Here is a 1,153,433-nt window from a genome sequence, read left to right on the forward strand (position 1 = left end):
TGGGGGAAAAGAGGGCCATGTCACCTGCTGCTTCATAATTTTCTTGAGAGCCCTCAGTGTGCGCCTCAACACTGCTCAGGCATTCCTATTTTGATGCAGTGTGGGCAAGCAGCAACCACAGTGTTGCCACAGAGACTGAAAATACAAAACCCTCGTCACCTTCCGTAGTCAGAAACCAGCAGCAAAAAGGAGTCCAGGTTTCTGATAACTAACTTCTTGTTACAGAAGAAACGTTTTGTTGAGTTCTCCTCGTTATTTCAGATTGAGGAGTAACTTTCTTCTTTAGGTCAGTGGGAAAGGTAAGAGAAAGGTGTTTCTTATACAGGCTCTTCCAGGAATAGATTAAACTAGCGGGTTCTACCTGGCCATGGAAAAGGATGTCTGAAGGAGGGCATGAGTGTAAAACAGGTTTTATTATCCTTACTAAAAAAATTGCTAGTCCCAGTGACCATTCATAACTTGTCGGGATAGTTAGTAAATCAGAGAGGTCAGTCTGGGCTCAGTAGCCAAAGGCACCCTAAGTGGATATAATCAGCAAGACCAAGGCCATTCACAGAACCATGAGTCTGGAGAACAGCTTGGTATCTCACTTGGTTTTGCTGATTCCCAGGCATACACAGCTCATTCCCATCTTTGTGCTTTGTGTATTTATTTATCTTGTTTACCCCATCAACAAGGTTGTCTCTCCTTTTCTAAAAGTCCTGGTATTTCTTTAAGACATAGTTATGAAGCTCTCTTTGACAGATTTTCTTCTCTTAAACCTCATTGTATGTAGTTAGCATTTCCTTTTAGCATTCATGCTTTTCCCCAGGCACTCAGTAGTCCCATGATGATTTACGGACTTTGAGAATAGTCATTTGTAGGTTTCTGAACCTTCCTGGGTGGAACATGGTAGGTTTGGCGAAACTCCACCTCTTAAAATTTTTAAAGAAGATGACCTTTGGTTCTCTGAAAGAGGCAGTTAATTGGAAATTCCAACTGCCTAGCCTTTAGATTTTCCAAGCCCACTTCCGTACTTGGTAGCAGCTGATTGGCTGTTACTAAAGTTAAGTGGACCATTAAACCAGTAAACTGAAAATTTGGACCCAGTCTTCTTTCTGAGCCTGAATGGAAGAAAGCTTGGGAAAACACAACAAAGAAACGGGCAAGTAATCAGGCATCTACTCTTAGAAGGCAGTCACGGTAAGAAATAGTAAAATGAGAGCCCCACTATAGTTCACACTGATAACGTAATCACTCTTCTATAACGGAGTGACTTAAAATGAATCAGATGGTGGAAAATGCAACTTCATTCTTTAGGACAATTCCCAGTGTTTATTTGGCACCGGAGAATAGAAAATACCCAGCTTTGTGACTTACATCTGACCATTAGATAAAGCTCATAATAGTTAGATGGGATTGAAAACTGGAGGTAATTTAAGGGCTGAAAGAGAGTCGGGAGTGGGATGAAGACAAAGAAATTGCTTCCGGACATCAAGACATGGATTCAGAGCTGGTGTTTATCCATTGTGTAGCCTGTGTAAAGCAGCTGCTGAAAGCCTAAAGTGCATCATTCATTCAGTTCTCACAACAACCCTGCGAAGTGGCTGTTATACCTGGTTTACTGAATTGAAGAAGTTAAGTAACTTTCCAAAGATCAGACATCCCAAACGGGCAGAGCCGATCTGAAGTCAACGTCAGTGCTTTTTCTGTAGCCATAAGATGGTGGTTGAAAGGAGGTAGGACTAAATTGAAGAAAGTTGTAATACTTAAGAAGGAGGAAAGGAGACTAATGAACGTATGGAACAGAATCTCGGTGGGCACATGTAGCAGTTTCAGTAAGAGGTCAAATCTAATCTTGTACTTAATAGCTTTCTGTTTTTAAAATCTCGTTTTGTGGCATCTCTGTGTGCTGACTAAATCTTTTGAATCAGGAGGTCTTGGTTCTATGCCCAACATGTTACTAGCTAGTAATGGGCTTTAGACATGAAACTTCGTGTCTCATATATTAACTCTAAAATACATTCCATCTCTAAGTGTAAAAAAGAATAAATATGGGCTGCATTACTAGCACAAGGGAACATGCAGCTACTAGCAAAGTCACGGAGGGCCCAGAGGTCCTTCCTTAGCTGTCTCTCTCTTCAATTATGCTCTCTTGGCTTTCCTTTCCTTAATGAAAGCACTTAAAAGCCTTTCAAAGTAGGTTTTTAGTTCTTTGGTCAAAGATAGATACAACCAAATCCACTCAAATGAAATTAGAGAACTTTTTTTTAAATTTTTTTTCAACGTTTATTTATTTTTGGGACAGAGAGAGACAGAGCATGAACGGGGGAGGGGCAGAGAGAGAGGGAGACACAGAATCGGAAACAGGCTCCAGGCTCCGAGCCATCAGCCCAGAGCCTGACGCGGGGCTCGAACTCACGGACCGCGAGATCGTGACCTGGCTGAAGTCGGACGCTTAACTGACTGCGCCACCCAGGCGCCCCTAGAGAACTTTTTATATATATTTGAGAGAACTGAACTGGGACAAGTCTGAGGATAACGTAATAACAGCATCTGTCTGGAGCCCTGGGGCATAATAGATTTCAGTCAGTTTTTTAAGGAGAAGAAAAACGAATGGGTTCTGGTACTGGTGTTATGTCATTTAATGTGAATATTGAGCAAAATAATACAAGATTTTCCTGGCAAAGGCACTATTTTCTTTTTCTTTCTTTTATTTATTTATTTTTTTGTTTATTTTTTTTTGAGAGAGAGAAAGAGAGAGAGAGCGGGAGGGGCAGAGGGAGAGGGAGAGGGAGAATCCCAAGCAATCTCCATGCTGTCAGTGTAGAGCCTGACACGGGGCTCAAACCCACGAACTGTGAGATCATGATCTGAGCTGAAACCAAGAGTGAGCCGCTGAAATGATGGAGCCGCCCAGGTGACCCTAAGGCACTACTTTCAAAGTGACTGTGATGACTTCTCCATTTAATGTTAAATTCATTCCTACACCAAAAATATAATGGCACATAGCACCATGCTGATACAGTTTCACCATGCTGAATAACTTTTCAGGGTTGTGTGAATTAGGCAACTGACTGTCCTAGATGCACTACATGATTAAAAAAAAATAATGTCCATAAGGAGTCAATATGTAGTTTAAGAGACAATCGGTGTGTGTCTTATATAAATGGTACATCTGTGGTTTTTAATCTGTGCTGGACTTCAAAACTGTGATCTACTGTTTTTGAATGCAACCTTGAGCTCCACCTCTGCAGGGTTTCTTCTGTGATTAAATTGATTATGGGGCGCCTGGGTGGTTCAGTTGGTTAAGTGTCTGACTTTGGCTCAGGTCATGATCTCACAGTCCATGAGTTTGAGCCCTGTATCGGGCTCTATGGTGACAGCTCAGAGCCTGGAGCTTGCTTCGGATTCTGTGTCTCCCTCTCTCTCTCTGCCCCTCCCCTGCTTGCTCTGTCTGTCTCAAAAATAAATGAATATTTAAAATTTTTAAAAAAGATTACAATTGTAAGCAAATTCAGAGCAACTGGGTATCTGAAAAGATTTTCTTTGGCTGGAGGTGAGCTGCACTAAAACTTAACAACAAAATGTTTCTGGACAAAGAGAGTGAGAGAAGAGAAACAGAAGGACACTAATTCATCTGTTTTGTGTCAGTTTGTGAAAACAAGTTGTTTTCTCAGATGACCAAAAAAAAAAAAAAAAAAAAACCACTTAAAAAAACCCACAGTTCTCCCCAACTGTGTGATAAAGATGATGAATTTAAAAATCCGATGAATGTTTGAATGTTATATTGTTGATTAAATGTATTGAATCAAGCAAACCAAATTTAAGGGAGGAAAAACATCAGTGAAATTTAATTTACTCAGCAGATGTCAGGAACCACACAGGATCTGGATTATGCTTTACCTGCATCTGGCAAGTCAGTCTGTTACTGTTTCTTGGATGCTGGCAAAAGACACAAGACTCCTAGGTCAGAGACAAAGGACTTCATCACTAACAGCAAAAGCAGTAGCCAGAGTGTCAGCATGATGTTCACTCCCAGTCTCCATGCCCCCCAAATCCCATGGAGTAGATATCCATCATGGAAGCTGTATTAGCATACTAAGGTTACAGTAACAAAATGCCACACACTAGTTGGCTTAAACAATAGAAGTGACTCACACTTCTGAAGGCTTAATGTCTTCATTAACTACATTAACCTTGAACTAACACCTTAGTTCAAGGTGTTAGCTGGGTTGGTTCCTTCTGAGGGCCAAGAAGGAAGGATCTGTTCCAGGCTTCTCTCCTTGGTCATCTTTTCCCTGTGTCTTCACATCATCTTCCCTTTGTGCATATCTGTGTCCAAATTTCCTCTTCTTATAAGGACACTAGTCACACTGGATCAGGGCCCACCCTAATGATTTCACTTTAACTTAATCACTCTTGTATAAAGACCCTCTCTCCAGCTACAACTGCATTCTGAAGCCCTAGGGGTTAGGGCTTCAACATGTAAGTTTTTAGGGGACACATTTCAGTCCATCACAGATGCTTGCTTACACACATAGTGGGGTATATTACAGGAGGAGAACACTGAGCCTGGGAGATTCACCATGGAAACAAGCCTGCTCTTGCCCAAGGGGGATGTTACCTTGTTCCTCAAGGATTCTTGCCACAAACACGACTCTGAGAAAAGGCCTGGGTAAAGAGGGGCCAGGGCTTTGCGGTGTTGGCACACGGGGGCAGGGGGATATACAGGGATGCTCAGGGCTCGTGTGCATTCTCTCTCTCAAGAGCAGTGCAGTCAAAATATCAGATAAGGTACAGCTCTGCCTTCTCAGAGTCTTTATCAAGTCAGGCTCTGTTTTATACAGCTGTAGAATTGATCACACCTCTCCAACAGTTAGCTACATTGAAGAAAAACCAGAGCCCCAGCTGTTTAGTTTGTGGTAATTATAAATATCTTTAATACCAACAAGGAAGTAAATGTAGAGCTTAGTCAACTGTTAACATTGTTTTGTCACATAAAGGGAAATATTTTTAACTTAAAAGGAATAGATGATTTCTTTACTATGTAGTTGTTTATAGAAAAAGGAACTAAAAATACGTTCAGAGCAACTGAATAGAAATAATTCTTATTTCTTTTGATAGATGGAATTGCCACTTTTATATATTATAATTTTACTTTTGACCATATTTGACCTTTCATCAGGAATAATATATAATAAAGGTAAGTTTCAGACTCTCTCACTCTCTATTTTCTCGTAGGAGTTTTCCTTTCCATCCCTTCCTCGTTAACAGTTAAAATACTTTCTTGGTACTTCTCTTTACCTTACCTCTCAGTTTTTTTCAGGTATTATTTGTTGTACTCTTGTCTAGCAATTTCTAATAATATTGTGAATCTATTGTTATTAAGTTGTGTACATAGAGACCTTTATTATAGTGTTTCATCATTTATAAGTCATAGAATATTAAAGTTTGAGGAGCACTTTATTTTTTTTTTAATTAAAAAAAATTTTTTTTAACGTTTATTTATTTTTGAGACAGAGAGAGACAGAGCATGAATGGGGGAGGGGCAGAGAGAGAGGGAGACACAGAATTGGAAGCAGGCTCCAGGCTCTGAGCCATCAGCCCAGAGCCCGACACGGGGCTGGAACTCACGGACGGCAAGATTGTGACCTGAGCTGAAGTCGGACCCTTAACTGACTGAGCTACCCAGGTGCCCCTATTTTTTTTTTTTTTATAAATTTTTTTTTTCAACGTTTATTTATTTTTGGGACAGAGAGAGACAGAGCATGAATGGGCGAGGGGCAGAGAGAGAGGGAGACACAGAATCTGAAACAGGCTCCAGGCTCTGAGCCATCAGCCCAGAGCCCGACGCGGGGCTCGAATTCACGGACTGTGAGATCGTGACCTGGCTGAAGTCGGACGCTTAACCGACTGCGCCACCCAGGCGCCCCTATTTTTTAATTAAAAACATTTTTTTAAGTTTATTTATTTATTCTGAGAGAGAGAGAGAGAGAGAGAGAGAGAACGAGCAGGGGAGGGACAGAGAGAGAGAGAGAATCCCAAGCAGGCTCTGCACTAACAGTGTGTAGCCTGATGCAGGGCTTGAACTCATGAACCAGTGAGATGACCTGAGCCAAGATAAGAGTCGGACGCTTAACCAACTGAGCTATCCAGGCGCCCCTAAGGAGCATTTTATATTTGAAAAATTGTTCATTATTTAAATAGATTTTTTTCATTCTTCCTACATGAACGGTTACCTGTGGTATGAATTATAAACTGCCTCATAAAGCGAACAGATTGAGACTGAAGATTATTTTCTGAAACTAATACATGGATTAAATCACTCAATAGGACTTTTATGGTGGAAATGCTTTGTAAAAGGAATGAAACAATCCACCTCCACTTGTGCAGATTGTTTAGATTCTCTAGCATTTTGGACTGGATCTGCTAGAACATAGTAGATGCTTGATTCAAAAAAAAAAAAAAAAAAAAAAAAATTGTTGACCAAACAATGAAGAGGGGGATTCAGTCTGTCTTCTGTTCACAGGTTTGTTGCAGAATTGCTTGAGTTCTAGGATGACCCAGTACCAGTTCCTAGGTTCTTCTGAAGAATATGTAACACACGTATGGGTATACTCTAAGACTGGAGAGTCACAAGCCAACTTCTAAGATTTCAGAGAAGGGAGAGTTGACTTCCACCTGAGTCGGGGGTGGTCAGGGAAGGCTTTGAACAAAAGAGAGAAATCAATTCAGGCCCCCAAAATGAGTAATCTCTATCTATGCATGCATGGGGAAGAGTATTTTACAAAGACAACATCAGGGTAAGTGATGGTAAAGTCATGGAGGTAGGTAATCATATAATGTGAGGGGAGAAGTGTGTAGTTTCGTTTGGCTAGAATGAAGGGTTAGAGAAAGTAAAATACTTTGGAAAGGTAGGAAATCGGCTCATGCCAATGAGATACTGGAATGCCAAGCTGGGATTTGGGCTTTAGTCTAAATTCCTTGTGATGGAGGTTGTCAGAATGGATAAAAACACATGATCCAACTCTGCTGTCTACAAGAGATTCATTTTATTATTTTTTTTCAATATATGAAATTTATTGTCAAATTGGTTTCCATACAACACCCAGTGCTCATCCCAAAAGGTGCCCTCCTCAATACCCATCACCCACCCTCCCATCCCTCCCACCCCCCATCAACCCTCAGTTTGTTCTCAGTTTTTAAGAGTCTCTTATGCTTTGGCTCTCTCCCACTCTAATCTCTTTTTTTTTTTTTTCCTTCCCCTCCTCCATGGGTTTCTGTTAAGTTTCTCAGGATCCACATAAGAGTGAAAACATATGGTATCTGTCTTTCAAAGAGATTCACTTTAGATCAAGATAAGGAGAAGGGATCTTCCTCCCACCCCCGCCCTTTTTGGGGGAGGAGTCACCTATCTGTGGCTCTCTATTAAAATACAAATTCTGCCTTCTGTCCCTTTTCTGTGCTCCCCAAAGACTTGAAGAGTCAAGAACTATTTAATATTTACATGGCAGATTTTCCAGCTTTGTTTTATTGTTGATCTTTACTTTTGTACCATTGTGGCTGGAAAATATGCTTGGTATGATTTCAGTCTTACTAGATTTGTAGTATGTGTGATGTCTCTTTTAGTGTGATTTAACCAGGGGATTCTTCTGTGTGTACTTGGGGATAATGTGTATTCTATTTTTCTTGGATTGAATGTTATATATAATATATATTATATATAACATATATATTAACATATGTGCATGTGTATATATATATCATATATTCTGAAGAGTGCTTCAAGTTATATATATATGCATGTGTGTGTGTACATATATGGTTTTTTATGTATTCTGAAGAATGCTTCAAGTAAAAAGTGTTCTTGTTGATTTTGCATCTGGATAATGAAATTTGTTGAAAATTTTAAAAATTAAAAAAAAAAACCAACCCTGGTTTTTGGCCACTTCTGAATTTAAAACATACAACTATAATTCTTACCCCCTTAAAATTATTTTGTCAGTTTAAAAAATACGATTCTTTTCATGGAAATCCTTCTATCAGCGACCTAAAGTATGTGTATTCTTGTTGTTATTTAGGTGATATAGAGAAACACTTTGCTTGTGCCAGTGAAGGGATCCCCCCAAAGAATGAAATAATCAAGCTGTACCTTTCTTCCAATGACTTGGTAAGATCCATTAATAATATGTGACAACCTCTCACATTCTTTTTAGCTCCACGTGTAAAACCACTAACACTGTACGTTTTCAAATACCTTCTACTATGTTCAGACTTGGGGAGGTAAAATTCTACGTAAATAATAATCTTTTCTATTCCATTCCATTTGTATCAAGTGAAATATTGCATTTAGCCATTGAACATCCTGGGTTGTTTTTTCTTTTTCTTTTTTTTTAAGATACCTTCTCCTTCCCTTTTTATTTTATTTTTTTAAGTTTATTTTGAGAGAGGGAGAGAGAGAGAAAGAGAGAAAACATGAGCAGGGGAGGGGCAGAGAGAGAGAGAGAGAGACATTCTCAAGCAGACTCTGCACCATTGGCACAGAGCCCAACTCGGGACTTGAACTCATGAACTGTTAGATCACAAGCTGACCCAAAATCAAAAGCTGGATGCTTAGCTGACTGAATGGCTCCCTCCTTCCCTTTTTAAAAGGTTGGCTGTAATGATTTTTATTTTTTATAGATCTGATTTGTTATTTTGAAGTTTGACAGATACAGCCTGTTAGAGAAATTTACTTCACATGACCTAGAGAAAGAATCTTTCTCTTTTAGAACAAGTACCACATTGCAGATGCCATTTGGGGTAAGGGATCATTTGATTTCTTCATTTCATATAATGGCATTTAAACACACACACACACACCAAAATAAGATAGCCATGCAGCAAATGCTAACAAAAACCTAAGTTAAGAAAAAATGTACAGATTGTTTGAAAGTCTATGATAAATATAACTCCCCACAAGGACAAATACATTTTTCCCAAAGTCTTTTTTGACTTAGTTCCCAGTTCTTTCCTGATATGCCAGACATATATTTAAGTCTTTTATTCACAACTGTTGCGAAGGGCATGCCCCCTTGAGTCAAAAATGCCTTTCCTCTTTGTGATTACTTATGGGGCAAAAAATGGATGTTAGAGGAAGAAAAACGTTCAGAGCTGGGGTCAAATCTTGGAGTTATACACAGACATACATGGTCTGTCATGCCCTGGAGCAGGTTACCTAACCCCTCTAATCCCTAGTTTTGTCCTCTTAAAAAAGAACTTATCACCTACTTTTTAGAGAGTTGTCATATAGTAGTTCTAGAATATATTAGTAGAAGTAAAACCTAACATTTATAAAATGTTTATATGTGTCAGGCATTTTTCAAAGCGTTTTATGTTCATTACAACCTTTAATCTTCTGTAAGATGAGTACTTAAGATAAGTAGAGGAGTACTGGACCTACCCTCTTAGGTTCTGTACCTGGGGCCTGTAAAATAAAGGGACAAAAGACAGATTAACAGGAGAAAAACCCAGACTTTACTGACACATGCAGTATGTATAGCCACAGGAGAACTCAGTGGTGAGTAATTCAAAAGGGTGGTTAGAATTTGGGGCTTATATGCCATCTTAACAAAGGGCAATAAATTGTAAATCAGTGACAAGACAGGGAAAAGGTGTTTGTCTTCATCTGTCTTCCAATCTCCATTAGAACCTAAGTTCCTTGAGAGCAGGGCTTTTTGTCTGTTTTGAGCAGTTCTGCTTCCCCAGCCCCTACAACACTGCCTGATTTGTGGTAAGAGCTCAGAAAACGTTTTTGGAATGAATATGTTTCCCGATTTTGTAGATAGGGAAACTGAAACTCAGGCAACTTGCCCAAAGTGGTCTTAACTATTAGGAGAACTAAATGAGGTGAAGTTGTTAGCATCTATCTCGTGTTGGTTTTCATTTGTGATTGCTGCATTTTCTTTTTTTATTATTATTATTATGTTATTTGACTTATTTTTGAGAGAGAGAGAGCAGGGGAGGGGCAGAGAAAAAGGGGACAATAGGATCCGAAGTGGGCTCCATGCTGACAGCAGAGAGCCTGATGCGGGGCTCGAACTCACAAACTGTGAGATCATGGCCTGAGCTGAAGTCAGATGCTTAACTGACTGAGCCACCCAGTGCCCCAGTTGCTGCATTTTCATATACCTTCTCAAAACTGAGAAACAGCAACAAAAATACACTAAAATGAGTTTTCCTTTATACATTTGCTCCTTGTAAAATTTAAACACAAAATAATGATTTTAATAAAACAGGGATTTCTACATGTGATGGGCATGTGGCTTTGATTCTATATTTATTAAATGTAATAACTTTATGTCCATTCTTTTTACGGAAAAGATTACCATATGGTTGAGGTTTCAACCTATTATGACACTAGTATGATAGGTTACTAAGTTCTAGAAGTGTGCTTTTTCAAAATAGATTTTTTTTTTCCTGGTTAGAGACGAAAATTACTACAGATAGACGTCTTTAGCAGCATAGACAATTCATAGATTACCTCTCATTTTTAAATTAATGTGGGAGATGCTTCTCACCATCAAATTGTCATTACTTTCCACCCCTTCTCTTTCCTACAGAAAATCCAGTGTTTTTTACTATCTGAAAGTGGGCATACTTCGCAGGAATTTCTAGGTGTGTTCACATCAGGAGGACTTGCTCCCAGCTTGGAAATTATAAATAGTACATATACAGGCATCTTCCACTTTAACTTAACTTTGGTAATGACACTTTATTTTATTCTTTATATTATTAATGAGAAGCATACTCTCTCTTGTAGGATGTGTTTTTTTTTAATTGCTAGCCCATAAGATCACATTTATATATGTTTTAAACCTAACAGTACAGTGTTACATGTTTTCCTTTAAACAATTTTTAAGAAATTAAAGAAAAAATACATTTTTTTTTTTTTTTACTATTTACCTATGTATTAATGATTTCCACCACTCTTCATTTTTTTGCAGAGATATAAGTTTGGGCTATTTCTTCAGCCCAAAGAATTATTATCATTTCTTTTCTTTAATATTTTATTTTATTTTATTAATTTTTTCAGAGAAAATGGTTTATTCCTTGTCTCATTCAAAATATTCATGCCAGCACTTTCCTTTGGGTAGCAAATAAATTTGTAAATTCTGGACATCCCTTCCCACATCATTATAAATATATTTGAAGTGTTTATTTATTTCTTTAATTTTTTAAAATTTAAATCCAAGTTAGTTAACATATAGTGTAATGATGATTTCAGGAATAGAATTTAGTGATTCATCACTTACATATAACATCCAGTGCTCCTCCCAACAAGTGCCCTTCTTTTTTTTTATTAAAATTTTTTTAATGTTTATTTTTTTTTGAGAGAGAAAGCGTACGAGCAGGGGAGGGGCAGAGAGAGAGGGAGACACAGGTTCTAGGCCCTGAGCTGTCAGGACAGAGCCTGAGGTGGGGCTCAAACTCACGAACTGCGAGATCATGACCTGAGCTGAAGTCAGAGGCTGAAATGACTGAGCCACCCAGGCACCCCATAAAAAGTGCCCTCCCTAATTCCCATCACCCATTTAGCCCCTCCCTGCACCCAACACCCCACCAGCAACCCTCAGTTTGTTCTCTGTAATTAAGAGTCTCTTATGGTTTGTCTCCCTCTCTGTTTTTATCTTATTTTTGCTTCCCTTCTTCTATATTCATCTATTTTGTTTCTTAAATTCCACATATGAGTGAAATCATATGATAGCTGTCTTTCTCTGACTGATTTATTTTGCCTAGCATAACACATTCTAGTTCCATCCACATTATTGCAAATAGCAAGATTTCATTCTTTTTTTATCGCCAAGTAATATTCCATCGGGTCTGTATACAACATCTTCTTTACCCATTCATCAGTCATGGGCATTTGGGCTCTTTCCATAATTTGGCTATTGTCAATTGTGCTGCTATAAACATTGGGGTGCACGTGCCCCTTCAAATCAGCATTTTGTTGCCTTTGGATAAATACCTAGTAGTGCAATTGCTGGGTCGTAGGGTAGTGGCTGCACCAGTTTGCATTCCCACCAGCCGTGCAAAAGGGCTCTCCTTCTCTGCATCCTTGCCAATATCTGTTGTTTCCTGAGTTGTTAATTTTAGCCACTCTGACCGTCGTGAGGTGATATCTCATTGTGGTTTTGATTTGTGTTTCCCTGATGATGAGTGATGTGTGTGTTAGCCATCTGGATGTCTTCTTTGGAAAAGTGTCTATTCATGTCTTCTGCTTGTCTCTTCACTAGATTATTTGCTTTTTGGGGAGTTGAGGCATCATTTCTTACAGTACAGGTCTATGGGCAGTGAATTCTCCGGGAGTTTCATCCCCTTGAAAATGTCTTCATTCCCCCTCATTTTTTCGGGGATAACAACTTTATTAAGATATAATTGCATACCATACAATTCACCTATTTAAAGTGCACAATTAATGGGGCGCCTGGGTGGCTCAGTCGGTTGAGCATCCGACTTCGGCTCAGGTCATAATCTCACAGTCTGTGGGTTCGAGCCCCGCGTCGGGCTCTGTACTGACAGCTCAGAACCTGGAGCCTGCTTCTGATTCTGTGTCTCCCTCTCTCTCTGCCCCTCCCCTGTTCATGCTCTGTCTCTCTCTGTCTCAAAAATAAATAAACATTAAAAAAAATTAAAAAAAAATAAAGTGCACAATTAAATGGTGTGTAGTATATTCAGAGAGTGTGCAAAAATCACTACTGTCTAATTTTATAACATCTTCATCACCACAGAAGGACAGCCCATCCCTGTGAACTCCCCAGCACACCCTCTGCTCTTCAGATGCAGGCAACCACTAAACTATACCCATCTGTTGTAGATTTCGCTTCTTCTGAACATCTCATGTAAACGAAATCATACAACATTTAGTTCTTTGTGACTGGCTTCTGTCAGTTAGTGTAACGTCTCCAAGCTTCATCCATGTGGTAGGATGTGTCCTACTTCATTTCTTTTTTAACTTAAATTCAAGTTAGTTAACAAACAGTGTAGTCTTGACTTCAGGAGTAGAACCTAGTGGTTCATCTCTTACATATGACACCCAGTGCTCATCCAGAAAAGTGCCCTCCTTAATGCCCATCACCCATTTAACCCACCCCCTCACCCACCTCCCCTCCAGCAACCCTCAGTTTGTTCTCTGTACTTAAGAGTCTCTTATGGTTGTCTTCCCTCTCTGTTTTTATCTTATTTTTCCTTCCCTTTCCCTATGTTCCACTGTTGAGTTTCTCAGATTCCACATAGGAGTGACATCATATGATATTTATCTTTCTCTGACTGACTTATTTCGCTTAGCATAATACCCTCTAGTTCCATCCACGTTGTTGCAAATGGCAAGATCTCATTCTTTTTCATCGCCCAGTAGTATTCCATTATGTGTATGTATATGTATATATATATGTATATATACATATATATGTATGTATGTGTACATGTATATACATATACATATATATGTATGTGCATATATGTATATGTATACATGCACATACATATATGTATATATACATATACACATATATGTATATACATATGTATATGTATGTATATTTACATGTATGTATGTATATATGTATATATACATATATGTATACATATATATGTATATATATATATGTATATATATATATACATATATATATATATATATACCACATCTTCTTTATTTGTCCCCTATATGTAATGTGTCATTTTTCTCTGGATGCTTTTAAGATTTTCTCTTTGTATTGACTCTGATTGGGTTTCTATGGGCTTCTTGGATTATAAATTTACCAAATTTGTGAAGTCTTCAGCTACTATTTCTCTGAAAAAATATGTTCTGCTCCTTTGTCTGTTTTCTTCATGAGATTCTAATTATGTGCATTATCTCACAGATATCTAAGGCTCTGTTCATTTTTCTCTAATCATTTCCCCCCTTTTTCAGAATGGATAATTTTAACTGCTGTATCTCTAAGTTTACTGATTCTTTCTTTTATCATCTCCAATCTGCTCATCTACTAAATATTTTATTTCAGTTATTATACTTTGCAGCCTCATTATTTCATCTGGTCTTATTGTTATATTTTTCACTCATGTGCTAGGATTCCCTATCCATTCTTTCACTAGGACATTTTCTTTAAGCCTATATACATTAAAAAATTTTTATGTTAGAGAGACAGCACTGGCAGGGGAGAAAGGCAGAGAGAGAGAAAAAGAGAAAGAGAGAGAGACAGAACCTTAAGCAGGCTTTATGCTCAGTGCGTAGCATGACATGAGACTCGATCCCACACCCGGGGTCATGACCTGAGGCAAAATCAAGAGTTGGATGCTTAACTGACTTAACCACTCAGGCACTTCTAGCCTATGTACATATTAGTAATAGCTGCTTTGAAGTCTTCATCTACTCTCTGGACTCACTCTGGGTCAGTTTGTCATCTAACTTTTTTTTTTTAATCAGTTAGATGTTTCTGTTTCTTTTCATGTCTTGTTATTTTGGTTGAAACTGGACATTTAAGATAATAAGCTGTAGCAGCTCTGGATTCTGTTATGTTCTTATGAGAATTTGCTGGGCTCTTTTGTTGTTGTTGTAGTGTAAAAGATTCTTTCTTGTCTGGACACAAACTGTAAACTGTCTTAGCTATGGTTTCAGCAGCTGCTATCTTTGCTCAGGTTTTAAGCTTCCATGGCTGACTTTTAAAAAATGTTATTTAATGTTTATTTATTTTTGAGAGAGAGAGAGGAACAGAGTGTGAGCTAGGGAGGGACAGAGAGAGAGAGAGAGACAGAATCTGAAGCAGGCTCCAGGCTCTGAGCTGTCAGCACAGAGCCCCGATGTGGGGCTCGAACCCATGAACCGTGAGATCATGACCTGGGCCGAAGTTGGATGCTTAACTGACTAAGCCACCCAGATTCCCCAGGGCTGATTATTTTAACAAGGACTTCATGAGTCTCCTCTGCACTTGTCTTGCCCCAGGGCGCAAGAAGAGTTTATATTTAACTCTTAGCTCACCACTCTTGCAGTTCCCTTGTTCATGGGATTTTCCTTTTCAATTTCCCAGTTCTCTTTTAACACCAAGTTCTGTCCTCTGACCCATCAAGCCAGTAATCCCCCGTGTTTTGTGCTACCTGAGCGTGGTTGCATGGTATTCCACTTTATGGCTATACTGTTTTACATCCCTATTAAGATTTTAGTTATTTCCAATCTATACTATTACAAGTAATGCCAAAAAATATCCTTGGATATATTTTATTTCACACATATGTGAGTATAATGTAGGAGAATTCCTAACAGTGAAATTGCTGAGTAAAAGGTATATGCATTAGATGCTCTTGTTTAATTTCATTTTTAAAGACAAGGTTGAATATGCAAAATAAGTATGGCCACGAACATTGTAAAACACTGTGTTCTGATGTCTTCTTTATTCAAGTTCAGTGATCGACTTTACTGGTTGATTGAAATTCCCAGAGAAAACATTACGAAAAATACAGGTAAGAGTGCTCTGAATTAATTCTTTTACTCATGGGTCTGGATTGCCAAATTTGGCAAATAAAAAATTATTTATTGTATTAAAAATTATTTGCTATTCCATATGATGTCTCATGTAGTATTTCAGACATACTTACTAAAAATTATTGTACTTTATCTAAAATTAAAATTTAACCTGGGTTCCTGTATTTTATCTGGCAATTCTATTATAGATAGATTGGTTTGACACACACAACATTTATATTGTTCTTCATTTAAATAAATTCATTTTCTAGAACTCAAAAACTATAGCATCAAGAAATTCATGTGCCAATAGGTTACCTGAAAATAGACTGCAATATGTAATGAATTATTCACTATGGAGTCTTCTATTAAATGTTACATGGCAGCATGAATAGCTTTATATCCTACTGCAAATACTCAGATGGAAAAGGAGGAAAGTATCTTGAGCTGGTAGACTGAGCTAGTAGATCTTGAGGCATGAGATACATTTAATGAGATAGATTAAAAACGATGGAGGGTAAATTGTTTTAATATGGCAGGGGAAAGAAGCAGAAACCAACTTGGCTTCACTGAAGGAAAAATAAGACATTTGTTTTCGTCATGGAACCAAATAAAAATGCAACCAGGTTACAGGAAGGAATTAGTACTAATAAATGGACAGTCATCAAGACCCCATAGACTGCTTTCCTCCTATTTCTCTTTTCTATATTTTCTGTAAATCTACATTCGTTTCTCTCTCTCTGTCTCTCTGCAGACTATCTTCCTAAACATGCCTCATTGCTAGTCAATTTTTTAAGTATATATTTCTTAGGGACCAACCCAATTCCAAATTCTCGGAGGAGTATCTTTAATCAACAATTGTTCCAGCATCCACCTGTGTATCAATCAAATAGTCATGAGGGACCAGGGCAATGGGAATCCTATAGGCCAACCCCTTTAGGTACAGGAGTAATTAAAGGACATATGAAATTGTGTGTCCTTCGGGGTAAAAGTGAGAGTTCATTAGGTAAATGATAGAAAAGATTCCAAATAGGGAAGTGTCAAAGCAAAAGTCTGTAAAAGAAGTCCCAGTGCTGTAACATCTGATATGGTTTATATCGGCATTTTTATCCTTTATTCATCTCAATTTTTTCCAAATTAATCTGTTGAAAGCTTGGTGGGTTTTTTTTTTTGTTTTTCAAGGAATTCATCCAGAAAATCATACTTTCTTTCTATTACTCTCATCAGTATAAGGATGGATCATTCTAGCTCCTTGGCATAATATTGATATTACTTTGAGAACTGAAAAAGTGAAGATCACTCGTTATTTTTGCTTCTTCTATTTACAAACTTTAGTTTCAGAAATGCAGTGATTCTAGGGTGACCCAGAGAGGAACAAAGGCAAGCTGAGAGCTTGAGTATTTTATGGAAAGACACCAAATGAGCTCTGCCACAACTCCCAGGACCGAGTAAAAGAAATATATTTGAGTGCATAATTTAATAGGAGAGGATGGTCTAATTAGTAATATGCTAGAAATTGGGGGAAAAAAGCATTCAGGGGAAAGGAGATCATACTTTCTCATTCATTTTTTTCTTCCTTAATCATATCTTATTTCCTGTCCTGCCATGAATTGGAGTATTATGTAAACATAACATCTCGGGAAGGGTAGTTGAGGTTACATCAACCACCAAGGTAGCAAAACAGTCATCATAGTAATGGTGGAGCTAGCAGGTAACATTGACTGAATCCTTGTATTTCATCACTACTGTAAACACTCTACTTATATTAACTCATTTATCCCTATATGGTAGGTCCCGTTATGATGTCCATCTTCAAATGATTTAACTGAGGCCCATGGAGCCGTAGGGAGATGTAGTGATAGCTAGAGAGTGCTGGAGGCAGCCTGAAGTTTGAACAGCGTATAACTATTGAAAGTCAAAAGAGTTGCTCTTTGATTTACACTTCATAATTTGTCCATTTTTTCCCTTTGAAAATGAGGTATAATTTACATTCAGTAATATGTACCCTCTTTAGCGTCCAGGTCTAGAAGTCTACACAAATGTATATAGTTGTGTAATCACTACAATCAAGATGCAGAACTGATCCATGACCCAGTAAAATTACCCCAGCTGTAGTCGACCTCTCCCTGTTGCCCAAGCCCCAGCAACCACAGATCTGTTTACCCTTCCTATCATTTTGCCTATTGTAGAGTCGTATAAATGGAATCACGGAATACGTAGCCTTTTGAATCTGGCTTCCTTCACTCAGCATAATTCATTTGAGATTCATCTGTGTTGCAATTTCTTCAAATTTCCTTACTGGATAGGATTCCATTGTATGGATGTACCATAGTTAATTTTATTGAAGGGCATTTGTATTTTTCCAGTTTGGGGCAATTTTGGGAAGAGCTGCTACAAGCATTCTCATACAAGTTCTCTTATGAACATAAACTTTTATTGCACTTAGCTAATATCGACTAGTAGGATCACCGTGTTATGTGGTAAATGTAAGTTGAACTTTATAAGAAATTGTCAAACTGTTTTCCAAAGTAGCTGTATCATTTTGCATTCTCACCAGCAGGTTCTCTGACTCCATATATAAGAGCGTGTGTGTGTGTATAATTTTATCCATTCTAATAGGTGTGTAGTGGCATTTAATAATAGTTTTAATTTGCATTTCCCTAATAATAATGACATTGAACATTTTTTGTGCTTATATTGCCATTTGAATTACCTATGCAGATGTTTTGCAAGTTTGTTATATATTTTGGATACAAATCCCTTACCAGATATATGACTTACAAATACTTTTTCCCAGGCTGTGGCTTATATTTTTCATCTCTTAAGAATATCTCTCAGGTCACCTGGGTAGCTCAGTTGGTTGAACATCCAACTTGATTTTGTCTTAGGTTGTGATCCTAGCATCATGGGATACAGCCCCACATCGGGCTCCCCACTGAGTATAGAGCCTGCTTGAGATTCTCTCTCTCTCTCTCTCTCTCTCTGCCCTTCTCTCCCCCACTCATGCTCACTCACTCTCTTTCTCTCGCTCAAAAAAAAAAAAAATATATATATATATATACACACGCACACATACATATATATAACTTTAAGATATATTATGTATATATACATATCTTTAAGATATATTAAATATCAGAGTTTTTAATTTTGGTGAAGTCTAATTTATCAGTTTTTTATTTTATGGATTGCACTTTTGGCATCACAGCTAAGTCAAATTCACAAAGATGTTCTCCTATGTTTACTTCTAGAGGTTTGTGGTTCCAGGTTTTGTATTGAGGTCTATGACTCAATTTGAGCTAATTTTTGTATGTTATATGGACTGAGGTTAATGGTGGGGGAATATGGATATCCAGTTATTCCGGCACCACTGTTGTAAAAACTCTTTGTCTCCATTGTATTACTATTTCTGGGTTCCCTGTCTTTTCACAAATACCAATTGTCTCGATTACTTCAGCTTTATAAATAATAAGCTTATAATAAGTAATATTAATCCTTCAACTTTGATCTTCTTTTTCAAAATTGTTTTGGTTAGTATACTTCTTTTATCTTTATAAATTTTAGAATAAACCTATTTAGTTCTATTTGAAAACTCCTGTGGTTTTAAAATGTTGGATAGCATTAAATCTATAGAGAGAATTGACATCTTACCAGTGGACACTGTATACGCTGTATCCATGAACACTGTATACCTCTCCATTTATTTATATCCTCTTCGAACTATTTCATCAGGGCTTTGTGGTTTTCAGCATAGAGATCTTACACATTAAAAAAATTATAACTAAATATTTCATGGCTTTGGTATAAGTGGTTATTTTTATTTTATTTTATTTATTTTATTATTTTTTAAATATGAAATTTATTGTCAAATTGGTTTCCATACAACACCCAGTGCTCATCCCAACAGGTGCCCTCCTCAATGCCCATCACCCCAAGGGGTTATTTTTAATATTTGAATTTCCAACTGTTGACTGCTGCTATGTAGAAATATGATTGATTTTGTAGACTGACCAAGTGCCTTGCAATCTTGTTAAAGTCACTTATTGGATCAAGTAGCCTTTTGTATATTCTTTGATTTTTCTATGTGGAAAAACAGATATAATTTTATTTCTTCCTTTCCAATATGTATTCATTTTATTTCTTTTTCTTTCCTTATTGTAAAGGCAGGACCTCCAGGACCATGTTGAATAAGAATGGTAAAAGGACATCTAGGCATTGTTTCCAACTTTAGGAGGGAAACATTCAATATCTCAACATTATGTATTATGTTAGGTATTTTGTAGATACCCTTTATCGTGTTAAGGAAGTTCTCTTCTTAATTTGCTGCGTTTTTGTGGTGAATTGGTGTTGCATTTTGTTAATGCTCTTCTGCATCTGTTGAGAAAATAAGGATTTTCTTGTTTAGCATGTTGATATGCTAGATTTCCTTGATTCATTTTTGAATTTTGCACTAGCCTTGTAATCCTAGGATAAACAACTCTTGGTCATGATGTATTATCCTTTTTATATATTGTTGGACTCATTTGGCTAGGAGGTTCTTGTGGTTATCAGTCTAGAGTTTTATTTTCTCCTAATGTCTTCATCTCCATTTGGTATCCAATAAAGCTATCACTATACAACGAATTGCTTTGTTGTTGTGGATGCTGCTGATGAACGCCAGGGTGGTGCTCAACTTTAAGTGAAAAAGGACAGACAATGCAAGGCTTTGGGGAAGAGTCTGGGTAGCCCAGCACAGCTGGTAACATTCAGGAGTTCTTATGGAGCCTCAGATGCTTTAGAGTCTTTATCACCCTGGGGAATGTCTTCATGAGGCCCTGCAGGATCAAGCTTTTTGGCTCTTGAGCCCCAGATATGGAACTAGAAACACACCTGCCCAGATGCTGTGTCTCCATCCCTCCATTCCTGATGACTTCAAGAATGTTTTTGACTGGGAAACCAGTGACCTTCCCAGGAAGCCCAAGCTCATGGTGGGTTGGAAAATATTTGCCAAGAGGCACAAGGTTTCCTAGCCACATTATTCTTCTTTCAAAGATATTTTCACTTTGGTCTCTGAATTAAAATGCTTTCTACTTAAGGATTTTCAGAAGGCTTAACTAAGGGGCCGTGATACCATTGCATTCCCCATAGATAAAAGAACCTGTCTAAATCATTTTATTGCATTGGAAGTCAAGCTTTCACTAGAAACCTGTTTCTGGATATTTCTTTGTTTATTTTATTTTTTTCTTGGTTTATTTTTAATAGTTGCCCTTTTGGTTCAAATTATACAGATTTTTAAAAATCCTTTTTATCCAGGAATCTGGGCAGAAAGGTTGGCTTTTAAGTTTTGATGCATGCTCTTTATTGGACAGCGTTTATGAATAGTGAACAGGTTCATTGTTGCTGGGTCAGACAGCAGTGCTGGGACCAGCAAGGGGCCCTGTGTCCAAATCCCCCCACCCCTCCCTCTCCGGATGGGCTCTGCTTGGCAACTTGGTGCAGCTGAGGTCATCTCCTGGACTTTAAGGGTGAAGATTCCCATGGAAACAGATGTAGAACAGTCAAGTCAGCAGGGGCAGGTGAGATTGCCAAGAAATTCCGCCTGGTCTTGAAGCCCTCTGTTAAATAAAGTAACTTTGGGGGCTATTGGTTGTAAAATTACCACAGCAATGGTGATACTATAACCAAGTTCTGAAAGCTTGGGTTTCTGGGTCTGCTTTTCAAGAGGGTGACTTCAAGGTTGAAAAAACACGCGCCTCATTCTAGAAACACGGCACTTTGCATAGAAGCTTCTTTGAAAGGGAGTCCTGGTTTAATTGCCAAAATGAAATGCAGGTGGTCACTGCCTGAAATCCCACAGTGCTGTGTGTTTGTTTGCTGGGGTTTTTGAAATCTCGGCCTGCAGGTAAACCTGGTGAGAAGCAAAAGTAAGTACATAGGCTGTTAGAACTAAATAACACTGAACATAAAGCTGACTTCTAAGAACAGAAATAAACAAATACATACACACATAAAATGAGGAAGAGTCTCTCCTATATTATGGAAGGAATTTTGTAGTATTGATATTCTCTTTTCATTAAATGTTTGGTGAGCTTCTCCAGGCCAGTGAAGATATCCGGGTCTGGAGTTTTCTTTGTGAGAAAGCTTTTAACCACAAATTCAGTTTCCTTAATAGATGTGGGAACATTCGCATCTTCTAGTTTTTCTCAAGTGTGTTTTGGCAGTTTGCATCTTTGTAGGAACTTTTCCATTTCATCTACGTTTTTGAATTTATGACACAGCGAGTAGAGTAGACAGTCCCCAGTGAGGTTCCCTATTTCACCTCTAATATGAGTTATTTGCACCTTTTTTTCTTCTTGATTAGTCTGGCAGTTTCCTCAATTTTATAGACCCTTGCAAATAAACATCTTTTGATTTCACTGATTGAGAATATTAGTTTTTTGGGGGTTTTGTTTTGTTTTATTTTTTTGGCCTTCATTTCATTGAACCTCACTCTTTATCTTATTCTTCTATTTGCTTTTGGTTTAATTTGCCCCCTTTTCCCTAGTTTCTTAATTTGGGAACCTTTAGATTAGGGGTCGGCAAACTACACTTTTGGCCCGCAGCCTGTTTGTACACAAAGTTTTATTGGTACACAGCCATGTTCGTCAATTTATGTGTTTGCTGGGGCTGCTTTTGTATTACCGTGGCAGAGTTAGTGTTGTGACAGAGACCATATGGCCCACAAAGCCCAAAATATTTACTATTTGACTCTGTATAAGGCCTTTACTGTCTTTCAACCCGAGCTTCAGATCATTGATTTGAGGTATTTCTTTTATCCAATATAAATATTTTACTGCTATATATTTCTCTCTAGCACTGCTTTCGCTGCGTCTCGTAAATTTTGATGTGGTGTGTTTTCATTTTCTCTCAGTTAGAAATACTTTCTCATTTGCCCTCCTGCTTTCTCTTTGACCTGTGATTATTTAAAAGTACATTGTAAGATGTCCAAATACTTGGAGATTTTCCAGATATCTTTCTGTTATCTATTTTTTCCAGATTAATTCTGTGTTCTGAGAACATATTTCATATGATAATTTGTTAAGATGTCCGGTATGGCTCGTTGGGGGAATCTTGCACGCACACGTGAAAAAAATCTTCTGCTATTCTCAGCTGGAATGCTCTATAAATGTTGGTTAGGTCAGTTGGTTTGATAGCATTCGGCTTTTCTATATTCGTACTGATTTTTGTCAGTTACTGAGAGAGGAGTTTTGAAATATCCAGGTATAATTGTGGATTTTTGGATTTCTTTTTTCAGTTTTATCAGCCTTTTATTCATGTACTTTGAAGCGCTTGTTAAGCATGTACACACTTGGAGTTGTTGCAGCTTTTTAGTGAATTGATCCCTTTATCATATGCATTGCTGCTCTTTATTCCTGATATTACCTTGATCTGAAATCATCTTTGTCAGGTATTGATATAGCCACTACAGCTGTCTGTGAATTAGTATTTGCATAATGTATCTTTCTTTTTTTCATTCTCTTGCCTGTTTTTCCCAAGGCAACCATTAGAACACATTGACCAACAGAATGAAAGCGCACAAATGAATTTTAAAATAAAATCAAGGCGTCAGTAAATAAGATCAAACACAAAAGTACTGATGCCTCCCACCGAGAATCCAATCAGATGGAGGAAGGCAGAAATTTAAATCAGAGAGCAGAGCATGTGAGGAGGGAATTAACCACAGCACAACAAGATAGGATGAAAAATTGCTCAGGTTACTAGTGTAATGGAGGAACTGGAGCTGTAGGAAGGACTCCATGGAAAACAACCAGCTAGTCTAGCAAAAATAAACATTCAAACACTGGAATAGCTATGGTGCTATCCCATAGCTATCCCACAGTGATGGGATACCATCCCCTTGGTCACTTATCTAGTGGACACATCTTCTTTACCCAAAGTAACTAGGGTTTTAACAGCCAGATATCCCTCTTTTCTATAACTCTTAATGCAGTTCTACTGTTGTTCTCACTGAATTCTTGAATAGCGTGTGAGACCCATGTGAGGGCACATCAACTACTTGACTAGGTTTGTGTGGAGCTTTGTCATTGAACCTCTTCAACTTCCAGTTCTGGATCTACCAGCTAACCCTGCATTGCATGGCTTCTTGGCTGTTTCATATACATCTTTCACTACATTAACCACATTGTAGGTGGGATTAATATTTCCTGTGTGTTTAGGATGAGCGGGATTAGTATTACCACCAGAAGCGTGTGCTGGTTAATAAACATGTGGGAAGAGATGCAGTTGCTATAAATCCAACCTAATTTGGGGGCGCCTGGGTGGCTCAGTCGGTTGAGCATCCGACTTCGCTCAGGTCACGATTTCACGGTCCGTGAGTTCAAGCCCCGCATCAGGCTCTGTGCTGACAGCTCAGAGCCTGGAGCCTGCTTCAGATTCTGTGTCTCCCTCTCTCTCTGGCCCTCCCCCCCCTCATGCTCTGTCTCTCTCTGTCTCAAAAATAAATAAATGTTAAAAAAAAATTAAAAAAAAATCCAACCTAATTTGATTTATAATAGATAATAATTGGATGTTACTGTTAATAAAGAATTAAATCCAGAGGCGCCTGGGTGGCTCAATCGGTTAAGCATCCAACTTCCGCTCAGGTCATGATCTCGCAGTTCCTGAGTTCCAGCCCCATGCAGGGCTCTGTGCTGACAGCTCAGAGGCTGGAGCCTGCTTCCAATTCTAGGTCTTCCTTTTTCTCTGCCTCTCCTCTGCTCTTGCTCTGCCTCTCTCTCTCTCTCTCTGCCTCTCTCTCTGTCTCTGTCTCTCTCTCTCTCTCAAAAATAAATAAACATTTACAAAAAATTTTAAAAAAAAGAATTAAATCCACACTTTTCCTTATATTCAATCACTCCATGTGCCATTATAGGAACCATACCATTTCTGTCTTTAGTCAGAACTTGTAAAGAGTTATCCAAGATGTGTGGATCCCCAGGGCTCTTCATATTTTAAAAGTCAAAGATGGTTATGTACATACCAACTCTGAACCAGTCCCACGGAGGGCCAGTTAAGTCATACATCCAAAGATTGACTTCTCTGGGTCAGCCAGTCATGTGGGAAGATCCTTTTGTAGAAACATACATGATGTTTTCTCACACCATTATCTTTCTCAAAGTCCAGGAATTGCTTGATGGAAAATAGTGACAGCAAGAAGCACAAATATCATCTGATCTATTTGGGCACACTAGCTACTTCAGCAGCCACTTCACAGACCCAACTAGATACCTGGGTGTACATGAAAACCCATTCAGCTGTCATTTGGGTCAGGCATGTTTTTCACGAGTGCACCCTGGTTTTAGCCTCAGCCTTGGCCCATGTCACAAGAGCTCCCAGGCTGAGTTCACCACCCATGGCTTCCCCATCAATGTTTTTATATTTATATTTTTATATATACTTTTATATTTAAAGTGGATATCTTATAGATAGCATATTCAGTCTTGATTTTTACATATTGTCTGGAAATCTTTTGACTGGTATTTTTAGATCATTTACGTTTAATGTAATTGTTGATATGGTTGTTTTGAAATTTATCATCAGGGTATTTTCTATTCCTTCTCTTCTGTTTTCTTTTTTCTCTCATGAACCAGTAAATTTTACTATTCGTTACTTAGTAGTTAATTTAATAATTAATATTTAATATTAGTTATTAATTTCACCCACTACAACAGAATCATAAGCCCTGTCCCCAGCTAAATCTGCCCCTACCACCCCCCTTTAAAAGATAAGCCCCTGGGATCTGGGCCCCAGTGGGGTAAGTGTCCCTCATGTGAGAGAAGTTGTAATTCTGAAGAAAATGACCACCAGAGTAGGAAGAGCTTTTAGCCCAAAGGGAAGCCAGAGGGCACACGTCCAGCTACCCTCAGGGACCAGGAGCCCGTCCCAGGCAGACAGAAATTTTTGCATGGGATGAGCCTCTGTGCTGAGCCTGAGGTGCTGGTGAATGGACTTGCCAGTGAGAACAGAAACTCAATAGTGAAAGCCACAGGGGGAAGAAGTGGCTGGCATTCGTGTGGCCAGTGTGTGACTCTGTCCCTCACCCCACAGGAGGAGGGGGCGGGTGTCTGTGGTGGCCAGACCCTGAGCTCGTGAGTGGCTCAGCAGCCAGGAAGGGAACCAAGAAAGGACCAGCGGGCAGGAAAGGGGGAAACAGGATGTGCAGACCACCAGCCGGGGGAAAGTGCACTGTGTGAGGCAGGAAGTTCCATCCCTGCCCCTCCACACTCCGTCCACGCTGACAGTGTGGAGCCTGATGTGGGGCTCAAACGCATGAACCATGAGATCATGACCTGAGCCAAAGTCAGACACTTAATTGACTAAGCCACCCAGACACCCCTCTTCTGTTCTACTTTTCTTTCTCTGTCTTCATTTATATTAATTATGTTTTATTCTATTTATCTCTACTATTGGCTTATTATTTATACCTTAAATTATTTTTTTGTGTGTTGTGTGTTGTATATATATATACATATATATACATATATATATAAAGTTTATTTTGAGAAAGAGCGAATTGGGGAGGGACAGAGAGAAAAAGGGAGAGAGAGAATCTCAAGCAGGCTCAGCACTGTCTGTGCAGAGCCCGACGCAGGGCTCAAACCCACAAACTGTGAAGTCATGACCTGAGCCAAAGTTGGATGCTTAACCAACCGAGCCACCCAGGTGCCCCTACACTATATATTTTAATTAATCATGGTCTGCTTAAAAATAATAGTATACCACTTCACATGAAGTGTCATCATTTGCTTTTTACCAAGCCACAACAGCTCTTATAGAAAAATTATGATCTAAAATATTATCTGGATTTATGGTTGTGGTAGTAAGACCATTTCATAATTCTTTTTTTTTTAATTTATTTAACCATCAAAATGTCTGTAGGAAAAGCATGGGAAACCTTATATTTAAATGCAGTCAAAGCGATTGGGAAATGAATCATAATGTTGTTGGTCGTGTGTATATAGCCTTAAATTTCACCAACTTGGCACACACAAAAAATAGCTAATTATTTGCCTTTTGTTTTCAAACAGATATTGCAGCTGTAGAAGAATGGTTAGTAAGGATCACATTACAACACGGATTACATATTTATACTACTGAAGGAACACTATTGGATAATGTCCGAGGTAAATGCCAACAGATAAAAGTAAAATGGCATTCATAATATTCTTTCAACAAATGTTGTAACCTACTATATGCCAGACTCCGTGCTAAGTTCTAGCGATAAAAAAGAGAGAGATGATCATTACCCTTGAGGGGCTCCCATTCTGATGAGGAAAACAAATAATTAAATACACCTCTAATGGTTAATAGAGGTCTGCAAAGAGTGCTATAGAAATATGGAAATATATCTTTTTTCTATAATCATATGGAGGTCATGATAAATAATGGCTTTATAAAGTTAGTTTTTGCACATTCTATGAACATGTTACAAAAGATAGTGTTCATTGCATTTCAGTTTCCTTTATGATGACCATCAGCAAAAATATTTGCTCATTCTTTGTAGGAACATTTACATTTTTTTCATGAAAAATTGGTTCTTTTAAGGTTATGAACACTGAGTGATATAACTGTCTAGGCTTCTCTTTTCCAGTTGTCTGACTTATAGTCCAATTTTTGATCATCCGTAGCATTAAATTGTATTTTTTTAAGTCCTCATTCCTGGATCTTATATTTATCTTTACTTTCCTCACCTTCCCTTTTCTAAAAAATTTAAATTGCAGTTATTTAACATACAGTGTAATATTAGTTTCAGGTGCTTTTTACTTTTATTCTTTACTCCCACTCTGATGGTGCTATGTAGAATGCAGAATAAAGATAAATAAATAATACATCTTATGGGAAAGTAGTAGCTTTAGGAGAGTGGGTAGCTTTAAGAAAAGTGATGATGTCCCACCCAACCTTATGTCAATTAAAATCTGACCTCTAAGGGTGCCTGGATAACTCAGTGGATTAAGCATCTGACTCTTGATTTTGGCTCAGGTCATGATCTCGTGGTTCATGGGTTCAAGCCCCACTTCAGGTTCTGTGATTACAGTGCAGAGCCTTCTTGGGATTCTTTCTCTCTCCCTCTCTCTCTGCCTCTCCCCCCCACCCCAAATAAATAAATAAACATAAAATAAAATAAAATCTGAGCTCTAGAAGTGGAGCCAGCCATCTGTAACTAAAAAAGAAAAAAAGAAAAAAAAAATCCCCCCAGGTGATTCTGACGTGCAGAGGATTGAGAACTGGTCTAGAACAAAGGTTGCATGTGTGCAAAAGACAGATCTATTTAATGTAGCATTATTTGTAATAGAAATGAGAAACAACTTAAATGTCCATCAGTAGGGGAAAAGACAGATACCTGTAGAATTTTCTGTTAAAATGAAGGAAATAGACCCATATATATCATCAAGAACAGAACTCAAAAGCATTGAATGAAAATTCAAGTTTCAGAATAGAATAGGAGAACATTTACTCAAAATTTAGAAAACACATAACAATGCTATGTACCATTCATGGGTACATATATATTGTAGTAAAAATGTAAAAACATGGGATTAGAATCCTACACAGCAATTTCATGATAGTGGTTGCATTTGGGGAAAATTTGGAAATGGGGCCACAAAGGGAGCAGAGATATCTTCAATCATTCTATATTCTTTTATTTCTTTAACCAAAATTAAAATACCTGAAAAATGACAAAATGTTGTGCTTTATTATTTTGTCATAGCATCCAGGTTTTTAAAAAATAGTCAATTATTGGGGCGCCTGGGTGGCTCAGTCGGTTAAGCGTCTGACTTTGGCTCAGGTCATGATCTCGTGGTTCTTGAGTTTGGGCCCCGTGTCAGGCTCCGTGCTGACAGTTCAGAGCCTGGAGCCTGCTTCAGATTCCGTGTCTCCCTCTCTCTCTGCCCCTCCCCCACTGACGCTCTGTCTCTCAAAAATAATAAACATTAAAAAAATTTTTTTTAATAGTTATTCAATAGTAATTGCAAGCCTTTGAGATGGATATTTTGAAGTCCTGTGCTAGCTACCTTTAAGTACTGAAGTAACAGTCCATAATTATTTCAGTTTTCAAAATATTTTTGAAATCTGAATCACAACACATTGAAATGCACCCAGGTTATTATCTACTGCATTTAAATGTTAGCATATACTTAATTTAGAATGTATAGAGGTAACGTGGTAGCAAAGAGTTCTACAAATGAGTTGTTCTTAAAGGTTCCAGATGCAGAAATGAGATTCATGTGTTTGAGGAACAGAAAGGAGGCCTGTGATGTGGAAGCAGAGTAAACGACAGGCAGAGTGGCTTATAATACGTTTGGAGAGGCCAGCAGGGAGCATGGTAATAAGTGCAGGTGTTATTCTAAGGAAGAGCCTTTGGAGCATTTGAAGCTGGAGAGTGATACATTCTGACTCATGCTTTCTAAGTGGGTCACCTTGGCTGCTGTGTGAAGACACTCAGAGAAGGATGGCAAAAAATGGCATAGAGGAGATTGGTTGACAGCTGTTGCCCTGGTCCACCTGGGAGGTGGTCCGGGGAACATGGGCCGGGGGGTGGAGATGGTGAGAAATAAGAATCTTTAGAATGTGTTTCAGAAGTAGAGCTGGTAGGAGTTCCTTCCTGGTGGATGAGGGATAAGGCAGACAGAGGAATCAGAATGAATCCTAGATTTCTTATTGAGCAATCAAATGGGTGATGGTCTCATTTACTGAAATGCTGGAGACATGGGGAGAAAGCATTGAGAAGGGGCAATTAAGAGTTAAAGTTAGGGTTACAGTAGGAACTCTTTATTCACTACTAACTCCAATCCACCCCCTAGACCCCTCCACTAACACTGTTCCTAATCACAATCCCTGGTTCCCTTTCATAAGGGTCCCTTTTCTGTCTCCTCCTTGACTTCTCAATAGTAGTCAAGACTTATAACCACTCCCTCATTCTTAAAACATTTAAAATACAGTATCTGACTCTAGGGAGCTTGTACATCGAGGTGTTTTCATTTTGATGTGATCATGTCCCAGCAACAAGGTCCAGTCTCTCTGTCCTGTAAGATCTGGTTATTAATTGCCTGCACAGACATGCTGTCACCCTGGAGAGTCAGCTGCCATACCCCAAATGCCTTTGAATTTCAGAGTGAATAACATTGGTTTATAAGTTCGATCTCTTTCTGGTCTAAGCTACACTGTATCAACCCACATGGAAATCTACCTCCATTTCTTGCTTTTGTAGGAAGTGAAAAATGTATCACTTAAAGTCTTTGGGCTTTGCCACAGATTTGAGGGAAATGGTAAAGATCTACATTGTAGAAATGTAAACAGCTAAAGAATCAATTATTAAATATCTCTTTATTTTATTTTTTTAATGTTTTTTTCATTTTTGACAGAGAGAGAGAGAGACAGAGCATGAGTGGGGGAGGGGCAGAGAGAGAGGGAGATACAGAATCCGAAGCAGGCTCCAGGCTCTGAGCTGTCAGCACAGAGCCCAACGCAGGGCTTGAACCCACAAACCGCGAGATCATGACCTGAGCCAAAGTCGGACACTCAACCGACTGAGCCACCCAGGCGCCCCTAGATACTTCTTTTTAAAAATCCCTTGGCTGTTTTTGAAATTCAGACAGCAGTATTCTGTCAAATTGCCCTGGCTTGTTTTTTGTACTCCCTTTTCTCATTTTTCAGAAGAAAAAAAAATTCCCCTATTTTCTTATCATTAAAATTTGACTTCATCCAGCCCCAATGCTTTGCATATCCAAGAATAGATTGCCAGGTTGAGGGGTGGAACCTGTACCCCTCTCATTGGTTTTTCCTTGTAATCCCAGCCCAGCTTCTGTGTCTCTTCGGGAAATCCCCCAGTGTCTCAGCCCCTAATGATACCTTTCCCCATCTACTGGTATTCTGGATTTATTCCCATTGTTCTATATCTGCTGCCGTTTCGGAGGAAGAGATCGGAGGAAGAGAACAAAAAGTAAATGTGTGGTGTGGGCTTTTGAAGCAGAAGCTGTTCTCCATCGTAAGTGTCCTATGACCCAGCAATTCCATTTCTAGGGAGAGATCCTGCGGCCAGTCCTCGTCCCCAAAGGTGACCAAAGCAGTGTCTGCCATCACACACGTTCTTCTGCAGTGTGACTGTGCCAGGCCCCCATGAAGGGCACTTAGCCTTCATTCCTTCTACTCTGGAAAATAAGAATCAACCTTTTTTTTTTTTTTTTTTTTAGCTAATGAAGGGTGAGGTAATACACCTGCTTTTTGGAAAATGAAATAGGCCCTCTACATAGTGCTTTAAAAATCCTTAAACGGGGCACTTGTGATGAGCACCAGGTGTTGTGTGTAGGTGTTGAATCGCTAAATTCTACACCTGAAACAAATATTACCCTGTTTGTTAACTAATTGGAATTTAAATAAAAACTTGGGGGAAATTAAAAATAAAAAAACCTTTAAAGGAAAGCAGTAACGTCCCTATTCAAGCCTGCAGCCACGATTTATAAACACCTAAATTTGATTTCCACAGAACCTATTCTTCAGGGAGATCTCGGGGCCATAATGACAAAAAATGATATCAGCAAAGTGTATCAGCACGTGATGGATCTCAAAGTGGCAAAATGCCCCTGTGCTAACGATGTAGCGTTACTTGGCTTCATTTTGAATGAAACCTACAACGGTAAGCCCGTTGGCTGTGTTGAAAGTTAGATGTGGGTTTTGTGTTTTAAAACAGCAGTGTTTAACTGGCAGTGCAAGTTAGACTCAACGGAGTCAAAACGTTTCCTAAAAATACCTGCGAATTTACTCTTTGTCACTTCCCCTTGTCAACTTGCAAGTGTGATCAACTACTTTTACTCTGTGACTTTTGGTCATGTTCATCGTGACTGTAGTGTCTCTCCTAATTTCACTTACCCCCTGATTTCTATTAATATGTTATTTCCTCTCAGAGGTGACTCCTTGTGTAAAATGGGAATCATGTTCTAAGGCATCATAACATTACTTCATTTATTATGTAGGTGCTTTTAGATTCCTACTGTAGTATTTAAAAGCATCCTACTCCGTTTCAACTTTTTTTTTAATGTTTATTTTTGAGAGAGAGAGAGAGAATGAGTGGGGAAAGGGCAGAAGGAGAGGGAGACACAGAATCCGAAGCAGGCTCTGAGCTGTCAGCACAGACCCTGACGTGGGGCTTGAACTCACGAGCTGTGAGATCATGACATGAGCTGAAGTCGGACACTTAACCGACTGAGCCACCCAGGCACCCCATCATTTCAACTTCTAATGTATTATGATAGTTGTTTTTCCTAGATCATCGGTGACCTTCTAGTCCCCAAACCCAATGAATGAAAAGGAAAATAAAAGAATTAAAAGAAACAAAATATTATTACTCACAAATAATATGGGCACCCTAAAATCCAAACTAAAATCCTCGAATCCAACTCACCATCCATGTGGATGACCGACGTAATACTCAACGGCCAGACGTCGTTTCCTCCAATGATCTTCCCCCATCGCACTTCTGTGGCCATATTCTGGACCTCATCATCTCCCCTAATGTTGGTACCTGTGGAGTCTCTACCATGAGCAACTCACACTGTCCACACCCCCTCCCCTCACGTTCTTACCACCTCTTCTAGTGCTCCCACTCTGGTGCTCCTTCGATTTCACTGAGACTTCAGTGTCTTGTCCCTACCACCTTCTCCACTTCCCAACACCCTTGGTTTTCTCTCTCCCCTCCCCCATAATTTGCATAGCCCACCCTTACAGATCCTTCTGTAGCTTCCCTGCCCTGCTCTGTCTTCCATTCCCCGAGCAGTGCCAACTCCGGTTAAAACCACCTCTAGTCCTGCCCTGAGACAGCAGAATGTTGCTAGAGAAGACACTGCACGCCAGTCTCCCTTTCGCATTCCACCGACCGCTCTCACTTTAAATTCCCGATCCCAAGTCTCAAGTGGGCCCTCAGCACCACCCAGAAACCCTGTCCCTCTTTGCTGGTATGTTTATTTTCCGATTCCGCCAAGTGGCCTTATCTCACACCCCTTCCCACACCTCAAACCCTCCACATCACCCCCTTCCCCTTTCCACTCTCAGCTGTGCCTTTATCTAATATTTCATATAGAAAACCAAGATCGACCACAAGGCACTCCTTCGTCGCTGCACCTGCAAACCTGCCGTTCTACCCGCATTGGTGCTTGTGAGCCTTGCCTTCTCGCCTGTTGCGTTGCGAGAAGCATCTCTGCCCAGATTCCACCTGTCGGAGGCCACCACCCCCAACCCTTGTGTTCTGGATCCCGTTCCCTGCGACCATCTGAAGCACCTTGCTCCTGCTGCCTCTCTGCTGCAAATGCCACCTTTCCCTCTGCATCGTCTGCTCTCTCTCCTTGCTGGATTGGGTCCATTGGCGTACAGACAAACCCTCCTTTGTTTGGGAGCATCCTAGCTGTTTTTCTGTTCTCCTTCAAAGCAAAATTTGGGCAAAGAACTTATTGTAGATGGTGCTCCGTTGTCCCACCTCCCGCTTTGTCTTCATTCCGCTAGAGATGAGTGTTTGGTACCCGCCAGTCTTGTGAAACGTTTCTTCCCAAGACCATTCCTGATTTCCATATTGTCAGTTCCAGCCACCCGTTCTTCTTCTTTTTTTTAATGTTTATTTTTTATTTTTACTTTTTTACATTTATTTATTTTTGAGAAACAGAGTGAGACAAAGTGTGAGCGGAGGAGGGGCAGAGAGAGAAGGAGACACAGAATCCAAAGCAGGCTCCAGGCTATGAGCTGTCAGCACAGAGCCTGACACGGGGCTCGAACCACAAACCGTGAGATCATGACCCGAGCCAAAGTCAGACGCTCAACCGACTGAGCCACCCAGGTGCCCCAATGTTTATTTATTTTTGAGAGAGAAAGAGAGTGCAAGCGGGGCTGACAGCACAGAGCTTGACACGGGGTTCAAACTCACGAGCCGTGAGATCATGGCCTGAGCTGAAGATGGACACTTAACCAACTGAGCCACCCAGGCGTCCCCAGCCGCCAATTCTTTATCCTCATTCTACTTTCCTTCCCAGCAGCACTGGACACAGCTGGCCACTCTGTCTTCAAAACACTTTATCCTCTTGGCTTTCTCGGTATCACCTTTGATTGCTTTTATCTGACCACATTGGTCATTCCTTAGTTTTCCAGACAGACTCCTCTTTGGTGTGTCCCCTCAAGTAGTTGTCAAACTCAGGGCTTTGTCCTTGACTCTCCTTCCTTAGGGAGCCACGTCTCTCTCTTTGAAAAACTTAACCCAGTCCTATGGTTTAAGTGCCGTCTCCAGGCCAGTGATTCTCAAACCTATATTTCTGGTGCTGAGCGCTCCGTGGAGACCAAACTCCTCTATGCAATTGTCTATAGTTTACATTTCCTCCTGATGTCTACTGAGCATCTCAAATACAGTAACTCTGATCCAGAACTCTTGACTCATCTCCCTCTGAAATCTGTTCTTCTCCAGTATTCCTTATCCCAATTCATGTGGAGTTGCTCCAAGCTAAAGTCTAGAACACATTCTTGACTGCCCTTACTCTCATGACATTCCAGGATGGTGCCGTACCCAGTGTGTATCCCCAGTGTGACCGCTTCTTTCCTCTGCTAAAGTCTTAAGTCAACGTTGGTTTTCCACGAGACTAATTCATAGCTTCTTAAGAGGTCTCCCTATTTGTATTCTTGCCCCAGTACAACCCATCTTCCATACAGCCACCAGAGTGGTCTTCTCAAGTATAAACCAAATCACATCACTTCCCTGCCTCAGACATGCAGAGGCTTCCCTTATGGCCAGTAGAATAAAATCCAAACTCTTCACAATGGTCCACATCAGCTTCTGTAACCCTGGAGTACAGTCGTGGTCGTTTGTTATACAGAGTGGCTTTGTAACTTAATTTGAGCCTCAAAGTATTAACCAGAACAAGACATTTGTTTTCCTACTTACCCTTCTATTGAATATTTCTAAACTTTGCAGGGCCCTGGTCATGTGATATCATACTGGACACCGATGATCATCCCTACTTAGAATATAGGATAGTGTTATCTGTGGAATGAGACTTAGAGCTCAGAATGGTAACACACGTCATTAGCTTTTTCTCTCTCTGGAAAAAGTATATGGTGACAACACTTCCTGCTACATCTTTCCCTACACAGAAAACAGCTGAGAGTGGAAATATACACTTCACCACATGAGTGGTCCTACATTCGTCTTTGGGAAACAGAGCACATGCATTAGATCATCAACCGTCTTCAGGCTCTCCCACCACCCTCAATAATTATGCCTGTTGACTAGATTTCAGGTTAATATTCCACATTTAAAGCAAAAGACTCTCAACACTCCTAGGTATGGCCAAAGAAAAGTGAGATCAAAGTATTTGCAGTGTGTTCTGTCTTCTTTTACGAGGTTATCATGAGGCATAAGCAAATACTTTTTCTATTTTTTTAAAAATCACAAATAGTAACGTAAATCAAACATAGTTTCTTCCTCTTGGAATTTTAACTTCCTTCTTGGAGTTGTAAAACTATTGACTAAGATTGTATTTCTGAACTAGGAATGTACTTATGCTTACAAAAATACCATCAGGGAAGAAAAAAACCCTCTTCCTCTACTCTCTTATGTCTAGTGAATGAGGGCTATGAATTAAATTAACAAAGGCAGATTATCAGGAAAAAAAGGCACACATTTTAAATTAATATTTGCACTCACAGGAGCACCTGGGTGGCTCAGTTGGTTAAGCAACCGACTTTGGCTCAGGTCATGATCTCGCGGTTCACAAGTTTGAGCCCCGTGTCGGGGGTCTGTGCTGACAACTCAGAGCCTGCAGCCTGCTTCAGATTCTGTTGTCTCCCTCTCTTTCTTCCCCTCCCCCCTCACACTCTGTCTGTCTCTTTCTCTCTCTCTCTCTCTCAAAAATAAACATTAAAAAATATTTACATCCACAGAGTTAACTTAAAAGCAGTGAAGCTCAAATAAGTGGTTAAACTTGGGGGCATATATACCATTTTAACGAAAGAAGGTTGGGCTTCAGGGGATGATAAAGTATGGGGAAGAGACTAGGAAAGATGTGAGGGGATTAATGAAAGAGAAGGGCTGTTCTGGTAAAGTATGTTTATGCAAACTTAGCATCGACTTCTCTTCCATCTCTGGTGAGAAGAGAGCTCTTCTCTTCCTGGCACAGGGGTGGGGAGGCATGTGTCCCAAAGCGAAAGTCATGCTCTGCTTGTAGCCGGGTAAGGGGAGGGCAGAGATCTCTTCCTGAATCTGTTGATTCTCAGTTGCCTGCAGCTCAAAGGAATCCTTAACCAGAGTGGCATATTTTGGGGGACGTATTCTGATCCCCTTCGATATAAAACAGAATCCTTAAAATTTAAATCAGACAGTTGGCTAAAATCCTATGTTAACCTGAAGTCGCTGCATCTTTCCAATGCTTAGGAAGTGAGATACTAGCTGAGGGGAGGCGAGTTGAGGCAGGGCAGAGATTGGTTTGGAAGGTGGGGCAGATGTCAGTTCTGGCTGCGGCAGTCTGGGAACCATAGAAGTGGGTTACTCTCTTCGTAACGTTATCTGAACTGAATCTTCCTTTTTTCTCCTGTTAGGTATTTACATAGGCCTCAGTTTTTCTGGATTTTGGAATTACAGTGATACCACGTGGTATAACCTGACAGATACGATCTATTCCCAAGTTGGAGAAGGTAATTCCTCTAATGGTGACTTCATCTTCAGGATCCCATATATAGCAATACTTGATCAGTATGAATGAAATGAAATGTCTGTGCTGAGGAGCTCACCTTTTCCTTCCTTTTTAACCTGGTGTGATTTCTCCCCTTAGAACACACAAAGCTTTCAGTGGTGGATATGGTTTTAACCAATCACTTTTTAGTTATCCTCACCTCTCTGGGTCTTTTTGTAAGTGGAGATCTCCGTTATCCATCATCCTCTGTCTTAACGGTATGTGAATTGCTTTTAAATACGTTCCTAGTTCGGGGCTCCTGGGTGGCTCAGTCGGTTGAGCGTCCTACTTTGGCTCAGATCATGATCTTGCGGTTTGTGAGTTTGAGCCCCACGTTGGGCTCTGTGCTGACAGCTCGCAGCTCGCAGCTCGGAGCCTGGAGCCTGCTTCGGATTCTGTGTCTCCTCCTCTCTCTGCCCCTCCCCTGCTCATGCTCTGTCTCTTAATAATAAATAAACGTTAAAAAAAATAAATAAATACATCCCTAGTTCAGAAATACAATCGTAGTCATTAATTTAAAAACTGTAAGAGGAAAATTAAAAATTCCAACTGGAAGAAACTATGTTTAATTTACTTTACCATTTGTGACTTAAAAAAAAATAATAGAAGAAGTATTTGCTAATGCCTCATGAGAACCTAGTAAAAGAAGATATAATACACTCCAAATACTTTGATCTCACCTTTTATCTACATAAAGTAGACATACTTGATACTTGAGCTATGTGTGGTGTGTCTTAGAATTTAAATGCTTCTTCCTTTTAGAAAATGTAAAAGCAGAATACAATGGCTTTTTCCCTTGCCTCATAGTGTTGACCATATCCTTTGGAAATGGTGCTAATTTTATTGCCACACAAGTTTATGTTTTAAACATGCACATATAGAAGATTATTTATCTATTTATAGCTATGTATGTTCCCCAAATACTTTATGGTAATTTATACAGCTAAATATAGTATTACAAATGAGCATGAGTCAAAAAGTTAGCACTGGGATTGAGTGGAGGGGCATATACATTTTGGTGAGGATACACAATACATATACCATGAAATTCTCAAACATGTCAATAAACATCTCTCAAAAACTACCACAACAGAAATAAGAGCAGTGATAGAGATTTTGAAACAGTGGAAAAAAAGATGAGAGAGTATAGAAGGGGTGATTGCTTTGGTTGAGAAGCAGGTATTTCTTACATGTGGGGATTATGAATATTCACAGCCTTCCCTCCTTCCTCACCATTTCTGAGGAAGTACCATTTGTTGCTCAAACAACCAACAGATCTGACCTTTTATGTGCTTACCATGGAATTGTTGGAGACTTGAAGAAGCCGGGCACAGTGACTTAACAGTCCAAAACATGGAGGATTGGGCACAGGTTGTACAGTGAGGGCTGGCCCTGGGTGAGGCAGGAGAAACAGGGGACCATGGAGAAAATAATATGTTAAGGGATTTCCTAATCCCAGTGGGTGGCAGATTTAGTACCTTTCTGTACCCTTCTAAACTCTTCCGTTTAAATCATTACGTGATTTAAAAAACAAAAACAGGGGCGCCTGGGTGGCGGAGTCGGTTAAGCGTCCGACTTCAGCTCAGGTCACGATCTTGCGGTCCGGGAGTTCGAGCCCCGCGTCGGGCTCTGGGCTGATGGCTCAGAGCCTGGAGCCTGCTTCCGATTCTGTGTCTCCTTCTCTCTCTGCCCCTCCCCACTTCATGCTCTGTCTCTCTCTGTCTCAAAAATAAATAAACGTTAAAAAAAAAATTAAAAAAAACAAAAACAAAAAAAAACTCAGATCCTTTCTGTAATTAAGTCCAAGTACAAATAAATCAATAAAACAGTGAAACAAAGCAAAGACCAGAGAGGAAATCTCCAGGATATTATTTAAACTATGTTAGAGGCTGGTTTTAATGGGTGACACTCCTAACTGCTGGGATACAAAAGCATCATTTCCTTTAGTATAATTCAAATTGCTGTGTTTTGTTATGCCTCCTGATACGCAAGCAAAAATTAAAGTGTTGTCCTTGTGTTTTTTTTTTTCTTGTAGTTTTCAAGGGCAGACTTTTGTGGTTTCGAAAGGGTAAGAAGCTTAAATTTTCCAGGGGTTGGTTAGAAGAGGAGTGTTTCCTTGATGGCCCGAGGGATGAGGCACAAGATTAAGAATTCACAACACAGATCATTCCTGTTACTATGATATTATTTCCAGTTTGAACTTAAAGAAACTTACTTCCAGCAGACATTAAGCAATGATCTCCTTCCCTTTCAAAGGAAGAAGTGTATCTGCTTGTTTCATTGGCCTCCCCTCCCCCACTTCTTCGCATGTTCTCTCCAGAACTGTTGTGGTTGTTCAGGTGTATTCTGCACAAGGGCACCCCCTTGAAAAGAGAGTTGGGGCTGAAATTTGGCTAACACTTTTCTCCCCAGTCCATCTACCCCCCCCCCCCGACCCCCTTGTGGGTCTCTGCCTGCCTGGAGAAAGGGGCACCTCCAATTTTCACAAAAGTGCCATTTAAGCCAGCCACAGCTCCGCTGCTGGCCTGTGAAGAGTGGGGTGGGGAAGGGATTCCATCCGTCTTTTCTCTCCTCTGTTACTACAAAGTCAAGTTTTGTGATTCAAGTAGGTCATTCCCATCAACATAAGCATGCTTGAGTTTGGAGCCCGCCACAAAATTATGAGGATTCCTAGCCTATTGCCATGGCCCGTCCCCCTTCCATCCTCATGCAGGCCTGTGGGCACACACCCAGCTGTGCACGCACACACGCATACACACACACACACACACACACTCACTTGCTCTCACCACCTAGAAGGAAGGAGCACTTATGTCTCGGGACGCAAATGCAACAGATTCCTGCCACACTAAGTGGAGGAAATGGAAAGCAGAGACCCAGGGAGGCCCGATGGGCAACACTGATGTACATTAGAAAGAACAGGGGAAGTACCTGCCAAAATAGAATTCCGTACCAGGCACAACTCTGTCACTCAAGAACGAGCTGGAAGGAAAGAAAGTTGCACAGATAAGACATTAGCGGAGCTTACTACCCAGAAACCCCCACGAAGGAGTGGAATACCAGAAATAGTGACAGACCTAAAACGTATGCTCTAAACTCTAACAGAGGAAGGAACTTCGTCTGTGAGCTCCACTCTGGGATCCGCGTCCAGCACGGTGCCTGCCACAAAGTAGGCACTTAGTAAATATTTGTTCCAAGAATGGAATTGGCGTAAAAAAAAAATTTACAGTTCCAAATTTTGTGTTTAATACTTGGGCGGAACCAAAACTCCAGATACTACAAGGAGGAAGGGAGATGATTTTCGGCGGATGACCAGCCTATTGTGAGACCCTCGTTTGGTGGGAGAATCAATATGGGGAATCATTTTGGAATTTGATAGAAAAACGTACTCAGTTCAACACAAACCATACAGTTTAAGGGATAATTACCCGAAAAGAAAAGGAAATATGGCCTAAAGCTTCCAACCCACCAGAAGAAGGGAAGAAGATGAAGGACTAATCCATCAGTTCCCACAAAAAGCAAGAAAAGAGCAAAACAGGTGCAAAGATAGAAGAATGGAAAACCAGCCATAAAGTGAGATGCTAGAAATCAATCCAAATATGTCAGCTGAAATTGAATCATACAAGAAGCAATAGAATAAAGAGACAGAGGGGACTATGCCCTGAGCTCTTTTCCTTACCCCTCGGCTCCCACTAACTTTCATCTCCAGTCCACCTGGCTGTCAACTCAGCAGTGTTGGGGATGCTGGACAGCTGGACTCAAAGCCTGAGCTCTGAGGAACCCCTCAAGCTTTGGGGAGCCCCACTGAGGAGGCCTGGCATGTCTTTCCTCTCATGGGTCAGGTGAGAACAAGGCATTTGGCGACTGCAGGCAGACGGCTAGAAGGTGGAGGCTCCTGGAGAGTGCTTGGCTTGCAGAAATCCAGGAGCCCCCAGAGAAGGTTTCAGTCAAACTTGTGAGAGTGGCTGGCCTCCTGGAGAAAAAAAGCCCAGTGGGAAGGCTGTTTTCTCCCTGTGCCTGAGGTGAGCAGGGTGAAGGAGATGGAAGCAGAGAAGCTTCTTTCTGGTTCTGAGGTGAGGGGGAAGGGCAGCCCAGAGGTGGAGAGACCACTTGGCCTTCTGTTACTTCACAGTCTGAAATGCTTCCCAAACCAGACTTGAGTGCTCCCTTCAAAATACGTCTAAGCCAGCTCAGCAGGCGGAGAGCACAAAAGATCATTAGAATCAGACCATACAGCAGAGTTGCTGATGGAGAAGGTGATAAATGAAGAAGAACAACAAAATGAATCGACTCATTTAACAATTATCCAATGAGCGTCTATTCTATGGCTACTGTTCTTGGCACTGAGATATTAGCGAGAAGAAAAGACCACCAACATCTATTAGCTTAGAGTTTCAAGTGCCACATGAAAGTAATTTCTGGGATTAAATACCACACTGCAATTAAAAAATAGGATGAATTGGGGCACCTGAGTGGCTCCTTTGGTTAAGCATCCGACTCTTGATTTTTGGCTCAAGTCATTAACTCACGGTTGGTGAGTTCAAGCCCCACCTTGGGCTCTGCACTGACAGCATGGAGCCTGCTTGGCATCCTCTCTCCCTCTGTCTCTGCTCCTTCTCTGCTTGTGCTCTCTCTCAAAATAAGTCAGTAAACATTGTTTTTTGTAGTGCAATAAATTGAAGGATAGAATAGCCACTGTTTAGATGCAGATAAGCAGTGCTGAAGATGAAGAGGAAGAAACTTCTCAAACCAGGGAAGATGGGTAAAAATCACGGGGCAAAGATAGGCCTTTGAGGATAATCCAAGTCTAAGAGGTGAGAGAAGTTTGGGGAGGAATAAAAAAGGAACAGATAGAAGACAGGCAATAATAACACAAATAGCAGAAGAAAATTACACCAAAATTAAGAAAGATCCAAGGCTATCTATTGAAAAAAACCACTATATCCTGGAAGAATTGAAAAAGATGTATGCTTGGGCATATCCTAATAATATTTCCGAATTTGACGATTAAGGGGAAAATACTACAACTTTCCAAACAGAAGAAACAAATGCAAAATATACCTCACTGGCATTAGAGTTCACTTATACAGCAGTAGAAGCTGGAAAAGAGTAAAATACACATCTACAGACTATCAAGACAGAGGGACCACAATTCAAAAATCCTTTTTCCAGCCAAGAGATTATTCATCTTTCCAATTAAGAAAGAATTTGGAAAGTGTATCACCCAGTTATTCCAGCTAAGGAAATACTCAGGAGAGAACTTTAACAAAATAAACCAATGAGCACAGATGTTGGGGAGATAAAGAGAACAGGAAACAATGATGAGCAGTGCTTAGCTGTTTCTCTCGTTTTACCTAATATCTATGTTTTCTGTCTGTGTAAATCAAAATGGAGTGCTTGACGAAGATCTTGAAACAGAGAGAACATGTTGCAAGGGAAATTAGAATTTCCAACATCTAAAAATGACTATTTTCAAACAGTAATACATTCCCATAATTAAAAACCAAAACAGTTACATAAAGATCTACATTAAAAAGTCCCATTTGCTCCTTGGTATATACTCTCCCTGCTTCTTCCTGTCCCCTACATCTTTTAGATTTTCAGTGACATTTATTTATTTATTTATTCATTTGTTTATTTTATTTAAAGATTTAATTTTTAAGTAATCTTTACCCCCAGTGTGGGGCTCGAACCTAACAACCGAGAGAGCAAAAGTCCCACACTCTACCAGCTGAGCCAGCCAGGTGCCCCCTCAGTGACTTTTAAATGTAAATTTAAATAATTATGAATACAAACTCTCCTCACTTGCTCCCACTATATCCTAAATACGAACATATCTGTTGTTTTCACTTAGCCACATGTCAGGGGGGAAATGCCATATTAGTACATGTACTAATTGTTGTTTCTTGCCCAGCCATTTCCTTTGTTGACATAGAATTTTTCTCCATGTATTTGCCTCACACTCCTGAGCTATCAAACTTTAGAAGTTTTCATTAGGTTTTTCTCTTTTTATATCTTAAGTCTCCCTACTGCCTAAATGATATTTTTATTTCTTCTTTTATGTAGGTTGACTATGTCAAAGGAAAATTGTGGTATAATGAAAAATGTTTTGCCAACAGAGAACACTTTGAAGGTAAATTGAGAAGAGATATTAACAGGCTTTTTTCAACATAGATGGCGTATAAAGATGAAATAAAATGACATAAGATAAAAATAGAATAAAACAGAAAAGTAGGTTTATTTTATATAAGTTAATGGCCTAAAACTGAGGGGGGAGGGAAATTAAATCTGAAAGAGGCAGGCCCTGTTATAAGTGAAAAAAAATATTGTATTTGAATGTACTTAATGATACATTTAAAACTGTAGATGCTGCTTTTAATTTCTGTACCTTTGTATTTTATAGTTGATTATGTTACTATCAGCTTTGAGAGAAACAGGACCCTGAGTGAGGTATGTTCTTAAATATTTTAAAAGGTAAGAAATTTTAGGGGTGCCTGGGTGGCTCAGTCGGTTGGGCGTCCAACTTCGGCTCAGGTCATGATCTCACGGTTCGTGGGTTTGAGCCGCGCATCGGGCTCTGTGCTAACAGCTCGGAGCCTGGAGCCTGGAGCCTGCTTCGGATTCTGTGTCTCCCTCTCTCTCTGCCCCGCCCCCACCTGTGCTTTGTCTCTCTATCAAAAATAAATAAAATGTAAAAAAAAAAAAATTATTTATCAAAAATAAATAAAATGTAAAAAAAAAAAAATTATTTATCAAAAATAAATAAAATGTAAAAAAAAAAAGGTAAGGAATTTTATTTCTTGGATTATTTCATGGATTGTTATTAATCTAAGAAAAACAGCAATTCTGCAGACTGAAGGACTTCATCCCTCTTCGTGCCCAGTTGTGTTTCTACTTGGGTTTAACGGTACTTACCTAGCTACGTTAAATCTGGAACTACACAGTAGTTCTCGAAAAACAATTCATGCCAGAAAGAGAGGCTTCACAGTGTTTTCTGGACTTCCCTCCCCCTGGAAGAGAAGCACAGACAGCAAAGATTTATCACTATTATTTGTGGTTGATCAGGAGAACACAGTGGCTCACTAGTGTATCTGCTTACGAGAACTAATGAGAACTTACATTTTAAAAATGGCATTAACTTTTCCTTTCTCTTTTTGTAGTCAAGCTCTTGTTTTTACAGCAAAGAACCACTCCGTCAATGGTTACCTTGCTTACCTCACATTTTAAAAGGAAGGAAAACTATCGCTTCAACTCTAGTAACGTTTCTTGTTGACCAAGAGCACAGTGCTGGAGTCTACCTCTTCTCCAACCAGGTAAGCGTTACGGCCCCGGGAGGTTACTCTTGATGACACAACAGTGAAAATTTACCCTTGCAAATTTATCTCCAAGTTCTTGTTATCTTTGGCAGTAGGAGTGGCTATAATTAACCACCACAAAATTATTTATGGTTGATAGTATAGTTTAAGGCACGTTAGGGGTTTCTTGCCTCTGCTTTACCGTTCAGTTTGATGAAAACAGAAAATACGATGGTGTCTGCATAGTGATTCTTCTTTACTTCTTCTCCAGGAGAATATAAGCTGAGCTTGGTCTATATAAGGTTAAGGTTCCATAAATTGGTTCGTTTAAATGAACAAAAACTGGGGCGCCTGGGTGGTTCAGTCAGTTAAGTGTCTGACCTCAGCGCAGGTCATGATCTTGGGGTTCATGAGTACGAGCCCCATGTCGGGCTCTGTGCTGGTAGCTCAGAGCCTGGAGCCTGCTCTGGATTCTGGGTCTCCCTCTCTCTCTGCCTCTCCCCCTACTCTCTCTCTCAAAAATAAATAAACAGTAAAAAAAAAAATTAAAATGAGCAAAAAATGGGACTAGCCCTACCCTTATAATTTTAGTGGAGAAAAAATAATTTTCTTCTACCCTCTTAAGTTCAGTTCTTGAGGCCCTGCAAATTAATCTGATAAAAGACAGATAACAGGAGAAGAGAAAACAATCGATTTATGCATGCAGTGTACATACATGTGGTTGAAAATCAGTGATGAGAAACTCAAAAAGGTGGTTCAAATTTGGGGATTATATACCATCTTAATAGTTTAAGGGGGCAGGAGAGAAAGGCGCTTAAGGGAAAACAAGTGAAAAGATAACAGGAGAACAAACAGGAGATAAGAAAGTTTGTGATAATATTTGCTCATACAGGTTTGAGTGGTTTTCCCATCTCCTCAGGGCCATAAAACTCCTCTGGAGGAGGGATTTGGGGTGGGTTTTATTTGTGTTCTCCCTTCTGGAAGTAGATCTGCTCTGAAGAGGAATTAATGATAGTTTTATTTCCCAGAAGTTGCTGCTTTTAATCAGAGAAGGGAAGGCTTTTTTTTCTGCATCTGTTGAATCTTAAATGTCTACAGCTTAACGATGATCTCTATACCACAGTGGCTTATCTTGGGGTACACTTTCTGACCCCCTTCAACGCCACGATCCAAGTAGAGTTGTAAGGTGACCCAGGCATCCCCGCTTTTAAAAGGTAGGGTGCCATGACAGTTGTAAGCATGGGCGTTGGAATCGGTCTATTTGAGCAATAGCTCTATAATAAACTTCCCCATGCCATTTATTATAGAAGCTTGGACAAATTATTTAATCTTCTAAACCTCATGCTCAACATCTATAAAATGGGCATATGAGGCAGGGAGAGGCAGAGCAAAGACACATCGATGGTTGGCACTCCTTTCAGTTCTCTTCTGTGCTAATGGATGTGTCCCTGTCTTAATCAAAATCCAAGTAACAGGAAACACAAAAAATTGTAACATCGTCTAGTAATATAAATGGTAAAATTCTTAGGATTTGTTCATGCTTAATCTATTTCTAGAAAACCACCACTGTCTCTGTGAGCACCCTAAAAAATAACAAACCAGGATTAAAACCAAAATTTCCACTTTTCGTCTTTCCTTCATCATTCTCGTCTCCTGTGGGAATGGTATTCCATCCGCGAAGCCATTTTCTGTATGCTTATGGTGATCAGGTGAGTACACATGACATTTCACGCTCTAGGGTAGGTGTAAATCATTCTCTTGTTCTATGCTGAGTGATTATACGTCAAGTAAAAAACAGCATCATCCTGATGATCAAGGAGCTAGAAGGCCCAATGAAGAGAAAATGAGAGCAGAGGAATTAGGAGAGTGAATACAAACAAATCCTTTGCAAAGTTTTGCTGAAAAGTAGAGCAGTAAAATGCAGCAATGGTAGCAGGAGGAAGGGAGGTCAAGAGAAGCGGGAGAGGGGCACCTGGGTGGCTCAGTTGGTTAAGCGTCCAACTTCGGCTCAGGTCATGATGTCACGGTTTGTTGGTTCGACCCCCACCCCCCGCCCCCAACCCGTCAGGCTCTATGCTGACAGCTCTGAGGCTGGAGCCTGCTTCAGATTCTTTGTCTCCCTCCCTCCGCCCCTCCCCTACTTGTGCTCTGTCTCTGTCTCTCAAAAATAAACATTAAAAAAAATTTAAAAAGAGTGAGAAGAGGAAGGGACAGAAGGAATTAGGCTATGCGGATGGGAATTATTCAGTAGAGAGGGAAAGACTGGTGATGCGGGTGAGAGAGGGAAAAGTTGCTGGAGCGACATGTCTAAATACAGTACCAGGAAGAAGGGAGGGCTTTTGGATTCCAGAGCCGGTAAGTGGGTAGATGTGGTAATGGAAGGGGGTGGAAATTTATCTTTTACTTTCTCCACAAAAACCAAAGTTATTGTTTGAGCGTGAGGGTGGAGGAGCGTTGGGGGTTTGAGGAAAGAGACAACAGAGAGAGATAGTTGCCTACGAGAGCGGGAGAGTGGATTGACGGATGAGAGAAGGCAGTACAATTGTTTGGGCTTTGTGCTCATGGATTCCAAGTGCGATCAGTTCAGCATTATTGTATGTTCTTCTCTGTGGTCAGTTGTGGGGGTCCACACACATCGGAGAAGACAGAGAGTTGTATTTAACCACAGTTGGAGTTTTATCAAGAGGTGATTAGGAAGTAAAAGAGTGTACAGAAGGAAATGCAGTGAGACAAAAAAAAAAAATTAAGAAATCAAAGGCATGAGTAATAAAATGTAAACAAACTATTTACTTGCAGAAGATCTGATTGCCTATGTTGAACACTTAAAAGGTACATACACATTATTAAAAAGAGGAAAAGAATTAAACAGTGGAAGGGAAAGTCAGTTTCATTTCTGCTCATGATCAGCAAATTTGAAAGCATAATTTTTTAAAGTTTATTTATTTTGAAAGAGAGAGAGAGTGAGCATGAGCAGGGAAGGGTAGACAGAGAGAGAGAGAGAGAGAGAGAGAGAGAGGGAATCCCAAGCAGGCTCCACACTGTTAGCACAGAGGTAGACGCAGGGCTCAAACTCACAAACCATGAGATCATGACCTGAGCCAAAATCCAGAGTTGGATGCTTAACTGCATTGAGCCACCCAGGCACCCCTGAAAGCATAATTTTTAAGACCTTATTTACAACAGCAAAAACAAAACAAAGCAAAACTACACACACACAAATTTTAAAGTTATGTAGGAATAAATCTAAGAAAAGATTTCTGAGACTTATATGTAGAAAATTATAAGCTTTATTGAAGGACATTTAAAACTTTAAGAAGAAACAGATAAAAACATACTTGTAAATAGGAAAACTTATAATATCATTTCTTCCTTAAATTAATCTGTAGATCTAATACAACTTTAATTAAAATCTCAAGGCTTGTTGTGGAGTTTAAGTTAATTCTAAAGCATGTATAGTGTATGTCAACTCTACCTCAGTATAAAAATTTTTTTTAAATAAAGCCCCCAAAAAAGTATATATGGAAAAACGAAAGACCAAGAATAACCAAGACACTTCTTTTTGTTTGTTTGTTTTTTGAGTTTATTTATTTATTTTGAGAGCAAGAGAGAGCCCAAGCAGGGGAAGGGCGGCGGAGGTGGGGGGGGGGGCACGCAGGGTGGGAGAGAGAGAGAAAATCCCAAGCAGGCTCTGCATTGTCAGGACAGAGCCTGAAGTGGGACTTGATCCCATGAACCATGAAATCATGAGCCCAAATCAAGAGTCAAACACTTAACCAACTGAGCCACCCAGGCACCCAAGATGCATCCAAAAAAGAATAAATATGAGGGATTTGTACTACCAGATATTAACAGTTTTTAAAAAGTTTTCATAATTATAATGTGTTTTGACCCAGGAACAGACCAACTGACCAATGGAATGAAATAGAAAGCAAATAGACCCATTCATATCTAGAATGTTGATCGAGGCCAAAAATAGCATCACAGCTGAGGGGAAAATAAAAGATTGCTTAAAATAGGGTGGGAAGCATTGGTTACATATGGAAAATGTTGCCACAGACATCAAGTCCAACTCCTGATGGATTAATAATTTAAATATAAAAACTTTTACAGGAAAATATAAGTAAATGCCTTTCTGACATCAGGATAGGGAAAGCATCTTAAAACAAGACATAAAAAACAGCGACCATTAAAAAAGATAGCATCACTTCCATTAAAAAGAATTCTGGTTCTGCAAGATGGCAGATTTAGAATCTTTGGGCCCTTGTTCTCCCATAGACACAGTGAGTTAGCTACAAAATACAGATCAGAGTACCTTTGCAAGAACTCTAGAGACCAGTTGATTAGCTACAGCACCCAGACCAACATAAAACCAAAAAGGGATTCTAACAAAAGCGGTAGGAAAATTTGCCCATCTGTGCCCCACCCCCAACCACCTTAGCATGGCACAACCAGGAGGAAACCTCCCACACAAGGGAGCTTCCCTTGGGATAAAAACAAAAGAGTGGGCCTTGCATCCAGCATTCTGGCTTGTCTGAGGGAGGCTCAAGGGACTGGTTTCAGTCTTGCCTAACCCAGAGCACTGATGGAACTGGCAGAATTTTTTGGAAACTGCTGTAAAGGAGGTGGAGTAGCATTGCCAAGATGGCGGAGCAGGAAGCATCAGACATCCCTTTCCCCCCAGAGACACCAATATAACAATATACAGACCACAATACCTTTGAAAGAACTCCAGAATCCATTTGAGAAGCTACAGCATCCAGACCAACCGAAAGCCCAAGAGATTCCAACAAAAGGGATAGGAAGACTTACAGCATTTTCCATATCCATCCATGACTCTCCTTCTATTTGACTTAATGCAGCACCACTTGGAGGAAGCCCCCCCCCTCCGGGGATCCTCCCTCAGGATGGAAACAAAATAATTAACTGTGTGTCCAACATTCTGGCCAGACTGGGGAATCTGTGTCACCTAACTCAGAGCACTGATGGAACTGGCAGCCTTGTTCGGAAACTGTTGAAAACAGATATGACCTCTGCAGCACTTTAAAGCTGCAGTTCTACAGGCACATGCCAGGAGCAGCAAGAGCTTATGGGTGTCTGGAAGGAGAGGGATAAACTGCTTAGGCAACTTGAAACAACTAAAAACACAGCACAAGCCAGAGAAAACACATCCTTGGAAGAGATTGCAGAAGTCCTAGAGCCTCTAGCTGGTCTAATTGGTAAAGGTCTGCATGAAGCCAGTCCATAAACAGTGGGAGAAGTGGTTGTGTAATCAAATGCCCAAGTCTCAAAACAATAGCATCACAAGGCATGCAAAGAAACAGGGAAACATGGCCCAATCAAAGGAACAGAATAAAACCCCAGGAAATGACCGTAAAGAAATGCAGACTTATGAGCTGCCTGACAAAGAATTTTAAACAACTGTCATAAAGATGTTCAACGAACTAGAAGTGAGCACGGCTAGACAACTAAAAGAAATAAAGAAAATAATGAACTAATGGAGAATATAAAAAATAGATAGGAACTACAAAAAAGGTCAAACAGAAGTTCTAGAGCTGCAACGTACAATAACTGAGCTGAAATACTCACTAGAGGAGTGGACGTTAGACTTACTATTTGAAATCATCAAGTCAGAGAAGCAAAAAGCAAAAAAGAATGAAGAAAAGTGAAGAGAGTCTCAGAGACTTACAAGGACTATCAAACAGACCTATCTATGCACTATGGGAATTACAGAAGGAGAAGAAAGAGAGGAAGAACTTATTTAAAGAAGTAATGACTGGAATTTTCCAAAGCTGAGGAAAAAAATGGATGTACAAATTAAAGAAGCTTAAAGAATTCCAATCGGGATAAATCCAAAAAGACCAACACTGAGACATAATCGAAATGTCAAAAGTCAACAAAGAATGTTGAAAGCAAGGAGAAAAAAGTGGCTCATTATATACATTGGAACTTCCGTAAGATTATCAGTGGATTTCTCAGCAGAATCCTTGCAAGCCAGAAGTGAGTGGGATAATACATTCAAAGTGCTGAGAGAAAAAAAATGTCAATCAAGAATACTACATTTGGCAAACTGTCATTCAAAATTGAAGGAGAAATTAAGATTTTCCAGGAAAACTAAAGATGAGGGAGTTCATTACAACTAGACCTGTCAGGAAGGAAGGAAGGAAGGAAGGAAGGAAGGAAGGAAGGAAGGAAGGAAGGAAGGAGGGAAAGAAATTACTGAAGAGCCTCCTTCAAGGTGAAAATAGAGGATGCTAGATAACATCAAGAAGTCACATGAAAATTTAAAAGTTTTCCAATAATGTGAATACATGGACAAATTTAGTACTTGCACTGTAATTTTGGTGCATAAATTCACTTTTAATTCTCGTATAGAACTTAAATGAGAAAATCATTTTTTAAAATTATAATCCTATGTTAATAAATATATAAAAAGATGTAATTTGTGACATCATTGACATAAAGTGGGAAGGCAGTGCTATGTAAGAGGAGCTTTTGCCCACAATGAAGTTAAGTTTTTATCAGATTTAAAAGAATGCTATAACTTTCAGATGTTTTATTGCAATGGTTACCACAAAGAAAAAAATGTATAGGATATATGCACAAGAAAATAAGGGAATCAAAGAATGTCACTACAGATAATCAGTGAAATGCTAAAGAAAGCAGTAAGAGAGGAAAAGAGGGGGAACAGAAGCTACAAGACGCACAAAAACACAAACCAAATGGCAATAGTAAGTCCTTCCGTATCAGTAATTACTTTAGGTGTAAATGGATTAAATTCCCCAGTCAAAAGACAAACATAAGCTGAATCTATAAAAACAAAAAACATTGAGAAAAACTCTCAGGATGCAACCATGTTCTGTCTACAAGAAAATCACTTTAGATCTAAGCACACCCATAACCTGAAGATAAAAGGATTGAAAAAAAATATTCCATCAAATAGTTACCAAAAGAGAGCAAGGTTGGCTATACTAATACCATACAAAATAAACTGTTAGTCAAAAAGTGTTGGAAGAGACAAAGAAGGACATTATATAAGAATAAAAGTTCAATTCACCAAGAAGATCTAACAATTATAAATATTTATGCCCCAAGCCATCAGAGCTCCTAAATATAATGAAGCAAACTCTAAAAGAATTGAAGGGAGAAACAGCAATGTAACAGTAGGAGCCTTCAATACCCCGCTTTCAATAATGGATAGAAAAACCAGACAGAAGATAAGTAAGAACACAGAAGACTTGAACCACACTGTAGACCAATTAGACCTAACAGACATAATCGGATGACTCCACCTGACAACAGCAGAATATAAATGCTTCTCAAAAGACACAGAGAACTCTTTAGGACAGAACATAAGCAAGGCCACAAAAAAAGTCTCAACACATTTAAAGTGACTGAAACTATACAGTGTTTTTTTCTGATCATAATGGAACAAAACCAGAAATCTAGAGTAGAAAGAAAACTAGAAAATCCACAAGTATATGGGAATTAAAACAGCACGTTTTTAAACAACCAGTGAGTCATAGATGTCGTCAGAAGGAAAATTAGAAAATATATTAAGAAAATTAAAATGAAGGAGCGCCTGGGTCGTGGTTAAGCATCCGACTTCGGCTCAGGTCATGACCTTTTGGTTCGTGAGTTCAAGCCCCACGTCGGGCTCTGTGCTGACAGCTCAGAGCCTGGAGCCTCCTTCAGATTCTGTCTGTCTGTCTCTCTCTCTCTGCCTCTCTCTCACTAGAACTCTCTCTCTCTCTCAAAAATAAATAAAAACATCTTAAAAAATGTTAAAATGAAAATGAAAACAAAACACACCAAATTTATGGGACGCCCCAATAGCAATACTAACAGGAAAGATTATAGCTACAAACACACACATTAATAAGGAAGAAAAATCTCAAATCAACAACCTGACTTTACATCTTAGGGAACTATAAAAAAGAGCAAATCAAACCCAAAGTCAATAGATGGAAGGAAATAATAAAAATTAGAACAGAGATAAAGGCAATAGAGAATACAAAAATAATAGGAAAAATCAACAAAACTAAGAGTTGGTTCTTTGAAAGTTGAAAGGCCAACAAAATTGATCAACCCTTAGCTATATTAACTAAGAAAAAAAGAGAGGAGTCTGGGAAGGGATAGAGGAGACCACAATTATCTAAGATAAGGTATAAAAGGAAAATTATTTGGACGGTGGTCAAAGAGACTTCAGCTGCATTTACAACATGTTAAATTTAAGAAAAGCCTATTTTCAGGTATAACTTGTCATTAAAATTCATTTTTAAGAAGAACTTTAAAAACCTGAAATCTTCATGTGAATAAGACTTAGGCTATTAAAAAAGGTACCAGGCAGGATTCGTCCAATACAGGATCTGATTTATCTTCAAGCAACCCGTAACTGAAAGATGAGGGGATAGAGACACTCACGTGCTATGGTGGAGTATAGGTGAGGATTTACCAAGGTCCCAGGACCACTCTTGCAAGTGTCCGGGGCCTCTTCCACACAAAACATGTTCACATCCAGATCGGCTGGATGCCTGGAACACGAAAGTCTCATGTCAGTATGAGGTGAGCTCGCTCCTTCCTGTCCAAGTACACCCAACATTTCATCCTTTTAGAATCAAAGGGACCCCACTTGGGAGATGACGGGATACCTTCATTCTCTTACACATTCACCACGCACACTGTGTAGACCTGTGACTCGGCCACATACACTGTCATCCAGGCCCTAGGAAAGAACCAGAGCGTTGATGAAGTGGGTAAGGAGTCTGTACGTATGTGCGTGCATGCGTGCGTGCGATGGATGCGTGGGAACATGGGGAAGGCCATGCTGTAGGACTCTGCTTACCTAGGAAGATAAGGCTGATAGGCGAATGCTGATGGTCAGATGGCAGCCTCTTCAGTGAGCTCGTATCTTTTTATTTCCTTAGGTATGGTTTTCGATCGACGGCGGCAACACTTTCGAATTTTTAGCAGACTTTCATGATGATATCATAAAGAACACTTACCATAGTTTTTATACTTCAGATATTACTTTTGTTTCCCAAAGTGGAAATGTTTACTTGACGAAAGCAGGTGAGGAATTCACTTTAATTGGCGTAAGCACTACATGTGTCAGGGATTAGAAGATACGTGAAAAAGTTCTGCCATTTTAATCAACTAATCTTAAGGTCTCAAACCTGTTAGGGGTGACGGATTTTTTAAAAAATATTTTTATTGTGGCAAAATACACATAACATGAAGTTGACCGTGTTGCTCACTTTTAAAGTATACAGTTTGATGGTATTAAGTACATTCAAAACGATCAGCCATCAGCATCGTCCATCTCCAGAACTCTTTCCATCTTATAAAACACTCTGTATCCCTTAAAAAATAAATCCTAATTTCCCCCTGCCCCCAGCCCAGCAACTCCCATTCTGCTTTCTGTGTCTATGATTTTGACTACTCTAGGCCCCTCATATAAGTGGAAGCTTCCAGTGTTTGCCCTTTTGTGACTGGCTTATTTCACTTAGTATAATGTCTTCAAGATTCATCCGTGTTGTAGCAGGTGTCAGAATTTTCTTCATTTGTCAGACTAAATAACATTCCACTGTATGTATATACCACATTTTGCCTATCTATTCATTCCATCAAGGGACCTTTGTGTTGCTTCCATGTTTTAGCTATTTTGAATAGCACTGCTATGAGCATAGGTATACAAATACCTCTTTGAAACCCTGCTTTCAATTCTTTTGGGTGTCCGCCCAGAAGTGGACTTGCTGAATCATATGGTAATTCTATTTTTAAGTTTTTGAGAAATTGCAATTCTCTTTTCCATAGTAGCTATGCCATTTTACATTCCCACTGCCAGCATAAAAGAGTTCTAATTCCTCTGCATCCTTGTCAACACTTGTTATTTTCTGTTGTTGTTGTTGTTGTTGTTGTTGTTGTTGTTGTTGATAGTGGTCATTCTAATGGGTGTAAGGTAGTATCTCATAGTTTTTATTTGCATTTTCCTAATGATTGATCATCTTTTCTTGTTCTTATTGGCCATTTATGTATCTTCTTGGGAGAAATTTCTATTAAAGTCCTTTGCCAATTTATTAATCAGATTACTTGTTTTTTATTGCTGAGTTGTAGAAGTTCTCCATATATTCTGGATATTAATCCCTTATGAAACATTTGCAAACATTTTTTCCCATTCTGTGGGTTGCCCTTAGTCTCCTTGGTTATGTTAATTCCTAAGGATTTTCTTCTTTTTTTATGATATTATAAATGGAATTTTTTTCCTAATTCCCTTTTCTGATTATTCATTGTTAGTATATTGAAATACAACTGATTTTTAGGTATTGATTTTATATTGTGCTACTTTGCTGAATTTGTTTATTATAACTTTTTTTTTGTAGAATTGTTGGGGGTTCAACATATAGGATCATATCACTGTGAACAGAGATCATTTTACTTCTTCCTTTGTGATTTAGATGCTTTGTATTTTTTTTTTTTTTCTGGCCTAATTGTTCTGGCTAGAACTTCTAGTACTGTGTTGAATAGAAGTGGTGAAAGCAGACATTCTTGTCTCATTCCTGATCTTAGAAGAAGAGCTTTCAGTCTTTCACTATTGAGTATCATGCTCACTGTGGATTTCTCATAAATGGCTTTTATTATATTGAGATAATCTTTTATTCCTAGTCTAAGTGTTTTTATCATGAAAAGATTGGAACACAGATCCCAATATTTGGAGGACAGGGATCTTTTTGCCCACCCTGGCTCCTATAAACTGCCCCAGGAATATGTGCACAGCTGCCTGCCAGGTGGCTTGAGTAGAGGATGGGTAAATACTGCCAAAGGCTGACATTAACCATAATTTACCATCCAAGCCTTACTCCGGAAGTTGCAAGCCTTCAATAGACTCCAGAATTCCAAAGTAATTACATCAGATATACTCTGCCAGTGCAATTGTTGTCGGCCGACAGATTCCTGGGACTTCCTACTCTACAGTCTTCCCAGAATCCTCCAGGGGGTGATAGAGTTTTAGGATCTACTAAAGTAGGACCCTATGAACAGCCCTAAAGAGGGGGACCCTGGAACATCATGCTAAGCTCTCATTTACAATTTCTGTGATGTTTTGCCTTCTCAATAGACAATAATATACTCCCACTTACTGAGCTACATTTGTCTTAGCACAAATGCTTAGCGTTTAACATTCACAGCGTCCCAGCTGACGTAGGTAATGTTAGCCTACTTTTTCAAATTGATGCAACTCAAATCACATGATATGTAAGAGGTGGCATTGTATAAATGGTATATGACTCTCAATCTACTTTAATTTTGTGATTTTGTTGACCAAGCTCACATAGCTCCTCTCTGTTTATTGTGCAGCAAAAGAAACAGTTATGGACAGATGCCCAATCTTTTCCAAATCAGTTGAATTTTGTTAACCAGTCTTGGAGCCTAGAATGATAAAGGAACATGGTTCTCTGTTCAGGTCTACATCTCTATGATCTGCATTCTCATTTTATTTTGTTATTCAATTACTAGGTCTTTGAGATCTTGTTTTGTTGAATCTATTAACTTATTAAGGTCTTTTGATGCAAAATATGGGGGATATTTTACCTTATCTTGAGACAGGCTTCGTCTCAACTGGATTCTTTATATCCTTTAAATGCTATAGTACCTTCCTTCTCTGCGTTTTCATTCCTCTTCCCCTCTGCTCTTCCTCACCTCCCTCTTTTCCCCTTTTCCCTCACTATGTCTTCTCCTCCTTCTATCTCCGATCCTCCTTTCTTTCTCTCTAATTCATCACAAAAGTGTGTAGCACCAGTCAGATCTTCTGTTTGCTCTAATATAATGTAGGTGAGTTATTCTTGAAACCTGTTTGCTTCACCTCATCAAGGTAGCACTTGAACTTGTTCTGCTAGGACAGTGCCTTGGAAGGTGGTAAACCTGGCTACACTCAAGAGGGTTTGATTTTTTCCTTTGAGAACCATCTTATCCATTGTCAACTTCTCTCTTGTTAGAATATTCCTGAAAGTCCTCAGGATTTTGTTGATTTATCTTCCTTCTCTCAATATTACCTAAAAGGGCTGGGTGTAGAGTGGTGTGACCTGTTACATCAGAATTTTCTTTCTTCCCTTAGCACTTTCTTTTGTATGTTTTGACATATCGTTCTTTTCCCTATTTTGATTGTTGCTGGTGGTTTAGTTTTTGTCTGTTACTTATTTTTGTGGCAAAATATACCTAGCACAAAATTTAGCATTTTAACCGTGTTAAATGAGCCACGTTCATCAATGAACTGACATCAAGTACATTCACGTTGTTGGGCACCATCAACACCATCCATCTCCCACCAGATCTTTTCCATCTTCCCGAACTAAAATCCTGTACCCACTAAACAATAACTCCCCATTTTTCCTTCCCCCAAGCCTCAGGCCACTACCTTTGTCCCTGTGAATTTGACTACTCTAGGGACCTCAGATAAGTGGAATCATACACTTTTTGTCCTTTTGTGACTGGCTTATTTCTCTTATCTTCAGGTCTTTTTTTTTTTAATATTTGTTTATTTTTGAATGAGAGAGCACACACACAAGTGAGGGAGAGGCAGAGAGAGGGAAGACAGAGGATCCAGAGCAGGCTCTGCACTGACAGAAGCAAGACTGATGTGGGGCTCAAACTTACAAACCCAGAGATCCTGACCTGAGCCGGAGCTGGGCAGTCAACCAACTGAGCCACGCAGGCATCCCCATGTCTTGAGGTTTTTACTCATGTTCTAGCAGGTTATTAGTGCTTTATTCCTCTTTATGATCGAATAATATTCCATTTTATGGATATGGCACATTTTGTTTATTAGGGCATTTGAGTTGATGGACATTTGATGTTTAAACACTTTTTAGCTCTTATGAATCATGCTTTTATGAACATTTATGTTCAAATTTTTGTGTAGAAACATGCTTTCAGTTCCCTTGGGTACGTGTGTAGGAGTCTAACAGCTGGGTCATACGGTAACTCTGTGTTTACAGTTTGAGGAGATGCCAAACTCTGTACTGTTTCACATTCCCACCAGCAATGCGTGAGATTTATTTTTCCACACCCACACCAACACTTATTATTTATTGTCTGTCTTATTTATTTTAATTACTTGAGTGAGAAAATGTATCTCATTGTGGTTTTGATTTGCGTTTCACTAATGACTAATGATGTTAAGCAGCTTTCCATGTTTTTGGTGGCCATTTGTACGTCTTTGGAGAAATGTCTGATCAAATCCTTTACCCATCTTAAAGGTGGGTTAATTGTCTTTTTATTGTTGAGTTGTAAGAGAACTTTATATATTTTGGATATTTGTCCCTTAACAGATACATGATTTGGATGCGTTTTCTCTCATTCTGGGTTATCTTTTTGACTTGTTGATGGTGCCTTTGATTCACAAACATTTTTAATTTTGATGAAGTTCAATTCGTCTATTTTTCCTTTTGTTGTTTGCACTTTAGGTGTCATCTCTAAGGAAACAACCATTGCCTAATCCGAGGTCATAAAGATTTACTCCCATGTTTTCTTTAAAGGGGATTATAGTTTTCATACATTCGTCTTGGTCCATTTTGTTAGGTGTTCATAAGATGATGAAGCTATCCATTGAATAAAAAATAAAACTGAAATTCAATCAATAACTTCATAGGCAAGGAGATTTGCCTTCAGAAATACAGTCTTCCCAAACAGTGCTCCAGTGGCACTTCTGTAGATTATTGGGTAAATTTGGAATTGGGGCTAAACTTAGAGATAACTGATCAGGTCTAACCACAGTGAGAAAAACATTGATTATTCCCAAGATAAGAGTGAGGCTGGATTCATAGTTGTTGTTTGTTTTTAACAAGTCAGCATTCTTTACTGTTTAGTTTCCAACCAGTTTCTTCTGGTCTCTGATACGATGTTAAGCAATAAGCCTTCTGAAGCTTTCTGCTATAACTTCAAAAAGCAAGGTTTCTTCGACCTCAGTATTGTGTCCTCAATGCACACCACCAGAATTCAGTGTCACCATCATAGAATCTCCTTATTGGTTCTTCCTTACTCAACGATGAGGAGAGACCACAGAATTCTGATTCTGTTTCTCCAGGACTACACCACTGCGTTTATGTATTCTATATCCAATTTTTTTCCAGCTCATTTTTGAACTTTTATTCAATTTCTGTTGGTATCAGGTTAATCTTCTTGGTGTATTTGCTGCTATATTCGTTGAGACATTAGTTGTGACATAGCATTTCAGAATCTAATGATCAGCCATCACAGGATTATGAAATAAACAAAAATGGCTATGAGTAATATTAGGAGGGGTTGGAAAGTAGAGTGAGATGTGGAATACTTCCAGTATTCCAGAAAGCTCCCTCACGCTACTTTCCCATCAGTATACCTTTAAGGGTTGCCATTATTCTGACTTCTAATACCATAGATTAGTTTTATCTGATTTTGAACTTCACATAAATACAATTATGCATATATATTTTTTTCTCAGTCAACATTATGACCGTGATATTCCTCCACACTGATGCAGCAATTTGTTCTTTTTCACCGCTGTGTAGTCTTCCACTGTCCGAATACCATATCTCTTCCACTTCTAGTAGGTATTTGAATTGTTTCCATTGGGTGCTGATTATAAATAGAGAAGCCATGAACATTTTTGTTTTAGTCTTTTTCTGGACAGAGCTTTCGTTTCTGTTTGGCATATACCTAGGAATAGAATTGCTGCACCGTAAAGTGTATGTTTATTTGGCTTTTTGTGGGAAAAAATGTTAAGTACTATCAACATTTCTCCAAAGTAATTGCATCAATCTATTATCCCATGAGCAACATGGAGGAATTCTCGTTGCTCCTCCTCCTCTCCAGCACTCAGGTTGTTAGTCTTTTAAACAGGAGGCCATTGTGATCAGTATATAACCATATCTGCTGAAGATTTGCTTTGCACGAGTAATAATGTTTAGCACATTTTCGTATGTTCATTGACCAATTTTTATATATTTTTGGTAAGTTATCTCAAGCTTCTTTGTAATCTAGTTTTATTGGAATGACCTTTTTGATTGATTGCTCTGAATTTTTAATGTATTATGGACATGAGTCCTCTTTTAGAAATATGACTTACAAACATCTTTTTCCAACCAATGGCTTATCTTTTCTCTTCTCTTTTTTCTTATTTTATTTTGTATTTTTTTAATGTTTATTTATTTTTGAGACAGAGCAGGAGCGGGGGAGACACAGAATCCGAAGCAGGCTCCAGGCTCTGAGCTGTCAGCACAGAGTCCGACACGGGGCTCAAACCCACGAACTGCGAGATCGTGACCTGAGCCGAAGTTGGACGCTTAACCAACTGAGCCACCCAGGCGCCCCTCTGTTCTCTTTATGGTGTCCTGTGAGGGGCAAAATTATTGGTTTTTAAAAGTTCAGCTTATCGGGGCACCTGGGTGGCTCAGTCAGTTAAGCATCCAACTGTGGCACAGGTCATGATCTCATGGTTCATAAGTTCGAGCCCCATGTCAGGCTCTGTGCTGACAGCTCGGAGCCTGGAGCCCGCTTCGGATTCTGTGTCTCCCTCTCTCTCTGTCCTTCCCCCACTCACGCTCTGTCTCTCTCAAAAATAAACATGAAAAAAAAAATTTTTTTTAAGTTCAGCTTATCCATCTTTTCTTGTATGGCAAGTACTTGTTCTTATATCCTGTTTGAGAAATCTTTGCCTATGCCAAAGTTATGAAGATCCCTTCCTGTTTCCTTCTAGCAGATTGTCCTAGGTTGGTTGTATAGGTCTACGTGACATTTCTGTTTTCGTGTGCGGTATGAAGTGAGGTTCTTTTCTCCCCATAAAGCTGTCAGGTTTTCTACTATGGCCTTGAGCTGAATACTCAAGGTCATGAGTTGTCGTTGTTGTTTGTAAGCTCTTTGGTATATCCATAAAGTCGTACCACCCTACCGTCTTCGTGAAAATCTTTGAAAAAATCTTCGTAGTTGTCATCGTTGTTAGGTACAGCAACCGCATTTGATCATTTAAAGTGCAGCCGTCCACAGACACGCCATCCCCTGCCACTACAGTAATACTTTGAGTAACTGTGATGCCCTCGCTTGCTGTGGATTGCCAGCGTCACAATAACTACTAGGCATAGAGGTCATCTGTGCATTCCTTGAATATGTGAGCGACTCCGTCCCAGAATCCAGCCTGGATATTCTATTTTCCATGGACATTTTTAGTAAAAATACTGTGCCACTTCTAGTCCTGGCAGCAAATATAATTCCACTCGAGTGTTTCACCTGAAGAGCCTTTATAAGGAGACGATTTTCAGAGCAGTGGACAGAGCTAAAGGAACCAACAATGACACTGAAGTACCCAGAGACTAGCAATGGGAGAAAACCATTACAGTCCTTGGATTTAAGAGGTAATGCAAATAGGGGCGCCTGTTAAGCATCCGACTCTTGATTTCAACTCATGTCATAAGATTGAGCCCCACAGTGGACTCTGCACTGACATCGGGGAACCTGCTTGGGATTCTCTCTCTCCCTCTCTCTCTGCCCCTCCCCGACCTGCGTGTGTGTGTGCACACTCGCTCTCTCTCTCCCTCTCTCTCTCAAAATAAACAAACATTTTGGGGCGCCTGGATGGCTCAGTTGGTGAAGCATCCGACTTCAACTCAGGTCATGATCTCACAACTGGTGAGTTTGAGCCCCATGTCAGGCTACATGCTGACAGCTCAGAGCCTGGAGCCTGCTTCGGATTCTGTGTCTCCCACTCTCTCTGCCCCTCCCCCACTCACGCTATTTCTCTCTCTCTCAAAAATAAATAAACATTTAAATAAACATTTTAAAACAGAGGTAATGCAAATAAATAGATGATAAATAGACAGATAGATAGTAGATAGGTAATAGCATCACCCAAGCCCAGTCAAAGCTGGGATGGAAGAGGGGCTGTCCTATAAGAGGAATAGTGTTGGAGGCTCAAAGCTACTGCCAGAACTGTATCACTGAAGTAGGGAGAAAGGCAGGGAAAAACTACCTAGACTTTTCTCTCCTTCCCTTGTTCTTCTCTCCTGCTAGTGCCAAACCCAATCAGAAGCCTTCTGGAAACAGAGCACAAGTATTGCAGTTCGTGGAGGTCAGCCTTCCAGTGTAGCAAACAGGGAAGAGGAAGTCTAAGGATGTATCTGGAGGAAAAGGCAAACAGAGAATCAACAGCGCATATTATGAAATAAAAATTGAAATAGGCTAAATAAGATTACTTTGCAAGCAGTAAAAATAACACCTAAGGAAATGGAACTAAATTGTCAATATAAATGATGAACTATGACAAAATATAGATAGAAACTAAAGAAACATGTCTTGGGAATGCAAGCTGGTGCAGCCACTCTGGAAAACAGTATGGAGGTTCCTCAAAAAACTAAAAATAGAACTACCCTACGACTCAGCAATTGCACTACTAGGCATTTATCCACGGGATACAGGTGTGCTGTTTCGAAGGGACACATGCACCCCCATGTTTATAGCAGCACTATCAACAATAGCCAAAGTATGGAAAGAGCCCAAATGTCCATCGGTGGATGAATGGTTAAAAAAGGTGTGGTATATATACAACGGAGTATTACTCGGCAATCAAAAAGAAAGAAGTCTTGCCATTTGCAACTACGTGGAGGGAGCTGGTGGGTATTATGATAAATGAAATTAGTCAGAGAAAGACAAAAATCATATGACCTCACTCACATGAGGACTTTAAGAGACAAAACAGATGAACATAAGGGAAAGGAAACAAAAATACTATGAAAACAGGGAGGGGGACAAAACAGAAAAGACTCAAAAATACGGAGAACAAACTGAGGGTTACTGGAGGGGTTGTGGGAGGAGGGATGGGCTAAGTGGGGAAGGGGCACTAAGGAATCTAGTCCTGAAATCATTGTTGCACTAGATGCTAACTCATTTGGATGTAAATTTTAAAAAATATAAATAAATAAATAAATAAATAAATAAATAAATAAAATAAAGAAACATGTCTACATGGAATTAAAAAAAATAAGTGGAAATAATCTAAAATAATAAATACAGATGCTTGAGAAACAAAGTTGTAGGAATTTCCAGTGAAGAACGGAGGCGGTGTCTCTGTTTCTCTATATCTACAGTTCCTGGCACATCCCCTCCGATACGAGTGGACAGATGGGTGAATGAATAAATACTGAAAATAGAAAACAATACAGGAAACCAAAAGTGACAATAAGATTTTTTTTTTAACTAAAAGCGAAACACTTCTGAATTATTTGAAATAGAAAATGTAAATCAACTTTAAAGGCACAGAAAAATCAAGTCAGCCTTGGATTTTTTTCTGCTGCCACGCTGAAAGGCACATATTCTTCTACAGAACTTTCAGAGAAAAATAATATTACCTAAGAATTTGGAGCCAACTAACTTCACCAGTAATTCACATGCAAAGCCAACAGAAGAATGTTGTAAAACCTATGTTGAGTCAAAGCTGGGGTTCATCAATCATAAGACGACTTTGTTCTGTTACCACAAAGAAAAACTTCCAATTAAACCTTAACACCCTGTTTTAACAGTGTTCCTGAGTGATGCTTGGATTACTGTGACGTTATTGCCTTACTTGGTATGTGATAGGGTAATCGTTTTGAGTGGTATTTCACTAGCGAAAGATAATGTAATGTCATCTCCTGTAGGATTCTTCCTTCCTTTTTTTTTTTTTTAAAGAATTTCTTTAATGTTTTGAGAGAGACAGAGACAGAGTCCAAGTGGGGGAGGGGCAGAGAGGGAGACACAGAATCCGGAGCAGGTTCAACACTCCAGCACCGGATGCGGGGCTCAAACGCATGGACCGCGAGGTCATGACCTGAGCCAAAGTCGGAGGCTTAACCGACTGAGCCACCCAGGTGCCCCGGATTCTTTCTTTCTTAGGCTCTATAAAACACTTGGTGTCGTACAAGAAAATGTGACATTGTGGTGATTCTTCCAGTGTCGCTTACTGATAAATATATACCCTGCTTTGTTTTCTTCTCTTACTGCGCCCATAACAATTTTGTTTCAGTGCCAAATTGTAATGTAATATTATTGAAGGCATCTTAAGCATCGGTAAAATTCAACAATATTATACCAGTGTTTCAGGAAACTTGAAGTGATGGGCAATATAAAAAGCTGGCACAAAGTACATGCCTGTGTGGTCAGATGACCACTGTACTTTGAGTGCCACCTGGTGGGAAATGATTGTAAGACACGGCAATTACGAAAGTGATCTCAATCAAAATGTTAAAATGTGAAGAAAGTGTATCTGATGTTTATAGATGAAATATGGCCTAGTGAACCTTAGCAACTGTAATATTTAATTTTGTGTCAACTTGACTGGGCTAAGGGGTGCTCATATTTTTTTTAATTATTTTTTAAATTCTTTATTTTTGAGAGAGAGAGAGACAGAGAGACAGAGAGAGAGAGGAGACACAGCATCCAAAGCAGGCTCCAGGCTCTGAGCTGTCAGCACAGAGCCTGAAGCGGGACTTGAACTCCCCAACTGTGAGATCATGACCTGAGCTGAAGTCGGACATTTAACCAACTAAGCCACCCAGGCACCCCAAGGAGTGCCCAGATTAAACTATGTCTGAATGTGACTGTGAGGGTGTTTCTCGAGGAGGTTAGCATTTGAACCAGCAGGCTCTATAAAGCAGACTGTCCTACCCAGTGTGGGTGGGTGGGCCTCATCCGATCCATTGCAGGCCTGAGTGGAACGAAAGGGTGAAGGAAAATGGAATCCCCTCCTTTGCTTCCTGCCTGCCTGTGAACTGGGACGTAAGCCTTCTCCTGTCCTTGGCCTGGGACTTAAACTAGGGGCCTCCCTGGTTTTCAGTCCCCATGTCTTTGTCCTCTGACTGGGAGTTATGCCATCTGATCCTCTGGTTCTCAGGCTCTTGCTTCTCTAGCTTACAGCCGATCACAGCAGTTCTCAGCCTCCAAAATTGTATGAGCTAATTCCTCAGTAAACCTCTACCCATATCATATCCACTTGTGCGGGGCGACAGAGGTGGAATTGGCGAGAAAAGGTTGGCTTCTATATGCATCTTGAGGCTAGAGTCAGTAGGATTTGCTGATGGCCTCGATACAGGCTGTGAGAGGGAGAGGAGAATTAAGAATGACACCACGGGAGGTGCCTGGGTGGCTCAGTTGATTAAGCGTCCGACTTCGGCTCAGGTCACGATCTCATGGTTTGTGGGTTTGAGCCCCGCATCGGGCTCTGTGCTGACAGCTCAGAGCCTGGAGCCTGCTTCGGATTCTGTGTCTCCCTCTCTCTCTGCCCCTCCCCTGCTCACACTCTGTCTCTCTGTGTCTCTCAATAATAAATACACGTTAAAACAAAAAAAAAAAAAAAAGAAAGAAAGAATGACACCACGGTTTCGGATTGAGCAAAAGGAGAACTGCAGTTGGTGTTATGGAGAGGAGGAAGGCTGAGGGTGGAGGAGTTCGCCTGGGGGTCGGGAGTCCAGTCTGGCATGAGTTTGGTTTGAGATGCCTGACCGCCATGGATCTGGAACGGTCGGTAGGCGGCCAGATATACAAACCTGGAGTTCAGGGAAGAGAATGGGATAAGAGGTTTACTTTTGGGAATCATCTGCAAAAAGATGGATTTAGTGGCACCTGGGTGGCTCGGTCAATTAAGTGTCCCACTCTTGCTCTCGGCTCAGGTCTTGATCTCAAGTTCTACGTCCCGTGTTGGGCTATGTGCTGGGTGTGAAGCCTACTTAAAAAAAAAAAAAAAAAAAGGATTTAAAATCCTAAAACTGGGTGAGATCTCCAGAGATAGAGAAGAGATCTAAAAATTGAGCCCTGGGGCACGCCAACATTCAGGGATTGTGGGAGGCAGCTCTCTCTCTCTCTCTCTCTCTGGACCAGTGTCCGTTCGGTTAGGTGAATGCTTTGCTACTACCAGATTACTGCCAGGACTGCCCATCATGTTTCTCTAAAGGCACAAGAGAAACACAGGACACCACATTTGGTTCAACCTATTCATCGCAGGATAGCTAATGACTCCGGGGTCTCTGCAGAGAATTCTCCTGGCATCAGGAAGAGGAACCACCACCAGGGGGAGCTCACTTCTCTTTCTCCAGATCTCTCCTGTGACCCTCACTCTGGCCTTCACCTACTTCGGGGAACAAGTTCTGTAATGAAATGGAGCCCCGAAAGGACTTTTGAGGGACTTAACCAAGACCAACATGTATTTTACTAATTGTGGAGTCTCAAAGCCTTACTTCCACCCCTTAGTTTAAGTGAAGGGTTTTTTAGTTTTTGGGGGTTTTTTTTTGTTTGTTTTTTACAAGGTATGGTATTAAAACGTCTCCAGTTGTATTATATCGACATCAAGAGACTTCTGTTTCTTTCCTCGTAGGATTAAGAAGATATAGTAAAATCGGATCTATTAATGACAATATCTTCACATTATACTATGACCACATGGGTTTCATACATAAACTGACTCCAGACCATTTTGAAGCTGGTGGGTCATTTGCAGCCTTTGGAAATTCTAAAGGTATTTTTGGACAGGTTAGTGATATAATGCATTGAAACTGTTCACCTTGCTTTAAGAATACATATACCACATTCCACACACAGAATTGTGGGAAAACAGGAAGGTATTTTCCTTGGGACAAACTCGTATTAATGCACTTTGCTCCGTTAGACTACAGGAAAAGCCTCCGGATAGCAGAGAACATCTCCAAACCCTTCTTCCCAGTCCCTTTCAGGGTTATATAGATTTAACTCCACCCAGACTATCTTCAGAGCAACATGACCAGATATTCTAAGCTTATTACTTAGACCTATTACTTCCAACCCAGGGTCACGATAGGTTTGGTTTTCTACCTCGCAAGAAATATGAGTTCCGTTTTTCCCAGTGGTTTACCTTTCCTCTTTCATATTAACCCTGCCCCTTCATTTTTTTTTCCTTTTCTGATGCTTATATAGGACTTCCTCACAGGTGACAGTGCAAAGAGTTGTTCTAATAATTTTAATGTATAATGTGCCACTTGTGATGGTGCATGTGCCTAAGAACTCATCACTGGGCACACGGTCATGAAATGAACTTTCCTGAGTGTATCAGCAAAGAACAAGGTTTTTGTGTTCACTGGGGCTTAACAAAACCTTCCCTTCGGCCTAAAGGAAATGGAATAAAGGCCGACTCTAGTTTCAACAGATCACTGCAAACTACCAGGCCAAGACTGGGGCCGAAAGGTTGTTGTCTTTGCTTTCCCTGTCCGAGATATTCCTAGAGAGGGCGGCGGGAACTTCCTTGTGACTGTAAAATGCCGCCATATGACTTTCTGTGTAGTTGCCAGTCTGCCGTGTGGGCTCTGCATAGACACAAATCAAATGACATGAGGGGAGGGTGGAACTTGCCAAAAAAGCAGATTCCACAATTTTTCACTAACTTCACAATTTGTAGGAAATGTCTTAGTTCTCTTATGTGAAAGTTTACATTCTTAAAATCAAAAGCCAATAAATAGGTTTCTTTTTTTTTTTTTTAACTCACCTCTCTCCCCCAGACAAGCTGTGCGTGCATCCTCCCGGGATAAAAATCACCACTGGCTTTTTCGTGGCTCTATGTCCCGAGCACTGCTCTGCTCTCTTAAATCTTTGTAACAGCTACTTATCCTCATTTTACTGATGAGGAAAATGAGGCAGAGCAAGGCTGAATAATCTACCCCAAATCACACACACCACTGACATCTACCCAGACAGCAGGTCCCAGACCCCGCGTGTTGCCTTTCATTGAACTTGTACACACTTTTCATAGGGTGGTCTTGTCACTCCCAGGCTAGAATGGCATTAGGAATTCTAAAATTGTTTTTAATCTTTATTTGTTTTTTTTGAGAGAGAGTTGGGGAGGGGAAGACAGAGAGAGAGGGAGACACAGAATGTGAAGCAGGCTCCAGGCTCCGAGCCATCAGGACAGAACCTGATGTAGGGCTTGAACTCACAAACTTCAGGATGACCTGAGCCAAAGTCAGATGCTTAACTGACTGAGCCACCCAGGCACCCCTTGGTGTTTGGAACTCTAAAGCACTCTCAGCCTTTTGAGAGCCCTTAAGACACTGATTCTGTCTCATGTCTATTCTCCTGGTGTCTGTTTCCCACTCTCTCCCCTCTTCAGTGGGTTCCCGAGTTTAAGACACTAGGGGGACAAGACATGACAGAAAATGGGTCTTGGAGGCACTGTTGAATGGCCGCACCCCCAACCAGTCTGCACTACCTACCACCCCCACTCCCCATGTCATAACAACGAGGTCAAACCACAACACCCCCTTCGAGATGGTCCTCAAAGTTCCCCAAGCTGGACAGGATCAGGATCAGAGTAGAGTGTGTTGGAAAGACACTACGGGTCAGAAATTGGGGCAGCGGTGCTGGCGTGGACTATAGGGAAAGGCTTGTGAAACAGAAGAAATGAGAAAGGCTATAGCCCAGGAGAGGGGGGGTTGTGGGGTCAGCCGTGGGGTCACTGGCATGCAGCGGTGGGAGCAGCGTCTTTCAAGTGAGGAGCCGTATGCCACAGCCCCCTCCTGTAAAAAAACAAAACAAAAACAAAAAACAACTCCAGTAAGAACCGAGCTCCAAAATCTGCCCCTCCAGACCCCTCACACACAATGGAAGACATGCCTCGGTGCATTCTTCCACTCCAGCTCCTGCCAAGGTCACAGGAATCCCAAACTGAATCTTACTCCCCAGAATTTGCCTCCGCACCAGGAGAAGATATTATCCCTCACACACGCGTGGATATTCAAACAGAACATGTTGAAATATTACTCCTACTGATGAACAAAAACGGTCCTGTTTTGACCTGAACTGGAAACAAATCTCATATTTGCATTTTGCCCTAATTGAAGTATAAAGTAGTTTAGACGCACTGTTTTCTTTTTTTCCTACTCCAGCCTCCTGACATGGGCTTCGAAACTGCACTCGCGCCACAGTTTATCACTTTAAAAGAAGTGGTTTTTTTTGCGTACGTCCCCACAAACGAACCTCAGGAAAGTAGATACACCAAGAAATTCAGCAACATCCACTTGGGAAAAGTGATACACTCCAGGTAGGGACTGATTTGCCTCACACGTATTTAGATTTCACACTGGTTTCTAAACGCTAAATTTTTTGAGTCGTGTTCTTAGCTGTACCAGATAGAGTGTATCTTTTTCCGATACCTCAGGAGCCCACATACGTTGGTAGATTCCAAGGTGCCTTGACTGAGGCCCCGAGTTCAGAAACACAGGATTGATCACGTCAGCACCTTCAGTATCAAAGATTTCGTCTTCGAGTAATCAACGATGTCCTGGGCTACACTGGATACTGCTTGTCTATACTGCTCACTTACCTGGCATTTCTCACATGTACTAAGGACAAACACATCTAGCAAAGCGAAGGTCATCTTGCACAAAATTCCGCACGGCAGGGTATGTGGTATTCTTAGCCACGCTTACTTCTAAGATAACAGCAAGAGCCCAGGACCTTTAAAGCTGCCTTTAGGGCTAAAAACCGTCTTTGAAGACCACTATGAATTTTACAACCCCCAAAATCTAACAACCAGAAAAGGAACAATTTCAGATGACCAGAAGAAACTCACCCTACTCCAAACAGGTGTCTCCACCAGATTGAAATCTGTTTACTATATTTGTATCGGGATATCGGTTTGCACCTTGTCGTGTAGCCAACAACTTCATGTGCCGTGGGGCAGCTCACACAGAGATGGAGGTAAAGACTGAAATTGGATAGGATGGAACAAATGCTGGTAGCAGTCCCCCTATCCCACACAAGGATGGTAGAACTTTCTGTGTCAAAGAAAAGTACCTGGGATTTTGTGTGTGTGACATTTCCAAGCCACTTAGTCTTTTTTTTTTTTTTTAGTGTGTGTGTGTGTGTGTGTGTGTGTGTGTGTGTGTGCATGTGTGTGTGTTTAGAGAGAGAGAGCATGCAAGAGCATGAGCAGGGGAGGGGCAGAGAGGAGAGGGAGACGCAGAATCTGAAGCAGGCTCCAGGCTCTGAGCTGTCCGCACAGAGCCCGACGCGGGGCTCAAACTCATGGGCTGCGAGATCATGACCTGAGCTGAAGTCGGACGCTTAACCAGCTGAGCCACCCAGGTGCCCACCACTTAGTGTACATAGGCACGTCCTTGTAGAAAACATACAGAATCACTTTTTAAAAGACTGACATATGATTAATATAATCTCAATGTTAATATTAGTGTTTTACATCCTAGTAATTTAAAAAAGCATATGATCCTCTTAAGGATCCAAATACAAGTTTCCCCTCACTATCCAAAAGTAGAGTGTTCCTGTGAAACTTTTTGGAAGCCAAACTGGCGTAAAGACGCAATTACCCTTAATTTTTATGGAAAAATTTCTGAGCATTCCCAGACCCCAAAAATAACCTCCGTTAGGCTTTTTCTGATGCCTTACGACATATCTTGCTAACGGATGCACAAAATGAATGGAGATAAACCACAGCTGCTCACACAGGTCAACCCTCTGGCATCTTGGTGCAGAGAATGCTGCGTGCGGTTCGAGGGGGAGGAGTTCGGCGGGACCTTCTTTCTGCTGGGCATGTGCGCTGCCCCTATGAGGGCTCAGCTCACTGCAAAACCAAAGCTGGATTCTGTTTTCACTTTTTGCCTCTTCTCGTGGAAGTGGGCATCCTCTTGGGATTTCTTTCAGTTAGGGAAAACAAGGGCTAATGTTGGTCTTTCCTAAAAGTGGAGCGGTGCAAGGTGAACTCTGGAAAAGTGAAGGTGCCTGTATTTAAAAATCAGAACAGCACATTCTGGGGTCAGATTCTAACTTTGCTCTACTGGTGCGGAAACGAGGGAATGGGCATCTCCAAGACAGGAAATGCGAGAAAAGAGCCAGGATCAGAGAACTAGAAGAAAGCCAAACTTCAGCTGGACTGGTCAAGGATTTGGGACCCAAGGTTCCAAAGTTAGCAATCGGTCAAGGCAGATTCTAGGTATTCAGGGGCTGGAGCAGGGTGAGCCCTTCATTCATTTTCCCACAAACAATTGCTTAAAACCTACTATGTGCAAGGCACTCTGGATACCATAGAGCAGTGAAGACGACATTCGAACCCACGCACATCTTGAACTCACGTCATTGACAGCAGAAGAGCATGGGCCATCAAGAGAGTGTTTTCCTGAGGGTTGAGTCCTTATTGGAGGATGTTGGAAGGTTGCTCGGGGGCGGTGATGCTTATGATGGGAACAGAAGAATGCGGATGAAGAGAGGGGTGGGGGGAAGTTTCCAGACTGAGAGGACAACACGTAGAAGGCCCCCAGGCCAATGGGAACATGGTGTGTGTTTGAGAAACCAAAGGAAAACCAGAGTGACTTCAGTGTGGTGAAAGGAGGAGAAAAGTCATTCAAGACCGTGGAGCCAGGTTGGGTGGGGCCTTCTGAGTCCCGCGGGGATGGGGTTGGGGGGTTAGATGTCATTCCAGGTGAAGGAGAGGCATTGAAGTCTTCTAATTATGTGAGTAACTGGATAGATAGATGTGAAATTTGCTCACTGCATAAGCTGGAGAGACCACCTTTAATTTTCCTCTTACTGTCCTTCAAGCCCCTCCGTGGACTTCCCTCCGTTCTATCTCTAGATGAATATCAGGCAAGTCCCATAGCTTTTCTCTTCGAGGGCAGGTGAATATTTCCTTGGTCTAAAAATGTCTAAGGCAGTCTAAGAATCACGTGACTCTCTTCTTGTCCAGTGTTTTAGGAGAGGTCAAATTCTTACCCAATTTAAATTTGTTTCCCAGCCCCTGTTTGGGCCTGACCTGGACTGGGGAGCTGGGGGAGGTGGGGTATTGCTCATTCTTACTATTTTTCAGCTTCTAGTATCTTCTTCCCTTGAAGCTTATGGTTTCTAGCCCTTCCAGAGTTCGGGGGAGAGAAAGCAGGTGAAATAAAGGGGGAAGAGGCCCTCCTGATGGAGAGGCCCTCCTCCAGAGTCCTTTGGAAGGGACAAGGCCACTACTCCACCTGTCCACCCTGCTGGTTCCCTCCACCCCTTGGGCAATCCCCCTGGGAAGGTCTCCTTTCTTCCCCACCCCAACACTAGGCCTGGTCCCCCAGAGATCAGCATCATCTTGATTTCTGCGTGAACATTGACACATGTTTTTCTTTATGGCTTTAACATGTACCCATGCATCAAAACATACTATTTAGTTTTGCTAAATGTATTATTCTTCTGTGACTTGCCTTTTCCATACAGCGATATGCTTTTCCATACAGCGATATGCTTTTTAAATTCCTCGGTATGGATGCATCTGTAATTCACTCACATTAATACACCACGATCTATTTGGCAACTCTCCTGTGTTTTTGTGTAATAGTCTTAGTTTGGCTTTTCATTTTTAAGTGTTTAGTCTATCTAGAACCAATGTGTGTCATGTGAAGTAGGAACTGATTTCTTTCTTTTTTTATATATATAACCAGCCATCTGTAGAAGTCACTCTTTCCCCCCACTGATGTGGGCTCCCCCCACCCTGCAACATGTGATGAGTCCTTGTGTGAGGGAGTCTGTTTCTGTCTCTCTTCTGCTTCACTGGAGTATTCATGTTCCCTTTGTCACAGTGACTAAAACTCTGTGTAACAACCCCTCCTGGTTTTTCTTGGCCTTTGTCCTTGCTTTAAAATTTTTTTTCAATGTTTATTTATTTTTGAGAGACAGAGAGTGAGTAAGGAAGGGGCAGAGAGAGAAAGGGAGACACAGAATTCAAAGCAGGCTCCAGGCTCTGAGCTGTCAGCACAGAGCCCGACACAGGGCTTGAACCCACGGACCGCGAGATCATGACCTGAGCCAAAGTCGGACGCCCAACCAACTGAGCCACCCAGGTGCCCCGTCCTTGCATTTAAATGTTACGTTCACCTTGTCAGGTTCCATTAAGGGAGGGGGAAAAAACCACCAAAAAACAATAATCTGTTAATAGAAATTACCTCTTGCAGCCAAATTCTGCCTGGTGTCTGAGATTCAATCTTGGGTGGAAATTTCCGGCTCTTCTCCTCACAGTGAGATAATGCTTTAAAATTTTTTTTTAATGTTTATTTTTGAGAAAGAGCATGTGCAAGCAGGGGAGGGACAGAGAGAGAGGGAGACACAGAATCCCAAGCAGGCTCTGTGCTGTCAGTGCAGAGCCCGATGTGGGGCTTGAACTCACAGACCACAAGACTGAGCCAAAGTCAGATGCTTAACCAACTGAGCCATCCAGGCGCCCCAAGAGACATTCATTTTATGGACAATCAATGTGACACTGGATAAGAATGCAAAAAGAACAGTCTAGTCTTTTCACTAAAAGGTGCTAAGACAGTGGCCTGAGCTGAAATCAAGAGTTGGATGCTTGACCACCTGTATCACCCAGGCACCCCTAGATAATTCTACCAGAACTATAGACACAAGACAGCTTCCTGACCCTCTATGATGGGTCGAGCGCTATTATTTTATACTTCTCTCATCCTGATGTGTCTTTGCCTGTGCCCCATGGCTTTTGCTTCCTGTCTCCCAGTAGCTTCAAGCTTTTGCTACATAGGGGGACAGAGGGAGGGGAGGAGGGAGGGAAGCAGGGCTTCAGTGCCAGCGCCCTCCAACCACCCCTCCCAGCACTGATCACTTCTTTGGAGGCCAGTGTGCAAAAGTGGTTAATATCTTGCTTCCCATGGCTTGAAGTTTTTGCTTCCTATGAAAGAAAGTTCAAGAAAGTGGGTGATGCTTGATGCCTGTTTCCTCCCATCCTCCATGCTGCCTGGACCACCACCAGGGGGTCTCTCTGGTCTATTGCCCTGCCCCTGTCTTTCTCATGAGCCTCTGGGAAAGCCCATGGGAAGGAAGTAACTTGTGAGTTCAAAGGGGACACCCCTTTGAAAGGTACCCTAACTTCTCCAAACTCATAATGCAAGCATATACTCGGGCTTCCTTTTCTTTTCTTTTTTTTTTTTTTAACAATTTTAGCCAATTCTTACTTGCTTGTGTTGTGTCCAACACTGGGTCTCTCCCTCCCAAGCTCTTCTTTTGGTAAGTCTCTTCCTGTGTTCAGACTCTCCTTGGAATGGCTTATTCCCCTGGATTTAATGTTAGTTGGTCATGTTAGTTGGTGACCTTAGTTCTCTAATGGACTTATGGAGAGTGATGACTTTGTGCTTTATTTCCTTTGTTTTCTTGTTGGATTGATCTTTCTTCCTCTAAAGCAAAATCAGAAGTCTTATAACTAGGGGTGCCTGAGTGACTCAGTTGATTGTGTGTCTGACTCTTGATTTCAGCTCAGGTCATGATCTCACAGGTTTGTGGGATCGAGCCCCACATTGGGTTCTGCTCTGAGTATGGAGCCTGCTTAAGATTCTCTCTCTAACTCTGCCCCCTCCCCTGCTCACATACTCCTTCCCTCCCTTTCTCTCTCTCTCTCTCAAAAAAAAAAAAAACCAAAAAAAAAAAAACCACTGATTTCTTACCTCTCCCAGAACAGTAGAGCTTAATTACCCCCAACAGCAAACCCTAGACACTTGAGTAAAAGAGACTCGAGTGGAGAAGGGGAGAAACAGCTTTGGTAGTCAAGGTGTCTGCCTGGCCATTGGTCATTGACTTCAGAGGCAACGAGGGTCATTTTTTCTCATTAAGAAACCTCTTTTTTTAAATTTTTTTAATGTTTTATTTATTTTCAAGACAGAGAGAGACAGAGCACGAGCGGGGATGGGGCAGAGAGAGAGGGAGACACAGAATCCGAAGCAGGATCCAGGCTCTGAGCTGTCAGCACAGAGTCCAATGCGGGGCTCGAACTTATAGACCATGAGATCATGACCTGAGCCGAAGTCAGAAGCTCAACCGACTGAGCCACATGGGAGCCCCTAAGAAACTTTACTCTTTAGAGAAGTTTTGGGTCCATAGCAAAACTGAACAGGAAGTACAGAGTTCTCATACATCCACCCTCCGTACCCACATACACAATCTTCCCCACTGTCAATGTCTTGCACTATGGTGGTACACTTATTACCTACATTGACATACCATCATCACCCAAAGTCCATAGTTTATATTATGGTTCACTCTCAGTGTTCTATATTCTGTGGGTTTTGACAAATGTATGACATGGACCCACCTTATAGTACCATACAGAGGAGTTTCACTGCCTTAAAAATCCCCTGTGCTCTGCCTATTCATCCCTCGCTCCCAGATAACCCCTAGCAATCACTGGTCTCTTCTCTGTCTTCATAGTCTCGTCTTTCCCAGAATGTCATACAGTTGGAGTCATTACAGTATGTTGGAATCATAAAATATACAGCCTTTTCTGGTTGGTTTCTTTCACTTAGTAAAAGGCATTTAACTTTCCTTTGTGTCTTTCTGTGCCTTGAGAGCTCATTTCTTCCTAGTGGTGAATAATATCGCATTGTCTGGATGCACCACAGTTTATTTATCCACTCACCTGCTGAAGGACATCTTGGTTGCTTCTAAGTTTTTGGCAATTATGAACAAAAGCTCTTATAAACATCCTTGTTTAGATTTTTGTGTGAGCTTAAGTTTTCAACTCACTTGGATCAATACCAAGAAATGTGATTGCTGGATCACTTGGTAAGAATATGTTTAGTTTTATAAGTAGCTGCCAAACTGTCTTCCAAAGTGTCAGTACCATTCGGCATTGCCCCCAGCGATGAATGAGAGTTCCTGTTGCTCCATGTTGTTGCAGGCATTCAGTGTTGTCACTGTTTTGTATATTGGCCATTCTAATAGGTGTGGTGGTATCTCATCATTGTTTTAATTTGGATTTCCTGATTATGTATGATGTGGAGCATCTTTTCATATGCTTATCTGCCATCTGTATATCTTCTTTGGTGAGGTGTCTGTTCAGTTCATTTGCCCATTTTTAAATTGGGTTGATTTTTTTATTACTGAGTTTTAAGAGTTCTTTATATTGTAGGAGATCAGAATGTGCCACCCCAAAATATTCCAGTTTGGCGTGAGGATTGTTCAGCTGAAGACAATTGAGAAGAAGCAGATACAAGAAAAAAAAAAAAAACTCTGACTTAAAACCCAAGTTGCCCCTTTAATAAAATGCACGTAAGGACACTGTGACTCGTAGGGATAGGCATTTCAAGGCATCACACAACTGATAAATGAAAGAGCTTTTATTTCTCCTCTGGTCTTCTAATGAAGAGCATAGATTTTTATCATTTTCCTGAATTCTCATCTTACAAAAAGAAAAAAGAAAAACAGTGCAGCAATTAAGCTCGTGCGTGTGCGCACAAACACACAAAGAAAAAAAAATCTCTGCCCTCTCCCTCCCCACCAGGAAAGGCAAGATGATTCCTAATCTCCAGAGACTCTTTTAAGCCCAGAGGCCAGAGTGGAATCTACATAACCAATCTTACTAAACAAGACTTCTCTTTCCTTAGTTTCCCTCAGAGGCATATTTACTTTTCAGTTTGGCACTCCTGAAAGCCTAAACCGCTTTTCCCTTGCCTTGTCACTTTTCAGAGAATTTACTGTTCTTTGTTAAAATGCTTTGTAAGCCTCAGGTTCTAACCACCCCTTTGAGTTCCTCATCACTGAAGTTTCTCTAGTGTATAAACATGACACACAGGTTAATAAACTCTATTTGTTGGACGCCCAGGTAGCTCAGTTGGTTGAGCATCCAACTCTTGGTTTCAGCTCAGGTCATGCTCTCACAGTTTGTGAAGCCCCTCGGCGGGGTCCGTGCTCACAGTGCAGAGCCTGCTTGGGATTCTCTCTCTCTCTCTCTCTCTCTCTCTCTCTCTCTCTCTCTCTCTCTCCCCCTCTGCCCCTCCCCCACTTGCTTTCTATCCCTCTCTAAATAAATAAATAGATAGATAAATAAATAAACATTAGAAAAATAAACTCTATTTGTTTTCTTCTTGTAATCTGTCTTTTGTCAGTTTAATTTCCAGGCCCTCAGGTTCAGAATTTAGGGAGGTAGAGGAAAAAAAAAAAAAAAAGAAAAAAAGGCTTTTTTCCTTCTCTACAGTTCATTTTGGGTAACAGTCCTTTATCAGGTGTGTCTTCTGCAATATTTTCCCCCGGTCTGTGGTTTGTCTTCTAATTCTCTTGACAGTGTCTTTCACAGAACAGATGTTTTTAATTTTAATAAAGTATGGCTTATCAATGTTTTCTTTCATGGATCATAACTTCAGTGTTATATCTAAAAAGTCATCCCCATACCCAAGGTCATGTAGATTTTTCTCCTATGTTAACCTTGTATGAGTTCTATGGTTTTGCATTTTATATTTAAGTCTGTGATCCATTTCAAGTTAATTTTTGCGAAGAGTGTAAAGTCTGTGTCTAGATTTTTTTTTTCTTTTGCATGTGGATGTTTCAAGTTAACATTTTTTAAATGGATTTTTTTCCTTGACTGTAAAGTACTTGCTCCTTGCAAATTTCTTAGGAGTCAGATAAACATGAAGAAGCAAATTAGGATCACAACTGTAAACATTTTGATGAGTTAGCAATTAATCCTTTTAAATATGCATTTTTAATTTTTTGCTTACCATTTTTCACCTTGCTTCTTTCATTTATTCTTTGTTTCTTTTCTTCCAAGATTTTATTTAAATTCAAGTTAGTTAACATCCAGTGTAGTATTGTTTTCAGGAATAGAATTTAGTGATTCATCGCTTACATACAACACCCAGTGCTCACCACAACAAGTGCTCCTTAATGCCCATCACCCATCTAGCCCATCTCCCCACCCACCTCCCTCCATCAACCATCAGTTGGGTCTCTACTGTTAAGAGTGTCTTATGGTTTGCCGCCCTCTCTGTTTTTATCTTATTTTATTTTTCCTTCCCTTCCCATATGTTCATCTGTTTTGTTTCTTAAGTTCCACGTACGAGTGAAATCACTCTGATGGACTTGTTTCATTTAGCATGATACCCTCTAGCTCCATCCATGCTGTTGCAAATGGCAAGATTTTATTCTTTTTGATGACTAATAGTTCACTGTATATGTATCCATATATCTATATCTATGTGTCTGTATCTACATCTATATCTGTATCATATCTTCTTTATCCATTCATCAGCTTTTGGACATTTGGGCTCTTTCCATCATTTGGCTATTGTTGATAATGCTGCTGTAAACACTGGGGTGCCTGTATCCCTTTGCATCAGTATTTTTGTATCCTTTAGATAAATACCTAGTAGTGTAATTGCTGGGTCATAGAGTAGTTCTATCTCTAACTTTCTGAGGAAAACCTCTAAACTGTTTTCCAGAGTGGCTGTACCAGTTTGCATTCCCATCAACAGTGCAAAAGTGTTCCCCTTTCTCCACATCCTTGCCAACATCTGTTGTTTCCTGAGTTGTTAATTTTAACTACTCCGCCTGGTGTGAGGTGGTATCTCGTTGTGGTTTTGATTTGTATTTCCCTGGTAATGAGTGATGTTGAGCATTTTTTTCATGTGTGTGTTAGCCACCTGGATGTCTTCTTTGGAAAAGTGTCTATTCATGTCTTCTGCCCATTTCTTAACTGGATTTGGCGGGGGGGTGGGGGGGGTGGGTGTTGAGTTTGGTAAGTTCTTTATAGATTTTGGATACTAGCCCTTTATCCAATATGTCATTTGCAAATACTTTCTCCCGTACCGTAGTCTGCCTTTTAGTTTTGTTGATTGTTGCCTTCTCTGTGCACATGGTTTTTATCTTCATGAAGTCCCAGTAGTTCATTTTTGCTTTTGTTTCCTTTGCCTCCGGAGATGTGTATAGTAAGAAGTTGCTGTGGCTGAGGTCAAAGAAGTTGCTGCCTGTGTTCTTCTCCAGGATTTTGATGGTTTCCTGTCTTACATTTAGGTCTTTCAACCATTTTGAATTTATGTTGTATATGGTGTACCAAAGTGATACAGTTTCATTCTTCTGCATGTCGCTGTCCTGTTTTCCCAACACCATTTTTTGAAGAGACTGTCTTTTTTCCACTGGATATTCTTTCCTGTTTTGTCAAAGATGAGTTGACCATACAGTTGTGGGTCCACTTCTCGGTCCTCTACTCTGTTCCATTGATCTATGTATCTGTTTTTGGGCCAGTACCATACTCTTGATGATTACAGCTTTGTAATACAGCTTGACGTTTGGAATTGTGATGACTCTCACTTTGCTTTTCTTTTTCAACATTAGTTTGGCTATTTGGAGTCTTTTGTGGTTCCATACAAATTTTAGGATTGTTCTATCTCTGAAAAAATGCTGGTGTTATTTTGATACAGGTTGCATTGAATGTGTAGACTGCTTTGGTTGTATAGACATTTTAACAATATTTGTTCTTCTGATCTGAAAGACTACACCAAAAAGATTGCTAGAATGATACATGAATTCAACCAAGTCGTAGGATATAAAAATCAACGTACAGAAATCTGTTGCATTTCTATGCACCAATAATGAAGCAGCGGAAAGAGAAATCACGGAATCAATCCCACTTATAATTGCACCAAAAGCAGTAAGATACCAAGGAATAAACCTGACCAAAGAAGTAAAAGATCTATACTCTGAAAACTTTAAAACACTTATGAAAGAAATCGAGGACACAAAGAAACGGAAAAACATTCCACGCTCACGGATCACATTACTTCTTTCATTTAGACATTAGAACATGACCACTTTCCTTATAGAAGGAAAAACACTTTCTAAATACGATTTTATTTTTTTTATTTTTTATTTTTTTAATTTTTTTTTCAACGTTTATTTATTTTTCAGACAGAGAGAGACAGAGCATGAACAGGGGAGGGGCAGAGAGAGAGAGGGAGACACAGAATCGGAAACAGGCTCCAGGCTCTGAGCCATCAGCCCAGAGCCTGATGCGGGGCTCGAACTCACGGACCGCAAGATCGTGACCTGGCTGAAGTCGGACGCTTAACCGACTGCGCCACCCAGGCGCCCCTCTAAATACGATTTTAATAGTTACATCTATTCTAACTAGATCATGTATTATCATTTACTTAATTCTCTGATTGTCGGTATTTCTTATTTCTAACTTTCATCATAATGCCATGATGAACATCTTTGTGTGGAAAGCTTTTTTTTCTTTTTCTGTGTTTCAAGTTATTGCCTTAGGATAGAGCCCTGTCAGTAGACTTATGGAATCATAGAGGGGAAATAATGATAGAGCCCTTCATGCACAATGTCAGTCTGCTTTCTGGGAAGCTTGTACCAATTTACAAACCATCAGTAGTGGATGAGTGCCTATCTCCACTCAATTCTGCCACTCCTGAACCCTGTCATTTAAAAATCTTTGCTGGGGCGCCTGGGTGGCTCAGACAGTTAAGCCTCCGACTTTAGCTCAGGTCATGATCTCCCGGTTTGTGAGTTCGAGGCCCGCGCGGGGCTCTGTGCCAACAGCTCGGAGCCTGGAGCCTGCTTAATTCTATGTCTTCTCCTGTCTCTGCCCCTCCCCCGCTCATGCTCTGTGTCTCTCTGTCTCTCAATAATAAACAAACATTAAATAAATAAATAAATAAATAAATAAAATCTTTGCTAATCTCTGATGGGTGAAAAACTGTATCTAGGGGCGCCTGGGTGGCGCAGTCGGTTAAGCGTCCGGCTTCAGCCAGGTCACGATCTCGCGGTCTGTGAGTTCGAGCCCCGCGTCAGGCTCTGGGCTGACGGCTCAGAGCCTGGAGCCTGTTTCCGATTCTGTGTCTCCCTCTCTCTCTGCCCCTCCCCCGTTCATGCTCTGTCTCTCTCTGTCCCAAAAATAAATAAACGTTGAAAAAAAAAAATTAAAAAAAAAAAAAAAAAAACTGTATCTAGTTGCAGTGGTTGAGATTTCATTGATTGCTAGTGAGGTTGAATAAATGATAATCAAATACTCATTTGTTAGCCATTTTTGATATATTTCTAAATCATATTTTCACACACTTGCTCATTTAAACCACTGTTTTATCCAGATGGGTTTGATATTTGTTGCTTTGGTCTTTAGGAAAACTGGAACAGCTTATATAAGAGAGATACTACAACATAACCTTACTGAAGGATTTTTGTCCTCTATTATTGTGGAAGTGATAGACCCTTTTGGAATAGAAGAAGTGAACGAGAGCTCTTGTTTGTCTAGTTCCCTTTCCATTACTCAAACTGGCAATGTCACCTATAAACTTACTCTTCAACCGCAAAGTAAGTGTAATAATATAGCACATCTCTGATAGCTTAAAAAAAAAAGATGAAGAATTATCTTTTTAGGAGGATTGTTCATGCTTACTTATAAAACAGTATATTTCAAAATTTTGTCCAGTTGACAATCTGCTGAAGTCTACATACTCAGGTTCCTGGAGGAAGTTTTGGTTTCTAATATAACAAACCCTAACTATAACTTCATTAATATTTCACCGATACTAGTGCCTGTCTTTTATGCCTGTAATGTTATTGATTTCATCATAAGCAGTATTCAGGAGAAGTAAAAAAAAAAAAAAAAAAAAAAAACGGAAATCCAAAAAAAAAATTGTTCATGTAGATTTTGCCCTACCTACTAAAATAATTTTAAATCACTGTTATGTAGGGTAATTCTTTTCAAAGGATTATACGTGATAGATACAAAGCCAAAGTTAGTATAGTTTACTGTAAGGGTTTGGATTTTATTGTGAGTAAATGGGGGAGCCATTGGAGGGTTTCATGCAGAAAGTAACACGACTGGACTTAGATTTTAACATGTTCACTTTGGTTCCCGTGTTGAGAATATACTGCGTAGGTGATGGAGAGAGGTTAAGAAGGAAAGGACAAGAGAAATCAGTTTCGAAGTTGAAGTGATCAGGTGAGAGATTATATTAAATTGAAGATGTCTGTTACTCATCCAAGTGGGGAAATGAGGTTCACATTTAGGAAGACAAATGTGGAGTTCAGGAAAGGCATCTGGACTGGAGAGAGAAATTTGAGCCATCAGTACATGTATGATAGTTGATGCTATGCGACCAGATGACGTCGCCCGCAAGATGAGTGTAAATACGGAAAGAAAAGGCCTAAGATGCAGTCCCTAACATTCCGACAAGTCAGGAAAGGAGACTGGACGGTCTGCTCAAAGAAGAACTAAGAGAAACTGTCTCTCAGAAGCCAGGTGAGGAAGGTCTTTCAAGAAGGAGGTCAGGTCAGAAGAGGAAGGAAAACTGACCAGCAGATCTGTATGAAAGTTACTGACAAAAGCTTTTGTTGGGTGGAGTAGGATAGATGAAAGTCTGGTTGGATTAGATTCTAAACATTAGGAAAGGAGAGGAATTGAAGACAGTGAATGCAGGCAACTGTCTCAAGGAAGTTTTTATAAGGGGAGGAGAGAGATTATGTGGCAGTTGAAAGAAAGCTGGGAAAGGATTTTTGTTGGTTTGTTTTAAGTGGGAGAAATTAGAGCATGTGTACATGATAAAGAGAGCTATGAGGGTCTCTTCTGACCGCTTTATTTTTTCAGAATGAGGAGAATATTGGTGGTGGTGGTATGTTTCATGACCTATCAAAGACATTTGATTGTGATGACTCCCCTTCCTTGAAACAGCCTTCTTTTGGCTCCCTGCACATCCTCTCTGATGGATTTTCTCCACTGATTTCTTCTTTATCTGCGTGGTGAAATCTTTCTCCCTTTCCATTCCTTATATGGTGGTGTTCCTCACGGTCCTTCCCTAAAGTCTAGTTTCTTTTAAATCTTCATGCTTTTTCTGAACAAGTACTCATCTACTCAGCAAATATTTGTTGAGCACCTTCTATGTAATAGGCACACCTTTAGGTGCTGGGGAATCACTGGCTATGTTATCCTTCTCTTGTGAAGATTCTAAATTATTAAGGTTCTTGGCATTTCTATAGTAATCAGCTTTTTTGTCACTACTTAGCCCTATGTGGGTATTTTTTTTTTCTGATAAGGATTTTATAGAACTAGTTTCATAATAAAGTATAGGTTTGTGCTTGACATATTTGTGATATACTTTCTACAAAATAATTTGAATTCTGACCTCAAAATCTGGCCAGCGTGTTCTCTGGTTAAGACCATAGTTTAAAAACTCAAATTGTGTTTTCATCAGTTACGTCCACCAGTGTGCTTGGAGAACATTTGCTATTTTATTTTATAATAAATGATTCCTGTTTTAGCCTCAGGTACCATTTCTTCATTTCAAGATCTGGATGTGGAGAAGACCGTGGTGATTCCTGGTTACAGCAGCTTCATGATCATAAGCATTTTAGATGATAAGAATGCCTTGGCTATTGCTACCATGCCTGCAAAAGTACTCAACAATATGACCGTCCCCAAAGACTCCTGGTTCTTATACAACTTTGGGCACAGGAATGGACGAATGTGGAAAATATATGCAAAACCATGTAATTACTGGTTTCAACAACATGATGATTCCCTATCCCTCAGTGTCCTGAAATACATTGATCTGGGGAAGTCTCATACTTTAAAAGTTAAGGTCATACCTAATACAAAAGGTAAGCTTATTTGTATTGGGAAACATCAAAAGGAGATGTTGTTGTTTTTCTGGAATATATATTCTTTGATATTATTTCCTTTATCTTTGGCTTATGTAGTAACTGGCATTCTGCTAATCACAGTATGAGCTGCTAATGACTGAATGCTTACTGTGTGTGAGGCTCTGTACTAAATTATTTTTGTGTATTTTTACTACTTACAACAACTCTAAAAGGCTAGATTTTAATTCTCATTTACAAATGAGGAAAGTGAGTTAAGTTACCAGCCCAAATTTACACAGGATTTTAGTATAGATTTTTGCTGTCCTCTGAAAAGAAAATCTTTTAGTTACTTTGGTGTTGTTGTAATTATTTCAAGTATTTATTTTAAGCCCCCAAAAGCCTTTTAAAATAGAATTCTATACTTTTCCCTATTTTTCCATGACATTTATTTATTATAAAAGTAATATTAAACTTCCTAAAGATGATGGGGAAATGGCATACTAGAAAAATAAAATAAAAATTTTAGTAAAAAGCTGAGCTAGAAAGAGAGGAGGAAAGATGGAAGGAAGGGAGCAAAAGAGAAAAAAATCTTGTCACCAGAAATGAAGAGGGAACTCAAAGCCAAATAAATTAGCTCCTTTGTGGCTCCCTGAAGGATGTGAGACTCAGATATAGGCCATATAGACAGAGGGATGGATTTTAATGCCCAAGCATTAGCAGAATATGCTTTGTGATAGGAGGTTGGAACCAAGACCATTAAGTAAAGCTAAGAGCTTAAATCATGAAGAGGGGATTGTGAAAACTTTACCAACAAACCAAAGAGGGAGCTCGGGAGGTTATCATCTCCACAAGACTCAAAGTGGAAAAAAAGGATCTCCTGTAAAAACCCCAACTCCTTAAAAACCCCAAACTCCAAGACTGTACAATCCCCAGAGACTACACACCAGTTGCAGGAATCCCAAGCTGAGAAATAATTATAAGACCTGGGCTCCAGCATAGGCGAGCTTCGTAGGAATACTTTCATGACCCGGGGCACACAGACTTCCGTGGAAAAATCAATATCCATTGAACATGAATTGAGGAAAAGAATCTTGTTTTATTTTCTTAATGTTTATCTTATTATTTATTTTGAGAGGGAGAGAGAATGTGCAGGAGAAGGGCAGAGAGAGGAGGAGAGAAAGAATTCCAAGCAGGACTCGATCCCACAACCGTGAGATCATGACCTGAACCACTTAACCCGCCCAGGCGTCCCAAGGACAAGAATTTTAAAACATGTAAGAAAATGACCTAAATGTAAAAGTCTGCAGGCTCTCTCCAAGAACTTGATATTTAGTCTCTAAGAAGTTGAGGTAATAGAAAAATCAGAAAGACACAATAAAACAAGTACATGTAAAACTCTCGAAGAGACAAAAGAAGACCTGAACCATGATGAAAGGACAAAACGCTACTTTTAAAAGGGCTCATTTTGAAAAGCAGAACCAAATACAATTTATACAAATGAAAATTACAGCCTTCGAAAAAAATGGAGGACATCTATTTCTGTTTCAATCAATATTGTGGACTTAAATTTTGTGGAAAGCTTCCTCTTGAAACCCTTAGAATCCTCTCATTGATTATATGACTCATTGTCCATATTTCCTTCAAGTAATTTTAGAGTTTTAATTTTATAGTTTTAACTTTCCAAGTCTTTAACTGATCTAGATTTTGCTTTGGTATATCGTAGGTGGTTAGCTAGTTGTTCGAATATCACTTCTTGAACAGTGTGTCCTTTCTTAACTGATTTCAAATACAACTTTATCTTGTAAACAATTTACCTATCACTTGGACCATTCTGGATATTTAAAACTCTGTTCCTTTGTTATCTCTTTGTATTCGGGCACAAATCCTACAGCGTTCTAATTATTGCAGCTTTAAAATATACCAAATTTGTTGTTGAATTATATAGTTTTACTTGTTCAGTTTGATGGAAGCCAATAGTAATCAGCAAATCAACTCAATTGCCTCTTTGTGAAGAAAAGCCTAGTGCATGCTATACAAAGTGTGGGTGTCTTGACGAGCCACATCAGCAGCATCTGGGTACTTTTACGAAGTACAGAGTCTTTTGTGGTTCCACACAAATTTTAGGGTTTTTTGTTCTATTTCTGTGAAAACCCCTATTTTGTCAAATGCTTTTTCTGCATTTATTGAGATGATCAATGATTTTACCCTTCATTCTGTTAATGTCATACATCACATTAAAGTCCCTGAATAGTAAAGCAGTCTTTGGAGAGAACAAAGCTAAGGGGCACCTGGGTGACTCAGTTAAGTGTCTGACTCTTTCGGCTCAGGTCATGATCTCACGGTTTATGGGTTCAAGCCCCATATCGGGCTCTTTACTGACAGCGTGGAGCATGCTTGGGACTCTCTCTCTGTCTCTCTCTCTCTCTGCCCTTCCCTTGCTCTCTCTCTCTCAAAATAAATAACAAACAATTTTTTTAAAAAAGAAAGAACAAAGCTGGAGGCATCACACTCCGTGATTTCAAACTACATTACAACACTATATTAATCAAAACATATGGTCCTGGCATAAAAGCAGACACATAGGCCAATGGAGAAGAATAGAAAGCCCAGAAATAAACCCATACATATATGGTTAACTAATCTTTGACAAGGGAGGCAAGAACACACAGTGGGATCTATCCTCTGATAGATCCAGTGTTGGGAAAACTGGATCATCATATCCAAAAGAATGAAACTGGACCCCTATCTTATACCCCTCACAAAAATTAATGAAATGGAATAAAGACTTAAATGTTAAGATCTGAAGCCATAAAACTCCAGAAGAAAAGATAGGGTGAAAGATCCTTGACATTGGTCTTGGCAATGACTTGGACATGACACAAAATTCAAGGGCAGCAAAAACAGCAGTAAACAAGTCGGACTACATCAAACTGAAAAGCTTCTGCACAGCAAAAGAAACCATAAGCGAAATGAAAAGACAACCTACAGAGTGGGTGAAAATATTTGCAAACCGTATGTGCAATAAGGGGTTGGGTAATACTTACAATACATAAGGAACTCATACAACTCAATAGCAAAAACAAACAAAACCCTACAAATAATGCAATTAAAAAAATAGGCAAAGAACCTGAATAGACATTTTTCAAGGAAGGCATATGAATGGCCAACAGATAACGTGAAAAGGTGCTCACCATCACAAATCATTAGGAAAATGCAAATCAAGACCACAGTGAGATATCACCTCTCACCTGTTAGAATGACTAGTATCATAACGCCAAGAGCTAGCAAGGACTGCCGAAGATACGGAGAAAAGGGAAAGCTCATGCACTGTTGGTGGGAATGTAAACTGGAACAGACACTATGGAAAACAGTATGGGAGTTCCTAAAAAATTAGAAATAGAACTATGATATGATCCAGCAATCGCACGTCTGGGTGTCTATCTGAAGGAGATGTAATCAGTATCTCAAAGAGATATCTGCAGTCCCATATTCATTGTGGCATTACAATAGCCAAGCTGCGGAAACAACCTGAGTGTCGGTTGACGGATGAATGGATAAAGAAAACGTGTGTGTGTGTGTGTGTGTGTGTGTGTGTATGATGAATATGTATGATATGCTAAGTGAAATCAGCCACATAGGGATAGACAAATGCTGTGTTATCTCACTCAGGTGTGGAGTCTAATTTAAAAAAATTTTTTTTTTCAACGTTCATTCATTTTTGGGACAGAGAGAGACAGAGCATGAACGGGGGAGGGGCAGAGAGAGAGGGAGACACAGAATCGGAAACAGGCTCCAGGCTCTGAGCCATCAGCCCAGAGCCCGACGCGGGGCTCGAACTCACGGACCGCGAGATCGTGACCTGGCTGAAGTCGGACGCTTAACCGACTGCGCCACCCAGGCGCCCCTAATTTTAAAAAGTCTAACTCACAGAAATTGAGAGTAGAATGCTGGTTGCCAGGGGTTCAGAAGTAAAAAGAAATGGACAGATGTCAGTAGATACTTCTCACTGTAAACTGAGTCATCGTAAAGTAAGTAAGTTCTGGGGATGTAATATATGACATGGTGACTATAGTTAATAGTACTGCATTATATCCTTGAAATTTTCTAAGAGTAGATCTCATATGTTCTCACCACACACACAAAGTAACTGTGAGGTGGTGGGTGTGTAATTAACTTATTGTGATGATCATTTGACAGTGTCTATGTATATGTACACACACACACACACACATATATACATGAAATCATCATATTATACGCTTTAAATATATCCAGTTTTCTTTGTCAGTTATACGTCAATAAAGCTGAGGGGGGTGCGGAACTTCAGTGCCCTCCACAGACCCCGCTAAATCAGAATCTGCGTGTTAACAGAATACCCGATGATAGTTTAGAAAGCACTGGCCAGATCGCTCTGGTTTAAGGGAAACTGTTGCAGATGAAACTTCAGGCTAATCATTTCCTACTTCTCAGCCCTTTCTGATTAGTAAGGATGGAAGTTAGACTACTTGCTCTGACAAATCTCTTTTTCTATTAAATTTCTCAGTATGGAGTGATGGCAAGGCAGAGACTGGCCTGACGATGTGCCGCGTTAACTGCCTAGTTTTGTCTTGGCAACGGTGGCCGACAGCTCTTTTAACTGAGCACGTATCCTTCAGTTTCTTCCCTGAGCCATCCAGTTCAGTGTGACCGGTACTGTCCAAGTGACCTTTCCATGCATTTGAGAACTTGGCTGAAGAACGAGAAGTGGAGGGGAGCAATATTTCTTTGAGAAGATATTTGCAAAGTTGATTTTTTCTAAGAACCATCAAAGTTAACTCTACATAAATTCCTAACTATATTTGTGGCCATTATGCATCCTTCATAACGGACTCTGCAGATGTTCTAGAATCCTGATTAGCCAGTCATTATGAAATTGTTTAAAATTTTCATGATTATGCAGCCCTTGGGTTGCTCAGTTGGTTAAGCGTCCAACTTTTGATTTCGGCTCAGGTCATGACCTCGCGGTTCATGAGTTAGAGCCTCACATGGGGCTCTGCACTGACAGTGCAGAGCCTGCTTGGGATTCATTCCCTCTCTCTCTCTCTCTCAATAAATATTTAAAAAAGTAAATAAAAAATAAATATTTCATGATTTAATTTTTTCTTTTTTATTAATTTCCAGAAGAATTTTACCTGGAGAGATAGATATAAATGTAGATACAGATATTTTAGTATAGTTGACACCCAGTGATTTAATTTTAACTAATTTTAAACTTTGGCCTTGTTTCCATAGGTGTTCGAACACTTGAAATACCACTACTGAATGTCATTGTTGGAAACCCAAATTTGTTAGAAGTTAAAACTGAAGGCTCTTTTGATGATACTGATAGTTATGTAATGAAAATTTCTGCAGCTAGCAAAGCTTTACGTCAAGTAAGATTTTAGTTACAAAAAAAAAATCTATTAATTATGGAAAACTTAGAGTATAAACTAAGAGAAAGAAGAGAAAATCACACATAACCCTATCTATCAAGAATGACTAAGCACTTTTAACATTTGGGAATTAACCAAAGGCATCGTAGCATTACAGAACAGAGGTTGAATGAGTTTTGGAGAAGACTGGCTGGTATAGATCTTCTGGTACTGTCTGTGAACTTGGGAAGGTCACTTTACCATGGCTCAGTATCCTCATCTAGAAAATGGAGATGGTAATGATAATACCTACCTCATAGGGTTGTTTTTGAGAATTAAATGTGATAATTCAAGTAGGACATCTAAAACAATGTCTAGGGGCACCTGGGTGGCTCAGTCGGTTGGACTTCTGTTCATGACCTCGTGGTTCACAAATTTGAGCCCCACATTGGGCTCTGTGCTGACAGCTCAGAGCCTGGAGCCTGCTTCGGATTCTGTGTCTCCCTCTCTCTCTCTGCCTGTCTCTCTCTCTCTCTCTCTCTGTCTCTCAGAAATAAACATTAAAAAAAATGTTTTTAAATAATGTCTGGCATGTAGAAAATCCTCAGTCACTATAAACGAACCGTATTTTTCTTTTCTTTTTTTCCCTAAAACTGGGAGAGCTTTGTACATACACTTTGAACATTGTGCCCCTTCCATTTAACTATATGCGTTAATCCTTTTGAGTTACTAAATATTTTTCTACATATTTCAAAGTTGTTTTTATCATGAAGGTTTTTGGATGCAGAAACAAGTAGAATTTCCATGTACTTAATACTCAAACAGTAGTCAAGACATTGCTACTTTTGTTTTATCATCACCCCTTCCCCCCGCTCTTTGGTTTTTGGTTTATCGTCTGAGATATTTCAGAATGAAAGCAAACATCATGCCATTCCACTTCTTACATGATTCAATACACGTGTATAAAAAATATGTGACTATCTCTCACATAACTATTATCATGCCATTGTTTTTCCTAAAACTTTTTAAACAATTTTTTGGCATCCTATAAAACCTAGTCCATAATCAAATTTCCCCAATTTTCTTAAAAATATCTTTATCATTGTTTTGTTTGAATTTGGATCCAAACAAGATTCACACAGCACGTAAGTATTTTTCTCTGAAGTGTCTTTTGTTTGAAGGTAGGTACCAGTCCATTTTCTTCCCTTGTCATTGAGTCGTAGAAATCAGATCAGTTGTGTTATAGAATGTCCAACATTTTGGATTTTTTTTTTGTTTGCTTCCTTGTCTCTTATTTAACTTGCATGTCTCCCAACCCTAACCATATTCTCTTTTTTTTTTTTTTTTTTTTTTTTATTTTTTTTTCAACGTTTTTTATTTATTTTTGGGACAGAGAGAGACAGAGCAATGAACGGGGGAGGGGCAGAGAGAGAGGGAGACACAGAATCGGAAACAGGCTCCAGGCTCTGAGCCGTCAGCCCAGAGCCCGATGCGGGGCTCGAACCCACGGACCGCGAGATCGTGACCTGGCTGAAGTCGGACGCTTAACCAACTGCGCCACCCAGGTGCCCCTAACCATATTCTCTTTAATGGTAGAACAAACCGTGTTTAGATTCTGGTCCAATGTATTTTGGTAAAACTTTTTAAAAATACATCATGTTTAATGGGTACAGAGTATGGGGACAGAGGTACAGTCTACAACATCACTACAGTTATTAGTATTTCTAGATTTTTAAAATTCCAAAAAGACTTTAAAATTTCAAACGGAATATAGCTAATTTTGTTGAATATTCAACAAAATGTGTTCAAACACACATTTTGTGCATAAATTCCTACTAAAAACATATCTTTGTGAGCTACAGCAATTGCTACATGTATATCTTCTTTTCAAAATGAATACCAGTGGAAGTTATTTTATTCACATCATCCAAGCAAATCTCCAGATGTTCATGAGGGAAGGGGGGGAAGCATCATCAGTCTGAGTAGGGTGTAATAATGGAGTTTATTTCATAAGCTTTCTCATTTCCAGTGTTGCCCACAGCTGTTAGATTGCAATGTACTTCTTCCTGGAAAAGAAAGCGTTTTCTGTCATGATTTATTCTCAAACAATCTTTATGGTCAAACATATCTCTCTATTTCTATTTTCACTCATTTCTTTTCAGATATTCTTAAATTTTTTTAATGTTTATTATTTTTGAGAGAGAGACCACAAGCAGGGAGGGGCAGAGAGAGAAAGAGATGGAGACACAGAATCTGAAACAGGCTCCAGGCTCTGAGCTGTCCGCACAGATCCCAATGCGAGGCTCAAATTCACAAACAGATCATTGACCTGAGCCCCAGTCAGACACTGAACGGACTGACCACCCAGGCGCCCCTCTCTTTGTATATTCTTTCATTGGTCACTGTGTTAGTTTACTTGGGTTGTCATAACAAAATACCACAGACTAGGAGTCTTAAACCACAGAAATTCATTTTCTCACGGGTGTGGGGGCTGGAATTCCCAGATCAAGATGTCAGCAGGGTTGGTTTCTTCTGAGGCCTCACGCCCTGGCTTGTAGACAGCCGTCTTTTCCTCGCGTCTTTACACTGTCTCACCTCTGCGTGTGTCTGTGTTCAAATTTCCTCTTGTTATAAAGACAGCCATTATATCAAATTAGGGTGCACCCTGATGATCTCAGTTTAACTTAATCCCCTCTGTGAAGGCCCTGTCTCTAAATAACAGCCACGTTCTGAGACACTGGGAGTTAGGGCTTCAACATACAAATTTTGAGTGAACACACTTGAGCCTGTAACAGTTACTTTAAGTAATCTTCATTTACTTGGATATTTCCAGGGTTCAACCTCATTGGCGTTAGTTGTCTGGGGAGCATCTACTGAGTGCTTTGTCACAACAGTCGTGCCAACATTGAAAAACAGCTGTAGTTATCTCAAATCCATGCATCATATTCCGAGTAAACCTATCCCACTGGAAGACTGGACTAGCGGCATTCACAAAGACAGTCAGGGGTTCAATATGATCAAAACTTTGCCGGTAAGAAACCCAAGCACATTGTCGTAAGGGTGCCCATGACACACTACTTTTGTGTGATTGGCTGGCCATCGTGTCTGAACGTTTCTTTCCTAAGATACTCAAAACACTGGTTATTTTTCAAACTTCTTGTCATTTTGAGGATGTGATGATTATTTATTTCTAAAATATAAGAACTTCCTGAAATAATGATTTTTCTTGGTAACTCAGTGCCACCATTTTAAAAATCACTTTATGCTATATTATGGTGGCATAATCTCGGGGATTTTGTAATATACAGTGATTTGTCATTATGTTGAACTGTCCCGGGCTGATAGTTTACTGGTTCCATTGTGATGTAGTTATAGTTTTCATTTGTGCCTTGTCAGTATCTGTGACACCTTAAAAAAAAAAAAAAAAAAAAAATATATATATATATATATATATATATATATTATTCTTTGCTAACTATTACTTTTAATTTTCTCTGTGACAAAAAAGCAAATAACCAAACTTGAAGGTTTATTTACTAAAGACATCACTAAGACTTTTTATAAAGTGTTGAAACTTTATTGCATTTGCTTCATGGTAGCTATTTTATCTACTAACATTTTTTTCACCTATTTACAAGTTGCAAACATTTCTATTACCATGGGTTGAGGTTGTCGAAATTCCAGAAGAATAAGGTGTAAGGAGTGCAGGGGAAGTAGAAATGGACTCTAATACCTGGAACTAAAAATTAAAAAAAAAAAATTGCTTTGAATGTTTTTATGGAAAAGCAAGATTTTTAAGTTAAAGACTTAGTAAATAACAATGAATTACCTGTTTTCTTTGCTTGGTCACTTACAGGTCAACTACCGGCCTCCATCTAATATGGGGATTGCCATTCCCCTCACAGATAATTTTTACCATGCAGACCCTAGCAAACCCATACCGAGAAATCTATTTCCTAAGTCAAAGGTAAATAATTTTTCACATTTAAACCAGTACTTATTTGAATTCGAGAAATCATTCAGTGAAATTACAGATGGCCCTAGCTGCAGGGATTAAATGAGAAGGTGTATTCTAAACAATGTTCTACCTGCCCTGATATGTCAGCACTGTTATTATTACTACGACTCCTGCCCTCTTCCTCTTCCTCCTCCTTTAGCCCCGTCTCCTCTCACTGCTATTTCTAGAGGTTGTTTTGGAGCCAAGAAGTCTAAGTGGACCCCTTTCTGCTGACTGTTCCCTGGTTCCCATCTGGATTTCCAAGGGGATACGTGGCGTGAGAGTTTCTTTTCTCAAAGGAAAGGAGCCCCAGGCCCATTTCATGTCCAGCCTAGTGAAGTGAAGGGTTGTCCTTGAGGAAAGAAGACTGTTTGGTCCAACACAGGCACACTTAAAGTGCTGCCAAGGTTCTTCCTAGAGAACAACCACACTCTCTGGAGTGTGGACTGAACACGGTGGGAAGAACAGAGAGAAACCAATAGGTTCCGAGGAAGAGTACGTGATGGGTAACGCACCTACCTGCCTGTAGACGTGCACAGACATCCACATCCATTCCATATCCGCACGCACTGTGTATGTGCACGCACACGTACACAAAGACATAAAATGGTTCTTTCTCTTGTTCAGAACTCTCTCTTGTCACCCCATGTCATTGGGAGTAAAAGCCAAATTCTCACAGAGGTCTATCAGGTCCTTCATGATTTGGCCTTGGCATTGCGTCTGACCTGATTTCCCCCAGGGTTAATCTGCTCTAGCCACACTGGCCTCCACGTGGTTCTTCAGATATGCCAGACATATTTCCAACTCAGGGCCTTTGCAGCTGAAAAAATTCCTGTCTGGGATGCTCTTCTGCCAGAGAGCACACGGCACACTCTGTCACTGTCCTCAGGTCTTTGCTTCAATGCCACCATCATTGTGAGGCCTGCCTTGACCATTCTATTTAGAATTGGAAACTCCACTTCCGTTGTCACCCACTCCTTGTCCCCCTTCTCTCCCTTATTGTTCTTCATTGCACTTATTATAATTTTACGGATTTTGCTCATTTGTTTTAGTTATCATGATTCATAAAAAGATAAGCTGGATAAGTCAGGGTTGTTGCTGTTGATTTGAAATCTTCTCCTCTGCTGCCTCTTTAGTTCCCAGAACAGTGCCAGACGTAAAGAGTGCTTTAAGACTGTTGGACAAACTAATAATACACACTTGTGCAAATATTGTTACACACGTAACACAGGGGGAGGTTGACTTTTGGTTGAATCTTGCATTTTGGTGTAAGAAGCTCCATTCCAGGCAATGACCAGCTATAATACTGAGTTCTGCTTTGATTCCCCCTTTTTTTCCCCAAAGATAAACCCTGTTGTGTCACTAGAACCAAGCTTCCACTACTGAAATATGATTTTACTACACTTACGTGGAAATCCTTAATTTGTTTGGATTTTCAAGATTCTCTTGGGAGTTGAATAGTAACTGTATCTAATTTACAGCTAAGTCAGTACTTTTTTAGTGTACTTTTTATGCAGTCGACACATGTTAATTTCTTTTTTTTTTTTAATTTTTTTTTAACGTTTATTTATTTTTGAGACCGAGAGAGACAGAGCATGAACGGGGGAGGGGCAGAGAGAGAGGGAGACACAGAATCGGAAGGAGGGTCCAGGCTCCGAGCCATCAGCCCAGAGCCCGACGCGGGGCTCGAACTCACGGACCGCGAGATCGTGACCTGAGCCAAAGTCGGACGCTTAACCGACTGAGCCACCCAGGCGCCCCAACACACACACATGTTAATTTCAACATTTCTAGTGCTATCAACTACTGTACAAACAGATGTTCTCTGAGGATACAGCAACAAACAAGACAAACAGATACCTTTATAGATCTTTCCTGTAATGGGGGAGGATAGGAGTTAAACAAAAAAGTTGTACAAATTAAATACTGTTTCTCTATGTATGGCCGTGCATAACCCGAAGCAGAATTATCTAGGCATATTTCTGCAATGCAGCTTTCTCAATTGTCCCTCGCAGCTACTGAATCAGAAACTATGGGTGCAGTCCTGAAATGTGCATTAAAAAAACCTCTCCTAGTTAATCCTTACCCTTACATTTAAGACAGCCAAGTAGTAGAAATAGACACAAAACACACGATGACTGTGGATCAGGGGCATATAATCTAGTCCAAGGGAGTCAGACTGAAAGAGGAGTAGGGGTGAGCCAACAAAGGAAGAGCAAGGCAGGGTGTAGAAGAGGGTAAGGGAGAGACAGAGAGCATCCCAGGAGAGGCGGTGTTGTCACAAGGGCAGTCATGGCAAAGAGCTCCATGAGTCAGGAGAACCGGGAGGCACGGAGCGCAGTGAGTGTGTCTGTGTAAAACAGAGAATACACATTCCGTTCAGTCTGCGTGGAACATTCATACAAAGTGATGGCTTATTTTGTAATAAAGTCTCAACGAATTCCAAAAAGGCTTAATATGGTCCGCATTCTATAACTTTAATTCAAATTAAAGAAATGCAAAACAATGCAAAAAGAAAATAGTACGTGCAGACACACATATATCTTTAATTCACTCACCCCTAAATCTGTCTAGTGTGACTTGTGAAAAATCCTAAGTAAAATATTACCAGCAAGTCAAATGCAGGAATACACTAACACCATAGTGTATCAGGAGACTGTAGAGTTTCTCCAGTGTGAGCAAGTTTGAGCGTAGGAAAACATTAAAATAACATACTGTATAAATGGATTGAAGTAAAACTAATCTCAACAGAAGCCATAAAACATATTTGATACAATGTAACATTCATTTCTGAATAAGTTTATGTAAACCAGAAATAGAAGTGATACCACCCAATGCAATAAAATCGGTGAGAAGTCCTTAGCAAACATATAAAATTCAATATTAAAGCATGAATGCTTCAATGCTTCTATTTTATTTTGTTCTGTAGGGTCAACCTAAGCCAACACAACAAAAAATAAATAAAGTGTAAATATTGTAAAGAGACAAAACTCACCATTTCCACATATAATTACTTACTTAGAAATATGGAAGAAACCACTGGCAAACTATTAAAATGAATAATAATTATCACTAATGTAGTCCAATGGATATCAGATCACAAAGAAAAATCAGTAATGTTCCTATATATCTGTACTAATTAATTGGAAGTAATAATGAAAAACAACCCACACTTCATCTGCATACAATAAAAGATGTAGAATTTAATCTAAAATTATGTGTAAGGCAGGTATGAAAAACATTGTATGATTTAGGTGAAGCACATAAAAAACACCTAATAAATTGAGAGAAGTCTCATGTTCTTGATGGGAAGGTTCACCATTAAAAGCTCAGTTCTCTCCAGGGTAATTGCACTGCATTCAGTGCAAATACAATCAAAACCCACCAGGGTATGTTTGAGGGAACACGGTGGGCTTATTCTAAAGCTCATAGTGAAAAGAAAATTTGTATTAATAAATAATCTGAAGGGGCTCCTGGGTGGCTCTGTCGGGTAAGTGTCCAACTGCAGCTCTGGTCATGATCTTGTAGTTCGTGGGTTCAAGCCCCGTGTGAGGCTCTGGGCTGTCAGCTCAGAGCCTGGAGCCTGCTTTGGATTCTGTGTCTCCCTCTCTCTTTGCCCCTTCCTCACTCATGCTTGCTCTCTCTCTCTCCCTCTTTCTCTCTCTCCAAAATAAACATTAAAAATAAAATAATAGGGGCGTCTGGGTGGCGCAGTCGGTTAAGCGTCCGGCTTCAGCCAGGTCACGATCTCGCGGTCCGTGAGTTCGAACCCCGCGTCAGGCTCTGGGCTGATGGCTCGGAGCCTGGAGCCTGTTTCCGATTCTGTGTCTCCCTCTCTCTCTGCCCCTCCCCCGTTCATGCTCTGTCTCTCTCTGTCCCAAAAATAAATAAAAACGTTGAAAAAAAAATTAAAAAAAAAATAATAAAATAATAATAATAATCTGAAGAACAGAAAATGGATTTGTCTTCCTCTATATAAAAAGTAATTAAAATAATATAGTATTACTCAAAGTAAGCAGATAGAAGGAAGTAGTAAAGATTAGAGTGGAGGTGAATAAAAAAGAGAATTGAAGAAAGGTGGAGAGAATCAACTTTTACTTCATTATTAATGGATATTTTTGCCCTCTTAACTTCTCAGGGATTTTATGCATTCAGGGAACAAATATTTATTGAACATTTACTCAGTTGGCAGAAAGCCTGCCACAAAAAAACCAAGTCAACCTGTATTCTATTTGCAGAAATCTGGTAAATTCAAACAGTGTGCTAATGCGTCTACTCGGGAAGAGTGTAATTGCACAAATGATCAGAAATTTTCACATGCTGTTGCTTTCTCAGACTGCAGAGAAAAGGTAAGCTAATTTTTAATTACCCAAAGACAAAATACTTTCATATCAATAAAGATTTTGAAATGTGCAGTTTGATTAAACCTGAGTGTTAAGACAAAGAAACATCTCATTGTGACACAGAATTAAATAGGACACAGAGCTAGAAAAATCTGGATTTAAATGTGCCTAAACCAGTTAATTAACCACTCTACAAGATAGAAGAATACCCGCCCTACCCCGTCCATTTCACAAGATTCTTACGAAGATACGCACACAGGCACGTATCTGTATGAAAACAATTTGTGACCTGTCCTACGCTACACTAGATTATGGTGAACATTGATTCACTAAAAAAAAAAATGTGTACATGAGTGTCAGTGCTGGGAATATGGGAGATCAAGTCCTTGTAATCAAGGAGTTTGGTCTGGTAGCAGCCACAAAATAGAAGACAGTATAGTATATTGGTTAAGAGAAGGGTTCTGTGTCAAATGTTTTATTCTGTTAGCCTCAAGACATCCAAGAGTGTATCAAATGGATATTGATGTTTGCAATAGGTGAGTTAAATGTCCACTTAGTATAGCTTTCAAGTAGATCTATTTCAAGGCCTTGTAAGACTATATAATAGCATTATAGACTCTCCATCTCTGTCTTCTATCTATCTATCTATCTATCTATAGCATTATATTAAATGATTTGATTTTTATAAAATCTTTGATATAAAGATAAAATCACTGAATACCATGTTGGGCGTAGACTTAGCGTTCAGTGAATTGTGAGGAGTGTCACATATACCCCTGCAACTCTCCCCTCACTGAATTACAATGTATCTCTTGAACATTTGCTGACTGCCAAACGCTGCTCTACGCATTCTTGGTGATTTGTCTCCAATTCAGGGCACTGACAAGCCAGGTAATTTGCCAAAGATCACCTTGCTGATACATGAAAGAGTTAGATTTCAGCTCTGACTCCAGAGCCTGAGCTTAAAGAGTGTGGCTGAAAGATCATGGCTGGCTGGGAGAGAGGTGTGAGAGAGGTGGCCAAGAGCCACCTCATGCAGTGCCGTTTGAGATGTGGGTTAGCCAAAAAGGTTTGAATACTATCATAGAAAATTTCTGAAAAAGACCAATAGAAAGTCATGAATTTTGTTACCACAATGTTTGTGTATTACTTTTGGAGTTCACGTTAATTCTGCTGTAAGACACCGTGTTTTTCACGCCCTGAGAAGGCAGAAGCCCTGAGGCACATGTCCCTTAGAATGGCCAAGCTCTTGGAGAATGTATCTATTCACTCTTTACCAGGAAATGAAATTAGTCCTGAATTGTCCAAATTGACATTCATTCTCGCAATTTGCATTTTAGGTTCCTCGTTTTAAGTTTCCAGTTACACAATATCCAATTTCTTTGGAAATTTACAGTGAGGATGGACATATCCCAGTGGAAATGCCGTATCTGGTTACCGTGACTGAAGTGAACAGGAGGGAAAATTGGAAACTAAGTAGGATTTGCTTTCTTCTATAATTATTTTGTCTTATAAGTAATGTTGTTATTACCTAGGTAAGCGGCTTATAAAACCAGTTTACAACAACCAATAGTTCTTTGGAAAAGAATTTGAGTCCGTTGGCAACTTGCGGTTTACTGTCCTCCTTGTCTCCCACGTATTTCATTATTACTTTTGGTGCCCTGGATTTCGTGGCATAACAGCATTTTTGAAGAATTTGAACTGTAAAACATTTGAAAGCCATTTTGTAGATGAGTAGCAAAAACGATTGATTGAATTTGTGCTACACGTTGGTCTAGTGTCTCTTTCGAATGGTTTCGCTGTGTTACAGAGAAGGTTCTAAAAGATGTGGCCAGATAGCCTATAGAATCTACTCTCTAATATGAGCAAAGTTTTTTCAAAATTCTATGGTAAAATAATTTAAAAGATGCAGAAATTTTTTTAAACAAGAAAAATCAGGGGCACCTGGCTGGCTTAGTCAGTAGGGCACGCAACTCTTGATCTCAGGGTTGTAAGTTTAAGCCCCATGTTGGGTGTAGAGATTACTTGAAAGTAAAATTGTAAAAAAATAAAATTAAATTAAAATTAAATTTACCACAATTCAATGTTACCTCGAATATACAACTTTTTCCTGCACATTTTGTTTATAAATACTTTGAGGCAATCTCCCACTCGATCAGTAAGTAGACAGACAGATTGATAGATAGAATTAAATGAAATTTTGGCCAGTTATTAATGTTACCAAATATCCAGACACTGGGTGTTCAGTGAGTCTTACTCTGCCCAGTATATGCATTCTTGAAATGAAAAATCTAGCAAAGAAAACTACTATTTCACTTTACTAACATCCCCATTTTCTGTGGTATGCTGGAGTCTAATGTTGCCAGCTTTTGAGCATCAATTGTTAAATATTCAAGCGTTTTGTGTACTGGTTGTTAAGCCATTAGTAGCTGGAGATTAGCCATGGTGAGGCTATTTATACCATGGAAATTGGCAAATGCTGCTATCAAAGCTTTCTCCTCCCTTAGATCCCATGTACCATTATACCACTGCAATTTCTAATCCCCACACCATATATCTGGTTTTAGAAAGAATTACAAGAAAAGCAAGAACACCTGATCGTTTCTTTTAGAAAAGATTAAGTGATCCTATTGTGAAAGTTTTCTGCCACCTTATCGAAAATCATTTATCAACCACTAAGGTTGCATTATCTCATTGCCAAAGATATAAAGTATGTACAGGTTAGAACTTGTCATAAGCATGTGGTTGGAAGAAAAGGGCAGCCTGAATGAAGTGGTCAAAGGGCTTGTCCTTCTTGACAATGTCCTTGAGAAGATGCATTGTTGGCCTCATTTCCCTAAGTACATTTTCTATAAAGTCAAGCAGAACTGAAAGTCTGGGATAACTTAGCCATGTTACGGAGTAAATTCCTTCATTGTACCTTGATGTACGTAGTAAATTTTATGCAAAATGTGCAAACAGCATAATGTGCTTAAAATATACCTCATGTACTTTTAGAACACAGTGTACCAGAGAATGTAAAAAAATTGAAAGATTACTTAGAACCACGTCTTGATGCTCCAGTGTATAATCCTTTAGGCCTCAACTTAAGTATAAAGGTGAGTTGACAGCATTTTTGTTTTTCCTGTTTTGAGTTCACAAAGAACATGTGTCTAAACTAAGATTGGTTTACGTTTTAAAGTATAGCTGTCCGTCAGTAGCAGAAACTGTATCTTTAAGATATACGGAAAAGTGTTTATTTTTCCTCCATTTCTCTTGACATCAGTATTTCAAAAGGTATCTGAAAGTTAAATTGAACACTTGACTAGTTTTTGAGCTGATAGGCAACACTAATAGGTTATTTTTCAAGGTAGAGCAGAAACGTTATTTCCAAAATTTAGGAGGTAAATGAGTTTTCTTGTGTGTACGTTTGGATGTATACAGGTATGTCTTCATAGCCGCCCATGAGAACACATGAAATTGATATAATCTAGGTAATTATAAAAGTCAGTAACAATTAGTGAACGTATCAAAACCATGAATATGATGATTAGCCCAAATTACTCGTCAAGTCCGTGTTAGGTTTTGTGTCTCTGTTTCTTCATTCTAAAAAGAGGTATCACCTATTTGTCCTTCTCCCTCCGTTCTAATTTTGATACATGAAGTAGATGTGCAAAAGCCTTAGGAAGGGGATCGGATTTTTCTATGCATCATCTGTAGGGAAAGTGGCCACAGTGTGTATTTTAGCTTGAAGGAATATACGTGTCCATGCTGCTAATGACCAGGTGTGTTTTTTCCACAGGGCTCTGAACTTTTTCACTTCAGAGTGTCTGTTGTTCCGGGCGTCACTTTTTGCAACTTAGTTGAAGAATTTCAGGTATAGTAAATGCACAAGGTACTCATGGGACGATGGCTGGGGAAGTAACATGACAAATGTCAGTGCAAGAGACACTAAAGAGAAAAAAAACAAACAGCATAATTTGTGTGATACACAAGGCTTGGAGACCAGAGATCCTGAAGAATGGGGATGACATTGTCAGTAATGGTGAAGGCAGAGTGCATGACAGGTATAGGACCCAGCAATGCTGGGAAAATTTTAATAAGTGCTTGTATTTGTTTTTATTCTCTCTCCATCTTCCATATTTAACTCAGTTTTCAGACTTTTACCGCACCTCCTCTCACGGCATCTCCCCAGAGGAACACAGGTCTATAACACTCAAGTTTCCATTATGATCTTCCCTTTGATTATCATTGTTGTGATGATAGTCTTAATACGCCTAAAGCTGTCAGGATCCAAAAGTATTTGGAACCAAAATCAGTGCCCCTTAGGGGGCAGGGAATGAGAATTTGAGTTAATTGATTAATGACTCATTCATTATCGAATAGTGATACCACATTATCAAAAATAAAATCTCTCTCTCTCTCTCTCTCCCTCTTTCCCCACCCCTCTCCTTTTTCTTTTTTTTTTTCAATATATGAAATTTATTGTCAAATTGGTTTCCATACAACACCCAGTGCTCATCCCAAAAGGTGCCTTCCTCAATACCCATCACCCACCCTCCCCTCCCTCCCACCCCCCATCAACCCTCAGTTTATTCTCACTTTTTAAGAGTCTCTTATGCTTTGGCTCTCTCCCACTCTAACCTCTTTTTTTTTTTTTTTTCTGTCCCCTCCCCCATGGGTTTCTGTTAAGTTTCTCAGGATCCACATAAGAGTGAAAACATATGGTATCTGTATTTCTCTGTATGGCTTATTTCACTTAGCATCACACTCTCCAGTTCCATCCACGTTGCTACAAAGGGCCATATTTCGTTCTTTCTCATTGCCATGTAGTACTCCATTGTGTATATAAACCACAATTTCTTTATCCATTCATCAGTTGATGGACATTTAGGCTCTTTCCATAATTTGGCTATTGTTGAGAGTGCTGCTATAAATATTGGGGTACAAGTGCCCCTATGCATCAGTACTCCTGTATCCCTTGGGTAAATTCCTAGCAGTGCTATTGCTGGGTCATAGGGTAGGTCTATTTTTAATCTTCTGAGGAACCTCCACACTGTTTTCCAGAGTGGCTGCACCAATTTGCATTCCCACCAACAGTGCAAGAGGGTTCCGTTTCTCCACATCCTCTCCAGCATCTATAGTCTCCTGATTTGTTCATTTTGGCCACTCTGACTGGCGTGAGGTGATATCTGAGTGTGGTTTTGATTTGTATTTCTCTGATAAGGAGCGACGTTGAGCATCTTTTCATGTGCCTGTTGGCCATCCGGATGTCTTCTTTAGAGAAGTGTCTATTCATGTTTTCTGCCCATTTCTTCACTGGGTTATTTGTTTTTCGGGTGTGGAGTTTGGTGAACTCTTTATAGATTTTGGATACTAGCCCTTTGTCCAATATGTCATTTGCAAATATCTTTTCCCATTCCGTTGGTTGCCTTTTAGTTTTGTTGGTTGTTTCCTTTGCTGTGCAGAAGCTTTTTATCTTCATAAGGTCCCAGTAATTCATTTTTGCTTTTAATTCCCTTGCCTTTGGGGATGTGTCAAGTAAGAGATTGCTACGGCTGAGGTCAGAGAGGTCTTTTCCTGCTTTCTCCTCTAGGGTTTTGATGGTTTCCTGTCTCACATTCAGGTCCTTTATCCATTTTGAGTTTATTTTTGTGAATGGTGTGAGAAAGTGGTCTAGTTTCAACCTTCTGCATGTTGCTGTCCAGTTTTCCCAGCACCATTTGTTAAAGAGACTGTCTTTTTTCCATTGGATGTTCTTTCCTGCTTTGTCAAAGATGAGTTGGCCATACATTTGTGGGTCTAGTTCTGGGGTTTCTATTCTATTCCATTGGTCTATGTGTCTGTTTTTGTGCCAATACCATGCTGTCTTGATGATTATAGCTTTGTAGTAGAGGCTAAAGTCTGGGATTGTGATGCCTCCTGCTTTGGTCTTCTTCTTCAAAATTACTTTGGCTATTCGGGGCCTTTTGTGGTTCCATATGAATTTTAGGATTGCTTGTTCTAGTTTCGAGAAGAATGCTGGTGCAATTTTGATTGGGATTGCATTGAATGTGGAAATAGCTTTGGGTAGTATTGACCTTTTGACAATATTTATTCTTCCAATCCATGAGCAGGGAATGTCTTTCCATTTCTTTATATCTTCTTCAATTACCTTCATAAGCTTTCTATAGTTTTCCCTCTCCTTTTTCTATCCTGACCCTGCCCTAAGGCCAGCCCCAGTAATGAGTCCACACTGCTGCAGATGTATGTTAACTGACTATAATTTAAATAAAACCTTAAGAACTCAAATAAAATAAAATTGGCAAAAATACAGTAATTCAAAGCAAAAAAATAGAAGCATAGCAAAGGCTTCAAAATAAAAATGCAATATACACACCACCTAAGTTCTAGAGTAACCCCTGAGCAACATAGAAACCAGGAACACATACTAGCATAGCAAAGGTTTTGAGAACTAAACTGACAATGGAGCCACCACAGAAAGTAAAGCGGAACCTGGGGTCTGAACTCGACCAGTGTGTCCAAATACTAAAACAAACAAAACACCCAACAGTTGGTTGGGTGGCTCAGTTGGTTAAGCGGCTGACTCTTGATTTTGGCTCAGGTCATGATCTCACTTGTGAGTTCAAGCCCCTCATCAGACTCTGTGTTGACAGTGCAGAGGCTGCTTAAGATTCTCTCTCTCCCTCTTTCTCTGCCCCTCCCCTGTTCACGCTGTCTCTCGAAATAAATAAACTTAAAAAAAAACACTTTCCAAAGAATTTTTAACAGGACTCAGAGTCTCACAATATAACTATATGTTTTTCATATTTATTTTGAGAGAGAGAGAGACAGACAGACAGAGCACAAGCAGGGGAGGGGCAGAAAGAGAGAAAAACACAGAATCTGAAGTAGGCTCCAGGCTCTGAGCTGTTAGCACAGAGCCTGACGCGGGACTCAAACCCACAAACCATGAGACCATGACCTGAGCTGAAGTCAGCTGCTTAACCGACCAAGCCACCCAGTTGTCTCCCACCAAATAACTATCTTAAATGTCCAGGATAAAATCTAAAATTACTCACTATGCCAATAACTAAGAAAATATAATCCTCAAAAGACAATCAGCACTGGACAGCAAAATAAAATAATTACACGTTATTATTTTTTTAAGTTTATTTATTTATTTTTGAGAGAGAGAGGGAGAGAGGGAGGGGCAGAGAGAGAGGGAGAGGGAGAATCCAAAGCAATCTCCATGCTGTCAGCATAGAGCCTGACATGGGGCTCAAACCCATGAACTGTGAGATCACGATCTGAGCCAACACCAAGAGTCAGACGCTTAACTGACTGAGCTACCCAGGCGCCCCCAGACAGATGTTTTAAACCAGCCATGATAACCAGCTCCCATGGGGTAAAGGTAAACACTTGAAATGGCTGAAAAGGGAATGGAAGAAATTCTCAGTAGAGAAATGGAAGCTATAAAAAAGAACCACATGGAAATTTTAGAACTGAAAAATACAGTATTTAAAACTTAAAAATCACTTGATAGACTCAGTAGCAGAACAAATATGGCAGAGAAAAAAAAATCAGTGAATTTGAAAATAAATCAGTAGAAATCCACCCTGAAGAAAAAAGACTTCACAAAGAATGGCCTCCTTTCTGCCCATGAACCCCACTGAGGAAGCATTGTGAAAGTCTCCCTCCCACTGCCATCATGTCTAAGCCAGAGTCTCCCAAAAAGCCTGAGCAGCTATGGAAGCTTTTCATCAGATCTTTGAGCTTTGAAACAACCGATGAGAGTCTGAAGAGCCATTTTGAGCAATGGGGATGCTCACAGACTCTGTAGGGATGAGAGCTCCCAACACCAAGTGCTCCAGAGGCTTTGCGTTTGTCACGTAAGCCACTGTGGAAGTCGTGGATGCAGCCATGAAAGCAGGGCCACACAAGATGGGCGAAGTGTTGTGGAACCAAGAGGGCAGTCTCCAGGGAAGATTCTCAAAGACCTGGTGCCCACTTACCTGTCAAAAAGATTTGTGTCGGTGGCCTTGAAGAAGACACTGAAGAACATCATCTAAGAGATTCCTTCGAACAGTATGGGGAAATGGAAGTGATTGAAATCATGACAGACCGAGGCAGTGGCAAAAAGAGAGGCTTTCCTTTTGTCCCGTTTGATGACATAACTCTGTAGACCAGATCGTCATTCAAAAATACCATGTTGTGAGTGCGAAGTAAGGAGAGCCCTATCTGAGCAACAGACAGTGAACGCTTCATCCGGCCAAAGAGATCCAAGTGGTTCCGGAAACTTTGGTGGCGGTCGTGGAGGTGGTTTTGGTGGGAATGACAACTTTGGTGTTGACGGATTTGTGAGCTCAGCCACGCACAGCATGGCAGGGCCTAGCTGCTACAGAGAAGACATGTTTTAGACAATACTCATGTGTATGGGCCGAAAACTTGAGGCCTGTGTTTGTGATTAATTGTATCACAGGTTCTTTTATTTTTGGTTCTGTGGAAAGTGTAAAGCATCCCAACAAAGGGTTTTTATGTCGATTTTTTTTTTTTTTGCACCCATGCTGTTGATTGCTAAATGTAATAGTCTGATCATTATGCTGAATAATGTGTCTTTAAAAAAAAAAAAAAAAAAGAATGGCCTCGGGAACCTATGTGATGACATCAAAAGGTGTGACCTTTATGTCACCACAGTCAGTGAAGGATGGGAAAAAGGGATTGATTCAGGAAAAGAAGAAAGAGGAGAAGCAGGGGGAGGGGAGGAGGGGGGAGGAGGAGGAGGAGGAGGAGGAGGAGGAGGAGGAGGAGAAATAAAGCCTGAAAATGTCCCAAATTTGGTGGAGACACAAATTTATATATTCAAGAAGCTTAATGAATCCAGACCAAAAGAGATCCTGTCTAAACACGTCATAATCAAACTACTAAAAATCAAAGACAAAGAAAAAAAATCTTGAAAGCAGCCAAACAAACAAACAAACAGAAAACATGTAAGTGGACAATAATTTGAATTACTGCTGATTTTTTTTCGGAAACCTTAGAAGCTAGAAGAAAGTTGTCCAACATCTTTAATGTATGGGGGACAGGGGTAGTTTGGGAAGGAAGGGCTGCCAATCCAGAATTCTATATCTAGTCCTTCAGGAATGAAAGAAACACAAAAGCATTCCCAGATGAAGGAAAATTAGGATAAGCCACTGTCAGCAGAAACTCTCTTTAAAAAAAAAAATGTATAAAGTTCTTCAGACTGGAAAGAAATGTCAACAGAAGGAAACAAAGCTTCAGGAATGAAAGAGGGACCAAAAAAAAAAAAATGAATGAAAGAAAAAGAGGGGGGTGCCTGGGTGTCTCAGTTAAGCATCCAACTTCAGCTCAGGTCACGATCTCACGGTTTGTGGGTTCGAGCCCCACATTGGGATCTGTGCTGACAGCTTGGAGCCTGGAGCCTGCTTCAGATTCTGTCTCCCTCTCTCTCTGCCTCTCCCCCACTCACACTCTGTCTCTCTCTCTCTCTCTCACTCAAACAATAAACAGTAAAAAAAAAATTTTTTTTAAGAAAAAGAGGAAATGATTGCATAGTTAATAAAAAGAATCAGGGCACCTTGGTGGCTCTGTTGCTTAAGTGTCCGATTCTTGATTTGGGCTCAGGTCATGATCGCAGGGTTGTGGCATTGAGCCCTGTATCAGGCTCTGTCGTGAGTGTAGAGCCTGCTTAAGATTCTCTCTCTCTCCCTCTGCCCCTCCCCTGCTTGTGTTCTCTCTCTCTTTCTCCCTCTCCCTCTCAAAATAAAATAAAGAAAGAGAATCATTAAGAAATAGAAAAAAAGAGTGTAAAATTTCTTGGGACTGTTGAAACCTGCTTTTCAAGTATCCCGAAGCAACGGATTTTTGTGCACCATAAAGGACATATTATTGGGAGAACTGAAAAAATCTGAACATCTGTAGATTAGATAACAGCATTGTCTCAGTGTTAATTCCTTGATTTTGGTAATTACAATGTGGCCATTTAAGTGAAGTCTTTGTGTTTAAGAAATGCAAATTGAAGTATTTTGGCAGTAAAGAGACATTGTGTCCAGAATATACTCCTTTATGATTCTGGGGCTTAACCTTTTTTGAGACATGGTGTGGAATATTTGGATAGTCAAAGAAGATTGGAAGGGAAACATTTGAGGAAAAACTGTTTTCAAGAACTTTAGAGGAGGCGGTTTTGCTGGAGAATACAGAATTCAGAGGTGACACAGGTGCCTAGTCTCAAAAAATAATGGATGGCTTAACTGAACAAGTGAAATTTTTATAGTGTCTGGCGAGGTGACTCAAATTTTATTTTAGGTAAAAATGGAAGGGATTCTGGGTAGAGGGGACAGCAGCCTCAAAGACAGATAAGGGAACGTATAAAACTTACCTCTTGAATAACTTATAGCCATTTGGCTGGAACTCAAGGTTATGTATAAGAACATGGGTAGGTTAGGGTCAAATTGTGGGAGACCTCAAATGTCGTAAAGAGAGCTTTAGAACATTCCTATTAGCAATAAGCTATTAAACATTTTCGAAGAAAGGTGTTTGGGGATGGACACAAGGTCTATAGGAGCCCAGTCAGAGTCAGAGTGAATCAAGGTTTACAGCAGCCCAGTCAGAGTGAATCACAGGATTTTTGTTCCAAGCGCTGGGACATGTATTTGCTCTTTCTTGATGATATTGAACAAAAAACTTGTAGCCCCAGGAGCTGCTGCTGTCACCCATGAGGGCTGTGGGGACTAGGAGGGGAGATACCCAACACCGAGGAAGCAGAACAGAAAGATGGAAACAAACCCCAAACGGACTATGATTATAGTAACTTATATCCTCTGGCTCTAACTTCTGCATAGAAAAGAAAATTCACTTTTGCAATTACAGGTAGCGTATAAACTGTCTCTCTCATTGGCCACAAACATATTAGATCTCTCTTTTTTTTTTTTTTTTTTGAATGGAAAATTGAGGGTTCTTTTTTTTCTAAGTTTATTCCGTGAGAGAGAAAGCACATGAGCCTATGAGCTGTGTAGCAGCAGAGAGAGAGAGAGGGAGAGGGAGAATCCCAAGCAGGCTCCATGCTGTCAGCACAGAGCCCAACCCAGGGCTCTATCCCATGAACCATGAGATGACAATCTGAACCAAAATCAAGAGTCAGACGCCCAACCAACTGAGGCACGCAGGCACCCCAGATTAGATCTTTCTTTTTTCAACTTTTTATTTTTTTTATTTTTTTTTTATTTTTGGGACAGAGAGAGACAGAGCATGAACGGGGGAGGGGCAGAGAGAGAGGGAGACACAGAATCGGAAACAGGCTCCAGGCTCCGAGCCATCAGCCCAGAGCCTGACGCGGGGCTCGAACTCACGGACCGCGAGATCGTGACCTGGCTGAAATCGGACGCTTAACCGACTGCGCCACCCAGGCGCCCCTAGATTAGATCTTTCTTAACAAAGCTAATTATCCAAACTCTTCTGATGGTCCAGCTTAAAAGGAAGATTTTGGTTTTTAATTTTTTTTAATGTTCATTTATTTTTGAGACAGAGAGAGACAGAGCATGAGCAGGGGAGGGGCAGAGAGAGAGGGAGACACAGAATCCGAGGCAGGCTCCAGGCTCCGGGCCATCAGCACAGAGCCCAACGCGGGGCTCAATCTCATCAACCGCGAGATCATGACCTGAGCTGAAGTCGGATGCTCAACCGACTGAGCCACCCAGGCGCCCCTAAAAGGAAGATTTTTGCTTTCTTACAGTACCGTTTGGAAGACCACAAGTAGAATATCCATTCAGCATCTAACATTTTCTACCAAATTCCCAATAATTCCAGTACCAACCGAACACACACCATTGGCTCTAAAGTACAACAGGAGATGGTTAGGCCAGCTGATCCATTATTGCAAGGATAAGTATCTGCCCAGATGGGAAAGAATGGTTTCTCGCTGCTCTCCACACCACTCAGCCGGGTCCACCTTTTAAATTCTGCAGCTTACAACATCCCACTTCCAGTAACAGTTCCCTATGGTCAAACTTCTTTTGGTTGCAAATAAAGCAACTTCACTTAAAAAAAATAAAAGTGTTTTATGGACAGATTGGTGTCCTACCAAGATGAATCCGGTGATGTTATTATGTCAACCTGGATTGACAGGGTGGAAAGGAGGCTAAGTGGTTGGTTTGTACAAGGTGAGTCAATAGAGCTCACAATAGCAGGATCGAAAATGGAATGGAATAAGTGAAAAATAAATAAATAAATACATAAATAAGAAGGGGCGCCTGGGTGGCTCAGTCGGTTAGGCGGCCGACTTCGGCTCAGGTCATGATCTCGAGGTCTGTGAGCTCGAGCCCCATGTCAGGCTCTGTGCTGACAGCTCGGAGCCTGGAGCCTGTTTCAGATTCTGTGTCTCCCTCTCTCTGACCCTCCCCTGTTCATGCTCTGTCTCTCCCTGTCTCAAAAATAAGTAAAACATTAAAAAAAAAGGAATGGAATAAGTGAAGCTGAGAGAAATTGTAAAAGAATTGATGGCATACGAGGGCTGTTTCTAAGGAAAGGCATACCTCCTTAGGTCACTAGGAGGGAGGTGGTAGTAACTTTAATTTGAGCTGTATCCTAAAACAGCGTATTGATCCTTTTTCTTATCCTTGGCATTTTCCCACGTTTGCCACTGTCTCACTTCCACTCATCCCTTCTTTACCTCAAAATATGATCTTGCTTCCTGCCTCACAGACAAAACCCAAGTCATCGGGCTCAAACCACCTCACTCTCTGTCCCCACTTCTACATTTAACATAAACGGTGCCCATTCTTGACTCAAGTCCCAGAGAAGAAGATGCCTCTGTGTCTCTCTGTTAACAATCCTGTCTCTCTTCTAGGAACTTATTTTTATTAGTTATCCATTCAGGCGTAGGAAGCATTTTGAATATACGGAAGTTTCCCTATGTTAACACCTAGAGGATTTTCTAAAGAGATGATGGCTTGAAGGAGCACATACTGATTCCCCTCCTGGGATGCCCATTCTTCTTCTCCTCTTCTGTGGACCCAATTATTCTTCAAGATCCAGCTCAGGAAGCTCCATCCCTAGTCACCCTAGGCAGTTAGTCATTCCCTACCTGTTTTCCCAAAGCACGCTGTCCATTCCTCTATAACTGAACACAGAACTTTGCCCCGCCGCATCCTGCCTACCGCCGCCATTAAAGACCGATGATAAAGGTATAGGATGGTAAATACAATTCTTATCCTGTATTGTGTGCAAATCATTTCTTGCCAGATTGTCAAGTGACTGTCTCTGGGCTTTGTGGATGCCGAATATCTGCATGTAGCTGAGCAGAAGCTTGCTAAATTGGTTAATGATACCTCTGCTGTTGGGGAAATCATATGAAGTTCAGTGTTTCGAATGGCTAGATTCAGAAAGCTAACGGACTTTGCTTTTTCCATTGCAGATTTATGTTGATGAAGTACCATTGCCATTTCCAGGACACACACTTATTGCTGTGGCCACAGCTGTAGTGCTGGGGGCATTGATTTTTATAACATTTATGCTTCAAATACGTAACATCCACCCAGGTGATATGTTCCAAAACTTTATGACAACAAACAAAGTGAACTTATCAAATCTCAGCATCAATCAGCTGCCTTATAGATGAAAATCTGAATAGTGAGCAAACAATAATCACAATTCTCTATTTCCTGTTTTTATTAGACAATTCCTAGAACAATATGTTTAAATGTGAATATAAAAATGAGATAAAATGCTGTTACCATTCAACTCATTATAACTCAAATTGCTATTTGTCAGTGTGTTTACCATTCTGTTTTCCTATTTTAAATACATGAAAATGTATTTCTTTATTTATTTGTTTATTTATTTATTTAATTTAATCCTTACACCCAATGTAAGGCTCAAGCTCACAACCCCAAGATCAAGAGTCACATGCTCTTCTGCCTGAGCCAGCCAGGTGCCCCTACATATACGGAAAATTTCTTTTTTTATTTTTTAACGTTTATTGATTTTTTAAGAGACAGAGAGAGACAGAGCACTAGTGGGGTAGGGGCAGAAAGAGAGGGAAACACAGAATCTGAAGCAGGCTCCAGGCTCTGAGCTGTCAGCACAGAGCCCGACGCGGGGCTCCAACTCACAGACCGTGAGATCATGACCTGAGCCAAAGTCGGACACTCAACCGACTGAGCCACCCAGGTGCCCCCACAAATTTCTTATGTTAACCCTTACATAGAAGACTTTCCTTGAGGTTTTTAGAAAACTGTAAAATGACAACCATCTCTGTGTGGAATGAGTTTTCCATATGTTTTAGCTTTTATTGACCGGAGCCCATTCTGTGGGAGCAGAACGCCTGCGCCTTGCTCTGTTCACAAAAGAGTATAAGCAGAACGCAGTCCTGCCAGGGAAAAGCAGGTGCAGAGGACACCCATCCACAGGTGTACTATCAGAACCTCCTAGGAATTAAAGATGAAGCCATTTGAAGCAACTTCAAAACCAGACGGTAGTACCTAAAAAGAGGGAGATGTGACCCCCATTATGGGGGTGTTGGAAGAACACTGTGTGTGCAAGGTATTGGTTTACAAACCCACGTGCAGAAATCCAAGAGATGTACCTCTGCGTGCTCTCTCAGAGCACCTGCTCCCAAATAGTCAGAAGATGGCCAATACGTTCTGAGATCAGGCTACACTCTCTTGGAAAAGCTCAGGAGAGGCAGCACACTGCTCTGACAACGTAAGGAAAAGGTAAACATCTGGTTCAGGATAGCCCAGCTCTGAGAGCTATAAACTGTGGCCGTGCCTGTATATCAGGAAAGGTCTCTTGAGGTGGCAGTGAGCAAGGTGGCTCCAAGGATCAGACTCAGGAGCCAGGCATCCAGGATTGCCACTTCCTCGATTTGTGACCTGGGCAAGTTACTTCCTTGTGTCTGAGTTTCTTCACCTGTAAAAAGGAAATAGTCTTAATACTCACCTGATAGGTAGATAATTAATAGGCAGGTTATTGTGAGGGCCGAATGAATAGTTGCATGTAAAGTACTTAGAACAGCGCCTGGCTCCATGAATACTATAATTGTTAGCTGTTGCTGTTTGGTGGCACATAATAGAAAGTGATCGTGTCTAATTGTAATAAAAAGGGAAATTTATTGGAAGAATACTATAGAAAGATAATCCAAGCAAAATCTGGACAATCGATTCTTGTTCTGGGGACCTAGGAAACAAGAGTTTTTCAACTCTTCAGAGCATCCATTGGGCCAAAGGTCTAGAGATAAAACATGGCACCGTGGCTAAAAGTGTAAGTTCCAGAGTCTAACAGCCTGGTTTTTTTTTTTCTTTTAATAAATGTTTACAAATTTTAGAATAGTTTTAGATTTATAGGAAAGTTGTGAAGATAGTATGTAGGGTTCCCATATAACCCACACTCAGTTGCCACTGATATTAACATCGTATGGCCTGGTTTTTATCTCCCTCCATCACTTACTAGCCATATGGCCATTGGTAAGTTATTTAACCTAAGATTCTATACTATGGTCTATAGATGCACACGTGTGTCTTCCTGTACATTCAAAGATGCTCCTGCTAAGATAATCCAACTATTGTACATGCACCCCACAAATTCATTCACCTCTTCCCCCCCAAAAAGACAATTCAAAGCCTACTTGCTATCAGTTTCTCTTAGTTTCTTCTTGAAAAGGGGGGAAATGGTGATAATTACAATGCTTTCACAGAAAACAAGAAATGTGAATAGAGTTTATGACCCTTGTTTCTGTAACACATATTAAAGCTGATATTAGATTCCTCTCCACTCTACATTCCATGTGCTCCCTTGCCTTTGAACCTCAGCAGCTCAGCTGACTAGGATCCTTTGCCCAAGAGAATGAACTATCTTCATTTCCCGAGGGTCTGAGTCTTTGGTAAACCTACCCTTTGGTTGTCGGGTGTCTGTTACTTTCCGTTGGTCATTATCCTTGGGTATTTTTGGTAATAAACCTTTGTGGCCCAGGATCCACCCAGGTTAATGTTGGTCCTCATTGTGTTACAGCATCTCTACTTTTCCTCAGTAAGATCAATTATTCTCCCTCTGCCTGTTTTCCTAATATACTAGGAACCAAAAAAGGCTACATGGCAATCTTGGTTTCCAAGTTAGTGGAATCAATATCGTGTTCACTGCTGGAAGCATTTCTATACTAGCTGGAGAGATGACTTGATTGTCAGAGCCCAAAGTTCAGGGCGCAGAGAGCAAAGTCTCAGGAGTATTTTATTAAGTGAAATATTAAAAAGAACCATTCATTCTCCATCCTTGTTTCCCAAATGAATGTGTTATAGCTATAAGGAATAACCCTGTTTACTGGGAATTATGGCATAGAACATACATTTTATCCAACCAGGGAAATTGCCAGTGTCCAAGGGGCCATTGTGCACAGACTTTCAGTAGACTTTCTCCTTATCATAAGATCACCTATTTCTGGGTGACAGAGTAACAATAATGCAGTAAATTCCAGAACATCAACCCATTGCTTCACTTGTTTTTGTGCAGTTGAGGATAAGGTCACAGGCAAATCATGAGGGGCTGAAACTAATAAAGTCGCAAAGTACTGAAAAGAATATCATGTCTCCCCATTCGTAACTAAAAAAAAAAAAAAATTTTGACCTAATACAAAACTTCAATGTATGTGGAAACGAGAATAACCTGTTTCTAGATTTTTCTGATTGGAAAATTCTGAATACATTCAACAGGGCTTTACTATTCTCATGGTGGTGGGGGGGGGGAGGGGGGGAGTGCAGGGATTGCCCCATTCCTCATGTTGGAATATAAAGTGGCAGGGATGGAAGAACACCATGGCAGCATATAAGGCATTCAAAGCAAATGGGCAGGCACAATCACTGTGTAATAAAGATCAATGTCTTTTTCAAGAGCCAAAGGCAGCATGCTTACTGCCTGTTATCAAAGAGTCAAATTCCCTAAGTTCAGGGTTCCTTTCACATAACGTAACTCATTACATGGGTAGATGTCACCCCACCCTCTTTGTGTTACCCTGAGACTCAGGTGAAAAATGTGGTGCCCAAACGCTGATAATCTGGCTAATGCTATTGCTGAAGGTGATAAATAGTCCTTTGTTCTGTCCCGGGAGTCTTGTATCTTCACCCAGCACCCAGAACTACCTTGTAAGTTTGCAAGTGGGATAAAACCTCAGAGCCTTCAAAGTGATTGACACAAACAGGACTTAAATTTGTTTGTAGGTTTGCTAGATCATGAGAATAGAGTAACCAGATCTGTACTGCAGCTTGTATTGGGCTAGACGCCACTCAAAACTGTCCACTTTTTGAACCAAAATGAATTAGAGCAGAATATTCTAAACATTATGTGTTATGTGCTGCCTCACATTTCCCAAGTGACCTACCAGGCACTGTTTGCCCTCCTTAGTGGTGGGGTTGGAAGGTGCCCTCGCCTGCCCTTTACCTTGGATTGAGAGGCCCCCACAGGCTCCAGAATACTGAATTAGCCCAGACTTTGCTGAAGCGTATTCTTGTTGAGTTTGATTTTCTTCTCCATCACACATGTATCCTATCAAGATATCTTAAGAACTTGCTTCTACATGCCTCTCAGGGCCATGAAACATAATATTCTATAGCCTAGTGAGGTGGCCCACTCACTCCCCACTAGCCTGGGGAGCAGAGTCAAAGGGGGCAGAACAGTAAAGGTATATTGCTGCCCTGCCAGGGGGAAGGCCTGCACTTGAAATAGAGCAATATTCCAAGTACCAGGCCCTTCACTGGTTGTCTCTGTACCGTGATTACTGTGCCTACTCTGCTGTCATTGTAATGACCATGCAGGACATGGTCATCTAGCACCTCCCATCTCCACCAATACCAGGATCCAGCTCTCACTGCAGCACCACCCACCCCCATCCAATCCTATACAATATGGCGGGTAAGAGCTTGGGCTCCAGAGCAGGAACATCTGGGTGGGAATGCTGTCTTTACCACTTTCTAGCTGCGTCCTCTTGAGGAAACTATTTCTGTGTCTTGGTTTCTTTGTCAGTGTGATAATGTTACTTACCTCATTGGATTATTTGGGAATTAAAGGAGATAATACACAAAGTGTATTAGAACAGAGCCTGGCACCTAGGAAGTGCTGTGGACGTGTTAGCTACCCAAAGAGAAGGTCAGGGAGCATGCCTTGAAAGATTCAAATACCTTCCTTATCAATCCACTCCTAATGACACCAAAAAGAAAAAAAAAAAAAAAAAGGAGAGAGACTTCCAGGTGTCATCAGTCTGAATTCCTCTCCACGGGCCAGGAGCTCTATAGCCTTTTAGTGTCCTGACATAATGCAGATAGTGGGTCAGATTTGCATTAGTTCATCCAGTCCCTTAGAAGCCCAGCTAGCAGCCTCAGCTAGCTTACTGACTACAGTATCGCTATGACAATAACTTGAGAATAATCAGTACTATATTCTTCAGTCTTTGGTTGAACATCTCCAAACTCTTGGCCCGTAAACATTTCCCTAGAGTTTTGACAATAAAATCAGCACATTTCTATACCTGCAATTCCGTGATGTAACTCTTCTGTTGAACACCGTCCTGTTTATTTTGAGTCAGAACCCAGCATTCAATAAAGAGTCGGGCACAAGAAAGATTTTGAGATTCAGCCTACAAGAGAGGCCCATCTGGAAGCCACAAAGGTTTCACTGAAGGAAGAATTTAGACAGTATTTGGTTGGCTGAGCATATTGGATTCTAAAGGAGCAGCGACCCTCACACCTCAGCTCTCCATGGTTCATGACAACAAACATGTATTTCTTGCTCACTGGTCTGTGGATAGGCTGTGGTGCTTCGCCTCAAAGCAGGTCTGCCCTGCATATCTGTGGTTCTGGAACACAGGCTAAAGGGCAAGGGCCAACCTGCCAGCTCTTCTCACAGCACAGGACCAGACACAAGAGACCAGCCAACCCATCTAAACTACTTAAAACAAGAAGTACGCATTATGTTTGCTCACATTCTGTTAGCCAGATCAGACCACGTGGCCAAGCCCAACAAGACAGGCATGTCCATTACTTTCATTCTAAACATCAAGTTTTAAGATCCCTCTCTTATCTGATTGCTGCTTTTATCTATTGCTGTGCAACCAACTCCACAGTTTAGTGACTTAAAACAATAACCATTACATTTGCTCAAGATGGTGTCGTCCGAACTGGACTTAGTTGAATTGTTGTGCTGGTCTTGCCAGTGGTGATGTCTGAGCTGCTTTCTCTCTCCGTGGAGTCTCAGGGCCTCTCCTTTTCAAGAGACCTGTCCACATGGCCTCTCTTTGTGGATTCTCTACCAGGATAGCCAGACCTCTTTTGTGGCAGCCCGGGGCTCCTAAAGGTGCAAAAGGAGAAGCTTGGGCCACCTACTGGCACAACATCATCCATGTTCTTTAAATTTTTTTTTTTTCAACGTTTATTTACTTTTGGGACAGAGAGAGACAGAGCATGAACGGGCGAGGGGCAGAGAGAGAGGGAGACACAGAATCGGAAACAGGCTCCAGGCTCTGAGCCGTCAGCCCAGAGCCCGACGCGGGGCTCGAACTCACGGACCGCGAGATCGTGACCTGGCTGAAGTCAGACGCTCAACCGACTGCGCCACCCAGGCGCCCCCTACATCATCCATGTTCTATTGGCTAAAGAAAGTCACCAGGCTAGCCCAGATTCAAGGGAAGAGGCCTATGCCCGATCATGAATATTGAGAGATGAGGTTTTTTGAAGGCCACCAATGAAACAGACCACCAGAAACCACCCTCCTTAACAAGTCTAGGCTCCTTCATGTGCTGGGAGTGAAACATCTAAGATGGCTTCCTAACTCACATGCCTGGCTCTTCAGGTGGTCTTGCCAGAACAGCTAGAAGCTGGCCAGGCACCTGCCTCTCCACATGGCCTCTCCATGGAGCTAGCTTAGGCTTACTCACACACTTGTGGAATCGTGGTAGTTGGATTTCTTGCATGGCAGCTGGCTTCCCCCCAGAATACAAAAGTAGGAGCTACCAGATTTTCTTCAATACTTGGACTTCAAAGTCTCACAAGGTCACTTCTGCTTCATTTTAATGGTCAAGGTAGTCCCATGGCCATCCCAGATTCAAAGGGAGGAAGAATAGACTCCACCTCTTTTGTGTGGCAACACGGCATGGCCAAGAGCCTGTGCGTCTGGTGGGATTGTTGCAGTCGTCTTTGGAAATATAAGATGCCATTTTGATGTTCATCAAAGAAATATACCTGGTCTCTGAACACAACTGGAAATCCCTAAACTCATTTCTGAACCAGGTTTTCATCACCTCAGCTTTTGACCATGTGTAATGAGAGCTTCATTCAGAAGGGTCACAAAGCAGTCTGGCCAAGACTATCTTACATATACCACTACTTTTGGGATAGTCTCTCTGTACTGTCAGAAGCAACCATCCATTCCTCTTTCAGTAAGTCAGCGAGTATCAGGGCACCTGGGTGGCACAGTCAGTTAAGCGTCCGACTTTGGCTCAGGTCATGATCTCATGGCTCATGGGTTCCAACCCCACGTTGGGCTCTGTGCTGAGAGCTCAGAGCCTGGAGTCTGCTTCAGATGCTGTGTCTCCCTCTTTCTCTGCCCCTCCCCTGTTTGCACTTTGTCTCTCTCTCAAAAATAAATAAACATTAAACAAATTTTTAAAAAGCAAGTCAGCTAATATCTATCCTGCTCCCCCAGAATGGCGGTGTGACACCCCCATCTCATGTCACACCCAGGGGACTCAGGACCCTGCACTGACCCAGGCAGCTTCAGGTTACAGCAGCAGGGGGTTCCTGGTGAGAACTTTTCACACACTGCTGTTGTGTGACTAAGCTCCCACACATCGAGCCACACACAACTACAACTTCTATCTCAGGTCTCCAATTCAAGTAAAAAATCCTTGGCAGGAATCAGGCTAAAGGAGTCTCAATGAGATGGTTATCCCAAGATCAACCAGCTGTGGTCACGTGACAGGGACATGAAACTCAGCCTAGCCCTTCTGTTCACTGGGGTCATCCCAAGAAGACAAAAATTATTATTACATAACTTTGTCTCATTTAATGTATTTTGTCTGGAACTCAAACTTGTGGAATTTTATTTTGATTTCTCCTCTTTTTTTTTAAGTTTAGAGAAACATGTATTTATATGCAAGTTAAATTCATCCTTTTTGGTATACAGCTCTAAGAATTTTGACAAATGTATGTGAACATTCATGTAAACACAATCACAATCAAGATCTAGGGCGCCTGGGTGGGCTTGCTGTTGTCAGCACCGGGCCTGCCTCTGTTTCCCTCTCTCTCTGCCCCTCCCCCGCTCAGGCACGGTCTCTCAAAAATAAATGGTAAAAAAAAAAAAAAGAGAGAGATCCAGAACTTTCCCATCACTCCAAAAAATTTTCTCCTGACCTTTTGTAGATAACACCTCTCCCACTCTTACTGCCTGGGAGCTGTGGGTCTGTTTTTGGCTCTACAGTTTTTTCTTTTCCAGAATGTCATATAAGTGGAATCATCTGGTATATAACCTTATAAGTTTGGCTTCTTTCTCATAGCAAAATGCAGTTGGAATTTGTCTATATGGTGTATATCACTACTTTGTTTCTTTTTATTTCGGAGTGGCATTCTATTGTATGGATGAACCACAGTTTGTTAAACTGTTTACCGATGAGAGCATATTTTGGTCGATTCTAGTTCTTGGCAAATAGGAATAAATGTGCAACGAACATTTGTATACAGGGTTTGGTATGATTTCAACAAAAAATATGGGATTTTGATTGAGATTGTGTTGAGTCAATAGTTAGATTAGGGGAGAATTAATTTTTTTTTTTTTTTTTTTTTGAGAGAAAGAAAGCATGTGTATACACTGGAGCAGGAGCGGAGTAGAGGGAGAGGGAGAGAGAAGATTCCAAGCAGGTTCCATGCTCAGCACAGAACCTGACACTGGGCTCTATCTCACAACCCTGATATCATGACCTGAGCCAAAATCAAGAGACAGACACTTAACTGACTCTGCCACCCAGATGCCCCCAGAGGAATTGAAATCTTAACCATACTGAGTGATTCACCTCCTGAATGTGCTACCTCTCTCCATTTATTTATATCTTCCTTCATTTCTCTTATCGGCCTTTTGTAGTTTTCAGCATATAGGACTTGCATACAATTTAAGAGACTAAGTATATCATGGTTTTGGTGCCATTGTAAAAGGTACTATTGTTTTAGTTTCAATTTCTATTCTCTATGAGAAGAAGAAATATATATAAACCAGTCAAAAAATATACAGGATCCATATGCTGACAATTATAAACAATGATGAAATAAGTCAAAGAAGATCTAAGTAAACAGAACAGATATAGTGTGTTAAATCTATGAATTAAAAACTCAATATTGTTATGATGTCAGCTCTCCCCAATTTGATCAGCAGGTTAAATGCAGTTCCAATCATAACCCCACAAATTTTTTATAGATATAGACAAGCTGATTCTAAAATTTATATGGAAAGGCAAAGGAACTAGATTAGCCAGAACGATTCTAACAAGAAGGACAAATTCGGATGTTCGTGCTGTCGGATTCCAAGACTTGCTATGATTCTACAGTCTTTGAAGGAAGGTGGTGTTGGGGAAAAGATAGATATATCAATTAAGGGAACAGAATGGAAAGCCTTTCCAGTAAATGGTGCTTGGACAACTAGATGTCCATATGCAAAAAAAACCCTCAACACATACTCCCAAACTTATACAAAAATTAACTCAAAATTATCATAGAAAAAAACTTCTGGAAAAAAAAGTAGGAGAAAATTTGCATGACCTTGAGTCTGCTGATGAGTTTTTAGATACGATACAAATGCACCATCTATAAAAAAATAAATAATGACCTGTGCTTTTTGAAATTAGTTAACTATTGCACCGCAAAAGACATTATTAAGAAAATGAAAAGACAGGGGCGCCTGGGTGGCTCAGTCGGTTAGGCGGCCGACTTTGGCTCAGGTCATGATCTCATGGTCTGTGAGTTTGAGCCCCGCGTCGGGCTCTGTGCTGACAGCTCAGAGCCTGGAGCCTGTTTCGGAGTCTGTGTCTCCCTCTCTCTGACCCTCCCCCATTCATGCTCTGTCTCCCTCTGTCTCAAAAATAAATAAACGTTAAAAAAAAAATTAAAAAAAAAAAAAAGAAAATAAAAAGACAAACCAGACTGGAAGAAAATATTTGCAAGTCACATATCCAGTGAATGCAGAGGGGTGTCTGGGTGGCTTAGTGGGTTAAGCATCCAGCTCTTGGTTTCAGCTCAGGTCATGATCTCACAGTTTTTGAGTTCAAGCCCTGCATCAGGCTCTGTGCTGGCAGCGTGGAGCTTGCTTGGAATTCCCTCTCTCCCTCTCTCTCTGCCCCTCCCCTGCTCTCTTTCTCTGTCTCTCTCTCAAAATAAATAAACTTAAAAGAAAAAACTTGTATGCAGAATACATAAAGAACTCTTTAAACAAGAAGAAAATGAGCAGCCTCTAAAATGGGCGAAAGATCAGAATAGACACTTGCCAGAAGAAGTTATACATATGGCAAATAAACATTAATAGAATGTTGTGGGGCACGTGGGTGGCTCAGCTGGTTAAGCATCTGACTCTTAATTTTGGCTCAGGTCATGATCTCACTGTTCGTGAGTTTGAGCCCAGTATCAGGGTCTGTGATGACAAGTGCAGAGTCCGCTTGGGATTGTCTCTCTCTCTTTCCTTTTCTCTCTTCTCTCCACTCGTGCTCACATGTTCACTTGCTCTCCTTCTCAAAATAAAGAAATAAACATTAAACAACAACAAAAAAAAAGAATTTGGCAGTTGAGCGGCAGAGGAGGAAGCACCGTGATGATGTCAAATACTGGTGTGGTTGCAAAGTCATGGTAACTCTTAATCATTGCTGGTGGGAATGCAGAACAGTACAGCCACTTTGGAAAACAATTTGTTAGTTTTACTAAAGGTAAACATACACATACCCTTTGACCCAGTAATCCCACTCCTAGAAATTAATCCAAGTAAGTTGAAGGCTTGTGTTCACACAAAACCTGAATGTAAATGTTTATAACAGCCTTATTCATGATTCCCAAAAGTAGATTCAACCAAGCTATCCTTCAGCTGGTGTACTGATAAACAACCTGTTTAGAGAATGCTATTCACTGATAAAAAGGAATAGACTGAGTTTTGTTTGTTTTTTTAGAGAGAGAGAGAGAGAGAGAGCATGAGCAGTGGAGAGGGGCAGAGGGACAGAGAGAGAGAATCTTAAGCAGGTTCCACATTCAGCATGGATCCCGACACAGGGTTTGATCCTACCACCCTAGGATCATGACCTGAGCCAAAATCAAGAGCCATATGCTCAACTGACAGAGCCACCCAGGTGCCCCCGAAGGAAAGGACTGTTAATTGGGGTGCCAAGGTGGCTCAGTGAATTAAGCGTCCAACTCTGGATTTTGGTTTAGGTCATGATCTCATGGTTCCTTGGGTTTGAGTCCCGCATCCAGCTCTGCACTGACAGTGCAGAACCTGCTGGGGATTCTCTCTCTCCCTCTTGCTTTGCTCCTCCCCCCCTCAAAATAAATAAGTAAATTAAAAAAAAAAAAAAAGGAATGGACTGTTAATTGATGCAACAACATAGAGGAATCTTACATGTATTTGGCTAAGTAAAAGAACCCAAACCCAAAAGACTATATTGGCACTTTCATATGATTCTACTTCCACAACATTCTGGAAAAGGCAAAACTATGGGAGCAGAAAACAGATTGGTGGCTGCCAGACATTGGGGGAAGTTGGAGAGGTAGACCACAAAGGTGTCATAGTTGGATTTGTTTAGCATCGTGGAACTGTCTATGGTCCTGTTGTGATGGATACATGACTCTACATTTATCAAAATTCTTGGAAATGTATATACCACGAAGAGTGAAGTTGACTCTATGCCATTAAAAAAAAAAAATCATCCAGGAGGTTGAGACATCTCAGAATGGAATGCACTTTGTAACAAATGAATCTAACTGTATTGCAAATGTCTGATATGACCTTAATGAGATGGGTGAAGGAAAAGGAGGTGACCTGAGTAATTTGGGAAAAGAAGCGTCTTGACTAGGTACTGTAAGGCTAAAGACAACATGAACAGGAGGTACTGTACTTTAGTTGTTAAATTTGTTTCTTAAAGGGGTACAGATTGGAAATTCTGAAACTACTTAATGCATATTCTAGGGTGGAGCAAATAAGTAAATAAAGTGTAGACTATAGGCTCCAGGTTTCTCACTGTGAGAGAAAGAAATTGCGAAGAAATAAAGGAGGAGCCCCTGGGTGGCTCAATCCATTAAGCCTCTGACTCTCGATTTCAGCACTGGTCATGATCTCAGGGTTGGTGAGATCGAGCCCCGTGCTGGGCTGCATGCTGGGCATGAGGCCTGCTTAAGATTCTCTCTCTTCTCTCCCTCTGCCCCTGCCCCATTCATGTTCTCTCTCCAAAAAAATAAAAATAAAAAATAAAAACAAAGAAGCAAAGGGAGAGAAGCTAGAATGAGCCCTGTGATGCTAGATTAAAGTGAGAGACACTAGTATAAACTCAGGTTTTTTTCTTTTAATTTCATTTAGTTTGAATTCCAAGATAGTTAACATACAGTGTTATATTAGTTTCAGGTGTACAACATAGTGATTCAACAATTTTATACGTACATACTCTGTGCTCATCATAAGTGTGCTCTTCACCCCCTCACCTGTTTCCCCCATCCCCCACCCACCACCCCTCTGGTAACCATCAGTTTGTTCTCTATAGTTAAGAGTCTGATTCTTGGGGGCGCCTGGGTGGCTCAGTCGGTTAACCCACCAGACTCTTGATTTCAGCTCAGGTCATGATCTCACGGTTTGTGCATTTAAGCCCCACATCGGGCTCTGCACTGACAGTGTGGAGCCTGCTTGGGATTCTCTCTCCCCACCCCTCCCCCACTATTTTTTTCTCAAAATAAATAAATAAACTTTAAAAAATTAAAAAAAGAAAAAAATCCATATTACTACTAGCTATAGACAACTAGTTTTAACTTAACATATGCAGTATGTGCGTATACGCATTTGACTTAAATGGTATTATGGTGCAAATCTCATTCTGTTTCTTTCTTTATCACTCAAGATTTTGTTTGGACTAGTCTGTTGCTTCTAACTGGTGCATAAGAATTCGTATTTTAAATGTGCATTCACCACATTCTAGGTATCCATTCCCTTAATGATCAAACCTAGATTTGCCTCCAACTTCGCAATCCATAAACACCACCACAGCAAGCATCCCATTATATGCCACCTTAAGGGCAGAGGGGGTATCTGTCCCACCCCCAGACACACACATCTGGACGCTGATTCCTCTTTGCTGAGTCAACGGGAATTTGCATTCTTAATCCACTATGTACCTCCAAATGATTATTTCTAGAATGTCCTAACCAGTTTCTACTTGCATCAAAACTTCCAGAGTTCCCCTGTACCCGAACACGTAGTAGCATACATCTATTTTATTTTTGTCCTTCTGGTGTAACATAGTTTTAAAATGTATTTGCCAGATTACTAATAAGTTTGAGCACCTCTTCATATAGTTGCTAGCCATTCACTGCCTTTTGGTGTACTTTGCTCAATTTTCTGTTGAGTATCATTATTTTCTCTGCGATTTGCTTGAGCAGATATCAAGTGGTTTTCACGACTTTGATCATAATCAACAGGAAGAATATATTTAATACTATAACCAATGCATATATATTATCTATAATATATATCATATTAGTATATGTAAAGATTATATATGAATATATTAATTATAATATGTATTGATTATATGAACAATATGTAATTGTATATTAAGTCTATGTAAGTAATTTTGATTAATTATATGTTACTATGCATTAATATATATGTATATGTAAATATTATATTCTCCATACACACTATGTATATATATGTATATATTTTATTTATTTTTTATTTTTTTAATGTTTATTTATTTTTGAGAGGGAGACAGAGCATGAGCTGGGAGGGGCAAAGAGAGAGGGAGACACAGAATCTGAAACAGGCTCCAGGCTCTGAGCTGTCAGCACAGAGCCCAACATGGGGCTCAAACCCACAAACCGTGAGATCATGACCTGAGCTGAAGTTGGCCACTTAACCGACTGAGACACCCAGGTGCCCCAGTGTATATATGTATATTTTAATTTGCATTTTATTTACATAATCTAAAAAAGTTGATGAGTATATTCCCCTAATACTTACTATGATCTCTGATATTTTCCATTCCATTCTACTTTATTTTTTTTTCAACTTTTTTTTTATTTATTTATTTTTGGGACAGAGAGAGGCAGAGCATGAACAGGGGAGGGGCAGAGAGAGAGGGAGACACAGAATCGGAAACAGGCTCCAGGCTCCGAGCCATCAGCCTAGAGCCTGACGCGGGGCTCGAACTCACAGACCGTGAGATCGTGACCTGGCTGAAGTCGGACGCTTAACCGACTGCGCCACCCAGGCGCCCCAAATTCTACTTTATTTTTAAAAAAAATTTTAAGTTTATTTAGTTTGAAAGACAGTGAGCAAGCTGGGGAGGGGCAAGAGAGGGAGAGAGAGACAATCCCAAGCAGGGTCCACACTGCCAGTATGGAGTCCGATGTGGTGCTTGGGCTCACAAACCAGGAGATCATGACCTGAGCCGAAATCTAGAGTTGAACGCTTAACTGAACCACCAGGTGCTCCTCTACTTCATTTAAAAACAAACAAACAATGTTTGTTTGTTTATTTATTTATTTATAATTTTTTTTTAATTTACATCCAAGTTAGTTAGCATATAGTGCAACAATGATTTCAGGAGGAGATTCCTTAATGCCCCTTACCCATTTAGCCCATCCCCTCTTCCACATCCCCTCCAGTAACCCTCTGTTTGTTCTCTATATTTAAGAGTCTCTTATGGTTTGTCTCTGTCTCTGTTTTTATATTATTTTTGCTTCCCTTCCCTTATGTTCATCTGTTTTGTATCTTAAATTCCTTATATGAGTGAAGTAATGATATTTGTCTTTCTCTAATTTCACTTAGCATAACACATTCTAGTTCCATCCACGTAGTTGCAAATGGCAAGATTTCATTCTTTTTGATTGCCGAGTAATACTCCATTGCATATATATATATATATATATATATATATATATATGCAATATATATATATATATATATATATGCAATATATATATATATATATATATATATATATATATATATATATATTACCACATCTTCTTTATTCATTCATCCATCAATAGACGTTTGGGCTCTTTCCATGCTTTGGCTATTGTTGATAGTGCTGCTATAAACATGGGGGTGCATGTGTCCCTTCGAAACAGTACACCTGTATCCCTTGGATAAATGCCTAGTAATGCAATTGCTGGGTCATAGGGTAGTTCTATTTTCAGTTTTTTGAGGAACTTCCATACTGTTTTCCAGAGTGACTGCACCAGCTTGCATTCCCACCAACAATGCAAAAGAGATCCTCTTTCTCCACATCCTCACCAACATCTGTTGTTGCCTGAGTTGCTCATGTTAGCCATTCTGACAGGTGTGAGGTTGTATCTCATTGTGGTTTTGATTTGTATTTCCCTGATGATGAGTGATGTTGAGCGTTTTTTCATGTGTCGGTTGGCCATCGGGATGTCTTCCTTGGAAAAGTGTCTATTCATGTCTTTTGCCCATGTCTTCACTGGATTATTTGTTTTTTTGGTGTTGAGTTTGATAAGTTCTTTATAGATGTTGGATACTAACCCTTTATCTGATATGTCATTTGCAGATATCTTCTCCCATTCTGTTGGTTGCCTTTTAGTTTTTCTGATTGTTTCCTTCGCTGTGCAGAGGCTTTTTATTTTGATGAGGTCCCAGTAGTTCATTTTTGCTTTTGTTTCCCTTGCCTCCGGAGATGTGTTGAGTAAGAAGTTGCTGCGGCCAAGATCAAGGAGGTTTTTGCCTGCTTTCTCCTCGAGGATTTTGATGGCTTCCTGTCTTACATTTAGGTCTTTCATCCATTTTGAGTTTATTTTTGTGTATGGGGTAAGAAAGTGGTCCAGGTTCATTCTTCTGCATGTTGCTGTCCAGTTTTCCCAGCACCACTTGGTGAAGAGACTGTCTTTATTCCATTGGATATCCTTTCCTGCTTTGTCAAAGATTAGTTGGCCATACGTTTGTGGGTCCATTTCTGGGTTCTCTATTCTGTTCCATTGATCTAAGTGTCTGTTTTTGTGCCAGGGCCATTCTGTCTTGATGGTTACCGCTTTGTAATACAGCTTGAAGTCCGGGATTGTGATGAGTCCAGCTTTGGTTTTCTTTTTCAGGATTGCTTTGGCTATTCGGGGTCTTTTCTGGTTCCATACAAATTTTAGGATTGTTTGTTCTAGCTCTGTGAAGAATGCTGGTGTTATCTTGATAGGGATTGCAATGTTTATTTACTTTTGAGAATGAGAGAGAGACAGAGACAGAGTACGAGCAGGGGAGGGGTAGAGAGAGAGAGGGAGACAAAGAATCTGAAGCAGGCTCCAGGCTCTGAGCTGTCAGCACAGAGCCCAATGTGGTGCTCGAAACCTTGAGATCATGACCTGGGCTGAAGTCAGAGGCTTAAGCCACCCAGGTGCCCCTACCTCATTGTTTTTAATGCTGATTGCAATCACTACACTGAATTTATCACCCAATAATGGTCTACAAATGATCAATTGATGTAATTCCTACTCAGTCTGTCATGTCTCTGTTTTGCCAATGGGTACATTGTTTATCAGAGAGTTTTAATTTTGATGGACTCAAATTCGTCCATTATTTGAGTCTTGGTTAGGAAGTTTCCCTCCACTTCTAGTTCACATAGATATTTTCTTACATTTTCTTCAATTTGCTTTATAATTTTAACTTTTGAATTTAGGATTTCAGTCTGAGACACCCCCCCTTTGTTTAATAAAAAATGGAGACTTAACTTTATTTTCTTTATTTTTCTCCATGGAGTGAGCTAATTTCCCCAATACCATCAATTAAACAAAAAAATTTTTTGCCGCTCTTTTGTGGCACCTTATTTATCATAGCAGGGTGTTTTTGTCTTTAGACTTTTGTAAGGAGGAGTAAACAAGTTGCAGATGGGGTGATTTATAGTTGGGCTTGTTTTTCAAGCATGAGAAGTTTCAGTCAGTTACATGAACAGGAAATGTTTTTCTCTGTGGTTAGTTAGTTTCAGGGGACAGCTTTGATCTTAGCAAATCAATCATGAGACAAAGAATGGGGAATTGGAGGATCAGTGTCTGGCCTTGTCAGCAGGTTCAGGCAAAGGGGAAAGGTCTGTGTTTGGCCTTGTCAGTGCCCCCTCTTGTGCAAGAAAGACATCATTTGTCTCAGAACACTCTTAGGGGTTAGAGTCATTTCTGTGGGGTCTTGGTCAAGGCTCAGTGAAACTGTCCATGGAGTCAGCAGTTCCTTGTTGGCGCTCTCCTTGGAGCACTGGCTGAACCATCTGTTGAGCTCTGATGGTGGTCCAGAGCTGAGAAGGGGTTTTGGAAGCAAGGCATTTAGTTGGGAATATAATTGTAGGAAAGAGGAGACAAGTGACGGAAGCTGTGTTAAGAAGCACAACGAGGACTCGAAGCCAGTGGGAACCCATCTAGTGGATTCAGACAAATTGGTGTGAGAGGTCCTTTGATAATGGGTCAGGACCATGGTTGCCATGCAAAGACATTTCTTGGTTAGCATCTTAAGTGTCCTTGCTTATGATGTGGAGGTCAGAGAGGTTGAGGGGGAACAAATGTGCAACACCGGGGGACTTGAGTCTTTATGGGTAGATGAGGAGTAGAGAAAGAAATGGCAAGGAGGGCTGAACTGAAAAGGAAAGGGAAGGCATGACTCACGGAAGTCCTGGAACTAATGGGGGATAGACAAATGGAAGAATAATGAGAAGGAGATGAAGGAGGAATATGAAGGAGACCAGATCGGAGGGTCTGAGGTACTCATGTTCCAGAGTCATGGGCAGAAGCTGGCCCCACTGTGATGTCGTCTACTTGTTCCAAAGCTAGTGGGAAAGTAGTCTGTCTCCTGTCATTATCTGCTTCTGACAGCTCTCAAAAGAGCCTCAGTTTAAGGTCTCCTGTTGGGGTGAATTTCCCCAACTTCAAAATAAGACTGGTGTGGTTTTTAAAATTTTTGTAAATATTTATTTACTTTTGAGAGAGAGAGAGAGAGAGAGAGAGAGAGAGAGAGAGAGAACGAGTGGGGGAGGGGCAGAGAGAGAGGGAGACACAGAATCTGAAGCAGGTTCCAGGCTCTGAGCTGGCAGCCCAGAGCCCAATGCGGGGCTCGAACTCACCGCGAGATCGTGACCTGAGCTGAAGTTGGACGCTTAACCGACTGAGCCACCTAGGTGCCCCTAGAATGATGTTTTTTAAATTGTGAAACATGAACCCAAAGTTGTACTCCTTACAGTTTTACAGAAGTCAGTGGTTAGGAAGGCAGTACGGTTGACACAGGTTTGAACTGTGCAGGTCCTCTTACACAGATTTTTTTCAACAAATACAGTCCAGTACTTCAAATGTATTTTCTCTTCATTATGATTTGCTTAATAACAGTTTCTTTAGCTTTCTTTATTGTAAGTATACAGTATATAATACATATAACATACAAAATATGTATTAATTGGCTATATTATCAGTAAGACTTCTGGTCAATATTAGGCTATTAGTCATTAAGTTATTTGGGAATCAAAAGTTCCCCCAAGGATTTCTGACAGTGCAGGGGGTCAAGGCCCATACCCTCTGCATTGTTCATGAGTCAACTGTATTGGTCTTCCTAAGATTGGGTTCAACATTGGTCTTTTGGTGATATTTCTTCCAGAAACCCTTTAACCTAAAGATAAGGGCTGAAGTCAGATGTCTGGGGGAAAGACAGACTTGAACTACTGGTAATAAATAAGAGTATATTGAGTAAGACCTTGGCAGTATTTGAGATTATCAGATTGGGGGTGCCTGGGTGGCTTAGTCAGTTAAGTGTCCGACTTTGGCTCAGGTCATGATCTCACATTTCGTGAGTTCAAGTGCTGTGGACAGCTTGGAGCCTGGAGACTGCTTTGAATTCTGTGTCTCCCTCTCTCTGCCCCTCCCCTGCTCTCTCTCTCTCTCTCTCTCTCTCTCTCAAATATAAACAAACATTTAAAAAATTTTAAAGAATATCAGATTGGATCAGATTTGAATCTTCTATGGTACAAAAAAAGTAAGGAATCTTCACTGGCTTTCCTGTAATTATTTCATAAAAGGATAATCAGTGTTGAGAGGAGAATGAAAATCAAAGGGTCAACAAGGTTGATGGCAAGACCTTGGGCTAAGTCAGGTTGAGTTCTTCAGAGTTGGACTGGTTTAAGTGTAAGAGCACCATTGGCCCATTCTGGTTTTGGTGGATTGAAGGTGATACGGACCATGCAATTTTTGTAAGATGGAAGAACACATTGAGTATCTTGAATAACTTGAGCAATGAGATGAGTCCCTCTATCTCTGGAGAGGAACAAAAGGATTCCCCAAGTGGGGAAAATCCTTTCTAGCAGTGAGTTAGCTAGAGCTGTGGCAGTAGCCTATTTGCAGGGAAAAGCTTCCAACCATCCTTTTTCAAATGCAGACTATAGTTAGAACATATTTGTATCCATGAGACTTGGGGAGTTTAATCAATTCCATTTTCCAGTGGAGAAAGGGACCTGGGGAGCTGGCTATCATCCTTGCTCTACCTTTACATTTTTACCAGGACTATGGTTCTGGAAGATGGGACAAATTAAGTAAGGTTCCCTGTTCAATATGAGGGCTGAAGTGTCCTCATCATTTTTGGAGGAGACCCATTTGTAGAGGAGACCCTTAAGATTTCCACTATCACAATATACGATATTATGAAGGGTGTGGACCAGTATGGAAACTGTTCATGAATAAGAGGAAAGTACCTGACCACTGGGTCTAAAATGAGGTTAAAGAGCCAAAAAGGCTGATAGCTTGTTGTGTGCTTCAGTGAGGATGCTTTCATGTTTGTAAATAGAATAGGATAATGAGTTTTAATTTTAAGTGGTAGTGAAATAAAGCAGAGCTTCAGTCAACCCCTGAAGTATGACAGTCCATGGGTATTGGTGATCTGTACATGTGAAGGTAAAAAAAAAAAAAAATTGTACTTGGGGTGAAGAGGTATATTGGAAAAAGCAGAATATAAGTCAGTGACTATGAAATGAGTAGTGTGTGGGATAGAGGCCAGAACAGTGTGGAATTAGCAGCTGGAGGAAACCTGATTCTGTTTCTTGTTCATGAGTCTCATGGGGTCCAGTATCTCTTGGCAGTAAGTCTCTTTACTGGGAGTATAGAGGTATTACAGGGACGGCCTTAAATTATAAGTTGAAAACCATGGAAGGATTCTGCTTTTAGAGGATCTTACTGTAATCTTGGAAGTAGCATGGGCTGGTTTATTTCTACTTTGAGAGATTCAGCCTCCCGGATTTGGCCTATAAGTGCAGGGAGCAAGTTCAAGGGGAGTCAGGTATCTTAGTTAACATAGCTAGTACTTGTCTTAGTCTATTCAGGCTGCTATAACAGTATCAGGCACTGGGTGGCTTATAAACAGCAGAAGTTTATTTCTCATAGTTCTGGAGGCTAAGTGCAAGAACCACTTCACTTGGCACCACTTCAACAGCCATCATGATGGCAAGGGTCAAGAGAGCTCTTCTGCAGTCTCTTCTATTAGGGCACTAATCCCATTCAAAAAGGCCCCACCCTCATGACCTAGTCACCTCCCAAACACCCCACCTCCTAACACCATCACATTGGGAGTTAGTTTTCAACACATGAATCTGTGTGGGACAGAAGCATTCAGCCTGTAGCATCACTTAAGGGAATCCAAAGGGGTTTGACTCGAACAAGAAGTTATATGATGCATGAGAGTCATTGAAAGGCAAGGATAATAGGCATGGAGTCAGGGACTTGAGGGTGAGGTCATAGAGAGGGCAAAGACTGATATTCCAATTGGAGAGTAAATATCTTCTCAGAAGGTTTACTGGGCAGTGGGCTAAGCAGAAGGCTGTGCTGTAGTGAGGGGTCTTTGTGAGACAGAGAGATGCTTAAATAAAGGCAAATCATGTGGCAGATTATCTAGTCTTGCCTCAGGTATGGCTTGTATACTCCAGGGGATGGTGGTGGGGAAAAAAGAGATGCTGGTTGTGGAATGTGTTGTTCCTGTGCCCACTGGGAAGGTGGTGGGATCATTATTTCCCCTTCCACACTGAGAGTCACTTGTGGAGACAAGGGGGAGGGTCTCTCAGGGAAAAGTCACTCTTCTATTTGTTTTAAGGTCAGGTGACTCAAGTCTGAGATCCCCCCTTTTTTTAAATAAGATTTACAAGTATCCCTATGTGTGGTTGCTGTGGAAGGAATAGATCGCCCTGGTTTCTTTCTCTTTCAGTTGTGAAGCAACAAAACCAAACAGAAAGAGAATTCAAACCAAGAATCAAAATCAAACCCTAATAAAGATCAAATGTATATCAAAATTAAAAGTACAGTGACATATCATGGTACTTTTAGTTTTTTTAATTAAATTTTTGATTTTAATTCCAATATAATTAACAGGGTTATATTAGTTTCAGGTGTACAAAATAAGTGATTCAACAAAAACTCTATGCATTGCTCAGTATTCATCACAACAGGTGCACTCCTTAATCCTTATCACCCCCCCATTTTACCTATCCCCCCCCTCACCTCCCTTGTGGAAACCATCGGTTTGTTCTCAAGAGTCTGTTTCTTGGTTTGTCTCTCTTTTTTTCCTTTGTTTGTTTTGTTTCTTAAGTTCCACAAATGAGCAAAATAATATTTGTCTTTCTCTGACTTAGCATTATACTCTCTATGTCTATCTATGTTATTGCAAATGGAAAGATTACATTTTTATGGCTGAATAATATTCCATTGTATATATATACCACATCTTCTTTATCCCATTCATCTAGTGATGGATACTTGGGCTGCATCCATAATTTGGCTATTGTAAATAATGCTGCAATAAATATAGGAGTGCATGTACCCTTTCAAATTAGTGTTTTTGTATTTGGGGGGTAAATCACACCCAGCAGTGCAATTATTAGATCATAGGGTTCTATTTTTAATTTTTTGAGAAACCTCCATGCTTTCTTCCACAGTGGCTGCACCAGTTTGCATTCCCACCCACAGCGCATGAGGCTTCTCTCTTCCCCGCATCCTCGCCAACACCTGTTGTTCCACTATACAACCATTAGAATGGCTCCGTTTCAAGACTGATCATACCACGTGTTGGAGGTACAGGTCATACAGTGGTTGTACAGCCACTTTGGAAGACAGTTTTATCATTTCTTAGAAAGTTAAACTTCTGCTGACCATATTCCTATGTACTTTCCCAAGAGAAATGAAAGTACATGTCCATACAAAGACTTCTATCCAAATGTTCATGGCAACTTTACTTAGACTAGCCCAAAACTAGAAACAACACAAATATCCATCAATAAGTGAATGGATAAACAAATTGGGCTATGACCACACAATGGAATACTGCTCAGCAAGAAAAGGGAATGAACTATGGGTACAACCACAACAGGGATGAACCCCAAATCATTATGCTGAGCAAAAGAAACCAAAGAGAATACACATTGTATACAAACCAATCTATTGCAACAGAAAGCAGATCAGTGGTTGGCTGGGGGTGGGGTGAAGCAGTGGGAGGGGCATTGGGGACACTTTAGCAGGGGATGGATATTTTCATTATCTTGATTGTGGTGATGTTTTTTACTGGCATACACATTTGTCAAAAATTACCAAATTATAGGGGCGCCTGGGTGGCGCAGTCAGTTAAGCGTCCGACTTCAGCCAGGTCACGATCTCGCGCTCCGTGAGTTCGAGCCCCGCGTCAGGCTCTGGGCTGATGGCTCAGAGCCTGGAGCCTGTTTCCGATTCTGTGTCTCCCTCTCTCTCTGCCCCTCCCCTGTTCATGCTCTGTCTCTCTCTGTCCCAAAAATAAATAAACATTGAAAAAAAAAATAAAGTTGCAATTAAAAAAAAAATTACCAAATTATACACTTTATATATGTGTCTTTTATTATATTTCAATTACATCTCAATAAAGCTAATAAAAATTAAAAATGGAAACATGAAGACAATATAACCACAAATCCTGGCAAGATTAAAAGATGTATGATATCTCCAAGGACAACAGAACAGAAAAAGCAAATTTAAAAAGCTGGAAGAGGGGCACCTGGGTGGCTCAGTCGGTTGAGTGTTCGACTTAGGCTCAGGTCATGATCTCACAGTTTGTGAGTTTGAGCCCCACGTTGGGCTCTATGCTGACAGCTCAGAACCTGGAGCCTGCTTGGGATTCTGTGTCTCCCTCTCTCTCTGCCCCTCCCCCACTCAGGCTCTGTGTCTCTCTCTCTCTCAAAAAATAAACATTTTTTTAAAAAAGGAAAAAAGAAAACAAAATAAAAACCTGGAAGAATGCATTCTTCCCTAACAAATTCTAAGTTACCAAAATGAACCTAAGAAGTGATGGAAACTTTGCATAAACCAATTATCATTAAAGAGACTGGAAAAGGTATTAAGCAACTGCCACTGAAATAAAACCAGAATCAGATTAACAGCTGAGATTTGTCACCTACACAGAATAGATCATTCCAATAGTATTTGAATGTTTCCTTGCCATAAAAAAAAGTGGAAACTCCCCCAATTATTTTTCTTTTTTTTTTTCATTTTTTTAACGTTTATTTATTTTTGAGACAGAGAGAGACAGAGCATGAACAGGGGAGGGTCAGAGAGAGAGGGAGACACAGAATCTGAAACAGGCTCCAGGCTCTGAGCTGTCATCACAGAGCCCGACGCGGGGCTCCAACCCATGGACCGCGAGATCATGACCTGAGCCGAAGTCGGACGCTTAACCGACTGAGCCACCCAGGCGCGCCCCCCAATTCTTTTTCTAAAGTTTATGTACCTTTAATGGTAAAAATGATCAGTGATTCCAAATAAAATATTAGTGAATCGAATCCAGCAGTGCAGTTAAGTGCACAATACAGCATGACCAAGTCGTATAGTCCAAGGGTGCAAGGACAATTCAGGGTCAGGAAGCTAAGCAACATAGTTCATTTCAAATGCATCAGTAAGTTAAAAGAGAAAAATTAAATAATCATATAATTTAATCCTTAAAAGGTACTTGATAAAATTTGGTAGCTCTTCTTTTTATAACATAGGTATAGTTACAAAAACATCAATAGCAAATGATATCTTTAAGTGACAAAACACTGAAGCGACATCAGTGAAAATCAAGAACATGACCAAACATTTGTGGAACAAAGGTACCCCAAGTCCCCTTCCATGGTACCCCTTCTTGAATGTACACGTCATGTGTCTAGGGATTTTGCTTTATCCCCCCAGGTATCCTCAGCCCCTAGGACACTTGGGCTTGACTCTCAGCAAACGTTCAATGAACATTGGTCAAATGATCAAAACCATTAGGAACAAGGCAGGACAACCTGCTACTATAACATTCCACGTCGTCTTGGAAGTTATAACAGGAACACTAGGACCAAGAAATAAGGTACTGGCATAACACTGGAAAAGGAAAGATAAAAACCATCTATTTGTTGCTGGCATTATTTTATAGCCAGGAAGGCCAAGAGATTCTCATGAGAAGAATGCATTAGAACCAATAAAATTCCTTGGGGCGCCTGGGTGGCTCAGTCGGTTATGCATCCCAACTTCAGCTCAGGTCATAATCTTGCAGCTCAGGAGTTCGAGCCCCACATCAGGCTCTGTGCTGACGGCTCGGAGCCTGGAGCCTACTTTGGATTCTGTGTTTCCCTCTCTCTTCCCCTCCCCCCTCGTGCTCTGTCTGTCTCTCTCTCTCTCTCTGATAAATAAACATTAACAAAATTTGTAAAAAAATCAATAAAATTCATGAAGTTCATAAAATGGCTTATAAGTTAAATGTACAAAATAACCATTCTCTATGTTAATTTCCTAGAAAAATAAATGGGGGCATTTTTCCCATTCATAATAGCAACAAAATCTGTTAAGTACTTGGAAGTAAACGTAACAAGATTAGAACCTATATGAAGAACACTATAAAAATCTTTTTGAAAGCCATAAAATAAGATTTGAGCAAAAGGAAAGACACATCATGTTCTTGACTGGGAAAAAATACAAAATGTCAATCCTTTAACCCGTCATTAGAATAGATAAATAGATCAGTAAAATGTATTGTCCCTAATATGAATATAGTAGTATTCATATTGACAAAGGTATTATTTCAAATATGTGGAAAATAGTGGATTTTTTAATTAAATGGTGCTGGCACAATGGGCTAGTCGCCTGGATGAAAATACAGTTGAAGGCCTATCTCAGCACCGTATATAAAAATAAATTCCAGGGGCGCCTGGGTGGCGCAGTCGGTTAAACGTCCGACTTCAGCCAGGTCACGATCTCGCGGTCCGTGAGTTCGAGCCCCGCGTCGGGCTCTGGGCTGATGGCTCAGAGCCTGGAGCCTGTTTCCGATTCTGTGTCTCCCTCTCTCTCTGCCCCTCCCCCGTTCATGCTCTGTCTCTCTCTGTCCCAAAAATAAATAAACGTTGAAAAAAATTTTTTTAAAAATAAAAAATAAAAATAAAATAAAATAAAAATAAATTCTAGAGGCACCTGACTGGCTGAGTCAGTTAATCGTCTGACTCTTGATCCCGGCACAGGTCATAATCCACAGTTCATGAGACTGAGCCCTGCATCAGGCTCTGCACTGACAACACAGAACCTGCTTGAGATTCTCTCTCCATCTCTCTCTCTCTCTCTCTCTCTGCCCCTCTCCCGCTCATGCACTCTCTCTCAAAATAAATAAACAAACTTAAAAAAATAAATTCTATATGGATTGAAGCATAAACATCTTTCAAGAAAATATAAAATATCACATGTATAATCTAGGACAGGGAAGACTGTGGACAAAACTGGAAATCCAAGAGCTATAAAGGAAAGGTGAGCATTTGGACTACATAGAAATTAAAATCACGTTTTGGAAAAAATACTATAATCGAAGTCTGTATATTATAACAACTTTAGAATCATCAGGGAAACACAGATCAAAACTCCAATGAGCTACCACCTCACACCTGTCAGAATGGCTAAAAGCGACAATACAAAAAACAACAGGTGTTGGCAAGGATGTGGAGAAAGGGGACCCTCTTGCCCTGCTGGTGGGAATGGAAGCTGGTGCAGCCACTCTGGAAAACAGTGTGGAAGCTCCTCATAAAAGCTAAAAATAGAACTGCTCTACAATCCAGCAATTGCACTACTAGATACGTATCCAAAGAAGACAAAATACTAATTCAAAGGGATACACACACCTCAATGTTTATAGCAGCATTATCTTCAAGCCAAATGACGAAAACGTCCCAAGTGTCTATCAACTGATGAGTGGATAAAGAAGTGGCATATATATATGAATGTGCATGCCAGAACCTTGCCATCCATTCTTTGGATGGAGCTAGAAAATATTATGCTAAGTGAAACAAGTTAGAAAGACACATACCATATGATTTCACTCGTATGTGGAATTTAAGAAACAAAACAAGCAAAGGGGGAAAAAGAGAGAGGCAAACCAAGAAATAGACTCTTAGCCATAGAGAACAAACTGATGGTTACCAGAGGGGAGGTGGGTGGGAGGATGTGTGAAATAGGGGATGGGGAGTAAGGAGGGCACTTGTGATGAGCACCAGGTGTCGTAGGGAAGTATTGAATCACTATTTGTACACCTGAAACTAATATTACACTGTACGTTCACTAACTGGAATGTACATAAAAACTTTTAAAAAATAACAAACTTAGAAGATATTTTAAAAACAGAGAACAAATTATTTATGATCCCTAAATATAGAAAGAGCTCTTACATTTCAGCAAAAAATGGATTAGGTAGCCCAATGAAAAAGTAGATTGTTCACAGACAGGCAAATCCCAAAGACAACAAACACGAAAAACTGCTCCAATTTGATGATACTCAGGGAAATTCAAATTAAGATAACAATGAAATGATCCTTTTACTAGTGGCCTGGTAGCATCTATTCCTTATAGGGATATCAGAATATTCTCAGATATTTCTGGTACAAATGTTAGCATCAGACTTTCTGGAAAATGATCTGACAGAAGCCACCAGTCCCTTTCCTGGGGACCTAGCCCATAGAAATAAGAGAGAATATATATTCTATGAACTTTATTGTAGCATTGTTTATACTAGCAAAAATAAGTACAAAGTGAATGTTTACCAATAGAAAATAGATACATGCCCCAAACCATGGAGTATTATACAGCCTTTATAAAGACTGAATTAGGGATATACTGGGTGACTTGGATGAACTTCCATGAGATATAAAAAGCAAGACGGAGATAAGGGTGTTTAATTCTACTTTTATAAGACAATATATGTTTGTGGATATATGTTTATTTTGTATGTGATTAAACATGAGGAAAAGACAAGATGATATCAATTAAGTCATTTACATAAATTCCCCTGGTGCATGGTATGAAAGTAGGGAAGGATGTAAAGGAGAAGAAGGAGAATGAGAAGGGAAACAACCAAAAAGCTAAAGAAAAAACACTGCATCAAAAAAAAAAAGTATATATGTATTTTTGTAAAATTATAAGTGGGTGTTTTTGCAGTTTTACGTACGGTTGATTCTTCTTTCTTGCAGATTCTATATTTTCCAGTTTGCCTATTTACTAAAATTTATTTGTAACTCCAAATCAATCAACAGAAACACACATTAAAACAAGGTTATGGTCAGTTGACAAAAATGTGGTGACCAGAGGCTCACAGGAACCTAAGCCTGTGTTTCATTAGAAGCGATGATGCACTATTCACTAATTCAGGGTTTGCAGTGACCTTGGAGAATGTAACTACCACATATAATGAGAACTGACTGTGTTTAGTACCCATTTTTTAAAAGATGAGGTAAGGGAGAAATTATCTTATATTTTCCATGCTAAAATACTTGAGTGTTCTTAACTGTATTTATCTTATTCACATTAAATCTTACTAAATCTGATTAGTTCTGGGAGTTTGCTGATTTCTTTGCTAATTTCTGAGTTCCTTGATTTCATACAATGATGTCACATTTTAGTCTCATCATTTCCAATAAGTACTTCTTTGTACTTTCTAATGTCTTTATATATTGTCAATGCCTTTCAAACAACAGAAAAAAGGGTGAAAAATGAGGTTCCTTGTAATATCGCTGAGTTAAAAAAGAATAACTTTGGAGCGCAGGTCACAAACTCAATGTCTGTGGGGCCAGGCATGTCATTTTGCACAATCAAGTGTCCCAGAAGCACCCCCTTGTGGAAGCTTCATTACAAACATTGCAATTTTCAGTGTTTGCAACTAATTCAGAATTTTTTAATACAGTGTGTGAGCCAGATACAGTCGAAAGTCTGCCAGTTTATGGCATCTTTGACTTTTTAAAAAAGTTTTTAAATGTTTCTGAATGTTAATAACTCTGTTCCACAGCAGCTGCTGGTATATTGTATTTACCATTTATTCAAGTGTTAGTGGGAAATCTAAATGTGCTTAAAATAAAAATGACAAATTATACGGATGATACTGATAAGCTACACAGTAGAAATAATAGCCTCTAGTAAGCTCCACCATTAGAAGCATGTCTGCTTGATTCACAACCCAATATTGAAAAGAAAAAAATTATTAATCACTTTAGAAAGAAAAAAATGGCTTTGGTAAAGATCTTAGATTACTTTGATTAAATAATCTAAGTTCTAATCTAATGTTCTTAGCAAAAGAAAAACACGTTAGATAAACAAATGAATTAAGGAATTTCAAAAGGGATATAAAACAACACCACCTAGAGGAATTTTCATCCTTTTTAATTAAGTCTGCTGAATTTCTGGAACTTCTTTTTCTTGGGAACAAATGTTTTTAAACTGCTCTACTGACTCATCTGCATATGGTTACCTATTGTAGCTACAAGGCACTTACTGATTCTTCTAATAGTCAGAAACTTAAGGGCTTACAGGGGCCAGGCACGGATAAAAAAGCAGGACAAGTGAGCACTGACAGGTGTGTATGCTCTCTCTAGATGTAGTTTCTACTCTGTGTCACCTACCCGTTGTTGTCCCACGGTAATGTGAGCAATGTGGCCAGATTTCCCAATCCCTGAAGAGAAGTCAGAAGTCCAGATTTTTTATGTAAAATTTCCCAATTTTTAAACTATGCAGGCAAGTGTCGTAGGTCAGCGAACTGGATCTAACCCTTAGATTAGTAGTTTGCAACCCCTGGTTAAAGGATCAAAAGGTTAAGCAGGCAGAAATCAGAAGCATGTTGATTATTAGAATTTTGACTGACAACTGGTGGCCCCGTAGGGCATTGGACCATAATCTCTGTTCTTTATCTCCTTCTCCTCCCTTTAGAAATGTAAAGATATTTTGAATTTCAAAGCTCTTTGCCAAGCATTCTCACATATAGTTTATCAAAAGAGCCAACACGCTCTTGATGTTTGTTCTATTATTTAATGTTTTAAAACTCAAGAAGTCAATTCCAGGGGCGCCTGGGTGGCGCAGTTGGTTAAGCGTCCGACTTCAGCCAGGTCACGATCTCGCGGTCCGTGAGTTCGAGCCCCGCGTCAGGCTCTGGGCTGATGGCTCGGAGCCTGGAGCCTGTTTCCGATTCTGTGTCTCCCTCTCTCTCTGCCCCTCCCCCGTTCATGCTCTGTCTCTCTCTGTCCCAAAAATAAATAAATGTTGAAGAAGTCAATTCCATTAGGAAATATCAAAAAGCTGACTCCCAAATTCAAAAAGATCATGTTGAACTTCTGGGTCAAAAGAGTTGGTGGAGGGTATAAAGGATGACCACTCTAATAAGAAACATCTCCACCTTCCGGCTCCTAGACGAAATGCAACAGAAAATAGTATTGGGAGCCAGTTAGTGCCTAACTGGTTACACGAAAAGTTCTGAGTCGGGCCGCCCTGGGTGGCTCAGTCAGTTGGGCCTCTGACTTCGACTCAGGTCACGATCTGGTGATGTGCGGGTTTGAGCCCCGTGTCGGGCTCTGTGCTGACAGCTCAGAGCCTACAGCCTGCTTTGGATTCTGTGTCTCCCTCTCTCTGCTGCTCCCCTGCTCATGCTCTGTCTCTCTCTGTCTCTCAAAAATAAATAAGCATGAAAAAAAAAAAAAAGTTCTGAGGACAGCCACAAACATTTGAGTTGCTCTGGCAACCTATTATGCAGGAGGCTTGTCAGTGTATCCTGAATGGGATCCAGTTCTGGAGTGATCATTGCTAGAGTTTCAGAGATAACATGCCCGGTTTCCGTGCAACTTTATTTCTGTACGGAAAACATAGTGTACCTGTAATGACTCTCTAGACATAGTTTTTGGTAACTGGATATGATAGGAAGATATATCAGTCAGGGTTTAAGAAGACACTTAGGGAAGGTGGAAGGATGAGGAAAGTATAAAGAATAACTAAGTCACTTTACAATTTTTTTTAATGTTTATTTATCTTTGAGAGAGAGAGAGGGAGAGAGAGAATCCCAAGCAGGCTCTGCACTGTCAGTGCAGAGCCCAATGTGGGGCTCGAACTCACAGTTCGTGAGATCATGTCCTGAGCCGAAATCAAGAGTCGGGTGCTTAACCGACTGAGCCACCCAGGCGCCCCAAGACACTTTACAATTTGACTAGAGCAGCCCTGATCATGTCATGCAAATTATCTTGTAAATCTTTTAAGCATGTCTTTCATTAGTTCCCAACTCTGTTAAAAAGACAGAAGATAAAGGATAAAGGATACCCAAGTACTAGTGCATGCTTGCAATCCTATAAATTTTTTTCAGTGTAACCTGCATTCTTCAGGACAATTTGAGAGGTTTTGGTTTGAAGATTATCTAGTTCAGGCCACCTGGGTGGCTCAGTCGGTTAAGCGTCTGACTTCGGTTCGGGTCATGATGTGGCAGTTTGTTGGGCTCTGTGCTGACAGCTTAGAGCCTGGAGCCTCCCTCTCTCTGCCCCTCCCCCACTCACACTCTGTCTCTGTCTCTCTCTCAAAAATAAACATTAAAATAAAATAAAATAATCTAGGTCAAGTAGAATCCCAATAGTGAATACCTGGTAGGTAATGACACTGTCATACTGGGTCCATATTCTGTTTAAAAAGTAAATCTGTTGCTAAACCATATGGGAGGGTGATACAAACTTTTTTTTTTAACCTTTATAATAAAGACTTGACATTCCCTCTATACATCATGTTAACAAGCAATTTTAAACCATGGTTTTTAAAAAAAATAATGGGGAATGGGGGCCTCTGGGTGGCTCAGTCAGCTAAGCATCTGACTTCGGCTCAGGTCATGATCTCGCCACTCGTGAGTTCGAGCCCTGTGTCGGGCTCTCTGTGGTCAGCACAGAGGCTGCTTCGTTCCTTTCCCCCTCTCTCTCTCCTCCTCCCCAGTTCATGTTTTCAGCCTTAAAAATAAATAGAAACATGAAAAAAAACTAAAAAAAACAGGATATACTTAACACTCCTCGATATATTATCATATGCTCTTAATAAAAGGGACTCTTTAGAAGTATTGTATCCGTTATTTGAAGAGGAAAAACAATACATCCTTTTGATGAATAGCTTCCTGTGGTAGAAAGAACATTGAATTCAGGGTCCAGAGCCCCACCTTCAAGCTTTAAGCTTCAAACTCCATCTTCTCTCTTGCCAGCTATGAGAAGCTTGGGTGAGTCCTAATTCTCGCAACCTCATTTTTCTCCTCACTAAAATGAGAGGCTTGGATTTCATGATTTCTGGAGTTCAATCCCACTGCAACCACCTTTAATCGCATTTATTTTTATTCTGAAGAGTGCTTCCTAGATATTGTTTGGCTAATTGATGAAAACTGTAAAATAAAATACCAATCATTTTTTAGCAGAAGACACATAGGATATGAAATTGTGAAAACCCCTTTAAATACAGAATTATCCTATGAACCATCATATCCCCAGAAAAGTTAAAGTACGATACTCTTAGGAGGAATCCCGTGCTTTACATACAATTTAAATTCCTCTTCAGAAGCCACAAAATATTCAAAACTTTTTTTTTAAGGTTTGTTTATTTCATTTTGGGAGGGGGGTGGGGGGCAGAGAGAGGGAGAGAGAGAATCCCAAACAGGCTCAGTCCGAGCTATCAGCCAGGAGTCTAAGACAGGGCTCAAACTCACCCACTGTGAGATCATGACCTACCTGAGCCAAAAACAAGAGTTGGCCTCTTAACTGACTAAGCCACCCAGACACTCCAGAAATTACAATATTTTCAGATAATCTTGCCAGATGCAAAATTTAAAATTAAATATGGGAAATACAGCCTTCCAGTTATAGAACAGTAAGTCACGGGAATAAAAGGCACGGGTTGGGAATACAGTCAATGATCCTGTAATAGTGTTGTATGATGGCAGATGGTAGCCACACTTGTGAGCAGAGCATAACATACAGATTGAATCACTATGTTGTACACCTGCAGCTAATAGAACGTTTGGTGTCAACTACAATTTATTTTGCTCAGGCAAGGGTTTTTTTTTTTTTTTTTCAACGTTTTTTATTTATTTTTGGGACAGAGAGAGACAGAGCATGAACGGGGGAGGGGCAGAGAGAGAGGGAGACACAGAATCGGAAACAGGCTCCAGGCTCTGAGCCATCAGCCCAGAGCCCGACGCGGGGCTCGAACCCACGGACCGCGAGATCGTGACCTGGCTGAAGTCGGACGCTTAACCGACTGCGCCACCCAGGCGCCCCAAGGGTTTTTTTTTTTTTTTTTTTTTTTTAATATGCGATCTTACAAAATACGCCAACCAAGAAGCAAGAACATGCAAAATAAAGATCAGGATTAGGTACAGCTGTGAGTAACAGCAACTTCAAGTAACCATGACTTAAACAACAGGGAAACTTGTCTTTCACATAAAAGCCTATAATTAGCAGTCTAGGGCCAGTAGGGTGGCTTGACTCTCTGATGTTCTTAGAGATCCAGGCTTTCCGTAATTCTTTTTCTCCCTAGCTTTAACGAGGTATACTTGACAAATAAAATTTTCTATATTCAAAGTACACAACTCAGTGACTGATACATTGTGAAATGACAACCACGATCAAGTTAATTAATGCATTCATCGTCTTACAGTTACTTTTGGGGGGGGGATATTGAGAACACTTGATATCTACTTTCTTAGTGAATTTCAAGTATATAATACATTATTATTAACTATACTTACTTTGTTGTGCATTAGATCCTCAGAACTTACTCATAAGTGTAAGTTTGCACCTTTGGACCCATATCTCTCCCAGCCCCTGGTAATCACCATTCTATTCCCTTCTATGAGTTTGACTTAAAAAAAAAAAAAAGTGGAATATACTATATTTGTCTTTGTCTGGCTTTGTTTGGTTGTTTGGTTTTGTATTTATTTGTTTGTTTATTTTTCCAAATTTTTATTTAAATTCTAGTTTAACATACAGTGCAATATTGGTTTCAGGAGTAGAATTTAGTGATTTAGCACTTACATATAACACCCAGTGCTCAACACAAGTGTTCTCTTTAATACCTGTCACCCATTTAGCCCATCCCCCCCACCTCCCCTCCAGCAACCCTCAGCTTGTTCTCTGTAGGTAAGAGTCTTCTATGGTTTACTTCCCTTTATCCTCCTTCCCCTATGTTCATCTGCTTTGTTTCCAAAATTCCACATATAAGTGAAATCATATGGTATCTGTCTTTCTCTGACTGACTTCCTCTGCTTAGCATTTTACTCTTTTGTTCCATCTACGTCCTTGCAAATGGCAAGATTTCATTATTTTTGAAGACTGAGTAATATTCCCTCATATATATACCACATAACTGTATTTCAATTTTTTGAAGAATTCAACTTAAAATTTATTTAAAAAATTTTTAAGTTAAACTAAATATGAAAATGTTCAAATATGCAAACAGTTGCTGAATGTAAATTCCTATCATTCGTAGGCTACTGAAAGGATGACAACTTCTGAACACATTTGTTCTCTCTACACATGTTAGGTTTCTCATTTAGGTTGGTCAGTGAGTTGGTGTTTGCATAGTGTGGCTGTAGAATTTAAATTGCCGAATGACATGCTGATATTTTAACAAACTGTATTTATAAAATGGGGTTTATAGAGACAGCAGTTAATGTTAGCATGCAAATTCCAGTTAATCAGTATTTTGTTTGATCTTAACAGTCTGCTCATGTTTAGCACGTAACATCCTTTTTCCTAAAAAAAGAGAATGACTTCATCTTTTTCATTAGAAATAGTTCAAAAGACAGCCTTACAGTAAAAATCTTTTATATTGAACTTTCTGCTCTTTAGTTGGCATTAAATGTAGTGTATTAGGACTTTTTCCCAGGGTTCAACATCAGGTGATGGTATCACCTGCATGCTTTGTACCAACAGGTGTCTGAAACTTGCAAGGATCTTTAGTTCCACTAAAACTTTGTATTTCATTTTCAGGTATTCTGTTCCTTTAAATGATTGGGATAGTGGAGCACACCAAGACTCTAATGGTTTCAACATAACAACCACACTGCTGATAGGAATTTAAGTAAATTAGAGTCAAGTAAACAATGTGTATTAGTGATGTAAATACCAGGCCATTCTAATCTAGTTCCTTTCTTTTGAGATGCTTAAAATGCTCTATGACTATTTTCTGTATTATATATTACATATATATTATTATATATTATATGTTATATATTAATGTACTATTATTAGAGAGACTACATGTTTATATTTATATTATATTTATATTATATTTATTTATATCTATCTATATCTATATCTATATCTATATCTATATCTATATCTATCATCTATATATCTATATTTATATTTATATTTATAGACAGAGGGAAAGAGACAGACTTTGTAAGACGTTCAATTTAGCCAGGCAGAAATAATGATAAAACGGGCATCCAGGTGGCTCAGTCGGTTAAGCATCTGACTTCGGCTCAGGTCATGATCTCGTGGTCTGTGAGTTTGAGCCCTGCATTGGTCTCTGTGTTGACAGCTCAGAGCCTGGAGCCTGCTTTGGATTCTGTGTTTCCCCCTCTCTCTGCCCCTCCCATGCTCATGCTCTGTCTCTCTCTGTCTCTCAATAATAAATAAATGTTAAAAAAAAATGATAAAACAATATTCAAATGAACTTTCTAATGACTATTATACATTTTAACAAGATGTTACCACCCAAATAGCTATACCTAATTTTATTTCCCACCATATCACCTGTAATGGGTTCAATGGTGGTCCTTAAAAAGATATATCCATGTCCTAATCCCTGGAACCTGTGAATGTTCCTTTACTTGGAAAAGAAGCCCACAGATGTAGTTCAGTTAAGGGTTCTGAGATGGGAAGATTATCCCAGGTTATCTGAATGAGACTTAAATGCCATCACAAGTGTCTTTGTAAGAAGCAGAGGGAGATCTGATGCATACAGAAGAGGAGGAAGCAATGTGACCATGGCGGCAGAGGTTGGAGTAATGTGGCCACGAGCCAAGGAACACCTGCAGCCACCAGAAGCTAGAAAAGGCAAACAACAGATTCTCTCCCCTAGTGCCTCTGGAAGGGAGCACCACTCTGCTGGCACCGTGATTTTGGACTTCTCGCCTCCAGAACTGTAAGAGACGGATTTCTGGTTTAAGCCTGTTTGTAGTGATTTGTTATGGCAGTTTCAAGAAACTAATACCTTACATTAATTACACTACTTTCAGATGTGTTTCTAGGATGTCAACTGCTTTTCAATTTTCTAATCTTCCATAGTTGCTTATGTCTATATGTCTTAATGATAGAAATTTAAAAGAACATTGAAGAAAGGACTATTATATTCTGGGTTCAATGATTATTTAATCTGTGACAACAAATTGTAATATTTCAGACCTTACCAAATGAGGTTTCAAGTATGCATTGTTCCTTCAGATCCCTTTATTTAACTATGTAGAATGTGGTAGCTATTGAGAATTTTGTATCTACTAAGAAAAAAAAGATACCATATGTCATCCTATCATGGAAAGCTGATTTATTTGGTGAAAATAACTAAAATTGGTGAGTAAACATCTGTAAATATCTTAACACAACCTGTGATAATACAGTCAGAAATTATAAGGCCAAAAGTGAAGAGAACCCAATTCCCCAGGAGAGAAGGACGGAATCAAAGTCCAGGACATTAGGAGGAAGCCTTATTGGAGAAGACAGACCAGAAGTAGAACACCCCTCACAGAACTATAGCCAGTGTTCAAGTCACCTGGTTTGGCAAAGGTATTTTAGCCTTAAACTTGCTTTAACACGATTCTTAATTGGTAGTGACCCAGGGACCTGGCAAAGGCAAATGAAACTCTTCTTTGAAGTAAAGTACCTCCATTCTTGGCCTCGAGTTATATCTACAAATAATTTTCTTTTTTTTTTTTTCTTTCTTTCTTTTTTTCTTTTCTTTTTTTTTTTGGAGAATTTATTTATTTATTGATTGATTGATTTTATATGAAATTTATTGTCAAGTTGGTTTCCATACAACACCCAGTGCTCATCCCAACAGGTGCCCTCCTCAATGCCCATCACCCACGTTCCCCTCCCTCCCACCCGCCATCAACCCTCAGTTTATTCTCACTTTTTAAGAGTCTCTTATGGTTTGGCTCCCTCCCTCTCTAACTTTCTTTTTTTCTTCCCTTCCCCTCCCCCATGGTCTTCTGTTAAGTTGCTCAGGATCCACATAAGAGTGAAAATATATGGTATCTGTGTTTCTCTGTATGACTTATTTCACTTAGCATAACACTCTCCAGTTCCATCCACATTGCTACAAAAGGGCATATTTCATTCTTTCTCATTGCCAAGTAGTATTCCATTGTGTATATAAACCACAACTTCTTTATCCATTCATCAGTTGATGGCCATTTAGGCTCTTTCCATAATTTGGCTATTGTTGAAAGTGCTGCTATAAACATTGGGGTACAAGTGCCCCTAAGCATCATCACTCCTGTATCCCTTGGGTAAATTCCTAGCAGTGCTATTGCTGGATCATAGGGTAGATCTATTTTAAATTTTTTGATGAACCTCCACACTGTTTTCCAGAGTGGCTGCAGCCACTCTGGAATACAAATAATTTTCAAATACAGTGCCCAAACGGTAGCCCAAGAATATCAGGAACCCCCAGAAATCAGACTCTGAGCAAGAGAGGGCAGAAAGAGACCTGCAAACCCTTCAGGCTTTGAAGTCATCAGGCACAGGCTATGAGACAGCTGTGCAAGCTAAGTTTACATAAATAAGAACCAAGGTTGGAAATATTTCTAGGGAAAGAGAGGGTTAGTTAACTGGATCACAGGTTGTTATAACAAAACAATCCAGATAAAAAGTAAAGGATGTCAGGGCACCCAGTTGGCTCAGTCAGTTAAGCGTCTGACTCATTAAATGAGCTCATAAAATGATCATGACCTGAGCCTGGTTTCGGCTCAGGTCATGATCTCACAGTTCGTGAGTTCGAGCCCTGTGTTGGGCTCTACACTGACAGCTCAGAGCCCGCTTGGGATTCTCTCTCTCCTTTTCTCTCTCTTCCCCTCCCACCACTCACCGTGTCTCTCTCTCAAAATAAATAAATAAACTTAGGAAAAATAACAAAGGATGTCAGACTAGATTCGAGAAAAAAACTGTGGAAAATACAAAAGATAGGGTAGATTTAGAAGAGACAGTAAGAGACCGTCAGATGGAGTCCCCCAAAGGGAGGATAGGAGGGCAGGGGTGACTCTTAATTTTGGCTCAGGTCGTGATCCCAGGGTCGTGGGATGGAGTCTTGCATTGGGCTCTGTGCTAAGTGTGGAGCCTGCTTGAGATTCTCTCTCTCCCTCGCTCTCCCTATCTCTCTCTCCCTTTCTCCTTCTGCCCCTCTCCAGCTCGTGCTCTCTCTCACTCTAAAATTTAAAAAAAAGAGGGTAGAAGGCAATACTTGAAGAATGATGGTTGAGAATGTCATACAGGTGATGAAAAACAGCGTGTTAGCCAACTGTATATGGTGGTTACACTGGTTGTTTGCTTCATACTAATAGTTTTATTTATTAAAATGTTTGAGATAATTAGAGCTTCACATGCAGTTGTAAGAAATAATACAGAGGAATCCAGCATAACTTTGAATCCACTTTCCTCCAAGGAGATAACTAGCAAACTATATATGGTATAATATTCCAATCAGGATACTAGCATGGATACAGTCAAGATACACAAAGACAATGTTTCCATCACCACCAGGATACCTGCTGTTGTTATTTTATAACCACACCCACCTCCTTAAGCCCTGGCAACCACGAATCTATTTTCCATTTCAATCACTTTATCATTTCAAGAATGGTCCATAAATGAGATCCTAGAGTATGCAACCTTTTGGGATTGGCTTTTTTCACCCAGCATAGTTCTCTGGCTATTCATCCAGGTTGGTGCATTGCTTTTTATTGATGAATGCCATTCCATGGTGTGGATGTCCGGTATCTTGTTTTACCATTCACCCATAAAAGAACATCAGGGTTGTTTCTAGTTTAGGGCTATTACAAAGAAATTGCTATAAATATTTGTGTACAGGTTTTTATGTGAATGGAAGTCTTCAGTCTCTACAATAGATGTCCAGGAGTGCAATTGCTGGGGCTCATAATTCGTTTTCCTTTAAGAAAATAACAAACTGTTCTCCACTGGTATTATGAGTGGTCCAATTTCTCTGCATCTTTACCAGCATTTGGTGTTGTCACTACTGTTTCATTTTAGCTATTAAGTGTATAGAGACATCTGATTGTAGATTTAATGTGCATTTCCCTAATGGCTAATGATGGTGACCATCTCGTGTGTATTTCCCGTCTGTACATCCTCTTTGGTAAAATGTCTGCTCATATCTTTGGTCATTTTCTAATTGGATTGTGTGTGGGTTTTTTTGTTGTTGTTTTGTTTTGTTGTTTTGAATGTTCTTTTTATGAAAAAATATTTTGTCTGACATTATGGTTTGCAAGTAAATTCTCCTAGTCTCTATCTTTTCATCTAGAATCTATCATCAAGGAAGTTTCTATTTTTGATGAAGTCCTTTTTATCAACTTTTTTGATAAAATTGGAGTCCAAGAATTTTTTCCTTCTTCTAGTTCCCAAGGAATTTCTCTCTCTCTCTCTTTTTTTTTTTTTTTTTTTTTTTTTTTTTTTGGTAAATGGGTTATAGTTTTACATTTTACATTTAAAGGCAAGGTCCAGGGGCGCCTGGGTGGCTCAGTCGGTTAAGTGTCCGTCTTCGGCTCGGGTCATGATCTTGCGGTCCGTGAGTTTGAGCCCCGCATCGGGCTCTGTGCTGACAGCTCAGAGCCTGGAGCCTGCTTCGGATTCTGTGTCTCCCTCTCTCTCTCTGACCCTCCCCTGTTCATGCTCTGTCTCTCTCTGTCTCAAAAATAAATAAAAACATTAAAAAAAATTTAAAAAATAAAATAAAAAATAAAAAATAAATAAAAATAAAGGCAAGGTCCATTTTTAGTTAATGTTGTATAAGGTGTAAAAATTAGATCAAGTTTCTTTTGTGTATGTGTGTGCCTATGGATGTCCTAATGCTCCAGCATCATTTGTTGCAAAGGTTCTCTTGCCTCCATCAAATTATTTTTTGCACTTCTGTAAAAAAAAAAAAAAAAAATTCAGTTGGACATGTTTACATAGGTCTATTTTCTGCGTTTATATTCTGATTAATCTCTATGTGTATCCCTTTACCAATACCAATCTTGATTACTGGGGCTGAATGTAGTAGGCTGAATGGTGGCTCCCAAAAAGACATGATCACATCCTAACCCCCAGAACCCACGAATATCCCCTTATAAAGCAAAAGGGTAATATTACATTATATGACAAAAGAGGTCATTAAGTTAAGGATCTTGACAGGAAGTTTCCAGTGAAACATCTGGGCCTGAAGATTTCTTTCGGGGGAGATTTTTAATTACAAATGCATAGGGTTAACAACGCTAGGGCTATTCAAATGATCTATTTTATATTAGGTAAGTTGGGGTAGTTTGTGTTTTTCAAGGAATTGGTCTATTTCATCTCAGCTGTCAGATTTATGTGTATAGAGCAGTTGATAGTATTCCCTTCTTACCCTTTTGATGCCTGCAGGGTCTGTAATGATATCCCATTTCATTCCTCACGTGGACCATTTGTCTTTTTTCTCCTTTGTCAGTCTTTGTAGAGGTTTGTCAATTTTATTGATCTTTTCAAAGAATCGTCTCTTTTTTTAATTGACTTCCTCTATTATTTTGCTTCCAATTTCATTGATTTCTGCTCTAACCTCTATTCCTTCCTCTTTCCTGTATGCTGTGGATCTATTTTGCTCTTCTTTTCCTAGGTCTTGAGGTGAAAGGTTAGGTGATTATCTGAGAATTTTCCTCTTTTCTAACCAATGCATAACTATAAATTTTCCCTCCACTCTGCCTTAGCTGTGTCCTACAAATTATAACATGCTATTAAAATTTGTATTTTAGTTTTCAGTCAGCTCATTTTTATTGTTGTTAAAATAATGTATTTTTATTGTTCTTCAGTTAATTTTTTTTTTTTAATTTCCCTTGAGACTTCCTCTTTAATACATGGGCTATATATACGTATGTTGTCTAGTCTCACATACCTGTTCTCTTTTTGCTACAGATTTCTAGTTTGAGTCTATTGTGATTGCAGAACACACTCTGAGTGATTTCTATTCTTTTATTTTTTAAAAATGTTTGTTTACTTTTTTATAATTTTGTTTTTATTATTACATTTCTTTATTTTTTTTTTAATTTTTTTTTCCAACGTTTATTTATTTTTGGGACAGAGAGAGACAGAGCATGAACGGGGGAGGGGCAGAGAGAGAGGGAGACACAGAATCGGAAACAGGCTCCAGGTTCTGAGCCATCAGCCCAGAGCCTGACGCAGGGCTCGAACTCACGGACCGCGAGATCGTGACCTGGCTGAAGTCGGACGCTTAACCGACTGCGCCACCCAGGCGCCCCTACATTTCTTTATTTTTGAGAGGCAGAGAGAGACAGAGCATGAGTGGGGGAGGGGAAGAGAGAGAGGGAGACACAGAATCTGAAGCAGGCTCCAGGCTCTAAGCCATCAGCCCAGAGCCCGATGCGGGGCTCAAACCCACGAACTGCGAGATCATGACCTGAGCTGAAGTTGGATCCTTAACCACCTCAGCCACCCAGGCGCCCTGATTTCTATTCTTTTAAATTTATTGAGGTTTGTTTTAGGGCCCAGGATATGATCTACCTAGGTATATTTTGTGGGCACTTGAAAAGAAAGTTTATTGTGCTTTGTTGGGTGGAATTCTATAAATGTTGATTGGATCCTGTGGTTGATGCTGTTGTTGAAGTTCCTCGACAACGTTGCTGATTTTCTGTCCACTTGCTCTATCAATTTTGAGAGGGTGTTGAAGTTTCCAGCTGTAGTTGTGGAACTGTTTATTTTTCCTTTCAGTTCTATCCACACATTCTGAAGCTCTGTTGTTTGGGTCATATACATTTAGGATTACTATGTCTTCTTGATGGATTGACCCTTTTATTATTAAATCAAGTCCTTCTCTGTGTCTGGAAATTTTCTTTGTTCTGAGTCGTCTTTTTCTGATCTATAGCTCTGCAGCTTTCTTGTGGTTGTCTGCATGATACTTTTTTTTTTCTATCCTTTTACTCTGTCTACATTAAAAAAATTTTTTTTAAATGTTTATTTATTTTTTAGAGAGAGACAGAGCGTGAGTGGGGAAGGAGCAGAGACAGAAGGAGATACAGATTCTGAAGCAGGCTCCAGGCTCTGAGCTGTCAGCACAGAGCCTGTTGCAGGGCTCGAACTCATGAACCATGAGATCATGACCTGAGCTGAAGTCGGACGCTTACCGACCGAGCCACCCAGGAACCCAACATTGTTATATTTAAAGGGAGTTTCTTGTAAATGACATATGCTTGGGCTGTTTTTAACCCACTCTGCCAATCCGTGTCTTTTAATTGGTGTATTTAGACCATTTATATTTTATAATTATTGGTATGTTGGGGCTTAAGTCTGCTATTTCATTTTTGGTGCTTAGCTGTTTTCTTTTTCCCACTATTCTATGGGGTTACTTGAGTAGTTTTTAGAATTCCATTTTGATTTATCTGTAGTGTTTTAAGTGTGTTTCTTTGTATGGCTTTTTAGTGTCTGCTCTGTGTGTTTGTGTGTGTGTATATGTATATACATACACAAGAATGTGTGTGCATATATATGTACATATGCAAGTATGTATATACATAAATATAAATAAATTTTATGTATATATATATATATATATATATATATATATATATATATATATGTAGTCTTATCATAGTTGACCAATGTCATCATTTTACCAGTTCAAGAAAAGTGTGGAAAGTTTGCCTATATCCCTTTACCCTGTTGCATATATTTATGTTAGGTATTTCTTCCTTATACATTAAGATACACATCAGACAGTGTTATGATCTTTTTTTCAACAACCAAATGTACTTTAGAAAACTCAGTATGAGAAGGGAAGCCAGTTGTATTTATCCATATTTTTGCTTACCACGTTCTTTTTTTCTGATGTTCCAAGATTTCTTTTATTGTTTCCTTTTTCCTTGGAGAATCTCATTTAGTCATTTTCTTAAGGTAATTTTCCACCAACAGATTGCCTCTGTGTTCCTTCACCTGGGAATGCTTTGATTTCTCCTTCACTCATGAGGAATACTTCCCCTGGGTATAGGATTCTGGATTAACAATTCTTTCAGCACGTGAAAAATGTTGTGCCATTTCCCTCTGGCCTCTTTGGTTTCTGATGAGACATTTGCTGTCATTCAAATTGTTTCCCCCTATAGTTAAGGTGCTTCTCCCTGCTTTCAATACTTCTTTAGTTTTCAGAAGCTTGACTATAATGCAAATGGTGCTGTTTCTCTAGGTTTACTGTGTTTGGAGTAGACTCAGTTTTTTGAATCTGTAGGTTTATGGATTTTGCCATATTGCAGGAGTTTTCAGCCATTATTTCCTTGGGTACTTTTTCAGCCCGGTCTTCTTTCTACCTGTCTTTTGAGTCTCCAATAACATGAATGTTGGATCTTCGTGAAGACCCACAGGTCTCTGAGGCTCTGCTCATTTTTTTTTTTCCAGCCTATTCTCTCTATTGCTCAGATTGAGTAATTTCTATTGTTCTGTCTCCAAGGTCATGGATTCTCTCCTCTGTCTCCTAGATGCTGCTACTGGGCTCATCCATTGAGTTTTTCATTTTAGTTTTTCACTATATTTTTTTATTTCTCAAAATTTCTAATTGCTTCTTCTTCTATTTCTTTGCTGAGACTTTCTGTTTTTTCACTTGTTTCAAGTGTATTCATAGTTGCTAGTTGAAACATTTTTATGATGAATGCTTCATAATCTCTGCCAGTTAACTCTAACATCTCTGCCATCTCAGTGTTGGCAACTGTTGAGTGTATTTTTTCATTCTATTTGGGCTCTGCCTGGTTCTTGATAGGACAATGATTTTTTAATGGAATCAGGACATTTTAGATAATATGTTATGAGACTCTGGATCTTACTTAAACCCTGTATGGCTTTTTCTGACCCCACTCCAGCCAGGGAAGGGAGTGCTGCCTCATTACTGCCAGGTGGGGGTGAAAGTGCAGGTTTGCACTTGGCCTTCTTGACTTCCAAGCTGAGACGCTCCTCATGACTGCTGGGAGAGAATGGGAGTTCCAGCACCCCCACTGATAACTTCCCTGTTTGGGAAAGAAAAGAGTAACTGAAATCCACTCCTACCCCTCTCTACTCACTGACACTGCCTTAAATTCAAGAATTTGTCATTTCTTGCCTAACTTGGGACGGTTAATTTATAAATGGACCCTTCTGCTTTGATGTCACTTCTCTTTAATTCTTCCTCCACAATGCTTCCGGAGGGATCTTGAAAAAGCATAAATCCAGTTATCACATTCCCCTACTTTTAAAATACTTTCATGGGGTACCTGGGCAGCTCAGGCGGTTAAGTGTCAGACTCTTGATCTCAGCTCAGGTCACGATCTCATGGTTCATGAGTTCAAGCCTCACATCAGGTTCCTTCTGATGGCATGGAGACTGCTTGGGATTCTATCTCTCCTTCTGTCTCTCTCTCTCTCAAAATAAATAGATAAAAAAAATCCTTTCATGAATCCCTGTACCCTCCAGAATAAAATCCAAAACAAAGAGAAGCCTTCAGGATGTGGTCCCCACCAAATTCTAGCACCATCTCGCTCTACTATAGCCCCCTGCACCCCAGCCACATCAAACTACTTGTCCCTGACAGAACTGAAGGAAAAAGAGGACAAAAGAAAAAATACCACAATCACTTTCTCCTCTTATTTCTTCCCTCAATAATCTCCTGCCATTCCTCCTACTGACTGAACCCAACCGGAAACAATGAGCCACAGGGCAAGAGAGTCTGGGTGAAACCCTCCATGGGGATCAGTACCAAGCCACAGACCCAGGGAAGGCAGTCAGGTGAAGAATAACTAGCACATTTGACTTCAAGCCAAGGTAAGTCCTAGAGTGGCTATAAACCAAAGATTTTATCTTGCCAAATGCCATTCTCATCCCATGAGATCCTGAAATTTTCTGACAAGCGTTCATCAGTGTGTGAGTACCAGCATCCCAGACCTCAATTCAAATAATATTAAATGTGTTCTACAAAATTCCATTTTTATTTTATGGTTAGAGCCATGGACAGAGTGCTTTGCTCTCTATGGTTTCAAAATTCTTCATAGTTCAAAAAGGAATTAGATAATTATACCCAGGGTCAGAATCTGGTGAGTGGTATAATACAGATGGTTAAATACATGCCCAACTATTCTCACTGACCAAAACATCTTTTCATCCCACTTACAATAGCCATTTCTTAGGATGTGAAATGTTTTTATGATTTTCAGGCGGAAAAAAGAGTTCTTTTTTAGCAGAATGACTTAAATCTACCCAATGGGTTTTAAACAAATTGATATGTTTGCCATTATGTATAGTTATAAGCTTCATAATTGCTGCTAGAATCTGTAAGCAGAGGAACTTGTACTATATGCTTTGGATACCATTAAGCAAATATAAAAAATAGATTTTAAAAATAACTTTTAATATTTAAAAAGAATATGAAGTATTTACACTCTCAATAAATTCGAAAGCCAGATTTTTAGACCGGATTCACCCAGGTGTGACCTAATAGCCTCCACAGTTGTGTGTCACGTGCTTTTCTCCCTTCCCTCCCCAGGGCCTCTCCAGTGCTGTAGCGTGGGGGTGCCATGAGAAACCACTCCAAGTCCAACCGTGCATAACTCAGAAGTGAACACGGTTGGCGAACTTTTGACTAGGGACATGGGAGCTATGGATAAATGCCCCATTTCACCCCCCAGATTAATGGTTCGTGGAACCAAAGAAATCTTCATCCGCGGCGGTGGCGATGTTTGGGGAACACCTCCCCATATTGGTGCCTCCTGCCTTTTACCCCTCTTCCTTGCTTTTCTTCACATTCTCCAGCCGAATGCTGATTTTCAAGTCTTTGTCTCAGGCTCTGCTTTCTGAAGTACCTTAGCCAGGACACCTCAACTTCAACCATGCTTCAGTTTTCTCCTTTCCCACATTAATCTGGCAAGCTTGTGTTGTTTTAATCAGTCCTGCTCAGAGCTTGTGAAAGGAACACTGACCTTTAACTGTCTCTCGCAGAAAACCCAGTGTTCTCGTAGTCACTGATAGAAAGAAGGTTCTGCCCTCATTTTTTATCATCATCTCCCCCTTCTTTTTTCCCCCTTTGATCCAACTTCAGATAGAAAGAATAAGTGAAAGTTAAGTTTAATGAAACAAAATTTTCAAGGCCAGTTTTGTAAAATAAAATAAAATAAAAAACACCAAAACAGAGATTTTCAGTATTATAAAATATCCATACAGTTCCTATAAGGTTGATTTAATAAGATCTGATCTATATTTCCCAAATCAAATTTTGGAACCAGAGTCAGATATTTGAATCTAGACTGTGTCCTTGTATCTGCTTAAGAGTTCTACAAGGAACCTATCAGAAGAAAGGTTTTTAAAAATGCAAAACAATTTAAATTCCATCTATTCCACCCCTGGAAAGTGTACTGCTACATTTCTTTGTGATTAGAATAAATTACCCAAGCAAACCTATGCTCTTGTTACTACTGCTATGTAACAAAATGACCTAATGCTATGTAACAAATGACCTCAGTGGCTTACTGTGGCCATTTTATTTTGCTCTCGATTTTACACGTCGGGAATTGGGGAAGGGTTTAGCTGGGTAGTTCTCGTCTGAAGGTTGCTGTGTGGTTGTAGTCAGATGGTTGTGCCGCTGTCATCCAAGAGCTCAACGGGGCCATGGCTGTCTAAGATGAAGCATTCACAAGGCTAGCAGCAGTTGACATTGTCTGTCAACTGGGAGCTCAGCCAAGACTGTCTACCAGAGCGGCGACATTCAGCCTAGTAGGAGAGGGGAGCTTCTCACCTGATGGCACAGAAAGCATTCCGAGAAAACCAGGCAGAAAGCACTCCAGAAAACCGTTGCCCCGCCTCCAACGTCACACAGCGTCGCTTCTGCTTCGTTTTACTGATTACAAACAGGTCACCAAGACCAGCCCAGATTTTAAAGGAGGAGACAAAGACTCCATCTCTAGTGGGGAAAAATGTCAAAGAACTTGAGGGCAAGTTTTTAAACGATGTTAGATGATGTTTACTCGTGAAGTTCTAAGGAAAGAGATTGCATTCATGACCAATCATACAAGGGAAGTTTCAGAGGCCAAGATAGGGTATAGATGAAAGGACTGGTTCATCTCTCTTCTTAATAGACCTCAGAACCTCAAAAGACCTGGGCACTGCATTCCAGGATGCTTCTCCCAACCTTCTCTCCCTCTTACTTCGCTCAGGATTAGACGCATGCCTCTCCCAGCCATTCTGGCTATTTCCTTTCAAATAGGTGTTTCCTCGAATAAAATCCTTACATGTTAATGAGTTATGAGTTAATGAGTTGAGTTGAGATGAGATGTGTTCTCTTTTTGAAAAAAGAGAATCTCTTTTTGTATTGCAAACCTACAGACAGAAATCAGAATTCTTAAGAAAGATCAGAGAAAGAACAAAGTGAAAGTTGTATTTAAAACCTTCTCATCCTGGGGGGCGCCTGGGTGGCTCAGTAGATGAAACATCCGATTTCGGCTCGGGTCATGGTCTTGCATTTTGTGGGTTCAAGTCCTACAACGGGCTCTCTGCTGTCAGCACGAAGTCCACTTCAGATCCTCTGTCCCCCTCTCTCTCTGCCCCTCCCCTGCTCAAGCACACACTCTTTCTCTCTCTCAAAAATACACATTAAAAAAAACCAAACCTCATTCTGTAGAAAAGCTTTAGCAAAGATTATAAAAGTCAAATACATTAAGTACATATCAACTCTCAATATATAATTCAGCAGGCCTCAACATAATCATAAGTAAATTTTTGTTTTCTCATTCCTAGTTAAAATCTCGTATTGTGGATAAATCAAGACTTATCCCTTTTACATTTAAAGACTTACTGCATCTAAGAGCTGAATTTAGCACTAGTCTGGGTCCTCCAAAAAGCACACACCAAGAGCAGATTAACATGTAAGGATTTTACTTGAGGAAACACCTATTTGAAAGGAAATAGAGAGACAGAATGGCTGGGAGAGGCATCTAATCCTGAGTGAAGTAAGAGGGAGAGAAGGTTGGGAGAAGCATCCTGGAATGTTGTGCACCCTAAGGAAGGTTTGGCAAAGCTGGTCAGGGAGTCCTTGAGCCAAAGTCAGCCTATAGAAGAGATGTCTCCCAGGACAACTGCCTTAGTATCCTGCTGCATCCAGTCAGTGGTGGGGAGCACCCTGTGGGAGGTATGCTGTACCTAAGCACCGTGATAAATTTCAGAGTGCAGCAGCTGGGGTCTTTGGTGAATTTTGTTCCTTGTAAAAAGAGGTCTGCAAAGGCATGTTCTCGTGACTGCCACATTGGCCATCACCTGAATAATGCACACAGCTAGAGCTATTCAAACACCTAGCAAGCAGCAGAAAGGGGCTGTCCATTTGTAAGCACACAAAGCATTTCCCCTGAGGGAAATGTACAAAACTAAGAAAGCATGTGTGCACTGAAATTCCCCATGGTTAATTCCAATACCCATCTCCTCTTTCTCTTTATTGCTCTAAATATTTCCTTTGACCATTCCTTAGGAATCCTTGCTTTTACTTCTGGGTGCTTGGGCTGTCATGCATGAGGGCTTGGGAGACAAGTGGGAGACTGTGCAGCATGCGCACTGAAAGAAGTCTCTGGGTTCTCCGTTGCCCTGCAAACTAATATAAATGCTGATGCTAATTAACGCTGCTACTTTCTGCTAGTGCCTGGGAGTGTTTTTCACAGGGCTCTGAGCAGTTGAATATCAACAATTTCTGGACTTACTTTGTGTAACTTAGTTGGAAAATTTCAGGTGCAACAAATCCTAGGGTGATGACCAAGGAAATAAAATAGCAGAATCAAATCCAGGGGATATGAAAGAGAAGTAAGTTAGCAGGCCCTGGTGAGGGACTCCGTACAAAGGTGAAAAAAACGTGAAAATGACTCACATTTTTACCTGAAGTATTAGAAAATGGTTGTGGACTAAATTGTTGCAGACAGCTCATTTCAAATCTTCATTAAGTACCTATGCATCTCAACCAAAGAAAGCACTCTTTGACACCAGTCTCGAAAAAGGTGAGAGAGGAGACTTATTTGTCAGAAGTGGTAGAGAAAAAGGAAAGGATACATGGGCATCAGTCACCTCCCCACCTCCCCAACCTGATTTCCCTCCCCTAGATCGAAAGCAGTTTCAGGAACTGGGTTGTCTCTCTCAAGACAGATATGCCTGGTGAGAGACAGGACGCTAATGGCCCATTTCAGACCATGATTTAGTCATTGTAGACCTGTTTTCAGGTGCTGGGCTTGTTCTTAGCTGGGAAGTTGGCTTGGCTACAAAAGAATCCACTTAAGGAGCACATTGTATGCCACAGCAGCACCCACCTCCTGAGTAGAGACACCAATGTTAGTTACCCTGTTGCGTTCCACAGGTCACCTCCCAGTAACACCTACCCATTATGGCAAGGTCTGATTTTCACTGGTGCCCTCAGAAGGGAGAGGAGCTTTCTTTCAACGGCTCAAGTTCTTTCTCTTAACCTAGAATGGGGAAAAATACAAATAGTAGAAATAAAAACATATTGGCTGGCTAGATTGTACTTAACTCGGACAAATCACCACCAGTTATAATATACAGCATGTTTTAGGAGGGAGGTGAGAGTGAAGGCAGTGAGACCAGCTGATTTTCCCACAAATTATTTCATGTTTGGTTTGAGGATCGAGTAAATAATAATACAAATACATGTAATGACGTCTTACTGCATCCAAAGTGGACAAAATTGCTGTCATGCCCTGATGCTTGAAATTACAGCATTTTACATTTTAGAGAAAACTGCCTTGTTTTTATCATTTTCCACTTTTGTTTGCAAATAAAAGTCTGCAGCTGTTCTTTGTAAGCGTGTCTTTGTATTTGACTGGGAGGTGGGAGGGAGGAAAGGTCCCAACTTCTGATTTAAAATTTTTTTTTTCAACGTTTATTTATTTTTGGGACAGAGAGAGACAGAGCATGAACGGGGGAGGGGCAGAGAGAGAGGGAGACACAGAATCGGAAACAGGCTCCAGGCTCTGAGCCATCAGCCCAGAGCCTGACGCGGGGCTCGAACTCACGGCCCGCGAGATCGTGACCTGGCTGAAGTCGGACGCTTAACCGACTGCGCCACCCAGGCGCCCCCAACTTCTGATTTTAAAACAGAAAATCCCACATCCTGGGGAACTCCTCAGCACTGGTCATGCTGTCAGGGCCTCTTTCTGAATGTAGATGGGTGTAACACGAACTGCATTGCAGGTCTGAGATGAGATTATTGGTGATGTAAGCACCTGAACCTGCGTTAACAGTGGCCACTAGACACAGGTGGCTACTGAGCACTTAAAACGTGGCTTACCCGGGAATGAGGAACTGAATTTTAAGCTTTATTTCATTTTAATTGAATTTTACATTTAAAAATTGATAGTTGTTTTTGGAAAATCATTTTTGAAATAACTTGAGCATGTGAATCTACTTTTTCAGTTGTAAATTTAATGAACGTTAAATACAGATTAGGTATTTGCGATGAAAATTTGCCTTCCAAGTAGACATTTACACCATGAGCAAGCCACACCTCGCATCTTGAACTTAGTTCGGAAAAAAAAAGGTAAAATGTCTTGAATTTCGTATGAGTATTTTGAAGAGACTGCATTCAATAAAACACATTAAAATAAATTTCAGCAGTTTCTTTGTACTTTTTCAAAAAGCGGCTGCTGTAAAATTTTAAATTACAAGGGGTTCATTTTATTTCTAGTGGACAGCAATGACCTAGACGGCCTGGCAAATAGGAAAAGCCCCCCAAACGGCGGCTTTTACTATCATGAGCGTAAGAATTTGGAACGAGAATCTGATTCCTTTGTGAAGATTAGCAGTGTTTAACACCTAACGTTGGGAGTTACTCATCCCGATTACATTGTATCGTATCCGTATCTGGTTTCGTAAACCCTTCACGATCTTTTTTTTTTTTTTTCTTGGCAACATGGAGGACTAGAAAAGAACAGTTCTGATGAAGACTAAAGGAATGGCGGGAGTAGTGGCAATGTAAGGGGAGGTTTTAGACTTGTCACTTCGGGTCTGGCGCCAGCCGTCCCGTTTCTGGATTAGCCAAACCAGTGCGTGCCCCATGGCGGCTCCCAACACCTGCGACTGACCTCGCCGTGCAAACCTGCGGCCTTTCCCGGAAGCTTTTCAGCTTCTCCCCAAAGGAGAAACGCCTGGAGTCCGCGAGGCTCCGGCGCCTCCCGGACCCTGCGCTCCGGGAGCCGAGGCCGGGAGAGGACACTCGCGGAGGCGGACACGCCGCGACGGGGCCCCGGGGCGACGCGGCCCGGCGCCTGCCTGCAGGCCAGGCAGGGACAGCAGCTGCCGGACGGTGAGCCACCGCGGAAGGCGGCCGCACTCGGAGCCCGAGACGCCAGGCGCGCGGCGGGCACACAGCGGGCAGGCGCGCCGAGGCCGGAGGCGAGTTCCACGCCCCTTTCGAATCCCCGAGCGGGGCTGATGACGAACACAGGGCGCGACGGCGCACACACCGCCCCGCGCTCGCACGACGGTGCGTGCAGGGAGCGCGAGGGAGCCCCGGGCCGTCACCGGCGCGACCAGCGTTCCGCCTCCTCCGCTCCCTGCGCTCCCGCCACCTCGGCAACTCGGCGCCCGCCTCCCGCCTCCGTCCGCGGCCTCCGCCGCAGCGAGGCTCCCGGCCTCGCTCCTGTCTCTTTAAATGGTGGGGCCAACGGGCCGCCCCTGCAGCTGCTGCCTGGGTGGCCCCGCGCGCCGCTATTGAGGGGCGAACCAAGATGGCGGCGGCTTTGGCTTCGTGAGGAAGACGGAAGAGGCGGTGGCAGCGGCGAAGGGAGAGGGACTTCCAGGAGCCAGGAGCGCTCGTGCGCTTGGGGCCTCTCGCAGTCTCCCGCGCAGTGGTAGCAGTTGTAACAGGAGCAGGCAACCCTCGGCTGGGGACATCTGAAGCAGGGGAGCGGAGCGGAGCCACTGGCTGCGGTGGCAGGGCCAGGTATAAGGAAGGAAAACATGGCGGCGGCGGCCTGAGGAGGCGGCGGCGGCGCGGGAAGCGGCTTCGCGGAGATCATGGCGGAGGCGGGAGCAGGGCAGTGACCGGCGCCTCGAGTTCCTATCGCATCGGGGCGGGAGGCTGCGAAGCGCTGCGCGCCCCTGTCGGGGCGGCCGGGCTCGCCGGGCCTGGACAATAGCGCCGAGGAGTCGGAGGCGAGGAAAGGCCGGGGCCCAGAGCTCGGGCCCGGGAGCGGGCCATGCGGGCGGCCCCGCGGCCCCGCAGCGGCCAGCGGCGGCAGTGAGGCTCGGGCGTCCTCCGCTTGCGGGCGTCCTCCTGCCTTGGCTCCCGCCTGTCCCGGCCCCCCTTCCTGGGCGACGCCAGCGGGGCCTCTGCCCCGGCCCCCGGGCGGCACGATGACCGACACCCGGCGGCGGGTGAAGGTTTACACGCTCAACGAGGACCGGCAGTGGGACGACCGGGGCACCGGGCATGTTTCGTCGGGCTACGTGGAGCGGCTGAAGGGCATGTCCCTGCTTGTCAGGGCCGAGAGCGATGGTAAGTGAAGCCCTTTGCGGCGGGACCCTTGCTTCCCCTCCCTCACCCCACCCCGGCCCTGGGCCACCTCCCTGGTTGGTTGGGGCTAATGCGAGAACGGAGGGGGCGACTGGGGCTGGGGGCGGCTGCCGCCCTCGGGGAGGACGGGCCACCAGCACCCCAGTCCTCCCGGAGCTAGCTGCACGGGGAGCGCTCGAAATGTCTTTTTCCTCCCAGCGCTTGGTAGCACTTGCGGGGACGAGGGGAGCCCAGCATGCTTGAACTGTGCTGCCTGGGCGTGTGGAGAGGTCGGGGGCCTAAGATCGGGAGCCCGGACTGTTCTTTTGCACTAGAGTGACCTTGAGAAAGGCACTGATTAATCCGATCTTCTGCCTTAGTTCACTCATCTGTAAAGCAGGCGTGAAACTTTCTCGGAGCGAAGAAAGTTCTTAGGTGTTTCAGTCTTTGGAGAACGTTTTGCTGTGCCCTTTTTTTTTTTTTTTTAAACTTTTCCTGCTACAGTTTTTTGATCGTGTTGCACGTTGGCAACACTGGTTCATGAATCTGGCAACTCTGCATTCGGCAGAGAAAATGCTGCTTTGCCGTGAGAAGATCGATTTGTGTTCCCCCAGTGTTGTCTTTTCCACAAATACAGATTTTTGTGTATTGTTTGTGTAAACTTCTTGTAAGCTTGGAATAATTTTATACGAGCTGTTTTTGTTTTTGATTGCTTAAATGTATATTCATTATTTGGTTCAATTAACAGGTGGGGAGAAATTGGCCAGTAACTTTAAAACCTTTTGAATCTGCCTTAGTGCCTGTGCTTCACATGTTTTGAAATAGCCCTCCAGGTCCCAGTTGTTTGAAAATAAGTGTTTCACCTTTTTCAAGACTTACTTTATTTAGGGATTGCCACTTCTCTCTGTGGCATAGCTTGGGTTTCACTTAAAATGTTCACGTCAGGTGAAAGTGTTTTCAAATTGTTTCTCCCGAATTTGAAAACTTGTTACATTAGTCTATAATTTCACTCTAGCTATTTATTAGGATTGTAGTTGTTCTGTATCAGAATTATTACAAACGCGTTTCAAGGAATTTTAATTGGACTTTCAACCCTGAACTCCCCATGCCATGAAAAACAAACAAGACTCACCCTTCTGTAATTGAACACTCAAGGGACATCGATTTTCAATTTGATTTGAAAAATTGTAATTTGGAGTTATATTGGCCACAGGTTATCTTTATAAGGCTACCCAGAATAGCCTAATTGGAGAGATTATTTCCTTTGGGAGGGATTTAAAGGATTTTGAATACATTGGGCATATTTTTCTGAGGCCTCTTATTTGCCTCTTAAAAATACAAGTTTGAATGTGTTAGCATGCTTTTGTGTGACTATCACATAGTCACCACTACTCAAACATCTCCTCCTTTGCATGTTTGGAAAACTTTTTACATAATGAGTTGAATGAATGGGCTTTGTAGGTTCAGTTAACTTCCAAATGAAACTGTGGGTAGATTTGAGGTCAATTCTTTGAAATCTCATAACTTAAAATAACATGTTTAACATTCACATCATGTATTTAATTGGACTCATTATGCAGAGTGTTTTGTTTAAAGTATTAAGTGTTTTTTTTTTTTTTTAATTTTTTTTCAACGTTTATTTATTTTTGGGACAGAGAGAGACAGAGCATGAATGGGGGAGGGGCAGAGAGAGAGGGAGACACAGAATCAGAAACAGGCTCCAGGCTCTGAGCCATCAGCCCAGAGCCTGACGCGGGGCTCAAACTCACGGACTGCGAGATCTTGACCTGGCTGAAGTCGGACGCTTAACCGACTGCGCCACCCAGGCGCCCCTTAAGTGTTATGTTTTAATGTCCTAATCCTAGGGAATCCTCCTGTTCTAATGTACTGATGTAGGGATCTGGTTGTTTCCCATTTTTATTTTTACCTCTTTGGAAATAGCCCCTAAACTCCCTTCCTCCCTTTGGAAAGCTTGGAACTCTGCAATAAAACAGGTTGAATGGCAAAAACAAAATGGTTTTAATTTTTATCCATTAGTTTTATTTATTTTTATTTATTGATAGAGAAAAAGCTGAACTAAATATAACTGATGTGCCTTTGTTAAATTTAAGATAAAGGAAAACTAAATCCAAAGAGTGGGTTTAGAAAATTCCAGCACACTTATGGAATAATGTCGTAAATAATCTCTAGTTTGGGGGCACCTGGGTGGTTCAGTCAGTTAAGCATCCCACTCTTGATTTCGGCTCAGGTCATGATGTCACAGTTTGTGGGATCGAGCCTTGCACCAGGCTTTGCACTGATAGTGCTGAGCCTGTTTGGGATTCTCTGTCTCCCTCTCTGCCCTCCCCAACTTGCACGTGCTCTATCTCAAAAATAAATAAATATTTAAAAAAAAAATTTAAATAATCCCTAGTTTGGTTAATGTTTTTTCTAATAGGAAAACTCCAAATAGGATTCAGAGTAAAAATTTATTGAGTACCTGCTATGTGCCAGAGACTGTTTACTTGTGTCATCTGGTGTAGGTACTATTATTAGCTATATTTTGCAGATGGGGAAACTGAGGCTCAGACAGCTAGCCTGTGGCTTGAGACTGTTATTATTTAATTATCATTAACTGTTTATAGTGTGTTTTAAATTCCCATTATTGCTGTCTACTTGCATTTGCTGCTTTATACTTACAGACTCAAAGCTTATTTCAAAGAACATAAAAAAAATTTTTAGCCTAAAGATATTTAAAACTATAGTTTATCTTCACGCCAGATGGAAGTTTTTATATGGACTGCTAATTTGGGTCATCCATTATTGTGTGCTTCTCCCATTCTCCATTATAGGATAATTGAGAATCTCTGTATTTATTGTGGTGAACAAAATGGAAAGTATTTCTGATTTTCCATAAAATGAGCCTTTTATCTTGTTAGAGGCCTTTATACACTACACCGAAAATCAGGAAGGCCACTTCTGAATGGAAGTACTTGTGGCCTCTCTGTTGACAGGGTGCATCTTTGTGTGTAAGTATGTGCCTTTCCCCTCTGAACTGAGTGGCTTGGCAAATCTGTAGGCCACCTTGCCTTGGAGGAAGGGATGTCCTGCAAGCTATCGAGCCCATTTTTTTAGGGGTTCCTTATTCGTTAGTTCATACTGGTAAAATACTTTGTACGAACACAACCCTTTCTTTAATGAAGATAGATTACTTCATTTCTCAGGTACCTGCAAAATTCCATCTAACAATAAAAATTACTTGGTATTGTGTTTTTTTTTCTTCTTTCAACTTCTGCTGTACCTGTTAAGTTGCTTGAAGTGAAGGTTAATAATGTCATCCCTTACCTTGCCCTCTCAGTTTATTATTTCAGATCATTCTAACGTCTTATTGTGGCTTTTACCACTTCCATCTTCCAATTTTAGAATTGATAAAAGAATTTGGAATTTCTCCACACAGTGAAGGATGTCTTTTTTACATAAAATCATATCCATGTTCTTTTTTTCTGGATTACTTGCCAAGCATCAAGAATAGTGTTCTTACATTTGGTTTTTACCTTAAGTTATATTAAGTAATTTTTACATCTCAAAATAGTTTCCCCTATTGTCTGACTTACCTATTTCAGAGTTTAGAAGGTTAAATTTTCAGTATTACTTGGGGCATGAAGAAAATGAGACGGGGAAGTGTTTTTGTCGAGGCAGAACTGCTACTGTGGCGAAAACTAGAATCCTGTACGTCTGCCTCTTGTAGAACGTGGTAGTAGGTAGTGGCTCACCCCCACTATAATTAGAAAAGGAGGTCAGAACACTTTAGGTGGAAAGCCTGTTTTGTTTTGTTTGGGCTGTTGTGGTGATTTGAACAGAGATAGTAACAGCATTTTTTTTTTCTCTCATAAATTAGTAAGTAGTATAGAATCTTGTGTACAGTTGGCATTCCAGATTTAGCTGCTAAGGAGAGCTCGGTATCAGTAGTGGGAGAAAGATTTCACTTTGAAAAGTCCATTTAAAGCCCCCTGTTTTTTTTTTTTTATGTAGACCTACTTTTGTAGAAAATCAGTAGGCCTAGGGTGAGCAAACCCTTATTTATCATCTGTTGTGGGTGGTAACTTCGACAGTTTGAAGTCCATCAGCTAGGTCGGGTATAGGTGATCGGGCTGGAGTGTAGTGAAAGTTTGACATAGGCGTGGAACCTCTTAATGTAATGCCACTATTTTTTCCCCCAGGCTTCATTTCAGTTTTTAAACGTCGTGTGTAACTTGAGCCACAAAATCAGGAGAGAGGGACTTGGAACACAGAATTGCTATAGGTTTAAAGTGTATGCTGCTGTCCTGTCTAGATGATATTTTGGACTTGAAATAACTCATTTTTGATGGTGTTTTATTTGCTCTAATGAAGCACAGTATTTAAGCTCCTGCCCTTAGTTTTGAGCATTAAGGACAGTATACCAGAGATGAGTAGATGTTAAACTGCTTACCGTGGAGTGACAGCTGGACCTGTTCATTCTGAAATCTTGAATTTATCCAAATCTAAACTGTTTCTTTTCTTTTCTTTTTTAAAATTTTTTTAATGTTTATTTATTTTTGAGAGAGACAGAGACAGAATGCGAGGTGGTTAGGGGCAGAGAGAGGGAGACACAGAATCCGAAGCAGGCTCCAGGCTCTGAGCTGTCAGCACAGAGCCCGACGCGGGGCTCGAACTCACGAGCTGTGAGATCATGACCTGAGCCAAAGTTGGACGCTCAACCGACTGAGCCACCCAGGCGCCCCTAAACTGTTTAACAACCTGAACTTGATTCGTTGGTTGATACTGAAAATAGAACCATAAAAGTTATAGAAACTGTAACATCTCATTTCTCCAGTGAAAGGAAATGCTATCTTCTAATCAAGTGAACTTTCTAGCTAAATAACACTGTATCAGAAGATTAAAAATCTTAACAGTTTTCTTGGAGTGTTTTCTAAGTATTATTTGCTACAGTATTTTTCTTAAGCAATGTAAACCTGTTGATTAATCTTTCATTGTAATATGTTTCTGGATCATTGTTATTACTAATTTTTCTGCTATTCAGCAGCACAGTGATGCCAGTGAAATGATATTTTGACCATGCTTTAAAAAAAACAAGTACTGAGTGCTGGTTATGTAGTAGATGCTGGGGTTGGCACTTGAAATTTTTGGTTAATACAACAACCCTAGGGATATCATTTTTTCTAACCATAAGTCTTGCTCTAGTGACTCTTTGATTAAATAGTTTAGTTCTGTGGTCTTTTTTTCCTGCACTCAGCCAGAAATCTAGATTTTTTTTTTTAATGTAAAGTCTTTGCATTTTAAAACATTTTCATGAATTCAGTGTATGACTGTGTGTTAGACTACAACCCAAACAGGCTGTCTGCTGGCTGGATCCAGGCGGCAGGCACTAGTTGTAGGTTCTCTGATTCAGACACTTTTGGAATGATGCTTCACTGGTGTGCTACCAACTACTTCTCATCCCACTCCCTGGAGGTATTTGTTTTGATTGAGGTGTGTTGGGAATTGGCAGCAGGATACAAGAATAGATTCAAGGATACATTTCATTTTACAGGAGGAACAAAGATGTATGAAGCAGGGAGGTAAAGTTTTTAATGACCTCAAATCATCTATACTCATTGTTGTACTAAATGTTTTATTGTCCATCATTCTTGCTTATCTATGTTTGACAACTTCTACTTACAGTTGTCTTGGTGATGTTCTGAGTGGCATTTTCCCTCCTATACCATTGTTCCCCCGTTTCCTGAGTGTACAGACCTCCTTTTTGTCTATATATTTAGGGCATCTATGTTAAGATACACAGATCTGTCATCTAAAAGCATAGTAAATCATTGTATATGTTTAATTCCTGCAAGTATACTGTTGCTGGCATAGAGTAGCATTTCTGTAACTTTCTTCCCCAGGAGATCTTTATACTGTTAGAACTTGGGATCCCCCAAAACTTTTGTTTTATGTGGGTTGTATCTACTGATATTTGCCATATTAGAATTTAAAACTAAGACTTTAAAAAGCTTTTCTTAAGTCAGAATTTAGTGAGAAGAGTGTCCCTTGTTTCGTAGTTTTACAGATCTCTTTAGTGTCTGGTTTAATTTCTTAACCTGCTTCTGCATTCAATCTTTTGCAATATCAGTGTCAACACTGAGAAAAATAAGGGTGAAAAAGGTAAATAATATTTTAGTCATGTTATGAAAATAGTTTTGATTTTCCAGACTCCTTGAGGTCCCCCACTTTGAGGACAGCTGGCATACAGATTGTTTCTAGGTTTTTACCATTACGGATGCTGCTAGTGACCCATTTGTTCGTATACTTGGCACTGTGTGAACATGTAGGCTAATTTCCAGAACTGTTAGACCAAAGAGTAGTATGTGTTTAAAAGTCTTTTAGATACAGATAAAGTGACCCTCCCCAAAAGTTGTGCTGGTTGTCAGTCTTGGTATTAGTAAAAAAAGAATTTTTTTTTTTTTTTTTAAGAAGTCTGTGTGCAAATATGGACTCGTAGGCCTATCAGAGCTTCTTTGACATAGACTCCGACAAGCATTTGCTGTGTAGGAATACACTTTAGCTCACCTGAGGGTGTTTGATTTTGCTACTGGTCTGAATGATAGATTCTGCAGTGACAAATTGAATTCCATGTATTGATGCATTCCTTTTAGTTTGATCATGGTCTTGATTTTTCTTTGTGTCCAGTATATCCTTGCCAACTGGCTTTTCTCAAGTCTTTGATATTGGGGTTTGCTGTGTAGGCTTGTCTTTCTCTAGTCTGTGTGACAGAGTGTCTTTGTCAGACGAGGAGGAGGTGTCATGGAGAGGGTGAGAGTGAATTCTTCTTGGGGGATAAGGCATCTTTTATTGGAGAGGATGGGTATGTTTCTCAAATGAAGTTTGGGTGGGGACTCTTGTGCATATGTGCTTCAGTTATTAAGCTAACATTGGACCTACCTGGTATCAAAAGCATGTGTTCTCCTTAATGAGAACCAACTCTACCTCCTGCAATGTTGCTTGAGGTCTGCTGCTACGGATCATCTTCCTCATTTCTCCCCTGTTGTCTCTGCTACCATGATAAATGCCTCTCACCTACAGTTGAACTCTATATCCCCAGCCATACCCATATATTACTAGGATGAAATGGCTATTCCGGGTACTGTAGCTATAGCAACTGAGACAAGTAAACTTGGGAGAAAGGATTGTGTTAATGCGTATTAACACTCGACTGGTTCTTTTTCAGTTAATTGGAGAAGTGCTCATAACTTGATCTAGTAGAAACTAAGAGATAGGGGAAGGGAACCTACCTAATAGATAGCCTAGATATAAAACTAGAAATATGTCTTTGTTATTATCTTAGCCCCCAAACTAAAAGGCAGTTTCCATGCTTCACCCTCTGCAGCCTACTTACTGCTTTCTTAGGGAGCATGGTATTTGGGGACCAGAGGTGGACTTCCTAAGGTGGTATATTAGGTCAAAGCCATGGGATGTGACTGAAAATGTGTTTCAGAAGATACTTCCCTTGAACATCTTGAGCGGCCCAGAAAAAAGAAAAACTTGCCAACATCAGAAGCTTCTAGTTATGTGCTTATTCTTGCTTTAGCTAGGGCTTTTAGAGGGAACACTTGAATTTGTGGTTTTTCCTTTCTAATTACCCATAACCCTGTAATTTTATGGAGAGAGAGTTTTGAAGCAAATGCAAAAGGAGTTGGTACCTGAAAAATAATAGTTGTACCACTACCACTTTTTGTTCTTAGAGCGGCCAGGTCAGGTGTGTGTTTTTCTTTCTTTCTTTCTCTCTTTCTCTCTTTCTCTCTTTCTCTCTTTCTCTCTTTCTCTCTCTCTCTCTCTCTCTCTCTCTCTTTCTCTCTCTCTTTCTCTCTTTCTCTCTCTCTCTCTTTCTCTCTCTCTCTCTTTCTCTCTCTCTTTCTCTCTCTCTCTCTCTCTTTCTCTCTCTCCCTTTCTCTCTCTCCCTTTCTCTCTCTCTCTCTTTCTTTCTATTGAAGTATAGTTGACACACTGTTACAGGTGTGGTTTTCGAAAGCACAATTTGAAGTGATAACTCCACCCCTCTGTTTACCCCTACTCTTGAACCTTTTAAAAAACTTTTCAAGTGTAATACATCAAAAAGGCACATAGATCGTAAGTATTCCGCCTGATGAATTTTTGCAAAATAACCAGCACTCTGGAAGCCTGTCCCTTCTCAGTCACTATCTCCACCTGTGTATGAACACCACAGGTTAATTTTTGCTAGTTTTTAAATTTTATGTAAATAGAATTATATGGTAGATATTTATAAGATTGACATATTTGGTTCACTCATTAACACTGCTGTGTGGTATTCTACCAAATGAGTATTTACACTTTTTCAAAAACATTGTTCACATGCCATATAATTCATCCATTCAGAGTGTATAATTCAGTATTTTTCAGTATATTCACAGTATTATGCAACCATCACCACAATCTAATTTTAGAATATTTTGTCCTCTCTGAAAGAAATCGTGTAACCATTAGAAGTCACTACCTATTCACTTCCCTTTCCTCCCCAGCCCTAAACAATCACTAACCTACACCTCTTTCTCTGATTTGTACACTCTGTACATTTCATATAAATACAGTCATAGAATATAGGCCTTTATGATTGGCTTCTTTCACTTGTAATGTTTTCAGGTTTTATCCATGTTATGGCGTTTTTGTTTTTGTTTTTTTTTTTTGTATAGCTGAATAGTATTTATGCATTAGTTTTTGGACATTTGGATTGTTTCCACTTTTTTGCTGTTATGAAAAAGTGCTGCTAAGAAACTACATGTACACATATTTGTGTGACCATACATATGTTTTCATTTCTCTTGGGTATATACCTAGGAGTGGAATTGCTGGTAACTCTAGCAATTGAGGAACTGCCAAACTGTTTTACAAACTGGATGCCTTTTTACATACCTCAAGCAAAATGTATGAGGGATCCAATTTCTCCACATGGTTGGCAACACTGTCTTTGATTATAGGCATCCTAGCAGGTGTTAAATGGTCTTATTTGTGGTTTTTATTTGCATCTCTTTAATGACTAATGATGTTGAGTATCTTATGTTCATGGTCCGTTTGTATATCTTTGGAGAAATGTCAGTTCAGATTTATTGACCAAAATTGGGTTGTCTTTTTATTATTTAAGTTGTCAGAGTTCTGTATAAAAATCCCTTAATCAGATATATGATTTCAATGATTTTTCCCCACTCTATGGGTTGTCTTTTCACATTCTTGATGGTGTTATTTGTAGCACAGATTTTGATTTTGATCCTATCCAATTATCATTGATCAATGATGTCCAATTTTTTCTTTTGGGTAGATCATGCTTTTATTGCAGCTTAACTTTTTTTTTTTTTTTTTTTTTTTGGTTCATTTATTTTGAGAGAGAGTCCACATGAAAGTAGGGGAGGGGCAGAGAGAGAGAGAATCCCAAGCAGTTCCTGTATCGTCAGCAGAGCTTGACACGGGGCTCAAGCCCACGAACCATGAAATCAAGACCTGAGCTAAATTTGGACACTTAATGACTGAGCCACTGGCGCCCCTGTGCAGTTTAACATTTATTCATTCATTCATGTAAAGGTTTGTTTATTTTGAAAGAGAGAGAGAGACACAGAATCCAAAGTAGGCTCTGAGTCAGCACAGAGCCTGATGCAGGACTTGAACCCATGGACCGCGAGATCATGACCTGAGCCAAAAAGTCAGACGCTTAACCAACAGTACCACCCAGGCGCCCCTAATTTTAAAGAGGCATTACTTATTTTGGTTGTAAGACACAAGACCTCTTGGATCTTTAATCCAGTTTCAGTCTGTTATTTATGTAGTTTTTTGAAGATGGATTGTTTTTGAGGATGTGATAGGTATTTCAAGTAGGTTTTGGGAATGTATTTTCTGCTAGAAACCACGTTTTGAGTATAATTGTATGCCACAACTCATCTATAAAAAGTTAAGTTTGATCCATAATGTACCTGAATACTCTGATTTCACTGGGAAACGACAGATTGCAATTTCTGTTCTAGTATTTACAGGAAACAGTGGAGGAATATTTACAAAGATAGTTGAAGGCTTTTAATAATGTTGACTCTAGACATTCATGTCCTTGCTGCTTTTTCGTGTTATGAATGCAACACTAGACAACTTCTAATTACACAATTTAAAAGTCCAATAATTGTGCATAAAGAAAATTGAAGCACGGGGAAATTTATCAAAGTTTATTTTTTAAGGGGGGTCTGGGTGGCTCAGTCGGTTAAGTGTCTGGAGCCTACTTCGGATTCAGTGTGTCCCTGTCTCTCTTCCCCTCCCCTACTCATTCTCTCTCTCTCTCTCTCTCTCTCTCTCTCTCTCAAAAATAAATATTTTTTTTTTTAAGTTTACTTCTGAGATAGAGTGTGCAGAGAGCAGGGGACAAACAGAGAGAGAAAGAATCCTCGACAGGCAGCACAGAGCCCGACGTGGGCTCGAACCCACGAACCGTGAGATCATTACCTGAGCTGAAGTCAGACACTCAACCGACTGAGCCACCCAGGCGCCCCAACAAAGTACTAGTTATTTCCTGAATATCGCAAGTCTTATGATATGGCCAGGGGGAAAAATACAGAAATGTGCAAATTAAAATTAGTTTACTATCAGAAAACAATTGATTATTTGAAGATGGAGAAGTCTGGCAATTCTGGAACAGAAGTAAGAGACTTTCTGAAGGTGAAGCATAATGTGGGGATGTACTGGGGAAATGGATCGTATCCAAGTCCTGTTGTGTTTCAGAGATTTAAACCCAGGTCATCCTGCTACGTGCTGTGCCATGTCACTACTCTGTGCTGCCCGTAAGGTGTTAGATTTCTTTTACCACCCATTCCTCACTCTTGAGATAATTGTGTTCTTCTTGTTAAAAGTAAACATAATATATCAAGTATTTGTTGGGTTACAAGTTTTATTATATTTAAAATTGTTTTTAAAACACCGTTTCCTTAACTGAAGTTACATTTGTATCAAGTGTTCAGGAAAGGAAATGTGTGTGTATGTGATGGAATGTAATTGTGCTGCTTTGCAATCACATAATGGAATGTTTTGTTTTGTTTTTCTTTTGTTTCCCAGGTTCTCTGCTTTTAGAGTCCAAAATAAATCCTAACACCGCATATCAGAAACAACAGGTAAAAATGTGAAGATGTTATGTTTTACCTTGTATGTTATCCTCTCAGTTTGGTGATTAAATGAAAATTTACCATTACTTGCAATGAGAAATTCAAAACAGGTTACAACATACTTTCCTAGTCTAATTCTAAAATGTGATTTCAACCAATCTCTGTATAAAGCAATCATTTTATTTTAAATTAAAAAAAATACTTCAAGTTAAACTTAGTTTATATTTCAGATATTCTAGCAACTAAGATTTAATTCTCAAAAGTTAAAACTAAAACAGTATAGTTTTCTGGTTTCTCCCTAAAGAAAAAAGTGGCTACTGATATAATCAGCTATTAACACAACGAAATGGTAGAAACTGCTTTCTTTGCTGTTGTAGATGCTAGTGCAGAAGGGATATTTCTGTCCCTATACAGCAATCCAGTGTAGGTAAGAGTCTGATTTCTTACATAGCCTGAATAGGACCTTATGGTAGTATAACAGTGATGCAGTTTGTTAAGACAACTTTGAGTTTCAGTATGCTCTTTCTTGTATCCTTCAGAGAGCAAGTGATACCTGAAAGTAAATCTTTCTCTATTTGGTACCTAGTAGCACTGTCGTCAAAGGGTATTTATTCAGAACACACACACACACACACACACCCACTGAGTGCTGTACAAAGCCAGTAAAAGCAGTATCAGTCCCCGCATTACCCTGAAGGTATAGATATAAAATAATTTAGACTAAAGGCTATTACCAATGCATTCATATGTGTATATTACTTTATAAATATATTAATCTATAAATAAATTGTAAAGTGCTTTGCTTCATCACTGACCATTAAAATACTACTAGAGGAAAGTTAGTGTTGGCTTTACTTTGCACATTAGATCCCTAAAGATTGTGACTTGGTTGAGGTCACACAGAGAGTATATGGGAAAGCTGATATTAACTCCTAAATCTGTTTAGTGGTGATGTATTTGTCCAACAAACATTTGGTACAATTGAAATATTTTCTTGATAGTCTAATGTTCTGCTAACACTGTTGCATTTAGTGATCTTAAGAAAACCATTAAGATTGGTTGATTGGAGTGGCTGGAGACTAGAGTATTTGCCATTGCTATTCTATCCCTAAATACATAAATTAGTGTTTTGAGGTTTTAGTTGAAGAGTAAAAGTCATCTGAGGAAAAAGGAAAGATCAAGTCTATTTTGAGGATGAATGAAGAGCTCCGTATGTCTTAACCTATAGGTTAATGTTGGATGATAAAAAAGATGATTTTAGGCTCTTTAAGGAAAACAGAAGAGCAATTCCTAAAAATTTTCAAACTTCTAAATTTGTCAAATGGACAGTTAAGAGCATATGTCTAACTGTGCACTGATATTTTTTGAAGGTTATTTCTGTATTTTTATTTAACTTTATTTTTTATTTTTTAAAATTTACATCCAAATTAGTATATAGTGAAGCAATGATTTCAGTAGATTCCTTAATGCCCCTTACCCATTTAGCCCATCCCCCCTCCCACAACCCCTCCAGCAGCCCTCAGTTTGTTCTCCATATTTATGAGTCTCTTTTGTTTTGTCCTGTTTTGTCTCTTAAAGTCCTCATATGAGTGAAGTCATATGATTTTTGTCTTTCTCTGACTAATTTCACTTAACATAATACCCTCCAGTTCCATCCACGTGGTTGCAAATGGCTAGCTGTGCACTGATTTAAGCCTGTAGATGAATCTGAATTTACATTGTACCAGAGTAATTGCTTATGGTTGTATTAAATCTGTCTTATTACTAATGTGATCATTGGTTTTAGGTTTGTTCCAGTAGGTGTTATATTATCAGCAGTTTTCATAACAGTATGTATTCTACCTATTTTAAAGATGAAGCAGACTCTAGGGGGTTTCCCAACTGACTAATTTCTGGTGTGTTGATCTTACAATGTTAATATAAATTATTTTGAGTTTGAACTGCTGCTCAGTCACTGTGGAACAGATGCGTGCCTGGTATCTATGATCTCTAGAAGTTCTTGAGGACAGTAAAAAGGAGTCTTTGAGCTGTTTTTTAAAATTTTGAATAAAAATTGTGGATTTATTCTATTAGTAATACTGCACAGCCTATTCAGATGATCATTTATTTACTTCTGGTTGGCATCACTGTAGTTCAGCGAGAGACTGCTGGTCCTCATGATGGACAGTTACATAATTGACTGAAAGGAATTAATATGCCAGTTAGGAGACAAATTTTTAATCAGGGGATCCTTCTGTGTACAATAAGGGGTATCTTTGATAGGGAAAAGTATTAGAAGCTTCCTCCATGTAGACATATCTTTTAAGTTACCTTAAAGATGGACTAGCCATGTTTCCTTCTTAATACAGGAACCTTTTATCCTTCTGGTAGATGCTCACCTAGCCTTTGCTTGGCTCCTTGCCGTTATTTCTTAGATTGAATTGTGTTTTCTTTATGTTGTACTCACATCCTCCTAATTCTGACTTCTCCTAATTCTTTTCTTTGGACCAGCCTGAAAAAAATGCTATATGGTAGCTGTTCCATTAGGCTTCTTTTTGAATGTAATTCTCCTTGGTACCATTCAAAATTTCATATATGGGTCACAAACCTCTCTCAGTTGGAGGGCTTATTTTTGAAATAGTTGATGACTCCGGAACAGTGTATATGCGTATTACTGTCAGTAAGTTTGAAAAGATATCTTAGACCCTGTAAACATTTTTACTATTCATTAAACTTATTACCATTAAATAAAAGCCTGTCCAAGTAGGAGCAAAGGAGTTGTGGGTGGTAGGAGCATCTTGCTTTTTGAACTACAGCACTTCGGTGAAGGTTAAAAAACTTTCTGCCCAGATAAGTGCTCACATATTACAGATTTAGCCAGTAATTTCATGGGCTTCAGGTGCCCCAGGTAAAGAACATCCAATGTTGACAACAGAGAGATGAGAGAAGGAATTTTATTAATCCCATCCTCCTAACGTGCCCTAATTAATGAATGCTCAGGCTTCCTGTCTGGGCATTGTGACTAGAGCATAAAATGTAACTAGTGTGCAGGCAAAGGATTGATACAGTGTTTAGGTATGTATCTTTTAGTACATTTAGATTGGTCGCTTTGTAGTACTTTTTATTTATTTGTTAACTTCTCCTTAAGGAAAACATTGTTTTCATTTTATAGGCAGGTATACAGAGGCTTGGCAATTACCAGTATGGATGTTGCTGAGTACTGTTCACACGCATTTCCTTGTTGCTTTGTTTATTTAAGCCTTATACTTTAAAGTAGTTTGTGATAATTGATACTAACCAGACTTTTTTTTTTCTCTCAAGGATACTTTGATTGTGTGGTCTGAAGCAGAAAATTATGACTTGGCCCTTAGCTTTCAAGAAAAAGCTGGATGTGATGAAATTTGGGAGAAAATATGTCAGGTAATTTTAGGAAACTAGAAAGTTAACATGCTCTCTGAGTATATTGTTTTTTGCTGCGCTTTTAGCTAATGCCCAAGATTTTAAATAGCATTTCATATTTCTTAAATTCACTGTTGTCTGTGAAAAGCTTGATTTACAGGCAAGTGCAATTTATCTACCTCAATCTGTGCTGAACTCCACACTTTCATATCCAGCTCTTTGAGAGCTCCTCCATGAGTGTTCACTAGTGTCTCATTTAATAGTTCAGAACCGAACATAATCTCATCTGAATCTGTTCATTCTCCCATTTCCCTCATCTCAGTAAATGCCATCCAGTTGCTGAAACCAGAAACTTGTGGGTCATATTTATCCTTCCTTCATCACTTAACATCCATTCAGTCCTTCAATTACAAATTTTAAATTCGTTCACTTTATTTTCACTGCTAATCACAATTTACTAAGCCACTGTCATTTCTTGCCTTGTTTATTGCTTTCACCCTGACTGGTGGTCGCAAATCCATACCACAGCTAGAAGGATCTTTTTAAAAATGCCAATCTGATCTCACTTTGTTCAGTAACTTCTAGTAGTTCTTGACTATCTGTTCCACCTCATCTTGCGTGTTCTCAGTTGATTCTGGAATTTCCTAGTGACTCTGGTACCTCTGGTCACATGATCTCCACCGTCTTGTCGGGTATGCATTTGTCATGCACTCTGTTTTGCATTTATTATATGCTAAAGCCACTGGCTCTTGTTATAGACTCATTTAAACGATTGCATCCTAAGGACAGTTTCTCAGTCTCCACATTTATTTTAATTGGAGAATAATCTTTAGCAGGTTCTTTAATTTATTGGTTCTCAAAGTGTGGTCGTCAGACCAGCAGCATGACCTGAGAACAGATAGAAATGCAAATTCTGAGACCCCCCACCCTGAGACCTACTGAATCGGAAGTTCTGTGAGTAGGTCCTAGTAATTGTATTTGAATTACATTTGAACAAGCCTTCCAGGTCACATTTTTCTCTGTAAAGGGCGGGATAGTAAATATTTCAGGCCTTGTTGGCCATGCAGTTTAACAGCCATTCAACTCTCCTGTTGTAAAATGAAAGTAGCCACACGTGATGCATACCTAACGAGCGTGGTTCTCTGATAATAAGATTTATTTACAAAAATTGGTGGTGGGCCATGTTTGGCTATCATTTGTCAGTTCCTGTTTTAGGTGATTCTCAATGCCCCCTGAAGTTTGAGAGCCATCGCTTTAATAAAACTGCAGTGTCCTTGAGGCACAGTGTTTCCTTATTTGCAGAATTTATTTCTGCTTGATCGCCTATTCAGCTGTGTTCTTCACATATTAACGTGACCAACAAACTGTCCCTTTTTGCTAATGTGTGAAAGACTGACATTTATATCTGAATTCCTTTTTCTTCATTCTTGTTCTTTGCTTTCTTTCCCATATGTTTGTTTTCATAGCACTTGCCTCCAGATTTTGTCCTGTGTGTAGTAGCTCTCCCATAGAGAGAGGAGATTGAAGAGCTCGGTATACTAAGGGCACCCATTGCTCAGACAGACCTTGTTCTCCTTCACTTTTCTGAGTTGAACAAGCTCACCCTGGACACAGTCTATTAGGGCCAATACTCACGCCTGGGACTCCATGTGTTGCTGTCATGACAGGCTTTCATAAATTTAATAAATTGCCTTTAATAAATTGTCACATCCTCACTATATGTATCCTTAGGCTGTAATTCTTCATTTACACTTGGGCCATAGGTAGTAGTATTTGTATTCTTTGTCTCTAGTAACTTTCCTAGGACCCACTGGCTATTTTATGATTTTCTGATCTTCCCCTTCAACTTGTGCATACTTTAGATTCAAATTGTTGTTTCTCAGTCACAGTCTTTCATGATCCTGTCTGTACTTCTTAATTTCTAGATCCTAGCTCTAAGGAATGCATTACCTTTTGCTTTTTTGAGATCTTAGCATGTTTTTCTTACTCTTGAACTCTGCTCGTTTCTTGATCTAGAAACAGCAAAAAGTCTCCCCCATTTTCTAGTATCCTCCTTGATAGTAGATACTAGGTTTGTATATATCTCTTCTTCCTTACACTTTTCATGGCCTCCACATTCTCATTTTCATTTCATTTTTCATTTCATTTCATTTCATTTCATTTCATTTCATTTCATTTCATTTCTAAGACTTATCCTTTCTCTTAAGGAAGACTTGTAGCTTATTCTCCCTTTCTTCTGTTTTCATTCTTCATTACTTCTTCTCCGAAAGTAAGACTGAAACGTATTTGTCAAATCATTACAATTCTACCTTGATTCCCTGAGTAGATCAGATTCCAAGAAGATCCTAACCATGGGCCTTTTTGATTCCCTTCATATTTGCAGATAAACTCAAGATAGCATTGTCATTACAGTAAGGGTTTTTGTCCCTTTACATTTGGTTTTTTAATCCAATGCTACTGTATTTCTATAGGTAAAGGCATAGCCTGAGTATCAGGAATCTAAAGCTGTATTGAGAGTTTATGTAGTTAACAAATCCAAAGCCAACTTGAGACTATGGCTGGTACAATCCGTGAATGTGCCTAGTTGCCTTTCAGTGGTTGTTGCCCACTGGGTTAAGGTCAAAATGATATCAACTTGGAGCATAATTTCAAGACCTATTCCAGGCCTTCTCCCCTTCCAGTATCCATTAACAGTCTCTCTTAACCGTGCTAAGCAATTTCAGTTTCTTGGCCGTTTCATATAAGGTCTAAGTTTTCCATGCCTTTATCATTCAACTTGGCCTGTTGGGCTGCTAAATTTATGACAGTGTCTCAAATTATAGGGCTAAGATAGCAAAACTTATTTTATTTCAAAATAAGTCTATGCCCTTTGGTAAAAATATCCTTTTACCTTAAAATGTATTTAATTGTGAACCCTGAGAGCCCATATATTGACATTAAGTTGGGGCTTACAACACTTTTCGGGCTTCTTGGAAGGGATCATGAAACCTATAGATTTGGGTGAATAGAAAGGAAAACTTCCATGGTTTGGTTACTTTTAGTAGATAATCTTGGGGACTCTTCTTTACTGTGCTCTACTACGTGTATGTTACAGTTGCTTTTTATAAATAGTTTCACTTTTGTGTAAATATGCTTGTTTCCCATAGTTTTTCTTAACTGATATTTTGGGGCCACCAACCTGCACTCATAGCATATCACTGACCCACTTTGGTCCAAAGCCAGTTTGCACATGTCATTGGCCCTTGCTTTCAGGAATTGATATTAAAATTTTCCTTGTAGCTTATAATTAATTACATGTTTTCTGTGATCACAACATTATGATGTTTGATATTTATTTGAATTTTACTTAAACTTTGGTGGCTCTCCTGGCACACAGTGCTAGGATTCTTAAAACATCTCTTGTATTCATCTAAGAATATCATTTAGATTTGCTTGATTATATTCTATGACAGCCATCGTAAATCTTATTTAATAGGTTCAAGGAAAGGACCCTTCAGTGGATATCACTCAGGATCTCGTAGATGAATCTGAAGAGGAGCGTTTTGATGATATGTCATCACCGGGTTTAGAATTGCCATCTTGTGAATTAAGTCGCCTTGAGGAAATTGCAGAACTTGTGGCATCATCTTTACCTTCCCCCCTGCGTCGTGAAAAACTTGCACTAGCACTGGAAAATGAGGGTTATATTAAAAAGCTCTTAGAGCTTTTTCATGTGTGTGAGGATTTGGAAAATATTGAAGGACTGCACCACTTGTATGAAATTATCAAAGGCATCTTCCTCTTGAATCGAACTGCTCTTTTCGAAGTTATGTTTTCTGAGGAATGTATAATGGACGTCATTGGATGCTTAGAATATGATCCTGCTTTATCACAACCACGAAAACACAGGGAATTTCTAACAAAAACAGCCAAGTTTAAGGAAGTGATTCCCATATCTGATCCTGAGCTGAAACAAAAAATTCATCAGACATACAGAGTTCAGTACATCCAAGATATGGTTCTACCTACCCCTTCAGTCTTTGAAGAAAATATGTTATCAACACTTCACTCCTTTATCTTTTTCAATAAGGTAGAAATTGTTGGTATGTTACAGGTGAGTTAGATCATTTTATTTTCCTACTTACAGAGATACTTCTTGATTGATACCGTTTAAACTGTTAATTGATTTAGCAGAAGTAATTTATTGTTCCTTGTAAATACCTAAATTGAGTTTTGATTTTTGTCTGAAGGTATGTATGTTGGTGTTATTAGAAGAGACTATAATATTTAATACTGTGGGACCAGAGGGGTGTTATGTTTACGTCAGGGAAGGTAAATGTGATAAAGAAGTCTAGCTTGAAGAAGTTAAGGGAATGGTCTTAATGAAATGGTTGAATGTAGAATTAACTGAAGAATATAAGTTCTGTAGAATTGGTAATGCTGCCAGGTAATTATATATAAAGGGACCCAGTTTTTAGGGTCAAGGGAATACAGATGTTGGCAAATTATAGTTGCGCGTCTCCTTAGCAAAGGGCATGCATGCTTCTTTATTAGACGAGTAGGGGGAAGTTGGATGTGGATATGAGTTACAGCTCCACCTGTCACTTAATAGCTATGTGACTTGGGCAACTTTCTTAACCTCCTGAAGCTTCGGTTTCCTGATCGGAAGGATGGTGATATTAGTATCTACCCTGTAAAGTCATGTGACGATAAAAGATCATGCATGAACGTGATGTAAGCCTTTTGAGCATTATTTTAAAGTATCTATTAATATTTGCCTTATTAAACCCCAAATTTTCTTTTTACAGTATCCCCAGTCTCTCAGGTCTGGTGTTTTAGGGGTGCTTGTATCAGAATTGCCTAGGGTGTAATGTTTCCTGGATTCTGCACAAAGCACAGAAATCAAAATCTATGAGAGCTAGCCAGCAATCCACATTTGTAACACCTTCAAGGTCCAAAAACTTCTCAGGATATTATCCTATAGTGTAGGAATTAGTCTAGTCTAACCGAGATAAATCTTTGCGCTACGCGCAAAGTTCTATGATTTGTGCACGTGCCATGTTTTTTGTTTCTTTGATGCCCATGATATTGTAAGAATAACAGACAGATGATATGACTTGAAAGATATAAGACTTTACCTCAGATCTACAAATAATTGAAACCTGGTTTTGTTAAAGGAGGCAAATAAATGTCGGTAAGAGCTGCTTGATAGGACATGTTATGAATAAAGTAGTGAGTTTAATTTTTATGGTTGTTCCTTTTTAGAATATTGATGTATTTTCAGGGTTCTTGCCTTTGTCACCTTAAAGAAACAAAACTATAAGTTCAAATAAAAAAGTCTTTTTTTTTTTTTTTCCATTTTTATTTATTTTTGAGAGACAGAGCACAAGTGGGGAGGGGCAGAGAGAGAAGGAGACAGAATCCAAAGTTTAGGCTCTAGGCTCTGAACTGTCCGCACAGAATCCGATGCGGGGCTCGAACTCACAAACTGTGAGATCATGACCTGAGCCAAAGTTGGACGCTTAACCGACTGAGCCACCCAGGCGCCCCAAATAGAAAAGTCATTTTACCAACAATGCTGTCCTGGAGCTGGGAATAATTCCAGTTCATGTTGACTGATTTGACTTGTTCTCCATTCTTTTTAAGAGAGACATTTAAACAAATAATACAGTCAATACAGTGAAGGACAATAGTAATCTCTGTACCGTGTATTGTGATTGATAAAGAACAGAGAGAAGGTTCCAGTACCAATTTCTATTTGTTCTTTGATAAGCATCTAGTTTTTACTGGAGCCTCTGTTCTGGTTTCCTTGATAGTCCTGAGTGCTTCTGGTCTTTTCCTTTAGCTCCATGTGATTCTCATTTTGTTATGCAGGGATTTGTCACTTCTGTGTTTTCTTGGTCTTCATACCTGTGAGATGCCAGTTTTACTCATGAAGTATGAGTAATTTGAAGTTATTGAGTCTGTTTCCCTACAGTATGCTTTGCAAAATCTTGGCTGCCAGTGCTGTAGTTTTGTTTCTCATGATGCGGGGCCACTTAGATCCAAAGTGCTGGTACGAAGGAAAGAATTTTATAAATTTTGAAAAGGGATGATTGAGATATAATTTAAACCAGGTTCTACCCACCTTATGTACACAATCATACTCTCCCCTTACTCTTAACTGCTCTGTGTAACATTATTAAATATTTAAAAAAAAATTTTTTTTTTTAACATTTATTCATTTTTGAGAGAGCATGAGCGGGGAAGGGGCAGAGAGAGGGAGACACAGAATCCGAAACGGGCTCCAGGCTCTGAGCTGTCAGCACGGAGCCCCGACGCAGGGCTCGAACTCACAAACTGCGAGATCCTGACCTGAGCCAAAGTCGGACGCTCAACCAACTGAGCCACCCAGGCACCCCATATTAAACATTTTTTTTTTTTTAAACATTCTTATTCTCTGAACTTCTGTATCCCCAAATAGAGCAATTCAGAGAATCTTTTTCAATCATTTGATTTCCACTTGATGGGATATGTTATATCTGGGATGTGTCTTGAATTTGGGTGCCACTTGAGGTATGGTCTGTTTGTATATTTTAGAAAAAGTAAAGGTAGGATTAACCAATTTAATATCACGGAAGATGTTTCCTGAGCACGTACAACAGAGACTATGGAGTTTATGATCTAGTGGGAGATTACATACACACATATGCATATATCTATACATACGTACCAAGTATATATTTTTAACTTAGGCCTGTCTGTAGGGCTGAAGTAGTGGTTGAATCTAACACTAGCTGAGGTAGTATGGAATTAAAGTATAACAAAAATTTTTATATCAATATAGATATTCTAAGTTTATTTTGAGGGAGACAGAGACAGCATGAGGGGTAGAGATAAAGAGAGAATCCCAAGCAGGCTCTGTGCTGCTAGCTATGGAGCCCAATGTGGGGCTCAAACCCACAAACCATGAGATCATGACCTGAGGTGAAACCAAGAATTGGACGCTTAACTGAGCCACCCCAGTGCCCCAAAGTATAATAAAATCTTAGTGAAAAATAGTGATGGAGGGGCGCCTGGGTGGCTCAGTCGGTTAAGCATCCAGCTTCGGCTCAGGTCATGATCTCGTGGTTTGTGGGTTCGAGCCCTGCATCAGGCTCTGTGCTGACAGCTCAGAGCCTGGAGCCTGCTTCGGATATTGTGTCTCCCTCTCTCTCACTGTTTTTCCCCTGCTCACAACACTGTCTCTCTCACAAAAATAAATAAAGCTTTAAAAAAATTTTGTTTTTAAAATACATTTTTAAAATGTTTTATTTTTGAGAGAGGAGCGAGCATGGGAGTGTGAGCAGGGGAGGGGCAAAGAGGGAGGGATAGGATCTGAAGTGGTCTCTGTGCTGACAGCAGAGAGCCGACATGGGCTTGAACCCACAGACCATAGGATCATGAGCTGAATGAAGATGGAATGCTCAACCACGTGAACCACCCAGGCACCCCAAAGGAAGCTTTTCTTAATTTTTACCTTCATTTGAGAGGTTGTAGAACCTTACCTTCTAAAGGTAAGGTTTTAAAATCCTATGTAAATGAGGGGGTTGCGAACTATAGCCCATATCCTTTTTTATAAGTCAAGTTTTATTTGAACACAGCCACGCTCATTTACATATTGTTTATGGCTGTTTCTTACTATAACAACAGAGTTAAATGATTGTGGCAGGGACCATATGGTCCACAAAGCCTAAAAATATGCACATGGTGGCCCTTAAATAGGCTTAGGAAATTAAAGCCTTGCCCAAATATAAAGAATAATTTTCCTTTTTAAATCCCCAGTTTCTCCTTTAATAGTTTGGTTTTTCCTCTTTAAAGAGTACCATTACCAATACCATCTTTCCTTTTTCCAGTTATTGAGTTTGTACCTTCTATAGTATCTGAAAATTATGTTTTAATATACTCTTACCATTAGCATAAATTTGTCCTTTGATTTAACAGGAAGATGAAAAATTTCTGACAGATTTGTTTGCACAACTAACAGATGAAGCAACAGATGAGGAAAAGAGACAGGAATTGGTAAGAAATTTGATACTTATGAAAGGCACAAAACTAAAACAACAGATCTTTTATATTCACTTGTCCTTTTCCTTCTTTTAGGTTAACTTTTTAAAAGAATTTTGTGCATTTTCCCAAACGCTTCAACCTCAAAACAGAGATGCTTTTTTCAAGACTTTGTCAAACATGGGCATATTACCAGCTTTAGAAGTCATCCTTGTAAGTTTGTTTCTGTTTGTATTTAATTTCCATTATATTTTTAATCCACAAAGATAATATATTTTTGTTACATGCAATTATTTGGTTATAGCCAAGGTTTAATATTAGCTGTGTATTATTACATACAGTAAAAACTATGAAATTCTAGTGTTAGAGAAGAGTCCTTAAACCTTATTGAAAGAATACCCAGGAATTTTCCATATTTTTAATAATAAATTGTTAAATTTGCAGCCCATTGAAATGTGACAGAAGAAAAGTAAACAGGAATAAAAGAAAGTATAACTTTATCCACAGAACAGGTTCTACGTGCCACATTACCTTGACCTCTTTCTTACTGCATTGTTTTCTTATAATTTGTTAGGTTTTGGGTTTACGTAGCTGTAAGTTCCATATTTTTATAATTCCAGGAGAAATAAGTGCTTTTTATCTGCAGGGCATGGATGATACACAGGTGCGAAGTGCTGCTACTGATATATTCTCATACTTGGTTGAATATAATCCATCCATGGTACGAGAGTTTGTCATGCAGGAGGCACAACAGAATGATGATGTAAGTAAGAAGTTAACAGAGCAAAAAATAACCAACAAGGTAAATATTATTTGCACTAACAGTAAGTATTTGTACATGGGGAGCTGTAACTGTATTTATTATTCATTTTTAAAGATTCAAATAGCTAATATTTGGGAAAAGTGTAGCCATAATACACATGGCTTTTTCTTCCCCTAAATTGGCTCCTTAGTTTAGAAATTGTGTCTTACAGCAATTATTTGTTAATGCTCACCTTAAGTTTCTTTTTAAATTTTTGAGATCACATTTCTTAATTCTGTCATTAACTTGATATGCTATCTTATTTGAATCATTAATCAATAAATTGTTCTTCTGTATGTGGAATTATAAGTAACTTCCCTAGGAAAACATTGGCTTTGTTAGGGATAGATTCTCAAAAACACCAGGAGTGAAGAAAGGAAGCACAGTCCCTTGGAAAAGTATTTAGGGTACTTTCTTTACTGCCTGACCATTAGGGAACGAGCTGTGGCCTTGTTTACTTGCTCTCTCATACACACACACACACACACACACACACACACACGTCAATTTTAAAGTGAGAGAATCCGTAGTGTGAAGCGTGCTCCTGGAGTGTGCTATATGGCGTATGCAGCAGCCCCAAATGTGTGTGCTCTTCTGTTTTATTCTTACATATTTGATCCAATGATTCTGAATTTTTTTTCTTCCTGCTCCCATAAAATTTTAGAAGTGACTTCTAAAAATAAACTAATATGTTTTGCCCTCAACTGCATCTTGAAAGGGGAGGGAGGCATTTAGGAAAAAAAAAATCTATGCAGAATTCTTGCATTTTTTCAAATTGAGAAAATAGATTTTACTTTTTTAAAAAGTCTTAAATAAAATGTCAGAATGAAGTGGAATGCCTAGTAATTTTCTGTATTTAAGGGTTGGTCTTTTTGTTTGTTTGTTTTTTAATCGTAGTACCAGGGTAAGTGTAGAAAAGTACCAGTTTGGACTGTTAAATGTTATGTCACATTTTTCTTTAATAAGTAGTCCTATCCAGAAAACCAAGATACCTGTATTATTAAAAATAAAGGCTATTCTTGTTGTCCCTGAAACTCACTAGTTGCACATACATTAATTTAGTATGTCACTTTCATGCAGTAGGCCTCTTAATTCCCAATTTCGATCTTTATGTCCATCCTACTGCTGAATATACAGGCAAGAGCAGAGATTTCCTCACTGAATCCCTCTCTGTTTTTATTTTACTCCTTGGGCTAGAACTGCAGTCATAGAGCTTCAGGAAAACTAGCAATCAGTTTTCATTGACATTGGGAATCATTATAATACATTTGTTCTCTATGCTGTCTAAATACCATAATCTTATTTTTTCTAACTTTACACATTTAGGTGCCAACTAAATTTACTTTTAATGGAAATTTTGTATCATTTCCATAAATGGAGAACACATACAGATATCATTTGCCATAAGTAGAAAGAATCTATAGAAATGCAGTGAAAATAGAACAATGCTGTAAATTCTAGCTAAATATTCTTACTATGAAACTGAAAGCCCATTAGCTTTCTTCAGAAGGGAAATTTTGTTATCAAGAAGTACAAAGCTCTACTGGCACCAAATGAACTTTGTGTTTGCCTTAATCAAAGGGATTTAAAGATCAGAGAGAAAGAAACTTTCTTTTCTGTACTACTTAGTGTAAATGTGCCTGTAGTGTGCTTGAGGGAAACACTGCCATATATCCTGTTAAAGAAGTTAGTCATTTCTTTTGTTTGCAGTTAACAAGGCAGCTAGTATAATGCTGTAACGTGTCATAGTGTGTGCTTTTACAGTCTCACTCATAGTAAGTGATCCTTATTGTATGTACTTTTCTCACCAGGATATTTTGCTCATCAACCTCATTATAGAACATATGATTTGTGATACAGACCCTGAACTTGGAGGAGCAGTCCAACTTATGGGCCTGCTTCGAACTTTAGTTGACCCAGAGAACATGTTAGCTACTGCCAATGTAAGCCACAGGCATTTTTCTCGTTTTCATACTAGTATATTGTTTATTGCTGGTAGGAACCAATGCCGTTAAAGTTCATGGAAGTGTTTTTGATTCCTTAGAAAACAGAGAAGACTGAGTTTCTGGGTTTCTTTTATAAGCACTGTATGCATGTCCTCACTGCTCCTTTACTGGCAAATACAACAGAAGACAAACCCAGCAAAGGTAAGATAATGCAGGTTGGTAGTGAAGTTCTTTGTTTTTGAATTCTGAAATTCAGAGTTGATGTAGAGTAATAGTCTTTAAAAGTTCAAGCCATTTGGATACATTTTCAAAAAAGGTGCTCAAGGTAAAATTTCTTTAAAAGTGCTGTAATTGAAGACAATAAAATGTAATAGGAGATAATTGTTGCTTTCAGAATTTTAAAAGTTTTTAAGGCAATATTCATATTTTTTTATTTTTATTTACATAGGTTAAAAAAATAGAAGGAAGTAATTATGAAAAAAGTAATTTTGTTATTTGCACTCCAGATGTGCAGAGCAAGGCTGTGCTCACTATTAAATTCTTTCTTTCCATTGGGGATTATTCATATACTGATGACTCATTATTTCTGCATTTCATTCCTTTAGCTTGCGTGTGTGTATTTCAGAGAGTAGGTTTTTTTAATTTTTTTTTTTAATGTTTGTTTATTTGTGAGAGAGAGACAGAGCATTGAGCAGGGGAGGGGCAGAGAGACAGGGAGACACAGAATTGGAAGCAGGCTCTAGGCTGTGAGCTGTCAGCACAGAGCCCGACGCGAGGCTCGAACCCACAAGCTGTGAGATCATGACCTGAGCCAAAGTCAGACACTCAACTGACTGAGCCACCCAGGTGCCCCCAGAGAGTAGTTTTAGGATGTTCAAGGGAAATCCTTTATTGATGTTTCGAGAAGATGATTTTGTTCTCGATGAATTATCACTACAATATAACTTACATACCACTTACAAAATAAATATTAAATTTAGTTTTTTGTGACTCTAGGATTAAGTCTGGGAACCATGATAATTCATTTTTCTGTCTACTTTATTTGTACTAGGTAAAGCTTAAGGCTTTTTTCCAAACACATTTATTTAGTTCTTTAAACATTTATTAAAAACCTGTTGTGTGGAAGGCACTGTGCTATATATAATCTTTAGGGGCTAAATGGGGGAAATGAAAAAAGTAAGTAAAATACTTCCAGAAGCTTTCTGCCTGGTGAGGAAGAAAGATAAGCCAATGATTATAACTCAGTGTGGATTCATCCTGTGTAATAAAGGAGCCACAAAACATAGTGGAATCATAGGAGCAGAGAGAATAATTCCACCAAAGACCAGATGGTATCTTTCAAGCCCTCCTGTGCCATGTGTACTGTCCATCTTATGAGGGATGTGTTAAGACACGGTAGAGCATTCTTGCACCTTGGAATAAAGCAGATCTAATAGATTCATGTCTCATCTCTGCCTTGCTGTTCATACTTGGGTTTTGTGAAACAAATTCCTCTTACAGTTGCTGAAGAAAATGTAAAGCACAGTTCTTGGCACATGGTAGGATAGGAATCCATTGTTTGTTCCCTTTTCCTTAACTTGAAATTTGGGGTTGGGGCACCTGGGTGGCTCAGTTGGTTAAGCATCTGACTTGATTTCAACTCAGATCACAATCTCAGCGGTTTGTGAGGTCAAGCCCCGTGTTGAGTTCTGCGCTGACAGCTGGAAGCCTGCTTGGGATTCTCTATCCACCCCCCCACCCCCCCCCCGCGCCAAGTAAATAAACATATAAAAAATACAATTTTGGATTGATAGGATTTTACTTGATTGGAATTTAGATACTTACATTTGGAAAGGAAAAGAATATTAGTCATTAAATATAATTGTGTTTTGTTTTTAGATGATTTTCAGACTGCCCAGTTGTTGGCACTTGTACTGGAGTTGTTAACATTTTGTGTGGAGCACCATACCTACCACATAAAGAACTACATTATTAATAAGGACATCCTCCGGAGAGTGCTAGTTCTTATGGCCTCAAAGCATGCTTTCTTGGCATTATGTAAGTGTTACTTCTGGTAGAATTATTTATTATTGATATATTACCATGTTGTTGGTACCTTTGGGTCTTAACTGCCTAAGAAAAGGTCATGGATTTCAGGTCAAGAGACCTACATTCTAACAGGAAACTACACTGATTATATAATTTCACCACATTTTGAGATGATTTTCCTCATTTGCATATTTCTCAGTTATATAAGCAAAGGGGTTGGTGTGCATCTACAAAATTAATATTAAAGTATTCCATTATTAAAATGGCACCTTAGATCATTTTACCTCCGTAACTTTTTTAGGACTGCATTACTAATTATAAATTAGGCGTTCCTGGGCCTCACACTAAATCATGAAGAATATTTTTGTAATTTGGAAATTTATAGCTAACAGCACTGACTTCCTAAAACACATTCCGAGTTACAAAATGCCCAGCACAAATGTCTGTAGATGGTCCATTCATTGACTGCACAAATACTTTTTTCTCGTGTTTATTTCTATTTGACAATATAACATTTTTTTGAACATATAATTTATTGTCAGATTAGCTAACATACAGTGTATATACCGTGATTCATCACTTTACATACAACAACCAGTGCCGGACAGTATAACATTTTATTACCTCTGACAATTCAGAGCAAGAGGGGCAGACTTCAGAGGTGACCAGATCCAGGCTGTGGTCTATTTTTGCACAACTTACAAGCTAAAAAGTGGTTTTCATGTTTTTTAAAGGGTTGTTAAAAAAAAAAAAAAACGCTACAGATGCCATACGGATGTGGCTTAATAAAGCCTAAAATGTGGACTTGTAAACCTTTATGGGAAAAGTTTGTCAGCTCTCTTAGAGCAACACATGGATTGTTCTTAGTTGTACACGTTTTTCAAAACTTAACTGTGTTAAGGCCCTATTTGTTGAAATAAAACATGTTTCAGAATTGCAAATAGGTTATTTGAGAATGTACTTGATCATGTAGCAGCCAGCCTTTGGTAAGTTGACAGACCAATGTGGGGGTACCTTAGAGGCTCGATAAAATATCTGCTGGTAATTTGTCTTTTGGTTTTTATGGGTAAGTTTGGTTGTTTTGTCATTGTTTAAAGGCATCACAGTCATTCACTAATTGAAGGCCTGAATATATGTATATACATGTATATCCATTTTTTGCTATTTTTTTTAACTTCTTTTACAGTTTTTTTACTTAATGGATTTTTTAAATATCCTTAACATTATAAGAACATTATTTTTATAAGGATGTGTCTGATGTTGATTTGCTCTACAATATTTTATCTTTAAAGTAGTAAGTAGAAGTAGATTTCCTTCTAAAAACATTAAACATTTTTATCAGGGTAACCGCTAGTTGACTTAGTTTTTCGGGCCAATGTACACACAGCAGTATGGACTGAGACTACACGTAGTCAGTATATTTTCATTTTCCAACTTTCAGATATTTAGTAAAATTAGTTTCTGTTGATTGTCCAGAAACTTTGATGCTACCCTTGGTAAACTTTTTCAGCCAAAAGTAACTCGGAGCATGTGTGGCATTAATCTAGACTGCTAAGAACAACAAAAAAATAAATGGGACAACAAAAAAAACAAATGCATTATCTCAGTCCTGCCTTACTAATGTACTATCCATGAGCTCAGCATTTGCAAAAGAAGGGCTTTTTAAACTCATTCACTTTCCTTCTATACCAACCACAGCAAAAGTGAGAGCCCCCTGACTGAATTGAGAGCGAATTCATAATGAACACTTCTTTCGTGTTAAAATAGAAGGTTTTGTTCAAGTGCGGGGAAAGGCAGTTTAGGACAGAATGGAAAAACTAAATAAATGAGTATGTTGATCATTTATTTCAATAAATGTATCAAGTACCTACTATCCTATTTTGTCAGTACTAAGCTCTGCATTTTAGACATTTATCATCTGTGAGATCAAGGTGAGTCTTAAAATTAATGGCATGTTGTTGTGAATGATAGTTTGGTTGGTTTGGTTTTCTTAGAGTAGAAAAAGTTTCTTGTAATCAGTGGCATCTTAGACTTGAAGTATGCTAAATACCTGGTACAAAGAAAATGAAGATGATTAAGACCTGGACTCAGCTGTCAAAGGGATCAGAGTTCATTAGGAGATAGTCCTGTAAAAATCAAAATACAATGCCCTAAGTACTATATTGAGGTGTGTTTGGAAGCATAGTGGAAAGAATTTATTCTCCACGAATGAGTCAGATCAGGAAAATTTTGCAAAAGAGGTAAACTGGGTTGTATTGGTCATGGGAGAATGTGACATGCTTGGTTGAATACACAGCTAATGTGCAGATGTGGGGAAAGTGTGACATGTTAATGGTTTGGTGTAGGTAGAACACGAGTCCAGTGGGAGAGTGGCAGGAGAGGGATAAAAAAGGCTTTTGGTTCGCAGTTCTTGATCTCATTATTTTGCTTGCAGTATCATCAAGAAAAGGTCTCAAAATTTAATGAGAACGATGAAGAGATTTCATTCAGGGAAGGTTTATATTGTAGGAAAACCTTAGTTATGCTTTATTCTTCGCATTTTCCGAACGGAGTTAGCATTAAACCTAACTCACTCTCAAATTATTCTCCGTGTGGCTGTCTTCCCAGATTGAGAACATGAGTAGTTTCTGGAAGAGGATGCCAGTCATAAGGAATAAGCACTCTAGGACTGGCTGTAGAGTATAGAGTAGGAGTTTTTGATCGAGGATTTCTTAAAGAACGAAGTATAAATTTGAGGAGATGTAGAACATTTTCAGTCTGCTAACATCACATTGAAAGAAAACGTTAGGTACAGTGTTCATTATAAGTGAATTTAGACGCCAGATTATAAGGACAGCAGGTAACGAATGAGTGGTTAAATGTAAACAAGTTGGGAACTTCACCGAACTTGCCTTTTTTTTTTTTTTTTTTTTAAATATCCGCTGCTTATTAGAAGGCTTTTATCCTAAAGCCAACAAATTGGTTCTGTAGGGGAGACCAGCAGTCCTTTCACAATGTACGCCTTTATAGGTTAGATATATACATAGAGCAGTTTTATCCGTCTTATTTCCTTGGTTTTTCAGGGTTCATGTCTAGTTTTTTTGTTAAAGATGTGGACATCTATAAAAGGAATGAAATAAAAATGTTACTGTAGATGCTTTATTTGGCCATCATTAGTTACATATGAGGCAAGAAGTCTCAACTTGTGACACGAAATCTCCCGTTGTGTGAGGTAAAGAGGAATGACTTTAGAGATGATTGAAACGAAGCACCAGAGATTCCTGGAATGTTGATAAAGTTTAGAGGGAAGCATGGAAGCAGAGTGCACTTTACATCGAAAGTCCTCCAGTTATGCTGCTGTGGCCTCTCCCAGAAGCTTTCTCTAATTTACTCTGAGCAACTTGACTTGATAGAACTCACTGGTAAATTTTTGAAAGCAACCTTTATTCAACAGCAAGTAGTGGTTGGATACTCTTGATGCAGGTTTGCTTTTGGGGAAGACTTTGAGTGGACGTGACCCACTTCTGGATATAAATAAATGAGGGCAAATGGAAAGGAGGAACAAAGCAAAGACCAGTAGAACCATCTTCCATCTACACCAGCAGTTTCTGGACAGAACTGCTCTTGAGGAAATAGTGGTCCCACTGCACGCCTCGGTCTTAGTGAATTCTAGGAAGGGAGTTTCTTACCAATTAGGAACCGCACGCAGACCACAGGGTGCAGCTAGTGTGTGTTATGGTAGGACACAAGTCTCCACAAAGCCTGCAGAGTTCAGAGTACTGATTCTTGAAACAATAGCTCGTGCCTTAATTACTAAAAACTGAACATCTGGCCTGAGCTCCAATGGATTGTTTTTTATTCTGACAGATGGAACTGCCTCACTAAGTTCCTTTGTCAAGTGACATCACAAAAAAACCAAACTCTAAAATCACTGTTTTGGGAAAATAAATCCTTATTAGGCTTGACTTAACACACAGGTGCCTCTTACTGTTTAAAATGTCTTAATTTCACCATACTTTTGTATTTGAAAATAATTCAGTAGTTGAAAAAAAATGCAATTACTCTTCTATACATTATTTTGAAATTCCCTGCCCAGAGTGTCACTTTAGAAAGAGACACTCTTCAATAAGTTGCATTGTTAAGGCAGTTTATAACCAGCTTGTACCTAAATGGGCATTCACTTGTGGACCTCTTTTCTGCCAACTAAAGAAAAATTGAGCTGCTTTACTCCTCTGCCTTCCCACCCAGAAACCGTGTCAGCATGGTTGCCTGGCTACCTGCTCATGAAGGACTTGATTAATAACAAATTGGCAATTTAACGAGCCACTTCCATGATCTCCAAAGAAACCAAAATACAAACACAATAATTAATCTTGCCAACCGAAGACGATGTGACTGCATGAAGTGAGTATGCTTTTTTGAACTGTTTACAATAACTGGGGCATTAACTTACTGATAAACTCCATTTAGGTAAAGAGGGTTTGTCTAGCTGTCTGAGTATATTTGGATCTTGATGAATGGTGACTTTAACTCCCCATACCTCAAGATGTAAATATACCTTTTAATCTGTAAGTTAAAGCCTAATTAATTGTAAAAAGGAAAATTAGGAAAAAAAGTTAAAAAGCATACTCGCTGCAATAAGCCTAGAGGACCACGTTTTAAAAGCAACATTCTCTAAATTTATTTCAAAATTATGGGAAGGCAAGTTACGGGTCATGCAGAGTTTTGTGGGTTTATAGTAGTGCTCCTGACACATTGACAGATCAGCCATCGTAAACCCAGAACTCTGATGCAGAATAGTAAGAGTGTCCAAAAATAATGAATATCAAATTATACGTGGATTGCCCTAATAAAACAATGGTTTTTCTGTTGTTTTCAAGGTGACTGTAGAAGGACATATTTAGAATTTTCTCATCTTTAGTATAAAGCTTAATTCATTTGTCAGCCCTGTTTTAGCTCTTATTTTAGATGTGAAGTACATTTTGGTCATTAGTAGGCTCCAGAATATTTCCACTCTCTGAGACTTGTGTTCTATCATGACATACACTATTTCCAGAATACATTTTTCTGGTAACCCTTTTGTGATCCCTGTTCCTTAGGTACATACTTCTGGAAGCGGTAACCTAACACTGCACGAAGAATTATTTATTACACAGGTTTTTTTGTTTTGTTTTTTTTTTAATCTAAAATATGGAAGTGGGGTATATAATTTGAACAACGATGCCTCTGTGTTTCAGGTGCTCTTCGTTTTAAGAGAAAGATTATTGGATTAAAAGATGAGTTTTACAACCGCTACATAATGAAAAGTTTTTTGTTCGAACCAGTTGTCAAAGCGTTTCTCAACAACGGATCCCGCTACAATCTGATGAACTCTGCCATTATAGAGATGTTTGAATTTATTAGAGTGGTAGGTTCTGTATTTTCCAGTTAGAATTTTGGTTTTAATTGAGAATACTGAATATGCATTACTGATATTGTGGCTTGAGATTATACTTGGAGAAAATTTTAAAAAGAAAACCCATGTAACCAGAAGCTTGTAAGGGATTCAGTTCAAAGTAATACAGTCTCTCAGCAGCTGTGAATCCTTTACAGGATAGTTTGACGACTGATTTAACACTGTCATGGTAATCATTTTAAGAAAGTAGAATTAACAAAAACCACATCAAAACTTTGAGGGCTTCTGAATTGTGACTTTTCCCTATATACTTTCAAAGAACAATTTCAGGGGTGCCTGGGTGTCTCAGTTGGTTAAGTGCCGACGTCAGCTCAGGTCATGATCTCACAGTTTGTGGGTTTGAGCCCCACGTCGGATTCTGTGCTGACAGCTCAGAGCCTGGGAGCCTGCTTCGGATTCTGTGTTTCCCTCCCTCTCTGCCCCTCATCCACTCGTGCTCTGTTTGTTTCTCAAAAATAAACGTTAAAAAAAATTTAAAGAATAATTTCATTACAGACTTCTGAATCTTTAGTAATAGAGTAGGCTAGTGGTTCTCAGTGTGTTAGAATTATCTGTGACATGCTTTAAAATTATGGTGAAACATACATAATGTGAATTTGCCTTTTTAAAAAAAATATTTGAGCATGGGTGCAGCTCATGACCTGAGTTGAAACCAAGTCAGGTGCTTGACCAACTGAGCTGCTCAGAAACCCCCAAAATTTGCCTTTTTAAAAAGTGTACAATTCATCGGCATTAAGTGCTCTCACACTGTTGCGCAACCATCACCACCATCTGTCTCTAGCACTTTTCTGTGATGTGCTGATCCCACCCCACACTTACTTAAATTTAAGAATCATCTGGGGTGGGACCTGGGCATTTACTTGGGGAAGACCCGTTAATTCTGAGATACACCAAAAATCAGAGACACTTTGGTACGTAGCATAGCCAATTATGCCCATTTTCAGAATTTGATTAAGACTGGCTTAAAATTTTATGAAGTTCATCTGTTTGGGGCAGGTTATTGAATTCTCTACAATTAAGCCTCCTCTCAGCAAAAGTAACATTTTCCTATTGTATGTTTTCATTATAATTCTTTTCTGTAGGAAGATATAAAATCATTAACTGCTCATGTAATTGAAAATTACTGGAAAGCGCTGGAAGACGTAGATTATGTACAGACATTTAAAGGATTAAAACTGAGATTTGAACAACAAAGAGAAAGGCAAGATAATCCCAAACTTGACAGGTAAATTACTACATTTTTTAATCTATTCATTCAAGTTTGACGGTGGTGCCTCTTTCTGGCCTGGCTGGGGGAGGGAGGGATGGGATAAGCAGGAGTTGTAGTTTTCTGCAATGGCCAACGCGAATGTTGTCCTGAAGGTGTAGGTGGATATTGGCTTGGTCTTGGACTCTTCTTTAGGCATTTATCAGACTAGATAGTGAAAAAGAAAACCCAACACTTATGTGGCAGTGGGGCTTCATTGATTTGCTTTGAATTACTTTGTTACCAGTTACTTAAGAAATCTCGTATATTTTTCTAAATGCCTGAATTCACATACTTACGGTAGATTTTAAAATCCATGAATTAGGATTAATTCCTGATGTTAACAAGTTTAATAACTGATCCATAATACTAGAGATGGTGGACTTTTTCAATCATATATGAAAAATCTGGTTGGGTAGAGTCTGGTTCTTCATTAGCCTGTGTATAAATCTGTTCTCTCCTTGCTCTGTTAAGACGGTCTAATTCGAAGCACCACTTTGAAGACTGTCTAAAGGAGTCTGTGGAGGAGTCGGTTTACTTTCTTCTCTTTACTCCTAGCATGCGGTCCATTTTGAGGAATCACAGGTATCGAAGAGACGCCAGAACACTAGAAGACGAAGAGGAGATGTGGTTTAACACTGATGAGGATGACATGGAAGATGGTGAAGCTGTCGTGTCTCCATCTGACAAAACTAAAAACGATGATGATATTATGGATCCAATAAGTAAATTCATGGAAAGGAAGAAATGTATGTTGAAAAGCTGGGCAAAAATGACAGCTTTCCCACCCTGGTTTCTTTCTTTCTTGAGAAAACGAGTATCTACTTTGTGTCGTGACCTAGATTTCAAAGACTTAGTTGCTTTACAGAATGTGACTTAATGGCTGGGGGTGAAAGCATGGACTAAATTTTCTTAATTTGACTTGACTTAGGAGAACTAGATTATTTCGGGAAGGGTGGAAACACTGGATACAGAAGGAAGGTTTCATCCCTTCTCAGTAGCGTGTTGAACATGTGTTTTCCCCCAGCAAAGGAGTAAGCTAGGAAATTGTGTTTAGTGCCACCTCATTTGGGGGGATTAAAAAAAGACAAGTATGGGTGACAACTATTGACAATATTCTTATTTTTAGTAAAAGAAAGTGAGGAAAAAGAGGTGCTTCTGAAAACGAATCTTTCTGGTCGGCAGAGCCCAAGTTTCAAGCTTTCCCTCTCTAGTGGAACAAAAACTAATCTCACCAGCCAGTCACCTGCAGCAAATCTGCCTGGTTCGCCGGGATCCCCGGGATCCCCAGGATCTCCAGGCTCTCCTGGATCTGTCCCTAAAAGTACATCTCAGACGGCAGCTATTACTACCAAGGTACATTTTGACTTCCAGGCCTTTCTCATTTAATCTGGTTCAACAGTAACTGTGACTGAGATTTCCTTTGGGTACTGTCTTTTGGAACTGATCAAACCTTTCTGAACTAGAGGGAATGAATAATCCTCCCACTACTACCTGAATGTATGCAGAACTTGAGCAATTTCTGAAAGTTTTTTATGACCAATACCAAAGTCTGAATAAATTATTTTGGTGGTTTGCGTTTTAGAACTCCGGTTCAGATTTGTTTCAAAACATACACAAAATTTTAAAGTTATTCTTTATCAACTTTCCCAATTAACACCCAGATAAAGACTTGTGTGGAAGAAAAATAAATACCTGGACATTCCCAATATAAAAAAGAATTAACCATCATCTCTTTTCATATAAGAAAGGATCAAAATTTTAACACCAAAAATGTGGACAAGACATAATCTTAGGATAAAAACCTATTCCCTGGGTCACCTTATGCTGCCCAGGACTAGCAGACTGGGCATTTGGAATTCGTTGATCTAAATCGGGAATACAGTGCCCCACCCACAGTTGTTTTTTCTTTGACAATTGCACGAGACCCCTAAGGGCTAAGAAGTGAATTTGAGAGATGCTGAAGTGAAGGGACCACAGAGCAGTGGGACTTCTTCCACAGCCTCCTAAATAGAGCTGCAGTGGTTTCTGGCGAAGGCACGGGTCTAAAAGGAAGCTGGAAGGAAAGGCAGACTCCCTTTCCTAACTTCTAATGGTCTGCCCTCCTGGTCTGTTGATCTTCTGTAGTTTGTTAATGCACTATTAAATTTTAAAACATTTTTTCAATTCAGTAATTACTGATTCCATCTCCTGGGTGATTTGTTAGGATTATAGACTAAAAATTTTATTACGGAAAATACAGTGAATTTCAGTTGCATCTAATCTCGCGTAACCACACAGTATATTGGGAGGGGGGAATCTGTATCCTTTATCTAGACTTAAAATATGTGCTGGAAATGTAGTTTAAAAAAAAAATAAACCTTATTTCTGAACAGGGAGGCCTCGTGGGTCTGGTAGATTATCCTGATGATGATGAAGACGATGATGAGGATGAAGACAAGGAAGACACGCTACTGTTGTCAAAGAAAGCAAAGTTTGAGTCCTAATAATGGCAACTGCCTCTGATCAGTACCTGTTGAGAAAACTGGTTCTCTACCCCTCCCCCCTACAAAATCCATAACAAAGCAGTGGTCTCTTGTGAATGACTGATCCAGATCAGCCTCCCACACTTGACTTCTGCTCATCAAGTGCCAATTCAATGGAGCAGGAGGAGGGGATATTATACATTTAGGGGAAAGACTTAAGCCTTTGAGCTCTCCAGCTTGGACCACACATTGCCCTTTTCTCAGGGAAGGAAATGGAAACAAAAAGCCAACAGGGCAGGGGTTTTGTAAGTGGAACTCTGGATTGACTGGTCAGTTGCTACAATCAGAATATGCTTTCTCGGACCACGTTTGAGACTCAGAAGAATAGGCTCTTGTGCCCTGATTCTTCACTAGTTAAGAATGCCAGCAGTTTCTTTGTATAAAGAGACCTGCCTTTAAAATCATACATTCTGAGCATTTTAGTCAAGCTACAACAGGTTTGGAAAACCTCTTTGGGGGAGGGGCGAATATAAAGTTTCCTCTTTTTTATCTGTTCCCTTTGCCCTTCAAACTGCAGATTTTTTTTTTTTTTTAAAGTGGGGATTTGTCCCTACTTGATTAAAGATTGAGTGGAATTCTAGATGTGGTCATTTGTGTCATAATTTTTTGGTTTCATTTTGTTTTTGATTTTTTTCTCCCCCGAGTGTATGCTTAGTTGTTGAGTATATATATTTGGGACCATTAAAACTTTTTTTGATGTAATATAACCTAACGTTGTGCTGGTACCTGTTTTACCATGTGTAATTTTTGTTCTACATCACAGTTCTTAATTTGTTTAGAGTTTTATGAAAGATGGTATAGTTTTTATTGACAAAAACAAAGTAATCTTACAACTATGTGCATACAAAAGCAATACTATTTTGTGACTAAATATTTTATATTAAAATTTACATCAGCAACTGTCTTGAGAATTCAGGGAAATAGAGTGGAATTTAAAATTTCAACCATTTTGTTAAACCTAGAAACGTGAAATTAGTATTCCAAAGAGATTCTGAAATTTCATATCTTGGGAAAATGACGGTACATTAAATCTAAATTGAGGCTGGATGATTTAAAAATAACATATTTGACTTTTGAATAATAAAAAAAGTGAAGAGTAAGAGAAATTGTATTAGTTGTATGTTTCTTTTCTTTTTTTTTTTTAACTACTCCCTTTGGAATACCAGCTGGAGTTGTAAGTGGTGGTCCCTAAATAAATACGTGGCCAAAGGACCATCAGCTATCACCTTAGTGCAACAGTATTTTTAAATAGGTTCCTTTTATTGTCGTAGGTGTTAAAATTCTTTTAAGGAAGTGAAAACATACCTTGACATCACATACCCTCACTTTTTTTTTTTAATAAGCTTTTAGAACTTAAGAATGGGTTTACAAATGTGAATAAAAATCCATATCCAGGAAATGATACTATTTTAAGTATCATTTTTAACTGAGTTAATCTAACAAGCACTGTGTGCTTCTACTCTTTTGCTTAGTCCTCAGTAAATTCTAACATGTGGTACCAAAAACAAGGTTATATTTAATAGTTGGAAAGAAGACCAGGAAGTGATAACTTGTTACAGTCATGAAACAAGTTTTATTGTTGGCTGTTTTTTTAAACAAATTTTGGGTGCATAATTAACTATAAGCATTTAAGTGTATTTCACTACAGTCTAGAGATACTTCTGAGACTCCAGTTCTGGCTATTAATAAAGTTAATCAAGTTACCTTATCAATAAAGCGAAGAAAGATCTTAAGTTTAATTATATTACGTCTTCCTTTGTTACCTAGCAAGTCCCATGTTTGTGCCTTAACCGTACAGTTTAAACTCACTGCTCGTTGGGCTCCTGGAACACAACTTGTCTTGGTGTTCTCACAGCTCCTGAGTAGAGGGGAGGAGCACCCCATGCTTTCATAAATTCTGGTCCAGTAGTTAAATTAACTATTGGCCCTTAACAGGTAAGAGATACCCCCTCATTGATGGATAGTTGCATTTTCTCAGTTATTAGCAATTACAGGTACTGAAGCAGAAAACTGACACCAACTGCTATAATAGAAATTAGTTCTAAAACAGCTGGTCACTTTGCAGAGAGAAACTTAGCAATAAATTGCTAGAAGGACAACATTTGAATTGACAGGTCCACCTGACTCAAAAGCCTGTACTGTTGAATAGATACGGTCTTGAAAACAGATGTAAATATAATGGTGTGAAGTTAGAAATCCTTATTTTCCATTTTAATGATACCTACTGGCTCTTTTGCTCATTTTGCAGTGCTTAAAATGAAAAACAAAAATTGCATTTCTGTGGTGTGATTTCCCAACAACTTCTGAAAAACACAATTACCTGCATGAAACACCTTGATATCCTGTCTGGTCCAGAAATGCCACCCTGGCTTTTTTTTTTTTTTTTTTTTTTTTTTTAAATAGAATTGAAGCCTGATAGTTTTTTCCCTGACTATACTCAAATCTTGCACATGATTTTCTCTGGAAGTCAGTTTTTGTGAATTTGGAAATGAAGGAGAGAACCATGGAACAGGGGACACATTCCTCCTACTTTTGTCCTTAAGCAGTAGTCTTTGTAAAGTTACCAAGATTAGAATAGCAAGCGGTTGATATTAGAAGATCTCTTTAAGTGGAAAACTTTTCCGTTTCTCAACAGAGTTTTGGTATTTATCATAACTGTTTAAACAGCACGGTCAAAATCACTTCTGGAGGAAAATTTAGGACCTTCAAAATTCTTATATACAAGGTTATATTAACTTTTTCTGCCATAATATCCATTTTGAGCAAGAGGATTATAAAAACAAATTTGTATGGGCTGGATTATTGTCTGCTGTTATACTGGGACACTCAGAGAACATGGGGAAATGGGGAAATAGTATATTGTGATACCCAGTATAAACTAGTAAGCCAGTTTGATTCCTTTCTCTGCCTTTCATCTTGGCTCCTGAGAATAATTCTGAAAGGAAACTGTAGAGCGCCTCTCTTCAGATAAATGTCTAGTGGAGTCAGATGTCTTGGTCCTTAAAATAGCTCTGGTTGGAGACAAGTTTACTTGACCTTTTTGCTGTCCTAGGTAAGTTCTTCCATCGACTCGTAGGGAACATGGATTTCTCCAACATGATGCTGAATGGGTTTTGATTTAAATTCTATTCCTACTCTTCCAAAGACACTGCTCTAGTGTAAGTCACATTCTACCTACAAATTTGGAGTGGACCCTTGTTCCATCCTTACGTATATTTTTTAAAGTTTATTTTGAGAGAGAGCGAGAGGGGCAGAGAGAGAATCCCAAGCAGGCTCCGCATTGTCAGTGCAGAGCCCCACGCCAGGCTCGATCTCACGAACCATGACATGACCTTAGCCGAAATCCAGAGTCGGACACTTAACTGACGGAGCCACCCAAGCACCCCCCGCCCCCATCCTTATGTTTCTTGACACTTCGGTCAAATCTTTAAGCACGTGGTGTTAATAGAGGCCAAGGTATGGAGAAGACCGTGGACAGTAGCAGATGCTCTCTTCCTTTGATAGCTCCCTTGTTTATCCCTTAAATGCTGGGATTCTCTACTGCCCCGTCTTGGGTGCTCATCTTCCCAAGCTCCAGCCAGGGCATGCTAATGTCCCTGTCCAATCATGCTGTGCCCTACAAGACTGCCTAATCTGTCATGTGCCCCTTTGAATGCTCTTCTTGCCTTGCCTGCTGATAAACTTACATTCATCTTTCAACCTTGGGAAGTGCGCCCCTGACACTACGCCTTCCTTGAGGAAGGGGTTATATCCTCTTCAACTTTGTTTCCATAGTACCTGGCAAGATACCCAGCCCACAGATGGCTCTCCAAAATGTTTACTGGGTGAATGAAAGATGGAGTAAGGTGCACACAGATTATACACACTGGGGAAGTCTTTTGGCTGATGCCCTTACGTAGTTAAGAGTTTGACTCCTTGACCATGAGATTCCCACTCTGTGGATATAAGGGGAAGACTCGAGACCTCTGTCCTGTCTCCTGTCCTGCCTCAGGTTAGAAATACCAACAAAGGGCTATCTCAAGTTCACAGAATTACCCTATATTGAGTTATTTCAGCAACTCCTAAAATTCTGTTTAGGCTTTCCTGGTCTGTTCATCCCTGGCTCCAGCACCTTTAACTCATTCTCTCTCTTACTGGTCTTTCGATCATAGATCTTTGCCTGTAAGTACAGACCCCTGCCTTTTATCACTGGACCAAGCCATGAGCTACCAACTCCAAACAACACTTGCCTATTGGGATGGAGTGTTTATTAAGCCTCATTCTATTAAACTTTTACATCTTGGCATATTTCCTGGAACATGAGATCCTAGAAGGCGGGCCCCAGATTTATGCGATTCTCTCTTGTGCAGCTATTAGAACACAGATGGTAGGTAGACGGCACATAGGTCAGGCAGATAGATTTCCTATGTAGGATTGATCAACTGATACTTCTCAGTAACTTGATGAAAGGGATTCCTTTTCTTTATTTCTTAAAGAATAATTCATTTTAGATAAAGAGCCTGAAAAATGTGATCAAAAATTGCAGCACTGAATTTTATCACCAAATATCTTTCTACAGGAATGTGTTTCTGTTGCCTTACAGAAAAAAAAGCAGATTAATTTTACTTTAATGTTACTGTAATTCGTGAATTGCTACCTCAGGTGTTCTCATTCTAACTTGTAAAGCACTACTCTAGAGGAACATAAGGAAATCATGAGACAGTTTATTAACCAGCCTCCAAGATGGTTCTGTCGGGTTTGTACTGTGAGGTAGGAGTTCCATCAAAACTAAGAGCCCAGAAAAATTTGGCCTTTAGAATTCCCAGGTGGCTTTCAAAAAGTTTAGGTAGGGAATGTGAGGAATTGCTATTAGTGAAAACCTTTCACTGAAGTCCACCCCCAAGCCCCTGACCCTGACCCCTTTTGAGACCTCAGGAAGAGGTCTGTCTATTCTGGAAGACCGCGATGGGGGTAGATAAAATAAAAGAGGCTGAAGGAGCGCTCAGGAAACCTCACAATATGTGCTCCATGCATACCGGGTGGTGACTGGATTCTAACAGCAGGTTTCCTGGTAGAAAGTGGTGAAAAGCCGAGGGCATGGACAAAGTACCTATGTGGCAACAGCATAGTCAGAAAGCTGTGGGTGTGAACAATCACGGTTATTCAGACCGTGGGCAAGTTCCTTGAACCTTGGTTTCCCCGTCTGTAATGGGAGTGACTTCACAAGCGTGAGGACGGCAGAGCTGATGTGTACACGGACAGCAACTCTCCCACTGGCAGCTTTTCCAGGGACAGCAGCCATTTAATATGGTGCACTAATACAGTCCCCACCTGGAGGGAGACAAGCTACGGTGCGGACCTTTTAAAACCTGAAACTGCCGGCTTTTAGAAGTCGCTCGTAGTCTCTGCAGTGTAGGGACCAGTATACAATATACTAGTTACGATTATACATCCAGGGATGGCCCGGGGTAAGGAGCCTGGCCGATCCTCCCTCAAAAAGCAATTTAAAAACGGCAAAATTGTTACAGTCAACCGTTTCAGGGCTTTCCAAATTAGCTGAAGACACGTAACAGACTGAAAAAAAGTTCATTCGAGAATCTTCAGACCGGTGAAGAGTCTGTGCCATTTGGACCTGTGGTGACTCATCCCCACCCCTGCTCCTCCCTCAGCTCAGTCTGCTAGAAGCTCTACCGATGCAGTTTCCTAACTGGAAGTGGCTCACTTGGAGTACAGGAAAACACACACGTGGTTGTTCACAGAAGCAGGAGCTTGACCAAGAGAAATGATTCCGATTATTCAATTCAGAAATGAGAGACATTTGGTTGGGGCCATCGTTATCCACCTTACAGAAAGAAAAAGAATTAGAAAGGAATATTATGATTAACTGATGCCAATACACTTCGGTAACTTAGGTAAGAATGGACCCAGTCCAAAAAGACACAAAACTACTGAAATTAAGTCAAGAAGAAACGGACAAAAATCTGAACAGACTGGTAATCAAAAACTTCCCAAGAGAAGTCTAGGACCAGATGGCCTCACTGGTGAATTCTAGCAAACATTTAAAGAAAAGTACCAATCCTCAAATTCTTCCACAAATTAGAAAAGGTGGGAACAACTCCCAAATTCATCATACAAGGCCAGCATTGCCCTGAAAGCAAAATCAGACAAGGATACCATAAGAAAAGAAAGTGACGAGCTAACATCCCTGAAGACCACGGATGCAAAAACTGTCAACAAAATATTATCAAACCAAATTCAACAATACATTAAAAGAATCATGCACCATGACGAACCTAGATTTATTCCAGGCATATAAGGGTTCAATATCCACAAATTCAATCAATGTGAGAAATCAATAAAATGAAGGAAAAAAATCATAGGATCAGCTCCGTGGATGCAGAAAAAGCATTTGACATAGTTCATCTAATTATGATAAAAACTCTCAGAAAAAAATCAGGCATATATATATATAAAGATATCCCAACATAATAAAGGTCATATATAACAGGCCTACAGCTAACATTCTTGATCAATGGTGAAAAGCTAAAAAAAAGCTTTTCCTCTAAAATCAGTAACAAGACAAGGATGCCCACTCTTGCCACTGTTGTTCAATACAGTATTGGATGTCCTAGCTGAAAAAAAAAAAAAAAAGCAAAAAGAAAAACACAAGACATCCAACTGGAAAGGAAGTAAAACTGTCACTATTTGCAGATGACATGATATTATATAGAAAAAAATGAAGGCTCCACCAAAAAGCTATTAGAAGTACTAAACAAAGTCAGTAAGGATGCAGGATACAAAATCAATATATAAAGCTCTCTTACATTTCTATACGCTAATAACAAACTATGAGAAACAGAAATCAGGCTCAGGACCAAGGCAGAGCAGGGAGATCCTGAGCTCACCTCCTCCCGCAGACATGCCAAATTCTATGACTACACACACACACAACCACCACCTCTGGGGAGGAACCCAAACCAGCAGAACAGATCACACCCAACCAAGGAGGTAAGGAAAAGCCACGTGACACACTGGAGGGGTGGAGACACGGTTTGGTGGGGACCCGCACTATAGGAACGTAGAGGCCCTCCCTAAGGAATGAGGGGTCTGGGCCCCACATCGGGCTCCACAGCCCGGGGACCTGCATTGGGAAGATGAGCCCCCAGGGTGCCTGGCTGTGAAAATGGAGGGGGCTTACTGTCCAGGAGAGGAAGAGCAGTGGGAAACCAAGACGCTGCTCTCGAAGGGCACGCCCACAGTCTCATCGCTGAGTTCCAGCAGAGGCAGCAGTCTGAAAAGCACCTGGGTTACATGTGAAGGAAACCCACGCGCTAAATGAGGGCACTGTCAAAGGGGCAGGGATCCGTTGGAATGCTTGCTCCCTGGCAGTGTGAGAAAAGTGGTGGGCGCCATTTTGTGTTTTGTTGTTCTGTTTTGGCACTTACCTCCCACCCAGAGGCCCAGTGCAGGCAGGCGCCTTTTCTGAATGTCACCATCTACTGTGCCACCACTGCTGGCCCCTCCCAGGTGCTCCCCTGAGGACGTGCTCTGTCAACCCACGGGACAGGCCTGGAGCCCCTCCCCAGTGGCTCCCTACCCCACCTCATGTGCTGGGCAGGCTCAGCCAGCCCTAGAGCCCTTCGAAGTGCTCTTACCCCACGGCAACGTGCCTGCGGCAGTGGTGGCCCGGCCTCTGAGCCAGACAGGCCAAGGCCACACTTGCACACTCGCACACCCATACCACGTGCAGCCGAGCCGCACAGGCAATCACTCTGGGGGACAGCCCCACACACGAGTGAGCCTGCGCCAATGCCACCCAGCCACGACAGGAGGGTGCTCGCAGCCCACACGGTAGACACTTCTATGGTGCCTGGTTTGGGTGACTGGGGCGGGGGGCAGGGGTTGTGTTACTGGGCCCCAAGAGACACCTTCTGCATAAAGCCACTCCTTCAAAACTGGGGGAAGTAACTGATGTAATACATAACAACACATAATAATAAGAGAACTGGGCAAAGTGAGGAGATGGAGAAAGATGTTCACGATGAAAGAACAAGACCAAACCTCAGGAAAAAAGAAAAGGAAACAGATAAGGATGTTCAATGGACTTGAGAGAACAACAGATGAACACAGTGAGAACTTCAAAAAACAGAAAATGGAGAGCCAACCAGAGCTGGAGAATATAATAACAAATAAAAAGAAAATACACTAGAGAGACTCAACGTCAGATAAGAGGATACAGAAGAAGAGATCAGTGATCTGGAAGGCAGGGTAGTGAAAATCATCCAGGCTAAACAACAATAAGAAAAAAGAATATTAAAACATGAGGCTAGGTTAAGGAACCACTGCAACAGCATCGAGCATACTAACATTCACATTACAGGGGGCCCAGAAAAAGAAGAGGGAAATGGGCAGAAAACTTAATTGAAGAAATAATAGCTGGAAAATTCCCCCAAACTGGGGAAGAAAAAACATCCAGGTCCAGGAAACATAGCCCCAAACAAGATAAGCCCAGGCAGGTCCACATCAAAACACACACAAAAACAGGACCCATCTGAATACTGCCTGCAAGAGATGCTTCAAACATAAAGTCCAATACAGACTGAAAGTGAAGGATGGGAAAAGATATTCCATGCAAATGCTAAACCTAGGTTAGCAATCCTTACATCAGAAAAAATAGACTTTAAAATAAAGATGATACCAAGAGACAATAAGGTTATGACAGAATGATAAAGTGATCAATCCAACAATAATACAGAAATTTAAGGTTTATGACCCCAACATAGGAACACCTAAATATATAAAGCAAATATTAACAGACATAATAAGGGAAACTCACTGTAATGCAATAAAAATAGGGGACTTTAACACCCCATTTACACCAATGGATAGATCATCCAACAGAAAAATCAATAAGTAAACAATGGTTTTGAGTGACACATGAGACCAAATAGACTTACCAGATATTTACAGAACATCCCATCCAAAAAACAGCAGGCCACATACCTTTTCAAGTGCACATGGAACATTCTCTAGGATTGAACACATGGCAGGCCACAAAACAACTCTCAATAAATGTGAGAAGACTGAAATCATACTAAGCATCATTTCTGACAACAGTGGGATGAAACTAGAAACCAACCATAAGGACAAACTGGAAAAACACAAACATGTGATGCTAAACAACATGCTATTAAACAACCATGCAATACATTAACAAAAAGGTAAAAACCATATGATCAGCTCAATAGATGTAGAGAAAGCATCTGACCATATTCAATATCCATTCATGATTAAAAAAATTATCAGAAAAGTGAGTATATAGGGAACACATCTCAGAATAAAGGCCATATAAAATAAATTATACCCAATAGTTAACATCATACTCAATGGTAAAAAGCTTAAAGCTTTTCTTCTAAAATCAGATATAAGACAAGGATGCTCACTCTTGCTACTTTTATTCAACAAAGTATTCGAAGTCTGAGCCACAGCAATCAGACAAGAAATAAAAGGCATCCAAAATGGAAAAGAAGTAAAACAGTCACTAATTGCAGATGACACGATGCTATATATGGAAAATCCTAAAGACTCCATTAAAAAGCACCAGAATAAACGAATTCAGTGAAGTTGAAGGATACAACATACAAAAATCTGTTCATTTCTAGACACTAGTAAAACTACCAGAAAGAGAAATTAAGAAAGCAATAACATTCACAACTGTATAAAAAAAAAAAAAAAAAAAAAAAAAAAAAAAAAAACACCCCACAAAGGGGCATCTGGGTGGCTCTGTCGGTTAAGTGTCTGACTTCAGTTCAGGTCATGATCTCATCTCTGGAGCGTGCTTTGGATTTTGTGTCTCCCTCACTCTCTGTCCCTCCCCAACTTGTGCGTGCACACGTGCTCTCTCTTGAAAACAAATAAACATTAAAAAAAAATTTAAAAACTCCACAAAACAACATAGGAATAAATTTAACCAAGGAGAAAGACTTGTAGTCTGAAAACTAGAAGACATTAATGAAAGAAACTGAAAAAGACACAAATAAATACAAAGATATACCATGCTCATGGACTGGAAGAATACTGTTAAAATGTCCACAATACCCAAATAATCTACAGATTCAATGCAATCTCCATGAAAATCATCATAGAAATGCAAATAAAAATCTCTTTGAGTTATCAACTCACACCTGTCAGAAAATGGCTAGTATCAAAAAGATAAGAAATAGTAAGTGTTGGTAAGGATGTGGAGAAAAGGGAACACTTATATACTATTGGTGGGGATACAAAATGGTACATTCACAATGAAAAACAGTATGGAGGTTCCACAAAAAATTAAACACAGAACTAGCATATGAACCAGGTATTATCCAAAGAAAACAAAAACACTAATTCAGAAAGATACACACACCCCTATGTTCACTGCAGTATTTACAAAGCCAAAATATGGAAACAACCTAAAGCGTCCTTCCATCAATAGATGGATGAAAAAGATATGGTGTGTGTACACACACACACACACACACACACACACACACACACACTGGAATATTACTCAGCCATAGAAAGTATGAAATCTTGCCATTTGCAATAACAAGGGTTGACCTAGAAGGTATTGTGCTAAATGAAATAAGTCAGACACAGAAAGGCAAGTCATACACACACAAAAAGATATGATTTTACTTCTATGTGGAACCAAAAAAGTAAAACAAATGAACAAACAAAAACAGACCAACTGATACAAAGGACAATCTGGTGGTTTCCAGACAGGAATAGGGTAGATGATGGGCAAGATTAAAAAGGCATTAAAAGGTACAAAATTCCAATTATAAAGTAACTAAGACATAGAGATACAATGTACAGCACAGGAAACAGTTAACAATATGTACCAACTTTTTATGGTGACAGATGGCAGCAAGATTTATCATGGTGATCACTTTTAATATACATTAACGTTGAATCACTATGTTGTACACATACAGTCTATATTCTATGTCAATCAAAATGAAAAAAAAAGAGAAATTAAGAAAACCATTCCATTCAGGACTGCGTCAAAAAGAAAACACCTAGAAATAAGTTTAACTAAGAAGGTGAACAACCTGTACGCTGAAAACTATAAGACACTGATGGAAGAAATTGAAGACACACATGGAAAAAGAAAGTATTCTGTGCTCATAAATTGGAAAAAATATTGTTAAAATGTCCACACTACACAATGCAATCCACAGATTCACTGTAATCCCTATCAAAATTCCAATGGCGTTTTTCACAGAAATAGAACAATCAATCCTAAAATTTGTATGGAACTACAAAAGACCTCGAGTACCCACAGCAATCCTGAGAAAGAAGAACAAAGTGGAAGGCATCACACTTCTGTTTCACATTGTATTACAAAGCTATAGTAATCAAAACAGTATGATATTAGCATCACAACAGAAACATAGATACCTGGAACAGAATAGAGAGCCCATAAATAGCAGGGAACAAAGGCTCTGGCAAACGCCATCTCCCTCTCCCATCCCCCAGCCGAAATCCCAAAGGGAACCAGTTCCCGACACCAAACTTGCTTGCACCACGCAAACACCCAATGCTGTGCTTCTGTGGATCCATCCCTCCAAAGGGTCGGCCTGCCTCCCTCCTGGTGCTGCAGGGCCCCTCCCACAGGGGACCACCTATGGCAAAGAGAGCTAAGCCTGCTCCTCCCGCCCCTGTGCACCTTGCGGATCCACCCGGCTAATACGCCAGATCCCATCAAAGCAGCACCACAAGCCTGGCAGTGTGCAAGTAGCCCAGACAGGGGCCACACCACTCCACAGTGAGTCCTGCCCCTGGGGAAGATAAGGTAGACACCAGTCTGACTGTGGCCCCAGCAGTGGGCTGGGGACAGACATCAGCTCTGACTGCAGCCCGCCCACCAACACAAGTTACTCCGGACCACAGGGGAAGTGCCCTGCGGTTCCGCTGCCCCAGGGACTATCCAAAATGACGAAACAGAAGAACTCTCCTCAAAAGAAACTCCAGGAGGTAGGGACAGTTAACCAAGTGATCAAAAACAATTTAAGCAATATAAAGGAACAAGAATTTATTTATTATTTTATTTTTTATTAAAAAAATTTTTTTAATTTTTTTTTTTTTTTGAGAGAGACAGAGTGTGAGCCGGAGAGGGGCAGAGAGAGAGAGACAGAATCTGAAGCAGTGTCCAGGCTCCAAGCTGTCAGCACAGAGCCTGACACAGGGCTCGAACCCATGAACCGTGAGATCATGACCTGAGCCGAAGTTGGATGCTTAACTGACTGAGCCACCCAGGCACCCCAAGAATTTAGAATAATAGTCATAAAATTAATCGCTGGGCTTGAAAAAAGCATAAAGGATAGCAGAGAATCTATTGCTACAGAGATCAAGGGACTAAGAAATAGTCATGAGGAGCTAAAAAATGCTACAAATGAGGTGCAAAATAAAATGGAGGCGGCCATAGCATGGATTGAAGAGGCAGAGGAAATAGGTGAATTAGAAGATAAAATTATGGAAAAAGAGGAAGCTGAGAAAAAGATAAAAAATCCAGGAGTATGAGGGGAGAATTAGAGAACTAAGTGATGCAATCAAATGGAACAATATCCGTATAGTAGGAATTCCAGAAGAGGAAGAGAGAGAGAAAGGGGCTGAAAGTGTACTTGAACAAATCATAGCTGAGAACTTCCCTGATCTGGGGAAGGAAACAGGCATTGAAATCCAAGAGGCACAGAGAACTCCCTTCAGACGTAACTTGAATCGATCTCCTGCACAACATATCATAGTGAAACTGGCAAAATACAAGGATAAAGAGAAAATTCTGAAATCAGCTAGGGATAAACATGCTCTAACATATAAAGGGAGACCCATAAGACTAGTGACAGACTTATCAACTGAAACTTGGCAGGCCAGAAAGGAATGTCAGGAAATCTTCAATGTGATGTACAGAAAAAATATGCAGCCAAGAATCCTTTATCCAGCAAGTCTGTCATTCAGAATAGAAGGAGAGATAAAGGTCTTCCCAAACAAAAACTGAAGGAATTCATCACCACTAAACCAGCCCTACAAGAGATCCTAAGGGGATTCTGTGAGTAAAATGTTGCAAGGACCACAAAGTACCAGAGACATCACTACAAGCATGAAACCTACAGACATCACAATGAGTCTAAACCCATATCTTTCAATAATAACACTGAATGTAAATGGACTAAATGCTCCAACCAAAAGATACAGGGTATCAGAATGGATAAAAAAACAAGACCCATCTGTTTTCTGTCTACAAGAGACTCATTTTAGACCTAAGGACACCTTCAGATTGAAAGTGAGGGGATGGAGATCTATCATGCTACTGGAAATCAAAAGAAAGCTGGAGTAGCCATACTTATATCAGACAAACTAGACTTTAAATTAAAGGCTGTAACAAGAGATGAAGAAGGGGATTATATAATAATTACAGGGTCTATCCATCAGGAAGAGCTAACAATTATAAATGTCTATGCGCCGAATACGAGAGCCCCCGAATATATAAAACAATCACAGACGTAAGCAACCTTATTGATAAGAACGTGGTAATTGCAGGGGACTTTAATACTCCACTTACAACAATGGATAGATCATCTAGACACAGGATCAACAAAGAAACAAGGGCCCTGAATGATACATTGGATCAGATGGACTTGACAGATACATTTAGAACTCTGCATCCCAAAGCAACAGAATATACTTTCTTCTAGAGTGCACATAGAACATTCTCCAAGATAGATCACATACTGGGTCACCAAACAGTCCTTCATAAGTATACACGAATTGAGATCACACCATGCATACTTTCGGACCACAATGCGATGAAGCTTGACATGAAGCATGACATGTGGTTCATGTGGTTGACATGAACCACAGGAAAAAGTCTGGAAAACCTCCAAAAGCATGGAGGTTAAAGAACACCCTACTAAAGAATGAATGGGTCAACCAGGCAATTAGAGAAGAAATTAAATGAAAACAAATGACAATGAAAATACAACAATCCAAATGCTTTGGGATGCAGCAAAGGCAGTCCTGAGAGGAAAATACATTACAATCTAGGCCTATCTCAAGAAACGAGAGCCCATAAATAAATCCACACATATATGCTCAATTAATTTACAACAGAAGCCATGAATATATAATGGAAAAAGGATAGTCTGTTTGATAAATGGTGCTGGGAAAACTGGACAGTCACGTGTGAACGAATAAAATGGGACCACTAACTTACACTATACACAAAAATTAACTCAAAATAGATTAAAGACTTGAACATAATACCTGAAGCCATAAAACTCCTAGAAGAAAACAGGAAGCTCATTCCTTGAGAGGAGTTTTGATGATTTTGGGGGGTCTGACAGAAAAAGGAAAGACAACAAAAGCAAAAATGAACAAGTGGGACTTTGGCACACAAAAATGCTTCTGCACAGCAAAGGAAACCATCAACAAAATGTAAAGGCAATCTACACCAATTGGGGGGAAATATTTGCAAATAACATCTAATTAAAGGATTAATATGCAAAATATACAAAGAATTCCTACAACTCAACACCAAAGGCTCATACAATCCAACTAAAAAGTAGGCAGAGGATCTGAATAGGCAGTTTTCCAAAAAAGACATACTGACTGCCACAGGCACTTGAAAAAGTGCTCAACATCACTAATCGCTGAGAAATGCAAATCAAAAACCAGAATGAGATCTTACCACACGCCTGTTAGAATAGCTATTATCAAAAAGAAATAACTAGTGTTGGTGAGGGTATGAGAAAAGGGAACCCTCGTACACTGACGATGTCAATATAAAACTGCCCCTGCCAAAAAAGTACGGAGTTTCCCCAAATTACAAATAGAACTATCGTATGATCTAACAATTCTATGTCTGAGAATTTATCTAAAAGAAATGAAAACATTAACTTGAAAGATACATGCACCAACACTGAATCTTCCACGTGGGACCACTCCCCTAGAGTAATCAGCCAGCTACCTGCTAGCAGGTTAACTACACTGCATGCTTCCATCACGGAAAGGCAGGATTCTTTTTCCTTGCTAGAATACACACATACTCTGGACACAGGTTTGTCTCCCCTGCATACATGCTTCTCCAAAAATCATCTGTGGACTTACAGAAAGCCTTATACACCATCACGGTGCTCCGCATCATTGCTTCTCATCAAGGAACTCACTTCACAGCCACCGAAATGCAGGCATGGACTTGTGCTTGTGGAATGCAGTGAGTGGTCTTCCCACATTCTTCACCACCGTGAAGCAGCTGGCTTCACAAAAGATGCTGGAATGGACTTTTGAACACATAGATACAGCATCAGCTAGGTGGCAATACCTTGCAGGTTGGTGCAAGTTTATTAGAAAACTCTATATGCTCTGAATCGGCGTCCAATATATGGTACTGTTTCTCCCATTGCCAGGACCCACAGATCCAGTAATCAAGGCTGAAAATGGGGGTGGCACCACTCATTATGACCCCTTGCGCTCCACGGGCAAAATTTCTGCTTCCTGTCCCTACAACCTGATGCTCTGCTGGCTTAGAGGCCTTAGTTCCAAAAGGAGAATCGCTTTTACCAAGATGATTTCATTAAACTGGAAGTTAAGGCTGCCACCCAGCCACTTGGAACTCTTTGTACCCTTGAATCAACAGACAAAAACGGAGTTCTGTGCTGGCTGGAGTGACTGATCTAGTCACCAAGGGGGAGGAAATGGGGCTGCTCCTCCACAATGGATGTAAGGAAGAGTATATATCTGGAATATAGGAGATCTCTTAGGGCATCTCTTAGTATCACCATGTCCTGTGATTAAAGTCAACGGAAAACTACCATTCAACTTATGCAGGACTCCCAGTGGCCCAGACCCTTCAGGAATGAAGGTTTGAGTCACGCCACCCAACTAATGAAGGTCAAGAGCCATGACCACGTCAGGTGTTTACTGAGAGCAAAGGGAATGTGGAGTGGCTAGTGGAAGAAGGAAGTTATAAATAACAGCTATGACCAAGTGATCAGTTACAAAAGTGAGGGCTGTAACTGTCATGAGTATATCTTCTTTATTTTGTTATGAATGTGTGTATCTCAAATATATTTTTTTGTCTCTCTTACCCTTTATCATCTTACCCTAAGGTAAGATGTCCTGACTTCATATATTGAAGTGTTGTTAATGACATCGGAGTATTTCAGTTATAGGACTTCAAGTACAACAGGTCATATCACACAGGTCTTTGTATTCTCTTCTAGGGAAAAGTTTGGCCCAATTTTAGTTGTGCACAGGACGAGTGTTACCATGTTAGGTGGAAACATAACCTTGTTATTGTCTTTTTTCAGAGATAGAGTGTGGTTTAAGAAGATGTGTTTGGGCACCAAACTGATTAAGTGGTAGATTTAATCAGTTCATTGCGATAGTTCATTTTATGTGCTTACTTAGCTAGGCCGCAGTACCCAGAGACTTCACGGAACATCTGAATATTGCTGTGAAGGCATTTTTTAGATGAGATTAACATTTAAATGGGTGGACTGTGAGTAAAGCAGATTTCCCTCCAGAGTGTAGGCGGGCTTCATCCAATCAGTTGAAGACACAAAGAAAATACTGAGGTCACTGGAGGAAGAGGCAATTCTGTCTCTGGACTGTCTTCAGACAAGAGCTCCAACATCATCTCCTCCCTGGGTCTCTAGGCTGCTGCCCTAAACCTGCAGATATGAACCTGTCAGCTCCCACAATTGCATGAAACATTTCCTTAAAATAAATCCCTCCCCCCATCCTCTCCCTCTCTCGATACACTGACATATACACACACACGTATGTATGTGTGTGTGTATGCACATATCAAATATAAATACACATACAAATATAGATACACACATCTTATTGGTTCTGTTTCCCTGGAGAACTCTGAGTGATACAGATGCCAAGCCAAGATCACATCATTCAACGGGGAAGAGTATTTTCTACAAATGGTACTGAAACAAGAGAGAGCCACATATCAAGAATGAAACTGCATCCTTACCTCATACAAAAACCAACTCATAGGGGCGCCAGGGTAGCTCAGTTGGTTAAACGGCCAATTTCGGCTCAGGTCTTGATCTCATGGTCTGTGAGTTCGAGCCCCACATCAGGATCTGTACTGACAGCTCTGAGCCTACAGCCCACTTCAGATTCTGTGGCTCCCTCTCTCTGCCCTTCCCCTGCACACGCGCGCGCACGCGCACACACACACACTCTCTCTCTCTCTCTCTCTCCCCTTCAAAAATAAATAAACATTAAAAAAAATCAACTCATAATGGATCAAAGCCCTAAGTGTAAGAGCTAAAACTATGGAATTCTTACAAGAAAACATAGGGGGTTCAGCATTTTGATCTCGGATTTGGCCATGAGCCAAAAATATGAGCAACAAGAGAAAATTATATAAACTGGTCTTGATCAAAATTTTAAGGTCTTGTACTTCAAAAGACAATGCCAAGAGAGTGAAAAGACAACTCACAGAATGGGAAAAATATTTTCAAATCATACACCTTATAAAAGACTTGTACCTGAAATATATAAAGAACACTTGCAACTCAAAAGCAAAAAGACAAATAATTAAAAAACAGCAAAGGATCTAACATTTAACCAAAAGATATACACAAATGGTTGATAAGCACATGAAAAGATGCTCAACATCATTAGCCCAGCCATCAGGGAAATGCAAATCAAAACCACAATGAGATGATATTTCACACCCACTAGGATGGCTGAAATCCAAAATGTCAGATAATAAGTGGTGGCAAGGATGTAGAGAAATCATACCCCTCATACATAACCGGTGGGAATATAAAATAGTGCACTTTGGAAGACAGTCTAGTAGCTCCTAAAATTAAATAAAGACAAAGTTACCACATCACCTAGCAATTCCATTCCTGGGCATACACCTTAGAGAAATGAAAACATAGGTCCATACAAAAACTTGTACGTGAATGTTTATAAGAACATTACTCTTCAGAGCTAAGAGGTAGAAATAACCCAATGCCCATTAACTGATGAATGGATAAATAAAAAGTGGTATGTCCATACAATAAAACATTCAACCAGAGTAAGGAATAAAGTACTAATACAAGTTACCACATGAAGGAACTTTGAAAATATTATGCTAAGTGAAAGAAGCTCAGAACAAAAAACTATACTATATGGTCCCACTTATATGAAATGTCCTGAATAGGCAAATCTAGACAGATAGAAGGTAGATTAGCGGTTGCTTAGGGCTGGGGGAAGAGAGGAATAAGGAGATGATAGCTGGTCCAAGATGGCAACATAGGAAGATTCTGAGCTCACATCCTCCATGAATTTACCAAATCTGTATCTACGTATAGAGCAATTTCTCCTGAACTAGAACTGAGGGCTGACTGAACGGCTTCTGCACAATAGAAGACAGAAGGACCACATGGAAAACAGGAGAGACAGAGACAGGGTAACAATAAGAACCACCCCCCACCAATGCTCTGAACTGCAGTGGGAAAGGATAGTACTGTGAGACTGGAAGCAGATTTATCTGTCCTGGGGCACAGAAATAAAAGTTGTGGTTTAAAAGGGCAACTGAAATACAAAGGAACTAACCTTCCTATTAGGTGGGGGAGCCTGCTGGAACAGGTCAGAGAGGCTCATGAGCGCCACTGTTTACACTGCCCCTCCACCATGAAGGTACAGACAGGAGCAGGATCTGGGCGCCCCAGTTGGCTTGCCACCTGAGCAAAGCTCCAGGCCCCTAGCCTATACCAGCCCAGCCTTTCCATCAAGGAGGCTCCAGCACAATGCACATGAGGACACCTCTGTGCAGTGTCCTCTACTGCTCCAGCCATCTTGCCAAGGCAACACAGGCATAAAGCACCTTGGGAAACCCCAGGCTCCTACCTGCTTCAGCTCCAGACTACTCACCAAGGTACCTGCTGCATGGAGCATCCTAGGACCTCCCAGCCCACACGCGGTTCAGCTCCAGCTTTCCTGCCAAGGCACCCGCTGCACACAGTGCCCGAAACCTGGGGCTCACAGCCTCCTCAGCTCCAGCTAGCCAGCAGGGCTGCCTCAGCTCAGAGCACTGGGACCCCCCCCCCCCCCGCAGCAGCTCCAGCCAGCCAGCCACAGCCACCAGGCACACACAGTGTACACAGGTAATGTCCCTAGGCAAAGCCATTACTTCAAGTTTAGGAGAAGTAGCTGTTCTGCTTAATTCATGGACACAAACACAAACAAAATGAGGAGACAGAGGGATATGCTCCAAATAAAAGAACAAGTCAAAATAGGAGAAAAACAAATAAATGAAACCGAATTAAGCGATCTACCTGATAAAGAGTTGAAAGTAATGGTCTTAAAGATGCTGACCAGACTGGAGAAAAGTGTGGATGAACTCAGTGAGAATTTTAACAAAAAGGCAGAAAATGTAAAAAGGAAAAAGAGTTAAAGAACACAGTAAGTGAAATGAAAAATACCCTAGAGCAATCAACAGCAGATGACAAGATATGGAAGAATGGATCAACAATCTGGAAGACAAGATAATGGAGAGCACCTAATTTGAACAGTAGTAAGAAAAAAGAATTCCTAAAAAAATGAGAGCAGGTTAAGGGAACTCTGGGACAACAGCAAGTATGTGAACATTCGCACTACAAGGAGTCCCAGAAAAAGGAGAAAAGAACAGAAAACTTACTTGAAGAAGTAACAGCTGAAAACATCCCTAACCTGAGAAAGAAGAGAGACATCCAGGTCCATGACATAGACGACCCCAAATAAGATGAAACCAGGAGGTCTACACCAAGGCACATAATAATTAAAATGTGAAAGATTTGGGGCACCTGGGTCACTCAGTCGGTTTAAGTGTCCAACTTTGGCTCAGGCCATTATCTCATGGTTCATGGGTTTGAGCCCCACATTGGGCTCTGTGCTGACAGTTCAGAGCCTGGAGCCTGCTTTGGATTCTGTGTCCCCTTCTCTTTCTGCCCGTCCCCTGCTCACTCTGTCTCTCAAAAATAAATAAACATTAAAAAAATTTGTTTTCAATGTGAAAGATTAAAGATAAAGAGAGAATCTTAAAGCCAACAAGAAAAAAACAACTATTTACAAATAAGGGAAACCCAATAAGGAAATCAGTTGACTTTTCAGCAGAGATGCTGCGGGCCAGAATGCAGTGGTAGGATATATTGAAAATGCTGAAAGGAAAAACCCTACAACCAAGAATACTTTACTCGGCAAAAATATCATACAAAATTGAAGGAGAAATAAAGAGTTCCCCCAGCAAACAAAAGTTAGAGAAGTTCATCACCACTAAACCAGCCTTATAAAAAATGTTAAAAAAGGGGCACCTGGCTGGCTCAGTCAGTAGAACACGTGCCTTGATCTCAGCATCGTGAGTTTGAGCCTCACATTGGGCATGGAGCCTACTTTAAGAAAAAAAAAAGATTTATTTAAGTGAAAAAAGGCCATAATTAAAGGAAAATTATGAAAGGAAAAAATTTCATGAAAAAGTAAATATATAAAGGTAGTAAATCCATCTTAAGGGGACTCACAAAATAAAAAGATATAAAAATGTGACAACATATACATAAAACATGGGGAAGGGGAAGCAAAATTGAAGTTCCTTTAGAATGCATTGGAACTTAAGTGACCATCAACAACACAGACTGCTATATATGTAGGATGTTATATACAAACCTCATGGTGACCACAAACCAAAAACATATAATAGATGCATGTAAAAAACAGAGAAAGGAATCCATCCACAACACTAAAGAAAGTCATCAATCACAAAGAGAGCAAGAGAAGAAGAAACAGAGAAGCACTACAGAAACAACCAGAAAACAATAAAATGACAATACATACCTATCAATAATTACTTTAAATGCAAATGGCCTAAATGCTCCAATGAAAAGACATAGGATAAATGAATGAATGAATAAAACAAGACCCATTTATATGCTGCCTCCAAGAGACACATTTAAGACCTAACGACAAATACAGACTGAAAGTGAAAGCATGGAAAAAGATATTCTCTGCAGATAAAAACGGGGGCAGGAAGCCAGGGTAGCAATACATCTGACAAAATAAACTTTATTTTTCTTTATTTTCTTTTTTAAAAAGTTTATTTATTTTGAGAGAGAGAGAATGTGTGCATGCATGTGTGGGAAGGGGAGAGAGACAGAGAGAGAGACAGAGAGAGAGATTCCCAAACAGGCTCCATGCTGTCAGTGTGCAGTCCAACATGGGGCTCAATCCCATGAACCATAAGATCACAACCTGAGCTGAAATCAAGAGTCAGACACTTAAATGATTGAGCCACCCAGGTACCCCAAGACAAAAATAACTTTAAAACAAAAGCTGTAACTAGAGACAGATCATTAAATAACAATAAAGGATCAATCCATCAGGAAAATATAATAATTGTAAATATCTATACACCCAAAAAAGAACCAAAATATTTAAGACAAATATTAGCAGACATAAAGGGAGAAACTGACATAACACAACAATAGCAGGGGAATTTTCACACTCATTTACATCAATGGATACATCATCTAGACAGAAAAACAATAAGGAGACAGTGTCTGAATGACACATTAGATCAACTGGACTGAACAGATGCATAATTCCATCCAAACACAGAATATATATTGTTTTCAGTGTACATGGAACATTCTCCAAGATAGATCACATGTTAAGCCACAAAACAAGTTTCAATAAAGTTAATCACACTGAAATCATATCAAGCACCTTTTCTGACCACAATGGTTTTAAATTGGAAAGCAACTACAAGAAAGAAAAACCTGGAAAGAACACAAACATGTGGATGCTAAACAATATACTACTAAACAACCAATGAGTCAACAAAATAATTAGTTTTAAAAAGAGAAAAAATATATGAAGACTAGTAAAAATGAAAACACAATGGTCCAAAATCATTGGGGTACAACAAAAGCAGTTCTTGGAAGTTTATAGCATTGCAGGCCTACCTCAAGAAGCAAGAAAAATCTCAAACACTAAGGTTACAGTTAAAAGAACTAGAAAAAGAAGAACAAGCAAAGTCCAAAGTCAGTAGAAACAAGCAAATAATCAAGATCAGAGTGGAAATAAGTAAAACAGAGACTAAAAAAACAATAGAAAAGCTCAATGAAACCAAGAGGTGGTTCTTTGAAAAGATAAATAGTGACAAACCTTTAGTCAATGCATCAAGAAAAAAAGAGAGGGGACACAAATTCAGAAATGAAAAAGGACAAGTAACAACAAACACTACAGAAATACAAAGGATTACAAAAGAGTACTACAAAAAATTGTAATACCGACATATTAGGCAACTTAGAAGAAATAGAGAAGTTCCTAGAAACATACAATCTTCCAAAAGTGAATCAGGAAGAAACAGAAAATCTGAACAGATCAATTACCAATAATGTAATTAAATCTATAGCCAAAAACACTCCCAACACACAGAAGTCCAGGATTAGACGGATTCACAGGTGAACTCTACAAAACATTCAAAGAGAAGCTAACTCCAATTCTCTTCAAACTATTCCAAAAAATAAAAGAAGAAAATTTCCAAATACATTCTATGATGTCAGTCTTGCCCTGACACCAAAACCAGACAAAGACACTATAAAAAAAGAAAACTCCAGGCCAATAACCCTGATGAACATAGATGAAAAAATCCTCCACAAAATATTAGCAAACTGAATTCAATAATGTATTAACAGGATCATTCACCATGATCGAATGAAATTTAGGGATGCAAGAATGGTCCAATCTATGATCAATCAACATGATATATCACATTAACAAAATGAAGGCTAAAAATCACATGATCACCTCAATAGACGCAGAAAAAGCATTTGACAAATTTTAACATCTGTTCATAACATAAACTCTTAACAAAGTGGATTGAGAGAGATATTTACTTTATAAAGGCCATACATGACAAACCCACAGCTAAAATCATAATTTAAGATCAGGAACAAGACAAGGATGCCCACTCTTAGCACTTTTATTCAATATAGTACTGGAAGTCCTAGCAATCAGACAAGAAATAAAAGGTATATCCAAATAGGTAAGGAGGGAGTAAAACTCACTATTTGCAGGTGACACTATCCTTTATATGGAAAACCCTAAAGACTCCATCAAAAAACTATTAAAACTAAAAACTCAGTAAAGTTGCAGGATACAAAATGTATAGAAATCGGTTGTAGTTTTATACAATAATGAAGTAGCAGGAAGAAAAATTAAGATAATTCCACTTTTAACTGTACCAAAAAAAAAAAAAACCCTAGAAATAAATTTAAGAAGGAAGTGAAAGACCCATACTCTGAAAATTATAAAACACTGAAAGAAACTGAAGAGGATAAATGGAAAGATATACCATGTTCATGAATTTGAAGAATTAATATTTTCAAAATGTCCATACTACCCAATAGAATCTACAGATTCAATGCAATCCCTAAGAAAATACCAAGAGTATTCTTCATAAAATCAGAACAAATACTAAAATCTGTATGAAACCACAAAAGACTCTGAATAACCAAAGCAAACTTAAGAAAAAAGAACAAAGCTGGAGGTATCACAAATCCAGGCTTCATGATACAGTGCAAAGCTATAGTAATCAAAACAGTATGATACTGGGACACATAGATTGATGGAACACCATAGAGCCCAGAAATAAACCAACACTAATCTGCTCAATTAGTATACCACAAATGAGAGGACAATATACAATGGGGAAATGTCAGCCTCAAAAGATTGTGCTGGGAAAACTGCACAACTACATGCAAAAGAATGAAACAGGACCACTTTCTTACACCATACACAAAAATAAACTTGAAATGGATAAAGATCTAAAAATAGGAGAACTGAAACCATAAAACTCCTTAAAACATAGGCAGTGATCTTTTTGACATCAGCCTTAACATTTTTCTAGATGAGTTGCCTCAAGCAAGGGAAACAAAATGAAAAATAAATGACCATGACTACACCAAGATTAAAAGCGTTTGAAGGAAACCATCAATAAAACAAAAAGGCAACCCACTGAATAGGAGAAAATACTTGCAAATGCTATAACTGACAAGGGGATAATATCCAAAACTCATAAAGAACTTATACAACTCAACACTATATACAAATAATCTGATTAAGAAATGAGCAGAAGACCTAAATGGACATTTCTCCAAAGACAACACACAGATAGCCAACAGAAATATGAAAAGATGCTCAACATCATTAATCATCCGGAAAATGCAAATCAAAACTGCAATGAGATATCACTTCATACTTGTCAGAAAGGCTAGTATCAAAAAGACAGGAAGTAAGTGTTGGTGAGGATGTGAAGAAAAGGGAACCCTTAGGCACTGTTGGCGGGAATGCAAATTGGTGCAACCATGGCAGAAAACTTTATGAAAGTTCCTCTAAAAATTAAAAATAGAAATACTGGGGCATCTGGGTGGCTCAGTCAGTTAAGCATCCAGCTATTGATCTCGGCTCAGGTCATGATCTCAGGGTGTCATGAGTTCAAGCTCTGCATTGGGCTCTGCACTAACAGAGCAGGCCTCCTTGGGATTCTCCCTTGCCCTCTCTCTATCCCTCTCCTATTCACGTGCTTGCGTGCTCTCTCTCTCAAGTTAAATAAATAAACTTAAAAAAAAAATACTATATGATCTAGTAATTTCACTATGGTATTTATCTCAAGATAAGCAAAAACACTAATTCAGAAAGATACATGCATCCCTAGGTTTACTGCATCATTATTTACACTAGCCAAGATAGTGAAGCAACTTGAGTCCACTGATAGATGAATGGATAAAGAAGATGTGGTATATTTACACAATGGAAAAAATATTCAGCCATAAAAAAACAATGGAGATCTTACCATTTGTGACAACATGGATGGACTTAAAGAATATTACGCTAAGTGAAGTTAGACAAAGACAAATATCATATGAGGTCACTTATATATGGCATCTAAAAACCAAAAGAAGAACCAAACAAAACACAAAACAGAATCATAAATATAGAGAACTGGTGGTTGCCAGAGAGGATTCTGGGGAGATGAGCAAAACAGGCGAAGGAAATTAAGAAATGCTAACCCACTTACATTGTAAATATTAAGTCACAGGGATGTAAGCAGAGCATAAAATATAGTCAATAATATTGAAATAACATTGTATGGTAACAGATGATAACTACACTTACAGTGATGAGCACAGCTCAATGCACAGAATTCTCCATTCACTATGTTGTACACGGGAAGCTAATGTAATATTGTATTTCAATTATATTTTAATAAACAAAAAGAAGGTGGTAGCAAAAGGATCCAGGGTCTCTTTCTGAGGGTAGGGAAAGTTCTAAAATTGTGGTGATTATTGTGAAGATCTGTGACTACACTGAGTTGTACACTTCAAATCGGTAAATGGTCTGGTATGATAATTCTGTCTCAATACACCTATTTTTAAAAATAAGAAAAAATATCTTAGCTAGAACATCTTAGATAGAAACAATGATCTAGCTTCCACTTTAAGAAACTAGACAAAAAGGTAATTAGGCCCAAATCAAGCAGAAATAAGAAAACGGAGAGAAGAAACCGATGAAATTAAGAATAGAAATACAACACACAAAATTTTTTTCTTAAGAAAATACAAAAGTGGAGAGAAACTGTCGGTTAAGCATCTGACTCTTGATCTTAGCTCAGGTCTTGGTCTCAGGGTCATGAGTTCAAGCTCCACCTTGGACTCTGTGCTGGGTAAGGAGCCTACTTAAAAAAAAAAAAAAAATTCAAAGTTGATAAATTGAACTAGCCAAATTGACCAAGGGAACAAAAAGAGAGAAAAGACAAACAGAAAACAGCAAAAATGAAAGGAAAACCAATACTGACATTACAAATGTTAAAACGATAAGAGACTAGTATGAACTTTATGCTGATAAATTTGACAATTTAGATGAAACAGAGAAATTCCATAAAAGACTCAAACTACCAAAGTTTAATCAAGAAGACATAGATAACCTGAACAGTTTGTGTCTATTATAGAAAATGAGTTTGTAGTTTAAAACCTTCCAGCAATAAAAACTCCAGGCCCAGGTGTCTTCACTGGCAAATTGTACCAAATATTTAGGAAATTATAATGCCAACTCTACACAAACTCTTGTAGGATATATAAAGAAGGAAACCTATCCTAAGCCATTCTATGAGGTTAACATTACCTGACACATAAATCAGAAAAAGACTGTCATAAACAAATATCCCTCACGAACACAAATGTGAAACTTCTCAATTACTAACAAAATGAGAATAAAAGCACATAAAAAGAAACAATCAACCCGGCCAACTGCGGTTTACCCTAAGAATGCAAAGTTTGTTCAGCATTTGAAAATCAATCAATGGAGGGGCACCTGGGTGGCTCAGTTGGTTGAGTGTCTGACTTTGGCTCAGGTCATGGGTTCAAGACCGCAAGAGGCTTTGTGCTGATAGCTCAGAGCCTGGAGCCTATTTCGGATTCTGTGTCTCCTTCTCTCTCTCTCTCTCTCTCTCTCTCTGCCCCTCCCCGACTTGTACTCTGTCTCTCTCTCTCTCTCTCAAAAATAAATAAAACATGAAAAAAAATTTTAAATACTAAAGTAATGATCATAAAGATACTCACTGGACTTAAAAAAGAGTGGAGGACATCAGTGATATCCTTAAAAAAAAAGAGATAGGGGCGCCTGGGTGGCGCAGTCGGTTAAGCGTCCGACTTCAGCCAGGTCACGATCTCGCGCTCCGTGAGTTCGAGCCCCGCGTCAGGCTCTGGGCTGATGGCTCAGAGCCTGGAGCCTGTTTCCGATTCTGTGTCTCCCTCTTTCTCTGCCCCTCCCCCATTCATGCTCTGTCTCTCTCTGTCCCAAAAAAATAAATAAACGTTGAAAAAAAATTTAAAAAAAAAAAAAAAAAAAAAAAAAAGAGATAAAAAAGACCCAGAGATGAAGAACACAATAAATGAAATTAAAATTACACTGGACGAAAAAAAATAAAATAAATAAAAAAAATAAAATAAAATAAAATTACACTGGATGGAATATATACCAGGCTAGAGGAAGCAGATGAACAAATTAATGACTTGGAAGACAGAGTAATAAAAAGTAACCAAGCAGAGCAAATGAGAGAAAAAAAATATGCAAATTGAAAACAGTTTCAGGGGACTATGACTCCATCAAGCATAATAGAATTCACATTATAGGTATCCCAGAATAAGAGAGAGAGAAGGGGGCAGAAAATTTATTTAAAGAAATAATAGCTGACAAGTTCCTGATCTGGGAAAGGAAATAGATACCAAGATCCAGGAGGCACAGAGTTTCCCCCCAACCCCCGCCACCAAAATCAACCCAAGGAGGTCCACATCAAGACACAGAGTAATCAAAATGGCACAATGGTGATAAAGAAAAAATTTTTTACATCAGCAAGAGAAAAGAAGACAGTTACATACAAAGGAAACCCCATAAGGCTATGAGATTTGTAAGCAGAAACTTTGCAAGCCAGAAGGGAATGGCATGATATACAAGGTGCTGAATGGGAAAAATCTACAACAAAGAATACTGTATCCAGCAAGGCTATCATTCAGAATAGAAGGAGAGTTTTTCAGACAAACAAAAACCAAAGGAGTTCATGACCACTAAACCAGTCCTACTAGAAATATTAAAGGGGACTCTTTGAGTGGAAAGACCATAAATGAGAGTATGAAAAATATGAAATACAAAAGCAGTAAAAATAAATATTTCTGTAAAAGGTCAAGGATTCACAAAATAAAACAGTGTAAAATATGACACCAAATACCTAACGTGGGGGGTAGGGAGAGGAGTAAAGAATGAGTTTGAACTTAAACAACCATCAATTTAATATAGACTGCTATATGCAGAAAATATGATATATAAAACTAATGGTAACCACAAATCAAAATCCACTGATATGCAAAGAATAAAGAGAAAGGAATCCAAGTATATCACTAAAGAAAACCAGCAAACCATGAAAAGAGAACAAGAGGTCAGAGAAAAACTACAAAAACAACCACAAAATGAGTAACAAAATGGCAATAAATATATGTAAATAATTACTTTGAATGTAAATGGACTAAAGACTCCAATCAAAAGACATAGGGTAAGTGTGTAGATTGAAAAAACAACAAAAAACAAAAACCCATGCATATCCTGCTTACAAGAGACTCATTTCAGACCTACAGACACACCTGCAGATTGAAAGTGAGAGGCTAGAGAAACATTTATCATGCAAATCGATGTCAAAAGAAAGCCAGAGTAGGAATACTTATACTGGACAAACTAGACTTTAAAACAAACTGGAAAAAGAGACAAAAAGGACACTACATAATAATAAAGGGGACCAGCCAACAAGAAGATTTAACAATTGTAAATAATATGCACCCAAAATGGGAGCACCCAGATACATACAAGTTAATAAACATAAAGGAATTAATCAATAGTAATAATAAGGGTTTTTAATACTCCATTTACATCAATGGACAAATCATTCAAACAGAAAATCAATAAGGAAACAGTGGCTTTGAAAGACACACTGGGTCAGATGGATTTAACAGATAAGTTTCAGAACATTCCACCCTAAAACAGGAGAATACATATTATTTTCAAAAGCACATTAAACATTCTCCAGAACAGTTCATGTATTAGGCCACAAAACAAGCCTCAACAAATCTAAACAGATCGAAGTCATACTGTGCATCTTTTCTGACCACAATATTATGAAACTAGAAATCAACCACAAGAAAAAATCTGGAAAGAACACAAATACAAAGAGGTTAAATAACATGCTACTTACTGAACAGTGAATGGGTCTACCAAGAAATAAACAACTACATGGAAAGAAATGAAAACAAAAACACAATAGTCCAAAATCTTTGGGATACAGTAAAAGTGCTAAGAGGGAAGTTTATTTAATACAGGCCTATCTCAAGAAGAAAGAAAAATCTCATAAAAACCAACTTAACTTTACACATAAAGGAGTTAGCAAAGAACAAACAAAACCAGCAAAAGGAAGGAAATAATAAAGATTAGAGCAGAAATAAATGATTAAAACTAAAACAAACAAACAAAAAAACCACAATAGAACAGATCAATGAAACCAGAAGCTGGTTCTTTGAAAAAAATCAACAATATTGATAAACCTCTAGCCTGACTTAGAGCGAGCGAGAGCAAGCGAGCAGATGCGCAAGAAGTGAGTTCTGTGACCCAAAGAAACAAAATCACAGATGAAAGAGAATAACACTACTATGGAAATACGAACAATTGTAAGACACTATTATGAAAAATTATACACCAACAAATTAGACAACCTAGAAGAAATGGACAAATTCCTAGAAACATATAACCTACCGAAACCAAAACAGGAAGAAATAGAAAATTTGAACAAACCAGTTACCAGCAATGAAGCTGAATCAGTAATCAAAAAACTCCCAACAAGCAAATGTCCAGGACCAGACAGCTTCACAGGACAATTCTATTAAACATTTAAACAGTTAATACCTATTACTCTCAAAGTATCCCAAAAAACAGAAGAGGAAGGAAAACGTCCAAATTCATTCTGAGGCCAGTATCACCCTGACACCAAAACCAGATAAAGACACCACACACGCAAAAAGGCCAATATCTCTGATGAACATAGAGCAAAAATCCTCAACAAAATACTAACAAACCAAATCCAATAATACATTGCAAAAATCATCCACCATGATCAAGTGGGATTTATTCCCAGGATGTAAGGGTGGTTCAATATTTGCAATTAATCAATGTGATACATCATATCAATAAGGATAAAAACCATAAGATCATTTCAATAGATACAAAAAACATCTGACAAAGTACAACATCCGTTTCATAATAAAAACTCTCAACAAAGTAGTTCTAGAGGAAAATTACCTCAACAGAATAAAGGCCTTATATGAAAAACCCACAGTTAAAAGCATACTCAGTGGGGGAAAAACAGAACTTTTCCCCTAAGGTCAGGAACAAGATGAGGATGTCCACTGTCCCCACCTTTATTCAACATAGTACTGGAATCAGATAAGAAAAAAAAAAAGCATCCAAACTGGTAAGGAAGAAGTAAAACTTTCACTATTTGCAGTTGACATGATACAATGCATAGAAAACCTAAAGACTCCACCAAAAAACTAGAACTGACAAGTGAAAATTCAGTAAAGCCACATGATACAAAAATCAACATACAGAAATCTGTCACAATCCTACATGCTAATAATGAAGAAACAGAAAAGTGAAATTAAGAAAACAATCCCGTTTACGACTGCACCAAAAACAATAAAAAAATCTAGGAATAAACTTAACCAAAGAGGTGAAAGACCTGTACTCTGAAAACTATAAAATACTCATGAAAGAAACTGAAGAGGACACAAAATAAAGACATTCCATGGATGGGAAAAATATTGTTGAAATGTCTATACTACTCAATCCACAGATTTAATTCAATCCCTACCAAAATATCAACGACATTTTTTGCAGAACTAGAACAAATAATCCTAAAATTCGTTTGGCACCACACAAGATCCCAAATAGCCAAAGCAATCCTGAATAACAAAAGCAAAACTGGAGGTATTACAATTCCAGACTTCAAGTTATGTTATAAAGCTGTGGTCATCCAAACAGGATGGTACTGGCATAAAAACAGACATTAGATCAATGAACAAAATAGAAAACCAGAAATAAACTCACAATTATACAGTCGATTAATCTTTGACAAAGGAGGAAAGAACATATAATGGGAAGAAGACAGTCTCTTCAGCAAATGGTGTTGGGAAAACTGGACAGCAACATGCAGAAGAATGACACGACCACTATCTTACACCATACACAAAAATAAACTTCAGAAAGGGTTAACGACCTAAATGTGAGACCTTCCCATACAAATCCTAGAAGAGAGCAAAGGCAGTAATCTCTTTGACATTGGCCATAGCAACATTTTTCTACATAGGTCTCCTGAGGCAAGGGAAACAAAAGCAAAAATAACCTATTGGGACTACATCAAAATAAAAAGCTTCCTCATAGTGAAGGAAACAATCAACAAAACTAAAAGGTAACCTAGAAGATATCTGCAAAGAACATATCCAATAAAGAATTAGTATCCAAAATATATAAAGAATTTATACAGCCCAACACCCCCAAAACTCAAATAATCAAATTTAAAAATGGGCAGAAGGGGGCACCTGGGTGGCTCAGTGGGTTAAGCATCGGTCTCTTGATTTTGGCTCAAGTCACAGTCTCACGCTTCCATGAGATAAAACCCCGTATTAGGCTCTGTGGTAACAGCTCAGAGCCTACTTGAGATTCTTTCTCTCCACCCATCCCCCACACTCTCAAAATAAATGCTTTTAGAAAAGATTTTTTAACGTTTATTTCTGAGAGAGAGAGTGAGAGCGAGAGAACAAGTGGGGGAGGGGCAGAGAGAGAGGGAGACAGAATCCAAAACAGGCTCCAGGCTGAGCTATCTGCATAGAGTCCAATGCTGCACTTGAACTCACAAATCATGAGATCATGACCTGAAGTGAAGTCAGATGCTTAACTGACTGAGCCACCCAGGAGCCCCAAATAAAAACTTTTAAAAAAATGGGCAGAAGACATGAATAGACACTTCTCCAAAGACATTCAGATGGCCAACAGACACATGAAAAGATGCTCAACATCACTTATCATCAGGGAAATGCAAATCAAAACTCTAATGAGATATCACCTTACACCTGTCACAGTGGCTAAAATAAAAAAAATACAAAAAAGGACAAGTGCTGGTCAGGATGTAGAAAAAAGTAACCCTCATGCACCGGGCTGGGAATGCAAACTCATGCAGCCACTGTAGAAGACAGTACAGAGGTACCTCAAAAAGTTAAAAATAGAACAACCCTGTGATCCAGCAATCACACTACTGGGTATTTACCCAAAAAGTACAAAAGCATGAACTCAAAGGGATACATGCACCCCTAGGTCTTCTGCATCTGCAGCATTATTTACAATAGCCAAATTATGGAAACAGCCCAAGTGTCCGTCGATAGATGAATGGATAAAGAAGATGTGGTATATCTATACATAATAGAATATTATTCAGCCCTAAGAAAGGTATCTCGCCATTTACAACGACATGGGTGGAGCTAGGGAGTATTATGCTAAGTCAAACAAGTCAGAAGAGATAGTATGATTTCACTTGTATGTGGAATTTAAGAAACAAAAACTAACAAAGAAAAATAAGAGAGAGAAACCAAGAATCACACTCTAGAGAGCAAATGGTTACCAAAGGGAGGTGGAGGGTGGGGTGGGGATAATGGTTGAAACAGGGGAAGGGGGTAAAGAGCACACTTGTCACCATGAGCACTGAGTAATGTATAGAATCGCTGAATCACTATACCATACACCTGGAACTAATGTAACACTGTATATTAACTATCCTAGATTAAAATTAAAAAAAAGACTTAATTTTAAAAAAAGTGCTAAAAGACAATAACTTCCAACCAAGAATACTCTGCCTGGAAAAATTATCATTCAAAATTAAAGGAGAGATGGAGTTTTCTGGACACTCAAAGCCAAAGGAGTCCATCCTCACTAAACCAGCCTTAGAAGACATGCTAATGGGACTTCTTTAAGCTGACTAGCAACAAGAAAACACAGGAAAGCATAAACCTCACCGGCCAAGGTAAATATATAGTAAAGGTAGAAGATGCATTATATAAAACTAGCCTAAAAGCTAAAAAACAAAAGTAGCAAAAATAACCATAATTACAATAATTAGTAAAGGGACACACAACATTAAAAGATGTGACATGTGACATCAAAAACATAAAACATGAGGGAACAGTAAAAATGTGCTTTGAGAATGCCTTTAAACTTAAACTGTTATCAACTTAAAATAGGCTGTTATAAATATAAATTGTTATATGTAATCTTCATGGTAACTACAAGCAAAAACCTATAATAGATACACAGAAGATGAGAAAAGAATCTAAACATACCACTAAAGAAAATCAAGCCACGAAAGAGAGCATGAGAAAAAGAAAGGAACAGAGGAACTACAAAATACAAATAAACGGAAAGATATTCATGCACATCAACTGGGAGAAAATTGTTAAAAGGTCCATGTGACCCCCAAAACAATAGATTCAATGACATCCTATCAAAATTTCAATAGCATTTTTCTTTTTCTTTTTAAGTTCATTCATTTTAGGAGAGAGAGAGAAAAAAGAGAAGAGAGGAGAGAAGAGAATCCCAAGCAGGCTCTGCACTGTCAGTGCAGAGTCTGACAAGGGGCTCGATCTCACGACTGTGAGATCATGCCCTGAGGCGAAATCAAGAATCAGACTTTTAAGCAACTGAGCCACCCAGGCACCCCTATTTATTTTTGAGAGGGAGAGAGCATGTGCACATTAGCAGGAGAAAGGCAGAGAGAGAGGGAGAAAGAATCCAAAGCAGGCTCTGCATTGTCAGCGCATAGCCTGATGCAGGTGTCTCTAACCCACAAACTTTGAGATCATGACCTGAGCTGAAACCAAGAGTTACATGCTTAACTGACTGAGCCACTCAGGTGCCCCTCCAATAGCATTTTTCACAGAAATGGAACAATCCTAAAATTTGTATAGAAACGCAAAAGACCATGAATAACCAAACCAATTTTGAAAAAACCAAAGTGGAAAGCACCATGCACCCTGATTTCAAACTACATTACGAAGCTACAGTAACCAAACAGTATGATAGTGACATAAAAATACACACACAGGGGCGCCTGGGTGGCGCAGTCGGTTAAGCGTCCGACTTCAGCCAGGTCACGATCTCGCGGTCCGTGAGTTCGAGCCCCGCGTCAGGCTCTGAGCTGATGGCCCAGAGCCTGGAGCCTGTTTCCGATTCTGTGTCTCCCTCTCTCTCTGCCCCTCCCCCGTTCATGCTCTGTCTCTCTCTGTCCCAAAAATAAATAAACGTTGAAAAAAAAAATTAAAAAAAAAAATACACAGACCAATGGAAGAGAACGGAGAGCTCAGAAATAAACCCATGCATATATGGTCAATTAATTTACAACAAAGGAGCCAATAATATACAATGGGGAAAGGACAGCCTTCGCAATAAATGGTGCTGGGGAAACTGAACAGCCACATGTAAAAGTATGAAACTGGAGTGGTATCTTCCACTGTCCACAAAAATTAATGCAAAATAACTTAAAGACTTGAACACAACACCTGAAACCATAAAACTCCTAAAAGAAAATATAGGCAGAAAGCTTCTTGACATTGGTCTTGGTGCTACTTTTAAAATCTGACACCAGGGGCGCCTGGGTGGCTCAGTCGGTTAAGCGTCTGACTTCAGCTCAGGTCATGATCTCACAGCTTGTGAGTTCAAACCCCACGTCGGGCTCTGTACTGACAGCTCAGAGCCTGGAACCTGCTTTGGATTCTGTGTCTCCCTCTCTCTCTCTCTGCCCCTCCCTGGCTCACACTCTGTCTCTCTCTCAAAAATAAACATTAAAAAAAATGTTTTAAAAAAATAAAATCTGACACCAAAAGCAAAGGCAACAAAAGCAAAAATAAACAAATGGAACTATACCAAACTAAAAAGCTTCTGCACAACAAAAGAAACCATCAGCAAAATGAAAAGGCAGCCTACCAGATGGGAGAAAATATTTGCAAGTCATGTATCTGATGAAAGGTTAGTACCCAAAATATGTAAAGAACTCAACCCAATACCAAATAAGAAAAAAAGAAATAGTCCACAAACAATCTGATTTAAAAACGGGCAGAATATCTGAATAGACAGTTCTCTAAAGAGACATACAGATGGCCGATATACGAAAAGATGCCCAACATCACAAACCAACAGAGAAAAGCACATCAAAGCCATGAAGAGATATCACGTCACACTTGTCAGAATGGCTATTATCAAAAAGACAAGAAATAATAAGTGTTGGTGAGAATGTGAAGAAGAGCGAACCCTGTGCACTGTTGGTGGAAATGTAAATTAATGCAACCCCTATAGAAAACAGTATGGCTTTTCTCAAATAATTAAAAATAGAACTACCATATGATCCAGCAACTCCACTGCTGGGTATTTGAGGAAAACAAAAACATTCAAATTTGAATTCAAAAAAGATACATGCACTCCAATGTTCACTGCAGCATTATTTGCAACAGACAAGATATACAATTAACCTAAGTGTCCATCAAGGAATGAATGGAGAAAGAAAATGTGGTACACATGTACAAATGGCATTATTCAGCCATAAAAAAGAATAAAATATTGCCATTTGCCACAACATGGATGGACCTTGAGGGCATTATGCTGACTGAAGTAAATCAAAGAAAAACAAGTATGATATAGTTTCTTTGTGGAATCTTTAAAAAACAAAAACAGGGGTGCCTGGGTGGCTCAGTGAGTTAAGCGCCTGACTTCAGCCCAGGTCGTGATCCTGCTGTTCAGGAGTTCCAGGCCCATGGGGGGTTCTGTGTTGACAGTTCAGAGCCTGGAGTCTGCTTCAGATTCTGTCTCAGTCTCTCTTTGCCCCTCCCCCGCTTATGCTCGGTCTCTCTCAAAAATAAATAAAAACACTAAAAAATCAAAACAAAACAAAAACAAAAACAAAAACAGGGGCGCCAGAGTGGCTCAGTCAGTTAAGCGTGGTACTCTTGATTTCAGCTCAGGTCATGATCTCATGGCTCGATTCATGAGGTCCAGCACTGCATTGGGCTCTGCACTCACAGTCTGGTGTCTGCTTGGGATTCTCTCTCTCCCCCCTCCTCAGGTCCCCCCTCCATCTATATGCTTGCATGTGCGCGCTCTCTCTCCCTCTCAAAATAAACAAACTAAAAAAATAACTAAAAACAAAAACAAAAAAACCTAACTCATAGATACAGAGAACAGATTGGTGGTTGGCAGTGGGGCTGTGGGTTGAGGGGGGTGAGTGAAATGGGTGAAAGGAGTTAAAAGGTACAAATTTCCTCTTGTAAAATAAGTCAGGGGAATGTAATGTACAGCTTGGTAACTATAGATAATAATACCGTACTGCATGTTTGACAGTTGCTAACAGAGTAAATGTTAAAAATTAAAAATTCTTACAAGAACACAAATTTGTAACTACATACAGTGGCAGATGTTAACTAGACTTACATGTGGTCATCACTTTACAACACACACAAACACTGAATAATTATGCCGTATATCTGAAACTAATATAATGTTAATTATATCTCAAAAAAACCCACAAGAAATAAAAAACACAGACGAGGAGGGAACATTCCTGAACCCATTTTACACGGTTGGCATTACCTTGGTATCAAAGCCAAAAAGCATACTACCAGAAAGGAAAACTATAGGCAAATATCCCTGATGAACTGAGATACAAAAAATTCTCAGCAAAATACTAGCAAATTGAATTCAGCAGCACATTAAAAAGATCATTCACCATGATCAGATGGGATTTATCGCTGGGATGCCAGGATGATTTAATATGTACAAATCAATGTGATACATCTTATTGAATGCAAGGGAAAAAAATCCCATGGATCATTTCAACAGACACAGAAAAACCATTTGACAAAATTCAACATCCATTCATGATAAAATCTCTTTATAAATTAGGCACAGAAGGAATGAACCTCAATAAAAGCCACATAAGACAAGCCCACCGCTAACAACATACTTGATGGTGAAAGGTTAAAAGCCTTTGCTCCAAGATCGGAAACAAGACAAGGGTGCCACTCTCACTACTCCTATTCAATCTAGTACTGGAAGTCCTAGCCAGAGTAATCAGGCAAGAAAAATCTAAGGTATCAGAAATGGAAATAAGTAAGTGAAATTTTCTCTATTCGCAGATGACAGGAATTTATACATAAAAAATCCTAATGATTCCACCAATAAACCCTGTCATATCAAATTCAATAAAGTTGTAGGATACAAAATTAACATACAAAAATTAGTAGCATTTCTATCCACTAATGATGAACTATCTGAAAAAAAAAATCCCATTTACAATAGCATCAAAAACAAACAAAAAAAAAATACTTAGGAATAGTTTAGCCAAGAAGGTGAAAGATCTCTACACTGAAGACTATAACACAATGAATAAAACTGAAGACACAAATAAATGTAATTTGGGTTGGAAGAACTAATATTGTTAAAGTGCTTACACTACCCAAATATATCTATAGATTTAATGCAATCCCTATTAAGTTCCCATAGCATTTTTTAAGTAAAAAAAAAAAAAATCCTAAAATTTATGTGGAACCACAAAAGACCCTGAATAACCAAAGCAATCCTGGGAAAGAAGAACACAGCAGGAGGCAGCACAATCACTTCCTGATGTTAAGCTATGCTATAAAAATATAATAATCAAAATGCTATATGGCATAAACACAGACGAAAGGAACAGAACTGAGACCCCAGAAATAAACCCATGCAAATACGGTCAACTAATATTTGACAAGGGAGCCAAGAATACTCAATGGAGAAAAGACAGTCTCTTCAAGAAATGGTGCCATGAATATTAGATATTCGTAAAAAAAAAAAAAAAAAAAAAAAAAAGAAACTCAACCCCTATCTTACTTATACCACTCACAAAATTTAACTCAAAATAGATTAAAAATTTAAATATAAGACCAGAAACCATAAAAATCCTAGAAGAAAATATAGGAAAAAAGACCTTTTCCATGGGTTTTGGCATTGATATTTTTGGACAGGACACCTAAAGCACAAACAACAAAATCAGAGATAAACACGAGGGACTACATCAAACTAAAAAGCTTCTGCACAGCAAAAGAAATGATCAAAATGAAAAGGCAACCCACAGAAAATGTTTGCAAACCATGTATCTGCTAAAGTTTAAAATTAAAAATATATAATGAACTCATATGATGCAATAGCAAAAGAACAAATAATCCAATTTAAAAACGGGCATAGGATATGAATAGATATTTTTCCAAAGACAAATGAAAGGCCAATAGGTACATGAACAGATACTCAATATCACTAATCATTAGGGAAATGCAAATCAAAACCACAATGATATATTATCTCATGCCAGTCAGAATGGCCAGATGGGAGATAACAAATGCTGGCAAAGATGTGGAGAAAAGGGAACCCTCGTGCACTGTTGGTAGAAATGTTAATTGTACAGCCACTCAGAAAACAGTATGGAGGTTCTTCAAAAAATTAAAAATAGAACTACAATATGATCCAGCAATTTCATTTCTGGGTATTTATCAAAAAAAAAACCAAAAACCCAAAAACCCTAACTCAAAAAGATATCTGCATACCCATGTTCATAGCAGCATTATTTACAATAACCTAGACATGAAAACAACCTAGGTGTTTACTGATGGATGAATGGATAAAGAAGTTGTGGTACATATATACAGTGGAATATTAGTCATAAAAGAATGAGATGTTGCCATTTGCAACAACATGGTTGGACCTTGAGGGCATAATGCTAAATGAAATAAGTCAGAGAAAGACAAATACCATCTGCTCTCACTTATACATGGAATCTACAAACAAAACAAACAAGAAAAACCCCACACATTTTGTAGAATAGAAAATGTGGTTCCCAGACACAGAAGCTAAGGGGGAGGGGAAAACTGGATAAAGGTGGCCAAAAGGTACAAATTTCTAGTTATAAGACAAATCAGTACTAATGCACAACATGGTGATTCTAGTTAACACTGCATATGAAGTGTTGGGTGTTAACTACTTGTGGTAATCATTTTACAATGTATTAGTTAAATCATTTGCTCTATACCTTAACCACCGTTGTAGTTCAATTTTATATCAAATTGGAAAAAGAAAAATTTTAAAGCCTACTATAAAGCTACAGTAATCAAAACACTGTGGTATTTGTATAGAGAGAGGCATCTTGACCAATGGAATGGAAAATCCAGAAATAAACCCTTGTGTATACAGTCAAATGACTTTTTATGAGGGTGCCATGACCACTCATGGGGAAAGGATGGTATTTTCAACAGATGATGCTGGGGAAACTGGATTATCCACAGGCAGAAGAATGAAATTGGACTCTTAACCCCACATACAAACATCAACTCAACGTGAATCAAGTACCTAAAACAATAAAACTTGGAAGGAAACATAGGACAAAAGCTTCAGGATATTGGATTTGGCAATAAATTCTTGGATATGATGCCACAGGCAACAAAAGAAAAAAAAGGCAAGCTGGACTTTGTGAAAATTTAAAATTTGTACATCAAGAGACACTATCCAGAGAGCAAAAAGGCAACCCATGGGATGAGAGAAAATATTTGTAGATCATTTACCTGATAAGGGATTCATGTTCAGAATATATACAGGATTCCTTAAACTCAACAACAACCACAGACATTCAAAAGTAGGCATTTCTTCGAAGGGGATATACGAATGGCCAGTAAGTATATGAAAAGATGCTCAACATTAATCATCAGGGAAATGCAAATCAAAACTACAGGGAGATCCCACTCACACCCATTAGGATGGCTCCTACAAAAAAACAAAACAAAACAAAACAGAAACAGGTGTTGGTGGGGATATGGAGAAATCAGAATGCTTGTGTTCTGCTGGTGGAATGTACGATGGTAGAGTCACTGTGGAAATCAGGAGGGAGGTTCCCCCAAAACTAAAAATAGCATTGCCATAGGATCCAGCAATCCCGCTTCTGGGTATATACTCAAAAAAGAATTGAGAGCAGGGTCCCAAGGAGGTATTTTGCACACTTGTATTTAGGGCAGCATTATTCACAATAGTTAAGACAAAGAAGCAATCTAAGTGTCTATTGACCAATAAGTGGATAACAAAATGTGATGTATACATACCACGGAATAATAGTTTTGAAAAAGAAGGACATTCTGAAATATGGTATAACATCGATGAACCTTGACGACATTATGTTAAAGGAAATAAGCCAGTCACAAAAAGAGAAATACCGTATGATTCCACTTATATGAGATACTTTGAATAGTCAACGTGATAAAGACAGAAAGTAGAATGGGGGCTGCCAGGGGCTGGGGGAGGAGAGAATGGAGAGCGACTGATAGGTATAGAGTTTCAGATTTATAAAAGGAAAAGAGTGATGGTGATGAATGGTAGTGATGGCCTCACAACAATGCAAATGTATTCAATTTTGATAAACCGAACACAGTGGTTAAGATGGTGAGTTTTAGGTTAGGTCTGTTTTGACGTAAGAAAAATATTTTTAAATTATGAAATACACACTCATTCCAACAGAAACCAAATACGAAGACACATTAACAAAGAGCCATTCCTGACCCCCACCCCCAAGTTGCACAAATAATTTAAGCTATCAGGTAACCTAGATATGCCATTAGCTGACAGTGCTGAGCCAGCATTTTCCAAGAAGGGAAGGAAAATTCCTTTTCAGAATGAAGAACGTAATTAAAATAGTCCTAAGAAGCAATGTCTAAAGCAGAGAAATTACTTTTTATACAGAAACAAGCAAGAAAAAAAATTAAAGAGTGAAGTCTCAGACAGACGGAGTGAAAGCCAAAGGGTGTTCAGGTGGGGATGGAGAGGCTCTGCTTAGTGGTTAGCAGATGGCCTGTGTGTAGGCTCCCTGAAGCTATGCTCCAATCCAACGGAGACTTCAGGGAAACAATTCTTATTTAAGAGTATTCTTTTTTTTAATGTTTATTTATGAGAGAGGGAGCACGTGCACAGTACGACAGGGAGGGGGAGTGGGACAGAGGATCCATAGTGGGCTGCGCGCTGACAGCAAAGAGCCCCATGCAAGGACTGAACTCGCAAATCCAAGATCATGACCTGAGCAAGTCCAAAGTCCGATGCTTAACCGACTGAACCATCCAGATACCCCAATGAAAGAATTCTTATTAAAGTGGTGATAGAACCCTCTGCAAAAGATCAGCAAGAGACTGTCATTATGGATCTTTATAAATCCTTTCACATGCACCACCTTGGCCCTCAAAATTATATTTTAAAGTCACATAGGGGAAAACGTTCTTATTTCAATTTTAGAAATTAAAAGGCTTCTAGGAAGTACCTTGTACAGGTGGTCCAGCCTTTCAAAGACTTTCAACCCTGTAACCTGGGCACCTTCTGGATTACCTGACCCCCTGCCTCTCAGGAAACAAGAATGCTGAGCAGTCTCTGAATAGGGTGAGGTTAAGGTCTAGGCAATGAACGATAGATACATCAATGATCATGAACCAACACGGCAGCTAATTGACCCCAAATCAGAAATTTTCGACCTGTGGCCCAGGGATTACCAATGTCCCTAGGGACAAATTCTCTCACCATGATGAGAAATGTCTCATCCCCACTGTCACAAAGCATTCATTAGTTCAATGTGTTTCTTAGCACAAAACAGTATGCTTATCAAATAACTTTAAAGATCCCTCCTTGCGTCTCCAGAAGAGTTGGGGGCAATGTGGAAAACACTCTGGTCCTTCAGGCATTCACTACTTTACAGAACAAAGACCTTCCAAGCAAAGATGGATGTAGATACATGCTACACCTGTTTTCCAACCGATTTTACAATTAAGGGCAACTAGGGAATTAATAAATTTCTGGTGCATGGGCAAACTACTTGGGTTAGAAATTTTAGTTCCTTCGCAGTGTCCCAGTTGTTTCCTCAGTTACCTTGACTTCCACATTTCTCTTTAGGAACTTCTAATCACCCACTTGGCTCTTGGGGCCGCAATGTCACCCCCTCACCAGCCCAAGATGAGAGAACTCGGCTGCAATACCACACTTCACCGGCAGATGCCGCAGGCTCAACACCTGGCAGCCAACTTCGAACTGACTACCAACCCAGCTATTTGATGCCTACTGTATACTTGAAAAGAAATACACTAGGCGCTTCAGGTCAACTCCACACCGGTTGGTTTACTTGGACAACGCGTGAGGATTAGATTAAATCGCATAAAGTGCTTTGAACAATGAACTGAATCGTAGTGTGAAATTATTACCAGCCCAAGGTGAGGTGGCAGAGACAGGAACTTGGGTCCACCGCACTTGTCTCAGCAGACTGGTCGGGTCCCAGGGCTTGCTTTCCATCCAGTTGGGCCCTTTTCCTTTCTCCTGTCTTCCTCCACTAAACTGCTGCTACGTCCTCCAATTTGGAATCCGATATTTGGCTCCTCTACGGCAAAGAGGCGGTAGTTTTGAGGGTCGGGATCACAGTGGGGCGGGCCCAAGGAGCATCACCGTTCACCTACTGGAACTTTTAAAAGGGAGGCAGACCGGGAGGTGGCGCGGCGGGACGCAAGAGGTCGCGTTCTTACGGTCTAAACTCAACACTAAGTTTCCTCCTGTGACCTCCGGGCTCGCGCCCCATCTGCACGCGAGACCGACGCCAGCACGTGAGGGGGGGCGGGCTCCGCTCTTCTGCCACAGGCCGGGGCGGGGCCTCTGGCGGCACCTGGGCGGCTGGAACTCCGCGTGGCCGAAGGGCTGCACCTGCTCGGGGCCGGCGGTCTCGGGATCTGGCTCTGCTGTGCCCCTAGCGTGCGGTGGGCCGGGGACGACCCTCGGAAGCAGGGCGCCCGAGTCTCCGGCGTGCCTCCCGGGTAGGCACGGGGGCGCCAGCGCCCGCGCGCTCTGGCCCGCATTGGGAGTTCGGGCCCGCCGCAGGCGCACGCGCGCAGGGAGGTGCCACGTGCTGGGGCCCCGAGCGCCGAGGCTGCTGCGCTCAGCGTGGGTGCGTGGCTGCGGCCCCACGTGGGGGCAGCCCCGCCTACCGCGCGGACGCCCCCTCCCCCCGCACACGTGCGGGCCTTCGCCCCCTCCCAGCTCCCAGCGCAGCAGCGCCAGCGTCCGGGATCCCGGCTCCGGCACCGCGAGGCGGCGCGCCGGCTGCCAGGGGCTGCTGAGGGGCGGGGCTGCCGCCCGCATTGTTCCTCCCCGAGTGGCGGGCCCTCCCCTTCCCCCAGCCCCGGGCGGGGCGCGGGGCCGCCGTAGCCGCGGAACGTGGGCTCGCGCCCCGCCTTTGTCTCCCGGGCGCGAGCCGCCGCAGCCCCGCGCCCGCCGCTTGCTGCCAGAGCCGCTTTGTGCCGCGGCGCGGGGGACCGGGGCGTGGAGCCGGCGGGCGCAGCCTCAGCATGGACGTGACCGTCTCGGAGCTCATGGAGCTCTTCCTGCAGAGCCCGCTGGTGACCTGGGTGAGTGCTCCCGACTAGCTCCTTGCCTTATTGTTGGTGCACCGGCGGTAGCCGTACGTTCTCTCTTCCCGGGGTACGGGGTAGCTTCCGGAACGCGAGGGACTCAGTAAGTGCTCCTGGCCAGGGTCGGGGTCTGAGCCCCGGGGTCCGGAGGCATTTCCAACTTGGGAGCCGTTGCGCCTGTTCCGACCGGGGTCTGAGCGGGTACACCTGTTCCCACTCGGGCGCTGGGCTGTGTCCCTGGAGTGGACAAGGTCTGAGTAGTCACCTGGGCCTCCCCATGACTTGATCACTCGAGTAAAGGACCCACTCTCCAAAAATATCCTCGTGTAGTTTCTGAATCCCTGAGGCCGGGTGGATGGCGGTGGGAATTGGGGGTTTCCGAGTGAGAACGTTTACAGGCTGGGGTCGGCGCAGTCCTTTCCAGTAGATTTGAGACGTGAGAAATTTATTGAAAACTCCCTTTTGGGTTTTTTTTTTCCTCCCCCCTCCGCCCTGGAACGCTGGAGAAAAGCGGGGAGGAAGTTTTCCTCCTCTCTGGCTTCTGTTGCCTGGCACGAGGAGCGGGTAGAGGCCTTAGAAAAGGGTGGGCTTGGTGCCTGCTGAAGGGTGAGTGGGTGTGGGTGACCCCCTTTTCCTACACCGTCCCTGCTCGCCTTTACCCGAGAGACCTTTAGACTGTGCGCTTGGGGGTGACTTTTCCTGTCTTTCTCTTTATGCCCCTTTCCCGGCAGGTGAAAACTTTTGGCTCATTTGGAAGCGGCAACCAGGACAACCTGACAATGTACATGGATTTAGCGGATGGCATCTTTTTGAACCAAATCATGTTGCAAATGTAAGTTATCTACAAGGAGAAAGGAAAAAATGATGCTTCAGAACGTTTAAGGTTGTAGAAATGGAACATGAAGTTGAAACAGGAGGGTTCTTTGCAGGCAGGGTCCCTGGTATTGCAGTATAGTATGAAGGTGACTTATTTCCCTTGGGGATATGGAGAATTCCAGGACAGCAGGTTGGCAGCTTGTTTGGTACATTTGAAATTGAACGACCATCATCCTCTTGGTCTAGATAGCACAATTGACTTCAAACTCAGATACTTGAGGTTTGAACTCTGAAATAAAAAAAAAAAAAAAAAAATCCTTTTTGGGGGCAAGGAACTGTAACGGAGAGTCTGGTTACAGGAAGTGTCTAGGGTGGACCCAGAGCATCTGTGAGGGACTATAAAGTTCCCCTGTAGGTTGGGATGCCTGTGTTTCTGAGCTTTCCATTTCATCTTGTTTTCAGTTGCCCCGAAGCAAGTGCAATTGGTTAAGGCCCTTCCCCTGTGTTAGGTTTGAAGTCACTGTGTTAAGAGAGGCCCTGGGAGTCTCAGTGCTGTGGTACTGTTTGTCTTGAAGCACTCGCAGCTTAAACAGGGTCTTGGTGGAAGTTACACTTGTTAGCATGTATGTCTGACCACATCCTTTCCTGTTGCTGAATTCTGCAGAGCCTGTTTGATTGACAGCCTGCCACACGTAGGTGTTGGCTCTCCACTGCATTCTGTTTTTAACCCAGAAAGTGCAGGGAACACATTGGAACTGAGTGTCAGCATGATTCACAAGCGCTGGAAGCAAAATAAAACATTCTAATGTTCTCTGTGGATCGGCCCCTTGTGCTCACCTACTCACCTGCAACTAAGCAAGTTGTCATACTTGAACATGAAGCCATTAGCTAATGAGAATCAGCTTTGCGGCCCACACAGGAGGAGCACTTAGCTTGGGCATATTCAGAAAGTGGTTTAAATAGATCTACCTAAAAAGGCCTGTTTTTTAAAATTCCCTGGCAACACTCCTTCTTTTAGTAAGTCATTGGGTGTCATGTTGTGTGAGAGACACTTCAGTTTGCCTGTTTCTTAATCTTACCAATCTTGTGTTTGGTTAGATTCTAAAAAGACTGTTGCCACTTTGGCAGCTCTTGTCTGAGAACATTGAAAACGAGTTTTCCTGGGGTTGTCAAGCGTCATATTTAAGTTCTGGCAACTCTACCCCCATTTTGGTGGACCCCGAAAGTTACTGGATTTCATTGGTTCGGTGACCAGTGTGTCCTTACCCAAGCCTGTTTAATTAAAAACAGCAGTATCCTCAGCCTTTTTATTCAGTTTTTACACCCAGGCGGAGGGGAGAACAAAAGCCCTGGGACTGTTTCTCTTTCTTCCCTGACCTTTGGAATTCCTGAAGCGTTTACCACTTGCTTGTAAATCAGGAGAGCCTGTTGGACCATTCCTTTGAGAAATGCCAGCTCATCACTTGTTCACACTTGGCCCTTGGCTAAATTCAGTTTGAAGGGCTTCTCCACTTCCCTTGACAATTTTACATGGTCTCTCCTCTGTGATATGCGAAGATAATCATTCTTGAAATGGGAGCTGATAAGTCCTCGAGCTCTTATGGCCTCAAGCAGTGTTTCTGGTGCCTTCTGGCCAGGGTCAAGAACAGAGGAAAGGACACCAGGAAGCTGTTTGGGTGGCTTTCTGAACAAGGAAATCAAGGAGTGAATGGCTTCAGCAGCACACCGTTTACAGAATTACCCTGTTCCAGGTGATAGCAATCAGAACGTTGTTTGCACCTGGAGGCGGGTGGGGATTGTCTGGAAAGGAGACACAGGTGAACTTTTAGGGATGGTAATACTGATCTGTACATTGATCAGGACATTGATCATGAAATGAAGGACGTTTCATTTTTCAGAACTCATCAAGCTGTAACTTACGATCTGTGCATTCGCTCTATGTAATTACCTCAATTGAAAAAAAAAAAAAAAGTGTTCCAGCCCTAGTGTTGACAGCCTAGGTAGCCAGCCAGGGTTTGAACCCTAGGTCAGCTTACACTCGCCAAGTGAGGCTGGGCACACACAGCTCAACACTTCAGTTTACTCATCTGTAGAATGGGAAGTAAATTGCCTCCTTTAAGCGATGGTTGTGAGGATTAAAAGGGATGATGTGTTAGCGATTAGCACAGTGCTTGCCATTTAACAGGTATTAGTATCAATTATATATGTGCCATCTTAATCCAGAACGGATTTGAGGTGCCCCTTAGGAGTTTTTCCAGTGTACCTTTCTCCTACGTTGTTAGTCTCTTAGATTACTGCGTAGCTCATAGCTTTGGTCCTCTCTCAGCAAGCGCTAGGGCACAGCTGGACGCTGGGACCCGAGTCCAAGCCCCATATTTGACACTGTCTGTAAGCCTTGGTGTTCACTTGTGCCAAATGGAGAAATGTCAGGCTAACTAGCAGGTAAGTGATAAGGCGATTCTGCCTTATCTCCTATGCTGATAGCTCCAACTGTGTGCTTCTTGCCTATTTTGGTAAATTCTCCCCAAGTTGGTAGGACCTGGGAAAATTGTAGAGAGCAGTGTGCTCAGTGGGTTGCTGGAGCTCAGATAAGAGGCATGTTACCTAACACTTCAGAGCCATATGGATGCCGGTGGGGGTCACGTGGCTGCACCTAGGCTTTGTCTCCGGCAACTGAAGAAGGCCACGGTAGTAGTCTCTTGGCCCTGGCCTCACGGTGACATCAGTGCCTGGAAGCAGGAAAGCCCTGTGGGCTCAGCTTTCAGGGGAGGCCCAGGTCTAGGAGAATTCTTTAGTGAAAGGCATTGAGTGGCTTGGAACAAGATGCATAGGGCACCCTGCTGAATAGTGCCTCTGTAAATGCAGTCTTTCTGGGTGATCTGCTGGTACCCAAGGGAAAACAAGATTTCTGATTCACTTTGGACACGTTTCTCACTGTCTCGTAGCAAAAGTATTTAAGCACTTGTCTGCCTGATGTTTTCAGGGACCAAGTTCACGTTCCCTTCTCTGCCACTTACTAGTTCAGCCACCTTGGGCAAATTACTTACATTCTCTAAGCCTCAACTTCGCTATCAGTAATAAGGGGATTGTATTTTATAAACTTGGGAGGATTGAATAAGATGATGTGTATAGAAAATGCCCAAGAAACATCCATCATTGTTGGGAGTGAGGCCTGGGCCATGTTCGTGCGTGCACCGTGCCTGCTCCAGCGTGCATCTGTACTTCTGAGAGCAGACACCTTCTGATTTGAGGCTGTGGCTGTTGAGTGCAGTTGGGAACTTGGGATTGGGACTGAGAGCCTGTGCCCTTGCAAGGCCTGTGGGAAGTCCAGCACTATTTGCTTTATTCAGACTCCCTTCTTTACCCCTCGTGCTCACTGCAAAATTCAGGATCTTTTTCAGGGGTTAGAAACCTCCTCAGGCCTAAGTTTCTAAAAGGCATTTGAAGGATAATTTTTTTTTCCCCTAGTGTGCTGGAAGAGGAGTTCTATTCCTATTCGGTATCTGTGAAAGCTGAGGATATAAGGGCAAATACTTGTTGTTGAATGAGTTTGTGTTGGCAGGAAAGTGTTGGCGCAAAAATTTTTACTTGTGAACTTAAGTGATTTCCTTTTTTGGCTACAGAGTATGACATGGGGGCTTTGAGTCCTTAAAAATAACACCAGGGGGCACCTCAGTCAGTTAAGCATCTGACTCTTTAGCTCAGGTCATGATCTCACGGTTTCTGGGTTTAAGCCCTGGGTCAGGCTCTGCATTGACAGTGCAGAGCCTGCTTGGGATTCTCTCTCTCCCTCTCTGTCTCTGTGCCTCACGCACTTGCTTGCTGTCTCTCAAGTTGAAAAAAAATATATTTAATTACACCAAAAGTTTACATTCGTTGCAGGAGAATAAGAAATGGTGAGCAAAATAAAATTACCTATAATTTTACCACAAAGAGGTAGCAGTGCTAATCTGTGTCTTCTGAATGTCTATAGTAAATAGGTTTATGTTCCTTAATGTATTTTTATGCAAACTTGGGCTCATGCTGTTGTTTTTTTAACATCCTTTTTTTTTTTTCACCTGTGATATATTGTGGACATCTGTGTCAATATGTTTCTTGACTCAGGTTTAAATTTTGGAAGCCTTTGGAATATAACCAAAGTTGGGGGCTGGCTTTCAAAAAGGAGGGGGGCAAGATTGCTATAAACCTAAATCATAACTCTCTTTAAAATTCTAGGGCAAGTTGATTTCCTTTTTTCTAGTTAGAAGTTTTTATGAGAAGGAGGCCCTGGGGGCCCCACACTTTGGACTTGGAACTCTCTGAGATGGGACACACTACCAGATGTTTGCACCCCCAGTGCCTCTCTCCTGCCCTCTGACATCTAGATATTGTGGAAAGAAGATCTTGTTGTTAATGATGGCTTTTGGGGATGTGCAGTTGGTGCAATGGTTATATGATGTCCTCTTTCTGGGATCTAGGACCAAGTACGGCCAGTGTGACCTGGCCTTCACAGAATGACAGTCTAGGGCTGGAAGGATCCTACAGTCATTTTGCAGATGAGCACCCTGGGGCCCAGAGAACCTTGGCCAGTCCTGCACCCCGGACTGGAGTCTGTGTCTTCTGACCCATTTCCTGCAGCATAGAAAGGTGGAGGTTACTCAGTGCTGGGAGAGTGAGGATGAGCCTTACTTAACCCTAGTTGACTTTTGTTTCCAGTTGTTTCCTCATAACCTCTCTACCCTGAGAGCCTCAGTTAGAAGATGGGAGTACTAATGATCGTGATAATGAGTCTAATTACTCATATGGTAAGCATCGAATGAGGCTCTTTTGTAGTGTTGTTTCTCTTAGCTGAACTGGGAGAACAAAAGCCGAGATGGTCAGAGGCTTCCCTGCTGTTATCTGAGGGGCACCCAGGTCTCCACCGCGCCCCCCATGCCTTGTGCGTTGTGCCTTTGCTCACGCAGTGAACGTGTATTCCACCACGCGTGCCGAGGCCCTCTGACTCAAAGCTGGGACCACAGTAGCAAAACAGAAAAAGTCCTGCGTGTTCTCGAAGTTCAGTTTTAAGAAGTACTTTAGTCACATTATGAACTTGTTTCTCATCTCTTGAGATACCTAAGCAGAGGAGAAGTGAGCCTTTGAGATAAATTATTTGTAATGTTAGGTATACTTCTGTAGCTAACAATGCCTTTGTGGTTTACGTTCTGAATGCCGCCTCTATTCCTAAATTAATTTCCACTGAACTGTTAACCTTTGTTTTCTCAGTAATGAATGGCTCCAAGAGAAATCTAATGTGCAAATGGCTTGGCCAGGCTCCATTACCGTGTGGGGACAATAAGACATGTTGTCACATGACAGTTGAAAAGAGATTCCCTGGTTGACCCAAGGTACCCATGCGATTATTTTAGGGGATACAGGGTGTTCAAACAAAATCCATGGCTGACAACATGTAATGCGTAAAGGGGTTTGCGTACACATGAAACAGGGTAGGGACTCGTGGTGTATATGTCAAATGTTTAACGGCTGAATTCCGAACAGCTCATGTTATTAAGAAAAAGATTATACTTCCAATGACATTTGAAAAGATTTCTATTTGTAAATTTTTTTTGGTCAGTTTTGTGTTAGTTGGCTTTGGGATGAGTCGAGTGGCATTGAGGTTGATTTCCTTAACTCTCCCCCCCCACCCCCATTCCTGTGCTCCTGTCTCCTTGTGGGCCGATTACTGAGGAAGAGGCTGACTCTGCCTTCACACCACCCCGGGGAGGTTCAGCACCCTTATCACGGAGCCAAGATGACAGATGATGAAGCCCTGAAAACAGCCCTCATTTCAGTTAGCTCTCTTTGTGGAGGATGGGACAGGCACCTGGGAGGGAGGGCTTTGTTGTGGAAAGCATCGCATGGTACCTGGGGAGGCGGAAGCTGAATTTCTTTTCCTGACTCTGTTCTCTTCACATAAACATTTTTGAAAAATGTTCTGGACGTAAATGAGAGGAATGATAAATCACTTGATTCAGATTTCTAGTTTCATCGCAGCTGGACCTGACTTTTGCCTGAGATTGGAAAATAAATGACGCTTTGGGGGTTTCCCACGTGAATTATTTATATCTCTGCTCTTAGCCTTTCTCATAGGGTGCGTGTATGTCATACCCTGTCACAGACTCGGGTTTTTCGGGGGTAGAGTTGTGTCCCTGAAATGTCAATCACCGGCAGGACCAGCCTAGACCAATCTGGTTGACGGGGTGGGGGAGGGGGAGATGGAACTTTAATAATTTTGATTTATTGTCAGAAAACATCATTTTTTTTTCCTTTTCTTTCTTGGTATTTAGTATATTTTGGTCTGTTCAGACTTGAACATTTTGTTTTATTTTTTTTAAGTCTGTTTATTTTGAGAGAGACAGCGTGGGGGGCGGGTAGAGAGAGAGGGAATCCCAAGCAGGCTCCCCACTGTCAATGCAGAGCCTGACACAGGGCTGGAACTCATGAAACCGTGAGATCATGACCTGAGCCAAAGCCGAGAGTTGGACACTTAACTGACTGAACCACCCAGGCGCCCCTTAACCTTTTTAATCTTGAAATCTTGGGATGGGTTATTGGTTTTTATACAGTATAACCTTTTGGGTCTGCACTGGCATTTGGTGTTGGATTATGGGTGTTGCTAGCAGTAGGGATGGAAATAGCATTGACTCCAGCCGGGGGATGGGGAAGCAGGGAGGTGATGCCCGCCCGCCCCCCCGGTCAAGGTCTGGGACTTGGCAGTAGCAGAATAAGGAGAAATAGCATTGACCCCGGGCCTGTGATGGGCTAGGTGCTGCGGGATGGGGAAGCAGGGAGGTGAGGGGGCGCCCCCACCCAAGATCCGGGGATTGGCAGTAGCAGAATAAGGATTTGACTCAATCCACAGTCATAGCTACATAGTAACCGAGGCTGGAGGGGAGGACGGGAGGTTCACTCTTGCCTGGGAATGGGGGTGCGTGGCAGATGATGCGATACGCAGTTTCCATTCTCCTCTTCCTTCTCTAGTGACCCCAGACCAACAAATCAGCGCATCAACAAGCACGTTAACAACGATGTGAACCTCCGCATTCAGAACTTGACCATCTTGGTGAGAAACATTAAGACCTACTACCAGGTAAGGGCCAGGAACTCTGTCCCCCCAGGGTTCTGCTGTGCATCTGGCAGTCTCGTCACTCAGGCGGTTTCCCCACAGGAAGCTGAGAGGAAATGGTGTTCATGGTTAGGCATCTACTCGCTAACGCTTGGTGTGTTTTCACTTTTGTATTTTTTGGGGGTGTCATGAGAAGGGTCTGATGTTGGATCACTTTGTCTGGTGAACGTCCTTTGAGCTGTGTGCCCAGCATCGTGTATGGTGTGGTGGGGATTCCCAGAGATGGCCCTCCATTCATAGCCGCAGCCTCAAGCATGCAGCTGAACGGAGACTGGCTCCGGGGGGCGGGGCAGGGGCACCCTGACGTGGTGTCACCCACAGCTCAGCTTTTGTTCAGGAGCAACTGCAAGGGTTGGGGTGGGGGGGACCACAGAAGGGTTATGCTTGAGCCCCCAGCTTGCAGGCAGGGATTCATGGTGAGGAGTGTCCGTTTGTTAGGGTCTCCCTGTATCTCACTGGCAGATAGGTGATGGGTTGGGCAAGGGGGCCTGCCGGGGAAGGCCTGTTAAAATCCATCCCAGCCTTGGGAAGGTCAGGTGAGAGTCTTTGATATTGATTGTAAGTGGATTTAAACTGTGTGTCTCAGACCCCTGGTTTTCCAACTTCATAGCAGTGAAACAAGAATTCTTCCCTCTGTGCATTTTTCCTGAAGCCCCAAGTGAAGCCCTAGTGACTCTGATTGACTTGACAGGTCCTAGTGGTCTCTACTCAGCTCCCCTCTCTCCCTCTGGGGATCTCTGTGGGTTCCCAGGACCCTAGGGAACACCATTTGAGAACGACTGCTCAAGAACAAATCTTTTCCAGAATTCATGCTGGGGCTTCCCTGATTGCTTGGGCGGACTCTGCCTCTGAGACCTGTTCCTAGCATCCACTTTCTGGACTGTAACTCTGTCTTGGTGCTGGGGTTCAGGGGCATCTTTCAGAGTGGAAAGATCCCTGCAGACATGAGGTAGGCTCCCTCTCTGTCCTGTGTGGTGCAGTGGTTGCTGGCTCTGAGGTGAGCTGAGGCCTCATGCAGGGCCAGCTCCTGCTGAGGGCTGTGGTGGCTGCAGGGGCCCTTCTTCTGACTCAGTACAAATTTGGGAGCAGATGGGAGAGGAAGGGAGTGGACTGTGTCCGGGGTTTTCCGAGATGATTGTTTCCACCCTCTCATTGAGATCGGGGTGTGTGAGAGAAGGCTTCGGTGCTAGGACACTTTCCCTGAGCAGCCAATTCCACAAGCCACCTGAGCTCATTCCATGGACCAGCACCTTGGACTCTCTGAGCAGCTTCTGGGAGACTTAGGTCCAGCCCTGCCCTATTAGTCCCAGGTAGGTGCCAGCTGTGCTGAGGAGAGGGCCTGAGCCAGCTGGATCTGTGGGGTGAAGTGGGTTTGTTTCCTCATCTGAGGGGTGCCACACTCGGGGCCGGGCGTGCTGCAGGCAGGCAGGAAATACTCAGCGAGTGTTCCCCTGGAGACGGCCACAGGCAGGGGAAGTTGGGTAAAGGTGATTGGCCTGCCAGTGAACTTGAGTCTGGGCGTGGAAGGGGCTGTTCAGCATGTACTCAGGGCTTGATCCCTGTCTGCAGGTGCCTTCAATGGTGTGTGCTAAGTGCCTGGAGAAGTGGATGGTGCAGATAGTTGGGAGAGACAAGATCTCTAACCCATGCTGCAGGGTTGGAGAGGGGGAAGGCTTCTTGGAGGAGGGGGCACCTGAGTGGAGTCTTGGTAGGTGGTTGAGTTTCCAAGTTTGGAAGGTCATGGGAGAGAAAGGGGAGGGGTGTAGAGGTAGAGGAAGACATGGAGGCACGAGACAGGTCTGTCCTCGATCTGTCAGGGTCCACATTTTCTGCAGCTGCTCAAATGAAGGTTTGTTTCACTAAGTTTTAGATGAATCAGAACTGGAGAGGATATGAACATAAGAGATCCCGAAATTCAGAACCGGTGTGCAAGGCTGGCCAGGGCTAACAGCCCTGTCGATAAGTTGACAGGTGTGTCTCAGGCCTGAGACATGGCAGGGAGGTGGTACCCTCTCCCTGGTTGGTGGCAGTGATGAAGGGCTCAAGTGGAGGTGATGGTGTGCAGGGGCTGTCCTCTGCTCTTTGTGGTCCAGGAGGTCGCATGCTGATGGTGAGCAGTGGCTCCTGACAGTCCAGCCGAAGGGAGTTTGACGCTTATTTGAGACAGTGTCCGTTTGGAGGCGGATTGCTGCTCTGTGTCAAGTTCCAGAAGGTGAGAAACTGGGAGGAAAAGATGTCTAGTCCATGCTCAGGGCCCAGGAAGTCTCCGAGGTAGAAGGGAGGACCCTGCATCCTTGTTCTGCTTCTGCACTGTTAACCCTTCGAGGGCAATGCTGGTGTGCATTAGCAGCCCAGTCCAGAGTGAATATTTGCTGAAGGCACTTGCTCAAGGCCGCAGAGCCGTTCTTGCCCCTCAGTCCTGCTTACGTGGAGAAGGCTAGCAGGCCATTTGCTCTCTGGGCTGGCACACGTTAGACGTGGGCAGTTGTGTATATTTTTTCCTTCCGATTTATTGTAAAATTAAGCTCTAGTTCTGTAAGTAATAGGTGCTCTTTGTAAACAACTTGGAAAATAAGTAGCAAGAAGAAAAGAACACCCACAATCCCACCACCTAAAGACAATCCCTATTAACGTTTTTACTGTTTCCTTCCAGTGTTTGCATGAATAGTTTTTGTTTTACATGGTTGTGGTCGTGCCATATATACAATTGCATATCCTGCCTTTTTTCCTTCCATCTGACATTCAAGTGTAGACATAATTGGTTATTATTATAAAAGGTCACTCAAGAAAAGTTTCCAAGAGAAGTACTGCCCGAGTCCCTTTGTGAAAGTGGCCTGGCAGGTTGTGAGGGCTCAGGATGAAGCAGGACAAATGTCATTCCTTATTGTTACAAGGGTGGCCTAGAAGGGTGAGAGGCTGCCCCCAAGGGAGTGGGACTCCCACTTGGCTGTGGCTTTTCAGTAGACTTGAGACATTGAGTCTTGCCTGTGGCTTTTCTGAGACGTTGAGGTCACAGAAGCCAGCCTTGAGTGTTGTTTGCCAAGCAGTGGTTCTGCCTTTGGCGGTCCCCTTGTTTTCAGAGGCACCATGGGACAGGGACAGTTAGAAAGGATGGGGACCTCTCTTGAATAGCGTGGGCTTCTGTCACAAGGAAACTCAAGTTTTGGCTCTGAAAACCTTCGGAGACAACGATCCTTGACCTTTTGCTGGGGCAGAACATAGACGGTGGGTAAAAATAAGCATGGCCAGTCTCAGTCTGACCATTGGTGTGTCAGCCAGATCTCAGGCTGCCTTCTGACCTGCCGCTTGGACTTCTCTGCCGTTGGGGCCTAGATTCTGCATTTTAGAAGTTCTCCAGCTGTTAGTCTTGCCATCCTTCCAGCAGGATTGGGAATCACTGGGTTTTCTCAAAGTGTGGTCCCCAGGCCAATGGTATTGACATGGCCTAGGAACTTAGTAGAAGTGGGGATCCTCAGGCCCTTCTGCAGACCTCCCCAGCCCCACAGTCTGTCTTAACAAGCCCTCCAGGTGATTCTGATGCACATTCTCATGGGAACCAAGGGTTAGAGCGTTTCTAGTGATGTCCAGAAGAGGCATCTTCAGCCAGGTGTCCCCAGGTGACTCCTGTCCATCACGTACAGAGGCACATCTCATGTGTCCTGGGACAGTGAGGCAGAGAAGAGAGTGCCTGGTTTGGTCTGTGGCTTTTGCAGAAGAAAAGGCTGGCAGTCCAAGGTGGAGGTACCTGCTCCAGGATGAGTCTCCGCAGATAGGACATGTGCTGAGGCTTGGAGGAAAGGCAAGCTTAGACCAGAACTGCACGCTGCTTCTGGCCACCTGGCTGGCCAGCTTTGAGCCTGGCATCATGTGATGCTTGTTTCAGTGCTCAACAACCAAGCCCTTCTTCATCTGAATCTTTTTTTTTTTTTTTAATTTTTTTTTCAACGTTTTTATTTATTTTTGGGACAGAGAGAGACAGAGCATGAACGGGGGAGGGGCAGAGAGAGAGGGAGACACAGAATCGGAAACAGGCTCCAGGCTCCGAGCCATCAGCCCAGAGCCTGACGCGGGGCTCGAACTCACGGACCGCGAGATCGTGACCTGGCTGAAGTCGGACGCTTAACCGACTGCGCCACCCAGGCGCCCCCATCTGAGTCTTTTTTAAGTTAAAGTTTGGATTTATAGAATGGTTCTTTTTTATATTCAGATTCTTGAGTGTTTATATTAAATGCATGTTCATTTGATAGTGGAGCCAGTAGGAAAATATGGCTAGTATAAGCAGAAATCCCTGGTGCAGCAGTGGCTGTGCGTTTGTTCTTTGGGGTTTGTGCGTGAGTGTCCCATTGCCATTACCTGCCCTGGATACCTGCACCCTTGTTCTGCCTCCTGACAGTCAGGGCCTACTTGTCATGTGAAGTTTCTGAGGCCTTTTTTTGGCTTTATGCTGCTGGGAAGCATTTCAAACAGAGGCTTGGATAAATTCACTGTGTGTTGATCTTTGTTGTCAGGTACACATATAGATCTCTGTCCTGAAATCGGGACCCTCAGGCGGATGTAGAGACCCACCTGCAGAACTTACCCTGAAATGAGAAATTTGCGGGGTTTCTTTGAGCTTCTCACCTTAACTGATCATGTACCGGAATAGTCTGCGTTCCCTCTCTGGGCCGCCTGAGTTCTCATCTGTCAAGAAGTGGATGGGCCCTCATGGGCCTCAGATTCCACAGTCACGCAGTGGCCGGAGACATCTGACAGGTCACCTCAAGGAAGCTCTGTTTTATGAGTTCCTTGAACTTGGCTCTTCTGAGCTCTTGTCTCTCGCTATGGTCAGAAGACCAGAACCAACCCAGAATATTGTTCTTTATCTCAGAAGAAAAGCAGAGTAGAGAATCTGGGGTTGCCTTTTATCTTTTGTAGTCTCTTTCCTTTATTGCCTTGAAAAACAAAAGTAGTACGATGGTCATAATGCACCCTTGTGTCTCTGTTAAAAATAAACGTGAACGTGTGAGTATTGTTCATACCTGCTTTAGGTTCCCTGCCCCCCCCCTACATTTCTCTGATAGAAGTCCCTAGGATGCCTCCTTCCCTCCCTCCCTGGAGACGACCCCATTGTTAATTTGGTGGGCGTCCAGTTCATGGCTTTACACTCTTGTGTGTATATATGTTTATGTGTATGTGTGCATATATGTTGTTTTTTGTGGTACTTTTAGATAAAACTTCATGTACCGTCTGTACCTTTTCCTCACTCAGCCAGTTTTTGCTATCTGTCTGTTTCCTGTAGTGGTTGTATTTGATAAGCATGGGCTGGCTAGTTAAAATTAGAAGTATCTCTAGAAGTGTGTTCCCTCAGTTGGAGAAAGGAAAGACTTTTATCAAAAGTAAGAATAGAAGGAAATGTACGTTTGATATCATTGGTGGGAACATAGTAAACTTCATAGGTCCCTCTCGAGAATTCATGTGGTCTGTAGCGTTTAGTGTTTAGTTCAAGCAAAGCCTCCTTAGGTGGGTGTGGTCTGCTTTGATGGATAGGGACAGTGCTCAGGGGAGCTTATGGTCCACACAGGCCTTTTCTACAGTACCAGTACCGGCAGAATTTGCTTTGTGAAAAATACATTGTATCAGATTTGCGGGGGAGTACTCATCTTCTCCACTTTTGATTTTATAGAGGAGGGCTGTGAGGCTTCACAGGAGACGGAGGGGGGATATTCTTTAAAAAAAATTTTTTTCTTTTTTTTACATTTATTTATTTTTGAGAGACAGAGCACAAGTGGAGGAGGGGAAGAGAGCGAAGGAGACACAGAATCCCAAGCAGGCTCCAGGCTCTGAGCTGTCAGTGTAGAGCCCCATGCGGGGCCTGAACTCACGAACTGTGAGATCATGATCCGAGCCGAAGTCGGGCACTTAACTGACTGAGCCACCCAGGCGCTCTGGAGGGGGGGATGTTCTTGATTTTGTAGCTTATATTTACGTTTTGAAGACGTTAAAAGTAACATTTTTAAAAAATTTCTGATCGCAGATGGGGAGAAATCAGGAAAAGTAAGTTCACCCATGATCATGCCACTTAGAGCTGCTGTGGTTAACGTTTTGGTGTTTATGCCTCCCATCTCTGCGTCTGTGTGTACATGGGTTTCACAGTGTGGATTATATCCTCTATGCTGTTTGTATGTAACCTTTCTTTTCACTTACTGTGCAGTGAGCATTTTCCCACGTCACTAAATGTTCTTTCATTACATGAATTTTAATGTCTACATGGCACTTGATGGCTCCACCATTGTCGCTGGTACGGAGTTATTTCTGTCTCAGAATTATAAACAATACAACCATGAACATACTTGGTACTTGAGCCTTTCAACAAATGTTTTCATTTCCTTGGGATAAATTCCTGGTATGGAATTGCTGGGTCAGAGGGCATGAATACTTTGAGGACCCCGGTTGCTCACTGCCAGAATTGCCTTGTTTTTCTGGCCGGATTGCCTGTTGGCGCCCTTTGCGTATTAAGATGTGCAGTGTTTCATATCGCTGCTGAATGAATAATGAAGATTTCTGTGTCTCTGCCGTGTGGATGAAGGTCTGAGATTTTTACTGTATGCCTGGGCACGTTTCCTTGTGTTGGAGTATTACTGGATGCTGGTCTGGAATCTCCAGCAGGACAGCCTTCCGGCAATTGTGGTGTGGTGACCGAATGTGGTCGTGAGCTGTGAGGTGCAGCCCCAGGCCTGGGAGGCCTTCATTAGAGAGGCCCCTGTGTCCTGTCCCCAGTCAGGGGTAGGAGCTCTTTTTCTGTTAATGGGCTTGACCCGGGAGCTTGCCTACTTCCCTGTGACTATTCGCGGTCAGTTTAAAGTGCAAGAGGGAACCTTCCAGGCTGTGTTGGGAAGTGAGCCTGAGAGGGGCGGTGGTCTGCACGGACCCCTCCTTTCCTCTTTCCTTCATCTCACTTCCTGTCCCTCATTGTCTCTAGTGCAGTGATGAAATGTGGGCTGAGGAAGCCCTGGGGGCCCAGAGGGGAGGGTGTCACTCGCTAGGGGTTGCCTGGTTCCTTTCTCTTTCTTGTTAAAGCATTTCTCCAGACCTGAGGTGCCCACCTCCAGTGGGCGGAAGAGAGGCCACAGGGCACAGGAGGGAGTTCCCCAGCCTGGGAAAGGGCAAAGCCCATGGGGAGCTTTCTGTAGGGCGTGACACTTGTCCTGAGTCTTGGAGGATTGGCAGGGAGCTAGGCTGGCTGAAAATGGGGTGCATGGAAGGGGGTGTCCTGGGAGAGGAAAAGCACCTGCAAAGCTGTGGAGACATAAGACAGCCTGAGGACTGATTGAATCACTTCAAGGTGGCTAGAGGTTGGGTGTCTTTGCGGGTGGTGATGGGGGAAGCCTGGAAAGATGAGGAGGTTTCAGGGAAGTGGATGCCATGCTAATGAATTTGAACTTCATCCTAAAGGACTTGGGAGTCTTTGGAGAGTTTTTAAAAGGGAGAGTTTAAAAAAGGCAATGCTGGCACCAGCATGAAGAACAGATTGGTGTCAGAGGGAGTGGGGAGTCAGGGCAGATCATGGGGGTCTGGACCAAGGCAGGGGTGAGGGGACGAATTCTGAGAGACTCCGTGGGGTGTTGCCCATATGGGGCTATGGATAGCAGCGTGCTTGGTACCCCACCTGGAGCGAGCTTCTGAGGGGAGGGCAAAATGCATTACCAGACCCAGGACCACTGAGAGCTGCAGCAGATCTGACCCTCACTCCCACCAGGGTCCTGGGGTTCAGGACCCGCCCGATGGGGTGGCCGTGACTCTGAGTCAGCTGGAGGGGGGCAGCTTTCAGGGCCACTAGAATTCTGTTTTTCTACACTAAACAGGTATTTACTCCTGACCTGTGACCCTTCCTGTCCTGCTGACCAGGGTGGGGCAGATGGGGCTGAAGACCCAGGGTCATGTGCTTTGCAGTCCCAAATCTACCAAGAGGCAGGTTTTGTTTCCGCAAAATGGGAGACTAAGTGTCAGTTGAACTTGATTTATTTTTTTCTCCTTTTTGTTTTAGAAGAAATGCTGTTGAGGCATATGAAATAGCAAGCAGGAACTTCGAGACTTAGTTTTTACCCCCGTCAGAAGGCTAGAAGAAGATAACCGTGCTTCCTATGAGCCAGGCCCTGGCATAGTGGGGAGGAAATTGCTGTCCCCATTTTACAGATTAGAGAAGGGAGGCTCAGCAAATAAGATATGGAAATAGCCCCGGAGAGCTGCAGGGTTTCTTGGTCGTTGGTTGCTTGGTGAAATGCCTTTCTAAGAAGTCTTCTGTAGTCCATTGTGTAGGGAGATAGCTTGCTGTAGGTAGAGAGTCTGTTTTATAAAGGTTGGCAGGGCCACCAGGAAGGATCTGCACTGACACCAGAGTGAGGTGGATCCTGAGCTCAGAAGCTTCGCGTGGTGGGCCAGGTTGGGAGCGCTGCTTCCTGAGGCTCTCCCGTGTTGAAAACTAGATTTCACACCAGCCTGGAGCCCCAGAGGAAGGGACTGGATTGCTTCAGGCACCTTGTGAGGCCAGCAGTTCCGGGGTTGGGCGGTGGGTGGCATGGAGGGAACAGCTGGCCTCAGACTTCATCCTGCACCCCCAGAGCAGCAGGAAGCAGAGAATCGGGGTTAATTGCAGAGGGTGGGGAGGGGTGAAAGGTGGGTCTGATGTAATTAGTGAAGCTGGAATTTGGCCAGGCCATGGAGGCTGAAGGCGAGGAGGGGAGAGAGAGAGACACACACAAAGACAGAGGAGGCGGGGGAGTATGTATATAGACACCATCCTTTCTGGTCTGTGTGGGCTCCCCCTCCTGGCCTTGGGTCCAGACCTTGAACTGTTGGGGCTTTGCCTCCTGTCCTTGAGCTGCCACACCTTCCCTCCCAGGTGCTGAGGGTGCCACCCAAGGCCCCTTGGGCTGCCAGCTGGCTTTGGGCTGTTCACAGCACGGAGCCCAAAAACCTGGTACAGGATTGGCCCAAGGGACCCACTCAAACCTCTGCTTCTGCGAATCTGAACTTTGTCCCGGCTCCTCTCCTTCTTCTGAACGGCCCTTCTTTCCTGAATCCTGTTTCTGATACATGTTCTCTCGCCATGAATTTCCTTCTCCACTTTTAGCTCAAGTTTTCTCATAGCCAGTGGCCATTCGTTTAAGAAGGGTCTTTTTGTGAGCCCTTCTCCGAAGGTCTGGGCACAGAACGGAGCCGGGGGTGGAAGCTTGGCTGGGGGCGGGGGGGAGGGTCACCCCACCACCGGGCAGGTGGTCTAAATTTGTGCTTCCAGCAGAATATCGTCTAAGCCAGGCCACGAAGCTCTCCGATGCCGAGGATGGGCCATGCTGCTTGTAGGTGGAGCGAGTTGGCGTCCTTTTCAGTTAGCTCTTGTTGTTCACACATTCAGAGCGGAGCCGGGAGTGTTGAGGATCCAGCACTGCTGGGTGAATGAAGGTGGTAGAAACAACTTTCGTAGTGCACTAGGCACCAGAGACGTAGGAAGCGGTTAGAGGCACCGATGCCCTTTGTGACGAAAAGGAGGGAAGTGGATTTCTCAAGGTTTGAGAAAAAAAGAAGGGTCTCTCCCTTGCCTTGGGTTTTGGTGTTTGGTGCCGAGATCAGCATGTGGGATGTTACAACTCCTTTGTCAGGAGGAGTCCCTGAAGAACTTGCCCGGGCAGGCTTCGCCCCTCCGTAAAGCCGCCCGCGTGGCTCACGTCCAGGGCTAATAGCAGTTTTCCTTATTCAGCCTTTCTTTCTGGAAAGGCAGAGTTTTTCTCCTACTTGGCCACAGATTCGGGGCCTTGGTCCTTAATCTTAAGATAGAATTGCAGTCGTTTTTCTGGTATTGAGGAGGAAGACCAAGGAGGATGAGGAAGTGCTCTTAAATTGGTGGGTTCAGCAAGGTTGATGGAGGTGTTGAAGAGGCCTCCAGTTCTGAGTTTGTTGGTGGTATGTTGACGGAAGGTGGAGGTTTTGGAAGGGCTGTGCCAGCTACACCCTGCAAGGTTTCCATTGGCTTGGGATTTAGGTTTCTCAAGAGGTTAAAGGGGGGAGGGAGGTGTTTGAAGTATAGGGCCATGCTCTGACCCTATACTGACCCTATATCCTATACTGATGGGGCACAGTGCAGCTTCGGGGGGGTCGGGGGGAGCCTCCCATTGCTTCTGTCCACCTAGAAAAGGAGGCAAAACTGAAAAGAACAAGCCCTTCACTCAGGGCCTCAGAATTGCAATTCAGGGAGCACCAAACATGACCGAGTAACCAGAGAGTGGGGTTACTGTGTGGGGAAAGTAAGGGGTTTTTATGAGAAAGAAGAAAAGGGGGTGATTACATGATGCCGATAGGGAAAAGGAGAGAAAAAGCCTGCTAACGTAGGCCTGACGGGTTGAGCTGCTTCTGATGACTTATCTCATTGATTATTTTATTGAAGCTACCAAACACAACCGTCCCTGATGTGTATTAATTTTTTTTTTTTTTTAATTTTTTTTTTTTTAACGTTTATTTATTTTTTTGGGACAGAGAGAGACAGAGCATGAACGGGGGAGGGGCAGAGAGAGAGGGAGACACAGAATCGGAAACAGGCTCCAGGCTCTGAGCCATCAGCCCAGAGCCCGACGCGGGGCTCGAACTCACGGACCGCGAGATCGTGACCTGGCTGAAGTCGGACGCTTAACCGACTGCGCCACCCAGGCGCCCCAGATGTGTATTAATTAATTTTACTGTCCTCATATGATACAACTGCCAGTTGCTCTGTTGAAACTTTATGAGCAACTGCTAGTAAAACTATTGCCACTTCTGGCCCAGTTCAAGAGTTCGTATCAGTTGGAAAGGAAAATGGAGCTTGAAAGCAGGGTGTCCAGAAACGTCGTACGGTGGCACACTTCCATTGGCTGGGAGGGGGTAGTCGGGTTTGCTTTCTCAGCTGGGGGCAGGATGTTAGCCATTGGCCCGTGGAATGGATGAGTGAGCTCTGTGGGGCGAAGGCCAGGAAGGTGAAGCCAGAGGGGGAAGAACCAGATGGAAGCTGGGGGGCGGGGGCAGAAGTAAGGGCAGACTCCACTGCTTTGTCAGGTTGGGTCATGTTATTCTTTCAAGGGTCTAGAAACTTGTGTGTCCCTGTTCCTACCGATGTGACTTAGGCTGGATTATTGAACCTCCCCTGTAAAGTGTGGGTAATACCATATTGCAGGTTGTCATGAGGCTCAGGTGAAATAGTGCCAAGTTTCTTGAGTCTGTGAATGCTCATGGCAAGTGGCTCCTCTCCCAGGCTGACCTGGCATTTGGTCAGTATGAAGGGGCCAAACACAGCACAAAAAGGAACTGTAAGCCTCTGTCTGCAGAGGCGCGGGATCCTGCAAGCTCACCGCTCAGATTGGTGACCTCGGGCAGCTTCATCTCCGAGAGTGTTTATCTGAAAACGAGGATATGAATAGCGCCTGCCTCAGAGACTATGAGGAGGGTTGAATGAGGGCCTTGTGCAGGTTCCCTGCCAGCCGTGAGGATAAGATGCACACTGGTGGAGCAGAGGGTATCATGGGCAGGTCTGCCCCTCTGGGCGTGCTTCATTGATTTCTTAGTGGGTGGCTTATGGATGGGCCCTTCCAAGAGGTGCACTGTGATTGGTTTGGGTTAGTCCAATGAGCATGCACGTATGTGCTTGACTTGCCGTACATATTTTTCTCCTATATGAGCTTTTAAAAATTTTTTTTTTTCAACGTTTATTTATTTTATTTTTGGGACAGAGAGAGACAGAGCATGAACGGGGGAGGGGCAGAGAGAGAGGGAGACACAGAATCGGAAACAGGCTCCAGGCTCTGAGCCATCAGCCCAGAGCCCGACGCGGGGCTCGAACTCCCGGACCGCGAGATCGTGACCTGGCTGAAGTCGGACGCTTAACCGACTGCGCCACCCAGGCGCCCCCTATATGAGCTTTTTAAAAAGTTTACTGTGTGCTCATGGTGCGGAGTGTCTTAGGCCTATTATCTTACGCATATTATCTCATGATTTTATCTGCCACCAGCAGTGAAACACCTTAAAAGTAGGCATTACATCTTTGTGTCTCACCCCATCAGCATGGAAACATTTCAGCGTGTGTTAGAGACAAGATACGAAACAACAGAACAGACAAGAACGACTCACTCTGGAGTGAGTCTGGAGTAAGTAAATTCAGAAAGTAAGTCCTGGCTTTCAGGGAATTCATTACTGTGCTGGGCTTGGACCCAGGATCCTATCTCTAGGCGAAAATAGTCCTACAGAGTTCCCTGACCTGTTGCTTCTTTCTAGACTAATTGGAAGACCAGTCCGTGTGTGTGTGTGTGTGTGTGTGTGTGTGTGTGTGTGTGTACATATATGTGCATATATGTACATTTAATGTTAATTTTTGAGAGAGAGCAAGTGAGCACAAGCAGGGGAGGGGCAGAGGGAGAGAGAGACACAGAATCTGAGGAGGGGCTCGAGGGGCTCAAACTCACGAACTGAACCATGAGATCATGACCTGAGCCAAAGTCAGAGGAGCTTAGCCACTTAACCGACTGAGTCACCCAGATGCCCCAGGGCCTTGCTTTTTTCATTCTGTGTGTCCCTTGAGTGCCTGACACACATCAGGGACTGGGGACCTGACTGTTGAGGAGGTCACTGGGGGCAAATGAGATCGAAATGGGCTGGGGTGGCTGGAGCCTTTGAATCCCACTCTTAGAGGGGACCCCCGCTGCTTTCACACCAACCTGCAAGCTTTCATGTGGTGTTTGCTTTGTTGATGGAGATGCCATCTGTCAGGTACTAGGGAGGCCCAGTCCCTGGGGGGTGGAAATTACATTGATTGTTTTCAACTTTGTCTAGCCAGCTTGGCTCCCCTGAGGTTAGTAATGTTTAGGCTTAATGGCTTTAAAACTTTAAAAATGAATGCCTCCTTTCCAAACCACAGCAACCAAACAGGCTTTTCCTCCTGCTCTTGTAACCAGTCAGAACAGTTTACTTTCCTTTAAAATGTGGAATTGTGGCTGCTTAAAGTATCAGAAACTCTGGGGGTGCCTGGGTGGCTCAGTTAGGCATCTGACTTCAGCTCAGGTCGTGATCTCACAGCTCTTAAGTTCAAGTCCTGCCTTGAGCTCTGTGCTGACAGCTCAGAGCCTGAAGCCTGTTTCAGATTCTGTGTCTCCCTCTCTCTCTGCCCCTCCCGTGCTCCTGCTTTGTCTTTGTCTCTCTGTCAAGAATAAACAGTAAAAAAAAAATGTACAAAAAATATCAGAAACTTTGAAGCAGGTTGTCACTTCTTGTGCCAAGTTGGTCTTCTAGCCACTCTGTCCTTTTTATGGTGAGAATTTTGAATGTTGGAATTTTATAGCCTAGAGCTTACAAAATTGGACTTTTCAGATGGAAAGGGACTAAGTCGCAGCTGTACATGTCCCAAGGTTGAGATGCCAGAAGAATGAAGAGTGGGTGGTTTCTTTAGCTGCCTAGGGCAGTTAATCCAAAATGGCTTGCCCCCACTTTCCGAGGAAGGCAGATGGGGACTGAAGTATAGGTCGCCTGGGAGGAAGAAGTGCTTAGATCTGACCTGCTTCTCTTTCCATCATCTGTCATCATCCTGGTTTCTTCCTTTGGGAGGTAAACTCTCAGGCTGCCTTCACCTCATTTGCCCCCAGCCCATGTGCTGGGGCCTGGCGGGGGGGGGGGGGGTTGGGTGGTGCTCTGGACAGTGTCCTTCCTGGACAGTGTCCTCCCCAATGTTCTGTAGACAGTAGACAGCAGGGTCTTTCCTCCCCTGGTGCAAGCGACCTGACCCCTCTAAACGATTTCCTCCTTTGTCTAAGGGGGATAATTGAACTTGACTCCCTGGGTCAGAGTGCTGGCACCCCCGCGTGGCACCTGCTGCAGAGCTGGAGGCTGGTGCCGGCAGACTGTGCCTGTTACCAGGCTGTAGTACTTACGTCTTTGCCCCACTCTGTGCCCGCCTGCCTCCCCCTCCACTCCTGTGTCTTGTCTCGGTACTTTCTCCTGTCAGAGCACCTTACCTTGGTCCTCCTCTGTGAACCTAGGTTTATTTATCTCCCCGAGCCCTGCCATTTCAGCTCCTACCTGCTTTTCTGGGTCCTGCACCCGTTTCCAGCTTTTTTCTCAGGGCAGGAACTGGTAGCCTCCGACTTACCAGGGACTGGGGGCAGTAAATGTGACTGATGGGCCGCCCGGCCACTTGGTGTCTGAAAGAAGCAGTGCGCCTGCCCCACCGGTGCCTCCCTGGCCTGAGGGTCCAGGGCCAGCCTGAGAACTGCTGCAGGCAGCTTTAGGTGACAAACTAGACTCCACTGTCCCTGCTGTGGTGCATCGCCTGCACTGAAACTGGGTCTTTATCCATCTGGCGTTCAAAATCTGGGAGAAATTGATTTCTTAAAAAACAACAAAACAAAAAAAAGAGGTCAGAGTGGGAGAGAGCCAAAGCATAAGAGACTCTTAAAAACTGAGAACAAACTGAGGGTTGATGTGGGGTGGGAGGGAGGGGGAAGGTGGGTGATGGGTATTGAAGAGGGCATCTTTTGGGATGAGCACTGGGTGTTGTATGGAAGCCAATTTGACGATAAGTTTCATATATTAAAAATGAATAAATAAATAAAGGCAAAGCCACTTTGATGAGCCCTTTCACAGCCTTTTTAAACAGAGAGTAATTGGAATCGTCACCAGTGAAGGTTTCCTCTTTTCTTTTTTCCTTTTGAAAGTGTCTTCCTCTAGTTCTGAATGACTGAGGTTCCTTCCCTGCTCTGGGAGGTCAAGGTCAGGACATGGGACTTCCATTTCCATAACCATCCCCCTCCTCCAAAGGGTCCAGTTGGGTTGGGTTCTTTTGGGAGGGGGGCACGTGGTGAGAAGGGATGGTCGTGCCAAAGTCCATAGGTCATTTAAATTCCCAGGTGTGTGTGAGCTCCCAGGTATAGTCTCTGGAAAGGAGAGCTTGAACCACTGGGGAAGATCAGGTTAGCAGGAACAGGGTCAACTGGGAGCAGCTATTATGGTGGTCCTCATGATAGCTGCCACCCTGAGAGTCCCCAGAAGGCCTGGAGCAGCCAGATGGAGCTGGGAGGTGATTTCATGATGTGACTCTGAAATGTGAGTGTACGTTCACATTTGGATGGGAAGAGCTTAGAAAGTATGAGGTAATTACCAAAAAAAACCAAACCAAAACAAAAAAACATGGTATGCTCAGGAAAATTGAACTTTTAGGGGTGCCTGGGTGGCTCAGTCGGTTGAGTGTCCGACTTTGGCTTAGGTTGTGATCTCAAGGCTCGTGAGTTCGAGTCCCGCCTCAGGCTCTGTGCTGACAGCTCAGAGCCTGGAGCCTGATTCCAATTCTGTGTGTCTCTCTCTCTCTGCCTCTAACCCACTTGCATTCTGTCTCTGTCTCTCTCAAAAATAAGTAAACATTTAAAAAAATTTTTTTTAAAAATTGAACTTTTGGGGCGCCTGGGTGGCTCAGTTGGTTGAGCGTCTGACTTGACTCAGGTCACGATCTCACGGTCCGTGAGTTCAAGCCCCGCATTGGGCTCTGTGCCGACAGCTCAGAGCCTGGAGCCTGCTTCGGATTCTGTGTCTCCCTCTCTCTCTGGCCCTCCCCCCATTCATGCTCTGTCTCTCTCTGTCTCAAAAATGAATAAATGTTAAAAAAATAATAATAATAAAAAAATAATAAAAAAATAAAAAAAAAATTGAACTTTTAGTCTTTAAGGAGGCTGCCTGGTTTTAGAAATCCTCTTTGACTTAAAAGGCAAGGAACACCACCCACATTCACAGCAGCATTATTCACAATAGCCAAGGTGTAGAAGTAACCCAAGTGGGTGGATGGGTAACAAAATGTGGTGTGCGTACAGACAATGGAATATTAGCCTTAAAAAGGAAGGAAATTCTGACACTTTCTACGACATGGATGAACCTGGAGGACATTAGGCGAAGTGAAATAAGCCAGTCACAAAAAGACGAATACTGCATGATTCCGCTTACATCAGGGACCTGTAACAGTCAGATTCATAGACCTAGAAACCGTTAGGTGCAACAGTGTGAATGCGGTAATGGTACTGACCCGTACGCTTAAAATTGGTTAAGATGGTAAATGTTAATGTGTATTTTACTTGGTTTTAGGTTGTGTGTTCTACCATAGTCTTACCCCAAAAAAGGACTGAACCCATTACCCTTTCCTTCTGGAGGACCCTGTTCTCTCCGGTCCTTGGGAGAATCATTGTTTCGATTTTTTGTTTTGTTTTCGGCTCTGGGAATCCCCACAGTAAAGTGAGACCAGCTGTTGGCTTTTTGCATCTGGTTCCTGGAAGGTGGCTTCAGTGACACTTTTCAAAGGGTGCTGCGAGGGTAGCTGTGGGCTTTACCTCTTAGGGTCTGGCAGTGTGGATTTGAAACAGCCAGTTAGCAAACAGAGATTGAACTGATGTGTGCCCCACGAAACCTCACAGCCCCACAGGTTTCTGCGGTTGAGGGGCTTTATTTAGTGTTGATGCCTGTGAGATAGCCAGCTTGCATGATTTCTGCATTTAACACACAGCTCATGGCATGCTTTGGGTGTTGCGCTGAGTTAGATGGGTCCCCACCCTCTCTAGTATGGTAATGAGGTAGAGATGCTAAAAGCATAAATGGAGAGGATGATAGGAGGTTTTTGTGGAACATATGGCTCTGTGCCAGATGCTGGTCTCATATTTTCTGGAGGAATGAGGAGAGTGTCTAATAAGAACATACGTGATGTTAATCATAAAGGGCTTGAGACCCCAGCCCCAGCTTAAAAGTGCCGTGTCTCTGCCCCGTTTCGATGGCTTAATGACAATGGGGGGCTACTTGAACAGGGTCAGTCAGCATTTCTTTTATTTTCCTTTCCTTCCCCGCACCGCCCCCCCCCCCCCCGCCATCTTTTTTTTTCTTCTTGTTTATTGTAAAGGAATAACCTTTTCACCTGGAGTCAGTGTAGGGATTTTTCCACATCAAAGCAATTAATCTTGAGTCCTGGCAGCCAGGATACTCCTGCTGATGATGCATAGTCCTAAGATATGAGGACTTTTTAGAAGTTCCTGCTTAAATCAAAAATCAAACCAGGATTAAATTGTCAGACACAGAAGCGTCCCTTTCCCCTTGAGGTCTTCTGGGTCTAGGTCAGTGACTTCATTTTTGAATTGGAATCACATCTGTCCAGAAGAGAAGTTAGGAGGCAGTTAGGGGGATGGTGGTAGCAGAGGTGAGAACACACAACCCCTCCAATTCCCATTTTAGTGTCTGGACTTGGAGGGGGAGTGGATGGAGCCATTTTTCTTCTCCCCTTACCTACCCCTACATGACCTATAAAGGCCCCGCTCGGCTCTTAGCTGCTGAGGCCTTAGTATGAACTAATCTGACCCTCTTCCCGGTGGAGGACAGTAATGCTCCCTGTGCACCTCGGTTTTTCTTGGATCTGCTGCTGGTCTGGCATCCAGACTAATGTCCTGCCTTGGGCTGGTGGGCACATGCTGGAGGGAGGGGTCCTTTTCCATCTGGAAGTGAGCCTTCTCCGCACCCCCATGAAGGAGACCTTGGCCTGCTCTGCAGAGCGAGGTACCTGGATGCTTGCTTTTCTGTCTTCTGTTGTTACCACGTAAACGATGGTCATCCGAGTAAAACTTGACATTAAAGGACAGAAGGCAGATGTCTCCCTGCCTTCCTGCCATCTCAGCACATCAGAGGGGCTCATAGTTCACCATCCTTCCCAGCCAAAATCTCTTTGCTAAGAAGGGAGTCTCTGGCTTTTGTGGGGACAGCTGGCGGTTATTAATACCCGAGGAAGTCCGTCACACAGGCCCCAAAGGGGAGGAGTTAGCATCTCTCTCCCCAAGCATGCTTCTGAGGCACAGCCTGCTGTGAGAACAGACCTTGGTCTTTATTTGGTTGCAACGTCATGTGTTAGAGTGTTCCAATCCTTTTTTAGTCATTTTCTGTGCTTCCCAAGTGGCTGACAGCTTGCCATGTGTATTTCTTGTTTACAGATCCGTTTGAGAGCTTATTGTGAGCATCTGAGTGCTGTCCTGAGCAGCAGACACACTCATAGTGTGCTCTTGCCATAGCTTGTGTCACCCAGGAACGGCTCAAGTCCTCGGCTGGGATCTCGAGTCCCCATGGTGGACTGGGACAGATGCCTTACTTAGCCTGGGGTGTTGCTGGGGCAAGTGCCACCTGGTTCCTGCCTGGACCTCCTAGTGTAGGAAGCCCAAGGTTTAGAGGCAGCATCAGTGCTCTGGAAAGCTGGGCTGAAGCCCAGAGCTACCCTCATTCTACACAAGCAAGGGGGTCAGGGTGGGGGAACGGGGGGCAGTGGGAGAGGGGCTCGGCTGGGGCTCTGCAGCGAGTTAACAGCAGAGCTGGAACCCAGCTCTCATGTGACATTACAGAAATCTGGTCATACGGTGACTGGGGCTCATTTACCACCCCGATCCTCTTTCATGCTAGCCAGAGGCACGGCTCAGACATGCCTGGGGCCTGATAAATGTCCCTCTGTGGTGTTAAGGCTCAGGAGACTGTGACAGAGGGGTGTTTCAGAACAAGCCCTGCTGGGGTGTGGCTGGCAGAGGGTTAAAGCCAGGAGGGAAATGAGAGACCCAGTGTGGTGGTGGGGGTCTCACCCCAGAATACCTAACATATGCTGCACATGTTCCCCGCCCCCACAACGTGAGAGATTTGGCTTTTTTTTTTTTTAATTATTTTTGAGACAGCGACAGATGATGAGCAGAGAGAGGGAGACACAATCTGAAGCAGGCTCCAGGCTCTGAGCTGTCAGCACAGAGCCTGACACAGGCTCGAACTCACAGACTGTGAGTTCATGACCTGAGCTGAAGTCGGACCTAACCTAACCAACTGAGCCACCCAGGCACCCCCAGGAGATTTGGCTTTTAACTGGCCTACGTGGGCTTGGGTGTCAGTGTTGTTTAAAAGCTCTCTTGGATGCTTGTAATCAGATGATTGTGATGCGCAGCCAGGCTGAGAACCACTAATCCTGTTCCGCCTGCTCCTCGCTCCTCGCTCCTCGTTTAGCAAATGGGAAACAAACACAGGGCCTTTGAGTGGTTTCCTTTTGTCCCTTCTGTGATTCGGAGGCAGCGGGCAGCTGAGTCCGTCTTGGCTCCCTTCTCCCAAGATTGCTGTCTCATCTCCTATCCCTGTTTCCCCATCAGGCATCAGCCCGGGATCTTGGTGAGGCTGTGGAAAGTTGCCGGAGCAGCACTGGGGAGCCTGTGTACTTGGTGTAGACAGATCGACCTGAGAAGGCCTGAGTGTGCTTCCCGGTGCCTTTCTCCAGCCTAACAAGACAGGGCAGGATGGCTTGGGTGTTTCAGTTTGCACCTGGCTTTGGAACTTTGGGGGAGCCAGAAAGTGAGCTCTCTCCCATGCGTGCGGCAGCCGTCAGCCCTGCGCCAGGGTGGTTTTGTCTAGAGAGTGATTCCTACAGTGTGTGTTGCTCAGAAGGCTTGGCCTGCGCGGGTTTCTGGGAGAGGACACAGTGGAGCTGGAAACATGGCCTGAGCCACTTGGCCAGGCCTCCCAGGCTGGCGACTGCCTCCTCTGTCTCCTCCCCATTCTCCCCAGCGAGGCTCTCAGGAAAGCACTGAGCTCTTAAAGCAGGCCTCCAGGGGCTTACCTTCTCAACACAGGGCCCTTTGAACCAGAACTGGCTTGTCTTAGAGCCCCGACCTGCTGTTGGTAGAGACCTTGGAGGTTGTTCTTAGGCAAGCGTATTGTTTCTGTTTTGGTGGCCACATGGTGTGATTATTCCTCTTTGAGCTTTAACCATCTGAAGGGGTTATTCCGTCCAAAGGGTGGCGGATGCTTTACTCCTGTCTAGCTCCTTCTCCTCTAAAAAGGCTTTTGCAGGGGCGCCTGGGTGGCGCAGTCGGTTGAGCGTCTGACTTCAGCCAGGTCACGATCTCGCGGTCCGTGAGTTCGAGCCCTGCGTCAGGCTCTGGGCTGATGGCTCAGAGCCTGGAGCCTGTTTCCGATTCTGTGTCTCCCTCTCTCTCTGCCCCTCCCCCGTTCATGCTCTGTCTCTCTCTGTCCCCAAAATAAATAAATGTTGAAAAAAAAAATTTTTTAAAAAAATAAAAAGGCTTTTGCAGAAAATCCTGGGTGCTCACTGCCCCCCAGTCACTACTGCTCAGCTCCAGCTGGCTTCCTCTCAGAAGACCCTCCCTCTGCTGAGTGCCTACTGTGTGCCCACTGCTCTCACGGTACCCCTGGTTCTGCAGATGCAGGACCTGAGGGGCTGAGAGGTTCAGTAATGTAACCAGGCCAAGGCGGCACCTTCACCAGCTTCAGAGCCAAAACTCTCTGATGGCAGACTTTATGAGCAAGTTAAATGATCTTTGCATAAACCTTTTCTGTTTCCAACCACGTAGTTTATTTTCTTTTCCAGCACAGGCCCTTGTGTTCGAGGCCAGACATTTTGATTTGATGTGAATGGTTGCACCAAAAGCTGGTATCACCTTGGACTTGCTCTGCATGTTCATGCCTCAGTTTCCTCATTTGTTAACTGAGAATCCTAACAAGATTGGACTGAGGATAAATAAGTCAGTATATTTAAAACACTCAGGGGGGTGCTCACTCAGTTATGACCTGAGCTTGATTTCGGCTCAGGTCATGATCTCAACATGGTGAGATTGAGCTCCATGTCAGGCTCTGTACTGGGCGTGGAGCCTGCTTGAGATTCTGTCCCTCCCGGGGCGCCTGGGTGGCTCTGTCAGTTAAGCGTCCGACTTCGGCTCAGGTCGTGATCTCGTTGTTGGTGAGTTCGAGCCCCACACTGGGCTTCATGCTGACAGCATGGAGCCTGTTTGGAATTCTCCCTCTGCCCCTCCCCTACTCTCTCAAGATATGAAACTAAAAAAAAAAAAAATTCTCTCTCCATTTCCCACTGCCCCTCTCCTGCTTGTGCTCACATTGTCTTTCTCTCTCTCCAAAAAAGAATATAAATAAATAATAAATACTCAGAAGAGTGCCTGGCACTTCGTATAGAAGTGGCAATCACCGTCCTTGCATCTGATGGTAGAGGGTGCCCAGCCCAGTCTATTGCATTGGGGTCTGGCTCCCTTCTCTGGCAGAGGTGCTGTAGGTAGAGATCTAAGGCCCCTGAGGTGGTCTGAGGGGCTAGACTGGCCCTCTGGATCCCTCAGGTCATTCCAGTGCTGGGTGTGAGGAGAAAGGGTGCCAGCCTACTGGGGAATTGGTGAGGGTTCCCTTTGGTCTGAACAGTCACGCCCCACACCATGATGTGCCACGCAGGCTGCATGGGCAGAAAACAGATTGGCCTCTAGGACAAACTGTCAGCCACCAGGGCAATGAGCAATCAAGATGTGATCATGATGAGGATGTGTGTGTGTGTGTGTGCATGCATGTGCAAATATACACAAATCCTGTTCTGGCAGGAGTGTGCTGGCTGCATTCACTTTAATTGTAGGTTCATCGTAGGATAGAGAGAGAACACTCATCAGAAGATCTATAAAAAGTATGAGGTGGGTGGTTCCGGTATTATGACCCCCATTTTACAGATGAGGAGATGAGGCCTTGGCTTTGTTTCTGTTCCTAAGTGGCTTACTCAGGGTCACAGACAGCTCGTGGGTGTCAGACCTGACATCGGAAACCTGATCTTTCTGCTCCTGGTACGGTGTTGTCTTCTGTGCTTCATGGCCTCTGAAATAAAAATGCACGTGGATCAGCTTTCTAGGCGATGGGGAAGGTGGGTAGAGTTGTGTCATAAGCAGCAAGCCCTGTGCCCCGTGACAAAAATGGGCTTTTAATACTCCAGAATATCCAGACCCCCTTGGGCACACCCTGAACTTCTCAGGAATGGTACCACCTTCTGGCCTCAAAGCCATCCACCACCTGGTGACCTGAAGCCCATCTCCTAGCACAGGTTTCCTAGGGGGCCATGTAGGGATGGAAGCGCCCCCCCACCTTGGAGGGCTGGGCAAGTTGAAAGATGCCTGACACCTTGCTGGTCCCCATGCACTGGCTCCCTTTCTTATTGAGGCTGCGGGAGGCTCCCAACTTCATAATGCTGCCAGGAGACTGCTGGCTTTCAGAGCTGGTGGTGGTCTGGGCCACAGACCTGATGGGGAGGGCGTGGTGGCGAGTGCAGCCACGGGGGCATTTCTTGTGTTAAGTTTCCTTGTTTGGGCAGGAGAATGCCGCATATGGGAGAGATGGGGGAAGGCATGTTGGGGCTCTGGTTGGGTGACATTCGTTGGTAGGCTTCTTGTTTTCTTAGATTGTTAGAAGTATTCAGAATCCTATAGATAAACCCTGGCCGACAAACCACTTTTCACCTGGAGTTCTGATGCTTTGGCATCTTGCAGACCCTTGAACCTAAACCTCAAAGCAATACCAGCCTGGGGCACTGTGCTCCTGGTGGGCCTTGTCTGTCAGAAAGGGAGAATTTGTGGGTGCTGGTCTTACCATGTGGTTCACTGGAAAAGGCTCTTGGGGATCTCAGTGATCACACTGCAGTGTTTCGTGGGGAGCAGTAACTTTGAAAGAGAACAAAGGAAAAGTTTGGAGAGTAGGCACTGTATTGCCCTTTGATGTTGGGTGGGTGGTGGCCCCTGTGCTGTGGGTTTGGGGAGCAGGGTGTGAGGCGTCACTAGATTCAGCCGCGTGTCCTCCTCTGGGGTTCTCTGGTGACCGAGGACACAGCGGGCCTGGATGCACGTGGGCCACAGCGGGCCTGGATGCACGTGGGCCGTGACCAGGCAGGAAGGGAAGTGAGGATCGCAGAGCCCAGATTCCCTATGTGACTTGTTAGCACCACACTGATGAGCCTGATTCACCAGCCGGCCAGTGGAGCAGCCAAAGCGCAGGAGAGCGTGGCTGAAGGGGTTCCAAGGTGTGTGGTGGAGGAATAGCGAGCTGCCCTCTCTCCCATGTGCTAGTGCTTAGTTCACAGCAGAGTAGTGAAAGGCAGGGTGTTTTCCTCCTGAGAATATTTGGATGATCCTCAGGGTTTGGATTTAGATGCACTGATTCTCTCACCTTAGTCTTACTGGATGCACTAGAGCACCATGATCCCCAGGTGTGATGCTCCCGGAACGTCTCCCCAGGATGCACCAGTGCACCGTGGTCCCCACGCGTGGTGCTCCAGAAGGCCTTCCCTCACATGGGGTGCAGAATTGGTCTTCAAATTGGAAACGGAGAGACGCAGCCTTTCTGCGGGCTTCACGGTGTCACCTGGTACTGGAAAGGTTGACACACACAAGTAAATGTGTTTCACTGTCTCACTGTGAGAAAGATGGGTCTCCTACTAGAGTTTGAGGTGATCACATTTCGGTGGTACATCCTCTCCATTGGTGGCCCCAGCTCCCTGTCGGAGCGCGCAGCTGACAGTAAAATGGTTTATAACCTGTGGGAGTGCTGTGTCTTTTCCCAGCACTTCATTTCCCCCAGAACAGTGTTGTTCCCAGGGGTGTCCGGTTTCCCACTGCCATTCACCAAGCTCGGTCTTTAAGCAGCAGGAACTGGTTTTGCAGAGTAAACTGATACTTCCGTGGGGATCCTCAGTGCGAATAAGGATGGGGAAGCTTAATAAGTTACTGGCGGACCTTTGAGGAGGCCAAATGACCCTGGCTCCTGGCCTTCTCCCCCACCCCCTCTTCCTCCTGCTCCTTAACACTTGAGTGCACAAGCAGAATGAGGGAGGGCCTTCCCTTTCCTAGGCGTTGTGGGGGGAAGGGCTTGATCATCAAAGCCAGTCTTGCCTGGGGCCCTTCGCCGCAAGACCCCCCACTGGAGCAGGCAGGCCTGGGCTTCAGACAGACCCCTTGGGAGATGAGGCATTCTGTCCACCTGACTGCTCCCAGCTGTAGTGCTCCAGAGCTGCGGTACTCTGGGCTGATGGTGAGGAGAAGTGGGCTCCTGCAGGCAGCTGTGGGCTTTTAAGCTTTTTGCGAGGTTTGGCAAGAAGGCCCTGGGGCTTGGGAGCGTGTCAGGTGCTGCCAAAGGAGGGGCAGTGAAGCGTGGGAGCCAGACCCTGGGGGTCCCTCAGCCGATCTCAACCTGCCCTTAGAGGCTGTTGTCAGTAGTACTAGAAGCTGGGATGAAGGAGAATGCCCCCAGCCTGGGAGGGTGGAGGGCAGGGAGTTCAGGTGTGAGGACTTCATTCTCTCCCTGAGGGCTCGGGGGTAAGGGACAGGTGCGGCCGCCTCCTTTCCCTTTTATGGCACGAGTATTGAAAGAGGCACAGTCAGAAGAGGCCATGTGTCCTGATAAATCAGGATTTAAACTTTGTGTGGGCAAGTCTGTGCCTCATGTCGGAACGGCTGTGGTCTCCCCCTGGGTTTTCTGTAGGAGACCAGACAGTCTGTGTGACCCCAAGGGGCTTCCACTCATGCCTCGCGCCCTTCTCAGGCTGACATGAGACGAGGTTTTATCTCTCCACCTTGGCGGCTGTGTCTCTTCTCTGCCCTCTCTCTCAACTGCTGGATGACTTCCTTAGGGCACAGCATGAATCGGGCTCGGCCCTGGGCCCCGAGGCAGGTGGAGAGATAGCCGACCTCACCCCTGCTGGAGGAGCTTGGCGTTAAGATTCCTTCGAACACGGTGGAGGCAGAGCTGAGCTGGAGATGAGACCGCCTTGTAAGGGACTTCATCTGGAGAACTTCAGAGTCCATTATTCCCACCAGAGGTGGCCATTTCAGAGTCCAAACACTGTCAAGGAGGATCTCCTGTTCCCACTTTTTGCATGATCTTCTCTGGGTGCTCTGTTGTGGGGCCCACTGTATTTACAGCGTCCTTGGAAACCATCTAGCCCAGGGAGTGGCGGATGAGCTTGCGCTGAGGTACAGATGGAGCAGGTGTGGCCGCGCAGAGAACTGTGTGCAGAAGGGCCGGGAGGCCTGGATCTGTGGGAAAGAGGGCTTCCTTCTGTAGTATGCCATGGAGGGAGGAGGAGGAGGACAGTGCTGTTCCCTGCATGGCTTCATTTTACACATGAAGAAACCGAGGCCCCGAGAAGGTATGATCTCTGTGTTTAATGGTGAGTCTGGAACTAGAACCCAAGGCTGCTGTGAACCTCAGCTCTGTGCTTTTTCTGCTGCCCGGACATGGAAGAACCTATCCTAGCTGGAGAGGCCAGACGTGCAGATGTGAAACAGGAGAAGATAGCAGACTAACCCTGATGAAATGGGCTGTTAAGAAAATCCACTGAAAAAAGGAATCAGAAAGGAGACCTGGGGGTGGGCTTGGACCAGAGAGGGGAGTGAGCTGGGTCTTGTAGTAGAGGCCTGATTGGGACGAAGGCAATTAATTGTGCAGTCGCCTCTGCGAGGCAAAGCCTGCCACCTGGGGCAGAAAGTACAGAAGCTGCAGCCTTCCTCTTGATGTGTCAGGCTTTAAAGCCTTGACCTTTGGGGCTCTTTGCCACCTACTTTCTGGAGCTATCTCTGCTGGAGGCCAAGGCAGCAGGATGGGAGCCGGATCGGCACTCAGCTGCGGCGCTGAGCCTGGCGCACCGCTTGCTCGATGGGGCGGGCTCCGACTTGGAGCCCGTGCTTTACAGGCATGGCTCAGGGACCTACTTTCCTGGTCACAGTCCTTACCGTCTCAGAGAATGAGAGACCTTGTGGCGGGGGGAGGTGCACCCAGACTTGATTTTTCTGGATGTGAGAGAAAATGCTGTGCCTGTCTAGTCTGGAGGTGTCCGAGAATGAGGTGTTTGTCCAGATTCGGGGACCTTAATATTGTCCCAGGGTGGAAGATAGAGCATCTTCCTGGCCTCGGAAGATCCTGTGTCCCAAGGTTGAGAATGAGAGGTGGATCAACCTCGAGTCCCCCAGCTGCCCTTCTGGCCGCAAATGGGCTGTCCAGAGGGGCGCCCCCCCACCTCTCTGTTAACCATTTAACTGGATGCCAAGGTGAGTCCTCTTTTTGCCCAGCCTGTCCCTCCCCCAACCCCCGGGGTAGAGCTGGATGTCTGTCCATCTTCAGCCCCCCTCCTGTTCTCCACTGGCCTCATCCTGCGGGGGAGAATCGGGGGTCTGACTGTCCTCGGCGCCCTCCAGGCCAACCTCCTGAGACCCCCTGATTGGTCCGAGGACAGGATGTCTTCACTGCTGCTCCTGCACCCGCCTCAGGTTCTCTGTCTCCCCGCTGCAGCCCTGCGGAGCTGTGCTCGCTCAAGCCTTGCATGGCCTGCACTGTGCTCCAAGGCCCCATGCCCGACCATGTAGCCATCCCTCAAGTGCGCACAGCCCCAGCTCCAGGGCACCAACCTCGCTGCCGCCTCTTGCTCCGCTGCCCCCAGCCCGGGCCTCCCTGAGTCTGGACACCCCATCAAATAAAGACTCCCCGTGTTTATCCTTCTCCCAGTTCAATAAAAGAGTTTTTTATTCTGGGGGGGAAAAAAAAGCCTTGACCTTCAGTAGCAGGAGGAATGTGTAACTTCATGGGCCTAGAGAAATGCGGAGAAGATAAAACCCTAGACCTAAAAGATTGTTTCCGTGTTGGCCAGCTGGTTTGCCACACCTGCTGTGTCTCCGGGACCTGGGCTCTGGTGTTTTTGAGACTTGGGGTCCCTCCTCTCCATGCAACCCCTTTGGTAATGTGCAACGGGTCTGGTGGGTCACAGGCCCCCTTCCTGGGATAGGTGGGGGATGGGAGACTCAAACTCCCCACAGAGAAAGCCCTTAAACCTTTAACTTCTCCCCGTGTTACTACACCCTTCCATGTCCTCAGCCCCCCAATCTCACATGCTCCTTAGTCAGTGGTTAGAGTCATGGAAGAAACAAATCTGCATGGGGCGTGCACATGGGGAAACCCCCTCCCTAGAGCATACTGCAGGTCTCACATGAAACCTGTATCCATGCTCTCCCTGCTCCTTCCCCCCCTCCTCCCGCCTCCCCTCTCTGTCACTTCCTGGCTGGACTCTAGAAACATACAGAGTGCTTCATTTTAAGAAGCACGTAGGAAAAAGAAAATAGCATGTAATTGTGGTTATGTAAGAAAATGCCAGTGTTCTTTAGAGAAACATTCTGATGGAGGGCTGAGATGATGTGATGCTGGAGGTTGTGTGAAAATAATTTTATAGCAAAGGGAAAAACGACATATGAAGCTGATCTTGCTGGCTGCTGGGTACGTAGGGCTTATTGTACTGTTTTTGTCTCCTTTTATCTACTTTTGAAAATTTGCACAATAACCATGTTGTAAAAGTGTATATATAATAGGATTCTTCTGGAAACTTTTTGGCTTGCATGTAATTTTGGGTGCTCTTGCATTAAACTGGTCTGCCCGCTTTGAGAGGCATGTCTGATGCCACACTGGCACTTTGCTCTTATGTCCTTGCTTCTGCTGCATGTTGAAGCAGGTGTGCTTCCCTGTGTAATGCTTTCCAAAAAGTTGCAGAAGAGTTAACCACCCCAAGATGACCAGAATTCTATCCATAGCATTTGACAAAGATTTTTTGGGTGCTCTTGTATAAATAGCAATGAGAGTTTTGTTTCTATTGGACAAGTATTTATTGAGCATCTATGTGTGAAGACAAAACAAACGTGAGGAAATGACTTTGGGGGGGTGCTGCTAGTGTCAGGATGACAACTTGAAGCTGGAAGGTGAGTCCTCGTGGCATAGCATGGAGGTCCTTTCTAATAGTGGGTTTGTCCAGTCCCCACCATCTCATCTCGTTCTGATGTCCCACGACACTTATATTCAACCCCAGACCCTTTGCCCTTCACTCACATGTTTGCAGGGTGGACCCTTTCTCCAGTAACTAAACTACTGACCAAGAAGATTCAGTTTTTTATGTGTTGATTTCAGGCAGGCCCACTGGAAATGACTGGAAGTGGGAACAAATGAGACACTCCAGTGGAGGGCCCAGGCACCAGTGTAGGTACCTGACCTGGCCATGGAGAGCCGTCACTGTCACTTGTCCCTGGAGCCAAGAATGAGAGCGGGAGCTGGGATGGAGTAGAAGGAGGCAAGCTCAAGGAGCCAATACTTATGTGGCCCCATCTGCCACCTCGTCTGGTGGGCTTGCATTGAGGCAATTTAAGAGTCAAGGGCGGTGGATGACAGAGTGAGAAAATGTCGGCCATTGAAGACCAGTCAGACTTGGCAACAGCTCATCCCTGGCCCTGGGTGACAAAGGTAGGATCCTATACAGACTGGCCTGGCGTGTCTGTGTTTCAGCCCTTGACCCTGAACTTGATCCTCTTGAGGTGTCTTAGATGTAATCCTTGCCCTTCCAGCCTTTTCCCTCTGGCGGGAGTTGGCCTGTCAAGTGGGGAGGTCTTTGTGGTTGGGAACATGGGATTTTAGAGTCTGGCTGCTGATGGGTCAGGACCTGGCTCTTGCACGCAGTAGGTGGTGGTGCTGGGTCGGTGTTTGGTCCCAGTCTGACATGAGGCAACTGGGAGAGAACTGGTGAACTCTTGTTGTGTGGCCAGTGTTGGCTGTTCTGTTTCTCATCCTCTGCTGGAGGGAGTGCAGATTGGTGCAGTTACTTTGGAAAACAGACTGGCATTAATGGCAAAAGTTCAGCATCCACATACCTGATGGCCCAGCTCATTTTACACCTAGGTGTATACCCAAGAGAGTCTCTGGCGCGTGAACTCTGGGAGACTTGTACAAGGATTTTCACAGCATTTCTGTTCACAACAGCACAAACCTGGAAACAGCCCAGATGCCCATCAGTAGGGGAACGGATGAATACACGGAGATGTGACCACACAATGGAATATTATACAGCTGTCCAAACAAATTAACTGCAGCAACGTGCAGTGATGTAGATGAATTTTAGCAATATCATAAATATTAGGTGAAAAGAGCATATGCTCTCAAAGATTACATACAGCATCATTCCTTTTCTTCTAAAGTTAAAAAGCAACTAAATGTGCTTTTTAGGAATATTTACAGATGAAATAAAGCTGTAAAAAAGAGAGCAAGGGAATGTGCACTTGTGATCCAAGATGGTGATATCTTGGATAGAATGGGGGGTGGAGGTGGGATGGGGGAACCATCTGGTTAGATGGAGGTTATTGTCAAGATCATAGCCTGTGTTTGGGGTGGTGGGTTTGCAGGTGGTTATTACATTGTAAAAAGTAACTGAATGAAAGCGAGCCATGTGTGACCACAGATGAGTGTCATGAGCCAAGGATTATGTTTAATAATTAACCTAGTTCTGTGCCTGTTAGGTCCAGCTTGCCCCCCCCATCCCCCACTGCCAAGTTAGTTTTAGCAAAGGCTGTGATGGCCCAGTGTTCACAGGGAGGGGGGGAGCGATCTGCTTTTCCAGAGCTGCCTTCCCCCTGCCTCTCTCTTGCCCCCCTTGCAGTTCAGGCCTCCCTCTTCCACTAATGCCTGCTGGCTGTAGCAACCTCCACGGCCCATGGCTCTGTTCTGCCTTAACCACTTGTTTCCTGTGTGTCAAAGTGTCTTGTTATAGGTGGCCTCACCCACTAATCATCTCCACATGTGTGTATATTTCTAACGAGACGGTAATTTCCATTAGGCCAGAGGTCGTGTTTTATCGCCTGTCTTATGTGGCAGATTATCCCCCAGCTCCTGTCCACTCTCCCCCTTCTTCCTTAATAAAAGAAGCCCCAGCCTCCCCTCCAGCCAGGCATGGCTCTGAGGTCAGGATTGAGTGCCACTTCTGGGAAGCCCTCCTTGAACGAGGGGACAGCATGCCTTTCTCAGAAGCTCCCTCCTGCCCATTGCCTGGAATGCTTCGCAGTGCCCAGGTCCCTGACACCTAAGGCGTCACTGTTTTCAGGTCTTCATTACTCCCAGATGACTGTAATTCCCAGGGATCTGTCATGTAACCGCCCCCAGCTCCATGGTTTTTAGCACCGCAAGGTACATAATGACTGTACCGAGAGTCCTGTGGATTCTAAAAGGTCAGCAGGATCTCACATTGGCGTCAGGATTCCAAGGAATTGGCGTTGGGTCCCACACTCCACTCACCCGCAGGTAACCTGGGCATCACCTAACTCCTCTGAACTCCGCTGGCTCATGGAGTTAGGATGGTGCCTGTGGATGCCAGAGTTAATCAGCACCCGTAGACATGTGCTGTAATTTTCACAGCAGCCCCACGAGCTCAGGGACTCCACTGTGGAGGCATAACGTCACCTCTCGGCCTGCCCTCCGTGGCGACCCCACTTCCCAGGAGTGGATTTAGGGGCCCTTTGACACACCTGTGCCTGTCGAAGGTGCTCTGTTCCCTGCCTGCTCGTGCCAGCCCTCGGCAGCCACTGTGAGCCCTCTACTCTTTAGAGGAAGCTCTGGGTGGGTGGTGTGAGATGAGATGAGCTTGCTTTTTCAGGTGGGGGTGCTTTGTCATGGCTTCTGTTTCTCTTTATTTTTCTGGCTGAAAGCAAAGACCAGTGTCTTAGACATGGGGTGAGAGCCCCTCTGTGCAGAGGGAGGTGGTGGCGATGCTAATGGAGGGGCGGCTCATGTGTGCGTGAAGCTGCAGCCAGAGTAGCCCGCCAGCCTGCCTGCCTGGAGCAGTTCTGTTCCAGGCCCAATGTCTGGCCTTGTTTTCCTGGGTCTTAATGGCCAGGCAAGTGCAGTGTGACTGTTGGAGCAAAGGCCTTTCCTACCGCTGCAGGCCTGGGCTGTACCTGGGCAGTCTGCCGAGAGATGGGCCTATCCTGTGGCTCAACCCGTGGTCTTCCCTCGGGCCTGTGGTCCTGGCTGGGAGCGCACAGCGCGTCCCACTTCCTGCATCTTTCCTCTCTGCTTCCGGATGGGAGATGGAATTTATGATGACCAGCTGCTGGCTTTGCAGTATTCCATCTCTCCTGTACGTTCATTCAGGAAACGTTTACTTGGAGCTTTCCCTGTGCCCGCCCACAGCGCCGTTCCTGACTGAGCTCACTTGTGAGGGTGGTTGATAAATGCCCGTCTCCACCAGGAGTGTGTGTTCACTCACCATCATCACGTCCCCGACCCGAGCACACTGCCTGGAATAGACCTAGGCTCAGTAAATACTCATTCAGTGAATTAGCTAATGAATGTAAAAGTGAGGCAGTCCACGAGTGTGCAAGGCATGGAGGACCATGAGTGCATTCTGGAAGACAGATACACTCCCCAAAAGCCAGGTGTAAAACAGACACCTGCCCCACTCAGCCCACGACAGCATGTACGCACTTGGACCAGAGCGAGATGTTCTACACACACACACACACACACACACACACACACACACACACACACACACACACACACACAGTAGGTGCTCAGTTCATGTGCACAGATGGCATCTTTTCTCATCATCATTTGGCTTGGGCTGGAGGAGTCCACCTGCCATGGGGTGGGATGGGCACAAACCGTCACCCTGCTGGATTTGAGCTCAGGAACAGGTGGCCAGGATGCCTTTGTTTGTTTGAAGGGTGGGTTCTCAGCTGGCCCCACAGGCAGCCTGAGCAGCTGGGCCGCCCCATGGCCAGGTGCTGGGGTGGGTCTGCATGCCTTAGTTTTCCCACCCCCCCCCCGCCCATGTTCCTGGATTCTGGTGGTCCTCACACCCACCTTATCCACATCTGAAGGGAAGCCTCCCTTTTCTTTTTTAAAAGGAAAAGAAAGGTGGTTGCTTTGTTTTGTTTTTGTCTTCAGGTCAGATCCTCACCCAGAAAGGCCCAGTTGGTCTAATTGAAGGCCATCCTTTCTGCCTCTGTCCTTTAGGGACCCACAGTCGGGCTGTTCACACAGCACGCATGCCAGCCTAGCTCATCCGATAGAACACTGAGTGAACCCCTCCTCGTACCACACCCTGGGCAGCTGCAGGGAGGGAGATGGTCCAGATCCCCACCTTGGGGACCCCACAGCCTGGTATGGAGGCTTCGCAAGTGAAGATGGTTTCGCAGAGGGAGCTCAGTCTGCAGCTTTATAATGAGTGACAGAGAAATGCTGGTCCCTTCCTCTTGTCTCCGCAGCATTTTATACCACAAGCGTGTTACAGCACTTTATTACACCGGGCTCTACCAGGGAGTGCCCCCATGTCTTAATTCCTAGCTCGGGCTGACCTCACTGATCGATCGTGGCACTCTCTAACTCTGAGCCCTGGCCTCAGAATCCTTCTCAACACAGCGCTCCAGATAGCCACCACTAGTCACCTGTGCCTGGTGTCCAAGGCTCAAAGGCTTTAGAACCCCTGTGTCCTGGTGAGTTGCTCATGTGACATTCCTGTGCTGCCTCAGGCTTCAGAGTGGGGAGTCTGACCCCGGGAGTCCACTGCGGGCACTGCTGGGAATGGCACCACAGGTTAGGGTGGGCCCCTGCCAGTGTGCGTCACCCTCCGTGGGACTGCATGGTGTGTTCCAGCCACAAGACTTGCCCTCTTGCAAGACTTGCCTGTGGCTGGAATTCTCTTATTCCACCTGTCCATCTGGCTCACACCCTCTCTCCACTCATGTTTGTTCAACTATCACTTCATGGAAGGGCTTTCCTTTGGCTGCGTGTCTGTAATTTCTTTTTCTGTCACTCTGAATGGTCTTACCTTGCTGATTTTTCTTCTCCACACTTAGTATTTCTTGGCACGTGCTTATAATACACTTATTTACCTCTTGATTGCCCTCATTGACTGCAGCATCCCCAGCAATCAGAAATATTTGATCGGGGTACCTGGGTGGTTCAATCAATTAAGTGTCTGACTCTTGATTTTGACTCAGGTCATGATCTCACAGGTTAGGATTCTCTCTCTCTCCTTGCCCTGCCGCCCCCTCCCCTGCTCACACTATCTCTCAAAAATAAATAAACTTAAAGTATTTGTTGATTAAACAGATCTTGTGTTGGCAAAGAGCCAGCCAGTGGACCTGGGATACCGCCTGCCGGTTAGGACTGGCTTACTGTTCAAAAGCCAGTGTTGCTTGCACTCTGCAGGAAGGGCGAAGATGTAGTCAGTGACCTGAGGTTCTGAGGCCTCTGTTCTCACCAGACCCTTCCTCCTGTGGTCAGTGGGTTTGGGTCAGCCAGCAGCTGGTGACCATCTGTAGGCAGCACGTGCAGAGGCCTGGGGTGGTGGAGGGGACAATTCAGAGATGAGCACCTTACGGCACCCCAAGACCCTGAGGTTCCCAGTCACATTGAACTGACTATAGGGGTGCACGCCCTGGGGCTCAGGGGCACAGAGGAGGAAGTGATGATGTCCAACCAAGGAATTTGGGTAGAGGATGGCACTGGAGGTGAGTGTTGCAGAGTGGGGGAGATGGCATCAGGTGTTGGGGGGAGGGGGCGTGCATTGAGTCACCACCAAGCCCTTGCCCAGCTGCCTTGAAGCTGATACCATCTGTTGAGATTTTCGCTTCCTGACGAAATGTTACTCATTACAAACTCATTTCTTAACCTTCCTCCTCCCCAGTTTTTCAACTGTGTCCTGAGTTGCCCTCCCCCAGTTTCCTGCTATAGAATACATTTTTGGTGATAGGAAAATAAGAACCTTTCAGAGTTCCTTACTCTCTAGATGAAGTGTGGCCATGAGTGGCAACCTCCCTTAACGATGCGAAGTGACCAGTGTTTATAAGATTTGTTTGCTTACACCATCTGTTTCTCTGTTTCTTTGCTGTTGTGGTGGTTGTTCCCAGGTGGGTTATCTGTAGGATGGGGAAGGCCTCTGATGATCAGACGGATGTAGCAACTGCTACTGTTGTTGGAAGATTAATTTTTAGAAATGTTCTGCTTTTAGTAAAACGGGCTAAGTATGCTCCCCCCCCCCCCACCCCGGCCTGCCCTTAGGTCACTTAACATGGATTTGAGGATTAGTTTTCAGAAATCCTGAGGAGTAAATGTGTTCTCCCCGTTTTACTTTTCTAATAACGTAGAGTTATTCTAGTCAGGTTCCCTCCAAATGCAAGGATCCTGGCATTTTTGACCCAGTATATCATTTTGTCAATGCATCTCATTTAGTTCACAGAAATCCCTCCTCTGGGAGCCAAAAGTCACCTCTTTGTAACTTGTACCTCTGTTTCATCTGCAGCTTTCTGGGCAAGGGAGGCAGTAGTACAGGCTTACCTAGCTCACTTCCTGCTGTGGAGAGTTTGCATTTCCACCTTTGCTGGTCTCAGAGGTGCAAATTCTGTCATTCTGCCTGAGGCAGGCATCACTAATCAACCAAGCAACCCGCCCCCCCATGCCCAGGCATCACTAATCAACCAGGCACCTCTCTCCCCATCCCCCAGGCATCACTAATGTACCAAGCACCCCCTCTCCCTATACCCCCTCCCCTACAGCCTAGGCCTGCCCTGAGAGTTCTCAGCATAGCACCTGCCAGGCCTTGAGGGTTGAAACCTCTGCCAGCCTTTGCAGTGCCTACCATCGTGTGTGCTTTTCCTCCAGCGACTGGAGGGAAGAGAGAAGTAAGAGCAAGGGAGTAGAGGTGTCCAGGTGTTCCTATTCAGTCCTTTCTGAAGGAGCCAGAGCAGTAGAGAGGAAAAAGGGGTGGGGAGGATTTCTCCATTCCCGAGGACCTCCAGGGTGAACTCCCACACCCACCTCACTGTGGCTGTCTTCACTGGTCTCTGCAGGCCTCCTACACGTGTGCATCCCAGAACTGTTCTAAAGCGGGACCCTTGACACAGGAGGCAGGCATGTGTTCTCCCTAAGAGTGTCTGGGGGCCTCATTATGTGCCAGGTGCTGTGCTCGGTCTCCTGTGGGTTAGGTGTGATGCCCCCCCTGCCTGCCCAGCCACCTGGTAGGAGTTGGAGCTGAGGCCCAGCGGCAAGAGGCTGCTGGTGGGCCTGGTTTGGGGACTCCAGAGCCACTGCTGCCACCGCAGAGCTGAGTACGGAGTGCATGCCGGGGGCCCCAACTCCCTGAGCAGGGGTTCTGCTGCTTCATCCTGGACCGGGCCAGGAGATGGGATTCCAGTGCCCGTGTTGGACACAGGAAGTGGGGGTGGGGTGCCTTTTGCTTCTTCGTTTGCCTTTGTTGCCTCCTTTCCCTGCCATCAGCACGATCTGCTAGGCATGTGACATGCCTGGGGGGCACCTGTGCCTCTCTGTTCCATCGTAGCTCAGTGCCGCCTCTTCCTGAAAGCCTTTCTGGGTGAGCCTCTCCCGTGTGCTCCTCAGTTGAGATGCCTCTCATCTCCGCTGTTAGGGTGCCAAACTTGCCAGCAGGTCGGCCCCCTGCCAGGCGGCAGGCTCTTCAAGGACAGAGCCCGGCCCCATGCGCACACACCCTGGGCACCCTCACTGCTCTTGCACGTTTTGTTGAGCTTGTCTTTCTGTCTGTCTGTGTATTGTAGATTTGAGGACAGAAGTCATCTCTGTATGACTCCCCTCCCCCCACCACACACACACCAGCACACCACCTGACACCTGTTAGGTACCCGGAAATACGGTGGTGTCCAAAAGAGAGTGATCGGCTGTCCTTCTATTCCCCCTGCCCTGGGGAGATGGGTGTGGAGGCCTGGCTGACTTGGATGCGTTGGTGCCTTGGGTCCTGCGACGCTCACGCTCTGGGTTGGTCTTCCCTGCCTGCCTTTCCCTGCCCTCGCAGGTCCCAGCAGGCTGCCACCTGCTGCTGGAGGCTTCCAGGCACTCTGTCCCCTCCTGCTCAGACTTGTACCCTGGGAGCGAGGGAGCTGGTACAGCACTGTCAGGAACGGGTGAGGGCTGCTAGGGTGTGGCCCCTGCTCCAGTCCTGCCTGGGCTGAGTGATGGATGCAGCAGAATGGGACACAGTGGATGCATAGACACCCAGCAACTTGCTGGGACAGGGGAGGGCCGCACCCCTCCCGCTAAGCTCTGTAGGCGTGCCCAGGGCAGACGGTGCCTGGGAAATCAGCCTAGGGCCCCCAGCTGCTGGGGGTGTAGGGGAGCAGTTTGGGTCCTGTGGACTGGTGGTGTTGGTGGCTCTTCTAGCCTCCCTCCCTTACACATATACCCACACACACTCACGATACACCCTGGCCAATAGGTGGTCTGCCTGTGAGCCCCACACCCTCCTTGCCTGCTGATCAACAGAAATGTAGACTCTTCCAAGAAGCTGGAACACAGGGATTCTCCAACTGCTGGTCCACAGCTGTAAGATCCCTCACTGCCATGAAGTAGGGTTTCTTGTGTCAGCCCCGAGCACTGATGCTGTTGATGTTGCTGAGGAGAGGACAGGGCGGCCCTGAACCACTCTGGGCATTGAGTGTGAGGACAGGACTACCCCTCCCTCCCCCGAGCCCCTCCTGGAGCATGGTCCTGGGTGTAGGAGGCACCCAGTAGACACTGATGAATGAACTGCTCTCCTTGCCGTGGTAGAAAGAGCTCCGGGGTGGAGGCAGAGGAGACCTGGCTTTCTAGACCCAGGTGTGATGCTGCCCACCCCCCCCCCCCCCCCCCCCCCGTGATTTTCCTCTCTGGGTCTCAGTTTCCCTGCTCTTTAGGTAATCTGGAAGCCTCTTGCAGTTTTAAAAGCTAGTTCTCACCAGCCCCTTGATGCTGGCCGGGATCTGTCAGCAAGTCTGCGTGTCCGTCCGTTGGTCCATCTGGAGCCCTCTGCCCCTCCCCCAGCACCTGTGGCTGCTGATGGCTTTGCTGCAGAAGTTCTCCCCTAGAGCCCAACCTTGGCTGCTGGTGACAGGCTTGTGTTTACCATGTAAAGTGGCTCCCGAAACACCATTTATGGGCAGAAATTCTTCTCAGAGGAGCTGAACGCAGTGCCCTGCCCATGCTTCCGGGGCTACCCCACCACTTTTTTTGGTCCACGGGCTCAGAACAGGCACTTACCAGCATCAGATAAGATGGCTCCTGCTGCAGAGCAACCCCAGGCGTCATACCAGCCCTAAAGGGAAGGTGACAAGCATCTGTGGGGACATTTGAGCATCCTGCAGTCCCGTCCCTTGTTGGGTTTCCCTTGAGCATCCTGCAGTCCCGTCCCTTGTTGGGTTTCCCCTGAGTTCTTTCTGGGACACATGTGCACTTGCCTGTTTTCAGAGTTGGCAGTCCTGAGTTAGTGACCTGATAAAAATGTGATGTGCTCCTCTGTGCCAGCACGCTGTCTCCTTTCCCAGTTCCCCTCCCCCAACTTCTGAAGGAGCCAGACATGCCTTTAGAGGTGGTCCTAGTCCTGTTACAGATGAGGGTGTGGCTCAGAGAGGGACTGTGGCTTTCCTGAGGTCACACAGCACATAGCTTTTGCCCTCATGCAGTGGTGATTGAGTTTCCAGGGGCTCCTTCCCACAGGTCTCCTCCTCCTCCTCTGTGGAAGGAAATACTTGTTTTCCTTTCTGCGAACAAAGAATGGTGTTGTTTGTTTTTGTGAACGGCCATGAGGGCAAGCAGCTACAAAGCGTTTGGGGCAGGCGGTTCTTTGACGATGTGATAACCACGGATGGCCCAGGTTGGTGGCTTTACATCGCTGGGTCCTGAGGTGCAGCGTGGCCTAGTTAGGGGAGCCAGCACTCTTGGGCTTGTGTGGATCCGGACTGGTTTCAGGCCCTGGGGACCCCAGGATTAATTGAAAGGAGTTGGAACAGATGGATTGAATCTATCAGCAGCTTTACGTGACAGCCTCTTAACATAAAAGCACTTCATTACCCACTCATTTTGCCAGGGCTCACTGCCCCAGTGAGAGGGAAGGCGGCCGGAGCCAGAGCCCCTTGTCCAGATGGAATTACAAGCACGTGGCCCCATGGGCTCAGGCTTTGAACAGGCGGCCGAGGATAAATCATCAGACTTACGTCTCCTCCCAGCAGCTACATTAGAAACTCGTGCTCTTGGCTGTGATATCCCAGAAAGTGGGCTGTGGCACCTGGCTTTGGAGTCTAGTCCCTGTTGCGCTCAGATATCATGGGAGGCGTGATCTGTCGGGGTGAGGCCGGCAGGCTGTCAGTACCAGGCATCACCATGGAAGGTATGAGGCAAGCCTCACCTGTAGAGAGTGCTCTAGTGTGAGCCACGGGGAAGCTGGCGTGGTATGGGGAAGAGCTCGCCACGCAGACTGCCAGTCTTGGCCCTTGCTCTGGACCCCATGTGAAGCCCTGTTACCTGCCCTGTGCTGTGGTTCCCTCAGATGGGAAATTCTAATAATTCTTGTCCTGAGTACCTCTTGTGAATATTGGGAGAAGGAAAGAGATGGGGCACTTTCTGTGGTTGGGTGTATGTTTGGCAAGGTCAGGCAGGGTTTCTGGCACCTTCTGTTTTGACTGAGGAGTCCTCAAGGGTGTTAAGGAGCCCCTCTTGGCCAGATGCAGGTGGGAGGTTTCAAGGTGTGGTATGGAGGACTGCTAATTGATGACATGAGCACACACTGTGTGGTGTGTGTGCAGAGGACCCCTGGAGCTAGTCCCTGGCTCTGTAGGTCTCTCTGCGGTGCTCTGTGAGTGTCTCATTGTCGGATGCCCAGAGGCATCCCACCCGTGTGAACCCCAGCTGAGTGCTCCGCACTTCCTGGACGTGTTCTTGCTGTGGGGTTTAGACATGTCACCTCTTCCAGGGCACTGGAATAGACCCTGAGAACATCAGAATTCAGGTGATACCTTTCCTGTCTGAGTCATTTCTGTAGTGTTGGAATTTTTAAATACCCTCGTTCTGCTTCTCTTTGCTCATAACATGATCGTATTTGGGAATTAACAATCAGAAAGCATGGTGTGCCCAAACCAGCATTACAAATTGACGAGGAGATGTTTTAACTTTTGCCTACATCTGCAGGCTGTTGAATCTTAAGGCATGTGGCAGCCGATTTTGCCAAGATTCCAGGCAGAGACAGTTGAGTTACTTCCATCATGGTGGTGGAGCAAAGCAGATGGTTTTTAGGACTTGGTTCCCCGGTTAGTGTGAGAGAGAGAGGACACCTCTTCCCAGAGGATAATTTTTTTTTCATCTTAATATAAATGTTGAGGAATATTTTCTGATCAGTCTGATTTTCTGTCAGCTGTCACTGTTAGCAGCTTTTCGCTGCCTTTGAATGGAGAGTTGATGAAGAAGGCAAAATGTGAAAAGGCCACAGAAGAGGGCAAATGAAGCCTTAAGAATTCAGGGGAAAGAAAATCATATGTGATTAAGGGCATCAGTGGTAGCTGCATAGAGGAGGTGATGTTTTCTGTGAGTTTCGGAGAATGATTAGGATTCTGACTGGTAGTAATCGAGGCTAGGGGTATGTGAGGAAGATTGTGCCCCAGGAGGAACTGCAGAGTATGTATAGTACAGGGTAACCAAAGGCTTGGCTTGTTGGCCACATTTAGCAGTTAATATATTTTTGGGCTTTCTCCCCCGCCTGTGGAACTCCTAAGCATTCTCCGTAGCCCAGCTCAGAAGCCGCCTCCTCTGGGAAGCATTCCTAGACTTGGTTGCGCTGTGCTGCTCTGACTGACACCTGTCCTTTTGCGCTGTGATTTTCTGCCTCTCTGCCTTTCCATTCAGGCTGAGAGTTCCCCACTCACAGCACGGTGCTCAGTATGTATCTTTGGAATATCTGAACCCCAGTTCTTTTTTTTTTTTTAATTTTTTTTTCAACGTTTATTTATTTTTGGGACAGAGAGAGACAGAGCATGAACAGGGGAGGGGCAGAGAGAGAGGGAGACACAGAATTGGAAACAGGCTCCAGGCTCTGAGCCATCAGCCCAGAGCCTGACGCGGGGCTCGAACTCCCGGACCGCGAGATCGTGACCTGGCTGAAGTCGGACGCTTAACCGACTGCGCCACCCAGGCGCCCCTGAACCCCAGTTCTAAAGGGGTGCTGGGTGTATGCTCAAAGCTGATAACACGCGTGTCTGATTTTCAGTATTGGCTTTGAGAACGTGGACAGGTCCACAACAACACTCTGTTTCTTTAGCTGTGTGGAAGGCATCTTTACTGGCCAGACCTCCTTGGTAATGATCTGGATGCCTCTGCTCGGTGATTGTCTTAATTTTGCTGGGATTTCCCCTCGTTTACTCAGCATCACCTCCCATTTAAACCCCTGGGGGGGGGGAGGGGGTGGTGTCACTCATGGGCCTGAAAACTTGGCTTGTAGTAGCATTTATTTGGTCTTCCTGGCACCATATCAAGCCATAAAATTCAGTTTGATTTGGGGGGGAGAGAAAAAATTATTTCAGCAGCTTCATGAAATCCTTGTTCTTTTTTTAAAAAATTTGTTAATGTTTATTTTTTACAGAGAGAGAGAGAGAGACAGAGAGAGGGCATGAGCGGGGGAGGGGCAGAGAGAGAGGGAGACACAGAATCCAAAGCAGGCTTCAGACTCTGAGCTGTCAGCACAGAGCCCGATGTGGGGCTCGAACTCACAGACCGCAAGATCATGACCTGAGCTGAAGTTGGACGCTCAACAGACTGAGCCACCCAGGCGCCCCAATGAAATCCTTGTTCTTAATCCCGTAGTCCCAGTACACACGTGTGTTTCTACCCCAGAACTTCTCCAGGACCTCGCATTTCTTCCACCAGGAGAGAAAATGACCTTTCTCTTTGAGCAGGCACAGAGGTCCAGATGGGACCTGGCAGGCTTGTAAGCCTTTTCAGTGAGGCTTCTGCATTGCCTCGGGTGGTAGATGGAACTTTTCTGGGACCCCTAACCTGAACCTTCAAGGGGCTGATGCTCTGGAGCCCACCCCTTCCCCAGGCCTATAAGTCAGCCCTGTCCCCATCCCTGGCCAGGTCACCTGGGTCCTGCTGGCTGGTGTCTGCTCTTCCCAGCTGAGGGAGAGGGGGGAGGGGGGGCGTGTTTTAAAACATGGGAATCCATTTCATTCATCTTGGATACCTGATGAGTTGTCTCAAAGGAGGTCATTTTTGTGAACCTGTCCTTTCATGGCTTACTATCTGGTGAATAGATGCTGCAGACTGTATGTGTGAGAAGCCATATGGGTTAAAATACCATAGATATGAGCACATTACAGGCCCTTTAGAAAATACTGGAAAACTTGCTCTTGTTCTGACAACACGAGTGAAGAATGTGGTGTCATTCTGGTGCATTCCCTTTGAGGGTTTCTTTTTCTTTTTTCAACCCCAGTACTGCACATAGAATTGTGTGTCCTTCTATTCACTGAGGCATCTTGTGTTCTAACCAGGACCACCTACCCATCGGTAGCCTCAGTGTTGAAGTGCTACTCCCGTATCACACTGACTCCCCCCACCCACACCATACTTCCTTTCATTTGTATGTTGAGGTTTTGGTAGGGGTGTGTTAGGGTCTCCGTTTAATACTCTGCTGTTGACAGTTGTGCAGTAGACAGTTTACCAAGAGTTTGGGGTACGTGCACTTATTCCCAGAGGTAAGTTTGCAGGGACCTGAGCTGAGTCCCCTGTTCCTAAGCCAAGGGTGGGGTCCTGGGAGAAAGTCCAGGCTCACCTGGGGGCTTCCGGGACATTCAGCTGCATGAACATGGTTGTGTGGGTGCAGTGTGCATAAGTCCTGAATGGGGACTGGCCAACGTGGAATTAGGGGGCCCAGCTCCCACAGAACCTAACAGTTTAAGCGAGTGACTGGACAGACGCAGAAATTGAGCCGCATCTGCAAGCCCCTGGGAGCTGAGGGTGGGAAGGTGCATGAGGAGGGGGGGTCACATCAGGCCCTGGGCCAGAGGAGGTGGATTGAGGCAACCAGGAGTGCTTGGGTCCATCCCGGGTCCCTCCCAGCCCCTGCTGTGCCGCCCCAGGCCTCCCACTCCCCCTCGCTGTGTCCTCCTGCCTCTAGCAGGACAACCCTGTCCGTAGGGCAGTGATGGAAACTTCCAGATCTTTTCATCCTAAGACTTTACCCTGCTGACACCCACCAAGTGCAGGCGTTCAGGAGACTTTGCAGCCTCCCTGGGAGGAGTGAGGTTGGAGGGAGCTTGGTGGGGGATGGCCAGTGACAGTAGGGAGTGACGAGGGTGCAGCGTGACACTGTGGAGCCAGCCCGAATTGCCACCTGGGCCCCGAGGTAGACTCACAGACCAGCAGGACCAGTGTTTGGCCACGGGCAGTGAAGCCGTGCCCCTGGGTGCTGCAGTGTGGTCCACAGTGGCTGCTTGCTTAGTTGTGCATTGTGTGTGTATCCAGGTGCCTCTGGAATCTGTTCATCCCCATCCTCCCATCGTCTTACTGTCACTACCAGCACCCCATTAACTGGAGCCCAGAATGGGGCTCCCGCATCCCGTGGTTTCCCCCCACCGAGTACATTTGTACTTGTCAGGAGAGGATTCTGATGGGAAGGAAGCCTTTTCCTTGCACTCAGCTTCCTGGTTCTGTTCTTAGAACTTCTCCCCACTGGTGACTTCTGAGAGCCAGGCCACGGGCCCTGGGTCACCTCCGGTGGCCGCTGCCGCTGGAATCCGGAAGCTGGAATCCGAGGGTGGGTGAGTCTCTAGGCTTGTTGACAGACACCATGTGCAAACACAGATGCAGCCCCCAACCCCCAGCAACTGGGGTGACAGACGCTTCCAGGGGAGTGTCCCCGCCCTGTCCCATTCTCCCCTAGCCTGTAGGGCTCACAGCCCTGGGAGGAGCTTCGGAATTAGGATGAGATTCTCGCTCCTGGACTGGCAGCCTCGCTGGTTGGTGTCCCCTAGGTTCTGTCCCCTTTTTACATTACAGAGCACTTGCCCTGCCTCTGCTGCCCGCAACACCCACCCTCCTTTCATCCCTTCTTGTGACTTTTCCTTGAATTTGTTTACAGCAGTTACCCATGGGATCCTTCCAGGACACAATTAGGGCAGCTTCATTTATGAAAAGGAGCATCTGGGATCCCCCTTGCATCTTCTATTAGGATCTGGGAACAAACTTAGAGGGGGTATGGGGAGGAGAAGGAAGAGGTACAGAATCCACCCTGGATCTCGGTATTTAACCCTTACCCCACCCCAGTCCCTCCAAAGGGTGGGGTCTCAGGAAGGCTGCACCCTGACCCTGACTCTTCCCTCCTGCCCATCAGGCCACACGGATGGGGTGACCAGACAGAGGCTGCCCTTGTCCTTCATCATTGCCTCGGGATGTGGCATTGGCCTTTGCTTCTGCTTTTTGCAAAGGCCTGGCTGGTGCCAGGAGGGCTTGCTGGCACATTTGAGGGCTGCTCAGAGCACACCACTGGGCTAGTGTTCTCTGTCCTGGCTCTTGCCCACCCCACGCAGCCAGCCAGGGTGTGACCAGGTGCCTGCTGAGCCGGCCAGTGTCAGCTGCGGCCTCCACAGTGGCTTTCTGTTCTGAGTACCAGGCGGGAGGGCCTCCTCGTCAGCAACCACCTCACGTCCCCACTAGATGGAGGGCCTGGCCTGTCGCCTTGGAGGCCCTGCCACCCCGAGGGGACCAGGAGACACGGCTTTCCTCAGGGACTGATCTCTGCTGAGTCCCCTTGTCACTGGTGTCGGGGAGTGTGACAGCTGCTGGCCACATGGGGCTGTTGGGGCCTCCAGATGTGGCTAGTGTGACTGAGGAAGTGAAAGTTAAATTTAAAAACTGATACTTGATTCAGTTATTTAGAAAAACTTTTTTAAGTGTGTTTGGAACATCTTGGGGTGTGTGAAGCTACTTTTGCAGATCAGGTGTTTCCAGTGAGAATTTAGCATCCAAATTGAGATGGGCTTTGAGACCAGAGACCATAGTATGAAAAGAGAATGTAAAGTATCTCATTCATGATTTTATGTTAATTATGTGGTGAAATAATATTTTGGATATATATTATCTTAAGGCATTATTAGGATATTTTCATATAAATACACCTTTTTAAAAAATCTTTTTTTAAGACGGTTACTAGAACATTTGAAGTTAATTTGTGTCTCACGCTGTATTTCTCTGACCTTGCTGCTTCTATCTTGAAGCCTGCTTTTGCTGAAAATGTGATTGGTAGTCCTTGGCGGGGGTGGGGTGGGGGTGGGGAGATGGTTAATGTCTCAGGAGTGCTTTGGGCCCCAGGATTCGATCTTGGGAGACCCACAGTGTGTTTTGAAAGGAACAAATAAAAGATATCTTCTGTTCATAAAGCATTACTTCTTGATTGCACAAATGACCTATTTCTTGTGGGAAAATTAGTACTGATTAGACAAAGTTAAACATGCTGCTTTGGAAGGGGAGTATGTGGGTGTTCTAGCAATATTTCCGAGCAATGCTCCCAGCAGTCTTCTGCTGAGCTCATCGTTAGCATAGAAATACCACTTTGCGTCATTTCAGAGTCCTTCAAGACGCTTTCATGTTCTGTATCTCTTATAAACGTAAGCACCCCGATAATAGTGCTAGCACTCCAGACTCCTGGACGGTGGCAGGGCGAAACCAGCCAAGACTCCAAAAGGGACTATACTGGTTGGACAGTGATAACAAGTAAATCCTCCAGAAGTTGGGCTGCGCACTTGAGTTTACCGTTGGGGCAGAGCAGGGACTCCGTGCCAGAATGGGCTAATCTGGCCTGGAGTCCTTCCTTTTGCTGGATGAGCAAGCTGGAAAGTGGATTTTGCTGATTTTACTGTTGATGTGTGTTTTGCCCCAGGGTGGGACTGTGGAATCCTTTGGGGTGAGTGCATTCAATTAAGAGACCGTGCGTGTGTGTGTGTGTGTGTGTGTGTGTGTGTGTGTGTGGACTTCTTTCAAGCCCTGAAGGCGGGCTGAGGCTGCTACACGGTTCACACTTCTGTCCAGCACAGGTATTTACAACTAAGACGTGTTCGAGAAAACATGAGGATCTCTGATGTGGTGACCTGTGACCCCATCATCGAGTGGGGAGGGGCCCAGTGTGTTTGGGTCCACATCCACTCCTCCCAAGTTCTGGTGTGGACAGGAGCCATAGAAACAGTGAGGGGGAGATAAAATCACTTTATATGTTTTTTGAAGGTGTTGGCCTCTTCAGGCATGCCTGCCAAGGCTCTCACTCTAATCTGATGATTTGGACATCATTCTGGGGTGTTCAGCTGGACCCTGTGGGATTAGGGCATTGTGTGATTGTCCCTCTTGTCTCCATCAGTGCTAGCTGGCAGTATACAGAATACAGAGACCCTCGTGTTGTGCAATAGAGTGACTCTGGAAAAAAAGCTGTCTCACTGGAAACATTTTTAAAAAGGCCTAAGAGGAGCTTTGTTGGTGAAGTTTCTATAGTGACCACTTTTGTAAGGACCAAGAATACCTAAGAAACCTATCCCCTTACTGGTCTTCTGTAAAATTAGACTTTTATCTTCTGATTTGTGAAAAACCAGGTACATCTGCGCAGGGGAGGCAGACCTGCCCTGAGAAGTGCTTTGGGCAACATGAGCGGTGGGTCGGAGCCGGCACACTCCCAGGGGGAGCTTGTTAAAGACCCCAGACACAGGGCCATGACTGATGGCTGGTGCCTGGGCCTCCTTTCAAAGCCCCTTGGTGTGAGGGCCAGAAGGCGGCTCATTTCCGCGCGCTGCCTCTAACGGTGCAGATTAGCTGTGATTTATCCCCTCTCCCAGGGAAGCCAGTGTCGTAAAGGAGAGAAGTCGCCTCATTTACAGCTTATACCAAAGGCCTACTGAATGCTAGGATCCTGAATCATCAGGTCGTGGGGACTCAGAAGCATCTCTGTAATCTTTACTCTGTACTTTTTTTTAATTGCATGAACAGACCATAAAATAAAAATAAAGACATCTCTTAAAAAGAAGCTTACACCTAATCCTCTATCCTAGCATGCAGTAGATCTTTTTCCCGAGGTCCCTGTACAGATGCAAGCATGACTTTTATTTGTTCATGAGCAAGGCTGAAGTATAATTAACTTTGACTTTTCACATTTATTTGTATTGTAAATATTCCTTCCTATTCTATAGGATCCTTCATAGTTACCGTTCAACGGCCGCACGTTTCGTCCAGTGACTTGATAAACTGTAATTTTCTTAATCATTCTTTATTTTTGTTTCCTGTTCTTAACGGTATCTTTTCCCCTTTGTTTCTGTAGGAAGTTCTCCAGCAGCTGATCGTAATGAATTTGCCCAATGTTTTGATGATTGGCAAAGACCCGCTGTCTGGTGAGTGGAAGCTGCCCCCTGCGGTGCCCGGGCAGTGCCATCGGCTCTGAGCAGCTGCTGGAGACAGAGCTCTGGCTGCCAGCTCAGAGCCACCACAGTGACAACACGTGATCATTTTGGTGCGATTTTAAAGGGTGGTTTATTACTCTGAGGCATTAAGCCAAGAGCACGTTTTTTTCCCCCCTTAAGAATGAGCCCTCCCAACCCCTCATATGCAAGTGTGGAGGCAGGCGAGGCCACTGCTTTGTCAGGCTTAGGCGCCTGAATCGTAGGCCAGACTTGCTGGGGGTCTCTCCTTAGTAAATTTGGAAGCCACACCGTCATGGTATTGTGGTATCTATTGGCAAGAAAGTTAAGAACCTTTTGAGTGAACGAATGTCCCTTCCGCTGGATTGTACTACACTTTGATTCACACTGTGGTGTATCTCTCCGGCATGTCCTGTTTTGTATGTGTTTTCATACCTCCCACGGGTCTATGGAGCCCGAGAGGGCAAGGTTTCTAAGTCCCAGGCTTGGACACTCGGTGTGCCTTTGAAAGACTGAATGAAATGTCCTCCATTGCAGAAAATCAGAGCTTAATTCATACCTGCCCAGCTAACTCACCGGGAGAGTTAAACAGGCTGATGGATTTCTTCCCTGCCACAGTTGTGTGCCTTGACCTGCACCCATGGCTCATGGACATCAGCTCACCGGCCCCAAGGACAATGCACTAGCTGGCTGGGACCTGTTCCAGCAGACACTTGGCTAGCGTAGGTCTCTGGCCTCCTAGAAACAGGTGAGGGTCCAGGAATGCAGGAAGGACCCCACACAGTAGAGGCTTCTACAAAAGGAACCGAAGCTTTCCTCTGCAGCATCTCCTCTCACCCTGCTCCCACTGGAGTCTGGCTGTCCTTGCTCCTGCCTATATGACATTAGCTAAAGTTGCCTGCAGACTGAAGGAAGAGTACACCGAGTGACCAGCCCAGGACACTTCTTGTAGAGAAGTTGTATTTTGGCGCCGTGGCCCTCAGCTGCAGCAGCATCTGGGGGCACCACGTCGGGGGCAGCTGAGCATCAGATCACTTTGCTCCTGGCGAGTGTCCTCCTGGGCCCCAGCTGGGTGGTGCATGTGCCTTTTCTCCACATGACCTCCCATAGTCTTTAGCACAGCTGGCCATGAGCACTCACGGCCTTGCATGATGGCTTTGCAGAGGCCACCCAGGCCCACCTGGTGGCTCCTGGCAGCGAACACCCTTACCCACTGGGTGTGTCGGTAACCAGGGCCTTTGGTTCACTTTGCCCCCGGCTCTGCCTTTGGGCCGTTCGTCTTTTGGTTTGATTTCCTGGTTCCCCCACATAGAGGATGCCAGCCACAGCCCTGGGCCCCAGGGACAGTCGGCGCTCTCGTATTTCTGTAGTAACATCAGGAAAGTGGGGGTCTCCTTCGCCAAGCAGAACTGTCCTGACATATTCGGGGACTGGTCTTACAAGGGAAGAGAGACGCCTGTGGGAGGCTGGCCGTGCAAGCTTCATTCTGCTCTTCCGCCTGCTCTGGAGGCGGCCACATAAGGCGAAGAGGTGGGTGGGGGAGCAGGAAAGAAGGATGCTCCCTCCTTGAGCCCTTGGTGAGCCTGCCATGTGCTGGGCGTTGTGTATGTATTAAAACGTGGAAATCAAAGTGTGCTTCCGGGGTGTGGCTGTGCCATCCTGTTTATAGGTGAGAAGATGCAGGCCCGTAGAGTTTAAGTGATGAGCCCTCGGTCACTCAGCCTGTAAGCAGACCCCGGAGTCTGAACTCCCCATCCATAGCACACACGGACATGTGAGGTTGGGCCAGTGTTCAGCCGTTTTGACCTACAAAACTGGCAGTGGCAGATGGCTCAATCTAACATGAAACTCCTCCCACTCCCCCACCCAGCCCCCCCATCACCCTGGCGTGCTGTGTAGCTCACCCACCTTCCTCTGGGTGCCCTTTCTTTTCCCTGTCAGTGTCCTCTCTTCCTGCTGCTGGCGGGAAGCCTGTCCCCTGGAAGCACCTTCACCAGGTTCCTCCTCACCCTGGAACCCTGGCCCCAGCCTCCCCCTCGGCAGAGTCTCTGTTCCAGCCTCTGAACCACAGGGGCCAAGAGGCTGTCCACATGTAGAGACAACACAGGCCCCCACTTCAGGTCCAGTGCTGAACAGAAACATCCAGGTGAGGTGGACGCTGACTTTTTCTTGAGACGGCTTTATTGAGGTATAGTTTGCATCCCATAAAATTCACCCGTTCTGAGTATACTGTGGGGTGACTCTCTGCCATAATCGTATAGAGTCATGTGACCTTTGCCATAGTTCAGGTATAGAACGTTGTGGGGAAGCTGCTTTCCAACTGACAGGTGCGTGGATTGTCTCCAGCACCGAAAAGAATCCGTACATGTCACTCAAAAGGTTGTGTCCCCAGCTCTCAAGGAGAGGTTGGAAAGAGACCTTGAGCGTGGGCCTCGTGACAAGCCCGGAGGGCCCCCAGGCGGGGTTTTTGCGGGCCGCGCACAGAGACGGGTTCTGGCTCATCATGGCGCCAGCGGCCTGGCCGGGAGCTGGGAGCTGGGCACACGCTTGGGTAGGTTTTGACGGAAGTCCCAGGGGGCCTCCGGGAAGAGAGAAGGTTGGCAAGAAGATGCAGAGGCCTATTTTTGGAATGGTGTTGTCTGTTTTCAATTAAAAAAAAAAAAAATAGATGAGTGAAGCATTTGGGGTTTGTTTTTGAATAAAGCACAAAGTTGCTTTCTGTTTTGGGTGGTGGCCTGGAAGTGGGTTTGGAAGGTGAGCGGAGCGCTGTCTTTTTACTCCTCCTCGCATGTCGTAGGAAGATGCCTGTGCTCTTTTCGGCTCACGTTGACACTGTACCGTTATTTATAACACATCACAGTTTGGGGTTGTTGTTACTATTTTTTTGGCAAATGCGTCTCAGTGGAGCCAGGGGCCACGGGCGGGACAGAACCCAACAGAGCATCCAGTCCCAGTGACACCCATCCTGAGACACCAAACCTTTGTCCCCTTGCTCTGACCCCAACATGACTTCTGTTATGAGATTTTTTTCTGTGTGTCTGACCTGCTGTGCCTGCGCCCGTCAGACAAAAGGATGTTCTCTTTTTTCTGCCTTGGGTGGGATTCGAGAACTGCTCAGTAACTGCAAGAACTTCTCTCTCTTTCTTTTCTTTTCTTTTCTTTCTCTTCTTTCTTTCCTTTTATTTCTTTTCTTTCTTTCTTTCTTTCTTTCTCTCTCTCTCTCTCTCTCTCTCTCTCTCTTTTTTCTCTCTTTCTCTCTCTCCCTTCCTTCCTTCCTTCCTTCCTTCCTTCCTTCCTTCCTTCCTTCCGAGCAAGTGCAAGCCAGGGAGAGGGGCAGAGAGAGAAAGAGGGAGGGAGAGAGACAATGAATCATAAGCAGGCTCCATGCTCATGATTGGAGCCAAAACCCAAGAGTTGACGCTCAACCAATAGCCACCCAGTTGCCCCAAAGAACTTCATATACTTTAAACTGTTGTTAAAATCTCTCTGCGGTGGGGTGCCTGGGTGGCTCCATCAGTTAAGTGTCCGACTCTTGATTTTCGGCTCAGGTCGTAATCTCATGGTTCAGTTGATGAGTTTGAGCCCCACATTGGGCTCTGCAGTGGTAGTGCAGAGCCTGCTTGGGATTCTCTCTCTCCTTCTCTATCTCCCCCTCTGCCCCCACTTATGTTCTCACTCCCTCTCTCAAAATAAACAAACTTAAAAAAAAATCTCTCTGCAGTACCTGCCCCTCTGGCCCCAAATCCTCATTCTCTCTTCTTTAGCTTGAATTGCCACTCTGGATTTTCTCTTTAATGGCACAATGTTGTGCAGCTGTCTGTCACCTGGGTGCCAGTCCCTTGGGAAGCGTCTGTCCAGTACCTCATTACTGTGGACCCCACTTGTTGGAGCCCGGCTGGGGTCTCGCAGGACTCTGCCCTGAGCCCCTTGCTCACTTTTACATGATGGCTGTGAGCAGGAAAGCCTTGCCCTGGTGGCTCCCACCTTGTTCTGGTGGCTCCCAGGGCTGGGTGTTGTAGGGTGTCCCTTTGTTTTGTTTCTAGTTGGCTAAATCCTGACCTCTCTCACCCACACTTGTTTGTCAGGCAGATACCTCGGCTGTGCCTTCGCAGCACCTGAGGTCTTCTCTCCTCTTGCCACGTGGCCACCCTGATCTCCCACCTGGCTGCGTGCCAGAGTGGCTTTGTGACACCTGCCTGGCTCTGTCCTTGTCCCTGGTAGTCTGTCCTAAGCACAGCCCCTGGTCCTCTTAGATACACGCCAGTCAGGTTGTGTTACTTTCTTGCCCCTTCCCTCCTGGCGCTAGGGTCTGCGCAGTGGCTGTTCCCACTGCCTGGCACGCTTTTCCCAGACACAAGTCTTTGCTCAAGTGCCCCTCCTGACCCCCTCTGTCCCCAGGCCAGTCCCCTCATCCTGCTCTGCCTCCCCCTTTCCCAGTATTTATCACCCTCCGGTATCATTTATTTTTTCATCTCTGTTGCGTTGCTTACCCACCCCCACCCCCAGGATGTAATTTCTCATGAGGACAGGAATCTTTGGGTTTTTTCTTCTTACTGCCGCCCATCTATCCCAAGTGTCCACAGCAGTACCTGGCCCATAGTAGGTGCTCAGTAAAGAAAGCATGCCTGCCAGAGACCTACCTTTATCTCCTCCTGTCCCCACTTCCCTTCCTTCAAGCAAGTGCAGCTGACAAGTGTTAAGCACATGCTCTCACAGATGCAAAAGGTCAGATGTCAGTGGTCGGGGTCAAGTGGAAGTCCATCTCTGCCCAACACCATGTGTGTGTGGCTCCGCGAGACTGGAGATGATGTGCTGGAAACTGCCCTCACCCCACCAGCTTGCCAGCTGTGCATCCATTAGGGACATTTACATGGTTTCTCAGAGTCTGTTCTGCAAGAAGTCATGACAACCAAGAGGTGATGATGTCTGCTTTATCTGTGAAACGAGGGAAGGTTTTTGGTCAAACCTGGACCAGCTCCCTGGTCCCCTCAAGCTCTGCTTTCTCAGCAGCCAGGCCTGTCACCGGGCCACACAAAAAAAGACTAGATTCGTCTGACAGAAGCCAAGGTGGTAGCAAATTAATTTCTCCGATGACTCATTCAGCAGTCATGCTGGAAGAGAGCATTGTTTGTCTTCCAAGGTTTGTATCCAAGTGCAGTAGTGGTTTTCTGACTTGTAAATGGCTGATCCCACCTCAGATGCTTAGAGTGGAAGGAAGGGAGCCATGTTAAGTTGGGAAGCCCAGCTCAGAGAGGAGAGGGAACTCCTTCAGAAGCATATGGCTTGATGGCCCCGTAGGTAAGAGACGCATTTGTCACTGTTAAGTTCTGCAGATGGATATATACGTGGGTCATCGGGGAGTGGCCACCATCATCCTTCAGCCCAGTGCTGCGTGGATTTTAAACACAAGGCAAGATACCCGGGTCTGTGGAGGGGCTGTCCCCATATCCTACAGAGTGGTGTCTGTGAATACAGCTGGAACACTTGAGGATAGTCTTGGGGATTCCATTAATTGCTATTCAGTGGGCTGGCCATTGGTCTTCTGTTTTCTCCCTATTCTGGTGCTCACTGAAGGGCTTCTAGTGACCGAGAAAGCACCTTGATGAGTGGGAGCATTCTGTGCCTACAGGTGCTGTAGCTTCCTCCCAGCTCATGCAGGCCTCCGTTCTGACGGAGGAAACCAAAGGGCCAATTTCTGCCCCTCCCCCGCCCCCATAGAAGACTAGAATGGCCCTGCACCCTTGCTTTTTTGAGTAGGCTACCCCTTGGCCAGAGGCCCACAGAGAAGTTGAGCCCGACCCTCTCTTCCAGCTTTCATTGTCAGACGCCCACCACGCTGGGTCCAGGGCCCCTGGAAACAAGGAGGCTGTTTTTGCTCAAGAAGCCCCCAGTCCGTGTTGGGGGAGGGAGGATAGGAAGACCACGTTGGTAACTGCTAGATCTTTTCCAGGGTGAGAAGTGACATATGTGTGCTTTCCATAAAATGCAGAGCAGATGATGAATTCTGCCAGGCAGGCCAGGAAGACCTCCTGGAGGAGGCTGTGTGTGGCAGAGCAGCAGAGAGGAAAGGTGTCCTGGGAGGGAGAAGCTCACAGGAGTGGAACTGTGTTGGGAATCCCATGAGGGGCATCTGTCCTCAGGACACTAGGAGGAAGTCTCTGTCACAGCCGAAGTTTACTTTTCAAAGGCCGGAGGGAAACTCCTGGGATCAATATTTAACCCTCGCAGTGTTTGCTTGCTCTCCTGTCAAAGGCATCCCCAAAGTGCTTTTCAGACCCCGTGGAAGCCTTGCCTCCTAGTCCACACGGCACAGCTCTGCCTTCTGCAGACTAGCAGGGAGCCTGTGTGGGCTGTGTGCCTGTGGCTTGCTCCCTGCACCCCGGCAGCCCGGGAAGAGGGCCCGGAGCTAGGTTTGTTAGGAACAGTCTTCTTGCCCCAGTGAGTGTTCTCTTAAAGATCTCGAGGGCTGGCTTCCCTCCCCCGCCATCTCCCTGCTGTTCTGCCCTCCCTAATGCCGCCGCTTGCCGGGTGACCTGGTGGCAAGCGTCCACCATTGGGGGTTAAAGGGAGATTTCTGGTGTTACTTCTCTTAACCTTATTTTTTTTTTTTTTCATTTCTTCCTCATTGTAATTTTGTTCTTGTGTGCACATATTTTTATTTTTGTATTTACAAAAACCTCAGGTTCTTTATTTTTTCTTATGTTTGTTTATTTTGAGAGTGTGAGGGAGGGAGGGGCGGAGAGAGAGAGGGAGAGAGAATTCCAAGAAGGCACTGCCTGTCAGCACAAAGCCCAACATGGTGCTCGATCCCACGAACTGTGAGATCGTGATCTGAGCCGAAATCAAGAGTCGGACGCTTAACCGACTGAGCCACCCAGGGGCCCCAAACCTCAGGTTGTTTAGACAAAGAGGGAAGAAGTAAGTGAGCAAAGGATAACCAACCTTGTAGCCATTTGGATCCTGGTGACACTCCCCGTTCTGTCCTGGAGGGAGCAGGCTCAGAAAAGCATCCAAGTGCGGTTGCAAATGGCGAGGCTACGGCCTGCTGCTTTGCTCCTGTGCTGCTTGCTGGATCTGGAAAGGAGTCTTTTGGTCCATCTAGAACGTGGGGGTTGCTGGACACTTGAGCTGAAAGCCAGCACTTTGCTTTTCCAGGAACGTGAAAAGCTTGGTTAACACGAGGCACAGGCGGGTGTTAGAGCGCAGCCAAATGCTGGCCTTCGGAACAGCCCTGGGATCTGCCTGGATACCAGCCTTTGTTGAGTAAACTTCTTAGCGATGGTCTGTACACAGAGACGGCTCCCTGGCTGTGGTAACCACGCCATGGCTTCCAGCAGCACTGTTCCCTGTGGCCGTGGCTGTCCAAGGAGGAGGGACGAGATGTTGTTTGTGAAAGGTTGTTTATGGTCACTGATAGTAGTTGGGCTTTGAGTTTTCTGCCTGGTGGTGGGAAGGAACCCTTCTCTTCCTCGCATCATCTCCTGCCTGTGGCACCCTCTCGCCTGCGACCAGTGCAGATGCTGGGTCTCAAGCTGAGTTCTTGTGGTCAGATTCTGCTTTTCTTCTTCTTCTTTTTGTTAATGTTTGTTTACTTTGAGAGAGAGACAGACTGTGAGCAGGGGAGGGACAGAGAGAGAGGGAGACACAGAATCGGAAGCAGGCTCCAGGCTCTGAGCCATCAGCCCAGAGCCCGACGCGGGGCTCGAACTCACGGACCGCGAGATCGTGACCTGAGCTGAAGTCGACGCTTAACTGACTAAGCCACCCAGGCGCCTCTGCATTTTGCTTTTCTGATCTGTAATTGTTCGGTGCTAGGGAGAATTAGCTTTCCCCTGCTGTGGCCTGGGTCGGGGGGAGGGGGGGACAGGCAGGGAGTCCTTTCTGTTGGGCATGCTGTCTGAGGGGCTTGGGGTGGCTGTTTCAAAGTGTTATCCCCAATCTGGGAGCAGCTGCCTCTGTTGCTGGGCAGATGCCTCTTGTTGCCCACACCTGGCGGTGCTGGGGGATCCGGGGGTCGGTGGCAGGCTGGATCGGGGGGTGCACTGATGCTGGGATCAGGGGGCCGCTGGTCGGCGGAGGGGGGGGGGGTGCGTGGGAGGCTCCTGCACCGTTTGCACTGACATGCGACTTGGTGCCTGCCAAAGCCCACCTGTGATAACCATTTGTTCAGTAACTGAATAAACAGTGGAGTGCCTGGTTATGTTCCTGCCTGGTAGGGGCCCCGTTTGGTAATGTTCTGGGTGTAAAAAAGCTAGGTGAGGGCTTCCTAGGAGTCGCCCTTCAGCCAGTGAGGTATTATGTGGAGATGCCTGCTTCAGACCGTATGCACCGAGACAGGTATGTGGGGGATGTCCTCATGTGCCCACCCACCAGGAACTCCCCATCCATTCTGTTCCTCGGCAGTGCCTGCAGAAGGTGACCCTGACTGTTCAAATGATAATAAACTGCTGGTTTTGATGCAAGCCGGGTCCTCCGGAGGGCCCACAGAGCTGTGCTCTTGTGAGTGAGTCTCAGGATGTCATTAGACGTTGAAGAGACATACACATGGGTCACGTTCAGCACAGCATTACTTTCAAGTCAGTGAGACAGCCCCATAATCATCCGTAGGAAATAATGGTTTTTTAAATAAGAAAGCACGGAGGGGTGCCTGGGTTGCTCACTCGATTGAGCATCTGACTTGATTTTGGCTCAGGTCATGATCTCAGGGTCGTGAGATCAAGCCTCACATTGGGCTGAGCACTGGCCGTGGGCCTGCTTAAGATTCTCTCTCCCTCTGTCTCTCTCCCCAGCCTCCCTCTGCCCCTCTTCCCTGCTCGAGCACTCTCACTTTTTCAAAAAAAATTTTTTGTTAAACAAGAAACCAGGGGGAAACACAGTTAGTGATTGACTCTAACACACAGCAGAGGAGAGCGGTATAGAGAATTATTAAGAACAAATAGGTACATACAAATGCATAGTCTCCATCCCAGCAGGGAAGGAAACTGAAATTGTTCTCTATGTTCTACCCAGGGACTCAGTGTTAACTGTTAATGTCACTCGCTCAGTCAGCAGGCACTGGTTAAATGCCTGCACTGTGGCATTTGGGTCAGATAGAGTTCTGTTCTGAAAGGAGCTGTAACCCTCAGTAATGACTGTTTCAGGGGGCAAAGGGATGATAGGGAGTTAGGGCAAAGCAGGTGGTGAACAGCCCAGGACCAAATCTTAGTTCTGTGACTCTGCTGGTCTGGACCTGTTCTTGTTTGTAAAGTGGAGATAATGCTGTCCTTTGGGGTTAAATCAGATGACTGTGTGTTTTACTGAAAGTGCAGTAATGGCCCATAGGCATGAAGGGCACGGGGTGGGGCGGGGGCAGAATTAACCTGAAAGGGTCCATTTTCCAGGTGGTGAGGGTTAAACCCTCAGCCTGGCTGGCAGTTTGCTGATCCTGGGCCCCGGTGGTTGTGGAGAGCTGAGTGAGCAAGACTGAGGAGTCAGTGTCACTGCCTTTCTCTGACGCTGTCTTTGCAGGCAGTCACGGTGCCTTCTGAGCACTCAACAGAGCAGAGGGTGTGCAGGAGGGGCTCCGTCTTAGAGGGGACTGTTAGCATTCCTTTGCCTAAATCCCCACCTTCATACCTAAGTGACCATTTATCAATGACAAGGTTTATTTTCCATATCTAGAGACCAGAAAGTGGGAACATTCAGAGGGCTGCATCTTGGAGACTCAGAGTGGACCCAAAAAGGACCCTAGAGATCACGTACCAGGCACGGAAGACAGATTTTGTTTCATGTGTCAACTTCGGTTGATTGGCAGGTGCTGTCCAGTGCTCTTTTCAGAGGGATTCTGAGGCCTCTTTCCAGGCTGCTTAACAAGGTGTTGATATTGACGAGCCCCATGTACCACAGACAGGAGATTAGAAAGGGGATTTTCCAGCCCTGATCTAGCTCTGCCTCCCCATTTTAGAGGTTCATGTACTTTAATTATCAAACTACACTTCGAAGGGCACCTGGGTGTCTCAGTTGGTTAAGAGTCTGCCTCTTGATTTCGGCTCAGGCCATGATCGCATGGTTCGTGGGATCCAGCCCCATGTTGGGCTCTGTGCTGATAGTGCAGAGCCTGCTCAGATTCTCTCTCTCTCTCTCTCTATACCTCCCCTGCTCGCTTGCTCGCTTGCATGCTGTCTCAGAAATAAATGAACTTACTAAAAAAAAAAACAAACCCCATTTCTATCTACCTACTGCCTATCTACTTCTATCTTTTGTCTACCCTCACACACATGCAATATCAGATAGTTTCCCTTCTGTTTTGGAAGCAGGTTGCTACAAACATCTAACTTTATGTATAGCTTAGATCAGCATATGTTGATGTATTTTGTTTCTGCTAAGAAAGGCTGGTGTGAGTTTCTCTGTGTCAGGACTGTAGGAGGCAGGTAGTAAAGGAAGGTTTTTCTTAGATTCAGCCATTAGCTCAGGCTGTCGTGGGATTCCCCCTGGGGTTGTGGGTAGACGCAGAGGGTGTCGGATGTTTTTGACCCTCCCCCCTTGGTTGCCTGTGACTCACTCAGTAGAGAAATGAACATCGCTTCATACCCTGCCCCCATTTCTCACTCTGAAGACCCACCCGTAACCACAAAGCATTCGTAATTTGACAGACGCCATGTTCCCTTACCTCTGGGCCTCTGCACATGCTGATCCCTGTGCCTGAGCCCTGGTTCACCTGCGTCCCACATCCCTCATCATCCTTGGGTCTCAGCTCAGGGGTCATTTCCTCAGGAAACCTTGCCTGATCCTTACTGCAAACTAGATGTCCTTCCTCTGGGTTTCCGTAGCATTTATCAGTTTTTTAAAATTGCTGGTCCTGGTCTGAGCTCAGAGGACTGTGTTGATTCTGGTTCTGTTCTCAGCGAGCCTCCACCCCTGGGAGTGCTTGGGAGGGAGTTGCCTGCAGGTTTATTTCTTCTTGGCCTGCTTAAGTGTGTCACTGAGCCAGTCTTATTGGCAGGGACCCAGTACAGAGTCTTCGGGTATGTTTTGAAACTATTCAAAACCTACAATCTGGCAGATTTATGAAAATAGCAGTAGTTTGCCTTACTGTTGAAATCCTGAGAGAAATTTGGCATCAGCTTCCCAGGAGAAATGAGGGAACTTGTATTCTTCCATTTTTTATTTCCATATACTTTTTTAACTTCACAGGAATCTGTGTAAGGGTAAAAATCACAGGATGCATTTATTTATTTTTTAATTTTTCAGAATGGGTTTTGTTTTTGAGAGAGAGCATGAATGGGGGAGGGGGCAGAGAGAGAGAGGGAGACACAGAATCCAAAGCAGGCTCCAGGCTCCGAGCTGTCAGCACAGAGCCCGATGTGGGGCTTGAACCCACGAACTGTGAGATCATGACCTGAGCCAAAGTCAGATGCTCAACTGACTGAGCCACCCAGGCGCCCCAGGATGCATTTATTATAAGCAAATGTTTGTATTCACTTAGCCTGGTGAGAATGAGCACAGCACTGGTTCATTTGAATGAGGGCAGGGGTGATTTTCCTGGTACCCTGTTCATTACCAAAAAGTTTATTTTAAATACTTTTTTTCCATGAGAATTTTTCTAAAACTCTGTCCCTTTAAAACCTTTCCCCCCTACTCTGTTCCAAGACTTAGCAAAACAGGAATTGCATACTTTTCTAATAGGTGTGAGTGAGTGAATGAATGAATGACTCATAGTTGTCAAGGTGTGTAAGTGCTGGGTGCTGAGGGAACAGAACCCTTTGTTGTTTGAATAGCCACAGAATGTAGTTTTGAGGCCTTGGTGTGTGTGTACATAGGGTTTCTGGTCTTTTCCTTGCAGTCACTGGCTTGTGCTCCTGCTACTGGCAGTGGGCGTGTTCAGTGCTTGTTCCCACGTTTAGTTTGCTCATCTGTTGCGAGCCAGGAAGATGGATCATTGGGGCTGTTTAAATTATTCTAGTGTACGATATAATGAGGGCCTTTGGGGCCTTCGCTGTGAACACAGTATGTAAAGATTCTCCGTGTGAACTCTGACTTCCATCCGGGCTAACAGGAGACCTTGCGAATGCTTTCCTCCTGTGTGTCCCTTCCGGTTATATGCCGGGCTCATGGCCCATGACAGGTGGTGAATCACTGGCAATGGCTGGGAGGGGTCTGTACCTGTTCTATCCACCAAAGGTGTATGAGGGCCACTGGCTGGGTGTCTGGGGACAGAGGTGAGGGTGGTCACCTGGGCTGGATGCAGCACTGTGGCCAGGGAAAGATTTTGGTGAGACTGATGGTAGGCTTTTAATATTCAGGTGGGCATTTCCTTGTAATCGACACTAAAATTGTGATTGATCATCAGTTCAGCTTTAACAGAGAAGTGAGTCATTGTGGCCATCTATTTATTTATGTCTATGGATTAGATAGACTCTTGGGACAAGTAAAAGGCCTCTAGTAAAAAAAAAAAAAAAAAAAAAAAAAAGTATGAAAGTCTGAAAATGTTCCCATTTCAAACACTGATGAAGTTGTGCACCTTACTAGCAAAGAGAAGGGCCTTAGCCCAGTACAGTGATGTTCAGTGCCATCAAAGCTAAGTGTGTTAAGACTGTGGAATCTGAGTGCTCGGAAGGGTCCCTGTGGTCCAGCTCGCCAGCCCCTCCTGCCCACCTTCAGGCTGGAAGGTAGGAAGGGGTGTTCGGTTTTGGCTGAACAAATGTCCAGCCCCCACATCTGAGACTCCACCACGATGTCAGGGAAAAGCTATTTTGAGACACTTTTCCGTTGAGAAATATTAGGACAAGATCGCACGTCACTCCACACCCACCTTACACCCAGGGACCTGGAATGAACCACACTAGTTCCTGGGACCCAGGTTTGGTTTGTTTATCCTAGCAGGTGTTGGGGATACCTGGGGCCATTTTTGCACAGGGTGAGCTTATGCTGGTAAGTCTGTCAAGAAAACCAGGCTATATGTGGCATGTCCCTTTTCCCCCAAACAGAAGAGGATATAATGAGAAAGGGAGAATCCTGTGGAATTTTTCAGCTGATGGAGGGCACCTGTTGGGATGAGCACTGGGTGTTGTATGGAAACCAATTTGACAATAAATTTCATAAAAAAATGAGATCGAGCCCCGCGTCAGGCTCCATACTGACAGCATCATAGCTGTTTGGGATTCTCTCCCTCCCCCCCCCCAAAATAAACTTTAAAGAAATTTTTTTTAAATGAAAGATGTAAGTATGTGCATAAAGAATTAGCCACTAAGATGTTCTCTATCACATTATTTAGATTAGAGTATCAAAAACTTGAACCTCTCCAAGAAGATTGGTTGAATAAGTTTGTGGTCTTTGTACAAAGTAAAGATGAGACCATCAAAAATGCCGCATGTATGTTAGGAATTTGCTTTCGAGTATTCTAGTCGAATGTGTGTGTGGGGGGGGGGGACCGAACCGATGCATAAACAGTCCATAATGTGAAGCCAGGCTGTGAGTGTGGCGGTTTGTTTCTCTGGCTCCTGGACGTTCTTTGCATCGTGGAAAAGTAAAGTTGCATACGGCCGTGTTTTGGAGGACTCCGTATTTCCCGTGGGGATTACTCTCTCCCATTCTACTTTGCTTCCCACACACTGAAAAGAGCTGCTGGTTCTGAAGTTCCTTCGTTATCATGAGAGGATATTTATGCTATCTGAATGGAAAAGGGCCACAAATAGTCATATATGGAATTCTCATTTGGTTCAGAAAAATAAACCCATACATAGAAAACAGATGGACTGTGCACACCTACATGGATATCGCTGGGTTGAAAGAGTACTTTTTCTCTAGCTTTCTAGCTTGATCCCCTCCACCCCCGCCTCCCCTACAGCACATGCAGATCAGTGGTGAAATTTTATGAACAGTTGAGCTTAGTTACATTTATCTTGCTCTTTTGGTTTAGGGAAGAGCATGGAAGAAATAAAGAAGGTGCTGCTGCTGGTCCTGGGCTGTGCCGTCCAGGTAGGGATCCGGGCATGCAGTGGGGAGGGCCTGCTCTTAGCCATCTTGTGTTTGGAGTTGTGCGGATCAAACGCCCCCTGAATTGAGGTGGGAGTGAAACCATTGGTTGCCTGAGAGACAGTGGCCACCATCTTGGATGGCACTGATTTCTCACACAGAGCACCCTGTGCAAGAGAGCAGGTGGGGATCCCATGGACCAAGACGCCATGAGTAGACTGCCCCGTATGGGAACATCTAGAACAAGATCAGTAGACTGCAGCCTGGGGGCCAAATTGACCTGCCACCTATTTTTTTTTTTTTTTCAACATTTATTTATTTTTGGGACAGAGAGAGGCAGAGCATGAACGGGGGAGGGGCAGAGAGAGAGGGAGACACAGAATCGGAAACAGGCTCCAGGCTCCGAGCCATCAGCCCAGAGTCTGACGCGGGGCTCGAACTCCCGGACTGCGAGATCGTGACCTGGCTGAAGTCGGATGCTTAACCGACTGCGCCACCCAGGCGCCCCAACCTGCCACCTATTTTTGTAAATGAAGTTTTATGGGAACACGGCCATGCTGATTCCTTTACATATTATCTGTGGGGCGTGGCCCACTGGGTCTGAGAATTTTTTTTTTTTTTTTTTTTTAAACCATCTGGCCTTTTACCAATGAAGTTTGCCAGCCCCTGGCCTAGACCAGGTGTTCTTGTTCTTTACCGGTTTAGGAATCATCTGGAGAGATTGTCCAAAGTGCACATTTCAGGGGCTCCTGGGTGGCTCAGTGGTTTAAGCATTTGACTCTTGATATCAGCTCAGGTCTTGATCTCAGGGTTCTGAGTCCAAACCCCACACTGGACATGAAACCTACTTAAAATAATAAAGTGCAGATTTCAGTGTTTTCAGCCTGGGATGTGCTTTTTAAAAATCTGCTATAGGTCTGATCTAGGTAGTCAGAGCAACTTCTAGAGAAACCTCAGTGTAAGGGCTGGTAAGGGGACAAGAGCATTCTCGGGTATAAAGGAGAAAGCCAGGGCTTGGGTGGATAGTTTGTACTTCTGTAGCGTGGTGGCCCCAGGTTGCCCTCACAGAATCCTTCCATTAACACCTGTAACCCTCCACAGTGTGAGAGGAAAGAGGAATTTATTGAAAGAATCAAACAGCTGGACATTGAGACCCAAGCCGGGATCGTGGCCCATATACAGGAGGTAGGTGTGTGGCTTCGTGGGGTGTGGCTGTGGACCGCTGCTCCTGTGGTGGCCAGGAGATGGGCAGTCTCCACCGGTGAAAAGTTTGAAGAATATGTCACCCATCAATGTTCTTGCTGATCTTAGGTTTCAGACACCACAGACAAATGTATTCTATTTGGAAAGGTAACCATCAGCGAGCTAAAATAAAATGGGGTAAAAATAAAAAAAAAATTTTTTTAAGCCCTCAATCAAGTCATCTTTTGCCTCCTCTTCTTGCCTAATATGGACTCAGACTATTTTTAAGAGCTGTCAAGTGATTTAGGCTCAGAATTTGATTTACAGACCCTGAAAATGTATTCTGGCAAATGTCACCCTGTTTTGAATGGTTGATCTTTATAGAAAGAGATTCTCTGCTTTTGTCAGTAACATGGCAGAGAGACAAGCCACCACCACTTGGGAAGTTAAAAACCAGCAAGTCCCAGAGGGCTGTCTCCAGAGACCCAGCATCCGGGATGGGGTCAGGAGGGCTCTGCACTGAGAGCAGCCTCTCTGCCATTGACCTTGGTGGGAGGGGGTTTCCCTGGAAAATGAGCCTGTAGAGAGAGGCAGGTGCTCACCTGAAAATTTTCTTCCCTGATCTCCACCCCACCCTTACACCACAATTCTTCAATTACCTCAGGACTTAAGGTTCAGCCTTCAGTGTAATTGGACAGATGTATTAAATATAAAAGACATAACCAGGAGCTCGTAGGAGCAGGTATATAACTGACAGGGTCAGTGAAGGCAGAGCTCCCGCTGCTGGCACCAGGGACAGGCTGCTCCTGGGCTCCCGGGCTTCCACAGCTGCCCAGGGCACTGTCAGGGCGTTGGGGGCATGAGTTCTGAGGTGGGATTTGAAGCAGGAGACAGATGCAGTTCTTGGCCGGTAGGGGGTCCATCAGGGAAAGTCAGTAGTGTCACAGATATTCTCAACCACCTTTATCAGGGGCAGACCAGCTGTTAGCCTGAGAACCATTCTGCTTTTAATTTGAAAATTGTATTTATCTGGGGACTGGGTCCTTGAGGCCAGCAGTGTTTGTTTGTTTGTTTTTTGCCACTGACCACCTTTCCTGCTCAGACAGCAGAATATCAGAGAAAGAGAAGGTCAAATGTGGCCAAAAAGGAGTCTTGCATGCATGTCATTTGGTGGCTGGCTGTGGGGACTGGGCTTCACAATTAGTTAGGTGCTGCTTAAACGTTCAGTGTCCAGACCCCACAAGAGGCCTGCTGAGTCAGAACTAGGGGATGAGGGTTAGGGTTAGGGTGACTGATGTGCCCTGGGGTTGAGCCCCTGCTCCCCTTTTCTCCTCTGTGGGCAGACCTAGCACCCATCCAGCCTGTGCTCCCAGTTCTGAGAGTTTAAGGTACCCTGTACCATGGGATAAGGTTCTCCTGATTCCTCAGGATCAGCTGAATCTTAGCTTTTCCTTTGTCAGGAGGGGAGAGGTAAGAAAGGCCTTTTGAGAAACTAAAGGGCCCTGTCTTTTGTTTTGTTCAACTATCTTCTGTTTCTGTTTACTGCTCTGAAAAATTTAAGAACTTCTTTTGGTGCGCCTCACTGAGCGGACAGCTCTGGCTTCTTTCTGTTTTCCCTTGTTGAGGCCTGAGTACGTGAATACTTCACTTCCCAAACTGAGCTATCAGGTGCTCCAAATAGATCATCTGCCCCCTTGGTAGGTCTGGGGCCGGGGGGTGGTGAGAAGGTCAGACTGTCACAATCCATGGAGAGGCTGCTGTGTGCGGACATCGCTGTGGGTCTCCGCTCACACCTGGCGGAAAGGGAAAAACCAGATGATTTTACATGCGGAATGAGATTCAGGATTACTGAAAATTGTTTTAGATTATGAAATATCTTCCCCCGAAATAAGATTGTTATGTGCCCCACATTCTGACATAAAACTTTTATGTAACATTTGCCGTATTCACATTGGATTTGAAGTAGTAACACAGGGTCCCCCTCCTGAGGGACCCTCCTAGCCCCTGAGGCTTCCCTTTCTTGAGTTGTAAATTGACAGCTTACAACAACCATATCTGAGGACTGTTTAGGGAAATACTGTATTGTAGGAGAGCTTTCTGGCATTAAAGAATCTAGGTGCTTGGCCCGCCTGGGTGGTTTAGTCGGTTAAGCTAAGCGTGTGACTTCGGCCCAGGTCATGATCTCATGGTTCCTGAGTTTGAGCCCCATGTTGGCCTCTGTGCTGACAGCTTGGAGCCTAGAGCCTGCTTCGGATTCTGTGTTTCCCTCTCTCTCTGCCTCTCCCCTGCTCATACTCTGTCTCTCTCTCTCTCAAAAATAAACATTAAAAAAAAATCTAAGACTCCAGGTGTTCTCTGAGCCGGTGTTGAAAGCAGGAGTGTTTTGCACCAGAGTTTGGGTGAAGGGAGTTTGCACTTACTCATGAGGCCCCCTTGGTGCAGTAGATGTGTCAGTGACGGGTTGATAATGTCAGTGGGACGTGTCAGCCACGACCCCGCCGCCCGGCCTAGCGCGGGGAGGCGGATGCCCCTGCCGGCCTCTGCAGCGCCTGCCTGTGTGCCCACAGGTGACCCACAACCAGGAGAACGTGTTTGACCTGCAGTGGCTGGAACTCCCGGACGTGGCCCCGGAGGAGCTGGAGGCCCTCTCGAGGAACATGGTGTTTCACCTCAGGAGGCTCATAGATGAGCGTGACGAGTGCACGGAGGTGCGTGGCCGCACACACCTGCGGGAGAAGTCTGTAGAAACGCCGAGCTCGGGGCCCAGCCCCCATTCACGCACTCCTTGTCCCACCGAATATTCCAGCTCTTCCTACAAACTCGAGCCACCTCCCTCATGGTTTCTCCCCCACACCCGGCCTCTGCTCTTGCTTTCTCTTTGTCGATGGTTGGGCCAGGGCGCGGGGCGCACTGGTGCGACTGCTCTTCCCCCCCCCCCCCCCCCCCCCCCCCCCCCGCCCTGCCGCAGCTGATCGTGGACCTGACGCAGGAGCGGGACTACCTGCAGGCGCAGCACCCGCCTAGCCCGCTCAGGTCCTCCAGCGCCGAGTCCACCCCCAGCCCCACCAGCAGCCTCTCCAGCGAGGACAAGCAGCACCTGGCCGTGGAGCTGGCGGACACCAAGGCCAGGCTGCGCCGTGTGAGACAGGAGCTGTGAGTCCTGCAGGGGCCCCCGGGCTGGGCTGTCTTTCTGCTTTCGGGTGGTCTGTCGTGTGGTGCGGCCAACCGGAGCCCTCTGACCCGGGCCCCAGAGCCTGCTGCCCCGGGCTCGCTCGCTGTTTGAACGTGGACTAGTCCCCTCCCTGTCCGGGCCTGCACGGGGAGGGGTTCTACCAGATCTTTAGGGCTCCAACCGGCCCGGGTTACAGATGGTCTGCAGATAGCCTCTTGTCCACACTTGTCCAGTTTGGGGCAGGACTGATCACCTACTGGCATGTTTTCTTGGCTAGAGGGAGGATGCAACCCCACCCCACCCCCACGCCGCCACCCCACCCCGCCATCCGGTGAACCTGTTGTCGCCTCTTTTCCTGCAGCAGGAGAATGTCCCTGTGCCCCGTCTGGGGAGCTGCCCTCCTCCCCCTCACAGCCTGCTTGCCTGGCGGTGGGGAGTGCACCTGTGGCGGGAGCCTCCTTACCTCTCCCCCTGCCCCGCACCCTCACAGGGAAACCCAGTGTCTGGTGGGTGGAGTTTGAGAGCAGGCTTTGAAAAGTTAAAAGCAGAAGAGAATGCGAGTCAGGAACATTTTTGTAAGCCCCGTACGCACACTGCCCTCCTCCCTCCCAGAAGCCGCCGTCCCGCTCCCTGCTGTGGTCTCATGAGGTGGGGGGCCGCTCGGGGTGCTGGCTGAGGACGCTCCTCAGCTCCGTTCCTCCACATCGCCCCCAGGGAGGAGAAGACGGAGCAGCTTGTGGACACCAGGCATGAGGTGGACCAGCTGGTGCTAGAGCTTCAGAAGGCCAAGCAAGAGGTGAGCGGGAGGGCCTGTGCGTGTGTCCTGGAGGAGGTGGTGGTGGCTGAGACTCCACAGTGACTGTGGCCCAGAGGCTCAGGAAAACAGCATCAGGAGCTTCCGGCAAAGGCCTCTGTTTCTGTCTGCTCAGAGTGATGCTGCCTGACAGCCAGCTGTCCTGAGAACTGCTGTGGGGGGACGACCCTGTGTCTTCGTGACAGCCTGTGGGGGGACCCCACGCAGGGGCCTGCACACTGACCTGCCGGGCCCCCCGGACCCGGCTTCTCCTGGGATGTCCCGGAAAGGCTGCACTGCAGGGACTTGGGCCCCTCTCCCCTCCCCGGAGGGGGGGCCCTAAGCTGGCTTCCCCTGCCTTTTCCCACCCCCCAGAACATCCAGCTGGCGGCTGACGCCCGGTCTGCCCGTGCCTATCGCGACGAGCTGGACTCCCTGAGGGAGAAGGCGAACCGCGTGGAGAGGCTGGAGATGGAGCTCGTGCGCTGCAGGGAGAAGCTGCACGACGTGGACTTCTACAAGGCGCGCATGGAGGTGAGCCCACCTTCCAGAACACGTCCGCGCCGGCCGGGAAAGGGAGCTGTGAGATCTCCACGGCGAGGCTTTCCCTGCACCTCAGCCTGTCTGTGGGCCCAGGAGGCTCCCTCCCTCAGCTCCTTACCCACCTAGAGGTGTCACATGGGTGAGGGAGGGGAGGGAACGTGGTTCTGTAATGAAGAGCTCAGACTCCTTTTAGGATTTTTCCTTTTCCTGCTTCCTGCCACAGTGATGACCTTCAATTCGTGGATTTTTATTTATTTTTTCCTACTTCTTGCAGTTTCTGTGGCTAACTCTTACAGGGAATTAGTTTCTTCGTCCATAAAATAGAAATAATCATACCACTTCATGAGTTTTTCCAGATGAAGGACAAAAAATACCTGTCACTCGGGCAAGTCCCATAGGAAGTCCTCAGTCGTGGAGCCCGCTCTGATCCCGAGGTTCTGGGAGGATGCAGGGGAGGGCGTCAGGGCTAACGGGGGACTGGAAACCGAGACCCAAGTGGGGTTACCGGTGCTTCAGCTGCTCACCCTGACTGCCTCATGTCAGCCACGGGTTCCAGGACCCACTTTCCCAAGGATTTGGGGACTTTGCCCCTATCAACAATCCCAAGGTGGGGTCTGGAGGTAGTTTTAATGAGATGGTGAAATCAGGATGTCAGCCTGTACCAACCGGGCTTGTTTGGTAAGAAAGATTTCCAGTTGCCATTCAGGAGGCTTTTGAGGGGAACAGACATGGGTCTGGGGGGCATGGTATCCTTCTCCCAGCCATGCTGCTGGCAGGCCAGCTTGGGGAAGGCTGTTTGGCTGAACACCCGGACGCGCTCTGCTGCTACAGGCAGGCCCTGCCCACGGGCCACGGGAGGTGGTGGGGAAGGCTGTGGTGCCGGGCCCATTTGTTACCCAAGAAGTGTCTGTTCCCCGAGGAATGTGACGCCCTACCTCCTGCAGAGAAGGCACCTTTGGTACTGTGGCTTTGGGGTGCAAGAGGTGGGGGATGGGAGACCACCTCTGGCTTTGTCCTGGAAATGGTCCACTGGCCCCGCTGAATTTGAAAGGCATAAATCCCCAGCACAGACAGGTTCTGGGACACGGGCATATACCGAGGCCTTTTATCGCTTACTAGAAATGCCACAGTTGAGAGAATCAGGGGGGGTCCCGCACATTTCCCCAGAGTGCTGCCCCAGCAGCCCCTTCTAAACAGTGCAGGCCTTCCGCAGCCCCCAGATGGGATCACAGGCAGAGTGTGGCTCCCACATCTCACCCCAGTTCTGTCCCATGGAGCAGGTGGGCATCGGGATCCAGTCTCTGTCTCTGTGTGCACCCCTGGCCCTGTCCAGGCAGCCTCACACGGTCATCCAGACACGGTGACTTAGCGCCTGTGTGGTACCAAGGCCTGCACCAGCAGCTAGGGATCTAAACCCCAGATGATGCGTGCCCTGCATTCACAGAGCTTCCCGACTTTTAGGGTTTCTCCCAGGACCCCCCTTTTCTCAGACTTCTCAAATTTTCAAATTTCATGCCTCTGTGTAGTAACAGCAACATTTTTCATATTGATTAATTGCATAGTGAAAAGTTACTGGGAGCTTGGTAATGCCTTGAATTTTACTTTAGTTTTTATTCACCACAAGAGAAATGGTATGTGTCTGCTTGAGGTGTTTACTTTGGGTCAGGCAGGGACACGCATGGGTTTGCAGACCCTTTGCCGCCCAGGCTGGCTGATGAATTGGGCGTGGTCCATGGAGTCCAGGCCACTATTGAGAGGATGAGTCTTGCTGTGCTGGGATGCCCCTGATGACAGGGTTCAGTGGACAGGAGCACTTGGGCACTCATCCTTAGATCTCAAGTAGTCACATCAGCCTTTCTCGCTGTCTGGAGGGGGCCAAAGACTCCAGCCATGGAAGGTGCATGGCATCTTCAGAAGTGTTTTAGTGAGGGGCATGGCATGGTTTGGATTTCAGAAAGCACATTTTGGGTTGCCAGGTGGGGAACGGACCAGAAGGGGCAACAGGATGCCATGGGCTGTGGAAGTCTGCCAGCCAGATGGGCCCACCTGGGACCCATACACCCTCTTATCAGCCAGGATGGGCCCATCTCCAGCCTGGTGAGCTTCCTCCCTCTCCTGGCCACAAGGCTGCAAGCTGCTGAGTGTTACTTGAGCAACATCTGTGTGTTCTCATTCATTTCTCAAAGCAGCCCTGAGGACGAGCTAAGCTTGGGGAGGTTGGATGGGCTGCCCAGGGTCCATTCTGCTGCAGCTTCCGTGACTCCCAGTGGCATGGGCCCCAGAACGGGGACTCTGCTTTGTTCGTGGGTATGTGCTCAGCATCTGGACCAGTGTCTGGCCCATGGGTGGTGGTGGATGAGCATTTGCTGAAACAATTGTATCCGGAGTTTTTTTCTTGTTTTTTTCTTTTTTCTTTCTTTTTTTCTTTTTTTTTTAGTATTTATTTAATTTTGGGAGCGTGCAAGCAGGGAAGGGGCATAGTGATGGGGACATAGGATCTGAAGCGGGTTCTGTACTGATAGCAGTGAGCCCGATCTGGCCCTCGAACTCCCTAACCTCGAGATCATGACCTGAGCCGCAGCTGGACACTCAACCGGATGAGCCTCCCAGGTGCCCCGTATCTGGGGTTTTCTTTGATCAGCATTTATAGAGCTTGTTGCTGCTGGGCCGCAGTAGAGCCCCTGCCTTCTCCCACCCCTGTGCAGGCTTCCCCTGGCCTGCTGCCTCCCAGGGCACACTGGGGTATGTTGGAAGTTAACCTAGAATGCTGCTTAGAGACCTCAGGACAGGTTGCTTTGGGATGCGAGCCAGTAGTACTTGGGGCCTGCAGGGATTGAGGTGGGCTGCCTGTCCCCAGACTTAGGGTCCCGGGCCTGGGCCGCTCAGTCCTTCTGGTGCTTCGTGTCAAGGAGAAGCACTACCTTGATGCACGGGTGTGGTTTTTGGGCCCATGTTTGTGTTTCAGAAAACAGTGATGCCCAGCTTTGTACGTAAAACCAGATTTTCCAGGGTGTAGTGATGCACACCTCCAAGGGATTCACCCCAAGATTCTTGAATAATTTCTAAGTAATTAGAAGTACGCAGTACCATGCAGAGATGTGTCTGTGAATGGAGATTGACCTGCATGTGATAAAACCTTAGATTGGGAAAGACCCGATTACGATGTTTACACATCCAAAAACTTAACAGAGAGATGGGGGGATATGTGACAAAGCAAATATAGCAAAACACTAATTACAGAATCCTGGTGATATGTGTATGGTGTTCAGAATATTTATTTCAACGTTCTAGTAGGCTTTAAAATTTCCATAATAAAATATAGGGGGGCGGTGGAAGGTAAAAAGATAGCAGTGGATGTTAACCCTTTTGAATAAGCTCATACGTGATTAACATCAACTTAATAATAGTTTAAAATACTGAACAGCCCCATGTGTTAGATCGCCATTTCTCAAGAGGTGGTCTGTATCCACCTGTATCTGAGTCCAGCATGCCTGTTCAAAATGCAGATTCCTGGGCCCCAGAAATGTGTGTTCTGAATGCTCTCTCCCAGATGGCTTTTCAGCATTGCCAAGCGTGAGGACCACAGTCGTATGAACAGGGTACTTTCCTCCGACTGCTGGCTTTTCTCTGCAAGAGGTGGGGTTGGCAAGGCTGACGGCTAGTCTGTGGGTGGACCTTGGCCTGAGGCTGCTTGTATGGAACTCGAGCCCCTGAGCGCAGGGACTAGGTCTTAATATGACGGCGTGGCCAGGGCCTGGCACACACAAGGCACTTGGTAATCACCCCACAAGTCAGGGAAAACCCCATCACTCAGCAATAAAAAGACTTGATCTGGAGGAAAGGACGGGAAGAACCTAGAGCTTTTTTCTCTTGGAGAATGGGGTAGTGGTAGGTGTGATGGTCAGGAGGGCAGAGAGAGGAACAGGATTGACATGTTCGTGCCAGCTCACATTGTGGACACCTACCCTGTGGGGGACGCTCTTCCAGACACGGAGAGTGGCAGGCGGCCCAGGTGCCCTCCCCGAGAGCCTGTCGAGTCTCCCCGCTGAGAGACACATTAACGCCTATCATGGGAGGCAGCGTGTGCTCGTGCCTCATGGGAGGAAAAGATAAAAGGCCTTGGGGTTCAGGACAAGGGCAAAGTTAATTTTGGTTAGAAAAATATGGACCACAAATTTCCATGTTTTACCGTGAAGCTTCTGGCAGCTTTTCCCTGCCTCCCGGTGTAGTTTACGTGAGGGTTCACACTACAGGACGAGAGTGGTGTGGCCATCCCTGGGAACGGCGGGAAGCATGGGGTCGGTGCACCGGGTGGTCCTTGGCTTCTTTGCAAGCACTTGTCCCTCCTCGCTGCTGTCAGTGAGCCTTGTGGGAGGAGGACAGAGGCAGAGAGGCTGCCCGGACGTTCCTCTTGTCCTGTGATTTGGTTTTGGCTGAAATTTCCAACAGCAGAGGACAGGTGCTTCAGTGCCATGTGCATCTGTGTGGGGTGGAGGTAAGACAGGCCTTGTCCTTGCTCCTATGTGGGATTTATGGCTTCCTAGGCAGTGCTGGCCCCAAAGTAAACAGTCTGAGAGGCAGAGACCTAGCAGGGCACAGTCCTAGCTGCCACCCCCCTTGCCGGGTGTTCTGTAAAAGGGCATTGTGCACTATAGGAGCTGGTTTCCGGTGAGCTGATCCTAGCAAGCCCTGGGAGCTGACCGTACAGTGGGGGGGGGGGGGGGGGGGGGGGGGGGGGGCTGTTGGCAAGGCAATTAGGAGCTGGGTTCATGATCAGTCCACCCAGCCCCAGATGCTCCCCATCCTCCAGAGCCCATTTTCCCACCTGCCGGCACATCCCTGCCGCTGTCCAGGGCAGGTGGAAGGGGGAGTGAGGGTCTCTGCCCTCCCGGCCTTGTCTGTCGTTGCTCATGTGACCCCACAGCCTACACACAGGATGTCTTCCACGGGTATCCAAACTGGCCATTCTGCCTCTGTCTGTCCTTGTCCACATCCCTCTGCGTCCCCCAGCCTTCTGCTTCGTACTTCACCTCCTGCAGGCCCCAGGCAGTGCTTCATGTGACCCCAGGCAGTGCTCCTCACATGGTGCTGTGATGTGTGTTTTCCTGTTTCCTGCCCGCACTGGGAGTTCCTTGAAGCCCAGGTCCGTGCCTGACTGACTTCGAGCATGTTCTGTAGCTTGGCGATGGCCAAACTACAGCCCATCTAGGGGTTAGACCTGGCCCCCCCCATCCACCTTGTAAGTATAAAGTTTTACTGGAGCACAACGGCATCCGTCCGTTCGTACATTTTTCTGTGGCTGCGTTTGGTTCACCTGCAGGGTTGGATGGTTATGACAAATTTATGACCTGAAAAGCTGAAAATACTTAACTGCCTGGCCCAGAGTAGGTGCACAGTAAGGTGTTAAAGAGCAGTTATAACTGTATTTATGAAGCTTTTTCCACATGCTAGGAATGGTTAAGCTCCAACTACATCACCACGTGTAAGCCTCATGGTGGCCCACAGGGTTCAGCAGCCACTGCTAAACATGTTTTCATGGGAGAAAACTGAGGGTTGATTTACAGTGTCTGCATTTTGCCGTCAGTACCGAGGTTGCATTGAAATGTGTCTGCCTGCCTGCAGGGCCTTTGCCTTGACGGGGAAGGAGATAAAGGCGGGGGAACTCACAGAGAGACGCAGCGGTGTGGGGGGGTGGGGGTGGGAAACAGGTGCTCAGGAGGGCGTGATGGTGGCCCCTGCCTCAGACAACACCGTGAAAGGGCAGACGGAGGCCCCGCCTCCAGTGGTCCATGTGGGAATTTGGATGTCGTGTCGTGAGTGGGGAACGTTAAAATTCGGGGAACTGAGTAAGAACCTGGGACATTCATTGTCTGTTTACGCTTGGGACTTTGTGTTTCTCCATGTTTCTTAACGGCTTCTAAGGAGTGCTGATAAAATTCGGTACATAGGTAAAAACAGGGCAGACAAACCTGATGTTTGTACCGATCACCACACTCCTGGAGGCAGGTGAAGAAAGGGCAGGTGTTCTAGGGAGCTGAGCTGATGGCAGTGGGATGGGGCGAACAGGTGGAGTTTAATGAGGGGGCGATCTTGGCTGAGTGAGCAGGAGGTCCACCTGCCCGGTGTGGAGTGCCCCCGTCCCCATCATGAGGACACCTCCGGACTGACTTTCTGTTGCTCTGGGTTCCGGAGAGATGCATTGGGTGCTGCGATCTGAGTGCAGCGGGGAGGAACCGGTGGTTGGTTTGATTCCGCCTCCCCTCCCCCCCCCCCCCCGCCCCGCACCTCTGGCATTTGGTTGTTGGGGGTCAAGGAGGCCCCCTGGAAACGAGTGTTGGCCTGTTGCTTGGTGGCTGGATGCCTGGGGAGTGCTGGGCTGACCACAGGGGCATGAGGGAATGCCCCTATCTCACTGGGCCTCAGGCACCGTGCACGGAGTATTTGACAAGCATTACTGCGTCTGATCCCGTATCGGCCCTACTTGTGTGCCCGTCGCAGAAAGGAAGGATCCACAGTTGAGGGACATTCACTTGCTTCACATCCCATGGCTAATAGTGCATTGGCAGGCCTGGGAATCGGAGCCTGTCAGCCCACATTCCCGGTCACCGCTCCCGGTCAGCACGACAGATTAGCTGGGGCAGCTCTTTAGCCCCTTGGGGACCAGCCATCAGACCTGGCCCGTGACTCCCTAAATGTGGCCCCTCAGCTGTTCGCAGGGCTGGGTCAGGCTTTTAAATAGCCTCCTGGTTCAGTTGAGGTCAGATCTGCGGGGGGCAGGCTGGCTGCAGGCAGCTGCCCAGAGGGGAGGAATACAGATTCTCAGTCATCTGGGCTGAGCCCGCAGCTTGCCATAGGAGCTGGGGCACAATTCCACGCAGTTCTAGTCCCTCCCTTCTGAGGTCGTGGGGTGTCCAAGACAAGCTGATGTACTTCTGTTGCCTAATATGTGGTGGAGGTTGATAAGGCCAGAGGATTGAGATATAGTTGAATAGTAGTTAGAAATCACCCTGTTCCATACTGTGTTTCACTCCTGGATACTCTTATCCGTCCCTGCCTGTTGGAAGTCGCTGAGTCCTTGAGGGCCCACCTCACATGCCCTGACTCCCCCCGCCCATCCCACCCCACCCCTGCTGCCCACCTGTTTCAGCCAACAGTGTTATTGAACAAAGCTATGAGGCTCACAAGGGCAGAAATGGAACAGCCCTACCCTGAGGAGTTTAAGGTCTGGGGTAGGAGGGCAGGCCACATTGCCTCACAGCGTGTCCAGGGCACTCTGGGAGCCCAAGTACCTGGTTCAGCAAGCAGGACAGAGTGAATTTGCAGGCATTTCTCAGAGGGGGCAACTCAGGCTGGGTTTTGAAGGCTGATCAGGAGCTGGTTGTGAGGATGAAGGGGCAGTCTGTGCTGTGGGCACGGAGAGCCCAGTAGTGAGGTGATGGTGGAAAGTGCTGGTGGGTGCAGCTGCTGGAACTCAGGGTGTGAACAGTGGGGGCAGTGGCCAAAGAGGAAGGGCCAGCCTTCCTTTCTGCTTGACACCCCCATGTGCTCTGGCTCACATCATTATGGCTGGTCTGGGCCTCTTTCCCACGTGAGCCCCTTGAGGATGAGTTGTCAGCTGAGGGCGGTGAAGAGAACACATGTCTGGACCTCTCTGGCCAGAGCTCAAGTCCCAGCTTCGCCTCTCAGCGGCTTTGTGACTTGGGGCTCATGGCTTACTTTAAGCCTCTTCATCTGTAAAAAGGGTCTGTCCCTGCCTCCCTCTCGGGGCTGTTGGGACGAGTGAGGTAGAGGGTGTGCCCAGGGCAGGGCCAGCTGCACAGTAGACAGGGTCTCCGACAGAGAGAGGACGTCTAGGTAATCTGAGTCTTAAACCCTTCACAGCTGCCACACTTTGATCAGAACCGTGACCACTGACCGGAAGGCACGTGGTTTCCCCCTCGACCAAGAATCTTCAGTGCAGGGAAGACACACATGTAGTGGATAAGCAAGAGCTTCCCGGTTGTTAGGGGGGCAGGCCTTTGAAAACTCTGCAGACACATTCCCACATGTGTGTGTTTGCATGCACCGTGAAGGTGTTTTGGGAAACCGCCCCTCCAGAATCCTGAGTGGTGCCGGAAGGGCTCTGAGGGAAGAGAAACCAAGAAGCCCCATAACAAAGAGGGAGGAGAAATGGAGCAAATGAGCCGAATTCCGTCGTGTGTGCTGGGCTGTCTGGTGCAGGAGCAAGAGTCCCACTGCCCCTCGCCCACAAAGGGGGTCTTCGAGGGAATGGCCATCACGTTCCACACCCAGCATGTGCCTAATACACAGGGGGCCGGTAGCACTTATTTTGGGGGTTCCCATTTGTTTGTGACCTGTCTCGGAGACTCCCCATTTCCAGAAAACTGCTGAGAACTGTTGTTCTTCCAAGAGTACGTATGTGACAAGTTCAGATAGGAGCTGGGTATGGAACGAAAGCTGATCTCAACAGCTACCTCTTCCCAGGACCCTGACTACAAAGTGAATGTTGAGTCTACAGGACTAGACTCAGCCCTCGAATCTGGGACAGACTTGTCAGCCCCACCTCTTTCTTGTTAAGGAAACGGGGCTCGGGGCACCTGGGGGGCTCAGTCGGTTAAGCATCCGATTCCGAATGATTTCACCTCAGGTCATGATTTCACGGTTCATGAATTCTCTGAGCCCCACAACGGGGTCTGTGCTGACATCACAGAGCCTGCTTGGGATTCTCTCTCTCCCTCTCTCCCTCTCCCCCTCTCCCCCTCTCCCCCTCTCCCCCTCTCTCCCTCTCTCCCTCTCTCCCTCTCTCCCTCTCTCCCTCTCTCCCTCTCTCCCTCTCTCCCTCTCCCTCTCTCTCCCTCTCCCTCTCTCTCCCTCTCCCTCTCTCTCCCTCTCCCTCTCTCTCCCTCTCTCTCCCTCTCCCTCTCTCTCCCTCTCTCTCCCTTCCTCTCTGCCTCTCCCCCTCCCCCTCTCCCTCCCTCCCTCCCTCTCCCTATCCCACTTGCGCCTCTCTCCCTCCCTCCCTCCCTCTCCCTATCCCACTTGCGCCTGTGCTCATTCGCTCTCTCAAAAATAACAACTTTAAAACAAAAAGAAAGAAATGGGACTCAGCAAGGCCCCATGTCTGTCAGCAGAGTCCACTTGTCCAACCAGATGAGGTTTTAAATGGCAAACGTCTTCATACCATGGGCAGCATAGACATCGAGGAAGTGTCTACTGAGGAAGACACCAGATTCAACCATTTTCTTGATCCGGGGGCTTTTCTTTCAGTAGGGCATGCCCATTTGGCCTGGCCCAGTGAGAAAGGTGGGGGTGCTGAAAGGTGGAGACGTACCTCCCACCCCTGCACAGCGTCCTCACCCCTATGTTGTGTGTTTTCGGTCCAGAACCCTGGTTGTGAGCCAGGTGCCTTCATCTGACGGTTCTCGTGTATGTTTTTGCTGAGCAGGAGCTGAGAGAGGACAACATCATTTTAATCGAGACCAAGGCCATGCTGGAGGAGCAGCTGACTGCAGCCCGGGCCCGGGGCGATAAAGTTCACGAGCTGGAGAAAGAGAACCTGCAGCTGAAATCCAAGCTTCACGACCTGGAACTGGTATTGCCAGCTCCCGCCACTACATCCGAAACAGATTGGGGCGGTGTCCAGTTTATGCCGTGCCCTCCTTGGGGCTTTCACCCCTGGGCTCTTGCTGCCACCGCCACGGTGGCTCATGAACCATGGTGGGCAGCTTGCTAAGCTCAGCGCAACTGAGTGGGCAGCACTCGACGCCCATGACACGGGACTCGACTGCTTGTGCTCTTCCGTAGGTGTGGGTGTACGTGCATGTCTGTGGCAAGAAGGTCCTTGCTGGCCTTCATGGTGCGGGTTGAGCTGTGATTTTGTGAGTCTCTGTACAGCCTCTTCAAGGTGTGTGAGGCCTGCTCGAGGACCCCAGAACCACCTGTCGTCACATTACTTGCTTTAAAGCCCTGCATAGTGTGTCACTTTGTCAAGACAGCATTCAGTTAGAGACCTCAGGTCTCTGTTCATTACCTAGATCACTGGGGCAGGGTATCTCTTAATGGCTGTAACTCAGCTGGTCCTGTGTTGGAGAGGTTTCCTTGCAGCTGTATTTTTTGGGAAGTGAGCCAGGTGCATGGCATCCCTTCATCCTGGGGGGGGGGGGCGGGGGAACGAGGGCAGGTGCCTGGGGTTGGAGGGGTTGGAGCCTGTCCAGCGGGAGCCCCTGGCCACAGCCTCACTCCTTCGCTCTTCCTGCACCAGGACCGGGACACAGATAAGAAACGAATTGAGGAGCTGCTGGAAGAGAACATGGTCCTCGAGATAGCCCAGAAGCAGAGCATGAATGAGTCGGTGCACCTCGGCTGGGAGCTGGAGCAGCTGTCCAAAAACGCAGACCTGTCCGATGGTGGGTACTGCCTGGGGTCTTCAGCCGGCCTGCAGCAGCTTTCTCATCCAGGGAGCCGACCCCTTGGCTCAGAATCTTCCGTGTCAGTCTAGCCATTCACCCCAAGTAAATAGGGTTTCCATCAAGAGCCATTTGGAATGGTTTCATCACAGCTCTCCCCAAGGAGAACATGAGGGGTCCGGCAGCTTTGGTGTCGGGACATGAAATGCAAATTAAGCGTTGCCAGCTTTCTCGTTTCCCATATGGACAGTCCTAGGAGCTTCCAGATTACAGCACGCTGACCCCCAGAGGACATGTTAGGCCTCTCTATGGATGATTGAAAGCTCTGGATGGCAGGTGACACCCCCAGTGGTCATTAATCTCCACTAGACACGTACCCCGGGCATTATTTCCTCTGTTCATTTGCATAATTGGGCAAGATGGATGCAGTCTGTTTTCTGTCTCTCTGGGTGGGGATTGCTAAGTGGCTGCCCCTCACAGGACCCAGGCCTCTTCCTCTCCCCCCTGTGCCCAGCACCCCAGGCGAGGTGTTGGCTGGGGAATGACGGGTGGGGCAGCAGGAAGCTCCAGCGCTCTGCAAACAATAAGCCAGTTCCTTTGTTCAAAAATAGTACACGTGCACCTGATAGTGTGAGTTAATGTTTACTTAGAACTGTACAGAGTGTGGGTAGGGTATTGGGTGCGTTTGGGGGGACTTTTTCATTTCTGATAAACATCCCTAAACATAATGGAGGGGTTACTGAAAGCAGCTGGGTATTTCTTCTCTTCAAGCTCCAAACCTAAAATACGTTGATTAAATAATTAATCAGTGTAAGAAGTTAGTTCTGCCTGTGCCATGGTGTCCAGGGGCTGTGGTGGGGCCTGAGGGTTGGTGGGGGTGGTTCACATGGATTCCTGCCCTAGGAGTTCAGGTTCACCGGGGAGGACCGCTGCCCCCTGGCGAGGCAGAGAGGTGGTGCAGGCTGCCTAGGACAGTATCAGACCAAAAGGGAGTGTTTCAGTGACACCCAAGGGCGGCTGTTGGAGTCAGAAGCCTCACCGATTCACACGACTGAGTGTGTTTGTGAGCCCTTTCAGGTCCATGATGATGATTTATTCTTGGTGTTCCCAACTCCTAGTGCTTAGCGGGGAGCTCGTGGGCTTTGGTTTGAATGGTGGCATGTGAGCAGAGCCCGAAAGTGCTTGTGCATGTATGGTGTGGTGGCTTCTTGAGTCAGAGCTAGTTGGCCAGCCCAGTTTCCTTAGCTGCAAAGTGGGGGCGATGCAGCCACCTCGCAGGATTGCCTTGAGTACCCAGTGATGGGAGGCAGTGAAGCATTACACTGTACATGGCCCACAGGCACTCTGGGAAGGGCTCCTCTTTCTTCCTGTCTTGCTCTTGTGTCAAAACTCCTCCCTCCCTCCTTCCCCCCATCTCTCTCTCTCTCTCTCTCTCTCTCTCTCACACACACACACACACACACACACACACACACACACACACACACGACCTGTCTCACAACTGATTGCTGGGGGTGCTAATGAGCGAAGCACTCAGTCAAGAGTCATTGGTGGTTTTGTGATAAACTGTTGGGTCCTCATTGTCTCTGAGGGCCTGCCTTTCACTGAAGGGGAAATGAGGCTTGTAATCAATTCCTTTGTTTAATGTGTGGAACCTTCACATTTATCCTCCATGAGTACAGAGCTTCAGTTTGGGATGATGACAAAGTCTGCAGATGGATGGTGGGGGCGGTTGAATCTAACCAGTGAGAATGTATCTAATGCCGTAGAACTGTACTGAAAACGATAAAAATGGTAAATTTTATGTTCTGTATATTGCACCACAATGAAAAATGTGATATTTCCCATGAATGCTGTCCCAGTGATCACAGGTTCTGAGTCAGTGGGGTTTTAGGTCAGGTTAGTTGGATTCGTAGCGCAGTCGAGACAGCCCTCTGTGCACACGTTTTTGCACATCGAGAGCGCATGTGCTCGTGGGTGTGTTAGTGCGGGGATGGTCAGCACTGCGGACACTCCATCCACCTCCACTGCTGCATGCCTGTTGTTGCCTGTGGTCTTGAGGCCCTTCTGGTTTGTTGGGTCTGTACTGCTGTCCTTGGTGGGTGAAGAGACCTCAGAGAGGGATGTGGATGCCTTCCAGTTCTTAGGATCATGCAGGGGATCCAAACACACGTTTTTTTTTTTTTCCCAGCTTGATGTGCTTGCTATGAAAGCCTTCAGCTCTTGGTACCTCCAGGCCCTAGCGTGATGAGTAAGAAGCAGGTGGGGGAGGCCATATTAGCCATACAGTGTGATAAGGCTCCCAGAGCTGAGCATGGTTCTCACGGGACAGAAGAGGACAGGACAGCCCTGATCCTTCTCTCAGGGGCTTTCACATACATTCCTTTTTCCTTTCCAGAAAAGCCCCTTAAGTTACCTAATATTATTCACTTGCTGTGGCAGGATGGGGCCAAGAACTCCTGTCCCCTGACTCTTGGGTCTGTGCCCCCTTCTTCATTTATTTGTATCTGAGCTGTTTTAGAAGCAGAGTAGATAATCTGCCTTTTTCTGTCTTTGGCTCACATTTTCATCTCACGTAGAATTTTAAAGCAATTTATATGTACCATCTCATTTTTTCCCAGTACAATTGTGAAATTACAAAATCTCTGTCAAAAGAATGGCAAGTACCTGGCATACATCCCCACACAGTTCCTGACCACTTGTGGCAGACATAACTAGTCAATTATCATGTTCCTCCTGCTGAACCTCCCAGAACTGGCCCAGAAATGTCACCTATTTGCCATCTCTGTTGGTCTGTACAGTCCTTGAGTGCACAGTCAAGTTAGCAGCTTGGTAAAAACAGTTCCCAGCACTTAGTCTGTGACTTTTACATTGGCCCCTCCTCTATGAGCTGCTTTCTTCTTAAGCTCCTGGTTGCTCCCCCAGACCCCAGCTGAGCTGGCAGAGGGACTGGAACAACCGGAGAAGGTCTCTAGCGTGCTGACCATAGCAGCACCGCATGGACTGGGGGTGAGGCACCCAGCTGATCCCGGGGTGGGGAAGAGAGTGGAAGCAGAGTCTCTCCTGGAACCTGGGCTGTGACCCGACTTTGTGTTTCAGCCTCCCGGAAGTCATTTGTGTTTGAGCTGAACGAATGTGCCTCCAGCCGCATCCTGAAGCTAGAGAAGGAGAACCAGAGCCTCCAGAGCACCATCCAGGGGCTGCGGGATGCATCCCTGGCGCTGGAGGAGAGCAGCCTGAAGTGCGGAGAGCTGGAGAAGGAGAACCACCAGCTCAGCAAGAAGGTAACCCCAGCCGGGGGTGGGCGACCTCCTCCCCCAGCCCTTGTCTATAATGTGCAGCCAGGCAGAGCGTTCAGGTGTTGGTGAGTGTGCACAGCTGGGAAAAATGCAGAATCCACTGCAGGCACAGTTCATTATAATAGAGGGATAAGCGTGTCCTTGACCAGAGGCAGCATGGCTTGTCCCTGCACCACAAATGCAAATGTGGCCCCAGTGTGACTAGACCTCTGTGTGCCTTGTCTTCATCTGCGAAATGGGGTTAATGGGGGTTGTAAGGATTTTATGGGTTATTGTAAGTAGAGTCGGGCACATACATAGTAAGTGCTCTATGAAAAGAACGCACTGTTAAAAAGCATAGGACGGGGCACGGGAAGAGGAATCGGTGATGTCAGACATGCCTGCGTGCGTGTGTGTATAGGACACTGATGGACTATTTTAGGGCATTGCTGGTGGTAACACAAGGTCAGAGCACACCTCTTTCTCTTGGTTTATAGGGTGAGGAAGAAGAGATGGCCAAATTGCATTTGCCTTTCAGGACAACTGCTGGGTCTTTGATTTAGCACTGTAGAGCCCAAACCTCTGGGAGGACAGACAGAGGCTCCCAAACCGTCTTTGTTTTCCAGTTACAAGGACCCCTGTTCGCACAGGGGATGCAGATCGGGTCCACGAAAGGGCGGTTGAGAGCCAGGGATTGCCTGCATGTGTTGGTCACAGGACCTCAGTAGACGTCACCCACACTACAGACAGCGCACCTGCGTCGTGGGCTATCCACGCACCAGCTGCCAGATTGCAGCTGAGGGAGAGGACAAGAGTGCTCTTGCCCGCTGACCACCATGCAGGGCCGATGCTTCTGGGTATCTGGGTGTCTGTCCCGACCTGCCCACTGTCTGGCCAGTGTCATTGACTGAGGTTGCACCGGCAGGGGGAGGAGCTTGGGCTGCAGACAAGAGACTGGGGTCCACTGGTGCTGGCCCTGCCTGCACTTCCTCTCTGGGGGAGGCTTGGGGCATCCCCTCCTTCTATGAAATGGTCTCTCCCATCCCCTCCTGGGACTTCCCAGGCTCGGTTGCTCACCCTTCTGGTCTCTTTGAAGCATTGTGTGCTCCGCAGCGTGGTAGGTGCCAAAGTCTGTCATCTCTCATAGGACAATGGAAAACACACTCTCTTGTGCTCTGTGTCTTAATGCAGAGCAGCGTGTGGAGGGCGACTAGACGGTTTGGGTGTTTAGATTCACATGGGCCTAGCACAGGAAATGTCTTTATAAATGGCAGTCTGACCTCAGCCAAGATTAAAAAAAAAAAAAAAAATTTTTTTTTTGACCTTTTGAGAAATGAGAACCTTCAACTCCACAGGTCCTCACGGGTCTGCCGTAGAAAGCTGTGCTGAAATCTTGCTGGCCCAGCTCCCAGCCAGCCTCAGAGGTTTTCCCTCCCCTTGGGGTCCACCCTGGTCCCTCCTCTGCACAGACAGGACCGGCAGTGGGTGCTGCCTGCCCAGCATTATTTCTGAGCCCCCGTCTCTCAGTCCCACCTCCTGCTTCCTCTCTGGATCGTTTTTCCGGGGGGATAGCAGCCCTCCCTGCCACAGCCTATGGGAGCATATCTTGGCACAGCATCCCTGGTAAAAGGGAGGTGCCACTGTTCCCAGACTGGAGCCATCCTGTGTTCGGAGCCAGGAGCCCTGGGGAGGGAGTCCTTCTGCCCACTGGAGCACCTCTTCTCCCTGTCCTCAGCCTGCCTGGGGTCTAGCTGGATCTGTTCTGACCCAGCGTGGGTAGTTACGTTCTCTCCGCACCATCCAGCTTGGTACAGAACACCGGAGGGAGCCCGTCAGCTCCTCTGGAATTGCCTTTTCCCAGCCTTGGTCACCTCACTCTGCGCTTCTCTCCATGGAGTGTGTCTCAGTCACCAGCTGGCATTTCTTGGTCAATAGGTGAACCACCAACCCAGCTGAGCCCCACAGGGGACACATCCCCAACAGTGACTCCTGGAACGAGGGAGGGCACCGCGTTGGGACGAGTCCAGACAGCACAGCTACCCTGGGAGGTGTCTACAAAGGAGGGTTAAGGGCCAACCAGGACACAGTGACCTGGAGGCCCCTCCCGCCCCCTGCCGTGCTAGCCCGGCTCTCCCATCATCCTGCACGTAGCCCAGGCTGCAAGCTTGCTTAGGTTCGGGATGTCTGTGGGAACCATCGTTCCCCAAAGTTAATATCTTCCTTCTAATTAATGAAATTTTCGTGGGACTTAGAGAAACCGCCTCGCCCTCGTGACTATAACTGTGTCAGTACCTTGCAAGTTGAACGCCTTGAGCTAAGAAGTAAAGAATCCTTAGTTTCAGAGACAGGAAGGCAACCCGTTGAGGGTGTGTACAGATCCGGAGCTGAGGGGAAGGCCCCTGGCACCCACATACTCTGGGAGTCCATAACCTGAGCCAGGTACTTGAGGAAGGATGGGAAGCCCTCTTAGGGCTGACAGGCCTACGGCCAGCTCACATCTCAGCCCCGCGAGCTCCCCCAGGGCCACTGCGGTCCGTCGGGGATGGGTAAGAATAGGGGCTCCAATTCCATGGCAGAAAGAACCAGAAAGGGAGAAAGATGGCAGTGGGCATCCAGCAGTGATAGGTGGGTTGTGGGGACATCGTGTCTTCAGACTAGAAGCAAGAACAATCAGAAATGCAGAGGCTGGAAGAACATTCCTTTCTCCAGGAGAGAAGGGGCAGCCAGGGTAAAGGATTACCAGTGAGGTCAGCGGGTGAGCTGGGAAGGCAGGGGGCACGCACCACAGGCTGCTGACAGTGCCTGGGAGCAGGTCTGGGGTCACCCACTGGTGTGCATCCTAGCCCTGCTGTGTCCTCACTGTGAGGCCTTGGGCAAATCACTTAGTTGCTCTGGCCCAGAGTCGTCCACTGCATGACGGTCAGTAATAATTGCCTGTTCCCTTACCCGTCACTGGCAGGACGCTCTTGGGGAGGGTCTGCTGACATTGGCACACCTGACACCTGCCAGATGCATGCTGAGCACTTGATGGGATAGCTCATGAAGATGGACGCCGCTGGCCCAATGTCATTTACCGAAATTTGCTCATCATGGTCCTGTTGTTAGCAGGAAGGGACCAGACTCTGAACCCGTGTCCCTCTGACACCAGTCAGTGCCGTTTCCCCAACTCCTGTCCCCAGTGATAAGGAGTTTGGGGTTGGCAGGGAGGGACAGCAGCCCCCACGAAGCCCTCAGACTGCAAAAGGTGACATGGGCATCACCTGGGAGCTGAGTTGTAGGCCCTGCCTTCAGCCTGCCAAGTCAGAATCTGCATCTACCACGATGATAAATGTGGGTATCGGGCATGATAAAGTGTGATAAGCCCTGAGCTAGGTAGTTCATGTTTAGCAAGGATGGACGCTGGTGGGTCTTAGCCAAGAGCATGGCACCCAGGAGGTGATATAGGTGGTCATCCAGGCAAGATGGGAGTGTGGTCCAGGGGTGCATGGGTGGTTCAGTCAGTTGAGCATCCAACTCTTGATTATAGCTCAGGTCATGATCTCACGGTACATGAGTTCGACCCCCAAGTTGGGCTCTGTGCTGACAATGCAGAGCCTGCTTGGGATCCTCCTCCTCTGTTTCTGTCTGTCTGTCTCTCTCTCTCTCATGCTCTCTGCCCCTCCCCCACTTGCATGCACGCACACACACACACACTCTAAAAAATAAATAAGCTTTAAAAAAAAGATGGAACGTGGTCAGGCCTGGGGTAGTCAGGGGGCATGTGGAGGGGGAGGGGCACAGGTAGAGAGGACAGGACTTGCTGACAAACTTATTGGAGGGTGAAAGTGGAAGGAGAGATGCATCAGAAGACTGAGCAGCTGGGTGAACAGGTGTGTCCCCAACTTAGGTGGCCTTTGTGAAGGAGAGGGTAGGAGGGTGAGTCCAAAGTCCCTGCAGGGCATCCAGCAGCGGTGGCTGGTGGCCCCTAGAGCATGTGCTCTGACCCTTGAGAGCGTGGACAAGGCCTGAGACAGAAGCGAGGGACCTGGGTGTGGCTAAGAACATTTGGCAGTGAGGATGAGCAGGGGAAGGGTGAGAGGGAGGCTGACTGGTTGGTTGGTGCCCAGGACCCTCCCCTCTCCCCTGAGCCGAAAGTGCAAGGTGTGAGCTAAGAGTTGAGGTTGCTGCGGAACAGCACCAGGATGTTTTTCCTTGAGAAGAGGCCTGTGCAAGTATTCTGTGAGGCTGGCAGGGTTTTGGTTTGTCTTAAAACGTCGTTCACTTTGTGAAAGTGACTTTTGCACTGGCTGGGTCTTCTGGCTCTACAGATTGAAAAGTTACAGACCCAGCTGGAGAGAGAGAAGCAGAGCAACCAGGATTTGGAGACCCTGAGTGAGGAGCTGATCAAAGAGAAGGAGCAGCTGCAGAGTGACATGGAGACCCTGAAGGCCGACAGAGCCAGGCAGGTGGGTGCCTCCGGGATGAATGTTCTTTCTCGCCTGTCTTGGGAACTCTGCCTACAAGGGGAAGAGTCCAGGATTATAGCCACTTCCTGTAATTGATGAGTGATATGTGTGTTACCACTGACCCAGCTTAGCTGCCCTCAAACCAGCCATTTTTAGCTGACGGTGCAGGAACAGGGGTCAGCTTTTGCCTCCCAGGTTACAACGGCAGTCCTGGTTTTGATTGTCGTGATTTGGGGGAGGAGAGAAAAGGTGCGCGTGGCCTGTGGGTGGAGACCAGATGGCCTGCAGTACACAGGACGGCCCCTCAGGACGAAGAACAGATCCAGCTGTAAACATCTGTCGTGTCCTAGCAGAAAACCCTGGCAAACCTTTGAGCTTTATTTGGCTCACGCTATAAGAGGTCCAGGGTGGGCAACGCAGTGCTGGTGCAGTGGCTCAGTGATGCCAGCCAGAAGCCAGGCCTCTCTCTACCTGTCCTGCCAGGCCTAGCTATTGCACATCCCCAAAGTATGGGCGGGAAAAAGGTCACAATGCCCAGGGAGAGCGTCCTGCTGGGTGCCAGGCATGTTCAAGTCATGGAGCTGACACTCTCCCTGAGCCTGAAGGACGAGGAGGGGACAGAGATGCTGTGGATCAGTGGGGGGAAGATGGGGGAGTGTTCAAGGCAGAGGGACCATCACATGCAGCGTCCGCAGCGGGGGAGAGTGGCATACGGGGAGGCCACAGGTGGCAGGCTCAGGTCGTGGGGGTCTTGCTGCCCGGGATGAGGAGTACCAGAGAAATCCCTTTCATTCTCATTCTTGTAAATAAGAGGAAGAGAAGTGGTTTACATTTGTGAATCACCGTGACTGCTGTGGATGTGTTTGGCTTGAACTGAGTAATGACTGCCCTTGACCTTGGCCTGGGAAGCAATGGGATGGCTCTGGGTGGTCCTTCAGGGGCCTACAATTTATTCTCCTAGTTTGGACCCAGGTCACTGAAATTTATCCATGCAACAGCCACCTCGTGTGTCATTCGCGTTATATTTCTCCGCAGATCAAGGATCTCGAGCAAGAAAAGGATCATCTCAACCAAGCGGTGTGGACGCTGCGGGAGAGGTCGCAGGTGAGCAGCGAGGCCCGGGTGAAGGACATCGAGAAGGAGAACAAAGCCCTCCACCAGACGGTGACGGAGACCAGCAGCAGACTCAGCAAGCTGGAATTCGAGAAGCAGCAGCTGCACAAGGACTTCGAACAGGTGAAGGAGAAGGTGGAGCGGGTGGAGGAGCTGGAGAAGGAGCTGCACCGGCTGGAGAAGGACAACGAGAAGCTGGCCAAGAAGGTGGCCTCCCTGAAGACCGCCACCGAGAAGGTGGATGCCCTGGAGCGCGAGAGTCGGGGCCTGGCTCTGGAGAACCGGAAGCTCAGGAAGTCGCTGGACACCCTGCAGAACGTGTCCCTGCAGCTCGAGGGTCTGGAGCGGGACAACAAGCAGCTGGACGAGGAGAACCTGGAGCTGCGCAGGATGGTGGAGACCATGCGCTTCACCAGTGCCAAGATGGCTCAGATCGAGAGGGAGAACCAGGAGCTCGAGCGGGAGAAGGAGGAGCTGAGGAAGAACGTGGAGCTGCTGAAGGCCCTGAGCAAGAAGTCCGAGCGCCTGGAGCTCAGCTACCAGGGCGTGAGCGCCGAGAACCTGCGGCTGCAGCAGACCCTGGAGAGCAGCAGCCAGAAGTCCCAGGCCCTGGAGCAAGAGCTTGGCGAGCTGGAGGCCGAAAACCAGGTCCTGCGGCGCGACCTGGAGGCCCTTCGGCTCTCCCACAAGCAGCTGGAGAGGGCTGAGAAGGACAGGAAGGCCCTGGAGCAGGAGGTGGCCCAGCTGGAGAAAGACAAGAAGCTGCTGGAGAAGGAGGCAAAGCGGCTGTGGCAGCAGGTGGAGCTCAAGGAGGCGGTCTTAGACGACAGCACCGCGAAGCTGTCTGCCGCCGAGAGGGAGAGCCGCGCCCTGGACAAGGAGCTGGCCCGCTGCAGGGACGCGGCCAGCAAGCTGAAGGAACTGGAGAGGGACAACAGGGACCTCACCAAGCAAGTCACCATGCATACGAGGACACTGACCACCCTGAGAGAGGTGAGCTGGCACCAGCAGGCCCCTCTCCCGTGGTGAGGGGGTGGGGGTGCGTGCCTCCCGAGCAGACGTGAGACTGTGTGTGTGTGTGTGTGTGTGTGTGTGTGTGTGTGTGTGTGTGTGTGTGTCCTCCCTGATTCCGAACAGAATAAGGTCTGCCAGTGCGAAGAACAAAGGGAAAGCACTGGTTCTTATATCCCTGCCCAGAGATGACCACTGCTCATAGTCTGGCCGATTTTATCCCGTCATTCCCCGTGTGCATTTGTACATACACATGCTTGACATCGTGCGTCCCTGCATCCTAAGCTCTTCTGTTGTTTATTTACTCTGCCTTTCTTTTCTCATTACAGTAAGTAAGATTGAAGCCATGGATTTCTAATGGCTACAGGGTTTTAATGCTGTAGATTTACTGCAATTAGTTTTTGGACGTTTAGGTGGTTTTCCAATTCTTTTCATTATTTTAGATACCACTGGACACTTGCATACATATATCTGTTTTCTCAGGCTATATTCCTAGAAGCAAAAGTAGGGGTTCTAAGGGTATGAACATCTTAAAGTTTCTTGCTAAGTTGGCATCCTACTGTTTCCCCAGTATTTATTGCATGGGCCCTCTGGGGATTCCTTCAGTGTTTGAGGGGGAATAAACTGCTTTAGTAAATGACTTCGGCATCTGAATGGCCCGGCACAGAAATTGAGTCTCACATAGGTAGGAGTTGAGTGTGGCTGTTCATGGACAGCCTTAAATTCAGTGACTTGGGCACCTGGTTTCTCCCTTCCTGTGGCTCGGCCATCCCGCAGTGGAGTCCTCTTCTGACTGTGGCAGCAAATGAGGAAGACAGTGGGTAAGAAAGATTGCACTCCACTGTGCAGAACGCGGTCACACAGCTGCACCTAGCTTCAGGCGAGGCTGGGGAACGTGTTTCAGCGGTGTGCCAGGGGAGAAAAGGAAATAGATTTGGTGAACACAGGGATGTCTCCATGTTCATGTACAGGAAGATCATAAGGCTATGGGAGAGGGACTTCACTAATATGACCCCTAGTCCCTGTCTCGGGAAGCAGAAGATAAGTTCTGCCGTGGTAACACTCAAGCCCGGAGTCATAGCGGCTCATCACGCCAGGGACTGACTTCTCATTCGTGAGACTCCAGGTGACTCCCCAGGAGCCTGTGCTGTGACTCAGCAGTCCAGGCTGCTTTGATTTATGGCTCCGCCTTCTCAGCACGGGGCTTGGGCAGTTGCTGAGGCAGGACAAAGGCAGCTGGAAGGTCACCCACCGGCTCTGCTGTGCTGCAGCCAGGAGGTGACCCACAGCATGTCCACCCACCACTCACTGGCCAGAACTACCGGGTAGCTGGGACATTTGGGGTGAGCTGATGGAGTGTTGGGAGAGCGCCACGCTGTCACACGGCCGTCGAAGGCCTGAGGATTTGGTGGGGGTCAGCTTGCATGCCAAGTAGCTAGGGCACTGGGCAGAGAGCAGTACCTGCCTGGAGAGCTTCGAAGATGGGTGGGAGTAAGAAGGGGGATCTACATACAGTAAGTAAACCACCTAAATGAGAGCAACTGCTTTTGCAGAATAAACCACAACCAGAGTTTTTAGTAAAATCTTTATCTCTTTTGTCCTTTTTTCTGTTCCAAATTCTTCGCAAGGAGCATTTAATTCCATTACTGCACAGAAAAGGTAATCGTGTTAAAATTCAAAGCTCCTACTGAAAGGTCAACATAAATGGCGTTGCACAAACACATGTCCTTCCCGTATCACCATGGAGGCCGGGAGGCTGAGAAAGTACGTCTGTCCCTTCCCTTTGGAAGACGTCCCTGGGGTTCACCTGTCCCGTGGAACTGTCTGCTCAGCCCTCAGGACACCTGAGTCAGCCATGACTCGGGAAGACGGCTCCTCGGCCTTGAGAAGGGCCTGTGCCAGGCCCTCCGTGCTGGGCTCCCGTCCCACACGCATCCTCTCCCTGTCCTGGCAGGACCTGGTGCTGGAGAAGCTCAAGAGCCAGCAGCTGACCAGTGAGCTGGACAAACTGAGCCAGGGGCTGGAGAAGGTCGGCCTCCACAAGGAGCTGCTGCTACAGGACGAGAGCAGCCATGGCGACACGTGAGGACCTCCCTGCCGCGGTCTGTGGGCTCTTACCCGGGGCTGCACGCTGCACGCTCCCAGCTCCAGAGCTCTGTTCACTCTGCCTACTTTGGGGCTTGTTGTCTTGTGGTCTTTATGAGGGGCTTGTGTCCTTTACAGATCATCTCCCTGGAGGTTTGCAGGGAGGGGTGAAAGACTCTCTTGTCCAGTGGAAAGGCTTCTCAATTTTTTTAAAATACACTTTTTAGAGCAGCTTTAAGCTCAAAGCCAAGTTAAGGGGAAGGGACAGAGATTTCCTGAATGCCCTGTGCTGCCCCGCCTCAACCCCCGCCCAGCATAGCTTCTCTGTAATCCATATCCCCACCAGGGTGGTGCATGTGTTACACTTGATGTGCCTCCACTGACCCATCATCACCCGAAGTCCACAGTTTACATGGAGGCCGCTCTGGATGGTGCACATTCCATGGGTTTCAACCCTTGTGTAATAACCTGTATCTGCCAAGTGTCCTACAGAATGGTTTCTCTGCCCTGAAAATCCTGTGTTCCACCTATTCATTCCTCTTTTCCTGGTCCCAGCCCTTTAATTTTCAAACATTTAACCGTTGTAGTCTTTGCCTGCGGTTCTTTCAGTAACCGTCTCATTGTTCAAAGAAATCCAGTATCACGGATTTTTCCTGGACTTGTAACTGACAAGATCCACAGGACAGATAACGTGTGACACGCTGTCGGTGTGGTGAAAAGGCTACCACTTACCTAGCTAGCATTGTAGTCTTGGGCAAATGGCCTAATCTTTTTTTCTTTCTTTTTCTTTTTCTTTTTCTTTTTCTTTTTCTTTTTCTTTTTCTTTTTCTTTTTCTTTTTCTTTTTCTTTTTCTTTTTCTTTTTCTTTTTCTTTTTCTCTTTCTCTTTCTCTTTCTCTTTCTCTTTCTCTTTCTCTTTCTCTTTCTCTCTTTTTCTCTCTTTCCCTTCCTTCCTTCCTTCCTTCCTTCCTTCCTTCCTTCCTTCCTTCCTTCCTTCCTTCCTTCCTTCCTTCCTTCCTTCTTAATGTTTATTTTTTAAAGAGAAGTGAGTCAGGGAGGGGCAGGGAGAGAGAGAGAGGAGAGAGAGAATCCCAAACAGGCTCCTTGCTTGTCAGCACAGAGCCCAACATAGAACTCCGTCTCACAAAGTGTGAGATCATGACCTGAGCTGAAATCAAGAGTCAGATACTTAACCGATTGAGCCACCCAGGTGCCCTGTGCTTAATTAACCTGAGACTAAGTTTCCCCATCTGTAAAATGGCCTTGATGATACCTTCCTCTAAGACTATGCCTGTAAGACTACAGCAGTGATGTCTCATTGGAGGGTGTCACAGGTGTGTGCAGGGAGCCCCGGGGAGGGCTCTGGGTGATGGCTTTTGGCTCCTTCTGGGCCAAACGCTGCAGAATAATAGGGAAAACGAGCTTAATGGAGGAGATAGGTGTTGGTAGCTGGGAGACTGGGAGCTTGTGGGTGGAAGAGGCAGATAGGTAGTTGTGTCTTTGTATTTTTCAGAAAGTTCAAGATTCTGGAGGACAGAAATGACTCATTAAAAACAACATTAGCCCTGAAAGAAGAAAAGATTGTGTTTTTAGAAGCTCAAATGGAAGAAAAGGCCAGCCTGAACCACCAGTTGCAGAACGAGCTCCAGGTGGTAAGATCTGGCCCCCTTTGGTGCCACACTGTAAGTCCCAGTCATGAGGCCCCTGCCCCACCTTTTCCAGCCCCTCACCTGGGGGTAGCAGAGGGCTGGCCTGGATGCCCATTTCTCGGAGCAGATGTGCTGAGATGCAGGGTTCTGAGCGGGGGAGCTACCATCACAATCCTGTGCATTGGGGCTGGACAGGATCAGATGCCTGGGAGGAGAGGAGGCCACATTCAGAGCAGCACTGAGTCTGCTAGGCAAGATCGGGAACACCGATGAGGACCAGTGTGAGATTATGAGCATCGAGACCAGACAGAGGCCTCGAGTCTCTTGGGCACCCTCACATGGGACAAGTGGGCATGGATGCACAGGTGCTTCATCAGGATGTCCACTCCTGGTGATATGTGCTCTTCCAACTCTCCTTTGCTTCTTTTAAGCAAAGGCTTTTTTTTTTTTTTTAATGGTTATTTATTTTTGAGAGAGAGCAGGAGTAGGGGAGGGGGAAGAGAGGGAGACACAGGATCCGAAGTGGGCTCTGCACTGACAGCAGCAAGCCCGATGTGGGGCTCAAACTCCAGAACAGATCATGGCCTGAGCTGAAGTTGGACGCTTAACCAGCTGAGCCACCCAGGCACTCCCCCAACCCCCCACCCCTTCTGCTTTTTGAAGCCTTGGCACATTTCTTGGCTGCGTGATTGAACAAGGAATCTAGAACAAAGTGGTTCTAGAGCTGGAAGGGGCTTTGTAACATCACCCGGTCCACGTCCCCCAGGCTCATCTCCATTTGATGGAGTGGACAGCTGAAGCTCGGGAAAGCGAGAAGACTTGCCAAGGTCATGTGGTTGAAGTTGAGACCGAGGCAGATGTCTGGAAGGAGGGGGAGCACAGGGTGGGTTATGTATGTTCCCTGCAGAGCAGAAGGACGGTGTCTGGCTTATCACTGGTGCCAGGTGAGGGGTTGGGTTTGCTATGGGGCTCTCCTCTAGCCACGAACCCAGAGCTCCGAGCCAGCCTTTTCCTGCCCCAAGTCTGCTTTTCCTGCTCCCACCCCACAGTTGAAGACCGAGTGTGAGGTCCTCAGGCAGAACCAGCAGGAAGGGAAGCACTTGGAGAACTCTTTCAAACACCCTGTGGACACGCTGGTCACCGGTCTCCAGGGGAAGGAGCCCTGGGGACCCAGCCACAAGGAAGCCACCATGGAACTGCTCCGAGTGAAGGACCGGGCCATCGAGCTGGAACGGAATGTGAGTGGGCTGCCCCTGCTGCGGTCGTTGAGAGAGAGAGAGAGAGAGAGCGAGCGAGCGAGCAATGCACTCTGTTGATTGTCCCAGTGATAGGCCGCCATTACCATAAAGGACACGAGACGTCAGAATCTGTTGAGATTTACCCAGATCCAGCTGAATACTTCTTGAGTTGTCCTGGCAAGTCCTGTGAGCTACTTGTCATTTGAGATCTCGTCAGCCTTTCTAGCGGAAAGGAGCGCGTTCGCATTTTCCCATGGTGAATCCCTGTCTGCCTGCCCGTCGGACTTGGCCCGTGGCTTGTACACCAGCCCCGTTTCCACAGTGTTCCTCTAGGGGTTGACAGACCGTGGCCTGCCAGCCCACGGACATATGCTTTGTTACGTATTATGTGTGGTCTTCCCACCCTCGTGGCAGACGTAAGTGGTTGCAGTGGAGACCACGTGCCTGGAAGACTGCAGAATTCTGTCCATCCCTTTACAGAAGTTTGCCGGTGCGTGTCTAACCCCCTGATGTTGTCGGACTCTCCCAACAACCTTGTGAAGCGAGTAGTGATGATCTTCATCATTTGACAGATGAGAAAGTGGAGACAGTTTAAGAGACTCGACCCTAGGCCCCACGCTAGTAAGGGACAGCACTGGACTGTAACCCGTGTGTCCTGACCCGGTTGGTGGCATATTTTACATGGTATCTCTGTCTGCCGGGACGTGAACCGCCTTATTCTGTCTGTTGTCGCTCCTGAGTAGGGTGAGGTGTGGCCACAGGCTTTGACTCCCTGTCCTATGGGAGAAGCTCACAGAATGGCACTTGTGGGGTGTTCAGCAGAAAACAGAAGCATTACAGAGAGAAGTCACTGCACGGCTTTAACCCCAGCTTGCCTTTGCCTTGCACTCAGATGCTCAGGTTTGAAGCCATATCGCCATTAGGTGAATGCATTTCTGTCTGGAAAGCACATACCAAAAAAAGTAGTTCTCTCCCCTCCCCCCCCCCCCCCAATTCTGTTGATTGTCTTTTCCAAGAGGGAAACGTTACTTGTCTCACCTGTTGGATTCTGGCTTTAGTCCCCATAGCATCAACTCTCGAGTGTTGCTTCCCACCCTAGTGCCTGTGGCCGGTTACATTTCCCGAGCTGGTGTCTGACGGGTCCCATGCTTCCTCATCCCCTAGAACGCAGCTCTGCAGGCAGAGAAACAGCTGCTCAAGGAACAGCTGCAGCACTTAGAGACCCAGAACGTGGCCTTCAGCAGTCAGATCCTGACACTGCAGAAACAGAGCGCCTTCCTGCAGGAGCACAACACCACGCTGCAGACCCAGACGGCCACGCTGCAGGTGAGTGAGGGCCCAGCCACAGGCATCACGTAGAGACCCGCCCGCCACACTGGCTCCTCTGAGCTCGGGAGAGTCTCCGCACATTTATTTTGCGTTGGCTCATTGCAAGCAGCGGGGCCCGGCCTGGGGGTCTTTGAAGGTGGTGCGGGTTTGTTTCCATTGACTGAGCCCGTGGCTGCAGGGCTGGAAACGTGCTCTGCCCGGACTTGCCTGTTTCTCAAAGTCTCTTCCATAAGCTTTGACCAGGAATGAGTTGGAAAAGAGGTTCTGGACTCAAATAAGTCGATTTTATTTACTATAAAACCTGGCAGAGTCTCTGTTAAGCTAGTGTGAATTTTTAATCTCCATGAGGGACTTATAGGGCATCAAGTAGCTGCCAGGCTTTTGAGAGCTTCTAGTGAAATTGGTATTCCATGCCGCATACTCAAGGACGTTGGTTTTTATTTACGGTTAATACATTGCGAGGAAATGAATTAATCGTTCATTAATGCAGTTTCTGAGAAAAGTGTTTGAAACATGGGTCAGGACAGTAAACGGGAAACTATTAGGCAAAGATGTTGGAATTTGTTGTATTAAAATAACAGAATTGGATATTGGTTGTTGGTTTTGGTGGTGGTGGTTGTGGCCAGGTCTTCGTCTGGGTTTCACGTCAGTAAAAGTGGCCCCAGAATGAGTCAGGCAGTGCTGCCCCTTCAGTTTTCTGATAGTTTGGGATGTTGTGGGGTGGTGGTTCTGTGAGCATCAGTTAGGGTGGCTGGTGGCGGTGACCGGGTATTCTACAACGTCACTGGTTTTCTACTTGTTCTAGGAAACAGGTGTGTGAAAGTAGCCAAAGAGGGTTCCCGGGAGCTTCTCCAGAGAAAGGACATAATTGGCCCCGAAAGGTCCCATGTAGGGAGGGTGCAGGACCAGAGCCGTCTGACAGTCTAGTGCTGCCTCTTTCCAGAGCGGTTTCTCAAGTTCAGACGGAACTGTCCTCAGCGGCTGGGTGTTGGCTGCCCCGAGGGTCCCTGTTGTCCGGGTGTCTGCCTCCGGCTCCTCACGGCATGGTCACCGCGAGCGGGGACACGGAGCGTGTGGCTCCCTGGGGCCTGCCCGCGGTCAGGCGGAGCCTTCTCCCTCCCGGCAGGTGGAGAATTCCACTCTGAGCTCCCAGAGTGCCGCGCTCACCGCGCAGTACACGCTGCTCCAGAACCAGCAGACGGCCAAGGAGAGCGAGAATGAGAACCTGCAGAAGCAGCAGGAGCAGCTGACGGCGGCCTACGAGGCGCTGCTGCAGGACCACGAGCACCTGGCCGCGCTCCACGAGCGGCAGTCCACGGAGTACGAGGCCCTCATCCGCCAGCACAGCTGCCTGAAGACGCTGCATCGGAACCTGGAGCTGGAGCACAAGGAGCTCCGGGACAGGTGTGTGCGGGCCTCTGGCGGCGCCCCTGCCCCTCCGGGCTCATGTCCTTGCCCACAAGCCTTCCCCGCGTTTCCTCTCGGGCCGTTGCTTCACGTTGTCTGGGACACCCAGACTTTCCCGGAGGGAAGTCCATCGAAAGTCCCACCCAGCGGTTGGATGAGTTTGTGCAGCTGGAGGCCGAGTGACAGGAGGGTCCCCGAGTAGAGAAGTGGGTGCCGTGCCCACTCCCAGCTCAGGGAATCCCCAGCCTTGGGGTTCCTGCTTCCCTAAGGATTCCCCCACCTCCCCCTTCCTCTCCAAACCAGGAAGAAGGAAGCCATTCACCACAACTGCCCCGCAGTTTTTTACACTGACCCGCTCCCATGGACTTCCCCAGCCTCGTTTTCCCTGTCAAGGTCTGGGACGCTTTCTTTCCAGCCTTCGATTTTGGCAGCTTATGAATATATAGAAAGCAAATAGAACAGTATAATGGACCGCCGTGTACCTCTCAGCCATACCTCTCTCTCCCCCTGCCTACCCTCCTTTCCTTTTTTAATCTAAAATTTACATGCACTGAAACCTACAGGTCTTGGCACTCTTCACAAAGCAGGGTTCTGGGTTTCATGTACATTCAGCTAGCGTTGCCCGAGCTCCTGTCCCCCGGCAGATCCCTGAGTGTTTCCGGGCAGGACCCGGAGTCTGGTGGGAGGGGTGCTGTGCACCTGACTCTGACCCAGGAGAGAGCTGTGTCTCTACAGAGAGGTGGGCACTCGAGCCCACGGAGCTGTGTAGGAGGGAGCAGTTGATTACCCACTTCCTGTGCTTGTCAGGTGTCCTTGCTGACAGCATCTCCTTTGACTGGTCTTAGTCATTGAGCTGCAAAGTGGTAAGGGCATCTGATGACGCTGAGGGCACAGAGGTGATGACATTCATTTATCCACTCACCCGTTGCTTCTGTTTTGCCTCTCTCTGGGGTCCTCTACCTGCTCTCTCCACCCACATCTCCTTTCTTCAGGAGCTGTCGAAGCATCTGCTCCTAGTAAGACACTATGCCTTCCAGCCCAAATTAGCGTCTTGTGCCTCTGGGCATTTCCATCTCCCCTCTCCTCCTGAGCCTCTCCTAGGTTCGTGTGGCACTTGGTGAGCGTGTACTATGTGCATGGTGCTGTGTCTAGACTTGCCAGGGATGCTCCCGGTTGGCTAATGAAATGGAGCAAAAGGTGTTCACAGAGCTCTGAACCTTGCCCACTGCTCACCAGGCACTTATGCGTCTTGTCATTAACATCTTGTTCTATGTTCTAATCGTGTCTCATGATATTCTTAGTGTCTGTTTAGAGGGTGAAGGTTTTTGCAGGTGGAGTTTGGACTGGCCTTGAGGGGGTTCACTGTTGTTTTCCCTCTGGCTCCTTGTCAATACAGCAGGCAGAACTACTGTGCCGCTTGAATTTTCACTGGCTGGACAGATGGCTGGAGGCCCCCTTGGTCTGTCTGCAGTGGGGCTATGGCTTTGGGAGTGTAGGTACTTGGGACACAGGGATGATGGCACTTTTTAAATTGGATGCTCATGTCTTCGTTCCCTTAATAGATACTTACCAAGTGCCATGCCTCGTACCCAGGATTCACTGGTGAGCAGGACACATGGCATCAGTCCTGCAGTTAGGTGGTTACTAGTGGTTACAGATACCCCGTGGGCTTTTCCAAGACATGACCACAGGGAAACAGGTTTTGGGGAGCCCTGATATCTGCCTGTGGCCCTAATTTGCAAACCTGGATGGCTTTTTTCAGAATTGTTAGCCTGGTTGAGAAATGTCACCACCTGAGAAGCTAGACAGAGCTTCCACTCCCAGCTTTATGCTTCCCCACAGTGTGGCAGAAGGCCCCACAAAAGTGTGTCATTGAACGGCTGCCTAAGCAGGTTTCTGGCTTTGATCCCCGACTAGTCCTGGCTCTAGTCAGGTGGTATAAGTGGGCGCAGGCGTGGAGCTGTGAAGACAGGTTGGGCACCCTGTCACACTGTCTGACAAGGAAGGGGGTCTGCAGAGGAGGGATTTGCCCGAATGGGGACGATTGAAAGGTGGTGCCTTAGTCGTTGCCATGGATTTGGGGGAGATCCTGAGTCGTCTTTGAACACGGATGTTTCCAGCAAGTAGGAAAGACAGCCTGGGCTTGTCAAGGGGTCCATCCTCCTGTGCTCTGCTGGTTTCCAGAGACAACTACACAGTAACCCCCAGAGACTGAGGCTGCAGAAGGAGAGAAAAGCCTAAGGGGAGGGGGAGGGCTGTGGTTGGGGATCCTGAGAAAAGGCCGTGCGCGCATGCGTGTGTGTGTGTGTCTGTGTGTGTGTGTGTGTGTGTGTGTATGAAGAATTGGCCACTGGCAGCCAGTAGGTCCCCACCAAGCAAGCCTCTGTCCCAGCAGCAAGGCCAGGCAAAGAACAAGGAGACTCAATTCCGGAGGAGAGGAGGGCGGAGGGCTCACCCAGGCCCCAGTGAAGAGGGATTAAGAGTTAAGTGTGGTGGAATTCAGCTGTTTATTTTGTCGTTTCTTGTAGATGTGTTTGTGCTTAGTGAACCACCTAGTAATGTAGCCATGACTCCTGAAGGGAAGGGCTCAGAGTGCAGGAAACATAGCCCAGGCGGCCGGGGAGGAATGGCTGGTTTGACGGGGAATCTGAGGGACTGTGGACACGTGTGGGGCTGGAGGAGACCCCTGGCCCAGATGCCTCTCCTGGCCACCGTTCTCCGTTTTTCTGCTGCCCTGCATCTCGCCCTGCCTGTTCCTGCCCCATCCCCCTCAAAGACGCCAGAGAAAGCCTCCAGAGGGGCCCTGCCTTCTGTGGGCAGCTTCACAGTCCTCTGGGGAGTTGGGTACCTGGAGGGAAAGGAGGCCCCAGCCCAGCTCCCAGCGGGTGTGTTCCCCTCCGCCAGGCACGACGACATGCTGAAGCGTCAGGCGGAGCTGGAGGAGCGGGAGAAGGTTCTGAACACCGAGAGGGAGGCACTGCAGCAAGAGCAGAGGACGGGCGCCATGGCCGTGGGTGAGAACCAGCGGCTGCGGGGAGAGCTGGACAGGTGAGCTCCGTGTGGGGCGGCTGCCATCCGGGATTTCACGTAGACGCACTCAGCCCCGCCGAGAGGAGGTCAGCGGGGGTCCCCTGGCAGTCCTGTATTTTTATATTTTTACTTAAAAAAATTTTTTTATTGAGTTTTTGAAAGAGTATGCACGAGTTGGGGAGGGGCAGAGAGAGGGGGAGACCCAGAATCGAAAGCAGGCTCCAGGCTCTGAGCTGTCAGCACAGAGCCCGACGTGTAGGCTCGAACTCATGAACCGCAAAATCATGACCTGAGCCAAAGTCAGATGCTCAATCCACTGAACCACCTGGGTGCCCCGCAGACCTGTATTTTTATAAACCCTGTCCTGTTCACAGCTGGGTGGCACAGTTGAGAGGGGGCTCTAGCTTTTGTTGCTGGGTTGGAAGGACTCGAGAAACACATTGCATCAGGCCCAGACCCTCATCTGATGTAGGCCACACGGCGATCTCATGAAGGACACACCATTGATGCTTAGTATTCACACGTTTCCTGTTGTGAATTCACCTCCTTCCTAAAATGTATGCGTCACCCCCAAATTGATGCTCGTGGTGCTTTGATGCACATGCCTGGGGTGGCCCAGTACCTGAGTCACCTGATGCACACATTTCCAGCTGAGGACATACAAGGATGCTCTGCCTTCCTGTGTCAGTTCTCATGCTGTGAATAAGCATCCTTTTTGTGACCCGTGGGATTTTCATATTTTTGTCTTATTTCGTGGCAGTTTTACTATTTAAAATACCCACCAAGTGGAGTACTGAAGTGCTGTCTCGTCTTCCTAAGTGCAAGGCTGTGATGGCCTTACGGGGAAAGTACACATTAGATAAGCTCCATTCGGGCAGGAGCTACGGTGCTGTGGCCGGGAGGTGTCTTTAAACAGAAACCCCTGTAAAATAAGGAATGTCTTGATCGGTCGACTAAAATGTTGTAAGCAGAGCAGGAACCTGTACTGTGCATTTTCCCGAGGAGCAGTGGTTCAGTATCCACCAGTTCAGTGATCTTGGTGGACCTCACAGAGCATCACTACCTCAGATAACGAGAGTCAGCTGTACTGTTATTATCCCCCCACCCCACTTTTTTAACAGATAAGAAACAGGCTCAGAGATGAGCAAATTTTTTCAAAATCACTTAATGGCAGAGTCAGGATTTGAATCCAGTCTTACCACAATGACCGTATAAAGCTGCTTCGTCTCCATGTCCTTGCATGAATGTGCACCGGGGCCACATACTGCGGTGTGTCCTGTGCCCTGGGAGACCAGGCTCGTGGGTGAGGGAATGTCGGCGATAGGCCTGACAGTGACGTGGGGAAGAACACAGCAGCTGAAGGTTGTCAGCCACGAGGCAGGCTCACTGCTACCAGGTCATCTTTCCGTTTTATGCTTTTTTCTTAAGAGAAACGGGACATCGGAGTATTGATGTGAGACTTTCAGGTTTCTAAATGTTGGCACACTGATCCATTTAAAAGAAGGGTGCGGGGCCAAATAAGACACAGCTGTGTCCAAATGAAATCCGTGAGCCTCCAGTGGCTGGAACTTTCTGATCCAAATCTTCCCCCAAGAAATCCCAGTTAGATAATAGTTATCATGATGATGATAATTTTAGTGGGTTTCTGTAAAACCCTGGCATCTCATATTTTATTTACCCCAGGAGTTGAAGTTAGAAAGGAGCTTGAAATTGGGAAGAAGAGCCAGACGCAAAAATGTTCTGGTTCTGTGTTTCCAGAAAACAAAACAAAACACGCTAACTACTGAACCCTTTTTTCCAAGTACATATGCAGATATCCCAAGGCTTTAAAGGCAAAAGACATGATAGCAGTGATACTCTGTTGGAGCAGGTATCTGAGCCTACCCACTCTGTACCCCCAGCCCAGTGCGAAGACACCAGGGGGACCCTTGTAGAGAACCCCAAGGGACGCAGTTTGAAAACTGCTGATTTTGCTCAAGCCTCTCCTTTTACACGTGAAAGAACTGAGGCCCAGAGAGGCTATCATCTTATGTAAGGCTGCACAGCAGGGACAGCTCTTCAGCTCTTGGCCTGTGGCTCTCCACCCCCAGGGTCAATTTCCTGCACCACCAGCTGAAGGGGGAGTATGAGGAGCTGCACGCCCACACCAAGGAGCTGAAAACCTCCCTGAACAACTCACAGCTGGAGCTGAACCGCTGGCAGGCACGGTTTGACGAGCTGAAGGAGCAGCACCAGAACATGGACATCTCGCTGACCAAGCTGGACAACCGCTGCGAGGTGAGGCCTCAGGACGTGGACAGCCCTGGGCCCAGTGGGGTTGCGATGGGTCTGCGCTGGCGTCGGCATCCGAAGACTCTGGAAGGCGGTACAGGGGCTGAGAGGGTACTGAGGCATTTAAAAGGGAGACAGACACCATGATTGGCAGAGATGTATTAGAAAACCCCTTTCCATCTGCCCTGTGCTTCCCCGAGCATCAGAGACATGCGTGGGGACAGCAGAACACAGACTTATTTCCATCCCCTTGTCTGTGTCTACACTTTCATCTTTGCAATTCAGTATCCACGCTGTTCCCGAGAAATGGCGTGAATGGCTGACTCTGGCTCCGGGTTTCCAGAGGAGCAGAGCTCTCTTTTGGTGCACTAGGTTGGAAATTGTCTTCTTAGACAGCAAAACCATCTCAAATGAAATTGTAAGCAGACCCCGCGACAGATAAGACCAAAGTGGGTTGGGCAGGGGAGAGCACTTGGTCCCTCCCCAACTTCATCCGTGGGTCCCTCCCCATGGATGGCACCATCCCCAGGACACAGCTCCTCTTGCCTCTCGTTTGTCCAGAAATCCTCTCAGAGGCCTTTTCCTTCGAGCTCGTGGTGGCCCTTTGGGACATCTCAGTTGAGGAAACCAAGGCCCAGGTGCCTCAAGGCCCCCTGGGCTGGGGCAAGGGGCGTGTGGAGGAGATGGGGGCCAGACTTTAAGCCAGAGGAAGCCTCAGCCACCATAGGCTGTGTTGTCACAGGGAGGTTCTTTAGGGTTTCGGAGGAGACCTCAGACTGAGGTCCACGGTAGTGGAATGGAGCTCTGTCTGAAGCCAAAGCCTGTGATTTTCCTGCTACATCAACCGTACTGATCTTCTGAAGCAGGAGTTGGCAGATCTCAGCCCATGAGTCAGATCTAGCCCACTGCCTGTTTGTATACATTCGGCTATGAACTAAGAATGTCTTTGACAGTGGTAGTGGTTGGGAGAAATCGAAAGAATAGTTTGTGTCAAGTGGAAATGATAAGAAACTTAAGGATAATTTTTTTAATGTTTATTTTTGAGAGAGAGGGAGGGAGGGAGGGCGGGAGGGCAGAGAGAGAGGGAGACACAGAACCCGAAGCAGGCTCCAGGCTCCTAGCTGTCAGCACAGAGCCCGATGGCGGGGATCGAACCCACAAACCGTGAGATCATCATGACCTGGGCTGACGTCGGACACTTAACCGAATGAGCCACCCAGGCCCCCCAGAAATTTAAATGTCCATGTCTGTTGGCAGTTTTATGGGAACATGGCCACACCCGGTGCGCTTACATTTTGTCTGTGGCTACTTCCTGCTGCAGCAACTGAGTCGAAGCTTTGCAACAGGCGACCCCCTTTCAGTCTGGAAAGCCTGAAATACTTAGTGTCAGGTCCTTTGAAGAAAAGGTGTGCTGACCCTCTTCAAGAGCAGAGCTGCCCACCAGAAATAAAGCACAGGCCACGTGCACATGTTAACGTTTTCTAGTAGCCATGTTAAAAAAGTAAGAACAGGTGGGATTAATTGTCATAGTATATTTTGTTTGGCTAACATATCTAAAATATTATCATTTCGATGTGTATCCAAAAAAATACCTTCTATGTTCTTTTCTTTACTATCATTAAGTCTTCACAATCTGTTGTGTACTTTGGCACACCTCCATTCAGACTAGCTGCATTGTAAGCTCAGTGGCCACACGTTGCTGGTGACTGCCAGATTGGGCAGGGCAGGTGCAGAGGGAGTTCAGCTCTTCCCATGCCGTTGGCTCTTTTGGTCCTGGCAGGTTCTCGCTGGCAGAGGGAGGGGTGCACGTCCCTGTGCACGTGGCCCTTCCCCTGGAACCCACATTCCCAGCAGAGGAATCACGGGATCGCGTAGTGTCTGAAACGCTGTTGATCTGTGTTGTAGCTGCTCTCCCGTCTCAAGGGAAACTTGGAGGAAGAAAATCATCACCTCCTGAGCCAGATCCAGCTGCTGAGCCAGCAGAACCAGATGCTTCTAGAGCAGAACATGGAGAGTAAGGAGCAGTACCATGAGGAGCAGAAGCAGTACATGTAAGGGCACGTGTGGGGTTGACGCCTGTAGGCAAAGGGCGGGGGGAGGTTCTAGCTTCCCGGGCCCCATCCAGGACCTGTGACACTGTGGACAAGCAATGGCCCCGAGCCTGTTGGTGTCCTGAGGGCAAGGGGACAGACCACCTTACCAACACATCCTTCTCTTGGCTTCCCTGGAATGGTTCTGGGTTTCTGTAAGTGGTGGTGGTTAGCTTTTGTTTGTGTTTCAAAGGCAGTACCCCCACCAGAAGCTTTGGAATCTGCTTTTGGAATTAAGCTCACTTTTAAAAATATGACAGTGCTGGTAAGAAACACCTCAGGGAAGAATCCAAGTCGAAACCTGAGCACAGGTGCCATAGCTGGTGTCTTTCTGTCACCTGTGTCTGTTTTCCCCTGGATTGTCGCAAAGTAGGTTCTTCTGTGATTGTCCTCCCTCAGCTGGTGTTAATGAAGTGCCAGCTCTGGCACGGGCCCCGTGGGGTGCACAGATCCATTCCCTGGGGGCCAGGAACTGGTAGGAGTTGGGGGTTGTGCGAGGAGCACCTCCGTGCTGGGCACCTGCTGAGCTTCATGGAAGGCAACGTAGTGGGGAGATGAGGTTCTCTTGTGGACATGGAAGGTGGGCAGGTGGGGAGCCTGAAGGTGGAGCCCAGCAGTGTTCTGGGTGCAGGGAATGTGCACGGAAAGAAGCCTGGACGAGGAGGTGGACACTCAGCCGTGGAAGGCTTCTCTGTGCAGCTTGTGAGTTTGGATTTGCCAGGAAGGATGCCATCATCCGAAAGGATGCTGGTCTAGCAGGGCCTAGGAAACAGAGGTCTGGAGGAGGAGCCCTGGTCCTGGAAACCTCATGCTTTAGAAGCTGAGTAATCCAAGATCCATCTCATGGATCTGGGGTGATTTTCACCACTCTGTGCTGTGGTGGGTGGGCTCTCCTTCCTCCTGAGGGGGGACTGGCTGGCCAGTGTGGGGAACGCAAGAGGAAGCTGGCTGGCAGAGGGATGTGATCACAGTGAATGCCGCTGCACTGGGCCCGCTCTCCAGCATAACGACGCTGCTTCGTTACTTTTCTGGCTTTGATCCTGTAGAGGTGGCTCGCCACCTACTGGAGGATGGTTTACATTGAAAACCACGCTGTAAATTTAGGGTAGATCGGACTGACAGAAGTTGGCCGTCTGTAACCCAGCTGATAAAAAATGCCAGCAGGGGGTTGGGCAGGTGCTAACCAGAAGAGTAAGAGCCTGGTATCCAAGGGGGATGATTTGATGGTGGTTTTGCATTAGAGAGTGCGGAATGCCGGGGGCATAGCAAGCTTCCCAGAGCCTGCGCTGAGCAGAGAGCACCGTTCTGGGCCCTAGGAGGGGTGCAGTGCCCGCTCGCAGGGAGTTACTGTGCATCTGTGGGGCCAGACAGCCACGGAAGTGCTCACAGAGGAAGGCTGAGCAGCATGGCAGTGAGGACAGAAGAGTAACACAGACATCAAGCCAAGGGGGCTGGGAGCAGAGGGGCTTCCTGGTGGGCGCCAGAGGTTCACGAAGCTGTCACTCTTGGGATGTCATTGTGCAGTGATGTCTCAGCCCTCAGTTCGGATGGAGCCCCTACAGCTCCACGACAGAGGCCTGTGTACCTGTCTCTGGTTCAGAGGCCTCCTTTTCTGACAAGGAGACCAGGGTTCCGAGCTGTCGTGGCTGCTGAGACCCAGGTGGCAGCCTGTGGGCAGTGCGTGTAGAAGGCACCGCCCCTGGGACTCCTGAGATAAAGCAAACCAGAAGCACACCCTTCATATCAGGAAGGCCAGACTCGCCTAAGGCACAGTATTGCCCTCTGGCAGCCCCAGGGTCCAGAGGGGTCTTGATCCTTTTTGTGTTTTTGAAAATGTGAACTGATCTCCAATAGTTAGAGATCAGGACATGTTGCTTCATGACCTAAGCTTCTGGCTTCTCTGAAAACATTGGCAGGTCTGCCCTGTAGGCCTCATGCATCCCTGCCTAGTGGCCATCTGTTTGGGCTACCGTGCCCACCGCTCCCCCTGCTCTTTCTAGGCCTGCTTTGCTCCTTCTCTGGCCCTGGAAGCTTTTGAGTATGCCCTCATGGAATGTTCTCAGGAACCGGCATCGGGATAGGTCCAAGTCAGAAGTCTGACTTTGCTGAACTGACTAGCTGAGGGCACACCTTTCCCCTTTCACCAAAGGTATTATTAACGTGCAAGTGCTGTGGCCACCCCCGAATGCCCAGTGTCCTGAAAGACCTGGCCACCAAGTCCTTAGAGCTTCTAGAAACATGCAGGTTTTCAGATGGTTAGGAGTCTGCTCCCTTGAGTCGGCTTGCATCCAGACCCTAGGTGATTTATCATGGCTCCTTAAGGTAGCAGGGCTCCCTGGACTCATGCCAGACATTTCCATTCGCACATTCCCAGCTTTGTGATCATGAGGGTCATGACACTATGATGTCCAAATCCCAGAAAAGGTCCCAGGCTGGGCTGATGAAGTAAATTCACGTGTTTTATTTAAAACTGGATTGATAGCCCCCCTTTCCTCTCTCTTCACAGAGACAAATTAAATGCCTTACGGAGACATAAGGAAAAACTGGAGGAGAAAATCATGGATCAGTACAAGTTCTATGACCCTGCTCCCAAGAAGTGAGTTGATGGAGGTGTCTGTGACTTAGACCTAGAGCAGAGAATGTCCGTGTTCATGAGTGGGGTGGAAACTGCTCCCATCTGGAGCAGCACCCAGCTTGTAGAGCCCATGCCTCCCGCTCTGTGGAGGCCCCGTGTGCAGGCCGCTCCTGTGACAGAGGGGAATTAGACGTTCGGCCCCGCCCCCTGTGCTCTGGCTTGTCCTGTGAGGGACGGCGGATGCCAGCTGACTGTGATGAGACGTGGGCTTAATTTAGCCACAGCCCTTTAAAGGGGGCAGAGAGTCTGTGGTTTTGGAGCCATTAAAATGGGACAAATGGCTGCTGTGTCAGGTTCTGTCTCAGGATTTCGCAGGACATTGCAAATCACGTTCCTGTTTTGGAGAAGGAAGCTGGTATAGCACCTCCTGCAGGTGAACACGGGAACCCCTGGGCCTCACACAAATTCTTCTGGGCTCCCTGAACCCCAGGGCAGGTTCACAAACATATTTCTTTCTCCAGGGAGCAGCAGCCCCCTGGCTGTGGGGCCCGCTCAGTCTCCCAGCAGGGCCGGCATCATCCATCAGGATTGACCCCTGAGCCAGCCCTCCCGTGTCCTGTCCCAGCCCAGCCTCAAAGTCAGAATCACCATGAAGCCTCAAGGCTCTTCTGGTGAACCACAGAATTTCAGAACCTCATTCTCACCCTTCTCTCTGACAGAGAAATGGAGGCCCAGATGAGGAGACCGAGTGGTTTGTGTAGACACAGTGCTATCTAGTTTCAGAGTCAGTTTTTTTGTTATATCAGGATGCCCCCATTTCCATTCAGCTGCTACTCTGTCGTTTACTCTTAAAATTCACTGGTTTTAATTTAAACGGCCTACTCTCTCTACCTGCCTCCTGCTCTCCCATATTCCTGTGTGCCAGGGACTGGGAGAAGAATGTCCACTCACCTCACTCACTGTTAACTTTAACAGAAAATGAAGAGGTCCATGACTCTGTTCCAGAATGGCATTTTGACAGAAAAATTGCCAGTGAACACAGATGAGGTTAGCACAGCACCACTTGGTTTCACACAGATAACCAAGAGTCAGTGGCCGTGTTTGAAGTCTGTTTTCCCAAGAGGCTAGTGTGGATTTCTGGCACAATACACATTTCTACCATCCCTGGGCCCCAAATCCAATGATTATGGTGATGAAGAGCACCACCATTCTGAACCCCAAATCAATGGCTTCCAGGCTTATGGAAAGTCCAGCTCCCATCAGGGCCCCCCACCCTGTGACCTGCTGGAGGGACAGTGCGGGTTGGCCTTGTCCTTCTAACAATCTGCTCGTAACTAGGAAAAACCACTGGATTGGAGCCAAAGCCTTAGTCAAACTCATCAAACCAAAGAAAGAGGGTTCCAGAGAACGACTCAAGTCAACCGCAGACAGCCCTCCCTGGCAGCTGGAGTCCCCAGACCCGACGACGCCATCTGCCTCTCAGCCCCTCCGGTTGCAGCCAGACAACCCCGAGACGGCCCCGTCTGGCTCCAACTGTGCGGAAGAGCAGGACCCCCTCAACGGGCCTGTGGGGAAAGGTACGAGTGGCCGACCAGGCTGCAGCCAGGCTCTGGAGGGGATGCTCCGAAGGGCCGTGCTTCGAGGGTGGAATGAGAGACGGTGCATGGATGTGCACGCATGTGCAGAGGGGCATGGAGAGGGTGTGCCTCATACGCACACATCTGCCTCTTCGCGTATGTTAGCAACCAGGTAGAAAATATACATCCACGTCAGCAGCTTCGTCCCATGACAGTTTTGTTATTTTAGAATGAGAACCATCGCCCAGCAGGTACGCTGGGGTCGGGGGTCTGACACCCACAGAGATACTTATGCAGGCGCTGTAGAGACAGGCTCGGTAGTATATGTTTTGGGGTTGTACATGTCAAAGATTTAGTGTGAGCTGTTCCTGTAGGGAAATCCCAAGTGCGTTTAACGTGTTCTGTGTGCACATTAGATCTTCAGTAAAGTCCCTGAGTCCTACCAGCCATGGGGCACAGCTTACCCTTGTACTTAGGCCTGTCATTTGGAGTTTGCCAGAGGTTCTGAAATGGAGTTCTAGTTGTATATGCTATGTTTCATCACATCTAAGACTCTGTCAGCTCTATACTGCATAATTACTTAATATGCCACCTGGGAAGGAAAAGACTGGCAATCAGAAGAGGCAGTGCCTTACCACTCAGAAACTTTGTTATACTCTTGTTGGAGAGCTCTTCCAAAGACTTAGGTTGCTGTGCCCAGACGTAAACGGAAAACAGGAGCAAAATAAATTGGTAGTGGCAGTGACCGTTTTATCAGAGGTGGTACCCCCTGGCCAGTGGTGACTTTCAGACACCATCGGAGCTGTGTCCTGATTTCAGAGATGGGAAGGAATGGGGAGAAATGCGTGTCTTAGAATCAACCAAACACGGCAGTGGCCATGAAACGTTGTTATATTTTCAAATTTACTTTTAAGTGGTGATTAAAGATTACTTACCCATAAACCTTGCTAGTAATGTAAGTGTTTATGCAGGACCCCAGGACTGTCTGAAGACCAGGCCTGAGACCTTTGTGCCCTGGCTGCTGACGGCTGGTGGAGACAAGCTGCCTCTTGAGTGTGGCACGTGCACAAGCCTTTTGGGGAGGGGGGGGGACATTCACCATGCGAGGTCCTGTTGTGTCACTTTTGAATGCAGAAAAAACGTGCACACGCGCACACATTGGCGACAAATGCTTGCCTCCCTCCCCTTCTTTACAGATCAGGTTAGGTGAAAGGCTCACGTGTAGCTAAGAGATAAGGAAGCCTAACCTTGGTTTCTAGAGGAGCCCTGTTGCCTCCCGTTTTCATGTTGGCCATTTAAAGCCGTTGACCTTTATCCCCTCCACTTGTATTATTCTGTAATTGACTTAGTGAACTACCATCCGTCTAATGAGCTAGGAAAACTTTGAGAGGAAAAAAAGTGCTTGGCTGGTCCAGACCGTTGAGCTGATCCATGAATGAGCAGGTCAGGGAAAATTATTCATAGTGGCAGCCATGTGTGGGGTGCTTCCTCTGGGCTCGGCATCCCTGTAGCTAATTTACATGCTTTACCTGTCTCCTTGAGTCCTAACTACCACGTCCGGCAGGCACGATTAATTATCCCTCCTCAGAGCTGAGAAAGTGAGGCTTGGTGAAATTAAATCCTTGCCAGTGTAACCAGTGGTGGAACTGGGATCCACGTCTGTCGGGGTGCGAGCTGGAGTTCTTGACCACTGTGTGCAGTTAAAGCCCTTTGGGTCCCCGAAGATGCTGAACTAACGTGTGGCAGAACCTGAGGTCCCTTATTCTGGCCACCAGGTGGCGCTGTGGAGGAAGAAATAACCGAGGATCCCATATTGCTTTAATCCTAAATGAGAAATTGGTAAAATCAGCTGTGTCAATATAGGACGTATTCAGAAAGTAAGACTTGAGTGTCTGCTCTGACAAGACTCTAAAGGCCAAGAAGTGTGGGATTGGGGTAGAGGTTGTGCGGGAGATCGAAAGGGAAATAATTCTCGACGGGGTTTGGTACAAAAAGTGATGTTTTCATTGTTTTTAAACATATACTGCCAAAAGAGGTCATTGTAGATATACAGAGTTACTGGTGAATACTTGAGGGTAGACTGTTCATGACACCAGGCCAGAAACAGACCATTAGGGGTTTCTAAGGCCTTTGAACAGGAACAGGAGTAGAGTAAGCGCCACATCATCAGGGGGCCTGTCATTAAAATGGACGAGTAAGGGAAGCCGGGTCCTAAATTAACAAACATCCTTATTTAATAATTTAACACTTTGAAATTGAAATATGTCTCAGCCATTGGCTCCTTGAGCAGTATATAGTTCTCCTCACGTGCAGAGTGAAGCGTTGGCACAAAGATGCCGGTGAAATTAAATTGACTCAGAGCATAAATGATTCACAGAGTCCTGGTTCTGGGCTTGTCATGGGTATTGTTTCTGTCTTTCCTGGGTTGGACAGGATTCTGATTTCCTGACTACATTTAGCTTATTTAGAGTCATTTGTTGTTACTCATTTGATTTATTTTATTTTTTTTTTCTTTTCTTCCTCTCTTGGGTAATCCGGGGAATAACAATTTAGCAACTCAGCGCAAAAAGAGTCCCTTTTTGAGAAGCAAAAGCAAGGACAAAGACAAGTCTCCAACGGCCCACCCAACTCTGTCTAAACGCCTGCGGTTCTGGTCTTCCTCTGACATCCCATCCTCTCCTAATGAGCCTGTCCCTTTTTCAGAAATTGGAGATTTCTAATCCTTTTCCTGTATCATGTGTCTTCATCACGTAATCCTCCTTCATTTCTGAAATTCAAACAAAACCAAAAAAGAAACAAACAAACAAAAAGTACCTAAAGGCCAGATGACCCATAGTGGACCCCTCCTTCCCAACCCCAGTTCAAGCCAAACTTAAAGTAGCCAGCGTGGATTCTGATTTCAAAAGAGAAGATGAGTTGTCACACCCTCTGGACCATTTCTCCAGCGCAGCACAGTTTTAGGGGAGCCTCGGGACATCCGTGCACAGGTCCTTGGGCCAGGATGTCCGTGCTAATAAGTAAGTCTGGTGGCCGTGGGCTGCCTTCCCCTCTCTCGCACCTGCAGGCTTATGTCATGCCCGTGTGTAAAGCAGGACTGGTCGGTTGTCGCTTTGCTTCCTAAAATATACGGCCTCTGTCAAGTGAGATTTTTTTTTTAAGACTTATTTTTAAGCAGCTAAATTTAAAACCGCTGCCCTTTCCTTTGTCAGAGCACCGAATTGTTGGCTTTTGCTGACAAGGCCCTTTTTAGATGTACTCTATGTTTTGAAGGATTTACTGCTCCATTCAAGCATTTTGTATAATTGGATCGATGTTGCCAAGCCAGAGGGCAGCCCAGAATGAAGTTTTATGACTGTGTGGTAGCTCTCTGACCTCTTGGACGTGGAAGCCAAAATGGTAGCGGACAGAAAGGCCATCAGCACACCAGTCACGCCCAGAGCGGGGGGATGCTGGTCACGCCCAGAGCGGGGGGATGCTGGTCGATAGAGGCCTTTAGCTACTGCACTGTTTGCTGTCTTCCGTCATTCCTGTGTGGTCTTCTTGAGTTCTGCCACATTTTTTTTTTTTTTATCACGTGTATGATTACTTCCGTGTTTTCCCTTGAACTGACTCAGCGTTGCTACTTAAATTTATTTTTAAAAGGAAAGATTATTATCAGTACTGTCTGTGGAAAACCAATATCAGCATAAAAACAAGGGAACCATAAAAGTACATACATACCTACTAAGCTGTTGAAGTCGGTCAAAGTGGCACTGACTTCATCTCGCACGCTCCGCCTTGGGGACCCCGGGCCACCGTGCTCCTGGTCCCCCAGGACTCTGTCTCGCCAGCATGCCATTGGAATCGCCCTGTCTCTCTGCCGTTCGTGCTGTCTGCTCATCTCCACCTCCCCTCCGCTCATTTTAACCGCACCTGTTGGATGCCTGTCCCGACTCATTCCACCAGACTTGAATCTTGCTTCTCATCAAGGGCATCTTTCAGAATCCAAATTTTGCCTTGGTTTCAAGTTGTAAGATTTGGGCACTGAAAACTTCCCAGCGAACCCAGACTTCGAGTGGCTGAGGGGCCGGTGGGGTCAGGTCCACGGAAGGGCCCTGGCTCTGGGTCCCCAGCCACGGGGTTCCTGGGTTGGGACATGGTGACGTCCTCCTGCTCCTAGTAGTTCCAGCGGCACTCGTGTTACCTTCCATTTAGAGAGCCCATCTCCTTTCCTACTGTTAGGTAGTTGGAATGAGTTAGGTTTTTTTTTTCTTTTTTAATATTTTTACATAGATTTTGTTTTATAATAAGAGTATGTGTTCATGGTAGAAAATTCAGCGATTGCAGAAAAGCACAAGATGCAAGGTAAAAGTGACTCTTAACAGAAATTAAGAATTCTTACATTGTCAGCGTGGCAGTGAACATCTTCAAATCCTCAGTGAAGCCAGTTGACAGGATGCACATCCTGGGCCTTTGGAACCTTGGCTGCAGGCCTTGACTGATCTTGAGCGGAAGTTACGAGGATCGTTTTAGATCAGTCATTGGAGTTAATACAGCAGGTGTACCCCGTAGTTTGTATGTGGGACCTGTAGCAACAGTGTGTCGATCGTCTTGAGTTCTTTGTCTTCTCCCAGCTTTTCAGGGCTTGCAGTAGGACCCATCTGTAGAGCCAGGGCCGGCCTCTCTGGGCCTCCCGACATAGACCTGCAGCCTGCGCCCTCTTGTTGAAACCGCAGCCCAGCTTCTGTCTTGTTGTGGTCCGTGTGCCCTGGTGTCCCTGCTTCTAGACCTCAGTGCGGCAGCCCAGACTTCGCATGGGCTTTTGCAGCCCCATTTCTCAATGTCCTTCTCTGCCCCAGGCCCTGGGGACCTAAAACCAAAGCAAGGGTCCCCGCACAGAGGCAGCCTTGACCGCACAGATGCCTCCGCCGACCCGGCCATGAAACCCTGGCCCTCGGAGCTGAGCTCCCGGACCTGTTCAACCTCAGCCATCACTACAACCCCTTCCAGCTCCACCCCCATCTCCCGGCACCCAGGCCGCACCAAAGGTGAGTTGTGGGCCCCTCCAGAATAAGAGGGATAAGCGCCCAGGGGCCTTCCGAAAGACCCCAGGCTATGAGGTGGTAAGCAGAGCAGGTAAGCTGTAGACAAGCTTTGAAATCACAAAGGCATGGATTCTGCCTACCAGCCGTGTGACTCAGGGCAGACAACTTCACCATCCAGAGGCCCAATCCTAAGCCGCTCTCACCAGCACTTTTCAGGAAGTGGTGGCACCCAGTAGCTCCAGAAGGGAGGTGAACTGGATTTTGGGCTAAATGCAGGCAATGCCCTCACTCCACCGTGGTGGGAGTTTGGAGGTTTATTCTCTATGGAGGAAACACGAGCGTGTCTCTGAACTGGAGGTCCACTCAGTAGATTAGAGAGTGGGTCTCCTAAACTGAGGACAAGGGGATTTGGGGAGGGGCTTACAAACTGAACTTCTCCCTGGGTGCCAGGAGCCATACGTGTCCACACCTCTGGACGTGAGATTAAAATGTTCTTCGAGCCATCTGATAAGCTTGAGAAATTCCCACCAGAACAGCTCAGTCATATCTTGCCAAGTGAGGCCTAGGGAAGTTCAGGGATCCCTGGACACCTGAAGAGAGCCTCTGGCCAGGGCGACCAAAACCAATACGAGGCCACAGAGTAAACAGCACAGAGGTGACAGCTTTGAAATTCCTGTCATTAATAGAGTCCGAGATAAGTGAGGTGGTTTTACCCATGAAACAAGAACAGGATGCTGTAAAAGAGAGCAGTTGGGGGGAAAAGCACTTGGAAATCTAAAATCTACAAACAGGAAGATAAAGCTTAAGACTGAAAAAGACATCCTGCTTGTAGTTTAGAGATATGAAAATATCTGAAGCAACAGCTGGAAGAGGTGCCTGTGGGGTGTTGGAAATTGGAGAAAACTGGGAAGGATTACTGTTATACCACCACCCCACCCCACCATACCACCTGGCTGTGCAGAACCTTGGTTTGACAGGCAAAGCACACAGGGTCCCCACCCTTAAGGCGCGTCTGGGTTAGCTTCACGACCTTGTTCACAGCTCATGAACACCTCTGGGGAGATGAGTGGGCACAGGGCGAGCAGGTGGTCCTTCTCTACTCCTTGCCAGACACTGGAAGTGGTAGTCTCATGCTGGTGGAGGTCAAGGGGATGGTGTCACATGCTAGGTGGACAGCCTGGACAGGCTCCTTGTCAGCAGTCTCCCCCCGTTCTCCCGGGGCCTGGGGTACAGAAGCCCTGCCTGGTCTCAGGGAGGAGCCGGGACTCCCATCTCCCCTCGGATTTCCAGCGACCTGTGCGGTTCAAGGTCCATCCCTTCAGACTAATTCGCGGGCCCTGTCTGGATCCCCGTCCTAAACCAGAGCCTGAGCCTAGAAACCTCTCTGGCCATTCCTACACCTGTGGAGCCTGCAGGAAGGTGGGTCACCTCTGCAGACCCAGTCCTGGCCACGCACTTCCTCGCCAACGTGTACTCACACTCCTCAGTATCGACTGCCATTGGGCAAATAGCCAGCTTCAAATGGAAACCCCCCCCTTAGAGTCAGCCATTTCTCTAAGTAAATCTGATTCCTTTTAGAACAGAATTTATCGGTTTGTTTTGTTATTTCTGGGGGGAGAGTGCGTGTATATGTAACCAAGGGAGAAGGGCAGAGGGGGGGAGAGAAGGAATCCCAAGCAGGCTCCACACTGAGCGTGGCTCAGTCTCAAGACTGTGAGACCATGACCTGAGCTAAAATCAAGAATTGGACAACCGACCGATGTACTCAGATGCCCCTAGAGCAGAACTTAATAATCAAGTTCTGGCCGCTAGAGAGTTGCCATTGCTTCTGGCCCTTTCAGTAGAGAAAGATGGGACACGTTATAAGTTTGTGTCAATACTTCCGATTCAAATGTAACATTACAGGGATTTTTCCTTCTTTGATTTCATATCTGTGTGTCCTTTTCTTACATGGATATCTGGTCTCCTGAAACATTGACTTATCTTTTTCCCCCCAAATATGTGGTAAATGGTTTAAAAAGTTATGCCAGTGTTATTAAAGTAAATCCACTAAGCAGTATTTTCTTTATAGTTTTTTTACTCTTTAAGTTCCATCTCACTAAGGATGCACACATAGAGTTTTACATTCAAAATGTAAACAGATCAATGTTTCTCTCTGTGTGATTGTTAACAATTGCAATGCAGTGAGGTTTGTTCTGTTTTCAATTTTAGACTTCTTCATAAATTAACCCTGTTTTTAAAATACATAATATAGGGGTGCCTGGGTGGCTCAGTCGGTTAAGCGTCCGACTTCGGCTCAGGTCATGATCTCACAGTCTGTGAGTTCAAGCCCCGCATCGGGCTCTGTGCTGATGGCTCAGAGCCTGGAGCCTGCTTCCGATTCTGTGTCTCCCTCTCTCTTTGCCCCTTTCCTGCTCATGCTCTGTCTCTGTCTCAAAAATAAATAAACATTAAAAAAAAATTAAAAAAAAATACATAATATAGATTCAAAAACCTGAATAATATGAGGAGGTATTCTCAGTGTTCGAGGTCCCCTCCCTGCCCCCGTCCCCTGAACTCTATTCCAAAACCACTCTCTGGATACCCTTTTTCCTTCGGTACTGGTTGAAATTCCTGGTGCTTCTTTCTGCAAAAATAAATGGCACCTTGATTTTTTTTTTCCCACCTAGGCATACATCATGGAGATCTTTCTTACTTTAATTGGTATTAAATGGCCACATATCACACAGTCTTTTCAGCCAACCCTTCTCCAGAGCTGATTCCTTGAAGTGGGATTGCTGGGTCAAAGGGCAAATAAAAGTATACTTTTTCCTAAATAAGAGTCTGTAGTTTTTCAAAGTGTTCCAGAAACTCCTGCGTTAATAACCGATGACCTTACTGTCACCATAGGCTATAATTCAGATGACAGCCTCTGTGACCCATCCCTGGAGCTGGAGTTCAACCACAGGCAGTACGGTGAGTGCTCAGCGTCATGTCCTTGTGCCTGGGGTCTCAGACTCATTTTCATCTGCAGTACTTTCCTTCAACCTCAGTCCTGTGTGGACGTCCGACATACAAAATGGGTAGACGTGAGGATGGAGAGGGGCCGCAGTTCCTCCAGGCTCCTTCCTGCCCTCCCCAGGGTCCTGAGCATGTGGCTTCTGCTTACATACCTCCAGGGACAGGGAAGTCACCACTTCTTTTTTTTTTTTTAATGTTTGTTTTTGAGACTGCACAAGTGGGGGAGGGGCAGAGAGAGAGGGAGACAAAGAACCCGAAGCAGGCTCCAGGCTCTGAGCTATCAGCACAGAGCCTGACATGGGGCTCAAACTCATGAGCCGCGAGATCATGACCTGAGCTGAAGTTGGAGGCTTAACTGACTGAGCCACCCAGGCGCCCCGGAAGTCACCATTTCTAAAGTATCCTGCGTCTACAGGCTCCAACTGCCCTTGCTTTGGGGTGCCCCTCAGGTTTGCCAGGGCATTATGGTGACCCACATGGGGAGCACTGAGTGCCAGGAGGTCCCTCACTGTCCTCACTTGGAGTTCAGTTGTCCACAGTAGCTCCAAGATGTACTAGTCTTAGGAATTGATGAAGCCCTTAGCCATTTGATTTAGAGACATTGTAAGTTTCTGCAGAAGGGAAACAGTGAATCATACCAGCTTTCTCAAAACTTAAAAGCTGCTTTGGGTTTTGGTGAGTTTTGAAAAACAAAAATCCTGTAAGGGTGAGGAAATGATTCTTAAAATCAGAAAGCTCACTGTGAACTCTGCTACTTGGGAAGTGATCAACAGTAAGTGTAGGGGCTATAGCGTTGTCTCCCGTCCGTCATTGTCTTCAGTGTCTTATGATGCAGACGTTCATACAGATACAGACGCTGGCGCTCTGTACGAGTGGAAGGACATGCTCTGTGGCACAACAGTCTGACACAAGGGCCCCTTGTGTCTTTGCACCAGGGGGGTGCCACACCTGGACATACTGGCCGCGGTGCTTTGTTAGGGGCACTGAGGAGCCAGATTGGTGCTCCAGTGGCTGACCAACCGAGGGGTTTTCTTCCTAAGCACTCTGATTCCTTGAGCTTTTCTTACCAGGGTAGAAGGAAGGAAAAGCAGTTTTCAATGCTGTGGTTGAATAAACAAAAGTGCTTTGGGGTCCTGTTGATTTGTGTCACGGTTTTCTTTGAATGAAACTTAATTCCTTTATAATTTTTTTTAATGTTTATTTTTTTTTTTTTTGAGAGAGGCAAAGTATGAGTGGGAAGGGGCGGGGGGGGGGGGAGCGGTGGGGACACAGAATCCGAAGCACGCTCCAAGCTCACAGTTGTCAGCACAGAGCCCGACCTGGGATTCGAACTCACAAACTGTGAGATTATGACCTGAGCTGAAGTCGGCTGCTCAACTGACTGGGCACCCAGGTGCCCCAAAACTTAATTCCTTTTTAAAGACGTGCGTTTTCTTTAATTTTTCCTTCTGAAAGAGGGGACTCTGCTTTTACACTGTTCGTGAAAACTGCGGATTTTTTGGCTCCTCCCCAAACCCTGTTTGCTAGTAAGAGTTTTCCAGATGCCTGCTATTTGCAGAGCGCACCAGCACTTGGGAACTGGACGCCCTATAGACCCAGTAAAGCAAGAGCAAACTCTCCCCAGGGGCGCAGCGAACAGAGTACCTCCGCGCGTCTTCGGTTCTCCGTGCCCTTCGGCTCGACACCAGCTGCGTGCTGAGGTGGATGCAGGGATGACAGAAGGGCAGTTCTTGTCCCCCAGGGGTTCGTGGTCCGGCAGGACAAACAAAGTGGTGTGGGGCAGGCCGGCAGGGCTCCTGGAAGAGTGGACCAGGAGAGCGGGGGTCTGCCGGCCTTGGAGGGCCAGCCTGCCCTTTGCAGCGGTGAAGCCACCCCCACCTGCAGCCGGGCTCGCCCCCCGCCTGCCCCCCCCCCCCGCCCCCTGCCCTGAGCTCCCTTGTGCACACACTCAGGCAGGCCCATGCAGCCAGGAGAGCTGCTGTCTCCAAGTTCCTTGTCACCGGAAGGGCTGATTTTTCCCTTGGGGGTAGATGGAAATTCGAGGCAGAGGAAGCAAGGAGCTGAAGGGCCACAAACAGCCAAGAAAAGCAAAAGCACACTCTCCCTCCCCTCCTCAGGGTCCCCGCACTCACTCCCGTGGATCAGCAAAGGGAAGGTGCCCTGGGCGCAGGCACGCACCCCCTTGTACACGTGTGCACCCTGCCGTCTCCTGGCTCTACCCCCACCAAGTCTCACATGTGTTCCAGAAAGCTCTATGTAATAGTAGGCGTGGGCGCTCTCCTCTCGTTAGCTTCCCCTGAGCAGCCCTTCTCTTTTGGTCTGTTTCCTGGACTAGCGTTCGTGTGCGATTCGTGTCGTTAACAAAATTGTCTCAAGTCCTAGCCCTAGACCTAATAAAAACAACACTACCTGTCGTTTCTGGGTCACTTGCTGGATGCCATGCCTCACACGCAAGTTGCTGGCGCTCCCGGTGGGGGAACATAGAGAACCCCGGCACCCATCCATCCTCAGGGCCTCTGCCTGGACTTTGGCGTGGGCGTGCTTTGTTCTGCGGCCTTTTTCGGGTCAGGTGGTTCAGTCTGGGGTTTACCTGCTCGTTGGCCCTTGACACGGAGTGTCCTTTCCTTTCAGTGTCCCGACCAGGCAGCTTGGAGAGCAGTCGAAATGCATCCAGCGACAGCTCGCCCCTTAATCTGAAAGGTCAGTCAGCCTTGGCTTGCGCACGCTTTTTGTTATATTGGGGGCTTTGGTTCTGGGCTCGTGTTTTTTTTTTTGTTTGTTTGTTTGTTTTGTTTTTTTTGTTTTTTTTTTTTTTTTACAACAAAGTGGTCATCTTCACAAGGTTGTCTGCCTCATCGGACATTTTCCAGTGGAGTCCACATCGTGCTGTTTGAGGCACACACCTGGGCGTTTGAGCGGATTTGAGTTTGAATCCCTTCATCCCCATAGACCAGCCCTGGGTGCCCGCCCCCCTGCCCTCCGTTCTCTGAATCTGAGCTACTTCATCTGTAGCGTGGGGGTACTGACCATAGTTCTGTCTGGTGGCCAGAGAGCATAGTGGGATGACTTTGATTCTTCTGTACTTTTTTAACTTCGTTTTATAGTGCACAGTATCGTCTGTCTTAACATTTCTGAGCATTTGGAAAGAATATGTGTCTTGTCCCAAGCCTGGAAACTTTGCACAGATAACTTTTTTCCCTTCGCATGCACGTGACCAGCCCCTGGAAGACCCCTAGCGTGGAACAGGTGCTGATTAATCCTTTAATACATGGATGGATGAGACCTACTGAGTGTGGTGCCTTCAGGCTACTAATATTAAATAATAGCTTAAACGTTACCAGAAGCTTTCCGCTTTTATCTCAAGGAGTTTCGTTTTTAAATGTCAGAGTGAAATTCTGAAGCTCTCCAAAACGTCCTTAACATCCAAATTGCAGCTGGGAGAAGTGTGGCCTGGGTGCCCTGGCAGGGCTCTCTCTGTTTTCAGTGACTGCGAGGCAGCACAGAGCCCGCCGGAGGCAGAGGAGATGGCGAGGGAGACTCATGCGTGTCCCTCTGTACCGCCCTGCCCCCACTCCCAGGTTCCTCTGACCAGCTCCACAGAAGGTCCGAGAGCTTCAGCAGTGAAGACCTGATCCCCAGCCGGGACACGGCCACTCTGCCACGGGATGCCAGCACCACGGGACGCGCCGCCCTCAGCCGCCATGAGTGCCCCCTGCCCCGGAACGGGCCTCTCCCCCAGGAGGGCATCCAGAAGAGGGGTGCGGGCCAGCCTCACGCTGGGGGACGACCCAGCTCTGCCTCGCCGAGCAGTGAGATGGTCACCCTGGAGGAGTTTCTGGAGGAGAGCAACCGACGCTCCCCCACCCCTGTGAGTGGCCCGGGGCTTGGACACAGAGTGCCTGTCTTCCCTACATGGGCACTGGGGGCCGAGACCCTGGCAGCAGAGTCCCAGAAAGGGACGGGACGGGCATGGTGTGGCCTGGGTGGAGAGCTGGCTTGGATGGGGGAGGGAACCCACTGGTCAGCAAGCCACTGGGCACTGGCAGCCGGCCCCAGACCTCGGAGCCTGTTTCCTCCATTGTGAAGTGAGCAGGCAGGAACTTGCTGCCAGCATAGAGGGTAGGGATGGGATGTGCCCACCACTGGGAGCTGCTCTTGGGATATGGCTGGCACCCAACTTGGTGTGGCTAGGGTCTCAGCAGCTTTTGTGGCAGAGCCCCGAATACCCACTTCCCCCGAGCCTCCACCAGCAGAGGTTGGCAAATTGTTTCTGTAAAGGGCTCGATGGTAGATATCTTAGGCATTCTGGGCCGTGCAGTCTCTATCGCAACCTCTCAGCTCTGCCATTTTCGTAAGGACACAGCCTTAGATCTTCTGTCAGTGAACGGACATGGCTGTCTTCCAACAAAACTTACGGGTATTGACATTTGAATTTCATTTAATTTTCACGTGTCACGTAAGGCTTTTCTTTTTAAAAATTTTTAAAAATCATTTTAAAAATGTAAGAACTCTCCTTAGCTCTTGGGGCGCCTGGGTGGCGCAGTCGGTTAAGCGTCCGACTTCAGCCAGGTCACGATCTCGCGGTCCGTGAGTTCGAGCCCCGTGTCGGGCTCTGGGCTGATGGCTCAGAGCCTGGAGCCTGTTTCCGATTCTGTGTCTCCCTCTCTCTCTGCCCCTCCCCCGTTCATGCTCTGTCTCTCTCTGTCCCAAAAATAAATAAACGTTGAAAAAAAAAAAAATGTAAAAACTCTCCTTAGCTCTTAAGCCATACAAGAACATGTGGCCAACCGAGATTGACCTCCAGCTGTAGTTTGCTGGCCTGCATCCTGCAGCTCTGACCCCCAGACATCACTGGCGTTGGGGTGCCCTCCTCTGTCACTTGCCAGTGTCTCTGTTTAACTTTCCTGAAGCTACACGTGTGCCTTTTACACATTCTGCCTGACTTCAGTCAAGTAAGCAGTTGGGTTACTGAACAGATGAAGTATACTTTCTTGCAAATGAGATCTTGTAAGGGTTTTTGTGTTTTTTGAGCATGCATGAGTGCACGCATGAGTGGGTTGGGGGCAGAAGGAGAGGGAGAAAGAATCAGAAGCAGGCTCCACACCCAGCATGGAGTCCAACGCAGGGCTCGATCTCATGACCCTGAGATCATGACCTGAGCCAAAATCAAGTCAGATTCTCAGCTGACTGAGCCACCCAGGTGCCCTGAGATCTTGTAAGGATTTTTAATGCTTCCATGATTCTGTCTCATTCCCCTTAACAGTGGAACTTTCTTTAGCCACATGGTAAACTCTATGACCCACCTTATAGGCCATGGTGGAAACACTAAGTATTAGTTCAGCAGATACTTACTGAGCACCTACTACATGTTACACAGTGTGCATAGTGCCTGCTCTCGAAAATCCGAGCAAACCATTAATTGGCAAGCTTTTCTCATAGATTTGCTAGGTGCCGAGTCTTGTGGTTGGCACTGGAAGGAAATAGAAAACATGGCCCCTGCCGGCCGTTCATTTACGTTTCTGTCCGGCAAGCACTGGCTCTGTGCACTAGGACTTGGAGAAACCACACAGAAGCCCTGCTGCTTTCAGGAAGCTTATGGTCTGCCAAGTGGTTCCCAGACTCTCCTGGCGGCCTCGCAAGGACACAGGCTGCACCCTGGAGCTTCTGACTCCGTGGGTCCAAGGTGGGGGTCCCTGAGAATTTGCGTGTTTACTGGATTCCCAGAGGATGCTCTTGCTGTCAGTGTGTGTCCAGGCATCACACGCTGAGGAGCCGGATTCCATTTATCCGGTGGAATAAGTGAGAATGGTCCAGAAAGCAGGGGTGCCTGCAAATTGGAAGACTTTCCTTCTCAACCCTTTCCGACTGTGTACCTACCGCAGTGAGTTTCCTTTCCTTTTGTAGATTTCGGGGGGTGACTCCTGTTCAAGGGGCAGGGCTGCTCCCCCCTCAGTTCAGACCTGTCCCTGGTAGTCCCTGTTCCTCATGCTCCATATCATCACCTGTCCCTTTTCAGCCTAAACAACCCCAAAATTATCTTACTGCAAAGTCCGTGTTGGAAGCCGATGTTTGGACCTGGAGAGCCACCCTCAACCTCTCTGCCTGCCTAGGGTGCACACCCCCTGCCCAACCCGTGCACCTGACCTCTCCCACCCTGCCCCGACCAGTCCAGAGAAGTCACAGTGTGCCCGTCCGTGCTTGCACCTCCCTGATGCCGGCAAGGGAGTGTCTCAAAATGGGCTCCCTGGGTGGCCAGAGAGGGTGGCCCCATGCAGGTGCGCACCGCAGGATTAACCATGTGTAGGCAGCAGCTGGGGTCAGCCAGCAGTAGGTGTTAATCCTGGTCTGTGCTCTCCCGGTGTGGGACCTGTTAGACCCCTGGGGCTTCAACTTCCTTCCCTACCCAAGATTGTTTTAATCCAGGCTTAAACAGCCTTGCAGCGTTGCTTCAAGAGTTTAGGGAGGTTTGGGTTTTCTTGGTGATTAACCTGTGGTTCCTAGCACAGTGTCTGGCACTCAGGAAGCACTCGATAAATGGTTCCTGTCCCTGCTAATGACTGAAGATCTTAGCGCGTGCTCAACCGAGATCTGTGGCTCCAAACTAGCATAAAACAGGTTTTGCCTCTGTCAAGTTGAGCATCCAGATGTTTCCGTGGGCCAGCAGTTTGTTGGCAGGTACAGATGGCTTCTGAGCTGCTGCCCTGTCCTGCAGACTGGCCCCTCCCACCCCCCCCCCCCACCCCCCCGACAGCTCACAGCAGGCTAGGGTCGGACTGCCTCAGCCCTCAGTGCCTGACTCCCACCTGCCACGTGAATGCACTTCTTTGCCTGGTTTTGCAGTGTCCATCAGCCCGAGGAGGAACCTCCACTTGGCTCGTCCAGGCCATGAGGTGCTGACAGGAGGCTGAAGTTACTGAGCGGCATCATAGACCTGGGCCTCTGGTGGCTCTGTTTGCCTACACAGTGGTGGCAAGAGGGCACCAGTTCCCTGGCCCGGGGAAGCCCAGCCAGGGAGCGGTGGCTTGAGCGGAGCAGTCTGGCGGGCTGGGTCGTCACATGTCCCCCGTTCCCGCCACCCTGTCCTACCAGGCAGCCTGCCGTTCTGGCTCCCACCCACCCCCGCTGTGCCTGCCTCTTATGTGGAGAGTGGTCTGAGTGGCAGTGAGGGTTGTGGCTTTGCAGGAGCTGGTCTTGTTCCCGTTCCTCTGCGGCTCCACACACAGAGCCCTTGCAATGTGTCTGAGCACAGTGGGCTGACCGGGAAAAGAAAAGTGCGGCCCTGCCGGTCAGCTTCCCTCTACCCTGCGCGGTAGGAAAGCGAGAACAGATTGGAACAGTTGCCTGTGGTCGGGCTTTCAGCCCTGACCTTTCCAGAGACTGGATGAGCTTTGCGGGAAGTCCTTCCCGTGTCTGGAGGTCCTTTCTTTTTGTGAAGTTAGGGGGCTGCCGGAGTGGCATCTGGGGTTCTCTCCCTGGTGTTCTGTGTATCGCCCCCTCCCCGTCTTGACTAGTGTGTGTGGGGCACAGGTGATGCTCTGCCTCAAAGAGGCCTAGCGGGGGCAGGAAGCCTCAGTCCTGGCCACCTGTGCTGCCCAGGGGATGTCCTGGGGTGGGGAGGGCCGTCGGAGCACCTGTTGGGGCCTTGGCCCACTTCTCACTCCTCCCCTCTTCCCCATAGGACACTCCCAGCTGCCCGGATGACCTGCTAAGCGACTTCTTCAGAAAGGCCAGCGGTCTCCCGGCCATTGGAAGCCAGCCGGGGCCACCTGCCAGGAGAGAAGGGGCCAAGATGCCCACCAGCTTCGTGGCCCCTACCATCAAGATGCCTGTCAACACCCCTGAAGGGAAGTTGCTGAAGCCTGGACAGTACGTGAAGCCAAACTCCAGACCTGCCGAGGCCGAGGCCCCGCCCAGTGCCCCCCCGAGGCAGGCCCAGCCCCCCCAGAGCCTGTCACTGGGCAGACCCAGGCAGGCCACAATGCCCCCGACGTCCCACACACCGGCCGGCCGGAGTGCATCCCTGAGCCGTGCCTTTAGCCTGGCCTCGGCCGACCTTCTCCGGGCCAGTGGGCCAGAGGCTTGCAAACAGGAGGCCCCTCAGAAGCTGGGGGGTCCTGACACCTCGGGCAGAGAAACAGGCAGTCACGTCCTGCAGAGCCCCACGCCCCCCACCTCCCACAGCCTGGCCCGGGAGCGGACCCCGCTTGCGGGAAAGACCTGCAGCAGCTCCGGTCAAGGCCCAGCCCCCCGCAGCCGGCCCCCGGACGTGAGGCGCTTCTCACTGGCTCCCCCAAAGGAGGAGAGGCTGGTCCCCCTGCAGCAGTCTGCCACGGCCCCGGCCATCGCCTCTGGAGGTGGCGGTGCCTGTGGCAGCAGCTCCCAGCCCCAGCACTTTCCATCGGCTGCGGCCCCGGCTACCAGGACCAAACCCCAGACGCCCCCCCACTCGGGGGAGGCGGCCACCATCGCCCCTGTCCGGGGGGCGCTCGGCCTCTCAGAGGGAGACGGGGTCCCGAGGCAAGGCCACGGCGAGGGCCTCCCTGCCAAGAGTCCGGGTAGGTCTCCCGACTTGGCTCTGCACGCCAGCCGGGCCCCTGAGGACTTCAGCCGCGGAAGCAGCTTGAAGAGCACGCCGGCGTCCCCCGAGCCTGGCGGGGACCAGCAGACGGTGTGGTACGAGTACGGCTGCGTGTGACTCGGCCGGACCGGCGGCCCCTGAACCCTGAAACTACTGACTCCCCTTCTGGCGGTGACGGCCTTTGCTTCTGCCCCTGTGGTGCCAGGAAAGGGCTTTAGAACGAGGATGGGGGTTCCTGTGCGTCTCTCCTGTTAATGAAAACACTGTGCCAAGCCCTGCGAGGGTTACACTCCCAGGTGTGTGTCTTCTGTAGCTTCCAGCACCTGAGCGCTTTCGAACAGATCCACACTTGACGGGGACACTCAGAATGCAGTGACAGAACCATTGAAGCAGACACTATTTGAGCACGTCCCGGTAGAACACTCATTTGCAACTTGTCGACCTCTCTTAAGGCACGGGTGTGTGTATGTGCGTGTGTGCAGATACACTTTCACGTGGCCAGGCCCCCGCCCCGTGGCTCTGGAAACTCCATTCCCTCTCCCCAAAGCCGTTTGATCCTAGGAGAAGTCCAGACTGGCCAAACTACAAAGATCTTGAGGACCTTGGTGTGGGTACCCAGAATTAGGCTTGCTGCTGAAAATCAGGGGTGTCGCCATGCCATTCCTGGGGTCCCAAGCAATCCCCTTCTGCCCCAGGGCTAAGGTGGCCTTCTAGGCAGGTGGCAAGTGGCCTCGGGCTTTGGCCACCCCCCCCCCCCCCCCGGTCCCCCTGCAGCCGGCTCCTGGGCTCTGCATGGTGGGCTCGGGGGCCACGGGGAGGCCTGCCTTCCCTGACTCACTTCTCTACAAACACTGGATCTGCTGGGGCTGGGGGGCTGGGGGCAGAGAGAGGGCCCTGCCCCACCCCCGACCAGCAAGTGCACATAGTGTACAGAGGGGAGGTGTATGCAAGAGTGGGGTACAGCCTCTCCACTTCCCCAGTCTCAGATGAGATATTGATTTATTATTTCTGAATAACTTCTTGTGGTAGAAACCAAATTTCTTTTAATATATTACATATGTATGTACACTCCCCTGTGAGATATATGTCCTTTGAGGGGGAATCTATTTATGTTCCACTGGGAGTCCTTTTCGATCAGGAATCTTAACCTGCTGCTTTTATGTATTTGGTCAGATTCCTGACACGTTTTGTTTTCTGTTTAGTAAAGGTGCTCTTTCTGGGATATACTAAACTTGGTGATTTTTTTTTTTTAAGATTTATTTTTTTTTCTTTTGATTTAATCCGAGGAAAAAATGGGATTGTTAAGGTCAGTTTTAGGAGCGCTTTCGGTTGTGTATTGAATAGCCATTCATTCTGGAACACACGGACAGGATCATAATAAAATGAGATGGCAGAGAACGGAGTCCTGGTTTTCTCACTGGACAGCCTTGGCATTATGGGACAGGCTGTCGGGGGCTCCCGGGGCTCCCTGCTTCACCTCCAAGAGCCTTCTCGGCCTCTGGAATCTACTCTTTGCCAACAGGTCAGAGAACAAGTTTTTTGTGCTTACTATACAGCTTTTTCCCAGACTTGTATTTTTTTTTCCTAGAGTTTATTTTGAGAGAGAGGGCGAGTGAGCAGGGGAGGGGCAGAGAGAGAGAGAGAGGAGACAGAATCCCAAGCAGGCTCCTCACTGTCAGCACAGAGCCAGATGCAAGGCTGGAACTCACGAACCGTGAGATCGTGACCTCAGCCGAAATCGAGAGTTGGATGCTTAACCGGCTGAGCCACCCAGACACCCCATTTTGATGTGGGATTCAGCTCCAACTGGTCCTTTGGATTTTCCCAAGAGTACTCAACTAGGATCTGGAATTTAGATCTCTGGGGCCTCAGATCAGATACTTAAATAGGAGGGAGGGAGGATGGGAGGCATATACATATCCACACATGGTGAAGTCTTTCTTCAAATGGCTTTCTGTCTTGCTGCCTCGGTGTCTCTCTCTTTCTTCACCAAGCTTTTTTTAACGTTTATTTTTGAGAGAGCACAAGCAGGGGAGGGACAGAGTGAGAGGGGGACAGAAGATCCGAAGCAGACTCTGCACCGACAGCAGAGAGCCTCATGAATGGCTTCAACCCACGAACTGCGCAATCACGACCTGAGCTCAAGTGATTGAGCCACCCGTGTGCCCCCAGATTAAGAGTCTCCTGCCTCCTCGCCTGTCCTTTCGGAAGCTTACAGCCTGTCCCGTGTGACCGCTCAGCGGGGGGCTGCCATCCACAAGGCTCGGGCCAAACAGCAGCAGCCACCTCTCTGCTTCCTCCTGTGCAGACTTTGCCACCTGGCCACTTAGCACGTGAACCTCGCTTGGGATTCTCTGCTGTCTGGAACGGGTCTCCAGGGCTCACACTTGCCAGCCCCTCATTCATTCATAGTTAAAGGTGCCTTCACAGTTAAGGTGCTAGGTCCCAGAGGCTGCCCCTTGCGGGCAGCCCCCCAGGGCTAGCCAAGGGCTGACTGCTGAGCTGTAGGCCTGAAGCCCCCCACCTGCTGTCAGATCCTCCTGCCTGGACCTGCAGGCCTGGCTCGACTCTTCCACCTGACCACCCCGCCCCCACCCCCCACCCCTCTGGCTCCCTCGCTCATTCAAGGACCAGCTGTCCTGTTATCACAAAAACCAGAAGCCCGAGATGCAGGCTTGGCCCTTCCTCTCTCCACACCCCACACCTAGGTCACGTTCTGGACTGTGTCTGAAATCTGCACCCCCACCCTTGTCTCAGTTTTTCTCATCTCAGGTCACACACGCACACACACACCCCTGGCCCTGGGTTTGGGCGGTAGCTTGCCCAATAGACTGCCTGTCTCAAACAACTTAGCCCTCGTGGCACCTCTCAGGGCATTCACCCCCGGTGACCTTTCCTTTTGACCCATTCCCCTCAGTCTCTGCCTCCGCACTAGTCACACCCATGCCTTTGTGGACTGGGCCGCTCTACATGGCTCACTGAGGTGCACCCAGCCCTCTTATGGCTCCCTCCCCTCGCCCCAGACAAGCTCACACACATCCATGATTTTAATTACAGTCTGTTCCCAGAAGGTCCAAACAGCTCCAGCCCCAGCCTCTCCTTGGAACCTCCGGACCTGTGTTTCCAGCCTGGGTGTCCCTCCAACTCAATGCTCAGCATATTGTTTACCGTCTGCCCCCCACCAAAGCCTCTTTGTGGTTCCCATCTCGTCTTCTCTGTCCCCTAACCTCCAGATGATATTTGACACCCCCCTCCCTCTTCCCTGTGTCCTATCCATTACTTTATCAGCTGGTTCCAGCTCTGACACCTCGCTCACATCCGCAGCCAATCCCAGGCAATGGTCCCCACCCCCGGGCAGTACCACAGGGTCCTGTTGCTAAGCCAGGCATCCCAGATCATGCCCTTCCTGAGCTCCAGGCACCTCCCTCTGCACAGGCCTGGGAGATATGGGACCTGGCTTCTTGGGAGCCGACTAGCAGTTGGCATTCGTGCGCACAGCTCCAGGGTGAGGTCTATACCTGGAAAGAGATTTGGAATCATCTCTGGAACAAGAGAGGCTCACCCTGGGTAGAACACTAAAGTGAGAAAGCACAGGACAAACCCTGGGAAGGATCTAGCCAGCGTAAAACATCCAGCCCAATGTTCATCAACTGAAGGAGAAGGAACATGTATACATACATAAAATTTTATAAAGATGTGTAATAAAATTTACAAATAGTAAAATATCTAATACTTTCTGCCTCAGAACCCGTACAGCCAATTGATTCTCCTAGAAAACTCTCATCGATTTCTGCCACACTTGTGTATTTGTAGCCAGCCTGTGCTTGCAACTGACATCTGTCAGTATCATTCCAACAGGGATGTTGGTTGAAATTTCCCTTTATGTTAACCAGTACCATGAAAGCAAAACGAACCAGAAACGCATGTCAGAACTTCACTCCTTTGTGGATGACACGGGGACTACCTGGTCACGGAGGAGATCTGAATGCAGGATGAGCAAGTTTCCTCCATTTTGTGCTGTCACATGGCTACAGACCGAGCACACTTCTTAAAAAAATAGATGTACCGCCTTACATGCCATAAATATTCTCCCAAGACATACTTTTAAGTTTACTCTGCACTATGAACAGTTTCTCTGCCATTTTCTTAAGTCTAGACACTGAGAAAAACATAAATCAAGCCCTGGTTGGTAATATCTGCCAATTTCTGTGGTGTAAATATTCTCACCATGGCCGATTCCAAGCTGCCAACATGGCGTCATTGACCATGGAGGTGGGAAGAGACGTGTGGCACCTGTTACAGAGCATCACCTCCACACCGATAAAGTGGGTGTAAATAACCTCAAGAGTGTGGGTACTGGTAAAATAATTAGGAAGAAACAAGTTTTATGTATTTATTACCTTTGCTTTTAATATGCAGTATTTAGGGGTTGCCTGGGTGGTTTGGTCGGTTGAGCATCCAACTTTGGCTCAGGTCACGATCTCATGGTTGACAAGTTCGAGCCCCACGACGGACTCTCTGCTGACAGCCTGGAGCCTGCTTCCGATTCTGTATCTCCCTCTCCCTCTCTCCCTCCCCCACTCATGCTCTGTCTCTCTCTGTCTCAAAAATAAACATTTTTAAAAATACAGTATTTAATCAAAGGTTTACAGAAGTTAATTTTTTTTAATATTATTTATTTTTGAGAGAGAGAGACAGATTATGAGTGGGGGAGGAGCAGAGAGAGATGGAGACACAGAATCCAAAGCAGGCTCCAGGCTCTGAGCTGTCAGCACAGAGCCCGACGCAGGGCTAGAACCCATGAACCGTGAAATCATGACCTGAGCTGAAGTCCGATGCTTAAACCGGCTGAGCCACCCAGGTGGCCCTAGTAAATTAACATAATTAAATTAATGTTAATTAAATTAAAACAAGTTAATTTTTAGTGATGACTGTTTATCAACTGGCTTGCAAAATTCCTGCACGCTCCTGGGAGCACCACCTTTTTAGAGATGGGCTGAAAAAGCAGAGACAGAATTGAGAACCGAAGAAGACCAAAGAAGAGGGAGGAAGCTGTGAAGAGCTGACCGCCTACTCCGTGTTGGTGTGGGTGGCGCAGAGTTCTTCCAGCACAGGGCACAGGGAGCCATCGCTGGAGGCTGAAAGCTCGGACCCGGGCTTCTGTGTCTCCTCCCATCGCCCCTCCTTGCCCTTCTGCCCCAGGTAGAGGGAAAGAGTGGGCCCGAGGAAAGCCCATGACCTCTGCGTCTGTAAAATGGAGCAGTGAACGACATGAAGTCAGGCAGGAGCCCGGGGCGCCGGGCAGGCCTGGCACGTGCTGGGGAGGGGTGAGGAGGGATCATGGCAGCGCTCAGACCCGTCCTCCCCTTTCCAGGCTTTTTGGCCCAGCCCACTGAGGTGAAGATTACGGGGGTCACCTGGCGCAGTGTGAGAGTTGGCAGAGGCAGCCGGCCACCTGCTCCCCAAATCCTCTCCTCCAAGAGACCCCCAATAAAGAGCCGGGAGGAAACCCCAGGGCCCCTCGGCGCTCCCCGCGGGAGAGCAATGGTTCTGGAAGCCGCACCCTCCCCGGATCCCTGGGGCGGCTGCTCGGCGCCCGCCGGGAGCCTCCGCCCCCTCCACCTCCTCCCGCGGCGAGGCGGCGCGCGAGCTGGAGCCGGTGCGCAGTGCCGCCCGCACCTCGTCCCCGGCCCGTCCCCGGCCCGTCCCCGCCCGGTCCCCGCCGCCGCCGCCCGCTCGTCCCTCCGCTCCCGCCCGCCGCGATCCGGCCTCCTGCGCCCGGGACCCGAGAGAGGTGAGTGCGCCCCGGGGCAGCGCGGGGTTGGGCCGGGACGGCGGGGCAGGCAGCGCGCGGATGACGGCGGCCCGGCCCAGGGGACCACGGACCTTCAGCAAGGCCGGCTCCCTGACATCTCCTGCGGCGGAAAATTCAAAATCCAGTCTCCAGATAAAGGCCTTAGCGGGGAGTGGAGGAGGAGGAGAAGGGCTGGGAAGTAGGTCCGTGTCATCCCAGGGTCCACACTGATAATGCTTTGGGGGCCCAGGGACCTATCACCTAGAAGGTGTGTCACGAGAGGGGGCGTTTGGGGGTGCAGCGGGCCGGAGGAGGCCGCCCTGCCCAGGGCCCCCGCGGTCCCCGCAGATTTCAAAAGTCCAACACCATCCAGGTCCCCGGGACACACACCCTGACCCTGCATAAGTGCAGCTAAGGCCCAAGGAAGTGCGCCGTGGGCGGAGTCCAAGGACCCGGTCCCAGAATGGAGACTTTCCTGATGGGGGGGTGGGGGGGGAGGAGGGGGCAAACTAACGTCTCCCGGGTGCCTGCTGGGGCCTGGTGCTTCTCCAGGAGCATCTCCACTGTCTGTCTCCTCTCTTCCCCCATCCATTCCCTATGGCCCATTCAGCAGCCCCACATGGAGGGAGCTGGTCCCCGCCCCCCTGCCAGTACAACTCACACTCTAGCTGGAGAGACAGATCCACCTTGTTTCTCTTTCCTGCCCCAAACGATCAGAATCTAAGGGGGCACTCGCCACCAGCAATATACCCTTGGACTAGTGAGAAATTCTTAAGCCCCCCGCCATCAATACTCAAAGGACCCCTTCTGTAGCCACAGCATCATAAACACCCGTCACTGGGAGGAATTCCAGGATGCTCCTGCCCCCTTGTGGGTTTCAGTTTAGAAGTCACCTCTTCCAGGAAGGCCACCTTGACTGCTGTCCTCTTGATCAGATGCTCTGGTACCTTGGGCTCCCACAGTATGGCCCTCCTGCCCTTCATCCTGTGATCATAGCTGCTCTCAGAGTATTGTCATTGCCGTATCACTCCCAGCTTTCCCTCCTAAGCCAGTTTCAGAAACTTAGCCACTCTAGTTCCATGTTAGTATATACATAACATTTTTCTTGATTTTACTTTGGAAACTGGATTGCAGAACCTCTATTCAGGAAATAGAAACTTTTCTCTGTTGGTCATCTCTTCTCTCTGGCCAGCCCGCACTGGCCCGGATGGCCCCTGAGTGGCTCTTTCGGGGGCACAAGGCAAAAAGTTACCCAGAGGTCCCCTGGGCCTCCCCCTCGGTCCAGATCCCATGGGCATCTTGGCTCTAGCACCGTCTCCTCCTGCCCCCCACCCTGGTTCCTGCCCCACCAGACGGCCCCCCGGGAGCTCAGCTCCTGCCCTCACATCTACTTAGCCACACAAGCCTGCATGACAAGTGGAGGATGGCATGCAGGCCACTCACTGTCCCCTGGCTGTCTCCTGCTCCTCTCCAGGCTTCTTTTCTTCCCGTCCAAAAAGGCACACTGAGCAGTTTACTGTGCCCCCTGCCTTAGCAGATGGACCCCAGGCTCCTCTCCTTGTAGCAGCCCAGCCCCCCTCCACGAGAATTCTCTTAGAGAATCTCAGCTTCTCAGTGGCCACCCAGTTTCCGCTCGCCGTCCCCAGCACCGCACACAGCCCAGAATAGGATGTGGAAGTTCTAAGGAGTCAGGCCTGTCGCTGCCCCGGGAACACACTCAGTGTGCCCCTCTTGGTGTTCAGCTGGACCCCAGTGGTCAACTCCGGGATAGGAGGGAGAACCCCCCACTCACTCATGGTTCCATCACACTTACGTACAGTTCTTTTTCAAAGGAAATTGTGTTCCGCTCACAGAAGTGGAAAACCAGTACCCTCTGCCACAAAATGAAGGTAATTAAACCAATAAAAACAAGAAAAACCAAGAAGTGTTGTTAGACTTCAATGGGCACCTGTTGCCTGCATAGCACACCCGAGTCTAGCTCTCCAGGTTACAAAGCGAGATTAATAAGAATTAAAGAATTAAAGACACACTAACACCGAGCTGAGACTTTCTCCTTAGTGCAGGAAGACGAGCTAAGGGAGAATTAGCTAGAGGTGCCTGGTGGCTCAGTCAGTTAAGCATCTGACTCTTGATTTCAGCTTGGGTCATGATATCACAGTTCGTGAGTTCAAGACCCGCATCGGGTTCTGCCCTGAGGGTGTGGATCCTGCTTGGGATTCTCTCCCTCTTTCTGTGTTCCTCCCCGTCTTGTGCTCTCTTTCTCTCTCTCAAAATAAATAAAACTTTTTTTTTTAAAAAGAAAGAATTGGATAGTGAATAATAAAATATATGGCTAAACTCCTCTCAGTCAGCACCTGCTGAGTACAGAGCACCACATAGAGCCTGAAGTGATATGGAACAAGCCTTCAGTTTACCTATCCTGGAAGGGCCACTTCCTCCAGGAAGCCCACCCAGATGTGCTTCCTTAACAAGCTGTACTCATCCTGCTGTAAGGGTTGTTATATGCTTTACTATAATGGGGTATTGGCTTCTACTCCCAGTGTAAGTTCCATAAGAACCCCCACCAGGTCTGTTTCAGTCACTTACTATCCAGGTATCTATCCCCCACAGGGCCTGGAGCACAAGCGCTGAATAGGAAGATGAATGAATAATGATTGAATGACTGTGTTGACCTCCTTGACTTTGGTCCCCCTGGGCCTCTTCCCACAATGCCTTTCCTTCCTCCTCCTCCTCTTCCCTGTCCAAACCCCACACCTTTCATCCTTCAAGGCCCACCTGAGGGTCTAGATTTTCCAGGAGGCCTTTTCAACCCACTGAGCCCACCGGGATGTGTCCTGCCCTTTTGTATTCAATCCCTGGCAGTGCCTGTGCCCAGAGGAAATTCAGTTCCATGGTCCAGGGTGTTCCCCACGCCTGCACGGGACAAGCAGAGTGGGTGACATCACAGATGCTTCATGTCTACTGTGGAGTGAGTCAGTGTGGTTCTTCCCTCAGGGATGCAGCTGAGTCGGGTCTCGGCAGCTGTATGAGTTCCCTGCTGCTGCTGTAACAAATTACTACAAGCTTGGTGGCTTAAAACAACGCAAATTTAATCTTGCAATCCTTGAGGTCAGAAATGGGTCTCATTTCCTTTTTCAGTTTCTGGAAACCTTGTAGAGGCTGCCTGCATTTCTTGGCTGGTGGTCAACTCCCATGTTCAAAACCAACAAGGGCTGGTTGCGTCTTTCCTACCTGTGGAAATTCCAGGATACTCTCCCCATCTTGAGATCCTTAAATTAATCACGCCTGCCAAGTCCCTTGTGCCATAAAAGGGCAACACAGTCACAGGTTCCAGGGATCAGGACGCAGACATCTTTGAGGAGGCGCATTATTCTGGCTGCCGTAATCGCTGTCCCTGGTGGTCAGAGGGCACTGTGGCTGGTGGTATATTAATAATAATTGACATTTACTGAACACTTACTCGGGCCACGGACCGTTCTGAATGCATCACCCAGCACTCTGAGGTAGGTGCCATAGTTACCACCTTCACGGTACAGGTCAGGCACTGGGAGGTTAAATAAGTTGGCAAGTGGCAGAGCTGGGATTTGAACCCACGCAGTCTGGCTCTGGTGCACCCTCCTGACCTTGGGGCTACACTCCCTCCCTGTCACCATTCTCACCTCCAAGATACCAGCCAGCAGCCTGCGAGAGGCCAGGCAAGGTCTGAAGCCCAACAACAGGAGGGGAGAGTCTTCACCGAGATTTTCTGGGTGAGGCCCCATCTCTGGCCAGTCCCCTCCCATTTCAGCCCTCTCTCACCCCATTAGGGGTACCTAAGCCTATCTCGGGGAGCTGCAGGGAGCTTCCGATGGTTCTTCAGGCAGGTGGGCCTGGAAAAGCTCCTGGGTGCCAAGTACCAGTCAAATTCACCTCTGCCCTCCCCCCACACCCCTCCCCCAGGCATACAAGCCCCATAGAAGGCAAGTCTTATACAACAAACCAAAGAAACGAAACCACAGTTCCCCAGCTCGCCATTACAAAGAAGCCTGTATATCTGAGCCAGAGGAGAACACGGAAGCCTTCCACAGGCACTCGGTGAGGAGGGGTGCCCTAACATTTATTGAGCGCCCACTAGGGGCAGGCATATTTCCAAGAGTTTTATACTCAGTAACTCATTTAATACAACAACCCTATGTGATACTGTTATTATCCCCATTTCACAGATAAGGCAACTGGGGCAGAGAGCAGTCATGTGACTGTTCAAGGTCACACAGCCAGTATGAAGATTCAGTCCATTCTCCGTGAACAGGAGAACCAAGGCAGAGGCTGGTCAAGGCTGGCTGAACAGTCCCAGCCTGACTCCCTGTATTTCAGTTGGCCAAGCCCCTTTTGTGCCTTCCCAGCATAACCTGCCCTCTTTGCACCTGCTAGGCTGGGCCCCTGGTTTCTATGACAATATATTTCTTTTTTTTTTTTTAATTTTTAATGTTTATTTATCTTTGAGATACAGAAAGAGAGCACAAGTCGTGGTGGCGGGGAGGGGCAGAGAGAGAGGAGACACAGAATCCGAAGCAGACTCCAGGCTCCGAGCTGTCAGCACAGAGCTCAACGCAGGGCTCAAACCCATGAACCATGAGATCAGGAACTGAGCTGAAGTCAGACACTCAACCGAGTGAGCCATTCAGGTGCCCCTGTGTGTGACAACAGATTTCTTGAGAACACTTTTATTTATTTTTTTTTTTTAAATTTTTTTTTCAACGTTTTTTATTTATTTTTGGGACAGAGAGAGACAGAGCATGAACGGGGGAGGGGCAGAGAGAGAGGGAGACACAGAATCGGAAACAGGCTCCAGGCTCTGAGCCATCAGCCCAGAGCCCGACGCGGGGCTCGAACTCCCGGACCGCGAGATCGTGACCTGGCTGAAGTCGGACGCTTAACCGACTGCGCCACCCAGGCGCCCCTTGAGAACACTTTTATATTTCATCCTCACACCAATCTTCTTTATCACCCCCATTTTTATTTATTTATTTTTATTTTTTTAAATTTAGAGCAAGCAGGGTTGGGGCAGAGGGAGAGAGGGGGTAGAGAGAATCCCAAGCAGGCCCTGCACTGTCACAGAGCCTGACGCAGGCCCAGAACCCACAAACCATGAGATCATGACCTGAGCCGAAATCAAGAGTTGGATGCTTAACCGACTGAGCCACCTAGGCGTCCCATTACCCCATTTAAAAGAAAAGAAAAAACCAGGCACAGGGAGGCCACATAATTTGCCAGAGTTCTCCCAACTAGAAAGCAACAGGTTTGGGATTTGAACCCGGACATTCACATGTTACCCCCTCTCCCAGCCCCCAAGCCTGAGCAAGCCCAGCCTGAAGGCCTCCTCCGGGAGTCTGTAGCCAGGCATGCGACATGGGTTCCCCAGCTCTCCAGAAGTGTGTGCTTGTACTTCAGCTGGACTTGTGCTGTCTTCACCAGCCTCAGAGTTTCCTGCCTTTGGGTGGCTCCATTAGTCACACTCCGTCTGAGAGCCTGGGGATTGTCTGAGTGGGATCGGAAACAACGTCATATTAATCAGGTCAGTCTGATTAATCAGTTCAGGCCCGAGCCTGCCGGAGTGTGGTTGATGCCAGAAAAGACAATTCGCAGAAAAACCAGCTTCTTGCTGCTTGAAACTGTCCTGGCAGGAGCATGACTCCGCAATGACAAACACTTCTCAAAAGGAGAGTCACACATACCCGAGTGAATAGCCAGGAAGAAGCTCACGGCCACAGGCAGCACAGGGCAGGGGAATCTGCAAGAGGCAGCGATGTGCTGCTGACGTAGCAGAGTGAGGAAGCAGGGACTCCTTCAGGGGATAAAGACAGATTTCCTCTGAGGCTGGCCAGCTGTGCTCATTGGAAGAACCAGCTGGAAAAACGGTAATTTTTTTAAAGTAGATAATCTGTGCACATTCTAAATATGTGCATATTCTTCCATTAGTGTGAGTTTGCAGTGAAGACGCATCTGGCCCGTGCACTTTTGTGTCACTCAGGGTCTTGGCAGGAAGCGGACGCAAGGTCAAGCAGGGTGACCGAGGAGAGGTTAACACAGGGGACGGTTTTTAATGATGTGGGGATAGAGTTAAGGGAACCAGCGCTGGAGTCTGCAGCACCCTGGGCCTGGCGTCGTCGCTGCCCCAGGCTGGAGGGGGCAGAGGAAGAGCAGAGTAGGACAGGGACTCCGGCAGGAGCCGAAAGGGAGCAGCCAACCTGAAGCTACCCTGGCAGGGGGATAGATACTCCCTCCTCCTCACTCTCTTGCCATCTTCTGATCCCAGTTAGTGCTTCCCATTGGCCAAACCCAACAGAAGCCAGAGGGCAAGGGAGGCCGGTGATCCAATCCACGGAGCAGGATGGAGAGGGGTGGACAGTAGATCTGGATGGGCCGATAAAAAGTCCTCAAAAAGTCCTCGGCACTTTTCTGGCCCTCAGGAAACAATCCCTTTCAACCATCCCATCAGCGGCCATTTCCGGGCCCTGCAGCGGCCTCCCTAACCCAGACACTGGGAAAATGCAAATGCCGAGACCGAAATCCCATGAGAGTCTGGAAAAGAAATGGACGTGAACGTCACTTATGCCAGGTATGGAGAAATTCTGACCACGTCTCCGGAGTCCAGCCCATTGCGGGAGATGATTGCTGTGGGCAAGGAAGATGGTTATTAGCGCAGTGTCTCAGATCAGCATTCCATGGGCCGTAATTTGCCATTCCCTAGGACCAGGAAGGTTCTGGAAAACAATGCATGCTTCATTTTAACATGGTGAGCTGTAGGTTGTTTGCAAGGCCAGTGCCAGGTTTTGTTTACGAAACAACAAATTCTACGCTCCTGCCAATGACTGGGCAGCTTGACATCAAGAAACGGCAGAAGTCGAGCCAGAAGGTGACGTTGCAGGCAGGGCGACGAATCTCTTTGCTTCCCCAAATCTAGCATCTTCTGAGGGAGAGCACAGCCAGAGATGCCAACCCCATCTTCCACAGGCCGGTTCTGGATCTTTCAGTGAGTAGTATAGGTGCCATGCTGTTCGGTCTCTAAAGAGTAAAGCATGAATCCAAACAGAGCTTTGCTTTAATCGAAGAGTATTTATCCTCGTGAGAGGTTCTGTGTTTGGAGATCTGTAAGCAGAGACTGTGTGCTAGAAAAAGGCAGGGAGAGAGGGCCACCAGACACTGCCACACCGTTCCAACTCCAGGGGACACCATCCGGTCGGTTCCAGTGTGTACGGGCCCCCCGGAACCGTGCGTCGTGGCAGCCCGGACAGGATTCCCTTGGTAATAACCTTTCCACATGGCATGCGTGGTTTGTACCCCTGGAAGCCAGAATCCTGCATCTGGCAACTGACGATGGGCTTTAGAACACCCCACTCCTTTCCTGGGGGACGGGACACAATTGCTGCAAGAACAGCTTCCCTTAAGACTCTCTCAAGTCCTGCTTCAGACACTCAGAACCGAGTGGCCTCAGGTAATTCACTGAATCTCAGCTTCCTGATCTGTAAGTTGGAGAGAATAAAACTACTTGGAATTCAAAGAGAGCAGCGTGCATAGGCACTAAGGACAGTAAGCATTCAAAAGATAAGAGCCGTGTAGAAGAGGGTATTGGGAGGAGACAATAATAACAGCTAATATCTACCGAACCCTAATACCCGCTGGGTGTCGAACTAAGGGCTTTGCCTGATTTAATTGTGAAATCGCTTCAACCCCCTTTTGAAGGGGTGTCCCCATTTCGCACATGAAGAGCTAGGCACAGAGAGGTTAAGGGACTTCTCCAAGGTCACCCTACTGATAGGTAACAGAGCTAGGACTCTAATTCAGACACTGGCTTTGGAAGGCAAACTTTTTTTTTTTTTTAGTTTATTTATTTATTTTGAGAGAGAGAGAGAGAGTGCACGCACACGCACGCGTGGGGAACGGGCAGAGAGAGAGAGAGAGAGAGAGAGACAGAATCCCAAGCAGGCTCCGCAATATCAGATGTGACACTCGATCTCACTAACCGGGAAATCATGACCCGAGCCGAAATCAAGTCAGACACCTAACCCACTGAGCTGCCCGGGGCGCCCCTGGAAGGCATACTCTTTAACAAGTACTCTCAGCCTGGCAACTTTTGAAAAGCATATGTGCATTTTTGTGGCCTGAATAGTTAATCCAGAAAACTCCATGTGTGAAGATGTTGCAAGAAGGAGGAAGATGTCGCACCAGGGGCCCCATCCAGCCTCTGCTTCCGCTGCCTTTCCTGCTGAGGTGTCCTCTACCCTCTTGTTCACTGTCCATCTCCCTCCAGAGACTCCCCTAGGGGCCAGGTCACAAAGTGAGCAGCTATGAGCCACCCAGAGGGGTTAGCAGAAGGTGAGACATCTCTCCATCTCTTTACCTCTCCTGCCTGCTCTCTGACTGCCCTCCGTCCTAACCCCTGACCGCCGGTCCTAATGACCAATGGCACAGGTCTGCAGACTCCCGCAGTGACCATTCCCAGACACTCAGTTCACAAATTGGAATGGGGTGCCGTCCTCTGAGCCAGGCACTGGGCCGGGAGTGAGAGTCCTCCAGAGAGACGTCTGTGCGCCAATGACCCCCGTGGACAGTGCAAAAAGACGCTGAGAAGGGGTCAGGGGAGCAGAGCACAAATTGCCTGGAACAGTCGTCAAGGCCCGGTAGCAGAAGTGACTTTTGGGTCTTAAAACTGGGGCTGGAGTTCAGAAGATGGGGACAGGAGTTCTTGTGGGTGGAGGGGGACACAGGAGTTGATGTGAATGAGCAGAGGTGCTGAGGGAACAGCTAAGGCTGGCTTGGCACAGACTGCTGGCTCTGGGCTCACCTGCCTGAGTTTGAAACCCACTGCCTCCACTTATTACCTGCGTGACCTTGGGCTCATTACTTGACCTTTCTGTCCCTTATTCCCCCATGTGTAAAATGGGGGTGATAATGGTATGTACCTAATAGGATCATCTAAGCCCTTGGCACAATACCACAAGCCCTGGCTGCTGTTTTTGCTGTTATCCGTGAGCCCGAGGGGCAGAGGGGCAGACCGCCTCCTCGACTTCCCTCCTTGACCTCCACAGCAGGAGGTCTGTGTTGTGACTCAGGCACACTCAGGCCCTGGGAAGCACCAGCACCGGAATCCAGGAAGCAGCAAACCTAAGTGCAGACTCCTGGACGGGGGCGCCCCGGCTGAGGTCAGGGGAGGTGCCAGAGGAGGTGCCGAGAGGCTCAGGGCGGCAACGCGGTACGGCATTTACTGAGCGGCTACCGATGTGCTGGCGCTGAGGATAAGGACCCGCAAAGTACAGGAAGGTCGCTTCATGGACTCTTCTCTCAGCTTCCCCAGGGATGTGGCTGGAGAAGGAACCTTGTCCTTCTGCAGCCAAGACCAGTCTGGCCCACCCTGGCCACCCAGAGCCTGTTCCGGGGACACGGTTGTAGTGGGTGGGGAGTGCTGTGCCTCTAGGACAGGTCTGAGCCACTGCGGTTCCTCCTGGCAGGCGCCTAGCCTGTGGCCTGCGGTCAGAAAGGCTGGATAAGGACCCGGCAGAGCTGGGTGTGCCCGACCGGCAGGCGCGGGAAAGGGGGAGAGGATAGAGGAAATCAGGGCACAACGAGGAGGAGGAGGGCCCAGCCACGAAGTGGACCCGCCGGTGTTCCCAGACCACCCCTGCCAGCAGTGCCCACCCTGCTTGCTGGGCGTCGGCCCTAGGAGGGGGCGCCGACAACTGCGACCCACACGCGGGCCCTTCACCGCGCAGGTAGGTCCCCCACCCCCGTTGCGCCCCCACCCCCCCAGCTGGGCCTCTTCCTCTCGCCAAGGTCGTGGGGTCCCTGGCGCGCCCGCAAACTGCTTGCGGACAGCGGCCGCGTCCTGGGCACTGGCAGCCAGTTCCCCGCCTTCGCCGAAGCGGGCCCACGAGCGCGCGATGACGCTTCGGGCCGGTGGGGCCACCTGTGCGTGCGCGGAGCGCAGCCACCAAGCGTGGGAGCGACCTCGTGTGCGCGGGGGATGGGGGGGCGGGGGGCGGTGCGCGGGGCGGGCACGTGCGGGAGCGGCCGGGTGTGCGCGCGCCGGGCGGGGCGGAGGCGGCCAAGTGCGGGCGCGCCCTGGGCGAGCAGTACGGGCAGACGCGGCTGCGGCCAGGCCCCGCCTGGCCTGGTGTCTGCCCCCGAGCGCAGCCGGCGCGTCCGGGCCCCCCTCCGCGGTAGAGTGTCTCCTCCCGCGGTAGCTGCCTGGGTTAGCAGCCACCCCCTCGGCTGGCTCTGTGGCCACCTGGTAATTAACACACACACACACACACACACACACACACACACCTAACCCTTCTTTTCCCAGAGCTCACCAGCACAGGGGACCCAAGATTCAGCGTGGGCCAGGCTTTCCCTTCCTTCCCCCAGGCCTACCTGGTGTCTTTTACGTGAAGGGCAGGTGTCCGGCACAGGGAAAGCTTGTCTGCGATTGGCCGAAGGAGCGCCCGGATGAGGTTGGCAAGGCCACCTGCCTGGCAATCCGTGGGCCCAGGTACTCCTCAAGCTGGAGAACAGTGACGCGTTGGCCAAAAGGCACAGGAAGACACTTTGGGATTCAAGAGGAGAAAAAGAGGAGGGAGCACTGATTTGGAGCCAGAGGCAGGTCACTTCCTGTGGCTGGGCCTCTGTGAAATGGAAATAACTACTTTAGTGAGGACAAAAGAGATGTGAGAATGTTACAGATCTGAGATGGTGAGATTGTGCTGTTCTCCCCGCAGGTAAGCTTCCAAAGAGAGGATGGTGGAAAAAGGATTCCTAAGCTTAACAGGGGATGCCGGGCTGGAACAGTGTGGATGCTATAATGAGAGCTCAGTTCCAGAGCGAGATGACGGGAGTGCAAATCTCAGCTCTTACTCTTAGGAGAGCGATCACCTTAGCAAATCAGCTACCCTCTTTTTAAGCCTCCGTGTGATTTTCTACGAAATGGGCATGATAGTTGAGCCTGTTCCCTAGGGTGTTACGAGATCATACTGGAGAAGATCTCGCCTTGAAAGCTTTACAGAGCCCCTGAGTGTTAGCTAGGAGTCTTGTTATTACCGTCAGGTTGCACCCTTCTGGGTACAGCACACACACCGTAGGGAGAGAAGACTCAGGGAAAGAGTAGAAACCGGGTTTTATCTTTCCTAGCTGGCCGGTCTCAAACAAGATACCTTACCTCTCTGAGCTTTAGTATCTCGTGGGAAAAATGGAGATTATCATATCCACCTCACAAAGTTGTTATAAAAGTTAAAATAACCATATGAGTGAAACCAGCACATGATAAGCCCTCACCTGATTTTGGAGAAAAAAGAATAATTGTGTTCCAGTTTTTACTGCTGCCTAACACACCAGTTTAAAGATAATGGCTTAAAATAACAGTACTCAGCTATTTTGCTCAGGAAGCTGTGATTTGGGCAGGGTTTGGTGGGCGTGGCTTATCTCTGCTCCTTATCGCGTCAGCTGATACCGCCGAGCTGGCGCCAGAGAATCTTCTGAGATCACGCACTTGCGTGATCCTGGCTGCCAGCTGGGACTGGGGCTAGGGTCTTGGTTCCTCTCAACGGGGCCACTCCAAGAGGCTGCTTGGGCCTCCCCATGACATGGCGCCCAGGTTTCAAGAGCAACTCTCCCAAGTGATAGGAAATGGGGGTTTATAGTCTCTTCAGCCGTGGACTCAGAAACCAGCACAGTGTGTTTCCACTTCATTCTACTGACCATGTAGTCACAGAGACCACCACCATTCAAGGGGGAGGGGACCTAGACTCCATCTCTCAATGAAAAAAGCATCAAACGATTTCCAACTATCTTGACTGTAGCACAACTTGAAAGTCTTTTTTTAATTTTTTCTGGGTGCCATGGTGACAAATTAATTCATCCTTGCAAAGGAGAAGACCAGCAGAGATCCAGATATCCATAACGAGGGCCTTATCACAGAGCCTGTTTCGGTCACGGTCACTTTCTTGGGGCCTGGTTCCGGAATGAGGGAGCAGGCCTCCTATACAGTGGCTTCTCTAGGATCTGTTTCCCGGGAACCTCTCTGCTAGCCCCTTGTCTTTAAAACCAGAGGGAGAAGCCAGGCAGGGGATAATTTGGATTCAGAAAAGTAGATTCTAGCAGGTGGCCCAGGCTGAGTATAATGAACATCTATGTAGCGCTCAGTTCCCTGGAGAAATCTGTTTGTTTTTCACGAGGGTTGCTGCTTGGGTGCTTGGGGAGTGACTGTTGTCCTACATTATTAGGTTATTAACTGATGGGTTGGAGCCCCGGGGGGTGGGGAGGCAGGAGGCCAGAGAGGGCAGCAGGCCCTAGGAGTCGCCATGGCAACCTTCAGGTCTGTGGTTTTGTGCTTTGGCTCCAAGCAGGAAGGATGTCCCAGATGGCTGAGACCTTCTCAGAAAGACCACAGACTCTCCAAAGAGAGACCAACGTCTCTCTTTCGGCAGTAGGTTTCCACCGTAATGCATTCTCACATGTGGCCACCCACCAGTGTCTTCAGAGTCGAAACCAACCCTCTTCCTGTGGCCTGCCCCAGTCTCTTAGCTCCTGACTTCAATTTCAGCCACACTGGGCTGCAGAAAGAAACGGATTTTAGATTCATTTATTCATTCAAGCATTCAACACATTTCTGTTGTGCGTTTATTTTGGGCCAAACCACCTCTCCCTAAGAGAGAAAAGAACAGACCCGGCTCCTCCTTCCGCACGGGCTTACTGTCTGGAGGTGGAGGTGGGCATTAGCACATAATCATACAGATTCCCATGCACTGCATTGATAGTTACTTAGAATACAATGAATTTATTTTTTAAATATTTTATTTATTTGGGTTTTTTTTTTTAATTTTGGAAAAAGAGAGTGCAAATGGGGGAGAGGGGCAGAAAGAGAGGGAATGAATCTTTTTCTTTCTTTTTGTGTGTGTGTGTGTGAGAGAGAGAGGGCTCAAGTGAGTGAGGGGCAGAGAGAGAGAGAGAGAGAGAGAGAGAGAGAGAGAAGCCGGGCTTGCTCGAAGCCGGGCATGTGTTCACCTGAAGCGGGGGTTGAGCTCACCCAGTGCAGCACTTGAACTCATGAACCGTGAGATGGTGACCTGAGATGAAGTCAGATGCTTAACCGACTGAGCCCCCCAGGGGCCCAAAAATACAGTGGATTTAGACTTGACTTGAATCCTGGCTCTGCCAGCCCTGTGACCCTTGGTGTGTTTGGTGGCAAAGCCGGGATGATAATATTTACCTCCCAGGGTTGCTGCAAGGCATCAGCAAGGCATGTTGTGGGATACACAGAGCCTTGCACATAGCGGTAACTCTGAGTATGTAAGCACCCACCCGGTGTCCCCTCGTCCGGTGCCTGTTTGTCATTTGGAACTCACTGGCCACCTTCTTCCTGTATGGAGAGCCCCGGTCCCAGCTCCCTGGCAGTCACAGTCCTCCAGCTGGCCAAGGAAGGATGAAAAGAACCCAAGGAGGGATGTGTGCAGCACATTAAGCTGAGCCTTAAAGCCGTGGTTCTCGGATTTTGGCGTGTGTCAGAAAAACCCAGAGGTGTTGCTCAAAGTGCCGCCTCTTGGACCTCATCCCTCAGTGATTCTCAGTCAGTGACCCAGGGCTGGGCCTGGGAATACTGATGCAGGTTTGCTGGAGCTCCCCGGGGAAACGGGATTGGGCCTGAAAGACTAGGGAGCAGAGGCCAGGAAGTGGGTGGGCCCTGTGTTGGGACTCAGAGCGAGGGTGATGGGCCTTCTCCCTTCCTTCACACTTCGGCCACCTCTGCCCACCTCACCCCCCCCCCCCCCGCTCTCAGGGCACCAGCTCAAAGCCCATCCGCACCCAGAGGCTCTATCCCAACTCACCACAGATGGCTCCACGTCTCACAGATGGCTCCATCATTCACGCCGACATTCCAGAAGCACTGCTCTATAGGGTTTTAGATAAGTGCGATGTGGTGGTGTGGTCAGCAGAGATAATGACCCTCAAATGATGTCCAGTTCATAGTCCCTGGAGACAGTGAGTATGTTACCTTACACGGCAAAGGGAGATTAATTAAGATAGCAGGTAGAATCAAGGTTGCTAATGGGCTGACCTTTAAATAAGGAGACTGTCCTGGATTATCCAGGTGGGCCCAGGATGATCGCAAGGGTCTTTAAAAATGGAGGAGGGGAGCAGCAGGGTCAGAGTCAGAGAAGAAGATGTGAGGCTGGGAGCAGAGGCCGCAGTGACGCAGCGCGACACGAACTCAACCCGCCACTGCTGGCTTGGAAAACGAAAGCCAAGGAATGCTGGAAGCCTCTAGAAGCTGGAAAAGGCAAAGAAATGGATTTCCCCTAGACCTTCCGGAAGGAATGCAAACCTGCCAATACCAGTGAAACCAACGTCAGACTTCTGACCACTAGACTCTAAGACGAGAGATTTGTGTTGTCTTAAGCCACTAAGTGGGTGGTACTTTGTTCTGGCAGCAACGGGAAATTCATACAGTGGTCAAGAGTCATTGGTGCCAAACAGCTCTACTCTTTCCCAGCTATGCGACTCGGGGCGAGTTGCTGGCATGCTGGGTCTCCGTGGACCGAGACAGGGATAACCCTGGCTCACAAGGTTGGTGCCAGCATTAAAACAGGAAGCATCTGAGAAGTGCTCATCCCAGGTACTAAGCACATGCTTCCACAATGGCAATGACTATGCTCTTTGGCCCTATGTTGCCTCCACTTCTTCTCTGACCCCACCAGGGCCGTGGTGCCAGGCGCTCTGGAAGGTTCTCTGCTGCTTCTTTTTCTTGGTCCTTGGAGCCATCCTTACTTCACACCTGGCCACCTTTGAACCTGCAACAATATTGCACCATGCGTTAGCTCCTCTGATGTAAGCCTGTGCTTACAGCCCGTGCCGCTGATGTAGAAGGCCTGTCAGCAAGGCTTGTGAAGACACAAGTCAGCAAAGGTCCCTGGTGTCAAACAGCCGATGGCTCATGATAAGACACTGGTACTTGTCAGAGCCCCTGGGGAGCCTCCGAGGTCGTTACCCCAGCCAGCCCCAAATCAGGAGAGTAGCCATGGGGATAAGGTAGTGCACCATAAAAAAATACCTCACCAAGTTGGCCTGCCCACCCTTCACCCTTTCTAGGGGAAAGCAGACCATGGGGCAGGACCTTCTAGCCTGTCACTTCCATCATCACCATCCTCATCACCCCTGGATCCTCACTAACATGGAGGACCTACTGAGTGCCAGGCTGAACCTCATCTCCTTTGGTTCTCACAGAAGGCCAGTGGTCACAGGGTATGCGATTTCTCAAGGTCACATAGCCAGACAGTGGCAGCCCGGGGGTCTAACCTGCACAGTCTGGTCCAGAGCCTCTGCTCTTAACCTTCATCCCATGCCCATGGCATTGCTGCCATGTGCTGGACGGCTTGCATGGTGCCACCAGCTCAGGGCAGACTCTGAAGTCCTCCCTATGATGAGTCTCAGACTGTCTGGATTCTAAGAGCCAGGGGTGCCCGAGAGCCTTCTTGCCTATGGTCCTGTTGCCCTCAAAATAGCCTCCAGAGGGGCGCCTGGGTGGCGCAGTCGGTTAAGCGTCTGACTTCAGCCAGGTCACGATCTCGCGGTCTGTGAGTTCGAGCCCCGCGTCGGGCTCTGGGCTGATGGCTCAGAGCCTGGAGCCTGTTTCCGATTCTGTGTCTCCCTCTCTCTCTGCCCCTCCCCCGTTCATGCTCTGTCTCTCTCTGTCCCAAAAATAAATAAACGTTGAAAAAAAAATTAAAAAAAAAAAAAAGCCTCCAGAGTGGCTCAGAAAAGTCCGCCAGCCCCTCAGAGCCAAGGTTGTTGGAGGAGATGTTTATGCTGGGGGCAGACAGGTCTTCCCAGGGCTCAGTCCAACCTTCTGGGGCTACCATTCTGCTGGGGGCCTACAGGGCTTCCTGTCTGCTGTCACTGAGGGCTGAGAGATGGAGACAGTGAATTCAGGTGGCAGGCCTGGTCCAGTTGATGTCCTGTGGCTTTCCAGGATGGAAGGAGACACTGAGGTGGCCCCTAGCAGCCCCTATGAGGTCACCGTACCCCACAGAGCTCAGGCATTCTGGCCCTTCACTAAACTCCCCGTTCTGCTTAGCGGCAGCTCTAAGATACTATCACTTTGGGCTTAAGGACAGAAGTCTGAATGCAAGGAGGCAGTCCGGGGGCTTTTCTTGAGGCTGTGTTTTTATTACAAACTCATTACTTTGTACTTAGTTACAGGTTCATTCAGTGAGGTTTGGGCGACTCGAGGTTATGGGGTCCCTAGGGCCCCTCAGGCCCCTGCTTGATGCTTTGTGTTATCACGCTTTCTAGGCCTTCTTTCCTGTTTTAGGTTCAAGACAAAATCCTGGCAGCAAAGGAGAACACAGCACGGGCTCCTTTTTCTCTTACTGAGTGGGTGTCTCCGAGGATGTGGGCTCAGCTGACTTGAGTAAAACTAAAGCGCCACCCACCCCCTGCGTGTGCGTGTCCTATTAGGCCGGGCCCCCCCTGCAGAAGGAGCCAGAGACATTCTCTCTGGCCTGTGTGTCCACCGGGTGGTCAGGCATTCACCACTAAGTCAACCCTGCCCTCCTCACCCACGCATTCCTTCCTGTGACATCAGGAAACGCCAGCCACTCTTCCGCGGCTCCGGAAGAACATCTGTGTCGAGAAGCATTTGCTCGGAGGGCCCGGGCCCAACCCAGGGGGATTTGTTTTTCCTGAGACCTCTACCAAAACAGTCCCCCCAAAAGACTACAGCGATTCACCCTCTGGAGAGGACGAGTCCCACAGATCACCCAATGGGGCAGGGAGAACGCACTTTCTCAATGACCCCCATGCGTGGTGGACGTTGGCTTTGTGGCCCCAGCAACGTGTCCCATGATGCAGCTTCCAAGGAGAGTTCTTCAAAGGGAGGAGGCTATGCCAAGACAGCATGACGTCTGAAGTTGCCAGCGTGTTCTGAGAAAATCACGGCTCTGTCATTTAGCTGTAAGACCCGGTTTAGAGCCTTTGCCCTTCTGTGTCTGAGTGTCCCCATCTGTAAGATGAGGGGGCTGGGCTGCGTAACCTCCAGGGGGCTCTTCCAATCCTGCTGTGCTGAGCAAGCTTAGTAAATGCTCCTGAGAGACAGAAGACCCCGTGAAACCAGAGCCCTGTGCTTGCTCTCTGCTCTGGGCCGTGCTGTTTTAAAACATCGATGCTTGCCTTCTTCATAGCCCGGAAACTTCCCCGTTGCCCTGGCTCTATCAGTCTGCAGAACAGGATCCAGCTTGCCTCCACCACCACATCAGTGCTTCTCCACCTGGCCGCCCACTGGAATTGTCCTGAGATCTTTGAAAAACATTGGTGCTGGCATCTCACCGCCAGAAAGGGTGATTTAATTCATCTGAGGCGGGGCGTTGGCATTAGTATTATTTTTTATAAGTCCCCCGGGTATGTTCTTAGGTGAGTTGCAACCCACTGACCCAGATGTTGGTTGTTTGCCGCTGAAGGGTGACAGCCCGGGGCTGGGGGCGGAAACAGTCCCCTTCCCCTGTCCTTGCCGGCCGTCCCATCGTTCTTGCCGGTGTCCGCAGCATATTCTAGCATTGGCTTGTCTGAACGGCTCAAGCAAGGACTCCTGGGGCAGGGGTTCGACACCCTGTAGTTCCTCTCCTGGTATCTTGTAGGTGCTCAAGGTGGTTTGATGGGTAGAATTAGTGTGGTTAGCTCCTCCTGCACCCCCCACCCCCACCCCACTCCCCAGGACTCTTGCCCCTAACTCAGGCTTTCACATTCCTGGCAAGGTCTCTCCCTGCCCCCCTGGGGTCTGGAAGCATTTGGAGGATGCGGATGATGGAGGGAGCAGTCCCCCCCTGCTCTCATCCTTGGCTGGCAAGTGTTCCTCGGCAACCACCCAGCCTGATACCGGATCGGAGTTCACATGATTCTGCCTCAGCTCGGGAACGGGCAGCCTCCAGCTGGGATTTTCTAGACCGAGCTGGGAGGTGTGGTCTGTGGGAAATCTCCGGAGGGGAAGCGCGGGTCCTGGCTGCAGAGTGGCCTGCTGGGGGCCATCCACCAGGCCCGGCAAGGTGGGTCCCGTCTCCTCCCCCGGGACTCTCCAGAGCCAGAGGAAGCCTGGCTATTTGAGGTTTGAGGGCAGAGCTCAGCCGAGTAGACAGAGAAGAGCCAGATTCCCCCTTTGCTGCCGCTCCCTGCCTGCTCTTCACCTGGCGTCAGAGACCATCGCCTTCCCGGGGTCTGGAGGCTGAGAAGGCGGGGGATCAGCCCAGTTGTTTCCAAACTGAGGATCGTGACTCATTAGTGGGTCAGGAAATCAATTTAGTGTAGAAATGATCAGAGTGCGTCGCAAGTAGTGGGGTAAGTATTGCTTTGGGGAAGTTTTATTCTCTGTATGCATGCATGTGTGTGTGTGTGTGTGATGTCTGTGTGCTTGGTTACAATGTCAAATGTATCCTTGCTACGCTTTGTGGTCAGAAGAGCTTAAAAGGCAGCAAATCAGTGCCGTGATGCCTGGGTTCTGGGTTCTGGATTCAGATCCGCCCGACTTACTGTGTGAACTTGAGCCACTGGCTTAGGCTCTCTGGGCTTCAGGTTCTGTGAAATGGGATAGCAGTGCGAGCCCCGCCTGCCCCAGAGCGACTGCCTGAGCCCAGATGGGACTGAACTTCCCAACAGGCACAAGGGCTTGAGAAATGAGATTTTCTCCTTGTTGTTGCCCGAGTGAGGCTGTTTGGGAGCAAGATGGGACTCAGGAAGCCTGCAGCCTGATTTCTACTCCCGTCCCAGAGGGAAATGTCAGCCTCTGAAAGCAGGTGGAAGTTTGACCAGCTAAAGGAAAGGGAAGCTGGATGCGCAGGAAACTCCCTGCTCCGTGGGCTCGGGGCTCCGTGAGTAGCCGTCTGTGTGCGTGCCTGTGTGCAGCACGCGGAAGAAACGGCGACAGATTAGATCACTGTTTATGCACCGGCTCCAGGCCAGCATCAGGCACCTCCGCCTTCTGGCTGGGGATGTGCAGGAGGCTCTCAGCTTGCGTCAAAAGGCGCTTCCTTCCTTTCAGGGCTAATTTTTCTTGGTCGTTAAGGTCCTGGAAGACCTTTCTCCGTGCCGACGAGCATTTGTAGAAAGATCTGCTTTCAGGGGTTGGTTGTGTCGTGGATAGTCCGTGGATTTCTTAGCTGGATGATGAAGCGTTTGAGGTAGATGCAGAGACTCCTTGTGTTCATTCTCTGCCCCTCCCCCTGTCCCTCGGGTCACCACGGACTGGGCGCACTTTGGGTGCTGAGGACATGGGTGACCCGGTAGACATCTGCCGGGTGCAGGGGAGCAGGCCCGGGACTAAGCCCGGTGGCCCTCCTGGTGGCATCTGAGGACCGGAGCTTGGCGAAGCCTGGGGGTGGAGGGTGGTTGCTCACAGATCACCGTGATAGACAGAAAGGGGACATGACACCGAGTTCATGTTCACAGAGTTTGGGCCGGTCTGAGCTCCAAACCTAGCCTACCACATCGTAACTGTGGAATCCTAAGCGGGTTGGTTCATCGCTCTGAGCCTCAGTTTTTTCACCTGTCAAATGAGCACTGATGAGAGTGGTATTGAAAGGGAGCGAATGTGCGGAAATGTGCCTGGCATGTCGAGCCCTCTCGGCCGATGTGGCTTGGTTCTTCTATTCCATCTAGGTTTTCCCATTCACAGAACACTTTTGCATCCAGTGTGTCCCTTGATTTTTGAGGAGGAAGTTTCTTATGGACAGCAGGTAGAGAAGGGACCCTCCTGGCAAGGTGGAGTTTCTATCTGGGGGTACCTGTCCTCAGGAACTGGTAGAAGGGAAGGTTGGCTGTGATAAGACCTGGGTGCAAAAGCTGGACCCTCTGACCAGCTCCGGAGGCTTGAGCAGATGCCAGGCTTCTGAAGAAGAAACCCCAGTAATCCTTCCTCCTTACTTTCCTATTTCTATTGATGATACCCCACTGTCCCAGCACCCAACCTCAAACCCATCTACCTATCCACTCACCCATCTATCCATCTCTCTCCCCATTAACCCATCCATCTGTCTACCCCTCACCCATCTAGCTATACTTTTTTAAAATTTTTGATGTTTATTTGAGAGATAGAGACAGAGAGTGAGCAGGGGACAGGGAGAGAGACAGAGAGAGACACAGAATCAGAAGCAGGCTCCAGCCTCTGAGCTGTCAGCACAGAGCCCGATGTGGGGCTCAAACCCACGAACTGTGAGATTACAACCTGAGCTGAAGTCGGACGCTCAACCGACTGAGCCACCCAGGTGCCACCCGCCACCATCTAGCTGTTTACATATCCATCCACCCACCCATTCACCCATTCATCCATCTGTCTACCCATTCACTCATTCATTTATCCATCTACCTCCTCATACATTCATTTACTCATCCACCTACCCATCTATCCACCCATTCACCTATCCACCCACCTAACAAATAATTTTTGAGAGTTTATAAGGACCAAGCACTAAGGAACATCTCAGATTTGTCCCTGACTAGGGTCCCTGCCCCCTACCTCCCTTCTAATTAGTTGTCAGTTTCTGTAGCTCCTTCTTGTCTCCTCTCTGGCCATGCTTCCTCATACCTAGACCCAGTCATGCCAAGCTACTCTCAGTTCCCCAAACGTGCCCGTTGTCTCTCTCACATTTGGCCTGTTGCACACATTGTTTCCACAGGCAGAAACTCCCCTCTGCTTGGGTAGCCCTTCCCCCTTCTTCTGTCTTAGTCTGACTTGCCGCTCAGGAAGGCTTCTCTGGCTGGGTCAGGTTACCTCCCATGAGCTCCCTTAAAGTCCTGTGCTCTCCTTAGGAGCTGGTCTCACTCGTCTTCTCCGCTGTCTCATGAGTAAAAGCAACTTGAGTTTCACTAAGTTACAGTGTCTAGGGCAGTGCCTTCCATACAATAGATACTCAATAAGTGTCTGTTGTATGAATGAATAAGTGACTGGATGGACAGATGGATGGATGCACGAAAGCATGGTTGCATGGATGGTTTAGAGGATGGCTTTAAGGGTGGTCAGATGGAGCTAGGAAATCCAACAGGAGGCCGTTGTACCGATGCTGGGGGTGAAGTCTTGACCAAGTCAATCTAGGGCATTGGTGTAGGAAATGAAGAGGAAGAGATTGATGTGGGAAATATTTAGGAGTTGAAAATGGTAGAACTGGGTAACTAATTGGATGCTTTGGATGAAGATAAGGGAAGAAGCCAAAGGCCATTCATCTGCACAGGTAGAGATGCCCCTTCCAAGAGGCCATTAGTGCAGAAAATGATGGAAGGGGGCTGGGCCTCATCATGGAGCACGTCCTGTGAGGCAGCGGGAAGCTGGTTATGTCCACTGTCCACCTGGTGGGAGGCCTGGAGTCATCAGAGTGCAGATGGGGTTGAAACCACCGAGGGAGGCTGTCCCACAGAGGCCGTGTGTGGAGTGAAAAGAACAAACCAAATTAAACGTGAGTATGAGGGGGGCTCACAGTACCACCGTGCGCTGCCTCGAGTGGTAGTCATTTGTGCGTGCTGTTCTGTCTTATGAGACTGGAGGCTCCCTGAGGGTGGGAGGAACACAGAGGAACTGGACTCTTGGACAAGCCACTCCATCCCTGAGTGTCCTCTTGCCTAAAATGGGGAAAATAACAGGGCTGTAGTGAAGATGGGTGAGAGGGCAGAGGTGAAATGCTCTGTAAACTGCAGAAGATTTTGCAAATATGAGGTGTAAGAACCCGGACAGATCCAGTCCCTATTTCTTGAGAGAGTGAATCAGGCTGTTGACCTCCCAAAGGCTGCATCCTGGTTCTGCCCACAAGGGTTCTGTTGGGTCAAGTTCCCCTTACAGCTACCTCTGCCTCCCAGCTTGGGAACTCGAGTTATCAGGATACTTATCCTGCCCCTTATCAGGACTCAGATCCCAGACTTTCTAGAGCTTTGAGTGCCTTGCTACTCAGAGTGTGGTCAGCGGGCTGGCATACCAACACCACATAGGAGCATGTTGCAAATTCTCAAGCCCCACCTCAGACCCACTGGATTAGACATTCGGTAGGTAAGGCTCAATAATTTCAATAAGGTTGTTTTTTTTTTTAAGTTTATGTATTTATTTTGAGAGAAGAGAGTATGAGCGAGGGAGGGGCAGAGAGGGAGGAAGAGAGGGAATCCCAAGCAAGCTCCACACTGTCAGCACGGAGCCCGACACAGGGCCCGAACTCATGAACTGCGAGATCACAACCTGAACCGAAACCAAGAGTCGGACACTTAACCAGTTGAGGCGCCCCTCAATAATCTGTTTTAAACAAATCTTCCAGGTGACTCAGATGCACCTAAATATGAAAACTGCGGCTCTGGAACACCCAAACCCACTTTTCGCTACAAGGGAACGTAGGAGGTGTTTTAACCTAAACATAGTAAATGTTTCTTCTCTGCCTTGCACGCTTGAACATTTTTTACTTTGGTTGCCAGAATTCGCTTATTGTTGGCCTAGGAAAGAGGAAGCCACAAGCCATTGCCCCAGCTCCCCCCTCACCCGCCACACACACATATATACACTCACCACTTATAAACAATAGGCTTCAGCCTGGTAACCTTCCAAAGACCCGACAGGACGTGTTTTTCTTCACGATGGCTTCATTTGCCCTGTTTTGGGGGCATCTGGGGGCCTGTGCTTATGAATGAATTTTATCTTCCTGCGGGTGGACTTTATCTGGACTTTGGAGAACCTGAGGTAAATCTAGAGACGGGGCTGTCCTGGGTGAGTGCTCTTGGGGACAGTTCAGGGACGCGTCCGGCTGTTGACCTCATATGTAAGCCAGCTGAACTGTGCGTGGGCTTGGGATTCAGGGATAGGAGGGCCGGCAAGTGGAGGGTGAGTGGAACCAAAGTTTGACTCACCGGCCGTGGGCAGAGTTGAGGGGTCACAGGGCTCATCTGCCTCCTATCCCCCTTCCTCTCACCATCAAAACATATAAGCAAAACCAAAAAAAAAAAAAAAAAAAAAAAAAACCACAAAAAGCAAAAAATAAGAAAACACCCTCGTGCACTGTGGGTAGGAATGTAAAATGATGCAGCCACTATGGAAAACAGAATGGCAGTTCCTCAAAATAATTAAAAATAGAACTGTCCTATGATCCAGGAATTCCACTTCTAGGTGTTCACCCCAAAGAACTGAAAATGGGGACTCAAGCGGATCCTCGGCATCCCTGTTCATTGCAGCGTTATTCACACTGGCCAGTAGGTAGGATAGAAACAACTCCGATGTTCATTGACAAATGAGTGGGAAAACAAAAACACAGTACATACACACAACGTAGTGTTGTTCAGCCTTCAGGAAGAAGGAAATTCTCCAATATACTACCCCATGAATGAACCCGGAGGACATTTTGCTAAGTGACATAAGCCAGACACAAAAAGGCAAACACCAAATGATTTCCCTCACACGAGGTCCTAGCATAGTCAAATTCAGAGTCAAATTCATAGAATGGAGCTTGCCAGGGGCTGGGGGGTGAGGGGAATGGGGTATGGGGTATAGGGGAATGGGAATAGGGTATAACGGATACAGAGTTTTCCAGTTTGGGAAGATGAGAAAGTTCTGGAGACGGGTGGTGTGGTGATGGTTGCATAACCATGTGAATGTACTTCACACCGCTTAAAAATGTACACTTAAAAATGGTTAACATGGTACATTTTATGTTATATATATCTAACCACAATTAAAAACAGCGAGAAGCACTCCCCTCCGCCACCATCACTGAGATTCCGGGCTTGTGTCCTGGAGAGGGTGGAGAGGTGAGCCTGACGGGAGTCCTGCCTTCTGGAGACTGAGAGTTCGAGAGTGAGTCTCAGGTGGGGACTGGCTGGCCAGGAGGGGGGACATGGAGTAGGCAGACCTGGGTCCTCCTGCCCACGCTTCCTTCCTCGGGCCTGAGGCGCAGAGAGCTGGCCTTTGTCGCCAGAGGGTGGTGGTGGTGGGCAAGGCTGAGGGAGTCGGGGCCAGATCATGCTGGGCCTTGTAGGTCCTGTAAGGAGTTTGGGCTTTACTGTAGGTGTGATAAGAAGCCATCTCAGTGGGTTTTAAGCAAGGAAGAAGAAGACCTGGTTATATTTAGAAAGATGGCTGTGCCTTCCATGTGGGTAATGGGCAGGAGCATGAAGGGGAGAGCTGGGGTGGGGTTGGGGGGAGCCCCAAGGAGTCCCAGGGACTCCAGGTGAGGAGGGTAGCTTTGGACCAGAACCATCTCTTGCCCATTTAGAGGCAAGAGGCCAGGCAGGAGCCACAACAGAGCTGCAGGAGGGAGATGGCGGTGGAAGGGGGCCTGGTCAGCTGGCGGTGAGGTGGCTGGGGGCAGACTCTGAGGCTTTTCCCTTCTGGGTCCTTGAGTCCCAGATTGACTATTGTTGAGAGACCATGCAAAGGACAGGGTTGATTTGCTGATACTTCAAAACAGCTTAATTCGAATGTTACTCATTCAGAATTTGCAACCATATAAGACTGTATGTTCTCCGGGGGGGAGGGGGTGAAAAAAATCTGAGCTATTACGATGATTTGTCACCCTCCAAAAGGCTACAGGACACAAAGAGATATGCAATACATATGGGGTATTAAAATTTCATGGAAAGGGGGTGGTTGGGGGAAAAATGTCTAATGAGGGTCTTTGGGAGAATAATTCTTTTTCTTTTCTTTTCTTTCTTTCTTTCTCTCTTTCTTTCTTTCTTTTTCTTTGAGACAGAGAGAGCATGAGAGAGTGAGAGTGGAAGAGGGGGAGGAGAGAGAGAGAGAGGGAGAGAGAGAATCCTAAGCAGACTCCACGCTCAGCACGGAGCCCGATGCAGGGCTTGATCCCACAACCCTGGGATCATGACCTGAGCTGAAATCAAGAGTCAGACACTCAACTGACTGAGCCACCCAGGTGCCCCCGGGGAGGATGACTGTTAAACAAACAAGCAAAAAGTTGAAACATCCTGATTTAGACTCACAGTGAGATTTTTCACTGGAACCAGGAGTGTTTAATCAATAGAGGAGCTCAGGCTTTTCATTATATATATATATATACATATATATATATATCTGTGCGTATATATATATCTGATATATATATATATACGTGTGTATATATATATATATCAGATAATTTATAAAGTAGGCTTACAACAACAATTTTTATTCTATTTTGTTCTAATGTATCTGTAAATAGAGCAATAGCATTTTCTTTCTTAAATTCTCAACACGATAAACTTCTTGCAAATACCATCTTTGACTCGGCCTCTTTCCCTCTGGCAAAACAATGCCGTGCATTTTGACATCCATCGTTTGATGTGGCCCTGATACTGCCCCTGAGGGTGAGTGCTTCTATCCCCACCTTCTAGATGAGGAAACTGAGACAAGGGGTAAATGACTTGCCCGGCCTGTAAGCGGCTGACCCCGGCCTCGTGTTCATTTCTGTTGGTTCCCGTCCTGTGCTGTTCCCTGCGCTGGGCCCTCAGTTCTCCAGAGAAGAGGTGAGGGAGCACCTCCTGGGGAGCACCGGGAATCCAGGCAGTGGCCTGAGGGAAGCACGGCCTTTGTTTTTTGCCAGAGCACAAGAGGACGTGATAGGGTTGGGCCCTGCTGTCTGGAGAGGCCCCCAGGAGGGGCCGTGACCTCAGTGTTAACTGCCCTGGTACATGTCTTGGAGCAGGAAAGATGTGACGGATGCATAGTGCTGTCGTAGAGAATGGCTGGAGCCCTCACTGTCGTGCGTGGGTCGGAACTGAACTTTACCTTGAGCTTCCCTTGGAGGGTTTGTGCTCACGAGGGCTCCTAGCCTTGCTTGCTGCCCCGAGGGACCAGGAAAATAAATAAGGGACGGGAGGCCAGGGAAGGGGGACAAGGAGGCCCAAACCACCTTTCACATTTTAGTATCCTGGTGTACAACCCGCTGGGATAGTCTAGTTGAGTTGAGGCCGGTCCGTCTTCTCGATCGGGTGAGGCACTTAGAACGGGACCTGGCACACAGTAGGTGCTACGGAAATGTGAGCTGCTGTTACCCTAAGCCTCTCCCGCCTTCAGCTTTCAGGGACTTCCCCGCCACCGAGGAGGCCCAGCCTTTGAACCGGCTTGAGCCACATCCCGCAAGCAAGATGGCGTCAGAGAGCCCGGCCCCTTCCCCGAGCCCATGAGGGGCGAGGCCCCTTGAGGCCCGAAGATGGGGAACGTCACTGAGAACTCGTCGCTGAGCTGTCCCATCGACCACACCATCCACCAGACTCTGGCCCCGGTGGTCTATGTGGCGGTGCTGGTGGTGGGCTTCCCGGCCAACTGCCTGTCCCTCTACTTCGGCTACCTGCAGATCAAGGCCCGGAACGAGCTGGGCGTGTACCTGTGCAACCTGACGGTGGCCGACCTCTTCTACATCTGCTCGCTCCCCTTCTGGCTGCAGTACGTGCTGCAGCACGACAACTGGTCGCACGGAGACCTGTCCTGCCAGCTGTGCGGCATCCTCCTCTACGAGAACATCTACATCAGCGTGGGCTTCCTGTGCTGCATCTCCATCGACCGCTACCTGGCCGTGGCCCACCCCTTCCGCTTCCACCAGTTCCGCACCCTGAAGGCGGCCGTGGGCGTCAGCGCGCTCATCTGGGCCAAGGAGCTGCTGACCAGCGTCTACTTCCTCAGGCACCAGGAGGTGGTGGAGGACGACAAGCGGCACCGCGTCTGCTTCGAGCACTACCCGCTGGAGCCGTGGCAGCGCGGCATCAACTACTACCGCTTCCTGGTGGGCTTCCTCTTCCCGCTGTGCCTGCTGCTGGCCTCCTACCAGGGCATCCTGCGGGCCGTGCGCCGCAGCCACGGCACCCAGAAGAGCCGCAAGGACCAGATCCAGCGGCTCGTGTTCAGCACGGTGGTCATCTTCCTGGCCTGCTTCCTGCCCTACCACACCCTGCTGCTGGTGCGCAGCCTCTGGGAGGCCAGCTGCCAGTTCGCCAGGGCCGTCTTCAACGCCTACCACTTCGCCCTGCTCCTCACCAGCTTCAACTGCGTGGCCGACCCCGTGCTGTACTGCTTCGTCAGCGAGTCCACCCACAGGGACCTGGGCCGCCTGCGCGGGGCCTGCCTGGCCTTCCTCACCTGCGCCAGGACCGGCCGGGCCAGGGAGGCCTACCCGTCGGGCACCCCCGACGCCTCGGGGAAGAGCGATGAGCCTGAGTTGCTGACCAGGCTCCACTCGACCTTCCAGACCCCGAACTCGCCTGGAGCGGGCGGGACCCCCGCGGGCGGCTTGGCCTAGCCAGGGTCCCGCCGTGTGGGGCCAAGTGAGGCCTGAGCTTGCCCGCCGCCTGCTGCCCGCGTGGCCAAGCACAGGTGGGAGCGATGGGGGCCTGGGCCGCCATGAGACCTCTCTGGTCCCGGGGGGCCTGCTCCAGCTTGCTGAGCCCAGTGGGGATAAGCCCCCATCAGCTGATGGGAGTCGTCTGCGGCCGGCTTCTGGGGAGAGGAAGACAGTGAATTGTCACCTCCAGGAAGTTCACAGAGACAGGCTGGAGGGGGGGAGGGTGCAGAGCGTGAGGGGGGGGGGGGATTGGGAGATGAGGGTGGGGATCTGGGTTCACGCCTGCCAGGACCTTCCAGGGCCGTTGTCACCGATGACACCTGTCCAAATGCACGGGTGTTTCCTGAGGACATGACACACGAAGCTGTATTGTCATCATTAACACTTGAGCCCCACCCCACAAAGGGGTCGGAAGGGAGATGACCTCCCTGGAGGCTGGAGGGGAGAAGGGAGATGGGGAGGCGGTCAGGCACTGGGAGCATGTGGTGGGGGGCAGTGAAGGGCATGTCTCACTTTCACAGGAAAGGTGAGTGGATTCTACAAGCCCCAGGGCTGATGGAAGACAAATCCCAGGGCTCCCCAGGGCTCCCTGGGGCCATGTCTGTGGCCCTTTTAAACAGCCAGTCCTGAAGCGTAGGGCCAGGACAGAGGCCTAAAGCCAGTGTGTCTAACCGAGTTCCCAACACACAGAGTTCTAATTATTTTTCTGTTTCCATTTGCCCAGAAGCACCAGAGGCAGATGCCAGGAACCCTATGTGTTTGTGTGTGTGTGTGTGTGCGCGCGCGTGCGCGTGCGTGCAAGCATGCATGTGTTCACCGTTAACATGCCAGGGTCTCCATAACAGCTCTGTGCCAAGACACTGAGGCTAAGGTTATATGACTACTGGCAGAGTTGTCTCCCCTCCCCCCAGTCCCCACCTCAGCCCCCTGCCACACGCCCTGTGGAGTGTCTTAGCAGTCTCACAGAGGACCCTGACATTCTCTCCGAGTTCTCAGATACAACAAAACAAAACGGAGACTCATTCTCTGGCATCTCTCAGCCCAAAGGCCTGGGGTTAAGCTCCATAATGGTTTAAATAGCCCCTGGGACAAGAAGAGGAGGTGGCCCCGGGCTCGCCCTGCCTCTTTTGTTCTCCAGCACTGCTCGTCTGCCAGACGTCTCACCTCACCACCTGGAGAGTGATAGTGGGTCTGTAGGGCCATATGTAGACCAGGGTACTGCCCGCCATCTTCTGTTCTGTCCTGGGAAGCTCAGTACCAGTCTCATCTCTCCTGCAATTTTGTGCCCGACCATGTTGAGCCTCCACCCTGGTGAACATACCAAGGACCAGAAGAACTTCTTGCTGCTCCAAGGATCTGCCCACCTTTACAGAAATGCTAGTCCTTCAGATTTCCTGGTCAGTGGGCTGGGGCCAACTCTGACTTCCATTGGAGTTCTGGGATTCAAGCTCCTCACTGCCAAGGGGCTAGGTGGACTCAAGCTTGGGGAGGGACCAGGGGCAGGGAGACACAAGCTGGCATCCATAGAACATTTATGGAATCTGCTAAAAGGAGAGCCAAGGAGAACATCCTCTAGATCTCTCTGACTCTCCTCCCATCCCTTTCCAAGAGGTGGATTTACCCTGAGTTGCTTACTCTCTAATCAGGGGTGCCCAGAGGCAGATACCCCAGGTTGGATGTGTCCCAGGGAAGTGGCTTTGGCTTTGACTGGATAGCTCTACTCTAGCTCCTTATGGAAGGCCTCCCATAACCTGGGGAGCTTCTCTTCCCCTTCTTGGAGGAGGCAGTGACCAGATCTGAAAGGGGCAGAAAGGCCACACTGCCAAGAAAAGTCCACCCGGCCCCAGCCCAGAATCTTACTGGGGCAATGGAACTGGTTGAGACCTCCATGCCTCCTCATGCCAAATTTCCCCCTATTTTGACCTTAAACATGGGTGTTCCCACTAGGAGGATGGACGGGGATGAGCTGAGGGTGGTTCCTTTTACTATCAAGAGTTGTATTTTTGTACGGTCCTCCCTTTTATGCCAAGTATGTGTGTGCCGAACTGTGCAATGGATTTACGTAGCAAACTTGAGTCTGCAAATAAAGCAAAGTAAAAAGCCACAGCTGGAGTGTGCTGCAGTCTTTATGGGGAGGGAGGGTCTTCCAACACCAGGGGTATCTAGAAGGCTCTTGAAATACCCAGTGGAGTTAGGAAGATCCAGGGATTGGTTTTCTTAGAGAAAAGTCAGAGAAATTAGGGTATTTTCCCTTGGTCAGCCAGCAGTGGCCAAAAACAATGGAGCCTTCAAGTGAAGTTGGGTCTTCTCTCTCTCCTCTTGAGATTCATAATGTGTCTTCAGCTCTATAGCACATCGTTACAAATCCACTCTGGGACTTAACTTGTTTTCCTCCTTTTGAGGACAGAGTCCAGCCTTGTGATTTGGAGAATATCACTCCCTCTGTCCCCCACAGTGAGGAAGGGCTTGATGAGAGAGACCACCCCGCTCACCATGGAAGAGTGCCAAAGTAGAAAGACCTGCTGGAGTCATCTCTTGGGGATGTCCTCACTTCTTGGGTTTTGTTTGGGGAGGTTCACATTTGTTGACCAGCCCTTTTAGGTTTTAGCATCTTCTCAACAGTGGCAGGCTATGTGTTTATCGCTCAAGATTAACTGCATCATATTAAAATGTAAATTTGGTTTTGGTCACTTAATCCTTCTCTGGGTCAGATTCCGGGAGTCCTGAAGTTTTCTGCAAGAATTGATCCTTCTTCCAAACAGACTAAGTGAGGACATTATTGGGGATTAAGACTCCTTTCTCTCCTGAGAGAATGGATGGAGGAAAAGGCCCATCTGGTTTGGACGGAAGGTGACAGAGCCATTAGATTCCTTTTTTATTCACCAGTGTTGCTTAGCAAGATGAGGGCTCATCTTCCTGTTTATATACATTGGTCTGTGGGTTGGCCAGACAAGAGTGGGAGAAATTTTCAGCACAGAATGCAGCCGCATCTGCCGCATTCCCTCTGGCTGGTAGAGCCAAGATAGCCAGAATGTGGTCTGCTTGGTTCACTGCTTTTCTGAAAAATCTGCTGCTTGAAGCTGGCGATCCTACAGCCTCCATTCCTGGAATTCATCTAGCAAGACAATGGCCTTTGATGGCAATCACCTGGAGGTCACAATAGTACCCAATGATCTGGAGAAATGGTGGGATTTTTATTCCATTTGCTTTCATTCAACAACTCTCAGAAGGACGCTGCTAGATTATATGTTAGATATCATTGCTGGAATGCACCATACAGGTCATGATATCCCGTTTGCTCTCCATGAATTATCCCAGGTATATCCCCTCTCCCCCAAATGATGGTCCAGTTTTCTGAATACCACCAATGACACCAATTTGCTACTACCCGAGATAAGTCGTTCCAGGGTTGGTCAGAAAATCTTAACTCTTAATGAGCCAAAGTGGAACCACTTTCCCCACTGGCCTTAAAGCACATGAACTGTGGGGCGCCTGGGTGGCTCAGTCGGTTGAGCGGCCGACTTTGGCTCAGGTCATGATCTCGCGGTCCGTGAGTTCGGGCCCCGCGTCGGGCTCTGTGCTGACAGCTCAGAGCCTGGAGCCTGTTTCAGATTCTGTGTCTCCCTCTCTCTGACCCTCCCCCGTTCATGCTCTGTCTCTCTCTGTCTCAAAAATAAATAAATGTTAAAAAAATTTTTTTTTTTTTAAAAAAAGCACATGAACTGTGCCCCTGGAGTACATGGTCCTTCCAGTACTGGCATCTGAAGAGAATTTTCTTATCCTACTTCTCAGTATTAAACCTTGCAAGCTTGTATTAGACAAGGCTGGATTATACTGCAGTAATGAATATACCGCCCCCCCCCCCCAAATCATAGTGCCTTAAAACAAGAAAAGTTTGTCTTCTGTTCATCCAAAGTCCAATGAGAGGCTGCCAGTTCTGGAAAATCTTCATCCAAGTGATGGCAGTGATTCAGAATCCTTCCATCAAGAGGTTCCCGCATCTTGGGGTACTGTTCCATCCACACAGGTAGGGGGAAGCAGCACCAAAAGAATCTCACGGGGCATTTATGGCCAAGTCTGGAAGTGATTGATATCTACTATTCACATTCCATTGGCCAGATTCCAATCACATGCTCCAACCCAACTGCAAGGGAGAATGGGAAATGTAATTTTCCTATGTATTCAGGAAAGGGAAACAGAAGTGGTGAGCATCCAGCCAGTCTCTGACAGATGGCAATTTAAGTCACCTACCTCCATTTAACAGGCTTTAAGCTCTCACCTTCCTAAACCTTACCTGAACAAAACTTACTTCTTCAAATGTGATGCTTGGATCTGAAGTGAGACCAAGCCTGTCTGATCTGCACTGAGGAGAAAGGGACCATTTACCTCACACTGTGCTTCTCCTCCTCCTCTTCCTCCTCCCTCTCCTCCTTCTCCTTCTCCTTCCCCTTTCTCCTTCTCCTTCTTTTCTTCTTCTTCTTCTTCTTCTTCTTCTTCTTCTTCTTCTTCTTCTTCTCCTTCTTCTCCTAATGTTTATTTTTGAGAGAGAGGGAGAGAGGGTGAGGGGGTAGGGACAGAGAGAGAGGGGAACAGAGGATCTGAAGTGGGATCTGTGCTGAAAGCAGAGAGCCCAAAGTGGGGCTCAAACTCATGAACTGTGACATCATGACCTGAGCCAAAGTCAACCACTCAACCGACTGAGCCACCCAGGCACCACTACCTCACTGTGCTTCTGTCGATGCATTGGCTTTTCTGGCAGACACAGCACATCATTGACATACATTGAGTCCATGTGAACTGCTCTTACGCCACATCTTCTCCGTCCTGCCTAGAGCGGTGGTCTCTTGAATCTGGGAATTATCATTGAGGAGCAGTGAAACCCATATGGAATGGGCAGGAAGGAGCAGAATGCAGTGGACTGGACAATGGTGGGGCTGGCCATCAGCAGGGCCCATGCAATTAGGGGCATGAAATGAATTCAGAGGAATGTCTTGCCCAGATGAGCAATAGGACAGCAGGGGTCTAAGGAACCCTGACTCTATTGGTTGGCTTGCTTGCCTTTGAGTCCCACCTCCTGTAGGGTCTATGGGGCATGTGCATCTCGATGTGCCCAAGGTCTCCAGCCTGCCCTTGAATATCCAGAGAGCATCCCAGACACTGCTTGCCAGGATCCCCCTCTAACATTCCTGGAAGTGCCCCAAGATGCTCACCTGCCCCATGAATCCATCCCGGGGGACGTTCCAGCCCATCTTTACCCCAGGCTGCCCCACCATTCCCCACTGCAACTGGCTTCTCCAGGCCATAGGCATGCTCACCCAGTCACCCTAGATGTGGACACAGGCCCTTTATCAAAACACAGCCAACACTAGGAGAAACTTGAGCCAAACTTTATGAAAGGCTTGACCAGGAATCATCCTGTGGAACGGAAATGGCTGAAAACTGGATCCTGGAACTCAGAGCTCCAGTGGTCCCTGGGCTGGTCCCTGCTGGCCCCTATTCCTGGCTCTTGCTTGCACCTTAGCCCCTTTCTCCCTGCAGTGTGGGGGGGGGGGCGGGGGGGAGGGCGGGGCTACTGCGGATGTCTCACTCCAGAACTAGGACCCCCCACTCGCGGCCTTCTCTGGGCTCCACCCAGGTCTCAGCCTCTGTCCTAAACAATGTCATCATCATCCCATAAACTTCTGGCCACAGCGCACATAACCTATTACACGGTCATGCCTTAAACTTCTCCATGCCAGAACAGAACTCTGTTATTACTATTGCAAAACCAAAGGCCCATTAGTGTCTTTCCCCAAAATATGAATCAGAAGAGTGATGGCAGCTTTACCAAAGTGATGCTTCCTCGCTTCCTCTCTCCTAGTCATCGAGACTTCACAAATGCCAGGGCGGGCTCTCAGAGGCCCCCATTACGCGGAACTCTGCCGTCTCAAGTCAGGGCCGAAAACTGTAAGTGTGGAACACCTGGCCAGTAAAGCTGACAGCGGAGACAGGCTCAGTGAGCTGTGAGAAGTTGCAGATGGGAGGGACTGTGAGCTCATCACAATGAGCACGTCAGCCCTGGAGGCCACACCAGCGGAAGCACAGACCTGTAGGTGGGGACTCCCCGCCAGAATGACAAGGGGAGGTCTGGACTGTCCCACCCCTAGCTGGCCAGGGGCTTTGCCGTGTAAATAGCACTGGAAGTTAATCCCAGATTACTTACTACACGTTTAGGCTTTAACTTCTATTGAGTAGACAACCTAGGGGTAATTTTTGTAGCATGTGTTTCACGCTTCACAACTAATGCCCCTTAAAGAGTTGAAGTGGACATGTTTAAGGAAATAAAACAAAGCAGGCCCAATAAACATTTGGAGCTGTAGCTGGGAAGCCAGACTACCCCATCTGGATGAGTGAGCCATCGCTCGGCAGTGAACTAGCACGAGATACCGTATTAGCTCAACAGGGGAGTGTAATGGGATGTGGTCGGTGATCCTGCTCCTAATTTTGTTGGGAAACGTGCACTGGACGAGTGTGAGTGAGATAAGGACAAGCTGACTACAGTTGTCCAGGAGGAGCCTGTGAGCCACCTGAGCCCTAGACACTCCTGACCCCCCAACCCCCTGGCTCCAGGAGTGTGGCCGCCCTCCTATTCAGGGAGGCCAAAGCCTCTGGCTCTAGGCTGGGGCTGAGCATACGGGGAGGAGGCGGGCCAAGAGTCAGGCTCTGTGGTAGGGGGTGTCGGGAGGTGTGGGGGTGAAGAGAGGTGAGGAACAGAAAGGAGGGGTGATGGCGATAAGCGTAAGGTTTGAAGACCCAAGGAAACAAAATGTTTGAAAAAGAAAGCATTTCAGAGGTATAAATATTTTGTTGGTGGTGGTAGTGAGTAAACCTTTAGTAAAGTCCCAGAGGTTTGTAAACATATGCTACATATTTGTACATTGAACGATTTCTTTTTTTTTAAGTTTGTTTATTTTGAGAGAGAGAGAGTGGGGGGGCGGTAAGGGCAGAGAGAGAGGGGGAGAGAGGATCCCAAGCAGGCTCCACACTGTCAACACGGAGGCTGACACAGGGCTCAATCTCACAAACCACGAGATCATGACCTGAGCCAAAATCAAGGCTCACTTAACTAAGTCACCCAGGTGCCCCCTCCGTTTTTTGTGTGTGTTTTTTTTTTTACTATTTCTTAATTAACCTTGGGATTATTCATGGCTCTAGTCATGCCTACTCTTGTCCCCATAAGTGGTGCCTCGGAAAACTCTCAGAGCAGACCATGTGGGTGCTCTGAAGAAGCCTGAGGAGGAGGGCTGAAATCAATCCCTCTTAGCACTTAGGAAGAAAAGCAAAGGACTGGAAGCCCTGAGGAAACATCCTCTTCAGTCCCCAACGTCTGCGCTGTCCAGTCACAGGCGCTGCTCACCCAGGACCGTGTGGAAAGGAGCTCGGGGCCCTCCGGGAACTCCCTCCTAGTTCCAGGCACGGCCATCTGGTACGCACTCTACATGCACAGTCACATACCCATCGCAGTGACATCCACCAGCTTCTGGATCATCTGGGCGTGGGTGCCGTGGAAGGACAGCCCATCTACCTCCGGGCCCACCTCGCCCGAGACTCCACTCTGGACTTGGGTGCCGCACCAGGATGCCCAACACTTTTTCTTCCTGGAAAAACAAGGGGATGGGGATAGAATGGGGGAGGGGGAGGAAAAAGAAAGAAACACATACATTTACAAGTGGAGGAAGAGTGTTTCGCTTGGCGTGGACTCCTTTTTAAAAACGAATTTTTGCTTAACCACAGTAATGCCACTGGCAGACTCATAATGAAAAGTAAGTGTCCTGTATCACCTCTCATCTGCCCCAAACCTGCTCCCGAGAAGCAGCAATTTGGAACAGTTTGGGATGTTTCTTCCGGTAGCTACCTTGGAGTTAGTGTTTGTTAAAAACACTGAAGATTCGCTTCTGCTTGCAACCTAGCCCCTGCTCAGCTCTGGATCATCCGTCCGCGGCTTTTGTGCCGGGGAGGCTCCCATTCCTCCTGAGACGCCGCCTGTGGGGCGTGTACCAACCCCTGCTGCAGCCACCTTCTTGTCTTCTCCGTAAGACCCAGTGTGGATGTGGGGGCATCCGGAGGGAGCAGAGCCATGGAGAAAATGCAGCCTGACCTGAGAGCGCGGGCCTACGCCAGCCGACTCCATCTTGTTCTGTGTCCTTCACCTTGACCACGCCTCCTCCCCTTGAGTAACCTCCCGCTCACCTGCCTAACAGGACTCTGACCCTTCCCCAGCCAATCGGCTGAGGCCACAGCCATCACCCCACCAACTGCCCCTAGGCCCCAATAAAACCTTTGTCCTTTTGAAACTCGGCTCTCTCTCCCCTGTATCTCACCGCTGCGTAGGGTGCAGGTAGGGCATTGAGCTCGAGCTAGCTCGAATAAAGGCTCTTTTGCTTTTACATCAGACTCGGCTCCCTGGCGGTCTTTGGGGATCACGAATTCTAGGCATAACAGACCCTGGGCCCAGCAGGCAGGGTTTAGGATCAGACAGATCTGACTTGGGTCTTTCCTGGTAGGTGTTTTAACTTCTCCTTGCCTCAGTGTCCTCATCTGTATAATGGGGATTTTGATGATAATAGTAGTAATGCCTCCATTAAATAAGACGATGGAAGTAAAGCACCTAGGGTGGTCCTTGGCACACAGTAGGTGCTCATGAGATGAAGCGAATTATTATTGGCAGGGTTGGGTCCCCTGGCCTTTAGCCCAGAGCTTTTTTTCCTTTGAAATATTTGCTCATTTTTTAAAAAGTGATTTGATCCCCCTCATTTCACCTTCCGAAAATTAAGGTCCCAAAGAACTACTTATCAAAGCTAGCATGAGTTACTCTCTGGTTGAAAAGTTCTCCCTGAGGAAGGGGGTCTTGGGTGTGGGCAAAAGGAGAAAGGACGGTGCCTGAGGGGCAGAAGTCCAGTACGTTCTCCTCCCCTCCTCCTCCTCCTCCGAAAGCAGAAGCGGGAGGGGAGGGGTGGTGGAGGAGACAAGGCATCCACAACAGGAAGGTTAGGACAGGACTGAGAAGGGCTCTCATCTTCCTCCTCAGGCATTTGCTCATTCATTTCAGCACCCATCAAAGTTTCCTTGAGCACCAGCTGTGTGCCAGAGCTGAACCAGGGATACAGTGGTGAATGTGACATAGTCCCTGCCCCCCTGGGGGGTTCATAGTCTAGATAAGTGACCAGGCAGGCACAGTCTATGGGGATCACAGCACCAAGCAGGGGGCATCCAACCCTGGTTATCAGAGTGGCTCAAGAAAGACTTTCTAGAAGACAGACAGCTAGGATGTCAGATGACAAAAGAGCAGGAAGGAGCCAAGCCAGGGGCTGTGAGGAGCACTCACTGAAAACCGGTCAAAACAATGGAGAGAGTGCTGGCAAAACTCACCTGGGAACTGTCTCTACTCCCAGCTGGTGGGAGAGCCTGCATTTCCACCTGCCCTGGGTGCCAAGTTGGGAGGGACACCCACGGGCATTTCCAGGCATCTCTTTGTCCACTTCCCAGGGACTACCCAGCCTAGAATGGCATTTCCTGCCCTTTGTTTGGGATTTATTCTTCCATTTCTCTCTCCATTGGATCATATCCTCTCATTCTGGGGGAGTGCTCCTGGGTCCCCGGAGGGGGGATGGGCATTTCCTCTTAGCGCACTGCCCACTGGCACCATTCCCATCCTTCTGGGTCCCAGGGAGAGGCTTGGGGTGTCAGGGTGCATGTGATTAGACAGCAGCTTTGGAACTGGTTGGCACTCGGCCTCTACCAAGAGCCACAAGGAACAGCTGGGCCAGTGGAGACTGCCTGAAAATTTCCAGGAATCACTGAATGACCACACCATCTTCAAGGAGATGCCACCACATGGAGGAGGTGACAGAAGACAGGAGACTTGACCTGGAGGCAGAGCACCTGGAGGCTGTGACACCAATCCAGGCTCAGACAGTGTGGCATGAGAGGAGGGACAGAGGACTGAAGTGAGACAAGAAGGCCAGGGCTTGGGGCCTAGTTCATTGTGAACAGGGAAAGAGGCCCTAGGATGCCTTCTGGGGCTCAGTGGCTGAGTGTGTGGGTGGTCACTGTTGGTTCACACAGGGTGTGTGGTAGGGTGGTGTCATGGGTAGGTGATATTGCTGTTCAAAGTGGGGTGGGAGAAAGGGGCCTCCTAGGAAGTTAGAACTGTTCTGTATCATGATCTTGGCAGTGGCTGTATGGATGTATATGTATGTAAAAATTCATCTCGGGGCGCCTGGGTGGCTCAGTCGGTTAAGCGTCCGACTTCAGCTCAGGTCATGATCTCGTGGTCCGTGAGTTCGAGCCCCGCGTTGGGCTCTGTGCTGACAGCTCAGAGCCTGGAGCCTGTTTCAGATTCTGTGTCTCCCTCTCTCTCTCTGCCCCTCCCCCGTTCATGCTGTGTCTCTCTCTGTCTCAAAAATGAATAAACGTTAAAAAAAAAATTAAAAAAAAATTCATCTGCTGTACATGCAAGGTGTATGCACTTCTTTCTTCTATGTAACTCAATTTTTAAAAGTTAGAAAGAAAAGTAGAGTGGGATTAAGGTACTGGAAGAGAAAAGGAGCCCAGGATGAAGCCATGTTCCTGCTTGTCTGTATCATCCATCTATCCATCCATCTGGCCAGACAGCCAGCAATCCAGCCATCCAGCCAGAAATCCATCCATCCATCCACCCATCCATCCATCCAGGCATCCATCTATCCATCCATCCATCCGTCTAACCATCCATCCATCCATCCATCCATCCATCCATCCATCCAGGCATCCATCCATCCATCCAGGCATCCATCCATCTATCCATCCATCCATCCATCCAGGCATCCATCCATCCATCCAGGCATCCATCCATCCATCCATCCATCCAGGCATCCATCCATCCAGGCATCCATCCATCCAGGCATCCATCCATCCATCCATCCATCCAGGCATCCATCCATCCAGCCATGCATCCATCCATTCATCCATCCATCCATCCATCCATCTATCCATCCATCCATCCAGGCATCCATCCAGGCATCCATCCATCCATCCAGGCATCCATCCATCCATCCATCCATCCAGGCATCCATCCATCCATCCATCCATCCATCCAGGCATCCATCCATCCATCCAGGCATCCATCCATCCATCCATCCATCCAGGCATCCATCCATCCATCCAGGCATCCATCCATCCAGGCATCCATCCATCCATCCATCCATCCATCCAGGCATCCATCCATCCATCCATCCATCCATCCATCCATCCATCCAGGCATCCATCCATCCATCCATCCAGGCATCCATCCAGGCATCCATCCATCCATCCAGGCATCCATCCATCCATCCATCCATCCATCCAGGCATCCATCCAGGCATCCATCCATCCATCCAGGCATCCATCCATCCATCCATCCAGGCATCCATCCAGGCATCCATCCATCCATCCGGGCATCCATCCATCCATCCATCCATCCATCCATCCATCCAGGCATCCATCCATCCATCCATCCAGGCATCCAGCCAGCCAGCCATGCATCCATCCATCCATCCATCCATCCTTAGTCCCTGTAAGGTGTCATCAATCAGCTCTTAGCCCTTGACAAGGTGTGGGGAATGCTCTCCAGCCATTTAGTGCCCTCAGATAAAACTCCCAGGCACAGCCAAGGGCTGGAGCAGGCAGGGTGTGCCTTAGATGGTGGTGGCTACCTTCCCTGGGCTCCTCAGCCTGGTGCCCACACCTGCTACAGTTACAAGGGGACCCCTAAGAACCGTCTCTGAATATGGGAGGCCCTGCTTACAAGCAACTCACAGAGCAGAGATGGGGGATATTCCTCATCCTGCTAATCAAGCTGCACCACCTGCTCAGGCCACAGCTCTGCCCACACCTCTCGATGAGTCAGGGACATCCATGGAGCCACCTACAGAACTCTAGCATGACGATCCCAGTTACTCCCCCTGCACGCTGCACTGCTTCGTGTGCCTGCACCTTGGCTTATGTGGGTCCTCTGCCTGGAAGAGCCTTCCCACCCTTTCTTACCTGCCTACTTATATCCCACTCATCCTTTAAGACCTAGCTCAGCACCACCTCCTCCAGGCAGCCTTTCTTGAGCCCTCTGAGGGAGCTGAGTGCCTGCTCTCTGTCCCCACAGCAGCTTGCCCTGCACACTTCTATCGTTCCATGAGTCCCCACACGTGACCCCAGGGAGATCCTGAGTTCCCTACCCAGGGCCTGGGTCTGACCCCATTGCCTCTCAGAGCAGACCTGGCCTGGCCCAGAGGAGGGGCTCAACAGACACGAGTTTGTACTTTTGCCTTGAAAACGTTTCCTTTTATTTTCCTTACAAGAGCGATACATTATTAATGTATTTATGAAGGACTGGGTGGAAACTCAAAAGGAGAATTTTCCATCCCCAGAGGGTAAGCATTTGGTCTCTGTGAATTTGTTTGGCTGGGTTCATTCTTTTGTGTCTGTGTGAATCAGGAATCATGTGTCAGGCAGCCCCCCCTGAGTGTTTTTTTCCAGTTCAGATCCAGGAAGTGCAAAGAAAACACAGAAGGCCCTGTGGGCCCCTATGGGGCAGACCGTTTCCCCTGAAAATGTCACTTCAAGCTGCTCTAGTGCCCCCAACCCCACATGGCACCCTGGCATTAACAGGAACCAGGAAACTTCTGAGCCACAGAAACAGAATGGAGTCAGAAAGACCCAGGCTCAGGTCCAAGGTCATCTCTTAGCTGGGTGAGCTGGGCAAGCCACCTCCCTTGTTGGAATCCCAGCTCCCTCATGTGTGAAGTGGGGACAACATCAACCCAGGGAGGTGTTGGAGAGAAACGGGGTGGCAGGAGGGAGAAAGAGAGACACAGAGGGAGAGACAGGGCTCTGGATGCACATGCTTCTCCAAAGTGAGGGGCTCTGGGCCTCAGCCCCTGGCTGCCTGGGGACTCATCACAACCACTCGCCCCACCTGAGCTGCTATGTCCAGGCTCGAGGCTCAGGAACCTTCCCGCCTTGGGATTGCCTTCGCTTCTCCCCAGACCAACCCTGTAACCCAGGGTCTCAGAGTGTGGTCACCCAGAACATGTCAGAAATGCCACTTCGGCTCAACTCAGGTCTCTGGAGTCAGGTACCCTGGGGTGGGCTTTGCACCCTGTGGTTTACGATGCCCTGAGGTGATTCAGATGCCTCTGGATTTGGGGACCTGCTGCCCCAACAAAGCACTGCATCGGCCTGCCCGGTCGTTCATTCGTTCGTTCTACAAGAATTTACCACTATGTTCCCTCTGCTGGTTGCTGGGAAAGCAGACACAAAAGACCGGGTTCCTGGTCTTGCATTTAGCGATCCATACCTTTGGGAGGCCAGGCTAGGAAAGTGAGGCCTTCAGGTGCACGAGACTGCTTCTGGACTGGTTAGGAGTGGCCGCGGGGTCAGCGGCCCAGCCTGACCTCGCACGGGAACCCCTCCTCCATGGGCCCACGTCAGAGGCTTCCTCCTTGCAGGGCTGGGCAGCTCTGCAGAGGGCAAGGTCTTCCTTACAGTGAACCAGAATCTGCTTTCGTGACCTCTGCCTTTTGGCCTGCTTCTGTCTCTCAGGGGGCCGAGGGCGTTGTCTGTCTCCCTCCTCCAGGAAGCCATTCAGGTGTGAGCCATTCATGCCCCCCCCAGTCTTCTCCTCTCCAGGCCAAACACCCCAGCTCCCTCCACGGTTTCTCAGGCTTTGCGGCCCTCTCAGTCTCCCGCCTGCCCCCAGGTGAAGCTGCTGCTCACGGGCAAGTCCCTTCAGGCCTGGGATTTAGACATCAAGTCAGGGCTTTGGCTCCAATTTCCCATGATCCAAATTATTCTGGAAAATTCTCCCAGAAGGTGCTTCAGGCTCAAGGAGGAGCAGGGGATGAAGAGGTGGGTTTGAGTCTGCGATTGGGGTGAGTGAGTAGGGCCGTGGGAACTGAGGCCCCAAGAGAGAACGGCAGAGTCATTGAGTCCTTCTGTTTTCAAACAATAATCATCCTAAAATAATCCACATGCCAAAGAGCCACATTTTGTGGTGGCAAATTTTGCTCCCCTACATAGGCAGGCTCTGCCTCTGGCTGTTAACAGGCAGCAGTGGTCCCGGCCCTGGGCTGAAAGCCTGAAAGCCCTGCCTCTCCTGCAGGGAGTGGCCAGCTGGGGTGTGTTACCTTAGCAACGGATGGAAGGGCCTGAGCCCAGTCCTGCTCCCCAGGTGCTCTGGAGGGTCCAACTGCCTCCCTTAGGTAACGTCTGTGGACCTCACATGAGTTGAGGATGTACAGCACACAGGCCAAGGCACAGCCTCCCCAGTTAGAAACATCTAGAACAGAAAAAGTTTCTATCATAGAATTGGAAAGCTTATGGGGTCCATCACCCTGCCTCTAAGCAGCAGAACTCATCTCAAAGAGTGGCCCCAAGGGGGGTGTGGGTGGCTCAGTCGGTTGAGTGTCCAACTTCGGCGACCATAAAACCTATGACCCACAAGGAACGGTATGGCCATAGATCACCCCTCATACGATGGAAACAAGCCAATCAGGAATGGACCACCCAGCATCTAGGGTTATCCAGTCAATAAGGGTAGGACCTGAGAAGAAACAAGAGGGAAGGCAAGGGGCTGACCAAAACCCTATAAAATAAAGACCCTTGTCTATAGTTGGGGCATTCACTTTTGAATGCTCCTTCTCCGTAAAGAGGACTTTCCTATTACTCTTACTTGGTAAGTAAGAGTAATCTTATAGTCTAATAAACTATTGCCTGCTGCTCATTTTGTGTCCACATCTTCATTCTTCAAAGCAGTGAGACAACAAACCCCGGGTATTGAGGTAAAAAAAAATTCTGCAGCACGGACAGTTCAGAGCCTGGAGCCTGCTTCAGATTCTGTGTCTCCCTCTCTCTCTGCCCCTCCCCCACTCACACTCTGTCTCTCTCAAAAATAAATAAACATTAAAAAAAAAAAAAAAAAAAAAGACCAGTGGCACCAGGAGCTCCTGGGAACTTGTTAGAAACACAGATTCTTGGGCCCCAGCGCAGACCTGGACCTGACTGGCCCGCCATGTGAATACTCACCAGTGATGACAGCAAAGTCAGCCTCCACATCACAGGCAATCACATCCCCATTTCGTATGTGTCTTTTCACAGCCTCCTTGACTTTGCCCTTCCCAAGCTGATTGCCCCATCACCAACCCCTGAAGGCAAGGGGAACCAAGTCAGTGGGTGTATAGGATTGGGCAAAATGGGGGCTCGTTGTGGGGCAGGACGGTCCCCCCCCCACATGTGTTTTGTTGCCTCAGGTTAGGGAAAAGGGTTGCTTCTGGGTACATTTTCAGACAACTAGGAGATGTACTTCTCCTTCAGCTCTTCTAGGAACTTCTTTAGTTAAAAATTGAGTTGAGGGGCGCCTGGGTGGCTCAGCCGGTTAAGTGCCCAACTTTGGCTCAGGTCATGATCCCACAGTTCATGGGTTCGAGCCCTGTGTTGGTCCCTGGGCTGAGGGCTCAGAGCCTGGAGCCCCTGCTTCAGATTCTATGTCTCCCTCTCTCCCTGCCCCTCCCTCACTAGTGCTCTCTCTCTCTCTCTCTCAAAAATAAATAAAACATACAAAGTTTTTTTAAAAAAGTGAGTTGAAGTTTGGAACTCACCAGAATGTGGCCAGTGCCCTACTGAGTCATGCTCTCTAGTCACAGATGGAATACCCCCTATGCTGATGTTACCAAGCCCGAGGGAGACACAGCTGTGGTTCCTCAACTTTTGAGTGACTCCTGCTTACAGAGGGGCTTCAGGGAAGGCCCTGAACCCCATCCATGTGCTGGGGAGCTGATACAGATTGTAAAGGTCAATTCTGTAATTTAATGTAAATTAAAGACTGAGCCTGGGTGGCTCAGTCGGTTGGGTGTCCAACTTCGGCTCAGGTCATGATCTCACAGTTCGTGAGTTTGAGCCCCACATCAGGCTCTGTGCTGAGAGCTCAGAGCCTGGAGCCTGCTTCAGATTCTGTGTCTCCCTCTCTCTCTGCCCCTCCCCCACTCATGCTCTGTCTCTCTCTCAAAAATAAGTAAACATTAAAAAAAAAAGAGTATGAAATATATGAGTGTCAGTTAATCTACACCAGAAGGGTGCCTGGTTGCTTGTGGAGTAGCCTAATGAGGAATACATACCACAGGGGTGGTTGGTTAGCACTGGAAAGAGACCACGGCCTAAAGGCGATCTGATAAGCAGCACCAGAGGGTTTGTTAATTAGCACAATAAATGCTAGCACAAATACGTTAGAATAAATCAATATCAGAAATGATTTAATTCTTCTGTGAAAGGAATGGTGTTGAAGATAGGTGAACTGGCTAAAAATAATTACCAGGCCGCACCACCCTCACAGGAACAGGATGCAAAAAAATCTAACCAGGGGCACCTGGGTGGCTCAGTCAGTTAAGCGACTGACTTCAGCTCAGGCCATGATCTCGCGGTCCACGAGTTCGAGCCCTGAGTCGGGCTCTGTGCTCACAGCTTGGAGCCTGAAGCCTGCTTCAGATTCTGTGTCTCCCTCTCTCTCTGTCCCTTCTCTGCTCTGTCTCTCTCTCTCTCTCTCTCTCTCTCTCTCCAAAAAAAAAAAAAAAAATTATAACTAACTCTGCAGCCTACCCATCTGAGGTGGTGCTAGAGGAACACTCTTTGCTCCTGTGTCCAGGCGTTTCTGGAGGATTCTGTAGGCCAGAGGTCAGCTGAATCTGCCTCCAGGAGAGGGTTGTGGCTGCCTTAAGATAACCGCTTACCCAAAGCACTTGTCCAAGGGCCTCAAGGGCAGAGGGCCAGGCCATGCAAGCCTGCAGAAAGGTTGCATGGCTCTTTTTGTGTCTTTTTCTAGAAAGGCCTGGAATGCGTGGAAGCATTCCACCAGAGGCTAGCATTCACTGTGAGATGGTGGACAGGGACCAGAGCTACGCCACCTCGAGCGCCAGAGACCTGGACGCAGCCCAAAGAATCAGACTGTTGTGAATGGCCAGATGCCTTAGGTCCACACCCTGAGGATTTCTCTCTGAAAAATTTTCTGGGTCCACGACAGGCTACTGAATGAAGGGAAATAATAACAACCCCAGCATTGGTATTTTGTCTATTTCTGTCTCTGCTCTTTTGCATTTTATGAATTTTATCTTGTTTGCTCCTCAGGTGAGTCCTTGTTTTCCTCACTTGATGGCATTCCCAGAATTTCCAAGAGGGGTGGCACCTAGGTCCTGGGTGGTCAGTAGTACGTCCATGACAAGGTAGCTGCCAGTGGAAACTGAGGAAAACAGGGTCTTGATGGAGCAGAGGGGAGAAAAGACCAGGGGTGGTCCTGCTGAGAAGGGGGTGCTGGGGGAAATCACAGGAGAAGCCTGGAATCCTTTGGGTAAGAGAGGGGTCCAAGGGCCCACAAAAAAGGGGCAATTGGAAGGCACAAACAGCGAGCTCTACCTGTGTCCTCTGGGATCTTGGGGGGATGAGCAAAGATTAGGGGTCCATTCATCAGGGGAAGAGCAGCTCCTTCAGACCCTGATGGCCCCTTTGGACTTGGAGACCCCTTCCCTCCCCGCCCTGGGCACGCTTTCCTCCAGCCCTTAGGTCCTTCGCCTGGCCAGCCTCGAGAGACAGGAAGCCCAAGCCAACTGTGCTGTGGGCACCACACCCACGGCCTCTTCTGGGAAAGACCAGGCGATTTGCAGAAATTTTCTACCCAGCCAGGAAGACTTTCATTGTCTCATCCAACCTCAAAAGCCAAAGGAGACTAATGAGTCTGGGAAACACTCTGAAGTGTTTGAATGAAGAGAACAAATAAACACAGAACAGAGAAACTTGCCTTAATTACCCCAGGGTCTACACCTACTCCCAGGGGAAGAACACTGCTCTGGGAGTTACAGCAAGCCTTTCAGAAATTCAGTTAAAGCAACGTGATTCCATGAAAAGCATGTTTGGAGGGGTCCTGGGAGTCTGGACTCCTAATTCTACCAGCAACACTAATGGGCTCAGCGACCATGAGGAACCTCCGTAGGCCTCATTTTTGTACACTCTACCTTACCTACTTCCCAGGGTTTTAAAGAGGCTTCAACAATATATGGATGTGAAACCTCTTTGAAAGTGATGAAGTTCTGTACAAACACAAATGATCACATTATATTATTAGCAATCGGAATATTGCACTAATCATATATTCAAGATATATTTCAAAACTAAAGCTCTTATAAGATTAAGCACAGTATATACATGGTTCATTGGTCCTGCATGACCAAAAAAATATGTTATGCCTTGATTTTATTATTATTATTATTATTTTACTATTAGTTTTTTTTTAAGTTTATTCATTTTTTTTTCAACGTTTATTTATTTTTGGGACAGAGAGGGACAGAGCATGAACGGGGGAGCGGCAGAGAGAGAGGGAGACACAGAATCGGAAACAGGCTCCAGGCTCCGAGCCATCAGCCCAGAGCCTGATGCGGGGCTCGAACTCACGGACCGCGAGATCGTGACCTGGCTGAAGTCGGACGCTTAACCGACTGCGCCACCCAGGCGCCCCAAGTTTATTCATTTTGAGAAAGAAAGAGACAGTGTGAGTCGGGGAGGGGACAGAGAGAGAAGGAGACAGAGAATCCCAAGCAGGCTCCACACTGCCACACACAGCCTGACACAGGGCTCTAACCCCCAAAACCATAGATCATGGCCTGAGCCGAAACCCAGAGTCGGATGCTTAACTGACTGAGCCAGCCAGGTGCCCCTATTTTACTATTAGTTTTAATATTTTAGAGTTGGGGGAATAGAATATGCTAAAGCGTCATTTTCCTTTCTTGCTGTGGGAATGTTGGATTTCTAAGTGATAATGTTGTTATTGTCTACACAGATCACAATAAACAAAGAACAGCTCTGGAGTAGAAAAACTATGGACCCCATAGAACTCCTTCATGTCACCTGTTCAATAGTCAACTAAAAAGGCATTTAGTGCAGACACGCTCTTGTTGAATTCTCTGTGCTCCCGACTTACCAGTAGCTGAGATTCCAGGAATCTTCTGTGCTGCCAGCAAAAGATCATCAGTGGGGTCAACCCAGTGCCTGATGCTCATCTTCCTCGCATTATAGCAATTACCATTGGCGGCCCTTCCTGTGCGCTCAATTGCCACCAGATGGTCGAATCTGCCAGGAAGCAAGGGCATAGGGGCTTTATGGAGGGTGTGGCTGACTTGTTGGGTAATGTGTTTGTGTGAAGGACCCTTGTGCTCTCTTTGATTCCTTCATTCCTGCAGAATTTGACTCAACATTTATGTGTGCCACGGCCTGTGCTGGGGGCTAGTTGATCAGATCATTTTTTTTAAAGTTTATTTGTTTATTTTGAGAGGAGGGAGGGGCAGAGAGAGAAAATCCCAAGCAGGCTCTGCACTGTCAGCATAGAGCCAGACTCGGGCCCGGAACTCAGGAACCGTGAGATTATGACCTGAGCCGAAACCAAGAGTCAGATGCTTAACTGACTGAGACACCCAGGTGCCCCTCGATCAGGTCACTAAAAATCTCATCAGAATCTCTAGCGGTTCATTAGAGTCAGAGGCTGTGAGATTGAGAAGGCCAACGGTCAGGGTCACGTGTTTGACACTGCTGATGCCCTGCCCCATCTCCACTAGCCAGTGGGCACCAGCACCCAGGGGTTGGAGCGTTGGCTGCTCCTGGCCCACTTCTGGCTTCTTCTAGGTTCTTGTTCGGTTTACGAACACAAACAGACTTAAAAAAGAGTTGAAATGGAAGACAAATGAATCTAATACAAGACGGAGATTAGATAAGAGGCACAGGGAGCAGCGGTAAGCTTGTGGGCTATGGAATCAGATGGTGTAGGCTCTGAGTCCAGACCCTCCCGCTCCTGGCCTTGGCCAAGTGCTTAACCTCTCTGACCCACATTTGCTACCTCGGATGACCTGACAAGGGGACCTGTCTCATACAGGGCTGAAAGCAGCCTCCCTCGGCCTCATTTTTGGACACTGTGCCTGCAATATCTACTTCCCCGGGTTTGAAAGAGGCTTCAACAATATAGTGGAGAAAATGCACAAGAGATGCTTAGCAGAGGGCCCTGCACCCACTCAGTGCACGGTAAGTGGTAGTAGTTGTGGATGTTATCACTATTAGGAGGAATATTATCTTTTTTTCTCCACTATTTTTAAGTTTTTATTTAAATTCTAGTTAGTTAACAGACAGTGCAATATTGGTTTCAGGAGTAGAATGCAGTGACTCATCACTGATCTACAATGCCCAGTGCTCATCACAAGCGTCCTCCTTAATGCCCACCGCCATATAGCCTATCCCCCACCCACCTCGGGAAAATACTGTCTTGATTATCCAATTTAAAAACATGAAAATCACACTTCTTTGTTTCTGCAAATCCTCCCATGATGGAGTTCTTTAAAATCTTTGCTACAGGTAGCTAGGTGGTTAAGCATTGGCTTCAGCTCGGGTCATGATCTCGCGGTCTGTGAGTTCGAGCCCACATCGGGCTCTGTGCTGACAGCTCAGAGTCTGGAGCCTGCTTCGGATTCTGTGTCTTCCTCTCTTTCCGCCCCTCCGCCACTCATGCTCTGTCTCTCTCCCTCTCTCAAAAATAAGTAGACGTTAAAAAATTTTAAAAATCTTTGCTGTGGGAAACTGTGTGGTGGTTGCTCAAAACACGTAAAATAGAATCACCATGCGAACCAGAAATTCCACAAAAGAATGGACAGCGGGGTCTCCAAGAGATATTGCACATCCTTGCTCACGACAGTGGTGTTCCCACCAAGCGAATGGTAGAAGCAGCCCAGTGCCCACCGACAGACGAGCAAAAAGAACCAAAAGTGGTGTGTCCTCAAAAAGGACGGAAATTCTGACACGTGCTACAACATGGATGAAACTTGTGGATAATTTGCCGACCGAAATCAGCCAATCACAGAAGAACGAATACTGTAGGATCTCACCTTTATGAGGTACTAGAGCAGTTGATTCATAGAGACAGGAAGTAGAAGGGTTGGGGTCAGGGGTTGGGGTCGGGGTGGGGGATGGAAAGTCACTGTTTAATGGGGACAGCATTGCCGTTTGGGAGATGAAAAGGTCCTGGAGATGGACACATGACAAGGCGAATACACCTTAATGCCACTGAACTGCACACTTAAAATGGTTAAAGTGGCAACATTTATGTTATGTATATTTTGCTACAGTAAAAAAAAAAACACTAAGCTCTGAATGCTTTTTCTGTACATGTTTTTATTTATTCTATTTTATTAAAACAATTTTTTTATGTTTATTTATTTTTGAGAGACAGAGACAGAGAGAGAGCAGGGAAAGGGCAGAGAGAGGGAGACACAGAATCCGAAGTAGGCTCCAGGCTCTGAGGTGTCAGCACAGAGCCCGATGTGGGGCTTGAACTCACAGTCTGTGAAATCATGACCTGAGCTGAAGTCGGACGCTTAACCGACTGAGCCACCCAGGTGCCCCTGTACATGTTTTTAAAAAACAAAATCTTTATGCCTGGTCTGTGCCCTCTGGTTGTGCATAATGTGGTGACATCATATATGCCTGGATGAATAGGTCACCGGGTAGGTTTTGGAATGTAATCCTGAGGCTACATGTCCCCGGCAGAAAAAGGCAACCACTGAGAAGCAGAATTAACAAAAGGAAGGAGCTTTTTTTTTTTTTTTAAGTTTATTTATTTATTTTGAGAGAGAGGCAGAGAGAGTGAGCAGGAAAGGGCAGAGAGAGAGAGAGGGAGACAGAGAATCCCAAGAGGTCTCTGCGCTGTCAGTGTGGAGCCTGATGCAGGGCTCAAACCCACGAACCGTGACATCATGACTTGAGTTGAAACCAAGGGTCGGACGCTTAACTGACTGAGCCACCCAGGCGCCCCTAGAGGAAAGAGCTTTGACCCTGAATTTCCTCTAGATCTGTATCAATGTCGTTGAAAAAGCTGTTTACAACAAGACCTCCAAATGAGATTAATACATTCTCTGTTCTGCAGGGAGAACACCATTTCTGGATCTTCCCCCCAGGAGAATTCAGTTATACACCTCATGAAGGTGGATTGATTTTTTTTTTTTTTTCCTAGGCCTGCAGGGTCCATTTAGCTACAGTGGGAAGTAATCCACTCCTGGGAAGCCTGCTCCCTGGAAAGAGTTAATGCATCTTCTCCAAAGAGAGCAGAACCCTCTCTCCACCTCTCTCCACTCAGCAGAGCAGCACCTGTGTTAACTGCCATCGGGGATCCCACACAAGAGAATGTTCCAGCTTCTCCCCGGAGTTTCGGAGCTTTGTTTATATGCCAACTGTTTGCAGAATAGAAACATCTCTAATATGAATCATACATGTTCCTGCAGCTTTAAATAGCATATCAGCTCCATGATTGAACTTTTCATTGGTGACTCAGGGTTGTCATTATGATCACCAAATTCTGCTGTGACGCGCAGTAAAGCTATGCCCTCCAGGCCTATTAAGTCAGTGTTTTTAAGTTCTAATGGGACACTCATTAGTGGGTTGTGAAATAAATTAGGCCACGTCAGCATTTCCAGAAAAGTAAAATAGAACACCGAAGAACAGAATAGAACAGACTGGAATAGAAAATGTCAGAAAATACTGTTTTTTTTAATCTTCTGTTCTAGTTGTGTGTGCATACGTGTGTACTGTTTTGCAATGCAAAATGTAGTATGTATTACTTTTGTCAAAAACATTTGCAGAACACGGTATTAAAAATTATAAGATCTGAAATTCATCCCTAACTACAATAAAAATATTTTTCAAAATGTTTGATCATAACACACAGTAAAAAAAAATACACATACTTGGGGGCACCTGGGTGGCTCAGTCAGTTAAGCGTCTGACTTTGGCTCAGGTCATGATCTCACAGTTTGTGAGTTCAAGACCCGTGTCATGCTCTATGCTGACAGTTCAGAGCCTGGAACCTGCTTCGGATTCTGTGTCTCCCTCTCTCTCTGCCACTCCCCCACTCACACTCTGTCTCTGTCTCTCAAAAATAAACATTAAAAAGGCACACACACTTGCATAAAGTTTCATGACAGTACTTAACATGATGACTTAAAACATACAATGGTATTTCTATTTCTGTTTCACCTTCCGAAGGTGCTGGTTACCCCCACTGAAATGATTCACTGCCCTCTGATGGGTCATGACCCAGTTTGAGAAACTGTTAAGGTTTTGTTTTTTATAATTGTCCTATTGTCTCCCTCTACGGAGAAGACATGCCATCTCTCAGGGACCTGCCACTCCCAGAGACCCTCTGCGAAGCCCCCAGTACAGCTTGAGACCCTCCAGCCTGGCCCATCAGAACTCCGAGGTTCTGTCCTCTCTGGAGTTGTCAAAGTTAATAGCGTGTGGGCTTTTCCACCACCACCACTCACACTGGGAGGTGACATACATACCTGGGTGACTTGGGGTCCCCATCTTTGCAGAGAAATGCCTGAGCAGCTCCCACTGATTCACCTTGGAGAGTTAATATGGGGATCTGTGTCTTCAGGACCCCTTGAAAGTAAAGGCAGAGGGTGGACGCATCAGCCCTAGTGCTGCATTTTGGAAATTCACGTTGGCTTTTCAAAAGCTTCTTTGGAGAGGATCATCATCATGGGTGAGCAGCACCTACCTGTAGAATACTTTGTTAGGAAAGCCAAGACCTGGATGCAAAAATACTTGCTTCCTTTTAGTCGTGAGTAAACCCCAGGGCTTGTGGAGTGTGTGACCCTGAGTGGAACTGGGCTAGTGGCACCAATATTGTGGGCTAGCAAACAGGCTGCATGTAGATGTCCATAACACCATGTGATCGGAGGCCTATTCTGGCTCACTGTCCTTGTGAGCGCTGAGGACATATTTAGGTGCCCAGGTGACAGGGAGGCAGCTCTCCACTAAGTATGTGACATGCATGCTCTCATTTAACTGGCACAACAATTCTATGTGATAAGAACCATTATGAATCCCATTTTACAGAAGAGGGAAACTGAGGCTCAGAGATGCTAAATAACTTAGGCAAAGCTGAACATGGAGGTCAGTGTCACGACCTCAGTTTCCACCCTAAGTTCTCATCTGGTCCCCACCCTCCCCACCCTGCACACCCTTGGGGAAGTTCGAGAACAACAGAAGAGAGGTTCCAGAGTCTGGGCCTGGAGTTAGCTACTGATAGTAAAGTGATTTCCAAAAGTGAGTTTGACTCTCAAAAAAGGCACGTTTTCTAATTACAATAATAATACATATTATTGTAGAATACATGGGAAGCACACACAAATTCCAAATTAAAATAAAACTGACTTGGGGCAGCTGGTGGCTCAGTCGGTTAAGCATCTGACCCTTGGTTTCTGCTCTGGTCGTGATCTCATGGTTTTGTGAGTTCTAGCCCCGCTTCAGGCTCTGTGCTGACAGCTCAGAGCCTAGAGCCTGCATCAGATTCTGTGTCTCTTTCTTTCTCTGCCTCTCCCCGGCTCGAGCTCTGTCTCTCTCTGAATCTCAAAAAATAAGTAAACATTAAAAAAAAAAATAGTCTCCTTCTTGGGATAGATTGAAACTAGTTCAATCTTTCTTAAAAAAATAAATACATAAAAATAAAATTGACTTGATTTTCTTTAAGACCTCACAGCAGTTTGGGGTGGAATCCATGCGCCTTCACTGGCCCAGGATGAGGTCTCCCCGCAGAGCTTGAGACGCCTAACAGAGGGCCTGCGACAGGGATCGGACCCAGCGCTCATGGTCCCACGGGTTCTGCAGGACCCCCCAGACTGCTCTGTGGACCAGAGGGGGTGTCATAATCTCCGTCATCAGCCCCTCACACCCCTCACATAAATCCAGCCCAGGTAAGGTCTATGTTACGACCATGTGCTTATATAACAAATGTGGATTCGGGATGGCCCAGCTTCACCGTGTTGTTGCCCCAAGCCCTTTGGGAACTGCCACAGTGGGTGGAGGGGCCAGAATCACTGTCAGAGACCCTAAAGGGCCTCCCTCCAACCTCTCTCCAGCCCCACCCCATGTCTAAGGGGGAAAGACAAGAGGAGGGCAGTCAGTCCACTAAGGGAAACTCACTGAGCACATTCTACATGGGGCAGGCCAGGGAACGGGCAGGGAGGGGGGTGCGGGGGGTGGTCACAGCAGGCTGAAAGATCCAGCCCCTTTCTGTGCTGTGAGGAGCAGCCTGGTGGCCCGGCACGAAGACTGACTAAAACACCCCTGGGTGGGAAGCTACATTCCTAGCTGTGTGATCTTGGACAAGTCACAGAAATTCCCTTAGTTGTGGTTTCCTCCTCTGCAAATGGGGTTAATCATGCTCCCTGCCCCCAGGAGTGCTGTGGATGCAGTGATAGGATATGTGCCAAGCACTGAGCTGGGGGAGGCCGGTGCATAGTAGTTGCTAAGTTAAGGCTGGTGGTTTCTTACTTTCTTGACGTTGGATCAAGGATACAGGATTCCCGTAAGAAGGGGTACCAGGGGCCAAACAGGGCAGGGCACATAACATACCTCCAAGAGGGGGGCACACAGAAAGAGCCCCTGCAAAGGAATGTCAGGGCAAGATGAGAACCTGCACCTGAGCTACGAAGAACCAATTTATCAGTTTGGTCCATTTACGCTCAAGACAGGGAAGAAATGACTAAGCTCTTTCTTCTTTAAACATGTGCAGCCTTTGGTTATAAAAAGAACCGAAATAGTTTTCATCAAAAGGGCCAAATCTCTTTTGCTTTCCTCGTCCACATGTAATGAAATTTCTGCACAACCTAACACAGTAGATTCCACCTGCTAACCCGCCCGGCTGAGCCAGCCCCAGTTCTGAGCTCTTGTGCCGCCGGAGTTGGAGCCAGCGAGCAGGTGAGCAGAGAGCAGACCTGCTTCTGGGAACGCGCGCGGCTAAAAATACCGGACCCGGCTGTCAGATGGAAAAAAGACTGCCAGCCTGTTGGCGGTGGCTGCCACCGCGGCCCGTCCCTTCTCCGTGTTGACAACACAGTCGGTAAGTTTTCCTGTGTCCTCAGGGCAGCTACTCCCTTCTCCATCTCCCTGCTGGCTCCCCCTCTTCTCCTCAGCCTCTCCCTGGGGAGCGTCCCAGGGGGGGCAATCCTGGGCCCTTTTCTCCGTCTCGTATTCCCTCGGTGATCTCACCCTGTGTCTGGACTTAAAAGACCATCAATATGCCAACTGCTCTCCGATTTATCTTTCCAGCCCAGACTGCTCTCCTGACCTTGACTCGTAGATCTGTCTACTTGACTTCTCCATTTGTGTGGCTAATGGATTTCTCACCCCGAGGCTCCAACCTGCACTCTTTTAAAAACTTTTAAAACGTTGTGATTTTGGTAAAATACATAATGTGAAGTTTACTCTCTTAGCCATTTCTACGTGTGCATTTGCCCGGCATGGAACACATTCGCAACGTTGTTTGACGAGCACCCCACCATCCCTCTCCAGAATTTTTTCATCTTCACGAAGAGCTTCATTGAAGCCCTTTTTAGAGGCTAAAGGGAAAAAATGTGTCTCTAAAGAACACAGAGAGGTAGGCAATGGGAAGCAGGGTAGAGCACCAGGCTCCCAGCTGATGCCCAAACACCACCTGCGGAAGGGAGGACAGGTGAAGAGACTTGCTCACAGTGCCCCCCAGGCCGATCGTGGTGCACAGACGTCAGCAGCACAGCCTCACCCCAGCGCTGTTTGCAGCTCTCGTGCCACCTGGGTGCTCTGGGAACCTGTGCAGCATGGGGCATCCCCACCCATGCGGCCCCGGGAGGGACTCTGCCACCTGAGCCCTTCGGCCACTCTGTTCTTGACTATCCCGCCTCTGACTGGGGGGCGGGGGTCCAGGGCTGGCCAGGGTTGCTGAGTCCTCTGCAGGTCACCAGGGCTCTTGTAGGGAGGGGAGCAGGTGCACAGTGGGACCTTGGGACCTGGAGCCTGAAGGACCGGGGTTCAAACCCCAGCTCACCATTCCCATCCGGGGAAATCACCTGGACTTCTCAGAGGCTCAGCCTCTTCATCCATAAAACGCAGATATAATGCTGCTTATACCAGAGAGTTGTTCTGAGCTTTACGACAAACGCCCCTGCCCAGTGCACAGCCCTGTGCTGGGTGCTGGGCAGGAGTTCCACGCACGCTGACCCCCACCCTCTGCCCGCGGAGGTCCCCTTGGGGAAATGGACTGCCCTCATCTCGCTGCTCACCTTGCTCAACGGCATCTTCAACAGGTTTCTTGAACAAACCCGAAGCTCTCAGGTCAACGATCACGGAGACCTCCTTCTCCAAGGCCTGTAGGCAGGCGGCCAGAGCAATGGCTCCTGATGGGCCGTCTGTCTCTTCTGGGGGCTCATGGTTGAAGTGAGTGGGGAAGCCGGCGGTGACGAGCACCGAGTGGGCGTGGGACAGTGACAGGGAGGCCCTCAGCAGCTCACCTTTACAGAGCAGGTGCCCGATCCTCCAGTGGCCTAAAATTATTTGGAAAAAAAAAATCATAAAACAACGTCATTGTGTTTCGAGTCGAAACTTGGGCAAACAGTGGTTTGGTTTTTGATTTCCTTTTGTTTCTCACATGGATTTGAGGGGTGTGGCAGAGACGACTGGTCGTTCCCTGGAATGCCTTCTCCTCTGTCCCCTCTCACAAAGGGTAGCCGGTCAACCTCTGCCCAGCAGCAATTCCAGTTAGTGGGGGTGGGGGAGGGGGAGGGCACAGGACTGGGTTCTCTCTGCAGCATTCGGAGAGGGTCAAAGGGAATGTGAATGGAAGTCATGTGCACCCCCTCTGGGCCTGCCACACACCTCCTTGCCTACCCCTCTTCTCGGGTGCTGGGGTGCGACAACCAGCGCCTGCTGGGGGTCACGGGGTGTGATGGCAGAGCTTCTGGTGGGGGCAGGTCCCCCTTCCTGCTGAACATGAACACTCACCTGGGAAGGCCTGCCCTGGACAGTTGCGTGAGAGCCACACACTTGTACTGTATTTGAGGAAAGCATCTTGGGGTCAATTTATTATCGTGCTCTTAGCAAATCCTAACTCGTACAAGAACGTCAAAGGAGGAGAGGCAATGGGGCTGCCCTCGTCGGGGAGTCACCAGAAGAAGGCCCTGAGACATGGACTTGGGGGCAGGGATTTCAGTGGGAGGTGAGCCCAGGAACATGAAGTCCGAAGATGGAAGAAGTGTGAAAAAAGGGAGAAAAGCCGCTAAAGAATGCGTGAGTGAGCAAATCAACCCCAAAGGCAGCTGGGGCCTGATCCCGCTGGAGATGCTCTAGGAAACTGTGGGGTACACACCTCAGGACTGTCCTGCTAGAGGACAGGGAGACTGGGCATTGAGGCACCTGCCCCTGTCCCCTGCTGGGTGCAGGTTACCCATCAGGACATAAACTCCCCATCACCTGGGGCTGTGCCTGCTGTGCTGGGTCTGGAGGTACAAGGACATGCTCAGGTGGAGGAGAGAGAGTTGTGAGACTAAGTGGGTGAGCTGTCCCATTGGGAACCCCCCACTGCAGCAGCAGGTGAACCCCTAGGGGCAGGGGAGACAGGTGGGGCGCCAACGGCATCTGCTGTGATGCCTACTGGTGACTGTCAACCTGGTCCCAACTGGGCAGCACAGCCTCCCAGGGCCTGTCACATTTCATCATGACCCTGTCCGTATTCAGGGCACCCCAGATCATATCTGCACCCCATGAAGGCAGGGTGTGGCTCAGAACTTCCCCCACAAGCTGTGGCTGAAACGAGAGGTGGGCTGAGGGACGCAGCCAGAGAGGTCAGCTCGGCCTTGAGCTGCCTGGAGAACATGAAGGGACACAGGGTTGGGCTTTCTGTTGTGGGGGGACAGTTCCAGACTTAGAATCCAGAAACTTATACTCAAGCCCAGGTGTCGGAACATGGTAGCTGTGTGACCTTGGCCTCATCCCTGGATTGCTCTGGACCTCAGTTTCCTAGTGGAGCATGGGGGGGTCCAGGTGCAGGGAAAGGGCCCTTCACATACCTCCGGTAGGAGCGCCAACTGAACATTTGTCTGGAGGGCACTCTGACCTTAGATTGGCACATTCTAGTGGCACCAGCAATTCACGGGTAGGAATTTACCCTCATAAAGTGATTGTGGGGGGGTCCACACACATAGTCAGAAGGCGTTCATCACAGCCTTGTTTGTGGTGCCAAGTGACAGGATAATAATATAAATGGTGGCACATTCCTCAAATGGAATTCTAGGCAAACATTAGAAAGGATGTTGTAGAAAGCTAATGACATGGAAGGGTGTTTGCAAAATAAAAGGAAAAATATATTTACAATTTGTTTACATATATAGAAAGAATATATATATTCTTTCTATATATATTCTTTCTATATATATATTCTTTCTATATATATATATTCTTTCTATATATTTCTTCAGTCTTACAGGTTTAAGACTGAAGTAAAAGACTTTAAGGGCAAATATTGAACGGCTGATAATGGTTAATTGGGATGAGATTTTGGTAATTTTTTTAATGTTTATTTATTTCTTTTGAGAGAGAGAGAGAGAGCAGAGAAGGGGCAGAGAGAGAGAGGGAGAGAGAGAACCCCAAGCAGGCTCTGCACTGTCAGCACGGAGCCTGAGTCGGGGGGCTCGATCTCACAAACCGACTGAGCCACCCAGGTGCCCCGATTCTGGTCATCTTTACTGCCTGTTTACGTTCATTATTTTCTGATGCTTCTCCAACGAGTATGAACTGCTGTTGGTGGAAGGAAAGAAGAACATTTTCAAAGAAAGAAATCGGAATGTAACCTATTTCATAGTATGTGATAACAAAAGTGAGAGGAGGAGAGAGAGAGAACTTTGTCAAATTTGGAGCAGTGTATGATTTCATCATTTGCGATGATTTTATTATGAGAGAAGCATCGTCACTATGAACGCTGTGTTCTTTCATATTCTCCAGGCACCTCAAATGCAAGCCAACGTCGTCTCAAAAATGACTGAGTGGCTCTAATAGTGAGTAATGCTCAGTATACCACCATTAATCTTGTATCTGCTTATGTAACATAGTAGGAATCAAAAGCATCTATTGTTCTTGGGGATTAAAGATGTTCCTTAATAGACCATATTGGCACATCCGGACAGTCATGAATCTGCCTTTCCCCCAACCCTCATGCTTCAAACCTTGACACAGTCTGACTAAGCACCGAAGGGGGGCTTTGTGGATGGCCTCCTAGGTCATTCTTAGTAAGTTAGGGTGTGCTGGGTCTACAGTAAATTTGCTTCCTACTTACTTTTTTATCTGAGCTAATGGCAGAGTTAATAATTCATCTTCCCTTATGACCCTTGTGCTGAGTGGAAGAGATATAGCCTGGATAAGAATGTTTGTGAGGGAGAAAGTATTGCAGAAATTAAAAAAAAAAATCCACCCAGGAGATCAACTATGTAGGAGGTGCTCTCTCTCTCTCTCTCTCTATATATATATATAGCCATAAGCATTCAACTCTGTATATGCATATGTCCTTAAAGGTGCACCTGTGATAGGTATAGATCTCAAATTTACTGTGGGTTTATATGTAAAAGAAACCATACTCTTTGCAGAACCAATGAATGAATGAATGAATGAATGAACGAACAACCTAACAGACATACAAAAAATCAAAAAGCTATGCCCTGTGGTTTTGAAGGAAATTTTGCTAATGTAGACCTTTGATCCCAAACCCAGGGGAGAGAGAAGACTTTTTTTTTTTTTTTTAATTTTAGAGAGAAAGAGAGAGCATGAGCTGGGGAGAGGGGCAGAGGGAGAGAGTGAGAGAATCTTAAGTAGGCTCCATGCTTCGCGAGAAGTCCAACATTGGACTCAATCCTACAGCCCTGGGACCATGACCTGAGCCGAAATCAATAGTCAGACACTCAACTGACTGAGCCACCCAGGCACCCTGAGATCAGACATTTTTAAGGCTGGTTGCTGGTCCTGGAGCTATTTGATTCTTGGCCACAGTATTATTTAACATAAAAAGGCACCCTGGCTGGCTGCTCTATGACTCTGCCCAGCTGCTGCTCTCTGTACTGATGTTACTGTCATCAGCTCTGTCTAGGTGCTGGGACTTTGGCCAGGAGGGTTGATGTCTGCAGGCTGACCTTACCCCTCTGCTCTCCACAGGGGCCCCACCACCATCAATCCAGGTATCTGCTTAGGAAACAGGGATCAGATGGGCCAGCAGGGAGACCACTATATGCCTTTGCCAGACATTCAAAGTGCAAAGAGCTCCCAAGTCTAGAATTACAGCCCATGAGAAGGTGCAGAAGAAATGGGGTGTGAGCCACGAGAGACCAGAGCACTGTTTTAACTGGCCCAGTGGGACCATGATATACGACTTAAACTCAGATTCCAATTTATCCAACATTTGTTGATCGTGGGCTTTGGAGTCTGTTAGCGTGGATTCAATATCTGCCCCGACCATCTGCTAGCTAGGTGGACTTGGGCAAGTTTCTTAACCTTATATGCCTCAGTTTCCTCATCTGTTAAAGTTAATAATAGCTGTCTCATAGGGTCACTGGAAGAATTCAATAAGACGAAATGTGTCAAAGCTTTTAAATTTTTAAAAAAATTTATTTATTTTGAGAGAAAAAGAGAGAACACAGAGGTGGGGCAGAGAGGAGGAGAGAGAATCCCAAGCAGGATTCACACTGTCAGCACAGAGCTGGATGTAGCGCTCAAACCCACAAACCATGAGATCACGCTTAATGGCTTAATCAACTGAGCCACCCAGGCGCCCTGAAATGTGTCAAAGCTTTTTTAACATACGGGGAGAGCAGCTGGGAAGGCTGCACCTTAATTCTCTGGGGAGCACTAGCTAGCAAATTGATGGAATTTCTATGCACATCAGCGCCCTCTGCTGGCCGTATGTTTAAAAATTAGACATTGGCTCTTAACAAATGGTGCTGCAGGGGAAAGAGAAAAGCCCCTCGACTGGCTTACAGCCAACCTCCTCCTACCTGCAACCAGAAGACCCCTAGTGGATCTCATGTCTAGAAAGCCAGCAGACCGCAAGCCATAGAAGGAATGTCCTTTCTCTGAGACTCAATATACAATATACATGTTGCTTCCAAACTCTTGTGAGGCTGTCTCTTGCAGGGTCCTGCCCTACCAGAATCTGCGAGTGGCAACCCAGCCCCCCGCCCCCACCTCTGTTGCCCAGCACAGCCTATTCTGCACCCAACCTCAGGGCAATGGCACAAAAAGATGGGATTAGGGACACTGAAACCCAGGGGTGACTTGTTTAAATGGTGCCAGTTGACTAGCTAGGAACCATACTCCCTCTTTTCTTACCTACCCGGTCCCAACTGAGTCCTGCTGGCAATGTGCCCAGTTAATAAGCTCACCTTCCAAAGTCCCTCTTATCTTTAGTGTTGACAATTTTGGGGAAAAAAACATAAATAAAAACCCCAAAAATTCGGGGCGCCTGGGTGGCGCAGTCGGTTAAGCGTCCGACTTCAGCCAGGTCACGATCTCGCGGTCCGTGAGTTCGAGCCCCGCGTCGGGCTCTGGGCTGATGGCTCGGAGCCTGGAGCCTGTTTCCGTTTCTGTGTCTCCCTCTCTCTCCGCCCCTCCCCCGTTCATGCTCTGTCTCTCTCTGTCCCAAAAATAAATAAACGTTGAAAAAAAAATTAAAAAAAAAATAAAAAAACCCAAAAATTCATAGTCGAACTACCCAGAGATCATCAACATTAGAATTTTGGTGCATTTTTGGGGGATTCATACACAGTATAAACATTTTTAAAAAAACCACACTGTGGGGGCGCCTGGGTGGCTCAGTCGGTTAAGCGGCCAACTTCGGCTCAGGTCATGATCTCACGGTCCATGAGTTCGAGCCCCGAGTTGGGCTCTGTGCTGACAGCTCAGAGCCTGGAGCCTGTTTCAGATTCTGTGTCTCCCTCTCTCTGACCCTCACCGGTTCATGCTGTGTCTCTCTCTGTCTCAAAAATAAATAAACGTTAAAAAATAAAATAAAATTGGGGCGCCTGGGTGGCTCAGTCGGTTGAGCGGCTGACTTTGGCTCAGGTCACGATCTCGCGGTCTGTGAGTTCAAGCCCCGCGTCAGGCTCTGTGCTGACAGCTCGGAGCCTGGAGCCTGTTTCGGATTCTGTGTCTCCCTCTCTCTGACCCTCCCCCGTTCATGCTCTGTCTCTCTCTAAAATAAAATAAAATAAAACAAAATAAAATAAAATAAAATAAAATAAAATAAATCACACTGTGGGAATGCTCAGTAGAGGCAAAGAGGGAATTTAGGCAGCTGACCCTTGTATATGTAGGTGGGGGTGGAGGGGAAAGACGACTCAAACAAGTATCTTAATGACTCTCAAGTAACTTTTTAAAGAGTTTGGAAAAAAAAAAGAGTTTGGATTCTAAATATCTGTTTAAATTTTTTTTTTAATTTTTTAATGTTTATTTATTTTTGAGAGAGAGAGAGACACAGAGTGTGAGCAGGAGAGGGTCAGAGAGAGAGGGAGACACAGAATCTGAAGCAGGTTCCAGGCTCTGAGCTGTCAGCACAGAGCCCGATATGGGGCTTGAACTCACAAACAATGAGATCAATCTGAGCCAAAGTCAGATGCTTAACTGACTGAGCCACCCAGGTGCCCCTAAATTTTTTTAAATATTTATTTAGTTTTGAGACAGAGAGAGAGAGAGAGAGAGAGAGCGAGAGCAGGGTAGGGTCAGAGAGAGAGGGAGATACAGAATTTGAAGCAGGCTCCAGGGTCCGAGCTGTCAGCACAGAGCCCGATGTGGGGCTTGAACTCACGAATCGTGAGATCATGACCTCAGCCAAAGTTGGACGCTTAATCGACTGAGCCACCCAGGTGCCCCAAGCCTATGCCTACTTTCTTGGTAAAACAGCAACTTCTTCTCTTTGATAGTGCTAGTTAAATAAAGAGGAATAAATTCTTCTTTTCATAAAAAATTCGTACTATAGATGCATGTACTTTGCATGCTGCCTTTTTCACTGACCGTTACTTCGATGATGAATTTCTCCAAGTCATTAAGGTGTGAACACTTTGTTTCTTACCTGGGTCTATGACAATTATAGTCTCTAGTTCTCTAATCTTCTGAACAGCTGAAGCTGATGCGATGCTGTAGGGCAAAGGATCTTGGGAAATGTGATGGACCTCAGGAATTCCCTCAGGGGTAAGACAACTGGGTGGAGCCTCTGTATTCTTCAGGTTGGTCATGACTGTGCAACCCAGTGCACTGGTGAAAGCCAGCGGGGTCTCTAAAACACACAACAAGAGGGCCTGAATGCACTCACTTCATTAGACTCAGTTCATTCTCATCTAGCCCACTGTCGGACGGGCAAGATGGCACCATGCATCAACTCTGCCAACAGTGCTTCACGGCTTCTTGCACCAAGTCAGAAAAAACTGTCTTATGGCTAAATCAAGTCCCACTCAAACAAGTGCCTCCAATTTTTAGGAAAGTGAAGATGAGTTGGGTATGGAAGAAGGGAGAAGAGAGGCACAGCCATAGCTACAGATAGGGCTCTAGGAATTTCCGTCAATTTAATCCCACGGGTATCCGAAAGTACTTACTGAACTCTTACAATGCATGAAGCCATCTTTCTGTACTTTGCTAATAAATAGCTCTCTGAACATACCTCCCATTTTTCCCATAGGACCTTTATTTTGATTTGGTATATGCTAACTTTGTTCTTTAAAAACTTCCTCCCCCTTCCAAAAAAAAGGGCTCAGTCCGTTGAGTGTCTGGCTCTTGATTTCAGCTCAGGTTATGATCCCAGGGTGGCGGTATTGAGCCCCACCTTGGACTCCGTGCTGATCGTGGAGCCTACTTAAGAGTCTCTCTCTTTCTGCCCCTCCCCTGCTTGCATCCTCTCTCTCAATATAAATACATAAACTTTAAAAATATTTTTTAAAAAAGATTCTCTCTCTCTCCCTCTGCCACTCTCCCACTCACACCTTCTCTCTTGCACCCTCCCTCCCTCAAAACAAAACACAAACAGAACAACACACCTCTCCCACACTAACTCCTGGGCAATGTGAATCCCGGGCACTCTAGTATAGTTATAAAGAACTGGCTTTAGTGTGCCAAACAGAGTTGGAGATGAGACTTTATCTTCTCTAAACACGTTTCTTCAACTGTATCATAATGATAATGCTTCAGATAGTTGTTGTCAGAACTGGAAAATGCACATAAAAGTGTTTTCTCAAAGTGGTTCAGAGTAAACCTTCAATAAGTGATGGTTTGCCTCACTGAATCAGGCACAGTATCTTACTCGTCCTATGCTTTTGTGCCTGGCTCATTTAGGTGCTTAATACCTCCTGTCCTTCATTTACATCTTCTGCTTTCTTCACTGTCATTATTATCCTAGAGTGCTTCCACTCCTACTCAGCTGTGTGCTCCCAGAGATGAGGGACCATTGTTTACTTATCTCAGAATTCGAGTGTCTCAACGCACAAATGTTTCGAATTTCACGGAAAACAGTCACATTTTTTTCAGATTTAACAAAAGTCCAAAGTTAGTCAACACTTCAGAAGGAAAACCTACTGATAACTGCAGAAAGCATTCTAACTTAATTTTTAGACAGGCAAGGACTAAGGATTTTGATGAATGGAATCACTTTAGACAGCATCTAAAACTGATCACTCTAATGCCAGGTACACATCAGAACAGTCAGCTCAGAAGGTGACACAGGGTTTTTCCCCACCAGCTGTGAGGTGTGTAGCTATCACTGAGAGAAGTTTAAATGTTGAAGTTTGAGCATGACTTTTGTAAGTCAGAAATATTCAAGGTCATCCCTAAGCCAATGACGTCACTTGGTCTCATTTACAGTCAGAAATGCTATTTCCAGCCAGAGCTAATGGGCTGGAGTTTGCTGCAGAACAGGGCGTCCCCTGTGGCTGGTGGCAGAGAGGAGTGAGGCCACCGTGCTAGACAATATTTACTGCACGTGTGTGGATGTGTGAACACACTTGAGCACACACACACTCAGAAATGACCACACACTCCCTGAGAACTGCATCTTGTCTCATGCAGCATTTTATCCCCAAGATCTGGGTCCATGCCTGGTACATAGCAGGTGCCTAATACATTTAATGTTAGATAATAGAATTCCACAGATCTCATCACCATATTAATCTTCCCCTGTCATGAGGCCATTCTGATAGCTAAACTTATATGAATGATTTCAAAATCAATTAAAGTAACATTAAATTCTATGGATTGTAGTGTGAGTGTGGCTCACTTGGCTAGAATTTTCCAGTGTCTATGAAATAGACTGCAATAGTTAATGTTTTATCACATCCCTACCTTACTGTGAGCTAGTTAGGGCGCCCTCGTGTGTCGCTTCATTGTAATAGCATCCTACACTTCGGGAAAAATCAACTGACTGTATATACATCACTTTCAAATACGGAGGTCCTGCCGGATGAAGATCTGTTCCAAGACCCTCCATGGACAGGAAACCGCGGATAGCACCGAACCCTACAGACTATGTTTTTCCCTATATGTACATCCTTATGATAAAGTTTAGTTTATAAATTAGGCACAGTAGGATTAAGAAGGCTAATAATAGAGCAATTATAACAATATACTATAATAAAAGTTATGTGAATGTGGTCTCCTTTTCTAAAAATACCTTCCGGTACTGTACGCACCCTTCCTCTTGTGACCATGTGAGGTGATAACGTGCCTGCGTGAGAGCTGAATGAAGCGAGGTGAGCGACCGCAGGCATTGTGATGGAGTGGGAGGCCACTACTGACCTTCTGACGATTCATCGGAAGGAGGATCATCTGCTTCTTGACTGCAGTTGACTGTGGGTAACAAACCTCCCGAGGCAGAACTGAAGATGAGGGGGGCCCGCTGCACCTTGCCAACACCACGTGGAATGGTGTGTTTAGCTGTGCTTTTGCCTTCGCTCTTGTTTTCACAAGCTCCACCCACCTTCAAAATGTCTCAGAGAGTCAAGCTAAATATTGGTCTTTCTATCACAATGGGCTGGGAGCCCTCTGCAGTGAGAAATATTTTAATCAAAGCATCCTTGGGCTGAGAGACGAGCTGCTGGTGAGACCCAGCCCTGGGAAGGGAAGAAGGAAGCCAGTGAGATCTGTATGCTTTGTGTTCTGTTTTGTGACTCTGTTTCTTTTTTGTTTTTAATGTTTATTTATTTTTGAGAGAGCATGAGTGGGGGGAAGGGCAGAGGGAAGGGGGGACAGAGGATCCAAAGCCGCCTCTGCGCTGTCAGCGTGAGCAGGGCTCGAATGCAGCACTCGGACTCACAAACTGTGAGATTGTGACCTGAGCCGAAGTCGGACACTCAACTGAGTCACCCAGGCACCCATTATGACTCTATTTCTTAAATCACTGCACTGTGAGTCTATGCTTTCAAGAACTACAGCCCCACTGGTTTCCATCGTGGGTCATGGTGATTGTGCCCCATAAACCCAGACACACTGCAGCTGCTGACAGCTTCGAGGCTGGTCATTGGAGAAGGTCAGAACACTGGGACGTCCCCCGGCTGACACACCACAGGCTCCCCATAGTCAGGTCTAGAAAGATCTTTGATTCCCAACCATTCTGCAAATGGAAAAAGAAAATGAAGTCCATCGGATCCTGCCCTGGTAGGTCCCATCCAAGTTGACACACATTGAGTGGTTTATGCTTCTTTCTCCCAGACAAACTCTGGTCCTAGGATTGCTGTCGATGGTACTGGAGAAAAGGAATTGGGACTTTAACAACCCAGGGCGCTTGCTAACTTCTGGCACATTCTGAGTTGCACAGTTTCCGAACACAGAACCTCAAACCTGGTTTGATTGCTGGAGGAGCCTTGGGTGCACTTAGCCCAGCACCTTGTGCAGGTTGCTAACCAAGCCAGCATTTGTGAGCCCACATTTATCTTGGTACAAGCTGAGTCACATAACGCAGACCTAAACTCTGTTGCTTAACCACCAACAGCACCCCTACTGATGGTCTGGCATCAGAAGGCTCATGAGGACAGCAAAGATGGATGTGTTGGGCCAACCCAGGCCCACCGATGAGAAGACAATTCAATGGTTCATCAATGCACTTTGCTTTGGGGGGTCCTGAGATCATCTTTCTAAGAGAAAGGTGGCCCCACTGTTGATTGCATCTTTAGAGAAAGCAGGTTTTGTCTGATTGGTTCGTTTTACACAGCTGAGCAAATTCAGTTACACTGAGCTTTGACTCTCACCCAAGACCCAATCCCAGGTTCTCACCAGGTCCTCTGAGAACCACAAAGAGGCCTGGACAGCTGCCACTCTTGGATCTGCTCACTCACTCTCAGACTGAGTTAATACCCTGGGGATCAGTTGAAGTGAACATTTGGAACAAAGCCTTCCCCTGCTAAATACACTGCTGACCAACAGCCTGGATTAGAGGTTGCTCTCAGCTCAAGTCCCGGGACACATAGCTGTGCTGTCACTCTCTACCACCTGCTTCCCCCAACCCTTCAGGTTCACCTTAAGTTCATGGGAGATGATGGGTGAGGCTGACTATTCTGCCAAGGGCAACACCTTTAAACCTGAGGGACCTCTGTAAACCCAGCCCGAAAGCTGCTGCGGGAGTCTGATCCTCGTCCAGGACGCCCAGGACCCCTGGGAAGATGAGGACAAGCCGGGGGAGTTCGGGAACATAGCAGGTTCCCGTCTTCTCGTGCTGAAGTTCAGGGGTGGCTGTCAGAATACTGAATGAGAGTGGACACTCACCCGGGTCGCCGACATGAATGGGATGTCCCTTATTCCCTGGGGAGCAACTGGCCCGCGCCAGCCCTTCCAGCTTGTTCTTGGGGATGGGCCGCATTGTGACCACCAGGTGGCAGCAAAAGCCAGCAATGGTGGCACAAGGCGCTGTCGTCTGAAAAGAAATCAAGGAAAACAAGTTGAAAAACAGAATTAACACAGATGGAAAGCCTGAACACCAGGAGTTCAAAGCAGCTGAATGAAAGAGGGGATCCAAGCAGCTATTATAAAATTATAGCTTCTACTTTTTGTTTGTTTTTAAGACTGATTTAATATATTATATTATATTATATTATATTATATTATATTATATTATATTATATTATATTATTATTTAGTGACAGAGACAGTGCCAGCAGGGGAGAGGCAGAGAGAGAGAGGGAGAGAGAGAATCCCAAGCAGGCTCCTCTCTACCCACGCAGAGCCAGATGGGGGGCTTGAACCCGCAACACTGTGTAATCATGACCTGAACCAAAATCAAGAGTCGGAGAGACGCTCAACCAACCAACTGAGCCACCCAGGTGCCCCATGTTGCTTCTACTTTTATGTGACATAGAAATGAGAAAGCCTGCTGGTATTTATTGGTCTAAAACAGAGAACCTTGTATGTGCTGTGGATGCTCTGGTAGCTTGGAGCAGCTGCAGACCCCCACTTAAAGCAATGTTTTTAACTACAGGAAAAGAAACGCACAGGTTTACAAAGCCAACCAATTATATTGCACATGCAGTTATCAAATTATGAAAAAATGTGATGCAGCGATATGTATCCTTCATTAACAGCTTGGGGAACAAGACGGCAGACCTACCATTATAATTTTGGTGTAGTGATCAACATACAGGATATTTTTGTGCTATCAGACTGGCCATGAGACATGAAACTATCTGGGAGTTCTCTGGGCAGCCACAAAATGACAGGGTCTGCTGATACAACTGTAGTTCCTTGTCTGAGTTCATAATCAAAGGAAATGCTCAGTTTCAGTCTGAAGCTATAAAAATAAAGATGTAATTTTTTCCCCATCCAATTTCATGGGTCCTCTGAATTTTCTCCACAGACCTCTAGGGGTCCGTGGACCGCAGGTGAAGACCTCTAAGACAGTCAGCGGCAGAGGGTTCCAAGGACAAGGGATCTCTCAGGAGGCATTGGGATCTGCTTTGCCTCGTGAGTCCACACTGGGGATGGGGGCCCCACTGAGCCCTGCCTCACTCCTCCTGCCTTAGAATGACCTGTGTGACTTTCACTGGTGGCGGTGTTTGTGGTCTGAATGGTTTCTGGTGGCTGCCGTGGGGCTTATGAATGATTTAGGATGTGGCCAGGATGATGATCCACTGGGACGTGGCTGCTGCCCAAAGGGCTTGCTGTTGGCACTGAGGGGGGAAAATGCCACCCCAAAATACACCAGTTTGGCATACGGATTGTTTTGAATTAAAGTTACTTGAGAAACCGCCAGTGCAAGAAAAACACTCTACACCCCTTTCCAGCCCCCCCCCCGCTGAAAAGCAGGAAATAATCCTCCCACGTGAAGGGACCCTCCCCGTACCAAGAGGGTAGAAGGCATCTTTATCTCCAGAGATGGGAAATCAAGGCCGAGAGGGCTGTGTAAACAAACCTTGTGACCTCCTTGTGAATTTACTACCCCAAGCTCAAACTTGTCTTACCAATTCTTCACAAATTCATTGTTTCTTTGTCTGAAAGGTGTAAAAGCTATCTGTTTTGGTCACTTCTTCGAGCCTCACATATTTGGGGCTCCTGTAGGTATGACATTAAATTTAGTTTTCTCCTGTTAATCCACCTCCTGTCGATCTAAGTGTTAGACCAGCCAAAGGGCCTAGAAGGGAAGAAGGGACAAGTTTTCCTCCCTGGCAGTCCCTGGTGGCCACAGGATGAAACCTTGGCGTGCCTGCCCGGTTGGTGTCTGAATCACAGCACTGGGGAAGGGACACGCGTCAGGGACTTTCACAGGGGACAGGCAGTGCTCCCCGAGACTGCCCCTCAGGGCCCCACCTGAATCCAAGATGGCTGCCTGGCCGTATCTCCCAGGAGCCAAGGGCCAGAGGCAACCGTACTGAACAGAAGGCTATTTGGTAAGTGAGCTGTCATGAGAAAACCATGGCATCCCCTGACCATGGCAGTGATGAACATGCTGTGCAAAGCATCCCTTAATCGTCACACTTCTACTAGTGACATTTCATAAACGGGAGCCAGGAGTCCTAGGGTACGGTCTGGCTTTGGGATATGGGCGAGTCCTTTTCTCTCTCCAGGCCTCAGTTTCCTCATCTCAATGACAGACTGCCCATGATGTACCTGCTGCCAAGGGTGGTGTGTTTGGGGGCCACCTCTGCCCCAGGGCCCCTGCCAGTGACTGTACTTCTGTCTCCGCCCTTCCCTACCTTTAAGAAACTGCTCAGGCACATGCTTCACTCATGAAAATTGTTTCTCATCGGAGGCAGCTCGGGCCTCTCTGGCAGGAGCCCAAACCAGGCAAGTTTCAATAAATGTCCGGAAGCCCAAGACAAAATCTGCAGTCCAAGTCCTCCATAGAGGACCCTGCAGCCGGCCGTTGATGCTGGCTGACCAGCCGTTGACGTGGGCTGATTCACACGATGTCCTGGAGGGGGGTCAGGGGAATGAGGGAATCTGGTTCTCCTGCCTTGACAAGCAGTGGCTGGAATGGAACTTCAGAGACACAGCAGGGAGGTGACCCCTAGCAGCGGGCACGTCCCAGGAGAGGCGACCCCCAGGGGCCACCGCTGGCCAAGAACAGAACCCAGCTCTCCTGACAGAAACATAACCCGGCAGCCAACAGGCTGGCCAAGGCCCTGCCACAAATCCCCGGGGCATTTACCTGGCCAGGCACATTCTGCCCGATGCCAGGAAGTTTGAGCCAAGGAGGATTTTCAAAAAGCTCACTGAGATGCTCTAAGTTAAAGGAGCCAGACAAATTCCAGACAGGTTTGGTTTACACGGTTGCCACAATGTCTTATAAGGGCTTGACTTGCACACTCAAGGCCACCCTGGGAGCTCACAGCAATCCCAGAGGTGGGCACGAGGGAGGCTGGACATTCCATTTTCCAGATGAGGGGACAAGCTCAGAGAGGTTAACCACTTGTCAGGTTGCACAGCAAGAGAGCGGCTGAGCTGAGGTCACTTTAGTCTCTGACCTCCTGAGTGCATGTTCTCCCCACCACAGGAAAATACAAGGTGATGCACATTTTCAGGTCATTCTGCCCTTGGAGATTGTGTCCTACCTCGTACACACCCACGTGACCATGCCCTACGGAGTCTCTTCTGGGGAGCCCCACCTTCTCCAAGGCTGCTTCCAGGGAGGAGCTGCAGTCCGGGAGGAAGGTCACCATGTCCCTCAGCTGCTCCGAGTACTCCTCCAATGAGGTCAGGCTGCCTCTGTGGGCAACAAACTCGTACTTCCGGAACTAGGGACACCCTGTCCTGGGGGGAAGCTCATAGTTCCAGAATCAAGATGGCCCCTGACCGTGCATTTTTAAAAAGAATGGGGGATGGGGTCCCTGGGTGGCGCAGTTGGTTAGGCCTCCGACTCTTGATTTCGGCTCAGATTCATGAGTTTGAGCCCCATGTCGGACTCTGCACTGACAGTGTGGAGCCTGCTTGGGATTCTCTCTCTCTCTCTCTCTCTCTCTCTCTCTCTCTTTCTCTCTCTCTGCTCTTCCCCCACTTGTGCTCTCTCTCAAAAATAAATAAATAAGCTTAAAAAAATCTTTTAAAAAAAGAGACTTTTCTGTAGAATTAAAATATTATGGTTTTAAGCCAGTTCTTTATTCACTCCAAAATTATTTTGTTGAGCCATTCCTCTGTGCCAAGCACAAGCCAAGTGATGGGACAACAGTGACACAGGACATCAGCCCAGCCCATAAGAAGTATGCAATCCTACGTTGGCGGTGAGACTGCACTGAAAACAAATACTTGCAACACAGAGCAGTGAGTGTTAACAGTATGGGTGGAGGAGTGACCCATGGAAGGGAGGAACTCATTCTCCCCCACAAAGGGGAAGGTGCTGGAGCTGGATCCTGAGGGATGAATAGGAGTTCACCAGCTGAACAAGGGGGAAAGCACATCCTAGGCAGAGGGAACAGTATGTGAGCAGCATGGAGGCATCAAACATGTGACACACTGTGCGATCTGCTCTAAGCGTCCCCAAGATGGTAGCCTAGGGGGTGCTAGGAAAAAAACAGAAGGAGCTGACCTCAGGTCTGGGTGGGGTCTCTGAAGGACTCTCCTAGCCCAGTGTCCACAAAATGGTAGCAGCAGAATGTTCTGGGGGAGCTTTCTCTCTGGGGAGATGGCTGGGGATGGCTGGAGCGTCACGGGGGAGGGGAGACACTGAGCCAGGGCCTGGTCACTACAGGTGACCAGGTATCAGGCCAAGGTGCAAGTCATGGGAAGGCACTGAAGAGTTTATTTATTTATTTATTTATTTTTATTTTTAAAATTATTTATTTATTTTTGAGAGAGAAGAGAGACAGAGCATGAGCAGGGGAAGGGCAGAGAGACCAAGATACACAGAATCCGTAGGAGACTCTAGACTCCGAGCTGACAGCACAGAGCCCGATGCAGGGCTTGAACCCACAAACCATGAGATCATGACCTGAGCCGAAGTTGGATGCTTACCCAACTGAGCCACTCAGGCGCTCCATGGCACTGAAGATTTTAAAGGGGGGAGTCATGTGATCAGACCTAGCATTTAGGAAAAGTCACTCAGGTGGGCGAGCAGAAGAGATGTGAGCCTGAGCTGGGGTCGTGGGAGAAAGGTGGGCTCGTTGGAATGCTATGGAGGAAGCAGAATCAGTAGGCCCATACCAACAGTGTTAATAACGGCTCTCCCTGGGTAGGTATCAGTAATGCAAGTGTTTTTACTTTCTTCTTCATCCAGTGCTTCCGATTTCTGGCTTGGGTGAGGAAGTGGATGATGGGAGGTGCCAGCGGCATTTCTGCAGCCAGGGCAGGACTATCTTGGTGATCCCCAAGATTTTTCCCAGGGCAAGGGGCAGGGACAGGGACAGGGATGGGAATGGAGGGGAGGACAGCTTATCCCTGAGCAAGAGTCATGGGTGAGGCCTTGTACCAGGTACTGAGCATCCCCATGACTGGACAAAGAGGTCCCCGTTGACAGACACACCTGGCTGCTGCATGTGGCCACTCCCAAGCTTGAACCCTGGTAACCCAAGCATTTTACCTGGTGTCCAGAACAGCGTTCGGGGTAGGCAACGTCCACTTGCTTGGCTCAGTCAGGCCCAGGAGGGGCAGAGGGCCATTGTTGGTTTGGCGGAACTTTTCAAAGGCTGGAGCCAGGGACCTGTGCAGGACCACCATGCTGGCTGGTCGGAGCCCTGAGTTTGGTGAGAGAAGGGACACAGGCATAGTCGGTTGCCTCTTGGTAGAGCCCTTCAATTTTAACTCTTTATCGTAGCACAGCACAGAAAGATGCCCGTAAGTGTACAACTTGATGAACACGTAACTGACACCCAGGTCAAGAAACATTATCAACATTCCAGAATCCCTCTATGCCCCTTATAGTTCATCACCCCAGCCTCGAAGGTGGCCGCTACCGTGACTTCTAACACCATGGGTTACTTTTGCCTGTTCTTCATATAATGGAATCATACAATGTGAGCCTTTTGAGTCTGGCTTCTGTCACTCAATCGTATGTCCGGGAGATCCATCCATACCTTTGTGTTTGACAACAGCTGGTTCATTCTCATTGCTGTGTGACATACTCATTACCACAATGTATTTACCCAATCCTGTTGTGGATGGACATTTGAATGTCTTCCAGTTTGGGGTTATTATAAATGGTGCTGCCATGAGCATTTTAATACACGCATGTTGGGGTGCATTTCTGTCTGGCATACCCCTAGGGTTGCAGGGTATATACATGTTCAGCTAAGCGGTTTCCAAAGCAGTTGTACCAATTTATATTGCAAGTTCTTGCTTGTTCCTTATCCTCTCCCGTGCTTGCTGTTGCCTATCTTTTCCATTCCATCCACCCTGGCAGGTGGGTAGTGGCCTCACACTGCAGTTTTAATTTGCATTGCCCTGAAGACCAATGCGGTCGAGTGACTTTCATAGGTTTTATTGGCCATTTGGGTATCCTTTGTGGGAAAGACACTGCTCATGTCTTTTGTCTGGGCAGATTCTTGACTGAGCAGGCTCACAGAATCCTTGACTCCCCCTCCAAGGAGGTGGTCTTACTTCAGCTATGGGGGAAGACCCCCCACTTGCCATGACACCACCTCCTGTGGTAAGGAGCCCTCTTCTGGAATGGGAAGTCCTTTGACAGCTAAACAAACCTGTGTTTGAATCCCGATTCGGCCTCTGACCAGCAGTGTGCCCCTGAGCCTTGGAATTCGCAAGGAGGAGATGGCAGTAATGACACCTGCCTCAAAGAGAACTCTGGGAGTTCATTCCTGTGTGTTAATTACCTAACACACAGGTGTACAGGAAGTAGGGGTTGGAGGCATGAATATGGGCTCTTGCATGGACATTTACAATTATGGTACTGAAGGAATATTTAATGATGGTTTGTAACGTATGGTTAAAGGAACAAAACTAGATAACAAAACCATATTTGGGGCATATTCTCCTTTTTATACAGTTCATGAGAGAAATAACTAGAAGGAAATACATCTACATGTTAATCACGGTTATCTCCTGTATCAAGACTGCGTGATATTTAATGTTCTCTTCTGTGCTTTTCTCAATTCTAAAATTTACGTAATAAACAGGTATCATTCTGTAACTGGAGGAAAAAACAAACAAGAAAACTTATGGTTTGTTTTTTTTTAAGGGATTATTTCCTTTAAACACACCATCCCAAAGAAAAACATAATTATGCTGCTTTTGGAGAAATAATCTTGGTGACAATTCTCCTAAATGCTAGGTTGCCGTATCAACATGTGGGCATCTCTTTTCCACAACGATACTGTCTGCTAGTATTTTCTCTTTAGCTCTGATATTTTCCTTAGCTCTCTGTGCTAAGTCATTTGTAGATGTAATCACTTATATTTTATACGTAAGGAGAACAAGGCTCAAAGAGATGAAGTGACTTCACATGGCTGGGGCATGGCAGAGCCAGGATTTAAGCCTGAGACAGGGGACCCCTGAGTCCCTCTAGGGTCACCATTGGACTGCAGGCATCAGACCTTCATAGGATGGGTCCATCACCCATTCCGGCACCTTCCTCCTCAGGGATGGTAGAAAGAAGTGGATACAAGCAGATGCAACCATCCGTACGGAAAGTTCTAGCCCCAGCTTCTGCTCTAACATCCTGGAACTCATTGCCTCAAACCCTCGGTGCCTGCCAATGCTACAGACTTTGAAAATGGGGACGAGCTGGACACTCCCAGCCGCTGAAAGCCCAAGGAAGCTGACTGCATGTCTCAAGCAAGCCCAGCGTGTCTCCAAAAATAGTCTGGAGTGAGGTGGAAGGGAATCCAGCCAGCCTAGAAGCCTGGCTTTCCCTAGCCGCCTCCTTTCTTGCCTCCAAAGCCTGTTGTGAGAGCAAATTGGATTTTTAATACCGCAAATCAGAGAGGTATTATGAGCACAAAGCTTCTTTGTTTCCTTTTTAATTAAACGCACTTCAGAGGGCACTGTGATTTCATTTTGTTCATCTCCACTGCTGATGGTACCAAGTCCCCAGTTGTTCCCATTAGTAACAAGACACCAATGGAGGGCTCAGTGGTGGCTTTTGGGTGGGGGGGGGGTGGATGAGTGAGGGGAGGGTCTGAACTGATTCCTGTGTTGCCTGGGTCTCTCCGGCTCCATCTAAGGTCATGACAGTTTTTTATTTGTGAGGAGAAACAAAGTGAGCCTTCTGAGTCCTTTTACCTCAAAGCAAAGTTGTCCATTCTTTTTTTTTTTTTAACCTAATGACGGGAGAGGGGAAAAAAAAGCACCTCTAATGTTCCTAATCTGATATAAAGCCCCGGAAGACATAGTCCCGAGCTGAGGTGCTCCAGCTGTTCTGCAAATGAGATTCTTTCCTTGCGGAACATTCCATGACAGCGGCTGACTTGGATGGTACATCTTACCCCCACTGACTCAGTTACCCCTCCTGACAGCTCCTGAGGGAGGACTGAACTGTTACTTTCAGGGTGCAGGTGAGCTTAGGGAGGTCACACACCTTACCCACAGCTACAGCCAGAAGGAGCCAAGCTGGGACTTACATCCAGACTGGTACGCTCTGCTCTCTTGGAGCCCCGAGGTGCTAGCAAGCACTGGGGTTCAGCTGGTGTTTGCTGGTACATTGTGTACAGGGTTGGGGGAGACTATGACCCTGGTGGCTCTCTACAAAGCACGCTCCCTAGGGCTCACAGCCCTGAGTGGCTCCTTCCCCGTTGACTCTGTCCTCGGCCACGTGCCTTGCTTTGCCAACGGGATGGTAGGAAGTATGACGCAAGCGGGTGTTTGATACGTGCTTGGGCATTACGGCTCCTCCTCCAGGAATCTTGAGCTACCCTGTAAAGAAGTTTGGCTACCACTGCTGGCGAGGTTTCCTAGCAAGAGAGAAGCATTAGGCCGCCCCCAAGTGCTCTGGGCCTCCCAGTAGACACTCCAGACATGTGAGGAAGAAGCCATCATGGATGGTCCAGCCCCAGCAGACATGGTAACACGTGAAGCAGAAAAAACCCCTGCTACGGCCAGCGTCATTGCAGAATATCGCTTAAGCCGGTGAGTCTGGGGTGCTTTGTTATGCAATAATAGAGAATTCTGTTGGTCCAGAAATAGCCACAGAGGCCAGATATGTCAATAAACAGTGAAAACTGTCCTGCTCCAGCACTTTAAACCATGCTACTGGTTTTTCTCTTCGGCGATTCTGGTAACCGGAAGTCTTTCGTATCATGAAATTTTGCTGGGACTTGCGTCAGTGACAACTTTGATGGCTGATTTCTCTCACAGGACCTTTCAGAGCCTTGAGTGTCACTCCTGGAAGAGACTGGGGAGACGGTGCACCCAGAGAGGAACAAAACGGGGAGACGTGGTCTGAATCAAAAACCAGATTAAATTGCAGTGTTATCTGGGGGTGCTTTTCCCCCTGAGGGAAAACCCCTTTCGTCATCTGAGGCCATTGGCAGGTCCCCCCGTGGAGCTGGGTTGACCAAGCAGAACTGGTGGTACCGGAGCCATCTGGTAAGGTGTTCAGCCTGAGTCTGGCCCAACTGCCAGACCTGCTGGGACATTAATTAGGGACCCGAGCAAATATCATCCTGCTCTTACTTCCTGTCTCCCAGGCAGAAGCTACAAGTTTCAGGAATTCCTGAGCCCTGCACCACTGGTATTTCTAGGGATTTTCTTTCTTCTTTTTTAAACGTCTATCACTACTTACCCCAGCCATGCTGGACATATTTCTGATGTCTGGTGTCTTCTGTAGGATCAAGCTCCTTATGGCAGAGGGAAGACTGAAGGTTATCATGTTGTCTTTGAACGGGCCAGAGTCTGGGTGAAGGAAGGAAGAGGAACAAATGAGAAGCTCAGCTTCCTTGCAGGGGGCAGATTCGACGTCAGGTATCCATCACCACACCCCACCCCCGGCCCTACCTGGTCCTGGCCCAAGTGGGCATTGTTTGGAGCAGACTCTCCCCACCCTATTCCCATCCCCTTCATGTCTCAGTTTCTAGTGAGAAACTCCTAACACTTCAAGACCTTTGTTCATGACCTTCCCCTGGCCCAGGATGTCCTCCCTCCCTCCCTCCTGAAGACCTTTCCATTCCTCAGTACAGGTTCCAATCCTCCGCCTCTATGAAGCACCCAGTAGGCTCATGCCGACTGGTTGCCGGGTCTCCTTGCCCCCAGAGCATTCTTTGAGCCACTGACTTTGGCCTGATGTTTTACTGGACTCTGAACCCCCTTCCTCTTTCCCGGGGAGACCCCAAATACCCAGAGAGCAGGTTCACATCTTGGGCCTCCCGCGGTGTTATGACAGCCAAAGCACATAGCACACACCAAAAATACTTATGCTCAGATGAACAAGCGACTGCATGCCACGTGCAATCACAAATGAAAGAATAGGCCAGATTTTCTGTCTATGTGTGACTTCTGTTGTTTAGATCTAGGTGCCTAGAAGGAACAGATTTTATGTTTTCTTCTTTATATTCCCTGCCCCACCACCCCACCCTGCTACTCCAGGTACAGTGCCTTACAGAGATTTTTGGTGGATGAAAAAAAAATACTGCAGATTTTTAAATACAGAGATGGTGTCAAAGCTCCAGGAAATTGCATTCAGAAAGGAATCCTGTATGTTGACTTCTTGTGAAAACTAATGAAAGGAAACCAGTTTAGTTCAGGTTATGGTTGAGTTTAAAACGGAGGAGGGAGGCCAGCAGGGGGAGCTCTCACAGCCCCAAAAGGAAGACCTACACCTTACCAAGTCCAATACTACTTTAGCTACTAGTTTACTGCCCCAGCAGGAGAAGGAAAGGTCTCCTCCTCTCCTGGCAACAGCCCCGCCAATGACAGTCACAGCTCAGCCAATCAGGAGGCGCTACCCTTCGAACTCCCAGTTTACTCCAATGGACTTCCGGATTATAACAGCTCTCCCATCTTCCCCCTTCCCTCTGGAAAGGAGCTACCTACCTCCCCTTTGCTCCCCGGACTTGCCTCTGGCCTTGCCTGTAGCTTTGCCACAGCTTGCACGTCCTGGGATTGCAATTCTCTGCTATTTCCAAATAAACCCGTTTTTGCTGGTAAAATGGCCGGCAGTTTTCTCTTTAAGGTTAACATGCTCTAGAAGGAGGTTTCAACCGTCAGCGGAATCTAGGGTTCGACAAATGAAGAAGCGAACGAAATGACAGAGATGAAAAGTCTAGCATAGAGAATGTGGCCGATAATACTGCAGTAGTTTTGTGTGGTTAACAGATGGTGACGACAATTACCTTGGTGAGCACTGTGCAGTGTATGGAATTGTCAAATCTGTGTTTGTACACCTGAAACTACTACAACATTGTAGGTCACCTATACTTCAATTTACAACAATCCAGGGCTAGACAGTCTCATTGTGTTGGCCTCCAAGGCACAGCCCATGTCGTCTTCATCTCAATATACTACATGTCTAGCACAGTGCCTGGCACAAAAGTGTAGTTCAGTGTTTGTTGAATGGCTAGCTGACTGCACAATGGATGAAAGCAGGATTCAAGGGTGGTGTCCCCAGTGAAGGTTCTGGACAAGCCAGATTTTCCACAGCCCTTTCTACCTAGAGAAGAACCCAATGGGATTCCAAACCACCAATGCAGTTTTCAACTCCAATCTCATAGGTAGAAAACCAAGCAAACCCCACGGCCATTTTAATGAAAAATTTGAGATCGTATAAAAACTTTAACAAACAAAATATAAGAAGTATTGCCCTGGAAGGGGTAGAGATGTGTTTTAAACTGACGGTGAGTGCTTTAATAGCCACAGAACAAGTGCTTCGGGGACACAGAGGAGAGAACAGTTGGTCCTGCTGGGCTGAGGGGGTTGGGTGCTGGGAGGGTCAGGTGAGGTTGGATTCCATTCCCCAGTTGAAGATACTGAGTATTAAAGCAGCTGCTTTGGGAGGTCAAGACTGAGCTTGTCTGCTGGACTGAGAGAGCCCTCCTGGACCTGGCCGGCCTGACCCCTTGGCCAAGCATCTGAGGCACCGGCTAAGGTCGTGGATGTCTGTGTTTTCCCAGGGTCACTGCAGAAATGTTAGCACCTCAGCCAGGCACTCAGCAAAGGTCGAAGAGAGAACCATTCCATAATCAAGCGGGGACAGTGGCCAGACTCCTCTGGTAATGGCCTTCACTTCATATCTAGAGGAGAGAATAGAACTTACCCCAAACCCACCGAAATGAGAGCCCTCACTGGTACCTGTTAGCTGTCGCCCCTCATTTTTACTCTATAAGACAGCAGGTGGAAGCTGGGAGCTGGTTTGCAAATAAATTGTAGTCAAAAGACCAAAATCTGAGGGTGATTGCCTTTCCTTTCGTTTATTTATTTATTGTTTTAATATAAGTTTAAGTGGATCTAGGTCATTCCTGTAATAATGTTGCTTTGCTGGCCTGGAGATTAAATAAGTGTAGCATGAAATCCTGCCCTGTGAAATGCATGCTGGGAGTGTGCCAGTCACCTGAATATTACCCACTGTGCATGTTGGGAGGGAAAGAAGGCTGAGAACCCCTACCCTACAGAGTCATCCCCCTTGAAGGCAGGGGCCAAATGGAGCATGAAGGACATGCTCATTAGCAATTGTCAATACACCAATGACAGAGTGCCCAGTCATATAATAAATGATGGTAGCTGCCACCCTACCATATATGAGAACCCACTGTATGCCAGGCACTGTGCCAGACCCTTTACCCTCTTTGGTTTACAACCATTGGTTCTTCACCACTGCCCCACAAAAAAGACACTGTTAATCCCATTTTGGACAAAGAATGGGGTCTTGGGGAGATCAAAGAAGCTCCCTAGTCTGATAATTATTAAGTGGTACAGCCTAAACCCCAAAATAAGTCTAAATTCATGCTTGCTTGACTGATATCTACCTTTCTATGCCTATGTGTCTATATATCCATCCCTCCCTCCTTCCATCCATCCTCTGGTGTTAATAAGAACCACATCCTCAGTAGGAATAGCAAGGACTTTCCCCTTTTCCCCCAAAAGGTGATTCCAGAACCAGAGTCTCTTGAGTCCATATGTTCCTTTGGGGACTGAACCCTGAACTTCTCTGGCTTTCCACCAGGGCCTCCAGTGAACTCACTGCTGAGTGGCCCTGCGTGGCCCAAGTGTCTCAATACCCAGTAAGGCCTTACTCTAAGTAAGGGATCTAATCATTGAGCACTAGTTGGACTCTAAGAAGCTTACCCTTCCACTGTGAATTCTTTTTTCTCTTTAGAGAGTAACAAACTATCAAGCCCACAGATATCATTCCCTAGCCTGGGATACACCAGAGAGGGGCCCACAGACCATCAATTCCTTAGAAGGATCTGACACACCCCAAAGCCCAGTATAAAAATACCTCAGCTATGCCTGTCACAGATGCCTGGAATTCCACCATTAGAAAGTCATTTCTCTGCTTTACCCAAGTAATCCAATTCTAGGAATGCATGCTCCAGATGTTCTCAAACAGCCAGGTGGAATGATGGGAGCACATGGCAGCACTATTTGTAAGAGAAACAATGTAGAAACAACCTAATACAGGTTGGGTAAATACATAGAGGGCTGATTAAATAGAGGCATAGCTAAACTATGGTACATCCATACGGCACAATGAGATACTGTGTAACCATTAAAAAGAATGAGGCTACTCTATACACCCGGTATGAAACAATCTCCCAAAGACATAAAATGAACAAGGTAAGGTAAAGGATTCTATGTTGAATAACACACCCATGATCCATTCAAATGCATGTAAACTATCTCTGTAAAGATGGAAAAGAGCTTGATATCAGTTGTGGCCACAGAGAGGGAAATTAGGTGGATGGGGTCCTGAGCAGGAGCAGTGGCTGCCACACTGTATTTTAGGTGAGTGGTGCCCTCTGGAGTTGTGCTAGGGGGTGGCCCTGACGGAAGAGGGATTTTCTGCTCTTTATCCTTCCTACAACTTTCAATAGGACAACATGTAAGTATCACATAATTTAAAAACTGGAATTTAATTTAAACATATATAAGGAAGGTAGGATCATATCCTTTTTAAGTAACCTCTACACCCACTGTGGGGCTTGAACTCACAACCTTGAGATCCGGGATCGCATGTTCAACCTTGAGATCCGGGATCAACTGAGCCAGCCAGGCACCCTAGGACATTCCTTATACTTCTGTCATGAGTTTTTTTCATTCATTTGGTAAATATTTATTTAGTCCTTACCATGTGGGTGGAATGTGCTGAGCACACAGAGGTGAGTAAAGCAGAACTTATCCCCGTTAAAGGGCATGTATGCCTGGGGCACCTGGGTGGGTCAGTCGGTTAAGCATCTGACTCTTGGTTTTGGCTGCAGTCGTGATCTCATGGTTCATGAGTTTGAGCCCTGCATCGGGCTCTGTGCTGACAGAGTGGAGCCTGCTTGGGATTCTCTCTCCTTCTCTCTCTCTGCCCCTCCATCCCTCCCTCTCTCAAAATAAATAAACAAACTTAAAAAAATAGAAAAATAAAAGGCACGCATGCCTGGGAGTGTGGACACCATGGTGATAATAATGACAGCTGTCGCTTACTGGGTGCCTGCGAGGCACTTAGTATCCAGACACGATCCATCATCCACCTGCCATTCAACAGGCATTGCAGTACAGAGCACAGATTAGGGGGTAGGCTGTCTGGATTCCAAGCCTGCCTCTACACTCAGGAGGGGATCATTCACCTCCCTGTGCCTATTTTCTCATCTGTAAACAGGGACTCATAACAATATGTATCCCACTGAGTTGTGGTAAGGATTAAATGAGCTAACACACGTGAGATTCTTAGAACAATTCCTGGCTGGGTGCACAGTTAGCACCACAAAAGCGTTGCCTGTTTACCGCTCCTCACCCAGCGTGCTGCACATACTGTAGGGAATAAGACAGCCACAGCCCACGCTCACAGGGGGTTTGCCATCCCCAGAGACAGACACTAAGCACATAATTACCACTGTATCCATCTTCAGTAGCTATAACACCATGTGCTGAGCACTCCTGGGCCACGTGGACTACAAGTGGAGGAGGAAAAGAAGCTCAGTCTAACAGGAACAGTAGGGGTCAGACTAGCAGACAGGTGGGGAGGGGGCACTGTAGGTCAGGGGACAGCATGAGCAAAAGCAGGGAGGCATGGGAAGGAAACCAGCTTCCTGTGCCGCTGGAATGTTTGATGTAAGGGAGGAGATAGGGGAGTAGGGGCTGGGATGGGGCAGTGGCCAGCTCGTGGGCCATCCAAGAGCGACGGGAAATCAAGAAGGTGTTAGGCAGTAGAGTGACTTGGTAAGACCTACCTTTTATGAAGAAGACTCTGGCTGCAGGTGGGGGACTGGACCGCAGGGCAGGCAAAATAGAAGGCTGGTAGATGAGAGGGGAGGCCAGAAGAAAGATGAGCATACAGAAAGGCTCCCTCCTAGGACGTGCCCAGGTGGCTCAGTCAGTTAAGTATCTGACCCTTGATTTCAGCTCAGGTCATGGTCTCATGGTTCGTGAGTTCAAGCCCCATGTCAGTGCAGAGCCTGCTTTGGATTCTCTCCCTCTCCCTCTCTCTCTGCCCCTTCTCTGCTTGTGCTCTCTCTCTCTCTCAAAATAAATAAACTTTAAAAAAAAGTCTTCCTTCTAGAAAAAATCTTGAAGGAGAGACGGTACCTTAACCCTTTGTTTGCCTGGCTGGACCAGTCAGTGTTCAACACGCTTCAGGGCAGCAGCAGAGGCTGGTCCTGTGGAATGGACACAAGAAATCACACACACATAAGAGACAAGGCTTTCTGTTTCCCTTCAGTTCTTCCACGGAAGGAGTTCTGATCTTCTTTATTCCTTGCTGTATCTCCAGTACCTACAACAGTGCCTGGTGCATGGAGAATGCCCAATAAATGTCCACTGTTGGAGGACACAGGCAGAGCAAGTAACATGCACAAAGGCAACCATGATGAGGGAGCCAGGGAGGGAGAGGAGAAACCATGGCTCAGAGGCCAAGGGAAGCAAGTGTTGCAGGGGGGGAATTGGTGGTTATGGAGGTCAAGGAGGACCTATGGAGGTCAACAAGCACCCACTGGAGTTTGGAAGTCATGCCCCTTCTCCCTTACCACCATGATGGTGTCATCGTGGTCCTGTTGGTTAACAAGCATCAGGAGCACCCGCCCCATAAGCAGGATTGCGTTTAGGACCTGACCTGGAAGGGTACAAAAATAGGAGGAGACAAGTCCATTCCCTTGATGTTCAGAGTCTAACCAGGAAGATCTTAATTCACAAGCATGAGCAATTCACAGTAACACAAAACTCCATTTCTGGTTTCTGTAGATGTCCCCTGGATCACTTCCCCAGAGTCCTACAGCTTGATAATGGAAGAACAGAATAAGTAGGTGTACAGACCTTGTCTTTACTCATTAATTTTTGTGGTGGGAGTCGCTCGACGTTTGCCAAGAGAGTGGCTGGTGGCAGCCTAAATACAACTGCAAATTTGCAAAATAGCTGTTGCTGTAAGGAAGAAGCCATCCTAACTGTATAGACATTTCACAAAAAGTGTTTTCATTACAATAAGAGAGACAAAAGATTAGGGAGAATGCTGGCAGTCATGTTTAGTATTGCTTATCTAATAGGTCGGATTCAAGTGCTCCCAATAAGCAAAAGATTGTGAACAAAACAAGCATTTTCAACCAAAGCCAATGGGTTCCCTTCCTAAACAATTCAGTCCCAAAGTCATTAGGTAGAGCTGAGTGAGGAAGGAGTCCATGGTGGGGGATGGAGGGCAGGAGCCATGGTGGCCCAAAGCAGGGGATCAGAGTCCAAGTGATGAGGAGGACAAGCCCAAGGAGGGTGACATGACCCGTGGTGTCACCATCCGTTCAGTGCAAGGAGAGATTCCTCATACGGTGGGAGAATGGCAGACTGGCACGTAGCATCAGAGGGAAAGAGTGCACCCACGTGGGGGCGTGCCCATGTGCGTGTGTGTGCGCATGCACAGGGAAACACGTATCTTAGCTCTGCCTGGGAGCACTAACATTTCAAAAGGGATGAGCACGTCTGGTGCCCAAATCTTGGATTCCAAATGCCATTTTCCATTAAAATGAATCAAGAGGCCTTGGAGAAATGGTTGATTCACTAACTGGGGCCTAGAAGTCAGAAGGTGAGCCTCCTGGAAGTCAGAAGTCCAGAAGGTGTGCTGGAAAGTAGGGATGTGCTGAAAGAATGATGGAACCATACACAAAAGCCACAGAATGAAGGAGCTCTCAGTGGTCAAACTGGGGACAATGTTAAAGAATGATGGGAATGGATATAACTCACTAACTTCTATAGGAATCCAAAAGTTCATATGGAGATAAAAAATAATTAAAGTTGATGAGGAATGAGACATTTACACAATTTCAAAGTAACTCCCCATAAAATACCTATCAATTACAAAGAGGAAAAGTCTAGTTTTATAGTGAAGAAACCTAGTAGACACCACCTTAACCAAGTGATCAAAGTATGGGAACAAACCAAAATGGAGAACGCCTCGGTAGGAGGCAAGGGGAAGAAGGCAGTGTCATTGCATGATTTTCCTGCTATGGTGTATAACTTGAATCTGATCCGGAGGAAACATTAAGCAAACCTTAACTGAGGGACGTTCTACAATGTCTGTGATCTTTAAAAGTGTCAAGGTCAAAACATTAAAAAAAATTTTTTTAAGGGGAGCCTGGGTGGCTCAGTTGGTTAAGCATCCAACTTTGGCTCAGGTCATGATCTCATGGCTCACAAGTTCAAACTCCACATCCAGCTCTGTGCTGACAATGCAGATTCTGTGTTTCTCTCTCTCTCTGTCCCTCCCATGCTTGCTCTCTCTCTCTCTCTCTCTCTCTCTCTCTCTCTCTCGCTCTCTCTCTCAAAAAATAAATAACAACATTAGAAAAAAAGTGTCAAGGTCATGAAAGTCAAGGAGAGACTGTTGAGTTGTATTTCCAGACTGAAGGGGACTAAACAGACTTAATTAAGTGCAAGAGTGATTCTGAACTGGATCTTTTTGTGGTCAAAAACATGGTTGCGATAATTGGCAAATCTTGTTTCCTGGTTTTGATGGTTGTGCTGTGGTCAGGTAGGGAAGTGTCTTTGTATGCAGGAAAGACACAGGAAAGTATTGAAAGATGATGGAGTATCACGGCAATGTATTCCTAAAGAGTTCAAGAAAAAAAGAGGGTTTTGTTTTTTTGTACCACCCTTGAAATTGTTCTGTCACTTTGTGATTGTTTCAAAATTTAAAAATGACAAGAAACAAATATAGAAAATTAAATTGTAGATAAATAAAATGTAGCATATACATACAATGGAATATTATTTAGCCTTTAACAGGAAGGAAATTCTAACATGTTACGAACATGGATGAAGCTTAAAGACATTATAGAAAGTAAAATACACCCATCACAAGGGACGAATACTGTATGATTCTGCTTATAAGAGGTTCCTGGGGGCGGGGGGCGCCTGGGGGACTCAGTTAAGCATCTGACTCTTGATTTCGCCTCAGGTCATGATCTCATGGTTCAGGTCATGATCTCATGGTTCATGAGATCGAGCCCCATGTTGGGCTCTGTGCTGACAGCACGGAGCCTGCTTGGGATGCTCTCTTTTTCTCTCTCAGAATAAATAAATAAGCCTAGAAAAAAAAAGAGGTACGTTGAATAGTCAAACTCATAAGGACAGATAATAGAAGGGTGGTTGCGAAGGGCTGGGATGGGGGTAACGGGGTGAGTGTTTACTGGGGCCAGGTTTTAGGTTTGGGAAGATGAAAAAGTTCTGGAGATGGAGGGTAGTGATGGTTGCACAATGATCTGGATATATTCAAGGCCACTGACCTGGTGAGGACAGTAAATATTATGTTACGTATATTTTGCAACATTATATTTAACTTAAACAAAGGAAACTGTGATTTGCTAAGGTGCATTCTGGTGACATGTTTAGTTTCAAATCGTTGCTGTGAAAAGCATCACCAGGGTCGGTGTGTGTCTTGAATTAAATATCAAACATTCTCGGGGCGCCTGGGTGGCTCAGTCGGCTAAGCGTCCGACTTCAGCTCAGGTCACCATCTCGCAGTTTGTGGGTTTGAGCCCTGCGTCGGGCTCTGTGCTGACAGCTCAGAGCCTGGAGCCTGTTTCAGATTCTGTGTCTCCCTCTCTCTCTGACCCACCCCGTTCATGCTCTATCTCTCTCTGTCTCAAAAATAAATAAACGTCAAAAAAAATTTTTTTTAACAAATAAATAAATACCAAATATTCTCCAACTCAGGGTTCCTGTTCCAGCTCCGTGAAAAGGAGCTCACCCTGAAAAAAGGAAAGATTTTGTGTAAATGCTTCACGTAGCCAAACATTAACTTTATGACTCTGTGACAATTTAGGAAAAACTCTTCCCGCCAAACGTGGTCGTGAATGTCCATTCTTAGAGAGTGATAGGATATTTGGGAGCCTCATTCTTCAAAGTAAATCTGCTTTTAGTTACTTAGCTAAATAAAGCAACCCAACCAAGTGGCAAGACTCCAAGGTACGACATTGCTATGGGCAAACAAGGCAAACCCTTCTGCTTCATAGTTTGCCTTGCTTGTAAAACCAGAGCACGCATGTCTGCTTATTTAATACAGAGGTTCTGCAATGCTCTGTCAGAGCAAATTCCTGTGGCCATGAAACATGACACACAAATCCAGACGGAGGTTAAGTCTATGATGTTACTAACAGTAAATGCTGCCTTGTAGTTCCTTGGGTGAGTCCTAGGGATAAACCAAACAGTTGCTTTGATGTCTAGCTCCCCGTCCACTGCACTGCTCAACCAATAGCACGACCTACGAGCCTACCTCAAGGTCACAATGAACACTGTTCTCTGGTTGGAGGAGCTGGAGGCTCCATGCCCTTCCTTGGCTGGGAAAGGTCTCACCTAAGTGGTAATAATCTGGCACAACATAGAAGATACAGTGAATCAAACAGCAAAGCACCTTGATTCCTCGGGCCTGGTTCCTTCGTGTCAAATGTCAGACGTGCCAGGATAGACATTTCTTTAGTGCTTTCCAGTCCTATGGTTTTCACAACCTGCAACTACTCAGGCAATAATTTATGAGTTGATGGTGGTATGGGTTACTAAAGTTTTTTTTTTTTTTTTCCTTAATTCCTGTGTTAGGGATATGTATGTGTGTTTCTTTGAGAGTAAAATTAACTCTTAGTTGGTCAGTTCTTGGAATGATTGGTCTCAGAACCACACATTAGTCCGGAACTATACTTACCCTACCCTGCAGGAAGTTTGCCACCTGAGATCATAATTGTACAGAAACAAATATATTCAGTAATAGAGCCCCATTCCAGAAGTACATATTGTGAGACAGATATAATGACACATGTCCTTTAAATCTAATCCTCTTATGCTGGGCCTAATATAATTTAGGTTTCAAGGCCATATGTATATATGGGTTACATTTCAGAAGACAGGCAATTGGTCTAAATCCAAATAAAAATGAGCTAAGTTTGGCCCCCTTTCATTTATATCCATCCATCAACAGCTGTACAGAGACGGGATGGCTCAGGCAGTTGTTCCAAAGGGTCTTTCAGTCCCGTTAAAGCTGCATCCAGAAACAGCTGAGGCGGAGCCAGGGTCTGCACTGCCTGAGGTCTCACAAACTGAAAAACACACTCTCAGACATGATTATGCCCTTCCCTGCTCTGTTTCCTGGTTAAGATTCTCTGAGATTTCATTTTATGAGTATTCCTGACCACCAGATGTTTGCGACTCAGGGCCTGCACCGCAAGCTCTTTATTACCTGTTGCATAAAACCAGTGACAGCTGTACATCTAGGCAGGATGGGGACAGTGCAGGGGACAGCGCACTCCCAACGCTGGGGAGGGGAACCGAGGCGGGCGCTAGTTCAGAGGCCGCTGTTTGCCTAGGTGATCGGTTTGCCGGGGCAAAGGGAAGAGCTCCGTAAGGGAGTTGCCCAGTAGGATGCCCCCGCGGGCGCCCTCAGAGGGAGACCATCAGAGGCCTCGGACAAACACAGTGAGAAAGTTAGGAGCTTCAAGGGGCCTAGGAGTCTCTCCTGACCAAGCAGTCGGCAGGTGGGACAGGGCCCTTGGAGGGTCCCGTTGTGCCCAGCAGCCAGACGCAGCGGAATCGCGGTGCATTTCCATGGGAACGGCTGGGCAGCCCCACACTCAGCGGTGTGCTCCGTCTATTTCTATGGCACCTATCACCATGGCACCTACTTGCTCTGAAAAACACAGGCTAAAACCAGAACCTAAAGTAAAGGGGGGCAATCCGCTTCCCCGCAGTCACCTTCTGCAGCTGCTGTTACACTTTGGGATTGCTCATGCGGACCTTTTGTGTTCTGAGTTTCCGTGTTTTTGCTGTCGGTGGCTTTAAAAAAATAAAAGGCTCACTTACCATCAGCATCAGCATCATCTTGGGGTGATGTGGCCTGAGGCTCCAGGAAGTCTGTACTTACTTGCTGCAGGTGTAAAATTTCCAGCCAGAGGGAGCTCCTCTGAAGTGGCTCCTCCTCCCAGGGCTTGTTCAGGGCCTCCTGTAAGGTGTTTGGGAAAGTGGGGGAAAGCTGGGGGTTAGTGGACAGGGACAGTGTCAGTGACATCAGTATACACAGATGACCCAAGAAAGGACCTGTGTTTATCCCAACAAGTGGATCACAAGCTCCCCTGGGAGCGAAATCCACAAGGTCAAATAGCTTCCCTGAAAGTTTTCCCTAAGTTAATGGCCACCCTTTATAGCACAGCCCTTAACCCAGTCTCTGGAGTCAGACAGAGCTTGAGTTTGAATCCTGATTCTGTCACTGGCCAGCTATGTGAGATCGGTGGGCAACCTCTGAGCAGATGGTTAATGTACTCATCTATAAACTAGGGATGAGAAGACACAACCCACAGGAACAAGCCACTTCCTGTGATCTCAGCCTTCGTGGTCGTTCCTTCATTTGTCCAGCTATAAAATGGGGAGAATAACAGCCTCGAAAGCTCAAAAGAGCTTTGTGACTGTCGAGGAGACAATATATGAAAAGCACTGAGCAGAGTACTCACAGCTGCTAGAGAGGAAACTGTGAGCAGGTGGGCAATGACAATGGCCAGGACAGAGTGCTCAGCCTGCCCTGGTTCTCCGGGCCTGACTTCCTGCCCTCAGGCCCTAGAAACAGGGCCCTCAGCCATGAGTAGCTTCCTGCCTCCAGACTCCCACATTTATCAGTGTCCTTGGGCACAACAGATGTGGCTAAGGACAAGCTCACTCTCTGCAGCAAGAGTAACCATGCAGAAGGATCATCAACCTGGTACTTTCTGTGATACATAGGACAACAAAATTCTCACGAACTGGAGAAAATCCCAATGCAGTTCCCTGTTTGTAGGCTTTGGAGTCAAGCAGGCCTGGGGACTCAAGTCTCCCCCCTGCACATCTGTTGGCTGAGTGACTCAACTGAAATTCCCTTTCCTCGCCCATCTGTGAAGTGGGCTGATGCCTCCTATCTCAGAGAGAGGTTGGGGCATTAAAGGAGAAGATGTAGGAAGTGCCTCCAGCCCAGAGTCCACACAGAGTGGGCTCTCAGTAAATGTGGGCTCTCCTCTTCTCTAACCCCCCACTGAATGTTTTAAGGTACAGTAAATACTCTATTTAATGAATTAAGGGTTAGCCTTTATAATAGAAGGAAACAGGCGTGTTTCCTGAATTTGCTGAGGTGCTGGTAAATGCTGGTAAATGCTGAACTCCCAGGCTCACACAACACCCAGCCCAGGGTTGGCATGGCCCCCCTCCAGGGCCCCCGCTGCCCTTTCTCACCACCCCCTCTCAAGAATGCTCTCTCAAACAAGCCTGTAGGCTCGCTCTCACCACTGCTTACCCTTTCCTTTTTATTTTATGAAAGTAACTTCCCCCTTGCGAGCATTGTGGCTGTCTCCCTACCAAATCCCACCCTCCAAGAGGTCCCCCTTTCCACTTGAGGCTTCACGTGCTTCCAAGAAACTGGGCACGACTCCAAGGTGCTGGGGACGGAACATGTGGCCTGAGCTAAGCCAATCACATAATTCCAGCCCCCCCGCAGGCAGGGATTGGTTCATGGGTTCAATGCCACTTGGAACTGTCCGGAGAATAGGGAACAGAAGGTCTGCAGGGGCTGTCGATGTGAGGCTGGGCCGCTCCAGTCATTTGACTATCATAAGCAAAGCCAGCCTGTTGGCAAAGCCAACACATGAAGAACAACAACCAAAGCCTCACAAAGAACGGTTGCCGGAGCCATGGCGGCATTCGTAGGCCTAGATCAAACTGCGTCTCAGACTTGCCCCGCCTCTTTCTTGGGTCTGTGAGTCAGTATAGTCCATTCATGGTTAAACCAATTAGAGTTGGGTTTTCCATAACACGAGGATACAAGCACCAGGAACATTACTTCCTCTTTAGAGTTCCAGAGCCCTCATCACATTGAGACCTCAGTTCCAAAGCCAGGTCTTGAAGAAAGCCCGCCTAATTCTATTTCCTCCTTTACCCCCAGCTCCTGTGTGTTGTTTGTTAGAAATCGAACACGTGTGTGACCCTAACAATAAAATCGGTCGTGTCTCCATTTTCCCACCGAGGACACTGAGGCCCCAGTGAAATCATTTTCTCCATGGCTACACATTTAGTAGTTGGTAAGATCAGGACTAGTCTAGAAATGAGGACCCTGTGTGATAGGTAGGCTATTAATAAGTTTTCATTTTTTTTTAAATATGAAATTTTTTTAATTCCCCAGTTGGATTATAAATTTATTGAGTCCAAAGCTATTTTTTCTTCCTATTTTGACCATCCATTGTAGTCGCTTGAGACATGTTACCAAATGGCTAAGGGAGTCTCCTGGCCCAGGGCCCGACAATGTCCAGAGGTCTGCTGAGTACCAGGCATTGGGTGAAGTGCTTGACATATGTAATCTTATGTTTTTATTATTTTTTATTTTTGTTATTTTTTAAATTTTTATTTATTTTTGAGAGAGAGTGCACATGAGCAGGGGAGGGGCAGAGAGCCAGGGGATAGAGGTTCCAAAGCAGGCTCTGTGCTGACAGCAGAGCCCGATGTGGGGCTCGAACTCGCCAACCACAAGATCATGACTGAAAGGAACAATCCAAATGACAGCCCTGCCTTAGTTTAAAGCTAGGTTCTCTTTTCTGCTTATTATGGATCTTTGATAAGAAATACAATTGCTGAGAAGTCTGTTTTGCTTGCTGTTTGCTACGAGCATTGTGAAGCCCTTCCTGAATGTAACCCGCTGTGTAGTAGAATGGGTCGTAAACCTTCCTAAATGTAGTCTGATAGGTAATGGAATGAGTAATTGTACATAAACTAACCGGCATTTCTCGCTTCTGTAAACCTGCTTGCTTAGCACATTCCCCACCTACCCTACCCTCTTCCCCCTTCCCCCTTTTTCCTCCCGCCACAAGTAACGGACAAAGCCTTCCCGCCAAAGGACAGACAAAGGACGCCCAATCAGAGAACAACAAATGTCCTTACTTTAAAATCAACCAATCAGGCCCCTCATAATTTGAAACCTCCCCTGTGCTATTTGTCTCTGTCTATAAAAACGCTGTACCAACCCTGATCGAGGCCTCTTGCGTCACCGGCGACGTGTGCGCAGAGGACCAGGTTCGAACCTGCAATAAACGACCCTTGCCACTTGGCTTTGACTTACGACTCTGGTGGACTTTTGTGGGAGGTTTCGGAACTTCGGGCATTACAATGACCTGAGCCAAAGCTGGACACTTAACTGACTGAGCCACCCAGGCACCCCAGTGATCTTATTTTTTTTTTAAATGGCTTATTGTAGGGGCACCTGAGTGGCTCAGCCAGTTAAGCATTCAACTCTCAGTTTTGGCTCAGGTCATGATCTCACAGTGTGGGATCAAGACCCACATATTGGGCTCTGCACTGACAGCATGGAGCCTGCTTGAGATTCTCCCTCTCTCTGCCTCTTCCCCCTCTCAAAATAAATAAATAAACATGAAATGAAATGAAATGAAATGAAATGAAATGAAATGAAATGAAATGAAATGAAATATAAAATAAAATAAAATAAAATAAAATAAAATAAAATAAAATAAAAATGGCTCATTTTAGGGGCATGTGGCTGGCTTAGTCGGTGGAGTGTGCAGCTCTTGACCTCGGGGTTGTAGGTTCAAGCCTCCCAATGGGTATAGAGATTACTTGAAAATAAAATCTTAAAAAAAAACCAGCTCATCATATTTATGTGATTCTTAGACCCGAGGATAAGTGGCCTTTTGCCAAGGCCTGTGAGCAGAACCTGATTGTACTGGAAGGGGAGGATCTATCCTGAAGAAGGAACACAGAGAGCAGTGGTCCCCTACTGTGGCACATGGCTGTATGGAAAGGGCAAGGACTCTGGGTTTGATTCCCAGGCATGTGCCCCCAACCCCCACCCCCACTCTGTGGATGATGGCCAACCCTACTCGGGAGCCAAAGAGAGATAAAGAAGTTCAAGGAAACACTGGCCACCAGGTGGGGAGAAGTTTCCATCCCATTCCTTGCCAAACATAGATTTGCTGCTGGAAACCCAGAGCATGCCAAGAAACGGTTATAGCCCAAGCTGCTCTATTTCCTTGAAGATCATTGTGTTTGGATTATAAGAAAGTGTTTTTCCTTTTGTCTCTGCCCAGCAAGCCGTGAACAGTTCCAGATCTGACAACCTGAGCACTGGGTCTAACTTATTAAAGAAAGGGAAGGGGTTGCTGCGTGGCTCAGTGTGTATTTTCAATTAAGACGTGAAACTGTTCCTCAGACAAGCCAGGCTTTGCTCAGGTGTTGAGCGTCATCATATAACCAGTGTGTACCCCTGCTCAGGGCTCTTTGTCAGTCATGGGGAATGTTCTTCCTCTTTGGGTAAATGTGACAGAGCAGCACTTCTCTGTGGCTTGGGTGGGGAGTTGGGTAGGGAAGCCTGAGGGACAGGAAGAGATAAGATATCTGACATTTTGTCACTTCTTCTAATCTCCTCTTGCATTCACAGAAGGGGGTAGGCCCAGCAAGTTGTTCCACCCCAGGATGAGGCTTCTGGTGTTAAACAGTTCTACGTTTCTGCTGGAAGCCATTCAGTTTCCATTTATGGGAGGCAGTGTTCTCAAAGTATAGATCTCTAGGACACCTGCATCAGAACCCTGGAGCGCTTGGTAAAATTGCAAATTTCTGGCTCCAGAGGATTCCCACTGATTTAGACTCTACCAAAGATTGAGAACCTTGGGTAGCAGGTGAAGAACATGAGTTTTAGAGTCAGATCAGTATGGACTGAACCCCAAGCTGCAGCTCCACTACCCACTACCTGTGGATCTTGGCCAGGTTATGTAACCTCTCTGGGTCTCCATTTCACCTGCACAAAGGGAATGCTGAACAATCAAGACGGATGGAGCTCATGTGGTTGTTACACGGATGAGGTGAAACATCACGTGTTTAGCCATGCTCGGCAGAAACATTCATTGATTGCATGGTAACTCTTCTTTTTATATAACAATACCTGTACTCAAAAAGTCTGAGGACTTTACTATTTACAAGAAATAATAAACTTGGCCATGACAAGCAGTGTTAAGAGTCCTACTAGTACTTTCCACTGGTACAGGTTTTGATAAGTCTACAGACCAGCACCCAGACCTGGAGCTGTCTTGAGCCACATGAAACGCCACCAGAACTCACATCTAATCCTCAACAGTGAGCCAGCCAGGAGAGGGCAGCAAGAGAGAGCCAGAGTCTAACTGTAGCTGTTCACGTCACCATGCCTGAGTGTTAGAGGCACTTGGTGTGATCCTGGTTGGTACTAGTTTGAAAAGACACTGGATTTGGTGGAGGAAGAAATGGTAGCCTGGTTTTCCTGCTGTGTGGCGGCTGTGCCTCTGACTCTTGACTTCCATACATATTTACTTTAGGAAATCACACAAGCATCACTATATTGTAGGAAACAATAAAACTTTATTGAGATGTAGATACTGGGAGGTAATCTAAGTCAGGGATTGGCAAATTCTTCTGCATAGCCTGTGAGTTAAAGAATAGTTTTTTTATATTTTTTCTTTTTCTTTTTAAAGTTTATTTATTTATTTTGAGAGAAACAGACACAGTGTGAGTGGGGGAGGGGCAGGGAGAGGGAGAGGGAGACACAGAATCCCAAACAGGCTCTACGCTGTCAGCACGAGCCCGATGCAGGGCTCGAACTCACGAAACCTCACGAAACCATGAGATCATGACCTAAGCCGAAATCAAGAGTTGGACGCTTAACTGAGTGAGCCAGCCAGGCACCCTAGTTTTTATATTTTTAAAGCATTGTTAAAAAAAGAGGTGGAGGGGGGCGCCTGGGTGGCGCAGTCGGTTAAGCGTCCGACTTCAGCCAGGTCACGATCTCGCGGTCCGTGAGTTTGAGCCCCGCGTCCGGCTCTGGGCTGATGGCTCAGAGCCTGGAGCCTGTTTCTGATTCTGTGTCTCCCTCTCTCTCTGCCCCTCCCCCGTTCATGCTCTGTCTCTCTCTGTCCCAAAAATAAATAAACGTTGAAAAAAAAAATTAAAAAAAAAAAAAAGAGGTGGAGGGGAACAATATCAGCAACAACAAAATAAAAATAATGAAACAAATAAATAACAAAAACAAGAACACTGTGATAGTTAATTTTATGTGTCAGCTTGGGTCGTGGGGTGCCCTGGTAGTTGGTTAAACATTACTTCTGCTGTGTCTGTGAGGGTGTTTCCAGATGAGATAAGCATTTGAATTGGTAGACTGAGTAAAGCAGAGAGCCCTCCCAGGGTCGTAGGCATCATCCAATTCTTTGAGGGCCTGAATAGAGCAAGAAGGCAGAGAAAGGGAGGTTTTGCTTTCTGCCTGATGGGTTGAGCTGAGACATTGGTCTCCTCCTGCCCTCTGCCTAGGACCTATACCACTGGCTTTCTTGGGTCTGTAGCTTGCAGCCAACAGATTGTGGGACTTCTCAGTCTCCATGATCCCATGAGCAATTTCTTCTATATTATATATAAGATATAATAGATAATACAGACATAATATATCTCCCCTACTGGTTCTGTTTCTCCAGAAAAGAAAAAAATAACAAAAAATCTATACCATGCTAAATGGTGAAATATTGAAAGCAGTCCCTTTAAGATCCGGAACAAGGCCTAGGAAGTCCCATTATCACCACATTCTACTGGTGAGTGTGGTAGAATGAGGGAAAAAAGAAAAGCAAATCAAAATGTGTAAGGATTGGAAAAAAAGGAAAAAAAAACCTTTCAGGTCTTATGATTGCATAGAAAATCCAACATTATCTGCAAGTAAATTATTAAAATTGGTATGAGAGTTCAGGAAGCTTTCCAGATACAAAACCAATATGTGAAAGTCAATTGCATTTCTGTTCATCGGCAACTGTTAGAAAATGTAATTTAAAAAGATACCATCTATAATAGCATGAGCAAATGTCAATACTCTAAATCTAACAAAAATTGCGAAAGCCCTTTATGGAGAAAATTGTAAAACTTTACTGACTTTTTACAACACCTATGTAAATGGAGAGACAGCATGTTCGTGACAGGAAGACTCAGTATTGTAAATATATCAGTAATCCTCAAATTGATGTACATGTTTTAGGCAATTCCAATCAAAATCTGAACAAGATTCTAAAAAAGAAGCTCAACAAATGATTCCAAAACTTGTTTGGAAGAGCAAAGGGCCAAGAAATGCCAAATTATTTTTTAAAAAGAGACAAATATGTCTCTTTTTGGCGGGAAGTTACCTTTCCTCTACCAGATATCAAGACATGTTATAAAACCATAGCAATTAAGATTAAATGAAAGAACTCCCACAACTCAACAGCAAAAACAAACTAAAAAAAAAAAACAAACCCTCAACCCAGTTAAATAATGAGAAAGGACTTGAATAGACATTTCTCCAAAGAATATATACAAATACAAACGACTAACAGGCACATGAAAAGATGCTCAGCATCACTAATCATTACAAAAATGCAAAGAAAAACCACAATAAAATACCACTTCATACCACAAAACACAAAAACAGAAAATAACAAGTGTTGGCAAGGATGCGGGGAAATTGGAACGCTTGTATATTGCCGGCGGAAATGTAAAATGCTGTAGCCTCTGTGAAAACACTAACATTTACTCAAAATCATTATGCATCAAACTGCAATCACACTTCTGGGTATATGCCCAAAAGAATGGAAGGAAAGAACTCAAACAGACATTTGTACACCTATATTCATAGCAACTATTCCTAACAGCCACAATAGGTGGAATATTCACAAAATTATTGTTTACGGTATTTCACAATAGGTGGAAACAATCCTCATGTCCATTGATGGATGAATGGATAAACAAAATATGGCAGACACAGACAATGGAATATTCCAAAAAGGAAGGACATTCTGAAATACCCTGCAACATGGGTGAACCTTGCTGACATGTTTGTGAAGAAAGCCAGTCACAAAATGACAAATACCATACGCTTCCACTTCTCTGAGTTAGCTAAGATAATAAATTAATAAAGACAAGAGTAGAATGGTGGTAACCCGGGCTTGGATGAGGGGGGAGTGGGGAGTCATTGTTTAATGAGGACAGAGATTCAGTTTGGGATGCTGAAAAGTCCTAGAGATGGATGGTGTGGATGGCTGTATGTTAAGTGAATGTACTGAATGCCACTGAATTGTACATTTAACAATGGTTAAGGGGCACCTGAGTGGCTCAGTCAGTTAAGTGTCCGATTTGGCTCAGGTCATGCTCTCACGGTTCGTGAGTTCGAGCCCCACATCAGGCTCTCTGTTGTCAGTGCAGAGCCTGCTTTGGATCCTCTGCCTCTCTCTCTCTCTCTCTCTCTCTGCCTCTGCCTCTCTCTCCAGAATAGATAAATATATTTTAAAAAGTAAAAATAAAAATGGTTAAGATGGGGAGCCCCTGGGGGGCTCTGTCAGTTGAGCATCTGACTCTTGATTCTGGCTCAGATGATGATCCTGGGGGTTGTAGGATCAAGCCCCACATTGGGCTCTACACTAAGCGTGGAGCCTGCTCAAGATTCCCTCCCTCTGCCCCTCTCCCTCACTCACACATGCATGTTCTCTCTCTCTCTCCCAAATTAAAAAATTTTTATAATGGTTAAAATGGAAATTTTAAGTTATGTATGTTTTACCACAATTTTTCAAAAAGATTGAGTGATATTAGAGCAGGAATAAACAAACATATTAGTAGGGCAAAACACAGTAGCACCACTCAAAGTGTAGTCTGAACACTGCTTGTCATCTCTGAACTGTTTGCCATGGGCCAACCATCAGTACAGACGTGAATAGTAAGCATTTGGAAACTTGGATAGCAACTTGACAGAGTACGTTTAAATTTGCTGGGTCTTGGGGTGTCTGGGTGGCTCAGTAGGTTGAGCGTCCGACTTCGGCTCAGGTCATGATCTCACAGTCTGTGGGTTCGAGCCCCGCGTCGGGCTCTGTGCTGACAGATCAGAGCCTGGAGCCTGCTTCAGATTCTGTGTCTTCCTCTCTCTCTGACCCTCCCCTGTTCATGCTCTGTCTCTCTCTGTCTCAAAAATAAATAAAACATTAAAAAAAATTTTTTTTTAATTTGCTGGATCTAATAATAAAAAACTGGGGACTTTATTTTGTGTATCTTTTTGAATTTCATTTTTCTAGCAATTGATTTTTATTATATTTCCAAAACCATTGTTCTGCAATGGATTATGGGAAAAACTGGCATTCAACACAGAACGTTTGAGAGGTCGGAGGAAAAAGAACAACCAGTCACACATGGAAACTTGATTTCTGATGGAGTGGGGAAACAAGTAGAACTGGGAGCCGATCATCTTACAACAGTCACAAAAATCAAATCCAGGTAGATTAAATACTTAAAACATGAAAGATTTCATACTTCAAATATGAAAGACAAAATATGAAATTCTTAGAAGATAATAATAAATAAGATCTTTATGACCTCAGCTTGGAAAAGGTTTCTTAGACAAGAAAAATTTGGCATGAAAATGAACAGCTTCTGTTCAAGTCACTACAAGTAAAATGCAAAGGCAATCCCAAACTGCAAGTAAATATCTGAACATATAGAACCGATATCAGATTGTAACCCTCTAAATCCATAAAGAGCTCTTATAAATCAAGAAAAAAATACCAATACCAATACTCTATTAGAAAATAGAGAAAAGACATGAACAGGCATTTCACAGCAGAGAAAAAGCAGATGGTTCGAAAGCATGAAGAGAATTTCCAATCGATGATGGTAAGCAAATACATGCAAATTACAACCATAATGAGACACAGGCCATGCCCATTCAACTGAGAAAGTTGACAAGAATGAGATCAACCAAAATATTGTTGTTGACTTCTAGTAAAAATACAGATTATTATAATCATGTGAGGGGGGAAATTAGCATTACCCAGTAGACTTGAAGGTGTGAGCACCCTTAAAACTAGCAATTTCATACACTGGTATACACTCTAAAGAATAGAAGAAATACATGCCAAGTGGGATAATCCCACAGTGGAATAGTATGTAGCGGTAAAAGTGAACTACAGTGATTTGCATCAACATAAATGAATCTCAGATATATAAGGTTTAATGAAAGAAGTCACAGAATATGTATTATATTCTTATTTACTTACTTTAAAAAAAATTTTTTTTTTCAACGTTTTTTATTTATTTTTGGGACAGAGAGAGACAGAGCATGAACGGGGGAGGGGCAGAGAGAGAGGGAGACACAGAATCGGAAACAGGCTCCAGGCTCCGAGCCATCAGCCCAGAGCCTGACGCGGGGCTCGAACTCACGGACCGCGAGATCGTGACATGGCTGAAGTCGGACGCTTACCCGACTGCGCCACCCAGGCGCCCCTTATTTACTTACTTTTGAGAGAGAGAAAGACAGAGTGTGAGTAGGGAAGGAGCAGAGAGAGAGGGAGACATAGAAAATGAAGCAGACTCCAGGTTCTGAGCTGTCAGCAGAGCCCGACATGGGGCTCGAGCTCATAAACCGCAAGACTATGACCTGAGCCGAAGTCAGACACTTAAGCGACTGAGCCACCCAGGTGCCCCTATCATATTATTAAATATAGCATTAAAATAGGCATCCATGCTCTACAAAATCAAACAATATACTGCTCAGAGATTTAAGAGTGTGTGTGTGTGTGTGTGTGTGTGTGTGTGTGTGCATGTGGGTAATAAAACTGTATGGAAAAGCATGGCTGATAAACATAGAATTCTGTAGAGGTTCTCTTCGATAGAGAGAGGAGTGTTGACTAGGGAGGAGCATTCAGAGGCTTCTAAGAAACTCACACTGTTCTATTTTTTAACTTGGGAGGTGGGATGCAAGTGTTTGTTTCACTGTTCTTTAAGCTGAACATATGGCTTATATGTATGTATGATACATTTCACAATAAAAAATTAACATAAAGGAAAAAAGGCCTCTCAGTGATGGGTAAGGATGCAGAAGAAGGTCAAATCCTCCGAGGGTGCGAGCGAAGGCTGGGCAGGCTGCCATGCTCTGGACCAAAAGGAAAATGCAGATCAAGAACCTGCTCAGGGGCCTAGCTCCTACACATTTATTTTTGCCTTTCAAGCATTTTTTTCCTTTCAAAGACTACCTTTCCCTACAACCCAGAAGGGCTGTCTGGTGGGCATGTGACTCAAGACAGCTAAGCAGGATACTTCTGCTTTTTTGGACTCAGTGGTTAATACAGGGATGAACAGAGGTCCCAAGCCAGCCCAGTCAGAGTCATCCATGTCCTTCTGTTGGAACAATCAAGAAAGAGGTAACATTACTATATGTAAATGCATGGCAGGCCCAGAGCTCCATGAAATCTGTCTGAAAATGAAGCTAGCAGAGGAAAAAGCAGAAAGGAGGACTGGAGAGTCACAGAGGGGTAGCGAGAGGGGTAAGAGAGAGACAAAGTCCTCATCCTGTCATTCGAGTGTCTTGATCCAGCCATTCCTGATACCCATTATGCAGACAGTTGCAGATCTAGTTGCAATCAAAAGTGTGCTGTGTGTAGTGTAGAATTTTGTATCATGAGCAGGGGTTTACAAGGGGCAAGCCCTACTATGTGGAATTGGCTGTGCTGGGGTGGGGACCAGGGCCGTGTAGAGCTCCCCCTCCCTGACCAGAAAGTAAGCAATCTGCTACATGGAGCAAAGCTGCTAAACTCTCTCCTGTTGGATCTGGGGAGTCAAACCACATGCTCAGTGAGGTTGGAAATTTAAAGAGCGTATTTTTTAAAAAGCTGGGCTCTGGAGTGCATTGGCTACTTCTTCAGACTTTAGTAAGGTTCTATAACAAAAGACATACTTGAATCTCAGCTGGCCTTTCTGAAAGCCGAGAAATGGGAAAACAGAGCCACGAGATCCTCCTTCTGCCTGTGGCCAGTAATTCAACTGAGCTGAGAGCCAGAAAATTATCTTTCAGGATCGCAGAAGTCAAATCCCTGCCCAGGCCAAGAGAAGGAAAACACAGTGGGAGATAAGAGAGGAACACTGGAGAGGGCCTCTTGTCCTCCAGCAGCTCTTGCTGGGCCCTCCCTGCCTGGCGAAAGTGACCATTCCCCCCCACTGTAGACAGCGGTCCACTGGGAAAGACCCTGAGGGCAAGTGGTCAAATCAGCCCTGCCTCTCCCCCACTACTCAGTGCGTCCAGGGCAGAGGCCAAGTGGCTGTGCATCTAAATGAAAGCTGGCGGAGGGAAGAGCACGGAGGTGACTGTTAGCAGACAGACATGGTGAGGACAAGGTCCAGATTCCAGAGCATGACTGGTGTTCCAGCGTTGGTTGCCAGCTTGTGGACTTATCAGAAAACTAACTGCCCAGCAACTGTCTCCAAGTTTAAAGAGTCATACTGCCAGTGACACCCCCGTCTAGCAAACCACAGCATGAGATTGCTCGATTGCTGGGTCCAGCCCCAGACCTCTGTCCTCAGGTCCTCATCTAGTGGCCTGCTAGAGTATACAGTTTCCAGAAGGCGCATTCTCTCTGATGCCACTCATGGAGGGTAAAGAGCAACAGAGAGTCTTCCGGAGAGCAGAACTCCAGGCACCCCCGGACGACTGAGGAACTCAGACCTTCCAGCAGATATGAAGTGGTTTCTTGCCAATTCTCTTCTGTAGAATGTTGGACGAGTGACCACAGTGTGCTGTAGCCCCATTCCCTTTAATAAAGGCAAGTGGTTTTTATTTTTTCTCTCGACCATTAAATGCTGGGGTGTTTGACTTGACCACTTGCTCTTAATAACTGACAGATTATTAAGAGTAACATCCAGACCCGACCAAGAAGAATGCACATCCACCAGCTTGGCTGACATGTGGGCAGCTTGTACCATGTTGGGGTGGCACATTTCTGAAATTGTTTGTATGGGGGAAAATGTTTGTATGGTGGTGCATTTCTGAAATTGTTTCTATGCTAGGCAGTCAAGGGGTACGGTGTAGTGGCTATCTATTACTTACTTTCTGCCCTATAATTAGTTGAATTATGCCTCCTCCCCCCAAAGATATGTCTAAGTCCCAATTCCCAGTACCTGTGAATGTGATCTTATTTGGGGAAAGGGTCTTTGCAGATGTAATTAAGTGAAGGATCTCGAGATGAGATCATTGTAGATTAATCAAGTCGGCCCTGAATTCAATGACAAATGTCATTATAGGAGGACAAGACACCCACAGAACAAGAGAAACACAGAAGGAGCAGTCATATGACAGTCAAGGCAGAGACTGGAGTGATACAGCTATAAGCAAAGGGACACCAAGAACTGCCTGGGGTCAAAGAAGCTGGATCAGGGAAGGAAAGATGATTCCTCAGAGTCCTTGCAGGGAGTGCGGCCCTGCTAACGCCTTGCTTTCAAACTTCTGCCCTCCAGAACCGTGAGGTAATATCTCTCTGTTGTTTTTAGCCACCAAGTTGTGGTAATTTGTTGTGCGGCCCCAAGAAACCCATACATGCCCAGACATTTTTAAGACTGTCCCTCCCTTGGTAGGGCTGTCAATCACTATCTCAGACCCAGGTGACCAATCAAAATACTCCGTCCCCAAGATCGTGCTGTTTGCCTTGGGGATGGTCCTTGCAATGGACTGTTTATCTGTTCCCTAAATTCATATATTGGAATCCTAACCCCCAATGTGATGGTATTAGGAGATGGGCCTCTGGGATGTGATTAGGTCGTGAGAGTAGAATCCTCATGAATGGGATTAGTGCTCTTACAGAAGAAACCCCACAGAAGAGTTGCCTTTCCCCTTCTGCCTTGTGAGGACGTAGTGAGAAGATAGCTATCTGTAAGCCAGGAAGTGGGCTCTATCCAGACACCAAATCTGCGGACACCTTGATCTGGAACTTCCCAGCCTCCAGAACCGTGAGAAATAAATGCGTGTTAAGTCCCCCAGTCTGTGGTATTTTTAACGGCCCAAACAAACTAAGATAGCCACATGACCCAGAGTAGGCAATTAGAGGTACCTTTTGACTCTGTATAGTTGTTGGGAAAGAAGAATTTCTTGTCCTGAAATTGCTAGATGTTAAGGACAATTTCTGTCCCTCCATAGAGAGCTTGAGAAGGAAGCCAGCTAAGAAGGAAGCAGAGCCAAGGGTACCCAGGGAGAGGCATGCCTTGACGATGCTATCCCTGACCCTAGAAACAAGCATATCTAAATACAGATCTCCCTCTAGTATTTTCCAGCCAGAGAATTCATCTTTCTTGCATAGGTCACGAGTTGAGACTATCACTTGCAAACCCTGGGTCTTGACTGGCACATTCTGTGAGATTCCAGCCAATCTCCTCAGCCATGGGAAGCCCAGACTCACGGGAGCACCAGAAGTAGAGGTCTTACCTGGTGACAGGAATGAGTCTCCTGATACCTCTGGCTCTCATGGTCTGGGCGATGGGACCAGCCTAGGTCCACACGGCTGGCTAGCCAGCCAGTACCGTATTCGAAATGCTGAGGCGACCACCAAAGACTAGAGACAGAATCTCGGCTGTTCCAGAGAACAGATTTGGCAGCAAGTAAATTTCAAGCACGGCAGCTAAAACTATCATAACAAACAATGAAAACTTCTGTAAAACGAGAAGATTTGCTTCCGTGCCGCTGGAGAATTAGAGCGAAACACAATCTCTCTGGAGCACTATGCGTTCCCTGGCCAGGGCAACATCACCTCCCCCCAAAGCTTTCTCCAAACCTTCAGTGCTCCTGGCTGAGGAAAGTCACCGTTCACAAAATGTCCAGTCCACCGTAAATTAACAAGCAGCTACCCCCACAGAGACCCTATTTCCTCCCTGAAACCTTGAATCCTGCTGAACTGTCAACCCCTTGGGCCTAATGCAATAATATAATGAATTCAGAAACCCCAGAGAATAAAGGACCCCAGGGCATATGCAAAAATACCGTGCATGCTGACAGCCCAGAGAAAGGAGGCAGCGGGGAAGAGGGGCAGTGGTGCTTCTTTTTGCTCAGCAACTTGGGAGTGAATGAGGAACGACTAACTGCTCTACCCTCAGCTGACCGGCTGCTCAGCTTCTACATGTCTGATTGTCAAGGTCAAACCATGCTTCTATTAAAAAACTGGAGACACCCTGAAGAGCTTTTACAAGGGACCTTAACTTGATGCCTCAGGCTTCCTGAGTGAGAATTAAAAGTTTCTGAAACAAATAGTCCATGCCTTTACCATTTGTAGAGCACCTTGTGTGTGCTTCGGCCCTGGAGCTGCTAACGGGGAATCTGGTGTGTGAAATTGTGACAGCCGTGCCAGGCAGACGTGGCCTGTGAGATGCTGCCCGAGCTGAGTTTTGACAGACAACTGGAGATCAGCACCAGGAGGAAGGCAGAAGGTGCTGCAGGTGAAGGCATGTCGCTAGGCATGAACCTGCACCGCCCCGCGTGGGGGTAAAGATGGAGAGGGGCAGTAAAGGTAGACCCGGAATTATCAGGAAGGGTTGTGTGATTAACTGAAGGAGTGTGAGCTTTATCTAAAATCTCTGGGAGCACTGAAGAGCAGGAGGATGCCCTGAGCCAACAGCATTAGAGGGACGACCCTGGCAGTGGAGGATGGAAATAGAGGCGGTCCCTCAAGGGCCTGTGTAAGAAGCAGTACAGGCTTTTCCCCCAGCAGCAGGAGAATGAGGGGCAGGGAGATTCAGGAGCTGGAAGAGCTAGACTCACCAGAACATGATACCTGTTCAATGAGATGCAATGAGAAGGACGGATCCAAGATAATTACTAGACTTCTTTGCTCTGACATGGGCAACTGGGGTAACGGTACCATTCCTGACAACTGGGGGCATAAGAAGAGGGGCAAGTCTTGGAAGAGCCTGACGAGGAGTCTGGCTTTAGAATGCTAAGCGGGAGGAGCCTGGGGAGAGCCAGAAGCAGTAGTCCATGAGAGGCTGGACATTCAGGACCAGATGTCAGGAGGGACAGCAGGAGAGCGTCGGCTCATATATGGTTGAGGACACCAAGGGAGAGGGTGAGAAGAGCAGCGGGTGGGACAGAGAGACCCTGGAGACATTCAGGGAGTAAGTAGAACAGGAGGTCTCCATAAGGAGACAGGAAAAAAATATCCAGCAAAGTAGGGTGGAAACCTAGAGAGCAAAGTCACCTGGGAAGAAAGGCTCAAAATGTGTGGGTGTGTAATGGTACCAATGCCCTCGAAAGATGGAGTCATACTAGGGAAGAAAAACAACAACTAGATCTCGGGAATGGCTGTCTTTCATGACGTTAGTCTGGGCATTTGATCATGGGAACATATGCCAGACGGGTGATGGCAGACTGAGTGGGCAGGGGGGCAGTGTCAGCAGCCAGTGTAGATGATTCTTTTTTTTTTTTTTTTTTTTTTTAAATTTTTTTTTTTCAACGTTTATTTATTTTTGGGACAGAGAGAGACAGAGCATGAACGGGGGAGGGGCAGAGAGAGAGGGAGACACAGAATCGGAAACAGGCTCCAGGCTCCGAGCCATCAGCCCAGAGCCCGACGCGGGGCTCGAACTCACGGACCGCGAGATCATGACCGGAGCTGAAGTCGGACGCTTAACCGACTGTGCCACCCAGGCGCCCCGTAGATGATTCTTTCAAGAAGCCTGGGCTGCGAAAGGAGAGAGAAAGGGAAACTGAAGGCAGAAGTAGACAGAAATATGGGTTCGAGAACAGGGTACTATTCAGATTGGAGAGATTGAACAAGTTCAGGTAGTGATGAGAAATACTGGTAGGCAAGAAGCTGAAGATGTGAACAAGAGAACAGAATGATTGGAGGGTGTCTCTAGGGGAGATGGGAGAGTGTCTGGAGCACAAGGAGTGTCGGCCGTGGGCAGGAGCACACCCCTTCCCTAGCACGGGAGGAGTGGAGAAGCAGAGTAGGAGATATGCTGGGGGGATTGCCAGAGATGACCTTGAGAATTTCTTGGGGCCTTAAATTGTGTTCAGTTTTATCAATGGACAGGATGGATTCCCTGTCAATGACAGTGACAGGCAATGAAATGGAGGTTTAAACAGGGTGGATGAAAGAGGAACAGCCAGGAGGAGACACCAATAATAATGGGACAGGGGAGGCCTAGGGACATCTGGGAGGGTTTCCAGGCAGCCTTGGGAACCTAGTACTCTAATGGTCCAGACAGACTTGGCAGACAATTCCTCCAGCTATAGTCAGAGCCCAACAAAGGAGCAGGGCAGAACTGTTCCAGAAGTGGGGTTCCACCGGGTGGGTGGGTACACAGAGAAGGATCAGTGGGCAAGGGTGATTAGAGAGAGATGCAGGTTAGTGCAAAAAATCCAACCACCACAGTCAAGTGAAGCCAACCCCTGAGTTTATAATAATCACCGTTTCAGGTTTTTAGCACAGGGGACCACGTCTCTCCTACATATAGGCTAGATTCCCTCTTCAACACAAAAAGTGTCTGGAGGCCGATGAAATAATAATGGAAAGAGGAAGAGTTTTAGAATCAGGTAGATGTAGGTTTAAAAGCATCCTTACCATTTCCCTCTCTGAGCTTGAATTTTTGGCCTACAAAATATGAAAAATACACGCTTTGCAGAATTCACAAGGATTAAATGAGATGGTTAACGCATGGTACTCCTGCTAGGTTGTAAACTCCATCAGGTGCATGTTTTGTTACTTAATGCCTGGACTGCTGCCTTGAGCAGGTGCTTGGCACATAGCAGGCCCTCAACAAATACAAATGTCCTCCTTCATCTGTTAGGCAATATACCTCAAAGTACCTTCTCTGTCCCTGGAGTAAGCTCCCGCTAGACCATTGATATGCCTTTCTTTGACCCAACCAATAAGTTACTTGCAATAATGAGAATGGAATACTGATCCACACGTCCTTTCATTGAGCCAGGCTGCTACTTAAACTGGTGCTTTCAGGAAAGTATGTATCACCGAAGTTGAACTAAAAGACTACAGAGCTCTGGGACCACATGGCTGCCCATCCATTCAGCAAACATGTGGCTTGATTTCTTTCTTACAGTCCTGCGGGCTCATAGATAATCCTTGATGAGGTGGGGAGAAGGTTCCCTCTTCAACGTATGCAAGGATGAGCTCTAGGAGAATGGAAGGACACAGGGACCCTTCCTTAATCAGCCACCCCAGACTCAAGATCACAAGGAAGAGTGACTCTCTGGAGACAACAGAGTGTGGAATTTACATTGCCTGTTGGGGAAGTTGTCAAAAGAGCCAGAAGAAAATGAACAAACAAAGAGAGCCAATGCCACTCTCGCTAGGAGGTTTGGGCAGTAAGGGGACAGGCTGCCCAACCCTGTGGACAGGCAGTCTGACCAGCCAGCAGGAGATACCCATGCTGCCACCAGGGGTATTTATCTGAAACATGAGTCAAGAGCTGTCCCTGGATTTTTCTAAAGAAGAAATCCACGAGCAAATCAGGCATCCAGTCGGAAGTAGAGCTCAGGTGGGCTAAGAACCCAGTGACCATGAACTCTTCCCAATTTCCACTCTCCCTTTCTTCCTTTTAGTAAGAGAATTCCTAAGTTTTAGTTGGGCATATTTAGTTGGCCTAGCTGGAGGCTACATTTGCCAGACCCACCTGCAGCTAAGTGTGCCCAAGTTCTGGTCAATGAGGGATATGAGTGAAAGGGCATGAACAGCTTCAGAGTTACAACATTTGGAAGGGGGCCGTTTGCCTGCAGGCAGGAGCAGAAAGGAGATATAATGTTGGGGAGCTGTAACTAGGCAGGAGAGCGGGACACCCTAGGGGATGGGAAGAAACACAACACAAGGAACCTGGGTTCCTGAATGACCCTGTGGAGCAGAATTGTTTACCTGTCCTGGACCGACCATCTACCTCCAAGCTAGCAGGTGAAAGAGAAATAATACACTTCTATCCTTTTTGAGCAAATGTATTTTGGGGTCCTTTTGTTACAACTTAGCCTGTCGCAAAGGTACCGATAATAATAATTTTAGTACAGGGGCGCCTGGGTGGCGCAGTCGGTTAAGCGTCCGACTTCAGCCAGGTCACGATCTCGCGGTCCGTGAGTTCGAGCCCCGCGTCGGGCTCTGGGCTGATGGCTCGGAGCCTGGAGCCTGTTTCCGATTCTGTGTCTCCCTCTCTCTCTGCCCCTCCCCCGTTCATGCTCTGTCTCTCTCTGTCCCAAAAATAAATAAAAACGTTGAAAAAAAAATGTTAAAAAAAAAATAATAATTTTAGTACTGATAGTAATATTTACTGAAAACTTACAGCGTGCCAGGCGTTGTTCTGAACATTTTGCATGTGTTATCTCATTTAACCCACACAACACTCCCTAGATAAGGGCTGTCATACCTATTTTACAGAAAAGGAGGCACAGGGAGATTCAGTACTTTGTCTAAAGACTCACAGCTACCGAGTCGCCTAACCAGGAGTCAAGCTAGTACTCTGGATGGACATCCTACCCATGGTCACTATGCTTTTCCAAGCCTAGTTTTTTATAATTCCACGCAGTCTAAGGGACACAGCTTACTTTTATTAACTTTTCTTCACAACTGCTGCAGGACCAAGGCATTTAGTTTCTCTACTGTCGGTTTTCTCCAAGAGAGCACAGGAAGGGGGCCCAAACTATCCGCCTCACGAAACTGCCGGAAGGAGAAAATGAATTCGTGCATGTTGCAGAAATGCTTTAAAAGCTAGAAAGTGTGGCATACATGAAATATTGCCTTCAGGCAGGCTGGGAAATACTTAAACCAAAATAAGAAAATGCACTCAAAAAAATTTTTTTAAATGCAAATACCATCTCGCAATTTGGCAGATATCCTGGAAAGGCTGCGGAGTCTGTAAGGAGAGGGGTACACTTGGTTTTCTGCATCTGCCATCCTCAGCTGAAAAGGGGAGAGATTAATTGAAATTAATTGAAAGACAGCATACCTGTGTGCTTGGCATGTGTACACACACAGCCTCACGCGTGCACGCACGTGCACACACACACACACACACACACACACACACACACACACACACAGGCTCAACAGAAGAGAATCCTTATGATCGAGACCAGGAGTAGCAGCAGTTTGCAATCAATGCCTGTGGGAACCCGGCAGGTAACAGAAGTTGGGGAGTGGGGGTGGGGAGAAGACAAAATGCTTGCGGTGTGAGTGGGACCTCGGCGAACAGGTGCAGCTCCAGCTTCAGCTACCCTTCTGCAGTTTAAGCCTGGTGTGCAGACCTTTCAGAGTCACGCGTGAAACCTCCCCACTTTCCAAGGGTGCTCAGATTAATAAATAAAACATGTCAGGGGCCAGCAATTGATCTCTGGGATCTAGCCCCCACAGCCAGAAGTCACATCTGGCTCTTGAAGATGCTTCATCGTTATTATGGACAAGCTACCATTCGGCTTCCTCTCTGCGAACCCCGTCCTGCCCTGCCCTGCTCACCCCATGCCACCTTCCTCTTCCTTCTTCCTCATCTTCACTCCACCCACCAGTAAAGCCAACTTTCTCTTTGCTCCCTACTCTTGGACCTCCCCTTCCCTTCCTTTTAGCTTGTACCCAGTTATCTTGAAGACACAAAGTAGCTTCCCTCCTCTGCGTGCCAATCAATGCCAACCTTCTCTCTGCCAACATAATCTCAACCTGCTACCTGCTCCCAACGCATGATAATTTTCGCATACATTCTCAGGCAGTAAGGTGGATTATAGTTAGCTCTCAATTGTCTGTAATGGAGGAGGGGGCAGGGCAGCACAGATGACACGAGAGAAGAGACACCCAGAAGTCACAAGGCTTTGCCTTTAGCATTTGGTGGCACACACGGGTCAGGGGCATGCCACCGTAGCCACCTGTGCCAATTGGTCCTGCCCCCTCCCAGTGGAGACTGAGTCAAGTGGACTCAAGGCCTGGAGAAAGTCTTGAATAGGATTAACAGAGCTCTGCCTCCAGCCAAGGTGGAGGTGATGTCCTGGCTGCTGTCTCCCCTCCACCTTTCCCTCCTCGAAGTCCCTGCCTATGCCCTGCAGGTGCCCGGGGAAACTTGGGACGCCGACTGCCCCGCATCTGTCACAGCCCCCACAGCCACCCCCATTTTGGCCATTAGCTTCATTGCCTTGTTCCAGGCAAGCTGGTGGCCCAAAGACCGACAGGTAAACTGACAGGTTTCAATTTCACTTTCTCTGCTTTCACGACGGGACCATGGCGTTCTCAGGACAAGGACACGGACCTCAAGGCCCCTGCAGGCGGAGGGACAGAGTGCAGAAACACCACTCACACCTGAGGTGTGGGCAGTCATCAGGTGTTACCTGACCTGTACTGAGCCCTGAAGTTCAGAGCCCCACCCCCCCATCCCCCAACCCTGGAGAAAGAATTTCAGGGAATTTTCTGTCCTGTTCACTGGCTTGGCCAGGCTGTCCCTGGGTGGGCTGTGGGCAGAGCCTGCCCCTTAGCTGCAGGGGTGTGTGTGTGTGTGTGTGTGTGTGTGTGTGTGTGTGTGTGTGTGTATGTGTGCATGTGTGTGGTGTCCTGGGGGAGGGGCCGTGCGGTGTTCGTGCCCTCCTGACTTACTGTTTGTTTGGGACGTCTGGACTAGGGCTACAAACAGTTCCTCTCTTTGTTTCCTCGGCCTCGCAGAATGTGTGCTTCCCCCAAAAGGCATAAAGGTCCCCTTTCTTCGGCTTGCCGGCGCCACTGCCGCTGGGGCTGGCCTGCGGGGCTCGGGTCTGCAAGCCCAGGCCGGGCCCAGCGCTGACTGTCGCTGCCTGCAGCTTGTGCTCACGTGGCCCGTGCAAGATGGCAGGCAGCCTTCCGGGGCCTCCGTGGCTGGCAGCCAGCTCCCCTTCTTAAAGCTGCAGAGCCTCCGGGGGCCGGGAGCCCAGTTCCCCCTCCCCCTCCCCTCTTCCCTCCTTCCTGCAGGAGTCAGCCTGACCTCCCTGGAAAGGGGGACGCGTCACGCAAGGGCTTGGGGGAACTTTGAAAAAATCCTGATGCCTGAGCGGCAGCCCCAGAAACTCTGCAGTCCTTTATCCAGGGGTTCAGTCCACCCAGGAGAGTCTCATATGCAGCTGGTCCCAGGAGTCACCTTAGAGCTTCTCTAACTTCAGTGTGCCAGGAATCACCCTGGAGGATCCTGTTGAAATGCAGATTCCGTTCTGGAAGATGTAGGACCAAGGTTCTGCATTTCCAGCAAGTTCCCGGGAGATATGGTTGATTCTGCTCCCCAGACCACATGGAATAGCAGCGGTGATGGTTATGATGACGTTTTGGGGGTGATGATGGGTTCGGAGCTGACGGCCAAGAAAGAATTCTTGAAGATGTCTTTGGTGCAAAAAAAGGTGATTTTGTTAAAGCGCACCGGCAGGAGGACCCTTGGGCAGAAAGAGCTGCACTGGGGTTGTGAGGAATGACTGGCTATGTACTATAGAGTTGGGGAGGTAAGGTCAAAAGGGAAGTTTCCAAAGAGATTTTCCTGTGCTGAAAAAGATTCACAGGATACTGGAGGCCTCGCTATTGTCAAGCTAAAGTTGTTTTCCCTCTAGCAAAGCATTAATATTAAGATGGTGGGGGGTTCCTGGGGAAATGTTTTCTCTGTATTTGCCTCAAGTATTTGTTAATGGGCTGCAGGTTATAAGGAAATTTAATTTTACCTGCCATTTCTTTCTTGCCTTTGTTCCCCATATCACTGAGGAGGAGATGTTGGGGCTCAGGAAACTGAGCCTACCAGTTTCTAGAGATTGAGCAATTGATAAGGTTGCCTTTTTCTTGTAATTTACTAAGATATTTGTGAACTGATGGAGACTCATGTCCTGCATGACTGTGATCTCTATCAGTTAACCATTTGTTTTCTTTCCTTTCCTTTGGTCTTGGGCAGCCGGGAGTGCCTGAGAGATGTCACACACATCCCACCTATATTTGTACTTTGCCCTCAGCCTGCCTTATGGTCCCTCATCAGTGGGATCTGCATCCTGCCACCCACGCCTGGAGGCCTTGGTAAGATTCTCTCTAGGTCTCATCACTCATCCTGATCAGCTGTTGTGAAGGTTAACTGAGATAAGCATGAGGCCCCAGAGCAGCACTCAGGCCTCAGAAATGCTCAGTAGATGTTGGTTCTTAGGATTTTCAGCTGGATGCCTCCTTCAAGGGTAGAACAGGATCTGCTTTCTTCCCTGGCTTCAAAGCCCTCAGAACTTCTCTTTTGCCCCAGGGTTGAGCCCAAACACCACACGAGTTCCCCTCTCCAAATGATCCCTGCCCACATCTGTGGCTTCACTGCCTCTGCCTCTCACACGTCTCCACACCCCCACCTCAAATCCCAAGTCACACACGTAAGCCAACTACAGGTCCTTCCTTTCATCTCTGGGCCCTTGGGTGACCCTCCCTAGGCCTGGTTCACCCTTTCCATCCTCTGCTCCCTCTGGCTAATTTCTTCCCTTCCCTAATGACTTGGCACAGGTGTGACTTCCTTCAGATAGCCTTTCCTGGCTCCCAAGGACAGGAGGGGCACCTCTCTGGGTTCCCACGGCATGCCATCCTGCTTCTCCCAAAGCCCTGAATGTTGGGTTTTGTCAGTGTCAATTTACGGGCCTCTCTGCCTCTAACGGTTAGAAGCTCAGGGCAGTCTGAGCTCATCACTGTGTTAAATAATATTGGAATGAACAAGTGGGAGAAAGATAGAATGAATGAGTTTAATGAATGAATGAACGAATGAATGCAAGTTCTCTTTTATTACAGAGTCAGAACCCCTGTGTTGTGCAATCCCACTCCCCCAGGGTGCTATCTCCGACCAGCTAGACCCTCAGGTGTAGCTCTGCAAAAGTCCATAGTGACCACGGATCCTCATCTTTCACTGACTATCTCCAGCACCAGTTTTGCCTGCAGAGCCCTGGTGGTGCTCTAATCGATGTCCTATTTCTATTTTTTTTAATGTTTATTTATTTTTGAGAGAGAGAGAGAGAGAGAGTGGGCCTGAGCAGGGAAGGGGCAGAGAGAGGTTGGGGGACAGAGGATCGGAAGTGGGCTCCATGCTGACCCCAGAGAGCCGATGCGGGGCTCAAACTCATGAACCATAAGATCGTGACCTGAGCCCAAGTTGGACAATTAATGGACTGAGCCACCCAGGTGCCCCGATGTCCTATTTCTAGAGAATGAAATGAAGTAAAAGGTAGTTGTTACGCTGGTCATAGGTCACAGAGGAGCCAGATCCCATGTATTTATTATGTTAAACTTTATTAGACACTAGGCAAAAAATGGAAATAACCCAAGTGTCCACCAACAGATGAGTGGATAAACAACATGGGGCATATATACACGCAATGGGATCTACAAAAAGGGATGAAAGTCTAATATATGCTACCATATGGATCAACCTTCAAGACGTTACGCTAAGTGAAATTAAGTCAGACATCAAAGGACAAATATTATCTGATTCTACTTATATGAGGTACTTAGAATAGTCAAATTCACAGAGTTAGAAAATAGACTAGTGGTTACCAGAGACTGGAGGAGAGGATAATGGGGAGTTACGACTATTTAATGGGTACAGAGTTTCTGTTTCAGATGATGAAAAAGATCTGAAAATGGATAGTGCCAAAGATTGCACTGCATTATGAATGTATGTGATGCCACAGAATTGTATGCTTAAAAATGGTTAAAAGGGTAAAATTTACATATATCTATTTTACCAAACACACACAAAAAGCTTTATTAGAAACCTAAACTATGGCAACATCCTAACATGCATCCCTCAAGGGATGACTATTATTTTATTTTTTATGAAATTTTTTATTAAAAAATTTCTTTTAATGTTTATTTATTTTTGAGAGAGACAGAGTGCAAGCAGGGGAGGGGCAGAGAGAGAGGGAGACACAGTATCTGAAGCAGGCTCCAGGCTCTGAGTCGTCAGCACAGAGCCTGACATGGGGCTCGAACCCACAAACCATGAGATCATGACCTGAGCCGAAGTCTGTCGCTTAACTGACTGAGCGACCCAGGTGCCCCAATTTTTTATTATTTTTTAAATGTTTATTTATTTTTGAGAGAAGGAGAGAGAGTGCAAACGGGGGGGGGGGGGCGGAGCAGGGAGAGAGGAAATCTGAAGCAGGCTTTGTGCTATCAACGGAGAGCCCAACGCAGGGCTCGAACTCACGAACCATGAGATCATGACCTGATGCTTAACCGACTGAGCCACCCAGGTGCCCCAAGGGGTGACTATTTATAAAGAAGCAAAGTTTCAGGGCCTAAAACATACCCCAGCCTTTTCTTTCCATTTTCCCTGGAGGCTTAAAACTGAAATGGAGAGCCCCAGAAGGCTAAACAGTGCGGACTACCAGAAGTACAAGGAATGTCAAATATTTACAGTTAGTTTCTTCAGTGGGTGAGATCCAGGCAAAACTGCTGGGGGAGGGAAATATTACAATGTTCCGATAGCTCAGTGCATGCTTTGGAAAAGAAGCAGTTGCTTGTGTCAAAAGCATTTAGAAATATAATCAAGCTATTGTTTGTAATTGCTTAGCTAAAATGAGTTCCCCTCAAAAAAGAAAAAAAAAATTAAACCCAGGTGACTATTGTATGCCGGGTAATTGAAGCTATTTCAAAGTTAAGAAAAGGGAAGGCAATTGAATGGATTTAGTGGGTGATAGAAATAAGAATTCAAGGCTGCTTTTTGCAGCCTGAATTAGATGTGAAGCTTCCAGAAGTGGCTGTCCCTGACAGTGGGGAGGCTGAGGGATTAGTCCTCAAAAGTTGATTTGGCCTCTGCTTGGAATTGAGCTTTCTGCCAACTGCTGAAGAGAGATCAAAGTCCATGTGTTGTTTTGACTCCACGGAAACCTCAAGGAGAAACCACAAGCCATCGGCCCGCAGCCAGCACCCCTCAGCAGCCCAGGAAGTATCCGTTAGGCAGGAAAGATCCAAGTCCCCGTCTGCCGAGTCCACAGAGGTAGCTGGGAAGGGCTTGGATTCTGGTTTCCAGCTGTCTTCCGTTCGGGCTGGGTCTCTAGCTGGGTCTCTGCCTTCGCGGGCTTCATACAACTTCCCCTTTCTGCAGAGCACGTTTGCACCTCTGATCTCCAGTCTGCTTGACCTCTCGAGGAGAAAACAGGGAGGGAGGTGACTGTAACAGTCTGTGCCTTACAGCTGGCGGGTGAGACTCCCAGAGTATAGGGGAGCTGAGATGTGAAGACCTCCAGGCGTCAGAGGGAGGGACACGGGGGTGGACTTAATCACTTCCCTCATCCGCAGATCTCAAATCAAACTTTATTTCCTCCAGAAGTCTCCTTGACCCCCTAGGCCAAGCTGGCACCTCCTGTTATATAAGTTCTCATAACTGCCAAATATTTCCTTCAAAACACTCATTACCTTAGGGAGCTCTAAATCCGTAAAATTATTTGATCGTCTGATTCTCCCACTAGATCTTAAGCTGCACGAGAGTAGGACGCATGCCTGTTTTGCTGGCTGCCATGTCTCCTATTCTTAACAGTGACCGGCAGAGAGTAGATGTTCAATAAATGCTTGTTGACTGAGTTGGACAAAAGGAACCAGAGGAGATGGAAAGGGAGTTCTGAAATAATTTCACTGGGGTCCTGAAATTCAACTTGCACCCATGCTATTGCACTTTATTCCAAAAGGAGGCTGGAACAGCTTACCATTTCCAACCATGGCAGCAATTATATTAACCATTTATTGAGTTCTTACTGTATGCCATGTTCCTATTTTATCTCATTCAGGGGTTTGTCTCATTTGATCCTGACAACTAGGCTCTGGGGTCAGCACTATTGTTATTCCCGCACTGAAGATGAAAACACCAAAGCTCTGAGAAACTGGCTGAGCGTCTTGCCCACGGTCACACAAACATGTGGCAGAGTGGGGTTTTGACTATTGTTGGGTTTCGTCTCACAAACTCCATGGAGGGTCTGGGGCTCAGAGAGGTTAAGCAATCTGTGTGAGGCTACCCAGCTAGGAAGCCACAGAGTCAGGTTTCAAACCGGACTCTGATTCCAAAAGACCACTCTCCAAAAGAAAGTCTTCATGGCCCAGTGAAAAATGTCATTTTAGAAAATGGCTAGAGATGTCTGAGCAAGTGAGGCCACCAGGGTGAACCAGAACCGGCAATTTCATTTCCGCTGAACAGAAGACTGGAAGTTCCTGCTGAAGGGTCTGGCCTCCCAACTCCAGCTTGGTACCTACCGTACATTCCTGTCTGCCTCTGTCTCCGGGAATTACCTTTCCTCTGAGTTTCCCCAGCCCGCGGCCACTACCTCACATTGAACCCTTTATCTGGGACCAAAGCCTGGGCGGGGGGAGGGTTTCCTGTGACCTCCCAGTAAATCTCCCTGCCTTCACAGTGCCCGCCTGGCACTCAGCCAGCCCCTCTCCACTGCAGTGCCAGGGCCCCACACAGCTGGGAGTTCCCGAAAGGCTAAGCAACCTTGTCCCCTGTCTTAGGAACAGAGCTGCTCTTGAGTTCATTCTGCTGGCAGAGCAGAGGGAAATCACGGCCCCTGTTGGAAAGGGGCCCACCCGACGGGAGATTCCATAAGCACGGCTGAGCTAGCGGCACAAGGGACCCATGGTTTTTAGAGTTCTCAAAAGTACGTTGCTCGGCCACAAATAATGCCATTGTCACAGCAGAACTTCCTGTTTTGCACAAATCGACCATATTAAAAACAGAAAGAGGCAAGAGGCTGGCATTCATTGTGTCTGCTCAGTTGTTTGGGAGATGTTGACTTCTGGGGGTGGTTTAGGGGCAGGCAAAAATACGTGAGGGGCACAGGGCCACCAAGCTTCCTTTCTGCTGCCTACTCTTCCAGCAGCCCCGGGCCTGACTGTCACAATACATTTCCTGACTGGTCCCGGCGCTGGGCTCATTCCCCTTCGGTCTCCACACAGCTTCTAGACCAACAGTCCCCAGGTGGTATTTTCGGTCACATCATCTATTTGCTCAAGACCCTCTAGTGGCCTTTCCAAAGACCACAGAGGAACTTCTGAAGACTTAGCAAAGCATCCGAAGCCCTCCTCTGGTGACTGTGACCACATTTACACAGACCCTGCTTCCGGGGCTGAAACCAGGGTGAAACCAGTGTGCAATTGAAGAGGGCACCAAAGAACTCAGTAACCAAAAGCACCGATCTTAAAAAATCAAAATGAATGCCAAAAACCCCTGCAATGAACAAAATACCAAAATGTCACATAAAGACAGGGTCGGGCCCTGTACTTGTAGCAGCCCCTCAGGGGCCTGTTCCCTGTCTCCCACCCTCCCCCACCCGGTTCCTGACCTGCTTTACTTTTTCATGGCATTTCTCACCATCTGATGCATCATTTGGTTTACTTCTCGCCCGTTCCTGTACTAGAATCTAAGCCTCATGAGAGCAGGGCCTGATGACCCATGGCTGACTCCCAGAGTCCGGAACGGGGCCCGGTGTGTGGCACATATTCAATTATGTTTGTCAAATTAAATCTCTTTAGTCTAACTCCTATGTGCAGCCTCAACACATAAAGCAGATAAATGAAGATTTTAGTTAGTATGAAATACTTTTCTACATTTAAATTGATATAATTACTTAGGCAGCTGAAGGAAATATTTTATGTTCACTTGAGCATAAAAATTTGAAAATTGATGTTAGGGACACTTGGCCTCACCACACAGCATCCTCATTTTGTTTTATTTTGTTTTTAATGTTTATTTCTTTTGGGAGAGAGAGCGAGAGCGCATAAGGAAGCGTGAGTGGGGGAGGGGGAGATAGGGAGAGAGAGAGAGAGAGAGAGAGAGAGAGAGAATCCCAAGCAGGCTTTATGCTGTCAGTGCAGAGCCTGGCACGGGGCTCGATCCAGTGAACCATGAGATCATGACCTGAGCCGAAATCAAGAGTAGGACACTCAACTGTGTGAGCCACCCAGGTGCCCCTCTTATTTTACTTCATATTGCATTTTCTTGGTACAATCTCAAGAGAATCTTGACTGACCAAGATACGCAGTTGAAATTGTAACTATTAAAAAACAACAAACTTTAAATGGGTGAATCGTATGGTACGTGAATTATATCTCCAATAAAGCTGTTAAACAAAACAAAATTGTTCCCCTTGCAAATCTCTAGATGAATGGAGATTTCCTTTTACGAAATAGAGGTGGAAGGAGACACTTCCCCACAGTCTGGATGAAAATCTATCAACCTGAAACCAGGCTTACTGTGTCGATGCTCTCCACCATCTTGAAATTTAGCCTGTAACCTATCATAAGTATGTTCTTATTTATTACAATTAAAAAAAATTTTTTTTTAGTGTTTATTTATTTTTGAGAGGGAGAGAGTGCAAGCAGGGAAGGGACAGAAAGAGAGAGGGAGACACAGAATCTGAAGCAGGCTCCAGGCTCTGAGCTGTCAGCACAGAGCCTGACACGGGGCTCACACTCATGGACTGTGAGATCATGTCCTGTACTGAAGTCAGATGCTTAACCGACTGAGTGAGCCACCCAGGTACCCCTATTATAATTTTTAAATAGCTTTTTTAAAATTTTTATTAAAAAAATTTTTTTTAATGTTTATTTATTTTTGAAGGAGAGAGAGACAGAGTGTGAGTGGGGAGGGGCAGAGAGAGAGGGAGACACAGAACCCGAAGCAGGCTCCAGGCTCTGAGCTGTCAGCACAGAGCCCGACGCGGGGCTTGAACTCACAAACCGCGAGATCACGACCTGAGCCGAAGTCGGGCGCTCAACCGACGGAGCCACCCAGGCGCCCCTAAAATAGTTTAAAATAGGGGTGCCTGGCTGGCTCGGTCAGTAGAGCATGTGACTCTTGATTTTGGGGTTATGAGTTCAAGCCCCATGTTAAGTATAGAGATTACTTAAAAATAAATTAATAAAAAAAATCCTAAAACAACTTTTTAAAAAACAATAAATTTTACTAAAATCTTATCATTAATTTAATAAAATAAAAGTTTAAAATACACCTCAAAACAGAAATTTGAATACTGAATCTCTAGTTTTAGCTGTGCACCTAAAACCTAATATTATGTGTCAATTATACCTCAATAAAAAAAATAGAGATTTGAATTCAAAAATTTGAGGACCCACCTACTTGAAGTGTCCCTGATGAACAGGTTTCTGAAAATCACTGTCTTCCAGTAGTTGGGCACCCATCGTATGCCAGCCATTACTTCCTCGTATTTTCTGGGTTTCTGTCCTGTGTACTCCCGGCAAACAAGCTCTCTGGGGCAGGAATTTCCAGCTGTGCCTGGCACACAGCTCATGCTCAAGCAGTGTTTTTGTTTTGTTTTGTTTTTAATTGGCTTGACCCGTCTTGACTTGATCTGGTGAGTCCTCAGTGTCTATCTGTTTTTGGGCTCTCTGGTAAAAACTATAAAGACATGCAGTTTTCATGTCAAAGAGTCGTAAACACCAATAATAACAATTAACATGCGTTTAAACTCTCTGTTGTGAGATTTACTTGGTTTTCTCCATTCGGTGATTACAACTCTGTGCACTAAGTGCTATTCTTATCCCCATTTTACTGAAGAAGAAACAAAGGCTGCCAAGTTTCTGAGAAGAAATTGTTACTACGGTCACACAGCTGGGAAGCTGAGAGCTGGCACTCAAACCAGACAGGCTGGCACCAGAGCCAGCGTGCAAATGATAGGAAATCACTGGATGGGCCAATAGGAAGAGAAGGGAAAGAGAAATACAAGAAGAAAGCCCAGAACTGAGTCAGGTGGAGGAGGAACATGCAAAAGAATGGCCCAAAATATAGGTGAAAACCAAGAAAGAGAAGCATCACAGAGTTCAAGGGAAAATGGCTGAGTGTGTCGAGCATGGAAAATAGTTTCTCAGACTTAGGCATCATGGGAACTCTTGGAAATCAAGAGTTGGAAATCAAGAGTTGGAAAACAAGAGCCCGACGAGGGGCTCGAACTCACAAACTGTGAGATCGTGACTTGAGCTGAAGTTGAACGTTCAACTGACTGAGCCACCCAGGTGCCTCTATGGCTAGATAATTGTGTGCTGTGGGGGCTGTCCTGTGCATTGTAGATCGTTAAGTAGCATCTCTGGACTCCACCTGCTAGGTGCCAGTGGACCCCTCCCCTGAGTCATGAGGACCAAAAATGTTTCCAGACAGTGCCAAGTGTCTCATGGGGACAGAAGCTGGATTGGAGTGAGGAGAGGAGAGAACAGGAGGTGCGAGGGGAGATCCAGAAACGAGGGGGTAGGCAGGGCCAAGGGGGACATCTGTTGTTGTCTTTAAAACCCATATATACTTAAGAGTTTTATATAGATGTGTATGTATATATACATGTAGATGTGTATACATATATGTATACGTGTATACACATATGTATACATAACACATACATCTACACGTAGGAGTTATTTTTACGTGTATATTATGCTTTAACATATGCACATGTATTTTATATTAATACTATATGTTAAAGTTTTAAAACTATGTACATATAAGAGAGAGCAGAGAAAGTCTATAGGTTGGTCCAGGGGAGAGTGAAAATTTGCAGATGAAGGAGAGAGAGAGAGAGAGAGAGAGAGAGAGAGAGAGAGAGAGAGAGAGAAGATGTGATTTTCTGGGATAGACAAGAAGGAGTAGGATCCAGGCCACGAGCTGAGGGGTTTGCCTTTGAAAGGAGTGGGGACACTTGCTCCAGTGTAAGAGAAGAAAGAGAGGCCTGTTGCAGAAGTAGATGTAGGAAGGTGTGTGCATTTGGTGGCGGCAAGAGGAGGGAGTTCCCATCTGTTGGCTTCTATTTTCCCAGCCAAACATGCGGCTGGGTCAGCAGCAGAGCTGGGGTGGAGAGCGGGGTGGAGGAGGGAGGAAAAGGCCCAATACTTGCATTGGAGCAAAGCAAGCCAAAAGGAGAAGAGGCAGTGTTGATAGCCCATTTGCAGTCTGAGACCAGGAGTTTGGACTGAAGCTAGCCCATGGTGGTATAAGGATTTTCTCCAGTAACCTCATCTGTGCTGGTGTCAGCGTGGAGCAGGTGGACGAGGCCTCTGGTCCCTGGCAGTAGCTCCCCCAGGCAGCGTTCCGGAGCCAAGCCTCAACATTTGGTTGTTCTTCCTTTAGCCAGAGGGAAATGTGCACCTTCAAGATCAAGAACTGGGGTGGGGTTGCACAGCACCCTTTCGTCCCCAGGAGCAGGTGCACAAATCTCCCAGCCCGTCCCCCATCCTCCAAGTCCACATTTTGTGCATGCACCTGTGAGCCCTGACTCTACTCCACCGAGCTGCAGCCAAAGTCCACTGACCTTCCACATCCTGCCAGTGATGCCCCTGCTCCTCTGCAAGTCATGTCTGCCCCCCACTTCCAAGGACACCTTCCTTTTGGCTACTGTTCCCAGTCCCAGTGAGAGGGACAGCAAATATGAGCAATGATTCCATGTAGGAATCAACATGCAAAATTCTATGCCTTATGATCAGCTCATCTTCAAATGAAGCAAGGCTTCCAGTAGACATGAGACAAAAGGAAATTCCAATGAGAGAAATTTCAATTCACCCCAACACCTCCTTCTGGAATCCACCCATCTTCCCCTAGAGAGCATTCTGGAATGCTGATCACTTTTTTTGGAGCCAGGAAGTCAAATTAGAAAAACAATCTCTGGCGCTTATTTTGACTTGATTCAAGAATTATTCAATAAGCCAACTTTATGGTTTCTGTGACATTTGGAACACCCATGATGTCAGGATATTACCCCCAAACCAGGGAGTGGATGGTTTTCACTGTCCTGGTCAAATCATTGTAAGGGCATAGGAAATGTTGGCTCTCTGAAGATCTCCACAGTGTGACTGCTGACCAAGCTACTGGCAAGGGACAGCCTAACATCATACAGGGGTTCTCAAATGTGAACAAGCATCAGAATCCCCTGGAGGGCTTCTTGATTCAGTAGACCTAGGGCATTTGCATTCCTAAGCTCCCAGAAGATGCTGCTGCTCTGGAATCCATACTTTATAACGCCGGCATAATGGAAGAAGATAGGCATTGATTGGCGTTAGATTCGAGTTTGAATCTGGGTTTCATCGAGCTATGGAAGCCTGGGCAAGTTACTTCACTGCTCACTTATAAAATTGGGATCATACTGTGCACTTGTTTTGAAAATCAGAGAGAAATCATGTCAAGTCCAAGGCCCTTAGTAGGCAGTCAGTAAAAGAAAGTGGCAGCTATTTTTAATCACTATTCTAACACACCTGCACAACTCATAGTTATTTGGATTAGGCATTCAAGACAAGCATCGACTTGGCCTCAGAAGTCGTGAGGAGGTTACTGAATTGGTAATCTCTCCACCCTCTCTTCCTCCTCTTCTGAGCATCCAGGCACCAAAATAGCACCCCCCAACGCCCACCAATGCACTTCCAGCGATGACATTGCCAAGCGGAGGAGATAACTGATCACTTTCACATTTTGTAATATTTTAAGTACATTATCTTTAAAATCTAGGTCAGGATGAAAAATGAACTTGGGCTCATGAAATGTTAGAGCTGGGAAGAAACTTTAAAACCATCTAATTTTCTTGTTAAAGATGGGAGAGTTAAAGGTGAAGAAACGGAGACCCAGAGAGGGGCAGTGACCTGTGAAGGTGGCACAGTAAGTCAAATGGCAGGTGCAGACCTGGAAGCCAGGTATGCTGCCTGCCAGCCCTGGGCCATCACCTCCTGATTCTCAGCCTGCGGGGTGAGACTGGAGAGAGGTCATTGAAAAAACAGCCCAATCGTGCTTTCTCCTCTAGGGTTTTGATGGTTTCCTGTCTCACATTCAGGTCCTTTATCCATTTTGAGTTTATTTTTGTGAATGGTGTGAGAAAGTGGTCTAGTTTCAACCTTCTGCATGTTGCTGTCCAGTTCTCCCAGCACCATTTGTTAAAGAGACTGTCTTTTTTCCATTGGATGTTCTTTCCTGCTTTGTCAAAGATTAGTTGGCCATACGTTTGTGGGTCTAGTTCTGGGGTTTCTATTCTATTCCATTGGTCTATGTGTCTGTTTTTGTGCCAATACCATGCTGTCTTGATGATGACAGCTTTGTAGTAGAGGCTAAAGTCTGGGATTGTGATGCCTCCTGCTTTGGTCTTCTTCTTCAAAATTACTTTGGCTATTCGGGGCCTTTTGTGGTTCCATATGAATTTTAGGATTGCTTGTTCTAGTTTCGAGAAGAATGCTGGTGCAATTTTGATTGGGATTGCATTGAATGTGTAGGTAGCTTTGGGTAGTATTGACATTTTGACAATATTTATTCTTCCAATCCATGAGCAGGGAATGTCTTTCCTTTTCTTTATATCTTCTTCAATTACCTTCATAAGCTTTCTATAGTTTTCAGCATACAGATCTTTTACACCTTTGGTTAGATTTATTCCTAGGTATTTTATGCTTCTTGGTGCAATTGTGAATGGGATCAGTTTCTTTATTTGTCTTTCTGAACAAATCAGGAGACTATAGATGCTGGAGAGGATGTGGAGAAATGGGAACCCTCTTGCACTGTTGGTGGGAATGCAAATTGGTGCAGCCACTCTGGAAAACAGTGTGGAGGTTCCTCAGAAAATTAAAAATAGACCTACCCTATGACCCAGCAATAGCTGGGAATTTACCCAAGGGATACAGGAGTACTGATGCATAGGGGCACTTGCACCCCAATGTTTATAGCAGCACTCTCAACAATAGCCAAATTATGAAAAGAGCCTAAATGTCCATCAACTGATGAATGGATAAAGAAATTGTGGTTTATATACACAATGGAGTACTACATGGCAATGAGAAAGAACGAAATATGGCCCTTTGTAGCAATGTGGATGGAACTGGAGAGTGTGATGCTAAGTGAAATAAGCCATACAGAGAAAGACAGATACCATATGTTTTCACTCTTATGTGGATCCTGAGAAACTTAACAGAAACCCATGGGGGAGGGGAAGGAAAAAAAAAAAAAAGAGGTTAGAGTGGGAGAGAGCCAAAGCATAAGAGACTCTTAAAAACTAAGAATAAACTGAGAGTTGATGGGGGGTGGGAGGGAGGGGAGGGTGGGTGATGGGTATTGAAGAGGGCACCTTTTGGGATGAGCACTGGGTGTTGTATGGAAACCAATTTGACAATAAATTTCATATACTGAAAAATAAAAAAAATAAAAAAAAAACAGCCCAATCGACCAAAACCGTTATGCTTTCATAAATAAAATTGCAAATCCCCTGGGCTGGCGGGGAGACCCAGGAGTTCTGAGTATGAGAGATTGTCATCCAAAGGCAATGGTTCTACTCCCTAGGGGGACAGATCACAATCTCTGAGGGAAAGGGGGCATTTTTTATGCTAATCAGTGAAGGGTATGTGTTCCAAAAAGTTTGGAAACACTGACCTTATGCCATATCACCTTCCTGCTTAATCTTTCATTTAGTAGGTCAGAAGGTAAGCCAGATTCTTTGCCTTAATTCTTCTAAAACTACTTCCTGTAAGCAGATTCCTCTGGTCTCCATCTTCCATCATCTTCCTGTAACATTACGCTCCACATGCAGAGAGATCTTGCTCTGTGCCCAGCACAGAACAGACATCTTTCACTTGTATTTAACTTATTAAAATGAATAGGTTAAAGACCGATTTGCATTAATTTTTCTCTTATTCCATTATCTTCCGCTGTTCAGAAGCCTATTATTTGCCAGTCTTTAACTGCTGTGGTGGTTCAAAGATAACCTCTTGCTGTCAGTCAGCGAGCATGTGTTGAACATGCCTTGTAACTGTTGGCCACCGAACCCCACGGATGATTACATGATCAACAAGCATGGGCCCTGTCCCTGCTCTTGAGAGCGTCCAGGCTGCGTTCTAGGAAACGATGTCTTTCTGGCAAAAGGGCAGGCCTGGCCAGGTGGGATGCTAGAGCTGGCTCATACAAGCTTGTAGGAGCTGATGGTTAACTTTTCAGGGATTTTGTGAGCTGGTGGTTAAACACAGCCATTATTTCAAGTTAAGTTGTATAAACTGACAATTAACTAAATAAAAGATAGAGGTACACTCTCAAAGCTCATCACAAAGATGATGGAAACACACTCAAAGTTGATGTGCACTCAAAAGTCTTCCTTTCCCAACTGTTTTAGGATGTTTTGCCATGGTCCTGAGGTAATTTGCATCTGTATGGTAGAAATGTTACCTAATGGTGTCCTGCCAGGCACTTCCCAACTCTGCTTCAGCAGTCAGGTACTATAGCTCAGGTATGGTGTTAGTATTTACAACCCAGAAATCATCAAATGTTACAAACTAGGGTGTGGTTGTTTTTTCTTCCCTGAAGAGCAGGTTGTTAACCCTGTAGTAGCACACCGCTGCATAAAAGTGACATAGTATAAGGTAGAGGAACCAAATGAGGAACAAAGAACATTCGGAGGGAGTGGCTCCAATCGGTCCTTGAATGCTAAGTGGAGAGAGATGGGGTGAGGGGTAATGGTGGGTTAATCTGCCTACATACCTGTCTTGAGGGGATTGTCAACATTGTCTTTGGAGGGAAAGATGAGGCTATTTGTTTCAATAATCCGTTTATTGACATTTAACTCACATACACTGCCTATTTAAAGGGCACAACTCAATGACTTCTTAGTGTATTCACAGAGTTGTGCAACCATCACCACAATTACCTTTAGAGCATTTTCATCACCCTGAAAAGAAACTCTGGTACCTATTAGGGGACACTCCCCATTTCCCCCCAAGTCCCTTCCCCACCCACAATTTTAGGCAACCACTAATCTACTTTCTGCCTTTATAGATTTATAGTGTTGTTGTTTTTCTTTTTAAGCTGACACAGAAACCAGAAACTATGAGTTAATCTTGGAGAGTGTTTCGTGGGTTGCATGCCCCTGTGCCAGTCAGTAATTTACCTGATTTTCCCAGTGTGAGCTTGATAAAATGGCCTCTTGACTGTCGCTGACTCACCCCCTCATAGTGGGCCAACTGGTTTCCCTGGGAGGGAGCAAGGAGGAAAAATTCATACAGGTGAGCTGAGTTGTCATTAGAGATAGCTTCAGGCTGGAGGTAACAAGCTGCGATCTTGATAGTTGAGGAATTCAAAGAAGCAAGCCAGGGTGCTACTCACGTTGGGTGTGACCTGATGTAACTGTACACCCAAAACATTCTAAGGGCTGACAAGCCTCTCTGGAGAACTGTGCTGTGGTCAGTCTTCAGACATTTCTAAGAAAGCCCAAAGCCTGTACAGCTGTACAAACTGTTCTATCACTGACTTGGTGGCCCCAGGAGGAGTGGAAAGAGGGTCTTACTTCCTACTTCCAACAATGCATCACTCCACTGGTTCAGGTGGCCACTTGTGCAGTATAACTTGAGGGCATGACGAAGACTTCACCTATCTTAAAATAAATGCCCATCTCCAGCCTACAACAGTGCCTGAAATCCCTGTCATTCCTCTGAGTTGCACCATCATCCCCAGAGGCTACAAGAAAGGTTCCTGTGATGTGGGCTGGGGGCAGGTGGTTCAAGCCAGCAAGATGTTACATTGGGGAGCAGGGACTGGATCCTGTGTGCAGTGGGACGTTGAGATGTGAGGTGTGGATTGAAGTGGTGAGGAGTAGTGACCATTCTAGATTATAAAGATAAGAGGGTATATTTTGGGGAAAGATGGGTCCAGATGAGAAAGTGAGGAGAGTAGAATAGGCCAGTGGAGAGTACCATTGAAGAGATGTAGAAAGGAAAGGTCCCTACATTTAAGGAAAAATATGGGGCGTTCGTTCCATCCCATCTAGTTCCTTCAGCCACCATTTTCCCTCTGTTATTTGCACAGTCTTTGTCCTCTCCTCCCATCCATATGACAAATAATTGCAAGTATTTATTTTTTGCCTTTGATCTCCTGCTGTTGCCACACATCTGAACTGAATAAAACATCTCTTTTGAAATTCACAAAAGAAATTGATTGAACTGTGTTTTTTTTAATATATATATTTTTAAAGAGTCTGGATTCCATTAGGAAAAAACACTCCCTTGGAAGAAAAAAAGAACATGGAGTGCATCACATATTCACTTTCCTTCATGCGCAAGGATGTAGCGGTGAGCACGCTCTTACTGGCCACTTGCCTTGTTGTGGCAGGAGGTGAGATAAACAAGTATAAGCTGGAAGTATGTCTGTACTCTGTGAGGATCTTGAGAACCAGCCTCCCCCCCCCGCCCCCCGACCCTCCTGAGCCCTCCAGGGGACAGCATTTCCCAGCCAGGACTCTTGGAGGTTCTTTGGGCAGTGACTGATTAATTTCTTAACAATCATCACTGTTTTTATGATCTCCAAGTGATCCCACCTGTGTCTATAGGCTCCCAAAGTGTTCTTTCTGAATGGTCACCCCGTCTCTGGGACCCTGTCTCCATGCGGGCTACTGTTGCTATTTTTGTTTGTTTTGTTGTTGTTGCTGTAAATTGTGGTAAATGCCCATAACATAAAATTTGCCATTTGTATTTGTTTTGAATTTTTTTCATGTTTATTTATTTTTGAGAGAGAGAGAGAGAGAGAGAGAGGGCAAGAGGTGGAGGGGCAGAGAGAGAGGGAGACACAGAATCCAAAGCAGGCTCCAGGCTTTGAGCTGTCAGTGCAGCGCCCATTGTGGGGCTTGAACCCATGAACTGTGGGATCATGACCTGAGCCAAAGTCTGACGCTTAACCGACTAGGCCACCGAGGTGCCCCCAAATTTACCACTTTTAAAGTGAACACTTCAGTGGCATTAAGTGTATACACAGTGTTGTGCAACCACTAGCACTATCTACTTCCAGAATATTTCATCACTGCACACGGAAACCTCATATGTATTAAGCAGTTCCTCACAGTTCCCCACCCCCTCACAGCTCTTGGCAACCACTAATCTGCTTTCTCTCTCTATGGATTTACCTATTCTGAACATTCCATGTAAATAGAGTCATAGAGTGTGTGGCCTTTTGTGTCCGGCTTCCTTCATTTAGCAAAACACCTCAAAGTTTGTCCACGTTGCAGTGTGAACCAGCCCCTTGTTCCTTTTTTATGGCTAAATAATATTCTATTGCATGGATGGACCACACTTTGCATACCTGTCATTGCTGTTCTGTATCTCATCTACCCACATGCAAAGCTTGGGCCCTTCCTCCATTTCCACAATGACCTCCACTCACAGTTTGCTCCTGGGAATAATGATACTTCATAGAATTCTATGACAGGTAAGTCATACGTAACAAATAAAATGACCTGGGGTGCCTGGGTGGCTCAGTCGGTTGAGTGTCTGACTTTGGCTCAGGTCATGATCTCACAGCTTGTGAGTTCGATCCCCATGTCGGGCTCTGTGCTGACAGCTCAGAGCTTGGAGTCTGCTTCAGAGTCTGTGTCCCTCTCTTGCTCTGCCCTTCCCCTGCTCATGCTCTCTCTCTCTCTCTCTCTCTCTCTCCCTCTCAAGAATAAGAAAAACATTTTAAAAAATGACCCAAAGCATCCAACAATTAGTGCTCAACAATAAATTATTAATGCTATCATTATGAATCTATGAATTCTTCCTAACCCCTTTTTCTGTAGTATCCATCCATGTATTTTACAAAATATCTTCTTTAAATGTTTATTAATTTATTTCGGGGTGTGTGTGTGGAGAGAAAGAGAGAATCCAAAGTAGGTTCCGTGTTGTTAGCACAGAGCCCAACGCAGGGCTTGATCCCACGAACCATGGGATTATGACCTAAGGTGAAACCATGAGTCGGATACTTAACTGACTCAGTGACTGGGAGCCGCTGTTTTATAACATATCTTAAACGCAATCAGGGTTTGACAGCAGAGAGAGAAGGTGCACGGATTAGGTACTTATAAGCATGGTGTTGAATGCATCTCCCAGAGGTTCCCAATCTGTAGGCCACGGAGTTATAGGGTCTCTGCTACCCAGTTACAGCAGAGAATTCCTGAACCGTGTCTGTAGCAAACATTCTCCAGTGCTGAGTGGCCACTCTTACTCTGCTGCATGGCATGACTGTTTCTCAAATGTGTTAGTCGCTGTTGGGATGAATAAATGATAAGTTATCCAAAGCATTTGTCATCATGTGCCCCCTCAGTCCAGCAAAACTCACAATACCATTCATCTCGGGCGGAGGTCCTCCTGACTTTGAAAAGGTCAGAAGCTACCAGCGCACAAATGGAACCAAGGCATTTCCTCTTAGTCTGAATATCAAACCATTAACAAGAGTTGATTGAACATCTACTGCGAGTTCGGTACTATCCCAAGCAGCACGGTGGGGGAGTGGGAGTATGAATAAGCAGAAGGTAGTTTCTGTCCCGCACACTTTGAAACTGAGAAGACTAGATCCAGGGGGCAGTGCAATAGTGGAGAATGTCTGCACAAGATTGTAGGGAAGAAAAAATACATTTTCCTCTACCCTTCCAGGATCTTGGCGGAGATACCCCCTGCAACGAAAGAGAAATTAACAGAAAAAAAAAATTAAATTTGTGTGTACTGGGGTCCCAAAGATATGAGACTCAAAGAAGTGACCAAAGTGGGCAGCTTTCATACTTTTTAGACAAAGAAACAATACCTTTGTGAAGAGTTGACAGGACAAACAAGTATGGGTTTGGGGGTAGAATATGAATGAAGAAGTAACAGGTTTGTTTATACGGCCTTCTCAGCCCTGAATTCCTTCTCTCTGGTGATAAGGATGCCTTCTACACTCCAGGTGCAGAGAGAGTACCTTTGCATGGGGGGTTTATTTTCTGCTTTCAGGGGGACAGAGAAAGTTCAGAGTGTCCTTACACTGGCTGTTTCCTAAGTAACTTTAATTCAAAATAATCAATATGCTGGAATGGCACACCTTGGGGCAGCCTGCCCTGAACCCCATCAAGATCAGCTGTTACATTAGCCAGATGGATACTAAATAAACTCAACGGGGGCTGATATCCTCAGGAAAGGATTCAAGGAAGCATCTGGCTTAAAGGACAGGGGAAGCTTAAAAGGGGCAGGGGGTTCCAAGCAGGTAGAGACGGGAATGAACAAGAAAGTGAGGATATGGGAGGATGTGTATTGACTTGCCTAGAGTCCAGGGTCTGATTTGGGAGACATGGTCGATTCCTATGATGAGGAGGTCAGAGGACAGAGCACCAGAGTTGCAAGGGTGACTGATGGGCAACCAAAATCCCTGAAGTTTTAGTGCTGTAGATGGCTGAACACAAAGGTGTGTCCCAGGCAACTCAGTCTGGATGGAGCAGGAGAGCCGGGGGCCAGGGATGGGTTCAGGGGACTCAGGGACATTTATTCCAGGCTGCAGTTATATCACAAAGACTCCACCAGGGATGAAACAGGAGTCTGTACCCATAGTGTCTCTTTCTCTCTCTCTTTTTAATGTTTGATTGTTTGCTTGTTTGTTTGTTTGTTTATTTAGAGTGGGACAGAGGCAGAAAAGGAGAGAGAGAATCCCAAGCAGGCTCTAAGCTGTCAGTGTAGAGCCCGACGCGGGGCTTGGTTTCATGAACCAAGAGATCATAACCTGAGCCGAAATCAAGAATCAGATGTCTAACTGACTGAGCCACCAGGTCATAGTGGTCCTCATAGTGGTCTCTTATGACAGGAACTGAATGTGTTTGCCCTGTGTACCAACCATCTTCTGCCCTAGACATGCAAATTTGAATTGCCCAGACAGGCTATGGACTTTTGCTTAGCTGCCAGAACTTTTTGCATTATTTCAAGGTTTGGGGAAAGACCTATGCCCCCCGGGAATGGATAAATGGACTGGAAATTTGCTAAGCTGGTTTTATAGATATCTTCCCATACTTGACACTCCTTAGAACAATAGCCCTTCACATGGCAAAGTCCACACTGGCCACACCTTTCACCCACTCTTGTTGAGCGCAAAGGTGGAAGGCTAAGAGGGAGGGTTGTTTAGAGAAGCCAGAGTACTTGGCAGATTTACACCTGAGGATGCAGCCTCTGGGGCTAACCCTTGATAGTCCTTGACAGCTCACCCTAAGTGACCTTGGAGGATGGGGCCTTCACCACCCTCAGCGTGTACATTTCCTTGGATTCTGGCCAGAACAGCATAGAGCAGACAGCCTGGCTCCACGAGAAGCCATGGGCACCTCCTCCTTCCTACTTGTCCTGAGAGCTGACCTGTGTGATTCCTCAAATGGCACCAGGTTGGGGGGGCTGGGGCACTGGATCATGCACTCCAGGGCCATCAATGGACTCTCTTTCTTAACACCAGCAATCTCCTGCCAGTGTGGCTCCTAGTTTCCTAACTAGGTTGCCCCCCTCCTCCCCCAGAACCTAGGCAGGAGACACTACCCAACCCTCAGGAACATCTTGTCGTCCTCAGCTCGGATGAGGAGTGATGCTCATGGTCAAAGTAACCTGGGAGGTGAAGTTTTAAAAAAACACACAGGCAGGTGGTAGCTCAGGAGGCAGCGACATCTGAGACAGGAGAGCGGAGCATGTGGGGACAGTATCCCTGCCATTCAACAGCCTACCTTCCCCTCTTCTTTTGTGGGTTGAGAAAAGTGGGGTACATGGATAGTAAATGATCCTTCCTAAGATCCACCTCTGGGGCCGGGACCCGTCTAGTTCCTAACCTGTGGAGGTCTCTCCACAAGAGCTCCACGCAGTTTGGAACGCCGGGAACAAGGTGCTTTCCTCTCTGTGCTGTAGTGGAAGTGTGGCCAGGCAGTGGGGAGGGAGGAAAGGCTACGTGGGCACACAGTTCTGCAGCTGCCGACTCCATACCTACCGGATCAGGCACCCCCTCCATCTTCTCGGGCCCGCCCACTACACCTCAATGCTGGACGGACTGATTTCCCCCATCATCATATTAGTGGGTTAAAGGGAGCGCCCGCCTGGGACTGCCCCAGGTGACATCCGTTGTCCCAGGGTAATTATTACTAGTGGCGTCTTTCATTTTTAAAGTGTCCTGGGTTGGACAGTACATTCCTTGGTCGTCCTAGTTATGAGGGACAGGCTTACATAAAGCACACAAGGTAGCTTAAGCAAAGTGATATTCTGTGGTCACATCCGCGTGACAGTTGGATACAGTGGGAACCAGGGACTTGCACCCCACGTGACCCCTCGCTGTCTGTCCTGCTTTTCCCTGAGGCTTCTGTTGCCTTTTCTCTCTGCATTACTGTCCTTGTCTTCGTGACAAGAGCTGCCACCAGCTCCTGAGTTGCACATTTGACAGCTTCCATCATCAAAGGGACACCAACGTTCTCAGGTGCAAGTGTGAAACTGTCCCAAGGCAGGGACTTATGGCCACATTGTGGGCAGGCGGGCCAGGAGGCTTCAGAATGTTGTAACTCTCCGGGCAACCAGAGACAGAACGGAGGAAGAGGCAGTTTTTAGAGGAGAGAAGGTGTAGAATAGACAATCCCTTCAGTGTCCAACACAGACAACTTCAAGTAGTTATTAATGATCCCCGTGGCATGCATCTGATCACTTGTCTGTCATTTATGTACCAGAGAGGAGGCATATTCCTTCTCGGTCCCCCAGAGCAATGTCATTTGATCTGGAGCAGGAGGGGGAGGGGCTTCCTTGCTCAAGGGAGGGATTCTTGGGGAAAGATGCTGGTTCCCAGAATGCATGTGGCTCTAGTTTGGAAGTCCCCTGCCCCTGAGGCTGTGCCTGTGTGTGTGTGTGTGTGTGTGTGTGTGTGTGTGTGTGTGTGTCTGTCTCCACAGGACCTGAGGCACTGGGGTTGAAGTCCATTGTGTCATGTAGCATCCCTCATTGAGCGTGACTCAATGGAAAGGAGGCCTCTTCCCTTCCTCTCTCCCTGACTACAGGCCACATCTCTGCCCCCGATGAGCTCTGTCCCAGGTCCCCGTGTGTCAGCAGAGGCACTGCGGCAACAGCAGCAACAATAACAGTGTAGAACACAACCCCCCAGGGGACTCCTCAGCTTTTCTGATTTTCTCTCCAAGAGGCAGAGTCACTAGGATGCCCTCGTGGACCGAGGAAGGCCCTGGGATTGTGGGATTTATTGAGGTACTCCCAAGAGGGGGGAAAGGCATTCTCCAAACAATAGCGTGGGGGCTCAGAAGCACATTTAAACTGTCATTTTATTGGGGCACCTGGCTGGCTCAGTTGGTAGAGCCCGTGACTCTTGATCTCAGGGTCTTGAGTTCAAGCCTCATGGTGGGTGTGCAGCTTACTTTAAAAGAAGAAAAAAAAAAAGAGTGCAAACTCTCATTGTATTAAGTAACCCCTGGAGAGGTGAAGCTGAGAGTCGTGCTTCGAATTGTTACTTGTTTCACTTTTCATGTATCTTTTACTGTAAATTCTTGAGGGCAGGGCCTCTGTTTTCCACATTGTGGTAACCCCAGAGCTGGGAACAGCATTTGGCACGTACACTGAATTCTCAGTAATTTCAGTAATTACTTGCAGTTCCCAATGGGGCCCTGTTCTGCCCGGCTTCCGGCTTGCCTTCTCTGCCTGGAACATCTTCTTCTGACCCTTTGCCTGCCTAACCCCTCCTTGTCCTGGGAGACCCCATTCAAGTGTCCCCTCTCCAGGACGCCTCCTCTAATTCCCAGGCTGGGCTAGCGGCTCCTGCCTAGGGCTGTCTCAAGGTCCAGACCATTCCGCACTATTGTGGCTGGTTGTGGGTCTGTCTCTCCTACTTCTGGAGGGCAACACAATTCCTGGCACACGGTTGGTGACCAATAAATCTTTTCTGAATGGACAAGATGATTTTGCAAGCAATGTTTGATTCTAGGCACAAATCAGAGGAATAAGACGATGGCCCAGTCCCTTGAACTTCTTTGGGGATTGACTTTCTCAATCTGTGACAAAGAGACCAGGTGACAAGATCCATTTATGTCAACATTGTAGCAAATTGCCAGATTCCGTCTGTGACTCTGACTTTCCAAGGTGGGTCCTGTGAACTGCACCTGCTTTGGACCCTGGGATCAGTCCTGTCCTTAGTCAGGGGGAATTGAAGGAAGCATAGGTTCTTTCTTTATTTAAAAATGCTGGGCCACCTGGGTGGCTCAGTCGGTTGAGCGTCCGACTTTGGCTCAGATCATGATGTCGCAGTTCGTGGGTTCGAGCTCAGTGCAGAGACTGCTCCGGATCCTCTGTCCCCCTCTCTCAGCCTCTCCCCTGCTTGCCCTCTCCCAAAAAATAACTAACTAGCTTTGAAAAATGCTTACTGAGTGTTATGGACAGAATGTTTGCACAAGTTCCCCTGTCCCACCTCTCATTCATACATTGAAAATGGGGCTTTGGGGAAGTAATTAGATTTAGATGAGTTCATGTGGGTAGAACCCTGGGCTGATGGGATTAGTGTCCTTATAAGAGACACCAGAGGGGTGCCTGGGTGGCTCAGTCAGGTGAATGCCTGACTTCAGCTCAGGTCATGGTCTTGTGGTTCATGGGTTTGAGCCCTACATCAGGCTTACTGCTGTCAGCACAGAGCCTGCTTCCTATTCTACGTCTCCCTTTCTCTCTGCCCCTCTCCTGTTCATGCTCTCTCTGTCTCTCTTTCTCTCAAAAATAAATAAAACATTAAAAAAAAAAAAGAGACACCAGAGAGCCTGTTCTCTTTCTCTCTTTCTCTACCATGTGGGGCACAGCAAGAAGGTGGACCCCAGAAGCCAGGAAAAGAGTTCTCACCAAACCTGAACATGCTGGCTCCCTGATCTCAGACTTCCAGCCTCTAGAACTATGAGAAAATCATATTCTGTTGTCAAAGCCACTCAGTCCACGGTATTTTGTTATGGTACCCTGGGCTGGCTAAGTAAGATACTGAGTGACGGGGAATCTGAACAAGTACAAAATAATTACCCGTCAGAGCTGTGGACACAGTGCTCTGAAGCTTAGGGAGTGGGCAGTCCACTTGGCTGAGGAAGAAGAAAAATATGTGGGCAGGCATCACAGAAAAGCCCTTTGAACTGGCCCATGAACAGAAGCAAGGGTTTCCTAAGCACGGATCGGGAGGGAAGACCTGCCTGGGTGAGGGCAGGGTGAAGGGGTGAGATTTCCCAACCTATCTAGGAGGCAGGGCAATTGACTGCTCCCTTAGTTTTAAAAACCACACCCCAGCCTCCTTGAGAAGCACAAAATTGCAGGCCCTTCCCTAACATTTGATACAGAAAATTAAATACTGTGAGTATAGAACAAAGCAAAGCTACGGGGAGGAAGCACAGCTTTGTTTTCAATCTGCACGTCCACATCCTCAATCTCACCACCAGCTTCAGTGCATCCGCCTGGTAAGGAAGGCCCCCCTCTGCGCTGGACAGCACAAGTTTGTACGGGGTGGCAGCAAAGGCAAAGCTGGTACACGGGGAAACACGGGGAGCCCTTGGTGGCAGGGTGGGACAGCAACTGCGGCAGACAGAGCAGGGAGGACCACTGCCATTGTTTTTAGGGCTGAACATTAGTGCTGGGGGTTAGGGAGGGAGGAGAGGAAGAGAGGGACTCGAGATGGGTGACGGGGGAGAGAACTGTTAAAGCGTGGAGCTGAGTGGATGGGGGGCAAGCAGGAGCTCAGGCCCTTGGTCCAGGCAGCACCCCTCCCTCATCCGACAGTATGTACCACTAGGGCTGCTCTGGCCAGAGACGGTGCTAAGCACTGTGCATGCAGCAAAGACCCGCAAAAGCAATCCTCCTATTTGCATGGAACTTGTGTTTGAGAGGGGGGAAGATGGGCAGCCAACAAACGAATAAATGCATGAGCAAGATCATCTAGTTAGTGGTCGAGGCTGGGAAGACAATACAGGGGGGTGAAGAGACGGGGGTGGGACAGGGTGGAAGGAAGCTTGGGGGTCATGGAAACCACTCTAAGCTGAGACAGCTGAGCTGAGTCCTGAGCAATGCGTTAGCAGTGAGCTATGGGAAGTCTGGAGGCAGAGCATCTAGAGCTCTAAGACAGGAACACGTATTTCTTACATACTAAAAAAAAAAAATTTTTAAGAGTAAACATTGCTGGTATGCCCGTTCTTAAGTTGACATGGAAGCAAGGAGACATCCCCATTCCCCAGGAAGGAGCTTCAAGGAGCATATTCTCCCTTCTCCTTCTGTTCTTGCTTGCCCACAATCGGACATATGGAGACCCACTCTTTTCTGGGTCTTTCTCACTTTGTTCTATAAGAGTGAGGCAGACCACAACCCTCAGTGTGGTAGAGGTGTAAATGTGCTTACAGCAGGCTCGCAAACAAGACTCCTCTATGCTGTTCTCCATATGCAGATTTAGGGTTGAATGTGGGGGTGGGGCACACGATGCCTGCCCTCTTTCAAAATGAAAGATGCCCACCTAGAGCTCCAACAAAGTCAACCAAAGCCATTGTTGGGGATGATGGAGTCTACACCGAGCCTGAGCTTCACTGGGATCCTTAAGTCCTCCTTACACTCGTTTTCAACACTGAAGGCAGGAAGGGTGGTTAATTGTCACCCTCCAACCTCTAGGAGCTGGCCTCAATCTTATAGAATACCAGAGTTCCACACTGAGGGATGGGAAATGTTGAATTACAGGAGTCACAACCTCAGTAAGTCAAATGTAGGCCATATGCTCACAAGATTTGCTGGTCTCCCTGGCACTGAGACCTAAGAAACCTTTCCCTTCGTGAAGGGTGTGATGAGGTGCACTTGGTTCTCAACAGTGTCCCTGAAGTGACCACAATAACAAGTTCCATGTGGCTGTTTGTTAGAAGGTCCCTAAATCAAGGCCAAGAGCCTGAGTAAAAGCAAACCGATTTGGTCAGAATGGTAGGTGGGAACATCACATGGGCCACACCTGGGTCGTGTACCTCTTTCACGGGAAGAGGGTTGCCTGTCTCACACTTTATCTTGGAATCCCTCCCAAATATGAAAGGGTTTTTGCATGCTGGTGGTCCAACTGACAAATACCCTTCACATGTTCTTTCGAACACAATTTCCCTCATTTCTGCTTTTCCAGATGCTGCTCAGCTGTGGTAGGTTGAATAATGGCCCCCAAAGATGTCCACAGTGATTGCTGTAACCTGTGAAAACATCATTCCCTCACATAAAGGGGACTTTGAAGATGAGATTAAGCTAGGGATCTTGAGATGGGGAGATTTTCCCAGATTTTCGAGGCAGGTCCTATGTAATCACAGGGTCCCTATAAGAAGGAGGCAGGAGGGTCAGGGAGAAGAGAGGAGATTCAACAATGGGAATAAAGGTTGGATAGATAGTCTTTGAAGACACAGGAAGGGTTCATGGGCCAAGGGATGCAGATTCTGGAATCTGAAAGAGCATGTAAAATCAGATTTTCAGAATCTGGAAAGGACAAGGAAACGGATTCACCCTTAGAGCCTCCAGAAGGAACACAGCTTTGCCAACATCTTGATTTTAGCCCATAAGACCCAGACTTCTGACTTCTGGGACTGTAATAAATGTGTGTCGTTTCAAGCCACAAAATATGTGGCAATGTATTACAACAGAGAGGAAACTAACACACCAGCTAAAATCCTCCAACCTTTGGAAAGGTTCTGTAGGCCCAGACCTGAGGTCTTCAAGGACTGTGCTAGTTTATGAATGCCTATTACTTGCTATTTAGGCATTCAAAAGTTAATACCGTGCTGCTGTGGGATGGGCCTCCCGTTTTCATCTTGGGCATGTCCCTTGGGTTAGTTGACACGGCATTTCTAGAACACAGAAGAGGGCTTTACCTATTTTGGTGAGTGAAAAATAAACTATTTTTTCCCTGGGCTTCTTTGCATTTCTCGAGAGAACGAACACTGCACGAAGCACATGTAAGGTACTCATATATTTGTTGATCATTTTCCTGAAGTTTAAAGCATTTTCCCCAGGACCCCTCTTTTGGCACTGGTTTCACACTTATAGTTGAAGGCTTTTTTTTTTTTAAGTTTACTTATTTATTTTGAGAGAGAGACACTGTGAGTGGAAGAGGGGCAGAGAGAGAGGAGGGAGAGAATCCCAAGCAGGTTCCGCCCCACCAGCACAGGGCCCGATGCAGGGCTCAAACCCATGAAGCCATGAGATCATAACCTAAGCTGAAACCAAGAGTCGTACGCTTAACTGAGTCACCCAGGCGCCCCTATAGTTGAAGACCTTTTGTATGAGTTTGGGACTGGTTGAATAAAATGGGGGAAACCATTAAAAATGGCAACACCTTCTCTATAAACATTTATAAACGTGTAATCATTCACCAAATTTTGATGGAGGACCAAGGACTTGGTGTGTGCGCTAATAGGAGTTCCTGCTAGTCACGCTTGCCTAAATAACATACAAACCTCATCTGTTATTTCCAGGTTGGGTCTCTATAAAATGGCATGAGGTTCCTCAAAAAATTAAACATAGAATCACATACTTCTAGGTATATAAAAGAGTTGAAAGCAGGGACTGAGACATCTGTACGCCAATGTGCGTAAGAGCATTGTTCACAACAGTCAAAAGGTGTAAACAACACAAATGTTTACCAACGGATAAATGGATAAACAAAATGTGTGATAGTGGCAATGGAGCACCACTCAGCTATAAAAGCAAAACGAACATTTGTTGGATGGTCCTTGAAAACATCATGCGAAGTGAGATATGCCAGTCACAGAAGGAAGAATATCATATGATTCCACTTATATGAGAAGTCCCTGGAAGAGACAAATTCATAAAGGCAGAGAGTGGAGTAGAGGTTATCACAGGCTGGAGGAGGGGGTCACAGGGGATTATTGTAGAATGAGTACAGAGTTTGTGTTGGGGTTAATGAAATGTTTTGGGCGGGGGTAGATAGTGGTGATGGCTATTATAACATGGTGAATGGATTTAAGCCACTGAACAGCACACTTACAAATGGTTAAAATGGTAAATATTATGTTTTATATATTTTACCACAAATTTTAAAAGTTATAAAAACAGGGGCGCCCGGGTGGCTCATTCGGTTGAGCGTCCGATTTCAGCTCTCATGGTTCCTGGGTTCAAGCCCCACATTGGGCTCTGTGCTGATAGCTCAGGACCTGGAGTCTGCTTGGATTCCGTGTCTCCCTCTCTCTCTGCCTCTACCCCACTTGCTCTCTCTCTCTCTGTCTCTCAAAAATAAACATTAAAAGAATTTTTAAAAAGTCATAAAAAGCATTCAAATCTCTTCTCTGAAGTTATTCTAGTGTAGTAATATGAAATGCAAGCATCCCCCCCCCTTTTTTTTTTGCAGAAGACTCTTTACCACATGGTTGTTTCTAATTATAAAATATTCTAAAGACCTTATAGTTTACTAGCAGGTGATTTGTTAGGAAATTAATATGTGTCCAAAGTATGGACAGGCCTTAGAAGTCACGTTTACAAAGAGATTTTGCTGACATGAAGGAATGCTTATAATATAATGTTAAGATAAAAAAAAAGCAGAGTAGGGGTGCCTGGGTGGCTCTGTTGGTTCGGCGTCAGACTCTTGTTTTTGGCCAGGTCATGATCTCAGGATTTGTGAGATCAAGCCCTGCATTGGGCTCTGCCCTGGCAAGGTAGAGCCCGTTTGGGATGCTGTCTCCCTTTCTCTCTGCCCTTCCTCCACTCACACACATACACTGTCTCTCTCTCTCTCTCTCTCTCAAAATAAATAAACGTTATAAAAAATTTTTTTTAAAAAAGTCAGAGTATACTATTGTGCTTAGTATGATTCCCAGGTATGTTCAAAATAAAAAACCCCAGGGCATCTGGCTGACTCAGTCAGTGGAGCATGTGACTCTTGCTCTCAGGGTTGTGAGTTCCAGCCCTACTTTGGGGGTAGAGATCACTTAAAAAAAAAAAAAAAAAAAAAAAAAAAACTTAAAAAAAAATTACAAACCTATATAAGAAAAATATTAGGAGAAAGTACTCTAAAACGTAACAGAGATTGCCCCTACATGATTGGAAAGAAGGTTACTTCCCCCCATCTCTTAATTACTTCCCTGTACTCTCCGGTTTTCCTCAGAGAGCCTGTATTACTTTAAAGACCAGAAACCAAAACCCAAAAATGTCCCAAGCCCCAAAACTTCAGTGTGGCATAGTCCTTGCTTATTTGGGCGTCTGCCACATCCTCCCTGGTACAAGACTCTCTGTCTTCTTTTCTAACAACTGCTACTTTAATCCTAGTTGTTGAGGTCAATCTAGTGTTTTCCAAAAGAGGCATAGGCTTGTCCACAGAAACGCATACATATCTGTCAGTGAATGGATGGGTGAAAAGACAGAGAAAGAAAAGGACTCCAAGGAGGAGACCCACTGCAGGCGGGGCGGGGGGTGGGGGTGGGGGAGGAAAGCGTTTCATTCTCCCCCACTGTAACCTCACCATGAAAAATTAGGTTCTAAAACCACAAGTTTCTGTTTTCAGTATAAAAGCAGACGACCAAGTCCCTTGAAAGTAAATGTAAGGTCAAGGTTATTAAATTCAGTTTTGAGTTCAATTGTTCACTAGCATACCATCCAAAGTAACTTTTACGGACATTGATATTGCCTTTAAAAATAATCAAAACAAAATAGTTAGTTTTTTAAGGCCCACCAATGCTTATTGCACCACAAAGACTCTATCAGCAGGGTCTGTATTGCAGGAGGTTATTAAAAAGAAATTTATATATTTTTGTTCTGTTTACTCTGCCATCAGTTATTCCCCAGCTCTGCGTGGTTGCCATGGCCCCAGGGCTTGGCATATGACGCCCTCCCCACATGTAGCCTCACTACGCTGGGCGTTTGCTGTCCCCAGAACTTCCTGGTCTGCGCCGTGCCTTTTTGTTTTTGTTCTTCTGCTCTGTCTGCCTGGAATGCCTTCTCCAGCCCTTGCCCGTGCCACACACGTCTTTCGGTACTTAACCCTAGTATGGCCATCCCTGTGAAGTTTCCCCTCCCCCTCCTAGTGGGCTTGAAGCCCTTGCCCCTTCCCCCCCTCCTGATTAGTCCCTCTGCAACCTGCCTCTGTGCCCTGATAAGTTACCTGGGGTCTGCTCTGTGCACACCCCAGGGGTGATGAGACAGATCACATGAGCATGCCCAGAAGAAAAGTTTAGGACTTTTGTTATCATCCCATTGTTTTAAATTCTGCTTTGTCGTGCGCGAATGATGATAGAATGTTTATACCATTATTAATAACCCTTATTTAGCACTTATATACCGTGTTTCAGGGACTGTTCTAAGCAAGTTACATATATTCACTAATTTGATTCTCAAAACAATCCAATAAAATAGATACTATTTTTATCCCCATTTTTCAGGGGAGGAAACTGAAGCATAAGGCTAGGAAATTTGTCCAATGTCATAAAGCTAGTAAGTGGTAGGTCTGGGATTTGAACTCAGGCAATTTGACTGGATAGCTCTAACTGTATTCATAGCCCTGACTATGCTGCTTGTATACATTAGTAATGTAGTATATTACTACATATTATACATATTTTTTAATTTTTATTTTATTATTTTTTTAAATATGAAATTTATTGTCAAATTGGTTTCCATACAACACCCAGTGCTCATCCCAAAAGGTGCCCTCCTCAATACCCATCACCCACTCTCCCCTCCCTCCCACTCCCCCATTAACCCTCAGTTTGTTCTCAGTTTTTTTTTCTTTTTTTTTTTTTTTTAACTTTTATCAACGTTTATTTATTTTTGGGACAGAGAGAGACAGAGCATGAACGGGGGAGGGGCAGAGAGAGAGGGAGACACAGAATCGGAAACAGGCTCCAGGCTCTGAGCCGTCAGCCCAGAGCCCGACGCGGGGCTCGAACTCACGGACTGCGAGATCGTGACCTGGCTGAAGTCGGACGCTTAACTGACTGCGCCACCCAGGCGCCCCTGTTCTCAGTTTTTAAGAGTCTCTTATGTTTTGGCTCCCTCCCTCTCTAACCTTTTTTTTTTTTTTTCCTTCCCCTCCCCCATGGTCTTCTGTTAAGTTTCTCAAGATCCACATAAGAGTGAAAACATATGGTATCTGTCTTTCTCTGTATGACTTATTTCACTTAGCATCACACTCTCCAGTTTCATCCATGTTGCTACGAAAGGCCATATTTCATTCTTTCTCATTGCCACATAGTATTCCATTGCATATTATACATATTAAGTAATATGCATGTAAAGGATGTGCACGCCCAAACTTTTTCTTGGTGAGAGTATACAACAAAAATAATTATATTCCATAACTTTCTTCAATCATTGGTTATGCAGGGGTGGGTGACATTTTTCTGTCAAGGGCCAGATAGTAAATAGTTTAGGCTTTGTAGGCCAAGAGGCAAAATCAAGAAAATTATATAGAGAATCATATAACAAATTTTCACAAATTTTTATTGAGGTCAAAATATAATAATAATTGAATATTTTATCGTAACAGACTACTAATGAGAAGAATGGAATTCTTTCCCATAGGATAATATTTTACCTATGACATTGGGGCTCAAAGTTGGTATTCCCTATCATCAGATCTGTAAAAACCACTCTTAACTTGTGGCCCCCAAATAGACAGCAGATTCCGCCTGAAGGCCATAGTTTGCCAATCCCCTGTGCCACTATCGCCCAAATTAGTGCAAACTTCTCCGCAATACAGGCCCAAGTACCTTTCCAGCTTTGATTGTTGCTGTTCCTCTGATGATTTTTTTTTTTTCCATCCAACTGGATTACTGGTATTCCTCAGACATTCTCTGATTTCTCCTGAAAGTGCTCATGGTCTAGTAGAACAAGCAGAAGTCAAGAAGATCTGGGTTCAAATCTGGATTGTCACTTTACAGCTCTACACCTTTGAGCAAGTGATTTGGCCTCTTTGTGCCTCACTTACCCCATCTGTATGTAACATGGTTTCTAAGCCTCAACATGTTGTGGGCAGAGACGGGAGTCACCAGTTTTCCTGGTATTCATCTCCACCTTCTCATTTAGGGCTTCTTGGTCCCTGTCGAAGCCTCCCTCATGACTGCTAGGGGTCCCACTCCTGGAAGCCCATGCCTGCTGGGCACCACCATTGTCCAGCCAGGCACCATGGACCCTGCTGGTGCCCTGGGTTCAGACCCTACCTGTGATATCAGAGTGGTTTGCTCAGTCATCTGGGATGACTTGGGGAGGCGGTTGCCTTGTCCTGTCTACAGTCCACTAAGAGGGGTGCTAGAGCAATCTACTTATGGCCCAATGTTTAAGAGTTTCTGGTAATATAATCCTTCCATGTCAGCCCCCACGCTGCAGAATTCAAAAAGATCACTTGAGCCCGAACCAGGAGAAGCCTCAAAGGCCCCGCCTGGAGACTAACTTTAGAACCGCCCTGCTTCTCCAACGACCCTGACATTCTTATCAGAGAAATTTCCTAGTGCCTGGCTGGGCTGCTTTTTCTCCTGGGATGTTCACTCTGGAAGGCTTAATGGCTCCTCTGAAAACAGTTCTCTGTTGAGCTTATCCCACTCATTCACTTGGACTTGAAGTAACATCCCCCCAACTATCACATGTCCCAGGGTCAAGAATAAAAGCAATGATTTAATTGCAACTTGCTTTTGCATTAAATAACAGCTTAGAATAAGCATACGGAACTCGGCTTCTGCTGATACACACTGCTGAGTTCCTCTTCGTTCTTTTGTTCCCTGTCCTGGTGACCTGGCTCCTCTCACTGCAGATGACATGGCCAATGGGGGCAGTGTCCCCATATGCAGCCTTCTCAGAAAATATACACTAATGGCTTCTGGGGGATTTCCCAGATGCAAGTGTGCACAGAGTATACAGGGTCTGTAGCGTTCATTTCCCCTGAACGCTCCAGGTGTGTCTGCCTGGTGTGAACAGTGTCACCTCTGACAGCTGCAGACCTCACCTGTCCGTAGGCTGCAGACGCTTGTCCACACTGCACAGCGGTGCTGCGTTATTTCAAGTCATGATTCTGTCTGCTCTCAGCTGGCCTGTGCTGGGCAGAAGTGGATGTTCCCAGCCTGCCTTGGTCCAGTCCAACAGAACCACATCTGTGTTGTTAACCATTCCCTCATAGGAACCAGTGTGCAAATATATTTTTAATAGCTTCCTGATCCTTCATCATCAAAATATGTTTTATTTAACCATTCTCTTACTGTCAAGCAAACATGTCATTTTCAAATTGTTTGCTTTTGTAAAGATTGCTTCAGTGAACATATTGTACATGAACCTTCGTGTCATTCAATATGAAAGGTACACAATAATGATGAAACTGAATGACAAAGCAGACACTGTTTGAGTCTTGGCCATAATCTCCCAACCAAAAGAAAGTTAGAAGTGCCTGCTCTTCTGGAAGCTGAGTTGTTTTAGAGCTGAGTGTGGCCATGACACCACAATTCTCGGTCAGTTTCCCAAAAGACTGCAAGTCGTAAAAGGGATTCTTTGGGAGGAGACCAGCACATAAACGGAGTTCTTAAAAACTTAAGAAGGATGCATGTGTTCCAGAAATGCTCTTCGTAGGTCATCATTGGATACAGGAGTCAGCATATTCCAAGGACTTCCGATGAGAGGCTCACTTTCTTTTCTAATGTATTTTGTTATTTCAGGTGTCTGATTATTTAAATAAGTTTAATTAAATAAAATAAACTGCAGCCCATTTCATCAGACAGGATGACATCAACCTCGAAATGACTGGAAATTTCATCACAGAGTAACCTTAGGATATTTCTGAGGTTTGCTTCCTGCCCCCACGTTGTACCATCCAAATGCATTCTTAATTTCTCCAACAGAGGCGATAGTTTGTTTGCAATCACAATACCACCACTTTGCACATTATCTCATTTGATTCTCGGAACAATACTCTCAAGTACAAACAGCTATTTTTATTATCTCAGTTTATTAGAGGCAAGAAGCTCAGGCTCAATGATATTTAAATGGTTTCTGGTCCATTTCCCAGTTTCCAGGCAGGCCTCTGGCTAAAAATGGCCCCTGTCACCAAAGTATGCAAACCTAGCAGATCAGCTGTTCAAGCACGGGTTCGCTCATGGGGGTTCTGGTCTTAGTCCCCTCCCCCCCGCCCCGCCCTTTGATACCTGAATATAGTATTCATGAGTCCTTCGTATGTGCTGTTGGCTCTGTCATCCAAAAGGAAGAAGATTTTTTTGAGCCCAAATGACTTAAGAGAAGAAAAGGAGAGAGACCAGCTGGTTTAGGATCTAAGAGAGGCAGTGGAGTTGTGAATGTTACAAGAATTAGGAAATGATCACCAGATCCACTCTAGAAAGTGTCTGGCTCAAAGAAGACACACTGCCTGGTTTGTTTAAAACAAGCTTCTGGGATAGGCAGGGGGTAGGGGTGGGGGGGTGGGTGGGGGGGGTCCTGTGATGGCTTTTACTTTTGTTCCCTCTACAAATCTCATTTCAGGTTTTCTATCCCACAAGCAATGTCTACAGGCAGCAAACTAGTTGCCGCAGCTGGCCTACAGTCACAGTTGAACTTGAATTATTTGCCAACCTTTAAAATCATTACTTAATATTACTTAATAATCTGGATTTTGGGAGCACCTGGGTGGCTCAGTTAAGAGTCCAACTCTTGGTTTTGGCTCAGGTCATGATCTCGTGATTTGTGGGATGGACCCCTGCCTCAGGCTCTGTGCTGACAGCATGGAGTCTGCTTGGGATTCTCTGTCTCCCTCTCTCTCTGCCCTCCACCACTCACGTGCACGCTCTCTCTCTCAAAATAAATAAATAACCTTAAAAATAATAATAATTTAGATTTTGATGTTTCTTGAAAAATCACAAGACTGGGCTGTGGTTGGCCAGCATTCCTGCGTGGCAGCAGCTGACGAGTGACTGACTGCCACTTTGAATGAGGTATGTGTATTGCCACCATCATCCCCCCCACGTACCCCCCACGCCCAGTGGCTGCTTCATTTTACCTCTCTGGCCTATGTAAATATTTAAGTCTGAAATTTGTGAAGGAAAGAATATGATCCTAAGGCATATAAGCACTGAATAGTGAACAAATCTATGATATCTGTTGAAAAAGAGGCCCAAATTTCTCACCCTTCTTTATCAGTCCTTAAGCATGTAGTTCCTAGAATGCTATGGTTAGTGGCAGGCACCTCAGCTTTGGAATCAGAGAGTGGGTTTGAGCCTTAGCTCCAGCATTCATGAGCTTTGTGATGTCAGGGGGGAAAATAAAAGTCATGGTTTAGATAGGATGGTTCCCCAAGTGGTATACAAGAATCCAAGGAATGGCAGGGGACCACTCTTTGGGGTACACATGGAGGAGCAGGAGGCTGAGCTTCCTAGCGGAATCTCAGAGAAGGCCAGGATGTGAGAACATCAAATGCCACAGAGGATGTGAGACACAGGGCTGGAGACAAGAGAATTAATTGAAAGTCTGAATATGGAACAATTGGGCCTTCCTATCTCACCCCCTATCCCTAAAGCAAGGTCTCTATCACCCAGGAAAGGTACTATCAGATTCCACTCTTTTTTTTAATGTTTATTTTATTTTTGAGAGAGAGAGAGAGAGAGAGAGAGCGAGAGTGCACGTGTGAGCGGGGGAGGGGGAGGGGCAGAGAGAGAGAGGGAGACACAGAATCTGAAGCAGGCTCCAGGCTCCGAGCTGTCAGCACAGAGCCTGACATGGGGCTTGAACTAATGACCCTGAGATAAAGACCTGAGCTGATATCCAGTTGGACACTTAACTGACTGAGCCACCTAGGGGCCCCCAGATTCCACTCTTAAAAAAAAAAATTCAGTACCTCTGGAGGGAGAAAGTCAGCACATTGTAGGACTGCTGGGCATTTACATGAAGCCTTTACAAGTCCAGGCACACAGAACTAACCAGATTTTTGGAGCTTCACTCTTTTTTTTTTTTAAATTAATTAATTAATTTATTTATTCTGAGAGAGAGAGCAAGTGGAGAGGGACAGACAGAGAGAGGGAGAGAGAGAACTCCAAGTAAGCTCAGGCCCACAGCGTGTGGCCTGATGTGGGGCTTGAACTCAGGAACCTGTGAGATCATGACCTGAGCTGAGATCAAGAGTCAGATGCTTAACCGACTGAGCCACCCAGGCACCCCGATGGAGCTTCATTCTTAATTAAGAATGGACAATGAAGAATCTCCAGACACTTCAGGAAAAGATTTTATAATGAAAGAGAGAAACTAATGGATGCTAGCTGAACCTGCTGTGGCAATCATTTCACGTATATGTAAATCAAACTGTCACACTGTATGCCTTAAACTTATACAGTGATGTACATCAATTATTTCTCAATAAAACTGGGGGGGGGGGATGAAAGTAAATAGGAAAGCACAAGAAGCTTGGAGGAAACAATCAATTATTTTAAGAAGAGAACCCAAATCAAAGCAAACTGAACAAAAAACCTCTGGTTAATATATTCAGAAAGACTCATGAAGCTATTTCGTCCACAAAAGAACAGAATGCTATGACAAAGAAAAAACAAGATGAGCTCTTACAAATTAAAAATATGCCTGTTACAGTTATAAAAGAATCAATAGAAAGTGTGAGAGTTAAATTATGGTACTCTCTGAAAGTAGAACCAAAAGACAGAGATTTTAAAAAGGTAAGGAAAAGGAAAGGAAAATAAATACAGGATGTCCAATATCCAATTAATAGTAGATTGAGAGAAAGAGAGCAAAGACAACCAAGGAGGAGGACAGTACCAAAGAAATACGACAGGGGAATTTTCCAGCACTGAATGCCACACATCTTTAGACAGAAAGGGCCCACTGAGTGGTAAACACAGAGTTTGAAACAAAAATCCACTTAGTCACATAATCTGATTTTAAACATCAAAGTTAAAGGGAACAGTTGGAAAACTTCCAGTATAAAAAAAAGGTCATCTATAAAGGAATGAAAATAAAACAGATTTCTCATGGGCAACCCTGGAGACTAGAAGGCAATAGTGTAACGCCTTCAGTATTCTGTAGGAAAATGATCTTCAATCTATGACGTTGTACTCAAACTATCAGCCTACTGTGGGTGCAGAATAAAGATCTTCTGGGACAAACAGGGCTCAGAAAATTAACCTCTCACACACCATTTCTTCGGAGGATACTTGAAAATATGCTACAGCAAAACAAAAACATAATCTAAGAAGGAAGAAGATATTGATCTTGGAAAATCTAGAATTGACCCAGAAAAGCCATTAAGGGAAATCCCATCATGTGAGCACTGCATGAAGATGGTGGGCCTCGGGGAGGGGGGGTGGGGGCTTAAAAACTCAACAGAATTCCTGATTGGTTGAAGAAGCTGGGGGAAAAAAGAGCAGTAATAAAGAAAAATGCAACAAGATAAAAGAAAGACAAATAGAAAACCCAAGAGGAAAAAACGTTGTACCACAAAAAGAAGAACAATCTTCATAAACATTTTGCCTCTTCAGAAAACAGTATTTATAGAGTCACAACAATGTAAATGCTGTTTAAATGCTATTCATGTTTTATGATAAGTCTGTGGGAGAATTAGTTACCAAGAAGAGAATGCAAATATTCTTATCCTTCAAATTGTATATGGCAGAGATTTGGAAGTAGACATGAAAGAGAAGTGTAGAGATGCTGTTACCTTCATCCTTTTTTCTGAGCAGTCAGGAGATAACTACCCTTAGTTGATGGAATAAGAAATAAAGGTACATTAATGTAACACAGAAAACCTATAGAAAAACAAAGTTATGTACCTATATAAAGAGGAGAGTGGGTGTGGGTGACAATGTGTTCAATCCTCATTTATCATGTAAGGACGAAAATACAGGAGCCATAAAACAATCAATAGTGATAAGAGCAAATTACTTAAAGGTATAGAGATGACACCAGAAGAAATATCAGAAAGAGATAAAAATGATTATTTCTGAGGACCAAGAAAAAGATGAGGTGGGGCAGAGATATTTTCACTATGTTTGTCTCCTCAGCCCCCCACCATGTTGCTTTCCTACCCACTCCCCACCCATTGCCTCTCTCTCTCCTTCGTCTCTAGTTCTCTGGCCCCATCTTGTCTACTTATTCATTTAAAACCTTTGCTTGTTTGTTTGGTTGATTGGTTGGTTGGTTGGTTGGTTGGTTGGTTGGTTGGTTGGTTGGTTTAAAAAGTCAACTAGTACAAAAGGCATAATCTGACTCAAAGTCTCCATGAACATCCCATCCCAAACTAGAGTCTTCCAGCTGTCACATAAAACAGTCCCCATTTTCTCACAGAGTCTGTGGGGGCTTCAGGAAACGTTCTGAGCTCTGCAGATAAAGTAACGAGGATGTGCAACAGGGTGAGGATGGCATGGGCAGGATGATGAGGTTGATGATGATGATTGTGATTCTGTAAGTCTGGCACGGAGCAAAAAATGTCTACTACCTTCTTTAGTTTTGTTAGTTTTTATTCCTGGGTGGCAACTGACTGCAAACTTGAGCAGCTTAACACAACATCCTTTTAGTATTTCACAGTTCTGTAGGTCAGAACTTGCCAGATCAAACAGGTTACCTGCTTAAGGTCTCATAAACTTGAAACTGAGGTGCAGGCCAGGTGGGGTTCCTAGCTGGGGGCTCTGGGAAAGAATCTCCTTCCTATTCACTTAGGGCAGAATTTAGGTCCTTGCAGGAGTAGGGCTGAGGGTCTTGTTTTCTCGTTGGTTTTTGGCAGAGGGTTGCTATAGCTCCTTGTGGCTGCTCTCAGGGCCTTTCCGTATGGTGCCCTCTATTTTAAAGCCAACATTGGGATATCTCTCTTGCATGGAAGTCTTTGCATGCTTCAAATCTCTGTGACTTCTGCTACCAGCTGGAGAAAACTCTCAGCTTTTCAAGTGCTCATATGATTAGGTTGGACTCACACAGATCATCCTAATCTTAAAGTCAACTAATTAGTAACTTTAATGACACCGGTAAAATCCTTTTGCTGTCTAACATGACATAATCCCAGGAGCAACACCCAAGGACAAAGACCACAGGGCCATTTTATTGTTCTACCACACTCCCCAGAAAATAGCTGTTATTTTTATATTTGATGTGTTTTATGATAAAAAATAACATAGAACAGTTCAAAGAGGAAGTTTCAAAAAAATGCACCCTAAATCTCACCAGAAATGACATTTGGAATGATCATCTCAACAGGTCCTTGTGCATAGAACCAGAGCAGCCAGATTGATAGACAACAGCGGGATTTTACTTTGCAAGTTACTTTTTTTTTTGAAAATATTTTATTTTGAAGTAATCTCTACACCCAATGCAGGGCTCAAACCCACAACCCTGAGATCAAGAGTTGCATGCTCCACCAACTGAGCCAGCCAGGCACCCCTGCAGATTACTTTTAAGTAAAATGATTAAAATTAATCTAGGGGCACCTGGCTGGCTCAGTCGGTTAAGCATCCACCTTCAGCTCAGGTCATGATCTCCTGGTTTGTGGGTTCAAGCCCCGCATTGGGCTCTGTGCTGACAGCTCAGAGCCTGGAGCCTGCTTCAGATTCTCCCCCTCTCTCTGCCCACATCCGCCGCTCATGCACTCTCTCTCTCTCTCAAAAATGAATAAACATTAAAAAATATAAAAAAAATAATCTAACAGAAAGAGAAATGGAAGTAAAATAAAAGCTGTTGAACTTGAATTAAATGTTTCGATACCACAAAAATTCTTACAATATCCCCTTTAAAGATAAGAAAAACTGAATATAAAAATCATCAAGAAGTTAGAATCCTGCTTGCCTAAAAAAGCTTCAGTCCATGCATTTTCTTAGAGTGATTATTTCCCTGCCATTCAAGATGAGTACATGTACATCCTTCTGGTCCTTCTGCTGCGACTTTCCCCTCATTTTTGTTAGGTATGTAATTACTTCTATAGCGTTTACATTTTGTTCTTCAACAATAAATTCCATGGCTGTTTCGTCTTAATTCTGTATTTAAAATGTTCAAAACTGATCTTCAGTATTTTTAAAAAATCCTTGGGGCGCCTGGGTGGCGCAGTCGGTTAAGCGTCCGACTTCAGCCAGGTCACGATCTCACGGTCCGTGAGTTCGAGCCCCGCGTCAGGCTCACGTCAGGATCTGGGCTGATGGCTCAGAGCCTGGAGCCTGTTTCTGTCTCCCTCTCTCTCTGCCCCTCCCCCGTTCATGCTCTGTCTCTCTCTGTCCCAAAAATAAATAAACGTTGAAAAAAAAAATTAAAAAAAAATCCTTAATTCTTCTCTTGATTTACTTGGGTTCATCCAAAAGCTGACTGGATTTCAGTATAAAAGACTTTTTTCAAGAATGTGGAAACCCTGAGTCTCATGTTCGAGAAAGACTGGGAATAGCCTTTATGCTTAATGGACAACTTGGCAGAATATAAAATTTATGAATCATACCATCATGCTCCTAACGTTTGTAGACCTTGTTTTATTGTCATTTAGTATTAGGTGCGGCTTTTGCTTATTTTTATCTGCTATATTTTATTATTGATGACTCTGAACAAATTTTACCTTGACAGTGTGTGCTTTCTACCTGCTGACTCAATCTTCATTCCAATTAACTTCCTTCTGTTGTTCTGTTTGTTCTGGGCATTTCTTCAGGCATGCCAATTACTCATATACTGGATCTCCATTGCTTTTTTTCCATAACTATCACATTTTATAATTTTTAATGTTGTTTTCCATATTGTTCCATTATGTTTTTACTGGTGTCCATTCTATTTTTGGCTGATTCTGTTTTTAATATATTTTTTAATGTTTATTTATTTATTTTGAGAGAGAGAGCAAGCAGGGGAGGGACAGATAGAGAGGGAGAGAAAAAATCCCAAGCAGGCCCCGCACCATCAGCACAGAGCCTGATGTGGGGATCGAACTCATGAAACGTGAGATCATGACCTGAGTCAAAGTCAGATGCTTAACCGACTAGGCCCCCCAGGCCCCCCAATTTTTGGCTGGTTCTAAAGTTGCTTTCCTCTCTTTCCTTTTTTGAGCTTTGCCACTTGGTTTCATTGTCTATTATTGCTATATAATTCTTTATTTGTACCCCTGAACGTCCTCTTTGAGATTTTTTCCTGTAATTTTGTAATTTTTATAATATTATTTTGTAATTTTTTCCAGTGAGATAGGGCATTCTTTGTTAAAGAATAACATGGGAGGGGTGGAAGAAGAAGGTTGAGGCACTTGGCAGCTTTCTTTGGTGTGTTTCCAAATCTGTCAATTTCTTCTCTATGAGAGAATGTCTCTTAGATTCTCAGGTTTGGGCACTGAGGGGGTTACTGAGGTCTCCAGCAAGCCTCTTTTGGGATCAAGCTCTCTGGATTACAATCTAGCAGTCACCTCTCCATCCCTTACTCTCTCATCTCCGGGAGACTCCCTTGGCATGGAGGCCAGGTCACAGAAAAAAATGAGCATCCACCTGACTTCTCCTTGGCATTGGCCCTCCCTGCTATCATCCTTGTTCTTTGCAAGAACACTATTTCTCCTGTGAGGTCCTTGGATCTCGTTACTCAAGTCTAAATTTCAGTTATTCGGACGCCACTTCTACAATTTTTGCTTCATCTGAATATCACCTCTATTATAATCAATGTTCTTCTTTGAATCAATTCCCAATTATTACTTATTTAAAGAGGAGGCATATCACTATCAGAAATGAAAAGCCAGTATAATTTGTGATAAATAGGAAGTAACTATTAAGGCAAATGCTGAAACAGAACAATGATAGTATGTTGTACCTAGACACAGTTGTCTGCTGGAAGCTGAGTCTGAGGGCTGCATATTCCTGGTTAGAAAGAGGCATCATTACAAATTAGAAATAAGTTGAAGACCATTGGCCCCAAGCCAAGACTTTCTTCCTGATGTAATCACAAGTGGAAGAGAACTCAAAATAGCGTTTTCATTATGTTATTCGATATAATCAAATGACTGTCCGTGCACCACCTAAACTTATTTCCTGTTCCCCAAGTAATACAAGGCCACCTTGCCTTTGAGAAACCCCACTCTCATTCAAGGATCAATGATTTGGTCCCTTGGGACTGTGACACTAACATCTAAGAAAAGGTGTTTCCTGCTCAAGGCTGGAGACAGTGTATATTGGCTCTCAGCATTTTAACAATTTCAGTGCAGATTTTACAGTATTTGGCAGGCAAACTTCATGGTTTGTGGTTTGAGGTTTTGAGAGTTTCCTTGTTTCATTAAAAACGGGGCTTTTTCTGTGTTTTTGCTTTGTTTTGTTTTTTGTTGCTTCCAGCAGATTTGGTGTGTGTGTGGGGGGTCTGGGGAGGTCGGAGGTAGAAATATCTTTACTATCTTTCACTGGATCTGCATGTGATGTGCATGCCTCTCTCCCACTGTGCACTAGTTGGCACAGTTCCACGCTGCCAGAGCTCAGACCAGATACTCCAACTCAGCCCAGCACTCCACATCTGCCACACTCAAGGATTTCTAAGCTTGTAGGTACTTATCTGGGATACCAGAAGGGAGAGTGTGAAATTGCCTTGATGCTTCCGTCCCCTTACAGAACTTCCTTCCCGTTTTGTGGACTCAAGGTGTGTGTGCCTTCCCAACACCCTTTTTGAGAACAGTGGCCATATGTCAGCTTTAGCAGTGGATAGGTGTCTTCAGAGAGTATGAACCTTACACCCCCTAACTGTTGGTCTCTGTATCCTGCAGTGACTCCCTTAAATTTGCTGCATCTATATCACACAGAGGAGGTTCTGACCAGGTGAAAGATGTTGACAACGTCACTTTTGACTTTTCGAAAGAAGTTCTTTCTTCTCTGAGTGTTTACCTGAGTGTTTTGATAGAGTCAGTTAGAGGGGGTCAAGATGTGGTAAGCCTCTGGTGTTCTCTAAATCTTATAAATCCAAAGGTGAGGAGCTTCCCTCTCATACTGCAGGAAAAATGAGATCATTAAGCCCTAATGGCTCACACCAAATGAGGTCCCCCTCCACTTTGCTTCCACCCTTCCACTCATGCTAAGGATAAGTGAAGCCACAGCATGGTCCATAGACACAGGCCCGCAAGATAAAGGGGTGGTGTGCACAACTTTGGGTGCCCTCATTCTGGCACCAGAAGCCAGCAAGCCTTGTGAAAGGCAGTTTCTAAGGGGAACAAACATATTTTCAAGCTTTTTCTCTATTACTCTTCTGGGCCTTAGCAGAACCATGACACCTTCCCTTTCCCAGACAGACTTGCCCTGGCTACTTGCTCATCTCTCAAGGCCAGAAGGAACAGGGATATTTTGCTTAATTCCAGCAGCTACATCCAGCCCATCAACCATTGTCTCACATGCCTTCAACAACTTCCTCCGTGGATTTTAAGCCATCTTCTCACATCACTGTCTCGTTAATTAAGCCCCTCCCACACTTTTTTTTGGTGTTTTCAGCCCCTGATTTATAGTTTTCCTTTCTACCATACCTAGCATCATTATCGCCTATGAGAAGTTGTTGTTGTTTCAAAATTCCAGCATGTCCTTATTTATCTTCCTCTACTCTAATGGTTGTACATTACAAAACTGGTTCTACCTCACAATCCCTTGGGGACCTTTAAAAAACATCCCAAGGTTCAAGCCCCATTCTAGGTGCCAGCGATACTGAGATGGATGCCCAAGAGATCCCCAAGCCCACAAGCTAATCCATGCCTGCTTCCAGTCCCTCCTCCCTCTGTCCAGCCACAATGAAGGACTAGGTTTCACAATGAAGGACCTCCTACTCAAAGGCAAACCTCTCAGTGAGCTCAGGTTCCCAGCCTCACTCACTTTTTCAGAGATTCTCTTCATTGGTTCTCCTACCTCTGCCCCATCCACCTATCTCATGACCATTCAAACATGTTCCAGTATTTCTTATCTTAAAAGACAGTCAAATAGAAAATTACCATTAGACTATCACAGTCATAACTGTAATAGGCAAGACCCACCAATGGATGCTAAAATTAGTGGGCGAAAGTTTAAGGAGAAACCAGGTATTTGCATAGTCTACAAGTACCTCACACATTCTCCCGATACTTATTAATTACAATAGAAAAAATAACACCGTTAGAGTAGAGAGATCTGGCAAGTGCCACCTGAACCAAGTGTTCAAGGTTAACACCAAAAGTAATAAGAATATAAACTTCTTGTACCTCTGATATGGAGAATTGACAAAGAGCACATCACGTCTGTGTTACTCTTGCCAAAAGATGCATAACTTCAATTGAATCATAATAAAACATCAGACAAACCCAAGTTGAAGGGCATTCTTCAAAATACTTGACCAGTGCTTTTGAAAAGAGTTGAGGTCGTTAAAGTCAAGGGAAAACTAAGAAACTGCTGCAGACTGGAGGAAACTAAGGAGCCAGGACAACTACATATAATGTAGGATCCTGAATTGGATACTGGCACAGAGAAAGGACATGGTTGTGTTCCAATAAAACTTTATTTATGGACATTGAAATTTATATTTCACATAATTTTTATGTGTCATGGTATACTCTTCTTTTTTAACCATTAAAAAAAATTAAATCATTTTTATGGAAAAAGTGGTGAAATCTGTAGAGTCTGTAATTTAGTAATGTTGTACCAATGTTAATTTCTCAGTGTTAATGATTGAACTATGGTATGTAACATATTAACATTAGAGGAAGCTGAGTGAAGGGTATGTGGAAACTCTGCACTGTTTTTGCAACTCTTTTGCAATTTAAGAATTTTTTGAAAATAAAAAGTAAAAAACAAAACAAGAAAACCTCCCTGGGTCCCTCCAGCTAGGGCTTTCTCTTCTCTATTTTCCTTCAGGGTCAAACTCCTTGAAAAATATGTCCACACATGCTGTTTCTACCCCTTCACCTCCCATTTGCTCTACCAAAACCACTCTGGATATTGTCACCAATGGCACCCAAGTTGACAAATTCATGGGATCTTTCCAGACCTCATCTTATATGACCTCTTAGGGCATGTGACTCAGCTGACCGTTCCCTCCTTCTCGAAACACTTTGGCTTCCAAGAAGCTATGGGTTTTCCTTCTACACCTCCAGCTCTACCTTCTCATTCCAACATCTCAATGTTGAAATTCCTTAGACATCAGTCCTGGGCTCATCTTTTCTTCCTTCTGCACATTTTTGCCCCAGGTGATCTTATTCGTACCTCTGACCTCAAATACCATCTATCTGCCAGTGATTCCCAAATTTATATCTCTATCCTAGAACTCTCTGCAGAGCTCCAGGCTCATATATCCACATAGCTACCTAATATTGGACTTGGATGTCTCAAAATAAAACTTTTGATCTTCACTCTGGTATGTGTTCTTCCTTTAACTCACCCCTCTCATTAAATGATACCATCATCCCCTCCCATCCACCTAGTTGCTCATGTTAAAAACTTTGGTGTCATTTCAGGTACCCCATTTCCCTCACCCAACAAGTCCAATCCTTTATGAAATCCAAAATACATATCCAGAAACATTCCATTTCTTACTATATCTCCTGCACCCACTGTCATCTTCTGCTTATACGGTAGTGATAACTTCCCAACTGGTCTTTCTGTATCCTCTTTTGCTTCCTTCAGCCCAGGCTACGAACACTAACCACAGTGACCTTTTGGAAATAATATTCCATTATATCGTTCTCCTGTTTATATTCCTTCCATTGCTTTGAACTTCACACAGGAAAAACTCCAAAAATATTAATAAGGCTTACCACATACTTCGTGATTGGGTCTCCGTCTCCCTCTGTTAACTAATCTCTTGCTCACTGTGTTCGGGCCCCACCAGCTTTCTCTCAATCCCTAACATACATAGACTCTTCACCTGCCTCAGGACTTGGCATCTGTATCTTCCTAAAATTTCTTCCCACCCCGCCAACAATTCACTTGTGAAATAGGGTAGACTAGATTTTGCTTTGGTAGCAAACAACCCCAAGATCTTGGTAGCTTACGCCTAAGATTTATTTATTGCTTACATCACTTTGTATGTAGGTCAGGGAGGCTCTTCTTCAAGTGGAGACTCAAGGGTTCAGGGTTCTTATAAATTGTGGCACCCCATATTCGAAAGTTAGCCTTTGTAGTTGCTGTGGAAAGAGAAGAAAGTGTAGGTGATTATGTAGGGGGTCTCTGGCCAGGCCTGGAAATGGCACACATCATGTTTGCCCACACCCCGTTGGCCAGATCACAGTCACATGACCTGAGTCTAACTACAAAGGGGAAAAAAAGTAGTTTTCCTGTGTGTCCAGGAAGAGGAAATGAGATTGGTGAGCACCAGGCCAGTTTCTGCCACATCCTGGTTAAAAGCTACTCATCTTTAAAGAATCAGCTAAAATAATACTTCCTTATTAAGGCCTTCGAGCTCCTCCAGCCTAAATTAGGTTGATATATTTTATTGTAACAGCCTATAATTTTCCTTTATAGCATGATCACAATGGAAATTTTGCCTTTTGTTATGTGATTATTTAATATTTATTTCCTTTTCTAAACTGCAGGCTCTATGAGAGCAAGAAGGATTACATCTGTTTTGCTTCCACTGTTTCCAGCATCTATCACACTACTTGCTATATAATTGGCGTAAAAGTTGTTGAGTGAACAAATGAACAATTACACACAGTCATTCCCTGGCTCCAGCTAGCACACTACTTGTGGAGGAGAAAGGCAAGTAAGTAGGCAGTCATGGTTTAGTGGGATAAATGTTCCAGGCAGGTAAGCCCAGGTTGCTGAGGCAACCTGAATGGGCTGTCAAAAGCTTCTCTGCTTTCTCTTCCCTGACAGTCTAATCCAGGAGTCTGCAAACTATGGCCCGCAGGCCAAATCTAGTTTACTGACTGCTTTTTACAGCCCAAGAGCTAAGAATGGTTTTTACATTTGAAATTGTTGAAAAGAATTAAAAGAAGAAGAGTATATTGTGTCACATGAAAATTATGTGAAATTTAATTGCAACGTCCTTAAATACAGCTTTCTTGGAACATGGCCATATCCATTAGGTTACTTATTGTCTATGGCTGCTTTCACACTGCAATAGCAAAGTTGAGTAGTTGTGAAAGAGACCACTTGGCCCTTTACAGAAAAGGTTTGCTAACCTCAGATCTAATCCATGCTGCGTTTAAAAAGTCACTTCTATGTGAGTTACATCCAAGAGGCCATCTTTAATCCTCCCCTTTTCCTATTCTCAGGTCCACTGCCAGAAATTAGGCCCCATAAATTCTGTGAAAATCAAAAAAGGGACACCTCACTAAAGGGGAGCCTACCACTCCACAGCAAATACAGGAAGAAATTGGCAATTACAGACTCCAATAAGTGAATAGTCAAGAGGAAATAATGGTCAATTACAGGATCCGCTAGGAAAAGATGTACATTGTATCTCTGATAAGAAATTGACTGTCTCTACAACTCAGCCAATGAGAACCCATCATTACCCTGAACTCTTGCTTTTCTCCAATGGACTTTCCTTCAAAACAACCCCTGCCAACTTCCTCCTTTTCCACTAAAAAAACTCCTCTCCTTTGTTTATTGGACTTGTCTATGATTTTTCCATAGCTTGCACCTCCCAAGTTGCAATTCTCTGATATTCCTAAATAAACCCATTTTGCTGGTAAAATAAATGGCTATTTTATTTTATTTTTTTTTTAGGTTAACGGTTCTATCTTTGCCACAGTATTCTTGCCCTGTTATTTTTCTTTTTCTCCAGTCCATCCTTCTCACTGTAACTGAAGCTAACTTCCAAGAGAACAGCTTTGGTATTATAACTACTCTTTGAGACTCCCCAGCCTGGACTACAGTGCAGTACAAAATCCGCACTGCTTAGGATGGTAGTCAAGGTTCTCCATTGTCTTTAAGCACCTTACCTTTTTTAGCTGTTTCTCTTAGGTCATACTTCCACCCAGTCTTATCAATCACTTAACCCACCCTTGCCTTCTCTACTTCCAGGCTGAACGTCACAGCTCATTTCTGCATGAAATGTCTGCTGCTGGTATTTCTATCTAACCCATCCTTTAAGTTGGTTATCTCAAATTCCTTCTTGCCCTAAGAGCTTTCCCTGCTCCCCTACTGAGAATAATTATTGCCATCTGTGCAATTCTCTAACAGTTTGTACCACTTTTGTTTCACTCTGCTTTATATTTCCTGTGTATATACGGATTGTTTCTCACGCTCTATTGAAAGCTGCTTAGGGGAAGGTATTGTATTCTGTTTTATTAATCTCTGTATCCTTTTGAGGATTTGGAGTATCTTGTACAAAATGGGAATGTCTATCCTTTGCAAAAGTCCTCACCGAGAGAGCTGGGATTGTTAATTTTTGCAATGTCTAATAACTACCTGCATTTACGCACAAATTCCACTTAACTTGTACAGGGCACACTAAGGCAAGTAACATCTTTTTTTTTTTTTTAATTTTTTTTTCAACGTTTATTTATTTTTGGGACAGAGAGAGACAGAGCATGAACGGGGGAGGGGCAGAGAGAGAGGGAGACACAGAATCGGAAACAGGCTCCAGGCTCTGAGCCATCAGCCCAGAGCCTGACGCGGGGCTCGAACTCACGGAGCGCGAGATCGTGACCTGGCTGAAGTCGGACGCTTAACCGACTGCGCCACCCAGGCGCCCCAATAACATCTTTTTTAAGACACGCTGTCTTTCAGCTGGGCACACGTCCGTGGATCGCTGCTGGACCCCTCAGGTGTATCCGCAAACACGTGTGAGAGAAGCTCTTCCCTCTAGGCCCCTCCTCTGTCCATTGTGATTGGCGGACCAAATGTTCCAATCAGCCCTCCCCGCCTCTTTCAGCAATAGCCAATCACAGACTCCAAGCGCCTCCTGACTACTAGACACTGTTTACTAACAGATCGAAGCTGGGGAATAAGGGGTGTGACAGTTCTGGGGAGGTGAGGGAAGGGAAGGTCCTGACTGCGCGTGCGCAACAGCGGAAATGGGCGGGGCAGGATCTCAGGTCTCACCAATCAGAGTGGTCGCGTTTCTCCCTCTCCTGCCTCCCCGCCAAGCAACAACAATTCGAGGAGCTGGGCGGGGCGGCCCCCGAAGCATCAGAGAGGATTGCCCAATGGGAGCCGGCGTTCACAGATGCGCGCGCCCTGTGCCCAATAAGCGATGGCGGCTAGAATGGCTTCTCTACCTTGCTGACTGTGGGCGGAGCGGCCAGGAGGAGGAGGCGGCGGTGCAGGGGGCGGTTTGGTTGCGCGGTACTAGCGGTGCCCGCCGAAGGGGGAGGAGGCGGAGGAGCGAGCCGTGCGGCCAGAGCGGGAAAGAGACTCGTCGCTGCGTCCGAGTTCTGGAGCCGCCGCATCCCGGCTCCCGGAGCTGCAGCGCGAGCCGTGAGGGGCCGGGCGTCCGTTGTCTCCCGGGTTCCCGCGTAGGACCCCGCGGGATCGGAAAAGGGAGAAGATGGAGGAGGGCGGCAGCGGCGGCGGCGCCGCGGGGACCAGCGGGGACGGCGGCGCCGGGGGAGAGCAGCTCCTCACTGTCAAGCACGAGCTGCGGACGGGTGAGCGACCCCGCCCTCTGGCGGCCGGGCCCGGCGCGGGGGCGCGCCCTGAGGGCACGCGGGTGCCCGCACGGGCCGGGGGCGCGGGGCCGGGCAGTGGGCGTGGGGGGCGGGCCCGGGGCGGGGCCTCGCGGGCGGGGCGGGAGCCCGGGGTCCCTGAAGGTGGGGGCGACCCTGAGGGGGGCGCGGGCCGAAAGTTTTCCCGAGCCCGGGAATGAGCGGCGGGCGCGGGGCATTGGGGCCGGCGGAGCGGCGGACTGCTGCCTGTTGGCACTCATCTCTGAGGATGTCTTCGCGCCCCCTTCCCTCACAGGTGACAGATCTGTCACTGCATCCTGTCCGGGGCGAAAGGTGCGCCTTCCTGAGTGTGGGGTGAACGACGGTGTGTTTGGGAGCCTGAGTCGCTTCTCCTCCCCTCCTGTCCTTCCCTAACGGTGGTCCCGGTGGGGGTTTGTGGAACCATCCCCTAAGCCCCGGGGTCCTGTACAGAGTAAAGGGTGGCTGTTCCCCGGGGTGTTTCACGAGTCCAGTGTCTTGTGAGGTAGATAGGGATCGCGGGCTTTCAGGATCTGAGTGCTTTTATTTGCAATTATCATAAAATACTATACTTGGCCTTGAAGTCTTTCAAAGGTCGCTTGCGAAGAAGGTTCTGTAAATTTAAAGTTCTAAGTAGAAGCGACTAACCAGCCTGGTTAAGCGCTCACGTTGTAATGTTCTAACATTTGAGATCACTTGAGTTGTCCCAAGCTTCATACTTGTGAGATTACTTTATTCGTTGTGTGGGTCCGAGTGGCTCATTTTGGAAAATGGTTATTTTGACTAATCACGACAGTTTGGGTTTAGATTTGTGGAGCCCGGTCTCGTATTAGAGATACTTTTTCATTTCTGGACAATACATTTTAATACATTTAACGAGCTCGTTATTACTATTAAATGTTCTCGTGAGCATTTATTAAGGTTTATGATTCAGTTTCTTTGGCATATAAAGATGTAGATACAGAGCTTATACAGCAGATATCAGGTGCATACCTGGTACACCTCGTTACCATTTTGAACGACTGTAAAGCTAACATCTGTCACCTGTTCTTTTAGTTTTTGTTATTTCTAAGGAGATTGCTGGTTAGCATTCCACTGCGTGCCAGTGTGGTGACTTAATTGAAGAGGGATGTCAAATGCATGTTTACTTATTTCAACATTTTTGAACTTTTTTTTTTTTTGGTCATTGTGAATTTCTTATGTATCCTGAGCTAGTTACCCCAAATCTTTTTGAATTCCTAACATAACCTGTGTGGGTTTGGTTGGTTTGTTTTTTCTCTCTCAATTTAATAGACAACTTATGTTTTGAAAGAGCCATGAAGTCAGTTTTTTTTTTTTGAGTAAACATTTATTCAGTATTAAAATCTGATTTGTGCCAGCAGGCTCAGTATCAGGTGCTTTCTGGTGTGGAGATTTTGAATTTCTTTCCTTCTTTCTTTTTTTTTTTAAATCTTATGTAACAATTCACTGATTTATATATGTAGAATTGTGCTGTATCACAAGAGCTACATACACTCCTCAGCTGTTTGCCATGGTGCAACAAGCAGCTTTTTGCTAAGTGACCAGAGAGCAACCTATTTGTTATTAGCAGTAGACCAACTGCTCAGTTTCTGGGTTTTGGAAACAATGCTAGTTTTATAGAAAACAGTGAGTGCTGCTTTACTTCTCCTTCTCTGCTAACCCCGTGAATCATCACCTTCAAGTTTGCATTTTAGAAATTGTTCTGCTAGATGGTGAGATTATCCTGAATTCATTAGTACTGTTAACTGTCAAAGGAAATGAACAGTCATTTTGATTTACTGCTGAACACTGGAACAACTGACCGGATATAGTGGTCAAAAATAGTGTTAAAATATAACTTTGAAGATTTGCTCATCTATAGCCAACTGCATCCTTGTCAGCACATGATGCTATAATAGGCATCAAAGTAATTTGATCTGATGTGGTCCTTTGCTTCTCACAACGTGGACAAGCATTATAGCCGTATCAAGTCAGCAGCTGGTGACGGTCCATTTGTGTCCAACACCATGTTGTATGCTGTAGAATGAATGAAAAGGCAATGACAGTCACATGGAAAGCATTCCACTTGTGTAGACATGGGAGGTGTTCCAGTTGTGTAGATTGAGTGGCCTGGTATACGTAGACATGGGATCGGAAGACTTAATTCTGAATCCTATCTCTGCCGCTTACTTGCTTGGGCAAGTCACTTCAACTCTTTCGAACTCACTTCTCTCATCTACGAAATGGGAAATCTTACTTGCTTGGGCAAGTCACTTCAACTCTTTCGAACTCACTTCTCTCATCTACGAAATGGGAGAATTGAATGAGACCCTGCTGAAAAAGTGCTAAGCAGTTTGCTTGGCACATGTGAGACACTCCGAAGATGTTGGTTGCGTGTAAATCTGAAAATCATTTAATCATAATATCTTTTCTTAAAGTGTGCAAATTAGTCCCATGTAACCAAGAAAATAAATCACTTATTTGGTGCTTAGCCTATGTCACATTGCTGGCTCTCCTCTTTTTCTGGGTATATTTTGCCTTCTGAAGTAGCGTGGAAACTCCCCATGATCCCTGCTACTGCTTAGCAGCCTGCGTGTATCACATCAGTAACATTTAACACACAGCGCTGTAATAATGGATTTACTTGTCTGTGCTAGACTGTAGGGTTCTTGAGGGCAGACACCGTGTCGTTTGTCCATTTTCAGCCCCTGGTGTATGGTATGGATTCAAATATTTGTTGAATGAATTCGTTGAGTAGATGAGAATCCAGGACCAAGCAACAACCAATAGTTGATTGTATTTCCCAGTATCTTGTAAATGTTAAGTGGTTGATAAATTGATGGCATTAATTATAAACACTGAAGAATGGAGTAAATGATTGCTTGAATCAGTTAAGCATTTCTTGTCACTTTCTGTTTTCTAGGCTAAATGGCACTGGTGATACCAAAAATGATAAGCAAATGTTTTGCGCTCTAATAGGGGAGGAGACCATGTGGACCAGTAATTAGGATATATTGTCATAATCACAACAACAGAGGGATATACAGAGTATAAAAGCAGCAAAGAAAAGGTTAGGACCTTTAGGCTTCAAATAATCAAATCTCTCTGTTGAACAGCAACAACAACAAAAAAAGAGGGAGGGATTATTGGAAGGATATTGGATTACTTTACTCACTCATTTATTCAATAAACATTTCATTACCTCTTACGTCCTGAGTGCTGGTTACAAGATAGATATGGTCTTGCCATTGGAAGGGCAGAGTTGCGTCAAAAATCCCTTGAGCCAGAGACATATGTTGTTTGTACTCCCTCCATCTTGAATATTTGCTTGTTTCTTAGAAAAAAAAGCTTTTTTTAAATGTTTATATATTTTTGAGAAAGAGAGAGAGAGAGAGAGAGAGAGCCAGCATGAATGGGGGAGGGGGCAGAGAGAGAGGGAGACACAGAATCTGAAACAGGCTCCAGGCTCTGAGTTGTCAGTACACAGCTAGATGCAGGGCTTAAACTCACAAACTGTGAGACCATGACCAGAGCTGAGGTTGGACACTTAACCGACTGAGCCATCCAGGCACCCCAAATCTTTGCTTGTTTTTATGTGAAGGCTTCCTTCTTATCCATTGCTGTCTACCTTTTCCCACACAGGAAAGATCATTGTTGGGGCGCCTGGGTGGTGCAGTCGGTTAAGCGTCCAACTTCAGCTCAGGTCACGATCTCGCGGTCCCTGAGTTCGAGCCCCGCGTCGGGCTCTGGGCTGATGGCTCAGAGCCTGGAGCCTGTTTCCGATTCTGTGTCTCCCTCTCTCTCTGCCCCTCCCCCGTTCATGCTCTGTCTCTCTCTGTCTCAAAAATAAATAAACGTTATAAAAAAAATTAAAAAAAAAAAAGAAAGATCATTGTTGCTGACAGACCCCAAGTTTTACATCTTACAGCCGTCGGTATTGGAGAGATACTGCCTTTTTCACAATTTCAGGAATAAAAATTTCAGGGAAGGACCTTATTGACCTGGCTTTGGTCACATGCCCACTTTCAGATCATTCAGTGAAGGCCAGGGAATGGGATCATGATTGACTAACATGACAGCTACTGTAGTGAACATGTGGATGGGGGTGAAACCAAACTCTTAGAAGAGGAAGGGTTGCTGGGAAGACATTTCTTCAGATGTCCTGCATTAAGAGAGAGAGCCCAACACTAAAGAGAGGGTCAAGGAAGGGATATTAGTTACCTATTGCCGTGTCACAAATTACCCCAAAACTTAGTGGCTTAAAACAACATGATTTCAGTGAGTCAGAGATCTAGGAGTTGCTTAGCTTGATGGTTCTGACTCAAGATCTCTCATGAGATTGTAGTCAAGATGTTGACCAGGACTGCAGTCACCTGAAGACTTGTCTGGGACTGTAGGGTCCTCTTCTAAGGCATCTCTCTCTCATGTTGGCAGGATGCCTCACTTCCTTGCCATGGGGACCTCTCCATACTGCTATTTGAATGTCCTTATGATATGACAGCTGGCTTCCCCAGAACAAGCAATTGGAGAAAAAGAACAAGGTGGAGGCAGCAGTATTTATTAAACAGAGTTTTTGAAATATAATTTACATACCATAAAATACACTTGTTTTAATTGTACAATTTAGTGAATTTTAGTATATTTATAGAGTTCTGCAACCATCATCACAATCTAATTTTAGAACATTTCCATCGCCCTGAAAAGAAACATCTTGCCCATTTTTATCAGCCACTCCGCATTTTCACCACCCATTCCCAACCCTAGGCAACTGCTAATTCTACTTTCTGCCTCTGTACATTTGCCTAGGACAGTTCATGTAATAGATTTTTACAATACGTAGCCTTTTATTGCTGGCTTCTTTCACTGAATGTAGTGTTTTCATGATTCATCCATGTTACAGCACATATCTGCCCTTTATTTTTTTAATTGACAGATACCATTCCATTATATGGATATGCCATATTTTGTTTATCTGTTCATTAGTTGACTGTCATTTGGGTTGTTTTCACCTTTTGGCTATTGTGCATAATGGTGCTATGTACATTTGTGTACAACTTTTTGTGTGTGGATTTATGTTTTTGTTTCTTTTGTGTACATTCCAAGAGTAAAATTACTGGGTCCCATGGTAGGTCTGTGTTTAACTTTGTGTTTTCCAAAGTGGCTTTACCACTTTATGGTCCCAGTAGCAATGTACAGGGCTCCACTTAACATCCTTGTTAACACTTGTGATTATCATTTTGCTTGTGGCCATCCTAGTAAGAGGTGGTATCTCACCGTGGTTTGGATTTGTGTTTCCCTAATGGTTAATAATGTTAACCATCTTTTCATGTGATCGTGGGCCAGTTGCATATGTTGAGAGAAATGTCTCTTCAGATCCTTTGCCCATTTTTTAATTGGTTAATTTGTCTTTTTATTATTGAAATGTGAATCTTTATGTATTCTTAATACAAGTCTCTTACCAGATATGTTCTCCCATGAAGTGGATTGTCATTTTGTTTTTATTTTTGATGGCATCCTTCTAGGCACAAAAGCCTTTAATTTTGGTGAAGTCCAATTTATCTTTTTTGTTTCTTGTGCTTTTGGTATTGTATCTAAGAAACCATTGACTAATCCAACGTTCAAGAAGATTTATACCTATTTTCTTCTAAGAGTTTTATGGTCTTAGCTGTTGTATTTGGGTTTTTGATCCATTTGTTGAAAGACTATTCTTTCCCATTTTATTGTCTTTCCACCCTTGTGGAAAATCAATTGACCCTAGATGTATGGATTTATTTCTAGACTCTCTTTCCTTATGCCAGTACCACATTGTGCTGACTGTTGTAACTTTTTAGTGAGTTTTGATCTTGGGAAGTGTGAGTCCTCCAATCTTGTTTTTCTTTTTCCAAATGGTTTTAGCTATTCTGGGTCCCATGAAGAACCGTATGAATTTTAGGATTAGCCTGTCAAATTTTGCAAAGTTGTCCACTGGCATTCTGTTAGAGATCACATTGAGCCTGTAGGTCAGTTTTGGGAGTATTTCCATCTTAGCATAGTAAGTCTTCTGATCCATGAACATGGAAGGTTTTTCCATTTATTTAGATCTCCTTTCATTTCTTTTAACAACATTTTGTAGTTTTCAGAGTATAAGTTTGTATATTTTTGTTAACTTTGTTCCTAAATATTTTATTCTTTTTGACGTTACTGTAAAAGGAATTGTTTTCTTACTTATTTCAATTTCTGTTCATTGTAAGTATGTAGAGATATAATTTATTTCTGTATATTGCTCTTGTATCCTGCAATTGAACTAGTTTATTAGTTCTAATAGTTTTTTAGTGGATGTCTTAGGATTTTCTACCTATAAGATCGTGTTGTCTGCAAGTAGAGATGGTTTTACTTCTTCCTTTTCAATGTACATGCCTATTATTATTATTATTATTATTATTATTATTATTATTTGCTTAATTGCCCAGGCTAGAACCTTTAGTATGGTATGTTCAGTAGAATTGGTGAGAGTACACATCCTTGTCTTGTTCCTGATCTTAGGGGGGAAGATTTAGTTTTTTACCATCTTTCACCATTATGTATTAGGTCAGCCACAGGTTTTTCATAGATGCCCTGTATGAAGTTGAGGAAGTTCCCTTCTTTTCCTAGTCTATTTGGATGGTTTTTTGTTTGCTTTTTTTTTTTTGTTTTTTGATCATGAAAAGGCATTGGATTTTGTGAGATGCTTATTCTGCACCTATGCAGATGATCATGTGGTGTTTGTTTTTTGTTTTATTGGTGTGGTATATTACATTAATTAATTTGGAGGTGTTAAGCCAATCCTGCATTCCTGGGATAAATCTCACTTGGTCCTCAGTCCTTAAGTCAAGAGGGATTCAAGTATATCTTGGGCAGAAAAGCCTTCTCCGGTGGCAAGTCTCCTGTCATATCAGACCCAACATTAATCTTCTACTCCAGAGTAAGAAAGAATCTTGAAAACTCAGCTTCCTGGAGACATAAGTGGTTTGGTGGGCAGGATTGAATTCTTCCTGTGAAAAAGAAGCTGATACTTGGTAAAAACCCCTCTCGGGAAAAATCTAACATAATAACATCATGTGTTGATTGAAACTTCACAATTAAATCCACCATGGAGAGATGTCAGTCCCAGAATGCAGTGGGAGGGAGGGGTTGTCACAGTTATTTCCTTTGAGCTCCCATAATGATTTGCAGATCTCTTTATGCACCTCCAAGGTGTGAGCACTCCTACATTCCTCTGGTTTGTGAAGGAAGATGAATAGGGTCTGAAATAGAATCTTGCCCTCATTATGTTTGTCCCTAGCAATGTCCCTTTGGGTTCAGCTATAGTTGTTCCTCCAAAAATCAAGTGAGCTCTCTGGGCTTAATACCTTCCTAAAGTATTGAGTGAGCTGATGATCTCACTTTTTTTTTTTTTTTTAACATTCAGTAGACATTCTCCCCTGTGACTGCAGACAGAATAGGGAGGTAAAATTCCCAATTTTTAGTACAGTACTTGGTATTGCAGTTACTTTATTTCACACTCAAGTTTTTGTGTAGGTGTGCTTCTTTTTATAACTAGTGTGTTCCTGACAAAAAATTGTGTAAATAATATTTTTGTATATCAAACTATTTAGGATATAGAAGGTGAACTTGCTACTTAAAAGAATTCTGAGGTTAATTCTTGAATTAAAACTTTTTGATTGGAGCGCCTGGGTGGCTCAGTCGGTTGAGCATCTGACTTCAGCTCAGGTCATGATCTCACAGTTTGTGAGTTCGAGTCCCACATCAGGCTCACCACTGTCAGTGCAGAGCCTGCTTCGGATCATCTCTCCCCTCTCTCTTTGCCCCTTTCCTGCTTGTGCTCTTTCTCTATCAAAACTAAATAAAAATAAAAACAAAAACCTTTTTGATTAAGTTCTCCATTGGTAAGCTTTACCATTACTTTGTAGATTTGGCCTTACGTTGCTGTTTTCTGACATCATCCTCACAATTTAGGTAGGTGCAAATAGGTAAATGGTGGAGTCTTGTGTGGCAGGCTGAATAAAGACACCCCAAGTCCTCCAAGGTGTCCATGCCCTAACCTGTAACCTATGAATGTTTCCTTACAAGGCCAAGAAACCCTGCAGGTGAGATTATCCCAGATTATCCAAGTGGGCCTCATGCAATCACAGGGTCCTTATAAGAGGGAGACAGAAGGGTCAGAGTCAGAGAAGGGGATGTGACTGTGGAAGCAGAGCTTGAAGTGATGCTATTGCTGAAAGGGGGCCATGAGCCAAGGAATGTGGGCAGCTCTCCTGTCACCTTGATTTTAGCTCTGTAAGATCCGGTTTCAGACTTCTGATCTCCAGAACTCTAAGAAGACAAGTTTGGGTTGTTAATAAACCATGAAGTTTAGGGGTTGTTTTTCTTTCTCTTTTTACAGCAATAATAGGAAACTATTAAACCTTGCTTAAGATTGGGTCAGCCAAGAGATAATTTTGCCCCAAGCCTGGATAACTGGGTATGATAACAATGTGAAGCAGGCAGTTATTGAAGCAACTATTTTAGTAGAAAATGGTAACAAGTGTTTTTCTTAGTAGAAGCAGAGTGGTGTCCTCTCTAAGGAATCCCCAAGAAGACATTCCTTTCTGATGTTAGTACCAACCCTAGCTGAACTGCTTTTGACCAGCTGTTCTGTTTTTCCTAGGAACGCTGTGAAATGGGTCCCTCTTTTATCAAGTTAGTGCTAGAAAGCTTCACAACTCAAGCCTGTATCACATAAAATTGTGGTCTGGCATGCATCTTTAAGTCTCTTTCTAGTATCATTTTTTTGTCTCTAATCTGCCTTCTTTTTCTGTTTTCGTTCTTATGCTTTAGTTCATCCAAGTAATTTGCCTTGAATCTTTTCTAGGCCAGAGGAAGGATTAGGTGAATATGTAATTAAATGCATTTATATTCAAACACATACAAACAAAGCATAAATAATATTGGCAATATGGGAAGATACTTGACTTTCTCTTCAGTGTTTTGCTTCTTAAATAAAATCTTTGTCATATGGTGTTCATGCTATTTTTATATTTCTCCTAAAAGAAAAAAAGTGAGGTCTTTATTAACTAATAGCACTTTTGTTTTTTTATACAAATGATAAAAATGAGAGAAATAATGAGAAATTAATAAAATAGAGGCATACTTTTAAAAATGAATTCTGTTGGCAGAAGGGTGGAGAGCATACACAGGGCTGTCTTTGTACCAGACAGTTTTCTACATTAGTGGAATATCCCTTCATCAACTGGAAAATTCAGTCAACTGAAGCACTCTGTCCTCTGACCACATCAATACTGGAGTGGAATTATATGTTTTTCCTAAGGGAGAAACTATTCAAAATATGCAATAAGGATAATGCTGCACCTCAGATCTAAATATGATGCTGCCTTAAGAGGGCATGAATGCTGAATCCTAGCAGAATTGCAGTGACACTTTCCTGTGAACTTGCCCCCATAAGTCCTTTGTATTTATATCATCTGTTCGTAAGGAGGCATTATAATTACGGCTGGATTAGGGCAAATCTATGGTACACACACAAATCAAACTCATCACCTAATTTTGCCATGTATAAGTTGGGCAAAACAGCCACAGTTTTATTCATTCATTAAGGACTGTTGAATTCCTACAGTGCGTCTGGCACTGTACCAAATGCTGGGTTTTAGCAAGGAACAAACTGTATGGCTCCTGCCCTCACTGAGCTATAGCTGAGAGAAAGACCTTAAATACACAATCATACAACCAGCCATATGATTGCAATTGTGATAACTCTGTGAAGAAATACAGGGTCCTGGGGTGCCTGGGTGGCTTAGTTGGTTAAGTGTTGGACTCTTGATTTTGGGTCAGGTCATGAGCTTGCGGTTTGTGGGATCGAACTCTGTGTTGGGCTCTGTGCAGATGGTGCAGAGCCTGCTTGGGATTCTCCCCCTCTCTCTCTGTCCCTCCCTGCTCTCACTCTCTCTCTCTCAGAATAAATAAATATTAAAAAAAAAAAGATACAGGGTTCTGTGAGAGAGTCTGACAGGAGGGCCTGGCATCATGTTAGGGGTGAGAGAAGGCTTCCGTGAAGTGGTGACATTCAGCCGAGGCCCTGGCCATCACAGGGTGGTGAGTCGGGGGAAGTGACACAGATGGTCCTAATGTGGGACATGGTTTGGCACACCAGGGTTACTGGAAGACAGGCCTCTGTGCCTCGGACATCATATCCAAGCAGGTGAGTCACAGGAAATGAGGCTGAAAAGCTGGCCAGAGCCATTTTGTGCAGGGATTTGAAGGTTATGATGAGGTGTTCAGGTGTTATCCTGAGTGCAGCATGAGGCCGTGAAGGATTTTTCTGAGATTAGTTTTGCACTGTAAAAAATGGCTCCCGCTCTTGTGAGGAGAATAGGCAGGAAGATTGCATGAAGGGAAACTAGTTAAGTGCTGTTGCAGAAGTTCAGATGGAGCGTACAGTTTGGATTAGGTAACAGATTAAGAATTGTGAATATTTTGCGATGTATTTAGAAGATAGAATCTCAGCAGAACTTAGTGTTGTATTCATAGAGGGTTTTCTGGCTGGAACAGATGTGTGTTTGAAGGTGCTCTTTGTTCAGATGGTGTATTAATTTTCCATTGTTGCATAACAAATTACCACAAATATAGGAATCATAATAACACCCATTTATTAGCTCATAGTTCGGTGGGTTAAAAGTCCTCCCTCCCAGCATGGCTGAAATCAAGGTAGTAGCCCTACTACTCTTGTCTGGAGGCTCTGGGTAAAAATCCACTTCCAAGCTCGTTCTTGTAGTTGGCAGATTTTAGTTCCTGTAGTTGTTGGCCTGAGGTCCCAGCTTCCTCGCTGGCGGTGAGCCGGGGGCCTCTGTCAGCTGGTAGAAGCCATCTGCATTCTTTCTCATTTGGCCCTCCATCTTTAGGCAACGGAAAGTCTTTGACTCCCTGACTTTTAGATCTTCTTCTGTGATCTCTAGGCCTGTGTGATTAGGTCAGTTCTACCTAGTTACTCTGCTCATCATAAGGCCAACTGATTTGGGACCTTAGTTACATCTGCAAAAATCCTTTATTGCAAGGGTGTTACCAGATTCATTCATTCAAGGGGCAGGAGATCGTGCAGAGCCTCATGACGGGCTCATCTTAGATCTCTGCCGTAGAACTCACAGATGGTAAATCATATATGGGAGTGGGCAGAAAAGATAGGATCCAGTTTTACGTGGATCAAAGCAAGTTTGAGATATGTTTGACATATTCTAATGAACATACATGGTAAGAGTAATCATGGGTAATGAAAGCTTGCTGTGTGCCACCTAGTAGGTAGGTGCTTTCATTGACTCATTTAATCCACACCATAACCTTATGAAGTGAGTGCTATTACTATTCCAGTTTTCCAGATGGGGAGGCTGAGTCTTAGAGAGGTTCCCTGACCTGTTCAGGGTTACCCAGGAAGGAAGTAGAAGAACTAGTTTTGAAACCCAGGCAGTCTGGCCCAAGTCCCATCTAAATCACCGTGCTTTAGTTCATTAGTAAGGTGTGGGTCTGAAGCTTGGGAAAGATGTTTGTGCTGCAGGCAGTGATCCTAGCATCGGTGGCATTTAGGTGACATTGAAGGCCCAGGGGGAGATGGGATCAAATTAGGAGAAACTGTAGAATCGAGAGAGGAAGAGGACTCAGAAGCAAGCCCTGAACAACTCGACAGTTCAGAGGATGTGTAGAAAAGGAGGTGCTACAAAGGGGCACCAAGGGGAAACAGCCAGAAGAAAAGCCAAGAAAGAACCTTGTGGAAGCCCAGGTGGAATGGTGCTTCATGGGCACATGTCCAGTCCGACTGCTCAACTCACCACCTTATCTAGAGTGGCCATGGCCTCGAGTTGGCAGGAGAAGCCAGAGCGGATGGGCTGAGGGAATGGATGCAAGGGGAAACAACTTTGAGAGACTTGGTTCTGGAGGGGATTAGAGAGAGGGACTTAGCCAGACAGAACCCGGGGGTTCGAGGTGGGTATTTTTGGTTATTTTAATGTGAGTGGTGTTAGAACATGCTAGATACCACGAGTCTGAATCCATTACAGAGAGAGAGAGAGATTGAGATCGAAACTCCGCAAGTGCGAGCAGATAGCTGATAGCAGCAGGGTCCCTTAGAGGAAGGGGACATGAAGTGGGAGCAGAGGTTGGCCTCTGATAAGAGAATGCCCACCGCTTCTAGGATAATACAAGGGAAGAGGGAGAGGATACAGGTGCATTTGTTGATTTAGTGGCAGGAAGATATGGGAGTTTTGAGCTCTTGTATTTTTTTTTCCCTCTATGAATTGTGAAGCAAAGGCAATTCTGTATTCAACAAGAGAAAAAGAACTTCATCGTTTAAAAAAAAAAAAATTGTTACTCTGGTCTTTTAAAAATTCTTAGATCTAGCAAAACACCCAGAAAGTTGACACAGAATGTGCCTGCTATAAGATGAAACTTTACAGAACGTTGTGGAACCGCTTATGGAAAAGAGGTTTTCAGGCATAGCCATTGAAATGCTTCTGTGCTCTCCCAGAGGTCAGTTCTCTGAACATGTTCTCTGGATCATGCCAAAATTCTTAGTAAGCATAATGTTCTTTTTCTTCTTTTTGAAGTGTTTTATATTTAGTTCACTTCTTCTAAGTTAAATTTATTTGGTACGCGTATTGGAAAAAAGGCTGTTTGTTACTGCTTTGTAAGCATTTTGTTTTCTTATTGACTCCATTTTCATGCTGGCCCAATCGTGCCATTCCAAAATCAGCTGGATAAGTAAACATGACTGTTTTATACACCAAAAGTACAGTGAGTCTTCAAGGTAAGTGACCCTGGCAGTAAGAGAAAAGTGGGCAGCATTGTCTTAAAGTACACAGATATTAAATATAACTTTGTTCTGCCTCCAGCAGAACGCTGTCCAGAGACATGGTTGGAGGCCCAACCACAAATCTAAACAGCTTCAGAATAGCTTACCACCTGGCAGTTAAAAGGAACCTGATGTGCTAAGTATTTAGCGTATTTTCCGGCTCTCATATATTCCCTAGAACTGGGCTAATTGGACCCTGCTGACAGAGGTTAAAGATTCTAGATTTCAGAGTTATGTATGTGCTGGCAATACTGCGCTGGACACACAGAGCTTATCTGATAAATTGTTTCATAAATAATTTAGTTCCCCCTGACACAAAGAAAAAAAGAACTAAAACAGCAGAGGAAGATTTGTTTCTCACTGCATACAATTGTCACCTTTTGACTGAAACTAAAATTAATCCAAGAAGCTTATGTTTTTGTAGTGTTGAATAAGAAAAAGCAAGATTTCATAAGAAAAGTTATTTTATAACTTTATTAGGTTGGTCTCAGCAAATTAGATGCTAAATACATATTTCCTAGTTGGCATATTAAAAATAAAGCCAAGCATATTAAATAAAGATGATTGAGTCAGATCGTGCTCTCACACCTCTTTCTGAAATCTTCCACTTCCTCAGAGAACTTACTCCCATTTTCTCCCTCCCCTTTCCCTCATCCTCAAACTCTCCTTCCCACGAACATATTTGAATCGTCTTGTTAAGAAAAAAAAAAAATCTTCTGTGGCCCTCGAGTCTTTGCTGTCGTTCTCTGTTCCACCAGTTTTTGAAAGAGCAGTTTATACAGCTGTTTCTACTTTGTTATCTCCCGTTCATTCTTTGATGTGCTGCAGCAGAGGGCTTCTGTCCCAATCTGTCCAGCATGACGGTACCCTCTGAAGTCACCAAGGTTTCCCTGTTTTCCTGATCCGGTGGAAATGTCTGTTTTACTTAACCTCTTTCAGAGCACCTGGTGCTCAGGTGCTGGCACTGTCTTCCCTTCAGCCAGGGACACTGTGCCCTTCCTCCTGGTTCTTTTTCCCTGGCCTCCATCGCTGTGCGTGTCTCGTAAATATTGGTAATCCATCGTCAGCCCTCTTTTCTTGTAAATATGCATACTGTTTCTGGGAAATCAGTCATCGTCGTGGCCTGAACTACTATCCAAGTCTATTTTCAGCATGGCTGTCTTCATTGAGTTTCTGATCAGTTATTCCCAACTGCCTACTGAACAGAAAACGGGCAGGCAGCCCACAGGTACCTTACACTCTCAAGTTGAATAATGCTTCTTCCTCCAGCTTTCCATGTTGTATTTTGTGGGACTGTCATTCTCCATCCCTCCAGGACCCTAGCTAGAACCATCCTGGACTTCCTCCTCTACCTTACGTTCTCCCTGCCTACCCATTCACTCTCCCCGTTGTGTAGTTTATAAGTCTGCAGTATCTCCTTTATCTGTTTCTTGCTCCCCCATTGCCACTGCCACAGTCTTAGATCAGTGTCTAACCTGATGGTAATACCTATCATCTATTGAGCTTTGTGTGTGTTAGGAAATCTGCCAAGCATTTTGTGTGTTTCATTGAATTCTGAAAACGTACACATGTGATTAGTATTGTCTCTGACACCCGCAGTGCCCAAGCCCATTTTCCATCTGCCTCACTCTAGAGTCCAGTCGTAGCAAAGAGTTCTGTGTGGGCTTCGGCTCACTACAGTTTGATGGTGTCAAATTTCAGGTATACGTGCTGAACATTTTTACTCTCTGCCCCAGGACTTTGACTTTAAGGGTTGGGACCCTAGTGGGAGCTGGCCCGGCAAGCACAAGTGCGTATCCCAGAAATGTACGGAGTGAATGTCCCACTGGGGCCACCTCACCTAATGGAGGATGATGGAAGCTGATAATAAATGCTTCTCTGTATTGATCCGAGAGTAGAAAATTCTGACGGGCATTCCATACGTTCCTCAAAAGGTCCAGTTCCAGATTAGATTGAGTTGATAATGCATCCTTGTATTGGCTTTTCCTTCTTCCCTATTCACTCTCCTGAGTTCTTCCTCCTTCTCACTGGGATTACTTTCCAAACAAACTATGTGCCCGTGAGCCCCAGCTAAGACATTACCTCACTGGCTCTAGGAAGCATACTTCAGATAGGGTATCGGAGTGGGTCGCCCACTGGTGACATCGCAACAGGGAGGGACACCATTGCTGGCGGTAACCCCTGTCATGTGTGACAGAACAATTACTGAGACTCCGACCTGCAAGGCATTGGGACTGGCATTGAATGGAAGGCGAAGCATTGGGTCATGTTGCAGCTCTGTGACTTGAGTGGTATGGGGACAGTGGTAATTATAAAAGGACCCTGGAGTTGACTGACCTCTTTTACCTTTGGAAACATTGAAAATGAGGGACTGACAGACTTAGGCCAGCCAGCTATCATTGCAGGACACACTGTGAAAAGACAGCCTCCATGGCAGCATTTGAAAAGATTGTCATTGCCTGCAACCAGAGGACAGCTGATGCTAAGGAAGCAGGCCCTGGATTTAATCCTAAGGGTGGGAAAGCCGTATATCTTCTTGGGTAGGTTTGTACCTCGGCGGCTGAGCTAACCTGAGAATTACGTTTCCCGGAACTCCCCTCTGGGTTCTGGGTTAGCACTGGCCACAGAGATATTTTGAGCAAGATTTAAAGGCAGAAGTGAAGCAGCAGCCGTATTTCTTTTACATGTGAAGGTTGGTACTAGGCACTGCTGCGGCTCCCACACGTTGTTGCCAATCTGCTGTGTCATATTGTTGGCATGCAGCTTTAACCGCCAGGCCTGTAGCTCTTTTAGCTCCTGTTGGTTCACCTCCATCAACTGCTTAGAATCCTTGGTCATAATGTGCAGCTTTTCCCCAGGGTGCCTGCGTCATCAAAGTTGGAGGCGCGGAAGGTATGAGAGACAGACAGGTTGTTACTTACCTTCATGGGTTCCAGCTTGTCTTTGGGATTACAGTCTATCCTTGCTCCTGCCCACTTCACGTTCACCTTTCCTTTCCACTTACTTGCCCTGCTCTCTTCAGACTCAGCTCCAGACAGAGAAGCAGCAGGATTACGTAGACTCTTGAACTCTCATACGTGTGTGGGATCAAATCCCTAAGTAAGTCCTTTTTCTATGTTGTTCATATATACACCCTGCCTCTTCTATACACCTGAATACATACCTAGGGTATTTAGAGTCAAAGTCAGCACCCTCAGATGGAAAGAGTAGGACCCTGAGATCTCTGATGGGGACATCTGGGTGGATGAGCCTGATAATTTTGGACCCCTGAATTTCCCTGATCCTCGGGACAGGCAGAATCAGTGTCTTGTTAGAACAGAACAGCCCTTCCTTGTTTGGACACCATGCAAAGATCTTGTTGAGGTTCATGCCTCCCAGAATGGTGCTTGTCCTCTTTAGAATCTGCCCCACCCTTACCCCTGTTTCTTCTAGAACAACTAGATGCAATCTTTGCATAATCTAATCAGGGATATTCTTGTTCTGGGAGGAAATACTCAGACAAATAATTCCAGGAGCCGGCTAATAAGTACCAATAGGAACAGGAGGAGTTTGTGGGGGAGTGGATCTTGAAGGTACTGGGCCAGGAGTGGCAGAATAATAAGGCTGGATGGGGGAGAATTTATTAACATGGGAGCACTATTCATAACTCAGGATTTAATATCCTGGTAACCTGGTCCTAATATACTGCAGGGATAGTTTCTTGAAGCTTGGACATGAATATGACTTACTGTAAATTAGATAAATATGTTCTTAGATAAATATGCAAGAACAGCTTTGGCAGAGTATCAAAGTCAGACGTCTCAAAGAAGAAAGAATATTAGAATAGTTTTATTGTATGAGAGTAGAGAACATACTATCTGATATGTTCCTTAGGAGGGTCCAAAGAAAACACTTCACTCAACAAGGTAATCCAGAATGCACTGGTGATGGGAAACAGACTGGGGTTGATAGGAGGTGCTTCCATGGAATGGGGTTCCTTAGTGTCCATAGAAATGATAGGATTCTGGAGACACAAAAGCCAAATGGTGGTACTTATCATCAGGGGCAAGGTCGATGTAATTACCATAATGGGCCAAGTAGCATTCAGGGTGCCTTGACCTGCAGAGATCTGTGGCAATGGCACCAAAAAAGGTGGACAACCAACCAGGATGTTAACTTGATTAAGACCTTCGTCTCTGAGGGATCTGAGCCTTCACTTGCCCTTGGACTCTGGTTTCTCCAGATGCCTCTTCACTTTTTTACCAGGCACAGAAGCACCAACAAACATTCTAGTAAATTCCTTCAGTTCAAGATAAGCTCTTCCCTGTCACCATTATATGGTAGCAACCAGCTCCTCCTTGAAAGACTCAGTGACTAATTTATTTTTTTCCAGATTTATTTGAGCTATAATTGACATGTAACATTGTGTAAGTTTAAGGTGTATAGTGGAATGATTTGGTACACGTGTGTTCAGTGACAGAGATGGGAGGGAATTTGAGCTGTAGTCTATCAGTTGCCTCTGAAGCAGCGCCTCACATCATTTTCAAACTCTTTCAATCAGGTTTTGACTCACTTTGCCCTAACAGTGCCTTCTCTCAAGTATGCTCACCACCCATCTTTTCCTTTCGGCTCCAGGGCTTTTTCAAGGTCCACCACCCAGCAGGAGATAGTGGTGGGAGGGTGCAGAGGCTTATTCAGACTGGAAATGCCTGGAAGTTAATGTACCCTCTAGGACAACCCTTAACTAGAGGGAGTAGGAGCCAGTGGAGAAATGCTTCTCCTTGTCTTTGCACAGGCCATTCTAACAGCTTTCTAATCATTTTCAGAGAGTCTGGTAAGATTAAGCTCCAGTTGCCCACAGCAATGAGCATCTCAATACAGCATCCTCGTATTGGTTCAGGCTCCTTTCCAGTTTCACCCTCTGTGGTCCTTTTTCTCTCCTGCCAATTAAATTGTCTCTATACAAGTCCTCTGTGATGCTCTGTTTTTGGAAGGAATCTAGATTCAGACAAGTACAACTCTGTGTGTGTGTGTGTGTGTGTGTGTGTGTGTGTGTGTGTGTGTGTATGTCTGTGTCTCCCTACCTACCCATCCATCCATCCATCCAACCAACCAACCACAGATTATAAATAAGAGTCTTAGAGGGATAGGAATAATTTCTTAGTGCAGCTTTAGTAACCGGTGGAGATTGAATTCATCTGAAGCCAAAACACAGCAGTGCTCTTCTTCCTTGATTTTCTGCCTCCCCACATTTGAAGATGAAATCAGTAAACCTTAGCTGGTCCTTCAGTGTCCTTAGTGATCTGGCTCTACCTGCTTGTCCATAGGGTTGTTCATAGTTCACTGGTCTGCAAGTTGGTGCCAATATAAGTTCCTTTCCTTTCCTTGTGTTTTATTGTAGGGAGATGCACCCCTCACAGTCTGTTTGGGAAAAGTGTACTTTTTCTGTTTCTTTTCTGAGATCAACTCTTGTTGTGTTTCCTTTTTCGGTTGTTGTTTGTTTGCTGGTTTCTGTTCTTAGTTTTTGTATTTCTGTTTTAGGACTTTTTTTTTTTTCATATCCCAAATGCTTGTTTGAAGATTTTAAATTGCATTTGGAGGGTTGTGCTGCCATTTTCTTCAGCTTTGTGTCTTTTCAAAAGGAGGGGGATTGGCTGAAATGCGTTTATTTAGTGTTTTCTGATTTTCACAGTAGTTTTTCTGTGTCCGTGACCTGCTCTTTCTGTGTATCTGTTCATTCCCTACTTGGAGAGTTCTATAGCACCCTCCTCTGTGCACTTTCTTTTATGGATGGTGTTGGGAGGGGGGGCATGTCTTGTTTGTCTTTCGTTTCTGTGGGATCTTTCGTTTTTTTCCTATTCCCTTCTTTCTCTCCACTTCTGTGTTCCCAAGGGTACATATCCTTCTCTCTCTGTCTCTGGTTTGCCCTCAGAAGTTGTGCTTCTCTCTCCAAGGCTGCCATTTGTGTCCAACCCCACTGACCCTCGACCTTCTTTCCTGGCTAGTGTTTTGAAGTAAAGTGCTGGCCTATGTGTAGTCTTTGGGCTTTTATCTTGGGCCCTTTCTGGGCATGATTTTTTTTTTTTTCTTTTGTCTAAGTCCTCAGTTCTCCTCTGCTCTTTTCAGTGCCTCATAGGTGTCCCTCCCTGCCTCCAAACCTGCAGGCTTGGCTGTGGGAGTGGCAGGAGCTTGGTTGGAATTTGGTCTGTTTTTCTAGTACAGGTCATTTGAAGGTTGTGGTATTCCTTGGTCCTGCCCAAGGCATGGGTCACATGTGGCTTTATTTCCTCTCTTTGTTGGTTTTATGGTGGTTTTTATTTTTTGGGGGGGGGGGGGTGAACAGGAAGCCTTTATCATCTTCCTAACCCGAAGTTTCTCTGTACTTTGAAACACTCAGCTTAGACTTTACATTCTTCTCTTCTTTGAAGTCTTCCTTATAGTTTTCCAGTTTCCATGCTCAAATATTTACTACTTGTGCTCCTAACTACTTTTACTTCTAATACGTACATTTTTATATTGCAGTGTAATCATATATTTGTGTTTCCCTTCACCCCATCAAATTGTGACTATCTCTAAACCGACAGACCACATTTCTTTGTTGTGTTACCATAGTAGGTACCCACTAAATAGATTACTTTACTTAAAGCAGCATAGAAACTGTCAGTTGATGAATGCCACCTCTATCAGCTATGAATAATGTGAATATTTTTAAGTCATATTGTTTAAATTTTTTTTATTTTAGAGAGAGTGTGAGTGGGGGAGAGAGGACACAGGGGAGAGAGAGAGAGAATTTTATTAAGCAGCCTCCACGCTCAGTGCAGAGCCTGACGTGGGGCTCGATTCCCCCACCCTGGGATCATGACCTGAGCAGAAATCAAGAGTTGCATGACCAATCAACTGAGCCACCCAGGTGCTCCTGATTTTCAGTTTTAAAAGAAGATAAATAAGTAGAAAATTTGAATAATGATCAGGTTTATATTATAATACTACTAAAATTTAAGATAGTAAAAATAACACTCTCCCTTTGAGCTTATAATGTTAATTGTCAAATTTAATAAAGTTGCAATGACTTTCATATGTACCTTTCCTTGCCTTTAATATTGCTGACTAGTTAAAACTCTAGAATATGAAATTATTCATGGTTTGTTCTTTTTTTAAAAAGACTATCTAGGGGCGCCTGGGTGGCTCAGTCGGTTAAGCGTCTGACTTCGGCTCAGGTCACGATCTCACGGTCCATGAGTTTGAGCCCCGCGTTGGACTCTGTGCTGACGGCTCGGAGCCTGGAGCCTGCTTCGGATTCTGTGTCTCCCTCTCTCTCTGACCCTCCCCCAGTCATGCTCTGTCTCTCTCTGTCTCAAAAATAAACAAACATTGAAAAAAATTAAAAAAAAAAATAAAAAGACTATCTATGAAAAGGTTTGGCAAAATTAATGTTTTTAAAGGATCATTTTAATGTATCGGTGTCTTTTTACCATTTTGGTATACAGGAAATATTTTATGTGTTACATGGCTAAAATTCCATACTTATGGAAAAGACAAACTTGGGTTCTTAAATGTCCAAGGCTCCATTTGCCTGATTAATTTCGGGTGTAGGTGTCCTAGAATCTCATCACGTGGTCAGTTACTGCTACTTTCTACCACTTTGCTGATATCTGACTTGTGCTTTTTCTATAACTGGTTTTGAAATAAAGAATTTGACAATATGAATATATATCTTTAAGGAAACTGTGACAATTCAGGCCCTTTACATAAAAATTATTAAATATTCTATTGATAGAAATTGGTTTTTTTGACCTAACTTTTCATAACATAAACATTTTTTTTTAAAAGGGAGCAATTTCTTCTCAAACTAAGGGATCCATTTAATCCATTTGTTACCTACAGTATTTCATTTGGTATTGTGGGCCATGATTATTATACATAAAAATTAGACAAAATTTTGGAAGATTAAATAAGAGATATATAAAACTTTATTGCAGTTCATGGGATTAAAAAAAACCTGACTTCATCCAGAATTCCCTGTAGAAAGATATTGTTATAAATAGCGGGTGTTAGTAAACATTGTACTGCATTGATTTACTAATGTACAGGTCAGAAGGGAAATTTATTTCTGTAAATGAATTTGTTCAGAAAATACATTTGTTAGTTTTCCATATTCTGAAATTAATAAGGAAAAAGAGTGAAAGGAACAGAATGGATAGTCATCTGAAATTTGTGTGCCATAATTATAGGTATTCTTTCCAATATTTTTTTATTAAAAGATCATTTTCTTTAGTTTTACTATTTGTAAGACAATTTTTGAATTGTACCATTCTGTATTTTGACTGTCTTTGCTCTATTCAAAAGAAATACAAAGTAAGCCACATGAAGCTAGATTTGTGGAGTAATTTCTTTGGAAACACTTTAATTTCAGGTGGACATTACAGGAAGACATTTGACCCTATTTTTGTCAGTGTCACTTACGAGCCATTCAAAAAATTGGAACAAACCTCTCTTTTGAGGTAGTGCATGAAATTTACTATACCATTAATCAGTTTTGATTGCTGTTATTAGTAGTGTAATTCAGGTAGGTACTCTATCTATGCATTCTCATTAAGTCATTAAGTGCCCTGTATAGTAAATGCTGTTACTGTCTCTCTGGTACAGAAGATGAGACTAAGGTTAAGGGCTCTGCTCAAGTTTACACCTACTGCAAGTGGCAAAACTGTGTATGAATATTTGGACAGATATTTGGACTCCAGAAACTGCTCTACCTAACGCTTTTTCCACAACTGATTTTTCACCCTGCCTGAGAAGAACATACCTTTGTGTATTCATTTATTTATTTTCAAATTCGGGGTGGTGCAAGCTTAGGGGTGGTGAGCGAGCCAGGAAGGGCAAGCTGTTTTTGTATCTTTAGAAACTGGTCAATTCTCATTACTTTAGTTTTATTTATTGTTTTAAGAGGTCACTTTTAAAAGCATGGATCTTTTCTGATAGCTGTAAAGAGTGAACACCCATAAACCTACCAACTAGCATTATGTAATCTTAAAATTTTGTGATATTTGGGGTGTCTGGGTGGCTCAGTCAGTTAAGCGTCTGACTTCAGCTCAGGTCATGATCTCACAGTTCATGGGTTTGGGCCCTGCGTCGGGCTCTGTGCTGATGGCTCAGAACCTGGAGCCTGCTTCGGATTCTGTGTCTCCCTCTCTCTCTGCCCCTTCCCCTGTTCACATTGTATCTCTCTCTCAAAAATAAATAAACGTTAAAAAAAAAACCAATTTTAACGTTTTGTGATGTGGAGCTCGTATCTGTTTTTCAAGAAACAAAGCATTGCTAATTCCGTTGAAGCCTCTGTGCCCCTCCTTGATCCCATTCTCCTCCTTGTCTTCCTTTCCAGAAGTAACCGCTATCCTGAATTTAGTTTTTGCCATCCCAATTACGCTTTTATACTTCTACTGTATAGGTATATGTCCGTAAATTACACTACATAATGATGTTTTGCATGTCTTTGTCTTTACATAAAGGACATTATGTTATACACACATCTTTATTACCTGTATGCATATCCTTGTTGCCTATAGCACCTATATCCTTCCTTGCTGACATTGTAAGTGAGAGTTGTTTGTATGGACCGCTATAACTTTTTAAAATTGACTTTCACTGCTGTATGGTATTCCACTGTATGGCTATATAATAATTTATCTGTTGCCCTGTTGATGGACATTTAGGTTTTTAATTTTTTGCTCTCATGCAGTAATGTTGACTGTGGCACTGTATGTCTTCACACACATATGTGCAGGAGTTTATCTGTGGCGTATACCTAGGCATGGAATCACTGAGTTGTAGGTAGGCACACCTTCATCTTCACTCGATACTGCCAAGTTGCTTTTGAAATTGTACCAGTTCATATCCCTGCCAGTGTGACGCAGGAATTAATTCTACTTTGTTTGCCAACCCCTGGTATTACCAGGTTTTTAATTTTTATCAATTTGATGGGCGTATTCTATCTGAATGAGCAATTCCCTGAAAACGGATAGATTTTACAGGTTATTGACCGTTTGGTTTTCCTCTTTTATGAAATTGTCATTCTGGTCCCTTGCCCCCTTCCAAACTGGATTTTCTGTTGGATTGTTTCTCTTTGTGTAAACATAGTTCTTTATGCTGCCTGCCTTGTATCCCTAAGTTTCTTTCTTTCTTTTCCATGTTTTTATTTAAATTCCAGTTAGTTAACATACCGTGTAATATTAGCTCTGAGGAGCACTGAGTGTTGTATGTAAGTGATGAATCACTGAGTCCTACACATGAAACTAATATCCCTAACTTTCTTAACAGAGTATTCTGGATATAATTTAACCTTTTCTTTTTTAATAGTTACTGTGAACAACATTTATTGTGCTGTGTTTTGATAGCAGTGCTGAAGATGTATGAGATTGTTGGTGTTCCCATACTCAATGGTCCTGGGCTGCTGTGCTTTTTAGAGCTATTTTGTTTACTTTTTATAGTATTCCCTTTTTCCTCCTTTGTTTCTTGTTTCCATTCTTGATGCTTGCCATATATTTCATTCTTGCTTCACTGTTGTCTGGTTTTAGATAAAATTATCTAGGTGAGGCTCTAAGGATTAGTATTGTCTTTTGTGAAGTGACTGTGCCGTGAGGAGCCACTTTCTCAAATCTTGGAGACCCATCTTTTTCAGTTGGGGGCTTGTATTTGAACTCTGGGTGTTGGATGTGCTCAACCTCCAGATTAGTGTGAGCACTGCTATACCCTGTCAGTAGTGATGATAAGCTTTTGAGACTGGCATGTGTCATTGTAAACCAACATAAGTTATCTTTAAACCTTCTGAACTACAACTTTCCAAAGTCACTTTTTCTTTTGGGTTTCTGAGTGTTGCTGGATCAGTAAAGAAATCTTTCTGATTTTATGCATTTGGCTGGGACCCTACTCTGCTTAACAATGCTTGTAGAGTTTTTATGTTCAACAGACTTTTCTGTGTTTGGGCCACATGGTGTCATATGGCCATCTTTCTGCAAGGGGAGCTGTGAAATCGCATATTTAGCTTCCCAACCTCTCTAGACAAGGAACAAGGTGATGGAGACTTGTGTTAGGTGGACCAACATATAGTGTCTGCCATAAAGAATATTCAACAAATTAATCCATGTAGGTACTTAGTCAAATACCACTACAAGGTTTACACCAAAACAAAATCAGCAGTCCCTGACCCTCATCTGATATTCCATTTCCAGTTTCTACTCTCTTAGAATATTGTCTACCAGTGGTTAGTGACGTTTAAGAGCTCTTAAGTCCTTAGTTTTAGACTTTTATTTCTTTGCTCATCTACAATAATGGAGTTAGGTTACAATTTTGGTGGAATCCATATTCAACCTTTAATAGCTATATAAATATCCATTGCTGAGCTAAGTGTCTCATATTTTTGTTTTCTTCATTATATAATTTTTTTTCCTGGAGTTAAATTACCCCAATATTTTCATTTATTTAATTTTCTTCAAGTCTCTGGGTGTCCCCACGTGGTTTTAATAGCTCTTTAAAATAATTTTCAACGTGATTTTCTGTAGATCAGATAACCCATGAGCACTCCTTTTTTCTTGATGACATTCCGTCTGGAGCTTTCTGTCCTTTTCCATTGGGATTTGTTGGTCTCTCTGTGACTGCATAGTTGTTACCATGGAACTTTACTTCACTATCATCTTGGGAATGGTGTGCTTATTTATTCCTGTTTCCTGGATCCTGTGGCTTTTTATTTCTTAAAGATTTTTCAAATCGGAAAATGTCTTCATTATATTCTTTTATGTGTGATAGGTTGGCTTGGTACAGAATTCCAGATTGAATTGTCACTTAGGATTTTGAGGCTTGTCCCATTGTCTTCTAGTTTCTAAGGATGCTGATAAGAGGTTTGATGCATTCTGATTCCCAGTGCTTTGTACATAATTTTTTTTTTTTTTTTTAATCTCAGGAAGGTTTTAGGATCTTCTCTTTATCCTTGGATTGGAATTTTGGACTTTCACATTTACACGGAAATAGAAATTTCATATTTGCATGTGGATACTTTTTTATTCAGTATGCTAAACATTGAGTGCACCCCTTAAAACACTCTCAGTTCTGGGAGTATTTTTTGAATTATAGCTTTGATAATTTCCTCCTCTTGGTTCTTTTATACACACTTTCTAGAATTCTGTTAGATGTTAGGTTTCCAAGATATTCTGTAACATTCTTATTTTTCTCTCCTATTGTTCATCTCCTTCCATTTTTTACTTTACTTTTGGCTTATTTCTTTAACTTTATCATCCAGATCTTCAAAATACAACTTTTATTCCCAGATTTTAAAAATTTCTAAGAGCTTACTTTTTAATTTATTATAACCTTTTTTTTTAAAAAAAGATTTTATTTTTTTAAAGTAATCTCTACATCCAATGTGGGGCTTGAATTTACAACCCCAAGACCAAGAGTCACATGCTCCACTGGCTGAGCCAGCCAAGGGCCCCATTAATTTATTCCTTTTTAATTGTACCCCATTTCTGTTTCATGGCTAAAATGAATTAAGGATTTGATTGTACTTTCTATAAAGTTTTATTTTTCTTGTACCTTGAATTACCACTCTTTCTTCTGATTTCCCTTTTTTCTTATTTATTTTGATGTCTTGTTTGTAGGGATTTTTCTCAATTACCTTGTGATCCTTGACTGGTAACTTGAGTAAGACACTAAATAAAGCACTGGTTAGAAACTCTTTTGTGAGGGATATGTCGCTTGCTAGTTGGAGGCTTATACAGTAGAGCTTTTGTATTAGGAACTGTATATGTCAATATCAGTTACGCTTTTACTCAAGATTATCCATTTCTCCAGAGAAGGATCCTCCAGACTATCATTTGGGGAACACTAGCCTGGCCCTCTGCTTTTGGAGCCAGCAGGAAATATGTGGACTTGTATATAATTTTTTGTTTTCAGTCTGCTATCTCATCCTTCCCCATCGCTATGTCTTATAACCCCAAATCTGGTTCTTTTCCTCCCCAAATTATTAATCCTGTATCATGTGTGAGTGTGGGGATGTGGAGAGTAAAACTTAAAAAAGGCTTTCAGACATTTTCCCTGTTTTCATGTTTCACTTTGCTCCTCCTTGTCAGCCCTCTGCTGTCCACATTACCTGAGCCTCCGTATCCCAAGCCTTCTTGGGGTCCCCTGGGGGTAATTCAGCTTCCTCAGGAATAGCTTCATCTGCAGGCATTTAGACTTCACCTTTCTCCACTCTGCTGAGTCACTTTACCATTCTTTCAAATATTTTCTATCCTCACACTTTGCAGTTCAGGATTATAGATGTCTTTGGGTATTATTAATTGTAAAGTGAATTTCTGTTCCTTGTTTACCTTGTTTGGGAGCAGTTTTTTGGAAAAACTAGGATGTAGAAAGGTCTTTACCATCTTGAGATTGGAAGTCAATAAATGATTTCATTTCAGTGAATTATATAGCAACCCGTTAACCTATATTGTGCACTTATTATCTATGCACTACCAGTGTGTGCAAGCATTATTTAATCTGTACAATATGTGGTTTGTGCCGTGCATGGACTTTATTCAGAATTTTAAATATTTTAGCTCTTTCTATCCCATGACAAATTTTACAGGGCTGGTACTATTAGCATTCTCATTTTATAGATGAGGATACAGAGATACAGAGAGGGGTTAAGCAACTTGTCTGAGCATGCATTGCTAGCAAATGGAGCGTGTATTGTAATCTGTACAGTGAGACTCTAAGCCCCTCTTGTTCTAGATAGCTACTTGTAATTACAAGTGTTTAAATATTTGTAGAATAAGTGTTTTAAAGTACACTCTGGGTTTTAATTTTTTAATTAGAATGATATTTTTATAGGTATGCTTTTGCTTAGCTATTGCCTAGTTGCTATGCTTTTTTATGTGAAATCTTAATCTTTTTATTTTCCATTTTTTTGGAGTCAGTTTCAGTATCATAAGGGCAGCTTAGCAAAGTAGAAAGGCCTTTTTAAAAGCTAGTATGTTTTTCATCTTCATTTTAGTAACTATTGAAATGGAAGGCTATAATAAGGCAAATAATAGGAAAGCAGAATAGAATTTTTTATGTCACTTCCCACAAGGAGTCTATGGGTATTCAGTTTTTAATTATTGTAATATTCCTTTAAAGTTCCCTTTTGCAGGCACATAGCAGAGAAAGGAAAAATCTTCATCAGTGGTTAATCTTCTTTTACCATGGGTGTCCTTGACTTATTTAAAAAGAAAGAGTTTATGCTTATCAACTTACTGTTGTCTAGATATTTTAGATACTTTAGAATTTGCCTGTTTATCTTCCTGATTTATAGCCCCAAATAAGAACAACTATAAATCCAAAATAAAATAAATACTTTCCTTTATTACCCCTTCAGATATACTGATGTTAAGCAGGTAATTAATAACATCTAAATCTATATGTAGATAAAGATCTCTGGGTATATGAATGTCAACCTATGTATGCATATATTAGCGGTTTCCTTTATTAAAATCATGTAATTCTCTTCATAAGGGTATTATGGATACTGTTATCTTCCATAATTTAAAGTTTGTAATAGGCTTGCATTGGCAATAGCTAAATCTGTTTGATGGGAATTTTTCTTTCTTTTTCTTTCCTTTTTTTTTTTTTTTTTTTTTTAGAGAGTATGTGTGCTTATGTAAGTGGGGAGAGGGGCAAAAAGATGGGAGGGGAGAGAATATTAAGCAGGCTCCATGCTCAGTGTGGAGCCCAATGTGGAGCTTGATCCTATGACCCTGGGATGATGACCTGAGCTGAAATCAAGAGTTGGATGCTCAACTGACTGAGTCACCCAGGCACCCTTATTTAATGGGAATTCTTTTTTTTTTTTAATTTTTTTTTTTTAACATTTATTTATTTTTGAGACAGAGAGAGACAGAGCATGAATGGGGGAGGGGCAGAGAGAGAGGGAGACACAGAATCGGAAGCAGGCTCCAGGCTCTGAGCCATCAGCCCAGAGCCTGACGCGGGGCTCGAACTCACGGACCGCGAGATCGTGACCTGAGCCGAAGTCGGACGCTCAACCGACTGGGCCACCCAGGTGCCCCTAATGGGAATTCTTAATAAAGCATTTTAGTTTCTGTCATTTGGTCAACTAAGATATTGCATGTATTGGACAGGCTTATTTGGATTTACTGCATGTCATTTGAATTTCATTAGATTATGGTTTCTTTAATTTTAATATTAAGAGTCAATGTAGTTTTCACATACTAAGAAGTACATTGTCTTATTGCTGTTAACAGTATTGGGCATATTTTAGGTTTAAAATGCAGTTTCTATTGTAGAGATTTCTGATTATCCTGCTGGCACAAGACAGGTGTATTTGTAGTTGGGTGGAGTCATGTGACTAGTTCAGGTCAACGAAATTGATCAGAAGTTACAGGTAAGACTTCAGGCCTGTGTATTTAATTACCGGTATGACACCCTTCAAAGCTTTTATTCCCACTGCTTCAGCAACTGACAGTACTTTAGATGGTGGCTTCTCTGTGATCCCAGGTACTGTAGTAGAAGATATGGAACAGAACCCCTAGGTAAGTCACGATGCACATGAAAAATGAATAAAATAAACTGTGGTTTTGAGCCACTGAAATTTCAGGATAATATGTTATGGCAATATAATTTAGGTGATTCTAAGTGATAAAACCTCCTATAGGGAAAGTGTTATACGAAGGCTTTCAGAATTTTTTAAGACTATAAAGCTGCAAAGAATCCACCATTTTTTAACAGGAAAAGGATGCTGACATTTAGCTTTACATTGAGGGTCAGGTGGAGATGGGTTGGAAGGTTTTTAACTTTTGGAACACCTCTAAGTGACTCCCAGACCAAGCTGGAAACTTCTAAGTTGCCTTGAAGAATTTTTAGGAGGACGGGGGGAGGACTTCAGAAATGACACTTTAACCATGAGCAAGGATAAATCTTTTAGGTTTGGAGGATAATGACAGTTGTCTGATTGCAAATCTCCATTATACATCCCTCCTGCAAAAAAACCACACCCCATAATATTAATTAGAAGCTCAGATAAAACCACCTATGATGCTTATCTTCAGCTTTGCTGGGAGATAGGGAATACCATAATATTCAGATTATATCCAAGGAGGGAAGGAAAAATAGCACCAAATTCCAGCAGAGCTCTTGCAACAGCAATCCTGTGGGGCATAGAGTGGGAGAGGGGAGTCTTAAGAGACTCTGAAAAAAAAAGCACAGAAAACCGAAGCAAAACACAGGCAAAAAAATCGCTCTCAGAAAGAGAGTGTCAACAGTATGTTGCAAAATACTGATCCCCAACCCTGGTGCTTGGTAGCTCACAGCTTTAGCCACAGAAAGGGCTTGGAAGTGAAGAGGATCAGAAGTGGCAGTGTTAAAGAACTGCTTCTATAGGAAAATAGATAAGGAAGAAGTGAGCACCTTGGGAATGTGGCTAGTGAAGAGAAAGAAAGAAAAGGAGAAAATAACAGACCTTGCAGAAACAAGATAACCTGCCAGTGCCTTGCTGTCATCCATTACACGGTGAACCCCACTAAACTTATAGGCCTCTTTTACACCACCAGGAACCCTGTACACCAAATACCTAAAAATAGAAAAAAAAAAAAAAGAATACAAAACTACTATAAAAGGAAAATAGAAAATGTAAATCAAAACATTCCTACTGATGCAGTCCCCCCTAAATCCAGCTGCTATGCAAAAGAAACACAGAATACAATACTCCTAACTGAATAAATATCCATAGAAAAGCACTAGATGATATTAAAAAACCTTAAATCATATATTCAAAAACAAAACAAGAAATGGGCAAAAAAGCAAAAACCAAAAAACCTAGGGGGAACTGCAATGAGAGTCGATCAAACTTAGGGAGAAAAAAAAAGAAAAAAGAAGGAAGGAAAAGACAGAATCATTTTGGAAATGAAGACTAAATAACAAAAACACCAAAGAAGAATAGATCCACATGAAAATTAATAGGAGGTATTGAAGAAAGCAGGGAAACAAATTGCTAAAAATTAGATAAAGAAAGAAAAAAGGTCAGAGATAAAGTAGTTGAAATAGAGGACAAAGAAGATGTAGCATGTTCAACTAGAGTCCTAAGAGAAGAAAAATGAACTATCTAGGAAATATAGTTCCAAAAATCAAAGAATACTTGAGCCTACACATTGCAATGGCCACTGGGTTACTGGGAAAAACTGATGATATAATGATCAGCTCCCATAGTGAACAGCTCTGAGACGTATCTTAGTAATACCATTAGACTTTAAAGATTAAAAAAATTCTCAGAGCTTCAGGCCAAAGGATCAAATAAATTACACAATTGTAGGATAATTAGCTGGCATCAGGCTTCTCAAAAGCAACACACATGGCATGGCAACTCTGGAGCAACTTTTAAAAGAGAAAACTACTTAAGGAAAGGAAGTGCAAACAAGAATTATATACAACCAACTGCCTTCATGATTGAGGCTATAGAGAAAGTTTTGAGTATGCAAGAACTCAGAGAATACCTACACAAGTGGTCCTCCTGAGGAATCTGTTGGATTGAGTTTCATCCAAATAGATTGGGGAAAAGGACTGATGAAAAGCCCATAATATTTATTTATAGAGCTGAGACTGAAACAAGATGGGGCCACAGATAGAAGAAAAGCATGTGAACCTTAAAGTTTTATTTTGTATATAACTATTTGTAATTTGTATCACCTAAGAACGCTTAGAGCATAAGTATGTGAACATATTTGTTCCCAATTTTAGATTCAATTTCAATTTTTCTTGACATTACAGAAAAAATCTAGTTTTTCACAATGAAACACACAGAAGCAGAACTAAGAAACCATGCAAACCATGTACACATTCTCAGATTCAAGTATTTATTTCCAAGCTAAAAAGGTGGTGGGAAAGGGGTGTAGGACCTGCCTCCTCAAATTGCTCAGCCTCTTTTTCTGCTTCAGCCTCCACACCAAGTATCCTCTAGTTGCTGACATCCTGACATTTCTTGAGCATTCAGGTTGTTTGCTGGGAAGTGGCTTGGTAATGGCATATGGCAGACCATCTAGATACATGGACATCATTGGTGTACTTCACATTCCATTGGTTCAACATTATAATATTTGGATTTCATCATTCAGCATTAGATCATTACTCTTGTACTCATCATGTTCTTTCATTTCTGGGCGAGTTGGCCATATGCGTTTTGGTTCATTTGGGATGACTTAAACCAGTAAATAAATTTAAGGTCAAATAATTTCATATAGAATAATTTTCTACATTAGCAAATTGTAAGCAAATAGTTTACACCCACTGAATGAGGCATCTCTTATAGTATTTTGGAACACATACCACATGTGTATACAGTGTATGTCCATGTACAGCATAAGTCCATATAGAACATAAGTATATAAATATATGTACAGAAGACTTAAATATATATATAATGGCATAAATATACATTCCCCAGCTCTGTTTGTGAAAAGGCCTAGAAGGCAAGATCTTCCAGTAGCAGTGAGCACACCTGGCACCCAGATTTTGGCTTCTAATGCCATTTACCATTAAAAGGAATCAAGGCTACTTGTAAGAGAAAGCAAAGAAATGCTAAGAAGAAAGGAAGAAAATAAATGAAGGGGTCATGTCAGGACACAGAAGCCAGCTTGTAGATCCTTCTACCAACCAAATCTGGGTCCATTTGTGCAGGAAAATAATTGACAGGAGTGAATTTTAAGGCACTGAAAAAATGGTAATCCACGAATTGTCTGATGATAGACAGACAGAAAGAAGGGAGGACTCTTCTTGCAATACAGTGCTAACTGGTAGACATAGAGGGGCATGGAAGAGGTGGAAAATTATTATTATAAAAAAGTATTATTTTGTAACCATTATAGCAAAGATTGGTTTAGGCAAGAATCAATGGATGCTAAATCTAGGTGTGGGAGTTTGATGAGGAATGGGATATTTTGACGGCCCTGTAGTGTCTCTCCACAGATTTCTTATTGCAAGAGGGAAATTAGTACCTTTATAATGGAGAAACTGGACAGCACCTTGACTTGGTGATCAAAACTAACGTTGCCAAGGCACCTGGCTGGCTCAGCAAGTATAGCATGCGACTCTTGATCTCAGGGTCTTGAGTTTGAGCCCTATGTTGGGCATGTAGCCTACTTAAAATTAGAAATAAATAAAATGGGGGTGCCTGGGTGGGTCAGTTGGTTAAGCGACTTCGGCTTAGGTCATGTGGGTTTGAGCCCCACGTCGGGTTCTGTGCTGACAGCTCAGAACCCGGAGCCTGCTTCAAATTCTGTGTCTCCCTGTCTCTCTGCCCCTCCCCTGCTCACACTTTGTCCCTCAAAAATAAATAAAAAACATAAAAAAAAAGAAAGAAAGAAAAAATAAAACTAATGCCACCAATGAGACTGACATTGTCTGCTTCTGGTTGTGATACCCTGAGAAGCACGCATCACTTAAGTAGTATTCCAGCTGGGCATGTACAACCTGAATCATGAGCAGACTTCAGTCAAACAAAATTCTGTTTAAATAAGAAAAAATAAATAATTATATTCTTCAAAACACATTAGTTACACAAGACCAAGGTTGAGGAAATCTTTTGGCTTAAACAAGACTAAAGAGACATGACAAAATAAGTGCAATATGTGATTGTATACTAGATTCTAGACTCAAGGAAGAAGTGCTGTTAAAGAATGTATCAGTCAAGGGTCTCCAGAAAAACAGGACCAAAAGTGTGTGTGTATGTGTGTGTGTGTCTAAAGAGATCTATTTTAAGTAATTGGCTCGTGATTATGGAGGCTAGCAAATCCAAAATGTACAAGGGTGGGCTAGCAGCTGGAGGCTGAGGAGAACTGATGTTCCAAGTCTAGTCTGAGGGAGTCTGCTGGAGAATTCTCTCTTCCCCAGGAGAGGCTGGTCTCTTTGTTCTATTCAGGCTTTCAACTGATTAGATGAGGCCCACTTACATTGTGGAGGGCAGTCTGCTTTACTCAAAGTACGTAGATTTAAATGTTAATCAAAACACTGTCACAGAAACCCAGAAAAACATTTGACTGTTTGACCAGATATCTATGTATATCTCCTTAAATCATACTTAATCTCCAAGTAAAGACAATAACAAGGTCAAGGTTCCCATTAACATGATACAACTATCCTGTGTACAACAGAAAACATGCTGTTTTCTCAGAAGAGGATTCACGGTCCTTGAGTGATATTTATGCTTCTCCTTGGTATCCATCCTGTAAATTAAATACTATGATATAAAGTCAATACATCATATATGTTACATGATAAAGGAACAAGAGAGGGAAGCAAACAAAGATATTTATTTTACACACACACATACACACACACAGAAACATATTAATAACAATATAAGGAAGAAATACTCATGACAATTGCAGTCTTCATTTCTGTAACTGGTCACATGGTGCTTTCACATTTCTTCAGGAATGTCCCAGAAAGGAGCTGTGGTGTTGTAAGTGTCCATTTCCAGGTGGTGATGGCATGTTGTGCAGAGCCATCTATAACCAGGCCTGGGTCTTGTCTCTTCCGTCTATTGATCTTAGGGAACTCCCCATGAGGCCATAACTACAGGCTGGGAGAAGGAAGGTAGTGTGGCAAGAGTGGGGACCACGGGCATTTGGGCCACTTGTTCACATAACTTGTCTGCTTTCAGGACCTGCTCAGCCCCAAGCTCACGTTACCACTTCCATTTGATGATGGAGGCTTCTGTAAACACCTGACTTTATGGAGAGCAGTTTGCTTTACTCAGAGTCCACTGATGGAATATTAGTCTTATCCAAAAACACCCTCATGGAAACACCCAGAATAATGTTTGACCACATGTCTGGGCACTGTGTAGTTCAGCCAAGGTGACACATGAAATTAAGCATCACAAGGAACATCGGACAGTTGACAGATCGGAATGGGAACCACAGATTAAAGTATTTTATCAGTGTTAAATTTTCTGAATTTGATAACTACACTGACGTTACTTAAAAGCATTTTTAGGAAATGCATACTGAAATATTGAGGGGCAAAGACGCATGACATGTGCAAACCACTGTGAATAGATCAGAAAAAGTGGGTCGTGTGAGTGTGTGTACATACACGTTGAGTGTACGAATAAGAGAGAAGTGTGGCAGAATGTTAAACACTCGTGATTCTGAATATGAGAGTTGTCCCTTATTTTTGCAACTTTAGACTTTGAAATCATTTTAAAATAAAATAAAAAATTCATGTGACCAGGGAGCACTATAATAGTGTTTAAGAGGCATGAAAGTTCTGTAACATTTTCACTGGCAACACCATTGTGCTGATACCCTTGTCATAAAATCAGAAGCGTTCATTGCTTGACTTGGTTTCAGCGGAATGGGTTACATGCTTCATGTGTGAAATAAAAAAAGGAGGGGACAGCACAGGAGCACGGTCCTACAGAGCTCTAGTGCCGGCCCGTAAGTCCTTCTAGAATATTCTCTGACCTTTTCTTCTGAATTGAAGACTTGGTAGGCACCTGGGAGGCTCAGTCAGTTAAGCGTCCGACTCTTGATTTCAGTTCAGGTCATGATCTCACAGTTTGTGAGTTCCAGTCCCGTGTTGGTGTCTGTGCTGATGGTATGGAGCCTGGAGTGCGCATGCTCTCTCTTTCAAAATAAATAAATAAACTTTAACAAATAACAAATAAAAACGAGTAAGTAAAATGCAGACTTGGTGTCAGAGGATGGTTGTGGTAGAGAAGACCGTTAAAACTGAGATAGAGGAAGGATGGGATGAGACGGGATGAATTTAGTCTGTCCGGTCCCCAGTGTTCATAAGCATGAAGTTAGTTCATTCACTAGGAGTCAAAATTGATATTTTTTGTAAGTAGAACTGTTCTTGAGAAGCCAGTTGGCAGTAGCCCCTCTGGAAGTTTATAGCCATAGGCACATATTACTGCAAACTGATCTGATGCAAGGCTGCTACATTTAAGTGCTAATAGAAACCAAACTGGCACTATTAGCAGCATGTCCTCTGGAAAATAGAAAAAGGAAAGGGTGTTGGTAAAGTACTTTCTCATAATAGAATCGAACGTAGAGGCGACACTAGAATTGCAGTGGAAAGATGAGGTATGGCTTAGGAGGAACAAAGTGCTGCTGTATTTTCTTACATCAAATTGAAATCTGACTCTTGGGAATATTACTTGGGACTATTTGAAAACTAGATCTTGCGTGGAAGGTACAATTTCAAGTATGTCAACAAATACCAAAATAATTTTGGTAGCACATTGGAATCCGGAGTATTTACCTTCTGTAACAGTTTAAGGTTTTTATCATTTGTAAGTTGGCTAATTTTTTGCCTACCAAAATACTGCCGCATGGTTTCCGTCGCGAATGAACACATACCTTAAGAATAAGGAAAGCTGTGCCGAGTGTCAGTAACGTGGTTCTGTTGTCTATCCAGATTCAAGTTCAGAGCACAGTTGTCTCTAAATTGTCTGTCATATAGCTAATGACTGATAAATTAACACTAAGTGATAAACTAACACTGAGGGAGCTTACTTTTGAAAGGAAGTCTTCTAAAAACGTCTACACAATCCTTTTGATGTGCTATATTCCCTAAATTATCTTTGTCTTCACATCTTTGTACGTATTAAGTTCAGTCATGCGACATGGCCAGGAAATGAAGTATTCAAGTTGACTGTTCTTGTAAAGCTGTGTGTTTTATAATAATTGTGAATTTTCAAATCATCTTACTACAGTAAAATTCTTTACTGTGTATTGTTCATCTTCATTTGGAAATCCCACAGACATTTCACATAGTTTTAACTCACAAAGTTTATGTTTACCAAATCTATAGACACCCCCCCACATCTGTATCTTACGATAACCAAGTACATATCAAGAAAATTCTAGTTGAATCTGAAAATCTCTTCTATGTAACATTTGTGTTTAGAAAATATTTTCATGGGAAAAACCCCCCAAAACAAAACAAAAAAATATTTATAGCTCTCATATTTTTGTATCGAAGTATAACTTACATACAGTAGAATTCACTCTCACTGGCATACAGTTCTGAGTTTTAACAAATGAATACAGTTCATGTACAACATTTTGAAGATTTATCTTGTCTTTTATTCCAAGTACTTTGTGATTTCGTGGTCATTGATGGATTACCATTTTGAATTGAAGGGATTGTACTACAGCTTTTCAGAATTTTGTAATTTTAGTAATTTCTGCTGTTTTGGCTTTGTGCTTAGGAGTATTAATAAATAACATACTAAGGAATTTACTTTTCTTCTCTTTTCCTAACTTCAGCGCCTTAGTGTAGCCTGTGTCGTTTCTGGCCTCAACCATTGTAGCAACCTGTGCGTCGGCTTCGCTGTCTTCCATGTGAATTCCTTTCTAACTCATTTTCCACGCTGCTGCTGCTGCTGGTCTTTCTAAGGTACAGAACTGATTATCTCAATTCTCTGCTTAAAAGCTTTCATTGGCTCCTGTTGCCTATAGAACAAAATACGTACCTTTTCAAATCAGAGTCTTTCACGAGCTGGTTCCTGCCTCAAGTCTGGCCGTGCCTTCCTGCCCTTTCCTTCCTTTGCGTTTGCCTGTCCGCGCTAATTGCTGATTCCCAGACATGCCGTGTTCTCTGTCATCATGGTAGTTTTGTGTTTTCTTCGGACATGCAGGCCTTTTTTTTTCCCCCATCGGTGCCTCACTTCCCCAAACCTTCAGATGTGGTCAGATGTCCTCTGGGTGTTCTGCGTGCCTCGTGCCTCTGCAGTGGTGTTTGTGCCTGTGGCTTCTTCACTTGCCCGAGCGCCTCCTCTGGCCCCTGAGCTGCTTGGCATCAGGGAGGATGTCCACTCCGGTGTTGCCGCTGGTGTGCACAATCCTGGATACAAGTAAGCGTTCAGAGTATTGTTCACTTAGTATCGTTTGCTCTAGGTAGGGAGGAGGGAAATGTGTTATCACAGCAATGGGCACCAGAATTCTTTGTATGGAGGGAGCGGCCTTGCAGGCGGGTATTGCCTTGACCTCAAGCTCACTCAGGGATGGGAGTATGGGTGTTAGCTAGGGCTGAGAGGTCAGAAGTAGAGGAAGCTGCCTGACAGGCAACACGGGGACAGATTTGTTGGGTTCGCTCCTCAGAGAGAAAGAGAGAGAGAAAAGGAGGAAAGTCGGAAAAGCCTTGTGAAGCCAGGGAATAGGTGAGGTAAAGACCCCTTCCTTCAAAGACTGGAAGACGGTGAGAAATTAAGACTGTTCCTCCTTCTGGTTCCCTTTTCATTGCTGCCCTGTGTGCCAGAAATCTCTGCCTTTCTCCAGAAATCTCCACCAAAGCCTTTCTTACCAAGGGATGCTTTCTGCCTGTGTTCGGGTTTTGTTACTTTCATAGAACTCGGGAGGAGCCCCTGTCACACAGGGATCGAGCAGTGCGGAGCAGAGGTACCTGAGGATCTCAGAGGGCACTGAGGATATGTCAGCTCTCCTGGGAATTGAGAGAAGCCTTGGAGGGGAGGGAAAGGCTATGGACCAGCACAAGTCTTGGCTCTGCTGGTGTGAGTCCTTTGGTCTAGATTATTGAGCTGGCAAACCCCAGCCAGTAACTAGGATACATACATGAGAAAAAAGTGGAAATGAATGTACAAGATGAGAGTAGCTAGTATTAGGATGGTGGGGTTATAATCGCCGCCACCTCTGAAACTGTTTCTGTTACAGTTCATGGTAAAAGAAAAGTTCTAAAAAGAGAGAAATGTCTACAATATCGTGCTGTGATCTTATTCTCCCCAGTACTTGGAAATTAGAGGTCAGTGTTGATTTCTTTAACATTGAAGGTGCTAGAAAGGGGAAGGTGAAAGTAATTATTGAGGAATAGGGAATTTGAGCCAGGACTGAAACTCCTTTCTTTACCAAAAACAGGAACTTTTTTTTTATTGACTTGTTAGGCTTTGTCCCCCCACCCTTTTTTTTAAATTGATGAGATAATGTCTCAGAGAGGAAAATAAACCTGTTAAGTGCCTGAAAGTTGGGCAAGCTCTTGTGTAAGATGAGTAGTGTTTAAGCTTTCTAAGTTGGTGTTCTGTAGATCACAGATTTATAATAAATCATGGCTTAATTGTTTTGGTTTCAGCGGGGACAGGCTGTTGCCCTACTTCCTGTTGCACTTGCGGCTAATCTCACAATGCTGCTTTCTGTAATTGTTCTCCTTTTCTTCCGAGATGAAAAAAGTCACAAAACCATTGACAAGGTCACAGTACGCTACTATGTTGTCTTATAGTTATTGCTGTTATTGAAGTGTTCTTGATAGTGACAAGATTGATGCAGGATTGTTCTGTCATTTGTGTCTTCTCCTCGTGCTCGGGTTTCATGCATGTAGCTATAATTACAATCTCAAAAGATTGACGTATCAACTCAAATGACACTTGACCAATTTAGAGCGGGAAACACAGACAACTACCTGAAACACTTGTGTTTGCTTGATGAGTGCATGTTTTCCTTTTGGGTAAGGCTATCAATGTAAAATAGGGCTGCTTGCAAAGCATGGAATTAGAAAAAAAGGGAGTTGGTTGTGTACTCTACCAGAGAAAGGCTTAGGAGAACAATATGGCCGTCTCCGGGATAGGGGTGTTGCTTCCTAGGGGACCTGGTATTTGAAGCTAATGATCAGGGTGTCCCCTGGAAAGTGCTAGAAACACATTGCCTCATTTGGCATTCTGTTTTTTAGTGTTCATTTTTTCCCATCTACCTTTTGTTGTCCACTCTTTAAATATCTTAGTTCTTTCTGTAGTTTCGACAGTTCAGATTCTAGGTTTATAGTGGTTTTTGTCACATAAGGTGACTTTTTAGAGATCTCATTTCATCCCCCTGTGCATGTTGGCCAAGCTGATTTCTGAGGCATTTTGCTGTTGACTCAATGCATTGCTTCTCTGGTACTCCCGCCTGGAGTAGAAAGACCACGGATAATCTTTTTTTCCATCCTTAACACAGCCTTATTCTTCTCTCTGTCTTTTAATCCTTCTCTCTTTCTGTCCTGGATCCCATCATTTATCCCTTCCCGAAGGATCTACTCTCTCTGCCCACAGGCCTTCTCTTTCATCTGACTGCTGAGTTGGAAAAATATTTCATATAATTCTTTTCCCATTCTCACTCTGTTCCTTCCTTTCGGATCCTTACATCGAATGAAGTGTTTCCATGGTTTTTAAGGTTGTTGTCTTGTTTGCCCCTCCCCAGCCATATACCCTGACCTCCCAGCCTAGACTTGGGGATGAAACTATGACTCAGGAACAGCCAACTGGAAGAGATGCTCAGGACAAGGTGTTGGTAATAGGGGAGCAGCAGGGAACTGTGCAACTCGCGTGCCCCATCAGGGAGCACCACCATCCCAGCACCTCTGTGTTCACCAGCCCTAAGCTCTCAGAACCAGTGTTCAGGGTTTTTTTCTGGAGATTTCATGATGTAGGCATGACTGGTTAAATCACTGGCCATTGGTGATTAACTTAATCCCTAGCGCCTCTCTCTTCCCTGGATGGGACAGAGGGGAGGGTGGGGCTGAAAGTCCTAGGTCTTTCTAGCAACCAGTCCCCAACCTGAAGTTCTCTGGGGCCCTTAGCCCCCAGTCATTTTAGCATACAAAAGACACTCTTACCACTCTGGACATTTCCTAAGCTTCTAGAAGCTGTGTGCTGGGAGCCTCGACAAAGACCAAATCTACCTTTCCCGTTGTACCGCCTTTTGACTTCATCGTTAATGAGGGTTGGGTTTTTTTGTTTTTGTTTTTTTGTTTTTTCCTGGCATTCTTTCTTCGGATTCTGTACACTGTTCATTTTCCCACCTTTTCTCTGGCTCTTTTTCTTCCTGCATCCTAACTCCTGATTGTCAGCAAGACTTGCCCTTCTTTTTGTGTGGTCTCCTGAGGACTTTTTTCTTAAAGTGTTTGCTCCTCTCCTAATAACTTGTTTTCCCTCTGCCCTTCTAAGTTCTTTGGGACCTCTGGAACAAAAGACAGATTAATATGAGAAGAACATACAAATTTATGTAAAAAGTCTTACGTGACATGGGAGCCTTCATAAGGAAAGGAAGACCCAGGAGACATAAACCTGTGCATTATCGTGTTAGGTTTGATGGAGTGGAAAGCTGTAGAAAAGGAGTAAGAGAGGACCAAGGTATGAGGTAAGTGTGGTAACTGGAGAGAAACCTAGCAAGGCCTGTTTGTTCACACTCCTCCCTGTGTCCCTTGTCTACAGAGATAGGGATGCTCATGGGACTCTTGGGTGGCTTAGTCAGTTAAGCATCGGACTCTTGATCTCGGCTCAAGTCATGATCTCATGGTTCATGAGTTCATGCCCGGCATCAGACTTCTGCACTGATGGCGCTGAGCCTGCTTGGGATTCTGTCTCTCCTTCTCTCTCTGCCCCTCCTCTGCTTGTGTGCTGTCTCTCTCTCTCTCTCTCTCTCTCTCTCAATAAATAAATAAATTAACTAAAAAAATTTTTTTAATAAAAAATAAAAATGAAAAAAAGAGATAGGGATGCTCCTTCCTCTGGTACAGGGAGGGTGCATTTCACAGGAGGTCTTGCTTCAGGGGAAGGTCAGAAACTCCTTCCTGTACCTGCTGTTGATTCTGAGATTACTTCAGTTTAAAATATCCACCATGCCAAGGTGCTATGTTTGGTGGGTGGATGGCATGTTCTGAACCCCATCAGTGTGCTGTCTCTGCCAAACTTCAGTTCCTTGTCTAGAACTGTCTACATGGCAGCCTTTTCGGAATGCCTAGCTGTCCCTCCAAAATCAGTGTTGAAACCCCAAAACTTCCCCGTTCAACTTCCCCTTTCCACAATATTCACCAGTAACACTACCATTCACCAGACTTTCATTTCTTGTACTTTAGATATGGGGCCAAAGGGCAGAGGGAGGAACAGAGTTTCATTTATTTATTTTTGAAAGTGGGGACCCTGTCCTGTTTGCTTTTGTGGTCTCAGCACCTAAATCAGGGGTTCAGCAAATGTTTCTTGAACTGAATATTGCAGTGATTCTTAGGTTCGCTCGTTCCTCTTTGCTCTAGTTTCTGCTCAGACCAGAGTCTTGTTAGCACACATCTGGTTTATTGCATTAACCTCACCACCTTTTAGCTTTAGTCTTCCCCTTGCTGCTTTCCACATGGCACACTACTGCCAAAGCAGTTTTCTAAAACCTTACTTTCATCTTGTCAAGAGCCATTATTGTTTATGGATTCAATTGAAACCAGTCTGGCATTCTAAGTTTTGAATCCCCTAGTTTCCTGTTCCTACTTGATGTAATATTTTTCTGTTTTTCCCACATAAGCCCATTGTAGCTAATTAGAACAATCCTCTTCTTATTCTGTGTTAGGAAAAGACTTATTCCTACTTAAGCTTTTGCTCCTGATATTCTTCTAGCCCAGAATTCCCTAGCCGATCTCTTATTTTCAAATCATATACTTCTTAAAGACCTAACAGCTGGCTCATGTGTCAGTAGGTACTCAGTGAATGTTTGTTAAATGAGTAAATGAGAACTTGTATTCTCAGTGAGCATTTGTAAGTAGCTTTACGTGACAATGATATCCCCCCCAATATCCATAGACTCCATAATCCTTTCTAATAAATTACATTTCTTGTAGTTTATTGCAAGTTTTTTAAGTGATTAATCCATTGAATAAAATGGTATCTGAGTACCTCACTCATTTACTAACAACTTACTTGAAATGGCTTCAAAAGCATTCTTCTTCTTCTTTACTTTTACTTTAATTGTAAAAGTGCTTTAAATTAAGCCTTTTCTTAGCTTTAACATAAGTGAATTCTTGGATCTAATCAAATGATTTCGGCACATGCTCTGAGCAATTACATTTGTGCAGCTTGGCAGAAACTATGGCAACAGAATGAAAAATGTGTTTTTCCTGATTGTTTTCCTCCATGAGATTGGGAAGTTCCAATTTAAACATCTCAAGTTAAAAGAAATGGTCATAGATAAGATGCGTTACAAATTACTTTTGGTGGAATTGCCTAGAAAGTTGGGTTAAGAAGCCATTTATCAATCATAAGTTTATGGCTCAAATCCTGGAAGGAGGTGCCAAGGATTACAAATAGTAATCTTTGCTGGGAATATGGGAGATTTTCAAGGTTTACTTTAGACCTATTTATATTGTCTATTTTTTTTTAAGCCACAAACCAGGATTATTTTATAATAATAGAACAAACAACAAAGTTATTTAAATTTGGGAGAAAAGACAGTTATCTGGTTTGTCTAAATTTATTATTTAAAAAAATACATCAGTCATATTTTCCTACACAGGCACACAACCATATTATTATATAAGGAACCAAAGGAATCCAGTTGTAGTGTAAAACACCAAGTACTTTATATTCATTGTGTAAGATAAGATTTTTCCTTTAAGAGCTATTAATAAGTCAAGACTGTTTTCTAAAGAGAATCAGTTAAACAACTGAAATTCGTTTAAGTTTTGGCAAATCTTTTGTAAAGTTCCATTGACTTCTTGTAAAGGAACTCATGAAATTCACCCTTAAAAGTGATTTCCTTATCAGGAAATATGCATTATAGGATAATAACACTAATGAAGAAGTGAAAGATTTTCAATGGGGGTAGTTTCCAATATCTTAATAAGAAAAAAATTGGTGAAAATTGCTTTATGAAAGCATTATCTTTTCTAAATGAATAAACTGAGTAATGCATTAATGTAAAAAAAAAAAAATCCCTTTGATGAGAAGAGACTGTCTGAGCTGATTAACAATAGAGATAGGCCTAACATAGATCTTGAAAGGTTTAAAAATATTTTCTTTGTTTTAGTCTGCGCTTACTAATATTTAACAACTCGTGAGATAGGCATTGAAATAGCTGCTAGACACAAATAACTGACATGGTTGTACTATTATGTACTAATTAATAGCTTATGTAGCAATTAAATAGTTTGTTGATATTCTTTGTTATTTTATATATTTGTGAAGAGGTTTCATAAGGCATTCTTTCTGTGGGAAGGAGTTAATCCTTTTAGTTAGGATTTGGGAGCTGAGGGTAAGGTTTTGGTGCCATTAAGTTATTAGAGCCAGAAATCCAGAAATGCCCAACCTCTGTCCAGCCAATCTACTCTTATCCTTTGGGAGTCATGAGGGGACTGTCTGCAAGGAACAGTAGTAGCCAGTGGGACTCAGAGGTGCCACATTAATAAAGGCTTGTAAACTTCCAGCACATCAGTGTAGAAGTCTCCTTAACAGTGGCCTTGGTGCAAGCAGTTTGGGATTAAGGCCTATGTCGGGACTCCTGCTTCCCTTCCAACTTCATCCAATCACCAATTACCCCATCACATTCAATCAGCATGTTGAGATGAGTGTTTGATTTGGAGGGGAGGGGCACGTGGGTGGCTCAGTCGGTTGAGCATGGGACTCTTGATTTTGGCTCAGGTCATGATCCCAGGGTTGTGTGATTGAGCCCCATGTCAGGCTCCACACTTACTATGGAGCCTGCTTAAGATTCTCTCTCTCTCTCTCTCTCTCTCTCTCTCTCTCTCTCTCTCTCTTTCTCTCTCTCTCTTTCTTGTTCTCAAAAAAAAAAAAAAAAAAAAAACTGGAGGGGAGAACAAACTAGTAAGTGAACCAAGTCCCAAAAGAACCTCTGAATCTGCTTAGTTGATTATTGTATACAGTAGTCTCCCACCTTACCCATGGGAGATCAATTCCAAGACCCCCAGCAGATGCCTGAAACCACAGATAGTACCAAACCCTCTATATACTATGCATCCTCCTATACATATATACCTATAATAAAATTTACTTTATAAATTAAGCACAGTAAGAGATTAACAACAATATTTAATAATCAGGACAGTTACAACAGTGTATTGTAATGAAAGTTGTGAGACTGTGGTCACTCTCTCAAACTATCTTATTGAACTGTACTCACCCTTCTTGTGATGATGTGAGAAAATAAAATGCCTGTGTGATGAAGAGCTGAGGTGAGGTGGATGATGTAGGCATTGTAACATAGCGTTTGGCTACTATTGACCTTCTGAGGATGGTCAGAAGGAGGATCATCTGTGCCCGGCCCATGGTGAACTGTGGGTAACTGAAACCACAGAAGGTGAAACTGTGGATAAGGGGACTGCTGTATAGTGAAGGAGAAGTGCAAGAGAATGGCCACTGGGCCCCAGGAGGTCAGGCCAGGCCAGGCCAGGAGTTGGAGGCAATAAAACAAACCTTGTGTGGAGACTGTTGCTTTAACACAGTGACCCCACCTACTGTTAACGGTGCCCAGTCAGGATTTTGGACTTTTGAATAATTAGATTAGTAACTGCTCTTACCTGTGGGTAGGACTAGACGGGGTGGGCAGAGGCTTGCCTGGCACAGGAAAAGGAGCTCCTGCAAGCACAATAAAGTGCCATTTACTTTCACGTAGGAAGGCAAACAATGGACAGTTCTGTCTCTCAGTTCTAAATGCTTGGTTCTGGTACGGTCTGGCCCCAGGCATGGAGTAGCTCCTGATCAGCATACATTTTGGACTTTACTAAGGCGTGTAATGACTCAGAAATGCAGATTTTTGTGATTGGCTGATGTTTACTTTACCTCCAGGGTGAAATACAATGTGTAAATATTTTAAGTCTTGTTCTAATAAATGTTGGTATTGTGCTGGGAAGTTGGAGCTCTTGATCTTGGCTTAATAATTTAATTAAGAGAAATATAGTTTTAGACTTTCATATTCAAAGGCTTCTAAATAGTGACAATAGCATAGAAATGAGAACCATTTAGACACCTAGACTCACATGCCCAAATATATGTTTGTTGGTTCTTAGGATTCTATATATAGTATCATATTTACCATTTGTCTATATGTGTTTTATTGTTAACACAGTGAAAAAAGTCTTTATAACTGATAAATTCTTCCCCATGCCTAAATATTGATAGAGCTTCCTATTAATTTGCCTCCATATGTCTGATTACTCACTTTGCCTAACAGATGTCATGTAAAAGAATTATATGGATATTAAGTTCAAGATCCCTGAGTTGGGCTTATATCAAATTACCTTTTTAATTTTATTTTACTCTTTGAAGTTAACTTGCGAGGGGAGTAGTTAAAGTAGAAACTCTGTAATTGTAGGGGAGGAGAACCTTTCCCTTCCTTTCTTCTAGGTTCTTTGGCTGGCCTAATAATTAAATTGATATAACACAAGTTAACAGGGGGAAAAAAACACATTTAATTTTGTATGTACAGGAGCCTAAAGAAATACAAGACTGAAAGAAGTGACCAAAGCAGGTAGCTTTGTGAAGAATTGACAAAAGGGTTTAGTCTTGGGTATCAAATTAGGGAGGCAGTAACAGCTTGTTTATATAGCTTTCTTGGCCCTAAATCCCCTATTTCTGATAATAAGAGCCTTCTACCCTCCTAGTACAGGGAGGATACCTTTCAAATGAGAGATTTATTTGCTGCCTTCAGGGTAGACCCAGGAGGTCACTGTCCTTTCACTGGCTGTGTCTTAAGGAACTTTAATTCTAAAGAACCAGTATGCCAAAGTGGCGTATTTGGAGGGGGCGTGTTCTGCTCCCCTTCATGATGTTGACTATAATGAGGGAAGACTTTTCTTTCTCATAATTTCACAAAAAGACCGTCTACTGGAGAATTCCATTGTAGAAAACAGCTGTAAAACCTGGATTTAATGTAAAAAGCAACTATTTAAGGCACTGGAGAGTGAACAGAAGCAGATAGACTCTACTGGGGAGTACACAGTTGGAGGAGGGAAGGGAGGGAGCTATAAGAAGTAACTTTGCCTTTTCACTGATTTTAGCTTCAGGCTAAGTACAGTCTGTACTCTGGGGACTCTGGTGGAAAAACAGTAGTCTCTTTGGCCAGGGAGACTAGAAAACTGAAACCAGAGAACCCTGATCACTGAAGATAGGGGAGAAATCCCAGAAAAAGAAGAGCCAGAGGAGGGGGAGTCCTTAGCTTTTGTGAGCACACATCTCTGACTGCCCTCTGAGCCCTGCATGAGTACAGTGGACTCAGAAAAACTCGGGTAAAGACAAAAAATCTCAACTGGACTGGAGCTGCCTCCTAAGAAAAATAGTTTACAGTTCAAGCCGACCCAAGATATTTGCCGGCTAAATGAAAGAAACAACTGTCACTGGAGGAAAAAAACAATCTCTCATATCCACAAATTAACATTTCTACAGTCCATAATTACCCCATATATGGAGAATCAAGAAAATGGAACATATCAGAGAGGAAGAAAATCAGTTGAATTCTACCCTGAGATGAACGAGATATTGGCTGTACCAGGCAAGACTTTTAAAGCAGCTGTTATAATATCCTCAGTGAAATAAAACGTCATGCTCTCAGTGAATAACAAAACAAGAAATCCTATCAGGAAAATAGAAACAATGAAAAAAGAACCAAATGGAAGTTCTAGAGTTGAAAAATACAATATTTGAAATAAAAATTCAGTAGCTGGATTTAACAGTTGAATGGAGGTGCAAAAGGAAAAGTACATGAACTTTGAAGATAGAGCAATAGAAATCAATTTGAAGAACAGAGAGAAAACATATGGGGGGGAATGAACAGAGTCTCAGGGACTTTTCAGGTTGAATCAAACAATCTAACATGGACATAATTGAAATTTCAGAGGAGAGACAGAATGGGATAGAAAATTTTCTTTTGAAAAATTAAGGCTGAAACCCCCCAAATTTGATGAAAAACAGAAACTTACAGATACAAGATCCTTAGTGAATACCAGGGTGACTGAACCCAAAGAAGTCCACATCAGTACACATCACGGCAAAACTTTCAAAAGCAAATGTTGAAAGCAGTAAGAGAAGCATGATACATTTAAATTACTGCCTTCACCTGGGAAACCATGGAGGCCAAAAGAGAATGGAAGAACATGTTTATATAAAGTGCTGGATATTGAGGAGGGCACCTGTTGAGATGAGCACTGGGTGTTGTATGGAAACCAATTGGACAATAAATTTCATATTAAAAAATAAATAAATAAGCAGGAAAAAAAAGTGCTGGAAGAAAAGAAAAAAGCCTGTCAACCCAGAATTCTTTATCGAAGAAAAATATGCTTCAAAAAGGAAGAGGGTTCCAGATTTAGTTAGTGGCAGCAGTGACACAACTTGTGAATAGACTAAAAAGCATGGACAGATACGCTTTAAAAGGGTGAGTTTTATGGAATGTGAATATCTCAATAAAAAGATTTGAATGAAGGTAAGAAAGACTCTTTCAGATAAAAGAAAACTTGGAGAATTCTGCGCTACAAGAAATGTCAAAGGAAGTTCTTCCAGGCTCAAGAAAACTTATACCAGATGAAACTTTGGATCCTTGGAAAATATAAGAAAGATCATCAAAAATGATAAATATCTACAGAAATGCAGAAGTCTCTCTCTTTCCTCTTTCTTTGTAAATCATATAAGGAAAACTGATAGCATTGTCTTGTGCATAATTGCATATATAGAAGATAATAACTCCATTTAATATATATCAGTAGTCCATAAAGAATGATTACAAAGTTTCTACGGTTTTAGGGAAATGGAACAGTATAAATTATAAGAGGACTGTGGGTAATTAAAGATGTACACTGTACTCCTTAGGGCAACAACTGCACTAATAATGTAAAAAGTAGAGCTAAAATGCCACGTGAAAATTGAAATGAAATTCTAAAAACCATTTAAATGTTTTGCTGTTGTTGTTTTTTTTTAAGTCAGGAAAGTAGAAACATGGGAACAAACAGAAAAAACAAGTTAAAGGGCGCCTGGCTGACTCTTGATCTTGGGGTTGTGAGTGCGGGCCCCACGTTGGGTGTAGAGGTTACTTAAATAAAGGGAAGAGGCAAGTTAAAAACAAGTAATAAAATGGTAAACCCAAATCCAGCCATCTCAACAATTTCATTAAACTGTCAGTAGGTTAAGTTCAATGGGTATAGGGTTTGGTGTGCAAAATTAAAAAGTTCCAGAGATCTGTTGCAAACACAGTACATGTACTTAACACCACTGTATTATATACTTAAAAATGGTCAGGGTGGTAAATTTTATGTTACATGGTTTGACCACAAGTAAAATATTTTAATTATGCATTTAGTTAAACTTTGTTTTTTTTCAACATTTATTTATTTTTGGGACAGAGAGAGACAGAGCATGAACGGGCGAGGGGCAGAGAGAGAGGGAGACACAGAATCGGAAACAGGCTCCAGGCTCTGAGCCATCAGCCCAGAGCCCGATGCGGGGCTCGAACTCACGGACCGCGAGATCATGACCTGGCTGAAGTCGGACGCTTAACCGACTGCGCCACCCAGGCACCCCACATTTAGTTAAACTTTGGAAGGACACTGAAGTCACTTATCCCCCTGAAACTTTTAATTCTAGAAGTTCGCAGTTGGGTCTGATTTGCTTGAAGTTGGAGGCCCAGAGCATTATTTATTTGCAAACACTTATAATGATGTTCTGTGGCACACAACAAGCTCCGTATAAATTTAACTCCTTGAATCCGCATCAGATCCCTATGAGGTAGGTGTTATTTTATTTTCTGCCATTTTATTATGGACATTTTCAAATATACAGAGAATTTGGAAGAACTACATGTTGAACACCCTCCCACTCACTGTCTGGATTCTGTAATTAACATTTATCGTATTTGCTTTATCACATATCTGTCCATACCTCTATTCACCCCTTAATCCATCTTATTTTTTTAAGCATTTCAAAGCAAATTGCAGACATCAATGTGCTTTGAGGGTAGATATTTTTATTATCCTCATTTTACACTAGAGGGGACCTGAGACACAGAGAAGTTAATTAATTTGTTCAAGGTCACATGGCTTTTAAGTGGTAGAAATAGAATTTAGCTTAGGCCTCCTTTAACCACATCTATAGAATGCTGGTTGGCACAATATTAATAGGTATTGCCATAAAAAAATAATTTTGTGATCCAATAAATTTGGTAAATACAGTATCTGAGTTTTAGATTCACATGCAGATTTTCATGGTGTAGAATCTATGAAGTTCAGCAGTAAAGAAACCTGTAACCTGATTAACTTTGTTTAAGCCGATCATTTCAGGTTTATTTGACTTGAAAGCATCTTTTCCCCCTAAGCATAACACCTATTAACATCTTGTAGTATAGGACCAGAATCAATGGAATATATTTTGGAAAATGCTCATTTGTAAGATATCCTAATTTTGTTTATCTAGGACAGAATATTTTTTTATTAAATTTTTTTTAACATTTATTTATTTTAGAGAGACAGAGCATGAGTGAGGGAAGGGCAGAGAGAGAGAGACAGAATCTGAAGCAGGCTCCAGGCTCTGAGCTGTCATCACAGAGCCCAATGCAGGGCTCAAACTCACAAACCGTGAGATCATGACCTGAGCTGAAGTCCAATGCTTAACCGACTGAGCCACCCAGGTGCCCCTGAAGACTTCATTTTTTAGAGCGATTTTAATTTATAGAGAATTGAGCAGGAAGTGCAGAGAGTTCCTGCAGAGCACCCGCCTCCACCTTCTCCCAGAGCCTCCCCTCTGAACATCTTACATTAGTGTGTCTCATTTGGTACAGCCTATGAGCCAATTCTGTGACGTTATTTTCACCCAAAGCCCACAGTTTACAGAGCTCCTTCTTTCTTGTAGTTGTGGTAAAATACGTATCATATACGTATCAAATTTACCACTTTAACCAGTTTTTAAAAATTTTTTTAAATGTTTATTTATTTTTGACAGAGAGAGAGAGACAGAGCATGAGCAGGGGAGGGGCAGAGAGAGAGGGAGACACAGAATTTGAAGCAGGCTCCAGGCTCTGAGCTGTCAGCACAGAGTCCTGCGTGGGGCTTGAACCCACGAACTGTGAGATCATGACCTGAGCTGAAGTTGGACGCTTAACCAGCTGAGCCACCCAGGCGCCCCCAGAATATGTTTTTAAAGAGTTAATACTTTCAAACAAATTTTAGAGCTGGCAGAGATCTTAGATTTTATTCAGGTCTGACTTTTGATTTTGGCTCAGGTCATGATCTCGCGGTTGGTTAGTTCCAACCCCACACTGGGCTCAGTGCTCACAGTGCAAAACCTGCTGCAGATACTCTGTCTCCCTCCCTCTGCCCTTTCCCCACTTGTGCTCTCTCTTTCTCTCCCTCTCTATCTCTCTCTCTCTAATAAATACATGTTAAAAGTTTTCCTGTAATATATAACATACAGAGAAGTATACAAACATAGCTGTGTAGTTTAACAAATAATTATAAAGTGAACCCTGGCTTAACTACCCAAGTCAAGTAATAAAATATTGCTGGTATTTCAGAAGCCCCCAAGGGCCCCCTCCTGTTCCTGACCCCCTTAATTATTTCTTTTTTCTCTTTCTTTTTTTAGCTAATTTAACAGGACATGCTGAGAAGGTGGGGATTGAAAATTTTGAGCTCCTCAAGGTCCTAGGAACTGGAGGTAAGTCTTAAAAAAGCATTTGTTACTCCTATGACAAAGGATTGGTATCTCCAATACAGAAATCAGTTAAAATTTTAAAAGCGTAAGGAATCCAGTGGGAGAACTGTCAAAGAGCACAAACAAACGATTCATAGAAACAATACAAAAGGAAAAATTTGGAAGAATTGGCAGGGATTTAGGAAAACCAATTTCTTTTACCCTGCTGTTGGGAATGTAAATTAGTTCAGTCTTTACATAGGACACAATACTAAAATCCCTAAAATTTATAGAGAGCTTGTTACTTGCCAAGTACTCTGTGAAATACTTTATGCTGATTAACTCATTCAGTCCTCACTCCATTTTATTCATATCCACTGGTCATCATTGTTAGTAACGAAAAACGCAAGACCCTTCAGAAACCTAACAAAAGTTAGGTTTGAGTTTGGTTAAATTGAACAGGGATCTTTATGTTTTGTAATTTAGACAATAGGATTGAAATGATGTGTTTTTAACAGTTTTGAAAATTCTCCATAATGTAAGAAGCTTAATAAGCTCAAAAAAAGGCTACAGACGAGAGTGTGCAACATACCATTTCTGTATGAATCAATGTCTACATGTGCACTTGACCCTTGAACAATGCAGGGGGTTACGGGTGCCAACCCCTGCACTGTTGGAAATCTGTGGGTAACTTTTGATTCCCCCAAAGCTTATCTAGTAATACAGTCTACTGTTGACGAGAAGCCTTACTGATAGCATAAACAGTTGATTAACACATAGTTTGTATATGTATTATATGCTGTATTCTTGCAATTAAGAAAGCTAGAGAAAAGGAAATGTTATTAAGAAAATCATAAGATATAGAAAATATATTTGCAGTACTATACTGTATTTATCAAAAAAAAATTACATGTATAAGTGGACTCATGCAGTTCAAACCTCTGTTGTTGAAGGGTCAGCAGTATATATGAATATAGAAAATTCTCTGGAAAATCACCAAAATGATAACAGTGGTTGTCCCAGGTGGTAGGATTTTGGACGATCTTGGTTTTTTGCCTTATACATTTCTGTGCCTCCTGGATTTTTGCTGCTGCCATGCTTGCTGCTCAAGAGTCAGGGCCTCTTGGACGTACAGCCTGTGCAGTTGCAGAGACCCCCACACTCAGAAGAGCCCCATGTTAGGTTTAATGCTCTGCTTTCACTGTCTTGAGATTCTAAGTAATTCATGAACAGGGCACGCCACATTGTCATTCTGCAGTCGGCCCACCATTTACACAGCTGGTCTTGCCAGGAACGCACCTGGTCTCTTCAGCTCTCTCTCTGGGATGTGTTGCTCTGTAGGTATGCCACTGTGAGAACTTGGGACTCTCATTTTCCATCTTTAAGGTAGGGATGAAAAGGAGGATTTTAACTCTTTATTTTTGCAGTCTCGACAGGCCCTATTGTCTCTTTCCTGGAAGGGGAGGGAGAGCCTCAGAAAACAGACTATTTTTCTTCTCCACTAAAGTTTAGCTTCACACTCTCAGGGGCCTGTATGCCTTCCTAGATTCCCAGCCTCTTACCCGCCGTTGTCCGCAGGAAGGCATCTGCCCATAGATTCCTAAGTGCCGAGCCTTTTAGCAGGAGAAAAGTCCTTTCTCCTGGGCTTCCAGGATCAGTCCCAGCCACTGCCCTCGCATACCACGTATGCAATTTGTCTTTAGGTCATTCGGTATTGAGCTGTCATGCCTAGGGCCTTGCCATATAAGCTTTTCATGATTTTCCTGAGTAGTTCAGCATATTGTATAGAGCCAGCCTTTACAGCTGCCAGTGCATAAGCCCTATAATTTATTTTCATCAGCTAAATATTTTATTGTCAGGAAGAGTTTAGTATAATTGTCAACTTGGGAGAGTTTACTGTGCATTCTCTCCACCAGATCATTTGTAAAGATGTATTTTTAAAACAAACTAGCCTCACCCTACCATATCATTAAGAAATCATGCTTGCAAAATATCAAAATAATGTCGTTTATTCTTAACATTTGTTTCCTCTTTCAAAGGCAGTATCTCCTCGAAGAAGAAGAAAGGTCACAACTGTATGGTGACTGAATTTCCTTAGAAATAGTTTGTGCCATTTTGTCAAAGGCTTTTTCAGGTCAATTTATGTTATAGCCACAGAATTTGTTTTATCTGCATGTTTTTTATTCTAATCGCTTTACTGCAATATAATCACATGCCATATGGTCCATCCATTTAAAGTGTACAAGTCAGTGGTTTTAGTATATTTACAGAGCTGTGCAACCATCACCCCAGCCAGTCTTAGAACATTTTCCTTACCTCAGAAAGAAACTATGAACCCTTTGTCTATAACTTCCCAAGCTTGCCATCCTCCCAGCCCTAAACAACCACTGACCTACTTCTATACATTATATTTGCCTGTTCTGGATATTTCATGTAATTGAATCATATAATTTGTGGTCTTTTGTGTCTGGCTTCTTCCAGTTAGCATAATGTTTTATAGATTCATCCATGTGGTAGCATGTATCAGTATTTCTTTCCTTTCCATGGCTTAATAATATCCCTCTATATGGATATACCACATTTTGTTTATCCATTCATCTGTCAATGGGATTTTTGGATTGTTTCTGCCTTTTGGCTATTATGAACAATGCTGCTGTGCGCATTCATGTATAAGTTTTTGTGTGAACATGTGTTTTAATTTCTCTTGGGTACATACTTAGCAGTGGGTTGCTATTCCATGTGATAATTCTATGTTTAATTTCTTGAGGGACTACTAGACTGTTTTCTAAAATGGCCACATCATTTTACATTCCCACCATTTTGTATTCCCACCAGCAGTGTATGAGGGTTTCAATATCTCCACAACCTTATCAACACTTGCAGCTGTTCTTTTAGTAAATAAGTTATGAAAATCAGACTAAGATCCTGTTTTATTCCAAATATGGTCAAAGCCAAAAAACTTTTATTTAATATTAGTAGATAACCTCTCTGAAGCAAAATAGGCATGGAAACTACAGATCTCCTCAAGCCACTATTAACATGTAATATTAATTAATTTTCATCGCTGAATTTTATAACATGTAACAAAAAACCATGAAACTAATTCTGTTCCTTGATCTGTCAATTTTATATTTGGCAGTATATTCCAAATACATAAGTAGAAATAGAAAGGCAGTTTATGTTCTCTTTCTGATAAGATGACAGCTTGCATATCTTGGAAAATCTTCCTCATTTTTAAACCCCTAAAGTGCTGGATAAAAACCTCTAAAGAAAGTCTACTAAATAGTATAGGTCAGCTTGTAAGAAGAAGAAAAATCCTTGGAATCCAAAAGGAAAACAGAACAGGAATCTAGAGAATAAATAAGCCCCTTGAAGGCAAAGGTTATTCTGGGGAAATGTACCAGTAGATTGTGAGCAGGTTCTTTGGACTTAGCATTTCCATGCCTGGTATGAGGGACATCATCTAAGACTCCCGAGAGGTAGAAAAGGCTACTGCTTAGCAAACCACTAAATAAGAAAAAAGAAAAAAATCCAGTCTGCAAAGGGAGGTGCAGAGGAAATTTTTCTGCCTCAGCATTGGCTCTGGGTGAAGGGAAAAAATAAATAAATAAAAGCGTTCCCTGAGCATTCACAACATAAGCCAGGCATCATGCGGGTTTGCAGCTTGAATTTGTACACATTTGTGTAATCCCAAAGAACAAAAAATAGGTAGGAATTTAGTTTACAGTCGTACTGAGTTGATAGTATTCCCAGGTGCCTAGGAAAAGCAAATGTAAATCCTCTTTGAAAGAATAAACTGTTACCTAGACCATAAAGAAGTACCGAAGAAAGTTTTACAGACATGGTCTTAATTGTCAATGATCACAACATCCAAGAAGCAAGTCTCCATGAGTGAAAGACGTGGAAACAACAAATAGCAAAATTAGACCTGTAGAGACTGTTGGAATTATTAGGTCTGAAATATGATATAAATGTTGATATGGTCTTTAAAATTAAACAGAGCTTTGATGGTAATATTAAGGAAAAAAAAGCGTGCTACAAAATGGACAGATTTGAAAGAGAACCAATAGTAGTTCTAGAAGTTGAAAAAGTAATTCAGATTATAAACTCAGTAGTTGGTTTACTAGCACATGAGATGTAGCTAAAGAGAATTAACATGTTGAGAGATGGGTTTGAGGAAAATGTGCAGAATATAAAATGGAGGAAAATGAGATGGCATTTATAAAAGAGAGATTAAGGGGCACCTGGGTGGCTCAGTTGGTTGAGTGTCTGACTTCAGCTCAGGCCACGAGCTGGTTAGTGAGTTTGAGCCCTGCGTCAGGCTTGCTGCTGTCAGCCCGTCAGCTGGTCAGTGGGGAGCCCACTTCGGATCTTCTGTACCCCTCTCTCTGCCCCTCCCCTGCTTGTCCTCTCTCAGAAATAAATAAAAATTAAAAAAAAAAAAAAGACACTGTAAAAGAGAGATTAAGACATGGAGGACAGAGAGAAGGTACAAGGTTGTCTGATCAGAAATCCTAGCTGAGAATTTACTAAAATTGATTAAACATGTGAATTCACAGGTTGAAGAAACAGAACAAATTCCAGGCAGACAAGTATATAGAAATTCTCACATGAATACATCATAGAGAAAGTGATGAGCACCAGAGAAATACGCTAAAAGCAGCCAGAGAGAAAAGACTTATTTATGAAGGAACAATGATCAGATAAACAGATGACTTTTCAACAGCTACCATGAAAACCAAGGGAGAGTAGACAAATATCTGCAGAATGCCCGGAGAAAATAAGTCCGTTTAGAATTGTATACCCAACAAAACTATTTTTCAGAAGCGAGGGCGAAATAGACATTTTCAGACATACAAAAGCTGAGTGTGTTTTCCACCAACACGTTCTCACTAAAAGAATTTCTAAAAGACCTAGCTGTAGGGAAAAAGGAAAGTAATCTCAGGAGAGTTTCCCAGATGCAAAAAGGATTGGATCTAAAGAAAATCTAAACAACCATAGCTGTAATGTTGAAATTGTGGGGTTAAAAAAAGAAAACTGAATCACTGGACAAAAATAGCATACAGTTTGGGAGGTGATAGGAGTTAGTGTTCTGAGGTAGTATTCCGCAAACTTTAACATGCGTATAAATCTTGCAGTGTGTAAGTTTCCAAACTGATTAAAAAAGACCAGTCAACCTTAATATTCTGTAACTGTTAAGAAAACTAGTAAGCAAAAACTTCCTGCCAGGACGATAGTTGATAGAGTTTTAAGAATGAGTTCTGCCAAACATTCAACCCATAGATAATGCTCATCTTCCACAAACTCTTTCAGAGAATAGAAGAGTGGGATTCTTTTTTTCCAGTTCATTGGATGAGGTATGGCTTTGATTTCAAAAACCACAAAGAGAATATGAGGAAGGAAAATTATAGGCCAGTTTCATCCGTGTGAAATTTTTAATAGCGAATTTATCGAAATCAAACCTGGGGTATATTTTCTTTCAACACAGTTAATACTTTGTCGCATTACCTACTTCAACTTTTTGAGTGGTATGATTCCAGGTCCTTAAGATAACTCTGCAAAGGTGAGGAATGGGTTTATCAAGAACGTTTTACTTGGGCATTTTCATTTCATGCTTTTTCGTTGCCGTATTACCAATTATACTCTTACTTCTCTTAGGAGAAGATGGAATAACTAGGGTGTCATTTGTAGGTATTTCTGTATTTAAAATCACATTTTTGATGACTAAATGGAGTAGGTGGAAACTTTTCTTATGAATATAATAAAATCTCAATTTTTATTCAAAAATTTCACCACTAATCTTTCAGTTTCATTACCTTTTTAAGATAATTTTTTTCCAACGCCACCTAGAATAATAGAAAAGCCTCATCAGATGTCTTTATGTATCAAGCCAGGTTTTCTTTGGAAGTGAAACTGAAAATTCTTCTGATGAATTAATTTTTATGTGTTTTGAACTATATAAAATGCTATTCACCCAATATCTTGAAGACTTTGTGGAATATTAAAATATCAAAGATTTGCTTTTTGATCTCATACTTAAATGCATGTAATATTTGTTTCAAAACCTCTCTTTCACTCAGACTGTTGATTTATTTCTCTTTCCAGCTACCTTGTTTCTGTTGGTCTATCACTAGTCTGTCGATCAGTTTCCTAAGCTAGACACTTGGAAGTAATTTTTGATTTTTCTCTACTTTTTATTTCTTATTTCTTACAAAGTCTTATAATTTTTCCTTCGAAATGACCCTTGGATTGACCTTTTCTGTTCCTTGTGCCATCACTGATAGATATTACCTTGTACATGGATTGTTGCTAGGGTTTTCTTAACTGGTCTGCTTTTCTGCAAGTTCTCTCTTCTGTGTTATGCATTTTACTTATATTCTGTTATAAATGGTATGCATCCTCATTAAAATTCAACATTACTGCGCTATTCTCCTATTTCAGAATTTATAGTGCCTCCTCTTCCCCCAGTTAATTAATTCAAATCCAAATCCTTTTGCCTTGTTTTCAGACTTAGCTTTGTTTTCTCCTGTCTTTTTTGTCCAGTTACCCTGATATTCCACCTACTTTCTAGTCTGGTTACTTTTGTTTTACTCCCCTACATTTAAGCATACTTTCCCGTATTCTGATGCTCTGCCTTATCTTTTTTCCCATAATCCTAGTGCTCCTTTTCTCTTCTGCCCGTCCAAATCCTGCCTAGATCCCTTCCTTCTCTGAATTGGGGTGCTGAAATTCCTTTGCAGAGAACACAGCACTGAATGGTTCACTGAATTTTCCTTCTTTTCTGCTATTTTCCTTCTAGATTGTAAGCTCTTAAGATCATCTTTATACATCTGTCCAACTCTGTAGCCCTGCCCCATCTCCATAGCTCACAACAGTGTGAGATGATAATTCATGCTCTTGTCTCTAGCATGATTCTTGAGATTGATACCTCCAAGTCCAGGAAATAGCTTTGGTTCATCTTTTAGAATTATACTTGACTCTTGACCAGTGTGGCGGTTAGGGGCGCCAACCCCCTGCCTAGTTGAAAATCCGTGCATAACTTTTGGCCCACCAAAAACTTAACTTCCCTCCTGTTGACTGGGAACCTTAGTGATAATATAAATAACTGTTCAACACATATTTTGTGTGTTATATGCATTATATACTGTGCATTTAACAATAAAGCCCGAGAAAAGAAAATATTAGGAAAATCATAAGGAAGAGAAAATACATTTACGGTATTTTACTGTATTTATTTTTAAAAAATTAATGTGTAAGTGGACCTGTGTAGTTCAAACCCATGTTCAAGGATCAACTGTATTTTGTTTCATGATGACATTTTAGATTGTTTGTGCGAATACTGATTCTGTTTTCATTTCTCTCCTTACCTTTTCTGCTGCTTTACTTTTAACCATTTGCTTTCTCTGAGACATGTGCCCAGGTAGAGGTGAAGAAAGTCTTTAAGCATACCCATTGTGTACATTCTTAGTACTTCTAATGCTTAATGGAATGGAGCATGATGGTTTTAGCTAAAAAAAAAACTTTAGTATTCTCCTTGAATTTTCTTTATTCATCATACATGATCCTGTACTTTGGCGATCTTTTGTCATTACGCCTCCCCAAAAGTTAAATAAAGTTTGCCATGTGACCACAAAGGGTGCCCCGAGTTGATTTCCTCTTCCAGTTTTAGTGCATTCACAACTGTGAAGTACTTCGTATCCAGGATGACATAGCAAATTCAGGCTTGAATCTTGATGTTTTCATTACCTACTTGTGTTCCCTGGGTAAATCACTTGAACTCTGAGAGCCTAAGTCCCTATTGGCATAAGTCAATAATACCCATCTCACAGCGTTGTTATAAGATTAATGAAATAATGTATACGAAGTGCCAGTTGCTGGATAACCATCAGTTGTGGTGGTTTATTGAATAGGAAACTCCACTGTAAAGCTATATCCTAAATTTGAAAAACAAAATTATTTGGGACTTCTTCATAAGGATAATTAGTTTTTTCATATAGATATATTAGCATATCTGGGAGTAATTTCAACAGAAGTTATATTTCTAATAAGAAAAGTCTAACAAATGAAAAACTGCTTCATAAATGAGATATTGGTAGTTGAAATTTGATGAACATTTCTAAGAAGTTGATTTGTCTATTACCTTAAAAATAACATATCAAATGAAAGGATCGTGTTTCTTATTCTGCTTTCTTCTTTTAACTATACAGACATTTTAGGTTCTGAACACCCTTTTATTTTAGGTTGGCGATCTTATACTTAAATATGCAGAAAATGAGTAATAAAACATTTAGAGTGCCTGACACATAGTAACTGCTGTATAAACTTGAGCTAGTTATGTAACTAAAAGAGAAAGAAGCCCAGCTTCTTAAAAGAGATAATATAATGCATTAGCGAGGTCTCACATGAGCTTGATATGTGTCATTTTTTAACAAATATTTTATGGTACAGCCTAAAATATGTCCAGCAAGAGAGGAATAGAGCCACCAAAGATCTTCCAGGTTTCAGGCTGGTTCTTCGGTCCATTATCCACTCCACAGCCTGAGTGATCCTTCTTAAGTGCAAAATTGGACATGCCACTTCTCTGTTTGAAACTTTCAGTTCAGGGGCACCTAGGTGGCTCAGTTGACTAATAAGTATTTGACTCGATTTCGACTCAAGTCATGGTATCACGGTCTGTGGGATGGAGCCCTGCATTGGACTCTGTGCTGACAGCATGGGGCCTGCCTGGGATTCTCTTTCTTCCTCTCTCTTTGCCCCTCCCCAGCTCGTACTCATGCTCTCTCTCTTTCTCAAATACTAAAAATAAACTTTCAGTTCATTCCCATTGCTCTTGGGATTCACTCATTTACATGTGTTTATCAAGAGGCAAGTACTGTTTTGGGTGCTGGGCTTAGAGTAGGAAGTATTAAAAAAAATGATAGATTACATACAAATCTGCAAATTGAATAGTAAGGATCTAGGCATTTAATGTAGTCATTTAATATAGAATTATTCCTGAGCTTATGAAACCTTAGAATGAGTACTGGCAAAGTACAGAAATTCAAAATGCCTTACCTCCAGGAATGTCTAGTGGGCAACTATCATTTGTGCCTACCTCAGCCCCTGGTGCCCTCATGAGAAGATAACTTTTTCCTTGTTGTGTTGTTTTTTTTTTGGGGGGGGGTCATCTAATCAATAGCAGATCTTGCAAGCTGATGCATGGAAATACTTATTTCTCCAGTAGAGAGACCATCTTTTGGTTGCTTACCCCAATCTTAAGTGCCATCCTTGAAATGGTGACTCTGGTGTTCTTTGCTCATTTTCCCAGACTCTATGAAAATCATCCTTGATGGGACAGCCTGTTGTTTTGTTTTGTTTTAATTTATACTTCAGCGTTCTCAGAAGCACATTTTCTTTATTAAATGAGACAGATTTCTATTTCTCTTGGGTAATTTGCCACTAGAGGGTGCTAGAAATTACACTAGGCAACTTAAAGACAGCTACTTTTTGGTGATAGGATAAAGGGGAATAAAACTTTGGTTGAATCATGTAAAAGACTATTTTATAAAGTATGCTGACTTAGTCATCATTTGTCATTTTATTCCCTTAAGTGTTTGGAAAATATCCCGATTAAAATAGTACTTTTCCAAGCATGTATTCATGAATTGTCAAAATTGTTATTCAAAAAAGTTTATAATTCTGCATCTGTATATATCCACTGTACCTTATGCTTCAGTGTAAACCTACAGTGTTTATGGAAGCCTTAGAGGTTAAATGTTTGTAATGATTTATTCCATGATCATAAAATGATTCCATAGGAAGATGTTGGTTGACATTGACATGATACAACTTATTACTGATGCTGTCGTAGGTCATGTCAGCTAGAAGCAGAGGCCAGGACAGGGATTTAGGTGCATGTGATTAATTGCAGGAATGCTCTCAGGAGAGAGTGAGGGAAGCAGAAGGAGCAGGGGAAGAGCCCAAGCAGCATGTGGTCTAAGCTCGGGTCTAGATTCAGCCTGGACTCATGGGAAGTTTTGGAGCAAAAGTAAGGAGGCAGGCCTTTTGCACCTATGTTAGTCACTGGCTGTAGGCTGCTTGGGTTGGGACGGGTTAGGGAATGGTCTGTCTACCTTAGGCCTTTCTCCTGAGAAGGAGGCAGCTGTGGATTATCAGCAGCTCTGGTGTATGGGTATACCAGCCTGTCCAAGTGTCACTGGCAGAGCACCCTTCACTTCTACTACAGATGGTATTTAACACTGGCCAATAAGACATAACTGTGTAGCTAAGCAGACAGCTTGTTTGTTGAGGTATAAAGAGAATGATTTATGAATGTGCTTCAAGTAATGGTTGTTCTTACTTCCTTGTTCTTGTGGATGTTTCTTTTAGTAAGATTCTCTGATAATCATATTCATGGGCAGTCATTTCCAAGTCTAGACCTCACAGTTGGACATGGTTTCCTTTGTAGCCTTTTCTTCTTTCCTGCTGGACCAGAATCTTTGGTTTTCAAGTCATTTGGCACCAGGGATAAGATATGGCCTGTGATGTAATGGGTCACTCATGTGGAGATAGGCAGGAGTTGGCCACACCCACTTACATATATGCAGTTATGAGCTGGCTTCATGCATGTAGTGTCTTAGTGCTTTCTCTGAAACTTACAAAGTGCTCAAGCTAATGCAGTATGCACAAATGGTAGCCATAGATAGTTATTCCTGTGGCTGTTTTTATTTTCAACCTTTGTACATGTTAAGTCTTTTTTAGACGCTATCACCATCCATAAGAAAATGTACTCTGTTTTGTGTTCCTGATTCAGCTGTACAACTGTTTCTGACCATTGACGTAGTTAAGCAAATGGGTCAAATGGCCGTGTTTTTAGTTTAAAAACTACAATTGGATTAAATCTAGAATGCTGGCACTTTTATTATGTCTCATCCAGATCCTCTGTATTACATATCTTCAGGAGGATATAAATGTTTATGCCCCAAACAAATGGCCTACCTCAGTGTCTTTTATAAAAATTACTGCTTATGATTTCATACGCTTTTACTGTGTCTCTTTTGTTTACTTACAGCATCTATTTATTTAATCGTGTTTGGAGTTCATAGCTTTTCCTTATATCTTAGAAGAATATTTTAGTCTGCCTTAATTAATTTTAGAAATTTGGGGTGTTTTTGATTTTACAAATCAAAGCAATGGCCAATTTTTACAAAATAGTTATATGAAATGGCTCAGATTCTCCTTTTTTTCCTCTAACAATTTTATCTCTCTAAAAATTTTATTTCTTTAAAATTTTTTTCTTTAGACATTTTTTCTTTTAAAATTTGAAATATTTCATTTTATAGGTATGTATTTTTTAATATTTGGAATTTAGTGTACAGTTAAGATATCTGTTGTATAAAGGAATTTAGGAATCAATGCTTGTTTGATAAATATATAAAGTCAAGTGCATTTATTTTAAATGTGTTTTGAAATTTACCTTCTTTCAAAAAGAGATTTAAGGGCACTTTCAAGATAAAAAAGAGAGAACCTTAAAAAAAATAAGTGAAAGCCTAATAAAAGAAAAGTGAAATAGATTTTACAGACATCTGGGGTGAGATAGGCATTATAATTGAGTCTTAAATTTAACTCTGAGGTTATCAGGAGGTAGGGATAAAAGGGAAAATTCTGTGGCTTACATAATTTTTTTTTAAAGGAAAGGCATATAAATTTATTTAGAACAGTGACTTTCAAGCTGTTTTGGCTATTTCCCATAGGACGAAATAAGCACGTTTTTATATTGCAACTCAGTATGTGTATTTATGTTATGTCTGTATACACACACACACACACACACACACACACACACACTTTTCTTCCACTAATACTTCTATAGTGTTTGTTATCTGCCAGGATGCTTACATTAATTTATTTAATCCCTGGAACAGAAAGTAAGATGTAGGAACTATTACTCTCCCTAATGTGGAAATTGAGACACTGTTATCTTAACTGTTCTACCCAAGGTCATACAGTTACTAAATACAATATGTAGGGTTCAGCCTCAGGCAATCTGGCAGAGTCTTTGTGTTTAGCTGCTGCTCTGTACTCCCCTCTCTTTTCGCCTCCCATGTGCTCAGATTTGTTTACATTCATATATACATACACATGGGCGTGCATTTATAAAGAGGAAGCATGGGTTTCATGAAACACTTTTAGTGTATTTGTTTCTCTTATTTTTTTTTAAATGCTGTTTAGACTCACTAATTGATACCACTGCCCACTGTTTGGAAAAAAACAGTCTAAAGAGCCTTTTTTGGGTTTTTTTGAAGTTTATTTATTTATTTATTTATTTATTTATTTATTTATTTTGAGAGAGAGAGAGAGCGCGCACAAGCAGGGAAAGGACAGAGAAGGAGAGAGAGAATCCCAAGCAGACTCCGTGCCATCAGTGCAGAACCCGATGTAGGGCTTGATCCCATGAACCATGAGATCAAGAGTCGGATGCTTAACCGACTGAGCCACCAGGTGCCCCCAAAAACCGGCCTAGAGAGACTTAACAAGTGCTGAAGTTATCAAATGGTTCCTATATCATGAACATTAAATTATATCATGAGAACAGCATCTTTGACACAAGATGTGTCAATATTATTGGAAAAACATTGTCTTTTGGACAATAATGTTTTTTTTTGATGCTAAGGTCTAATTAATCAGATGTTTCAGATGGGTCTTTTAGAAGTACCAAATTACGGTTAGTCGGTTGGACTCGTGAGTGTGTGTTTTTGTGGCTGATTGTGCTGTAAGAACACTGAAATGGAGCTATTTCTCTGACATGGATGATGGTGGGTTTTCTGGGGCTTCATACACACCACTCTGGCATTACTCACCATGTACGTTCCACTCACCTATTGACAAGGATCTCGTTTCCAAGGGCAGGACAAATGAAATTCAGAATTCCATGAGTGTATTTCTTGTTTGGTTCCATTCCTGACAGTGTTGTCTTGGGGTCAGTGAAGTTGTACAGGGAAAGGAGGAAGGGAAGGCAGGTGGCCTGCTGGTCAGTGCCAGGACATATCACATGTGGAAAGACAGAAATTTTTCCCCAGAGTAAATTATATCTGAGAAAGGAATGTGGCCAGGCATTGTGATTCGTTCTTCAGTGATTGTGGCAGATCATAACGCAGTGGCCATAAATGGACTATGTTAAGACATTTTCCTGCTCTAGAATGGTGGCTCCTAAGTTTCCTGAGTTCACTTTCACCAGGGAATGTTGCCAGGAATCAAATTTAATACCCAAATTAAAAGGGATTGCTTCACGAAAGCTGATTGTTCCTTCCTCCGAGGGAAAGAGTTGGCTGGGGGTAGCTCGGTACCACCGGTCTGCATTACTGGTTTCTTTTGTTAAAGACTCAGCTTCAACTTTAGAGCAAAATTATCAACCGAGAAGAGGGTATTTGGCTATATGCTACGGAGCTCTTTCTTTGGTCTGCTCCTGATTGCTAGCTTGTTTGTTCTTTTTTTTCATGCACTTAGCATTGAGTCTCCAGTTACTTGCTGATGATACAAGGAGTCAAATCACAGTGTATGATTTCGTGGAATTTCCAGTCCTGTGGAAGTGGACAGTGAAGCAGTCACACAGATCAGTGAAAAGTCATGTTTCGGATCATTTCTGTGACAAAGAATGCATGGTGTTATGAGAGCATAAAATTTGAGGAACTGTGCTAGTCGGAGAAGTCAGAAAAGGCTGGAGGTCTGAAAGAATCTGCTAAAATGAGACAGAAGGGGGAAAGAGGGAGGTGGACGCCAGATAATTTAATTATATTAAGTATTCTCCTTATCTTAAGGGCAATTGGACATCAAATGATTTGAGCCAGAAGGGTTATATTTTTTATCAGCAATTTAGATGGTACCACAAAAGCTGTGCTTGCCAGGTTGAGGATGAAAGCAAGCTGGAGCCATAGTTAGTGTGGTTGATGGCCGAGTCACCCTTTAACGAGATGCCACTAATCTGGAAGGAGGAGAGACGGTTGGGTTCCAACAGCAATGAACAAGATCCTCTCTCGTAATGACATGACTAGTACTTGTTAATCAAAAAAAACGGTTGAAGTGGAAAATCACTTTAAAAGGATATATATAAATATGTGCTTTGAACATATTACTTTCACTTAAAATAGATAAATATATATTCATCTGCCAGTGAGGCCAGTCTTTGTGGTTGTTTGTTATGTAGGCTCCATGCCCAGCATGGGGCTTGAACTCACCACCCTGAGATCAAGAGTCAGATGCTCTACAGATTGAGCCAGTCAGGTACCCCCACTTGCCAATCTTTGGATGTAGGCATGGGACCTTTTCTTTGAGAATAATTTTTTTTTTTAACTTTTTTCTAAAGTTTATTTATTTTGAGAGAGAGAGAGAGAGAAAGAGAGCACGAGCAGGGGAGGGGCAGAGGGAAAGAGAGAGAATCCCAAGCAGGCTCCACGCTGTCAGCGCAGAGTCCCATGTGGGACTTGAACTCACAGACCGCAAGATCATGACCTGACGCGAAACCAAGAGTCAGACACTTAACTGAGCCACCCAGGTGCCCCGAGAATAATTTCTTAAACAATAGTTTATTTTGTATAAATCACTTGTAGTGATGCTTGTAGTGCATCATCTAAAATTAAGTTTCGGATTCTTCAAAGCAGAGTGGGAACCAGCAGCATTTGAAGTACTCTGAGTCCAGAATCCTTCTAGATTTCCACAGTTTTCCCCCAAGCCTTTTATAGTGTTCCACCCACACCTAGCTTTTCAGCAGTTCTTTTTTTTTTTTTTAAGTGTCTTGCTTCTATCCAGTTCTTCCAAAGTATTCAACCTCATTTTTCTTTCACATTTACATTTCAGTGGTTTATGTAACATGTAGTTAAATTATATAATAACAATAACAGGAGTAAATGGGTGAGGCCACGAGTGAGTATCCACGAGTTGGTGTGAAGCAGACAGCTGAGCTACATGGAGACAGAAACGCATGGGTGAACCCGTCCTAGGCAGTCAGTGTGCAGCAGTGTGTTGTACAGAGGAAAAGGAGGGCGTATCCCTGGTTCAAGTGGAAGTCGCTAACAATTTCTGCCACGCAGTTTTTTAAAAGCCATGGTTCAAGTACAGTAGTTTCTGCTAGGAGTTTGGTATGAACCCAAAGTGTGGCATAACTGATAAGCAGTGTGTACAAGGCACACAGTTTTCTTTTTTTTTTTTTTTATTAAATATTTTTTTTCAACATTTATTTATTTTTGGGTCAGAGAGAGACAGAGCATGAACGGGCGAGGGGCAGAGAGAGAGGGAGACACAGAATCGGAAACAGGCTCCAGGCTCTGAGCCATCAGCCCAGAGCCCGATGCGGGGCTCGAACTCACGGACCGTGAGATCGTGACCTGGCTGAAGTCGGACGCTTAACCGACTGCGCCACCCAGGCGCCCCAAGGCACACAGTTTTCAATAGCATTAGTAAAAATTGGGAAACAGTGATCTCACAGTGCTTGAGCCATTTGGGTCCCAGTGAGAGCGGCATGTCTAGGTGAGGACTGCAATTAAGTAAATAAACCAGAGACCTTCTAGAACAATGGCTCCTAACTAACTCTTCCTCCAGAATAATGCATGTAAACATATGCACATTTTGCATGCATTTAATTATATGGCGTTGTAAAGTGATTGCTTTTACAGACTGTAAAAATATTTTTTAACAAATTGTGATCTCATTATCATGAGATTAGATGCTACTTCCTAAAACTTTTTAATGAATTCACATTTTACAAATAAAGCAAAAAGATGGGTTCAGTTATGCTCAAAATAAATTTTAGCAAGAAGGCTGCTTTTGTTTAGCTTGAAAATGTAGTTGAAATTGTGTGGTGGCTTTTGATATGGCAGCATGAATGTCATCTTGTTTTCAAACCGTCAGTCAGTTTTAACTTTTCTTTATTATGACAACAAGCACTAAACACCTGATTGATAATACTAATTGTGGCAAGTGGAGTAAGATTCCCACACTTGGAAAAGCAAACAGAGACGTACTCCAAGGAACTAGACATTTCCCCGTGGTGCTTGGTTTTAGTTCATTTTATATTATTTGCTTTATCCTCAAGCTATTGAGATCGTTGTCAACAAGGTTTGCCAACACTGTGCTGTCTGTGTCAGCGAGGATAGAATTCTAAATCCGCATTTCACTTTGAACAGAACTAACCTTCATAAGAGAGCTGGTTTCCTCCCAGCTGTGGAGTTCTTTCTCCAGATTTGTGGAGAAGTTTACTTATGTGTCTTGATCCAGTTCTCTCCTCTGAAATGGCTGCTTGAAGAGCACTCCGGTCTTAAGCAGAACCCAAAATGGCGTCTGTTGGGCCTAGAATTGAAGGATTTACTTCCTTCATTTGGTCCCAGATGTCTATCAACTAAAGTCAGGAACTAATCCTTCTTGTCATGCATTCTTAGAATTGACTTTCCTTCAGTCTCAAAAGAAGTAGAACCTCTACCTCTCCGTCAAGCGCTGTTAGACTGGTCCTCTGGAAACCCAGTGAACTCCATGCCCTCTTTTTCTCACATTTCTTGACAGAGTATCTTGAAGAGGTGCTGATGCTAATGCAATTGATAAGATTCACAGCAGTACACAAGACTTCTGTGAGGATTGCTCATAAAGCCTTTGAAACCATTGCGTGTCGATGTGAAAATTAGAGTCATGCTGAAGCAGGAATCTTAGTCTCTACCTAAGCAGCAAATCCGGATGTGTGGCCAAACATCCATTTTAGGGGCTCCATCTGAGCAGGAAGTACTATTCATTTTTTATGGCCAGGAGGGTTGTCAGCATTGGTAGCCTTTACAGGTTCTAGACGATGCTTTCAGAATAGGAATTCTTTAACGAGGTCGGCACACCACTTACCGAATGAAAGCCAGTTAGTTGTTGGCTGCACTAGAAGGCAAGCAGTCATTCATCTGGTTACGAACTAAAAGGATACAATACTTCCATCAACTCAACTTTTTGTGTCCCCTCTTCAGACACTGGAATGCATGTAGGTGGTTCTGGAGTGGATGGTGCTGTTCATCAGAAGGGCTGCTTCACTTTCTCTCTCTGTACTCATCTGCAGCCCAGTTTACCCAGGGAGGGCGTAGCGACTGGGTTTTCTTCCCCTCTGCAGTGTGACAAGCAGCCTGATGGGTGCTTCCAAAACAAGGCTGTTTGGACACAACTATGTTTTAGTTAGGCATCCTACTCCTAGGATCCTACTTGTCTGAAATGTTTGTTGTGTGGAATGTTGTAAGGCATTTGTTGAATTTTGTTGACATAAACACCTTTGGCACTTACTATGTGATAAAAGTACTGTAGCCTTAGTTAATCGTGGCAACTATAAAAGTAAAACAGAAGATTTGTAAGCTTTATCCTTCTTTCTTTTCCCTGACGCTTTCTGATAGGGAAAATAATTGTATTGGCAGGATATATGCAGTCTTTAGCTTATGTTATTGGTAAGCTTCTGGATCTCATCACATGGCAAGGTGGATGACTGTTTACTATTTGACAATTAGTATATAATGTAGCAGCAGGATGATTTTATATTATTTGACCACATACATTAGCATCCTGTATGTATGTAGGTAGCAATAGCTACCTCATATTTAGCATAATAGGACATTTTTTAAAAATTTATTAACATTTATTCATTTTTTAGAGACAGAGAGACAGAGCATGAGTGAGGGAGGGGCAGAGAGAGAGAGAGGGAGACACAGAATCTGAAGCAGGCTCCAGGCTCCCAGCTGTCAGCACAGAGCCTGATACGGGGCTCAGACTCACCGACCATGAGATCATGAGCTGAGCCGAAGTCAGACGCTTAACCGACTGAGCCACCCAGTCTCCCCAATATAATAGGACATAGTTTTAAAGTAATAGGAAAGAGGGGCACCTGGGCGGCTCAGTCGGTTGAGCGTCCGACTTCAGCTCAGGTCATGATCTCACGGTTCATGGGTTTGAGCCCCATGTTGGGCTCCGTGCTGACAGCTCCGAGCCTGGAGCCTACTTTGGATTCTGTGTCTTCCTCTCTCTCTGCCCCTCCCTTGCTCGCTCTCTCTCTCTCTCTCTCACTCAAAAATAAACATTTTTAAAAAATTTTTTTAAGAGTTAAAGTAATAGGAAAGAAATCAAAGAAAAAATATTTGTAACTCACAGAGTACGTCAGTGGAACCTCCTAGTGGTGAGAAGTCTCAAAATCATTTACTTTAAGTTTGGCTTAGGGAATAAGGACATTTTGCATAGGTGAGATGGCATGGTAGTGTTTTTAAGTATTTAAAAAATGATCTTACAGGGAAGGGTAATACTCTTTTTGTAAGTCCAGAGGGTATAGACGGACCAACAGATAAATATTATAAAAAAGGTCTGTGTCCACTCGATAAAAGGAACATTTTCTAATATTTCCATCCCTTCTCCCCATCAATAAAATAGGCTACTTTGCAAGACTTTCTCCTCATAAAAGTTAACGGCCCCGTGTCCATCACACCAAAAACCCACCTTACTTCTATCGTGACTTCTGTTTAATGTCTCACTCCCTATTTATTTGCCTGTGAGGTCGTCCACTGAAGGGAGGCGGATGGAGCAGAGCTAAGCGTGTGGGACGCAGGGCCAGGTGGGCAAGTGTGGTCTTCGATGCTTCAGTTTCTCAGTGTGGTAATCCTTCTCCCCTACTTACAGGGATGATGTAGGAATTGAATGAGTTAATATACCTCTACAGTGCCTGGCAAGTACTCAGATGTTAAGTGCTAACACCCTGCCGTCTGTCAGCCACACGGTCAACACTTAGGCTGAAAGACTAGCTAGCTATAAGCTGAACAGCCATCTTTCAGTGATGCCTTGGGAAGATTTGCTTTGTTGGACAGCACACATAATTTCTAAGGACCGGAGCATTCTGGAGACGGGAGTCTCAGAGAACGGGGGGGGTCTGGGCGGATGCTGTGTGTGTAGGGAGCACAAAAGCCCCATACTTGTAGAGGACTTGACTTCCTCCCGAGTTTCTGTCATGGCTGACTCTGTGGAAGATATAGCACGCTTCATCAGAATATTTTCCAGCTTCCTGGCAGGGCTTCTGGAATAGATGAGCTTTTTTCGTTTTTATACTTTAGGTTAATTTGTTAGCTTCGGAAAGTTGTCATTTTGGTTTTTTTTGTTCACCTCTACCTCACTAAAATCTCAGTCTGTGATCATTTTATTTACAATGGGGTAGAACACAAACCCTTTATGCACTTTCTCTGTATTCCAGAATGTGTTCAGTATGATTATGATAGTGATTTTACTGAAACCAGAGCATCCGATTTGTAGTATTTGTGAAGAATCATCTCTTAAATTCATTTTCAGCCCAAAGCGTGGTCCCTGAAGTTTGTATCCATTCTGCCACCGCTTACCCAAGTCTTTTGGCCACTTCCTTACAGTCCTGGAACCCGTTTCTTATCTGTAGCTTGCAATTACTAAAAGTACCACCTTCACTAGCTGTTCCGAGGATTAAGTGAACCAGTGTGTGGAATGTGTTCAGCACAGAGCCTGGCATAAGCAAGTTCCTTAGAAAGCGTCCTCCTCAGGAGTATTCCAGCCTTTCACCAATCCATATGTATATGTCTGTCATGTGTTGGTACTAATTTACTTCTCGAAGGACTGACCTGAATAACGTGGAGTATACAGGAGCCCCTCCCTTTAAGCGCTCTCACACTAGTGAGTGGATCAGAACAGAATTATGGGCTAAATACCGGAGAGGTGTGGGCAGGGTGCAGGGAGGCCCTGGAGGGAAGGTCTGGGTCAGAACTCAGACTAACTCCAGAACAGTCTGATGAAAGTATCAAACTTGGGGCGCCTGGGTGGCACTGTCGGTTAAGTGTCCAACTCTTTACCTCAGCTCACGTCATGATCTCACAGTTGGTGAGTTCAAGCCCTGCATTGGGCTCTGCTCTGATGGCACGGAGCCCACTTGGGATTCTCTCTCTCTCTCTCTCTCTCTCTCTCTCTCTCTCTCTCTCTCTTTCTCCCTCTCTCTCTGCTCTTCCCCTGCTTGTGCTCTTTCTCTCTGAAAATAAATAAATAAAGTGCTGAACTTCAAAAGTGAGACTGGGCTTACCCACCCAGGAGGTGTTTCAAAGGAAAGAGAATTTTAATACACTGTAGAGATGCATTGGGGACCTACCCCTTCCCTGTCACAGTGTTTTTGTCTGCCTCTCCTTCACCCTCCTCCTCCTACCCCTTCCTGCCCTCTTCGCCTTTCTCTAGGGAAATAAATGCAGATACCTGCGCATTCGGCCCCAGTTCCTCCATCTGGGGGAGTGGCACCACACACAGGATTTGTCCAACTGAGCCCTTAGGGAAAACTTTTTGAGGTTGACCTACTGAGCCATGAATTACTGCCCAAAGATGTAAAGGGGCTTTTCTGTCAGGATGCTTACAAGTTAAGGTATTTTAGTGTTTTCTAAGTCTGAAGATCTCTTTTGTTTATATAACGTCAGCTTATGTTTCTTTAGTTTTTTTATTAAATATAGAGGGATAGTCGAGGTGCTAGGTTTCTATGTGTATGAGATTCTTAAGAACTGTTTTCATTTGTTTACATCAGCAGCAAAACCTGAAGATTTTATCTGATGTCTAAAATGTCCTAGTTGTTCCAGAATCAGATTGTGGTTAATTGACCATAATAGCAGCTAGTTCCCTACAGCTAAAAATATTGAGGAGAAAATACCAGTAAAAGAGTGAAAACATAATGCTGTCAGCAGTGGTGAAATATGTAAATACCAAGGTTTAGACCTAGAAATATATTTGGCCTACAACGAAAGAAATCTGTCAAAGCTGTTTTATTTGAAACCGCAATAAAGGTACTTTTTCATCAAGGAAAGTTCGTCGCGCATCTCGTAACTTTCACCTGCCAATAGATTACCGTTCTGTGTAGTATTTTCATTCTTTTTCTTTTTTCTTTTCATTTTCAGCTTATGGAAAAGTATTTCTGGTTCGTAAAATCAGCGGTCACGATACTGGAAAGCTGTATGCCATGAAAGTACTGAAAAAGGCAACGATAGTTCAAAAGGCCAAAACCACAGAGCACACAAGGACGGAGCGGCAAGTCCTGGAGCACATCAGGCAGTCAGCATTTTTGGTGACGTTGCACTATGCTTTCCAGACAGAAACCAAACTTCATCTCATTTTAGGTAAGTGTCCGTTGGCCCTCGGTTGTCAGTTGTTCTTTTTACCAGAACACTTTTTCCCTTGGGTCTTGGGTTGCAATGAACTCAAAGGACCGCCTTCTTCAGACTTAGAAGAAATGAAACGGTTTGACTCTCATTCTTTCTGTGACGGCAGTTCCTTGAACACCATGAGTTGTTCTGGATTTGGGACCTCCCACCCTGAAGGGGTTTATATACTTCTATTCCACATTCCTTTATTGGTCTTAAGGAATACTTGAGTCATTAGGGAGGGTCTGCTTCCCTGGGCATTGTGCTTCCACTCAAATGTGAGGACCGGAACGGTGACACGGGCCACAGTTTCTGCCTCAGGAGTTCTCAGGAGCTTTCCACGTTCGGGCTGAAAAAGGGATATTTGTGGAAACTGGTAGTTGGGGAAAAAGATAAAAGGGAGACTTCTATTCTTGGAGATGCTTTGCTTTTTTGGTGAAAAATCTGCATTTAAAGGAGATGCTCACCAGCCAGTCAATGGGGGCACTCCCATTTCTACCCACAGACACTTTCTGAATCCTTTCCTTTCCCAAACAGAGTTGGCCCATCATGTATGAACTTTGGAAATGTCCTCCGTTACACGTTGCCAGATTGCCTCGCGGGAAAGTCGCAGCGTTTTCTGTTCCTCCTAATGATAAATGGTGATGCTGTACTCTGTCCTCATTGACTATTTCATCTGTTACACTTTAGTCCCACCCTTGTGATAATTTGCATTTATGTGCTATGCTCCCCTGGTTCTCGAACTGTTCTGAGGGTTAGAGGAGATAGAAGTCCGCATCGTGCTCTGTAAGCGTCACCTATTTCTTGAGTGTGAGTGGTGTGCCTGCACCATGCTACGTGCCAGGTATTATCCATGGTGATCACTAGCCCTTCACGACAGTGCCGCTAGAGTCCCCTCATTAGTGATGTTGATGGTTCTAGAAGCTGTATCTCCTGAAGTTACATATCTTGTGTAAACTTGAGAATGAAGATTGGAACTCGGGTCTGACTCATTTCAAAGTCCGCCAAACAGTGCTGCCTATACTCTTTGATTATTGGTAGTACAGACAGGTAGGTTCTTATATATTTGACAGTTTTGTCGAATGCCTTTATTTTGGAAATTATACTTTTATCAATGACGCCTAAAGTTGCATTCACTTTTTGAGTCATGAAGTTACACTTCAGGCTCAGTTTGGAATGCTTACCGTCAACTAACAGTCCTAAATCTTGTATACGTAGAGGTCACACTCTCCTTTGCCCTGTCAGGGTCCCCTGTTACCATCATCATCTACCCGGTGTTCCTGCAAGTCAGTTATCATTTGGCTCTTCTTTCTGCCTCCTGGGTCTACCTGCTCAGCTTTGTTCCTTACTGATTCTTAAATACGTATTCCCGGAGTATCCCAGGTATATGGCACAGAGCACTTTCGTACAATGATTTTGAACACTTAAGGCAGGAGAACTCTTCCCTCAAGTGACGACGCAAACATTCAAATGGAAAACAAATAGAAATGAGTACCCCTGCTTGAATCTGAGCCCAAGGGCACAAAGTCCTGCCAGTTTATTTCTATACCCACCCTACAAGAATCTCCAGGGAAGCTTTAGGGAGTCCATGAACACTGCTTGAGAAGTAATTATCTTGTTTAAGCTTCTCCCCTTATAAAGAGCCGGCTCATCAAAGTGAAATCATGCGCCTAAGATCATGTAAGTAGTGTGAGCCTGACGTGGCAAGCAGCCACACTCCCAGACTCTGCACCACCGCAGAGCAGCTTTTCTCTTCCGCTCCTCTTCTTCCTGTTCTCGCACCATAACTGGACTCGGTCTTTTCTTTTACTGTTTATCGTAAATCGTGTAGTTTGGTAAATCACGTTTTTAATTTAGAAGTAGATGAATGGACGATTTTGTATTTGATTAAAAAACAATAGTCTTGGGGTGCCCGGTGTGGCTCTGTTGGTTAAGCGTCTGACTTCGGCTCAGGTCATGATCTCGCAGTTCATGGGTTCGAGCCCCATGTTGGGCTCTGTGCTGACAGCTCGGAGCCTGGAGCCTGCTTCGGATTCTCTCCCTTGCACTCTGTCTTTCTCAAAAATAAACATTTAAAAACAAAGCAAAACAAAACAATAGTCTTTAATAGTATTGCTTTTTAGCTGGTGGTTCTCCATTACTTTTGCTCTTTGTTAGTGGCCCATAAATAAATACAGAAGAAAACCTGTTTCTGGAGCCATCTCAGGAGTAGAATGTGGACTAGAATAGCACTCCGGCTCCATCATGAGTGAGGCAGTACCTTTGGAATGCATGCCCTCTACTTCCTCTTTGTGTTGATGTATTTAACATAATTTCTCATTGTGCATGTTAATAGTTGTTTTTTTGGCTTTAAAATCAAAACTTTGCAGAATCTTTGAGCAAGGCTTTATTATCAACTGTTTTTATGGTTCAGTTTGCAATGCTTAGAATGCACACTAGGCCAGTTTTCCAAATGTTGTGCTATACACTTAGTCCTCATCTTAGTCCCTTTGAGCTGCTGTAACAAAATACCACAGACAAGGGGCTGAAACAACAGATGTCTGTTTTCTTCACTGTTGTGGCGGCTGGAAGTCCCAGATCAAGGTGCCGGTAGGGTTGGTTTCCTCTGAGGGCCATAAGGAAAGTCTGTTCCAGGCCTCTCTCCATGGCTGGCAGATGGCCATCCTCTTGCTGCCTCTTCCAACAGTCCCCTCTCTGTGCATCACACCTGATGGTGCTTTATGTGTTCAATAGTCCTCTTATAAGGATACGAATCTGATTGGATTAGGGCCCACCCCGAATGCCTCATTTTAGTAATTTAATTACCTTTGAAGACCTTGTCCCCAAATACAGTCACGTTCTGAGGTAGTGGGGGTTAGGGCTTCAATATATTAATTTAGGGCAGGCAGGGAGGACACAGTTCAGCCCATAACTATCTGTTAAGTTTATAGATTAGAGATAGCAAGAATTTTCATGTTGAGCTCTTCAGGGACCTAGCTGACCTTTTTTTTTTTTTAATTTTTTAAAATTTATTATTTTTGAGAGAGAGAGAGAAAGCACATGAGTGGGGAAGGGGCAGTGATGGGGGCGTGGAATGGAGGATCCAAAGTGGGCTCAGCACTGACAGCAGGGAGCCCAGCGTGGGCTTGTGCACCATGAGATCATGACCTGGGCCGAAGCCGGATGCTTAACCAGCTGAGCCACCCAGATGCCTGCCCAGCTGACCTTTTTGTCTGAAGTAAATATTATAGACCTTTTTAAAAAAAAAATAATATATTTTTAAAACTATTTATTAATGTAAAAGCACATATATGCATATGGAAAATACAGAAAAGCAAAAATAAGAAATAAAAGATGTCAGAAAGCAAAAATAAGAAAACCTTTTCACTACTGGGAGTTTACCTCATTCTATATCGCTTGGTTATTACTTAGTATGTGTATCCTAGATCTTTTTGTCTGTGTGTCCGCATGCAGGCACGTTTTGTCAGATGAGGTGGTCCTGTGCTACCTACGGTTTGCACCCAACATCCTTTCTTCAGCTGATGATGCCTGCTTTTCCTGGTTAATAAACTTTCACTTCATTTAATACCCAGTGGTACCAGTGATGTATTGTGCATATAACAAACCGCTCTACAAAGTAGTTGCTTCAGCAAGGATTTGTTTTCTCGTCATTTTGTGGGTTGGCTGGGCGGAGCTCTGCCGGTGGAGCCCAGACCTGCTCGTGGGATGGTGCTCAGCTAGCTGCAGGGTTGGCTGGCCTTAAATTGCCAAGATGGTTACACTCTCGTGTCTGAAAGCGAGTGCTGGCAGTTGTCTCGGGCACCTCTCTTCTCTGCGTGGCCTGTCGTCCTCCAGGGCAGTAGATCAGTTTCTTCCTAGCACAGCAGCCTCAGGGCAGCCGCCGAGAGGACAAAGGTAGAGGCTGCAAGGCCTCCCAAGGCCAGGCTCTGGAACTCATGCAGCCTCACCTCTGACCTGAGACCAGCCTGGATTTGATGGGTAGAGAAATAAACTCCCTTCCACCTTTTTTTAAGTTTTGTGTGTTTTTTTTTAATTAAGATCTAATAGACATACAGCATTATATTAGTCTTAGGTATACAGCATAATGATTTGGTATTTGTATATATTGCAAAATGATCACCACAGTGTATCTGGTTAATGTCCCTCAGTACACGTAGTTACAGAATTTTGTTATGATGAGAACTTTGAAGATGTACTCTCTCAGCCACTTTCAAATATGTAACACAATATTACTAACTCTAGTTGCCCTGCTGTACGTGACATCTCCATGACCTGTTTTGTAACTGAAAGTTTGTACCTTTTTTTAAAAATGTATATTTATTTATTTTGAAAGAGGGAGAGAGAGAGATAGAGAGAGCTCTGAAGGGGCAGAGAGAGAGGGGGAGAGAGAAATTCCCAAGCAGGCTCCACACCATCAGCACAGAGCCTGACGCAGGGCTTGAACTCACGAAGTGTGAGATCATGACCTGAGCCAAAATCAAGAGTTGGTCGCTTAACCAACTGAGCCACCCAGGCGCCCCAAAAAGTTTGTACCTTTTGACTCTCATCACTCATGTCACCTACTAATCCTCATCCCTGCCTCTGGCAACCACCTAAGTGTTCTATTTATAAGCTTGGTTTCTGTTTGTCTTTTGTTTCTTTTTTAAGGTTCGGCATATAAGTAAGATCATATGATATTTGTCTTTCTATCTCTGATTTATCTCACTTAGCATAATGCCCTCAAGGTCCATTCATGTTGTCACAAATGCCATGATTTCATTCTTTTTTATGGCTGAATAATACTCCACCGTGTATATATACCACATTTTCTTCATTCATTGATGGACACTTAGGTTATTTCTATATCTTGGCTATTGTAAGTATAATGATGCAGTGAACACAGGAGGAGGGCATATATCTTTTGAAGTTAGTGTTTTCATTTTCTTCAGAAAAATACCCAGAATGCAGTTGCTGGATCATATGGTAGTTCCATTTTTAGTTTTTGAGGAACCTCCATACTGTCTTCCACAGTGGCTGCACCAGGGCACATTCCTACCCACAGTGCAGGAGGGTCCCTGTTCACATGCTCGCCAAAGACTTCACTTCCTGATGAGGGGACTACAAATAATTGGTGGCCATCTACCACACAAGGCCATATTCACATTTCACTAATTGTCACATAGTGTCTTTTTCAGCTGATTCGTCCAAACCAGGATCCAGTCCAGGAACATGTACTTGGTTGTTATGTCCTTGAAGTCTCTTAATCTGGAACCTACCCTTTTTTGTATCCATGGCTTACTGGTCTGAGAAATTATCTTGTAGTATCTTTTAGCTTATCCCTCTCTCTACTGAATTCTAGTAGTGGGGAAGTTAGATCTGGTCTTGATAGATTGACGTTCACTATTTTAGCTGGAATAAATCGTAGGTGGTGGTGCATGTTTCATATTGTATCGCATCAGGAGAAACCCATTATCTGGTTGTTAGTAATGTGAAGACTAAGAGAGATGACAGTCTGATCCCTTTATAACAGAATTATGTTTTTTCCTTATTAGTGAAAATACTTTGCATGATGTTTTGGCACTTTATGGTTTTAACAATTAATACTTGATAATTACTTGCTAAAATCAACAAATTATGAGTTGCAAAGTGGTGATTTTCTACGTCTATCATTTCTTCTATGTTTATTGGCTGGCATTCTTTCGTCAAGTGTGGCTTTCTGTCATCCACTGTAATTCTTTGGTTACCCTGAGACACGGTTTCTAACGGAAAGGCAAGAATCATTTCCTTTAACTGTCTGCATTCAAAGCGAGACGTTAAAAAGCAAACTCCAGTAGGCCTGAATTTCAGGGTGCCTGATATCAACTACCAACAGTCATAACCAGAGGTAGCTTGTCCCGTGTACTGTTCTGATTGTTCTCTTTTTCACTTACAAGTGTGTCCTAGAGCTCACCCTGCATAAGTTCATAAAGATCTTCTCATTCTTGGGATGCCTGGCTGGCTCAGTCGGTAGAGCATGTGACTCTTGATCTTGGGGTTGTAGGTCCGAGCCCCACATTGGGTGTGGAGATTACTTAAAACTAAAATCATAAAAAAAAAAAAAAAAAAAACTCATTCTTTTAAATTTCCTTTGTAGCAATGCCATTCTGTTCTATGGTGTACACAACCAGTTCTGTATGACTGGATCTTTGGGCTGGTTCTAATCTTATTTTGAGGCTTCAGATACAAGTTTGCACATGTAATTTCCCACTTGCGTAGGAAAAAACCATAGGCTTTCTAGGTCTGTATTTTGCATATACCCTTCCATAGCAGTTGCATCATTTTATACTCCCACCAGCATTGTCCTCGAGTGCCTGTTTGTCTGTGGAGCACGATTGAACTCGTGGGTGTTTCCTGGTCTCACAGGCGAGGAGTTGCATCTCAGTATAGAGCTAATGTACGGTCTTGTTAGTGACAGTGAACATCTTTGCTTATGTTTTAAAGGTCATCTGGGGTTTTTTCTGAAAATCATTTGTACCCTTTGCTCATTTTTTCTTAATTTTCGACCAGCTCTTAGAGAGAGGAACCATTTGCAATATGCATTGTAAAATTTCCCCTGCTTTCCATTTGCCTCTTGACTTTACGATGTTTTTACCAGGTAAACAATTTAAATTTATGTGTAGTGGAATTTATTTTAAAACTATTTTTATGGCTTGCAGATTTTCAGTCATAAAAATCCTCATAAAAGATCTCCTCAAATTTGAGGGTTATAAAAGAACTCAGTGATGTTTTTTTCCAGTGCTTATATAGTTTTATTTTTTGGATTGAGTACTTTGATACATGGGGCATTTTTCTTTGGGTATAACATAAAATAAGTATCCAACCTAATCTTTTTCATATGACTACTGGTTTTCTCAGTACCATTTAGTAAAAAAAGTCCAAATTTCCACTGACCTGAGGCTCTGCCTTTCCCATATTTTAAATTCTCATATACATCAGGGTCTGTTTCTTGATTCTCTGCTCTGTTTGGTTTGTTGAATCACCAGCCATAATCATGCTATTTTAGTTTATCCGAGTTCTACAGTGTGCTTTAATACCTGGCAAGGCTGGTCCTCAGAACCCTTTGGGGGGCCATCGCGTTTGTTTATTTTTCAACATGAACTTTAGATCAAATTGTTGAGTTCTGTATGGGTGTTGAGCTTGTTAGGGTGTTTTTATTGGAATCGTTTTAAATTAAAACAAATTTAGGGAGAATTGACATTTTTATGATACGGGTTATTCCTGCTTAAGAACACGGTATGTCTTTTCTCATGTGTTGAATTCTGAGACCTACAGGAGCGTTTCTCGTTTTCCTCCTGCCCATATTTCTTAAGTTAATCTCAGATAATCTGCCACGTGTCACCATTGTAAATGGGGTCTTCTCTTCTACTGTATCTTCTAGCTGAGAGCTGACAGTCTTTGTACATTAATTTTATACCTGCTGTCTGACTGCATTTTCTTACCCCCTGCATGGTACTTGTGTCCCGTCCTATTCTTTCTCAGCCTGCTCATGGCACACTGACTGGTTTGTCTCTAAGTTTTGCTGAAGGAACAGGTTATGAGATGTATTACCATTCTTGCTGTTCTTTAGGATGTGTTGGGAGCTGACGTGGATACCCACAACTAGGTTGCTGTCCCATTCCTCCTCAGATTCATGGCTCACTGGGCATTTCTTGACCAGTCTCCTTCCCTTGGGATAAAATTTGCCTGATTGGCACAGGCTTCTCCAAACGATAAGATTATTGTAACGTTAGTATTATCTTGACAGATGCTTACCCTTGACACTTGCCAGATATGGAGTATAGTGTTTCTGTCAGAACTGCGTAGGTACCATTGTTTCCTACAATACACCTGGTTTAGTTGTAATTGTCTTCCATTCATTTCTGTTGTTTTACTGTCTTCTACCTTAGGGCTCAGTAGCAGTGACTAGACTTGTCTCCTGGGCTGTAATTTGTTGACTACTCCTGTATACTCCATCTGTTGGAAGTCGCATTTCTGTGGGGTTTTTTTTTTTTTTTTAATTCTACATCGTGAATATCTTCTTAGGCTCTGTTGTAATTTACATCTAATGGTATCATATGGATTTAATGGGTTTTCTCCGTTATATAATTATTTAGCCTTTCCAAGTCTTATAACATGCAAACCATACATACTTCCTTTTATAACTTTCTTTGTACCTCTCTCTGTATGGTTATAACAAGAAATATAAAAATATTTTAATCTATTCTTGTTCTCTCTCTCTCTCTCTGTCTCTTAAAATTGTATTCATTTTAACTAACAGTGGGAGAGAATTCTCTGTGGAAAATAATCTATAAAAACAATTTTTCTTTTGGTATTCTCTGATCTGTTAATGGTAATTTTGTCAAAATACCAGCTGATTTATGACTGTATAAACTATCAGATTTATCAGTAGAATTAAGACACTAAAGAAGAGAGTGAAGAAACAAATCACAAAGGGTTTTATAAAGGTGATGCCAAGGAGCTTTGTTAATAATGAATGCCACCCCGGCCTTGTAGACAGTATCATGAGTCATCCTTTCAATATGAATTGAAGTTATTGAAAGCATTAAAGTTTCACTTTTGAGTCTTAATATCATCTCACACTTTGCAGGGCGAGGACATTGCCGAGATGGTAGCAGTTGGAGTGGATCATGATACATTGCAGTCTGTAGTACTTGGCAAAACAGGCAGTAATGGAAGGAACTTCCTTTTCTTTGCTTTGAAGTAAATATGACTAATTTCCAACACTGATAGAGATGTCTTAGTCAGAACTTTATAATGATTTTGATAAGCTGGAATGCATTCATGAAGAAGTGCTATTAGAAAGTTGAGCTAAAACCAAAAGAAAAAAAAAAAGGAAGATGACTTTGGCATGACATTAAAAAGAAATTATTTTCAGGTATGTGTGGTATATCATATTAAGACTGTACTTGAGATACAAGACAAGAAGAGGTGCGATCAAGAGAGATTTGGGTGGTCTGGAGGAGGAAGAGTAGGTGGAAATGAGAACCAGAATGTGTAGGAGTTCATGTATTTGAGGCCAATCCGAAGCAAGAGAAAAATTTGTAGGGGAAGAAAATAAAAGAAGGCCAAGTAATAGTGCACAGTGGGAGTAGTGGCGAGGGCAGAATATGGGACTTAAAGCAGATAGCTCTTTGGAGGGTGCCACCGTAAGAGGAAACATGAGAGAGAAATGCTAAATAAAGGGATTTGAGATTAAAAAGGTTAAATGACTAGAGGTCAGAGTATTGCCAGACATAAGTAGATCTGTGGAGAGTGAAAGTAGAACCAGGAGATCTCCCTTTGAAAACAGGAGATGTAGGATTTCACCCTTGGTTTTGTCTGTTAGCTCTGCTTCCCCTCCTGCCAGCTGATTTCCATGAGATGACATAAACAGAGCCTTCAAAAGTTGACCCAACTCTTCCCATGGTTATCCTTGTACACCCTCAGGGGAAAATAGTGCTGTGTAGGTCGTTTCTGTAGTCTTTTGTAACATTTGAAGGCTCACCAAACTTAGTATCTCGAGTGGATTTCAGTGTCTCCACCTATTAATAGAAGCACATAAACTAAGAACAGCAGAGAGTTTCTGCGTTCAGCAGTAAGTCACATCAGATGTGCATGGGTCTGAGCAGCTGAAACTATCCTCTACCAACTAGCAATGTATGTTCCTTCTCAACAAAGTGAACGTGTTCCATGTTATTAATGCTCTTGTTGCATGACTTCTCAACGGTATACTCAAAGCATGAACAGAAAAAGTTGTTGCAAATACTTAGAAGTGACTTCGAGTACCTATTTTTTTTTGTTTTGAAATGGAAAAATTAAATAATACGTAGAAAGCAATAATTGTGATTGAAAGCGGATGCTGTTTACTTTAATGTTAATCCCATATTTCCCCAGTCTTACTGAGATGTAATTGACATATAACATTATATTAAAGATGTACAACATAATGATTTGATATGTTTATATGTTGTGAAATGATTATCACACTAAGTTAGTTAACACCTATCACCTCAGAGAGTTACAAATATTTTTTCTTCTGATGAGAACTTTCAAGACCTACTCTCTTAGCAACTTGCAAATATACAGTACAGTATTGTTAATGAGAGCCCCATAAAATATTGTCTCAAAAATATGAATAATTTGTCATAGGGAGTTGCTGGAATCCTGGAAATTTTGTGGGGATCTTCAGGTCGAGTTCTGAAGATGAGTTCATTGTTTTTAAAAAACAAATGTACTAGCTTAAAGGCTACTTCTTTCTCTTCCAATCTCCTCCCCCTTTCCCAAACACACACACAGAAGACCCACACCACAGAGTGTGCTGTCCTAAATCCAAGAAGGAAATATTATTGAGGATGCGATAACCCTACAGTAACAAAATGGAATCTACTTGCTATTGTTAAATATCTGTGTCAGTTAAGTGTCATTGAAATAAGACATAAATTGCATCTCTTGTATGAAAAAAAAAAATTGACCTAAATTAGAGGAACATCATTCTAGCATAATAGAGAAAAAGATTCTTTTAATGGGAACTGTGAAGGATCTGGCACTTTATAATTATTTTAAATTATTTTCTACAAGGACATATTAATGTGTCACAGTACTAGAATTGCTGCCCACTGGTAGAAGTCTTATACACTGAACTTGTTACTTCTCTAGACATAAACTTCACCCTGACTTTTGGGTGAAGACTTCTTCCTCAGTCCGTGGGCCTGATACTGAGCCAGTTTAGAAGCATAGGGACTCTTGCAGGTCTCAAAAGTAGATGAATAAATGATGGTTCATAGGAGAGATGATATGTGGCTTCAAATTCAAGTTCATTATGTAGGTTTCCTGGAGGACTCTTTGGGATACTGACCCCTTTGGTACAAGAGGTGAACTGTATCAAGATTTTGTCAATTCTAAAGCTCTTCATGCATGCTACGAATATTTGCCTGCTTACCCTGTGCCAAGTGCTTGGAAATAGTAGCAAACAACCTAGACAAGATTCTCTACCCTCAGAGCCTTGTAATCGAAAAGGGGGACAGACATTAAATAAATTAGCACATAACTGAGTACTTAGTTGAAGCAGGTAGTCGGAAGGAGATGCAGAGGGCACTAATGAAAGTCAGTCGTGAAAACACCTAAGTCTAGTCTGTGTTTTCAGGCAAGACCTTCCCAGAGAAGTGACATTTAAAGTGTAATTTAGGGGCGCCTGGGTGGCGCAGTCGGTTAAGCGTCCGACTTCAGCCAGGTCACGATCTCGCCGTCCGTGAGTTCGAGCCCCGCGTCGGGCTCTGGGCTGATGGCTCAGAGCCTGGAGCCTGTTTCCGATTCTGTGTCTCCCTCTCTCTCTGCCCCTCCCCCGTTCATGCTCTGTCTCTCTCTATCCCAAAAATAAATAAACGTTGAAAAAAAAAAATTAAAAAAAAAAAAATAAAGTGTAATTTAAGAGGAAGAATAGAAGTTAGGTGAGCAACAGGAGGGGATATGGAAGAATGTTCCAGGCACAGGGCTCCACCCAGCATGTGTGGTAGCCTGAAAATAGGAGCAGTAGAGGGCTACCAAAATGTCAATGGGAACCCAGTGGAAACAGTCCTGTGCGGTGTGGTTGTGAGGTCAGATCATGCAGGGCTTTTAGATCTTGGAGTCGGATGGATTTGTGTCACCTTAAGCAAGTCCCTTGGTTTTAAGCATGATTTACAACTTACCAATGTCTTCTCCATTAGCTGTTTTGCGAAACAGACTACCCCAAGTTAAGTGGCTTTAACACAGCCATTTTGGGGCAAGTCAGTTTGGGCTGGACCCACAGGCATGGTTCCCCAGTCTTACTTTACTCTCTTTGAAATCTTTCTCTTGGTTTGCAAAGTACAGCTGAAAAGTCAAGTAATGTGAGGGCTGAAAAGCATCCATTGTCTGGTAACACAAGGTTGTTTTTAACCCTAGTCTACGGTGCTATTATGAAGGTGGACGTTGTTCTGTAGTGTGTTAAGCAGTAAATAGAGGCTGTGGTGGGCTGAATGATGGCCACCCAGAAATGCTCACAGCCTAATCCTTGGAACCCATGAATATGTCGGGTTATACAACAGATGAGAATTAAGGTTGCAGATGGAATTAAAATTGTTAGTCAGCTACCTTAAAATAGGGGGATTTTCCCAGATTACCTGAACAGGCCCAGTGTGATCACAGGGGAGGGTGGTTAAAAGTGAAAGAGGAAAGCAAAAGAGGAGAGTGCACTGGAGATGTGACTACAGAAGAGGTTAGAGTAACGGGGTGTGAGCAGTTGACTTGACTGCCATTGCTGGCTTTGAAGATGGAAGGGGCCATGAGCCCCAGTGTGGGTAGCCTCTTGAAGCTGGAGAAGACCAGGAAACAAGACTTTTCCCCAGAACCTCCAGAATAAATGCAGCCCTGCTGACACCTTGATTTTAGCCCAATGACATGCATGTCAGACTTACGATCTACAACATAAAGTAATAAATTTGTTTTGTTTTAAGCCACCAAATCTTGTAGTAATTTGATTACCAACAATAGGAAGTGAACAGAGGGTAGGGAGAGTCGGATATCCACATAGACCCTCTAAAGAAGTTTGCCATCAAAGGAAGAAGAAAGAGAAGATGAGGACCTGCAGGATTTAGGGAGGATGGTATTGTGTTTGAAAATGGCAGAGATGCTGCACTTTTGAATTTTTACATTATTTGTGTGATTTCTGAGTTATTTTTATGCTTCTTAGAGATACAGCATCAGAGTGCTTACCCGACACTCCCCACTACTATCACATACAACTCTTTAAAAGCAAGTTAATTGTACCTGAATACAAATCAGATATCTCTGCAACTTTAAAACTTGATTGCACTAAAATACCAATTCTATAAGAACATTTCTCTTTAGCTTAATACTGACTAAAACTAATTATACCCTAGTAGTACTTGATGGTAATATATGTTAAACATTTATAAGCCTTGAAATTATGCTTACGTTGAGAAAGTAGATGTCAGGACACCATGAATTTGAATTTTATTTCTAAATCATTACAAGTAAAATGGGCATTATTTTTCAATCCTATAAATTGTAATTGATCTCTATAAACAATAACAGTAGTCAATAAACACTGTGCAATGCATGCTTATTATATGGCCCAAGTTTAACTCTTGGTAGCTCATTGAATCCTCATGACAATCTTATGTGGGAGTTGGAATTATTTATATTCACGTTTTACAGATAGAGAATATGAGCCATTAAACATAAAAAGACCCATTTAGCAAATACAAAAGAATTGAGATACAATTTTTTTTAAGTTTTTATTTATTTATTTTGAGAGAGACAGAGACAGCACAAATGGGGAGGGGCAGAGAGAGAGAAGGAGAGAGAGAATCCCAAGCAGACTCCAAACTGTGCAGAACTCGATGCGGGGCTCAAACTCACAAAACCATGAGATCAGGACCTGAGCAGAAACCAAGAGTCAGACGCTTAACCAACTCAGCCACCCAGAGCGCCCAGAGGTATAATTATTATTATCTTAAGTTGGCTTTATTGTGATTTTTTTTTACAAACTTCTGCCTTTTAAAATATTTTTTTAAAAATTTGCATGTAGTTGACACACAATATTACACTGGTTTCAGGTGTACGACATAGTGTTTCATCTTCTCTATACGTTATGCTACCTCACCACAAGTGTGGTTACCATCCGTCCCCTTACAACACTATTAAAATACCATGGACTGTCTTCCCTGTGCTGTGCTTTTTATTCCTGTGACTTACTCATTCCATAACTGGAAGCTTGTTGACCCATTTTGCCCATCTCCCCACCCCCTTCCCACTGGCAACCATTAGTTTGTGCTCTGCATTTATAAGTCTGATTATGCTTTTGTTTGCTTACTCATTTTTTTGTTTCCTAGATTCCACATATGAGTGAAGTCTTATGGTGTTTGTCTTTCTCATTCCGACCTACTTCATTTACCAAAATACCCTCTGGGTCCATTCTTGTTGCAGGTGGCAAAATCTCATTCTTTTTAATGGCTCTGTAATATTCCAGTGTGTGTGTGTGTGTGTGTGTGTGTGTGTGTGTGTGTGTGTGTGTACACACACCCCATATCTTCCTTATCCATTTGTCAGTAAACATTTAAGTTGCTTGCTTCCATATCTTGGCTATTGTAAATAATGCTGCAGTAAACATAGGGGTACATGTATCTTTTCAAATTAGTGTTTTCATTTTCTTTGAGTAAATACCCAGTAGTGGAATTACTGGATCACATGGTATTTCTGTTTTTAATTAAAAAAAATTTTTTTAATGTTTTATTTATTTTTGAGAGAGAGAGAGAGAGAGAGGCAGTCTACAAGGGGGGAGGGACAGAGAGGAGGGAGACACAGAATCTGAAACTCCAGGCTCTGAGCTGTCAGCATGGAGCCCAATGCAGGGCTCACACTTGTGAACCACAATATCATGACCTGAGCCAAAGTCAGACGCTTAACCGTCTGAGCCACCCAGGTGCCCCTGTTGCTAATTTTTTTTTAATGTTTATTTATATTGAGAGAGAGAGAGAGAGAGAGTATGTGCGAGCAGGGGAAGGAAAGAGAGAATCCCAAGCAGGTTCTGCCCTGTCAGAGCAGAGCCTGATATGGGGCTTGATCTCATGATCATGACCTGAGCAGAAATCAAGAGTCAGATGCTTAACAGACTGAGCCACCCAGGCGCCTTCTGTTTTTAATTTTTTGAGGAAGTTCCATACTGTTTCCCACAGTGGTTGCACCAGTTTACATTCCCACCAACAGTGCATGAGGGTTTTTTTTTCCTCTACATCTTCACCAACACTTGTTATTTCTTGTCTTTCTGATTCTAGCCATTCTCACAGGTATGAGATGATACCTCACCTGTGGTTTTGATTTGTATTTCCCTGATGAGGAGTGATGTCGAGCATCTTTTCATGTGTCTGTTGGCCATCTGGATGTCTTTGGGAAAATGTTTATTTGGGGTTTTTGTCTATTTTTTAATCAGATTGATTTTTTGGTGTTGAGTTGTGTAAGTTCTTTATATATTTTTTATATTAACCCCTTAAAATGTAATCATTTGCATATAAGAAGTTTCTTTTAGTTTACTCAAGGAACCAGCAGTCTATACAAGCATCATTTAAGGTCTTGCATTGTATGGACTATAAAATAGGTTCCAGCTGCTGCACACTCTCAGATTTTCTTCCTCTCTTCTTTCTTTTGCACGTTAACAATTTCTTGGAAATTTTTGGAAATGCGTATCATATTTGGTAAAATTTTAAACATAATAATAATATCAAGAGTTGGTGAGAACTTTGTTTTTTAAGGCATTCATTCACTGTTGGTGGGGAGTATGAGTGGCTATAAGCCTTTCTGAGGAAAGTGCTTATAAAATATTGTCAGCAATAAAAATTTAATATGTAAGTATGTTATAGCTCTGCAGTCTAACTCTATGAATCTGTCCTACTAATCTATACTTGACCAGCCAGACAAAATGTACGTCCAACCAACAAAGAGAAAGAGCAATGGAATTAGAAAATCATCATTGGATCCAAAGTAGGTAGACAGTGGTTTGATGAGGAATAGGATATTTCTACATAGTCTCAATTCATCTCCCCATAAATTACCAGTTAATTACAAAAGGAAACAGAGTAACTCTACTATGGAGAAACCTGGCAAACACCACACTAATCATGTGATCAAAATTAACACCAATATTGGGAGAACTAGCATCACATGCTTCCTGATATTTTCTGAAACGGTCACATCATGTCATTGCTATTCCTTCCAAGAATGCATAACCTGCATCTGATCATGAGAAAACATCTGGGGGAAAAAAAATGAAATTGAGGGTTTGTCTATGAGATAACTGAACTATCCTCTTCATAGATGTCAAGATCAAGAAAGAAAGAAAGACTGAGGGTCCAGACTAAAGACCTAGGATCTCCAGTGCATTGTGTGATCATAAACTAGGTCCTAGGCTAGAAACACAAGTAGCTAGAGAGCGTATTAGTGGGACGGATGACAAGACTTGAATAAAGTGCAAATTAGATAATAGTGTTTTTATCATAAAGTTTCTGATCTTGACAATTGTACTGTGGTTATAGAAAAGGGTGGGGTTTTTTTTTTCCTTAGGAGGTGCACCCTGAAGGATTTAGGGGTAGGAGCGTGATGTCTCCAACTTATTCTCAGGAAGAGTATGCACATATATAAAAACACGAAAGAATACTAAAGCACATGAAGCAAAATGTAAACAGTTGGTGAATTTTCGTCATGGTTATGTAGGGATTCCTTGTACTGTTCTGGCAAATATTTTTTGTAAGTTTGAAATTATATCAAGATAAGTTTAAAAATAAATAAATTAAGCCCACAGGCAAGGCAGGATGACCTAGGAAAAACTTTTCGAATAGGGCCCAGATGTAATGACAGTTTTCACCAGCCTTTCTTGACTAAAGATGATGCCACATTTCGTGTCAATATTCCATATAACGTAAGCCTGAGGAACAAGATTAGAGTATAATTTGTCCAAAATGGTGTTATTCAAGTTTATACTTCTGTTCTGACTTTGGCCAGAGCCATTATGGCATATCCAGAAAGAGGTATAGATACAATTACATGTATCGTCCTTTGTATGTATTATTTCTCACAACCAAATATTTGATGAGATTTGGACTGCTGACAATTTGGGGTTCTAATTTCTGACAAGGACCTAGACTGTAGTGGTGCCTGGCTGGCTCTCTTGGTAGAACATCGGACTCTTGATCTCAGGGTCGTTAATTCTAGCCCCATGTTGGGTGTGGAGCCTACTTCAACAACAATACAACAACAAAGAACCTGGACTCCTAGACTGTAGCTCTTCTGTGTTGCCAAATTCAATTCGTCGTCTTGAACAGGCAGGTGGGCTAAGGTTATCACCTCTTAGGAAAAATTAAGGAGTCTTCCACAAGGATGGAGGTATTCCTGAAGGCAAGGCCAAGTAATTTTTTTTTTTTTTTTTTGAGAAAACAGCCCAGTCCATTCCTGCAAGATATAAATTGACTCTTTTAAATTACGTGCTATAAATGGGTCAGTGATAATTTTAGCTTGGTACATTCTTAGAAGAGATTGAAACTCATTGTTTACTGTGGCCGTTAAAAAAAACCCCTCTGTGTAGCAACCCCCCCTCCCGCCAAGAATGTCTACTTTTGAGCACTGTGACATTCAGATGAGCCCTCCAAACTTGTCAAACTTAATTGTGAAAAACATGTAAGATAGCACAATTTTATGACCAAATATATAGAATTATTGGCTCTAAGCCATTTACATGTTTGAAGGACAAAACAGTTGATTTTCTTTTTTTTTTTAGAACAGTTGGTCTTAAGGCAGTTTTTTGGACAGTAATTAACCAGACCAGCTGCACGATGAGGCTGCTGTTAGTAAGCAACAGTAAAACCATATTTGGAGGAAGTGAAGCACATTTCTAATACAGCATAAAAAAATCACTCTTTGGAGTTAGACTGCCCATATTCATAATCCCTATCCTCCCACTCACAGGATATACAACTTTGTATATTTGTTTAGCCTCACTATTCTCTAGGGAGTACCTATTTTCTCTGAGGATCATACTATTAGAATAGTACCTAAGAGCACTGTTGATAAGGGTCAGATTCACTGTCATATCTAAGTGGAACAGGCACATAGAAGGCGCCCCATGTCTGTAGTTGTTATTACTTCTTCGTCTGGTCTCAAAAGCAGCGAGCTGTGTTGAGATAATAAATTTTAAAGGAGAGCAGTGAAAACCCTGTTTTATGTGCCTGAATTCCTACCTGTCAGCCGCCCTTTCCTGCTTCCCTGACTTACAGGCTATAGAGATACGGCTTCCATACAAACAGCAGTAGTCAAGAGCCTTCACTGAGTCAGTACCACTTGGTCCACTTTATGTCCAGAGAGGCAAGAAGATTCAGGAATATCAGTAAAAATGGAGCATTCTCATGCTGTTTCTGACAGTTTCCCTATCATAAACAGAATAAAAACAGTCAGCATTGGCTTCAAACAAACAAACCACCAAAAAACGCCAAACTTCATGCTTGCAATTTGTTGTGAAAGAAATTGGCAGAAACCTGAGAAATCTAATTTCTAGAAATCTAATGACTCCATAATTTGTACAGGAAACTTATTACTCAGGGTAGACATGTTGGCATGGGCCAAAAGCTGACCAAGGAGAGTAGACCTGAGGTAATTCTAGTTTCCACTCAGCGACTTTTTTCAGTCTGAGCTTTTAGTAAGTCTTTTATGGGAGGAAATATAATTTATGCTCAGTTGGAAAGGATGGGGGTGAAGAGTGGGGTTCCTTGCTTTATAAAGCTGAGAAGAATCTTCCTCCCAGATATCAGTAAGGACCTGGGTTTTTGTGATGTCACTGACCATATCCATGCCATTGCTAACTCTGTCCCAGAATCTGCCTGCTTTCCTGATTCCAGTATTCTCCTTCAAGAGAGTCAAGATTTTATAATTCAGCTCATATTTAACAATATCCCTACGGTCTTTTAAATTTGTGTTATTGTTGTCTCACTGCCTGGCTAAATTGTTTTTACTTAGGGCAAGCAAGCCCCAACTTTACCCTATTAGATTTGCTAGATCTCTTGATAAACACACCAATGTAAAGACACCAGAATGCGGTCCCAGCACATCCTCAGTAGTCAGAGATCTTGTTGAAAATGAAAACCCCTTGCTCCATTTCACTTTGTAAAGCTCTGGACCTCACCAGTCCAATCCTAAATACAAATAATCCCCAGGACAGCTATGCCAGGCAAGGGTAGAAGTCAGTGAGAAGTGAGCTCAGTGCCCCGGAGAGGCCGGAACCAGGTGTGTGTGCCGTGATGATAAACTTTGCGGTGCTGGAGACCTGTAGGACACTATTTTCAGATGTTTCCCATGTGCTGGCAGCCAGTACTCATTGGTTTGTTTGTAAATAGAACTTGATAGGAACTTTTCCACTCAAATTTACAATGTTGTTGTAGGGGCCATGTTCCTTAAACTGTTTTTGGCTTCCAACTCCCTGGAGAATCTGATAAAAGCTGTAGACCCTCTCTTCTCAGAAGAATGCACAGATGCTTACGTATGCTTGAAAACAATTGCACATAATTTCAAGGAATTTACATGAAACACTTTCAGAGCCTGCTCTTCATTGCTCCAAAACCAGCCATAAGAAGTCTATCTTCCTCTCCCTCAAAACGTTCCAGAGGGCTCTTTTGTACCTCTTTAACAGTCTTTGAATAATTGAGGGTGATGATGAGGATCATGGTAACTACATTGTATTGAGCTTTCAGTGTTTGTTAGACACTGTGTATTCCTTATCCCCAGAAGTGAACTCTGGGTCATCTTCTCCAAACCTGTTCTTCCAGCAGCCTTCCCCAACTCCATCTCTTCAGGTGCTCCGGTGGGACTGGATCTGTACCCCTACCACTGCAGTCGCCTTCCTCCTAACCACCATCCTCTCTCACCCTGCTTCATTGCAAGCGATCCCCTTATTTCTACCCTTGCCCTTCTCAACACAGCAGCCAGAATCATTGATCCTAGTAAAGCGCAAGTCTTATCTTCCCTCACTGTTCTACTCAGAATCCTCTACAGGCTTCCCATCTCATTCAGAGTGAAAGATGAGATCCTTCCAATGGCCAGCTCAGCTCCAGAAGATCACAATACATTGTACCGTGCATGGTATGCATAGCAGCCCCGGTGATGGTCTGTAAGACTTTGCACAACTCTCCCACCCCCATAACTAAGTGACTTCTGTGACCTTCGCTCCCCTGCTACGTTTTCCTTGTTCACTGTGTTCTAGCCATGTTAGCTTCCTTCCTAATTGTTAGGTGCACCAGGCTGTCCCGCCTGAAGCCTTTGCATTTGTTACTTCTGCCAGGAATCGGGTCCCCCCAACATCTGCTTAGCTCATGTCTTCACTTTCTTAAATTCTTTGTTCAAGAGTCACCTTGGTGAGGCATACACCGACCACCCTTATTAAAATGCAGTCCTCAGCTCTATCCTAGCATTCCCTATCTGCCTTTAGCTGTGCTATTTTTTCCATAGCAATCATCATCTTCCAACGTATTCATAGTATCTTGTTTACTTATGTTTCTCTCTTCCCACTGGAATGCAAGCTTCACTAGGATGGAAAATTATTGCCTGTTTAGTTTGGCATATGGGTGCAGTATCTAGAAAAGTAATTGTTATATAATAAGGGCTCAAAGCCTGTTGAATGAAATGAACAAACCCTAGGGAAATATATTGTTCTCCTTTTATAATTATGGTTTTAGATTCAAAGAGATTAAGCAACTTGCTCAAAGTCACACAGCTGATGAATGGTATCACTAGGATTTTTGGATTTTCTGACACTAAAGACTTAGGTTCTTAAATACCAAAAATACTTCTTTCCAAGGATATATAAAATAAGAGGTCAAAATGTAGTCTAGAAGTGGCAGTCTTACAAGGCTGAGGAGTCAAAAGTTGGAGTTTGGGGCCAACACAATGGCTGCAAAGGACCCTTTTCCTTTGTGGCAAAGGACCCTGCCAAGAAGGGAACCACAGGTGAGGTGGTTCAGAAATCTCTGTATGTGGACTGACTTCCCAGCAGTGAGTGCATGGGGTGAACATCTAAGTGGCCCAGACAAAAGCTGGAAAGGTTGAAAGAGCCCAATAAAGATTTCAGCAGCTCCCACCTTCGGGGAGACAGTTTGGAGTTAAATTCCTCCCAAGGTATAGGGACTTGGTAAACTCTACAAGACTTTTGTCAAAATTCTAGAAGAGCCAGGCCATAAGAGTAAGAACCACACTTGCAGAATCAAAAATAAGCAGTGGTAGCGAATTTTAACTCATTGAATAAACTAAACCCCTGAGTCCCTTCAGATGTAAATAAATAAATTGAATGATGGGATTTGGGATAATTACATGGTTTCAAAGTACTTCTCCAAAATTACTTACTAATTACAAAAGTGAAATAGGTAACTTTACGGTAGAGAAGCCAAGGAGACACTGCCTTAATCAAGAGATCAAAGTGAAAATCATTGATACTAGGATGAATCAAAATCAGGCCCTACCTGAGACGATGCACCAAGAACAGTGTGACTTCCATGATTTCCTCTAGTGATGCTCACCTGAGTATGATCATGCAGGTACATCAGACAAATTCAGATTGTGAGACAGTGTGCAAAGTACGAAGCCTGTAATCTTCCAAGTGTCAAGGTTATGAAAGTCAAGGGAAGACAGGAACTATTCCGAGCTGAAGAAATTGGGTGACTAAACTGAACATTTGATTCTAAACTGGAACCTTTTGCTGTAATACTTTGAGAACAACTGAGGAAACTTGACATTAGGATTGAGTATTAGATGGTAACAATATATTTGTGTTAATATACCGATTTTGTAAATGATCTTGTCGTGGTATGGCGTACAAATGAAAGTGTGCTTGAGTGATGGGTTGTCAACTTGACAAATCACTTAGATGGGTTCCTGAAAAAAGTTTTATGACTATATTTAAGACTTGTCTTTAGATTTATGATTGTTTCAAAATAAAATGAAAAAAAAGTGTATTTCTATATAGTAGGATCAAACAACTGGAAAGTGGAATTTTTTGAACATAAAATACTTGGGAATAAATTTACTCTGTAAATTCTACATTGCTGAGAGAAATTAAAGAAAACATGATTAATAGAGAGATGTACCATGTTCACGAGTAGGAACACTCAATGTTGTTCACATGCCAGTTCTCCCTAAATTGAACTATAGATGGAAAACCGTCAAAGTCACAATCCAAGCAGGGTTTTTGGTGGAGACTGACAAACTGACTCCAATTCCTATGCAAAAACAAAGGAACTAGAATAGCTCGTTCAGTCTTAAAGAAGAACAAATATGGGAGGCTTAAATGATCTGATTTAAAAATGACTATTAAGTCACAGTAATCAAGGCAGTATGGCATGAAACATATAGATCAGTGGAATAGAACAGGACCCCAGAAATACACCCACACTTCTATAGCCCTTTGATTTTTGACAAATGTGACAAAGCAATTCAATGGGGAAAGAAGTAAGTGGTGCTAGAACAATGAAAAAAGTGAATCTCAACACTTACTTTGCTCCATACACAAGTATTAGTTTGAAACAGACCCTAAACATAAAAGGCATATAAAGCATTTATAAGAAATCATAGGAGAATATCTTTATAACTAGTGTAGGCAAAGTCTCCTCAAAACAGTAACCAAAAGGAGGAGGCAGACGGAAGCAGTATGAGAAGAGGAGGAGGAAGGAGGAGGAGGAGAAAACTGAACTAATAAAAATTAAACATTTTCTGCTCATCAAGAGACACTTTTGAGAAAATTAAAAGCAAACCACTCACTCAGAGATAATATTTTCCATACATGTACTTGACAAAGAACTTGTATCCAAAATCTACAAGAATGCTTTTAAATTATTTTAAAAAGTAAACAAAGAGAGCTTGCTCCCAGAATGGTCATGTGAGGAGCTACATGGACCTGCTTTCCAGGGAAACAACTGTAACTAATAAAAGTTATTTAAAATCTCTGGAGGTTAGCCTGTGGGTGGGCATACATACAGCAGTTGAAGAAACATTTATTCAGGGAAATCTAAATGTTAGAACAGCAAAAGTGGGTGGCACTTGAGCCATGACCTTCTGCCCTCTCCCACACTGCATGACCGAAACTCCATTTGGGTGGGGGTAGCCAAGAAGTTGGGGTCCCCTTCCCCTCAGCTCCCAGTTAAGAGATACTATATCTCATCAGGAGATTTCAGGACACCAAGCATTTCTCATTCACCCAGCTCCTTGCTACAGAGGGTAAATTCTTGGCAAAGAATTGTGGCTGAGAGTTTGGGAGCTCCTTTCCTCCACCCAGCCCCCACTCCTAGGGCAGAAGCTTTATTCTAGGCTTGGAAAGTTGAGAATATGGAGCTCTGATGCTCTTGCCCTGCTTGATTTGTAGGGTTCTGTGCTGGTAGAGGCAAACTGAGAAGGCCAGGGACTAGTGCCTTCTTGTAGCACCTTATTAATTAAGCAGGGGTGTCACTCTGAGAGAAGTGGGCCACTGTCCTCACCCCCAGCCCCAGAGCAGTGCATCAGAGATTTCCCCAGAGGGAGAAGTAGTGCATAAACCCGGAACTCTGAAGTTCTTAAAAGAACTTATTTGAAGCAGAGTATGTAGAAGTTCAAGCCTAAGGATGAGGGGGGAAAATGGGGACTTTGGTGGTAAGCAATTAAGAGGCGGCTTCGTAGCTCCATTAGAGCAGCACACTAAACTGTTGGAATGAGCATACCAGGGAAATAGTCAAGGATGAAGAACACTTTTGGGGCCAGAACAAATCTCAAACACTGGCCTCAGAAACTAACCCTACACAGGAGCCTGAATTTATTGGATCAGACTGGGGAGTAACTTATGCCCCAGGGCATAAATTGAAAATAATAGATCAATCAGCCAGCAATTAGTGGAGCTCAACAACTGGGTATAATATGAAAGAGTCAGACAGCTTAACAGATCAGGTTCTTAAAGAAAGTAAAAAAAAAAAAAAAAAAAAGGGTCCTGCTAAACCATTCTTTGAATGCCCAAGGTTGTGTCCTCTGAGGAGTAGCAGCAGAGACTTCTTGCAGGTAAAACAGACCTCACTAGAATACTCAGTTATTAAATAAAGAAAAAATAAATAAAAACAAGCTTCTGGTGGGGGTAGGGAGTTGGAATCAGATCATAACTTGAATCCACGAGAAAAAAAAATGAAGAGAACCAAAAATGTAAATAAGGCTAACATGCTAAATTATAAATATATACTTGCTCTCCTCTCAGCTTCTCTGAAAGACATAAAATTGTGTAAAGTAATCATTGTTATATTCTGTTGGCTTGTAACATGTAGTTGTACTGTGTATAACAATATAGCATAAAAAGGAAGAGGCCGTGAGCTCTACAGGAGTAATGTTTGTGTGTGTCACTGAAATTAAGTTGGTATATATCTGAAGCTTTTTTGATGTTAATGTGCATATAATAAGCCATAGCACAGCCACTAATAAAAAGTGAGATTCATTAAAGGAATTAAAATGTTATATTAGAAAATATTCACTTAGTGAAACAGAAAGGAGTAAAAGAGGAATAGAGAAAAAATATATAGAAAACAAAAAAGTAGAACAGCAGACAGACATCAACAATATCAATAATAACATTAAGTGTAAATGGAGTAGTCCATGTAATCAAAAGGCAGAAGTTGTCAGACAAGGGGAGAAAAGAATCAGCATTATGCTGTTTATAGGAGATACAGTGTAGGTTCAAAGATACAAATAGATTAAAGAATAAAGATGGAAAAGGAGAAATGACACAAACAGCAACTACAAGAAAGCAGGAGTGGCTTACTAATATCAAACAAAATAGACTCAAAAACAAAAAATGTTACTCCAGATTAAAAAGGGACACTTCATAATGATCAAAGTGCCAAATCATCAGGAAGACATAACAATTACAAACAAACATGCATCTAACAATGTAGACCCAAAATACATGAAGTAAAACTGATAGAAATGAAGGGAGAAATAAACAACTCAACAACAGTACTCCACTTTCAATAATGCTTTAGATTAAGCAAAAGAGCAGCAAGGAAATAGAAGATAAACCACCTAGATATAACAGACATCTGTAGAGCTCTCTGAACAAACACAGCTGAGTACATATTTTTCCCAAGTGGATAAGGAACATTCTTTTAAGATAGGCCATATGGTATGCCACTAAAAAAATAAATACACCTCTGGGTGCTTGGCTGGCTCAGTTGAAAGAGCATTGACTCTTGATCTTGGGGTTGTGAGTTTGAGCCCCACGTTGGGTGTAAATTTTACTTAAATAAACCTTTTTTTTAAAAACACCTCAATACATTTTAAAAAGTTTAAAATTATACAAAGTATGTTCTCTGACTGCAATGGAATGAAGTTAGAAATCAATAACAAAAAGAAATTTGGGATATTCACAACTGTGAAATTTAACAATTTACTCTTATGTAACCAGTGTGTCAAAGAACAACTCTAAAGAGAAATCAGAAAATACTTTGAGATGAGAGAGAATGAAGACATGACATACCACATCTTATGAGATGCAGCTAAAGTAGTGCTTAGTGGGAAATTCATAGTTGTAATTGCCTGAATTGAAAAAGAAGAAAAAAAAATGTTTTTTAAGAAGATCCCAATTCAGTAACTTTATCTTCCACCTTAAGGCACTGGAAAAAGAAGAGCTAACTCACACCAAAGCAAGCAGATACAAGGGAAATAATAAAGATTAGAGCAGAAATGAATCCAATAGAGAATGTGCAAACAGTAAAGCAAATGAGTGAAACCAAATGATGATTCATTGACAAACCTGTAGTGAGATTGGCCAAGTAAAACAGGAAGAAGGCTCAAGTCAGCAAAATTAGGAATAGAAGAAGGGACTACTAACTACAGAATTAAAAAGGGTCATAAGGGAAAACTGTGAACAACTGTCTGCCAAAAATTAGACAATTTAGGTGAAATAAATTCCTAGAAAGGCACAAACTATTAGAGTTGACTAGAGGAAATATAACATCTGAATAGACCTATAACAAGTAAGTAAATTGAAGAAGAAAACGTAATAAACTAACCACAATGAAAAGCCCAGACCCATATAGCTTCCGTAGTGAATACTGACAAACGTTTAAGAAGGAATTAATGCCAGTCTTCACAAATGTCCAAAATATAGAAGAGGAAGAAACACTTTCCAACCAATTCTTTGAGGCCAGTATTACCTCAACACCAAAACCAGACAAAAATATCAAGATAAATCAAGAAAATTATAAACCAATATCTCTTATGAATAAAGACACAAAAATCCTCAACAAAATTCTATCAAACTGAATCCAGCACCATATTAAAAGGAAGGTATACTGTGGCCAAGTAGGATTTATCCCAGGAATGCAAGGAAAAGTGAAAATCAATTAATATACCTTACTAGTCAAATAAAGGACAGAAACCATATTATCATCATGGTAGACATAGAAAAACATTTGACAAAAGTCAACACTCCTTTGTGATAAAGACATTCCTACTGCTACTTTTTGGTAGGAATAGCGAACTTCGTCAAAATCAAGAGCCATTCTTTCCCCCTAAAATCAGGAGCAAGGCAAGAATATCCACTTTCACTGCTTTGTTCAACATGAGTGGATTAACTCCAAATGTTTCAAAGATTAAAAGTAAGAGCTAAAATGAAAAAATTTCTTAGTGGAAAATGGGTAAATCTTTGCAACCTTGGTGTTGGCAATGGTTTCTTAAATATGGTTTCAAAAGCACAAGCAACTAAAGAAAAAAAAAGATAAATTGGAATTTAAATTGGATGGAGTGATGGAGATGTTTTAAAATTGAATGTGTTGATAGTTGCATAACTGAATATACTAAAAACTATCGAATTTCATGGTATGTGATTTATATTTCAGTTTTTTTTAATGTTTATTTACTTTTGAGAGAGAGAGAGAGAGAGAGAGAGAGAGAGAGAGAGAGAGTGGGGAGGGGCAGAGAGAGCCAGAGACACAGAATCCAAAGCAGGCTCCAGGCTCTGAGCTGTCAGCACAGAGCCCGACATCAGGCTCGAACCCGCAAGCCATGAGATCATGACCTGAGCCAAAGTCAGACACTCAATCAACTGAGCCACCCAGGTGCTCCTATGTGAACTATATTTCAAATGAAGAAAAGAAAATCAGGGGCCCCTGGGTGGTTCAGTCAGTTATGTGTCTGACTCTTGATTTCAGCTCAGGTCACGATCTCACGGTTTGCAGGATCGAGCCCGTGTTAGGCTCTGTGTTAAGAACGTGGAGCCTGCTTGGAAAATTCCCTCTCTCTCTCTCTCTGTGCCCCTTCCCTCCCCTGCACACTCTCTCTCTCAAAAATAAACTTAAAAAAATATAAACATCAAGAGGCAAACAAAACAAAACCCACTTTAATACACTTCACCAAAGAAGATATAAAAATGTTCAATAAGCTGGGGCACCCAGGTGGCTCAGTGGGTTGAGTGTCCAACTTTGGCTCAGGTCATGATCTCCTGGCTTATAAGTTTGAGCCCACATCGAGCTCGTTGCTTTCAGCCTATCAGTGCAGAGCTGGCTTCTGACCCTCTGTCCTCCTCTCTGTGGCCCTTCCCCACTTGTGCTCTCCCAAAAATAAGTAAATATTTTTTTAAATGTCCAATAAGCCATGGAAAGATACTAAGTATCATTATGATTCAGGAAAGTGCAAATTAAACCCATAAGGAGATACCACAACACACTAAACAGAACAACTAAAATTATAATGACTGAGAGTACCAACTGCTTACATTATAGAAATTCTCACTGACCTCATATCCCAGCCACTGATTAGCACAAGTACTTAACCCATAAGGACACTTCAGTTGTATCATAGTTCCTGCCATTATAGCCCTTTGGCAGCTTCTGTATCTACTTACCACTGTCGATACCTGGACCGCTGCGTAGAGCTGGCTGTTCACTTTGTAAAGTACGCAACCATGTACCTACAAATAAAACATGTTTATTTTATGAAAGTCAGGTCTTCACCTTTGGCTCTTGGGCGATTCCAAAAGTAGAAAGTAGGTTACTTGATGCTATTTTAGGTTTGTTTTCTTAAGTTTGCCATTAGTTGTTCTCTGTCTCCCCAGTAAATGGAAAATAAACCACTTTCTATGTTCCAAGCAACCATAATCCACAGTAGTTAACCATTTCCATTGTATGGATAAAAACTGCAGCTGAGAGAATCTTGATTTGCTCAAGGCAGGACACAGTGAAACCGCTGTTTGATCCCAGTCTGAGAGTTACAAAGCCCAGGTCCTATGGCCTATATTGAGGTCCCTTAAAGATAGTATATTGGATTCTTTTTACAACACACTTGCCTTTGAGTTTCAGAGTGATTTTTTTCAGAGTATATTTAATATTTATTCCACTGTAAAGAATCTGTGTTTAATTAATATATCTATGGAGTGCTTCCTGTATGTGGGTACTGTTTGTAGAGATGAATACATTGATCCAGACTTGTAGAAAGCTCAGAGTTTAGTAGAGAAGGCAAGTGTGCAAATAAACATTTTCAATACAGTAAGATAACTGCAGTGGGAGACGTCTTTAGTAAGCACAGTGGCTAATAAAAAAGGAAGTGATCAACTGCTGGAGTGGTTATTGAAGATGAGAAAATGGCATAGGACATGCAAGGATGGATGGGTAGGAGTTTGTCAGTTGGTCAGCTGACCTGTGGGTGTCTGTTTCTGTGTCATGACTAAGTGTGGAAACCATGTATGCATAAACATCAGTATTTGATTTAAGTAAATAACTACTTAAAGGTAGAAAAAATTCATTGTTGGCAGGAATGCTGTGTTCCTTTACACCTTTTTAATAATTAGCTTTGTGTTAAGATATAATTAAAACCTCTGAGCAAAATGCAGAAGCCTTAGAAGGGCAATGCTTTTTATTGGCATGCACTTTGTAAAACACACTGCAAAACAACCATTAGAGTTCTTTCATTCTGTTGCATCTGCTTTTTTGGAATTTAACGCTAACCAGGCAAGATGAAACAAAAATTTGCAAGTTCGTGAAGATTTTGCTTTGTTCCTTTTTCAAATTTTGCTGAACTTGATAAATGAATATACTTGGGATGCATGCTTCTCAGATTTTTAGGAGGAAAGCTTTAAATTACATCTGTGACTATTTTCTAGGTATATGTTGTTTCTCACACGTAGATGTTGTGTGGTCAGGTAGCAGTGGTTAGTTTCTGATGAAGCTACTATCAGATTATCAATAAATGTCTTATTAGAGCTAATTACAAATAATTTTTACAAATAATAATGGTAATTATTATTAAATATAATTATATTTATACTGTCTATATTAATAATAATTATATTTATAATTAGTAATTATAAATCACATTATAATATATTATTATGTTATATTATTATTATTATTCAGCTCTCTTATGTATTTCTTACTGTAGCCTTTTTTGTCTCTAATTTCATTATTCTTGGGATAAATGGGGCAAATTAAGAGGGAAATGGGAATCTTTCAGTGTCAGGTGTTTGACTCAGCCACCTTGTGCCACTTTTACTTATGGGCTGCATAGAGCAATAAGAAGGCCACCTGCTACCTGAAACGCGTTTTTGAAAGGGTACATAGAAAATTCTAGAAAATAGGGAATCTGCTCAGATAGTGACTGGCAGCTATTACAAAGGAAAAGCTGAGATTTTTGTGTTCTGTTTTGTTCTGTTCCTTTTTTTATCTTAGTTGCAATGGTTGATGTTTTGGTACTCCACAGCAAGCTAAGTATTATGTGGTGATGGCAGAGGTTTTGATACACTGCCATTTGGAAAAATGTATTTAAATATATACAGATGTCATGTAATAGTTTTAATGGCAATACTCCATGCACATTCATTTGATTGTGGCTTAGGGTAGTCGTTATCTTATGAAATGTATTACTATATGTATTTAGTAATATGTTCTAGATGAAACTATATACTATAGACAAAGAATTATACAAAAATAATATATTAAAGTCAGTGCCTTGTGGTTAATCCAAAATGTTTAAAAGGGAATACTTCCTTAAGTTTATGAATACAAGTCAAAGAAAGAAAAAAATATATTTCATTTTTAGATTATATAAATGGTGGAGAACTTTTTACTCATCTTTCTCAAAGAGAGCGTTTCACAGAGCACGAGGTGCGGATCTATGTTGGAGAGATTGTGCTTGCCCTCGAACATCTCCACAAGGTAAGATGCTCAGTCTTTGAGAGTTCTTTTCTTGAAAAAAAATCTATTTTAACTGAGGTAATGCTGGAGCTAAAGAGCTACTGTTTTAAACGTCATTGTCTTTGTGGAGATTGTGAAAGCACACTTACACACCGTTGCCAGTATTCTCAATTCTGTAGTTCCCTTTTTCAAAAATCATCTTTTTTTCTTGGTAGTTCCTGTGATACGGATTAAAAAGGTAGAATGTGAGCAGTTCTTTGGTTCTTGTTTATGAAAAATCCTAATGCTTATTACAAAGTACCATTAGAATAAAAGCTTTTCATTCTTAAAATAACCTTTGAAATAAAACCACAAGTCATAATCTATATTTGCTTAGTTGTGACTTACTCCGTTGCAGACTCTGCCTGTTTGTTTGCAGGGTATATTTCCTGATTAAGTTGGAGAATATGAGTTTTTGGAAAGAAGCGCCTGCCACACTACCCAGCTACCCCGCTGTCCCACTCTGGTCTGCCTTTGCCTTTGTTTTGCCCCTGGGGCCCCCCTCTTGTTCCCTCTCTGTCCCTCCTCTTCCATTGTCTCCATGTAGCGTGAACTCAGTTGCTAAAAACTTTGAGTGGAATTCATGCCTGTGCTGCTGTTTGAACTCCATAAAATCCATTCGAACTTTAAAAATATATATATTATTTCAGATACTATTAATCTTGATTGGAGAAATTTTGACTAAATTTTTTTTAACTTAATGAGGATGGATTATTATAGAAGCAGTTAGCTGTGTAGACCAAGCGTGTGTGTATTTCCTCAGAAATAGAAAGTATTTGAGTAATTTTCATCAAAGTGTATGAGATCATGAGGCCATCACGACTTGAGTCGCTACATTAGGATGAGACAGGTGCATTGTAGAGCTACTATTCTTTGTCGTGAATTCAGATCCTGCACTGGATTAGACATGAACAGGGATTAAAGTGGTGTTTATGGAGCATGGACAGGAGTGGAGAGAGATGAAGGAAAAGGCAGGGAAGAGGGAGGAAAATTTTAAAGTGGCAAGGAGACTGGAATTGCAAGATGGAGGCAATGGACGGGAGAGGCTGTGAGAAAAGATGGTGAGAAGATGCAAGCACAGAAGGAGGGGATCAAGGAAAGGGGACATCTAGAGCAGAACAGAGCCAGGACTGGATGGGGGGGTGGGGGTGGTCAGAGCAGGAGTCTTACAGAGAGTGGATGAAAATGTATAAGAACAGGAGGGAAAGAGAAAAGGCCCTGGTGGGCATGGGGGGTGGGGCTGCAGTGCGTGGACCAAAGGGACAGAGGAGCAGGAAGGGAGCTGACAGACATTCCTTTGGGTGGAGTTGTCCTGGGGTGGCCAGCTTTTGCTGGTTGAGTATCCGTGGGATATAAAGCAGTTAGGGCATCTTCATATATGAACCAAATTGGGCCCAGGAATGGGTTGAAAAGATCTTGGAGTTTTATGCTTAGGTGTAAGTTTTTATAATATAAAAACGATGGTAGAAATCACCATAAATAACCAGAGTAGAAACAAGCAAAACAAATACAAAGCTCCAATGGGTAAGCTACTAAATTCAGTTTTTAATTTGTGTGAAATCTTTAATTCTGTTAATTCTGTTTATTAAAGAAAAAAATCCATGAACACCTGTTATTATTAAAACAGGGTAATCAGAAGTAGAAAACCTGATGAATACTGGATATACATGGAATTGATGTAGAGTGAAAGTAATGTAGCAAATCAGATCTCAGCTAAGTTTCTCTTAATCTTACTACCCTAAAAAGATAAATGCAAAGAGATACAACAGGAAGCCAGGAATATTAACCTTGACACAGCTGCTAACATTGAGTTTCCTGAGAAGAGACAAAAATGAGAGTTTCCTTGGAAGTGATGAGGTGAAGCAGATGGTAAATAATTTATTTCTAAAATTGTTTTCAAAGAGTTTGTTTCAAAGAAAAAAAAGTCACACTGGCTGTTAGATGTTCATGAAGCTTCGAGTCAAATGTCTGCTCGGACTGCAGATATTATCCTCTCTTTCGTGTAGAACACTGAAGTTCCAGGAGGGAAATTGCCTAGCATGTTTCCTTCTGTAATTTTTTGTTTCAATTTTAAGAAATTAGTACGAATCTGCTTTTTCATATACTTAATGTTGTAGAAAGCAGGGTTTCTAAGTTTAAAAACATTTAATTTAGGCTGACATAACATGAAATATGCAATGTACATATATCAAGAACTTATATGACTTGTGTAGATTTACTTAGCTGAAGAAATAGCTGAAGTGTTTTACTGTAACACATGCAAAACAAAATGGAGGGATATATAAATGTTATCTAATTGACTTGTTGCTTATTTAGAAGCCTATTCAACAAGCCTTTATTAATTATCTATTTGATGGTTTGCAAGATACTAGATAAATGTGAAGAACAGAGTTAGAGTATGGTTATATCAAGACAAGGAGGAAACACCTAGAAAATATCAGTTATTTTTAGATAAGTGCAATGTATGTGTAGGTGCTGTAAGAAGAAAAAGAAAGACATGACCAGCGTGGAATCTGGTTAGTCAGGAAAGCCTCCGAATCCATTAGCAAGTGATGGACACGAATTGGCTAAAAGTACCCGAAGAAGATCATGTACAGTGAGGATTAGATAATTAAGAAGATAGGAGGAAGCAACAGTCAACAGAAAGACCCCACAGAAGCTGGTCCAACAAAGATGGACCTTCGTTACACAAAGAAGGAAGAGTTAGGAGGTAGGAGAGGTCCAGCGAGCCCAGCAGATGAGCCCTGAGATAGAGGAATTCACATTTGCCATGGCCAGTCACTAAGAGCCATTAGTGCATCCTGAGCAGGAGAATCCTTTTTTTGGTTTGTTTTTAAGGTAGACAAAGACTTTCCTAATTTATTTTTTGGAAACTGTTATTTTAAAATGCATATTTGTTTGTTTTTACAGTTGGGGATTATATACCGTGACATTAAGCTTGAGAACATTCTACTTGATTCTAATGGCCACGTGGTGCTGACAGATTTTGGTCTGAGTAAGGAGTTTGTGGCTGAAGAAGTGAGTATTATATTTTAATTTGAAGTTAGTAACAATGGAATGTACACAATGATAAAAAATGAGCTGTAGAAGAAGCATTTGTCAGGATAGTACCATATGGATTATGGATTTTTGGGGCAGGTTTGCCTAGAGGAACATCTTGACCTGAATGACTGTAAAGAGTTTTAGCTTAAATTACCATGGAACATGGAACCATCTTGCTAGAATTGCAGTAAACATTTAATGAATATATCAGAATTCCCCAGTCTAAAACAAATCAAAACTATGCATTTAACTTTCCCTATAAAATATGACTGAAAATTTTGAATAATCCTTTGGGCCCTTTAGGAGAATTATGGCTTAAGTGATAACCAGTGGACCATTACAAAACAAAGGACATACAGTTTACATTATATTTACAAAGTAGGACATGTTGTGATGGCCCTTCGAATTCACTTGACAAAAATGACAAGGATCTACTAGACCTACTTCTTCAACAATCTAAAATTATTGAAGTAATTTGTGATAGCTGAACTAAAATTTGATAGCTAACGTGCAGATTTTGAATATGGAGGACCTTGCACTTTCAGTAGAACTCTTTATTATTACAGGTGCATTTAATGACATTTAAAACTGTACATCTAGTTCTAGTTAAATACTCCTCATGTAGCAGCTGTAATAAAAATTATATTTTTACACTACTGGTTATGCAAGATAACTAGATGAATTTGAATGCCAATTCATTTTTATCTAAGAAATTATTAGTTAGAGTACAGAATCACAGTGGAATTTTTGTAGTGAAGAACTTTGTGGTTGTAAAACACATTGGTCTTGAATTCCAAATTAGGTGTATCTATTTCTGAACATTTGCTTTTTGGACTATTGCCCATGTAGTTCTAAGTGAATTTGATAAGTGCTGAAATCATAAAATCTAAAGATCTCAACTTTTTATCATATCTGTATTCATTCAGTTCACTTATTAAGTATTGACCACCTCTACTATGCTAGGTACTGGATAATGCAGTAGTGAATAAGATGCCTTCATGAAGTTACGGTTATAATTATATTGATTATCTTTGATGGGACAACCATTGTTATAAAATAGATGAATTTTTGAGGAATTTACTTCAAAGTTTGATTTTTAAGACTTTTTCTCCTTTGTAAAACTATTAGTGGCAATGTCAGTAAAATGTGACAGATTAAATACATTTACTGTTGCTTCCTCATTAAACCCCATAAACAAAAGTAAAGGAGTAAAATAGGTATGTACTCAGAAAAGATGAAAGAATATAGCAACCAAATTTTGGAAGACGGACAGCAGGAATACTACTTGTAGCCAATTTAAGCATCCCTGATCACAGTTGAATCCTAAGCTAGCAACGTGAGAAGCCCCAAGGCAAACTAATTTGCACTTCTGGCCCCCAGAAAGGTTCAGGACTCCCTCAGAGTAGGAACACAGGTGCCATGGGACATAGGAGGGTTGTTTGGAAGTCTATATAAGAAACAGGTAGCCTCCGGGTCTCTGTCTCCCCTATTCACCCAGGCAGCCATGCTTCCCTTACCTTCCAGGAAGACTGAAAGGGTTAAGTAGAAAGACTAGATTCAGGGACGAGGGGCTGAAGGTGAGGCCACAACAAGGAAACTACTGTTTCCTTGGGGTGAAAAATGACACAGCGAACCATGGAGCTCCCACGGCCTCTTTCTGCCACTTTGTCCTGAGAACACGTCTTCCCAGACAGGAGTTTGGAGAATTCCTCTCTGAGAAACTGAAAACAAAACCTGCAGATGCTATCAGTTGGTGGTGTTGCTAGTGAAGTAGCCCGGCCAGATCTTTCTACAGAGATGTCTGGGACTTGACGAGCTCAGCGTGTGCCCCGGAACCATGTTTGTGATGATGTCACAACTTCTGTTTCTATTTTGATTTCAGTATATTTCACCGTAATTCGTTTCTTTTGTCTGTATTGCAATATGATTAGTTTCCTCTGTCATACTGTGCATTTAAAAACACTATTCTGAGAAGTGGTCTGTGGGCTTCAACAGACAGCCAAAGGGCCCTTGGTTTGTAAAGGACCCCTTCGCAGGGAGATTTGGTGACCATCATCTCCTCTCTCCATGGGACCATTCACGCATTTGCTCCTTCCCTCTATCAAAGTATTTGTTGAGGGCCTTCTCCATGGAGACATTGGGCTAGGTTCTGGTAAGACACCAATGAAAAGAATCACTTAGTGACTCCTGTATTTACAGGTACATGTGGCTGAATGTTTGGCAGACTTTGGCCCTGGGCAACGGCAAAATGTCAGAAGCTAAAACAAAATAAACAAAAGTCAAATATGGATCAGAGTTGTTGAGTTTTAATACAGAGATACAAATTAATCAGAAAGACTGTATGACTGAACCAGCCAGGTCCCTCCTCACAAGAGAGATTTGTGTGTCCTGCGAGTCATGTCAGCCGCTCCTCCACAAGGGGGGCTCTCATGGGCTGCCTTAAGTTTTGAGCACTTAGTTGTTCAGGTGCAAAAATGAAATACTGGGATTCTATCTGAAGTGGAGAAATACTGTACAAATTTTCTTATTTTTCACTGAATACAACCTAGCTGCGTTTAATTATAGTTACGTGATAGTGTCTGTATAATTAAGCTTTCTAGTTTCATCTCTTCCCCTCAGACTACCAGCTCATTCTTCCTCTTTCTGTAGAGGACATACCATCACACTAGACTTCAGGTTTAGCTCTCATGGCTGGCATGGGAACTACCCTTCTCTGAGACCCCTACAACAGGATCTCGTGGTCCTTTGCTTCCCTAATTCCACCCACCACTTATTCAGCCAATTTCCCTGCCTAAGACTCCTTCCACCTTAAAAATATTTCCACCAAACAATTTCTGTTTTGATTAGCTAGCATTCCTTTTTGGTTTCACATGTCACGCTGAATCACGTATATTGAAGTATCTTTCTTGGAGTGAGTTTCTTTTTTGTTTATCCCTATTCTACCTCCTTGGTTTTTAGTTTAAACTCTAGTTTAAGGAGTCTCCTCCTAGGTTTCCAGTGCCTAGGGAGAGATTGTATGGCTCTAGCTCTAACTAACCTCTCTCCTTTTCTACCTCTTCCTCTTGGACCCTTTTGTTACCATTTAAGCATGCTTAGTCTCTCCTGTCTTAAACTTTTAAAGATGGAGAGTGGATGGATGGATGGATGGATGGATGGATGGACGGACTGACTAGTAGATAAAAAGAATCTATCTCAGAATTACATATTCCCTGCCAGCTCTTGTGTTCTTGTTCTCCTCTGTCAGTATTTGTCTACACACTCTCTTTACCCACATCTCACTCACTCCTTAGTCTACTCTGGTTTGGCTTGCACACCTACCAACTGACTGTAAGTCTTCTTGTCAAGGTCACTATTGACCTCAGTTTTAGATACTTTTTAGTCCTCTTCTTAACTTGACTACCTAGTAATGTTGAACTAGAAATTGCTTCTTACTTTGGCTCCGTGACACCACGGTCCCCTGGCTTTCCTTATCTCTCTCACTATCTTTTGCAGGCTTTTCCTCTTCTACCCAAGTGTTCCTCACAGTTAAATACTAAGTGCTCTTCTCTCTCTGTGCCTTACTCTCTCCCTTTAGGCTGGTGATTCTTAAATATGTATGGCAACTCTGACCTCTCTTTTGGGCTCCAGACCCTAACATGCTTCTACCGTATTTCCACTTGACACTTTTCTAGCTCCTCAAGCTCAACATTTCCAAAACCGAGCTTGTCTTCCCCGCACCCAAATCTACTTCTCCTTCAGCATGTTGCAATTTTGTGTTATAAATTCTGCCCTCATTTGATCTGGGAAATGTACTTCTTTTTTAATTTTTAGGAGTTTACTTAGTATAAAAAATGTGTACTTTTAAAATAACCTTTAAAGTTTCTGTTCATGGTGTAATATTCATGTCTCTGTGTATTCATTAATTTAACAATTGAGCAAATATTGAGTACAGTATGTCAGGTATTATACTAGACCCTGGAAATATAGTGGGGAACATAACAAATTCTTTGCCCTGATGAGCCTCTATTGAGAGGTATTTGTCAAATATTCATATAATTAATTATTTCTAGATTATAGTTTGCTAAACTGGATTGTAAACAGGATAAAATTGATTTATTTTAGAAATCTTTAAAGTCTTTTATATGATAATGAATACTTTACAAGTTTGATACTTTTGATATGTTCTTTTCTCAGTCATAGAATTTGATAAATCCCTTGAGACTCTAAGAATAAAAGAAGACATTTCTAAATACCTGTATGCTAGCCTATGTCCTTCAGCGGATTTCTTGAGAGTACAATTCGGTAAACATTTGTTGAGTTCCTAATGTAAGTCAGACATTTGCTAGGTATCGGATATATGATTCTAACATTGAAGACTTCAAAAACATTTGTTTAGGGGGGCGCCTAGGTGGCTCAGTCGGTTGAGTGCCCGACTTCAGCTCAGGTCATGATCTCACCACTTGTGGGTTCAAGCTCCACATTGGGTTCTGTGCTGATAGCTCAAAGCCTGGAACCTGCTTCAGATTCTGTGTCTCCGTCTCTCTTTGCTCCTCCCCTACTAGCACTCAGTCTGTCTTTCTCTCTCAAAAATAAACATTAAAAAAATTTTTTTAAACACTATTTTTAAAAGGGGTTTGTTTTTACCTCTTCATAAACAATGTCAAAATGATACATTAATGTATTATTAGTTACCCTATACTTAAAATTTTTTTGATGTTTATTTATTTTTGAGAGAGAGAGAGAGAGACAGAGCACAAGTGGGGGAGAGGTAGAGAGAGAGTAGGGACACAGAATCTGAAGCATTCTCCAGGCTCTGATCTTTTAGCACAGAGCCCGACATGGGGCTCAAACCCACAAACCATGAGATCATGACCTCAGCCAAAGTTAGACACTTAACAGACTGAGCCACCTAAGCGCCCCTAGTTACCCTATACTTAAATAGTGCATGCATTCTATGTTTTCATAATTTCACATTGAACATTTACAAATATCACAAGAGGTTATTAACATCAACCTACAGGTAGCTAAATAAAAGTAGCAGAAAAATAATGACCCCAACATTTAAAATAGAAGTAGCTAAACTATAACATACTGCCAAACTATAATATACTTTAAAGGGACAGGCCTATGGATTAATCACTATTTTCTCTTTACAGAAAATAGAAAAATGTACCTTCGCTTATAAAATGATGTTATTCATTAATTAATTTTTTGAACATATAAAGGCTTCTATACTGGATGGAACATGTATTAAAGTAAGAGGATCTTTTTCAGTTCTCCTCTTTGTGGCTGTGTGACTCTGGGCAAGCCACTTAGTCATTAACCCCTCTCAGTCTTAGTTTCTTCATCTGTAAAATAATAGCTGTCATATCTAATTGATAGGATCATAATATGGACAAAATGAGTTGGTGCTTATGAAAGTATGTTCTAATGTGTGAAGCAGTAAATAAATATCAGTTTCTACTTGTAGGACATACTGTTCAAATTTTAGATTACTGTGAGCAAAATTAAAATAGACAGATGAGAATCTTAATTATTCTCCCTTTTCTGATTTGTAAGAAAGTTTTAAAGTACATCTTTAATGAACGCCTGGTTAATAATGTCATTTGCAGCATTCTGCTATTGTGACATATATATCACAAGATGCCTGGGGAGGTTCAGGACCCATAAAGAGCATGTTTGCACTGGGAATCAGATAACCCTCCTCTCTAAGGCAGCTTTCTAGTTACTTCTCTCCCCCTCCTGCCTAATTTGTAGTGACATATGTTCACAATTCTTTGCATTGGCATGTGCTCCTGAAGAACGTATTAAGTAAGTCTCTGTAAGCAAGTCTTGTCAGTCACTTGCCAAGATGAGTGACTTTAGGATAATCTTAGTTATTTTAGGGTCAACACTGAGATGGAAGTGTTGGGAAAACAGGAGGCCTAGAAACCAGTCAGAGCATTTTTCTGTTGCCCCAGTTTTTCTTCTACTCAAACAGTATTATGCAATTTACAGATGCTAGCACGTTAGTTTCAGCCATTGGTTTTGCAATGTTTTTCTGTCAGGTATCCGTCAGGGGAAGGGAGACAGATAGGGCTTTGCCCTCAGATGTCTGCCGCACAGATTCCTTTATAACTTTTCTTACAGTAGAAATTATTGGCTCTGCTGCTTCCGATTCTGTGCCTCCCTCTCTCTCTGCGCCATCCCTCCTCCTGCTCACGCTCTGTCTCTCTCTCTCAAAAATAAATATTAAAAAAATTTTTTTAAATTATTGGCTCTGTTAAGACTTACCGTTATACTATTTATTTTACGGCAGGTTTGGGGCACTTGGGTGGCTTAGTCGGTTAAGGGTCCAACTGTTAATTTTGGCTCAGGTCATGATCCCAGGATTGTGGAATAGAGCCCCGTGTCTAGCTCTGGGCTGAGCATGGAGCCTGCTTAAGATTTTTTCTCTCTCCCCAGCTCACTCGCTCTCTCTCTCTCTCTCTAAAAAAATTTTTTTTAATTTAAAAAATGAAAATAAGGCAGGTTCAATGTATAAGTTCAGTGGGCAGGTTTAATGTAAATGGCATCACAGAACAAGCAGGGACAACTTTTGAGTGGAGATTCTTTTCACAGAAACTTCTATCATGTGTTCCATTGTTCAAATCAGGGTAAATATATATAATTTTTATTTACTTGAAAATTATATTTAGCAGTCACATTATTCTATATTAATATAGGATGCATTAATCTGAAAATAGACCATAATAAAGGGAAAATTATTTAAAACCATGTTGAGTGTCAGGGATTTTCAAGCCCTTAAGAGGAATTTAGCAAAAAATATTCTGGAATTCTAAGCAACCCTGAATAAATGGGATGAATAAATGTTTATATCTTTTAAATATCTTTTTAAATTTTTTACATTGTGCAATATTTAACTAATAAAAATATAAAAAAGTGATACAACAGAATCTGTGCACCCACTATTCACATATGCAGTTATAAACATTTTGTATTTTTTCCACTCAATCAGCAAATATCAATTGAATGTCTACTGTGATCCAGGCAGAGTTCTATCTAGTGTTGAAATGTAGCAATGAACAAAATGGACAGAAATCTTTCCTCTAGACGGGGGCAGCCAGTAACAGGAAAATGAGTAAAAACATGTATGGAATATGGTAGATAGTGGTTAAGTTACAAGAAGACAAGTACACTAGGAAAGAGGGATGGGGGTATCAGGGTATCAGGGTGAGAAAGGTTGCACTTTTAAATCAGGTAATCAGGAATGGCCTTGCTGAGAAAGTGACAGTTGAGTAGAGACACAAAGAAAGTGAGAGTGTGAGCCATGTCCGTATCTTAGGAAAGAGATTTCTAGGTAGAGGGATCAGCCAGCGTGAAAGATCCCAGGTGGGAATATGTCTGGGCTGTTTGTGGAACAGAGAGGAGTGCAGTGTAAGTGTGTAAAATGACTGACGGTTAGAGTAGCAGAAAGTCGGGGTGTGCAGGCAGTCATACAGAGGGAGGATTGTACAGGTCATGTAGGGCATCGAAGACTGTTGTAAGGACTACGGCTTCTTTTAGTGAAGTGGGGGCCATTGGAGAGATTCGAGTAGGGGAGGGAGAGGATCTGACTTATTTTAGAAGAGTAATTCGATTTGCCAAGCATGCAAAGCATGCCAAGCATGTCCCCACTATTAGTGGGACAGGTCTAGAGACATGGAGACCAGTTAGTAAGCTTTTGCATTAATCCCAGCAAGAGATGGTAATGGCTAGTTTAGACCATGGGCTAGCAGAGCAGGTTGTAATAAGTAGTCAGAGTTTAGATATATTTTGACATTGGAGATGATGAAAGTTCTTGATGGGTTGGGTGTGGGGTGTGAGAGAGCAAGAGGAATCAGGGGGGCCCTAAGTTTTTTGGTTAGAGAGTCTGGAAGGATGAGGTCGCCATCAGCTAGTGGACTTCAGATGGAAAGAAGATCTGGGGTAAGGGGAGGAGTTCATTTGAGCAGCTTGAGTTTTGAGATGACTATTAGACTTACAGAGATGTCCAGGAGGCAATAGGACATAGGAGTCTGGAGTGTGGGGGAGAAGTCCCATCTAGAGATACAGATTTGGAATTTGCCAGTATATTTAAAATCATGAAAATTGAGGAGAATATCAGCAGGGTAAGTACAGATAGAAAAGAAAAAGGGACTAAACTCTGAGCCCTGGCTACTCCAACATGGAGAGTAAAGAGAGGAAGAGGCACCAGCAAAGGAAACTGGAAAGTTGGGAAGAAAACAGGCGAGTGTGTTATCTTAGAAACCACGTGACGAAATGTTTCAAGGACGAACAAGATCAACTATGTCAAATACTGTTGTTTACTCAAGTAAGGTGAGGACAGGAGATTGATCATTGGCTCAATTTAAACCTCCAGAGAGAGAGAATGGGAATAGACATATTGTCCTCTACCAATAAAGGCAACCTTGGGGTTTTCTGTAAAAAGGAATAGTGAAATCGTGTGGAGAGGGCAGCAGAGGATGAAGCGGGGTCAAAAGAGGTCTCTTTATTATAAGGTGGGAGAAATGACAGATGTCATATGCTGGTTGGCACATTCCTGTAAAGGAAGTGGGGGTCGATATAATAATAAGAGATGGGGGGGAGATGCTGGACCTTGGGAGGGATAAACTCGGTGCACAAGTGGGGATGTAGTTCGCTTCGTCAGTTCATCCTTAGGAACAGAGAAGGGTGAGTTCCTGGGCACAGAAGCAGGTGGCTGTCAAGACGTGGTAGTGGGAGCTCATAGAGGGTCTTTTCTGATTGCTTCTGTGTTCTCACTGAAAGTGAGGAGGGAAAAGAAGGAGACACTGGAGTTTGAGGAGAGAGGAGAAGATACAAAATAAGCGGTCATGTCCGTGGGAGAATGAATGGATTAGGAAATGAGTGCGTTTGCTGGGCGGCGTTAAAGGCCTGCTCGAGGGTCACCGTCGTGAATTTAAAGTGAAATTGGTCAACCTGATTCTATGTTTTACTCCAAGCACATTTTGCTTAACAAGTGCAGGCAAAAGGCAGATGGTGGTTTGAATTTAATCCTGTTTTAGTGCCCCTACTTCAGATGTGTATATCCATAAACTATATATACTATTAGCTTGTGTTCCTAAAATGGACATAAATGGCATACCATATGCAAATTGATTTATTTGACTTATTTTTGAAATTTATCCAAGTTGATAAGTATGAATCTATTTCATTCAGTTTACCCTCTGTATAATATTCTTTGATGTGAATTATCCAGTTTACTTACCCATTATCCTACTGAGATTCATTTAGCTTTCTGTGTTTATCACAGTATTGAAGTTTTTTTTCTGATATTATTGGCTTGCTGCAGTTCTTTAAATATTCTAGATACCTGTCATTTGTAATTATACATATTGTTTCTTTTCCAAGTCTTTCACTTGTTTTGAATGATATTTTTGCCATCATCAGATTTGACATTTTAATAAAATCAAATTTACTATAATCATTTAATATTTATATTTGATTATGTAAAATTTTTAATTTTAGAAAATACACATAAAAATTATAATCTTCACTATTTTTAAAATGTTTATTTATTTTGAGAGAGAGAGAGAGTGAGCATGAGTTGGGGAGGGGCAGAGTGAGGTGGAGAGAGAGAGGGAATCCCAAGCTGGCTCCGTGCTGTCAATACAGAGCCTGATGCAGGGCTCGATCCCGTGAACCGAGAGATCATGACCTGAGCCAAGATCAAGAGTCAGATGCTTAACTGACTGAGCCACCCAGGCGCCCCATCATCTTAACTAATTTTTTTTTTTTAATTTTTTTTTTCAACGTTTATTTATTTTTGGGACAGAGAGAGACAGAGCATGAACGGGGGAGGGGCAGAGAGAGAGGGAGACACAGAATCGGAAACAGGCTCCAGGCTCTGAGCCATCAGCCCAGAGCCCGATGTGGGTCTCGAACCCACGGGCCGCGAGATCGTGACCTGGCTGAAGTCGGACGCTTAACCGACTGCGCCACCCAGGCGCCCCCATCTTAACTAATTTTAAGTGTAGATCAGTAGTACTAACTATATTCACGTTGTTGTGTAACAGGTCTGTAGAATTTTTTTTTATCTTGCAACTAAACGCTACACCCATTGAGCAACAACTCCCCATTTTTTCCCCTTCCTAGCCCCTGCAAACCAATATTCTACACTGTATCTATGAGTTTGACTACTTTAGATACCTAGTATAAGTAGAATCTTAACAGCGTTTATCTTTTTTGTGACTGGTTTACTTCAGTTAACATAATGTCCTCAAAGTTCATTCATGTTGTAGCAAATGACAGGATTTCCCTTTTTTTTTTAATGTTTATTTTATTTTTGAGAGAGAGAGAGAGAGAGAGAGACAGAGTGTGAGCGGGGGAGAGAGAGAGAGACAGACAGACAGACAGACACAGAATCCGAAGCAAGCTCCAGGCTCTGAGCTGTCAGCACAGAGCCTGACACGGGGCTCAAACTTGGGTATGGCGAGATCATGACCTGAGCCGAAGTCAGATGCTTTAACTGCCTGAGCCACCCAGGCATCCTGGGATTTCCTTCTTTTTTAAGGCTAAATAATATTATAATATATGTATATATCATACTTTGTTTATGCATTCATCCACTAAGGGACATTTGGGTTGCTTGCACTTATTGGCTATTGTAAACAATGCTGCAGTGAACATAGGTGTACAAATATCTCTTTGAGATTATGCTTCCAGTTATTTTAGATATATATCCTGAAGTAGGACTGGTGGATCATATGATTATAAGATTTTATTTATTTTCCCTCATGATAATTTTATTTTTAATTTTTTGAGGAATGTCCATAATGTGTCCCATAGCGGCTGCACCATTTTACATTCCTACCAACTGTGTGCAAGGGTTCCAGTTTCTCCACATTCTCACCTGTATTTATTATTTCTGCTTTTCTGATAGCAGCCCTCCTAATGAGCATGAAGTGATAGTTCATTGTAGTTTTTATTTGCATTAATGATGCAATGAGGGATGTTGAGCATCTTTTCGTATGCTTTTCGACCATTTGTATATCATCTTTGGAAGAATGCTGAAATTCTTTGCCTATTTTCTTTAAGTTTATTTATTTATTTTGAGAGGAGGGGGGAGTGAGGAGGAGCAGAGAGAGAGGAGAGAGAGAATCTCAAGCAGGCTCCACACTGTCGGTGCAGACAGAGCCTGATGTGAGGCTTGAACTCATGAACCATGAGATCATGACCTGAGCCAAAATCAAGAGTTAGACAGTTAATTGGCTGAGCCATCCAGGCACCCCTCTTTGCATTTTAAAAATCAGATTATTTACTTTTTGTTGTTGTTTAGTTGTAGTTCTTTATATATTCTGGATATTAACCACTTAACAGATATGTGATTTGAAAATTTTCTCTCCCATTCTATAGGTTGTCTTTTCACTTTGTTTCCTTCGATGCAAGGAAGCTTTTAATTTTGATATTGTCCCATTTGTCAGCTTTTGTGCTTGTCCTTTTGGTATCATATCCGAGAAATCGTTGCCAAATCCAGTGTCATGAAACTTGTTTTTTCTTCTAGGAGTTTTATAGTTTTAGATTTTACATTTAGGTCTTTAGTCTTTTTTGAGTTAACTTTTGTATTTGGTGCAAAGTAAGGGCCCAACTTCATCCTTTTGCATGTGGCTTTCCAGTTTTCCCAGCATCATTTGTTGAAGAGACCATCCTTTGTTCACGTGTGGTCTTGACCATATACACTGTAAGGTTTATTTCTGGGCTCTGTGTTTTTTCCATTGCTCTATGTATTTGTCTTAATTCCACTACAAAGATGTATTATTTACTGTAACTTTGAAATATGTTTTGAAATCAGGACGTGTGACTGCCAACTTTTCTTTCTTTCTCAAGATTATTTTGGCTATTCAGGGTTCCTTGAGATTCCATATGAATTTCAAGATTTTTCTTAATTTTTACAAAAAAAATGCCATTGGGATTTTTATAGGAGTTACATTGAATCTTTAGATTATTCTGGGTAGTATGGACATTTTCACAATATTATGTCTTCCAATTCACAAGCAGGGGATGTCTTTCTTTTTATTTCTATCTTCTTTAATTCCTTTCACAGTATTTTGTAATGTTCACTGTCAGGTCTTTTGACTTATTGGTTGTATTAATTTCTAAGCATTTTGTTATTTTTGATGCTATTTTAAATGGGATTTTTTTTTTAGATTGTTCATTGTTAGTGTAAAGAAATGCAACTGATTTTAGTATGTTGATCTTCTGTCCTGTAACTTTGCTATATGTACTTATTCTAATTGTGTGTGTGTGTGTGTGTGTAATCTTTAGGGTTTTCTACATATAAGATTATATCATCTACAAGCAGAGATAATTTTACTTTCTCCTTTCCAATTTGGATGTCTTTTATTTCTTTTTCTTGCCTAATTGCTCTGGATTGGACTTCCAGTGCTGTATGAAATAGAAGTGGTAAGAGGGAACATCCTTACTTTGTTACTGATCTTAGAGGAAATTTCCATTTTTCACCATTGAGTATGGATGTTTGCTGTGGGCTTTTCATATACGGTCTTTACTATGTTGAGGTAGTTTCTTTCTATTCCTACTTTGTTGCTGAGTGTTTTTTTTTTAAGTTTATTTATGTATCCTGAGAGAGACAGAGAGTGTGAATGGCGGGGGGAGGGGGGAGCAGAGAGAGGGAGAGAATCTTAAGCAGACTCTGCACTGAAGCCTTGATGCAGGGCTCAAACTCACGAAACCATGAGATCATGACCTGAGCCAAAATCAAGAGTTGGATGCTCTACTGACTGAGCCACCCAGGTGCCCCTCATATGCTGTTTCTGCATCACTTGAATTTTTCTTCATTCTGTTCTTCTGTTCTTCATTCTGTTAATGTGGTGTATTATATTGATTAACTTTCAAATCTTGAACCATCCTTGCATTCCAGGAATAAACCTCACTTGGTCATGTTACATAGACCTTTTAGTGTGCTGTTGAATTTGGTTTGCTAATATTTTGTTAGGATTTTTGTATCAGTTTTCACCAGAAATAGAAGGCTGTAGTTTTCTTTTCTTGCAGTATCTTTTGCTGGCTTTGGTATCAGAGTAATGCTGGCCTCATCTGATGAGTTTAAAAGTATGTTCTTCGGTTTTTTGAAAAAGTGAGGACATTCTTTAAATGTTTTTTAGAATTTTCCTTCAAGCCATCTGGTCCTGAGCTTATTCGGGGAGGGAGGTGGGTGGGGGAAGGGTGTTTGATTGCTGATTTAATCTCCTTACTGATCATGGTTCTGTTCAGAACTTTCTATTTCTCTATGATTCAGTCTTGATAAATTATGTTTCTAGGAATTTATCCATTCTAGATTATCCAATTTGTTGGTGTATAATTGTTCATAGTTATTTCTTTTTTTAAAATTTTTACCTCCTTTATTTTAGAGAGAGAGAAGGAAAAAGCATGAGTGGGGGAGAGAGAGAGAGAGAGAGAGAGAGAGAGAGAGAGAGAAAGAACCCCAAGCAGGCTCCATGCCCATCACAGAGCCCAATTTGGGGCTCAATCCCACAACCATGAACCAAAATCAAGAGTCAGACACTTTACTGACTGAGACACTCAGGCACCCCAATAGTAGCTTCTTATGTCTTCTCTTTCATTTTCTTATGTCTTCTCTTTCATTTCTGATTTTACTTATTTGAATATTTTTTTTAATGTAGCTAAGAGTTTGTCAGTCTTGTTGATATTTTCAAAAAACCATCTCTTAGTTTTGTTAGTTTTTTTCTATTGTTTTTCTATTCTTGTTTCATTTCTTTGTGCTGTACTTATTTATTTTCCCACTGCTTTTAGTTTTTCTTTTTCTAGTTCCTTGAGGTGTAAATTGGGTTGTTGATTTCTTTGAATTTTTAAAAACATAATCTCTTTTTATCTCAGTGCACTAAGATATTTGCTTTTATTTTCTTTTAAAAATGAGCACATTAAAATGTTAATTTAATAGGAATTAATTTCTGAATATAAAACAAAGTGGGGATATTATTTTATCTCTTTTTATAGATAATCCAGTTGATAGTTCACGATCAGTGAATGGTCAGTTAATCTTTTCCCTGCTGATTTGAAAGGTACCTTCTGTCATATGCCAAATTCCTATACATGCCTGTGAGTCTATTTCTGTTCTGTTTCTCTTTACTCAGTTTCATTCTTCTGGTTGCTTCTCTCTGAGTCAAAATAAAAAATCTTAAAGGCCATGACTTTATAGTAAGTCTTAAATCTGGAAAGGTGAGATCGTTCTCTTCTTCACTCTTACCCTGCCGTTCTCTCCTCCTTTCATCTGACCTTCCTTCACTCTCTTCTCTGTATTCTCTATTCTTGGTCTTTTGTTCCTCCATGTGAATTATAGAATTAAACTGATAAATTAATTCGGAAATAACTGTGATCTTTGGATAGTGAATCTTCTGATTAATTACCATAAATAAATAGTCCTACCTTCCCAGTTATTATCTTTTATTTCTTTTAATAATACTTTATAACTTCCTGTGTAATGCTTGTACTTATATCATTAGATTCATTTCTATTAACTTTATAAGTTTTATTCCAATTTACAAAAATAAGAATATGGGGTTTTTTGGCACTACAGGAATGTTGATCTTGTACAAAGCAATGTTGCTGAATTCATATTCCAGTAACTTACAGATTCACTTGGATTTTTTAAGTATATGACTATATTAAGAGAAAATCAGAACCACTGTTTGTCAGTAATGATGGTTTTATATCTTTGTGATTCTCATTATTTTTATGCTGTGTATTTGTGAATGGATGGTTTGGTTTGGTTTTATTGCCCTTTTATTCGTGTGTATTCTTGCTTGTTTACTTTAAGGCTATGTGTCTTAGGTTTTACAATTTAGTATGGTGTTTACTCTAGGGTTTTAGTAGATGAATTCTCAGTTTCTAATTGTTTATTGATATAAAGAAATTCTTACAGTTTTTCTCTTTAATCACCTAGTGTTGTGAGTTATATTAATAACTTTATGTTGTTGAGTGTTAAGCCATCTTTCTTTTTTTTTTTTTTTTAATTTTTTTTTTTTCAACGTTTATTTATTTTTGGGACAGAGAGACACAGAGCATGAACGGGGGAGGGGCAGAGAGAGAGGGAGGCACAGAATCGGAAACAGGCTCCAGGCTCTGAGCCATCAGCCCAGAGCCCGACATGGGGCTCGAACTCACGGACCGCGAGATCGTGACCTGGCTGAAGTCGGACGCTTAACCGACTGCGCCACCCAGGCGCCCCAAGCCATCTTTCAATTCTTGGAAAAAACTTTACTTTCTATATTTTATTATTATTTTTTTTACACTTTGCTGGATCTTGTTTGCTAATATTTTATTTTGGACTTTATTTTCCAGTTGACGTATAATTTTCTAATATTACATTTGTCTGATTTTGGTATCAAGATTATATACCAACATCATGAAATGAATTTAGAATCAGATATATAGATAGAAATCATATTTCTCTTAATATTTCCTCTTACTGCACATGTATAGCTATCAGAGTGTATTTTTTTTCTCCCCTCCCCCCCCCGAGTGTGAGTAGCTTTTCAAATACTTATTTAATGTTTTAAAAATATGTATAATTGTATATGGTTTTCAATTTCTTCTTCAGTCAACTCTGGTAAGTTGTATTTTTATAGAAAAATGTTATCTTTTTTCTTTTTAAATTCCTTGGTATCATTTGTTCATAGAATTCACTTATATTTTAATCTCTGTTGTGAGTATAGTAAAGTTTCCTTTTTATTGATCTATAACTTTTCTCTTTTTTCTTGATCAGTTTGCTAGAAATTTGTCCGTTTTAATCTCTTCCAAAAAACAGCTTTTGTCAAGTTTCTCATTTTTTTCTATTTCTTTGATGATGTTCCTTTGTTCCTTTTACTTTTCAAGTGTTGCGTTCATATTCTTTTTCTAAACTTTTGAGTCAGACCTCCAGCTCACTATATTTCATCTTTTCATTTTTAATGAGATAATTTCTAAGAACAACTTTTAGATATATCTCACCAGTTCTGATATATAAGGTATTTATTGTTATTGAAATAGTCTAATATTCATTGTGGGTTTTTTTTTTTCCTTTGGGCCATGAATTATTTAGAAATGGGTTTTTAGGTTTTCAAATATATAGGAATTTTTGGTTGTCTTTTTGTAAATGAGTTCTAATTTTATTGCTTTCTGTATGGAGAACAAAATATATATGATTTTATTTCTGTAGAATTAGAGATTTGCTTCGTGATCTATTACATGGTTAATTTCTATAAATATGACATATATACCTGAAAAGAATGTGTATTCTCTAACTATTACATATAAAGTTTGGGGTATTCTCAGGAACATCATGTAAATCATCTATAGCTTCACTAATTACTTTCCTGCTTGATTAGTCAGTTATAAAAAAGATATGTTAAAATGCCTGCTATGGTTGTGGATTTGTCCATTTCTTCTTAAACATCTCTCCATTTTTGCTTTTTAAGGCTTTTCAACAAATGTTGAGTATATTGAGGTTTGGGATAGTATTATTTTCCTAGTGAAATGTTCCTTTTATTATTATTCAATGACTCTACCTAATTTTAATAATCCCTTTTGCCTTAAAGTTTATTTTCTTGCTATTAATAAAATACTCCAGCTTTCTGTTGGCTAGTGCTGGTCTGATATATCTTTTTCCATCTCTTTACTTTCAATATTTCTTTGTCATTATGTTTTAGGTGTGCCTTTTGTAAATAACATATAGCTGGATTTTGTTTTTGATCCAGAGAGTTTCTATCTTTTAACTGGTGAGTTAAATCTGTATATTATGATTACTGATATATTTTTACTTATTTCTCTTATCTTGCTATGTGTTTCTCTTTATCACAATTTCTCTTTGCTTTCTCCCCCTCCTTTCCTATTTAGATTATTAGGATTTCTTTGTTTCATTTCTCCCTAATGGTCTAGAAGTTATATCTGTTCTATTAACTTATATACTGACTTAACAATTATGTCTATAATTGTCATGACCACTACAAGAACATGGAGTGTTTTAACATCAATTATCCATTTCATTTTCTGTATTATTGTTACTTAGTATTTAGCCCTACCTTGTGTTATATTCCGCCAAATTAATCATTATTGTGTAATTTTCATTTTATAAATTCACTACTTGTTTAGATTTTCTCACATGTTTACCTGTTTTCTCTGTTCACTATTGCTTCTTATAACTTAACTCTTTTCTTGTGAGTTCAGTTTATTGCTGAACTGCATCTTTAAGGGGTCTTTTTAACAAGGATTAATGAATAGTAAATTCTCTTTGTTTTAAAATGCCTTTATGGGGAAGTTAAGATGGTGGAGGAATAGGAGGATCCTAAGCTTGTCTTGTCCCTCAAACACAGCTAGACAGTTATCAAATCATTCTGAACACCCAAGAAATCAATTGGAGGTCTGAGAGAACAAAAACTGCAAGTCTACAAGTAGAAAAGCAACCACGTTTTGGAAGGTAGGAGGTGCAGAGAGTTGACTTGGGGGAGATATAACTGGGTAAGGTGGTGGTGGATGCTACCGCAAAGTATTATAAGCAAGGGAGTGGAAAATTGGAACTTTTAGAAGTCCACTACCATCGGGGACATGCGTGGCTTAAAGGTGCTTAGTGGGGTGGAGTCCCAGGAATGACAGCATGTACTGAGGGTCCCCTGGGTCTCAAGAAGAAAGGGTGGCACCAACATGCTGCACTGTTTCCAGGCATAGGAGTGGGGGGTGGGGAGGGCAGGGGGTTCTGTTGAGGGCAGGGAGCTGGAGTGCTGGCTTTTTGCTCTGTTTTGCCATAAAGTCTGAACCCCTGTGCAGCCACTTTCCTTGCACAGCCAGCAAACTGCAAAAGCATGACAAGATGATCACCCAGAGGAACAGCGTGGGTCTGTGCTGCGAAGTCCCCAAAATTTAGATTTTGAAACTCAGTTGCGCACCTGAGATGAAAAAGCTCGGACACAGGCCGGGTGAACAGAGGGTTGTGATGGCAACTGGCGACAGCTGAGGGATATTGATTGCTCTTCTGTGAGGGTGACCTGAGGAGTGGGGGTGTGAATGTTCAGCTCCAGGGCTAGAGACCAGGGTGCTACCACATTCATCCCCCCTCATCAGCACTGAAAGCCTTCAGGGAGCAAAACTGTGCCACATAGTAGAGGCTGGAGCCACTTCTACCAAGTCTCACCCCCCTGCACTTTGGAGGTGCGTCTACACTAGGGCAAGTTCACATGAGAATCAGTGCGACAGGCACCTCCACCAGAAGGACCAGCACAAACAACTAGCTTGTACCAAGTCTACTACGGGAATTCAAATCTAGCTTCCTTTTTATTTGCATTCTTTATTTTTTCCATTTCTTTTTTTTAATTCCTTTTAAAATTGTTTATTATTTTAAAAATATTTTATATATGGTTTTAATTTTAATTTAATTTAATTTAGGATCTAGATTCTTTTAACCAGCAGACCAGAACACACCCAGGACCTAGTGTTTTTTTGTTTTTTTGGTTTTTTTACTTTTTTTTTTTTTTTTGCTTTTTTCTTTGTTGTGTGTGTGTGTGTGTGTGTGTGTGTTTGTGTGTGTGTGTGTTTTCTTCTTTTCTTTTCTGGACAAAATGACAAGATGGAGAAATTCACCCCAAAAGAAAGAAGAGGAAGTAGATCTCACAACCAGAGATTTAATCACTACAGATATAATATGTCTGAACTAGAATTTAAAACAACAATTATAAGCATACTAGCTGGGCTTGAGAAAAGCATAGAAAACACTAGAGAATCCCTTTCTGCAGAGATAAAAGAACTAAAATCTAGTTATGCCAAAATTAAAACTGCTGTGAGATGCAAACCCAAATGGAGTCCGTAAAAACAAGGATGGACAAAGTAGAGGAGCAAATGAGTGATAAAGAAGATAAAATTATGGCAAATAATGAAGCTGAAAAGAAAAGGGAAAGAAAAGTGATGGATCATGAAGGTATTAGGGAACTCAGTGACTTACTGAAACAGAATGACATTCATATTATAGGAATCCCAGAAAATGAAGAGAGAGAAAAAGAAGCAGAAGGTTTCTTCGAACAAGTTATAGCTGAGAACTTCCCTAATCTGGGGAAGGACACAGACATCAAAATGCAAGAAGCACAGAGAGCTCCCTTAAAATTCAACAAAAGCTGACCACCGCCAAAGCATATCAAAGTCAAATTCACAAAATACACAGACAAAGAAAGAATACTGAAAACAGCAAGGGAAAAAAAAGTCCTTAACCTACAAGGAAAGACAGATCAGGTTCACAGCAGATCTGTCCCCAGGAACTTGGCAGGCAAGAAGGGAGTGGCAGAATATAATCAACGTGCTAAATAGGAAAAACATGCAGCCAAGAATTCTTTATCCAGCAAGGCTGCCATTCAGAATAGAAGGAGAGATAAAGAGTTTCCCAAATAAAATGCCTTTATTTTGCACTGCAAATTCATTGTTAATTTAGCTGTCATGGACTATATCTACTCATGGACTGGTTTATGTTTTTATTTTAAAATAAAACATATGTAAAAACAAAAGCAAAATAAATGTATGGGTTAAGGAATTTTTATAAGGCAAACACTTACAACCATCACTCAAGAATGGGAATTTGCCACCCATGGATATATTTTTATTTAGTCTGCTTGGGACTTTTGCAATATTTTCTCAAGTGTATCTTCTGGTTTTCAGATTCTCTCTTTATTTGTGTCTACTTTGTTTAATCAGCCTGTGTGCATTAGTACATTTTTTTCATTTATATAGTTAATGTTTGCTTCCTTTTCATATCTTTCTTATCTTTTTTATGCCGCTACATTATTTTATAGGTATTTTCCTTCTTTATGTCTTTCATCTTTTACAATATACTAGTCTTTTATAGAATGTTGTTCTAGTGTTTCAAGTAATCTTTCTGTTTGGGGAGTCTAGTTCACTTATTTAATAATTTTGAGACTCCAGGGCTTTATCTGTGTGAACCCTGGGCCAGCTGGATTGTGGGAATTTGTCTGGTTCTGTCATGTGTTCCAGAGTATTACCACGTTGGACCAGATTTTCTCACTTCCTCATACCAAGGAGGGGAGAGTAAATTCAGGCCTCAAGTCTACAAGAGGCGGAAGCCTTGGGATTTGATTTCAAAAGGGGCTTATTTGTTTTCTAAGCTAAAGGCCCTCCCTTTGCAGCTGTAGCACAGGTCATATATCTACCTCACTGGTTTTTGGCACCCTCTTCGTGGCTTGCGTCTAGGGATTCCCCTCTCTTTCTCATGAGCACAGTCTTAGATGATTAGCAATGCAATATTTACTTCTTTTTAAAAATCAAACATTTCTAGGGGCACCTGGGTGGCTCAGTCAGTTAAGCGTCCAACTTCGCCTCAGGCCATGATCTCGCAGTTTCTAAGTTCAAGCCCCGCAAGAGGCTCTGTGCTGACGGCTCAGAGCCTGGAGCCTGCTTCGGATTCTGTGTCTCCTCCACTCTCTGCCTCTCCCCTGCTCACGCTCTGTGTCTCTCTGTGTCTCGATAATAAACGTTAAAAAACTAAAAATTAAAATTAAACATTTCTAGATATTTGTTGTAAGATTTGACAAAATTAGGATGGGAGAAAATACAGGATGGGGATGAGACTTTTCGTTGGTAATTTTGCATTTATAAATTTATCATAAGCAAAGGAGATCAGGATAAAACATTGGCAAATAAAAGCTAAGAATGATTTAATCTAGTGTTTATTGAGAAATGCCTAAGAATTTGGCACTTAAGTTTCTATTTGGATTTTTTCTTAGAAGGGAGCCAGTTTTTTTGTTTTGTTTTGTTTTGTTTTGTTTTTTTGTCCAGTGCTATCTGATCTTTCTCTCCAAGAGACAGTGGAACCTCCTTGATCAGCTGGTCACTTAAGCGCAAGAACACTCTGTCTTATCTGCCAGAATGGTACACGCACACTGCTTTAACCATATTTACATTTAAGTACATTCTCATTCACAATCTCTTAACTCTGTGCTCGCTTTAATCAATAATATTATTTATAAAATAATGTGGACCTAAATGCTAAATAGGTTGATTGCCTTGTAAAGATATTTTTTAAAATATTAAAATAGTACTGTAAAGATATTTTGAACAAATGGTAATGAATAGAATTTAGTTATGTTATCCTAGCCTTATAAAACCATAGTTCATAAAATATTACCTAGGATTCTTTTCTGCCCCCACAGCAGACCTTCCTCTGTCATACCTCATCAGTTTATCTCCTTGGTAGAATTCTTTGAAAGGCATTCTGTATACTTTCCAGATAACATGCATCTTCCTAAGCAGATAAATACAAATTCAAAAGTAAGTTGGGGATATTTTTGCACATAGAAGATAAACTCTCAGGAAATCAAGGCTGACACACTAAAACTTAAAACCCAGAGGGAGTAACACTACCATTGGGGCAGAGGAAGAGGAAGCAGATACAGAACTGCAAGAGGCTAAAATGGCAATGTTTTAAAATAACAGAGAAACTTAAGAAATGCTTTTCCTAATGCTTTTCACTCTTGTTTCTCAGTAACTGGAACTTCCCAAAACTTAAGCTTTAATTTTTCTGTCTCCTAGAATTTCGATCAAATAGGTAATTATTAATTATTTATTAATGTAGATACTGCCTACTCCCCTCCACTACCCACCACCCCCAAACAAATAAACACAAAACAGAGAAGCTAAAGTGATTTAAAGGGAGCTCAAAACTCATACGGAGAAGGTTGGATGAGATTATCTTTGAGCACGTAATATGGTTCTGAGCTTCCTCTCTGTTGAGACCTTCAAGAGCTGAGCTGCATAGTTCTCGTTGCCAGAGAAAGTAAAACATGAGAAGTGGGGGTGACTGTCAGACCTTTCTGGCATTCATCAGTAAGATCTATGTGCCTTATACCCTTTGAACACTAAACTTCATGAATATCTAGTATTTTGAAGAAGAGAGTGTATATTTTCATAACTGTAAAATTGAATCATTGTCTCATACTTAGAAGGAAAAGTGCATGATTTCAAAATGGTTTGTGACATGGAGCTGCCTATTAATGGCAGTGAAAGTTTATATTTGCTAAAAAGACTAGTTTTCTAAATAAATAAAATCTAGAGAAGCAATAAATCAAACTCATTCTTTTTACTCATAAAACAGTTTGTAGTATTATTTATATTTTTTTCAGGATATCTAAACTTGATTTAGGATATAATGGTTTAAAGGTATTTGTTAGATGAGATCAAATGATAAATACAATGATTCAGTAATTTTCGTGTTTCTTTATGTCAACTACACAGTGATTTTTGCTCACCCAAAAAAAGGCTGTTGTATACTAAATAGCGTATTAACTAAAAACACTGGTTTTATGAAGTTTGGATTTTTTTTAAGAGTAATTTTGTAGTATTTCTTTTTAAATAAGTCAGGGAACAGATGAATGCTTCTTAATATACACATTTTTTCTAAGCATGTCTAACAAAGTTTAAAATTATTCATTACTTTTTATATGTAAATTAAATGGAATCAATTTTATTTAGCTTTAATTTTTCTGTAGTTTGATACAAAATTTGCATTTGGTACTGTAATGATGAAGCAGAGAGATAATGATACTTGATATATGGTTTATATTAGCTACTTATTGACAATATTCTGCCAGGTAACAAAAAAAATTTTCTGCAGATCTAAGCATAAGTAAGTTATTTCTTTTTGTTATACTCAGGAATAGTAATCTTTCAGCATATGTAGTATAAAAAAGAAAGAAATGAATCTTAAACCATCTAATATAATTACAATTTAGTAGTTTTAATATATTTGTTACTAAAGTGTTTATATCAGTTCATTACATGTATTGTCTTTGAGCTTAACTTTACACAAATAGAGGACTTCTGCTGATTCTGTAACATTGCTAGAGTAATGTTCTTTACATTTGAAATTGGCAAATAAGAAGAATGCCTATATCTCAAAATCTTACTGATGGAGGAAGAATAAAGTACAAATTGAAAAGCTTCCTTTAGTTTTTTAAAATATTTTAATGGCACCAAAGTGCCTTAAAATGTTTCAGGTACAGCCATATTAATTGTGTCCCATTAAAGAGGAGTTCTTTTTTTTATTTTATATATCTGTATAATAATTTAGATATTTCTTCTGTTTCATTGGGATGAGTCATATGACACAGTTGATCCATTAAAAAATTTAGTTTTCAAATCTAGACCTTTTTAAAGCCCTACAAAAGAGAAATAACTGTCTTTAAGGACAGTCTTTTTATAAAAATACTTCCGCTCATCATTACTGAGCATATGATTGGCAGTGCCAAACCTAGAAAAAATAAGGTAGGAAGAATTTTTTTCATCATTTTTCATCTCTGGGCTCCCTATTCCCTTCTTAGCATTTGGTCTCTGTCTTTTTTTTTTTTTTTTTTTCCTTAAGGTTTCGCAGTGTTTTCTCAATGTTGCTGATCTGGAAATAAAGTAGTAAAGTATTAGACAGTTCTTGGTACCCTACTAGGACTATTTGAAGTTTTACAAAGAGAATCATACAAGAAACCACTAATTGAAATATACATACATACAGCAAAGAAGAACAGATAGATGAATGGATGGATGGGCGGCTGGATGGGTGGGTGGGTGGATGGATGGGTGGATGGATGGTGGTAGATTTTCAGGCATCAAAGTCTTTCAACAGGACATTCACCCAGGACTGACTATACAGGTGATGATCTGTCCTGGTGAGAAGCAGGGGAGAGTCTGTCAAGCAGATTCTACCACTACTTTGCTACTGTGGTTTATCTTGACCAGTAACATGTAGTATTAACTTTCCTTTTTGTCACTTGTCAGACTAGTTTGAAATCAAATGCCTTTTTGTTTGTTTGATTGTTTAAGGGTGAAAGAGCATATTCCTTTTGTGGAACTATCGAATACATGGCACCAGACATTGTCAGAGGGGGAGATTCAGGACATGACAAGGTATGTTCTGTACTTCTTTATATATCTCTATAAAATGTACAGTAAGAATCCTAGTTAATAACTTGAGTACAGTCTCTTCAACAGAGCCCTCTTTCTAGTGTTGTCTTACGTTCATTGTTTTCTCTCTTTTGCTTTGTATATATGAACACATTATGGTATCTAGTGTTTTAGAGGAAAAAGACTGTTGATTATCTCTTCAGTAGAAATAAGCATACTAACAATCCTTGGAGATAGTCAAGGATTCAAGATAGTCTGTTTTCCTAAGCCCTCTAAAAACCTCACTTGCCTTTGTAAGTGCAAAATGAAGATTGTAGAAGAAGCATTCTGAGTAGTTTTGTTATAAAATCTATTTTTTCCTGTATTAAAGGGTACAGATTTGTTTAGTCCCATCCTAAATAACCAATTTTTAGGAAAGAAAACCTTTTAGAACCTCCTAGAATTCCTACATACCTGAGGTCCAGAATAGAGCTAGTCAATAAATACTCTTTCCCATTCATGGAACAGCTTGACAACTTTGAGTTAAATTAAGTGTGACAATATATGCAAAGTGCTTATCAACGTACCTGCCTCCACACTGTTCCTTTTATGATTGCAGTCTGCCTGATCATGTTTCATATGTCATGGTTATGTATTTTCTTTAAAATAGCTCTAGGTTCATAAATTTTGCATCATATCTCTGAAACCTTTGCCCTGAAGTTGGGACGCAGAGTTAAAAATTTTAGCATCCAGTTAATATCTCATTGGTATAAGCTTGTGTATTCAAGAAATTACTGAAATCTTGATTTGCCTAATTATAAAAGAACTAATTTGCAATATATCAAAATTCCTAAATTATATATAATTTGGTATGCTCTCAGTTCAGGTAACTACATTTATAAATTGGTTTCCAATTTAGATTGCTTTTTTTTTTTTTTAGATATCCTTTTATTTTGTATTAAGTGTCTTCATGCTTCCCAAAAAAGGGATGGCTCACACAAATGAAGATGTATGTGAATGTTTCTATAAGAGGAATTGATTTATGTGGTTATGAAAACAACCATTTTCGTTTTTGCCCTTTAAGTTCAAGGAATTTCATGATACTTATTGGAGCAGAATAATCAATAAAAATGCTGAATGGGGTGCCTGGGTGGCTCAGTCGGTTAAGCATCTGACTTTGTCTCAGGTCATGGTCTCATGGTTTGGTTCGTGAGATCGAGCCCCGCATTGGGTGAGCGTGAGCATCACTCTGGGCTCCGCTCTCCGTCTCCCTCTCTCTCTTCACCTTTTGGGATTCTCTCTCTCTCTCTCTCTCTCTCTCTCTCTCTCTCTGCCCCTAGCTTACTCATGTGCCTTCTCTCTCTCTCTCAAAAACAAATAAATAATGCTGAATGCTCCCTTTTCCCCTCCATCATAAGTGTAAAGATTTTACTTAAAATTTTTTAAATTTATTTTAAATTTACAATTTTTTTTTAATTAGGGTGCCTGGGTAGCTCACTTAACATGTTTGACTTCAGCTTTGGTCATCATCTCACCGTTCACAGGTTCGAGACCTGCATCGGGCTCTGTACTGACAGTGCAGAGCCTGCTTGGGATTCTCTGTCTCCCTCTCTCTCTGCTCTGTTCCACTCACTCACTCTCTCTCTCTCAAAATAAATAAACTTTAAAAAAAGTTAAAAAAATAAATAGAAATTAAAAAAAAATTAACCAAACTGAAACTATTACTTAATGATTTAGGAAATAATGAAAACACTTTTAGCCCCTTAATTGACTTTACTATGTTTACATTCTTTTGTGAGGATACCTCGATATTTGTCCTCTAAATGTCTTTCGTGCAAGTGCTTAATTTCATACTCCTTACACAGAAAGTTATATACAAAACCTCTTGGTTAAAATATTTTCCAAATATATAGCTTTATTTTGTTCATTTTTTCTTATGAAATATATATTCATATTCTATAAAATGACATTGTTGTTTTATAGGCAGTTGACTGGTGGAGTTTAGGTGTTCTAATGTATGAGTTACTAACTGGAGCGTCTCCTTTCACTGTTGATGGAGAGAAGAATTCCCAAGCTGAGATATCTAGGTAAGACTTAACAAAATAAAATAAATATATTGTTTTATCAAAGGAACTTAACCAAATTTCTGCAATTATAGGCTGATAGAAAAGATAATGTTTTTCATGAAGATAGACAAAATAACGTTCGTGGTAAATTTTCATTTATATTCACATAGAATGTACATACATAGCCTTTATATTTCTCTATATTTTATGTGCCCAGTTAGATCTTAAGTCTCATAAGGATAGTGTCAAAATTTTTGTGTGCTCCAAAGCACTTAGCATATTGTCTTAACCTAGTACATCATATATTGAGAACTGTATTTGTTGGGTACTTTTTTCCCACTGTATACTGAATGTAATTTCTTTGCAAATAAAGAAACAGTAGTGATCTCTTCAACTCCTGGCTACATACTCTCAGTAGAAACAAATACCATAAAACCACCCTCTTATAGGTTATCATAGCATTATTCTATTCTTTTCCGTCATAGCAGTTATCGCAATTGCAGTGTTACATTTTTGTTCATAGTTATTTGATTAATGTCTGTCTGTCCCACTAGATTGTAAGCTCTGTGAGAGCAAGGGGCATGTCTGGCTTTGATCTTCAGCGTTGTATGCTCACGTGCTAGCACAGTGCTTACTATGCAGAATTCAATAAATATTTTTGGAATGAAATGAGTTAATGAACAAATAAACGAACAGTGATAAAACTTTATACTAATTACTAGTTATGTTTTTGTCCTGTTTTTACTTGAATTTTATAACTTTGAGAACAGATTTGACATTAAAAATTAAAAATTGAGACTTCCACTCCTTACCAAGATGGAATAACAGGGACCTGGATTTACTTTCCTGCCTGAAACAGTTTTTAAAATGGGCAAAATGTATGCAACAGCAATATTGAAGACATTGAACATCTAGCAATGAAGGACAGTGAACACAGTGACGGAAAATAAACGAGGTGAGCGCTATGATTGCCCAGCTTACTGCCTTGAGAGAGTATCTAGGCTGCAGCACAGGGAGGGGAAACCCAGGCAGAGTTGAGGAGATGGAAGTGAGAGTCCAGGAAGACCAGGCAGCTAGAGTTTGCAGGGCAGAGTCCAGAGAGAAGTCCAGAGATTTGCAGAAGGTACCCCAAAAGTATTCAGCGAAGTATGGATAAACACACATGTGTTTGGGAGCTACTCAGTATAGTTAAGATGTGATCTCTCTCTGAACTGATCTGTAGATTCAACAGAATCCCAATCCCAGCAGGCTTTTTTTTTTTTTTTCTTACAGAAATTGACAACCTAAAATGCATAGAGATATGTGGAGGACCTAGAATAGCCACATCACCTTTGAAAAAGTAGACCAAAGTTGATTTCAAGGTTTGCAGGCTACAGTAATTAAGACACTGTGGTGTTCATATTAAGATAGACAAATCATCGGTAAAATACAAAGCCCAGACATGGAATCACAGAAATATAAGCAACTGATTTTTTTTTTAACAAAGGCACAACGTCAATTTAGTGGAAAAAAGATAGTCTCTTCAACAGATGCTAGAACCATTGGCTATCATATGGGGAAAAATTAACTTGAATAAATACTTTGCACTGTATAGAAAAATTCACTAAAAATAGATCACAGACCTAAACGTAAAACCTAAAACTACAAAATTTCTGGAAGAAAACAAATGAAAATCTTTGTGATTTTGGGTTAGGCAAAGATTTCTTAGGACACCAAAAGTGTAATCAATCAAAGAAAACACTGATAAATAGGGCTTCCTCAAAATTAAGTACATGCGTGCATGAGCTTTTCAAAAGAAACTAAGAGAATGGAAAGACAAACCCAGACTGGGAGAAAATTACAAATCCTGGATATGATAAAGGACTGGCTTCCAGAATACATAAATAACTCTCAAAACTCAAGGGGGAAAAAAAAAACCTATTTTGAAAAATGGGCAAAAGAGTTTAACAGTTCACCAGAGAAGATCTATGAGTGGTAACTAAGCACGTGAAAAGATGACCAACATCATTAGTCTTTAGGGAAATGCAAACTAAACCACAGTGAGATACCACTGTGTAGTCACTAGAATGGCTACAAATAAAGAGCGAGACTGTATCAGGGTTCTCCAGAGGAACAAAACCAATAGGGTGTGTGTGTGTGTGTGTGTGTGTGTGTGTGTGTGTGTGTGTGTGTGTGTACGTGCACGCAAGTATGTATAAAAGGAGACGTATTATGTGGAATCGGCTCGCAAGATTATAGAGGCTGAGGAGTCCCATGATCTGCATCTGCAAGCCGGAGACCCAGGAAAGCCAGGCCTGAGAACGAGAGGAATCCATGGTGTAAAACCCAGTCCAGTGGCAGAAGACCAGTGACCGGTGTCAAGCGGGCAGGCAGCAAGGGGGACTGAATCCTCCCTTCCTCTGCTTTTTGTTTCTACTCAGACCTTTAAGGGATTCATTGCTGCCCATCCACACTGAGGAGAGGATTCTGCTTTACTGGAGTCCCCCAGTTCAGATGCTGATGATCTCATTGAGAAACACCTTCACAGACATGCCCAGAAAGTTTAATTTGGGCAACCTGTAGCCTGGTCAAATGACACTTCAGATTAACCATCACATGTCCCCCTCTCGTCAGTTTGGCAGCCATGCACATCTCCTCAAACTGTCTTCGTCTCCATAAAGGCAATAACAAGGTCCTAATTCCACCTAACGTGATACAGTTATCCCTCATACAACCAAAACCCACTAACCCCTTACATACAACCCCTAAGTGATATTCTCCCTTCTTGAAATCCCCTAACTTAGATACTGTGAAAAAAATTAACAATACTTAAATACCATGATATAAAGTCAGTACATCTTATCTTACATGATAAAGGAATAAGAAAGGGAAGAAAACAAAAGACATATCTGTAACAAATATATACATTTAAATTATTTATGCACACGTACAACCACACAGATATATTCATAACTAAATGAGGAAATACAATAATTACAGTCCTCATTTCTGTAACTGGTTATGGAGTCATAGCTGGTATTTATAACTACCTGCTTCTACTACCTGCTCTGTATTCTCCTTGCCTTCAGCACCTTCTGAGGTGATCCAAACAGTCCTTCCTGAAGAATCTGGGCTTTTAGTAGTTCTACCTAGATTGGGTTATTGTAGTTTTCAATTGACCTTAATCACAGAACATGGTAATACTAACATACCCTAAGAGATCTCCTGCATTTCAGACACTCTTCCTTACTTTCCCTGGGGAGTAGTAGTCCACAATTTCCTCCTTGGTAGCAAGGATCATTCACCACAACCAGCACAGAACTCCCTCCGATTGCTTCAGAGGCTTTAGGAGCCCAAAGTGGCTGGGTGGCTGTCTGAATTTCCAGCTCAGTGGAATCATGTGTCTCTTGGTGGAAGCATCCTTTTCCTAGAACTAAGACCTCTCGACTAGCAGAGCATAAAGTCATGGGAACAGGAAGCACACACTTGGCTAGTGAATCACTTGGGGGGGAATAGTGAGGGGTGCCATTCCCAGTTCTACCCCATCATTTCTGGACCCATGAATCCTGGTATGGGATAAAAGGCACAATATATTGGATGTTGATTCAGAGCATTGACAGTCTTCTGGAGAACCTTGCCAGATTCCTGCAACATATTGCCACCTAGCTCACACTCTAACTGTGTCTTCAAAAGGCCATTCCACTGTCCTGTCAAGCCATCTGCTCCAAGATAGTGGAGAACTTGGTAAGACCAGTGAATCCATGAGCATGGGCCCACTGCTGCACTTCTTTTGCTGTGCAGTGGGTTACTTGATTAGAAGCAACACTGTGTAGAATACCATGACAGCACATAAGGCATTTTGTAAGTTCACAGATGGTAGTTTTGGCAGAAGCAGCTCATCGGGAAAAGCAAATCCACATCCAGAGTGTCTGTTCTATTTAGAATGAAACATTGCCCCTTCCGTAATGGAAGTAGTCCCATGTAATCAACCTGCCACCATGTAACTGGCTGAGCACCCTGGGAATTGGTGCCATCTTGGACAATCAGTGTTGGTGCAGATTGGGCACTCAGCGGTAGCCGTAGCCGGGTCAGCCTTGGTGAGTAGAAGTCCACATTGCTGGGCCCACATATAACCTTCCCTACCACCATGGCCACTTTGTTCATGGCCCACTGCATGATGACAGGGTGGACTGGAGAAAGAGACTGACTGCTGTCTACACAACAGATCACCCTATCCACTTCATTATTAAAATCCTCCCTGCTGAGGCTACCCTCTGGTGAGCCTTCCCATAGGACACAGATATCGTCACATTTTTTCCTCCCCATTCAGAGAGGTCTATCCACATGCCTCTTCCCCAGATATCTTGGTCAACCAGACTTCCTTGTCCTCAGTATTCCAATCTTGTTTCTTCCAAGTCCCTGACCATCCAGCCAAACCATTGGCCACTGCCCATCAATCAATATAAAGTTGGATGTCCAGCCATTTCTCCTCCCACACAAAATGAACATCCGGGTACACTGCCCGTGCTCTTCCTACTGGGAGGATCTCCCTTCAGCATGTCCTTCGGGGGTGTGTAGCACTGCAGCTGGCCCTCTCAGGCGGTGCCTTCATGTCATGCAGAACAGTCTGTAAACGAGACCCTGAGTCTTCTCTTCCTCTGTCAGCTGTCCTAGGGAACAACCCATGAGGCCAGAGATGCAGGCTGAGAGGAAGAAGGCATCGTAGCAGGAGTGGGGACTGGGCATTTGGGCCACTTTTTCATGTCACTTCCTGTGCCTCCGCGGCCTGCTCAGGCCCCATCTGGTGCATACTGCTTCCATTTGATGATGGAGGGCTGCAGTGCACACCCAACTTTATGGCTTGATGGATCAGATAACACCCGATTAGTGATGGGTATTTCAGGTCTCAGTGGAACTTGGAGGGCCATAGTTAAGTGTTCAGTCTCTGTTAAGGCCCAGTAGCAGACCAAGAGCTGTTTCTCAAAAGGGGAGTAGTTTTCTGCAGAAGATGGCAGGGTTTTGCTCCAAAATCCTAAGACTTTGTGCTCTAATTCACTGATAGGGGCCAGAGGCTCCGAACGCATCTGTATCTACCACTGACACATCAAGGACTACTGAATCTGCTGGAACATATGGCCCAAGTGGCAAAGCAGCTTGAACAGCAGCCTGGACCTGTTGCAGAGCCGTCTCTTGTTCTGGGCCCCCCTCAACAGCAGCTTTTCAGGTCATTTGGTAAACAGGCGGGAGCCATACTCCCAAATGAGGAATATGTTACCTCCAAAATCCAAAGAGGCCCATAGGGATTGTGCATCTTTTTTGGTTGTAGGATGGGTTAGATGCAACAACTTCTCCTTCACCTTGGAAATGGTAGCTGATGCACTCCACACCACTAGACCCCTAGAAACCACTAAAGTAGAAGGCCTCTGAATTTTAGTTAGATTTATTTTCCACTCTCTTGCCAATCAGTCTAGAGTAGTGGCTACTTCTTGCTCACCAGGTTCAGTGAGCATAAGGTCATCAATGTAACATATCAGTGTGTATCTTATAGAAGAGAAAGGCAATCAAGAGTCTTATGAACTAAATTATGACATCAGGCTAGAGAGTTGATACACCCCTGAGGTAGGACAGGGAGGGTATATTGCTGGCCTTGCCAGCTGAAAGAAACTCCTTTTGTTGGGCCTTATGGACAGTGGTGGGGAAAGGACATATGCCAGATCAGTAGCTGCGTACCAGCTGTGTGTTAATTTGCTCAAGCAATGCAACCACATTCGGGTACAGCACTGCAGTTGAAGTCACCACCTGGTTAAATTTATGATACTCCAGTGTCATCTCCAAGATCTATCTGTCTTCTGTACAGGCCAAATCGGTGAGGAGATGGGTAGGAATCACCACTCCTACATCTTTCAAGTCTCTAATGGTGGCACTAATTTCTGCAGTCCCCTAGAAATGTGATATTGCTTTTGGTTTTACAATTTTTCTAGGTAGAGCCAGTTCTAATGGCTTCCATTTTGCCTTTCCCACTATAATTGCCTTCACTCCACAGGTCAGGGAACTAATACGGGATTGTGCCAGCTGCTAAATATGTCTCTTCCAAATATGCATTCTGGAACTGGGAAAATAACCACAGGATGGTGTCCGGGACCCACTGAAGCCATCGTGAGATGGAGCTGGAACTCCATTGGTCACCTGATCTCCATAAATCCCTACTCTTTTTTTTTTCTCGTTTTAGCATAGAGAGAGAATGCACACACGTGCATGAATGGTGGGGAGGGGCAGAGGGAGAGAGAGAGTCTTAAGTAGGCTCTATAATGAGCATGGAGTCCGATGGGGGGCCCAATCCCACGATCCTGGGGTAATGACCCAAGCCAAAATCAAGAGTTGGATGCTCAAAACAACTGAACCACCCAGGCACCCCATAAGTTTTTTGTTTGTTTTAATTTGCTTGGTGGGAACTTTTTTTTTTTTCAACTAGGCTTTATACCACTACGGAGCCCAATACGGGGCTTGAACTCATGACCGCATAAGCCCCTACTCTGACTGGTGGGCACAGGGATCTCCTGGAATTAGTGCCAGTTCAGAGCCAGAGTCCAGTAGGCCCCAGAAGTCTGGTTATTTCCTTCTCACCAATGTACAGTTCCTCCATTAAAAAGCTGTGGGCCCCTTTGGGGAAGGCTGGGAGAAAGAGTAACAGTATAAATTTTCAGGGTCCTTCCTTAAGGTGACTCATCTTTCCCTTCATTCAAGAGGTTCTGGGGGATATAAACTGGCTCAAATGTGGGAATTCATTGAGGGCCAGTTGATTGGGGAAGGGCAGTAGAGATGACAAAGGGACACCAGGAAACTTTGGAGGGTGATTGGCTATCTATGTCACTTACTTTGTGGCAATGATTTCACAGGTGTATACATATGTCAGAACTTACCAAAGGGCACACTTTTTATGTCAGAAGCTTATTGTACATCACCGTTATTTTAGTAAAACTTAAATTTTTCTTAACATGCTTATTACAGGACAGATTAGGAAGGAAATTATTTCTCACTGTTCCAATTTGTTTAATACTGAAGTGAAGTGATCAGTAATATTTCTTGTTAAAATCATAGTTAAAGTCATGCCTGTTATTAAAATTTTAAAATATTACTTTGCTTATTTTAAATGGGCCTTTTGACAGTCTGAAAATGCTTCAGGATTATAGGAAACCTTGGTCATGGTCTTGAGAATTTGGGTTCCTTTGCAAGGTCATACCTGTCATGGTGACAGGTGCAAAGCTAGCCTTAATCTGATGATATTAAATAGTATCTCCTCTGACTGATTCCCCACTTTATGATTCCACATCCACAAGCAGTCTCCTTTTTCCAGTTTTCCTTTCCTCCACAGGTCTGCCTGCAGAGAGGTATATTGCTGCTTATGATGGCAGGAATGTTATAAGCCATGTGATACTCAAATTTAAATTGATTTTATTGCCTTTAGGTCAATCATTTGACATTCTGGTTTTAGAAAGAGAAAGAGCCTGAATCAGAGTGTCTAAATTCTTAAAACTAGAAAATATTTTTCAAGAACTTAGATAACATTCTTTCCTTTTAATCAATTATCCATTTGGTCATGTTATTAATAATTTTTTTTAAAGCTTAGTGTTGACCCATGATTTCGTGGTTTGGGGGTTTTTGTTGTTGTTACTGAAATTTATAAACTGTGTCATCATTCGGTTATCCTAAACTACCTTTTCCTTTCAAAGTAATCGTTCTGATTGTCTTCCTGGTATAAAGTCTTTCATAGTATGTTCTTTTAAAAATATGCACCATCCAGTATATATACAATGGGATATTACTCAGCTGTAAAAGAGGATGATATTTTTGCCATTTGCAACAACATGGCTGGACCTAGAGAGTATTATGTTATGTGAAGTAAGTCAAAGAAAGACAAATACCATATAATTTCGTTTATACATGGAATCTAAAAAGCCAAACAAACTAGCAAACAAAAAATGCAGAAACAGACCCATAAATACAGAAAACAAACTGATGGTTGCCAGAGGGGAGGAGATAAGTGGCAGGGTGGGGGGGGGTGCAAAATGGGTGAAGGGGGGAGGAGATAATAGACTTCGAGTATGGAAAGAATAAGTCCCAGGGATAAAAAAACACAGCATAGGGAATAAGTAAATGGTAGTGTAATAGTGTTGTAGTAATAGTGATAGTGTAATAGTGTAATAGTGTATGTAGGTAGCTATACTTGTGGTGAGCAGAGAATAACATACAGTCTTGTCACTACACTGGACACCTGAAACTAACATAACATTTGGTGTCAACTTGACTTCAATTAAAAAAAAACACATAAATTTAAAAAGTGGAAAAAAATGTACCATTCAGATAAATATATCATTATCTTGTCCCCTGTATTAATTAGCCAGGGACTTTCTTCATCATTGAACCCTTCCATTCCTGAATTTTTGTGATCTTCCCTGAATGCCGTATACTTTCTAGAGCTTTGACTTGAGGTGTTTCAAAAGAACATCTTATCCAAGTTATCTACCTGCTCTTGTTGTCTAGACATAGCCTAAAATGAGAGCAGGCATGTTTTTCTGGTATGTCAAATTTCAAAATGTAATAAGAATGAGAGGGGTCGCCTGGGTGATTCAAGTTGGTTCAGTGTCCAACTCTTGATGTCGGCTCAAGGTCATGATCTCACGGTGTGTGGGATCATGCCCTGTTTTGGGCTCTGCACTGACAGCGTGCAGCCTGCTTGAGATTCTCTCCCTCTCTTTCTGCCCCCTCCCCTGCGTGCACTTGCACATGCCTGTACCCCTCCCCCCAAATAAATTTTTAAAAAAGAAGAAGAAGAATGATAGGAAAAGTTTCTCCCTGATGTAAGAGTCCCTTCAACAGGGTCCTGTAGTCCTCTGCCTTCTGTCTGAGCGCCGTCCATGAGCGGTGAGCACAGTTGTATAAGGTATTTTCAAGAAAGCCCCTTCCATTAATGAACAACTTTGATTGTATAAAATCCTGCCCCCTTAACGTAAGTTGCAATAAGCTTCCTCTAACCTCTGCCCATCAATCCTGGTTCTTTCCTCTAAAGAACATAGACTAGTTGGGGCACCTGGGTGGCTTAGCAGGTTAGGCTTCAGGCTCTTGGTTTCAGCGCAGGTCACGATCTTGCTGTTTTGTGGGTTCAAGCCCTGCATCAGGCTCTGAGCTGGCAACACGGAGCCTGCTTGGGATTCTCTCTCTCTGCCCCTTCCCCACTTGCACTGTCTCTGTCTCTCTCAAAAATAAATAAATAAGCTTCAAAAAAATTTAAACAACATAGAGTAGTTTTGTTGTTTCTTCCTGACATTGCTTTAGGGAAGTGAAGATAGTTTTATCTAGGATAAACCTTTCATTAGCTTTTCTGAGTCCGTGTCTTATTTTTAGTTCATGTATGTGGCGTGTGCTTTCCATGTGTGTCCCCACTAGCCTTTATTCCCCTTCTGTGTAGAACTTCTCCTGGGCTCTGTGGGGAGGGGTCCACCCGATCACAGTATCTCCATCAGTTCTGTCTGCGCCTCCTCTTTACTTGACTGGGGCTTTGTTACCCATGGTAGTTGAATCCTGTGTCCTCACCTGAGAATCAGGACATACAGGTTCTATTTGCACTTCTTCCGTCATCTCTGACAGGGGCGTTTCTTTGCCTCAATTTCTCTGACTCTGAAATGTAGAAAATATTTGCCATGCGATGTTTATTTGGCATTTCATTATCTGTTTTATTTGGCTTTATTAGTGTGTTTCGTTGTATATAGCATAGTGTTCTATAAATTCAGGTCTAAGTGTTATCAAAATAATACTCAACAGAGCTCTTGCTGTACCTTTTAGGTCAGGAGGTTAGCAAACTACAACCCACAGGCCAAATCCATCCTGCTACCTGTTCTCTTGTGGCCTGGGAGCTGGTTTTTGCATTCTTAAATGGTTGAAAAAGTCAAAAGATGAACGATATTTTGTGCCATGTGAATATTCTATGAAATTTTGAGTTTCACTGTCCATTAGTAACATTTTATTAGAACCCAGCTGGGCTCCTTCATTGGGGTATCCCCTCTGGCTGCTTTGGGGGCCACTGCAGCAGAGATGAATATTTGGCCCAGAGACTATGTAGCTTACAAAGCCTGAAGTATTTATTATCTGGCCTTTCACTGGTTATCCGTCATCCATTGCCCAGTGAGAAACTGCCTGAAAACGCAGTGGCTTAGAACAACATACATTAACTCTCTCAGAGTTCCTGGGGATGAGGAATCTGGGCACAGCTCAGCCAGACCCTCCACTTCCAGGTCACTCACAGGCTGCAAAGTGCTGGGCTGTCGTTGTCTCCAGGCCCACCTGGGAGACGATCTGCTTCCAAGCACGTGTGCTTGTCAGCAGGATTGAGTTCCTCGCGGTTGTTGCATTGAGGGCCTCCGGTCCTGGCTGGCTGTGGGCCAAAGACCACCCTCAGTTCCTTGCCACCTGGGCCTATCTAACATGGCCGTTTGGTTCCTCAAGGCATGCAAACCGGGAAGGAACGGGAAGCGTCTCCCAGGTGGCTGGACTGTTTTGTAACCTAATCATGAAAGCGGTATCCTGTCACCTTTACTGATAGTATTGTTTATAAGCAAGTTACCAGGTCCCACGCACATCTGAAGGGAGGGGATGACCCAAGGAGATTGCTGTGAATATAAGGAGACCACGATCATTGGAGACCATCTTAGAAGTCTGCGTGCCATGGGCCCTTACAAAATGTTTGCTGACCTCTGCCTTAGGTGATTAATTTCTTATTTGTCCTCCGAAAGAGTGTCTGTCTTTAGGGAATTACGTTGATTTTGTGTGGCCTTATTATAGTCTTCTAAAACAAAATTAAGATAGTAGTTTTCTTGTATTCTTTTATGCATGCTGATTAGTAACATCTTGAATTAGTTCATTTGTATTTTTTTAAATGTTATGTTTACGAATGTCTTGCTTTTAGAGTTACACATAGAATAACCTTGGCAAGCATTATTATTTCTTGCCCTGTTTTAAGAGATCATTTTTCCCCCATGGCTTCCGTGTCTCTCATATTTTCATGATAAAATCCTTTATCAGCGTATTTTAAAAAGGCTTCTTGATTCCCAGTGTGCTGCTCATTTTTTTATTCTCTTCCTCATTTTCTGTATTTTTGTACCCAGTAGCAGCATCTGTGTTTCTTGAGGTGGTTTTGACTAGTCCCCCCCCCCCCCAAATCCGATGACGTGTGTCACAATAGCGATTCATCTACATGTTCTTCTCTGTGACACAATTGCAGCAGCTGGAGGGCAGAGTCCAGTGCCGGGAGGCTGCAGCTGGGAGAGGAACGGGATGGACATGACCCTGCCCTCAGCTTTCTGTCTTAACTGCCTTAATCGTCCTTCAGCTCGGCTTACTCCTGCTGCCCTTGCATGACGTGTGGGGATAGAGTTGAATCCTGCTGTATCATGAACTTGTCCTCTGAAGCACTCACTCTCTAGGGCACTAGAGGGCTTAGAGCCCTGAACAGAACATAGGAAGAATCCTTCCAACTGTGGGAAGGACCCGCCAGAGGCGCTATTAGAATGGTTACTGTAGTCTGTCAGTGCTCCCCCTGAGACCTGGCCTTGGGTTGTTCCCGGCGAGGCTCTGTGGAGGTACTTATCACCACCTCTCATTACCACCCAGTCGGCTCTCCACTGGTCCCATCCACCTGAAGTCTGAAAGGTCAGCCTCATCCGTACTGGGAGAGGCTGTGGAGGTGGCCTTCTGCCTTTGTGACTCATTTGGTTCAGTTTCTGGAGTAATCTTACTGTTCCTTAGATGCTCATGGTTCTCCAGCGCCTCCCGGGAAGGGCCTCAAACCTTTTGGGTGATACTCTTGGCTCTGTATTGGCTCTTTGCTCTGACCTTGGCTCTTTTCCCTTTAGCAATCTCTTTGAAATTCTTTGCATTTCACTCTGTTCTTGACTTGAAATACTGCTTTTAGTTTACTGTCCCTTGCAGCCACTTGGTCCTACATCACCAAGGTGTGGTTCTCCACCTTCTCGAATCCCTTTCATCCTGCCCATTAAGGAAAGGTGCTCCAGCAGAGATAATGGAGTGGGTGAAGTAAAAGCTTCGTGAGCATCGTCCGGGTCACAGAAAAGAGAGAAAGGAAGAGGGACAGGGATGAGGTCTGCCAACAAAAACCAGAGTCAGTGTAGTGGGGTCCCAGCTTTAGCCTAAATCTGCACCCACCCTGTGATTAAGACACATTCAGGCATGTCTGATAAAGCCGTCTGGTAGACCCACTAAGTGCATGAGAGTGCAAGGAGGAGGAGCCCAGGCAGATCAGCTCGGTCCTCAGAGGCCTTGGCCCTGGGGGGGGGGGGGGGGGGAGGCAAGTCTAGGTCGTATCCATCACTTTTAGGGAGAAGATGCTATACGTTGAAAAGAAAAAGAAAGCTCTCTTACCAAAATCTTTACAAGATCGTGCATACATCTTTACGTCCTCAAACCTCACGGGGACCAGAAATGTTCTCTCTTCTGCACCAGAAGCCATGGCAGGAGTGAGCACCCCTCAGGTGGCTTGTGAGGCAAGAGAAGGAAAGGAGATGCTTTATGTAGAGTGAAGAAGAGTATTTATAGCTCACTTAAGACATGCCCTGGGGGCTCCCAGGGATTACTGGCTGAGATTTTGAGTAGAGTCCCGGATTTTGCAGGAGTTGGTAAAGAATCTCATTTTATTATTCTTACTGGCAATGTCTAAAGAAAGACGGGGTAGGTGGATCAAGGAAGGATTTGGTAACAGCCAAAGGGAAGTGTCCCCTCTGGCAGCCAGTGTCTGAGAGCAGGAACAGTCCTGGAGTAGCCCCACAGAGGGGGAGGCTCCCCAGGGCACAGCCGCGTGCCAGCCTCTGTGCCGAGAAGTCCCACATAGCATTTCCTGGAATCCTTACAGCCCTGGAAAACAGGTAGCTGCATGTGCTGTTTTACAGACAAGGAAACTGAGGCTTGTCTTGCCTAAGAACTCAGAGCAGCTGGGACTGGGGTCAAGTACAAAATGACTCCTGGAAAGTTGCTTCATGCTGTCCCATGGCTCACACTTGGTTCTGTGCTGCTGTTTTCTTTCCTAGAGCTGAATGCTTATTTCAGGTAAGGGATTGGGAAGTACCGGCCCAGACAACAGGGTGATTGATTTCATTCATCTGTGGAATATTTGCTGGGTGGTTTTTACCTCCTAAGGCAGAGGAGAAATACAGAGGCAACGTTCTTGTCCTAAGAAAACTTGTATACTGTTCAGGAAGATGTGAATAAAAGGATGACAATTCATAATACCAGGAGTTTGGGGAAGTATTGGAGTGGTGAGATGACTGCCATGGAAATACAAAGGTGGCATGGACCCTTGGGGACTGAGAGTGTCAGGGAAGCGTTCATGATGGAGAGACCACATGGGCTGGGCCAGGAGGACCCAGAGGCTTGCAGAGGCTGAAGGTAGAAAAGAAGGCCTTTTGGGCAGTGGGAAATACCCACAGAGGGTTCAAGACTTCCCAGCCCCCATGCCAGGCTTGTGCTGGTCTCCGTGGGTCTGTGATCTTATAAATCAAGTTCATTCTGTTGTTCCTGTTCTAAAAGTAACATTCACTATGGTTTAAAACGTACATAAGGGAAAACCGTAATAACACCCAGAGACCAGCACTGCCAATATCTTGATATATTTCCTTTTAGTCTTTCACATCTGTATAATGTTGTACTTATGCTAGAAATATAACTTCATATTTTCCAGTTTTTGCTTAAAGTTATACACATTCTCATGTATACAGACTCTTTGTACACATAATTTTGCAATGGCTGCATAATATACCATTGAGTAGACGCACCATAATATTCTTATCTAGTTAGAGTAAATGAAGTTTGCTGAAAACTTCCTAACTCAGGCAGGCATATAAGTAGTCCGGTAATTCTGGGACCACATGGGAACCAGCAAGGGAGAATCAACAATGTTAAGTCACAAAATAGGAAAGATTGTGAACTTTGAAATGGAGGACAAATAGAATCACCCCAAGAGAAGGCATATGCTATTGGTGAAAAAACAAAGATGTTATCTGCAGGCATCTGTTGCAACTGAGGAAGAAAGATCCTGAGTGAGCAAGGTATCGTAAATGGAAAATAATCAGATGTGTATTTATTCAGGAAGTATATGTTGAGGACTTGCTATATGCTAAGCAGTGTTCTAGGCCCCAGGAAAAAAGCACTGAACAAAATTGCCTTTAAAACGAATCTCTCCTCCCTCAGAGCTTACATTTTAGCTGGGAGAGATCAGAGTAACCAATCAATAAATACAAATAGTCTTCAAATGCCATGGAGGAAAAGAAAAGAAAGGAGAGGGATGAATAAGGTGGGGAAATAGGTATTTTTGTTCGGATGGTTCCAGAAGGCTGCTCTGATAAGGTGACACTTGAGCAAAGACCTCAGTGGGGTGACAGGTGAGCACTGCCCACTGTACTAACAGCATTGTTGAGACAGTTCCATATTGTTATATTGTTGTGATCATAAGAAACACGTGCACACTTTCATGAGCTCACTTTTTCCGCCACATTTTATATGAAAATGTTCGAATACCTGTCACAGTGGAAACCTGCCCACACACTGCCGTGATGCTACCTGACTATTTTACCATCCTTGCTTGTTCTATATCTACCCATCTGCCCATCTTGCTCCCCATCATAGTTTTAATTTTAATCTCAGTGTTAGTACTCTTTAGTTCATACATTTGTTTTTTTTAATTTGAGAGAGAGAGAGAGAGAGAGAGTGTGTGTGTGTGTGTGTGTGTGTGTGTGTGTATGAGGTGGGGAGAGGGGTAGAGAAGAGAGAGAGAGAGAGAGAGAGGGAGGATCTTAAGCAGGCTTCACACTCAGCATGGAGCCCAATGTGGGGCTTGATCCCATGACCCTGGGATCAAGACCTTAGCTGAAATCAAGAGTTGGATGCCCAACCTACTGAGCCACCCAGGCCCCCCAATCCATACATTCTTAAGCTAATCAGATGTGAATTTCTTTCACCACAGAGGTTCTCAGAAACTTAACACTCATGAATAGAAAGAAATTTTATATTCATTTTTATATTACTGGTTTTAATTTTATTTGATTTTCTTTTTTCATGTAATTCCTAATCCATTTGGAATTCATTTCAGGTTGTGGTACGGGGCAAGGTCTTGCTTCGTTTATTTCCCAAATAGCTGGTTTCCCCAGCACATTTGTCAAACAATGTGGCATTTCCCATGTTGGCTGGTCCCTTTTCAAAAACAATGTAAGTTTGTGTATATGCCTGGATGTTTTTCAAGTTGTCTCTTCTGTTCATGTGATTTGGCTGTTGATTTACTTTGCTAGCACCTCACTTTTACAATCTTGTTTCATAATACATTTTAACATGTGGCTAGGCAGATCTTTTCCAATTATTTTATTTTTCAAAATTTTCTTAGCTCTGTTATTTGCTTCTTCTTGCAAAAAAATATTAGGAGCATCTATGTTCTGGAATATCAAGTTAAAATTTTGTGTGTATGTCTTGATTTGAAAGGAATCTTTCCTTACCTTTAGAACAGGGATAATAGTGGCTGCCTATTGATAGGATTATTGTATGGATTAAATGATAACAAACACAAGAAGTGTTTAATGTGATATGTCAACTCAGAGCCTGTTCTGATTTTCCAGAGAGCTCTAAGATTTATTTGGGCTCAGTGCTCCTGGGTGGCTCAGTTGGTTAAGCATCTGACTCTTGGTTTTAGTTCAGGTCATGATCTCACAGTTCATGAGTTCAAGCCCTGCATAGGGCTCTGCACTGGCAGTGCACCCTAGTTGGGATTCTCTCTTTACCCCTCCCCTGCTCTCTCTCTCTCTCTCTGTGTCTCTCTCAAAATAAATAAATAAAAACTTTTTTTAATGTATAAAAAATAGATTAATTAATTAAAAAAAAAATTTGTTTGGGCCCCACCCCATTACAGTTCATTTCTCAAGTTTCCCAGATTCCCTTTGGAGCTAAAAAGAAAGAGTTCTGGGTCATTACCAACTCAGAAATCTAGAACATTCGAAGAGGTCAAGTGGCAACAACACCTGAGAAATGTCTCCCTGCCCTTGTTGCAGGATGTTCTAGTATTGTCACGGCTAAAGGTTCATGAGCATCCTCCACCTACGTCCCCCTTTCTGCAGTGCACATTCTGCGTAACTGCGCTGGTCTGAGCTTCAGACGGACATTCATACTCACAGGTCACAATAGGCTGTAATCTGGCACCAGTTTTCCTTAGCTTCCTGAGATACAGATCAGGAAACATGGGTATCAGCATGACAGCATCAAGCACCTCTTCATCAGGGGACCTTGCAGTCACCAGGCCTGGCTGGCCAGCCCACAGAGGGCACACTCAGCCATTAGTGATGAGAACAGGTGGATGGGTGACCCCCACATGGGAAGGCCACCACGGGACTGCATTGTTCTACTCCTCTGTGCACAGCTTCCACCGCTCACCCCCCTTCCAAGGACACCCTTGGGGTAAGAGACAACACCCAGAAACTTGTGTTCTCTGAGTTTTAAATAGTCCTGTCTGCTCACACATCTCAGGGGTGACTTCGCGATAACCAGGCACAGCTGTCATTTCACATGCATCTCAGCCCCGTACGTTTCAAGGAAGCAGAAGAGGAAGAGATATCTTCCCCTGGAGAAGAGATTTAAGCCTGCTGGGGGCTCTTTCTCCTGACCAGCGCACTTCCATTTCTGGTCCTCTTCCTGGCCCTACGGTTCTCCGCGGGATTAGGCTTCAGAACCTCTCCACACGCTGAGGAAGCCCCGTGCCACTCCGCTTACCGAGATGACAAGGAGCCTAAGAAGCGGTCCTGCTCTGCTACCTCCTGCGTGGCCCCTGCTTTCACTCCTGCGAGCTGGGGTGCGTGCGCACCATCGCCTGCCCAACCTCCTCCGGCTGCTTCTGGCCGTGTCCGCTGCGGCCAGGAAAAAGGGAAGCTTTGGGGCCACCACTGGTGGTCCCTCTCGTCCCCTCGTCAGTACTGCTCCGAGAAACCCCTTCAGATTTCCACTCCATCTCTTCCTGATGTGCTCCCTGCCTCACTCCAATGTCACGCTCCAGTTCCTTGCGTGTGGCACCTGCTGCAGCCGTCGGTCGCCCACCAATGCTGTCTGCGTGCCCAGACCTCCGCCCCAAGTTGTACGTGGAGTCTCCCGCCCCTCTTCGCAGCTTGGCATCTCAGTGGGTCCATCCCTGTTTCCGGGTGCTCCCTGTTCTCTCGATGAACCGCCAGGGTTGGCATGACCGTTGCTTTCCCTAAGTGCCTGTACGGAGTAGACTTCCAGCAAATGCCGATGACTCAGGTGTACGGACCTACAGAATCAGTACCTTTCGACGACGTCAGCCAAAGTGCTTATTTCTCAGCCAAAGTGAATGTCAGCAACAGGGTATCTATTGCCTGATCCTTTCACACAAAAAGTCCCCGCCTGCTAAAAGCACACGAAAGGTGGGGAAAATGGAAAAGTCTCTGCTTAGCTTTCCCTCAGAAACCGGGCTGCCAGTGTCTCTCAGAGACGCCTGTGCCTGGTCCCAGGAGAGGATTCTCTCCAATGCAGAAAACCCTGACGAGCAGCGAGCCCTGGGGGAACACTAAAGAACCCTAAAGAGAAAAAGCGTACTTCTTTTTTTCCCCTTGTTCCGTCCAGGTTTTCTTGCATCCCCAGGATGGAGTGCCAGAAGCGGGATTAGCTTTGAAATGAACAAGACGGCTAGAATTTCCAGTGAAAATTTACAGTTCCACTGTCATTTCACTGATTCTCAGTGGCTACTGGCTGTGGTTTTCTCTGTGGTTGGTGTAGCCGAAGGGAGCCAGGGGCACACAGGTCAAGCGCTTGCAATGTTCCCGGTGCAGCGCTAAGCACTGTCTTCGCTCACTTAAGCATCATAATACCCATTTTAGGTTAAGGAGACCGTGGTGTGAAGACGTTCATTAACTCTCAGAGTCGCACAGCCAGTTAGCAGCAAGCCAGGGTTTGAATTCGGTCCGGCTCCGGAGTCCGTGTGCTTAACCACACTGTGCTGTCTGTTACAAATGTGTTACCTGGTTTTGTTCCATAACGGCTCTTAATATTTTAATGCCCAACAGGGAATCTTTTTACAAACCCGAATAAAGGAATAACTATCTCCGTGTATACCGTGTTAAGCTTCTTAATTTCAATCCGTCCCTTTCATTATTCTTTCTCATTATTCATCTGCCCTTTCACAGAGGCAGAGGTACATTTGGATTGGATTGATTTCTTCCATGATCTTAGCATAAATTCAAATATTTCATCAAGAAACTTGATTATCTTAATGTTTCACTTTCCATAGTAAACAGTAGACTTTACCTTTGAGTTCCTTATAGGGCTTACCTGTTTTATAGTGGGAGGTAATGAAGCAGGTGATCTCATCCCATGAAAAGCTCCAGGTCCGGTGCTCATTTTCAGATATTAGGAGTGGAGCCATGTCCCAGTGGCTGTGACCCTACCTGCGTTGGCCTGCCTTCCCTCCCCATTCCCGCCAGGCCCAGCTGTTCCCTGGCACACAGGGAAGGGGAAGAGACAAGGGTATGATGGTTGGAGCTGAGTGCTGGATTGACTTCTCTGAGTTTATTAGGAGTTGTTTCCATTGGGAAATCTTTCACCAGAGAGTCGAGTCAAGGTCTAACCTGTCCCAAGCCTTCATTTTTTTCCCCAATTAAATATTTGGGGTGGTGGTTCCCCATTAAGAGCAACTTACACTGAAAAAATGATCCAACGCTTTTTGTCTCTGCTTAGTTTCGGAAATTTGATTTCATGGCATCTCATTTTAAATTCTCTTGCTCTGCTTTTCACATACAGTTTAGTTTCAAAGTGTGTGACACAGTACTTGTCTTGCTAAGAATATCGTCACTGTAACTTCATCCTCTGGTTGTTTTAATAGCAAGTTTTATCTGTCAACAGGAGAATATTAAAAAGCGAGCCTCCATATCCTCAAGAAATGAGTGCTTTAGCTAAAGACCTGATTCAGCGTCTTTTGATGAAAGATCCCAAGAAAAGATTGGGATGTGGTCCACGTGATGCGGATGAAATCAAAGAACATCTCTTTTTTCAGGTGAAATTTATTGAACAGATGGTTTTATATGGCCTGCTATTTGCAGGGTGCTTGGCATTCTTCATGAAATGAGTGAACATGGCCCCTTGTGGAGACATTTGCTCCCTATCTTCACATACACTGTACCTTTGTTTTTTTAGATAGCAGGGACCCTGTAGGAATCCTAGGATCAGAATTCTCCTTGGAGGGGCATCTAGGTGGCTCAGTCAGTTAAGCGTCTGACTTTGACTCAGGACGTGATCTCACAATTTGTGAATTCGAGACCCACATCAGGCTCTCTGCTGTCAGCACAGAGCCTGCTTGGGAGCTTCTGTCTCCCTCTCTCTCTGCCCCTCCCCCGCTTTCTCTCTCACTCTCTCAAAATAAGTTAACATTAAAAAAAAAAAAAAAAGAATTCTACTTAGAGACACCTAAATGGTCTTTTTCTGCCTAAATGAAGTCAGAGTGGGGAGGACCATAATGGCGTTCAGTCTTCCATATGCTTATTGGTTCGAGTTTTGAGTATTGGTTTCTATTTATGATCTTGAAATTTAGGCATATGGACTGAAGAAGCTTTTATTTTTTACTTTTCTCTCAGTTCACGAGCCATTCCCACCAGTGTGTTTTGCCCTTTAGACAGTGATTTCATCCTTTCTCCTTTTCTCAGGAGCAATCACAGAAAATTTAAAATGTGCCTATTTCTCAGTTACTTATCTGTAACATAGATTTATTTATTTATTTATTTACTTACTTATTGCTTATTCTGAAGAAACCTAATGAGACCATTCTACAGAGCACCAATACATCTGCTTAACTTAGTTTGCTCACTTTGGTAAAACGAACAAAAGAACTCCAAAATTTTAGATAACTGGGGAAAAAGAATTGAATTGGCTGAGTTGGCTAGCTATTTAAGTCTGAGTAGTCAACCCAGCATACCATGACCTCAGTTTTTAAAACCCTGAACTTAGGACTTTTAAAAAATTTCATCACCTCAGTAAGCATGACTTAAATATTTATGGTCTAAAGGGACCATCCGGGTTTTATTTTTATTCTGCAAACTGAGCTTTTACAGTATTATCACCAGAGTATATGAAAACGCCTAACATAACAAAGGAAAACTGCCCTAGAGTAACCTCTGTGTTGTCTATTGTTTTTTAAATCTAGAAAAACAAGTAATGGTTGAGAATAAGAATTACTTCTCTGTATTTCTTATCTTTTTTGTGTGTGACGTATTTTTAAATTTTGTTTTAGAGAGAGAGAGAGACAGAGCACGAGTGGCGGGGAGGGGCAGAGAGAGAGAGAGAGAGAGAGAAAATTCCAGAGGTTCCATGCTAAGCATAGGGTGTGACAGGGGGTTTGATTCCACAACCCTGGGATCATGACCTGAGTCAAAATCTAGAGTTGGACGCTTAACACCAACTGAGCCCCCCTCTCTGTATTTCTATACTCAAAAAAAGAGCACCAGTCTCTCAGCTGTAACCCGTTTAAAAATATGTTACCACACATCTTACAGAAGTTCAGTAACAAATACATTTAGAATAAAATTAACTTCTCAATGTGTACATTTCATAAATTAGCATGGCTTACAAAGATTAGTAGTTGAACAAACTATTTCAAATACCTTGTTGAGAAATGTGGCTGAAAATTTAACAATGTAAAATTCAAGAAAGTGCTCAAGCAAAATACCCCCATCATATTTTCCTAGGATCTTTTTCACTACAGTTCACTATATTTGTGAATATTACAGTATGTCTTTCATATTACGGAAATTTTTCTATAGCTTGAAATAGTAATTTTAGGTTCTATAGTGGCTTTGCTTTTTAAATGACAAGGACTCTTTAGGAAAGACCAGAATCCAACTTGTAAAGACCTAAATGGAGAGGACGTGGAGAGGAACGTAACAGCGATCAATTTTCTACATACTAAACATTCTCCTGCTAACAATATATTTCTTTAAATTACCCCTTTCCTCTAGAAGTTTCTCTTAATGTGTGTATAAATAGCCAAGCACAAATCATATGCTTGTAATGGAAAACATTACAGCCACATGGAGGACAGAGCGCTAACGAGAAAATCAAGAGACTGACCCTTCCATGAGCTAATGTTTAAGTGAGAAGGTTAGTTCTTACTTTCAGGCTTCAGTTTCCATCTGGGTCTAAAGGAGATGAGCTAATTGGTCTCTAAAGCCCACGCTGGCTGAAAAACTTGAAGATCTGTAATCTAATGATTTTTTTTCTCCATTGCCTCCACAAGAGGGCATAATAAAAACATTTTTTCGTTAGTTGATTAAACTTCCTGAACGTCATCCACTGTCTCTGAAATCAGAATGCGTCTTACAATGGACAGCTTAACCATTCTACTTCATAATGCCTTTTCTTTCTTCATGGTACATGAAATCATGGCATATCTCACTATGAATGAGGACATCTTAGATTTGAAGAAATATGTTAATAGAATAGCTGTGGATTTGATTCAATAAGTATTATCTGAGGTTGTTTTAAGTGACAGAAGGAGCACAAAGAAAATAGAGCACAGAGTTGGCTATATTTATCAGACAACAATTGCCTGGCATGGGGGGAGAGGGGGCTCGGATTATCCCATGGGGGAGACAAGAAGCAGTATTTAAAAAGCTAGGATACAGACTTAAATGAGAAAAGGGTGATTATATCAGTATGATAGGATCATTTAAACTTACAGACGTAAACAAGTGCATGATTTATAGTGAGTTTATTTTCTAGTCTGTCCAGATGGCCAGGAGTAAGAGCAGGTCTAGGAAGAAAGCTACCTAACTTTGTCTCTAGAAAATAGGAATATTAGAGTCAGCATTCATATTCATAGAGCATTGAAAAGCCCTCTGTCATCATTCAGTTTTATTTTGTTCTAGCCTCACACCTTCAGGACAAAAGTAATTTTTCTGTTTTCCCTATGGGTGAATTAGGATATCCTGGTGCCCCCCGGAGGATACGGCCAGACCCCACAGTGACGGAAGGCAGTCTCCTCATTCAGGCATAGCATTGAATGCAGCAATAAACTGCAGTCAGAAAATGTGCTCCTGCTTGGGAAAAAAACGTATTTATAATCATTGGTTTGAAAGATGTGCCCTTTCCCTGTTGACTAATTAAAACCCTAATCCATCTGTGTTAGTCTCAGAAAATATTTCCACTCTGCTGGTCTCTACTTTGTACCCATTTTCTTTTTCTGTTCCAGAAAATAAATTGGGACGATCTAGCTGCCAAAAAAGTGCCCGCCCCATTTAAGCCGGTCATCCGAGATGAGTTAGATGTGAGTAACTTTGCAGAAGAGTTCACAGAGATGGATCCCACGTACTCCCCGGCTGCGCTGCCCCAGAGCTCCGAGAGGCTGTTTCAGGTAATCTCCAAGAGAGGGCGCTCCTGTGCGGCGGCCGGCTGTGCTGTGAAAGAAAAGATTAATTTTCCCATATAAGTGTTCTTGGCGTCTTTAAAAGCAAGATTCTCTAATCTCTTCAAAATGATTAAATATGGAGATGTTGCAAATTATTAACTGAGGCTTATGGTCTGTGACATAGTAGATATTACTTACGTGTTGTTCTTTTTTTTTTTTTTCATTTTATTTTTTATTTTTTTAAATTTACATCCAAATTAGTTAGCATCTAGTGCAACACTGATTTCAGGAGTAGATTCCTTAGTGCCCCTTACCCATTTAGCCCATCCCCCTCCCACAACCCCTCCCGTAACCCTCAGTTTGTTCTCCATATTTATGAGTTGCTTCTGTTTTGTCCCCCTCCCTCTTTTGATATTATTTTTGTTTCCCTTCCCTTATGTTCATCTGTTTTGTCTCTTAAAGTCCTCATATGAGTGAAGTCATATGATTTTTGTCTTTCTCTGACTAATTTCACTTAGCATAATACCCTCCAGTTCCATCCACGTAGTTGCAAATGGCAAGATTTCATTCTTTTTGATTGCCGAGTGATACTCCATTGTATCTATGTCTATATATCTATATCTATATCTATATCCACCACATCTTCTTTATCCATTCATCCATCAATGGACATTTGGGCTCTTGCCATACTTCGGCTATTGTCGATAGTGCTGCTATAGATATTGGGGTGCATGTGCCCCTTTGAAATAGCACAGCTGTATCCTTTGGATAAATACCTAGTGGTGCAATTGCTGGGTCGTAGGGTAGTTCTATTTTAGTTTTTTGAGGAACCTCCATCCTGTTTTTCAGAGTGGCTGCACCAGCTTGCATTTCCAAGTTCTTTATGTAAAGAAGTGTTGATTTTTTTACTTGAAATTTTATTTCTCTTCAGTTTCTTTTATAGAAAAATACAAGACTACTTCATTTTACCTCTAGCATATAAAATTGTCTTCAGTTCATAAAAAGTGTTATCTGATTCTTTATCTTCAGTGAGAAATCTTAACTGTTTTCCAACTCCTAAAAAAGAATTAGGGAAGATTTTATACTGAGAAAAAGGTCTTTCTCAGACTTATACTATTAAATGGTATCAGAAAGCTATTAAAACCATTAAAGACTATTAAATGCTATCAGAGATTCACTTCTGGACCCCCATAAGTATGCCATAAGTATGGCTTCATCTGGTCACCTGGGCTGTGTCTCCGGACCTTAATAACACTAATGTCTAGCACGTGGCTGAGCACATAGTAGATGTTTCAAAAATGTTCTTTGAACTAGTGAGTGTTCTAGCTTGAGCAGATTTATCATCTGTCATTATACCACTTTTGGTTCATTCTGGCACGTCGTTCTGCCATTTGATTTTTATTTCTTTTCCAAAACTCCATTTGAAATTTTTAGTCTAAGGAAATCTAATCAGAGTCAAATAATTGCTAAATTAGAAACTCGCTGTAGTGAAACTTGCTATTTTTTGAGCTTGAAAAATGATAACTCTTGGGCCACTTTGTTTAATACCTTAACTGTACCTTTTTTGAGAAGCTAGTTGCGTTCCTAAGTGAACTTTCATCAGCAATGCGAAACAACTCCATCTCTGAGTCAGATATTGGGGGTGGAATTGGACAGAAGGTTTTTCTGCCTTTAATTCTGAATTGGTTTAATTCTACCAGAAGATGGCATTATCTCCTTCAGAAAAGTTTGTCTCCATTGATTTGAAATCTCCATTGATTTGCATTTTAGATTGCAAATAAAATAAAATTAGATTCATCTCCACACATACTTGAATGTTTTTCACAGAGAGTGAAAAACATTATTACAATCTGGACTGTGCTAAACTGGAAAATTGCAAACCCTTGTTCCTTACTCTTCCTTTTCTTTCTTAGGGCTATTCCTTCGTCGCTCCTTCCATCCTGTTCAAGCGGAACGCGGCCGTCGTAGATCCTCTTCAGTTCCACACAGGAGTTGATCGCCCTGGAGTGACGAGTGTCGCCAGGAGCGCAATGATGAAGGTATACATGTGCTTAATTAAATGATACAGTTATGATTTAAATACCAATGCTAATTAACATTGTCAAGGCCAATGAATTTAATAGGCTTACCATTTGAGTAAGGTGCAATTTTAAGAAATGAATAAATGGAAATAGCAATGTTTGCCCTAGAGAATTAGTCACATCCATTTCAATGAACTCCTTTTTACAGTGATAGCAAATTATATATCTTAAAAAATTATACAGATGAAAGTAGAAATGATCTAAAGCAAGCTGAATCTTGGAAGCATATAAATATATTCCATGCATATCTATTAACATTAATAATGTTCTTTAGGGGTGCCTGGGTGGCTCAGTCGCTGGAACATCCGACTCCACTCAGGTCATGATCTCGTGGTTCTTGCGCCCGAGCCCTGTGTTGGGCTCGCTTCTGTCAGCACAGAGCCCACTTCAGATCCTCTGTCCCCCTCCCTGTCTGCACCTCCCCTGCTCATGCCCTCTCTCTCTGTCTCTTACACACAAAAATAAATATTAAAAGAAATAATAATGTTCTTTTACTCTGTTATTTATCCCTCTGTGTTCCTAGTATTTTCTTTTTTTTTTTTTTTAAGTTTCTTTTTATTTATTTTGAGAGAGAGAGCACACAGTCGGGGAGGGGCAGAGAGAGAGGGAGGGAGGGAGAGAGAGAGAGAGAGAGAGAGAGAGACAGAGAGAGAGAGAATCCTAAGCAGGCTCCATGCTGTCCGTACAGAGCCCAGTGCAGAGCTCGAACTCCCAGACCGTGAAACCATGACCTGAGCCGATATCTAGAGTCAGATGCCCAACCAACTGAGCCACCCAGGAGCCTCAGTTCCTAGTATTCTCTTAAGGTAAATGATATTGGTTTCTTATCAGGACTCCCCATTCTATCAACACTATGACCTAGACCTGAAGGACAAGCCGCTGGGAGAGGGAAGTTTCTCAATATGTCGAAAGTGCATACACAAAAAAAGTAACCAAGCGTTCGCAGTCAAAATAATCAGCAAAAGGTAGGGACCATTTCTGGCATCCTTTGGCATTCTTTTGTATGGACTCATCCTGGTCAAGGAATTCTGTAAATTAGGATTTTTATTTTGAAATCAGTGGTTTCTTGTAAAGCTTTTTAACCTTGGGTGTAGCCATTCAGCTCATTAGCTGATCCATTATCCTCTGACTCTAATAGATGTTTGCTGGTAAAGTAATCCATTTGGGACGTAAATCATGGCGTGACAGGCTTTCGAGTCTACCGTGAGAACATTTTCCGTGGCAGTGATAATCAGACTTGCCCCATTCATTTCGACAGCTGTTGCCACTCCTAATAGTTGTGTATCTGAATTTTTTTTTTCTGAAATTACTTAGCAATTTGCTGGCAGCTTTTGGGAGCCAGCTAGTTGTTTTGGGAACTCATTATTACTTCCATGATTGTGTATTCTTACTACCAAAATGTCAGGCAAGTGAGGCACCCATTTCTTCATGATGGGCTCTTTTCTGACTCAGAAGTAATCATTTTCTCAGGAATAATGCATTACTTGTTCTGGTGGGTGGTATGATTCATTACTGTCATGGAAACCTCATTGTGATACTTGAACACTTACATTCTGAACACGCTGTAAATAAACACAAAACTAGGGCTGGGATAATATGGACATGAAAACTTGGTGAAGAAGGTACGTACGTGGAGGCTAATCACTTTCATCCCTGCAGGATGGAGGCCAATACTCAGAAAGAAATAACAGCCCTGAAACTCTGTGAAGGACACCCCAATATCGTGAAGCTGCATGAAGTTTTCCACGACCAGGTATCTCACACTACTTTTCTGTCCCTACTGACTCACACAGAGTTCTTTTTTCCAGTTGAGTTGCAACTGCCGGGGTCAGAGTCAGAGATAATGGGATACGACCCGGCCACCAGAGAGGGCAGAGAAACTTCTTACCCACCCCCAAAACCAGTGCACGCTTTCACTTCTGCTCTTCTCACTCAGTCATGGGCATATGTGACATGGACGAAGGGCAGAGGGCAGGGTGGGTCACAGCTGCTGGGCCTCCCACCGGCTCAGCTTCGGCCTGCCGCAGCTTAATCCCTGGACTTCTCAGTAGTCAGTTAACGATCAGCCTTCGACTTTCTTTTCACTTCTAGAATAGGATTTAGAGTTTAAGCCTAGTTAATGCAAGCTCCAGAACAAAGATGAAGCAGAAGGGCAAGGGTACCCCCTTTCCTCTCCAGATGGCACGTTCACTCAGACCACAGGCCAGGTCCTGCTTTGCAACAGGACCCCGCGCAGAAGCATGTACCTCTGGATGTGGGAGGAATGTGTCAAGTCCGTGTCTCCTCAGCCCCTCCACCGCCAACCTCCATGACAATAGTTGCTCCATTGTTGACACCTTTCCCCCTGAGACTGGGGGGGAAGACACAGTCCTACTTGAGACAGCATGCTAAGCACAAAAGCCGATACCAGTCCTGGATGCAGCTGACCCTAGCTTTATCAAAGAAGAAGCAGACTCAGAAGGGTCGCGAGCCCTGTCCATGGTCACACAGCAGGGCCATAAGCATCTAGTCGGGAAAATCTGGGCCATCTCCACTGTGCTGCTGTAACAGCATGTCCTGGGTAGGCCGAGGCCCAGTTCTCCACCACACTGAAAGTTCCCAGAGCACTGGAATGATACAGCTTAGCCACAGTGACTGCCGCCCTTTAGTATTGCATACCTTACATGGTCCAGGTACCGTCCCAGACTCCACATGCACGATTCAGTCCTTATATAAGGTAACTCCACCAGGTGGGAAAACTGAAACTCTGAGAAGTTAAGTAACAGGATCTCACAGCTTGTAAGTGGTAACGCCGGGCCCTGAACCCAAGCAGTCCGACTGCAGAACAAGCTTTTAATTACTCTGCTCTGCTGCCTTAGAGGAGGCAGCAACATGGCCCGGTTCTCCCAGCAGGTGAGCGAGCACCCAAAAATAACATCGTCATCTCCTTTCTCTTTGGCTCTCGTAGTCAGAAAAGGCAGGTCTTTGAGAGGAGGACTTGGAGGAGCTGCTCTCCGTGCTCCTACTGCGGCCACCTCATGGGGCCACCTGACTGCAGTGGAGGTAGTGAGTCCCCCATCCACTGGAGGTGCCTAAAAGGAGCCCGGACAGTCTCCTCTGAAGATGATTCACATAACAAGTCAAGGGACTGGTGGATGACCTTCGACACCCCCCTCTGGTGTTTGCACTTGGGCCCAGCTCCATCCCAGCTCTTATGTTCTGGCGGATGTCAGATCTCAGGAACTGCATCCCTCCCTTGTTACTTATGCCACAGGTTAAATTTATTGTTTGCTATTTTTATATTAAAGAGTTACTGAATGTGAGTTGTCTCACGATGTGACCTTGTATCTACTAGTACAAATATATAATCATTCTGCTGCCCAGTTGTTGATACCTGGGGTGATTTCTTTCCATGTTGGTGACACAGTGGCCTAGATCATCCCCAAGTACACACAGTCTTCTCTTCCACGGAGGGGTGAAATTGATTAGGGTGGGTCTTCAGCCTCTGGGTGTGCAGCATATAGTTCACTTCATGTGCGATGATTTGTATTCGTTTCCTATAGCTGCTGTAACAAATTACCACATACCTACACACTACCAATTTATAATCTCGCAGTCTGGAGATCAGAAGGTCAAAATCAGTCTCACTGGTATAACGTCTGGGTGTTGGCAGGGCTGGTGCCTTCTGGAGGCTCCAAGGGACAATCCATTTGCTGGCCTTTTTTAGCTTCTGGAGACTGTCCACCTTCCTTGGCTCGTGACCCTTCTGTATATCTCTCCAATCTCTTGTTTCCATAGTCCCATCCCATACTGTTGGCTCTGATGGATAATTTAGACAGTCCTCCCAGCTCAAGATCCTTAATCACGTCCACAAAATCCCTTTGCCATATCAGGTAACATCCACAGGTTCTGGGGATTAGGACACGGACATCTCTGGAAGGCCGTTAGTCAACTGTCTCATAAACATTTTCTCACTGTTATCTACATTTTATTGGCAAGGGTCCTAAAGTTATAGAGGTTAAGTAGCATCCCCAAGGTCATAAGTAAGTAGCAGAAGCAGCATTCAGATCCAGGGTTGGTTCTAAAACCTATCTTTAAAAAAATGTTTTAATGTTTATTCATTTATTTTGAGAGAGAGAGATAGCAGGGGAGGGGCAGAGAAAGAGGGAGACAGAATCCCAAGCAGGCTCCACACCATCAGTGCGGAGCCAAATGCGGGGCTGAAACCCACGAACCATGAGCTCATGACCTAAGCCCAAATCGAGAGTTGGACACTTAACCGACTGAGCCACCCGGGCACCCCTAAAGCCCATCTTTTAAACCATTCCATTGTTTGTTAGTCACTGGCAGATGTTTGTAACAGACCTTCAGTGTTGACCTGGTTTGTCATACGTAGAAACTCAAATTAGCTTGATCTCTGGTAGGCTGGAAGCAATTCTCTTATTAAAAATGTTCTCCTTTTAAAATTCGCCCAGTTTGTACAGGATAATTATGAAGCTTTTTCTTTCGGGGAGGATTTTGCTAATTCGAAAAGAAACATATTTGTCAAGTGATGTTGGTTCTGTAATGCATAGCACCTGAATCTGGTGATTGGCTATCTTTCTTTAAACAACATGTTTGTGTTCATTTGAGAGCTGATAGAGTTCCTTTGCTTTTCAGTTGCTCCTGAGTTATTTTCTTTATGGACATGTGTGCAAAGCATAGTAAATAAATAACTTTTTAAACTCTTTAAGATAATGCCATTGGTATCCAAAGCAATTATTTAAAAAAAAAAAAAAAGGCAGTGAGTTATGGGTATTTGCCATGGGTATTAACAAGGAACCCTGAAACTAATCTGTTGAGGTCTGACAGGAGGTTCAAAGTGGCATCATGAAACACCTTTTTGAAAAGATAAATTTGCTATTCATTGGGTGTGTCAGGCCTCCCGTGTCAGAACAGTTGCCCATTCTCTGTCATTAATCTTCTATATTATTTAAAGCAGACGATTTCACATTATTGTCAGCACCAGGTCACACTTTGAAAAGAAAGCTATGTAAACTTGATCAAGAGGGTTGGAATGGCATTCAAATGAAAGAATTAGTCAAGGAAAGGATATATAAAGATTTCACTGCAGTACTTGAAATTTTCCATTACCAAAATAGAATTCTAAAAAAGCCACATTACCCTTCGATTCTTTCCTCTAAAATATTACGGACTGCTGTTGATTATTTTACCAAGGGATTCTCTAAATGTATTGGCGATAGTTAATAGTCAAGGAATGTTTCATACATAAATACACTTCTCTTCATGAAAGCCCTCCACATTAATCTTTTTTCTTCTCTAGCTTCACACATTTCTGGTGATGGAACTTCTGAACGGGGGAGAGCTGTTTGAACGTATTAAGAAAAAGAAGCACTTCAGTGAGACTGAAGCCAGCTACATCATGCGGAAGCTCGTTTCAGCTGTAAGCCACATGCATGATGTCGGCGTGGTGCACAGAGACCTGAAACCCGAGGTATAAAGTGACGTGCTCTCTCGTGTAACTCAGCCTCGCCTCATTACTGAATATCCCCCCGAGTATGTGTGGGCTTTTCTTGTTTTGTTTTTAGGGCTTCCTGCTAAATAGATACTTGCAGATATCCTGTTTCTGGGATTTTTTTTTTTTCTCTTTTCTATTTTAGTCTAAAATAAATTTGTCTTTTTTTTTTTTTTTTTTTTTTTGCCAGCAGATCATCTTGAGGTTATATTTGTAAGTGTGAGAGCCTTTTATGGAAGAAATACTTTATGCAACAGTTGTGGGCTAAAAATAGCTATGGAAATTTTTGTAGCAGAAAATAATATCCCTCCTATATGTGTACCATTTTAGAGGTTTATTTTTTTAATGATGTATTTTGAAAGCTTGTTTCTCATTTTTGTAATCAAATTGATTAGCTCATGAATAGGAATGTATAGAATTCTGTTCTAAGTACTTAAACATAAAGAATTGTCTTGATTTAATTAGCCATACCATCCTTATATGTCTTTGCTCATGTACTGTCTTTATAGAATTGTGTAGCCATGCAAAAGTAGCAGCTTCTTATATATTTCTTCTGTCAAAAGGTTAGTAAAGAAGGTTCTAACTCTAGAATGTCCCTTTGTAGTATCAAAAATATGAAAATCCCCCCCTTTTAGGAAGTCATCAAAATAATAATGAAAATTGAAAAACAAAACCCAGTGATTTATAAAAGGACAACAGTGACTCATCCTTTACCATATGCAAAATTATACATATTTCCTCTTTAAAATAGATTCATTTGTAATTACCACATGTTGATAAAGCATTTTCAAATATTCTTAAAATAATAATTTATTTGGAGTCTGTTTTTTGTGTTAGACCACAAAAGACTGTCTCCAAAAGCACCGTTTTTTTTTTTGTTTTTGTTTTTGTTTTTTGCCTTTTTAAGTATCTTGGATCATTGGTAGGAAGAGGGTGTTTTAAAAATGGAATTCTGTGCATCCAAGTGTAATCAACTGATTCTAAAGCACATAAACTTCTGTCCCTGGACTTCCTATTACTGTTATCCATATTACTAGTAATTAATCAAAAGTGAACTGTGTTTCATGAACTTGCAACTGTGGTAGCTCTCCCTCTGCTTCCTTCCTCCGAGTTCTCACTCTCCTACAGAACGCCCACTGACAGTATGGTGCTCTGTACATTGGAGATTAGCAATCTATTTTTAAATGCAAAAGCACACCACTTAAATGTTTTCTTGATAGACAAGGAACAAGCATGTAATTTTTTTAATTGAAGAGATCTGTTCCATGACTGTATAGAATTCATTTTCACATGTTTTATTCTTTGATAACCGGCCATCTGTCATCCCATGAGTCTCAAATGATGCAACTGTCCTTTCCAACAGAATTTAAATTTGCCTTCCCATCTTACTGATACAAAGATACTTGTAGCTTCGTTCTTCTTGTTACCAACCTTTTCTTTCAAGTAGCCGTTTGAAATGAAGACATGTCAGATGAGTTAGGACATTCTACTACATTTATAGTCCTAAATCAACATAGATTCTGGAGAAATGAAAATGTGCCTTCGTACTAACATCTTCGTAATAAAATGACCTTCACTTTGACTTTTAAATGGCAGAGTATGTTACTCCCGGGCCCAAAGTGTAATCCCTTTCCCACTGATGTCGTATTTTAAGACCTGATGGTGTATCTTTTGGTCAATATTAATGTGGCATTTGCTTTCGGCATGGGCAAACTCCTAAATTCTAGGTGAGAGGCAGATAAACTTAGAAGCTAGCTGACATTCTTAGTGGACTGCTTTGTGCTTTTCAAACCGGTCCCCATCCTGAGAGATGAGAGACCAGTGACATCAGATGAGTTTCAGGGTGGAGCTTGAGAGGAGGCTGAAAGGCGGCTGCTTCCTGCCACTCCCGCCCATGCGCACCCAGCCCCATCGGGAGAGCCGAGAGGGGGAGCGCCCCCTCTCCTTCATTTCAAGAACTGCGGTTAAGGAAGTCCTCGCAGAGAATAAACGGAAACCACCTCCCAAGACTTGGCAGGCTCCGTGCGGACGGGGGCCAGGTGTGCCCCACGGTCCTCTGTACAGATCACAGTGCTTGCGCTGCAGAGGAGCTCACAAGTCATTCGCTGAAAGACTTGCCCGGAGCTATGGCGTGTGAACCCCAGCTGGGCTTCAGTTTTTATCCACATTTTATCCACATTTTAATTCCATCACACGTTCAGGATCAAGCATCCTAGGGTAGAAAATTTAAGAAAACTTTTTAATCGTTTTTCTTTTCTTTCCCCCCACTTTATCCATTTTTAACTTTTGGGTGGAAGGTGTAGAAGATGTTTTCTTCTTTGTATGAATGAAGCCTTCTGTGATGTCTTTTATTTTAGCGGGAATAATATTAACGAAAAAAAAATGATGTTCCAGATCTGAGGAATAATTTAATGAACATAAAGACATAACAGGTTTCGTCAGCGTGTCTGAAGACAGTATAATCAGATTCGCTTACTGTGGCTACTAGCTTGATAGACTAATAAAAGTGATGATCGTGCCTCAGTACAGTTAGCATTTATTAAACATGTGATAAACACGAAAACAGTACAGTAAAAGCTTAGTGACTGAGAAGACTTGGCAGATGAGGGATTCAAGAGAACAATGTTGTGTGCATAATTGAGGAATAATATCCATAAGCATCCAAAAAATGTTTAAGTCTTAGCTGTTTTGGAGAAAATATTCTGAAATGTAATGTATGTCTTTACCATGTCTTCTTTAATTTGTTTTTATTTCTTAAAGGTTTTTTTTTTTTTTTTTTTTTAATTTATTTAAGCAATCTCTACATGCAGTGTGGGGCTTGGACTCACGACCCCAAGGTCAAGAGTCACACACTCTTCCAACTGAGCCAGCCAGTTGGAAGCCAGCCTACCGTGTCTTCTTTAATAAGCTATACTGGATACAGCTATTTTATTTATGACTTTATTCAGTGGGCAGATATTTACCAAAGCACCTACTATATGAGTGCAGCAGGTTTGGGGAATAGAGTCATAAATAAGGTGGACACATAGTCCCCGCCCTTAGGGAATTATGGACTCATGAGGAAGAAGACAGTGGACTAATAATGCCGAGATGCTAAGTGCCAGAAAGGAAAAGCAAATATGCTAGGAGAAAATAGAAAAGTCCTAACTTCAGTGCGGTGGCACGTTTGGGGGGGTGGGGGGGTGAGGGCGGTATCTCTAAGCAAGCAGTAGGGGCACGTGGGCCTGGTCGGTACCGAGGTTGGTGGAGGGGGTAGAGGACAAACGCCATCCGAAAAATGTAGACAAAGGCTCTGACACAGGAAGAGGCGTGGTGCAATCGAAAAATGTTTCATAAGACACTGTAAAATTGAAATAATATAAACAAGCATAAGCCAGAGAAGGACAGTACAGTGTCGTCCAGCTCCCCGACCCTCTCCATCAGACCTCTCTCCGTGTCTGAATCCCGTATCAGCATAGAGATAGACAATGTTATGTACATGGTGTCACCAAGTCCCAGGACATTGTCACGGGAGACTAATTTACATGTTTGTATCTTGCAGAATTTATTGTTCACTGACGAAAACGACAATTTGGAAATTAAAGTAATCGATTTTGGGTTTGCGCGCTTAAAGCCGCCTGATAACCAGCCTCTCAAGACACCCTGCTTCACCCTGCACTATGCCGCCCCGGAGCTCTTGAACCATAATGGCTACGATGAGTCCTGTGACCTCTGGAGCCTGGGCGTCATTTTGGTGAGTTCATTTCATTAGAGCCGTTAAACCTAGTCAGTTCCTGGATGGCCTCTTACCTATCTCTTCCTACTGTTTTTCTTAAAGTTGCGGGGGATATTGACAAATTGGTTTCTTTTCGGCACAACCAAGTAAAGGTCTGACCAAAGGCTATTTCCCTTTTTTAAAATTTACATCGGAGACAATGTAGGAATTTTTATTTTGGTTTATTTTGAAATATTTAAGGTATTGCGTTTTATATGCATAAGAATTTATATAGTATTTTTTTTAAAGACGCAATAGTATATTTTCAAAAGATGCATATCAGATATAATATGAAAATAGCAAAGTGATTTATTAATAGAAAAACGTTAAAAAATATATTCCCCATGGGGGAGGGGAAGGAAAAAAAAAAAGAGGTTAGAGTGGGAGAGAGCCAAAGCATAAGAGACTCTTAAAAACTGAGAACAAACTGAGGGTTGATGGGGGGTGGGAGGGAGGGGAGGGTGGGTGATGGGTATTGAGGAGGGCACCTTTGGGGATGAGCACTGGGTGTTGTATGGAAACCAATTTCACAATAAATTTCATATATTGAAAAAAAATAAAAATAAAAATAAAAAAAATAAAAAAACTTAAAAAAAAATAAAAAATAAATGAAATAAGTAAAAAATACAAAATATATTCCGTGAGGGGGCACTTGGATGGCTCATTTGGTTAAGCATCCTAGTTTCGGCTCAGGTCATGATCTCACGGTTTGTGAGTTTGAGCCCCATATCTGGCTCTGCCCTGGTGGCACAGAGCCTGCTTAGGGTTCTCTCTCTCCCTCTCTGCCCTTCCCCTACTCTCTCACATGCACACCTGCATGCCCCCTCTCTCAAAATAAATAAATAAATACATATATACATATATATATGTATATGTGTATATATACACACACACATATATATAAGCTTATATATATATATATATATATATATATGTACACATATACACACATATATATATTCTGAGATTTTCAGACTAAAAATGTAATGAAAGACAATGATTTAGGGTAAGTTAACAAATTAATGGATAAAGCGGAAAATATTTATGGTAACTTATAGTAATCGTGGTAAACATGCTTTTCACAAAATGACCTGGGCTGCTGTGATCAGAAACAGAGGAACAAGCAGACTCACTCATGACATTGTGTGGAGGTGATGTGCGTGAGCTCCCCCTCTTCTAGCCCACTGCCTGCCGCCACCATATTACGTGTGCTTTCTGGCTTTCTGCTTCTTCTGTTTACGTGTACAGCTGTTTGGGTTTTTTAGCAAATGAGCTTATATTATACGTGTAGTTTGAGCCTCCAAACTTCATTTAACTTTTTCTTTATAATGAGCAGTTAGCATTTTCCAGTTTTTCACTAATTACAAACTACACAAATGACTATTTTTTAATAGATGTGGCTGCATTTGTCTCATTTCCCTGGAATAAACTCCTACGAGAAGGGCACGCACATCTTTATTTTGACATCTATGCCTCAAATTCCTTCTAGAAGGTTTACCAGATCATGTTCCATCGACTGTATGTGAATACATCGGATACTATCAATTTCAATCTGAAATTATTTTCTACTGTTGTAATTTGCATACATTTCTTTGATGAATATTCAGTTTTGAGCATCTTTTCATGTATTTGGACACTTGTATTTTCTTTTTTATGAATTGCTGTTTATGAGCTTTGCCCATTTTAAAGCTCTGTGAAGGACTTTAATCCTTTGTCTGCCATTGATAGTGGAGATGTTTTTATTCTGATTTTGTCATTTGAAAACTTTGTTTATAGTATCATGGGATTTTCACTTCTGTTTCAGGGTTTAAATGGAGAATTTTTTTATTTCTCTGTAGTAAGACATCAGTCTTTTCCTTTATGACGTGTTTTTAAAAATTTTTTTTAATGTTTATTTATTTTTGAGAGAGACAGAGACAGAGCATGAGCAGGGGAGGGGCAGGGAGAGAGGGAGACACAGAATCTGAAGCAGGCTCCAGGCTCTGAGCTGTCAGCACAGAGCCCGATGCTGGGCTTGAACTCACAGACCTCAAGATCATGACCTGGCCCGAAGTAGGACGCTTAACTGACTGAGCCACCCAGGCGCCCCTGTGACATGTGGTTTTGATGTCAGATTGTCACACACCCCTACCCCAACCCAAGATTATAAAAATATTCTCCCAAATTTCCCTCCAGAATTATATTTTATTTTTATACTTAAATCTGCACTCCATCTGGGATTTATTTTGGTGTCGATTCTCCCACAGTGGCTAACCAGTTGTCCCTGCAGGATGGTTCCTCTTTTATTTTTAAGCTTTATATGGTTTTTATTTCAGCAATTTTAACTCATCATTTATAATTTTCAAATGAAAATATTTATGAATAAGGTTTTTTCAATAAAAATAAACAACGAACTGCTATAGATTTGAGAGTTTTGTTTAAGGGCTTAAACTGATTACATTTTCATTAACATTCTCCGAAAAAATTAGTCTAAATAAAGGGGAGCTTTCCCATTTTAGTAATAATATAAAAGTACCCCTTGTGAAAGAGCCTTTACTTTAAATACAGGTCAGTTTTAATCATCATGCTTTTTAAAGTTTTACAAAAAAGTCTTAGAGATGTGGACAAGTGTTTTAGAGCTTCCGAATGCCACATCTATGGAAATAGCTGTGTGTCACAGCACGGATGAAAGCCATGCTTCTCTCTAGATCTACTTGTCAAGTTTCTAAGACAAGCAAGGGGCAAAGAACAGCTTACATGATGCCACAGGAGTACGGTCAGAATATCCAAACTATGGGCCATTCTACAGGACAAACAACCCAGTTTCTCCCAGAAAAAAGAAAAGAGCCTGAGACCCTACAGATTAAAAGACACTTAGGAAACAATATTTACACTTACTTCAATTCTGATTCAAGCAAATTCTAATTTTAATGCTATTTATTAGGTTCAAACTCTAAGTCATCCAGATATAATTATTATAGATACATATGACGTATATAACACAGATGGAGAAATTTGGATATTGATTGGGTACTGAATGATATAAAGGAATTACTGCTAATTTTTTTTAGATGTGATAATGGTGTTGTTGTGGTTTTTAAAAGATCTTTGCCGTTTAGAGATACACAATGAAATACGTATGCAGAATGTTAGTATACACCTTAAACTGTGAAAAAAAAAAAACAAAACAACCCAGAGTGCTTTGTGAACTTTTCTACATGAATAAATGCATATCTTCAGAGGATCTAGATACAAAGCCTCAGTTATTCCATAACAAGCACAAAGTTTATTTGGAGTCTCCTGATTTGCCTTAGAAATCTGTGGCCCTTGGGGTGCCTGGCTGGCTCAGTCAGAAGAGCATGTGACTCTTAATCTCAGGATTGTGGGTTTGAGCCCCACTGGGTGTAGAGATTACTTAAAAATAAGATCTTTAAAAAAATAACAAAATAAAATCTTAAAAAAAAAAAGAAAGGAAATCTATGGCCTTTTTGTATGTTGTATCTAATAAACATGAATGTAGCTATTATAGTTTGAAAATAATTTATATTACCCCCATTGAGTAAAACAAATACTCCAGGAAGCTGCATCATGTAGTATCATATGGCATGATTACAACCCCCGTCTACCTCATAGATATGCAATCCCTGTCAGAAACCTACAGGACTTTGGGATGCCTGGGTGGCTCTGTCAGTTAAGCATCTGACGTCGACTCAGGTCATGATCTCGTGGTTTGTGGGCTCGAGCCCCACGTCGGGCTCTGTGCTGACAGCTCAGAGCCTGGAGCCTGGATTCTGTGTCTCCCTCTCTCTCTGCCCCTCCCCTGCTCACACACACACACACACACACACACACACACACACACACAATCTCTCTCTCTCAAAAATAAATATTAAAAAAAATTTTTAAACAAACATACGGGACTTTAATTAAAATAGAGCTTACACGGTGTCTTAGCTTGGTGCTGCCATAACAAAATACCACTGATTAGGTGGCTTAAGCAACAGAAATATATTTTCTCACAGACTGGATGCTGGGAATTCCAATACCAAGATGCCAGTAGTGCTGGTGTCTGGTGAGGATTTTGTCCTTGAGTCGTAAACAGCCACCTGCTCTCTGTATCCTCACATGGCCTCTCCTCAGTGTGTATGCTTAGAGAGAGAGCATGAGCAAGCTCTCTGGTGTTTCTTTTTATAAGGACACTAATCCTATTGGATCAGGACCCCGCCCATATGACCTCATTTAACTTTAATTACCCCCATAAAGGCCCTGTCTCTAAATACAGGTGCGTTGGGGGTTGGGTCTTCAACGTATTAATTCTGGAGGCAGACAAACATTCAGTCCATAACACACAGTATTTACATGGGCTAGGATCGTATGCTACCCCACGGGTACATTTAACATACCTGTGGGGTGACAGCTAATTCCATTTAAAACATAATCCTCCACTCACAGAATCAGATATGGGGGATCCAGCACCAATGGATCAGCCAGTGGTTCAACACCATCCTCAGGGACAGAGCCCCAACCCCACGGGGTATTGTCCTGAGCAGCTGCCTTCACTGAGTTTTTCACGCTCTAGCAGGCCACCTATCGAGCAGTCTCAATTTCCTTTCTTCCTCCATAGAGGAGGGAAATCCTAGAGAACCCCTCCTCAATGAGGCCATTGGCTTGAACTGAGGAAGAAGTGCTGGTGCAACAGAGATAGGTGGCACGCACCTGTGAATGTAACTTGCTCATGCCTTCTGGACTTCCTAGGATTGATTCTAAGTGTGCTGTGTCCACAGTACATTGGATCGCTGCTCGGGCTTTGTGAATCAGTGCTGATCATAGTATAAGATGCACTGCTTTTGGTATCCCTTCTATAGGCATTCATAGTCTACTAGGAACCAGTAGCGTCCAGGAGATGCTTTTCAGAGAGTAGTTCTCTGCCATGGAAGGCATGACCCCACACAGAATCCTTCAGGTCTGCTCTACAACTCCTCTGTTGCAGTTGCCAGAGACTCCACACAGCATTCTTCCCTTTCGCAGATACCTCTAACACAGTCGAGTCAACCAAATCCTATGGCCTAGGTAGCAGGACGGCTTGTGTTTCAGCTAGGACCTGCCGCAGAGCCCTCTTGCCTCTGGGCCCCACTTGGAACTGGTAGCCTTCCAGGTCACTTGATAAATGGATTGGAGCAGGATTCTCAAGTGCAATGTACGCTGTCGCCAAAATCCAAGGAAGCCCACTGAGTCCTGCACCTCTTTCTTAGTGGGACAAGGTACAGCAATTTATCTTTCAGGGGAAATGTCTCTATGCCCCTAACCATTGGAGCTCTAAAGTCTTTACCAATGTGATAGTCCCCTGAACGTTTATGGAGTTCATCTCCGTCCCTTTGACATTTGTGTGCTTATAAGGCATTTGGGATACCTGCTAGTTCCTGCTCACCAGGTCTCACTTAATGAAGACATCAGTATAGAGAGCCAGCATGGGATTCTTGAGAATGTCGAGATGATCAAGGTCCTAACAGACTATATTATAACAGAGCAGGAGAGGTCACACAGCTCTTGGGCAAGACAGTGAATGCTATCCTTGGTATGTGAAGACCTACTGCTTTGATCCTTCCTATTGATAGAGATCAAGAACGATCTGTTGACCAGATCAATAGGTGCTTATCGATGCCAGCACCATATTGACTTGTACCGCATTCAGCATGGCAGCTGATCCCTGCAGTTCCTTTGGTGTGTACACTGTTCCCTGTTCTCAATTCTTCCCGCTCAGGAATGTAATTGTGTCTTCACTTCTGCTTTAGACTCTGCTCTCTGGGGAATCCATGCTGAAGTGTTGGAGCCTCCAGTGATCTAGAAAGCAGACCTTTAGGAAGGGGCTGTAAAGTCGCCTGACTCACTGTTCTGATTCCCCACCTTCCATTGAGAAAATGGGGTCCCTGCTGCCTTCCAGCCAGAGAAAGAGGAGGAAGAACGGAGTGAAGCCTGGTATATTAGTGAGCAGGCTCCCGCTGTTATCACGTGCAATGGGTTGTGTGATCCTGTTACATTTGTTGTGTAGATGAAGAAAAAGTCTAAGAGAGGTTAACTAACATACCCAAGCTAGTAAACTAAAAAGCTAGAAAACAGAAGCTAGTAAGCAAAAAAGCAGTTGTTGGAAACCAGGTCTGTCTGACGCTAAAGCTCATTTTCCCCTCCTACCGCCTATCTTCTCTCGGGAGTAACTATGACAGATGGCGGAGGCCCTCGTTACACATCCTGGAAAGTTACACCGAAGGGTGGGTGGGCCTCTGCCAGCTCAGAAAAGAAAATGGCCTTCTGAGGGGACCGAGTAGCTTGTGCGCAGTCCAGGAGGCCTAGGAACTGTCGGTGCAGAATAGGGGGTGGGAATACAGCTACTGCAGAGGCTGAGCCCAGGAGGGAAGACGAGGCTGGAGCTTGAAAGGTGCCCGGTGAATGTCGGGAAGCCAGTGTAGGAGTCTGAAGAGGGAAACTTCGGGAAAAGATGTCGGCTGTGTGAATGTTGCCGGTGTGCAGGAAGGATGAAGGAAAGAAGATTTAGGGAGGTTTCTGGTTTTCTTAGATTGTTCTGGCATTGTTCTTCAGGTGTCCTAGCATTTCCCTCCTTAGAACAAGGATCTTCCGGGGCACCTGGGTGGCTCAGTAAGTTAAGCATCTGACTTTGGCTCAGGTCATGATCTCACAGCATGAGTTTGAGCCCCTCGTTGAGTTCTGTGCTGACAGCTCAGAGCCTGGAGCCTGCTTCAGATTCTGTGTTTCCCCTTTGTCTCTGCCCCTCCCCCATTGACTCTCTCTCTCTCTCTCTCTCTCTCTCTCTCTCTCTCAAAAATAAATAAAAACATTAAAAGTGAAGAAAGAAAGAAAGAAAAGAAAGAAAGAAAGAAAGAAAGAAAGAAAGAAAGAAAGAAAGAGAGAAAGAAAGAAAGAAAGAAAATGTCCTAGGGAAAAGATGTGTGGAATTGAAGAAAAAAATAGCTATTGGGGTACCTGGGTGATTCAGTAGGTTAAGGGTCATGAAGTCATGCTCTCACAGTCATGAGATCGAGCCCTGCTTTGGGCTCAGCACTGAGCATAGAGCCTGCTTGGGATCTCTCTCTGCCTCTCTTTCTGCCCTCCTCTGCTTATTCTCTCTCTCTCTCTCTTTCTCTCAAAATAAATGCATAAACTAAAAACAATTGCATTAAAAAATAGCTGTTGAGGCATTCTGCTCCCTCTCAATTCTCTGTTAACACGAATACTATTTTTTCAGAAGCAGCCAGATTATCCTTGTTTTGTTTTTCTTGCTCTTTAAATCTTGGTATCATGATAAGCCGGCTCACTTTATTTACAAGGCTTTGAAATGTGTTTGTTGCTTCAGTGATAGAAATCTACATAATCTTCTAAATCCAGTAAGGCTAGTTATTGTATTTGGTAAACTATGCTGATGAAGTTAGTAGTGAGATTACTGGAGTGGCTTTGACAATGACTTTGTCAGACATTCTGTTCTGTTCCCTTTTTTTCTTGATAGTATACAATGTTGTCAGGGCAAGTCCCATTCCAATCTCACGACAAAAGTTTGACATGTACCAGTGCAGTGGAGATCATGAAGAAAATTAAAAAGGGAGACTTCTCCTTTGAAGGAGAAGCCTGGAAGAATGTATCCCAAGAAGCTAAAGATTTGATCCAAGGTAAGAATCTGATGCAATTTCACATTTTGTATGATGTGTAGTGGTTAAAGTGGAATCATACTCGTTGTGCATATATTTATTTGTTAATTACTCATAGAGCTTACATGTGTTCTAAAAGGTTTCCAGGTTAGTCTACTGAACCTTTTTTTTTTTTAATTTTTTAAAATATTTATTTTTGAGAGAGAGACAGAGCGTGAGCCAGGGAGGGGCAGCGAAAGAGGGAGACACCAGAATCCGAAGCAGGTTCTGAGCTCCAGGTTCTGAGCTGTCACTACAGAGCCGGACTTAGGGCCAGAACTCACGAACCACGAGATCATGACCTGGGCAGAAGTCCAGCACTTAACTGACTGAGCCAGCCAGGCGCCCCGGCCTTATTTTTTTTCTTATCAGAACTCTGTCCCTTAGTAGTCTTACCCACATGCACAGGGTCCGCAGTGTCTCAATCTAACACCTCCAAAATGAACTGACACTATTTTACTGTCCTTTCCCCCCAAATATGCCTCTTCCCGTCCCCCTCTTGCACTGCCAAGCAGCCAAATTACCAAGACAGAAACCTGGACATCACCGTACGTCCCGCACCTTCCTTACCTTTCGCAGCCACTCAGTGCTGCAGGTTCAGTGTCTCTCCTCACCACCTCCTGCGGTTCACATGGCCGCCCTCCGGTCTTGCCATCCTTCCTCTCCTGAGACCCCACGCCATCCTTTCAGCCTGTCTCACTTCCTCTGACTTTACCTGTCCGTTATCGACCAGCAGAGCGACCTTCCTCGTATCCAGACGTGCTCATGCCTCTCTTCTGTTAAAAATCCTTCAGAGAGTCCCTGTTAGCTTCAGGTCAGACTCCTATATGGGAGCATTTGAGATTCAAAGTCCTTGGTGACCTGGCCCCGCCTGCCTATGCTTCCTGTTACCATTACTCTGCCTTTGAATTCTTCAAATGTGCCGGCCCTCAGATTCCTGTGTGACTTTACTCTGGCGCTTTGTAATTCCTGGAGCATCCCTCTTCGTTGAGCCCACCTGTACCCATCCCCCCAGGACTCATCTTCTGGAAGCCTTCCGGGGTGCTCCCACTCTCTGGTCAGAGCCCTTCCCTTGGGCGGCCAACACACTGTGCCTGGGGATTTTGCTATTGCGCTCGTCGCCTGATGCTGTCCTAGTTGATTTTGTCTGTACATCAACTCAGAGCTCCTCTTTGTGTCTCCATCTCCATATCTCCCCTGCCTTACGGCACTTACTGACTTGTACAAGATGTTTGTACACAAGGGGCGCCTGGGCGGCTCAGCCAGTGAAGCGTCCGACTCTTGATTTGGGCTCAGGTCATGATCTCACAGTTCACGCCATGGAGCCCCACGTCAGGCTCTGAGCTGACAGTGCAGAACCTGCTTGGGATTCTCTCTCTTCCTCTCTTTTTGCCCCTCCCCCCTTCATGAGCGCACACGTGCACGCTCCCTCTCTCTCAAAATAAATAAATAAACATTAAAAAAAGAATTGCTTGTACACAAATGAAGTACATCTAGGTGCTCTTTGTTCCCTTGGAGCTTCCCATTCGCCAGTGGGCGTCTTTATGTTGGGTGCTAATTTTCTCCTGATCAAGAAGCCAGTTAGCTTACAGCAGACATAGGCTATTGTAGGCCTTATCATCAATTAGCACCCAGCATTTACTAGGAGATTTAAATGTATATGAAAATGTAATTACCTTAGTAGGAGTTTGAAGCCTTATAGAAACCATTGTGTCATGTGAACCTCATTGAGATTTATGTCTGAAGCAACAAATCATAAAATAAAAATATCTCAATTATTCCCATAGGACTTCTCACAGTCGATCCAAATAAAAGGCTTAAAATGTCAGGCTTGAGACACAATGAATGGCTTCAAGATGGCAGTCAGCTGTCCTCAAATCCTCTGATGACTCCAGACATTCTAGGATCTTCAGGGGCTGCTGTGCAAACCTGTGTGAAAGCCACCTTCCACGTAAGGCCCTGGGCTCTGCACACATAGGGCGGGTTTGAATCATGACCTCAGAGACACATGCTTAGTGGTGCATTGAAAATAATGCGGTTGTTTTTTTTTTAAGTTTAGGTATGTTCTTATAAATCCCTTCGTGATATAAACACATGGATTAACACAAAGTGTGTGGGGCATCAGAGTCACTGCTGACCCACAAGCACTCATATGACATTTAGAATGAGCTTGTGAGATGGGGCAGTCGTGTGACATTTGAGTAGTGCAAAGTTTTCGGGAGATCATGAAAACAATAGGCTTCATATTGGAATTTTTCTCTCTCAAATAAGCTGAATCATTTTCTTTGAAAGCCATAAATAAATATTAGGAGCGAAGGCACATGTGAAAGTCTGTTCACTTAACAACCATTGACACATCACATATCCTCGAGGCTGCGGGGGACGTGTCGTCAGAGTACACGCATTTGTACCAAGCAGCTGCTAATGCTTTAAGATAATCGCATAAGGAATAGGTGAGTTCCGGAGAAGTACAATTACCTCTGAAGGGATCATCTTGAGAGAGGAAAAAGGACAGTTTCTTCTTCAGCGGCAGACGTGGATCAAAAATTAACGAACGAGGATACCATTGAGGTGCGCAGGGAGTGACTGCGAAGGTTGTAGCAGATGGTCGCCCATCTTCCCGGTGGTATTTGAGGCAAAGTGATCAGTAGTAGCCCCAGTGACACCCAAGCTGGAGACCAAGAAAAGTAGGGACAGGCTGCTGGGAGGAGTAACCAGGCCGAGGCATGTGTCGCCGAGCCTTTCTGTGTAGATGAAGTGTCCAAGATCCACCCGGATTACCCCGACTTGGAAGTGGAGAGCAGGGGCCCGTAATGGATCAGGTCTGCTCTGTATTGGGGTTTTGTGGTCAGAATTTATTTTATTTTATTTTATTTTATTTTATTTTATTTTATTTTATTTTATTCTATTCTATTTTATTTTATTCTTATAAGTTTATTTATTTATCTATTTTGAGAGAGAGAGAGACAGACATGGGAGGGGGAGAGAGAGAGAGAGAATGAGAGAGAATCCCAAGCAGGCTCATCACTGTCAGTACAGAGCCCCATGCGGGGCTCGGACCCACCAACCGTAAGATCATGACCTAAGCCGATGCTTAACCACCTGAGCCACCCAGGCGCCCCTGTGGTTGGATTTAAATCTCAGACGCAGGACCAGTAAAAGTAATGGGGGTTGGAGGGGGGGTGGTTAGTGTTTTTTACTGAGAGGTAGCGCTGACCTCGTCAAAAGATTGAGGAAGAATCAGGACTCCTGAGCAGCCTGGCTGGTTTGATTTACGCGGAGCCCTGGGGACTCTTCCCCTGAGCTTGTGCGTCCTGCCAGGAGGTTGGCAAGTACCGGTTTTAAGGACTTTGTTCCCAAAACAACTTGGAGCCGTGGTTGCCAACCGAAAGTTGTCTTCTTCTAGAAGTCAGACGTGCCGGAAAGCGTCAGCCCCTTTGCCTTCACAGAGGCTCCCTCTCTTTCTCCCCTAGGCCTTTAACAAATACAAGAGAGAGGGGTTTTGCCTGCAGAATGTCGATAAGGCCCCTCTGGCCAAGAGAAGGAAAATGAAGAAAACCAGCACCAGCACAGAGACGCGCAGCAGCTCGAGCGAAAGCTCCCACTCGTCCTCCTCCCAGTCCCACGGGAAGACCACCCCGACGAAGACACTGCAGCCCGGCCACCCCGCCGACGGCAGCAACCCGGACACCCTCTCCCACTTCTCGGACTGAGCGCGGGCGGGCGGAGGGCAGGACTGTCGCCGCCGACGACCCATCGCACCCGCGTGCCCTCAGCCTGTGCCTGAGGTGACGTCGTGCGCTTTTAAAAACGTGCCCCGTTGGTCTTCGCGGAACCTGCCTCTTAGGGAGTTGTTTTCAGGCAAACCCAACTGGTTGCCCGTGTCCAAAAAGCACTGCACGGAGAATGTTACTGTGAACAGAGCACACGTTTTACTGTTGAGTGACCTGGCGTGACGCCAACAGGACTGTTCCTGAAAGAGCAGGGGTGTCTGTAAACCTACTTAGGGGCGGGTCAGGTTCGAGCTGCTTACAAAACGAGTCTCGGGTGTTCCAGACGTCCGCCCGCAGGAGTCACACGTACGGTGATGATGATGCCTTTTGCTTTGCCTCGGGGACCGTGTGGCCTTTTAAGAGATGGGCCCCCGCGGAGCAGTGCAGAGATTGTGTAGTGAATTTGATGCGTGGCGTTCGCTCATTTCCTGAGAGAGGGTTTTAACTTATTGTCTTTGTTTTATGGTTGCCTACGATGGTAACCTGTTGTTATGAGTCCTTTTCTAAAAAGTAAAAGAAAAAAAAAAAAGATACAGGAACGTAAGGTCCCATACTCTGTATTGGGGACCCGTCTGACATGCATGCTAAGCTACGTACGGTTTTAATTTCGCACTGCTCTTTCCTGGCAGGTTGTTTTAATGGTTATTGCCGAATATTGAGGTACACGTCTCTGTTTTAAGTAATACTGCACTTTGTAAAAGACTATGGATAAAGCAAACTATTTTATAAAGTGCACCGTTTAAAGCACATGTGCTGCATTTTTGCCCGTTTTTCCATCATCCGCTTTAAATTTGTCCTCACGTCCCCCTTCTACCTTGTCTGCGACAAGCGGAATGGGCATAATCAGGATCCACTTAGGCACCGATGCGAAGAAAATCTAAAGGAAAATTCTATGAAACACTGTGCTTCACATCTGTGTACTGCGTTGTGCTGCAGCGAGGCATGCCCTCCCGGAGTCGGATATTATGTACATACTATTTTAGAATCATGACTCTGACTTGTCTTGAAATTTTTCTGTTAAATTTTAAATGCAGAGAGCATATTTTATAAACTTCCGCAGAGCCCTTTTGTTGCTCCAAAGTTCTGAATTCCTACAGAAAGCAAGTACTATGTGATGGAGACCTTTCACCAAAAGATTGCTTCCTTTTCAAATACAATGAATTCATTCCCTATGCAAAAAGAAAAAAAAAAAGGTAGGATTTGTACGTTGTATCTTCTTTTAAAGCCATCACGGGAAATGTCAGGACTGAGAAAAGTGATCTTGGCTGTGTTTACAAGAATCATGCTTAAAAAGATAATGCCCAACATGTTTATTTTATAATTTTTGTTAGTGATAATCTCTTGAGCATTGGTTTGGAATTTGGGCATGATATTTATTTATTCCTTTCTTGAGATAATAGCAGCATTAATTTCAAACAGTTACGAATACTAAAAATATTGCACTCTATGTAATAGTAGTATATTTATTACTAAATCAATGTACATATTAATAGCACAGGCAAAAAATGGCAAATATTAAAATATTTTCAAAATACTGTATCACTCTGTTCACATTTTTGTCCGTGAAGGTTATTGGAAATGACTTTTTAGACTTTTTAGCGGCCCAAATGGCTATATAATTCTCACGAGTCAATGAAACTTTTGTGCTCCTAGCTTTCAGTCATTCCTGGTAATGATGGGACATCTTACATGAATTATTACCACCATATAGCTAATTCACAAAATGTGATTTCCTCAGGCACAGAATTATAATAACCAAGAAAATGTCCGTTTGTATCTATAGTTATGTTAAATAGATTTGGAAATGTCCAAGTTAGCTCTTCAGGTCATTTTTTTTTTAACTGTGCATCCTAGTAGAAAATACTACTTGCAGAGTATAAACTAAACAGACTTTGTTGCTAATGGAAAACGATCCAGAAAAATGGTCAGTGTAATGATTGAAGATGCCATTGACTCCTGGATGTTGAAATTGAGGGGTTTCATTTTCGTTTATTTTCATTGCCTCTTCTTCAGAAGGACTTGACAGAAAATGAAATGGGTAAAAAGGCAGAGTAAGAAGAGAAAGGAAGGAGCAGCTGATCCATCGCAATGAGGGTCTCTGAATAATCTAGAATGGGCTTTTGAAAAGACCTGAAAGCACTCGGGGTGGTGCCCCATGTCAAATACCTTCATCCCCACCCTACTTATGAATTCCAGAAAGACAGCCTCTGATGCTAAGTTTGCAGTGGTTACACTGTGTGCAAACCGTCACCGCCCAGTGACTTGTATTCTAAAATTCACAACACTTTCACTTAGTCACATCAGAAGTAAACTAAGAAATATTTTATATGAAAATACTTCATATGAACTCTTTCTTAGTATTAGGAGTAGAGTAGAAGTAGATCCAAAAAAGCCCCCAATATATAAATACATTAATTTCTCTTTATAATATTAATTTTGGAGATAAGGCGAAATCACCCCTTCCTTTTTCCCTTATTGATTTTATTGCATGTCGTTTTCATACCATCATAGACCCTGATTCAAATATTTTGTAACTGTATATGGCTAATGGAGAGGCAAGAATAAGAAAAGGAAAGTAGTAGAGGAAATAAATTTTAAAAGACCCATTTCTTCTAACTACTATGCCAGATCCTGTGGCTGACTGAGTTAAATTAGCTATTTTGAAATTCATTAATTCTTCCAAACCTCTATAAAATAATAAGTCAACGAGCCACTGGAACAAAAAATCAAGCCTCCTGAGTTCATTTCAAACATGCTTGTTTGTGTTAGAGTTGCAGATTCATTTACCTGTGAAAAGCTGCTTTTTCATTTTTTTATATTGCTACTGATTTCTTAAAAAAACTATGTAAAGGGCTACATTTAAAATGTAAGTTTGGGGCACCTGGATGGCTCAGCCAGTTAAGCGTCCAACTTCGGCTCAGGTCATGATACCAGGTTTTATGGGTTCGAGCCCCACATAGGGCTCTGTGCTGACAGCTCAGAGCCTGGAGCCTGCTTCAGATTCTGTGTCTCCCTCTCTCTCTGACCCTCCCCCGTTCATGCTATGTCTCTCTCTGTCTCAAAAATAAATAAACGTTAAAAAAAAAAAAAAAGTTTTTTTTAAATAAAAAAAGACAAGGAAATGTAAGTTAAATATGAACCCAATGCTATAGCTTTGTTTTCCTGCTTGTAGGTAGATGGGGAAATCGTTGTTTCTCTTGTTTCCTTTGTTTAAAATCCAGGAAGGTTGACGAACATGACATTCTTAACGACGGTTTTATTTTTGACTTTCTATGGGGCTGGTCACGCAAAATGTGCACTGTCGTGTTGAAATATATGTGACAATTATCCTCATGAAAGACCTTCTGGTTGTGTAGACCTTAGATCATTCATAACAGTTTATTTTAGGCGCTGTAGTGCTAGCCTATTTGCTGAAGTTATAAACACCGGTAAAAGGAGAGATTAAGTGTACAATAATTCTCATTCTCCTGATGAGTAAGAAGGGAAATACAGAGGGTGCCACATTACATGTAAAGGTAACGCTTTAGTACTGAAGTTTTGAAAAATATCCCTAAGAACTTTACCGCATGAATTTTTAAAAAGAAGAAGAGGAAGGCACATTCGAACATACTTAGAAAAATTTTTGAAAGACTGGCGTTTTAACGGATAGCAGGTGTACTTCTGTCTCAAGGGGTATGTATGCATCCTTGGGTGTGGAATTGAAAACTTGCCGAAAATAAGCTACAGTAATCCACGTAATTATGTAAATTCTTCCACAGTCTTCATAAAGAGAAGAATTCGTCTTCCTAGAAAGTAAGTGGGATATAAAAAGATGAGAAACATTGTTGTTCTTCTGTGTGAACGATTAAGGGGGACAGTGGTGTCACACAATTCAGACGAATGCCATTCCGCCCATGGCCATCTGTGGTGTCTTCACGGACTGCAGCGACTGTACTTTCTCTTGCTTTCCAAAGGTACAACCGCACACGTGAGTGTTTCCCTACACTGATACTTTACTCCCCCCTTCTTAACACACCCATGTGTTGACTAATGTTTATGGATTGTAATTAACATCAGAGAAATCCTTGACGGGGGCAGAGAAGGGAACATTTGGGGATGAAAGGGCTGTAGGAAAAGGGAAATCCTGGCCCTGTGGGAAAATGAGCAGCTTTACATCTCGGAGGTACAAACAATTGCTATGAACATGGACAGAGGGTGACTTTACAAAAAGGCCATTTCAGTAGCCATGTGTGTAAATCTCTTTTAATCATTGTATCTACTGGGTCGGTAGGTGAACTTATTTAGCATGTCTATACAGGCTTTGTAAGATGGTTATTTTTTGCTAGGAGGCCCATGTGATTGCTTTCTCCTCTCCTTCCCTGTTCCCTCTCCAACTGCTCCTACTGCTTTCTGCCGTGGAGACCATTGACGTTCCGTGGCCAAAGAGACCAGTCCAAATGGAGCACTAAGGGTACATGTAGGTAGCGATCATATTCTTTAAAAATTTTAGGGGCGCCTGGGTGATTCACTCGGTTAAGTGTCCGACTTTGGCTCAGGTCGTGATCTCACAGTTCGTGAGTTCGAGCCCTGCCTTGGGCTCTGTGTTGACGACTCCAAGCCTGGAGCCTGGTTGGGATTCTGTGACTCTCTCTCTCTCTCTCTCTGTCTGCTCCTCCCCTGCTCACACTCTGTCTGTCTCTCTCTCTCTCTCTCTCTCTGTCTCTCAAAAATAAATAAACAATTTTTTTTCTAATTTTAATGCAGTATAGCATATAAAGTGCACAGATCTTAAGTGGACAGCTCCGTGAACGTTAACTTATGTATGTACCCTCATAACCATCACCTCAATCAAGATAAGGCTCCCACTCCATACTCAAACTTAACTACTGTTCTTCCGGCTTCGGTCTCCCGTAGACTTGTTTGCCTGCCCTTGTGTCTGGTTGGGTTTGATGATCATCGTATCTGTGAAATTCAACTACGTCGGTGCATGCAGCCATAACAATAGTGGCTCTTTTTCATTGCTGTGTATTATTCCATCAGATGAGTATATCCCCATTTATTTATCCATTCTAATGTTGATAGACATTTGGGTTCATAATTTTTAGCTTTTCTGCCTAAAGCTGTCACGAACATTCCTGTGCGTAACTTGTGGTGGATATGTACATTCATTCCCTTGGGTTTATACATAAGGATGAAACTTACTGAATCATAGGATGGATGCATATTTAGCTTAAAGATGTTGCCAAATAGTTTCCAACAGCTGTCGCACCGATTTACACTCCCACCAGCAACGTGTGAGTGGCGAAGTTGTATTTCCTTGTGGTTGTAGCCATTCTGGCGAAATTGTCTTTCCTTGTGGTTTTAGGCATTCTGGCAAGTGTGGATTCTGTTGTAGTTTTAATTTGCATTTCCCTGAGAAGCAGCGACAAGTAGAGCACCCTTTTATATCTTTATTAGCCATTTGGACATTCTCACTTGTTGAGCACCTACTCAAGTCACTTAACAAGTTATAGTTATTCGCTTGTCTGTCTTTTTCCTATTGGTTGGCAGGGGCTCTTTATATTTTATTGGTATGAAGTTTTTGTCTGATGTGTTGTTATAAATCTCTTCTCTTTGGTTTGCTTTTTCACTTTCCAATCGATGTCCTTTGATGACCAGAAAGTTCTAATTTTTGTGAAGTGCAGTATACCCGTTTTTTATGGTTAGTGATTTTTGTGTCCTGTTTCATAAATCTTTACCCCAAGATTCTTATTCTTCTAAAAGCTTTATTTTATCATTCACATTAGATCTGTGATCCATCTAGCACTGGTATTTGTGCATGGTGTGAGATACTACAAAGTTTACTTTTTCCATGAGTGTTCACTTGACCTAGTACAGGGTCTTGAAAATCTCAGTGCATTGCAGTTGTAATTTTTATAGTCTTCCCATCTGGTAATGTAAGATCTCTAACTTTGATATTCTTCCGGATAGTCTCGGCTATTTTTAACGCTTTGCATTTCCATATACATTTGTTTTTATTTTTTTTATGTTTATTTATTTTTGACAGAGAGAGAGAGAGAGACAGAGTATGAGCAGGGGAGGGGCAGAGAGAGAGAGGGAGACACAGAATCTGAAACAGGCTCCAGGCTCTGAGCCGTCAGCACAGAGCCTGATGCGGGGCTCGAACTCACAGACCGTGAGATCATGACCTCAGCTAAAGTCGGACGCTCAACTGACTGAGTCACCCAGGCACCCCTTCCATACACATTTTAGAAACAGGTTGTTGTTTTCCTTGGGGAGGTTACCTATTAGGGTTTAATTGGTATGGCATTAAGTTATAGGGATCAATTTCAGGAGAATTTATATTTTCTCAATTTTGAGTTTTGTAATCCATAGACATGGTATATCTCTCTATTTAATTAGATCATCTTTACTTTGTCTCAACAAGGTTTTAAGATTTACATGTGGAGGTTAGATTTATCTTTAGATTTTTGATGTTTATATGTTATTATCTAATTATTGTTCATTAGTATGTAGAAATATAATTATTTTCTATACTGCCTTTGCATCTCTCAACCTTACTAACTTCACTTTAATTATACTAATTCTCTAGATTCTTTTGTATTTCTTCATGTATACACTCATATCTCCTAAAAATAATGATAGTTTCACTTCTCCGTTTCCAATTTTTCTTTTTTTCCCTTACTGAGCTGACTAGACTTCTGGCAAAATCTTGAATAGAATGGTGACAGTGGACCTCTTTGGCTAGTTCCTAAACTCAAAATAAGAACTCAGTATTTTACCATTCAATATGATGTTTGCTGTAAATTTTTTAATAGATACCACTTGCCAAATTAAGGGGTTTTTTTCTCCTAGTTTTCTGAGAGTTTTAATTAAACCCTTGTTCTACCTCTTCTGAGATGACCATGTGGTTTTTCTCTTTCGTTCTCATCTAGTGATTAATTACAGTAATTGATTTTCAAATGTTGCATTCCTGGAATAAACACACAAGCTACTCTGTTGTGGCCCAGAGCAGAAATCTGATGGTAATCATTTTCAGTCACCAAAGTCATTTTCCCCACAGTGGCTTCTTGCAATGATAACTTGGTTGTCATGGGTTCACATAGGAGGAAACCCAGTTTATTCATTTGTTCCTTCACACACGTCTTTTTGGGCTCCTGCTCAGGCCAGGTACTGTTCTCGACATGGGTAATACAGCAGGAAATAAGATTTCGGCCACTTTGGGAGTTAGAGCCTCTCATTTCCTAGAAGGACTGCTCCCAAAGGGTTTCTGTGTTGTACTATTTCAAGACTTTTTCTTGTGTGTGGGTGAATGAGAGACAGACTGAGCTCAAGGCCCTTAGGATGACAACGCCTTCCGAGTTTATAAAAATATTTTTAGGCTTTTAAAAAATTCTGCAGAGATTAACCCACTTCACAGTGGGTTAATCTTTTGAAAAGCTAAGGCATTATGCCTACCTCCCTATCTGCGAGTTTCTACATCATAGGGACAAGACAAACACTTGAGAGACTTACTTTGGAGCAGAAGTAAGTGACAATTCTAGTTAAAACTCCAGGAGCTCGTTCAGGGAGAACAAACATAGCTCTGAAAGCGAATCCTTCCGTGAGTGTCCATATGTGATCCAGTCAGCCCACTTGTGGTTTCTCATTTTAACTTCGGATTTTACCAAACATTGCACATGCTACAAAGCACTTATTAAGTGCTAAAAAAAATACTGAAAATAGTAAAAGATATGGCTTGCTTTTCCCAGTCTTCCAGAATAGCTTAAATGTCACTGGTACCAAGAGAAAAAACATAACCTGAGCATATGTTACTGTTAAGATATTGTGATCAAATCAAGAATTTTAGTCCTGTTTTTTGTTATTCTTTCCCACTTTAGAAACTTCACATATTCTGGGGAATGGTAATTTGTAGTTCCGATTGTAATCCATTTGCATGCGATCAAAAGGCAGTCCAGGAACTAGAACATCATGCATAGTAGCTCTGTAGATACACCCATGAGGACAGACCGAGAATCTTGAACACCTGTGATGTGGTGCCCTGGGAATTACAACCCTTTTGGAATGGTTTACGAACTGCCAGTTAAAATAGACAAAGCCAGGGGCGCCGGTTGGCTCAGTCAGTCGAGCATCTGACGTCGGCCCAGGTCATGATCTCGCTGCTCGTGGGTTCAAGCCCCGCATCAGGCTCTGTGCTGACACTCGGAGCCTGGAGCCTGCTTCATAATCCGTGTCTCCCTCTCCCTCTCTCTCTCTCTCTCTGCCTCTCCTCTGCTCACACCCTGTCTCCCTCTCTCTCTCAAAAATTAACATTTAAAAATTTTCTTAAATAATAAAAAAATAAAGTAGACGAAGCCAAACACAAAAAGCCACTTATTGTGTTAGCTCCTGTATATGAAATGTCCATAACAGGCCTATCCATCAAGATAGAAAGTAGATTAGAGATTTCCAGAGGATGAGGGGAGACAGAAATGGGGAGCGACTGCTAATGCATGTAGGTGATGAGGTTTGGGGGTGATTAAAACATTCAGAATTCAATAGGGTAATGGTTGTACAAACCGCTGACCTGTATGCTTTAGATGGGAAATTTTGTGTTATGTGAACGTTACCCTAATTTTTAAAAAATCACACACACGCACGCACACACTCACGATCAGCCAGAGAAGATGGAGTCATGTTGATGTGGTCAGTGCTAACACCTTGTTCTTCCGACAAAGCCATCTCCACTGTTGTTTAAGTGGCAACAAGCCTGTTTGAAGCATAATTAATACTATAGCTGGAGAGTCTTCGCTAAAAAGAGAAATTAAGTTCTGAGGGACAGAGTGTGTTGCCTGCAGAGAACCCCCAAACTGCAGCCTACCAGGGGACACCTCCCAGTTTTGGGTAACGTTTGGGTAGATACCAAAATGCTGTGTGTTTTGACGATGGTCTTGTTCAGCTTATCATCACGTTGATCTCCGCTCTAAAGGTTTATCTCTTGCTTTTGGCTTCATTGTCCTAATGGGGCCACCAGGCTCTTGTGTTGCATACATTTTTCTTTGGTGAATATTTTTCTCCACTCTCTCTTGCCTTACCAATGTTACCTTTCTCTCTCAGAAGCTGGTTCATATATGCGGTTGGCTGAAATATTACTTTATTCATTCATGAAATCATTTGGAGCAGTTGTCTTACTCCCAAACATAGTGCCATCGAGATATCTGCAAGTCACGTCACTCCTGGCTTTGCCATCCAAGTGGTCAGAGGTCAATTGTCTCCCTTAACTCCACGGTATATGGTGAAAATATCTGTATCCTCGACAATTGTTTTAAAGCCTAATCATTTCAGTTACTCTCTGTTTTTTAAATTTTTTTAACATTTATTCATTTTTGAGATACAGAGAGAGACAGAGCGCCAGCAGGGGAAGGGCAGAGAGAGAGAGAGAGACGCAGAATCTGAAGCAGGTTCCAGGCTCTGAGCTGTCAGCACAGAGCCCACACGGGGCTCGAACCCCTGAACCGTGAGATCATGACTTGAGCCGAAGTCAGATGCTTAACTGACTGAGCCACCCAGCCACCCCTGGATAATTTATTTATACTCATTAAAGGTAAAAGTTTTATCAATATGAGAGAACTTATAAATTTTTTTATTCACTAACTGAGACATCACATGAAACTTTTTTTGTTTCTGGCAATGATGAACCGTACTGAAGAAAGATAATTAGACTGAAATTTTCAAAATGCTTTTATGGCAAATGTAAAATAAAGTTGTTTCAAACTGCAGATTATTTCACCTAAAATCTTTATGTGGTGAGTATAATAGCACACTAATATCAGTACTTTTTATATATTTTGAATGGTAAATGTTTTGAAGATATTTTTAAATAAAAACTAGCTATTGAAAATTCTTTCTTAAAATATTTAGAATAAAGCCTATCTAAAATATATGAGCTAGTAGAAGTATTTTTTTGTATCATTAGTGTAATGGTATATATGTTTTACAAGAAGGGACTGGAAAGATAAATATTTGTTTATAGTATTATTTTACTGAGTGATGCTGATGCAGCTTTTATTTTTAAGATTTTATTATTATTTTTAAGTAACTCCACATCCAATGAGGGGCTCAAACCTACAACCCCGGAATCAAGAGGCACATGGTCCACTGACCAAGCCAGCCAAGCACCCCAATTTTTTCTTCATTTAAATTCTAGTTAGTTAACATACAGGGCAGTATTGGTTTCAGGAGTAGAATTCTATGGTTCATCACTTACATACAACATCCAGTGCTCATCCCAACAAGTGCCCTCCTTAATGCCCATCACCCATCCAGCCCATCCCCCCACCCACCTCCCTCTATCAACCCTCATTTTGTTCTCAGTCATTAAGAGTCTCTTGTGGTTTGTTTCCCTCTCTTCTCTTCCCCCCCCTCCCATATGTTCATCTGTTTTGTTTCTTAAATTTCAAATGTGAGTGAAATCATATGGTATTTGTCTTTCTCTGACTGACTTATTTCACTTAGGATAATACATTCTAGCTCCATCCACATCACTGCATATGGCAACATTTCATTCTTTTTGATGGCTGTGATATTCCATTGTATATGTATACCACATCTTCTTTATCCATTTATCAGTCGATCAGGTACCCCCAGTCTAATACATCTTTTTTAGATATGGGAGTAAAGTCCACTGTAAAAGTATTCCAATTTTTAAGTTTCAGTGCCCTTGCTTTTGAGCCTAGTGTTGGCTTTCTTTCTTTCTTTTTTTTTTTTTTTAAGTTTATTTATTTTGAGAGAGAGAGAGAGAGGGAAATCACATGAGGGGTAGGGGCAAAGAGAGAGAGAATCCCAAGCAGGCTCCATGCTGTCAGCACAGAGCCCAATGTGGGGCTCAAATTCACAAACTGTGAGATTACAACCTGAGGGGAAACAAAGAGTTGGATGCTTAACCAACTGAGCCACCCAGGTGCCCCAGAGTGTTGGCTTTCTAAAGTCAGAATAATCAAATTCTACTCACCTAAAAATTCAGAAAACTTGTTCTAATGGTGTATCTAATGATACATTCAGGGCAAAAGTTGAGTGTTCAGAAATTCTAATTAGAGTTTAAAATGACTTAGTTGTGTCCTAGGTATATTATGAAAGTGAAAATGATAAGTATTTGTGACTATTATACTTAATGTATAGTCTTTATCATGTAGAATTTTTCTTTTAATTAGTTTCTATACTAGTTTCATGTGAAGTTTTTCAAATGTTAGCACATTATGGTGGTTATAGTAAAGGGTTTTGTTTTAAATATAGTAGCATATCCGGGAACTATTAAAGTCTAAGTTACAATGTCAAATTTTTATAATTGGATCATAATTTTTCAAATTATCTATCTGCCTTGCTGTGATCCCCACCTGTACTGGAATACTCTCTGGTATGAGTTACTCCCTTATGTTGGGAGATAGGGAAATTAAGCAAAGCGTCACAGGGAATTTTTTTTTCATAGTAAATTCATCTTATATAGAGAATGACAAGCATATCTAGCACTTTTTGCTAGCACTAGGCTTCTTTTCATTGTGATTGCTTTGCAATGTTAATAATGTTCCTCACTGAAAAGAGCCTGACTGGTTTTTTGTTGTTGTTTTTTTTAATGTTTGTTTATTTTTGAGAGAGAGACAAAGTGCGAACAGGGGAGGGTCAGAGAGAGAGGGAGACACAGAATCCGAAGCAGGCTCCAGGCTCTGAGCTGTCAGCACAGAACCCATGAACCCATGAACCATGAGATCATGACCTGAGCTGAAGTCGGATGCTCCAATGACTGAGCCACCCAGGTGCCCATGACTGGTTATTTTTGTTTAAAGATGAATATTTTTAATACAGAGAAAATAAAAGTTGCATATGTGCCTCTCACACGGCAAACTCTAAGGTACAGTATCCCACCTCGGCATCAGATACCAGCCATGCTAACAGCGTGCACATGTGCATTAAATATGGCTCTTGACTTGGAAAGTCAAGTGGGTGGGCGGGTTTCCTGTGATTGAACTGATACATAAATATTTGCCCCTTTAAAGGTATTCAGACATTGGAAATTATCATTTGCCCATGAACCACAGACTTGAACAGTTTTAGGTGAAATTTCCATTCTTAACTTTTTTGCCAATGAATCTTGGGCATGATGCTCTGTGTCTGTATTCTAGGACTGTTAGTGGATAAGTAGTATTTCTTTCCTTGTATCAACCAACGTGTTACTAAGTTATATCTCTTATGTTCGGAAAAGCCCCAAGACCACGGGAGACACTGTGTGGTGAAGTTAGAGGCAAAGTGACTGGTGCAGCGAGCCCCTGGCGAGAGCCCAAGTGCCGGGAGGCAGGGCAGTGAGCACAGCCCGCCATCCAGGTCGGGTGTGGTCCATGCCCCCCCGCCCCCCAGCTATGTTTCTGCATGTTGCACTGTGTGTGGCGCTTCCCATCAGTAGTGCTGATGGCTTTATGAAAGGAACTGGGCAGGAAGTTGGTCCCATATTTCCAGACTGGCCACAGACTTGATCAATCTGAGCAAGTCACTTAGCCTCTCTCTGCCTCCATTTCTTCAGCCATAAAATGGGAATAACTCCACCTGTCCTTCCCTGCCTCACCAGCACACTGAAGGATCAGTTAAAGAAGAGGAAAACTTTTATATATATATATGTATATATATATATATATATATATATATATATATATATATATATATTTTAATATGAAATTTATTGTCAAATTGGTTTCCATATAACACCCAGTGTTAATGCCAACAGGTGCCCTCCTCCATGCCCATCACCCACCCTCCCTTCCCTCCCACCCCCCATCCACCCTCAGTTCATCCTCAATTTTTAAGAGTTTCTTATGGTTTGCCTCCCTCCCTCTCTAACTTTTTTTTTCCCCTTCCCCTCCCCCGTGGTCTTCTGTTAAGTTTCTCAGAATCCACGTAAGAGTGAACACATATGGTATCTGCCTTTCTCTGTGTGACTTATTTCACTTAGCATAACACTCTCCAGTTCCGTCAACGTTGCTACAAAAGGCCATATTTCATTCTTTCTCGTTGCCAAGTAGTATTCCATTGTGTACATAAACCACAATTTCTTTAACCATGCATCAGTTGATGGACATTTAGCACTTTCAACAATAGCCAAATTATGGAAAGAAGAGGAAAACTTCTATCAGGTGCTTTGATCCCAAAGATGGTAAGAACATAGATGTAGCTGTTGTTGAATAATGAAGGCTCTCTATTATATAGCAACTTAATTTTGAAAGTGTCTTTGCCTGGTTCTGTATAGTGAATAGCAATTAGTATATTGAAATAGAAACTGAGAATAGGTAGGTTTAAAATTAAATAGATTTTTAGGGGCGCCTAGGTGGCTCAGTCAGTTAAGCGTCCAAGTTTAGCTCAGGTCATGGCCTCACAGTTCATGGGTTTGAGCCCTGCGTTCGGCCCTGTGCTGACAGCTCGGAGCCTGGAGCCTGCTTCCGATTCTGTGTCTCCTTCTCTCTCTGCCCCTCCCCCCGCTCACCCTCTGTCTCTCTCTCTCTCAAAAGTAAATAAACATTAAAAAAATTAAATTTAATTTAAAAGATTGTTAATGTTTTGGGCCATCAAATAGTAAAAATTTATAATGTATATTATAGTTCTGAGTGTGGGTTTGAAGTGTATTAGCACTGGGCTAATTTGTAGAAGGTCTTATTATTTGAGCCAACTTTGTTTATTTCAGAGGGCTACATAGTGGATCAGATCATACTATTGTCACAGCAGTATTTTTAGCTTATCTAGAATCTTAGAGCTTAGGAACCTTAGAGCTCACCCAGGGCCTATCAGAGGCAAGGTTCCTTCTGGTGCCATCACTGACGGGGGCTTGTGGGGCCTCTTACTGGGGATTCTTTGGGGAAGGGAGCAGGCTCCTACCTTGCTGTTTTTTTTTTTAATTTTTTTTTTAACATTTTATGCATTTTTGAGACAGAGAGAGACAGAGCATGATCGGGGAAGGGGCAGAGAGAGAGGGAGACACAGAATCAGAAGCAGGCTCCAGGCCCCGAGCCATCAGCCCAGAGCCCGACGCGGGGCTCGAACTCACGGACCGCGAGATCATGACCTGAGCCGAAGTTGGACGCTCAACCGACTGAGCCACCCAGGCGCCCCATACCTTGCTGTTTTGATGTGTATCTTTTGTTCAAGAATTTCCTAAAACTTGAAACTAGTTAGGTGTTACATTAGAACATGTGAGCATTTAAAATTTTTAATTGAATACCATCTTTTTAAAGGACCTAGGTTTGTAATATTTTCTGGTTTTCATTTCATGGTTTTCCCATTGATGAGGTTGTTCTCTTCATTTTCTTAATAATTTGAAAATATTCTCTTCCCTTCTTATTTGTACCGTCTTCTATTTGGCATTTATGGTAGCAAGGAGGGAAGGGTTGTTTATTTTAATTTTTTTTAAGTTTATTTATTGAAGTAATCTCTACACCCAATGTGGAGCTCGAACTCACAATCCTGAGATCAAGACTTGCATGCTCTACCGGCTGAGCCAGCCAGGTGTCCCAATGATTGTTTATTTTTATTTTTGTTTTATTTTTTAATGTTTGTTATGTATTTTTGAGAGAGAGAGAGAGAGTGCAAGCTGGGGAGGGGCAGAGAGAGAGGGAGACACAGAATGCGAAGCAGGCTCCAGGTCTGAGCTGTCAGCACAGAGCCCCACAAGGGACTCAAACTCAGAATGGCGAGATCATGACCTGAGCTGAAGTCTGACACTTAACCACTAAGCCACCAGGCACGCCTTTTTACTTTTATTTTTTATTTTAGAGAGACAGTGTGCACATGAGCAGGGAGAGGGGTAGAGGGAGAGAGAGAGAGAGAGAGAGAGAGAGAATCTCAAGCAGTCTCCATGCTTGGTGTGGAGCCCCACTTGGGTATCGATCCCACAACCCAGAGATCGTGACCTGAGCCAAAATCAAGAGTCAGATGCTCAACTGACTAAGCCACCCAGATGCCCCACGTTGTTTATTTTTAGAATAGACTCAAATCATGACTTTCGTTCTTGTCTTACATGGCAACTGGCTTGATTACTGTCTCTTACTTAAAGGTCCTTTAAAACTAGAAGCTATTCCTTTCAGGTAAATGCCTGGTAAGCGATACCAGGAGCTCTGAGGAAGGGGGAGCCATGACACCCCAGTGTAGAGAAGAGTGTCCAAATGCCCTAAGGCTGTATTGCCTTCTAAAGAGCATACTTCCAACAGACATGGCATTCTAGTGTAGACCCAGCAGCTGGGTAGGAAGGCTGTGAAACAGTTTGCTGACTTTTCCTTTAGCAGGTCAGGGGTGGGGACATCATCTAGCCTTGACCTTCAGGTCCACCCTTTGTTCCATCTTTGAGAAATGAGGGTACCTCAGTGTTGCTAACTGGCCCAAATTTGTAACTGGCAACAAAGTAAATCACTTGACTCTTTTCTTTTGGTTGTCATTTCTCCTTCTCTCTCTCTTCCCCTCTCTCTCGCTCACAGTTTACTTCTGCTTTCTAGCACCTTTTTTTTTTTATGTTTATTTATTTTTGAGAGCGGGGGAGGGGGCAGAGAGAGAGGGAGACACAGAATTTGAAGCAGGCTCCAGGCTCTGAGCTGTCAGCACAGAGCCCAACATGGGGCTCGAACTCATGAGCTGTGAGATCATGACCTGAGGGGAACTCGGATGCTTAACTGAGCCACCCAGGCACCCCCTCCCACCTTTCCAAGGGAAGCTGTGCTTGATCTTGCTCAGTGCAGGTTACCACGTTAAGATGAATCAGCCATAGACTCTAAACCCTGCAGCAGCGATTATCTGCGTGTAGCCGCCAAATAGTTTTAGACAGTGTTGAACAGCTGCTTGCTGTCCAACCACACCAGCTGTGTAGCAGTCCCAGGTGGCTTTTGGGGCAGAAGAATCACCGACCAGAGTGGGTTATTCTCTGGCCAAAACTCGTTTCCAGTTTCAAAGGGCTGTTTCTGAAGGTGTCCTCGTAACCTTTTTGTTTCTGGCTCCGTTAGTTGCCTGATAAGCAGTAGCTAATGCATCATTCCCTAAATATGAGAGGAGCGTTTATTATATTCAGACTCCCAGGCTGCCTGTGCAGCCTTCCTGCCTAGCACCAAGTACTCACTCCCCGCCGAGGAGGGGGACTAGTCAACCTGCAGAGACTTGCTTGCACCCTTCTTGATCGCTCCCAAATTCTGCCTGACTTAATGAGGTTCTTGACCTGCACAGCTGTGTCTTTCTCTCCTGCTCTCTCAGTTTTCCAATATGGGAATCTGGGAAACTCCTCTTTGTTCGCTCTTAAGCAAAGTCTCCAGATAGGGTTTGCTTTGGAAGTTGGTGACGTCTTGTGTTGGTTGTAAACATCAATTTGGATGGCAAGTGGGACGTTTCTGGAAGAAAAAAAAAAACCCCTCTGGGGCAAACCTTTGACAAAGTCACTCAGCTGGCATGTAATTGGAATTTTATTTGCATGGCTTTTTTTCTAAGTCTCTCTAGAAGGACGTAATTCTCTAGAAGACCCAATTCTTACAATGCAAGAAATATTCTCACATCAAGGATTTATATCTGCCTTGTATGCCATCTTTTATTACTTTTATTAGTATTACTATAGTATTAATTCTCCCCAAAGGGAATAGCATTTTCTTTCTTTCTTTCTTTTTTTTTTTTTTTTTGCTTGATGCCTCCTGCATTTAGTAAATAGTAGCTTTTTTTTTTAGCTGCTTTCTTGAATCCTATATTTATAATATTTTATGGTAGATTTAAAAAAATTGATTAATTCTAGCTGGGCTAGAATCATCAAGTATTAATTAATTTTTTTAATGTTTTTATTTATTTTTGAGAGAGAGAGGGAGACAGAGCACAAATGGGGGAGGGGGCAGAGAGAGAGGGAGACACAGAATCCGAAGCAGCCTCCAGGCTCTAAGCTGTGAGCACAGAGCCTGATGCGGGGCTCGAACTCACGAGTCATGATAATTGGTACTGCCGTTGGTTAAAGGTAAACAATATGGAGTTAAGAATTTTTATACTATGAGCTATTTATTGGGAATTTTCAGAATTCCGCAGCTACTTGTCTTTAACACTTGTAAGAGGCATGTATGTTTTCCCTTCCTGGTCTTGAAGTCAGTTTTCCCTTTGTTCGGGCAGGTCTGGATGAGTGGTGTCGACCAGAAGGCATACACGTATCCCAACGTGGCTGTTTTGTAGACATGTGATGTTTTCTTACTTTGGGCGTTTGGCCAGAAAAGTTTTTTGTGTGTGGGTTTTACTTTTAACAAAGCAGTAAGGGTTTACTTTTTACCAACGTGTGTGTGTGTAAAGATGTATTTATCCAAGCTTTAAGAAAAGAAAAATCTTGTCAATGTACAAACACCTGATTCGGATCTGTGGGATTTTTTTTTTTTTTTGGCATTAAATAAGATGCTTAAAGAAACACAACAGTGTATATCCATAATTCCATGTCTTAGAAGAATGACTCCCCTTAACTTGTGCTAAACCCGTGTGTCGCTAACTGAAGGCCGAGTTCCCTTAACCATCCTTGTCTGCTCCTCTCTGCAGCCTCTGGAGAGGGTGGAAGCTTCTCTCTGCGCAGCGTGCTCTAAAGGTCTGGTCTTCTGGTTGCCTGTCCACCTTCACTTTTCTCCTAGAACCCCTGTCGTGTGGCCTGGGGGCTCCAGAAGGAACCAGCCCCAGCAGATGTTAACGGAGGTGTGCCTCAGCCTTCGTTACTGCAACTTTCTTTTTAAGTGTTTGTTTATTTAGAGAGAGAAAGAGAGTGCAAATGGGGCAGGGGCAGAGAGAGAGAGAGGGAGAGAGAGAATCCCAAGCAGGCTTCACACTGTCAGCACAGCCTGACATGGGCTTGATCCCACCAACCGTGAGATCATGACCCGAGCTGAAATCAAGAGTCAGACGCTTAACCCACTGAGCCCCCAGGCGCCCCCATTACTACAACTCTTGGCAGCTGCTTCCCTGGGCTCCTTGCTACCACCCACCCGATCTTCTGGGACTCAGAACCCCTCCCCCCCCCCCCCCCGCGAGAAGTGACTTTCCCCTGGCTCCTCTGGCCCCTTATCCCTCACTTCATCCTCTGAAACACCCACCTGCCATCCCTCAAGGCCAGCTTCTCTCGATTTTCCGAGGAAATAGTGACCCGATTCAATTATTTGGGGGCAGCAGCCGTTGTTGGAATGAGTGGAAGCCCAGGTCCCGTATGAGCGTCTTGTCGCGGTGAAACAACCCAAACGCAGTGGCTTAAAGCAATAACCATCAATTATTGAACAATTCCTATGGGTCCAGAATTCAGGAGCAGCTTAGCTGGATGGTCCTGGCTCGGATCTGAGTCTCTTCGTGTGTTTCAGTCAGGATGAGGATGTTGGCTGCTGTCATTTGAACACCACCCCGCCCCCTCCCACCCCCTCACCCCCACCGGCTCCACTGCCCGGACTGTCCCACAGTGCTAGAAGCTTCCCTGCAGTCATATCTTCTGCTTCTCCTGGCTGAGTCAGGGAATGAGCCAAGCTGGGCACTGGCGCAAAAAGTGCCAGCTTCTGAGCTGGAGGCCACTCTGTCTGTCCTCCTGCTCCCCACCCTGTAGTAGACAGAGAAACGGCCATGTCCTGATCTCAAACCCTGTGAAGATGGCCCCTCACGTGGTAAAGGAACCGTCCTGGTGGGATTTGGGTGAGAGTCTTGAGATGAGAGATTGTCCTGGATTGTCCAAGGGAGGCCCCGTGTGGTTGTGGTGTCTCCCCATGAGAGGGGTGGGAGGCCGGAGCGTGGGGGAGATGGCGTGCCCTGCTGGCTTTGAAGAGGGAGGAAGGGCTCCCAAGCCTGAACACGGGGTGGTCTCTGGAAGGGCGAAGAAACGGATCCTCCCCACAAGCCCTCAAGAAGAGTTAGGCCTGCTGATTGCTTGATTTGGACCAGTGAAATGGACTTCGGACTTCAGCTCTGCGAGGCTGGGGCTCCACTCCAGAAGAGCGCCTCTGAGAAGGCGGAGCCCCTGCCCTCCAACCCCGGCATCCGGTCGGAGGGCCCTCTTTCCAGGAGAGGTGGGATGTCGGCATTTCTCAACCTGGCCCAGCCACCTGTGGTCGAGGCCAAGTCCCGGGCAAGCGCAGGAGGGAGCTGGGGGCTCCCTTCCTCCTTCTGGCCCCTCCTTGTGGGGTGGAGGCTCCACTGTGCCCTGAGAGCTCGGGGGCCCCCACCGCCTTGGCACCTGGGGCAGACGTTCCTGCTGGGGGAGGCAAGCCCAGAAAACCAGAGGCTGCTGCCTGCTGCCCGGGCCCACCAAGCACTCCGCTCCCAAGACAGGGTGTCACTCCGAGGGAAGCACACCATGCTCCCCAGCGCCCAACAGAAACTAGGCTCATGGTTGCCTAGGGCAGGGCTGGGGGGCGGGGGCGGCGTGAGGGGTACCAGGGCTGACGGCTAAAGGGTGCCGCAGGCTTCCTTTCTGGCGGTGCATGGCATTTGGGGAAAAGGCATTTTGCACTTCCCTTGCGGGAGACCACCTTTGCTTCCCACCAAAATGGACATAACACACAGGAGACGCCTTAAAAGCCGGGACACAACCTTGCAATCTCCTGGGACCCTTCGGGAAGAGGAGCAAAGCTCTCCCCTTCCCACCCACCCCTGGGAGCGGCCCCGCTTGGGACCGACACCCCGAGAGCTTTTCCCAAGACATTTGGATCCCGAGTTCAACCAGCCGAAACAAAACGCTGGGAGCGAAATAAATGCCTTCCACTTAGATGCTTAGTTCGTTATCTGGCCCCCGAGTAAAGCTTCATTGTTTTCAGCTGACTCTGGGGTCCCTGCAGCTGGGCTCTGTCCAGCACACTGTTTATATTTTGCACCCAGTTTAAAACCGCAGCGTATCTTTTCTAAGGCTCTGTTTTAAACTGGATACATAAAAAAGAGAGCAATGGATTTTTTTATTTGCTGAGATGAAAACCTGCCTGTCAGTCGTTCATGACTTTGTGGCCTGGCTCTTTTTGCGCTTAAGTTTTTTTGTGTGTGTTTCTTGGAAATTATGACCCAACCTCCTGCTTCCCAAGCCCTTGTTCTCGATTCCCATCCCCTCTCCTCCCTCTCACTGGGCCTGAAGACATTCTGACCGAGCGGAGGAAGTTCACGTTCACCACAAAGGATTCCCAGAGGGCCACGGGGTCTTCCACAGTGTGAGGCCTGTGGCCGTGAGGGAGTGATGTGGGATGACGTACATGGAGCTTCCTTATGGGGACGATGCCCCTCGTGTGTCTCACTCCGATCAGTTCTCAGATCCAGCCACAGACTGGGCTTCATATCCTGTGTTTCTTTAACTTTGGTCAGTTATGCCACGTGGGGCTGTTGGCTCGAACCCAGGTAGACGTGATTCCAAAATCTCAGAGCCAGCGCCACGGATTAACAGCTAACCCGGGCACGTGTTCGGCTATTTATAAGACAGAGAAGAAATAATCCCCAGCCTAAAATCAGGTGACATCAAACGCTGTGGCTAAGCTGCCGCATAGAGGTGTGGGGCGAAGGGTTAACGGTGGACCACCCGATAGCCCACAGGTAACCCGGTCTGCGTGTTTACTTTGCAGAATGTTCAGCTGCAAATGACGCTGAGTCACAGGACTGAGTCGAGAATCTCATTTGCGTACGATAATAATGTATGTCAAGCAAAACCACCAGTCAGTACTTTCCAAACTGTGCCCTGGTGGTAGTTTGAGGCCACGGCTGGTATTGATATGGAACAAACAGGAAACATGGGTTAAGGCCACACTGGGTCCCTCCCTTTGTGGCATGAGCACAAGTGGCTGAAAAGCACCCCAAAGGGTGGATGGACTAGCCCGGCAAAAACCAGAATCAGACTGTGGTGCGAGGCCTGGGGAAGACCCCTGCCTCCAAACCTAGCCTCCCCAGCAGGTTCGACACCCCTCAGCACCGCCTGAGTTCTGACCACCGGAGGGTAAACCTCTCTGGGCCTCAGTTTCCTCACCTGCGAAACGGGGGTGACCTTATTGTCATCCTTCAGCCACAGGAAACTGGAACATTCCCTGGGGACTTCTTGGTGCTCTAAAGTCTATCTGAAGTCTCTTGATACTTTCAGACTGCTCAAAAATTATAATAGTTATGATAGATTACTAATATGGAGGGAGGGTCTGAGGCCAGTAATACACTGAAGGCTCGAAGGCGGAACCTAACGGGGGACAAGCCAGCTCTACCTGAAGGAGCTGGGCATGGCGGTCGGACTAATAACCCCCCAACACTGGTTATTATTAGGATGCAAAGGGGCCGTGGAGAACTAGAATCAGATTTTCTACTCATCCACTCTGGAGGCAGAAAGCTGCAGCGGTAGGGATGATGTTAGCAATCTCCTAGACCCCCAGCGACTCTCCAGTGTCTTACCAGATCAGAGGCAGAAGCTACTTCACTGTGCCCCCGCCTTGAACTGCTCTTCGTGCCAAACGCAGGGGCAGGTTGCAAAGCTCTGCTTTCGAGTTTGGGGCTCTTTGGGCAGGCATTTGCACAGGAGGCCCAAAATGCATATCTAATGTTTGATTTCTTTTTTTTTTTAATATTTTTTTTTTGAGAGAGAGACAGAGCACGAGTGGGGGAGGGGCAGAGAGAGAAGGGGGACAGAGGATCCGAAGCGGGCTCTGGGCTGACAGCAGCGAGCCCAACGCGGGGCTTGAACTCACAAATGTAAGATCATGACCTGGGCTGAAGTCCGACATTCAGCCAGTCGAGCCACCCAGGTACCCCTCATAATGATTTCTTAAAGGACAGCGTCGGCCAGTGCCACCAGCAAAGGGCAGTCAGTTCTGGATTACATAACACGTAGGAGAGGGCCCCAAAAGCAACAGACCAGCAAGGCGGACGCTGGTCCCACCAGTCTTAGAACGTTTCCCTGAACAACCGGTAAGGAAGACGTTCCGACTGCAAGAGGAGGCCACCCAAGGATTGAAATCTGAACCCAGATGATCCCCAGGGTGACTGAGGAGATGGTACGGAGTTCAGTCTGAGGAGCTGTGTGTGCTCACTCATGCGGGCCATCAGGCCACAGGGCGCACGGGCCTGGCGGAACAGGTGACCCATGGAACTGGACCCATCCACAGGCCCCCTGTAAGCAGTGAGTCCCACTCTGGGGGACACCCTGTCCTGAGCATGCAGGGGGTGGGGGGGAAAGCAGGGAGGAGATATTAAGATCTCTGTTCATCTGACCGGCCTACACAGAAGAAGGCTTTCCACGCTCTCCCAAATCAGGGTCTTCTTGCTTCTATAATCAGAGCTCACAGCTGCACCCCAGGGCCAGCCATTCTCTGCCCGGGGCCTGGGCTCTGGACAGTTCTGTCAGTCTTCCTGAGTCCTGGGCATGTTCTCTAATCTTTTCCAACCCTGAGGGATATAAAAATAATCTGCCGGTGTCCCACTTGGGTTCTTTGTGTGAAAGCAACAAAAACTATCCCTGAACAACTTCAGCAAAAAACGGGATGAATGACAGCAAATGGGAGGACCTCTGGACCGAAGGAACAAAGAGCCAGGTGTGGCAGGGGCAGGAATCTGGCCCCTTGGGGACTGAGGAACAAAAACAAATGGTTTGCTTCATCTGGGACTCGGTGCTGAGCAGTGTCTGAGGCCGACGTGGAGGGATGGGCAGCCTATAACTGAGCGTGCATGTGTGTGCGTGTGTGTGCGTGTGCATGTGTGTGTGTGTGTGTGTCCTTTTTCCTTCATCATTGTCTCCCTCCAGGCAAGACTGAACTTCCTGGGGGGAGGGTCCTGTCCGCCTGGGCTAGAGGAGGGCGGGGCATCTTCCCTGAGTCACGGAAGAGGTGCTAGTTCGAGGTAATTCCTCAAAAGCCAAAGGGGAGCCTAACCAGAGGGTAGAAACAGCATTAATAGCCACTCCCGCCACCTTCCCCACCCCATCTCTGCTCTCTGCCTTATGTTTTTGTCCAGCCTTTTAACCAATCCGTCCGTCTCCCCGGCAGAGCCCAAACTCCAGGACAGGGACATTCTCCTGCACTTTTATTCCCCTGAGGGGCAGGGGTGGGAGGGAATTCAGCACCAGCCCCTTTCGCGATCGGGGTCGCGATCACTGAGTAGCTGCCTAATAACTACTGATGGAATTGAGTTCAGTAAAATCAAAGACAAGAGAAATGAAATGCGGATCTTCTTAACACTTCACAACATCTCTGCGCCCCAAGGTAGAGTGGCAAGGGTTAAACACGTCACACCGGCTTTGTGTTCCTGAGGCCTCGTCACCCTGCAGGCGCCTTCTTGCTACCTCCACCTCCACCCACCCTGGGCAGGGTGACCCTCTGTGGTGTTGCAGAATAATGGAATAATTTTGCCACTTGCTGTCAAGACGTTGCATCCCACCATGAGGGTCTTACTCCGAGATGAAGTATGAAAGCAGGCCCGAGAGGGACCAAATGTTCACTTCCACCCTCGAGAAAGGAAGGTGAATTACAGCAAAGTCGTGTTGACTCATTCTGTTGATGCCCACTATCTTCCCCTTGGCAACAAAGAGCATGACTCATCCCCTCAGACAAAGGTCACCTATGTTCTCCCAAGAAGTCAGGCACCTTCCTCTCTGGGTTGTGATTGCTTCAACACCGTGATTTCGCTGAGAAATCTTCATCAGGGCGACCCGGCAGCCAGCCGCCGCAGAGGCAAGCTGGTCTGCTTATCACGGTCCATGCGGGAAATACTCAGCTTTTCTATCTTCTCTGCGAAATCAAGACCACTCCTTGGATTCATAAACACCGTCTTCTGCTGCTGTGTTCCGCAGCTGAAGAACAGACTTGGGCTTTCCCAGGAGCATGGGAGAGTAACTGGCAAACCCCGGCAGCATCCTGCAGTGTTCTAGCTTTCGTTCAGAGCTACTCTCAAAAAAACTTGAAAGAGGGCGCCTGCCTGGGTGGCTCAGTCGGCTCAGGTCATGACCTCATAGCTCATGAGTTCGAGCCCCGCGTTGGGTTCTGTGCTGACAGCTCAGAGCCTGGAGCCTGCTTTGGATTCTGTGTCTCCCTCTCTCTCTGTTTCTCCCCCACTTGCGCTCTCTCTTTCTCTCAAAAATAAAGATTAAAAAAAAAAAAAAAAGCCTTGAAACAAATGAACAGACTTGAATTTTCTGATGGTCATTGGGGTGACGCCCCCACGCCTGGCTTGCCTGGCTTACCTGGCTTACCTGGCTTACCGCTGAAGTTCAGGCCCCCCTAGCCCAAGAGAGCCCTGGGGGAGGTCAGCTGCCTTCTCTGCAAGTGGATCAGTGGCCCTTGTATAGAAACCACAGCTCATGACCACCTTTTGATAGGTGGTTGTTTCCTGGGGTTTGAGGTCACGACCTGAGCTGCTCTAGGGCTTTGTGGAACACAGATGCCCCTTAGAAGTTTGGGGCCCACTCCTCTGCATCCGTGTGAGGCCCTCCAGGTGACCCCTGTGAGGTCACTCGGGGAGGCCCAGGATCTCAATGCGCTTGGGTTTCTGGACACTGCACGATTGGCCACTGACCAGGATGGGGTGTCCTGACACTCCTACTCTGAGATACTTTGGGGTCATGAGAAATTTACAACAAGAAAACTGAGGCCCAGAAAGTTTAAGTGATTTGCCCACAGTCTGGAGAAAAGACACTTTAGAGATGGCTCCACCCTGGACACCATGTGGGTTTTTTATTTTACAAGTTTTTCAGAGAAAGAGAGAAACACAGGCAGGCAGACATCATCCCCAGCCTGTATACAGACACCCAAATCAACAGAGCACAGAGGGGTGGGGGGCACAGGAAATCTAGAACCCAGCTTCCTGACAAGGGGATGGGCCTCAGCTGATTTTGTCTGCTCGACAGCACCCCTCACACTGTGCAGATACTGCTGGTAAAGGAGGAGGGGCCCAGGCTCTGCACCCTTCCGCCCCGGCAGCTGGACCACGCGGACCCCAGCACTCCATCCCTGTCGGAAGGTGGCTCTGTAGCTTTCCCAAGATTTCAGAGAGGTGCAGAGGCCCGAGGGAAAATGGTACCTTCTGCCTCCCAGGCACGAAGTCAGGGGCCAGCCAGCCCAGAAACGCCCCTGTGCTCTGGTGTCCAGCTCAGAGAGGGCCAGATGGGGGTGCCTCCGGGAGCCAAAAAGACTCCCTGAAGCTGAGGGCCAAGAGTGGGTTTCGATGTCTCCTGGTCTTTGGGAAATAAAAGTAAGTTTGAGCTGTGGTTTCTTTTTTTTTTTTACGTTTCTCTCTGAATTTATTTTATTTTTTTTTATTTTTTTTTTATTTATATATGAAATTTATTGTCAAATTGGCTTCCATACAACACCCAGTGCTCATCCCAAAAGGTGCCCTCCTCAATACCCATCACCCACCCTCCCCTCCCTCCCACCCCCCATCAACCCTTAGTTTGTTCTCAGTTCTCAACAGTCTCTTATGCTTTGGCTCTCTCCCACTCTAACCTCTTTTTTTTCCTTCCCCTCCCCCATGGGTTCCTGTTAAGTTTCTCAGGATCCACATAAGAGTGAAACCATATGGTATCTGTCTTTCTCTGTATGGCTTATTTCACTTAGCATCACACTCTCCAGTTCCATCCACGTTGCTACAAAAGGCCATATTTCATTTTTTCTCATTGCCACGTAGTATTCCATAGTGTATATAAACCACAATTTCTTTATCCATTCATCAGTTGATGGACATTTCCATAATTTGGCTATTGTTGAGAGTGCTGCTATGAACATTGGGGTACAAGTGCCCCTATGCATCAGTACTCCTGTGTCCCTTGGATAAATTCCTAACAGCGCTATTGCTGGGTCATAGGGTAGGTCTATTTTTAATTTTCTTGAGCTGTGGTTTCTACACAAAGGCCACTGATCCGCTTGCAGAGAAGGAAGCTGGCCTCCCCCAGGGCTCTCTTGGGCTAGGGGGGCCTGAACTTCAGCGGTAAGCCAGGCACGGGGATTTTTGAGGTGGGCGTCACCCCAATGACCATGATAAAATCCAAGTCTGATCATGTCATGTTCCGCCAAAACTGAAACTGCTCGGTGGCTCCCAACTGATCCTAGGCAGACGCCTCCAAGCCCCCTGTGGTCCTGCTCTTGTCTAACCCAGTAGAGGGCAGGCCCCAGCCCCTGAGCTCCTTGCCCTGCTCACTCTGCCCCCAGCACTCCCTGACCCCATCCTGACAGGAGATCTCTACTTCCATCCTCTGCCCAGAGGCATCCCTGATCCCTACCCTCAGTGGGGGCATTCAGATTGTTCCCCGCCTTCCCAGACCCCACATATCTTCCTAATATAACTCATAGTTATAAGTACGTGACTTCATAGCCATCTAATGGCTGGGTGTCCTCCCCATTCAGCTGTCAGCTCCCCACTGCGTGTTGCCAGCATCCAGCTTTGTCCCCGGCACCACAGCAGACAGACACTCAGTAAATCTGGAAACAATGGCCCCGGCCTGTGTGCAGCTGTGACCCATAGCACAGGGAAGGGAGCCCTGAGCCTGGAGCTCCAGTCTGGTCTGATCCAGGCTTACCTCCAGACCACAGACAGTCCCTTGGATGTCCTCACCTTGCTCCTTTCTCTGTGCTCTGTGACCTTCTGCTCTCTCAGGACTTCCCTCAGGCCCCAATGTCTTAATCATCAGGAACTGGTTCCCCTGTTTGGGAAAAGCTGGATGTCAATGAAGTTTCTCCAGGGCACCCTCCCACACTAACCTGGGCAGACAGGGCCTCTGCGCCCTCCCTCGATTCCCTGACAGCCCCTCCCACCGCAGGGAAAGGGAGATAAGAAACTAATTTGAGCTGGGAGACCACAGAGACTATAGTTTCCGTATTATCTTCAGACACATTTGCATGTTAACAGGCACCTGCCCAAGACCAGACTCTCTAAGGACTGTGGGGAGGACAGGTAGGTGAAACATTGGGGAAGAAGCCTTTTTGGTGCCCTTGAAACTGACCTGGAGGTTACTGTTTGCCTGAATGACTTGATCGTTTATGCAGCAAAAATATTTGAGGCCCAATGTGTACAAGCCAACCTATCATGGGCTTTGTTAATGTGGTGAAGGTTCCTGAACACTCAGCTGGGAGCATTTGCTGATCAGGCCTGCAGTGGAAAGAAGCCCTGAAATCGTATCCATATTGGGGCCCAGGAATTCTGGCAATCAAGCATGAGATGATCTTGCCTGAAGCTGAGCCTTGATCCCTTAGGTCTCTGAGACCAGAAAGGCAAACCTCTTCTGATTTCAGCAACCAGATGCCCCGGAGGCCATTGGAACCCAGCAAATCCAGCTCCCAGCCTCTTTTAAACAGCAGCAATTCTGCAGAGACAAGGGACAAGTAGAAGACAGGATGAGACTTAATATTCTTAAGATGTCACTACTCGACCAAATTAATCTACAGATTCAACACAATCCCTAGAGAAGTCCCAGCTGCCAGCTTTGGCAGAAGTGGGTCCGAATTTTAATATGAAACTGATCCAAATTTTAATATAAAAATGCAAGGGACCTTCAATGGTCAAAATAATCTTGTAAAAGACAAAATTAAGAACTGACATTTCCCAATTTCCAAAGTTACCACCAAGATACAGTGATCAAGAGAGTGTGATACTGACATAAGAATAAGCATGTAGGGGCGCCTGGGTGGGTCAGTCAGATGAGCGTCCACCTTCGGCTCAGGTCATGGTCTCACAGCTCGTGAGTTTGAGCCCCACGTCAGGCTCTCTGCTGACAGCTTGGAGCCTGGAGTCTGATTCAGATTCTGTGTTTCCCTCTCTTTCTCTGACCCTCCCCCACTCACACTGTCTCTCTCTCTCTCTCTCCCAAAAATAAACATCAAGAAACTGAAAAAAAAAAAAAAAAAAAAAGAATAAGCATGTAGATCTATTGAATAAACACCAGAATTCAGAAATAAACCCTTTATGGTCAATTTGTGGTCACATGACTTTTTGTAAGCGTGCCAATATCGTTCAGTGGGGGAAAGAATAGCCTTTTCAGTAAAGGGTGTGGGAGCAACTACCATGAGAGACTCTTAAATACAGAGAACAAACTGAGGATTACTGGAGGGTGGTGGGTGGAGGATGGGCTAGATAGGTGATGGGTACTTAGCAGGGCACTTGTTGGGATGAGCACTGAGTGTTGTACATAAGTGATGAATCATTAAATTCTACTCCTGAAATCACTAGTGTACTGTATGTTAACTAAGTTGAATTTAAAGATGAAAGAAAGAAAGAAAGAAAGAAAGAAAGAAAGAAAGAAAGAAAGAAGAAAGAAAGCTGGAATAACTGAATATCCACAAGCAAAAGAATGAATTTGGACCCCCTACCTCACCATACACAATAATTAATTCAAAAATGGACTTCGTCCTAACCATAAGAACTTAAAACTACAAAATTTGTGGAAGAAAACATAGGTGTAAATCTTCATGACCTGAAGTTAGGCAATGGTGTCTTAAAAACAATACCAAAAGCACAGGTGACAAAAGGAAAAATTAGATAAATTGGATTTCATCAAAATTAAAAACATTTGCACTTCAAAGGACACTAACAAGAGAATGAAAAAATAACCATAGAATGGGAGAAATATTTGCAAATCATATATCTGATAAGAGACTTATATTTAGGGGTGCCTGGGTCGCTCAGTCGGTTGAGCATCTGACTTCAAATCAGGTCATGATCTCACAGTTTGTGGGTTCAAGCCCCGTGTCCGGCTCTGTGCTGACAGCTCAAAGCCTGGAGCCTGCTTCGGGTTCTGTGTCTCCCTCTCTCTCTCTGCCCCACCCCCACGTGTGCTCTGTCTGTCTGTCTCTCTCTCTCTCAAACATAAACATTAAAAAAAATTTTTTTAAAGAGACATATTTAGAATATATAAAAAAACTACCACCGCTCAACAATAAAAAAGACAAAAAATTCCAATTTTAAAATGGGCAAAGGATTAAAAATGGGCAGAGGACTGAATGGATATTTTTCCAGTGCAGACATCCAGATGGCCAACAGACACATGAAAAGATGCTCAACATCACTCATCATCACAAAAATGGAAATCGAAACCACAATGAGATACCACCTCACACCTGTCAGAACGGCTAGTATCAAAAGATAAGAAACGGGGTGCCTGGGTGGCTCAGGCAGTTGAGGATCCGACTTCAACTTCTGCTCAGGTCATGATCTCAGTTTGTGAATTTGAGCCCCTGATCGGGCTCATAGAGCCTGCTTCTGTCCCCTTCTCTCTCCGCCCCTCCCCCACTCTCTCTGTGTGTGTCTCTCTCTCTCTCAAAAATAAATAAACGTTTGAAGAAAAAAAGACAAGATATAACAAGTGTTGGTGAGGATGCGGAGAAAAGGGAACCTCATGCACTGTTGGATTTGCCTGGCAGCATAGCAGTTCCTCAGAAAACGAAACATAAAACTACCATGTAATCCAATAATTCCACCACTGGGCATTTACCCAAAGAAAATGAAAACATTAATTCAAGAAGATATAGGCACCCCTATGTTTACTGCAGCATTGTTTACAATAGCCAAGATATGGAAGCAGCCCAAGTGTCCGTGGATAAATGAATGGTTAAGAAGCTGTGGTATATATACATGATGGAATATTAGTCATGAAATAGAACAGGACCTCGCCATTTGTGACAACATGGATGGACCTAAAGGGTGTCACACTATGTGAAATAAATCAGAGAAATAAAAATACCGTATGATTTCACTTCTACGTGGAATCTAAAAAACAAAACAAACAAACAACAAACAACAATGATGAAAAAGAGAAACAGACTCATAAATATGGAAAACAAACTAGTGGCTGCCAGAGGGGAGGGCATGGGGGGGGGGAGGGGGATTAGAAGAAACAGGTGAAGGGGATTAAAAAGTACAAACCTTCAATTATAAAATAAATAAGTCATAGGGGGAAAAAGTCCAGCATAAAGGAATATAGTCAATAATATTGTAATAACTTTGTGTGATGACAGATGGTAACTATACTTATCATGGTGAACACCTTGTAACGTATATAATTGTCAAATCACTGTGTGGTACACCTGAAGCTAATATAATGTTATATGTCAACTATACTTCAATTAAAATTTGAAAGAAAAAACTAAAAATAGGCAAGGGATTTGAATTTTCCATAGAAGACAAATAGCCAATAAGCACACAAAAAAATTGGTCGATAATATTATCCATCAAGGAAGTGCAAATCAAAACTGCAATGAGATACACTTCACATCCACTAGGATGGCTAGAATCAAAAAGACAGATGTTGGCGAGAGTGTAGAGAAATTGGAACCCTTCTACATTGTTGATGAGAATGTAAAATGGTGCAGCTGTTTTGGAAAACAGTTTGGCAGTTCCTCAAAGAGTTAAATGTAGAGTTGACACGTGACCCAACAATTCCACTCCTAGGTATATACCTAAGCAAAATGAAAATGTGGGTCTACACCAAAATCTGCACACAAAGGTACACAGCGGCCTCATTCCCAATGGTCAAAAGGTTCAAACAACCCAATGTTCAGAACTGTGGTCTCCGCACAATGGAACATTATTCGACCATAAAACTGAATGGAGCACTGATACATGCTACAGTGTGGAGAAATCTTGAAAACATTATGCTAAGTCAAAGAAGCCAGTTATTTAAAAAACCACATATTGTGTTACTCCATTTAAAAGAAATGGCCAGAATAGGCAAATCCATAAAGATGGAAAATCAATTAACGTTTGCCAAGATCTGGGGAAGAGGGACTAGGAGTGACTGCTGATGGGTCCAAGATGTCTTTTGGGGATGATAGCATGTTCTAAAATTGGTTTTGGTGATGGTTGCACAACTCTGTGAATATATTGATAACCATTAAATTATATATTTTATATTGAGAATGCATGCTGATTTGTATCTAAAACTTTTTATTTTTTAATGTTTATTTGTTTTTGAGAGAGAGAGAGAGGGTGCGTGGGCGGCAGGGGTCAGAGGGAGGGTGGGGACAGATGATCCAAAGCGGGCTCCACGCTGACAGTAGAGCGCCCAATGAGGGGCTTGAACTCACAAACCGTGAGATCATGACCTGAGTTGAAATCAGACGCTTAACAGACTGAGCCACCCAGGCGCCCCCAAACTAAATGACACATTCTAACACGCTACACAGATGTTATTAGGGTAGGTGGCCTCTTGTATGACAATCCCATTCAATGAATGTTCCTTCATTCAAAAACTACGGCATGCCAACCACATGCCAGATGCTGTGGGGGTTGTTGAAGTGACCAAGACCCCATCCTGGCCTTTCTGAGAGACACAGTCCCCCAGAAGAGCAAATGCACACCCAAATGCCTCTAACAGGAGAGGGACTGTGTGCCCCTGTCACAATAAGGCACTAGTGTAAGAAAGAATGACAAAGGAGAGAACTGGAAACCCTAACTGTCTCTTCCTCTTGGGGAAGGAGAGGAGTCTGGTGCAGAGGGAGGCATGGTTCTGTAGAAATTTCCCTTCTCCTTCCTTTGGGGGCTCTCCAAGCCACCCCCGCTGGATGGATGGGTGAACTGGCGAGTACCTGCTGAGTTGGGTGTCCTGAGGCTGCACGGAGGGCTAAGCCATGGCCCGCAGTGCCTGGTGTCCACAGGCCCCCGGGCCGGGGACACTGTGAGAAGCTGACGAACGGAGCCCATGACCTGTAGAAGGCAGCATGTGGCAGATGCTGGCTTGATGTTCAGGATGGTAAGGGCCATAGGAATGCCACGTCCTGCTTCGGCTCTTTCCAGATTGTGCTCCTTGAGGTCCCCTGTGTGGGCAGCTGCCTCCTGGTCCATCCATGCGGACTTGGACTTGCATGAAGGGCTGTGCTGCAATTGGTTTAAACTGGGGTTAGGAATGAGACGAGAACAGGAGAGGGAGGCCAGTCTATGGGGCACCAGACTCTGTTCTGACCTTTTAGGGACCTTTCCCTCCTCTTCTTTTTCCTTTTCTCCCATGTCTAAGCACCCCTGCCATACCTTGCTCATTGAATCCCTGCTCCCAAGAAAGGACCTGATCCCTGGCCCCACCATGTACATCAGTGCCTCCCTGCATGGGGCGAAGCCTCACTAGAGGGACCCCTCAGCCACTCAGGAGTGGGGTCCCCAAACCCTTCCTGCCTCCACCCCCCCAGGCTTAGGCCCAGGAGTCAATTCTAATAGGATTAATATATATTTTAAAATGTTTATTATTTATTTTTGAGAGAGAGAAAGAAAGAGCACAGACGGGAGAGGGGCAGAGAGAGAGGCAGACACAGAATTGGAAGCAGGCTCCAGGCTCTGAGCTGTCAGCACAGAGCCGACATGGGACTCAAACCCATGAACCGTGAGATCGTGACCTGATGCTTAACCAACTGAGCCCCCTGGGTGCCCCCCAGGAACCCGTTCTAATGCACACAGAGTTGCAAGGGCTCAACCCACTGGGATTAGTTGCTCCTATCAAAGGCAGAGGTGCAAGATCTCTGCTGGAGATTTTAGGGAGGTGAGGTCCCTGAAAGCTTTGCTTTTCCCTGTGAAAGGAAAGTCCGGGGTGCCTGGGTGGCTCAGTCAGTTGAGAGTCAGACTTTTTTTTTTTTTTTAACGTTTATTTATTTTTGAGACAGAGACAGAGCATGAATGGGGGAGGAGCAGAGAGAGATGGAGACACAGAATCTGAAACAGGCTCCAGGCTCTGAGCTGTCAGCCCAGAGCCCGACGCGGGGCTGGAACTCACGGACCGTGAGATCATGACCTGAGCCAAAGTCAGACGCTTAACTGACTGAGCCACTCAGGCGCCCCGAGAGTGACTCCTGATTTCAGCTCGGGTCATGATCCCAGGGTTGTGATATCGAGCCCCACGTGGGGCTCTGTGCTGAGCATGGAGCCTGCTTGGGGTTCTCTCTCTCTCTCTCTCTCTCTCTCTCTCTCTCTCTGCCCTTCTCCCCTGCTCCTTCCCCACCCTCAAAAATAAAATAAAACAAATAATAAGAGAAAGTTCACCCCAAGTTAAAATGGTATCTTAGGGGAAGGACTTGGCTATTTGGGCCCCAGGTTGGGCACGCAGCCTGAGGCCTCCCGATCAAACCTGAGAAGCCTCCCACAATGAGGATGAGGCAGTCTAATCAACATTCTTGAATGAAAGGCTTAGAAAGCAAGCCAGACTTGCAGGAAAACCCTCCAGCCCATTCACGGTTCCTGTGACCCTCAGTGACCCAAGTGAGGAGCTGGGGGAGGCTCCTACCCACATGTGACTCACTTCTCTCTGTTCAACCCATGACTTGATCTCAAGGACAACACTGCTGCGGTACTCTCCCTGCTCAAATGCCACTTCCTCCACCCGGGCACCTGTACCCTTTTCTTGCCCTGCTAGTGCCTGGCCCTCCTTCTGGAAGCCTCCTCCCTCAGTCCTGTTCTCCACAGAAACCAATGGCGGCTGGTTTCTGCATTAACAGAATTAACCTCAGATGGCTCACAATCTCGGGGATGACAGGAACCATCCCTGGAAGCTGGGCAGCCCTCTACAGAAGCCAGAAACCCTCCCAAAGACTGGTCTGGAGAGGAGAGGGCATGGCGCCACTGCTGGGCGTGGTCACGCAGGTGCACGTGGGCCGACACCACCCACAACAACCTCGACCAGATCGGGATGCGGCTGCCCCCGGGCTCTGAGAGGTTGTCTGCCCAGCAGAGCTGAGGTTACCCACCCTCATCCACAAGGGGGTTTGGCACAGTGAGTGCCTGGCATTCCCAAGTTCCCCAGTGGGAGGGGGGATCTGCCTCATCAGGTGGGGGGTTCCCCAAATACAGGAGGGAGATAAAGATCCCAGGTGACCACAAGGCATGACAGATGGCCATTCATCTTTGGATAAATACCCAGAGCAAGGGCATCCAACTCCATTCTTCCTACTGCCTGCCTTCCTGACCAGCATGAGCTCTGAGTTTGACAACAATTACTCATGGCTGAGTCAGCTATTCAACACATATTTGTTGAGGTCCCAGGCCAAGTGCAAGGGTCCTATTGCTTGGGAAAGCTCCTTAGAACAATGTTCGACACACAGCTGTTAAAACTATTTCCTCTGGTTCTAGGGGTGCCTGGGTGGTTCAGTCGGTTAAGCATCTGACTTCGGCTCAGGTTATGATCTCACAGCTCGTGGGTTCAAGCCCCACATCAGGCTCTGTGCTGGCAGCTCCGAGCCTGGAGCCTGTTTCGGATTCTGTGTCTCCCTCTCTCTCTGCTCTTCCCCCGCTCGTTCTCTCATACTCTCTCTCTCTAATAAATAAACATTAAAAAAAATTCTTTTCCCTCTGGGCCAAAGGCTCTGCTTCCCCGGACTGCAGCAAACCAGAGGCTGTAACACAAGAACATCTGTAAAAACATGTCCTTTTGGGTTTTTATTTTTTTGAGGCATAATTGACATATACCCTTATATAGTTTCAGGTGTACATGTGTATGTTCTGAAGTGACCACAGTAAGTCTAGTTAACATGCACTGCCACACATAGTTGATAATTTTTTTTTCTTATGATGAGAACTGTTAAGATTTACTCTCAACAAATTTCAAATATGCAGTACAGTATTATTAACTACAGTCACTGTGTTGTACCTTACCTCCCCATGCCTTTATTTTATAACTGGAAATTTGTGCCTTTTGACCCTCTTCACCCATTTTGCTCCATGGCCCCCCAGCCTCTGATAACCACCAATCTGTTTTCTGTATCTATGAGGTTTTTTTTGTTTTGTTTTAGATCGCACATATAAGTGGCAATAATACAGTACTTGTCTTTCTGTGTCTGACTTACTTCATTAGCATAATGCCATCGAGGTCCATCTATGTTTTGGCAAATGGCAAGACTTCATTCTTTTTTATGGCTGAGTAATATTCCACCATATATATATATATATATATGTGTGTGTGTGTGTGTGTGTGTGTATGTATACACACACACACACACACACACACATATCACATCTTCTTTATCCATTCATCTGTCTGTGGACACTTAGGTTGACTCCATTTCTTGGCTTCTGTAAACAATGATGTAATGAACATGGGAGTGCAGATATCTTTTCCAATTAGTGTTTTTGTTTTCTTTGGATGAATATCCAGCAGTGGAACTGCTCGTTCATATCCCTTTACGTGCTAAAAAGAGAAATCTGGGTGGGGCGAGGACCCGTGCAACCTTCGTCATGCTCCTGCAGCAACAGAGACATTCAAACCATCCACCCCACTGGAGCTCATCAGAAAATAACTTCCTACAGTAGACAGTGCTGGCAGCATCTCTCTGCTGGCCACAGACTATTCTGGGCAACGTTTTGAAAATGAAACTGATTTATTAAAAGCTTACAAGAAGAGGCAAAACACAAAAAACAAAAAAAGCCTGAGGTTGACTTGACTGCTTTGCTGTAGGGAGTGGCCCAAGATCATGAGGGTGAGTAGCCTGGGGGATGCAGCGGTGGCCTGAAAATACAGTTTTCTTGTCCCCACTGTCCCGCTCACTGGCCACATAGCCCTGGCCCAGTCACTCGGGCCTTAGTTTTCTTGTCTGTAAAACGAGGCTGAACCCCTCAGGAGTCCTTGAGTGGCAAACATCAGGAATCCACACGGGATGCCAGGAGGGGTGTTGTCAGAAACACAGACTGGGAGGGTCTCTTGCAGCCTGAGGGCTGGAAGCAGCTGGGCCTTGGGAAGGCTGGGAAAGTGATCTCTTCTTCATTTAACATTTACTGAGTTACCACTCTACATGCCAGGCACGTCCAAGGCCCTGGGATCCAGTGATGAACAAACCCCCAGGATCTTGGCTCTCAAGGAGCTTATGGAGAGCTGGTAAGCAAATGAATACCCATAATAGTACTGAAGATGTCACGTGCGAGGAAGACACGGAAGCAGGCTGATGTGATAGAGTCTGGCTACAGGAGGGGTCCTTTTAGAGTGGCCCTCTCTGAGGAAGGGTCACTTAAGAACATTCCTCCCCCACCTCAAAAAAGAAAAGAACATTCCTGAATGTCAAGCCTGAGACAGCATGGGAAAGACGGGTTCAGAGTTCTAGGCCGAGGGAACGACATGCCCCAAACCTCGGGTGGGACCAGGTTATGCTTGTTTAAAGACCAAAGTGCCCTGAGGTCCATCAGCCAGAGCCAGTGGCCTGAATTAAGTCTGAGAGGGAGGCAGGGGCCTGGCAGTGCAGGGCCTGGAGGACATCTCGGCATGGACCCTCTTTCCACCTCCCCTCTCTGGGCCTATGTGTCTGCTTCACTGTTCTTCCTTCTGCAGACTGGTTTCCTCTGCTGCCCAGGCCACAGGGCAGAACAGGGATGCCCGTGGGTACCAAGTTCACACTTGGTCCAGCCACTCACAGGGACTGCCTCGATCCAGGAAAGCCCTGGTCACACGTGCATCTCTGGTCCAATTTCCCGTAGCCCAAACCACGGCAGCTGCTAGGAGCCGAAACAGGCTCCAGGAGTCCATGGTGAGAACAGGGCAAGCACTCCAAACTTACCTCCCCCACAGGGGACTGGACCGGGGGCCCCTCTCCCAGCCCTAGGATTCTGAGTGCAGAATCCACATTGTTCTGAGGCAGTCTCAAAGGTCACGAGGACTTAAGTCAGTTCTCACACATTAGTGAGCACCAGAACCACCTGCAGGGTTTGTAAAAACGCACATGGCGGGGCACCTGGGTGGCTCAGTTGGTTAAGCGACTGAGTTGGGCTCAGGTCATGATCTCGTGGCTCATGGGTTCCAGCCCCGTGTCGGACTCTGTGCTGACAGCTCAGAGCCTGGAGCCTGCTTTGGAGTCTGTGTCTCCCTCTCTCTCTGCCCTTCCCCCACTCACGTGTGCGCGCGCGTGCTCTCTCTCTGCAAATTAAACACACACACACACACACACACACACACACACACACGCACACATGGCTTCTGATTCAGTAGGTCTAGGTGGCAGCCTGAATATTTGCATTTCTAACAAGTTCAGATGATGTTTTAAATACTTTGGTTCCTAAAGTGGAGTCCAGCTCTCTGGCCCTGCCAGTGTCCTTATCCTGCAGGTTTCAGAGTCAGAAGGACAAGAGTCAGGGGTAGGGCCTAGCCTCCATAGCCAGCATTCTGGATCCCTCTGTGCACCAGGGTTTGAGGATCATGGTTTTAAAATGTTTCAAAACACCAGAAATGTCTTTGTTCCTGGCCTTGGTTGTCTAATTAATCAGTGTGTTGGGACTGAATCAAGACAAAACAAGCTCTCCACTTTCACCCAAAATGAGGGTTCCTCGGAATCCAGCCTCTGGGTGGGTAAGAGCTCTTTTTGGGGGGCATTTTCATTTCTCCCTGCAGGAGGAGACCGGGTCCTACTCACCGCGTGGCTCGCTGCTCTGCGTAAATAAATACTGGGAGAAAGTTTGGGGACGCGCCCTCCCAGCCCTGGCTCCCGGGCCTGCGGCTGCTACCCGCAGTCCTGCGGGGCAGTCGGCGCCAAAGCCTCGCGGGGGGTCCTCCAATGAAGCGCCGAGGAACTCCATGACCTCATCGGGAAGCTCTCTCATTGGCTGCCGCCGCCGCGCCGGGCCTGCCCCTTCCATTAGAGCTCCGGGTTTCTGCGCGGGCCCGGCCCCTGGATTGAAGGCTGCTTGGGTTCCTAACTGCAGGCTTTGCAGGCTTTTCTTTAGATTCCTCAGAGGAAACTTCTGTTTCTTGAGAAAGACTGAAGTGTTTTTTTCAACCTGCCAAAGTACTGGTTTTCTGCGCTGGTGTGTTACTGGGGTTTAGCTGGCGCTTTCAGCCTGAGTACCTGACCGATCACATTTATTTCCCATTTATTTTGATCATGTATTCTAAAGAGTTTTGTCTTTCTTTCCAGTGGATGAATTTCTCACGCCCCATCTTACTGCGGAATGCTAGTGACCTTCTCTCCCACATTTACCCTGAGAATTCAGTGATTCCCAGAGAGGGAATATGACTTTCACAAGGTCACACAGCAAGTTAGTTAGATGAAAGTCAGATCCCGGGCTCCTAACTCCAGCTTCAGTGTCACACATATTCCACTTGGACGATCAGACCAGACCCGAAATCATTTTTCAAGGCTTGGCTCAGGGGTTACCTCCTCCAGGCAGACTTCCTGGAGCCCCTCTGTGGCCCAAGGGCTCCCCCAGTCCCTGGTGTTCATCTGAGTGCAACCACAGAGCTATTTTTCACTTCTTTGTCCCTTTTCCCAATTAGACTGTAAGTTCCTTGAAGGATGGCATCACATTTTATACAATTTTGTATCCTCAGAACCTAACATTGTCTGGCACACAATAGATGCTTAATAAATGTTTGTTGAATTAAACTGTGGAAACTTTGCATGCTGGTGGCCTTGTGTAGGGAAAGATCACTAGTAAAAGTAGACTCTTTTTTTGTTTCTGAGGCTCTTTCATCCTGAATGAGAATTAGCTTTTTTTTTTTTTTTTAATGTTTAATTATGAGAGAGAGGGAAAGGGGGGAGGGGCAGAGAGAGAGGGAGGTAGAAGATCCAAAGTGGGTTCTGGACCGATAGGAGACAGCCTGATGCAGGGCTCGAACTCATGAGCCCTGAAATCATGACTTTGAGCCAGAGTTGGACATTTAACCAACTGAGCCACCCAGGCGCCCCAGAGTTAGCTTCTTTTTACTAATAAAGTGTTTAAAGCGAAAATGTTTGCTAGTTCAACTCTGCAGGAACAACCAGATCCTTTGTGCTTACCTGGTAAATTCCTGATGGCCCTTTAAAATTTCTGATGTGTGAATCAACCATTATTGAAATCAAACCACTCCATTTATTCTCTTCTGTGTCTGGTCTTCCAGGAAGCTTAAAAATCATTCTAGTCACACTCTTGACTAGGTGACAGGTACAATGTTCTCCCCTGTATCCATGGAGTTTCTGATCTTTATGTTGCTGTTCATTCACACATGCAGTTGGGTATTTTATCACTAAGCCTATTTCTGGCAGAAGGTAGGACAGGTGGTATAAGGGTAACAGGAGTGTGTCCCCTAAACCCTGAGTGTGAAAAAACACTCATGAAAATAAGGGATTCCTATCACACAGGCTTAAACCCAAACCACCTTGATTGTTATTATGGTGTCCAAAGCCTATGCAAAGTAGGCATGGGCGGAGACAGAAAGTGGAAATTCACAGAACGGGTCCAGCTTCATCCTGAGCAGAAGACAAAGATCTGGGACATACGGATATTCTCACCCTTGGAGAGGTAGGCTCAAGAATGGGACCAACACAGTCCTCCGATCTTTTCCAGGGCCTGAATGATGACCTTCTTGAGAGTTGCCCTACTCTGGTTCCAAATCCTGCTCACCAAGCAATCTCTTAACAACAGTTTCAGCTTCGCACGCATGGTGACACTGGGAACGGGGTCTCCAGGGATGGGGTACTGGGGGAATGGCTTCCATCATCAACGAAAGTTGGCATGGAGTATAAACAGTGGTCTGTGGTGAGCTTCTTTAGTGGAAGCAGGTGGAGTGCCCTGGAGCCCCCGCATGTTTCTGGACTTACAAGGCTGAAGGCCACCTTGGGAACATGGTGTCCATGTGCAGGTCATGCCATGCCCAGGCCTTCCTTGAGCAGCCAGCCAGCCTTCTATCCCTGGCTATCTGGCTATCCCTCTCAGATGGCAACCGATGATAAATTAGAGACACCAGCCTCAGTGCCTGCAGTGGGACTGCCCAGCAAGATTCCCACTGGTGTGTCCCAACAGTGGGAACCATGACTCCAGGCAGCAGGTGGCCTTTGGGAAGAAACTCAGGGGACCCTAGGGCACTTCAAAGGGGAGGGGCATGGAGCCATCTTGAGTCATCCTCAGAAACCCTGCTCAAAACAACAGCACTGATGCAGCTTTTGAATAGCAGCTTTCTGGGGCACCTGGGTGGCTCAGTCGGTTAAGCATCCGACTCTTGGTTTTGGCTCACGTCATGATCTCTTGGTTCGTGCGTTCAAGCTCTGTGTCAGGTTCTTCGCTGACAGTGCAGAGCCTGCTTGGGATTCTCTTTCTCTCTCTCTCTCTCTCTCTCTACCCCTCCCCACTTGCTCTCTCTATCCCTCTCTCTCAAAAATCAATAAATTAACTTAAAAAAAATAGCAGCCTTGTTCAGAAAAGTGTGGGTTCTGGGGGTATGATAATGTGGCTGACTCAGGGTGTCATGGGCACACTGCAGAGTATTACACACGGAGAAAAAGAAGGAACCACGGCCTTCAACAAGGCTGTGCCAAGGACAAATCCAAGAAGAGAATGAGCAACAAGGCAAGTGACAGAACATGACACCATGTTTACAAAGCATGAAACCAAACAATATCATATATTGGGTTACATGTAACATTCACGGCACAAGGGACAGCAGAAGGCTACTTACAAAACAAAGCCAGGGTATAATAAATGCAAAGATCAAGATGATGGTTAACACTGGGATAGTCAGCAGGTGCCTTGGTATTCATTTTACTAGTTTACTACATAGGTGCCCCTTGATTATATGGGTTGTATGAATCAAACATTTCAAAATTACAAACCACGCAAAGGCACGCCACCTGTCATTACTCAAGCCCCAGGCCTGCAGGCTCTGGCACGTTTTCCAGGGTCCTCACGGGCATCGCCGCAGTGCCCACTTGCCCACGGGGTGGCTGCTCATGGCTCACACCTTCCAGGGGCCCAGGGCCCAGATGACAGGGCTGCTGCCTGGCCTGGTGAGGTCAACGGTTAGAAGTGACTGTTCTGTTAGCACACTGTGGTCATTGTCATTTGCTCCATGTAGATTTCCATCTCTTTCTTAAATGCGACCCATTTGCTTCAGCAGGCAGATTCCCACTTCTGTGGGCCTCTCCCCAGGGATGCTCAGGACTCAGCTACACCAGCCCAGCCCAGCCCAGTCCAGCCCCGTATCTATGGAGCACCTACTCTGTGCCAGGCACCGTTCTCAGCACTGGGGAGGCAGCTGTGGATAAAATCCCACAAAACCCCCTGCCCATGGAGCTTATATTTGAGTGAGAGGAGACTGACAGTAAACACTGAATTAATACCTAGAAGTCAAGAAGAAAAAAGAAAAACACCACAGTGGAGTAGAAAGATCAGGAGTGAAGGGAACGGCAGGAAGTGGGTTTGGATGGGGTGGTCAGGGAAGGCCTCCTTGAGGAGGTGACCTTGGTGCAGAGACCTAAAGGAAGGGAGGGGGACCACGTGGATATCTGGGGAAGAGCCTTCCAGGTTGAGGAAGGTGCAGGGCAAAGGCCCCTGGCCCCTCCTCTTGCCTTCTCCTCAGTCTCCTGGAGCTCCCCCGACCCCAGCCCAGACCTCTCTCAAGCACTGTCCCCCCAATCCCACCCCCCACTCATGTCTTCCCCTATTAGAGTTTTTTTTTTTTTTTAACTTTTGTAATGTGTTTATTTTTGAGAGAGAGAGAGAGAGAGAGAGAGAGAGAGAGAGACAGAGTGTGAGCGGGGGAAGGGCAGAGAGAGAGGGAGACACAGATTGGAAGCAGGCTCCAGGCTCTGAGCTTTCAGCACAGAGCCCGATGTGGGGCAATGTGGGGCTCAAACTCACCAACTGTGAGATCATAACCTGAACTGAAGTCAGACGCTTACCCCACTGAGCCACTGAGACGCTCCCCGCTATTGTAGTTGTAAAGGAGACCCAGGCTTTCGGGGGAAGGGGAATTGTAGGTTTCCAGACCACAGGGGCGCCCCTGTTTGTACCGGCCTTTGCTCTGAGCCTTCAGCCCACCCTCACCACTCCGGCAAGCCAGATTTACTCTAGGGATTAGCCAGGACTCATATTTCCTGAGCCACTTAGCTTCTTTCCTTCTGGGCATCGCCAGCCTCGGGGGTTGGCCTACAAGCTGTGATTTTTCACATCTTTGTCAAACCTGTAATACCAGTGCCTGGAAACAAAGATGTTGGCTTAATTATTATCATCAGCACGTATGACTTCCTACCCCTGAATTTCCGAGTGCCACCTGCAGGTAAACTTACCTGGAAAACAATCTGGGGAACTTCTCCACCTGCCATCTCTTGTATGTCTCCAGGGTTGTCACGGCAGCTGCCAAAGTGGCCGGGGCCATGGGGAGGACCAAAACATCACAGATGTGGGGCTGAGTCCAGACCGAGGGGCCCTCTCTGGGGCTCTGCACAATGAGGGGCCAGAAAGTTCTTTCCCTTGGCCGGTCAGGCTGACAGTGTTTGTCAGCTTCTGCTCCCAGTCCCTACACCCCAGCAACCTCAGGGCTCAAGCAAATGACCTTGAGGACTCTGTTGGGTGTCCACTACTTCCAGGGTGGCCTGTGGTGAAGGTGGAAGCCTCAGATACAGTCACAGACACTGTTCTGTTAAGTCCAAAAGGAAAACATTTGCAGGCTGAGTCCGGACCTTGAAGATCACCAGCCTCATTCGTTCACTCAAACTCCTACATCGTTCCTATGCTGGGTCCAAGGGGGGTACAGAGACACAGAATGAGAGCTCGCGTTTTTTGCATTCTTATGGTGGGTCAATGCCATTTTAAAGTGCTTTGCTTGTATTTTCTTATTTAATTCTCCACCAACTCTACCGAATAGGTATGCTAGCTGAGGAGCTGGAGGCATGTAAGGTGTGGAGAGGTGAAATGTCACTGCCCAGGAGGCACCTCCTGGGTTAGGGTCCAGGCTCCACTCCGCCCTCATGACGACATACGCCTTGTCTCGGAACTCATCACGTAGGGGGACATAAGTGGAACTCTGATAATTCACATTCCAGCGTGGCCACTGAGGCAGTCTTTTTTTTTTTTTTTTAAATTTTTTTTTTTTTTCAACGTTTATTTATTTTTGGGACAGAGAGAGACAGAGCATGAACGGGGGAGGGGCAGAGAGAGGGAGACACAGAATCAGAAACAGGCTCCAGGTTCTGAGCCATCAGCCCAGAGCCTGACGCGGGGCTCGAACTCACGGACCGCAAGATCGTGACCTGGCTGAAGTCGGACGCTTAACCGACTGCGCCACCCAGGCACCCCGGCCACTGAGGCAGTCTTAAACGTCACTACAAAGCTTGTTGTTAGAAGCCCTAGCATGGCCTGGGGCTCCAAGAACACACAGGAATTTCCCTCCTGGACCAGAGGGGACAAAACATTCCAGGCAAATGTCTGGAGAGACAGATCGCCATGCCAGAGCCTCGAGGAGAATATGAGGGTCTGAGGGGGAGGGGAAATATCTCCTGTGGACATTTCTCCTCCTGTTCTTCCTGTTCCCTCTTGGCAGAACCGAAGGCACCAGGCACCAAAGGGTCTTCTGCTAAGACATGTCCCTTTCCTGGGGCTTGTCCCCAACACCTGAGACCCTTCAGGTCACCTTCGACACAGGTCCTTGGGGGTGCCTGAAGGTTATACTGGTCACGGCAGAAGTTATCTCCTGACCTTCCTTTCCTAACGTCCAGTGTCTCCTTTCAGATTCCTCATGGTGAACCGCTGTCCGCCATGTCTGTTCTCCCCAAGAACAGCCCCAGGGCTGCTGAGGAGACAGGAGACAAACCCATGTGAAACTCCTGCAAAGCTGGATGGAGTGAGGTCCCTGGAAGGGGTGCCGCTGCTGGGGACAGTGCTTCCTCAGCACTGGAGCTCCAGAGCGTCAGCTCCGGCCTCAGTCACACTGTCCAGCACCCAGCATCCTCACCTCAGCCACAGCTATCACCCTGGGGCCTCCCCAGCCATCTCTCTCCCCAACTACTGGCAGTGTTCTCAGCCATAGTGGACATACCTAAAATGTAGGTCACAAAGTGACACTCCTGTTAAAAGTCCTGCACGGACGTCCCATTCCACCAGAGTAAAAGCCAAGGTCATTACAACGACCCACAAGGCCCGCCATGAACTGAAATTCCTCCTGCCTTTCCTCGACTCCCTCCCTCCACTCCAGCCACACTGGTTTCTTTGCTGTTCCTCCAACTCCTCAAATGCTCTCTCCCCCTCACCCCCAAGGGCCTTTGCGCTGCTGTTTCCCATGCCAAGAACGCTCTTCCCCCCCAGATGTCCTCAAGGCTCTCTCTCACCCTCTTGAAGTCCTTGGCAAGTGTCACTTCCATGAAGCCAAGGCTAACATCCCATTGAAAATTGCAACATCTTTCACACCCCTTGCCCCCCACTCTGTGTTCTCACTTGGCCCCCTCGTCTCTTCAAATAGCCATCTTCACTTTCTAACTGACTACTGTATTTTGCTTATTTCTTTCCCCTGGCTGGAATGAAAGCTCTACGAGAGACAGAAATCTTGGCTGTTTAGTTCTCCACTGTATTTATTCCCAGCACCCAACCCAGGGCCAAGCACAGAGCTGGTGATCGCTACATAGTTACCAAATAACTGAAAGAATGCACACCTTGGACACCTGCCCCCCAGCTCTCAGTCCACAGAGCCAAGGCAAGGAAACCCCACTGGTGACTTCGCATACTCCTCAGGGGGCAAGGCAGCTGGCATCCGAGCTGGTAGCAGTCCTTGCCAGGCCCAGTTCAACTCAGCAGACATTTATGGAGCCCCTGGACAGGTGCTGTGCCGGCCTGACACGGATGACTCTTCGCCCACCTCGTCCGCCTGGGGGCTAAGGCTGCCAGGGGCAGAGGGGGGGCCTCCTGACGGGGACAGGCCAACCCTGGCCCAGAGGGATCTACTGAAACCTGAGATGGCAGGACAAGCTCAGGCAGGCCTCCCCCTCACACTCCCCTCACACCAGGCCCACTAGTCCTGTCTGGCGGGTGACCTTCCTCAGGGTCGCTGCCCTTTTAGGCCCCATCCCCATCCTCCCCTTTGCGGTTTCTTCCCTCCCTCGGGTCCCCAGGCCCCCAGCCCGCCAGACCCACACCCCTCACCCTTGCCCTTCCTCACCTGCCCGCACCACCGCCGCTCCCCCAACCCCTTCCACCTCGGGTCTCGACCCCAGCCCCAGCCCCAGCCCCCGCCCCCCTCCAGGTCCCCCCTCCCGCCGCCCCTCCCCCGTCGGGCCTCCGCCGCCGCCGCACCTCGCCCTCGCTCAGCCTCCCGCCGCCCCCCAGCCGCGCCCGGCCCCGGCCCCCCGCCCGCCTGCCGCTCCGGCCCTGGCCGGCAGGGGCCGCTCCTCGCGGCGCCCGGGGCCCCGCCGCCGCCGCCCGCCGCCGCCGCCCGCCTCCCCGCCCCTTCCCCAGCCGGCGCTCCCGTTACGCCGCGGAGCCGGGAGCCGGAGCCCGCGCCCGCGGCGGCAGCGGGAGGCGGCGGCGGGGGCGTCCGGGCGGCGGCGGCGGCGGCGGGGCCTGCGGGGCCTGCGGGCGGGCGGGCCGGGCCCGGCCAGGCCGCGATGGCGACCAGGAAGGCGGGCTCGCGGCTGGAGACGGAGATCGAGCGCTGCCGCTCCGAGTGCCAGTGGGAGCGGATCCCCGAGCTCGTCAAGCAGCTGTCGGCCAAGCTCATCGCCAACGGTAGGCACCGGGCGCGCCGGCCTGGGCTGCAGGGGGGCGCCGCGCTCTCCGCTGGGCCGGGCCGGGCCCCGGAGGCGCGTAGGGGCGCGGGCAGGGGCGCGGCCGGATCGCGGGCGCCGCGCCGGCGAGGTGCGCGGGGCCGGGGCCTGGGCAGCCCGGGCGTCACGCGGTGGGGGCGTCCGGCGGGTGGGGGCCGTGCCCGGCGTCCCGGAGTTCCGGCGTGCTGGCGGGCTCCTGTGGGGTGCGCGCGTCGGGGGGCTCCAGGAGCCGCCTGCTGCACCGGGGTCCCAGGGGCCGGGGCGGCCTTGGGGTTGTAAGAAGTTGGAGGCGATGGGGGAGGGTGCTCCCCCGGGCACGGCCCGGCCCGTGCAGCGTGCAACGTGCAGGGGATTACAGTGTGTGCGTGTATGCTGTACCCAGGGGGGTGTCGAACAGAGACCCCTGGGAAATAGGGTTTGTAAACACATGACGTTCAAGGGGCTCCAGGGAGAAGCTCAGACTTGGGGTGTGTGTCGGGGGTGGTTGGGGAAGGCAGGGGAGATGTGTGTCCTGGGGTTCAGAGAGTAGAATGTCAAAGCTGTGGACCTAGGGAGGTCGGGTTTGGGGAAGTAGAGTCAAGAGAGTCAGAGAGAGAATATTGTAGAGAGAGGTGGGAATGTTGTGGAGGAATGGGGTTGGATGGGCAAGGGGCTCGGTGCCCGGAGGAGGAAGGGGCCTAAGGGAGCCACTGAGTAGGAACCTGGTGCTTGGAGTTAGTCTATGGCCCCGTTGAGTGAATTGGTTCTTGTACCCAATCGAATCAAAATTGCATCCAAAATCCCATTTCAGAGCGCAGCTCCACGTGGCCTTATTTGTTTTGGAAGCAAGTATGGTTAATATTTGCTGGTCCTTTAGTACCCGCCAAAAACCAAGGACACCAGTGGACTGGTGAGAGGGCAGAGGTTTTGTGTTTTATATCATCTCTGGCAGCCTGAGGCTCTGTGAGCAAATGGTGGCTGAACAAATGAATGAATGAATGAATGAATGAATGAATGAATGGCACTGCTCTAAGAAAAGACATCACACTATTTTCAACCCTCTAACCTCAAACTACCCAGAAATGGAGAGGGATGTCACGTGTCTTCTTCAAGAATGGTTTATGACTGTGCCTTTTACGGTATTAGTGCCTTGAAATAAGAACTTGGTTTTGCACACTCTCAACTGTGGTACCCTGCTTTGGGCAGATATTTCCTGGAAGGACGCGGGTACCATGACTGCCCCAGGGGCATGGAGGAAGCATAGATCTACCTGGGCTCAGCTTGGTGGAAAGTGTTGACTCTTCTCTAAGTCCTCCCTTGACAACAATGGTATTTGGTCCCGTGGGCCCCAATGGCAGCTTGACCTTGCCCTTCCTTTAAGGTTCACCAGCTTCTCCTCCTGCTTCTCCTCTCGTTACCTGCAGCAAGGTCTCATTTTTTCCTTGGAGTTTGGACAGTCCTGGGTCTACTTTGTCACTTCCTGGCTGGGTAGGCATAAAATACCTTCAGGGCAGGTTGATGTTAGGGTTAAATGGGTTCATTTGTGAGCCCGTCCTGGTTCTCTTCTTCAGAACCTACCTGTTTTCTCCTTTGTTTACTCACTCATTGCGCCGATATTTGCGTGCCCACCTGTGCCAGGAACGGAACAGAAGTGAACAGCACTAACCAAGCTCCTACCCTCGTGTACTTAAACTTTTCTGAGGAGATAGGATAGCAAATACAGAAATCAATATATAGGTTAGCTTCAGATAGTGAGAGGTGATTTATTTTATTTTTAAAATTTTTTTTTAACGTTTATTTATTATTGAGAGACAGAGAGACACAGAGCATGAGCAGGGGAGGGGCAGAGAGAGGGGGAGACACAGAATCCAAAGCAGGCTCCAGGCTTTGAGCTATCAGCACAGAGCCTGACACGGGCTCGAACTCACAAACTGCGAGATCATGACCTGGGCTGAAGTCGGTCGCCTAACCAACTGAGCCACCCAGGTGCCCCAGTGGGAGGTGATTTAAAGAAAACAGACGAGGAAAGGCGACTGAGAGTGATGAGTGGGGGAGAGGAGACTCAAACTATGGTGGTCTTTGGAATAGATGGGCTTTTGGTGGTATGGACCCATCTTACCTTCACAGCCTCCCAAGGCTTGGCTTCCTTCTCAGGGACTGGTCCCTGGGGCCTGAGCCTCAGTCATTATGGGGCTTTTGGGGGAGTGGGTTGTGTGGGGCACTGCAGTCCATGGGTCTGTGTGTGTGTTTGCTTTTGGGAAGCTCATGAGAGGCAGATTTCTGCCCCAGAACCCACCTACCTTGTAGCAGTCGTTGATGGCAAAAGGTCACCCACCCAGCCTTAAAAAGGTCAAAGAGATTGCTCAGGAATGTAAAAATACACAGCAAGGAAAGAGATGAAACAAAACCAGAATTATTGTGGCTCTTCTTTAGGGTTCAGAGAAATGTTGAAGGAGGGTCCTTCCCTCCTTTTGGCTGCTGGGGGCTTCCTTTGGCTGGCGGTGGGACTTCCTTCTGGGTTTGAGGGCACCAGCTCCCCCTTAGATCCTTTTGGGTGCACTGGACCTCAAGTTCTGGGCAGATTTGGCAAAATCCTTTGGCTAAAGCATTTGCTGCTTGGAAGAAGGAAAGCGAGTTAATGTCATGTTTTTCATAGTAAGACACTTTGAAGGCAGCCACAGGCATAACAGAACACAGTCTTTGGAATGAGGCAGACCAGTGCCTGAGCCTGACTCTATGTCCTTGGCCAAATCACTTAACCACGCAGAGCCTCAGTCTCCTCACCTTAGAAGGGGAGCTGAACACTGAGTTTGCAGGGATTGTTACGGGGATCACAGGAACTAATGACTCCCAGGGCTACTCGCAGAGTCTGACATCTTAACGTGTAGGCCCTTCATTCGTTCATTCATTTGTTCGTTCATTCATCTGTTCCATAAATATCGAGTACTTGCTACTCACTGCTTTAGGCACTGGGGATATACCAGTGAACAAAACAGACAAAAGTGACAAATGTCCCTGCCTTTGTGAAGTCCACATTCTGGTGGGGAAGGGGCAAGGGGATGTAAATAAAAATCACTCAGTAAAATTTGCAGGTTGCCAGATGGTCATAAGTGGTATCAGAGGGGGCTCAAGAGGGGAAGAGGCAGCAGTGCTTTGAGAGAGGGGTGGTTGGGGGGCACAGAGGATACTAATATGTGGCCAGGGAGGGCCTCACCGGGAAGGCAGCATTTGAGATAGGACCTGAGGCTGTGGCCAAGCATGTTCCAGGGAAGGGACCTCAAGGGCAGAGGCCTGATGAGGGCAGAGGGGTGGCTGGGCCAGATCACCTGAGGCTTGGAGGTCACGGTGAAGGCTTTGGCTTCTCTCTGAATGAGGTGGGAGCCAAGGGAGGTTTCCGAGTGGAGGAGACCTGCCTGCAGAGGACTTCCTACTCAGCAGCTTTTGCTTCTTCTGGGACGGGAGCACGGCTGTGGGCTTGAAATAGTAGACACTTTCAGAGCACGCTGCTCCAGCCTGACTCCTCTGAGATAAATTGGTTTAGACATTTTGCCAAGAGGTGGATAAGGAAGAAAAGGGCAAATGCCAAGCTTAAAACAGACCCCAGAAATCCATTTTCTGCCTCGTGCCCCCCTGTGGGTACCATTTTAACCACTCCATCTCAAAAACACAAAATGTGTGGCAGGGATATGCCAGGCCCCTGTGTGTTCAGCAGGACAGTGACCACACAAGTTAAGGGGGGGCGGGTTTGAGGTGGGAGAAAATTCGACTCAAGTCTAGATTCTTGCTGCGAACTAGCAGCTTGGGCATCGTGTGGGAGCGCGTGAGGAATGGACTCTCAGGCCCCACCCCAGACCTGCAAGGTCAGAATCTGCATCTTAACAAGGTGTCCAGGAGATTTGTGGATACAGGGAGTTCTGAGGTGCGGTGGCCTGGAGCTGAGGTGGCAGCCTGGGGGGGGGTGAGGGGGTAAAGACGGAGAACAGCACATCAGCTCCCTGTTGGCTCGTAGGTCGGTCCTGGCCCTAGGAGGACAGTCCCAGCTGCCTCTGTCTCCAGAATGTCACCCTTTAGCCTCCCCATGGTGAGTTCACTGCTGTGTGACAAAGTGCAGTGGTCTGGCACCTGGGCTTCCATCCAGTCTCTACCTGTAGCTGGCTGGGTGACCCTGAGCCAGTTAGTTAATCGCTCGGAGGCTGTGTTTCTTCATCGGTGTGATATGGTTGATAATCCTACTCCCCCAGGGTGGCGGTGAGGAAGAAATGGGGTGAGAAAGGCAAAGCTTGCTACATGCAAAACACCACTGTTTACTCTCTCCACCTGACGCAGTATAACCCTGGACAAGGCAGGCCATGTCCTGGATATCACCTGGCTGGGAAGAAGAATGGGAGGCCTAGAAATGACACACTTGAGCTTGTGCCCGGTGGAGACTCTCGCGTATTTCAGGCACAGAAAGAGGCATTTTGGAGCCTGTGCCAGCCCCAACAGACAGCCACCCCCTTTCTGAAGCAGTGTCTGTTTTTCCTTCCTTTCCCTGTCTGCTAATCTTAGGTGAGCTCAGTTGCTGAGCTCACTTACAACAGTTCGGCCCCAAATGGTGGTTTCTCCTTTAAGGGATCATCACCGTTCTGATTAAGTGTGATTTTGAGACCCTTTAAGTACCTCTTGGTGATGGGCAGGTAGGGAAGTGGTGCCTGAAACAAAGCATATTTCTGGCGCAAAGTTTGGTTCAAAATGTATGCAGACCATTGAGCGGGAGTGAAGTTCTTGCATTTGCCAATAACTGATGTTCCCCATGGCATTGGTGCCCCCAGCACGGTGGCTTTCCACTCTGGAGCTGGGCTGAGTCTCAGGCCTCTGGAGCCTTTCCTGCTGGACCAGGGGCTTCTTTGGAAGTAAGGCTGAGGTTTAACCGAGAGTCTGCTGTGGGGTGGGAAGGTGTCGCTGTGGTTTGCAATGGCTTCTTTGGAGGTTCCCAGGACGTCAGACTGTTCCCGGACAGTGGGGAAGGACACGAGTCAGACCTTGATGACACTTCATCTCGGCCTTCTTAGGGCGTCCATCCTGCTTTCACGTACTCTGTCCTGTTGTCTGTCCTCTGAAGGACACACCTTTGTGGCAGACCATACGTCCTGATTTTTGGATTCAAAGGTTCACTTATTTGACAATAATATATTGATAGCTCTGAGATAAGCACCGGGGCTCAGGCTCATGGTTGCTGTGAGAGGGCAGAAGGACCATGACCTTGTGGCTGCACACAGTGGGGCTGGGACTGCTCAGCTTCTCCCTGGCCTCCGACTTGTAGGGATTTCAGGCTCTGAGGATTCCTGACGTTGATCTGCTTGGTAAGCCAGCCTTTCCGGTGTGTCCTCGAGGCCATTACCTGAGTTCACCCCCATCCCTGTCTCCTCCGCAACTCCCCCCCCCCCCCCGCCATGGCTGGTTTGGCCTGTTGGACCCTCACACTCACTTTGCTCACTGTCTTTGCCCCCACGCTCACGCTATTGCTCTGAAGTCCTCTCTGCAGTCAGAAGCCTACCCGTCTGTCAAGGTCTGGTTCAAGTTCCTCCCAGCTGTCCTCCCTTCACAGAGAAGGATTTGCTTCAGAGAAAATAACCATACAGTGTTAGAACCAGATGGGTCCTGAGAGATCCCATTGTGTAGCGGTTTTCAAACCGCGTGGTTGAGGAACCCCTCTGGGAACACGCTTTAGGGGCCTGGGGGCCAGGTGCGCAGGCCTCACACAACGGAGCAGCGATACTTTTCCCTAAAGTTTCCTTTGAAAGAAGAGCTAATGTGCTTTTAAAAACATATTTGAAAGCCATCGATCTAGTCTTTGGCTCTCCATTTTACAGGTGAGAAAACAGGCTCACAGAGATGTCTCCTGCAAAGCCACCAGCTGGCGAGTGGCAGAAAAGAGCAGAGTGGGTCAGAGCTCTGGCTTACCGGTTCAGTTGCTTGGTTCAAACTGAGGCTGTGCTCCTTCCTAACTAAGAGCATTATTTCCCCTTGTGAAACCCCGCATGGGAAGGGGTGATACACATTCAGCATCCCTTTTCTGAAACCCTTGGTGCCAGCTGTGTTTAAGAATGTAGAATTTTCCAGAAATACTGGAAATTTTCCATATGCTGGCCAGTATGTGACCCTCTCAATGGGTCCGGGGCAGCACTTGATAATAAAACATGTCACTCTTTCTGTATCAAAACACACGAGCAGTCACTGCAAAGGGACACATAGAATATAAATAGCCCATGGTGGTGGGTTTACGGTCTCCCATCCCCCAGTCCAGGGCTGTTTCTCCTCCCCCATGTCTTGGCACATGTCTTGTCTCCTCACCCAGGCGGTCAGCTTCTAGGGGACCGAGGGCTGTGGTTCTGCTGGGATGAACTGTCAGCCCGCTTGGCGTGCTGTGTGGCCAACTGGGCCCGGACTTTTGCGCGCAGAGGCCTCTGAGCGATTGGAACAGGCGATGGGAGGTCCTCTTCTCTGGACTTGCTTGTATGTGGGGTCATAAACGTCTTGTTGTTGAAGTCACACTGACTTGGGTTCACTCCTTACTTGCCGCCCAAGGCCCTCCAGCAGGTACACCTCCTCACTCACTCGGGGCACCCCCAGCTGCCCCGCCAGCTTTGCACCGGGCACGCCATCGGGAACGGCCTCCGCTTCTGATGCACGTTGACCTCACTTGGGTAGATTCCTGCCCCGCTGGGTGACCTCATGCTTGGCAGGTGGCGGAGGGTTGCAGGGCGTTCTGTGAAAGCCAGTGTTTCCCATCTGAGAAGCCAAGAGAAGGGAAGAGGTTTTCCGACACCTCTCAAAACCCTCTCCATCAACTACCAAGACAAGAAGGAACAGGCATTTGGCAGCTGGGTCAGATGAATGCCATGTAACGTAGAGAGGGCAGTCACAAGCCACAGGAAACCTAGCAGTGTGTGTGGCCACAGCCCCTGTGTGTCTGCCCCTGCTCGCCAAGTGCGGTGGAGGGGGACGTGCCAGAGCAAGGCGGAGCAGACGTTTTGTGGTCCTTTTGGACGCTGGCTAGACCTGGAGTCAGAATCTGCATGCGTTTGCCCTCTGAGTGACCTTGTGCACCTCACTTGATTCTCTGAAGCCTTAGTTTTCCTGACTCCTTGGGTGTTAAAATGGTGCGAGTAGGGAACGAACAAGCATTTCTTGAGCTTTTGCTGTGTGCCGTGCTCTGGGCATCACAATGACTGCGTGAGGAATGGGGTCGGGGGTCGTAATTCTCATTCGGGGATAAGTGGACCGACGTTTGGAGATGTTCATCGAGCTGGTTTCTAACCCTCTTCTCACTCTAGTTCCATTTTTCTTTATACCAACAAATTGTTTTCTAAACTTGTCAGATCAAAGAATCACCAAGTAGGCTTGTTGGGCCGCATCCCTAGTGATTCTGATGATGCAGTGGGTCTGGGGCAGGGCTCCAGGGTGATGCCAGTGCTGCTGGTCCGTCCACCCATTCTGAGTAGCACTGAACTAAGGGAGCCTGGACATCATGGATTCCCAGGCCTCTCCGGTGGGGTGGTGATTTCCCTTGGTCCAAGGTGGGGGCTGGACATCTGCATTTTTTTTCTAATGTTTGTTTATTTTTGAGAGACAGAGAGAGAGAGAGAGAGAGAGCACACAAGTAAGGGAGGGGCAGAGAGAGAGAGACAGGGAGACACAGAATCCGAAGCAGGCTCCAGACTCTGAGCTGTCAGCCCAGAGCCTGACATGGGGCTCAAACCCACAAACCATGAGATCATGACCTGAGCTGAAGTCAGTCGCTTAACTGACTGAGCCACTCAGGTGCCCCGACGTGTGCATTTTTAAATAGAGCCTTAGGTGGGTTGTGTGATCAAGCGGGTCTGGAAGCCCTGCTCTCAACCATAATCCTTAGCATTTAATGAGTACCTCCTATGCGTGGGGACTGCACCTGAAGAAATAGAGTGAGGGGGTCACCAGCCACGAGGAGCTTCCAGCTCAGGGTAGTCACGTAATCTCTGGGCAGCTGAGTCGCCTGGGGGCTGCTTAGCAACTCAGATTCCCATGCTGGGCCCGAATTCCGCTTCAGGAAGCCATAGTGGGGTTGGGGTTCAGGAAGCACGATTGTTGACGAGCATAGGTGGTTGGAGCACAGCAAGTTCCAGGACCAGATTTTAGACACGGTTGTCCCAGTGGTGGGGACAGCGTGCCCCGCCTGCAGCCTGAGGAGAGCAATGACCACGTTACCAGGCTTCAGGGTGCCGCTGGGTTACTGGGGGGCTGAGGGCAGGGTGCGCTGAGACGACAGTGGGAGGGGCCTGGCAGAGTGCCAGGAGGAGGATCTTGGGCAGGGCTGTGGCTTTAGGGTGACCAACATATCCCTGTTGGCCTGACGCTTTTTTGGTTTTCAGAACTGAAAATCCTGTGTCCCGGGAACCCCCCAGGCCTGGGCAAGCAGGCCCGTAGTTCACCCTGTTAAGCAGATGGAGCGGTTTTTAGCAAAGAGGAAAGGAACCCGGTGCAAAGCAGGGCTTTGTCCTGTTAGACCTGGGTTCAGATCCCGGCTCTGATGCTGCTTGTCCCGCCTTGGGTGAGTTACTCAGCTTCCCCGAACCTCCCTCTTTAGCTCAAAGGTTGTTTTGAGGAGTAAAAGAGATAATGCAGTTTCAGGCACCAGCAGTCATCTGCAGCAGCCTGCCTGAATCAGGAGTACTGTGTGTGGAAGGAGGTTAGAAAGGTCCAGATACTCAGCCCTTTACAGGGGGGAGGAAGCAGGCAGGGTGACAATGACAGCAGGGATAGCAGAGCCGTGCAGGAGGGGTTGGGGTGGGGTCCTGTTGTACTGACTTGTGGCTGAGCCCCAAAGCTGAACGGCAGTCGCTGTTAGCTGGGTCCCCGAACTAGTCAGTGCGGACCTGGGTCTGACAGACTCCCCAGCCCTCTCCTTGCAGCCTTCCATCCTGCACTTTAATGAGCCGGGATAGGATGTGGGGGTGTCATGATGTGTACTGGGGACGCAACAACGAATGTGACCCCTGCCTGGGCTGTCAGCCCCATGAGAGCAGGGCTGTTTCGCTCTTTTGTTCTCTGCTATGTCTCAAGCACCAGTAACATGTCTGACACACAGTAGGTACTCAATTAATTGTTCACCTTGGCCGCTGCCCTTGAGGAGTTAACTCAGATTCATTTCCTCCTCAAAACCTGCTGAGTGCGTACTGGGTGCCAAGCCGCTGCCTGAGAGGGCCTGGGGCGCCGTGGTCATTAGGTCCACCCTGTGTTCTAGTATAGCACACATGCTCAGTGCTGGGAGTGGGAGTGGGAGAGGATGAGGGCTGAGGAGGTCCTGGGGAGGGAAAGTCTACCTGAGAGGCCAAGACTCTTGGTATCGTCCCTCAGGTGACTGGATGGCCCCGCCTGCCTGGGGCTCTGGGTAAGTTCTGGCTGATGGACTGCTGTTCAGGCTGACTGAATGCCCATGACCTTCTCTTCCTGTGTCTCCTGTGCAACTGTAGGGTTGACACTTGCTGAGTGGCCAGGGCTCCCTGCTGCCTCTCCTTGTCCCTCCAGTCTCCTCACCTGTGGGCTGGTTCAGCCCCTTTGCTGTGAGGCCTGCCTCCCTTGAGTAACTAACTGCCTTCTCTGGCCCTTGCAGGTTCTGAGTCCAAGAAGAAGCAGTATGTTTTCTCAAGTAAGGGGTGTTGAGTCCGTGAGGTGATATTGCTGGGCATGTCGAGCACAGGGACCTGCAGTAAATGCCTTTCCTTTCTCTGGCCCGCCAGGCCAAGAGAGTCCGCTCTCCACTGAGTCTTGGGCCTGGAGGCCTGGGAAGGTGGGTCCCTCAGGCCCCTTGCAGCTGCCCCGCGGCCCGGGGCAGCCTCCTTCCTACCTCTGCCCCGCCGCACACACCAGTTTTGGCGTCTCCTTCTGCCTGGACTCTCTCTTGGAGAAATCCTACCTCACCTGTCTTCTGAGTGTCCCTGGTGGTCTTTCCACCCCACTGTGCCTGGACTTGATGGCCCCACACTGTAGTCTTTGAGGGCAGGGACAGGATTAGAGCTTTGAATCTTCAAGAGATGCTTGCCGGCTCTGTGTGGGTATGCATTTAACTTGTCTGTGTGGGGCCAGCTTCCTGAGCGAGCCCTTTCCAAGCCTTCTGGGCTGGCCTGATAACATCCCCCTGCCCTGTTAGAGTCATTTCCTGCCCTGCTGAGCCCTGGGGACAGGCCAAACCAACTCCAAGATCATGACTTTCAAGTTACCTTTTCTCTTCTTAGACTAGGTTTTTCTAGGGAAGTGTGTGTGTGTGTGTGTGTGTGTGTGTGTGTGTGTGTGTGCATGTGTGTGTGTATGAGCGTGTGTGTGTTAAACCAGTATACTTATCTATTCTGCCAGCGCAGTGGAAATATTGTCTTCTGTTCCCACATTTTACTCTCTCATCCTGTCCCTCCAGCTTCTGCATTGTGCGTGAACATGGGCAGAAGGCTTTGGCTTGAAGCCTGGACTCTAACTACCAAGAGTTTCCCAGAATATAGCTTTCTGCCAACTTCTTTGAGCTCCTTAATCTTTGACTTATGGCATCTTTGCCTTTCAGTCAAGATCCAAATGGCCAGGTCCTCTGAACCGGGTCATAATTTAAGCAAAGATGGCGGAGGGGGAACAGAGGCAGCCCTGAGGTGGAAATGGGAAGGCCGGGGTCTCGGTCAACAATCATATCCCAGCTACATGCCAGGCACGCCTGAGGGGGGCTGAGGTACCTGATTAGGTCCTGTCCGTGAAGGGGAGACTAGAGATTGACTCATTCCTTTCAGAAATATTTAAAGAATACCTACTGTGTGCCTTGGAGACAGGGTGTGAAGGGGAGAGTGACAGGGCAGAGGTCAGAGCCAAGGTGGTAAGGTACAGGGATTTTGGCTTTCACTTCCGGTGAAAGGGGAGCTCCCGGAGGGTTTTGAGGGGCCGGGTGACATGACCTTCTCTTCTCTGCCCTGCTGTGTGGCCCTACCCCGGTTAAGCCCAGCTCCCGGCCTGCCCCTGCGTGCTGCATTTTGCGGGAGGAACCTTGCGCGTCATTTGCACTTGATGACAAGTGACCTCGGAGACACTGCCACGCTTCTGGCATGTTTGTATTCCTGCTCTCACGCATTCTTTTCCCTTCTTAGGCCTTTTATCTGGATGGCATCCTCTCCTACCTCATGACGTTGCCTCATATTTTAGCGAGGAAATAGAGGCAGTTAGGAAACCTCCTTGTTTCCCACCACCGAATCTGTGTCCACTTTCCCTCCTGTCACTGTGTGGAGGCTCCAGTTCCTTTCAAGGCCTGCACCCCCTTCACCTTTGCTCACAATCGCCCTGTTGGAGCCTCCTCAGGACTTCACGGCTTCTGGCATTTCTCCTCACCTCTGGATCAATTCTCTGTCTCTCTCTGTTTCCTGGATCATTCCCTAGAGGGTTCATAGATACCCAAGACTCTTCTGTAAAAACCTTCCTCAGTCCCACGTCTCTGTCTCCTCACTGCCCGCCTCTCTGCTCTGTCTCAGCAAAGCCTCTTCGAGGAACCTTTGTCTCCTCGGCCCTCTCGGAGCTTGTGTCCCTGCCCACCCCGCTACTCTTCCTGTCAAGGTCACCCTCCGATGTTGCCTCCCTGTTGCCAAATCCAGTGGTTACGTTGGTGCTCTTATTTTCTTCCCTATTCCAGGTGCCTTTAACCCGCTTGGCCACTCCGTCTTTCTGGAAACTTCTCATCTCTGTTTTTGTAACAGGCAGTCCCGGTTTCTTTAACCTGGTCCTTTCGCTCACTCACTCTCCTCCAGCTTTGACGCCGACCTCCATCCACCGATTTGATGTCTCTACTTGGATATCGAATGTTATTTAAGCCTGTCGAAGCAGAACTCTTGGTCTTATTCCTCCTCCCCTACAGTAAATGGCAAAACGGTACCACTGTCTACTCCACTGTGCAGTGTCATATCTGAGATTAAAGAATTTATCTTTAATCCCCGTCCATTCCTCATCCCTCGTGCATCCGTTTCCTATTGCTGCCGTCACCGATTATTACACATTTACTGGCTTGAAACAATGCAGCTGTGTTCTCTGGCTGTTCTGGAGGCCACAGGTTGGAAATGGGTCTCATTCAGGCTAACCTCAAGTGTCAGAGGGGCTGAGTTCCTTCTGGAGGCTCTCGGGAAGGATCCATGCTTTTGCCTTCCTGGCCTCTGCGACTGCCCACATTCCCTGCCTCATGCCCCGCCTCCATCTTTAGAGCAAGGGGTTAGCTTCCTCTGTGACTATACCTGTTTTCACCACCATCTCCTCCTCTGAGCCGCCTACTTCCCTCTTCCAAGGACTCGGTGGTGCCCCCGAGGTAATCCGGAATAATCCCGTCTCAAGGTCATTAACTTAATCCCATCTGCAGAGTCCCTTTTGCCATGTAAGGTGACATATTCACAGGTCCCAGCAATTAGGGCACAGTCATCTCTGGGGCGCGGGGGTATTATTCTGCGTGCCACACCTCCGGTCCCACCCATTAGTAAATCTTGTTTATTTTTACCTCCAAATCGTGTCTTCCCCTCTGCCCGTCTCTCCCCTTCGGCACTATTTCTCACCTCTGCCCCCTTGTCCTGGCATCCGTCACCCCTCACCAGACTCCTCTGCGGTGACCTTCCAAACATCCCTGCCATTGCCTCGCCCTCTCCAGCCCCAAGTTCGTTCCCCACACGGCGGAGGGAGGGGTCTTCACAAAACCTAAACCGATCACTTCAACCCCCTGCTTGCACACTCCCCGCCCCCTCCAGAGGCTTCCAGGTGCTCTGAGAAGGAAAGCCACACTCCTGAGCACAGTCGGCCACAGTGTGTTCGTGGCTGCCCTTACCCGCCTCTCTGACTACCATGCTCCTATCTGTCCCCGCTGCTCCAGCCACACGGCCTTCTTGCTGTTCCTCACGCATGCCAGCCGTGTTCCTGCCCCAGGGCCCTTCCGTGGGCTGCCAGAATACTCCTCCCTCAGATCTTTCCGTGGCTCGCCCAGTCTCAGGTAGCCACCCAGTCGCGCACTGCCACGCCGCCCTGTTTTAGCTCTCTGCGCGTCTCTTACCGCTACCTGGCCTTTTCCTGGTTTGTCTCCCCTTCTGGAATGTGAGCACCACGAGGGCAGAGACGCTTCTGCCTCACCCACCACTGTACGTGTCGGGTGCTGGCAGGTGCTAAGTAAATGCTGGCTGGTGGCTAATGCGTGCAGCACTCTGAGGTCAGGCCAAGGGAGCAGGAAAGCTTCTCCAAGGTGACCCTGAACTGCAGCTCACACGACACCTGGGCTGTTGGCAGGAGAAGGGAGGGAGGTACAGCCTGTCCAGGCACCCCCAGGTGAGACAGATTGCCACAGCCTCGGAAGGATGTGGGGGGCCTGGAGAGTGTGCATGTGGGAGGCTGGTGGCCCAGGGAGAGCGGTGACGAGCTCTACTTAATAACTGCAGACCCAGACCTCCCTCACCTGGTTCTGAGATGATGGGCCAGGTCCTGCGAGCCCCCTGTGGGTGACCAGATTACGCACTCCCGAGTCAGCACACTCCAACACGGGCCATCTTCTTTTCTTGATTATTATGATTATTTTATTGGTTTTTTTTTTAAATTTTTTTTTCAACGTTTTTATTTATTTTTGGGACAGAGAGAGACAGAGCATGAACGGGGGAGGGGCAGAGAGAGACGGAGACACAGAATCGGAAACAGGCTCCAGGCTCCGAGCCATCAGCCCAGAGCCCGACGCGGGGCTCGAACTCACGGACCGCGAGATCGTGACCTGGCCGAAGTCGGACGCTTAACCGACTGCGCCACCCAGGCGCCCCATTATTTTATTGGTTTTAAGAGAATTTAGTGATTCATCACTTGCATATAACACCCAGCGCTCATCCCAACAAGTGCCCTCCTTAATGCCCATCATTCATTTAGTCCCCCCATCCCGGTCCACCTCCCCTCTTTTCTTTTTTATTAAAAAAAATTTTTTTTTAACATTTACTCATTTTTGAGGGACAGAGAGAGACAGAGCCCAAGCAGAGGAGGGGCAGAGGGAGAGGGAGACACAGAATCCCAAGCAAGCTCCAGGCTCTGAGCCCCGATGTGGGGCTTGAACCCACGAACCACGAGATCATGATCTGAGTCGAAGTGGGACGCTTAACCGACTGAGCCACCCAGGCGCCCCTCCCCTCTTTTCTTGTTAAATTAACTAGTTAATGTTTTATGCAGGCAATGAATGTACACGGTAGTAAAAGTCAAATAATACAAGAGAGAAAAGTAACTTTATTCCTACAGCATCCCTGTGTCCTGTTGCTCCTGTCCACAGACGTAGCCACTCTTGGAACTTTCCTGGGGGTCCTTTCAGAACTAGTGTATGGGGCGCCTGGGTGGCTCAGTCGGTTAAGCGTCTGACTTTCGCTCAGGTCATGATCTCACGGTCTGTGAGTTCGAGCCCCGCGTCGGGCTCTGTGCTGACAGCTCAGAACCTGGAGCCTGCTTCGGATTCTGGGTCCCCCTCTCTCTCTGCCCCTCCCCTGCTTGTGCTTTCTCTCTCAAAAATAAGTAAACATTAAAAAAAAATTAAAAAGAAATAGTCAGCGTATCTGTATGTGTATAAGAAAGAGTGTTGTTGGTTTCTGGTTTTCACACACAATAGTAACATACTGCATACCCTGTTTTGTATCCCTCTCTGACAGTGTTACCTATTGCTGTGTAACAAACCCATCCTCAAACTTGGTGCCTTCAGATAGCCACCTTTTATTATTTTTCACCATTCTGGGCTTGCCAGGGGAGCCAGCTGTGGGTCTGCTCCGCGATGGAGCTGCCCTTGTCTGGGCCCTCTCCCGTGGCTGGGCCTGGCTGAGACGACGCAGCTGTGTTCCCTGTGGCCTTTCTTAGCCAGCCCGGCTGCGTTCTCAAGGTGGTCACAGAGAAGCGAGAGGAAAGCAGACGCGAGTAAGCCCTTTTCCGAGCCTCTGTGCGTGTCACACGTGTCTGCGTCTGTCCTGTCAATCAGAGCAAGTTACGCGGCCAAGCCCACGTTCAGTGTGAGAGGCCAGAAAGCATGTGGGTTCAGGGGTATGAAGAGCTGGGGCCGCTCGTGCAGTCAGGTACCGCGGGACCGTATGTAGATCCATTTCCTTCCGTGTAAGGGACGCATCATGTCCCATCACGTGGGGCACGCCGCAGTGAGGACTGTGCAGGTTGTTTTCTGTCCTGTGCTGTTCCCAGTGGGGCCCTATGTAGAAACATCCCCGTTGGTACACGTAGGTGCTCAGGAGTGCACGTATGTATGGGATAAGTTCCTAAGCCTGGAATTTCTGGGTCAGATGGTGCAGGTACATAAATCGTTCTGTAGATGTTGCTAATTGCCCTCGGTCGACACTCGTACCGATTTATGCTCCTGCCGACAGTATCCCAGTGTCTGTTTTTCTGTCACTTGCTGGTGGGGAGGGGATGACAAGTCCTGTAGGTGCTGGCGTACCTGTGACTTACAAGAAGCCAAGTAAATGAGACGAAATTCACTGAAGCCGTCCTGAGACCAAGAAATGGAGAACCAGGCTGACTTCGCAGGGCAACAACGGAGGGGCAGGGGACGCGGACAACGGCTGGACTTGAGCAGGGGTTTGTTTTTCCTCTTGGATCGGAGCCACCGCGGGATTGGTTTGAATAGACCTAAATGCTTCTCTATTGACAAATGCGAGTTGTTGAGAGTTTTTTGTATTGGTGTCACGTACTCCCTGGAATAGAGCGGAAACCTTAAGCTTTTTTCTTCCGCGTCTGATCCAGTCTCTGGGTGTCAGCTGTTTATCCCGTGAGGGAGAAGGCTGGGAGGAGGGGGCAGTCACCTGAAGTGGCAAAGGCCACACAGCGCCTCCCTCCTTGGGGGAATCAGGGAGGCCAAGGCCGCCTGGGCATCGAGCAGGGCCAGCCGCCAGGCTTCGGGGATTGTCTGTTTGCAGATGAAGCTCAGCACAGGGCTCTCGCCCGGGGCCGATTCCCCATCTGCTTCTCAGTGAGGGTCCCCAGGAGCAGTCTCTGTTCAGCTTCAGGCTTTATCTCTACCTAAGTCCCTGGGAAGCTGGTTTCTGCAGCCTCACTTAAACCCTGAAAAATACCCGTGGGAAAGGTGGAAACCAGCCCCGAGCACCCCTGAGTCCCTCCTCACCCTGGTCACCTGACAGTCCTGGCAGGCCGAGCAGGAAGGGATTTAGGAACGGCCCTCGCAGCCCTGCGGCAGAAGGGTGAAATGGCTTGGCCAGCGTCACATGGCTGCTTGGGAGGGAAGCTGGGTCCTCTTATGCTGGATGCTGATGTCCACACGGTTCGTGCCTGACGCGCCGGGGTAACGGCGCAGGTAGACGGCCTGGCTTCAGAATTCCAGCTCCAGGACTGACTGGCCCTGTGACCTTTGGCACATGGCTTCACCTCTTGTGCCTGGTCCCCCATCCGTGAGGATGGAGGTTGAGAATAGGTCCTAGTGAGGTTTGGAGGACTAACGGGGTGATGTGATATCTCAGCGCACGGCACGGCATTTAGTAAGAGCCCAGCATGGCTTGTCTAGTAAGATTATACAACATTCTTGTCGTCCTACTAGATCGCAGGCCTCTTGAGCACAGGGATTGTGTCCCCTAGAGCTTTCTGGCCTCCTAGATGCAACATAACCATTCTGGGAGATAGCAAGTCCAAAATGAATGGCAATGACAGTAATCGTAACTCACATCTATTCAGTACCTGCTCTGTACTCTGTGCATTACACCCACGTCTAATCCTCGCCGTTGCCAGGTGAGGAAACTAAGGCTCAGAGAGGTTAGGTAAATTGCCCAGAGCCGCTCAGCTAAGTAAGCTAGGGAGCCGACGTTAAGCCTGGGGCTGCCTGAGGCCAGAGCCCTGTCTTCCACGTTGTACTCCTAGGCTTTTCCATTCTGGAAAGTACACCCTTGGTCCCACTATGCAGTCCTGCTGTGCTCCCTGCAGGGTGGGATGGCTGGCTGTGCCCTACCCTGTGCCTGGTGAGTGTGAGTAGGCAAGTGAGTAGGGAGAGATACTTAGATTTAAGTATTTCATGAGGTGGAATCCTCATGTAAGGGTTCCTTGTTCCAGTGGTGTAGCCAGAAACTCTCAAGGCAATTACAGAGCTCACCTTGTCTGCTCCCCACTTTTCAGGGACCACTTTTCTCTGTTGTCCCACGTCCAATGTTGTGAAAATTGTTTTTTCACATATTTTGTCTTGTGTTTATGGTTATTTGTTTTTTTCACTTGAGAGGGAGAGCGAGAGAGTGCATGCGCACATGCAGGGGAGGGGCAGAGAGAGAGAGAGAGAGAGAGAGAGAGAGAGAGAGAGAGAATCTTAAGCAGGCTCCACCCTCAAAGCAGAGCCTGACATGGGGCTCGATTCCATGACCCTGGGATCATGACCTGAGCTGAAATCAAGAGTCGGACGCTCAACTGACTGAGCCACCCAGGCGCCCTGTGTTTGTGGTTATTTTATACAGGAGGGTAAATCTGTTCCATCTTGGCTGGAAGCGAAAGTCTGTTTTTAACTTTTTATTCTCTTTTATTTCATACTTAATTCTTTAATCCAGCTGGAATTAATTTTCTTGCATGCCCTGAGGTGCCGTTTTTTTTTCCCCTTGTGCCTCACTTTCCTAGCATGTAGCTGGACATGCTATGGACAGTAACAACTGGCTAGGTGACATCTGTGTCCTTTGTCACTCGTGGCCTCTGAATTGGGGACCCAGGGGTCCTTGACAAGAGCCGGCAGCGCCGGCTGAGGATGGAACCTCGCAGCCTCCGTGGAACTTCTCCAGCGTGAGTTCATAGCATGTTTTTCAGATCTTTGCCCTCCTGGTTGGGAGAGTGAGTGGTAGAGAGAGAAATCACCTTTTTGGAAGGAGAGAAAAGGAAACATAATTTGCCTGGGCGATTCCCTGGAGCCTGAACAATTTTAAAGTTTCACAAATTATTTTGCAGCCGCTACGTTCATTTCAGATTTTCAATTTGCAGCCGCTCTGTGCTCAGAGCGCGCGGCTCCTTTGGGAACTGAGGAGCTGATCCTCGCCGACCTGGCAGGGAATCCCAACTCTTCCCCTCTTCCCCTGTCTGCCCTTCATGGTTCAGCTCTTGGAGTTCCCCGAACAGCGGGGCTGTGCCATGCCTTTGCACGTTCTGTTTCTTCTGCTTGTGAACACGTACCTGTAACATTGCTGGTGAAGGCTTTGTCTCCTCCTCTTCCTCCAGTCCAGGACTGTGCACGTCTCCAGTACCACTGCGTCGTGTGGAGCTTCAGTGAGGGAAGGGACCGTGTCTCCTCACTCTGAGCAAGGCCTCTTCCTCTCAGTGAACCTTTCCCAGGGCCCGTCCAGCGTTTCTGTTAGAGCTGGGCTCCCTCCACAGCTTGGCAACAAGACTGGTGTGTTCCTCCATTATCCGGAGATCGATACGCTAAAAGTCTGTAAATCCTACAAAGCACTAAGGTGGTAGCTTTATACGTCTCTTTATGTCGTCCTTTGTTTAAATATTTTTGCAAGCCTAGGATATACAAGCCGTGAAATGGGAGAGGTGGGACGTCGGGGCATTCTACCAAAGCCCTCAGTTGGGTTCTGTGGAAATTCCTTTTAGACGTGAGGGACCCTGGGAATGAGTATTGTTCGGTGAGGTGTTCTCAGATAGCCATTCTCAACTGAAAGCCTGTTTGGTGGTCGGGAGATCTAGTCAGGATAGCAGTTTGGCCACTGTAACTAAGGTCCGAGTGACAGTGACTAAACAACAAGAGCCAAGTGGAAGTTAATGTTTCTGTCTCATGCAGTGATTGATCATAAGCGGTCTAGGGCTTGGTGGCAGTTCACGCGTGTTGGAGACCGAGGTTCCTCATGTTGTGCTGCTCTGTGGTCCTCAGTAGATGGCTTCCATCTGGAGGGTTAGAATGGATGCGCCATTTCTCAGCAGCGCGGACTCTTTCCAGCTATTGGGGTAGGGCGAGGAGGAACCGGAGGGTGAGCTCACTTCCTGTGGGGCCAGCAGAGAAGCTGCATGCGGCACTCTGTTCACATCCCACTGACCACAACTTAGCATCCAGCCCCCAGGGAGCCCGGGAAGTAGTCTCTACCTTGACAGCTATGGGCATGGATAAAACTCAGGGACTCTAATACTAAAGGAAAAAGGGGAGAATGAATATTTGGGGACAGTTGGCAGATTCTGCCACAGGCAGGACCAGACCTAACACTGGAGGGTGTAGTCCAAGTGCCTTGGCCTACCATTGAGTTACTTCACCGTTTATTGAACGCTGGCTCTGTGCCAGACATTACGCTTGGTTGGCCCTGAGACTGAAAACAAGTGACATAGAGATTCTTCCTTCAGGCCTCTCATTTCAGTGTGGAAGGGGCAGATAAGTAAAGGCCTAGGCTGGCGTGCTTGAGGTTCCTGGTGGCAGCCGGGGGTGGCGTGGGATAGGGCACGTGCGGGGAGAGATGAGCAGTGCCCAAAAGATCAGTAGGTGTTTATCAAGGAGCGGTGGATGTGTTCTCCGCATTCCGAGTCATCCCAGAGGCGTGGAGGAGGTTCACTGGGCCCACGTGTGGAGAACTTGGCCGGAACCTGTTTTCCACGGAGATGGGGCTCAGCGGGGAGAGGGGAACCGTTAGTCCCATGTTTTGCTCCCCTCTTGAGTCTCCGTTCTTGCCCTCCCGCTCGCCCACACCCTCTTCTCCGGCCACTTGGTCCGGTGCGCTTTCCTTGCCTTTGCACCTTCCTTGTGCTCTGCTGTTCCCTCAGCCTGGTTTGTCCTTCCCTGTGCTATTTGCCAGTCCAGATCCTACTCATCCTGTAGCGTCTAGTTGAGAGGCATGGCAGGCCACGCCACAGCATGTCCCTCCCCGAGAATGCATTAGCTCCCATCCACGGTCTCACTGTGGTCACAGTATCCTTCCCATTTTATACATGGAGGCTGGTGCTTCAAGAGGGTGAGCAATGTGCCCCTGGTCGCACAACTAGAAAGAGGTGGCAGACAGCAGAGGGCCCGATCTGCTGTCCTTTCTGCTTGCTGGCCTAGCGATTCTGCTGGGGACGGCCATTTCAGCTGTAGGTCAGGGGAGCCCGCAGTGGGGAGTTAATCGGAGTGGGGAAAAATGCGGAGCGAGGAATCCTCAGTTCACACGTACAGTGGGACTTTCTTAAAATTGCTCCCCCCGCCCCCCCCCCAGAACACTGAGGTTAAATCCTAGAACCCCAGTCCCAACGTGACAAACTGGGATTTATATCTATAACTCTGAATCTAACGTTATTTTAGTTTTTGGAAATTTAAAATCTACAGAAAAGAAAGTCCGTGTATATGAATAGTCTCACCCCAGAAATAACCACTGTTCCTGTCCCATCATATATACTTCCAGTGTTTAAAGAAGACTCGCACTTTTTCCTAATATTAAGGTAAAACAATTCTGCTCAATGAAAACAATTCAAACTACACAGAGTTAAAAAATTACCCCAAATCCTATCATTCAGAAATTTTTATTACTCATTCTTAAGAGATACTCATTCTAGACATGTTTTTAGGAAAACAGAATAAAGGTAAGCAGGCAGACTTTTATGAAGAGTGATCGCACACTCCTGTCCAACGTCACAGCCATCAGCCACGGGCAGCTTCTGACCACTTGAAAGGTGGCTGGTTAGAATTGAGATGTGCCATATGTGCGAAGTACCCATGAGATTTGGAAAGCTTTTTTTTTAAAATTCATTTTTATTTACTAATTTTTTTTTAAATAAGCTCTGCGCCCAACGTGGGGCTCGAACTCACGCCCCAGAGATCAGACTCACATGCTCCACCACCTGGGCCATCCAGGTGACCCTAGATTTGGAAAACAATGCAAAGAAAGAACATAAACTATGCCAGTAGTTAAAAAATATGGATTGCTTGTTCAACTGATAATATTTTAGATATATTGAGTTAGATGAAAGATATTATCAAAATTAATTATTTCACCTGTTTCTTTTTCCTTTTTTACAATAGCGACTGCAACTTTTAAAATAACGTGTGGCTTGTACACAGGTCTTGGGCACAGCCATTCTCGATTTGAAAAATAAAGTATTAATAAGTACTCATGGGAAAAAAGAAACAAAAGTGAATCTCAGGGAATTGTTGAACTCCAGATAAATGCTTCGGCACACGGCATCACTTCCTAAAAGAGTTCAATCAACTCTTCAAAAGACTGGAGTCGTGTGTGTGTGTGTGTGTGTGTGTGTGTGTGTGTGTGTGTGTGTTTTCTTTAAGCCTATATTACCGTGTTTTGAAAGATGGTGCTCTAAAGCTCCTCCCAATTTTGATATATTGTCATTTTTGCACTGTGTTTAAAGCAGTCACAGTCTGTTCTTTAACTGTAATTCTTGTAGGCACCTAGTATCCTGTAGGTTAATGTGTGGACCCTCCCTGTCAGGCCTTTGCCCACATATCCTTCACCCCTGAGTCCCGAGTTTCTTTATTAGCTGGGTTTCATTCTCAAGAATGTGTACTTGGGCTACGCTTTTGTGTCCCTGTGCCTTCTGTATACGTGGCTTCACTGTCTTCGGTTCAGGATACTTCTGTGGATCTTGCCTGATCTTCCCCCTCATCTTGTAGGTGATTTGCTTTTTCTTCTTGGACACTTACAGAATTTTTGTGTTCAGTCACTTATGTCAGCCCTGTTCTGTTGTTGCTCGGCTTATCCTAGGACCCTCGGTCTCGTCTCTAAGAGACTATTTTAGGCTTCCTGGTGCACAGACAGAGGCACTGCTGAGAACTTTAGATTTGGCAGATCTGGGTCACTGACCACAGGACTTGGGAAGGTTCTCGTTCCAGCTTGCAGCCTTCAGTGGACCTACCACCCAGAATCTCAGCGGGTCCTCTGTGATTTTTTTTTCTTGAGTTAATTTTAGATGACCTAAACAATAGGCAAATCTGTTCTCCTTTCTGGGACTGGAATGTTAAAGGTAAAACTGAAGTCCATTTTGACCCTTTACTCCAGTTGAGGTCCTTGCCGCTCTGCATCCCGGTGGTAACCACGGTCATGGATTGGAGATATATCCTTCCAGACCTGTTTTGTCGCTCTTACATCTTGATACAATTGCATCCTGTCCCATGACAGCAGAAATACGTCATGCTCAGGCTGGTGTATGAATTGTTCTGGGTTTATTCAGAGCATCTAGATGTGCGGATCCCAAAGCGCTACTTCTGGAGTGAGCTCTTCATTCTAATTAACAAGCCAGCACGGATATTAGCAGAATTGCAACCATAAGTAGTATACTCTTAGGGGTAAAACCTGCATCTAGACATTCCCAGCTGTCCGTGTCTATATAGCTTCGACTTTTAGGCAGAAACAGACTGCATGCAACTCAGGTGTTTTTGACACAACTCGTTTTAAGAATCTGACTGTAGGGGCGCCTGGGTGGCTCAGTCGGTTAAGCGTCTGACTTCGGCTCAGGTCATGATCTCATGGTTTGTGAGTTCGAGCCCTGCGTCGGGCTCTGTGCTGACAGCTCAGAGCCTGGAGCCTGCTTTCGATTCTGTGTCTCCTTCTCTCTCTGCCCCTCCCCCACTTGTGCTTTGTCCTCTCTGTCTCTCAAAAATAAATAAATGTAAAAAAAATAATAATAAAAAAATGACTGTAGAAGATATTCTGCCAGCTCACCTCCGCGTTATAAGGCCATAGAACACAACAGGACTAGGAGATTTCACCGCATTGCTCTTGGAAAATACATAGTATTGTTTTATAAAGATCATGCTGAAAAATATCGTAAGACAACTTTGTGTTTTCCTACTGAATTTGGGCTCTCTCTGTTAACATATATCAAGTCTTTCTAGATTCAATCAATGTGTGACAAAGGAATGAGCTACCACCTGTCTGAGTACAAACTCTGGAACATTCTTTTTTTTTAATGTTTATTTATTTTTGAGAGAGAGCATGAGTCGTGGAGGGGCAGAGCAGGGATGGACAGAGGATCTGAAGAGGGCTCTGCGATGACAGCAGCAAGCCCTACGTGGGGCTCAAGCCCATGAACCGTGAGATCATGACCTGAGCTGAGGTCGGACGCTCAGTTGACTGAGCCACCCGGATGTCCCTGGAACATTCTTATTAATGAACAGAATTCACCATAAGATGGTGCCTCCTTGGACTCCATCTAAGGTTATGAAGTTCCAGAAGGGCCTTGCTGGGGGCACGGTGCAAGGGTGTGGTGGTCCTGAAGTCCTTGGGGGGTCTTCCCACTTAGCCTCTCGCTTTGTTCTCTGCAGATGACATGGCAGAGCTCCTCCTTGGGGAGTCGAAGCTGGAGCAGTACCTGAAGGAACACCCCCTACGGCAGGGGGCCAGTCCCCGAGGCCCCAGGCCCCAGCTGACCGAGGTCCGCAAGCATCTGACCGCCGCCCTGGACCGGGGGAACCTGAAGGTACTGTGGGTGCCCGAGATGCGGGGGGCGGAGGGGTGACGCTGGGCCCGCCCCGCTCCGGGCAGTGAGCAGTTACGAGGAGCCGGGCAGGTGGGGAGCACGTCTGTACCCTGCCGTGGCTTCTGGGAAGCAGGCCGACCCGCTGCGCGATTGCTGTGCCGGACCCACGGCTGGCTGACCACCGTGGGGGGCCTTCTGGCTCCTAGGGGCCTCTCTGGTGATTCTTCGACGACACATTATCCTGAAGCATCATCTGCCCCAGGTGCTTGGATAAAGCTGCCGTCTGAGGCCCAGAGCTCAACCTGCCACCTTGGCCCACTGTAGGGAGGAGAGGAGTTGATCAGGAGTGCCCTTTACCACCAGTTCCTGCCCGAGACATGCATGTCCTGAGAACTGTGTGGGGCCCCTGCTGGTGACCGCAGGCCTGGTACGTTGGTGTGGGAAGGAGCCAGGACAGGAACTGCCCTCTGCCTGAGCAATGACCTGTTCCTCACGGCACAGAAACCTGAAGTGCTACCCTTCTGCTGTCCGCCTGCTCTGTCTTCTGGTCTCTGCACCCAGCTTGCCCTCTCCCTCTCACCACAGTCCTTTCTTGCTTCCTTTGAATCTCCCTTCATCTGGATTTCGCTCTCCCTCCTCCCTCCCCACCGTTACCTCGCTTGCGGGGCTCTGCACATCCCGTGGCCCCGAAGGCTGGCTCTTATCGCTTCTGCAGGCTGCTGCCCGTACCTAGCCCGTTCCCATCATCTTCTCTAGCTGCCGTTGTGCTCTTGTGCCCCCCTCACTGTTATCACAGCTCCAGAACTTTTTCATCATCGCAAAGTGAAACTCTACGCATTACCCTCTAACTCTCCATTCCCCCTTCTCCCCGCTCCTGGCAACCCCCATTCTGCTTTCTGTCTCTATGATATTACCTGCTCCAGATCCGTTATAGAAGTGGAATTGTATAGTATTCATTTTTTTTTATGACTTGCTTATTTTATTAATATTATGTCCTTGAGGTTCATCCATGTTGTAGCACGTATCAGAATTTCCTTCCCTTTTAAGGCTGAATAATACTCTGCTGTGTGTTTAAGCTGCGTTGTGTTTATTCATCCATCAATCGGTGGACACTGATGTTGCTTTTACCTTTTGGTAGTTTGAATAATGCTGATATAAACATGGGTTTACAGATATCTCTTCAAGATCTTGCTTTCAATTCTTTTGGGCATATACCCAGAAGTGGGATTGCTGAATCATATGCTAATTCTATGTTTAATTTTTTGAGGAACCTCCATACTGTTACACTGTTTTCCCCAGCAGCTGCACTATTTTACATTTTACATTCTCACCAACACTGAGTTCCAATTTCACAACATTCTTGCCAGCATTTTGTATTTGTGTGTGTGTGTGTGTGTGTGTGTGTGTGTGTGTGTGTGTGTGTGTTGTTTCTGGATAGTAGCCATCCTAATACTTTTGAGGTGGTATCTCATTATGGTTTTGATTTGTATTTCCCTAATGATCAGTGATGTTGAGCATCTTGTCATGTGCTCATTGGCCATCTGTAGGTCTCTGGAGAAATATCTATTCAAGTGCCTTGGCCAGCTTTTATTCAGGTTGGGTTTTTGTTGTTGTTGAGTTGTATCTCTTTGCTTGTGACCTGGATGATTTCTCTTTCCCTTTTCTTTACTTCCTGTCTCCAAATCCTCTGGGACTTTACTCTCCTGTTTGTGCACATCCCCTCCCCCCCACCCCAAGAGGCCATGTTTTCCTCGACTTTACCTTCTGTATCTGTTTTGGAAACCTGTGCCTATTCCCAAATTGCTGTGTGACCCCAAGGAGATCATTTCCCTCCCTGGGGCTTAGCTTCTCTTGGTTTGAAAGGGGTGGGCTGTTGGAGGGGTGAGCTTGGACCCTCCCAGCTCCAGTATATTCCAAGCCTGCAAGCTTTCATTCTGAGATGTCCTTCCTCCCTGTTATCTGATCACCTCCTTGGCCCCGGAGCAGTTGAGGGTGTGGGCAGCATTAGAATACGTGAGTGTTAGTGTTCATCAGTTATGTGGCTGCAGGCTTCTGGAAACCCTGGCAGAAAGCCTCCTTTCAAAATGGCCTTTGTGTATGTCTGTCTCCAGTGGACATAGCCCCAGGCCCCTCACAGGCTGGCTTGAGAGCATTCACTTTAACATAGGAAGTTCAGTTTACTAAGCACTTGGTGCTGCAGGTGGGGCTTTAAAAACACATGTTCTCTTTTTCCTTGTTGCTTTCCAGGGGCCACGATACACTTTTCTTCCAAGTCAGCTCATGATACTAGCAGGTGTTCATCAGTGCGAAGGGGTAGAAGGACAGTGGACACGAGGGGCCACGCTTCACAGTGGCAGCCGTCAGATTCAAGCACTACTCCAAGAGGATGTGGCTGTGTGTTAGGGGAGAAAGGCTGAGGATCCCGCTCCGGGCCTGACATCTGGCTAGTTTCTTTCCCCTCTTCCAGACCCCTAACTTCATGGTGAAAAGTTGACCTTTTGTGTTACCAGGTGCTGCTGGGTTTTGCTCTCCACCCTCTACAACCCAGTGTAGTGGTAAGAACACGGAATTTCAAGTTAGAATGCCTGAGTTTGTGTTCCAGTTCTGGATTTATAAGCTGTGTGACTCGGCAAAGTTACTTAACCTCTCTGAGCTTCACGCTGCTCATCTGTAAGCATATAGTTAGCTCAGGGTTGTTTGAGGCCCGGACGTGGAAGTTCTTTCACAGCCACACAGCACCAGGGACCTGTCATTTGTTGCTGTTTTACTGGTTCTACCTGGAGGAATGTTCTCCTCCTACTATTTTGTTGCTTCCTCTACCCTATACAGAGTGTTCCAGAGTCACACAACTTTTGTACGGGAAACTTCCTCTCTTCTTGACCTTACGTCGGTTTGTCTCCTGGTTGGGAGCTTGCTAAAGCCCAGTGCAGACAAGGTACCCACAAAACACACGTGCACTGAGGCAGGAAGGACCACAAAACACACGTGGACTGAGGCAGGAATGACCAGAGCAAGGAGGCGATGTGGCGTGGCGGAAAGAGCCTGACCTGGGAGTCAGGAGCCCTGCTTCTGATTCAAGTCAAGAGAACTGTGTTTATCAAGGGCAAGGCCACGCCCGAACACCATGGGGGAGGTGCTCTCCGTCAGTCAGCCTGCGGCCGATTGGACTCACCCAGCAAGGCTGTTCCCTGCATCTAAACTGTGCCTTTCCGCTTGTAATTCTCTTCAGGCTCCTAGATCTTTTCCATCTGGCCTCGTAGTCTACTTTTCTTTTCGGAAAAAAAAAACAAAAAAAACACAAAACTTACACTTTTTTCAAGCTGAATATTAAAAATCTTTTTCTGTTGGTAAAAAATACGTAACACAAAATTTAGCGTTATAGCCATTTTTAAGTATACAGTTTCAGTGGCATGGAGTGCATTCACACTGTTGTGCAACCGTCTCCACCAGCCATCTCCAGAACCTTTTCATTGTCCCAGGATGAAGCGCTAAGCCTCTTAGACACCAGCTTCCGCCGCCCCTCCCCCTTGCTTTTAAGCCAGTGGTCTCGGTGCCGGAGGGCTTGAGGTAGGAAGGAAGACACAGCCTAGTCGTCCAGGAAGCCTTTCCTCTGGGTGGAGAACCCAGCGGTGGGTGCTTTGTCATCGCTGTTTTTCTCTTAAGTCTGCTTTGATTTCTGCGTTTGCAGATGTAATTCTAATTTCTTGCATTGGTGCCCCCCCCCCCCGACTGCCCCCACTTAAAACTCTTTTGTTCCCTTTTTTTTTAAAATTTTTTTTAACGTTTATTTTTGAGACAGAGAGATACAGAGCATGAATAGGGGAGGGTCAGAGCGAGAGGGAGACACAGAATCCGAAGCAGGCTCCAGGCTCCGAGCTGTCAGCACAGAGCCTGACTCGGGGCTCGAACTCACAGACCGTGAGATCATGACCTGAGCCGAAGTCGGACGCTCAACCGACAGAGCCACCCAGGCGCCCCTAGAGCATGACACTCTTGATCTCAGGGTTGTGGGTTCAAGCCCCACATTGGGCGTGGAGCCTACTTAAAAAAGAATAAGAGTGAACTTAAATGAAAAAGAAACCCCTTTGTTCCCTTCACTTCCTGTGCCCATTTTGCCATCTCTCCAGTGCTGCCTGTTGCCCCTGTTCCCTTTCGAGAAATAACGTTATGATTTCACTTATATGTGGAATCTAAAAAACAACAAATGAGTAAACAGATAAACAAAAAGTAGAAACAGACTCATAAATACTGAGAACAAACTGATGGGTGCCAGAGGGGAGGGGAGGGAGAGGTGGGTAAAATTGGGTGAAGGGGAGCGGGAGATACAAGCTTCCAGTTTTGGACTGAAGAAGTCATGGGGGTAAAAGGCACAGCCTAGGGAACACATTAATGGTATCCTAAGAGCATCCTCTGGTGACAGACGGTAGTTACACTTGTGGTGAGCACAGCCTAGCTTACGGAGTTGTCCAATCACCATGTTATACACTGGAAACTAATGTAACATTGTGTGCCAACTGTACTCGAAGAAAAAAGAAAGAAATGCCTGGAAGCTGACCATCCTGGAGGACAGCTGCTTTGCCATGCTCTGGCAGGTGACTTGTGCATTGCCCACCCCCTCCCAGCTGCAGGCTGCGGGACAGTGCAGCTTCCTGGAGAGCTCCTGTATGCTGGCAAAGCTAGCCTGGCGTAGCTTGGGTTCCAGGGAGAAGGCCTGCGCCAGGGTATAAATCTGCTTCCTTCTATAGGTGGCTGGGTCGTCTCTTCTTTTCCTACTGAGGAGTGGTGGCCTGGAAGAAGGGCGGGGGTGAGGTGGGTGTGGACTGGGGGAGCCAAGTGCTCCTGCCTGGAGAGGAACGAGGGCCCTTGCAGCCTCTGTGGAGCAGACCAGGGCTCAGTCACCTTGACAAGGAGAATGGCTCAGTGGGAAAAGTTTGCCCCTGGAAAGAAAAGTCCTGGGTTTTGCACTAATTTGTTTATTATTATTTTAAAATGTTTATTTATTTATTTTGGGGGGGGGAGAGAGAGAGAGAGAGAAAGAGAAAGAGAGAGAAAGAGAAAGAGAGAGAGAGAGAGAGAGAGAGAGAACGCATGCACATGCACGGGGGTAGGGGCAGAGAGATGGAGAGAGAGAATCCTAAGCAGGCCCCGCATTGTCAGCACAGAGCCTGACATAGGGCTTGATCCCATGAACTGTGGGATCATGACCTGAGCCAAAATTAAGAGTCAGACGCTTAACCAACGGAGTCACCCAGGTGCCCTGCACCAATTTAGAAAGCCTCTCTCCTGGAGTCCTTTGGGTTACGGTCTTGTGGCATACCCCCTGTGCAATGGGCAGGACCTACCCGGATGTCCTTTTTAGAGACAGGTGCTTGTATGTTTTTGTTCATAAAGTGTCCCTTCCATTCTGGGCCCAGCATAGCCAAGCACAGGGGCCAGAGGGGAGCCTCAGTGTTCTGTTCTGTTTTGTTTTGTTTTGTTTTACAGCAGCTTTATTGAAATGTAATTCATGTGCCATATAATTCTCCCATTTAAAATGTCCGATTCAGTGGGGTTTTTTGGTATATTCAGAGACTCGTGCAGTCATTACCCTCAGTTTAGAACATTTTCAACACCCCCCAAAATAAACCCATACCCATTAGCAGTCACCTGCCATCCTCCCACCCACCGGCCCCAGGCAAACGGTAATCTACCTCCTGCCTCTATAGGTTTGACCATTCAGGCCATTTCATATAAATAGAAGCATTAAATATGTAGCCATTTGTGATTGGCTTTTTCACTTGCCGTAAGGTTTCTGAGGTTCATCTGTGTTGTGGCGTGGGCCAGTACTTCATTTCTCACTCTGGCTGAGGATTATTCCACTGCGAGGCTAGCCCACATTTTCCTTATCCGTTCCTCAGTCGATGGGCATTTGGGTTGTTTCCACTTCGGGGCCGTCGTGCTGTGCACGTTCAAGTGTGGGTTCTGTGTAGAGAGCCTCAAGGCTTTGCAGCAGCAGGTGGAGGGCCCCCGAGGGAGCGTGACTCAGAGCATCGTCGGAAAACGTTTCTCTCTCTCCTTTTCCTTCTAGTCAGAGTTCCTACAAGAATCCAGTCTGATCATGGCCAAGTTGAATTACGTGGAAGGAGATTACAAGGAGGCTCTCAACATCTATGCCCGGGGGGGCCTCGATGATCTGCCGCTGACCGCCGTCCCTCCTTACAGGCTGCGCCTGATTGCGGAAGCGTACGCTACCAAAGGTGAGCCCGCGCCTTCCCTCCCTGGAGGCCGTCCCCCGGGGCCACGCTGCCCTGCGTGGAGCCTGCAGGCCGACCCGTGCCCTGGACTGGCAGTCCCCAGCCAGGCCTCGGGGTGGAGCCCACCACATGCATTGCATAGTTCAGGCCCAGCCACACTCTGCTTCCTCGGAGCCTCCGGTCTGCAGTTCTCACCAAAACAAGGAAAGGCCAAACACGGAAAGGGTGCTGATAACTAATCTGCAAGGAAAGCAGGGGTTTATGGGGTAATGGGGATCCGGCACAGCACATGCAGGGAGTCTTGTCATAGGGCCACGTGGCCACGGGGCTGACCAGTCGTATTCATTGATGCCGCCTCTAGGCTAATTAAGGCTGATCGGTCCCTGCGGATGGCCATCCCTGGCACAGTCAGTCGTCCAGTGTTTAGCTGTGTGCCTGGGGGCTGTGGGGGTAGAAGCAAGTATAAATCACCCCAGTTGCCAGGAAGGAGTTTGTAACCAAATGTGTGAGAATGCAGTCTCAGAGAGGGAAAAATGCCAGAGGCAGGACACATACATTATTTGACCTTTCCAAGCTGCTACTTCCTCATCTGTGAAATGGGTATGATCATATTCGCTTCACAGACGTATTCTAAGGATTCAGTCAAATAAGGTATGCAGAGCACCACAGTACCTGGCCTAGGAAGTGCTTATTAAATAACATTTTAAAAGATCAGCCCCAAACAAGGCAGCAAATGGTAAAAGTCGGGCACGGCTAACAGCTTTTTGGAGACAACAGAGGTCGCACAGACCCGCAGGGCCAGGAAGGCTTCCTGGAGGAGGAGGGACACTTTGAATTCCAAAGGCCTTGGGAGGAAAGGGACCATTTGAAGCTGCTCCTCTCCCTCCTGCCACCTACCGTCCAAACCGTGCATGTGATGGACTGTGGCTGGGCACAGGGGCCACCAGAACGGCGGCGAGCCGGTCATGTGTGTGCTGCTGGCTGTCTGACTGGTTGTCCTATGCGATATTAAAGACCTGGGCCGAGGCACACTTATGAGCTTTGTGACAGGGGTGACATAGTCACCCAGTTCCCTGGGGAGCCTCGAGTGGTGCCAGGTTCATCTACTTAATCTTCTCTACATCCGTGTGGGCTGGGAAAGGATGCCGTCTGTCTCGCCAGGGCGTTTGGTGGTTTGCTGCCCGCTTCTTCGTGGTGCCCACTCCGTCACCTCACATCACCTCACGTGGCTTAGCTTATGGGAGCTCGTGTGTGATTTGGGGCCAGGAACGATATTCTCCAGTGAGAGCAGAGCTTCCTCTGGCAGTTTCCAGTCACCTGGGGGCTGGTGGATTTAGCCAGGGGTGTTTGCTAGCTGGGGGTGGGGGATGGCTCTGAGGCCTGCTTCGCAGCAACAGCTCAGGTCCTCGCATTGGCTCCAAGACAGGCTGGTGGGGCAGACCATCTGCAGGTGGCACTGCCAGCAGAGTCTCGTGGCTGCAGGTGGGCAAGGAGGACAGAAGACTTGGTCCCTGAGTTGCCCTGGGTGACATGTGGTGAGCAGTGGGCCCCTAGCCATGGTGCTGAGGTACTTGGCTCTTTTTAAAAAAAAATTTTTTTTAATGTTTATTTATTTGTGTGTGTGTGTGTGTGAGAGAGAGAGAGAGAGAGAGAGAGAGAGAGAGCGCGTGCATGCGGCAGAGAGAGAGACGGAGACACAGAATCCCAAGCAGGCTTCAGGCTCTGAGCTGTCAGCACAGAGCCTGATGTGAGGCTCAGACCCATGAACCCTGAGATCATGACCTGAACTGAAATCGGTCACTTAACCGACGGAGCCACCCAGGCACCCTGAGGCACTTGGCTCTTGAGACACGCTGCCCGGCTCACGGGAGACCATGCCCTGGCTAGCTTCTGACTTCCGTGGGCACATTCAGTGTCACACGTGTATGGGAGAGGGAAGGGTCACTTTTGCCAGTGGAGGCCCCCAGCCCTGAGAACCTGCGTCGGCCACGTGAGAGGCAGCGTGGACCACCAGTGCTTAGCCATCTTTTTGGGTCCAATGCCTACCTCCATCATGTACTGGCTCTGCGCCCTTGTGCAAATTCTTAATAGCTCTGTACCTCAGTTTCCCCACCTGTCAAGCTCTCCTTGGGTTGTCATGAGGATTACATGAGATAGTATATAGAAAATGCTTAAAACAGTGCCTGGCACATAATGAACATGATACAACTCTTGGCTTACAAGCTAAGTGTTTAATGGAGGGACCACAAGAAGTGACTATGAGTGGCAGAAAAGTTGCCCCTTTAGTTCATGGAGATGCCCAAAGACAGGCCAGTTTCTCTGAGGAGTTCAAGAGGCTCTTGGTCTTAACTCTGTGTAGCAATACTCTTTGGTTCTTCTTTCTTCATCAAGGTCCTTGAGAAGTTTTTAGGAGAGATTGCGGGCAAATGTTCGATGAACACAAAATATATGGAGGACTCACCGCTCCGTGCGAACCGCTAACCTGCAGGCCCTGGAGACGGGGTTGGTGTGGTCAGCTCCGTGTTTCCAGTGCTTTTGAATTAGCTGCTGACATTTCCAGATTGGGACCATCCAGTCAATTCCAGCTCTGTTGGGAAGAAGGAAAGAGCGGTCCCCTCACTGCCCCCGGGCAGGCCCTGGCTGGAGCTGAGCACAGCAGCCCCTGGGACATCCCTCCCCTGTGCCACCTGCGTGCTGCTGGAGGTGGAGGAATTGGCCTTTCACGGGTCACCTAAACTGGTCCATGGCTTCCGGAGGCCTGACTTGAGCCGGGCTGCCAAACAGAGCCTGGAAATGTCCATGAACTTCCACATCTGCTTCTCCAGCCATTGCTGGGAGCGCTTCCCCTGACGGGCTGATGTTAGCCTTGGCTTATTGGGAATCAGAAGCCAATATCATTCAGTTATCAGTTAGGGCTTTAGTGTCTCTTAAATCCTGCAAACCTCTAATTTACAGACCAAGGAAGTGAGACTGGGCGAGGTTACTGGAATGCTACCGATGCCTACTTGTGCCAGGCTCTGTGCCCCTCATTTGGGTATCAGCCAGTCGTCACAACCACCCTGTGAGGTAGGCTCTGTTATTCTTTCCATTTTACAGATGAGAAAACTGAGGCACAGGGAGGTTAGATAAGCTGCCCAGGGTCCCAAAGCCAGGAAGTGGCTAAGACTTGAACGCAGAGACCGGTGCTGGAGCCCATGCTCTCCTACTGAGCGGCAGAAGGGGGACTCAGTCTGAAGCATGTGCAGCTCCAGAGCCCATGTTCTTAATCATGTTGCTCTACTGGCATGTGGGTCAGAGGATGCTTGGGCCAGGTAAGGTCTCCTCATGTAGAAGACATTCAGATCACTGGAGAATACCCGTGATTTGTATATACACCCCTCTTTGCAGACTCACCTTCCTTGTTCCTCCACCTTAATTCCTTCTCCTTGCCTAGAGTTTTACCTGTAGATTTTGTGCCTCAAGCTCACACCTCCCATCTTCTCTGACCCCTCCTGGGACGCACACATTCAGAGTTAATCAGGTTCACTGCTGACTTTGCGTGGTAGATTAGCATACTGCCTGAAAATCATACTAGTGTTAGCTGTCCTATTATCAGACACCCCCACCAGTCTACGAGTTCCTCTGAAGGAAGAGCTCTTTGTTTGTTTGTGAGCCTCAGCACTTACCACGGTATTTGGCACATGATTGGTGCTCAGTTATTGAGTGAAATTTATAAAAGTTCCCTTGCTTGGATTTTTACTGAGATGCCCATCGTGTAGCTCAGGTGATTCCCGGTGCCTTGGCTCATAGCCGGTCACAGTGAGATGCGTTTTGTTTGTAGGCAACATATTGGGCATATTTTAGTGATTCAGGGTCATATCCTTGCAATCATGGGAAGTACCTATGAGAACGTATGCTGGCATCACACCATGACAGAGCCGGACATGGATCTCTTTCCAAAAGGTTGTACGTTTCAGTTCACTTCCATGATCAGAGAGTTCCTAAGTGGATCTCACCTCCCCCTCATCCCCTTAACTCCTTCCTTCATTTCTTAAACCGAAGCAGAAAATAGAGGGTGGGAATAGAGGGAATTGAGAAACACTTTAGCTTCTGATAGCATTGGTTTAATCCAGTGAGTAGGCATCTTTGTTCTGGGATACAGATTGAGGTTTCAGGTGATATCTCTGGGACACCAAATGGCCACAGATGTTTCTTTCCCAAACGGGAAGGCTTGGGAACAGTGGACACATGGCCACTGTCTATTTTGGGACTTAGATCTGCTGGACACGGGGTGACTTTCTGCAGATGGGACCGTGTAAACTAGAAGTGGCTTGCCTTCCTGGATGTGGACTTTATAGACAGCCTTGGCACGTACCCTTTCATCCTACAGGGACCAAACATGCACTGGCTCCCATGTGAGAGAAGTCCTGTAATATTCCAACTGGTCACAGCCGGTGGGGCAGCTGTGTTCCCTGAGGTTACTGTTTCTCCCCAGGCACTAGGGTGTTGTCCTCATCTCTGTGATTGAAGCCGGCTTGCTGATGTGTTGCAGCTCCTGCAAAGGGGAAGAGAGAGAGATGTCTACTTCTACCGAAAGAAGTAGCCTGCTCTCGGGTGAATGGAAGGGGACGTGCAAGACTGAGGCTTTGGTGCCCAAGAGGAGGGACATCATGGACCCGGAGACATACCTGGCGTGGTATTACACTTCCTTTCTAGATTGCGTGGTATCAGGCAGAGAAGGATTGATTGCAAAGGGCAAACGGGGCCCTCATACAAATGTTCTGTGTTCCAGTGGGGGAGACTGTGCCAGAGTGGCTCAGGGACTTGCCTGATGACACCCAGTAAACTGGAGGGAGGGCCAGGATGAGGTAGGAAACCTGCCCGTCAGGCTGCACGGCCTCTGTGCCCAGGTAGAGAAGGTGGCACGCTGTGGGGGAGCTCTCTGGAGCCACATTGTCTCTTCCTCCTTTGCTCCTGGTTTCAAATTGTTCCTCTGATGCATTGGTTAAGAGCCTGGGGCTTTTGAAGCCCGACTGCCCAGATCTGATCTCCAGCTTTGTCTCTTATCAGCTATAAGATCTTTGGCAAGTTGCTTTCACGTCACTGGGGCTCCGTTTTTTTCCTCTATAAAATAGAGATAATAATAGTATCTGCATTGTAGGGTTATCGTAGGGAAAGAGTGAATACCTGTAAAGCTCTTAGCACAGCACCTGGCAGAGCAACAAAGTTTAGCTATTTTTGTTCTTGGGTGTGACCTCAGATGGATAGACCTCTCCAGAAGCCCCAGGTAACATCCAGCTATGGAGAGAGGGAATCGTTGCCTTAGTATATCTGCCTTGTCTGGCAGAGGGTTTGGGCCCAGGAGTGGGACCTGGGATATTTAGAGGGAAATCTCTAGGGGCAGATGAAGCCAAAGATCTGAGGCCTGGAGTGCCCCATAAAGAGGAAAAGGTGTTGATGGTGTTGGAGGAGGGCAGTACCCAGTGGCCAGGGGCAGATGGAGAGGTTACCCTAAGGGGATTGCTCAAGGGTGGGGCCCAAGACTAGTCCATTTGCCCCTCACCAGTCTTGCCCAAGGCTGACCCAGAGGGTTAGAGGTCTTTGGAATTGGGCCCACATTCGTGGTTTTATCACAAAGGACCATTCACCTTGGAATGGATCAGTTGATTCAAGTAGTGTTCCTGTAAGAGGCACGAACAATTCACACTGTCATCTGACAGCTGTCTTCGTAAGGAACATGCTAAATATGTTGGCTGATGAGAGGAGAGATAGCTGAGGAGAAACCATCTCTTGGTTCGGCTCCCAGGAGGAGGGCTTGTCTCTTCTGATTGGACACCCCTTCCTGACCGGAGGTCGAAGGTCGGAGGCTGATCCCTAAAGACCTCCCCTTCTCTAGAATCTGCAGAGTTCGTGGACCCCTTGGTCTTCCCAGAAGCGCAGGTGTGATGAATAGCACGAGAATCATATAATGACTTCCCCTTGGAAAATGTTACATCCTCTTTTGCCTGCCTCCAGTAAAGCTGGCCCTAGGGTTCTCTTTCGACTGTCCGTGTGCGTTCTGAGTGTCTCCATCTCAGGGGTCAGTGTCAGGGAAGGAACGAAGACACCTGCCTTCTGCAGTGGGCAGTACGAAGGGGCAAGGGAGCTCTCAAGAGAGGCTTTCCAGAAGCACCACCTGTCTTCCGCAACTGATAAGCACTAGTCTGTAAATAGAGAACCCGTCTCCAAAAGGTTTGGATCCCAGCCCTGTTCTCCCCAGCTTGAAACCCAGTGTCTTCACACACCCGCAGACTTCAGCTCAGCATAAGCAGTTGTTAGGCCAAGAGACTTAAACACTCTCTATGAATGTTTTCGGAAGAGGCACCTGGGGATTGCCCACTGTCTCCTGTGGGCCTCCTACCAGAGCAAAATTTAGATAAGTCAGCATAATGGATGCAGTCCATTGATGAGGGGCTTTTTATCAAGTGTTGCTCGGGTGTGACTTCTCCACACTTGGCTCAGTCCTGGGCATCTGGGTGGCATGCAAAAAGGCTTGGAACAAGTTGAGTTGGAAATTCTTCAGACGGTGGGTGGTGATGGCTTGAGGACCGTCATACCCCCCAAAAGGCTGCCGTGTTAAGCAGGGGTTGCCTCTGTGGAATGTAAAAGATACAGAACGAAGGCACATCGGCTCTTCTCCCTAGGGGCTGTTAGAACAGCACTGTATGTCAAGGCGAGGCCAGACCCTCAACCAGGTGACTTGAGGCATTCATTTCCTACACGGTGGTTTACTTTTCTGCTTCGAAGCGTATTTTCCCATCGTGGAATATTGGCTCCCAGGAGCAGCCCCAGCTTCCCCCAGGAAAGTGGAAACATGTTCACTGGGGGCTTTCAGCTTTCAGGATGCTGCGGGCTCCATCCTTGGAGATGTTAGTTTGCTGGTCCCGGGGCAGCCCGGGTGTGGTGGGTTGGCTGCAGGCTGGCCATGCCCTGCCAGTGCCAAAGGCATCCGCGGTCACACTCACGTAGGGTTCCCCCTGCCCTCTTCAGGCCGGGGGGGGGGGGGGGGGGGTGGGGGGTGGGGCTGAAGTCTTCTGAGCCCTTTGCTCGGCCTCAGGCACAGGAGCGGTGACCAGGGCTTGGGGTGAGGCCACTCGTGTACTTGGTGGGAGAGAGTGTCACCGAAGAGATGTGATGGTCACCGGGGACATGGGAGTAGGGAGGGGGCAGACCGGTGGCAGAGGGTCCCTGTCCTCTGCTCTACCCCGCCCCAGCGGTAAACGAATGTGTTTTGTTCACAGAGAGGATGGGAGGCGGCAGTGCAAATCCTAGTCAGCAACTCGAACTCCACCCCACAAGGCTTTCGGGAGGTGGGGCCAAGCCCCTGCCCCCAGGGACACGCAGAGGGGAAGCAGTGTAAGGGGAGGTGAGGCCCCGAGCCAAGCTGGAGGCTCATTTTGAAGTTCTGCTGAGATCTGTGTCTTCTGAAAGACAACTTTCAGTTGTTGGTGAAAGAAAACCCAACCCAGGCCGACCTCAGCGGCAGCCGCATTCAGGCCTCAGAGATAGGTGCTTTCTCTCCATTTCTCAGCTTACCGTCCTCTGTGTTGGTTCCCATTCCAGGCTCCAGGCGGCTGGGGCGGCTCCAGATTCTTGATTCTCTTAGGTGTAAGTCTCAGAAACCTCGGCCACATTCTCACTGTGTCTCCTTGGCCCTGGTGGATCACATTCCCATCCTTGATGTAGTTACAGGGGCCAGAATCGTGCCCAGGGACTGGCTTAGGCCTTGCATGAAGGCCGTGATGAGGAGGGGCGGTCCCACCGGGAGAATCAGACTTCTATGATAGAAGTCCATAGTGTGGCTCTTCTGAATAGGAGTCCTCTCGTCAAAGAGGCCCAGGGCCCTGAACACCCTTTTCTCCCTGGCAGCGGTCCTTGCAGGGTAGAAGGAACCTGAGAGGAGCCACATGGCTGCTCTGTGACGGAGTCTCTGTGGACTGGACTGGAGGGGCCTTCCAACCAGACCATATCAGGTGGGTAAGCACTGAAGGAATGGGGCTTTTTGGAAAAGAACAGTCTCCAGGGGTGGAGGGCCCTTGGGGGAAGAAAGACTTCTCTGTTCTGTCCTCAGGGATGGGGCCAGAGCGGGGCGGTGGAAACTTCACCGAGTCCAACGTTAGGCCCGTATCTGGAAGTCTTTCTACTAGCAGGAGCTACCTCAGGGCTTGGCTGCCCTGAGAGGTGGGGGTTCCCGGTGGGTTAGCATTTATCGAGCCCTGCCCAGAGGCAGGCGTGATGCTTGCTGATTTACCTGTGTGACTGCACCCCATTCTGGCAGCAGTCCTGTGCCCAGGGATTATCATTCCCTGCGAGCAGTTGAGAGGCTGAATTTCGGAGGTGAAGTGGGATTCACCTCAAGGCCTGTGGACCCCAGAATCCCTACTCTCTCCGCTTTATCGAGCTGCCTTTCAGCTGGAGCATACACTCATTTAGAGTGGGGTTGTTGTCGACAAGGGTCTGGTGTCAGATAACCTGCGAACCCCTCATTCTGTTCTGTGATTCTTAAACCATTTGATTTAAGTGTCTAAGTCCTACTTGTTTCACCTGCAAAATGGGGATAATAATATTCAGGTGAGAGTCCTGAGAAGGCTGGATTAAGACAAAATGGGAAAATGCTTTGAAGTCTATAAATCCGAGGTCAACAGAAGGAGATTTGTGTAGTCGGACATACACCTGCAGTTGGGGGCGACGGGTGGCTGTGATGGTCTCATCCTCCCCTCCCCAAGGTCCTGTCTAGCATGCTCCTTTCCTTGGGCAGTGAGGTGGGACTTCTGGCTGTCCCTGTGTTTGACCTCCTGCCCCTTCCCCCATCATTTTATTTTACTGTTCTTCTTGTTACAGACAACATACATGTGCATTATATAAAAATCAGAAATACAGACCAGTCAAAAGAACATAAAAATATCCATCACTTGGTCTATCCAGAGCCAACCTCTGTTAACATTTTAGTGCGTTTACTTTTAGATCTCTATAATTATCATGTGTGATTTTTTTTTTTTTTATAAAAATGAGTTTATACCACATATACTGCTTTGTGACCTGCTTTTTCCACTTCAGATCATAAACACTTTTAGCAGCTGTACAGCATTTCATTATATGGGCAAGCTATAATATATTTAACTAAAAAGCCCCTATTTTTGGACATGTAGGTTGTTTTCAGCTTTTTACTGTTACACGTAAAGCTGTGACGAACCACCCTCTCGGCCTGGTCTTTGTGCTTGTCCTTAATGATTTCCCTGGGAGAGATTTCCAGAAGGGGAGTTTCTGGGTCAAAAGAGAAGTATTTCCAGACTGCTCTGCAGAGGGCTGTACCTTTGTGTTTTTCTGTCCATAGGGTAGGGGACCTGCTGCCTCTCCTTCTGGCCCACACTGAATAGAACCCCTTTGACCTAAAAATGAACTTCGATTCTTTGGTTGTGTGTTGAGTGCCGGCTGTTTGGAAAATAAAGAAAAATGTAAAGCAGAAAGTAAAATCAGTCCTCATGCTACCACTTAAGCTAGTTGACCACTGCTAAATATATGTGTATATATATATATATATATATATACACATATATATTACATATAATATATATAATATAAGCATCTATTTTTAAATTTATATGTGTCTACATATAGATATTTTATATCTAAATATCTATATCTATATTTATATCTATATATATTTAATATATAAAATATATAAAAATATATTTATATAATATTTTTAATTTTATTTTGAGAGAGAGAGAGCCCACAAGCAGGGGACAGGGGCAGAGGGAAAGACAGAGAATCCCAAGCAGGCTCCGTGCTCAGTGTGGAGCCTGACGTGGGGCTCAATCCCGTGTGCCTGGGATCATGACCCAAGCCAAAATCAAGAGTTGATGCTCAAGTGACTGAACCACCCAGGCGCTCCTATGCTATTTTAAATACAGTTAGGATTATGCTAGATATACTATTTATGGTCTACTTTTTCACTATATGTATATATGTATATGTATAATTATTTTTCCAGGTCATTAAGTATCTTTGAAAAAAGTTTTTAATGACGGCATGGTGGTGTGCCTTATGGGATATTTTTGAGCCACTTTCCTATGGAACATCTATCTGTATTGTTTCGGTTTTTCATATTACAAATATGGTCTTTGTATAGCTTTTTTGTCTAGCTTATATGGTCTTTGTATAGCTTACATGGTCAAATATAGCTTTAAAAAAAAACAGATTTATTAAGATATAATTCAGATACCATAAAATACAACCTTTTAAAGTTCAGTGGTTTTTTTTGGGGTTTTTTTGTTTTTTTTTTTTAACGTTTATTTATTTTTGGGACAGAGAGAGACAGAGCATGAACGGGGGAGGGGCAGAGAGAGAGGGAGACACAGAATCGGAAACAGGCTCCAGGCTCCGAGCCATCAGCCCAGAGCCTGACGCGGGGCTCGAACTCACGAACCGCGAGATCGTGACCTGGCTGAAGTCAGACGCTTAACCGACTGCGCCACCCAGGCGCCCCAGAAAGTTCAGTGGTTTTTAGTACATTCAGAGTTGTGCATTCATCACCCCATCACCAGTGTCACTTCCCATTGCCTAGTTAACATCCCCCCAGACGAAGTCAACCACTTTGTGTCTCCACTACATTTGCCTGTTCTGGCATTTTATACAAACAGGATCATGTAGTATGTGATGTTTTGTGTCTGGCTTCTTAGCATGTTTTCACGGTTTGTCCCTGTTGTAGCATGAATCTGTGCTTCGTTCATATTTTGGCCAAATAATATTCCATTGTATGGAAATGTCACATTTTGCACATTTTATTAATCCATGCATCCGTTGATGGACAAGAGGTGGTTTCCACTTTGGGGCTATCATCAATAATGCTGCTGTGAACATTTGTGCATAAAATTTGGGGGGCATGTATAGTTTCATGTGTCTTGGGTATACACTTGGGAATGGAATGACTGGATCATGTGACTACTCTGGGTTTCATGTTTCAAGGAACTGCAACTATTTTCCGAAGCGGCTGTACTACTCTAGAGGCTCCCGTTGCTTTACAACTTGTCCGCCATGAAGCTGACTCTATAATCTGTCCTCTTGATTATAGCCATCCTAGTAGGTATGAAGTGGTATGTCATGAAGGCACCCCCAAAACATAAACGTTTTAAATTTTTGATTAAGTTTGGGATGCCTGGGTGGCTCGGTTGGTTAAGCGTCCGACTTTTGGCTCAGGTCATGATCTTGCGGTTTGTGGGTTCAAGCCCGCGTCGGGCTCTGTGCTGACAGCTCGGAGCCTGGAGTTTGCTTCGGATTCTGTGTCTCCCTCTCTCTCTGCCCCTCTTCCGCGCACTCTCTCTTTTTCTCTCTCTCAAAAATAAACATTAAAAAATTTAAATTCAGGGGCGCCTGGGTGGCGCAGTCGGTTAAGCGTCTGACTTCAGCCAGGTCACGATCTCGCGGTCCGTGAGTTTGAGCCCCGCGTCGGGCTCTGGGCTGATGGCTCAGAGCCTGGAGCCTGTTTCTGATTCTGTGTCTCCCTCTCTCTCTGCCCCTCCCCCGTTCATGCTCTGTCTCTCTCTGTCCCAAAAATAAATAAACGTTGAAAAAAAAAATTAAAAAAAAAAATTTAAATTCGGATTAAGTTCAGTGTTTCTTCTACTTTTTTTTTTTTTTTTTTGGTTGCTTTTATGTTTTTGGTGTTGTAGCTAAGAAATCACTACTTAATTGAGGTCACAAAGATGTATTCCTATGTTTTCTTCTAAGAGTTTTACAGTTTTAACTCTTAGATTTAGATCTATAATCTACTTTGAATTAATTTTTATGTATGGTATGAGAACTTCATTCTGTTGCATGTGGATATGCAGTTATTACCACAGCATTTGTTGAGAAGACTATTTTTCATTGAGTTGTCTTGATATCTTTGTTGAAATCGATGAACGTGAATGTAAGGGTTTATTTCTGGGTTCTTAATTCTAGTCCACCATTTGTTTATATTTCTGTCCTTACGCCAATACCACACTGTCTTTATTACAGTAGCTTTGTATTAAGTTTTGAGATATGGAAGCGTGAGTCTTCCAACTTTGTTCTGTTTTAAGATTATTTTGGCTTTTCTGGGTTCCTTACATTTCCATATACATTTTAGGATCAAGTGGTCAATTACTGGGGAAAAAAAATACTGCTGGGAATTTGAGGATTCCGATGAACCTATAGATCAATTTGGCGAGTATTGCCATCTGATTAATATTGTCTTCTAGTCAATGAACACAGAATGTCTTCTTTAATTTCTTTCAAAAGTGTTCTGTAGGGGGTATAGCTCAGTGGTAGAACACTTGACTGTAAAAGTGTTCTGTAATTTTCAGTGTGACTTCCATTCCTTTTCTTAAATTTATTCCTATTTTCTTCTTTTTGATGCTATCATAACTGGAATAGTTTTCTTAATTTCATTTTCAGATTGTTCACTGCTAGTGTATAAAAAATACAAGTATTTTTTTGTATATTGATCTCTTACCTTATAACCTTGCTGAACTGATTTTTTTAGCTCTAATAATTTTTTGGTGTGTACAGATTCTATAGGGTTTTCTCTAGACAGGATCATGTCACCTGTAAAAAGGATAGTTTTACTACTTCCTTTCCACTCTGATGCCTTTTGCTGTTGCTGCATAATTGCATTGGCTACAACCTCTATTCTAATGTTTAATACAAATGACCAGAACAGAGATCTTCTAAGATAGGGGAAAAGCTTACAGTCTTTCATCATTGGATATGATGTTAGCTGTGGGTTTTTCATAGATGGCGTTTATCAGATTGGAGAAGTTTTCCTTTATTTCTGTTCGTTGAGTGTTTTTTATCATGAGAGAATGTTAGGTTTTGTCAAATGCTTTTTTCTAGTGAGATGATCATGTACATTTTTGTGCTTTATTCTTCTAATGTGGCGTATTACATTGATTTTCATATGTTTAATCAGCCTTGTATTCCTGGGATAAATCCCACTTAGGGCATATATGCACTCTTTTATATGTTGCTGGGTTTGATGCACTAATATTTTGTCCAGGATTTTCACTTCTATACTCAGAATGGATATTGGTGTAGTTTTTTTGGTGATGTCTTTGTCTGGTTTTGGTTATCAAGGTAACACTGGTGTTGCAGAGTCAGTTTTGAAGTGTTCCTCCTCTTTTGCTCTTTGGAAGAGTTTGCCAAGTATTGTGTTAATTTTTTAAGCATTTGGTAGAATTCACCGGTAAGCCATCTGAGCTTGAGTTTGTCTTTCGAGGAAATTTTTTGATTTCTCAATTCCGTCTCTTACTACTCTACAGTTTTAAAAGATTTTTAAAATTTAAAATGTATTTTTTATGATTTTATTTTGTTATTATTATTTTTTTTTTTCCAGAGAGAGAGGGTGCAAGTGAGCAAGAGGCAGAGAAAGGGAGATGGAGAGAGAATCCCATGAGGGGCAGAGAGAGAGTGAGAGAGAAGTGGGGCTCACCCGAAGCAGGGCTCCTGCTCACCCAAAGTGGGGCTGGAGCTCACCAACTGTGAGATCATGACCTGAGCCCAAGTCAGATGCTTACCCGACTGAGCCCCCCAGGTGCCCTGTTTTAATAGATTTTAATTAGCCTTTACTTGTTCTCCACTTCCTTTGACATGGCATTTTTTCATTGGAGCCCCGAGCCTCTTGATCGTGGCAAACAACCCTGGTCAGAAAGGAATGATATTTAGCTAGTAAGTTCAGTAATACCTTCAGCAGCAGCCCCCATGTTATATACACCGTACACCCAGTCTACGGTGTGGTCAAGGGAACAGCACTTCCTGTATTTGCCGTTGATTGACAAAGTCAGCCTGGGGGAGGAGTCCTCTTTTGCCCTGCCAGGAAACTGCCAACCAAGAGTAATTTAAGTTTATAAGTAAGAACGATCCTTCTGGCATGGAACGGAGAATGGATTAGAAGGAATTAAAGATTATAGGGAAGGGGACCGGTCAGGGAGGTGAACTGGCTGCAGGCTCTTTCCCTCTTGTTGCTCTACATCCCAGGGCGCCTGACTTCTGCCAGCTGTTTCCAAGATCCCCTAGTCAGTTGGTTGCTGCCTGGGTTTGGCCAACAGGAAGCATTGGCAGGAAATTGGGGAGCAAGAGGAGAGAGAAGCCAGGGTATTTCTCTCTCGCTCGCTCGCTCTTGCTGTCTGCCTCCAGCAGCACTTTTGACAGCAGGTGCCCCAGCTGTGGGGTCTGACAGACTTCCCCTGAGGTTTTGGCTCCCACAGGGGAGCTTCTGCTGGGTTGCGTCTCCCACCCAGTAGCCCCAGCTTCTGGGCTCTCGTAACTCCATCTCCTTTCTCGGTCCTTTCTGGCCCTCGGGATGTCAGTGGCCTCCTGACGTTTCAGAATTCTTGGATGCCACACCATCCTGTTTGTCTTTTCATCTGTTTCATCCCCTTAAATCTCTTTTATCTGTAAGGACTAGAGTGATTCTCTTGTCCTACTGGATCCTGACAGATACTGCAAAAACCCGGCTTCCAGCAGGCCCTGGAGACGTGTGTGTTGGGGGGAGTTGCTGTGGGAAGGTGGTTGAGGGAGGAGTCAAGATGACTGGGATTTTCAGCGTCACTCACGGGGCAGAGAATGATGTTGAACCAGGTTAAGGATTACAGGAGGAGAAGCCAGCTTCCCTTGGAGGCCGGGGGAAGATACTGGGTTGGAGGGGAACATGGTGATAACCTCTGTGACCGCAAGGGGGTGCTGTCCAGGGAACCGTTCTAATTCTGGAGCCTTTGCTCAGCACAGGGGTCTTTAGGCTTCGGGTTTGTTGGTCAGGATTTAGGAGCTGATTGTGTATAGAATTTGGTCACAACCCAGCAGTGGCTGAAGCTCACTCGGAGGAACACAGAGAGTGAGGAAAGGCAAGATCTGAAGCTGGAACCCAGCAGTGGCTGAAGCTCACTCGGAGGAACACAGAGAGTGAGGAAAGGCAAGATCTGAAGCTGGAACCCTGGGGGCCCTGGGGATGTACCAGAGAAGCTCTTCCTTCAGGCAGAGCGCTCACCAGGGCTCTGGGAGGAGAGGAGGAGGGAGGCAGGTGACACAGAGCTTTTCCCTGGGGTCTACAGGGTCTAAAACACAGCACTGTACATTCGTGGCAGATTTATATTCTTAAGTAGGCTGAAGTTAAAGTGTGGTGAAAGCAGTCAGTAGACAGTGGCGTGAGTGTCAGGACAAGTCAGTCTGAGGTTTAAAAACTATGGAAAGTTACTGAGGTAATCAAGAGTGGAGCCCCCCAACCCCCCACCCCAAGTTAGCTTTTCCCTTACTGTTGAAGCTCAGGTTCTTGATGAGTGCTTCTGCTGAGCAAAGCAGGTCTAGGCGGGGCCGAGCAGTTTTCCAGATTCTGGAGGCTCTGTCCTGGTCTTGCTGGGGCAGCCCCATATCCTGGTCTGTCCCACCCGTGTTCTGCCCACCTGCCCTCACCCCTGCCAGGCCCATTCCCCACCTCTACTTGTCTTCTCCCTCCAACCAGGGTCTCTTCCTTTTCCCTGTGAGGAGTCCACCCCTGGTGACATGTCAGTGACCATCTCTCCAGCTCTGTTGTCCACTTCAGTCCCTCCTTCCTCTTCTATCTCTATTTATAGTTAGTACCATCCAATTTGGCATTCAGTTTTTGTTTGATGACTTCACACCTGTCACTTGCCTTTCTCAAACTAGATTGTATATTTAACTCATTAAGTTAGCAAATATGTGAGCGCCTACTCCGGGGTGGCCTCTGAGGGCATGTCATGTCCCAACTGCTTGTTTTGTGTCCCCACATTCACACAAGGGACAGTACTTGCCACATAGGGCTACTGGCGATGGGGTGGCTCTTTAAACAGTTTCCCCTGTCAACCCTGGGGTGCACCGCTGAAGGTGAACTCTAGCCAAGTAACACAAGTTGCTTAACCAAAAGTGCCGTGTTTCCAGTGTATTCTGAAATCCTCTCCATTCTAGATAAAAATAGATTTTGGTTTGGGCCTGACATGAGACGAATCGTGTCTCTAACTCGTCTTCTACCACATTCAGCTTCAGGTCGGCTCGTCCCAGGCTGTGGACTGTGTTTCAGGTTGTAGGGCTCTAGAAACCTCTCTCCCATGGCTCCTTTTCTTTGAAAGCCAGTGACTCTTTGGACGTCCTTAATGCAGGTTTCTCCCCTGCACTGTGCTGTAGCTGCTCTATTTTTCACTCTTGGGATTTGGGTGCTTTCTGCTAGGATCTCTTTGGGGCCTACGCTCGTATGCAGCTGGCCAGGTTTTAAAAGATCATTTAGTTCATACCCCTGTTGAATATTTTAAAACCAGGACTCCTGACGCCTGAGACAGTGCTCCCTCTGCCACCGCCCATCTCTTGGCTTCCATCATTTCCAAACCATGTCTGGTGTTCATTTTCTTCCCCCAAATGTTCCCGATGCTTCGGGAATGAAAAAAGCATCCAGATTTGGAAAGCTCCGAGCTCTGTGGGGGCGGGAGCGGAGCACAGCCTGTTCTGTGGAGAAGGAGGGTGTCGGATTGGGCTCCCCGGCCTCTCCCTCACGCTGGGACTGGTGAAGAAGGGCGGCAAGCTGGGGCGGGGCCCGGGCGGGGCCTCCCTGGCCAGGGCCCTGAGCCTTGAACGAGGCAGAGGCCCGCAACTGCCCTACAGGGTACGCGGCAGCCTCACTAGCCGGGGAGAGGGCCTCAGCTTCGGCGAGCGCCTACTGTGTGCCGGCTTCTGGGATCCTAGTAGCAGGTTATTAATGGTAATTACAGCATTAAAGATGATTCCTTCTAAATACCATTCTAAGCCCTTGCCCTTCAGCGCCCTTAATGCTCACAGCAACCCTGTTAGATAGAAGCTGGTAAGGTCCCCATTTAAGAGGAGGGGTGAAGGGTGGGTCCCCCCTTCCAGCCCCTGGCCCATTTTCCCCTGCCTTCTAGACTGGGGCTGGCGCATTGTGTGGGTAGGGACCCCCGGGTCACCTCCAGAGACTGCCCAGGCCGCACTCAAGAGGCCGAGTCCACGCTGGGGTCCTGGGGGTGCCTTGCCTTGGTGCCAAGCCGACTTTGCAGGAGCTTCTGGAAAACTTCCATCTCCCTGAACACAGCACAGACAGCACTCGGGGTTCTTATTTAAGCAGTAGAGTTCTGTGGTTCGGTGAGCACGTTCCAGAACCGGAATTCCACAGACGGCCTCGAGCGAGGCCACCTGTTCAAGGCTCTGTCGCAGGCCACTCCGACAGGGACGGCGGCCAGCGGCCGCGCCAGGGCTTCCAAGCCGAGCCGGCCGCCGCCGCCAGGGGGCGCCGGAGCCGCGTGCTTGCCGGGCTCGCGGGGCCGCGCATGCGCAGGGAGCGCCTCAGCGTCCCGTCTCCGCGCTGGTCCTGCCCGCCTCCGCGGGCCTGCGGCAGGCAGCGGACTCGCGGGGCAGGCCCTGACATTTGGGTCGTTCTGAGATTCCACGCGAGGTCAGGGGTCGGAGGAGAGGGGTGAACTTGCCAGGCTTCATTAAGTCCGTGAGCCGCCCGAGGAACTCCAGGCCGGTTTCTGGAAGCGCAGCCTCCAGGGGCAAGGGGGCCTCTCTGGCAGGTGCAGACCCGGCCGGGCCTTTGCTGTTGTCCCGCAGGCGTCCGCAGTGCCCAGTACCCGGAGACATTCAGTGCGTGCATCGCTTTAAGAAGGAAAGGGATGTACCAGTATGTATGCCGATAGTGGAGGTTTAGCAGGAGTTAACATGCCTTCTTTTTATCACCGACCGAACTCCCCTCCCCGGTTATAATTAGGACTGTAGAAGCCCAAGGAAGATTTTCCTGGAGTAGTGGTTGGTAGATTAATGTACCAGTCTTGAAGTGACAGTGTCTAGGCCTGACCTTTATGAATTGCATATCTGCTAATGACCATGACCTTCTAGGTATCCCGGAGGTGCGCAGCACAGACAAGTAACCATTGACAGTGTCTCTTTCCTGGCAGAAGAATTCTCCAGTCCAGTGGGGGGCCCGAGTTCCAGCTACCGGGGACCTGCTCTGGTAGTTAGCTCATCGGAGCAGGGCTCAGGGCTGGCTCTACCGATACCCTCTATGTGACCTTGGGCAGATAACCCTCTATGTGACCTTGGGCAGATGGGGAGCCCTCTCTGAGGATAGATTTTTTTCATCTGCAGAGTGAGCAGAGAAGATAGGGGAACCTTTCTTTTTTCCTTGAGAAGTTGCTTTCCTTCCTTCCTTCCTTCCTTCCTCCTCTTACTATTTTTTGAAGCCTTGAGATCCCTTTGGTACCGGGAAAAAAGTAGTTTTATAGAAAAGTAGATGGGTAGGGGTGCCTGGGTGCTCTCTCTCTCTCTCTCTCTCTCTCTCTAATAAGTAAACAAATAAGTTACTAATAAATGAACAAACTTAAAAATTTTTAAAAAGAAAAAAAAGGAAAGTTGATGGGTGGAGGAAACAGGGTGATAGAGTTGGGGCTAGGGAAGGCCTTGCTGAGTGCTGGCTTTTGCCAGTGTGCCAAACCCAGAAAAAGTGATGGCCGAGGCCAGGGCCTGGGAGGTTCCTGCATCAGAAACCTTCCCGCTCCTGATCTCTGGCCTCCTCCCGGCCAGATGTAACCATGCTCCCACTAGCGGGAGGCTGCATGCTCTGTGGCTGCTCATCTCAGGTTGCTAGTCAAAGCTTCCTGTTTATATTTAGATGGTGTGAGAAGTGTAAGAGCCCTTTTATTGCCACTGACCCATATTCGTATTTAATGTTGGTTGTGTTAATAGGCTCCTCATCGGTTCTCATTTTGGAAAGCAAGCAGAGACTCAAAGAGACCAAAGAAAGTTTGAGGGCTGGAATCTGAGGCGAAGGTCCACGGAGGTGCTTGTCCTCAGTTTCTCTGTGCTACCTATTCTGTCTCAGTCACTGCACTGCTTCCATTGTTTTGAGAATGTCTTTCTCCCCCATTGCACTAGAGGTGAGCTTCTCGAGGGAGAAGACCATGGCCCAGCCCTCAGCAGAGCGCTGCCCACAGGTGGTGCTCAGTGAGAATTCTAGAAGTGAAGAAAGGACCAGCACATCTGGTCACTGGCAGCCCTCGCTCCTTGCTGGAGTTGGGGCGCCCAGGGCTTGCGCTTTGCACTGTGGGGATCCCTTGTCTACTTTTCTTGGGAAAGAAACTAAAGCCGAGACCAGAGTTTACACGGCATCATGAATGCTTGGGGTTGAGGGTGTATGCGTATAACTCTGCGTGGTGGGAGTATGGGTGATTCTTCTTCTCAGTGCTTTTCTGCCTTTCTCAGATACTTCTAAAAAAGGATAAGGTTCGTCATTGTCCCCAAGAAAGGTGCTTGTTGGTAGTAGTAGTTACTGTTTATCAAGGACTTACTTCCCTCTGTGCTAGGCACCCAGCTAAGCCTCAGAATATTCTCGTTTACTTGATGAGGAAATAGAGGCTCCAAGATGTTGAGCGGCTTTCTCAAAGCCACGGAGCTAATAAATGGAGAAGCAAGGGTTGGAGTTGAGGCCTGTGTACTCAGAAGCCCATGTATTTTCATTTCTTAATGTTTTACCTAGCAGTGTGGCAGTTAGATAGTAATGCGATTTTTTTTTTAAACAAAGACTGAAAGTAATACAACAAAACATAGGATTACCCCATGTTCTGTATCAGTTTTATTCTAGGGATATAGCCAAGAGAATGGAAAACACTTAGGATGAGCGCTGACTCACCGTTGCACAACTGAAAGTAACATAACACTGTTAACTGTCCTGGAATTAAAGTAAAAAAACTTAATGAAAAACAAAACAAAATAAAGAACAAATGTTAGAACAACAACAAGGAGAAAACGTGTGTCCATACAAAAATCAGTGCATGACTATTAACAGCACCATTTTTCATAATATCTAAAAACTGTAAATGGTCATCAACCGATGAATGGATGAAGTGTTACACCTGTACCATGGAATATTATTCAGTAATAGAAAGGAATGGAGTATTTGGAACTAGATACAGATGCTGGTCATACAATATTGTGAATGTACTAAATGCCAGCGAGTATTAAAAAATGGCTAATTTTGTGTTGCGTGAATTTCCCCTCAATTAAAAAAAGGAATGAAGTTCTGATACTTGATACGAGAGGTATGAACCTTTCGAAAAAAACACACCAAGTGAAAGCAGCCAGAAGCAAAAGGTTTCATACTGTATGATTCCATTTATGTGAACTATTCAGACGGGGCAAATCCCTAGAGACAGAAAGTGGATTAGTGGCTACCAGGGTCTGGGAGGAGGGAGCGCTGGGGAGGAGCCGCTAATGGGAGTGGGATTTCTTTTTGGGTGATGAAAATGTTCTTGAGTTAGCTAGCAGCGATGGTTCCACAACTAGGCGGATATACTAACACCACTGAATCATGATGTTTTAAACAGGTGATTGTGGTATATAAGTAATATCTCAGTAAAGCTGTCATTAAAATCTGTATACAAATAATATAACAAATGACTATGATGCTCCCACTTGGAGACCTTCCAGCCTGCTGTTACCTAAAGATAACAGTGGTGTGGGGAATGATCATGGTAGTTACTGTTTTTCAGGTGCTTAGTATGTGTCGGGTACTGTTCCAAGCACAGGGCGTTTTTACACAGAAAGTCACCTGTGGATTGGAAAACCAGGGAGTCTGACTCCAGACCCAAGTTCTTAATCACTACACAGCACTGCTTTACATATAGAGGCAGGTAAATCAGAGACCAGAGAGTGTAATGTGAGACCTAAAGTCAAGTAATAGTATCTGGTTGGAACCCTAGCTCTGCCACTTACTAGTGGCATCATCTTAGGTGAGCTACTTAATAGCACAGAGACCAGCTCCCTCATCTCTCAAAGGGGATGATAGTAAATCCTCCCTCATAGCATTCGTGCGAAAGGGTACAGAAATTATGTCAAACTCTCAGAAGTGCCTCGTGTGTAGGTGTGCAGCTAGTACTCACTAAGGGTTGTTATTACTCTTATGTTGTTATGAAGTAGTGACTTAACGAGCGTCGTTCAAATTGCAAATTTCATTTGGCGAGCATTTCAGGTCGAGTTTACGTCTCACTTGCTCACAGAATTGTGGAAGGGGCACTGAAAGATGGTCTGCTGTAGCAGGTGAGTGTGTAATTCAGGGTCTGGCATCTTCTTTTGTGAGCGATGTGTGTGCGTTGTGTGTGTGTGTAAGTGTATATACATGCACGCCTTCTAAGAAGAATATGCTGACTCTGGAAAGAAGACAGCAGTTTCTAAAAGCATCAGGAAGGGGCCAACCGAGGCCCCCAGCCCAGAGACCACTAAAAATTATAGAAGCCCTGGATTGACGGGGACTTCACAAGAAGTCTAGGCCAGCCACCCCCTCCCTTACCCCCACCAGCATTTGGTGGTTTCCATTGGCTTTCTCCTCCCTACACCCTACACAGTGGCTTGTCCTTCCACTGAGTTGAGTACATGTGACACCTGGTGGGAACCTGGCCATTCTAGAGGTGAGAACACAGGACCAACAATCTGGAGCTGCCTTTGCCAGGACTTGGATTTGAAGATCTGGAATCTCTTTTCCTGAATTTCTTTTCAGCCTTGGGAATTGAGATCCCTGGAAATCGTCTTACTGTCTTTGAAGGCCATACCACAGGGCTGGGTTATCAGAGACAGTGTATTATAATAAAGTTTTCCGGGTACTTCTAGTTATACACTCCCTTATAGGTCATGTTACAGCCAAGCGTCAGGGTCTGGCTTCCAGAGATGTGGTTAAGATAAATGAGGAAACAATGCCTAATGTTGTAGTCCCTAATTCATATGATTATATTTTATAGGCTTTTATTGTGTTGCATAACTTTATAAGAAATTAATTCCTTGTTCATTTTAATGCGATTAAAAAATTCAAAATATTGGTTTTGGCTGTTCTCTGAAGTTGTGCAGCTCAAGCTGGTATCCCGGTGGCTGAGCCCTTCCTGACACAGACAAAGTGTGGGAGGCCCAGTGACCCACAGAACTGTCCAGGGAGGCACAGCTCTTGGTGGGAGAGATCACTGCCTTTGGGCTCTGGACTTCGACTTCTGTGTCTTTACAGTTTGAAACTCATTTTTATCGTCATTACTCTTATCAGACACTGAATATGCTGTCAGCAGCTCAGCGAGACTGGCTATTGTGAGTAGGGTTTTGTGGTCTGATAGACCAGGGGTCAAAACTTGACTTTATCATAAAATTCACTAGCTGTGGAGCCCGAAGTTCAGTCTTATCTGTAAGGTGCTGTTAACACCCTCCTTGCATGGTGGCTGTGGGGATTATAAATGGTGCGTGTCAGCCCCAGACATAGTGCTGGGTGCTGAGTAGGGCCTTGATAAATGAGCCTTTATCATTATTGAAACTGTTTAGTCTTACATACCCAGACCAGGCTCCTCACTGAGGGTTCTCAAATTTGAACAGTCCCAAATGAATTTGGGGTGGTTCCCCCTCAGCGATCGCTGGAGTTTTGGCCAGTGAGATGTGCAGCTGGCCGCTTCCTCAGCCAGCCCTCCAGGGATACATAGCCCTTGTGGAGATAAACTGGAGCTCCCTTTCAGAGGTGAGGAAACCTTGCTGCAGAAGGAAACCAAGGATGGAGAGTCCAGGTTGCTATGTTATGTGTTCTCTAGGCCACACCTAAATAGAGCAGTTCAGAGGCTGCACACATTTGAGCTTTTAAAAGTGTCCGAGGTCCTCAGCCGGCTCCCTGCAGCCTAGCCCCCTTCCCCTGCCCCCCCGCCCCCACTGTGACGTCCCTTTGGTCTGCTGGTGGCCGTGTGACCCCTTTGCCTTCCGACACCCCTCCTGCTGCATCAGACTCGGCAGTCTTCGTTTCTCCCCTCAGACTATTCCCCGGGACAGGACACATTTGCCCAGCTCCCAGGCCCTCTTATAGTTTCCTCCTGGCCCCTGCACAGACCTTTTGGTTGTCGCTTCATTCTTCTGAGACTTTCTTTCTCCACGAGATTGGAGGGAGGATGGTGTCTATTTACCAGGACCACACAGGCTTCTGTACACGGAAGGGCTTCGAAAGCAGTCAGGTGTGATCTAAATGATTTTCTGATCACTAATTTACTTAAGCGTGTTACCCTTCATAGGAGGGACCTTTCAGAAGTGAGTGTACCTGTGGGCTTCCCCTCCTGTGGCAGGGGGATGCATTTTGGGTCCAGTGGCTATTCTGCATTTTTGAAATTGTAGCACACGGTCCGCTACTGTTTTCATCCATGCTTTAAAGTTGGCCTCGATGATTGGGCAGGGAACTGTTGATTTCCACTCTTTGTACGCAGCTTTGATTTTGGAGGCACAGAGCTTATCAAGATGTGCATTGGACATTGCTGTCACACCAGCTATTTGTCAAGTCTGTTCTTCACTATTTTTTTGGTCATGCATTTCTTTGGGAAAAAGAAAGCAACTAAAATCATTATTGATGATAGCTTTCCAAACTGACAGGGTGTCATCTGACATTTTAATGGGGGCCAGTTTGGGCCATGACCTCAGGACTTGCTTCTTAGACAGTGTTGATCTGATCCCAGATGCTTGAAAATTTATAGTCTAGTCGAGAGGCCCTGTAAGTAGCTTTTGACAGAGAATTAAATATCCTGGAGCTGAGCTGCATAGCCACGAATTCACTGTGGTAAATCAAGGCTCTGCTGTTGCTCTGAGATGTGCCCAGTGACACATGGAAAGAATGTCATAGCATTTGGGAGAAGGAAAGGAATAATGTTTACCATAAAGAGCCCCCTACTAAGAATGATTCCTTGTCAGGGACCTATTTGCCAGCCCAGACCTTGGGTGTCCACATATCTCCCGAATTAGAACACAGACCCACAGAAAACACCAGTGTCTCCTCACTGTGGAGGATTAAGTTGTGGAACTGGTTTGAGTGTTCCTACTAACTCTGCGTGTTGATGGATTGCAAGCCTAGATGACTGGATTGCAGATATTTCAGACCCCCAAATACAGATGATAGACAAACTGTGCTGAACTGGAATTGGCTTTTCTTTGATTTGGTGGGTTTGGCGGGTCCCTGAAGGTCGTCTTCACGAGCGTTAGTGGTCAGGGTCCAGCCTGCAGTGATACAAAGTGCCGCAGGATAGACGAACCCCCCCCCCCCCCCCGTTTTCTTTTTCCTGGCCCTTCAACACACTCTGGAGATTTTTTTTTCTTTGTATTAAATTCCCGATAACGACTTGCACATTATTTGGTCATTTTTCATATAAGCAGAAGGCAGATTATGGAACCATTGATCTCTTTTTGTTTTCCGGTGGTTTAAATTTTGCACAAGTGAGCACTTAAAGCACATCGAGGAAGCTCCAGTCAAGCACACGCTTCAGAGTAGTTCCAGAGCTGCTCTGGCAAATGGTGAATTCGTTTAGTTTGGTTTGCTTTTTGAGTGTGAGACAGTTTGTTGTGGTAGTAATAATACCTTAACAATAATCATAGCAAACCCTTCCTGAGTGCTTTCTATAAATAAACTCAACTAATACTCCCATTGAATTTGTTCAGTTAAAAATTTTTTTTTTATGTTTTATTTTTGAGAGAGAGACAGAGACACAGCACAAGCGGGGGAGGGGCAGAGAGAGAGGGAGACACAGAATCTGAAGACAGTGTCCAGGCTCTGAGCTAGCTGTCAGCACAGAGCCCGATGCGGTGCTTGAACTCACGAACCAGGAGATCATGATCTGAGCCGAAGTCGGACGCTTAACCGACTGAGCCACCCAGGCGCCCCAGAGTTTGTTCAATTTATCTTGTATGCTCCTCCAAAGAAAATTTCAAGAGGCTGTAGCAGAGTTCACACTGGAGAGAGGCTGCATAGTGATTTTTTTGCAGCTGCGTAAACAAATTTGACTCTAAATGGGAAAGGAATGAATATTGAACATTCTAGGACTGAAGGGGCATTAAAACAGGAATTAGAACTGTATTCCTTCCATTTAAAAATTTAGTGGAGACATGGAAGATAAGAATAGACATAAGTTGGGGCACCTGCGTGGTTCAATCGATTGAACATCCTGTTCTTGGTTTTAGCTCAGGTCATGACTCCAGGGTCATGGGATTGAGCCTTCCATTGGGCTCCATGCTGAGCATGGAGCCTGCTTAAGATTCACTCTCTCTCCCTCTCTGTCCCTCTCCCCTGCTCACATGCTTTCTGTCTCTAAAAAACAAACAAACAAACAAACAAACAAACAAACAAACCAAGAAACAAAAAATACATGTAAGTCAAGTTTCTAGAAATGAAACCTGTAATGTCCGGGATGCAAAATACACTGGATATGATTAATGGCAAATTAGACATTGAAGAAACTAATGAACTTGCAGGCATAGTAGTAGAAACTATCCATAATGAAACAGAGAGAAAAATATTCCTTTCAAAAAGTGGAGAGAGCAAACGTGAGCTATGGAATAACTTTAAGTAGCCTCGTGTGTGTGATTGGAGTCCCCTAATAGGATGGGTAGCGTAAAAGATTTTTGAAGAAATAATGGTTGAACACTTTTCAAATTTTATGAAAGCCATAATTCCTCAGATCTAGAAAGCTCAGTAAAGCCCAAGCGCAAGAAACATGAAGAAAACTGAACCAAAACACTTAATAATCCAAATTGCTCACAACCAGTGATAAAGAGAAAATCTTAAAAGCAGCCAGAAAAAAAAAAATACACATTACGTGCAGACGGACAAACATAAGGGAGATTTATTGTCAAAACCCATCCAAGTTTATAATCGTGGTAGATTTACTGTCAGAACACAGCAGAGTGACACCTTTAGAGCGCTGGTGGGGGACACGGGAATGAACTATCGGCCCTGAATTCCATACTTAGTGAAAATATCTCTCAAAAAACGAGGCCCAAAAAGGCCTTTTCCAGACATACAGTGGCTGAAAGAAATCATCATTAGCTGAACTGCAACTCTAAGAAATGTTAAAGGAGGCCCTTTAGGTAGAAGGAAGGTGGTACCAGGAGGAAATACAAATCCATGCAAAGGAACAAAGTCATAACGGTATCGATGGCTGTGTGTGTTCTTCCTTGTTCTTTAAATGTTTTCAGCATGTAATTGATCATTTCAATAAAAATGAGAACTATGGGGGCGCCTGGGTGGCGCAGTCGGTTAAGCGTCCGACTTCAGCCAGGTCACGATCTCGCGGTCCGTGAGTTCGAGCCCCGCGTCGGGCTCTGGGCTGATGGCTCAGAGCCTGGAGCCTGTTTCCGATTCTGTGTCTCCCTCTCTCTCTGCCCCTCCCCCGTTCGTGCTCTGTCTCTCTCTGTCCCAAAAATAAATAAACGTTGAAAAAAAAATTAAAAAAAAAAAAAACGAGAACTATGTAGGGTGGGACTTAGAACCTATGTGAAGGTAAAGTGTGTATAATAAGAGAATAAAGACTGGAGAGAGTTAAATGAAAGTATGCAATGGTGAAGGTGTTGTACTGTATGAGATGTGGAGTACTGTCATTTGAAGTAGACCGTGATGAGTTAAACCCTAAAGCGACCACTGACAGTTCTCGGAGACGTCAGTACCCGTTTCAATACGTGATAGAACAAGTACACAGTTGATTGGTCAGTAAGGGTAGAAGACCTTGGAACAAAGCAGTCTACTGATTTGACCTAACTGACATTTATGTGGCACTCCACCCAGCAACAGAATACACAGTCTTTTTAAGTGTAATGAAACACTTACCAAGATTGACCATATTCTGGGCCAGAATTTTGATTCAAGTTTTAGCAAATTAGAAGGGTTCAACTATGTCCTCTGGCCTGTGTTAGGGATCCTTAAGACCAATTCTCAGGTCAGTGATTCACTAGAAAGACTCGCAGAATTCAGAAAAGTTGTTATGCTCATGGTTTCAGTCGATTACAACAAAGTTTACAGATGACAATATGTAAAGGGAAAAGGCGCTTAGAGCAGAGTCTGGGAGAGGCCAGGCTCAATCTTTCAGTGGTCTTCCCCCAGTGGGGTCATATGGACAGCACTTCATTCTTCCAGGAAGGTTGTGGAACAACACCTACGGAGTATTGCCAGTCAGGGAAGCTCATTCAGACCTTGGCGTTTAGGGTTTTTATTGGGATTCTGTTATGTAGAAATGGAGCACCCGTGGAACTGACTGTAATTATTCGGTTTTTACTATTTCCAGAGGTCAAACGGATATAGGGTGGCCCAAGGCCTTCACCATAAATCACATTATAAGTATAACTATCTGGTGTGACCCAGATTAACAAAGACACTCTTATCAGGTACGATTTTCCAGGATCCTAGAGGTTGTTCCCCAAGAGCTGCACGAGGGCCAGTCCTTTCTTCGGAATGTGCGGAGTTCGAACATCCCAAGCCCGCTTAGCCTTTTACTGCACAGACCATAATGGAATTAATTTAGGAATCAATAATAGAAAGATCTTGGGAAAATCCCCAAGTATTTGGCAACTAAATAATACATTTCTAAAGCAGAAATCAAAAGTTAAATTAGAAAGTGTTGTGAACTGAATGAAAAAAAACCCACAACATATCAGTATTTATAGGGTACTGCTAAAGCAGTACTTAGGGAGAAATTTATAGCTGAATGCCTATATTAGGACAGAAAAAAGGTCTCAGATTTATCCTTTAGCATTCACTTTAAGAAATAAGAAAAGGAAGAGTAGATCAAGTTCAGTGTATACAGAAGAAAGGGAATAGTGAAAACCAGAGCAGAAATAAAGGAAATAGAAAACAGGAAAACAATAGAGGAAAATCAGTGAAACCCCAATCAATGAAGTCAAAAGATCTTTATTGAGAATTTCAATAAAATGGATAAACCGTTAGCTAGACTGTCCAGGATAAAAAGAGAGAACACAATCTGCCTGGATCAGAGATTCTATAGATTTTAAAAGGATCAGGGAATATTCTAAACAGCACCATGTCAGTAAATTTGACAACTCAGAAGAAATGGACAAATTACTTGAAAGATATAAGCTACTAAAGCTCATGTAAGGAGAACTGGATCATCTGAACAACCCTGTATCAAAGACATTGAATTTGTAGTTAAAAGCTTCCCACAGAGAAAACTCTAGGTCCAGATGGCTTCCCTGGTAACTTCTCCCAAAAACTTAAGAACAAAATAACAATTCCATGCCAACTCCTCCTGAAAATTGAAGAGGAGGGAATATTTCTCAAGTCATTTTATGAAGTTAGCATTTATACAAATCCCAAATCCATTACAAGGAAACTATGGATGAATATTCCTCATGTACAGAGATGGAAAAAATTTTAAGCAAAATTTTAACAAATCAAATCTGACAGTATAAAAAAAAGATAATACATCATGGTCAGTGGGGTTTATTTCAGGAAAGGAAGTTTGTTTTAATATGTGAAAGTTGGTCAGTGTAATTCACCAGATTAAAAAACTAAAGGAGAAAAAAGCCATCTGATTATCTCAGTGGACACAGAAAAAGGATTTGAGAAAATTCAGCATCTATTCTTGATATTAACTCATAGTAACATGGGTGTAGAAGAGATCTTCCTCAGCCTGATAAAGGGCATCTGTGAAACACTCACAATTAACATCAAACTTAATGGTGGAGGGCTGGTGCTTTTTCCCTAACATCAGGAATGAGGTAAGGATTTCTGACCTCACCACTACATTCAGGATTGTACTGGAGATTCTTTGCAGCAAGGCATAAGGCAGTACCTAGAAATAAAAGGCATCCGGATTGGAAAGGATGAAGCAAAACTGCCTTTTATTTGCAAACAACATGAGTATTTTGGTAGAAATTCTGAGGGACCCTATGGGACCCTACAAAAATGGTGGTAGAATAAGTGAATTTAACAAGGTTACAGATTTCAAGATCCATATTCAAAAATTTATTGTAGTTTTACATATAGCAGTGAACAAAAGGAAATTGAAATTAAAACAGTATCATTTTTAACACCATGACAAATATGAAATATTTAAGGGTAAATCTGTGGAAAGGTTTGCAAGGCACATACACTGGAAACTACAAACCATTGCTAAGAGAAGTTAAAGACCTACAGAAATGAAGAGACATACTGTGTTCATGAGTCAGAAAACTCGATATTGTTAAGATGCCAGTTCTTCCCAAATTGATCTATAAATTCAACACAATCTCCATCAAAAGCCCAGCCAACTTAAAAAAATATATTGACAAGAAGATTTCATGTGGAAATGTAAAGGACTAAGAATAGCCCTCCCCCCCAAAAAAGAACCTGATAAATGGGAACAAAATTGGAACACTAACACTGCTTTCAAGATTTATAAAGGTGCTGTAGTCAAGACAGGGTGCTATTGGCATAAATATAGACAATTGGCTCATTGAAACAGGATAGAGAGTCTAGAAAAAGACTCACATGTATATCCCCATCTGATTTTTCACAAAAGTGCAAAGGCAATTCCATGTGAAATAAATCTTCGATAAGTAGTACATTTGGATGTCTATCTATAAAGAAGTAAACTGCGATCTCTATCTTGCAACATATACAAAAAATATTTATTCTTTAAATGTTTATTTTTATTTTTGAGAAAGAGAGAGAGCATGTGTGCAAGCAGGGGAGGGGCACAGATAGAGAGAGAGAGAGAGAGAGAGAGAGAGAGAGAGAGGGAGATACAGAATCCAAAGCAGACTCCATGCCAACAGTAGTGAGCTCAATATGGGGCTTGAACTCACGAACCATGAGATCATGGCTAAGGCGAAGTTGGATGCTCAACTGACTGAACCACCCAGGCAGCCCTACAAAAATTATTTTAAAATGGATCACAGACCAAATGTAAAACCTACCCTATAAAAATTTCACAAGAACGTATAAGAAGAAAAGCCTTTGGGGGCACCTGGGTGGCTCAGTTGGTGAAGTGTCCAACGTCAGCTCAGGTCGTGATCTCGTGGTCCGTGGGTTTGAGCCCCACGTCAGGCTCTGTGCTGACAGCTCAGAGCCTGGAGCCTGCTTCAGATTCTGTGTCTCCCTCTCTCTCTGCCCCTTCCCTGCCCACACTCTGTCTGTCTCTCAAAAGTAAACACTTCAAAAAACAAAAACAAAAAAACAAAAGCCTTGGTAACCTTGGGTTATGCAAATATTTCTTAGATAGGAAACCCAAAGCACAGTCTATAAGAGAAAATATTGATAAGTTTGACTTCATCAAAATTTAAGATTTCTGATCTTCAAAAGACATATTAAGACATGTCTTAACATTATAGATGAGAGAAAATATTAGCAAATCCCACATCTGATAGAAAACTTGTATTCAGAATATATAAAAAACTCTTAAAAGTTCAATAATAAGAGAACAAACAACCCGGTAAAAATGGATAAAGGATTTTAATAGACATTTCTTCAAAGAAGATCTATGAATAACAAGCACGCGAAGAGATGGTTAGTTTCATTAGTCATTATGGAAACACCCATCAAAATCACAATGAGATCACTTCACACCCGCTAGGACAGCTCCAATAAAACAGACAATAATGAGTGTTGGCGAGGATGTGGAGAAACTGGACCCCCCCTAAACTGTAAGATGCTATTGCCACTTTGGAAAACAGTTTAGTATTTCTTAAATAATGAAACATAAATTTATTATCTGACCCAATAATTCTACTTCTAAGTGCATACCCATTGAAAGAGAATTGAAAAGATCTGTCGACACAAAAAATTATACATGAATGGTCATAGCAGCATTATTCAGAATAACCAAAAGGTGGAAACAACCCAAAGGTCCATTAGTGGCAAGTGGGCAGGTAAAATGCAGTCTATCTGTACAACAATACAAAGAAATGGAGTACTGTTGTAATTTGGATGAACATCGAAAACCGTATGCTAAGCAAAAGAAGCTAGACACAAAAGACCACATATTAAATGATTCTGTTTTTATGAAATGTCCAGAAAAGGTAACTCTCTGGAAACAGCAAATTAGTGGTTCCCTGAGGCAGGGGGTGGGCAGAAAGGATCACTGGGGGATGACGGAAATGTTCTACAATTGAACCGTGTTGATGGCTGCACAGCTCTGAGTTTATTAAAAGCTGTTGAGGGGTGTGATCAGAGCAGGGGGCCTGAAGAAATGGCTCTTCTGTTTACAACACACCCAACAGGAATCTGGGTTCGTTGTGACAAGGGGCACAAACCTTGTGGCTTTCCTATGAACAGATACCCTACATGTGTCAAAAAATAAAAATAAAATAAGATAAAAGTTGTTGAATTGCATACTTAAACTGAGTGAATTTTATGGCATATAAATTATCCCTCAGTAGAGGTTTGTTTGTTGTGTTTGGAAAAAATGGTATAGAGTAGTTAGGACAGCCTAATATTGTGGAAAGAATAGACAAATAAATGCATGGAACAGAACAGAGAGGCCAGAAATAAACCCATTCAACTATAGCCAACTGATTTATTTTAATGAGGATATGAAACTTTTATTTATTATTTTAGAGAGGGGGAGAGAGAGAGAGAGAATGTGAGTAGGGGAGAGGTGCAGAGGGAGAGAGAGAGAATCCCAAGTAGACTCCATGCTCTGTGCAGAGCACACTGTAGGGCTTGATCCCACGACCCTGGAATCATGACCTGAGCAGAAATCAAGAGTTGGACGCTTAACCGACTGAGCCACCCAGATGTCCCATATAATCCACTGATTTTTGATAAAGGCACAAAAGCAATTCAGTGGGGGAAAGATAGTTTCTCCGACAAATGGTGCTGGCACAACTGGACATCCACATGCAAAAGAGAAAAATCTAGACACAAACTTTACACCTTTCACAAATGTTAACTCAAAATGGATTAGACCTAAGTAGAAAACGCAAAGCTGTAAAACTTCTAGAAGATAACATAGGGAAAAAAACCTAGGTGACCTTAGGTTTGGCAGTGGGGTTTTAGATACCACACCAAGATCACAGTCCGTGAAAAAAAAGATTGATAGGCTTTATTAAAACTAAAACCTCTCGTTCTGTGAAAGACATTGTTCAGAGAATGAAAAGACAAGTCATAGACTCTAATAAAATACTGGCAGATATTTGCAAATATCCGATAAATGAGTTGTATCCAAAACATACAAAGAAATCTTAAAACTCAACCATAGGAAAATAAACAACCCAATTGAAAAAAGGGCAAAAGATCTGACCAGACACTTCACCAGAGGAAGTATACAGATGGAAAATAAACATGAGAAAATATGCTTAGCATCATTTGTCTTTAGGGAATTGCAAATTACAACGAGGAGATACTACCACATACCTATTAGAATGACTAAAATCCAGAAAACTGGTAACACCAAGTGCTGACAAGGATGCTGAGAAATATTAAGTCTCATTCATTGCTGGTGAGAATGCAAAATGGTACAGCCACTTTGCAAGACAGTTTGGCACTTTCTGACAAAGCTAAAAATATTACTGTTTCAAAGTTATTTGTAAACAAAATATGTTTATGTAGCTATTAAAAAAATTTTTTTTAATGTTTATTATTGAGAGACAGAGAGACACAGAGCATGAGCAGGGGAGGGGCAGAGAGAGAGGGAGACAGAATCCGAAGCAGGCTCCAGGCTCTGAGCTGTCAGCACAGAGCCTGTTGCTGGGCTCGAACTCACAAACTGCGAGATCATGACCTGAGCCGAAGTCGGTCGCTTAACCAACTGAGCCACCCAGGCACCCCATTTGTAACTATTTCTTACAGAGTCTCACTCTTGGTATTGATTGACCTATTTGAATTGAAGACTATGTTCACACAAAAACTTGCACGTGAATGTTTATAGCAGCTTTATTTGTAATTGCCAAAACTTGGGGTCAATCTAAGTGCTTTTCTCCCTTCCTTCCTTCCTTCCTTCCTTCCTTCCTTCCTTCCTTCCTTCCTTCCTTCCTTCCTTCCTTCCTTTTTTTAATGTTTATTTATTTTTGAGAGAGAGAGAGAGACAGACAGAGCGTGAGTGGGGCAGGGGCAGAGACAGGCTGTCAGCACAGAGCCCAATGCCGTGCTTGAACTTGTAAACAGCGAGATCATGACCTAGGCTGAAGTCAGATGCTTAAGCCCCAACCAAGGTGCCTTTCAATAGATTAATGAATAAATGGAGTATTGTAAAGGGACAAAAAGAAGTGATCAGACCACAAAAAGATGCAGAGGGACCTTAAATGCTAAGTTAAAAGTGAAAGTGAAGTTAAAAGTGAAAGTGAAAATGCTATATGCTGCATGATTGCAATTATATGACATTCTGGACAAGGCAAGACCATAAAGACAGTGAAAAGATTAGTGGTTGCCAGGGGGTCAGGAGGAGGGGTATAGAGATGAGTAGGTGGGGCATGGGACGTCTTTAGGGCAGTGAATTTGGCTGTAGGACACTGTAATGGTGGATACATGACAAAACATTTGTTAAAACTCATCAAGTACAGAACACAGTGAGCCCTAATGTGGTTTAACTATGGACTTTAGTTAATAAAACATAAAATTAAATAAAAATAAAAAATCATCATGATGAAACATTGAAAAAATGTTTTGCTTGTTGTATGCCAATTTCACCCCAATAAAGCTGCTAAAAAAAATGACAAAATCTTTGAGCCGTCACTTTCTGTGACAAACTGGTAACCTCTGAGCTCCCAGGCATGCTGTCCTCAGTTGTTGCGTCCTTGTAAATAGAAGGGGCTTCTCCTCTTTCCTGTTCAGTACAGATATCTCTCTCGTGGCTTTTTGCAGCCTTGGAGGGACGGTCACTGATAAGAGCAACTTGGAAGAGGCTGTTCTCAACATGATGACACATGAAAGAATGGGTCATTTGCTGACGCTCAGCATGTCTGGTCTCTTCTCTGTAGTGGGTCTGCTCTGAAAATTAGCAACTCACTAGATGGGTGTCATTTGGGAGGCTGGAGACCTGAATTCTGATTCCTGTTGTTCTATTAACCGACTGTCAGGTTTTAGACAAATCACTTACTTTCACTCTGGCCGATCTCAGCTTCTTGGTCTATAAAATGAGTGGGTTTTCCAGGGGTGGGAATTTCTCTGGCTTCTTCCAGTTCCAGACCCCCTTTCTGTCAATATCAAAACTTCTCCCGCACTTTTCCCTGGAGTGGAATATATGCCATGTTGTATACATATGTCCCAGGGCACTTGTCACAGGAGAAGCCCTCTTGTGTAGAGTCACCGGAGACCCTCCCTCTCTCTGCCTCCAGTTGTGAATGGAGACCGGGGGGCGACTGGTTGCCCAGGGCTGGGCCAGAGGTTGGTGCTGGTTCAGGCAACAGCTGTTCTTAGCATTCTTATTTTTTCAATCTTTCGTATTTTTGTACCTCCCAGCCCTGAACTCTCTCTTGGCAAAGAGGATCTCTTCTGTCTCCAAAGAAATGCCCACAAAGCAGCTCTGGTATTTTCTTAGCCCACAGCAGAGAGGTGGTCTGTGGGACTATTGTGACTCCCAAAAGTCTAAAGCTCAGAGTTGGAAGATTTTCCTAGTAACTGAGACTCCTGAGAGCATTTAACATTTTTTTTTTTATGTTCAATTAGTTAAGTGTACATTTTGGGATAGAAGATATTCTTTAGCTAGTATTGTGCTGTGAGCCAAGCTTTGCTTACTTTAAGGGCCTTGGGCCATACCTTGAATGAGAAGCTCTGTTAGGTCTGAATGGGGTCATGGTAAAGTACCCGGTCAAATTCTCAACCTGGATATCAAAGTCATGGGGGTAATTTCTGTGTATTTGGGGCCTCTTTCATGTGTCACATGCGGATATTCTTTTTGGTGTCTCATTTTGATGTTCCATTTTGTCCTTAGGGAGGGTAGAGGGCAGAGAAGCCGCTTCTCTGACAGTTTATGATATCCTGGGACCATCTTCTGGTCCTCTAGGGCAATACTGAAAAATTAAGCTCCATGAAAAACAACTCACCTAGTTTTTATATGTTTGATTTTTTGTTTGTTTGTTTGTTTTTTAGGACTTTGTTTAGAGAAGTTGCCTGTTTCCTCTTCTACCAGTAACCTCCATGTGGACCGGGAACAGGATGTCATCACCTGCTATGAGAAAGCAGGCGACATTGCACTCCTGTACCTCCAAGAGATAGAGAGGGTAAGTGAGGAGCGTGTGTTCGCTCCAGCTGATAATTTTTTCAAAATTTCAAACCAGACTGTAGAGAACTGTGGTCAACCTCTGGAAAACCTTCCACGTGTATGCCTCTGGGTGTAAAGCTTTCCTTACATTTTTCAGCGCATGGGAGATGGTGGGGATTGTGGCATCTTGTGAAAAGTGTTTGGGAAGCATTTTAGTATCCTCAGAGCAGAAGTGACAGTGTGCCCCGGGGCTGGTTAGTCATTCATGTTCTCCTACGCGAAGTGGGTTGTACTTGCACGGATGATATGCCCACATGATGTACATCTGGGGTTTGGGAGGCTTTACATCCATAGTTACATGAAAGGTCGGCTGGGGACTCCCGGCTGACCTGCTCGGAGCAGGTGCGTATCCCCCGAAACCATCTGGGATGGTTTACCTCCAGCAGTCAGTGGTTGCCTGTGGTGTGGGGAACCAAGCCGGCAGCTGACAAGGGGGCCCCCCTGGGCAGGGATGGAGGGAAGATACCTGCGCTCACGCCCTCGGGCAGAGGAGGTCGGAGGCGCGATGGGGCCAGCCAGGTGCGGGCAGCTTGTCTGTTTAGAAGGATCGCTGTCTTTTGGCTCTGCTCTCTCCTCAACCTTTCTGTGTGTAAAAGGAACGTCTACTTTATGAAGTTCTTGTGGAGATGGTAAAAGGACGTGTCAGTGAAGGAACTTAACCCCGATGCAGAAATATGCTGGATTCTTGGTACACGTCACTTATTTTCTACTGATAACAATGGGTTCTAGCCATCTCTACCCCCAGCAGAGTTTCCTGGCATTCTGACCAAGGGCTTGCCACCGGTGTTTCCCCCTTCACACCCAGAGACATGTCCTGCGAGACGTTGAAAATGACACATGTCTTGTTTCTCATCAAGTTTATGAGTTCTCTGTTTCCCTAAGGATTAGAATGGGGAGGGGCTGCCAAAGTCTGGTTAGCTCTGTTACGTTTGTATGTGTACAGACTGAAGCAGTTTCTTCCCTTAAGTCTTCTCATAACGTGTTGATGTGTGTGATAAGGATCAGAATTGCCTTGTAAGGGGCAGCGAGTGCAGGTGAGAGCCACAGAGAGGAGTCTGGGGGAATGAGGGGACCAGCGTTTGACCTGGCCGACACCAGCATGGGTCGTAAATCGCAGGTCATGGTGTCTGGGAATTCAGGAAGATACTTGGCCGTCTTGCCAAAACGTCCCCTCAGAAGGCTGCTATGAGAAAGGAACTTTTCAGTTATTCAGAATTTCTGGTATGATCTTTAAAGAAATGGTCGTGCAGCCTGCTTTAAAATGCACAGCGTCTTGAACGGCTGTCTCCTCGATAGCCAGTGCTTGGAAGTGGAGACGTCTCTTACCCAGCCAAGCAGTTCTTGTTGACCACACAGCCCTTGCCACTTAGGGGCCCTTATTTTGCACCTTACTTGCCAACAGTTGTCTGGCCCCGTTACCTCGGGGCTGCCTTCTCCCGGCTGGAGGAAAGGAGTTCATCTGTGACACGTGTCTTTAATGACGTGGGGACTGGCAGCTCTGGATGTACTTCCTGTTGTGTTCAGTGATAACCACCAGTTCACTGTCGGGTTCTCCAGCCAGACCACCAAGGAGACTTGTATAATCATAGAATTTAAAAGAAAAATTTTTTTGTGCGGTGTTGGGGAAACAGTGGTCATAGGATGTGAGATTTGGAGATGAAAATGGAGGCCCAGACAGGGAGGACCCACAGGAAGTTAGGACCACAGGTAGGATTAGAATTCTTCTGACACCAAGTTCAGGGCTCACTCATGTCAGGCTGCTGCACACAAGTACAAGGCAGTGTCGTTTCCCACACCCTTCCCGACAGAAAGCGCTCAGAAGGTATTTGGCCAAGCGAGTATAGCTCTCGGTAGCGCGGGGAAGCAGCCTCAGCCTAGGGTGTAATCTCAGGGTATAGATGATTTTCACATTTCTGGCTCTGATTTTCCAGTGTGAGTTTTGCTTTATGGGAAATCACTTTGCCCCCCCACCCCCCAGATACAACATGCTGGGGTATTAGTGATGAGAGAGACGGAATGACCAGATATCTGTTTTGACTGTAGTAGGTGCTCGAGAAGCCATTTGTAGATTGATGGGAAACGTGGGGGAAAAATAGCCTTTCTAAGTGACTGCTGGGCTGGGTGGATGTTCAAGGTCTTGATGAAGCAAGATTGGTGTTCAATGCAGAAGATACCTACTTGGCCTTTTTTTTTTTAAGTTTGAAGTTAAAATGACTTTTAAGAATTATGCTAACAGAAATGTTAGGGAAATAGAATCTGAAAGAAGTCACAGACTAGGACAAGCCGAGGTTCATAGTGCTTTGTTTTTCTGGGCGGGCAGGCCTTTTAAGTAGAAAATCCCACACACTCTGTTCTGGTATTTGTTCTGCTGGGCACAGGCAGCCGGTCACTCAGTGGTTTCCCCCCATTTACCGGCCATTCCATAGCAAAGAAACTTCCGTTGGCCAGGACCTCCGGCATTTTATCTACTAGTGGTGGTTTTTTGTTTGTTTGTTTGTTTTGGTTTTCTGAGTGGTTTTCTTCATTCACTAGCAAGAAGAAAATTGGGGGAGAAGTTTTGAGGACAGGGTGGAGTGACACGGTCAATATTTTTTCATGATGTGACACCCCCGAACCGTGTTTCAGAGATGTTTGAGAGTGTTAGATTTGTGAGGCAGCTGACTTAAGCTGTGAGAGGCAGCAGAGCGCAGTGGTATAGTGACAGCCAGGGTTGGGATCTTGGATTTGCCACCTCCTAGCTGTGGCACTTTGGGAAAGTTACTCCACCTTTCTGTGCCACCCGAAGATCCTCATCTGTATCATGGCAATAATAATTGCTGTAAGGCTGCCATGAGGATAAAATGGGTTCACTCATAGGCCTGCCATCATACGGTTAGCGGTGGAATCTTTCCTAATCTTAGAAGATTTCAGATAGTTGGATAAAAATCTGGAATATTATTAACACAGTGTTTTTTTTTTATTATTAAACTGTTAAATAATTTTTAGCAGCATATTTGTGGGGTGATTTTTTTTCAGAACTTTTCCCTTTCTTGTGCAGAAGCCCTAACAGGACCGCGTCTTGCCTGGAGTCCTCATGTCATATCTGGATTCTGGACTTCTGTTTACCCCTGACTGTTTGACCTTGGTCCAGTCATATATTTCCGTGTGCTTCGACTTTCCATTGTCACGGTGGGGCTAACACTGCCTGGTGTGTTTGGGGCTGGTGTTTTCCACCCCTTATGGGACATGCCATGTGTTATTGTCCCCCTGCCCCTTGTCCAGGGGTGGAGGCAGGGCCGAAGAAAATTTGAATCCACGAAAGCAGAGTGATTCAATATTTGTTTAGAGTTGTTCCTGTTATCTTAGGGGTAAAGAGCCATCTAATTTTCTCAGTTTGTTCTCTGAAGGGGAGTAAGACACTCCTACAATTGTGCACATATAGTAATTTAATCAAACAAATCGAATTAGAACGGATCGAATTAGAAAGGACACAGGCTGTCCTTGATTTGTTTGTCTCGAGCTGGTGGCATTATGCCAACGGTAAATAAAGTTACCTGCCCCACGAGGAGCGTCTCCTGGTGCAGCGATAGGAATAAAGATGACTTCATTTTTGAAGAGCATAAGCCGAGCCCCGCTTTTGGCAAATGAAATCATCCCGTCTGTGTCCTTTGCACGCCTCAGCCAACCAGCTGGTTACGGCTTTCTTGAGGAGAAGCCGCGCCGGGGTTCAGCTTCACCTTCTGCCGGCAGTTCGTTTCTTCACGCCCGATTTTAGAAAAGAAGTCACTGCTAAATTACGGGGTGCGGGAGACGTTTCGTGGGCAGTTTCAGTGCTGACGTTTGGAGGAGAAAACAACTGGTCCCCAAATATCGCGGGGCCCGGCCCGGGACTCCTGCTCCATCAAGGCGTTGCTCCCTGGCCAGCACGGGAGGCGCCCGCAGTGATGTCGTTGACGTGCCAGACTCTGGACCGGATGACATGGAGGTCACGGTGGGTCTTGAATTCACACGAGGTGTCCCAGGAGAAGGACCCCGCGCCGCTGATGGGGAAGGCAGGGGGTGACTCTGGAGGTCCACGTGGCCGTGCTTCTGGCTTTAAAACGTGAGACGGTAAAGAAGATTCTTGCTTCCCTCTGCCTCTCCAGGGCCTGCCTTTCCAGCCAGGCCAGAGCACCAGGTGACTGACTGTTCGTAGCTCACGAACTATGCTTCCTTAAAGAAACGTCGAGAGGCTGACTAGCCAGTAAATGTGCTCTGACTCTGGGCCTGCCATCTGGCTGCCTGGGAGAGGAGGCCACACACACTTGAAGCAGAGGTAGAAAAGTCTGGAAACCGGAAAAGAACAGCAGCTGATTTTAATTTTCTTGTGTTCCCAGCCAGCCTTTCCCCTCGTAATTGCGTGGCATTCAAGAGTTTCGTATCTGTCCTTTGTCACTCAACATTACGTTGGGACTTCAGAATGTTTTCATGGCCAAATAATATTTCATCGAGTGGCCGGTCTCTCTGACAGAATCAGCTCACTGCCGGGTCTGCCCCGTTGTTGTAAATAACGTGGCGATGACAGCTTCCTGCGGGGACCTCTCCCCCTTTGCTTTCGTTGTTTTCCTGACGGCAGATTACTGCGAGTGGAGATATTTTCGACATTCTCGTTAACTACATATTGTGTCCGTTGGCTCCCCACGAGTCACACTAACATCTCCCTTCGGCGCGCCGGGAGCATAATGGTTGCTTTGCACTCTCAACGGGCTTGCTGTTGTGTAAAGGTTATTTTGCTGATCTGCTAGGTGGAAAAATGGGACCTTGCTTGCGGTTTTCGTTTGCGTTCCTTTGACTATCAGTCAGGCTGAAATTTTGTCCATCTACTCCCAGGTTGCGTTTTGTCTCTTTTTGAATGACAGCTTTATTGAGTTATAATTCACCTACCATACAGTTCACCTATTTATTTATTTATTTATTTAATTTTTTTTTTAATGTTTATTTATTTTTGAGACAGAGAGAGAGACAGAGCATGAACGGGGGGGGGGGGAGGGGAGGGTCAGAGAGAGGGAGACACAGAATCCGAAACAGGCTCCAGGCTCTGAGCTGTCAGCACAGAGCCCGAGGCGGGGCTCGAACTCACGGACCACGAGATCATGACCTCAGCCAAAGTCGGCCACTTAACCAACTGAGCCACCCAGGCGCCCCCAGTTCACCTATTTAAAGGAAACCATCCATCTGTGGGTTTCAGCCTCGCATCGTGCTCTATGCTGACAGCTCAGAGCCTGGAGCCTGCTTCAGATTTTGAGTCTCCCTCTCTCTTTGCCCCTCCCCCACTCAGGTGCTGTCTCTCAAAAATGAATAAATGTTAACAATTTTTCAAAAAAAAGCTATTGTAAAGGATACCATGCAGTACTTTTTAACATATTTAGAGTTGTATAACCATTCGCCAATATTTAATTCCAGAACATTTTTGTTACCCCCAAAAGAGACCCTGTACCCGTTAGCACTCACTCCCCATTTGCCTCCGATCTCCCCGGTATGTATAGATTTGTATATTCTAGATTTTTCATTCAAGTAGAACCCTACCACCTGTGGTCTTTTATGACTGGCTTCTTGGCTTCATCCATCTCGTGGCACGTTCCAGTGCTTCATTTCTTTTTATCGACAAATGTGCCATTTTGTGGATATACTGTCCAGCATTTTATCATTCACCATTTGGGTTGCTTCCAGGTTTTGGCTGTTATAATAATGCTTCTATAAATTTTCACATGTAAGATTTTATGTGGGCAATGTTTTCATTTTTCTTGAGTATATTCTTAGGAGTGGAAACTGGTAACTTTATGTTTAACCTAGTAACATTCCTTTCTTGCCTGTGTTTACTTCCTGTCCAATTTTTGGATGAAGTTTTTTTTTTTTCTGATAACTTGAATAAAGTCTTATATCATAAATATGTTAGCCCTTTAATCATGTTTGCTCTGAATATTTTCCCAATCAGTAAATTTCCGTTTGCAAGTTGCTTATAAAATTTAAATCTGTATATAGTTGAATCTGATTTTTTAAATTACATTTACCTCATTGTTTTAAAGCTGAAATCATTGGGGCACCTGGGTGGCTCAGTCGGTTAAGCAGCCAACTTTGGCTCAGGTCATGATGTCACGGTTCATGAGTTCGAGCCCCGCATTGGGCTCTGTGCTGATGGTGCAGAGCCGGCTTGGGATTCTCTCTTTCTCCCTCTATCTCTGCCCCTTCCCTCACTTGCTCTCTCTCTCAAAATAAAGGAACCAAACCAATTAGACAATAAATTTCATATTAAAAAAAAAAAGCTGAAATCTTGGGATAACCCCCTCCAGGATTTAACATTTTTTTCAACCATTTTCCATATCTTTATTATTTATTAAAGAAATTATTTTAATGTTTATTTATTTTTGAGAGAGAGAGACAGAGACAGAGTGCAAGCAGGGGAGGGGCAGAGAGAGGGAGAAGTAGAATCTGAAGCAGGCTCCAGGCTCTGAACTGTCAGCACAGAGCCCGATGTGGGGCTCAAACTCGTAAACGATGAGATCATGACCTGAGGTGAAGTCAGATGCTCAACTGACTGAGCCACCTAGGCACCCCTCCATGTTTTTGAAAACAACTTTTAATTTCGAAATCTTCTTGGGATTTATTTTGTTGTATGATGTAGATATGACTCTAAATTACTGTTTTTCTCCAATTTCACTGCTGCTTTAAGATGATCGTTTTTTTTCACATTTTCTGTCACATATTTTAAGTCATTCAATAAAATTTTAGATACAACAGTCATTTCTGGCTGTCCTATTTTGTTCTCCTAATCTTATATTGCACCAATATGACACTACTTAATAAGTACTTCTTTATGATGAGTTTCAACATCTGAAAGGATTAGTAACTATGCATTAGTCTTATTTTTCAGAATATCCCTTGTTCTTTTCTCATGATACTTCTAGGTGAATTTTAGAATAATTCTGTTGAGTTCTAGAAAAATCCTGTTGGGATTGATTGGATTTTTATGAACCCTATACATAATTTGGAGAATCATATCTAGTCTTCACTCATCTATGACCATGATACCACTTTCCGTTTTGTAAGACTTCTTGTTTCACAGATTGTAGTCAATTTACTTTATTCCCAGATCTTTTCCATTTGTATTGCCTTGTGAATGGGATCATTATTTTTTAATTATATTTTCGCACATAGCAGTGCTATTAATTTTTTCGTTCACTTACACCAACATTTACCGAGTGCCTTCTGTGCTCTGCAGTGTGCTTGACACGAGGGACACTGGAATTAATAAGCCACAGAGTACGTCCTTAGGAAACGGATGATCTTGTGAGGACACAGGTCTATAACCAGTGTGGGCAGTGTTTTGGTGGGGAACACTCAGCAGACTCTGCAAGCCCAGAGAAGGGTCTTGGTGGAGCAGCATGGTAGGTCAGGGAGGGCTACTGAAAGACAGGACACCTGAGCTGAATTTTAAAGGCTGACAAGGGTGGCAGCATAGGATTATTAGCCACAGTCCTGAATTCTGTAAAAATAGAATTGATTCTTTTCATTTTTCTAAGAATATGAATACATGGCAGAGGAGTGATTTTTGTTGTTGTTTCTTTCTGTCTAATATTTTCCATCTTATCCCTCTCATGCCGTCCCTCCAGATTTTTCCCCCCATCTCCGGTTTTTCTAAAGCAATGTTAAAAGAATGAAAGTGGTAGAAAATGTAGAAAATGCCCTTATTTTATTCCTGTTTGAAGGTAATTCATAAATATATGCCCATTAAGGATTAAAATGTTTGTGTGCTTATTAAGTTTCCCACTTACAATTCATAACCATTATGTAGGGTATATATTATTATGCCCATACACAGATGAGGACAGTGAAGGTCTGAGAGATTGAAGGAATTGTCCTAAGTCCACAGTGGTGAGGAGTATCAGAACATGATCTTGAACCTGGGTCTTTTGACCTAAAGTTTTCGGCCTCTGCCCCCTTCCTGTCATGCTTGTGCAGTCACTAGGTGCATGCTTTTGCCAAAGCAGACTGCACTTGTGAAGAGGGTTTGTTGGCAGTCTTCTTGCAGGGAAGTGTTTATCCACAGAACAAGTGGTGGCTTCGACATGCCAAACAGTGCTCCTGCCCAGGCCCATGTGTTAGAAGCTCTTTGTGAAGACGGGATGAAATCCAAGGTGCTTAAACTTAAGGTGCTTAGCTGAGCTAAGTTATTCTCTGCCTCCCCACTGTGTCTTTCCCATTCTTCCCACTTATAACCTAAAGCCTCATCCTGGCAGCTCTGACCTCTTGTCTTTTGAACTTTGTTCTGCAAGCAAACACAGACCAAGAGGACAGAGGCGGAGGAGCTGGACTGCAGAGTCAGGTGGACCTGAGTTTCAGCACCAACTCTAACACGGGCTAGCTGCGCATTTTGGGCAACTCACTCAATGGGACAAAGCCTCGCTGTCTCCTTCAGTGAAGAGAGGATAGTGTATCTCGGTGGTCTTTTGTGGGGGAATAAATGAGAGCCTGTGTACCTACATAGTACCTAATGCATACTAGGTTACCTTCGTATTGCCTTTTCCCCTGCCTTTCTGATTGGTCTTGCAAATTTATTCATTCATTCATTATCTACATATTTCATTTATTTATTTATCTTTCTATCTATCTGTCTGTTCTGTATATTGAATGCTTACCCTACAGCAAACACTGCAGTAGGCACTGAATGTATTAGCAAATGAGATAGATGTGGCCCTGACTTTGTGGAAGTTTTAGCACTGTGGAGGGAGACAGCCAGTGTTCAAAGACAAAAAAAAATACATCAATAAACGCAGTGAAGGAAAAGGATGGGATGATTTGAGAGGGAATAACAGAGGCAGGCCTACTTGATGTTAGGTGGCTAGGAGAGGCCCTTCCGAGAAGGTGACAATCAAGCTGACACCTGAAAGGTGAGAAAGATGACAAAGGTAACAAGACCCAGATTGTGTTAGAGAAAAGTTATTCAGGCTGCTTGTGGAAAGTGGGAAGGAAGAAAAGGAGAAAGAGATTCCATTTAGGAGACTAGTGTAGAAATCTAACAGGAAGTGATGGCAGCTTAGATGGAGGTAATGGTTGTACTAATGGGTAGATAGAGACATATTTGAGAAACAATTAGAAGGGACGTCGTAATAGATTAGATGTGAGAGAGTGGCAGGGTGTCCAGGCTCATCCCCAGTGTCCGATTTGGGCAGCTGGGTGGATGATGTTCTTTATTAAGATGGGACAACTAGAGATTTGTGTTTTGGAGTGACCCTGGACTTCTGGAGATTTAATCATGCTCAGAGTTTTCCTGGGGGTGGAAGTTAGGCAGTTCTTGTCTCAAGAAGGCATTCTAGAAGGTAGGAAGGAGGTGCCCAGAAAGGGGCCCCTGAGGAAGAGTCTTCTCCCTGAGCTCCAGGTGTATAGAACCTTCCTAAGACTGAAATTGCCTAAGACTGAAATTGGACCAGGGAAAGCAAGAATTTCCCCTCCCACCACCAGCCACATAACAAACACAACGCCAAGTAATGAGTAACAGCAGAATACTGCTGGGAAAGGGGCATGAAATTAGAGAGAAATCCCCTCTGTAGCCCAAACATACAGGGACTGCTGAAAACAAATTGGAACAGAAACACCGAGGAAAACCCTCTGGCATACCAGGTCCCACAGTAAGCACAAGTTAGTAGCCCACTACTTGAGGAGTTTGCAATCTGTGGTACTTTGGAAGTAACTATAGAGACAACAAAACCCAGCCCAGCTTCATCCTCTGACTACATTGGCTCAGTCCCCCCATTTGTTGCCTTTTAGATGAAAAAATGTGCCCATTTGCAGATGTAAATATTATTTACCTCATTCTGTTTTTCTACACATAATCTTCAACATTGAATTTAAAAATACCAGATATATACACAAATGCACACACAAGCAGGAATAAGCAAACTGTTGTGAAGAGCAATAAACCAAACCCAGAAATGGCCCATGTGTTGAAACTATCAGGTAGGAGCTGAAAAATATCAATGAATAATATGTTAGAGGATATTGTAGAAAAGGTAGACAACATGCATAAAGAGGTGGGAATTTCAGCAGAGAGATGGAAACTATAAAAATGTAAAATTGAAATGCTAGAAATAACAAAGCAGCATATAATAGAAGAAGAAGTTTTTTTTGATATGTTATTTTTACATAATCTCTGTCCCCAACACGGGGCTTGAATTTACAACCCTGAGATTAAGAGTCACATGCTGTACTGACTGAGCCAGCCAGGTGCCCTGAGATGAAGACATTTTTTGATGGTTTGCTAGAATACTGGACACAACTAGGGAAAAAAATCTTCCAGTTGAAAATAGGTTAATAGAGATTATTCAAACAGAAACACAAAAAGAAAAAAAAAAGAGTGAGGAAAAAATTAGAACAGAGCATGCAAGAATTGTGGAAAAAATATCATATATGTATTTGGTGTCTCAAAAGGAGAAGAGAGAACTGAAACAGAAGAAATATTTGAAGAGAAATGGCTAAGAGTTTTTCAAAATTACTGAAACACAACAAACCACATGTCCAAGAATCTCAGAGTACACCAACCAGGATAAATAAAAACATACACTTTGACGTATTGTAGTTAAACTGTTGAAAATCAAAGATAAAATCATGAAGGAAGCCAGAGAAAAAGAAATTTTGTTTTATTTATTTATTTATTTATTTATTTACTTACTTACTTACTTACTTATTTACTTATTTGTGTTTTTTTTTTTTTTTTTTTTTTTTTTTTTTTTTTTTAATTTTTTTTTTCAACGTTTATTTATTTTTGGGACAGAGAGAGACAGAGCATGAACGGGGGAGGGGCAGAGAGAGAGGGAGACACAGAATCGGAAACAGGCTCCAGGCTCCGAGCCATCAGCCCAGAGCCCGACGCGGGGCTCGAACTCACGGACCGCGAGATCGTGACCTGGCTGAAGTCGGACGCCCAGCCGACTGCGCCACCCAGGCGCCCCTACTTATTTGTGTTTTAAGTAGGCTTCAGGCCCAGCACGAAGCCCAATGCGGTGCTTGAGCTCATAACCCTGAGATCAAGACCTGAGCTGAGATCCAGAGTTGGATGCTTAACTGACCGAGCCACCCAGGTGGTGCAAGAAACTTTAAATACAGAACAATAATGGTAATAGTTACAGCAGACTTATCATTAGAAATTCTGTAAGTTAAAAGACATCAGAAAGATACCCGTAAAGTACTGGATGAAAAATTCCAAAACACCTCCGAAGAAAGAAGACAAAAACTTTCTGTTTCTTCTGGGACAAACAAGACTTGAAAGAATGCATTACCAACAGACCTGCATGACAAGATATGGTAAAGAAGTTCAAGCAGAAGAAAATACAGATAGATATAACAAAGTGAAGATCATGCAGAAGAAAATACAAATAGATATAACAAAGTGAAGATCATCACAGATGGTGATAATGAGCATACATATAAAAGACTTTTTCTTATGTTTAATTTTTTAAAAAGATCACTGACCCCTTTGGAACACCTGGATGGCTCAATCATTTGAGTGTCCAACTTCAGCTCAGGTCATGATCTCATGGTTCATGAGTCTGAGCCCCGCATCAGGCTTGCTGCTGTCAGCCTGTCAGCGCAGAGCCTGCTTTGGATCCTCTGTCCCCCTCTCTCTCTGCCCCTCCCCACTCACACCCTATCTGTCGAAAAATAAAACATTAAAAAAAAAAAAAGATGATAATTGACCACCTAAACCAATAATAGCATCAACAGATTGTGGGATATATAACATAGAAGTAAAAGGTGTGACAACCATCGCACAAAGGATGGGGAAAGAAATGTAAGTACACTATTATAAGGTGTTTATGCTACATATGAATTAGTGTAATATTATCTGAACATGAATTGTGATGAGCTAAAGAGCTGTATTGTCTATAGTTGGGCAGCTGAGAAAGACTGATGGGTGGACACACAAACACAATTAACCAGTCATTAGTGGAAATGAAATGGAATCATCAACCTAAAAAGCAGAACGAGAGAGAAAAAAGGAACAAACAACAGATGAGACATAAAAAAAACAACTAGCAAGATGGTTCCAATCATGTCAATTAGTACATTAAATGTAAATGGTCTAAAGAATTAAAAGGAAGAGATTTTCAGATTGGATGCAAATGCAAGGCCTAATATGTGCTATCTATATGAAAACTATTTAAAATTAATATATAGGTAGACAAAAGTAAAATTATATATCACGCAAACAATAATCAAAGCAAAGCTAGAATGACTGTATTACATCAGAGAGTTAAATTTGGAACAAGAAATACTACAGATAGAGGCAGATGTTACATTAAAAAGGGGTCAGTTAACAACAAGGCATTGTAATTCTAAAAATGTATGTACCTAAAGTAGAGCTTCTAAATGTCTAAAACAACATGTATAGAGGAATTTATAACATTAAATGCATATACTAGAAGGGAAAAAAAATCAAATCAGTGATCTAAGTTTCCAATTCAAGAAATTAGAAAAAGAAGAAAAAATTAAAGCCAAAGCAAGCAAAAAGAAGGAAATAATAAAGATCAAAACAGAAATCAGTAGGGGCGCCTGGGTGGCTCAGTCGGTTAAGTGGCCGACTTCGGCTCAGGTCACGATCTCACAGTCCGTGAGTTCGAGCCCCGCGTTGGGCTCTGTGCTGACCGCTCAGAGCCTGGAGCCTGTTTCAGATTCTGTGTCTCCCTCTCTCTCTGACCCTCTCCCGTTCATGCTCTGTCTCTCTCTGTCTCAAAAATAAATAAACATTAAAAAAATTAAAAAAAAAAACAGAAATCAGTAAACTAGAAAACAGATACACAGTAGAGAAAATCAGTGAAACCAAAAATGGATTCTTTGAAATGATCCATAAAATTTGTAAACCGTTAACAAGATTGGAAGAGTTAAAGAAAGAAGACACAAATTATGAACCCATAAGAAGAGGAAATAGTACTACAGATTCATAGTATTAAAAAGCTGTAGGGAACGGGTGCCTGGCTGGCTCAGTCAGTGGAGCATGTGACTCTTGATCTCGAGGTTGTGAGTTCAAGCCCCATATTGGGTACATAGGTTATTTAAAAAATAAAATCTTTAAGAAAAAAAGATTGTAAGGGAAAATTATGACCAACTTTATGCCAGTAAATGTGATCACTTACAGAAAATAGATTCCCTGAAACATGCAAACTACCAAAGCTCACTCAAGAAGAAATAGATAACCCAAATATTCCTATATCTTTAAAGAAATTGAATTTGTAATTAAAAACCTTCTAAGAAAACTACAGGCCAAGTTGACTTTATTGGTGAATTCTACCAAACATTAAAGGAAGTGATTATAGCAATATGATGAAAACTTCGAGAAAACAGAGGAGGAGGAAAACACTCCCTAACTCATTTTATGAGACTGATATCTCATGTGACTATAGATGCAAATATCCTCAACAAAATACCAGCAAACTGAATCCAACAACATATAGAAAGGATTATGCTCTGTGACTGAGCGAGATTCCATATCAGGAATGCAAGGTTGACTTAACATGTGAAAATCAATTAATATAATTTATGAATAGAGGGGTGCCTGGGTGGCTCAGTGGGTTAAGCGTCCAACTTCGGCTCAGGTCATGATCTCACATTCGTGAGTTTGAGCCCCGTGTCGGGCTCTGTGCTTACAGCTCAGAGCCTGGAGCCTGCTTCAGATTCTCTGTCCCTCTCTGTCTGTCTGCTCCACCCCCCACTTGCACGTGCGCGCACTCTATCTCTCTCTCTCTCAAAAATGAATAAATGTAAAAAATTTTAAAAAATATATATCAATAGAATAAAAGACAAAACCCACATGATAATGATAATTTCAGTAGATGTGGAGAAAGCATTTGACAAAATCCAACACCCTTTCATGATAAAAACCCCTCAACAAACTAGGAATAGAAGTTCACATCTTCAACCCGATAAGGAGGCACCTATGAAAAACCAATATCTAACAACATATATAATGGTGAAAGAGTGGATGTTTTTCCCCTAAGATCAGGAGCATGACAAAGATGTCTCTTCTTACCACTTCTATTCAGTATTGTAGTAGAGGTTCTAGCCAATACAATTAGGCAATATAAAATAAAAGGCATCCAGATTAAAAGGGAGAAGTAAGACTATTTCTGTTTGCAGATGACATGATTTTGCATACAGAAAATCCTATGGAATTCACACACACAAACCTTATTTTAACTAATACATGATTTCAGCAAGATTATAGAATACAAGGTCAATATAAAAACATCACTTTTATTTCTATACACTAGCAATAAACAATCTGAAAATGTAATTAAGAAGTCAATTCCATTTATAATAGCATCGGCAAGATGAAAATACATGGGGATAATAAAAAGAAGTACAAATCTTATACCCTGAAAACTACAAATCACTGTTGAAAGCAATTAAAGAAAATCTAAACAAATGGAAAGACATCCCCCTTTTTGGATCAAAAGACTTAACTTGTTAAGATATATCTGTATCTATACTCTCTCTCTTTCTACACACACACACACACACACACACACACACACACACACACACATAATAAATACAAGATCCATTTTTAACTTTAGGAAAAGTGCCCAGGCCTTTAATGACTATGTGCTTAAAACAAACAAACAAACAAACAAACAAACACTTTTCTGAAGTTGAGTGATTACTCTGATCACATTTTAGTTTTTCCTGTTAAATTCAATTAAAATTAATTCTAATGGTTTAAGTTTAAAACTGGCTTATATAATACAATCTGTTTTTGTAAGATGATTTTTATCTTTCTTCCCTTGATACGTATGTATAGAGACATCTGGATTGTTGTTTAATATATGCTAACTGGTTATTTCTGTAGGGGGGATATTTTGAGGTGATTTTTAATTTTCTTTCTGTGTTGTACGGAATTGGTTTTTTCCTTTTTAAGATAATCATGGCGTTTTTAAAAAATTAAAAAACTATTTTTGAAAGCACACGAAGGCTAACTATTGGGCCCCAAAGTAGAGATGTCAAGGAAGCCGTTGAATATCTGAGTCTGGGATTCAGAGGGGGAAAGTCTGCAGCGGAGAGGATAAATTTGGGAGTTGGCAGCATAGAGATGATTTCTGAAGCTCAGAGGAACGGATGAGATCATCTTGAGGAGAGACTTACAAGAGACCGCGCTCTGTGCATCCGCAGCACTTGGAGGATGTTGGGGAGGAGCCTGCAGTGAAGCCAAAACTGACGGTTCGCGGGGTAGGAGGAACACCCACCTCTTAGCACTTGCAGAGACAAGTGCTAAGTCGGGAAGGAGCCAGGCAGTTTTGAGAAGATGCTGGGATGTTGTTCAAATGCAAGGGTTGCCCGCCTGGATTTCATTCCACAACATCTGTTCATTGTGTGCTTTCTTTTCTGTTTCCCAAAGCTCGAGAGTTAGAGATCCAGCAATCGCTTCAACTCCATTCAGAGAATAATGTCGAGACCTCTAAGAGGTTTGGGGCGTGGCTAACAGTTGGGTCTTTGGGGAGCTGCTGACTGTCAGCAAACGTGGACAACATGTTTGGAGAACACTTGTATGGTTTTTAAATGGGCCACCAGTAGCTTCTGTTGGATAAATGCTTTATTCGACTTGCCAGTTTAAGGCGGGTAGCCTCTGTAATGGTAGATCTGTGTTTACACGTCACTGTAACCCACTCAACTTACAGGTCTTTATCCTGCTTACTTGGCAGTCTTTCTTGCCGGGGCTAAAAGTTTAAACCTTTAAAACCTCGCTGTCTGTTGACAAAAGATCAAATCTGGGGAGAGAGAGAGCTTAGGTTGTTTGTCTCGGCTCTCCCCTCGAGAGTCCGTAACCTTGGCTCTGTAGCTTAGAGGGTTCGCCCTCCCTAGGGAATTATGGGGCCAATGCCAATCATAGTGCTTCTTAGGCTCCGCCCTTTTTGAGTTCATCAAGCCTATGTAGGGCTGAAGCTTCAGTCTGCCTGTCTGTGACGTCGGCCATTGGTAGCTGATGACTATTCCCGCCTGTTGCTGGGACCTGTTTCTGTCTCACCCAGACTCTCTGTCAACATCCTGGCATCCAGCAGAACCCTCCGCCTCAGCTCTTCTCCCGGCACCGTGCACCCTTCAGCACCCTTCAGTCCTCAGCCATCCTGGCCAGGAGGGCCACACATGCCCCGTCTCATAGGTGCCATTCTCTCGGCTCTCCTAATCCTTGCACTCGCTTCTGCACCAGCCCCGATGCACCGGTGTGTGCGTGAGGAAGGTGATTTGTCAGGTCGTGCAGCACGTGTAGACATGCGGTTTGAAGGGACGAGGCTTGGATGTGGATCTGATTAGTTTTCCGATTTTCTCCCCTTCTAGGTAATACTTACCAATATTCAAAACAGAAGCCCTAAGCCTGGCCCTGCTCCCCACGATCAAGAACTAGGTTTTTTCCTAGAAACAGGACTTCAGAGAGCCCATGTCCTCTATTTCAAAAATGGGTAAGCCTTCTTCATTTTTTAAATCAGGTTCCTAAAGAAGGAAAATAGAAAGCCTTACAATGCCGTCTCCGGTTTAGCTATTGTAACAAAGCAACTTTAAATATGAACTACGATTGGAATAGTTTTTTAGAATAATGGGTATAGGCTCTTTTGTCTGTTCTCCCCCGGCTCTCTCACTTTGCCATGAGGTTTGAAGGTGGGAGAGGGAGGAAGGAGGGCTGTATGGGTATGAGTCACATGAACGAAGCACCGGCCCAGCGGGAGTCGGGGGGGGGGGGGAGGGGGGTCCGATGGGAGCCTGCTTTATGCCATCCTTCCTCCGTGGCGGTGGCTCTGCACACAGGCCTCCCTCTTCTTCTGGGGGACAAGTTCATGACATGGAAATCCCAGCACACAGGATCACTGTCCCTTGAATGGCTTATCAGTCCAGAGACTTGAGTTTGCCAAATATCGGACAGTTTTTATGAACGTGGGGGCGGCTCTGAGGCCACACAAGAACGCTTTCCATTTGAGCTGCCTTTGGAAAGGGCACGTGAGGGCTAGCTGTCTAAGGCATTTGGTGGTGGTTTTCCTTTTTGTGTGGCTCTTACAAGAAATGCGATGATTGTGTTCCAAATCTCTTCAGCTGTCCCTTGTTTTGACCTTGTGCTGCAGGATAGATGTACATGAAGTCCAACAGTAGGTATCTGGCTCTTCCGTAGCTCCTCCTGGGCTGGGCACGGGAGGCTCCTAGGGCCCCATCCCCCTTCCTCTAGGAATAGTCACGTAGCGCTTTGAACGACAGAGGGGACGCAGGTCCCAGCCTTGGGATAAATGAACAGTGGAGTTGCTCCCTGTTCATTTTTAAGAGCTTCAAACCTTGGGGGCGTAGCTCATGGAAATGGCATTTCATCTGCCTGGGGGCTCAAAGCCACACGCATCCATCTTCTATTTGTTGTGCGTAAATGCTGATTTTCCCAATCTTGTTAAACTGTTTGTAGAGAAGGCCTGTTTGGCTCCAAAGGCCATTGATTCAGATTGGCACGGCCTGTGAAGGGCCGCAAGGACACCCCAAGGTTTGGACTGGCTTGAGGCCTTGGCACCAAGAAGATGCTCTCAAGTTTGATCTCATCTTCCACTGACTGAGATCATCTGAGCGATAGTGCATGTCCCCTAAGCTCCATTTTTAGTTCTGTTTCCAATGATGTTATAAATAGAGGGAGAAGGGAGGGAGCATGGAATATTTTTTTGAGGATCTGTTTCTTCTCCCTTTTAATAATAAGTGGTGGGCACCAAGGAGAGACCCTGACCTTGCTCTCCCTCCCTCTAACCTGTAAGTGTGTGTGGTTAACTCCCAGATGCAAGTCTGGAGGGATGAATGCGTTCCCTTGGGGCTCTCAGAGGTGCCAAACCAATACCTGCTATTGAAAATGCTTTGTGTAAGATTGGTGAGGGTGGGCTGGATCATTTGTTTTCATCTGAAGCCTATTCATTGAGGAGGAAGCCAGTCATACTGGGCTCTGGCCTCCTGCCCTGAAATGTTGGTGGTCCACCAGAGTCTAACTGAAAAATAATAATGATGAGAAGTTTGCACGAGATGATGGATTACATGCCAGGAATTGCTTACCGGCTCATTTCTCTTCTTGTTTCACCCAAGTTCAAGGAGATTCCCATTTGACGTACCCAAAGTGAAGAGACCGCTTAACTTTGAAGCCTTTTCTTCTCCTTTCTTGCCGTCTTGCTGTTCTGTCTGGGCTCTGAAGACCAGTGAGGGGATTGGCCAGCTACTCCAGAGGGTCCTTGCCAGCTGCAGCGTCCTGAAGGCTGGGATTGTGCGGCAGTGATGAGAGATTACTTTGGGGTGGATAGAGGTGAAGGCCAGTTAGGGGACCACAAAACGTGGATGAAAAGAGAAAAAGCAGCTGGAGCTTTTGGTCATGCCCAGTGCTTCCAGCACCACCTGACTTAGAGCAGTGGGTTTCTCAGGGCCCAAAAGCCAGACCTGGGTCATTTGTCAGTGGACGTCTGCAGCTAGGGTCTCTGCAGAGTAGGTGGGGACATCCGGAGGTAGCTGCTGTCCCTAAGCACCAGTGGCTTCTTACATCCCATCTCCTCATGTGTTTGCTCCTTTTCATCTTTCTGCCCCTGAAAAATATGTATCTGGAAGGATATAATGGACAGGGTTAGACTGATTTGCGAGGATAAGAAAATGTACTGTAGAGAGCTTCGTAATAAGAGATGGAAATCGATAAAGCAGATCTTTTTCTTTAGAAATACACTTAGGGGCTCCTGGGTGGCTCGGTCAGGTAAGCGTCCAGCTCTTGATTAGGCTCAGGTCATGACCTCATGGTTCGTGAGTTCGAGCCATGCATCGGGCTCTGTGCTGACAGTGTGGAACCTGCTTGGGATTCTCTCTCTCTCTCTCTCTCTCTCTCTCTCCCTCTCCCTCTCTGCCCCTCCCCCCACTCACACTCTCTTGCTCTCTCTCAAAATAAATACACAAACTTAAAAAAAAAGAGAAATATACTCAGATGCCCTCAGCTTTTTAGTTGTCGTCCCTGAGGACTTAATGAGTTTTAGTAATCAACTTTATACTTTTGTAATTCTCCCATCTTTTCTAAGAGTCAGTGCCAAACCAGTGAACTTGGGTCTCTTTCAGAAAGAGCCTGAGCTCCAGACCTTGGATCCCAGGGATGCCGTTGTGTTCACCAAGGCTCTTACTTTGTCATCATTGACCCTCACAGTGTTCGCTCTTTCCTGGGCATTGCCGCCCCGTGAGGCTGGCGCTGTAGGTCGCCCCACAGGAACACGGTGACCTGGCTGCCATTCTGCCTTCAGTCCTTCCAGCCCTGTGCCACACAGGGGAAGGTCTGTCTGTGTGTGGAGACACTTGGTTCCACCCCCCGACGGTGCATGGCCTGCCGTCATCCTGCCCCGCTGGGAGGAAGTGCTGGACCCAAGCACGAGGCGTTGCCAGGGGACGGTTCCCAGGCTCTGCTGTTGATTGGGGTTTTCTCATCACATTTTTCCTCATGTCTCATGCAGAGCATGTCCCAGGTCACCATTTCTTCCTCTCTCCTCCTCTCCCCTGGCCCTTCCTGCAGCCTCTTTCCTCCTGGAGGGAGAGAATGCTTGGTGCCATCCCAGCGCTATACTGCCCCGTCTGTTTCACATCTAGTTCTTACCCTGTGGGTAGCCCAGCCTCTGCAGAGGGTGAGATCAGAGAGTGTTAGCCTTCAAGCACCAGGACTGCTCCCTCCGTGGGTTCTCGGAGGGCCTCGCCCAGGCTGGCGCTCGGATGAGGGGCAGTGAGGGTGGGAGCCAGAGGCCTTGGACTTGGATGGAGCCATTCCTTCTTCTCACTGGGTCTCAGTTTCTTTATCTGTGAAATGGGCGTAATCCCACCTATGTCACAGAGCTGAGGTAACGCACACGTGAGAAAATGCATGTGGAAGTGCTTTGTAGGGCGTCAGGCGAGCGGCAGGCGCTAAGTTGTCATTTCTGGTGATGATGGTGCCCAGCCGACTTTCCAGCAGGAAGTGGAACCAAGTTGAAGCGGGAGTTGGTGAAGCAGCCATCACTCATTTGGTTGCTGAGGCTCACACCACACATTTTTCAGGGAAGGGCATTTATTTGTGACTGCTGCTTTGGGTGAGCTGTGCTCAAGATGTGTTATCAGTGAGCTTGGATAGCACTAATGACCGATGGCCTTGGTGCTTTAGGGAAAGGAGGTGGGGTGACTGGTCTGATGCGGTAGCAATGGGTGTTCACTGGGCAGCACAGGGGATCTCAGCCTGGCGCTCCCCTCAGCCTTCTTTTTTTTTTTTTTTTTTTGAAAGATTTTTTAAAATTTTATTTTTAAGTAATCTCTGCACCCAACATGGGGGCTCGAACTCACAACCCCAAGATCAAGAGTCACACGCTCTTCTGACTGAGCCAGCCAGGTGCCCCTCCCCTCAGCCTTCTAAGGAGAAGAGAAATGATTCTCCTCTCTTCAGTCCCCATGGCTCTTCCTGGAAGCTTGGCTTTGGGATTCCAGTTATTGATTACATGCTGTTTTAGGAATATTTGATCATCTTTTATAAACAGAGGTCAGCAAAGGACATTTCAAGTGGCTTTGCTTCTTGTCAGCCATGTCCGAGGTACTGGCTGAGCGAAACGGATTGCAGTGTTGTGTTTTCCCTGGCTCTGAATTTCTTTTACTTCAGGGAGGGTGGGGACAAGTTAAAACAAGGCAAATACCAGCGACTCCTGGGAGGCGTGCCTGTGGGGTGTAGTTTTTGCTAGAGCGCATCCTGGAGTTGTACCTGGGAGACCCCGACTCAGAGAAGGTGGGAAGTCAGGCCTGTGGTCAGACTCTGAGCTCCCCGAGATGCTTGAGGCCACACCGGGGAGTAAAGCGGTGTAGAGCGCCTTTTTGGAGTTTTGTTATTACAGGCAATCAAATAGACCGCTAATCACCACTGTGCATTGGCTTTAAAGATTCCTAGACTTCCCCAGTAATTTTGGTGCCCTTTGTAACTGTTCAGCTTGGCTTACTGTAGCCCAGAATCAGCAGGCCAAAAAGGGGCAGAGAGGCCTGCAGTGTCCCACGGGCTGCTGAGTAGGGTGCTTCCTGTGTTTACGGTCCCCAGATAGCAGCCACAGGCAGACAGACTCCTACGGCCCATGTGACCATGGGGAGGGGGCCAGCCAGGAAGCCAGGGGGGGCCGTGCTGCATGCACCGTCTCCCCAGGCGCTGAAGCAGCTTGGCCTTCACCTTTGCCTGCTAGCTGGCATACTGGCTGTCTTCCCACCTGCAGTGGTCCGAAGTGTTCCCTTCTTAAACTGCACATGACTTTTTTGTATCAGAAGCCAACGGCGAACATGGGAGAATTCAGATACATTTCCAGGAAGCTGTGTATCAACTTTTTGTCCTTGACGATCTTCCAGGGATTCAGAGATTAAAAGGAAATGGGCCTGCACTCTAGGAGATAGTAGGAGAAAAGAAAAGGTTAAGACGTAAACCTAAGTAGGGGCGCCTGGGTGGCTCAGTCGGTTAAGCATCTGACTTCGGTTCAGGTCATGAACTCGCCGTTTGTGGATTTGAGCCCTGCATCGGACTCTGTGCTCACAGCTCAGAGCCTGGAACCTGCTTCAGGTTCTGTGTCTCCCTTTCTCTCTGCTCCTTCCCCACTCATGCCCTATCTCTCTAGGTCTCTCAAAAATAAACATTAAAAAAAAAAAAAAAAAAGACGTAAACTTAAGTAACTTTAAAGGTTGTGAAATGAAGGAGGACACCTGATCACTTTAACTGAAGTGAGCTCGAGTTTCTAGGCCCATTTATTTATTCACTCAGCAAGGTCATTTGTTCATTCGTTTAATGAGGATTATTGCATACCTGTGAGGTAACGGACCCCATCTGAGTTAGGTGCTGGTGAAAAGGAGGGGCAATGTCCCTGCCCTCCTGCAACTTACAGTCCCATGGGGAGTTAGGAATTAAAACAAGCAATTTCGGGATAGTTTGTGTGAGTTGCCAGGGCAAGGTCCAGGTTGCCACAAGAGCAAATAGGAAAGCGGCCATGTTGAGACAGCCTCACGATTTGTAAAGGGAGTAAAGCTTTGAGGATGTGCACTTGAAATGCTGTCAGTGCAAATCGACTAGGGAGTGCCAGGGCTACCTCCCAAATAGCTGGTAGAACTATGGAGTTAGAACTCTGGTCAGCACCGTATACATTCGGCTGGAGTGAGGGTTTATGTAGAGATCTGTGGATTTTCACATAAACCTCTCAGCATAGGGCCTGGCACGCCATAGATTTGGCCAGTCATCTGACAAGTATTTGTTGAGTTCTGCTGTATGTCAAGTACTGGGCTTGGTACTACATTGGCCAATAGAAGAGACATAGTCCAGGCTATCAGGGAGGATGCAGTCGACTGAGGGAGACAGATAATAAACCGGGAAACCGATGTGTACAATTACAAATTGGAAGAAGTGTCAGGCATTGAGTGGGTGCAGTGGAGGCAAAGAGCAGAGGACCTGCTTAGGTAGGGTGGCCAGTCCAGGCCTGCCGAGGAGGAGACACTGAGCCCAGGACTTGACCGTGAGAAGGAGGTAACCCTGCCAACAGCAGGAGAAAGAGGATTCCAAGCAGAGCAGCCAGCATGTGCAGTGGTCTTGACTCGGGAAAGACCTTGGCGTGTCTCAGAATCTGAAAGGATTCTGCGTGGCTGAAGCAGTTGCAAGGGGAGAGTCACAGACTCGGTCCAGAGGACTTTTGGTCAACCTAGCTCACTGCCCTGAGCACGTCACACGAGTCATTTCCCTGCTAAGAAAAATTTCCATAATAGTTGAACTGATGGCGGGGTATAGAATCTGGAAATCTGGGGACTTATCAGAGCACATTTGTTTCAGTCACTGCCCTTTACAGATGGGGAATCTGAGAGCCAGAGAAATCACGTTCAGTATCATCTAATAAATGTGTATTGAGAACCTTACTGGGTTACTTTACTGATGCCGAACACTGATCTAAGAACAGGTGAGACCCAGTCAGTGCCCCTGTGGAGTTTACATTTTGGTTGGGAAAACAGTCAGTAGATAAGGCAGCAGGATTTTAAATCACACAACCAGTTGGTGGCACAGCTGGGGCTCGGACCTCCTCCTGACACCCAGTCCTGTTCTCTCACCACTTGGCCCACATTGGTACCCTGTTCTTGACAGTGGTGCACTGGGCAGCGTAGCTTGGAGGAATACGTTACACTTAGAAAACAAGGACTTTTAAAAGCCAGTCGAGATGTAATTATTTATGTAACAGAATGCATCAGCCAAATCTTCTCTGTTTTGTTTAAATGTAGACTAGGTCTGGCTAATCCCTTAATGCCATCAGAACTTTAGTATGGAAACAAAGGAATCTTTGTCAATTTTAATTATGAAACCCCAAGACCACTTTCAGTGATGAATTATGGGGAATGAATTATAGGGAACAGGTAATTGCTTTCAGTGTACTCACAATGAATGTTAGAGCCCTGTGTTGTCTGAAAGCTTTACGAGTGCAAGGGAGCTGCATCCATGTTGGTCTGCCCTTGGCTTTAGTGGAAGAGGGTAGGTCATTTTAGGCTTCCAAAGTGCTGAGATGGGAGGGTTGAAAGGGGAGGGACCAGTGAACTAACCGGCAGTTCATTGCATCTCATAAAGGCCTCTGCGCACATGGTTTTGACCGGCTGTGCGCTGCCTCCTTTCAGTCACCATTTAGAATTGGAGTTCCCTGAAACATGAGCTAGTAGATGAGTTTATTTCAGTTCTTCGCAATAGATTTGTCTCTGTGGTGATTTTCTGTTTTGATGGGGACAGGAGGGGAGGGAGAGATTATTTGTTTATTCATTCACTTATTTATTCATCCATCAAATATTCATGGGCTAGGAGCTAGGGTTAAGCGCACAAATGATCCCTATGGACTTTCTAGTTCAGCAGGAAAATAAAAATTCCCAGTGAGTCAAGCCTTCGGAAATAGGACAAAGACAACGCTAATTTTTAAATTTTTAAAAATTTACCCTTTCACTTGGCAAGTTTTCCTGAAAGAGATAGTTGTACAATACAATGTCTGACAATCAAAGTTAACAGGTTTTTTTTTTTAACATTCCCAATACCTCTTGATATGACTGGAGATTGATCCCCCTGGGAATTACTGATAGCAGTGGCAATATTTGCAGAACAATTCTTGGGTCATGCTCTGGATGGGGGTAGCCAAAAAAAAACACACACTGGTGGTATCCGTGGTATCAGGAACATTACCCACCTCTGTTTGGTTTCAGATGATGTGTTGTGACCTTCACTTGTTCTGCCAGCATAAATATCTGAGGATATTTACCTGAGGATAAAATGGTGAGCCCTACCTGCTCCTTGCTCCCAGAGAGAAATTCAATCATTATATTCTTGGATGTCTAGTGCTGAGATAGTGCTCAGAAGGGAAGGTCCCCATTTCTGTGGGAGTCCATTTTAAAATGACATTGACCTAGATTTGGTGGTGAGGGGAGGTTTTCCTGAGGGAGTGACTGAGCAGAAGCCTGAGAAGATAAATCATTGCGTGGCAGCTAAGTGGCAAAGTCAAGGGTTGGGGGGGGGTGGTGGTGCTTATTGTTTAGACCTGCAGGGATCTTCAGAAGTGGCTTGCCCAACGGACCCATCCTTTTTTTCTGTCTTTCTTTCTCCTTAGCGTTGAACCAGCATCGAATATACTATACACAGGGCTCACCAGGGTCTTCTTAGGTTCAGTGAAACACTCTAACTCACAAGACTTTCACAGGCCATGGTTGACACCCATCTAGACAGAAGAATCCAGAACAGGATCGTAAATTGCCAGCAGGGCAACGTCAGGGGTTTCTCTTCTTTGTGAATCGTGGTCTCAGCAGTCCGTATGGCCACCCAGCAGCTGTTGTATTTGCCCCTCCCCCATCAAGTGGCAGAGAATGAGCCTCGCAATTAGTGGGCACGGGATCTGTCCCAAGTACTCAGGGTTCCCCTAGGGAGGTGCTCAGTTTTAAGCCCTCACTTTTGAGGAAGCCCAAGCTACGACGTCCTCGTCCGATGTACACAGTTCCTTCCAGTCCAGATGCAAGTTATCAATCAGGGGTCACTTTTATCATAAGCAATGTTGCCTGGTAACATAATTGACATTTTATCTTTATTAGGTTTCCTGGGAAACAGAACTGGAAAGTTAACCTCGGGTCAAGTTCTCAAGCAGACGAGGAAGGGAATTTGTTAACCCTTTGCTCGCATTGTATTTTTTTTTTTTTTTTCTTATCTAATTTGTCTGTCTCCCATCACTAGAATATACGTTCCACTTGGGCAGAAGTTTCTCTTTTGTGTGGGAAGCAATGTCTGGTACAGAGCTGTATGTGAATGAACGAGTGAGTAAATGAGCTTCTTGTTTTCAGCTGAGATAGCCATGGCTCACAGATGGCTGACGTCTGTGTGCTTACCTTAAAATTAGGTGATGTAGCATATATTTATCGAGAGCTCAATGGAACTTACTGCCCCAGTTAACTGCTTCTCGGTGGTAAAGAGGGAGATGTGCTCTCCTCATCTAGGTCTTTCTGCATATCATGTCCTTCTGTTAAAGGAGGGTGGAGGGGGCCAGGCATCAGATAACTTCCTTGACCTCAGTAGGAAGTAATACATTTTCTGGGTAAAGCTTTGGGACCTCTGCTTTCCTCCTTACCTCTGGGATTGGAGGATATTTGCAGTAATGGCGGCTTACCTATAAGAAAGTTCTCAAGCAGGCCCTGGCCTAGCTTAGTGCTCCTAGCTTAGTGGAATTTTGGTGACTGCAGGCCTCCTCACGGAAGCCTCATATGCACCCGTCTGGATGGGAGTCCAGAGTTCCCACAGCAGGGACGAGAATGACTGTCTTCAGTGGTTTAGTTGTTGAGAAAGTTTGCTCCCAGGGCTTCCCAGACCCGCATTTTTCAAGTAAGGAACTCTTCGAGTTGAAACTTCTTGGGGCAAAGTTGGACACTGAAGCACGTCAGAGTATTTTAAGTGTGGCCTTTGTACGCGGCCCCCCAAGGGCCGACTGTTGAAATGACACATGTGTGTTGGGAAAGAGGAATTCGCATCCTGTCTGGTCAAGAAGGAAGCCAGATTTTACCCTCTCTGAGCCTGTCAGACTCCGGGAAGTTTTCCTGGTGGTTTAGTGATATCCATGCCACAGACCAAGTCCAGAGGTATTAGCCCTGGAAGCAGGGTGGATGGGAAGGAGAGGGGTGGGGACACAGGCAGCACCCCTGTTCTGGCTCTTGGCCAGAGCAAACTCATTAAGCCGCTGTTTTCTTTCTCTGGTTTCGGTGTCAAATGCATTAATACTTTACACGAGAACAGGGTCGGAGGGGATGGGGTCCCCAGCTCTTTCAAGGGATACTTCCTACCTATTTCTTTTTAAATCATTGTGTTTCTCTCCATTCTTTTTTTCTCAGAGGTATTTTTAGTCAAGTCTTAGAGTGGCAGAGAGGGATTGAGCTAAAGCCCAGAAAATGACAAAGGCATCTTTGCAGAATTTCTGACTTTTCTTAGGAGCTACTAGAACCTTCTACTGAAAACGAGCGGGGTTATAAATTTTCTTACAAATATCTGCCTTTATATTTGTATATTTATATTTATATGGCAATATCTGCCATAGATCTGTACACCAACAAGGAAATCTACGATATAATTGTATTTTCTCATAGCAAAGCTCTCTGTTAAATTACAAGATTTTTATTTTTTCGTTTTTTTTTTTTTAATGTTTATTTATTTTTGAGAGAGAGACAGAGCGTGAGCGTGTGAGGAGCAGAGAGAGAGAGGGAGACACAGAATGTGAAGCAGGCAACAGGCTCTGAGCTGTCAGCACAGAGCCCGACGCAGGTCTCAAACCCCCGAACCTCGAGATCATGACCTGAGCCAAAGTCAGATGCTTAACCAGTTGAGCCACCCAGGTGCCCCTTTAAATTACCAGACTTTTAAAAATTAATGAATTATTTCTTTTCAATTGACATTTGGTTTTTCCACTTTCCTCTCTATTTTAGGTTTGAATTTTTCCTGTTTATTTGTGAGTTTGGTGGTAATTCTTTAGGCCTGGCACAGACACATGGTACCTTCCTTCTGCTAGCTCTTCCTCCCATATCCTCTCTGTGCTGGCAGGTGCTTGGCTGAAGGGTGTGGTAGCTGGTTCTCCTTTGAATCTCCCTGGCAATTAGCATCAGAAGCAACAATCTATGTATGTTGGAAATAAGCAGCTAAAATATCAGGAGAATCAGATGCTGTGTTTCTTCTGAAGAATGCCCCAGAAAAACTCATTAGCCAGACTTGGTAAAACCTCTGAATTACAGATTTAAAAAAAAAAAAGATGCAATTATGTTGCTTTCAAGTACATTTTGAGCTAGTTTTAAGAAAAAAAACTATTGCCGACTCAGTTCCATCAATGTTTATTGAGAGCCTGCTGGGCGCCCGTCGCTAGGGTAAGCTCTGGGATAGGAGACGAATAAAAACTGTTCTCCGAGCCCATGGGGAAGACAAGGATGTTGACGAACAATTTTAACACCTGGTGAAAAGCACAATCATAAAGGGATGGGTTGGAGAAAAGAAGGGGGAGGAAGGAAGAAGCAGCCACCTCCCTATGTGAGCTCATCCAGTTTCTTAGAAGAATTGACATTTGAACTTGGTCTTTGAAGGAGGGGTTACAGTTTCCCATCTTAGGGAGGACTTGGGGGACAGGGGTGTTAGTCACAGGTGAATGCTAGATCTATCAGGCCAGATACATTTCATACGCTCATTGGAGGCAGCATTGTCTAGTGGTTAAAGAGCACTGACTCTAGATTTTATAGAGACATTCACCAGCACTGTGATCTTGGCAAGTTTCTTGACCTCTCTGTTTCAGTTTCCCTATTTGTAAATTGGGGATAATAATAGTGCTAATTCATGTGTCGTTTAAGCAGATTAAGTGGGTTCAGTAACGATAATGTGCTTGAACAGTGTCTGGCACATAGTAAGCTCTATACCAAGGTTTGATCAGCTCCACAGACTGAAGGATTTGTCAGCTTCCTAGAGAGAAAGGTACGATTGGCAGCTAAGAAATCTGGGAAAGTGATGACAACAGGGGCCGCATGGCTTTTGGATCTTCTCACATATCCACGTAAAAAAGACACAGTAGGGGCTCCCGGGTGGCTCAGTGGGTTGAACGTCTGACTTCAGCTCAGGTCATGATCACATGGTTCCTGAGTTTGAGGCCCACGTCAGGCTCTGTGCTGACAGCTCAGAGCCTGGAGCCTGCTTCCGATTCTGTGTCTCCTTCTCTCTCTGCCCCTCTCCCACTTGCACCTTGTCCATCTCTCTCTTAAAAATAAATAAATATTAAAAAACATTTTTTTTAAAGATACCGTAACCAGGCAGCAAACCCAAAACAACATTTATAACAGAACCAGATGCCAAGGTATACTCGTGAACACCAAGGTACAAGCTGATGTGACAACTCCCGACAGCTATGGACTAGCATGTTACTTGCATTTGTGTAGGAGAATGCAGAAGGAAGCGATGGGGCATCTGATGGACCTGAGAGTAAGAGACTTTAAAATAGCCAACAAGAGTTGGCTGGACAGCTTGGCAGGCCAGTTGGGATCAGCGGTTAAAAATGAGAGGGTTTTGCCGAGTAAGGTCTAAGGGGCTGGAGCAGTGTGGCCCCTCTGAAGACTTGAAAATGGACCAATGGGCTCTTTGCCGGGACTGGGCCCCACAATGAGGGGAAACTGCAGAGCGTGGAATGGAAGTTGACCAAGAAGTGACACAAGAGACAAAAGACTGAAAAGGTAAACGTTGGGGGAGAGGGAGATAGCCAAGAGTTATCATAAAGCAAGCTGCTGTTTTTTAGCAGCTTTATTTAGGTTTTATAGATATATATCAAAAACTCACCTGTTGTAAATTTGCAGTTTAATTGCTTTGAGTAAATTTTTACAGTGGTGCAGTCATCGGCACATGGCACCTTTAGAACATTTCCATCACCCTAAAAAGTTCTTCATGCGTATTTGTTTCCATTCCCACCCTTAGCCCTGGGCAACCGCTGATCTGTTCTCTGGCTCTATGGATTTGCCTTTTCTAAACATTTCACAGAAAGGAAATCATAGAATATGGAGTCCTTTGTGTCTTGCCTCTTTCACTTTGCATGGTTTTTATGTGCACCCACATTGTAGCAAGTCTCAGTAGGTCATTGCTTTTTATTGCTAAATAGTTATTGCATCACGTGGCTGTGCTATCTTTTGTGTATTCATTTACCAATTGATGAACGTTTGGATTGCTTGCACTTTTTAACTGTTATGAGTAATACTGCTATGAACATTCATGTACAAATCTTTCTGTAGACATGTTTTCATTGCCCTTGGATGGATTCATGGGAGTGGAATTGATGGGTCATATAAGTTTGTGTTTAACTTTTTAAGAAACTGCCAAGCTGTTTTCCAAAGTGGTTGTGCCATTTTACATTCCTGCCAGCAACGTGGGAGCGTTCCAACTTCTTTTCATCCTCTTTGACACTTAGTGTTGTCAGTTTTCAAATTAAAGCCAGTCTAGTGGGTTTGTAGTGGTATCTCATTGTGATTTTAATGTGTATTTCCCTAATGATTAATGAGGTTCAGCAGTTTTTGTGTGCCTCTTAGCTGTCCTTATATCTTCTGTATGAAATATCTATTCAGATCTTTTGCCTGGTTTTCTACTGTGTTCTCTTATTATCAAGTTGTAGGAGTTCTTTATATATTCTTGATGCAAGTCTTTTATCAGGTATATACTTTGCACGTATTTTCTGCCTGTCTGTGGCTTGTATTAATTTTTTTTAATGAGGTCATTTAAAGAGAAAAGTTGATTTTGATGGAGTCCAATTTTTCTTTTTATGGGTCATCCTTTGGTGTCTTATCTTAGAAAATTTTGGGGCGCCTGGGTGGCGCAGTCGGTTAAGCGTCCGACTTCAGCCAGGTCACGATCTCGCGGTCCGTGAGTTCGAGCCCCGCGTCAGGCTCTGGGCTGATGGCTCAGAGCCTGGAGCCTGTTTCCGATTCTGTGTCTCCCTCTCTCTCTGCCCCTCCCCTGTTCATGCTCTGTCTCTCTCTGTCCCAAAAATAAATAAACATTGAAAGAAAATTTTGCCTAATCTAAGACTACAGATTTTCTCCTATGTTTTATTCCAGAAAATTTCTAGTTTTAGCTTTTACATGTAGGTCTGTAATCTGCTTTAATATTTGTGTATGGTGTGAGGTAAGGGTCTGAGTAAAAAAGTTTTTTTGTGTCTAGATATCCAGTTGTCCAACCATCATTTGTTGAAAAGTCTCTTTTCCCACTAAATTGCCTTGACACTTTTGTAAAAAAATTAGTTAACTGAACATAAATCTAAAGGTTTATTTCTGGAATCTCTGTTTTGTTGCATTGATTTATATGTCTGTCCGTAAGCCAATACCACACTGTCTTGAATATGTAGCTTCATAGCAAGTTTTGAAATTAGATAGTGTGAGTTCTCTAACTTTGTTCTTTTTCAAAATTATTTTGGCTATTCTCAGTCCTTGACATTTCCATATAAATTTTAGAATCAGCTTGTCAATTTCTACAAAAAAAGCCTGCCAGGATTTTGATAAGGTTGGCAGTGAATCTCTAGATCAATTGAGGGAGTATTGCCATAAAAGTAATAGTGAATCTCCCAATCCAGGATCTCTTCATTTATTTAGATTTTCTTTAATTTCTCTCAAAAATTTTTTGTGGCTTTTATTGTGCAAGTTAAGCATTTATTGTTGTTTCTAATTATTTTATTAATTTTTATGCTATTGTGAATGGAATTATTATTTTCTTAAAAAAATTTTTTTTAATGTTTATTTTGGAGAGAGACCAAATGCAAGTGGGGGAGGGGCAGAGAGAGAGGGAGACACAGAATCTGAAGCAGCTGCAGGCTCTTATGTGTCAGCACAGAGCCTGATGCGGGGCACAGACCCATGAACCGTGAGATCATGACCTGCGCCGAAGTCGGACACTTAACCAACTGAGCCACCCAGGCCTCCTGAGGAACTATTTTCTTAATTTCACTTTCAGATTATTCTTTGCTATCATATAGATATACTGTTGCTATATTGTTGTATTTCAGTATCGTTTCTTGTGATGTTGCCAAACTTACTAATTAGTTGTGGTAAATTTTTTAATAGATTCCTTAGAATTTTTATACGCGGGATCACATCGTCAGTGAATAAAAGCAGTTTTACTTCCTCCTTTCTTTTTTTTTTTTTTTTTTTTTAATTTTTTTTTTTTCAACGTTTATTTATTTTTGGGACAGAGAGAGACAGAGCATGAACCGGGGAGGGGCAGAGAGAGAGGGAGACACAGAATCAGAAACAGGCTCCAGGCTCTGAGCCATCAGCCCAGAGCCCGACGCGGGGCTCGAACTCACAGACGGTGAGATCGTGACCTGGCTGAAGTCGGACACTTAACCGACTGCGCCACCCAGGCGCCCACTTCCTCCTTTCCAAACCGTATGCCTTTGACTTCCATTTGTTACCTTGTTGCCTTGTCAAGAACTTCCAAAACAAAGCTGAGGAGAAGTGATAAGAGGAGACATCTTTATCTTACTCCTGCCTGATCTTAAGAAGTAAGCATTCGGTCTTTCACCATAACATGTTAGCTGTAGGTTCTTTATAAATGCCTCTTTGTCTCTGGTAATGTTTCCTCACTTACAGACTGTCTTATGTGATATCAGTATAACCATACTAGCTGTCTTGTAGTTACTGTTTACATAGTGTATCTTTTTTATCCTTTTATTTTCAACCTGTTTGTGTCTTTGGAGTAAAGTACTACTTGTATATATTTCTTGTAGGTAGCATGTAGTTGGATCTTGCTTTTTTAATTTAGTATAAACATTTTTGCCTTTTGATTCAATTCCCATTTAATGTAACTGTTGATGTGATTCGATTCATGTCTGCATCTTGCTTTTTATCTGTATGTCTGGCATCTTTTTTGATTCTTTGTTTCTCCCTATCACTTTCTTTTGTGTTAAGCAAATACTTTTTAGTATTACATCTTAACTCTTCTGTTGATTTTTTATGAATTACAATGTAGGTCTTAAATGATCATAGTCTACTTCAGATTAACGCTGACTCAATTTTACTAAAATCTACAACTTGACTCTAATATAGCTTCATTTCCTCCCTTCTTTGTGCTATTAATGTCTCTATATGTTATAAACACAACAGTGCAGAAAATAAGTATTCCCTTATACAATCTTATTTTTTATAGGAGTTTAAAATGATTTAAAAATGTATTCATACAATATTTTATATTTACCCCTATATTTACATTCCTGGTACTCTTACTGATTTTTGTCCTGTGGATTCAAATTGCCTTCTGTTGTCATTTCCTTGTAGTCTGGACTTCCTTTAAACTTTTGCATTGGGTGTGAGAATTCCCTAGCTGATTATTCCCTCACTCTTTGTTTATCTGGGAATGTCATTATTGGCCTTCATTTCTGGGTGACAGTTTTACTATAGATAGAATTCTTGGTGATAGTTTCTTTTCTTTCCGTACCTAGAGTGTATCTACTCCTCTGATGGGAATAGTATGGTTGTTCCCCTGTAGGTGATTAATTTGGTTGTTACTTTCAAGATTTTTTTTTTTTCTTGCTTTCGGCAGGCTTACAATTACATGTTTGTTTTTCTAAAGTACTTTTTCTCTCTGTTCTTTGGACTGGACAATTTTTATTCATTTATCTTTAAGCTTGTGCTTTTTCTGCCATCTCAAAACAGCCAAATTCCGTTCAGGGAATTTTTCATTGTACTTATACTTTTTAATTCTAAAAATCTTCATTTAGTTAATTTCTATCATTTCTGTTTCACTATTGAGATTCCCTGTTTCTGAATCGACTGATCTTAAAAAAACATCTTTGTATATGGTTTCTGTTAATTCTTTGATTGTACTTATAATAGCTTCTTTGAAGTCTTTGCTAAATCCAACATGTGGATCCATTTGGAGTGAGTTTATATTGATTTCTCTTTTTTTCTGGCCATAGGTCAGGCTTTTCTGTTTCTTTGTGTGTCTCATAACAGATAGAGTACAATCACAAATTTTAAAATGGAAAGAGAACGCTGATAGCACATGCAGAAAATAAATTTTTAATATTTCAGTAACCATAATGATGGTGGTATTATTAGTATTGCTACTCCAAAACACTTTTATGTGACATGGAATAAAGCAAATGAATACTTATGGAATGTTCTATCTATTATCCCCTGTGTCCTTGAGAACCAGATTTCTTGGTGTGGGAGAGGGGCAAAACAGATTTAAAATGGAGGAAATCAAGAACAAACTGTGTCAGTCCTGAATGATTAAATTGGAAATGATTGAAACCATGAGGTAGTGTGTGTCTGCATATGTACATGTGTGTGCATGTGTGTATATATATACATATATACACGTGTGTGCGTGAGAGAGAGAGGGAGGGAGAGAGGAAGGGAGAGAGGGAGAGAGGTCTGACTCAGTGACTGACCCAGTAGCAATGAACATCCCTAGTGCATGATTGTGATCTTGAAGTATCATTTACCAATAAAAGAAATCATTCCAGTTCTGGGATAAGAAATGAATAGGGTGAGTTTGGAACATCTTTACATACCAGATAGCAAGGAAACTCAAAAGATTTCTAGGATCATGTTTAAAGAATTCAGGCCAAATATGGGACAATTTGAATTTCAAGAAGGATAAAAATTGCAAGAGACTCATCAAATATGTTTAAATTCATGAGTTCTAAATCGGTATCAACAAAGTAAATAAAAAGCACTGGAAAACCGAATATTAGATGAAAGGAAACACCTTCCTATAAGATTATTCCAGCTAATGAATGAAAATGCAAAGAGAGACTTAGAATATCACCATTTTGTACCTCCCAGTGAATTCATGTATCTAAGGGCTGCTAACACCAAAAAAAAAAAAAAAAAAAAAAAAAAGTGACAGCCAGAAATGATGTGCCTCCTGATAGAGGGGTACACCACTGGCAAAATCTTGAGCAAAGGGATTGAACTTGAATAGGTCAAGTCTTGAATTCCAACTACCAAGTTTAAGAAATACAGAGAACAGAAAAAAGTATGAAACTGTGCAGTTTTCCAGCTAAGGAGAAATTCGATGGGGCAAACAGTTCAGATTCTTTAATAGATAAATTCTAAGGAAAAGAAGGAGGTAGAAAGGGCACCTACAGATTAAGAGATTTTAAAGACTCCTCGAGTAAGGAGAAAAGTGGGCAAGACTGAACTGTAGTGTAGGTATGTATACTTGAGGGAGTAAGCCATAAGGAAATGGAATGAGGCGATTATTCTAAAAGTCAGGGTAGCAGGTACTTTTGGGTGGAGGGAGGAGCCTGTTAATTGGGATAGGGTGTTTGACAATGGTCTTTTTTTTTTTTTTTTTTTTTTTTTTTTTTTTTTTTTTTTTTTAGAGAGCATGCGTGCACAAGCAGGGGGAAACACAGAGGGAAATAGAAAGAGAGAGAGAAAAAAAAAAAAAAATCCTAAACAGGCTGCAGGCTTTTTGCAGAGCCTGATGCAGGGCTCGATCCCACGATCTCCGGGATCACAACCTGAGCCGAGATGAAGAGTAGGATGCCCAACCGACGGAGTCTCCCAGGCTCTCCTCCCTGACAGTGGTCTTTTTTCAAACCTGAGTGGTAGTTATAAGGGTGTTTGCCTCCTAAGAATTCCCCAGGAGATTTATTTGTTTTATTTGGCTGTCTGCTCTATATTTCATACAATAAAAGTTAACAAAGAATGGGGGAGGGTGGGCAGTGAAAGATGAGATAGAACAGTGCCCAGCAGAGAGCAGGGGAGGGATCCCTGTACTGGGAAGCCAGGGGCCACTCACTGATGGAGCTGCTGGGCGGGCCTCTCCCTTTCTCTCTCAGGGACTCGGTCTCCCTCTCTGTCAGTTGAAGGTAATGAAGTCCTACATGCCTCAGTAGGTTGGTGGGAGAACCATCTGGAATAATGGGTTGGGAGATGGCATGGAACCAGTTGGTGTTGCCTCAGAAGAAGATAATGATGGTGGTTCACATTTACTCATCGATGACTGTTAACCTCACGTAATCCTGACAGCAGCTCTGTGAGTAGCAGGTATGCAGCTGGGTCGTATCCTGTGAGCACACGAGGACCCAGTCTCTGTCCTGAAGGAGCCGAAAGTCTTAGAGGGGCTTTCTTGATGAGGCAGTGAAATATCTTTTAATTACCTTGTCAGTGGTTTATTAATACACTTCTGAATGGCTTCGAGGGGCTTGAAAATAGCTTATTCCCCCAAGACAATTAAATATGCTCCTCACAGATCACGCTTGTCCTGTCCTGCTCGTGTGCTTAGCAAAGCTTTTTTTTTTTTTCTATAGATGGTCCAAAGGTACAGTTGAGCTCACCATCTTAGGCGACTGGTTGTGAATGGGAAGGCCAAATAAACGAGTCACTGTATGATGAAAGAATTTAATTATAAGCTTGTCCTGACGACTGGGGAGAGACCCGTCTCTGTGTTGTTGTCCTTTGGTCAGTGTTAGTCTCTCTGATACCGTCTTACTTCAGAGTTGTGTTTCTGCCCAGACCACTCAGCAGAAATTCCCCGAGGTTCCTTTGTCCTCCGCCCCCAGGGGAGGGGCCTCCAATCCCATCCCTTCTTTAGAAACCAGTGTATTCAGGTGGAGACTTGGACCCTCGCTGCTCCCAACCTTTCTGGCCTCTCTTCTGCCTCTGTTTCTGCGTCACACGAAGCGGTCACGGTTTCCAGGTTGTCTGCGGGCTTCTGCACGACGGGGGATGGTCTTCAGCTTTCGCACCAGAATCAGATTGAGCCTGAGTTCAAATGCTGGCTCTTCTGTCCGTGGGCTGTACGATGTTACGTAATTTCCTGAGCCTTTGTTTCCTCATGCAAAAGTTCTGTAAAACTACAGAAGGTGCTAAATAAATACTTGTTGGTTGGTTGAGAAGAACATTTTGACATAGTATATAATAGAAGCTGGTCCTGATTTTCCTCTGTTTTCTGCTAAACCAAAGGTACACGGACATAGCAGCGGCTGCTTTTGGCTCTGGCCCAGTCAATGTTGACACGTGGAGCGGAGAGCCAGATGATAGATGGTGGGAGGCAGTGGATGGTTGGAGAATGGGGGGAGTTCACATGGTTCTGAGCACTGGGTCAGGAGCTGTACAGGTGTCATCTTACTCCGGTGTTTGGAGGGAAGATAGTCCCATTTTCTAGACGAGGAAACAGGCACAGCAAGATAAAGCCAGTTGCCCACATTCTTACCCTTCGCGGTGCGTGCCTAGCATCTGGTATTGTTTTCCCTTCGCTGTGTTTCCAGATGTCTCACATTCCATTCTCCCTTCCTCCTCTTCTGCTCATGATCACTCGCAACCTTTGCCCTTTTCTTCTTTTCTGTCCCCAGCTTATTAGCCTCTCCCAGACCCAAGCAAGTTATCTGGCATGACTCACGGGAATGTCTGCGAATCCCAAACGGCACCACGCTGCCTCGAGCTGAGATATACTGCTTTATTTCCCCAAGAAAAATACTGGAGGCTCTCTTGCCAATTTAATGGCGGAGCTCCCCCTCCCCCCCCCCCCCCCCCGGCCTTCCCCACATGGAGTGTATCTGGCCTGGTTTTGAACTCTACACCTTAGGCAGGCCTGGGGCCCCAGCACCACCCCCAGCTGCTGCCGCACCCATGTGGCTGCTTGCTTGGCTCCTGAAGGCGTTTGGACCCGTGACCCTGTACATTTAAAGATCTTTTTTTTTTTTTCTTTTTAACTGAGTCCCTTGGATTTTTTTCCCACTTGTCATAGCTTTTAAAATATTGTCCCCAGACGTTGTTCTGGAACTGCAGTTCTGTTTTCCGCTAATTGAAATGGAAATGAGTTTTGCACTCTGATCCTTGTTCTTAACTTTTAGCTCAAGTATTGCAGTACATTTGGAAGGACTGTCCTCCCCTTGATGTCTTCCCCGCCTTTTTCCTTCTCCGTAGCACAATCGGCTGGGTGAGCAGGAGGTCAAAAGTACTTGTGAGACAGTTAGTGGTTCAGCCTCCCAGGTTAACCTTTTTGAGTTTGGCCTGGCCCTCATCAATTGATTCAGAGCAATCTCTGTAAGTTGGCTGTTTTAACTGAGACAGCACGAGAAGGATTCAGTTCACCTCCCTCAGTGCCTCTGCTTCTCAGTGTTGCATTTGTCCCTGACCGTCCCCTACAGCTTCGGTGGGGACTCTGCACTCCTCCCTGTAGGCACCAGCACACTTGGGGAGATCTCACCATCATTTCCTGGGAGAGTGATTACAGAGCCCCGGAGAAGGAGCTTCTGTTACCCTCCCTTGACATGGGTTGTTGTCTTTTGTCTTTGAGGGCATGGTAGGTTTTCAGTAAATAACAAAGTGAATGAGTGGATCCAAACCAGGAATAACTTTTTTTTTTTTTTTTTTTTTTGCTTCAAAGTGAAATGTCTCCAAAGCGGTAAAACAGACTTTCATGTTCTGTAAGTTGACTGGGAGGTAGTTTCCAGAATTCCAAAACTATTTAGAGCAACGACAGAGTTGTGAGGAAATAGTAGTAATAACGGTAAACATTTAAAAGCACTTGCCATGTGTATTAACTCATTTAATTCCTAGAACCAGTCTGTGGGGGGGGAGGGGGCTACATTTGTTATCCCCATTTTACGGATGAGGAAGCGGAGGCACAGGCTCTTGCCCAAGGTCAACAATGAGTGAGTATGAAGCTGGGGCTTGAGCCCTTACCATGTGGCTCTAGGACCCATGTTCTGTTTGGTCTAGGTGTCAGTATATATGTAAGTATGTGGATTTCCAGGTGAGCATATGGGAGGGCCGGCCTCACGTGTTAGATAAGTTCTGGTTCTTTTGGTGCAGGTAGCATTAGACTGAGGAGTCCTGCTCTGTGTTGGATACCGCTGGGGTTCGGGGCGAAGGTGACCATGGTCACACCACAGCTCACGAGGATGCACGTGTATTGGCTGGCTCACAATTGCACCCCTGTGCCCCTTTCCTGGTGCCCATAGGCATTCAGTAGATATTGTTGGAATGAGGATTGATAGCCTTTGACCCATTCCCCAAAGTTGGAGGAGAACGTGAGAGGAAGCAAGCCTCTCCGTATTCCGTGTTTCCTCAGAGGCCAGGGGTCCGGGCGAGTGTCAGGGAAGAGGTTACTGGGGGAAGGGTGCCGTTGTTTTGCCCGAGTCCAGCTTGCATCTGGGGGCCTCTAGCACACCACGCTGGAAGTGTGCATGTCCTGTCCCGGCTCCGCGACAGCCCTGCCTGCCTCACTGGACTTGTCCCTCCGCTGCCTGAGACGCTGTCTGATACACAGAGCCTGCTCCGCGTGCTGCCTGCTGCCTGGCCGGCTAACCGAAACGCCTGATTGACTCTGCTTTTGTCACGGGGAAGCCTCAGTTGCTGAGGTAGTCAGAAAAAATGTTGTTAAGCCTAGTACAACTCTCATTAGGTTTGCAGCGAGACTTCCGGAAGCTTCGCCTGCTTGATCGCCTCCCAGCGTGGATGGCTGTCACACCCTCCACCACTATATCTAGGCTGCAGCTGGCCTGCTCCGTTGATCAGACAGAGTCCTTTGCTAACCAGGCCAAGGTTGTGGGTTTGATCCCTGGCCTCTGACTACAGCAAGCCATCTGTCTTCACAAATGCATGTCATTGGATACGAGGCGAAGAGCGTGTACAGAGGGAGAAGCTGAAGTCCATTCTGGGACAAAAAGCAGCTCCCTGACAGCCGGCCAGAAGTGCCCTTTTGGACTGCGAAGGGTGTCTTTTTCTTCTCACACTTTCCCGATCTGGATATCTGGTTTTGATTTCAGACTTTTTCCAAATAGATGATCCTAAGGTTGTATAAATGAAGAGGAAGCAATTCTTAAGCCTGAGAGCTAAGAGAAATTGATCTAGAGAAGGCTGGTTTATTTCCGTCCTTCTGGGGTTGTGTTGACAATGTCTAGCGTACCAGTGGGGTGTGTCTCGTGTAAGAAGGGTCTGCTTCAGTTGTCCCATTTGTGGTCAAGAAGACTTTTCATCAAGGAGATGGGGAGAGGGATTTTGGAATACAAGATGGCGCTCACTCTTTCTTTTGAGGGCACACAGCTTCCTAAGTGTCACTGGGTGCCTGGTTGGCTCTGTGTAGCAGTTGGGACAAAGACGGTCTTTGCTCCCGAGGTGATCACGCTTTGGTTGGCAGACAGACAGAAATACATGGGAAAACCAGTGTGTTGAGTGCTCTCTAGGCTCAAAACACAAGCGAGCTTGTTGGGAGAACCCAGGAAGCAGTGCCTGTGTTTTCTTAGGGAACCTAGGAAAAGGCTCCCCAGGTGGCCTCTGACCTGGGTCTTGAAGGATGACTAACAGTTCCTAGAACACTTCAGACAGAGAGGAGCAGGTGTAAAAGGCACGTGAGCTGGAAAGCTTCCCTGAAATATTTGGAAGGTTTTTAAAAAATCTTCAAGATCCTTCTTATCCGTGCAGCTCTCTAGAAGCTGTCAGGCCAGGCATGCCTCACTCTGCCACTTGGGACAGGCAGGTATGTCACTGCTCCCCCAGGCACCCATGCTGCAATGCCACCGAGGGCATCTGTGACATATTCCGTTTAAGAGAGTGCATTGCTGTGCTGTCTGCCAACCCAGTGCAGCGAGAAAGAAGGGGACAAGGAGCAGGTAGAAAATGTATTCCCTTGTGATCTTGGTTTATTCGACTTACAGTAGCTCTGAAATTCATTCAACAAGTATTTAAACTTTTTTTAATGTTTATTTATTCTTGAGAGCGAGAGAGAGAGAGAGAGAGAGAGAGAGAGAGAGAGAATCTAAAGCAGGCTCCAGGCTCTAAGCTGTCAACACAGAGCCCGACGAGCGGCTCAAACTCACGAACCGTGAGATGATGACCTGAGACGACGTCGGATGCTTAACTGACTGAGCCACCCAGGCGTCCCTCATTCAACAAGTATTTATTGAGCACTTGCTGTATGCCAGACTCTGTTTGAGGGGCTTGGGGTATGTCGGTCAACAGAACACAGATCTTGGTCCTCAAGATGCTTATTACGTTCTTATGGGGTGTGTGAAGCCCTCTGAGCTCCCTGGGGTGGGATGGTGTCCCTTGCTCGCCAGTGTATCTTCAGGGATGAGCCTGGAACCTGAAGAACAATGCACTCAGTGACTGTTGAAATGACCCTACTGCTGAAGAGCCTCAGGGGTGCTAGTTGGTAAGAAAAGACCTGGGAAAAGCCAACGACTTCTTAGTTCTGAGAGATCTACTAGCTTGACTTGTTCTGTAATTGATCTTTGGTTATAAATTTCTTAACCACAGAGGAGAAAAAATATTGAACTTACTCTAGCAGGAGCACTTTTTCCTTATCATCCAGGAGTTTGACAAACAGCATAAAAAGTATTTTATTCACCCCAGAACTTTGGGTTTGCATGACCGTGATAATGGATAGTTGAATCGAAGAGTGTTGGTGGCTTGGGCCAGACTCTGAGGTCAGAAAATAATCTGGAAGGACAAGTTAGGGGAAGAACTGCCCCATCCCACCCACGCTGGTCCCGAGAAACGAAAGGAGAAATAATAACGAAAAAGGTGTATTGAGCTTGCTGTTGAAGGAGCCACCTATCACGAGGTGTAACGGTTCTGAACGTCTCCGAGTTTCTCCCAGCCCTGGTTTCCCATTTTGATTTTGATTCTGGAGCTCTGGCTTCCTTCCCAATGCAGCTGCTCCTTGGTTTCGTGGCACAGAGGCACAGGTGGCCGTGTCAAAGAGCTCTGAATGTGGCTCAGAGTCGTGAAATAGGCGCGGCCGTGGACTTGAACGTGGCAGGGTGTAAATTTCAGAGACCAGCCTTCAAATGGCTGCCGCAGGGCCCGCGGGGTCCAGAGGGAGGCCAAGTGCTGGCGGGGCCGCCTCCCTCGGTGTCCTCAGGAAGTCATGCTTTTGCCCTGACCTAAGGGCCAGCAGACGAGACCTGGGAGGTTCCTCCCATCTGAAACCAGATGGAGAAAGGAGGAGGGAAGAAGGAGTGCAAGTAGGTCACCAGGAACAGAACGCGTCCCTGGGAAAGTGGGCGGGCTGTCCTGCCAAGACAGAGCAGTAGGTTGCCTGGGTTTGAACACGAGCAAGGCGGTGGGACTGACCCAAGCTCTCCCCACAGGGTTGGGGGCACACAGGGATGTTGGCAAGGGAAGGCAGGGTTGTGCCTGCTCGTCACACTGGACAACCAGCTGGGGCTCAAGGGACGCCCAGGCCCCTTCTCCTTGGTGATAGCTGAGCTGTTGGGAACCTTTCCACATGGAGGGAGACGCGCCCAGCTCAGGAAGCTTACCCAAGCAAGATGCGGGAGGTGAACCCCAAGTTCTGACAGCTTGCCAAAGTGCCCGCTGCTCACAGGCTGGCAGGAACATTCATTTTGAGTCTAGTTTGCCATAATGAATTCTGACATCATTGTGCTCTCTCAGTCAAGGGTGTTGAAATGGAATCAGTGACCTAATGTGAAGGGTCTGTGGAAACCCTCAAAACCAAGGAACGTCCTGGCCTCCCTTGTCTTCGTTTTGGAGTGGAGTTTATAAGCAACAATTCATTCTAGATATTTAATGATCTCAACATTTGAAGAATAAACTAATAGTTTAGAGACATGAAGGCAATCCTGTGGCTTTTATTTCCCTCAAAATGGAGTATTTCATAGCATTTAGGCTATAATTCTTATAAGTTAATTTCCCCTTTTTGTTCCTTTCTGTCATGATCATCCATCTAGCTTAATTTTTTTTCCTGCTGTCATGGCAACGGTTGGAAATGATTGGTTGAATAAAATTATGTGCCTAAAAAAAAAAATGTATGAATGGTATAGGAGTTGCTGAGAAGGAGATGTTTCTGCATCTGGGAAACTTTCTTCCTCTTCTGCTATTTAAAATCTTTCACCTCCAGCCCCTTCTTCCTGCTGTCAGCCTGGTCTGTGGCCGGACACCCACATGTGGATGGTGCCACATTCGTTTGATTGGCACGGCGGGGGTGAGGCCTTCGGGGGTCACTGTGGATCCTTTGTTTACAAGCAGGATCCCAGAGCTTGAGGAACAATTCGATTCTGAAAAGCTCCCGCCAGAAATACCGTGCAAACAGTTGAGAAAAACTGTTTGCTTCAGAGGCAGCGTGGGTACCTTGGGAACAAGCACCCAGAGGCTGATCAGCCCCCTCCTGTGCCGCACCCCTGAGGCCCAGACACTTCCTCCAGTCATCCAGCAGGGGGCCTCGGTCCCGCGCGGGAGAGCCTCCTGGCCCTCAGAGGGTAGTTGAGTTTCTCCAGCCATCCTTTCTCTTTTAAGGCAGCCAAGGCAGTACCCTCCAGAAGGCTTCACCTGGGCTGAGGCATTTTCTTTTGGATCGTGAACCACTTCCTAGCAGTAGCTCATTAGCTGTGGTCACTGGAACGGGTAAAATCTGTATTATATATATATGAAGTGATTTGCATATAAATGTTACAAAACAGAGACCTGAGCTCTCTTATTCGTACTCTGTTCTTTCTTCTAGAGCCTCACTTCGCTTTCAGAGCTGACATTTCTTTTGCCCAGAAAGGTGATAGAACCCAGGAGAAAGCTTCCAGCTCCTTCTCTCACTGGGTTTGTGAACCCGAGCGAGCCATTTCACTTCTGTGTCATAATGGACTAGGTTGCGTTGGATCGTGTCTAGCTGGAAAATTCTGTGGGTCTGTAACTGGATAAGTGTCTCCTTTTGCCAGCAGGGCGCGGGAGACATTCTGAATGACCAGTGCCTATCTTGCAGCCTTCCCTGGCTCATCATATTCAGATTTGATGCTACTTTCAGGCCTGATTTCCACCCTGGAAAAACAGCCCTTTACACACTGGGTCTTTCGTTGTGTTCCCTCAGCCCCACCCTTACGTCCTACAGTTCAAACTGCCGTTCCTTTTGCGCACAGTAGGAGCTTGGTCTGTGATTCTGGAACAAAATTAGCCCACCGTGCCCACACCCATCCCTTCTTTAGCTGTTGCTATTTCCTCCCCCACCCCCCACCCCGTTACTTAAGAGAGCTGAGCTTCAGTCCAAAGCAAATGTACTTTGTTGCCTGTGAACACAGATCCCATAAAAACAAACGAAGGGGGAAGCAGAGGAGATTGTATGTCCTGGGGCCCATTACCTAATTTTTATTCACGCCTCTGTTAGATTTTCTTTAGCGCCGCTTAGAGTCCTGAGCACACGCTTCTCTTTTTATGTCACCATCAAGCTTCTGATCTGGTATCATCTGATACGTGTGGGTGAGAGGAATCCGAGAGTATTTACGTACATACGCCAGTAAACTATTATCTTAAAGTTCCGGGGCTGTACTTGTGAACGAGAGTCCTGGGATGTCACGTAGGTGTATAAGATACAAAGGAACAGCCCGCGTGAGTGCTTGTAACCTACAGAAACCCCACATTCAGTTTGATTAAATACCTTTGCATGATTTAAAATGTCACCCAAGAAGAGAGGCAAATACCTAGAGCATCTGTCCCAGCCGGCAGAGGCTGGCTGACAGGTTTGTACCGGCTGACCCGTTCTGCGGCTTTTTGGAAAGATGAGATGTGTCCTAATGAGCAAGTTATAAATATCACCGAGTTATGTCATAGGTGGTGGCAGCACTCAATGTAAATGGGAAGTGTTCCCAGCTGAGCAGGGCAGGCGCAGCTTTCAGGGAGGACAGCGGGCAGGGGCCTGGACATCTGCACCAGGATGTCACTAAACAATGATTTGTCCGTTTGTCTTGGGAGGTGTGGGGCCGGGAGGGGAGATGTGTTCTGAGCAGAGTCAGGCAGCTCCGGGTTCCAGTCCTCGTGCATTTGCTCTGGGAAGGGCCTTTGACCATTTGCTTTTTCTTGTTGGTGCAGGGTTGGGGGGAGGAAGGCCAGCTTGATGGGTTTTGGGGACAGTGATTTCTGTCCTCAAAGATGCAGAGTGATTGCTTGGTGGAACCCCACCGTTTTCATACCTGTTACCTTTGTCTTGCCCATAAAAATCGCAAGTAACAGGAAGCCTTTACCCACAGTGCATTCAGTGCTGACATTTCTGTACCCTGTTGCCACCCACCTTTTAAGTGAAAAGATAGATTTCAGCACCAATCAATAGAGCAGGAAAACTACAGAGCCATTGTAAGGTTGAGGAGGAGAGACTCTTGCAAGATATCTTACATTTTCTTCCTCCCTTCCTCCTTCTTTCCTTTCCTTTCCTTTCCTTTCCTTTCCTTTCCTTTCCTTTCCTTTCCTTTCCTTTCCTTTCCTTTCCTTTCCTTTCCTTTCCTTTCCTTTCCTTTCCTTTCCTTCCCCCTCCCTCCCTCCCTCCCTCCTTCCCTTCCTTCCTTTCTTCCTTCTATACCTTAGAACTGATTTTCACAATTTTTTTTTTCTTGAGGAAATCTGACTGTGGAAGCGCAAAAGACCACCAATCCCAGGCCAAATTTTTCAGAGTTGAACAAAGATGGATGGACATGTGCAGAATAATTGTTTGCTGAAAATCTAGCCAACAGCTTTTATGTAGACAAAATGCATTGAAATATGTGTATAAAATATTTAATATTAATGCGCGCCAGATGGAAACCCTGTCAAATTCTGTGTGCACACAGGAACTTGACAAGAGGAGTCGGGAGATTTAGAGAGATCCTCAGAGCAGTAGAAACAAGAACAACTCAAAACCTGCGAATGGTGAGTGTGATGGATAACTTGATTGAGGCCAGAAGGGCACTTCAGGTGTTCTCACTCCTTGCCTCCCTTCCCCTCCCTCTGTCCCTCTGCCCCTCTGTCATAGATATATGAGCTTTATTGAGATCTAATTTCCACACTGTACATCTCACCCATTTAAAGTCACTGGTTTGTAGTATGCTCGCAAGATTGCTCAGCCGTCACTACTATTTAATTCCAGAACATTCTCATCCCCAAAGAGAAACCCCATACCTATCAGTAGTCAATCCCCACGCTCCCCTTTTCCCCTGGCCTCCGGCAGCCACTAATTTCTTTTTGGCTTTTATGGATCTGACTGTTTTGGACACTTCAGATAAACGGGGTGATATGTACCATGTGGTCTTTTTATGACTGGCCTCCTTAGCACACTTCTTTCAGGGTTCACCCAAGTTGTAGCACGGATCAGCACTTCACTCCTTTTTGTGACCAAATACTATCCCACCGCATGGATAGAACACATCTCATGTATCTGTTCATCAGATGGACATTTGGATTGTTTCCATGAGTTGGTGACTATGAACGATGCCGCAGTGGACATTCTCATGCGATTTTTTAGGTGGAAATATACATTCTTTTACCTAGGACTGGAATCGCTGGATCGTATGGTAGCTCTACATTTGTTTGTTTGTTTGTTTAACTCATTAATGATTTAATTTACATCCAAGTTAGTTAGCATACAGTGCAATAATGATTTCAGGAGTAGAAACCAGTGATTCATCCCCTACATATAACACCCAGTGCCCATTCCAAGTGTCCTCCCCACTAACCCCTTGTCCATTTAGCCATCCCTCCACCCACCACCCCTCCAGCAACCCTCAGTTTGTTCTCTATATTTAAGAGCCTCTTACGTTTTGTCCCCCTCCCTGTTTTTATGTTATTTTTGTTTCCCTATCCTCTGTTCATCTGTTTTGTCTCTTAAATTCCACATATGAGTGAAGTCATATGGTATTTGTCTTTCTCTGACTAATTTCGCTTAGCGTAATACCCTCTGGATCTACCCACATTGTTGCAAATGGCAAGAGTTCATTCTTTTTTGATTGTCAAGTAATATGGTAACCCTATGTTTAACATTTGGAGGAACTGCCAGATGATTCTCCAAAGTGGCTGCACCATTTTACATTCCCCCCGAAAGTTACGAGGCCTCCAATTTCTCCATATTCCCTCACAGCACTTGCTGTTGTCTTTTTAGTTGTTGCCATCCCAGTACATGTGACGTGCTGTCTCATTGTGGTTTTAATTTACATTTCCCTGATGGTTGATGATGTTGAGCATCTTTTTATGTATTTATTGTCAGTGCTAGCTCTTGAAACCTAAGGAATGCATCCCATAAGGCAGGGGCCACGTAAGCCCTCCCAGATGCCAGTGTAGCAAAGGAGTCGGTTGTCTGCTAATGATTTCACACCAAAACCTAACCAGAGCAAAAGCAGATTAGATCCTGAAGAGTACTTAGTTGTTTGATTAGTTATATTGACTCTAAAACTCAGAGGAGAAATATGAAAGCTGGTTCCATAAACCAAGCTGTTGATCGCTGTTTGGCTCTCTTGTTGACTTAAGTTCTCCCTCTTCCTTTTACTCCTTACACTTTCCCTGCTGGGGGAACTTATTGATGGTACCTCCATAGCTTGGCCTGCAGAGCCATAGCCAAGGGGTGTCTGGGTGAAGGTCTGGAGCTTACCAGAAGCTAAGCGAGTATCACATACAACCCAGCACGAGATTCCACTTTCCTTTGTCTTGTTACCATGCCACTGTCCTCCTCACGTCATGGCCCCTTTTCGTGCCATGGTAGAGTTTCACTTGGGCAAGGCCAAGAGACTCCTGTTGTGGGAAGAGAGGCTGAATCTTCTTTTTGGTGTCTTCAGGGTTTTAAGATGCGCAACTGTCATGGGGCCAGGTGGCTAAGCCAGAGGCTTTCCTGGAATTAGTGGGCATGAGGGAAGATGGGTGACTTTACACCCCCCACCCCCTACCCCCCACCAAGACTTCACCTGGTCTGTGAGATTTATTTATATATTGATGGGATTTTTAGGTGCCTTAAGAAGTTCAAACTAGACATTTTGATTTGTAGAGTTCTTTAAGGGAAAACAAAACAAAACAAAACCCTGAAAAAGTATAGATAAAAATTAGTGCCAAATGTCTTTTCTCTCAGATTGACCTCCTCCCAACATTTCAGAACACTCCTTGCCTGGTCAGCACGAACAGGTTCTTTTAAGATTTGGAAGCACAATTAAAGTAACTGATTATACTGGCAAGTGTTCTTATAATTGTTTTAAGAGCTGATTAAAAATCCAGTCTTTCAAGATTGCTTAAATATGATGCATTTGTTCATATTGTTGACTCAAAAGCATATATATTTTATTAAGGAGATTAATGGTTTTCCCCCACTAGAAGATGCGAGTGCATTGAGTGCACTGTGGGGATCTGCCTGCTGTTTACTTCAACATTATTTTTCACAGAATTAGAGAATATCTTCCACCATTGCCTAAGGTTTGTGGTATTGAAATCAATGTACTTTAACTTATAAAAATCCTATGAGGTGGGATTCTGAATAAAGATATGTCAGGAAGGGAGAGAAGTTTTTTCAATTAGTTTTCCTCTTTTTTCTGAGAAGTACCGTGAATAGGCTCCTAAAGAAGTCTGGATAGACTGGAGTTGCCCCTGGGCATTTTCAGCTGCTAACTGGTTGGTGCTGACGCGAGAGGAGTCACTTCCTGTCTGTGTTGGACTTGAGGCGCGAGTAGTCCTGTGGTCTTGGTTGATGAGGCTCACGTAACCTAGGTTGAACTGCTTCCAATTCCTTGAGGGCTGAACCAAAGGTGTGCATCAGAATTATGTGAGCAACATTTTTGAACAAGTACACATCCCTAATCCTGACCACAGAGATGTCAACTGAGTAGGTTTGGGGCAGGACCCGAGAATTTTATTTTCTCATTTCCACAAGGGATTCTTTGCCTTCCCCAGCTGAGAAGCACTTGGTGCTTGGTGGGCTTATTCACTGGTATCTTGGTCTGGACTAGACATCAGAAAGCTTGTCCAGTTAATACCGCTCATAACCATAGGATTCCTCAAGGATCAGCTGATCATTGCAAATTTATGACACACTTAGGAGATGGAAACGTTGCTTTGTAAGCTCTATGGGGTGAGACCATAGCTGAGGGCTTAACAGTACATTTACAGCAACCCCACTGTTAGGGAAACACTCCAAGGAACTAAAAGCAGGTGTTCAAACAAAAACTTGAACGTTAATGTTCGTAGCAGCACTATTTATGATTGCCAAAAGATGGAAGCGATCCAAATGTCTATCCGCTGACGATTAGATAAACAGAATGTGGTATGTCCACACAACAGAGTATTATTCAGCCACAAAAAGAGTGAAGACTGACCCAGGCTACAACATAAGTGAGCCTTGGAAACATTACGCTGAGTGAAAAAGCCAGATACAAAAAGGCCACAAATTGTGTGATTCCATTTTTATGAAATGTTCTAAACAGGCAAATCTACAGAGACAAAAAGCAGATTAGTTGTTCCCAGGGTCTGGAAGGGGGACATGTAGTGACTACTAGAAGGGTACAGGCTTTCCTTTTGGGGTGATATTCTGGAACCAGATAGAGGTGATGATTGTATAGCACTGAAGGTACTAAGTGCCATTGGATTATACACCATTGGATTAAATAATTGGATTATTTAACCAAAATGGTTAAAATAGTAAATTTTATGTTATGCGAATTTTACCACAATTTAAAAAATATATACAAAACGGATTTACAAAACGGATTTGTACATAAAAACCTGACTTGCTTCTGGCTCCCTTCCTCTCCTTTCTTTCCTTCTGACTTTGATAGCTACCAATAATTTGTTAACTTTTCAACTGCAAGCAAATGAAACCTGAGTATAAAAAAGTAGAAGGTCTGATTGACATTGGTAATGTTGCTGGTAATTTCTCATATTTAATCTCCTGTTCTGAAAACTTCATGTGGGCTCTCAGTGCCCACAACCAAACTAGTCGGTAGTGCAGTGGTGAAATGACACCCTTAAAATATGAAATCACATCAAAACCTTATTTTCAAAGTCTCTCTGGAAGGTTAATACCCTGAGGTAAAGTGAGATCTCGCATGAGCTGTCTAGTAGTGGACAAGCAAACTGTTTTTAGGACAGAGATTTTTATAACTTCAGAATCCCTCCATGGCAGATATACCCAGAAAATGAAGTTCCTCGTTCATTTTTTCTCCTTTGACGTTTTTTTTTTTCCCCTCAGCTATAGCGAGTGGAGGTTATTTCTGCCAGTTGATGCTTCCAGCAGAAGTCATTAACGTATATGACTGCAATGAGATGGAAATGAAACTATAATGGAAGGTTTAAGAAAACAGTTCGGGAGCTGTTCAGGTCCTGAAAATTGTGTGCTTATGAGATCTTTACAGATGGCTCAGTTGGGGATGATAGGAGTGCATTTAATTTCACATTTTTGTAGACATTTAAAGCCAGCGGGTCTTACTTGGGAATAATTAAGAAAATTTGCCTTTACCCAGTGGTCATCAGAAACCACTAAGCTAGTGATTTGGTTGCTTTTAAGTTTCCTTGTGGTGTTTTAGGAGATTTCATGTGGATGAAAACCTAGCAGAGTTCTCTCCTGGAACATATTTATTAAAAAAAAAAAAAGTCTCGCCCTCAGGGAAGATCAGCATTCTCTGCTTGTTCCAAAGAATGCTAAAACCTTGTGGGAAAACCTAATGGTTGAAGTTTTATTTTGCTGATCATGGGGTAGCCTGGACCACCCTCAGGTGCAATGCTTCTGTTTTCAGAGAGATTTTGTGGGTTTGTTTGTTTGTGTGTTTGTTTTTACTTCTCCTCTCCTTTATCTCTGGAAGATTATGAGGTAAATGAACTGATATGCGTCAGCCAACGAACTATTTCTTAGTATATGCCACACACACCCTCTTCCCATTCATCCTACGTGGTACTGTTCTATATGTTCCATGACAGAGGGCTTGGAAAGCATAGTAAATCTGTTTCTAACTCAGGATGACAAGACCCAGATATGTCTGGGTTTTCACAGTGAGAAAAGAGATACCTATCCAGCTTTGAAAAGTGGTCTCTCTTGATCAGCAGCCACGCTCCCCACCTTGCTTTCTCTGTTGCACAAGGTCAGCAGGAGCCTTTGGGCCACAAGGCCCAGGGTGCGCCCGGAACGAGGTGCCCAGGTGCTGAGTCCCAGGATGGGGCCACCATGGGACTGGCCTGTGGCACTTCAAAGAGGGAAGGCATTCTAAAAATCTTCCCTGATTGTCATCTTACCATCAACGAAGAGATTTTTTTTTTTTTTTTTCAGGAATAACATCATCTAGGTTGATGCCAAGTTTGGGTTTCAGCAGGGATCTGTTGGGAGGTGATGAAAATATTTGCAATTCACCTGTTACAAGAGCTTTTGGGAGAGAACTTAACTCAAAGTTTCAGTTGCTTTAGGCATAAAACACGTTTAGCGTTTCAGAGGCAGGGTGGCATTCAAAGGACATGAACTTGTGTTTCAAAATGGTTCAACTATCTTGCTGTATTGTATTTTATTTTTTGTCACCAACTGATATAATTTTCATCAGAGAAGTAAAAAACTTTTAAGCATGAGTCTTGGAATTGTGCCTAGCACAAAATGATGACTGAAAAATATTTATTGAATGAGTGAACGAGTGAATGAATGATACAAAATTGATTCATAGCTATGCCTTTCCTCCTTTGTGTTTCCAGACAATAGCCAGGCAGTTGGCGGAGATCTTGTTGCGGGGTATGTGTGAACAGAGCTACTGGAACCCCCTGGAGGATCCACCCTGCCAGTCACCTCTGGACGATCCTCTCCGGAAAGGAGCAAACACCAAAACCTACACCCTGCCTCGGAAAGCCCGCGTCTACTCAGGAGAGAAGTATGGCAGTTGATGTCCTCATTTGTAGGTTAGGGGATTGGGGGAAAACTCAAGGATGAGTAGAAGTTCAAGGGCAGATTCTTCCCCGAAAAGAGAACCAGACAACAAGTCTCATTTGCCAATTTAATAGATATACCTCATTATTTTTCATAACTTCTGCAAATATCTATGCACCAGTGGGGCATTTTAAGTAGGAAAATTCTCTCATTTCGGTGGTTGGCCACCGTTTTCAGCCATCACTGTTGGTCTTTGGGATTCTCATTCTATTTATTGTAAGAAACCTAGCATTATCCAGCAATTAGCGACAAATCTGTAAGCCAGAGTTAACCTTTTTTTCTTTTCTTCAGCAATTCCTTGATCTTTTTGTTTAAAAATTTGTTTTAGGGGTGCCCAGGTGGCTCAGTTGGTTAAGCATCCGAACTTCGGCTGAGGTCGTGATCTCACCATTTGTGAGTTCAAGCCCTGCGTTGGGCTCTCTGCTCTCAGCACAGAGCCCACTTCAGATCCTCTGTCCCCCCCCACCCCTCTGCCCATCTCTCACGCACTCTCTCCCTCTCTCAAAAATAGGAATAAAAATAAACATTAAAAAAATGAATAGGGGCGCCTGGGTGGCGCAGTCGGTTAAGCGTCCGACTTCAGCCAGGTCACGATCTCGCGGTCCGCGAGTTCGAGCCCCGCGTCGGGCTCTGGCCTGATGGCTCGGAGCCTGGAGCCTGTTTCCGATTCTGTGTCTCCCTCTCTCTCTGCCCCTCCCCTGTTCATGCTCTGTCTCTCTCTGTCCCAAAAATAAATAAACGTTGGAAAAAAAAAAAAAAAATTAAAAAAAAAAATGAATAAAAATTTGTTTTAAACTGAATTATCTATAAGAAGAAGGAGAATTAAATAATTTGTAAGTGATTGGAAGATGATGTCATTTTTAGATCCTCTTAATTTTTTTAAGTTTTAAATCTGGGACTTAACCACCTTTGAGGAAGGTGGGCTAGGGAACCACTGCAGTCTCCGTGTGGGCCCTCCCCATTTGGGGGAGGGGGACGTGGCAGGGAGAGACCATGAAGAGGGCCAGGAGACAGGGACAGTTGTTGACTCACTCTTGATTCCTCCCCTTAGAGCCTCACCTTCCCATCTTTGCCTGTCCCTGCAAGGACAAGGCATGATGGCTTTTCAGAATCTCTCCATGAGGGAAAGGTGGCGTGTATGAATGCATATGGAAGCCTCCACGGTTGTTAATCAAATCGGGAAAATGGCAGAGAGAGTGCAGGCTGCTGTATTGCTAGATACTACACGTGTGACTTCTGAAAATGATTGTCGCATTTTCAAAGGGGACAGCATTTCTCCAGGCAGCCTCTCTTAATCCTCTTATGTTGACCCTGGCTTTTCTCTCCCTCATCATCTTCCTGTTCAGACTGTATTTCTTGTATGGATTCAGAGTGAGCATATTCTTAACTTTTTCCCTAGGTTTATTTTAATTTGTGTTTAATCCCCTTTTAATTTAATCCCCCCTTTTTATGGCCTCGTTGAACCATGAGTTTGCTTAATTCATGGCCTGTGTTCACTCCTTAGTCCTTATCTGGATTCACAGAACATCTGTCCTAACAATTCCCAAACTCTCACTTTAAAAATGCTGACTCCTCATTATGAACTATTTAGAAGCAGGTTTGGGGTTCATTTTTAAAGTGAAACTTACATCCTAAAAATAGACCTGAGATGTTTGTGTGTGTTTGTGTGTGTGCTTTCTATGTTTCTTAATTGACAGGTATATAAGATGCCAGGTATATTGAGAAACTCAGCTCTTACTCCCTCCCCTGATCAAGCTGGACACATAGATAGAGCTCTCTGTCTCTTTGGGTGTTATTAAATGTGGCCTCACCTCTTGAAGGCAAAAAAGCTCATAGAGCCGGCCACTTCTCCTTTATTTTGTGAACCACTCAGACTTTGTCACTGTTCTGATGTCAACTTCCCCATCTGTCCAAGGAGAATTATGGAGGCAACATGCAGATCTAGAAAATGCAATTACTGGTTCACCAGAGGATTCCCATACCAGGGCTGATTGCTAAGTCACAATTTCATTTTGCACAGATACAGTCAGTTGGGTTTTTTTTTAACCGTTTTGTTGAGATATGATTCACATACTTTACAGTTTACTCATTTAAAGTATATAGTTCAGTGGCTTTTAATATGGTCATATAATTGTGCTTCCATCACCATAATCAACTTTAGAACATTTTCATTACCCCAAAAATAAACTCAGTACCTCTTAGCTGCTGTCACCCCCATCCCCCAGTTCCTTGCATTTTCATATAAATTTTAGGATCAGTTTTTGTCCATTTCTGGGGGAAAAAAAGGCAGCTAGGATTTTCATAGGAATTACATTGAACCCATAGATCAATTTGAGGAGTGTTGCCATCTTAACAATATTAAGTCTCTGATCCATGAACATGGGATGTCTTTTCATTTATTTAGGTTTTGTTTGATTTCTTTCAGCAGTGATTTGTTATTTTTAGGGTTAAAGTTTTACACTTATTTTGTGAAACTTATTGTGTGTGCTATTCTTTTGGATGATATCATAGGTGGAATTGTTTTCTTCATTTCGTCTTTGGTTTGTTCATTACAAATATATAGAATACAATTGATTTTCTATATTGATCTTTTATACTGCAATCTTGCTGAACTAGTTCATTAGTTCAAATAGTTTTTTAGATTCCTTAGTATTTTCCACATACCAGATCATGTCATCTGCAAATAGAAGTAATTTATGTCTAACTTTCCAACTTAGATGACTTTTATTTCATTTTCTTCCCTAATAGCCTTGGCTAGAACCTCTGGTATAACGTTGAATAGAAGTGGCAAGAGTGGTGGACATCCTTGTCTTATTCCTGATTTTATGAGGGAAAAGCATCTAGTTTTTCACCATTAAGTGTGAGGTTAGCTGTGGGTTTTCATATATACCTTTTATTAGGTTGAGAAAGATCCCTTCTATCACTAGTTTGTTGAGTAATTTTTTTATGAAAGGGTATTTAATTTTGTCAAATGTTTTTTCTGCATCTATCAAAATGATCATGTACATTTTTTCTTTATTGATGTAATGTATTACATTAATTAATTTTCACATGCTAAGCCAGACTTCATCAGATTTCATTGATCTTTTCAAAGAACCAGCTTTTAGTTTTGTTCCTTTTTTTTTAATTGTGTCTCTGTTCACTATTTCATTAATTTCCACACGGTCCTTATTCCTTCAGTCATTACTATCGTTTTTTAGCTTTCTAGTTTTGTGTGTTCCCAGGGATATTCCTGGTTTATTAGTAAACAGAGAAAGCCTGTTGGGATTACACGTGTGTTGGCGCTTCCTAATCACCAGTACTATCTGATTGGTCAACCCTGTGGCGAGAAGGGCATTACCACCAATTCATTTGTGGTAGTTGGGAGGTGAAAAAGGAGATCCACAGATAATGATTAAACCCCATCTTGGCCAATAGTCCCAAATGCTTCCCCCTTCTCAGTCTCTTATGAGAAATATGAGCACAGAGCAGACTTTAGGAGGCACAGAGCCTTCTAGCTCCAGCAAATCGCAAGAACCCTTCAGAATAGTTGGTCATAATGGAAAAGCGAGCTCTGTCAGAAAACTCCACTCCTTGTCAATGTGGCCTGCATGTGAAGTGGAAACAGGATGCTCATTCTCTCCCCATCTTGAATTTTGAAAGGAAAGCAGATGTTGACAATCCTAGATAGAAAAGAGGGGAGGGAGCACATGCTATTGGCCTCTTTACTTCCTTCCTTCTAGGTCTTTCCATGTGGAATTTTTTTTTATCTTTGCTTATTTATTTTTTAAGTAAGCTTTTTACTGATACATGACACACATTGAGAGAAATAAACCAGAAGTATAAAACTTCATGACTTTTTACCAAGTTCCCTATCCAAGGGAAACCATCCTGAGTTCTGTCCCAATAATTAGTTTGGCCCATTTTTTTTAATTTATGTAAACGGAATAATACATGAAGAACTCTTCTGTTTAACTTCTTCTAACATTATGTTTGAGAGATTCACCCATATTTTTGCATGCAGTTGGAGTCTGTTTTCATTATTGCACAGTATTCCATAGGTATTCTAATATATTGATCCGTTCTGCTCATGATGTGTGTTGGAGTTGTTTCTCAGTTGGGGCTGGTTCCATCTCATCCAGGCCTTGGCCCAAATAGCTTAACTGTTATCTTCTCAGAAAGGATTCCCAGTCACTGTATATAACTGTCCTTTCCAAGCATATTCTATCACATTAGCTCCTTTATTTTTCATCATAGCACTCAAAATATCTGATTTTTTTGGTTCATGTGTTTATCTGACTCCTCCTTCTAGAACGTGCTGCAGTGAACATTCTTACACATGTTCCTTTAGTGTACACATGTCAGGTATATCTTCCTTCTATTGTATTCCTCCTTGTAAAGAACACTTGAGGTGGCTTAGATCATTAAATGCATATTCGACTTCGTGATTTATGCAAAGTAAGGAGGGAGATTAAAAACTACTTTTGTGCCAGAAAGTGGTTGATGAGAACATTTATTGAAAGCCTGGAGCCAGATGTGCTGAACTCCTTTGTAGGCCCAGGAGGAGAGAGTGACTATCATGGAGTTCTAAATATAGGTCTGAACCTCCCAGAGCCAGTGCACAGGCTTTGGGTAAAGATGAGGACACTGTTTAAAGTGTGAAGATGGGGGGCTTGAAGGGTCAGGAGAACCACCTGATGGCAGAACTGAAGCCGTGTGAGCAAACCCCTGTGCCCCCGGTTCCTGCCCTGGGCTCACCTCTAGTGTACATGGCCCACCTTCCAGTCATGGTGGAGGGCCTGTCTTCTCATCAGGAATGCAGAAGGCCTTGTCCAAGGCCATATGCTTTGTGGGACTCACCCAGTCCACTCCAGAGTATAGCTCAGGGGACTTGATCCAAACGAAGGACTCTTCTTTCTTTGACATGAGGGGATGTTGACCTGTATGGAATTGTGTGCCTGGTTGATCCTCACATCAGGCTAGCTGATCCCTCATAATCAGCAGGTACTCTTAATGATTAGTTTTTCGTTCTTGGAATCCTTGTCCTTCCACACAAACCTGGGACTGATGTGTTTTCTGTCTCAGCATCTTTAACAGTGTGACTTGGGGATGGGGTGGGGCTGCAGCCTTGTTGGCTTTGATTCTTTAGCTCTTCTCCACTGGCTGTGGTTCAGAGGCTGTATTTGTCCAGAGATTCCCTAGTAGTATCACAATCAGGCAAGACATAGTCAAAATAAAAGGCACCATTGCTGGGCCTTGGAGTTGATGTCGTCATTACTTACACATAATTTTCTTACAGGTTGGAGGTGCTCAGGGCCATCTTTGTACCTAAATAGGGTCTGCTTTGACTCCCAGATGGTGCCGTTGACTTCCAGACATCCGACTCGTCATTAGTTGTGTAATGGCTAAAGATGACAGAAAGATGAACGGCAGTTGGATAAAATTGGATTGATTTCTTTTGTATGATGGTTTCTACCACATACAGTGACATTTTTCACCTATCTGGGAAAATTTTAAGAAAGGGCTGTTATCTGGGAACCTCAGCAAGGTCATGATCACTATTTGTAAGTGAAGCTTCTTGTCCTTGTTTCTTTTGTGTAGAGTCAGACAGTGAGTTGGTAAATTTCATCCAAAGTCAGAAAATGAGTGGCTTGCCTGCAGGTCAGCCCGTGAGTTAGTAATGTGGCTGGGCTTTCAGTGCAGTCCTTCCATCTTACCCGGCAGCACTGTGCTTCTACCCCCTCCGCTGGCCACCAGTCTGTCCCCCAGGAGCTTGTCCTCACCCCCCACGGGCCCTGTTTTCTCTCTGCTCCTTTTAATCCTGCACCGTACCCTTTAGTCAATGTCCTGTGGGTCTAGAGCCCCAGCTTTCCCACTCCACAAGGCTGAGACCCAAGCACCCTGGGACCTCCCCTGAGGCTCTTGGTCCCCACCAGGAGACTGTCACAATTCCGACATCTACCCTGAGCTCCACATCAGGTTCAACAGAGAAGAAGGGAGGAATGGACAGAAATGGGTCTAGAGAATCCATAAGTATTGGAAGGGGTGCATTCTGATATATAGTTTTTCAACCTGTCCCTTAAAACTACCTTCCTCCTTCTCTCACCCCCCATTTCCTCCTGCCAGCCCTGAGAGCTTTGCAGTGCTCCTGAGTACCCTTCTCGCCTGCCTCGAAAGGAAGGGTAGAGGAAGTGGAATTAGAATCAGTTAATGTGTTACTTGTTAGCAGCTCTGGTAAAAATAACACAACTTAGCATTTAAGCAGGCTGGATGGCTCAAATGGAATTTAGGGATTATCCATGGACTGAATTGGCTGGTGTTAAGTCACAATTAGCATGGGCTCTCTCTTCTTTTCAATTAGTCTGGACAATGCAGAACTGGCTAGCCATGAGAAAAAAAGGTTAATGCTACTGCTTTATTTGTAAGGTCCCAGTTGTATGTAAGCTGGAGCCAGAATATCAGGAAATGATTGCTGGGTGGACACACACACACACACACACACACACACACACACATGAACACTCTTCATTCAAATTCTGTAGGCTCTATTTCTGAATTTAAGGAGAAAGAAGAGTTCCATCTCTGAAAAACCCAGCTCACCTCAAGCTACCTCCTTTAGGAAATTCACTGCAAATCCCAGAATCTTGCTCATCATTTACAGGCCAGCCTTTTCGTAAAATTTTAGCCCACAAGAGCAACGGGAACCATCCACAGGTGGTTTCCTTACCTCTAGGGACGTCAGAGTTGTAAAAAGAGAACCAGGCTCTGTGGTTTTTCTGTCTTGCTCTTCACGGTCCTTTGTCGCCATACAAAAGTTGCCAGCGCTTCAGAGAAAACAAGGATCTATAATGATGTGGAAGACATTTTTTTTCATCATTTTGGTGGGGGAGTCATCCTATCTCTGAAATGATTGTGATGTTATCACTAGGAAGATTTATTCTTTTGTAATCGTCTCCAAAACGTCCAGGAGATTTGTTTTGTTTTGTTTTGTTTTGGGGGGGGGTTGTTTGTTTAAAAAAATTTTTTTATGCTTTATTTATTTTTGAGAGAGAGAGAGAGAGAGAAACAGAGCACAAGTGGGGGCGGGGCAGAAAGAGAGAGACAGACAGACAGACAGACAGAATCCAAAGCAGGCTCCAGGCTCTGAGCTGTCAGCACAGAGCCTGACACAAGTCTCGAACTCACAAACCGTGAGATCATGACCTGAGCCAAAGTCGGACGCTTAACCGACTGAGCCACCCAGGGGCCCCTTGTTTGTGTGTTTTTAACCAAGTTCATTTTTATTGCACTCTCCTTCCTTTCTGTGAAACAGTCGAGTTTGGCTCAGTTGGTGATAACACTTCCAATTCTACTCAAAGGATTCTAGAGCTTTTAGAACAGAGGGAAAAAATGCTACAAGTCTTTAAAAATGCTCAAAGCGCAAGGCTATAGGCTATAAAGAATGGAGATTGGGGGTATGTTTGGGTTTTTTTGTTCTCTAATCTCGAGGAGCAACATTGAGCTTAAAAGCTTTTTCTTTCAATCCAAGATGTTATATAGCTCAGCCAACTTCCATAAAACAGATTAATAAGACAGCTAGCTCTTGCGGGCCACCCTGTAACGAACGTGTGTTTAACTAAGGTGGCTCGCCAAATTCTTACAGTATTCTAGAAATGATTCAAACTCTAAAATTGCTTCCAATCTCTTATTTCATCTAATGGACAATATAAGATACGGCAGTTAGCAAGAAATAGGTAAGCAGACACCTGCTTAGTAAAATGCCTATAATCGATACCCCATAATGGGTTTAAGAGAGAGCTTTATCATGGAGGTAATGTCAGTTTGTAGCAAATTTCTGCCTCTGTAATTGGCATATATGTTATTTGGGCTTTTAATGTGGTTTTTACAGCTTTACTTCACTCTGCTGCCTGCTGTTAAAATGCATAGTTAAAATATAGTTAAAACTTCCATAGATTACCATAGAAATAAGCAAATTAATTCAAGTGTCCAGATGATACTGTCCAGATGATACAGTATTTTCAAGTGTCCTGATGTACAGTATTTTTTTGTGTGGATTCTATATAAAAAATCTAAAAGCTTTTAATAATCAGTTCCGTTCATTATATTATTTTGAAAGTGCCATGTATAACATTTGATTTTCTTTACACAGCATTTTTTGTCCTCAAGAAAATACTGAAGAAGCCCTGTTGTTACTGCTGATCAGTGAATCAATGGTAAGTAGAATGTGTTTTTACATTTTTCTTTCCCCTCTTCCTACAGTCCTGTTTGTGATATGGTGACTCCATCAGTACAGTGGCTGTTTTTCTTTGGAGAAGAATACTTTCTAGAGGGGATAGCTGGGTGGGGGGAAAAACAACGGGGGTTTGAAAAGAGGGATGTTTCTTAATTCTTGGAATGGTTAGAAATGTCCCCTGTAGGTTAATGTCAGCTTGGGGCATGGGACTTCTCTGCCCTAGTAGGTAACAGGCATCTGAGTTCATTTATTTGCCCACCTGGTGAGTATTGATGGAACACTAGCACAGTTGTGTATCGGAAAACTGCGGCTAAAAAGACCATCAAAGTAACCCTAAAAAGGGAAGGAAGCCCCCAGAGGGTAACCTTTTTGAGCCTTCTCAACTTGCCTGGGTGGGAGGGAGAGTTTAGGGATAAATAACTTGTGGTGTATGCGAACCTCTGTTTTTTTTTCTTTTAATTTTTAAAAATGTTTTATTTATTTTTGAGAGAGAAAGATAGAGCACAAGCGGGGGAGGGACTGAGACAGAGAGAGAGAGACAGACAGACAGACAGACAGAATCTGAAGGCTCTGCCCTGTCAGCACAGAGCCTGACACAGGGCTTGAACTCATGAACCGTGAGATCGTGACCTGAGCTGAAGTCGGATGCTTCACCGACTGAGCCACCCAGGCGCCCCGAACCTCTGGTTTTTAAAGCAGGAGCCCAATGGAGCAGACTCAGCTCCTTGGACAGGTCTCCCGCCCGCTCCCTGGGCATTGCAGAGTCCCTGGCCGTGAGAGCTCGCTCCTGTTACCTGCTCTGCTGTTGTGCGGGAGTTTTTGCCAGGCCATCAGATTCCTTTGAAATGTTTTCGTAATGTCTGGCTAGAATATCAAAGTTTACATCTAGTGTTTCATTACTCACCATTTATTGGGTTTCTACTCTGCATATCACTAGGCATGACCGCCTGGCTTGAAACTCTGAGAAGCAATCTGTGTTATAGTAGTTAGTACGTTAGCACCTAAATGGTGTGTGCTAAGCACCTGAGCAGAATGGCGAGGCTCCTGGAACTTGGAAGGACCTAGATGTCCTCCCACCCATTCACTCATTCTGTAGATGAGGACCAGAGCAGGCAAAACGGATGCATCCCACAGTGGTCTGTTGCTCTTTCCAGATTAGGCTGCATCCTCTCATATCTCCCTCCTCACCAGACAGGCAGGTGGAGAAGGTGGAAGAAAAGGAATCGAAACTGAAGCGAGAGAAGGTAGTTTCCTTCTTCCCCAAGTGTGCAGTTTAAATGGAGCCATGAAATGCGCTCAGCCGAAGAAGATTTAGAAATGGAACACAAGAAGAAGGCTGTATGCTGAGCGAAGGAGGGATTGGAAGAGGCTGGGATTAGTCAGGGAGGCTAGCATCCTTGCCTTAATTTCAAGCTTTGGGTTTCCTTGTTCTGTGAAATGGCCCAGAGATGTTTACAGGAGCAAGACTGCTTGAGTTACCACTGCTTTTTATTTGGAACCTCTTTGACGTCATTGGCCTTACTTCCTCTGAAGGAAACAGGTTGCCCCCTTGACTCATCTTTCCTTGACTGTCAGCTGGTCACTTAGAACGGTGTCATTTACATTCTCTACTCTGCCTTGGCACAGTCAGGGAAAGCATATATGTGAACAGGCTGGCACTCTGTGGCATTCGGGAACTGTTTTGCGAATGAGCCGGTCTCTCCGTGCTTCGTCATCAGTTCTTTGGTGGGGGCCAGCTCGAGTTGGGCTCCTAGCTCTCGTGCCCTCCTTCTAGGCGGGGCTCTCCACAACCTAGCAATTAGTTTCATTTGGGCAGATTGGGATGGTGACGTTGTAAAAGTTCTGAAAGAGTGGCGACCACACATTTTAGATTTCTTGGGCAATTCTGATTGAAAATATGGTGTTCTGTGGTCAGGTTGTGTGTTCCAGTTTAGAGTCTGGAAAACACAGGCACATCTCTGAAATGCTTGCTCTAAGTGGAGATGTCTTGGGAATGATGTCTCCAAATTTCCTGCTCCTTAATTGAAATGATAGAAACTAATAATACTCAAAATTGAGATCCCTTTGAGACAGTCCGATTTGGCTCTGTGGTATTGAATTTCTGGAAACTCTCTTCAGAGGATGGTGAAATCCAATGACATCATCAGTAAATATGGAGGTCTGGGTTTCCAACCAAAATGACTGTGCTCTCCCTGTAAATTATTCCGTAATTATGTAGGTAGAAGTCTCAGTTAAGTTGCCTTTGCAAGCCTTTTTTCATGTTCCTTGACTTCTTGATTTTTCAGCTGTTAGACAGAAAGTTTCATGTGCTCAATTTCAGAACCAGTTGAGAATTGCTGTGTTTTTTTTTGGTATCTGAGAAAACTGTATCTTCGTTGGTTCTGACTTTAACTTAGAAAAGTCAATTTATCCATAGTCTCTCCACCTGCAAGAAAGTGTCAAATGAAGTTTCCCCAGGAGAAAGGGGTCATCAGAACTACATTTCCACAATTACCACCGACACGGTGTTCTGCGGTATTTATTATCTGTGGATGTATTGAGGTTTTAAATTTTTTTTTTCAAAATTTTCATTTATTTTTGGGACAGAGAGAGACAGAGTATGAACAGGGGAGGGGCAGAGAGAGAGGGAGCCACAGAATCGGAAACAGGCTCCAGGCTCCCAGCCATCAGCCCAGAGCCTGACACGGGGCTCGAACTCACGGACCGCGAGATCGTGACCTGGCTGAAGTCGGACGCTTAACCGACTGCGCCACCCAGGCGCCCTGGATGTATTGAGGTTTTAATCAAAAGACGTCATGGGGCGCCTGGGTGGCGCAGTCGGTTAAGCGTCCGACTTCAGCCAGGTCACGATCTCGCGGTCCGTGAGTTCGAGCCCCGCGTCAGGCTCTGGGCTGATGGCTGGGAGCCTGGAGCCTGTTTCCGATTCTGTGTCTCCCTCTCTCTCTGCCCCTCCCCTGTTCATGCTCTGTCTCTCTCTGTCCCAAAAATAAATAAAAACGTTGAAAAAAAAAATTAAAAAAAAAAAAAAAAGACGTCAATAGATTTTCTCTAAGAATAAAAAAAAAAAAAAAGTGTGCTTGGCATAACTTGAAAATATCCCCTAAGTAGTATTTTGCTTTGTTTTGCTTTCTTTTGTTCTCTTCCAGGCATTGGTCTCAGTATGGAACATTTATGGCAAGTAAATAAAATGAGACCCCTTACAGGAGGCCCTCCTATTTCCCTCAGGGTTTCTTTTCTTGGCTCAAAGACACTCCTAACAAGAAAACCTTAGAATGAAATCTTCAAAAGCAGGCTTGTATCCATAAGAGATGACTCACTTTGTAGGAAGTGGCCTGTCTTATGTATTCTTATTTGTCTTTGACATTTAAGAGCAAGGAGTTTTCGAGTGAGTAAGTACTGATGGGTGGCTAAAAGTGAGTGCCTTGGACTCACACACAGAGAAAGCATTTTGCCTCGTTTGTGAGAGAGAAGGTGTGTGCGTGGCCATCTAAATGTCAGGCAGGGAGATGATCATCAGCCGGCCTGGACAAGCGACCCTGGTATCTCAGGCACCCCTTCGCAGGAAAAACCAACGGGCCCCTTCTGTCCTCCTAGAGGTGGATAGATCTGGAGACTTCTGTTAACTAGCAGGGGGAACAAAGACAGGCAAAATCTAACTTAGTCGATTCCGGCTCCCTATTAGGGAGAAAAAGAAAATGGTTAGAGTAGGTGGCGTCCCTGATACATGGGATACGTGTGGAGAATCTGTAGAGAAATTAAATTTCGGAAGTAACGGAAACAAGTTGTCGTAAAGAGCATTTGATTTCTAGATAGATGAGATTAATAAGTTTGAATGTGCCTGCTGTATTTCTGTGCCAAGCAGCGGCGATGGAAAATAGGCAAGGTGATCTCTTGAGTCCTCGGTAATATCTTTTAAGACAAAAATCTGTTGGCTTCTTGGTTTCTCTGATACAGCTGTTTTGTGCTTCCCTAAACAAGATTGCATTAGTCTTTGTAGTCTGTTCCAGGGAAGGTGCCATATAGGGATTTGAATGTTGCTTTAGTGACGCAGGAAAAGGACCGCACGTCTCCGCAGGACTGACAGACACGACGTAATGGCACCCTTTGATGATGGGAACATGGGACTGGGGATTTCCCCCCTGCTCTTTAATGTAGAGCAGAGGCAGGACCTACAGGCAAGGCACAGCAGGGCCGTACCTGATGGGTCATTCTGCTGCCCCCGAGCACTGGCTGTGTCTGCAGCAAGCCTGGCTGTGAGCCCCAGCCCAGGAGAAACCACCCTGCTCCCCATCAGCCCCCAAAGCTTCCCTCAAATGCCTGCTGACAGGTACCAAGCGTCCTCTAGAACCACACCTCCGGGCCTTCGTGTTTGGATAACACCCCGTACCATGTGCTGCAGTGCTCTGGGGAATTTGAATAAACAGCCCAAGGTGACAAGCCCCGTACTTGTTCCTTCCCGTCTCCAGGCCCTCGGCAAGCTGTTCGGGGCAGGAGGGCCTAGATGGCTTCTCTGCCCCGAACACTGGCGGTGTGCAGGGACTGGCTCACCATCCGCTTCTCTCTTCTGCGTTGTTTTCAGGCCAACCGGGATGCTGTGCTGAGCCGGATACCCGAGCACAAGAGTGACCGCCTCATCAGCTTGCAGAGCGCATCTGTGGTCTATGATTTGCTGACCATTGCCCTCGGGAGGAGAGGCCAGTACGAGATGCTGTCGGAGGTATAGCGCTTGAGTCTGGTACTTTCCGGTGAGGAGTGGTGCCAGCAGAATAAGCCCGGGGAAGGGCTGTGAGACCTGGTCCTGACCCCTCTGCCACGGCAGCCACGTGACCTTGGGCCCATCACTTAACTCTGTGGAGTGGGAATTGGGCTAAACGATTAGCCCGTAGAATCCACTGGTGGCGACTTCCTACCTTGGTCCATAAACCCCCTGGCTGTGAATTTGCGTGTGAGGGAAGGCAAGCATTTCTCAAGCAGTTTCTCTTTGAGGGTAATTTCTACCGTAACCCCAAACCTCCCATCCGTGATACTAATGTCCTTATGAAGGTTTTACCTTATTAAAGCATCGACGCATAACTCCTGGGGCAAAATGGCACCGCCGTGTGTGGTCAGTGAGCTGGCATAGACATTCGTGTCAATAAGCACAGTCTTCGTTCAGAGATTTTGGCTCGATCAGAAGACGCTCTAGTTGATTACAGATCTTGGGCGAGGTACTGTCATTTTGTTCCTTCAGCTTCTAAAAAATATTTGGGATGGAAGCTTGACTATTTTACAATTTCAGAAGAAGCTAGTTAATCTTGGGCTGCGGTCATGCATTATTGAGCTGCTGCCCAGAATACCAAATTCCGCCACGGTAAGGGCTAAATAAGTAACACGATCATTTTGTCCTTTCTTTAGTGGAGTAAGAAGAAAGAAAGAAAAGAAAGAAAACAACTCATTTTGTTAAAATGGACTTTTCCATGTTATTTATCTTTTTCTTTCTAAATTTATACACATTGCAACAGCCTCTGGGCACGAGGACAGGGAATGAAATACAGTAACAGATTGGCTGAAATCAGATAAGCACCCGGCTCACCCTCTCGCCGGTGCTTCGCCACATTAGGCAGGAGCCTTGGAGAACAGATGAGCCTGCGCGGCCCGGGTCTTTTTTTAGGCTTCGGTTTGGTGACTATACAGGGCAATGGTTACTCAGTCTTCAAAAAAAGCCCCTCACAGGCCGGGGCTCAGTGTGTCCAGATGTTCCTGTCGCACACGGTATGCCCCTGGGGACGCTGCCCAGATTCTTTGCCACCGTGGGTGCTTTGATTTCCCCGGCCCCTCTCCTCCTGGCCGGCTGAGTTCCCATCTGCCGTGTCCACCGTGGAGCCTGTCCGTGGGGACAGTGCCACCCAGCTCTCCGTTGAGTTCTTTTAAGGTGAATGTTTTTCCTCTAGACAAACCGCTAAAGCATCTCTCTGGGTCCGAGCGTGATTGCGGTTTGTGTGTCTGCTTTCGTCCCATCATGTGGCCACGTGGCCTTGCCTCAGCTTGAAATGCGCCAGCATCAGAATCAGGTGTGAGGAACTGGAGGTGGCTGGCTGGCCCCTGCCCATGGACTTCTCGACATGCCATGAATGACTCTAGGGGGACGGCTGTCACCTTAGCAGCGTTCCTCTGCAAGCCTGGCATGTGCCTCCTCCCAGCACGGAATACTGGGACCTTGTTTGCACTCCGATGACTTTCATCTTGGTATCACATGTGGCTTCCATCTTGTGGTGATGACCTGACGCCCGAGTCACTGGGCGGTCTGGTTGCCGGAGCTTTTGCAATTCAGAATTTCACTGCCCTGGTCACGTTTAAAGTGATGGGGACAGCGTCAGAGGTTGCCTCGTAGGTGAGGGAGCACAAGGGTAGGAGAAAGGGAAATTTACCACCGTTACATTCCTTGGAGGCCTTTGGATTTTATCCCATGGCTGTGTTTTATCTATTAAAAATATAAATCAGGGGCGCCTGGGTGGCTTAGTGGGTTCAGTGTCCCACCTTTGATTTTGGCTCAGGTCATGAGCTCACAGTTCATGAGATGGAGCCCTATGCCAGTCTCGTGCTGAGCGTGGAGCCTGCTTGGGATTCTCTCTCTCTCCCTCTCTCTCTCTCTCTCTCTCTCTCCCCCCTCCCTTCTCCCCCCCGCTTGCATGTGTTTGTGCACTCTCTCTCAAATAAATGAAAATAAAAACTTAAAAAATATATATAGAAGTCAAGTGATAAGATATATAAAATGGAGGACATTCATTTCTTTAACACAGGTATATGCATTCCCCTGTTCTGAGCCAGGGACTGTGATAAAGGCCGGGACACAGCCTTGCACGAGGCATGGTCCCTGCCCGTGAGTGGCTCCCAGTCTTGGGGGAGGCAGCCAAGCAGCAGGCAGTTGCCATCTGGTATGGCTGATGCTGGGGAGGGCTCCCCGCAGGGTCCGCTTCCAGTTGCAAAGCATTTGAATACGTGGCTTCAACCTTTCTTGCTGTTTCTACCTGATTTTGCAGTTGGAGCTTCCCGCAGCAAATATTTGATGACCATGTTGTCTCATATCTTTTAGCTAGAACAGGAGGTGTCGTAGGAGAAAGGTGAAAGCTCCCGGTATCTGGAGATGGTGGCACCTCGGTGCTCAGTTACGGAAGGTCCACGCTTGGCTGAGCAGGGACCCTCTCTCCTCTGGCCCCAGGCCACATCTTCCGTGGAGTGTCCTGCTTCCTTCATTTGCTGGGACTTTCTTTCTTTTTTCTTTTTTTTTCTTCTCATTTGCCCTTCCATTTTATTGGGGCTTTAGGTTAAAAGCTAATTGGACTGTCTTTTAATTGAGATAAATTCACGTAACATAAACTTAAACCATTTTAAACGTGCACGGTTCAGTGGCGTTCCGTGCATTCCCCGTGCTGTGCAGGCATCACCTCTATCAAATCCCAAAACATTTTCAGCACCCTAAAAGGAAACCTCATCCCCAGGAAGCAACTGTCCCCCCTCCCCCCTCCCCCCTGTCCCCAGTCACCGCCAACTACTAACCTGCTTCCTGACTCTATGGATTTACCTATTTTGGGTATTTCCTATTAATAAAATCATCTAGTAAGTGACCTTTTGAGTCTGGCTTCTCTCACTCAACATAATGTTTTCACGGTCACCCACACCGTAGCCTGTCAGTATGTCGTTCCTTTTTATGGTCGAATAACAGTCCATCATGTAGATTATACCGCAACCTGTTCATCCGTTCATCTGTCGATGGCCATTTGACTGTGGTGAGCCGTGCTGCTGTGGGGGCAGCTGGATTTTCAACTTCCTGTACTACTTCTTTGGGCCCCATGAGAGTTGGGGGTTGTCGTTGCTGTCATTCATCGCGGTAGAATAGTATGTCTGTCTTCACCTCCTGCATTGTCCCCGAGGTGATCTAAGTCACAGGTGTGGCATGCCACCCTTCCGATCAGAAACACGTGATGGCTTGTCCCACCCCTCCCTCTTTTTCCTTTCTTTTCCTTTTGTTTCGTTTCCCTTTTCCTCCCATGATGAAATTGACTTCACCGGTGATCATTTTTGCAGTCTGCAGCACCTTGCAGACTCCTTGAAAATCAAACTGAACAGACAAATATGGAAAAGGAAATAAAAGGCACTTAAAGGCCCGCCCTCCTGAGACAGCTGACTACCCATTGACATCATAGAGACCACTTTTTCATGTATCTCTTTGTGAATAAATGCATGTACATTTACGTAAGTTTCAAGGAATGGGATAGTATCGTATGTGTTTGCTATAGGTATTCCCACTCATTTTTCTCCCCTCCATTGGCTCCCCACCCCGTCTTTGTCTTCTCAACCCCCAAACCCAGGGCAGCAACCAAGTGTGGCCCAGGCCCAGGCCCTCGTGTCAGAGAGCTTGGGTTTGGGTCCTGGGTCTGCCAGTTACCAGTTGTGTGATCCTGGCAAGTCATTGACCTCATATGCCTCGGTTTTTCCTTCTGCAAAATGGGGCTAATAATCACACCTCTCTCAGCCTCTATTGTGAGGCTTATTTGCCAAACCACATAAGGTACTCAGAACAGAACCCAGCACTGGAGCTTATTACGCGGCCGCTGTGTGCTTCTGTGCTGTCCCCACCGCCGTATGCTCAGGGGTTTCCAGGCACAGGGGAAGCAACAAAGTGTACAGAGAAAGGCCTTTTGGCTTCCAGAAACTTCCAGAAACTAATTAGGGAAATTAAATAGAAATACACAAAAGGACACTGATTAGAGAAGACTGGTTAGCCCAGGGCATGCTCACCACAGGTGGACAGACCGGGTAGGCTGCCGCAGTGTTTGTAGGTGGGGGGCCAGTGCGAGAGGAGGAACGCTGGTTCCTGAATTGGCTCTTCAAGGACTGCTAGGAATTAAAGTCTCAGAGCAGAGAGACACCTTCATCCTCAGGACTGTGAGGGTGTGAGGGCGTGAGGCCTGAGGACATGGGAGACAAGGGCTCGCTCTCACGGAGGAGCGGGAGGAGAGGACACCAGACGGGCACGGGGCTGGGTTGGGAACCCCCGACATCTTGGGACAGACTGCTTGTGCCCTTCGCTGATGGGATCCGGCCGTGCCCCGCCGCGGCTGGTCTGTGAGCAGGTCCTGCTTGCCGTAGCAACACTGTGCAGACTTTCCTTTATGCCAGCTGGGACCTTGCATGAGCAGAAGCCAACAACCGTCCTTCTGCCGCTGACCCGGGCCCCTCGGCACCCCTGCACCGAGGGGGTCCCTCTGCCACAGCACCTGGTGCGCCTTCCCCTTCCCTCCCCGCATCACTGGCACCTTTGGGTGTTGTGCAGCACTGTGCAGACCCAGCCTTTTAGGAACGGTGCCTTCGCGGGGAGCAGAGCCACCTTGACCAGAAAACTGTGTTTGTCTCTGTCTCTCTCTTCAGTTGTGTTCCTTCAAGATGGAAGGCTGCCCTCCCGTCTCGAGATCGGCCACCTCTGTGTGTGTGCCCACGGAATGCCTTGCTCTCTTTCAGGGCAGCGCACAGCCAGATCACTGGGCAGGAGCGTTGTGTAAAGGCAGTACAAACCAGAGGTTTCCCACATCCTCGTTGTGACAGGCTTAAATATAAGCATGGTGTTTACCGTATCTCCGGCGCCATGAGTTTTCGTGTTTTTAGAAGACTAATTGTGAGCCCCGCTGAAAGGTTTGTGTAGGAAGGAACACTTCTTTCTTCCCCTTCAATTTAAACAGGAGCACTAGTTGGCATGACAACCCGTGCTATTAAAAGTAAAGCAACAAGCCCCGCTTCCTCTGTTTTTTTCAGAATGAACCCAAACTGCGAAGTAGGTTTGTTTCTTGAATTTGACTATTAATGGCTCCCTCTTGACAGAATGTTAGGGGGTCCTTTTGGGAAGGGTGTACGTGTCCCCTCTACATAGAGACGGCAGCTTTAAAGACAGAAGTGGTATTTTTGTCTTTCCTTTTGAACTCCCAATTCGTTTCTGGTAAATCTCAACAACATTATAGTTCTGTGGGTAGAACTGTCTGGCTAGTGCTTGTACCAAAGGGACATTTACACATTCCTAACCCAAACACTCATTTAATCAGGGAGCATGTGAAAGACACTTGAATGTCTAAGTCTGCGGAACAGGCCTACCATTTGTCAGTTTATATTAGAGTTTGGTGTTTCGTGCGGCCCCACTTGGGCTACAGAAGCCCAGCCTTGACCTAGGTGCCCAGCTCGCTAGGAGGCATCAGTGTGGCCTGACCACTAGAGGCGTGGCCTTCTGAGAGATCAAGGCAGAATGTTTAGTGCATGGTAGGTGTTCAGTAGAAACTTGCTGAATAAACTCAAAGCCAATGGACATTCTCGTCCTGCTCTCTTTTCTTTGATTTTGAAGATAAACTTTCCCTGGATATGCAGTGAGTGTATCTTCCCAGGTGAGTCCAAAGAGTGAAGGTCATTTAGCTGGGAAATAGGTAACAGAGGAAGAGCTGGGCCCAGCATGGGCCAGAGCACCTACAGATCCCCACTCTGGTCCAGCTCTGGGGGTCACCCAGCAGGGATCGGCTATGTCACGTTTGTGTGACAGGCCTGCCCCAAAGAATCTCACCTCCTGACATGGCCCCTGGCACCTCCATGTCCACCATTATGGAAACGTTTTTGAATTAAGTATCATTGCTCTGTTTTTATGGCCCTCAATAAATTTTAATGTGCCATTTTAACCTTTTTAAGGTATACAATTCAGTGAGTTAATTGCATTCACGATATTGTACAGCCTTCATGACTATTTCCAAATCGTCCATCACTCCAAACAGAAAGTCTTTACCCATTGAACAGTAACTCCCTATTTCCTCCTCCCCACCCCGCATAACCTGCTAACCTCCGATCTACTTTCTGTCTCTATGAGTTTGCATCATGTAAAGGGAACCATGCTGTCCTTGTTTTTTATGTCTGGCTTATTTTACCTCGCCTAATGTTTTCAAGATTCCACTCTGTTGTGTAACACGTCTGATCGCACGTATCAGACTTCATTCCTTTTTTTGTCTGGAGAATATTCCTTTGTATGTATACGCCACATTTTATTTATCCATTCATCTATCGGTGGACGTGTTCAGTGTTTCCACCTTTTGACTGCTGTGAATAATGCTGCAGGGAACACTGGCAAACACATATTGGAGTTCCTGGTTTCAGTTCTGTAAAGTCATATATACAAGAGTGGAATTGCTGGCTCATACGGTAATTGTTTAACTTTTTGAAGAACTACCAAACTATTTGCCACAGCAGCTGCACCGTTTGACATTCCCAGTGGCAAGGCACAAGAGTTCCAAGTTCTCCACATTCTCACCAACACTTGTTATTTTTGCTTTGTTTTGTTTTCTCGTAGCCATCTTAGTAGTTGTGAAATGGTATTTCATTGTGGGTTTGATTTGCATTTTCCAAATGACTAATGCTGTTGAATATCTTTTCATGTGTTTTTGGGCCATTTGTGTGTCTTGTCTGGAGAAATATCTATTCAAGACCTTTGTCCATTTAAAAAAATTTTTTTTAATGTTTTTATTTATTTTTGAGACAGAGAGAAAGAGACACAGTGTGAGCGGGGGAGGGGCAGGGAGAGAGGGAGACAGAATCCGAAGCAGGCTCCAGGCTCTGAGCTGTCAGCACAGGGCTTGAACTCACGAGGCATGAGATCATGACCTGAGCCGAAGTCAGACACCTAACCGACTGAGCCACCCAGGTGCCCCTGACCTTTGCCCATTTTAAACTTGGGTTTTTGTCTTTTTGTTGTAGAGTTGTGGGAATTCTTTCTTTATTGTGCATAATAAACCCTTAACAGATAATGATTTGCAAATATTTTCTCCCATTCTGTAGGCTGCCTCTCCATTTTCTTGATAATGTCCTTTGATGCACAAAAGCTTTTCATGCTGATGACGTCTACTGTGTCTATTTTTTTCTTTTGCTGTTCATGCATTGGGTGTCATAGCTAAGAATCCATTGTCAAATCCAAGGTCATGATTTACTCCTATGTTTCCTGTAAGGATTTTATGGTCTTTGCTCTTACTTTTAGAATGTTGATCCATTTTGAGTTAACTTTTGTATACAGGTAGGGATCCAACTTCATTCTTTGCATGTGGAAACCCAGTTGTCCTAAAAACATTTGTTGAGAGACTGTTCTTTCCCCCATTGAATGGACTGGGCACCCTGGTGGAAAACCAGCTGGCCATAGATGTGTGGGTTTCTTTCTGGGATCTCAGTTCTGTTCCATTGGTCTATATGTTTATTCTTATATCCGTACCACACTGGTTTGATTACTGTAGCTTTGCAAGCTTGGAAATCAAGAAGTTTGAGTCCTCCAGCTTTGCTCTTTTTCAAGATCGTTTTGCCTATTCAGGGCCCCGTGCAAGTCCACATGAATTTGAAGATTGGCTTTTCCATTTCTGCAAAAAAGACCTGTTAGAGTTTTCATAGAGATTGTGTTGACTCTGTAGGTCATCTGGAAAGTGTTGCCCTCCTGACAATATCTCATGTTTTGATATCAGATCTTAGTTTGAATCTCAATTCTGCTACTTTATATGCTGATTATGAACGTAGGCAGATTCCTTTACCTCTCTACACCAGTCCCCTTACGTGGAAAATACAGGTAATGATAGGACCTACCTCTGAGGGTTATTGTAAGGATTGATGGGATAGTATATGCAAAGTGTGTGTTGCTGTTCTTATTGGTGGTGGTGATCATGTGCTTTCTCAAGTAAAATCCCCTCTGTAATTACCCTGGCAGATAATGCTTGAGCTTTGGTAGGGTCTTTCATTGTACAGTGGGAAAACTCAGCCTTGGAGTCCAAGCATATCTGAGTTCAAATCCTGGCACTACACTTTCCTAGCTTGTGATTTTGGAAAGAGTTAGCCATTCTGGACTCCCACCTCAAAGACCGTCATAAAACTTGGTGAGACAATAGGTATAAAATAGCACAGCTCTTGGTATGTGATATGTACCATTCCATTTCTCTCTGGTTAGTAGAAAGGATGGATCTGAAGTTTGTCTCCTATAACTTCCATCTGTTCTGTCTCTTTGGAACAATAGAGCAAGTTCGGTTCTGCCTCAGTGACAGGCAGCTGTTATGCCGTCTTCTTTCCTCCAGCCTAAAATGCCCCGTGCCTTTAGTTTGGGGATTGGCAAACGTTTCTATAAAGAGCCAGACACTAAATATTTTAGGCTTTGAGGACCAAGAGGCAAAATCAAGGATATTATGTAGGTATGACGAGAAAGGAAACAAATTTCCACAGAATATTTATTGATTACATTCCAACTGTAACAATGAATACAACTTCCTGTGATACAGGTCCACTAATGAGAAGAACGGGATTATTTTGGAGGATGACATTTCACGTAATTTGGGTTCAAAGTTGGTATTTCTGCTCATCAAATTGATGGCAAATGTTCGTCTATAAAGGACTCCTAGCTTTTGGACTCTATGCCAACAGGCAGCAGGTGTGGTTTGGCTCACAGGCCATACTACGGTAGCCCTTCCTAACGTGACGCCAGCTCCAGGTTCTTGGCACTTTACCGTACTCTTACCAAGTGCTTCCTTGTTTGGGTGGCCTCCTGAAAGCATATCTGGAAGAGTGGGTCGCCACTTGACCCAGGTTTATTCCTTCCTTCAAGCATTCGCTGAGCATCTGTTTCGTGTGTGACACTCCCCTGGTGTGCTGTTACCTTGACTCCTCACTTCCCTCCCCCAGCCCTTGCATGGGTGAAGCGGCAGCCGTGGTCGAAGGGCAAACACCCGGCACCCCCATCCAGGGCAGGTGGACTGAAAACAGATGAAGACCCAAGGTTAGAAGGAGTTGAGGAGGAGGTAGATGAACAGGATGCCCGTTTCTTGAATTTAGTGATTCATTTTGCAAGAATAACAGCTACATGAGTGCAGCGGCAGATGGAATCGTTTTTGATTAGGACCCTGGAGACCCTTTACTCGCAAGGCAAACTTGATCAAGTCACTTCATAGAGTTGAGCAGAGAGCGTGCCAGAGGATGGTGTCCAGCGTTCAAAGTCTACAATAAAGTCGGTAACCTTTGGAAACCAGCCTGCTCTCTATTCCTCCCGCCATGGCCAGAAGCAGTGGTACCCTTTGGTTTAAGCACTTGTCTGAACAATAAAGGTTTGAGACTCCTCAGCTTGGAGCAGTACTGGTGTTTGAAAGCAAAAAGATAAATGGGATGGGGGCACAGATGTGGGGTTCACTCTGTTTTATTTCTCATTTCTGAGGGGAAAACTTGAGTGAGACTTGACGGACCTCATCTATTTCCTCACAACCTGGGTGGGGGAACTTTTATTGGTAGCTGAGAGTCCCAGAAGCATGACTTTTAGAAGCTTCTCCTGGACTCAGACTCTCGTAGAGTAGATCTCTCAAGTAGATCTGTAATTTGTACTCTTATTTTTAGTTAATATAGAAATAGGGGCTCGGAACTGAGTGTCAAAGCTCTAATTTCAGATCTGCCCCTATGTGACCCTGGGCAGGCCCTGTTTTCTCTCTGGGTCTTAGTTGCCACATCTGTAAAGTAAGAATAGGGCTGGGCAGTCTCCAGGGTCCCAACATGCTCTCTGATGATGTCGTTCTGTGGGTCTAAGATATTGGTCCAAAATGTGTAAATTGCTTAGACAGTTTCTCATTGTTAAAAGTAAAGAGGTGAAATATTATCCATACGCCACGTTAAAGTTAAAACAAAAAACTACAATTTTACACAGCTGCAAAGGATTACATTTATCAACGAACTCATTAAGTATATATGATGTAGAAAAGAAAATTCTCCTAAACCACTGGAGGATCTGTATTACAAGAACTTTTAGTTAGGATATGGGCAACCTGTTCACGACAGTGAATAATGAAGACAGCTCGGTGTGTTATTTGTTCTATTTTAATACTGATGGATTTGAGACGTAAGCTCCAGGGTAAAGCTGAGGGGTATCTGATTATTTTATTCCTGTCCCCTCCCCCATGGGTTTTGGCTGCTGGATCTCACTCTTGAATTCCAAAAATAGGCTTTGGCTTTTCCTTGCTCGTGGCATTGTCCTGCTGTCACTGCCACGCACCCAGTTCATGTAGTTGGGCTTTGGGTACTAGGAAGGTGATCGCTACATCCCTTGCCTGGGCCAGAAGAGCTTCTCATTCCTGGAGCCCCCTCAGGGCTGGCTGGTTTATGTAGAGCCAAAATAGACTGGAAAGGGCGAGCCCTTGCTCCCAGAGGGAAGCGACATTTTCGCAAGTGGCATTTTGACTACCGCTCAAATGATTAGGATGCCGTTTAGAGTCTAATTATTGCTCTACAAAATAGTCGCGGTATTAAATGAACATGACCTGGGGTGTAGCGAGCTGGCAGAGGTGTGATTACAGCGAATGGACCTGCCTTTCCTGGTAGACGTAATGCTACTCCCAAATCCCCCTTCTTTTCTTGCAAGGGAGGCGATCTGGAGATGTCACCTGCCGCCTGGGGTGTGTGGCCCAGGCATCATCTGCCCCGGCCACGCTGCCACCTCTCGACCCAACACCACACGTGGGAAAGGGCTGGCATCTGGCTGGCATCTCTCCCCTTCCCCTCTTCCTTCGCCGTCTATTGGCACCCCCACGCCATCTACAGGGCCCTCGGCCTCCCCTTCGTGCCCCCTTCAGATCAGACCCAAGCCCCTCAGCGTCTGCTGCTTTTCCTCATTTCATCAAAGCACCATCAACAGCAACGCGTTTATAGCGTTGGCTCTGTGGCGGACACTCTTTCAAGTATTTCTCCACTTAACCCCATGACAACCCACGGCTGGTGAGTAGGGAGTTTGGATGAAGCCTGGGCAGCTGGCCCCAGGGCTGGCCTTCAGCACGTGACTGCTCTCTCTCTCTTGGCCTCACGGGCTCCTCTCCCCTTCCGGCCGCCGGCCCCCGCCGGGCCTGGGGATTGAAGCGGCCTCTCACGTGCCCCTGGCACACAAACACCCACGTCTTAGACTGGAACCGTTATTGAAATATGAATGTTCTTATTTTGTCTGACTTTATTTTACAGCACGTATGGATTGCCATCTCCCTCGGTCCATTAAAACTGGGAAATGTTTACTTCGCCCTATGCAGATATGATTAGGGGGTGTTTAAAAAGGGTAGTCAGGTAGAACCGGGGTGAGCAAACACCTCACCTAAGGAGCGGAAGCTGTGGATAGCAAATTCCTCCAGAGATGACTCAAGTGCCTTTTTATTCAGATGCATCCTTTGGGAGAGGGCTTCCGTTCGTTGTCGAGGTATGTTGACTTGAGCTGCTTCGGGGCTATATAATCCCCGTGTTTAGGGGACCACGGGGAGGACATGCTATATACCCAAGAGGTATGCTTGGCCTCAAGCTTTCACAAGCATCTGGAGCTGTCTAGGCACTTTCTCAGAGACAGCGTGCCATCACCGTATATAAGATGCCAAGAGCCTCGAGAGGACAAGAGCCCTCAGCTGTGATGCCAGAGCTCAAACCCGTCAGAATTGGGGGCGAAGGGCTACTTTGTCGTTGTTGGCTTGTATTTCCTAATTCTGTGACACACCTGGACTAACTTTAGGAAACCGGTTTCATTATGGGAGGGAGGTCCAAAGCGGGAGGGGCCCATGAAGGATGCCACAGTGGAGGGGACATGCCTGAAGGACACGAACTGAGCACCTTTGCTTGACTGTGGTGCTGGTGGATATCACGGCGTCTGGGAGGTTTCTTGAAAATTCCACAAGCCGGAAAGGCCTCCGTGCTTTGAAGCCTCGGGGATCCCAAAGAGGCCACGGGAGCGAGGGCCCCATTAGCAGTAAAAAATATTGCTGAATCTCCAGAACAGTTCAGGTGAGCATGTGGCATTTTGGGGGGCCTTTTATTTTAGCTATCCTTTGCTTTATGCGGCAAGAGTGGGACTGATAAGTGTGGCTGGCCTGTCTGTAATTAAAGTCGCAGAGGCAGGGGAGTGTTGTGGTTAAGGGCTCTGACTCTGGAACCAGACCTTCCGGATTCAGGTCCTGCCTCTTCCACCAGCTCACTGCGACCTGGCATGTCTGTGCTCCAGGGAGGACCGTCATAGTGCCGGCTTGTCCTTGGAGGGTTGTGAGGACGAGCCATGAGGCAGTTCTTGTAAAGCAATGAGACTAGCTCCCGGATACAGAGTCAGTATCCTATAGTAAGGCTCCTCGTTGTAGTCTATTCAGGCTGCTGTAACAAAATTCCACAGACTGGGTGGCTTATAAACAGTAAGCAGTTATTTTTTACAGTTCTGGAGGCTAGAAGTCCAAGGTCGTAGCTCTAACAGATTTGATGTCTGGCGAGGGCCGACACTTCTGGGTTGCAGACTGCGGGCTTCTTGCTGTGTCCTCACACGGTGGAGGGGGCAAGAGATCTCTTCTTTCTTATGAGAGTATTATTCCCATTCCTGAGGGTTCCACCTTCATGACCTAATCAGCTCCCAGAGGCCTCACCTCCTGACACCATCATATTGGGGGTTAGGTTTCAACATATGAATTTGGGACACAAACATTCAGTCCGTACCACTTGTTAAGGAAATAGATAATTAACATATATTCTAGTCTGATTCTATAAAGTGTGCTATTTTCAAGGATCTCAGACTGAATCCTTTTCTAAGATGAGAAAGCATTTTGTAAAGTAATTATTTCTGATATATTATAAGTTTGAACTTTAATATTCAGATTTTCATTAAGTTTAGATAAAGTGATGGGAATTATACAGTTTTGCTTCTTAATAGAAGAATGTTAAATTTTTAGAGGCGCCTGGGTGGCTCAGTCAGTTAAGCCTCAGACTTCAGCTCAGGTCATGATCTCATGGTTTGTGAGTTCGAGCCCTGCGTCGGGCTCTGTGCTGACAGCTCAGAGCTTGGAGCCTGCTTCAGATTCTGTGTCTCCCTCTCTGTCCCTCCTCACTCGTGCTCTCTCTCTCTCTCCCAAAAATAAATAAACATTAAAAAAAAATTTTTTTAAAAAGAATGTTAAATTTTTATCAAGAACTAATAGCTAACTTTTATTTAGCACTTACTAGCCAGTATCTGAGCTACTGTTCTTATTGCTTACGTGTATTAACTAATTTAATCTTCCTGATAACTCTCTACATTAATTACTATTATATTTCCCATTTTACCATGAGGAATCTGGATAGAGAGAGGTTAATTGGCTTGCCCGAATCCACACGCTCCATCTGTGGTGGTGCCTGGCTTTACTTCCAGCTACTGTTCAGGTTGTGAATTCCCTATTCTGGAAGGTCCCCGGCAGAACTAGTACAACTACTTGTTGGGGGCTAGGAGGCAGGGCTTGCTTGTAAGAGCCTGAAGCATTTGATTGGTTGTACCTTTAGGGCTTTGATTGTAGGTAGCAGAAGCTCACTAGTTCACTCCAGCAGAAAAGGCAGTCGTCCCTGTGTGCTGCTCACAGGATCCACAGAAGGCTGAAGAATGGGTCTGAGCAGAAATTAAGAAGGCAAGGGAGGTATTTGGGAGGACACCGTTCCTTCCTTCCAGGGCCTCCACCAACCCTTCTTCTACTGTGGCCCCCAGGCCCTCCCCTCCCTGCTCCAGATGCAAAGCTCCAGCAGGAGCATCTGATTGGCTGAGTTTGGGCCACGTGACCCACTCCTATCGCTTCTGTCCTTCATTCATCCTTAGGCCTTACTACAGGGAGACAGAGAGGCTGCTTTCCTCCAATGTCGGGTATCCCCAACTCTTGTAACAAAAAAATCAGACGTGTTTTGAGGTGATGGGAAGCCAAAACGACAGAGATCTCTCCTTTGGAGACTTCAACTGGACGTTTCTCAGGTTCTCTCATAGCCCCAAGATTCTCCAGGTCTACTTTTTAGGAGGGCTGGTATTTTCCTGGTGCCATGGCTGGTTGCACATGGAATGGAGCTCTGTACCAATTAGGCCTCCAGTAAGTGTTTTTCACTGAGTATAATGAGTATGCTAGCCTTTGGCACAAAAGAAAATAAGGATGCACACTTATTTATAGCATCTAGCTTTTTGATTCAGAACAGGCTGTTTCAGCTGCTGAGCTCCTTTTGTTTATTGGGAAAACAGTTGATATTTATCATTCCTCTTAGCAAAAGGAGGAAGAAAAGCGTTCAAACATTTAAATGTTTCTGTGTACATATTTAAGTACTTAGTGGTCATATTGCAGTGAACTGGTTCCGTAGAGCTGTTAGGACAAACCTCATTTTTGATTGTCATCTGCGACCTTCTCCACGTGCCGGCTCCTTTGCCTAATTCCTGCAGTGTGATCATGTTTTCCGTTTCCTCCTCCTCCGCCGTCCCTCATCCCCCAACTCAGTTTCCAAGCACTGTTGGCTTTTCACTGCTTGGTGTTCTCTCCATAAGAGCCGTCCTCCCCCACCTCTTCCCAGCTCCTACCACCCCACACCTGGATGAGGTCTCCCTTCACGCATCTTGCCTACTTGATGTTTTCAGCAGGCTGCTTTAGTTTTTGTTCCCACAGTGCTTCTTAAAGGCACAGTGAGGGCTTTTTAAGGGCCCTTCTTAAGGGTTTCCTGTTCTTATCAGTATAGCAGAGCCGCTAAGGGGGCTCTGGGGTCAGGTTCGGATCCCAGCTCTGCCATTTAGTGTCTGTGTTAGTGAGAGGTGCAGCCAGATGTAATCAACAAAACCAGCTCACAGTGACTTAGCCAAATATGAGTCAATTTCTCCCCCCACAACAACAGCAACACGTCTGGAAAGAGGCTGCAGTCACAGCCACAGCATGTCACAGCCTCAGGGGCCCAGTGCTTTCTCTTTCTGCTCAGCCATTCTAGAGAGTGGCTCTTGTCCTCATGCTTCGGCATTCCTGGCTGCGTCCCAGGTGGGAGGGAGAGCCAGGGCTGAGGGCAGAGCGTGCAGTAGCCCAGAAAGCCCATCTCTTAGAGAGCCATGCCGGAGGCCTCACCCAGCAGCCTCTGCCGACATCACATGATCCAGAATGAAGTCACATGTCCAACCCCCCAGATTTTGGCTAAGCAGTTTGCCAGTGCGATCGAAATGAGGAACCAAATATTCATCTTACTTGGTATCTGCAGATCCCCATCCTATCCCATCACCGGGTGTGCAGTAGGTGCTTCTTAACTGCTTATCGCTTTACCTTTTAATATATTTTTATTGGGGTAGGTTTTCACAGTGAACCAGCTAGCATAATATTTGCTGTGACCTTCTCAGTAAATACTACCTAAAATTCTGGAATTCTTTTCTCTCCTCTCCCACCTCCTCACTTCGCCTTTATTATTTCCTGCCATTCGTTCGTCACCCTCTCTGTGGCTCCTTTGTTCTTCCCTCAGCCCCTAGCCCCCTACCCATCCCTGAACGTCTGCCTGTTAGTCCTGAGACTTCCGTAGTTGCTCTCCTCTGCCCCAGGCTGGCCACAGAGCATCACTAGAGAGAATTGGCAGCAGGTGCTGCAGGTGACACTGGTTGGTGTCTGTCTGTCTCAGGGTGAAGTTGATGTTTAAAGCTTTTCTTTTTTAAAAAACTCCCGGCCCTATGCTGTTTCCCTGCTCCTACACCCACCTTAGCCCATCTTTACAGAGGAAACAGTGGCTGGGAAGGACAGCTGCTGGTAAGGGTCTCTCCTCTTTATCTTAAAGAGCCTGTGTCCTTAAGAGAATGCCTTCCACCAGGGGCCCGTCTATTCCAGGGACCTGGCTCTCTCTGGTCCTGGGGGACCTAATTTATCTCCTCGGTTTCTTCTCTGACTTTCTTCTGCTTGTTCGTCTCAAGTTGTCTCCATGGAAAGATAGGTGCATAGATAAGTCACTGTTCTTCCATTTGCAGACTCCCCTCCTTCATTTCTCTGCTCATTAGGCCCCCGCAGCCCGGCATCCTCCTGCACCGCATCCCAGAACCGTGCTCCCGGAGCTCGGCCACCTGCTGCCAGGTCCGGGGCCCCTGGGCCTCCCACACTCTGACCGTCTCCTCGTCCCCGTCCTGAGACTTGTCTGTGTCTCCTTTCCTGGCCCCAAAGTAGAGATGCTTCCCACGGTCCTGCCCGAGCTGCCCTCTCTCCGAGCACTCCTTTGATGTTCTTCAAAACCTCTTCTGATGGCTTCAACTGTTTTCTCAAATGTACTTTTCCCCCAGTTATTTTTACTGTGGTAAAATACATGTCTTACCTTCTTAACCATTTTAAAGTCGTGCAGTGCAGTGGCATTAAATACATTCACAATGTTGTACAGCCATCAGCACCATCTATCTCCGGAAATCTCTTCATCTTGTAAAACTGGAACTGTCCCCATGAAATGCTACCTCCCTCATCCCCCTCCCCGAGCCCCTGGCACCCACCATCCTGCTCTCTGTCTTTGTGATCTTGACTCTTCTGAGTACCTCATACAAGTGGAATCATATGGTATTTATGTTTTTGTAACTGGCTTATTTCACATGCAACAGAATTTCCTTCCTTTTTAATCTGAGGCTGGATAATATTCCATTGTATGCTTATATCTCATACATTTTGTTTATCTGTTCATCCATTGATGGACACTTGGGTCCCTTCCATGCTTTAGCTATTGTGAATAATGCGGCTATGAACATCGGTGTGCAGATACCTGTTTGGGTCCCTGCTTTTAATTCTTTGGGGTCTGTCTTTATGCCAGTACCATACTGTTTTGAGTGCTGTAGCTTTGTAATAAGCTTTGGAATGAGGACGTGTGAGTCCTCCAACTCAGTTCTTTTTTATGATTGTTTTGGCTATTCTGAGTCCCTAGAGATTCCATGAATTTTAGGATAGGTTTTTTTTATTTCTGCCAAAAAAAAAAAATGCCATTGGGATTTTTATAGGGATTGTGTCAAATCCTCAGATCACTTTGGATAGTTCTGACATCTTAATAATATTAATCCATAAACATGGGATGTGTTTCCATTTATTTATGTCTTTAATTTCTTTCAGCTCAAACGTATGTCTTTTTTTAGATTTTTCTCTTGAGGCCCCAGATTGTCTCTAATTATCATCAGTAACCACATGACACCTCAGACTCACCATGTTCCTTACCAAGCTCATTAATAAAACACATTTCTTCCCCAAATTCTCTCTTTATTCTAAAAATTTTCTTTCTCTCTCTCATAAACACACACACACACACACACACACACACACACACACACACGCATATGTGTGTGTTTACACAAGGGTCTTCTCTGTCATGGGTTTGCTCCCAAGTATACAAGCCAGAGACTTTGGAGGCCTCCTTCAGCCTCTACACTTCGCCAGTCATCCCTCCCCCCTCCTTGGCTGCCCTGTCTTTGCTGAAGTCTCTAGACCATTCTATCCACCTTATTCCTGGTCTGTCTTCATGCTGGTCACACATCCCTCTCCCCACCCCCCAAATGATCCTTCTAAAGCTCTGATGTGATCATATCACTCTGTGCATAGTGAAGCCTAGTGTAGATTACCCACCTAGGTGGGTCCTGAGGTGACAAAGTCAGGATTTCTGCCCTTGATGGTTTTTCACAGTGGAATGTGGCTGGGCGGGGGCAGGAAAGGTGAAGACAGTGATATTAACATACAGTTATGAACTTGAGGAGCACCACCAAGCCTGGGGTGGAGGAGGGAGATGGAACATCTTTGAAAAGGAGCTGCCATGTCAGACTCTCAGTGACATGGGCCCAGCCTATGCCAGCCTCGCAGCCTCATTCCGCCCATTCCTGCCTGTGTGCCCTGGGCTGCCTTTATTACTGGACCATTTGCTATCATCGAGTCAAAGCATTCCCTCTCACCTCCACATCTCTGCTTATACCCCCCTCTTCCAGATCAGAGCTGCATTTTTTTTCTTCCTCATTAATCAAGGCCCAGCTCAAGTAGCATTTTTCCAGGATGCCCTTTCTCAATTCTGTGATTACTTGCCCATTGTTGGGGCACATATCAGTGTGGGCCTTGTGTTTGAGTTGTTTATGTACGTGCCTTTTTCTTTGTACTGGATGAAAAACTACTTAGTCAACTGTGGATGGTCCTGGCTTCTGGCACAGTGACTCATACCCTGTGGGAGCTCCTCAGGAGGGGTCTGGTGGAGGATTAAGTCTGACGCATTCGAGGGAAGCAGATTTTGTAGGACTTACCTTAATATGTGTAGACACAAACTCACACATATCCCGTTGTGACACTGGCAGTTCTCAGATGTCTGCATTTATTCTTCTTTCCAACCAGTGCTTGGAAAGAGCCATGAAGTTTGCCTTTGAGGAGTTCCAGCTGTGGTACCAGTTTGCTCTGTCCCTCATGGCCGCCGGAAAAGTGAGTTGCCCTTTGATGCGTAATCCTCTATCTCAGTGCTTCATGTCTTGGAATTCCAGGGGGTGATACCTCACCTTGTAGATGTCTACACCAACTATCTGAAACTCTCCTGTGGTCATTTATAACTAAGTCATCACATGTCATGATTTGGGAGCCAAACACGGACATGCCACTGAGAAGAGAAATTCTGAAATATTTGCCCTTTTTTGGCCACTGTAACTTTGTCGTGTGAAGGCGGGACTTAAGCTAAGGCTGGTTCTCCCAGCGACCCTTTCACTCATTTGGAAGTATAAACATATTCCTGGAGGGGGAAATCATTCCGTTGTCTTTAGCGATGCATTATATCAGGCAGCGTAGGATCCTGGTTGAAAGCTTGGGCTGTGGAGCCTTGCTGCTGGAGTCGAGGCCTGGAGCTGCCCTCACAGCTATCACTGAGGGCAGGTCACTTAGTATCTCTATTTCCTCCTCGGCAAAGTGGAGACCTAACGGCGCCTCCCTCACAGAACCGTTACCGGGTAAATGAGGTAAAACCCCTAAGATGCGTAGAATAGCACCCCCCCACCCCCTGCACAGGTACACACACAATAAAGGTAGTAGCCGCCATTCTCGTTAATTCGGGCCATTTAGCGAAGCTGCCATCTAGTGCCTTGTTAAGTCTGAGATATGAGACTATTTGGGCCAAGTGGAGACAGAAATTGAGTATGGCGTCCTTTAAATTGTACCGTTTATTTTTCATAATAACGGAAGCCTTCGCTGCCTTTATTTATTTTTTTCTTATTTTTGCAACGGCTACTACACAAGTAAGGAAGAAAATTAGGGCGATTCCAGGGAAGCATTTCTACTTGTCCTAACCACAGTTTACTCCCGTCACTCGAGAGCCCCAAGCTCTGGTTGTCACCATCCTCAGGCCCCTGCTCGCTTGGGTTCAAAGTTGAGAAGCCTCGTGAAGAGGCCACCCTTACCGAAACCCCTCAGGGAAGGCTCCTGTATTTGGTCCTGTCAAAAAAGTTTGAGTTTTACAGAAAGAATTTCCTTTTGCCAAGTCTGCTCGTGCCGTGAAGGTGCTGAAAGAGTGTATCCGTCTGAAGCCCGACGACGCCACCATCCCACTCCTCGCCGCGAAGCTGTGCGTGGGCTCCCTTCACTGGGTGAGTAGGGCTGGGGCCCCGCGCGCTCAGGCAGTGACCTCCTTCATTTCAAAACACTGAGAGAGAATAGTGGCAGTTCATCAGCGACCCAAAAACAAGGCCGCCCAAAGCCCCAAACCCCAGAACCCCTCCGGCCTCAACGCACCGCGCCAGGACTGAGGAGAATCACATTCCCGGGATACTCCAGGGTTTTCTTTTTCACAGGAATGTGCTTCAGTTGATGAAAGAGGCAGACCTGATAAAAGAGAATTGGAACTTGTACTCACACCAACCTTGCTGTACGCAAAGAAGGGATGCGGGACCGGAAAGGTGTATGTCACTGAGTGATTCACTGTTAGCAGAGCGGAGGTTTTCTATAGAAGAGAAGAGTCATTCTCTCCTGCAGCTCACGTGTAAACCAATGCTGTTCGTTCCTCCTCCTTCACGTAGGCTTTCCTCTCGCTCAGATTTGAATTTGGGAATAGTCCCATCTGTAACAGTGCTAGTACCTCAAAAAAAAAAAAAAAATACCGTTGGAATAGAAAGTAGAAACGCCAGACTAACCGCTGAGGTGGTGGTATGGATCATTACCACAGACGATCCAGTTTTAATTTCTTTTCTTTAACTTCACGTCAAGATTAATTAGAAGAAGAATTTGCTCCAAAGACCGAGGTGCCTTGCTAAGGAATTTTGCCGTTACGGTCCTCGCTGCTTGTTTTTTTTTTTGTTTCTGTTTTTTTTCCCATTTATTCTCATGCAGCAGGATGAAAGTAAGCCCTGGGAAGAACGTGTTCTACTTCCGCTAAATTGTACTTGGGGAAGTGTGGAAGGAAAAAGACATTTTGAAAGGGCAGGTTCTCACCTGAGGCTCACAGCTCTGAAGGCGTCGTGTGGTTCATGCACTTTCGGACAGTTCGGTGCCACAGGCGAGGGAACCACACAGGCAGGCTCCAGCAGTGGGCGGAGGAGCTGGACAGACCCTTCCGTTTTGAAAATGCCACTTTCCGGCGATGACTGTCGCGCCCCTTCCGGCCATGGCATTGTTCGTGACTGTCACGCAGATCTCCCTAAGGCCAAAAATAAACTGGACTCTCTTTTTTTGTGTGTAAAGATGAGCAGAACAAATCTTTTCTGTATATATATATTTTTTACATTTTTATTATTAAAATTTCCAAACACCCCACAAGTCAAGAGTGTAATGAACTCCCGGGTATTATCACCCAGCCTCCGTGGCCCCAACATTTGCCATATTTTGAAGAAACAAATCTTATTATTTTGGCTTCTAATAAATTGTGCAAAAGGTCTTACTGTGGGTGCCGTTTCCGGGTGCTTGGAAAGAGCCATGAAATTTGTGGTCCTTTCACATTTTCTCATTGGAATCTGCTGATGTGAGGTCCATGTGCTCTGCATTGTAAAATAAATAGATGGGGGTTCTGAAATTTTTAACAGCTGTGGGAAAGAGAATCCAAGCCCAAATGTGTTCTTTTTGTCATTAAAAAAAAAAAAAAGGAAGGACCAGACACCAAATGTTTTAAGAACTTTATTATATATAACATATATATATTATATATAAGTTACATCTATAATTATTATAGATATTATTTGTTTACAATCCGATTTCTGAATCCCTAGCACAGCCCAATTACAGAACAAATTAGTAAAAACTAATGATGAAAAAGATAGAACCCCACCAAGAATGAAAATGACCTTGGAAAAGAAGTGAAAAAAAAAAAAAGCATTAAGGCAAACTCGAAAGAAAGAAAGGCAAGGTGGGAGCCCTGAGGTCTGTCAGACAGGCTCAAATAAAGAGAACAGAATCACCAGAGTGGAATTGGAAGACCTGGGAGTTATTTTCACAGTGACTCATCAGAAATCTGGTTTTGCCAGCAGACGCTTATGGGAACTCATGTTAGAAATTCTGCAGGTTGTTGTCGTTTTCAACTTGTCTGGTTTTTCAGTTGGAAGAGGCCGAGAAGTTTGCCAAAACCGTCGTTGATGCGGGAGAGAAAACGTCAGAGTTCAAGGCCAAAGGCTACTTAGCTCTGGGGCTCACGTACAGTCTGCAGGCCACTGATGGTGAGAGAAGTCCCGCCCCAAGGGATCTGGGCTCCTCAGGGCTGGGCTCCCTACATCTGCACTGCAGGGTTGCCACAGCCCTCACAGAGGACTGTCGCAGGAGTATGCATCTAAGTTGGGTCCCTCGGGTGTGCCGTCCCGTGGGGACCTGCTGCTGCTGTCCTTTTCGCTCCCACTGGTTGGAGAATCGGAGCGCGGGGGCGAAGGCCCTGTGCGCCAGGTGCACTGACTGGTGGTGCACGGGGTGCCCAGCTGGCAGGTGCAGGGTCTTGAGAGATGGTTCACCCAGCCCAGCCTGCACCTGCGTCTGCCCTGGCACTTGGCTGGGCTGTCCCCATGTGAAGGGATGTGGAAGAGTTTAGGGCCAGCCTCCTCCAGGAAGCTTCCCTTGACTGCTCAGGATGCCCCTTCCCTAGTAGCACATTTTAGTTCACAGATATGTGCACATGCTGTGCAACAGCTTACCAAATACCCATGCGGGGGGACATGCTTGTTGGATGTACGTAGAATTTGGGGGTCCCAGCTATTTTTTAAAAATCTTAATTATGTTTTGTACACCTGATGAAGCTTTCAATGGTACGTTTGCAGGAAATATAAACTGATAAATTACTTTCCTGAACTCTTATTATGTCTTTAACATTTTGTTGTTAAATATAACACGAATAAAAAAAAATTTCCAAAGCAAATGCATCATTAACGAATGAGGATACAGGAGATATCCTTGTAATCACCACCCTGCTTAGGAGATAGAACCTTACCAGCTGCCCGGGGAACATCTCCTGTCCCCCCACCCCCACCCCACCCCGCTCCTGATCACAGTCCCCATGAAGAAAAAACACCATCCTGACTTGTATAGTGTTCACTTTCTTTTTCTTTCTTTATAGTTTTGCTATAGTTTACTTTACAAATTACCCCAAATCCTCTTCTCCTAAAAAATCAAAGACCTTAGAGAAATTTCACATTATCAATCGATTTTCAATAATGGGCTTGGATTTTGTTTTTGTTTTTTGTTTGTTTTGTTTTTTTGTTTTGTTTTGTTTTTTTTTTTGCTAATCTTTTTTGCATACATGATATACTGGCAACACCCAGCACATTGTTTTAACTATGGGCGCCTTTCAGTGAAGTTTAAGTTTAATGCCGTATATTTATCCAGATAGAGTCTTAGTTTGGACCCCAGCCCTGATTAACCCTGTAATTCTGGGAGAGGTGCTTGACCTGTTGAGCCTCATCTTGCATTCATGGTTTAGTAGGATCGCCTGAGATGCTCTCTAGCTTAGTCACTGTTGTTCTAAGTTAGCTATGGCCCCCTGGGACAGCAGTCCACCATTCTCAGTATCATGGCCAGAGGGGATCAGCCATGCTGGGTTGTTCGATAGGGCCTCCTCAGTTCCAACCCTAAGCAGGTTCCTCCAGGACTTTTTCTCATGCCCTAGTAAAAAGTACCTTTATAGTTCCCATGACAGACCTTAAGGAAGCCGTTTCTCATATGTTCTATACAGGGGACGTGTGGGCTCACAGCAAGATGGCCTCACACTTTTCAGCTGATTTTCTAGTATCAGTTGTGGGTTTGCCTGGTCTATCCCTTATGTTCACATCAAGGTATTAAAGGTCCTGGCCATTGTCCAGTGTGACTTAAACCGGCCTTGTATGGCATCAAGCTAGTTCCCTTGGCCCAGTATCATAGTTGTCAGTGCCAGAAGGAACCGAAGTCCGTCTGATCAACACCACTGGTGCTTGAATCTCTCTGGACCATCCAGTAGAGGCAGTCTTCCCCCCCGGAAGCCACATGCCCGTGCTTAAGAAAGCAGACGCGCTCCTCTCTGGAATTCCCAGCTGATCTTTTGACAACAGCCCCCTATGCCTGGGGCATCAAGGTGACCAGCCAACTCATACTGTCCCCTCGGCAAGGCTCCACAGTTGTGCCCACAGAGTGCAACCGTCTGGGGGCGGTCTGGGCTTCATTTCCCGGTGCCCGGACGGGGCTGGGCACACAGTCCTGTGTTGCTTTTAACCCAGTTGCATGTACAGTTTTTATGATGAGCTTTGTGTTTGTCAGAAACTCCCCGATCTTCCATGCCACTGACTAATGGAACCCTTTTCTTAGCTTCTTTGCGAGGGATGCAGGAGGTCCTACAGAGAAAGGCGCTTCTAGCATTTCAGAGGTGAGTGGGAGTTCATCTTTTCACTCGGCTGTGCATAATGACACCAAAGTATGAAAAGTATAAAAAGAAGAGATATTTATAAAGATTATGTAAACAGTATTTTCCCCCCGGGAGTCTTTTCATCTCGAGCACCGAACACACAGTATCAAAACTTGCTGCCCCACTTGTTGCTACGTAAATCTGCATTGTTAATCTGTTTATCCACTTGGGCATGTTATGCATTCCTAATTAAATGATTTCAGCTCTAAGAAGATGGACACTTTGTATGTCTGGGGAAATGCTTCCTTTTATTAAAGACAATTGTCATCATCTAGAAAAGGGATCATTTCTTTTCTAGCCTTTGTGTTTTTTTGTTTGTTTTTTTACACGTCATGCTGAAGATGTTTATAAGAAATAAAAAGGCCAGATTTTAGGACAGTTTCTGAGATGCTGTGATAAGACAGGCCAGCAAGTCTCAGACCCCGCACTGCCGCTGAGCTCCATAAGCCTTGTGATTGTCTCCATCAATTATGCTCTTCATGAAATTAGGAGGGCACCTTTATAATTAGAGAAGGCTCGAGTGACCTCTCGCATTCCTCCTTGAACTTGATCCTCATGCCAATAAGACAGACCAACAAGTGGTGTGTCTACTGCAGGTAAGGGACTAAGGTGTACAGGAGGGAAAAGAGTTGCCAGAGTCACACAGCTACTGAAGTCAGGGTAGAATCAAGGTCGCCTGACTCCCACTCAACTTTCCTCGTACCTACGATACTTTGCCGCCCTAATTTTATTCCTTACCACAGGTATAGTAAATCACCCAAACGAATCATTGCCTGCAGGGGTAGCCCCGTGATGTCAAATCTTGAATCGGTATTGATCCTGTCACCTTAAATGTATCTGAGTTACACTGATTTCTTGGAATTGTATTAGAAACTTCGTTACTTATCTGAAAATTTTATGAGGACCTCTCAATGCCAAATAACCTCTGTTCAATTTCTTTTCTTAGTAACTGGGGTTGCCTACAGATTTGTCACTGCGCACGTGTCCCTTTTTTCATGAAATCATTATCACCCGGCTTCAGTTACTGTGGGACTCTTTTGTCTCGTTTCTTTTCATTTCCTAGCAGGCATGCTGATAGCTTCTTCCCTTTTGCCAGTCCCAGACTGGTTAATGACGCAAAGTACCACTTGACATCTGCAGACAGACCTCCTATCTCCATGCTAAGCTTTTGTTAACGTTCTTCAGCATGGAGTGTGGAAAGCATTTCCATTTCAAATGATTTGGAGTCTCACGTCCTGCAGTCCTAGTTTGTAAAGCCCACACATGGATGCCTATGAAAAGTGGCCATCACATCTGTTTCATTTTTCTTAAATCGGCACATCTTCCCGACTGTCTAAAAACAGCCATGGCGGTGGTCTGCCTTGAGCTGCCAGAATTCGTAACTTCATGTTATATAACAGCTATTCCATTGGCCTGAAATCCCTTTTTGTTCCTTTTTTTGCTTGGGTTTTAATTCATGGAGATTTTTAAAAATATTAGTTCATATGGGAATAAAGAGTAATAAAATCCTGCTAACCTACACGATCATATTGGGGAAGGCTAACCTACATTAGTGTTTGTGTGAAATAAAGAATATTTTTCAAAGGAATAAAATTATTTTGTTTCAAGTACGTTCATTAGCCAGAGCTATTCCAGTGCACTGGAGACTTAACAGAAATCTATAAGGGAATGATGTGAGGTAATTAAGAATGATTTGTATTACTTCTTAAATGTAAATGGGTATTTAAAAACCACTTGGCTGAGAAGTACTTATTTACTGTGTATTGTAAATCTTCTGCCCACAATTCTGTTTGTACCGTTGTTTGACAATTTTTTTTGTTTAAAGAGAAAACAGTATAATTCAAAAAGGATGACGTTGGGGCTCCTGGCTGGCTCAGTCAGTGGAGCGTGCAACTCTTGATCTCGAGGTTGTGAGTTCGAGCTCCACGCTGGGTGTGGATCCTACTTTTCAAAAGAAGGGGATGGGGTTATAGATATAGCATGTGAGAATTAACTCTTAATTATGCCCGGAGTCAGAATTCAGAAAGATTTGCTTTCTAGTGGATTCCAAAAGTCGATTTTTGAAGACCTCCTAGTTGCATGACTGCATCTTAATACTGAGACCCTCAGCTGTTTGCTGACTCATACACTCAGCCCAAGCAGCTGAACCAACTCATTTGCCTGGTACGAAAAGAATCATGAGGAAAAACAGTGTTGTCTTCCGAGCTTTCTGAAGACACACCAGTGGTCTGAGTGGCTACTTCTGTGCTCTTGTGTCCTCCAGAGGAAAGCAAGTCTGCAAACAGTCGAGAGCATGTTTCAGCAGCTTGACCCCCCCAACGGCAGCAATCTGGGCTGCCCCACAAGGAAGAGGTGGCATGGTGTCATTCACATTTGCCATATAAAGTGTTACAGGGGGTCCAATCTCGCTCTTTTTTTTCTCTCCCCCTCCTAGCTTCAGTTTAAGTTAATGTGGCATGTTTTGTGCACAGTTCGTCAGGAACTGGGCAGTTTCCCAGAATATGGGACTTTCAGTACTAAAACCAGGAATATCCTGGGCAAACCGGGACAAGTTGGTCATATCCTATGTGTGTAACTAAAGGGAGGTTCCTGAGTAATAACTTTCATCAGGTTTGTATTTTTTATTTCCTTAATAACACACAGATCCCATGTCCACTGTAATTAGGACTAATGGGACCTTAAGAGTTGGCTAAACAAGGCAATGGGGTGTTATGCTAGGGAGACAAGGCCTCAGAATTTCACTTCTGGCTTTACCTCTTTTGCTGGATGCTCTTGGACAGGATGCTTAATAGTAGATGCTTCATAAACTACAGTTGTTCTTGTTACCAGGTATGTGTCTTATGGACCAGGTTCAAATTGGTCAGCCTTCTCTATATTGTTGGTTCATCTCTAGAGGATGTTGGAACCAGAGTCTAGGAAAGCACTAGAGTGACCTCAAGGCATTCTGAGTTTCAGCCAGGTGGTCTGGGAGGCCCATCCATGCTCTCCAATAGCACCCTGGCATACCTCTCCCAGGACATGCTCCCACTGCACTGTAACGATCACTTTGGGTCTCCCCCTCTGCGGGGTTGTGGGGAGCTTCTGAAGGAAAGACGCTTGTGTTGTTCTTTCATCTCCTTACTCTCCAAGAGGCTAGGACATGTCCTGGCATTGCAATAGGTACTGCATAATATGGATGGATGGATGGACGGACCGATGGATGGATGGATGGATGGATGGATGGATGGATGGATGGATTTGTGGGTGGATGTGTGATGAGGATGGATGAGTGGATGGATGGATGGATGGATGGATGGATGGATGGATGGATGGATGGATTTATGGGTGGATGGATGGATGGATGGATGGATGACTAGGGTGAATGGATGGATGAGTGGTGGATGGATGATTGGATAGATGTGTGAGTGAATGGATAGGTGGATATGGATAGATGGATGAGTGGATAGAGGGGTGGATGGTTGGATATGTAGATGGAGGGATGGATTCGTGGATGGATGAATGACTAGGATGGATGGATGGATGAGTGGTCAGATGAGTAGATGGACTAATAGATGGATGGAAGGGCAGGTGGATGGATGGGCGACTAGTTGAGATGGATGGCAGATAAGTGGACGGATGGATGGATGGATGGATGGATGGGTGACTTGGGTAGGTGGATGATGGATGAGTAGATGGATGGACAGATGGGCAGCCTCAGTGAGCCAGCAATCTAAGAATTTTTTCTCATAGAAGAGAAACTGACTTAATGGATATGGAGGTGCTTTGACAAGGGAGGTGCTTTGTGAGCATCCATGGGGTGACATTTTTAGGTCTTTGGGTTTCTCTTAGCAGCCTTACCAGGTGCTGACTCTATGGGAATGGGCTTTATGAGGCTGCTTTAAGTCCATATGCTGAGTCCAGCAGGCTTACAGTTTTCAAGATCGCTACTAATGTCTTTCCTCTCACTTGCATTGCTTGGTCATTTCTGTTGAGCACGTTTTCTGTTGGCATAGTTTTGTCACAGGAAGCCTAGCTGCTGAAACTGTTCTACATGACCAAAGCAAGTTTTCTGGAGTCTACATGAGCTCCACACTGTGCGCTTTTTCTTGTTTTCTTGGGCATTCTCCTTATCTCCTTTTTTCTTTCATAGGCTAAAGTGGTCAGTTTAATTCATTAGCAAAATTATTGAAATAAGATTTTTCAATGTGTATGTTTAAGTTGTGTCCTGTTAGAAACTTGGCAGTTGGGCAGTCAAGTTGGCAGTCTTCAGGTTTTGTCCTGATGCACCCCAGAAATGCCAAGATTTCTGTCGTTCCTGGTTTGTTTCTTTCATAGTGCTATGGCTGGCAGTTAATCGTTATTTGAGGAGGCCAGAGTGGGCCTTTGGTCAGAACTATCCCCATCTACTCCCTGAACTCACCAAGCCATTGCCAGCTTTTCTTGGTTGGTGTTGGGCAGAAGCAACCATGACTTGATTTAACTTCATTTGTGACAAGTCTAAACTGGCCTGAGAAAATGGTAGCTCTGAGGAATTTGGGGGTTTTTTTGAGGGTTGTAAAAACCTGGCTTTATCCATTGTGAAAGAAGATAAAATAAATAATGCTAAATAATTCAAAGTCTCTTCATAATTAAGTGTGTATTCGTTTTCCCTGAATAATTGGGAGAGACAGAAACCATGACATTCCAATCTCACTTTTTATGAACACCAAAGAAAAAAAATTCTTTGATGTAAAAATTCATGGAAAACCAATACTTGTAAAATCATAAAACCTGGAGCCCACTGAGTAGGCCTCTGGCAGAAATATGACATTTAAATTTTTTTTTTAACGTTTTATTTATTTTTGAGACAGAGACAGAGCATGAACGGGGGAGGGCCAGAGAGAGAGGGAGACACAGAATCTGAAACAGGCTCCAGGCTCTGAGCTGTCAGCACAGAGCCTGACGCGGGGCTCGAACTCACGGACCGTGAGATCATGACCTGAGCCAAAGTCGGACACTTAACCGACCGAGCCACCCAGGCGCCCCAGAAATATGACATTTAAAAGGACAACACGCACACCTCTTCAGTCGCAGCCCCTTAAATGCAGGCTGTGTCTTGAGGCAAGATGATGAATGAAGATTCGCAGGAATGGTAGTCTGGGTCCTTTGCTGTTGAGCATACCTAAAGGACAGTCACCACCCCAGTTTCCCCAGTCCTGCACTGGAGCTACCACATTTGTCTAAACAATGCCCTACTTGTTGGACCCAGTAGCATATTTTCTGGATCCCAAATACCTGGAAGACTGTTTAGCCTTTTTCTCCACAGCAGACAGATGGTTTCTGCAAAAGGCCTTATTACTACAGGAAGACATCCTTGACGTGTTTGCTGCCATTGAATACATAATGATTTGGCTTCCTTTTCTATCTCAGATTTGTTTTCTGCTGGTAGAAGATTCTCCTTTAATCCCAGAGTGTTGACAGAGGACCGTGAAGGGTTGTGTACTGTCTGCCCCACCCCCACCCCCAGTTGTAATTAGTCGGCCCCATAGTGCCTTTTGAAGAAACTGAAAGTTTGTTTTTCTCTTCCTACCAGACTTCTGAACACAGACTTCTGCCTCGTCGAGTCACATTTTGAGTTACTCTTGGTGAAATGCAATTGGCCTCCACATAAAAGCAAGAATGACTGTGTTTGCAATCAAGTAGGAGGCCAGTACGGCCTCTTCCCCTTCGCTGTCAAAGGCCAGTTAATAAAACCAAGCCTAGTGTCTGGCCACAGAGACTTACATGCATAGTTACGCAGACTACATCAGTAAGCTGGAGGGAGCTTAGTAGAAGCTTCAAAAGGCTGAATGAGAATCCTCCTCTTCCCATGGTTCATTAAAAACCAAAACCTCATTTTACAAGCAAAGCCAGGTCTTTGATTTTCATACGGTTTCCCTGAAATCCCGAAATTTGGAGGGAGTAGTGTTAAGGCCAAGCCAAGACTTAACCGATGCAGCCGTCACCTTGCCAAGTGTACTCATAGCCTCACCGTGTCCTAGCATGACACGTGGGCTTCTCCTGCTCAGCCCAAGGGAGGCGTCTGCTGGGGGGGTTGGGGGGTCAGACTCAGGGCCTTGTGGCTTCACCTCTTCAAAGCCAAGGATCCTTGGCTGCCATTTCAGGTGCTAGACGAAACACAGAAGCAGGCTCCGGCACCATACGCACACACAGCCATAAGAAGGAAAACACGTCGCACTTGCTAATGGACAAAAGAGAGTTTAAAGGAAACGTTGCGTAAATACGTGGCCTGCGTGTAAAACTGCAAATGGGAATACTCATTGCATAGGAAGGGTTCAAATGGCCTCTCCCGCGTTCTAATGGCCATCAATACTTTTTCAGGGCCCACAGCCTGTCACCTACAGATCACCAAGCAGCTTTCTACCTGGCTCTGCAGCTTGCCATCTCCAGACAGGTCAGTTTCTCTCACGTTCTCTGAACTTGGTGTGCGCGCCTTCTTACAGTTCCTTCGGCGCCTCCCTCTGAGGCCGTAGCTGGTCTTCTTTCGCCGACCCGAAGCTGACCCAAAGCCAGTCTCTTCTCAGAGGATGCCGACTCCCCACGGCACAGCCACTGGTGTTTTGGTCAGTTTGGGCGTCTGCTGTGAAGACACAGATGTCCCGGGCTCCGCTTTGGGAGATTACGTCCACACATCTGGAGGGTTCAGAGGGCAACACGGGCTGCAGCACGTGGCAGACACCCTGAATGAACCCAGGAGTCCCCAAAGAGCCTTTGTCCCTTGCTGGCAGACCCAGTGCCGAGCTGCGCAGTGGGGATTAGCCACTGGTCATCGTAAGGTGCTGGCGATTGACAGGAAGTTGCCGGCAGGCATGGGCAAGAGGTACCAGTTTCCTTTATAACATGTGGAAGAGAGGGACAGTCACAGTGGCTCCCCCCTCGACATACGGGACTCCTCAGCACTCTCCTTGCTGGAGAGGCAAGCTTCGCTGGCCTTCCTCTTCCCAACAGCAGCTTCCAGAAGCCGTCTTGACCATTCTCATACCCTCCCGTCCCCTCCCAGCTGCTCTGAGAGTCTGGCCGCATGCCTGCCTGCCCACCAGGTGCAAGACACTGGTGGTAACCCCAGCACATTCCTGAGTGCTGACTGGAGGGTGAAGCAGAGGTCAGTTCCCCAGACATGCCATTCCCCGGATAGGCTGGGGCTGTGGGCATGCTTCTGACTCCCCGCGGGCCTGGGAATGGTGTTGAGGAGTGCCTTCCCGTGGTGACCCGGGGACCGAGGAAACCAGAATGCCTCCTCTGTGTGGGCCCTGTCGCCCGGCATGGTAGGGCTCACAGCTGGATGGATGGGGAGCTTGCTACTGCCTCAGCTGCACACTGGGGGTCGACCCCCCGGGCCCTCCTCCACCAGGAGCGTCTCTCACCTTCTCCCTGAAGCCTCCTTCCTGCAGGAGCCATCTCTTCTCCTCCCTCCTGCTCAGCTCTCCTGTTCAGGACCTGTCTTCCTCCCTAGACTTCAGGTTCCAAGAGGGCAGGAAGCTGTCACCTTCATCACTATACCCTGGTGCCTGGGACACTGCCCACCATATGTTAGGTACCCGGTAACACTCGTTGAATGAAGAAACCAGCTTTGAATTCCTTCCCAGTCAGCTCTCCCTTAAGGCCATCATGTTGAATCCTGTTATCAGTTTGTCCCTGATTGCTCTGGTCACCCCTGCAGATCCACACCAGAAGTACACCTGCCTTCGACCTTCCTAACAGGAAGCTGAGGGCTGTTCACGCAGTGGGTTGTCTCCCCGAAGAGAGGTTACATAGGTGGGGCCTTGTGGGTCCAGCCGCTATCTTTGCAGGCCCGCAGTGTGAAGACATCAGACCTCTGTGGGAGAGTGTCCCTGCTGGGCAGGGGCCCCAAGGCTGTGGCCCTCTTATCTTTAGAGCCAATGCCATTTGCGCAGGAGGAGAGGACAGGAGAGGAATCAGAAGGTTTAGAGCCACTCTTGACTCAGTCACTCACTAGCTAGATGGCAATGCTCAAGTCTTGTCACCTCCCTGGACTCGGCTCCCTCCCTGTGAACAAATGGCTGGGCTGGATGAGCCCTCTCCCAGGCTGTGACAGCCCTGATTCTATGGCTCGGTGGCAGAAAGTCTCTGTAGCCAGGCTTTATAACTTAAATCATCCTAAATGGAATTTCAGAGAGGAAAATGAATAGGTTTGGGAAGTCGTGGCTTCTTGCTACAGAGTGAGGTTACTGAGGGCTGGGAAGAAGCAGGCGAACAGAGAAGAGGTCTGGACTGGAGTTGAGGCAGGGGGACAGGAAGCAGTCCCTGGGTGGTTGTGTAAGAATGCTTCAGTCCTGAGCTCTATTTCGAAATCCAGTGTCAGGTTCTAATTCCCCCCAGTTACTGTTAAACCTGCACGGAATTTCGGGCGTTCAAATATCCATTATGTATGCATTTTATCAACCCTGGTGCTTGGACAATTTTGAAGAGTCTTGCACAGCTCTTGCATTTTAAAGGTTAAAGTTTTATCTCACCCTATTTGAATTTGGATACATCTGCTTTGTATGCGGCATTGCAGTTTGTTCCTTGGATCAAGTTATTTTAGGTTGTAGTTTGGAAAGGTGTGGGGTTTTTGTTTGTTGGTTTGTTTGCATATTTCCTTGATGCCTGATGGAGATGTCCAGGACAAAGGAACTTGAAAAGATTCACGGGTGTCTGATCCTTTGGAAAGCTCTGTTTAAGGTTTTGTAATTTCTTATGTACTTTAGTTCACTAATACTTCAAAAAATGAGAACAGTTCAGCTAAGGCAGCTTAATTACACTAAAAACCTCTGGCAACTTGTATGTGTCTCCATTGAGAGTGAAACAATCTTGGGCATAATCAAGAGTGGATCAGTTTTGTGGAAAAAGAGAAATTGTGTTTTGGAGAGAAACAAAAGATTTGGTATTGGCAGTTTTACAGAGAAGCGGAGCATCTAGCATCACTCCGCAGGTCATACTGTCGCTTGAAGAAGACATCTGTCTGCATGTTTGTGGTTAATATCCTGGGGCTATCACAAAGGTTAAAATCTGAATGTGGCACAGGGTGAAGCAACTTTTGATGTTTATAGAGAATCAGATATTGAAATGGTATCTTCTCGTGTGTGTGTGTGTGTGTGTGTGTGTGTGTGTGTGTGTGTGTTTTAAAATTCTTTTTGATTTTGTTTCAAACCAGATACCAGAGGCTCTGGGGTACGTCCGCCAAGCTCTTCAACTTCAAGGCGATGATGCCAACTCCCTGCACCTTCTTGCCCTCTTACTGTCTGCACAAAAGCATTACCACGATGCTCTGAATATCATTGACATGGCCCTGAGTGAATATCCAGAAAATTTTATGTAAGTGATCCTGGCCTTTTGTTTTTCCTTACTCAGAAGTTATTAACTTTACTTCTTTCCCCCTTCCGTCACTCTATCTAATTTAGGTCCTTCATGGATACCCTGAGGGTAAATAGTACAAAATTCCTTTATTCTTGTTTTTCCATGATATTTAGAAACAAACACAGCCTGTTAGGTCACCTTATTATATTAAAACACCTTATCCAGTCTTTCCCAATGTGTATGTAGCTTTGGTGCACATTAGATGATTTTAGATGGATGGTGGATGAACATTTTTATTTTTTAAGATGCACATTAGAAAAAATATACCTGTGTATCAAAGTGTGATTTCATAGAAATTCCTGCTCAGAGGGAGACCACAGATTTTTCAAATGAGTTGTTTCAAAGTCAATTTAAAGAAAACTATGAAGTAAATGCTAATACAGATACACACGGATATGGCACCAGTTAAATCGAGCCGACTCCAGTGCCTGAAGCCTGGGAAACAGGCTTTATGGCTGGTTTGTCCTGGTCACCGGCGCCTTCTGCTAGTTCCAGGCGGTTATCATCTTTTAGGCACCTTGCAACAAGGTACTGACCTCTTTTGTACCTTGGTTTTGTTCTCTAGGAAACAGAATTCCCTAAATAAATCAATTAGTGTCTGTACCTAACTGAAGAATTGACATTGTAAACTGCCATATGCATGTCGGTCTACTTGAATTCACAACATTCTTCCAAATCCCTGAATCCGGGCCTGTCAGTTAGGCTTTGTGGAGAAGGACACTGTTGTGTGGGTGCCTTGGTTCCCATTTTATCCTCAGTGGAGTAGCCTGGTAACCAGTATACTGTGGCCAGAAACGCTGGCAGGTTCTAATTGTCTAAGTGGCAGGGTCAGTGATGGGGCGGGGGTGGCTTGGGGCGGGAGGGAGGGAGGGAAGGAATGCAGACGGGGGCTCAGGGCAGCTCCCTTCACTTTCAGAAATCAGGGCTGCCGTGGCGAATTTTAAGTGGCTCTGCTTTGGCTTTATTTCCGTGCCTCATCACTTCACTGTTTTTAATCAGTGCGTTTCAGCTCTCCTTGGAAAATTGGTTCACGCATTTCCATTACAAACATTTCTTTGTCTTCAAGTGAAAAGGGCACTTCTCTTCTCCCCATCGAGAAAATTCTCATTATAACCCAGGAAACCTCTGACTAGAGATTTCTTTTGTAGGTTCAGCTATTTGTGCAGAGTGAATTAAAGAGCTCTGCTGCAGTGTTTTACTTCTTGCAGGCCTCAAACGTGCCCTTTTGCACACCGAGTGTATTTCTGGATTGCATCCAAAGCCGGTTAGCCCAAGGAATCTTAAAATGGTGAAAGCACTTTAAAAAGGACTCGGTCCTTTACCCATCAGTAAAGTGCAACCTGATGCCGTTGAATTCGGTTTCTCTCATCAATATGTATAAAGCGGCATTCCTTGCCTCCCACCCCAACACCTTCATTAGACGTTAGACTCCCGCGTGTGTCTCCTGTGTAGACAGCCTCGGGTGTCATCCGAGAGGAGGCTTATTAAACTAATAGCCACGCCACACAGTGAGCAGTAAACAGTGGTGGCTAATATGGTAATGCTTCCAAGTGACAGCAGCTGACAGCCTTTTCAAGTAGAATAAGTAAGGAACAGCAGTAGAGATATTTGAAGAATGCAGGCCTGTTATTTTAATGTTAAGCTGTAAGCTCAAAAAAGCAAAGCATATGGCAGCAGGTCTGAGAGCAGCCAATGACTTGTTTGCTTTTTAAATATTTGTATTTCTTCCTATGTGATGGGAAACTTCTTCCCAAGAATACTTTGTGAAAAGTTGGGGCCAGATGTAATTGGTGGATCCCATGGTTTCTTTCCAACGTGGGTAAAACATTTCATCACCAACCTAAACAAGACCATGTGGGCACCTGTCCCGAATGCCGACACGTATTATCCGTTTGTGACAAGCTCGTCTCCCGCAGAACCGTAGGCTCTCGGAAGCCTGGGAATGCCTCATGTTTCTCGTGTCCCAATGGCCATACACAGACTGAGGACATGCTTGATGTTTCCTCCTAGATAACTTGCCAGATGGAGGAGAAAGCCCCTCCCACAGTTGGGCTTAGGCCTGTTTAACTGTTGGGCAGTTAAACTGTTGAACGGAGCATTGATTTAGCTAGCCTCTTAGCCTGATGCAGAGAATAATAGACTTTTTGGTCCCTGTTAAGCTCATTCAAGGTACTTAAGTGCCATCTTTTATCATTTCATGGTGACAGTAAGGATAAGTAGTACTTGAGAGACCAGCTGCCCCTCTGAGGACGTTCAGCTGTCTTAGCTAGTGCATTTAAGGCATTTGTACATGGTAATCACTCAGTAATTGGTAGGAATCCATGTTATTGGTATTACAAGTCCTTCTACAGTGTTCTCAAATATGATATTTGAGAATCCTTTAAAATGATTGTTATTAAATATTGAGTAAAAGCTAAAGGTTATTTATTAAATATATTTAAAATAATAATACAGTTAACATGTGTGCTCACTTCTTAGTTTAAGAAAAGGAAAATTAATATTGCCTATGAATTTCCTATGTATCCCTGCCTGTCCTATCCCCTTACCTCTCTAACATCTCTGGACGTTAACTGCATCCTGAGTTCTATGTTGAGCATTCCCTTGTGTTTCTATACCATATCTGTTTGCACTCCCAAAGAATGAAAATTTCTGGTTTTGCATATCTAAACATTTTTAATGGAATTGTACTGAGTATATCCTTATACTGCTTGCTTTCATCGTGTGGCATTGTATTCTTGGGGTTGATCCTTACCGCCTGCAGCAGCAATTTATTCTTTATACCGGTAAATAGTATTTTATTATACAAATATACCAAGATGTATTTTTCTAGTTGATCGCAAATGGATATACAGGTTGTTTTCCATTTTCAGCTGTTACAAACAAAGCTGCTGTAGATATTCTTTTTTTTTTTTTAATGTTTATTTATATATTTTTGAGAGAGACAGAGCGCAACTTGGGGTGAGGGTGGGCAGACAGAGAGAGGGAGACACAGGATCCGAAGCGGGCTCCAGGCTCTGAGCTATTGCAGGGCTCAAACCCACAAACTGCGAGATCATGACCTGAGCCAAAGTCAGATGCTTAACCAACTGAGCCACCCAGGCGTCCCAATATATCCTTGTACAGGTCACCTGGTGCACATGTGCAAACACTCCAGGCATTATGTAGCAGTGAGATTGTTGGGTCATAGGGTATCTGCATCTTCCATTTTACCAAATGATTCCAAACTATCTTCCAAAGGGGTTGTGCCAGTTTCCCACCAGCAGTGCCCAAGAGCCCATGTGGCTGCCTACACCAATACCCGGTGTTTCAGACTTATTTTTGGCAATGGTGTTACATTGTGAATTTAAGTTGCATGAGGTTGAATACCTTTGTATTTGTTTATTGGTCATTTAGCTTTTCTGTTTTGTGAAGTACAGGGAGAAATCTTTCTTCTTTCCTAATTGGGTTGACTTTTTCATACCAATTGGTGACATTTCTTTATATATTATGGTTACGAGTCCTTTTGTTGGTGACATGTGTTGCAAAAATCTTCCACCAGTCTGTGCCTTGTCTTCTGATGAACAGAAGTTCTTATGTTTAAAGCGATTGAATTTATCAATTATTTCCTTTATGGATTTTACTTTCTGTGTCTAGTTTAGGAAACCTTACTTTCCCTTCTCTAGGGTCATGAAGATAAGTCTCCTAAGTTATATTCTAAGAGCTCTCTTGTGTTACCTTTCACACTTAAATCTAAGGGTCCATCTGGAAATGATTGTTTTATATATGTATGGTGTGAAGGATGTAGTGTAATTTTTCCCTCTATGGAAAAATTGCTTGTCTTAGCATCATGTATTGAAAAGATTCCTTTCCCTGTTGTTCCACAGTATCATTTTTGCCTTAAATCAAATGCCCGTATTGGGGGGGGGGGGGTTGCTATTTCTGAGCTTTCTGTTTGGTTCTTTCAGTCAATGTACCCATCTGTGTGTGATTGCCACTTTCTGAATTCTTACAACTTTATTATATGGGGGGTAAGTTTGTCCCCATATCTTGCTCTTCAAGAGTGTTGTGGCTATTCTCAGGCCTTTGAACTTGCATATAATTTTTTTTTTCCTTAGAGAGAGACAGTGAGTGGGGGAGAAGGGCAGAGGGGGAGAGAGAGAGAGAGAGAGAGAGAGAGAGAGAGAGAGAATGAGAGAGAATCTTAAGCAGGCTCTATGCCCAATACGGAGCCTGAGCCTGACACAGGGCTCGATCCCACAATGCTGGGATCATGACCTGAGCCAAAATCAAGAGTCGGACACTCAACCAACTCAGCCACTCAGGTGCCCCTTGCGTATAAATTTTTGAGTCAAGTTTGTCAAGTTCCAAAAACAAAAACAAAAGCAAATCTATTGGAATTGCACTTAGTCTAATAGCTCAGTTTGAGGAGAATTATATATTTATGACAGTTGGTTTTCTAATCCATGGCCATTATATCTAATTATTTAGGTATTTAAAAATACTTTTTAATGAAGTTTTATTTTTTTCTTATAAATATTTCTTATAAATATTTCTTATAAATATTTTGCCCATTTTTAACTAGCTTTATTCCTAACTACCTGAAAAAAATTTCATTTGTATACACTATATATGTAGTATTTTTTTCTTTATCAAATTTGCTTTCTAGGGGCGCCTGGGTGGCGCAGTCGGTTAAGCGTCCGACTTCAGCCAGGTCACGATCTCGCGGTCCGTGAGTTCGAGCCCCGCGTCAGGCTCTGGGCTGATGGCTCGGAGCCTGGAGCCTGCTTCCGATTCTGTGTCTCCCTCTCTCTCTGCCCCTCCCCCGTTCATGCTCTGTCTCTCTCTGTCCCAAAAATAAAATAAAAAACGTTGAAAAAAAATTAAAAAAAAAAAATTTGCTTTCTATTTGTTGTTAGTGTGTAGAAAGGTGGCTGATTTTTGTATATTCTTCTTGACCCAGCTACTCAGCTAAACTCTTGTTACTTCTAACAATCTATGTATAGATTACTTTGGGATTTCTGTATAGACAATGACTTTTATCTGAAATAATTAAAATTCAGTTTCTTTATCTCCAATCCCTCAACTTTTTAAAACTGGCCTTACTGGGCCTTCTGTATAGTTGAATAAAATTCTTTCAGTGTTTTGCCATTACAAATTATGCTTTTTACAAGTTTGTTTGTAGATATTATTTAAGAAGATAAGGAACTTATCTAACTAACTAAAAAGTGTTGATCTTTTTAAATCATGAATTGATATTGAATTTTATCAAACACTTTTTCTATATTTATTGAGATGGTTGTATGATTTTACTCCCTTGAATCTGAATGTTATATTAATTGATATTTTTTAATGTTAAATTAACTCTGCATTCTTGGAATAAGCCCAACTTGATCATGACATATTAGCTTATTTTAATGGATTCAGTTGACTAATTTTTATTTTTATTTATTTTTTATTTTTTATTTTTATTTTTTTTTTTTTTTTTTTTTAAATTTTTTTTCAACGTTTATTTATTTTTGGGACAGAGAGAGACAGAGCATGAACAGGGGAGGGGCAGAGAGAGAGGGAGACACAGAATCAGAAACAGGCTCCAGGCTCTGAGCCATCAGCCCAGAGCCTGACGCGGGGCTCGAACTCACGGACCGCGAGATCGTGACCTGGCTGAAGTCGGACGCTTAACCGACTGCGCCACCCAGGCGCCCCTTTATTTATTTTTTAAATGTAAATAAAATTGTAATTATCACTTCCAAATGGTAGTAATGCAAAAGATGTTAGTTATGAAATTATATGAGATGAATTGCTATAGGTGATGAGAGAGTTGGTTGCTAATTTTTAAGGGAACATTTATATTTATGTTCAGGTGTGAAATACCTTGTAATTTTCCCTTCTCTTTGTATACTTGTCAAGTTATGGCGTCAAGATTAGGCCAGCCTCCTAAAAGGAGTTGGAATCATTTTTGGGGTGTTTTCGAATCATTTGTGTGAGATTGGAATTACCTGTTTCGAGAATAATGAGTTTCAGTAGAATTTGCCTGTAAAACCATCTGGGGCTGTTTTTTTTTTCTATGGAAAGACTTCTGATGCTTTTAAAAAATAATGGGGGGTGGGGGGAGGGGAAAGTGGGTGATGGGCATTGAGGAGGGCACCTGTTGGGATGAGCACTGGGTGTTGTATGGAAACCAATTTGACAATAAATTTCATAAATACTACTAATAATAATAATAATAATTAGGGGGTTTTCACGTTTTCCACTTATTTTATTAAGCTACATATAACATAGAGGCTGAAACATACAACATATATTTTAAGGGTTTGTTCATCTCATCTAAATATTAAATTTCCTTGGCATAAAGTTGTTCATGTTTTTTTATGATCTGTTTGTTGTCATGTAGCACCTATGGTTAAGTCTTTTCCATTCCTAATACTGCTTAATGTGCTTTCTTTTTAATTTTCTTGAACAGCCTTGCCAGAAATTTGTCTGTTACATTGATCTTTTCGAAGAACCAGCTTTTTTATGGTCTCAACTGTATTTTTACTTTGTCTTTCATGAATTTCTGTTCTTCTATTATTTTCTTTCTTCTATTTTCTTTGAGTTTGTTTTGTTTTGCTTGGTTTTCCTTCTTAATCTTTTAAGTTAGGTGTTTAGTTCATTTTTAATTTTTGTCTTTCTTGTTTTCTGACATAAACATTTAAGACTAAAAATTTCCCACCAAGTGCTACTTTAGTTGGGAGACCACAATTTCAGTACGTGAAATTCTTATCATTATTTTATTCTAAATAACTTTAAATCTCCATTATTCTTATTTGACCCATCAGTTATTTTAGAACTGTATTTTATAATTGTCAAGTATATGGGTCTTTCCACTTATCTTCTGTTAATGGGCTTTTAATAACTTCATTGAATTGTGTTCAGAAACTGCAATCTATATGAACTTGAAATGTGTTGACTTTTTTGATGGCCCAGCATGTGGTCTCTCCTTATAAATATTCCATCTGTGTTTGAAAAGAACGCTTTCTGTATTTGGAGGTACATTTTTATATATTTGTATATATTTCATATATATTTATTAGATTAAGCTATTAATTGCACTATTCAGATCTTCTTCATTCTTACTGATGTTTTTTGTTTACTTAACCGGTCAATTGTTGAGCAGAGGTGTGTTGAAATGTGCCACTGGGATGGTGGATTGTCCTATTTCCCCACATAGTTCTAGCAATGTTTGCTTTATATAGTTTAAAGCTGTGCTATAAGGTGCATATAAATTTAGAATTGCTTGTCTTCCTGGTAAATTCAACCCTTTATCATTATGTAATAAGTTACATAATTCACTTTGCTTCAAAATCTAGTTTGTCATACTATACACACACATCCACAACATTTATCTAATGTGTGCACACATACAATACATGTGCACACTGCATGCACGCTTGGAGTATCTTTCTTCATTCTGTTATCTTGAACTTATTATATGCTTATGTTTTAGATTCACTCTTGTGCTTAATATAGACAGCTAATTTTTTTTTTTTTTAACTCAGGCCGACAGTCTTATCTGGAACATTTAGTTCATTTCCATTTACTGTAAATACTATTATATTTGCATTAGTGTCTCCTACCTCATTTGTGCTTTCTCTTTGTCCTGCCCTTTTTTTCATAGGTTATCCTCTCTTTTCCTACCTTCTTTTAGGTTAATTGTGTTTTTGTTACGTATTTTTTACTTGCCAATTTGGAAAAGAAACATTCTGTTTTGGTTTTTGTTTAGTGATTATCCTAGAAATTTTAGTGAGGGTCTGTTGCTGGCACACTTTCTCAGTTTGTGTCTGAAAATATATTTGGCTTTACTCTCGAAAGAGATTTTCCAACTGGATATATAATTCTAGGCTCACATTTTCTCACAGCACAAATGATCTTGCTTTCCTCTTGGAGTTGTTGAGAAGTCAACTATTTGTTTAATTTTAGATCATTTTAATGTCATCTGTCTTTTCTCTCTGGCTATTCTTAATTGCTATTGTTGCTGACACTGTACATTTTCACTGTAATACAGATAAGAGTGGCTTCTGCTCGGATTCACTGGGCTTACTTAAATGGTGGATTGGTATTGTTTATCATTTCTAGAAAATTCTCTGCCATTATTTCTTTTCAGCCAAATACTTCTTCTCTTATAGATAGCTTATGATTGGGTCTTGCTTTTTTATTTAGTCTGATCATTCCTGCCCTTTGTCTTAAGTGTTTAGTGCATTCACATTTAATATAAGTAATGGTATGGTTGGATTTATGTGTACGATTTCTATAGATGTATTCTCTTATTTTGTTCCTCTTGTGGTGACTTCTTTTTCTCTTAAAAAATTATTTTTTAAAACCTTTTATTAAATACCTAATCAAAAGAATGACAAATTATTTGCTGATTATATATTAAATGTCTATTTATTTATTTATTTATTTATTTATTTTAAGAGAAAGAGAAAGTACACACAAGCAGGGGAAGGGCAGAGGGAGAGGGAGAGAGAGAATCCCAAGCAGGATCCTCCCTGTCAGCACAGAGCCCGACACGGGGCTCAGTCTTACAAACTGCAAGATCGTGACCTGAGCCAAAATCAAAAGTTGGACGCTTACCCGATTGAGCCACCCCAGTGCCCCAAAATGTCTTTAACACATTGTAAGTTTTTCCCAAAATAAAATCTAACAAAGAACACATTTTTCTATTGAAGAGTGTAAATTCGGGTAGATTCCTTATCTAATGTACTTGTTAGAGAGGAGCCTTGATGTTTCTCCTTTTGAAATACAGCTTTGCAAACATTTCCTGATTGATGAATACACTTTACTTGGTAGATTTCTTCATTGGCCCAAGAAGGTAGATGTAGGTGCCGGGTGATGTTTGGAACAGGTGTCTCTCTGGGGGACGGTGTGGCAATCTGTCAGTGAGCGTCTTGGTCAGCCCCTCACGAACTTTGTGTTTCTGCCATGGGGATGCATTTTTAGATAAAATAATGGAATGGAAGCTGACAATTTGTTCCTTTTTGTCTTTGAAAAATATATCAGATAGTATCCTACTTACAGTGGCATCTGAGAATTTTAGTGTAACTAAAATGTTTTCTTCTAATTCAGCCAGCCTAAAATGTTTTCTTCTAATTCAGCCAGCCTTACAGTAGCTGCTAAGGGCAGCCGCTGCCAGGTTTAGCTTCTTGCCCTGAGACAAATGGTGGCTGTGCAGCCCGACTGATTACAAATTGTTAATTGATTTGAATTTTAAGCTTTCTTATTTAAACCACAAATGCGGTTTGTGACGCAAAGCATAAGAAAGCAATTTTTAGAACCTCTCAAGGATACAAATCCAAGTGGCATCATTAAGGTGTGTGGCCAACTCTCTTAAGTATATTTCCTTTAAATTTTATTTTATCTATTTATTTTTTAGACAGAGAGCATGCGAGTGGGAGGGAGGGGCAGAGGGAGGGAAGGAGTGAGAATCCCAAGCAGGTTCCACGCTCAGTGCAGACCCCAGACGTGGGGCTTGATCCCACAACCCTGGCATCATGACCTGAGCTGAAATCAGGAATCAGACACTCAACCAATTGAGCCAGCCAGATGCCTCCAGTATGTTTTCTGACCCATAACTTTGATACGTGAGAGGGTACTGACACAAGTCCTCAGTCACCTGACCAGAAGACCACCAGCTCTTCTAAACACTCTCCTGTGGGTGATCTTATACTCTCACACATGCGAGAGATCACATTTCTTTTGACACCAATGGGAACTAACTGCATGGAAAGCAGTGGGCATACATAACATCTACTCATTCACTTAGCAGTGATAATTATTAGCATTTATGATAATAGTTGTTATAGGCAACTCTTATCAGCACACTGTGAATTCATTCTAAACTCATTTGATCACGGTGGGCAGTGTTATCACCCCCATTTTACAGCTAAAGAAATCGAGGCACAGAAAGGTAAACTAGTTTGTCCAAAATTACCCACCTTGTCAGTCACAGTCATGATTTGACCACAGGTGGTCTGGCCTCAACATCTGTGCTCTTAATCACTGCCTTTGAAGCACTGAGTTCCTACCACCTTCCAGGTACCATGCTAGGCATTGGGAAGGCTGCCATGAATAAGAGAAAGACATTTTATGCTCAGAGCTAGCAATCCAGAAGGACCACATTTTTATGCTGTCTCCCCTGTCAATCTTATCAATAAACTAGAAAACATGGTTAGGATCATTCTGTACTTGAGTGGAGCATATATCTGGTTTAAAAAAAAATCATTACTTGGCAAGTAAGGCTGTCTCTTCCTCACTGTGTCTCACTTACACTCAATGTAAGTTGAAAGATGATACTGAGTAATGTTTTGATGTAGTGATTACTGAGAGGCCAGGTGCTGTGGGCTATTCTTATGCCTGAGCCGAGTGATGGAGTAAGGAACATGCCCATTACATTTGCACTTGATAGAAAGTTGGGCCACAAGAAAGAGATTATTCTTCTCGTTAGCTCAGAGAAATCATCCATGGAAACCTGAAGGATGTCTGGGAGGGATGAGTGCAAGGTAACCCACCCAGGGATGCCCACGCCTGAATACAAGCTGGAGAGGAGGATCTTTGGGCAAAAGAAAATGGGTGTCACCCTCAAAGACACCGTGGATCAAAGCGGAGCAGATTCATCGGTGCAGTAGGTTGCTTAAAAACAACTTCCCACAACCAAAAACCAACCCAAACAAAAAAAATCGGCCAAGGAACTTGAATAGACATTTGTCCAAAGTAGATATTCAACTGGCCGACAAGCACATGAAAATATTCGTAACATCGTAATTATCAGGGAAATGTAAATCAAAACCACAATGAGATACTACTTCATACCCATTAGGAGAGCTGTTAGTAACGCGCGCGCGCACGCACACACACACACACACACACACACACACACACACACACACACCAGTAAGTCATGAGTGTTAGCGAGGATGTGGAGGAACTGGGACCTTTGTGCCATGCTGGTGGGAATGTAAAATGGTGCAGCCACTGTGGAAAATAGTATGGCAGTGCGTCAAAAAGTTAAAAATAGAAATACCATATGATCCAGCAATTCCACATCTGGGTAAGTACTCAAAAGAATTGAAAGCAGGAACTCAAATAGATAACTGCACACTCGTGTTCACAGCAGCACTCTTCACAATAGCTAAAGATGTGGAAGCAACCCAAGTGCCCACGGATGAATGAACGGATAACCAACGTGTGATATATACATAGGATGGAATATTATTTGGCCTGAAACAGGAAGGAAGATCTGACATAAGCTACCGTATGGATGAAACTTTAGGGCATTATGCTCAGTGAAATAAGCCAGACACAAGAAGACAAATACTGTGTGGCTACTGTTCTGTGAGGTTCCTGGAGCAGCCAAAAATCACAGAGGCAGAAAGCAGACTAGGGGTTGCCAAGGGGCTGGGGCAAGGGAAGCATGAGGAGTTACCATTTACTGGGTACAGAGCTTCAGTTTTGTAAGAGGAAAAACGTTCTGGAGATGGATGGTGGTGACGGTTGCACAACACTGTGAATATACTTAATGCCACTGAACTGTACACTTTGAAATGGTAGATTTTACGTTATGTATATTTTACCACAATTAAAAAAAAAATCAGCTTTCCAGTCTCTCTCCCTGTAGACGTATGTGGTGGTAGGAGGGTTGCCAGCATTCTTGAGAGGCTGAGATTAGATGGCTGGGGGCCCCTCCACCCTTTGACTCTCTGGCTCTGGGTCACAAAGCCACGGTTCTTCTGGGAGGGGCTTGCTGAGGCAGGGGACGTGGTCGCCCCCTGCACCAGCCCGTTGATGTAATCTTTCTGTGAAGTTCTGGGTCTGCCGTGTTGCCTTCAGTAAATGTAGATGCTTGTTAAGAGAGACAAAATACCCAAAAGCCAATGAAAAACGGCTTAGAAACTGAAAATTGGGTTTGTGAGGTATGGGTAGAGGAACTGGAAAAGACAAAATGGAGGAGAAATGTATTCGAAGCCGTGTTGGGTCATGATAAGACCTCCCTGCTCCAGGATTAGGGATGGCTTTGTCCTCATATTGGGAGTTGAGCTGGCCCAAGCTCTGCTCCCTGAGTCCACATGCCCAGTCCTAGATATGCATGTGGCTGTTTGTCCCCCAGTCCTAAGTCCTCATGGGACTCTCCTGCTTCCTTTCCAGAGAGTTCCCCTTTTCCTGGTTATTTCAGAGCATGCTGGACAGAAAGCCTTCAGGATATGCCTCTCTCCCATCAGCCAGGGGAGAGAGCTCTTCAGGAGGCCTGGCAGCTGGGAGAGGCCAGGCTAGGGCGGCCACCCCAAAGCCATCTATCCCCAGTGGTGGCATGCACAAGGTTTATTTGTTCTGGAGCTTTTCTTTACAAGATTGCAAGTTCTTCTAGATACCTTATTCAACAATTCAAAGTATGGAGTGTCATCCTCAGACTTCATGCAAGGTGTTTCCTGAAACCTCTGGGTCCCTAGCACCTAGCCCATGCTGTACACATTAATACACGTTTGCGCAGTGAGTGGTTGAAACTGATGACCCTACCGAATAGTCTGGTAGCCTTAGTTCCAGCTAAGCGTGTGTCTACCTGTGTTTCTTCCATTGTCCATTTTGGTTTTAATCTGCCAAGTTCTGCTGTATACAATGATGATATCTACTTACTACACATGGATCATATAAAGCACCTACCTGCTAGTTACCCAGCCAACTGTGCAAAAAATATCCAACAGTCCAAATACAGGTGAATGTCAGTGCATTCATAGTGGTCTTTTTGCATTTTAAGGTCATGAAAGATGACTATTTACTATTTGTTTAAAAACAAAACACAACAAAAGTCCCCGAGAGCAAAGAAGACAGTCTCCACGTTTATCCTGTCAGTATTCTTGTGGGAATCCTCAGCTGGAAACAGCTGGTTGGGATCAATAACCCACCTACAGATGATCCGATTGTCTGTTCTTTGAGCACCCCCCTAGTTAAAGGTTAGAGAGCTCCCACTTTCTGCCACGGCCGAGGAAAGCACCGTCCCTGCCTTCGTGCCGCTTACAGTGCCGTGTGAAGAATTACTCTAGAGTGTCCCGAGCACCTCAGAAGAAACAAAGATCATGGCTGTGGCCCCCGCCACGCACGCCGTTGGAGAGCAGGGCCCCCTGCTAAAGCTCCAGCCCCCACGGACAAGGGTCCTGCTTCTGGTCTCCTTGGCACCGCTGAAGCAAAGCCAAGCAAGACAAAACCCACCCCTTCATGATGTGCTAAGTGAGAACACACAGGACGTAAAGACCGAGAACATGGGACATGTGAAACAGGCCAGGATTCACAGCAGCGGTTTTCTGGTGCAGAAACTAGGTCCCATTTCACATCCAATCCCAGAGGGATGGGTGCATTGTCCACCTCGGGTCCCAAAGAGCTGGTTCAGCTTCCAGCCCCCTGCCAGGTTCCTTCCTTTCTGGTTCCCATCCTGTCCTTGAGTGGAGGGTGCCATTTCTATACTGCAGATCCTCATGGATTCCTTTGTCTCTGTCCCATCTGGCCTGGGCTCTTCCCCACCTAGGTCCATGTGACAGAGGATTCCCATTCTTTTGACATCTGCCACCATCCACTGAAATGGACCCATATGCCTCATTTCTGTGCTTAAGCTCCCAGCTTCAGACTCAGGAATACAGGGAAATCAGGGCCATGGGAGCTAAGTCCGAAATAAGGGCAGGGATACCCTCCAGAGAGATGGGCTCTGAGCAGGTGGCAGGTCAGTAGAGTTGCTTCTGGTTCACTCCCTCCCCCGTTTTAGAAATGACCGATGGCTTTGTGGTTCAGCGAGAATAGATGATTTTCTTTTAGCCAGATAGTTTAATGGGAAGACTTGCTTTCAGATGTTTCCCGTTCACACATTTACTTCTTCGATGGCCACTGTGCCAAAGGCACTTGCTTGCCGGCTTGCTTATAGCAAAGCAGAGGGCAGGTGCTCCCACTTTCACGGTACCCCCTTGGCCTCCCCCCACCACCCGGTGAGACAGCGCTCAGGAAGTGGCCCTGACTGCTCATGTTGGTTCTTTGGTGCTTCGTGGATAGCACTAAGTGAAATGGCTCCCTTCCAAAAAATGCCAAACTCACACCCTGGAGGAGGTCTTTGAAACACGGGCACTGTGGTTCCAGGGGTGTTTTTAGTTCACCCTGGCCATGTCATTTCCAGTTTGGCTGCTGGTCCCGGTCACTGGTCTAAATTGAGATTAAGAACCGGAGCGGGAGCAAAAAATGAGCCAAACCGGGGTTTCTTGAGGTGATTTATTTTAGCTAAATATGTCAGTTGTTTGTTTGTTCTAAAAATACCGCTAGAAGGATGGGGGAGTATTCCAGATTGTTGACACTTTGACTGAAATGAGAAGCGAAATGTAACTGATAGGGGATCTAACAGGAGTCCCTGCCTGTCATAAAGAGGAGGCCGGATTAGGATACCGAGAGGCGCAGCTGAGCCCTCACAGACGGCAGGACGCCCCGCAGCTCCCGTCCCTTCCAGCAGCCTCCCAGCCAGGGACGAGGGGCGGCTAAGTTCTGGAGAGCGAGGCTTCTGCTCCTGATACCAGAGTTTGTTAAACAAGAGTGGTGCTGCTTTTCCCAGGAACCAGCAGACCTGGGAGCCTGGGCCCGGGATAACATGGGTGACAGCGAGGCCAGTGTGGGGAAATGCTGAAATGACCTCCCTGACAGGCCGGCGCGTTAGGCGACCTCTTCTTGAGCACCCAGGAACCTTAAAAGTGGTCAGATTTTTAGAACTTGTTCAGGGGTTAAAAACTCCCAGACAGAAGTTTGCCAGGGACCCACCCGGGGCCAGCTCCTGGACAGGCTTTATCCCTGGACCAGACACACTTATGAGAAGACCCACAGTCTTCCCACCCTCCTTCCGTGGTTGTGTTGTGCTCTGGGGTTTTGTCAAGAAAGCCAGCTCCTCAGATTTGACCCCTGAAAAGCTTGTAAACCAGGGGTTTCTGTCTGGCGGCCTGGGAGCTGACATTTGCTAGCGGAGTTCCGTTAGGTCAGCGTACATTTTAAAAATGTTTGGATTTGATTACCTCTCCGGTAGGCAGGCACGACTCCAAACGCTCCCTGACATCTTGAGCCCAGCTCCTATTGAGTTGCCTGGTTGTGGGAGACATTGGAGTTTTCTGTCCCTCAAGAGGACCCACAATGGCGGTGGGTGATGCTCAGTGCCCTGCAGACTCAAGGGGTGCCCTTGAGACACTTGTGCCCTTGAGACAATGTGAATGTGCCCCCAGGGTTGATATGCTGACCCTCACTGGAGAGACTCTCAGGGAGGACCTGGGCGGGGTTATAGCACGGCCCTCAGGAAGCTGCCCTGGGAAGCCCTCCGGAAGGAAGGAACAGAAGCATTCTGCTCAAGATCATGGGTAAGGGTCCGCTTCATCTGTGAGCTTACTGTGAGTGGTTGATCAGAATTCCCACTGAATTCAAGAATAAAATACTCCCAAAATTCTTACTGGAGGGAAATAAACAGAGGCGGGCTTTCCTAAATGGAGGGGCTACGGGAACACTTCCTTTGGAGGTCTTTAAAAAGATCAGCTGATTAAAAGTTTGGATGGAGAGTTATGAACCAGGCTGGTGGCCCTTGAACTTCAATTCCTACACAAATCATCTGCAAGTTACGTTCCGTGAAGACTGTAATGCGCTGGGTCTAGGGTGGGTGGCTGTTCTGCATTCTTCACAAGCTCCCACGGTTGCCTGACCCAAACCACACTCTGAGTAGCAAAGCATTACAGGACCACTGGAGGCCTTTTCCAGTTTTGGATTAATTGGAAAAATCTCTCTCTTTTTTTTTTTCTAACAAGCCAATGAACAGTGTCAATACAGCGATTCTGTAAGCCAAATGGTCAAAGAAATTGCGTGTTTCCCGTGTAACAGTTGAGTAGATAGATCATTCATTCAGGTGACTTTTATTGAACATTCACCATTAGTGAGTCCCCAGGCACTATTTGATGCCTAGTGGGAAGAGTCACATGAACTGGTTTCTTACCACCCATCCCTTCCAGCTATTGTCAGAGGACCCTCGGGAACAGTTTCAGGGCGTGGCTTTGGGGCCCTCACTGCTGTAAACCCAACATCATTGGCCCCCTTGGTGGTGAAGGGGCCCTGTTGAACTGTCAGGCCAGGCAGCTCACAGGCCCGTCATGGTCTTGATTTTCAGTGCCAGTGACTCAGCCCAGGCTCAGACCTTCTGGGACTGGACCACTTTGGAAGCCCAGCCAGGAGAGGCTCCAAGACCAGATCAGAAATGTTGGTGACAATAAAGTGAATTAGATTTCCTTCTTGAAAGCCACATCGGAGCCTGGAAGAAACCCTTCATTCCCCTCTGAGGGGTTGGTTAGATTTATCTGATGACATACCTCTGCCCGATCAGCAACGGGCTGCTTTCTCTATCCTTTCAGACCTCGTTCCCAGCTGACTCATCTGGCTTCAGATTTCCATCTTTCTTCCCCTCGTCACCACATGCTTTTGGCACATCTCTTTCGATTCCTCTTACCTTACTGGTCTGCAGCTGCCAAACCATTTTCTCAGTTTAAACTTTAATTTCAACATACCTGCACCTCCTACCCCCTCTCGTGACCCATTATTTCTTTTACCTGGTGACAGATTCTCACTTTCTTTCAGGTGTTTGGCAGCCAGCCCCACGTCAGCTCTCGGATCAGATTCCCTGGAAGTGAGGGATGGGGGCGGTAGTCAAGGCCCCCATGGCCATTGCCCCACTTGGGCAGATACCATGTGCTTTTCTTCACAGCTCTTTTGCATCCCTGCCTATATGCAGCAGATAAACAAAGAGCATGCTGGGCCCAAGAGCATTCAAACACAGACCAGCACCAAATACCGAATGTTCAAGGTTCCTGTGATTCTCATTCTGAATCATCTGCCTTGAATACAGCATTTACAGATCGGCTCATTAGTGCGGGTTTTGTATATTAATATGCATGTTTCCTCCTTGATGCACTTAATGAGTGCATTTTATATCCTGCCAAATAAGGTTGGACGGAAGTATTAATTTAGTATTTCTCTAAACTTTTCTCATTTACTTTCTTGGAGAGTTCTTCACCAGAAAGTTTTGTGAGGCATATTAGATTCCAGAAATTTGAAATACCTACCCCTTCACCTTTATCTCGGGCCCCAGCCTGATAGCCCGGATTCCAGACACCACTCCTAGCTTACTGTGGACCCTCACACCTCCCTGCCTATGCTCGAGAGGTTGTCCATCCGCCTGCCTGGAAGGCCCTCCCCAACACCCCCCGCAAGGGTCCCACTTCTTTGTGGTCTTCCATGAGCCCCAGGCAGAATGTTCTTCCGGTTGTGCTCCCACAGAACTTTGTCCGTATGTCTGTTCTTCACATATCATGTGTGCGTAACGCTAGACTGTGAGGGAACATTCCACGTCTTATTCCCCTTTGTAGCCTCAGGGGCATAATAGGCACTTTGAAAATGACTGACAAGAGGCTGGGGTGGTTCAGTTGGTTAAGCGTCTGACTTTTGGTTTCGGCTCAGGTCATGATCTCACGGTTTCTTGAGTTCGAGCCCCTCATGGGGCTCTGTGCTGGCGGCATGGAGCCTGCTTGGGATTCTCTCTCTGCCCCTCCCCCACTCACACTGTCTCTGTCTCTCTCAAATAAATTTTAAAAAATAAATAAAAACATTTTTAAAAAATGACCGACAAAAGGATGAACAAATTTGTGTTCATTATCAGGTACATTGATGTATAGGTGGTCAGCTGTACAAATATGGATGAATTAACAGATTAGAAAAAATATTTTGTACGTGTAAGGGGAGGAAGGAAATAGATTTCTGCCTGAGTCTGGGGGCCATGGAAGATGTCAGACAGTGGGATTTTCATAGCTTGGAGTGGGAAGAGCACTGGGAGAGAGCGGACTTCCAGGCCAGCAGATACAACACCATGAGCGTAGGCGGGAGCCGTGAGGGTGAGCGTCTACAGTGGACTCAAGGAGGGGCGTCTGAGGTCTGGGACTCCTGGGGGTGGGGGATAAAGTTAAACTGGAATGAGCCACTGGAGTTGAGGGTCTGGTGGTTGGGGGCAGTTTCCAGGGAGTCAGGAAAGTCTTCCTGAAGATGATCATTAGACATTAAACCTGGCCCCGATAAAATGCCACTTTGATGCATTCCCTAAGGTACCCAAGGAAAAGTCGCAGTACCACGTGCCCCTGAGCTTCACGGGGGGTTATATCTTCTTTCTAAATTCTACACTAAGCCAAACACAGGTGTTATTTCAAGAGGTATCTTGGGAGTCTTAAAAAATTCCAAAAATAGGGTAAAATGTTATTTCTGTTAGGTGCAGTGGAAAGTAAAACCTTGATTAACTGAGTCCTTCAAATGACTTGAATTTTGTATGCACCGGACTTTTGGGTGAAGGAGGCAAGTCACAAGAAGCACAGACAAATGTGATCATTTTGTAAAGAAGCCCGTCTGATGTATCCCAGGAACAATCCCCCAGCAGCCCAACCCCCATCTTCCTGCGGCCGCACTGGAGTTCCAGGGCCGTAATCTGTCCCTAAACCAGGAAGCCTACCTCCTATTCATGGCCAGATCTTTTCTTCTGATTGGACTTACATTCTTTGAGGGCAAGGGACTATATTTTATTATATTTACCACCTTCTATGCCACACAGCGACACAGGTCTTTGCACATTATACAGGGTCTTAAATACTTGGCAATGGATTAGAAAATGCTGTCTATCCTCGTTAATGTCAGGAGCGTGATTAGAGCATTTTCAGTCACTCTCCTGCGTTTCTTGTTCAGTGCTTTGGAGTCCGAGGGATCCGGGTTTCTGCTTCCATTCAACCAGTGACCAGCAGTGCGAACCCGGGCAAGTTACTTAACTCGCAACCTGACTTTCAGGGTTAGTGTAAGAATCAGTGATTAAATAGTTAAATTTAAATTAACTGTTTAAAGCTGTTGTTATTGTTATTATTTCGCTTGTCTTGAAAGCAGAAGTTTCCTGGCTTGTAGGCTCTTATCCCACGGCTGAGCTCTCGTGTCTTCTCTGGAGTTGCATTTCTATTTGGGACCTTTAGCTCCTGTTCCTTAAGGTCGGCTTCACTGGGCAGTGGGGGAAGGAGGGAGTGGCTGTTTGCCCCGAATCTTGAAAGATGAGTAGATGCTTTAAAAAGCAGAAATGGATGGAAAAAGCATTGCAGACAAAAGGAATAGCATGTGCAAAGGGCCTGGGTCATGAAGGAGAGTGGCGTGGAGGAAGTTGATCACGGCCAGAATGGGGGATGCACACGACGGGCGGGGGCAGACCGAGGCTAAGCATTTGGGCAGGAGCTGGGTCAGGAACAACAGTGTGTGAGATGCCAGATTTGGGCTATCAGGAATGTAGTCAGAGTCGTATATTGGCAAGCTTCTTCTATCCTTCATTCATTTTCTGTAAGTTTCAGTGAGTGTGAACCAAAATTGTTTTAATTAGGTCAATGACCTTTGAGCCAGGCATAGGGCATAGGAATAGACCACTTTCCCAGCACGTGACTTCTTACTAAGAGAAGTGACTTCTTCAGCTCATGGTCGGACTTGGCTGCTGTGACCGGCAGACTATCTCAGCCTGAAGTCCCCTCTGCCCGCTCTGCCGGGTTGGTAGTTCCGCGTGCTGGAATGTACTCAATGCTGGTTTGTCCCAAGCTTTCTCATGACTTCCTGTTTTGTCCTCAGGGTTTCCTCAGTAGGTGGAATCTGTAATATCTTTGGCTATCACCTGTAGCACACTCATGCTAATCATTGTTTGCATTCCCTTCCTATCTGGGCTAATGTCGCATTCCCGCCAGCCAGATGTTTTCAAACAGTCTTGAAATGTGTGAGCAGGGTTTGGCCAGTATGCTGACAAGCATCACCTGTCCTGTGCTCGGTATTATTCTCTGCTTGTAGACAAGCTGAGGTTTGGGGAAGTGGTGAGAAGGAGCAGTCTCCTGGAGGCTGTGTCTTTTACATGCCCATCCGAGGGAACATATCAGAGTTTGGCTCGGCAGGGCGTTCTGCCCAGCGTATTGGAGATACCTGACAGCAGCTGCGAGGCTTTGCTTCTGCTCCCCTGCCCGTGTTTTCCAGCTCTTTCTTTCTGCCAGTCTCTCTCTCATGCTGTTCCTCCAGCCTCATTTCCAGGTGCCTTTCCCATCATCTGTGCTCAGCCGTTCCCCCATTGTTCTTCCTGTCTGGTTCTCTTAAATCCAGCCCACACCTTTTCAACTCCATATCCTGAGTCAAGTGTTTGAAAGCTGTTATTTCATGTTAATTAGAAGTTCTTTTTGCAGCCAAGAGGCTTTGCGTGGAACCATTCCCCCAAGTTGAGGCTTGGAGACAAGCTCCGGCATTTTGTACTTTGGGTACAGTGAAAGCAATCATGGACGATTGGAACCACACCGTCAGCGTGTGTGGGGAAACCCTCCCCACCATCTCACGGCCCTCCCTGGGGCAGGTGGGCTCGATGTGCCTCTCAGAGAATATCACCCTGGTCCTAGGTGGGGTCTTCCTTGGCCAAAATGGCTTGGCAACCAGACCCAAGGGGGTCTCTGGCCTCTGAATAGGTCTCTGCCAAATGCTGCTAGGTGACCCTTGGGCAGCTTCTCCTCCGTCTGTAACACATCCCCAGCTGACCCATGTTTGGTGGCCGATTCCGGTGGGAAGAAACTCTCACCACTCTCTGGACTATTGGAGACATTGGCAGGAGTCGGCACCTGGTTCCTTAGGAACCCCTTGAGACGCCCTGAGTGGCTGTCATTCTTTGTGGGCAGTCCTGGAAAGGCCTCTGGGAACCTCTCCTTCCTGAGATGTTTCGAGCAGATGCCCATCCCTGTTCTCACATCTGGTCTCACCCTTTATGCCCACCTGTCTGTAGATCAGGGACTGCGTCCCTGTCATCACCCGGCCCGTCGCTGTCATCCCAGGCGTCTGCAGATCCAGGCTCCAGGAGGCTCTGAGAGCCACCCAACACCCACCCCCTTGGGCATCCTGTGTTCCATTTGGAGGGAGCGGGTGACACTCACCCCTTCTGGAACCTGGGCAGTAATGCATTCGGACCACCCTCATTCCATCTCCCACTGAGGAAAAGGAGACTTTTTTCTTCTAAAGTGCCTCCAAATGAAGCCGTTAGGTCATTTGTGGTGGAAGAATTGTCTTACATATCTACCTTAAATCACTGGACACATATTTCACAATCCGTGATTTGTACAGAAAGCAGTCAATGAGCAAATGCAGATTTAAGGCCCGCTGGCCTCTGAGCACAATCCTAGGCACTCCGGAAGTGAGGGGCGCTGCTCTTTTCTTGTAGGGAGAGAAACACCACCGGGCCGGAAGAGCTGTTACAAAGATGCCCTTGATATTGTCTGTGAAGTGCCAACCACGGGGCCTGGCACAGAGGAGACCCTTAATAAACAGGAGCACCTTCCTCTCTTCTTTGTATTTTCATTAACAACCAGCAGCAGCTGATGTGACACGGAGTAGAAAAGACAGAGACGTAAACGTGGTCTTGTTTGTTGAGGTGGGGTTTTAGCCGGGTTTAGAATTTAAGAAGAATGGGGGAGAGTAGTAGATTCATCCATACAGATGAAAACTGAGGACACGGCAAATATATTCATAGAATTAGGACAGAAACCTGGCCTTTGGTAGGAGTAAAGGGGTCCAGAGGGATGTGTGGCCCAGAATGGGGTGGGTGGTGACACAGGAGTGGCTGGTGGGCAGGGTACTTTCGAGGACTCAGTAAGGAATTTTGACTTATTATTACAAACAATAAGGAATCATTGTAGTTTCTCGAGCTGGGAATGAAAATGATTTTTAGAGATCTACAGTTTCTTAGAGCCGGGCAACTCAGGGGACCGGACGACCACCAGGGCGGTATCTGGGCTCATGTTGGGGCCTTCACAAGGATAGTACTGATGGGCTCTGGGCCCAGGGGAGCCAATGTCTTCAGAAAGGCATAAGTAGAATCTAGGAATGGGATAGCTGAGGGGCTGAGAAGGATCGAAGCTTAGCTCTCAGCAGGTCTGGACAGAGGGTGAAGCCATTGGTGGTAACAAAAATAGGGAAGAGATAGTTGGTGATTACGAAGTGAGTTGGTGAAATCCTAACCCATAAATAGCAGGACTGAGAAGATCTGAGGACAGGGCATGAGCCAGATGCCCCCTTCTTTATGTGCCTGCAGTTCAGGCTCTGCGAAGCTTACGAGATTTATTCACCATCGCATGATGAGGATCATTGTGGAAGGTTATTTGTAGATGCTTATATCAACTGAGTCACACCTCTTGTGTAATTTTGTAAATAAATCAAGATTCCCTTTTAATGAATTTTTGAAGCTTTGCAAATGAATTGGTTTTGTTTTAAAAAGCTCTTAATAAACAGCTTGGTTTGAAAGCCGCTCTTGAGACACCTGGGTGGCTCAGTAGGTTAAACATCTGACTCTTGATTTCAGCTCAGGTCATGATCCCACAGTTTGTGGTTGAATTCCTCATCAGGCTCTGTGCTGTCAGTGAGGAGCCTGCCTGGGATTCTCTCTCTCCCTTTTTTGCTGCCTCTCCTACCCTCTCTCAAAATAAATAAATAAACTTTTAAAAAAAGTCGCCTTAATAAAATCCTTGTGTTCTCAATAAAATTAGCCACCTTGATGCTTTTTTTAAAAAATTTTTTAATGTTTATTTTTGAGAGAGAGACAGACAGAGTACGAGTGGGGGAGGGGGCAGAGAGAGAGAGAGGGAGACCCAGAATCCTTAGCAGTCTCCAGGCTCTGAGCTGTCAGCACAGAGCCTGATGCGGGGCTCAAATTTGTGAACCGCAAGATCATGACGTAAGCCGAAGTCGGATGCTCAACCGACTGAGCCACCCAGGTGCCCCAACCACTCTGATGCTTTTAACCTGATCACAGATGGTCCTGTTTGGTGTGCCTGCATTTGCCTTCAGTATACAAAGCTGTATATTGAGCTGGGAGTTCTGGAATCCTTGGTCTGCACCACGGCTTCCCCTGGATCAAGCCTTTGGACACCCCTTTCTAGGATGAGCACCATAGCATCCGGGTCTAGGCCAGGCCACGGTGTTTGGTTTCCGGTGGGGACTCTGGCTTGAGCCGTGTTGTTTTCTCCCTTTGTCTCCCCGCCGTAGACTACTGTTTTCCAAAGTGAAGGTGGAGTCACTGTGCCGGGGCCCGGATGAGGCGCTCCTCACCTGTAAGCACATGTTGCAGATATGGAAATCCTGCTACAACCTAACCAACCCCAGGTAAGAGGCCAGCAGCGCCTGCTTTGTGTGGTGTTTGCATGGGTCCCCGCCCCACAGTGCCGCCGCCGATGGGCATTTAGCGGATGGTAGCAATGGAGCCGCACACACTCCATTCTTAAGGGGACTTTCTTCCAGTGGCCGATGAGGCCCCCACACCGTGGGTTTCTTTTGCGGCTGCTGCCGCGATGCCCCTCTAGGGCCCGGTTCATGGGCGACCTCTATCTGATTCCTCTCAACCAGCCATTCAGTTAACTTCTTTGACAAGTCTTACCATCTTTCGGGTAATTTGTGGATAGACTCGTCAACTGTATACTCCAGATGGGGCTCCTATGGTAATATCTAAAATGCCTCCGTAGACAATAGGCCGCGTCCTTCTAAAGAGAGTAGAAATCACTGTATCACTATTGGCAGGATAAAGCATGATTTTCAAACGGTTCAAATCATGGCTCAAATACAAAACAAGGACCTATCGAGATTATATTTACCTCATTAACGAGGGAACCAGTAAGATGTTAAGACTGGTTCAGAGAAGAATTCAAAAAATAGATAACGCTAAAATGAATTTGCAAAAGATAGATATGCTAAAATGAACTTGCAAGGACATGCAAAGATAGGATCCTATAGAACAATGAAATATATGGTTGGGGGTCATCTTTTTTGCAGGGTAGAAATCAGTCGTATCTCATCTGCCCACAGAGGCAGATAACCTGCAGAAGGTTCACTAGTCAACCCCCAGCTCACCGCTGTAAGACACCCAGTAACCTGTTGTGCCCTTTTTCAAGTCTTGAACAGTTTTTCCCGGTGTGTGTCCTGCCTTATGAAGGACGTCATTTAATGAAAAGGGACCTAATAATTCAAGTGAACTCAGACAACTGCTCAGACACACTAGGAACATTTTTCAAGCTCATAGCAAGATGTATGGACAACCCACACTAGGCTCTTAAAAGTCAGGAGCCTAAATATGTTCAACTCACATCGTAAATGTGTCATAAATGTGTCACTAGCCCAGCACAGTCCCCCAGGAGGCAATAGGCCACTGGCCTAGAGCGCTGGTGGGATGGGCGCTAAGGAGGCCACAGAGTACAGGTGGGGTTCCGTGTGGGATTTTGTTTTATAGAAGTTTCTGCAGTTAAAAAACTATATTCAAAATCAGGGCCCTCTTAGGGGATGGATGTTTGTGACCTGACATTCGACAGACTTGTGACCACAGGCCTGGGGGCAGTGCAGCTGGACGGGAGGAAGCTCACCCTGAACAGCCAGCCCGCCGTCCAGTTCCACGCCCGGCGGGCGGCCAGGCGACCCTTGCATCGCTGGAGTCGCAACAATTAGACAGGAGTCCCCTTCACATAGCCTGTGGCACATGACTGCTCATGCCCCATCTTCCTCTCCGTGAAAAGATAATCGTGAAACTGGCCTCTTCCCTTTTGTGGATATGTTCTGAAAATAAAGATCATTTTAATTAATTCTCCTTTTCTGAGTCTGTCAGCAGAAATAGAAAATGCCCATCTTATGTTCCCGAAAAGCCCCCCGCTCCTGGCTTACCAGAAGCAGCAGGATTTGGGGTAGAGTCTTTGCCACAAGCCCAGCTAACAGGAGACGCTCCCCAAGCTGGTTGCTTCCGTGCTGGAGCATTCCTTTGCCTGTACCCCCTTTAGAAATGAGAAAATACACCCATCAGCCTTCACATTGCCAATTTTCCCTCCGTTCTCCACACCTCTCCCACCTCCCCACATTTCCTCCCACTTAGCAACCAAGAATATTGAATGTGAGGAGAAAAAAATAGCAGAATTGGAAAGCTTTTTAAAAATACTTAACCAAATGCCTGGGCTGTGTGTCCATACTTCCTCCGTTTCCTGAAGGATCTTTCGGGGCCAGAGCAGGGAGGGACCCTGGCTCCAGAGGCAGAGTCTGGGTGGGGTGTGCGGGGGGTTGGGGGGATGGAGGAGGACCCATCAGTTGGCGGAGCTCTCGCTCCTGCTACTCAGAGAGCCTTGAGGGAGGGGGACGGGTGGCAATCGAGCAGCCCCTTATTAAGGAGCTTCCTGATTGTTTTTTTAACTTTATTTATTTTCTTTGGGATATAAATAAATGTTTCTCCCGTAGGCCTTACCATTGCGCAAATTTAGACATCCTCCCCAGTGTGGTCAGGCAAGACGTGACCCTGGCAATAGAGTAAAGCATAAAGAGGAGAGGGCTGTGTCTTGACAAGGGATCACATACTTCCTATTTCTCCAGATAAGGGCAGCTCTGGGTCCAAGAGCCTTGAGTCTATGATCAGGTCACACAGGGTTTCAGAAGAGGGTAGAATTGCATGAACCAATGCACAAGAAGCATCCCTGCTTTAAAAAAAAAAAAAAAAAAAAAACGAAAATGAAAACAGCAGAAAGCATCTTGGGAAGTGGCTGCTTTGTACCAAGAGAAGGTCCACACTGACTTCCTGACTCAGGGCGCCCTTATTTCTGAGTGTGCTCGACCTGCCAGGGTTTCCCGCTGTCCCCACCCCCTCCCAGCTCCATCCCGGGGCTGACACAGGCCTCCAGAGCCCGGGAGGCGGTGAAGCACAGAGGATGGTTATGAGCAGTAGCGGGCCACACGGAGACTCAACGTGGCTTTCGTGTTCTCTGCAACTCGCTCTGTATTTTTGCTCGAAGGAAAATCACACCGAGCTAGTGGCTGAACTGAGCCTCAGACAGCTTGCAAAGAGCGCTCCACCCGCAGTCTGAGAACGCATCTCTTGCTGTGAGCAGCATGGGGGGGGAGGCGTTCTCTCCAGTGTACATGTGGCAAGGTGTGTGTCATCTCAGGAGCCTGGGTTTATTCACTGGGTGTGCAGTTTTATGTGCATTTAGGAGAGAAACCCGTTTCCTGTTTCGTCTCCTCTCTCCCAGTAAAGTAGCAAGCCCCTTTGGTTCTTGCACATTTTGACTCTGCCACTGGGAACAGTGTGGCTTGTGAGCAGAGCACCCCATCCCCCAGAAGGCCCCAGCAGCCTCCTCGAACTGAATGACCCTTACCTGGGCCATGGCTGTGCTGGGCCATCCACTTGTGCCTTACCTTCAGTCCCCACGTTAACCCTGCAGAATCACTACTGTTCTCTCCGCTTTATGGAAAATAAATAAGTCTGAATAATTTGCCTCCATTTTCCCAATCAAACAAGCAGTAGAGCTATGATTCAAGCCCCGGTCTAACATCAAAGCTTCCTGCACCAACCTGAGTCAGCAACCAACTTCTTTTTCTTTATTTTTATTTTATTAAAAAAATTTTTTTTTCAATGTTTACTTTGTTTTGAGAGAGAGCACGAGCTGGGGAGGGGCAGAGAGGGTGCGCGCATGAGAGAGAGTACGTATGAGCATGAGCGGGGCGGGGGAAGGCAGAGAGAGAGAGGGAGACAGAGAATCCCAAGCAGGCCATGTGCTGACAGCACAGAGACCGATGCAGGGCTCGATCTCACGAACCACGAGATCATGACCTGAGCCAAAATCAAGAGCTGGACGCTTAACAGACTGAGCCACCCAGGCGCCCCTGTTTTTATTTTTTTATTGTTAACCCCTTCTTTCTCCCTCTTGCCACTACCACTGGGACCATCTCCATCATGTAGCCATGTAATTGGAAGAAAATGTTTTCTTCCTCAGTCCTATTCCTTACTAACAAACAGCACTTAACATTTTTACCGAGAGAAGGTCCAGAGCATTTTGGTGAAGCTTTTCTGTTTACAAAGCGGGCTGTCATTTCATCTTCAGAGCAGCCCCATGAAACAGGCAAATGTCATGTTCTCTCATACCCATTTTACTGATGAGAACTGAGGGTCAGGGATATTGGGAGCTTACCTTGATTCCTATTACCCAGCTGTAAGAGGCCTGGAGGACACCAGGCATCTCCTCTCCCACCTGCCCCTCTCTGGTGTCCTGTCCCAGGCCCCTCTCTTACACCCGGCACTTACGTGTGCCACATGCTAGTTCAGAAGCTGGCAAGAGGCTGGGTGGCAACAAGAACTCCCGGGCTCTGACTCCTAGCCCGCTGCCAGCTTGCCTCTTGCATCTGGCCACCTCTGCGTACCACGGAAGGTAGAGAGGATTTCCAAGAGAAGCTTCCAGTGTCTGGTATAACTTTAACCGTCACTACAGCGCACTCTAAATGTTCAGTCTGAGCGGGGAACAGAAGTTACCCACACCTGTGCATCTGCCTACATGGAGATCTGTAGCTTACGTACCATGGATCTGGGGCTCCTGCCACTGTCCTCTCCCTAAACTGTCTCCTAGCACCACTGACCAGGAATGGTTTTGCTTCCCTTCCTGCTTGCCTCCTTGAGAAGTGCTCCTGGCAGCCCAAAGCACTGGGCTCTACTAACTGGGTAGTAAGGTGGCAGAGGGTGGTCCATGGGAGGGGCCCAAGAAGGCCCCAGAGGGAGAGAGGAAGTCTTTTGTAAGAGACACTGGCCAGAGAAAGTCAAAGAAACTCAAGGGTTGGCCAGGGCCTCCCTTTGCCCCTTCCTCCACATTCCAGAGGTCATTGGAAAGGCAAATCTTGATGGGTTAAGACTCCGTACCCTCTAAAGGTAGAACTAACCATTGCTTAAAGCAACCAGCCAAATTCTCAGTCCCAGCATTCAGGGTGGAAACAAAACCATCTCCATTTTGAAGAGTGAATTGTTGCTTATATACTGTTTTCAAAAGGAACTATGGAACATGCACTATGGGTTGTAACTATGGGCTGGTGGAGGGGAAGGCTATCCTGTGTCATTACCAGTGGATAAGGCTCACGAGTCACGATTTGGGTTTTAGTTGCGGTTTCTAACATTGAGAGCAGGAGGCCCTTAAATCAGCTTTCCCACCCTTATCATTGCACCAGAATGCAAGGAATAAGTGGTCCTCAGAAATTAGCCAGCCGTGTTAACCTCAGCCACATGTATAGGTATGTATATTGATAACGATGCACGGAATATACCCAAAAGTCACAAATCTTCTGAATGCTGTGACCACATGACCTCAGTTCAGCCTTGCAAAGCTGTATGTAGGAAGACAACCCTTATCTTCATCTGACAGGGAAAGTAGACCCCAAGTGACCTACTTGTTAGGGACAGATAGAAAGTAAGAAGCCAGATGACCCCCCCACCCCCACCCCCACCCTCTGGCTGGCTCCCAGGACCCAGCAGCACACGTGACAGCCAACCTTGGGCTCTGAAACTTGGTAAGATGGGAAGCCCGGAGGGTTAGGGCCAAAACAAACGCTTCTGATCCATTTCCTCAGATTGGGTCCACCAAAATGCCAGGCGAATCCTTCCTTTGCAATGCCAACACCTTATTGTGTGGCCTGGAATCCCCCAGGAGATTGAAAAAAAAAATATCACTATATGTTGAGATAACATCTTCTGGAAAGCTCCTAAGTGAGGAGCCATTGCCATATTCAGACAACTCTTTGTAATATCTTTGTCATATTTATATTAAAAATATATACATGAACAGACCAATGTTGGAACTGTTCAGTCGGTAGTGTGATTAATGCACATTTGCATGTACTTTTGTGCTGTCTTCTGCTCAGAGACATTTATTATTTCTCAATTGCGGAAATAATGAATAGAGTGGTTTCCAAAAAACGCGTATCCAATGATGTAATAAGTATAGGCTGACAAATAGTCTGTACTGAGGCAAGTTTCCATCTGTTTCCTGTGGATTTCTCTAACTACATCACTGGACGTGGAAATTGCAGCCTGAGAACCATATTAAGTTTCATACCAAATCTTGTTTGTATCACTTTTAGCAACAGCTGCACGCAGGAAGGAAATTGTGTCCCTTTATTATAGAATTTGAACTTCTTAACAACAACAACAAAATACCACTCCTAGAGCCCCCAGATTGACCAAACAAAATAGATGCAAAGAAAAGCATTATAGATAGACTCAAACCTCAAGAGATAGATGGGCTGCTTTTTGGAGCTTCTTTGATGGAATCTCATGATAGAGGAAAAAAGGAAGAATGTAACTGTTTTTGCTTACAAGCTTCTTAGAACGAAAGAAAACAAGAGTCTGTATGAGCTCCGGTCCGCTACCTGTGTTTCATTCCACCCGGGCCTGATGTGGTCTCCCAAGCGACTTGCCAACCGATGGTGCCAAGCCCGTTCTGTGGGAGCAAGGTGGGGAGGGAAGGGTGGTGCAGCTGGCCTGTGTGACCTCACAGCCCCTTTCCCTCCTGTGTTAAGTAGGGACACAAACCAGGCCATGGCTGTTGTTGCCCTTGGAAAGGAAAAGCAGGGGCCAGGGGTTCTCAGATCCAGCTACACATCAGAGCCATCTGGGGAGCTTGGAAAAATGTTGACTGCCCCAGAAATGCTGATGGATTTGGTCTGGAGAGGGGCCTAGGGTTCAGAGTCTTCTAGAAATGCCCCAGGCAGGTGACTTCCCTGGGCAGTGAGGGCTGAGGTGTAGACCGTTGATTAGTAAAGCAGTTCGAGGACGGTGTGTGTTTACGGGCTTGATGAGGTGCAAGACATTCAACACAGAATGCCAATCCAGTGGGTTCCCCATTCTAAGGTGGTTCGAGAACCTGCCTTCAAAGTTTCTTTCTTGTATCTTATAATGACACAAAAAGGGCGAAAATTAGCAAGGGTCTGTGGGTGTGGTTTACGTGTGTTTGTGACAGTGAACGTGGAAAGTAATCCCAGCCCAGGCCTTGCCACAAGCGGGATGCCTGGTCCTCAACGGAGAGAGTGTTAAAGAGCATCGAAAACGCACAAAAGGGGTGTTACTGCACTTCAGGGTCAGTGGTGGTTAAGTCTGTGTCTTTCCCCTGCCCCCCTTCAAATGACTGACCTCTGCAGCTGTGTTTTGCAGTGATTCTGGACGTGGGAGCAGCCTCTTAGATAGAACCATTGCTGACAGACGACAGCTTAACACAATTACTTTGCCAGACTTCAGCGATCCCGAGACAGGTGAGAATAACAGACCAGAGGGGACGAAACGGTGTCCACGAGAACGTGGGGCCTGGCCCCGAGTGGCGTGGGGTGGAGACTGCCAGGGACTGGGCTTGGAAACGCTCCTCACGCAACTAGGTTAAACTCAATCGAGGCGCATTTTCTCCAGCGTCTCTTCAAGTGTGTGTTCACAGTGGGGGTTGCGATAGTGCCTGCCCGGCAGAGCTCTTTGAAATCTTTTCTATTTTTCCCCTTGTTCTCAGAGCCCAAAATTCAAAACTAAAATTAGATCGTTCCCATCCCCGTGAAGCTTCCCCTCTGCTTTTCTGTCTGCCTCTCTCTCTCTCTTTAGGTTTCAGACCTTGCTGAAATCGGTTTTGATTTTTAATCAGTTGCACATAGGAACATCCTCCCCACCCCCACCCTGGGCCAAAAGGCCCTTTAGGGACGCAGGTGGGTTCCGAGCTTCTGATGCCCCTGTCCCCACGTGAAGGCCTGCTTCACTCACTGCCTCTGAGCAAATAGGTACACCTCGTCATTTGTGCTTCCACATCTGCTGGGTAAGGAGGAACAAATATACCTCTGTCATTTCCAAACCTCCGCAAACAAGTAATGCTAATAGTTACACCAACCATCCAGGGGCAGTTTGGAGGATGTAAAGAAATTCCCTCTGCTTTGAGCCTCAGAGACCATTTCACAGCATCATTGGAAAGCCAGCTCTGCTTCCTCTCCCCCTGCCCCTCAGAGGCAGTCTGTGTAAGGCTTTAATCCCCCTCTGGGTATGCCTGCTCTTTTATGGGCTGGCTTCATGGAAGGAGCCTCCCAGTCCTTCTCCTGACCAAGCCTTTCCAGAGAAAGCCAGGGAGCAGCCCTGAGGTGTGCACAGTCATCTCCTGGAAGATCCGGCCCCTGGCAGGATGGAAGAAACACCACCTCTCGGAGCCAGATGTGCTACCCGCCCAGGCCCATGCCCATGCTAACAGCTGCCTGCAAACAGCATTCCTGTGCTAGGCTCCCTTTTACCAAATTTGCAGTCTTCAGAAGTCTGCCCCCAGGGCCCCAGGGTTCCTAGGTCAAAGGAGTGTTGGGTATTAGATGCAGCATGAATTGCAAATCAATGCGGTTTAACACTGGCAGCCTGTGCTCAAAATGCAGACCACCAAGCCACAGAGAAACTCCCCCTCCCCGACCCTGCAGTGGCCTGACCGCCTCCCTCCCCTTGACCAGCAGTCCTTGGAGGGGGGCCTCTGGCTTTGAGTAGCACAGAAGTGCTCCTAGAGACACTGTGTAAGCCCTCGTTGCTGGAAAGGCTGTCCAGACTGGCCGCTGCAAGGTGAGGCTGGGACACGGTGGGAGGAGGGGAAGCTCACGGCCGCACCTGCAGCAATTTGGCTGATTCAGAACAGCTGCTGCGGCTGCCCAGGGCTTCCTCCCCCGTCACCCCTCCTCACCACCCTGGGAGGACAGTCCTACTGAATGCAGACCCCCTCTCCTTCCAGCTGGCCTGGACCTTCATTTCCCCTGAAGTCCCAAGGCTCGAATACCACATCGCATTAAATACAGAGAGTGGCAGAAAATAAGAGAGACCCTGTTATTTGTTCTCCCCTTTGCCCCGTGGGACATTCTCCCTAGAGACCTCAAGAATCTCCCTCTTCAGGTTTGAGCCTTCTCAGGTGCCATAGCGTCCAGGAGGGGTGTGTCTGTGGCACAGGCAGGGGCTCATGCATCTGCTCTGTCACTCATTCCGGGGGTCCCAGGTGGTTAGGGTCTGGATTGCTTGCACAGGTGCCCTGCCCCCAGCAGGAGAGAAGCACAGCCTCCCAGGCCTGGCCACTGACCATTTTACTGTTGTTGTTGTAGTATCCCTACAAGATGATTCTTGCAGGAATCCCTACAAGACTTCATTCCCCAGCCCCGCCCCCAGAGCCCCAAACTCTTGGTTTACACGGCACCAATTACTTACCCAGGAGGCCAGGGAATCAGAAGAATGGAAGGCCACCTCAGGAGGCCTTGCCAGTTGCCCCCTGGTTGTAAATGAGGGTAGTACATTCTGAAATGACAGTTGAAAGCAAAGAGACGAAATTTAGGGAGGCTCGCCTAAAAATGGAAAGTGTGCCTCCATCTCGGTTACGAGAGCCCAGTTTTCTGTAGTTCAGCTTGGGGGGTGGGGGAGCAGTCAGAGGGCCAACCCATTCTCATTCATACACCTGTGTGGATGGCCTAACTTGTGAACAGCACACAGATTTTAGGTTTTGATTCGGAAGGTGCCCTAGAGAAGTTTTTACTCCCATCCCCGCACCCCCGTCTGGTTTTTCCGTAAAGGCAACCATTTTTATTGACTTTTTGGTTTGCCCTTCCAGTGTGTTTGCATTCAAATATTCAGAGATATCATTTCCATTTCCCCCCACACGACAAATAGCGGAATACTGTGTATATGTGCTGTTCAGTCCCTGGCTCGGTTCACTTCACGGCATGTCCTAAAGACCCCTCCGTATCCATCTGTACAGAATGTCCACATTCTTTACAACAACGTAGCATTCCATGGCGCACGCCCCTCACACTCTGGACTTAACCCGTCCGGCGGGGATCTCAGCCATCTTCCTCCTTCCCTTTGCCACAGTCTTCAGTGCACGTGAGGGAGGAGGCTGGCTAATTTTGAGTATCCACTGCAGCTCTGCTCATTTCGGAAAGCAACTGGGCTTAGAGAAAAAGGGAAAAGGAACTTACCCGAGGTAGAAATGCTCCTGAATCAAAACAAAGTGTGTGAGAGAACACAGCCCTGCAGGTGACATCTTGCTAACAGCATTGGTCCATGCAACACCTGCTCTTCTCTTCTTTCCCCAACTCCCTCATTTAAAGGGCACAGGCATGTGACACTAGCAAAGCCACAGCGTTGGCATCGGCAACGATGTGGCCAGAGCCATGGCGAACTTCCACCGCCATGACCCTGTCCGTTCTCAGTCAGCCAGCGTGCAGATAGGCCCTCTTGGGTTACTTGTTTGGGTGTTGAAGAACAAAAACGTATCTCCTCTTAAAAAAATTTTTCTCTATTGTGGAAGATCTTCAAACATACCCAAAATAGAGATACTAATATAATGAATCCCCACGTACCTACCACCAGCTTTCAGCCATCAGTATTCCTTTTGCATCCACCTCCCCTGTCCCACACTTAGATCTTACAGAGTATTTTAAGGCACATCTCAGACATCATATTTTGTGTCCTAAAATTTCAGTGTACATGTCAAATAGATAAGAACTCTTTAAAAATGTAAGTCCAATGCTATTATTATACATCTGGGTCATTATAAGGTGCAGGCTCAGCATTATTGATGTTGGAAGTGGTTAATTAACTAGGTATGGTTTTTTACCTCCGAAATTGTCCACATGAACATCTATGGAATAACATCAGGGGAACTCTTGTCTGGAAGCTTTGGATTGGCCAAGTCCCCTGTGGCTAAGAAAGTGGGCATTGGGTTCATTAAATGGATGTGACAAATTGAAAAATCCCCCTAAACAACATGTTTTCCCTTTCAGTGTCACCTCTGGTCCCCCTTCCCCCACCTCTGATAGGTCCCAGCCATGGAAAAAGAGGAATCAAATAGAGTGACAGTCTTAACGTTGAAGCTATGAATCATTGTCTTTTCTTAGGAATAAGTTGGTAGTTCCTTAAATAGAGGATGAAAAAAAATTTTTTTTTTCTTCCTTTGCCTTCAAAACAGGATGTGGAGTAAGGAGATTTATCTTTAATCATTGGTAGATATCACTGGACACCTGTCCAAAGCAAAGTCATTCTTTTAACTTGAAAGTTTGGTCCATTGTGTCTGGGAAAGGTGGTCTCCCTCTTACTTGTGTATGTCTCCAGCTGTGAGACCTGAAGGCGACAATAACAGCTTCCTTTTCAAAGTGCCCCAGCCTGTGCACCGAACCACAGACCAACTTAGAAAGCTTAGCACTCTGTTGTCACGATGCTGGGACGAAGACATATCATCATACCTCAGTATCTCTACCTAGGAAAACCTAACCTTTCAAGTAAACTTTATATAAGGGCTTCTCCTAAAAAACAAGTCCAGGAATAACCAAGGTCTACTGCACCTTTCCAAATGAAAAGCGGTTTCCTCTAGAATGTCCTGGATATTGTAGGTTAGAGATGGTCATTGGATCATGCTGCTGAGTCTGTGCCCAGGTAAATCTGAGTTATTTTTATTCTGTGGTGTTGTTGCAGAACAATTAAATAACCAGTGGGGAAAAAAAAACAACAAATTTGTTTTCTTCGAAAAGCACTTGTATGCTATTGTCCAGTACAGGAATGATTGTCTATTACATGACCTCATTTTCTTTGCAGCTTATGTGAGTATATGAAAAGCTAGTTTATTTTTTCCTTTGTGTTTCTAAAGCTTTTTTTGCCTTTATCCTTTTTTTTTTCTCTTTCACTTTTTTAGTGTCAGATTCCTCCTCCTCCTCCTCTTCTCTTTCAAGAACCGAATCTCCTCTCCACCTGTTTGTATCTCCTCATCTTCATTCTCCTCCCAAACCTGACACCTTTGTGTGGCCCCCTGCAGCTCATTCATTCAATGACCCAGGTCCCCGCCAGGAGCCCTCTCTGTGTAAACATGCTTTATGGTTTTTCCTTTCTTGTTAGACCTGCTTCATTTGCCTGATGTTTCATTTTCTGATAATCTTCCTAACTGATAAGCTGAATAGGAAACTCCCATCAAATTTATCTGAGGGGAAAATCTTGCCAATTTAAAAAATCCAAGAGCTGTTTGGGGCAGAAAGAGACATTGGTGCCCAAGTTCCAACCTCCTCTTTGAAAAGGAAAGGAAACCTGTTTTGAGCAGAATAAACAGAAGCTTTTCTAGACAATTACGTCCTGTCCTTGGTTACTTGTATGCTTTCCTGGAGTTAATGTTAATGCATAAGAACGCTATTTTTAAAAAAGGCAAATTAGAACATTTTGCCAATAACTTATTTATTTGTATTTCTGATTTTCTATTTAGAAATTAATTCGACAAGCATACAGTGATCAAGGTGATATCCTAAAGATAATGGTCGTATGCCCTTTAAGTTTGCGGTTCTCAAACTGTCCATCAAAAGCACATGAAGAGCTTTAAGAACCACAGATCCCCTGAACCCCATCCCTATAGCTTATGACTCAGTAGGCCTGAGCTGGAGCCCAGGCACCTGGATTTACAGAATACCCACTTGGGATTCCAAAGCCAGTGGGTCACCACATCTTGGGAAGCAACGGTATAAATTGTTTTCCATTTGCTAGGAAGGAAAATGTAGGGTTTGGGTGAAAACCCATGAAATCATGTAGGAAAATTGGATGGTATTTTAATCTGATCTTGCTTTTAAATAATACAGAAATTTGAAAGTCTCTTTTACAGTGTTTGGGGACCTGTCCATTAAAAAAAGAGAGAGAGAGAGAGAGAGATTCCTGTACTAAAATGAAACCCTGGTCGGTAAGGTCCTTAGATGGGACCCAACTGTGGGTCTCCCCCCAGGAGGTACAGCCTTGCTTCCTTTCACTTACTTATTTAACATCCACTTTGCCCAAAGCACTGCCAGAAAATTTAATCTCTGTATCCATAATTTAGAAGGGCTCATCTTTGTCCCAGATGCTCAGTTATATGCAGAACAAAAGCCCCTGAGGGGAGGCGCTGTCAGAGAGAACTGCTTCCTCTAATGTGCTCATCGTTTGGATGGTAAAGCTGCTGTGTTAAACTCACACACGCACAAAGCCGGGGCAGAAATGAGGCTATCATCTAAAATAAATCATCCAAACCAGGAAACACTCTGGCTCTACTTATCTGTGTAGTAAGTGTGCTCAACTTTGCTTTCGTGGCAATCCCAGCTTTATGAAACGCAAGATGAAGATAATGTTTATAAACTGCTTATGTTGTTTTTAACCCACTTCTTAAAATAGACATTGTCTCTTAATACAATGCCTCCAGGCAATTGCCACCTTCAGTTTTTTCCAGAAAAGCTGTTTTTTTCACATTGACTGTTGCCCAGTTTTTTGGTCTTAAAATGGGATCTTACCATTCTAGAATATCATGATACATGCCCACTGGCCCGTCCTCTCCTGTTATACGGCAAACCCACCTCTGTCAACACCATCCCGAGGATCCCTGTGTTCCTTTAGACTTTATAAGGTTGAAGTCCTGACTCTTCAGTGAAGCACTAGATATCAGATGAATTAGTGAATTTTTAGGGCGATGAGCCCCCCACTGGGCTTTCTGCTGAATGTGCTGTATTCCACGAAGGACTCAACTGTTTATTCTTTGTGAAACCCAGAGCCATCTTCCCATCCTTAGAGAGCGCCTAGCCAGTAACCAGGTGTTTTACACCAAGACCGATGTGCCCAAGAATCTTTCTCCCCCATAGATACAACATTTCGTTAGAGAAAGGGAAAACATACCACACATTACTGATAAATGTAAAATTTCTTGATTAAAACTGTAATGAATTTGAATCCCAGCTCCTTTCGTTAGGAGGGATAGCCAAGGCCCCAAGTTCTATGAATGTCTCTCCCCAATCCTTTGACTTCATAGGAGCAAAAACTAGCCAAGGTCTACAAAGTATTGGAATCATGATTAGGGTTAGTGGTGGAAAGATCTGAAAAGTGCTTGTCTGATTATTTTTCCCTTCCCTTTGGAATTTCCTGCCCTGGAAACAAAACACATTACATGAATCGGTCAGCTTTCATGTGCTGGGTGAACATTTCAATGTAGAGGGGAATGCCCAGTTGGCCTTTCTTTGGTTTAAAAAAAAAAAAAAATCATTGTTAGTGGAAAAACGTGTCACTCTTGAGTTGAAATCTAATTCGACACAGCCAGACTTAACAGTTGGAAGGTTATTAGAACTCTATTTGCTTTTTTAGCCTTAATTTTGATTTTTCAAATGTTTTGTTTCTTGGTTTTAATTTTTGATTTGGTTTGTTGTTCCAAGGCAACTCTCCAGAAGTATACTTTCATGGTTTCCCCTCCCTTTTTTCAGTTAGTAAGTAGCTTACCAATCTATTAACCTCTCTGAGGGCCTCCAGAATCACGCTTCCCTCCACCACGGAACGTGTGTTGTCGTTGTCGACCGCTGGGAATGCTGAGATGACATGGATGCAAAGCTGCCACGTGCTTGCCCACTCCGCCCCCCCCCCCCCCCCCCCCCCCAGTTCCCATCTCTCCCAAGATTCTAATGCATTCCGCTGCAGCTTGGGCTTAAGCAATGAGGAGGCAGCACTTCTCTGGGAGGGACCACAGAAGGAGGCAGTGTGGGAAAGATGCCCTAGTAAGGGCATGCAGTGGATTGGTCAGCAGCCCCAGTGGCCTGATTGGAAGTGTGAGGCACTCAGCCTCCCCAGTGTGGGTCGTCTGTGAATTTTAGGTAGAGGGAACCAGTTGAATCTGGAAATTTTTTTTCCAGTTCAACCATTATTGCTGCATAGGAAAGCAGTCCTAATCATGAATTGTCCTAAAATAAGCTAAACAGATGCCATAAAACTTAACCTACACCTACCAAAATTTAAAGGAGACTAAGCGGTTCCCTGGGTGTAGGACTCATACTTTAGGTGGTATCCTTTTAAGGCAGGAGTGAAGTTTCACATCTTTCAGAGGATGTTTCCTAGACTTCTGATTCTCTCTGGGCAAATATTTTTGGGAAATACTACATCTCCCTCTTAGGGACTGACAGTTCACATTAGCATATTAAAGGCTCTGAGAAGTCCTGCAGTTTAAAAAAAGTTCGAGCTAATTTCCTGAGCTAATTTCATCATTTTTCCCACCCTGTAGAATCAGCATTCCAGGCACTGCATTCTGGGAGATGCTCACGTATGTGGTGATCCAGTGCATTTGAATGATCTGAGCCTTTACTGCTTATAGTAAATATACCCCTCAGGGAGTTGATTTCCCCTCTGAAATCCAGCTCAGCTTAGGTGTGACTTTATTTCTGGCTTCTAAAAGTGTCAATACAAATAAGACATTTTTTTAAATAAATACAAGTCCATAATAGAAGAGATATGTTTGGTGTTGTCATCACATTAGGGTTCTTCATGGGGAAAAAAAAAAAGGTTTTACCGCCAAGGTTCTTTTCAATATCAGGCTCCTCGGATACATTAAAAAGATTTGATTTTCAGAAAGTCAGGTTACCTTAAAATCTTCAGGCAGCCCATATGAGTGACAGTGAGGCTTGATACATTTGTACAAGGGACTTAACTATCTTCTGTGGAAACCATTCCAGCTCTCTCCAAAGTCAGGAAACCTAGGTTCAAGGGCCACTTCTGTGGAAGAACCCAGGGAACTCATTTAATCAGAGTCCACCTTAGTTTCCCCGTCTGTAGGGATGTCAGCTTACTAATTCTTCTGTTCACACATGCCTTTATGGTATGCCAGGAGCCCCTCCTGATCTCAAGCTTCCAGTCAGGTACCTGCTCCTGAGGGGCAGGGAGGTGGCCGCCAGGTGGGAAGAGCCCGACTGGGACACAACTGTCCAAGGCTCTCTCCACGCTGCTCACCACTCCTTAGACCTGGGGACCCCAGGCAGCCCCCTTCTTGAGTGCCCTTGCAGTCCTTATCTTGGAGGAGAATGTGTGTCGACATTTTATTTGCCTCTCCAAGAACATGCTCAAATCAAGAACGCCAACTTGGGCTCTTGGCTCAGTTTTTCCTATCACTGATTCTGGTCAAGCTGCTGCCCCTTTTAGGAACCTGTAACCCGGAGAAGAGAATAAGCAGATTAATGATAAACAAACCCCTGGAATGAAATAAGGTTGAAAAACAAACTCAAGGTCATTGTTTTTTCCCCTTTTCTTATGGCTAGCATTTTATTATTGACCTTGCATTTTCTGACAGTTCAAAATGTATCTCGTGATCAGGAAATGACCAGTCTGTTGGGTGTCTATTTCACCCTCTGCTCCTGCTTAACAGAATAAAGTCGGGGTTTTTTTAATCTGTATTTGAACAAGTTACTCTTAGTGATGACTCCACTGCTTTTGAGGGGTGGCAGTTAAAAAACTCCAGCCCTGATGAGTCAAGTATGAACCTCTTCTTACTCTTTTAATGAAATTACAGTTAATTCTCCCCAATTAGTTCTGTGGTGTCTTTCTCTAAACAAGATTGAATAGAATCTCAGGAGATTGACAAGTCAGTGACAAATGGCACTCGGATAGAAGTTAAGGAGTGTGAGTCCAATCATTAGACCCTCACCCAAAACCGGGAAGGCTTTTCCCATAAGCTGCATTCAAAGACAAACACAGCCTTCCCCAGACACTCAAGTGCAAAGACACAGCCTCATGAATATGCAACAGGGAGGGTTTCTGATGGCGATGAAAGCATCTGCCTGGTGTCGTCCTCCAGAAGGTACTGTCTCCAGCCCAGAGCCATGGCTCGGCTCACTCTGACAGCTGGCATCTTCCTGCATGCTTGTGAACGGCTTCCCTCCATGCTTCCCGTGTGACCACCTGGCCCTGCCAGCACCCGCCAGCAGCATGCTGGGTCACCCCCGCATGCCCACTGGTGACCGCATCCCCCAGTCTCTCCCTGCCTTAGTGGGATCGTTCCCTAAAGCTTTCCCTGGAAAGAACTTTCCCCCTTCAGGAGAAGACACATCCTGTCAGGTTTCAGCTGTGCTTGATATTCTGTTAAAGTCACTTGGAAATTGTGATCTCGTCTTGAGACCGTGGGTTTGGCTGTCCTGATTTATTTGGCTGTCTTAATCTCTTTCCCACTCTGTGAAAAAGGGAAGTATCTCCTAGAATGGGGACCAGAGTTATTGATCGGAGGAACCCACAAGCAGGAGGCCTGGTTGTCATGGGAAGTGGGTAGGGCCGGCGGTTGCCTGTAGAGCACTCGAGCCCCATGCCCCTGTCACCCCAGCAGACATGCTACAAAGAGGGGAGCTGAGAAGGACACGTCACACAGCACAGCGAGGAACCCACCCCCAGCCCCAAGTCAGCCTCCTTAGAGAAGCAAGACCACCTCCAGGAGAAATCGGGGCTGGGGGTGGAGTGGGGGGGGAGCCAACATGTTTAACGTTAAAAAAAAAAAAGGTACAGAGATAAATAATGTTGATGTGAGAGTGGGTTCTCCTCCCCCTTCAAAAAATAAGAGACAGTCATCACTGGCTATGGAGGGGCTGTCTCTTCCGCCCCGAGGACATCCTGGGTCTCAGAGCACAGGTGGCAGGTGTGAGGTCACCGGCTGCCAGCAGTCTGCAGCGTCGGACTGATTTACTTTCAAGCCCTATCTGGAGAAACAGACGTTCTTTTCCTGTTAAAAGTGAAAAATTGTAAGCAAAGCTCTCTGGCAAGAATGCTTAGTCATTCAGGGTTGCTATTTAGTATTCGGGGTCTTTAAGAAGGTGTAACTGCTTCCATTTCCTTCTCATTGGAATTGTTTTCGGGGCGGGGGGAGCACAGCTTCTCAGAAACTGGAAGCTGGACGAAATCTACTGACAGATAATATTGCATCATTTCATAACCGAGGGGAAATCAGTAGAGAGGTTCATCGGCCGTGGAGGATTTCTGCGTGCCCGCTACTGGAGTGGCTCTGTTTCTTTTCAGAAAAACTGTGGGGAGGCCAGGTATCTGCCACTGTAGCGTTAGGGAGAATGTGGGTGACCAGCAGAGAGAGGGGACCGTGCTCCATCACTCTCCCCATATTCATACACGTGAGGCATCTGAGTTGATTCTGGGGCCGCGAAGCAGAGAGCAGCCCGGATCCCAAGCAAACACACGCGAGCTGTGTCTACTGACTCTCCGATAAGCGAGTTTCGTTGCACGCAGCGTAACACCTGTCCCTTGTTCCTGGACTTTGATGCTTGCCTAGTCACTAGGGGGGCAGGGTTCCTTCTCAGACCCAATTTATCTGCTACACGCTGAGAAGATAGGAGGGGAGAGGGAGGGGCACACCCTTCAGACCATAGCCGCTTACCTAATGCCACCAGAACAGTCAGAAGGACAGCTGGAATATAAATATAGGCCGTGCATTCAGTGACCACGCTTGTGAAAATAACGCCTCATTGAACATAACCAAGCCACGTCATTCATCGTGCCTTTTGCTTAACAAAACGGTTGCCTTCGAGATCCCTTTGAATGGTCAGATGGGGTTCACGTACAGCTGCCACGTTGGAGGGCTGTGTGATGTCGACCACAGGTGTAGCGTGCTTTGGAAAAAGGATTTTCGTAAAGGCTGCAGCTGCACAAGCAACTTGAGCTGGCTGTTCCCAGTGTCCTGTCTGTGGCAGCGTTTCTCAACAGGGTTTTCAGGGTTTTCAGGGTTCTCAACAGGGTTAGCAGCATGGGTCAGCAGAGGGGTTCGGAGCTTGGACTCACGGCTTCCTGAGGTCAGTGGCCTCGGTCCTGAGTCCGCTCAGCCGTGGGGAGATGCCTGTCCACTTCAGTTCCCCGGGGCCACTCTGTTGCCGTCCCCTCCCCCCATCCCACACACAGGGTGGTCCAAGGAGAACCCCGATGAAAACCCGGGATGGAGGGATCAGAACAGTTCATCAGGGGACACTTTGCCTTCGTAAGAGGTGCCCAAGATCACATTTTCTTTGGGGGCATCTTGGTGGCAGGGAAGAGAGAGTAGTTGGCTTGAGAAAATACAGATCTCAGCTCCAGGGCATCTGATCCCCACCCCCCACCCCTTCCGGACCATTTGGACGATTAGGTCACAGAACCTGGACCAGGTTTTAGGGCACATTCTCACCTGCCTGTGTCAGCTCTCGGTTCAGTTAGGTTTTGCGGTGGCTTTTCAGGGCCTCGTGCCCTGTGGCTGAGGGACTGGGTGGAGCACCGCAGCTGCTCAGCTTGCAAGGTTAGGACAGTGATAAGCACGTCTCGAATTCCTGTGCTAAATAAGAGATGTACAGCAGCCGGCCTCCCTGGCTTACCTGTGGAACCTGATTATATGGGAGCTGATTCCTCCAGAGTCTTGGATTTCAAATTAGAAATAATGTCTTCTATTCCTTCCTCCGTCTGATTCCTTTTTTAAGCCTCAATTTGTCCATTTCTCTGAGGGTAATAATCCCTTCCACCCCCACGTATGCTGTGGGAATACATTTACTTTGGTGAGAAGGAAAGTGGTTGCTTTAAAAAAAAAAAAGTGTTGGTTAGAACTAGCATTTCTAGTTGTGTACCTACATAAATCCAAATCTATTTTGATATCGTATCTATTTTGGCACTTACCATTTTAGTCCCATGAGACGGTAAGATACAGGCTGTTTTGGTTATTTTCTTTAATCAGATACATCCATTCTGATTCATAATCGTGTTTATTTATTTTTTCCTCCAAATTCGAATCCAATGGAGGAATCTGATTGATGGTGTTATTGCCAAGAATAGTGGGTGTTAACTATGAGATAATGTTGCCATTGTTACCAGTCACCTATTATTAGTACATATCTGAAGCCTCTAATATCCATCCCCGGTTTAGGACGTGAAGGGTGTCTGCCCTTGTGAAGCAGGTGTTAAAAGGGATTGACTGGGAAGGGGAAAAAAAAATATTTCTGAGAAACCTCCGTTACCCTCCATATTTAAATGGCTTGGTTATATTAGAGATGGGAGAAAGTCACTGAGTGAGGTGACTTTAATCTAACTATGTGCCACACTCATTTGCAGTCTGGGTGCTTGGAGGCGATGACAGCCATGCTGAGAAACCCTTTGAGACCGTGAAGGTTCCGGCCTCGGAGCCACTGTTAGTCAAGGAGACTAGAGGACACAGACGTGCTTTTCCAAAAGAGGGAACCACTGTCTTCCAGATTTCAGACAGTGACGTGCCTGTTGACAGTAGTCATTCATTCACTTTTTCGTTCCACAGGCTTGGTGTCGTTAGCCCCTGAGAGCACCTAAATGCACGCTTCCTATCTTCCAGAACCACAGTCTAAGAGGGGAGACAGTTACATTAACTTGAACATGAAACGGTGTGGTCTGTTCAGTGATAGCCACACCCCTAGGGAGCTATAGGAGCACTGAGGACCCAAGGCACCAAGGCCTAGCTTCTTACAGGGGAGGGGCAGGGGGAAGAAACAGAAGGCTCACAGCAGCCTTCCTGGAGGAGGTGGCTCCAGAGCTGGACTTAGAGGCTAGAGGCTAGATTTGGAGTTAGACTACTGTTTAAGCCCTACCTTTGCCACCCACTGGCCGTATGACTTGGGATAAGTTCATAACCTCATGAAATCTCAATTTTGTCCCCTAAACCGTGCAGATAACATTGTTAGCAGCCCCACAGAACTGTTTAAAGGTTAAATGAAATAATCTATGTAAAGTGCTAGTTGGGAGTGCCTGAAGCCTGCTACACCATGTTCACTAAAACTCATCATCACTACCGTCATCATTTGCCAGAACTTATCCACAGTGAAGCATACTGTTATGTGAATAATTAGCTACTTTGGTCGTATATAGATATCACAAAAAGAAGGAACTTTAACAGTAGCTCTGATTAATTTGTTTGCAGACCAAATAAAACAGTGAATCCAAAGAGCAAAATTAGCCCCTCCAAAAGTCACAGGTCCCTTGTAGCAAGGGAACCATAGAACCTACTAGAAAATGTGTAGAATTTTTCTTCAGTAGTAGTTTATTGTTGTATTTTGTAATGAATTAATGACCAAACATTTGAAGCGCTTCTCAGTTTTGGTTTCCAGTGTGGTAAATATAGAGAGATATATAACCCCTATAAGTACAATCTCTTGAGGGGTTCTCAATAACTGCAGAGTCTATAAAAGGATCCTGAGACCAAGAGAATTGAGAACGAATGTTCTTTAAAGAACAAGATCTTCCTGGAACTCTGTTCTCCAGAGTCTTGGGCCGCAGGGAAGCAGGAAAACCCACACTCGCTGCCTGGCGTGTGCAGAATATGCTTTCAGGCTTCTTTTGACCAAACATTAATGACATCTGCTTTTCTGTCTCTCCAGGTCGGTGGGTCTCAGTCTTAGCTGCACGGTGGAATTACCTGGGTGATTAACAATAGGCCTAGCCCCATCCCTAGAGTTAGTGACTCAGTTGGTGTGGGGGGTGGTTTAAAAATCCATGACATCATGGGTTTTGAAACACACACCCCCCCCCCCCCCGCCCCGCCAAGTAATTCTGATGTGAAGCCAAAGTTGAGAACCACTGTTCAAGGCAGTCAATGAGAAGGCAAGCCACCGTGGCGACGTCAGACTATAGCAACAGCAACCTTGTTTATTTAACTGACAGCTGCTCCTGAAACTCTCAGGAAAACTATATGAAATCTTTGTTCTCAAAGTTAAAATATTTATTTTCCATTAAAAAAAAAACAAAGTTCAAAACGAGACCAAAAAAATCAACAGCAGTGTAATCACTTTGCTGTTTAGATTTTGTTTTTCTGTTTTTGTTTTTTCCAAGTAGTCAGACACACTTTGTCTACCCAAGAGTCAGTTCTTAGCTGAACTTCATTAGGTCTTCCGGATGGTAATGGCATTGATTGATGTCTTCTAACTCAACCTCCGGTTCCTCCTCCTGTGTGGCTGCATTCACTCTGCAGGACTCACTTCCTTCCTGGGACAGAGGGCATGGGGGGTGGCGGGGGTTGGGGGGGCTCTCCTCTTGCTCGTCCTCGTGGGTGCCCTGTGTGGATTATCCACAGAAGGTGAATTCCTGGCCTGGTTTCCGTCCACCTCCCATAAGCCACCTCCACCAAATCCCTGCTGAAGGATTTGAGTGTATTTAGAGGTATCTGTGTTTCCTTCATGTTGGAACAGTCAAAACACAAAACGGATGGCCAGTCTATTGCTGCAAATACTCTTAAAATGAATAAATTATGGTGCACTTCAAAGCCCCAACAGAAATTATTTTCATGCTCACAATTTTGTCTTATCTAGAGTATAACCAGCTCCGTTTATTTGAGTAGTCAGCATTGGTCTTTATATATTATCACTATTTGAATCCTTATGATAAGTTGATGGTTCCATGTTTATCTACATATTACACTTTATGATGAATTCAAATTTAGAACGTGGCCAGTGATAGAAGTATCAAGTTTTCACCTTGAAATAACTGAGACCCTTTCTCTCAGCTCTGAAACCACATCTCCAGGAGAGAACTGGGGAAGAGGTGAGGACCAAGCCCCTGATGGTCTCCAGCCATCAGGACCCATAGAAGGGCCACACGAAGAGGAATGAGTCAATTGATTTCCGAATAGAAGTTCCTTTGCCAACTCCCTTTGCCTGTGAATGTGCTTGGTCCACACCTCTCCATAGCCTTTTAGGACAAATTTTACCCAAGAGTCAGGCAGGTAGCAACTCCTGAGCATAGGTGCCTTTGCTACAGCCCATCCTCCCTCAGTTTAGCCTTGATGACCGACATCTGCTTGTACGTAAGGTGAAAGCGTGCTCTCTCTCCTACTCCTAAGTCATGTCCTAGAATGAGTTTCCAAATCCAGGGGTGTTAGCCGCCTTGCAAAAGCCAGGGAGTGGAATGGCAAGTGGCTTGGTTTATCTTAAGAACGGCCTCCATCCCCAGGAGGCAAGGATGATTCCTCCCCCAGTCACCAATGCACGCCCCCCCCCCCACCGCCCCAACGATAGTTTCCAGGTTTAGGCCCTGACAGGGGTGCCTTGTAACTTTCCTTTGTAGCACTTCATTTATGCCACGTTTCCGCATGAGCGCCATAGCTGTGTCTAGCTGTACCCCTGTCCCCCCCCAACACTTGCGCTGTCCTAGACTGAGCTCCTCAAGGGAGCACCTCCCACGGCATGTGCTCTGGATGTTGACTAAAAGATTAGCTAGAGCCTTGGATGGAAACTCAGGTTCAAGGCCATAATGATTGTCCGTATTTCTTTATGGACTTAAGACTTAGAAACGTCCTGGGGAAGGAGTGTGTGTTCGTCTTGAACTCGTGTCTGTGTGTGGGAGGGGGTGGGGGGGGTGACTAGTCAGTCGGGTCTGTCCTTTGACTTCTGATGCCGTCTTCTCGGAAACCCCTCACAGGCTCTGTCCACGCCACGTCAGTAGCAGCCTCAAGAGTGGAGCAGGCACTGTCGGAAGTGGCCTCTTCTCTGCAGAGCAGCGCCCCCAAGCAGGGCCCACTACACCCCTGGATGACGCTGGCGCAGATCTGGCTCCATGCAGGTACTGCCCTGCCCCTACCCGTGGGCCCTCCCACCACCCACACCCACACGACTGAGCCGGAGGCCGGAGCATCCTGTGGGCACTTGCCTATTTAACCTTCAACCCCACATCAGGAGAAATCACGGCCTTTGTGGTCACACGCCAAAATGCCACTACTTCCTTGCAGGAACCACGAGTTGCTGTGTATCTCCCCACCCCGTCCCCTGCCTCGATACCCTGAGCCAGAGCCTGGTACAGAGCAGGCATCCAGCGGAAATTTTCTGATTGGACGCCAAGGGTCTTGGGGAGATCTCAGTGGTGGTTGTAGGGTTTGTGCTGCAGCAGGGACCCCAGAGCTATACCCAGGCTTTCTTTGCAGGGGTCAGCGTAGTAGGGTGTCCCAGGCTTCAGAAGTCTGGAAGTCCATTACTCTTTACTGGCTGTGTAGACAGGAGCTAATAGCTTCACCCCTCCCCCTCAGGGTCCACATCTGCACAGTGGGGGTAATAGCACCGGCCTTCTAGGGTGGATGAGCGTGGCGCCTGGCACATCCTGGGTCCCTGGGAGAGGGGACGGGTGTGTTGATGGCTCAGATGTCTTCGTCAAGGCCAGGGAAGGGGCAGCGTTCTCGATGTCCCTGCCCCCTCTCTGTTGGCACTCCTGCTAATCCGCAGAGGCAGGGGCGGGTAGCAGCAAACACAGGGCTGGAAACCAGCCCAGAAGGCAGATGTGATTGCCCCCCCTCCTCCAGTTTCACATGGTTGCTGCCGCATAGCTGGAGATCCCCCAAATAAATCCCACGTGTAGGCATTGCAGCAACGAGCGCCCCCCCCCCCCCCCCCAGAGGCTCCGGGTAGGTGATGGCTGCGGATTTCCTTCCGTATTTATATCTGGGTATAGACGGTAACTTCTGTGCCTCAAGTTTTATCACTGGGTCTGCGAGACCCCCAAATGGGCCTTCCCAGGCTAGACCCTCGGGGTGCACAGCGGAAGGCCAGATTCGGCTGAGGAAAGTACTCATTACCCACCGTTGTCCATCTATTTAGTCGTCTTTTGCCAAGGCTCATTGAGCCTTGTTTGGAACCATTGGCGGACCTTTGTTGGAAACGTGGTCAGATCTACCTGGCTTTGGCGGGTCACAGAGCCAAGCTCAGCCGGCCTCTTCTGTGTTGGCATCTTTAATTGAGCCATAACAACTCCCGTAAATTAACAAATTACATTCTTCTAAGCAGAAGTACAAAAGAGGGATGATTCATGAATGTGCTGATTGTTCTTCCTGCGCAGACGCTTGCCAGCATGTGGCCTCTCGCCGGGTCCTAGATGAGCTGGCGCTCAGGGCATGGGGACAGCAGCAATGCCTTCCTCTGCACTAATGCAGCTCTCCCACAGAAGAGCCCAGTCCCCAGTCCAGGGCCTGGCACCTGTCCCATCCTGCCACCTGATGAGCGGTGACTCCAGAGAGCAGAGAGGGAAGGCTTCAGTGTCAGGGCCGGCCAGGAGAGACCGGCTGACCCTGCAGGGCCAGTGTGGGGGCAGAAGTGTCTTTTGAATTTGAATTAAAGTTGGGATTTTGGAGGGCCACCGTCTAAAAAAACCAGAAGGGCTGAAGGCAGTCCTTCTAGGCTGGAATGAACTTCCTTGACTTCAGGGACACTTCTTCTTGCCCATTTCTTGGAAAAGTCAGTGACCTGAGTGAGGGTCACTGAGTTCCAGAATGGCCTCTCCCGCTGGCTTGCTGCCCCTTATTGGGTTATTCAGACTCTGTTCCTTTTTGCATATCCCACGTGACTCTTGGGAGGGAATTTTGTGGCTGCTGATGAGAACATTGAAGAACTTGGTAGCGAAGATTCAGTTTAGAGCTGTCCTTGAATTTTTACATGATCACATAATATCCACTTCTCATCGGCACAGCTTACAGCACAGAACAAAGTTCTCGTTGTTAGTTTATAGGTGTGGCTTTTAATAATCTACAAGTTGGTGGGGGGGCGGGGGGGGGGGAGGGCGGCTCCTGAGTTGCTCAGTCAGTTGAGCATCCCACTTCGGCTCAGGTCATGATCTCACAGTTCGTGGGTTCGAGCCCTGCATCGACCCGCTGCTGTCAGTGCAGAGCCCGCTTTGGATCCTCTGTCCCCCTCTTCCTCTGCTCCTCCCCCACTCACGTGCCTACGCTCTCTCTCTCTCTCAAAAATGAATGGAAAAACATTTAGAAAAAAAACAGTCTACTAGTTGGTGGCATTGGACTGTGGGAAACGAATGCCATATCTGCCTTATAAACTCTGGACAGAATATTCATAGTGCTTATGTTATGTGAATGCACTGAGTAAATTAGAATCTTATGGGGTCTGTGCCATATTGACTCTTTCAAAGCAATGACTTTGAGTCAAGATTTAGAATCGGATCATATATTCATATAGTCTTTGGAGAGGTAACTTCAGAATGAACTGAGAAAACAGCTTCCACTTAACCGTAAGACCTTACCATCTGTGGTTTGAGCTCTACTGCTCTCAGAGGCAAGATAGCAGTGACCAATCACCCTGCCCCCGCCCGCCCTGCCCAATGCCGACTCTTGGACAATTTGTGGTTCCATCGTCAGGCCTAGCAATACTGCCAGATTCTGTAAATTTTGCAAGCTTTGGAAGAAACTAATTAGATCAAGGCCTAACGCCCAAGGCCATGGTGTTACTGTGGCATTTGTGGGTCTCTCCTCTCTAGATTGTGTTCTCTGGTGAGCTGAGTATAGTGGGAGCTCATGACGAGAGCCCATGGTGAGGGGGCCCCCGAAGCTAGCAGGTGAGGTCACTCTGAGACAACCTTCGATTTTCAGCCTATTGGATGAGCAGGTCCCTGGGCCACTGGTATGTCCATTTGAATGGCAAAGAGATCATGAATTGGACACCAGAGCCTCCAGCTGCCTTGTGAAGGAATGGGCCAATGGCCCAGCAGGGAGCACAGATCTGGGAAGACCAAGGACATTTGGCCACATAGAGTCCCTCCATTCCTGAGCGGTGGGACTCGCTCCCAGTTCACACCCTTCCCTCTGACCTCCAGCTCTTCACCAGGACACCTGGTGGCTGACCAGCATGGGTTGTGTGTGTTTTGTTCCTTAGTTTGTTGGGACCTCTGTGACAGTTTTATCTAAATTATTTTTGAATAAAGAGTACCTTCCCCTGGTACACAACTGGAAAGGTACAAAGGATGGAGAGTGAAAAGGCTCCATCCTGCCCCTGAGCCTCAGCCACCCACCCACAGCACCCTCTGTTAGCAGGTCCCCTGTGTGCTTTCCTGAGCTGTCACTCGCACACAGAGGTCATTGCTCATCAGCGCATGTAACGCTTACTCAGACTTTTTCCTGGCTGCATAGTATAAATCATTATATGACACCATTAGTTAACAGATTATTTCTAATATTTTGCCATTACGGACAATGCATCAGTAAGTATCCTTCCAAATATTTATTGCTCTCTATGTTGCGTGTAAGATAAATTCCTAAAAATGGACTTGATGGACCAAAGGGTATACACTCTTCAATTTTGATGAGTTTGGTCACATTGACTTCCACAAAATAGTACCAACTTATAGCCCCGCCAACAGTGTGTGAATGGCCCATTTTCCTGCATCCTTAGCGACACGACGAACTCTCAGACTTCTAGATCTCTGCCAGTCTGATAAGTGAAAAGTGGTATTTCAATCGTCTGTTCATGGTTTCTGCTCATTTATCTTCTTAGGTACTGAGCTTTCCTTTTTTATTTGTAAGCACATGTTATGTGTCAAAGAAATCTGCCTTGTGTCTGTGATATGAGCTATAAATATTTTCTCCTGTTTTTATTTTGTTAGTGTTTTCGTTGGTCTTTTTTTTTTTTTTTTGGCCAGTTTTAAAAAAAATATATTTATCAATCTTTTCTTGATGGCATCTGGGCTTTACATGACATTTACCCGTTTTTATGGTCTCCTTTTCAGAAGTTCCAAGCACCTTCTGGGGCCATTGGTATATATCCCATCTTATAAAGGTCAGAAGGGGTTATCTCCTCTCCTTTGTGGGAGAACCCAGGCCAGATGGAAATAAGTGCCTCTGTGGTCTTACTGGGGAATGAGACAGACTCAGGGGAGCTCCGTTAGAGCACGTGATGCTTATTGTACCGCAAAACCCATTTCCCTAGGAGCCGTACTTCTTTAGGAGGCAAACCGATGGTTGGCCATCGGAGACTCACACATTCACAGACCTTCCAGGTTGAACCAGAGCCTTTGCCACACCAGGCGGCAGCTTTTTGCTGCCCATCTTTTAATTTCCACGTTGGGATGGCGGCTAAAAATGACTTTGCGGTAGGTGGTTAATTTCTGCTTGTTACTTACCAATAATTATAGCTTTCACTTTGGCGCTCTCACAGTTGAAACTAGCGGCTATTCTTAGATGTGCAAGATCAGATTTTCTGATTTCTGCTGGGAACTTAAAGCGGTGATACTCTCACGAATTCCCTGGCCCTGGCCCAGCCTACACCCCGCCCCCACCCCCTTACCAGGCTCCTCCCAGCCTCCCAAAGGCTGCATCCGCAGGATCGAGGGGTCATCCTGTGGCATAGCCCCCAGCTCCCAGACGGGTAGTGTATGGGTCACCGCACAGAAAGCCCCTGCAGGAGGGAACGCTCAGTACCTGGGGGTCGGGCGAGCCCCATTCAGGGCCAGTCTAGATTAAGCAAACCAGCCCCTGCTCCTGCCCGGAGTGGCTTTGACTAAATGGTCTACATTCTACAGGTAGCTAACATTTACCAAGCCCTGTCCAGGTATCAGACTTTATTCCAAGGACTTTATATGCCTTAATTGCCTTATGAGGTGTAAACACCTTAATCACCCCATTTTACCTATGAAGAAACGGATACACAGCTGTCAAGTCACTTGCCTAATGTTACATGGCCAGTAAGGGGAGAAGCCAGAATTCAGCACCCCCACTCTAACCCCGGGTGGGCGCTCAGGCGTTCAGCACAACGTCTTCCGGCACGTGTTTATGGGCCACAGTCAGAGTGAGGCTCAGGAGAGCAGTGGTCATAAAGACAGACACGGTCCCTGCCTTCATGGAGTTGACAGATGTGAGAGAAAACAATTACAGATTAATTCTCATTGTGCCACGTGCTATGAAGGGTCAGGGTTGGTCTCTCATGAGAACTGACGACAGAGGTCGCCCCAAGCCGGGAGCCAGAGCAGGTCTGGGCATGGGACCGGAGGCCTGAGGAGTGATTGGCGGTGGTTGGGACACGGGCGGGGAGGCACAGGACAGCACCCAGGAGGCCTGCAGACGGTGCCGGAGAGTGTTGGAGAAATGGCAGGGCCCCTGGGCCTGGAGCCTAAGGAGAAAGAAACGACGTGGCCCGAGGTGAGGCACAGTCCTGCAGGGCCCCTGGTAGCCATGCTAAGATCTTTAACTTAATCCTAAAAGCATTGAAAAGCTACCGATGGCCTCCTAGCAGGAGGGTGAAAGGGTCAGACGGGTGGGAACAGAAAGAGTGGAATACAGAGGGTGCGGCTCGGTGTCTGAGGCAGAGGGAGGTGGGCCCTGAGACGCACTGTCCAGCAGGATCCATAGGACTCTCCGGTGGGTGTGAAGTTGGGGGAGAAGGAGAAAAGAAGAATCTGGGAAGAGTTCTGTGTTCGGGGCCTGAGTCAGCGGGTGACTGGTGACGCTGTTCTCTGTGATGGGAAGCCATGGCGGGGGAGCGGGCATTGAGAACTGATGCATTGGGGTCAGGGAGGAAGGGAAACCAGAGTCGTGTTTGAGCTTGGAAGTGTCTGGTGCCTGAGGATGCGCAAATGAAGACGGCACGTGGGCAGCTGGACAGTCAAGCCTCCACGTCAGGTTTTGGCTAGAAACAGACATTCAGGAGTGAGGATTTAAGGCCAAGGGGTGTGATAAGAAGGCCCAGGAAGAGAATGTCCAGGGAGCAGGGAAAGGGACAGGACTGCGTGTGATCCAAGCCCCTCCCACATTTAAAATTTGGGCGGCAGGAGGGGAAAAGCCAAAGCGAGGGCAAGGAGGGGGAGGTCAGGGAGGCAGGAGGGGAACCGGAGAGGTGGCACCGGGCAGCTGAAAGGGTTTCCTTCCAAGGGGCCTGTGCGGCGCGATCAAGGGCTCTGAAGTCGGGCTTGTGAAAATCCCGGTGTCACCTGGGTGTAGCCTAGTGCTCTCCGACAGAAGATGAGGGCAGTTGTGACAGCTACACCACATAACACATGGGGAGTGTTCAGTGGGCAGCAAGCGCTTGAGAACTCCTCAAATCACTGTTATTAAGGAGGATACGGCTGGTAGGACGTGCTGCTGGGAGGTTGAAGAGGTGCAGACAGAAGCATTTGTTGGTCGTGGCGGATGGGAGTTGTCGGCGGCCATGACAGGTGAGGCTTTGGGGGCCAGAGATGGAGCCTCCTGATGTGGCTGCAGGGTGGATGGCAGGTGACGAAGACAGGCAGGGGGTACCTAATCCTTCCAGGAAGGGCCCCTATGCAGCAGAGGGGAGAAATGAGGGGTAGCTGGGGAGGAGTGTGGGTTCAAGTTAGGGGGCTTCACAAATGGCTGACACAGAAGCATGTTGATTGCTGCTGGGAGTGATCACGTCAAGACTGAGACCTTCCTTGCCCTGAAGAGAGAGAGGATACGTGGGGGTCTGAATCCCTCTAGAAAGCAAGAGAGTGGTGGGGTCCAGGGCTCAGGCAGAGGGATTGGCCCTCAGTTAGGAGCAGAGTGGATAGGCACAGAGGACAACAGAGGGCTTGTCAATGTGGTGGCAAGAGAAGGCTCAAGGTCTGCTTTGTCAGCTTCTGTTTTCTCTTTGAATGATGAGTCAAGGTCAGCCAAAGGGGCGGAGGGCTTTGGGGAAGGATTGAGGCATCAGGAGAACAGCTGGGCCAGGGCCCGGAGGGGTCAGGTGTCTCCGATGCAGCTAGAGGGTGAGGAGCCCGTCCTGCCACCCCTACCAAGCCACCGGGGGAGGCATTCCCCCCTGACAGGTTGACACAGCCACTCGGAAACTCAGAAATAAGTGTTGATCCGGAAGCTGAGACCCTGACAGAGGCATTTGGCCAAGCTTTCATGGAGGAAAGGCCCTGGCTGTGTTCATCCTGGGGACTGTAGGCCCAGCTTGGGGCTCGGCCCAGAGAAGCTCAGGTTAGGACCGATGCATGCAAACAAAAATCACTGCCTTCTTTCACTTCTGACCTTCCCCGGAGGAAAAGTAAAGAACAGTTCTGGGGAGAGCTGATAAGGGCGCAGCCCTCCCCTGGGCCTTCATGACTTGCAAGGGTGACAGGAAACTCATCAGGCCCTCGTGCTGACTTTGATATGAAAGAGTGAATTCAGTGGTCCGGGTGCTATGCTCTAGGAGCACCTGATGCTTCCAGAAGATGCCCTGTGCTCACCATGGGGACTCCTCGGCCCCCCATGTGCAGGAGCTATCCCAGAACCAAGCTGCTAAGGTTTGTTTTCCAAGCGCAAGTCAGGGAAGTAGGGTTTGGGGTAAAGGAAATGGTTTTAGAGGGTCAGGGGGCCCACTGGCCTAGCTCCCTGCCTGCCTGCAGGCCTGACCTGTATGATTGGAGAGCACCTGATGGCACACGGGTCTTTTCCTGCATCCCTGTCGGCCAGACCTCAGGTGGAATGGAAGATCTGAGTACCCAGACAAGGTGCCGCCCTTGAGCTGCCTCCAGCATATACTGCTCCTCCTTTATCTGAGTTCCAAAATAGGTGTCCCCTCCGGGTAGACTATCCCGCAGAGAACAGGCCTAACTAACTAGCTGAAGGCACATTTGTGAGAAGGCACTTTGCATCTCTCTGGGCAAATGCAGCCCTGCAGCAGGCACACAGCCTGCCAGCAGGATCCAGGCTAGATTTCAGCCCCCCTCTGCCCAGCACCTTTGCACAGTGCACAACATGCACAACCCTGAGCCCAGGGAAGGCATGTTGTAAGCCACTTCTCAACCTTGCAGCTGACATGAAGCAGGTGCTTGACAAGTGTTAGAAGAATGAATGAATGAATGAGTGAATGAATGAATGAATGAATGGGGAAACCAGACCTGTGGGAGACTGTGAGTGCATCTACACTGGGTCCCCCAACCAGGAACAGCTCTTCACCTTGAGGAAGAAACAGTCCTCAGCCTTACATGCAGAGCTTAGCTCTTTCAGATAACACCCATAGATGGTTCAGCAAGTGATTTCAGAAGGCCCTCCACGCAAGGCATGGTTCAACGCCAAGGCAGAGCAGCTCGACTGGCCGTCCAGGACCACAGCCTCTAGTGGGAAAGCGAGCACACACACAGCTCTCATGGGACAAGGTGGACTGGGGTGCATGCTTCCCAGAGCACACACAGGGCACTGGAAGAACAGGAGTGTGAGAGGTGGCTTCCCTGGGGGTGTCTAGGGAAGGCAAGTGCAGCTGGAGTGTGCTGGGGCTGAGAGCCAGGAGTCTTCACAGATGGCCACTCGGGGAGGGCATTTGGGGCAGAAGGAACAGCACAAGCAGAGGTGTGGGGGTGAGACCGTGAACTAAACATCGCGGGAGGCAGTTGGAAAGGTGGCAAGGCCCTAATTTTGAACGCTGAGCAAAAACAATTGGGTTACAGGGGCACCTGGGTGGCTCAGTCGGTTGAGTATCTGACTGTTGATTTTGGCTCAGGTCATGATCCCAGGGTCGTGGGATCAAGCCCCATGTCAGGCTCTGCACTGAACATGGAACCTGCTTGAGATTCTCAATCTCTCTCTCTCTCTCTCTCTCTCTCTCTCTCTCTCTGTGCTCTTCTCCCTCATGCACGCTGTCTCTAAACTAAAAATAAAAATTAAAACAAAACAAAAAACATTCGGTTACATTCACCTGCAGTAGGGAACCATGGGAAGTTTGCAAGCAGAGAGGGGATTTTATTTCCAACATGTTCCACAGCAACAGAATGACAAGGACAAACCAAGTGATTCCAAAGGGGACTGTCAGAGCTCAGTGTGAGCTCTCAGAAAGGTGGAAAGTGTCCATGACCCTGAGCAACCCCTTACCTCCGGTTAGAGGCTGTCAGCTGCCAGCAACCAGCACAGAATCTCTGTGCCTGGGACCCCATCAGAGAGTGACCTCTCAGAGCCTGCCCTGCACGGTTCAAGTGCATTCTCGTAGGGCCTGACAAGCTCTCGGTTCCGGGAGCCAGTTTCATTCTGTCTTGCTGTTCCTTTGGTGCAGACTCTTACCATCTCTTACATAAGCTCACAAGGCCCTTTGTTCTTTTTTTTTTTTTTTAACTTGAATTTAGCCATCGGTGAAGGGTCAGGGAAACTGTTTGCTGTTGCTTCTCTGACCCTCGACTTGCTTCATTGGCCTGTGCCCCAGAAATGGCCCATCTCTAGCCTTCACTGAGCATTCGCTAATCTTCAGACTGCACTTTGAACACCTGCTAAACGCTAGAGCCTGTGCTAAGGAATGCGGAGATGGCTGTGGCTGGGAGTCGCTCATAGTTTAGAGGGAGAAAACAAGTCTGGTCATATGCTGGAGGCTTTAGGGAAGTACGAAACACCCTTTAGCTCCTGAGTTCTGGCAAGTGGAGAGCAAACTGCCAGCTCACTTACTTAGGGAAGTGGAATCTGAGAATGTGGCTTGGCATCTGGACTCGGTCAGATTCCCTAACATCACGGCTCAGGTAAATTCGCCCATCCCAAACCGCTGGCCTCCCCGTGGCAGAGGCAGAGCCCCGCGACGTGCCTGCGAGAGCAAGCCAAGAACTCAGGCATCCGAGAGACAAGGCCTGGGGCGGAGGGGGCTCTGAAGGGCCACCGTGAGCACGCCCAAGGCCCTCTCCCAAACGCATCGATCAGATGGGACCTGGGGCAGGCGGGGAAGGGCCAGGTGCATGGCTGTGGCAGATGAGCCCCTGGCAGACACGAGAAGCAAAGGTTGGAGGGTCCTCTCGAAAAGATGATGTGCTCCAGGGGACGGTAGAGCTTATTTATGGAAGCCACATGGAGCCACAAAGGCGGGAGCTGCAGCCCTGTGGACTGAGGGATGGACACTTGTGAACCCCTCATCCAGGAAGGTACTGGGCCTTGTTTGAGCTGAGGACCCCCAGGAAGGAAGGCTTCCCAAGCGTCATAAGCTCAGAGTAAATACCTACAGGGACTCGTTACATTCTAGAAGGCCAGCTGTGTTGTCTAGGCAAGAGGACCCCTCTGGGGATTTCAGGGATGCAGGGAGGCCTCTGTAATCCTTCCCTCTTCCTCCCCAATTCGTCCACTAAGGTCTTGCTCCTGGAGCCTAAGACTGCACCCCAAGAAGACGTGATTTCCTCATAAAGGGGGAATGACTATTCCAAGCCACTGTCTCACAGGAGCCGTGGTAAACAGAAGGCTGGCCCTGCACCCCCAAATAATACCGATCGGCCCAAACTATGCCCAAATATGCTGACGGGTCTCCCAGGTGGCTTCAGCTCCCCGTACTCTTGTTTCTTCGTGGCCATCTGGAAGGCGGCAGGGCTCCACGAAGCGCCATCCTCCCCAGTTCCCACCACCCTGGTTGACCCTTGCCGCTGTCCAGGGAGAGCTGTGGGCCAGCCTCGGGCCCCAGCTGACAGGTGAACGGGCCCAGAGAAGTTGACTGCGTTGCCCCAGCCACACACTCAGCCCAGGTACAGGAACTGAACCCTCCGTGTTCTCGTGACACTGGCTTACAAAACTGAGGACCCTAGAGCCCTGAGGTCCCCAGAGGTGCCTCAGAGGCCGGAAGAGGGGACCAAACCAAGAGGGAGGCCAGCTGCCACTCTTAAGATCCCTTTGGAAAAAGAAGCTCCTTTGGAGGAAATGGTTTGAAAATCACCACAGGATATCTGCCCCGTGTCCTTCCATTTGAGCTTCAAATGGATGCATTTAGGAACAGCCAGGCCATGCATCTGTCTGCCCCACCTATGTGAGGAGCACAGGCCTTGCCAGTGACATAGGTTTCCTCCTGTAACTTCTGCACCACTGAAAAGAAATCCTTGGAGGCCTAGATTCTTTCTCCCACTGTCATGATCATGACTCAGCTGAGTCTCTGTCTTCCAATCGATTCCTCAGGAAGGAAGCAATAGCATCAGACACGTGGCTGATGACAACACGGTGGTCATGAAGATACATGGTCCCACGGAGAACCTTTCTAGAACAGGGCTGATGGGTACATTGTCATGCTGGTGTTTAAGCCCGCCCCCCCCCACCACCCCACCTTGATTCTTGTTATAAAAATTCTAGAAGCATTCGGTCCCCACTCCCAAGCTGGTCTTTTTTCATAGTGATTTAGATGACAGAGGCCCAGTGTGTCACCCACCCAGTCAGCTCTAGGCCCTGGGGACCTCAGAAATGTACACAAGCCCACCCCCAAAATGGGAGCAAGTCAGGAGCCAAGCATACAGTGGGAGGAACGTTCTGTACAGCTCTCCCGAGTCACTGGCACACTCAAGTAACCTGAAACTGCAGTGGGCACGCAGCCGGCTGGCTAGAGCCGGGAGGGAATTGCATGGTGAGAGACATCAGACAGCCCTGCCGTGTCCTTCCCAGGAGGGGCAGACTTTCACCGGGGACAGACTTTCACCCTTGTTCTGCAGAGTCCCTGTGTGTCATAGGAGCTCAGTAACAACCCGGTGAGCTGAACCTCCAGAGGACGGGAGACAGGCACGGTGCCGGCATTGCTACCGTCAGGGCTCGGCTGGATTTCAGTGGCCCGAGTTTCCACGTCTGAGGGACCCCTGGGCCAGCCCGTCATGTCTGTGCTCCCTGTCGAAGAGGGCACCCACAGATCGGAAGAACAGACGGGCGGTGCGGGGCCCGCTTTCCCCAGGGCTCTGTCCCTGCCTGAGGAGTCAGTGGTTGGTGACCATCCCTGGGAAAGAGAGGGGGCTCGAGGAGAGGGGCCATCAGGCTGGTTGAGGTCAAAAAGTAGTCAACATGAACACACCCCAAGTGTGTGATCCACACCTGCCCTTTTCCAGCCTCTGGGCCCAAAGCTGCAGGTGGGGAGACAGAAAGTGTGCTGTCCGCGAGCGGACCCCAGACCCTTCACTGAAACACATCTAGGGCCGCAGCCATCAGAGACCGCAGAGGCCGGGCTCCCCTCTGAGGGGAAGAGCTGGCTGCCAGGGATGACGGCTGTTGAGCAGGCCTCAGTGGGGGGAGAATGGCACCACAGGAAGGGGCAGAAGACTGGACACGTGTGTGGAAACAGCAGCGGCTCACCAGAGCTTAGGGTGTTGGGGAGCAGTAGAGACACAGGTTCGTAAGGGCCGTGGAGCCAGTCATCGAGGGATCTGGATGTTATCTGGGGTCAGGGCCACTGTTCTCTGTAGAGGCCCAAACCAGGCTCTGCCTCCAACTTGCCCTGAAACCTTGGACAAGTTGTTCAGCCTCTCTGTACCTCAGTTTCCTCATCTGTACAATGGGGATAAAATAATAGTACCTATGGCATTGTGTGCCGATGAAGGAGAAATGAGGGCACTTCCTGGCATAAGGCACATGCTTAATGAATGTTAGCTACTATTGTTGTTACTGTTACTCATTCATTCATTCATTCATTCATTCGCTCAGCGACTCTTCCCTGACCTCTGACTGGGCCAGGTGCTATTCCCATCCCCGGGGACACAGCGGTGAACAACACGCACACAGTCCCTGTGCTCGTGTGCTGATGGCTTACGTTCTGCAGGGGACCACAGACAGCACAGGAAACCAACGAGAGGAACCTGTTGGTCGAAATTATGGAGGACAAGAAAACAGCATGGAACAGGGTCATGCTGAGTACGTGGGGAGCAGCAGGCTAAGCAGGACGGTCAGGGAAGGCCTCCCTGGGAGGCCGCTGGAAGGCAGGCTGAAGGGCGTGAGGGCTGAACAGAAGCAGCAGGTCTTCAGGAAGGGGCACTTTTCTGCAGGTGGGATGACCGGCCCCGAGCTCTGCCTCAGGAGGCTGACCTGGCAGTGGCTGTGTGGGACAGACAGGTGTGGCAGGCAGCAGGTGAGGGGCCCAAGGAGGGCCTGCCCTGGTCAGGGCAGTTCCAAAGTGGCCTCCAGTACACAGCTCCTGAAGTGCACAAGGAAAATACTAGGACTTTTCTATTTCTTTTGTGTTGTGTTCTAGTCCTTCTACTTCGGCCTGCGTTATACGACACGTAACATTTTACTGTATGTGTAACTTGGGGGGCATGGGTGCAGATGTCGCCGACCACCAGGGGTGAGGGGGTGGGGGTCCAGGCAGGAGCCGATGAGCCGGGGGCTGCCTTGGAGGTAGAAGCAGTCAGTAGGCCCCAGGGCACAGCGGCCAGCCGAGTAGGACTCTGGGCAGTAGTCCTGACAGATACGGTGAGGAGAGAGGAGGGGGGTCTGAAGTCTTTGGAGACACCTGCCCAGCGCCGGGAAGAAGGTGGTGCTGGGGTCACAGGCCTCAGGAGAAGAGGGCACTTGAGTGTGCCCGAGAGACAGGCGGGCGGCCGTGCGCGATGGGCCCTTTGGGAGGCAGGGGCCGCAAAGCGATTCGGGACTCCACCTGCGAGAGCTGAGGCCTGACATTGCAGGAAAAGTCGTTTTCCTGCCTTTTTGAAAGTGACAGCTTGGTTTTCAAAGGGCTTTGTCGGTGTCATACAGTTAATGGTCTCCAGGGCGCAGTGGCTTTTACTGGTCGGAGGGCAGGGTCTGATGGACCCGCCGTTTTATTTCATGCCCGTGAACATGGCAGCCACAGTCCGCTCCCTCTGTATGCTTTTTGGCATCAGGAAAACAGGCCGGAGGGCAGAGCTGTCCCCCTTGAGGGGCCGTGTGCCTCTGGTTTTCTTGGCCTTCAGCTCGTTCCGGCCCTTTCTTTGTGGATGTCAGAGCCAAGGGCAGGTGCCCCGGACACCAAGGTGCCCTAGGTCAGCCCTGAGGGTGGGGGTGGGGGGTGGCGCCAGGCAGGCCTCACTCCCCTCTGGCTGGTGGCGACTCGTGTACCTTCCAAGGCCCTGCAGCCAGAGAGACTTGAGTCCCGTTGTAACCGAGGGCGGGAAGGGCCGTCACTGCAGCTGTTTCGACTCAGGCTGGGGGACTGGCTGGCTCTGGGCCCTGCGGATTCCAGATGGGTCCCTGCCAGACTCCCATGGGGGGGATGTAAGTGTCCCCACCTAGAGTCACAGCCGTTCGCAGGGCCTCAGAAGGGCAGCAAACCAGTAAAGCATCTGTCTTCTGCTCTCCCCGCCACAGCTGAAGTCTACATTGGCATTGGGAAGCCTGCAGAAGCCACGGCCTGTACTCAGGAAGCCGCCAACCTCTTCCCGATGTCCCACAACGTCCTGTACATGCGTGGCCAGGTTGCCGAGCTCCGGGGAAACCTCGACGAGGCCCGGCGGTGGTATGAAGAAGCCTTATCCATCAGTCCCACCCACGTGAAGAGCATGCAGCGACTGGTGAGTCTCAGAGCCAGGCCGGGACCCCGCTCCCGGGCCGGGGCTCCCCTCGGAGCGACTGGCGGGTCTCCTCCGGTTCGGAGGCCCATGTGGTTAGCCTGCCAGGCTGTCACACCGTACAGAGCCAGCGGCGCCATTTCTGTGTGGTTTATGGAGCCCCTGGGAGTTGGTGGTGCACAGCCCTGGCAGCCCTGCCCAGCGGTCCTGTTCCGTGCAAGGGGCAGGCATGAGTCACTAGTCTCCTGGGCACTGCCACTGTCACCTTGGTCTCTGTGCTGCCACCTCGGGAGGGTGTCCCCACCCTGGGAGACTCCAGCTTGTCTCCGAGGCTACTGGCTAACAGGGGCATCCTGTCAGAGGAGGGCGGGATGGGCCCTCTGGTACGGAGAGGACCCAGCTAAGTCACCCGGTTTGCACACTGCGCGTGGTGTGGTGGCTCCCCAGAAATGCATGTGCGCCCGAAGCCTGGGGGCTGCCTGGCTGCTCCTCTCCCTGCCTTGCCTGGAGTCGGCTGTCCCTCCACCTCGTTTTCAGTGGAGTGGGGGAGCAGACTGATCCCTCCGCGGGGTTCACATTGGTGGCATTACTGTGTTAGGCACACGCATTGAGCACAACTGCCCCACAAAGCCGCCGATCTCCTGTTATTCTCCCGTGAGTCTGAATGGAAACTCAAAAGCTAACCAAAGTCTGAGTTGCTGATGAAAAGCCATACTGCTTCTCTGGGCCTGCACGCCAGGCTGACGTTTGGGATTCGCACTTCGTACTTAGTGGTGGGATATCTGTGATTTCGTGAGCCACGGGACAGAGGAGACTTGTGGTGAAACTGAGGTGGCCTTCGTGTCAGCAGCCCTTGGGAGCCTGGTGTCCGTAATCAGTGGTCAGTGTGTGATACAAAGAGTGAGCAGTGGACGAGGAAGTCTGGGAACAGCGTTCCGGACCCTGTGGTGTCAGTTGCTCACTCTTTAACTTGTGAGCCTGCCTAAGCTCACAAAAAGAAAGACCCTAAGCTGTCTGCCCCCCGTTTCCTTTCTGTAAAATGTAAACAAGCAACTAAATAGGCTGGGAACCTCCTCCAGCGCTAGGAGGCTATGGTTTAGTACCTAAGAAATAAAGTGTTCTCCAAAGGATCCCAAAGCCTTAGTTCTCTGGCTACGTCTCTTAGTGATATTGCAAGATGTAGAAGGGCTTCAGCAGTTTCAAAAATAACTAACTACTAGTTTTCTATTTTAAAAACAAATCAGACTGGGGCGCCTGGGTGGCTCAGTCGGTTAAGGATCCGACTTCGGCTCAGGTCATGATCTCACCGTTCGTGAGTTCAAACCCCCATGTCGGGCTCTGTGCTGACAGCTCAGAGCCTGGAGCCTGCTTCGGATTCTGTGTCTCCCTCTCTCTCTGCTCCTCCCCCACTCGTGTTCTGTCTGTCTCTCTCTCTCAAAAATAAATAAACATTAAAAAAAATAAAAATAAATCAGACCTTATAATTACAGCTACTTGATTTTTTTTCACCTTCCCTTTATGAACATTTTGTAGCTTGGTACAGCTTTATAAGTAATTTTCCATATTATCCAAGCATTAGTCTGTTTGATTAAAAATATTACATGGCTTTTCATTTTTGTCTCCCTGTTGTAAGAGGGATTTGGTACAGAGCTTCTCAGAGCTCTGTGCTTTTTGGTAGAGCATTGCAGAAGAGGTATAATCAACACCGTGTACCCAGCCTTTTTATTGAAAAGAAGCAGCATGTTTCTACCTCGGGGCCTATGAATTATTCAGACAAGTATTTCTTGTTCATCCCCAAGGGGAACATGAGACAAAAGATCGAGTAGGAAGATCGCACCAGGAAAGTTTTCTGTTTCACCTTTGGAGCTTTTTGAGTCACCCGAGCTCTCCAACAAATGTCAGATGCTCGCCTTTCAAAAGGAGTAGCCTCAGGCCTGGTGAGGGGAGCTGGTGAGCGGGACCCAGGTGAGGCCAGGCCGTCACCAGCAATGTCTGAGCCTTGTCTGGCTCAAAGGCATTCTTGCCAGTAGAAAATAGTAATCATAAACCCTTAAGACTTTTCTCAGTGCATCCTGACATATGCAGAAACTACGCAGACTAGAGGCAGGTTGAGGCCAGCAGGCCTACAAAGTTTAGGTCTTGATTCTTGGAGTCCAAAATGCTGCTCAATGACTATACTTGGTGTGAGTTCCAAAGGGCAGAGTGGATGGTTCCTTCTTGGTGACCTTGTAAATGATGCACCATGGCCTGTGTTCTCCAGACTACCCCCCACGGTCTATCTCACAGCTGGCAGATTCCCTTCCCGCTGGTGCTGCTGGATCTCCTGGTGTCTGGGAGGGGGGGCGGGGGGGGCGGCCCCCAGGACCCCCAGGCCCTCCGGCCCCAGGATGCACAGAAAAGCTGTGTTTCTATGGCTTGGAGCATAATAAGGGAAGGAGGCGGCCTTTGCAATAGAAGCTAAGGATGAGGCTCCAGGCCAGAAAAGGTGTGAGATTAGAATCCCAGCTCTGTCCCTCACTGGTTTGGGGACCATGGGTAAGTCACCCTCTTTGTGCCTCAGTGTCCTCGGATGTATAAATGGGGTCAATACTAGCACCAGACACAAATTAAACACAGAACCGAAGTCTCTTTATTAAGGCACAGTAGGTCCTTGCCTCTGCCCTCATAGAAACCAGACTGATTTGCAGGCCCCTAAGTTGAGGGGAAGGGGTCAACAGAGAGGTCAGAGGCCTCTTACCAGGCCGAGTCCCAGGGAGGAGCCAGGAGCTCGAGACTTCTGTGCTGGAAGCAGGGTAGAAACAGCCAAGATGACGGTTCTGACACTCGAGGCGAGGAGTGTGCAAGTGAGGGCTTGGGTCAGGCCAGGGCGAGGCTCAGAAGATCACAATGAGGAGTTTGAAGAGCACGAGCACTGGAGACCGCCGGAGAGCCAACCACGAGAGTCAACCACAGGGGTTCCCAGGGAAAGAGCCGGCTACAGGCCGATTGTGGGTCATAGAAAAAACCAGAGGGTGGAAAGCGCGTCCACGCCAGCAGTCAGGCTTGGAGAGGAAGGAGGGGAGCCGGAGGGACAGTCGGAGGGAGCTCTTCTGAAGGAAGGAAGCCGCGTCTGTTACAGGTGGAGCCCAGGTGGCAGATGGAGAGTGCGAAGAACCCAACGGTCAGAAGCTCTGCCTGTTTCGTGAAGAACAAGGATTGGTTAGCTTCTAGGGCTTGTTAGCAATAGCATGTGCCAGATTGTCCGGCTCAGAGGACAGGGACGATTTAAGCAGAAATGCAAACACGTTAATATTGTTAGAAAAGCAGTCATGACTTGGAGGCAGATGGTATTCACTAAAGTTAATAGAAGGTCAGACTCGACAAAAGAAAAGTAAATTACACCCAGTGAAAATTAACACTTTTCTAATCGTTTCAGCCTTCATCTATATGTTTAAATTCACATATAGAGAGAAGGGAGAAGAGAAATAATGTGTTTACCGTTAATAATGATTTGGCACAAGATAAGGGAGGCAGAGAGCTGAGTGTGGGCAGGTATTAAGGGAGCAGGGAGCTGAAGGGATAAAGCATTACAAAGTAATGTTGTTGACAAGGGGAGGAATTCATAGAATGATCAGACTTTTCCCAGAAAATCTAAAGACATATTTTCATATCATTTTGCATAAGTGAATACATTTACATACATTTCCATGACATCTTTCATCCCCAGGACCCAAGATGAATTAATGAAACACAGAGCACCCTTCTCCACATCAGTTGTCCTGTGACCTGGAGTGGGGGGTGGGGGTGGGGGGAGGGAAACAGGGCTGTCAGTGGGCTGGGGACAGCTGGGCAGCACTGCTCAGGCCACAGGCAGGCATAGAGACTCAAGGTAGCCAAGGACGGAATTACCAGGACAGGGACAGGCTCTGCAAACAGGGACATCTGCTCAACATCTGATAACATCAGCCTGGGCTCATGGGGGCAATGCGTGAGATTGGAGGATGAAAAGAACAAGAACTTTCAGGAGATGAATGAGCATGGCAGGGAGCCAGGAAGGTGATACGGAGAGGAGCTGATAAGGCGAGGAGGGGAAAGTATTGCTAAGAAATAAATGTATCCTAGATCATATTACCAGGATGCTCAGGTCTTCTTCTAAACCACTTGACAGGTTGAGAAAAGGCATGGAACAAAGGCTGGGGGGAGGGGGACGGTGCTGCCCAGGGCTCCCAGAGTGGACAGCACATGGAGGGAAGGACACAGGGCTCTGAAGAGGGCCGTGAGCCTGAGAGGAACCAGGGGAGGAGGGGCTTAACAGAGGCACTGGTGAGCCAGAGCCTGCACCTCTGCAGGGGGCAGGAGGAGAGATGGCGTCAGGGGTCAGCCTTCACCTAAAGCAAGTCTTTGTGCAACAGAGGCAGTGACATTCCAGAGCTGATGCTCAGAGAAGAGAAAACGTAGGGGCCATCCTCTTGAATGTTGAAGTTCCCAAGACAAGGCCTAGAAAGGGACAGAAGCCATCAGTCATTCAAAGGAGGGCAGCCTGAAGACTGGGGAAGGTGGTAAGTTTCACCACCTCCCCCAGAGGAAGTAGTGGTAAGAAACCACTGGTGGATCTCCCCAACGAGAGGGGAAGATGGCTGGGAAGAGAGGAGGTTGGAGGTGATGGGTTAGGCTAGGCCATTTGCCCAAGGACTGTGGCTGAGGCTTGTCTTCTGTGGAAGGATCATAAGACATGAAAACCCCCAGTGCAGTCAAGATGGCTTCTGGCTAACAGTTTCATACTCAGGCTATCTTTTTTTTTTTTTTTTCTTAATGTTTATTTATTTGGGGAGAGAGAGAGAGAGAGAGAGCATACACGTGGGCATGTGAGCAGGGGAGGGGCAGAGAGAGAGGGAGAGAGAATCCCAAGCAGGCTCCATGCTGTTAGCACAGAGCCCGACATGGGGCTCAATCTCACGAACCATGAGATCATGACCTGAGCCAAAATCAAGAGTTGGACACTTAACGACTGAGCCACCCAGGCGCCCCCGTACACAGGCTGTCTTGAAGGGGTTTCTCCATGATCTAATGTTTTCTGAAACATCAGAAATCTGAAGTGACATTAACAATGTTAGAAGTACTGCTGTACTTCTGTTCCACGGCAGTGCATTAGTGGGAAAGACGCAGGGAGAATGGCTGAGCTGTTGGAAAAGCGCATTCTATTACGAAATAGCAGGGGCACCTGGGTGGCTCAGTCAGTTAAGCGTCCGACTTCAGCTCAGGTCATGATCTCTCGGTCTGTGAGTTCGAGCCCCACGTCGGGCTCTGTGCTGACAGCTCAGAGCCTGGAGCCTGTTTCAGATTCTGTGTCTCCCTCTCTCTCTGACCCTCCCCCATTCATGCTGTGTCTCTCCTTGTCTCAAAAATAAATAAACATTAAAAAAAAAAATGAAATAGCAGAGGCACGTCACATCGACGGTGGGCTTGGAAGGAGGACATCAATTATGCAGTGCAGTGGGTTATGTCTTATGGATTGTGACTACATTTTAAGTTGTTTTAACAGCCCTAAAGTTTGATCCAGAAGTATTCGTCACAACGAGGCTGGCTAACGACATTGTTCAGAGGCGAAAAAGGCTCCTCTGAAGTTCAAAGAAGGGCCCGAAGTTGGAGCTTTCTTTTAACTGTCTTCGGGCTTACATGCCTGCTTACTGTGAGAAAAGGCTTCATCCCATTCTGCATGAGGAGCCAGAAGGATGGCAGAGAGGGTTGGAATCGAGGGAAAGAGGTGAGCTCTGGCTTCCCTCCGGCGACTTGCACTGCTAAATTCTGAACCTTCGGTGTTTTTTCTCTCTCCCATCTTTTCAAGCGCCCATCTGTTGAATGAGATTTGGAGGGGAAATTGCTTGTGTCTCCTCTTTTACTGGTTAGAAGCATGTTTTCCAGTTTGTGCCTCTGTTGGCAGAGAGGTGCAGAATGAATGGGATGGAGTTGCAGGAAGATGGAGATGCCTGTCTCTGGAATGAGACAGGCATCCTGTGTCTGTGTATCTGTCTGCTTTCAGCATCAGTCTGGCGGGGGGCTCTGGGGTCGAGGGTGGCCCAGGGCACAGACACATCGGGCAGGGTTTCACCTCGGCACGGCTCGTTTTCCCGCGGCAAAACCTGTCTTGAAGAGGGGCCCTTGATCTCTATTGCTACTCTGGGTAAGACAATTAAGCCAATGAAATAGCATCAAGATACCCTTCCTCTTTCAAACGCTGATCTTTGGAAATGGATCTCTTTCATCTGAAGTATCAATTTTCTTCCTGTCCATAGAATGATTGGCAGGAACAAAGCCTTGCCATAGTCAAGTGAGAAGGCTCTTTTATCTATTAATTGCATTTTATTTACTTGATTGTTTTTTTAAAAAATGCTTTTCAAATTAAGACCGGTTTTTTTCTTTGAAGAACGACCTAATGAAATATTTAGATGTTCTCCCTTCCCTACACATCTGTGTGCTTACAGAGAGTACTCTTTAATGTACGACGCTTTCTCCAGTACTAAGATTTCTCCAGTATCTTCACTCGCTGTAACTGGGATTCAAACTAACAGTGCAAGAGAGGAAGTAGCACATTCTGTTGGGGGATTAGGTCTTTGTTCTTTATTCTGCCTTCTCTCCCTTCTTTTAGTAGCACACACTACATTTTAGCCCCATGAGTAGCTCAAGGCCCTCTCGAGAACTCTTAGTATTTGGCATGAATATAATAACCTTTACAAAGAAATTGAAAGCCTCATAGGTCCTACCTGATGCGTTTGTTCTCACGATATGTGCTGAAGTGGACAATTTCTCTTTTTACTGCTGGGGAGACTGCTCTTGGTGACCGGCCCCAGGCTACACTGCAAATTAAGAGCAGATCCAGGGCTGGGCGATACTAAGATTGGATGTTTGTGGAGTCTACAGAAGCGCCTACAGCTTGAGTGATAGCACGGCACAAGGGTTCAGAGCCCGGCGTGAGAGCCAGCCTGCCTGGGTTCAGGTCCCAGCTTTGTCACATTCTAACAGTGTGGCCCAAGAGAAGTTCCTTAATCTTCCTGCACTTCCGTTATGTCAGCTGTTTAACAGGGGTAACCATAGTACCCCTCGGTGTTTTTGTGTGGTTAAACGAGCTCATACAGGCTGCATTGCACTCCACAAACACTAGCTGTGAACGCTACTCTCATTCTGTATAATTTGAGTCGGTGGAAGCCCCTGTGTACCTACTTGACAGTGAGGGAGGCATCTCCTTTCCAAAAGATCTGCCCATGAGCGTGGCTTTCCTTCTGAACCGAATTTCAGCAGCCGGAGGAGCTGAAATAAGAATATGTCATGAAACGTGGTTGGCCAAAAGCTCGTGCTTTTGCCTTTAAGTATTACTTGCTGTTTCTCTGGAGCCTGTAGTCCAGCTTATTAAAGCCAAAAAGAGTAGGAAGGCATGGTGTGGTTTGTCAGGCAGAGACAGGAAGCATCTGGGCTCAGGAGGGCCAGACCAGGGTGGCGGCAGGCCCTGGACCTGAAGGGGGTGCTGGGCAGGCTCCATAGATTGGCCTGGGTAGCAGGGAGGGCAGAGCCTGCCATGGAGGCCGGCTCAGATGTCACACCTCTGAGGATCCTTTCTTGACCCCTACCCACCCACCCCTGCAGAGGGGCCTTCGGCCCGTTGACTTCCCTCTCTTGAAGCACTTGTGGAACCAATATAGGGATCGTTCTTTGCAGATCTGTCGGGGGAAGGCGCCATGCCTGTGGTGACACAGCGGCCAGTGTAGACCAGGAGTGTCAGGTAGATGAGGTATGGCAGGGAGAGATGGAGAAAAACAAGTTCAAGAGCCAACTTGACCTTGACAGATGTCATCATTCCCCTTTTACAAAGACCCCCAAAGCACCGGGTGCCATCTCCCTTGAATGGACTTTGAGCAGGTATCATGGGAACATGCTATTTTTAACTAGGCTAACTATTTCTCTATGCAGAGTCCTTTGGGTGTTTGTTGGCTTGGCCTTGGCACAGTCCCTTCCCACCACGAGTACAGGAAGTGACACCGAGGCGGGGACTGGAGGATGCAGCCACACAGTTTCACATGAGACCATGGAGGCCGAGTCAGCTAGTTGATGGAATCTTCCAGTGCAGTGAGATCTGAGTGTGTCACAGGCCGGGTCTCAAAGAGGACGTGTTGTGCTATAAGGTGGGGCTCCTGCCAGGCGTGCTTGGCCCAGCCAGGTCCCCAGGCCAACCTGTAGCACCTGCTCCAGAGGGGCAGCCCTCTCCCCCAGGGCCCTGGGGGGCAGCAGTGGGCCCCTCTCAAGGTCAGACACCCTGTCTTGTTGTCCCCAAGCGCATGCTTCTTTGTCAGCCCCTGTGCCCCATTTGAGGGTGGCAGTGGTCACCATCCGTAGGCCAGAGGCTGCTGTGGAGCAGTGTCCAGGCCATCCTGCCAGGGTCAGCCCTGGTCTTCCAGGCCCCATGTGTCCCAGGCTGCCTGCTCTCTGTCTCTCATTCAGTGAGACGATCACCCTCCGAGAAGCTGACCCATAATAACTGTGCCCATGAGAGACCTAGTTTCAGACTAGAAAGTGAAACGGTAAATTTATAAAGATTGATGCCTTTCCTGGGCCGCACCCCTGTGCTTTCTCACCCCTCGTCCTTCCCAGAGGCACTCCCCCTCTAAGCCGGATGTCAGGCTCCACGGCCCATCCCAGAGACCCCATGCTGAAATGGCCGTCCCCGGGCAGCCTGGGGCACCGAGGCAGACAGGTGGACGTGGCAGGGACCGAGGGATTGGGGCCGTGCCGATCCAGGCAGTAGCCCCGCCTCTAATGCAGAGACCCTCCTCCCAGGCCCCAGACTCTCTTGCCCTTTAGGCCAGAGCATCTCGCCTCTGTCCTGTGGTTACAGATGAGCCAAAGAGGGGACAGCCTCTGCCCTCGGGAGTGCCAAGGAAAGGGAGTAGTGTGTCACATGTGGCCTAGAGCAGCCCGGTCCTCCTGCCCCAGGGTGCCATACAAATATCATTAAATACCATTTCCTGTTTAAGGAAAACAGACACCCAAACACTGATCCTTCTGCTCAAATGAGTTCTCTTGTGGAGTTTCTGTCAGCCACCCCCTAGTCATCTCTTCACTTGCCCCGATGGTGACCCAGGACACATCCTCAGCCCTTTTTATCTGGTTCCCTCCATAGACTGTGAGCCTGGTGTCTTGTTCAGGGTGTGACTTCTGATCTTGGCTCCAGGCTGTGGGAGCCTCTGTTTGTAACCCCCGTGCCTACCCCAAACCCAGATTCAAGCAGCTTCCCTTGTTGCCACAGCACCAAGACGTGTCCCTTGAGGGTGGGCTCCTCTGGGGAGAGGAGAGGGGGCCGTGTCGCTCTAACTGGGTTTGCACAGTGCCCGCGCCCGTTTGGGGGTAGGATGCCTGCAGCGGTAGCGACAGTGAGCCTCCCAGAGCCAGGTCGGAGGTGCGAGCCACATGGGGAGGACATCTGAATAGGGGGAGGGATTGGAAATTATTTGGGGGAAGAACCAGGTAATTGAAAGGGTTTTTTTTTTATGACTCAAGCTATGTCCTCACATCCCTTTGAAAATGCATATTTTTAGCTTAACGCATTTTCCGTTTGTTGGCGTGTATGTCCTCCTTGGAGCAAAGGGAGTGTCACCTGGAGATGTAGAACTTCCGCACCCACGTGGCTCCTGTGTGGCTCGTGGCCCTTGATCTTGCCAACCCCTCCCGCACTAAAAGCCCCCCCACCCCAAACAGCATCCTTTGGTGCAGAGATACTCTCTGCAGACATTTTCTGCTTGGTTTTTGGATTCCTCCTTCCCACTGCGGCATTTTCTCAGTGCTGGCCAGGGAGATATGGCATCAGGCCACCCGGCTCTCAGCGAGGACTGAAATCACAGACCCGGTGCAGGCTCCGAAATACAAGCCATGTCACTGGGCCTTCCTTCTCCGCGGCTTAAGGAAAAAATTAATTCTGTGTTTATTTCTATTTTCTGTTTGGGAGTCTTAGATGACTAATTACAGGCAGTGCAGTTCAGTGTCTCATTAGTAATTATGATCTAAAATTATTTAAAATCTGACATACTCTACCCAAACCATTTATTCTTAGAAATTCTGGCCCATTATTCCAGTATGATTTGACATTTCACTTCCACCGCATTCCTGCCTTGCCACGGTTGCTGCTCCCTGGCTTGGATCAGACTGTCTGATCCAAGTTTTCCCTTATCTGGGTTGTTCTGTGTTCCCAGATACCTGCCCCTAATTCCCCTTCCTTATTTCAGGCCCCCCTAGATTTGAGCCCTGCTACAGCACCCTCCTCCCTCACACCACCTGTCCCTGAAGTCAACAAGAGGGCTGTCGCCATGAGAAAGTGGCATTCGGGTCCACCTGGGCTGGCTGTCCCCAACCCGCCTCTTGTCTGAATGGCTTCCCCATCATTCAGTGCTAGTCCCAGAGGCTCCCCACTCCCCAGGAGTGCTCCTGGGCTCTCTCTGGGATATGCCTGCACACATGTTGTCTAGAGCTTCAGTTTGAGCGTAAAACCCTTCAGCCCAAAGGTCTGGGGAGGACACCCTGGAAGTTTCTCCCAGGTACTGCTTCTGGCGTTTCTTCACCAGTATCAGGGGTGAGAGCCTAAAGCGGCCGGGACATCTTTGGACCTAACACTCACCAGAGAGCGGAGGCATCGCAGGATTTAGAACACCAACGAAATTCCGTAGTCTAAGCACCCCTTTTTACGGATGGGGAAGCTAAGGCCAGAGGGGGGAAGGGACTTGCCAAGAGCACAGGGCAGCAGGTGGCAGACCCAACCAGGAATCCTGACCGCATCATTCCCGAAGGCTTCACGTCCACTTTGTCTGTGAAGTGAGCGGTGGCGTCTGCCTTTTGACATCGGGGTGGGGGTGGGGAAGAGACGAGCTCCCAGGACTCCTCGAGGGTAGGCCCTGGCCCCGGAGAAGCCCGCTCATTGCTCTGGGGAGAAGGGGAGTAGGGGGCTCGAGCCTGTCTTGGTGGGTCGTGTAGCATCCGCTGAGCTTGCATCCTCTCTCAATTTTGCTCCCAATTGGAGTCAAGACTTGGTCTCCCCACTTGCCTCTTACCTGGCCCCCCTGCTGTGTAGCACCCCTTCTCATAGCCTGGATCAGCAGGATCAGCACTGATTTATGAGCCCAGCTGGGCGCAGGAGAGAGTAGCCTTTGGCACCCCTCCCGTTGCCAAAGGAGTGGGGGTGAGGGGTTGCTTAGGAGGAAGGAATGACAAACGGATCAGTGACAAAATACCAAAACTCACCAAGCCTCAAACCCTCGGACTCTAGGAGGGTGGTGGCCTGGAGCCAAGGCAGGCCCCCTCCCCTGCACAGATCACAGAAGCATGCTCTGGGCCCTTTCCTTAGAGAACCCCTGCTCTCGGAAGCCAGTGAGCGCCGCTGACCAAGGAATGGGGTGCCAGTGTGCAGAGGCTCCCTCCAGGGGCACTGGGTGAGAGCACCGCCCAGGGTCTGGAGGCAGCCTTGCCCCTGATGTCCCTCCCCGGGGCCTTGGTGACGTGCTGCAGAGGGAGACCAGAACCACAGTCTGAGGGCCTGCCCCTAGCTCCCAGATCTGGGCCCCTGCATCCAGAAAGCTCCAGGCCTGCAGGAGCTTTAGGAAAGCCCTTTGAGAACTCCTCTGCCAGGGTCCCTGGGACTCCAGCCCCTTTGCCTGGCGGCAGACCCCCTGTCCCCACGGTTACTTGACCGCTTTCACCTCCCGCCAGGCTCACCGACTGACGCGTGATCTCTCTTCCCTCCCTTTCCTCATCTGCTTGGTATTTATGGGACACCTGCCTCTTCAGATACCTCTGCAGGCATTGTTTCTCTTCAAGCCTTTCAGAACATCTTCAGCTGGAGGCTTGTGAGCAGGAAGGGACCCGGCACTTGGGCACCGGCACCTTCTCTGTGTCAGGTATTGTTCTGGCTTTACCTTCAGCATCATGGATTCTGCACAATAGCCTCTTAGTTACTGCTGTAAGAAGTAAATGGCACGATGTACGTAAGCTGCGTGGAGCCTGGTTCTGTGCCAGATACTGAACTAGACCACTCCCCTCAAGTCTCGAAGGAGAGCCATAAACATGTATAAGTAAGTGTAGGAAAAGTCACAAGGGAGGGGCACCTGGGTGGCTAAGGCGGTTAAGCATCTGGCTCTTGATTTCTGCTCGGGTCATGATCTTGAGGTTCATGAGGTTCAAGCCCCACATCAGGATCTGTGCTGACTGCACGGATTCTCTCTCTCTCAGTCTCTTTCTCTCTCTTTCTCTGTCCTGCCCCCCTCTCCCCCCCCCCCCACTCAAAATAAATAAACTTTTAAAAAAGTATTTAAAAAAAAGTCACAGGGGCTCTGGTAGACAGAGGTACAGGTCACAGGCTGTCTGGTGTCATGAGGGAAGAGGGACAGACACGGCTCCACCGAAGGTGTGACCTGGGGGCCAGGATTCAGCAGCAGAGTAGAGATGTCGACCCTTCCACAAGTTAGGGACAGATGGAGCTTGAATACCTAGTAAACAAACTAGCTCTTGGAGATCTACATGGGACAGTTGGGGCCAGTCAGTAGACAATGGTGAGCAGGTACTATGAATTTTGTTAGAGGTGGTTCTGTAAGGAAACATTCTTTTTTTTTTTTTTTTTTTTTAAGAGATTCCTGCTGAAGTATTTAGGGATGAAGTGTCACAGTGCCTATAGTTTACTTCAAAATACTAATGCTTGCCCCCAAAATAGATAAAGCAAGTGTGAAAAACGTTAACAGTTGTTAAATTTAGGTGATAGGTATATAGATGTTCATTATATCAGCCTTTCGAATTTTCTGCATGCTTGAAATTTTTCAAGATTAAAAAAAACTTAAGACAAAGTAGTGAGATCAGGTTTGCATTTTGGAGTGATCAATCTAGAAGCTGTGGAGGATACGTTAGTAGAAGCTAAGAGACACCAAGGACTGGACTCCACTAATAACATCTTGACAGTCCAGGAGAAGAGATTTCGAGAAGGCAGATGCAGTAAGGCTTGGTGAGGGAATTGGAAGGTTCTCGTCTGATTCTCAGATACCCGGGTCAGGTACCTGGATAGATAAGACGACTTCACCAACAAGAGGAAACACAGGAGGAAGGGAAGCAATGGGAGGAAGGAAGGTACAAGCCTTGCACACGGTCTGGAGGCAGAACATTCCAGGGCAGGGGCCATGGTTAGGAAGCAGTGGTGGCCTGGAGGTGGCAGCTGAGCTGCGAGTCAGAGAGAGAAAGAAAGAGGGCCAAGGACGGAACCCAAGGAGCACCAGCATTCACAGAGCGGGAGAGTAACTTGGCTAATGAGGACACATGGGTTCTGGTCATTTACACAGTTTTCCCATGCACCCAGCTCATCCAAACTGTAGCTGGGATTTGGGCCTGACCCTGCAGATCCCCAAGCCCTCTTGTTCCCATGGCCCCACTCAGTTCTTGGCTCCGGGCTGTGGCCGGCCTAGGGCCCTGTGAGGTTTATGGGATGTCCATGAAGGAAGGGTCCCGGTGAGCAAGATCACTGTGATAAGTGTGAGAGACAAGAATGACTTGAATTACAGACATGGTCCCACACAGAGGAGCTGGGAGCCCTTGAGCTTCTTTGGGCCTCAGTTTCTTCCTCCATGAGTAGAGACGGTGATGGGAGAATCAGATGGGATCACATGTGTGAGCGAGAAGGACTTGAATGGTGTCTAACAGTGAGCAGGTGCCTTGGTTCCTAGGAGGGATGTGAAACATGCCCTGTCGTGTCTGCTGGAGACCCGATTCTCCTGCTGGGTGCCAATGTCCGGGGGAGGGGACGTGCCCCAAGCTGATATCAATGGTGACCTTTTCTGCAAAGACTCTTGAACACATGCGCGCGCGCACACACACACACACACACACACACACACACACACACACACACAAAACCTGGGATCTGGCCTCACCAGGAGGTCAGTTTTGATTAGATCCGTAATTGCAATGCTGGCTGATGTCCTTCCGAATGAAGGAGAAACTGCTGGCCCAACCCTGCAGGGGAGCCTAGGGGACATGATGCTGAGTCTTTCTTCATAAAGAAAGGAGCAAAGATGCCTATTGCAGACAACGGCTCCCCCCCCCCCCCCCACAGGGGTCCGAATCTCTCTCCCTCCCTGCACCCCCGCGGGTTTTCTCTCCTCCTCTGCATCCGGGGCGGCGGGAGTCCAGACAGATGCATGGGGCTAGAACCAAAGTCCAAGCAAGTGATCCCTGCAGGGATCCCCCAGAACAAACTAGAAGCAAAATCTGCTTCTTCCTACAGACAACATGCGTTTTTCCAGGCCTTTCAAAGCCAGGCAGGTCAATCGAGTTATAATTGGCAATCTAATTAGAACTCCCACAAGCTGTTAAATTCTTTACCTGCTGCCTGGCATCTTACACAGAGGTGATGCATCTGCTCCTGCCTCTGGCATGATGAAAGAAAGCCGGCTACAATCCCATCCTTCTTGCCGGCAACAGCCCCCTCCAGCTACCCACCCCCCCCCCCCACTGCCACCACATGGACGCCCACATGCCCACCAGCAAGTATGACATGGGACACAGCCCAGTTGACAAGAAAATTGGCTTTAGAGAAATCAGGCTGAAAGGGCTGTGTTGCTGGATGATCTTGGGAGACTAAAGGGGAGAAACGAAGCCCCCAGCCCCGTTTTCCCGGATGTGGGAGGTGTTCTGAGGGTGGTTCAGTGGTGCCTTAAGCTTCCCGCAAGTCAGATTGCTCAATGACAGAAGAAAACGTGTCCCTCTGCTCCCTTTCTGCATCCTTAACCCTGAAGAAAATAGAAGTTTTGTGCCGACCCCCCTCCACCATCAAGACAGCAGTGTGCTTTGGCTGACAGGATGGGCGGATTTTATGGCACCAGCGTCACCTGCATCTTCTGCGGTCCCTCTGCTACTGGGCCAGGGGCCTCTTGCGGCTCCTGCTCGCCACTAGATGCAGGCAGTGTGTGCCAGAGCCGGCCAGCCAGCTCCGTTCATCCTTTCCCAGCTCTGCCCCAGAGTGACCTCATGGGTAGCTTGAAACCAGCCATGGTGGGAGCCTTGATACCCTAGAAACTGGCAAGCACTACAAATCAGGGCTTTTTCTTTTCTTTCAGAGGGCCAGCAGACCAGCACAACACTGGACGTACAGATCTAGGTGGTTTCACGGGGGGAAGGGAGGCAATGGGGGAGCAGTGGGTAGGCAGAGAAGAACACATGTGTCCCTGCCTCAGGACTTCCAGGGCAGCGGGTACTCGTGGGACAGGTAGAGTGGAGCTCACCTTGCCACTCTAGATAGAGACAGAACAGCTACGGGGAGGCTCAGGGGAGAAAGAATGAGACTCAGAATTGCCTGGGTGGGTGGCAGGAAGGAAGGTGTGGTTTGGAGCAAAAAGTCCTACATTTGAATTCTAGCTCTCCCATTCATTGGCGATGCGTAGGACCTCGGACATGCTATTTAACCTTGGACATGTTATTTAACCTCTGTCATACAGGGGGTCCCTGGGTGGCCCAGCCAGTTGAGCATCGACTTGGGCTCAAGTCATGATCTCACGGTTCGTGGGTTCGAGCCCCACGTCAGACTCTGCTGACAGCTCGGAGCCTGGAGCCTGCCTCAGATTCTGTCTCCCTCTCTCTTTGCCCCTCCCCTGCTCGTTCTCTCTCTCTTTCTGTCTCTGTCTCTCTAAAATAGGCATTAAAAAGGATAATTTAACCCTCTCCTACATAACACCTTAGCAGAGCTGTCGTAAAGGTTGAACACAGTTCTGAGCACTCCCAGCACATAAGATCTGCCTGGCAGCTTCTAGTCTTCCAGGCCCTCCTTCTCCCAAAACAGTGTGGCTGTGAGAATCATGTGTGAGGTGAAGAGATCCCCCAGAGGCCACAGAGGATGGCCGTTGGGTCTCCCCGCGGTCCTGCTCTTCACCGTTCTTTGAGACAAGGAGAGGGCTCACTCCCCGGCACAACATCACCACTGGAGAGCAGCGGGTGCCCAAGTGGGTTACAGGGAGGCTGAGACCTCGTCCCCTCAGCTCTTTGGCAGCCAGAGCCTCTGGGCAGGTCCCCCTGGGCTGTGAGCAGCCACCTGTGTGGGCCCCAGGGAGCGGCACAGTATTACCTTTCCTAAACCCACGTGGCGTGAAAGTCACACGTGCTGCAGCTCGGGAGCAATCCTTGCTGTTGCTTTGATTTGTTCTTCCGGTGTCCCGTGTCCCTGCAGATGAGCGGCTCGACCCCTCCCAGATCTGTTGGGAGCTCTGGGCGTGGGCTTGGCTTGGGAGAAGGCTCCTTGTTAGCTACGGCCCATCCAACAGCAGGTAGCCCCTGCATGTTAGCTATGCCCGAAAAGCCTCTGTTCCGGAGACCGGGCACATCACTGTGCTCCTCATTTTAGAGTGCTGGGGGATTTTTGAGGAAATGACTCTAATCTTGATGCTGATTTATTCCATATTGAAGTGGTCAGTGATAAGAGCTCAATTGTGCTGGAAAAGAACGTGCCACGCCGAGTCTCTGTCCCATTTCCACAGCAGCCATGTGGCTCCCTACGGGCAGCTGCTCCCACAAGTCCCCTAGCTCATCTGCCATTGTCACTGTTCCAGTCCTGGGACAAGGTCTGGGAGCCCTGGGGCAAAAGTTTTGGTAAAAATCCTCATTTCTGAGCAAATTGCCTGTTTTCTTCTCTCACTAGAGGGTAGCTCTCCTGTCCTCTGGTGCACCAGGAATGGCACGGGGCGTGAGGGGGAAGCGCTCGGGGGCAGGCGGAGCACTGGCCAGCGAGCCCCCTGCCCTGCCTTCCTGCCTGGATTGGAATCTCTCTTGTTATTTGTGGAAAAAATTTTCCAAGGCCTATCAATCCCAGTCCTCTCTCCCCATCAGAAGTATCTTATCATTTCTGTTTGTTTCTCTTTAAACATGGAAAAATTAGCTGGTGCCAGACCCTGGCAGGGGTGGGGAAGGCGCCTGCCAAAATGACCTCGTCCCCCGTGGCAGGTAGTGAATCACCGGCATTTGCGTCTCGGTGCGTTGTCGCGTTGTCGAGAGAACCGTCTGTCTCCATCAGGGGCGTGGCACTGCCGTGGTGGCCTGGGGCCAGCAGCCCCCAGCAGAGCCTGTTGAAAACCCAGACTCGGGGAGCACCCCGCTTTGCGTCATCCTGGCGGCTGCCTGTGGAGCTAGTGTTCTCCATGTAGCCCGGATGCACCCGCATCCCCAGGTGGCCTTCAGGGCTGGGGTCTGGAAGCTTTGCTGGCCATCCAGGCTGAGGGGCACACCCATCGCCCCACCACCCGGACAGCACCGTCCGCTCCTGGGCCAGCCTCCACTGCACCCAGAGGTACAAGTTAGCACCGAGCTTGGGCGAGGTTTCCACGCCCTTCTGGCAGGCCCTGGCCTGGACAGCAGTGGGGGACTGGCTCACAGCTGGGAGATGACACCCATACTGCAGTCATTGATGAGTGCCCACTGGGTCCTAAGGACCACACCGGTCTCTGGGGATACAGAGATGAGTCGCCGAGGCCCCTGCCTCCGGGTGCCTGAGTCTGCACAGGTCAGAAGCTGGTAGCCCTTTGCGTCTGCGCTGTTGGCTGTTTGCACTTCCCAGGGCTTCCGGTAAATCCAGCCGTCTTCCAGTACCGCCACTTTCTGACCCCACTCCACACTGGGCCGAAGTGTCTCCAGCCGCTGGCTGCCTTTCAGGTGTCAGAGAGAAAGCCACGCTGCACTGCCCGGTGACCCCGCAGGCCCCACTCAGCCCAGCCAACACAGCACAGCAGGGAGCGAGGTTCCAGGGCCACTCTCTGGGCTGTGGTGGCCTCTCCTCCTCCAGGAAACCCTCCCTGCCCTTTCTTGGCATGCTGTGGGCAGCCTTCCCTGCACCCCACAGACTGCAGAAAGAGGCTCTTCCCTATGGTGCTTTCTCTAGTTAACATTTAAGTTCTCAAACCGGAGGCCTAACAGGTGGTCCGAAAAACACTTGCTAGATGGAAGATTTTACCAAACCCCTAGAATTTTCATATTGATCATCTATTCTTTGTTTTCTAGGTTAGGAAAGTGAGGCAGACAGAAGGTTCTGCCCAAGTAGGATGGTTGGCAGTGGGCCACAGAGCAGGCCCAGACAGTGTGCCCCCCGCCAGCAGGATGTCCCCCACAGCCCTGTGTTCCTGCCCCAGGGAAGGCCAGGACTTTTCAGTGCAGTGACATCACAGTGGAAGGTGTGACAGCCTCCCCCTGCCCCATCTGAGGACAGGTTAAAGCAGAGGCCCAACGTGAGTCTGTCAGGGTCACTGGGAAGGAGGCCCAGCCTTGGACCTCGGGGATGGGGCTGGGGTTTCTAGGACTCCCCCACTGTGGATGGCCCAGGGGCTCCCAGCAAGCCCTCAGCTCAGCTCTGTGGTAGTCACGTGTGAATTATTCTCCTGAGGACAGAGAACCTGCAGCTGGGGCTTGTCAGACACATCCCCCACCAGAGCTCTGGGCCATGTCTCTCCCTCCATACCTACCTGTCTCCATCGCCTCATGGGGAGCTAAGCATCTGTCTGGGCCTCCCTTCTCACCTGTGGAAGCCAAGGTGCCAGGACCCCAGGGGAGGGCTGGGCTGGAAGTTTATTCGGAGCTGCCCTGGCCCACACCTCTCTGGCTGAGCTGGACCAGCCTGGGGTGGGACGCCATCTTCCCGAACACACCTGGGGTGGCAGCAGCCTCCCGTGAGGCTGGGAGGCTGGGCCTTCGCCCCCGGGGAGTGATTAGCCCCAAACTTTCCACTGCGTGGATAACTCGGGGCCGTGGGGAAGTGCTGACTTCCAGGCCGCCCTGGGCTGCTACGTCCGCCTGACTTGTTTGTCGGGGAAGGTAGATAAAAATAAATAAATCAGTCAACGAGGGAGATGTAGAAGTAAGTCAACAGGAGTCTCTTGCCCGTTACCAATGGAAAAGTACGAGCAAGGGGAGCCACATTAGCACCCGCAGAAAATGCTGGCTGGGATGTGGCCGGTCCCACAGCACCAGGGCCAAACTGCAGATTCCTCTCACCTAAGAATTGGTAGCTAATATTTATGTCCACCCTGAAGCTCTGCACTAATACTCGTTGTAACAACCAGGCGTGCAATTTAAATGACACATTGGGTCAGGGGAGGATGGAGAATCATCTGGAATTTTACCAAGAACTGTCACGGGCTTCAGATAAAGAGAATGCCCAGCATCCCAGACTCAGCAGGCCCTGTCCCCTCTGACCCCTCACCAGGGCCCCCTGCTCAACCCGAGTCGCACAGAGGCAGACCTTCTCGCTCATGTCCTTTGATAGTGCAGGGGACTTGCCTAGCAGGTGCACCATGCGGAGCTTTACAGGTGCTTATGCTGGTGTGTGTGTGTGTGTGTGTGTGTGTGTGTGTGTGTGTGTGTGTAATCTGTGAGTGCCTTGCCTTGGTCTGCAGTGGATAGCAGGGAAGGGGAAGGGAGAGCTCACCCCACCAGACACACGGATTCCCCATTGCCCTTGGCCTGGTCTCCAAGGGCCTGCTGGCAACGGTATCTGACCCTCAGGCTTTACACACAGATCAGAGTGATTCGCCTCCCAGGGCTGGGGTGGGGGCTGTGCTTGGGACCAAGAGGGAGCAGCTCGAAGGCTGCCTTTGAGCCGTTTCCAGGGAGGAAGCAGCTGCCTTCTTAGCCTTCTCGATGAAGTCAGAGAGGGGCTCTGACATCTTTTTCCTAATGAAATCTCCGCACCATTCCGAAGAGCAGGGAAAAAAAGGGACTTGGGGTGCTAGATAGCCGGGTCCTAGTTAGGGCAGGAGAGACTGCTGAGAGCACAGGGTACCCCATCTCTGATTTGGAGTGTGACCAGTGTCCTAAATGATCTCATTTGCCAGCAGACATTACAGATGGGGGGAGGGGGGCGTGTTGTAAAATTAACACAGCAGGCCAAATAGAAGGGAGCTGGGCTTTTCCTGCTCTGCATGGCAAAGTCCAGACCTCGAGGGACTGCCGTGCAGGTGACCGTCTGGGCCACTAGCACAGGGTGCTGGGTGGGGTGGGCATTCGTCACGTCACGCAGATGTGAGCAGCCCCATCAGCCCCTCTCAAGCTAGGTCCTGTGGTGCTCACCTAGGTCCGGAGAGCCCACAGTCTAGCCCCACTGGAGTGGCATCCCCTGCACGGAAGAAGGACCTAGTGTCCAGGCTAACAGAGCTGGACAGGGAAGTCCTGTCCCCAGAGCTCCTTCTGCAAAGAGGACTGCTCCCTGGACAGCCCAGTCCAGAGCCAGCTAACCCTGAGAAGCCCTCTTAGAATGTGTCTCTTGGTCCCCTAAATGCCCAACACCTTCTAGAGACCACGGTACCCTGACCTAAGAGAAACAGCCCTGAGGTGGTCCTCCGCAAATCTGGCTTCTGAGACCCAACTTGGCCTCTACCTGGCTTGGTGACTGAGCCAGGTGCTCGCCCGCCCAGGACCCTTTCCTCACTGTTCTGTCATCAGTGAAGCCCCTCCCAAGCTTGGCTGCCCACATGCCTGTCCACAAGGAGCTTTTCGAAGTAGCTCTGTGGCCATGAGCCAGTCACGCCCAACTCTGAGCGTCAGCCTTCCCATTAGTTTAAAAAAAAAAAAAATGGGTGGGAGCATTGTGTTATCTCTTCTGGAATGACCTCCCTTGTGCTCCTTCCAGCAGGCCTCACTCTGTTCCAGATGCTGGACCTCCACATGTACAGTCACCCCTGCTGGGCTCAGGGAGCTCTCTGGGGCGGGACCCTCAGCAAACTAGCCCCCCCGCCCCCACACACACACACACTGGTGCCAGAACACCCACAGGTGCTCAGTGGAGTTTATAGAAGGGAGGAAAGGACTAGAAACGGCTTTGGTTACAGCAGACCAAACAGAGCCCCAGCCTGGGACCTCAATGCTGTTCCTCAGCTCACTCTGTCACCTGGGTAGATCAGGGCCCCTGTTTCCTGCCTGTGAAATAGGAGGGTGGCCCTTTGGGGAATGCTCATGTGCCCTTCTTTGCCATCCCTGACCACCCTCTGGGCATTTGTCGACAGCAGCGGCAGGCTGTGGGTCTTTGGTGCTGGGAAGCTGCTGGCAGGCGGGTTGACTGTGGTCCCTTCCCTAAAATGTCCCACTGATCCCCAGCAACTGTTCTCTGAAAGCCACCACAGCACGTGGATATTTTGGCACCGACAGTGAAGTACCCAGTTTCAAAGAAATTAGGCCAGAGGAAATTTGGGGCCAAATTGGGATTTCTGTGTGAAATCCACTTGAGGCTGGACGGGCCCTTTGGCTTATGACCAGACTGCCCCCATCCTCACTGCTGGCACGTTTACTGCTGGACAGCCTATAGCTCTGCTATTTGAGGAATCAGCCCCTCCAGAATATTCCAGACCATTCTGGAAGAAAGCAGCTTTAAGCAATGCCAGTCAGATGCTTTAAGAAAAGGAAAAGCCACAGTCACATTGTCTTGGGGCTTAATCGCTCCTTCTTCTGAACCCACCCTTCAGTCTCCTTTGGGTACCATGCTCAGCAGCAGAAGTCAGTGAGGTGGGGAGATTAGGGAGGGCTGAATTTACTGTTCCTCTAATGCCCTGGACTGAGAGAGAGAGAGAGGGAGCTTGTTTGTGTGTGCGTGTGTGATTCTGGAAGCTTTCTTCGGATCCTGAAGGACTTTCAGATATAAAGCGGAGGGGACTTTTTCCATATGACTCAAGAAGACTAAATGAACATCAGAGAACAGTAATTAGATAAAAAGCCTAATTAGGGCTCTACATTTTTAACTGATAGTTCAGACTGCCCACTAATGGTGTGGGCTGCCCGGGGTGGTGGTGAGCTCCCCGTCACTGGAGGGTGTAAGCAAGAGTGGGAGGCTGCCTGTCAGGGACTGCAGCAGGGGCTCGTGCGTCATGAAGCAGAGGCCCAAGCCCCCTCCTCACCCCAAGGAGCTCTGCTTCTGTGGATGGTTGGCTGCTGGCTTAGAAAAATAAGAGGTTTGGGAAAGATTGAGTTTTGTTTCCTTCTGAGTTGAGTTAAATGCTATAAAGGCCTGGTCTCCAGAAGGCACATTTCTTCAAATAAAACACTTGACCTGGAAAGGGGGCCTGTGAGAGGACAGCTTCCCACAGCCGGCCGATCTCCTGCCTGAACAAAGGTGCCAGCTGCCTCTCGGGCACGTCTGGTCCTCCCTGGGTGGAGGAAGGGAGGCGCTGGGGTCTTTGCCTCCCTCCTTCTGGAATCCTCAGCACCAATTCACAGCACACCCTGAGGGAAAGCCTCCACGGGGTGTCTGTTGGGTTCAGACCACTGCCCCTCCTCGCCCAGGCCTGCCCAGATTGTCCTGTGATGTCCACCATGTCCATCTCTGGCCCCACCATGGATGGAGCGAGGCCAGCTACGTGGGGGCCTGGCTTCCACTCACCTTGTCACAAGGAGCCACTCCTCAGGGCAGCCTGAACAGTCGCTGGCCCTTCCCCAGGAGCCGCTCAGCCCACATCGCCCTCCTCCCCTTTGTCCCTCAGCCTCTTCCTTCCTGCTCTTCAGCCCCCGTCCCCAGTACCGGACGTCAGTGGCCCTTTGCTCTGAAGGTCAAGTGGCCTCGTGAATGTTGTGTCCCTACACGAGGGCCAGGTGGGGTGGATGGGACCCGGACAGCCGTGGGTGGGGGCTGCGGCAGCCTCACCTGCTGTCTGTGGTTAGATGGGTGTGCGGCTGCTGGGAATGGCTGGCCCCGGCCTTTGGGGAAACTGGGGGCAAAACTAAGTAAAATGGCTAAAACAAAAAGACCCACCCCTTACCAGTTTCTACCCCAAACTTCTGACCTGCTGAGCCACCGCCAGAAGGGCACCCCAAACTCATTCTTGACTGACGTAGCAAAGGGGGTTGAATTGCAGCATGTGACCCCCGCCGCGCTCTGGAGGTGCAGTGGGCAGCGGCATAGGCTGTAGGGCAGTGACGCCTGGCATCAGCCGGGACACCTAGAATCTGGCCTCTGGAGCTCCTGGCCTGGTTAGGCAGGCCCTTCCAAGCCTGGCATAGTTGGCCAAGGCACACACGCTCGGCCCCCTGGCAAGCCAGTGTGCATTTCTAAGCACTCAAAACACACAGAAATGAAACATAAAACAGAGCCCAGGAGAGCCCAGACCTCACCCAGAGCCGCTGGAATCCAGGTAGAGAAGCTGAGCGCCACCCCCACCCCATCCGAGTGTGTATTCAGTTCCTTTTCAAGGCATCATTGGGAAGCGGGGCGGGGCTCAGGCTGCCCCTTCAGTTGCGCCCACAAAATGCTGGTGCTCACAACTGTCAGTGCTTTTGATGCTTCCCAGAGAAGAAAGGGCCACTCCCGGGGCAGGGGGGGCCAGCGGCAGTCCCCCACCTGGCCTTCCCACCACTGCTCCCAGAAAACCTTTGCAAGGCCACCGTCTCCCGCGGCCTTCTCAGGGTGGCCCTGCTTGGCAGTCCATTTAGATTCTGACTTAAAAGGAAACTATCTCTGAGGGCACCGCCACTACCACCCGGCTTCTCTCTGATGGATCGCATCCTCAGGAAGGAGAACGCAAGTACCTGACCAGAACAGGGACTGGCGTCCTGCTTTCCTCGGCGATGCAGTATCTGTAGGGGAGACGGTGGCAACCCCCTGGGAACAGAGCGCCTCTTCCCGTCGGGCTCAGCCGCCTCAACGATGTCCCCAGAAGGCACACGTGGAGGCTCTGAGCGATCGGGCTCTGATGCGAGTGTGGACGAGGGTGACCCGTGGCCAGGCCTTTTGGTACTCATTGGTCGAGAGCACTGGCAAGAAGTCATGCCCGCCCCCGTCCTGCCACCATCAGACAGTGTCCCGTGCCATCCGCTTGTCTATCTTCCCACCCGTTCACCAAACATTGACCAAGAACCCCCTCTGTGTGCAAGGACAAGCCAGATGGCCCTTGCTGTCACAAGTTCTACCCAGAGGCACACAGGACGGCAGTGGAGAGTCCTGCAACCCTGGGCATCTCGGGAGGGCCTCCCCTCCCCCTAGGTCATTAAGGGTAACGATAACGATCACGGTCTTGTTGATGATGGTGACCATTCACCAGAGGTTTACTGAGTGCTCTACAAACTTGGGCTCTTGTAGCCTCATGACTCTCCTGTGAGTTGGCATTTGTCCCCATTATACAGATCAAGTATCTGGGACCCGGAGGAAGTTGTCCAAGTCACTGGTGGGACTGGCTCACACCCAGTCCCAGTGAGCCCCAGGCCATGCTCTTAACCTACACCTCCCACTCTCTAAGAAGGAGCCGGGCCTCTCACCTGCGTGGCATGGGTCCTCTGGCGGTGGCCAGAGCCCACAGAGCTCTTTGTAACCCCTCGCCTGTGTCCTGATCCCCAACAAGCTACCTCTAGTCAGCACAGCCGCTGCTCAGGCTACAGCCAGGCAGCTCTGTCACCATCCCAGAGGGTGACGGGCTGAGGAGATGGGCTTTCCTCTAGCTGCCATCACAACAGAAGTCCCACCAGAGGGGAGGCTTAGGTGTCTTTGTCCAAAAGTCTTGGAGGTGCCAGTTCGGCTTGAGTGGCCCAGGAGGGGCTGCAGATCTGGTCCTCAGCCCATGTCCACTTCCTCCAGGGACAGCTTTGCCTTCAGGCCCCTGGCTCATGGGTTCCAGCGAAGTCCTCCATCTCTCCGACACATGCCGTGGCGGGTAGGAGCACAGGCTGTGGGCCAGACCGACCTGGACTTGGCCAGCAGTGGCCTTAAACATGATCCTCGTTTCTTCGATCTTTGGGGGCCCCTCATTTATTCGTTCTGCACTGAATACGGCCCCGCCTGCTCGGCGTCGAGCCTGCCAAAGCAGAGACGACCCACAGCTTGCCCAGCCCCTGCCCTCCGGCCTTTCAGAGCGAGGCCTAGTTGGGGAGCTGGGACGGAGATAAGCCACCTTGACTGACGTAGCACCTGTCGTGTAGGATGGTTAGGAAAGCATTTGGCAATCAGTAACACGCAGCGTGTTGGCTATCACACTTTGCCCATTAAAGATTAATAGAGCCTATGGGGCGCCTGGGTGGCTCGGTCGGTTGAGCGTCGGACTTTGGCCCAGGTCGCAATCTCACAGCTCGTGGGTTCGAGCCCCGCGTCGGGCTCTGTGCTGACAGCTCGGAGCCTGGAGCCTGCTTCGGATTCTGTGTCTCCCTCTCCCTCTCTCTCTCTCTCTCTCTCTCTCTCTCTCTGCCCCTCCCCAGCTCGTGCTTGCACTCTGTCTCTGTCAAAAATAAATAAACTTAAAAAAAAAAAAAACTTAAAGATTAATAGAGCCTAGTGGATCCATGCATTTGTCCTTGCAGGTTTACCTGTATTTTTGGAGGAACCTCCTGACAATACTGCCCTAAGCTCCCGCCCTCACCCCCACCCCCACCCCACCCCCCTGCAGTGATTTAATGGTGGAGTGTCTGACCCAGGATGGGACAGAAAACTCTTTAAATACTCCAGTCCCACCCCAGACACCAGACTTCCTCCCACCCCCTGGCCTTGGTGCTTCCAGCAGCCTCTGCAAAACCCAGGCTGGCTCGAACACAGCAAGGGTACCTGCTGGTCTCTGCTCTAGAAGTCAAGAGCAGCGGCCCCGGGGTGGAGTCTGCAGCAGCAGCCTGGCGTGGCATGGAAAGCACAAGGGAGCTGTTCACCCCCACCCTGCTGCTGACCGTTTGATTTCCGAAGCATCCTTCCCCGGAAAGAGTGATAGGCACACGGAGACTGCGGCTTGACCCCCGAACCAGAGCTGAGCTGCAGGACTGCTTTTTAGTGGTGGCTCGGCATTGAGAAGGATGCTTTCCTGCAGGGACATTATCTCTCTGTGCCTATACCCCTACAGGGACAAGCAGTGAGCCCAGCAAAGGGCCATCTTGGCACTTGCACAGAGCACCATGGGGATGTCTGAAATAGTGGCTTTTGTCCTGCCTCTTTGCTATTGGTCACCTGATCCAGGGCTCCGAGTGCTCTCCAGAGCGAGGGCTGTAGCAGGACGCCTTGGGCACTAGAGCCCACGCAGAGCTCCTGCACGGGTGCCCACAGCATGTGGCAAGGTCTTTAGTCCTTGGGCATCAATTATCTCACACACACACACACACACACACACACACACACACACACACACAAGACATGAGTGAGGAAGATGCTAACCGTCCTCAAATTAGCCAAGTCCATTTTGTCTCATTTGAAATAACAGATTTAATTTAATCTCTCACTTCCAATTTGGTGTGGCACCAAGAGCTTATTTGTACAGAACACGTGATTATAATAATCACAAGCTTGGGAGGCTGTCTTCATTTGTGTCCAAGAAAAGGGACAAGTAAGTTACCTCTCAGTGATTCCCCTCTTCTCAGAAGGCCGGCCCAGCTGGCTCCCACGGTGGCTCAGGAACCCCAGGGCTGGGAAAGGTGGAAGCCTGTTTGTACAACCTCCAAGAGAAGAGAAGGGGCTGGTGTTAAGAGAAGGCACGGACCACATGAGTTCCCACCTCGGCCTGCAGTGGTGTCTTAGGTCTTAGGGAGCGATTGCTCGATCTGGTTAGGATTTTTACTGGGCCCCGAGCTTTGAGAGCAGACTTGACCTCCTGTGTGTCGCCGGAACGTGGCTGGGATCTGGACAGTCACTCAGTGGGGTTTTGGATTTTGATATGGGAGAGAAGGCGGGTTGTTGCGGTAATGAAATATGTCACTCATGGAGAGCTCTGTCTCCTACCAGCCTGAGGGCTGGGACCCGGACCCGTGCCTCTGGGTAGTGCTGCCTAAGGGGGGCAGTGTGGCCCGGGCTCTTGGGGGAATGGTGATCTGCAGGGCTTTGAGCAGATGGACTTGAACTCCAGCAGGAGGGGCCAGACCAGGAATGACTACGGTTGGAGAGGGGGAAGAAGGCTGGGGGAGGCATCCTGCAGAAATAGGTGGGCTTTTAGACCAGCCTGGCTGAACCAAGAGGTCTGTCCTAGGAGGAAGTTGGATCCAGCCGTGGTGAGAACAGTTAAACGCGAGCCTCACGAGTTAAGCCTTCGATGGTTGGAGGAGAGAGGAGGCAGGGCCTAAAGAAAAGGGTGTCGGGATTCTAGTGCATAAGAGCACGGCAAAGCCAGGGAAGGCCTCTCCCAGCACACCGGGGCTTGGGTGGCATGTCATTCATGACAGCCAAGCGTGTCCAGGTCCCAGCCCACCTCTGGCCAACCTGCCGGCGATGCTGGCCCCAAGCAATGGCTCAGACCCCAGCTGGAGCTTGTCCTGGTTGATCCCATTATGTGACTGATTTCTGAGCTGCTCTTGGCTTGCTGGGGCACTGGGCAGAGGCTGATTTTTCATTCCCTTGCCAAGCCTGAGCTGGCAGCCCCTGGCAAGCTTCTGATGTCTCCCTGAGCAGCTCCAGCTTTAGGAATTAATTCCACTAAACAGATTGCTCAGGAAGCTTCAAGGTCATCTGGAAAGGGTAGCCTGTTCCTACATTAGGAATATAAGTCCAGGTACATGGGCTGGAAATTTCCAAGCCCACAAGACCTGTGAGACACTGGACAACATGAAGACTCTTAGCTTCCCAACACTGCGGGTGATCGGTCAGATTAGTCCATTGGCTGGTTCTTTGCAAGCATTTGGGAATGGGGAGACGTGTCCCCTGCCTTAGACCCTGGAGCCCCCATGGTAGGCTACACCCAGATACAACAGCCTGCCAATTTCTAAACAAAATTCCCAGTTAAAAGGACTGGTGACTTTGTCCCCACTCCAGCAGGGTGGGGGTAGGTCACTGCTGCTGAGTGCAATGGCCTCTGGGTCTTGCTCGGCCAAGGCCCTGGTCCTTCTGGGTCTTCACGTCTCATTGGCCCCCAGTCCTTTGGCACCCATGTCCATGCCAAGCCTCAAGATCATAGCTAGCCTCTAGGCCACCAAAGGGAGGCAAGGAGCTGTCCTCGTCCTTGAGTGAATATATAGGATACTGCCAAGCAGCAACCCGAGCTGGAGAAAAGCTGGGCTGGAGAGGAACCATCTCCTGGCCATAACCACGGGGAGGAGTGACAGAGCCAGTGATCAATGGTTGGAGAAGTGAAAAGGAGACCCAGTGCGGCAGATGCCCATTTGCCATGGCTCAGATGTAACTGGGTCAGTGCCCAGGGGGCTCCAGGCTCGTCTCTTAAAGCGACAGAGGCAGCAGTGAGCAGACGGGCCGGCTGGGAAGGTGTGCGGGGAGCATGGGGGCTTTCGCCTCCGGCAGACCTGGGCCAGCCCGCAGCTCTTTATCCATTGGCCCTGGGACCTTGGGCAAGGCTCTTGGCCTTTCTAAACCTTGTCTCTATATCTATAAAGCGGTGGTAATGTAAGATGAGCCAAGCACAAGTGCCTAGCATCGTGCCTGATGCGGAGAAAACATTCCGCATAGAGGAAGAAAGCAGAGCCTGTCGGGACCCAGACTGTATGCTCGGTCTGCCGCCAGGTAACCAAGGACGCCTCTTTCCATCTTACCCGGTGGCTTGTCCCTCCTCACCCATCTGCCCGGCACACGCAGTGCGTGTCTCTCTGCCTGGGAGGGCCACTCAGAAAAAGGTGGTGTGTATTCAGTAATTTGATGCACTGAGAGAGAGAGTATGACAGGGTCACTTGGGTAAAATTCATGCCACTGCTTGCTGCCTCCACCCTGACCCCCTCCCTCCTCTCACGGCTCTGTTGGTTAAATCGGAATGTTCTAGAGTGAGCTCAAGCTGATAACCTCTCCCGGAAGGAATGAAGGCAGGAGCTCGTTGGCCCTCACATCCTGCTGCCTGCAAGCCGGGGAGGGCCTCTCGTCCTTTCCGCCTGGACCTCCAAGATTGAGAAGTGTGGGTGTCGAGCTGCCCCAGTGTCTCTGAAGGAGGGCCAGAGGGAGGATGCCCCGCGCCCCCCCAACCCCAGGAGGTGGAGGTGGCCGCTTGTAGCCCCGCCCCAGACTCCGCATCCAAATGGATGTCAGGCAGGCCCTGAGAGTTAGGATGCGGGTTGTAGTCCAGCTCTGCAGCAGCTGGCTGTGCGCCTGGGGCAGGAGACGCAGCCGTAGGAGCCATAGTTCTCACCCGCAAAACAGGAGGAGTACCTAGTGCGTGGGGAGATTTCCTCTTCCGCTGCAGGACCTTGTCCACCGCGGTCGAAGCCGGCCTTGCAGCCAGGTGCAGACATGTCCCGGCCATGCCCGTGCGAAACCACTTCGGGGTCCCCGGGTGGATTAAGTGAACTAATGAACGTGAGCACTTGGAATGGTGCCTGGTGTGTCAAAAACGCTGAAAGCCTTTGCTGCTGTTATCACTGTTAATCGTCCTGCAGGAAGCTGGGTCCATGCTGAACCGCTACCCCTGCTCTCAGCACATGGTTCCCTTGCCCGCTCCTAGGTGGGTGGAGGATGGGGCTCTGGGGAGACAGCTGGGAGGCTCTCACCGGCAACCTCTGCAAAACTGACCCTGACCAGCCTTGGGACGGCGGCTGAAACCTGCAGTTCGCGCTGGAGGACGCGAAGGCCTGTAGTCTGAGGAGAGAAGAATTTCAGAAGCCAAGGTGAAATCCTAACAGCAAGGACTGACTTCCGGCCACCTCTCGTGTCCTAAAGCATCAGAGGGAGCCACCTGTCTGCCCGGCCCTGGCCACCCTCTCAGAGCCTCAGCTCTGACGGATCCCATTTAGGACGTGGACTCCAGCAGAGACGTAATTAAGGCACATATCGATGTTAATAAGAAAGGGAATGTATAGTGTTTCCTTTCAATTTTCCTCCCAGAGAGAGTCGAGCTGACATTGAGGTCTGCTGTACCCTGGCCAGGGGAGGACAGCCTCTGTCTGCTGGAGGCCTTCTCCTCCTCGCTCTGGAAGGCAGTTCAGGGAGCCGGAGCTGGGGGCACGGAGAGTACCCCTCCACAGTATCTTGCACTGCCCTGGGGTTGTGGGTCGCCTTGGCCGTCGCCCCACTGACCTTGGCCTCTGCCAGAATCGTCCTCACAGCTCCTGCGCTGGGTACTCTTAAGTGTGGGTGATTCTCAGAAGCAAGGCTGCTTTCCAGGCCCTCAGACGCCACCTCCAGAGCCACATGCCCAGGGGGAGAGGCCAGCCCGAGCAGCCCACAGGACCTGGACACCGCCCACAGAGGCGCCTTCCTCACAGCCTGTCTCGGAGGCCAGAGCTCTTCAGAGTGGGCCCCACCTGGTTCCCCGGTGCTCACGTTGTCTGTGGCCTATGGCTCAGGCCACAGCCAGCCCCCTGGAAGGCGCGTTTATGCCCCCTCCCCAGTAGGTTCTGCTCCCGAGAGCCTACCTGCTGGCCCTCGCCCCTTGGTGACGCATATGCTCAAGAACACTGGGGGTGCTTCATCGGTTCTGTGCGTGAACCACAAAAAGGTAGAGCAAGGCTTTACCGGGAAATTTAGGAAGAGATACGCGGGACCAGCCGACCATGCCATGTTCTTGGTTGGGAAAACCCAACACGGTAGATGTCGGGCTTCTCCACACACACCCAGGAGGTTAACGCAAGCACGACTCAACTCCCGAAGAGAATGAACAAGATGATTGTTAAGTTCATCGGGCACGGTCGTGCAAATACTCAAAAGCAAAGGGAAGGAGGAGAGGCTCTCATCCCCACCCCCGCCATTAAAACATGATGTAACAGTAATCTTAACAGCACAGTACTGATGCAAAGGCGGGAGGGGGTTGTTGTGGCTCACTGGAAAGTTGTAGAAGGCCCCGTGTTTCATGTAATAATTCACTTCATGATGGGCAGCGCCTCACGGGAGGGACGTGGAGGGAGGGGTAGCTAGTTTGTGTCCGGCAGAGAAGAAGAAATCCAGGTAGGTTCCTGTCTGCCAAGATAAAGCAGACAACTACTTAACAAAGCAGGATTGAACGCGCGTCAGTTCTTTGAAAGTATAACTTTCAGAGCTTTGGAGTGACCAAAAAACGAAACAAAACCCTCTAAAGTTCAACAAATCCAACTTAAAAAACTAAAAACTTTTGTTCAAAGAAAAAAATCTCAAAAGTTAAAGAACAATCTAGACAAGTATGCTAGCAGATGAATAGCAGTCTTCTAAAAGACTTGTAAACAAAAGCATGGAAAATCTTTAACCTCAATTGTTGGGGTTTTTTAATTTTTATTTTTTTGAGAGAGGGAGAGAGAGCAGGGGAAGGGGCAGAGGGAGAGAGAGAATCTTAAGCGGGCTCAGTGCATGCGCAGTGCAGAGCCCAACACGGGGCTTGACCCCATGACCCTGGATCATGACCAGAGCCAAAATTCAAGAGTCAGGTGTTCAACTGACTGAGCCACCCAGGAGCCCCAACCTCAACTGTTACTAAAGAAATGCACGTTTTACTAAGGACAGACGTTCTGCACTTATGAAATTAGCAAACATGAAGAGTAATGATAGTGGGGGACAGGGGACCAAGCACTGGAATTCTGCAGATGGGTGAGAAAGTGACACGGCCTGGGGCACCTGAGTGGCTCAGTCAGTTAAGCACCCAACTCCGGCTCAGGTCATGATCTCACAGTTGGTGAGTTCAAGCCCTGCATAAGGTTCTGTGTTGACAGCTCGGAACCTGGAGCCTGCTTTGGATTCTGTGTCTCTCTCTCTCTCTCTCTCTCTCAAAAATAAACATATAAAAATTTTTTTAATTATAAAAAAAAAAAGAAAGTGACCCTTTAGGCATATAATTTGCAGAGTATTTGGAGAACTTTAAAAGAGTCACATCCTCTAACCCGGTCAAGGTCACTTTGCGGAAATTTGCCGTAAAGGAAGAGTCTCCAAATTGCTATCAAGCTGGTTCCATTGAGCCCCTTCCAGGGCTGCTGCGAGGAGCCCACAGAGGCCGCTGCCCCCACCCCAGCGTCCCCCCCAGAATATGTGGGTATTCTCAGTAAGGTTCCATTTACCCACAGGTCAGCAGGACTGTAGAAAAGATTTGAGATCTGCCATTCTGTAAGAGCGGAGAGGCGCTGTCTGGAAAGACCATCGCAGCACGATTTATAATAGCAAAGGGAGGGGCACCTGGGTGGCTCAGTCTGTTGAGCGTCTGACTCTTGAGTCCAGAGTAGTGGGATCGAGCCCTGTGTGGGGCTCCGTGTGGGCAGGGAGCCTGCCAAAGATTCTCTCTCACACCCGCTCTCTGCCCCTCTAAACAAATAGAATAAAGTAAAAAAAAAAAAAAAAATAGCAGAGAAAGTGGGCACAATTTCAGCATGTTCCCCGTGAGGGAGAGATTAAGCAAAGAGAATATATCATCGGATGAAAGAATACAAAAACATCGGTCATCGAGATGCATAACTTAGAAACACGGTCATGGTAAAATATTTGGGGACCAACCCCTACGTCCTAATTAAAACTCTGAAATCTTAATGCAGGGGCGCCTGGGTGGCGCAGTCGGTTAAGCGTCCGACTTCAGCCAGGTCACGATCTCGCGGTCCGTGAGTTCGAGCCCCATGTCGGGCTCTGGGCTGATGGCTCAGAGCCTGGAGCCTGTTTCCGATTCTGTGTCTCCCTCTCTCTCTGCCCCTCCCCCGTTCATGCTCTGTCTCTCTCTGTCCCAAAAATAAATAAACGTTGAAAAAAAAAAAAACTGTGTAAAATGGCGGGCGGGCCTGTGGTGAGCAGGGGACAATGAAGGCAGGGGCTTGTTTATGGTAGGGGGACTGAGAGCAATAAAAAAAGGTCTGTTCTAGTCACCACCATAAGTAATGCCACAAATGACATTTCTTCAGGTTAGAAAACCTGTTACCTATCAGCCGGTACACCCGGGACGGCCCCCTGGGTCAGTACAGACTGGCCTCTCGGATTGATTCGCTCCTGGGGGTTAAGTAGTAAGATGAACCGTGTGGAACTGCCTTTTGTATCTTTCAAAAAACGGCTGTACGTAGGCAACTTCATACAGTTCGAGCAACTCTTTGGAACATTGCCCCTGAGTGCGGGAAGGGTTCGAACTTGCCGGGTGCCCAGCCCGGTGGAGATTCATGCCAGCCTCCCAGAAACGTGCAGAAACTCCAGGACGGCTAAGAGCCTAGAGCTGCAGAGACTCTCTCTCTGACTGTCTCTGTGTCTGTCTCTCTCTCTCTGATGCCTGCAGGCCCTGATTCTTCATCAGCTGGGCCGCTACAGTCTGGCAGAGAAAATCCTCCGGGACGCGGTGCAGGTGAACTCGACGGCCCACGAGGTCTGGAACGGGCTGGGCGAGGTCCTTCAAGCTCAGGGCAATGACGCGGCGGCCACCGAGTGCTTCCTGACAGCCCTGGAGCTGGAGGCCAGCAGCCCCGCCGTGCCCTTCACCATCATCCCCCGGGTGCTCTGAGCAGGCCCCTGCCAGCCTCACTGCCGCTCGGGCCCAGGAGGCCCCGCCCGGGGTGCCCCGCGCCGAGGCCGTGGCTGAACATGCGATTGACCACAGTGAACTCACCAAACAAGCCCCGGATCGTCGCTCTCCCCACGTGCATTTCTGTTGTTGTTTTGGCCAGCCCAATGATAGTTTCCAAGCCCACCGACATTGTTCAAAATGGATTATGTGCCATATTTTGTTAGCTGACATCCAAGTTTTAAGTAAAACAATAATGGAATGAATCAGCCAATGTAGAAGAATATATTCAAAGTTAAAGTTCACTGGCAGAGCAGATTATTTTTATCAGAGCTGTAAAGGAAACTCTCCTCCCCGTCACCACTCCTCCCCCAACCTCGGCCGGGAAACCAAATGTGAATTTTCTGGTTCCCACCTCAGTCCTAGTCCAAGCCAGGACACCAGCTGACAGTTTCTCGATTTTGTTGTCAGTAACTGTACCATGTGATGAATTCCTCTCCTCACTTAGAACAAAGCCTGAGTCCGAGAATATTTATATTTCACCAATATATGCCTGTTACAAGAGAAGGGAATAGGAGCTATTTAAGTTTAACTTTTTTATGTGAATTCAGAGTTTATTTATCGATGGAAATATGTACAAAGAAGCTTCAAATGGAATATTTACCGACATTCCTTATACATGACAGACACTTGGCTAAATGGGAAGATGATGTTAATAATAAAATGATTTTTAAATGGACCCGTGGTCTGTGGTGTTGATGAAAGCCCACGGGGCTGAGGGGCTAAGGCTCAGTTTGCGGGGCGGGAGGCCGTGTGTGCCCGGGACCCGCCCTGACCTTCCTGTGGAAATTCACCTTTCCCATCGCTCCCCTGCTGTCTGGGATTAGAGCATGGGACTCGGGCCTGGCTATTGATCTCTGCATTCACGGGCGCACAGGATCAGGAATAAAGTGACCCGATTAAGGCAGGAGGTGTGAGGAAAGGTTTTTACTCTCCATGCTGAGTGGTGTGGCTAGGACTTCAGCAACCCTCCTGCCACCGTGGCGGGAGGGAGGACAGAGAGGTGTTAGAGACAAATGTGAGCCAGAGAGGACCTTCCAATCCCCCGGGGCTGCTCAGCCAAGCAGATATGGGGCAGCCCCACCTTGCCGGGGCCCAAGAAAATGGGGGGTGGGGGGCAGGGGCTGAGTTCCAATCTCGAGGCCCCCCACCCAAGCTGAGCGCAGCCTTCCTGACTCACTGGGCAGGCAGGTGAGGGGGCAGCTGAGGTCTGGGGAGAGACCACAGTCAGGGAGCCTGCCTGCCATTAGCAGAGCAGGTAAGCCCCCCAGCCTCAGCACTGGCATTGCCAGGGGGCATCTGGGGCTGTGGATGGACAAAAATCATGGAATTTTCAACACTAGATACAGGCAGGAAGGGGCAGGTATCCAGTGGGGTAGCAGCTCACCCTGGCTAGAGGCTCAGGGCCCAGCCCTGCCATCCTGTGCAGGAGTGTAGGGAGAGGCCTGCCCAGATCAGGACCAGGAAGGCAGGAGCCGGGACTACCCAAAAATAACGGCCCAGGGACCATACCGGCCATTACCTCCCAAGCCAGCCCTGTGCCAGGCCCTTGCCTCGGAAAATCCCTAAGACGTCAGGCTGTGCAAGGGCACTAGTGATGGATCGTGTCTGCCTGCCCCCCATCCGTCCCCTCCCCAGGGTCCCATCTCCCTCGGGAGAACCCCCTCCCCCACTCTCCATCCACGTGGCTCAAAGATAAGCACGTGGGCCCCGCCTTGCCAGCCAGCCCCCAATTTTAGTGGTTCACGTTTGGGCCTGTGGTCCAAGCTTGACCAATGGGAACGGGAGGCCCACCTAGGATTTGTGTTACGGAAATAGAAAAAAAACCCTCTTTCTGTTGGGTTTGATGTCCTGAAGGGATGCCAGCCTGGGGTTGCTGCTGGCCACAGGCACTGTGTGGGACGGCCTGCCTGAGAGTGATGCCAACTCAGGAGGAGAGAGTGAGGAGACAGGGACCGGCTCCCAGACTCATAGCTGGAGCACCGGAGCCCCAGACTTTTCCATCACGGGAGCCTATGCATTTCCCTGTTTTGCTTGTGCAAGCAGAGCGTGTTTCCGTGAGGGGCTGTCACTGTCCACCCCCATTAGGGAACTCTTTCCAAACCCTGTGGTCCTCTTCCTTAATCTCACCTGCTCCCCACCCCCCATTCTACCTGTCAGTGAGGCCGGTCATTTCTACCTGGATCATATGTCCATTCTCCCTCCCCACCTGCCCCATCAGCCGGCCCCACCACCTCTGACTGGACCACTGCAGTGTCCTCGCTGCTCCTCCCTTGTGCCCTGCAATCCGTTCTCTGAGGGTCCTTTATAGGGTGAGGGTTGGATCAGGCCTCTGCCCACTTCATCCCGCTCCATGGCTAATCCCACTCTTTCTTGGAACCAGGCCCCGAGCGCCTGCGGCCTGGCCCTGCTGTCCCCTCCTGCTCCCCATTAGTCTCTCGCTGCTCCGGCCCTGGTCCTCTAGCCTGCAGGCCTTTCCCAACCAATGGCCTTTATTCACTCACTCATTCATTCATTCACTCATTAACAGACCAGGGAGCAGAAGCTGAGTGGGTGAGACACCAGCCTGGGGTCATGTGAACACTACCCGGCAGAACCCAGATTGAGACCCAGGCCCGAGGGATAAACCTTTGAAAGGTGCCTACGGCTGCCCAGCTGAGGAACAGTGAGATGTGGCAGTTGCCGTGTTCGATTTATTCCCCTTCCCTGGTCTCAGTCTTCCCATCTGTAAAATTCCTCCATTCATCCCTCCATCCAACAAATATCTGTAAAGTGCTCACAACACCGGAACACCTATTGTAGGCACTGAGGGTGAGCAGCACACATAAACGGCACTTACGTTTTCATGGAAGAAAAGAGAGAAATATATAATCTGGTGTACGTACCATATACACACAGTGATACAAGTATGCAGGGGTGCAAGGGGGCATCAGAGTTACGGTTTATAGGAGATGGTTAGAAAAGCTTCTGATAGGGGCGCCTGGGTGGCTTGGTCGGTTAAGCGTCCGCCTTCGGCTCAGGTCATGATCTCACGGTCCGTGGGTTCGAGCCCCGCGTCGGGCTCTGTGCTGACAGCTCAGAGCCTGGAACCTGTTTCAGATTCTGTGTCTCCCTCTCTCTGACCCTCCCCCGTTCATAGTCTGTCTCTCTCTGTCTCAAAAATAAATAAACGTTAAAAAAAATAATAAAAAAGAAAAGCTTCTGATAAAGTACCATTTGGCCAGAACAAGCCAGGTGGATCTGTGGGGGGCGGGGGGGGGGGGGGAGAGGGGTGGGAAGGGCATCCCGGGAAGCAGGAACAGCAAGTGCAAAAGCTCATAGGCAGACAGGGGACAGGGCGGTAAGGGGGAGAGGAAAAAGATGAGTCAGAGGGCCTTAACAGGGGCCACATCATGCAGGGCCTTGTGGCCCACATCAAGGGTGCACATTAGCTTCCTGTGGCTGATCTAAAAAAATTACCACAAGCTTAGCAGCTTAAAACAACACACATTTATTCTACCGTTTTGGAGGTCTGTGTTGGCAGGGTTGTGTTCTTTCCGAAGGCTCTAGAAGAGAATCCGTTTCTAGAGGCTGCCGTTTCTTGGGCTCGCGGCCCCACGTCACACCACACTTGCTGCCACTGTTATGTCACCTTTTGCCTTCTGTCCTCGCCTGCCTCTCAAAAGGAGGGACGTTGGGCCCACTTGGATAATCCAAGATAATCTCCCATCTCAACATCCTCAATTTAATTTCATCTGCGAAGTCCCTCTTACTACGTAAGGTGACACAGTCACAGGTTACAGATTGCGACGCAGACCTCTTTGGGGGAGGAGAGACGTTACCCAGCCCACCCGAGTGGGAGACTATCAGGAGGGCGCTATGGTTCCTCCGGATAAACACTACGGTGGAGAGGCCGAGTGGTCAAGTGTGGTTGGACTGAATATCTTGAAGACGGAGCCAAAAGGATGTGCTCACATGTAGAACCAGGGCTGCGAGGGGAAGAGAGAAGTGAGGGAGGATGACAAAGTTTCGGTCCTGAACCACAGGATAAAAGGAGCTGACGGCCCCGAGGGGAGGGCAGGTTGGCGAGGTGGGAGAAAGGCAGGCGTTTGTTGTAGGCAGGTTGTAAGATGCCCGTGAAGGCTCCGAGTGGGGAGCAGCCGGCTAGACAGGGCTGGCGCACGGGCGAGACTCCAAGATGAGGGTGTAAACGTGGGGGCATCAGTGAAGGGGGATGTGGTGGGGCTGCCTCAGGGGTGAGTGTAGACAGGAAGGGGAAAAGTCAGGGCTGAGCGCCAGGGCATGGCAAGGTTAACGGGTTGGGAAAATGGAGACGGACCGACAAAGAATGAGGAGAAGCAGTTGTGAGGGAGGAGAAGAAGGAGAGTGAGTCTCAGAGGCCAAGGAGGAAAGGAGCCGGCTGTGTTCCGTGCCCCGAAGGCCAGTAGGCCAGTAGGCCAGGCCTAAGAATGGACCCCTGGGTTTGGCACCATGGAGGTTGGTGATGATCCTGACAAGAGCTGTGCTATGGATTGAGTCATGCCCCCGCCCCCCATTTACAGTGGAGGCCCTACCCCACAATGTGCCTGTATTTGGATATAGAGTCTAAGGAAGTAGTTAAGGTTAAATCAGGTCATAAGTATGAGGCCCTGATCCAACAGGATGAGTGTCCCTGTAAGAGGAGACACCAGAGAGCTCACACTGTCTCCCTCTCTCTCCACCGTGTGAGCACATGCGGCCAGAAGGCGGCCGTTCTCACCACAGGCAGAGGGTTCTCACCATGACCCAGATGGGCCAGAACCCTGGTCTTGGACTTCCAGCCTCCAGAACTGTCAGAAAATAGATTCCCGTGGCTAAGCCCCCTAGTCTGTGGTATTTCAGTTATGGCGGCCTGAGATAACGAAGATTAGCCGTTTGGACAGAGTGGTAGGGTGGAGCTAGTTTGGAGCGGGTTCAAGAGCGGGAAGAGAGATTGGAGTGCAGACGTCTCTCTCAAGCATGTCACTGCCAAGGGACCCTGAGAAGGTGGGGGCACAGGTGGGCCGGGACTGTTTTTAAGATGGGCTCACGCTCACGTTTGCAGACGGGACATGGATGGACTAGGAGAGCAGGGCCGGAAACCGCCGGAGCTGCGTCCACGAGCACCTGAGAGGCAGCCGGCTGCTTCAGCCAGGAGCCCAGGTGTTTTCCGTGGGTAGAGCACCTGACCCCTGATGCCGATGAGCCTCGGTGGTCCTCTTCCTGCGGCCCCCACCTCTCAGCAAGCTAGAGGGCAAGCCGAAGGTGAGGGTGAGGAGAAAATGTGGGCAATTGGAGGGGAAGGGGGTGTGAGGGGGCCAGGGAGGGAAGGAGGAAGAGGTGAGGGGAGAGAGGAGAGAGGAAGTTCTTCTTTACAAGGAGCCAGCCCCGGCCGGCAGAGAAGGATCTCGGGGACGGGGCCAGGTCGAGGCCCCGAGGTGCGGGCTGTGGCCAGGGCCCTGCACACCCTCGGGACCGAGAGGGACGTGAGCTCAGATCTCCCCGGGTGAGAACCAAGGCTTCCCATGCCTGTGTCCTTACCTGTCTTACGGCCTAAGGGAGGGCACACGGATGGAAGTAGTCCAGATGGTCACTCAGAGCTCCCCTGTGGTCCCATGGTCATCCCTACCCTCTGCCCGGCACCCTCCACCCTGTCAGTGAGGCACCTGGGAACCTCCCGCCCCCACCCAGCCCAGCCAGTACTGACTAAACTGGGCCAGCAGCCCTTCCTCTGCACCCCTACCCTGCCCAGCCAGAACCCACTAAACTGGGCGGTGGGGAGAAGGGGATTCCGAGGCGCCCTGCCGTCCCCTCTCCCATCCCCACCCCCAGCCCTCCCCTGCGGATTGGGGGGGGGGGGTGCCTGTCACTGCTCAGCTCCCCCTTTCCTCCTCCCCTCCTGTCTCCTTCCTGCTCTTCTCTCCCCGCTACCTCTCAGGGCCGGCAGGGTGGACGTCATCCAGCGGGGGGGCACCAGTTGAGCTGGAGGACTGGTGACTAGCAGTCTCAGCCTTGAGTGCGGCGGCCGGCCCGTCGGCGGGCGCTCCTGTCCTTCCCTGCCCTCCCTGGCCCTCTCTCGGTTCCTCTCTCTGTTCCCTCCTGCCACTCAGAGCCACACGCTGACCGCCAGTCGCCGAGACCTTGCTCAGGGCCAGCAGGCCCCCCGTGTCTCCCTGTGACAGGGAGTGGGGCCCCAGGAGGCTGGCCCTCTGTGCTATGCTGCTCCTGCCACCGGCCTTCCTCTCACACTTGTTCTCACTCATTTCCTGCCGCCCCCGCCCACGCTGCCGCTGGACGGGACCCGGAAAAGGACATCCTGCAAATGTCTCAGACAAGCGTGGCCTCCTCCGGAAGGTCTTTTAGAGCCCATCTGGGACCCCCTCCTCAAGGCCGTGCCCTGGGAGACCCATTCCAGCTCTATGCCTGCCTGGAGGTGACCCTGACTGAGTCACTGTCCCTCTCTGGGTTTCAGGGTCCAGCGGGGATGGATGGTGGCCTCACTTCTGGGCTGCGATGTGAGTTGGCAGGCCCCTGCAGGGATTATGGGGTGCCGGGCAGGGCACACTGCCCCCCGTGGGGCCTCCACATGGGGCTTTGGGGCCCCGCTATAGCAGGACCCCTCCTGGGGGTTCGGGCCCTGAGTGGGGCTGGCTAAGGGAAGGTGACAGGCAGGTCACGGGGTGCCTTCTGCAGGTCTGTCTGGAGCTAGGATCTCCAGCTGGCCAGTGGGCCACCCACTGCCTCCACAGCCCCCCTTCCTCCTCCATCTGCTAGTGGTTGGCCCCCGACCCCCTGAGGACAATAGGGTTTCCTGTGGGTCACACGATCTGGCTGGAATCCCAGCTCTGCCCGGTCACATCACCTCTGACGACAAAGGGTCGCAAGCTCCTGTCTCAAAGTGGCTTGACACTTCCGCTCATGGGGCTACCGGGCCTGTGAACATAATCTTGATGGAACACGGTGCCTGGCCCCAGAGGCGCACCACAAGCATGTGCTTTCTTCCCTGCCAAGCACAGGGTGTGGGGGGAGCAGCCCTGAGACACGCCAAGCGGCCCTGGGTGGGCAGGGAGGCATGTGCTGGCTCTCTTCCCCCCTCCCATACAAACCGTATACAGCAGGGCTGGAGGCCACGCCACGATTCCCTCTGCGGATCGAGTCCCTCTCTGGGAACACCTAGGTAGCTCAGTCTACTAAGTGTCTAACTTCGGCTCAGGTCGTGATCTCACGGTTCGTGGGCTCAGGCCCTTCATCGGGCTCTCTGCTGTCAGGGCCCCTCTAATAAATTTCAACTTGATAGAAGAGCAACGTCCTGCAATACCAGTAGGTACGTGATGCTGGACGTCACATGATCACAGCTGCTTTGATATACAAGTGCTTTGATATATAAGCTTTTTTTTTTTTTTTTAATTTTTTTTTTTTCAACGTTTATTTATTTTTGGGACAGAGAGAGACAGAGCATGAACAGGGGAGGGTCAGAGAGAGAGGGAGACACAGAATCGGAAGCAGGCTCCAGGCTCTGAGCCATCAGCCCAGAGCCCGACGCGGGGCTCAAACTCACGGACCGCGAGATCGTGACCTGGCTGAAGTCGGACGCTTAACCGACTGCGCCACCCAGGCGCCCCAGATATATAAGCTTTGATATACAAGTGCTCGGGATTACAAGCATGTTTCCAGAATGAATTATGCCCACAAACCAAGGTTTTACTGTATTTTTATTTAGCCAACGATAGTCTTAAAAATAACAAATCAGGGGCACCTGGGTGGCTCAGTCAGTTAAGCGTCCAGCTTCAGCTCAGGTCATGATCTCACGGTTTGTGAGTTCGAGCCCCATGTCGGGCTCTGTGCTGACAGCTCAGAGCCTGGAGCCTGAGCTCCAGACACAGATTCTGTGTCTCCCCTTCTCTCTCTGCTCCTCCCCTGCTCCCATTCTCTCTCTCTCAAAGATAAATAAACATAAGAAGAAAGCATTAAAAAATAAATAAATAAATAAATAAATAGCAAACATCTTTTGTTTTTCATTTATCATTGCAAAATACCCACTGTATTAATTTCCTATTGCTGCTGTAGAAAATTGCCACAAACTCAATGGCTTAAAACAATGTGTTTATTAGCTTAGAGTTCTAGAAATCAGAAGTCTGAAATAGGTCTCATAGGACAGAAATCCAGGTGTCAGCAAGGCTGTGTTCTTTTTTTTTTTTTAATTTTTTTTTTTAACATTTATTTATTTATTATTTATGAGCCGAAGTCGGACGCTTAACCGACTGAGCCACCCAGGCGCCCCAAGGCTGCGTCCCTTCTGATGGCTCTGGCGGAGAATCTGCTCCTTGTCTTTTCCAGTTTCTAGACGCGGCCCATGTTCTGTGGTTTGTGGTCTCCTTCCGTCTTCAAAGTCAGCAGTGAATCACTGTGACCCGTGATCTTCTTTGTCCCATCTCCTTCTCCAACCCTGCCTCCTGCCTCCTTCTTTCACGTGCAAGGACCTGTAATTGCTTTGGACCCACCTGGGTCATCCAGGATAACCTCCCCAAATCAAGATCCTTGATTTAATCACATCTGCAAAGTCCCCTTTGCCATATAAGGCAACATATTCACTGGCTCCAAAGATTAGGATGTAGACATTTTGGGGGGCCATTATTCTGACAACCACCCCCACTGTGACCAGTCTCAGAAATACAAAGACTAAGGTCAAATGTCACCATCTAGTGTTTGTCTTCTCAGCATTTTGCCCTGTTGCCTTCCAGTATTTTCCTATGAGGGTATTTTTTGATGAAATGGAAATTACATATAATACTTACACACCTTTTCACGTAATATTCCCCTGTCATTGAACTCAGTAGACAATTTAAGGATAGCAGATGCTTCCATCACACGGGTGCACTGTGAATCATTCCACCTGTCCATTATTGTCAGCCATGGTCTCTCATGGTCATATCACACGAAGTGGAATGATGGAGGCCAGCTCACGTTTACTGAGCCTTTACTATGCACCAGGCACCGATCGGAGCATTGTACTTGGATGAACTCCGACGCTCACGGCAACCCTGTGAGGTGGATACTGTTATGACAGGTACTGGAACAGATGAGGAATGAAGGCTTCTTGAGAAGGTGAAGCAAACTGCCCCAGGTTTGGGTGATGTTGTGGATTACCTCATTCAACCCTCGCGATTCTATGAGGCGGTCTGTAAATTGACCGGAGCCACGCTGGTCAGTTTGAATTGCTGGCAGGTCCGTGTGGAGGCCAATCGTTGGCAGGGAGGGCCGCAGGCTCCTGACCCACAAGTCCACCTTGCCAGCTGAGCCCCGTGAACGCAAAACCCAGGCAGATCATGCTATCAGCAAGCAGGTGCCAAAGCAGGTGCACGGTCTGGGATGGGGTGGGGGTGGGGTGGGTCCCAGCTCTCGGGCATCCCGGGTGCCGAGAAGCACTCCCAGGAAAGGACTGGTACGACAGGATTCTGGCGGCAAGATTCAGAATTCAGCTTCCCTCTGGTCAGGTCAGACATCAAAACCTTCAAAGGAATCTGGACACAGAACTAGATTGGGTCTTTGGTCCTGGGCCACTCCTGGAGTGCTGGGCACGTCAGAGGTGCCTGTACAGTCTTGCCAGTCAATCCACACTAACACTTTAACACCAGTAATTTCACCCCCCCAAAAAAGAGCGTTTTTCATATCCATTGTACTAATTAGCACCCTCCCCAAACCCTCTGGACCTGGTGGAAGATATAGTAGCTGAGCAGGTCACAGCTGCCTCTTAGACCAGGGGCCTCTGATTAGTCTTTCAGATGCTGACCAACCAGCCCTGGAGTGTATATTCCTGCTTAGACTTCTTTAAGAGTTAAGTAGTCATCTCTAGGTGCACATCAAAATTAATATATGTTGCATTGCCCTTGCTGAAGTATGTTAACGTAATTAAAAACAATACAAAAGGTAGATGCAGTGATTAGCCCCATTTTGTAGACGGGAAAACTGAAACCGAGTGATCGAGTGACTTGCCAATGAGCATGACCTGTATTCCATCCAGGATCCATCTGATTCCACTCGCCTCCCTGCAGGAACCAGGGCAAACACATGAACATTTTTAATGCCCTTGATAAGCGTTAATAAACTGCCCTCCCACTGGACTCTCTCACCGGTGAGATGTAACAGTGTCTGCTCACTATGGGGGTTCTAGTTCCTAACCGGCCACTCAGAGGGTCATCTGTAGCCAGCGGAAGCCCCAAATCTGGGCTCCTCTAGCCCTTCTGTTGTATGGCCAACGTGGGAGGCATTTGAGGCTCACAGCAGGGGAGTGTGGGGCTGTCTGCCCTTCAGCATCATTCCTTCCCTAGTTTGTGCAGGGAACTAGCAGGTGGCAGGTGTCTGCCTGGCCTATGGTGTCCACCGAGAACCCTCATCACCTGTGGAAGCCCTTACCATTCACTCAACATATACTCGCCTCATCTATCCCTAAATACCTACCGAGCATTTACTCTGGGCCAGGACATCCCTCCAGATCTCTGCCCTGGTCTGGGGCCCTGAGATCCTTTTACTTCTTATCTTTTTTTTAATGCTGATTTATTTTTGAGAGAGAGAGAGAGCATGAGCAGGGGAGGGGCAGAGAAAGAGGGAGACAAAGGATCAGAAGCAGGCTCCGCGCTGACAGCACAGGGCTTGATGCGAGGCTCGAACTCACGAACTGCAAGATCATGACCCGAGCCGAAGTCGGATGCTTAACTGACTGAGCCACCCAGGCGCCCCCGTTTTCCTTCTGATCGTAGTGAGATCATAGGTGAATCACTTCCCTCTCTGGACCTCAGTTTCCTCATCTGTAAGAAGGGCAAGACAGGGCTTGACTAAATGACCCCTGATCCTTTGTAATCTTAAACATTACCAAATTTAGGGGTTATTGGGACCTCTCCCAAAGGGACAGTGGTAGGGTTGGGGACAGTGTGAAGTGCCTGGCATAGAAGATTCTCAGATAAAGGTGAGGCTTCAGGAGCTTGAACACTCAAGTGTGCTGGACTTAGGGACTCCCATCTAAAGAGCAGAGTTTAGAAAGGGGGAAAATTGTACCACCACAGCAGAGAAACCCGGCACACGATCAAGGTCAATGTCACCAGCAGTAAGTCATGTGGATGGCATGTACCCCCAGTGGGATGGGATGGGATGGGATGGGATGGGATGGCACCTCACCTCTGGGGTCTGCTTCCCCCAAGACCATTACCCTAGTTTAGTAATGAGAAAACGTCAGAAAAACCTATATTGAGGAACTTTCTATAAAATATCTGACCAAGGCTCCTCAAAACTGTCAAGAGCGTGACAAACAAGGAAAGTCTGAGAAACTAACCAGAGGAGCTCACGGAGACATGACCACCGCGTGTGACGTGGTGTGGGTTCCGGGGTGGGATCCTGGGACAAGAAAGGGACACTAGCGTTGTAAATTCGTGGGGTCTGAATAAAGTCTGAAGTTTAATCAATAGTGATGTGGCAATATTGCTTCTTTAGCGGTGACATGTGCCAGGTAATATAAGGCGTTACTATTAGGGGAAACTGAGTGACGGGGTACGGGTATCAGTATTGTCTTTGCAACTTTTCGGCATAGCTAACATTCTTCCAAAATTAAAAGTATGTGCTGTTTTGTTTTGTTTTATTTTTTTTTTTTATTTTTTTTTCAACGTTTTTATTTATTTTTGGGACAGAGAGAGACAGAGCATGAACAGGGGAGGGGCAGAGAGAGAGGGAGACACAGAATCGGAAACAGGCTCCAGGCTCCGAGCCATCAGCCCAGAGCCTGACGCGGGGCTCGAACTCACGGACCGCGAGATCGTGACCTGGCTGAAGTCGGACGCTTAACCGACTGCGCCACCCAGGCGCCCCTGTTTTGTTTTGTTTTTTAAGCGAGATCTGGGCCAACAAACGCAGGAAAAGATGTTCAACATCATTAGTCATAAGGGAAATGCAGATCAAATCCACAAGGAGACACAACTTCACACCCACTGGGATGGCTACAATCAAAAAGACAGACAACAACAAGCGTTGGCAAGGATGTGGAGAAATGGGAGCCCTTATATACTGCTGGCGGGACTGCTGGTGGGACTGCAAAATGGTGCCTTCTGGCAGTTTCTTAAAAAGTTACACATAGAATTACCGGTAGTATTTATCTAGGGATTTATCTGAAGGAAAGGAAATATCTGTCCGTACGAAGACTTGTGTATGAATGCCCAGAGTTGCTTTATTCATAACAGCCACAAAGTGGAAAGAACTCAAATGTCCATCAGCAAATGAATGGGTAAACAGGTTGTGATGCAGCCGCACAAGGGGGTACCAGTGGCGATAGGAAGGAAGGAGCTGTCGAGATGTACAGGCAACGTGGATGGATTTCAGAATACCGATGATAAGTTAGAGAAGCCAAAGGAGAACCTACTGTAGGATTCCATTTACAGAAAACTCTAGAAAATGCAAACTCATCCATGGGGACAGAAAGCAGGGCCTCTGGGTGGCTCCGTCGCTTGAGGGTCCGACTCTTGATTTCATCTCGGATCACGATCTCAGAGTCGTGAGTCTCTTGATTTCGGCTCAGGTCATGATCCCAGGGTTGTGGGATCCAGCCCCACGTCAGGCTTTGCACTAAGTGTGGATCCTGCTTAAGATTCTCTCTCCAGCTCTGCCCCTCTCCCCACCCTGCTTTCTCTCTCTCTAGAATTAAAAAAAAAAAAAAAAAAAAAAAAAAGCAGACCAGAGGTTGCCTGGGGCAAGTGGGTGGGTAGTGATGCAGGTGGAGAGGGGAGAGGAGCGAGAAGGAGGGGTTACAAAGAGGAGACAGAAATTTTAGGGGATGATGAGTGTGTTCGCTATCTCGGTTGTAGGGATGGCTTCACAGCCATCAAAACATATATCCCGTAGCTCGTCGGTTGAGCATCCAACTTCCGCTCCGGTCATGATCTTGCAGTTTGTGAGTTTGAGCCCTGCATCGGGCTCTGTGCTGTCAGGCAGATCCCACTTCGGACCCTCTGTCCCCCTGGCTCTCTGCCCCTCCCCCACTTGAGCTCTTTGTCTCACAAACAAACAAACAAACATTAAAAAAAGCAAGCAAAGCCCGACTGGATCAGTGGATCCAGTGGACTCTTGATCTTGGGGTTGTGAGTTCAGGCCCCACGCTGGGTGTAGAGATTACTTAAATAAATAAACAAACTTTAAAAAAATAAAATAAAAAGTAAAATGCGAAGCCGGAGTATGGGGCCAAGGACAGCATGGCCTCAGTCTCCTTGCCTGTAATGTGGGGTGATCTCATGTGCCCTGTCCCCTCTGGGGGCCCAGAGTGAGGTGGGGGCCAGTGGGAGCCCCTCCCCTGGCCCAAAGTGCTGAGCTCCTAAACCTCACAGCTGGACAGCTGCAGGACCCTGGCTACTGACCCTCTAGGGAGGGGACATTGTGAGGCCCCTCCCAGTGTCAGGGGTGGGGGAGGGGGATGGGGGGAGTCCACTTACTCCCTCTCTTTTTTCTTCCTGAAGGAAAAAAAAAATGCATGATGCTACATGTACTTTGGGGATTTTTCAACACAATTGTCTAAAAATAGCCTGGGCCACTACAGCCCAATTCCTTTTTAGGAAGGGTTTCGGCGGCCCAGCCCGTCCTGAGGCCGGCTCAGGAAGCGGAGGCTTGGCTGAAGCCCGGGCCTCGGGCCCGGGCCACGGACCGGGGCCACAGGGACGCTCCCCTTTCCCGTGGTTGAGTGGACAGGACAGGCTCTGGAAAGCCACAACCTGACCGAGGGCCCACCTGAGCCAAGCCCCGGGCTTCAGCACCCTCCATTTCCTCAGGGTGCAGGCACCAGGTTGCACCCCCTGAGCGGTGAGGGTTATCACATGTATGTCCCCGGACAGGTGGCAGCATCCAGGCTTGCCAGCCTACATTTCATGATTAATAATCCTCACAATGTGGGCGTGCGGGTGGCTCAGTCAGTTGAGCATCTGACTCTTGATTTCGCCTCCGGTCATGATCTCATGCTTCCTGGGATCGAGCTTCGCGTCGGACTCTGTGCTGAGAGCGTAGATCCTGCTCGGGATTCTCTCTCTCTCTCTCTCTCTCTCTCTCTCCCCCTTTGCTCCTCCCCCACTCACTCTGTCTCTCCCTCTCTCTCAAAATAAATAAACTTAATAGTAAATAATCCTCATAACAACCCTGTGAGAACATACTCACGTTACGCCTGTTAAAGGGCTGAAATGTGACTCCCACCAACAAATCACTAGATTGAAGTCCTAATCCCCCAGTACCTCTGAGTATGACTGTATTTGAACATGGGTGATTCAAGAGGTGATTAAAGAGGTGATTCCAGGAGGCCATTAGGGTGAGCTCTGATGTCCTTAAAAGGAGATTAGGGCACAGACACGCACAGGGGGATGACCACGAGAGGACACGGGGAGAAGGCGGCCACCTACAAGCCAAGGAGCCAGGCCTCAGAAGGAACCAGCCCTGTGGACACCTTGACATAGGCCTTCCAGCCTCCAGACTGCGAGTCACGGAACGTCCGTTGTTTAAGTCCTGGTCTGTGGGACTTTGTCACAGCAGCACGGGCAGACCAATACATGCCCTGTGACAGCCGAAAAGGCCAAAGCTTCGGAGAGGCTAAGAATCGTATCCTGGGTCGCACAGCTGATGAGCGAGCGGCTGGGGCAGAGCTGGAAGCCAGGACCCTCCATCCCCCACGCTCTGTCCAGCAAGATCTCTGGGAAGGAGAGCAGAGCCCTTCTCACTCACTGCCTCTCCTCACAGACAGCCCCAGCCCACCCCCAGTGCTCAGGGGCAGGAGGGACAGAGTGACAAATGCCCTAGACTCCGGACCCTCTGCCGGCCCCGTGCGGCTCAGCAGGCCAGGGAGGGGCCAGGCCCAGCGCCCGTGGCCCTTTCTCCTGCTGTCTCCTCCTGCAGCTGCCTGGTCCTCAGCCCCATGTGGTCCACGCTCTGCCAGGGACCCCATGTGGATACGGGCCTCCTGCGTGGCTGTTCCCAACTCGCCCCGGAGGATGGGTCGTGGGTGAGCCAGGAGCTCCGCTCGAGAGCATCAGGCACTCAGTCTATCGGGACAGAGACGAGTGTCTAATTTGGGCCCTGCACCCTCAGCCGGAAGGAATGACCAAGTGAGGCGGTGGGTCTGGTCCTGGAGCCAGCAGGTCTAGGGGGGACTCCTCCTCACTGCTGTGCCGCGGGCAGAACACAGGATGACCCCAGCTTCATCTCCAGAGTGGGTGGCGATGCGCCCTGACTCACAGGGCTGTCTGGAGGGTTAACTAGGACACCCTTTCTCTCCCCAACCCTTCCCTCCCTCCAACCTCACTTCCCCTCCCCCAGCCCCCCTGAGAAGAGCCGACACAATCCACCCTCTGCCCCTCCCCAGACCCCTGAGCCAGGTGGCAAGGGTGCAAGAACTCCTTCCGCGGCGTGCCTGGCACAGAGCAGACACCCTCAGACGTGGCACCGAACAGAGAGGCGGACAGGCTACACTGTCACAGTAACGGGGCACTCTGGCTGAGAGTCCCCTAGAAGGAACTGGGGACTGGGATACTACACATACAGCACTTAAAACAGGAAGCCCTCACCGGGGGCCATAGCCACGGGCACTGGAGGCAGCCGTCGTGGGTTCGAGTCCCGACTCCACCGCGGGTCAGCTGTGTGCCCTTGGGTCTGTCTCTTGCCCTCCCAGCTTACTCGTCTGTAAATAGGAGGGTAGTAGAGGTACCTAATGTATCCGTTTGTTATAAAAACCAAACACGATCATACGCTGAGAGCGCGAAGCACTAGCCCCGTTCGCAGGAAGCACGCAGTAAGCATCAGCGATATAGCTCAGCGAGGCACGGCGTGAGGAGAGCCGGGCACCCCATGGGAGCTGGCCCGGGTCTCAGTTTCTCCAGCCAGGGACTGAGAAGGTGGGGCTCCTGAGGGTTGCTATCTTTACTGCTGTGTTGTCTTCCTTAGGCCAGGTGTGGGACAGCCGTGGGGGCCCCGGGGAACGTGGGAACAATCGAGGGTGCCCCAACCGTGATGTCAGGCGGCTCACCCCTCCCAAGCCTCAGTTGGTCGCTTGTGTGGGGACTGTCCTCCGCCCCCAAACACTTTTGTGAGCTGTGGGAAACAGCAGAGACCTCAGGAGGCCCTCTTCACTCGGGCCTCCAAGGCACCCAACCCCACAAGGTGGCCATCCCCGAGAGGCTGGGTGCCCGCTCAAGGCTTTGGCAAGAATGAACCTGGGCTCTGCACCCCAGCTGGGCTGCAAGGTCCTGGCCATAACCACCCCTCTTCTGCCCCCTTCCCTGGCCCCCACCCTGCCCCCACCCCCCAGAAGTTCTCTCTGAGCTCCTGGGAGGAGGCCAGTGGCCCTGGCGTGTGACAGTGTTTGGCTTTGTCCCGTCAGAAGAGCAATTTTTCCCTCTCCTTGGCTGTACTTTCTTTGAATGACTTTCTGGCCCAGGGCCCAAGATGGATCAAAGACTCCCTGGTCAGGAGGACAACAGGACAGTGTGTTTGTTGTGAGAAAATCGTAGAGGTGAGGCCTGTGGCTCAGGAGCTGGAGGGCCGAGGGGTGGGACTGCCCTGAGCTCCAGATGGGAGTGCGGGGCTCGAATCTCCTTCCACCAGCGGTGGGGAAGAGGAAGTGAGGACAGAGAACAGGAGGGAGGAGGGAGGCACCCTTCAGCGTAAGGTGAGAGCAGGAGGGCTCCCCAGCATGTTCGCCATGACCGGGCAACCTCTGGGCTGCAGCCTGAGGTCCCAGTGGACCTCTGTCCTTCAGGACGACCTGAAAGATCCGCTTGGACAAGGAGGAGGGGGCGGTGGGAGGGAGGAGCCTGGAACCATCTCTGTGAGCTTCTGACTTCCTTTGCCTTCCTTCTGTCCCACACAGGCCCCCAGCCCTGTCCCCCAGGCTGCCCAGCGGGAGAAGGCTGGAAAGCGCCCCCTTGTCTGGGGGCTCTTGGCAGCAAAGGAAAGGGAAGCTCTTCTCAGGAGCAGCTGCACCAAAGCTGGCGCTCGAAGACGCCGGGAGGGAAAGGGCTGGGGGCCTGGAAGGCACTGGTCGTCGCAGCCTGGAGCAGCCGGGCGGGGTGAGGCCCGTGCAGGTGGTAAACAGGTGGCCCACCCCTGGGGAGCTGTTGCCCATGCTGCTGATGAAGTTGTTTTGGAGAAAGGAGCGGGAGGCCCCAGGGCCCCAGGGAGCCGGAGGGAGCGGAGGGAGCTGTCTGTCGCACAGGGGCATCTTTGCTGGAAGAGCCCATGTGACTGGCCTGTGTGGCTGTGCACACCCACCCCTGCACGTACACCCTGCAGGCACACCTCTGTACACATGCCCCTGCCCACACGCACACACGCAGCCCTCCGACGCCCAGAGCGCTGTGCGAGGCCACACGAGAGAGCAAGAAGGCTGATTCGGGCCCCAGCTTCGCCACAGCTTGGCTCACGACTCTGGCACATCACTCAAGCTCTCTGAGCCTCGGTTTCCCCGTCTGCTGGGTGGAGCCAGGACTCTGGCCCACCCTCTGGGTTATCGTGAGACTTGACATCGTAATTGCCAGTTTAGTCAGTCATCGTTATCGTCCCCCATTTAGTTAAGGAAACCAAACCGCCCCTCTGCTAGGGTAGGGAGAACCCGAAAGACCCGGACCAAGTCGGAGGACCTGGACTTGAACCACATTCTACCCCAGAGATCACGTGTACATATAGTTGACTCATCTATCATCCGTCCACACACATCTGTGGGTGTGAGCACATACACGCGGCCGTGACAGTGGCCGCTGAGCCAGGTCCTTTACATTCGCTCCCACAGAGGAAGTCATACCTCACTGCCTCCCTAACATGTTTTGTTACAAGTATCAGAATCCAGCTAACCCACAAGTACAGTAATTGCTTATTTAACGAGGACCTCAGGCATAGGGGACTTCTGGGCGGTTCGGCAACTTAGTGAGATCATCAAGGACCCGGGTTCTTTCCACCTCTCGGCCCGTCATCTTCAGCGTTAACATGGTGTCACATAGTTACAGGATGGCTGCCACAGTTCTGGACATCGTGTCTGCATTCCAGCATGAAAGGAGAGGAAAGGTGGCCTAAGAGAAGTCTCCTTTCATACCTGTCCCTTTTATGAAGAAACAAAAGCTCTCCCAGATGCCACCCTCACTCCCTCCCCACAGACTTTACCTTATATTTCATCACCCGGAACTGGGTCACTGGCCACCTAGAGCTGCAAGGGAGGCCGGGAAAGAGAGACTCTGGCAAAGGGGCACAGGACCAGCAGTGAGGCAAGATTCATCCCCTGGGCCCTGGCACTCTCTGCTGTTTTGAACCAAATCAGGATTCTGATGGCCAAGAAGAGGAGGGGAAGGGCCAGTTCAAATGCCTGGCATCTGCCCCCCCTTCAGCCACGAGCTCCATCCCCCGTCCCTCCTCCAGGGGGCCATGTGAGGACAAGAGACACAGAGGGCACAGGAGTTTTGAACTCCCTGGGGGAGGGAAAGGGACCTCAAATTCCACTGCAGCTGTGTCCCTAAAGGTGGCAAACCCAGCCAGGAACGGGCTTGCCGAAGCCACCTTGCTGGAAGCAGGAAGGGGCCATTTACCTGGCTGTGCCCACCCAGGCCCCAGAATCTTGGTCATGATGTCCCGTGTCCCCAAACAGCATCTAGTGCCGCAGCTTCTGTCCTTCCTACCATGACACATCCACTGGCGGCATTCCCGCGAGGGTCCCTCTCCTCCCCAGCCCTCACCAAAACCTCTGCCTGCCTATGTGCGATGATGTCCCAGGGTCACCCAGAATCCCCTTTAACTTTGAAAAACAGGAAGTCATTTAGAAGCCCAGATGCCTTGGTATGACCCCTCTCTGCCGACTCCACGGCTCCAGGGACCCCTGGGAACCAAGAAGCCCTGAGGCGACAGCACTTTATGAAGATGGTTTGTTGGGGACGGCTGCCTATCAGGCACCTTCTGAAACAAAAGTTAGTACGTCTGCCCTTCGGTGAACACATCTGAGCGTGGAGAATCATGGCTGAGCCTGGACAGTGCGGCTTAGTCATCAGGATCCAATCTTTCCTCTCCAGGGACCTGTGACAAGCCTTTTCTTGGAGACTTCCCGGTTCCGGTTTCCAGAATTCTGATACCCTGTGCACCCAGTGAGCTCTGGTCCAGGCCATGGGTTCTGGGAAGAAGCCCTTCCTGAGGCAAGACCCGTGTCACCAAATACACAACATTTGGGGTCCCTGAACGTGCAAATGCTCTCAGCTCCCTCTCTGGCCAGCTCCTTGGCAGCTGTCATGGGCTCCCTTCCTTCAAGGCACTCTGTGCCTTCTTGGCCACCTGCCTAACTACAATGGCTTCTTCCTTTATGTTTGTCTCAAACATTGAATATGACGGAATCCTTCCGGGTCAGAGTCTCAGATGGAAACAAAGATCCCCCTTGGGGATCACGGCCCTGGGATGCTTGCCGCTGGAGTCGCCGGAGCCCCACGTGGGGCACACTTCACACCCCGGCCCACGTCCCCTCCTGGCTCTCTCCTCCCTGCACATCGAGCCGTCATCTGAGGCACCCTTCCAGCTGCCGTTCTGAGAATTGAGCTTCCCCTAAGTGCTTTGGGGTGGTAAGGATGTGACACTACATCTCGATGGCCCTTCCCTCTGAGGCGGCAGGTGCCAGAGAAGGCTGGGTGTGAAGGATGCACATGCAGTGATCCAAGGAGAAGGAGTCCCCACCGTGCCAGCAGCTGGCCTCCCCATGTGTGTGTTGGGGGGGGGGGGGGACGGGGGGGGTCGTCTGAGAAAGTTACTGAAGTTTGTTTCACTCAAAGGATTTGGTTCTTTCCATCATGGCGGCTTGCAGACCAGAGCCGGGAGAGGTGGGAGGGACAATGAGGCTTTCAGTGTCCTGGGCCAGGCAGGTAGGTGCAGGGGCAGGGATGGGATGTGCTTCTCTCAGCTGTTACTCCCCCCTCTGAGGGAGAAGTGGCAGGGGCGGGGTGGGGGGCAGAGGGGGTGTCCAGATAAGGCAGGGCTGGAGCTCCCATTCGGCCATCACAAGCTCCTGCTGAAGCACAGCCCGGGCTGGGGCTGGGAAGACCCTGCCCTGGTCCGGCGTTCAGTCCCGGAGAGGGGCTGACGGCCACGGAAGGTCACTGTGAAGCCCTGGTTCCCAACTGGGGGCGATTGTGGCACCCAGAGGAGGTGGGAGACATTTGGGTCGTTAGATCTGGCCGGAGTGCTGCTCACGGCAGTGGGTAGAGGCCGAGGGTGCTGCTAAACCCTGGGTGCACAGGACGAGCCCCACCGCATAGAATTATCTAACCCCCAAAATGTCAATAGTGCACCTTTGGCCAACTAGGGAAGTGCCCAGGGCACGAGGACCAGAGCATGGGATCTCCTGTAATTATACGATGCCCTGGTGAAAACCTCGGGGTTACTCATGGGGCTGCCATCAGATGGCTCTGGGGAGTGGCACATGGTCCTTGTCAGCTCTGGGGTGTGACAGTCTGCTGACCACAGGAATCTAGCCCTTTCCTCAGGCTCTCCAAGTCCCAACAGGTGCATGGGGACCGGCTCTCATCGTGCATCATGGGAAGGCCCAGGCTCTACTGGACTGGGAGAGACTTGGTCATGGCCACAGCCCCGGCCGGCTTCAAGCAGAAAGACTTCAAGCGGAAAGAACTGGCTCGTGTGTGAGGGTCCACCTACCTCCTCGGGCTTGTCCCCTCCGTTCCAAGGCTCCCCTGCCCAGAGCAGTGAGAGCCGAACGTAAGCAACCAAAAGAAAGCAAAGACGCCAGGTTGGGGCCTCTGCCTTGCCCCAGCTCCCTGCCCCTTCTGCGTAAAATCCACACCGTGCATCTGGCCTTCCAGTCACTGCAACCTGGCCTCGGTCTACTTTTCTCACTACTGCTCCCTATTCCTCTCCTCCCTGTCTCTGCCAGAGTCCTGACCACAAACAGTGTCCCCCTGCACTGACCTTGTGACCTTCCCTGTCCTCTGTGTCCACCCTCAATGGAGCCCCCCCCTCCCCGAATCAGGACTGACCACACCTTTCCTGTCCACGCTGCGAATCCTCACTTAAGTCATTCCACGCACTGGCCCTTTCCAGACACAGAGAGTAAGGCCACGTTTCCATTCAGCACTTACTGCCTTTGAACTTAACAACAAAAATAGCTTTAATAAACTATAGGTAGCTTTAATAAACTGTAAAAACAACTTTATACATGTTTGTGTGTATTTTAGTTTAAAGAATACAAAAAGGGGGGCGTCTGGGTGGCTCAGTCAGTTGGGTGTCCGACTTTGGCTCAGGTCGTGATCTCATGGTTCATGAGTTCAAGCCCCGCGTCAGGTTCTGTGCTGACAGCTCAGAGCCTGGAGGCTGCTTCGGATTCTGTGTCTCTCTCTCTCTCTCTCTGCCCCTCCTCTGCTTTCACTGTCTCTTAAAAATAAATAAACATTAAAAAAAATTTAAAAGAATACAAAAAGATATAAAGAAGAAAATAAAAGCCACCTTATGAGAAGGCCCCCCTAGCATTCTGGAGAATATCCTCACACACATCCCTCAGTGTGCAGATAAATCTGTGTTTACACTTGCATGTAAATGGGATCTCTTTGCATCAGATGTCACCTGACCTGCTCTTTTCTCCATCAATGTGACGTGTAGAACTTTCCATGTCAATGCAAACATGTCTACCCTGTCTGATCTAATTGCTAGGCAGTATTTCATTGAAGAGGTAGATTAGAATTGAATTATTCTGTTCCCTATTAATGGACATTTAGATTATTTCCAATGTTTTGTTTTCACAAACAATACTCTGATGAATATCCTTGTATACAGGTCTTTGCTCACTTGTCTGATTATTTTCTTAGAGCAGGATTTAGTAGGCACTTTTAAAACTCAGACACGTGTTTCCAAGTTGGCCTTTAGAAAGAGTGCACCAATGTATACCTTGAGCCAACAGTAATAATACAAATGAATAATAAATACCAGGTACTAAGCACTTTTTCTTACCTGGCCCTTCCCTGAGCACTTTATACCTCATGACTTATTTAATCCCCCCACAAACCTGCCAGGTGGATGCTTCCATAGCCCATTTTACAGATGAGGAAGGTGAGGCAGGGGGAAGTTTTATGTCAGTAGTCCAGAGTTAGTAAGTGGCAGAGCATTAGTATATGAAGATGCCCATTTCCCCACAATCCTGCTAATACAAAGAGAAACATTTCTTTAATTTTTTTAAATGTTTATTTATTTTTGAGAGAGAGACACAGACAGAGAGAGCACGCTCGTGTGCAAGGCAGGGGAGGGCAGAGAGAGGGGGAGACAGAGGATCCCGAGCAGGCTCTGCACTGACAGCAGAGAGCCCCGTGCAGGGCTCGGACCCATGAATGGTGAGATCATGACCGGCGCCGAAGTCAGACGCTTAGCCGACTGAGCCACCCAGGCATCCCGAGAAACATTTCTAATCTTTTGATAATCTAACGGGAGGAAAAAAAAGAAAATCTCATTGTTGCCTTTATTTTCATTTTTGTTACTAGTAACGTTGATTTTTCCCCCCAAGTGTTTATCAGCCAGTCTTTTATGAATTACTTTTCCGTAGTTTTTCCTCATTTTTCAACCGGGCTATTCATCCTTGTATTGATTTGTGGTAACACTTTACATACTACAGAAATCAGCCCTTTGTCATTACCTGCCTCATCTCCCACTTTAGACAGTGAGGGTCTATGGGGAGAGGGTGTACCAGCCTCACCACCTGCCCCCCTGCCCCGAGTGCCTGGCACAGAGCAGGCTTCCAAAAGTGGGACCCCTCATCCTTCAAAGGGGGCTCTGGGAGCTCTTAGCACTCAACAGGGGCACAACCCATTTGTCGTCGACTCATAACACATGCTCTGCCCCTCAGCCTGAACTAACAACTCTTCTGTCTGCCCGGGGTCGGTCGTATAGAATGAACATCCATCTCATTGGATGCCCAGGTGGCCAGGTGAGGCAGGTGGGGTGTATTAGTTCCTGGTCACAAATGAGGAAACTGAGGCTCAACGTGGCTCCATAAGACGCCTAAAGTTTCACAGCTAGGACTGACATTGAACCCCCCACCCCCACCCTTCTTCCTTGGTTTAAGGCTTACCTGTTCCATCTCTGAGTGACAAGCCGTATCAAAATGGGGCAGAACTTCCTGCCTGCAGAAGACAGGGGCCCGTGCAGACCTGGGTCCCTGACACGCCCCAGGGTCCCCACACAGCAGGTCTTGCACCCACCCCTGTCACCCGCCAGGCGGCTCCAGGCCAGGCCACCCTGCCTCCCACAGTGCTCCCAGCTGGGGCTGAGCTCAGGGAGAGAGCAGAGGGAGGGCGAGCAGGCGGCACAAGGGCCCCTTTGTGCCTGTTGCTAAGGGCCGGGCTGTATTTACTCAGCCTCGGTAAACAGGAGGTGCCTGGAGGCCCGCTCTGTTATGACAACTTAAAGAGCATTTTCTTTCCTTCCTGAGGCTGCTCAAGCCCTGGAGTGCTCGATGTGGTTCCCTACATTGGAGGATGTGAGCTGGGGTGTCTCCACCATGCTGGGTCAAGGCTGGAAGATACCAGAGAGGCCGCTCAGCTCAGCCCTTTGAGGTTCCGCTGGAGACACTGAGGCCCCAGGCGGGAATGGGGATGAGGGGGCAGGGGCCTCTGGCCCGATGTCACAGAGGAGGGGCCAGCTGAGATAAACCTGGCAGCTGAGAGTCTGTCTTCTGCGGGGAGCCGATCTGGGAGATGTCCACCTGTCTCTCACACCCTGGTCATCAGCACTTGGCTCCGATGTGACTCCTCACCACCTTCCCTCCCTCCCTAGGGTAGGCGGTGGAGGTGGGGGGGAGGGTGGCAGGGGCAGGCGGAGGCTGCCCTGCCACCCACCCAGAAGTCCCCGGGCCCAGGCCCACGGAGGTGGAGAACACCCCAAACAAAGTCAGGATACAGTTAAAAAAAAAAAAAAAATCATGGTCTTATTTCGAATGCTTGCAATTAATCAATAATCGCCTTTAAAGCCCCCTCCCGGGGTAACATCATAGTGGCAGCTACAAGTTAGCTAGAGGATTTCTTTTCTGCATATACACGGTTAGGGGCCATGGATGGTGCATCCAGTGAGGGAACCCTCCTCCCCGGTGGCCATAAAATGAGCTTCCTTTAGCCCTGTGGATATGTCAGTCATACCTAAGGCTGTCACCTCCTTTGCAGAGAATGTCAAAGGGCTACTTTGAAGCCCTCGGTGCACGAGAGGCCTCCTGTGACAGGCCCAGCCCAAGGTGGCCAGCAGCCAGGGCTCCTGTGTGACCTTCAGCCAGGGCCGCCTTCCCTGGCTCCCTTCCTCCAGGAGAAGGGCGGTGTGGGCTCTGGGCTCCGCGTCTCCTGCCCTGAGGTCCCTGTTAGGGACCCTGTTAGGGCTTCACCTCACGCAGAAGACCCGGGAGGCCCGAGGGTGGGGCTTGGGGGCCAGAAACTGATTTCCAGGGATGCCCATGATTCCTGGGCCTGTGCCCAGTGGGCCTCTGCCAGGCCAGGTGCTCCAGGCCAGGTGCTCCTCCTGGCCCAAGCCCCATCCTCCCCTCCTGCCCACACCCCAGGCTCCACAAACAAAGGTCCTGTGTACCTTGGCTGGCAGGACACTCACGCAGGGAATCCTTTGGGGAACAGAGTGGATTTCCTCAAAGGCGGGGGTGGGCCAGCCTGGGGAGGCCTTCTGACCCAGGGTCACCCTACCTTGGCAAACAGCCCACAGCTCAGGGCCAGGCCCTGGGGATGCTGTGAGCCTACCTATGTATTCGTTAGAGGGGGCAGCCAAGGCTTTCGGCCTTGAAGGGGAAGGTCTGGGGCACATGCCCCACCCCTGCCTGAGGATGTCACACTCTGGGGCTGCCCCCCAGTGTAGCCAGCCCTGAAGTCGAGGGCTCCTCCCTAGCCCTGCTCTTACTTCCTTCCAGCCCAGAATGCTGTTCCAGCCGAATTGTATCAGTGGGGACCTCTGAACCAGCCTCCGCCAGATGCTGGGCGAGAAGGAAGTAAGGCCAGATTTTGAGTATGGAGCTCCTTCCTGCCTCCAGGAGCTGGCCATTATTGTCCCCACTTACAAATGAAGAAATGGAAGCTCGCGAGGCCACAGGCGGCATCGGGAGAACTTACAGTTGTTCCTGGAGATGGCCTAGAACCATCTTGTGCCTTGTTCTCAATTGCTACTCTCAGAAAGAAGCAAAGAGCCCCACTCTGCCCCTCAGCCACATGACGTGGGCGCGTTACCCAACCTCTCTGGGCCCCAGGCTAATTCATAGTACCCATGTTCCAGAGTTAGCCTGATAGGTGACCTCACATGTTTTGGGAACTTAGAACAGCCCTGGGGTAGCATAACCGTTATGTAAGCCTATTGGATGATGACAATGACAAAGGTCACAAGATGAAACCCTTGGGGAAAGTAAAATGGCTCAGGCCCGTGGAATCTAGACATTTCTCCAGCTGAGGTACCTCTAGGGCTCCTGGGTTCTGGGAAGTGGGGCAGTTCGTCATCCTCTTAGTGCCACCTGCAGTGGGCTGGGCTGGGCTGGCCCCTGGGCCACTGTGCAGGAATGCTCCAAAGGCCAAGTGAGCTAAAAACAACCATCCTTAGCCTGCCCCTGTCCCTGCCTCTGCCTGGTTGGGGCACTGATTGGGGCCTTCTTCTTCTGGACTCTCAGTCCCAGCTGAGCTGTGAGGTCACACATCAGTCAGCACCTGCTCCTTTGACACAGGTCGGTTTCTTTGTATATGACCCTGTGCTGGGCATGGGGCCACTGACAGGGAACACAGTAGAAGGTTCCAGTCCTCAAGGCGCTTAAAGGTAAAGGGCAAGCAAATACATCACCATGGGACTTCTTTGGGGGAGGAGGTAAAAGGGACTATGGTCCCAGAGAAGAGGGAGACCAACTTCGAGGTGGCCTCAGAGAAGTGCCTTCATCCAGCCCCAGAGCCAGGCGGAAGCACCGATGCTCCGGGCTGGTACTACTATGCCCATTTCAGAGATGACAAAACTGAGGCTCAAAGAGGTAAAGGGACTTGCCCAAGGTCACACAGCTAGTAAGGGGCAGAGGTGCATCCCCCAAGCCCTCTGGGGGTTCATGCTGCTTCCAGCAGCCAACCTTGGATCCATTTGACCTTGAGTCAAAGGCCAAATTGGGACATGCCCTCCTTTCCTGGAACCTTTCTGTTTTTCTGGTCTGCCAAGGGCTGCCAAGGTGGAGAAGAAGACCTTATCCTGATTTGCAAGCCCAAGAAGGAAGCCCCAGGGGGAGCTGGTTTGTGGCCCCAAGGTAGCTCCTGGGGCTGTCCCTCCAGAGGTGGTTTCAGTGAAGACGTGGGACATGGGGGTGTGCACCTGCAAGTGTGATGTGAGGCAGGGGGGCTGTCAGCCAGGTAAAGCGGAGGAGATGGGGACACAGGGCTGCGTGTGCCTTGGCTGGCTGCATGACCTTGGCAAGTCACATGCCAATAGTGACAACCACCGTGTATTGCAAGCCTACAACGTGCCGAGCACTATGAGAAGGACATTTTGCATATTACCTCCCTGATCCTCACGGTAGGGCCAGAAAGACCACTTCCCCCGTTCAAAGATCACAGAGGGTCAGTGACTCGGCCAAGGCCACAAAGCAGATGAAAACCTGGGTCTGGTTTACTCCGAAGCGTGTGCTCTTAGCTCCAGCCCTGCCCAGACCCTCAGCACCCTCAGCACCCTCAGCACCTCTCCTACAGAGGGCAGGTGCAGGCAAACCAGAGGATGCTGGGAGAAGACAGGTGGAACCCTGTGCTCGTGGATAGACCAGGCTTTCAGGAAAATACCAGTGCTGGGCTCTCTGGGAATCACTTGCTGGGATCACAGCACTGAACCACATCCTGGATGGACGCTGGGGGTGTTTCTCGGGTGAAATGTGAGTGGAATGGGTGCCGCCAATGATCTTGGAAAGAACATTCGTGAAAAGGGAATGTCTTGGGGGGGTAGGAAAGGGGCAAGGGGGACAGGAGGAGTTTCTCCTCTTCCTGGACTCTCACTTTTAGCTCCAGGGTCTAAAGTGGTCTTGGCAGTGGGTCACATGGAGGCAGCTGAGAGTTAAAAACAAGCTGTGCCTCTGTTTCCCGCCTGCTGGTGGCAGAGGTACGCATCCAAAGCAGTGAGCAGTTTCTGGGACACCAGTATCAAGGACAATGATGGAGGAGCCCTCAGCCTCAATGCAGGGGCATCTTTCTGGCCAACCTAGGGAGGGGGAACAGCCTGAGGAGAGCCATGTCCCCATGCCTCCTGAGGCCCGAAGAGCATCTGCAGTGACCCCAGCAGAGAGCCAGGCCCGGGAGAAGGAGTCTCAGCAGACGCCAGAAAAGAGGGCATGCCCCGCCCCCCGCCCAGGACAAGCTTCCAGAGAGCACACAAGGTAGACAGTGCCCAGGAAAACATGCAGACACAGCAGGACCCACTCTGAGAAGGGCTGGTTTCCAGCAAGGGGTCAGTGTCAAGTGGGGTCCCGAACACTGACGTGGGGAACGCGGGAGTTACAAACAACACATCAGCATGCTGTCGCTGGATGTTCTGTGGATAACAAGCCACCCCAACACTTAGGGGCTTAAAACAACAACATTTGAGGGGTGCCTGGGTGGTTTAGTCGGTTAAGCATGTGACTTTGGCTCAGATCATGATCTCCTGGTTCATGAGTTCAAGCCCTGTGTCCGGTAAGCTCGAGCCCCATTTTGGGTAAAAAAAAAAAAAAAAAAAAGCCCCACTTTGGGTGAGCCCCGCTTCTCTCTCTCTCTCTCTCTCTCTCTCTCTCTCTCTCTGCCTCTCACTCACGTGCACCCTCTCTGTCTCTCAAAAAAAATATATTACTATACCCCACAGTTCTGGGGGTTGATCAGTTCTCACCTGGAGCCTCTCATATGGTTACAGTGGCTGGGGCTGGAGCCTTTTTGAAGAATTCCTCACCCCTGTGTCCAACGATTGAGGTGGACTGTCAGCTGGAACTTCAACAAAGGCCATTGGCTGGAGCACCTGCACTTGACCTCAATATGGCTTGGGCTTCTTCACACCATGGTGGCTGGGTTCCAAGGGCGGACATCCCAAGAGAACTGGGCAGAGCTCTGTCGCTTTTCTGACCCCAACTCTGAAGTCACATAACGTCACTTCTGCCATAGTCACAGGCCTGCCAAGATTCAAGGGGAGAGAGCAGAGACATCCACCTCCTGCCATTCCAAGGAGTGAGTGTCACAATTACACTGTATGAAGAGCGAGTGGGGTGGGAGGTGGTGGCAGCCATCCTTGAAAAATACAACCTGCCATCTTCAGTAACTGTTCATTGAGTGGCTACTATGAACTAGTAGTGACCCGGAGACAATAGTCCCCACCTCAGAGAGCTGACATTCTAGTTGGAGAACACAGCCAAATCGGTCAACTAAATAAATCGGTCAGCCACATGAAGAGGTGAACTCAAAGGCACACCAAGTGGAGGTAAGTGCTAAGAGGAACAGTAACGTAGGGTAAAGCACTAGGGCGTGTGGGGGGCAGGTGGTGATGTATATGTCAGGTGGCTGTTTGAATGTTGGCCATATGAAGGTCTGGAAGTGGAATTTCAGGAACCAGATCAGCCAGAGTAGAGGCGCTTTGGTGGGTGTGTGTCTGGGGCTCAGGAAGCAACCCGGAGGCCAGTAAGGCAGGAGTGGAGAGACAGGGAGAGGATTGGAAGGCAGGAGCAGGATGTGCAGAACTGTTGGTCTGTCTTTGTGGGGACTTTGGCTTCTGCTGTGAGCAAAGGGGAGGACTGTTCTGAGCAAAAGTGGAGGACTTCTGACTTCTGACTCCAAGAGCAAGACTGGGCATTAAGGAACACCCAGTCCAATCCTCCCATGCCCCAGCTTTTGCTTGCATGCCCTTACCGACAGGGAACTCACCCCTTTGTTGTTTATGGGGTTTGTCTTGTCATGAATGAAAATAAACCTCCAGTAGCTCTCCCTCATTATGGCCTGCCTCTGGGACCACTGAGTGGGTCCCTCTCCCATTCCCTGATCATTTAAGGGATGTGTCAAACTCTCCGAGTCTTTTCCACATCAATCCCCATGAAGTTCTTCCACTAATCCACATATACCTCAACCTCCTCACCATACTGGTCATTTATGTCTGTCCTTTCTCTAAAGAGGGATTGGTAAAATATAGCCCAAGGGCCAAATCAGGCCCTCAGCCTGCTTTTGTAAATAGAGTTTTATTAGAACACAACCATGCCCCCTTGTTTACTATTGCCTATAGCTGCTTTTTGCAGAGTTGAGTTGCTGCCCCAGAAACTGTAAGACCCATGAAGTTTAAATATTTATTATCTGGCCCTTGACAAAGTTTTCTGACCCCTGTCCTAAATGTGTGTGCCTTAAGTTTTGCCCTGGCTGCAATGCTGAAAAAAGACTGTGCAGGTCAAGAGTAGAGGCAAGGAAGCCCACGAAGAGGGCGGACTCTTAAGCAGTAAAGAACATCCCAAAGCACAGTATTACAATACTCTTGCTATATATTTGTCCAATTCAAATATTAATCTACCCAAACATATATTTTAAAATTAGAATTCATATCTAGTTCTCTGTAAAGGTTTCTAGGACATCTCTGGTTGAATAAATACAGATTTCTGCATGTTTTTTCATGAATTATCAGCACGACAGAGCCTCAGACCTTACCTTGAGTCCCTCCGCTCAGGCTGTAAGGGGGTGCAGTGGTTGGGAACAGAGCTGGGTGGTATCCTGAGGTGCAATTAAAAACCACAGATTCTTAACTCTGAAACACAACAACATTAAAAACCACAGCGGGCACAAGGCCCACAAAGGGCTGAGTGTTTGAGGCTGAGCGGCAGGATAGGCCAACCACGTCTGCACCAAAGAAAGCAAGAAAGCCCACACCCCACCAGCCCGGCCGGCCTCCCTAGGAAACTTGGACTCTTTCTGGATTTTCCAAAGCAAGGTTTTTTTTGTTTTTTTTTTTTTTCAGTCTCTATGGTCATGAAGCATGAAAAGAAAGCCCTGAATTGTTTCCCAGGAAGAAAGGGAGAAAAAGAAAACACTAAAAACATTGCTGGTTCAAAAATACATGATTTGTCCTTCAGCTGCCCTAAAGAAAATAAACATAACAGAACTTACAAAATTAGAGACAGAGGCTTAAAAAGTGAAGTCTTTACCTCTCATTGATAGCACCTTCCAGAATCTGCACCTTTGGCAACTAAACTGTGTGGCCTCGCTTGACCTATTATGCTGGGTTCTAGGTCAATGTCTGCATAGCAGAAACCCCAAGCCCCTCCCTTCAAGGGGTTGTGAGGTCTCCATGAGAGGGTGAAGGTGGAAGTTCCAAGGGAGTAGCCACCAGGTGTCCCAGAGTGGCGCTTTGTGTGGAAGACTGGAGAAAGAAGCAAATGACTTCCCAGGCATTGTTCCCCTGGATTGTTGCCACCCACACTGGGATGCAGAGGTACAGGACAATATATGGGTACCACAGGTGTCCAGGTATTTTCTGGAAGCCTCAATAATGAAATCTGTGGGTGAAGAGCTCAGAAAGAGAGTGGTGAGTGCTACCAGGGGTAACAAGGCTGAGGATACTGGTAGAGGTTCAGCCTTTGGACCTTGACCACAGAGGATGGGTGTGGCAGGGACAGAAGGTCCACGGATGCCTCCACGCTCATGCCCTGCCCTGGGTTCAATGAGGGGAATTCTGACCTCTCAGCCCACCTCCCCTGAGGATTTTCTGGGCACCCAAACTGTTCTCTGCTGCTCCCCAAACCTTTTCAATGTCATGGCCCTGGCAAGGTGCCAGGAAGCTGGCACTGGACCAGATCCTCTTCCTGCCACTTAGGAATGTGCCCAGGGTCACGTTTAGTGTGGAAAAGCAGCTGCCTGACTCAAGCCTCCCCAGCCTCAATCCCAGGTTGAGATCATTTCCTTTTCTCATTTGTTCCATGAAAAAATCTCTCCCAGGTTAGTGGACAGGCAGGGCCTGCTCAGAATGAGCCTCTGGGGAGAAGCTTTGAGCAAACCAAAGAGTACAATGCAGAGCTTTGGAGGGAGCTGGAAGAGCTGAGTTCCAGTCAGATACCTCGGGAACTGGCTCTGACCTAGGCAGGCTGCCCAAACTCTCTGAGCCCCATTTCCTCTGACACTCCCTTGAACTGGCTGACCTCTACCATTCTAGTTTTTCTTAACAACCACAAGTAGATGAGTAGTTTATTGTCTAAGGTCAAAATGTAAAAGTGTGCAGTGTAAATATACCAGGCCAGGACCAACTTCAGGGACCACGTGGGAGCCCCAGAATGCCTGTGAGAAAGCCGACCAGTTCAAGTGGCACAAAACCTGTTACATCTATCCATGAATCACACCTAAGCATTGACCCATTCACCCAACCATGCTTCCATTCTTCCTCCTATCTTCCCTTTCATTCTTCCATCTTATCAGCCCTCCATCCATCTATTTAACCATCCGTCCACCCATCCATCCAACCAACTATCCATCCAGCCAGCCAGCCAGCCATCCATCCATCCATCCATCCATTCATCCATCCGTCATTTCACCTTTCTTACTTCCATCCATCCATTCTATCCAACTACTCTTTCATCCATTCACGCTTTCTCTCTTCCTTCCTTTCTTCCATCTCCCCATCCTTCCTTCCATCCATCCAAACTTCAGTCTTCCTCTCCATCTACCATCCCTTGTCCTTATACCCTTCCATTCAATACCTGTCCTTTCCTTCAATTTAGCTGTCCATCCTTCCTTTCATCCTGTTCCTTCAATACATCCATCCATTTGCCTTTCCTTTTTCCTTACTTCTGTCTATCCATCTATCCAACCATTCTTTCTCCCATTCTTCCGTTTGTCCACCCCATCAGTACATTTATTGATTACATATTTATGAACACCTACTTGAGCTAGATACTGCATATATATACATATATATATATACATACATATGTATATATATATATATATATATATATATATATATATATATATTCATATGTAGTCTGAACAAACCATGCGCCTAGATATTCTAGAAATACCTCTTAGGGATGAGTGACATCCAAATACTTGAGGTAGAACATGAGAGATGTGATAGATTTGTTCATAATAAGTTGAGCAAGTCTTAGGGGAAATTATGCAACTCTGGGGTGGTCAGGATGGGTTTTCTGGGACTTTTCTTGAGGGAATTTGAGAGATGGGTGTTTATTACCAAACCAGGGAGGGAGGGATGTTTATCATGCAGACAAGGGAGGCCAAAGGAATGGAATGTGCAAAGATACAGAGACATGGAAACAATATGGTGGCTGCTGAAACATAAGGAAAGTGTTATGAAATAAGACGAGGGGAGTATGGAGAGGGAGGAGGCTGAACATAAGCAGGGGTCCAGTTTCCAAGGGCCATGCAGATCTTGCTGAGGAATTTGGATTCTGTCCTGAGGACAATGAGGAGTCCTGGAAGCAAAAGGCCTATTTGGCTACAGTGGGAAGATTGAAATGGGGTGGGTGGGGTGGGTCAGGGCATGCCTGGACACAGACCAGTTGCAAGGTCATTCTGGAAGATAGGAGGGGAAAGAGGGTATGGTCTAGCAAGGTGATGGAGTTCAGATGGAGAGTGGGTGGGATAGAGAATTATGTAGGAGGTGAAGAGCTGAGGGTGGTACTGAGGGAATTCCTTCTCTGTGGTCAGAGACAAAGATGTTGGAATGTGTAAGCAGCAGCAAGGGTGGGAGGGCAGGTGATGAGTCTGGATTCAGTCATGGAGATTCTGAGGCCTGGAGGCATCCTGGAGCAGGGTCCAATTGCCAGTGTGTGTGCAGATATTGAGCACCGGACCAAGGCTTTTGAGCAAGGCCTTTGCTGCCTATTTACTCATCTGGTTTCCACTACTGCCCTCAGACCAAGGCTGAGCATGCATTCATTCATTCATTCAGTCATTCGCTTTACTTGACAAAAACTCTCTGAGTATCAAGTACCTGACTGAACTGTAGGCCCTAGAATACACAGAAAAAAGGCCATCAATGTCCCTAGCTTCCTGGCAGCTAAATTTTGGTGATGGGAACCCCTGTTGGACAGTCAGGGGTCTACCCAAGGATACATAAGCAGCTGAAGGTCAGGCCAGAGCAGAAGCCAATGCTCCAAGGAGCTGCTCAGCAGGGGGATGAAACTGGCTAGCTCTACAGGAAGACTCAGGAAGCTCCACGCCTGTTCCAGCTGCTCGGTGACTCAGCAAAGGGATTTTCTGCTGCAGCCGAGGACCCAGAGTTGAGGCAGGAGAGGTCTGCAGGGACCCAATGGGACAGCCAGGTGTCTGTGGCCAGAGCTTCCACTACCCCTTGGGAAGCTGCTTGGTTTCCACTCCCTCTTCCTGCTGGAAACTGCCTCCCCCCAGCTCAGCCCTGCCTGTCTCCTTTGCTTCCTGCTCCTGGCCCTGAGTCCCCACAACACTTTTACTTGGTCCCTCAGTAACTGCCTGTCTGTCTCCTTCAGCCGAGTTTTCCCCAGACTAGCTGTAGGGTTTCAGAAATGTCATTTGGCCTCTCTGAGTCACCTTCATGTCCTTCTCTATAAAACAAAGCCACCTGAACTCATGGACTGAAGCAGGTTTTGTGAACCATGACAGACCTGTCAGGTCTTGCTGGGCTGAGCAGAAGCTGAGTCCAGTGCAGTGTCAGGCCCCAACCATGATAATAGATACATTTTATTGAGCTCATCTAGGCTCTTACCAGGCATTAGCCCACTTTGTCTTCACAACCAGTCTACAAAATAGGCCCTGTTACTATCCCCTTGTCTGCAGATGAGGAAGCAGAAGTGCAGACAGGTCAAATAACTTATCCAAGGTCACACAGCTAGGATGAAGCCTGGATTTGAATATCTAGCTCTAGTCCCCACATACTTCTACACTGTGCTGTGTCCTCTCAAGGGTCTGTCCTTGGAGCTTCCACACTAGTCATGGTGGACGGATGTGTGGCAGGAGGTGGGCATGCTCAATATGGAGAAGAGATGGCTTGGGGACAAGGAATCCCCGCATCCCTCTCTTCATCTGGTTAAGTCCTACCCACCTTTTGGGACTTAACTTAAGGGTCCCTTCCCTGATCACTGTCTTTCTGGATGCTCTGGGGCACAGGTGATTACCTCTGTCACAGGTGACTATTTCATTGCATCTAGCACCTTCTCTGCACCAGGCACCAGGCACCAGGCTAAGCATTTGACATTTTTTCCTTCATTGAATCTTCACAGCTCTCCTGTCAGTTCTTGGCTTGGCTTGGCTTGGCAGAGGTCTCTGAAGGCAGGAGCAGAGCCCACTAGAGCCACCTTAAGAGAAAGGGAGCACACGTTGGAAAGCCCCTGGGTGTCTTAGGGAAAACTGGTCTCACAAAGGATTGCAATCATACACTGGAATGATATCAAGAACCCTTACATGTCCTCTACATCTCACTCTTTCTTACATGTGGAGGTCACAGCGTCTCTTATCTAAGTTTCTCTCGTGGTCTTGACACCCTGGGACAGAAGTCTGCTCAGTGTAGGAAGAACTTCTCTCCATCAGGACTATTCAGACATACAGAGGCCTCCATATGTCCGCAGGGGCAGACAACGATTACCCACCCCTAGAGACATGGAAGCAGTGGTGGGAAATGTGTGAAGGAGATGTGCCAGCTCTGATGGGGACTTGAGCTCAGGCAGCCTCTTCTGGGCCTGTTCCATTTCAGCTACTCTGGGCTGTGAAATCCAGAATCATGTTTCTAAATGCCTCCTTGGTGTCTCTAGTGGGATGTCCAATGAATATCTCATAAAGGACACAGCTGAAAGTGAGCTCTTGTTCTGTGCCCCCAAACCTGCTCTGCCCACATCTCTCCCCACTTGATGGCAGCTCCACCTTTTCAATTGCTCAGGCCAAAACTTTAGTCATCCTTGACTCCTCTCCTTTTCTGCCATCCCACATTTGATTCTTCTGCAAATCCTGTTGGTTCTGCCTCCAGAATCAGTCCAGAATCTGACTGCTCCCTCCACTGCTCTGGCAACAACCTGGTGCAAGCTTCCCCACCATACGGTCCCCCATTGTCCCTTTCAACTCTTCCCTGACTCCTCCCTGCTATTTCTCCAACACAGGCCTCTGCACTGGCTGTTCCCTCTGCCTGGAGCTCTCTTATTCCCTCTCAACCTTTTTTGCTCAGGTGTTACTTTCTCAGTGAATCCCACTATAACCTACATATTTAACATTGTAACTGACTCCCCCTTTCCCAGCCCATCCTGAGTGCTCGAATTCCTCTTACCCTGCCAGGTTTCTTTTTTCCTCCCACCCCCCTTTTTTCATAGCACTTACCACTTTTAATATACTATATAATTTCATTATTTTATTATTTATTATCTGTCTCCATCCACTGGAATATAAGCTTTATGGGGATATTGACTTTATTTTTTGTGCTCACTGACATACCCTAAACGTGTAGAACAGGGAGTGATCTGACATAGGTGCTCAATTAATAAATAAGATAATGGAAAGGTGGGGCTGCAAAAGCAAAGCAGGAGCTGGGAACCCACGGATGCCCCCAGAAGCTGATCAGGGAGCATGGAGCCCCCTCTCGTACTGGGCTTGAGGATCCAGGCAGACTCAGCCCAGCTACTCTCTATACCTCTTCTTCCCTCCTCCACTCTCATGCAGAGTTGCTCACCAGGCTCTCATGGGTCTGTGACTGCAGCCTTCATCCAGTTGAAGATGTAACAATCAGTACCCTGGATCTTAGTGAGTCCCCCAGATTCTCCTTCCTCTGTTCCCAGCTTGGTGGTTCCCAAACCCCCATAGGCCCTGCCCTTCTTCATCTCAGGTCTTAGCCTGTGCTGTGCCCCTCAGCATTAGCAAGACCACAATGGTGGCTAGGATGTCGTGGTGCTCTCCGTGGTCCTGAACCACCTCACTAGTCTCTGCTCTGTATAACTTTGTTCTTTGAGGAGCAGAGGTAGAGAGTGGGGAATTGTGTGCCCCAGAGGACCCCTCCCTATCTAGGTTACACTTATCTTTCCTCAAACTCTAATTCTGCTTTTTTTGCTTTTATTAAACCTTCTTATCTTTGAGGTCTTGGCTAAGTTGTCACCTCCTCAAGGAAGTCTTCTTGGGCTCTGTAAAATTGAGTGTGATCTTCTCCTCTGTGTTCACATAATGTCCTGTACTTCCCATATTCCAGTGTGTGAGGACCACCTCTCCAAACCCCATCAGTCAATTTTAAGCTCCTAGTCATTCTCCTGCACTGCTGTGTTCCCAACACATAAAGGATGACAATAAATTTTGGTTGAACAAATAAATGAATCAATGAATGAAATGAATGAGTGGTGGATAGTATGTGGAAGGAATGCCCTCATGTTTTTTCTTACTCTTTAATCAAGCCAGGACCTCTATTCCAGGATCTCTATACCTCTCTGTGCTAGGACTGTGGCAGAAAAATAGGAGGTTGGCATGGTTCTTCCCCTAAGGATCACGTGACCCAGTGGAAGAATTAATGGTGGTTGATAACTTGAGCCCCATTTTACAGGTAGGAAGACTGAGGCTCAGAGAAATGATGCAATTCTTCTGTAACCACATATCTCAGGTGTAATGGAGGTGAAAACTTCCCCCCTACCCCTGGACCTGGTACTCATCCCCTGCCAATGCCATCACTTCCCCCTCTAGATTGTAGTTCACACCCCTGTGTAATGATGACATTGGGCTAAATCTATCTCTAAGGGAATTTTTCAACTCCCAGATTCCATGGAAAATTAGGACCCACGGGCTTAGTCTCTATTCTTTGGGTAATAACTTCTTGTTCAAAGAAAGCCCTTTGTTCCAATGCATAGTTTTGTCTCCAGATCTCATTATCAGAAACAGGGTAGGGGGCCCTTGCTTTCCATGATCTGAATTCTCAGCAGCAACCTTAAATGCCTAGTCAAAACTCATACATAGGAAGTGGGGGTAGGCATGATATGGCCCAGTCTGGCCTTAATGTGGTCAGTGGTCAGAGCTCCCAAGACAGACTACATCCCACCTGCTGGGGTTGACCTATGGGAACTGGGGGAAATTCTATCTTTGCCAACATGGAAACCTTCGCCTGCCAGATTCTGAGAGGTAGGGACCATAAGATAATCCCTGAGCTAGTGCCAATTTTCACTTCTTGGAACGGTCCCACATACCCACCACACTATCATACAAACCCATGTTTCTGCTTCTGGGGTAGTCAGAGCCTGGTTTCTGATGATCAAAAATGGGCTATGGTGTGCAGAGTTACTCAATAAACGCTGTTTGCTCAAACGACAAAGGTTTCGACAACACAGAGTCCACAGAAGAAAAATCACACAAGTAACTGCGGGGTGGGGGTGGGGGTGAAAGGTAGGAGATTCCTGGCTAAGCCAGGACGTACCAACACTGAAGGGGACAGCTGGGCTCCTGCTGGGGACTGAGGCTCAGTCTGGGGGGCAGGGCATGGGCAGAGGGAGGAGCCAAGATAAGCAATGGGACCCTACCAGGGAAGGCTAGAGGGAGGTTGCTAAAGGCTGGCTCTGTGACCTTGTTACTTCAGCTGTAATCAGGGCTGTTGAGAGACAAGCAAACATGGCACCCCAATAAATCCCATCTAGCACCGAATCTGGGAGAAGTGGAAGCAGTTGTGCTCTCCCCAGGCTCCGATTCTTTTCCCGTGTCCCTTTGGCTCTCAGCAGCTGGTGTGTTCTCTGGGTCTGGCTTACCATGTAGCTACTGCCATCTGTGATGTCCTCAGGGACACCATGCCTACTGGACTCACAGCTAAGCCCAGGGGAGACGACTCAGGGGAGTCAGAGGCCTGTGTGACCTTGAAAGAGTCTCCCAAGTCACCCTTCTGGCCCAATGTCCCAGCTGCAAAAAGGGACAAGCTAGATATTCTCTGAGGGCCTTTGGTGCCAGTCACACCAGGGCCCTCATCCTAGATTCTGAAGGGGGAGGGCTGGGTCTCCACAGAGAGGCTGTGCTGGCCCCAAATCTGGAAGCAGTTGTAGCTAGTCGCCCACGCACAGGCAGGCAGGCGGAAGGCAGGGTGCTGCAGCCTCGTTGCCAAGCACAGAGAACTTTCCACTGGGTCCAGGTTTCCATCACCATGGCAACCACTGGAGAGTGGAAGCAGAATTCCTCAGAATTCCAGGGATATTATATGGGGGAGGGAAGAACAAGAGAGTGAGCCCTGAGCAGACCCTGAGTGGACAAGGCCAGCACCCAAATGAGTCCCATATTTCCTTTTTGCCTTCTTCATTCCCTTCCTCCTTCAATGTTTCTATCTGTATCTTTTTGTCCTTTCTCTAAATCCTGATTTTCTTACTCTTTCCCCTGAGCTCTTGCTCTTAGGAGCCGTGGCTAACATTTATTGAGTGAGTACTATACACCAGACACCATCCCAAGTGTTTTACACATGTGAACTCATGTAATCCTCCCACCCTGTGTGGTAGGTTCTATCATCATCCCCATTTTCCAGATGGGGAAGTGGAGGCTCAGAGAAGATGGGTGACTTATTCATTTCACACAATACATGGCAGATTCAGCAGTTTGGTTGGGCTCCAGGGACTGCACCCTTAGCCACTATGGTGTCTGGGTGGTCTCCCTTGTCTGAACAAGTCCAGGTGCTGCTAATGAAATCGGGGGTGGGGGAAGCAGACAAGGGACACAGGCAGAATATGTTATGCTCTAGAGACTCCACAGAGCCTTCCCCACTTTCCCCTTCCCTCTGTCTACACCCCACATCGACCTTCCTGGCTGAGGCCAGGGCTGAGGACAATGCCAGCTGACCACACCTCCCTGACACTATTGTTGACTGAGTTCCCTGGCCCTGGCTGACTGCTTATTCTCTCAAGCCCAGAGATGGCTACTGGTCTCGGGTTGGCATTGAGAGATCAAGGAGGCAAGAGACATGGGTATCATTTCCAGCACTCCCTCAATCTTCCTGGGGTACCCTGAGGAGAGGAAACCTGACCCAGGAAGTCTGGCTTATGCCATATCATGACCCTGCAAGAGAATTACTTAGAATTCTAGGGGATTCACTTCTCTCCTCAAAATCTCCCAGATCATAGTGAGAAGTTGATCATAGGTCCTATTAAAAGATATTGTGGCAGGGACACCTGGGTGGCTCAGTTGGCTAAACATCCACTTTGGCTCAGGTTCATGAATTCAAGCCCTGCATCGGGCTCTCTGCTGTCAGTGCAAAGCCTACTTTGGATCCTCTGTCTCCTTCCCTTTCTGCCCCTTCCCCACCTTCTCTCTCTCTGTCTCTCAAATATAAGGAAGGAAGGAAGGAAGGAAGGAAGGAAGGAAGGAAGGAAGGAAGGAACAGAGGGAGGAAGTGAGGGAGAGAGGGAGGAAGGAAGATGGATGCTTTGACAGCAGCAAATATAGCAACTCTGCCAGGCATGACCTCACTTGGCATAACCTCCATGGTGAGACACTCAACCAGGCTCATAAAGACCAGAACAAACTGGGAGCTGGGAAAGACCTGCTTCAGCTCTGGGGAAAGAGAATCCCCTATTTGTGACTTTAAAGATGGCCAACTCCTCTCCACGCTGACTCTGCCTGCTTCTCACTCCCCTCTGGCTCCTGCATCCTTCTGGCTCATGTTCCTCTACCCACTACCTTCAGTTGGATTTTTGTCTTCAGATCCCTCACAGATGGTCCCACACTCTATCCAACTCTCTTGCTCAAATTCTGATCTCTTAATTGCTGGCTCCCTGATTGGGCAGAGCTCCCTGCCCCCTGACTATTTAATTAGGAACTGATTGATTGCTCTTAGCCTCATACTTCCCTGTAGTCCAATCAGCTGTGGCCAGGGAGGTGGGGTCTCACATTACTGAATATTGTCGCTGATATAATGGATGCATTTTTTCATTGATGTAAGCCATTGGGAATTGGAGATTCCTTTACCTGAGAAGCCACCTCACTAACTTGGAGCCTTCATGCCTTTGGTGATGAGTCACTCCTTGCCCCACTATGATTAGTTGAGTTGGAGTTTCTGTTATTAGCAACCAAAACTCTCTGGTGGCACCCCATTCATTTCACAGGTTATTGCAAGATTGAAAGGTCAGACCTCTTCAAGCTCAGTCATGAACTTACAGAACTGAAGTGAGTGAATCCAGAATGTTGCCTCAGGAAACCTGGATGTCCCAGTCCTATTCTTGAGACTCCTTCCAGGGGCCAGCTAAAACTGACATGGAGGCATGTGTTTCTGTCAGTAATCATTGGTGGCTGTGTACTGCCCCCAAGATACCTATGCTCAGAAGGACCAGAGAAATGAACTCATCCAGTCTCCTCCACCATTTTGGTCAGGAAAGGGACAAACCGAGTTCTGAATGCTCAGTCCCAGGCCAGTATCCCCATTTGAGGAGCCAGCTTTCAATCACCTATGTGGGTAGAGGAGCATATCTGCAGCCAGAGGCCTCTCCAGCCTCCACAGTGCTCACCATAAATTTCCAGTCAAGCCAGTCCTACAAATGTCTTTCCAACTCCTGGAGCCTCGTGATCAAAGGGACATGGCTGTATCTCCAATGTATTATTTATGCCTCACTGTGTGGGCAGGATGTACCAGCTCAGCACTGAGTACTGGGAAGGAAGGGAAGACAGGGCCATCATGGGAGGCAGAGAACTTTTCACTCCAGAGCAAAACTGGACATTAAAGAACACAGAGCCCAATTCCCACATCCCCCAGCCTCTACTTGCCCATTTCTGATGATACAGAATTACCCCTTTGTTGTTTTAAAGGGTCTTCCTTGACACGAATTAAAATAAGCCTCTTGTAACTTCCTTCCATTATTATTTTCCCTTTGAGACCACTGACTGGGCATGTCTACCTCTCCATACTTAGTCTCACCCTGTTCTTTACCAATCCATATATGCCTCAACCTCCAGAACCCTTCCCATGCTTGTCATTTACGTTTGTTCTTTTTCTAAAGTAGGGGCTGGCAAAACTATTTGGCCCAGGGGCCAAATCTGACCCACTACCTATTTTGTAAATAAACTTTTATTAGAACACAACCACACTCATACATTTACTATTGGCTATGACTGCTTTTGTGCTACAGAGCTTAAAACATTTACTTACTTACATAGCCCTTTACAGAAAGAGTGTTCTGACATCTATTCTAAAGCATCAATTGTCCCATAAATGGTACAGGAGACCCCAGGTATGACTTGATCTTGAGGAGTGACTCTTCCTTTTCCCCTCCCTGGACCCAGTGTGTGGCTGCTTAGTATAGCCACAGATGCAGTGGGGTTTCAGCAGCCATGGCCCAGGATTGGCTCCAAGAGAACCTGTGGTCAACAAAAATGCCCAGGTCACTTTTGCATAGCCTGTTGCTAAGGCCTGTTGCCAAGACAACCTCCTCTAGCCCTTGAGTTTTGCAGGGCTTGCATTACCTTTCTTCATTTCCCTTTGTTGCCTTTGTCACAGCCCTTGCCTTATAGAGACTATTTTGAACCATGAGTGTTTCATCCATCTATAAGCCAGCCAGCTTTGTGTCTTCCATATATTTTCCAGCTCCCTTTCTTTGTATTCATCCAAATTATTAATGTCACCAGAGACCTCCTTTCCAGGTTATTGATCTACTAAACAATGCTCCTTAGGCATCATTAATCTATCTTCTGTGACTTATCTCCACCTAGAACCTGCAAGGTTCCATTTTACCATATTATCAGTAAGGATACTGTGAGGCATTTTGTCAAATATTTGGCTGGGTTTCTTTTCTCAAGGACTGCTGCTCACCTTTTAGAAAAAAAGAATTGCAGAATAGAAGAGACTTTAGAGGTCACCTAACTGAACCTCTTTTCTCACAGGTGGTGAATTGAGGTCCAGAAAAGTGACTGGCCCAAGATGACAGAGTCAATTGGTGGTAGAACCAGGAATAAGATCATGCTCTTTGCATGACCCCTTGATGATTCAGCCTGTGTATTGGCCAACTAACTGCTGTAGCAAATAGGCCCAAACATGTAGCAGATCCCTACAACAGAGGCCCCTCTGTTACTCTGCTCACACTAGTCCTGGGCAGGTATTCAGGGTAGTTGGGTAGCTGTCCTCCTCACTGTCCTTCAGAGACCCAGGCTCCTTCCATCTTGTGGCTCAGCCATCCTGTGGGGCCTCATCATAGTTCCCTTCTAGCTGACCAATGGAGAGAGAACCCTGGCCCAGTCAGGAAAATTCTATTTCTACTTTGCTAAAACCCCAAATGATTTTTTTCTGGCTTTCACTGTCCCCCTCATTCTGCCCTTGAGCCATTTCTCCAGACCCCAGCCTTCTCTTAGTCCCTTATGTCACATGCTCAGCCCCTGTGCCCATCTAGGAAGGGCTTGGTCTGGAGTTTGAGCTGCTGTCCAAGTCACCACCAGACAGAGGGAAACTGGATGAATGAGCAGCCGGTATGTGTCCAATAATCACCCACTCTCTACAAGGGGGAGAAGGGGCCTGTTTCCCCCATCCTGTGGCAGAAGGAACAAGAAATGGCAGCTGGCAAGTTCACAACTGGGAATCTGCCCACACAGAATCACAAATCCTCCTCTCTGAATTTAAATGTATCTGGTGCCGTGGTGAAAGAAGCAGTTCCCACCTTGAGGAGAACCCGTCAGGCTAAGGGGTCTGCTGCGAGGTCCTGTAAGAGGTGGCCTTCTTTGTTACCATTGCTATTGTGGCTGGACAAGACTGTGAACCCCTGGTCCCCATTCTTTATACCCCTCATCTACCAGGCTCCTTCCCTGCTAGTAGTTTTCTGGAAATCTATATTGGTAAAGTCTGGGCTGACACTCTTAGCATTTCAAGGCCTTTCCCTTCAGTCCCACCCCCACTTTATCTCTCTCTACCATCTCCCCGATGCTCTTTCCTGAGGCAGCATGGCATCATAGATCTTTGGAGTCATACAGTTGCTGGTTCTGCCTCTTACCAGCAGTGTGGGCAACTCTCTATGACTCAGTTTCCTGATGTGTAAAACAGAGCTAATGATAAGTAGTTAACAAGGACACTGAATGGATGAAATGAAATATAGGTATGTAAAAGAGCCTAGCACAGGGTTTCCCTTTTCTCACCTGGATTCCCAAGACCTCCTCCTCCTCTCTGTCTAGCCAGCTGCCACTTACCCTTCAAGCTCTACTCCCAACATCTTCCAGTGACTATTGGAGGTAGAGCTTCTATAACCAACCCATTCCTCAGCAATCTCGTAATACTAATTGACGGGGAATAATTATATATCTGCAACCTGATAAAATGCAGGGCTCCTTGTGAATTAGTCTTTGCATGAAGTTGCACTCAAAGAAAGTCTAGCAATTGAAAGCAATTTTAAAAGACATTTCAATCCTTGTTTTTTGATTCTTGGAAAACAATCAAATTCAAAACCCATAATAGACTTCTCCGAAGCTGCTTTTGGCATTCCTAAGGTCTCCAGACCCGGGAGCTACAGCTCTCACAAACCTTCTCTCCATGTTCTTCCCAGTCCCACCCCCTAGTTTTTCTTCCATTCTCTCCCCTCTAGGTCTTCATCATGTACAGTGCTTGGGGTGAAAGGGGAACATGAACACTCATGGACTAATAGGTCTTGTCTTCTTCTTATGTGTCTGGGTTTTCCATGGGTAGATCCCTCATCTAACAGTAAACTCCAAGAGAAAGAGACTGCATTTGGGGGCTGGCTTTTAATTATTTCATTTCAAACAGACAGAACATCTGCAAGAATAGTACAAGGTTCTTCCTTATATACTTGACCAAAATTCACTGCTTTTCACCAAAATTCACCAGTTGCTTCCATTTGCTTGCTTTCTCTCTTTCTATAAATATATTTATTTATTTATAATATATATTTACATATGTAATATGTAAACATTTATACATTTTATATATTATATGTACATTTACATATAATATATAAATATATTTTACATTGTATATTACAATATTTATGTAAACATTTTTTACATATAAGAAATATTTTTTTCTTAAATAATTTGCAAGTAAGTTGGGGATATTGTGTCCATTTACCCTAAATACTTATGGGTGCATTTCCCAAGAAAAAGGACATGCTCTTATATAACTACAGTACAGTTATAAAAATCAGGGTATCAAACATTCTAGTAATATACTATGATCTATTACACAGTCCATATTAGAATTGTATCAATTGTCTCAATAATGTCCTTTGTAGTTATTTTATTTTCCCAGTCCAAGATCCAATCCAGGGCCTCGAGCTGCTTTTAGTTGTCATATTTCTTTAGGAGAAAATGTTTTGTATATAACAGGGTTTTTTTCCTGAACCCTTACATTTAGGCAGCAATGCCAGCACAATGCTGTGAACCTAATAGCAATTCAGCAACCACTTTGAATTGAATTAGGAACACAAATTTTAAAGGTAATAACTTCAGTTTCTCACACCCTATGACAAACACTATTGGTTAGGTACCCAACAGTCATTCCATCTCCCGCTCCCACCTTGGGTTCATGGTTGTGGTGGTGGTTGGATGGATAGATGGGTGGATAGATGAGTAGATAGATGATAGAAAGGATGGTGGGTAAATGGGTGAATAAGGAATAGTTGGATAGAGGGATATACGGATGAATAGATGGGTGGATGGCAGATAGGGGTGGATGGGATATTTATATGGATGGTTAAATAAAGGAGTCAATTGGTTTGGGGATGGATGACGAATGATTAAGAGAATGAATGGTTAAATGGGGGGATTGGTAGTTGGATGTTGTTTGTGCCCAATGTTCACAGAGATATGCTGGATGAAGTACTTGGGTGGGAGTCAGAAGTCCTTGGTTCAGGCTCTAACTCCACCTCCTACTCAAACTCTTGGAGAGCTCTTTCCCCACTCAGGACCTCATCAGCATCATATGTAAAACAAGTTTGTTAGACTAGTTGACTGTTTGATCCCTTCCATCTGGACCAACTCGCATCTCAGAAATGTTAGATGATTTCCCCAAGGTCATGGAGCTAGTGCATGATGGAGCCCAGATTCAGATCTGGGCAATCTGACTCTGAAGTCCATGATTTCTAAATATTCTGCTTTACTGCTTCTATTGAGACATCAGGAAAAAGGCTCAAAGGCCAACCAGGGGCTCCTTGTTCCCAGTACCAATCCCCCTACCTCCATCCAGTCAAGCTGCTGTCCCAAGGAACTGCTCTGAGGCCCCTGCATGAGGAAGCACCTGGGCTTGCTCCACATTTTTCTGCCACGCCCAGAGCCCAAGAGATGATGCAGGTGACATTTTCCACAGGCCTCTCCCTGCTAGCTTTCCTCCCAGCTCAGCCTCTCCATTTCCTGCCTGTCCCTATCCCCAGCGCCCTTTGTCACACCCTCACCCCCACACTCAGCAGCTTGCAAGACTTCCTGCCTCCTCCAGGCACCAAAGGAACTAAGGAGAGGTGCTACAGCTCTGAGACCTGGCTCCTTTCCAGCCACGTGTGAGGAGAAGTATTAACACCTACCCACACAGACAGGAATTGGGCTCCACTCCCATAAATCCCAGGGACACACAATTTTCAAGGTGCTTCAAGAGGAGCATCACTTGCCTCTTGGATCTTACAGCAGGAGGCCTAGCAGGTGCTAAAGATGATGGTAAACAGGGGCACCAAAAATAAATGAGGAAAAATAAAACATTTTTAAAAGATTTTGATATAATGTTGTAAAAGCACTATTAAAGTAATAATCACACACACACACAAAATCAGAATTTAATGAGACTATGGTATTTTCAATATTGTTTTAATTTTGTATGACTTGTGAGGTGGTGGCCACAATATACAGAGATACTGTATTTGTATCTCTTCCAAATACAGGGTCTCAGAAAATCTTCATGTGGCCCTCCCTTGGAGAGTTTGGAGCAGCAAGACTGAGACTGAGCTGACCAAGGCGGGGAGGGCTGAGTCCTGGGCCCATCACTCTTGCATTTCAGGAGTCTCCTGACCCTAGACCGGAAAAACTGTAGGCTGCCTCCCCCCAACTTCAGTTCCCTGCATCTCAACTTCCCCAGGCTCACCCTCAGAGCACAAGTGGTCTCCTCACTCCCAGGTACATCCCTTTGAACCAGTGTCTGTGTGTGTGCATGTGTGTGTATGTGTGACAAATCGAAGGCCACATGACTAGTTCCAGACAGAGCCAAGACTTGAACCTTATGTGGTAGGAAATGAAGGGTCCATGCAACCTACGTCATTTGTACCAGTGCAAAAACAGGAGGCTTTACAGAGAGCCGTCCCTGGCAGTGATCCAAAGGTATAACTAGGTTCTGTGTCTCCCTCTCTCTCTCTGGTCCTCCCCAGCTCACAGTCTGTCTCTGTCTCTCAAAAATGAATAAAACATTAAAAAAATTTTTTTAAGGGGTGCCTGGGTGGCTCGGTTGAGCGTCCGACTTCAGCTCAGGTCATGATCTCACGAGCCCCTGCGTTGGGCTCTTTGCTGACAGCTCAGAGCCTGGAACCTGCTTCAGGTTCTGTGTCTCCCTCTCTCTCTGCCCCTACCCTGCTCACACTCTGTCTCTCTCTCAAAAATAAATAAAACACTTTAAAAATTAAAACAAAAACAAAAAACAAAGGTGTAACTATGCCAACAGTTTGCTTTGAGATTTAAGGTTAGATGAAAAGGTTAGTGTGTTATTGCCACACCCTTTTGCAGATATTAGCCAGCCTTCAGTCTTTATTCAGAATGTCTATTTGAGGCGTTTGCATACTATGTACTCATTCCTCATGTAATCCACTAACCATTGTTGAGTACTAGCTCTGGGCAAGGCACCTGGAGAAGAAGCATAAACAAAGAATTCAGAACCCAGTTTGTGACTGGGTCAGGGCTTATAAGTGCCCTGGGAGCACAGAGACAGTGACTCATTAATTTTGCCTGAGGAGATTGGAGAAAATCTCACCAGGGAGCTGACATTTTGAGCTGGGTCATGAGGGAGAGAAGAGGGGAAAGGGAGAGGAAGAAGTTGTGTTTTTTGAGCATGGTATTAATTAGGGTAATGCTAGGCGCCATAACAAGCAAACTCTGAAATGGGCAATGGGTCAGATGTGACAGAAATTTATTATCTATTCACGTAAAGTCCAACACTGTGTTTGTGACTAGCAGGTGACTCTCTTCCATGTGGTGATTCAGGGGCCCGGTCCCCTTCCACATTCCTCACCTTGCACGTCTGCATCAGCCCAGTAGAAGGAAGAGCATGGACAATTACACGTGGGAATTTTTTTTTATGGGCCTTACCTGGAAGAGGCACATATCATTGTGATCACATTCCATTTGCTAGCACACAGGCACATGGCCACACCTACCTGCAATGAAGAGTGGAAAATGTTATCTAAGTCTGTGCCCTGGAGGAAAGAAAGGGTTTGGCGAGCAGCTGTAACAAACACTTGTTAATTCTATTCTTTAATTGTGTTACTCTTACCAGCAAACCTGTAAAGTTGGGCATTTTTATCATCCCCATTTTGCAGATGAGAAAGCTGAGGCTTGAAAAGATTCTGCAATTGGCCCAAAGTCAGAGAAATGGTAAGTGGCTGAGCTCTGATTCAATGCCAGGCTGGTCTGTGTGAGTCTGAGGCACGTTCACTTCCCCAATACTACCAAGCTTCATTGATCTCCAGGAAGGAGAAAGAATGGAAAGCAAACATGAGGGTGATTGCAAAAGACTGAAACAAACAAACAAACAACAAAAACAATGGAAGCAAACAAGTGTGGAACTAGCCAGCATGGAAGGAAGAGAAGAAAATGCCAAGTGAAGTTCAAGAGACTCTTTGCAGTTCATGCTGTCACCTGTAGGTGACATGCCATGGGTACCATAGAAGGGTTTAAAATCAGGCTCCACCAATCTCACCTATACACAGAAAAATCTTAAATAAAATACTAGCAAATACAAAACAACAGTACATTTAAAATAGCACACAATGACTATGTAACATGTGATGGAGATAGTAGCCAATGCAATTAGATACGAGAAAGCAAGTAGAAGCATAATAATCAGAAGGAAGAAAAAACTCAGTTTGCTGATAATATGACTATATATATTTGAAAGAGCCAAAAGAATATGGAAAAACTACTATAAACAATGAGAATTTAGTAAAGTAGTAAGATAATAAAATCAACATGCATAAACCCATCATCTTTATAAATATAAAAAATTATAAGAAGAAGTTAACAGAAGAACAGGCTCCATTTGTAATGCAAAACTTGAAATAAAATATTTAGACATAAGCTTAACAAGAAATGTGTAAAATCTATAGGAGGAAATTTTTTTAGGTTCCTGAAATGCAAATATGTATACTTGAGCAAACTGATGTATATTCCATGTTCCTGGTGGGAAAGTTCAACACTGTAAAAATGTCAATTCTCCATAAGTTTACTTATAAATTTAATAGGATTCACCCTTCTCAAAATACCATCTTTTTTTTCCCTGGAGCATTAAAGATTGATTATAAAATTCATATGGAAGAAAGCTAGTAAGCATAGCCAGGAAAGAAAATGAAAGAGTAATAAGGAGTTCTACCCTTATAAGATATTAAACATATTTGGAAGCCTCTATAATTATAACAGTGTAGTATTGGTGCATAAAGATGAATATATCTATTTATGGTGCAAGGGTTGAAAATCCAGAAATAGACCCAAGTACTTAAGGAAATTGAGTATATGATAACGGCAGCATTTCAAGTAAGCGGGGGCAAAGAAGGTTATTTAATAAGTCTTGTGGAACAACTGGACAGCCATACAGAAAAAGATAAAATTAGATGCAGACAAACACTGTGCACCAGGTTAAATTCCATTTACATGAGAAATCCAATTGTAAAAACAAAACAATATAAATAATGTTTATAACCTGGGATTGGAAAAACATTTTCCTAATTATGACTAGAAATCCAGAAGCAATATGGAGGGAAATGGTAAATTTACTATATTAAAAAAAGGCTTTTAAAATTTTCATATAAAAAACATATAAACATACGTTATAAAGCATATAAAAACACAGGGACAAATGATAAACTGGGAAAAAAATTTTTTTTAATTTTTTTTTTCAACGTTTATTTATTTTTGGGACAGAGAGAGACAGAGCAGAGGAGGGGCAGAGAGAGAGGGAGACACAGAATCAGAAACAGGCTCCAGGCTCTGAGCCATCAGCCCAGAGCCCGACGCGGGGCTCGAACTCCCGGACCGCGAGATCATGACCTGGCTGAAGTCGGACGCTTAACCAATTGCGCCACCCAGGCGCCCCAATATTTTTTAACTTACATCACAAAGAATTAGTATTCCTTTTTTTAAAATTTTTTTAAAGAATTAGTATTCCCAACAACAGCTAAGAAAAGAAAAATGGGTAAAAGATGGGAATAGACAGTTCCCAGGGGGAAAAAATGCAAATAGCTTCTTAACCTATGAAAATAGGAAAATGCAAATGAAAACTGAACCAAAATACCACTTCTTACCTATCATATGGGCAAAACTCCAAAATTCAGCAGCATACTCTGTTGGAGAAGCCCTAGGGAAACAAGCACTCTCCAATAGTACTGATAGGAAAGCATAAATATGCAACCTCTCTTGAGAGTTTGGCAATATCTAGCAAAATTACATAGGCATCTACTTTTTGATCCAGTAATCCCATTTTTAGGAATTGCCCCAAAAGCACACTTTCAGTGTGCTTGAGCATCCCGGCCCCTCGGGGGAGACGACAAAGCGGGGATGGGATTTCAAAGCGCTGGGAGGGGCCGGAGGGTGTGTGTGTACACGGCAAAAAAAAAAAAAAAAAAAATGATAGGTGCAAGGTCATTCACTGGAATATCATTTATAATAGCAAAAAGAAAAAAAGCTGGAAATAGCCCAAATATTTATCAATAAAGAATTGGCTGAAAAGACTATGTTCATCCATACAACAGAGTACTATTCAGCTATATAGAATGAGGACTACCTGTAAATGGTATTGTAGAGCAATTTCCAAGACATATTGCTAAGGGAGGGTACAGAACAGAGTGCATGGTTTGTTATTTTTTTGTGTAGAATGGGGAAATACACATATACACATATGTATGTATTTGTTTATATTTTCAAAAAGAAATAATCAAAGGAATTCCAAAAACTAGTAAAAAACAAGAGAGGCAAACACAGCGAGAAGCGACTTTTCTGAATGCAACTTGTTTTATAGTTTTGACTTGAGATCAAGTAAATAAAAATTGAAAACAAAGTCAAAGGATCTCTATTTTTTTTTTAATTACATACCAAACTGAACTAAATAAACCTACTTCTACATCATAATGGTTATACATCAAGCTGGCAATGTAACCATATGGAGAAAAAAACATGGTTTCAAGTGACTTTAAAGCACACTATTCAGCAAATCTTAAGGAAGAAATCACACACAAAGCAATCTCCAACTGTATTTAGTTATTGGTTATTGTCAGTGTCAATGTCAGCATGGTTAGTTTGAAACTACTCTTATCTGTGTGAATATATGTGTGGATGGATGGATGGATGATGGGTGGATAGATGGATGGATACAGATAGGACAATAAATATTTTGGGGGCTAGAGAAAAGAGATAAATACGAAATTAAAAAGTTAAATAAAATTTTACCTATGCTCTTTAATTAAATTTGAAATATCAGTATCACAGGATTTTTTCCCTCTTTCTAAAATATGCAGTTTTCCCCTTAGCATTGTCCACTGAAAAGTCTTAGAAGCAGTAACAACCCAATTGCAATACTTAATATCTAGATTGTGATGTCTGAGTACCTTTTCTCACTGAAAGAAAACCAGGGTTCCTTGGAGAAATGGCTGATTTTAGGGATGGGGCAGGAAATGTACAGGATGAGTCTGGATCCTCTTGTTCTGTTTGAAAGCAAGGCAGTGATTACTGGGGTCATGTCAAAAAGGACACGAGAACCAACTTGAATGAGCTCCCCCTGGCCAAAGATGGGAATATTTATTTGTCAAGAAGACTAACGACCAAAATGGAGTAAAGCACGTAAATATGTTAAAAACCTACTGATCATAACGGCTGCAATAAAAAACAAAAACAGTCCTTTATTGGCCACCTGTGGAGGTTTGCTCAGGCACTATCTCATCACTTTGAAAGAAGACCGTCAAAGAGAAAGAATCAAGCACTTCAAGCACTTATCATGCCTTTCCTGTAAAACTCATCTTCAAGATAACCAAATGGTTGATGTGAGAACATTCCTCTTTATAGAAGGATGAGAGCTAATAAAAGCAGGAGAAATGATAAAATTAGAATATCACCCTTGCAACTCCTAATGAAATAATGGGTCTATTCACTCAATGGCTACTAAAGCTGGTGGAAAGGGGTAGAAGACTCAAGGAGAACTTTAGAATAGGTCAGGCTCCAGCACCTGCACTGACTGATCAGTCAACATCACACAACCGATGTGAGACATCGAATAGAACATCCTCCTGATGGGATGCCCACGAGTACACAGCAGTACCCACAACGTAATTTCTTTTCCCTAAACACTAAATCTGGATCTATTTAAGCCTCTAGATATTCCAGTTTACAGAAAAATGGAGGAGAGAGGAACGTGCCAAACACCACCACGAGAACACAGTCAAATCCAGAATGTTGGACTTTTTATAGGGCAAATGATTGCGTTTCTTTGACAAAGGAATGGTGTTTTTATTTTTTTTTATAAAAATGTTTTAATGTTTATTTATTTTTGAGAGAGAGAGACAGAGTGTGAGCAGGGGAGGGGCAGAGATAGAGAGGGAGACACAGAATCCGAAGCAGGCTCCAGGTTCTGAGCTGTCAGCACAGAACCTGATTCAGGGCTAGAACTCATGAACCATGAGATCATGACCCGAGTCAAAGTTGTCCCTATTTTTTAAATGTTTATTTATTTGTTTTGAGAGAAAGAGAGAGAACACATGTGAGCACAAGCTAGGGAGGAGCAGAGAGAGAGAGAGAGAGGGAGGGAGGGAGAATCCCAAGCAGGATCTGCGCTGTCCGTGCAGAGCCCGACGCAGGGCTTGAACTCACGAACCGTGAGATCATGACCTGAGCCAAAATCAAGGGTTGGCTGCCACTCAGGCACCCCACGAATGGTGTTTTAAAAGGAGGGGCAATTGTTACAGACTGAAAGAATCTTAAGAGACATGCCAACCAAATGCAATGTGTGGAATCCTAATTCAAACAAGTGACTGTAAAAAGGCTTTTTAAGAGAACTGGGGGCAGAATAAGGGTACTAGATGATGTTAAGCAACGAAATATTAATTTTGGCATGATAAAAGTATTAGGGTGATATTAGTTACCAATAGATGAAGCCCATGTCAGAATGCTCAATACACTACTATGTCTGCTTTTCTTCATGTTTGGAAATTTTTCATGATAAAACATTAAAGAAAATCAAAGACTGCAATAGAGACAGAAGTGCAATCCTTCCCAGCCCCAGCCCCAGCCCCATCTTCTGGGCCAGCGGCCACCGCAAGTCCAGGCCCCTTCAGGCCACTGGGGATTTGGCCCCTGTGAATGTGCAGGGGCTTGCTCTCCTCTGTGAGAACTGGGGCATTTCTGGGAAACTGTATGAAGAGAAGCTTGGACTTACTCTGTCACTGTGGGTATTTGGGGGACGACTAGGTCGCATCCGTTTTTTGCAACCTCACATCTGCTCTTTCCATCATCCTGCAGAGTTCAGCCTATTGTGGGGGGTAGGGGTCCTGGGCAGTGCCATGGTGCCATCCAGGGCCTTCTCTGGACTTCTCATGGGGCCCCTGAAGAGATGCCACACAGGTTCCCCAGCCCTACACCAGGAAACCCGGGGCTACCAGCCAGGACCACCTTTGCACTCAGGGGCTGAATAAAAGCCCTTCAGAGCCCCAGGGAGGCATAGGAAATCATCCCACTTATTCAAATATCTCACCAAAATGGAGGAGACAAGCCTTTTTACCTTCACTTTGAGTGTCCCTCCTCCTCAGATCATCCAAAATGCTCCAGCACATACAAGTCCAAGGCAGATGATGCTGGGGCCAATACAGCATGCCTCTAACTTAAACCAGGTACATAACTTGAGTTATTGGTTCAAATTTGTCCCTCTCCCATCAGAGTTCTAAATCTGCATCTACTACAGCCTCATGGTAGACGGAGAGTACTTCCCCACCCTTTGGACTTGGGCTTGCCCATGTAACTCACACAAGTGACATTGGAATATTGGTGGCCATTTAGTGGGCAGAGGCTTGAAATGCATTCACCCAGCTGGACTTGCCCTGTTGAGCTCCACTTGTTGGATGGAAGAAGCTGCCTCTTCAGTCTGAGCCCTAGAATCAGACAAGTGGAACAGACCACATACCCCCAGCAGCTACTGGGCCAAGAAACACGAGTTATATGTAGAGCGGGCTTGAATTCAACCTGCAGCTGGGGGCCTGGAGCCCAGGGCTGGGCCTCTGGAAACCAGCCCAGCCTAGCTGAGGTGCGCTGGGCCTGAAGACCCGTGAACATGATCATAATCAATGGCCATCTTAAGCCCCTGGGTTTGGGAGCATCTTATTACACAACACTAGTGTGTAACTAATATACCAAAGAATAAAGAGCTTGCTTGGTATGCTGCTGCCATAAAGAGACCTGACTTTTAATCCAGCTCCACCATTAACTGTCTGTATGACCTTTCACCTCTATGAGACTCAGGTGTTTCCCTTATTAAATCTCTGCTTATTTGGGAGCTACACGGCCAGCTGGGCTCACTAATCCCATGATCTCTCCAGCCAGTGACCCCCTAAGACCCATGCGCGTTGCTTTACAAATGTGGACCCAACAAGTGACAGGCAGGGAAGGACTGTTTAAAAGAATGATAAGCTCTCCAGAGCATTTGTTTATCTGATCTCTTAAAATCAAGCTTAGAATTTTCTACCATGTATAATACCAAATGAGATCACCTATTTTGAACTTAATACCTTACATAAAAGTGTTTTTCAGAACTGTTTGTGTTTCCGAGCATGTATTTAATCAAATAATTATCTGTGGATGGATGTTTTTAAATGTTTATTTGCTCAACCAAAGACTTAATCTGTGTAAAAATGTCTGAATCATGTGTAAGAACTCTGGAAATTCTACTAAACATTAAAGGAGCAAAACCATAGATTATAATGGGGGTGGAGGCAGGGAGTGGACCCCGGGGGGTTTGGAAAGCCAATTCATTTGAGTGCAGGAAGACAGTATTGGGATTTTTATTCAGACCTGTATGTAAAACTTCAGAAAGAAACGAAGCTTTATTGATGTTGAATTTACAAACTGACCTCCAGGTTGTCCCAGATCAGGTGGCCACAGCGTTGGAGGGACCATACACTGAAACTCTCTCCCAATGGGGTTTCAGTATATGGTAGTTCGGCTTTGCCTGGGCAACTGGATTTGCAACTGCCTACTTTTCATTAAATCAACTCTAAGTGGACAGATGTCTTTAAAAGACTCCTATGAAGGGGGCACCTAAGTGGCTCTGTTGGTTAAGCGTCCAACTTTGGCTCAAGTCATGATCTCTCTGTCTGTGAGTTCGAGTCCCGCATCGGGCTCTGTGCTGACAGCTCAGAGCCTGGAACCTGCTTTGGATTCTGTTTCCCTCTCTCTGCCCCTCCCCCACTCGTGCTCACACACTCAAGTATGCATATGTTAGAAGGATGGATGGTTAGAAATTTTGCTGGTGGAGTGCATGATCAAAAAGCTTGGAAGTTATGGAGGCAGATGGAAACTATACTCCGCGTGACGAGCACTGAGTAACACATAGAACTGTTGAATCACTGCTTTGTGCATCTGAAACTAACATAGCATGGTATGTCAACTAAATCCCAATAATAAAAAAGTTTTTGAATCACACACAAAGAGTTATTAGCTGTGAGACCTTTGGAAGTTTCTTAACCTATCCGAAGTTCAGTTTCTGCATTTATAAACTTTTTAAAGCTTGTGGCATAGAGTTGTCAACATTCTCCAAATGTTAGCTATTATTATTATAACAAAATGTTGGCAGAGCGAGGTTAGCACATTCATAGTAATTGTATAATATCTTTTGCTGGATTCTGGTATGCGGCTTGGGCAAAGGAAGTACCTGAGGAACTTTGCATTTTACATAATAAGAAAAAAAGTTTGGAAGCTACTTCATGAAGATCTAGGCAAGCATACAGCATCAGAAAACGGGAAGAATGGTTGGAAATGAGACTGGGAGAGAAAGCTTAGCTGAAGGTCACTTACTAGCAGGTTTGTTTAACCTCCACACGTTTCAGATTTCTGCCAAGTGTGGATAATGATTGTACCAACTTCAGAGGGCTATCATAAGGAGTCAATGAGTCAGTAACACGGAAAACAGGGTTGGCTCATAGTAAATGCTCCCTAAGAGTTTGTTATATAAGTTGCAGAATCCCACAGGATTTCATCAAGTGGAAATACTGACCGTGAATAAACAGTATGCCAGAGCATTGGAAGTATGCGTCACAAATGTGAGCTGTTGGAAAGAATCAAACACAAACGGCAGATGCCAGGCTGGGTACAGGTACTGGAATTATAATCCCTGGGCTCTCCCTTTCAGTGGGGTGCACATGACATCATCTATTCTGTCAAACTCCACACTGGCTCCTGGGATGATAGAGAAGCTCCCAGCCTGATGGAGATGACAGCGATGCCAACAGACGTGACAGCCCAGTGGGACAGGAGCTGGGACCAAGGAGGGACTGGCTTTGAAAAAGCCTTTCATCAAAGGATACAAAATGCTGATTCAAAGGGGCGCAGGCACCCCAATGTTTATAGCAGCGCTCTCAACAACAGCCAAATTATGGAAAGAGCCCAAATGTCCATCGACTGATGGATGGATAGAGAAGATGTGGTAATACATATACAATGGAATATTACTCAGTGATCTAAAAGAATGAAGTCTTGCCACTTGCCAACAATGTGGATGGAACTGGAGTGTATTATGCTAAGCAAAATAAGTCAGGCAGAGAAAGACAAATATCATATGATTTCACTCACATTGGAATTTAAGAAACACAACAGATGAACACAGGAGAAGGGAAGGAAAAATAAGATAAAAGCAGAGAAAGAGACAAACTGTAAAAGACTCTTAAATATAGAGAACAAACTGAGGGCTGCTGGAGGGAAGGTGGGTGGGGGGATGGGTTAAATGGGTGGTGGGCATTACGGAGGAGACTTGTTGGGATGAGCACTGGGTGTCATATGTAAGGGATGAATCACTGGGTTCTACTCCTAAAACCAAGACTACACTGTATGTTAACTAACTTGAATTTAAATTAAAAAAAAAAGATATTTGAAAAAATAAGCCTTTCACTGGTTCATCCGCTTCCCTCTGGCTTGGATAACTCTCATCCTGACCAGGTCTCCCTCCCCTCTCCCCAACCTGGAGCTTAGAACATCAGCTGCCATAGTAACCAGGGACCCTGAGGGAGAGCTCAGACCTTAGCTACCAAGGTCATCAGATGGGTTAGCCACTCTGTGAGAACCACCTGAAGTCGGGTGAAGGCAGTCAGTCCCCAGGAGCCAGGGATACAGGAAACCATGGTGTCCCAGTGCACCCGTCCGGCTTTCCCACATGAAGATTTATTATTATCTAAGTGGTGTGGGCTGGAAGTCAATTTGTTTTACAGGAGCCCAGAGGGCTGAGTGTCCTATTCCATCCACCAAAATAATAACAAAGCAATTAATAAATAATAGAATGGCATTGATTTTGTTAAAGACGGGCAGTTACATGGCCCATGGGCTGTGACTATGAGATTCAGATGGTGGAGTGAGCTGGAGCCTGAGGAGGACCGACATCCTGAGAAGCTGGACGGGAGAGGAAGGTCTTGAGGAGGAACGGGCGGCCGCCCCAGGCTGCTCTGCCTGCCTCGTGTCCAGAGTCCTGTGTGTGGTTGTCCACTGACCGTCCACCTAACCAGGTCATCAGGCTGTGGCCGATGTTAAAAGCTACTCATCCACGTGCAGGTGAGGCTGGGGTTCTCTGTGTGGGGGCCAGACAGTCCCTTCCATAAGCCCTCCAGGTGAATGTTCAGGGTCTGCCTTTGGGCTCCGTCCTGGGTGGCGATCCCCTTGTTTTTCCCTGTGTCCAACCCTGAGCTTGGCTCAGAACAGGGGCTCATCAAATGTTTGGTGTGATGGGCAAATAAATGAGTATGCATTGGCTCAGACACTAGAGGGACAACATGGCAAAGGAGCCGTCACACAGTCTGGAGCCTGGGCTCTGTCATATCCCAGCTGCAAGCCTTAGATGTGTTATTTAATGGGCTTCTGTTTCCTCATCTATAAAATGGGAGGGGGGATCAAGTGAGTTACTGGAATAGAAGTCTAGAAAAGTGCCCAGCACGTGGTAAACACTAGCTGTCGATGATCAGCAGGACCATGCACGCAAGCACTTCCACCACCTGTGTGCCAAGTGTCACCACGTGCTGCCCATGTGTCCTCCGTGGCAGCTCTCGAGTATGAGCCACCTCCCCAACCTCACCACCTTCCCTCACCCCTCATGCAGGCCTCCAGGCCTCCTCCTCCCATCTCAGTGGCATTGAATGTCAGGCAAGGGATGGTCAGATCATCTAAGGCCTTTGTACTCACATCGTGATCCATGAACCAGAAGCATCGTCATCACCTGGGAGCTCGTGAGAAACGCAGCCACTGCAACCGCATCCCAGACCTACTGGATTCAAACCAGCGCTTCGGCAGCATCCCAGGGGGGTTGTGGATACGTTAAAACCAGAGAAGCACTCAGAGTGGTTCTCAACCCTGACTGCATAGTAGCATCACTGGGGAACAGGGGAATCAGAATCACTGGGATGGTGTGTGGCCATCAGTCATTTTTACAAGGTGCCCAGGGTCAAGAATCCATGAATAGACAAATGCTTTCCCATAACAGAGAAGTCAACCAGGGTCAAATCTAGGCAGAGGCAGAACAGGCCATAGAAAACAGGCACCCTTCTTCCTGCTGTGACAGTGTGAAAGCTCAGCCACTGTTCCAGGCCCCATGGGAATGACAATGGATGAGACACCCTCCCGACCCTATGTTGCTCCTGGTCTGGGAAAGCAAAACACCTGAGTATAGAGCCAACAACAAGGCAGTATGGGAAGGGGTGGGGTCCGGGTACAAGCTTGGGGAACACAGAAGAAGGGGTGAAGGACCTGCCTGGGGAGGCCTGGAAGGGAAGGATGGGGTGGGCAGCTTCTGAGCCTTGTCTTGAGGACCTGGGAATTTGGCAAATGCAAGAGAGGGAGAACATTCCAGAAAGAAGGAACAGCATCGCAAAAGCATGGATTCACAATTGGGCTCCTTGGTGAGTACAGGGACTGGTGAGAAGCTCAGAGAGGTTGAACCCCAGAGTGTTTGGAGCACAGAGGCTAGTGAAGGATGAAGGGAGGCAGGACTTTATCCTGAGGACACCACCCAAGTTCTGGTAAGAAAGAGCAGAGACAGAACCACACTTGACACTTAAGATCACTGGCAGCAGAGGGGAGAGTGGATAGGAGGGGACAACCCAGGGGATGGGGACACATGAGATATGAAGAGGGTGTGACCCGGAACGGTGGCAGAGGAATGGAGAGGAGAAGCCAAGTGCAGGCCACATTTCAGAGGAGAAATTGATGAATGATGCATGGGGTGGGGACAGCCAGGCTCCATGGTCCAGAGCAAGGATGTCAGTTTGAATCCCAGTTGCTTACCCCTTTCTGTGCCTCAGGTTCCTTAGCCATAAAATGGGACTGTAAGTAGTACATCCACATAGAGTTATGTTTCAAAGATCAAATGCATTAATACAGGTGGAGCTTTTACAATGCTGCCCGGTAGATTGTAAGTGCTCTATAAGTGTTGGCTTGTGGCAGAGAGGACCACTTGAACACCAAACAATCATGCTCCTCCTTCTTCGTGTGCAGGGAAGTGCCTGGCTAGTTGGGGACTATGTTTCTCAGCCACCTTGACCTTGAGATGGGGCCCCAATGGCTGTGTTCTGGCCAATAGAACATGGGGGAACGTGATGAACACCACATCCTGACCTGGCCAAAAAATCCTCCTCTCTCTCTCTCTCTCTCTCTCTCTCTCTCTCTCTCTCTCTCTCTTCCTGCCAGTGTGGATGTCAAAACTGAGAGTGACCTTGGGGGATCTAAATGATAAAAGATCATCGTTCTCTCCCCTCCATGATTTTAGCTCAGATCTGTTCACTTGTCATTGATCTGGCATCAGGGAAGAAAACAGCTGTTCCCCAGAAGTTAATTATCCAATAAAGAAAGTAAAACATGTCAGAAGAACTAGGCTCAAGTTTTCATCTCTGATTTTAATTGCATGACCTTGAGTGAGCCACTTGATCTTTCTGAGCATTATCCAAAAAAATGGGGATGAACTCCCTTACGCAGCTGTCAAGAAAGTTAGATCAAAGCATAGGTATAAAAGTTCTTTGTAAATTCTCCAGTGTCTGCTTTACTCCTGAGTTCCTAGGACTCTTACACTCCTTTGAAACTCAGCCCAAGGGTAATCCTAGAGCCCAACCCTTCCATGTCCCCAAGACACCGTTTGCTTTCCTCCCTCAGAGCGCTGAGCGAGTCTACGTTCTTTTTCTTCTTCTTCTTCTCTGCTGCTAAGTTTAAGCATCTTACAGGGGCATCTGCATCTTCAACCTCGACCCAGCACAGTGCTTGGCACCTCGTGGGCATTCAGGAAATTCTGCTAAATGAATAACTCATAAAGCCAGTAATTTTGGGTAGTGATGGGAACTATATCACCTCCCACTGAAAAATCCATTTCTCTGCATTTTCGAGTCATACTTAGAGCCTGCACTATTCCGTTTGTTTCAATTACATTAGCTAATTAGTTCAGTGCTTAAGCTTTTTCTTGGACGTTTTCCACCAAAGATATAGTTGGTTTCCAGAAATAATTTAGGTGCACACTGTGTATCCCATTTGGAAGACAGTAAGAACCTCCTCCTAGTTCTGAGCAGGCTGGGACTGGGAAGAAAGAGAAGGCTTCCACCCCGAGGGGCTTCTTAACAAGACCAGTGTTGAAAAGGAAGGACACCTCCTGTGCCAGGTTGTCGCATCCAAAGATGGCTGCAATAGCATGGCCCACCTCACGTATGTTTTGGCAATGTGACCTTGACATCCCTCCCGTGAGAGGAGGCACCCAGGCCTGCTCACCCTCAACTCTGGGTGGATTTGTGTTTCTTTGACTAATAGAGATGGCTGGTTATACTGCAATGGAAACTGAAACACACACACACACACACACACACACACACACACACCCCAGCACTGCAGAACCAAGATTCTTACTTCCCATGGCCATCTAGTCCCTCGTGTACTCCAAAACCCACAAATGCTGAAATTCAAGAATACTCCTGAATCTACCTCTCACTAGCTTCCGTTACCTGATTTGTGTGACCTCTGATGTTATCTTCCCGCTCCTTTTATAATCTACACATACACACATTCGCTCAAAAGAACATTCTCTCTTTGAAGAAGATATACAAATAGCCAGTAAACACATGAAAAGATGCTCAGCATTGCTAGTCATTAGGGAAATGCAAATCAAAACTACAATGAGGGACACCTGGGTGGCTCAGTCAGTGAAGCATCTGACTTTGGCTCAGGTCACGATCTCACGGTCCATGGGTTCAAGCCGCGTGTCGGGCTCTGTGTCGACAGCTCAAAGCCTGGAGCCTGCTTCGGATTCTGTGTCTCCCTCTCACTCTGCCCCTCCCCTGCCTGCACTCTGTGTGTCTCTCTCTCTCTCAAAAATAAACATTAATTTTTTTTATTTATTAAAAAAAAAAAAACTACAATGAGATACCACCCTACACCCATTCGAATGGCTACTATCCCCAAACGGGAAACAACAAGTTTTGGTGAGGACATGGGGTCATCGGAACACTTGTGCACTGTTTTGGAGAATGTCAGATGGTGCGGCCACTGTGGAAAACAGTATGGAGATTCCTCAAAAAATTGAAAATAGAAATACCCAATGATCCAGTAATCCCACTTCTGGGTATATACCAAAAAGAACTGAAAGCAGGGACTCAAATATGTACGCCCAGGTTCACAGCAGCGAAAACATGGAAGAAACCCAAGTGTCCGTTGATGGATGAAGAAATAAACAAAATGTGGCATATATATACAAATGAATATTATTCAACCTTACAAAGGAAGGAAATGCTGACATGTGCTGCAGTGTGGATGAAACTTGAGGACATTATGCTAAGTGAAAGAAGCCAGTCACAAAAAGACAAATACTCTATGGCCCCACTTACCTGAAGTACTTGGAGTAGAAAAAAATCACAGGAACCGAAAGTGAAATGGCGGTTGCCGGGGGCTGGAGGGGGGGACGTGAGGGGTTAGTGTTTCACAGGGACAGTGTCAGTTTTACAAGATGAAAGGGTTCTGGAGATGGACGGTGGTGATGATCGCATAACAGTATAAATGTACTCAATCCTGTTGAACTATACACTTTAAAATGGTTAAAATGATTTTACACGCATGTATTTTAACACAAAAAAATTGGAAAAAGAAGAAAGAAAAAAACATTCCCATCAAGTCAGATTGAATTAGAGTTCTCAGTGTTCATAACTCACCATGCTTCACTCACCCACTAAACCTCTACTCAAGCTGTGCCCATGATCCGAAGTCCTTCTTGTCTTTTTAGCTATTCTCAAACTTTGTTGTATCAGCTAAGAATAAGCAGGGCTGGTATTCAGCTAGTTTTCAGCTGATATGTATTGATATAGCTGGACTGGTGGCTAAAATATTAAAATACTTCCATACTACATGATAAATATCTTCTGCTCCAATCTCCCTGCTATCCTAGCCCTTCATCTGGTACCCTAGCACTATGACCAGAGTTTGTTCGGACCTGTCAGTGCCCATGCCATTCTGGTGTTTAATATTTTGAATATGACCCCTGGAATTAGGTTCAGCTTCAAATAACAGGAAAAAACGGGAGATGTGATATAGAAGTTTGTTTCTGTCACACAAAAAAGTAAAGAGATAGGCAGTTCAGGGACAGCATAGTGGCTCCATAGTATCATTTAAAAAAAAATAGGCTCCCATCATGCTCCATCATCCTCAGTGCATATTTTCCGTCTGCAAGGTCAACTCATACTTCAAAGTAGATGCTGGAGTTCCAGCCATCACATCAGCATTCCAGACCAACAGAAAAAAGAAAGAGGGATAAAGGGACTCTGCTCCCAGCTGAGTCAGATTCTTTTAAGCAGGCTTTCCAGAAGTCCTACTTAAAGCATGTGCTTTCACTTCTTTGGCCAGAACTTAGTCACATGACCAAACCTAACAGCAAGGAAGGCTGGAAAATGTAGTCTCGATTTTGTTATTAAGAAAAAGGGGAAGAATGAATATTGAGGGGCAGTTGGTACTTTCCGATTCTCTTATCCTTCAAGGTTTAGTGCAAGATTTCCCTGTGACAGCAGTCCCCTAGGATGTCTTACATGACACATCACTGGAACCACAGGGTCTGTATTCACTGTTAAACACTCAGGGCTTTATGTAATAATAATTATAGTAGTTCTAGTAGTTACAATTCACTGGGCCCTACAATGTGCCAGACACTAAGTACTTGGCCTGCTTTAAGTACTTGGCTTTATCTTATTTAATCCTCACAAAATCCCTACACGAGGGTATTAACTCTCATTACCCCCAGTTTGCAAGTAAGGAAACTGAGGCCCAAACGGAGATGAAATACTTGCTTGAGGTCACAAAGCTTGTAAGAGGTAGAGTCGGGATTTGATTGGTGAGCTTGTTAAGACAAGAAACCAGCACCCACCACAGTCGTCAGCAAAGAGAAGACATTAAAAACAAATAAGGGGGCACCTGGCTGGCTCAGTTGGTGGAGGATGTGACTGTTGATCTTGAGGTCGTGGGTTCGAGCCCCATGTGGGGTGTGGCGCCTACTTAAAAAGAATAAGTAAATAAATATTTTTGAAACAAAGAAAACCTTGTTGGTTGATCTAGTAACTAACTCATCATCGAGACAGAAACAGCAACCAGAGAAGGGACTTAATGGAAAACCCCAGCCTTTTCCAGGTACAGGAAACCACAAGTCCCAAAAAAGGTAAGAGTTGACGCTGTGGCTCCAAAGGTCGAGAGATATGCAGAGACCACGGAACAAAGCAGGGCTGAAGTCCCAGGCCTGCCTCTGCACCCACTGCGGGGATCCTCCAGACAATGTCCCACAAGGCTAGTGTATCTCCAGAAACTCCAGGAATGACCCAAGTTGCCTTCATAAGCCAAGAATTTCCATTTGATGCCCAGTGACTTGCTTGTTTGGATTCAGTTTTTTATTGTTTCTTATTGAGCAATTGGCCATCAATGAATGGGCGCCTGGGTGGCTCAGTCGGTTAAGTGTCCAACTTCAGCTCAGGTCATGATCTCCCAGTTCACAAGTTCCGGCCCCCCCATTGGGCTCCGTGCTGACAGCTCAGAGCCTGAAGCTTGCTTTCCATTCTGTGTCTCCCCCTCTCTCTCTGCCCCTCCGCCCCCAAAGATAAACATTTAAAAAAAAATAAAAAATAAATCAATGAAGCCACCTTCTGCAGCTCAAACATACCCAGGCAAGACGCTGAACATTTGCTGTCAGTGGCCAGCAAATCATGAATGACTATTATTACTAGTTCAACAGAAAATAATTCACACAGGTTACAAAAGCCTCGGAGGGCTGTTTTCAGCTTTTCTCATGACAGTGCTACATATTTTAGTCCCAGCCTACGATACCTCTTTCCTAGTGCAGAGACTTCTGGAAAAGCAGGCATGGACCTCTCCTTCTGCTCTAAAAAATATATATACCTTATTAGGAAAAAATGTCAAGCATATACCAAAAAATTAGTTTGCACCATATGAAATTGCCATTTTGAAGGTCAAAAGTGGTCAAATATCAGCAATTTCATATGACTCAAATTAATAGGGTAGTATGACCCCAAGCACCCGTCATCACCAACTACAACAATTATCAGCTCAGGGTTAATCTCATTGCATGTAACCCCCCACATCCACCTCTCCACCGTGCATGACTTGAAAGCACACTCCAGACATCTGATGATTTCATCCACAAATATTTCCGTTTGCATTCCCCAGCAGTTAGGACTCTTTTTTTTTTATTCATTTTTGAGACAGAGAGAGACAGAGCATGAATGGGGGAAGGTCAGAGAGAGAGGGAGACACAGAATCTGAAACAGGCTCCAGGCTCTGAGCTGTCAGCACAGAGCCCGACGCGGGGCTCGAACCTACGGACCGCGAGATCATGACCTGAGCCGAAGTCGGACGCCCAACCGACTGAGCCACCCAGGTGCCCCAGTTAGGACTCTTTTTAAGCATAGTCCCAACCATCTTAACTGCACTCAAAAATTAAAAAATCACTCATTGACATGATTAAATATCCAGTCAGTGTTTAAATTTCCCCAATTGTCTCATCGGATGTCTCAGTTTTTATTGTCATTGTTGTTTTTTAGTTTGTTATTAAGACTCAGGATCCAAATAAAGTCCATCCGTTATAATTGGCTGGTATTTCTCTTGAGCTTCTCTGTTCATCTGGTTATATCTCTGTAACCAGGAGTTACCTGTCGAGGCTTGATCAGATTCTGGTTTGACTTTTGGTAGGAATACTTCCTAGGTGATGTTACAGTCTTCCACGAGAAGGAACACTCCCTCCTCTTCCTTCCTACCCCCATCCCTGTGGGAGATGCACCATTAATAGAAGGCTGAAAAATTAGAACACACCTTGAGTCTGGGCCTAGCCCTGCTGATGCCAGCCTCGGCGGTTGCTAGGATACACGGCTCCCAGAGCCTCCCCGGAGTCACATCCTTCTAGAGCAGCTCACAGACACTGCATGGGCTGGCTGTGCGGTGGGAAGGGGAAAAGAGAGGCAGCACCCAACAGTCAGGCCTGCCAAAAAGGGAGAGGCCCAGCCCCCTCCTGGAACTCTACATGGAGATTCTGAACACCCATGGTGAAGGCCACTCTGGATTTTGAAAGTACCCAGTCCTATCTTCCCCTGATACATTCTTTTCCACAATATGCCCTTCTGTATTTATTCAGAAAATATGAGTGAGTGAGTAAGTGAATGAATGCTTCCCTCTCCCCAGCCCATCTGCCTGACAAACTTCTGGGCCACATTAAGGCTCAGCCAAGGGCTGCATTCTCATCCTCAAAGCATCCTTCAGACTCCGGTGCAGACTTGAATGCTCTCTCTCTGTGCTCCTACTCACAGACAAGCTTTGCAATTATCCGTTAAAGTATGCGTTCCCCTGCTGGGCCTCATTCTCTCTGTCCCTCCGGCCTCAGCACAGCACTCAGACACCTGCACTCCCCCCTCCCCCACCTGGCACCACTGGGACAGCACCCCCCATGGCTCAAAACAACAGGGCACAGGCCCAATGGCCAGAGGCCTCCAGTGGAGGGCACGGGTTGGACCCCAAAGGTTTTCTGGGTCTGAGAGTATCCATCCCACCTTTTCCTGGTGCAGGTGAGGGGACACCAAGGCCTAGAGAGGAGGCACGGTTTCTTAGGATCACTCACAGAGAATCTGCGCAGCGCTCGGACTAGAACTGAGAGAAAGATGGGGGGCGGGGGGCTGGAGAGAAGAGGAAGCAACATGCCAGCATCGAATGCCACGGATGACCTGACGTGAGCCAGCTCGCTGTGATGTATGCGCCACCATCCTCGGGGTGGCAGAAGAGCTGAAATCCTTTCTGACATTTCAGGACTGACCTCCTCAAATCCCAGCAACGGTTTTTCCCCATCACCACCCAAGCTCACTAGGACGGCTCAGTGGAACTGCCTGGCCCCGACAAGCCAGGCCAAGGAAGCCTCCTGCCAAAGACCGCCCATCGGGCTGGGGAGCTTAAACCAGGCCCGACAGCGAGGGTTGGCTCTTCATTCCCCGGGGCATAGGGATTAAGGGCTCTAGAGCCAGTCTGCCTGGGTGCAAATGCCGAATCTCCCACTCACCAGGTCTATGACCTTGGACCATCCGTTATGCTCACCCAGCCTCAATGTCTGCGCAGAGTTAATGTTTACAATATGAATAAAATAACATAGAAGCCTTAGCTGCGTCCGCCTTTTAGGAAACATTCAGCTCATGCAAACCATTATCATACGTGTCCACGTCCTGCCAGGCTCCGGGGATGCAACGGAGAGCGAGCCAGACAAGACCTCTGTCCCCCGAGGGCTAGCAGCCCTGCAGGGAGGACGCACAAGTGGGTGAATATGTGGAGGTAGAGGAACGGGGGTTGGGGGGGGGGGCGGCAGAAGGTGGTCTTGGGAGTTCTGTAAAATGGTGGCAGTGGGGGAGGATGTTAGAATAGGAAACTTCTCTTGCACGTGAGGAAAGGGACGCCCGCCGACACCACGCCTCTCCCCTGCTCGGTGGCACAGCCCGGACCTCCGTCTGCCCAGCGTTCTGCCCTACACGGGCCTTCTCTGCCAGCCTGACCCCAAGGCTCTGGGAGCCTGGGGCACAGAGGCCTGGAGTCGCAGTTCGGATGCGGAGCCCAGGAGGCTGTCTTGCCAACCAATGGGAGCCCACAGTGATGATGTAATGCTCTGCCTCCATTGTCATTGGCTGCCCTTCCTGCCACTCCTGAGCCCGCTCGGGGGCGGAGCCTTTCGCCGGGGAGGTTTTCCCGCAGGAGGGGAAGGGGGGGTGTTTGGCCGGGGGGAGGGGCGGGGACGGGCAGGGGGAGCTGAGGACCCGGCTGGGAGCCCAGGTCCCTCGCGGAGCGGGGCGGTGGGGGGTGCTGGCCACCGCCCCCTGGGGCCTCTGCGGAGCTCAGAGCTCCTGCGGGAGCGCAGCTGCGGGTTCTAGACACCCAACTCTGTCATCTCCCGAGGCAGCGCGAGCGTCTCGGGGTCGGCAGGCCCGCAGATCCCGGGAGAGCGAGGAGAAGAGGGCCCCAGGAGGAGCCCTGGGCCGAGAGTGCGGGCGGGGGCCTGGGTTCAGCAGGAATAAAGCATGACCGCGGAACGAATTGCAGGTCGGAGTCCAAACTGTGGGACCTGCCACGGGAGCCGCTCACGACTTGGGCTTGCCTTGGAAATCACTGTGCTTTTTCAAAAAAGATCATTCAAGGGGCACCTGGGTGGCTCGGTCGGTTAGGCGTCCGACTTTGGCTCAGGTCATGATCTCACGGTTTGTGGGTTCAAGCCCCGCATCGGGCTCTGTGCTGACAGCTCAGAGCCTGCAATCTGCTTCGGATTCTGTGTTTCCCTCTCTCTCTGCCCCTTCCCTGCTCATGCTCTGTCTCTTTCTGTCTCAAGAATAAATAAGTATATAATAATAATTTAAAAAAAAAAGATCATTCAAGTGCTCTGAGGGAGAGGGACAGAAGCAGCTTTTACTTCTTCTCTGAGGAGGGGAGTGAGATACCAGTACTAGGTGTGTCTGTGGGGAGCACTCCTGAGGGCCCCTCCTCCCAACCCCGTGCCGCATGAATCCAAACCACACACAGACACCCAAGGGCCCTGTCCTTCCCCCAACCTCGGGAGGTCATCGCTCTCCTTATTCCCATTTGACAGATGAGGAAACTGAGGCACAGAGAGGTAAAGTGTTAGAAAGCCAGGGCCTGACTCAGGGCTGCCTGACTCCAAGGCCAAGGCCCTTTAGCTCACACAGGTAAGCAGCCTAAGAGTGACCCAGGCTGAGGGGAGGGTTCCAGCCTGGGTGCGAGGGACAGCAGTGGCAGTGCTGGGCTCGGGATCTGCCTGGGTGGGGAAGGGAGAGCCTGCCTTGCAACTCCAATTTCCAACTGGAGCCCCAGAGTCAGGACACGGGGACCTGTCCTGGGGGACAGAGGGCCTGGGACCACCCCCACCCCAGTTTCACTCCTCGGTACAGAACTAGTAGGCCTCGGTTTCGACCCCTCCCGAGGAGCTAACCCACTTCTCACCTACTTCCTACCTGTGCTTTTGCCAGAGTGGGTGTGCAGCTGAGCTGGGGTCCCAGCTGTGTGGCACAGAGCATCCTTACAGGGCCCGAGACTGGGGTTCCAGCTCAGCCTTGGCCACTTTCTGGCTGTGGAATGTCTTGGAACCTCTCTGGGCCTCCTGGGGAATCACGCTCACTGGCAGGTGCTGAGGGCTCCCAGCATGTGGGAAGCATCCCACACAGGTAGCCTCCTTGCCTGATTTTCAGATGCAGGTTTTCAGGGGATAATGCCAAAGGTGCTTGCCGGAGATCAGCACAGGATTGCAAAGCTTCCCTCGACTCCCTGCCCTCTGCTTGACATACTGAGCCACTGGGGGACGGTCTTGCCCAAGAGTCACAGTTGTTGGGACAATGCCAGGACCAGGGCTCGTGTCCAGACTCCCAGCTCGGGCTCCTTCCGTGAGTGCAGGTCTCCCCACCCCCAGCAGCACTGGTGACTCCAGCAGAGGGGCACATCTAAGATGCCCCCTGCCCGCAAAAGGGTAAGGCCTTCCCCCCCACTCCAGACACCTAGAATAGTAGACATAACCAACCCCATATAGCCATGGAGCAATGGAAGATGTCCACAGACCATGTCTTATCCACTTGAGCTGTTGTAAGAAAATACCACAGACTGGGTGCTTATAAACAGCAGACATTTATTTCTCCCAGTTCTGGAGTCTGGAAGTCTGAGGTTGGCGTACCGGCGTGGTCCAGTCCTGGTGAGGGCCATCTTCTGGGTTGCAGACGGGCCTTTTCTCGTGTGTTCTCACATGGCAGAGAAGGTACCACCTCTGTGGGGTCTCCTTCATAAGGGCACTGATCCCATCCATGAGGGCTCCACCTTCATAACCTAACACCTCCCAATAATTTAATTTATTCTGTTTTAATTCCAGTATGGTTAACATACAGTGTTCTATTAGTTTCGGGTGTACAAAATATAGTGACTCACCAATTCTTTTTTTTTTTTAAGTTTATTTATTTATTTTGAGAGAGAGAGAGAGAGAGAGAGCGCACAGTGGAGGGGCAGAGAGAGACCGAGAAAGAGAGAATCCCAAGCACGCTCCACATTGTGTGGGGCCCAACTCCGTACTCCATCTCAGGATCCACGAAATCATGACCCGAGCTGAGATCAAGAGTTGGACACTTAATGACTGGACCACCCAGGCGCCCCAGTGACTCAACAATTCTATACATTACTCAGGGCTCGTCGTGATACATGTACTGAGTCCCTTCGCCCGTTTCATCCATCCCTCCAGCTACCTCCCCTCAGGAGGCTAGACCCTGCTGTTCACACCGAGGAGGCCAGGGTCCAAGAGAGCGAGTGGGGGCGTGCAAGGCCTCTTACGGCTTGGGCTCAGGACTGGCACACTGCTGCTGCTTTCTCTCTGCCCAAGCCAGTACCAAGGGCATCCCTGATTCGAGGGTGGGAGGAGCTACAAAGTCTCGTTGCAGAAGGCGTGGGTTCAGGGAGGCCATTCACTGGGGCCTTCAGTGCAAAATCAGCAGCAAACACTGCCCCTGCCCCTCTTCTCTCCACTTGTTGGCCTATTTCCTGTTCCTCAAGACCCTTCTCGGTCTAGTTCTTTAAACCTTCACCTGAACGCCTCCCTCCTCATCCACTCCAAACTAACTAAAGTGCTGCCTTCTTTGCCCTCTTAATTTTTTTTTTTTTTGGCGCCTGTCTTTTAAAGCCCTCAAATCTGTCCTTGTCCCCAAGGCTGTGGGTTGACCTTTGTGGCTGCTTCCACTGCTAGGTGTGAGCTCGGAGCCCATGAGCTGCCCTAGAGTCCCCTCTGCACTTCAAAGCCACAAATGATAGCAGGTGGGGCTGCAAGCTGGGAGGCCGGCCTGGTGTGGAAGCTCTCTATAAGTCCTGAACACCCCACCATCCTCGGACCAGGATACCATCTGAGACACCTCACCTTGCAGTTAGTAATCTGTGTGACCTTCGGCAAATCAGTTCATTTCTCTGAACCTCCATAATCCCTGCCTCCCAGAGTGGCTGGAAGAGAGGGTGGCTGACAGTGGCCATCGGCCTCAGGGCGGGCAGCAGGCATGACAATGGACAGCTTCCGTCTTCTCCCCGTCCCCAGACACCCCCTTCTTTTGCAGCAAACTCAGACTCCCTGCTTTTCCTAGCATGATGCAGACCCCTGCAGCGACTTCCCAGGCAGACCAAGCCCTCTCTGCACTGTGCTGCTGGGCTCCCCGTGGGCTCCGTGCCCACTCATACATATTTGTCCTCATTTGAACACGCCGCCTGGCTAACAGGGAATCACATATGCCGGCTTCCCCTCCACTCTGCCCAGCTGCCCCTGGCCTTGGCCATGTTGTTCCATCTCCTCTCTGCTCCCCTCCCCGCCCGCCCTCTTCTCCCCAGCTGATGCTTCTGCAAAAATGCCCAACCAGGCCATCAGGGCATTCCCTGGGGGCCGCCTCCAGAACCCAGAGTCAGCAGGAAGCTCCCCAAGGGTGGTCTCGGGCGGCACGGCCAGAGCGGGGCACTCGGCCAGGGCTTCCAGGCGGCCTCGTGACTTGGAGAGGAGGGTCTCGGGCCGTCCGCGACCGTGCTCTGCTGCCCACCCTCTTTCTGGGTCCCTATTTCTGCTTCTATTTCTCCTCCTATTTCTAAGACAGCTCTGTGTCCTGTCCACCACCACCCCCGGGACGTGTGGGGCCCTCAGACCCTGAGTCTGTGAAATCCTGGCTACAGAAAATGGTGAGTGTAAAAAGAAAAAAAAGGTGAGTGCGTAGCAGGTGACTCAGTGCTGAGGAGGGCAAGTGCTGGAGGTGGACAGTCTGGATTCAAAGCCTCTGTCACCTTCCAGCTGTGTGACCTCGGGCAAGTCGCTTAATCTCTGTGCCTCATCTGTAAGAGAGGCATAATAATAGCACCCACCCTAAAGAGTTATTATAAGGAGCGAGTGAATTAAAACAAAAACAGTTTATTCACTGGTTGAGTTCATGTAAAGTGATTAGAGCCATACCTGCACCCGGGGTTATTGCTGTTATTAACAGGGCTGCTGCTCAGAGAGGCAGTAGCAACTAGAAGAACAGCTGATGGTTTGGGTTCCACACCCAAAGGGGCTGGGCTTGTGTCCTGGCTCCCTTACTTCCTAGCTGGATGACTTCAGTCATTCATTCAAACACTCTGAGCCTCAGTTCCCTTATCTGTATAATGGGGATGGAAACATCAAGCATCCTACAAGTTGCTGGGAGGGTGTGGGGAAATGTCTAGCACAGTGCCAGGCGTGACCAGTGGGCCCTTAGTAGCTACTTGTTAGATGACAGGAGGGTGGGTGGCCAAACCATGCCCCCCCCCCATCTCGTTCAAGTCATGATTTGAACCCAGGCCTGCCTGATTCCAAAGTGAGTCCCAAGCCACCGCTCCTGGTCAGTCTGTAGAGTTGGGGGAAGCACCTCTTGGGTCTCAGTGATGATGTCTGGGGTTGACTGTCTCCAACCCAGCCTGCCAGGGGTTACAGAAGAACCTGAGTCCCAAGTGAGTGGTAGAGGTCCTAGCTGGTCCCGTAAGGCATACTGCAGAGGTCACGCAAAGGCGTTGCTAGGTGGAGTGAAATAATCACGGCCTCCACTTACACAGCACCTCCCTGTGCCAGGCACCATCTCCGTGTCGGACATCTGTGGTCCACCCCTGGATCCTCACGATGAAATAGGTGCCATCATTGCCGTCATCCCCATCTTGCAACAGAGGGGACCGAAGCAAAGAGAGGTGGAATCTAAATGTGGTGTTGTATCCCGTGGGGGATCCCAGAACAGAACAAGAACATCGGTGGAAAAACCGGAAATGCGAGGAAAGCCTGGAATGCAGTGAACTGTAATGTACCAGTGTTAATTTCTTACCTGTGACGAATGTACCATAGTGATGTAAGACGTCAACATGAGGGGAAGCTGGGTGACAGGTATGTGACGTGTGGTGACAGGTGATATGTAAAATCTCTTTGCCACTCTTTTATAAATCTGTAAGTCTCTCAACATGAAAAGTTTAAAAATAAAAGAGGTTAAGTGACTTGCCTGAGGCCACGTGGCTGGTTAGCAGCAGAGTGAGGAACAGGTCCCCAGCCACCTGCTACAGAGTCTGTGCTTGTCACCACCACACTGCACCACCCAGAAGGCCACTGTCACCTGCTCTCCCCAGCTTTCACCCAGGGCTGCAGGTGCCCACGGCCATGGTGCCAGCTGCTGGACAGGCATATGCTCAGGGCCAGGCTGGGAGTTGCCAGGGCGGGGACCTTCCCCAGGGCAATGTGGGGTAGTAGGGAGCGCACACACCTGGATCCGTGGTCAGTCCCATCCTGCCCCAGGCTAGTCCCAGGACTTTGGGTAAGTGAATCCTTCCCTGAGATTTCTTCTTAAGTTACCCAAATCCTGACCATCTTCTGATGCCCAGTCCAAGCCTCATTTTCTCCGTGTCGTGGTTTCTCCGTGGGCGTCCTCTATGTATGGAACCAAGGGGACTCCGTGCCCCAACCTCTGTTCGTTGATGTCCTTGACGTGTCAAAAATAATCTCTGCTCTCTCAACGGCACCTGCACAAGCCAGGCAGGGCCTTCCAGGAAGACTGAGTCCCGATTCCATGGGGCTGCACTCCCAGTTGCGAGGTCTGACCTCTTCCCCGACCTAGGGGTGCCGTCCTATCAGCCTCCTGCGGTTTCTACCTCACCTTATCTGAGTGTCCGCCTTTCGCTTCTGCGATTCTCTGACACCTGCTTATAGAATGTCTTCTATTGCTTCTATTGGGGCCCTTGGCTGGCTCAGTTGGTTAAGCATCCGACTTCGTCTCAGGTCATGATCTCACGATTTGTGAGTTGGAGCCCTATGTTGGGCTCTGCGCTGACAGTGTGGAGCCTGCTTGGGATTCTCGCTCTCCCTTTCTCTCTGCCCCTCCCCTTGCGCTCTCTCTCTTTCTCTCTCTCTCTCAAAATAAATAAATAAACTTAAAAAAAAATTATATTGGGAAAACAAAACCAGCAAGTGCTGTGTGACCCTGTGCACAGCCTAAAAAATGGAGTCACTTCTTCCCAAGGAAGAAGCCAACCCCATCGGCTACAAAGCCTACACCCACTTATATTTGTTGTTCTTGTTAGAACAACTCAGCAAAATAAAATTCCGGTCCATTGTTGCACAACATTGTTTCACACATACAACAAACGTGAAAAAACAAACAGCAACTTCATATACAGGAAAAGGGAGGAAAAGCAACGTTTTATCTTTGGCCCCTTTTTAACCATCTCGTACAAACCAACCGCTTAGAGTACAGCCAAGTATATACACAAAAAAAGTTACTACATTACTTGGAATAAAATGTTTGTTGTTTTTGCTCTTTTTACAAGTTTTTTTTTTCTTTTCTCTTTGAGATTACAGTGAACATGGTCACACCATAAATAAAGCCAGAAGTAGGACAGAGAACACTCTGAAGGCAGGTTGTGGAGTCGGCTGGCTTGGAGTTGAATCCAAACTCTGCTGCAAATTAGCTGTGTGACCTAGACCTGGTTTCTTAACCTCTCTGAGCCTCACCATTTTTCATCTGGAAAATGGGAATAATCACACCCGCCCCTTAGGGTTGTTTCAGGAATTCAGTGAGCTGATACGTACGTGGCTCTTTTCACAAGACCCGGCCATAGGAGTTGAGTAAGTAGTAGCTTTTGTTGTTAGCATGATTGGTGTTAGAAAAATTCTTACAAGAGAAAAGTTTCACTTGGTCTTCATGCATGGCTAGCAGCCTGCCGTGGGGAAAAACTCCACTTTGTAGCTATGTCCAATCAGCTATTGCTGCATAATGAATCACTTCAAACTTCTGTGACTTAAAACAGCAATCATTAGTTTTCCTGTGAGTGGATTGCCCGGGGTCAGCTGGTTTAGACTGAGTTGGATGGGTAGTTCTATGGGTCTTTTTTTTTCTTTGTAAGTTTATTTATTTATTTTGAGAAAGACAGAGACAGCATGAGCTGGGGAGGGGCAGAGAGAGTGGAAGAGAGAGAATCCCAAGGAGGCTCCGTGCTGTCAGCACAGAGCCCGACACGGGGCTCGAACTCATGGAACCGTGGGATCATGACCTGATCTGAAACAGAGAGTTGGACGCTTAACTGACTGAGCCACCCAGGTGCCCTTCTATAGGCCTTGAATGGACAGAAGTCTGAAGCTGGTTGGCTGGCTGGCTGGCTGGGTTGGGGCCATGGATCGTCCTCCTCCATGGATCGCTAGGCTAGCCTGAGCATGCCCTACTCGTGGCATCGTCGGAGGTGCAAGGTGGGGAAGCCCTGTGGGGGAAGCACTTGTCAAGGCTCTGCTTTTGTGATAGCTGCTCACACCCTATTGTCTAAAGCAAGTCTCGGGGCTGAGCTGGGAGTCAGGGATGGGGAAGGGACTCTTGCCCACAATAGGAGAACATGCAAAGGACAGGGTGAAGAATTGGGTCCCTTGGTGCGGTCAAAGCTACCACATTCGGCCTTTATGACCCAAATTATTCAGGTCCTCCCCCCGGACCCCATTCAAAATTCACTACCATAGCAAGAATCCAAATCAACCAATGGCATCAAGCTCGGAGTCTACTTTCTCATGATCTACGTCAAGTCCAGACACAGCTAGATCACATCTACCTTCAGAGACCCGTGGACAGCTGCCCATCTTCCGTGCCTCCAACATACAGTGGTAAACTGGGAACGGGATATCTGCCATGAACACTGCCATTCAAACCAGCAAAGAAGGACTTCCACAGTGGTCCCTGGTCCGCAGCAATTCTGAAATCCTGCTGGGACAATGTCTCTCGTTACCCCAGCCCACAGGGCGGGTAACATTCTCTGATCGGCCCTAAGATCTGCTTCTGGGAGAGGGTCCCCTCTCCCCTGTTCTCCATGGCTCCTGCTCCAGCCTCTTTTCTGTCACCTTCCCGGGCCACTTCTGAAGGCATCATGAAACACAGCCTTTAAGCGATCACATTGCCTCCTACCCTGAGGTCTGTTTACATTTTGAACGGTCTCTTTAATTCAGACTGGGAGTCCTTTTGTCAATATAACTGTTTACAAAAACTCTGTGGGTTCCCTATGTCTTTGATGCCATTCTACTTTTGGGGCCAAAACCATATCAACAGAACAGATGCTAACTTCTCTGTAGTCCTTCTAATACTGTCTGCACACCCACTAGTTATTTTCTGAGCCCATCTCGTCGGTTAGTACCTTACCAAACACACTCATAAGAGCCAACCGATGCTTTCAATATTCTGCCTGGAAATCTCTTTGCCCGAGTCCAAGAGTTCATTAGATAAGCTTTTTTGGGGGCGCCTGGGTGGCGCAGTCGGTTAAGCGTCCGACTTCAGCCAGGTCACGATCTCGCGGTCCGTGAGTTCGAGCCCCGCGTCGGGCTCTGGGCGGATGGCTCAGAGCCTGGAGCCTGTTTCCGATTCTGTGTCTCCCTCTCTCTCTGCCCCTCCCCCGTTCATGCTCTGTCTCTCTCTGTCCCAAAAATAAATAAACGTTGAAAAAAAAAATTAAAAAAAAAAAAAAGATAAGCTTTTTTGTTTCCCAAGTTACTATAGACAACAGTTTTACCAATGGACTCAACCCTGCATGATGTGGGTTGCCATCTGAAGACCATTGTAGCAGCATAAGAGAGCACACTCGATTCTGCAAGCCCATCTCAAGTATCTTCCCGAGCCATGGCTGCTATCATCCATTGGCCAAAGCACAGGGCTGAGCGCAGAGTGAAGAGGTAGGGAAGGACCTCCCACCCACAGTAAGGACAGGTCTGCAAAGTCTCATGGCGAAGGGCATGGACATAGGGAGGAGTAACAGGATGGGACCATTAATGCAACCATTAATGTGGTCAAAGGCAAACACTCATTTCTCATTCTTTGCACCTGCTTTTTCCTTTGCCAGAGCATCATCTTTATAATTGTACCACAAAGTAATATCCTCGTTTTTCAAATGAAAGGGTTGAAGATCAGAGAAGTGAGGTCACTTCCTCAGGCTCACAACAGCCAGTAAGTGGCAGAGCCCACATTTGAATCCAGGCCTGTTTGGGCACATGGTTAGTGCTTACTTTAAATGTATATGAAATGAAAAGCCGGTGCACCTGGGTGGCTCAGTCGGTTAAGCATCTGACTCCTGATTTCGGCTCAGGTCATGCTCTCACAGTTGTGGGATCATGCCCCTCGACAGGTTCTGTGCTGACGATGCGGAGCCTGCTTGGGATTCTCTCTCTCCCTCTCTCTCTGCCCTTCCCCTGCTCATGCTCTCTTTTTCTCTCAGAATAAATAAATAAACTTGAAAGAAAGAAAGAAAGAAGAAAAGGAAGGAAGAAGAAAGAAAGGAAGGAAGAAAGAGAAAAAAAGAAAGAGAAAGAAAGAAAAAGAAGAAAGAAAGAAAGAAAGAAAGAAAGAGAAAGAAAGAAAGAAAGAAAGAAAGAAAGAAAGAAAGAAAGAAAGAAAGAAAGAAAGAAAGAAGAAACAAATCATTTGAGGGACAGTTGCATCCACAGGACTCTTGAACTGTAGAACCCGATTCTGGCTAACAAGCAGGGGCTCCTGCTGGGGCTCCTTCCTTACTAAGAGGAAACTGGACGCGATGCAGTGGTGAAGGAAGAGCTGGAGAAACAAAGGCAATTCCAAAGAACTCAGCCAGAAATGGGCTTGTTGGGGGCACCTCTGGGAGGATGACTCCAGTCCCCTTTGTCACTCAGCCTGAGACTCAAGCTCCAGAGAGTCCGACTGGCCTACACTGAGCATGGCGTCTGCCATTCGGGTGGGGCACTGTGACAGGCCACAGGGACCTTGGGGAATGCGGGAGGGGTGCTTCTTGACTACCCCAGGTGGGTGACCTGAGGGTTGGGTGCTTGGACCTGGGAGCCAAGCCGTCTGGGTTCGCAATCCTGGTTTTTCCACCTCCTCCGTGTACTTAACTAGTACAAGCAGGTACTTAGCCTTTCCATGCCTCAGTTTCCTCATGTCTAATAGGCTGTTGTGCAATGATGAATCAACCTCACAGGGTTGTCATGAAGTGTAAAAGAACTCTCGTGCGTCCTGAGGGTTGGCCAGCTGTGTCACTGTGTCGGGGACCTGGAGGGAAAGCAGAGAGCTCGCCCCAGGCACCAGGGGCAGCTGTGTCTCTCCTGGCCTGCAGAGACTCAGAGCTGCGGGCCGTCCTACACCTGGGCTCTTGGGCTCTGGATGCCGGAGCCCCAAGAACTCAGAGGGCGTGGCATCGCTGAGTCTCCAGCACCCATTCTCCCCCAGAGAATGGGACCAGCTCGTTTTCATCTCTCACAGTCTCGTGTTCCTCAGCATTGCCATCTGGGGCCTTCCGGGTGCCCGGCCCATATGACCAGGGCGTAGGGCCTGCCGAGCTGGTACCGGAGGGGAAGGCAGCAAGGGTAAGTGCACCGGGCCCGGACTTGGCCTCCAGAGATCCCCTTTCAATTTTGGTTCTGCCATCCGTCGCTGTGTGGACGTGGCCAAGTCACTCCGAGTCTGGGTTTCGGCCTCCGTCCAAGGAGGGGGTGGGGGTGCCCAGTGCCATCACAAGCCCCTGACCCTGCCACACAGAGCTTCAGTGCAGAGCTGGGGCCGACCCTTCCCCTCTGACCCTTCCCCCCTTCAGTGCTGACCAGGCAGCCCCTCGGTGCCTCCCTCCGCAGCTTATCTTTGCTTTTCTGCTTCAGCAGGCACCGCAGTCAAGGCAGGCCAGCAAAGCACTGGGTTCCCAACTCTGCATAGGTGAGCCCGCTTGATGACAACCCAGCGCTACCCCACGGGGAAAGGACGCGAGACCCGTCTTCATCCCCCTGTCCTGGCGTTTCGGGTTCAGAGCCCAAGAAGGGCACCGGGCAGGGTTAGCGCGGGAGGGGGGGGGGGTGGGCGGTGGGGGGGGTGGGCAGAAGAGATCAGGCCGGCTCACCCAGCATCAGCTGTCCCGGACGGCGTGGGCCCGGTTCAGAGAGACACCAAGAGCAGGGAGGGGAGCTCCGAGGGACCCCTGGCTCCCGGCCACTCCCCACAAACCACTGGGCGGGATGCGCCCCAGGCCTGGCCGTTCACGCATAATCATGATGTCAAGGAAGGAAACTGGGTTAGCCTGACAGGCTCGTCTTTTACAAAGCCACTTGTTTATCGTAAGGTTTGTTCTGTGGCCCTGTGTGACACCAGAGTCTGCAGTTAAGTTAGCAGAGAAGGCCATCAACCATCCCAGGGGTGGGATGTGGAAGGACCTTGGGTCCCATCCCACCTGGTCCCATCCTTTCATTTTTTAACATTGAAAAAAGAAGATGGGGCACCTGGGTGGCTCAGTCGGTTAAGCTGCCGAGTTCGGCTCAGGTCATGATCTCGCAGTTTGTGAGTTCAAGCCCTGCATCGGGCTCTGTACTGACAGCTCGGAGCCTGGAGCCTGCTTCGGATTCTGTGTCTCCCTCTCTCTCTGCTCCTCCCCCACTCATGCTCTGTGTCTCTCTCAAAAATAAAAAAACATTAAAAAAAGAAAGAAAAGAAAAGAAAGAAAAGAAAAGAAAAGAAAAGAAAAGAAAAGAAAAGAAAAGAAAAGAAAAGAAAGCCAGATGGCAGGATTCAAATCCTGGCTCCACCAATGGGTGGCCTCAAGCATGTCGTTTAATCTCCCTGTGCCTCAGTCTCCCCATTTGTCAAAAAAAAAATCATTATCATAAAGCAATGATGCCAATAAAATGCGTCAGGTCCTGTGAGTCCCAAGTGAGTTCACACACAGGTGTCCCCAGAGTAGTGCCCAGCACGTCTCGAGGGCCCCTGGGTCCCGCCCAGTGTTCACTCCTCAGACCAAGGCTAGGGGTGCCTGGTGGAGCTCTGTGCCCTCCTGGAAGGGGCCAAAGGAGTCAGTCGCGAGTACCCCAGAAGACCTGACCCAGGACAGGCACTGTCCAAGTCCTCGTCCCTGCCACCCTGCCCCCTCACCAAGCGCCTGGACCCCTGTGTTGTGATTCCTGAGCTGTCCTGGGAAGCCTGCCCTCCTTCCCATGCCCTGGTCTCCACCAGCCCAATTTCTTCAGCAATCCTTTTCTCCTCCTACACCATCTCTCCTCTCCAGCCAACAATCCCCCTCCCCCAAGTGTCATCCCAGCTGCTACTATGTTCCCCAAACCCAGAGGCTCTCTGCATCTAGGACATAACTGACTTGCCGGGAGCCCCGCCGAAGACAATATGAGGAAACCACTTAATGCCACTGTTGGAAATTGTTTGAGGGTGTTTTTCAAGACTCTAGGGGTCCCTGGCATGAAGTTGAGGGTCCAGGAAAAGGCAAGGGTAACACGAGAGAACAATTTCCCCGGCAGGAGCTGAAAAAGTCCTCTGGCCTCAAGCCGCTGTAAAATGTGGCGATTTTATGATACCTTTGCGTCAGCCTCAGGAGCAAGAGCCTGTGAGCTCTCTTGAAGAGGTTCAGAAAATCCATGTTCCCATCAGTTTGCTCACTGTTGAAATGAGAGACGAGGGGGGACCGCAGGTACTCGGGTTTATTCTCATACCTTGTCCTAACCTACATATTTTTCAAAAAATTGTTTTAATGTTTATTTATTTTCAATAGAGAGAGAGAGTGCGCAACTGGGGGAGGGGCAGAGAGGGAGACAGAGGATCCGAAGAGGGCGCTGACAGCAGAGAACCCAGCTTGGGGCTTGAATTCACCAAACTGCAAGATCACGACCTGAGCCAAAGTCGGAGGCTTAGCTGCTTGAGCCACTCAGGTGCCCCTGTCCCAACTTATATATGAAGAAGTGAACTAGGAAAACATTAAAAAAAAAAAAAAAAAGGGGGCGCCTGGGTGGCGCAGTCGGTTAAGCGCCCGACTTCAGCCAGGTCACGATCTCGCGGTCCGTGAGTTCGAGCCCCGCATCGGGCTCTGGGCTGATGGCTCAGAGCCTGGAGCCTGTTTCTGATTCTGTGTCTCCCTCTCTCTCTGCCCCTCCCCCGTTCATGCTCTGTCTCTCTCTGTCCCAAAAATAAATTAAAAAAACGTTGAAAAAAATTTTTTTAAAAAAAAAAAGCGGGGGAGGGGTGGGTGGGTGGCGCCTGGGTGGCTCAGTCACTTGAGCGGCTGACTTTGGCTCAGGTCATGATTGATATCGCGGTTCTTGGGTTCGAGCCCCGCGCCGGGCTCTGCGCTGACAGCTCAGAACCTGGAGCCTGCTTCGGATTCTCTGTCTCCCTCTCTCTCCACCCCTACCCCCACTCACGCTCTTTCTCTCCTTCAAAAGTAAATAAACACTAAAAAAGAAAGTGAAGCAGGATATGAGCCATCTCGCTCGTTCTCAGGTTACCCGCTCTGCCATTTTGCTGGGAATGGAAGTCACCAACCCCAGCTGACGGCTCTGGGTGGTGGAGTGACCAGGAAGGGTGGCTTCGTGCCCCACTTTGCCATGACTAGTTCTGTGACCTCTGATGTGTCGCTTAACTTCTCTGGGGCTCCGTTTCTTCATCTGCATAAGTACACAAATGTTACAATCATGGTTTTGAGTAAAAGAAGCTGATACAAGTAACATACACCGTATGAGTCCATTCGTATGTGGTTCAAAACCAGACAAGGCTAAACTTTATCATTCAGGGATGCATACACGGTGGCAAGCTGAAATGGAGAAGGAAATGACCTTCAGGAGAGCAAAGCAATGAGTGCCTGTAGGACGGGGGAGGGGGTGTGAGTGGGAAAGGCCACGCAGGGATCCTGGCACCATCAGATTATTCATTCTATCTGGATCTGGGTCATCTGTGACATAGGTGTTTGCTTTGCAATTACTGCGATAACAATTATTTGTGAGATTTACATTTATGTCCTTTTCCACGTGTCCGCCGTGACAACAAAGAAGCACACGTATTAGTGAATAACCTCTTCCTGCCTGTCCCTTTTCTCTAGATTCATAATCCAGAATGTCTGAGCCCAAAGGGACCATTCCAGTCCGGCCTCCCGCCTCCCATTTTGCAGAGGAGCAAATTGAGGTCAAGAAGGCAAAGAGAAGTCCTGGTCCTTCTGTCCTCCTGCCCCCTCCCCCTGCCCAGGGTTTCCAGCCCTGAGACCCGTGCTCAGCTGGAACCTGGAGCTCCCTCGTTGCCTTTAGCTGCTGGAGTGTTATGTGTGAATCCAGCCACCTCAGAACTCAGAGCTAACAGAGCGTTTCCTCTCCTCGGGAACGTGTTGCCAATACCTTCCATCTCAGGCTGAAAAAAACCACTTGCAATTTCCTCCCCTCCTCCCAGATGCGCTCAGCCTCGGGAGTAGTAGAGGACTTTATTATATTTTTAAAAACCCATACACAACTTCCCAAGCTCACATAAGCCCTTCTGAGCTTCCTTCTACCAACCACTCCAAAGGAATAAAAGCCGTGCTGGGGAGAGCGTCGAACCCACTGCAGGTGCATCTAAGATTCCGGCTCAGACATTACGAGCTTGCAAGAGGCTCCCAGGTCTCCCCATCCCCATCACCTCGATAGATGTGGTCCTTATTTCCCTTTGAATATGTTGCCTCCAGCTTGGAGCTGGGAACTTTACAAGCAGTCCTGCTCCTAAAGCCGCTTATTTGCCAGAAGTCAGCAGTGACTAAGATACACCAGCCTCCCTTTGTTCTAGGCGGTAGGGACCAGCTTGTCTTGCACTTTTGGTTTTCGGCATGGGTGAGAGAGCTGTGGACAGAACCCTCCAGAGGTCCCAGGCCTGGGTTGGGGGCTGTTCCTTCCTGACATTTCTCTGTGTCCTCCTTACCTCGCTTAGCCGGATGAGGTGCCGTTGACTTTCTGTGACATTTGTTCATCTTTGCTTCCCCCCCGCCCCCCGCCCATTGTCCTCTCACTCATCTTCCAGAACAAGAAAGAAACAGAGTGGGGGGACTGCAGGCCATTTTCACTGCTTTGTCAAAGACTGGAGGTTTTTCCAGAGACTGATGAGATCCTCCAAATCCCTATCCTCTAAGAGCTAGAGGGAAAGGCCACTCAAGTTTGTCACCTGTCCACCACCAGGCCCAGCAGGTGTGTGGCCATAACGACAGGGTCACCACCCCCAGTGAAACGGATGCTATTTAATGGAGGTCCATGCAAGAGGACCCCTGCTCTGCAGCTCACAGGCGGGTTGAGTTTGTGCAGGCCGTTTCATCTCTCCATTCCTCAGTTTATGCATCTGTAGAATAGGTGTGACAATGCAGAATATGTCTGTTCCACGGGGTTATATGAAGAGGCAGTGCTGCCTACATAATTTGTAGGGCCCAGAGCAAAATCAATAGCAAGGTCCCTTCCCAGACCGGACTGACACCTACGAGCGTGTAAGTTGTCCACTGCACAATGGGAATGGTGCTCCCCAGAGTTGTCCACTGCACATCCTTCGGGGAGGCTGATTGAGGCAGACCAGACTGCCTAGACCTCTGGTAGATCCCCAGAGTGGACAGCACTGGACCAGCGTCTCCACCCCCATACCGTAACCTGCCAAGCCCACCAGCTTCAGCTCCTTAAACAAAATGTCATGCTGGCCCTTAAAGCTGGCAGTGAAGGGAGAGGTTCCATGCGGGGAGGCTGTCTGGTCCCTCCCATTGTTGAGGGCCTCTCTGACCCTCCTTAGGGTGTTCTCACTGATCGTGATCACACGCAGCCCTGGAGGGCGGTCGCTACCCTTCGCCATCCCTCCTCGGTGCCCCCTTGCCCATCCAAAAGTCAGACTGAGGCCCTCAGACTTTGTTAGCAGGCTGGGATGACAGGGTGGACACAAGCAGGTGTGGGCAGCTGGGGGATCTGTCAGGCTTGCTAACTTCGACTCTCTCCAGGGGCCGCAGACCCCGTCCCAGCCCCATGGGATTCTGGGACAGTGCAAGGAACTCTCACCAGCCTCTCCCTTTCCCTGCTGCCTTGGGAACCTTCGCCCCAAGGGAGAAGGAGCCTGCAGGCAGAAATACCAACTTTTCTTCAGGAGGGAATGGTCTCACTGCAGCCCAGAGAAATAGAGGAACTCACTACGCGGGAAACAGACCGTCAAAATTCTAAGCAACCTGCATTCTGCTCCTGTTCTCTCTCTCTGCCAACACCTTCCTGAAGTTTCCATCTGGACAGGCCTCAGGGAAGCGGCATTGGAGTTTGGGGGCAGGAGACCTGGATTCGAGTCTGGACTGCTGTGGCCCAGCTGTGTGACCCCTGGCGGTCACTTCACTTACCACTCTGAGCCTCAGTTCCCTCATCCATGAAGTGGGGGCAGTACTGGCGCCCCTCACAGAGCTTCTGGGAGGATCCTGGGAATGCTGGGGGGAGGAGGGAATTGTTTTGTATGTCAGGGTCAAGGTCACTGCAATACCCCACCCCCGTCCCGTGTGGGTATTTCGGTTTTGGTTCTCTTTGGAATCGGATGGTGTTCCAGAGCAGGGCAACCAAGGCTCAAAAGGCTACTGGTGGTTAACGGCACCTTGTTAATGCTTCCCATGGAGAAACCAGCTACAAACCGCACCCCTCCTGTCCATCTGGAGAGCGGGGATTGATGGGAGCTGAGGTAGGCCTTGCCCAGAAAACTGCACAAGAAAGCCTGTCCCCCCATGATCATCAGTCTCCTGGTCCCAGCGGTGCAGAATCTGGAGCAGCCAGCTCTGTCCCTGTCAGTGAGAAAGGAGGGACGACATCGGAGCGACAGACAGAAAGAGGAAGAATCAGTGGCCCAGAGACAGAGAGAGAGGAGCCCGTGGAGGAAGACAGGGGCCTCCAGGCAGACACACGAGAGACAAAGATGAGACACAGTCCAGAACAGCTGGACAATGGGGACAAAGAGGACAGAAGCGTTGTAGGGGTGTGTCTAGAAAATGAATGTTAAAAAGAAAAACAAAAATCAGAGTTGCTTTACGGCAGGCCTGTTGCCTTCTGCCTGAGCATCCCAGACACGACCGCTTGAGGGGCACAGGACACGTAATCTGCTTGGGCAAAAGTGCTAACAATACAACTTAAATGAGGTCCGAGGTTGCCCCTCTAACAGGATCGCCCTCACTCACCTGCCTTCCCTAAGGTTTCTGGAGGGGCACTGAACGTGCCCGGGTGCAGCCGTGGGTGACCCCCAGCTCCAGCCTGAGGACGCTGGCCTGCCTGGGGCAGCAGAAGCCGGCAAGGAGCTGCTATCCCCGTGGAATCCACTCCCCTCGAGCTCCACGCGTGCACTGCAGGGCCTGTGGGGGGGCCTCGGTGCGGTAAAGGATGGGTTCCTTCCTCCTTGGTCTGCCTTCCCCATCCAGCCTTGGGTTCCCAGTGCACCCTCCTTAGTCCCAGGCAGCAGGGCCCCGTGGGTGACATGCGAGTTCAGGGGCCACACATCTGCGTCTGAATCAGGCTCTCTTTCCTGCCTGTGCATCTGCCATGTGCCTCAGTTTCCTCCTCTCTGGATGGTGATACGAATAGAACTACTGTCACCCATCACTATCATGGGTGGTGGGGACGAAATGGCTTCTTGCCTGAGGCAGTGAGCACAGTACCCAGCACTCGGTGAGCACTCAGTAACCATTACCTAGTCCATTGTGTGGTTAAGGAGACCATGGACAGAGCATCCAGAGATTTGTGTTACCGCATTACTCAAGCAGGTCACTTCCCTCTTTTGGGTTCTTTTTCCCCAAACGTGGACTGAAAAGATAGGAGTGAATGGCAGTGGCTTTCCAAACTTTATTGGTTTTTAAGTTCATTTATTTATTTTAAGAGAGAGAGAGCACGAGAGAGGGACAGAGAGAGAGCTAAAGAGAGAATCTCAAGCAGACCCCGCACTGTCAGTGAGGAGCCTGATGTAGGGCTCGAACCCATGAACCCGCGAGATCATGGCCAGAGCTGAAATCTAGAGTCAGACGCTCAACCAGCTGAGCCACCCAGGCACCCCTGGCCTTCCAAACTTTGTGATGGCAAATCCCAGTGAGAAATAGATTTTTACATCATGGTCCAGTAGACACATGGGTGCTTATGTAACCGTAATAAAACTGATACAAGCCAACACTCACCGTGACTTCGGGCCAGGAACTTGGATATTTCCTGTTCTATTCCGCCTAAGTGGAGACTTCCCAGTTGATTTCATGGTGACTGGTGGGTCATGACTGCAGTTCAAAGAGCACCAGGCAAAGGGCCTCAGAAGCACCGAGAGGCTCCCCCTCCAGGGAGGAGGGACCCCCATCAGACAGGACTTTGGGTCTTCACCACCTACCATTCCCGCCTCACTCAAAACAACCCTGCTCTTCTGTGTTTCACTCACTGGCCTTCCCCACAAGGCTTAGTCAGGAAAAAGTGTTCTCTGGTTAGACTCGCAAAAAAACAAGAAAAGATTCAAACCAACTAGACGGGTAGGCATTGGGTGATTTCAAGCTTCGATGGTCTGTGATTCTGTGGTTTGAAATGAATTGAACAAAGTCAGTGAGTGTGAAAACAAAATAAAACATTCTGGGGAGAAAGATGGAGTTAGAATTATTTCATCTGGACAGAAGGACTTAACAATGTCTTTCGAGTAAATCTATAATTGTTATGCGTTACATAAAATAATTATCTTTACCAAGTGACTTCTCTGTCTCAGACAGTTACATCGAGACATTTACATTACTCAGTGGCGGTCGTCATCACAAACTCGTGAGGAAGGGCTTAGTTATGCCCATTTTATAGATCAGGGAACTGCGGCTCAGAAACACTCAGAACTTGCCCAAGATGACACAGCCATGAAGAACATCTTACTCTCCCAGGAGGAGAAGCTAAGAAGAGGTGCTCCTGAACAACAGAAAGCACCTGGTAGGCCCACCCCTAAGAGGGCTCAGTTTTCTCCCTCATGAGATAGAGGACTCCTGCCTCTCGGGGTTATTATGAGATAACGTAAGTGCCTGGCTTATAACAGTGGTTCAATAAATGGAAGATATTGGTGTGGTTGTGACCCTTCCCTTTGACAAGCTAAACCCACAGAACCTGCAAACACCACCACTCCTCCAAAATACACACACACACACACACACACACACACACACACACACACAACATATGCTGGTGCTAAAATCCCTCTCTATAGTTCAGTTTCCAGGAAAAAGGGACACAGTCATCATGGTCTCTAGTCAAACAAATAGCACAGTGAGACTGTTTGTACTGCTTTTAACATCCTGCTGAAAGGACGTGTCTACTCCTCCCTCTCCCCTCCCCCTTGCAGTTGATAACAACAAAGAGAAAGGCTCTCCTTCCAAAGCAGGGATCCAGGGCTCCACCACAGGGCTCACCCCACTGTATCCTCCAGCCCATTTTAGGGGTGAGGAGACTGAGGCACAGGAGGGCAAGGGGTAGACCCACGGTCACACGACATACCACAGAAGCCCAGTCTCCAGCATTTGCAGTTCCAAAGGCGGGGCTTTCCTCAGCACCTGTGGGTTTCCTGACAGGCTCACCTTCATCCAGGTCTTAACCTCACTGTCCCCTGACTTCCTCCTAACAGCCTCCAGAGCAAACGTTCTGCCTGCAGGTAGGAGCAAGGCGGATTCTCCTACCAAAATGGCCAGGCTGCCTTTTGCTGCCTCAGCACAGACTCCAGACTTGGACAGTAATCATCATCAGCTCAGTCACACAGACAGGAATGCATGAGTGTTCACCATTAACACATCCTTCTCTGCCAGACCTTGAGATTCCTGAGGGCAGGGACTGGGTCTTTCCATCCATATGGCCTGGGGCAGGTTACTTACCTCTCACAGCCTCAATTTCCTCTATTTCTTCATATGAATGATGGGAAAATTAAGTAAGAGCATATACAGGAAGAGCTAAGCACAGTATCTAGAACCTAGTAAATGCTCAATAAACACTAGCTATTATTATTATTATTATTTTATTGATTTTTGTTATTATCTGTATCCCTAGGACCTAACATATCACAGTGCCTGGCAAAAACATAGATGCCCAGCAAATCGGTAGGAGATAAATATGCCAGGGATGGTGCCATTTATTAATCACCAACTATCTACAGAATTTCTACTAAGTACTTGTATTGGTCAGCTATGGCCACAAAATGCTGTGTAACAAGCCATCCCAAAGTTCAAAGAAGTAAAACCATCATTTGTTCTCACTCAGGCATCTGCAGGTCAATAAGAACAACTCTGTCCCACCCCCACCCCCCCACCCCGTCCCCCACCACCCATGTGTTCACTTTGGGACCCAGGATAAACGGGCAGAAGCTACTGGGGGAAACTCCTCACAGAGATGGCAGAAGGACAAGCGGAAATTCACACAGTGTCCTATGGCGTGGGTTGAGAATTGGCTCACTGGCACTTTTGTCCGTTTGGCATTGGGGAAAAAAAGTCACATGCTCAGCCTCATTGTCAGAGGGGTGGAGAACTCTGCTGTGCTTCTGTGTGGGTGTGTTGTACAAGTACAGGGGAGGGAGAAGTTGTAATCAATCATCCCATCTGCCACGGACCTGTTAAGCCCACCTCTAATTTGCAGCTGACTGAAGGCAGGTCGCTCTACTGCTGTTTTCCTCCAACCCACACCCAGGAATCACCTAAAGGATGCATCCCCACCAGGATCTTGGGGAGGGAAAAAAAAAAAACCCTAAGAGAAAATAAAATGTATTTTGAAGCAGTTTGCAAGTATAACGTGTAAAGCATAAACAAACAGGAGGTAATTCCTCTCATTTTGCCCTCCGCAGTTAGGGATGTTCGTACAAACTCTTCCTAACAGAGCGTTTAATTTCCAGAAGCTGAAAATGGATCTGACAATGTGTTGTTTACGAGCCAATTTCAGGGTCTGGAAGGAAGAAGAAAAGATAGTTGAAGCCCACGGCTTATCTTTCCCATTAGGATCGAGCCTCCGTTTTAACCTGACAGCATCCTTCCTTTCAGGAATGCTCTACCTCTGCTTCTAGAAGGGCATTGGGTCCAGCCTGATGGTTGTGGAGAGAGGCAAGAGGGCAGGAGGCCAAGCACGCTGACTGATGGGGAGACAGAAGCATTGGGAATCCCAGGTGTCCCTGCACCTTGTCTCTGTGGGACACCCTCCATCCTTGGAACTTGGTCCTCTCAGGCTTCCCTGGGGGACAGCGCTGGAAGGAAGGGCAGAGGAAACAGAACTGTCAGATCTAGGGATGTGGAAGGAAATCTGTTCTTGCTCACTTGCAGCAGCAAAGACTATTTACCTCCAAGTCTGTGTTTTTCAAGGAAATGGAGACCAGCGGAGGAAAAACGCCCTTCTGAAAACACTTCCACGAATTTATGTCGTTCATCTAGAAAGGTACAATCCTTCGGCAAGACCTCTGGGATTTCACGTGGTCAGGATGAGGCCGGCCTGCCTCTGGAAGCCACGGCCCCCTGGTAAGCAGCCTGCTGGGTCCGTGACAGAAGAACAGTGGCCATGCCACAAGGGTACAGGTGTCACCCTTTGTTCCAAGGAGAGAGCCAAGGAGAAATTCACACACATCCTCTGGGATCCCTCGGTGAAATTCAGATCTGCCTCTCATCAGAGGAAGGAGCACGGAAACACAGTGGAGCTGAATCAGAAGACCTAAGTTCGGCATCCCAGGTCTGCTAGTGCAGGGACATGTGACCCAGGACAAGTAACTGAACTGCTCTGAGCTGCAAGGCCCTGTTCTGAAAGTGGGTTAAAATCTCCTGCCTCGCAGGGCTGTTGGAGTTTGTGCTCTAAGTTTATTTATTTTGAGGGAGGAGGGAGGGGCAGAGAGAGAAGTCCAAAGCAGGCTCCGTGCTGTCAGCACAGAGCCCGACGTGGGGCTTGAACCCACAAAATGTGAGATCGTGACCTGAGCCAAAAGTAAGAGTTGGAAGCTCAACCGACTGAGCCACCCAGGGGCCCCACCTCGCAGGGCTGCTGTGAAGACCAAATGAGAAAATGAGGATGAAACGATCATTTCATGTCCTTTCTGAACAGGGCAGGGCTGGGGCCCGGGGACAGGCCTCCACAGGCACAAGTCCCTTGCTGGATTGGTTCTGTGGGATAGGAACAGGTTCTAGGAAACTACTAAACTAAGCCAAGGCATGATACTTGGAATTCTTGGACCACCGGGGGAGCCAAGTGTATTTCCTGGAGGCCAGAGGAGAAATGTGGGCAGTCAGGGCAACACACGGGAGGAGCCTTCTAAGAAAGACTTCTGGAAGACGGAGAAGGGCCTTGGAAGACAAGTGGATACTTAGACAAGTAGTACTTAGCAATTAGTAGAAATCCCATCTGCCCTGTGTGTCTAAGTACAATTTAGACAGTGCTAAGTACTCAGATTGTACTAAGTGCTACCTACTTAGTACTGAGATAGGTAGGGCAGGCTCTCCAGGTGGGGAGAGTGTTATGAGCAGCCTGGAGGGCGGATTGCCTGCACTGTGTTTGGAAAAGGCCCACTGGATCTGCGTGCTGAGTGGAGGAGTGCAGAGCAGGGAGTGTGGGGGGTGAAGAAAGAAGAGGAGAGAAACAGATGTCAAGGAGCCTTAATGCCAGGATGAGGGGTTGAGAGTCTGTACCAACTAGAACTTTTTTAGGAGCAGATGATGAAAACACCAACTCAAACTAGCTTAAGCACAAAAAGGGAATGTATCAGTTCATGCAGTTGAAATGTTGGGGGGTTGGGGGGGTGGGGCTGGGCTTCAGGTAAGGCTTAATCCAGCAACCTCTTGGCTCGGCGCTGCTCTCTCGGTGTTGGCTCCTTTCTGCAAGTAGGTTTTCCCTTTCACGAGCTGGAGATGGCCTCCAGCACATTTATGCTGCCCAGCTTAAGTCCAGAGGGGAAGATGGAGAACTCAAAGCCTGCATCTAATCACATGCCCCTGGCTCATCCTCCAACCTGTCCCTGTGGACAGACAGGCCTCTCCCGGGCACTGGGAGTGGGATGAGTCCTCCACAGGCTACATGCCTGAGACTCGAGGAGGGTGGCTACCTGTGGGCACTCAGGGCACTGTTCCCAGGGGAGCGCAGCCAGCATGACCCACACAGTCATCCTGCCAGCAGTGGGGAACTCTGCAGTAAGGGACCCGCCAGGACAGCGTCCCCAGGGCCAGCACAACACATTGGGAGGGGAGACCCGCGTTCACGGGAGTGGATCCAGCATTTAGGCAGTGGCACAACCAATGGCCTCCACAAAATAGAAAGTTGGCTCAGTCCCCACTCACCCACACCAACGCCACGCGATACGGGGGATGCCTCGTTCGGGGTCCTCACTTCTCAGGCCCTGCAGAGAGAGGGGGGATGGGACAGGGTGCTGGAAGGACGGCTGAGCCCCAGAGGGAGCAGTGGTTCCCCACCTTCCCTCAGACACCGGGGAGGGGATCAGTGTGCGCCATCTGCCCCCCTCCCCCACCCTCCCATCTTCTCTCCCTTTTAATCCAGCAAAGAGCTTTTACCTCTTTTTCATCAGTGGAGACTGAGGATTTAGATCTTTTGCATTTCAAATGTTTATTCGTGTTTTAATTTAAACCCTAAAACTAATTCTGGGGACGCCGCGGCCCCCAGAGATCCTGAATCCTTTTCTGGTCCTCATCCCCTGTCTCATCACTCATCAGACTAATGTGGATTTGTATGGGAGCGTGTGTTTTTGAAAGGGGACACACACACACACACACACACACACACACACACACAAACCAACAAGAGGGTTTTTGAGATATTAAACTGGTTTTTTTTTAGTCTTTTAAATTTTGGATGGTTTCCATGGTAACTGGTAAGTTTGCTTCTTTGTTCTCTCCAATTTTCTAGAGAAGCCGAGGCAGCTCTCGGTAGCTTCTCAAGTAGATTTGGATCAAAGTCCCAGAGTCCAGGTGTGCGAGGGGGACAGCTGTAGCCCCAGTGCTAAGGAGCTGCCCCCTGGGGTTCTGTCGCTAATTAGTGGGAAAGCTGAACCCAGAACTAACACTCATGGTGACCCCACCCCCTCTCACATCTCCCTAAGGCTCAGGTCTATTCCCTCAAGGTCCAAGAAGTTCACAGGCATGCTAGAGGCCCAGCTCGATTCCCTGTGGGCTGACTGGGAGTGGGGGTGGAGAAGAAGGCTTGCCTGGGCCTCCCTAGCTCCCTACCTTTGGGGACCCGCCCCACCCCCCGCCACTCCCGCAGGCTGCCTGGGCTTGGGGAGCGCTATCTTGGCCTCTTCCTGCTGGGAGCCAGGACAGTCCCCTTCACTGTGTGGTTCAGTGGCTCTCCAGCCTCAGCCCCCAGGGCCCCCAGTTGAGCCTGGGCAATAGCTGTGCTCAGAATTCTGCTCAGTGGAGGCTATTCTGGGGGGTGAGCCTCCTTCTTGCTTGCCATTTCCCAGCCTGAGTCCCCAGAGTCACCATTACTGTCATTTCTGCTTTTCCCTCATCTTCTAGACTGGTGCTTGTCAACTGTTGGTCCTGACACGCAGGGTTGTGAACCCAGCCAGGGTGCCCGCAGGACACAGGGCCCCCTCACACAGGGAGATTGGGACTGTTTGCAGGTGTGGACAGGGTTAAGGAAGCCAGTGTGGGATGCTGAAGCTCCCCAGGGCTAAGCACCTGCCCCCAGCAGCACCTCCCCAGCACCAGCCCCTAAGCCTGCCAGGACAGGGGGACAAGGTGTGGGGGCTATAGAGAGGCCTGCTCCACAGAGCTGTGTCCCTCTGCCAGGCGTCCCAGCCCCTGGGACACAGTCCCTGCTGACTCACGACCCAGCAGGGACCCACACCCCTCCGCCCTTCAGTCTCCATGGTGCCGGCCTCTGGCTACACCCAACCAGAAGTCCTTCGTGCAGTGGAGACAGATCAGCCTCTTCCAGGGCACCAAGCCCGGGCAGAGCTGAGCAGAGAGGAGTCCTGGGGTAAATGGGGAACAGCCAGCACCACAGGCTCTCTGGCTCCCCACTGCAAACCCCTCAGGGTGCATACAGAGCTTTCTGTGCGTGCATGAACCTCTTCCCCATCTGTCGGAATCTGGATGCCCCCGAGGGGTCCTCGAGGCCTTGCTGCATCCGTGGCCACCACCCAGCTCATCTAGAGTGAGCATTGCCTGTGCCCCACGCAGAGAGGGTGCCCGGCCGGGAAGGTTGAGTTCCAACCCAGCTAAGGCCGCACACACACCCCACGAAGGAGTTCCTTACAGGGAGGGAATGTTTGTCATCTGGCCGGTCCCAGAACACATTCGCTTCTGGAAACAGGAGAGCGGGCCACAGGATGGGGACGTCCTGAGGGGAGCTGGTCCAAGGCAGGCCTTCAGGATGGTCATGGGGCAGAACTCAAGGAGAGAGCAGACCAGTCAAGCCATCTCGCCCGAGGGGGCACTGGACAGGAGGTAACAAGTGCTCCCAGGCAGGGAATCACCATCTGTCTCTTGCTGGGGTAGAAAGTGGTATTTGGGTCATCAGAAGGCCTGGGTTCTGCCCTGGTCTCACCACCCTCGCCATGTGTGACTTTGGTTGGTTCTCCTCCAACGTTTGGGACCTAATTCTTCACCTGGTAAGTGAAGAGCCTGAACAAGTTATCCTAGAGTTATCCCAGCTCCAAAAGGTAGGAAAACCAGACAGCCCATCCTGCAGGCGTCTTTCCAAGGAGGACTCTGGAGAAACCCTGTGTGGGGTGGGTTTTTCTCCCTGCGAACGTGTTTGGCAGAGGGAAGAGCAGGGTGGAACCGCGGCCACTTGCCATGACACCCAGGCCAGGAAGCCTGAAAGCGCGCCCAGAGCAGGTGAGAGTTCAGGATGTGAGTGGGTTTTTCCCTGAAGCTTCTCGGGCCAGAGCCGAGGGAAATATTAGCAAGCTGGCAGCGTGCCGCCTGGGTCAGCCCAGCTCTGGCCTCACTCGAGGAAAACTAACTGCAGGAGGTCAGGAAGTCTGGTTTTGGGCAGGGTGCATGCATGGGTGTGAAGATGCGTGTCCTTGTCTGTGTCTGTGGACGTGCTGGTGTTCATAGGTGTGCGACCTTGAGGTTCACCTGCCACATACATCGTGGCCTTAACAGTCTTAAAATATTTTAAAACATCCTTATCTGCTGGTACAAAAAAAAAAAAAAAATCACTGCCCCAAACACCCAAGTACCTTCTTGTTATCTCAGATCCTCCCTGGACCCCTGACCCAATGAGTCTCCAGTTGAAGGGTTAACTCCCAACCCTGCTCCAGCGAAGGAAACAGAGTGTTCTAGTCAGTGGAGGGAAAGAGGGCTTTAACTATTCATTATCTTGCCAGTTGCCCTGCATGTGTGTGCATGGCTGTATGAAGGTTTGTATCTGCAAGCTGGACAGGTGGGTTGGTTTCACAGAGAGCCCGTGCCTCACCTTTCCACAGGAGTGTGATATAAGGTGTCCCTTCTCACTATTTCAGAGACAGGAATCTGAAGTTTGGGGCAAGAGAACCAAGTTCCCAGCCCAGCTTGGCTCAAATTGTGGTCTAACTATACAGTGGAGTATTATTCAGCCATAAAAAAGGAACAAAGCACTGAAACCTGTGACAGTGTAGATGAAACTTCAAAGCAAATGCTAAGTGAAAGAAGCCAGACGCGATAGGCCACATACTGTGTGATTCTGTCTATATGAAATATCCTGAATCAATAAATTAGAACAGATTAGTGGTGGTCATGTGCTGGAGGAAGGGGGAATGGGAAGTGGCTGCTTAATGGAGACAGGGTTTTGTAGAGTCTTATAGAGGATGGTTAGGGAAGGATTCTTGAAGAGGAAGCATCAAAGCTGAGCCCCACAGGCTGAGAAGGAGCCAGTCATCCTATAGTGAAGGGACAAGCATTGTGGCCAGAGGTCAACTGAGGTTACTCAGTGGTTTTCAGCTGGCCAGTAGCCCTGTCTAGGGGGTCCAAGATGGCCTTACACGTCGGCCACCTTGGTAGGGACAGCAGAAGGAAGGCTTGGCCCAACATCTACATGTGGCCTCTCCAGCATGAAGGTCTCAGGGCCTTCCGAATGTTCCAAGGACAGAATTGGAAAAATTCAGTTTTCTTAAGGCATGGACCCAGACATGAGCACATCCTTTCTACTGTGTGCCATTGGTCAAAATAGTCACAGTGCCCACTTAGATTCCAGGGGATGAGATAAAGACCTCATGGCTCAGAGGGAAGAATGGCACAATTTGACAGATATTCGCTACAGGTAGATATATTTTTAACTACCGATTAGAGTTCTTGAATGGTTATAGTTTGCTTTAAGTTTTCTACTTCTTCTTAAGTCAGTTCTCTTCTCTAAGGAATTGTTTCTTTTACCTAAGTTTTCATATTTACTGGCATCAAAGTTTCATAATATGCTTTTTTTAAAAATCTCTGCTTTATTTGTGGTTATGTCTCCATTTTTGTTTCTAACATTTTTTTCATAAGCACTGCCTGACATTTCTAGCATTTTTTTTTTTTTTTACTTGAAATGCCAGGAATTAGCTTCTATTGTAAAGCTATACTAGGGGCAGCTGGGTGGCTCAGTCAGTTAAGCAGCTGACTTTGGCTCAGGTCATGATCTCACGGTTCATGGGTTCGAGCCCCACATCGGGCTCTGTGCTGACAGCTTGGAGCCTGGAGCCTGCTTCAGATTCTGTGTCTCCCTCTCCCTCTGCCCCTCCCCTGCTGGTGCTCTGTCTCCCTCCGTCTCTCAAAAATAAATAAACATGTTAAAAAAATTTAAGCTATAATAATTACACAATATATTAATGGTGAAGTAAGAGGGGGGAAAATCAAATCAATGAAACAGAAGACAAAACATCATCTGCAATATAAGCAACTTCCAGGATGACATTATCTTTCTGTAATGTTCTCTCCATGTTTTTAACTTAAAAAAATTGTGGTAAAATATGCATAACATAAATTTACCATTTTAGCCATCTTTAAGTGTACAGTTAAGTGACATTAAGTACGTTCACATTGCTGTACAGCCACCACCACCATCGGTCTCCAAAGAACTTAAAAACAATTTTTTTAAGTGTATTTATTTATTTTGAGAGAGAGAGCGTGAGTGAGGGGCATAAAGAGAGAGAGAGAGAGAGAGAGAGAGAGAGAGATGAAGAAGCCCAAGTAGGCTCCTATTGTCAGAGCAGAGCCTGATGTGGGGCTCGAACTTACGAACTCAAGTAAGATCATGACCTGACTTGAAATGTCAGATGCTTGGGGCGCCTGGGTGGCGCAGTCGGTTGGGCGTCCGACTTCAGCCAGGTCACGATCTCGCGGTCCGTGAGTTCGAGCCCCGCGTTGGGCTCTGGGCTGACGGCTCAGAGCCTGGAGCCTGTTTCAGATTCTGTGTCTCCCTCTCTCTCTGCGCCTCCCCCGTTCATGCCCTGTCTCTCTCTGTCCCAAAAATAAATAAACGTTGAAAAAAAAATAAATAAATAAATGTCGGATGCTTAACCGATGGAGCCACCCAGGCGCCCCCAAAGAACTTTTTTATCTTGCAAGACTGGAACTTGACCCATTTAGCAAAGGATTCCCCCTTCTCCCCTCTCTGGCATCCGTCTAGAAATTCTACCTTCTGTCTCTGTGAATTTGATTACTCTAGGGACCTCATGAACGTGGATTCATGTCCCTTCTTGAGTGGCTTCTTTCACTTAGCACAATGCCTTCAAGGTTAATTTATGTGTTAGCACGTGTCAGCACTTCCTCCCTTTTTAAGACTGAATAATATTCCACTGTCTGTCTACACCACATTTTGCTCATCCATCCACCCACTGACGGACACTTGGGTTGCTTCTACCTTTCAGATATTGTCAATAATGCTGCTGTGGACATGAGTTTACAAATGTCTATTTCAGTCTCTGCTTTCAATTCTTTTGATTATATACCCGGAAGTGGGATTGCTAGATCAGAGGGTAATTATATTTTTAGTTTTTTACAAACTGCCACACTCTTCCTAATAATCGTTTCAAAGAGCCATCTTTGTATGTCTTCGTTGATCTTCTTTTCGCTACCGCTGCTTTGTGTTTTGTTTTGTATTTTGTACCTGTGGTTATCTTTGATACTTCCCTTCTGTTCTCTTGGACTTATTCTATTCTTTTTCTAACTTAAGCTGCATATTTACCTTATTTGTTTTTGGTTTTTCTTCTTTTCTATTACAATTATTTTAATGCTATACATTTCTAAGCTGTATCCTACAGCTTTGAAATGCAGAATTTTGTTTTCATTCAGTCCTAAATATTTTCTAGATTTTCATTATTTCTTTTTGGACCCATGTGTTATTAGAAACGGACTTTAATTTTCAAAACAAATGCGTATTTTTAAAGTTGTATTTTTTTAAGTTATTTTTCATCCATTGCATTGTTATAACATAGTCAATGTGAAAGATTTTTTTTTAGATGTTCATTGAGGCGGTGCCTGGGTGGCTCAGTTGGTTAAGCCTCCGACTTCAGCTCAGGTCATGATCTCGCAGTTCCTGAGTTCGAGCCCTACATCGGGCTCTCTGCTGTCAGCGCAGAGCCTGCATTGGATCCTATCTCCCCCTCTCTCTGCTCCTCCCTCATTTGTGCTTTCTCTCAAAAACAAATAAGCATTGGGGCATCTGGGTGGCTCAGTCGGTCGAGCATCCAACTTCGGCTCAGGTCATGATCTCACGGTCTGTGAGTTCGAGCCCCGTGTCGGGCTCTGTGCTGACAGCTCGGAGCCTGGAGCCTGCTTCAGATTCTATGTGTCTCTCTCTCTGCCCCTCCCCCACTCGTGCTCTGTCTCTCTCCCTCTGTCAAAATTAAATAAACATTTAAAAATTTAAAAAAAAACAAAAAAATAAATAAGCATTAAAAAAAGTGTTTGTTGAGATTTACTTTATGACCTAATATATAGTCAATCTTAATTCTCTATTTAATATCTTCCTTATTAATTTTATTGTTGACGTTAATAGTTATTTATATATTTGTATTTATAAGTATACATTATAATAATATAATAGTTTATTAATTTATAACTATTATTAAGACCTAATTAGTATTTGCAATCTGAAATCTCTAATTGCTGGATAAAATGTTCTACATACATGCAAGATCAAACTTGTGAATTGTGTAGTTCAAATGTGCTATTGTCTGCCTGGTTTCTTCATTACTGGGAGAAGAATGCTAAAATCTCTATGATGATGGATTTGTTATTCCTGTTGTTGTCGATTTTTGTTTTATACATTGTTATGCTATGTCTGCATCAGTTCTTATGTATTCAAGTTGGTATATGTTATTCATCGGCATGCTGCTTGGTAGTTGTAGTTACTGTTTCTTTGAAAAGCCTGCAAAAGCTCCTCAAAAGGTAGAGACTGAGTCTTCCCATATTTAGAAGCCCTCTGATTCAGAGCTCTAAACGTTGTAGGCATCAAACCTGAGAACAAATAATTAGAATACAACCCTCTCACTCATTCCCTTAATCAGCTGGCTCTCCCAGCAAGCAAAAAAAAAAAAAAAAAAAAAAAAGTATATACATATATATGTGTGTGTGTGTGTATATATATATATGTGTGTGTGTATATATATATATATATATATATATATATATATTCCTTGCTGATTACAGGTGGCAGCCTGAATGGAAAGACTAAGCAGTTATGGGCAAGGATGAGTTAAAGGATTTGCCCCGTTTAAACAGCTCTGTCCAGACTCTGAATTTCCTTCCAGAACCCTTCAAAAAAAGATGTGCTCACATAAGATTTAGCTGACCATTGGGTCATTGCCCACTTCTGGGGTTTGGGGAGGTGTCTCTGACACTGAGTTGGAATCAGGTCTTGGGAGCCAAGGCATGTCATATGACATGTTCCAGGTGAAGATCAAGTTTGGCAGAGAAGAGAAGAGGCAGGATGCGACCAGGTGGCTTTACTTTCCATGGTGTTAGACAAGTTTGGGCCAGGTCCAGCCATCCTAGAGAGTAGGGCTCCCAGCTGGGGGCAGTGAGCATTTCTCAAGGACCAGTCAGAATTCTGATAGAACAGGAGCAGGAAGAGGTAGTCCTCTGCCAGGGACAGAAGGTAATGAGATGTTCCCTGAGAAGGAAGAGAGGGCTTCACCACTGCCCTCTCCCGCATGGGGTCAATTGCTTCCATTAAGATGGACCTTTAACAAGAATGGGACCTTGATCATTCTCCAGAGAAGGCCCAGCCTGCAAGTGCCCAAAGATGCTACAGCTCTTCCCATGCAGGCACACCTAGGGAGAACACTGACAGAGGCCTTTAGGCCTGGCCCCGCTGAGGGTCCAGAAGGCCTGCCCGTGAGCTCTGGGGAGCCTATACCAGAAGACTAGACACTGGCATCTGTCATCAGGTTCCCAAAGGGATGAGAAGCTAACTAACCAGAAGGTTTGTGTGTTTTGAACAAAGAGAGGAAGTGGCAACTCCCAAGAGCCAACAGGAGCTGGACCAAACAAAGGAAACTGGAAACCTGGCCTCGTTTTCTTCTGCAGTAACAGAATTCATACCTTCTAGAAGAAGAAAGCGTTTAAGCACCTTCCACGTGCTTGCTGCCAAGCCAGAGGATTTCCGTAATCTCACTCTTGCAACCGCCTTGAGGCTACTAAGGCACCAAGCTGTCACCTGCCAAATTGTATGGCTTGGGAAGGCAAGATTTGAATGCAGAAGTCTGTCTGAATACAGAATCTGAGTGAATTTCACTGTATTTTGTTGATTACTCTCAGAGCAGTCTTTTTTTTTTTTATTTTTTTTTTGTTTTTATTTATTTTTGAGACAGATAGAGACAGAGCATGAGCAGGGGAGGGGCAGAGAGAGAGGGAGACACAGAATCCAAGGCAGACTCCACGCTCTGAGCTGTCAGCACGGAGCCCGATGTGGGGCTCGAACTCACAGACCGTGAGACCATGACCTGAGCTGAACTTGGATGTTTAACCAACTGAGCCACCCAGGCGCCCCAGCTCAGAGCAGTCTTAAAAAAAGAACAACAACAACAAAAAGTAAATACTAGGACTGAAGAGTTTTTTTGTAATTTTTTTTTTGAGAGAGAAGAGAGAAAGAGAGGAGGCGGAGGGGCAGAGAGCGAGAAAGAGAGAATCCTAAGCAGGCTCCACGCTGTCAGCACGGAGCCCAACACAGGGCTTGAACTCATGAACCATGAGATCGTGACCTGAGCCGAAATCAAGAGTCATACCGACCCAGCCACCCAGGCACCCCAAGCCTGAAGATTTAAGGAGGGCTGTGTGGAAGTGGAAAAGACCAAAGGCCTACAGCGTAGAAACAGGATTAGATGTCCAGTGGTAGCTCCACCAGGCTGACGTGGAATCAATGAAGAGAAGCTAAAAGGAAGAGGTCAACCTATTAAGAATGTTCTCACACTTAGAGCTGCTCAAAATGGAATGTGCCAAATGGCCTTTACTAGGGGATCGTTAACGAAAGTAGGCCATACTCATGTAGTCAGCTCCTAAAAATTGTATCTAAGAATTGAAGTATATGGAGGAATGTTCAGCATAAAAAGTAAAAAAGAGGGGCGCCTGGGTGGCGCAGTCGGTTAAGCGTCCGACTTCAGCCAGGTCACGATCTCGCGGTCCGTGAGTTCGAGCCCCGCGTCGGGCTCTGGGCTGGTGGCTCGGAGCCTGGAGCCTGTTTCCGATTCTGTGTCTCCCTCTCTCTCTGCCCCTCCCCCGTTCATGCTCTGTCTCTCTCTGTCCCAAAAATAAATCAAAAACGTTGAAAAAAAAAAATTAAAAAAAAAAAAAAAAGTAAAAAAGAGAGGAGAAAAAATTATGAATACATGATTCCATTTATATGAAATGTCCAGAATAGGTAAATCTGTAGACACACAAAGTAGGTTCATGGTTGCCAGGGGTGGGGGTAAGACAGAATAGGGAGTGACTGCTAAGGGCTACTTTTTGGGGTAATGAAAATGCTCTAAAATTAGATAATATTGATGGCTGCACAATTTGTGAATATATTAAAAACCACTATGAAAAGGGTGAATTTTATGGTACATGAATTATAGATCAAGAAAAAGCATAATCAAAAGATTATATATGTATATAATATACACAATATGTAAGTGTATACAATAAAGAATATTATGCTTAATTAAAAAAAAAAAAAAAAACCATACCTACAGATCCAATTTTGTCCATTGTCTCTCTGCATCCATATGGTGAGAAAAAATTCTGGAAGGTAATACTAAGCATTAAGTATATTTTACATAGTAGTGGGGTCATTTGAGATCACAGATCTTCTACAATAAACATTTCTTTTAGAACCACAGACATACTTTTGGAAAAATGGGACTGGCTGCCTGTTGAGGTAAAAGCTTCTTGTCATGGTCAAGTGTTCCCAAGAGTTTGAGAATCACCAGATATGGGTATTTGCACTGAGAGTTTGACCTACGATGTATGATCTAGTCCTTTTTTTATTTTTATTTTTTTACATTTATTCATTTTTGAGAGACAGAGACAGAGTGTGAATGGGGGAGGGGCAGAGAGAGAGGGAGACACAGAATCCGAAGCAGGCTCCAGGCTCCAAGCTGTGAGCACAGAGTCTGATGTGGGGCTTGAATCAACGAACCATGAGATCATGTCCTGAGCCAAAATCACATGCTCAACTGACTGAGCCACCCAGGTGCCCCTGATCTAGTCCTTTTAACTAAAGTATTAGTTTATAATTACTTCTTCATTTATTTCCCATTTTCTTTTTATAATCCATTATCTCAAATCTTGCCTCTGGTACCAATCTCTGTGGGGGAAAAAAAATCTTTTACTCTAAAACACGGTAATTAAAAAAGAAAGTCACAGCCTGAGGGTATATAGTAAGACCCAACAAGGGGAAGTAAATTAGTTTAAAAGCAGACCGTAGGGGTGTCTGGGTGGCTGTCAGTTAAGCGTCTGACTTGGGCTCAGGTCATACTCTTGTGGTTTGTGGGTTCGAGCCCTGCGTTGGGCTCTGTGCTGACAGCTCAGAGCCTGGAGCCTGCTTCAGATTCTGTGTCTCCCTCTCTGCCCCTCCCCTGCTCGCATTCTGTCTCTCTCTCTCAAAAACTGAAATAAAACATTAAAAAAAATTATTAGCAAACTGCACATGTTTACATACCACCAGGATAGAAAGACAATAACACAAAATATAAGAAATTATCTTCTTAGTGGAAGTACCTCCAGATTTTTCCCCTTCATCTCTGTAAGCGAAAATAAAACTTTCAAATGAGACATTTCTAATAATATCTGAGTGTGTAAATACATACATACTCACTCCAAAGGTTGCTGACACAGACGCAGAACATAATTCTTCTGAAGAAAACTGCCTTTTTTTTTTTTTTTTTTTTTAACTCAAGTTCAGGGATTGTCAATGGGAGAGGCGGGAAAGCCGGCCGGCTCCTCTGGCCTCATCTGCTCTCCCGTGGGGTTCTGGAGTCAGCTGACTCCTCCTGCTCCCTGGCAGAGGGTGGAGGGCAGTGAGAGAGAAGCTCCAAGCTATAAAAAAACTTTCAAGTTTTATTTCCTTCTAAGGCATCTTGAGTCACTGGGTGCTCCAGCCCCCAGTGCCCGGGGAAGTTCAGCTCAAATCGGAAATGTGTGTGTGTGTGTGTGTGTGTGTGTTTCCTGAACCAAAGCTGCTGAAAATCCAGATGACGTTGCCACTTGGACTGAATCTCTTGCAGGCAGAGAGCTTCCTATTTCCATCCCAGGAGGAGGATGGAAGTCACTTAATGATCAGTTTCTCTGACCATGTTCCAATATTACATCACAGTCTTCATATATATGTTTATTTTGAGAGAGAGTGAGATAGCGTGAGTGGGGGGGAGGGGCAGAGAGAGATTCCCAAGCAGTCTCCATGCTGTCAGCGCAGAACCCAACACGGCTCCATCTCATGAACCATGAGATCATGACCTGAGCCAAAATCAAGAGTCGAATTTTCACCTGAGTCACCCAGGTGCCCAACCTGACGTCGGTCTGAACAGCAAGCTTACCCCTCACTCCACTCCCAACATGGAGCTGCTGACACTTTAAAAATCCCAATTGTCACCTCGAAGCGTATAGCACGCCCACACTATTCTGCCTCCCACCCCTTAGGCTGCAATTTCAATTTAAACACCAAGTGATGCCAAGCTGGGTTGGCCAGAATCCTAGAAAGCCACCTAGTCTAAAAATCTTCTTTTACCAAGGAGGAAACTGGGGCCCAGAGAAGGGAAGCACCTGTCCACAGCTCCAGAGGGAAAGAACCAAAAACAAAGAGCCAGGCCTAAAGTGTCAGGCAGAGGGGCTCTGTCTCCACAGTGGTGTCCACATCCTTTAGTTCAGCTCCTGTATACAGAAGGGGCCAAATGCTCCCTGGAAGCGGGTCTCAAGCCTTCTGACCAAAGCAGGGGCTTCCCCTGTGACCTTTCCCCTTCTTTTTGGCTCTCTCACGGATTCTGTGCAGAAGGAAACGGGCAAAGCAACCTGGAAAAGATCCTTCAGGAAAACAGGTGGACTTTCCCGCTAGAGAACTTTGCCTAGGACCAGGGTCTGAACAGGATCGGAACAGGGGAAGGTTTCACCTCCAAGGTTGTAAAGTTGCATCCCACCCCGTTTCCTTGGCCGCCCTGCTCTTGACGCGGGCAGAAGTAATATGGGCTTAGGTATAAAATTCCCGTCCAATTTGTACAGTGCATTTCTTCACACAATTCCTCAAGAAACTTGGAATTAACGCTGAGGTTAAAGGGAAATGAACCTTTTCGTGGTGTGAATTTTCTGCATAAAGCAAGCACGGATACAGTGATTGGCCACAAGATTGAGTTCAAATGTCAGCTATTATCACTTGAACTTAAAACTAGAGTAAGGCTAGAGTGGGATGTGTCTGTGGTGTTTCTGGCCCCTCATGCTCGCCCACTGTCCTAGAGCCTGGGTGGAATAACATCTGAGGGCAGGTGTACCTCGCCCATTAAGCAGAAGGGATCGGAGGCTATACAAGCTAAAAACCTACACAGTTCGCAGTTAGAGATGAAAGGCTGCAGAAATGTTTATTGAATACAGTGCCAGGTTTATAAATAAAACTTATTTACAATTTCCATAGAGTTGGTCCCCCATCAGAGAGGTGGTTAAATCTCCAAACAGTTTATCTCAAGATTTACAGAAACATTCAAGTACATCTCCTTTTCAAATCGCCATGGTGAAGGGTTAACTCCGGTAACAGAACTACGGCCATCTTTTGCTACAGACGTGTGTAATGAACAGTAGAAGGGCTGGAGAAAGAACACACACCCCACCCACGCCACTACCTTCTTACTCGAGGGATACAGACCGCAAAGGATTTCTGTCTCCTAGAAGACAACTTCAGGGGATTTAAAAAAAAAAGGAAATCGTAAACTGCCGGCTGAAGGGACGGGTTAAGACACATTCGTGGAATCCTAGTCACTGCCAAAAGGATAATGTATTTAGGATATACAGTATTAGTTCAAAGGTTTAAAATAATTGAATGAAACAAGAGCAGACCCTTGACCAAATTTACATTCTTGGTTTAGGAAGAAGTTCCCAGTATGCTGAGGGGCCAATAATATGCTGCTACTCTGATGTGCCACGGTGGCACTTAGGGAGGCCTACCGGACGGCCGCTCGTTACGATACAGGTTAGAAGTACAGTCAGACATGCATTTATAAAGAGAATATAAAAATATGTACAGTAGCTAATTTTCAATGTGTTGCCGAAAGACACCAATTAAAGTGTGCAAAAATTCATTTGTCTAAAAATCAGAAAAAAAGCCTTTCTTGGCAACAGTGCATCAAAAGCCCATCTGAAACATCGAGATGCATTTGCCTTGCTTAACACCTACCCCAAACAGATGGAGAACAAAACTATGAAAGTGTTTGCCAAGTACTCAGCAGTTTTTTTATGGCAAGTCTCAGGCTCAAGCGGGATGCCAGTTAAACTAGTCACTTTATATATATAAATATATGTATATATTTATAGAGCAGTTAGAAGTAGGGGCAAGAGTTTACAGGAAGGTGCTAACCAACGTTAGGGGGACGGACCCCCACATCCAGCTATTTCCTCTCACAAACTTGTGCAGCCTGCAAACGCCCAATCTGGGCTGGTCATCCCCTCAAAAGCCAGAGGGGAAAAAAAAGGCTACAGCGGACTGGGCTGCCCCTCGACACCAAGCTGAACTCAGCACTCCCTGGGGGCAAGGCTTCACTTCCCATCCAGGATGCTGGCCATGTAAGACTCTGACTTCATGAACGGTCTTTCACGAAAGACTGTGGGACCGCTTAAATGGAGCCCACCCAGCTTCTAGAAAAAGACTTGACGAAAGAGTTAAGACAGAAGGCAAAGTTTTGAAAACAAGTTAAATCACCCCCATCCCTCTTTGACGCTACGGAGAGGCCACTGAACACAGGCCCGCGATGGGTCAACACTTGGCCTCCCTGCAAGAAACGTCCAGGAGCCCTTGGTCCTCACTGTCTCACCAGAAGAACCTCTAAGGTGTTCTCAGGTGCTCCTTCCAGATCCAGGGAACCCTGAAAGCCATCTCTAGTTCAGTCACCTTCTCTTCTACAACCGCCCAGTCTAAGGACCAGCAGCAGATGGGTGGGCTCCTCTCCACGGCTCTGACCTATCCCTCTGGCAGGAAATCTAACAGGCTGCAAAATGCCAGAAAGACAGGGAGTAGGAGAGGGAGAAGCCAAGGGTCTCTATAAACCAGCCCCGAATGCACCCGTTTGGCTGCCAAGAGCTTCTCGCTGCCTCACTGGCAGCCTGCTGCTGTCCCAGGCAAATTAAAACCGCCCACGAACACTCTTGAAACCCCCATCTCCTTACTGGTAAGCTACGACCAGTTAACACCCTGAAAGACGCACCTCCAGCCTTCACTGCAGAAAAAGAGTTCTACGCTAAACGCATTCTGTCTTTAAAGGGGCTTTTGGAGAACACCAATCCCACCGCAAAGACCAGTGTCAGCATCTCAGTTTTGGTTACAGGTTTATAATTAGACACAAAATCCACTCCATGCTGGAGTTGTTTACTTTCAGGCTGGGGACTACTTGGGAGAAAGAAAGCAAAGTGTCAAGTCCACTGCAGGAAAACAAAACAAAACAAAAAAATAGAAAAGAAAAGGAGGCTAAGGAAAGTAGTATAAATTAAAAGTCATCAATCAAAGGGGACCGGTGGTGTCTTTTAGGCACGAAGACTGGCTAAGAAGGGACCTCGTGCTCCTACCACCCGGCGAGGATTGAATTACAGACACACAAAACCATGTCTCTTGCACAGATGGTCTCAAGTAGTTACATAAAACAGGTCATCGGCAGCACGACTGAGAAGAACCCCGAAGTACATGCTTGAGAAAAAGTGGGTTTTTTTCCTTCCTTAAGAGCTCCGCTGCCTGAATAATCATGAAGCTCCTGGCCTTCACACCCCACCTCCCCCCAGTGAAAATACAAGTAGACCTACGTGCCTATGGACAGGACGAAGCAATTGCTATCTGCCCGGCTTTAGGCAAGGTCTCACGCTCAGAGGTCGGTGCTGGGATGTCGGGAGGGCGAGAAGCCTGATTCTGGGCTGTGGGCGTTAAATGGTTAAACCTCTCCTCCAACTGCCTTGTCCCCATTTAGATCTCAGCTTTACAAAGCATTTAACACCACTTTAAGTTAATGGTCTTTTTATTGGAAAAAAAAAAAAAAAAGACTAGCATTTACAACTTGGAATGGACGTTAAATTGTAATTTCTTGAACAGCAATGTTGATGGTTGTGCTGAAGAGTCCACAGCCACAGCCTACCTCTGCTGGCTCCAAGTCAGGTTCAGGAGGTTTTAAAAACAGAGAGTCCAAAGATGCTCCCTTGGTAAAGGTTTCTTTTTAAAAATTTGTGTGAATGGTGACAGCCCGACACCCATCTCGCTCTCTGGTACAATGCGGACAACGCTAAACCAACACGCACAGGATGCCGGCAGGATGTGTCACTGTCACCACGGGTGGGGGCGCACGAAGTACAGGGGGCCGTCCTGCTCTGTGGGGCCGCGTCTAGACGGTCTATCTATCCTTCACCCTTTTTTCTGCACAGCATCCTGAGGTAAACCAATTTTAAAGGTTTGTTTTCGGTAAACCCGCTATGACAATTTATACTAACAAATTGAACTAGAACCCATCTGAAACAGGTTTTTTTAAATTTGTTTTTTCATTTTTCGTTTTTAATACAAAGGCCTGACTGTGCTCAATCGTCAAGCTGCATGCATGAAAAACTGGCCAGCCCAAACAGTGTAGTAATCATTAGCAAATGGAACTGCAAGGAGTCCACTAAGTGCTTCCTTATCGTTAAGGTAGTACAAGTATTTATATCGTAAAACTGATGTGTAGCGCTTCATCTTTAGGGGACAGGACCACCAACCAATACATGCAGATTTTGTGTGTGTGGACAGAAGGTACTTTTGACATTCAGTTTTGCTATATAGAAACAGAATGAGTAAATGAACTTTTTTTTTTTTTTTTTTTTGCAAGAGGTAAGTAAAAGATTCAATTTGATTCTTCTAGAGGGGGGAAAAAAGGAGTTGAAAGTAGGTCTTCACTTTGCAGTCATCATCTGTACGAATTCTGAAAAGACAAATAATCATAGCTTTTGGTTATCTTCAAAAGTAGCTTTCATGAACACGTCAGCTCTCTTCTGCATTAAAAACAAACCAAAAAAACCCCTGTCTAGTGAAAGCAGGTAGCTTGTTTACCGACACCAAAGGGAAGTCTATTCAAAACTAAGCTAAGGAAATTGTAGTGTTTTACCTTCATAGTTGACTTGCCCGTCTCCATCGATATCTGCTTCTCTGATCATTTCATCTACTTCTTCATCTGTTAGTTTTTCTCCTAAGTTTGTCATGACGTGACGTAGTTCTGCCGCACTGATGTAACCGTTGCCATCCTGTGAACGTGGAGCCTTGTTACTGACGGCGGCAGCTGAGCAGGTCTGTGACTTCGCCATCCCCTCTCCCAGTAGTGCCACTTCTGCATACAGCCTGCACATCTCCGGTCCGGCCCCCTCTCCCCGCTTACCGACTACGTGCATACACTCAGCGAACCCAGAGAACGCAGGGGCTTTGCAAAAGCTAACAAACTGAAAGTAACAACCAAGAACTTGGCTCAGAACTCGCCACTACTTACTATGCTTACTCTCACCCAATAAGATGGCTGCAGAAGTCAGGATATTTGAAAGTGAGATAACAGGGCCCCGGCAATTAGCTTTAAGTGTGCTAACTAGAGAACAGATTGTCAGAGCATTTAGAAATGATAGGGGAAAAAAAAAAAAAGCCATATGTAAGTACCGTCTGCAACACAGATGCAGGATTACCTTGTCAAAGACTCGGAATGCCTCGCGAATTTCTTCTTCACTGTCTGTATCTTTCATTTTTCTAGCCATCATAGTCAAAAATTCTGGGAAGTCAATGGTGCCATTACCTTAAATTAAAAAACAAAAGCTCACATAAAAGAAATGCTCCAGTAATGCTACCTGGCAGTGATAATCTTAAAAGCACTTTACGGAATGGTTGAAGCCTCAATGGCACAAACTGGTAAATTATTTTATTAGGTAAAACCATTTATAAGTCTAAACTGTTTAAACACTTTGCAGGGTAATTTCACATGATTCGTGGTAATTCAAACTAGCAATCGGTGCCCAGGATATCATTTAACGATGCAAAGGAAAGTGCACACGTGGCCTCTTGACCACTAATTGGGGGGTGTACAGTTCGAGAGAAAGAGCACAGCTCCCTTCCATTCCCGAGAGAGGCTTTGGAGAGCGCCGTCCCCCTGAGTGAGGGTGACCACTCCGACCTAACTCTGCCTTGGCCAGTGATGCTGGGAAAGGCTCAGAACTGGCCTGTCAATACAACCAAACATTCTCACAGAAGAAAAGAATTACGGGAGGGGAAAAACTGACTTTGTTATGCCACAGACCATAAACCGTCACAAAGTCTTCTCCAGAAGGTGTTTCTCAACCACATTATAAGTCCACTAATCTTTTTCTCTCCAATTCCGTATCTTTGTTTGTTTCCCATTAAGGGCAAGGCTCGGAAGTGTTTTCATAGCTCAGAACCATAAACATTTAGGGAACAGTGTCAGAAGAATCTGTTCTACAGCCAGTATTCCCAACAACTTCCCCTCTAAAACGAAGAGTTACGTGAACCACCTCCAGAGACAAGCCACCAGATTAACAGGGTAACTTGCATTAAATGGAAACAAAACTAGAGGAAAAAAGCCTTAGGTTAAGCACTCATTTTCACAAGCAAGTACCTTTAAATCAAAATAGTAATTCAAAGACCCCTTTAAGTCATTTTGGCCTCCAAAATTTTAAAGCATTAATGACATTCACGCAAGACAAAAATTATTTGAAGTGCCATCTCCTAGCCATGCAGAGAAGACGTCCTCAGGCATTACACTTATTCATCGCAAAGTGTTAGATTCTGTAGCCCCAGACAACTTCTCTCTCCTTGTTCCATACAATCTAAGGGCCCAAGACACTTTGCCAGTTGCGAGTCCCTAAGCAGTTTCCTAGGCTTCACATGAAACGGGAGGCAGCCACTCCATGTTCCCAGATGGCCTTAGCAATCAAACGCAAGAGAATTATGAGCTATCTCCTTTCCAAAACAACACTAATATGGATGAAAACTCTTTCTGAAGTAGCCCAAATGGGCTGAAACCACTTGTTAAAGAGCCTCGCCCCAAACCCCTGCTTCTAAATGTGATCAGACAAGTTTAACTCTACTTTATCACCTTAGGATACCACATTTGTTTAAATGGCTACTACACCAAGCCAATCATCTAGAAAAGAGTCTAGATCCAAACTGTTTATTCTTGGCTCATCTTTTGAAAAATTACCCATGTTCTACAATGTTACACAGTACATGTATATATGGTTTCCACAAACACATGGTGTCTTTTTTTTTTTTTTTTCAAGAGGGGAATGCTCAGAAATTGTTTACTGATAGAAGTGAGCAAGATAAGGTCTACTCTCCACTCTTCTAGAGTCCAGAGAAATGGATGACCAATTGGTGACCAACTGTTACAGGGGTTACTGCTTGTTCCTTCTTGCTCTGCACCTTATCTTCTTCTTCTAGTAGATTCTATAAATCTACTCCGTACAGTCACCAAGCACCCCATCTCTCCAAGCTTCACGTGATCTTCAAAATTCTCTGGCACAAACACATCCACAGCTCACGCCTGTACTCAATTCTAAGAGTGCTCTTTTCCCACCTTCACTTCCCACTCCTCGAGAGACAGACAGTAAGCTCTTTTAAAAGGTCTACGGGTACTTTTTTTTTTTTTTTTTTTTTTTTAACTTCCCCCACAGGACTCAGTGCAGACTCATGGGCCAGTTGATAAAAGATTGAGCTGTAGGTCACGGCAAGTAGAAAAGAACAAATCAGCGATCTGATCCAGGAAATGTTCTAGACAGTGAGCACAGCCAAAGGCAGGCCCATAATCTTCTATTTTCCTTGTCAACGGCTGTAAGGCAACCACTGCGGTGCATGTGCTTTGCTCTGGGGACCTGAAAGACAATCTTGTGACATGTCTGAACTTGCATTACACAACGCTGGCACTCATTCATAGGTCTAAGCCCTCACCGTCAGCATCCACCTCGTTGATCATATCCTGCAATTCGGCTTCTGTTGGGTTCTGACCCAGTGACCTCATGACGGTTCCAAGTTCCTTTGTTGTGATGGTACCATCGCCATCTTTGTCAAATAGGGAGAAAGCTTCCTTGAACTCTGAAAACAAAAGCGTACCCTTTAGAATGAACGTCTTTATCCAACCCAGGCACAGCACACACTTTCCTTGGGCTTGCCAAAGCAAACCGTCCAAGTTTGGGAATTATCAGTAACTGCCTGGTCTTTATCTGCTAAAATAAAGACCACAACAGTCCTATTGGACTGGCCTCCATTCAGCAGTCCATAAAGCAAAACCACAGTGTTCTCACGTTTTTCAAGAAAACTAAGCTTAAACACACTTAAGTTAGTCCTCAATCCAATCTGACAAGTGAAGATTGGTCAGCAAGTTCCCTTCAGGCCCCTTCCTGTTAAATTTCTACAGCCATAAGCACTCCTGGTTTCATAACAACATGAAGCGGTTCCTAGAAACGTACAGTCCCAGGTAACCAGGCTGTTCTCTCTACATGGCACTTAACATCTCAAAGGCGTATTCCTGGTTTCCTGAACAGAATCATCCTCAAAAAAAGCCCTCCAAGGAACACTAAAAGCTAGAATCTAAACTAACTCCCTTTCCAATGATTATAGTAGTCCTAACGCTCATTTTCCCATTTATTTTCAAACAGCAAGCCCAAGCCTTCGCGGTGAATTACTAAAAGCCCCGTGGCATAAGAATTCTAAACTCCATTTGCGAGGAGCAGGCTCAGCGCCATCTCATTACGCGCGGAGCCCTGAACACCAGGACGTTCAGTCAAACACTCCAGGGCGGAACAAGCATTCCCACCTCCACTTCCTTCCACGTTGCCTCTGAAACACTGGCAAGGAATTCACTCTTGACCTAAATATCTCTGCATATTGTTTCCATTTAAATCAATTCTTAGAAAACTGCTCAGATTATTCGGGGGGAAGGGTCAGAGAAGCCACCCACACAATCGTGCCTAGTTCTGGTCTACTGGAACCCCCTGAAGTCAGCAACTTACCAGCAATCTGCTCTTCGGTCAGCTGATCAGCCTAGATAAAGAAAGAAGACGTTATAACTCAATGCACAAGAGTTGACTGAGGGCAACATAGTTTTCCCAATTATACTTTTAATATTGACCTTTAAAAAAAAAAAAAAAAAAAAAAAAGACAACCATCCCCAAACGGTAGCACTGCCCTTAAATGAAACCCATTTTAAAAACAAACGGTGACAAAGAAGTGACAACACTGTACTTCAGGTTTTCTTGGCTGGGCCTAAGGCGATGTGCTGAGGTCTCCCTAAGGAAGGGTCAGTTCATAATTTGAAAAATGGCACCTCTAGCGGCAAAAGGCCACACCGCATAGGATGCAGCCACAAGCTCTGAGAAAGAAGAGCGCCACCTACTGCGCCAGGGACACCGCAGTCCCCCCTTCCATCCAAGGATCCTAGTCTGAGGCTGCTGTCACCACAGCCAGGATCGCGTCCAGGGGCAGGCTTTTAGCGCACCTTGCGCATTGCTGCGGGAGCTCCAAAATCTCCGAATAGGCGTTACGTAATGGCATTGGAGTGGATTAAGAGGCTTTTAGATCTATTTTATGAGACGCAATGAAGTGGAAAAAAATAAATTTACGGCAATGGGTTACCCCACCTAACTTGATTTCCATGTAATAAATGCTTTCTGTTTAAATTAGGCAGTTATGTCTTAAAAGCCTACCATTTATTACGGCTGATGCCCTCAAATTATCTTTGACGAAGAAGCCAGGAAAAAATGGAACCATCCTACAACTGAGCTGTTACAAAACTGCAAACGTTAAGTACACATAAAGTACACAACAATTGTAAGACTACACCTTCTCTTTTCTGGAAAAGAAGTAGCTATTAACTTTGCCAGAGAATATTTACTCTACCAATCTACCAAGAGCTGCTCATAATAAACACACTTTACTTGAGGTGGTAATGGCCATGAAGGTAATTCTCACTTGTATTGTCTGATCTCTGCAACACGGAACCTGTGCCTCCAGCCAGAGGAATTTGAGAATGCAAGGAGAGCTAATATGGATTTTTATTTTAATGAAGGACACCACCTAGTGAAGCCAGTTACAAAGTAAGTTCTAACAGAAAGCTAACCAAGTCATGTTTACTCGAACTCTTAAATGAAAACTTTCCCAATAAGAACGTTCCAATTTATTTATTTGGGGGGGGGGGACTTATTTTTTCAAATTAGAATTGGGTCTTCCTTCCTTTCTACCCCAGTCACCGGAAGATGGTTTTCTTTACATCGAAAGGAGACCCGATGATTTATGTAACGTCAGGACATCTGTCTTTGTACAACAGGAAGCGGTGCCACACCTCGCAAGAGAAGCTGTCACCTTATCGGGGGAGCACAGTCCCACCTCACCGCAAAACTCTCTTGGAGAGGTTTTTGAGACCATCATCAGCCTTATTCGACAAAGAAATACCCGCCCCCAAATCGCTTTGGCCTAGGGGCAAAGGTGCCCTGAAACTCCCCACCCCGCCAAGCCAGAAAACGCTGTGAGTGATGTCAGCCCTGCCCGCCCAAGGGAGGAAGGGGGCTGTAGAAAACACACCCGGCGAGGCGCACAGGCGCATCTGGCAATCTAGAGGCCGAAGAGAAAGCGGAAACGTGGAGGGCATCTCCCTGCGGACTGCAAAGTGGCTAGGGGCCAGGCAGGGGTGCGTGCCCCGCGAGCAGGCGGGGTGCGGAGGAGCGAGGGGGCCCCAGGGCGGGGACACCGCCCCTCCCAGACCAGGGCCACCCCCACTCCCACCCCCGCTACGGGACCGCGCGGCGAGAGGGGGCCAAGCCCGCCCCGCGCCTCCCACCCGCTTCTGCTCCCCCAGGCGGCGAGCCCGCCGAGCCGCCGCCTCCTCCTAAAGCAGAAACTTTGCGTCTCTAATGGAAACCGAGCCGCGCGCCAGCTCCCTCCTCCCCCGCCCCCCCCCCCCGCCCCAATTAGCGCAAGCCGAGCGCCTCCCGCGGGAAGGGACCTCCCGATGTACTGAGGATCACGCACGCCTTCACTACCGCACTGGGTGGGGGGGCTGCAGGGGTGCGAAACAGGGAGACACGAGCCCGGCCACACCGCAGGGCCCCGCCCGGGCGCAGGGCGGCCGGCCCGCCGCTTCCGCCCTCTCCGCCCCCCACCCCTCGCCTTCCTGCCCCCACCCCACCCTTCCCCGGCTCCTTCCTTCCCAGCCCACGCCCGCGCCGCGCCCCCCGGGAGGGAGGAGGGAAAGCGGCTGGGCCAGAACGCGCAGCAGGGTCGCGGGGTGGGGGAGGAGGTAGACGCGGACGGCGCCCCCCACGCCCCGGCCCGAGCAATGTGCGCCACCGGCTAGCGTGGGCCCATTCATTCTCTGCAGCCCTCCCGACCCGCCGCCTCCGTGCCCCGGGCTGAAGGCGGAGGGGGGTGGGGGTATCGAGTGCCCGGCCCCGCCCGGCTCCCCCGCCCCCCCACCCGGGCCCCGGCCCAGGCGCAGCGCTGCGGGAAGCCCGGGTGCGGCGCGCTGGATGCAGTGGTGCGGGGCTGGGGGGAGGAGGTGGATGCGGAAGGCCCCGGTGCTGCTGCGGCCGGAGCCCCTGCCCGCGCACAGCCCACAGTCAAGTCCAGCTCCAAGAGGGACCAAAATTTAAGAAGAAACCCTGGCCGAGGAAACCGACATGCAAATCCGAAATGCGTCCTTCTTAACCGCAGTTGATGCGTAACACCCGGAAAAAAGGACCTCCCCTCCACCAACAGGGGGGGCTGAACTAAAAATTTGGGAAGAAATCATGGGCAGAGAGCTGCTATGCCGCCGTTTACCACTCCCGACCTACCATGGTGCGAGCGAAGGGAGGAAGAGCAGAGGGAGCGAGGGTGGCTGCACCAGCGCAGAGGCTGTGACGGCGGGGGTGCCTCCGCTGCTGCTGCTGCTGCTGCTGCTGCTAAAGCGCGGTGTGCGCTCAGCGCTGTGCCGCTGCCGCCGCCCGACTGCGAGTAACGGCGCCGCGCCCGCGAGGCTCTCAGCACCACTGCCGAAGTGCGAGCCTGCTCCCCGCGGTATATATATGGAGATCCGTATCCCTCCGCCACGACCGCTGTTGCCTCGCGCCGAGCGGCCCTGCGAGAGGCCGGGCCTTGCCCGCTTGGCCACGCCCCTACCGCGCCCCGCCTCTCGCTGCACCCGCGCGCCGGCCGCCGGCCGAGGCTGGGGCCCGGGACTCGTAGGGTTTGGAGAGGCGCGAGGTCGCGGGGCAGGGGCAGAGGCAGGTGAGGGGTGGTAGCTCCAGAGACTCACACGTGGGGACGCTCAAGGGCGGAGTGTTTGCGTAGCCCCGACTTGGGACAGCCCAGGACTTGAGAAGCTGTCTGCCTCTCGCCCCAGCCCCACCTCCACCTCCACCTGTGGGACACCCTTCCCCCCCGCCTCGCATCTTTTATAGCTTGTCGGGAGCAACCAGGTCACCCTGGTCTTGCGCCCCTGGGTCCCCAGCTGGTCCCCTCCATTCGGGGAGCTTCAGGAGGTCCTGGGGCAAGGGGCGGCCGGCCGTGGGGAGCTGGGGACAGAGGAATTGACTGCACACCTCAGCTGCCTTGGGGAGGGTCTGGAAGGGTCATGGCAGTTTTCCTCGCGCAAGAAATTGGTCAGATGTTTTTTTTTTTTTTTTTCTTTTAAAAAAAGTGAAGCAGTTTCCGAAACAAATGATGTATGCTTAGTTGCTAAATCTGTGTCATGCTCATATGCTTAGCCAGTCTTCTTTTAATGTTTTCACGTTTCCACTGAATATTTTTTGTATGCCTGAATAATATCTCTCCCTTTACTGTTTTTTTTCCTATGGAAAATATTGTTCATCCTGGCTCCAGTCTTACTGAAATTAATGTACCTGTGAATCTTCCATAGACCTTAAAACCCATGCTTTGATACATTTTTTTAATTTTCCTGGTCCTGAGAAGGCTCAGACCTTTATTCATAAATCCATAAAAGCAAAGAAGGTGAGAAAATAGCACTTAGAATCTCCTAGTTAGAGCTGGAACAAACAGCAAATTGACTCTACAGTGCAGTTGGATAATATTTTAATGTACAATCTTGATTATGTTCCTTAAAAATATTGTATCTTTAAATTTACTAATGTTTTCAATTTTTCTGTAAACTAGAAAAAGGACAATTTCAGTTAATTAATTTGAAATCAGCACTTGTAAAAATCTTGACAAAATGCTGCAGTTAGTTTTCTTGCCAAGGCAGAAGACAAAATTTGATCTTTTGTTTACAGGGCCTGGGCAACAGTTCCAATTTATCCTTTGCTTACTTAATCAGAGAATACAAAGTGTGTAATTGACAAACTCTGCTAGAAAGGGCTTCCCATGGTTATGTTTGTTTCTGGCTCTGACAAAATTTGCAGAAAGATATTTTTTAAAAATGAAAAATGTTCAGGCACATTGCAGATGCCACAAGACTTCTGGGATAACCTCTTGTGAACTGTTCTACCAGGCGTTCCTTCTGAAATGCTGCAGAGAGGGTGAACCTGCTGTTCAGTTTAAAGAGCCTGCAACAGGGTGCTTGGGTGGCTCAGTCAGTTAAGCCTTTGACTTCAGCTCAGGTCATGATCTCTCAGTCTGTGAGTTCAAGCCCGGAGTCTGACTCTGTGCTAAGAGCTCAGAGCTTGGAACCTGCTTTGGATTCTGTGTCTCCCTCTCTTTCTGCAACCCTCCCCCCCCCCCCCCACCTCTCTCTCTCTCTCAAAAATAAACTTAAAAAATTTTTTAAAAAAGACTTAAAGAGGCTGCAGCAGCAAGCCAGGGAATGGTGGAATGGTGTTGCCTTCTCTCTGCAGACCAGAAAGATATGATCTGCTTCACAAATCTACCAATCATCATCATCTTTCTCCCCCATCTTCTACCCCTCCCTTTTCCTCATCTTCATTGTGTTTGTTCAGGTTTGTTCACGGTGGAAAGCCTGAGTGGGAATAAAGTGTATATATTAAGGGGAGAGTTGGAAATAGGAAGAGAGAAGAAGAGGCACGAATAGAAAATCAATGTAAAGAATATTCCGTGATATGGCGTGTTACAAATCTAAATGGCCAAACACATCTTAAAAATGCTTCATTGCTAGGGTATTTGTATTCTTTTGTCAGTTTTTTCATATAGTATTTAGTGAAATACATTTTAAAATACAGTATACATCGTATAAGTAAGGGGAACAGCCTTAGAAATGAATAAGTAACAGCCTAGAAATGAAATGTATTTACTTATTAAGGATTCACTAGCTTCTATCTTCCGTTCCTTATAATTATTGTGGTTAAATTGCTACAAGCCATGGTTTTTCAAATAATATTTTGAAAATCATATTCTCCCACTGTCCTTTAACCTATTTCACCCAAATTAAATACTTTGAAACTTTTTCATGACTTTGCTTGCTAAAACCTATACATTTTAGAACCCTTTTACTTACTATAGTCCAATTCATTATTCTGATTCTTTATGTTTTACTAGCTTAAGTTCTGTTTTAGTAATTCTTTCATGTATCAAAGCACATCTCACCTTTCAAGTCTACTCGGTTTGTAGTGAGGTCATGCTTTACTCAGTTTTTTGGCTAGTTTGACACACTGAAATATGAGGTCAGTGACTTGCCCAAGATCTTACTATGAGTCAATGATGGAGCATAAAATAGAGCATGGGCCCTTGCACAGGGTCTCTAATATTAGATTATATACTTGTGAAATCAATATCTGAAAACTTTAAACATACAATGTGAAGGATTTGCCTCATTCATGAAGCAGATTCTTCTCCCTAGATGATCACTGAGTTTTCATTAAAGTCAAATAGATTCTTTGAAGTCAATAAACTTCTTAATTTATGGAGAGATCAATCAGGAAAATAAGCCACATTATTGTGATATCATAATTTCCTGAGAACCCAGAACCTATGGAGTATTTCATGATGTTGAAAGCAAAATGGCTATTATCATTGTTATTATTTAAATAAAATAATGTCATATGGAAGTTAAAAGAATGCAGCCCAAGCCAGGAATCTCAGGTTGGAATATCATTTCTGCCTGAGTAACCACACCACTCCACTGCTCCATCACTCTGTCAGACTGAGTCTGATGGTAAAAATACAAATGTAAAACTCGTACATACTCAAAGATAAGACAAAAGTTTTGGACTTGATCTATAAATTTCTTCCAGCTATAAAACCCTGTGCCTGAGATTATAATATATATGATTATAAAATATACATATTGGGACACATGGGTGGCTCAATCAATTAAGCGTCCGACTTCGGCTCAGGTCATGATCTTTCGGTCTGTGAGTTCGAGCCCCACGTCGGGCTCTGTGCTGGCAGCTCGGAGCCTGGAGCCTGCTTCAGATTCTGCGTCTCCCTCTCTCTCTCTCTGCCCCTCCCCCACTTGCACTCTGTCTCTCTGTCTCTCAAAAATAAACAAACATTATAAAATGATAAAATAAAATCATTTTATTTTATAAAATGATAAAAATAAAATCAGGGGCACCTGGCTGGCTCAGTCAGAAGAGCATGTGATTCCTGATCTCAGAGTTGTGAGTTCTAGCCCCACATTGGGTGTAGACATTACTTAAAAATAAAATCTTAAAATTAAAAAATAAAAATATATTTATCATGCACCTATGTGTGTACATACACAAATGTGTGTATGTGGAAGATGAAGGGGGCAAATGAAGAAATGGAAATAGGTTAAAGATAAAAACAACTTTTGCCAGGCATGGACTCTGGCCAGGCCCTGTGCAAAATGCATTATTTCGTTCTTCTGCTCATCTCATGAGTCAGGTATTATTATCCTTATGTGGAAACAGGCACTAAGAGTTTCAAAGATTTGCCTAATTTAAGTGGTAGAACCCAAAAATCTAGCCCCAAGCACTTTAAACATTACACTATAACTATTTCCTGTAATTTAATAGAATTTAAGTTTAATTTAATTTTCTGGGGGGAGGAGGAAGCACAAAGAGTGAAATTAAAATTTGTTTTTTTAGCAGTGACTGCCTGGGTCAGTGGGTAGAGCACGCAACTCTTGATCACGGGGTTGTGAGTTTGGGACCCATGTTGGATGTGGAAATTACCTAAAATCTTTTTTAAAAATTAAAAAACAAAATTTATTTAAAAAAATTTTTTTAATGTTTATTTTTGAGAGAGAGACAGAGCATGACTGGGTTAGGGGCAGAGAGAGAGAGAGAGAGAGAGAGAGAGGGAGACACAGGATCGGAAGCAGGCTGCAGGCTCCAGGCTCGAGCTGTCAGCACAGAGCCGGACACGGGGCTCGAATTCACGAACCGCAAGATTATGACCCCAGCCCAAGTCGGATGCTTAACCAACTGAGCCACCCAGGTGCCCCCCAAAATAAAATTTATTTTTAAAGAAATATTTCTTATCCAAGGATTTAAAATTAAAATAAGATTATAGGGGGCGCCTGGGTGGCGCAGTCGGTTAAGCATCCGACTTCAGCCAGGTCATGATCTCGCAGTCCGTGGGTTCGAGCCCCGCATCGGGCTCTGGGCTGATGGCTCACAGCCTGGAGCCTGTTTCCGATTCTGTGTCTCCCTCTCTCTCTGCCCCTCCCCCGTTCATGCTCTGTCTCTCTCTGTCCCAAAAATAAATAAACGTTGAAAAAAAAATTAAAATAAATAAATAAATAAAATAAGATTATAGGAATGTAGTAATAGCTACATCTTCCACACAAGGAGCAGAGTGTTTGTGAAAGAAAACTCAAGGCAAAACATTTACTTTGTGGCGTTTTGTAGCTAGAGGACATTTCTCATTTTGCAAATGAGGCCCAAGGCGGCAAGGGAACGTATTCACTGTGGCACATTCAGGTGACGACTCCGTGCTTTCATAGAAAGAGATAACAGAGGGCTCCCTAACCCTGTTCTTGCTCCATGCCCTAGCGCCAGCGTTTGGTCTTTTAAATGTCTCTTTTACAAAACCTGATTTTTTTTTTTATTTTTTTTATTTTTTTGAGAGAGAGCGCGCATGGGAGCAGGGCAGAGGGATGGAGAGAGATAGAATGAGAGAGGGAGAGGGAGAGAGAATCCCAAACAGTCTCCATGCTCAGCATGGAGCCTAAAGCAGGCCGATCCCAGCACCCCAGGGTCATGACCTGAGTCTAGATCAAGAGTCAGATGTTCAGCCAACTGAGCCACCCAGGTACCCCAACATAACCTGCTTTTAAGACATCAATGAATACAGACAGAAATATGGCCCTGATTTTCACTAGTATATATTCAGAGAATATATGTACATATTTAGATCTGCTTCAGAACAGGGCTCTGATTGAGTATTTCTTGTACCCACCCTCTACAAAGTGTCCAGTCTAAAGTCATTCACTGCACATAACTATAGTCGGTGCTGTGTTCATGGGTGGATTGTCCAGAGGATTTTCCTCAAGACATAATGTAACGCCAAACTGGAGCCCCAGATCGATCTCGCAGGAAAGGAGTCTTGTCTTCTCCCTCTCCACCATCCCAGCTCCCCCCTTCTCCACCCCGTAATACTTCCATGATTATCTACTATTTGGGATTCTCTCCCTCCCTAATCATCTCCATGAGCCAGAACAGATTTCCTGCTGTTTGTGTGTGGATTTACATTTCATGAAATGTTCCACAGGATTATTATAAAAGCTTTGCTATCTCTAACAACAGACAAGATGCCTCATTTTTCCATTTCAAATTTTGCTGTTTTGGGGTTTTTTTGTTTTTTGTTTTTGTGTGTGTGTGTCTGTTTGTTTTTGCTATTATCTTTTATGAATGGCTCTTATAAAGGTAAAGGATAAAGGAAGAATTCTAACATTAAATTGAAAATTTTAAATATGTTACCATCAGAACACAATAAGCAAGTGTTAGGCCAACACTTTGTACCAGGAGAAAAACATTATCAATTTTAGCATATGTCTATTTAGTGCCTCATAAGTTTAAGTGAATCATGATCAGACTAAATGCCCTGCGGTATGTTCCAGCTTGCAATGTTCATCAGTATATTTAGTTAATAGTCTAAAGTGCAGTATTTGTAAAGAGTACCATTCACCTTGCATGTTTTACCCATTCTTGCATTTTTTTTTAATGGTTTCCTTTGTAAAGTAGAGGACACATCTTGCCCTCCATTCACAGGGCTTGTGCTTGTTTTGCTAGTAGCTGTGGTGATGGATTTGCACCATTCCCTCTCTGGCCTGTTCCACCCTTGTGACCAAGGTCATGAATATGCAACACAGCAAGTCGGGGTCAGGGATAGAGAACAGAGCAAAATAACTGGCCATTAATAAGTCTGGACCCATGACTTGGGCTTCATTAGCTCTGTGCTTTCACCCACTGAGCTCTTAAGTCACAGGCAGCCAATGGTTGTACAGACTTAAGGGAACAAGTATGTGAATTCAGATTCTAAAATGCCCAATGGGATAAGATCACAGTTTTTGTGCTTTAGTTGTTTACACTAAATTCAAGCTTTTTTTTTTTTTTTTTTTTTTTAATGCAGCTGACCCACTGAGAAATGTATTCTCTAAGTCATATTATTTTGGAAATTCGTAAGTCACCATTTCCCCTATTAAATCCAATTAACCCAAAAGTCAAGTGTAAAAGTAACTTTAATCAACATCCAAACAGTAACCAGCAACTTCTCATTCCTACCATATGTGCTAGAGTGGGGGACAAGCCAGAGAGCTCGTCTCAGATGTCCATATAATAATATGCATTTAGCAACTTATAAATGATTTGACAACTGTTCAGTTGAGGGATATGTGGCCATGGTGGTAACTCAGCACATTTTGGGGGACTCAGCTTGCCTGAAGAGCAGAGCCAGAGATTGGCACAAATTGGTACGTTCAATGAGGTCTTGATACGGAGAAAATTGACCATAATGATAAATTAGATAAATTGACGCGGATTCTGGATTATAGCAAAGAATGGGCCTCACCAATTCCAGCAGAGGGAAGATCTAGTTTGTTGACTGTGTGGTTTGGTTTTGAATCCTAACAAATGGCCTTTGTCCTGCCTTTTGGAGCCATGCTGTCCACTACAGTAGCCACTAGCCACATGTGGCTATTTATATTAAAATTAAAATAAAAAATTCAGTCCCTCAGGATCATTAGCCACATCTCAACTATTCAAGAGACCCACATGGTTGGGAGTTACCATATTGCAAAGCATAGAACATTTCGGTCATCACAAAAGTTCAATTTGGACAGCACCATTCTAAAGATTTTTTTAAGGGTAGAAATACACACATTTGCCTGAATTCAGAATCCCAAAATCCAGGATCCCAAAATTTGTAATGCCAGGTCCATGATTCTTTATTCATCCCAATGACTTGTCTCCTTCTGAGCAATGCAGCACACAGCCACCAGATTACTTTCATTGTGTCACTTCACTCTAAAACCTTTAGTGGCTCCTCGGTGCCTACAGGAGATAAAATGCTAAGTCCTCATGCCTAGCATTCAAAGCCCTTCAACAGTTTGTCGATATACTCTTTCCGAGTTACTTTTGTTATTCTATAGATATGAATTCTCTGCTTCAAATTGGTTAACTCTCTGCCCCCTGAATAAGCATGGTGCCCTCTCAACTCATTGCCCTTTCCATGCCATTCCCAGGGTCCAGGTGTCTGTCCATATCCTCACCACCTGTCTAAACCCTGCGGGTCCTTCATTTCCAGTTTAAATACCACACCTTACAGATTTTCCTGATTATCATAGCTCCAAACGAACTCCCTCTCTCCCAAATTCCACCTCTTATCCATTTCTGGATTCTACCTCTTATCCATTTCTGATATTGTCTTTTCATATACCTCACCTCCTCGTCCAGATAGTAGCAGAAGCTCCATATTACACTCTTTTTTTTTTTTTCAAGTGGGCTTCATACTCAATAGGGGGCTTGAACTCATGACCCTGAGATCAAGAGTCACATGTTCCACTAACTAAGCCAGCCAGGCGCCCGCCCCGTCCATCTTCTACTCTTGAATTTGGCATAGTACCTGAGTCAATAAATACCGATAGATTATTTAATTGATTAGTGTTGAGCTCAGTTCACTCCTGGGACTAAGGAAGGTATTAGACATGAATTTTCCAAAGTAGAGAGAAAAGGAAAAGGAAATATGTACTTTAATGCTGAACTATCACCTGAAACCAGTCTCCATAGCTTTGGTGGCAGGCCACATCTCCTCAGGAACATGCTGGACTGTTCCTGCCTTGCTCCTGACCTGTACCCTTCTACAGCCCTGAGCAAGCATATTCCTTCTTCGGCAATTCTCTCCCCACTTTCACATAACTGGATCCATTCCCAGCTTCCTGTAATGGAGAAACTATGGCCAAAGGCAAGTTGTATCTGAATAGGAAAACTGAACTATCTACGCCCAAGTCCAGTGAAGATGCTTCTTGAGTTTTGTTCATTCTAAGTAGAGACTCTGAGTCATTGGCTAATAAACCAACTTTAGGCATCACAACGGGATGAGTGGACCATTCGGTCACTGAAAAGGTTTGCCTTCAGGAGAGTTTGCAAGTTGTACAGATGCCTGTTGGCACGCCCCCTCCCTTCTCACATTCTCCCCCATAAAGCAAGAGGATAGAAATAAATTGTGTCTTGCCTCAATGAAAGCTTATTCAAGGTTTTATTTCTATTAACCTTGGCAAAGCAAACAGTTATTTCCCAGGAGGGGACAACACTGTGAAATATTATTTGCTAGGTTAGATGGCTACTTCCTTGGCCACTCAGCCACACAGACTCAGCTATCTCATCTGTAAAATGGCGATAATAATAACATACCTCAAGGACTTGTACGACAAAAAGTGAGAAAATGAAAGGGGAAAACATGTCATGTTAGTTTGTAAACAATAAAACCCTAGGCAAATGTAAGCTGGTGGTTGTCTATGCGATTAAAACCTGTGGCAGCTAAATATGGCAAAGGGCAGGGCAGAAGTCCATTCCGGACCAGTCAGGGAATCCGAGGCAGTCCCCCTAAAGCTCTGCAGTGGGAAGATCCAAGAGGTCTCCCATCGCCCCCAACAGGCTGCTGCCCGGGGCAACAAGCCCTCCGGCAGGCCTCACTCCCTCCGCCACGCCAGTGGAATGCTGCTGAGTCATCACCGGCCCGTAGAGCCGCCTCAGAGATTTGTGACTCAGAGAACTGATTTATCGGTTTGGGCTTTGCTGCCCTAGCTCTTCCCAGCTACACAAAGTTTCACTGTTGTACCTGTTTCACACCAAGTTTGAGACATAGGAGATGACCTCGAAATTGAATAGCAGCAAAATAAAGAAGCCATATTTTAAATGGCCTGTTGACAAGTGTTTCGAAGAGAGGCATTTCTGATTTCCAAATCCCAAAGAAACATGAGACGTGATGGAACTCTACGGTGCTTTGTACCCGTGGGAGCTTTGTATTTGGGGAGACTTTGAGGTTTGAGCACGCATTTCAGCTTGTATTTTGTATACAGAGGCTCGCGCTGTGCTATTCTTTCGAAACTCTTTTTTTTTTGGCTTGTGAACATTTGCTAGACAGCCAAGCTAGGTGAGGGGGTTAGGTGCTACTGGAGCTATGGAACAAGTTATTCTTTCTGTGAAACAGCACCATGCTCTAAACAAGTCCACTCATACCTGTTGCAATCAGCTGAGGAGGAGAACCACATTTTTAGGAACCGGACTAAAAGTTGCATCACGACCAATGAAGACGAAACCACGGTTATTCTTTATGAGCACTTTGCAATACCCTAAAAAAAAAATACTTCAGAATGTCGTGGAAAAATTGCAATTGTATGGTGACATGCCTTTTCATGTGTTTGTTACTCATTTCAGAAAATGGGCTTCTCTTGGGAATGAGACAGGGAAACACTGCTAGCCTGAAGAAGACCTAAGTAAAGAAACTGATAAAGCTTAACAACAGGAAAATGTCAGCAATTTAAATAAAGGTCAAAGATTTTAAACCAGCTGTATAGATAAGGCCTAGCACAGAGAACAATTCAGGAGTGCCAATCCCTAAATGGCATAACAAAGTCCAAAGCAAAGTCATTTCAAGATTTTCCAGTCACTGGGAGGCCTTGAGGATGATAACATTCCTCTGCTCCCCTCATTTACAATTAATCTTTTTTTTTTTATAGTGTGGGTTTTTTTTTTTTTACAATTAATCTTTGATTAAAATGTTTTCAAAGGTCAAAGCATAGGTCAGTCTAGAAGGATCCTAAAGCCCACTCTGTTCCTAACTATTCACTTCTCAGAACTTAGTTATCTGTAAAATGGAAAAGGGGGACCAGATAGACATTTTGCGTTTCCTCCCGGATTTAGAATTTTATGATTCTAATTATTTTACTTGTGAATTTTGCAAGGGATTTGTGCAGAATTCCACAGTAACTAGGAGACCCCTGGAGATGTGGATATAAATAGAACTAAAGGTCATAGGGGATTTGACTCAAGAGTTACATCTTCTTATAAACAGTAAAAATTAAGATCATTATAGAAGTCCCACTTTGTTGAATGATACTTGATTAAAATACTTAGAACAGGCTAGGCCATGCCTCCTCAAACTGACTGATCAATCGTGACACTTATCCCCCCAAATTACAAAAAAGACCAAAAGCTGGGTAAAGGACATTATCTCTTTATAAGGACCAGAAAAGCAACGATAGTAAGGGAAATCAAGTGATTTGGTTTCAGTGAATCTGATTTTTTTTTTAATATTTTCTTCTAAATCTTTGTATTGTTCAAAGAATGTAACAGAATGCATACAAAGAAAAGCTTGGAGATAAGCCTTGATATTTAAGAAGACATTATTAATGTCCCATAATGATGATATTTCCTTAACTTAAAAATAACAAGTGGAAACAACGCAAATGAAGAAAAAAAAATTGTAGTGTTGAAAAAGAAACTGTACCTTCTACATTGTAGACTATCAGTAAGTATTGGTTGGCTGAATTTCTTTTTTTTCTTTTAAAGATTTTATTTCCAAGCAATCTCTGCACCCAACATGGGGCTCAAGCCCCTAACCCTGAGATCAAGAGTCACATGCTCCTCCAGCTGAGCCAGCCAGGCGCCCCGGTTGGTCGATTTTCTTGGAACTCAAAAGACATTTTCACATCTGGATTCTTCTACTACTGTCTTAATTATTGTTCATTCATTCCTTTAATGAATCTTTATTGAGCTTCTGTAATCTAAAGTAAAATTGACTAAGCACAGAGAATATGAAGACGAATTGGATAGGCCCTATCCGTACAGGAGCTCACAATTTAGTGAGCTAATTGCTGACCACCAAGCAACAGCAGTTTGGCATGTACTAGCATTGAAGTAATCGGCCCAGAAGAGTACCTTGTAGCACTTTGATTCACATTTACATAATCTTGGGACACACTTGAGAGTAAACCCAATTTCTTATGCAATGGAGACTCTCCCTCTAGAAGTACTGCAAAGATTAAATGTGAAAGTAAATGCAAAAGTCACTTTAAAAGTCTAAAGCACTGTGCACAGAAGCAGATAAGCCTAAATATGATGACACAGTGAGTCGTGGTCTAACTTCTTCACAGCAACATTAAATAATAGTGCTGTAAGGAAACGTGGAAATCGTCTAATCCCATCCTCTCATTCTACAGAATATAAAACTGAGTTCCCAAGAATACAGAGACTTCTGCAAGAATTCCCAATTTGTTAATGTCCCAGCCAAATCCCTTTTTTTTCAAATTAAAAAAATATATTTTTAAGTTTATTTATTTATTTTGAGAGAGCGCGCGCAAGCGGGTAAGGAGCAGAAAGAGAGGGAGAGAGTAAATCCCAGGAAGGCTCCACACCACCAGTGCAGAGCCTGATGGGGACCTCCAACCCACAAACCACCAGATTATGACCTGCGCAGAGGTCGAGCACTTAACCAACTGAGCCACCCAGGCGTCCCGCCAAATCTCTTTTCTCGCACCGTGGTCTGGCTTAACCCAAAAAGTCACGGTATATATTTCCTCTAACATTTATATTGCAAAAGAAATATGATGTATTGTTTCTTTGGCCAGGTATTTTTATGATGCGTTGCTCACTTGGCAAGCATCTTTGGGGACGACTACTGGCCGCCTACAGAAAGAAAACCACAGCTTTTCTCCTTTTTGAACAAGTCTCTGAGTAAAGGTTTAAGAAGCGGCAATAAACAGCCACTGGCAACTACAGCCTTAGATCAAAGAACAACCTTTACGTGGGTACAGCAGAAACACCACTACTCGTTGTAAAACCTCAGGAAAGGCCATTAACAGCATACTCTTAGAAACAGGATGGGAATAGAGAACAGTTCAATGGCAAGAATCATGAGATCATCAAAGCTCTATTGTGTCAAAATCACAGATAGAGGATGTTGAATGAAATGGCAGTTCTAAGAAAGCCACAAGATTTCATTTTCTCAGCTAGATTCTTAGTAGTGAGAATAACCAAGTAACATTTCTTCTCTGCTGCTTTCTCTACAGGACACTAACAAAATTCTGTTCCGAGAAACCCCATTCTTAGTTCCCACACCATCTTGCAGTTTCACGATAAAGTTCCTTCCCCAAATGCTTCCACCATCTCTCACAACTATAGCGCTGGCTCTAGAAAGTGGGGGTATTTACTGGAGCAGAGAACCCCAGGCTTGGGAGACAGACAACCTAGGCTGTATTCTGCGCTCCACTACTAAATCGCTATGTGACTGTAGGCGTGGCGCTTGACCTTCCTGGGTCTCAGATTTTTCACTGCACAATGAGGGCTTAGAGATCCAGCCACCACACAGTCTGTGGCACCAGATCTGGCCCAGTTGACAGGTTGTTCCACTGAACCCCGTCCTCAATCTGGAAGGGCCTTTCCACAAAGAAGTCAAAAGGGGCTTTCCATGGGGGAGGACGCTAGAAGCTTCCCCTCGGTCTTCGCGCGAGCTTAGCAGCGGGGAACCACCGCCTGTCCCCAGCCGGCTCCTGGCCGCGTCCCTGGCGGCCCCCTCCTTGCTCGGACGGGGCTCAAAACCCGGCTGGGAAATGGAAACGTCTCCCCCCCCCCCCCCCCCCCGAGAAACAAAAGTGCCCACGAGGGCTCTTCTCGGGCGGTCGGGCCTCTGCTGTAAACAGGAAGGGTCAGCTCGGTGGCAGTTTGGGTCGGGGTTTCGAGATAAGGGGAGGCCGCCTTATTTCTCCGGCAGCAACTGTTTTCACAAAACGTGCCACAGGAACGGCACCGAGCGCGGCCTCACTGAGCAAGGGGGCAGGGCGGCAGCGGGTTGGGATCGCCCCTCGGAGGGCCACGGGCCCAGGCCAAGGAATTCTGCATTGCTTTCAAGGCAACCGACTCCTCCCCGGTCTCTCCGAGCGGGACCCAAGACGCTAGCCTCGCGCCTAAGGCTTTCAAGCGCGCGCGGGCGGCGGGGCGGGGCGCGGGCGAGGGCACTATATCTCCCGGCGGAGGAGCACACGGCAGCTCGCAGACACACGCCCCAAAATGCGCTCAGACGCCGGTTGCTTAGTTGGCGCTGCTGAGCCTTCATTCCTCGTTCAGTTTGACAAGGACGCTCTGATAGGCCAGCGCGACCCTGCAGTGGTTGGCCGGAAAGCGTCGGGCCGCCTCATTGGCCGCTCCGCACCTGCAATGCGTCAAGCCGCGGCGGGCGTGGAGGGCTCCGCGTGAATGGTCGTGGCTGGCGGGGCAGCGCGCGGCTTTCGGGAGGGAGCGGCTCCGCCTATGGCCGCCATCTTTACTAGTGGCAGTGCGGACGGCCCCGGACGCAGAGGGGCTTTCGCGGCGCTTTGGCCAGTAGAGAAAGGCCGTGTGACAGAAGTTTTGTTTGGGGTTTCTTTTTCCCTTCTTAGTTTGCGGGGGGTTGTTTTGTGTTAGTTCCGGTGCCAGGGATGTGGCGGGGGTAGAGCTGGAGGGCTCGCGGCTCGGAACTCCGGGCAGAGTAGCCACCCAGGAAGGAGGGGGTCTGGCGAGAGTTTCAGCCGCCGCCTCAATAAAACCGCTTGCTGTGCGTTCTCTCGGCGTGCGCGGTTCCTCTTATTTTCTAGAAGCAAAGATGTGTTTTGCTTCCTGGGCATCTTGCTGGAGCTGGAAAGCAGTTCTGGAAAGCTCTACCGAATACGTCATGGCCCTTGCTCATGCTGTGAGCGATCCTGCCCGCACGGAATGCGTTTTTATTTTTTAGCACTGCAAATCAGCCGTCTTGGAAACAGTTTTATCGGCTCCAGAGACAGTGGCCTGCAGGGGCAAAACTGAGCTTGCCTGATAGACATGCCACGAGACGTCGGCTGAAAATTAGTGTGATCATATCAGTTTATTTGCCTTTTTAGGCAACTGTTATGTTTATGCGTGCATCCGGTTTTCGTTCATCTCCGATGTCCACCCCCTCGTAAAACACACGCACACACCCAAACCCTCTTATCTTTATACCAAAAGTAGTCGTTGTTCAGGACTCAACCTCCCCCCTTCCGTGCTTGTGGGTGAAAAGAAAGAATATGTTCTCTGGAGGAGTTAGAGATGGGAAACGGAGAAAAACCACGGTTGTCTTGTTTCGCGGGAGGTGATGTCTGTGTTGGTTTCTTGTGAGCTGCGCAGGTGCAAATTCGGTAGCGTGTGGCTATCCAAAGGTGAGTCGTGGAGCTGCTTTGGTGTGGGTGTTGCCATGGCTACGGGGAGAGGTAGGTGGTGAATTGCAGGGCCCATTAAACCCAGCAAGGCCGGGCCTCTCCCATGTATGAAGCCTTAGTAATAATCTACTACCCTGGTTTAGGTGTTCTGGCTTTCACCATTCCCATCTCTGTCCGAGATTTCTTGGATCGGTACGGGCACACGTGGGCGTGTTAGGTTTTGCATCTGGACTAATACAAGTGGGTTCACTGCCTTGTGTAGCTCTTCTGATTAGTTTTGGTACCATGTGCCACAGATTTTGATTTGCAAGCTATTGCTACCCTTACCTAATCTGAACCAATTTGGAACATGTAATTATTGGCCAGTATGCCTTTTAACCATAGGTTAACCGACACTTTACCATAGGGTGCCTTCTGCCCAAAACTAACATTGCACTTTACGGTGTATGGATATGATGCCTGAGCACTGGCTCCATGGACATTGCAAAAGAAAGAAAATTGCAGCTTTGCATCATCTCCACCTAGCAGCGACCACTTGTGCCTCTGTGGAACACTCAGTAATTCAGTGTTCTTTGGCAGCTGCAGCACTAGGAGCCCTTTGCTTGCTGCGTGAAGTATAGCAAAAGACTAAATCTTCCAGAACTGTGGTTTCTTCTGTAGCATGAAGAGAATCAAGTCTATCTCACAGAGTCCTTGTGAGTTTTGCATGAGATGTGAATGTGCCAGCACTGTGTCAATTGCAGAACTATTGACATAATGTTGATACTGATATTCAGTTGCCAAAGCAGCTTTTTGAATACCCGTTGCTGTCTGACCTTGTGTGAGAGAGATTTTCCTTCAAGATTTTCTACTTTGGGGGAAGAACAGATGGAGAAACTCAGATCCAGAATCTTAAATGGCATATTTTTTCCCCTTAATTGAAGGCATCGTATTAATATAGCCTTACTGGCATACAGTGCCAGGTTTGAGGACTCTTGGGGTGACTGGCTTGTCAGTTTGCCTAGGACTTCCCTGGTTTTAGCATCAAAGGCCCGTGTCCAAGAGATCCCCTCTTGTCCCAGGCAAACAAGGACATGTGGTCACCGTTGGACTGTTTTCAGTGCCGCGAGATGGGAGGATGAGCAGGATGGGAAATGAAAATTCCTACCGTAGAGGGGCGATTAGGTTTCCCTGCGGCTGAAGGCTGCTGGTCACAAGGGATGAGATAAGCGTGGGCTGACACCTGAAACTCATCCAAAGTCAAACCGATACTTCCATCCATCTTTGTTTTCCCCTCTCTCCCGGCACGTTTTTGTTGTTGTTGTTGTTACTTAATTCAAATCTCCATCGCTGGTAGAGCCTTTACCGCACTTTCAGTCCCTTAAAATTTTTTTTTAACATTTATTTATATTTGAGAGACAGATTGAGCACAAGCAGGGGAGGAGCAGAGAGAGAGAGAGAGGGAGACACAGAATCCAAAGCAGGCTCCAGGCTCCGAGCTGCCATCACAGAGCCCGACGAAGGGCTCGAACCCCTGGACCGCGAGATCGTGACCTGAGCCCAAGTCGGCCACTCGACCGACTGAGCCACCCAGGTGCCCCTTCAGTCCCTTTTAGAGTGCTTAAGTTCTGTTTTTTTATGTCGTGGGTCCCTCAGCCAGTCTGGGGAAGCCTAATTGCTACTATGGTGTTTGCCCCTCTTCACGACCGAAGGCATGCTACATGTCACTTAGAGGTTAGTGAACATAAAGATGTTCTACTTTTCCATCCAAGTTCACGGACCCTGTGAGTTGCCTCATGGAGTCCAGGTGGAGAGCCCCTGCTCCTTCTCCATTGCCCCCACCGCAGTTCTTTTCCACTCTGTTCCCTTTTGCATCCTTTCAGGTTAACATTCTCACCGCCATCAGCACAGTTCAAAACATTGTTGCTGTTTCCCTCTTATGGACGCCTTCCTTGGTCTCCCGCCCTTACTTCCAGCTTCAGCCCAGCTGACGGAGTAGTTTTCCCAAAGCACACAGCGGATTATTTCCCTCCTTACACTTGCTTTGGCTTCTTGTGGTCTCTAGGACCAAGTCCAGATTCCTCAGGACTAGTTCCTCCAGGGTCCTTCATGATCTGGCCTTTTCAGTCCCTATAACCTACTGTCCTTTGCATCTCCTAGATTTAAGCCGGAGGAATTGTTCAGTATTTGAGCTTTTCCCCCTGCATCCTTTATGCATGTTGCTCCCTTGGCCTGGAATTCTGATTCCCACCATCTCTGCCTCACAAAATTCTAGTATCTTTGAAGGCTTACTTCAAATGCAAAGTCCGTGAACATAACCTCTTCCTTCCCTGGGTTCCCTTGGCACTTTATCTCATTCACCCTCTTCTGTTACCACCTTCTACCTTTCCTGAGTATTTGATTATTCATTCCATTAAGTATGTGTCAAGTACCTGTTGTGAATGGGGCCGTGTACTAGAGGCAACGGGCCTATGAAATGAAACCGATTCGTACCTTGGTTTTGTTTATTTACTTTTGTTTACTTTTTTAAATTTGCAGAACAAATTTATTTAAATGCTTAGTTCCGTAGGATTTGGGGGGTCTGGTGGAGATGAGGGGGGCTTCCTAAAAGTAACCCCCAACCACCAATTTCACTGCTTTTTCCTTTTTAATTAAAAAAAATTTTTTTTACATTTATTTATTTTTGAGAGACAGACAGAGACAGAGCACAAGTGGGGGAGGGAGAGCGAAAGAGAGGGAGACACAGAATCCGAAGCAGGCTCCGGCCTCTGAGCCATCAGCAAAGAGCCCGACGCGGGGCTCGAACTCGTGAACCATGAGATCGTGACCTGAGCTGAAGTCGGACGCTCACCCGACTGAGTCACCCAGGCGCCCCAACTGCTTTTTCCTTTTAATTCTCCCTCCCACCCTTCTAAGACTGGTCTTCGTGGACTACCTCAGCATCCTCCTAGACTGTCCTCCAGTCGTCCAGGCTGGGTGGCGTTAAAATACTCCTTTCTGAAACTTGCCGCCATAAACTGGTCTTCCTTGGACAATTGTATTTCTTCTTCTTCTTAAAATTCCAATGTAGTTACCACACAGTGTTATGTTAGTTTCAGGTGTACAATATAGTGATTCAACAATTCCATTTATTACTCAGTGCTCCTCAAGGTAAGTATACTCTTAATCCCCTTCATCTTTGTCACCCATCCCCCACCCACCTCCCCAATGGTAATCATCTGTTTGTTCTCTATGTTTGAGACCCAGTTTTTTGGTTTGTCTCTGTTCTTTCTTTCTTTCTTTCTTTGTTTTGTTTCTTAAATTCCATGTATGAGTGAGATCATACGGTATTTGTCTCTGACTGGCTTCTTTCACATAGCATTATACTCTAGGTCCATCTATGTCATTGCAAATGGAAAGATTTCATTCTTTTTTGTGGCTGAGTAATATTCCATTGTGTATATATGTGTGTGTGCGCGTGTGTGTATAGATACATATACATTTGTGTGTCTGTGTGTGTGTATACACATCACATTTTCTTTATCCATTCGTCTATCGATGGACCCTTGGGCTGCTTCCATAATTTGGCTATTGTAAATAATGCTGCAATAAATGTGGGGGTACATATATCCTTTTGAATTACTGTTTTCTTATTCTTTGGGTAAATATCTGGTAGTGTGATTTATTGGATCATAGTGTAGTCCTATTTTTAATTTTTTTTTTCAACATTTATTTATTTTTGGGACAGAGAGAGACAGAGCATGAACGGGGGAGGGGCAGAGAGAGAGGGAGACACAGAATCGGAAACAGGCTCCAGGCTCCGAGCCATCAGCCCAGAGCCCAACGCGGGGCTCGAACTCACGGACCGCGAGATCGTGACCTGGCTAAAGTCGGACGCTTAACCGACTGCGCCACCCAGGTGCCCCCTATTTTTAATTTTTTGAGGAACCTCAATACTGCCCTTCCATAGTGGCTGCGCCAGTTTGCATTCCGACCAACAGTGCAGAAGGGTTCCTTTTTCTCTACATCCTCACCAACACTTGTTTCTTGTGTTTTTTTGTTTTAGCCATTCTGACAGATGTGCGGTGATATCTCATTGTGGTTTTGATTTGCATTTCTCTGATGACGAGTGATGTTGAGTGTCTGTTGGCCACCTGTCTGTCTTCTCTGGAGAAATATTGTAGCAGGATTCTTACAGAGAGTCATGACATAGAGGCTTTTCTTTCCAGGAAGCAACTTTATTTGGGCCTGTACAGCTCAGTTGAGTTCATACTGAAGAACTGAGCCCCCAAAACCACATGGCTTAGTTTTTATACATTTTCTGTTTCTTTGTCTCCCATATATGGTAACACACAAGCATGCAGTCTGATTAAGTGATCTCATGTTACAAGGTGGTGAGGGGTGTTGTCATGTACATGTGTAGACAGGTTGCCTTGAGAGTTTTTTTTTCCCCATTTCTTAGGGACAGGACCCTACTACATTCCTCCCTTTGATGCTCGGACCCCCTTTTTTTTGGGGTCAAAGAGCATCATCTTGGTTTAGAGGTTTATATTTCCATAACAACTGAGCTGTACCGGAGCGAATAAAGTTGCTTCCTGGAAAGAAAAGCCTCAGTGTCACGACTCTCCGTGCGAGAATCCTGCTACAATATCTGTTCATGTTTGCTGCCCATTTTAAAAAATGGATTATTTGGGGGGGGGGGTTGGTGTTGAGTTGCATAATTTCTTTATGTATTTTGGATGCTAACCCTTGATCAGATATGTCATTTGTAAGTATCTTCTCCCATTCAGTAGGTTGTCTTTTAGTTTTGTTGGTTGTTTCCTTTGCTGTGCGGAAGCTTTTTATTTTAATGTAGTCCCAATAGTTCATTTGTCCCTTGGTTTTTAAAGGACTTACATTCAAGTTGATAGATAATGTAAACTTAGGAACTACTTTTTCAGGGTAGAAGAAAACAAGCAAATATTTCAGAAGTGCAGAGGGAAAACTCATTTTACTAGAGGGATCAGAAAAAGCTCTGTGGAGGAAGCTGGTGACAGGCTGGTTAAGGGTACACGGAGAATGGCAATGTTCCAGGCAAAAAGAAAAGACTCTCTTGTATGCATGGAATCCATTGAAGAGTTTTGACAAGACACTGACAAAATCAAACGTGATTTAGGAATAATTATGTGGCATCATAGTGGGAGGTGAATTTTAGAGAGACTGTAGACAGGGAGACTGATGAAGGCAATAACAATGAGAATAATGGCAAACATTTATTGAGCACTTAGAAAATGCCATGCAGTATCTTTATTTGCAGTATCTTGTTTATTGTTCACAAAAACCCTATTATTCACTCGTTTTCACAAATAAGGAAATCTAAGCTTAGAGAGAATAAATAACTTGTCCAGGTTCACCCATGGTGACAGAACTGGAAGTTGAGTCATTACTGTCTGCAGTATTTGGTCCGCAAATTAGCTATAATCTGAAAATGTTAGCAGTGGAATTAGAGAAGATCCAAGAGTGATGTGCTTTAAAAAAAAAATGTTTTACTTATTTTTGATAGAGAGTGTGTGAGCAGGGGAGGGGCAGAGAGAGAGGGGGACAGAGGAAACAAGGCAGACTCTGCAGTGACAGCAGTGAGCTCAATGTGGGGCTCGAACTCACGAACCGGGAGATCACGACCTGAGCCAAAGTTGGACACTCACCCGACTGAGCCACCCAGGTACCCCGAAATGACCCTCTTTTTAAGTAATAGTACTTTTGTACTTTGTGTCTGAGGTAAAAAAATGAAGTAGCAACAAATACCACCATGATTGGGCTGAATTCCTGGACTATGACCATCTTTTTTTTCTTCCTCTCTCTTTTTTTTTTTGTGGGGGGGAGAGGGACAGAGAGAGAGAAAGAGAGAGAATCTCAAATCTCAAGCAGGCTCCACCCTCAGCATGAGCCCAATGCAGGGCTTGATCCCACGACCCTGGGATCATGACCTGAGCCCAAACCAAGAGTTGGTTGATCGTTCAAGCGACTGAGCCACCCAGGCACCCCCAGGACTATCTTCTTAAATGTTGATCTCATCATGTGATTTCTACATACTTGCCTATAGTGAAGAAATAAGACACCAGTAAGCAAAATGCAGTTGCTAAAGTCTCACCTCAATTTTTTTAAACTCATAATACCAAAATGAGGAAAAGTTTTAGATGCTAAACCTGGGCTGGGTCTTCTACTTGGACTCCTCAGAAACCTCACAGAAGAGGGGCACCTCGGCTCAGTTGGTTAAACGTCTGACTCTTTGTTTCAGCTCAGGTCGTGATCTCACAGTTTGTGGGGTCGAGCCCCACATTGGACTCTGTGCTGACAGTATGGAGCTTACTTGGGATTCTCTGTTTCTCCCTCTCTCTCAAAATCAATAAATAAACATGAAAAAAAGAAGAAGGAGAAAGAAAGAAAGCTCATAGAAGAGAGCAACAGCAGCGGCTTGGGGGTGTACCGAATTATGCTACCAAATAGCCCTACTGGGGATATCTCCTGAATGTGAACTAGAACTTTTCAAGGCATTTGCCTTGGGTGAAAAATTTTCTTGTGCTAGTACCTGTGTGAAGATGTTTAATGGTTTCAGGGCACCGGAGGAGTGGTTTTCTTATGCTCTTGGTCAAGTCTGTGATCTCCACCCACCTTGCCTCCCCAAGAAAAAAAGCAATAAAAAGAGCTAGTGAGTGTTCCCTTCAGGAACCACTGGATTGCTTGATTGCCTCTGGTACCATCTTCCCAATCACTGAAGATTCTAAAAAGAGGAGTAAGGAGGGGAAAGTTTCGTTTGTTCTGATCCCTTTATTCCACCTCTCCCTACCCTTTACACTTCCTGTCTTGTTCTGATTGTAGCTGGAAAAATTAAACCCTGTATGTGTCAAAAGTCCTTCAACTCTAGGAAAGGCTCACCTTCAAAAGTTCTAGCATACATTTTATTATACTTTGACTATCTTTTCCCCTTTGCTACTAGTCTCACAGCATTTTGTCTATGTTTTATTCTGATTGTATCATAAGTTCCTTAACAGCAAATTACATTTATTTATGTATTTTATTTATTATCCTTGAGAGAGTGAGTGGGGAGGGAGCAAAGAGAGAGAGGGGGACAGAGGATCCGAAGTGGGCTCTGTGCTGACAGCAGAGAGCCCAATGCAGGGCTCAAACTCACCGAGAGATCGTGACCTAGGCTGAAGCTGGATGCTTAACGCTCTGAGCCACCCAGGCGCTCCTAAAAAAAGATCTCCTACCACCCTTACCATTGCTCTGCATATAGTAGTCACTCTTGATTTGTCAGTTTTGATGTGTCATTTTTCTCCTCTTTTTTTTCTGATTTATCTTTTCTATCCAAAACTTGATTACAGCATTAAAAAGTTCAATGACACTCTGGAATAAGGTTATTCATTCAACCATGTCTATTGATTTCATTCTATATGTCAAGTGCCTTTGAATGTGAGTGTTGATTACTTTCTTCTGGGGTCGTGGTTCATAGTCTTATTTGGGTCATCAGCACCTTTGAGAGTCTAATAAAAGCCATGGAAACCTCTCAGAAAAGTATACATACATCAAGTAATTCTGCAACCCCTGCCATAGAATCTAGACTTTGACTCGATCAAAACCAAAACAAAAAGCATTTTAGAAAATCCAAAAATCCCCTTCAGTGTGATGTGCTTAGGGTTTACCACTGTGCGATCACATATGATCTATTTTATATAGGTAACTATATATGGAGGCATTCATATGCAATTACTCAATGATATAGCACTAAGGGAGATATTTCAATACTTGAATGTTTTTTTAAGTGTATGTTCATTTTATCTTTGAGGGAGCCCAATGTGGGGCTCGACCCCACAGACTGTGAGATCGTGACCTCAGTGAAATCGAGTCAGACGTTTAGCCCTGCCAGGTACCCCTTTTGTTTGTTTTTTAAATCTTAAAACTCTACTAAAGCAAAAATAGCCATCTTTCTACTACTAGAATTTGGAAGATGGGATATTATAGCACCATTTATTCATTAAGGTAAGGGTTCTAATTCATCACTGATAAAAATATTTTTCAAATTATAATATGCCATATTGGTAGAGCTAGTCTTTGAAACTTTCAGGTTCTAGTCTTTGTTTTAAATTTTGTGCCACCTGAAATGTATATAATTCAACTAAGAAACGAGGTACATAAATGAGATTTTTCACAGAACATTTTCCCATAAGATTTAGTACTATTGATGTGTTCAATCAATGTTTGTTTATTATCTTGAAAAAATATTTATTTTCTTTGAGGAGGATGAATAGTGACTACAGGAGTTATTTTCAGAACAGATTCCCAGTGGGGTTTTTTTTTTTTTTTTATTCCCTCATGCTGCTCTTCCTAGTTAATATCAGTATTTGCTAAATTTTATTACAGAAAGACTGACAGAGAAACCCTTTTGAAATCTATACATTTATGTAAGACTTGTATGTTTAAAAGGTGCAAAAAGGCAACAAAAGCTGCCATTTGAGAATCTCTTCTCCGTGAATGATTAATGATGGATGAGCTGGACACCAAACAAGGTTTGCAAACGTCTACAGCTCCTTACTCTACCTGGAAACTTGTTGCGGTGATGATTATTTCAGTAAGATGAGATTCCCAAAAAGGATGAGATTCTACGCGGCTTTTAGGTCTCCAGTGTGACAGCTCCCCTTGTCACTGGATGAAGTCTATTTTATTTTATTTTTTATATTTCTTTTTAACTTTTATTCAGGGTTGAGAGACAGAGACACAGAGTGTGACCAGGGGAGGGGCAGAGAGAGACGATGACACAGAATCCGAAGCAGGCCGCAGGGCCTTGAATGCGGGCCTTGAACTGACAAACAGTGAGATCATGACCTGAGCCGAAGTCGGTCACTTAACCGACTGAGCCACCCAGGCGCCCTGGATAAATCTATTTTATTTTATTTTTTTAAAAAAAAATTTTTTTTCAACGTTTATTTATTTTTGGGACCGAGAGAGACAGAGCATGAACGGGGGAGGGGCAGAGAGAGAGGGAGACACAGAATCGGAAACAGGCTCCAGGCTCCAAGCCATCAGCCCAGAGCCCCACGCGGGGCTGGAACTCACGGACCGCGAGATCGTGACCTGGCTGAAGTCGGACGCTTAACCGACTGTGCCACCCAGGCGCCCCTGGATAAATCTATTTTAAATGGCCACATGATCTGATTACAACATAAAGAATCTTCTACCGATAAAAAGATCTGTAAGCAGTGCAAACAGCATCAATATCATCAGTGAACATCGAGACTCTTACGTGGGCAAGGCACTCGGGGAGGTGCCAAGCTTGCAAAGAATCGCACTAGCTTTGCCCTTTCAGTGCTCATAATGAGACCATCACCTGCGTGCTGGCAGGGACCATGTTTTATTTATGTTGGTTTCTGTTAACGTTTATATTGGCTTACACCCTCAATACTTACAACTATGTCTGGCGTGTCATAGTTGCTAAATAAATATAGATTGAGCATCTGAATCAACAGCTATTAAAATAGTTGGAGAGAAAAAGAGAGTTAAATAAAAGGAAAGCTTCTATTTTGTGATGTAGCTTCTAAAAAGGAAAATATTACATTATGTTCTTCTTTTCAAATGCCTTTATAAATATTTAACACATACAAAACGCTATATATAGTAAATGTAAATTAATAAGCATAATAAGCCCCAGTGAACCCACCACCTATTCAAATAACTAGAAAATTACCAAGACTGTGGGAACTACTTGTACACTTCCAATGTCATCCTTCTGCTTCCCCACCAGCCCAGACCGCACTCTCAATTCAGGAGTATTTTAACCCTAAGATGTATAAACTAGGAACAAGGCTTTACAGAAAGCAAATCTATGTAAATTTTCATTAACAATTACACATTTAGGGGCACCTGGGTGGCTCAGTTGGTTAAGCATCCAACTCTCGGTTTCGGCTCGGGTCATGATCTCATGGTTCATGAGTTCAAGCCCCACATTGGGCTCTGTGCTGACGGCATGGAGCCTGCTTGGGATTCTCTCTCTCCCTCTCTTTCTGCCCCTCCCCTATGTTCTCTGTCTCTCTCACAGTAAATAAATAAACATTAAAAAAATTACACAGTAAGCAATTGAAAACCAAATACATTTAATAATAGTCCCGTGGGAGATCATTACAGGCCCTTTGAATATCATCAGAAAGTAGTAAGCAAGGTTACTTCAATGTGCTAAATCCTGGGGACATCAGCACACAGAGAAGGCAGATACTAGAATTCATTTTCTCGTGTCTTGTTTTGCCTTTCATTACAGCAACATTTGCCTTCTCCAGTAAGAATTCTTACACAAGGGGAGTCTGGGTGGCTCAATCAGTTAAGCATTCGACTCTTGATTTTGGCTTAGGTCATGATCTCGCAGCTCATGAGTTCAAGCCTTGCATCGGGCTCTGCACTGGAAGTGTGGAACCTGCATGGGATTCTCTCTCTCTCTCTCTCTCTCGCTCTCGCTCTCGCTCTTGCTCTCTCTCAAAATAAATAAACTTAAAAGAATTCTTACACCAATGTTTACTAGGAGCATACTTTTATACAATAGACAGCGTAGCATGTCACGTCTAGTGGCATAAACTCATACATTCCAAAGAAATATTCTAAACAAAGAGGATTCCTTTCCAGGACAGTTTTGCCCTTCCCATTCATCTTTCTACATTTGGTTTCCATTGGAGTTCTATATGTAGCCATTCAAACAAATTGTCTTCCCCGTTTCTTTTAATTTTTTTTTTTTTGGACATAATTTCAGAGTTACAGAAAAGTTAGAAGAACAGTACAAAGGATTCCCATGAACCCTCCCCCTCCATTTCCCAACTGTTAACATTTACCACATTGAGCACATTCATGCATGTCTTCTCGTGCTCATTCTCGCGGCAGACATTATGCCCCTTTGTCCCTGAATGGTTCAGCGGAGAACTCCAGAAATAAGATCATTCTATCACATAACTATGGTATAATTGTCAAAATCAGGAAAAGGACATAACACCGTTGTCCATTATTGTCTAATCTATAGTCTCCATTCAAATTTTGTTGTCCCAATGCTGTTCTTTACAGCGAAAGAAAATCCCAGATCATGCGTTGCATTCAGGTGTCGTGTCTCCAGTCCCATTTAATGTGGAATCCTTCTTCAATTTGTCTTTGTTTTTCACAACATTGACTAATTTACTGATTTCTAACCGATCGATATGACGAGAATTCTTAAGGAAGTAAGTATATTGCAAGTAACTGAATTAATCACTGTCAAGGCATACAGGAAAAGATTTAGCTGCTAATTATCTTCTGTTACATGCGTTAAAAAGTAATGCCTGAAGAAATGGTAGAGCAAAGGATGAGAAAAAACAATCTAGAATTCTAGATTTCCACCCCCCATCATGACACAATCTACTCTTTTATGAGAAAATAGAAAACCGACTAAGACAGTTTCGATAATTGACTAGAAGCCCACCATCTCTCCTGCTTCCTGAATCCCTGTACTTCTGTCTGCAGCATACATGTAAATGGAAAAAGTCACTATAAAACCCTGAAAGTAGTACATTGGTTTATTTTTATTCCGTCTACTATGTTTGGTTTGCCCCTAGAATTCTGCCTACCAGTGATCTCTAGCTGTTATTCCTTACAATAGCTGTATAAGAGTTGATGTTTGATTTATACTATGATGTTTGTTTACAATGTAATTCTTGTCATATGTAGACTCTACATTTATCTTAGGATAGGCATTTAGACAGCAGTGTGACAATTTGTCTAGGACACGAGTGTCACGTGACCTTCTTCATGTACTTTACAGTAGACAAGGCGGGCTCCTGGCTGCATTCTGACAGAGAGCAACCTTTTAACCAAGTTCTGAGCTTTCCACCAAAGTATCCCAATAGGCTAGGGGACCAAGGGTCTGCTTCTGCAGGCCTGAGGGTGTAGCCTGAGCGAGGCTACCCAAAGCTACACACCTCTTTGAAACTTCATGTATTTCGTATTTAAAATTTATATACATTTTTATGTTTCTTTTCATTAAAAAGATGTTGTGAGGGGTGCCTGGGTGGCTCAGTCAGTTAAGTGTCTGACATCAGCTCAGGTCGTGATCACACAGTTTGTGGGTTCAAGCCCCACATCCGGCTCTGTGCTGACAGCTCAGAGCCTGGAGCCTGCCTTGGATTCTGTGTCTCCCTCTCTCTCTGCCCTTCCTCCACTCACACTCTGTCTCTCTCTGTCTCTCAAAAATAAATAGACATTTTATTTTTTTTTTTTTTTTAAATTTTTTTTTTTCAACATTTATTTATTTTTGGGACAGAGAGAGACAGAGCATGAACGGGGGAGGGGCAGAGAGAGAGGGAGACACAGAATCGGAAACAGGCTCCAGGCTCTGAGCCATCAGCCCAGAGCCCGACGCGGGGCTCGAACTCCCGGACCGCGAGATCGTGACCTGGCTGAAGTCGGACGCTTAACCGACTGCGCCACCCAGGCGCCCCTAAATAGACATTTTAAAAAAGGCGGGGGGAGCCTGGGTGGCTCAGTAGGTTGAGCGTCTGACTTTGGCTCAGGTCATGATCTCACGGTTTGTGAGTTCGAGCCCCACATCAGGCTCTGTGCTGACAGCTCAGAGCCTGGAGCCTGCTTCGGATTCTATGTCTCCCTCTCTCTCTCTGCCCTTCCTCCACTCACACTCTGTCTCTCAAAAAATAAATAAACATTAAAAAAAAAAAAGGTATTGTGACCACCCCCCGCCAATCATTTATTCTCGTTGTAGCTTCAAATACCACTGTACCTCACCACAGCCCAGTTTGAGAAACACATGGACGAATTTATGAAGACAGTCATGGGATTCCAGGCTCGGGGTAACTCGTGAGTGACACGGACAGGTAGAAGGAGCCATCAGCCCAGAGCCCGACGCGGGGCTCGAACTCCCGGACCGCGAGATCGTGACCTGGCTGAAGTCGGACGCTTAACCGACTGCGCCACCCAGGCGCCCCTAAATAGACATTTTAAAAAAGGCGGGGGGAGCCTGGGTGGCTCAGTAGGTTGAGCGTCTGACTTTGGCTCAGGTCATGATCTCACGGTTTGTGAGTTCGAGCCCCACATCAGGCTCTGTGCTGACAGCTCAGAGCCTGGAGCCTGCTTCGGATTCTATGTCTCCCTCTCTCTCTCTGCCCTTCCTCCACTCACACTCTGTCTCTCAAAAAATAAATAAACATTAAAAAAAAAAAAGGTATTGTGACCACCCCCCGCCAATCATTTATTCTCGTTGTAGCTTCAAATACCACTGTACCTCACCACAGCCCAGTTTGAGAAACACATGGACGAATTTATGAAGACAGTCATGGGATTCCAGGCTCGGGGTAACTCGTGAGTGACACGGACAGGTAGAAGGCGGTCTGTGAAGAAGTGCAAAAGTAGGGCTCAGAGCAGTAAGTTAGTGCACAGCCGTTGTGTGTGGACTTTGACGCCACCCCGAGGACTTGGAGAGATGCCAGTTCAATGGCACCGGTGCAGATTGGGGGAAAGTGGGATTCCGGCTCTCTCTCCGCTACCCGCTTTGCCATGTGGCCTTGGCCAGAGCACTGAAACCCGGACCCTGGTTTCCGTATTAGACAAAGGCAATACCGGAATAGGCGATTGTAAGTTTCCTTTTGGCTGTAATATTTTGTGATGCGTTATGAACTAATAGAATGCATTGATTTGGTAATAGTTCCCATCTTTGAATATTTACAAATTTAATCTGATAGGTGCTCTTAGTATTATTGCTAGCTACGGGCTGCTGATAATACGTACTATCTACTTCAAGGCGATGAATAGATTTACACCTTTCAGAACATCGCTGTGGGAAAAAAAAACAAAAAAAACGTTATCACTGTGAAATCTAGGCCTGCCATCTTATGGATCCTACGTGGTACTACCAAAATTCAGGGTAGTGCGTCTGTTAGTGTCTGGAGATGATTTTTATACACATCCAGAGAATATCTGCTTGCGTACATGTAGCTCATTTCCAAAGGAGTTTATACAGTATTTTAAAGTTCATTTTCTTTGATAATCCTTGATGGTAACCCTCTAGGAAGGAATCCAAGTAAATCTAAGAAAGCCCCTGCCTTCAGTTTTAGTTTTAGTTTTGACGCCGATAATTATTTTGTAGGCCACATTTCACTTTCTAAACGGCTCTCGGTAGTTCCCTTGCTTTCCAAATTGTTCGGCACAAGAGAATGGCTCTTTGAAGTGATGGTGCAGGGCGCTGGTGTGCGTGTTTGGTGAAAGCCGTGATCATCCACGACTGCGACATGTAACAGTCTTCCTTTGGTTTTTTTTTATGCAGCCGAAAAACGATGAGGCTAGATAGTTTTCCACTGCAACCGGGATGAGCATTTGTGGCATTTACTCCTTCCCTTCCCTGCTGATGCACCTGAGCACTTACCTCTGTCACGTAAGAAATCCACAACACAGAACTTTTGTTCACAGTGAGCATGGGGGCGGGGGGGAGTTAGACAGTGAGAAACATTTTTTGCCTCTTTCAAAATTCTACCTTTAAAATATGGCAGATAAAAGATGCATCCCAAGCAAACTATGGAATTTGTCTTTAGTTACACTCTGTTTTGTCCAAAGCAGATCCAAATAAGACTGTTTAGCCTCCCTTCCCAATAATATAATAATTAGAGACGCTGAAATATCTTAATGGTTGCTTTCAATGGGCATCCTGAAATTTTCTCTAGGGCCCACACAATAATTCTTCTGTTTAAGGTGGCTGATTTCAGGAAGCTTTTTAAACTGCATTCTACATCCCACTGGTTTTCAATTTATTTTCAATAGGCTTCAGCATTTGTGGAGGTTTTCATCCCTTTCGAGTTGAAATGTGATTATTATAGTCCAGTAGAAAGCAGTGTTTGGACATGGCTGGCAGTACAAATACTTGCTGTGACTAATTTTCGTCAGTATGGACCCTTACATCTGAGTCCAACAGTAGCAGCCTGTATCAATCGTGGGGAACTGTAGCAGAGCTCTGTCTAACCCATTTTAGCCTCTCAGGGCTCCCCCTTTTACTGATTAGAGATGTTCGATGAGATTACCTTCTTCCTACTGCCTCCTGAAAGGTTAATGCTTTTTCTAACCATCTCATGATTTAATGATAAGATCCCCTTTCTTTAGAATTTTCTCTCTTGGTATGACTAAGGCCTGTTATTGACTTCAGGAAACAAGGTAAGGTGTTATTTCCACATTCAGTCCCATCAAAGTTTGTGACATCCACATTTTCTTGTTTATTTTATATATATATATATATATATATATATATATATTTTTTTTTTTTTTTTTTTTTTTTAATGTTTACTTGAGAGCACAAGTTGGGGAGAGGGGTGAGGGAGAGAGAGAGAGAGAGAGAGAATCTTAAGCAGAGAGAGAATCTTAAGGTCCCATTCAGTGTGGACCTTAACACGGGGCTCGATCCCACAACACTAGGATCATGACCTGAGCCAAAACCAACAGTTGGAGGCTCAACTGACTGGGCCACCCAGGTGCCCCTATTTTGGTTGTATGTTTTAAGATTCTTACAAATGTTTCGAATATTGTTAAATTCTGGTCAAAGTTAAAAGTATTCTTTTGTAGTCTGACTCTAATAGT

The 1,153,433-nt window shown here is 45.4% G+C and overlaps 8 protein-coding genes, 11 long non-coding RNA genes, 1 other non-coding gene and 1 pseudogene across 50 annotated transcripts; 10 read left to right on the forward strand and 11 right to left on the reverse strand.

Annotated features, from left to right (window-relative positions):
* The first annotated feature begins 936 nt into the window (after positions 1–936).
* On the forward strand, positions 937–109,383 carry CATSPERB (catsper channel auxiliary subunit beta). 2 transcript variants are annotated; one of them, XM_086708991.1, is made up of 28 exons: positions 937–1,182; positions 5,107–5,185; positions 8,064–8,152; positions 8,686–8,784; positions 10,584–10,724; positions 15,420–15,480; positions 26,527–26,622; positions 30,984–31,133; positions 36,065–36,160; positions 36,298–36,416; positions 38,234–38,266; positions 42,265–42,331; positions 42,602–42,648; positions 43,359–43,511; positions 45,050–45,202; positions 52,418–52,562; positions 64,858–65,012; positions 67,394–67,548; positions 79,393–79,583; positions 81,534–81,872; positions 87,126–87,265; positions 90,078–90,275; positions 91,101–91,211; positions 95,480–95,590; positions 96,925–97,060; positions 98,582–98,682; positions 99,366–99,440; positions 108,975–109,383. In XM_086708991.1, the coding sequence occupies exons 2-28, from the start codon at positions 5,107–5,109 to the stop codon at positions 109,176–109,178; spliced, it is 3,444 nt and encodes a 1,147-aa protein (XP_086565117.1). In that variant the 5' UTR covers positions 937–1,182; the 3' UTR covers positions 109,179–109,383. The 2 variants fall into 2 exon arrangements, with proteins under 2 accessions (XP_086565117.1, XP_086565118.1); XM_086708992.1 differs by lacking the exon at positions 90,078–90,275.
* LOC147579753 (uncharacterized) lies at positions 20,791–32,347 on the reverse strand. Its single transcript, XR_015252069.1, has 2 exons — positions 31,899–32,347; positions 20,791–21,368 (listed from the first exon to the last, which is right to left on the reverse strand). It is a non-coding gene; the product is annotated as an uncharacterized LOC147579753 (long non-coding RNA).
* Positions 23,442–24,508, reverse strand: LOC147579754 (pyruvate dehydrogenase (acetyl-transferring) kinase isozyme 3, mitochondrial pseudogene; annotated as a pseudogene).
* Positions 109,384–160,340: 50,957 nt separating the features above from the next.
* PPP4R3A (protein phosphatase 4 regulatory subunit 3A) lies at positions 160,341–199,064 on the forward strand. Of its 2 annotated transcripts, none has more exons than XM_086708993.1 (15): positions 160,341–160,824; positions 171,916–171,971; positions 175,263–175,361; positions 178,816–179,433; positions 183,282–183,359; positions 183,441–183,557; positions 183,991–184,146; positions 185,958–186,089; positions 186,191–186,293; positions 187,971–188,129; positions 193,337–193,506; positions 194,637–194,779; positions 195,359–195,549; positions 195,930–196,156; positions 197,176–199,064. In XM_086708993.1, the coding sequence occupies exons 1-15, from the start codon at positions 160,683–160,685 to the stop codon at positions 197,284–197,286; spliced, it is 2,502 nt and encodes an 833-aa protein (XP_086565119.1). In that variant the 5' UTR covers positions 160,341–160,682; the 3' UTR covers positions 197,287–199,064. The 2 variants fall into 2 exon arrangements, with proteins under 2 accessions (XP_086565119.1, XP_025774660.1); XM_025918875.2 differs by having other exon boundaries at positions 183,991–184,107.
* On the reverse strand, positions 191,245–195,363 carry LOC147579755 (uncharacterized). The gene is made up of 2 exons (XR_015252070.1): positions 195,100–195,363; positions 191,245–194,968 (listed from the first exon to the last, which is right to left on the reverse strand). It is a non-coding gene; the product is annotated as an uncharacterized LOC147579755 (long non-coding RNA).
* Positions 199,065–240,202: 41,138 nt separating the features above from the next.
* Positions 240,203–371,445, forward strand: CCDC88C (coiled-coil and HOOK domain protein 88C). Of its 4 annotated transcripts, XM_086709000.1 has the most exons (31): positions 240,229–240,464; positions 241,199–241,299; positions 248,283–248,391; positions 294,203–294,272; positions 308,197–308,255; positions 309,354–309,437; positions 312,002–312,142; positions 312,403–312,587; positions 313,321–313,402; positions 313,775–313,933; positions 323,388–323,534; positions 324,204–324,348; positions 327,448–327,632; positions 331,934–332,071; positions 333,107–334,177; positions 336,150–336,277; positions 337,793–337,931; positions 338,695–338,811; positions 338,978–339,166; positions 340,331–340,492; positions 341,622–341,899; positions 344,807–344,950; positions 347,023–347,209; positions 349,109–349,254; positions 351,800–351,889; positions 353,207–353,445; positions 358,284–358,472; positions 361,359–361,424; positions 364,101–364,169; positions 365,048–365,337; positions 369,148–371,445. In XM_086709000.1, exons 1-31 carry the CDS (start codon positions 240,405–240,407, stop codon positions 370,162–370,164), a joined length of 6,186 nt encoding a protein of 2,061 aa, XP_086565126.1. In that variant the 5' UTR covers positions 240,229–240,404; the 3' UTR covers positions 370,165–371,445. The 4 variants fall into 4 exon arrangements, with proteins under 4 accessions (XP_086565123.1, XP_086565124.1, XP_086565126.1 ...); XM_086708997.1 differs by lacking the exon at positions 338,695–338,811 and having other exon boundaries at positions 240,203–240,464; XM_086708998.1 differs by lacking the exon at positions 338,695–338,811 and having other exon boundaries at positions 240,203–240,464; positions 337,793–337,928.
* Positions 294,482–301,548, reverse strand: LOC147579756 (uncharacterized). 2 transcript variants are annotated; one of them, XR_015252072.1, is made up of 3 exons: positions 301,242–301,548; positions 298,940–299,189; positions 294,482–294,609 (listed from the first exon to the last, which is right to left on the reverse strand). It is a non-coding gene; the product is annotated as an uncharacterized LOC147579756 (long non-coding RNA). The 2 variants fall into 2 exon arrangements; XR_015252071.1 differs by lacking the exon at positions 294,482–294,609 and adding an exon at positions 296,183–296,938.
* A 3,678-nt stretch (positions 371,446–375,123) lies between the features above and the next one.
* GPR68 (G protein-coupled receptor 68) lies at positions 375,124–405,232 on the forward strand. Of its 5 annotated transcripts, XM_086709015.1 has the most exons (3): positions 375,761–375,841; positions 381,296–382,439; positions 401,868–405,232. In XM_086709015.1, the coding sequence occupies exon 3, from the start codon at positions 402,004–402,006 to the stop codon at positions 403,084–403,086; it is 1,083 nt and encodes a 360-aa protein (XP_086565141.1). In that variant the 5' UTR covers positions 375,761–375,841; positions 381,296–382,439; positions 401,868–402,003; the 3' UTR covers positions 403,087–405,232. The 5 variants fall into 5 exon arrangements, with proteins under 5 accessions (XP_086565144.1, XP_086565141.1, XP_086565145.1 ...); XM_086709018.1 differs by lacking the exon at positions 381,296–382,439 and having other exon boundaries at positions 375,124–375,841; XM_086709019.1 differs by lacking the exons at positions 375,761–375,841; positions 381,296–382,439 and adding an exon at positions 384,967–385,590.
* A 5,052-nt stretch (positions 405,233–410,284) lies between these two features.
* DGLUCY (D-glutamate cyclase) lies at positions 410,285–484,654 on the reverse strand. Its single transcript, XM_025919379.2, is given in 17 exon segments — positions 410,285–410,731; positions 410,733–410,765; positions 417,306–417,457; positions 418,204–418,322; positions 422,134–422,286; positions 426,534–426,633; positions 430,296–430,556; positions 437,117–437,320; positions 440,516–440,638; positions 441,787–441,934; positions 445,065–445,263; positions 447,026–447,179; positions 451,174–451,287; positions 452,425–457,190; positions 460,707–460,760; positions 462,859–462,997; positions 484,422–484,654. Coding segments are annotated over 13 exon segments (1,854 nt in total). The 5' UTR covers positions 451,265–451,287; positions 452,425–457,190; positions 460,707–460,760; positions 462,859–462,997; positions 484,422–484,654; the 3' UTR covers positions 410,285–410,614.
* Positions 440,460–445,499, forward strand: LOC147579757 (uncharacterized). The gene is made up of 3 exons (XR_015252074.1): positions 440,460–440,682; positions 442,871–442,977; positions 445,035–445,499. It is a non-coding gene; the product is annotated as an uncharacterized LOC147579757 (long non-coding RNA).
* Positions 450,246–452,822, forward strand: LOC147579758 (uncharacterized). Its single transcript, XR_015252073.1, has 4 exons — positions 450,246–450,670; positions 450,751–451,126; positions 451,223–451,356; positions 451,978–452,822. It is a non-coding gene; the product is annotated as an uncharacterized LOC147579758 (long non-coding RNA).
* Positions 484,655–487,071: 2,417 nt separating the features above from the next.
* LOC147579759 (uncharacterized) lies at positions 487,072–493,541 on the reverse strand. Its single transcript, XR_015252075.1, has 3 exons — positions 492,918–493,541; positions 488,017–488,936; positions 487,072–487,803 (listed from the first exon to the last, which is right to left on the reverse strand). It is a non-coding gene; the product is annotated as an uncharacterized LOC147579759 (long non-coding RNA).
* Positions 493,542–499,681: 6,140 nt separating this feature from the next.
* On the reverse strand, positions 499,682–533,722 carry LOC147579760 (uncharacterized). 2 transcript variants are annotated; one of them, XR_015252079.1, is made up of 4 exons: positions 533,608–533,722; positions 530,455–530,562; positions 516,257–516,367; positions 499,682–499,763 (listed from the first exon to the last, which is right to left on the reverse strand). It is a non-coding gene; the product is annotated as an uncharacterized LOC147579760 (long non-coding RNA). The 2 variants fall into 2 exon arrangements; XR_015252078.1 differs by lacking the exon at positions 499,682–499,763 and having other exon boundaries at positions 515,977–516,367.
* Positions 533,723–533,842: 120 nt separating this feature from the next.
* RPS6KA5 (ribosomal protein S6 kinase A5) lies at positions 533,843–715,005 on the forward strand. 14 transcript variants are annotated; one of them, XR_015252076.1, is made up of 18 exons: positions 533,843–533,976; positions 584,190–584,261; positions 605,153–605,371; positions 635,000–635,115; positions 638,044–638,151; positions 662,008–662,091; positions 664,051–664,154; positions 683,064–683,214; positions 686,401–686,562; positions 688,470–688,595; positions 689,469–689,602; positions 690,297–690,390; positions 693,940–694,110; positions 697,673–697,864; positions 705,381–705,540; positions 707,346–707,509; positions 713,090–713,298; positions 714,225–715,005. XR_015252076.1 is itself a non-coding variant. In XM_086709005.1 (18 exons), the coding sequence occupies exons 4-18, from the start codon at positions 605,215–605,217 to the stop codon at positions 709,269–709,271; spliced, it is 2,163 nt and encodes a 720-aa protein (XP_086565131.1). In that variant the 5' UTR covers positions 533,845–533,976; positions 570,139–570,268; positions 584,190–584,261; positions 605,153–605,214; the 3' UTR covers positions 709,272–710,870. The 14 variants fall into 14 exon arrangements, 12 of the variants coding, with proteins under 12 accessions (XP_086565129.1, XP_086565128.1, XP_086565134.1 ...); XR_015252077.1 differs by having other exon boundaries at positions 713,090–713,284; XM_086709005.1 differs by lacking the exons at positions 713,090–713,298; positions 714,225–715,005 and adding exons at positions 570,139–570,268; positions 709,032–710,870 and having other exon boundaries at positions 533,845–533,976.
* LOC147579761 (uncharacterized) lies at positions 618,666–632,982 on the reverse strand. 2 transcript variants are annotated; one of them, XR_015252080.1, is made up of 4 exons: positions 632,811–632,982; positions 623,161–623,346; positions 622,190–622,375; positions 618,666–618,812 (listed from the first exon to the last, which is right to left on the reverse strand). It is a non-coding gene; the product is annotated as an uncharacterized LOC147579761 (long non-coding RNA). The 2 variants fall into 2 exon arrangements; XR_015252081.1 differs by having other exon boundaries at positions 622,271–622,375; positions 632,811–632,944.
* A 29,266-nt stretch (positions 715,006–744,271) lies between the features above and the next one.
* LOC147579762 (uncharacterized) lies at positions 744,272–747,553 on the forward strand. The gene is made up of 2 exons (XR_015252082.1): positions 744,272–745,062; positions 746,563–747,553. It is a non-coding gene; the product is annotated as an uncharacterized LOC147579762 (long non-coding RNA).
* Positions 747,554–754,460: 6,907 nt separating this feature from the next.
* Positions 754,461–1,028,230, forward strand: TTC7B (tetratricopeptide repeat domain 7B). Of its 6 annotated transcripts, XM_086709021.1 has the most exons (23): positions 754,462–754,637; positions 777,897–778,051; positions 784,119–784,287; positions 819,116–819,246; positions 835,629–835,750; positions 836,405–836,428; positions 863,855–863,933; positions 869,703–869,875; positions 878,060–878,123; positions 882,723–882,860; positions 901,285–901,368; positions 902,412–902,516; positions 904,454–904,571; positions 906,676–906,733; positions 913,112–913,184; positions 915,945–916,105; positions 939,269–939,385; positions 946,212–946,309; positions 950,731–950,895; positions 953,243–953,293; positions 962,232–962,372; positions 976,546–976,748; positions 1,009,784–1,010,744. In XM_086709021.1, exons 1-23 carry the CDS (start codon positions 754,517–754,519, stop codon positions 1,010,003–1,010,005), a joined length of 2,772 nt encoding a protein of 923 aa, XP_086565147.1. In that variant the 5' UTR covers positions 754,462–754,516; the 3' UTR covers positions 1,010,006–1,010,744. The 6 variants fall into 6 exon arrangements, with proteins under 6 accessions (XP_086565146.1, XP_086565147.1, XP_086565148.1 ...); XM_086709022.1 differs by lacking the exon at positions 836,405–836,428 and having other exon boundaries at positions 754,463–754,637; XM_086709024.1 differs by lacking the exons at positions 950,731–950,895; positions 953,243–953,293 and having other exon boundaries at positions 754,464–754,637.
* Positions 815,246–815,375, forward strand: LOC112856733 (small nucleolar RNA SNORA11). Its single transcript, XR_003223276.1, has one exon. It is a non-coding gene; the product is annotated as a small nucleolar RNA SNORA11 (small nucleolar RNA).
* Positions 939,269–941,297, reverse strand: LOC147579763 (uncharacterized). Its single transcript, XR_015252084.1, has 4 exons — positions 941,201–941,297; positions 940,928–941,034; positions 940,633–940,822; positions 939,269–939,759 (listed from the first exon to the last, which is right to left on the reverse strand). It is a non-coding gene; the product is annotated as an uncharacterized LOC147579763 (long non-coding RNA).
* Positions 1,013,532–1,016,297, reverse strand: LOC147579764 (uncharacterized). Its single transcript, XR_015252083.1, has 2 exons — positions 1,015,604–1,016,297; positions 1,013,532–1,014,033 (listed from the first exon to the last, which is right to left on the reverse strand). It is a non-coding gene; the product is annotated as an uncharacterized LOC147579764 (long non-coding RNA).
* Positions 1,028,231–1,112,649: 84,419 nt separating the features above from the next.
* Positions 1,112,650–1,123,335, reverse strand: CALM1 (calmodulin 1). The gene is made up of 6 exons (XM_086709027.1): positions 1,123,129–1,123,335; positions 1,120,312–1,120,342; positions 1,119,251–1,119,394; positions 1,116,979–1,117,085; positions 1,116,417–1,116,552; positions 1,112,650–1,116,233 (listed from the first exon to the last, which is right to left on the reverse strand). Exons 1-6 carry the CDS (start codon positions 1,123,129–1,123,131, stop codon positions 1,116,205–1,116,207), a joined length of 450 nt encoding a protein of 149 aa, XP_086565153.1. The 5' UTR covers positions 1,123,132–1,123,335; the 3' UTR covers positions 1,112,650–1,116,204.
* Positions 1,123,336–1,153,433: the final 30,098 nt, after the last annotated feature.

The sequence above is a fragment of the Puma concolor genome, chromosome B3, assembly GCF_028749965.1.
Source record: "Puma concolor isolate L17-30 chromosome B3, mPumCon1.1.hap2, whole genome shotgun sequence".
NCBI lineage: Eukaryota > Metazoa > Chordata > Mammalia > Carnivora > Felidae > Puma > Puma concolor.

Bases quoted from the DNA above. Each gene is read 5' to 3' on its own strand.
- CATSPERB (XM_086708991.1), top strand. From the start codon at position 5,107: ATGGAATTGCCACTTTTATATATTATAATTTTACTTTTGACCATATTT. The intron at 38,267-42,264 runs GTAAGAAGCTTA...TCTTTTATGTAG, and splicing joins ACTTTTGTGGTTTCGAAAGG to GTTGACTATGTCAAAGGAAA. The intron at 90,276-91,100 runs GTAAGAAACCCA...GGTCACTTACAG, and splicing joins ATATGATCAAAACTTTGCCG to GTCAACTACCGGCCTCCATC.
- PPP4R3A (XM_086708993.1), top strand. From the start codon at position 160,683: ATGACCGACACCCGGCGGCGGGTGAAGGTTTACACGCTCAACGAGGAC. The intron at 175,362-178,815 runs GTAATTTTAGGA...CTTATTTAATAG, and splicing joins TTTGGGAGAAAATATGTCAG to GTTCAAGGAAAGGACCCTTC. The intron at 193,507-194,636 runs GTAGGTTCTGTA...TCTTTTCTGTAG, and splicing joins TGTTTGAATTTATTAGAGTG to GAAGATATAAAATCATTAAC.
- CCDC88C (XM_086709000.1), top strand. From the start codon at position 240,405: ATGGACGTGACCGTCTCGGAGCTCATGGAGCTCTTCCTGCAGAGCCCG. The intron at 308,256-309,353 runs GTAGGGATCCGG...AACCCTCCACAG, and splicing joins TCCTGGGCTGTGCCGTCCAG to TGTGAGAGGAAAGAGGAATT. The intron at 344,951-347,022 runs GTGAGCTCCGTG...CTCCACCCCCAG, and splicing joins CTGCGGGGAGAGCTGGACAG to GGTCAATTTCCTGCACCACC.
- GPR68 (XM_086709018.1), top strand. From the start codon at position 402,004: ATGGGGAACGTCACTGAGAACTCGTCGCTGAGCTGTCCCATCGACCAC.
- RPS6KA5 (XM_086709002.1), top strand. From the start codon at position 533,877: ATGGAGGAGGGCGGCAGCGGCGGCGGCGCCGCGGGGACCAGCGGGGAC. The intron at 638,152-662,007 runs GTGAGTATTATA...TGATTGTTTAAG, and splicing joins AGGAGTTTGTGGCTGAAGAA to GGTGAAAGAGCATATTCCTT. The intron at 694,111-697,672 runs GTATAAAGTGAC...TGTATCTTGCAG, and splicing joins ACAGAGACCTGAAACCCGAG to AATTTATTGTTCACTGACGA.
- TTC7B (XM_086709020.1), top strand. From the start codon at position 754,517: ATGGCGACCAGGAAGGCGGGCTCGCGGCTGGAGACGGAGATCGAGCGC. The intron at 902,517-904,453 runs GTGAGTAGGGCT...CTGGTTTTTCAG, and splicing joins GCGTGGGCTCCCTTCACTGG to TTGGAAGAGGCCGAGAAGTT. The intron at 913,185-915,944 runs GTCAGTTTCTCT...GTTTCAAACCAG, and splicing joins AGCTTGCCATCTCCAGACAG to ATACCAGAGGCTCTGGGGTA.
- CALM1 (XM_086709027.1), bottom strand. The intron at 1,116,553-1,116,978 runs GTAATCCTGCAT...CCACGTTCACAG, and splicing joins CATTCCGAGTCTTTGACAAG to GATGGCAACGGTTACATCAG. The intron at 1,116,234-1,116,416 runs GTAAAACACTAC...TTGTCTTTTCAG, and splicing joins CGGGCAAGTCAACTATGAAG to AATTCGTACAGATGATGACT.